A 1,153,433-nucleotide genomic window follows, 5' to 3' on the forward strand; every position below is an offset into this window, starting at 1 on the left:
CTGTCACTGTTTGCACATGACATGATACTATACATAGAGAATCCTAAAGATGCTACCAGCAAACTACTGGAGCTAATCAATGAATTTGGTAAAGTATCAGGATACAAAATTAATGCACAGAAATCTTTTGCATTCCTATACACTAATGATGAAAAATATGAAAGTGAAATTAAGAAATCACTCCCATTTACCATTGCAACAAAAAGAATAAAATATATAGGAATAAACCTACTAAGGAGACAAAAGACCTGTATGCAGAAAATTATAAGACACTGATGACAGAAATGAAAGATGATACAAACAGATGGAGAGATATACCATGTTCTTGGATTGGAAGAATCAACATTATGAAAATGACTATACTACCGAAAGTAATCTACAGATTCAATGCAATCCCTATCAAACTACCACTGGCATTTTTCACAGAACAAGAACAAAATATTTCACAATTTGTATGGAAACACAAAAGACCCCGAGTAGCCAAAGCAATCTTGAGAAAAAAAAAACAGAGCTGGAGGAATCAGGCTCCCTGACTTGAGACTATACTACAAAGCTACAGTAATCAAGACAGTATGGTAATGGCACAAAAACAGAAACATAGATCAATGGAACTGGATAGAAAGCACAGAGATAAACCCATGCACATATGGTCACCTTACCTTTGATAAAGGAGGCAAGAATATACAATGGAGAAAAGACAGACTCTTCAATAAGTGGTGCTGGGAAAACTGGACAGATACATGTAAAAGAATGAAATTAGAACACCATACACAAAAATAAACTCAAAATGGATTAAAGACCTCAATGTAAGGCCAGACACTATCAAACTCTTAGAGGAAAACATAGGCAGAACACTGTATGACATAAATCACAGCAAGATCCTTTTTGACCCACCTCCTAGAGAAATGGAAATAAAAACAAAAATATACATATGGGACCTAATGAAACTTCAAAGCTTTTGCACAGCAAAGGAAACCTTAAACAAGACCAAAAGACAACTCTCAGTATGGGAGAAAATATTTGCAAATTAAGCAACTGACAAAGGATTAATCTACAAAATTTACAAGCAGCTCATGCAGCTCAATAACAAAAAAACAAACAACCCAATCCAAAAATGGGTGGAAGATCTAAACAGTCATTTCTTCAAAGAATATATACAGATTGCCAGCAAACACTTGAAGGAATGCTCAACATCATTAATCATTAGAGAAATGCAAATCAAAACTGCAATGAGATATCATCTCACACCAGTTAGAATGGCCATGATCAAAAAGCCTACAACCTATAAATGCTGGAGGGAACCCTCTTGCACTGTTGGTGGGAATGTAAATTGATACAGCCACTATGGAGAACAGTATGGACGTTCCTTAAAAAACTAAAAATACAACTACCACACGACCCAGCAATCCCACTACTGGGCATATACCCTGAGAAAAACCTTAATTCAAAAAGAGTCATGTATCACAATGTTCATTGCAGCTCTATTTACAATAGCCAGGACATGGAAGCAACCTAAGTGTCCATCAACAGATGAATGGATAAAGAAGATGTGGCATATATATACAATGGAATATTACTCAGCCATAAAAAGAAACGAAATTGAGTTATTTGTAGTGAGGTGAATGGACATAGAATCTGTCATACAGAGTGATGTAAGTCAGAAAGAGAAAAACAAATACCATATGCTAACACATATATATGGAATCTAAAAAACAGAAAAAAATAATGGTCATGAAGAACCTATGGGCAAGACGGGAATAACGACACAGACCTACTAGAGAATGGACTTGAGGATACGGCGAGGGGGAAGGGCAAGCTGGGACAAAGTGACAGAGTGGCATGGACATATATACACTACCAAATGCAAAATAGATAGCTAGTGGGAAGCAGCTGCATAGCAGAGGGAGATCAGCTCGGTGCTTTGTGACCACCTAGAGGGGTGGAATAGGGAGGTTGGGAGTGGGGGACATGCAAGAGGGAAGAGATATGGGGATATATGTATATGTATAACTGATTCACTCTGTTATAAAGGAGAAACTAACACACCATTGTAAAGCAATTATACTCCAATAAAGATGTTAAAAAAAAAAACTTGGAAAGGCTTCCCTGGTTGCACAGTGGTTAAGAATCTGCCTGCCAACACAGGGGACACGTGTTCAATCCCTTGTCCGGAAAGATCCCACATGCCACAGAGCAACTAAGCCCATGAGCCACAACTACTGAGCCTGTGCTCTAGAGCCCACGAGCCACAACTACTGAGTCCGTGCACCTAGAGCCCGTACTCTGCAACAAGAGAAGCCCGCGCACCACAATGTTGAGTATCCCCCGCTCACTGCAAATAGAGAAAGCCCGCGCAGCAACAAAGACCCAACGCAGCCAAAAAAAAGAATAACTTGGGAAATTCTCATTCATAATAACAATAAATAATATAATAAAAAACAACTTAGTGTTTTCTATTTACTTTCCATAATGAGCAATAAATGGCAACAAAGAGGCAGGGAAGGATGATTTTGTTGGTCCCGGCAGCCTCCTGAGGACCAGAATATCTCTCCATCTAGCCTAATGTCATGCCAGAAATGCTGTTACTAAATATTATCTACTCTACTGACATCGCCTATTTACTCACTTAAACATGGTGTCTGATTCAGGGCAGCGGGTGACATGCCCTAAATCACCGACTCCTCTAGAACCGTTTCCTCATCTCCAGAAACCACAGAAATGCCCAGGGGATTCTAGCATGTGAACTTCTAATTCCATAGCTCCTACTACCCCTCGCACCTGGAAATAGCCCGAAACCCCATGTCTTGATTCTATTTTGGAATCCATGATCACTACAAAACGATACGAAACAGAATACGTATTTCTAGACTTCACCTCCTTTCACAAAATGAGTAGTTGAAAAAAAGTTTCTGAAGCTTTATGTCTCTGACCGGGCAGGAGTGGAATTCATGTTCTGCAGGTGTCTTATTTATTTTTGCAGGAGGCCAGTGTGTTTTTTTCCATATCACATACCCAACACTCTCCTTTCCTTAACTGATTCTCCACACTTTCCACACACTGTCTTTTTATTAATTTTTTTAACCCCAAAGAATACTGTGTTCCCTGCTCTCCTCATATTCACATTGGAGGATGCTGTCGGACAGAGGTGGCTATTAATACATTCTGGATAACAAGCACACAGACTCCCTCAGGGAAATAGAAGCATGGAAGAAATAATATCATGCTGGAAAGGTTAGGGGAGGGACAGCTCAGCTCACCCATCACATAGACATTAAAAATAAAATGAGAATAGATATCCTATGATTCCTCAGCTAGGCAGAAGCAAAAGAAATTAAAAATATTATCCCTAAGCTCTAACAGCTTGACTCCAAAGAATGGCCTCTTTCCTTCCACATGATTGCAGCATCCATCCCAAAAGTCGCCCTCCTATGTGTCCAGAACCAAGATCTGGAGGGTCCGAGTTCCTCCTGGGCATTTGTCTTTAAACTGTCAGGGGTCAGTGGTGAGGGTCAGTTCTCGGGGCTCATTTTGGGGACTGGTGCTGGGGAATTCTGGAATAAGTAGGCTTAATTTAACTTCCAGCTGAGATGTTGAGCACCAATTTGCACTTAAGGTTTTATGATGTCAGTGGCAGAGTCTGGCCCTGTTTGACCTGCCTAGTTTCAAAGTCCAGCCCTGCTGCTTACTAGCACTTATAGGTTGCCTAACCTCTTGGCACTTCAGTTTGCTCATGTGTGGAATGGGGGTTAGGTAGAATCCACTCAATGGATTTATAGGGAGGCTTAGGGCATTAATGCACAGAAGGTCTTAGAACAGTGCTGGGCACAGAGATGTTATGACCATTTGTTGCTAATATTATGTTTACCATTTTAGAGACCCTGCGCCCCATTTTATGGAGAAGCAACATGATTCAGTGGAGAGAACTTTGGGGCAGAACACTGGGGATCTGCAGCCCAGCGTCCACCCTGCCCAGGTATTCTGTGTGAGTGTCGGCACGTCCCCCAAACTTCTGGATCCCACACTAATCTGTAAAAAGGGAGGGATGATGCCTGGCTTCTGTGTGGGTTTTGTTGGATTGCCATGAAGCGAACAGTAGATGCGACACGCCCATGGTTCGTAGAAGATCTAACACGTTATGATGTTTCTACACTCAATCTCTGATTCATCTTTCTTTCCTTCCTGCCAAGTGGCTCAAGTCCAATTCAGGCATCACATTGGACTGCAGAAGGTGGGACCCTGAGATGTTAACTCATCGGACTGCACCTCCATCCGGCTCACTGGGCCCAGCACTTTCTGGATTATTAGAAGTCTTGTGAGTTCATTACAGAATCCCATTTTAAATGTATGTGGTTTGACTTGGCGTCTCTGATGTGACATATGTCAAACATCAAATACGTCAGGTATCACCATCTGACACAATGTATGGTTACTCGCTATTTGTTGGTGTACCATAATACACCTCTGCTCTTTGCTCTGGAAGGGAAACTTTGTTTATTTTAGGTCTTTGTGAGGCTGGGGTGTAGGAGAGAGTCAGGGCTGGAGATTAGAATTGCCCCTTTCCCGGAGATGGGAGTAGGTACCGTATTTACAGCAGGACTGTTGGCAGAGCCAAGAAAATGAAGAAAGAGAAAAAGGTAGAATGCTCCTCAGACCCCAGTTTACACTATGCCCACACGGAGAAGGAAAACATCCAAAACTACTGATACAGCCCAAGGAACACTGTGAGGACCGTGGAGAGTCAGTCGTATTTATTCAGAGGCGGGTTGGTTTGAGTTCATCTGGTGAAGACTACGTTCCCCACTAGGGCCGGCACTGTGCTTTCCATCTCCCATTCATCAGTCAATTCCCTACAGGTGCTCTGTCCTGTTCAAAATACATCTTTTAGCCCCCTCAGCAAAATAGAGTGGAGTTGACAAGAAGTTCTGTTAATTATTCCCTGAACAATAAATCACCCTGCCGTGGAACTGTGCTATCTCTACGTGGGGCGTGCATGCGTTTCAAGGGAAACCCTCTCAAGACAAATGACGCCAAGTGCTGTGATTACAGCTGAAGCAGGCAGGCAGGCAGGGCCGTTCTGATCCTGGTGCTGACTGCTGGGCTGGCCAGAGCTTTCAAGAACAGCCACTGTGAGGGTGCTGGGGAGAGTGGGGGAACCTGCTCCAACCTCTGTTCTTTTCGTCTTTGGGAGTAGTGAAGGGATTAAGCTCAGAAAGGAGGGCTTCCAGTTTTCACTAATTCATTCATTCACTCACTGATTCATCAGACCCACGCTGACCCTGGGCTGGCATGTGCCCATGTGGGTGACCAGCGTCTCCAGCCAGCCTCTGTCTGATGGGTCTGTCCCAGCTGCTTTTGCCTTGGCTACACCAGATGTTAACTACTGTGAATATCGCCTGATGAATTAAATGTTGTGGAACATTCAGTACTCTCTAAGCATAATGGAAAGCCCTGGAAATATCAAAACCAATGTCCTCGTGCTTGTCTTCAAGGAATATACAAACTAGTGGAGGACAAACAGCTGCTTAAAGGAGAAAGAGACACCACATTTGATATAATTAGAAGTGCCAGGAAACAGGGTTTGAAGGACTGAGGGAGTCTTTCTAGAGCAGGATGGGGTGAGTGGAACCTTGAGGAAAATAGAAGAAGACCCCTAATCACAGGAAAGTGTGGTCCGTTTGGGAAATGGCCCTGTTCAGTGTGGATCAGTGAGGGGGCATCGGAGCGGCCCGAGCTGCACCTGGGGAAACAGCACGTAGCATAAAAGGGTTTGAATTGATTCTCACAATTCCTTTGCTAACATTTTAAGCAGCAGAGTGACAAGATCATACTTGTCACTCAGAAAGACCTCTGTACCTTGAGAATAAAATAACAGAAGGGCAAGAGAGGGAGACCAGTTAGAAAATACCACTCGGGCTTCCCTGGTGGCGCAGTGCTTGAGAGTCCGCCTGCCGATGCAGGGGACACGGGTTCGTGCCCCGGTCTGGGAAGATCCCACATGCCACGGAGCGGCTGGGCCCGTGAGCCATGGCCGCTGAGCCTGCGTGTCCGGAGCCTGTGCTCCGCAACGGGAGAGGCCGCAGCAGTGAGAGGCCCACGTACCGCAAAAAAAAAGAAAAAGAAAATACCACGCATTCATTCATTCAACAAATAGTTTTTGAATACCTAGTGTGTGTCAGGTGACAGGCCAAGTGCTGGAGATAAAGTAGTGACCCAAACAGCTCACTAATGAGTAGGAGAGGTGGGTTAAAATAGACACCAAAATGAATGTGTATTTACATACTGTAGCAACCTAAATGGGATGGGAATTTGAAAAAGAATAGATACATGTATGTGTGTGACTGAATCACTTTGCTGTTCATCTGAAACAAACACAGTGTTATTAATCAACTATACTCCAATATAAAATAAAAACTTAAAAAAAAGGAATATTTGTCCCTGAGCAGATTAGATTTTAAAAAATCTTCTTCCTGGCCTATTCAAGGATAATAAGAAAATAAAAGAAAAGTAATTTAGAACCTGAAAAAAAAAATAAGTGCTAGGAACGGAATTCCATAATGCTATATACAATTGTGTAGGAGGGGACGGGGCTTTCTTTCAATGAGGGATCAAGGGAAGGCTTCCTTAAAGAAGTGGCATTCATTCTGAGGCCAAACTGATGAGTAGGATTCATCTGGCCACTCTGCAAAGCAAGACTGAGAGCAGGAAAACCCGTTGGGAAGCTGACTCAGTTGCCCCTCGCAGGGAAGAGGTGGTGGCGTTGGAAACATGGGGAAGACAGGTGATTTGAGATGTATTTTGGAGATAAAGTTGGCAGGACCACTGCAACCCGGGTGAGAAGAGACGAGGCTGTGAATCAATTTAGCAGGAGGTCCCATGGATTTGAAAGAGAAAGGCAAAGCATAGGGCTTGATGATGAATGGCATGGAAGGTGGGTCAAGAAAGGCAGAGCTTAAGATGATTTCTGGTTTCCTGACCCAGTAACTTGGATAGACAGAGGCATGATGAACCGTAAATCGTAGCCATAAAAAGGAATGAAATGATGCCATTGGTAGCTACATGGATGGACCTAGAGATTATCATACTAAGCAAAGTAAATCAGAAAGAGAAAGACAAATACTCTATAATACCACTTATACGTGGAATCTAAAATATGACACAAATGAACTTATCTACGAAACAGAAACAGACTCACAGACATAGAGAACAGACTTGTGGTTGCCAAGGTGGGCAAGGGAGGCATGGTTTGAGAGTTTGGGATTAGCAGATGCAAACTATTATACATAGAATGAATAAAAAGCAAGGTCCAGTTGTATAGCACAGGGAACTCTATTCAATATCCTGTGATAAACCATACTGGAGGAGAATACGAAAAAGAATCTCTCTATATGTATAGGACCTGTGCTTGTCTGCTGCACGCTGATGGTGTCTTATAAAGAACATTTTCCTGCTATCTCTGTGTGTTTAAGTGGCCACTGAAAAATAAGAAAAGGGCCCACGCTAGTCTATGGAATTTCTTCCCTGATGAAATCTAGGGAACGGTCTAATCTTTTCTTCTTTAACGGAGGATCATTGATCTGCTTGTGACTCAGGGCAACTTACCCACCAGACTCATCTCTCCAGCTCTGCTTAGGTTGTTGTTGTTTCCCTCCTGGGGGGGGTGGTGGTCAAGGATTGTTTTGCTTATATCATTCTTTCTACAAACTAAGGGAGGATATTAAAAGATTGTGGCTGATGACAGAGTTCCTTTTGCTATGGTTAACACTCAGTAACATTCTTAGAGAAAGACAAAATGTGCTAATGAGATTCTTTCAAAACGCAAGATAAGAGGAGTTTTGGCAGAAAGGAACTGAAGAGTTGGGTTTACAATTGAATAAAAGGGAGAAGAGCAGCAGGTGGTGACCAGCCTGCCTTCAACTGGAGTCCAAGGTTCTCAGATGTGACTGGTGACCATTCTCTGTTTTAGTTCAATTGCGCGTTTTATTCTTAAACAAAGGCAAAACGAAAGAAACCACTTTAAAAGAAGATCAGGGTAAGAGAAAGGTATTGAATCCAATGAAAGCTCACTTTCCTCTTTGAGACATCTGCTTGCTCTATTGGGCTCAACCACTGGCCTTGCAGGCTCGTAGTGGGAGAAGCCAGGGTGAATCAAGTGAGGAGGAAGAAATCCAAGCAATTGGCTAACTGATGTTTTTGTGCATCTGTGCCTTGGCCATTTGATTTGTCACACCTAGATGTACATTAATAAGTTACAAATCACTACCCTGTGTGTGATGCTGGGCTGGAAAACTGAGGGAGAGAGAACAAAATAAATCAAAGGAAATATCCTTTCCTTCATCGAATAGAGAGAAAAAATCCACTCCAAATAACTTCTAGACACTTCTGCAACTACTTCAAATGAAGTGAGCTGCTTAGGAATTGAAGGAGATAAATTTAGAAAAGCAGATAGGGAGTGAACTTAGATGCTGTTCGTATTATGATTGCACATAAGAGCAAGGGTTGTGCCCTCACTCCTAAGAGATGGGTAGTTTGTATCAGATAAGGTCAACCACATGTGGAAAGCAGTAATTCCCTCTTTCTGATCATCCTGAATTAGTGTCACCTAGCATGATCCTGAACCCACAACATCTTGCTCAGCACAGAGCCAGTTAAGGAAGCCTCAATGTCAAGTCTTCTGCACTGACAAATCCCCAGGTCCCCAGCCTGAGAGGGGTGCTGGCACAGGCCCGTTCAGTGCTGCAAACGCTTCCTGGATGTCTTCTGTCCGGCAAGCAATCTGTGGGATGCTGAAGATTCAGATTTTCCTCTGTGAACATGTCTCACCAGATCACATATATTTTCCAAATTATATTCACTTGAACCTCATTCTGCTCAGTTACAAGAAAATCCATTCTTCCCCCCAAGAACATCTGCAAAGCCTCAGGAATTTCTTCGCTTCTTCATAATATCTCTTGATTGCCAGGTAAGCCACCACCTAGCTCAGGACCGTCATGCAATCTGCTCTGTCCGCAGTCTACAGTGGCTCTTCTGCGAGTTGCTGCCTGCCATCCTGAGAACTTCTCTCTGGCTGCTGCCACCTTTCCCTCTTCCTCAGTCTCCACACATTGTGACTTTCCACCAGCCTTTCCTGAATCTGCAGGAGCCAGGCCAGTGCACCCACATACCCTAACACAAGGTGCACCACTAAAGTTTCATCCCCTGGCCCAGGGTCTCTCTCTTCCAGGTTGGTTGACAGTAGCTTCTTCTGTTCCCTTCAAAGGAAGCCTCCAAACCCCAAACTTTCTTTGAGTGGTTTTACCTTACGGTCCCCTAAAAGAAATTTCACTGAAAGCTTATAATCCCGCATTAGCATTTCCCCAATCCTGACTTATTTAATTTAAAATGATACCACGTGTAGGACATCAGCCTGGATTTTTCTTAGCCAAGTCCAGTGTGGTTCCTTTCTATAGACTCTCTTTTAGCTTCAGGTGAAGCTTAGTCCTGGCCACCCATTCAGGTATCTCCAGGCTTGTAGGTCCCGATGGCTGCGGGCAGCCTACTTGAGCTGGAACACAGGCATACACTTGCATGCACCCCTTTGCAGGACCAGTGATGGTCAGCTCAAGGAAGTCTGAATCCACAGAGGAAGGGACAGAAGGAACAGAAGAGTTCTAACATCTAACTGAGATTAAGTTCAACTAAAATCATCAACATATCCATCCCCAGAGAGAGTACTGGGACTTCTTCTGGTAAAGCATCAGTGATCAAGGACTTTACAGTGAGGGCGGGACATGTTTTGAGTTTATATAACCAAGAGATGCTTTGGGATGGTAACCCTGGAACAAACGACTGTGTTGTCTCAAAAATAGATTCCAGTTGGGATCTCTTTCAAAACAGAGAACTTCTCAGTCTTCTTGATACTGACCATGGTTCTTGGCCATCCCCAATCAATAGAACTTGACTAGAGGCCAGACAAGAAATTCAGGCAAGGCTTTATTGGGGTCCCTGCTGCCGCAGGGGGGCAGCGAGAACGAACAACAGGTTCCCTTGCTTGCTTGCTCCCTGAGGGCGGGGCGAGCTTGTTCCTTATATGGGGTGAGGGTAGGGGTGTGTCCTATGGTCGGGCTGGAGCAGTGGCTTATGTGGTTTGCCCACCCCTTAGGTGGTGTTGTGTGCAGGGGGTATGCACAGTACCCTGCTTTTGCTCTAGGCTCTTCAAAAGTGGCTGTTGGGTTTTTGGTCTCTTTGTATATTTTGTCTGGAATTGGCCCTAACTGCGCATGCACGCAGTTATTTTCAGTCCCTTATAGTTCCTTTGTATTTTGTTGCCCGAGGAGAGGTGTGTCCAGGTGTAAGCACCACAGCACTGCAGCAAAAGTTCCCAGGTCCCAGCTGGTCTCATTCTCATGTCAGTCTCTCAAGAGTCCCAACTATGAAGTCTTGGTCAGAAGTTGCAAATGGTCAGCCCAGGCATGGAATCCAGCAGGTTCATGTGTTTGACCACTCCCAGCCCACTTCAACTACCCATGTATCTGGTATGTACCCTGATCCGGGCGACTCAGTCGTAGGTGCTGCCTTCAGGGGTTCTTCATCAAGGGGTTGGGAGGTCCGCAGGGAGTGGTCCACACAGTGCCCCCCACTACAGCGTTAGTCTCCAGACCTCCAGCAGATGTTGTCAATCCTTCTCCTTGACCCTCTTCCTGCTTTGCTTTGGGGAGCCATCAAACTAGCAGCCCTTGTGGTCATGGCCAAGTCTTGGTTGCCTACCCATTGCCATCACCCTTGGCCATGCACTGACCTTGCCTGGGCACTTGGCCTTTGCTATTGCTGGCACCAGCCGCTCTTTCACTCTTGCCACTGTGCCACTCTGTCCACCTGTGCTGGACTAAGCAGAGCTGCTCCTTGGCCAGTCCAAAATGTCCCTGTTCTTCTGAGCTCTCCCTTCCCTCCTGCACATCAAGTTACAAAACGTTGTCTTCCCTACCATTTAAGTGCTTGCCCACTTGACCCCCCAGGAACTGGGGTGGGGGAGAGTGGTAGTGTCTGCTCAGAGCCTGGATGCGACAGATTTCACCCCTGTCCTTTTGGAGCTCTTGATACATTTCTTTAGAGAATTAGGAAAAATGCCAGCACAGAGCCAAGCAGTGGTTCAGGCTGTTCCCATATTGTATGCCTCACCAGCCAACATGTCAATTGCTGCCTCTTACAGATTCTTGCCAGATTCCAACATGTCAATTGCTGCCTCTTACAGATTCTTGCCAGATTCCTGTATCATCTCCAAACAGCCTCATGAATCACCTTGTGGCTTTGGTGCCCAGAAAAGTGCAGGCTAATTGCTGCATCTATGATAAGTGTAAGGTACAGCATCTCGGTATTTAGCCTGTATTTATCATCCCAGAGTCATTAATTTATGTATTTATTCATCCATTAAAGGAGCACTTACTATAAATCTACCACGGACTAGGCCAAGTGGTAAGGAGGGTGCCGGTAAGTTTGAGACATGGTTCCTATCTCCTAGTAGCTTCTGATCCACATGGTCAAGTTCACATTGAAGTATCTGAAACCATCCGTGCCTCCATCCTCACTAGCTGTGTGACCTTGGGAAAATCTTTGTAAGCCTCTGGGCCTTTTTCCTCAGTGAAATGGAGATTCCCAAGTTTCCTCAGTGAAATGGAGATTTAAAATATGTGTGTCCCTCTGAATTATTGGGGAGAGCAGGTTCAGATCAGTCAATACCAGAGGGCAGAATTGGACTAAATGGGGCAAAATGGCAGATTCTCCAGGACATTCTCAGGAGGGACCATCACCCATGCCACCTCACCCTACCATGAATGCAAATCCCTGGGGGCACCCACGCTCAAGCCAGGTGGGTCTTGGTGGAGCTGCTGCAGTGAGGTCCCAGAACTCACCCTGATCCCCTGAGATGCTGTGAAAAACATCAGTAGACAAATTCACGGTGCACAGTGGTCTTGGTCTTTGGCTGGGTTTCTTTTGAGCTAACAGACATTCATTGGGCACCTGCTATCAGCAAAACCCTGTGTGTTCTTCCCAAAGACAGCGAACAGGTGAGGAGAGCATTGCCCCTGTGCTCACTGAGGTTAGCACTTTGCTGAGGAGATGGACACACCCATGGTGCAAGGGAGTGATTCAGAAGGAAAAGAAAAATACTGAGGGGGTGAGTGAGGACACCGGGAATCCAAAACTCTGGGCTTACACCCTGGAATGTGGCTGCTGTATTCTTCCACGTTATTTCAGGGCCAAGGTTTATGAGCAGAAAATGAATTCTACTGGGCCTTGGAGAGGGAGGGACATTTCAAGGGCCAAAGAGAGTGAGCTAGACAAGAAATGTTATAACACTGTGTTCTCAAATTTGAGATATATATGGACCCTATAAAAATATTTTGACCCTCTAGGGTTGACATAAACTATTTTTATTGTAAAGCTATTTAAATATAAGCATAAAACTGAGTATAAATTTTTTAGGATTACAGCATAGCAGATTTATAAATGATATATGAACTAAACTAGGAAACCAATAACATTCACACTTAATGTAATTTTTTTGGATGGGTGATGTTTTCCTGAAACTAAATTACTTACAATGGGCTTAAGAAGAGATTTATGGTTTCTTCCTGTCAACCTGTCTTAGGGCTTTCCCCAGGATGGGCCATCATATGAGTGGCGGTCATTGTGAACCATCTGCTACATGATGGTTAAAATCATGGATGTTAAAACCCGAGGTTGTTGCTCAGGACTTAGTGGCCTTGGGCAGGTTAGTTAACTTTTGTGTTCCTTTCTGTCCTCATCTGTTGAGGTTAAAACAGTAGTGCTTACCTCTGAGGGTTTTAGTAAGAGTGAAAGGGTGTGAAATAATTTGTGTATACATAAATGATGTAGATAAAGCACTTAGAAGAGTGAGTGTACAGAGCATCAAGCAAGATCACTATTAGTGTCAATTATGATTTTTAAATATTCCATTTTAATTATGATTTTATTTTATTTTAATTTTTCAAAATCAAATTTTTATTTTGGAGTAACTCTAGAAAAGTTGAAAAGACAATACAGAAAGTTTCCATATACCCATTACCTAGTTTCCCTTAATGGTAACTTCTGACATTGCCATGGTGCATTTGTTAAAACTAAGAAACCAACACTGGTGCTTTACTAATAACTACACTCCAGACTCTGTCCATATCACACCTGTTTTTACACTAATGTCCCTTTTGTTTCCAAGGTTCCACATTCCGTTCAGTCTCCTCTTATCTGTGACAGTTTCTCAGTGTGGATGAGGTATTTTAAAGAATACTTAACTATATGATCTCATTTTAAATCAATGATGCGTTATCTCAATAAGCCAATTCACTAAAAACTGGCCCCCAAATATAAGGATGAAAATACCATTTAATAAAAAAAGTCATCATTGCACATTTGCCACTATGCTCATTGCCCTTGAATTGTCCCAAAGGGTGGACCCGACTCAGTTCTCTCCCCACGTTTCCTGCTGCCGGGGCTTTGATCTTCACCTTGTGCAGACATACCCACAAGAACAGACGAACAGCCTAAGAGAGTGTGATCCTACGTCATCATCATCCAGATAATGATAATAGTACTTTTTAAAATATGATAGGGCTTCCCTGGTGGCACAGTGGTTGAGAGTCCACCTGCTGATGCAGGGGACACGGGTTCGTGCCCCGGTCCGGGAAGATCCCACACGCCGTAGAGCGGCTGGGCCCGTGAGCCATGGCTGCTGAGCCTGTGCGTCCGGAGCCTGTGCTCCGCAACGGGAGAGGCCACAGCAGTGAGAGGCCCAAAAAAAGATGATAAATATATCAAGAACAGGGACTTGCCTGGTGGCACAGTGGTTAAGAATCTGCCTGCTAATGCAGGGGACACAGGTTCGATCCCTGGTCCAGGAAGATTTCACATGCCACAGAGCAACTAAGCCTATGTGCCACAACTACTGAGCCTGAGCTCTAGAGCCTGCGAGCCACAACTACTGAGCCTGCATGCCACAACTACTGAAGCCCACGCACCTAGAGCCTGTGCTCCACAACAAGAGAAGCCACCACAATGAGAAGCCTGTGCACCGTAACGAAGAGTAGCCCCCGCTCACTGCAACTAGAGAAAGCCCGAGTGCAGCAGTGAAGAACCAACACAGCCAAAAATAAATAAATAAATTAATTAATTAATTAATTTAAAAATATATCAAGAACATAAAATTCTATAGAACTTAGGCCCTGTTTGAAATACACTGTTATAGGAATTCAGGAAAAAAAGCAGATAGTGTTGTTTGGAGTAAATAGTTAAGGTCTTTGAAATATTGTCTAAGAACCTCCAAAATGCTGAGGCTCAAGCTGAGCCCTTTATAAGTCGTATTTTTTAAATCCTCAGAGATCTCCCTCAGAGATGTGGGATCAGCCTCAGAAACTGAGGCTGAGAGATTCATTTGTCAAGCATCATTGAAGTAAATGAAAGAGCCGAGATTATCCAGGTCACTGGCCTGCAAAGCCACTGTTCTTACCCATTATTTCAATGCCTCTCCTGGGAAGGCCGTGGAAGAATAACACCTAAATGGAAATTGAGATGATGTTGGTTTCAAAGACCAAAGCAAACCTGTTGCCTCTGCCCTCCTTGGCCTTTGCCTGCCAGCAGGGGAGTCATTGTGTTACCCCACAGCGCTGAGCAGAAGATAGCAACCTCCCCAGTTATTTTTTTAAACATTTTCATCCAATTCTTCCTCCTCCCAGCCCCCGCTGCTGGTAACCACAGATCAGACCTCTTCTTCTACGAGTTTGTTTGTCTGTTTTTTTGAAGCATAGTTGACCTACCACACTATGTTAGTTCCTGTTACATGGTAATTGGATATTTCTATATATTACAAAATGATCACTGTGATAAATCTAGTTACCATCTATCACCACCAAGTTCCCAAATTTGAATTAAAATAAATGGAGAGGGAGAAGATGATGATCTTAACGCAGTTAAGAGTGCATCTGATATTAATTCGGGCTTAAAGAGGGTCACGGTAAGTATTCCAGAAATACATGTTGAAAAGTGATCATGAACCTTCAATTACATGAAGCTTGGGTCTTAGTATCACTTCTCGGAATTCCTAAAAGAACAGGATAACGATTTTTTTGTGACTATTGACTGGGAACATTTATGAAATAACAGACATCATATTATTGCTAATAAGGCCACATTTAAAACAAGCTGAGGCTACTATGGCATCGAAAGCCATGGTTCAGAATTTTCCACAGGTTAACTTTGACCTTGTTGCTATAACTGAGATGTTGGATTTTTTACTCTTTTCCTTAAAACTTTTCCAACCAATCATCTCAATTGACCTCTGCTGTCTACCTCAAGGCAGGAACTCATCAACATTAAGAAAGACATATGTTATGGTTGCCCTCTTAAAATCCTGCTGTACGGAAAACTATTTTTACTTTATTTTTTCCCCCCTGAAATCTTTTTGTTAGTTTTCCTTTCTTAGCAAGAACTTAGCTCGTCACTCTCAGGCTCTGTGACTGGCTGAAAATGTACTTTTACCCTTACTGAAATGGAAGACTGGCAATTCTCCCCATTCTGCTATCTTTAACTTGGATAATCACAACAGGACCACTGAAGGAGGTGGTTTTATTTTATTTTATCTGAAAAAAAATCACGGTTTCCCCAAATAAAATACACATTGTTTAGGTGATGGCTGAATATGTCTTCAGTTTACATAAGAATGATTTTATCTGCAGCAGGAGAAAAGTTTGATGGTGGGGTATTGTCACTGCAGTGGTTGTAAGACAATATTGCCTTTAGGTTTTATTCCTCAAGATGAAAAGAAAATCATAGAAAGGCGAAAATTAAGAAAACTGTCAAAGAAGGACCCCAAACCCCGGCCTCAAAATCCATGCTTTTCTGGGAGAGTTCTTTAATGTCATCAAGGAACTGATAATTTGTAGGTTGTATAAATTGTTCTAGAGCAAAGCTTCTCTCTTCTTTCCTGATGTTCGTTCAACCCTGTTACCAAAGGAGAGAGCACAACCCAACTCACTGCGAAACATGGAAGCAAACATCCTTTATGCAGTGTCAGCAGACAAAATGTATTTAAAAGAATAATATCGGGACTTCCCTGGGGGACGCATTGGTTAAGAATCCACCTGCCAATGCAGGGGACACAGGTTCAATTCCTGGCCCGGGAGGATCCCACATACCACAGAGCAATTAAGCCCATGCGCCACAACTACTGAGCCTGCGTTCTAGAGCCCTAGAGCCACAAATACTGAGCCTGCATGCCACAACTACTGAAACCCCCGCACCTAGAGCCCATGCTCTGCAACCAGAGAGGCCACCACAAAGAGAAGCCCGTGCACCTCAAAGAAGAACCCCTGCTCGCCACAACTAGAGAAAGCCCATGAGCAGCAACAAAGACCCAATGCAGCTAAAAATAAATTAATTAATTAATAAATTTTAAAAAAAGAAACAACTCATCTTTAAAAATAAATAAATAAATAAAAATTAAAAAGCAATGCCAAAGATCAGGATTGTAAGTATGGTTTAATGTGAGAAGATCTATTAATAAAGTGTATCCTTTTAATAGATTAAATGAGAAAAATTGTATGATTGTCTTCATAGGTCAAAAAATAACTTTACACCAGGTCCAAAATTGTTAATAAAATAGATGGCAAGATACTTTATTGTGAGATATGAGATATAAAACACAACCCACACATTTTATACACACACGCTAATCACACATATGGTACATAGCACACAATCAGTTCCACATATGCGCATATCATATTATACACGTCATGCATATGTATGGGCACATCAATTATATGCATGTCCACATCACACACACATGTCAATCACATGTATATGTACATTGCATTCTTCACACACATCACTCACGGGTACATATACATCCTATTCCATACCTGTAAGCCACATAAGCCCTATTGCTGCATCAGAACAACAGCCAGTATCATATTTGATGGTGGGACATTAGAATAGACTACCTTTATCACCACCATTTAACATTGTTCAGGAAGTGCTACTTAATGAAATCGGAGAGAAATTTAAACCAGAGTTCTATACCCTGGTAAGACAAAAGCAGTTATTACTTTCAGATGATATGATTATCTACCTGGAAAACCCAACAAAATCCAGTGGAAAAACTCTTAAAAACAGCAAGATAACTGAATAAACTGTTTGGTTACAAAATGAGCATATAAAAAGCAATAGCATTTTTAACTTATAAATTAGTATAAAATATTGCACACACAGAACAATATAAGAAAATGACATAAGCACCTCTGTACCCACCATCTGGCTTAAGAAATAAAAAGCAGCTGATACAGTTGAAGTTCTTGGTATTCTCCTCCTGATCACATCCTTGACTCAGAGGTAATCTTCATCATGAATTTGATGTGTATCATTTTTGCACAATTTTTAATACAAGCATACCTTTTTTATAGCGCTTCACAGATACTGCATTTTTTGTTTGTTTTTGCGGTACGCGGGCCTTTCACTGTTGTGGCCTCTCCCGTTGCGGAACACAGGCTCCGGACGCGCAGGCTCAGCGGCCATGGCTCACGGGCCCAGCCGCTCCGCGGCATGTGGGATCCTCCCGGACCAGGACACGAACCCGTGTCCCATGCATCGGCAGGCGGACTCTCAACCACTGCGCCACCAGGGAAGCCCAATACTGCATTTTTTACAGAAGGTTTGTGGCAACCCTGTGTTGTCATACGATGGTTAGCACTTTTTAGTAATAAAGTATTTTTAAGTTAAAATGTATACTTTGTTTTTTATGTTTTTTAGACATAATGCTATTGCATTATGTTTTTTAGACATAATGCTATTGCATTTATGTTTTTTAGACATAATGCTATTGCATTATGTTTTTTAGACATAATGCTATTGCACACTTAATAGACTACGGTATAGTATAAACATACCTTTTATATGCACTGGGAAACCATAAAATTTGTGTGAACCCACAATATCTCTGAGGTATGCCTGTGCTTTTATTAAATATATATGTACTTTTAAATTTCATTACTGTTGGTTTGATGACCATCAAAATGTATCCTAATGGAAGGGTTCTCTATCAGCTTGCCTGCTTCGGTCAGCATCATGTTTGCGGGGCTCCCCTGAGTGGATTCATGGGACTCTAGTACATGCAACTCATTGCTGTGTATTAATCCAGTGCATGTATATAGCTCTACTTATCCCATCATTTGCTGTCATGAACTTTCATGTACATGTTCCTTTTCACAAATGTGAGTGTTCCTCTAGACCCCAGGGGGGAATCCCTGGGGTCTTTTTTATGATTTTATCTTAAAGATTGAACCTAAAACTTTTGAGAAATTTTATATTTTATTCTTAACAAAATTTACAATATAATGGTAACTAAGCACTAATTTTAAAAATAGTGAATTCTGAACTGCGTTGACATAAGTTTTCCTACAAAGTGTGCACGGACAACAGCTATCAATATTAGGCACTTAGTATATGCAGGCACTTTGTAGGCACAGAGGATACAGCAAACAGTGAATAAAAGAGAGACTTGAGGACACCTTCAAGATGGTGGAGGAGTAAGATGTGATCACCTTCCTCCCCACAAATACATTAGAAATACATCTACGTGTGGAACAACTCCTACAGAACACCTACTGAACGCTGGCAGAAGACCTCAGACCTCCCAAAAGGCAAGAAAATCCACACGTACTTGGGTAGGGCAAAAGAAAAAAAAAAAAAAACAGAGACAAAAGAATGGGGACAGGAGGAGGGAGGGAGCTGTGAAGGAGGAAAAGTTTCCACACACTAGGAGCCCCTTCACTCATGGGGATGGGGGTGGTCGGGGGGAAGCTTCAGAGCCATGGAGGAGAGCGCAGCAACAGCGGTGCAGAGGGCAAAGCACAGAGATACCCCGCAAAGAGGATTGGTGCCGACCAGCACTCACCAGCCTGAGAGGCTTGTGTGCTCACCCGCTACAGTGGGTGGGAGCTGGGAGCTGAGGCTCGGGCTTCAGAGGTCAGATCCCAGGGAGACGACTGGGGTTGGCTGCGTGAACACAGCCTGAAGGGGGCTAGTGCGCCACAGCTAGCCAGGAGGGAGTCTGGGAAAAAGCCTGGACCTGATGGAGAGGCAGGAGACGATTGTTTTGGGGTATGCAAGGAGAGGGGATTCCTGCTCCATGTGCCCACAGACGGCAGAGCACCAACTAAGTGAGCTCCAGAGTTGGGTGCTAGCTGTGGCGATCAGCTCGGACCCCAGAGATGAGTATGGACCACTAATGCTGCCACCGCTGTACCAAGAAGCCTGTGTGCAAGCGCAGGTCACTACCCACACCCCACGCCCTGGGAGCCTGTGCAGCCCACCACTGCCAGGGTCCTGTGATCCAGGGACAACTTCCCGGGAGAACACACAGTGTGCCTCAGGCTATTGCAACATCATGCTGGCCTCTACTGCTGCAGGCTCACCCTGCATTCCAGTTATGACTACTGTACCCTTCCCTCTTCCCGGCCTGAGTGAGCAAGAGAGCCCTAATCAACAGGTGCTTTAACCTCCTCCTGTCTGGGAGGGCAACAGATGCCTCAGGGTGGACTACATTCAGAGATGGGGCCAAAACCAAGCTGAACCCCAGGAGCTGTGCAAACAAAGAAGAGAAAAGTATATTTCTCCATGCAGCCTCAGGAGCAGCAGATTAAATCCTCACAATCAACTTGATAAACACTGCATCTGTGGAATACCTGAATAGACAGCGAATGTTCCCCAAATTGAGGCAGTGCCCTTTGGGACCAACTGTAGACATGGGGTTTACTTTCTGCACCTGATTTGTTTTTGGTTTTATGTTTAGCTTAGTTTAGTTTTTAGTGCTTGTTATCACTGGTGGATTTATTTACTGGTTTGGTTGCTCTCTTCCTTTTTTTTTTCTTTTTTCTCTTTTTGTGAGTGTGTGTGTTTCTCTGTGTGATATTGTCTGTTTAGGTTTGCTTTTACCATTCGTCCTAGGGTTCTCTCTTTATTTCTGTTTTGTTTATTTTTTTCTTTTTATGACTGTGTGTGTGTATGTTTCTTAGTGTGACTTTGTCTGTTTAGTTTTGCTTTTATCATTTGTTTTGGGGTTCTCTCTGTTCGTTTTTTGTTTGTTTGTTTTTTCTCTTTCTTTTCTTCTGAGCCGTGCTATTGGCAGGGTCTTGGTGCCCCAGCCAGCCATTGGGCCTGAGCCTCCAAGGTGGGAGAGCTGAGTCCAAGACACTGGACCACCACAGACCTCTTGGCCCCATGTAATAGTAATTGGCGCGAGCTCTCCCAGAGATCTCTGTCTCAACACTAAGACCCAGCTGCACCCAATGGCAAGCAAGCTACAGTGTTGGATGCCCCATGCCAAACAACTAGCAAGACAGGAACACAACCCCACCCATTAGCAGAGAAACTACCTAAAGTCATACTAAGTTCACAGACACTCCAAAACACACCACCGATGCAGCCCTGCCCACCAGAAGGACAAGATCCAGCCCCACTCATCAGAACACAGGCACCAATCCCCCCAACAAGGAAGCCAACACAACACATTGAACCACCTCACCCACTGGGGGCAGACACCAAAAATAACATGAACTACGAACCTTCAGTCTGCAAAAAGAAGACCCCAAACACAGTAAGTTAAACAAAATGAGAAGACAGAGAAGTAATCAGCAGATGAAGGAGCAAGGTAAAAACCCACCAGACCAAACAAAGGAAGAGGAAATAGGCAGTCTACCTGAAAAAGAATTCAGAGTAATGATAGTAAAGATGATCCACAATCTCAGAAATAGAATGGAGAAAATACAAGAAATGTTTAACAAGGACCTAGAAGAACTAAAGAGCAAACAAACAATGATGAACAAAACATAAATGAAATTAAAAATTCTCTAAAAAGAATCAATAGCAGAATAACTGAGGCAGAAGAATGGATAAGTGACCTGGAAGATAAAATAGTGGAAATAACTGCCACAGAGCAGAGTAAGGAAAAAAAAATGAAAAAATTGAGGACAGTCTCAGAGATCTCTGGGACAACATTAAATGTGCCAACATTCGAATTATAAGAGACCCAGAAGAAGAGGAGAAAAAGAAAGGGTCTGAGAAAATATTTGAAGAGATTGTAGTCAAAAACTTCGCTAACATGGGAAAGGAAATAATCAAGTCCAGGAAGTGCAGAGATTCCCATACAAGATAAATCCAAGGAGAAACACACCAAGACACATATTAATCAAACTATCAAAAATTAAATGCAAAGAAAAAATATTAAAAGCAGCAAGGGAAAAGCAACAAATAACATACAAGGGGATCCCCATAAGGATAACAGCTGATAATTCAGCAGAAACTCTGCAAACCAGAAGGGAGTGGCAGGACATATTTAAAGTGATGAAAGGGAAAAACCTACAACCAAAATTACTCAACCCAGCAAGGATCTCTTTCAGATTTGATGGAGAAATTAAAATCTTTACAGACAAGCAAAGTTAAGAAAATTCAGCACCACAAAACCAGCTTTACGACAAATGCTAAATGAACTTCTCTAGGCAGCAAACACAAGAGAAGGAAAAGGCCTACAAAAACCAACCCAAAACAATTAAGAAAATAGTAATAGGAACATACATATCAATAATTACCTTAAATGTAAATGAATTAAATGCTCCCACCCAAAAGGCACAGACTGGCTGAATGGATACCAAAACAAGACCCATATATATGTTGTCTACAAGAGACCCACTTCAGACCTAGGGACACATACAGACTGAAAGTGGGGGGATGGAAAAAGATATCCCATGCAAATGGAAATCAAAAGAAAGCTGAAGTAGCATTACTCCTATCAGATAAAATAGACTTTAAAGTAAACACTATTACAAGAGACAAAGAGGGACACTACATAATGATCAAGGGATCAATCCAAGAAGAAGATACAACAATTGTAAATATTTATGCACCCAATATAGGAGTACCTCAATACATAAGGCAAAAGCTAACAGCCATAAAAGGGGAAATTGACAGTGACACAATCATAATAGGGGACTTTAACACCCCACTTTCACCAGTGGACATCCAGACAGAAAATTAATAAGGAAACACAAGTTTTAAATAATACATTAAACAAGATGGACTTAATTGATATTTATAGGACATTCCATCCAATAACAACAAAATACACTTTCTTCTCAATTGCTCATGGAACATTCTCCAGGATAGATCATATCTTGGGTCACAGATCAAGCCTTGGTAAATTTAAGAAAATTGAAATCATATCAACTATCTTTACTGACCACAACACTATGAGACTAGATATCAATTACAGGAAAATACCTGTAAAAAACACAAACACATGGAGGTTAAATAATACACTACTTAATAACCAAGAGATGATTGACAAAATCAAAGAGGAAATAAAAAAATACCTAGAAACAAATGACAATGAGAACACACGGCCCAAAACCTGTGGGATGCAACAAAAGCAGTTCTAAGAGTGAAGTTTATAGCAACACAATCCTACCTCAAGAAACAAGAAAAATCTCAAATAAACGACCTAACCTTACACCTAAAGCAATTAGAGAAAGAAGAACAAAAAAAGCCCCAAATTTAGCAGAAGGAAAGAAATCATAAAGATCAGATCAGAAATAAATGAAAAAGAAATGAGGGAAACAATAGCAAAGATCAATAAAACTAAAAGCTGGTTCTTTGAGAAGATAAACAAAATTGATAAAGCATTAGCCAGACTCATCAAGAAAAAAAGGAAGAAGACTCATATCAACAGAATTAGAAATGAAAAAGGAGAAGTAACAACTGACACTGCAGAAATAAAAACAATCATGAGCAACTACTACAAGCAACTATATGCCAATAGGATGGACAACCAGGAAAAAATGGAGAAATTCTTAGAAAAGTACAACCTTCCAAGTACCAGGAAGTAATAGAAAATATGAACAGACAATTCACAAGCACTGAAATTGAAACTGTGATTAAAAATCTTCCAACAAACAAAAGCCCAGGGCCAGATGGCTTCACAGGAGAATTCTATCAAACATTTAGAGAAGAGTTAACACCCAGCCTTCTCAAACTTTCCAAAATATAGCAGAGAGCGGAACACTCCCAAACTCATTCTACGAGGCCACCATCACCCTGATACCAAAACCAGAAAAAGATGTCACAAAAAAAGAAAACTACAGGCCAGTATCATTGAAAATAGATGCAAAAATCCTCAACAAAATACTAGCAAACAGAATCCAGCAGCACATTAAAAGGATCATACACCATGATCAAGTGGGGTTTATCCCAGCAATGCAAGGGTTCTTCAGTATATGCAAATCAATCAATGTGATACACCATATTAACAAATTGAAGGATAAAGACCATATGATAATCTCAGCAGATGCAGAAAAAGCTTTCAACAAAATTCAGCACCCATTTATGATAAAAACTTTCCAGAAAGGAGGCATAGAGGGAACTTACCTCAACATAATAAAAGCCATATATGACAAACCCACAGTCAACATCATTCTCAATGGTGAAAAACTGAAAACATTTCCTCTAAGATCAGGAAGAAGACAAAGTTGCCCACTCTCACCACTATTATTCCAGATAGTTTTGGAAGTTTCAGCCATGGCAATCAGAGAAGAAAAAGAAATAAAAGGAATACAAATTGGAAAAGAAGAAGCAAAACTGTCACTCTTTGCAGGTGACATAGAGAATCCTAAAGATGCTACCAGAAAACTACTAGGACTAATCAATGAATTTGGTAAAGTAGCAGGATACAAAATTTATGCACAGAGATCTTTTACATTCCTATACACTAACGATGAAAAATCTGAAAGAGAAATTTAGGAAACACTCCCATTTACCATTGCAACAAAAAGAATAAAATACCTAGGAATAAACCTATCTAAGGAGACAAAAGACCTGTATGCAGAAAACTATAAGACATTGATGAAAGAAATTAAAGACCATAGAAACAGATGGAGAGATTCTTCTCGGACTGGAAGAATCAACACTGTGAAAATGACTATACTACCCAAAGCAATCTACAGATTCAATGCAATCCCTATCAAACCATCACTGGCATTTTTCACAGAACTAGAACAAAAAATTTCACAATTTGTATGGAAACACAAAACACCCCAAATAGCCAAAGCAATCTTGTGAAAGAAAAACGGAGCTGGAGGAATAAGGCTCCCTGACTTTGGACTATACTGCAAAGCTACAGTAATCAAGACAGTATGGTACTGGCACAAAAACAGAAAGATAGATCAATGGAACAGGATAGAAAACCCAGAGATAAACCACACACATATGGTCACCTTATCTTTGCTAAAGGAGGCAAGAATATACAATGGAGAAAAGACAGCCTCTTCAATAAGTGGTGCTGGGAAAACTGGACAGCTACATGTAAAAGAAGGAAATTAGAACACTCCCTAACACCATTCACAAAAATAAACTCAAAATGGATTAAAGACCTAAATGTAAGGCCAGAGACTATAAGATATAAAACTCTTAGAGGAAAACATAGGCAGAACACTGTATGACATAAATCACAGCAAGATCCTTTGTGACCCACCTCGTAGAGAAATGGAAATAAAAAGAAAATAAACAAATGGGACCTAATGAAACTTAAAAGCTTTTTCACAGCAAAGGAAAACAGAAACAGGACGAAAAGACAACCCTCAGAATGGGAGAAAATATTTGCAAATGAAGCAAGTGACAAAGGATTAATCTCCAAAATATACAAGCAGTTCATGCAGCTCAATGTCAAAAGGACAAACAACCCAATCCAAAAATGGGCAGAAGACCTAAATAAACATTTCTCCAAAGAAGACATACAGATTGCTAGCAAACACATGAAGGACGCTCAACATCACTAATCATTAGAGAAATGCAAATCAAAACTACAATGAGGTATCTCCTCACACCAGTCAGAATGGCCATCATGAAAAAATCTACAAACAATAAATGCTGGAGAGGATGTGCAGAAAAGGGAATCCTCTTGTACTGTTGGTGGGAATGTAAGTTGATACAGCCACTATGGAGAACAATATGGAGGTTCCTTAAAAAACTAAGAATAGAACTACCATATGACTCAGCAATCCCACTACTGGGCATATACCCTGAGAAAACCATAATTCAAAAGAAGACATGTACCAGAATATTCATTGCAGCACTATTTACAATAGCCAGGACATGGAAGCAACCTAAGTGTCCATCAACAGATGAATGCATAAAGAAAATGTGTCATATATATACAATGGAATATTACTCAACCATAAAAATAAATGAAATTGAGTTATTTGTAGTGAGATGGATGGAGTTAGAATCTGTCATACAGAGTGAAGTAAGTCAGAAAGAGAATAGCAAATACTGTATGCTAACACACATATATGGAATCTAAAAAACAATGGTTCTGATGAATCTAGTGGCAGGGCAGGAATAAAGATGCAGATGTAGAGAATGGACTTGAGGACACGGGGAGGGGAATGGTAAGCCGGGGCAAAGCGAGAGAGTAGCATTGACATATATACACTACCAAATATAAAGTGTAAAGCTAGCGGGTCGCAGCTGCATAGCACAGGGAGATCAGCTCAGTGCTTTGTGACCACCTAGATGGGTGGGATAAGGAGGGTGAGAGGGAGGTGCAAGAGGGATGGGATATATGTATACATATAGCTGATTCACTTTGTTGTGCAGTAGAAACTAACACAACATTGTAAAGCAATTATACTCCAATAAATATGTTAAGAAAATAAAAATAAATATATAAAAATAAAATTAAAGGAAAAAAAAGAAAGGCTTACCTGGAGTTCACTTTCTGGAGGGGAAGACAGATGGGAGCAAATCAACAAACAAGAAGGTAAGTGCTAGGAGGAGAAGAGTTCCTGATGAGCGATATAGAAGTTCACTGGATAGAGGAAAGGGAAGCCCTGTCTTATAACGGGAAATCAAGAGATGACTTGCAGAAAATGGGGAGGTTGCCTGAGGAAAGGGAGCTCCAGGCAGGAGGACGGGCTGGTGCAAGGGCCAGGGGCCAGGACTGAGTCAGACATGTTTGAGGAGCAGTTGTGGTGCCCACGTGCTTGGACCAGGCTGGGGAGACAGGGAGGAATGCACACTGTGCATTCATGGGAAAAAGGGGCAGAAACTCAAGAGAGAAGGGTCACCTGGATGCAGAGTGGAAGAGGCGTCTCAGGGAGGAGGGAGAGATGACTCCATGCTGAGAGAAATACATTAAGGACTGAGAAAGACCATTTGGGTTGGAGCCTGGAAGTCAGTGGACAAGGGCATCTTCCCTGGAGCCATGGTGAAGAAAGCCTTGTTGCCATGAGAGAGGAAGTGGAGATAAGAGTGGACAATTCTTTAGTGAGTTATCCTATAAAGAGGAGCTGAGAAATGAGACAGAACCTAGAGATAAGAGTGAGTCAAATGGACTTCCCTGGTGGCACAGTGGTTGAAAGTCCACCTGCCAATGCAGGGGACATGGGTTCGAGCCCTGGCCCGGGAAGATCCCACATGCCATGGAGCAATGAAGCCCGTGCGCCACAACTACTGAGCCTGCGCTCTAGAGTCCACGACCCACAACTTCTGAGCCTGTGTGCCATAACTACTGAAGCCTGTGCTCCTAGAGCCCGTATTCGCAACAAGAGAAGCCCCCGCTCGGCACAACTAGAGAAAGCCTACGTGCAGCAACAAAGACCCAATGCAGCCAAAAATAAGTAAATTAATTTTAAAAAAAGAGTGAGCCAAGGAAAGGAAATTTGGGGGGCGAATGGGAGAAATAGGAATATGTTTGCCTCATACTCATGGGAATGATCCAGTGAAGAGAGGAAAAGTGATGTCGTGGAGACAGAACACAGCTGGAGCGACATCCCAGAGCAGTGGGAGGGATTGGATCCAGGGCCCAGTGCTGGCTGGCTTTAGCTGAGACTGTGGACCCTTCACCTACTGAATTTTTTTCCTCAAGTCTGGCTGCACCTAAGAATCACCTGGGGGACTTAGAAAAAACATCAGTGCCCAGCCACATCTCAGATCATTTAGAGCAGTGCACTGATTTAATGAAATTAGGCATCTTCTGCCATATTTCCAGTTCTGCCTTAGAATCAATATGTATTTTATTTGAACAACCCAGAGTCAGTGAGAGAGACTGCCCAAAAAAGATTCCCAATTGATGGGCCATGTTATTGGGGAGGGAGGCTCAGTGAGCATCAGTTTCATTAGTGATCATTTCATTAGTTGATTTTTGTGGTTATTGTTAGTTATGGCATTTACTGTCTTTTAAAATATTTTGATTACAAGGAATCAGGTAATAAACTAGGAAATATATATATTCCTAGTTTATTATTATTAAAGTAAGAATAACAACATATTCTTTATATTCATCATATAATATACATATTATATAATGTATAATAAATAATGTTATTATACATTAACATTAGTTTTTGCTGGGTAGGGGAATTACTGATCATATTTTCTTTCCACTTTTAATAGCTTTTGCCATGAGCATATATAACTTTCATCACCAGAATAAAACCCAAATGAACCTATTTTTATTAAAAAGAAAGTATGGTGGTTCCTCAAAAAATTAAAAATAGAATTATCATATGATCACCCAGCAATTCCAGTTCTGGGTATATATTCAAAAGAATTGAAAGTAGGTTCTCAAAGAGATATCTGTACACCCATATTCATAGCAGTATTATATATATATTTTTCATTATGCCCAAAAGGAGGAAGCAACCCAAGTGTTCATCAACAGATGATGGATAAATAAAATGTGGTCAACAGATACAATGGAGTATTATTCAGTTTAAAAAAAAGAAATTCTGACACAGGCTACAATGTGGATAAACCTTGGGGACTTTATGCTCAGTGAAATAAGCCGGGACAAAATACTGTATGAGTCCACTTACATGAGGTATGTAGAGCAGTCCAATGCACAAAACAGAGACTAAAATGATGGTTGCCTGGGGCTGCAGGGGAAAAGGGAGTGAAAAGCTGTTATTTAATGGGTACAGATTCAGTTCAGCAAAATAAAAAAGGTCTGGAGATCGGTTGCACAACAATATGAATATACTTAACACTATGGAACTGTACACTTAAAAATGGTTTAGATGGTGAATTTTGTGTTATGTGTATTCTATCACAATTAAAAATCTAAAAAAGAAAGGAAGAAGAAGGAGAGTGTTAGCTAGCTGTGTTTCTGGGAAGTGACTGTGCCTGAAGGTTCAGTTGGCACTGGGACATGGGGATTCTACAGATGTCCTCTGAAGGTCACCTTTAGTTTTGTGAATCTGTAAAATGTTAGAGTTCTTTCCTCACATCCAAAAAGAATTCAATTAATTAAAAGGATTTTCATAACATGATTTTTAACCTATAGTTTGAGTTTAGAGCCAGAGTACTTCAAGAACCTCCTATGAATACAAGTTTTAAGATTTTGGTGAGTTCAGTCAGAGGGAAAAAAATGGATTTTTTGGGATTCATTTTCAATGTAATCTATTTTTCCAGTCTCTGGTGTACAGCGTGATTCATTTCAAAGGGGCTCTATTTCAGGCAATGTGACTTTAAGTAGGACTTACACAAAAGGAAGCCACCGCATCTAATTTATCATTCAGGAACCCGAACTTTGTAATTATGTGGCCAACCATTTCCAATCATGAGTCAGTTGTGAATCTAAATAGAAGAGTTCACCCACTGCAATTATATAAGTTCCTCTTATTGGGAAGGTGGTAATTACTTTTATAGTCCTCATCATTGGCTCTCTTTCAAGCTTCAGAGGAAACTTCTGTTTGAGATGCGCAATCAAACTTCCAGGCTCCGCAGTCTGCTGGTTAACATCATGGATGGACCACCTCAGGACCGGAAGCACGATGGGTCTTCTCACCAAGGCATGAGGATGAGGTTCCCACTGGCTTCCCATCGCAGTACCTGGAGCATAGACATTATTCAGGGGCTGCTCTTGAAAAAATGTATCCTCAAGAGGCCACACTCCAGTCTGTTATATATTGGAGCTTCAGACTAGGCACCAGCACAGTTTTTGTAGATTACGGGTTCCTGCTTGTTTGTGTGTTTTTTTAAAAGTCAGTTACTGAAACTTCAAAAGTAATAATGCTCCAAGTAAAACGTCAAACTCTGCAGAATAGTCTAAATAGTCAAAATGTTCCCACTCCTTCTAACTACCCGTGAGGTAATCATCATTAACAGTTAGGTATGTTTTTCTCCCATACTCTTTTCTTTGCTTGTACAAAAATATATATGAGTATTCATTTTATGTTTACCACATCATACTAAGCATGGTATTTATTAATTTGCTTTTTTCACTTGACTATATCATCTCCTATGAACTGAATGCTTGTGTCTCCCCCCAGATCATATGTTGAAGCCTTAACCCCCATTGTGATGGTATTTGGAGATGAGGCCCGTGGGAGGTGATTAGGTTTAGATGAGGTTATGAGGGTAGGGCTGCAGTGATGGGATTAGTGCCCTTATAAAGAGATGAAAGGACAGGAGCTTTCTCTTATAAAAAGGAGGTCAACTGCATGTTTTGAGGAGAACTTTCATGTGAGTCACATGGTCTCTCCCACCCCTGACTTGGGGACATCTTCAGGCCAGGGCAGCTCCTCATGCACTTGCTGTGAAGACCAAGTGATGACAGGTGTATCGAGACAAAGGGCAAGAGCACAGGACCCCAGGTAACTGTTATCCTCTGAGGATACTCCCTGAGGAGTCAGGGTCTAGCATCCACGTGTCCAAGAAAGAAGTCAATGAAAAGGGTATGTCATAGCATTTGGAAATAACGTGTCTTAAATATGGAGGAAAGCAGTGATTGGTAAGACCTGGGAGGGCAACCCTATTTCTTCTAATACAAGACCCTGTTTATTTTAAGACACACCCTGATTTCAGAGATGGTAATTTTAAAAACATGCACCTTTAAATCACTACTTTCAATGATCTACCTTATACTTGGGGGAAAAAAAATAAAGAGATAAAACCAAGAACTATTTGAGTTGACATTATGAAAAGATTTATCAGCAAACAAGCACATTATTGAAATACACAGCCCTGATTTTCTAAAATTTCTCATCAGGTGAGCAGGGCTCTTTAGATTTTAGCTTTCTACTTCATGCTGCTCGTGATTGACCTCCATGAATTTTAGCTGTTAGCAGGATCCACAGATCCCCTCATTTCGATGTGGCAATACGATGGACCACTGTTACATTTTGTGAAATAAATTGCCAACCTGTCCTGAATTACTCCTAGAATGATTTAGCTATACAGAACCGTAAAATTCAGGACCATACTCCAAAAAAAAAAAAAATTTTTTTTATCAGGGCTTTATTTTAGGTACAAAAGAAATTTCTTTTTTGCTACTGAACTATAGTAGACTAATGATGACTGCTCACGTCCTTGAACATCATAAAGGTTGTGGGTGGTTTTCCCTAGGTGGTATGCCCACAGCCAAACAAATTTTGCGGTAACTACTTGCCCATGTCTTTTTCAGTCTCCACAATGAATTGCATCATCTGACCTCCAAACCAGGAAGTACTAAATTAATCTCCCTTTCCACACCCCCCAACCCCACCTCCTGTTCCAGTAATTAGGTGGCCCTGGCAAAATTGTGAAATAAATGAAGAGTGTCTCCATGGGCCTCTTCTCCTTCTCTTTTCAAATCTTCTTTATCGTTAGTCCTAATTTTTACCTTGATTCTCTAGACCCTCTGACATCCCACAGTCGCTGGCATTTTCCTCCCTTCACTTTCCTGTTCACTTCTCATCAACCTCAACCTCCTGTCCTAGCCCTCGGCTCTTCTCCTGTTAGATGCTTCCAGCAAAGGTGTAAATGGTTTGATGCCTCAGAGTGACATCACGTGTTTCCTCTGCCAGAAAATGGTTCTATTTAACAAAAGAGATTAATAGAATGACCTAGTAGTTCTCAGCACTGTCTGCACATTAGAGTCACCTGAAGCACTTTTAAAAATTATCAAATGTCTATGCCCCCATCGATAGATGGTCTGATTTAATAAGTCCAGGGTAGGACCCAGATATCAGTATATTGAAAATTCCTCTCCACACAACTCAAATGTAGAAGCAGGAATTGGAAATCACTACTTATCCCAAGAGAGGGAGAACTAGGTTGACTGCAGGCTGGCCCCGTGGTGAGTCAGACAGGAGACCCGGGATCAGAAGGGTGCCTCCAATCTCACCATGCTGGCAACTGGCTACTTCAGCCAAACACCTATTCATATCCTTGTTGTTTATTGATAGAAGTAATTTCCTACAGGTCTCTTTTAATGACAAAAAAATCAAAGTTTGCAGAAATTCTCTTTCTCTGACCAACTTCCCCAACCAAGATCTTTGAGTTGGCAAAAATATGGTCAGTCCCGGGCTTCCCTGGTGGCACAGTGGTTGAGAGTCCACCTGCTGATGCAGGGGATGCGGGTTCGTGCCCCAGTCCGGGAAGATCCCACATGCCATGGAGCGGCTGGGCCCGTGAGCCATGGCCGCTGAGCCTGCGCGTCCGGAGCCTGTGCTCCGCAACGGGAGAGGCCACAGCAGTGAAAGGCCCACGTACCGCAAAAAAAATATATATATATATGGTCAGTCCCATGACACATTACCTTCTAAGAGTTCTGTCTCTTCTGAGACTGTGGCCATTCCATCTCTCATGCTCAGGGGAACACAGACCTATCTTCTGAGCTCCTAAAAGAAGCAAATTCCAAACGTTTTTTCTTTGGTTTATCCCTCTTATCCCCGAAATGGGCAAAAAAACAGACATGGTTCAGAGTAAGAGAGACAAGTGGATCTCAACGGAAACCCCTAGAAAACAGATATTAACAACATGACAAGAAGTACAGTGAAGGAAAAGGAAGTTTAACTTTCTCAGCATCTCTAATTTCATCAGACATGCACAAAGTTATGTAAGCAGATTTGCCTTACTTTCAGTGACCTGTCACATTTGCTAAGCGTCAGATTAGTTCTTCAATAGGAGATGGCTTGAAATTTTCTTTCCACTGTCTGTGTCAGCCCTACTACCACAGTACATGAAAGTAAAACATGGTAAAGCTGAATTCTTTTTCACGTGATCTGAAGAAATTTTATATTCTGGATTTCCCTGCTAATTGACATTATTTGTGACCCATACTGATCCGTTTTAAAATTAGAATTACACACCATCCTGGATCAGCATGAACTGACAGTGTTGGTGACATGGCATTGCAGTCTTGGAATGTTTCCTGGGAAGTGAACGTGCTTAATGGCCCCAGTCAGGAAAACATGATAGGTGTTAAGGGATCATGTATTAAGTCCATGTATCCTAAAAGCATCCACGTGTAAACATTAAGAACAGAAAGAGCTCCCAGAAAAAAACCAAACGAAAACATAAGGAAGAAGATTTCAAAGGGGGGAAAAAAAGCTTTTTCCATGGTCTGAAACCTTTTGGCTCATTTTCAAATGTTTTATGAATTTCTGAAAGAGCCATTTTATGAAGAACCTTTTCTATGTTATTGCTCTGCTATATCTTCTATGGCCACTCTTGACTTGGTGCTAGAAGCTGTCACAAAAATATATGCTTGTAGCTTCTCTTAAAAGTTGTGCAGTTGAGCTGGGTGAGTTTGGAGGAATTTAACTGTTAAGAATATTGGCTTTAAAAAGTCATACTGATAATAGCAACAGATTGTCAAACTTGTGAGCCTAAGTAAAGTCAATGGAAAGAAAAATGAGACCTTTACACCATCTCGTGGCTTGGGGCCTACAAAACTTGTCAAAATATGATATGTTGTGATGAAGGCGTTTGCTCTGCGCGTATATTTATTGCTCAACCTGTCCCACTTTTCTCCCATCCTCCCTGAAGTTAGAGAAAGGGGAGAAACACACTTATATTACAGCTTTCACAGTTTGGATTGAATAGATGTGTTTCCTGTGTTCTCCTCCCAGACAAATCAGTTCATGCTCTGATCATTGCCTACGTGTTCGTTTCAGCTCTTTGTTTACGTTGACCCTGTGCATTGTACTCTGTGATCCGGGTCCTTTTCTTTGCAAGCACTTTGGTTGTTAAAGGTGTGTGTAGGTGTTTCAGGGACATGTAATGAGTGAGCAAGCTAAATTAGTGAGCTTTGGGGAGGATAAACCAACCAAGTTCAAAGGGAAGGGAAACAGCAGAGTCCATTTGAACATCAGGAAGAGAATCACCAAGCCTGGCCCTGGTCCCCACTACCAATGTCCTTAGTCTTCGTCTCAGTAAAACATCATCAAAGAGACTTTCCAATATTTAGATTCCTGACACCGTAAGCTGATTAATCCAAGAGCATCTGATTGCTCATTCTTGTCACTTCTTTCTTTCTCTTTTTTTTGACAGGTACACGGGCCTGTCACTGTTGTGACCTCTCCTGTTGCGGAGCACAGGCTCCGGACGCACAGGCTCAACAGCCATGGCTCACGGGCCCACCCGCTCCACAGTACGTGGGATCTTCCCGGACCGGGGCATGAAGCCGTGTCCCCTGCATCGGCAGGCGGACTCTCAACCACTGCGTCACCAGGGAAGCCCAACTTTTTTCTTTCTAATTACCAATCTCTTCTTTGTCTTCAATGGGAATTTTCTCCTCTATTACCTGAGCTGAACATGCCATCCATTTTAAATGCTCTTTTGTAACCTCAAGTGTCAATCACATGGGAGGGAGTGGGGACTCTGAATAAGTTAGGTGTTCCTGGAGTTTCTAAACAATAATGCTTGACATCTGAATAGCAGGTTACAGTTTACAAAGCACTTTTACACCCAATATGTTGATTCTTACCGTGACCCTATGAAGTAGACAAGGTAGCCACTGGAGAAACTGAGGCCCAGGGCGGTTTGTCCAAGATCACGTGGTGCCTGATATTACCTGTTCCCGGTGCCCTTTTCACTATGCCAGTCTCCCAACGCAATAAGGCAGAAGAGTCTGACAGTTTGATGGCTGCTCTTTATTAACATCCTGCTGAAGGTCCAGGAGCAGAGACAGAGTAGACCCATAAGTTACTACATCAGAGATCTTTATTTCGCTTTCCCTGAACCTAACAGAACTTTTTCCTCTTTGGCAATGGATAAGAATTTTATCCATTGATAAAAAAAATTAAACTTGTACTGAATTAAAAACACACAAACATGGTTAGACTCAGTCATCTGTGGAAGAACACATTTCATCAGTGTTTCAGCTACAGCCTTCTGAAACAGTCATTGTTCTCATACAAATTCACAGTGAATTCACCCCACACTTCCTGCCAGCAGGACTTCTAACCATTCCCACTGTCACTGGTAGAATGCACAGAATCTGCTTCTACTAAATGTGCTCTAAGTTCACCAAAAAGCAATGTTTCCTATAGAAAATTAAAATGAGGAGAAAGAGGTCAACCCTACTATGCTTCCTGTTCAGTTTACCAGCTACTTTTCACCAAGCCTGCCCAGGCATGCAGAAGTACAAAGCCTGCCCATCAACCCACGGGTGTGAGCAAATAGGCTTCATATCCAAGTCCAAAGGAACCACATCAGGATAAGACCACGGGCTGGGCTAACAGGTTGAGCTGTCATGTGAATACATATAAGCTCTAACTCTCCAGAAGAGCAATTGCTCAGACACAGAATAAGAAGACATGAATCCACAGGAGTAAGTGGGAGAAAAAAATCCAGGATTTCAAGTCGACAGTGAAATCACAGTGAGAGGCAGTATCCTGTGATCGAACACAGCATCGTTCTGCCTGAATGGAAGTCATGTGTCCTGAACACAGAAGGTGGTCCTTCTTTCCCAACAGGACCTGAAAAACTGTGCTTGAGGGCTGGGTTCGCTGTTCGGTGTCCCTTTTAGGAGCAATACAGTCAAGACAGGAGGCATTCAGTGAAAGAACCAAGCTCATCAGGTCATGCCTGGTACGTTGGCGATGATAAATATTTATTGAATGACTGATACACGAGAAGTAAATATGAGGGACTGTTGAAGGAACTGGACCTGCTCATTCTGGTCAGTACAAGACTTGGGGAAACTCAATAAAGAAATGATGCACTCAGGTCCTCTGAGAAGCCGATGCCAAGGCATGTGTAACATGCAAGGATTTTATTAGGGGAAGTAGCCTGCAGCTCCATAGCTTAGGTAAATACACAATACAATACAAATGACTCCCATGGATTATTTACACATGTGCTTAATTTTTAAAATTTTAGGATTTTCTATTTAATTTTTTGTTTACGATTTTTAGCTAAATTTTACTGAGGCCAAAGACCATATATTGTATAATTTTGATGTTTTGAATTTTGTTGAGATGTTCTTTCAGCACTGCATATGAACATTCTGGGTAAATATTTCTCAGGTATTTACCAAAAAGTGATGAGTAATATAGTATAGTTGTAGTGTAGTGTTGTTTATGTGACAACTACTTCATATTTGTTACTCATGTTGTTCCTATCTCTGTATCCTTTTGTCTCCACTATGTGTACTATCATTCCTGAGAGAAGTTGTTAAAACCTCTGTGATTGCACGTGTCTATTTTTCCTTTCAGTTTTGTCAATTTTTGCTTTTTATATTTTGAAGCTATGGTATCAGGTACATACTATTTGTTTTACCTTCCTGGTGGATTGATCTTTTTTCTTTATAAAATGTTTCATTTTATCTCTAGTAGCATCTTAACTTAAAAACTGCTTTAATACTAACATACCCACAAAAGCTTTTTTGGGGGAGGGGTTGTCAGTGTTAATATGGTCTATTTTTTCCATCCTTTTCTTTCAGCTGTTGTCTGTTCCTATATTTCAAGTTGGCCTTTTGTAAACAGTATTAGTTAGGTTTTGTTTTCTTAATACAGTCTTATAATATTTTTTATGGAAGTATTTGATCATTTTCATTTAATGTAATTACTGATATATTTTGATCTATAGATACCACCTTCTATTTGTTTTCTATTTGTCCCAGTTGTTTATGTTTCTTTTCCTGTCCTTTATTGCTTATTTTGGAATTTTCATATATTTTTAAATTATTCCATTTATTCTCTATTACTTTTTTAGTTGTATATTTTCTACTATTCTTTTATTCTTACTCTAGGGATTCCAAGGTATATCCTTAATTTATTAAAGTCTACAATAACTTAGTAGTGATGAATTATTACATTAGTACTGTATTAGTCTAATTCCTGGACAATGAAAGCACATTAGAAAAGTTTAACTTTTAACATTTACAACGTACTATCTTTTGTGTTGTTGTCATTGTATATTTAATTTCACACATATTTTAAACTTTACAAGATATTATTATTATTGTTTTACATGGTTAGTATTCATTTGGATTTATTCACATTTTATAATTCTTTTCTTTTTATGTCTTCCTTGCTTTTGGTTCGGATTTCCTTGCTTTTGGTTCCTTGCTTTTGGTTCGGATCATTTTGCTTTTGGTTCCTTGCTTTTGGTTCGGATTTCCTTGCTTTTGGTTCGGATCATATTTCTTCTCCCTGAAAAAAATTATTTTAGGTTAGTACAGGTCTGCTGGTGAAACATATTTATTTTATCTTTAACTTTGAAGGATATTTTCACGGGGCATTGAATTCTGTGGTGGCACTTACTTTCTTTCAGTACTTTAAATGTCATTACTTTGTGTTTGGGCTTCAGTTGATTATAGTAAGCAGTCAATTGTCCATCTTCTTGTTTTGGGGAAGATAATATGTTTTTCCATTCTCTGGCTGCTTTTAAGATTTTCTCATTGTTTTTGGGTTTCAGCTGTGATGTGCTTAAATGTAATTTCTTATGTATTTTAATTGCTGAGCTTATATTATTTTTTAAATCTATAGTTTGATTTCTTTCATCAATTTCAGAAAAATTCTCAGTTATTACTTTTTCAAATATTACTTCTGTCTTATTCTCTCTCTCCTCCATTTCTGAAATTCCAGTTATATATATGATAGGCCTTTTCATCAGGTCCCATAACTCTTATTTCTTACCCTCTTTTTCATTATTTCCTCTTTTTTCCTCTCTGTGATTCTGTATGGACATTTTTTTAAAGACATGTCTTCTACATCACTAATTCTATTTCTAGCTCTGTATAATCTGCTTCTGAAATTCATCTGTTTGGATCTTAGTTTCAGTTATTGTATGTTTTATTCCTAGAATTTCTTTTTGATTTTATTTGAATAGATTTCAGTTCTCTGATGAAGTTCTCCATATTATCATCTATTTTCTTGAAACTTATTAATAACTGTTAAAGTCCACATTTCTTAACTCCCTTTTGCTTGGATCACCTGTGGGTATATTTCTATTGTATTTCATTGTCTTTGTCCTGCCTTTTGATATATCCTATCTTTTGATATGCCTTACAATTTTTTATTGAATGCTGGAAATTCATATATATTTATACACATTATGAGAAATTGTAGAGGCTCGGGATAGTGTTACCTTCCTCTGGAGAGGTTTCTCTTTCACTTCTGATAGGCAAAGAGGGTAGGAACATATCACTTTTATCCAATTGGGGATTAAATTGATTATAGTCTAATTGCTCACTCTTTGTAAGGTCTAGTCTATTTATGGTTTGCCCTTACTTCTAGGGTATAGTCCCTTCAGGGGTCCCAACTGAAAACCTGCAATATTTTCCAGGACTCCACCACTTTGTCACAGATTCAGTCCTCATTTTTATTTCCACAACACCATGCCAATGGCTCTACTTAGTTTCTTACCTTGGTAAGCATCTTTGGTCATCTCAGTTTTCCCACATTTTTGGCCTGCACACCTCACAGTCAGAGAATGTTCTGAGGGAGAAGTGGCTCAGACTCTTGTGCTTAGTTTGCTTTACTTTCCTTTATCCAGTCTCTCAAGCACTGGATCCTTTGATTGGCCCATGTGTCAAACCTCCTTCTCCTTCCTCATATAAAGATGCCAGTCATTGGATTTAGGGCCCTCTTTAAATCCAGGATGATCTCATACTGAGATTCTTAACTAATTACATCTGCAAAGACCTTATTTCCAAGGAAGGCCACATTCACATGTAACTGAGGTTAAGACTTAGACCTATCTTTGGGGTTAAGACTTACACCTATCTTTGGGGGTCACTCTTCAATCCACTGCACCTACATAAAAGTTAAGCAATGACAGAACAACTGTGACAACAAATATGCCCTCCTGTGCTACACAGGAAGAGCCTGGTAGGTGCCCAAGAATCACACCCTCCTTAGACTGTCTACAGAAGCTTGAAAATTTCTTATAGGAAAAGTGCTGGATGATGTTTCACTTCTTACTGAGATCAGTTTAACTAGGAGGCTGGTCTCACATCAGATGGAGGGGCTTCCTCAGCCTCATCTACTGCAAACTGTGGCGGCTCCTCACAAGGCTGGATGTGGTTCTACCACATACTGCACAACACAGTGATTTCATCCAAGAAGAAAAGGCACCTGCAAGCCAGGCGCCAGGCCTGGCCTAAGAGCAAAACCCAACCTCGTGCCTTATCTCTTACGAACACCTACTGTTATGGGTTGAATTGTGTCCCTCCAAAATTCGTATGTTGAAATCCTAACCACCAGCACCTCAGAATGTACCTTTATTTGGAAGCAGGGCCTTTACAGAGGTAATCAAGTTAAAACGATTCATTAGGGTGGGCCCTAATCCAATATGACTTCTATCCTTATAAAAAAGGGAAATTTGGAGACAGACCTACACACACTATGAGAATAAACACTATGTGAACATGAAGATAGACACAGAGGTGATGATTCTATAAGTCAAGGACCATGAAAGTTTGCTAGCAAACCACCAGAAGTTGGGGGAGAGGCATGGAACAGGTTCTTCCTCAGAGGCCTCATACGAAACCAACCCTGGGGCTTCCCTGGTGGCGCAGTGGTTGAGAGTCCGCCTGCCGATGCAGGGGACACGGGTTCGTGCCCCGGTCCGGATAGATCCCACATGCCACGGAGCGGCTAGGCCCGTGATCCATGGCTGCTGAGCCTGCGCGTCTGGAGCCTGTGCTCCGCAACGGGAGAGGCCACAGCAGTGAGAGGCCCGCGTACTGCAAAAAAAAAAAAGAAACCAACCCTGATGACACCTTGATCTTGAACTCCTGGCTACCAGAGCTGTGAGACAATAAGTTTATGTTGTTTAAACCACCCACTTTGTAGTACAATTGACCCTTGAACAATGCAGGGATTAGGGATGCTGACCTTCCATATCTGCATAGAGCTTTACAGTTGGCCTTCATATCTGTTGTTCTGCATCCGCAAATTCAACCAACTGTGTCGTGTAGTACTGCAGTATGTATTTATTGACAAAAATTCATGTATAATTGGAATCACAGCAGTTCAAACCCCTGTTGTTCGAGGGTCAACTGTACTTCATTATGTCAGCCCTAGGAAAGGAATCATACATACATTTATCTTTTTCTAAGAGTAGTCAGTTTTTTTCTCATCAGAATAATATGGCAAAATAATAAATGTTTAGGAATGTATAGGCAGAGATATATGTTTCCCCTCTGTACATTCTGATATGGCAACATGTGATCATTGTTGACATGATGCCAGGGACTTGCCAGGGGCTGTTCTACCGGCTGTCACCCAAACATGACGTTCTCATATCTCCCCAACAATGATGGAAGCGGCTCATGGTGCATTTGTAATTCTGGAGGTTAACAGATTTTACCCAGTCTGAAAGGAGGGAATTTTGCACAGTTCATGCCATAAATTAAATTTCCAAAAACACTGGAAGGCTATCTCTTACTGCCAATGATAGGTTTGCCAGTAGAGAGGCAAATAATTAAAACAGTCCAAATCCTGATAGTTTATTTATTGAAAAGTCAGATTTAGCCAAGGCTGGCAGTGGTTTATAGTCACTTCCAGAATAAATGACAAAGTGAATGTACTGTCTATTAACTCTAAAAGTTAAAAACTATAGTTGTAAAAGAGCTGACATGGAGATTCAAAAGAAGGAGGCGTGGAAGTGGTGATCTATCTTTGACATGTTAAGACAGTGGTAGAGCTAGAAGTGTCCATCTCTGTATATGGCAAGTTCTTTCATATGCAATAGAAGGCTGCAAAGACCATTCAAGGAGTCATTTATCCACATCCAGATTTCAGGACCTGATGTGTGTGCATCACCTTCAATGATTGTTTAATCTTATTTTTTAACGTCTGTTTAGACCATGGGCAGCAATGACCAATGAAAAACCTCCTGAAATCAAGGGTCAGGAAGACCAAGAATCAGGTGAAACTTGCCTTGTGCTGATACCATGTCCATAACTTCTCACTATTGCATCTCCTCCATTTTAAATCTCTGTGGAACATATCATTGTCTCTGTATTTTACTTAGCAAGAGGAGATGATGAGATGGATGAAGAATATTCTTCTCCCACTTTCATAAGCTAATGCTTCAAAAACATACTATAAGCAAATATAAAAAAGTAAATAGGGCTTCCCTGGTGGCACAGTGGTTGAGAGTCCGCCTGCCGATGCAGGGGACGCAGGTTCGTGCCCCGGTCCAGGAAGATCCCAAATGCCGCGGAGCGGCTGGGCCCGTGAGCCATGGCCGCTGAGCTTGCGCGTCCGGATCCTGTGCTCCTCAACGGGAGAGGCCACAACAGTGAGAGGCCCGCGTACCGCAAAAAAAAAAAAAAAAAAGTAAATAATATATAGATAAATAAAATAAATAATATATAATAAATAAAATAGTCATAAATAAAATAAAATTGCTAAATAATAACAACTTAGTTCCCAAACATGCTTTCCCATCCACATTAACTGCTCCCTACGCCCAGACCTACACAGAGTGGTCTGGAAGGGACTTCAGGCCACATGGGCCAAAGTCAGCTATTTCAGCAGGAGTTTCCTCCTTACACACTAAGAATTTTGAACAGATACCCTAAGCTCTTTCCCTTGGTAAGCCTGAGGCACTACAAAGGTGTGAAGCAAGGTTACTGGGTTATTCATTTTAACAGAGGAATATATAATTTTCCTTTTCTGAGCAGCCCTTTGAAATTTCAAGCTCCTGATTATGTAAACACAGAAATACATTATCTCATATGTATATATGAAATATATATACACATATATATTTATTTATGGGAGGTAATTGGTTAAGGTTTGAATCATTAACAACAGTTCTACTGTTCAGTATTTAGGGGAAACCATTCAATACCTTTCCCCCCAGCCTTGGTTGAAATTTCTCTCTCCGAGACCATGATGAGAATTCAGGAGTTAGGGTTGGATTGTGCTTACGGGGCCCCAGAACCCATCTTCAAAAGCCTGTGAATCATTACCAAGAAAGCATGTTAAAACTATTGGGGCCTTACTAAGTGAAGTAGGTCAGACAAAGAAAGACAAATATCATATGATATCGCTTATGTGTGGAATCTGCTTGAAAAAAAAAGAAAAAATATAAGAGAATTAATTACAAAACAGAAGCAGACTTATAGATATTGAAAACAAACTTATGGTTAACAAAGGGGAAACTTAGGGGGAGGGATAAATCAGGAGCTTGGGATGAACACACACATACGACTATATATAAGATAGATGACTAACAAGGACCTACTGTATAGCACAGGGAACTCTACTCAATATTCTGTGATAGCCTACGAGAGAAACGAGTCTGAAAAAGAATGAATATATGTATATGTATAACTGAATCACTTTGCTGTACACCTGAAACTAATAGAACTCTTGTAAATCAACTCTCCTCCAATAAAATTAAAACATTAAAAAAAACACTATTGGTACTTTACAGATTTGATGAGAAACAAGCCTGTTTATGAGAGCTAAGGGGACCGGATGGGTTTATACAATGGTACCTCAGGTGATAGGGATGCTCCTATAAGAGGGTAGAATTGCAGACCCCACCCTGCTTCTTCCCAGCACCGCCCCCCAGCCTTTGCTGAAGGAGTCAGGTTGCTCTCTGGGGTGGACACATCTTTAGACTCAACCACAGAGACAACCCAGAACAATATAAAACTGTCCCTCTGTGTTACTTACCCATGCCACCTCCATCTAGCTAATGATTTGCTATAAGCATTGTAATATAATTTCAGTCATTGCACGTTCTTGTATGTTGTGTCTGGTTACACTGAGTCAGTGGCTAACTGTTCATCCTTAGTCGTACCTTTTAGCCAAAGATAGGCTTTGCTTCTCACCTTGCTTTAAGCTAACATGCTTTTCACCTGTTCAGTTTCCTCTGGTGCTGTTAGGCTAGGCTGCACATCCTGACAAATGATATTATTCTAGAATACATTTTTTTTGAGAGGAAAAATGGCATCTGAGTCTGAACGTGTCCTGACTGTTACTCCCCTTTAGAATTGTGGGTTCACTGATCTTCGGGGAAGTTAAAATAGAGGATTTGTCTTTAGAACTTCCAAGGTCCCATCCATCTGAAAGCCCATCATTAGAACAAATGTAAAAAGCTTGTTTTTATCTTAATTTCTGTACCTGCAGGCTAAGTACCCACCATATTAAGTCTGAGATAACTCTCACACGTGGAAAATTATTCTCCATTTAAGTAGCAGTTTAAACTGTTATGTCAAAAATTATTTGGGATCCATAACTAAATTTAAAAGTCCCTTTTTGAGTGTGGTCAAATATTTTTATTTTTTTTACCTCAAAAGCTTATGAAGTAACTATTAAATAAGTTTTCTAAAACAAAACAAAACAATAAACTTACAGTCTTTTCATGGTCGCCATTTTAAAAATTCTAAAAGTTCTTCCAGACCTTTGTCCATACACATATTTACTAATGCCACTATAGTCTATAATCACGGTCTATTGATTTAGTTTTAATTTTCATTTAATATGATTAAGTGAAAAATAACTATTTTCTACATTTCAAGGTGGCCATCTTAATTATATTTTTTAATCAAAGAAGAGGACTTCACTGGGAGGGTGCAGCATCATTTACTAGAAAGAACACTTACCATGTTTTTCACCCCAGCCCAGCCCTCTCTGGTTTCCAGTGTGGACAATGCTTCACAGAGCCTCTTCCTGTAGACATTGCTTCCTCCTGTGGGTGTATGTTCTTGGACTGTGTTCTCTGGAGTGACTCAAGGGGCATGGGTATTACCGGTACTCTTTCTGTGTGCCATCATTTCCCTTTACAAAATGCTGTGCCCATTTACAACGTATCATGGTGTAAGCTTTAGCATGTGGTCTGTCTTTTGTGCAATGGCTCTGGGATGGAATATTTTTCTTTTCTCTCCATACCTCTTTTTCTCTCTCCCATATTTGGAAAAGCCCCCATGTGATAAGCGTCTTCAGTTGGGACTGCCTTTTACCTCTCTGATGACAGCGTTGAATCGAGAGTGGGAGGACCCCGTCTGGAGCAGCAAGGGAGGGGCTGGAGTCCGCTGGGGTGGGTGGAGGGAGAGCTGTCACTCCCAGGGTGTGATGCGATATGCTTGGGCTCCCTGGGGACTCTCCAGGAAAATCTCATTGCTCACTAATGCCTGGTGCGGTCAGTTTTCTTTTTGAAGAATGTGAGCCCTGAGTACAACCTTAGGTTGGCACCAGATGGTCCCAAAGGACAACAGCCATGTCTGGTTCCGTGGGTACAGGTCCAGAATCGGGAGCCCACTTTGGCCCCCAACCAACACTGTAGGGTCAGCAATGCTGGCACCATGGGATATTTTGTGTTTTGAATTTATTATTATCCTCATGAAATATTTCCCTTTGTTTCTTTACAGTTTGTCCACATTTACGCTAATTCAGTAGACATTTATTGAGTCCTTGCTATGCATTAGGTGCTAAAGGGATAATAAAGATAAAGGTAGCTAATGCTTGTGTTTTTCTTTAGAGCTTAAAAATGAGATGTTGCATATATTCATCTCCTAGATACAATATAGACTCTGTTCTCCAATAAATTACGGTGACTTAGTAAAAATGCCTTGTGTACCTGAAGTCAGGAGTTTGAGCAGAATGAAACGGTGCTGAGAGGTGGAGGGTTTAATCTCACCACGAGAACAGGCTTTTAAATGCATAGGAGATAGTTCTTCAAAATGGTAAAATGGATTAGACTTAATACCTCCTGTTAATGAAGGGATTCCGAATGAGTGGCCAAGTATTTTTTAATAGACCAAGACAGATATTCTATTCAGAAAAATAAAGAATTGAAATGACAGACAGCTCTGCTTGCTTATTTTTGTCCTTTTGAAAATTTACTTCTTTATGGAGAAGAGAGTGGTGATGACAACCCACAGAAGTGACAGGTGCTTAGGGTCACGGGTTTGCTTTGGGGCTGCCGGGAAAGCGTTTGTTTGGATTTGCTGCCATGGCCAGAAACAAAGCAAGTCTGTAATTTTCGCTGTGGAAATAGTGTTAAGCTCAAGGTAAAGGGAAAAAAATGTAAGCCTCTGTCTCTTCTGAATACATTCTCCTTTTGACAAGCGCTTCTCAGTTGTGCTGTTCAGATGTGCTAGGATTGCATAGAGCTACGTAAAGGTCCTTGATATTAACTCTTAAATTAAACCTCTCTGGGAAAGTAAGTTCACGATGGTGTCTAGTAAGTCCGTGAGGGTGTCTATTCAGTGGTACTTAGGTTACAAAAAATATGTTTCGGCAGTACAAATGAGACAGAACAACCCATGGCAATTTATTAGGATGGTATTTTTGGGTAATTATGATGATGCTGTGTTTCAGTCTTGGAATCGGCAGGAGAAGCTGGTTGCAGGCTCTCAGACAAGAACCCAGTGGAAGCGGACATCTCAGGGAGGGATTTGGAAGTGCTTGGCTGCCTGGTAGCCGAAGAAAAAATCTTCATCGCAATCGGCTCTGGCAACTTACAGAGGATCGTTCAAATCCAGAGAAGTTGAGTCTGTCGAACATAATTAACTCCTTTGTAGTGGGGATGACTCTCATATTTACGATGTAAAGGAGATGCCATTTATGCCTTCTATGTTGGCCTTTAGAATTTTCCTAGCTCCCGTACACCAGCCAGGAGAAGAATAAAGGCAGTCAGCCACAAGGTTTGCTTGGCTAAGTCGTCCCTCCTGTCACATACCTGTGCGGTTGCACATCAGTGCAAAGGGACGGTGCCACGTTTCTCCTTAGCATTTGTTTATGCTTGCAAGGCAGCCGACACACACTTACTGAGCACCGAGGATGCCCTGGACACCATGCTGGGGTCACCGTGCTGCCCACAAAAGTCCACAGCCGCTGCCTTTATAGAATCTACAGAACGACACCACTCATCTGGGCTGTAATGGAGAATTAAACAACTTCATTTTGTTTCATGATTGGGGAGGAGCATCTTCAGAGTGGGGTTGCCCAGTGGGAATGCCAACACCAGGTTGGAGAGGTTCCAAGCTGTCCTCTGCCTTTGGAGCCGTCAGGTTGGGCGTGGAGTGACCAGTGGGCAGGGTCTGCTCTCTCTGGCCAGGGACACCTCTGGCGGCCTCTCTTTTCACCTCAATCCATTCATTAGTTGGTGCTATTGAAGTGTTATTGTAGCTCTAATGTCATGACATGGCTGTCGGGAAGCACCGTGGTGGAGGATGGACCCCTGGAGAAGGGAATGGCTAACCTAAGGCTTCAAGCTCAAGAAAGAGAATTTTAGGCAGAGGCTAGAGCATATGAAAAGGTCTGGAGACCATCAGAACAGTGACATCTAGGGCAACAGTTAGTGTTTGGTACAGCTGGAAAGAAGGGCAGGGGGAGGCAAGGAGGATGGGAGAGGTGAGGGCAGGGGGATAAAGAGCCTTTTAAGGTGCTTCAACATCTTCCCAAAGTCTGAGCAGAGCCTCTGAAGGATCGTAGGCAGGGACGTGACTCCATCTGGTCTGCTACAAGGAGGAGATGGAGGATGGGAATAGCTTGGCCTACAAGCTGACTGAGAGCCTTGGGAAGGTGTGAAAGGATCCAGGGGAGATGTGATAAGGGCCTCAACCAAGCCAAAACAATAGTTAGTCAAAAAATCTTTTGCAAATTGCACAGTGAACTGTAAAACCTGACTTTAAAATATGCCGGAGGAGATTGCCTCTATGAATTGAAGATAAGATCTGTAACTACCAATTAGGGCAATTGAATTTATTATTGAGTCTTTAATTTCAGGCTGCAAAGAAATCATGACATGAAGTTATGAGAGTTTCGGCCAAATTTAAAGACATCTTCTGTGTATTTTTTTTTAATAGAGTGAAATTGACTCAAAGTAGAATGCTTCTCTAGATCTACTTAGAAATGTCTCATATAGACATCGTCAGAGGTGGTTAAGACAATAAAACTAGAAGGAGAAAGGAAGAGTTGACTCCCTATTGTTTCTGTCTTCAGAGCCTTAATTCTTTTTTTTCCTTTTTCTTTTCTTCACATTCTTTCCCATTATGATTTATTACGGAATATTGAATATAGTTCCCTGTGCTATACAATAGGACCTTGTGTTTATCCATCCTACATATAATAGTTTGCTAATCTCAAACTCCTAATCTGCTAATCTCAAACTCCTAATCCATCCCTCCCTCCCCTCACTCCCCCTTGGCAACCACAAGTCTCTTCTCTATGTCTGTGAGTCTGTTTCTGTTTCATAGATAAGTTAATTTGTGTCATATTTTAGATTCCACATATATGATATCATATGATGTTTGTCTTTCTCTTTCCGACTCACTTCACTTAGTATGACGATCTCCTGGTCCATCCGTGTTGCTGCACATGGCATTATTTCATTCTCTTTTGTGGCAAATATTCCATTGTATACGTATATACCACATCTTCTTTGTCCATTCATCTGTCGATGGACATTTAGGTCATTTCCATGTCTTGACTATTGTGAATAGTGGTGCTATGAACATAGGGGTGCATGTATCTTTTCAAATTATAGTTTTGTCCAGATATATTCTCAGGAGTGGGTTTGCTGGGTCATATGGCAACACTATTTTTAGTTTTCTGAGGAACCTCCATACTGTTCTCCATAGTGACTCTATCAATTTACATTCCCACCAACAGGGTAGGAGGGCTCCCTTTTCTCCACACCCTCTCCAGCATTTGTTATTTGCAGACATTTTCATCATGGTCATTCTGACCGATGTGTGGTGGTACCTCGTTGTTGTTTTGATTTGCATTTCTCTAATAATTAGTGATGTTGAGCATCTTTTCATGCACCTATTGGGGGCCTTAATACTATTTTTAAAAATATTTTCTTCACTTTATTGAGGAAAGTGTTTCTGTTTTTTTTTAATTGTTGTTGTTGTTTTGTTTTTTGGCCACAATGTGGAGGGTGCGGGATCTTAGTTCCCCAACCAGGGGTCTAACCTGCACCCCCTGCAGTGGAAGCTCTGAGTCTTAACCACTGGACGGCTAGGGAAGTCCCAGGGGGCCTTAATTCTTAAAGTGTGGTAGTTAATCTTATATCTGGGGATTTGTGCGTCAGCCACCAATCTCCATGCTATGTCCCTTCACTCTTTGGTAACCAATGGTTCTCACGTGGCAAACTGAAGTTTGTGCATCTCCACTGAGACTCTGGACACTGCTGATGGGCAGATGTGTATAACTGTGTTACATGAAGACTATCCTGGAACTCTTATGTTTCAGAAGGTAAGGCTTGGGTCACAGTATATCTGATTCTGAATCATGCTGCAATAGAATTTTGCTGAGTCTGAGTGAATGTCTCAAATACACAAGAGTGAATGCCCCTAGTTTGGTAGCATTTGGAATTTTCATGCCCAATCATGGTGCCCAAACCGAAGAGGGCTGCACAAGAAGAGGTAGTTGGGCTTTACTTTAATGTAAGTACTGTCTCAACTGTAACAGTGCCTCAACTGGTGGCATGCTCGCCGAAGGCCTTTAAGGATCACATGGGGTCAGTTTCCTCCATGCACAGTGACTAAAATGGGCCTTGCTTGAAGAAAAGAGGATGGAATTCATGACTTAGATCTGTTCCAGCCTTGTTATTCCATTTTTTTCATGAGCCTTTTCTTCCGCCTAACACAGCATCCGGTAGAATAAGGCTTTTGAGAATGAACTTTTGAATTTAATATGTTGAGATATTGCTAGAAGCTCTTTGAATAATGAGATTTTTAATTTCAAGAGCCAGGAGTGAAACACTCAGAAACATATTCCTCTCAGGAGAAGTCACGGCTCTACAATTGTGACTCCTTCCAGTAACTTGAAGGCAGTTGTAATTCTTAACTGATTAGGGGGTGGAAACAGAGACTCGTCATTTTCATTTTTCTCCTGGCATATATTGTTCATCCCTTTTTGGCTTTTGGCATCATCAGTACTTCAGTCTTGGTTTAAAGAAGAAGGTGCATCTTGAAGATGGATTAAATTAAGGCTTAGTTTCTTTGCCTCAGCAACGAAATGTGTCATCTTTAAGTGAAACTCATGACCAGCGATGGGTTTAGGATCAGCTCTGGACCAAGAGAGTAAGTGCTAAGTACAGGAATGAGCTGATTCTCACTTGCCTTTTGGGAGGTACGCTTGCTAATTCTGCCCCAGAGAAAATGTTTCATAATGGGAGGCAACGTTGGACGTGGCCTTTGGAGAAGTACAGATGGGGTTAAGGGGTGGGGTGGGGAAGGGAGAATATATGTAACAGAGGGAACGATGGGGGAGAAGAGCATGCGGTGTGAGATTGTTTCATATTTATTTCTTCACCAAATATTTCTTGCAGTCTATTATATGCCAGATACCATTCTAAGCGCTGGGCAAATTAAGTGGATAAGTTCCTACTTTCCTGGAGGTACAAAATGTTAGGACAGTGATCATGGGAAAAGGGAAACAAATGAGCTGATCTCTACAATTGCTGCAAAATGTTAATCAGTATCACAGAGCTAACATTGGACAGGTGGGTGGTGTCATGGGTCCAAAGGTGAAAGGTCATTACACATGAGGTCAAGGAACTGGGGCTCTAGTTGCTTAGCTGGAACTCACCGGGAACCCCCTGGCTAAACGGCACCATGGCTCCAGCTTTTGTAGTCGCAGAACCTCAGTCACCCCCTCCAAAGACAGCCAGCTATTTCTGGGAGCAAGTCCCTTGATGCGCCTCCCATGAGTCTGCACAGGTTTTCACAGCCGTCACCATGCCATCTTCGCCCTGTTCTTCCTTTTCTGTTTCGACTTAGGCTCCCAGCTGCCCACACCACGGCCCACCAAGTTCCTAGGAAAGTCTGTACTCTGGCACCACCTCCGTCCTGGCCAAGATGGGATAGGGGCCCAGGTGGCAGCAGCGGCGGGGCTAAGATTGCCCCTGAAGTTTCCATTCTTCAGGGCTTTCCAGTTGGGCTAGTTTCCCGGCAGAAGGGACTCAAGACCCCCTGAGGCAGAGACTGCTAGCTCCCCGCCCACACGGCCTCTGTAGTTACCGTTCTGGAAAACGCAGATGGAGCCCCATCGTGTCCCAGCCTGAGGGCTCTCTCTTGGCTTACCTGCGCAGCTCAGGAATCCTGGGAGTAGACACCCCGGGACATTCCTCAGCTGATAATAGGTGGGAACAGAGGATAACTACCTCAGCTTCTTGGCCATTTAGGTATTTTGCTCTGTAAGGTCTAGCAGCTCTGGCTTCCTTAGACTCCAGCTTCGGTCTTCTCAACTCAGGGAGACTGCTTATTTGGGTCCCTCCTTCCTGTACTGCAGCCTGGCAACACTCCAGGCTGTCAGCTGGCACAAATGCAGAGACCGCCTCATTTGTTTCCCTTCTCGCATGACCCCTGTCCCGAACTGCCTATGGTCCGTTATTTCATTTATGTTGTCCAGCTTCCTAATTATTTAAGAGTAAGTCCATTCTTATTATTTCATCATGGTTAGATGTAGAGGTCCTTAGTGTCAACATAATTAATGGAGAAAGCATAGTCTTTTAACAAACAGTGCCAGGACAGCTGACATCCATATGGGAAAAGCTGAGATTTGACCTCTACTTTCCAACATAAAAAAACCATCCAAAATAAAAACCAACCAAACCAAAGAAACCCAAAACAAACAAAAAACCCTAACTTGAAATATATCAGAAACCTGAATATAGTAGCCAAAACTATTATATAAGACATTGAGAGGAAATGAGGGGGAAAACCTACATATCCTTGGGGGTAGGCAAAGATCTCCAGAATTTATAAAGCACTCTTATGACTCAATAAGAAGGCCAACAACCTATTAAAATAAGGGTGGGGCTTCCCTGGTGGTACAGTGGTTGAGAGTCCGCCTGCCGATGCAGGGGACACGGGTTCGTGCCCTGGTCCGGGAGGATCCCACATGCCGCAGAGCGGCTGGGCCCGTGAGCCATGGCCGCTGAGCCTGCGCGTCCGGAGCCTGTGCTCCACAACGGGAGAGGCCGCAACAGTGAGAGGCCCACATACCACCAAAAAAAAAAGGGTGAAATATTTCATCAGTTTCTTAAAGGAAAAAAAAAAAAAGATATTGTAAGAGCCAAGAAGTACACCAAAAGTTACTTAACATCATTATTCATCAGGGAAAAGCAAATTAAAACCACAATGAGATATTACTACTCACCCATGAAAAAGGTTAAAATCTGAAAACTGACAATCTCAAATGTTGGTGAGAATATGGTACAGTTGGAACTCTCAGATACCTCTGAGAGGTACACGACCAACCTCTTTAGAAAATGATTTGGCAGTTTCTTATAAAGTTATACATGTACTTACTATTTAACCCTAAAATTCTACTCTTAGGTGTTTACCCAAAAGGAAAGAAAATATGTATTTACCACTCCCCCCCAAACTTCCTAGTACACAGTGCTCATAAATGTTTACTTTATAATGGCCCCAAACCGTGATAGACTTAAATGTCCATCAAGAAGTGGATGGATAAATAAATTGTGGTGTATCCTCACAATGGAATGCCACTCTGAACAAAAAGGAATGAAGTACACGTACACGTGTTAAAGAAAAACCAAAAAGGAGGCTACAGTTTGAGGATAGCCCTAAGCCAACCACCCATGGCCACATCACCAAAACTAAAAATGTCCTGATTTCCCCAGAAGCCTGACTCTGACCTTCACCTGGTAAGGGCATGAGCCAGTGGGCAGGTCTCATCCCTGGGTAAATGGGACTAGATCTGGAGCACTGTCCACCTCCCCCACTACCCGCCCCCGCAAACCCTGCTCCAACCCCTGCCTCTAATTCCACCTGTCCCTAAGATGGGCCAGAGGAGAGCAGAGATGTTCGGCAGCCTGAGCACTGAGGCCTCAACCACACACAGGGGGAACTGAAGGGTGCTTTGAATTGAAATTAGGTTGGATGCAGAAACACTGCTACAGCTCTTGAACATCAAGTTTATGGACTGAGGTAATCCATCCCTATATACTTAGTGGTCTGGTGTTCTGGCTTTGGGGATTTGAGTGGACCGTGGAAGAATGGGCCTTCTATAGTTCACTGTCCTTCTAGGTTCTGGAAGAGAAAGTGGGACAGGAGGGTACTAGCTCCATGGGTGGGTCATAGCATGGCCTCTTGTGTGGCTATTTCCAGTAGCTCTGAGCCCCACATGGGGGGTGACACGGGAGGTCTGGAGGAGGTTCAGCGTCTATGGAGAGAAGATCGAAATTTCTTTAGCAACCTCCAGGTTGCACAGGGATTGTGTATTCTACCAAACCTATAAGCTTACCTAGTGCCTCCCTAAATGAAAGACACACGGAGGTGTCTTGTAAGTGAGGATCCAGAGGATTTGATACAATATTCAAATGTCTTTTGAACTGGTTTTCTATATTTAACTTAATTCCAGTTCAAAGCTCACTGTACTTTGAGTACACTGAGATGGAATTGCTGTTGCAAGAATGTGGACTCAGACTCTTACTATCCCTCTCAAGCCAACATTAATATTGGAAAATCCACAATTATTTACCTCTGCACCCCATCTCCCAACTGCCCAATTTGTATCACCAACAGTGATGGAAGAAGAAGGAAGGAAATGAAGAATGAATTAAGAGAGAGGTGAGTACAAGAGTGAAGATTAGAAAGAGGCTGTATTGAAAGAGAAGATGGGTCTTTCTGGAATTGAAAGAGTGGAAAAAAAAAGGTTGCAGGTTTAAGAGGATCTCAGTTGTGGTCTCTTCTGGTTGGCCTCTAAAGGGGTCACACATTTCTCATAGGTCCTTTTCCTGGTCACCCCTCCTATCTAAAACTCATTTTCATGGGGTCATATTCTTTCCTTCCTGCCTTCCTTCTTAAAAAAAGAAGAGAAGCAAGGAACTCTCCTGCAGCAGTAGAGGAAGAAAACAGGATTGCTGAAGAATTTTGTTTAATTATCAGAGCACTTCAGGTATTTCAATGTTTCTGTATCAGCAATTCTGAGTACATGTTGCTTTTCTCACCAGAAGCTATTCTTTAATTAAGTTAAAGTCATCTACTGTCTCACTGTTGATTTTCATTTTTTTAAAATCGTGCCAGATCTTCCTGTAAGCAACTTCAGAATATCCTCTTTTCACATTTAAGGTGGCAGTAATTAGGACCAAATTTGCTGAGCCTGTGGAAATCTTACAACCAACGTGATCTTAACAGTGTTTTAATGTCTGAACTCCTCTGTTCTTATGTGTGAGGCTACCAACTGGATAAAAGAAATGGCCTTGACATCCAGTGGTTATTGGAGTTTGGAAAATGCCCCTGAAGAGTGGAAGGTTGGCGAGCTTTTCTTTACTAAATGAGAAACAGTTAACCACCGAACCTATATTGGTATCCACATTGCATTAGGGTTTTTTTGGTCTCTTGAGATATTGAGGTACATCGAGATATTATTGGGTAAATGTTTACATTAGAGTAAATAAAGATCTTATGGATCACAATATCTCATAAATCAAGAAACAGTTAAAAAAAGGAAGGTTTCAATGGTTTATAATAGGAGAGATATTGTGTCTTCAAAGGAAAGATTTGTATCCTCCAAATAGAGGCAGAGTAGTATTTTGGGATTATTTGAAAAGATTTCACATAAGGTTTATTTACCATTTTATAGAGTCTTATAAAACACCCTGTTCATAGAATAGAGGTCATTTTTATTGGTGTTGCCTCCACATATGATTTCTGATCGATGGTCTGAGTAAACTGGAGAACGAGCCAAAAGAAGTTAACCAAAGTACTAAATCATCATTTTTTCAGTCTGTTACCGCGCCTAAAATCTCTCCTATTTTAGGGACCCAAGAACTGTCACCTGGCCAATTTCTCTGTCAAATACTGCCCCTGTTCCCCAAATTCTATATGCTTCACTTTCAATTAAATAATAGTACAATTTCTTGCTGGTTGGTTCCATTGATACATCCAAGTCTTTTCCAAGCGAGAGATAATTTCTGAGCAGAGGCCCACCTCACTATTTTTGTGTAACTCTTCCATTATTTCAATAGCCTCCATCCCCCTGACAATTACCCAGCACACTTTTGTGTCGCCACATTTATTGAGCACCCACTATGTGCCAGGCATTGTGCCAGAAGCTCAAGACATGGAGATGCCCAGCGTGGACCTCAAATTGCCTTCTCTCCTCGTTCGTATAGTGGTGAGTATTCCTGTCTGTCAAGTTGCCTTCTGTTTTGGAAACAGCAAAGCAAACCAATGATTACAATACAGAGTGGGAAGGACATCACAGAGGTATGTAGGAGGCGCTGTGGGAAGTGAGAGGGGTCCAAATCAGATGACAGCACCAGAGACCTCTTCCTAAAGGCAACGGTGTTTAGTCTGATCCTTGAAGGATGCGTGGGACTTGAAGAGTGGCAATGTGCATTCCACATGTAAAAGACATCACGTCATGGGGACTTTGTGTCATGGCCAATTGTTTGGGATGGTTGTAAGGACAGGTATGGAAGAAGGTTTCAGGAGCTACCGTGGAGGCAATTTCTGATTGTGAAGGGTCTTGAAATTCAAACTTTATGCTGAAAGTTCTCAGAAAGGAATTGAAAAGCTGGGCAGCAATATGAGTTGATTTATGTTGCGCAAGAATAGATGTGGCCGAAGTGTAGAGTATAGGTTGGAGGGGGAGCATAGAGAAAAGGAAGCCAACGAGGATGCTGTTTCAGTGAGAAGAAATAGGGCTTGATAAAAGCAGAGACAGTGGCAAGGAAAGGAAAGTGTAGGACTGAGAAATATCAAGGCACTGGAACTAGTTACTGATGTGGGCAGAGGAAGGAGGAGGGTTTAGAAAGACTGTCACTGCTGCATGGGCAGTGGGGACATCTTCTGAGCTGGGGGATGCAGAGAAGGGGAGGTTTACAGGGGGTTGGAAGAAAATGAATCAGTGTGCACATGTGACAGGTTCATGTGGGAGGTTCATGGGAGAAGTATGAAGACTCTCACATTTAAGTCTGGACCTTGGGGCACAGGTCTTGACTCGAGATACAAACTTGTAGGTGCTTATCAAACAGCTGATGGCTCAAATCATTGATTTATATAAAGGGAGGGCACAGAGCAAGAAGAGGAGAGGTTAGAGGATGATCATTTAGGGAATGAATGGAGGAAGAACACTCCAAGGCAACGCCGGGAAAGGAATCGTCATGGAGATGGAGGGAGGACCAGGATTGTTCCAGAATCTTCACTTCACATCCCAGATAGATTGCCATAGAGTTGACGTGCCTTTCTTCACTGCTGCCAGCTCCATTTCCTTTCTTCTTGTGAACTCCTCAAGATGAATGGAAATATTTCCTTTCACTGTACAAGTCCCCACATTTGGTTAACATTCTTATAATGACGGGCCCTGTCTCTCAGTGACCTAATGAATTATGTGGCTCCATGCATCATTAGTTCTTTTGTTTCTATGTCCTGAAGAAAGGCTACTTCTTCTTAGACTTAGGATATAATTAAAATGACCTTCTTCGGGAACAAATCATACAAATTTCTGATCATCAATAAGTATTTTTAAAGAATGGTGCACATTTTAGAGAAAATTTGAACAAATAAAAAACTCAGCTACAGTTAGATATCTTTCATTAACATAACTTTTGTCAATCACTGCTTAGCATGGTTCTTTTTTGTTACAAGTTTATGAAGAACTCATTCACTTTGATATGATTTTATTTTTCAGCACTTTTTTTTTTAAAGAAGATGTTGGGGGTAGGAGTTTATTAATTAATTAATTTATTTTTGCTGTGTTGGGTCTTCGTTTCTGTGCGAGGGCTTTCTCTAGTTGTGGCAAGCGGGGGCCACTCTTCATCGTGGTGCGCAGGCCTCTCACTATTGCGGCCTCTCTTGTTGTGGAGCACAGGCTCCAGACGCACAGGCTCAGTAGTTGTGGCACATGGGCCTAGTTGCTCCACGGCATGTGGGACCCTCCCATACCAGGGCTCGAACCCGTGTCCCCTGCATTAGCAGGCAGATTCTCAAACACTGCGCCACCAGGGAAGCCCAGCACTTGTTTTTTATTGAAAGACCCTAAATCAGTTTTTCCAGGTGTCAATGCCCTTGTAACTTTTCTTTTGCTTTCATTTGCTTGCATTTTTACTATATCAGGGGAGCTCTAATTACATTATATTGTCTACTCTTTGAGACACCGTTCTTCTTTGTACTTACCCAATCCTTTCTATTGGAAACGATCAATGACTACATAGTATGATAATTTGATTGCTTACAACTTATCAGGGAAATGACCAGTTGGCTCTCCTGAGATTCCAGCTCTTTCTTTGCTACTTGAGTCATTTTTAGACCCAGCAGAAATGGAATAACAAAATCAGATACTAAGATATGCTGGTTTATATGAACATCTCAAGAGGGGTCTCTTTCTGATAAGAAAAGAGCTTGACATAAATTTTACTGTTATAAGGTTTTTTTCTCTCATTGAATATTTAATAAAACTGTATAACATTGACCTTCATCTTTGAAATCCACTGTTTTAGATATGTAGAAGAAAATGTACCCTTCAAACATATTTGACCTCAACAGAGTGAGTTAAATAAAATGTAAAATAGAGGTATAAAAATATTTCCCACTAATAATCAGAGTGTTTTAATATCTTCTAGGTAAATTATTAATTGAAATAGGCTTGTAAGAGAGAAGGAGATCTAGTGGACCCAGATGGAATAGAGTCTGTATTAGTTTCCTATTGCTGCTGTAACAAATCCCCACAAATTCAGTGGGTGAAAACCATGCAAATTGATGATCTTCCAGTTCTGGAGATCAGAAGCCTGCCATGAGTCTTACAGGGACAGAATGTGTTGGTAGGATAGTATTCCTTCTGGAGGCTTTAGGGGAGAACCCATTGCCTTCCCTTTTCTAGATTCTAGATTCTAGAGGCCAAGTGTATTCTCCATCTCTCTCCTCTTCTGTCTTCCACTTTTGCACGTGCTTTATTCTGACTCAGTTGCTTTCAAAGGACCGACGTAGGAGCAATGATTATATACCTTTAATATATCAAGGGAATATACAGCCTGCACACGATAACATGAGCTCTCAATTCTGGATAAGTTATGAGACAAAATAGGAGAGAATGCAAGGGATCGTGGCAGCCTGAAAAATGCCCCATTGTGCACTGGGCAGAGGGCAGGATAAGTAGCATTGCGCCATGACTTCAACACAGTCCCAGAGCAAATGTGTTTCATTCATTTTTATGTTTAAAAGTCTCAACTGTTCAAGTAGCATATTTAATGTTACAAGCACGACCAAAGTAAGTTAAAACTCCAACAGACAAAATGAGTCCTACAACATATGTAAAAAGCAGTATCGAATTGTGTCACTATCTACAAGTGTTATTTATAAATGAGTTGAACTCTCAGTTATCTTCCTGATTCTCTCATCTTTTAGTAAACAATATAAAAGTGCTCTGGTCCACATTAAGGACAATCACTTTTTTTTTTTTGGCTGCACAGTGCAGCATGTGGGATCTTAGTTCCCCAACCAAGGATCAAACCTGTGCCCCCTGCAGTGAAATCACAGAGTTGTAACCACTGGGCCACAGGGAATTCCCAAGGACAATCACTTTAAAAATCACACAAAAACTTGATGCTGGAGAAATTCTTCCCACAGTGATGATTTGAAAGTGTTAATTCATTTGCAAGAGTTTCTATTGGAATGAGAAAGACCTCTGTTAATATGTGGGTTTTTTAAAGTAATTTAAATCCAAATTGAGAGAGGCTTGTCCATTACCAATACATATTTATAGAACAAGTCCATCTCTAGTCATCTATTATTCCCAAAGATTGTTCTAAGCACAGTGTCACGTGTTCCCCCACCTACCCTTTCCTGCTCTTTCTGACTCTGCTCACCCTTTTTCCTACTTCATTTGGTGCTCAGTGCTCTTATGCAGCTCCCAGACTCTTCAAAGCCCCCTGAGGCAGAGCCTTACCTGGCTCTCCCACCTAACTCCTCTACTCCCTTCCAGCATCTTTCATGAGCTTTGAAGGTCTTTTCTTGAGAGCAATGTCATCAGGTTCCTTCCAGGTGTCACACATCTCATAACCTGGTTCTTATGAAGGTACCTTATTCTGTTATTCTCTCTGGGCTTGCTAGAAACGCAGTACTTTAACTAGAGTTCTTTAGAACACAGGTTTCCTAACATGTAATCATTGCCACATGAAAGATAAGTTCAGTTGTTTCGACTGAAAAAAAATGCACAACATGAGAGTTGTGAGTTAAGTTTTATTTGGGGCAAAATAAGGACTATAGCCAGGGAGACACCCTCCCAGATAGCTCTGAGGAACTGCTCCAAAAAAGTGGGGGGAACGTCAGTATATATGTGACTCTAGTGAAGGGGGCACGTGAAGTCAAGCACACATGTTGGCAGAGGTTGGTTGCTAGTCATGAGGAACAGATGTCACTGTTAATGATTTTAGTGCTTTTCTAGATATGAGGAGATGCAAGAATTTGGGCTCATACAAATCTTCTCCTGAAAATATCTAACTATCTGAAGGCCTCTTCTACCAGTTTTTCCCAGAGCACAGAGTGCCTCATTCCTTTCAGGGTGTGTTGAAGGTCAGCGACTGCACTGGTTAGTGACTTACTCCTTGTAGAGGCAGATGGTCAGTGCCAATTTTTAGTTGGAGGTTGCCAAATAAACCTTGGAAATTCATAATGCACATTGGCATGTGTGAAAACAACATGCGCCAAATAACTTGTCTAACGTTCAGTATTTCCCATCATATTGTCCACAGAACCAGGGATGACCAGAGACCACACATAAAAGAAAGAATCTGTAAAAATCGATCTGTCTTCCTCAGTGATGAGCAGGCAATAAAGCAGTTTGGAGAATCAGCACAAAACGAGGCAGAGAAGTTACTCAGCTGGTATATCAGGAGGATTTTAATAGCAAGTACTGCCAAAGGCAACTCAAACTTTAGCAGAAGAAGGGAAATTACAGGTCCATTTATTTAAAAGCTTAAGAGTAGATCTGCTTCAGGTGGGGTTTGGTGCTTCAATAGCAAGCAATAGGAAGGTCAACTAACGTAAGCAGAAAAGGGGGAGTAATTGGTTCATTTACTAAAATCCTCAAGGTGAGACTTGGCCAAGGCATTCTAAGATGGCCATGGAGAACCTTATGTCTCTTCATCTACTGGTTTTGAATTCTGCCTCTTTGGCTTCATTCTCAGGGCTCCATGTGGTGGTCTTGCTGGCAGCTGACTCTCATCTTCCGTATTGCTAAAGAGCCATCAGGAAAAGTCTTCATGTATTTCACTGGTTCCGATTGGATGACATGATCATCTCTTAACCAGTCATAGTGATTAGGGAGATACCATACTCTGATTGGTCAGATCTGAGTCCTGGGCCAGGGAAAGGGCCAACTCCCTTCCCAATGCACAGGTCAGAGGGTGGGGAAGGTAGTGGTGCCCCAGAAGAAAACTGTCATTATTCCATGAAGCAGAATGACTGGGTGCTTGGTGGCCAGAACCTAACAAACATTCGCCGGCATGTATCTTGGTCTCTATGTGTTTAAAGCAGTTCAATTTTATAGACGAGTACAAAATTGTTACTGAAGATTCTCAGGGTGCTGCAGGTAGTCAAGACGCCTGCAGTTATCAGAAAATTTGAGAGAAAGAAGATGTTCCCAGGATATGCAGCAAAGGTTACCCTCTGAAAACATGACCCTCCAAAATATACCTTATAGAGTGAGTCAGAGGTGTGTTCCTTACCAAGCTGATCTCCTTAAGGGTTAAGGACGTTATCTCAATCTCTCTATCACTTAGTGTAATGCTTGGAGCTGAAGGGCTGGTTAGAAGACCATTTTAGACTGAATTAATTAATACATTTGCAGAAGGAACTCAAGGGATGATCTTTTTTTAAAAGTATGTGCTGGGATGCTTGGGAAACACTCATGTCCAGTTAAAATGCGTACAGTTTTGAGACCATACGGTGCTAATTGAAGAAATCTGTAGCCCAATAGCTGTTCCTTAACATGCCTGAAGACTGAAAGAAAATCAGTATATTGGTCTAGGAAGGGAGGACAAGGGAAGAACTTTTCATGATGGGGGAGAGGGGCCCTGTTCAACTTAACTTGTGCAGCTTCCTTCTCTCCTGTACCTGCGCCACAAACTCATGTCTCCTTGACCTTCCCAGACTTCGAGCTTTCCTCAGCTCAGCCAGGTTCTCTTCCCCTCCCTGCCCTGGACAGTGTGCTTGTGCAATCCTGGGTTCACCTTGTTTCCTTCCTCTCATGGACCATAATCCCGGGCAGCCCTTTGTCCAAACCCTGGCTGCACATATTTTGTCCAGCCTTCCATGTGTTGAAGATGGGAGGGCAAATCTGGCTCCTGTTACTCCATCTCAGCCTTTGACATTGGAATACTTTGAGTCTGGCTGGGAGGGAGGTCAGGACTAAGGAGGACACACATGGAATGGACAGAAGAACCCGGGGGATCTGATTGGCTGCAGAGTTCTGTTGGATGTCCTCCTCACAGCTTCTGCTAGTTTGCTGATGAATGACAAAGGGTAGATGTAATTTTTAAAACTTTAACTATAGTTGATTTACAATATTATGTTAGTTTCAGGTGTACAGCTTCAGACTCTTTTCCATTATAAGTTATTACAATATATTGAATATAGTTCCCTATGCTATACAGTGGATCCTTGTTGTTTATCTATTTTATATATAGTAGTGTATATCTGTTAATCCCATACTCCTAATTTATCCCTCCCCCTCCCCTTTCCCCTTTGGTAACCATAAGTTTGTTTCCTATGTCTGTGAGTCTATTTCTGTTTTGTAAATAAGTTCATTTGTATCATTTTTTTTAGATTTCACATATAAGTGATATCATATGACATTTGTCTTTGACTTACTTCACTTAGTATGATCATCTCTAGGTCCATCCACGTTGCTGCAAATGGCATTATTTCATTCTTTTTTAGGGTTGAGTAATATTCCATTGCATATATGTACCACATCTTCTTTATCCATTCATCTGTTGATAGACATTTAGGTTGTTTCCATGTCTTGGCTATTGTGAATAGTGCTGCTATGAAAATAGGGGTGCATGTATCTTTTTGGATTAGAGTTTTCATCTTTTCTGGATAATATGCCCAGGAGTGGGATTGCTGGATCATATGGTAACTCTATTTTTAGTTTTTTAAAGGTAGATGTAATTTTAATTCCCGAGGATGTCCTAATGGCATTTATCATGTTTTCTGGAGGTGTGGCACTGTTCAGACATCTTTGCTTGAACTGAGTCCAGCCTTTCCAAGAAGATACTGGAATATTCGGATCCTGAGCTGTCTTTGAGGCAAACATATGACCTGAGTTTGACCCCCAGCCTCCATCACAGGGTATTTCAGTTGGGAAGTGAGTGGCTCAAGGAGGGAGGCTCTGGGCAGAATCCATTCTCCTAGAATGGGTGGTGGCACAGCTGTCAGGCAAGATCCCTCTCTGATACAGAAGCAGCATAGATAGGTGACATCAGGGCTAGTTCCCTCTGTGCCCAGAGGCAGCAGCAAAAGCATGGGTTCCTCATTAGGCAGCTCTGTGGCTGGGTTTTAGGCATCATGTCTGCAGTCTTACCCTCAATTCTGTTTCACTAGCCCTCCCAACAGTCCTGTAAAAACCTCATTTTTCTCCTCCAGCCAGAATCAATGACTCCTTTTTTTTTTTTTCAGCTGTGCTGCACAGTTTCTTGCGTATCTTAGTTCCCCAACCATGGGTCGAACCCAGGCCGCAGCAGTGAAACTGCGGAGTCCTAACCACTGGACAACAAGGGAAGTCCCCAGAATCAATTACTCTTATTTGGACAACTTATTGCCTTCACTGTATTATTGCTTGATTTAGTAGAGGATTATAAACAAAAATGTACACAAAAAAATGGATATCACTTTATCCATAAAAGGAAAAGCTAAATTCAAATAGCTTCTTCCAAGTAGATCAGAGTCCTTACTTAAAAGCTCTCTGTGTCTGTCATGGATGGATGCCCAAGACCAGAAGAAAGTGAAGACATTACTTATTCAGGATCTTATCTCTTGCTCTTATCAACTGTATTAATTTTCCTGTTGGAAATAAACTCTCCTATTAGTCCAGTGATTGTTACTGGATATTTTAACGACCTGTGTCAGCCCTATCCAAATCATAGATTTTTCTGAAACAAGTTTCCAGGCTTCATCAACATTTCCATAGCTGGGACATTTGTAATCAAGGTATTCAGTTGACAAATGGCTTTCTCTAATAGATTTGTAAACAGCATCTGGATTCATTAATTTTATAACTTCTCATTCTTTTACACTCATAAGCTAAACATGTACCCACTACACCTGTAGTTCATTCTTTTGAAAGATGAGTATACTTGGCATGGTGCAGAGATAAATGAATAAATGCTCATGCTTTTAAAGCAGTGTGGGTAGTGGTATCCTGATAGACTCCTAAATATGTCAACTGAAGCAGGATGCTAATAGAGAACACAGGTCCCAGGAGTCAATTAGACAAGATGTGGTCACGGAAGATAGGAAATGCTATTTTAATAAAGTACCATTGACTCCTTGTCTTTTAAACAGAAAATAGCCTATTCCTGGCCTGTAATTGAAAGCATATCACTTGGAGTTTCTGGTGGGAATTGCTTCGAGCAGAGGTATATATTCAGATGTCTGAATGGTACACTTCACTTATCTCCAAGAATTACTCAGAGAGATTTTTCTGGACAGGCGAGAAGCTATTTTGTTGCGCAAACCTTTGAAAGGGGATGAGAGAGAATGAAAAAATCTACAAGCAAGTAAATGGATGGGCTGTGAACGTAATAGGTAAGACACTGAACTAGCTGTTGTCTAACCTTGCAGTAAATTGAGGGTGTTTTAAAAATAGTGTCTAAATTCAAAACCAAGCCATTAGAACTAGAAGTGAAAGCTTTGTTGAGCTTTTGGTTGTATAGGAAGCAAAGCCGGAGATATCAGAGAATAACTTTGCAGGAAGGGACCCTTGATGCTAATTTAGTGCAATACTATTATTTTGCCAATGGAGGAAACAGAGTCCCTGGCAAGAAAGGGGCCGGCCCAAGGTCACTTATTAGGTAGTGAGATAGTGCAAGTTTAGAAGGCCACATCATAAGGGCAGAGCATGGGACAAGGTTAGACTAGGACGCTAATACCTCTATAATGTGTCCGTTGTCATGAGTAAAAATCTGGGCAACGTTTACAAGCTAAGAAGCACAGCTCTTCCGAGATGCAAACAGCAAGGTGAGCAATATTCCCCACTGATAAAATTGTTTGACTCTGAAAAGTCACCTGAGTTTCCATATCCCTGAAGGGCTCTCTCCTATTGGAATAGGGGATCAGAATGAAGCCCTGCAAGGTCAGGTTTATGGCACTGAGAGGCGCTTGATTGCTTCATTGCTGAATCAGATGCAGAAAGACAGGGTTGAAACAATCAAGGTGAAATCCAAGTGCAATTAAAGAAATCAAATGTGTAGATGCAATGAAAGAAGGTCCTGATGATAATAATTCATATTTGCAAAAACAAAACCGAAAACAACAAAACCCCTCAGATAAAAGTGACCTAGAGTTTTAGAACTCGCCTGCCAATGCAGGGGATACGGGTTCGAGCCCTGGTCTGGGAGGATCCCGCGTGCTGCAGAGCAACAAAGCCCATGTACCACAACTACTGAGCCTGCGCTCTAGAGCCCACGTGCCACAACTACTGAAGCCTACGCGCCTGGAGCCCGTGATCCGCAACAGGAGAGGCCACCGCAATGAGAAGCCCGTGCACCGCAACAAAGACCCAATGCAGCCAAAAATAAACAATAAATTAAAAAGAAAAAGCAACAACAAGAGAGAGTCTGGTCTTAAAAAATTTAAAAAAAAAAGTGACCTAGAGTTTTAATGGATTCAAGCTTCAGATGCACAGAGTGTGACTTGACTGTTGAACAAACTAAAGGAAAAATTAAGGCTCAGTGTCCAAGAAACCCTGAGGAAGGAACTTATAGGGTGAATAGATGCAAGTTCAGTATAAGAGGGAACATTTTTGCTACTTACTGGGTTGGATCGGACTGACGTTATTCTGTGTGCTTCCCTGAAAGGGTGTGAGGATCTAGGTGAACATATGTCAGGGATGCTGAAACATGATTCTGCTTTGGACTAGATGGCCCCCAAGCCCCACTGTAACTCAAGTATATGAGTCCAAACACCAACATAACTCTCTAAATCCCACCACTTACTGTGTGACCTTTGAGAGTGATTTAACCTCTCTGAGCCTCTCTTTCCTTGGCTATAAAATCAAATTTTTAAAAAATATTTCAAAGTATATTTTAATATTAGGATTTTTAAAAAAGAGTTTAAGAAATACACAGTAAAACTCTTAGTGTGGTATAAATTTTTATATTATTATTTAAAAATAATAATTTTTAAACAGTTTGTATCTTCAGAGCTTTCCATTCTTCCATCTATAGTAACTCATTCAGGAATGAGCGTGTAACCCCATAATGACTAATGAGATGCCCTGAGACTTTTGCTGAGGCTTCTTGGAGTTATTCTGTCTTAATGGATTTAAAGCTGAGAGGACAAACTTCCTGGAGATTTCATGACATCTGCACCTGGTTATTGCAGCCAGAAGCACTGGAGACAGAGTTGAGAGGTAGAGAGAAACAGGTCCATGGTGACTTTATCTGGCCCCTGAATCCAGCCATGCCTGAAGCCTGCTGACTTCTGGACTTTTCATGGACATGATTAAATTAATTCCATTTTACTTATTGCAGTGTGGGTCAAGGTTTCAGTCACATGCAACCAAAGAATTGTGACAGATGTGGTCCTTGAGAGAGACATTCTCACTTCTTTATAGGTTTATTGTTATTACTTAATGTGAACACTCAACCTGGCAGCTACTCCTTTTTTCCATGCAGGGAGCTACGGAGCCACTGGGGCATTGTTTTCCTTGATCATCTCTGCTGAGACCCCAGGGCAGAGGACTTTGATGCATCAAAGACGCACTGACCTGAAAAGTTTGCTTGTTATTTTTGGCAGCTCTTAACTTAGAGATGGTACCTTTCAAACCACAGCTGCTGCTTCTTTAGTCCCCTCTCTTGCTGCCAAAAGCCTGATTAATAATGAATACCTGGAATGTCTTCAAACTTAATTTAGCATCTGGCCTGAGGAGGTGAATGCCAAGTCTGGGTCTCATGGCAGCAAAAGTTGGAACCAAATCAGAGATGCTGAGAAATGTGTTGTCACCATGTAGAGCCATAGGAGTTTTCTTTCTTTTCTTTTATGTTGCATTGCTGCCATTGTCTGCTTGCTAATTAAGCTAACTTTGTCAAAACTTGCTGAAAATTGGGTCAAAGCTGAAGTGAGATGCCATCAAGTCAATGGTGCCATCATGGACAAAGTTCTCAGAGACACTGACTGGCTCTTTCTTATGTCAGCTTGTCTTAATGACCTCTGGAATTCTTCTCATGTACTCCAAGGGAAGGAGCGGGTCTGCTGATGAACTTGAAGGTGAAGGTTGGTGCCCCAGTTGCTGGAGAAGAACTTTAGGGTCCTGCTGGTTTCTGTAGATATCAGTCATTCGATGCCAGTGTCTTTCCCAGAGGTGCCTCTTCCCTCTTTAGTGCTGTATAGTCCCTCTGCAAAAGCGCCAAGCTCCCGACAGGTCTGATGGGAAGAAAGGGTTTTGTAATCAAATATGACTGGGAGACTCTAGGATTTAGAGTCCAGGGTAAACAAAAGTAAACAGCTGTCATTATTGCAGGACTTCTCGGAAATTTTATAACTTATTTTGCTTTGTGACTCCAAGAGGAAGATTAATGTGCAGTATTTCCTAGATATTTTTCACGATGGAAGCTTTTTAAAAAATTTTTTAAACTTTAAAAATGTTTTACTTTTTGGAGAGAATCTATCATGTTCCACAAAAGTCTTTGGGATTGAACTAGTCTAGTGCCCTGACTTCTGACCTGGCAATTCACTATTAAAATGAATTTGAAATTAACACAACATTGTAAATCAACTATACTTCAATTTTAAAAAATGATAAAAAATGAATTTGGAATACCAAATGAGCATTGTCTTTAGAGTGAATATACAACATCTGTCACATATACTTACTATATTCAAATGCATATATCATGTTGAACCAAAAAGTACCAATTTATTTCAAAGCATTAATAAATTCAGAGCAACTTTGTTATTATGCATGTCCTTAATCACTGGATAGTAAAAGTATAATCACTATTTAAAAAACGCAGCAGGGCTTCCCTGGTGGTGCAGTGGTTGAGAGTCTGCCTGCCGATGCAGGGGACACGGGTTCGTGCCCCGGTCCGGGAAGATCCCACATGCCGTGGAGCGTCTAGGCTCGTGAGCCACGGCTGCTGAGCCTGTGCGTCCGGAGCCTGTGCTCCGCAACGGGGGAGGCCACAACGGTGAGAGGCCCGCGTACTGAAAAAAAAAAAATAATAATAAAAAAATAAAAAACGCAGCAAACACCCCACCTAAAATTTGGTTTGGATATTGAGGTTGATGGCTCTCCAAGCACCAGAGAATTTCAGAGAACGTAGTATTACTCACTCAGAGGACTTCCAGGAAGAGCTGGGTGGACACCAGCAAGTCCAGGTTGACTTGGGCCGGGCAGAGGGAGTGGGTTTAGACATCTCTAATAAATGGCTAAGGGGTGGGACAGTGGAAAAGTTCCCAAGCATGGGAAGGTTAAATTTCCTGCTGGCTCCAGAGGAGGAAATGAGCTCAGGGTCTTCCTATGAGTCTGTCCAGATATAGGGCCGAAGGGGAAGGGAGAGTGAGACTTAAAAGAAAACAGTGAAATATCAAGAGCAAGGTCAGACTTAATTACAGTTAGGTGTAATCTTGCCTAAACACACTGTTTTAGTTTCCCAGGGCTGCTCTAACAAATTACAGCAAACTGAATGCCTCAAAACAGTGGAAATGTATTCTCTCACAGTCTGGAGGCTAGAAGTCAGAAATCAAGGTGTCAGCAGGGTCGGTTCCCTCTGGACGCTTTGAGGGAGAATTTATTCCACATCTCTTTTAAGTTTCTGGGGGCAGCTGGCAATCTTCAGTGTTCCTTGTCATGTGGATGCATCACGCCAGTCTCTGCCTGCATCTTCATGTGGTGTTCTTCTCTGGGTTTCTGTCTTGTAAAAGGATGTGCCCTTTGGACTTAGGGCCCACCCTAATTCTGTATGACCTTATCTCGATCCTTACTTTGGTTACATTATTTCCAAATAAGGTCACATTCTGAGCTTACGTATCCACAGGTGGGTATGAATTCTAGGGACACTATTCAATTCAGTACACAAACTTAAGGGACTCAAACAAAGTCCCATTCTTTATCACGTTTATCAGATTGCTGAATTTCTGCACTCCCAAGTGGACTGGAGAGAACCTTTACAGGCTCGTGGGGTCCTGGGAAAGGCATGCTCCTTAAAGAGGGCTGAGACCAAACAGAAGGGTTTGCGTGGAGGCAAGTGGGAAGGGAAGGGAAGAGACAGGATGCCATCGCTCAGTGCTCAGGTGGGCTGGGGGTGGAGACCGTCAGTGACTGTGCTGGCCTGTTTTTTTAGCGGGGATGCGGCTGAGTCAGGAAATGCTGTGACATTTGAAGAAGCATCATGAAGCCCAGTTTGGGAAGCGTGGATGTCTTTCTGTTGCCTCCTGTGTGGTCACCAGTGCTTTTAAATCCAGTTTTCATGGTGAGCACCCCAAGACTGAGATTTGAGGCTGGCATGTTTGAGTTAAATTATTCCATAGGTTGATTGGCTTCAGTGACGCTGCTCGTTGACCCCTGTGTTAGTCTGTTTGGGCTGCCATACAAAGTGACACAGAGTGGTGGCCTGAACGGCAGAAATCTATTTTCTCACAGTCTGGAGGCTAGGATTTTGAGATCAGGTGTCGGCAGGGTTGGTTTCTTCTGCGGCTTCTCTCCTTGGCTTGTAGATGACGGTCTTCTCCCTGTCTCCTCACATGGTCGCCCCCTGTGCATGTCTGTGTCCAAATTTCCTCCTGTTTTGAGGACACTAGTCATACCTGATTAGGATCTGCCCTAATGACCTCATTTTAACTTAATCGCCTCTTAAACAATCCTGTTTCCAAATAAGATTGCATTTGAGGTACTAGGGTTTAGGGCTTCAATATATGAATTTGGGGGTGTGCTATATTTCAGCCACAAACAATCCATTTCACACTTTGGTGCTGAGTGAGCAAATTACGTGCCCTTCTTTGTTGACACATTTCTTTCTCTGAAAGTTATGACTGTCTTTCAAGAAATGTTTAGAGGTGAGATGGCAGAGCCGTGAGCCAAAGCCAGAAGGAGACCTCAGAATCATGACTCAATTCCGAAAGCCTGGACCTGCATGAATGGGGAGGGGGGCTCGTGGGGTTGCTGGGAGAACAGCTTCTTGACATCTTCCCTGAGAGAATCCCAGTCTGTAGGGATCCCCCTCTGGACATTTATACCTGACTTCCACTTACGCTGGAATTTTCATCCATCTCTGTGATCAGCAGACCAGGTTGCAAATAAGCCTATTTCTTTGTATGAGACAAAAATACAAGGGGTCTCATTATAACTGTAATTCCCATTACTGAGCAGAGCTTAATATAAGCTATGTTAACTACCTCTGGGGGAATCCTTTCATAATGTATATGTATATCAAATCATCACATTGTACACTTCAAACATCTTATAATTTTGTTTGTCAATTATACCTCAATAAAGCTGGAAAAAAATTCATACACTGATCTTTTGTTATGTGAGGGCTTCCCTTTCCTCCCACTTCCTGTTCCTTTTGTTTTATTTGGATTTAATCTATCCTGCCCCTTCCACTTCAAGATGTATGAATATTGTTAAGTAATGTAAATAAATTTAGCAAATCTTTTTTTTTTTTAAACCAGAAATAGGTATGAGAATTGTCACCTCTTTAGGGATGCTGGAAGCATACAGCTACAGGAAATAAATGAGTTTCATTCCCCCTGTCCCCCACAAGAAACATAGTATGAGCTAGATTATTTTAGGGTCTTATTCTAGGAATTTAGATATCAATACAGCAAGAAGCTATCTTAAGACTTTTTTTTTTTGTATGGACTCTGCGATGATGCTACAGCAAAAACCAGATGCAGTAGACAGAATAAAGGCCTCCCAAAGATATCTGCATCCTTACCCCCAGAACTGGTGAATATGTTGCCTTACATGGCAAAACGGACTTTGTAGATGTGATTAAGTTGGAGAGAGTGAGATGGGGAGATTTTCAACGTAATCACGAGTTCTTATATGGGAGAGAGGGAAGCAGGAGAGTAAAGTTAAGAGAGAGACATCAGACAGAGATGCTGTGTTTCTGGTCTTAAAGATGGTGCCTAGGAATACAGGTGACCTGTAGAAGCTGCAAAGAACAAAGAAATAGACTCTCCCCAAAAGGAACACAACTCTGCCCACCCATCTTGAATTTCTGTCCTCCAGAGATAATAAATTTATTTTTTAAGCCATTGAATATGTGGTGATTTGTTATAGCAGCTGTAGAAAACTAATAGGCTACTGTAATTGATTTACTGTAGGAGCCAGAAGCAACTGTGTAACGTTATTACTGGGTAGAGGGAATATTTGCCTCAACACGCCCAAGGTGGGAAACATTGTTCTACTTCTTTACTTTTCTAAAACAAGACTGTGCCCTAGCTGTCATTTTTATAGCTGCTTTCTCTCCTCTGGGCTTTCGCAGAATCTGAGGCTTAAAGGGCCCAACAAAATGGCTCAGGTTCTCAATATCTTCCCGCTCCAGCTGCTGCTGGCCCTGGTCTGGGATTCAGTGGGGAGATGGTCCAGGGCGGTCGTCTTGCCCTCCAATTCACGAATTCCTCTTCTGCACTGCTCTGTTCCCCATTCCTCTCCACGTGCTTCAGCTTGGGGGCCTTCCCTTCCTCCGTACTCCACAGAGCTTGCGACCCTGCTGACTGCACCCAGACTCCCCACCCCGAGAGTTCCCAGCCCTTACCCCGCTAGGCCATCTCTCCTCCCAGGGCAGGGTATTTGCTCCCACTCCGACTTGCATGGGTGACAGTCAGCGCTGCCCTCCGTCCCTCAGAAAACAGTCTCCTTCACTCGGACCTGCCCCCTTAGAAAGCTAGCCATGCTTCTGCACAGCACTCTTTTCCTTGTGTCTGTTTTCCAAGAAGTTTTGTACCATACATCTTACGTGATAACTTCCGTCAATGTTGGTAAGTGAGTGAACGTTAATAAACTACATTTGGACAGCAGTTCATAGTGTCATAAGCAGTCGTACGTGGTGTCCTAGAGCTGGCCTGCGTCAGCAGGAATTTGCAAGGTGATGGTTAAACACAGCCATTATTAAGTATCACGTTATATAGATTTACAATTAAATGAATTATTTAGAAAATAATGGTAATAAATACTCAGAACCCATCACAACCTAATTATTTTACTACATTTTGCTATTACCTATGCTCTTGAGGTTATCTAAATTACTATGTTTATTTTATCTGTATCCTGGAAATAATATATTGGTCTGTCACTGAGCACCACTTTCGATTCTGCATTTGGTGACATCATATTGGTAGCTTAAAATCGGTCACGGTGTGTGTATTTACAGCACAGAAATTAGCAAATACTGTAAACCGAGGAATTTTTCTTTTCTTTTCTTTTCTTTTTAAGAGTCAGTTGTTAAACATTCACTAGCACACCTGGTCATAAGCCCAATCTGATCTTCACAAAAATTGTAAAGTGGAAGCACAACATATATTGTCACACCCACCCCCGTTTACTAATAAGGAGAGACCCAAACATTACCTAGCTTATTCAAACAGGGTTTCTGAGTCCTAACTCTGTATTTTCACACACACATATATATAAAATTATGTATACATCTATAATGAGATTAATCAAGTAATGAATTCTTGAATTTATTTTAATTTTTCTATAAAGTATTACTCCTTAGAAAAATAATGGCAGAATTATAGGTTAAATTAGGATTGCCAGATAAAATACAAGGTGCCCAGTTATATTTGAATTTCAGATAACAATGAAAACAAATTTTAGTGTAAATATGTTCCCAGTATTGTACAGGACATACTTATATTAAAAAAAAGTATTGGCTATTTCACTGAAATTTAATTTTAACTGGACACTCTATCTTAATTTGCTGAATCTGGTAAGCCTAATTAAATACTCTTTGTTTACATATTAACATGATGGGAAGATTTCTTGCTATAGTCCTATTAAATTATTAAAACATATAGCTCTAACTTTCAAACTTTACTAGGGTCAAAATTAATTGCAGAAAAATGCTTATGATTCCCTAGTAACTGGGTTAGTGACTGCTGTCCCAGTGAACTTCCACCCAAAAGGGACTGCCAATCTCCTCTCTGGCTTTTTAGACACCTCTGGAGTAGTCTAAAGCAAAACAGAACCGTTAAGAAACCTAATTTTCCTTGTCCTTTCGTGTCCATTTCATACGGCAGTTTACTAGTCATTTCCTCCTGGTCCTAACAGCCATGAGCACATTTGGTGCCAGTTCTGTTATCTGTTGTCATCACAGCTTCTCCTTCTTCTCCTTCTTCTTTCTTCCTTCTTCTTCTTCTTCTTTTCTCCTTCTTCTTTCTTCTTCTTTTCTCCTTCTTCTTCTCCTTCTCCTTCTCCTTCTCCTTCTTCTTCTTTTCTTCGTCTTCTTTTCTCCTTCTTCTTCTTCCTCTTCTCCTTCTTCTTCTTTCTCTTCCTCTTCTCCTCCCCCTCCCCTCCCCCTCCCCTCCCCCTCCCCCTCCCTCTTCTTCTCCTTCTCCTTCTCCTTCTCCTTCTCCTTCTTCTTCTTCTTCTTCTTCTTCTTCTAGGTTTATAGTAAATTCTCGGTAAGTAAAGATTCTGCCCTTCAGAATCTTGGGTCTTGAATGAACATCTGGATGGGATGCTTCCCTAACGGAACTTGTGAAAGGTCTGGGCCGGTGAAGCAGCTGTTGGCAGAGCTGCTGTGATTGGATGGCTGGAGATGGAGATTGGAAGCCAGAGCCATTCGTCTGTAGCAACGTTTCATTTGCTGTGAATGCTCTGAATCTTCTTTACCTTCATGGGGCCCAGGGACCAGTGTCAGTGAGTGGAAGGTGTGGGGCTGGGAATTGTGGAAACAGAGAAGGCAGTCATGACATCACGTTGATAATTTAGGTGGTGTGTGTTACCAGAAGAGGAAGTGATAAAGGGCGATGTAACTTGGAGACACTCCCATTCAGAAACTATGTATTCCCAAAGACAGTGTGACTCAGAAGGAAGCTGTATCAATGTTCAATAATACATCAGACCTCTTTTACTTCTTAGTTTTTTCAACCCTTTAATCATCTTTCCTTTGTTCTCGTTGGAGATAGAGCATGAGCCCACAGAGGGTGTAATTTCTTAAGAACCTAAAATTACTCTAATACTGATAGTGAATTGAGGCAATAACACAACTTCAGACCCATTCAGTTATGAATCCATAGTGTATATTACTGGTAGTTAAAAGAATAAGATAGAATGATAACTAGAGAAAGTGTTTACAGAATGCCTTTCTGCTTACCAAAAATTAATAATGGGGCTATTTTTTATAATCTATTTTCCTGACTCTTCAGAAAAGCATATTCTTATTCTGAGGACATGATGATGTGAATATGTAAGTCTTTACCTTGAGATTTTTTTCATCAGTCCAGCCTTCTGTTACTTCCTAGGAGAAGGCAAAGGAAAGTCTCTAGAATGTGTGTATAAGTGCTTAATGATGGTCCATTTTGGAATATTTGGGGAATTAGATGCTCTTCAAGTGATTTCAGAGGAGAGCCAAATTCTTTCAGTCTCTCTAATCTGCTATTCTCAGGTCCGGCTTCAACTTATTCTGGTCCCCTCATGGTTGTTAGATGGCTGCCAGGAAGCAGAGTCGCCATTTGCTTCCATGTTTGCATTCAGCTGGAGGAAAATACAAACCCAAGACCCCAAACCTTTCCTTCTGACATAAGGACATGGATTTTTCTCTCATTTTTTAGTTAAATTGTTTTTTACTTATGATAAAACTCACTGCTTTTGCCATTATTAAGACATATTGGCTACAAGTTAAAGAAGCTGAATTTATTAAGGCAAAATGTTATCAGTTTTATGATAGATTGGTAGATTATATCAGAAAGGCAACACCGGTATTTCCAATGCTAGAGGCTTTTCCATAATCTTGCCACTACTGCCCCCTCTCCCCCACCACCATCAAGAGATGGAGTCTATTTCTGCCCCCTGCCCCCTGGAACTGAGCACTATTTTGCAATTGCATTGAGTAATGGAATGCATCTTGACTTTCGTGGCTGGTTCTTTCTCTTGGGACATAGACTTTGGGAACCCTGAGATGACATATCAGGATTTTGACCCCCTTGAAGCATCCCTGCTGGCCAGAGCCTGTGGAGGGACCTTATAGGATGTCTGAAGAGGTGCAGCTATTCCTGCCCTCAGCTACTGGAGTTTTCCAGGCCCAGGTGCCAGACATTTAAGTGATTGAGTCATCAAGTGATTCCAGCTTCCAGCCTTTGAGCCTCAGCGGCTGATTCTGAGTGGAGCAGAGCTGACCTGTCCCCAGGGAGCCCAGACTCAACTGCAAATCTCTTGAGTGAAAATACCGTGTCTTCAGAGAGCCAAACCTCTCTTCTCAGGGGCACAGCTCTCAGATATAGGGGGACAGTATCAGTCCATGAAGTAGGGCTGAACTAAGAGAAACAAAACAGGCCAAATAAATTTATATATGTATATAAACACTGAATTTAAACACTGCTTTTTTTCATAGCAGTTTTCTGTAATGCCTGAGTCTTATCAACAAGAAATGGGTTGTCACTGGTTAACCTTAGTTAGCACCAAGTATGATGTGACAACTTGTGTAACCCTCATTCTTATAAACCTGTCTGACATTTTATTGTCTAACTCACGATTGACATTGAGGATTGATGTATTAATTGTGGTATTAAAATTGAATCAGTATTAAAAATCTGATTTAATATTATTCATAGTGATATAGTTTAAGTGTTCCTTACTTAGGCCCTGGCAATCAAAGCTCTCAAGTGAAAACAACAATGGGTCCTTTTTCATACATAATGTTTGGATTTCACATTCTATTCAATACATTGGGTGTAAGTATGGTCCACCATAAGGATTGAGAGGAAAAAGAAATTTTCTATTTTCTTTGTTTTCCTCTTTTCCTCTGAAAAACACCATTCCAATCTCAGTAGAAAATCCAAGATCTGGAGGCTCTTGTAGACCCAAGAGGCAGCCACTTAGGAGGACAGGGTCACACTTGGTCACTTCGGTACAATGAAAGCCAAAACAATGCTTCTGGCCACTTTCGGTTTTTGTCCCAGGCACACGTGTTATAAATAATAAATCACCCATTGATCAACCTTTATTGCCAAGGAGATGGGATGGCTTTAGGCCACTTCACAGTTCAGATAAAACCTCATCTATCTATCTATCTATCATCTATCTGTCTATCTCATATATCATCATCATCTATATCTATATCTATCTATATCTATCATCTATCTATAGATATCTATCTATATCTATCTATCATCTATCTATCTATCATCTATCTGTCTATCTCATATATCATAATCATCTATATCTATCTATCTATATCTATCTATCTATCATCTATCTATCATCTATCTACCATCTACCTATCATCTATCTACCATCTATCATCTATCCACCATCACCATCTGTCATTTCTCTCTCTCCCTACTTCTTACTTCCGTGTGTGTATGTGTGCGTGTGTATGAAAAGGATAAAAGAATCAACTTGAGTAACTATGAACACTTTTAATTGACTTTCTCCTAGCTCTAACTCTGATTCCAGAGGTTTCTGGCTGAATTCGTTCATGTCAGTCTGGTGCCAGGTGTTCTTAAAAAAGCACAGGCAGCAGAGACTTCCTTGGTCTTCAAGGGTTGCAAATGTTGGGCTTGCACAGACTCAAAGTCACAGAGGAAATATAAAGCTCCTGCTAGGACAAGGACTTTTTGACATGCATTAACTTCCCTCTGCACAACTCAAGCCAGAGAATGAGTCCTACTCCTTACTTTTGGAAAAGTTAAACCAGCTATTTGGTTATGGACAAATCATGTCTGTACCATATCTCTGCCTTGATGAACTTTACTATTTCATTCTATGACAGTAATGAAGTGGAAACACTGTCCTCAAAGCTACATATTTATATCTCTCTTAGGGGCTGGAGCATTCCTGGGAGGGGACCCAGAAATGTGTATTCCTATAGTAAACAGGGCGAGAAGGGCCAACTTGTAAGAAACTGTAGGACAACTCATATGAAAATGTCTGTCTACCACGCTGCTCTAGAAAAGAGCTTCTCATTTGCACAGATATGCATGAACAAGAGATCGTTTGGTTGTTGCTAAATTTGGAGAAAGAACCATGAATTTTAGACTTTGAGCTGAATTAAACTACGTAGAGCGAAGGGGAGAAAGTTTTAAAGGAAGATGGCAGCCAATTTCTTTTGTTATTTAATGTTTTATTTTTTCAAGAACAGTTAACATTTACTAGGCACCTATTGGCCTCAGTCACTTGCATCTAAAGAGCAAAGCTAATTTACCCACAGCCCCTGTTCTTTTGAATGGTTAGCCTTACTTCCTAGCTCTGTTAACAACTATTCTACCATTAGCTTCAAGTTCAGTTTTAATAATCGAATCCATAATTGTCTACTGCTCCCTGCCACACGAACAAAAGAGTTTGGGGGGAATAAGGCGAGCAGTTTACATTTTCTGTGGCTATTTCAAGTAATTGGCTCCAAAGTGAAATTATTGAGTTGGCCATGGTTTATCATGTTCTGAGGGCATGAAACATGGAAGGAAATGGGCCCGTAGAAAGGGTTGGTATCCAAGAATGCGTGAATGTGTGAGAATCCTATAACTTTACCTCCACTGGCCTAATATCCTGAGTCACTAGATGGTCAGAAGTATAGATAGAGTACAAAAGGAACGGCTGATGTACATTCATACTAGAAACCAAAAACAAAGTTTGTACAAGAGGAACAGCAAATGAAATAGCTTCTATCCAAATAAAATCTCACACAGGTCATTTTTATACATACATGGACACACACCCACACACGCACAGACACACGAGTAGAATGTGTGTTTTGTAAGATAGGTCCTTGGAAATAGACATTCTTAGCAAATATGGATGACAGATCAATTGTAATTTATTTTCTTTTAACACTGTATCATCATAAAGAAAACTGGTATAAATGAAAAAATCTATTTCAAATATCTACATCTAAAATTTTAGGCAGTGAAAAAGCACTTTGTTGACAAGGAGTGTGGAATGATGGATGTTAATTGTCAGAAACTGTTGAATGCCTTGCTTAGTTGCCACAAACAAATTCACATATCAGAACGAACAATACTGCTAAATATTCCTTTTTTCCCATTTTTTTTCTGTTAAAACATACTGCGAGAAAGAAAAGAAAAACTGGAAATCCATACATCTTTCAAAAGTTTGAAATTGAAGCAATATTTAGAACCATAGATGAGGAAACGCCGCAGCATTGGTGTAATATACACAATGCGCTTTTCTTCTTTAATCTGTAATGTACATCAAATACTTTACAACAATGCATTAACAAAGGGCAAGAAACATCTTGCTGTACAGAGGAACCCGAGTGCAACTTGAAGCCTAGAATCACAACGGATGAAGAGTAAACAAAGCGTGAGAAGCCGTCCCTCTGAAGTGTGTGAACCACGTGCCTCTGTGCTTACAACCGTCACCCCGACCGCCTTCTGTGCTGCCTTCAGCCACATTCAGTGGAAAGCACTTTTTAGACTCTCCAGCCCGCGCTAGAAAGGTGTTGTACAAGGTCAGATTGAGGATCACTTTCTATTGACTTTCAAGTTAACGTTCGATTCAGTTAGCTTTCTGAAATAGCTCTTAATGTTTCCTTACTGGTTATCCCAGCCTTCCTATGGAACAGGCTTTAACAAACTAAATTTGCAGGGGAAAAGAAAAATAGCAATGTCTGTGGTCTTGCATGCACATGCACTGTTCCCGGTGCTGCCTGCCTCACACCCAGGAGTCGGGGGACGCGGGGTAGTGGCTCGTTTCATAGTTCAGTTCACTGTAGGGACGGGCAGCAGAGTAGAAGTCGACGTAGTTGCCCGTGGACTTGAGTCCCAGGTGCATGTACTCGCTGGCCGGAGGGCGGTGGTGGACCTGGTCCTCGAAGAAGGACTCGTCGTAGTTTCTCGTGGAATTCGGAAACGGCTGGTAGGTGTCGTAGTCTTTTCTGCTGGGCTCCTGTGGGACTGGCTGTGCTGAAACCTGCCCAGAAAAGAAGATCCACCTGGGTTAGCGCATTTGCCCTTGACCCGTCCTCCCCCGCCGCCGATGCGCTCAACCCTCTCTCAAAGTCAAGGCTCCGAACATCCTCCATGCGGTTACCAGTATCGAGCTTCTCCTGATTGACTTTCCTTTTTCAAGTTGGTTCCTGAGTCCATGCGCTATCATTCTAGGTAATCTTTTTTTTAAAAAATTATTATTATGGTAAAGTATACATAACATAAAATGGACCATTTTAATCGTTTTCAGTGGCATTAAGTAAATTCGTCACCTGGGCCACCGTCACCACTATCCATTTTCATAACTTTTTCATCATCGCAAACAAAAACTCTATATCCATTAAGCTTCAGTCCCCATCCCACCCTCTTTTCGCAGCTTGTGGCAACCGTCGTTCTATTTTCCACCTCTATGAATTTCACTAGTCTAGGTATCTCATAGAAGTGGAATAATAGAGTATTTGTCCTTTTGGGTCTCCCTTCTTTCACTTAACATAATGTCCTCAAGGTTTATCCATGTTGTAGCATGTGACAGAATTTCCTTCCTTTTTAAGGCTAAATAATATTCCATTGTATGGAGAGACCACATTTGTTTATCCACTTATCCACTGATGGACACTTGTATTATTTGCACCCTTTGACTATTGTGAATAACGCTGCTGTGAATGTGGGTGCACCAGTATCTGTTTGAATCCCTGCTTTCAATTTCTGGGGGGTATGTAGCAAGAAGTGGAATTGTTGGATCTGATGGTAATTCAATGTTTACCTTTTTGAGAAATTGCCAAAACTGCCATGATAGGTGAACCATTTTACTAGTTAACCTTTTTCAAATCAAAGAGGTATACACTAGACACTACAGAACACAAGTAATTTATAGTCATCTTTCCTGCATTTTTTCCATCACACCTGGGTGCTGTAATCCCAGACAAAGAGAAAGTGAAGATGTACAAGGTCTAATGGTCACTTGGGCATCCTCCTGCCAGCTCGGAGGGCTGTGACCAATACCTCTCTGGAGGATGGAGGCTTCCCGGTAATAGGGCCATTCCATCACACCTGCCTAAGTGACCAGGTACCACAGCCTTAGAAGGATACAGAGAAGCATGTGAGAAGAAGAGGGAATCCACTTCAAATACTCTATGCTCTGGAGAACCAAAACATCTCCTAACTTGGTTCAATTGAGAATTGATGGGACTCGAGAATAATGTGGGATTATGAAGACTTTGGTTAGGGGAGAGGGGTCTTCAGACTTGTCCAATGTCCCCCAGCCCACTTCAGTGTCCCCTGTTTCCATTCCTGTCCTCTGCAGGTTACTGTCTGATGTAGGGGGCCTTTAGGGGCTAAAGGGACCACAGGATTCTTCGGGATACGTGAAGTTTAGTTAGTTAGTTAGTTCCCTCCGCTTTGCTTTAAGGACAGTAAAACAGACAGTGTTCATAGGCTGATAATTAGCATTTATATGTCAGGGCCTAGCTATCCCCTTCCCACTGCCTCTGAGGTCCCTTCCTAAGCATCACGCTCCCAAAGTGAGGATACCCCCAAGGCATGGGGGAAGGACCATTCCCACAGCCACTGCATAATGGCATCCACAAAGTTCCCCGAGTGCAATGATTGTGCAGGAGGTCTGGGGGGAACGATGGAACACTCCTAAAAAAGCACAGTTTGATCACCTGCCAGTGGACTCGGTAATTCCCTACTAATTTAACTAAGGTTCAGCATGGAAACATCCTCTAGAAATTGGTCTTAGTTGATAGATAATGATTTGTAATTAGCACGTTGTGTGTGAATGAATGCTTCTAATGGCCTGCCCGTAATTCTTCTCTCAGGTAAGCGAAACTCCCTCTTTTATATGTCATTGATTTACACTAGTAATCGACCTGCTCTTCAAAGAAGTGGTGAACTTCATCATAGCTGCCATCCAGGTGGCCTCACACTTCCAGATAGTGGTGGCTGAATGAATGAGGTTTCTGTCTACCTGTGAAAGTCCTCAGAGTGTAAATGTGTGTTAGCCTAAGAGCCTGGGCATGAGGGGGACATTCGGAACTTCAACACCTGCAATTAAACATTGCTAAGACCACGTGTACCTGATCACTGGGATAGGCTAAGGTGCCCTTTGCTGGTCTTTGAAGAGCTGAGCGTTACGTGGAACTTCTCCGCTCCATCTCGGTGCTGCTCCCCAAGTGTGGAGCATACAAAGTATTAGAGTTGGGAGGTTTGGAAAAATTACACAGGGACGGAACTAGAATTTACTGGCTCTATTTCAGTGGGCTCTATATTCAACATGTAACAAATTCTTCTTTGTTTACTCTTGTATATGTATATATGCATACATATATGGATGCATGTCTATGTCTGTATATCTATCCATCCATCCATTTATCCATCTATCATCTACCTATTTATCTATCTAATCTATCTCCTTCTCTCCCTCCACCTTTCCTCTCTCTCAATTTCTCCCTCCCTCCCTCCTTCCTTCCTTCCTTCCTTCCCATCCATCCATTTATCCATCCAATTCCCAATTTATAGATGAAGAAACTGAAGGTCAGAGAAGATAAGAAACTTGTGCAGGATGCCATGGCTCCTGGTGGGGTGAGGCTGGGATGTGAATGCACACCTGGCTGACTCCAAAGTCCATGTTCTCTCTGAGACAGGAGCACAGTCTCTGTTGAGCCAAGGTGGCTCCACCTCGGGGGGCAGGCAGCCTCACTGAGTTGACTCCAGACCCTGTGATGAGAAGGGAGGCCATGGACAAAGGAAACCAAGATGAGGCCTGACTTCTCTGTGCTGGTCTCAGTAACCAGGGGAGGGGCAGTGCTAGAGCTTGGGAGGTCTTCAGGGGAAGCTACTTACGAGGATCGTGGCCCTCCTCCACGGTGGCTGCTTCTTTCTTTTTTTCCTTTTCTGGCAAAGCCTGTTTCAAATTTCTTATTACTGCTATGTTCTCTCTGGCTGGTGGACATTTTTGGGTTGAGCACAAGCTTATTTTAGTCTCATATCAGGAGTTACATTCTTCAGCTCATTTGTATTGTTCATAAGGTCCCATATCAATCCCTTCTCAGGTTGAGTTCTGCAGTTCAGAGAATTTGTGTGAACGAACCACCCAGAAGAGCTGATGGTGGCACAGCTGTGTTTGAAGGGATTAAATTTGCTCCCTGGCCCCAGTGGTATGGATGTCGGCTGCTGAGATGCATTCACCGCAGAGGTATGTTGGCTGTATTTTGTCATTTACTTTAAGAGACTATCTGACAGTGTTCAAGATTAGGCAGGTGAAATGCTCCCCAATACCAGCCTTTCCCATAGAGGAGCTAAAATAAATGCTTTTTTTTTTTAAACATACAGTGTGGACAAGCCAGACTTCTGTAAAGGAGGTGGAATGATGCTCCTATCCCACAGTGGTGTATTCTGAATCTGAGTCTCTTGTGGTCCAGAGGAGCCCTGACACATCCAAGGAGCCTGAGGCTGTTGTCTGCTCTGCGTAAGGCAGTGTCCTCTCTGGGAAGGGCAGGTGCCACCAGCTGGCTCACATGGCCATCACGGGGGTCCACACTCTTGGCACTCCGTCCTGTGGCTTCTGCTCCCACAGAGTCATCCTTGCTGAAAGCTTTCCTCAGCAGCAGAATGTTTAGTGTAAATTATAAAGGACGCTGCTCCTTCTTAGCTCCCACCCCTGTAGCACGCTGATGGAAGACTCCTTTGTATTCCTCACTGAGTTTGCCCACCAATTGAACGTATTCCTAACACAAGGGAAATAGCCGCCCACTACAGACCTTCAAAGTCTACTGCACAGTGAAAGCTGAAGACTCAGGGTGTTATCATTATACAATGAATGAAGCCGTGGTGAAGATCAGTGCTTCTCAAAGTGTGGTCCCAAGACCAGGAGCATCAGTATTGCCTGGGAACTCTTTAGGGGTACAAATTATTGGGCTCCATCCCAGACCTACTGAATCAGAACATCTGGGGTTGGGGCACAGTAATTTATGTTTAACAGTCTTCCAGGGATCCTGACTCACCCTCAAATTTGAGAACCAGTGGTATACAGGAGGGCACATGGCACAAGAGGACAGAAGACCCAGGCTGGAGTCTTTGCCTCTTCCGAGCTTCTTCAGGTGACTGAGGGCGAACCCTTACCCTCCTTGAATCCCAATTTCCTCAGCTCTGGGGATAATTTTATTTGCCTGCCCACCTGGCAGCCAGACTGAGGAACTCAAGATGCCATTTTTATTGCTGTCAGTAATAATTTGAAAACCAGTCAGCAAAACACCAAAACCCTTTGTTTCTAGTTTATGAACAAAAATCCTATTGCCAGCGGGATACGGTTAAATAAGCTATTTTTCTTTATAAGTGTGGGATAGACTGGTAGAAGCTCAGCAGGGTTTTTGAAGGGTTTGAGTACTTAACTCTTAAAACAATATCTGTGACCCCAAACATAAAACCGAGGATCACAAATCTTATTTCACACGAATGGTTGTTTCTTCTAGGAGTCCTTATGCTCGGAATTCACTGATTCGAAACTGGAGTGGCAGGTAGTCACGTGGGGTGTGCCACAGCTGCGAGGCTGCCTGGCTGCTTCTCTGCTGAGTCAGGGGAAGCCCGCCTCCCACCTCCTGCCCCAGCCCCTCCCTTGCTTGGCCATGCATCCAGGGCTGTTGCTTTATTTTCAGATCTCACTGTCTTTTGCCTCGTCCCAGAGATCCCCCTGAAACTAGTTTCCCTCGGTGAATCACTTCTTCTCTAAGATGAATCCCTGTCCAGACTCCTCTGCAAAGCTCAGGAGGCCCAGCTTTGACACCGAAACCGAATGGACCCCGGCACATCCCTCCCGGTTAAATTTTTCAAGCTGGCCATTTACTAGCTATGAGGTTGTGAAGTGGCTTTTAGCCCAGAAAAGTTCCAAAAACAAAAGCCATCTGTGATAACCAACCATGCTCACATGGGCAGAAAATCCACACCATGGATGCTGTTTACAAGGTCATCTCCAGAAGCACCCATCTGGAAGAGGAGCAAATGGCCAGCTTTTCTGAATGGTCAGGATGGTCTTCCTTTACCGAATTCCCAAGAGGGAAGGCTGTTAAGTAAAGTCAAAGTGTATCCTGATAACAGAGTCCAAAACAAGTAAAACTTTTATTACTTTCTCAAGTCACTGGAGTGTCATAATGATTTTCTTGGAAAAAATTTTTTAGGTAAAAAACAACTCTCTCTGGTGGACATTTCAAAAATGTTGCTTGATATTAGAATGGAGTTAACAGTCCAGTTGCCCCCTTCTCTCAGCTGGACCAGCTGAGGGAATAATGATGGCACTGAGCTATGGTCACAGGACTCAGCTCTGCTGGGGGTTGGCCTTCAACGTCTCCCCTGTGCTGACGAGTGGCTCAGAGCTTGCTCTCCATCCAGAGTGAGTTTCAGTACATCCACCTGAGACACCGTGGCCTTGATGTTTCACACCGAGGTTGAGTCGAGTTCATTCTAGGGCCCAGGAGGCCCTAGAATGAAAAGGCTGCATACAATAGGCTGTGCTCACTCTCTCGGGGCAGGGATGCCATCTTGGTGCGTTAATTCCAATTTTCTTAAATGCTCAGAATAGGCTTGGGTGAAGAGAATGTGCCTCTTAGAACCATTGTGGACTGTCCTCTAAACCTAGGTTGCAAGCAGTCTGTTGGAATGTACTGCAGCCACACTGTGCGATGCCAAGGACCCCTGGGCCACACCAGGGTGTTTCTTCATTGCCAACAATAGTGGGATTCCCTGGAGATAAAGGCTGACGTAGAACAGGCTGATTCTGGTGATGAGCTTCTCTTGACCTATAGAAGCTGAAGACTGATTTTATGCTCTTGGATGCAAAACCAGGGTCCTATCATATCCTGACAAATATCTTTAAGAGCTGGAGACGACTGGCTCACTGTACCTGATATTTGCTGGAAGAAAAAGCATTGATTTCCATAAATAGAGTTGGCATTTCCATTTTCCTTTATGTTTGGGTAGGCATGTTGATCTGCAAATAGTTGGGGGCCACCCCTGGTGACCTCTTGTCTAGAGCTCATGCCCCTCTGTTTATTCACTGACTTCTTTGCTTTTAGCAAAGACCAGAACTGTGTCCTCCTCCCTCTTCCCTTAGAAACAGTCTTGCGCCAGACATTCTACCTGCTGGAAGGGAGTCCCTCTCCTCTTCAAAGATGCTGCCCTGCTGGGTGGTGAGAACTGATTAAAAACACACATTTCCCTTTCATGTTGACTTTCATCTGGTTACTGTGATCAAGTAAACAGCTTTCAGGTTTATCTTTTCAGTACTATTTTCATGACACATGGCAGGAATCTAGAGCGTCAGCAGAAGCCAGTTCTGGAAACGATTACCAGTAGCCAAGAGTTATAAAGAATGTCAGTCTTTCTGTGATGACCACCATGGGGAAGGAAAAGTATGAGGTTATTCATCAGTAAAGGAGCAGAGGCGGTGCCTTCTTGCTTTTATAGTTCCCCTTAGAACCAGAGAGAAAACGAGCCTTCAACGAATATTTGCTAAATAAAACACACGCAAAAACACAGATGGATTCTTTTAAGTATCTACCAGCCAGGGTTCCTCAAATTTCAACATCCACATGAATCACCAAGACAGCTTGATAAAATGCAACTCGGATGCAGAAGACCCTGAACGGGTTAGGGTTAGGGTTAGGGGCCAGAGAAGCATCTCTTCTGTGTTTCTAACAAGCTCCCAGGTGATGCTGTTGTTGCTTGTTCCCCCACTAGCCTGAGCGGCGAGGCACAACACCATGCCTTCTATTCAGTTGTTTACATTGAACTTGATGTGTCTATGTTATTAGTAACTGTCATGTATAATGAATGCTTTCTTCCAAATAAGAATTGGCTGGGTTACAGGAGCTACTCAATCCATGTCTAGTAATTAGACAATTTGTCTAGTAATCAGCATCTTACACTTGCCACAACTAACACCTGATGCCGCCAAAAAAACAAAAGATTGCTTTCAAATCTGAGGCTGTTCTGATGACTGCCACCACCCACGTGTACGCTGTGTCCCACGTGAGCAGAGAGCAGCGGGGACCGTTATTTTCTTTTTCCATTTTTTATGCATGTTAAATAGAAACTAACTTATTTTTTACACTTCCAAGATATTTCACAGGAGTCGAAGGGAGAAACAAACACCAACGTGCTACCTCTCTTTTACCTGGTTATGTTTGATGTCTTCAGCGGGCGCACCATATGAATTCCTATACAAAGTTGAAATTCCAGTATTTTGAGCTGAAAGCAAAAGAGAAACAAAAGTATTAGCACTGAACGCCAGACTTCAAATGAGGAATGATGGTTATCGAGGCCAGTTTTGCCCTGACAAAGCTTGGTGTCTCATGGATCATTCCAGATGCAAGAAATTCGTTAGCCCTGAACACTTCATTTTACATACAGACATTAAGAGAGAAGAACAGTTATTCTATAAAATCCCCGTTGCACGTCAGCCTCTTGCAATAACATTCAGCTTGCAGACGGGGTCAAGGCAGGTGCATCAAACAGATGGTCATCTTGCCAGTTCTATGGCCTTGTTTTCTGGTGAAAACTGGCAGATGATAAAAGCGTGTCACCTGCACTGAAGCATGCAGGAATCTGGATCGGCCGCTTGGTGTTTAGCTGGGGAATGACAAGAATGAAATTTCTAATTTGAGCTCACAGAAGTGCTTGATCATCTTTGAGACAGTTCACTTCTCAACGGCCTGAAGGATGGGCAGGAAGCACCACCCGCCTTTGCCCTGCGCATCTGGGCGGCTGCAGCTTCGGAGTCCTGTTCAACACAGAGACGGGAGACTCCCACCCTGTCTTGTGACCAGTCTGTGTTCTAGACAAAAGGAAGGAAGGTCTCCTCTGGTTGCCAGCAGCTTCCAAAGTCCTGGGCAAGATGCCCACTTGCCTGCCTCCTCCCCTGGGGCCCTTGAGGCTGCTGTTACAGGCCTAGAGGAAGGGCCCAGGGCAAGACTCCCCTCATAGCTGCTAGAAGGTCCTGGTTTAAGAAAGCTCTGGAAAAAAACATTGTCTGTCGAGGGTCAGCGGGTATCTAAAACACTCTAGATATCAAGAAAAATTTATCTTTTGCTTCCAGTATCTATGGGATCATGAAATAGGATGACACACCAACTATTCTCTCAGAGATACAGGCCACCAAGTCAGTATAATCATTCCACCCATGTTTATCACTAAAAGCACATAATAGCTGTGCAATAAAACTCCTCTTGGGAAATTCTGCTTAGAATGTGAGAGCTGAGAGCCCACTTTCCATTTTAAAGACCACTCTGATAGACTCTCTGGTTGAACGCCCATCACTCCTGTCTCTGCATCACTGTGGAAACCACCATCCCTCGCCTGGACCACCGCTACAGCATCCTATTCTCAACGGCCCAGCTTCCACTCTGCCCAGCCTGTTCCTTCATCCCCCCTGTTCCCATCACCTGAGCGATCATCATGTTAGACAGACCGGATTATATCACTCGATTCCCTGCCCATTATGGTCTTCGAGGCTCCGTGTGATCTGGTCCCATCCTGACTTCCTGCAGAATTTCCTGCTCTTCTTCCCACAGTTCAGGGAGCTGTGCTGGCCCTCCTTCCTGGCTTGAGCATCCAAATTTATTTTGCATCAGGGATGTTGGACTTCCTGATGCTTCTCCCTGGAACTTGCTTGCCCCAGACTCTGGACTATCTCTCCTTGTTGATATTCGGGTTTCAGCTCAAACGTCTCCTCCTTGACCGTGTTAGTTAAAGTTACCCTGCCCACCTGGGGCCCTCTATCTCATTACCCCATTTATTTCCACCATCACACTCAACGCCAAGGACTACCACCTCGTTAGTGAGTTTGTTTCATGTTTACCTTGTGTATTACCTCCCTTCATCTAGGAGATAAGAAGCTCCATGAGGACAGACATCTGTCTATCCCGCCACCTTTGTAGGCTGCCCCAGCATCTGGGACAGTGCCTGGCCTTGAGGGATGCTCACAGAGTGAGTGCTTTTTTTGCTGAGTGAATGAATGAATGACTAAACCTTAGAAAAATCTGCCTTCAGAGCTATAACCTGCTGATGGAAAATGTTACTCCAAGGATAAGGTGAAATTTTTTTTCTATTACTCAGAATAAAATACATTTTTTTTTTTGGTAGAATGTGCATTTTTATAGCCTTGGCCTCCCTCCCTGTTGTGCTTGTGGCTTCCAAGCTGAAGATGTTTCTACTGGAAGTTCTTTCCTCCTGCTCTTTGGTGCACTTCACCTGTTTAAAGGAGACTGTGTAGCTGAGATTGAACTCGTGGCCTTTCTGGATACATGAAGCACGTGTCTTCACAGGTGCTCTGCCATGTATGTGTCTGAGCAAAGAGTCAACTCATAGGGAAATGCCTTTCTTTTTTTATAGACCCCAATTTCCAACTATATCAATAGATTGAAGATTAGAGCAGCTTTAAAAGGCATAAGAGAGATACTGACAGAAACAGAATCGACCACTGGATGTTAAGGTATTTGGGAAGCTCAGGTGGGAGGGCAAAATCCCCTGGTGAATTTTTAAGTCAGGCTGTGTAGCTGCTGGGATCACACAGCCCTCCTCTGATGCGTGCTTCTGAGCACGTAACACTCCTAGGGAATCATGACCGCGAGAAATAGCTATAACAGTGCTGCATGCCTGAATGAACAGCTGCCTTTGGCTTTCTGAGGGCTCCTCAGAGGCAGAGAAACACTAAGGAGAGAAGACATTTTAAGAGACGTCTAAGCTAGAGATTGAATACAGAGAAGGCAGGTGGAGGGGAAGCCTGAAATATAAACCCAGATGGATCTGCATTTCTGAGAGCTCGGGAGAGGAGATGATGACCCAGGCAAGGAACTGCTTTTCACTTTAAAGCTTTTGCATGTTGCGTTTTGAGGGTGACGTTTCCCATGGTTTTCCCACAGCAAAGGGAATGTTTCCTGTGGGGGAAATGGTATAAGACATCCCCTGATGCCTTAGAAACAAGGAAGATGGCCGTTTTTCAGATGTTTTTTCAATAACTGAACTTTAAATGCCCCCTGGATTTATTGGTGAATGAGAAAAGGTACTGCTTGGGATACGGAGGTCCCAAGAAATATGATCTGCCAGTAAACACTGGAATGATGGACATTTGCTAAAGGGAAGCAGAACAGAGGTTGGCAATTCATCATTTCCATCCCTACATGAAATGTTGATTTCCACCCGGCTTGGCTGGGGAGCTACTCATACCATCGTAGAGGGGGGCAAACACACCCACCAATCTCAACACCAACACCGCCCCCACCTCCTCCATCACCATCAACATCACTGTGATGCTAACAACTAACTTTCACCCAGTACTTGTTGGCTTAAAGGGAACCTTCTTGTATAAACATATTATTCAATAATGACCTCATGCTCTTCTAGGCTTGCTACATGATTGACAGTGTAGTTTTGAATTGCATTTTTAAGTAAGTTAGAGCAAAGTGTTTAAGCCTCTAAATAAGTTTGAAAAGTTACGTATATCTCAATGCTGCAGTTGTCAAGATTCCTGCCATTTTCTAGGAAGATTAAACATCTAGAAACATATTAGATTTTATTTTTTATTGTCTGATGTGTGCAGAGCAGGATCATGTACCACTGGAACTATTTCAATACAAACACACCACAATGAAAAACCTTTTTTTTTTTTTTTTTTTTTTTTTTTTTTGCGGTACGCGGGCCTCTCACAGTCGTGGCCTCTCCCATTGCGGAACACAGGCTCCGGACGCGCAGGCTCAGTGGCCATGGCTCACGGGACCAGCTGCTCCGTGGCATGTGGGATCTTCCTGGACCGGGGCACTAACCCGGGTCCCCTGCATCGGCAGGCGGACTCTCAACCACTGCGCCACCAGGGAAGCCCTGAAAAACCTTTTGAATGATTCTACCGGCCAAGAGAGTTAAAGTGAAAAGATCAACTTAAATAATAACAGTGCAGTCGATTTCACAATTATTCTTGTAATTATAGTCTCACTTTGTTATCCCTGCCTGCTGGTGATGTGGCTACCTAGGGCGATAATAATCGAAAAACGAAGGGGTCAGGTGAATTTCGAGTCACCACTGCTCTGGAGTAATCAGTACAAATTAGATTCTCCACTGAATATCTCGACTCTAGGGACTTGGCACTCAGATTCATGAGCTTCTTTGTTCATGCTCATTGACGACAGGGGACAACACTTATGGGGAAAAAAGAACCAGAGAACGAGAATCAGAAGGTACATCCTATGTTGGACTTCCCTGGTGGTTCAGTGCTTAAGACTCTGCACTTCCAGGGCAGGGGGTGCGGGTTCAATCCCTGGTCACGGAACTAAGCTCCCACATGCTGTGGGGCACAGCCAAAAAGAAAAAGAAGATATGTCCTACGCCATGCATTCAGTTCTCCATTCAGGGGACGTTTCAGGCATGAGGGTGAGGCGTTCCCTGGTGAAGTGTGTATGTGGAGGCAGAGTGCTGAGCTGGGCTGGGTACCACGAGCATCTGTTTATGAGGCTCTCCTTTCTGGAGCCGGGGAGAGTTACCATGGAAACCACGGCCTCTGGGGTAAATACAGTTACCATGAGAAAAATTTATCTTAGACGTCCTGGGTCCAAAAGACATGTCAATAAATCATCCAATTTGTCTATTCTGTTTCCCTGCAGGTCTACACCTAAATAATATCAGGGAGACTTAACACATGCTTTTAAGATTCTTCTGAATAAGAGGGTCTCAGTGTCTGTTTAGGATTGCACCCTTGTACTGCAGTTTTATGAATGCCCTAATCTGACCCTGTTCTGTTGAAGTCCCTATGGTCTGTTTTCAGGAGGGGCCCATCTCCACATCCATGTGGCAAAGAAGGGTGTGGAATCGCTGGTTAGAGATCCTGATGGTTCTGGCAGCTCTGCTTTCAAGGCATAACCCCCGCCGCCCTGCCCCCCATCAATAACGCCAAATCGTATCCAGGAGCAAACCGGGGCAGGAGAGAGGTGTGGGGGGATCCTGGAGGGGACGATGAATGTGGACATCGAGCCCCACCCCAAGGAGAGTGGTACAGAGTAAGAGGAGAGCTGAGTTGAGGCTGGCCACGAGGCAGGCTGGCCTGGGCGCCCTGGGGGGCAATGGCACCAATTTTGGCCTCCGCAGAGTCCCAGCTCATGAGCCAATGGGTGCGATTGGGGGAGTGAAGGATGAAGGGCATGAAAGATCAATGCCTCCCTAGGGAAACTGAGGCCAGTGGTTCTGATGAATCTTCCTGGGAGTTTGTCATGGCCAGAGAGTGGTTTCATGTCAAGAGGGGAAGACGCCCACAGTAGTTCTGTGGGTCTCCCTGAAATCCTCTCTTCCTCTGCTTCTCTCCCGTCCCCTCCCCTTCCCTCCCTTCCTTTTCTTATCCTCTTTCTCTTCCCCATCCTCATGGACAAAGCTTGGCCCACCATCTTGGGTTATGCCAACGAAGAAGAAATCTATGGTGACCTCGTCCTCTAATTTGAGAAAATATCATGAACTGGGCAAGTGAGAAGGAAAGGGGTAGGGAAAGAAAGACAGAAGAAAAAATTTGTGCAGAGAGGATTTTCTCTTAGCTATTCCAGGAATAAGATGCTCCGTTTTTATACCTCCAGCTTCATCTCCTCATGGCCAATCCCTGGGAATCTTCGCTATCAAGCTCTCAAGTCCTGCAGAGCTGCCAAGCAAAGCTGAAGCCTGATGTCCCAGCCCTCTGCCCTGTCCCAGGTCCTGTCACCAACTCTGCAGAGGAACCGTGCACAGCCAAGCTCACCTGTCATGGTGTCTTTCCTGGAAGTGTGTTCTCCTTTAGTTCCGTGGTAAGTGGCGTTGCTGCCAGTGGACTCATAGTCTGTTTTTCTTTCTTTGAGGCTGATCATTTCCCGAGGTGAAGCTGGGGCACTTGCTACATAAAGAAATTGGAAGGATGACTTTCTGTGTCTCATTCGACAGCACGTATAGCTTTTCACACAAACAGGTAAAGTCATAAATGCATCTGGCTCAACACAGGTCAGTACGTGTACGTGGACCTGTTGATTTTTATTTTTGTTCTTTTGGTTCTTGTCTTTCCCCCTTCCCTTACGCCACGTCACTTGGTGCTTTAGAGTTAAGGGGACACACGACTCGGAGGCAGGGAATTAAGGACTATATCCTGGGAGCATCGTCCCTACAGAGACATCCTCGTGGGGATGTGACCTGCTCAAGGACAGTTTCAAGAATGAGATCCGTCTTGGTTGCTTTTTCTTTCTTTTTTCTTTTTCTTTTTTTCCCCTCCCTCTTCTTCCTTCCTTCCTTTGAAAAAATTAGATGTGTTTCAGAGGAGCGATTACTGATACTGAAGAATCCCTGATTAAATCAGATGCGCTTTTACTTAAACACGTTTCACGCAGAAACGGCCCTAAAGGAAGGCAGAGGATGATGTGGGGGAACAGTAGAGCCCCACCCACCGAGGTCTTCTCCATCAGCCTGGGGGCTGGGCTGGGGGGTGTGGCATGAGAGCACCTGTCTCCTGATGGGGGTCCTTGCTCCATCTCAAACGCCCCTAACAATCTCCCCCACACACCTTGCACCCCGGTCCCTCGCTGCCTGTCGGACCTGGGGACTGAGCCCTGTCAACCGTTTGTGTCTTCATGTCTTCAGTGATGGGCTGTGATTAGAGGATTCCCTTAGGAATTCCACGATTCTTTAACAAACTGGGCCCAGAACAGAGGAAAACCTGAACTTGGACTTAAGGAAGCAAACAAAAAGAGGTTTAGTTTTCTTTAAAGATCGGATGGATTGCGAGCAACTAAGCCGCCCTGCCAGTGCAGAGATGAGCTGGGAGAAGTGGAGGTCAAGTGTGTGTGCCAGTGCTAAGGCAGCTACCGTGCGCCCATCCTATGGGCTGACCTCACATTGGTCTCCACGCTCCTCAATGAGGCCACTCGCATCCCAAGCTTAGTCAATTCTGCACCCATTCTGAGTGCAGCCGTGCTACTCTTCGGTCCCAGAGCCTTCCCCGGCTTCCATGCCCGAGGGCAGTGCTTCATAAGTTTGTTTAACCTTAAGACTCACCTGAGAACCTGGGGATCACAAAACCCGACCCTGGACCTTGTGAATCTGAATTTTCAGTTGGGCCTAGGAATCCAAATTTAGCAAGCATGCCAGGTGAATCTCTGGGGAACTCCGAGTTTTAGGATAAAGCTCGTTTTCCTTCACTAGTGTCCAAGCCCCTCCCCAGTCAAGCCTCAGTTTACCTTTCAGCTGTTTGTTCACACCCTCTGCAGGGTCCCCCAGCTCCAGCCCACTGGGCCTGCTTGTTGCCTATCTGAGTCACTTGATTCATTTCACCAAACTTAGTATCTTCTATGTGCAAAGCCCCATGCTAGACACGGGGGACAAAAACACGAGTCACAGCACACTTTCTGAAGTTGAGGAGCTCTTCATTGGGTGAGGAAGTGAAACCAGAAGATGGCTCAGTGGATGTCTTAGCCAAGCACTGGGAAGGTAACAACGGGGGCCTTTGCCCATCCTTTCCTGAAAGGCCCCCTACCCACCTCTCAGACCTGTCAAATAAAATCAAGGCTCACTGCTGAGATCTTGAAACCCTCAGAGATTTCCAATCCTAGCTGCCCATCAGAATTAGTTACCTAGAACACTTAAAAATACATTGATGCTTGAACATGCCCCCCAGCCAGTTGCACCAGAATTTCTGGGTGTAAATCCAATGGGAAGGCAGGGAAGAAACCTGCAATTGTTCCACGTAACTCAGCTGGGCTCTGGGTCCAGTTCCTGCGTGTTCTCAGAACACGGGCTGCTGCGTCTCACTCACCCCCTCCACCTCTGCCCCATCTCCTTTCTTCTCTCTCCATCTTCCTCTCTGGGGAGAGTCCTCTCCTGCCCTTGCTCCTAGATCTTCTGCATAAAGACTGGCCTTTTATGAGTCACTGCCAGGCAATCGTGAAGGGACAATATTTTGGAGCCTCTTGACCAAAGCTTTTAAAATGAGAATCCGATATTGCACAGATGGTGGGGTTTACTAAACTATGTCAAGTGTGTAATTATCTTCTGAGACCTCACACACAGTGGTCTGAGTCTCCGGTAAACCAGGAGGATACTCCTGGAAAAATCACATCATGCCAACAAGCGTTTATTAGGTGTCTTCGAAGTGTCTTGCCTGGGTACCACCAGGCAGTGCTCTACCTGCATCCCTGGGATGCTGACATCCTGTAAGGCGCTGCTTCTCTTTCTGGGCGCCTTCCAATCTATTATATTATTCCATCTTCCTGACACTGATTGGTTCTTCATAATTAGAGCTCTTAAAGACACTGTCCTTTAGCTTCCAAGACTCACTGCTCTTTATCTTTTTAAGAACTATGAAAATAACATGTGTAAAAGGCCACCTCCATGCCTCTGAGGCAGGTGGAAGTTCCTCCAGTTACACGGGGCTTCCTAATTCTCGTTCAGCGTGGGGCTAAACATCAGAAGTGATAACACCACACTAAAAATATAAGTTTTCACGGGGCTGGGAGAGGGTAATCTATTTCAGTCAAATATTCCCCATTCATCTCTGATTCTCCCCATCGTTATGACAGTAAAGTATGGTGTAAAGTTTCATGACAAACATCCTCAAGGGCAGAGGGGCCACCCTGCTGGGGAGTGCTCTGTACCATGCCCTTGAGACTCAGTTCCAGAAAATATAGTTTCCTCAGCAGGAGGAGGGCAGCGAAGAGCAAGGAGAAACTTTTCTTAAACAAAAGCCTCTATCTGTGCGCGTGTGTGTGTTCGCCCATATAAAATTATTTATTACACATTGAATAAAACAACAATAAAATCTAATAAGAATGAGACAGGGGGAGGGGCAATATAGCAGTAGGGGATTAGGAAGTATAAACTATTATGTATAAAACAAGCTACAAGGATATACTGTGCAGCACAGGGAACACAGCTGATATTGTACAGTAACTATAAATGGAGTATAACCTTTAAAAATTGTGAATCACTGTATTGTACACCTGTAACTTATGTAATATAGTACATCAACTATACTTTGATAAAAAAATTAAAAAGAAAGAATGAAATAAAATTAGAAAAAATTAAATTGAATGGTTTAAAAGTTACAGTTGATTGTAATATGAATATATGAAATGATTTATCTGCTGGCTTACAGGTAATAATGAAAAGCAGATCAGGTATGGAACAGTAACGGAAGCCTCAATGACAATTTTCAAACGTAGGTCATTCTCAAGGAGGAAGGAGCACACCCTCTCTCCCCTACTCTGTTATCCCAAATCTAATCGATCAAATGCAACCTAAACTATCTTAAGTGGGTAAAACGTCCATGGAAAACCCTGAACTGCAAACACTTGGTGGTTTTATACATTCCTATTCCTCCCTGAATGCAGGCCCAGGATGTGCATTTCATGCCTGTGACACCTGTTAGAGGTTTTTAGAAACCTGTTAGAAAGATGTTTGTTCTGAGTCTGTGTACATATGATACAAAGTCACCACCACTGTAAAAAGAAAACAGATTCATTTGAGATTTCTAGTAAGTGTCCCAGTCCGGATGGCCCTCCTGCCTGTGGGGTCAGCTAAGGGGTCGGGGCGGGGGGCCTTGGATCCAAGAGAAGCAGCCACTGGCTCGGGGCCCCTCTTACCTGAGCGGTTGTTGGGAGACACGCGCACAGGGGAGATGGAGGGCGTGCGAGAGGAGGAGTAGGGTCTTTGCCGATCCCTCTCGATGGTTGAAGATGAGGCTACGAAGTGATACTGTGACCATCCATCCTGCAATAGACAGCAGCTCCTATTAACTGGGGAAGGCAGAGAGATGCCTCACTTCCTCACACTTGGACATGCCAAGCATTGGAATTTGCAAAGCATTTCTCCAGTCTGTCAGGAGAGGTCTCAGATCTCTGCGCCTCCATCGTCCAGGTTAACAGAGAGGAGCGATAACTGAGACCAACCCCCTGCCCCCTCCAGACAGCCTGACTCGGGGAGGGCCTGCCCTCGGTGCTTGCTTTCCGCCCCAGATGTGAGACAAATGGTCTCTTTGCAAACCTGCTTTGGCCTGAAGATTGTATTTAAATGAAAACATGCTGCTCAGAATGAGCCTGGAACTGTCTATTTTTTGCCTGCCTGGCTCCAGCTCTGTCCGGTCCTCTTTTCAACCACCTCCAAGTTTTCCAAAGTGTTTACTCTTCTTTTCTCGGGACCAATCTGTTAGTGATCAGAATGCCGAGAAGCATCGTCCCTTCCCTTCGTCCCTTACCATTCATCTCCCTTACATGGTTTCAAGGTCCTTCTCTGCCTCAAATGCCCCGTCCCCACCAGCTCAAGGCCTTCAGCATGACTGCTGCCAAGTATTCACACTCAGGTTGCTACGTTCTCTGATTTGCCCCAGGAATTCTATTTTTCAATGTACAGCATATTCAAAATGCCTCCAGCCAATCAATCTGCCATTCGCCTTCTAATATCTGGTTAATACAGGAAAAGCATGTATACCATTTTTCATCATGAAAACCATATAAATACATTATGGATCATTTTTTGAATTTAGAAAGCATAAAGAAGAAAATAAAAATAGCCAACAATTCCTCTCTCTTCCTCTCCAGAGAACTTCTGTTGAGATGTCACAGTATTTCCTTTCAGTCTTTTTTCTTCTTTAATTCAAGGTTAGTTTTCTCAAAGCAAGATGTCAAAGAGTACTGACATTATCAAGGAAAAGCAGACACCTGCTGCACTCCGAGTTCCTGCTTCACAGAGGCAACCACTTTTAACTCTTTTGTTTTTTTTCTTTTTTGACCTTTTCAAGGGACTCAATTCTCTATAAAGAATCATTGCAAACATAAATGGACGAAAGTTAACAAAGAACAGAATTTAAACTCATTTCAATATTTGTGTCTTTATGTAATTCTCATTATTCCTGTTCCATTTGACCCGTACGATAAAGCCAAAATTAGAAGTATGCTATTATAAAAGCTACTACCTAGTGTTTATTGAGTATTTACTCCATGGCAAGATTTTCTCAACAATCCCATGGGCTGGATACTATTATTAGCTCCATTTTACAGAGGAAGAATCTGAGCCTTAGAAAGTTAACGGGCCGCCCAAAGTCAAACAGTAAACAAGTGAAGACTCATGTTAACTACTAAAATGTGGCATATTGAAAAGTTGAAAACTCTAATTTGAAAAGATACATGCACCCCAACATTCATAGCAGCACTATTTACAAAAGCCAGGACATGGAAGCAACCTAAATGCCCATCGACAGATGAATAAAGAAGATGTGCTATATATATATATATATATACACACACACATATACATACAATGGAATACTAATCAGCTATAAAAAAGAATGAAATAGTGCCATTTGCAGCAACATGGATGGACCTAGAGATGATTCTCATACTAAGTAAAGTAAGTCAGACAGAGAAAGACAAATATCATATGATATCACTTATATGTGGAATCTAAAAAAAATGATACAAGTGAACTTATTTACGAAACAGAAACAGACTCACAGATATAGAAAACAAACTTAACGGTTACCAAAGGGGAAGGGGGGAGGGATAAATTAGGAGTTTGGGATTAACAGATACTGTTTATAAAACAGATAAACAACAAGGACCTACTGTAGAGCACAGGGAACTATATTCAATATCTTATAATAACCTATAAGTGAAAATAATCTGAAAAAGAATATATATATATATATATATATATATATATATATATATATATAACTGAATCACTTTGCTGTATACCTGAGACATTGTAAATCAACTACACTTCAATAAAAACATGTGGCATATTGATAAGTCCTTGGAAGCAAGCTGAGGGGATTGAGGAATGCAGGTGAGGAGATGCTATTTGAGGGCGTGTGGTCGGGCAAGCGCTCTGGGAACAGTTAACATTGCGACAGAGACCTGGCAGATGACGAGAAGCCAGACACTGAAGACACAGGTTGGGGTTTCCAAGCCAAGGGAAGAGCAGAAGTGAAGAGCCTGGGGTGGGAAAGTGCTTGGCTGATGTGAGCACAGCAGAAAGTTTCTGTGACTGAAGGGGAGTGAGCAAGGGGGGGCCAGGAAGACAAGAAGCCTTCTGAGCGTCTAGGACAGTCTGGGGAGAGTAGAACAGAAATGGGGAGACTAGTTAACGAGCTATTCCACTAGAGGGAGGGAGAGATGACCCTGGCTTGGGTGTGGGCTGGTGGTGAGCAAGGCGCAGATTTTGCATCTAAGTTGGATTTGCTGATGACTCGGCTACTGGGCGTGGGAGAGAGGAATCAAGCCTGACCCCGATGTTGCTGGTGTGAACAACGGGGAGCTGGAGATGTCACTTACTGAGACAGGGGACCACTGGAAGAGGAGTGGCTTTAGGAAGTGAGATCAGTGCTGCCATCTGGGATGTGCTGGGTTAGAAATGCCTGCTGGACATGAAAGAAAAGAGAGAGAATAAAGCAGAACCTGAAACCTGGAATTTCAGGAGTGACGTCAGACTTAGAGGTAAACTTTTGCAGTTCAGTATACAGATATCATTTGAAGATAAGAGAATGGATGGAAGCCTTGCATGTGAATGCAAACAGAGGAAAGCAGAGGACACAGGGCTGGGACGTTCCAATACTCAGAGGGCACAGAGAGCAAGGAGAAAATTCCCAGGATGCTGAGAACGAGCAGAGTGAGCTGGGAGCAGAACCAGAAGGGTGTGATGTCAGGCAAGACCAGGAAAGAAGATGCAGAGAGGAGAAGGAGACCAGCTGAATAACAAGGAGGACCAAGCACAGTCCTTTGGCCCTGGGAAGATGGAAGTCAGCATGACTGGAACAAAAGTACTTTCTTTGGTCTGGTTGGTAAATCTCTAACTCAGGTAGGCTCAAAAGAGAGTGAGAACTGATGGAAAAATGGTGAGTTCGGACAGCCTTTGGCAAAAGCTGATTATTAAGGGGAGCCCAGAAACGGGGCTTCAAGAGCTAGAGCGACTAAGAGAAGTTTTAATATATCACCTGGAAGAGATTGCGGCATTTCGCATCCTGATGGGAATGACTCGACATAGAGGAAAAAAAGCTGGGGACGCAGGAGAGAGAGGGAAACATTTCTTAAGAAAGGAGGGGTTGATGGGATTCAGTGAGCTGTGGGGTCATGGGCCATGGAATCAGGAGAGAAGACAGACAGGCTGCACAGCCACAGACGCAGCAGGGAGATGGGCTGATCTGGTGATGGGACGATGAGGATGTCCTGTTCTGTTTTCTGACATTTTCTGGAGGGTATGTGGGGATGAGAAGTGAGGTCATGCATCTGCTGAGAGTGAGAAGGAGTTGGAGTTTAGAGGATGGAAGAGGTGAGGGACAGGGAGGGAAGAGGAAAGAAGAGAGCAAGAAGAGAAGCGTGAGACAGTTTTTGAGGTAGGAGGGGTGCAGGCTGACCGTGGCCATGTAGCCTGATGGCCAGGAGCTGAGAGGTGACTTGAGGCTCATGGCAATGAATTCAAAAGGAGAAGACTCATCCCCATGGTGGCTTGTTTTCCTCCAGCCACATTCAGCTGCCCTGGGGCAGGTGTGAGTAGATGGAATCGGATAGGGGTGGTCAGAAAAGTGATTTGGAAGGAGACAGGGACAAGGGGATGCAAAGGGCATGTCATGGAAGCCCACAGAATCTAAGCTGGGTGGAGAGGAAAGTGAAGATTGAGGGAGGAGATGGGGAATGAACACTAGGCAGTGGACTGAGGATCTGAAGAGGGTCAGAGACTATTGTAATGGGGCCTTTTCACAGATGCTAGGGGTTTCCTTGAGGGAGGAGAGGAGAACTTCCCAGAAAGAGCAAAGAGGAGCAAGGGAGATACCTAGTCCACCTCCAAGCCTAGTGACGTTGGGCAGAGGGGATGGGACATGACAAGCCACCACATGAGAGGGTTGCCGGGGGCTGGGGGTGTCCTTGGGGACAGCCGGTGTCACAGCAAGAAGACTGAAGAAAGAAGGGGTGGGTATTGGATACAGGGGGTCTTACTGACAGTAGCCTGTGGGTTCAAGGGGGAAAGGAGGAGAGGTGAGTAGGAGAAAGGGAGAAAGGGGGGAATACTGGAGCAGATTACTGGTTATTTAGAGCCTTTGAGTGAGAAGAGTCCAGAAATGATGGCTTACCCAGGAGTCCTGGGCAGTTGGTGGTGACCGAGGCAAGGAGGGTCTAAGGGCAAATAGCTGAAACCTCTTCCAGGAAGGGTGGGAGCCATGGTAACAGGCAGGTGTCAGGGCAGGAGGAGAAAATGTACTGTCTCTGCAGGAATTCTGGGCATTTCCCTTAAACCCTCCAGAGGATGGCAGCATGCACAGGGCAGAAGCAGTCTTACAAAAGCCTGTAAAGTACTTCAGAAGTGAATGGACCCATTACTGACATACGGGAACAATTAAAAAATTTGTTTTAAGAAGATGTTCCTTTCTTGTGAAGGGAATGCTTTGTTGACAGCAAAAATCCTTAAACATGACCAAACAGAGGCAGATAATTTTATGTTTGTCTCACTTGCAATTTAGAAGATATTCTTTGCATGGGGGGCAGGGTTCCAAGGAGTGGCTCAGGAAATTGCTTTAATCAAACCCTTGGCTTCTTTGGTCATGAATAAGTCATGATACTCCATATGTTATGAAAGGTGGGCAAGGTATTTCATAATAAGAATATGGGCTAATATCTGATATGTCCTAAGACCAAAGGAGACACCAGACATAAAGGTGGTATAACTCTAGGTCTGGTTTTACTCGGCAAGTAGCACTGTACTCAGCATCTCCCTCTTACGCAGGTGAGTGGAGATGTTTTGCTCAACGGTTCACAATTGATGATGCTTAGGTAAGTACTTACATCTCTGGAAGTGTTAGCAAAATGGATGTAATAATAAAACTTCTTATGAAGGAAGAAACTCATAAGAAAGCACCAGAAAAAGATTTCAAATCCTTTATAAGACCCATTTCTGAGAATACAATCGTGTGACAGAGGTGAGTCTTGCAGGTGACTTGTCTGTGGGTGACGGGATCAGCGGACACCTGAGGATGACAGGGAGTGTGTCAGAGGCACCGAGAATGTCGCCCCAGCCAGACACCTCTGCTTATGGCCGGTAATCGTATGCATGTGGGCACAGAAACTTTGAATGGAGGTGGGAAGGGGGAGCCTGGGGAACAGGGCAGAGTGGAAACCCAGTTAAGGCTCTGGATTAGAGCAGTTTCCTGAGCCACAGCTTGGGAGCCCCTGGAGGAGCAAGGAAGGTGACCTGGTTCCCACTCCATATCCATCTTCCCCCTCATTCCCTGATGCAGAGTGAAAGGTGTGATGACTAAACAAAGACTTCCAACATCACTACCGTCACCAATGCCCAGAAGGGACCTCAGGTTTAGTTCTGATGGCACATCCTCCCACACATCATGGAAAAGTGTAACCTTGGATGCTAGAGACCAGGGTACAGATAAATCTACACTTGTTTTAGTGATGCTGAAAAACTACCTGGAGAGTAGATCTCATGACCCTTGACATCTTTTACTGCATGAAATTTTTAGTCATTCTACTGAAAAAAAAAATGTTTTGCTTTCGAAAGAAGTAGGACATGAAGATATATTTTCTTTGGGAAAGTTATTGCTGAGCTAACATTTCTTTTAACCAACCAGCCATGGACATACTTGTTATCTAGCCAGCCTGCAATAAATTTATTATTCATTTACTTCCCACTGTCATGCAGAAAGACTTGAAAGTGGTTTACAGAAACACACACAACTTGGGCACATAGCTTTAAAATCATTATTTGCCTCTTTTTAAATAAATTTATTTATTCTTGGTTGCGTTGGGTCTTCATTGCTGCGCGCAGGCTTTCTCTAGTTGCAGCGAGTGGGGGCTACTCTTTGTTGCGGTGTGCAGGCTTCTCATTGCGGTGGCTTCTCTTGTTGTGGAGCACGGGCTCTAGGCGCGCGGGCTTCAGTAGCTGTGGCACACGGGCTCAGTAGTTGTGGCTCGTGGGCTCTAGAGCGCAGGCTCAGTAGTTGTGGCACACGGGCTTAGTGGCTTCACGGCATGTGGGATCTTCCTGGACCAGGGCTCAAACCCGTGTCCCCTTCATTGGCAGGCAGATTCTTGACCACTGTGGCACCAGGGAAGCCCTATTTGCCTCTTTGATGATGATATTTTCTTTTTAACCTTTTAAGTCTCTGTAGACCAGAGGTTGTTCCCCAAATTCTATTGGGTGCTTAACCCCAGTTCCCCTTCATACCATCCCTTTGGCTTAGATAAGAAAGTTCAAGGAAGGAAACAGAATGAAGAATAGCCACAGTAACTAGGGCAGGGCTGTTAATCCTTAATATTGATGATAAAGAACTCTTTTAATATCTGTCTTTCACCTCCAGCAAAATGACCGCAAAGTTGTGCCCTTCAGCTCAAGACACAGCCAAGGTGTCAAAAATGTGATATGATATCTGCACCTCAGATTGGTTTTTATTTTTAACATATTAAACTTCAAACCAGAGGTTGTTAAATTGTTCCAAGTATAAGAGATAGAAATCCAAAAGAGAAGAGGATTTCAAAGTCATTGAACTTTAAATTGCCACCAGAAATAATCTGATTTTCTTTATCTTACCCTTTTACTGTCCTTCCACCAGTTTCACCAGTTTCAGAAAGTTCCTGGCGTGTTTCTTTATGAAATTGCTTTATTCCCCAAAGCTATTCTCATCTTCATCGTTACTCTCAATGGTCCAGAAAGTGCGAGAATCAAGGTAACTTTGTTCACAGCCTCATGACCATTGGGTCCTCACAGTTTGACGACATGGTGGCCACTCTATTTCCTACAGATCTTTCCCTTAAGTGTTCCGAGGTCCCTGAATTTATAACCATCTCCTTTATATATATATTTTTTACCATCCCATAAACATCTCCACGAAGACTGTGTTACTGGAGAGACTTCCGCCAACAGAGCCCAGATGAAGGGGCTAAGTGGTTTTCAGACCCGTCTGCACGAGGCTAGTACAGCACACACCCGCCCCATAGCCTCTTATTCTGGAAATCGTGCAGGACATTCAATTCAGATCAGCACGTGAATATCTTAGGTTTGTGTGCAAAGAAATGAACAGAGCTGTTTGTCAAGGCTCAAACCTGCTTTCACCTTGGGTGTCTCTGTTGAGAGAGGTGGAATTAGACAATTGTTCAAGTCAGCCCTTCTGTCCCACGACCGATTAGGACCACGATGACTGGTCAGCTCTGTCTCGGTTTCTTTTCCATAAAATAAGGGCAAAATGATTCAGTCAGCTCGGGGAGTTTTAAATATAGTCCTGCCGGGGCCTCGGGCTCTGAGATTCTGTTGAAATTGTTCTGAGTAAGGTCTGGGCGTTGGTATTTTCAAAAGCACTCAGGTGATGTTCATGAATAGCGTGGCTGGGAACCACTGGCTTGGAGTTTCCATGCATACTTGGCAGTGACTAATAGGGATACAGAATACATTGTAGAGGGCTCGATCCTAGGAGGCCCTTAGGTCTCCGACTCCATTTCGCAGTGTCAGATAAGGCACTGACTTCTACAGGAACAAAAATAGGTCCAACCTCAGAGCAGAGAGGTGCCCCCCGATCCCGCCTGCCGCAATGAGCCCCAATCACACCCGATTACCCAGCAGTCACCACGTGACTCAATTTCCCAGTCTCCACCTTTGATCAGGCAGCTCTGAGACCTGACACAACACCTTCTCTTTTTCTGTCAAATCTTACTCTCGCGGCTCAGTTTTGTGCTAGGTAAACAGAAGGCAGGCAGCACGTGTTCATTCAATCACTCTTGCTAAATGAATTATGCCTCCAAGGTTTAGGGGAGCTTTTAGCAATACAGCTATGGTTTTCCTTGCCTGCTATGAACAAAATGCTATGACCTCACACTTATGTCTGCTGCAAGCCTGTCCGTCTGCCCAGCTGTGAGGCTGGGCCGGGCCTTATTATTTCCTGGTCTCTAGCCTAGTAGCTGCAATACCGAAGTGCCTAATAAATGCTGCTAGATGGATTCAGTGATTTAAGATGACCGCATTAATTGTTAAAAATGCAATGATAATCAATGCCATAGTCTTTACTGCTAACTCCACAGTTCTTACACTCTTACAGTTCTATAACAAGTGAAGGTTATCAGAGCCTTACAGTTTTTTGTTTTCTTAATTTTAGCTTAGAGCAACCTCATCAGTCTTATCTGCTGCTGTTGGTATATCTGTCCTTTACGACATACTTACTGCTGGGCTGAAGGCAGTGTTGGTTTAGGTAAACTGGTACCTAAAAAAAAAAAAAAAAAAAGAAAGAAAGAAAGAAAAAAGTAGCCTACGGATTGCCTACTCTACATGAAATGGTAATTTCTCTCCGTTCCCCATGTTTCAATGCGAGGTATATAAAATTGTCTCCTCTTTAACCAATCTTGTAAATAATTCTGGTGCATCATTATACCTGCCACATCTGGGCCTGGCCTGGTTCTGATTCCATTCACAGCTCTCAGAGCACATATATCTTTACCTCTTGCACATGCCCTGCCCCCAATCTCTACTGCTTCTTGCATCCTGCAGCTCAGAAAACACGAGCCGCTGTCCACAGCAAATGCACTCAGTTTTCCCCAAACACAATCCTTAGGAGAGCTGGGGAAAAAGGAGGAGAAGGGAGAGCACATCACATTTCTCATTAGATATGCTCCAATGTCCTTCAGTTTGGGTATAGGAGCCCACACCTGCTGTGAGGTGTGACTTGTGTCCACTGGACTGATGGGCTGGTTTCTGGAGGGGGTCACCTTGTGGGAACATTACTGGGCATGGAACACTGATGACCGGGGTCGCTGCACTGGAGCAGGAACAGGGCGCTGTGCATGCCAACAGGAGGTGTGCAGGGCATGTGGCTGTGATGGAATGAAATGAGCCAGGCGGGAGTGTTCCCAGACCTTCTCCTCCCTGACCGCCAAAGAGCATCCTGTCACTGCCAGAGGAGCAGGGCAGTGGGCCCCGCCCCTAGCGCTGGATTAGAGAAGGGATGGAGAAGGACACTGCCAGCTGGACAAGGAGGGAAAAGAGATTAGGGAGAGAACTTGTTCAATCTGCGTAACAAAGAGTTTAGGGTGAAAGTGGAGAGGAAGAGTGAATACCTCAAGGGCTGTTCGGAGAATCTGCTGATGAGGGAGGCTAGAGAAAAGGGGTTAAATACCAAATCTTCATCAACGTGCTTCAGGAGATGAGATTAACAGGGCATGGGTGGATATATGTATACTTATAACTGATTTACCCTGCTGTACAGCAGAAACCAATGCAACATTTTAAATCAACTATACACCAATAAAAATTGAAAAAAAAAAACAAACAAATAGGGCATGGGATTTCACGTTACTTATGTTGTGATCTCTGGCCTCTCGAAGAGGTGCCCTTCAGTGACTAGACGACGGTGGGGTGGAAAGTGACAAAATTAGTGAATATCTACAGCTGTGATGGATAAGTTAAACCGGGAGGTTCCCATCTGCAGTTCTGTTTTCAAAGTGAGTTCTGGAATCTTTATCTTCTATACTTAGAATTTAGATGTAACAAATCTTTTCTAGTGATAAGTGACATCTCTGACTTGGACAAAAGCTTCAGAAAATAATTAACGTTGAAAATGGAGAATAATTTTTCTTTCCACTGAGGATATTAACTGGCTCCCCGAAATAGATACTAAGACACTGTTATGCCAGTATATGTTTTTCCTCTCTTTGAAAACAGCTCTGGAGCTTCCTTAATTTGATAAGATTTATCTGGCATCTAAACAAGGATTTCTCAGGAGGCATACAGAGTCTCTTTAGTTCTGAAGTAACAAATACAAGCTTTTTGTGTTAAGCTGTCCTTGAAGTCTCTCGGCCTATAGAGCTTGTCAATTCTAATTTGCTATGATGACTTGAGACATAAAGAAAGTGTGGTGAAAATCCTTGGGGCTTAAAGCAAACCAAGTTCATCCACTCATTCAACCCAGAACACTTAGAGCTTGTACTTCAATCACTTCGTCAGGAACCTATTTTTCAAGTGAAAGTTAAAACCTGAGTTGTTGCCATCTGCTGAAAAAGGTAACCAGCTGAGATACTGCTCACTTAAGCAAACGTGATTCCTCAAAATTGTGCCAGTTTTCCAGTCATTTTTTAAGTGGAATACACCTATTGATGTAATCACATGAAGAGAAAGAAAAGATTCCAAATTAGCGGTAGTTATACAAACATCCTCCTTACTTCAGTAAAAGGTATTATAGAGAAAAACATGGAAATAGAATATTCAGAGTCTGTGTGATTGAAGGCCAAGCCAGATTTTGCCTGCCGATGAAACCACAGCTCCTCTTGGCTATAATAAAACAAGCTTCCATCTACTTTTAAGGTAAACTGTTTGTTAAAGATTCATTAAAACTAATTCCATCAACAATTCCAAAAGCTATTAGAGTTAAATATTTAAACTAAATCTTAAGGGCCACAAGGAAGTATTTGCAGAAGTAAATACCACCTGACATACACGGTTACTTTCATTAGTTTGTTTCAGCTCTGGTGCTTCTAATGAAATTTAATTAAATTGATTTGGCTACTTAAGGATACATAAGGATAAGAGTCTTCTGCAGTATGTACCATCTTTTAAAAGCAAATACTGAGTAAATCCATTTTAGGAATTCAATTTATTACCATTGAACTAATTCTAAAGAAACAATATTACTGAGAAGATTTGACAAGTTGGAAAGAAATTGATATAATTTGGTCGAAGAAAGTATATCATGGTTAACTACCAGTCGTTAACGGGTGCCAAACGGAATGCAGAAAACCACCTGGCCAATTGAAATAAGACCGGCTCAGGCCTGTGTTTCCCTGGCATCACTTTGGAGGCCTTCAAACAAAGATCTGATGTGGATAATCTTTAACAATGGTCTTTGTGTTCCAGCTAGTGCTGCAAAGTTACATTTGGTGCGAAACTGTACAAAGTCCCATCTTCACGTTGACAAATCCAAATGTCTGGCTTCTAGCAGCAACGTCATTCTGACATTTGAAAAGCCAGGTATTTTGCATCTATACTCATCAGTGGCCAACACGTTCAAAGCTCACCCTGGGTCCCAACCTCAATGTCTGCACATTCCGCGCTGCTTCCGAATGCCTTAAACCATGGAAATGGAAGCACAGTCATGGAATGAGCCCTCTGCTGATCTTAAACTCTGGGGTCGCTACATGGTTGGATGTGTTTAATAAACATTAGTAAGTACCTGTGCTGGGTACAGGGTCGAGAACAGAGACGGGTAGGCATGGCTCCTGAGGGGAAGATAAAGGGGAGATGGACATTTAAAATAGGATTATATCACATTGCATTTCTGAAAGAGCCAGGAAGAAAAAGGCACAGGTTATTATGAGGGATCTTTACTAGCCTTGGAGAGTTGGAGAGGGAGGTTACCTTGGGGAAGAGACAAACAGATTGAAATAGCCAGGCTTGGTGGGAGGGGAGGGAAGGCATTCTTGGCCGAGGAATGAACCTTCGCCCATGCAGTGCAAAGGCACTGAGGTTGAGGAAGGTGAGCTTGGAGAGAAGGGTAGGAAAGTGAGAGAAACTGGAAGCCACTGAGAAGTTTTAATCAGGAGACTGACTGGGCCAGGTTTGGATTTATAAAAGTGTATTCTGAATTTTTAAGGGAAAAGAGATTGAAGATGGTGAAGGAGATTCCACGAAACCAAGCAGGCAGCAATCTCATCAGGCCTAGGGACAGATGATGTGAAAATAAGGATGGGAGAGGTAGGTGGATTTGAGAGATATTCAGAGTATAGAATCAGCAGGGCTTGGTGCCAAATGTAATGGGATAAGGAAAAAGGAGGTATTAAATAACTCCTGGAATTCTGGAAAGAACAACCAGGTGGGTTAGGTGCTCTTTATAGAGATGGGCAACAATGGAGGAAGAACAGATTTGGGGAAGATATTGAGAGGTACGTGTTAGATGTGTGGAAGGTTAGAGCTTGTGAGCTAGTTCAGTGGAGATGTCACATGGGTTGTTGTGTATGTGTAAGCTTAGAGTTCAGGAGTGAGGACCACACAGAGAAATAAATGTGGATGCCATTGGCCTTCAAATGTATTTAAAATCCATGGGCCAGGGGCTTCCCCAGTGGCACAGTGGTTAAGAATCTGCCTGCCAATGCAGGGGACACAGGTTCGAGCCCTGGTCCGGGAAGATCCCACACGCCGTGGAGCAACTAAGCCCGTGTTCCACAAGTACTGAGCCTGCGCTCTAGAGCCCGCGAGCCACAACTACTGAGCCCACGTGCCACAACTACTGAAGCCCATGCACCTAGAGCCTGTGCTCTGCAACAAGAGAAGCCACGGCAACGAGAGGCCCACACACCACAACGAAGAGTAGCCCCCGCTCGCCACAACTAAAGAAAGCCCACAAGGCAATGAAGACCCAACGCAGCCAAAAATAAGTAAATAAATAAATAAATAAATTTATTAAAACAAACAAACAAACAACCATGGGCCAGATGAGGTCATCTCCCCTAGACGGTATAGGATGAAAAGCAAAGATGCCTCAGGGAAGACCAGGAGTCTGCAAAAAAGACTGAGATGGAGGCTTGCAAGTTCAGAGAACACCCAGGGGAGAGTGGCAGTGGAGAAGCCTGGGAGGAGATCGTGTAAGGGAGGAGGATGTGGCCAGAACTGCTACAAATCCATTTACTTTTCTTCCTAGACACACACCTGGACCACATGTCACAGCCTGCCTTACAGTTTGTATGGCCATGTGATGGAGATCCAGCTAAATAATGCACCCCTCCCCCAAAGATATCAATGTCCTAGTTACCTAGAACCTGTGATAGGCTACCTTATGTAGCAAAGGGACTCTGCAGGTGTGATTAAGTTAAAGATACTGAAAGAGGGAGATTACTCCGAATTATCTGAGTGGGCCCAATGTAATCACAAGGGTCCTTAAAGAGACATGCAAGAGGGCAGCATTTAGAGAAGGTGATGTGACCATAGAAGCAGAGAAAGAAAATCAAAGGAGCTATGCTGATGGCTTAGAAAATGGAGGAAGGGGCCACTGGCCAAGGAGAGTAGCAGCCTCCAGAAGCTGGAAAAGGAGATGGATTCTCTAGACAGCTTCAGGAAGGGGTGCATCCAGAACCAGCACTTTGATTTCAGCCCAGTGAAACCCAGTTTGCACTTCTGACCTCGAGAACTGTAAGATCATGAATTTGTGTTTCTTGAAGCCACTAAGTTCGCTGTAATCTGCTAATGCAGCAATAGGAAACTAACAGAGAGCAATGAATTTGTTTTAAAGCCATGTTTATTTGGGGGTGTGCTAGACACAATTGATTAGACTTGCGGACAACTTAAGATGATTAAATACCTGCAACAAGGTACTGCGACAGGATGTGAATATAATTTTCTTCCATTGCCTGTGTTTTGGCTAAGGTCCCAAAGCAGTGAATACCAGATGCCCCATTGCTCCATATATATCCTAAAAATAAAGAATTAGATCATCCATTCACAGTTGTGAAAGTGGAGGACAAAATAAGGTCCTGCAGCATTAAGACATGCTCCATCTCCAGATTATATAAGATTAGGCTGAGAATTCACTAGTGGGTGGAGAATGCCAGTGGGGAGGGCTTCCTCGGAGGCAGTCAATGGGCTGGGCATCCCCCATCCTTCCTCTCCTGAAGCCCAGGAAGTGAACTCCTTATTCTGCCTGACCACAGGCTCTCTGGAGTTTGGGGGTCACAGGGACTGGTGTCTGCAGTACCATTATCAGGGTGATGCACAGACTCAGTGCCAGAGGTGGACCAACCATGGAGCTTAAGAAGATTAGGTCTCAGGCCTGTCCACTGCATGACCCCCCTCCAAGGCCTGTAGGAAATTTTATATTCATAAAGTATATTCTTCTTAAACAGGATTACCCAAACTACCTAAGCTACAGGGCGCAAAATCTGTATCCACTCTGGTCTATGTGCAGTGGAGTAGCAGAAGCCTGAGGTGGATGGAGAGTTCGGAGCAGTTAGCTGGAGGCGGCCAGGTCCAGGCCAGAAGTCCTCAGTTGGAGGCTGGTACTGGTGAGCAAACTACACTACTGCCCCCATGAGAGAAGGAGCCAGCATGTGGGGATAGGCGGGATACGAATGCCAGGCTACAACCTCATGGGCCGGGCTCTCTCTCCTCTCTGCTCATCCCCCTTCCCTGCCAGAGCCTGATGGGGGGGTGCATGGGGACATAGGAAGGAACAGCTTCTGAGAGGGTGGGGGGGGGCAGATGGAGGCAGGAAGAGAGAAGAAATTGATCATGTTCTTTCTTCCCAGTCAAATTAAGGCTCTCTTAGAGTAGTTTATCCCATCTACTGGGATCCACTGAAAAGGTGGGGTGAGTTTGAATGAACTGCCCAAAGTAAACAACAAGAATGGTGGTAGATTTACATTAAACTTAGTGAGTTTCTTTTCTAATTTGAAAAGAGATATGCACCCCAATGTTCACAGTACCACCGTTTACAGTAGCCAAGACATGGAAGCAACCTAAAGGATAGATGATAGATGATAGATCTGTCCTCTCCCATCAACAGGTGAATGGATAAAGAAGATGTGGTACATATATACAGTGGAATATTACCCAGCCATAAAAAAGAATGAAATAATGCCATTTGCAGCAACATGGATGGACTTAGAGATGATCATACTAAGTGAAGTAAGTCAGACAAAGACAAATATCATTTAATATCACTTACATGTAGAATTTAAATACATGAGGCAAATGAACTTATTTACAAAACAGAAATAGACTCACAGACATAGAAAACAAACTATGGTTACCAAAGGGGAAAGGCCGGTGTATAAATTAGGAGTTTGGGATTAACAGATACATATTAATATATATAAAAGAGATAAACAACAAGGTAAGGTCCTACTGTAGAGCATAGGGAACTACATTTAATATCTTGCAATAACCTATAATGGAAAAGAATCTGAACAAGAATATACATACACGTACATATATATGTATGTACGTGTATGTATACATACATATATATATGTAACTGTATATATATGTATAAGTGAATCACCCTGCTGTACACCTGAAACTAACACGACATTGTAAATCAATTATACTTCCAAGAAAAAAAAAAAAAGGTTAGCGAGTTTTCTAGTTCCTGATTCAATCCTTTTCCTCTGCCTTTTGTCTCTGGGGTATTTTCGGAGGTTCTGATTTAAAATGTTACAGTAAAGCCACCTGGCAGAGCAGAGGCAGGAAGGAAACATTCAGCTTGGACACCGCTCGCGAGGATTTTCCCCAACTTGGAGGTCCAGTCCCACAACAGCTCTAACTACTCACTTCTTGTTTAGAAACTGCCATGTGCATCGATTTCCACTTTTGCAGAATTGATTTTTGCTTCTGTTCCCATTTGTGCCTTTGTTTTTGGACAGATATCATATGATTAGTGTCTGCGAATTGTCTCCAAGAGGTTACGGGACCTCATGAAGGAGGACCTTATTTGTCGATACAAAAATCAACACGCGAATGTGTGTCATAGCTGAGTTTAACCTCACCCTTTTTGTTTCCGACCCCAGCTTGACACACAGTGATTTAGAAAAGAAAGAACTCAAGGAGCTACAATTTTGAGTCTTGAGGACACTGCACTCAGGTTGTTTAAGAGTCTGGCCAAAAGTCTTCACGTCCTTCCAGTCATCTCTTGGTGAAGAATTTTCCAGCACAGTAGAAAGATTAATAAATTCCTGGTAGGCAATTTCCTTGCTAAAATGACAGCTCTACATTCAGTCGTTTTATTTATTTCTATAGAGGATTTACCACCTTTCTATCACCATCTTAGATACTCCCCAAGTAAAAATCTCTTAATTTTCAAAATGGCAACATGCTAAAGCGAGTATAAAAGTATTTCTTGCTCTTCTTGCTGCAAAGCTTAAAGATCAAAATTTTGAATTTTGATCATGTTGTGTTTTTTTCCTTGACAGTATTTCAAAATATCTTTCTAGTTCTCGCTGCAATCCAGTATTGATTTTTAAATATTCAGCAGGTGAGGGTGATGAGGGATGTGAAGCACGAAATGTGACTTCAGTTCGCAGGGGTCAGGACCACTGGCTCATCTAGGTATAGAGGTCAGTCTCCTGGAAGCAGCGAAAGACAACACGGAGCGCTGTGTCCACTCTCTCATCCACTGTAGTTTGGACATTTGAGGAAATCCGCAGGCACCCCCTTCCCTATCCATAATTACTTATTGATTTCTTGTTTTGTGAGTGCAGTGGTGGCAAGGGCCAATGAAATGAATCCCATGGCAGTAAGAAAAGAGAGTCCTGCGTGATTCAGGCTGTGAAGGGCATGACTCCACTCCCATCAAAGCTCATTACTCACTGGCTGAATGGTACCCGCAGCCTGAGAGTCTATCTTTAAAGATTAGTTTTATGCTTTGTTTCTCTCATCCAAATGGCAATAGTGAATACAATATTGCTATCTGTAGAAACACCACCTTTTTCTGTTTCAAGCACAGGTGGTTGGGCATTCTTTGAGACAAGCTCATCGTGCAAGATCCCAACGTTTCACGTGGTGGGTAGGGAGATAGGGTGCCCTACAGGAACACAACTGTAGAAACACGGGGACACGACTATTAGTGGGGGTAAAATGAGTCTGGTTTCGAACCCTGGTGATTGTCAAGAGGTTGGATTCTGACCTTTGATTTGTCTTTGATTTGATCCCTGCATTTATGAACGAAGGATTTTAATTCACTCATAGAGTGGTTGAGTAGATGCTGTTCTCTCTGAAGGCCTTTGAGATACGTAGAGCAAAATAATGAGCCTCAGCATTATAAGCCGAACACTGGACAAACTGTCTACTTGACAATAGGGACCACCCTGTCCCTTTCCATGATGATTGTCTACTTGACAATAGGGACCACCCTGTCCCTTTCCATGATGATTGTCTACTTGACAATAGGGACCACCCTGTCCCTTTCCATGATGATTGTCTACTTGACAATAAGGACAGCCCTGTCCCTTTCCATGATGACTGTCTACTTGACAATAAGGACAGTCCTGTCCCTTTCCATGATGATTGTCTACTTGACAATAGGGACCGCCCTGTCCCTTTCCATGATGACTTTACAGGATCTGTTTTAAAGGCTCAGCATGTTTTCTTGGTGAGCAGCCCATGGAGAAGCAAGACAGTAGAACAGAGGTGGTGCCCCCTCAGTTAACATCACCGTCTTCTGGTACCCAGTGCTCAGAGGCATTCTCACCGTGATGCCCTGAGGCTTCCTGCTACTTCTTCACTCCATCTCAGGACACGTCTGTGCCTCAGAGGACAGAGCAGATTCATTGTACCTGGAGCTCCACGACTTCCCGTAGATCCGTCACCCTGAGAAGGGTTCCCATGGTATCGCACAGGATGGCCTGGGATGACTCTATGTTGCTATTGTGGCTTTTCTCAGAACCTTCTACGGTGGTCTGGAGTTCCCAAGGGTCTTTGCTGGGGCAGAGGGGTCTTACCTGCTGAGTCCCATTGAGACCCAGAGACCAGTGCTTGTCTGAAGGTGCAGATGGGAGCCGGGGAAGGACAAAAAGCTGCTGTGCTGGGCTGGCATATTCACCCTGGGACTCTAGGAACATGTCCTACATAAGGCAGATGTCATGGGAGTTGGCAGGGGACCTTCTGGCTGGCACCTTGACCTAGGGGCCGACCATGACCAGGTAGGAATTAACCACCATCCAGTGCAACATTTAGACATGCTGGCTGTAATTCTTTAATAAGAGGTTATTTTGCCCCAACATGAGAGCAAATGTGAAGATCTTGTTTGCATTTCTGATAATTAAACATTAACATAGAACTATTTAACTAGAATTGAAAGAAGATTTTGATTCAAAGCCTAAGAATCATACGCTAAATCTTGTTCAAGTCTGAGTTCAAGTGATAAGAAAGCTTACATTTTAAGTGACTGCTATGTAAATAACATTTAAAAGCAAAATGGGCCACGCCAATTTTAAAACCAAAGCCTGTTAATGGAATTTGTGTTTAGGAAGCCCCACTATATTGGTCTTGGACCTAATGTCTCACGAAGACCAGCAGTGATCTGTACTGGCTGAGAATGAGATAAATGTCAATTTTTCTTGTCATTAAGCTGATGGCTGCATTGACAACCTTCATGGACACTGGTAGCCAAGAGGGAAATTTAGAAGGTTGTAGAAACAGAGAAATCAAAGTAAGTTTGAACTGCAGTTTTTAAAATAAATTTATTTATTTATTTTTGGCTGCGTTGGGTCTTCATTGCGGTGCGCAGGCTTCTCATTGCGGTGGCTTCTCTTGTTGTGCAGCACGGGCTCTAGGTGCGCGGGCTTCATTAGTTGTGGCACGTGGGCTCAGCAGTTGTGACTTGTGGGCTCTAGAGCACAGGCTCAGTAGTTGTGGTGCATGGGCTTAGTTGCTCCGCAGCATATGGGATCTTCCTGGACCAGGGCTCGAACCTGTGTCCCCTGCATTGGCAGGCGGATTCTTAACCACTGTGCCACCAGGGAAGTCCCTAAACTGCAATTTTTAAAAAAGTTAAACCATCTACATTATTTTTGCCAAAGATGTAGACATGCTTCATTTAACTTATTTCATTTACTTCATTCTTGTTTTCGAGCACATAGTCACACAGTCTTTTTCAGGGAGCATTTGTTCATTTTACATAGTATACATTTAAGGTATCCATTCAGAATTCCGTTCGTTAGGAGTTGACATTAATTATGCTACAGTTGGGGGCAAGTCTCACTGCAATTTCTATGAAGAAATGACTTGTAAGTTTGTAATACACATCCTCCCCAAATTAATATCTGAACCAAGGAGGAAAATTGTTTTTTCTATAAAAGTACAAATAAATCTTATCTAGTTATTAAATATTATAGCACCATTATGTTGCACAATTTTTAGCTCTAAGTTCATGCTCTTTATGATGCTTAAGTCATTCTTTAGAAGTTTGAATTGAAAATTTATTTCTTTTTATTGAAGTATTGTTGATTTACAATGTTGTGTTCGTTTCCAGTGTACAGCAAAGTGATTCAGTTATCATTCATCTAAATTAATTTGCTCTACAATTATTTCAGATGGAATGATCTTTAATTCAGATGTGGTGAAGAGGTCGGAAAAGTGATTTTCACAGGAGGTGATATTAAAAAAAATATTCAGGGAGGCAGGTAGGGTGGAAGGTGGAGTACAGATGTTTGGAAAGGCTCCACAGGGTGGGAGACAAGGAGGGAGAGGGAACTGGAAGCACAGAAGTTAGGTACAGCTGGTGGCGGAGTGCAGGCAGAGCAGGGATTAAATGGAGAGCTAGGCTGCGGCTGCACCTGAAAGGTCTCATGGGCTGCGCTAAGATGTCTGGATTTCTTCCTGTGGACAGTGGGAGTCACTGAGAGGTGCAGTAGTAATTTAATCAGATGTGCTTTTTAGGAAGTTCACCCCAGCTGCCCTTTGGAGAACAGACAGAAGTGGAGGAAGCCAGATGGCGCAGAGACCAGTTAGGATGGGGGTTGATAATCCAGAAGATGGAAGCAGCTTTTCGTGGCCATGACCGTGGAGAGAGATGGATGGAGACAGAAGACTGGTGTTTTCTGGTGGGTTCGACGCAGATGTGTGAAGGAGAGGAAAGAGCCAGTGGTGGTTCCTGGGTCCTGGCTAGGGTGACAGGGTGACAGCGCATCTCCGATCCCTGACTGTGAGGCCCGGTGAATCGTCCCTGTCCCTCTGAGTGGGCCACAGGACTGCCCAAAGTCAGCTGCTGCACCGATGGGCAGAGAGGCTCACGTAACTTGCCCAAGGTCATGCTGCTGGTAAGTGGCAGGGGTGTGCCCTTAACCTCTGGCTGTTTGATTCTAAGTCCTGTGCTCTTTGTACTTCACCAGCTAGTACAATGAGCCTTCCAGGAACTAATACACTCCCAGGCTTCATTAGTTGAAGTTCAGTGCCCAGCACCAGGGAAGTATAGTCTCATTATTCTCTTTCTTCTCCTGCAAATAAACTTGGAAGAATATATTCATTTTGGGGTGCTACATTACGAAAGGGATGCTGACAAACTCGCACGCACGTGGAAAAAAGTGATAGCAATGGTGAAGGTCGTGGCAACGTTGATATGTTACAACTGAGCATGAGTTGTGTGAAGGAAAAATATTGCCTGCCGTATCAGGAAGCAAAGGATGCTGCAGCCATCAAACCATCACATTACAGCCGCCCTGACAGTGAGCCCTGAGGGGACTCAGGATGGAGGCAAGATGCCCCCCATCTAGCAGTCAGCCGCTGCAGCTACCCCCTGATGGTGCCCCCTGAGGAGACTTAGGATGGGAAAGCACAGGATACCAGCCCCAGAGAGCTGAGGTGCACATCAAAGCAATGATCTCAGTGAGCCCAGACTCCTGCATCTTCCCATACACAGAAAATCACTAAGCTCCTTAACTTGAGATGTCTGGTTTTCTTTAATTAACAGGCATCTTTTGATATTCCGACTACCTGGTCTTTGTTGCAGAAACTCCTATGTCTCCCGGCTTCCCCTCTTACTTCTTTGGAGCAGTCCCTCAGAGTGACCTGAGATGCTGAGTCCCAGGCTTAAGTCCTCAGTTTTGTACACCGAATAAAACATAACTTTTAACTTTTAGGTTGTGCTTTTTTTTTTTCAGTCAACAGTTGTAATAATAATAAATGTTGCTATTCCTACAACTGAGAAGGGATGGCCTTGTACAGAGTTGGTTAACTTCAAAAACAGGAAGGCTATGATAGAGAAGAGAAATTAGACTTTTTAGTATGCAGTTGGAGGGCAGATGTTGCAGATAGGAGATGTTTGCTTAATGTAAGAAGTTCTGAAAAATCATGGTTACCCTGAAATGGAATAAAATGCCCCATTGGGTAGCGATTACAATGAATATTTAAGATATTTGAACAACATCAAATGACTACTGGAGCTGATACTGCCTTTCTTCTTTTAGTAAAATAACCCCTTTCCTCCTGCTACCAAGTTTTAGCAGGTATCATGGCGGCCCACTTTTCGTGTCCTCCCCCACAGCTGGGTACCTGGCCGTGGCCACATGACTGAGTTCTTGCTCCTGAGAGGAGAGCAGGAGTTTGCTGCTTGCTTCAAAAAGCATGACTTGCCTTCACTCATCCTCTCTCTCTTCCTATGGGCTGGAATGAGAGGGGAAGAGCTAAGCTAGGGAGCTTTGTCCACACAGGCAAGGATGACACCCTGGTACAAGGCAGAGTAACAAGACGGGTCCCAGGGTTACCTGCTGACCCTGGACCCCTGCCTAACCAGCTACAGTTCCATGAGAGGGAAAGAGAGACATGTTTAGCTGGAGCTTCTGTATTTTTGAGTCTCTCTGTTGGAGTGGCTTAGCCTGGGTCCTAACCAAAAACGATTTTTTGGAGATGTACATAGGATTAAGGTATTATATAAGGGTTTGTAAAAGATGATTTCTATAATAATTGTATATACACACCCCCAGCAAATTTATCTCCTTCGAAAACGAGTTGTCCCAACAGACCACACCATGGTCAAACATAATCAGTCTACTATGTCAGTCACCTCGTTTTCTTAAAGTACCAATGTTCAAAAAAGTCAAGAACTTTTGATCTCCTCCTTTTCTTTTATCCCTTTATCAAGTCTATTCCAAGGCTCATCTTCTTTTCCTTTAGAAAACATCCTCTGCAAAAATACAGTACAGATGATAAAGACATTTTAAAGTTCTCTCTGTGGTTACCTAATCTTAAGGATTGATTTAAAAAAAATACAGAAACGTGATGTATTATTTAGCCTGCCAGTGATAACATTCTTCTTCAGTTATTTATTTTCCCTTAGGGGAGAAAATCAGAAGTCCAGCCCTCACTGAAGTTGAAGATTTGGATAACGCAAATGTTTTGGCTCACAATGTATCAGGAATCCAACATAATTTGGTCAGCACTCCCGGCCAAAAGAATATTCTGATGTATTAAATGGATTTCTAAGTAAAATAAAGTAGCTGAGCTAATGAATTGTGATCCTGGCCTCTGTGCTTGGGTCCTAGGAGGAAATAAGCCAGTGCCAGATGGACCTTTAATTCTGTCTCATAGATATGCCACTTCTATTTCAATTTCCATCTCTCTACTCATGTTTTTCCTCTTACACATAACGCCCTTTCCTCTTACCTCCTAACTTACGCGCACTCTACAGATTCAAGGTTTTGCTCTATAATTTTCCTTCTCTTAATTTATCCAGTAGACTTGTGGTACATAACTCTGAATCTAATGTAGTTGCCGATCGTTGTTCCACATTTCATTTCTATCCACAGTAGCTGCTCTACGTGTCATGTTTTCTTTGGAATTCTTCCTTTTCTAAGCCTATACCAGGTGTTTAATACATAGATTTGAAGCATGGATAATTAAAAGACATGGATCAGGCATTTTTTAAATGATATATTAATTGTCAATGAAGAACAAAATGGAAATCTATTGTCCTGCTGATTAAAAACAATTCATAAGGATGAATGAATGTGGGTTTTCTCACCAAAGGACCTTTCAGAAAAGAAAAGCTTCTGTGCATTTTGAGCTTTGCTATTAGCAGCACTTATACTGAGCATAAAGTCCTCATTCCATATCACGACTGCATAATATGGAAGTTATTAAGAACATCTCTTGGGACTTCCCTGGTGGCACAGTGGTTAAGAATCAGCCTGCCAATGCAGGGGACACAGGTTCGAGCCCAGGTCTGGGAAGATCCCACATGCCGCAGAGCAACTAAGCCTGTGTGCCATGACTACTGAGCCTGTGCTCTAGAGCCCGCGAGCCACAACTACTGAAGCCCGGGTGCTACAACTACTGAGCCCACGTGCCGCAGCTACTGAAGCCTGTGCACCTAGAGCCCGTGCTCTGCAATGAGAAGCCCGCACACCGCAATGAAGAGTAGCCCCTGCTTGCCGCAACTAGAGAAAGCCCGTGCACAGCAACCCAATGCAACCAAAAAAAACAAAAAAACCCAGATCTTTCTCAATATTTTAAAATCCTGGATCAATGAAAAACATCACCATCAGCTTCTCCAGCCCGTCTTTCTTGAGTCTCCTCACATGAACCACATTTTAAACTCTCTTTAGCTCTTGAGTTTTAGCTCCATTAAATTCGTCAACACATTCTTTTTTTTTTTTTCACGTAAAGAGAGAGACAATTACACTTTCTGAACCCTACTACCAACACAGAAAAAAACTAAGATGGAAAACTCATACTACTATTCAACAAATAACTTGTAGAGTCTCTAAAAGCCGTTTCCCTTCAATGCAAAGAAGTAGGAGAAGGTGCATTTCAGCAAAGAGATGTCCGGGATCCGAGGGAAAGTGGAGTTTATTTGAGGCAGTAATATTTCATTGAACTTCTGGAGCCATCGATTCAGAACGACCAGCTCTTTTCTAATTTATAGCGTGTTCTTCATGTCTGGCTGCCTGTTTAGCTGAAGGATCCTGTCCTGGGAGAGAATTCATTTGTCTCCTGGAAGAGTCCCGGAAGGAACCACGTAGGGATGCTGGGATGTGCATTTCAAACAGCATGGAACCCAAAACACTTTTGATGAACAGCAAGATACGTAGGAAAGGATATAATTAATTCAGAACACTCCCCTAACCCTTAATTTTGCAATGTTTCAGCCTAAATATACTTCCTCTTAAGGAACAGAAAAATCTTGAAAGAGAATTTTGAAATATATGGGCTAAACTTTAAAGTACAAAGTAATGAATGCTTACGGGAAACAGAAAGACCTCGGGGAAATCTAGAAATAGACTAACTTAGTAGGACCAGTATTAAATATTTACTTTTTCCCACTGGCTTAGAAAATGACAGATTTTCCCTCTGGCCAGATGGGTCTTGCCCCCTCTGATGTGCGTCTCTTGCTGCGACCCCACCTCCCGATCCCAAGACTGGGAGGCTGGGGACCAAGGTGGCAATGACTTTCAGCTCCCCCTCTCCCTCCATGCAGGCTGCCAGGGGCTGCAAGGAGGTGCTCTGGGCCGCTGTTGATGGAAGCCCTGCTCACGTTTTCTGAAATCCTACGGAGATCGATGCCTAGGCTATTCTCCCTGCCAATCTGTCAGTGGTGTTCTCTGCCCCATTTGTTAACTCAAATCTATCCTGGGATGACAACTTCTGGGAGATGTTGTTAAAGGACTCTCTCCCCTCCCAAGCAAAAAAGAAAAGTATGCATCTTTTGTTCAGCAGCATTTGGGAATGAGGTGTAGAATTAAAATTTCTAGATGTGACCTTTTTCTCTTAAGGTTTATTTTTAAACCACTTTGGGGATGAAGTCTCCTCTGAAATGTATGATATAAATTCCAGCCGGCCTGGGGAGAGTCTGCTGAACGAATGCCCAGCCTCTTGCTATGATCTACGGCTGTCGTTAGGCTCATCAGCCCTTCAACCTGATCAGTAACTACGTCAGGGTCTCAGGCTAGGAACGTGGGGCAGGCTGTCGGGTCTCTACCCAATGTTCCTGGGCTGCAATTCTTCTCAACCTCCTGAACTGCTTTTTACATTTTTTTCTGTCTCCTCTCTACTATTACTACATTATTTATTGACGCTTTTTTTTTTTTTTGGCAAAATCCCTCTGTTCATTATTATTTTTTAGTCTATTACACAATATAGAAGCTCAGAAAAACAAGCTTATATTCTCTATGGCTATTGGTCTGTCCAATCCAGAAAGTTCATGAATCTTAGTGTATATCCTGGGGACACTTAGTGACCCTTTTCTTTTGCTTCTTCATTGATCTCTTGTTTCAGCTGTGTTTCAATTGCTCAGATTCTCAGACGAGGTCCCTTCATACCTATGATACATCTCGTTAGGACCAGATATGGTGTCTTTGGGCTCAGGGCCTGTGTGCAGCTAACGAGCCAAGAAGGTAAAGCAAACCTTACCTTTTTGTAGAGACTCCTCAGATCTCGGTACTGCCACATGCTGTTCAGAACCTGAGATGCGGCCTTGATTACCTTCGGAGAGTGTCTGATAAAGAAAAGACAGGACACGCAAGATGGTGAGCGGGACAGCTGGGCTTCAAATTGACTTGTCAGGAAACAGCAAGAATAAAAAGAATAAAAGCTTCATGGCTTTTCTGGCTCTTTTCTTTCTCCAGACTGGACAGTACAAGGGATGGCTGTCACCAGTCTCCAGCCTCATTCTCACCCACATATCCATGAAGGGGAGAGACAGGAAGGCACTGCAATTGGGCAAAGAATTTTCAAAACGCAAACCCAAGAGCTGTGCATTGCAAATGCAAACCCAAGAGTCAGAAGGCAGATTTAGCACTGGACTACAAAATGGAACAGAAAGAAGAGAAGGATAGCGACTAGGAAAGGCCAGATAAAAGGGTTTTAATGGCAGTGTTGTTTAACACCTGTGTAGTAAGCAAGGAGAAAAAAGATATTCACTTTCTCAACTGAAGTGTGAGAGCACGTATAGCGTTGGCTCCACATGCCTGAGGGGTTACAGGCAATTGTTTTCCGTTTGCTGATGATGCCAAGCCCAAGTGACTGGCATGAAGCTGACGTGTGCACACACTGGCACACACATTCTCTTACATTTATATGGAGGGATGAGCGTGGATAAGCATCTATAAACAAAGCCCTTCATGCAATTAAAGTTCTGTCCTCTGGATCAGAGTGAGAAAGTAAGGTCATGAAAACCTTTGGACTAGCGGTTCTTATCATTTTTTTCGAGTCATGGCTTTGAAATCCCTATGAAACTATAGCTAAATATTTCGCCTTTTGGTTCAGTGCCAACCTGCATCTCAGAACAGACACTAGGTCAATACATCCATGTTGATTAAATTTGATCCAATTCTTGGAAGTCACTTTGACTAGTGGTGAGGGCAACTATTAACTACCTGCGGATTCTTTGTTCCAACGGGCTGGGTCCACAACAGCTGCACAACTGGAGTGGCTACTGTGACACTGTGCCTGATCGCAAGGGCTGGCACACTTTTGCTGTAAAGGGTCAAATAATAAATATTCTGTGATTTGTGGGCCATATGGTCTCGGTCGCAGCTGCTCAACTCTGCCATTGCAGGATGAGAGGAGTCATAAATAACAGACAAAAGAATGGAGGTGGCTGTGTTCTAATCAAGTGTTACTTACAAGAACGGGTGGTGGTGGGGATTTGGCTTGTGGGTTGCAGTTGGCCGACCCCTGGCCTATGTGGTGACTCCTGGAGTTGGGCAGGACATAACCACTCATGAGGACTCCAAGGTGAAGTCCACCCCTGAAGCTGACCCATGGTGCAGTGGCCCACAGATTCCTCAAAGAGAACATCTGAATTGAGATCAAAACTGCTTTTGACATAAAATAGTTTTTAAAATGCAAAGTAAGCAGATGGTTAGATGGGATCAGGTCGAGCTTGGATTTGAAAGCCAGAGCGAATGGATGTGTGAGGACCTGCAAATGAAATGATGGGATGCTAATACATGATCAATTAAATGTCTGCTATTTTCCTGGGTCTTCACGTTTGCAATGTAGACCAACTACGTTTAAGTATTCTTCATCCGTTTACTTACTGGAAACAGTAACAGTCACTCTTACTATTGTTATTGCTGACTTGGAATTCAACTTTGGCTTGTGTTTGAAAATCTCTTAGTTATACCATGTACTTTTAAAAGAAAAAAATACAGAGTTCTTATAAATTTCAAGATTTTTTCTCTATGAGAGATAAGCTGTATTTAAGTAATATACATGTTTTCTTTCACTGAAATGGACAGTTGCTAAATGATTTCACATTTATGCTAGTATCATGCTCTAAATGTATTAAATTCTTTTGATTTAGAGAATTTTAGATCTTTTCATGGATACAGACACAGGTACACTTTATTCTTTTTTTAAAAAACTGAATTATAATTGACCTACAGCACTCTGTCAGTTCCTAGTGATCCGATATCTGTATACATTACAAAATAAATACTGTGATAACTCTGTCACTACACAAAGTTATTACAATATTATTGACTATATTCCCTGTGCTGTATATTTCATCCCTATGAGTCATTTATTTTGCAACTGGAATTTTGTATCTTTTAATCTCCCTCACCTATTTCATTCACTCCCCCCCCAATCCCACCATCCCGCTCTTCTCTGGCAACCACCTGTTTGTCCTCTGTATCTGTGAGTCTGTTTCTGTTTAGTTATGTTTATTCTTTTGTTTTGTAGATTCCAAATACAAGTGAAATCATATGGTATTTGTCTTTCTCTGACTTATTTCACTTAGCATAATACCCTCTAGGTCCATCCATATTGTTGCAAATTACAAGATTTTATTCTTTTTTATGGCCAAGTAATAGTCGTCTCTGTCTCTGTCTCTCTCACTATCTATCTATCTATCTATATATATCTATCTCACATCTTCATTATCCATTCACCTGTCGATAGATACTTAGGCAGTTTCCATATACTGACTATTGTAAATAATGCTGTAATGAACATTGAAGTGCATGTATTTTTTTCTAATTCGTGTTTTTGTTTTCTTTGGAAAAATATACAGAACTAGAATTGCTGGATCATATGGTGGTTCTATTTTTAATTTTTTGAGGACCCTCCATGCTGTTCTCCATAGTGGCTGCACCAATTTACATTCCCACCAACAACATACGAGGGTTCCCTTTCCTCCACATCCTCACCAACACTTGTTATTTTTGTCCTTTTGATGACGGCCATTCTGACAGGTGTGAGGTGATACCTCACTGTGCTTTTGATTTGCATTTCCCTGATGATTAGTGATGCTGAGCATCTTTTCATGTGCCTGTTGGCCATCTGTATGTCTTCTTTGGAAAAATGCCTATTGAGGTCTTCTGCCTATTTTTTAATTGGGTTGTTTTTTGATATATTGAGTTGTATGTTAGATATATATATATATATCTTGGATATATACAACTGGATATTAACACCTTGTTGGTTATATCATTTGTGAATATTCAATAGGTTGTCTTTTCATTTTGTTTATGGTTCCCTTTGCTATGCAAAAGCTTTTAAGTTTAATTAGGTCCCTTTTTTTTATTTTTGCTTTTGTTTCCTTTGCCTGAGGAGACAGACCTCTCAAAATATTGCTATGACTTATGTCAAAGAGTGTCCTGCCTATGTTTTCCTCTAGAAGTTTCAGATTTCCGGTCTTCCATTTAGGCCTTTAATCCATTTTGGGTTTATTTTTGTTTATGGTATTAGAGAATGTTCTAGTTTCATTCTTCTGCATGTAGCTGTTCAGTTTTCCCAGCATCACTTATTGAAGAGACTGTCTTTTTTCGCCATTATATATTCTTGCCTCCTTTGTCATATATTAATTGACCATAAGTGCATGGGTTTTATTTCTGGGCTTTCTATTCTGTTCCATTGATCTATGTGTCTGTTTTTCTGCCAGTACCATACTGTTTTGATGACTGCAGCTTTGTCTGACTGGTAATTTTTTTATATTTTCTAGCTCCTTGTTAAAGTTCTCACTGTGTTCATCTACCCTCTTCCCGAGCTCAGTTAGCATTCTTATTACTCTTGCTTTGAACTCTTTGTCTGGTAAACTATTTATCTCTGTTTCATTAGGGTTGTTTTCCACTGTCTTCTCTTGTGCTTTTGCTTGAAACATATTCCTATGTCTTCTCATTTTGTTCAACATTCTCTGTCTCTATGAAATTAGGTGCAGGAGCTGACTCTTCCAGTCTTGAAGGGGTGTCCTTGTGTGGGAGCATCCCTATGCCACCTGCGTGTGTGCCCAGTGGATGGAGAGATAGCTGGCACAGTAGTGGGAGAGCTGGATCTGAAGTGAGCATGGGTCACGTCTTCCCCTGGGGTGTGCTGGCAGCTACCACCTTGTTGGATGATATGGCTGGAGATGGAGGGGTTAGAGTCAGAGCCAGGTGTGAACCAGGGCCTCTACTGTGCTCAGTGGCAGTTACCACCATATCAGGGGCTGGAGCAGAAGCCCTGAGGGTCTAGTCTGAGCTGGCTCTGTTCTCTCTAAGCGTGCACACTCTCCTTGGTCATGGTGGCCTCCGCTCTAGTGGAGAGCAGTGCTGGAGCAAGAGGGGCTGGAGCAGGTGCCCAGTGTGGGCTGGCATGGTCTTGGGAAACCAGCTAGAGCTCCAGACAGTTTTCAATCTGCTTCCTCTGAGCTATTCCCAGGAGTAAGCAAGTTTGTGCATGGGCTGTTGACAAGGAGTCTTGTTCTCTTATTCTGTAAATCCTACTGGTTTTTAACCAGGTAAGGCAACTTGTCTTCCTGGTGTCTGACCCCAGGGCTGGGGTGCTCAGTGTGTGATATGAACCCCTCGCTGCCCAGGGAGGATCCCTAAGGCCATGATATCTCCTTCTTCTTCTGTGTCCTCTGCTAAGGGCACAGGTCCTGACCCGACCACAACTCCTCCCTTCCTCTGTAGATACAGACTCCGTGTGTATCTTTCTTTACAGACTTGGTTGAAGAAGAGCCTTTCTGCAAGTCTCCAGGTTGCTTTCAGTAGAGTTGCTCCATGTGAAGATGATTTGATGTGTTTTTTGGGGGAAGGTGGGCTTGGTTTCCTCCTACTCCACCATCTTGATCTCCCTCCTCCACATTTAATATTTTTTACTTCCTATTTTGTACCTTTTTTTGTTTTGTATATCCCTTAACTACTTATTGTGGTTATAGATGATTTTACTACTTCTGCTTTCTAACCTTCCTACTGGCTTTATAAGTGGTTTATCTACTAGCTTTACTGTATATATATATATATATATTTTGTGTGTGTGTGTGTGTGTGTGGTATGCGGGCCTCTCACTGTTGTGGCCCCTCCCATTGTGGAGCGCAGGCTCAGCGGCCATGGCTCACAGGCCTAGCTGCTCCGTGGCATGTGGGATCTTCCCGGACCGGGGCACGAACCCATGTCCCCTGCATCGGCAGGTGGACTCTCAACCACTGCACCACCAGGGAAGCCCTTTACTGTATATTTATCAATGATATTTTTCCTTCTGTAATTTTCATATTTCTACTTGTGGTCTTGTCTTTTCCACTTAGAGAAGTTCCGTTAACATTTCTTGCAAATCTGGTTTAGTGGTGCTGAACTCTTTTAGCTTTTTCTTGCCTGTAAAACTCAAATCTGAATGATAATCTTGGTGGATAGAGTATTCTGGGTTGTAGCAGTTTTTTCCTTTCATCGCTGTGAATATATCATGTCACTCTCTTCTGGTCCGCAAAGTTTCTGTGGAAAAGTCAGCTGAGAGTCCCATGGGAGTTCCCTTGTACATACTTAGTTGCTTTTCCCTTGCTGCTTTTAAGATTCTCTCTTTCTCTTTAATTTTTTCCATCTTAATTACAATGTGTCTTGGTGAGGACCTCTTTGGCTTCATCTTGTTTGGGACTTGCTGTACTTCCTGGACCTGGGTGTCTTTTTTCTTTCCCAGGTTAGAGAAGTTTTCAGCTATTATCCCTTCAAACAAGTTCTCTGCCCCTTTCTCTCTCTCTCCTTCTGGATCCCTACAATGTGAATACTAGTATGCTTAATGCTGTTCCAAAGGTATCTTAAACTATCCTCATTTAAAATTTTTCTTGTATTTGGTGAGCTTGGTTGAATTCCACTACTCTGTCTTCCAGTCTGCTGATCCATTCCTCTGTATCATCTAATCTACTATTGATTCTTTCTAGTGTATTTTTTATTTCAGTTATTGTATTCTTCAGTTCTGTTTAGTTCTTCTTTACATTTCCCAACTCTCTGTTAAACTTCTCACTGTGCTCATTCTTCTCCTGAGCATCTTTATGATCATTACCTTGAACTCTTTATTGAGTTGATTGTTTATTTCTATTTCACTTAGTTCTTCTTCTGGAGTTTTAGTTTTCCTTTATTTGCAACATATTCCTCTGTCACTTTGCTTTATTCTCCGTCTTTATTTCTATGTATCAAGTAGGTCTGTTACGTTTCCTGATCTTGGAGAAGTGGTCTTATGTAGGAGATGTCTCATGGGGCCCAGCAGCACGCTCTCCTCTGGTCACAGAGATGTATGCTCTAGGGGTGTCCCCTTTGTGGTCTGTGTGGGTCCTTCTTTTGTGGTAGGGCCAACTACTGTGGGTGCACTGGTAGGGGGGCTGGCCCCTGGTCCAGTTGGCTGCCAGGCCCTGCCTTGTGTGGAGGCTGCTGGCTTGCTGGTGGGCAGGGCTGGGTACTGACACAGCCAGCTGCTCGATGTAGGGGGTCCCGGGACTGGGGCTGACTGGCTGGTGGGCAGGTAAGCCTCTGGTGCTAACAGACTAGAGGGAGGACTCCTAAAGGCACTTGCTAGCACCAGTGTCCTCATGGTAGAACTAGCTCCCCAAAATGCCTGCTGCTAGCATCTCGGTCCCCAGGGCGGGGGAGTCTCAGTTGCCTCCTGCCTCTCTGAGAGGCTCTCTAAGATCGGCAAGGGTCTGACCCAGGCTGTTTTCAAACTGCTGCCTCTGCACGCTCTGTTTTGAGGTATGTGAGATTTTGCGTGAGCCCTTTAAGAGCGGAGTCTGTGTCTCCTATGGCATCCCTCCAGCTCTCCCATCTGGGGGCTTGTCTTCCTGGTGCTGGCGAGCCCGATGTAGGCTCCTTGGGGAGAACCTCTGCAACTGTGATGATCCTCACATGTTATTCTTATATAATCAATGCTGAGCAAAGATTAAATGCTATGTTTTGCTGTAGTGTATCACCACTAGCTAGATATGTAGCTATGACAAAAGTCAAGCAACTCTAGAGAAATACGTATTAATAATATTCAGGTAGCGATAATATAGTTGAAACATACTTAGTATGCAAAAATTCCTCTGATGGTGTAATTTTTTTTCTACTCCTTGCTTAGTTACAAAATAGAAAGAGACTGTGAATACGTAATGAATAGCAGCTTTTAACCTCTCAATTAAAATGCCAATACATCACAGTGTTATAAAAAACTGATGAAGGTCAAAGAAACATCACTTTCTTTTTAGACTTTAATTTTGATTCATCCACTAGACTGGTCCCATGCAGCGTCTACTTGAAAAACTATAACTATTGATTGAAGGACTTGAACAACTGAGTACCTCTTATGTGACAAGTGATTATAACTTCAGCCACAAACAGAGCTCCTTACTGACAAGTAACAGTCGAGGCTGTTAAATGGCTTTTCTGTCTTATGACAAAATACAGTGACACACTCAACACTATTTCCTACATAACTGTTAAAATCTGAAAAAATACAAATGTACTTTTGAAACAGATGGACTTGTCCATATTGCATGTTTAAAATGATGTGAAAAGAATAAGTTATCAAGACTTAAAATGGTAAGTCTGAAAGACTCCTGTGAGAGTCATTAATGATTACACAATGTCTGATCTTCACCAGAGGTGTCAAATTAGGGGCGGCTGAAAATTTCAGTTGATGCCATTCATTGTGGGTGTTCAGCACGGCCATTCCAGCCGCAGGATTCCAGAATAATTCTTCCAGTGTATTGGCAAAACATGGTGAGCTATACAGTTCAAACAGACTGTGATTGGCAACGTGCCAGGCTGACTCATTAGTATCACGGCATATTTAAGCTTGTGTATGTCTAGAAATAAAACCTATAAATATGTTAAAGGCAGAATCATAGCCTCGTAGGTTTTTTCATCTGTGTTTTCTCATGCGATCTCAAGTTAAAAGTTTGAATAATTTTTTGAGGAGGGCAAGTTTGCAAGCATTTTATAACTTAACTAGAGCCAACTGATATCCCTCCCTTTTCCAATTATTAAATCATCTCCAATTCCAAAAATTCTATTTTCAATAACGTGTTTCTATTTTGTTCAAACCCGTCTAGAAGGCCATGGGAGTCTCAGTGCCTACCCTCATGACAGAATTGAGTGATAAATGGTGAGTTTAGTGGTAAGATCCAGAGCAATTCTTCTGGATTCATTTTAAGAGCAGTGAGAAGTAATAATCAAATTGAAGTGTAGGTGGCTGACAAGGTTATCTCCAGTTATAAAAACCTTGTTTTGATCCCCAAATTAGTCACTAAATATAAAAGAGATAAACCACATAAAATAGTGGATGAGACTGACTAAGCAGGAGAGTTATAACTGGGAAGATGCTTGACTCAAAGCAATTCCACACTTCTTACTAAATTCATAAATCCAGACTGCTAACACTGGGGAAAAAAGATAAACAATGACATGAAATGAGTATCCCATAAAGAAATTTTCAGTCAGTTTAAAGCACAGATTTGAGATTATTTGTAATGAAAGGAATCTCCCATTAACAATAATCCAGATGGGAACAGACTGAACAGGACTATTTTCTGGATGGGCAATGTGGATATATACTGTTTCATAGATGGTTTCCACAAATGAGTTTTTAATTAGTTTCATCAAATAATTTTCTTTGACCACAGGACTGATAAAAGCATCTCTTCTCTTTAAGGTCCAGTAGGGATGCTCACACAGATGGAAGGAATTAATGTGACCACCTCCCACAGCTCTACTGTCTTACGATTCAGAGAAAACACTTTCGTCTTGGAATGTCCCATGAATATAGACAAATATATCAGAGAGTTTTTGTGGACGATGGTTTTACTGTGTGAGCATGTGTGTTTGCTTAAGAAAAGCATCAACATATTAAGTTCTTAATGCTCAAAACAGGTAAGCGTTTCAATTAGAGATTCCAAAGGTCTACTGAAGCTATATAAAACAGAAAACCACGTGGCTTCCTGCCTATGTAGAAGAGCATTTTACCGTAAGTATTATAAGATATAATTCAAGCCATCCATCTACACTGCACAATTATTACACGAGTCCAGAGGGGCTTCTCTGTACTTGATATAGGAAAGTATTCAAATCCTAATCCTGAATTGTTCACTGAACCTATTTGGAGGTCTCAGGGTGCTTAAACAGAAGCCCTGAAACTTCACTTATTATGCAATGAAAATACCTTGAATTAAATGAGAGAATTTCCAAAAAGTCTTAAAGTGCATCCTTCACAGCTTTTAATAATAGGAGAAAAATTATTCAGCGTTTAGATATAAAGGAATGGAGGGGTGTGGCCAGGAATGCAAAGTCAAGGAGTAGGCCCTTGATAACAAAAGGTTTACCCTTTTAATCTTACTTGATTACATTGAGGGACTTCCAGGAGGCAAAACTGAATTAAGGTAAGTGAATGTTTTTGTAAAATTGACAGCTCGCTGATATACTGACACTGTGGCTTGTGAAGATATGTTTTGGTTACACAGAGTAAGATACCATCGATTCTTAAATCAAACTGGGGACATTCCTGTTTCTGGCGGTGCCGCTCCTTTGACATGAGCCTTTTCTCTCTTTATTCCATTGGCATAAAAGCCCTCCTTCCTCACTGCCTCTATCCCCTCTGCCCCAGAAATTTCTATTCAGTCTTTAAGACTTGATTATTACTTCTTTTAGGAAATATTTTATGACAGCCCCTCCCTCAGTTTTAGATTGGAAACTATGAGCACAGTGACTTGTTAAATTCAATAATTTGTCCCAAAGGCACAGCTGGTAAGGGAGGGTGCTGGCTGGACACTGATTTCTCTCTGACTCCATCCCACTGTTTTCTCCCCCATCCTCCCTGACTTGCTAAGCAGAACTGAAGAGGCACAGAACAAAAGGATGTGGATCCATCATCAACACTTGGACTTGCAGCCGCAGAGGAACAGCTGCCACCAAATACCTTCATGAATCAGGGTCGTCTCTTCCGTACGGAAGGAACTTGCTAGTCACTAGACTGGACGCTGGATTGTCAAGCCTATCTTACTAACATCCCAGGACTCACCAAGTCATGAGTTATTTATCAAATCAAAATTATTAGTAAGATCAGCTTTCCTTGTGTGGGGGGAAACTGGAAGACTGGAAACTATCTGCTGTTTCTCTTGATTATCAGACACCAGAGTGCTTCCCAGTGACATTCAGTGGTGTTACCCATACCCAGGGGATGCTGGGCACACTTAGAACCGATTCTACCAATACCAATTCTCTGTGATAGGAAGTCACCGTCTGACTTACTTGTCTCCTTTGCTTTTGGAGATGCCGACCAACTTCTCGATGCCGCCAGCGTCCCGTAAGGCCTTGGCGTTCTCCATGTTCTTGGTGATCACCTCGTGCAGGGTGCAGCACACGGCTGTCACCGTGTCGTCCGACATGGCCTTGCTCGCCGCGTTGCTGCTGTTATTCCCGCCTGGAAGCCGATGGACCAGGTCTCGCATGGCGTATTTGCCTTTGGAAAAGAAAACGAAGGGAAGAGCTGAAATGTGGTCAAAACTGAGGAAGAGTGTGGAGGGAGAGGTGTAGACGGGGGTGAAAAAGAGAACACAAGAGGCCACGTTAATGCAGTGTTGTCTGTTCCCCGTCACTGATTATTCTTTATGGGGTAACCGTGGACACATACACAGAGAAAACGGTATTTCTTCACAGCAAATGTACGGACTTTTGGTACTGGATGGATGTGGGACTGACTCTTTGGACAAGTTATTTCATGCCTCTGAGCCTCAGCTTTTTAAATTGCGAAGCAAGAATAATGGTACCTCCCTTACAAGGCTGTTGCGAAGAAATGTGTGGGAAGCACTTAACACACAGTGATGACTCTGGACTCAGGACTCAGTAGAAGTTAGCAATCAGTGGGTTCCTGCTTGCTATTCACAGAAGTCAGGAAAACATAGGGTAATTCTAACATAACCTCAAGAATGCCTTGACGGGAGCTATGTTGGGACTTGTATTGTTTAACAAATAAGAGTCAAAACACAAAAATGTATGTATATATGACATCTGCATTCTGGTCCCTATAAAGCAAAGAGAAACATTTAAAGCGGGGAGAGAAACTTTACAAACAATATATAAAACTAGGTGTCCTTTGAACTAGGGTAACTGGATGATCGATCTGTCTCTCTGATGGGATTTTATTGAATGGTTCTACCATATAACATTTACTAATTTGACATGTTTTACTTCCCATGGAAAAAATAAGATAAAATGCAACTTTGCTTCCTTAATTCACTTTATCATTATTAATCATGCTACTCCCCATGATAGAGGTACTTATAATGACATCTTTATGGAATACTTTTAGTTTACAAAGCCATTTAGGCATTACCAATAACCCTGCAAGACAATTAATTCATCCCACCTGCAGCTTCCAGTTCTGTTCCATTAATTTACTTCTGGAACTAAGTAGAGGAATGCCTGTAGCAAAGTTGCCTGTTCCTAAATTTTTCAGGTGGAATCGGCATGTGTCCAAAGTTAAATTCCTGTCTTGTCTCCCATCCCCCAATTAGACATATTTAGGCAGCTCCTAAAAGCCATTTAAATATTTTTCCTCCTTATAGGTCTCTAAAGGATAACTTCTTTTGCTGTTTAATTCTCTGGCACGTGGTGCTTGGGGGGCAGGAAATGGAACCATGGAAGGAGGCAATGACATCTTAATTCCAGGCAGTAATAAATAAAACATAAGACTTTGTAATTTTGGTATCTGCTTTTATCCTATGTTTAGGTGGCTTATTTTAGCTTGGATGAAAAAAAAAAATGCTGATGTCTAAATTACCGAAATAGGAAAGTGTCTTCATTCACTTGACGACAGCTGAGAAGTGTCTGACAAAAATGGTTTGCCTGAAAACCCCCAAATGTAGCATATTTATTTTCCAATGACAGCACTTAAAACAGGTTGGAGAAGATCCTCTGTACACGATAGTCCTCTGAGCACCTGGCTTTACCTACTCATCATTAAATCACACTCAGCTCGGGCTATGAGTTTAGTTGAGCTCAGCAGGCTGGCGACTTTATCATTAACCCCGCACAAACCACTGTCAGACCAACTTGAATTCACAGAAGTGAGAAGATGGGCGCATTCTTTATCAGGGAAGTGATGGAGGAAGGAAGCAGCAAACTCTCTCAATCCTTGTGCATACAGGGGCATCCCCACTCCTGAATGAGCACAGAAGACTGGTTGTGTGGCCTTGCACATCATCAACATTGAAAGCAAAAATGAGGAGAGGGAGAGGATTAGGCTAGAGCATTTTTTTTTTAGTTTTTGTTATCATCATTTAAAAAATTACAGGTTTCCCTGGTGGCGCAGTGGTTGACAATCTGCCTGCCAATGCAGGGGACACGGGTTCGAGCCCTGGTCTGGGAAGATCCCACATGCCGCGGAGCAACTAGGCCCGTGAGCCACAACTACTGAGCCTGCGCGTCTGAAGCCTACGCTCCGCAACAAGAGAGGCCGTGATAGCGAGAGGCCTGTGCACCGCGATGAAGAGGGGCCCCCATTTGCCGCAACTAGAGAAAGCCCTCGCACAGAAACGAAGACCCGACACAGCCATTAATAAATAAATAAAAATTTAAAAATTACAACAGACTTGAAAGTGTGGTTTCATCTTACACAGCTTCCCAACCCGTGAGCCCTGAATGAGAAGCAAGGTGTCCGCATGATGTTCAAGGGGCAGGAGCCACCACGTTCCCCAGAGCAGCCTCTTCGACTTGCCCCAGTGTGCTGGACGAATACTGTCGAATGTGCTCCCCGGTGTGGAAAACGGCAGGAGTCACTGCCATATATGTATGGGCACAGGGACATCAAGAGCACCTGGGGCTCAGCAGTGCTTTGGGAGGCTATGAGGGTGCAGAGGAAGAGAGCGTAAGTGTACAGGCCTCACCCTGTGGATGAGCCTGCCAGGAAACAGAGGAGCTTCCTGTCTTAGAACGGGTGCCGCCAACCACTGCAGACTGAAGACCTCCCTCCTCCCTCTGCATTTAACTTCGGTTAAAAATAAGTAAATAATATGACACAGCCTAACATCACAGAGCGACTCATACTGATCATACCACCTAGCAGGTGACTAATATTTCAGGACAAGAGCAAGGAACTTGTGACTACAAAGACCTGGCCCTGAGGGGATCAGGAAAAGAAGAGCAGCCATGATGGAGAGTCCTCAGACAAGGCTTCGAGCCCAGTGAAACGGTGGTGGTAACGCAGGGGAAGAGGATTCAGAAATTTCTAGCGGGGATAATGAGGTGGGTAGCGGAAACCAAGTGAATTCAGAAACTTAATAATAATGGACAAGTTGGATTTCTATTTTATTTTTCCACACAAAAGAAAACATGCTCAGCAATTCCCTGGTGGTCCAGCGGTTAGGACTTGGTGCTTTCACTGCCGGGACCCGGGTTCAATCCCTGATCAGGGAACTTACATCCTACAAGCCGCACGGTACGGCCAAAAAAAAAAAAACATGCACAACTAGTAAACATCATATGGGAGAGACAAACTGGTCATCAGGTTCAAAAGACACTTAGATTTGGGAAAACAAAGTGAATACCTTGCCACCATTGGGAACCAAGGTGCTTTCCATTATCCACTCTCACTGGCATCACATGTTACAAAAGAAAAGCATGTTGCTCCAAGATTCAGACAGATGCTCCCTGAGATGAAAACAAAACAAAAACAACTCCACCACCACCACCAACTAAAGGTCACTCTGTCTTGCTCAAATTCTCAACAGAAATGAATCCTCGGGCCATTTCTTTGAAGTTACTTAGTCTCTCATGAAAACAACTTTATCTTTGACATGTGTAATACTGATATGAGATGACTACTGGACATATGACAATTGTGTAAAAAAAAACTACTGTTCCTATCAGTGACAGACTAACTGTAACCTTGTAACTTTGCTACCCTTCCTGCCCTGTGTGTGGGCAGGCGTGTTTGTAAATTACAATTAAAAACTATTTTCTCTTTATGTTTCATTTTGGGGTCTTCTGTTCAGAGTGGGTGGGCATGTGGAGGCTTCTGGATGGACTCAGGGGACCTAACAAACTGTGTTGCCCTAGAGCGGTGCTCCTTGCTGAGCTCCTGTACACATAAGACCTGGTAGGAATTTCACGATGAGGTAACAGAGCTTTGCTCTCGCTGACTGTGCCTGTTTCTGTTTCTATTTCAGCACTCAGCCTATTCCTGGTATTGATTTGCGCACTACCCCTTGGTTTCTCCACTGGTGGGGGCAGTATTGAGTAGTGAGTGGTTTTATGGGCTAACCACCTGTGATCTTGAGTCCTTTCCTAAACCGATTGTATATCACTCTGGATCGTTCATATGGTCCTCTGTATAACTGGTCTTTGTGATGCACTATGGTAAACTCAAATCTCTCAAACCAACGTTAGAGGAAAGAGGTTAAAAAAAAAATGTCAGCCGAGAACAGCCCTGGATCAGGAATACAACAACTCCTTTGTCTCTGAGGTCTTAGTGCATCTTTGGCTTCCCTGTTTCTGGAGATGCTAAAACTTACCTGTGAGTTTTTGCTGAGTTGCTCTAAACTAATTTTTTTTCTTCCATTTTTTATGGTGGCAAAATACACATAATAAAAATGTATCATCTTATCTACTTTTAAGTGTACAGTTCAGTGATATTGATTAAATTCATATTGTTGTGCAACCGTCACCACCACGTATCTCCAGAACTCTTTTCATCTTGCAAAACTACAATTCTATTAAACTCTACTAAACCATTAGACAATAACTCCCCACCCCCATCCAGTAACAACCAACGTGCTACTTTCCATCTCTATGATTTTGACAACTCTTAAGTATCTTATATAAGTGGACCCATACAGTGTGTCTTTATTTTGCTCAGCAATAATGTCTTCAAGCTTCATTCATATTGTAGAATATATCAGACTATCCCTTTTTTTTTTTTAGTCTGGATAATACTCCCCTGTATGCATATACCACATTCTGCTTATCCATTCATCTGTTGGTGGACACTTGGGTTGCTTCCTTATTTCAGTTATTGTGAACGATGCTACTATGAACAGAGGTGTACAAATATCCTTTCTCTTTTGATTTATGTGTCTTTGGATCTAAAGGGAGTCTCTTGTAGATAGCATACAGTTGGATCATTTTTTTTTCTTTCTTTCCATTCTGCCAATCTCTGACTTTCGATTGGAGAGTTTAACCCCTCTATATTTAAAATAATTATTGTAAGGAGGGACTTAACTTGTGTTATTTTGCTATTTGTTTTCTATATGCCTTGTAGCTTTTCTGGTCCCTTATTTCTTACATTACTCTCTCCTTTGTGTTTGATTCTGTTTGCAGTGAAATGTTTTAACCTCCTCATTTCCTTTTGTGTATATTCTGTAACTATTCTACTTGTGGTTACCATGTGGATTACATTTAATGTCCTAAAGTTATAACACTCCAATTTAAATTTATACCAGTTTAACTTCAATAATGTACAGAAACTCTGCTCGTTTATAGTTCCAGCCCCAACCCTTTCAATTATGGATATCACAAAACTACATCTCTATATGTTGTGTCCAAAAACATAAAATGGTAACTTTTTTAACGCATCACTTTCTTAAAGTACGTAGAAAACAAAACATGGAGTTGTAAGCCAAAGGTACAATGATACTAGCTTTTAGACTAATAATTTTTAAAAATGCATTATTCTCTTGAATCATGTAAAAAACAAAAAAAGTGGAGTTACAAACTGTTTTTACAATAAGACTCGCTTTTATAATTACCCAGCGTTTTAAAGTCTTTGTCTAGCACTTCTGCCACTTACTCTTTCTCAGGGAAGTTTCTGTTGGTTCACTTTTTTTCCTTGGAAAGGGCTATACTTCCCTGTTTCTTTGTATCCTCTGTGATTTTGTTGTTGTTGGAAACTGGACACTGCAATCTAACCACATAGCAACCCTGGAATTCAGATTCCTCCCCTTGTGCCGGTTTGCTGGGTTTTGTTTTTAATTGCTGTAGGATGTCTGTGTGCTGAGGTGTAAACTGAAGGTCTCTGCAGGTCTTTTCTGAACCTGTGCCTTTCCCTGGGCTTCCATGGTGACTTTCTAATTTCCCTCACATACACATTTGCTTTTGAATGTCCTAATCTTTAATATCTGGCTCCCAAAAGGGGAAAAAGAGAACAATGAAGGGGGAGGGAAGGGCACCAGCTCTTTAAGTTCCCTGGAAGTCATTTCAGCTGGAGGGGGAGGGGTTTTCGACAACTGGGGGGCGTGTGCAACAACAGCTGCCTCTGTGTCTGCAACTCCATGATCAGTAGCAACAATCTGAACACAGAGTGCCCAATATTTGGAGGACGGATCCCTTATTGCCCACCCTAGCTCCCACCAACTGCATACAAGTTGCCCATGAACACGTGTATAGTTGCCTGCCAAGGGCTGGGTGTGAGAATGGGTAGCTGTTACTGTGCTAAGAGCTGAAGATGACCAAAATTAACCATAATTCACCGTCCAAGCTTTCCTCTAACAGGTGCAAGCCTTCATTAGACTCCAGAGTTCCGAAATAGTTACACTGGACAGATTCTGCCAGCGAGACTGCTGTGTGTGTGCGGGGGACAGATTCCTGGGTTTCCTACCCACCATCTTCCAGAATCTTCTCTCCACACTGAATTTACATTGCTCAGTGGTTGAAGATGTAAAAGTGAGGCACTGATTTCCTTGTGACTGTGTGTCTACGCGTAAATATGAAAAGAGCCTTTCCCTCCTTTGCCAAAGGAAAGTTGTTAGCCCTTACCAAGGGTCAGCAGCACGGTGCTCTGTGGGCGGCCACAGCTCTTTCTGCAATGCGGCGAGCTCCTTTTTCTCTTTCCTTTCTCTTTTTGTCAATGTTTGGAGCTTAATGTTTCATAAAAATCTACCACTTTAAGGACATTTATAGGAACAGTTTATCACAAAAGGGGAGAAAACATATGCAAAAAATCTATATTTTAAGACTGGTTTATGTGGCTTTCCAACCAAAGAGGTGAGGCATTCAAGACGGTAGTATTTGGTTATTGAAAGAGTTTGAATGCTTGTTTACATGGGAAAGTTCTGAACAAAACAGCAATTACTTTCTGTCTTTAGGCATTAAGAACTTATATCTTGTGTCTCCTGACAGCTATTTTTATAAAAATTCATTTAATTAATTTTTTTATACAGCAGGTTCTTACTAGTTATCTATTTTATACATATTAGCGTATACATGTCAATCCCAATCTCCCAATTCATCACACCACCACCACCACCCCCGCTTCCCCCCTTGGTGTCCATACATTTGTTCTCTACATCTGTGTCTCTATTTCTGCCTTGCAAACCGGTTCATCTGTACCTTTTTTCTAGATTCCACATATATGTGTTAATATACGGTATTTGTTTTTCTCTTTCTGACTGACTTCATTCTGTATGACAGTCTCTAGGTCCATCCACGTCTCTACAAATGACCCAATTTCGTTCCTTTTTATGGCTGAGTAATATTCCATTGTATATATGTACCACATCTCCTTTACCCATTCGTCTGTCAATGGGCATTTAGGTGGCTTCCATGACCTGGCTATTGTAAATAGTGCTGCAACAAACATTGGGGTGCATGTGTCGTTTGGAATTATGGTTTTCTCTGGGTATATGCCTAGTAGTGGGATTGCTGGGTCATATGGTAGTTCTGTTTTTAGTGTTTTGAGGAACCTCCATACTGTTCTCCATAGTGGCTGTATCAATTTACATTCCTGCCAACAGTGCAAGACGGTTCCCTTTTCTCCACACCTTCTCCAGCATATGTTGTTTGTAGATTTTCTGATGATGCCCATTCTAACTGGTGTGAGGTGATACCTCATTGTAGTTTTGATTTGCATTTGTCTAGTAATTAGTGATGTTGAGCAGCTTTTCATGTGCCTCCTGGCCATCTGTATGTCTTCTTTGGAGAAATGTCTATTTAGATCTTCTGCCCATTTTTTGATTGGGCTGTTTGTTTTTTTAATATTGAGCTGCACTGATAGCTCTTTTTGAAATTGCCTTCTCCAAATCTACACCCCAGAGTCAAACTAATAAAACTTTAAAAAAATGTCTTTTATATCTAAACTGTCCCTGGCATTTCCCTGACTGCTGCTGGGTAACATCAAAGAGTTTTCTTCATCACCTTATGAAATAAGGGATGCTAGAAATAATTAGGAATGTTTGGCATTCTGCAAGTTTTTGTTTGGTTTATTACTGTTGTAAGAGCTGTCCTGTTTATCAAGCCTTCAGTAAAAAAAAGACCTGGCAAATGAAAAAAGGAGAAACTCAACCTCCTTAGTGATGACAAGTCTTAGGATGATACTTCAGCAGTTATGAACATTTTGGTTCTGTTAGAAACATGCTCCCTTTCATGTTAAAGAATGGCACAGTAATGGTCAATAAAAGAAAGATTCCATTTTTAGGTTTAAAAGAGCCTTTTCAGTTGGTGGGAATCCTAAAACACTCTTTATGGAATAAATTAAAAGATCCTGGAGAGTTTTCATTACCCTCACTGTCCGTAATATACACTTACTGTAATGGTAGTCACTGACTAACTTCTCGCAAAACTAAACTTGTCTCAAGTTTGATATTGTTGTTTGTAATGAATAAATAATCAGAGCAATTCAGCCTTATCATCAACAGGTGGTTTCTGATTTTCTCCCACACTCTCCTAAAGACCCTGCCAGAACCACAGATCAATAGTTAGATCTGAAAAAAAAAAAAGGTCTGGGGCTTCCCTGGTGGTGCAGTGGTTGAGAATCTGCCTGCCAATGCAGGGGACACGGGTTCGAGTCCTGGTCTGGGAAGATCCCATATGCCGCGGAGCAACTGGGCCCGTGAGCCACAACTACTGAGCCTATGCTCCGCAACAAGAGAGGCCGCGATAGTGAGAGGCCCGCGCACCGCGATGAAGAGTGGCCCCCGTTTGCCACAACTAGAGAAAGCCCTCGCACAGAAACGAAGACCCAACACAGCCATAAATAAATAAATAAATATAATCAAACTGATGAGTTCCAACCCTGGCTCAGCTGCCTGCTTGGCCTTGGAGAGTTTGCCTAGTGTCTAAAAATAATAGTAATAATAATTAGGTCTGTTGGAAGAAACATCAAAAGAGCCTGATCAGAGAACTCTAATGGGTACCGTTAACACTTGATACAATAGAAAATAGGCTCTTGGTTACAGACACTCCTGGAAAGCTGAAATCCTCAAAACAAATGAACATCTTTCAGACTACCAAGGGATTGAGTCAGGGTTCCAGAACTCATTCACTTTGAGAATCTGGACTTCAAACTAACCCAAGATCAAGAGAACAAGGATTAATTACTTCGAGTAAATGACACAAATTTAGTTGTGGTTCATGTTCTATTTTGAATTGGGCTTATTATAAAATCCTTCTTTCTACTTCCTCTTTCTTTAATGCTTGATTTAACAGGTTATGTGTATAAAAACTAGATTAAACGTTCTTTAAATGGAATCTTGTTCTAATTAATTCTTCAGAATTCAGAAAAAATCTCTTGAAAATTTGTAAAGTAGATAAGTTATCAGGAAAAGTTAATACTAATAATAATCCTTTTAGTATAACAACATATGTTGAGTGGTCCTGTCTGTACAGCTTAAAACAATAGTTAAATAATATAAAAATGCCTTGACTAGCCTGTTTACCTTCTTTGACCATAGGTTTTTATAGATTGAACTAGAATCTGTCCCCCTTTCTACTAGAACATAATTGAAAAAAATAAAATCTGTACCCATGACCATGCCAGAGATGTCACATATAAAGGCAAATATCATTTAATTAGGCATGACAAGGCCATTAAAAACAAGTAGATTTAATATGTGGGATTGAGGTCTACAGTATCCTCCTAGGACACTGGTTTGGCTCATGTATTGCTTAAGGAATCCTAGCCTACAGGCAGCACGGCCAGGAGTACTGAAAAGTTGGAGCTCAGAGAAATGGAATAATCCCTGAGTTACAGGTAGTGGAGGTGAAGACTGGCAGAAATGCCTCGGCCACTGCTGTGTCATTGATCCCAGTAGATGAGGTGAAAGGGAATAAGTTATTTCTGCTACATAAAGGAAACAAAATTACAGACCTAGGATCTACAAACAAACCAAAAGTTAACTCTCAAGATTTATTATCACATAGGTCTAGTTTTGATAACCAGGCACAGAGGTCTTTGTGAATGAATCCACACTGCTTGATACACCTACATCTGTACAACTGGTCAACCACCAAATCAGAAAACTGCTAAACCACAAACATCGGTGGTTAAATCTGCATTGTAGGGGCAGAACTTCAACATCGGAGGGATCAAGAAGGAAAACTGGTACCTTGTTCTGACTCCATCATGACTGTCTACACATCATGTGCTCATCACAATCCAGAATCAGGAAGACAGAACAAAACAAGAAACCAGCTCAGGGAAACAAATCCAAAACAGAGAAAGGAAAAGAAACACGGGATCGCCCTTCTATCCCTAATCCCAATTAATGAATCTTTCAGTAATTCTCTAGCAGCTGCTGACTTTCGAATCAACTTCATCTCTGTTGTTTACAACGCTGATATGTGACGGACGGTATGATTATCTTGTGAGAAAACTGCTGTTTGTCCACCATGAATGGACTAAATGTGACCTTACAAACCATGGTAAATTTGTGCTTTTTTACTTTAAATGTGGAAGGTTGGTTTTTCTCAAGTCTGGATCCCTTGCAACAATTTGTTAGTAAAAATCCCTTTCTCTTGATGCTTTTGTCTGTATGCTTTTATTTCTCAGATTGGAAAATGGGTGTGACAACACTGACCCTCTGGTTTCATCACGCCGGCCCCTTTTTCCCAAAATGGGACCTGTTTGTCTCTACATCTGCCCCTTTGCTCCTGCCAGATTAGAATCAATATCTAATGAAATGCATTGATTTTTTTTAAAAAGTGAACCTTCTTTTATGTATCTGCTAGCTGCTTTAATTAACGATTTATCCAAATAGAAAGAGAGAGGAAAAGTCATAGTAAGAAGGGATCAGCTGGAGTCAAGGAATCAGTCAGTGGTTGCTGTGGGTAGAGCTTGAGACAAATTCTGGAAGAAACACTAAAGTTCCTTATGCTTTTTTCTAATAACTATGATTTGGAAAAAACAAGCACAGCCTTATAACACACATCAAAATCTATTTCACATGCCAAAATTGGTAAGCAGTTGGTCTGAGAAAATGATGCAATCAGTAACTCAACCCTCTGAATAGAAATAATGTCGAGTAAAGCAAATCTTATAGATTTGCGGTGTATGGTATGCATTTCTTTCAAGAGTTACCATCTCCAAATAAATAACCTACTCCATCTGTTTGGAAGACAAGAGGAATTGTATTTTTTAGCACCTTGAGATCTTATGCAGAGGATTTCACTGAATTAGGCTCTGAGAAATTCTCACATTGTTGAAATGTCAAGAAGTAAGGTAATGAGTAGAAATACGGACAAGAAGGTGGCTAAGATATGCGTACATAATTTGTAGAAGAATCACTCTAAAAATAAAAACCACAGTTAATTAACAGGAGGTTTGCTGAAGCACCTTTTTGAACTAGAAATAAATTGATTTTTGAAAAATACTGAAAATGAGGCAAGTAACTGGTATAATACATTTTAACAAGATTTAAATAATTTGATTAAATATTAAGCATGATAGCAAAAAAATTATTACCTCAATTCATTGCCTCATTTTAAAAGCAGAAAGGAAGTAGAGGTGAAAATTTAAACACTGATTCTAGCTTCAGGGGAGAAACCTAGGAAGGCTTTTTATTTTTAGGTCAAGATTTCTGTCTAACAAAGATCCAAGAACTCTCCTAGGATGAAAATTTCAGACAATAGCGTGTCTGAGACAAGATGAGGTCAGTATTTCTGTAAGAAAAGCTTGTTTTCAGGAATAGAACCTCTGGCCTGATATTAGCACATTGGGATAAGAGTAATGCATTGATTAATGCAAGTAGCCTAATGAAGAATTCTAACATTGCATTCCCAAGTTCTTGCTTTCTCAAATTGATCTACCCCTCTGCCAAAATAAAAGAGTTTCAATAAAGGGCACAAAGGGCTACTACTCATAGATTACATTAGAGAGTGGTTTAATTTTTTCAAGAAAAGTCACATCTATTTCAGTTTCTACTTTGTATCTCCCTAGGGCTATAGAAAAGGCAGATACAATTTCCAATTTGTATAGAAGACAACTGCAGCCCAAAGAGATTAAATGATGTGTGTAAGGCTGCAGAGCTGACTGTATCCTGGCTTTGGTATCTTTCCATGAGTCTCTTGGCCAGAAACTCCTCTCTCCAACCAACCCTCCTCACTCCCTCCTCTGAACTTTTTTCACAGGTATAATCTGTACCACCTGTATGACACCTACCCTGTAACTCATTTTTTCAGTTGCTCTATAGACATTCACTGAAGTTTCCTCTAGTTAGCTTATATATGTAATTGATCTTTCCAACAATAATATAAACCAAGAACAGGATGACATCTAATAACCTTACGTTTATTGATAAATGAATAAACAATTTACATCAGCTCTTTGACTACACAAGGTAACCACAGGACTTTGATGGGAATTCATTCACATTTACCCTGCTGTTGTTACCTACCTCTGTGACAGATCCCTGGAACTCTAGTTCTACAGGATGCTGTATTCTAAAAAGGGTTTCATTGTAGCATATGTGTGGGAAATGCTATGTCTGATGCTTAACTCAGAAATTTACAATGTATATTAGCAAAGTGAAGCCTCTTGCAGTCTTGCAGTTAGACAAAATGAATTTAGTTTAAATTCTTTGGTGAATTTAGTTTAACCTAGAGTTTCCCAAATTTATCTGAAAAGAGAAACCTTCTTGTGCATGACACCCATTCCCTTCCCAGAGGACTGGGGGTCTGGGGAGGGGGGCTCGCTTGGGGTGGTCCTGATGAATAAGGGCAGCTACATTTCTGTTCCCGTTACTATGCTTATATGTCACCAAATACCCACAGATCCGTACCACCAAAGACACCTTAATTTCACAGCAACTTGATTTGATGTTGATAAAAATCAGAAATAAAAGAAATGCTCCGACTACACAAAAGGATGGCTGGTGAGAATGCATGGTAGTGTATGTTAAGCATTGTCTGATAGGAGCCACTCACTCTAAATACACTTTATTCCTAAATGCATTTTTCTTGTTCTGATTTCATACATTCACCCCCTACTCCCATACTTCGTTCACAGAGGACTTCATAAGCCAGAGAGATGAGTCTCACAGAAGAAGGAGTTATAATTATTTGCCTACAATTCCACTTTCCTCGTTAACCAATGAGCTGCTTATGGATGAATTCCCCGTGCAGGTTCTCAAATGAGAACATTCGTTGACTGAAATTCACTTACATTTCTGTCCCAAGTTGATTTTCTTCCTAGTACCTACCAGCCAAGCTAAGCACTGGTTTCTACTAGGCAATTCTAATTCTAATTTATATTACTGAATTGAGCTTTGGATACCAGTGGGTCTTATCTGGCTTTGGGTGACTGGTTCCCCAGGGTCAAACCAGGGCATGAAAGATCCACCTTCACAGCTGAAATAAACTTCAGACTGCAGGTAACTCGAGGCATCAATCACTCTAACCTTCTAACACACATCATGGACCCTAAATTTTATGCCAGGGACCTGCACTTGTTCCAGATCTTATAAGATCCTTGTCTCCTTATGCTTAGGAGATAATCTCCTTCCATGGGTATAAGATGATTTAGAGCAGCCCCTACCAACAACAGTAAAAATACCTTTTCTTTAAAAAAAAACTTCTCTTTATAGTAGCCTCTCTAAAGTCATTGCTGAACACAGCATGTGGCCCATTACGAGTCAGGTTTTATTGACTGCCTTTTTTCCTATGAATGAGACACATCACTGTTGCATATCTAGTAATTTTGGGTTGAAAATAAACAGTTTTAGCAACTCTGGAAAAAAAAACACTTCTCTTTATTTGTCCTCACTTTGAGATAGATTTTTAACAAAATTTGTTTATAAAACTAAATGTCTAGGTCAAAGCTTAGTTTTTTTAGTTTCTGCCTGTATTTTAAAATTTTTTTCAGAATAAAGAAACGTGGCATATTTTATAGTTTTATAGTAGACAGAATTCCAATTTCAATTTTGGATTCATTATTGGAACCCAAAGATAATGTTAAATTATTTTAATAAAAAGTGGTCATGTTTTAGATATTTCTCCAAATTCCCTAGCTAGTGAAAACAATCCTCCTATGAATGTAAAAATATATTGGGCTATACAATATTGCCCGTTTCTTTATTAATTAACCACAGTGGACGTTTTGTATGGAATTGCTGGCATTATTAATGTATCTAGAATTCCAGTGTTTATATTGTAGGCTTATGCTCCGTGTGTACAACTAAAACTTAAAGTATTTATACTTTGATGAGTTTAAAACTTTGGTGTGTTTGTGTTATACTAAAAAAAAATACATCAACAACTATTATAATTATATGGACCCTCCATAAGGTGATAAATAGAAAAAAGATAAAGCATGAAGATAAACAATAAAAGAATAAAAGAGAATAAAGGCAGAAGCAAAAAATGAGCCTAGAGGACCAAACATAGACCAAAGATTATTTCCACTAATCCCACTCAATCAAAATGACTAAATATTAGATCTGGGCCCAGCTGATGACACATTTATTACAAGCAACACTCAATACTGCAAAACTCTAGGAAAAGGAAAAAAACTGGATAGTCCTTTGGCAATTTCTTTATTGTAATGGGATTTCACTTGTAGCAAAGGAGGAAGATACGGTGAATGGAAGAGATTGTAGGGAAGATTAAAAAAGGCAGGAAAATATTAGACACAGGGTTTCTGCAGATCAGTTGCCCTAAAGTCCAGCAAAGCGGCTGGTGTCTGAGTTTTCTTATCTAAGCAGCTGCAGTTTTTGAAAACTTGAAGTATGCATTCATCTTCAGAAATCTGATTTTCCTGGCTGTCTGCCCTCATGGCAGTGAGGTGTGGTGATGAGAGGGCCATTCCTGTGGTAAGGATGACTTTTTTAGCAGCGTCAACTTCTAGAACGGACACTGCAGGTTTTGCCCCGGCACTGTGTCAAGCTGATTTGGCGTGACTAAAAGGATCACCGAAGAGCCTGAACTCTGGTGTACAAACAACTTAATTATGATAATGCAGTGATTGTGGTCAGCACCGTCAAAACAAACCAAAACAATGCATGCAAACCCAAGCCAAGCACCAATCAGAAACAATGAGGAGTCTTCAAGTTACAGAAAAGCTTTTCTATGTACATCTTATAATCCAGTATGAACAGTCTCTGCTACCTTATTTTCAAAGTCAATAGAGACTTGGAGTATAGGCTTCCTAGAATGTATGGGCCATTAGCTTCTTTGAAGGAGTGAAGATTCAGTGGTGCCAGTTAGGGCTAGCATAGTTCCACCAGCTGCCTGGAGGTCTTGCAGAAACTACTTTCCTTCCAGTGACAAATTGCAAAGGTCAAGTACAGGAGGTGAGAGGTGGGTGGGGACTAGAATAAATAGCCAGGTTCAAGGAAGGACAACCATGACTTGGGAAACAGCATAGAACCATCTGGTGGTTCTGTTCTTCATCAAGGAACTCAGGCCAGAGCAAAGCTGGAGAGGACTTTGGAACTTCAGGGAGGTGTCCCCTTAGCCACTGTTGGTGATACTCAGGGTGTTAGAAATTGATTTCTATCAGAAATTTATTTTCTCACAGTTCTTAATGCCTCAAGTCTGAAATCCAGGTGTCGGCAGGGCTTTCTGTCTTCTCTTCTTTCCTTCCTTCTTTAGCTGGAGACTCAGGACTGCCATCCTTGCTGGTTCTAACCAGTAAAATTAAGTGGCTGACCTCCATCCTGTGGTGAAGGGCAGAGTGGCTGCCTGCTTAGCAGCTGATGGGGCTACTCTGGGTGAAATAGGGTGGAAACGGGAATGCTACTGTTCAGGTGGAACTGGGTATCTCCCCTCCCCCCCATTCATACATTGAAGTCCTATAGGCCCCATTACTCCAGAACGCGGTTTTATTTGGAAACAAAGTCGTTGCAGATGTCATTTTTTAGGATGAGGTCATATGGGAACAAGGTAGGTCCCTAATCTAGTATGAGTGATGTTCTTATGAAAAGGAGAAATTTGGAGACGGACATACATATACAGGGAGAACATCAAGTAAAGATGAAGACAGAGATCGAGGTGATGCTTCTATAAGCCACAGAACACAGAAGATGGCCAGCAAATGCCAGAAGCTAGGGGACAGACATGGGACACATTTTCCCACCCAGCCTCAGAAGGAACCCGCCCTGCCGAAACCTTCTTGCCTCCAGGACCCTGAGAAAATAAATATCTATTGTTTAATCCACGCAGTTAGTGGTACTTTGTTACAGCAGCCGAAGCAAGTGAACATACTGGGCCACATTTGGATTTAGGCCCATGTTCAGAGCAGCTCCTTTGAAGAGGAGACCACAGACAACAGTTAGCTATCTTTCGTTTTATTTGACAAATATTCTCATATCCTCCGTCACATGTGATCCCACGTAATCTGTCATTCCACTTCTAGCACACTTGGAAATCCCTTGAATGACCTCCCCACCTTCTAGGTCCCTAAGATTAGTGTGGAGACAAGATAAGCAAAATCAAATAAACATGACTTACTTAAATAAAAATGATGATTCAGCCCACGACCCCAGCTGTGATCGTCACTGTCATTACCACTAGATTCCGCTTCATCTTACTCTGTGAGAAGCAGAACTCGCTCCGTGTTCCCCAGAGTCAACAACACACAGTCCCAACTCAGGATGCGAAGACAAGCAGACCAGTTTCTGAACAGCAACAGGAAGTCCTGAACAGCAACAGAAAGCCGCCCAGGTGTCTCCATGGGGATAATCTCCCACTTTACTGGGAACAGAAAATCAAGTTTAAATTCTGTCCTATGTGACTCCTCTCAACTGAGTCTCCTCGTGAATTTCAGGAGCTTTAATAGATTTTATTATGGTGAATACCTGGAGAAGGCCATGGTTCTCTCCGGGAAATCAGTGACCGTAAAGTCTCTCTATCTTGGAAATGAAAGATGATTCCCACACACAGCTCTGCATGCTGCAGAGAAGCAGGGGAAACTGCCAGGGCTCACCTCCACCCTTCCGGAAGGTGACGGCCCAGGAAAGGGCTGGGACACTTGTTCTGAAGGAACACGGGAAATAAGTCTCAGCACATACAGTTTTCCACCAACGGCAATGATAAAAAAAAAAATGCTTTTTGGTTTTGTTCCATGAAAAAGGCCTTGTGCTGGGAAACTCGGCAAGAACGTGAGCGCCCTGAAGTCAGGACTCAAAGCTGCTGTCACCCTGCGTTGCTGTTTCCAGGAAGCTTCTTTGTATCTGACACCCACCCCACGCCCCTGCCCCTCTGGGGACTTGGCCCAAGGAGGCCCCGGAAGGTGGGAAGGGGCTGTAGGTCCCCTGCTGCTCTGCCTTCAGCCAAGTCCACTCCTCATAAGCTCCTGGCCTCCCTGGTGAGGGCTGTTCTCGGGGCAAAGAAAGTCTCCAGGGATGCCAGTGAGCAAGCTGGGAGGCCCCAGTGGTGCTGTTCTCGGGGCCCCCTTGGGGTAGAAGGGAAGCAGGAGCTCGTGCCCGTCCCTGTGGGACCAGGTCCCTCAGTTGTCTTGGGAAAAGGTAGAAATAAAGTTGGGGACTTGCTCCAGGAGAAAAAAAAAAATAAAGGCCATTATCTACCAAGGGGTTTCTTGTCTACCTGAGGGAGGGACAGAATGTGAGTGGAGTTAGGAGGATGGGGAATTTGGGACGCTTACTTCAATACTGTGACTTTGTTCATTGGGAGGTCAATAAGAACAGGAAAGTCAATCTATCCCGTCGCTTGATACCGTGGAATGGGTCTGCATATGTCCGAACATATGCAAATTGGTCAGATTTTCATCCCAGCAGAATTAAACTGGGAAGCACGAGCCAGTGTGTGTCACCATCCTCTGACCACATCCATGGCAGCCCCTCGCTTACCAGATGAAACACACGCTCTCTGGGACGGGCAAACGGCACCCCTGCAGGTCTCGGGAGCTCTCTCCTCCCACCAGGTGGCCCTGGTTGTAGTTTTGTGAATTATGCACAGGGGTTGGGTCACTGGGGTCTAACTCCTGTTGTTCTTGCTTCCTCCATTGTTTGCTCTTTTGTCTGGCTTCTTCTGACTTGTCCAGGCTCAGCTGGGGGGTCACATCATTTAGGAGGCTGCTCCTACATCCCCTTCTCCCGAAGATGCTTTGGCTTGTGCCCACTCTCCAATCCAGGCCTATCTCCAGCAGAATGTGAGGGTCTGTTCACCTCAGTCGTGTCCTTGAGGCACTTAACACCTGAGCTTCTGGTACTTGGGACTGGCCTGGATCAAGGCAGGCATTCCACAAACACCGCACTGAACGACGTACCTTCCAATCTCTCCGCCTAAATGGTAGCCAGGAACTAAAAAAGCAGAACCCACCGAACCCCAACCAATGCAAACACCAGTCAGGCATCCCAAGGTAGTACTTAAAACTGAAGCATAAGCTATTCCCCAAGTGAAGGGAGTTGCTTTCAGAGAACTGAATGATCTCAAATGTGAGTCCTAAATTTAACGTTATGTTGTTTTATTTTTACCATACAAATCTTGCATGCATATATATTTTTCGGTAATGCATTTAGTTGCCTGGGAAACCAAAAGGGTCTATGCAGAGTGAGAGAAATGGTTTGAAGAAAACTAGCCACAGAAGTGCTCCTGGATTGTCCTCTCTTGGTGTCATCACTTGCCCCATGGATGCCCATCACATACACTTGAGCTGCTGGAAGACCTCACTCTGCACAGCTCGCAGGGTGAGCCCACAGGGAGAGGAAGGTGTGCTGACTCAAGAACGGAGGAGAGGGCCCAGCTCGATCATTTGTTAGGGGCCACATTCCGGCTAATGGCTTCTGGCTCCAAGAGTAGTGTTTTGATGGGTTTCCTAGTCGTGGTGGTTTTCGGAATTATCAGAAAAAGACAGGAGTTAATAATGCTGTTGGGGAGAGGTGTCAGGTTTCCAGGGCTTCTCGGGAGATGTCTGTACCGAATTTGGAGCTAATTTCCTCAGTTTCGGCACTATTGCTATTTTGGGCTACCACATGCTTTTCTGTGGCGGGGCAGCCCTGTATGCTGGATGGCCAGCACCATCCCTGGCCTCTACACACCAGATGCCAGTAGCAAACCCACTATACCAAGAAAAAAATGTCTCCAGACTTTGCCAAATATCCCCTGGGGGGGAAAATTGCACCCTTCTGAGAGTCACTGCTCTAGAGATTCACAGTGAGGAGAGACAGGGTCTTTGTCATCTTGGGCTGCTGTACCAAAATAACACAGATTGGGTGGCTTAGACAATAGATATTTGTTTCTCACAGAAGCTGAGGATGGAGAGTCCAAGATCAAGGTTCTGGTAGATTGGGTTCCTGGTGTTCCAGGCTTGTAGACAGCACTTTCTCTGTGTGCTCACATGGCCTTTCCCCGGTGCATGTGCATCCTCTTCTTATAAGGGCACTAATCCCATCAGGAGGGTCTCACCCTCATGAACCCATCCAAACATAATCACCTCCTAAAGGTCCCAACTCTGAATACCATCACATTGGGGGTTAAGGTTTCACTGTATAGATTCTGGGGGGACACAAATATTCACCTCATAACACCAGGTAACTACTAGAAGTGGGCAAAGTTAAGTCACTTTCTGAAAGTCACGGGACAGTCATATCAAGTTGCTGATGGGAAGATTCTTTTTGCTGACATCTCCTTGTGTCCTTTCCATACTTCTCAGTGACCCTGGAACTTCATGCCTCATGGGCTTTGTGCGATTAGAGGGGCAGATGAGGGATGTGATTTGGCGTAACTGACATAACACAAATTGCTTGTCAAATTTCCTCTCTCACTTGTCTGCAGAGTGTAATATAAGAAAAATAAATGTCTAAACATGCATTGGCATGGACGTTGTACTAACTTTCAACCTGAAAAATGAAAATGTAAGACTTGTCAAATGTGTTGTGATAACTTCCTTGCTCACCAGCTGCAAGGAAATAGCACCCTCTCAGAGAAGACCCCAGGGAGCCCTTGAGTTTATACCACTCAGGAGGCACATTTACTATCTACCATTGCATTGCAGATGTATGCGTCCATCCTTATCTACGAGGCTTCCCGAAATTCTTTCAACTCTGGAAATACTTTCCATTTTCCAGACACCTGAACACACCTGTGTTCTATAAATAATTGGTTTCAATACCACTTGTGCAAAAGTAACATAAAGAGTGTTTTTTCCTTAAGCAGGGATTATCTCACATTTTATCTCTCCTGATAGTTAGTCATTTCTTTTAAATAGTAAATTTGGGAGCCACAAGCTATTCACTGTCTTAGTGAAAATATATAGTGTTTTCCTCCGTGTGATTATAGACTATAGTTAGCAAATAATAGTGGAGATATTTCCAGTGCCAGGTTCATAGTACGGCCCAACAAATTTTTAATGAAAGAATCTAACGAGTTCCATAAAGCACCTTTTCAATAATCTCTTCTTAGCAATTTTTTAAAAAAATAATTAATTTATTTATTGTTGGGCTGTGTTGGGTCTTCGTTGCTGTGCTTGGGCATTCTCTAGTTGTGGTGAGCGGGGGCAACTCTTCGTTGTGGTGCGCGGGCTTCCCATTGTGGTGGCTTCTCTTGTTGCGGAGCATGGGCTCTAGGCATGCTGGCTTCAGTAGTTGTGGCATGTGGGCTCAGGAGTTGTGGTGCACGGGCTTAGTTGCTCCGCAGCATGTAGGATCTTCCCAGACCAGGGCTTGAACCCATGTCCCCTGCATTGGCAGGTGGATTCTTAACCACAGCACCACCAGGGAAGTCCCAGCAATTTGTTTTTTAAGTGGTTTAGACGATTGAATTGTGTGTGTTCTTAGCCGGTCGAGTTTTAACTGAAGGCTTTTTTTCTTCCATCTCTACCAATCTCTGATATATTTCTTTTCTCTTTCAAGCCATATATTTCTTTCCTCTTTCTTCATCCAGGTCTGCTGGTCCCTAGACCTTTAGACCAAGAATTCATGAACACTTCTTTGCAAGAAACACACTCAGGGGTATCCACCAACTCAGGTCCCAATGGAAAATAGATCCAAGGACACAACAAATTATGTTAAATCTTTGTCATTGACTAACACCCTGGTTCTTACTTTTTTTTTACAATTAATTAGTGCGCACTGCTACAGACTGGTCTATCTATTTAATACTGAAGGGAGAGAAAAACCTATGGTAGATAACTTACTCCAAATTACCCGGTTAGGTTTAGTTTTTTTTTTTTTTAACATCTTTATTGGAGTATAATTACTATACATTGTTGTGTTAGCTGCTGCTGTATAACAAAGTGAATCAGCTATACGTATACATATATCCCCATATCCCCTCCATCTTGCGTCTCTCTCCCACCCTCCCTATGCCCCCATTCTAGGTGGTCACAGAGCACCAAGCTGATCTCCCTGTGCTATACAGCTGCTTCCCACTAGCTATCTATTTTACATTTGGTAGTGTATATATGTCCATGCCACTCTCTCATTTAGTCCCAGCTTACCCTTCCCCCTCACTGTGTACTCAAGTCCATTCTCTACGTCTGCGTCTTTATTCCTGTCCTGCCCGTAAGTTCATCAGAACCATTTACTTTTTAGATTCCATATATATGTGGTAGCATACTGTATTTGTTTTTCTCTTTCTGACTTACTTCACTCTGTATGACAGACTCTAGGTCCATCCACCTCACTACAGATAACTCAATTTCGTTTCTTTTTATGGCTGAGTAATATTCCACTGTATATATGTGCCACATCTTCTTTATCCATTCATCTGTCGATGGACACTTAGGTTGCTTCCACGTCCTGGCTATTGTAAATAGTGCTGCAATGAACATTGTGGTATGTGACTCTTTTTGAATTATGGTTTTTTCAGGGTATATGCCCAGTAGTGGGATTGCTGGGTCATACGGTAGGTCTAGTTTTAGTTTTTTAAGGAACCTCATACTGTTCTCCATAGTGGCTGTATCAGTTTACATTACCACCAGCAGTGCAAGAGGGTTCTCATTTCTCCACACCCTCTCCAGCAATTATTGTTTCTAGATTTTTTGATGATGGCCATTCTGATTGGTGTGAGGTGATACCTCACTGTAGTTTTGATTTGCATTTCTCTAATGATCAGTGATGTTGAGCATCCTTTCATGTGTTTGCTGGCAATCTGTATATCTTCTTTGGAGAAATGTCTATTTAGGTCTTCTGCCCATGTTTGGATCGGGTTGTCTATTTTCTTGATATTGAGCTGCATAAGCTGCTTGTATATTTTGGAGATTAATCCTTTGTCAGTTGCTTTGCTGGCAAATATTTTCTCCCATTCTGAGGGATGTCTTTTCATCTTGTTTATGGTTTCCTTTGCTGTGCAAAAGTTTTTATGTTTCATTAGGTCCCATTTGTTTATTTTTGTTTTTATTTCCATTTCCCTAGGAGGTGGGTCAAAAAGGGTCTTGCTGTGACTCTACATTTAGTTTTATTACAACTGTAATTAAATACAACTTGAAAATAAAGTCTTTTTAAAAATCAGAGCTCTGTTACATTATAACTTTCACAAATATCCCCACTGGGAGATGGAATATACAAATGGGCAGTGGCCAGACCATGTATAAAAATAGAACTTGGAGCCACAACCTGCAGTAACCTGCCCAGGAAACCAGCCCCTTATACAATAAACACAGGAAGCCAGCCTGCTCTAAGGCAGACTTATCAGAAAAGTCACATTACCTCCACGGACAATCCAGGAAGCTAAACAATAACTGTAACAATTGTCCCCAAATGGCTAGTACTTGATGAATAACTGGCAGCTTCCCTAATTTGGAGACCAACTGAAAACCAACCAGAGAAAGGCAAACATGCACCCCTAACCATCACATAGGATGGTCTGCTTCTCCTTAGCCCTCCCCCAGCTTCCCCAGGCCAACAGCCTCACATCAGGGCCCAGTGGAAGCCTCCTCTTTCCTCCACTATGAAGTTTTCCCACTCCCCTGCCTGCCTATGAGTCTCTGCCAAACACACAAGTGATGGTGGCCAACTCCCCTGCTACAGGAGGCTCAGAAGAGACAGAAGCTTCGGATGGTCTTTGTTCATTTCTATACTACCCACCCCTCCATCGTGAGCGGGTGTGCATTCTTTCGGAAACTGCCAGATCAGCTGCTTTCCTTCCCAAGGGTCTCAAGGAGACTCTTTTTTTTTTTTTTTTTTTGGCACGTGGGATCTTAGTTCCCTGACCAGGGATTGAACCGGGCCCTCAGCAGTGAAAGCATGGAGTCCTAACCACTGGACAACTGGGGAATTCCAAAGGAGGCTCTTTATTAAAAAATGCTACCGTCCCTGGGATAGATGTAGAACATGCAGAGGGATACAAGAGCAAATTGAAACTGAAGAGAATTCTGGATGAGAGACATGCAATTGGCCATACAGCAACTTGGCCAGGACAAGGAGCCTGTGAAAAATGGACACGCAACTCCGTGGCTAACTTCGCTCATCATGGTAGGGAGTGGAGATGAACTGACAAGAACCTGGGCCCTGATGGACAGGCGCTTCAGCCACTGTGAATCACCCATTCCATCTTGTGCATTTGGAACGTCTCTTGGCATGTCTCCCTCTAGCAGAAAAAAAAAAGTGAGAAATAGAAAAATCCAGACCTTTGACACTAATAAATAACTCTGTAGGATATATGAAAATGTCCTAATGCTGGAAAGTCAGACTTGCAAGAGATTTTTTATGAGAATTGAGAATTTCCCCCTGTTTTTATAGAACTAGTTTTTTTGGTTTTTTTTTTTTAGCTACAGATTCTGTAATATCTGTTCTCTACGAACTTAAAGCATGAATACCAATTGTTCATTCAACAAATACTGATTGACAGTCGGAGATTTTGTTGGCCTAGGACTCATTCAAAAGGCAAACAGGAGTGACATGATCAGACCTATGTTCTAATGCAACTGAGAATAAACTTTAAATTTTACATTAAACATACTCAGTTTTTGCTTATTCTTCCTTCACAGTTGAAACCCGTGCATTTAATAAGCCTTGTCATCCCATTATGTTTATTTTCTATAAACTCCCACAGTACTTAAAGTGTGCACTGTAATCTGAATGTATGTGAATAAATACATAGGTTGGTTTCTTGGGCCAGGGCTCAGTCTCTAGCTGAATGACCCAGTCCCTGAGAGTAGAGACCCTGTCACACTTTCCACACCTACTTGGGAGGGAGTAACTGAGTGTGGCTGGAGAGGTAGGGACACTGGAGCCCAAATGCTGTTAAAGTTAAATGAAAATGAATTTTGAATAATCAACAGCTTTACGTTACCTGCGCCTCTATTTCCTCTCAGTATCATCTGGCTACCTGCCCACGACGAAACAGAGCAGTTCCTGAGATGCATGCGCCCTCTCAGGCCATGGAGAACTGACACCCTCTGCCCCCAGCTCCCAACTCCCCATGCCCACTTCCTGCACACACACAACTCGGCCAAGGAGGATCAAGTACGGGCTGACTGTCTTCACGAACATCGCTTAATTATCTCACTGTCCTCATGAACGACACTTACTATTCCAGGAGACGCTTGCCCGGGAAAAGAACCTGACTGTTCGATACAGAAACTTTGGGAAAGACCCATGAAGTCTTCCACAAAACATCTACAGACGGTTTGTGCCCTGTGATGCCTTGAATTCCCGTTTCTACCAATCCTGAACTGTGGCAAGTCCCAGCATTGAAAAACCCGCCTTAAAACAAACTTCAACAAAATCTGACGTCACCTCACCCCCCTGAGACACTGACAAAGCTCCATTGGGTGGTGATGTCCCTTGCCAAGGTGAACAATAAACTCAGCTTGGTTTTAGCAACAGGCTGTTCTGATGAGATTTGGGGGGAACCAGAACCGGATGCCATCAAGGACCACTTTTTCTCACGCGAAACTCACGTGGGGAAGGGCATTTGACGTAACAAGCCTTTTGCCTTTGCCCTTCATTAGACATGCTATAAAATTATTACATAACACTTACATAAGTTGTTGTTACTTATGGTCTGTGCCTGTAATGCTTTTTTTCCATGAGTTGGTTTATTTTCTTCTTATTTAGAATAAACAATACACAAATAGGGCAACAGCTAGTTTGGTTTTAGATTTAATCAGCCTCTCTTAACCATATGACTGAATGTAGGCAGTTTTCTGAAAGTTTCAAAAGAGAAATTAGAATAGGAACAGGGGGATAAACATGATTGGCTATAAGCTGACTGCCAAGCCAACTTAATCTCAGATGGCTCATCAATTTGGTCTCATTTGAAGCTTAAACTAAAGGTGTTTTTCTTGTTTCTTGTCTAATAATTTCTTTCCAGGCTTTGATGTTTTTGTAAGTGGAGGCAAGCTGATCAGAGAAGTTTCAGAGGAAAAAAAAAAAAAAGCTTAAATGGTGCCATGAGTGAAATAAAGGAATTTCAATGTCTGTAGGAAGAGGCTGGGCTCTTTGGTATAAAGCACAGCAGATTCAATACCAAAGGAGGAATTCAACTACACTGGATATTGCACTCATATCCTTCCGGCAAATCCTCATCTCAAAGGATTTGCCTAAAAACGTACTTTTTACCTGAGATTTTTTTTTTTTTTTTGCGGCACGTGGGCCTCTCACTGCTGTGGCCTCTCCCGTTGCAGAGCACAGGTTCCGGACGTGCAGGCTCAGTGGCCATGGCTCACGGGCCCAGCTGCTCCGCGGCATGTGGGATCTTCCTGGACCAGGGCACGAACCCGTGTCCCCTGCATCGGCAGGCGGACTCTCAACCACTGCGCCACCAGGGAAGCCCTTACCTGAGATTTTTTGTGGTTCACTGGAGACACCGTGAGATGGCCCTTTTTGTTGCACCATGTAGACAGTACAGGGACAATGGCATATCCAAGAGAGACATGGATGGAACCCCTTGGAGGGTGCACCGGGTCACAAAATGTGTATTTGATCTGCTACTTTGTGTTCATGTGTCTGACTCTGTTTCAGGCAAGCTTGTTTTGGTCATTAAAGCCTAGAGTTCTTGGCAGTTGTTTCCTCTCGAAATTAAGGAATAACAAAACAGGCTCTTTCTTTTTATCAAGCTCTGCACATGTGCAGGCGAATATAATTACAGGTAGTGGGGATTCCAGCTACTTGTGTCATTTGCAGATAGTTCTTTATTGCCAACACTTTCCCTCATTGTTCCATTATTTGCCAGTGGGCTTCTTAGAAGAATAGAGATACGATGGCCCAATAGAAAGTCTTCGTGAAAGGAGTGCTTTTTATTGGGAAAAAAATTTTAAGCATCTGCATAAAAAAAGATTTGTGCCTGCAATAAAATGAAAAACGGGCTTTGGAGAAAAGGCCTCATCGCAATAGGCCTGAGATAACTTTAAACATACTGAGAGTTTTCAACCTCTTTCTCACAGAACAAGTGCACTGAATAACCATTGTCTGGGAGCCTCCACTGGACCAAGGGAAACATATGCAGGAGCATAAGCAAGTCAGACACTATTAATAGAACTAGAACTGGTTAGAACTAATCCTGCTGCTATCGCCATGAGGCATAAGACGAATGATAACAGTGGTGAACTCAGGGCCCGACAAGTCCCGAGTATGGTTCTAAGTACTCTGTATGTCTTCATTTATTTCTCACGACTGTCCTATGAGGTCAGCACTATTTTTATTTCTATTTAAAACATGAAGAATCAGGGGCTTCCCTGGTGGCGCAGTGGTCGAGAGTCCACCTGCCGATGCAGGGGATATGGGTTCGTGCCCCGGTCTGGGAAGATCCCACATGCCGCGGAGCGGCTGGGCCCGAGAGCCATGGCTGCTGAGCCTGCGCGTCCGGAGCCTGTGCTCCGCAGCGGGAGAGGCCACAACAGGGAGAGGCCCACATACCGCAAAAAAAAAAAAAAAAACCATGAAGAATCAAAGGCACAGAGAAGGTAAGTAACTTGCCCAAGTGATTCAAGCTAGAAAATGCACAACACCTATCACTGAGCCAGAAAGAAAACGTCAGCAAGGGGAAGTAAGTCAGAGAGAGGAAGACAAATGTCATATGATATCACTTTTACGTGGAATCTAAAAAATGATACAAATGAACTTATTTACAAAACAGAAACAGACTCACAGACTTAGAAAACAAACTTATGGTTACCAAAGGGGAAAGGTGGGCAGGAGGCAAAAATTAGGAGGTTGGGATTAACATATACACACTACTATATATAAAATAGATAATCAACAAGAACCTACTGTATACCACAGGGAACTCTACTCAATACTCTGTAATAACCTATATGGGAAAAGCATCTGAAAAAGAATAGATATAGGTATATGTATAACTGAATCGCTCTGCTATACGCCTGAAACTAACACAATGTTGTAAATCAACTATACTCCAATATAAAATAAAAATTTAAAAAAAGGTCAGCAAGGGGAAAAGATACAAAAAGGAATATCAGAGATACCAAGGGCAAGAAACACATTTCCTATTACCTTCATCAGCAGTTTCCTGCCAACCCCACCTCGTGGTTCCAGGCCACATGTATCAACTCTCAGCCCCAACCTTACAGCTCATCCCATTTCTCACCTCCCACCCCATATATCACACCTCCCTCCCTTGAAAAGAGAACTTACCCCTGGCCTGGCACTGCTGTCAGTGACGTTTGTAAAAGTTGAAGGCTTGCTACATAGTAAACACAATGCAGTAGTTTCTAGATGACTCCAGGTCTTTGTGCAGAGGCACCACTTATTTTTCTGTATGAGAATAATCTTCTCATGAAGAGCTGCTTTCCCCACACTGAGCGGCCCCAGTTCGTTCTATGTTTACAGGTATCCAAAGAGTTGTGACACTGGCATCCTATAAAATTGCCTGTTCATTTCTGGTTTATTTTTAATGTACTCGCCAAAGTTGAACAGTAGACTGAGGTCTTTGAGCTGGTTTTTGAGAACAAGGTATGGGCTTCAGGCCAGCCTCTTGCCTGGCTGAAGCTTTAGCAATGCGGAGGGTCAGAGTTGCCACCTGTCATGTGAACGCTGGCTTGAGGTCTGGCAAGACCTGAATCATCTCTTTCATACCACAGGCTTGATTGAGGAACGAAGGCAGTGGAAAGGTCTGAGAAAGTAGTATGACGGACATAGAACTGGAGCCATAAGCAAGGCTCCCTAAACAAATACTCCCAAACTATTAAAGGGACCCAACAGAATGGCATAGGATTATTTTCAACTGGAGACGTCTGAGATACACCAGATGCCGAAAGAAGCCTTTTCTGAGCTCCCCTTATCTGACTAAAGGCAGAGCTTCCTGAGAAGGGAGATGCCATAAATCCTCTCTCTGAGGAGCTTCCAGCCAAGAAGGAGACTGACCATTAGCACAGTGATGAGAAATTGCATAAATAAACTCTATAGAAGCTGCCATACACTCCATTTATTTCCCCCTGGAAGCCCTAGTTCCCCCTCCTTTCCACTATTAAGCTGGTATATAAGCCTTTACTCTTGGCTGTTCAGTGAATTACTCAGATTACTGAGTACCCCGCATGCATGTGACTCTACTGTCAATTAATTTGCACTCCCGCACACCACCCCAGGCCACGAAGACCTAAGTTGGCAGAAAAGAAGTTTTCCTCCCACAGTCTGATCTGAAGCCCAGAGTTGGGTGTGCCGGGGCATGCCAGTGGTGGGTTGTTTTAGAGGTTGGCTGTGCTTGGCGGTACTGTACGTACGTGGTCTTTGGCTCTGGAGAAAGAAAACCCTATCATGAAGAGCAAGGCTGGAGAGACTGAACTGCTACTGGCCTACACTTGAGATTGTTGGGGATGATGAGGTGTGACGGGATCACAGTGGGGCATGCTACAGCCACCTGGCCAGACAGGGCTCACGGTGGGCTATCTGTGTCCGCTGAAGACAGGGGAGGTCCACCTACACCACCGAGTTGGGTTTGATCTGGCTACCTGGCTGCAGAAAGAAGTCATCTCCCAAGGCCATAGCCCCTGTGGTACTGTGGGCTCTCAGATACACCAGCTCCTGAGGACTGAGTCCAGTGCTGGGACCCTGGGCCAGGGCTGTCTCCCACCACTGGACCTTTACTCGGTACATGCTGGAATCAAACTTAGGTGTTTGAGCAACAGATTCTTTTTCTGAGGATAAGTCCTTCACATCTCAATACTATCAGTGAATCACCTTTTGAGAATCTAAATAAATGCCATCGTTGTATCACAGCACCTAGCATGATGCCTTGAATAAGGTAATGTTCACTGAATGAGTTAACTTAGATCGTTACTAAAGAAATACTGACAAATGAGATGTAGAACAAATCCATTTAAATGAATCTGGGAAAAATTTAGTTTTATTCCTGTATTTGTGTGTTAGAGAACCTGACATAGTTCGTATAACTTATTTCAAAATAATGACGTTTCCTCTTCAAGTTGCTTATGTATTTTTTTCAAACTCCCTGATTGTTTCATTTATTTTTATTGTTTTACACTTTCTTTTAATTAAGACTCACCTGTTGCATTTCGTCATTTTGTCTCTTAAATTTCTCTTTTTTCTAAGTTTTTTTAAAATTGAAGTATAGTTGATTCACAACATTGTGTTAGCTTCAGGTGTATAGCAAAGTGATTCAGTTATACATATACATAGTCTTCTTTTTTCATTTCTTTTCCATTATAAGTTATTACAAGATATTGAACATAGTTCCCTGTGATAGACGGTAAATCCTCATTGTTTATCTATCTTATATATGGTAGTGTGCATCTGCTAATCCCATACTCCCAATTTATGCCTCCCCCACTTTCCCTTTGGTAATCATAAGTTTTTTTCTATAAAAATAAGCAATGCTTCATGAATTCGTGTGTAATCCTTGCACAGGGGCCGTGCTAATCTTCTCTGTATCCTTTCCATTTTAGTAGATGCGCTGCTGAAGTGAGCACTGCTTATGTATTTTAAATTCATGGGCTCCTTGAACAATCTTAGTGGCACCTGAGTCTTTTAAGGATGCTAATACCCTTTGTAAATAATAATTTAGAGTTCAGTGAGAAGTGGCCCCGTAATTGTAAAAAGGGCAGTATGCATTCATAAGAGGAAATGGCTGGCCTTGTGAGGGAGCAAACACAGTACAGTGAACATGATCTCCACCCTGACTGGTATCAGAATTGCCTGTGAAGCTTTGGAGACACAGAGATGCTCAGGCCCCACGCCAGAGGCTTGGATTTAGGAGGTCTAGGGTCAAGTCAGCACATGTGTCGTTCTGAATATTTCCAAAGGTGATTCCATGTTGAGCCTTTTTCATTTACTCGCTGTGTGTGGAGTCCCTGCTTGTGCTGTATTGCCGTGACACAGGTCTATCTATATACCTGTAACTACCCTTTAACCGGCATTATAGACAACCATATGCCTCCGCCAAGACCTGAACTCCAACTCATGCCTCTGAGTAGAGGGCAGCTGTCCCAGGATGCTATCAAGACCAGAAAATGGCCTCATTCATGGAGCAGCTAGGAAGCCAGAGGAAACAGTAAGCTTACAGGAAGAATGTTGATCGTTTAATGGCGTGGGTTGTGTGGACCATCAGTACTACAGAGCTGGGTCTCCACTTTGAGCAAACAAGTGTACAAATTCTGTTGGGAATTTGAAAGCAGAACCACCACAATTTTCCATTTCACGAGTCACATAAATCTCTAAAAATGGCTTGGGACAAAAATCACATTGCTGACAAAAACTCTGGTGGCATTCAAACATCCAGTTATATATAAGGTTAGGAAAATCATTCACCCACAGTCAATTAAAATTCAAACGAATGAAAAAAAAGTATTCAATTTATAAGAAAAAGTATCACAAAACTCTCTGTTTCCAATATCTATATTCATATCTGTATCTCTATCTGTCTATCTATCTATAGAATTGTCATTTAGTAGAGCCTTACTTAGAACTGCAAAAGAAGGAGGAAGCAAAATATTTTTTTTTTCCTGCAAAACAAAACAAGCTCGACTACAAGGTGTCTCTAATGGTCCTCTATCAATTAGATTTTTATCTCCGGGAAGCAGTTCCCTCACTGCAGGCTATTCTCACTTCTAAATGTTTGACAAAGTCACCTGCCAAGACTTGCACACAGGTGAAAAATGGAAGATAACTTCACTACCAGACCATCTGTATGAGTGGGTCAAGGGGAGGTAGCCACCCTGCTGTGTTTATAAATATACTAGTAAAGAAGCATTTCCATTCAAATAACTTGGCATTTCACATATACACCCCTAAAACAATTTCTGCCACATGGAAAACTGAACAAGATAGAATGACTAGGTACGCTGTCCTGTTCTCAGGGATTCATCGATTCCCAGAAGCACTATAATAAGGGATGACTACACACACACACAAATTACTTGACAGACGAAAATTGCAGTAGTAAAATGTGACTATGCAGAATAATGAGCCTTAGGAAATCAAAGTAAAACAAATAATACCCAAGAAGAGAGTCTAGACCAGTGAATGGAAATCCACACTGCTCATCAATCTCAACTGATTGACCCTCTCCCCACCCCACTGCTATATTTTTTCCTGGGTTGGATCAACAGGCATGATGCCTCAACTATAGTGTATGAATAAGCTCTGCTTACTGTACTTAAACAAGACAAACTTAAAAGTGCTCCACAATGTGATCTACAGATAATTCTAAAATTATTTGTGTGCATGTGGTCTTATATTTTCCAGTAGCACTCACAAAAGAAACATTATCTCTTGCCTGCTTTACTGAAAGGGAAAGAAAAAGAATACAATTATGTAAGAAACCTATCTTTAGTTAATGAGCCAGAAATGCTTGTCTACCTGTGGCTAGGCATTTTATTTTTAGATTAGGTTTCCTATAGCTGTTTCTGTATTTAGAGAATTAAAATAATCGGACCATGACTTTAAATATCTTTTTGGTTTTCCCACTGATGATACACCTATGACTATATCAGTCCTAAGCATCAAAGCCATTTTTCCCCATTTTTCTACTGGACATCTCTCCTGTCATATCTAATACACATTTCAAACTTTCAGCCCCAAACCAAACTCCTGATTCTATTAGCCTGTGTCCTCTCCTTCCTTTTCCTATTTATAGTGTTTTGCATTCCATCCATCAGCAAGTCCTGCTGGCTCCACCTTCAAAATACTTTTCCCAACCCCTCTGCTACAGCTCTGGACCATGATAACATGATCTTCCCAGACTCCTGAAATCAAGCCCTCAATGACCTTTTTGCTTTCCGACAGTCTAGTCTCTGACCAGCAACATGAGAGGACTTCAAGGACTGTAAATCCCATCACTCTCTCCCAGCCAAAGTCTTCAGATTCCTTCTCTAGGCTTAAAGACTTCTCTCACTCACCATCACCATCTCCAACTATTCCTGCCTCATTTACCAGTTGCAAAACATTGACCTTCTCACCATTTTAGGCACATGCCAAGCTCCATCCTGCAGCAGGGATTTTGCTTCACTGCTCCTTCTGCCCAGAGAGCTCTTTCTCCAGATGGCTTATCATGTGGTTCTTGCCCATCCCTCAGAATTTGCTTGGGTGTCACCTGGTAGAGGCCTCTCCTGACCACCCATTCAACACTTTCCTCCGCTTGTTATGCCCTAATCCCTTAAACTACAATATTTTGTTCACATCCAAAGCAGAAAGTGAATATTTTTTGCTTCCTTTTGAAACTCTTTCCATCATTGGACCATACATTCCAGGAGGCAGAAACTTTGATGCTCTACTGGGGTCAGCACATAATTGGCACTCAATAAATATTGGTCAAATGAATGAATGAGGAGATAATTTCACATTTTTGAAGTCAGCAGACAAGGACAGAATCACACGAACCCCTTGAAATATCCAGCTGTTTCTTAGTATAATGTCTTGGCAACTGTATTAAACCATCACATCAGACATTTATGGTATGAGAACTGAATTGTGGAGCTTCCAGTCTGAAAGCCAGACTTCTTTCTATTTAATTAGTCCCCAGGAAGTTTCAAATACTCTACCCATTGTCTCAATAATGATACTTTATATGTAGATAAGAAATTATGATTGAGCATAAAATTCATACTGTAGTCTATTAGCTTCACATGTAATCCTTAAATCTTGCCTGGTGTTTCTCACCAGGCAGTTGGCTGCTTTTCTCCACGTGGTAAAGCTCCCCCCCTGAGGAACTGCAGCTCAAAAATGGCGCATGTGGAAACAGCTTGTGAAAATACAGCTAACCCATCAGAGAAGCACATTCTCTAACATCAACCCCTGGTCATGTGGGAGCAACGGGAAGGTCATATCTGGAGTCCTTCAGGGTCAGGCTACCCTGGGGCTGTGGTCTCCAAACTGGGCCCTGTGTGCCCGGGGACTTTGTGAAGACTCTCTGAGGGAACACAGGGCTTGGGGTTTTCAGGGATCCCGTTTTCAGATCCTTGGCTTTCCTATGCACTCTTCCAACAAAACTGATCTGCTTGAAAACCCTCCCATGTGCATGTTCACAGCCTTCCTTACCTGACTGTACAGAACCTAGTCTAGTCCCTCCCTGCTCCTGAGTGGCAAATGTGCTCTAAGTCCAAACCAAGGTGTTTTTCTGCACAGTGTTAGTGTCTGGGTTCAGAAGGAAACAACTCTAATGACAGGCAGTTCATCCATTTTTTTTTTTTCCCAAAGAGGTAGTTTCCAATTCTTTACCTTCTCCAGAATGAAGAACTTCCTCAGGTTGCCATTGGATAGGTAACTAAAACTAACTTCTGGTGATGGAACCCAATGAGATTTTGAAATAAAATCCAAAAGAAGTTGAAAGAATCAAGTGATATTGCTATAAAGATCTTTGATTCCCTTCACCTTATCTGAGTGATGTTTCTCAGTATTTAAATCTATAAACATACATACACAATGAGAATAGAATGATACTGAATCCTGTTCATTCAAGCAAGAAGTAAAACTCATTTTTGACTATCTGAATTGATTGGGATAAAAGGGGTCATCCATCTAAGGGATACATTTCAAATACAATTTTACTTTTTATATCTAAAAATTTTAATCAAGATATATGACACATATATGTTGCTGTTTTGCTCGTGCCCTACTAAGAACTACAGTAATAACAATACATAAGAGAAACTTAAAGCCTAATACTACAAGAAATATTAAATTTAAAAAAAGATCTGTATATCTTTTGTTTGCAGAAAGAATGTTGAATAAGAGACTTTTAAGCATTTAGTAAAATTCTTGGGGAATGTCAAATAGTCACATGCTCAAGAAGCAATAGAAATTATATATAATTTCTAACATTAACGAAAAACTTCCTTACATATTATTTAAAAGGATGATGGTGGATATTAAACCACTATGATATTCAGATCAGGTATACTTAAAAGAGGGATCTGTCAGATTTATCTTTGAAATGCCACACAGGAAACTACATCTTTGGCAACAGTTTATATTTAAAAATGTGATTCTGTGCAGCTAAAGAAACCATCAAGGAAATGAAAAGGCAGCCTATGGAATGGAAGAGGATATTTGCAAATCATATATCTGATAAGGAGTTAATATCTAAAGTATATAAAGAACTCAGAGAAATCAATATAAAAAAACTCAGTCTGATTAAAAGTGATCTGAATAGACATTTTTCTAAAGAAGACACCCAAATAGTTGGACTCACTGATTTGTCTGTCTAGTTAGTTCTAGGCAGTTGCCATTTGTTTATTCTGCATCCAACTTATGCCAGGCCCTCAGCTTCCTTCCAGCGGCCCCGAACAGGAGAGGGTGTTTGCAGATGAAGCATGGGGGCTAGGCTGTAGTTGTTACTGTCACTGGTATTGTCTCTTGTCTGTAGTTCTGGTTTTCCTCCACTTCCCCAGCACTGCTCTCCAAGGATCACTCTCATTCCAAACCCCCAAATCCTCTGCTCCATTCTTGCCCAGAGCCCACCAGCCCAGCTGGCTGGGGGTGACCCAGGGAGCCAGCTGGGAAGATAAAAAGCAGGGTGGCTATATGTGCTGCTTTAAGCTAATGTGGGAAGAAGACAAAGCCTGACTTAGTCAGTCTGTCCCTTCACATTTGCACCTAATTACCGTGGATGCAGTCATGTTTACACGTAGGAGATCACTTACCCATTTAAGATGGGCTTTGTGGCAAACTGTACTTAACTGCTGAATGCTCGGCATTCATTGTCTGTTGCTCACAGATCATTACTATCCAATTGAGTAGCACAGTCACTTGCTTACCATTTAAAACATTGATCCAGGGAGGTGTTCTACTTTGTAATTCAGATGTTTTTAGCTAGTTCTAGTCCTTTGCCTAGTGGAAAATAGGTAACTGAACAATCCTCTATTTTCCCCTATAGTGATGCTTCAGAAACAATACGCTTTACCTTCATTCAACAAATAGCCTTGTCACTATTCATCACCTACCCTACATCTTTTTGTCCACTAGCTCTTCTCCCCCAGCCTGGGCCAGTAGTGAAAACTGGTGAGAATGGAATACAATTCCGGTATTGCTCCTGGGGGTAAATGAGGTGTCACAGAAGAAGGTGACACTTAACACTAGGGTATACAGGATCAGGTCAACTGAGGGATGTTCAATGAAGCCAATGGAATTATTCCTTGGGTCTCCCCATTGTCTGATTTTCCTTAGTTCGGCAGATTAGCATCCAGCCAAGAAAGCAAGGTCAAAGGTTTGATCCTCAAGGGAAGCCATTAGCTTCTTCCATAGCTGATGCAGCCTCCCCCATACCAAACCCCAGAGATACCAGATTCAAAAGCAACTTAAAGCACGCACTGCCTAGCATCACCTATGCACATCAAAGAAAACACATTTTAATAAATCATCCAGGCAGGGGTATAAGGTCACAGCAAAGAAGAGTATATTTGGGAAGTGATAAGTAGCTTTAACTCAAGAAAAGCAGCTCACAGAAAGGTAACGCTAATACCCTCGTGTTTTGGAAGGATGCTTGCGAGGCAGGGTTATAACTCAAAGTATTAATTTGTATATTTTCTGGTTATTTTTCTCCTTCTTTACTTGCTCATTGGTACCCCGCGGGCATTTTTAGCTTGGGTACTGGCAGGCTTCCCAAGTGGTGGGGAACTCAGACACCCTGAGTCGGGAAGGACGGCACTAAGGGGACACCCTGCTTCCATCAGAAAAACTGAGACAGTCCCTGTAGCTTTCTCGGCCCTGAACTCTATTGTCAGCCTTACCCTTGAATTTGATGTTTCCAAAAAGCTCTTTACAATCATCCTCTTGATTCAATTAGTCTTTAACCATAAGGGGCTTAATTAAGTGGAAAGGTAAAGTTAGAATCCTTTGCCAAACTGAAGAGACTCATGACATCTTCACCTAAGTGTGTGTTATGAAAGATTATTCTACAACAGGGAGCTGATGCCCACTTGATATTCCTACTATGTGTAAATACATTTGCAAGAATTCATGCTTTGTTTTGACTCTAGCTATCTGTACCTTTAGTGGCAATGTTAACTGAAATCAGCTATTTCAAAGCCATCATCCATTACATACAATAATGTAAAGAGGAAGTCTGAATCAGAATAATTTCTGGAGAAAATTTCTGTGTCTGTTGCAATCAAAGAAATGGCATGTCTCAGAGAAAAATGCTCAGAGGATAATGACTTCAGGTTTAGACTGCAGTCATTATAAAACATTTCAAAATTGGGAGAAGACAGTTTTCCAGGAGATTAGCAGGCTGTTTTTATTTACGATGGGTCTTACAGAGATTTAAAGCAGTAGTTCTCAACCTTGGCTAGATATTACAACCTCCAGGGAGCTGAAAAATAAGTGCTAATAACTCACTGTCTCTGGGGATGGGCTCCGGTGATGCCAATACACAACTGAGATCAAGAATCATGGTCTGAAAAAGTGTTATTCAACTGCTTTTGTTTACATAATAAAAATAAGGCTTGGAGCTCTATTTTTAGGGATGTAGTGGTGGTGGTGTGTTCAAGGTGAGGAAGGAGGGTGAGGGTAGGTATGTAGGTCTCATTTGTCAACGATGATATGCTATAGGTTATCACTGCAAACCAATTTTGAATAATTAGGAAAATCAACATATAATATTGGTAATTTGGTTGATAAAACTGCAATATTATGACTTCAACCTACTGTGCATTCAAATAAAACCTAAAAATTATCTGCCAGATGCTGGAACAGCCCTGTTCTGGGGGTTCCAGCAGCAAACAAGGAAGCTACTCCCTCTGCTCCCCTGCAGTTCATATTCTAGCAGAACGATGCAACACCTCCCTGTGGCTGTCATCACATTCATATGATGCTAGGCATTGCCAGGACTTTCAAAAGAAGCATAAACTGGAGGGGTGGGATAGGGAGGGTGGGAGGGAGGGAGACGCAAGCGGGAAGAGATATGGGAATATATGTGTATATATAACTGATTCATTTTGTTGTGAAGCTGAAACTAACATACCATTGTAAAGCAATTATACTCCAATAAAGATGTTAAAAAAAAAAAAAAAACAAAAAAAACTCAACCAACTGGGGACTTCCCTGGTGGTCCAGTGGTTAAGAATCCACCTTCTAAGGAGATGTTGGTTCAATCACTGGTTGGGGAACTAAGGTCCCACATGCCATGGGGCAACTAAGCCCATGCGCCACAACTACTGAGTATGTGTGCCACAACTAGAGAGCCTGCATGCCACAACTAGAGAGAAGCTCAAGCGCCGCAACAAGGAGCCCGTGTGCCACAGCACAAGATCCCCCATGCCGCAACAAAGATCCAACGTACTGCAGCTAAGACCCGACGCAGCCATAAATAAATAAACAAATATTTTTAAAAACCTCAACCAACTGTATACTTAAAATACATGCATTTTATTGTATGTTAATTATACCTTAATAAAGTTGACTTAAAAAAAAAAAAGAAGCATAAAAAGAGAAAACACAGAAAGATGCTTTTCTTATTCCTAAAGAGCTACTGGCTTGGCCGAGGAGACGATACTGCTGCATCCATTAGCATTATGCACTCATATGGGTCTTGTGCACAATACTCCTTATGTGCTAAATTTGGGAAAATACATTGATAAACATGAAAGAGTTCAAATAGAGCACAAAATTAAAGAAAGAGTTCTCAGGGACGCTCTGTAAAAGGGGTGGAACTAGAATTTGTCTTGGAGGATGGGTAAGGAGTAGATAGAAAGGAGGTGGTGAAAGAGCAACTGTGGGGAGTGCGGGATAGAATAGCTCAAGTGGAAAGAGAAGGGTAAGAGCAGGGACAGTGGGGAGAGAGCCCAACTAGAAGGACAGCTGTGAACTTAGGAACAGTAAGTATTGAGGTTGGGACTTCCCTGGTGGCACAGTGGTTAAGAATCCACCCACCAATGCAGGGTACATGGGTTTGATCCCTGGTCGGGGAAGATCCCACATGCCGCGGAGCGACTAAGCCCGTGTTCCACAACTACTGAGCCTGCGCTCTAGAGCCTGTGAGTCACAACTACTGAGCCCATGTGCCACAACTACTGAAGCCCGCGCACTTAGAGCCCATGCTCTGCAACAAGAGAAGCCACTGCAGGGAGAAGCCTGCACACCGCAATGCAGAGTAGCTCCTGCTCGCCACAACTAGAGAAAGCCCACGTGCAGCAATGAAGACCCAACGCAGCCAAAAATAAATAAATAAATTTATAAAAAATAAAAAGTAAGTATTGAGGTTGGATAGAGACAGTGAGAGTAAAATTATTTAAGGTCTGAAAAATGTAGGTAGTGCAGGGATCTAAACATCTCCTCTGACTCAGAAAGTAATGACTGGGCTGTGATGCACAGAGACATCTCCAGAATCCGTATGTGCTCAGCTTCTAAGCCCAACTGTAGGTTAAATACTGACCATGCTCTTGAACCATTTGAATCAGTGGTAAAAACTGAATTTAACTAAAGCCCAGATACAGCTAAAATACATGTTTGATTAACTCAGCCCTCCACCTTAGCAGACTGATAGAAGAAATGGGGTATTTTGTTGGAGGTATGCATTATCGACTTCAGTCAATTCTGATATTTTAACACACAATGTCTAGCATAAACAAGAAATCACAAGACATGTAACAAAGCAGGAAAATGAAGAGAAAGGGTAGTCAATACAGGCAAATCCACAAATAACCCAGATACTAGAATAAGCAGACAAGGACTTGATCTGTGATATAAATGTTAAATATCAAGTGGAGAAATGGACAACATGCATGATTAAAAAATGAACAAATTCAGCAGAGAAATGGAAACTATAAGAAAGAACCAAATGGGAATTCTAGAACTGGAAAATACAATGTCAGAAATAATGAATTTATGTGATGGGCTTTACAGAAGATTGACCCAGGACAGAGCCCTGAAGCAGAGTGGAGGAGAAAAAGCCAAAGGAAAAGAAAGAGGAAGGAAGAAAACTAGGAAAGTTTTCTCTTAGGAACGAAGATGTATGAATATTTCAAATGCTTCTCAGAGGTTGGAGCAAGATCAGAAGAGAGACATGCCCATACTAGGAAGCATGGAGACTCTTGCAGGGGCCTTAATACAAACTGTTTTACTGAAAAATAAAATCAGGTGGCAGAGTTCACTTTGTATCATGCATATCATGGAAACACCGAAGATTCCTTTATTGGAGGATTTTACGAAGGTCAGGGTGGCAGTAGTGATTTGGGGGTGGGAGCTCAGAAAGGGTGAGAGGGACAAAGTGACCCAGGTAGGATGCCATGGGCGTGCCCTGGACTTGCCATACTGCAGGCTGAAATTGGAAGGTGAAATACACCTGAAGAGTAAGGAATTCAAGCAACTCCCCAAAAAAGTGTCAACAAGATATCCTGAAGGATTTACCGTCTAAGGATAAAGAAAAGAAGGAAAAAAACTCAAAGTGTCTATCCATTTCTGTCACTGGAAAAATAGGGACAAATAAAAAACTAGGGTTAGGGTTAGTATCTGAGGAGTAAAGGGGAGGATGACCTGAAAGTTCAACATTTTGAGGTTCAGGTAGAGTGACAGAGCACAGGTGTCTCGTATTGGGCTGTGGAGGTGGGAGGCCGGTCTTGGGTAGAACTTCTAAATTGTTTCCTCAGCATGGCACACATAGAAAATGCTAATACCTGTACTGTGTCCTGGGGTCAGAGCTGTGCCCTGCTGGGGGCTACAGATCCAGGCGCTTGCTCCCCAGACCTTCCTGAGGGCTGAGGGCATCAAAGTTGCAGCACATCTGTGACCCATTCGTGGAACACAGTGGGGGGAACTCTGGTCTAAGGAAGCAACTTGAGGCCTTGTTTCCTGCAGTAGCCCCAGTGGTCCCTCCATAACTATTTGCTGCTGAGTGAGGCCTGTGGCTCTTCTCTCACACACACCCTCTATTCTCACTTTTTAAGAGTAACAAGGTTGCTAAATAGACATTTCTCCAAAGAAGACATACAGATGCCCAACAGGCACATGAAAAGATGCTCAACATCACTAATTATTAGAGAAATGCAAATCAAAACTACGAGGTATCCCCTCACACCAGTCAGGATGGCTATTATCAAAAACTCTACAAATAATAAATGCTGGAGAGGGAGCAGAGAAAAGGGAACCCTCCTATACTGTTGGTGGGAATGTAAACTGGTGCAGCCACTATGGAAAACGGTATGGAGGGTCCTCCAAAAACTGAAAATAGAGCTACCATGACCCTGCAATCCCACTCCTAGTGGGCATATACCTCCCAAAAGATGAAAACTCTAATTTGAAAAGACACATGCACCCCAATGTTCATAATGGCACTATTTACAATAGCCAGGACATGAAAGCAACCTAAGTGTCCATAGACAGATAAATGGATAAATAAGATGTGGTACATATATACAGTGGAATATTACTCAGCCATAAAAAAGAATGAAATAACGCCATTTGCAGCAACATGGATGGAACTAGAGATGATCATACTAAGTGAAGTCAATCAGAGAAAGACAAATATTATATGATATCACCATATGTGGAGTCTAAAAAATAATAGAAATAAATTTATTTCCAAAACAGAAACAGACTCACAGACATAGAAAAAAAGTTACGGTTACCAAAGGGGAATGTGGGGGAGGGATAAATCAGTAGTATGGGATTAATTCATACACACTACTATATATAAAATAGATAAACAACAAGGTCCCACTGTATAGCACAGGGAACTATATTCAATATCTTATAATAACCTATAATGGAAAAGCATCTGAAAAAAATGTATATAACTGAATCACTTTGCTGTACACCTGAAACTAATGCAATATTGTAAATTAACTGTACTTCAATTAAAAAAATAGATAAGTACCCATCTCCCCCCCAAAAAAAAAAGAAAAGAATAAAAGTAACAAGGTCACTTATAGTGGACCTGACTCTCACACAAACACTAGTCGGTATTAGTCCGTGGAGTTAATATTCAGTTAAAAAGTTTAACATCACTTTCCATTTCATAGCTATGACATTCCTCTCTGATGAGTAAATTAAAGTGTTCAAGCCTGCAAGTGAGGACCATGGGAATTTCTTATCCTTTGATCTACCTTGCACATTGAACACCCTCTAATGTTGATGCTGGAATATTAGTAACTCCTAATGAAAAGCAACATGTTGTATATTACCATACACCTGCACCATTCTGGTTTGTACTCTCTCGAGTTCAACTGCCTACATTAAATAGTAAGGATGATAAAATCTGGGATTCAAAGGATATTACGTGCTTTAGGAAACAAGCCGCTTGTCTTTTATCATTCCACTCCAAAGCCAGTATTTTACCTGACATTGTTCAAAGATGTTATCATACACAAAACTGAATAGGGAATTCCATTTTAAATTTGAAAAAACAGGTTTGCTCAGAGACAGTACATTTTCATGAGCTTTCTTGGTTATAAGAGAAGAAATCTCTAAATTTCAAATAAGTGTCTTGAAAGAACTTTTTGGGACATTTTGAGGAGGAGCTGTTGGGAACTGCCTGATTCTTTGCCTCTCTTCTCCTCTTTGACCTCAGTCTGGCAGGATGAACAGATGGGCTGTCTCTTCTCAGCATCTCAGCGAGCTTGCTTCTTCTCAAGGAGCAAAATCTGCTTTTGTGCCATCTCACAGACCAGCATCCTAGCTCCTGGCCTCAGCTGCCCAGATGCTAGGGGAGCTGCCCTGCCAATCTTCCATCACCTCCTGGGTCCCCGGCCTCTTCTGGGGCTTGCTGTGTCCTTCGTCCTGGGATGGCTGCCTCACCTCTCTACCGTGTCTGCCTTCTCTTCGTCTTACTGCCTTATGTGTCCTCCAGGTCAGATCCACTGGACCACTCAATTGACGGCACCAGCCTATACATGTTTTTTTTTTTTTTTTTTAGCGGAACCCCCAATTACATCTACCCTTGCCTGCTCTGCAATTCCTCAAGATCCAGCATAATAAATACAATCAAGCATAAGGCAGAATGGCTAAAAAAGTATTCATTTTAAAACTTTTAAACTACTTTCTAATCCATTATTTTTAGTATTAGAAAGTAAAAAATAACAATTAATTTCCACACGATTAAATGTTTTTCCCCCCTTTTGGCAAGGGGAAGAACTAGCAGTTAACATGGAGAAGGAATATAACTTAAAAACATTATTCTGGGGCTTCCCTGGTGGCACAGTGGTTGAGAGTCCGCCTGCCGATGCAGGGGACACGGGTTTGTGCCCCGGTCCGGGAGGATCCCACATGCCGCAGAGCGGCTGGGCCCGTGAGCCATGGCCGCTGAGCCTGCGCGTCCGGAGCCTGTGCTCCGCAATGGGAGAGGCCACAACAGTGAGAGGCCCGCGTACCGCAAAAACAAACAAAAAAACCATTATTCTGCTAAAATCCTCCTTTTTACTTTCGATTCTCAAGAGTGGGGGTATTTTGGAGAGCCATTTCATTTCTTATGCATTCTCTTCTCTAAAGCTTTTCTTCTGAAACTGTTTGACTAGGCATTAAAATAAATACCGAAATGGTCCAAATAAAGTTAGGTGTTTTTCTCCCTCTTTTCTTACAGTGGAGGTTCTGAAATCTGCATCAACTGGAAATTTCAGTTGACTCAGTTTTGCCTTTTCCCCACATCGAGTATTTCCAAGGGGCCAATCATTAAGTCTTGTTTAATAAAATCATTATTGGCCCTTCAATTTATTTACAACTTCCCTTCCAAGGAATTCTTATCTGCCAGACCCAGCCGCCAAAATTCCCCAACAGGTGTCTGAAGTTCATTAACAAAGAACCCATGTCTTTGCTGGAAAGGAGGGCAGCATTCATGAGATTAGGTTCTCGGGTTTGGGAGATGAGAGCTCTAACACAGGCACCTAATCTGAAGATACCAAGTTCTGGCCAAAGCACACAGCTCTCTGGCTGCCTAGAATTTGGCTCGTGAAATCAAGTTATTAAAGCGAGTCAGCAAAGAATGTTCTGAAAAATCACCTTGTCTGGGAAACCAGGCTTCTTTTTAAAATACTAATTGAAATTACATGTGTTTTAATTAAAACAACATCTACCAGGGTCTGAAGAAACATGTTTTGAAATGCAGAGAAGGTATGTCTCTAAAAATGTCCTCAAACCTACTTAATAAAGTAAAGCTCAGACATTCCCAGGAATAAAAATATTACTTTGCCTCCCAGGTTGCACTGAGGTTTCCAGAACCTCAAGTCTTTCCCTGGGCACAGGTGGGATTCCCTAGGGTCAGGAACACAGATAAAGAAAGTGCCCATGTGTGATGAGTGGCCTGTGAAAAGTCTGCCCTCCAGAATGGGGTGCCCACATCCCAGCGGGTTCTGCTACACGGAAGCCACTGGCATGAGATGAGAAGGTAATAAAACACACACGCGTGTGTATTTTAACTGATGGTAGTGCCATACATTTTAAGAGCCCTAGGAGACACTGTGATGCAGTGATATTCTGAATACTCAGAGGATGGTTACCAGGAGGTCATTTCATTCCTAGGCCAAAGAATGGAGACAAACGTTGAGAAATGATCTCCTGAGTAACGTCTGGAATGCTGCTTCATGGAGACTGAGACACGGGCGTAGGTGTCCGTTTATTCCCCGAGAGAACATGCTCTCATGATTCGAGACCTGGGTAAAATAGACCCCAAAGTCTGGATGAAGATCAGGGCTGCCAGGTGTAGAATTCCATGGATACACATCTCAAAATTTCAGCTGTGAGATGACTAAACAAAAGAGAATGTTTACAAAGCTACACACATTTAGGAGAGTGTGGATACAGTGAAGGTTCCCCCCGTTTTCCCCCTCCAGTTCTGCAAAGGAAAACACATTTCTCACCAAGTAAAGATCTGGCACAGGGGCAGGGGCTGTCAGGGGAGGGGTGGTTAACATTCCATCAACGTTACCTTCTCCTTTATTCCGTCTTTATTTTCACTTAAATATAGAACGTTTTTATGTAATCCTTTAAATAAAAGCAACCACTGTCGTAAAGAATCATTACAGTGGTCAGCTAAAATCTTTTATTTGAATATTTAAAATAGATTGTGGCAAGAAAAAAGGCTAGGGAGGGAATGTCCCTTGTGTCAGCCCCACTGCCCCCTCCTTCCCAGAATGAATGAAAGGGACGATCTGAAAACCATGAGACAAGTAGCAATGGGCTTGTTGCTTAAATCATAATTAACTCCCGGGCAAGAAACTGCCCTTCTTTTGTTCATGATTTCGTGAGTGTGGAAAAGTGTGAGACATGCACTGCTAGGTGCCCCTGGAGATTTGGGGCTCCTTCTCTTGTGTCTCTTTTGGGGGACAGCTGTGCTTAGGAGCCAGCAGGCTCCCCTGGGAAACGGCCCTCCCTGATGCCAGAGTGTCTGGATTCTGTCTGGTGCTGTCTGGTGCTTTGAGGCTGGATTGGGTTGAGAGGGTGTTGCCTGAATAGAAGAAGCCCAGAGAGTCGACAACGTGAAAAGAAGGTCAGCCCAATGCGAAGAATGGGTCATATCATATGAATGTATGGAGGCAGCATTCTACAATTCCAAATGTGGTGACCTGGCCTCCAGATGATAACAGAGTGCAGGGAAAGGGTCACACAGGGTAGAGAGGACATGGCTAAAGGACTGAGATGAGCTTGGGAAGGAAGGGCCAGGTTCACAAAGCAGTGGAAGGTCCTTCTCTTGAGTCCGGGGAGGGGAGTGAGGCAGCCGGGAGGACGCTTCCAGCACCCCAGCCCTGGCTTGCCTGCCGGAAAATGTGGCATGTAGCCACCACCCAGGGAAGTGAAGGGAGGGTGCCCTGTGAGCTCTGCCAATGCCACCCGCAGGGGTGCAGTGGCTCTGCCAATCTCTGATAGCTATCTGGGCATACGCAGAGAGTGTTACTAATTCCTGCCCAATCCCAAACCTCTTCCAAAGTGGCAGCAGAATGAGTTTGACTAGAGTCCAGGATTTCAGGCAGCAACCGAGCTGTCTTTCTTTTCTCTCTTCACTGGATGCTGTGGAAAGAGGCTGAAATAGACCTCCCCTCTACCCCTCCTTCTCTCTTTGTGGGATTCCCCAAACCTCCTCTAGATCTGTTCTCCAGAATAAAAAACCCGTGTTATTCTCCCATCAGAGAATTGGTTCAGCAAATATGTACTGAGCATAGCAAAGGGCTAGGCATGGTAGGACATACAAATAAATATGGAACCTGATTCCTGCTTCTTATTTCATTGGGGGGAAATGCAATGCATACACACAAAAAGAGACAACACAAAAATAAAATTAAATAATGGAAATCCAAGGTAAATTAAAAGTTTTTTATCAAGTAGGTATTACCCACCTCCTTTCTGTGTTCAAGGAGCAGTGTTCATCAGGAAGGCCACCTAGAGCTGGGCTCTGAGTGATGGCTGGGGGGTGAGTAAATGCACAGAGATGAAAGACCATGCCAGGGAGGGATACAGCTTGGGTACAGGTTTGTGAGTGGGGATGATGGTACAAAAACCGGTCTGGCTGAATAATTCATCAAAAAGAGTGGTTAGGGATAAGAGGCCATTTGGTAACACCACCCAGTACTTCTCCTGTCCAGTGTTCCTAGGTGTTTGAAGTTTTTTATTTTGTTAGTTTTGTTTGTTTGCTTGTTGGCAGAGAGGATAGGGAATCCGGAAAAGAAATACCTGCCATCTTCATCAGGAACTGTCAATGTGCTGAAATGGATGGTATTTTGGTAAACTTATTAGAACAAGACAGTGTTGTTTGTTCTTTTCTCTGAAGCTAATCATTACCATTCAAAAAAAAACCTCTTGGGCTTCCCTCGTGGCTCAGTGGTTGAGAGTCCGCCTGCCGATGCAGGGGACACGGGTTCGTGCCCCGGCCTGGGAAGATCCTACATGCTGCGGAGTGGCTAGGCCCGTGAGCCATGGCCACTGAGCCTGTGTGTCTGGAGCCTGTGCTCCACAACGGGAGAGGCCACAACACTGAGAGGCCGGTGTACCACAAAAAAAAAAACCTCTTTCTGAATGATGAAATAACACTTTATACTGAAGGATAATTAACATTTTTGGAAGGCTGCAAAGAAATGGATGGATGTGCATTCACCTGGACCACTGCATGACGTCATTTGGAAGCACACAAATATCTACCTGTAGCCTACTTATCACCTGATGGCAGAGACATACACAGAACCATGGAAACAGCCCAAATGGAAAGACAAGGAGAGGCAGAGTATGTGATACTACTTTAGTGCTACTATCTTAAAAAAAAATTTTTTTTGGAACAAATCAAAGAGGAAATCAAAAAATATCTTGAGATAAATGAAAACAAAAGCACAACGATCCAAAACCTATGGGATGCAGCAAAAGCAGTTCTAAGAGGGAAGTTCATAGCAATACAACCTTACCTCAGGAAACAAGAAAAATCACAAATAAACAACCTAACCTTACACCTAAAGCAACTAGAGAAAGAAGAACAAACAAAACCCAAAACTAGTGAAGGAAAGAAATCATAAAAATCAGAGCAGAAATAAATGGCATAGAGATCAAGAAAACAATAGAAAAGATCAATGAAACTAAAACCTGGATCTTTGAAAAAATAAACAAAATTGATAAACCTTTAGTGAGACTCATCAAGAAAAAAAGGGAGAGGACTCAAATCAATAAAATTAGAAATGAAAAAGGAGAAGTTACAATGGACACCACAGGAATACAAAGGATCACAAGAGACTACTACAAGCAACTATACATCAATAAAATGGACAATCTCGAAGAAATGGAAAAATTCTTAGAAAGGCACAATCTCCCAAGAATGAACCAGGAAGAAATAGAAAATATGAACAGACCATCACAAAGACTGAAATTGAAACTGTGATTAAAAAACTCCCAACAAACAAAAGTCCAGGACCAGACGGTTTCACAGGTGAATTCTATCAAACATTTAGAGAAGAGCTAACACCTATCCTTCTGAAACTATTCCAAAAAATTGCAGAGGAAGGAATACTCCCAAACTCATTCTATGAGGCCACCATCACCCTGATACCAAAACCAGACAAAGATACCACAAAGAAAGAAAATTACAGGCCAATATCACTGATGAACATAGATGCAAAAATCTTCAACAAAATACTAGCAATCCAAATCCAACAATACATTAAAAGGGTCATATACCATGATCAAGTTAGATCATGTGTGCTACTACCTGAACCTCATTAGAGCTGATGGAGTGGACTGATTGTTGTTCAATAGCTTATTTGGACTTTTCCTTATCATGGAGTCCAAGGAAGATGAACCCTTCCTTAACCAGAGTTGTGGTAGCTGCCCCCTCCAATTAAAAGAATGATCTAAAGAAGAGATGTAATTTAAACTGGACCCCAGTGATTGAAAACAACTGGATTCCTTCTGAAATTCTGAGTGTCTCCATACATCTAGTAAACTTTAGTAGGAAAATGAACTGGCTTTTGGATGATTTTCTATATTAATATAAAATTCTTTTCTTTAGTTAATGTTTTATTTCATTTGCTTACTTAATGTTTTGCTGATGTGGAGTTCATTATAAGATAAAGGCCAGACAGGAAAAAATTCAGTTATTCATTCAGCAAATACTGATGAATCCCTGGTATGGGTCAGGCATTGTTCTAGGTACACGAGCTATATCAGTAAACACACAAGGTGGAACTTCCTGCTCTTAATGGGTTTACATTCTAGTGTGGAGAGATGGACAAGAAATAAGATAAATAAATATGTTATATATTAGAGGGTGATTAGTACTGTGAAGATCAGTAAAGCAGAAAAGGGGATAGAATTTTAAGAATGGGCACCAGAAAAAGTTGTATTGGGAAAGTAACACTTGAGTAAAGACCTGAGGGGGTGAGGATTGACCACATGGACATCTGCAGGAAGAGGAGTGCAGGCAGAGGAAATTGCATGTTCAAGGGCCCTGAGGCAGGCTTTTGGCTCAGGTCATAAAGGAACTGCAGTGAAGCAGTGGCCACAGAAAGGTTAATGCCAGTGAGGAAGAAGTTGAGGCTGGAGAGGGAACAGAGAACTGGATTGTATAGAGCCGTGTCTGCCTTGCAAAGACTTAACTTTACACTGAAAGAAATGAGGAGCTGATGGAAGGTTTTAAGTGGAGAAAAGACATGCTGTGAGGTTTTGATAGGACCACTCTGGCTGCTCCTTTGAGAGTAGATGGTAGGGGGTGAGGGTAGAAGCAGAGAGTTCTCAACCACTGCGCCACCAGGAAAGTGGCCATGGTAATAACGCAGGTGAGAGAGGATGGGATCTGGGGGGACAAGGCAATGAAGGTGAGAAGGGTCAGGTTATGGGAAAATTCAGAAGCAAGACCAGATTTGTTGATGGAATGGATATGAGAGTAAAGAATCAAAGGGGACAGCAAGGTGCTTATCCTGGACCACTGCAGGGACAGGTTGCCATGTGGAAGCCTGCAGGATTGGTTTTGGAGGAAAAGACAAGGAACTCAGGTCTGGAGGTGTTTTACTTGAGATGCCTGTCAGATATCCGGTGCAGGTGGTGGACAGACTATTGGATACAGAGATGTGAGATTCATACCAGAAATATCTATCTGGGAGTTTTCAGAATATAAATGATCTTTAACACCAGGAAACCATCGAGGTCACCAAAGCTTTGATTGAGAGTTGATAGAAAAGTCCAACTTTAATTTTGTCTTTGTTCTTGGTTCAAAGTTGTTGCAGCTTTTTTTTCAATATATAAAGTTCTGTAGAGCATTTTCTTATAAAGAACCACTACTTTGATACAATATTTAAAGCAAAAGAGTTAGCAAAGGTCACATTTCCTTTCTCCTAGATAGAATAGAAGAGTGTTTTTTGGTTCAATTCTGCTTTTCTTACTCAAGAAAAAAGTTACTGACTCCATAAAGCTGAGATATTTTCACTCCTATTTTTAAACATTTGGTTCCCTTTCCTGTCTGGTGACATTTGATAGTAAAGGCTTAATTTAACATGGGCAATATGGACTTCCAAATGTTCCTGCCTCAGAGACAGTTCTAGATAACTGGCTTCTCGGAAAGAAGAGACGCCTTGAGGCTAGAAAACCAATCAATAGTTCCCTATTTTGTTATATTTTAATCCACCAAAAGAAATAAAACACCCAAATGCACAACACCTAGTAGTTCGTACCCAAGCAGTAGACTGATTAGCTATTGATTTTCCCTGCATTTTATAGAGGAGCTCCAGGATTTGATTACAAGCCCCAGCGCTGTCCTGTCTAAAACACCTATGCAAGGAAAAGGAAAGTGGATATGGAGAGGGCTAAGAGTGTAGTTTAAATATGTAACATCCACCACCACCATTTAAATTAAATTCAAACCAAGTGTAATTATAAAATTGTGAGTTTATGTCATGCCTTATGATGTACTTCAAGCATAACAAATAATTGCATTTATTAGACGCAGATTTGAAATCTGGTCCCTGTGAATAAATAAATGGCTTGGAGACCTGCAAATCCTTTGGTATTTATAGGAGGCTATGATGGGTATTGCGAAACGGCAGGAGAAAAGTGGCTGGTTCCTAGGTCATGAAGGGCTTGGTACGCCACGTTCAGGAATTTGGATAGTGGAGGTAGACTGTTGTATCTATGCATACTTTGGATGAGACTCGGACCCACGCCTGGTACTCCAACTGCCCCAGGAATGGAATCTTCCCCCTTTGCCCGCTCTCACCTGCTTTTCCCAAATCCCCCAGAAGCTGCATAACCGGAACCTTTGCCACGATGGGTGGTCCAGCTCCCTGCTGCCTGACCTCTGCGGCTACCTGCTACCTGTGGGCAAGCTTCATGCTGCACTGATCAACTACCACACCAGAGTCATATCTTCGACCCCAGGAGGACAGTGGTATCTGCGGAGGCTGTGCCTCTCCCCGGGCAGGTCCCTGTGGTTCGACCTTGGCCTGGGTGGGCATCCTCCCAGTTACAGAGGGAGGAACCAGAAGGTCTCTCCAGCCTGGGCTCCCACCACTCACTCTGTACCAGGCACACCAGGCCCTGCAAAGGCCTTAAACCCCACCGCCTGCTTCCAGATTCCCTTCTGGGAGGCTGTCTGCAGAGGCTCCTCCTTCAGTTAGGTGCTCTTCACCCCAGAGAGCCACAGGGCCCTGTTTCACCTCCCTCAGGCTTCTGCTCAAATGTTACCTTCCCAACATCTCCTATTTTGACTTTGACCTCTCATTTAAAATCACAACCCCTTACGCTAAGTGCAAGAAGCCAGACACAAAAGCTCACGTCTTGTGTGATTCCATTTATAGGAAATATCCAGAATAGGAAAATCCACAGAAAGCAGACTGGTGGCTGCCTGAGCTGGGAGGAAGGGGAATTGGGGGATGACCACCTAATGGGTACAGGGCTTTCCTTAGGGTCATGGAAATATTTTGGACCTTGACATAGGTGCTGGCTGTACGACATCGCCAAAATGCTAAATGGTACATTTTAAAGTGGTTAATTTCACGTTATGTAAATTTCACTTCACTGGAAAAAAAATCGCAACCTCGCCAATTACATTGTGCCTGACCCAGCTCCATTTTCCCCCATAGAAAGTTTCTACCACGTCGTGGGATTCACGTGTGTATTTTGTTGGCTGTACATCTCCCCTCTTCAGAATGTAAACTCCACCAGGGCAAGGCTTCCTGGCTGCTTTGATATCATCTCCGGGCCTAGAACAGGCCTGGAACAAAGTAGGTCATGGACAAAAATTTGTTGAATAAATAGGTGAATGTATGCCTCTTTAATGCTTCATTAATAAAAGAGCCGCCCTATTTCTTGAACACCAAACTAAAGGGAGATGATTCTTTAAAAATAGGATTAAAGAGCCAGTATAGTCTAATCCAAAGTAAATTTTAACATAGCGAGAGGAAGAAAAGTGGCCTGTATCCCATTAGAATTCCAGTTCACAATGTGGGAAGCAAACAAACAGCCTGACAGGGATTTAGAGGATCAGGACGATGGTATCCGGTGCTGAGTACTGCGGTCATTTTTAATTTGCAAGATTAGAAATGTCACCAAACATCGCATTTTCCTCTAAATTCTAAAAGATAAATTAGTGCACTGATTTCCACTAGAAGGAGAGCCGGAAAAGCAAGGCCTCTAACACATGCTCTGTTTCTGTACACGCATATACGTCCTGCACATGGATTTAACCACGGGAAGTACACTGTACTTCAATTAAAAAAAAATGCAGACACTGTAAATCGGAGGGAACATACCAATGAGCTCCTTATTCCTGACGTCCAAGGCCATGTTCCGGAGTGCCGTGGCCACTGCACACACCACTCGGTCATTGTCTATCCGCAGCAGCTCCACAAGGATGGGCAGGCCTTTCTCTTTCCGGACAGCAGCTCGGATATATACCGACCACTGCAAATGAGGGGAAGCAAAGACATTAGGAGCTGGGGTGGAACCCCTACAAGCAAACAGCACGTGTGGGTTTTCACACTGCCGTCTACAGGTGCCAAAAAGGTTGGATGATCAAGATCTCATTGTGGAATGGGTTGAGTGTGTTAGACATGTATTTAAACATTTTAACTTCATTTTTGCCTCCAACATAGGATAAAGGTTTCAGCTTTAATCAGTTAACCACTCTTCATTTCGCCGGTGCCAGCTTTCTCAGCCCCTGAGTTAGGAAGCCATTTGTGTGGTGTCTATACTTGGTACTTTAAGATATGGAGGTCTGGGACAGGAAGGGCTGGCTATTGACATTAAGAGGAATAAAAAAAAAAATCCTGGGAAGAGTAGAAAACGATAAAAGGTAGAGTACAGGTGACTTTTTAAAAAGGAGACTTGAATTTGGAGGTGGGGCAGAGCGATAAGTTACAGAAAGTACTGTCAATTAAGTTGTTGGCTGAATAATTAGGAGGAAGTAAGTTAGAAAATGGTAGGGGTGAGGAGAGGTAAATATGACATCGAAGATGGAGGGTAAAAATTGTAAAATTAAAAAAATCGCAATATATAATATTATACCTAGGGCCATAATTCAATGTCTAATTTATAAAGTAAGCATACAATTTGTTTTGGGTTGGCAGTCGTTAGCCTTAGTGGAACACACCTAAGGCTCTTTATAGAAATGTACTTGCAGCATCAGGACCATAAAGTATTCAGATTCATTTAACGGAATACAGGTAGGCTCAGGTTTTCCAGACATTTGCATATGCACACTTTATACTCCTGGACAGTGTTCCAGAGAAGAGCATGCACCATAAAAATCAACCAATATAAGGGTTTACTCTGTTGCAATTTCAGTTATGATCTAAGAGAATTAAATTCATAACATGAGGTTCTGGATTCTGTGGCAGAGTCCTCCTGGGGACCAGCAAAGGTGGACAAAACTCCCACCCCACCCCACCAGGTCCCTCCACCCCCTTTCCCCTTTGGGGCAGGCACCCCAGAGCTGGCTCTCACCTGTGGCAGGCAGGGAGCCCCCTCTGGCAGTGAACGTAGGGCATATGCCATGCCTGCCACATCCTCAGCCCAGCCCTGCATGAAATATGAGATTAAAAAAACACACAACTTCATCCCGTCCTACGTTAGAGAAGTCACATTCACATAGTTTCTTATCACCATCAACTCAGACCGAGTGCTTTTCTCCTGCCCCTACTCTGTGCCTCAAGCTCTATGAAGCCTGAGGGGGTGGGGACGCTCATGGAACTCGTGAGAGCATCTCTTGATTGCAATTAACTGTTTCATAGACCCAACCTCAGGGAGCAAAGAAATGGATGGTCAGAAAGTCTTAGACATGGAAAAAGCTTCAGGTTTGGCAGCTTCTTATTGAAATCTGGCTGTGAGGATGGGATTTCCCTTCCAAGGGAAGGCGTTTCACGAAGACGGTTCAAAACCTCCGTCATGTCCGCAGGAAAGGTCATTTGCAATTTGACATACGATGAGACGTGATTTTCATCTACTTCCTCCCCTGCTTGTGAACCTTTTGGTCTCCAGGGCCCAGAAAAGACTAGACACCTGGGCTTCTGCAGCCCATTCATTGTTGGGTTCTTCCTTCAGACTAAGGGGGGAAGCTAATGGAAAAGAAAATAATGGAAGAAAATGGAAATCAGAGCGGGGGGGCGGTGCCAACATTTCCATACTGTAAGGTAAACATCAACAATATATTTGAACACTGGGGAGATATTCTGGGCCTTTTGAGAGACCAGACGGGATGTTTTGGCAACTCGGGCAGGCTGAAGCATGGGCCCAAAGATGACCTCTTTCCCAGAGCCACCTCTTCCCAGACCCCAGATGCTGGCTTGTGCATTAGTGATCTCTTCTAATCCCCCAAACTCCTGGGAGAGTGACATTACTGTTCTTGTTTTATAGATGAGAAAATCTAGACACAAAGATTTTAAACAACCTGCCCACAGGTGTCACCTGTGCCCTTGGTCCCCAGTCTTCTTCCTCTATCTGCTCTGTGATGCTGACAATACTCTCTCCTCTGCCATTATCTCATTCTCTCTTGCCTATACCTCTGGGCTCAGTTTCCCAGAAACTGCCTTCCCCTCCCTTCCATCCTTCCAAACATTGAGAGGGGAGAACCTGACTATATCTGAAATGAACCAAGAAAGGTAGGCTATAGCTTAACTTTTTCCTCCTTAGAAGTCTAGCTATTATATCCCTTCATGTTGGATGGAAAGATGATTTGGTGTTTGGAAAATAATGAGAGTTCTTCAGCTTTGCTGAAGACTGATTTGAGAGTAACCAAAAATGGCTATGCATGGCCAAAAATGTGTGTGAGTTGTAGATACATCTTTTTGGTATGAGAAAATGGTCAACAGTGATAGGTTCTAAGTGAAAAGGGAAAATCAGACAATGGGTTTGATCTTATGTTATCAATATACAGAAAACAACCTTTATTTTGAAACTTTTAGTTGTGTGTGTGTTTGTGTGTATATGGAAAATCCCCAGTATTAGCTCAGTATATGACAATTCAGAATGAATTATTTACATTTCATTCAAAAGATGATGCAAGTTTCCAAAGTTTGCTTAACATGCAAGGATAGTGATGCTTTTTAAGCAGCACATGAGCAGTCTTGGAGTAGGTCATGTGTAACCCACATGTGAACCTATGTGTACCCCAACAAGAAGGAGTAAAGACAGCACGGAAGTGGAAAGAGAGAAAGACATGATACAGTACCGGGGAGATGAGGAATATTTCCCAAGTGCACTCAACACAGAAGTGCGAGGCTCATACAGAGTTTTTCCAAAAGAGAAGTGAGTTACCTTGGACAGCACTGCAGCCCCTGGGGTCAGCGGTGTGTATGAGTTGCCAAGAGCTTTTTAATTGAAACAAAAGAAGTATCACTGGCATGAAAATAGATGAACAAGAGAGATAAGTGTACCTTAACTCATTGTGGTTGAGGTGGAAATCTTTGGACAGAACTTGACTTTTTGCAAACAGAAAGAGAGCGTCATGCACTAAGCCCACCAGTGAGGAGGGAAGGGACAAAGCCGGTAGACTAGGATGGCTTTAAGAAGAATGGTCCATGAGCTGAAGAGAGGATCCTTGGTGATTCAAAAGGAGGAGAAGGAAGAGGAGGGGGAGGATGAGAAGGAAGAGATGGAGGAGGAGGAGGAGGAGAAGAGGGGGGGAGGAGGAGAAGAGGGGAGGGGGGAGGAGGAGAAGAGGGGAGGGGGAGGAGGAGAAGGGGGGAGGAGGAGAAGAGGGGGGGAGGAGGAGAAGAGGGGAGGGGGGAAGAGGAGAAGAGGGGAGTGGGAGGAGGAGAAGAGGGGAGGGGAGAGGAGGAGAAGAGGGGAGGGGGGAGGAGGAGAAGAGGGGAGTGGGAGGAGGAGAAGAGGGGAGGGGGGAGGAGGAGAAGAGGGGAGGGGGAGGAGGAGAAGGGGGGAGGAGGAGACGAGGGGGGGGCGGAGGAGACGAGGGGCGGGGTGAGGAGGTGAAGAGGGGAGGGGGGAGGAGGAGAAGAGGCGGGGAGGAGGAGAGGAGGGGAGGGAGAGGAGGAGGAGGAAGCTCTGGTCCAGGAGAAAACAGCACAGAAACAGGACCCAAATTGTTCCTGGTGAGATGCTTTCCCAATGAGGACCTCCAGAAAGTTATGATCCCTCAAAATGATCTCAGCTAAGACACACCTAACACTTAGACCTGCACTAACTCATTTAGTGCTCATCTCAACCCTATGCAGTGGGCACTACTGTTATTCACATTAGACAGATGAGAAAAGGTCACACGTTGTAGATGCTCAGCCAGGTCTTGAACCCAGGGAGCAGTGCCCCAGAGTTGGTGTGATCGACCACCACTCTCATATGCTTCTCAGAAACACAGGATAAGTTAGACAATCTGCACTTATAGTTGATCTGATCCCTTACAAATTCACCAATTCACTTTGGCATAATAATTCATGTTATTATTTTAGTCTTCCAATAACCCATCTGGCACTCCTCTAAACTCCCGAGTTAAAGAGCCTTCTAGTACTGTCAATGGAGCTACTGGACGTTTCAATCTGTTCTTGAGAACTACCTGCCAGGATTTAGCAAATCTGAGAAAAGAAGTCATGTATAATTGGAACGACAATGAGAAAGGCCTTGTGTCAGGAAAGGATGTCTTCTATTTGCATGTGATGAGACAACAATTTGAAATAATAAATGCTGTTTCTTCTCCTCCTTGCCCATGGCTCTTCCTGGAGAGAGGCTCCACCATGATTTGGTCCAATGAGGTGATGTCAGGATGGGACAGATAACAAAGCAGCAAACAGTGTTTAAGGGTACAAAGCACAGATGCAGGTGAAAGATGGGATAGACTTGAAAGGGAATGAGAATAGACAGAAAATATTATGACCCCTCCTCAGATCCCACACAGAGCTTCCTAGCAGGGGAGAGAAAGGATCCAGGTTGGGGAGGAAGTGAGAGATGTAAAAGTATCTTCGGGGGCTGCCACCTGAAGTGCCCCTGGACAGGTCCTCCTCAGTGTGAGAGGCTGGTGATAAAAGCCCTTGGGAGACAGAAGAGCAGAGAGTCGACAGAAGCTCTGCTGCCCTTCCTGGACCTCAGTGCTGGTTGCACAAGACTCAGGAAGTCCCGCCATGAACCATCACGGAGCAGGGGCCGCACAGTAGGAATGGCAACAGGACTTGCTGGGCAGAAGAGGATTCCTGTGGCCCCAGTGTGGCACGGGGTAGCCCCTGAGTGTTTCTGTGGTCTTGAGTGGGTGGGCTGTGTAAGTTAGCCAGGAAAAAAGGCTAAGGATCCAGGGCTGCAGAAGGGTTAGTTGGCCAGGAGGTTGGGATGCATCAGAATGGCAGGCATGGACTGTGCCTGCATCTCCAGGAAGCTGAACAGTGAGGAAGGCAGGTGTGGGCCGGGAGAGCACCTTGGACCAGAGACGGTCCAATCTCCAATTGCCCTGTCCCAGCTGGGAAATCAGTAGGACAAGGAGGCTTGTCCTGGGCAAGAGGCAGCATAGGAGAGAAATGATTCCAGACGGAAATGAATAGCCAATCTCCATCCCCCACAGGGATACGAATGCCTGTAAGACCCCCAAGCTTAGCAGCAACCACAGGGGGGCAGGAGAAGATGAAGGAAGACAAGCATAAATGAGGCCAAGTGTTAAACCTTGAGGGACTGGGAAATAGCTGAATTTGATTGAGTTTGCTAGAAGTGTCTAGATTATGTGACTTTTTTTTCTTTTTTTCTTTTTGCATCAGGCAAAACGAGGGCTCCAGGTGACTTTCGAAAGAGAACATTTCTGGTCGTGGATCTGCGCTCTTTTTCTGCTTCTCGCTAGCGGATGATGACCCTAAGAGTAGCCTTGGAAGATCACATCTTTGCCACACCTTGAAGATGGCAGAACAGCTGTCAGCCTGGGTGAAATAATTCATGGAGGGGAGCTTCCCTCCTCACGCACCTTCCCTTACCTGTTTCACCAGAGAAAATAGCTTCTACCTCCTATCTCATTTGAGCCCTTGCATATATGGGGGTCTCTTTGTTACAGCAGCTAGAATTTCTCTAACTAATGAGATGTGCTAGTGTGTTAAAATGAACTGTAATCATTGACTCCTAGCCCTAGATTTTAACTAGTGATGTTGGAAGTGGGGTTCCTCATCCCTGACCTCTTCCTTGTAAAACTGACCCCTGGGACACCCTTTTGCCTTGTGTGTGTGTGTGTGTGTGTGTGTGTGTATGTCTGTGCGTATATATATATGTGCGTGTGTGTGTATATATATGTATGTATACACCCTTGTGTATATACTCCTATTATAGCATCTATCATGTTTTTTTCTGGGCTTTTTGTTTACATGTTTATTATCGGTACCTGAGGGAAGTTACAAAGTCACATTCATCTCTTCATGTCAGCTGTCTTCTAATTTCTGGCTCACAGCTGGAGAGTAAAAATGTTTAACTGGTGAAAGAAAATGTCAGGTTGATTTCTAGTACCACGTGTGTATTACTTAAGAACAGCATTCTGCACTGAAAGGCACTAGATAAAAAGGATCAAAGCCATGGCAATTAGCTAGGATCAGCAAGTTCCAACCCCTTCCACAAGAGTGTAATCAGGGTTTGAAGAGATCGTATATTTCTTTGGGAGTCTCTCCTAAAGCCAGACTCATCCCTCAGTTCTGCGTGTGGGAACAGAACTTTTGATGCAGGGCTTATGAATATTTGCTTGCCCTCCGTGCCGGAAGAACACAATACTGAGTGGCATGTCCTGGGCCACCACAGCTCTGATCATGCCGGGACAGTTAAAATGAAGTTTCCACATTAGAATTCCTCTGTGTCCCCACTGCTCAGGTAATTAACCATGCCGGCTTCCAGGGTAGCCCATGTCTTAAACTGGGCTCAGAAAGGATTTCTTTTACAGTTTTACAGCTGCTCTAGGAATCCTGGGAATTTCCTATAGAGACAGGTTGTACCTGCTAGATACCAAACCAAAATCAACTTTATACGTTATTAGGCCCAAGAGGTTTAAAGATGCTGCCTCACTGTCTCCTCACTAATATTATTGCTGGTGAAGAATCAGCTGTCATCCTTACTTTTGTACGGAACATGTCTTTTGTCCTCTAGCTGCTTTTTTTTTTTTTTTTTTTTTTTGGCTGTACGCGGGCCTCTCACTGCTGTGGCCTCTCCCGTTGCGGAGCACAGGCTCCGGACGTGCAGGCTCAGCGGCCATGGCTCACGGGCCCAGCCGCTCCGCGGCACGTGGGATCTTCCCGGACCGGGGCACGAACCCGTCTCCCCTGCATCGGCAGGCGGACTCTCAACCACTGTACCACCAGGGAAGCCCCTCTGGCTGTTTTTAAGATTTTCTCTTTATTACTGATTTTGAGCCATTTGTTTATGAAGCACCTTGGTATAGTTTCATTATGTTTCTTGGGCTTGGGGTTCCTTGAGCTGCTTGGATATGTGAGTTTGTGGTTTTCATTAAATTTGAAAAATTTGGAACCATTTGGAAGATTTTCAACCATTATTTCTTCAAATATTTTTTTCTGTTTTCTTTCTCCTTTCTCTCTCCTCTCCTCTGGAAATTCTAATGGCACATATATTAGGCCACTTGAGGCTCACTGATGATCTGTAGGGTTTTTTTTAATCTCTCTGCATTTCGCCTTGTATAGTTTCCACTGCCATCTTTAAACTCATTAATCTTTCTTCAGCAATGTCTAACCTGCTGTTAATCCCATTCCATGTGTTTTTTTTTTTTTTTTCATTTCAGACAGTTTATTTTCAACTCTAGACATTTTATTTGGGCCTTTTATATATTTTCCATGACTCTAATGAACTTTTTGAACACATGTAGTAGAGTTACAATAACTGCTTGCCTGCTATTTTTAACATCTTTGTTGGCTCTGAATTGGTTTTGAATGGTGGATTTTTCTCCTCATTACGAATCGCATTTTCCTGTTTATTTGCTTGTAGGGTTATTTTCAATTGGATGCCAGACATTATTAATTTTAATGCAATGGGTGCTGGATATTTTTGTACTCCTATAGGTATTTTTAAACTTTATTCAAGGATGCAGTTAATTTACTTGGAAACTATTGATTCTTCTGGGTCTTACTTTTAAGATTTGATAGGAAAGACTAGAGCATATTTAGTCCAGGGCTAATTATACCTCAATACTGAGGCAAGACCTGAGAGTATTCTTCCCAGTGATCCATGAATTATGAGGTTTTCCTATCTGGCACTTGGAAATGCACATTATGCCCATTCCTGTGTAAGTGCCAAGTTTCATTCTGTCTAATCATTTCAGAAGGTTGTTTCTTCAGCCTTGGGTATTTCTCTCACATGCATGCACTGGCAGATCTCTGCTGAATATTTGAGGGAGATCCTCTACATATTTCTAGAGTTCTTTCTATGAGTGGCTTTCTCCTCTTTGGTGCTCTGTCCTATGAGCTCTAGTCACCTTGGTCTCCCTAGATACTCAGTTCCATCTCCTTAGCTCAGAGAGTCTGCTGAGCTCCTCCTGGGTTCCTAATCTATGTGCTGTGGTCTGGAAACTCTCTCAAGACAGTGAGCTGGGACAATCACAGGGCTCACCTTGTTTATTTCCTGTTTCTCAGAGATCAGTTTCTTCATTGACTAATGCTTAGTGTTTTAACAACCATTGTTTCATATATTTCTCTGGCTTGTTGCTATTGTTGTTGTTATTATTACTACTTAACGGAACTTGGTGCTCCATCTTGGCCTCTTGGGTGGAAGTGGAAATCCCTCAGCTTTAGCTGCTTCTACAGTTTCTGAATGTAATTCTGTAACTTAGCACTTTGCTATTCAATGACAATGATGAAAGTAGAGCCAAACTATCCAAAAATGGGCTTACTCTCTAGTCAGTTTGGATGCATGTGGCATTTCTAATACAGGTGCAGCCCTCGGCATCAGTACTACTTACTGGGGTCTTAGAAGAAACCACTAAATATTGTGTGATTAGAACCAATGACCTGGTGGTGACCCTGGCTCCTCTCTATCTCCTCCTGAGGTTGGGCCCATCCTCATTCTGCCTCAGGCTGGGCATCAGGTCCAACTCAATGTGTTGTCTCTAGGAGCCTGCTGATTGGGCTGAGTCCTCAGATAACCTCTGTGTTTATTTTGGCCCCATTGCTAACCCATTAGGCATGATGCTTCATGTTCCATTTTCATCATGATCTTTCACCACCCTGTTTCTTTGCATTTAAACCTTATGCTTTACATCACACTGTTAAGTAGGACAAAGACCTTTGTCTTAGATGTTAAACCACGATTTTTACTTTTATTTCTTGCACTCCACTCATCTGCCCTAGTTCACTTTTAATGATACACTAATTGCTAAGCTAAACTAAATTCAATGCCTTCAAAGCATTGCCCCTGTCCTTAGGAACAAGTCTCAAATTTCCCATTTCTCTTATTTTTTATTCATATGTGCCACATGGCCAGAGATTCTGTTTCCTTCTCAGTAAATCTACATTCCTATCATGTTACTTAATTAAATATTAACAGATTAATATCCAAGTATCTCTTTATTCCATCTTACTTTAAACATAAGCGGGCAACTAATAGACTCTCTGAGAATAGTCACATTTTAGGGAGAAAACTGACCATACAAAGATATCTAAAATGTTTGACTTAATAGCAAGTACACATGTATTTCTACAGTTCTAATCCTGAGTTTTCAGAGAGTTCAGTTACAATAAAAATAACCCATAAATGGGAGTTGAAAGAGCATTAATTCACATTTTGGAACTCCTCAAACTACTATAACCGGCTATTTTAATATTCTGTGACAAACAAAATCGTTTTACTGTAAATGAGAAAAACGTAACCGAAGTCCATGTTAGCTAATAAAATCACTTCACTTTGCTTCTGCCATTATGTTTTTCTGATGCTTGTAAACCAAGTAATGAGTGTTTTAAAGTTTAAAAAGTATTTGGGCCATTATGAAGATCTAGCTTGCTAGTCAATTTGTCACTGAAAAAGAGTGTGCACGATCGTCCCATAAAGAGAAGTTATTGTTTCAGATGATGAGGTCTATAAAAAGCTCTCTCCATGCAAAATTCTGGTGTTTTACCTTCACATTTCTGCTTTTGTTTGGGCCATAAACGTTAAGGACACTTAAAAAAACGCCACTAAATTTCAACAGTTGCTATAAAAACACATTCTTAGAACCCTAGCTTTTAGATGGTAATGCTGTCTGCATGAAATGTGATGCTGTTTCTGTGTCTTCAGTCAATCTTTTAATTGCTCAGTTTTTGTTTTCTTTTTTACTTAAATCAAGCTTTTTTAAAGTAAGGGTTTCTTTGTTTGGTTTTGGTACAATTTATTCTCGATCTCTAAAGATCTGTAACTATTTATCAGTGTTTGGCTTAATGACAATCTTCTCAAATCATTCCTATAGATTATCTATCTTCCCTTCCCACATATTCCCTTGCCATTTAATATGGTACATTTTAAATTATACAAAAGGTGATGATAACATGATTGACCTTTATGCATACTTGTGTATTTGTATTTTGATAAAAAAATTCTTATATAAGTATGTATATTTATAACTATGCACAAATATGTCCTAACGGCCCTTTGCCCTGCCTGAGGACTATTCCATTTGTCTAGAGTTATCAGGAAAGCCAGTGTTTCCTATAAGTAAGGTTGACATCCTTATGTCTACCTTTGAGGTAGACTCAAAATTCTACCTTAACCATTGGGATAAAAGTCTTTTAAAATGCTTTCTGTCTTCTAAAGTTACTAAAGTAACTTTAGTAATAATTAGTAATAATAATCTAAAGTAATAATTAAACATTTTCTGATAACGGAGGGTCAGCATTATGACCATCCACAATTAGAATAAATGAAACAGCTGAAACCTTGAATGGCCTCTGACATTTTTTTCTTTCTTGCATCTTTGTGTTTACTTCTTCTAACTCTTCTATCTTTTCACTTTGCTGTCAGGGTGTCTACTCTACCTTCTTAAGGCAGATCTGTGTGCCTGCTTACAAGAGTAACTCCTTGTATTTTTTAATTTGTTGCTTGAAATCTGATGAGGGCTGGGAAATCTGAGAGTCATAGTTGTTAAACTTTGTCTAAAGTACAGAACAGCTTTTGTGATGTTGATTTCAGCTGTTCCAGACCATTCTGCCTCTTTCTCAGTGGTCTCTATTAGTAATCGAAAAATTTACCAAATCAGTGCATCTGGATATGTGGGGATAAATGTCATACTGGGGATAACTGCGAACTAATGTTCAGGGTTATGCACTGAAAACAGTCAGCAAGATGTTATTGTTAGAAAATACTGAGAATTTTTATCAGACTTCTTCCATAATTCTCATTATATAACCCAAAGTAGGAGAGAATTTTTGAATATCAAAATAGTATAAATCAGTATAAAATAAATTAGTATAAAATAGTATAAACTATAAATTTATTGTTTTATTACTCTAAACACCTAAAGACCCAGACATATCTCAGCAGCTTTCCCAGCTGACCTGGCTACCTTGAGATACAGAGCCTGTGTCTTTAATTACCAATTTAAACAGCAAGTCCAATACTGCAGCAGGAATTGTGGAACTGGGCAATGATATCAAAATCTGCATCCTGAAAAGCACTGATGAGTCTGGAAACTGGAATGAAAATAGTTCTCCCCAAACTCCTCCTTTCTATCAATTTTAGACTGTACTGACTACATGTTCCCATCTGAATCAAAGGACCAAATAAAGAATCATAAAGTGTGACCATTTGAAGATGGCCTGGCCACAATATGTGCTATTAACTGCTTAGTGACTGATAGATGTTTATAAATATAAAAGACTGTTATCCACAAGAAAGACATCTGGACATAGACACGAGTTCAGTTAAAAGCTTGTGTCTGAGCATTATTGCTCAGCCAAGCATAGGGGGGAGCAGTGGCGTACAAAGAAATAAATGGAATGGGTTTCTGCCCTTAGAAGCCTTATAGACCAGATTGTCTTCTAGAGGACATTCTTTGTAACTCAACAAGGACTCACATGAATAAATGAATGATTGGTGACACTGATCCTTGAATGTGGTGTTGAGATGTGGTACAGTCTTGGTATGTAACATGTCTTTTTTCTCTGGCTGCTTTTAAGATTATCTCTTTAACTACTGATTTCGAGCAACTTGATTATAATGTAACTTGGGATAACTTTTCATGTTTCTCTTAGAGTTTCTTGAGTTGCTTAGATGTGTGAGCTTGCAGTTTTCAGTAAATTTGGAAAGTGTCCAACATTACTTCTTCAAATAGTTTTTTCTGTTCTCTTCCTCCTTTCTCTCTTGTTTTGTTTGGTTCTCCATTTACACATCAGGCCACTTGAAGCTCACTGATGAACTGTCAATTTTTTTTTTCTTTTTCCTCTGTGTTTCATTTTGTATAGTTTCCAGTTGCTATCTTTCAGTTCACTAATCTTTTCTTCTGCAATGTCTAATCTGCTGTTGATTCCATTCCATGTATTTTTCATTCCAGATGTTGTTTTCAACTCCAGAAGTTTTATTTGTATCTTTATAAATTTTCCATGTTTCCAGTTAACTTTTTCAGCACATGGAACACAGAGTTTAACTTTTAAAGCAAAGGTGGAAGCCTTACATTCAAAATCCTCTAGAGCTCAAAGACATTTCTCCATTTTTAACTTGTTCTTATAAAAACCTAAGTGTTTCTCAAGTAAAGCAATAATTCATTAAAAAAAAAAATCAAGAGATGGCAAACTTGATTTGCCACTATCTAGATGGCTTTGCATTTCAGGTCAGACTCAGGCCTGGAACCCAGAGCTTCTCTTCCCATCCCCTTCTAGTCCATCTTCCAAAGCCAGGGAGCTGGGTGGGAACTTGCAGCAACTTAGTGCTCTTGGGTATATACAGTGACAAACCCTTAGCTTATGACATCCTGCATCTTTGCATCTAGTGTTGAGACTGATCTGCATGATGTGGGGTGAAGCTGCCATGATCTCCTCTGCTTAAAGACGATGCATCTGAGAAACACTGAGGTGCTTTAATTTTCCCAGGACCACAAAGCTTAGAAAAGTTAGAGCCTAGGTTTGAATTGTGATCTGAGTTGAAGTCTCCTAACTTTAGAGAGAAGTTAATGCTAAGGGCAACTTCAAGGAAGTGACTTCCATTACTATCTCTTTCCTACTTATGCAAGGCTATACTCTGTCATTCTTCTTGGTGAGACTCTACATTTGAAGCTTTTCTCTTGTTGAAAGCAAGAGACAAGTTCACCTCAAGTTCATCCCAAACTGAATTCTTAAGGTACAGCATTAGTGATGCCTTATGGGCAGGGAGGGAAAGGGATAATTATGTTCATTCCTAAGACTCTCAAGCGAAGAAGTGAGCCTGCCATGCATGAGTAAGTAGCCAGCTCCTGGGAAGTATCATCAGGGGCTGGGTCCCAAGAGCTGGGAGGTCACATCCAAGAAAGAAAATGCTGCAGCTGACACTGTAGCCATGGAAAGGAAGATGGCAGAGAGAGAAGTGACAAGAGTCAGGTATTGGAAGGTATAATAAGAAGGGAATGTATTATTACACGATACTGAAGCCAATACCTGTGGTACCCATGGTACTGAGCTTCTGAGAGTTATCTGTAGCTATGTGTCTATATTAATATTGTTTTGAAGAAAATGAATGGTAAAGAAAAGATTGATTTATGGATATCCCAAACCCCAGGCATTGATAATTAAATGAATGAGTAATTGAAGGTGGAGGTCTTGATATTTTCCCTACATGCCCTCAGTTCTTCTAAGAGGTTACACTCTTTTGTGCATAAGGCAAGTTAGCCCATGTAACTATTAGTGACCAAACTCAGGAATTCTTTGCTATTGTGAATCTGTTTCTACCCACAAAAAGTTTTTGGTGAGAACCGACCTGGAACAGTGTGTATTTGTAAAGACCCAGAGAAAAAGACCCTCCTAATCTCTTTCCCAATCATACAGTTGCTTTACTGTAACCTTTTGCCAAAGATAACTATTTTCCTCTGTAATCCCGTAATTTAAAAATGCAAGAGATTCTTTTCCTTTGGGGACAGGACCAGCTACAACATTTCAGGATTCACAGCAGTTTTCGTATGACATGTTTGGGTATCAGCTCCCTTAACTGTCAATGACAGTGCTTTGAAAAGTCTCAACATGTCAGTCGCCCCTGAAAATGAAGTAGCTCAGCTACACAAATATAACGGAAAGCATTCATAGCATCTTCAATGACTATACTTACATCTATTCCTCTGTATTTTGTAGCGCTCTTCAACGACCCCTGAGCCTTTAAGAAGAATTTTTAAAAGAAATACCTTTCTAAGTCCAACAGTTCAATGGAACTGGTCTTTCTCTAACATCCTTAGAAACTTTATTAGAATTGCACTTCTCAAAATTGGACTTCTCATATTTCCTAAGGACCTTCTCATCATTCCAGATTTCTTTCTTATTGTAACAAACTCATCATACCTTCCAGCTCCCTGCAGCCAAGTTCTGCAGGGCGCCTGCCGCCCCTTCCAGCGTGTCTGCATTTGAGCACTCAGAGAGCAGTGTGAGGTAGGGTTTGACTATGGATGGGTGCCACAGCATCTGGATCCCTTTTGGTGGTTCTGCACAGTCTGGAAGAGGTCCTACTCCATCCCACTGGTGGAAGAGAAATGAGAGAGTAAACATCTTCAACATCTTTACACTTCCCAGTATTGCCTTCGGCAAACATCAAAGACAAAAACAAAAGCAGGGTGTCATGACATTTGGTGAGCATCTACTGTAGGTAGGATACTACATCAGCAGTCCAAGGACCACCAAAAATGGGAGAGCCATTCCTACCCACCGAGAGCTTATGATGGAGGGTGGAGGGGGTCGGAGCATGTACATAAGTGAATGTAACTGGCAGTAGAATGGCTAAGCCCTCTGAGAAAAATTCTAGCACACTGCTACAGGAAGGAAGGAGAAGAGATGGGTTAATTTTAATTGGTCAGGGTGGAAGAAAGCTAAACATCAAGGCACCTTACAGTAAGCATACTATAGGCATAGCATAGTAGTTAGTAACTATCAAATGCCTTCATTTCTTATACACAAGTGTTAACTGTGATAAATTCCTATATCACTTGTAAAATACATATTCTGTCATTGCATCTACGGGCATCAAACAAATGACAGAATGGACAAAGGAGAGAAAATTGTTACGGTTTATTACATACGTTGACGTGAGCTATAAGCAAATTTTGATCTTATAGAAATTCTGATGTTTGCTTTGAATTGAATCTAATAAATAACAGAATATGTAATTAAAAATTAATTACATATACATTTTAAATTATGGATTATATGCACAAAGGCATATCGGTAGAGTCTTAAAAATGATAGCTATGAAGATCATGTAGCAATTTGGACAAATGTTTATGATAAAAGTTAAATAAACAAAGCAGGATGCAAAGTAGTAGGGGGTTTGTGTTTGATTCCAAATAAAATGCATAGTAAAAAAATGTAATGATAATAAAAATTATTAATGAAGTGTCTTTCATTTTTTTCTACCTTTCTAATTTTGTTTTATTATCCTTATAATTTAAAAATATTAAAAGTTCCAATAATGATTCTGATCTTTGATCACACATAGCCTTTTTCTTTCATTAAAAATAAAGGCAATGAGTATAATGAGGGTAGAAATAAAGTAATAAGTGTAGAAAAAATACTCCCATATTCATTTTTGAGAAAAATCATAGTAAAACAAAAGAATTACTTTATAGTATCAGAGTGGGAATATTAAGTTATTTAACTGCTTATTGGTGTTTATTAATGATTGCTTAAAACATAATCTAAAAGACATATATATCAATACTAAGCTTTCTCACAGATATTTTATGTACATACATATATGTGCACCTGTGTCCATATATATGTATGTATACCTATGAAAACAAAATTGTATTTCAGAATCTGTGTAAGTTCCCTACTTCTGAAAATTTACCTAGAAGAAAATATAGCTTACGTCCTATCCTCGCAACAAAAATAGAAGTGTTGATAGAAATAATGAAAAGTTGTTTAACAGTCACAAACAATTTCAAGAATTCTATCACTTATTTTCCAAAAGAAAAATTAAAAATTCATGCCTTCTTTTTCTCAATTATGATACAGCTTAACTCAGTTCAAGGCTAAAGCTCAGAGATGAATGACATCCCATCGACGGGTGACAGCCATCCCATTAAAGGTCATTTTCATTCAGAGTGTCACTCTATCTCAACTTTATAACAAGGACACTCAATGTAAGGATCTTCCTGTTCTTTCAACCAAAGCCACTTCTAAACCCTTCAAAGCGGACTTTGCACCTGTACACAGCCTATCAATAAAACCAGTCCATCTCTTTTAAATACATAACAAAACAAAATTGAAAGTGAACCAGACTTGTCACATTGCTCCTGCTTCATTATTTGAGACTGGCTCACTGCACCAGATAGAAAGAGAGCACTAGGCTAAGAGAACAGCCCTTTTGTAGATTTGGTGACTTTGATGATGAAACAGGAGTGATATTGTCTTCTCATAGGAAACCAGCTGGGGGTATTGAATCTCTCCGCTAGCTAGTGCAACAGGAAATGCAAAATTATTTCATTTTGTTATCTCCCTAATACTTTTAAGCTATCATTTTCATATAAAGATTTAGATTTCATATAAAGATTTAGAGCTCAACGTGGATGGAATTTCCCTCTCATGTAAGAGCCAACATAACGGCGTGAGGTATAGAGAAGTTTTATTTGCACTCTCATTACAACATGTGACAGACAAACTGTAAAAAGAGGAAAAAAAAAAGCTGTGTTATCATTTGCTGGGTTTCATCTGGTTCTTTCCTTCTAACTTCTGTGCAAATAAAACAGGATAAATGGCTAAATCATTAGATAATTTTCTTCCGTTCTGACACGTGATCTATGTAGCTCTTAAATACCTTTTATTACAATCCTTTCTTAGTGGCTACAGAGAGAATCTGAAGGGAATAAAAGGAAAACTGATGTGAATATGGATAGCCTTTGACGGCAACAAAAGAAGTTCAAAGGAGATTCTCTGCTATTTCAGAACGCTGATGACACCCTGGCACATCGACACAGAAGATAAAGAACTATTTCAAAGCCAGTCAGTGTATCCTGCCTTCATCTGGGTACTTTATTCAAACTTTTATTGAGTTAATAGGGAAAGAAGTATCTATCAACTGTCCATTAAAAAATAGATTTTCATCACCTATAAAAGACCGGAAGTCTTCTTTAAAAGTTGTGCTGACACACCTGAGGTCATGTCGCCTAGCCAATCAATACCAACAGGACTACAGGGCAATGGTGACATCAGAATCAGACTGAAGTGGTGAAACAGTTCTGCACGTGAAAACGTTTAATGCCAGCCTTCTTCTAGAGTGAGGATCCACGAGAAATCAAGGGATATGCAACTCTTTTACCAAAAAAATGGAAACACATCATTTATAAATTTAAATACAAGATGAATTTATCCTAAAATTTCTTCAAAACTGCCACATGGCTTGAAGACAAGCAGTGGCTAAATCTTTAACACAGTCAAATCACTCATCACACAGCTATTTAGTCCAAAGTACACAGAACTTAAATTTATAAATAAGCCTTATGCAAACTATATTTGTTTTTGACTGTACCTTAAGGGCATATTACCAAAAATTTTCTAAGAACTTGAAATATGAAAAAAATATATAAAGAAACAAAATGTTTTCAGGTCAGGAGGGAGAACTTTCTATGTAATAGAGACAAGGCACAACCAACAAAGTATTTCCAGGAAACCAACAGGGGCAATGCTAGCAGAGTATTTTTTGATTATATTGGCTGCATTATTGCCAAGTTGGGACATATAAACACACACACACACACACACACACAAAAGTGTGTGTGTGTGTTTATATGTCTTCATTTATCAGGTTTAAGTTTAAAAATCAAACAGAAATTAGACAAAGGGAAAGCAAAAGAAAAAGGAGAAAGGCATTTGTGGTTTTAAAGTTTTCTTCCAGCACAGGGGAAATGTTGAGTGAAAATATCCCTTCTTCCTCATAGTTTTACTCCTTAGGCTTGAAAGTTAAATAAATGTTCCTTAATTTTAAGCACACTTAAAATTTTATCTGTTATATTTTAACGAATAAAACTTGCAAAAGTTCTAACTGTTCTTTTTTTTTTTTTTGCGGTATGCGGGCCTCTCACTGCTGTGGCCTCTCCTATTGCGGAGCACAGGCTCCGGACGCGCAGGCTCAGCGGCCATGGCTCACGGGCTCAGCTGCTCCGCGGCATGTGGGATCTTCCCGGACCGGGGTACGAATCCGTGTCCCCTATATCGGCAGGCGGACTCTCAACCACTGCGCCACCAGGGGAGCCCATATTCTTGATTCTTAAAGTTAGTACTTAAATGTTCAAATTATACTTTATGCAGGTCATTCATGTTATTAAATAGGAAAAAACCCTGATAATCTCTAGCATTAAAGCTCCTCTTATTCATTGTCTTATTTATAGGAATTGAGAATTTACAAATATACTTCAAGTTTAAGAAGTTAAGGATTGAGTGGGTTATGCCAGAGTATTTTAGATTTTTTCAACAGATAATACTTTGGATTGGGACCTCCCTGGTGGCACAGTGGTTAAGAATCCACCTGCCAATGCAGGAGACACAGGTTCGAGCCCTGGTCCGGGAAGATCCCACATGCCCCGGAGCAACTAAGCCCCTGCACCCCACTACTGAGCCTGTGCTCTAGAGCCCGTGAGCCACAACTACTGAAGCCCACACGCCTAGAGCCCATGCTCCGCAACAAGAGAAGCCACCACAATTAGAAGCCCACGCACCGCAATGAAGAGTAGTCCCTGCTTACCACAACTAGAGAGAGCCCACACCAGCAACGAACATAATAAATAAAAAAACAAAAAACAATGTTGGGTGTCTCACCCAAATTCATATGTTAAAGCCTAACCCTTAATGTGATGGTATTTAAAGGCGAGGCCTTTGGGAGGTAATTGGGTTTAGATGAGGTCTTGAGGGTGGGGCCCCTATGACAGGATTAGTATCCTGATAAAGAGATGAAGGGACCAGAGCTTTCTCTTTCTGCCCTGTAAGGACACAGAAAGAAGATGGCCATCTGTGAATCAGGAAAGAGGCTCTCAATAGACACCGAATCTGCTGGCCCCTTGGACCTCCAGCCTCCAGAACCGTGAGAAAGAAATGTCTGTTTGTGTAAGCCACCTGGTCTAGGGCATTTTGTTACAGCAGCCCGAGCTGAGCAGGACAGTAGTGACAGTAAGCACTAAGAAAGTTTGGTGTCAGTGTTACGAGGAACCTCCAGCTACACCCTGGATGTCCTGCCCTGGAAGCTCTTTTGGGGCCAGGCTGGCAGCAAAGAAGGAGTGTGTAAGGCAGGATTATGCTGACAGTAGATCACAGAACAAACCAACAGACTGACTTGTCATCCCAAGTAGCACCACATTCACTAACATATCATCAGCACTTTTGTTTTTCAGTTATATATATATGTATATTTATCAGACTATTTTCCATTATAGGTTATTACAAGATATTGAACATGGTTCCCTGTGTTATATAGTAAATCCTTATTGCTTATCTATTTTACGTGTAGTATTGATAGCTGGAATCTGTCAATCCCATAGTCCTAATTTATCCCTCTCCTCCTTCCCCCTTTGGTAACCATAAGTTTGTTTTCTATGTCTGTGAGTCTATTTCTGTTTTGTAAATAAGTTCATTTGTATCATTTTTTAAGATTCCACATACAAGCGATATCATATGATACTGGTCTTTCTCTGACTTACTTCACTCAGTATGACAAACTCTAGGTCCATCCATGTTGCTGCAAATGGCATCATTTCCTTCCTTTTTATGTATCAGTACTTTGCTTGACTGGCTTTAAATGTATGAGTGTACAACTAATATCAATAAAACAAATAAGTGAACAGTTTATATCATTCACTATCCAAAATTGTTAGAATTGAAAATATGTATTCTCTCTCCGAGAAGGTAGTGCTCAAACATTTTTAAAAAGGAGGAGAATAAGACGCTCCCATGTTAGAAGCCAAGGGTCTGCTGAAATCTGGACACAGTGGTTTTTGATGTAGTCACGGTCAGGGAAGGAGATACACACTGGCCACTGACTGTAAGGAATGCCTGCTTAGGAAGAAAATCACACAGCTGTGGGAATGGGCTCAATGTGTGTGTGTTTTTTTTTTTAAAAAAAAAGCCTTTCTTTAGACTGGCTTTTAATACTTTTACGTCTCCTTAGGGCTTAAATTCTATTTTGAAGATTTCTCTCTTAGCTGGTTTGAGGATGGAATCATGGAAGCCATTTGCTCCTTATATGAAAAGAGAGGTCTGACTTAGGGATAAAAATCAGAAAGTTCAGGGACCTCCCTGGAGGTCCGGTGGACTGTGCGATCTCAGTGCAGGGGGTGTGGGTTTGATCCCTGGTCGGGGAACTAAGATCCCACATGCTGCATGGTACCGTCAAAAAAAAAAAAAAATCAGAAAGTTCAAAAACCAGAAAGTAAAGATGTCTGTACACTTTACAAAGAGACTGTGTAAATGGATTCTTCAGGGGACGGTGGCCCACGAGATTAATTATTACATTCATAAAAGCCCCTACTGAATGAGAAGAATTAATGAGGGAATTTCAGCTCCTCCCTCTGAAGGAGCTTACAACTACCCCAGTTTCTACTTCCAAGGCACCGGGTTGGGTACCACGGAGATGCTAACAAGACGTTCTCGCCTACATGGAAGAAGGATTTACATTCTGGGAGGAGCGCTACTAAAATACACAGCTCCTTCTGTCGCATATGTCACAGCCATTCCAGTCTATGTAAAGAAAAGAGCTTTCGCTGCCGTATCTTTGGAACACAAATAGAAAAGGCCTCTTCACCAGCGGAATGCATCTCTAGTGCCTAAATTTCTCTACCAGCGACAGAGAATGACAGTCAGCATGTGTGCAGGCTCACTTTTCTTTTAAAGGGATTTCAGTGACATAAATGGGCCAGAGGTACTGCAAGGGAAAGGGAGTGGATGTGCAGTGACAGGAAAACAGTCTGATTTTAAAATCCCACTCTTGCCTCCCAGCTGAAGTTACACATCACAGAATGCAGGAAGAGAAAATGGCTCTAAAATGGGAAACTGTCAGGGAATGTTCCTTCATGCAGGGTTTGGGTAAATTAGGCTGCAGCCAGTGCTAAATACTTTGAAGAGCCACAACCTAAACACAGTCCATCCACTGTTGGCCACTGTTGCTTGATTTGGTCTGAACAGCAGTTACTAATTGATTTTTGCCCTGACCGTGTTTCACCATCACTTTCAGCTAATGCGGGGAGGGAAGGAGGAAAAGGAGGAGGGCAAGGGAATGGAAGTAATGGTTATTAAGAAAAAAAAACTCCAAGCAACTGTCAAAAGCCAAAAGAGAAATGATTTTTGTGTTGACGCTTGGGAATTTGGAAGGCAAGGGTAGCTCGGGCGTCTGACTCCCCCTGGGAGCTGTTCAGAAGCCGTCAACTACAGGGAGGCTGAACCTACGGAAAGAGAGGACAGAGGTGACGGCCAGTGACTCGTATTCATGTGGTACACGTGTCTCCAGGCTCTCCTTGCAAAAGATACGGGGAATTTTGCATTTGAGAGATTAGAAACCTGTCTTAAAGGTGAGATCGGCTATGGTGTTTCCCAAAAAAGGCTTCAGAAAAAAAGACATTCAGGGACAAACTTGCTGACTCACTTCCGTGCCTGTGTGGGCGCACACCCCTCAGGAGAAGGCAGGAGGGAGGCGGGTGATGCTGTGAGCTCCAGACATTGGCACAAGGCGGCCACTGTGTTGTGACCAAAGAGGAGTGTTATCAAGGCTGGTCTACATCACCGGGCTCGCTCGCCGCTTCCCCAAGTCATCCTGATGGAACCAACTGGAACATAGCAATGCTCACCTAGAATTCTCTCTGCTCCTAACTTCTCATCCACATCTAGGGAAACCTGGGCTATAACTCACCCTACTACCTGCTTTTTCAAGGGACTCTGTCCCTGACTCGCCAACTTCCTTGAGGTAGTCCTGTAGGCTTGCTTGTTTATATCTTTGGTGATACATCCCTCAAAGACAGTCTAATACAGTGGTTTTCAACTGGAGTGATTTTAACACCCAAGGGGATAGTGGGCAATGTCTGGAGACAGTTTTGGTTGTCACAACTAGGGAAAGCGGTGCTATTGATGGGTGTCTACTGGGTAGAAGCCAGTGATGCTGATAAACATCCCACAATGCCCAGGATAGACCTACCACAGGGAATTACCCGGCTCCAAATGTCAACAGTGCCAAGGCTGAGAAACCCAGGTCCAGTCTGTAAGACACAGACTATTGACTGATGGTGTGGAGTACCGAATGGCAAAATGTAAACACAACCTAAATGAGTCACCAAAGATTGAGCGTTAAGTCTGTAAACCCACTGAAAGTGGAAAAGCAGCATTTCTAGGCGATGGGATAAATTTTATATGAGAGGCGCAGAAGAAGAAGCATCTCACTCATTCACAGGGAGTGGCAAAGGACAGTCACTGCAAAGAACTGTGCAGCCGTGATCTTTGTGGGCGCATGCAACTTATTGCTTTGAGGACATGAAATAGCATGTCTTGAGTCACCAAGCTCCTGGCATACGGTGAGGTGACAGCAGAGCGAGACTACACTGCTACCAGCCGTGAGGGATGAGCGGCAGCTGAAATCAGCAGATGGTCAGAAAGGAAATGGTATTAAGCCACAAACGAGAAAGTATGGTTACTAATAAGGAAACGGAAACTGCCTGGAAGAAAGAAAAAACACCTGTGATATTAGGAAACGAGGACTTAAAAGCATCAAGCATGTCACAAAGGGGCAGATCCATCAGGTGATAATAAAGCAAATCAAAACGTACTCACACTGTCACTGCCATCCAGAGTGGTTAAGACAAATTCTGGCTATGTCGCCAGAGCCTGAAAAGCATTCTCTGTAAAAGTAAAACTAGATGTTTTACTTTTAAGAATTTATCCCTGAGAAGTGATTAAGGATATAGGCGAGATTTAACTACACGGATGTTGATTGCAGTTTATGTTAGTTAAAATTTGGGAGCAACCTAATTCTCTGATCATCGGGGACTGGTTCATACAACACGGCAGACCCCTACAATGGAATTCTTGGTAGCCTTTTCCATATTCTGGTGTAGATGACTATTTACTGGCAAGGAGAGAGGTCACGCAGAGCCAAGTGATAAAGTGTCTACAACAGCCGGCAGAGCGAGGCAGGGTGGGTGCAGCGCCCACACCTGTCCTTCCCTTCAGTGGTGTGCCAGTCACCTGGCTGCAGGTAATCGGGGGCTACACTGTCTGCAGAGAATTTGCAAACAGCAAAATGGATGAAAGTTGGTCTTTCTTATTACCCTGTGCAGACAATTCTAAACCATTTCAATGATAAAATATCCCTCCTTACTGAGGTAGAGAACTCCTACTGCACCCCCTTAGTGTGCCACTGTACCCCTTTTCCCTTTGGTTAAGAGAATGCCCAAGGTTCACCTACGGTCACGGTTGCCCCACAAAAACACTACACATCCCAGTCACCCCTGCAACTCAGGGGCTAATGTGTCCCGTCCAGACGGAGAGGGTGTGGGCAACAGTGATGTGTGTGACATTCAGCGGGGGCAGTTCTAGAGGAAAGGGTACTCCCCTCTGTCTTCTTGGCTCCATTTCTGCTCCTGGACTCTGGATACAGAGCCATCTTTGGACCATGAGGAGGAGGGCAGCATCCTAAAGAGGTGAGCATGACAGATCTAAGGAGCCTCCGGAGATTCTGCAGACCAGAGCCGCCAGCAGCGCCGACTTTTACATTAGCGGGAAACACACTTGTCTTCTCTAATTCACTATGAACTTGGCTGTCTGATGTGGTACCGATGTGTCTTAACTCACACTCCAACCAATATCGTATAATTGTATTTTGAAAGGTTAAACAAAGCTATGCATAAATACAGAGAGAAAGAGATCAGAGAGGATTAGAGGCCCAGGTATAAATTTTTATTGTGGCTCACAGTAGAAGGGAAGATGATGGGGGTGTGTGCATTATTTTCTTCTTGTAGCTTATTGCTATTTTACTCGTATATTGTTTACATATTACGTGTGCATGTATTTATTAATATAAATATTTATAAAATTTTTTGAAGTTATTTAAATATTTTTATAGATATAATATTTTTACTTATAATTAATACATATTTTGTCTCAAGGAGAAACTTATTTAAAATTTAAGTAAGTTTAAAATTCAAATCTGCAATGTACTGACTTAAACTAGCAATAAAATTCATTTTTGTGCTTTGGGACATTGATTGCTGTTTATTCTCAGAGTCTCACTTCTGGGCCAACAGCATCCACGGGACACAGTGGGCTATGCGTGAGTCTCTTGAGGCGGCCCCCAGTCCAAAGTCCTGAAACTCCAAGGACACTTTTCAGGGGATGGGATTTCATGGCATCTAATCCCATTTATGTATGTCACACACTGACATCTTCAGAACTAAGCATCTTTTAGTCTGGTGTGATCAAAGTACTGCTTCTCCAGGGGTACTTTGAGATACATGCATCTACACTTGTTGACATGAACTGCAAGTTCTCAGACGATTATCAAGATCTAGAGTGTTCATTAGGTTTGTTGGTGATCGCAGAGTCAGAAGGTAATAAAATGCAGCACTGCCCTGAGAAGCGGAGGAACAGCCTGAACCACAAACGGAAAGAGAAGGGCTATGCAGCGCTCCTGGCTCACAGCAGCCGTGGGAGGCCAAGGGTCCCAAGAAGACAATGGATGAGGCTGGGACCACCGACTGGCAACAACCCCACAGCAAGAGCTAGAGGCCCAGTGGACCACAGCTGGACTGCCATTCAGCACAGCTGGTGCTGGGCCTTGGGCTAGATGTCAAAGATGGAAAGAAGACCCACACAGTCTTGTCCCTCAGAAAATTCTCCCTCTAGGAGATCAACAGCTGTATGTGACTGATAATGTGATGAGCATTGGAGGAGAAGTTTAAATAAAACCATGCAGATGCAGATGAGAGAAGGATTCACTTTAACTTGGGAGAACTCTTGAAAGGGTGAAAGTGATGTTTTACTTGGTTTTAAAGGATGATTCTCCAAGGAGTGGAAGAAGGGAAGGGGAATGCTGGACAGAGGTGGAGTGTGAGCATAAGTGAGGAGATGGCCTGCGGGATGCTGGGCTGGGCTGGGCTGGCTGGGCTGGGCTGGGCTGGGCTGGGCTGGCCTGTGCTGGGCTGTGCTGGGCTGTGCTGAGTTGGGCTGTGCTGTGCTGTGCTGGGCTGTGCTGTGCTGTGCTGGGCTGTGCTGTGCTGGGCTGGGCTGTGCTGGGCTGGGCTGTGCTGGGCTGTGCTGGGCTGTGCTGAGTTGGGCTGTGCTGTGCTGTGCTGGGCTGTGCTGGGCTGGGCTGTGCTGGGCTGTGCTGTGCTGTGCTGGGCTGTGCTGTGCTGGGCTGGGCTGTGCTGGGCTGGGCTGTGCTGTGCTGTGCTGGGCTCTGCTGAGTTGGGCTGTGCTGTGCTGTGCTGGGCTGTGCTGGGCTGGGCTGTGCTGGGCTGTGCTGGGCTGGGCTGTGCTGTGCTGGGCTGGGCTGGGCTGTGCTGGGCTGTGCTGGGCTGGGCTGTGCTGGGCTGTGCTGGGCTCTGCTGAGTTGGGCTGTGCTGTGCTGTGCTGGGCTGTGCTGGGCTGTGCTGGGCTGGGCTGTGCTGTGCTGTTCTGGGCTGGGCTGTGCTGGGCTGTGCTGGGCTGGGCTGGGCTGTGCTGGGCTGTGCTGGGCTGGGCTGTGCTGGGCTGGGCTGTGCTGGGCTGTGCTGGGCTGGGCTGGGCTGGGCTGTGCTGGGCTGGGCTGTGCTGGGCTGGGCTGTGCTGGGCTGTGCTGGGCTCTGCTGAGTTGGGCTGTGCTGTGCTGAGTTGGGCTGGGCTGTGCTGAGTTGGGCTGTGCTGTGCTGAGTTGGGCTGTGCTGGGCTGGGCTGTGCTGGGCTGTGCTGGGCTGTGCTGTGCTGGGCTGTGCTGGGCTCTGCTGAGTTGGGCTGGGCTGTGCTGAGTTGGGCTGTGCTGTGCTGTGCTGGGCTGTGCTGTGCTGGGCTGGTCTGTGCTGGGCTGTGCTGTGCTGTGCTGTTCTGGGCTGGGCTGGGCTGGGCTGGGCTGGGCTGGGCTGGGCTGTGCTGTGCTGGGCTGGGCTGGGCTGGGCTGGGCTGGGCTGGGCTGTGCTGGTCTGTGCTGGGCTGGGCTGTGCTGTGCTGTTCTGGGCTGGGCTGGGCTGGGCTGGGCTGGGCTGGGCTGGGCTGTGCTGTGCTGGGCTGGGCTGGGCTGGGCTGGGCTGTGCTGTTCTGGGCTGGGCTGTGCTGGGCTGTGCTGGGCTGTGCTGGGCTGGGCTGGGCTGTGCTGTGCTGTGCTGGGCTGTGCTGGGCTGTGCTGGGCTGGGCTGGGCTGGGCTGGGCTGTGCTGGGCTGTGCTGGGCTGGGCTGTGCTGTGCTGGGCTGTGCTGGGCTGTGCTGAGCTGGGCCAGGCTGGGCTGGGTTGGGCTGGGCTGGGTTGGGCTGGGCTGGGCTGAGCTGGGCCGGGCTGGGCTGGGCTGGGCTGGGCTGTGCTGGGCTGTGCTGGGCTGTGCTGGGCTGGGCTGTGCTGTGCTGGGCTGTGCTGGGCTGGGCTGAGCTGGGCCAGGCTGGGCTGGGTTGGGCTGGGCTGGGCGGGGCTGGGCTGCTCTGGGAAAGCATGCAGGTTAAAGGCCTTGGGCTTCTGTGGAGACATGTCTATAGTCATGGAAGAAATTAAGGGGTCTTAGAGGTTTTACACGGAAGCCCAATACTACTGCTTTTGTGGATAAGATATCATGCTGATATCTTAAGTGAAACTTCCCACAATCTATGCATTTGGCATCAACAACCTAGAAGAGAGATGAAAAAGAGTAATAATACTTCTCTTAGATTGACCCCAGCTCACTAAACAAAGGTTATCAGGAGAGAGAGGAAGTTGATCGTATAAAAATGCTGGATCAGAATCACCTTTGAATTCTGATAGGTTTACATCCTCACCCATGTGGATATATAAATACCCCTGTGAACTAAAAAACTCAGAGGTGATTCAAGCAGAAGAGAGATCTTTGAACTCTAGGAGATCTTGCTTGTTTTACTTCTGTTTCTCACTGCGGGTTTCTCTGTACACAGTCAAGTTCACACAGAGTAGATCTTGAAGGCCCAGGTCTGCTTGGGCCATCAGCCAGCAGTATCCTGTTACCTCTAATCCACATTTGAGCACCACTGATCCCCAGACACCATCGCAGGAACCTTGGCCACATGCCAAATCGAAAAACAAACAAAAATGCTTATTTCTACAAAGGGTGGGAAAGCAGCTAAATCAATTTTGTCTACTGTTATTTCCCTGGACCTCAATCTTCGGATTGCCACCCCTGCCCTGCTCTGCCAGGCTGCTGGCACAAAGCCCTGCCAGCAGCGGTGAGGACTGTGCTGGGTGAGATATGCCTCTTGGCACATGGCATGTAGACTGCTTTGGCAGAGGGTCTAATTGAAAAGAGCTACTAGAGAAACCAGTCATTTCTTATAATTCAGCGATAGGCACTGAACACAAAGTCAGAAATTAATGAATTTGCAACGTCCTTTTGGACCAGAATACGATGCATAGAAGTGTCCAATACAGCCACACACAGGGGCTTACATCTGATGGTTCTGTATCACATATTTTCTTGAATTATCCCTATCAAGGATCTAAAAGTAAGTTTGCAAGATTTTTATTATAACTAAATCTGACCTGCAAAGTATAGTATTTTCCAAGGGTACAGAATACCAATGCCCAAGGTGAAAGTCAGCGTAAATTTCTGGAATTCAGCAAGTGACAGAGTCAATCACTAAACCAATATTAGGATTTTCATCACTTTTGCTTCCTGGTAAAACCTCTGGCTCCTCTGTCCTGGTAAGGATCTGCCGTGGATTAGACAACTTTTCATTTTATCTTATGCCTTTCTCTGAGGCAACTCAAATTTAAGAGAAAAAAGCATATACACTTGCATAAACAAACACTGACTTGGTCAGTTAGTTCCTTTTTGAATATTATTTTAAAATAATATTTGAAAAGATTACAATTGTAATGCCCATTGTAGAAAATTTACAGATACATATAAGAAGAATCAGTCACTATCTTCCATCATCTTTGATGTACTGCACTTTTTCTAAAAAACCATATTTTTGGTACATGCATATATTTTGAATTTGCATATGACACATATTTTACTAAACTGGCCAGGTTTTATCTGCATTGTATCTACCTCTATATACCTCTTTCTTCATTTCACTTTGTATTATACACTTTCTATAATCACTACCTATTCTTTAAAGAGACTGACTTTATGAGCAGTAGAGGTTCCAGGGGATGTATTATATCTGACCATTTTTATAGCTGCAAACCTAACACTCCATCTGTTTACATCCTCATTAAGCTTGATACTGAATTTCCTGGCACTTCAAAATATTTTTATATTATGTGGGAGAACAGTTTGAAAACATTTTTTAAAACTATCATTTGGTTGAAATAACTTTGAAGCTCCTTTATAAACAACAAAGTTCCATTGTGTTTTAACTTACGGTGGTTTCAGCAAAACTTTCTTAAAGAAATTATTTTTTTCTCCCTTAAAAGAATATTGTAAGAAGAAAAATGGAACAGACTGTACTCATTTTCATTTAGATTTCAGGCAAAAATCGTAAGATTCTACTCATCATTTTAGTGGACTGAACTTAGAAGAGAGCTCACTGATGTCATAAATTATGGTTTGAAGTACAGCGTTCTGAGGTGGAATATCGCTCACCGTGAGGTTTCATGGAAGCAGCTAAGCCCCTTGGAAGAAGGGCTCTATCTTGGCGTGATGTCCATGAATGTTCTCTTCTGACCCCTGGCTTCTCTGGACCCAATCAACTCCTAATCTCACCTGTCATTTGAAAGACCTCAAGCCACCAGAGCACACCTTGGCAGAGTTGGGAAAAGGGTTCAGTGTCGGGGCAGAATCTTACTAAAGGAGACACCAGGGCCAGGCACAGAAGCTATCAGAAGGGTGTGCTTCAAAATCTAAGCCATAGACTAAAGAGAAAACCATGAAATCAGAGTGAATTTAACCTCAGTTTAAAGTTTTTCTTTCTTTCTTTTCTTTCTTCCTCCCTCCCTCCCTCTCTCTTTCTCTCTTTCTTTCTTTCATTCTGCCTGCCAAGGCTAATGTCATATTAATGGACTTCCACAAATCTGATTTCCAAAGTTGCCTGGGCCCATCCCAGAGGTTCTGAATCATTAGGTTGTAGGTGAGATTCAGGTGATTTTGATCACAGGGTAGACTGTAAAGCACTATATTCTTGCCCATAGGCTTCGCTTCCTTTCAACTTTATTGAGCTTGCTTTCCAGGGTAAAGCAGTGTAGGGACTGGGCCCCAAGGTATACAATACCACAAAAGGAAACCATGAGAAGAACCCATGTACCTTTGTTAGGCCATCTTTAACTTATTTGATATTGAAAAATATTCAGAACCCATAATCGTTTGGCGCCCTTAAGTACCAGGTAGGATAACTGAAGTGTGTGACATCACTTAGTATAATACTTGGCACATGGCAGGTGCTGGCTAACCACTGCATCCCCCCTGGTAGGAGGGTTCTAAGAGGCAGAATTAAGAACCATGGCTCGATACTCCCAAAAGGCTCCTCCAGTTCAGGGGGAGATGGAAGACACAGAGTACTGATCCAGGACAGGAGAAAAAGCAGGGCTGGGGATTTATTTCTCAGAGTGGAAGGTCACCGTCAAAGAGGCAATGAGCCTGTATCTCCTAAATTATAGGCGTGTTTAAGCTGCAACATACAGATCCAGAAGCTGTAGAAAGACCTGGAGCCTCAGGGGCTACAAACAGCTTGAGAACTGGAACCTACAAAAATGCTAACACTGACACATTCAGGTTAAATGTAGGAATTATATTTAAGGACACATTCCCATTAATCCTTACCGTGAATAAAATAGTTCCTTTAACCCTCACTCGGAGTTAAACTTTTCCAAAAATAGTTTAGAAAATAGTGTGCTGTGACCTAAACAGATATTTTTGAAAATTTATTTTGAATTAAAAACCTGGCAAGAGAGCATGTTGGGGATTCTGTCCCACTTTCTCAGTCATCCACTCCTGAGGACAGTCAGATCTTGGGTTTATAGGACCCTCAGCAGCTGGAGATAACAACCATAGCATCCAGGGCAAGGCTGGAGGTATAACCACAGTGTCGGGGAAGGCTGGGAACATGACCACAGTGTCCGGAGGAGACAGGAAGATCTCAGTAGCAGGGGTTTCTGGCAGCCACAGGACGGGCACTTTTTCTCATTACTCCCTTACCTGGGGGCCTGGTGGGTGAGGGGTTCTACCTCCCAGAGGCTCCCGAGGGGCAGGGCTGGAGGCTGTTCTGTTTTTGCCAAGGCTGAGAATCACAGCCTGTGGGCCTTTACTTCAATGCAGGGCAACCGACAGCTGCTGGAGGAAAGGCTGTTCCATTTTGAAGAGGCCTCTCCGGCCGGACAGCTATCTGGAGTAACCGGAATTGCCCCCCAGGGCCAAGCTTCTAATGTCATTCTGTTGGGAGGGCTGTGAATTATTCCGTTTTCCAACAATAAGTGCAAGATTGCATGTCCAAAAGTTCCCAAATGACCTATACAATATATGTTGGATTTCTGCGCCTCTCTCCACAGCTTCCCTTCTTAGACCACACCTATCCTTGTGCAACTGTACCACCTGCAAGGCACCCGCCTGGACCCCGCAAGGACCGCAATAAATGAGCGCATCGACACAGAAGAGTCAGCGCCTGCATCTGACTCGACTGTGTGAGCTGGAACCTTAGAGCTTGCCCTGGACGCAAGCGGCTCTTTCCCTTTTTGAGATTTCCTATCTTGGCGTGGCTGCAGAACCTGAGGGGAGTCATGTAATGCTCCACTGTCTCAGCTATGAAATCCCCACGGAAAGCCTGTGCAGACACATTAGTGATGTGACCGCGTGTTAGAAACGCAGAGCCCTGCACCTGCAGACACAGACGAAACATGCATGTTGTGATTAGGGCAAGGGAAGATTGCATGCAGCTGCGAGTCCCCACATCACCTGATCTTGAGATTTCTTTTTCTTCTTCTTCTTGCCCCAGCACCCGGAGCTCTCTGCATCTTTGCCATTGGCCTCACCACAGAGCAGCCCGTCCAGCTCATCTGTGCCCAGGTGCTGTCCCTGAGACGTTTCCGCTGCCAGCCGGTACGAAAGGTTCCTTAAAATGCACACACAGTTTTCAACGGTCTGGAGAATCCAAAAAAAAAAAAAGGAGGAGGAGTGAATAAAAACTAACCAGCACTCCTCCACCCAGAAAAGCAATCCGTCTTTACACACACATTTTTCTTTGGATGCATGTAGCCGCTGCCCCTAATGGCTCCCTTGACAGCCACAGTGGAAAGAATTTAGGGAAGCTTGGAAAAGTCCTAAGACATTTTCTCACCCCAAAGATACTACTTATCAACAAGAGGTCCTTTTCTAAGCAGCTGCCATTGATTGAAATTCACTTGCGAGCGAGGAAGAACCCACAACCACGAGAGGTCCCAGATGGCGTCCACTTACGGACAATGGCCGCATGGGGACTAGGGATCTGAACCACCAAGAGCACAGATAACTGGATTTCTGTCAGCTCTGGGAGGGCGACATTAACATTTACCATCTACCAGGGCGCTTTCTGGGGGTGAAACAGGGCAAGAGGTGCAAACCAGGGTGGTCCCAGGCAAGCCGGGTTCTGTGTTCACCCGGGGGCATCAGTGTTTCCATGCTGATTTTCTTGGCAGGGGCGTTAAACAGTGGTTAAGGACACACATAGAGCTGGATACCTGTAGAACCCTAGGTCTCTGACCACTGGCTGTGTGACTTGGACAGTGCACCCAATATCTCCGTGACCATAACCTGCTCTGTAAGACGGCCATGATAGTGGCCACGTTTTAGGCTGCTGTGTGGAATACGGGAATTAGAGTATTTACATGTGATAGGCAGAATAAAGCTCTCTGCCCCAAAGATGTCGACATCTTAGTCTCTGAAACCTGCGAATACGTTAGGTTATGTGGTGGAGGGAATTAAGGTTGCTAATCAGTTGGGGAGATTACCCTGGATTACCCAGGGGGGGCATGGAATCCTGAGGGTCCTATAAGCAAAAGAGGAGGCAGAAGAGTTAGAGTGAAACCCTGTGAGAAGGACGTGACCTGCTATTGCTGGCTTTAGAGATGCAGGAAGGGGCCGTGAGACAAGGAATGTGGGCGGCCTTGAGAAGCTGTAAAGACAAGGAAACAGATGCCTCCCTCAAGCCTCCAGAAGGAATGCAGCCCTGTCGACACGTTGATTTTAGCCCCCAAAGACCCCTTTTGGACTCCTGATGTCTAAGATGGTAAGATAATAAGTTTATGTTTTTAAGCTGCCATGTTTGTGGCTGTTTGTTATAGCAGCAACAGGAAACTAACCCGGTACGTAGGTACTGAGAAGAGTTCCTGGCACACAGCAAGTGCTGTACAAGGATCTATATCATTAACAATGGTGGAGATGGTACTGCTGGGAGGTCCAGAGCTTGTGACCTAGATCTAATGGGTCCATGATGGAGTCCTGGCTCTGCCATTTAATGAGCTGTGTGACCTTGGCCAAAGTGTGAACTCTCCCTGTGCTCCTGTTTCCTCCCAAACTCCCCACTGGCAAATTGCAGATTAGGTCTCAACATACGGATTTGGGGGGAACCAAACATTCAGACCAGCGCATCAACCTTTTGACCTTTGTCCTGGATTTGAGGAACCGAGGGAAGAGGAAAAAAAAATACCAAATTTTTACAAAGGACAAGATAATGATGGAGGATAAATTGAACTGAGATAAGTTTTATTTTATTTTTTAAGTTTAATTTTTTTTATTGAAGTCTAGTTGATTTACAATGTCATGTCAGTTTCAGGCGTACAAAATCTGAAAAAGAAGAGCTAAGTTGTCTTTTTAAAAGCATGCCAACTTGGCTATCATTTTTCAGGCACCAACTGTGTGACAGCCACCATTCAAGGCAGGGAAGATCGTTCCATTGTACAGATGAGGTCTGAAGCTTTCAGTAACTTATACCAGATGGCACCACTTTTTCTAGTCCTAGGTTGGGACTGGAAAGGTGGTGAGAGCTGCCAGGGTCCAGATCCTGCACTGTTCCCACCTATGACTGGGATCTGGTAAAAGGCACTGTATATGTTTGACATGACTACTGTGGGCAGGAAAACCAAGCAGGAAAACCAGTTTTCAGGGTATATTTTGGGACCTTTGCCATTCCAAGCGTTTCTTGTCCGCTTCTCAAGGTTTCATGGGCTGCTAATCCCACAGGCTTTGAGTCAACTTGATCTTCTATTTCAAGCATCCTCTCAGCATCGAAAAAGGAACCGGCATGAAAGCAGGTAAACACAGGACAATACATGAAAGGGAGAAAAGTCTCTCCCTGAAAAGAAAATGTTATGGCATAAGGCAGAACGATTTTTAAATCAGCTCAAACTGATTTTTCTTACATCAAAGACTTGGGAGAATAAACTCCTTTCTCATCCTGCTGTTCATCTTCCCTGGGGCACCTCCATGCCTCTGTTTAACAAATGACCACTGGGGAATAAATCCGCCGTTTTGAGAAATGTTTTATAATCTACCTGTGGCTGAGGGATGATTTTGAGAGAAGCTGGATGGTGGGGAGAGGAAGGAGAGACAGAGAGGGGATGGGGAGGGCGGAAGGGAGACAGAGGAAGTGGTAGAGAGGGATGGATGGGGGTGGCCCCAGGGGTTGAACTTATCTCTCCTTAAGCTTGGTTTGGGAGGGTTACCAAGTCAAGAGCTTTTCTCTGCAGGGGCAGGAAAAAAAGAAAAAAAAGAAGACTGCCACCGCCCTCCTTGGGGACACCAGCAGAAGGTGGGTGGCAGCTGGTGGTTTTGGTTTCCATATCCATTGCCGTCAACAGAGCTTTCAGTAGCTCCTCTTGGTCACCAGGGTCATTTTGACTCCTTATTTTCTATTAGAAAGGGCTAATTTGGAAGCTGTCTGTAGAACGCTCCACCATATGTTACCCTTTCAACAAACTGTTCCAGTTACCAGGCGCTGAGCTGAGAGCGTGCGTGGAATCCAGGCTCTTGCACTCATTAACTTCGCTGGCCTCAAAGACAGCGTGCACACATTTTTCCCTCCTCTAACTTGTCACTGAGAAAGCTCAGAAGTGGCCAAGCAGAGGGCCGAGTGGAAAGTGATGGGACAATAATAATACGTTAAAACTCAATAGCACATGCTGGCCAGCAGAGCACTGCTGAGTAGTTTATCACATTTGATCCTTTCAACAGCTATAAGGATCCTCCTTGTCTCAAAGCTGAGGTCACCCGGGTCCTGTCCTTGGTCATCGGGAGGACGAGATGGCACGTTTTCCAGCACGCTCCCGGGGCCAAGCTCAGTGTTCTTGCTGCTCAATCAGGAATATCTGAGTCTTCTGTTTTTTCTTCTTTTAATTTTTATTTTCTATTGGAGCATCATTGATTTACAACGTTGTGTTAGTTTCAGGTGTACAGCAAAGCGATTCAGTTATACAGATACGTGTATCTATTCTTTCTCCAATTCTTTTCCCATTTAGTTTATTACAGAATATTGAGCAGAGTTCCTTGTGCTGTACAGTAGGTCCTTGTTGATTATTTAGTTTAAATACAGTGGTGTGCACATCAATCCCAAACTCCCAATTTATCCCCTCTCCCTCCCATCTTTCCCCTCTGGTAACCATAAGTTTGTTTTCTAAGTCTGTAAGTCTGTTTGTAAATAAGTTCATTTGTGTCATATTTTTTAGAGTCTGCATATAAGTGGTATCAGATATTTGTCTTTGTCTGACTCACTTCACTTAGTATGAGCATCTCTAGGTCCATCCATGTTGCTGCAAATGGCATGATTTCAAGGAATATCTGAGTTTTCTGACTCCAGCCCTAAGTGGTCCTCAGTTTTTCAGTTTCCTCTTTTGGGGGAAATGTGGACGGACATTAACAAGGAGAATCTCCAAGGTCTCCCGAGAGACGGAGGAGTCTGGTCCTCTGACACATCAGAAGAAAGATGTGTGTGCCTCACAGCACTCTGATTTTGGACCATGCTCCTGAAGGCTGCCTTACCCAGTGGTGGGCACCGGACCAAGACAAGAGGCTGTTGACTCTTATTTTATTCTCAACTACAAGGCCCAGACACTATTAAAGCTTGCTTGGTACCCATAGGCTTAGCATCCCCTGCGTTAGTCTTTACCACTTTGAATCTTAAGATCCTTAGCATTGCAGCTTCTGTGAATTATGAATTACCTTCAGTAGCTCTTTTCAAAATTCCTCTATTGTGTTAACAGGTACCTGTAAATACTCAAGACACCTTGACTGGTTGCTTCTTCAGGGACTTAACTTTCCTGTCAATAATATTACAAGGTCTAAAATGGCTGTTAAGGGCATTTACAAGAGAGGTTGATTAAATCTTTTCTATCATATTTCACTTTTGAAATTGATGTCATATACGGTAAATGAATGGATGCAAATGTAACTGAGTGGCAGTGATAAAATGACAGACAGTGTCATAACTGGAGTCAGCTGGTACTCAAAGGGCTAGAGTCCCAGAAAATATCATGGGTCCTAAACTTTAGGGAGTAGGGCTCACGCATCAGGAATTTTCTAGCTTTTCTAGTAATTTAGTTTTCTAGTTTTTTTAGTAATTTTCTAAATTTTTCAGTCACTCTAATGTGTAGAGAAGCACCGTGGCAAATCACCCCCATGCCAACGAGTAACTAAATGGATAAAATCACTCTTATTTGTTCTTTATCTGACCTTAAAACTAAGTTATATTATATCGTATTCCCGACGAGTGTCCATTTCAAAGCTGTATCTACTAGGGCGGTTCTCAATCCAAGATGCACATCGAATCACCTGATGAACTTTCAGAGGAATAGAAATCGGAGACGGGAGTTGGACACTCAGATTCACTCAGGGGGCTGTGATGGGGTCTAGGCACATGCATTTATTAAATGTTCCAAAGACAATTCCGAAGAAGAGTTGTTATTAAAAACCATGGGATTGAGGCTTTCGTTCAGAACCAGGGCCAATTTTTGGCTCCCTATGGTATATCCGGCAATATCTGGAGCCATTTTTGTTTGTCACAACTGGGCTGCGGGAAGGATGCTACTAGCATCTAGTGGGTGGAGACCAGGGATGCCGCTCACCATCCTACAGTGCACAGGGCAGTCCCCAGCAGAGAACTGGACCCAGATGTCAACAGAGTGGCTCTGGAGAAGGTCTTATTAAGGTGTCACATGTATTAAGGTCTTATTAAGGTATCACATTCATCACATGTATTACTTGAAAGCATCAGTAAAGTCTGTGTTGATATCGGGATATTATGAAATGACAAATTTTTTATTGAAAACGAACCAAAACTCATCAAAAGACAAGTGAAGACAAAACAAAATAGCTCAGCGCTGGTGAAGCCCATCCGATTCTATTTTGGTTTGCGAACTAAAGCACTGAATGGACGCTGATGATGGATGCTTTGACAGGCTCGTTTATGTAGCATTTTGACGGCATTTATTTAGACTTCATCAGGCATTCCTTGCATGGCACTGGACAAAATTAAGTTGTTCAAGAGCTATCGTGTAAGGATATAGGATTATTCAACTCTCAGGTAGTTTTAATATTTCTTTTTCTTTTGCCAATGGATTTTAGAAAATAAAGCTAGAAGATTGTGGGCAACCTGGTATGTGAGAGTTTATACACTCATCTGGAACACCTGTAGTTACAATAACTTAATCTAAATTTTTATTCACTACTAATCAAGAATTAAGTGTCTAGTTCTAGGCTAGGATTAAACGTTGATATAGATCTCAGAGTGAAAGTAGTAAACATAGCATTAACTCTCCATCCTTTTTAGCCACTGTTTGGTCCCCTGGGCATCCTTCTTCTCTAAGATGCTTCACCTATGCAAATTCAACAAACCTTGCTATCGATCTCGCTGCTCCCCAGCGCAGACTGAATCACGTAGAGCAGCGCATCCGTGAGCCCATCACATTCCCGCATCCTCCTGCGGGCCTCCTCTCCGGCTGAACTAACATTCCTGCAAAGCAAAAGGATGTGTCAGCGCCCTTCACGGTGGTCACCTCCTCTCATAGTTTTAATCAAAACACTTTCCTTGCCTTTTCAGGTTTACCAAGAATATAATTTAATCGGGGGGGACGGCCTCCACAAAAGCATCCTGGAATTAGGTGAGTCACATATATCTGCAAGGAAACTCTCTAAATGGAGAATGCAGAATTCCAAACACGTGATCCGTGAGAGTCCTGTGACTGCTAAGAAGGGAGACTTGGGCCAAGTCTTCAAGGTCTGCTTCATTTACAATCGACCAGGGAATCAGAAGCTCTTTGATTCAAAGGATTCTTCTTCTTTGAGAAGTTTGAAATACTTTTCAAACACAAAGCTTTTCAACTTACTGAAGTATTTTAGAGATCTAATTTCACCTGCCTCAAAAAGATACCTACCTTGGCCCTGCCCGAGGTAAACTTCTAGAAATTTATTCTAAGAACACAGAGATTTCTGTGAAAATTTAGTCATCAGGATGCCTATGGTACCTTTTATGGGTAGGAGTTGCCCAGACGCCTTCCTACAATGGCACAGGCTGAGCTAAAGCCAACAGAAGGGGCCCCTTGTAATGAAATGCACGGCTGGGAGACAGAGAGAGCTTCCAGAAGGTACAAAAGACATGAGACAATCTAGTCAAAGGTGAATCTTTTGGGTGCTTTTAGTTATTCCACCTGAGAGGGTGTTCTGGTCTTCCTCTCCAACCGTGATTAAGGATTCAGTTCCAGCAGAGAACTTTTGCAGTAACTGAATGAGAGACAGCACAGGCTATTAGAGGGATGCTGGAGGAGATGAGTTAATGAAAGGTACAAAGGACCTGAAAACATTTAGAAACTGTGGGGAAGGGTGATGGAAAGAGAGGATGATCTAGGTAGGGCAATGGTTCTCAAGCTATGGCTATTATCAGAATCACCTGGAGGGCATGTTCCTGGAGATAGCTGGGCCTCACCTTGAGATCACTGGTGGAATCCGGTAATTTGCATACTTGGTGATACTCACACTGAAGACCTAAACTAAAGTAGCTCTAACTCTACTTCTAGGGGGAGAGTTTGGTTGGGGAGGGTAGTGTTCTTCAGTGACTGCTGGGGCCAGCCATGGGGCAGATTCCAAGAACCTGTGGCCTTAGAGCACACAGGAGTAGCTGAACAGAATGAATCTTCAAACTCATGCTGTAATTGACACAAGTGTTCTCATTTCATTTTTCCAACATCTTTCCCTGTTATACTTCATTCTGTTTTACAGATAAGAGAACTGAGGCTCAGACAGGCTGTCCAAGGCTACACAGGTAGTAAGCGGAGAAGCTAGAACAGACCCAGGTCTGTGAAGGACAGGAAAGCAAAGGCTTCAGGCTTGGTGTACAATATGGACTATACCTTTTAGGAATTAAATCAAAATAAAATAGGCTCAATGCTAAAATGCTACTGAACATAAATGTTTTCTTTAATATCTAAAAAGTTCTGCAGACATGTTTAAAGACGATCTATCAGTGTTTTAATGTAACACTGGGAAAGGTTATTCAATTCACATTAGTATTTTTGGCATTTGCGGATCTTAAAATATAAACAAAACTCCTCAGTTCCTTAGATAACATAACTGAGCAAATACTGGCAGCACTTTTATGGAAAGTGTTATAGAATCTGCCTTGGGGTGGCCAACCCTCGTTCTGACAGCATCTCTGGGAGGGAGGAAAGAAATCTTTTTGCAAAAGAAAAAGTGGTGAGAGGCACTCTGGTATTATTATTAGAAGGATGGTCTTTGTAAAAGAGCATTTTTAGAGCATTTATCCTTGAAATGACTTTCACCAGGTCGAGCTTTGACACTGTTAGCGTACTAGGTTTGTCAAAAATTCCAATCATTACAGCATTCAAAAAGAAAAAAATTCCAATAAGACCTCTTTGGTCTGAAGAACACTGGGTGCAACGTATGACTGTCAGTCTTAAATCCTGCCTCTTTGTGCTTTGATGAGGTCATGTTTCCAAAGACAGAAGAATGGAATTTGGACTTGAAAGAACTGTAGGGATAGCTCATGTGCACCTTAGTCTTGAATATCCTCTAGCCTTTCCCCTTATCCACGAATGCTCAGTCTTTCCTTTGAGTGGCTTCACGATGGGGGCAGGCTGCCTCCTGATTCACAAATAAACACCCTCATGATCAGTCCTATTTTCACTGGTAGTCAATGAATGGGCAGGGGCAACCGATGGGAAAGATCAGGAATTAACAACTTTGTCAACGTTACATGTTTTCAATATTAATTTGAGCATTTTCTTACTCTGCTTTGTTCTAGTCTAGTCTCCTCCACAATTAAAAAAATTATTAACTGCCTACTATATTAAAATATGTAAGATATTACATATTAAAATGTGTAAGATACTGAGAAATGAGAAAGACTAATATCATAAGTTAAGGTCCCAGTAGGGAAGAGGAAGTAATTAGGACACACACATAAATACCACCCCTCACAATGATACAGAGGGGAGAGTGCAGTTACCACAGTGTCTGCAGGTAGGATGAGGCTCCATATGTATTTTTAAGTGAACTGAGGTGTGAACACGTCTCTCTTTCAATGAGTAACTGTGTCCTTCAAGCTTTTGGGGTTGGGTTTCCGCTTTTTATCAACTATTCCCGAACAAGTGAAACATATCACAAGATTACCTTTGGTTGTTCACTCTGGAGGAGAGGAGGTTTCCTTTCCTTGCTTGCCTCCCGTCCCAACACAAAATTTACTATACTTGTGCGTTTCACTGTTTAAAAATAAAAATCCCAATAGCCTTATGTGTTGGTCACTGAACAGTTAGTTGTAATTATGGTCCCAGGTAGGTATCTGATAAAGAGCCCATGTCCAACCTACAAAGTTCCTCCTTCCTGTTGTACTTAAATCATCTTCTGCTCGTCTTGAGGGAGATGATTTCCATGTCTGGCTAGAAACTGGTGCAGCAAAATTCTATGCATAAACGTAACACTGAAACAAAGACTTGTAATTATTTTGTAAAAAGCACAATGATGCTATAATATCTACTCCTTAGAAATAATCTCTATAATCTTGATTGAACTGCCAGTTGCTATGTCATTTCTGCTTAAAGTAGATTCTATAATCTTTTTATCTAATAGATGAAAAATAAACACAAATTATTATATCTTACAATTAAAAGATATAAAATCTCTTACAGTCTCTCTTATTCAAAGGTAACTAGCTAAACTGCTCTATTTTCCCTAGCTTCAGTGCTGTTTCACATCTCACTACTCGGAGACTTCCTCACTCGTTACGCTCATTAAAAAAAAAAAATTCAACATACAGTGCTCATAGGATCCACAGTGGAACTTACACGGAAGGCTTTGGTTTGCATGATGCCACTTCAGACGGTCAGGATAGGGGGGATCAAATCACACAGAAAACCAAGGGATGAGATTTTGAGTAATCAAGCTACTTGAAATTAATCTCTCCCTTCTCCGTACTCCCTTAGCTCTTTGAATCTCCATTATTGATCACCATTGATTTTGAACTAGAACTATTTAGGCTGTGACCTTATTGCTGCCTTGGGGCCTTCAGGAGGGTATTTGTATACCCAGCATGCAGCTGAGTGCCCAACACGTCCAAGGTGCTCACTGCCAGGTGGCTATTACATGCGTATTCAGCTCTTCCGTGGGATTGGAGTTCACATGCAGTCCATGACTGATTGACCTCTGTGCTCCACGCTCATTGGGTAAGTATCAGATGTCTGTCACACCATGAGTGCAGCCTTCTCACCTTGTGGTTTATTCAGGTTTATCCTGGATTATTCAGGGCTGTCTCAATTTGCAAAGAAAGATAAAGCAGTTGCAAAGTGTATAACTTGGGGGACGAAACTTGTTCAGTTTGAAGTTTCTTATGCTTGTTAATAATATTGACCATCCACACCGTGTGTCGAGCGATGTGCACAGTTTCGCCACCTGAAGCCAACCAGGCTGTCCCAGTGTCACACCCACCTCACCCTCCGGCTTGTAGGAAGAGTTCTCTAGTTTAAGATTAGTTTGTCTTGCTGCGCTCTCTGTTACCTCCTCTCCTCTCCACCCCACCTGATCCTTGGGCCTTTATAATCTGGCCTCTATAGGGGGTCATCTCATACCTGGCCCACCCCCAGCCCCTGGAGTCCTGGGTTCCAGCCCTGCTAAAACTCCGTACCATCCTTCCCTACAGCCGCGCACAACTCTATGCTGCTGCTCATTGGGCAACTTTGTCTCATTTCCCAATTTATAATCAGCAGAGCCCAGATTCTGGGTCTCTGCAGGATCTGGGCTGGGTTCCTGAGACTACATACAGGTGTCAAGAGTGGGATGGGGCTGCCAGAGGGCTCTAGAGAGCGGAGCAGAGATCATTTCAAGAAACACAGGTAGTCGTATGCTAACACATATATATGGAATTTAAGAAAAAAAAAATGTCATGAAGAACCTAGGGGTAAGGCAGGAATAAAGACGCAGACCTCCTAGAGAACGGACTTGAGGTTATGGGGAGGGGGAAGGGTGAGCTGTGACAGGGCGAGAGAGAGTCATGGACATATACACACTAACAAACGTAGTAAGGTAGATAGCTAGTTGGAAGCAGCCGCATGGCACAGGGATATTGGCTTGGTGCTTTGTGACAGCCTGGAGGGGTGGGATAGGGAGGGTGGGAGGGAGGGAGACGCAAGAGGGAAGAGATATGGGAACATATGTATATGTATAACTGATTCACTTTGTTATAAAGCAGAAACTAACACACCATTGTAAAGCAATTATACCCCAATAAAGATGTTAAAAAAAAAAAAAAAAAGAAACACAGGTAGTCTAGAGGTAAAGCTGAAATATGAAGTCACACACTGAGTAGGGCCTTGATGCCAACCCATCAGGACAGGCAGGGGGAGAGGCAGGATCCACCACAGATGACAGCACAGAGGAGACCTGATGTTCAAGCTGGTCCCTCCATGATGTGGAGGAGGGATGGGATGCCTCCTCTTTCTGGTTGTCTGTTCCTTGGTCCCCAGTGCATAGCACTGATGAGGAACTCAGTGAGTGACTGCTGAATGACATGACGCACGATTGTTTTCAGGTCTGTCTCCTTCTAGACCAGAAGTACTCTGCCAGGGTGATTTTGCCACCGGGAAACATTTACTGATGTCTGGGCACCAAAGGACATTTTGGTTGTCCCAAATGTGGAGGGAGGGGGTGTTACTAAGAACTTCCGCTCAAAATCAGCAGTGCCGTGGTTGTGAGCAGGACACTGCTCCCAAACCTGGGTTCCAGGAATCAAGTGTATTTGTCTCCTTGGGGAAACAGCAGCTATGCCTCGTTCTCTCCTACAAAAGACCTTGGGAGAACTTGTCTCTGGGTTCCAAAATCACCGACCAGAAACCCCCAATCTTTTCCTCTCTGGGAAAGCTGAGTGTGCAGGGCCTGGGAGGAAGGGGTCCTCTGCGCGGCCAGCTGGGTCAACACAGCAAGAGCCACCCAGCCAGATTCTCTCACTCCAGGTGCGACAGTTACGGGGTCCTTGGTGTTGCGTGAGCCCTGTCACGTCTGTCCTTCCCCCTCTCTCTTCACTCAGAGGAGCTGTGCCCCAGAAACCACTAGGGCTCATCCTTTTGATTTGTAGCTTCTCTGCAGAAAGGGAGCAGCTTGTTTCCCTCTTATCACTCAGTAACCTCAATGAAGATGGATGCTCTTGTGTACCTGGTATGGGGCTACCTAGGGGCGAAGGCACATAAATGCCTTCTCTTGGTCTCCTCATCCGGAACGAGCCTACAGGGATGGTTTGACATCACTGCCTCACAGGGACACACAGCCAGGTGCTCAGGGCCTGGGCAGAGTCCCAGAGATAAATGTCTACTGCTTCAGCTGCTTCTCCCTCAGAGCCTCCCACCCAGGGGTGAGTGAGACCCCATGTGGACCACTGGGGCACCATGGGGGGGTGTGTCATACCACAAGCACTCAGAGAGGGTGGGGAAGCATGGAAGGTTTCACACCGCCCTGACAACCTCATTTTCTTGACTTTGATCACGGATCTGTAAACAATCTCAAACTAATGTAAACTCATTAAAACAAAGGGGGAAATGTATCAGTAGAAGTAAACATCCACACTTTCCTTCTCCTCTGTCCAAGGACATTACTGTGACCATGTGGTGTTTATCATTCAAGATTGTTTTCTATTCATACAAATAAAACACGTAGGAATGTTTTGGCTTTTTGCCACAGTGATTGCTCAGTCACTGTGCCTGTGTCCTTCAAAAGCGTATCATCGTCTATTTTTTAAAATTATTATCCTATTAATAGACATCCAAGTTATTTTAAACTTTTTAGTGTAGTAAGTAACGTTAAGCTTAAATTAGGAAGAAAGGGTAGCAGAGATAAATCAGTTCAAACCAACAAAACGACCCACCCTGATTGGCACCTACTGTGCTCCACACCCAGTGCTAAGTCTTGGGATAAAGAGGAAAACACCTGGCCGTTGACCTTAGGAGTTCACAGTCCAGGAAAGTAAGCAGATGTACATTTGATGGGCCTGAATCTGATATCATCAGCATGAAACTAGCAGTATGAAGAATTTGGGAACCAATCCCCCTTGGAAGTGATGTCCAGGCACTTCCAGTGAAATCTAGATGTTCCTAGAAAGCGAACACAGGATGACGTGGATGGAAGTTTTACGACTCACCTTCATTTAAAGTGTAATTAAAATCTTTGCTTAAGTTATAATTCTGTAAACTTGGACAACAACTGTTTTCTTTAACATTTGTAGCATCAAGTCATGGGTTGGGACTTAAGAAGTAAGAACACAGAGTACACTACATGCGTTCTTAGTAAGAAAGCATTTCATGAAAATTTAGTGGAAAGTACCTTCAAATTTGAAGGGTACACATGGACTTAGGGGCAGTTTTAGGTGAACAGCCTGTGTAAATACCAACCAAGCACAGCCATGCAGAGGTGGGGTCTCTGGGTCACTCTCGGCATGAACGGAGGATAGGACCTGGAAGTGAGAGGTGGCATTCTGTGGCAAATATCAATTCTGGCACATAGCTGATACATTTTTACTAAGCCTGGCATCCTAAGCCAGCCCCTTGTATCTACTAAAACCATGGTGGGCACATGGTTCACCCGTGTAACCTTGTTGAAGCTCTTACCAAACCACATAACCTGTGCTAAGTCCTCCTTGACATCTAGCTGCTGGCAGCCCAGGTGGGTTGCTCTGAGTGCCAGGCAGTGCATCACCAGACCTTCTCCTCCTGCCTGGTGTAGCTCAGCAGGAACACGCGGGTGAACATTTATGACATTTGGGCTCCCCCCACCTGCCTGGTGAATTCAAGTCATTCCAGAAGCATTTCCAGTGTTGCCTTTTTCTGACACCCTACCCAGAGAGCAGAGCCAAGGATGACAGAGGATAAGTCCCTGGCTTTGAAACCTTGCAGTTGGGATTTGCTGGGCTGGGTTTCCAAGTTGCTTTGGACCAGCACTCCATTTTATTTTCCATGTCTCCCTTTCTGGAACTGGAATGTCTATAACTATTATCCTGTGCCTGTCCCAGCACTGTATGTCAAGGGCAGATAACCTGTTTCTTTAGAATCATAGGTTCACAAGTGAAGAGAAATTGTTCCCCAGCAGCTGTACATCATGGGTTACTCATCAACGTTGGATTTAGATGATTCCGGTTATGGACTTTTGAGCTGAAGAGATTTAGGACTTTGAGTTGACGCTGTAATTGGGATGAGACCTTGGGATGAGATGAAAATACGTGGGGTGGATGTGGATCTTTGGGGACCAGAGGGTGCACTGTGGTGGACAAACAATGGCCCCCCAAGATGTCTATGTCCTAATCCCTGGAAACTGAATGGATTACCTTACATGGAAAAAGGGACTTTGAGAATGGAATTAAGGTTATGGACTTTAAAATAGGGAGACTGTCCTGGATGATCCCTGTGGGCCCAATTTAATCACATGAGCCTTGAAAGCAGAGAACATTCTCTGGCTGGAGTCAGAGAGATGCAGCAGAAGGGAAGTCAGAGAGATCCCAGCATGAAGTTTCAACTTCCTGTTGCTGGTTCTGACGTATGGGGGCCACATGCAAAGATGAGAGAGAGAGGCGGCTGGCTTCCAGCTGACAGCCGGAAAGGAAACAGAGACATCAGTCCTACAGACACAAGGAACTGGGTTCTGGCCACAACCTGAAGAAGCTTGGAAGCAGATTCTCCCAAGAGCCACTAGAAAGGAACACAACCCTGCCCATACCTTGATTTTAAGTTGGTGAGACTGGAGTCAGACTTCCAATCCACAGAAACAAACTGTAGGATAATAAATTTGTGTTGTTCTAAGTCACTAAGTTCATAGTAATTTGTTACAGCAGCAATAGGAAACAAATACACAGCATTTAGCTTTTACTCAAGGGTAAGTGGAGTTCTTCTCAACACCATCCCTAAATGTTTCACACTCCATCCTTTCCCTGGAAAACTGCTTATCTGCAATGGGCTCATGCAAGTTTTAAGATATTTCCAGATGATCAAATAATTGTATTGATTTGACCAAGACCCAAATACCCCATATATAAGACAATAAAAATTCTTCCTAATGGGGTGAGGTGCTGCCCTCGACTGTGCAAGGCCAGGAGATATTCTATATAACTCAGAGCATACTAAGGCCCTCTGCACAGGAGATATTGATGTGATATGACGATGCACCATAAAGTATGCTGCTTTTCTTTCCCCCATCTCTGATCTGATTAACCACAAGAGCGCCACCAGGTCAGTGGGTATCAGCTTGCTCTCCTGCTTAGCTGAAATCCTTCACTTCTGCCAGCCCTCTTTCTGGCAGAAGAGTTGCCTGAAAACCTCAGTCTTCACGGCTTCAAGGGAACAGAAAGTACAGCAGCTGGTACTCTACACTGCGTGGGAAAGAAGTGTGTGGATTGTAAGGGAGAGAAATGAGGCAGCTTCCCAGCTCTGATTGAGTGAAGTCTGTAGTGTGGCCTCCTTGCTTTAAGTGAATTCCCAGAACATCATCTGAAATGCTAACCCTAAGTACCAAATGGTAGGAACAGCATTAGGAATAGCCCCACCTCCACAAATTTTATTGGGTACAAATAATGGGAGGTTGAATTTACTTGAAAAGCTCTTGATTTCTGTCTCTGCATATGTGTTTTTAAAGCTGGTACTTCATTATAGTCAAGTCAGAACAATTTCCAGAGAAATCAATTTCCCTTTTTCTTTCTTTCTTTTTCTTAAGATTAGCACAGTCTTACTGCTTAGATTCCTGCTATGCACCTTCCTGTCTTCTCCCAAGGAAGGCAATTTCTTTATAAATCAGGACAGTGATAGCTCAGTAATTGCTTTGCTGAGCTGCAGAGACAGAATGCTTCAGTGGCCTAAAGGACAACTACGTACCGAGCCAGCAGTAAACCCCACTGCCATGCTGTCCTCAGAGCGAAGGCCCCCTGTTGACACTGCCACCTCCATTCAGGAATGTAAACCAGCAGAGACAGACGGAGGAGCCCCTCTGACACTGACTGTTCAATGCTGTCCCTTTTGAGGACCACCTAGATGCGTGCCTTCTGAAGTCAGCCACGCATCCCACACACTGTTCCGGAGATGCCCAGAGCAGAACCAGAAACACCCGCGTTAACAGACACCCTATTGCTGTCAAGTACTACCTAGGGTTTCAGCTCCATGATTCCAATTAAAATTGATGGATGCCACAGAGGTAAGTGCTCTATGAAATGTCTGCTCAAAGTTTCCTGTTGGGCTAAATTACAAGGAAATTGTAGGGAAAAAAGGGTGAATGCTGTGTGGCTAAAACCGTTACCTGTGAACCTAATTGTGCCCATGTTTTTTTGTGCTCTGCGAACACCCGCAATTGTTTTCTAGCCTGTAGTTACTGGACCACATCGTGAGCTTGGAGCAGTGCCACGTGGCCCAATTGATGCCCACCTGCCCTGTTTTCCACTAACTCCTGAAATATTTCACTCAGGTACATCTGTGGTGGGCTCTTCTTTCTGGAGCGCAGACTCAGAGTCAGGATGCAACTCACATTGGAAGCCCCCAGATCCCACCTTCGTCCTGGCACCTCGGCATCCCGTCAAGTCTATGTACCACTGTCACCACCGCAATGAGCATTTCCATAGAACAAAACCATTTGCCAGCCCTGGCCTGATTACAAATGCAACAACAGCAAAAAGAAAATGTCATGGGTCAAAACGCAAACGAAGTTCAAACATGAATTAAAAACAGTGTTTTCTTCTTTTTCTGCTAAACCAGTGATCAACCAGATCGAGTTAACACAAATCACAAAACCTGAGTTTTAAAGCACATATAATAAATAAATATGCTAGGAAACTGTGAAATAGAAATGCGGTATTCACTTCACCAAGCAGACAGCTTCCAGGAAAATGAGCATCGTGGCTAAATAAATAATGAGTAAAGCTGAGGCCATCCGATTCCGGGTATTTTGAGTCCTCCATCTTCTAAGAAGTAGGAGAACAAAGCTGACTGATAAGGGATTATAGGTAATTGGCTACTTGCCTTTTAAATGTCAGACTGTGGGTCCGAACACTTTCAAGATTTGGCATTATTTCTGGATTATTAATCGCTATTATGAAAACCACCTTTCTCATTTTCATTCCAATTCAACACCTAGTTCTCCATATGCAGTCAGGTAGTCTTTCAATTTATTTACTTACAGGAAATTTTAACAAATCATACTTCAAACACTTATTAAAGCTGGGAATCCATGTGATTTTTTAAAGCTCACTCATCTAGATGATACATTTTCCTTGAGGTGCATTTCTTGTTTTCATCGTTGCTTTGATCACTCACAGATAACACTGAGTCCCAGAAACAACAATCAAAACACTCAAAGTATCATCAGAGGCAAAGAAGTGCATTTCCTCTTGTGTCTTCCCTCTTCTTTCTGCTTCTACCCCACTGTGCTCCGTGCAGTTCCCCAGCCCCTCCCAAATATGGCTTTATTCTGGGTGTTTACTGTCAGACTGTTGCCATCAGCATTTCTCTAGGCTGAGGGCTCACTGTCCTTGCCCAGCATGGGAGGGTTAAGGGGTTAGAAGAGGGAGACACCGGAAACAGAAGGCAAAAGCCCCTGTTACTCCGTTGCTCCAGACCAGATGCCTGCTGGTAACAACATCCGTCTCTGCTTCAAACATTTTTGTTTGCTTGTTTCCTTACATTTCTTTTTTGAAAGACGACTCCTTAAATTTGTGGCCAAAATGCTAATAAAAATAGTCCCTGGATCAAAACAGCTTAAGCCTCATGTCCAAATGCGAAGTAAGTGATTAAAAATAAAAAAAAAAAACAACTTTTCCTTTAATCTCTTAAAATGTACCCATCTCTCCTAATTGCTATTTCATGAATTTAGACGTTTTGATGACTCATTCAGCAGCCTTTTATTTGGGCCAAAGAACATGATAAATGATGAAAAATCTAGACTCCAGTTAATTTGGCCAGAGATTATTGTATAGTTCTAGCTAAGAGAAACGAACAAAGAAAGCCAATCTTTGGCCAAAAATGAATGAAAGCTGCAGAAGGTGTCTCTGGACCACCGTCTTTTCTTCTTGGTTTGGAATGGAAATATCTAGTGTAGGAGTGATAGGTGACAGGAGGGAGGAGAAACTCTAAGAATACATAAATAATTTGTGTGAGAAAAACATACAGAAAACTCAGTAAAACTAAGATCACTTGTCTTTTAATTTTTTTCTGAAAGGGAGAACAGTATACTTTTAATCTTAAATACTGAAACATCTTTAATTTCTGGAAGACATTTCTGAGAGACTTATTAAAAGAAAGCAGAAGCCAGCTTCTTAAAGAGGTGTGTCAATGTGGCCTTCCGAGTTTATGCACTGGTCTTAATCGCAATTTAGGAATAATGTTGGAAAAATCAGTATCAGAACAATTCAAAGAAACTCACATTTTAAAATCAAGTTTAACTGTCTGCCTCCATTATTGCTATGACTGGACTTTTTCTTCTTGGTTGTGGGAAGGGCAAATTCTAAAGCTGTCTCTTCAATATCACATGACGTCATGCACATGTGGCATCTCATTTTAAAAAATGACACAAATGAACTTATTTACAAAACAAACAGACTTACAGATATCGAAAACAAACATGGTTAGCAAAGGGGAAACGTGGGGGGGAGGGATAAATCAGGAGTTTGGGATGAACGTAGACACACTACTATATGTAAGATGGATAACCAACAAGGACCTACTGTAGAGCAACGGAACTCTACTCAATATTCCGTGATAGCATATATGAGAAATGAATTTGAAAAAGAATGAATACATGTATATGTAGAACTGAATCACTTTGCTGTACGCCTGAAACTAACACAGCATTGTAAATCAACTCTACTCCAATAAAATTAAAAACCAAAAACCAAAAACCAAAAATCCACTTAAAAAAAAAATGTCTCTTCAAGATGGCTGACCCCTGGTGGTTCAATCAAACACTCAAACACTAACCTAGGCACTGCTGTGAAGGGGCTTTGCAGACGGAATTAAGGTTACTAATCAGCTGACCTTAAGGCAGGGCAATGATCCTGAGTTTTTAGGATCATTTTTAGGAATGAGGATTCCTGGGCTCAGTGTCATCACGTGAGCTCTTTAATACAAAAGAGGGAGAGGCAGAGGGTCAGTCCAGGCTGACTGAGGGGCTTGGAGAGATGGGGAAATGTTAGGATAGAGGGCCTGACATTGCTGACTCTGCAGGATGAAGGAAGGGGACCACCATCCAGGGCAGGTGGTGGCCTCTGGAAGCTAAGAACACCTCCCAGCCTCCAGCCAGCCAGGGAATGAGGCTCTCAGTCTACAGCTGCAAGGACCTGAATGTGGCCACTGACCTAAAAGAGCCAGGAAGTAGGTCCTCCCCAGAGCTTCCTGAGAAGAGCCGCTGGCAGACACCTTGACTTTGGATTTGTGAGACTTCAAGCAGAGAGACCAGCCAAGCTCCCTGGACTTCTGATGTAAACCACTCTGAGACAGTAAGTCTGTGTTGTTCCAACCCCCTAAATGTGTGGTAATTTGAAATGGCAGCGATGGAAGAACCACTTCATTTGCACAGCCACAGAAGAAAAAAATATGCCTATCTTTCATACATGTTCATTTTAACATTTCTGCTGAAGTATTTCAAAACTTTGAGACAAACTTTTTGCATTTTCCAATGGAGGCATTTTAGAGGTTCTGAATGATGAGATACCGTCGTTAGGATTTTCAGATGACTCTTGCTGCAGGACCGGTAAGCTAAACGCATCTCTCACCAACTCCAGATAACCTAATGTGACTTTTCTTGGTTTACTACCATCAGATGGCTTGCTCTCAACATGAGTACAGGATAATGGCACTGCTGGGTGCAAATTTCCTTTTAGTGCTTTAGGGGTGAAGCGAGTCATGCTTTAAAAAAATCCAAGATTTATAATGCTGCATAGAAAGGTCACACAGCAAAGACACTTCGAGCAGCCACACAGCCTTGTTAAATCAGCTCACAGGTTGCTCATGAAGAGTCTGGTTTCCCTGTCTCTCCTCGTCATTCTAAATAAGTTCTTCAATTAGAGGGTTTCTCACCTGTTATGGTACCGGTGCCATTCTCCTGATGCTGAACCAATGTTAAGGTTTTATTTAAAAACTGTACCTTAAGCAGCTCAGGGGCCACCCTGAGAATAACTAAAAAACAAAAGACAAGACTTGTACCTTTCACTACGGGCCCAGGGCACGTGTGTTGCCTGGCTGCACTGCCCTTTGGAAATGATAATGGTTCCTGGAATTCTGGCACAAGACACACAAAACGACTTCATGAGAAAAATGTCAAGGCATCCATGCACCATAAAAATAATCTAGAAAATATAATTTGGAAACACAAGGTTCTTCTAACACTCACTTTATTATAATTACTCTTATGACCAATCCTTTTATATGTGCTAATATGGGACGGTTTTCATCTGTTAATGAATTAAGAAAAAAAGTTACAGCAAAGACAGGATAGAATGATTCCATTTTTGTGCAACAGGGAAGCAGGGAGAGGATCCTTATATGTTATACAGATTCACCAGCTATCAGACCAGTAGACACAGTGAACGAATCCATTATTTCCAATAATCCAATATTCCCCTAAAATTCCCCAAGAAACACAACGTGTTACTTTAGTTTTAATCACAAGTACTCACCACAGAATATGTTCTTTACAGAACATGCTAAAAATCAAGTATATAGTTTATTTCCACATCAAAGAAACTGAGAATTGCTTCAGGTGTAAAGCAAAAGTTCTTTCTTTTCTTCTTCCACATGGACACACCTCAAGGACAGTGTGCCCATGACCGACACCCTCCCATCAGCACTGGCCACTGGCAGTGTGGGAAGATGTCGGGGGGGCTTGTGGGTAACAAGCAGCTACAAGGCAGCCAGCCACAGCCTTATCCCTGCTCTCCACCTGGTCTGCATCACAGCGGATGGGCAGAGACACTTACCTCTAAATTAGTGGTGGTGTCCTTGGTTTGTTTGTTTGGTTTTAATTCTGATTTCCCTCACCACGGAGCCCCTGAATTACACTGGGGATGAACAGAATAGGAAGAAGGAGGGTGACAAGGAGACTTTACGAAGTATATTTGTGGTCACAGTGATCAACAGAGGTGACTAAAGAAGAAATCTTAAAAGCTGAGAAAAAAAAAGAGAGAAAAATGTAATGGAGAAAAAGAAAAGTAGTGCTAACTGGGACCTGTTCAGAGGGTTTCCTTAAACGTTATTTTGCTGTGCACCGAACACGTTAACTTGCTGGATAAATATGGTGTCACTCTTGCTCGGATCCTGTGTTAGCCGCACATCTACATCCAATCAGCCAGCACATTAAGTCGGCGCCAATGTCAAAGCATCTCCAGAATCCTCCTCCATGGCTACTGCCAGGTCCATAGCACTGGCATCTCTTGTCTCTTAATCGGTCTCTCTGCTTCTGCCCTCATTCTGAAACTGAGCAGGACCTTGTAGGACTCCTGGGCACAAAAGTCTGTCTGTGTCCCCCCATTTCTTGTTTGTAGGAAATAGGCTTCATTCAGCCTCCATGACCTTCCCTGAGTCCCAAAGGGCAGGTTCAAACAGTTGGTTGCTAATTAGGGAAGAGGGGGGATGTGGAGACAAGGGAGGAGCAGTCAAAAGAAACAACAGCGCAGCCTTGGGGCAGGGTCCTGTTTCCCCCTCAAGGATACACATAACAGTATCTTTGAGCTGTTCTGCAGTTACTAGAACCCTACCAGGTGGAAGAAGTTAACTGTCTGCTGCCCACAAGCACACACATCCCTTCTGGTTCTGGTTGGAACCAGAAGGCTGATGATGCTGATTCCACGTACCTCCCCACAAACCAATCAGAAGAATGTCCACAAGCTCATCATGCCCTCTGCAAACCATTAGGATAAAACTCCTCACTACCCGCCCAGGTCAGGACACACAGTTTTGAGGGCATTAGCCTGTTGTGTCCCCTTTGCCAGGCAAAGCAATGCTTTTCTACTTCACCCAAAACTCTGTCTCCGAGATTCAATTCGGTACCGGTGTATAGAGGCCAAATTTTGGCTACAGTTCCCCCACCTCCCAGGGAAGTTTCAGCGATTCTGCTAAGATGTACATTGGGGGCTTCCCTGGTGGCGCAGTGGTTGAGAGTCCGCCTGCTGATGCAGGGGACACGGGTTCGTGCCCCGGTCTGGGAAGATCCCACGTGCCGCGGAGCGGCTGGGCCCGTGAGCCATGGGCCCATGAGCCATGGCCAATGAGCCTGCGCGTCTGGAACCTGTGCTTCGCAATGGGAGAGGTCACAACAGTGAGAGGCCTGTGTATAGCAAAAAAAAAAAAAAAAAAAAAAAAAAAAAGATGTACATTGGAGCACGAGTTCACCACCCCAAGACCTTCCATTGTACTGAGAGTCAAACTCAAGGTCCTGCCCATGGCAATGGCTGGGACACTCTTCCTTCTTTGTCACTTGGCCAACTCCTACTCATCTTTCTTGTCTTTTTCACAGGAAGGCTTTCCCTGTTCCCCTGACTGGGTGAAATCCCTTTGTTCTAGGCTCATTCATTGTACGCTTTCATAATTCTCACCCCACTTATATTACTTGCTTACTGCCCCCTGGCATCTGCCCATTCCACACTCAGGTCACAGAGCATCATGCTACTCTGGGAAAGAGCTAGAGGCTGGGCAGCTGGCCTGCGAGAAGGACAGCTGTGGGAAGGGTGGGCAGCCATTCAAGCTGACGAAGTGAAGACAAACTCTGATTAGGGTTAGGAAAAAACAGACAGATGCCCTCCGCCAGCAGGTCTGCACTCCTGCACTCAGAGGCACAGGCTGGCAGTAGGCAGCCCTCGATGGTCCTGTGTCTCCACCCAGGTCCTATTTTGGTCTGTGACTAAATATGCGTCGCTGCTTGTGATTGACTTCTTTGCTTGTCAAGTGAATGATAACCTTCTAGCATGGGAAGGAGACAGAGGACTAAGTGACAGCAATACTAATGGACTGTAGCCACAGAAAGGACATAAAATTGGAAACCAGCCTCCAGCCGCCCGCTCCTTCTCCAGCCCTGGTCCATAGAGAGTTCAGAGAGAGACCAGGCCACCTTCTTATCTCGTTAAAGGAATTTCAGGCAAGACACTCTGGAGTTGCAGGTAGTGGGGCTTCTTGGGGAGCCAGGGAGAAGGATACACACAGGGACACGCCGCCATGAATACCTCCACACCCTTCTCTTAGCAGCTTCTGATTTGTGTCATACAATGTTTGTGAAATGTTGGCATTCATTTGTAAAGAATGGAAGTATTTTATGCTCTGAAACTCAGCCTGGGGGAGTAGAAAAGCTTTGGCGTCAAATTTCCACTCTGATATTATCAGCCTGGCCTTGGACAACACATTTAAGCTCTCTGACCCTCAGTTTCTCCATCTGTAAAGTGGGCTTATATTTGAGAGGATTAGACGAGGCATAGTCTGTGAAGCACCTAGGAGACAGAGGGGACCCAACACTTAGCCCTCAACTCTCCCTTGATCATTCCCAGTAGCTCCCAAGACTTTCATTCCAATTGCATGATGGCTGCTGTCCAGAGCCAGCAGCCAGCAGTTAAAGTGAGTTTCCTGTGGGCCAGGCCCTGTGTCGAGCTAGTTATATGCATGGCTGCAGGGCCAGCATAAGGGTGAGGTGAACGAGGCCTTTACTCAGTGCAAAATTTAGGGGGGGTACTCCAAAAATTCACTGATCATCAGAAATAATAGGTAATTTTTAATTGTGATAAAATATAAATAACAAAATTTATCATCTTAACTTTTTTTTTTTCTTTTTTTTTTTGTGGTACGCGGGCCTCTCACTGCTGTGGCCTCTCCCGCTGCGGAGCACAGGCTCCGGATGCGCAGGCTCAGCGGCCATGGCTCACGGGCCCAGCCGCTCCGCGGCATGTGGGATCCTCCCAGACCGGGGCATGAACCCGTGTCCCCTGCATCGGCAGGCTGACTCTCAACTACTGCGCCACCAGGGAAGCCCCATCTTAACCATTTTTTAGTGTACAGTTCAGTTGCGTTGAGTACCTTTACACTGCTGTACTAAATAATTTTAACACAATATTTTTTCATCAAAATTAATGAAAAAATCTATGATGAACAAAATATCAAAATTTTATTTTATTTTATTTACTTACTTTTAAGTTTTTTAAATTAAGTATTCCTTATGGAACAACTATGCCTGTCTGTTATTAACGTCAGTTCTCTGGTGCTTATAGGCATTGGAGTTTCAGAACTTTGGTACTAATGAGATAATTTCCTGTTTTTTAATTTTTAAAACATTTTTTTAATTAAAAAAAAATTCTCTTTTTTTGGCCGCGCCATGCGGCTTGTGGGAGCTTAGTTCCCTGACCAGGGATTGGGCCCAGGCCCCCAGCAGTGAAAGCACAGAGCCCTAACCACTGGGATGCCAGGGAGTGCCCTCAAATATCAACATTTTAAATAAAAGCGGGCTCCAACTCTGCACAGCTCAGCCTTCCTTGCCTCACCCTTGTCCTTGCCCTGCATCAACACCATCACCGCCGTTCATGGATGGAGAAACTGAGGCTTGGAGAGGCCACCTCTGGTGCCCAAGATCACACAGCTAGTGGGTTTCCAGTCAGATCTAGATTTGAAGGCCAGCTCCTCTTGGTTTGGACTTTACAGTTAAGATGGTGTCCCATAACAACATCACACCTATCTCAAAGACAGGGCGTCTGAAGTTTCTAGTGCATGGCCTGGACTGGTCCAGGCTCAGCAAGCAGAGCCAGTCCCATCACGGCCCCACCTGCCCCTCAGCTCCACAATCCCCTCCCCTTGCCTCTCCCCTGCCCACATCCTTCCTCCTGCCTGTGGGCACGGCTGAATCTCTACGGCACAGGGAACGCTGTGTCTCTAACAGCTTACCGCTCCATGGTTCCCCGTGGCCTACAAGAATAAAGGAACCTCTTCAAAGTGACCCTCCCTCCCAACAATCTTAACAATCGGCTCCCAAAAGACCCTTCCCCTCCCAGGGGCCTCTCAGGTCCTTCTCTGCCAACCACACCCTGACTAGCCCCCCTCAGCCACTTGCTAAGCCCCAGTGGGCCTCGGGCTCTTCCTGCATACAGACCCTATGGCCTGGACCACACCGCTCCTCTACCCCCTTCCCCTGAAAGCTTTCCTTCCTCCCAGCGCAGGCCTCTGGGCTGTCTTCCTGGAGTCCTGCAGGTGGAATCTATGATTCCTTCACTCTGAGGTCTTCTAGAAATTCTGCATAAACTTTTTATGGCACCAAGGGCACACATTACGCCCTATAGCTCAGGTTCCCTTCTACCCTTTTAGGCCATACGTATCATGTCTTATTCATGTGTGTTTCTCTGGTACCTAGCAGAGTCCTGGGCACATACTAGAAACTCAGTATCTGTTTGTGTGGAACAAGAGACGTCACCCATTTTATCTACGCTGTTGATTTAGCACTTGACCAAGGAGGCGATGATGAGATGGCTACGGCTGTCCTGATGCTTTACGAGTGGGGCAGGTTGGCTGCAGTGCTGAGCGCTGATAGGCTGACACCGAGGCTAACGTCACGGCAGAGCATTCTATTCGATATTCGGATTCTGAAAGCCCAGGTTTAAATCTTGGCTCACAGCTTTCTACCACGAGCTCTAAGACAAATTGCTGAAGTTCTCTGAGCTGCAGTTTCTTCTTATTTAAAATTGGGGGATAAAACCCCACACAGTAACCTATCATTTATAAAGTTGTTGTGAGAATTAAGTGATGATTAGTGATATTAGAGAGTTTTTGTCCATATTTATTATCTAACTGCGCTGATACACCAACAGTCCAACAGCTTCCTTTCAATGAGGTGGGAGAAGAATTCAGCATCGTAAGAACCAGGGGTAATAAGACCAAACTGCAAGGACAAACTGAATTAAACAGGAGAAAATATATTCTGCCATTTGGTGAAACTGATTGATGTGGTGGTTTTATTTAACAGAAATATCACAAACACCCACACTGGAAAATAAGCAGGTACGTGGCTCTAACCAAGAAATTGATCTCACGGGGAAACTGGTGATCATGCAAGTAACATTCTCTCTGCAATTGGGAAGATTTTATGAGTAGCCAGGAAAGTTAAAAGGTTCCTTGCTTTGGTGAAAATTAGTACAGGACACTTTTTAGGCAGCCAGCAAAGCAGCAACAGAAGGACTGTTCACTGATTCATTCATTCATTCATTCATTCATTCAGTTAAGAGCTATTTATAGGGGTCTATCAGGGCCAGAGGCTGTTCTGGGGCAGGGAAATCTATGACGATAAAAGACACGATCCTTAGGTAGATAAGAACGTAGCTTGTGGAGCAACTGGCCTGACACACACAAGAACACAGGCAAGGACATCACTCCAAACTGTCAGAAGGTTTGATCAAGAGCTCAGCATGCTTTGCAAAGGCATTAGGGAGGGGAAGGTGTTGAGGAAAGTCTCTCTGAAGAGAAGACATTTAAACTGAGCCTAAAGGTAAAAAAGAGAGAATAAAGTCCTCCAGGTGCTGGGAGTCACACGTATAGGTCCTGAGGTAGAAAAGATCTCAGTGTATAGAGCAACAGAAAAGAGGCCAGCATTGCAAACACAGTGAGGGCAGAGGGGCCCAGTGTGGGGCTGGAGACTCGGCGTGTCTGGCTAGCTCTGACCATGTAGCTGCAGTGAGTTGTTCCCAGTCCTCAGAGTTTTAAAGTGAAAACTGTAACATTAACGTAGTGCCTTTCTTTTTTCTTTTTTTTTTTTTCTTTGCGGTACGCGGGCCTCTCACTGTTGTGGCCTCTCCCGTTGCGGAGCACAGGCTCTGGACGTGCAGGCTCAGCAGCCATGGCTCATGGGCCCAGCCGCTCCACAGCACGTGGGATCTTCCCAGACCGGGGCACGAACCTGTGTCCCCTGCATCGGCAGGCGGACTCTCAACCACTGAGCCACCAGGGAAGCCCAGTACCTTTCTTTTAAGGACTCATGCAGAGTGCTATAAAGACAAATGGCCTTAATAATCCAACAGTTGGAGAGAAAACTTCTCTGGAATGAATAGACAAAAGAAAAGGCAAACAAGGTGAGAAAAAGAGAATAGTCTAGCCCAGAAAATGTGATGGGATGGACATACATAAAATAGGCAGGGAAACAATCTGACAGTTCCTAAAATCTTATACCAAGAGGCACCATACGATACAGCAATTCTGCTCCTAAACGTATGCCCCAAAGAATGAAAATAGGGGCTCAAGCAAATAGAGGGACATGTTAATAGCAGCATTAGTCACGGTACCCAAAGGGCAGACACATCCCAAATGTCCATCGATGGACGAATGGATAAACAGAATGTAGTCTATCCACCCAAAGAAATATTCGTCAGTCCACTCTGAGAAGGAATGAAGTACTCATCCAAGGTACAACATGGAGGAACCTTGAAGCCATTATGCGAAGTGAAAGAAGCCAGTCACAAAAGGCTATACATTACATGACTCCATTTAAATGAAATACCCAGAATGGGTAAATCCAAAAAGACAGAACACAGCCTGGTGATCACCAGGGCCAGCGGGAGGGAGCATGGGGAGTAACCATTTAATGGGTTCAGAGTTTCTTCTTGGGGTCATGAAGGTATTTTGGAACTAGATAGAGGTGGTTGCACTACATTGGGAATGTACGAAATGCCACTGAATTGGTCACTTCTAAATGGTTCATTTTATGTTAAATGAAAGAAAAGTAAGCTGGGGGGAAGGAAATGCTGGGGATGTAGGGGTTCATGCCAGAGTCAAAATAGAAGGGGCCCCTTGAGGAGAGGGATGCAGCTTTGCGGCTGGTCAGATTGACCCACGGGCCAGGTGAATCTGATCTTTATGGTTCCTCGTACTTCTCGACCTTTGGCTTCACTCAAATCAAAGCCTTCGGAGCATAAAAAGTTCCTATATAAAGAAGAGGAATCTTACAGTCCTTGAGAGGTGACAGGTAAGGGCTCCAGAAACGTTGGCTCCAACGTTTCTCCAACAATGTTCCTGTCTCAGTGGTCACGTGGGTGCTTTAGACCCACAGCTTTGCCTTTCTGAGCTGTGGTCCCCTGCTGGCCTCAGTGGAAGGATGCTCAGACACTTGTCTTCTGAAGGTCTCTGTCTAAGCTTGCACCTGGCTGGGTGCTTGAGAGGAAACAGGAGGATAATCTGTCTCAATCATCTCCCCTCAAATAGAAACGAGCCCTGGAAAATCATAATAGACCCCAGCATCAGTTCCTTTGTGAGTCTTACTAGGGGGTCCTGGCTGCTGACACCTGGCGCCACCTGATTTGGGAAGCACCGGCCTCTTAATCTATTTCAGCTGCTTAAAAGTGACAGGGGTCAAGGACAAATGACATTTAATCAGGTTTGCTAGTCAGGATGGCAGTGCTGCCTGCAGAGGAGAAATAAGTAAAGTTCCTTTATGTTCTAGGAAGAAGCTTATCAGCACTCCCTTCATACGTGCTAAGGAAAAATAGCGTTTCAGGTCCTGTTAAGATTCTAAGACCTGAAACCAGTCTCCTCCAAAACATGGGAGGGAGGACCCACTCTATGCAACAGACCACACGCCACACTTCCTGGCAGGTTTTACAAGGACATGGTGCTTTTTCTTCCCTGAAATAATTATTTTTTGCAGTAAGCTTCATTGGCTGTAACCACTTGACCCAAACTTGTGCAAAATAGAGAGCTCTTAGAGCAGTGAGTGCCAACTGCAATGATGATGCTTTTATATGGCAGGGCCCTCGTTTGTTTATATAAATTAGCCTGCCATTACCAATAACACTGTTGGTCCAAAATAAGGTCAGGCCAAATGTAATGCCAGGAAGAACAATGGTCTGGACACCAAAGTCCAGACAGGGCTATCATGGAGAATTATGGGGGATGATTGATTCGCTGGCCTCTTCCTGGGTATCGCCGTTCTCTCATAACATCTCTGTGCTAACACAGCTCCTTTCTGGTAATAAGTTACCTTAAGAGAAATGTAATTAGCTGTTGGGGTTCATTAGCCCCAGTCAGTGCATCCACAGCACGGCATCTCCTTGCTACTGGAGTGCCTGTTAATGGGGAATAATGATGGATTTGTCTTTCTATGGGACAATAACAAAGGACATAGGCTTAGTCTGAAGTTCTGGCATGTTTGTCCTTTTACTTAGCAGACTGAAAAACTGAAAGTGACTTTATGATACAGACTTAGAAAAGCACAGAGTCCTGAAAATCTAGTGTGAAGGTTGTCACGTTTTTCCTAACTATTGCTTCTTTTGCTTAAACCTTTTGGAAGCAAGAAAATGTAGACCAAGCATGAAATCTGGACAGGGCTCCCCTCTCTTTGACTTTTCTCTGCTTAAGAAGAACACTTTAGTTGGTACTTCCAGAAGTTTCTGCCAGCTCAGAATGAGAACTTCCTAATAAGCACTAAAGAATGATTTTTACCTTCAGTAGCTTCCCCAGTGCTCGGGGAACTCTCTATGAGATGCTGACGATCGCGTAGCAGAGAGGCAACATGGAAGTCCATGATGCAGGTACTCCAGTGGGGAGTCTCTATTCTGCCCACCTGCACCTCTGCTTCTTATGATCTTCATGCAGCCATAGCTCTCTGAGTACAAAGACCCCATTTCTCATCCCTCCCTATCGCAGCTTCAAAGGGTGATGGAGAGGAGCCCAGGGAACCAGACATCACAGTCAGCCTCCCCTGCAGCTGTCTGTCAAATGCCCTGCAGTGAACAGTCATGGACACCTGTACAGGGACACAAGGAAATCACTAACCCAGGAAAGGGGGCCTGTGAGAACAGGAGAGCAACCGGAAAATTTTCTACTCTTTTTTTCAAATATTCTTGGTCACCTAAGGAAGAAATTAAATTTATTTCAAATAGACTCAAGGAAGAGAATAAGGAGAGCAGCAGAATTAAGAGATAGGCTGGGTGGGGCAGAGCTGCACATCCAGCTCTTCACTCTGAATCCGTAAGGTGGTGGCTAGGAGGGTGCTCTCTGAACTGATGCTTCTGGACAATGTTATTCATGGCTCTCATTGACTATGTTTCTCTTTCCTCCAAGAGCAGTCATAACTGCAAGTTGGAGATCTTCATCAATATTACTGGACATGGGTTAGCCTGTGTGTGTGCTCTGATGTTCTTCTGTGAATTGGACCATCTCCTTGGTTGTTTTGTCCCAACTCTGGTAAATATTGGCTCTACTTCAAAATAAATGTCACTTTGAAAAGGGAAAGGAGAAATGGTATGAAAACAGATGGATTGAAGTATTGGAGAAGATTAGTATGTAAGCAATAAGTAAAACTGTTTGGCAAGCTCTTTCTTCTTCAATTTACGGTTAATAGACTTGTTTCTTAGCTTTTCATCCAGGGAAGCTACTTCTGAAGCAATGTAATATAATTTGGGAGGCAGAAGAAGGAAAATTGTATTTTTAATATTAAGAAGTTATGAAAGATGTTAAGAAGGAACCAGCACTTACAATTTGCTTTTTATTTATCAGGGAGCTAACACTTTATAACCCAATGGTTTACAGGAATAAATATTAAACATCATTGTCTACCAATTGGGAATTAACTAAACTTTCTCATTTAACCTTTTTTTTTGTTTTTTTTTTGTTTTTGCGATACGCAGGCCTCTCACTGTTGTGGCCTCTCCTGTTGCGGAGCACAGGCTCTGGATGCGCAGGCCCAGCGGCCATGGCTCATGGGCCCAGCCGCTCCACGGCATGTGGGATCCTCCCGGACCGGGGCACGAACCTGCGTCCCCTGCATCAGCAGGCGGACTCTCAACCACTGCGCCACCAGGGAAGCCCTTTATTTATTTATTTTTTTGGTTAGGGAATAAGTATGATTTTGGCTTTGTTATACAATAAATTAAAATAGGCTTCACACTGGTCAACATGACCTTGCTAGAAGAATGTTTTAATTTATCAAAAATTGTTTCCCAAAGTGAGAACAGACAGTGAAATCCAACTATTGGAGTATTATTATGGGCTGAATTATGTCCTTCCCAAGCTCAGATGTTAGGTCCTAACCCCCTGTACCTCAGAATGTTACTGTATATAAAAATTGTCTTCAAAGAGGTAATTAAAATAAAAGAAGGTCTTTAGCCTGGGCCCTAATCCAATATGGTGTCCTTAGAGAAAGAGGAGATCAGGACACAGACGCACAGAGGGGAGACCAAGTGAGGACATGGCCAGTAGGTGGCCACCTGCAAGCTGAGGACAGAGGCCTCTGAGAACCAGCCCTGCCAACATCCTAATCTTAGACTTCTAAGCTCTAGAACTGTGATACAATAAATTTCTGTGGTTTAAGCCACCCCACCTGTGGTGCCATGTTACGACAGCCCAAGCAAAGTGATAAGGGTACAAACCACCATCTCCTTCTGATTAGGTAAGAGGAAGTAAGTTAGAGGCATTGGGGTGCACCATGGAAACTGGAGCCCCCGTCACTGATGGAGCTGCAGAGATGGGCAAACCAACCATCTTCTCTGATGGACTCCTAAGACCCCCTACTCATTCTGTCCCCCTGAATTCTGTTCCCTTCCTTCAAAGAGGACCTTTATTATTGAGTCATGACTCAAGAAAACCATCCACTTTGCCTCCGTAATAGATACACTGATCAGGAAGTGGAGAACTGCTCACGTGGGGAGCACCCTCTGCTTTGGGAGCACCCTCTGCTTTGGGAGCAGGTGTGGGAAGATGGAGTGTGGATGGGGTGAGTGATGTCGTGTCTGTGCATAGCATCCATGTAGACTAGGTCCTCCTCTTTTCAGGGCCTGGGTAAGAGTACTCAATGCAGCGGCAACACAAGATTGGGATAAATCCAGAACTTATTCTCCGAGGCTTAAAAATACTTTAAAAAACAGATTCTTTTTTATGCATTAGATGCATAAATGTTATGCATTAACATCTAATGTTATGCATTAGATGCATAACATTGGCAACCAACTGAACTTAACATAAAAATAATAATAATTCTTCTTTCCTGCGTCTAACGCAAGAGTAAACCAGATAAAATAAATTTCCTAGGAGCTTTCTAGGGAGACTGTGATTATCACTAGTATGACTTCGTGATGGGGTTTTCTCAAGGTCACTCTAGAATTAGTGGCACCACGGGACCAAGCGCTCATCCGTTATATGGGTTAAAATGACTAATTGAGGGTCTGAGTTTAATTATACTCATAAGCAAAGGCACAGTGCAGCCCTTTTGACGGCCTTAATAACATTCTCTGTACACAAAGAGAGATGGAAAAAATTAGGGTTGTATATTGTTGTCCTTCCAGACAAGATGCTGAAGTGGGACCAGAATAATAAAAATAAAGAAATGACTGGGTGGCACCAGGAAATGAGCTGTGGATGTTAGTTAGCAATGTCAGCCTTATGTAAATTATTTCCGCTGGAGATGAAGTCCTGCGCGCAAACGACGAAATGTAACACAGACAGACCGTAATGCCGATCCGAATTGCCATTTTGAGCTGGCAGATTTTTAAAAAGTGAAAAAGGATACTCAGCAAGGCTATACCCATAGTTCATGCTGAAATGATAATAATGGCCAGGAAGGGATCTTTAGGATATTGATTTATGACATTTTATCATTAAAAAAATATATTTATTTATTTTTGGCTATGTTGGGTCTTTGTTGCGGTGCGCGGGCTTCACATTGCCATGGCTTCTCTTGTTGCAGAGCAGGGGCTCTAGGTGCGCAGGCTTCAGTAGTTGTGGCACGTGGGCTCAGCAGTTGTGGCTCGTGGGCTCTAGAGCACAGGCTCAGTAGTTGTGGTGCATGGGCTTAGTTGCTCCACGGCACGTGGGATCTTCCCGGACCAGGGATCGAACACCTGTCCCCTGCACTGGCAGGCGGATTCTTAACCACTGCACCACCAGGGAAGTCCCTGATTTGTGATATTTTAAATGGAAAAACACAGTCACCTTTCATACTAAATCCAGAGAGCATTCATTCTGTACACAGCTGCTGGAGCCGACTTCCTTAAATGAGACTTAAGTCATGTCACGTGCTCTGCACGAGACCCGAGAATGACTGCTGGCTGTCCATGGTACCCAACAAGTTCACAGTCAACAAGTCCTCTTAGCTTTCAGAAGCAAGTTCAAAGTCAGGAGGGAAAGGGAGCCTGGCTCATAAATGGGCAGAAAACATAAGCCTCGGATCCACACGTGGGGAGATGCTTCTTTCACAGTCACTCACCACACAGGTTGGATTTGAACTTCTCTGGCGGAGGCAGCCTCACCTGGGCTTGCAGAGCCAATCCTGCCGCAGGGGGTGAGTTGCCTTGAACGTGAGCTATGGAGGGGAATGGCCTTGGCTTAGGGAAAAACGGCTTTCTATCTGGATCTGCCTGTATCTGTTCAGGGTGTGGGCACTGTTTGGGGACAGGCAGCTTCTCTGAGTTATTCACCCCTTTATTTTCCTGTGCTGTGTCCTCCGGTGGCTTCTCTGCTTGGCAGACTCCACTGGGTTCCTTACTAGGGTGACCTTAACAGGCTCCTGGAGCTGCCGGAACAAAGTGCCACGGTCTGGTGGCCTAAACAACAGAATGTTATTCTTGCATAGTTCTGGAGATTAGAAGTCCAAAACCAAGGTGTCAGCAGGGCTGTGATCTCTCTGAAGGCTCTGGAGAAGAACCCTTTACCTCCTCCTAGCTTCCCGTGGTTGTCGGCAGCCCTTGTCATTCCCTGGCTTACAGCTGCATCACTCCAGTCTCTGCCTCTGTCTTCACACGGATTTCCTCTCTGTGTGTCTCTGTGTGTATGTCCTCTTCTTATAAAGATACCATGCTTTAGGGCTTTGCTGGTGGCACAGTGGTTAAGAATCCACCTGCCAATGCAGGGGACATGGTTCGAGCCCTGGACTGGGAAGATCCCACATGCTGCGGAGCAACTAAGCCTGTGCGCCACAACTACTGAGCCTGCTCTCTAGAGCCAGCAAGCCACAACTACTGAGCTCGTGACCTAGAGCCCGTGTTCCACAACAATAGAAGCCACCACAACGAGAAGCCCATGCACCACAACGAAGAGTAGCCCCCGCTCTTCACAACTAGAGAAAGCCTGCACGCAGCAACCAAGACCCAACGCCAGAAATAAATATATTTATTTAAAAAAAAAATAAAGACAACACACTTTAGATTTAGGGCCTACCCTAATTCAGTGTGACCTCATTTCTTAAAAAAAAATTTATTGTATAGTTGATTTACAATGTTGTGTTAATTTCTGCTGTATAGCTAAGTGATTCAATTGTACACATACACATTCTTTTTCATATTCTTTTCCATTATGGTTTATCACAATCTATTGAATATAGTTTCCTGTGCTCTACAGTAGGACCCTGTTGTTTATCCATTCTATATACAATAGTTTGCACCTGCTAATCCCAAACTCCCACTCCATCCCTCTCCCACACCCCCTCCCCCTTGGCAACCACAAGTCTGTTCTCTATGTCTGTGAGTCTGTTTCTCTTTGGTAGATATGTTCATTTGTGTCGTATTTTAGATTGCACATATGAGTTATATCATATGGCATTTGCAGTATGACCTTACCTTAACTTAGCTAATTATATCTGCAAAGACCCTATTTCCAAACAGGATCACATTCTGAGGTTCTTGGTTGACACAGATTTTGGGGGACACTTAGCCAACCTACTGCAGTGACCTCAACCAAAATGAGCTTGTCCGTAGGCTGAGTCAGTGTGACCTTCACTAGTGAGCCTTCAGTGTGCGGTTGGTCAACACACATTTTGGCTGAAGGTGATAATTATTCCAGCCAAAGGTTACTGGAAGGTATTTGACTACACACTGTGCAGTGAAACAATCACAGGTACACAACTGAATCAATTTCAAGGTCTAAATCACCTGATTAAGGCCATAGAAAAGTGGTTTCCCTGGAGCCATCCTTAAGCATAAAAAAGAAAAAAACTAGCACAATAACTTCATGCATAATTAAGTCCTAGGCTGATCTAACATTTTCCCAAATTTATTTTAGGACATATTTACATTTTTTTATTAAAAAATAAAGCTTTAATTGAGCAGAATTGGAACAAAAGACAAAATTAGAAAAGGGGGACAAATGAGGCGTGTGTACTGGGGACAGGGTGGGAGAGGGTGGGGCTGGGAGGAAGTGTGCAGAGATGAGGCCCACCCCCTGCCCAGCACCCCCAGCTCCAACTGCCACCAGCCCCACATGCCACCACCTCCCAGAATCCCATAATCTAGCTGTGATCACTCTTACCAACTTGTTCCTCCAACAAAATTTAAGAGATCTGCTTTTCCATTTCTATCCTCTTTTCTCAGTGATGGATAGATATTTCAGGAACAAACAGGTCAGCTTTTGAAAAATTTCATTTCCTACCCCCAAAATCAATTTTAAATGGAAAAGGACTAAGGGCTTTACCTTTTCATTTTATATTTTATATGTGCTTAAATTTTTGCTATGTCAACGTGATATGCCATCTTCCTATGAAGATTCACCATGCCTTTTTAGAAAAGGCAAAGCCCATAAAAGGAAATGAAATTGAGTTATTTCTAGTGAGGTGGATGGACCTAGAGTCTGTCATACAGAATGAAGTAAGTCAGAAGGAGAAAAACAAATACCATATGCTAACACATATATATGGAATATTAAAAAAAAAAAGGTTCTGAAGAACCTAGGGGCAGGACAGGAATAAAGATGCAGACGTAGAGAATGGACTTGAGGACACGGGGAGGGGGAAGGGTAAGCTGGGACGAAGTGGGAGAGTGGCATGGACATATATACACTACCAAATGTAAAATAGATAGCTAGTGCGAAGCAGCCGCACAGCACAGGGAGATCAACTCGGTGCTTTGTGACCACCTAGAGGGGTGGGACAGGGAGGGTGGGAGGGAGATGCAAGAGGGAAGAGACATGGGGATATATGTATACGTATAGCTCATTCACTTTGTTATAAAGCAGAAACTAACACACCATTGTAAAGCAATTATACTCCAATAAAGATGTTAAAAAAAAAAAAAAAAAGAAAGAAAGAAAAGGCAAAGCCAAGAGGCTCTTCTCTTTAGAATGTTCCCGGTTAGTATGTCCTGTGCTTGAGGCTGGTGGGGTGGGCACCACCATCGATATTGGTACAACACGTACTGCCAAAGAGAAGGTTCAAGAAACTGGACAGTCTTTTAAGATATTTTAATTTGTCTAAAGATTGGACAATGTTAGTGTTCTAGATTTTAGCTTATTAAGGCATAGACCTTTTTTCCAACTTAAATTTCACTCTGATAAGCTTTTGAATATTTAAGAGTGGTACCATTTGCATTTATAATCTTTTTTTTTTCTTTCTGAAAAATAAAAAGGTGTACTCCTTCAGAATAGTAATTGCTTACATGCCTAACCTCAGCTTCCCGCCCTGAAATGACTTAAACAAGCTTGAATACTGCTAGGAACAAACATTGAGAATTATGTTCTCCGATAATGATCTGATCAATTTACTTTTACCTACCATATGCTCCTACTGGAGTTATAAGGTACACTAGGTTAGGAAATACTATCCTTGGAAAAGAGTTTTATTTTCTTTTCCATTTCATTTTGTTTATATATTCTTGAAACTGTAGCTATAGAAACAAGCCAAAAATATTAACTCATTTTATGTCATCAGTAAAAGGATGGAGGTATCTAAGGACTGGAAAAATAATGTCAACTCTACTACCTAGAACATGCCTTAAAATTTAGTCTTAAAAGAAAAAGACACCCATCGTTCTAATTGTCAAAATTAAGATTTAAGATGGAGATGGAGAGAAGGGACTTAGGTAGGGCTTTGTGACTAACTCTGTCTGGGTTCCCTGCCATCCGTACTTTGGGTCTTAGAGGAGGAGAAGGGACAGTAACAAATAAGGGGGAGGGAGAAGACACATGACAATTAAAGGCAAAAGGGATGTTGGCTAAGTGGATGTCACTTGGTAAATGTTGAGAAGCAAATTAAAAGAACCAGCATGCTGTCCATTCATTGGTCGTGTGTTTGTTTGTGTTGCTCTAGCACAGATCTGCAATCTCATCTCACATAACATTATATTTCCCCTCAGTGTGGTATAGTGGGGATGGTCTGGATCAGGAGTCAGGATGTGGGTGAAAATACTGGCTTCACGACTTGCTACACATGAACTTTTGAACTTATAATAAATACGAGAATGAATGATGTATTCAAAGCAGAACTTCCTGGTCCTTGGAAGTCAGGAATTTTATGAATAAAAATTCTCATTTTAATTTTACATAAAAATCGTGTCTCTAGTCACAGTGTGTAAAATGATTGAATGAATATCTACTATGTTGCCAGGTCATAACTTGCAATGACTGAATGAACAAACTGCCCCCCCCATACACTCAAACAAAACACAGGCACACAGACACACACACACACAGACACACACACACACACACACAGCTCCCATCTTCAATTTCTCTATTTCTTGAGAAAGGAGACTTCCTATTCCAACTCAATATCAGAGATAACATCACCTGAGGACAGATACTGAATCCAACTTAACTGACATCTCACATATTAAATATATTAAATAGTGACCTCATGCTATCTTGCTTATTGTACTTTTTTTTTTTTACAAAAAGTATTGTTTGACAATGAATGGTAATGAGAAAAATACAATCTCAAAACAAATTTATAAAAGGTATGATTATGTCAAGGACTAAATTATATTTAACTCCCAACAGAGGCTTTGGAGAATTTCTATAACTGAAGTATATAAAAGGAAATAATTTAAAAGAATTTTTGACAACAGAATGGTCCTTGACAATAATGCCTTAGTTTTCAAGATGGTTCCCTAATAAAGAAGATCTAAAAAAGGAAGAGAAGTTCAGTAGTAAGAAATATTTTGTACACAGTTTACTTTCTTACAGTTACTAATTTTCTTTGCCTTGACCCAGTGGAATACCCATAAATCACACCAAGGGAACTGAATTGTTTTCTGGTTGTGACAACTCACTTGGTTTATACCAAAGTAGTCACATTTCACTTCCAGAGTTTTTTAAGAATTCCTTAAACACACACACACGTGGCACACTTTGTAGAACAAGTGCAAGTTATTGTTTTCTCTTACCAGATAAACAAGGTCCTAAATCACGTGCTTATGTTTTAGCCTGATTTCATGGAATATGATAGTGATGGTTATGACACATTGGAAAAGACTTATAACATGCAACTGAGGCATTTTTATAAAATTTAGGTAACTTTCAAGAGTAACAAGAGTGTTCAGTTGGGGAATTAAGGATAAAGGAGCAGCAGCTACTCAGGGAAGGATTTTTTTTGTGGCAATGGGAGAAGTACAAGAGAGCAAATCCAACTCCAAGAAAATATTGAAGTCTCTCCTGTGTCGTGTTTGGCAAGTTCCCAAATAGAGGCAATTTTTGGACTCAGGGCCCACTGCCTGAAATCCTGGCTGAGTGCCTAGAAGGAAAAAGACCCTGTAACATATCTATGTGGCTGACAGGGTCTTGGTGCTCAGGCCTGCTGTCGGGCCTGAGCCTCTGAGGTGGGAGAGCCAAGTTCAGGACATTGGACCACCAGAGACTTCCTGGCACGAAATATCAGTCGGTGACAGCTCTCCCAGAGATCTCTGTCTCAACACCAAGACCCAGCCACACCCAATGGACAGCAAGCCCCAGTGCTGGATGCCCCATGACAAACAATTAGGAAGATAGGAACAAAACACCACCCATTAGCAGAGAGGCTGTCTAAAATCATACTAAGTTCACAGACACCTCAAAACACACCATCAGACATGGCCCTGCCCACCAGAAAGACAAGATCCAGCCCCACCCAGCAGAACACAGGCTCCAGTCCCCACCACCAGGAAGCCTGCAAAAGCCACTGAACGAACCTCACCCACTGAAGGCAGACACCAAAAACAATGGGAACTATGAACCTGCAGGCTGCAAAAAGGAGATCCCAAACAAAGTAAGGTAAATAAAATGAGAAGACAGAGAAATATGCAGCAGATGAAGGAGCAAGGTAAAACCCCACCAGACCAAACAAAGGAAGAGGAAATAGGCAGTCTACCTGAAAAAGAATTCAGAGTAATGACAGTAAGATGATCCAAAATCTTGGAAATAGAATGGAGAAAATACAGGAAACATTTAACAAGGACCTAGAAGAGCTAAAGAGCAAACAAACAATGATGAAAAACACAGTAAATGAAATTAAAAATTCTCTAGAAGGAATCAATAGCAGAGTAACTGAGGCAGAAGAACGGATAAGTGACCTGGAAGATAAAATAGTGGAAATAACTACTGCAGAGCAGAATAAAGAAAAAAGAATGAAAAGAATTCAGGACAGTCTCAGAGACTACTGGGACAACATTAAATGCACCAACATTCGAATTATAGGGGTCCCAGAAGAGGAAGAGAAAAAGAAAGGGTCTGAGAAAATACTTGAAGAGATTATACTTGAAAACATCCCTAACATGGGAAAGGAAATAGTTAATCAAGTCCAGGAAGCACAGAGAGTCCCATACAGGATAAATCCAAGGACAAACAAACCAAGACACATATTAATCAAACGATCAAAGTTAAATACAAAGAAAAAAATATTAAAAGCAGCAAGGGAAAAGCAACAAATAACATAGAAGGGAATCCCCATAAGGTTAACAGCTGATCTTTCAGCAGAAACTCTACAAGCCAGAATGGAGTGGCAGGACATATTTAAAGTGATAAAAGGGAAAAACCTACAACCAAGATTACTCTACCATGCAAGGATATCATTTAGATTCAACAGAGAAATTAAAAGCTTTACAGACAAGCAAAAGTTAAGAGAATTCCGCACCCCCAAACCAGCTTTAAAACAAATGCTAAAGGAACTTCTCTAGGCAGGAAACACAAGAGAAGGAAGAGACCTACAAAAACAAACCCAAAAGAATTAAGAAAAAGGTGAAAGGAACATACATATTGATAATTACATTAAATGTAAATGGTTTAAACACTCCAACCAAAAGACACAGACTGGCTGAATGGATACAAAAACAAGACCCATTATGACAGACATTAGACAGTATATATGCTGTCTATAATAGACCCATTTCAGACCTAGGGACACATACAGACTGAAAGTGGGGGGATGGATAAAAATATTCCATGCAAATGGAAATCAAAAGAAAGTTGGAGTAGCAATACTCATATCAGACAAGACAGACTTTAAAGACTATTTCAAGAGACAAAGAAGGACACTACATAATGATCAAGGGATCAATCCAAGAAGAAGATATAACAATTGTAAATATTTATGCACTCAACATAGGAGCACTTCAATACATATGGCAAATGCTAACAGCCATAAAAGGGGAAATCGAGAGTAACACAATCATAGTAGGGGACTTTAACACCCCACTTTCACCAATGGACAGATCATCCAAAATGAAAATAAATCAGGAAACACAACCTTTAAATGATACATTAAACAAGATGGACTTGATTGATATTTATAGATATTCCATCAAAAAAACAACAGAATACACAGTCTTCTCAAGTGCTCATGGAACATTCTCCAGGATAGATCATATCTTGGGTCACAAATCAAGCTTTGGTAAATTTAAGAAAATTGAAATCATATCAAGTTTCTTTCCTGACCACATGCCATGAGACTAGATCTCAGTTACAGGAAAAAATCTGGGAAAAAAAATAAACACAAGGAGGCTAAACAAGACACTACTTAATACCCAAGAGATCACTGAAGAAATCAAAGAGGGAATCAAAAAATACCTAAAAACAAATGACAATGAAAACACGATGACCCAAAACCTATGGGATGCAGCAAAAGCAGTTCTAAGAGGGAAGTTTATAGCAATACAATCCTACCTCAAGAAACAAGAAACATCTCAAATAAGCAACCCAGCCTTACACCTAAAGCAATTAGAGAAAGAAGAACAATAAAAGCCCAAAGTTAGCAGAAGGAAAGAAATCATAAAGATCAGACCAGAAATAAGTGAAAAAGAAATGAAAGAAACAATAACAAAGATCAATAAAACTAAAAGCTGGTTCTTTGAGAAGATAAACAAAATTGATAAACCATTAGCCAGACTCATCAAGAAAAAAATGGAGAAGACTCAGATCAACAGAATTAGAAATGAAAAAGGAGAAGTAGCAACTGACACTGCAGAAATACAAAGGATCATGAGAGATTACTACAATCATCTATATGCCAACAAAATGGACAACCTGGAAGAAATGGACAAATTCTTAGAAAAGCACAACCTTCTGAGACTGAACCAGGAAGAAATAGAAAATATAAACAGACCAATCATAAGCAATGAAACTGAAACTGTGATTAAAAATCTTCCAACAATCAAAAGCCCAGGACCAGATGGCTTCACAGGCAAATGCTATCAAACATTTAGAGAAGACCTAACACCTATCTTTCTCAAACGCTTCCCAAATATAGCAGAGGGAGGAACATTCCCAAACTCATTCTACAAGGCCACCATCACCCTGATACCAAAACCAGACAAAGATGTTACAAAAAAAGAAAAGTACAGTCCAATATCACTGATGAACATAGATGCAAAACTCCACAACATAATACTAGCAAACAGAATCCAGCAGCACATTAAAAGGATCATACACCATGATCAAGTGGGATTTGCCCCAGGAATGCAAGGATTCTTCAATGTACGCAAATCAATCAATGTGATACAGCATATTAACAAACTGAAGGAGAAAAACCATATGATCATCTCAATAGATGCAGAAAAAGCTTTCCACAAAATTCTACACCCATTTATGATAAAAACCCTCCAGAAAGTAGGCATAGAGGGAACCAACCTCAACATAATAAAGGCCATATGTGACAAACCCACAGCCAACATCGTTCTCAATGGTGAAACTGAAACCATTTTCTCTAAGATCAGGAACAAGACAAGGTTGCCCAGACTCATTGCTATTATTCAACATAGTTTTGGAAGTTTTAGCAACAGCTATCAGAGAAGAAAAAGAACTGAAAGGAGTGCACATCAGAAAAGAAGAAGTAAAACTGTCACTGTTTGCAGATGACATGATACTATACATAGAGAATCCTAAAGATGCTAGCAGAAAACTACTGGAGCTAATCAATGAATTTGGTAAAGTAGCAGGATACAAAATTAATGCTCAAAAATCGCTTGCATCCCTACACACTAACGACAAAAAATCTGAAAGAGAAATCAAGGAAACACTCCCATTTACCATTGCAGCAAAAAGAATAAAATATCTAGGATTAACCCACCTAAGGAGACAAAAGACCTATATGCAGAACTATAAGACACTGATGAAAGAAATTAAAGATGATACAAACAGATGGAGAGTAATACCATATTCTTGGATTGCAAAAATCAACATTGTGAAAATGACTATACTACCCAAAGCAATCTACAGATTCAATGCAATCCCTATAAAACTACCAATGGCATTTTTCACAGAATTAGAACAAAAATTTTCACGATTTGTATGGAAACACAAAACACCTCAAATAGCCAAAGCAATCTTGAGAAAGAAAAACAGAGCTGGAGGAATCAGTCTCCCTGACTTCAGACTATATTACAAAGCTACAGTAATCAAGACAGTATGGTACTGGCACAAAAACAGAAATATAGGTCAGTGGAACAGGATAGAAAGCCCAGAGATAAACTCACACACATGTGGTCACCTTATCTTTCATAAAGGAGGCAAGAATATACAATGGAGAATAGCCAGTCTCATCAATAAGTGGTGCTGGGAAAACTGGACAGCTACATGTAAAAGAATGAAACTAGAACACTCCCTAACACCAAACACAAAAATAAACTCAAAATGGATCAAAGACCTAAATGTAAGGCCAGACACTATAAAACTCTTAGAGGAAAAAATAGGCAAAACACTCTATGACATAAATCACAGCAAGATCCTTTTTGACCCACCTCCTAGAGAAATGGAAATAAATACGAAACTAAAAAATGGGACCTAATGAAATTGAAAAGCTTTTTCACAGCAAAGGAAGGCATAAACAAGATGAAAGGACAACCCTCATAATGGGAGAATATATTTGCAAACGAAGCAATGGACAAAGGATTAATCTCCAAAATATACAAGCAGCCCATTTAGCTCAATATCAAAAAAGCAAACAACCCAATCCAAAAATGGGCAGACGACCTAAATAGACATTTCTCCAAAGAAGATACACAGATTGGCAACAAACACATGAAAGGATGCTCAACATCACTAATCATTAGAGAAACGCAAATCAAAACTACAATAAGGTATCACCTCACACCAGTAAGAATGGCCATCATCAAAAAATCTACAAACAATAAATGCTGGAGATGGTGTGGAGAAAAGGGAACCCTCTTCCACTGTTGGTGGGAATGTAAATTGATACAGCCATTATGGAGAACAATATGGAGGTTCCTTAAAAAACTAAAAATAGAACTACCATACGACCCAGCAATCCCACTACTGGGCATATACCCTGAGAAAACCATAATTCAAAAAGAGACATGTACCACAATGTTCATTGCGGCACTATTTACAATAGCCAGGACATGGAAGCAACCTAAGTGTCCGTCGACAGATGAATGGATAAAGAAAAGGAGGCACATATATACAATGGAATATTACTCAGCCACAAAAAGAAAGGAAATTTAACTATTTGTAGTTAGATGGATGGACCTAGAGTCTGTCATACAGAGTGAAGTAAGTCAGAAAGAGAACAATAAATACCGTATGCTAACCCATATATATGGAATCTAAGAAAAAAAGAAAAAATGGTTCTGATGAACGTAGGGGCAGGACAGGAATAAAGACACAGACCTACTAGAGAATGGACTTGAGGACACAGGGAGTGGGAAGGGGAAGCTTGGACAAAGTGAGAGAGTAGCATTGACATATATACACTACCAAATATAAAATAGATAGCTAGTGGGAAGCAGCTGCATAGCACAGGGAGATCAGCTCGGTGTTTTGTGACCACCTAGTGGGGTGGGATAGGGAGGGTGGGAGGGAGACTCAAGAGGGAGGGGATATGGGGATATATTTATACTTATAGATGATTAATTTTGTCATACAGTAGAAACTAACACAACATTTTAAGCAATTACACTCCAATAAAGATGTTAAAAAAAAAGAGTAGAAAGATATGTAGACATTGGGAGGAAATGTATAAAAATGCTAACGATGGTTATCTCTGGGGGGTGAGATTATGGGTGACTGTTAATTATTAGTTTATGCTTGCATGTATTTCTAGTAGTCAGCAATAAACATGTATTGCTTATAAAATTTGAAAAAAAAAACAATAAATGTCTTTAAAAGTGAAAAAAAAGAGTAAAGCTATAAATTAATGGACCAGATCAAGGTATGCAAATATTACACAAACCCGCTATACCATCTTCTTGTACAAAAATCACTGTATCATTTTTCATATAAATATATATATTTAATACATAAAAATGACTAGAAGAACAAGTGCTGTGAGTTTATTTTCTGCTTTCAGAAGCACCAAAGACATGGACATATATACACTACCAAACGTATAATAGATAGCTAGTGGGAAGCAGCCGCATAGCACAGGGAGATCAGCTAGGTGCTTTGTGACCACCTAGAGGGGTGGGATAGGGAGGGTGGGAGGGAGGGAGACGCAAGAGGGAAGAGATATGGGAACATATGTATAACTGATTCACTTTGTTATAAAGCAGAAACTAACACACCATTGTAAAGCAATTATACTCCAATAAAGACGTAACAAAATAAAATAAAATAAATTTAAAAAAAGAGAAGCACCAAAGAACCAAATTCTTTCCAAATATTGTGATAGAAAAAAAATTGTTCCCTGCAAAGGTATAAGCCCAGATCTGATTTATAAATTGAGATGATCTGGTTATTAATGTACATTTTAAAGACTATATTGAAATCATTTCTGCAGTTCCAGGAGGACTTTTGCTGAGTCTACTGCATTATCCATAATTTAGCCTAGTTATGTGTGTTTGAAATCCTTTTGTTTTTGGGGATTTGATTTATTAAACCTCAGTTACATACAAATAATGGCATGTGCCGTAAAACTCCTCTAACGTTTGATAAGATAACGGAGCTGCCATTTTAATAAGAATAGTATGACTAAAAAGAAGAAAAACATTCCAAGATAAAAAGCAGAACTACAACAGCTATGGAGAGAGTTCTCATAGCCACAAATCAGTGGTGGTTAAATTAATCGAATGGAACAAAATATTGATATTTACAGTTGTCTACAGGAAGTCCCTTAGAAATGAAGCCTGCAGGGCAGCCCATCAATTCACAGCTCTGCTCTTAATGTCACCTCTCCCCTCCCTACCCGCTTCTACTCTGTCCTGTAAAATTGCTCCCAGACATAGCTGACCATTGTGTTCTCTTGGTCAAAGCTTTGCCATAGCTCTCTGTTCCTCACAGACTCAAGTCTATTCTTCTTAGCTCTGCTTTGAACGCCCTTTATCACCTGGAATGAAACAACTAAACAAGCTGCACTTCCTAAAGTCTGCTAGTTTTGTAGACTGCCTGCAGATGCTGGAGTTAGTTCTCCCATGTTAGCGTCAGGGTGTTCCTGCTGTTCCTCTGGCCTCGAGCATCTCCCAGAGCATTGACTGGTGATGCCCTTTCTCTGCTTGACCCCAGTCTCACCTGGTTCTTGAAACGTTTTGTGACCACACTCACTGAGTTAGCCACTCCCTTCCCAGGTTTTCCTTCTATACTATCCTAATCACAGCTTTATATTATACTAAGATATAACACTAGGACTCATTGTATGGGTACCACCGTCTTCCACTAGAGGAGGAGTTTCTGAAGGGCAGAAGAGGTTGCCATGTTTATTTCAGCCTCCCTGCCCTTCCCTGGCACACAGCAGGCACTTAGCAAATGCTCATGGATCAAACTGCTGAAAAGCAGGAACAGCATACATAGTAATTTCTTTATGGTAAATAAAGATCTAGGTTTTGTTGAAAGAATTAAGAATGTAACTACAACCTCACGTACTAATATGTAGAATCTTCCATCATGATATAAATATTTACGACTGTTTTGGTGTGTTTCCAACTTGGTTCTAAGTAAATGGTAATAGTAGAAATTTCTTGAAATCTTTTATCTGCTGAGTCTTTATTTGATAAGTTCATTTTGGCCCCTTCCCAAGGCTATTTTCTTCCTCTCTTAGTCCAACCTGTTCATTAATGTAGACTGATTCATAAACACATTTAAATAAGAGAGAAAAAATTATATTTCTTTTTGTGAGAAGGGAAGTGTAACCGAGCAGGACACTGTAAGGTCTTCCCAGAATAGACTCCCACCCATGTCGTCCACCTGCCTGTTGTCTGTAGAAAAACTTTAGCCAAAGAATACATTGAATCAGAGAAGGGAGAAAAAATGCAAAAAGAAAAGAAAACAGGCAAGCAAGACAAAATAATAATACTTCAGCCATTAAACAAAGTCAAGTACCTTTAGTTCTTCCCCAAGGACTATAGATGATATTCTGAGCCATGTCCTTTGAGCTGTTTTGCAGATACTGAAACGCCCACCAGGTGGGAGAAGTTAACTGTACGCTGCCCACAAAGCACATGGACCCCAGACCAGTTGGAACCAGAAAGTTGATGATGCTAACTCCCAGTTACCTCACCACCAACCAATCAGAGGAATGTCCATGAGCTGATCACACCCCGCTCATTGAACACCATAAGACCCCTCACTGCCCCCTCCCGTGTGGGACACACTGTCTTGAGGGCAGTAGCCCCCTGTGGTCCCCTTGGCCTGGCAAAGCAATAAAGCTATTTCTTTCTACCTCACCCAAAACTCTGTCTCTGCGTTTGTATTTGGCACCAGTGAACAAAGGCCAAGTTTTGGCAACAGAAGGAGTTTAATGAATTAAGAGGGAAGTGAAATATTCATATTTTGATAGATCTTGCTTTGTCATTCACATGATAAACTCTGAAAAGTGGGAAAACCCTAAACTTGGTTTCAACTGGACTAAAAAAAAACGATTAGGCTACATGAAACACTTTCTAAATCAGATGTCCTCCTTTTTGCTTCCTGTGATGTGGTCAATCCTGGCTGGCAGCAGAAGCAGCACCGCTCAAGCCTCTGTGTGTGTGAACTTGGCCAGATGACCTGCAAAGGGGACCGGTGAACTGACACTAGTCTGGTTTCTTCATCTGTCTTTTCATCAAATGAAGCTGAATGCTCGTGTATCAGTATCCTTCATCCTTATGTCAAACATCCTGAATATATAATTATGTTACTATATTATTCAGAGAGAATTTTAACTGATGGAACTTAGCAGATCTTTACAGACTATATGTATACAATTGATTGAGACACTTCCTTCCACAATCTTCATTAGGAACAATGACACTCTTTACAAGTCAAGGATGTTAAGAAAGGAAAATTACTTGTAACAGCTGCATATAACTGAAATAGAAAAATCAGGTAAGAAGGGTCAGGAGTGCTTATAGTTTTAGCTTTGGAAGAGTTATATTTCTGCTGGTGGGGCAGGAGGTTTCTGAAAGATAATAGAATTTAAGAGGTTATAAGATGGACGTCTCAAAAGTGGGGTTTAGAAAACTGTAAACTTGACTTATGGAGGAGCCTATCCAGAGAAATCATGCCAAAAGATCATTATTTCATGACCTTGAGGAAAAGCAAAATTGTCAGAGGGTTTCCTATTCCTGCCCATGAATGCACACTGATATTTATGGAGGCCAACTCTCTTTATCTCCCTTTATGCACGCCCCACTCACACAACACACACACCCCTCTCAAGACTGCAGGCGGAGAGCACTGTTGTAAATATACATGAGATCGTTATTATTAACGTCACCAAGGTGATTCTGTTCCTTCTCCAGGAGAGACTGGTTCTTATACCTAGAAACTGATCAACTGTAAGAGAAATGGCAGCTTTGAGGCAGCCATGCTGAAGCAATTCTGTACATTTTACTTTTGAAATAGAGATTATTTGACGAGGTATTTTCAATCACACCCATCCTATCATTAAGTTTAACCGGCAGAGATTTCCCACTTTGGTACAACGTACAACATCCTTGGGAACACAGTTTCTAGAGTCTGGAAGAAGTATGCATTGATTATTACATTCTTTTCTGAGAGCAAAAACTAAACAAAACATCTAAAACATCTCAAGAGATTTCCGGGTGATGAGTTTTGTAAGAAGGCATTGGGAGATAATTAGAACACATTTGCTACTTTTATTATTTTAAAAAGACATTTCACACCACAGTCCTTATTAAAGAGCTATTTTCAAGAAACACAGGCTCTTGCAGTCACACTGAAAATTTTTTAAAAATAAAAATAGCTACTGGAGACAGTTAACTAGATCTCTATGTATTTGTCATAGACTCTTCTTCTAACCAATTGGTCTGCCTGGTTATTCAAGATGCATGATACATCACAACAGGGAAATGACTGTTAACTATTGTTTTCAATCAAAGAAAACTATTTTTGGTTGGAATGAAAATGTTTATTTCTTTGCCTAAGGCCTAAGAAAACATGTTAAATAAGTCAAATACTGGGGTAGGTAGAGGACAGTGGAAGATGCATATACGTCTTCAGTACCTCGTTAGAAATGATCTTCACCAGCTTCTTGCACTGCTGCCGTATCAGTATTCCAAAACGCTCTGATCCTTAGCAAAACAGCAATTAAAGTTACAGAAACAAAAAGCACCCGTTGACAGAGGGACGTAGCAACAACACGGGACTCACCTTAGGCATCCAGTGGCATTTCGCAGCACCTGTGAGGAATGCAGCTGTATTTTCCGATCGTCCTGAAGAGGTGAATTTTCCCAGCCTGAGTGGGGGATGATCACGGCATTGGTCAACACGGCCAGGGTGTCCTGTATGATTGGCATTTTGAGTGCATCGCAAGATGAAAGGTTCCAAAGGACTCCTGCAAGATACACACAAACAGAGCTTTTGGACGGCCACTGTTTTCCCCAGTTAAAAGCACAGGCAGGAGAGACAAAGATGGTGTAAGCACGTGTGCTAGGGCGTGCCCTTCATTTTAGACCATCTGTGTGAAGCCATTACAAACGTGCTGTGAAAATCTGACAAGTACGCAGAGGAACTGTAACATGATTATCTTGGTTCCATCGTGGAGAGTAACTGAGGTTGAGAGCGCTGATGGAATTGAGGATACCAACCAGGCTTCCATCCACAATTAGTACAATGGACCCAAGTACCCAAATTCTAACCAAGACCAAAGAGCTGTGAAAGTTATCTGAAATGGGCTAGTAAGACATCTGAAATAGACTAGTGAGACATCTTTGTTTTATCCAGGACCTCAATATGCACCTATGGTCTGTTTGATTCACTTAGTTTCCATATAGAACCAGCCATCATTGTACAGGACCTTTCAAGAATCGAGTATCAGGTCTGATGATAACAAGCCCAACACGAAATGTAAATTTAGTGTCACTTGTGACCGTTCTGTAAGCTTTTCTCTGAAAACGATGTTCATGGAGGGCCTACAGATTGTTAACAACAAAGAAAGCAGGAGAAAGGGGAGGGCGTGTCAACAATAGACAGAGACTTTAAAGTGGGATTCACTTTAGAAAAGGCCTTAAGAATTACATATACATTATAATATCATTTGAAGATGCTTTTAAAATAATTACTTTTTGTTGTTCAAAGTTGTACACCTAAAGGTAAAAAAAAACTACAACAAAGAATAATATTCTCTTTTCATATGAAAGAAAGACTGCATTTTCCTCAAGACTAACCTAAATAGACACCATCACTTCAGATACTGAGAATAAAATATCATAGTCATCTTTAGAAACACAACTTCCACTTTACTTGTTTAATAAGCTTTCAATAGATTTTAAAATGACGTTGTGTTTCATTTACCATGTTATGAATAAACAGAACTCACTTATTTCTGAAATTTGTTTTATTAGTTTCTTGCATTGCACATGTTGAACTATCCAAAGGCATTAATAACACTAACCTGAAAGTTAATGATATTTGCTTGTTAATAACTAAAATAACAGTTTTAAATCAGTTCTATAAAAAATGTGACTTTAGAGACAAACTTTTCCACTGGTCTTTCAAAAGAACATTTGCTGGGAATTTTATTTAGGTAAATGCAAAGGAAACAATATGGTTTTGGTGCTGAGAATGTATAAATCAGTCCTTCAGTACAGAGGATTGGACTGAGGGCGAATCCTGCCTGCCTGTTTTTGTAAATAAAGTTTTATTGGAACATGGCCCTGCCTGTTCACTTACATATTATCTATGGCTGCCTCTGTCCTACAAGGGAAAAGCTTGAGATTTTGTGACAGAGACAGTAAGCCTAAACAATTTACTGTCTGGCCTTTTACAGAAAAATCTTGGGCACCTCTGTGTTAGTATGTGGATCATTTTCTACACATTTCTGTGTGTGTGTTTACCTTGCCATTAGAACCCTAAATTGACTGTATAAAAAAATGCTTATTGGTACACAGAAGTTGCTCAAAATATATTCTGACTTGGACAGATGTGAAATGCTAGTATTATCATATGCATTTATTTTGAATTAAATAATATATGAAGCTTTATTTTTATTCATCCCATTAGGAAACGTTTTACAGAATTTTGGGTAATCAAAATAATCAAAATGAATACTTTCATTCACTTGTAGTCTAACAACAGTATTCCTTTTCCTAGTAAAATAATCAGTTTTCAGCTTAAAAAAAGCACATTTAGGACTTCTCTGGTGGTGCAGTGGTTAAGAATCCACCTGCCAATGCAGGGAACACAGGTTCGAGCCCTGGTCTGGGAAGAGCCCATATGCCTTGGAGCAACTAAGCCCGTGTGCCACAACTACTGAGTCCATGCACCGTAACTACTGAAGCCCGTGCGCCTAGAGCCCTTGCTCTGCAACAAGAGAAGCCACCATGATGAGAAGCCTGTGCATCGCAATGAAGAGTAGCCACCACTGGCTGCCAGCGTGCAACAACAAAGACCCAAGGCAGCCAAAAAAAAAAAAAACTTTGTTAAAAAAAAAGCACATTTAAATGAAATTACTATTTATACCATATTTGAGGATAACTTTTAAAAATATCACATTAAAGGGTTTTTGTCTGTTTTTCTTTTTTTAACTAAGGTATAGTTGACTTACAATATTTGCATTAGTTTCAGGTGTACATCAAAGTGATTCACTTATATATATATTTTTTCTGATTCTTTTCCATTATAGGTTATTCTGTTTTTCTAAGTACACAACACACCTATGCAGACACAAAATGATTTTTTTTCATTCCTAAATCCTGATTTGAAAATGCCAATACATGAAAACTGAGGCTTGTAAGTGTTTTAAAATATGGGTGGCATGTTTTGCTGTAAAATACATTTCCTCTAAAGACTAAATAGTAAAAGACTTTTGCATTTCTCCATGCAATGAATTTAAAAGAATCTAAAGGCATTCTATGATAATAAAACAATTTTTACTGTTTCCTAACAAACAGAAAAGAGGTAGGAAAGGAAAGGGGGGAAATCAAGAAAAGGTAAAGGCCTAATCTAATATCTGACGAGAAGTGAAAAGGATGGGAAAGAAGATGGCCTTTCAGGTAACTCTTTATCGGGCTGTTCTCTGCATTACCTTTCTCATTAATTCATCAATTAGTGTAACCTAATTCCGAATCAGGCATGGAGAGAAGTTTCCTATTCACATTCCCTCTGCCTTTCCAGACGGCTCCATCTGTGTTTCACATTCCAATGAACTTACCACAGTACTTGACCCAAATCTCTGAACTTTCTATCCCAGTTTCTATCTGCAGCCCACGTGTGCTTCCTGGACTTACAAGAAATGCAGCGGATCTCTGGTCAGGGGCATTTTTACCACGTCTGCCTGGATGAGGACTTGGTCAAGTGGATGCAACATGGCAGAATTTCTTTTGGGGGAATTCAGCAAACCAGTTAGTTGCAGGGTGCCCTCCAAACCTGGAGTTTTGGTTAGATTATCTGGACACAGAGACAAGCTTGAGTGTAGAATCAGCAGTCTCTGGGGACGCTGAGATAAACGTCTGGCAGGAGTCAAAAGTGGGAAACAGCTGGGAAGCCTACACCTGTCTTGCCAGACACACACACACACACACACACACACACACACACTCACATCTACGCATACACATTCACACACTCACATACACACACCCCACCCTCACAACTATGCACACACACACTCACACCTATGCACACACACATTCACACACTGACATACACACACACACACTCACATCTATGCACATACACATTCACACACACACATCTATGCACACACACATATACACGCCCCACACTCACATCTATGCATACACATTCACACACTCACATACACATCCACACACACTCATATCTATGCACACACATTCACACTCACACACATCCACACACTCACATCTATGCACACACATCCACACACTCACATCTACACACACATTCACACACACACATCCACATTCACATCTACACACACACATTCACACACTCACACACACATTACATATACTCACACATACATACACACTCACACCTACACACACACAACATATTTACACATTCACACATATACAAACTCAGACACATACACTGACACACACACACACACACGCTCACACACAGACATTCACACACACACATCCGTTAGTCCCCAACGAAGGGAGACAGATTAGTGGAGAAAAACGGACGTATCTAGGCATTCTCTGTGAACAGAGGAGAAATACGTGTTTTGCTCAAATTTCTCTTCACTTCTCCCTCTCCTTCTTCTGGGGTGGTTTTCTGGCATTCCCTTCAAACGCAGGAGCCCGACCCTTCTTCCCCTGAGTGAGGGCTGCACTTAGTGTCTCGCTTCTGACCCGCAGAATACGGAGGCGGTAACTGAGTGACTTCTGAGACGAGGTCAGGGAAGAGGTACTGCTGCTCCCTCCCAGCTGTGTCTGGGGTTGCCTGTCGGAGGGGGAGCCTGCCGTCACCCTGTGAGGACCCTCAAGCAGTACGAGAAGAGGCCTATGGGGAGAGGAACGGAGGCCTCCTGCCAGTAGCCAGCAGGGAGCCGTCTTGGAAGTGGACCCTCCAGCCCGAGTCAAGCCTTCAGACGATACAGCCTCATCCGCGTGGGACCCTGAGCCAGAAACACGCAAACCTGCCACTCCTGGGTTCACTCATACACTGTATGGGATAAACGTCTGTTGTTTTAAATTCTTAAATGGGGGGGGGGGGCTGTAATTTGTTATGCAGCAATGGTAATTAATGTCCCTTCCTTTCCCTTCCCTCTCCTTTCCCTCTGTCTGCTGGACACTTTTCCCTTTACAGCACTTTCTTCCTAGTTACGCCTCTCATTCTGACTTAGATTCACTGCTTTTCTCCTTCCCTACAAGCCCTCCATCCTCTCCTAAGGTCTACTGTGAGAGTACAGGAGATACAGGAAGGGAATCCAGCTCAACCTTGTAACTAAATTTAAAATGCATTTTAATTTAGGTGACAAATGATATTTATCTTTTAAAAAGGCATCCCTCTTCATGTTTGTGACTTATGAGATGGCCAAACGCTTTCTTTAATTTGGAATAATCTTGTATTAGTTTCCTATTGCTGCTGTAACAAGTTACTGCAAGTGTAGTGCTTAAAATAAGGCACATTTGTTATCTTACAGTTCTGGAGGTCTGAAGTCTATAATGGACCAGCAGGCAATGCTCCTTCTGGAGGCTCCAGGGGAGAATTTCCTTGTCTTTTTTTTTGCTTGTTTTTGTTTTTTTGTTTTAGTTTATTGAGGTACACGGGCCTCTCACTGTTGTGGCCTCTCCCGTTGCAGAGCACAGGCTCCGGACGTGCAGGCTCAGCGGCCATGGCTCACGGGCCCAGCTGCTCCGCGGCATGTGGGATCTTCCTGGACCGGGGCACGAACACGTGTCCCCTGCATCAGCAGGCGGACTCTCAACCACTGCGCCACCAGGGAAGCCCCCTTGTCTTTTTAAGCTTCTAAAGGCTGCCCACGCTCCATGGCTTGAAGCCTGCATCACTGCAACCTCAGCATCCACGACCAAATCCTCTTCTCTGACTGATCCCCCTCCCTCCCTGTTACAAGGACACTTGTGATGACATTGAGCCTGGCTAGATAATCCAGGATCATCTCCCGCATTTCAAGATCCTTAACTTAATCCCATCTGCACAGTCCCTTTCACCATGGAAGATAACATCCACAAGCTCTGAGATTTAGGACCGTGGACATCTTCGGGGGTCCATTGTTCAGTCTACCACGCATCCCTTAAAATATTCTGTCATGCTTCAAATAAAATTAAACTTCTGACTGTAGTTTGATGATCAGGCCCTCTTCCCTCCTTCTCTAAATTCATTTTGAATCAGATCCTTTGGTTCATTCATTTACCCAGTCTGCGCATATTAAGGACCAGGCTCTGTTGGATACAGTGGGAACATGAGTGAACAAAACAAAAAGTCCCTGCCCTCATGGCTCTGCCGTCGCTGCAACTCATTACGCTCTTGTCATTGTCGTCTTATCTCTTCTCCTTGGACAACAAGCTCGTTGGTAACTCACATTTCTTGGACTTGTTGCTCTCTCAGTTTGGAACACTCTCCAAGGCTGATCCTTCTTTCTGTTCACATATACCTTAAATGTGCTAAACTCAGACAAGCTTTTTTGGATTGGTCTAAACTACCTTCCCAGACTCTTGCTCTCAGATCTCCTATTTTAATTTTCAGCAGAGACCGCATCACCGTCTCATATTTCCCATGCTTTTTCTTTGTTCCCCCAGTTTGATGCAGATGTTATCGACAGGCAGCAGTGTGTGAATTTAAGGTGTCCAGCATAATGATCCGACTTGCACACACCATGAAATGATGACCTCAATAGGTTGAGTGAACATCCATCACCTTGTAAAGACACAACATTAATAAAATAAAAAAAAAATTTTCTTGTAATGAGAACTCTTAGGATTTAGTCTCTTAACGACTTCCACATATAACGTACAGTAGTGTTAACTAAATTTTTCATGTTGTATGTTATAACCCTAGTGCTTATAACTGGAAGTTTGTATCTTTTGACTGCCTTCATCCAACTCCCTCTTCTCCCATCCTCTGCTGCTGGTAACCACAAATCTGATCTTCTTCTATGAGTTTGTTTCTGAAATATAATTGACCTACAACACTATGTTAGTTCCCGTTACACAACACAGTGATGTGATATTTCCATACATTTTGAAATGATCACCATATAAGCCTATTGTCATCTGTCACCATACAAAAATATTACCTAATTATTGACTATATTCTCGATACTGTACGTTTCATACCTGCAGCTCATTTATTTTGTAACTGAAAGTTCATATCTCTTACCCTCTCCCTCACCTATTTCTCTCCTTCCCCCAGCCCCCTGTTCCCATGCTTTTTCATTACTTGCTTTTTTTTCATTCTCTCACTGCTCTTCCCCACCAGGTCCCAGCCAAGACATGAAGGCAAGGACCCTGAGTGTTCAGAGCATACAGAACACGTACAGCACACAGAATATGCTCTGACACACATTAGGTGCTCACCTAATCGGTGTTAAATGATTACAAGAATTAATAATTGGCTGATATGACCTTTAAAGGATGATGCGTGCTCCAAGCAGTGAACATTTTAAGAGTATTCTACTGTTAGCAAAATGAAGTAATGATTTGAAAGAATAAAATAGCAGATGCAGGGCTTCCCTGGTGGCACAGTGGTTGAGAGTCCGCCTGCCGATGCAGGGGACGAGGGTTCGTGCCCCGGTCTGGGAAGATTCCCACGTGCCGCGGAGCGGCTGGGCCTGTGAGCCATGGCCGCTGAGCCTGCGCATCCGGTGCCTGTGCTCCGCGATGGGAGGGGCCACAACAGTGAGAGGCCTGCGTACCGCAAAAAAAAAAAAAAAGAAGCAAAACAAACAAAAAAAACTGGGGCCCTGAACTTGTACTGTGTGCATTTGTGTGTGAGCACATGTGTGTATGAATATACAAACGTGCAAGGGTATGTACGTGAGTGTACATATGTGCACATGCACACACAAGCATGTGTCTATGTGTGTGTGCACACTGTAATGTGAGTATTTGCGTGCATCACATAAATACTCTCACCTTGTCCCTCAGACGTCATGACCTTCAAGGTGCAATTGTTGAATTAGAATTGTTTTGAGAATCCTTCCAGACAGTATATGTGATAGCCTCAAAAGATTAATAAATCACACTCACTTAATGCTTTTAAAAATAAAAGCATTGATCTTGAGACAATGCTAAAGTTTACCAAAATGTTGCTGTAATAATGGATAGTTCAAAGCAATAATCAGGTGGGACTTCATCAAAACTAAAAAGCTTCTGCGCAACAAAAACAATAACAAAATGACAAGGCAACCTATGAAATGGGAGAAGATAATTGCAAATCATAGATCAGAAAAGGGGTTCACCTCTAAAATATAGAAGAAAATCATACAGCTCAGTAACAAAAAAAAGAATAAACAATCTGATTAAAAAATAGAGGAACTGAGTAGACATTTTTCTAAGGAAGATACCCAAATGGCCAACAGGTACATAACAAGATGCTTAGCATCACTACTCATCAGGAAAATGCAAATCAAAATCACAATGAAATATTGCCTCCTACCCATTAAAATACCTAACCATCAAGACAAGAGATAACTAGTGCTGACGAGGATGTAGAGAAAAGGAAACCTTTGTGCACTGTTGGTGGGAAGGTATGTTGGTGCAGCATTCTTCACAATAACCAAAATATGGAAACAACCTAAATGTCCCTCAACAGATGGACTGAAAATGAAGATGTGGCACAATGGAATATTATTCAGTCATGAAAAAGAAGGAAATTCTGCCATTTGGACAACGCGGATGGACCCTGAGGGTATTATGCTAAGTGAGATAAGTCAGAAAGAGAAAGACAAATACTATATGATATCACTCATGTGGAATCTAAAATAGCCAAACTCATAAAAACAGAGAATGGAATGGTGGTTACCAGGGGATTGGGGTCAGAGAATTGGGGAGATATTGTTTAAGGTACAAACTTGCAACTCATGGTTAAATAAGTCCTGGAGATCTGATGCACAGCACAGTGATCGCAGTCAACATTACTGTATTATGAACTTCAAAGGTGCTAAGAGACTAGATCTTAACTGCTCTCACCACAAAAAAGATGATAATTACGTGACATGATAGAAGTGTTAACTAACACAAAGATGGTAATCATATTGTAATATAAAGGTGAATCAAATCAACACATTGTACACCTTAAACTCACACAATGTTATATGTCAATTAGATCTCATTAAAAAAATAGAAATTATTTTTTAAAAGTGTGTTATGTAAATGTGACTTGGATAAGTGTGTTATTTCAGGTAATGGATGTGATAAGAAATGTGTGTGTAATGCATGCAGGGAAGTGTTTAAAAATACATGTAATAAAGATGGTTATGAGTGCATTAAACAAAGAAAAAGAATTTTATTTTAATACCTAGTGTCTTGCATCATAGGAAATTTTATTTTTTCTTTATTTTAAAACATTTTATTTTATATTGGAGTATAGTTGATTTACAATGTTGTGTTAGTTTCCGACGTACAGCAAAGTGATTCGGTTATACATAGACATATATCTATTTTTTTCAGATTCTTAGGAATTTTTAAAAATAATTGTATATATTAATGTTTCAGAAAATTAGAGTAGGATGATGGATATAGTGACAGAGCCTTAATGGATTTTATCAATGGAATATAAGTATTTTCAGGATATGTGTGGGGAAATAAGTTCTATTTGAACTTTTGTCTTCCTTTGTAAACCTTCTCTCAAGAGCAATTCATTCTTTGACAATAAATGATCCCACCAATTTATAATAAACCTGAGACCATCGAAAAATAATTTTAAAAAATTAAAAAATGGGTAGTTCCTTAAGCCAAAACTCCTCAAGTTTTCTTTTAGGGGTCCCGGGAGTTGGCTGACCAGAAAAGTGACCTCTGAGTTCTCCTCTTTAATAGTCCCAGGGAGGAAACTGCGATGACCTTGGGGCTTAGGTGAGGGTTAATCCTTTTAGAATCTAACTCACTGAATCATTGTAAGTTGAGAGTCTCACAGAGATGATGACCAGATCAGAGGGCTGCAGGGGCTGGTAAATGTCTGTGGTGAGCAGGCAGAAGAACTGGGTTGTCACGGTCAATAACTGTACACTGTCACCCTACTGTTGCCACCTACGGCTTCTGGTCCAAATACAGAATTCTTTTAAAAATAATCACATATGCAGAAACACTGGGAGATCAAACAGATTTATCCTTGCTTATTTTCAAAATATGTACAGAATATGCTTAACTTCAGGATGGATGAAGAATGGGCTATTCTTTACACCAGAAAGCAATTCAGATCTTCGCTATTACACACCAGGGAAATTCTGGTTTAAGCCGATTAAATCCACCTGGGCCCCCCGAGACATTTTTAATTCCTGAAGTTCTAAATCAACTGTGTTACGAGATACAGCCATCAATGTTGAGGTGTTGGCTTGTTCCAAAGCCAAAACTGATCCCAGCAACACTCTCATATTTAAATTTTAGCACCAGCAGCTTATATTAAAAGTTTAAATCGAGCTGGTATAGAAGAACAAAAAAGGCCCACGTTCGCTTAAATTTTTGAAGAGTAGTTGAGAAACTGACCTTTACTGTTGTTTCAGAGCCTGAATTAATGTCATTTAAAACAAAGTAATTTTGCAGACAAAAGATGATGACTAACTTTTTTTGAAGAAAGAATCAAGACTCAGGTGTGTCTATGTTGGGGTCTGCAGATTCTAGTTTCTTTAGAATTCTTCTATTAAGCGTTTACAACAAAGGAATAACAGGTCAGATTCTACTCATGGGAATTGAGTCTTGTCTCCAGCTGGGACAAGGCAATGTAGCACCTGTCTAAGAATGGGGAAGCTCTTCTCAGGGTAATTTTTTTAAAAAAATTAAATTGTAGTTGATAATAGCTTGGATGTGAAGGACACCGAATGTGCCACCCTGAAATATGCCTCTGTGGCGTATGCATAATTCTGAGTTAAAGGCCAATGAGCACCAACAGAGGCAGGAAGAGCTCTCAAATCAGCATAAATTCTCCTTTTATAAAGGAAATTTCCATTGGTCAAGAAGTCTACCTCTCTTATACCAGGAAGAGGAATATTCTTAACAACTCATCAATGAAGAAGGCACTGACTTAAATTTGCATAAAAAACCTAAACATACAATCCTTGTTTACCATACTTTTCCGAGTCATCTTCCCATAACTTATCTCCCCCTCCTAGAAGTCCACACTCCTTTTCCCTTGTTTAGCCTAAGATGGTATATGAGCCCAAGGTCTACCCACCTCTTTGGGTTATTCATCACCGGATGCTCCCATAGGTATGTGTCATGCACATGTTAATAAACTTCTGTTTTTCTCTTGTTAATCTGTCTTCTGCCTGTGTAAATTACAGGACCTCAGCTGGGCAACCTAAGATGGGCACAGGAAAAAAAATCTCCTCCCCTACAGATGTCAGTGTCTGATAGTAACCATCTGTGACAGTCATGGGTTCATGTCTGATCACAGCATTTTGTAAGTGAACCATAGAATTCTCTATTTCTCAATTCCCAAGTGATCAAATTGGGAATATAAAAGTGGGCTTGCTTGAAACTATAGCCTTCCCCAATGACCTTGGATATGCCAGAACCTTGGAAAAATGTCACCAAAGCACCCAGGCTAAATTTTATAATCTCTGGAAACTGGCCCTGGGCCTCTTTTTCTAAAAGTGACGGCAGTTAAAGATGATGTCCTTTTTCTGACAATTATCATATTCTTATACGTGCTAATAAAAATTATTACTTATTACTTTGGTTGTGTTTCTTGGCAGTTTTGTGCCCTCAAAGTATATGTATTAAATAAAGTAGCTTATGTTTGGGCCCTTCATAAATGACTGAGAAAAGAGAGAGAGAGAAGGAGGGAGTAAAAGAGAGACAGACTGATGGACAGACTGTGTGTGTGTTTGTGTTTGTGTGCGCACATACACGTGCGTGCAGGGAGAGAGAGTCAAAGGCAAACATTCTCATTATATAATGATTGGGGAAAAATGTGGGAAGTAAACCACCATAATTTCTGGTACAAACTATTAGGTATAAAATAAGCTACAAGGATATACTGTACAACACAGGGAACACAGCCAATATTTTCTAAAAACTAGAAATGGAGTATAACCTTTAAAAATTGTGAATCACTGTATTGTATACATGTAACATATAATACTGTACAGCAACTACACTTCAATGAAAATTTTATTTAAAAAGCACACCCTTAGCTCCTATGGCTCTCAAAAAAAAGCAGTCTTGATGAAGACACAGATGGGTAGAGTAAAAACAGCTGGGAACCAGAGACTGAAGTTTTAATTCAGCTCTCACATAATCAGGATTGAAGAGAATTTAGTTTTTGGTAAGCTTGCAATAGGTGCCTTCCTGAATGGATGAGTAATTGAATGAATGAACAAGTAAACGAATGAAGTTACTGGGATAGGATGATGTACAAGGATCCCAAATTTTCACAGAGCGTGGCTGAGTCAGGCATCCAAATAAGATCACACTGAAACAAACAAGAATAATAATAGCCAAAAATACCTAACATTTTTGAGTTCTTGTTATACACTCGGGTCTTTGCTGATCACCCAGTATGTATTAACTCAGGTAAACTTCAACCAACTCCATTTTACAGATGAGGAAACAGACACAGAGAAAGCGAGTCCCTCATCCAATGGCATTGCACTTGTAGGTGAAAGTGAAGGTCAGATGAGTCTGACTATGATATATATGAACAATCAGACAAATGTCAGACATATAAATCTGCTCCTTGAAATTGGAGAGAGGTGGTGTGGCATGCAGTCCTTTGAAGCAGAATACATGAACAGGAGAGAATGTTCTCCTTTTCATCTCTTGCCAGTTCCTTCTTAGCCTCAGGTCATATAACTTGAGAAATTTCAGGCAGTCATTTAAGTTCGTAGAATGAAGAACATTCAGTTTTGAAACAACTTTTACAAATAATTTTTCTTGCAAACATTTAATTCTGCTGATCTCTACTAAAAATATTATACACACATAGCTATAATCGTCCATGGAAAATACTGAACGAAAAATCAGACTGAGATGAAGGGTAGTTTAAAAAACTCAATCCTTCCTCTGTCCACCATATTCATTTTAAAACTAGGTCTTATTTTCAGTTACATCAAAATTGTCTGACACTGGTGTTGCATCATAATGATACTAATGGTAATCATAAGCCCGCATTTATAGGGACAATATCAGGTCACATGCACTGTTTTATTAAATCCTTAACCCAAGCCTGGGAGGGAGGTACTGTTATTGATTTCATTTTACAGATTCATAACTAAAGATTTAAGGGGTTACACAATCTCCCAAGGACAGGTAACAAACAAGAGAGACAGAGCTGGGCTATAAATACAGGCTCTCACACTCCAAATTATCTTGCCTCTTAGAGAGACTCCATTCAGAGGTTATTTTTCATGGAAAATATGATGACAGTGAATTAGAACATTAAGACGCAATTATAATCTCTGATGATCAATCTCAAATTTATATTTCTGAGTTTCACTTGCATAACTCCAAGTTCGAACATTCATTATTGCATATTTTCCTTCAAACATATTTTCTTCTCTCTTATATTCCTCAAGAAAATCGATTACATTCTGAGTGCCTAAAAACAAGGTATTGCTAGGAGCTCTGGGTAGTATATAGTAAATTAAGCAGAGTCTGCTTGGGAAGATCAAATGTACACTTGCCTGATGAAAACTGAAATTTACACTATAGAGTTGTATACAATAAAACCCATTAACTGCCAGAGATGATATGCCATGAAAATTCAGGTTAGGAAAGATCACCAAGGAGGGGATCAGAAAGGCTATATGGGGGAGGGGTCTTTAATGAGCCCTTGAGGGACGAGAAGAATTATCCAGGGAATCTGAGCAAGGCATCCAGGCGTCCAGAAAGAGAAAGCAAATGCCTGCAGGTGTGAACGGGTAACGGTCAACGTCCATGGACCTAATTGAATGGTAGATACCCACTGAAAGTCATTGAGTAAAAAAATACATTTCTCAACAATCAAATGGGTACTTACCACTTGGACAATCAGAGTCTTACATTAGAACAGTAGTTGTCATGCTATCCACCATGGGGAAATTAAGAATAATACTCATGCACAGTCTCCATCTCTGGAAATTCTGATATAAGTGGTCTCGGGTGGGCCCTGACACCAGCATATTTTTGAAAGTAGCCAGAGTGAAGAATGACTGGAATTTATTGTATCTTAGCCTTGGTGAATTTAACTGAGTTACAGTCAGTTTCTTCCATGATGACTTCTCGCTGAAGAACACAGAAAAACTACCAGTTATGACTAAAGGAAAGTGATTCATGAGACTCATACTTTGAGATCTTGGTACCTGAACATCATCATGACCCAGCAGCATCATTCAATCCTTTATTTGTTCATTCATTTGATTATTTGTCCATCCAGTCAATAGAATATTCTTTGTCTGGAAGAACTGTTTCAAGCCTTAGAGCGAGCAAGCCACCTAAGAATTCAATTTCACAAAATTCAGCCATTTTATTGGAGCTGAGCTGGGGAGACAGCAATGAAAATGCGGCAGCAGCGGTCTCAAGTGTCAAGGAGCTTTGGTGGAGCTACTGAGAGTAGCACGTCAAAAGGTCTTGCAAAAGTCAAAGCAGACAGAGAGAACATCCTCTTTAGGAAACACAAGGAAGGTCTGTGTAGATAGACAGCGTCTGGGGTGGGGTAATGGGCATGCCATCTGCTCCCTCTGCACTAAGTGATTTTCAGAAAAGACGATATAGTTTACGTCAAGACTATGAGAAGAGAGTGGGATGTAGGTGTTCTGTGTTTAGGATCCAAGGAAAATCCCTGTGCTTTTGTCTTTTACGTGTCTAGATAGGAAAACTGATGTTCAATGATAAAGTCAAGGCATTTGATGTTCACTTTCCCACCAAATCCGTGTCTACAGCACTATGACGTCTTTTTTTTTTTAAGTTGTCCTGCCGGCACCCTGATGAGAGCAGGTGAGCGGGGGGAGCACATCTTAAAAAGGGTCTTGGAGGCCACGATCAGAAGTTTCTGTTTGAATCAAAAAGTGCAGAGGGACATCACTTAGCAGGTAACTGTCATGATTGGATCTTTGTTTTACAAGGTTTCATTCTTTCCTAGTGCATCTACAGCATGAAAAAACGAAGTGCAGGGCTTCCCTGGTGGCGCAGTGGTTGAGAGTCCGCCTGCTGATGCAGGGGACACGGGTTCATGCCCTGGTCCGGGAAGATCCCGCATGCCGCGGAGCGGCTGGGCCCGTGAGCCATGGCCGCTGAGCCTGCGCGTCCGGAGCCTGTGCTCCACAACGGGAGAGGCCACAGCAGTGAGAGGCCGGCGTACCAAAAAAAAAAAAAAAAAAAAAAAACGAAGTGCAACAAAAATTCCCAATTGTTTGCCCAGCTACAAGGGTAACTTAACAATTTTTCTTTAAATTATTAAGATGAAATTCATATAACACACAATTAACCAGTTTAAAGTATACAATCAGCGGCATTTAGGGCATTCTCCGTGATGTGCAACCATCACGTCCATCCATTCCAAAACGCTTCCATCACCCCTAAAAGACAGCTGGTTTTTAAAGACACCATTCTGGAGGTTTTCCGCAGAGAATGGGCTGAAATGAGACAAGGAGTGAGCAGACCAGTGAGAAGCCTTCTTCGGATTTCCAGGGGAGACATGATCAGGTCGGCAGAGATGGAGGTGGTCAAGCTAGACCTGGCAGATGGGCTGGGTGGAGGGGCTGAGGAAATAGAGATATTCCGGCCTTGTGCAACAGGGGTGAGGCGGACTGGAGGACACAGAGGTCTGGAGGGCAAGCGCAGATTGCAGCCTGGGGTGTGTTATCTTTGAGATGCCAATTAGACACCCGGTGGCGATGTCAAGAGGCAGCTGGATGCAGGAGTCTGGAGCACAGCACTCGAGAGAGAAATCTAGATGGGATTTGAAACTGTGGGACTAGATGACGTCACAGAAATAGCGTTCAAACCAAGAACCGAAAGCCCAGGGCTGGTCCTAAGCACGCCTACATTTAGAGTCTGGTGGTGAAGGCATTTTGGCACAAAGAAGAAAAGCACTAGAAAAAATGTAGCTGCACAAACGGTTAACCTTGGGAAACACTGCTCCCAAGAGTCTGAGCTGACACCTTCCTCTGTTAGTTGCTGTTTTTGTTTTGTTTTGTTTTAATCACAGGTAATCTGAAAGTTCAAGTTCTTTTGTTACGCGCGTTCATGAAAAACAGCCACAGTTCTCATCTAAAAGCATCTGTTTTAGGTCCATCAGTGGGTTGACTGAGGACAAATGAAAACGCGTTACCCAGACGATCATTACAGCATGTATTCAGTGACTTTAGGTAGAACAAATGACATGAGGGGATAAAATCACTTATTTTCGGTATTTCCCGAATCAAAGCAGTAGCAACAGAACCACAGCGTGGCAAAGCATGCATAATGCCAAAGCCTCTATTATGATTGGAATGTAAAACGTAATAGGATTTTCAGAAAACAATTTAGGAAAAGTGACGATCTTGCTTATTTAAATGCTACGTGACATTCAGTATTATTCCTTCAGGTAAAATTACAAAATTGATAAAATGACTTTTAGAGATACTGTTGAATATGCTGAACAAATGTGGTGCATTTATCTGTTGACTAACTCTTAGATTAGTGTAAAAACAACACTGTTTCCTGAGAATTGAAGGCAACTTTTCCTGAGTCATCATGCCAAAACTTTGGAGTTTCTAGGCTTTGTCTATTTCAAACCAAATTTTAGAATGCATCTATTTTTTTGACATTAGCAATTTCTCTGTATGGATATATAGACTATAAAATGAATTCTCTTTTACAGTATAGTTAATTTTTATCAGATTTTAAGTTTCCCGAAGTGCATGTCTTGCTATATATTTTGAAGTTTTCTAAGAAAACAATAGCTATTTTTTTTCTGATTATAAAATTAACACAAGGTAACCTTAAAAACTGTCTATTAAAAAAGGAAGAAGGATAAAGGGAAAAAGAATCTACCAAGAGATATTCAGATTTGAGGGAACACTTTTCTGTACATTTCTCTGTGCTTATCATGCACTCACGTGTGTCACTTTACAGAAACAGAACCACAGCACAAGTGCTGTTTAATATGTTTTTTGCACTCAACATATGTCATGGATATATTTTGATATCAACAAACATCTAGACACATCTTAATTTTTAACGCCTGGTAATGTTCTATTTGATGGACTGTTTTCATCCAGTTGGGTACTGATGGACATTTAGATCATTTCTGAATTTCTTTTTCCTTTGGCTGACATTGGCTCCTACTGTGTGCCAGAGAATATTTTAAATACATTCTATATATTAACTCATCTGCTCTGAAGATTTTTCTTAGTGGCTCCTCAATATAAATTCCTAAAACTTGAATTGCTGGATAAAGAGTCTTTACATTTTAAATACTGAGGCATATTGCCAAAATGCTCTCCAGAAAGATGGTAGTCATGACACTTTCACCAATAGTGCCCGTTTTGCAAGCCCTAGCCAACGCTGCATGCCAGCAATCATTTTCATCTTTGGAGATCCAATACCACACACAGTGTCTCCTTCCCATTGGCATTCCGTTTAATTAAACCTCTTCTTATGAGCATAGGAACTACTTGCATGTTGTTTTTTGAAATGCCAGTTCATAGTTTTTGTTATTGAATTTCCCAATTGGGTCATGCATGGGAACAAACACATAAATAAAGCTACTAAAAGTTGCAAATTTGTAAAGATCCCGAAGAATTTAGAAGGTATCAGAAGTAGTACTGATGCCCACAACCATTATTTATTCTTTTTACTTCTAATCTTCACCTTTTTGTGACCCTTAGTCTACTGATGCCTACATTTCACTTTTAATGGCACCTTTTAATTCATCTGTTTTCTATGACTAATACTTCTTTTTAAAATCCAGTTGGCATTTGTCTTTGCTGTTTCCCCCTGACGTGATTTGTCTACTGTGTGTCCTGCTAGGAGCACGCTTACGCAATTATAAACAGAATGTGTAAAAAGACTTTGAGAACCTGCAGCCAACGGACATGTACAGTTGACAATGGATGTTAACATTTACACACTGCCTCAAGGGCAAACTCTTTTCTCTGTTACCAGAGTCTAAGGCCATAAAGCTCTAGTCATCCATGTTAGTAAGTATATCCGTTGTATTGTGTTTGTAGGTTGAAGATGGTAGCATCGGTACGGTTGAAGAGTGGGATGAATTCAATCCATGGGATGAGCTCTTATCTCTCTAGTAATTTCCACCCCTCTCTCCACACCATGCTACTCTGCGAAGCCCAGTTTCCTTACCCCAACTTGCAATAATGGGAACTCAGGATCCAGTATCATCCTAATTGGACTCTATTGTAACAATTCTGGTTCATTATGTCTAGCTTAAAATCCCACATCATTTCTAACTTGAAATACCATGATAATCTGGCTGTTCTCACCACCTCTGTTTATCCCAAACCAGGCTATTTATTCCAGTCCATCATGTCACTGCTGTCAGATTAGTGTTCCTACCCAGCAGTAGGGATTCATGTCACTGCCCTACTCAACAACCATCTGCTTGGCCCCATCACCAACAGATTTAAGGAAAATGACAGAATAAGAGAGCAAATGACATAAGAGCAAGATGGTAGGATTTGCTGATATGCTTTCCATACTAGTTTCTCATATAAACTCTTAGCAAGAGTTAAGGATGATAACGTTAAAAAACAAGCTCTCTTCTGGGGTCTGAGCTAATGAGGTTCAGGTACACAATCCTGTGACTGAACGTTATAGACAGATGGAGTTTATAACACCTGTAAAGTTGGGTGAGTATTATATCTCTTAGCTAACCTCAACAAATTCCCAAGCACTTAGATTTTCAGCACAGAGTAAAGAAGAGCTTAGAGTTCTAAGAAGAGTGGGTTGTAGATATTCTGTGCCTTAGACTCAAGGAAAATCCTTGTGTTTTTGTTTCTAGGTGTCGAGATAGGAAAACTGATGTTCAATCACAAAATTCAAGGCATTGGATTTTCAGTTTCCTGCCAACTCTATATCTACAATACGTGATATCTAACAAACTATCTGTGAGTCAGGATTCACATTGTTATTAAAAAATAAAAACAGCAAACAAATCCTTGTCTACTCAAGGATCAAAGGCACTACTTAGACTCCAAAGTTTTTAAGAGAAAAATAATCAAAATATACGTAAAACATATAAGCACTGCAAATGATTAAGAACAACTTTTAACTATCATCTCCTAGAGACTGAAAAAAATATTTATGAGAAGATATTGAGGGTCATCATTTCTTTGGATCTTGCTCAGAGTAATTAGATCCACAATATCATTAAACTACAAGGAATAGCTATTAGAAATGTTAGCATCATCCATTTGCATTCTGAAAAATATCTTGCAAAAACAAGTTTTGTGATCTTTGATATTGAGTTGCTCTTCATGGCAATATTTAGATAGCATTGTCAATTATTTTTCCAAGTGAATTATGCTTTGTGATAATAAAACATGTCATTCAATGGAAGGTATCCTTGATTTTATTATAGGAAAACATGCATCAATTTATCTAAAAACCATGTTAAGTTGTTTATATCAGATAAAGTTATATAAGGTAACACATTGATTCCAGGTAGCTACTGGTATGGTGGTGGTGAAGACTGTGGTGGTGGTGAAGACTGTGGTAGTGGTGGTGATGGTGATGGTGGTGGAATTGGAGATGGTGATGGAGGTGGGGGTGGTGATGGTGATGGTGGTAGAGGTGGTGATGGTGGTGATGGTTTGATGATGGTGGTGATAGTGATGGTGATGGTGGTGGTAATGGTGATGGTGATGGTAGTACAGGAGGTGATGGTGGTGATGGTGTGATGATGGTGGTGGTGGTAGAGGTGGTAATGGTGGTGATGGTGTGATGATGGTGGTGATAGTGATGGTGGTGGAGGTGGTGATGGTGATGGTGGTGGAACTGGAGATGGTGATGGAGGTGGGGGTGGTGATGGTGATGGTGGTGGAGGGGTGATGACGATGGAGGTGGTGATGGTGATGGTGGTAGAGGAGGTGATGGTGGTGATGGTGTGATGATGGTGGTGATGGTGATGGTGATGGAGGTGGTACTAGTGATGGTGGTGGAGGTGGTGATGGTGATGGCATTGAAAGTAATGAAGTAGAAAAGGAAGAGTTGAAAAAGACAAAAAGTTGGCCTAGAATTCAAGCTGGGTTTATACTGTTTGAGGTGGTAATGAGATCTCTTTGCCCATTCTAACCCTTGCAATAGTGTTCAGGTATTCTCTACAGAAGGGTTAACATACTTTCACCTAGCAAGCTCCGACTCTGAAATCAGAGACAGATGAGCAGTCACTGAACCGGAGTAAGTCCACCGCTGCTCTAGTCCTCTCTCTTAGCGACTAAAAGGAGAACAGTGGTTATTATCTGAGGAGTATGTTTGAGAGCAGATGTGCAGCTTAATAAGGATAAATCTGGAACAGAGCTTCCAAATTAATCCAGGAGGGGTTTCTTGAGCACTAACTATGTGCTGGGCTGAGCATTGTGGATACACAGATGACTATGACACTGTCCCTGCCCTTAAGGAGCTTATGGGTTAATGTTCACAATAGAAGATAATATCAAATATCTGCTATACAACGTAAATGGGAAATCTGTCCTATCAGCACTGGCTGGGGAAAGTATGATTAATGATGGCTCATGATGGAAGATGGTACCCACAAAATGAAAGGAAGGGCAAATGAGGAAGCCTGTATATCTGAGATGAGAGGAGTCGATGGAGCCTTGTAGAATTTTACAACTTTTAAAAGTGTATGCAAAATTAGAAATTTGTAGTATATAAATTTTCATCATTAAAATTAATTAGACTCAGAGGAGTCACAACTTTTAATCATTTCAACCTAGAAAAGAATATAATGATTGTTATCAAGTTAGTGTACAAGGAAGACAAATATATCATGAATCCTCTATTTAAATTTAGCTGTTAGAAAGATATTCTTAAAAAAAAAGACCTATGTTTTAGTGTTCTTTTTGAGACTACGCAACTAATATATTCATAGCTCAAAAATTCTTATTTAAAATTACCCCACAGAGATAACTCGAATATTTTACAACTATTTATTAATTATGGAGTTGGTTGGTATGTTCCATAATAAGCAATTTTTCATAGCTTAAGTTTTCTCCATTTCAGATGGGCACACTTTCCTCGATGGAAACATCTCAAGATAAATCACATGGACATTCATTTTAAAGATAAAAGCAGAACACTGTACTGTATTTTTTAAAACAAGGCTATAGTTTAAAATAGGGACTATGCCTTTAAATACACATATACATATATATATTTACAGATATATCACACTGACACTCTATAATACCTCTAATTCTTTTCACAAAGGGATGTTTTGTTAGGGATGTGGTTTTATGAAATCATATTCTGACCTTCACTCCTAAAAGTTAGTAAGTTTGAGGTCTGAGGACATTTCATCTTATTTATACTCTCCAATTAAAGGTTTAAATTATTCTCAGAATAGGCAAGCCTGGATAATATCTAATTTTATAAATACATGTAATTGGCTTGGAGAAAGCATGTATTGGTATTCTAATAATTGATTCTATTTAAATAAGAAAGAACTTTTGGTTTGGGACATATGATATTAGCCTTTCAATGTTCCCTTCTCATCCCAACATGGAGATAATGACAATGACACACTTTTCACTTGCTGGGAATAATGAACTAAGGACTCTGCTCTTTGAGGAAATAACTTACAACACTGATCTTCATGGAAGGAAGGCTGTGCCTAGGGCGCTCATTCTGAAACTAGCAAAGAAAGTAGGAAAATGTGGACTTAAATTGTAACACACTTATTTCGAAGGTAGAATTCCAGGTTAATATTTAAAGCATTAAAAGGAAAAAAGATAATTGTGATTGGTTGAGAACTCACTTTAACATTTTAGACACTGAATCATAAATGATGCTCATGTTGTAGCATCTCTGCATCACGGTGCCTGCAAGGAGGTGGGCTGATCTATTGAGGTCCCTGACCCACAAGGCAGGTAACACCTGTCCCTTCTCCGTCTTTGCCCAAAGGGCTCAGCTGGGCAAGACCTTCCTGGTCTGCTACTCCACAGCAAACATGGAGACGCAAGCTGTTTCCTCGGAGAACCCGACTGAAATATGCACACTTGTTATGATGCAAGCTGACTACTGCTGTAAAGGATTCATGTGTGGCAGGGATGCTGACTCAAATCTAAGCTGGTACTTGTGTCCACTGCTGAGTTCAGACAGGACTGGGCACTCCTGGCAGCCTGGAGGCATGGAGCTGGCAGAATCTGTTAGAATAGAGGCTCAGGACTCAAGCCCTGTGCACCGTGGGGACCTAGATGTATCTGGGGAGGTCAGTCAGGCTAGGCCATAACTGACCAGTGGGGCGGGAAAGCCTCCTAGGGGAGAACTGACTTGAGTGAGAACCAGCCACCAGATACCATGAGCAGGATGGAGTGATGGGGAACATGGACTCGGTGACCAGAGGGGAAGCCTTTACTGAGATCTGTCTCCAGCCCAGCAAGCAGAAAGGCACAGAAGTAAAGATGGAAAAAAGGTATTTGTGTAATGCCTGGGGCAGAAGAAACTCTGTAAGGGATTCCAGAACAAATTATAATGCAAAGGGCAGCCAGTCATTCCTCCTCTCTGGGTCACATACTACCTCTTAGCTACAGCCTCCTGGAAGCTCAGGACAGACACCTCTGGGGGTACTTCTCCCAGGGAGCAGAAGGCGAGACCATGCCAACAGGAGAGCAGTGCCTGCCATGCCCAGGGAAGCTGCAGTGAGCAGCGGGGAGGAAACTGCAAAGCTCTGTTGGAGAATTATAAGGTCCCTGCTAAGCCCAGTGTATAAAACAGTTACCCAAAGGGAGCTGGGGACAGCAGTCCTTCTAAGGCAGAACTGAGCCCGGCAGAGTAAGGATAGGGCTGTGCAAGGGACCTAAATGTTTGACAAACCCGGGGCTCCTCGCATGTGTGTGTGTCAGTGTGTGTGTGTCTGTGTAAGCATGCCTGCATGGCACAGACACGCTTGCATGAGTGTGTGCATGCCTAGGTAGGTGTATGTATGGCAGTGCCTTTTATTTTTTGGAGAAGAGGGATGAATGGGAGACAGTTGGCATTTTAAGCAGATCTACCTTAACTTCAGCCTCTCTCTCCCCCAACCCGTGTCTGGGTAACTTTATTCTTCCACATCTCCCAACGCTCTCAGAACACTTACTGCAGGTGATTCCCTCAACTTACTGCCTTCAGCTCTGACTACCCATGATCTCTCCCAAGGATTCAACAGTGTTTGTATAAAACAGATACAGCAGAAGAAATTGGGGACAGTTGGAAGGCACGATGCCAAGAGTGGCTGTAGGCTAGGGTCCTTGAAAATTTCATTTGTCAGACAGACTTTTTGTGGCCTAATGATTTTTTAAAACTAATTTGCATAGATGTAGCTGTTTCGACAGCAACTCAGATACTGTTACATTACATCTCGGCCCTAATGGAAGCTGTAGCAAAGCTACCTAGAGATGGCAAGGGGACTCCCTGGGGTAAAAAGACTTTGAAAAAGACCTGATGTTTGGAGGTTCACCTGCAAACTGTAGCAAGGTATCCCTTTCCTTTCACTGATTGTGTGGCTTATTTAGTCAGACTTAGTGCTCGCCTATAGGAAAGTGCTCATCCTGGAATCACATGGCCATTTCTTTCTTTTCGATCCCATTTTCATTAGGTTCAAGTTATAAACACCTAGTTGTGCTCAATGTGAAGTTTATACATGACAATAAAATTTCACGTCTGTGTTTACATACTCCAATAACTAAGTTAATATCAAGGGTAGTTTTGCAGAAAATTATTAAATTGACAAACTGCTTGAAAATCCTAAATGATGCATGTTCATCTTATAACTACAACTGAGGGTTAAACACAAATTTCTACTTCCTGTTAAGTTAACAAAGCATTGGGAAGTCTCCTGAAAATGGCATGGAGGGTAAAGCAATTTAACACCATCCCGCCTATAAATGCCCTTCATGAAGGATACGTGTGATGGAGGGTGTATAAGTGATTACACATATCAGAAAACGTCTTCAGAGTCAAAGGAAAAAGGGGAGCATCTGGAAAAGATACCCCGGAGCTGAGGCTCCACTGCCAAAGAGAAACGAATGTACTTTTCTTCTCTCTCTCTTTTTTAAACTTTTATTTCATTGCCCTGAGCATGCTTGGAACCAATATAAAATTAAACATCTGCTCCATCCAGACTATAAAGCCACTTAAAAAGCAAACAAAGAACTGAAACAAAACAAAAACTGCTACAGTTAATATCCAAGATCTCTTTTTATTAATAAAAACATTTTCTGACTGCTTTGGAGTATTTCCCAGCCTTACATTCCAAGCATGTTACAGCCTCTCACTAACTTTACAGGAAAAAAAACTGTGAATGGAGAATAAAAAACAGAGGATAACATAAAATGTGACGAATGGAAGTAGGCTTTTTATTACTGATACTTATGAATGTAAAATATAACTATTAAATATATCTGGAAATCAGATTAGAATACCGGCTTATGTTTGCTTTTAGTTAGTAACTGCAAAGCTAAGCTTCAAAACTATATTTCTGAACAGAGTGGGTATGCCATTTGAAGATGGAAATCAGTTTATGAATTAAAATCCATTTTCTCTAACAAAAAAAGCCAACATGCGTGAAAGTCACATGGAATGTAGGGCAAGCGGCTCTTTCAGCTAATGTCTCTCATTATTTTAAATACTACATGCATTTGTTATGGGACTGCTCAAAGTGAAGTACTGAATACTTTTATGCTCAAATTTCTGTGTTTTAACAATTATTTGAAAAAATTTCCAAACTTTTAAGTTGGATAACTGTCATTTGCATAGTAAATTAATTCCTGATCACTGTTTGTTTGTGAATTAAGAGCGTGTGCACGTTGTTTCTCATTGAAGGGAACAATGCTGACCCTGGGAGGACCTCCATCAATATTCAGGTGAAGCAGATCAAGTCACATAGAGAATGGTAAAGCACCATCCTGAGGATGCCCTCCCCGTGAAAGGCGCTCGGCTTCTAGAAGGGTAAGAGATTAAAAGGTACACATGGATGGAGAGAGAAAACCAGAACTGTTTGAAGCAGGCGGCCTTGGGCCTTAAGGCGCGGAGAGGGGCAACATCAGAGATACAGAAGGGACTGACTCTCTGGGGAGTGCCCGGGGGTCGGGGGGGGGAGGGCACATGCTCTCCCACGCATGCGCGGGAGTGATGCACTCAGTTCATTCTTATTGGAGGAGAGGTGATTCTAGGATAACCTAGGGGAGCTTTAACCCTACTACCTTCTGGACTTGTGTTTTAGTCTCCTGCTACAATTATCTGAAAGCCAAACTCATGCCCATCTTTAAAACCCATGAGAGTCGTACCCCTTTGTCTGAGGGGGATGCGTTCGTTCCAAGATGCCCGATGGATGCCTGAAACCGCAGGCAGCACTGAACACTACGTAGAGTATGTTGTTTTCCTATACATATGTACCTATGATAAAGTTTAATTTCTAAATTAGGCAGGGCAAGAGAATATCCGAATTGCCAGCATCACTACTTTTGCACTTCGAGGCCACTATGAAATACAATAAGGGTGACTCAAACACAAGCATTGTGATACCCCGACGGTCCATCCGATAACCCAGCCGGCTACTAAGTGACTAATGGGCGGGACACGCTGGACAAAGGGGCGATTCACTTCCGGGCGTGAAGATTTCATCACACCGCTCAGAACGGCACAAGATTTAAAACTTATCAGCAGTTGCTTATTTCTGGAATTTTTAAATAGTTTCAGACCATGGTTGACTGCAGGTAACTGAAACCGTGGAAGTGAAACCTCGGATAAGAGGAGACTACTGTTCAAACACTGCTTTCCTCAGTAAGTCTTTCTTGATCTCTTCGACTGAGAATTCTCTTTGCTCCTGCAAGTTCTTATGGCTCTTTCTCGGTGCTTACTTTGTACCCATGTGTCTTCTCTCTCATACTTGACTGACAACTCCTTGCGGACAGAGCTCATACCTACATCATTTTTATATTTTATATCATCCACTTGACCTTGCACACAGTGTTGCTCAGGTATACACTGGAGAACACAGGAAAGAAAGAAGATGGACAGGAAGCCTGCCTGCTAAGGACAATTTCCTTATTTCTCTGGGATTACAGGTCTCTATGATACAGGTCCCTGTGTTAAGAAATCATTTCACAGAGATTCTTCTTCTGGGCATTCCCATGGGGGGAGGGGGGGACACCTCATCAATGGCACCCAGCTGCCGTGATGGCAAATATACTCTCAGTCACGATGGGCAGCCCACTGGAAGAGAAAGTCGCTCTGTGAAGATAATTTAGTGCACGCAAACCCAAACCGAAGCTTCTCCCTGCCAGGCTGAGCTTCATCCTCTAAGGCAGGGGTCCCCAACCTCCAGGATCTAATGTCTGATGAGCTGAGGTGCAGCTGATGTAATAATAATAGAAATAAAGTGCACAATGAATGCAATGCGCTTGAATCATCCCGAAACTATCCCGCTCCCCCCCCACCCCCGGTCCGTGGAAAAATTGTCTTCCACGAAACCAGTCCCTGGTGCCAAAAAGATTGGGGACTGTTGCTCTAAGGGACAACCAGCGAGGAAGTTTGTTTTGACCATTTCGTGGAGAATAACAAATAAAAACATCTACTGGGAAGGAAACCAGGTGTTGGGCTGGGGATGCAGACATTCTTTAATTCTCTCCTCTCCTCCAGGATCCGGTGGGGATTGCGATGTGTGTTCGTTAACACTAGTTAATGTAATTTTTGTGATAATTGTAGAACAAATAGAGCAAACTCTCAAATATAATTAGGGAAAAGTGCTTCTAATTAACTTGTATCTCGTGGGTTGCAAAGTAGAGCCACAAATCAGTTATGCACTGTCAGACCTAACGAGTAAAACACACTGTACGTTTCCAACCGGACAAATAAACACAGCAAGACACAGTGCCCCTGGCAATACTTTCCTTTGAACCTTTCCGACGTGCTGGCGTGCTCTGAAACTTAATTGTTGGTAATCATGGGTATGTTTCACGTCATCAGCAACCAATGATTGTGGCAGTGAGAAATGAAGACAACCTCAGACAGTCTGGGAACATCCAACACGTTACCTCGGCAGCATGGAAAATGGGATGCACTCATGCAGTAGGCTCAGAGGTACTGAGGAAACCCCAAAAGGTTTTTCAGGGACGTAGAGAGCTGTGACAGTGGCAAGCCCCACCCCAGCTCACAGTACCAGCAATAACAGTTGCTTACTGCAGGCTGTAAGTTAGGGAACTGTTATAGGCAATTTCTGCTATGTCTGTTAGAAGTCACCCCACTGTTTCTCTCTCACATGGGCAAGCACATTAGAATAAGCGGTAACCTCAAATTCTTTCTAATTTGCGAAACATGATAAATGAGCCACATGTTTTCATAACTCAGTTACTATTAGCAACACACTGTTCTGGTATCTCTCAAAATACATCCATGCCTCCTAACCCACAGTGGTAACTGTTGGCCTGGAGAGAATAGAAAGTGATATTCCTGAAACATCCATGATCATGAGAACTGCTGTCGGATTTTATTAAAAACGTGGAGTCCCAGGCTATTACCATAGAGATCCTGAGCCTGGAAATCTGTATTTGATTGCCGGGGGTGGGGACTGGGAAATCATTGTTGTAAAGCAGACAGGCATTGGAAATAGAGGCCCAGGCATGTACCAGAGCCCAGCGGTGACATTGAGCAACTCCTTTAATTCCAGGCTCAGGGGACCCAGCACAACGATTGGTAAGTGGTGGGTATTGAGGAACGTTTGTTCATCCCTTTCGGGGATACAAGAATGCAGAGAATACCCTGATTCTTAGGTGAGGCACGTTGAAGAGCAGGAAGAATGTAATACACAGGAAACAATGTGACATGACAGCTTTAGGTACATTCTCTGGTGTTCTACCCTATGGAACGTGTAATAAAGACGGGTTGTAGAACTGATTTATAGTCAACGTCTTATCTTACCATAACACAAGGAAGCATAAACTCCTTTAAAACACTGTATATCAAAATGTCTAGCTCATCGGAACACAGGCGCCACCACCTTGGTCGTTAATAAGACAGCCACACCCTAAAGAATATGATCTATGACTGGATGGAGGCTGGGTTTCTAAAGACTATGGGACACAGCTGTGTTATCACCTACAACCTTCAGACTTCATTTATGGGAGAGAGAAAAAGAAATGTCCATCTTCGTGAACACAGATTTATTTGGGGCTTTTCATTTTTTTAAGCTGAGCTTCATTCCAAGTAATAAATTCCCATCACTTTCTGATCTCCTTAGCCGGCTTCATTTTTCATCACGGTACTTGCCACTCCCTGAAATTACAGGTTTATTATCTGTCTTGTCCACTGCCACATAAGCTCTACGGGAGCAGGCCTCTGAGCTCCTAGCTTGAAACATTCTGCAATGGTTCTGTTGATGCATATTGAAATTACACTTAAAGTCTTGCTATAGTTCACTTCTTTACTTTGAAATCAACTGGAATCCACGATCTCTCCCAACTGTGCCCTTTTATTCTCTCTTTCTCCATCCAGCTCCCTGGAGCACAGGTACCACCATCTTGGCCATTAGGAGGAGTGCCATACCCTAGAGATGGTCTCTGGCTAGAAGGTACCTGGGTACTTATTCCTATATGCCAAGCACCTAAACCTCACTGCCACATAGAAGACACTCCAGAAGCATTTGTTTAATGAATAAATTAGACCCAAGGCCTACAGACCTCCTTCAATCCCTAGGACTAAGAGTAGGGGTGGGCAAGAAGTTAATGGTCTACATTTCCTAATTTGATTAGGTCTGGTTGGAGAGGAAATCAGAAATCAGAACTAGTGCTGAGGTTTGCTTTTGTCTTTTGTATTTGGATATAACTGGGCAATCTACTATAGAGAGAGGTAACCCTTAAAATGGTTAAAATGACAGAGGATAAGAGCAGACATCTCTATAAAAAATGTGTGAGATACAGAGTTGGTTAGGAGACGACCTGGGGTCAAGAGGCAGACGAAGTACAAACACTGATTTCTTCTCGCCTTCAGGGATCCATTAGAATTCACAGCCATGGGTTGGTGGGGAATGCTTCTTCCCCAGGGCTGTTGTTTCCTTTCTCTGAATGGAGCACAATGCATGTAAAACAGTCTTCTCCCACACCCCTCACTCATTCTTCCCGTGGGAGTGGAGGGACTGATTCAAGTAGTCAGTGGGCACCCAGGGCTTCGATCAGCTCTGTCCTTCTTCCTCTTGGGAATGAGTGGCCACGGGGAACTCTGGTTCCCCTGGGCTCCACTGGATGTGTCCCTGGAGGTTGGTAGCAGGGGAGGAAGGCTGCCCTGGCCCCTCTGCAGCTGTGCGTTGGTGGATACCTCTGCCTAATTCCGAGCTTCTGGATTAGCAAACCTGCTGGGCAAACAAACCTGCAGCCTGGCCTCCAACCTGACCCCTTAGAGTAAGGAGTTGATGAGGTAGCTTCCCTCTTTATTGCATCTAGAACTTGGCTGCGGAAGAGACGGGGTAACAGAGGGTCCTATGAACTATGACCTGGGTGCCAGCCACTGGCTTTTATGTATAATGTTTTATTAAAACTCAGCCACGCCCATTTGTTTCCGTATTGTCTACAGCTGCTTTCACCCGGTATTGGAACTGAATAGTTGTAACAGAGACTCTATGGCCTACAAGCTAAAACAGTCACCATCTGGCCCTTTACAGAAAAAGTTTGCCAACTCCTGTTCTGGAATCTAGAGGAATGTTAGAAAAGCAGGTCGCTGCTAGAGTGCTTTCAGGTTCAAGGGCAAAGGGAAAGTAAAGGGAACGCAGAACTCAATTCCAGCAAACAGTTCTCTCCCTACGCACGCTAGGAAGCAGCGTCCAACCCAGGAAGCCTGTGTAACAGGTGGAAACTCAACTGAGTTCTCCTGAAAGGTATGGGGCACAAGCAGAGGGGAATGCTTCACAGACATGCATCCCATCGCAGCGGTTAAAAGGAAGACGTGGATCTCAGGGCCCAGAACACGAACAGAGACAGAGACTTGAGCAGCACAGAGCAGAGGTGCCCCTGGAAGCACCCTTTTCAGCGACATCAACAGTGTCTTCAGGGACTTCCCTGGCGGTCCAGTGGTTAAGACTTCCCCTTCCAATGCAGGGGGTGCGGGTTGGATCCCTGGTCGGGGAGCTAGGATCCCACACGGCTTGTGGCCAAAAAACCAAAACATAAAACAGAAGCAACATTGTAACAACTTCAATAAAGACTTTAGAAATGGTTCACATCAAAAAATAAAAAAACTTAAAAAAAAAAAAGAAAGAGTGTCTTCAGTCTGGGAATCTGTGGAGGGTGATTCTGCAGCTAGGCGATTTCACAATTCCAAAATACAAAGCAGGGAAAGAGCTGTGTGGCACAGGGTTGAGAGACATCTGTGAACAAGTGGGCGTGGAAGGCATGTCATCAGACAGGACACACGCCTTTGGCGCAGAGCTGAGACACCCAACTCCCAAAGAGGAAATTAACAGTCAAAGTTTTCAAGCACGTAGAAAGGGAAAGGAGTCCCCTCTGGTGACACCTGCTGTGCTGGGTCCCTGCTCTGTCACCCCGCAGAGCTGCAGCCACGCCTCCCAGAATTCCCTTCCCTGCACGTTCCAGGTTGAGGTTGTCAGGGGAGAAATCTGCAGGCAATCTGGAAGGTTCGGGGAAGCAGCAGGCGGTGAGCTCTGGAGGGCGGGGGGGCACCATGCTTCCCCACGTCCTGGGCCAGGCAAAGGGCTAAGGCAAAGGGCGCCAGCTTTCGTGCGTCTCTCACGTAGCCAGCATGCAGCCAAGGAGAGGCGGAAGAGGGCGCCAGGCTATCCTCACGGGTGCCCGCCGGCCCTCACTCTCCCCTGCTTCATATTCAGCTTTCCTTCCTCATCTTTACCTGCCGACCTACGTCAACTTCAGCCCCAGCGCCAGACACAGAGGTACAGCCTTCCGCAGACTCCTTCACCAGCTCCTGCTGGGATGTCAGGTCTCATTCTGATAATAAATCTCTTTCTCCAGACCACTCATTTTGCTCATGCTTCTCTGGTCAAAGCCCAGCTGACACACCTGGTGAAGGCATCTCAATATTCCAAGATGGCAGCAATGTATACAATTCCAATTTCCCAAAGAGGAGACTATATGCATGAATGCACAACACCCAGATGAACCTTTGGCTGGGATTTTTTTCTCCTGAGTCAATTTAAGTTCACCCATTGTGGACTCTGGAAGCTGGGTACCACCAGACTGGCCTCATCGGACTCACTGAACCCAAGGAGATCTTCATTTACTCATCTTTCCTCTGATACTGTGGTTGCCAAAATAATGGTCCTCCAACAATGTCCACAGAACCTGTGAATATGTTACCTTATATGCCAAAAGGGACTCTGAAGCTGCAATTAATTTAAGGATCTTGAGATGAGGTGAGTCTCCTGGAGATGCCGGTGGGTCCAGTCTAGGTACGTGGGTCCTTAAAAGCAGAGGACCGTTCCAGGCAGCAGTCATGGGAAATGTGACTGTGGAAGACTCCTCAGTGATGCCATGTTGCCAGTTTTGAAAACAGAGGAAGTGGGTCACAGTTAGGGGATGTGGATGGCCTCTAGAAGCTTGAAAAGGCAAGGCCTGCCCCCCGTAAAGTCTCCAGAAAGGAACACAGTCCTGCTGACACCTTGATTTTAGCCATTTTAGCCCAGTGAGACTTGTGTTGGACTTCTAACCTCCAGAACTGGAAGATAATAAATTTGCATTGTTTTCAGGGCTAAATTTGTGGAAATTTGTTGTAGTGGCAATAGGTAATCAATACGGACTTCAGTAAGTGACTGCCATGGTCTTGACTCCGGCTGGTCCTGGGTACCCACCTGTGTCTGGGATAACCGTTCTTGAGGGCTGAGGGTGGCTTCTTTCCTAAAGGTGATGGGCACACGCCAGGGTTCACATCCTTAAACAGTGAGAAGAGTGGGAGCTGACACTGAAATAATGTATCTTCTGAGGGCCCTGAAAGTATGTCAGCAGTTCCAGTGTGAGGTAGCCCCTGTTGCTGAAGAAACTAAACCCCAGAGAACCCTTCTGGCAGAGACTATGCAGAATAAAGAAGTTGGGGAGGATGGTTTTTACACTTTAGTTAACTTAAGAATCGTGGTCTTTGAACTTTAACACACAATGGCAAGAGATATTGATTTTTTGGCTTTAATTCCTTTGAACTTCAATGTCTTTGGACTTCAACATGAAAGTGGATTTAAACTTTGATTTTTAATTTCTCCTTGGGAATTTGGTATTTGGTGGGGATTATATTAAAATTCAAAGCATCTCTACATTGCTGGCATTTCATTACTTGAATGTCTCTGTTCATTTTTACCTTTATGATGATGCTTAACATTATTGCAAAACCTCTGATATGCTATGTTGGATAACATGGCTGGACATTATTTGGGATAAAAAATAAATCTGGATTTTAATTTTAAATCTTAGGAAGATAGTGACCCTGGATTGACTTAAATAATGTGCTATTCTGACCCATTTCAGTACCGCTTGGTATAATTTATAAAATGCCCACCAGGAGTCCCAGGTGAAGACCAAAAAGCCCCAGGAAGATGGAAGAAAGGCTACTTTGATGATGCTTGGCTCCTGCTTTGGAGAGATGAGCCATGCCTCTGGCTGATCATACAAATAAAATAAGAGAAGAAAAAAAGGCTGGAGGATGCTAGTGGGGAAAATGCTTCTCCTCTGTTCCAATGTCTCCTTCCATAAAGGGTGTTTGTTACACCCCAGAATTCTTTTGAAATAGTAAGCCCACTGGCTAACAGACACAGAGTAATGCCTCCAACCTGGCTTCCATTGGCAGTAGAGATAATATTTAGTAAAATTTACACTTTGTCTACCAGACTTATGGTTTTGGAGGCTAGAAATCCAAGATCAAGGTGTCAGCAGGTTTGGTTCCTTCGGAGGCTGTGAGGGAGAATCTGACCATGCCTTTCTCCTGGCTTCTGGTGGTTTGCTGGCCATCTTTGGTGTTCCTTGGCTTGCAGAAGCATCACCTCGATCTCCACCTTTATCTTCACATGGCCTTCTCCCTGTGTGTGTCTGTGTCCAAATTTCCTTTTTTCATAAAGACATCAGCTATATCAGATTAGGGGCCTATCCTACTCTAGCATCCGAACTTAATTACATCCGAGTCACGTTTTGAGGGTCTGTGGGTTAGGACTTCAACATATGAATTTTGAGGGCATATAACTCAACTTTGGGGCCCTTTGGAGACTAGGCATTAAATCAAATGACCTAATGCCAGTAAGTAAAATAGTTAAACTGAGGCCTGTCTCCTTAGTTAAAAGAAAAGACTATTTGGGAACACGAAGCATAAAATGAAAAAATATACTCTGCTCTTGGAGAAGTAGAACTCTTAAGGACACTTGCTTTCAACAGAAATAAAACTTATTTATTAAGTGTTATGGTTTAATAAAGATTGAAATCTTTAGTTGGGCATTTCAAAATTTAGGTTATTTCCATCTTTAGGGAGAGAAAAGTTGTATTAGTCAAGCCCAAAGGACAGGCAGCAGTTCTAATCAAAGTTTATTTGCTTAGGAACATTTCAAGTAATGGCCAGCATGAAATAGCTTCAACTGGATTTAAATAAAATTCTGATCATCACCTCATAGTAATTATTGCATAGGAAGAAAATTATTTATTGCAAGACCTAACAGGCAGTGGCAAAATATATTCTGCTATGAATAGATACTGAAGTGCAAACAGGCAGCTGTTTTTTTAAGCAAGCATAGTTATGTGTTGAATGTAAATGCATGTAAATAGCTCAATTTTTAACATTTTATTACTGTTCAAACTGTTTGCCAAGGAATACTCAGTAAATAATGTAAAGTTCTGCAAAGTCATTTAGTTCTTTTAGTCTTTTATTGTTTATAATTTGGTGCTCTCGACCCTTCTGGATACAGAGCTTAAGTCTAATCTAAAGTCTGGTTTATAAACATGCTTTATTTTTTTTAAATCACTAGAATTGTTCTTTCGAATATTTCTTTACAAAACATCCTAGTTTGTAAATATCTAGAGAGGAATTCAAAGTGTCTGTCACCCTCCCTTCCGCTATAATTTTTTTTTCAATGCACATCTATTTTCACAAATTCACTAACAGGCAGGAAGGAAAGGAAAATACAACAGAAAAAACTTCCTGTACTAGAGACGGCCTGGGATGTCTTTATTCCTTGCTGAATGATTAGGTCTGCTGAAGAATTACAAAGGAAGTAATGGGCAGAGTTGTTACGCCTGAATCACTGTTTTTTTGATTCATGCACGAGTGTCTAACCTAATTCCAAAAAGGTTTTGAGGAGGGTCCTTGTGACAACAGAAGTGAAGTGATCCTTTTACCCTCTACTCCACCCTCCAAAGCCATCACCTCTTTTTCTTTCCATAAATTTATTTATTTATTTTTGGCTGCATTGGGTCTTTGTTCCTGCGCATGGGCTTTCTCTAGTTGCGGCGAGCGGGGGCTGCTCTTCGTTGCAGTGCGTGGGCTTCTCATTGCGGTGGCTTCTCTTGTTGTGGAGCACAGGCTCTAGGTGCATGGGCTTCAGTAGTTGTGGCACATGGGCTCAGTAGTTGTGGCGCACAGGCTCAGTAGTTGTGGCACACGGGCTTAGTTGCTCTGCGGCATGTGGGATCTTCCTGGACCAGGGCTCGAACCCGTGTTCCCTGCACTGGCAGGTGGATTTTTTACCACTGTGCGACCAGGGAAGCCCGCCATCACCTCTTTTTATGCTCATCTAGTTAAGCTTCTAAAACATGGACACGTTTGCCAGGACATCTCTTTTAATGATTAGCAGCCAGTAATGCCAGGGTGTGACAATTCACAGCAGTGTCCCGAACCATTATAGCAGGCGCTGGCGGAAGCATCAAGGTGGCTGTGCTGGTGTGGGTTAGCTGACCGCCAAGCCTGCATGTGCAGATGTCCAGGGCTTAGCACACACCCAATGCCCATAGACATTCAAAAACATTTGAGAAGTGAGCAACTAAGGAATGAGCGAAAGGCCTGGCTTACTGGAGTAGAAAGTTCATCAGACTTGGGCAGAGACTGAAACCAAGCAGGACCCTGTGGGGCTCCTAGGCACAGAAGCCTTTCTGTGTCGCCCCCTCCCCGCCACGGCCCCGTTCCTTGTTTGTAGGGAACGGACCGCAGCTTCCATGATCTTCCCTGGGTCCCAAAGGGCAGATTCAACCATTTGCTAATCAGAGAAGGGAGGGAACAGAGAGACAAGGGAGGATCAGCCAGAAAACAACAGTGCAGCCTTGGGGCAGGTCCTGGTTCCTCAAGGGATACACAGAACGATATCTTCTGAGCTCTTTTTTTTTTTTTTTTTTCCACAGCATGCGGGCCTCTCACTGTTATGGCCTCTCCCGCTGCAGAGCACAGGCTCCGGACGCGCAGGCTCAGCGGCCATGGCTCACTGGCCCAGCCGTTCCGCGGCACGTGGGATCTTCCCAGACCGGGGCACGAATCCGTGTCCCCTGCATCGGCAGGCGGACTCTCAACCACTGCGCCACCAGGGAAGCCCTTTTGAGCTCTTCATAGAACTAAAACCCCCAATAAATAGAAGATGTCAGCATTCTTCATTCTAGAGAGAGAAGACCACCTGAGGCCACATTAAAAGGAACCAGAGAAGCTCATCAAGAAGATCACCTGAGACCAGATGAAAAGAGTGCAGGCCCTGCACACACCCTAATCTTATCAGCAGCTCCACCTTTGAACTATGGTTATAAAACTCCTCACCAAATCCCCCTGGGTTAGGATGCACGGGGACACACAGGAGCCTGCTGGCAAAGCAATAAAGCTATTCTTTTCTACTTCACCCAAAACTCTGTCTCTGAGATTCGATTCGGCACCGGTGCACAGAAGCCGAGTCCAAGACTCTCAGAGGAGAGGAAAGAGGATAACACATAAGAGAAATGGAGGACTGGATAACCTTGAAGTTCAATTGGGTTGGCGGTACTAAAATCGTGTATCCTCAAAGCTCTGCAGGAGCCGGCGGAATCCCAGCTCTCACAGCTCACTTTGGCGGTTGACCATGGCCGGTGCTGAAGATGAAAATGACTCTCTAAGCCTCTCGGAGGTGAATCCGTTTGCCTCATTTGACTTTTTTCTTCAGGCAGTGGAGTCAGCTTTGGCTAGATTTGCACCTTGCTGCTCTGTTTAAATGGAAGTCAGCGAGCCTCGCAGGCTTCCAGGCGGCCCCAGGTTTCCACCAGCGTGGAAATTTAGAAGGCTTTGTCACTAAAGACTGACCTGCAGTGGCAATTCCTTCCATGCTGGATTGCTCTCCTAGATGCTTGCCTCGGACTTCCTTTTCTGGAGGGGGAGCTTGGCCAACGGGCTTGTTGTTTTTCGACAGCATCCACCGTGGCAATTCCCGAAACCAGGAGCTTCAGCCAGTCTAGATGTTTTGACAACCTAGTTTTCTTTGAAAAAGGTGAAATTCGTGCCTGAAGTTTAGCCGGACACAATAAGACCCTGCCTCTGGAAAGGCAGAAAACATCTATTGAAGTAGCAACCACTGTCACCCTGAATCCATTCGGTTCTGATGGCTTGGATGGCGTCATGGCAGAAGACAGCATTTTTTCTAGGAGAGAGTCTGGGCCACAAGCTCAGGTTGATGAGGAAACAGTGGGTCATGATTTGACCATGGGTGCAAACTTTTGTTCTTCTCAAAAGGAGCAGAATAAGAGGCATACGTTTTCTAGGTATAACAAGTCCAAGCATCTTTCCTACAGCCAAAGCTTCACCAGGAAAGGAAACTTGTGGACATTCTGAAGAGTTTTTCTGCCTTTGATGTTTCCAAATGGGGCTCACACAGAAATTTTTGATGTTGCTCAGGGGCACATAATGAGTGACACCCAGCATCTGTCAGAAGCAGAGCTAAAGGCAAGGGAGGAGCCAGCCTTCATTTCTTTCACAGCAGCTTCAAATATCACAAGAAGCGCAGGGCATGCTGTGGTAGACAGCGTCATGGGGCACAGGCATTGCCTCCATCTCCTTTCTGATTGAAGCCATCAACACCTCAACCTTTTGCATGGGCTGAGTTTCTCTGGCAATGAGATAAGCCACCACAGAGAGCGCTTCAAGACAAGGGATTTGTGCTGGAGCAAATCCAAATCTTGGTAGAATCCAATTCTTTTCAAATCATGAAATGGATGCGTAAGTACACAGCAGGGTGTTCCTTTAGTTGTGTTGGCCTCATCCATCCACTGGCAAGGAAGCCAAGGCACAGAAGCACCATGGTGTTTGTTTTCCATCATGCACATTGAGTCCTTTCACTTGCAGCCATTTCCAATTTAATTTCCAATTAAATAATTGGAATAATTAATTTCCAATTCCATAAAAATAAGCACAGGTGTTCCTAACTTTAATGGCAGGGTATGTTTTCAGTTATTTCACTCATCCCCAAACTATGCTGCACATCATAATACGTGCATAACAACAGTTTTCCTTCCCTGACCAAGCCACCCCATGCTAGTTTAGCGTGAAACATTACTATCATAACACAACCCTTGACAACTTTTTTTTTCCCCACAAAGACAATCCTCCACTTAGAGAAAGAAAAAAAAAAAAAGGACAAGGAAAAAGAAAAAAACAAAAGGAAAGACAATTGGGAGTCTAGTTCTAATTTAGCTAAGTACAAAGGAGATGTGACAATAATCTTAAAGGGTGTAAGTTAAAGAAAACATACTGCAGCTGGGAGTCCTGACCCAAGAATAAACAAATACTTATGACTCTAGCTTCGGTAATGTATTTTCTTAAATGAGCAACTGCGCATATGCTCAGCAGCATAGTTTCAAGGAACTTTTAGAGTTGAGATAGAAGGTCAGTGGAAACATGGATAATTAAAAGATCCTTCTCTGAGAGTCAACCTTGCAATCCCCTTGCCAAATACTTGAAGGAGTACTTTGATGAGCCAAAAAACAAATATCACATAGAACAGCAATATATGCATATATATATATATATATATATATAATCAAGAAAAGTGATTTGAAATTCTGTACTGAGACCACCGATATCCATAGCCCTCCAACAAGTAAAACTGCACATGTAAAAAGTGAAGGGCAACAGCAAATGACTAATGTTTCCTGTATCCATACATATTCCACAAAGGCACACGCTAAATGCTTTATATTTTTTCATTGATTAATCCTATGGCGCTATAAGGTAGTTACCATAATTATGTCCATTTCACAAAACTCCAAAGTCCTCTGCCCATAGAAAGGCTTTCTCTCATGATCACTTTTGAGAAATCCCTTAATCTGTAATTTTATACAACCTGGGGGCTTTTACTAGGCATAAATATTTTATCCAAGAAATTAACTGTTAAGTACAATAAGCTCTCTGTTGTTAACCACGCTCTAAGCCAGAATATATACCTGATTAGCAATAACTCACATGCTCTGTCCTTTCATCCATTACGATTAATGTCATTCCAATGATGACCCATGGGTATTTTAAGATGTCAACTACTTCTAAATCAAATGACAAAGACTGAAATACGGTCATAGAATTTTAGGAGGGTTATGTTTACTGGATGCTAGTTATTTAATATGACCCATCTACCGGCGTGACACCTGATACCCTTTCATTCACGTTTGTTATTTACAGAGACACATCGGGACGAGTGGTGTTATTAGCTCTCAGAGAGGCCGGGACCATAATACTTGGTGAGCACATTGCAACCGTGCTGGATGATGGGTAATTTATCTGAGAGTCAGTCATGCCGTTAATAAGGATTCTGACCTGTGACCAGCTCCCGGATCTCCAAGTCGGTGGTCTTGCGGAGCAACCTGACCAGTGCCGGGATGCCGCCACAGTTCTTCAGGGCGATTTTGTTGTCATCGTTGGCTTTCCCATACACCAAGTTTCTCAACGCCCCACAGGCACTACGGTGGACTTCCGTCATCCGATGGTCCAGCAGGTCCACCAGGAGCTGAATACCTCCTTGTCTCCTTATCTGAAGGAGTAAAGGAGAAAGGAAGGTTGCCTTAGAGAGGATGATTTCACTATTTAAACCCCAACAGGTTTTCTATATGAGGTACTCGCTATCCATACAATTAATTACACTGAACTGAATGAAGGCCTTTTACAAAGGGAGAAGGAAACAAATTATTGTTCTCTTTAGATTCTATTGCTTTTACTTGTTTTAATATCCTACCAATAAAAATTCAAATGCATTTCCTTTCAAGGCGCAGAATTTTGAAAAGATGATTTTAACCTCCTAATGGGTGTCTCAGCCATTTCTCTCTATAAAAATATGCCACAGGGCTTCCCTGGTGGCGCAGTGGTTGAGAGTCCGCCTGCCGATGCAGGGGATGCGGGTTTGTGCCCCAGTCCAGGAAGATCCCACATGCCGTGGAGCGGCTGGGCCTGTGAGCCATGGCTGCTGAGCCTGCGCGTCCAGAGCCTGTGCTCCACAACGGGAGAGGCCACAACAGTGAGAGGCCTGCGTACCGCAAAAAAAAAAAAAAAAAAAAAAAAAAAATGCCACATACTCAGGGCATGAAGCAGATGCACGGGCAAAAGAATGCTTCTCACTCCTAAGACTTATTAAATGTAACCGCTGTCTTAAAGGGCTGCAGGATTGCTGTACAAAATGTGAAAAGGATGCTTAAGAGGGGAATGCTCCCAACCTTTCAAAGGAACCAGAAGCCAAATGAAAAACCAGAAATGACACAAGTCTTTTCATCTGAGAAGACCTGGAAACTACGTCACCACAATGGCAGCTGGTCTGAACACGAGGACCGAGTCATGTTCTGCAGAACGTAGGTATTTGATTAATAACAACAGTAAAATAATATTACATTTGGGTGTTCTTTTTACCCAAAGAAAACGTTTCTTTTTTTAAATAAGTAAATAAAAAAAAAAAAGCCCTTGCACTATGTTTCCAGACGTGTTTTCTCCTTGCTGTCCTTTAATAGTCAGACCCATTTCAAAATTTAAACTGCAAACAAATGGTCTAGTTAACATACAGAACATTTCATGGAGTTTTCATTAGCAGAGCTGTATTTGAATACTTCTGCATTTGGAAGAAGAATACATACAATTCACTCAGTAATATTCTTTCCTTTTTTTAACCTCAATATCCCTCAGGGATTGAAGAATTATAATTTGGCATGAATGAATATAATCTGACACCTTCCCTACTTAGTTTTCTGATTACAGAAAACTCATTCATCCCACAGATGTGCAGGGGCATAGGGCCGGACCCCCAGACTCCTTCAACAGTGCTCTAGTGCCCCGTTCTCCAGGAGGCCACTCAGCTACACTGTTTAAAACTGCCATCTGAATCACACCACCCCCCTAATCCAGCAGTCTTGTTGCACCTTAATCTATCATAGAATCCTTCACAGCATGTGTCCTAACTTCTTTATTATGTTTCTTGTTATTGTCTGTCTTCTGCTAGAATGTATATTCTTGGAAGGCAAGTCTCTTTGTCTTGTTCATTGGTAGACCCCCATCCCTATTCCAAGTGCAATGCCAGGCACACAGTAGAAGTTCAGTAAGTATTTGAGTAAATGCGGAGGGATTACTTGTTATAGCAGTGTTTCTTTCTCAGGTCAGCTAACTCAAAACTGAGTAATAGTCCTCTTTAAAGGAAAACAAAACAAACAAACAAAAAGCCCTTTTGTAAACATCTAAGAACATCTCCAAGGGGCTACTGCAGCTCTTCTGGGACCAGCTTACAAAAAAATGAGGATGCATGTCTCACACATAAGGTGGACCATCTCATGATTCAGAATATGTCTGGAGGAATTATTTTCATCCATCAACCAAATGAAAACAGAGAAAGTTGAAATCCTCCCAGAACTCATGGACTCTAGGTCCCTAATTTAGAAAACATGACTGTGGTGTCACACCTCCCGTGAGATCAGGACCAGGGACAGAGGAGAGGAGAGGAGAGGAGGCCTCCACACAGCTCCACCCCCAGAGGGGGACAGGGGTGTAGAGACAGGCGTTAATGTCCCCGAGGTGCCTGTACAGTCTGCACTGGTGATAGCACCGGTGGAAGGTGGCTAAAGGGACCATTGGGGCAATTAGAAAAAGCTATCAAAGGATCAGAAAACCATTTTTTCTCAACTTACAGTTTGACCCAGGGCCTGCCTGGCACTCACCCAAGAGAGCTGAAATCTCTTGCTATACATGTGTCCCGTAAATACATCTGAGCTTTAACACATGCATTTTATTTTTATTTCCATTTGTACAAAAAAGGTTAAACTATGAATGTCATTTTCTCAATGTGTTTGTGTCTGCATGTATGTGCTGTACGTTAAAATTATCTAGGTTTAATTATTTTAATAATGAAGCTATTATAAAAGTGGTTTTATAAAGCCATTCTTGCAGTTCACCAGTTGGTTATGTATTAAAGGTAAATGGTGAAGTACATCCATCTATCTCTCTACCTTAGCTATTCTGTATATTATAGTTAAGATTCCTAATTTATGATAATATATTTCCCATTCATATAACTTAATGAATCAATCTATTAAAATACTATTCCAAAGCTTGAAAAGGGAAAATGAATTCAAAATGAAGGCAATATCAATTCTTAATGTATAATGAGAAAATGCTGTTTTCAGTGTGACCCTAATTAATGCCATATATCCAACTTTATAATGAAACCTTCTATTTTAACCCATTTAGAGCAACACAAATAAGATGATAAACTTTCTCATTTGCTCTTATTTTGAGGGTCACCGGATCATCAATATAAAAAAAACCTTTTGTTTTCTTGGGATTGAAATTTACCTAAGCATATGAGAATCCTACTTCAGTTTTCTGAAGCCAAACATGCGTCAGAGTTGACCATCACAGACGTGAATGTGATGGTCAGGTCCTTGGTTCTGCCCCCTCCTGCAGCCTCCCCGCTCCCAGCAGGACCCGAAAGAGAGCCGTAGGGCAGACTTTCAATTCTCTTGCAGGGTCTTGATTCCTTGCAGGACCTCTGGTGGTATGGATGGGTCCAATGTTGCCCTGTTCACTTCCCCTCTGCTTTTCCCCTGGATCCTCTCTCTCTTCAACTTCTCCTGGCATCCAATTCTTCTAGTCTCTTCTTGTGTCCAACCTTAAACTCTTATAAGCCTCCAAACAAACCCACTGTAAACATTAACAAAGTACAACTCTCTTTGAAAGATGATCAGGGGAAACTCTCCTTTCTAAAAATGTACCTTTTTAAAAGGTACTTCCTCTCCCACTATTTTTCTTTAAAGCAGTCTATTTTTCTTTAATCCTCCCCAACGATCACTCCACATCCAAGAGGCGGGGCCCTTGTTTTGGTCCCCATGCTATCATTTCAGGCCAGTGTACCCCTTCTTCTTCCTCCCTTCATCATCCTCATGCAGAATTCTTCAAAAGTCAAATCTTTAAAAATTCTAGGTCTACTATTATTGAAACCAAGTCAATAAAATATTATATAATATCATATCCAATCTCTACAAATCATAACAAAATCAAACCCAGTAGCAGAACGCCTGTCATAGAGTGCTAAGTCAATAAATATGGATCAGATGAGTGGAAGAATGGTACAGTGCTTATCGTATGTCAGTTTCCTTCTCTCTCTTTAAAAAGTTTTTTTAATAGAAGTTATTTTTTAGAGCAGTTTTTTGTTCACAGCATATTTGAGCAGAAAGTACAGAGATTTCCCATATACCACTGCCCTTACACATGCACGGTCTCCTCCATTATCAACATCCTCCCCAGAGCCCTACATCTGTTACGATCTGTGCACCTACACTGATACAGCATTATCACCCGAAGTACACAGTTTACATTAGGGTTCACTCTTGGGTGTTGTACCTTCTATGGGTCTTGATAAACGTATAATGACATGTATCCACCATTATAGTGTCACATAGAATAATTTCACTGCCCTAAAAGCCCTCTTTGCTCTGCCTGTTCATCCCCCCACCCCTCCTCATGAACCCCTGGAGAAATCACTGATCTTTTTACGGTCTCCACGGTTTTGCCTTTTCTAGAATGTCATCGAGTGGGAATCATCCAGTAAGCAGCCTTCTCAGACTGGCGTCTTTCACCTAGTGTATGCATTTAAGATTCCTCCGTGTCTTTGCACAGTTTTGACAGCTCGTTTTTTTTTAGCGATGAATCACATTTCACCGTCTAGATGTAACCTAGTTGATCCATTCACCTGCTAAAAGACATCTTGGTTGCTTCTAAGTTTTGACAATTAGGAAGAAAGCTGCTATAAACATCTGTGTGCAAGTTTCTGTGAGGACATAAATTTTTAACTCCTTTGGGTAAATACCAAAGAGAGCTATTGCTGGGTTGTACAGTGAGAGGATGTTTAGTTTTGTAAGAAACCACCAAACTGTCTTCCCAAGTGGCTGTACCATTTTGCATCCCACCAACAGTGAATGAGAGTTTCTGTTGCTACACATCCTCGCCATCATTTCGTGTTGTCAGTGCTCTGCGTTTTGGCCATTCTACTAGATTGTAGTAGTATCTTATTGTTGTGTTTCTTTCTCTTTTCATTCTGTGTGATTCCAATTTATTTACATTAATACAAATCATTGAAAAAAAACTATCAATACTGAAATACATATAGGGAAACAATAGCTTGAGTTGGATCTGGACTGAACAAATCTCACATCTACTTTCTTGAACTTGACAGGGAATGACTGGAAAGGGCTTTTCATACATAATCTGATTAGACAATCTCTTTTTTTTTTTGCGGTACACGTTTTTGTTTTGTTTTGTTTTGTTGCGGTACGCGGGTCTCTCACTGCCGTGGCCTCTCCCGCTGCGGAGCACAGGCTCCGGACGCGCAGGCTCAGCGGCCATGGCCCACGGGCCCAGCCGCTCCGCGGCATGTGGGATCTTCCCAGACCGGGGCACGAACCCGTGTCCCCCGCATCGGCAGGCGGACTCTCAACCACTGCGCCACCAGGGAAGACCTGATTAGACAATCTTAAATTCGTTTATTAAATGATTCTTTGATACATGGTCCACTTTAGTTCCTGTGTCAATAGCTCATGTTTATTTCTCTGCTGAGCTGTGAACTTCAGGAATTTAGATGGAGGAAGTAATCTATATAAGAAGTAAGAAAGTTGGAGGCTGATGAACCCCATACCCAGGGGAAATAAAAATGAATTAACCAATCAAACAAAGCAGAACTTTGCCCTGCTACCTGTCCTTTTAGGTTGTTTACAAAGAGAACCTTCTTAAACCTAATGTAGACAGTCTCTTGGGGATGAAAGCTGGGATGTATGTGCAAAGAATCAGTAAAGCTCACCCAGTTTGCACCAGGGAAGAATGAAAAGAGCTTATATACCTTTGCCATCCAGTCCACTGTTTAAAAGAGCTTTTTGCAATTTAGACTCTGGAACTAAAATTATCTAAAAATCATTCAGGAGTAGGATGCAATGGTTTTCTTCTTTGTCCTTTCATAACAAGGCAGAATATATATAAAACCTTTTAACTCAGAAAACAAATGGTTGGGCAATTAAATTAAATACAAGAAAAATGCGAGTAATGCAATATCGCCCATTGCAAAAAAATGGGGCCTCACCATTTAATGGATCTGGTGCTCTTAACATTATTTGCATTTATTGAGAATAAACTATATTTACCAAATGAATTAGCTATTATCATTAAGTTGATATCAACATCAATGAATAATTTAGAACATATCCAAGTAAAGCAGTGTTTGTATGTTAATGACAGCCTTCATAAAACTTTGATGATGATGTATATCGGGTGGAAAAGTTATCAGGAAACAGGATTCCTCTTGGGAGGTACCGGTCTTCACTTAGAAAAATAGTATGAAAGGTTAGTTTGAGGATAGTGAGACCCTGAGGGCATGGGTTACAGGTGTTCATGGCAACAAATGAGATTGCTCACCAACTCTGCGTTTAAAAGGGAGAGGAATTTGGAGCTGGGATTAGAAGAGAAAAGAGATTGGAGTAGCCTTTTGTTAACCTACTGGTTGGTGAGATAAGGACCTCAAACAGCTAAGGACCTGGGTATACATTTCTCTGCCTCTCTGGGATCTAGTCTACTGGAAGCAACATGGATATATTTTTATGCTTCTGGCTTTGTGCTAAAAGAAACTAGGCTGGACCTGAGATGCAAAGTAAATTTAAATCCTAGTCTGCAGGACTAAGAACATATAGTACTTCCTCTTGCTCGAGATATTTATGATCAAGGCACAATGTCTGAGAACTGGTTTATAGAAAGCTGACTAAAAAGAAGTACTCAGTGATTTCAGTAAATTTCCAATTAACTGATATTTTTCAATGGTGTTGGTTAGAAAAATTGGCAAAAAAGACACAGTTGTTTTATATTCCTTATGAATGTTTAAAAATTAATTTTCTCTGCTTAAAAAGCTACTGGAATGGGCTTCCCTTGGTGGCGCAGTGGTTGAGAGTCCTCCTGCTGATGCAGGGGACGCGGGTTCGTGCCCCGGTCTGGGAAGATCCCACATGCCGTGGAGCGGCTGGTCCCGTGAGCCATGGCCGCTGAGCCTGCGCGTCCGGAGCCTGTGCTCCGCAACGGGAGAGGCCACGGCAGGGAGAGGCCCGCGTACCGCCAAAAAAAAAAAGCTACTGGAAGATACAAAGTTTGTAGATCTGAAACCAGAGGCTTAACCAGAGGTAACTGAATCTCACTGTCAACTTTAATGCAGAAATTGCAAGGTTATCAGTTTGTAAAATACATATTTTATCTCAACGAACTCCACCTCTCGTCCTCATAGTTAAGCCATCGTAGTTTCTGTATAATTTGAGTTGATGTATGTACATGCAGTTGCCTCTGAGTAAAATAGAAGTACAATTCTTAAAGGCTAAAATCTTCTTTGGTTTTATGATAGAAACTATTTTTGAGAATTTTGAGAGAAAATACATCTCTCTTTACAGTTGTGGGAAATGATCTACTTTCTCCATTCAACAGGTAAACCAAGATGACTTATGTTTCTTTTCAAATTATGTTTTAGAAAGAGGGTCTATTGTGTTTTGGTGGTGCTGGCTATGAAGCTGGAGCAACTGGATTCAAATCATCCCTCCTTCTCTTAAAACCCATGTACCCCGAGGCAAGTTACTTAAATGTCTGTAAAACATGAACAGAAAGTGAACCTGTCTCATAGGGTTGTTTTTAGGATTAAATTAAATCTCAAATGTGAATTGTTTAACAATGAGCTCAGTAAATATCTGTCAAGGAACTACCCACGGTATCAAGTTGTTAAAGGATGTTCTTAATTGACTTATTACCTGGTCAATATATGACTCAATAATATGCTCATATAACATATGATAGAATCAGTGAAAGGCATATAATTCAGGGTTATAACTTCATCAATTTCATTGAGTGTATAAACTGAATATTATTGAATATGTCATTAATCCATTCTGGTATACCACTAATGAGATTATATAAGGGATATATTTATTCTAGAATGAGCTGTGTGAATTGTATTGGTCATGTTTAAGAAATAATATCAAAGTCTGCTGCATCAATATTGAACCCCTGAGATATTTTGCTAGATATATTTCCAAGGGAAGTACAGTGAATTAATTGATCTATATTTTAAGAAGAACAGAAATGCAATGCTTTTTCTTGTTATAGTAACTGAATTGATCAGGAAAATAAAAAAGGCATTCAAAATAATTTTGAGGTGATACTAGTTCTGGGAAAAAGAGAAAATTTTTTTCCTGAAATATAGAGAGAATTATTAGGCAAAAAGAGAGAAGGACCATGTTTTGATTTTAACAAATTAGCCTGTAATAAAAAAATGCAACCAGCAGCAAAACATATAAACAGTAACAAGTTAAGTATCTGTGAAGGTTCTAGTTTCACGTAGATCCTCCCAGATGCTACTCATGCGCCATGATGCAGGATGAGTAGGGGTTTGGGTTTCATCTCTGTGTGTAGCAGAAAGCTCTTTGGTGTTTGAAACTGACATGGAAAGAATAAACAAGTCTACAACTACATTATTATTGTTATTTGAGTTCCCTTATTTTTCCAATCCAAAGGCCCCTACACTCCTAGAATCTTTGTCACCCTGGACAGATTTCCAAATCCAGCTCCCACCCCACCGAACTTGACCTCAGCTGGCACTGAAGACCATCACAGAGGTAACCGCATGAACATATAACAAAATGGTAGGGGGGAATCTGAACATGTTTTCCCTTTAAAAATTTTTCTTTATTTACTTATTTTTTATAAATTTATTTATTTTATTTTATTTATTTTTGGCTGTGTTGGGTCTTCATTGCTGCATGTGGGCTTTCTCTAGTTGTGGTGAGCGGGGGCTACTCTTCATCGCGGTGCACGGGCTTCTTATTGCAGTGGCTTCTCTTGTTGTGGAGCACGGGCTCTAGGCACGCAGGCTTCAGTAGTTGTGGCACGTAGGCTCAGTAGTTGTGGCTCGCAGGCTCTAGAGCGCAGGCTCAGTAGGTGTAGCGCACGGGCTTAGTTGCTCCACGCATCTTCCCGGACCAGGGCTCGAACCCGTGTCCCCTGCATTGGCAGGCGGATTCTTAACCACTGCACGACCAGGGAAGCCCATCTTTTTTTTTTTTAAACTATCCTCAATTTAAGAGAAGTAGCTGATATTGTATGAGTTATGTATTGGTAAAAGGTTCCTGTCCATATCTCTGTTTAAAGAAAACTATTTCCCATCAAAATCTCTGAAATGACCTGTTTTACAGCAGTTTGAACATTCATGTTCTCATCACCGTCATTATCCTATAATTTAAAGAGATAAAGGTAAAAGGAGAAAAGCCCTTTCTTTTAGCCTGAACATGAATCATTATTCCACCCAGTGACGCATTTTACAAAACACTTTAAAAGGAAAAAAACACCTGAATCATTGCAAACAAATTACATATACCAGAGTCCTTGGCCCTTTCGATTCCCCTCTTGTTAACTGCGATCATAAGCAGAGAAGTTTTCTAGACGTTCCCCCATTGCAGAATGAAATAGTCAGTCTAAGTGGATGAGAAGCCAGCAGCAGGATTCTCTACTCAAAAACTTGCTGCCACCAGTGAAGCGGGCAGGAGGTCAAAAGGGGCCTCAGAGCTGTGCAGCTGGAGACTGGGAGCTGACACCCTCCACAAACACTCCTGGGCACTCAGAATTGCTGCGAGTTTCAACATTATTCTGTAAGAGCACTCAGGAAAGGCCCCTCTTTTCTTTTTTAACAAGCAAGAATTTCAATGGATTCCACACATTCGTTTTCTAAAGATGCCACTCAGACACACTGAAATGTTCTAAATATGGCTAATGGTTTCCATTACCTGGCGTAAGTTTTGAGCTGTCCTTGCACATACAAGATACAAAATCACTAAGTAGTGACAATTGCAAAGAATGCCTCCAATAAAAGTCTCTGTTATTGTGTTCCAAACTGAACTCAATCCAACATATCGTAAGTGGCAACACTAAATTCAGACACTTCAGCGTCTCAAAAGAGAATTGTAGATGAGCGCACATAAATTTTGAAAACACAAACTTGTGTAAGGCAGATGTATAACTTAACTATTTAAAAATTATTAAGAGATCTCAGGATGTGAATGCAGGAAGCCCACAAATATTAACCCCAAAGCTTTCACTGTTGTACAGATTGGACAGTCCCTCTTTGACCCATGGTTATGGAATGGCTAGTCTGTTCAGGTGCTGGGCTCAGAGTGGGGGAGATGGACCGGGTCCTTCCTTTAAAGGAGTCCACATATCTGTAGAGGAATCAGAAACCAAAGAAACCAGCAATGAAGCTAATAAGATCATTTCAGTAGTGAAAAACAGAGGCAGCTCTACCTGAAGGAGGACCTAGCAATTTTCTAGTTGTAATTTTGATCCTTAAAGAGGATCCATCAAATTGTACAAGCTTTAAGCCCCTCAAAACCCAGATCTTCTCTGGTGATAAGAACCATAGAGAAGAGAGGAAAAGAGGATGGAGCACGCAGGAAGGTGTTGCATGGGGCCAGTCCGGGTACCATGATTAGGGAATGTTTGAACAGAGACCAATGACACGAGGGAGTGATGGAGGGTTCCAAGTAAGGGCAAGGAGGTCGGTGTGGCTGGAGCAGAGTGAAGGAGAGATGAGATGGGGTGACAGCTAGGTGGTGCAGGGCTGGATCTGGGGCCTTTTGGCCACTAGGGCATTGGGTGTACTCTGAAGAAGATGGGAATGAGAGTTGACCTAACATGCTTATTTAAAGACTGTTGCATGTGCCATGTGGCGAACAGACTGTAGGGGCCCAAAGGTAGAGGCAGGGACACCAGTGAGATCGTCCAGGTTTGAGAAACTCGGTAGCTTTAGATCAGAATGATGGGAATGCAAGTGCCAAGAAATGGTGAAATTCTAGATCTGTGTTGCAGGTAGAAAAATGCGGAAAATATGGGGTCTGACCGAAAGAAAGGAATCACTAGTGACTAAGGTTTTTGGCCTTTCATTTTTAATAAAACAAGTATGTTGATAATCATCACAATAGTTTTTGGTTGACCGACAGATGGCAAAGTGTTTATGAAAGACACAGCCTCTCATTTAAATTTCTATTTCACTGGCATTACGAAAGCACACATTTAAAAAATTGTGATTCTTCTGTCATTGCCAGATGGAACAGAACATCTTTCTAAAATATAAAATTATGCTAAATACAGACATAGCAATAATAGAGAAATTGTTTCATATCTTAGATAGCCTATGGTTATAACAAATAATGAATATTAAAGTAAACCTAACATATTCCACCAAAAGGAGTTATGATAGATATATAGAGAAAACTTTCCTATGCATTTATTTTATTTTTAAGTTAAATATCTAAATTTTTAAAAATTTAAACTATATCAAGTAAAACTTTCATTATACCTACAAAAATTGTACAGAATATAAAATTTGCTTAAGTGTTTTCCTGTTGTGCATATGTCCTTTTTTCTTTCTTTTCTATTTTAGGTGACAAAGTCACCTATATGTCTGGGAGATATATTTGCTCATAGGCTCTTTTGCGGTAGCAACAAGCCAACATTTACTGGAGTAAACATTGGTTGAGAAAAGAATTTTAGCTTTGTTCAGTTCAGTTGATATTTACTAAGCACTGTTCTATGCTCCTTGAGGATCTCATGGACAGGAGATATGTACAGGAACAAACAAGATGCTCTGAAACCCACAGGAAAGGCATGAAACCAGCCTCCTTGGGAAGTGGAGCGGGGGAATTACTTCTGGAAGAAATAACAGCTGAATTGATTTTAAGAAGATTAAAACTGGTGAACTATACAGTGTAGAACATGATTAAATTCTAAAATGCTTGGGGTAGTCCATGCTTATAAAGTGGGCGACAAGTTACGGTAGGGTTGCGGGGGAAGAGTAGGCATCAGTGTGTTAGATGGTGGTACATCTTCTTGGCCCTTAAATTTACCCAAAGATTAGGGGGTATTATTATTATTTTTACTACTACTATTATTTTATAATCAGACTTGGACACTTTACGAAGTAGAATATAAGACTTGTGGGATTTTAAAGGAAAATCGCTGAACTTAAGGGAATGGTATGCTTGTAGGAAGTTTCTCTGGCCAGTAGCCCAAGATTCCTGCAGCTCACACGGATGATGGCTCTGAAGAGCGATTGGCAGCGGAGGTGGGAGAGCATGGGAGGCACGTGGAGAGGAGCATCTGTCTGCATAGAGCGCCTCCCAGAGGCGGGACCCAGGAAATGTTGGGATGCCGGCAAGGGGCCAGGCTAAGGCTGGCACTGAAAACCACAAGAACAAGGAAAATTTCAGCGGCTATAGGATGTGGAGACCCACTCATGCTTTTTGAGCAGAGGGATGGCAGCTGTGGCAATGAGGCAAGAGAATTAACTTGACAGTGTCACAAAGAAGGCATCATGTGTCGTGCAGAAGTATATCCTAGATATCAAACATTTTCTGACCACTTTCCTGGCATCTGGGAATTTATAGAGTGTAACATGCATGCTGGGTTTCCTGCATCTCTCAATCATTTGTTTAAATTAACTTTGATTTTCTTATTTTGCTAGCTCTGTGCTCTGAGCCCCACCAAGGAAACTGGAGAAGCCCGTCTCCTATTTCTCCAGTTAGCTCTGCCTCCAGAATCAGAGTGGAGGCTGCAGGGGATCCCAGAAGCTGAGCAAAAAACCATAAGTTCCACCACTCAGAGCTCCCCACCCGTCGGGTTCAACCGCTGTGACCAGTGCTTTTGAGAATCCACAAACCGGAACATGTCAACCTCATTTCCCCCCATGTTTCTCTTGAACACAAAGAAAGCTGTTACCAGGGAAATCCGTCTGCAACATGGCATCTTGAAATATGAGTTATTCAATGATACTGTCAGCTGATTAAATGTTATTCACTCTTCATTTTGTCCATCAGCCCAAGCAGAACATTTATATGACACTTGGATCTTGGTGTAATAAGAAAACACACTTGTTTGGTGCGTCTGTAACCTTTGAGATTTTAAAAATTAGGTACTAAGAAATCCCATCAAGTGCAATGCAGTGCAGCCTAAACCCGTGTGTCATCCTTTATGAGGAAAGAGACTTTACTCCCGGCATCAGGTGGATGGTACCTTAGAAATTCTAACAGCATCACAACTGCCCTAGTAATTTTAGTAAGTGACTAGTACTAAATCACACCCATGTCTATAATTTGACATACATATACACTAGAGTGTTACACACATATAATAATATATAACATAGTTACCAATAAATGTATATGTATAAACAAATAAATATATATTTATACAGGCATACCTCGTTTTATTATACTTCAGTTTATCGTGCTTTGCAGATACTGTGTTTTTTACAAGTTGAAGGTCTGTGGCAACCCTGTGTTGAGCAAGTCTACTGGTGCTATTTTTCCAACAGTACTTGCTCACTTCATGTCTCTGTGCCACATTTTGGTAATTCTCGCAAAATTTCAAACTTTTTCATTATTATTATATTTGTTATCGTGATTTCTTTTTAAAATTATTTTTTAAACTTTTTAATTCTATATTGGAGTACAGTTGATTAACAATGTTGTGATAGTTTCAGGTGTACAGCAAAGTTGATTCAGTTATACATATACACGTATCTATTCTTTTTCAAGTTCTTCTCCCATTTAGGTTGTTACATAACATTAAGCAGAGTTCCCTGTGCTATGCAGGAGGTCCTTGCTGGTTATCCATTTTAAATATAGTAGTGTGTACATGTCAACCCCAAACTCCCTAACTATCCGTCCCCCCAACCCTTCCCCTCTGGTGACCATGTTACAGTGATTTCTGATCAGTGATCAACTGCAAAAAGATTGTGACCCGCTGAAGACTCACATGATGGTTAGCATTTTTTAGCACTAAAGTATTTTTTAAATAAGGTATGGAAATTGTTTTTCAGGTATAATGCTGTTGCACACTTAATAAACTACGGTATAGTGTAAAAAGAATTTTTATATGCACTGGGAAACCAAAAAAATGTGTGTGACCTGCTTTATTTCGATCTTCCATTTATTGTGGTGGTCTGGAGCCGAATCCACAATATCTCTGAACTACGCCTATATGTACATATTTAAAAGGGAAAGCAATTCAGAAATGTCTCCTTTCCCTTCCCCTACCAACATGGGATTCATTCAGTTCTTTCAATTATTTTATTCCAATTTAAGTTTTGTAGCACTCATTTTCCTTGTTTTCGTAACTCACACTTGTGGGTTTAAAGGACCTGCCCAGTAGGTATTCTACCTTCTAATAAAAAAAAAAAAAAAACAGCCACAGAGATTGAGAAGACTGTTATTTCTCTAAATTAATAATTTTGGTTCAAAGATCTTCTGTCCTGGAGTGTACCAGGTTAAATGATAAGAACCCCGATTCTAAAGAATCAAATGCTTTCACCCTATTTTCAGATTTTAGTTCTCCGCATAGTTTATCGACACTCTTTTTAAAAATCTTCAACATATAATATCCCAGGTTTAAAAAGTTTCCTTATTTTCTGTCTTATTTACTGATTTTCTCATTATTCATTTAAAACATGCTAGATACATAAATGCTTTGGTTTGCATTTTTAATTCTTTAAGAATTTTCAAATGAGTTCCGTGTGCTATTGCATACATTTTTTTTTCCAGACTAGAAGGACATCGACAGCTCTACTCTGTTGTTAACAGGCTGGTAGCTGTGGAGCACTAATAACAAAGCAGGGACCTAAGGGAGAATTTTGTTTTGTTTTGAAATTCTGTACACACAGCAGTCAGTCAGAATCCGCTCAGCCTGATAAACCATCAAAACTAGCACATGACTCTACACCCCTCCCCCTCCTCTCCTGGTCCACATCCCCATCTCTGGATTCCTCCTTCGCTCCCATTTACCACCTGGTACGTTTCATATACATATTTGTTTCTTGATTTTCTACCCCACTCCTACCCAGAAGGATATGAAGCTGTGAGAGCAGAAATCTTGCCTGATTTGTTCAGCACTGAATCCCCAGGGCTGAGAGAATTATCTGGCACACAGATGATCCATATTATTTTTTGAGCAATGCAGTTTTGATGATGCAATTTTTGAAATTTTGAAATAAAGCCAATTTTTACAGTCCACCCTTCAGGAGAAATATCATATGCCAAGCAAGCAAATCAGAACTTAAGAACAAAGACTCCCGGTGCCTAAAAGGGACCTTAGAACCTTAGAATATAGTACAACTGTAAATATAATGAGAGTGGACCAGCAAATGTTATGCACATTTAAAAAATGTTTTTCTGGGCTTCCCTGGTGGCGCAGTGGTTGAGAATCTGCCTGCCAATTCAGGGGACACGGGTTCGAGCCCTGGTCTGGGAAGATCCCACATGCCGCGGAGCAACGAGGCCCGTGAGCCACAAGTACTGAGCCTGCGCGTCTGGAGCTTGTGCTCCACAACAAGAGAGGCCGCGACAGTGAGAGGCCCGTGCACCGCGATGAAGATCGGCCCCCGCTCGCCACAACTAGAGAAAGCCCACGCACAGAAACGAAGACCCAACACAGTCATAAATAAATAAATAAAAATTTTAAAAAAATGTTTTTCTTATAACTTTATCTTTTCACTTCATGAAGTGAGAGTACTTTTTCCCACAAGTGAAAGCCAACACTACGTATAAAATGCTTCTGTACTACATACACCTGCATCTTGTTTATAGGAGCCAATGCTGAATATATTAGCTAATTATAGGTATGCAAATTTCTTGTCTTCTTTAATGCAGAAAAACATATAAAAGCATGTGAAATAGTGTAGCACTCAGGCCCATAGTTGAATATCCAATTTCCATTAGATGAACTTGGGCTAAACGGTAGAGAGACAGATAAAAGTCAGAACAATAAGGAAGATTATTCATAATTCAAAATCTTCACATTCTGCTGTCACTCTTCAGGGTTGAAGACACTAAAATGGAAAAATCTAAATTGCAAAGCAAATTATCATCTATTGATTCATTTCTTAGGATGCTTATTGCAGAAAAAAATTAAATCTAGAGCCTGGAAGACTAGCAAAAAGGAGAAAAATGTTAGCTTTGGAAACTCTGTGAGGTAATATGAAAAACTGTGGGATATTTATTAATATAGATATCCATGCTCACAGGGGTGGGGACCTGGCAAGTTTGAATGACAAAATGAAGAAAATTGTGATTTACGTTAAAATACTTGGAAGGGAATTTTCATAACAAGAATTGGCACCTGCCCAACACATGATCAGTGCACTTGCTTTCGAGACCCCGTGGCCATCAAGATGAAACAGACTGATGTGACAAAGCCAACCTAATCAAGGGAAAAATGCTTTCTTAGTGGGAAGAATCCAGAACCTTATCTGTAGGCAGAGAGCTCCACAGAGCTGGAGGTCACGTGGCATCCTTCAGTCAGAGGTATGGCTTCTCAGGGTTTCTTTGCTCTAACAGGTTGTGTAGGCAGAATAATGCCTCCATCCCATCCCAAAGACGTCCATATCCTAATCCCTGAAACCTACAAATACGCACGTTACATGGCAAAGGGGAATGAAGGCTGTACATGGAATTAAGGCTGCTGATCAGCTGACCTTAAAGAGTTTATCCTGGGTGATCTGGGTGAGCCCAGTGTCTTCATGAAGTTCTTTTACATAAGAGGAAGAGGGAGACAGAAGAGTCAGGATCAGAAGGATGGCAGCATGAGAAAGACTCACCGAGCTACCGCTGGCCTTAAAGATCGAAGGGGCCATAAACCAAGGAATGTGGGAAGCCTCTAGAAACAGGAGAAGGTTAAGAAAACGAATTCTTCCCTAGAGCCTCCAAAAAAAAAAAAAATTGCAGCCCTGGATTTAAGCCCAGTAAGACCAATTTTGGACTTCTGAGCTCCAGAGCTATTAGATAATAAAGTTACATTCTGTTAAAGCACTACATTTTTGGTAATTTGTTACAGCAGCAATACGAAGCCCATACACAGGTGGACTCAGTCAATCTATTGTCGATCTACTGTTGATCTATCATGTGTTCATGAGCTGCCCTCCAGGCTTCACTGCTTCTATCAGCCCACTTGTGGAGAGCACAGGGCTGCTCTGCCCATCCATTTCCAATGCCTAAGTTACTGTCTACGTAGTCAGGACCAACAGGTCACCTCCTGCCTAACCACCAGGGCTTATTCTTTGGCTGTTGGTTGACGTGTATCTAGATCACCAGGACACATTTAAGTCTGGTAGAACCAAGGAAGTCTCATATCTCTCTGTATATTTGCTCTGTATAAAGAAGTACCAAGGATAGGGCAACGCTCTTTGCCCATTTTCTGGACTCAATGGCTAATCCACTGGTCACTGCACACCAGTCAGTGTTACATGATTCTCTCTTGAGATAACTTCAATGAGGAAAGACAGAAAGAGTCCTCCTAATGGGACAGGTTGCACACTGGATGGCTGACCCTGTCTGTACGAGTAATGAATGATTAGTATACTATACTATAACTAGTATTTCAGATGATCATTCAGAAGAATACAACATGGCCAACTAGGAAGATAAACTCTGGTGTTTTGGTTTTTGTCCTGTTAACATTAACTTTTTGAAAAACTAGGTTGGAAGGAGGCAGCCTTCCCAAAGTGTTCCTCCTGCATCGTTTTAATGCTCTTGTCCGCAAGTCCTGCTCTTACTGGACTTGTTCTGGGAAGGAGGCATAGTTTGGGCCTCTGATTTCTCTGTAGAAGAGGATGAAAAAGATAAAGCAGGGAACCTGGGTTCTAAGGCATCTAAGGCATCCTGTTCATGCATCTAGTGGACACCTTTGGTAAGCCAAACCTAGAGGTTCTTGAGCAAATCCTTGCACTTAATCAGAGAGATTTTGGACGGAACCTTTCTTATGTCAGTGTTTTCTCCAAGGCTCGACAGGAATTTCAGGTCTCAAATGTCTCTTGAAGATGCGAGGAATCTCTACTAGTGCCCAGAGCAAGCCACGGATCACCTTCTACAAAGTAAATACCTAAAGGTGGAGTGAGGCAGTCAGTATGTTCAAAACCTTAAGGTTGTCCTTCTGCTGCCCTTACTCGATTTTGCCATAAACTCCAGTCTCATTGGGTATTTGTCACTGTTTGGATAAAGAAGTGTGGATTTTAGGCATGTGGAAGTTATACTCGAAACTCTTATCCACTGAAGACCTTAAGAAGTTTTGTTGTTGGGACGACCTTCAAAAACGACTCTCAGGCTTCCCTGGTGGTGCAGTGGTTGGGAGTCCGCCTGCCGATGCAGGGGACGTGGGTTCGTGCCCCGGTCCGCGAGGATCCCGCAGGCCGCGGAGCGGCTGGGCCCGTGAGCCATGGCCGCTGAGCCTGCGTGTCCGGAGCCTGTGCTCCGCAACAGGAGAGGCCACAGCAGTGAGAGGCCCGCGTACCGCAAAAAAAAAAAAAAAAAAAAAAAAAAAAAAGCAACTCTCTTTCTTTCCTTTTCTTTTTTTCCTTCTCTTTTCCCTTCTTTTCTTTTATTCTAATGAGACTTGATAGTATCCCCAGATTTGAGATATGACTTCTCCAGGACCCAAGGAGTTCTACCAACTATTATGTTTCTTATTCATTTCAGAGTGGCATCAGGAGAATATTTTTCATCAGTTGAGAAATAGCCCTGATTGTTCAAATATTCCTTGTTGGGTCACCCCTCATAACTCTGCAGAATTTACAAGCTAGCTTCACCTTGTCATGAGTCACCCTAGTTGCAATTCTGTTGGCCTGCTCTTTTATAGGCCTGATAATCATTACACCATCAAAGTCATATATCAGAGTATCTTCTATCATCAGTAAATGTGAGTCCCTTCACAAGAATTTTGGCCACGGGTAAGAGAATTAACATATCCTGTGTGAGAACTGTTACAATAGACAGTATGGTCTCTCGGGTATAGGCCAATTGAGATTGGCTTTTTCTCAGAAATTGGAATTGGGGCAAAAAATAAAGAATTTTCCAGATCAATGACAGCACTGAAATCCCTGGTGCCCACTGAGTTTCCTTATTAGCCTGAACTATATTGTATACTGTCAAAGCCATAGGGAGAACATTCTATTTAGACGCTAATAATCTACAAAGCTGACCTAGAAAAGCTGACTTGCTTTGGTAAAATAAGTCTTTTGTATAAGGAGGTGTTGGGAGCCAGGGGACCAGTTCCTACTACCTCCTTTGTTAATACAGATATTGCTAGCACCTCTCCAGAAAATCTATTTTGTTTTAGTTTTGAGCATGTTGGACCTTGGTTGGCCAAGGGGCTTTCACTTAATTTATATAATCACAACTGGATTATGCCACCATACCTATTCCCCTTGTGTGTCATGGGAATGTAAACTCACTGTGGTCTGCACATGTGATATGTCTAGGCCAGTGGGTATGAAAAATTACCCTTTGTTTCTGAACATTACCATTCTCTTTCCAAACAACCTCTAATTCTTTAGTGTAATGGCCAGGTAAAATTACATTGATTAAGCCCAGAAAATATGGTTTCCCAGATTCTTGCCAATCAAACAAGCCTCAGCATGTGGCCTCAACTCTCCTGTTGGGAATGTCACAAGAGTAACTCAGCCTCCCCACCCCCTTGCAGTCATTTGTTATAGCAGCAAGAGGAAACTAATACAACCTATATGACAACTGTTTTTCCATTTCTTTCATTAATGACCATACAAACACCTCCCAAATTGAATCTGTCCTAGGTTGCCCTGTCCCATTTTTGTCTAGCCTTTCTGTTGCCTGTGATTCCTCATCTTTTCATGGCTGTTTGCACCAGCTTGACCAAAGAACCCACTAGCCTCTTTCATGGTAAGTCAAGCAAGAGTGCCCTAACTTCCTCTTGGACATCTTCAACTAATTAAAAAATCAAGAAATATGGGGGTCCTCTAAAAGAGGGCTCCCCAGATCACTGTACCATCCATTGTTTGATCCAAAAAGATATTTGGTGCCATTTGATTTGGGGCATGGTCACAGATCAATCCAAGTTGGCTTCATCTGTCCATACCCCCTCTCTTCAGGATCAGTGATGGGGTTGGAGGTAATATGATAACTCTACCCTTTGGGGTAAGCCTCATACACCATGTTTTCTACCCAGGTCAGAGGGACATAACCTTGGATTAGAGGCAAAAGCATTAGGCTGCATAGCTGCTACCTATGATTAACACTTATTCTACTTAAAGCCTGATATCACTAATATCCATCGGAGACTAATAGTCTTTGGTTCATTATCAATATCCCTGGTAATATTTTTACCTCAATCCTTGCTTATATTCATTGGAACAATTTCCCAGTTCTTTTGCGCCCAAACCTCTACAGTCCCAAGTCCATGGCTCTCTGGACACGTCTAATAATGACAGATGGGACTAAAGAGAGGCATTACTCCTTGAAGAGAACATTTTACCAAGAGCCAAGTTCGCCTTTCACATCTGCCCCACCTGTCTACAATACAGATACTAGCACACCAAGTACAATTTTCATATTTTTTACATGTTGGATTTTATATCCTTGCTAAATGCCTCAGACATCTCTGCTTGCTTGGTAAGACCCAGTGGAAACAATCCTTTCTCTTTGGATTACAATATAATGTTGTGACACCCAGGATCAAGGGGATAGCGGACATATTCCACTGAAGTAGTTCCTTTCTTTCATAAATGCAAAGTTGTATGGTTTCATACTAAGAATCATCTGGCCACCAAGATGGTATTACAGAATTATCTCCATCCCTTTCAGTTTTCATATGTGTGCTCCACACCATCTTAACAAAGTCTGTGAAGTCTGTGTATCAATCCCACTTTGGACACCAATCTGCATGGTTGATTTGAACTGTGCTGTGTGTTCCCACGAGAGACTGAGAGGCTGGGGAGCTTAGGGACAGTCACCACCCACTAGAGATGAGACACATTCTTGGCTTTGTACAGGTAAGTTTGTAAATTAAAGAACATGGCAAGGAGTTTGAGCCTAAATGGTGAACTGCTGTTCCTTAGACCTATTTGGGCATGCTGAACAAGCTTTGGGGACTGAAGAAAGGGGGAGTTGGGCAGCTGGATCCAGTAGCAAGGACTTCATGGTTAAGAAGAGGGATAATTCTGGATACAGCCTGGTTTTTAACTCTTGGATTAACTGGCCTTTCTTGGAGTCCTATACGGACCATACAAAATATGGAGGTTATAAGTAAAATTGGTGGTATCTGTTTTATTTTGTTGCTTTCCTGATCCACATAAGAAACAGAAACACTAAATCAGGAGTAGTACAGATACATTCTCACCACTTTTGACATTTTTTAGGCTTTGAAAGATCTATCACACTCATGGCACGGTAATGGTTGATGCAAGGAGATGGTGATACCCATGAGAAGAGGCAACAGTGCCTGGCAAGGGTGGTTGGCTTTGGTGAGATACAGTGATGGAGAGTGTCAGAGGTGCTTGGCAGGCCAGGCCAGGAGGGAGCAATTGGAATAAGGGCACCAGCTAAGGACGGCTTGCTTATAATCACCACCATCGACTCCTGAGGGCACTGGGCTCCCTCTGCATGCAGCCAACAGCAGCAAGAGAGGAAAGAAACGGTGCCTCTCATCCCACAGCTGATAGGCATGTTTCTGAACATAGATACTTGTCAGGTGACCACTGGAAATAACTGGATGTGTATGTGGCGGGGAGAGGGGTGACTCTGCAGTATCTTTATCAGCAGAAAGAGGAAATATTCAGTGAAACAGGAATTCAGAAACATGCCTGACTAAAAGAGCTTGATGGAATTTCAGAGTCTCCGTTGACAGAGAGTTCTTTCTCCTGTGATCTGATTTCAGTATCTCTTAGAACAGGATAGGGTTATTTCAGCCTGCAAATAGGGGGCCCAATTCTCACCCCACCTCCCCAGCTCCACCCTGCTTCTCACCAGGAGTCCCCAAACAGCTCCATCTTGAAAGGAGAACACTACGAGACACCGAGAGAAGCTTTCTGTCAAATATACAAGCCGCCATTCTACCATCTATATGTGACATTATTTGTGTCTTTAAGATGTAAGAGGAAAACAGAGGGGTGATATTTATGAGGGAAACATTTTATTCCTGGTATGCTTCTCCATCACCTGTGAAGGCAGTAAAATCTATATAAAACATCAACGTTGAGCGTATTTGCATTATATATAAAAGAATAGGGGATGTCTGGGAAGATAATCCTCTTCTCTAGTGGACCAGGAGGGAGAGAAACTGGCTTAAGAGCTATAGGTGGTGGCAGTAGAAAGGACAGTAGTTAAAGGAGAAGCAAATGAAGCCAGTGTCAGGGAGTCGGTGAGGCCTGGGGACTTTCACTGGGCTATAAGGGTAACTCAGAGCAGACCTCCTGCTCCCCACATCTTTTTAGTTTGCAACCTCCTAGAATCCAGTTTTGACCCATCCCCAATTCCCCTTCATTCGGTCCACACCACGGAGTCTCAGAACCCACCCACCCTCCTGCCAATAACACTTATTGTTTTCCTGCTCCCTTTCATCTGTCTCTATTTTCCTCGAGCCCCTGCCCCAGACAGCAGATTCCATCACTTGTGGTTTGTAGCAAGGATGGTGTCCACTCCCACCCCAAACCCACAGGGAAGGTACGGTGAACCTGCCTTCTAAGCAGAGTACTGGAGGTGAGATCCCCGCATTCCCACTGGAACACTTTTTGCCTTTCCTCATGAATACAGACTGGATATTGTAGTACTGTTCACCCACTGCTACAACTTCACCCACTGTTATAGTACAGGGACATTTTGGGATAGTGAGGCTTTTCTGAGCCGGCCTGGGGAGACTGGTCTCCTTATATACCACTATGTTAATGGAAAATACATTTCAATCGTAAGATTCTTTCCTTCAAACAATCTTTGGAAATTGAAGACAGCTTGTATAGATCCAAAGGAAATGCACAAATTGTTCCATCCAAAAATTAAATACGAGTAACAAAAGAATTAACGCCCACTCCGTGTTTTACTCTGTGTTCAAGAGGCAAATTAATGAAGGAGGATTGTAAATGCAGGAGACCAATTTGAATTCTGAAGAGCCCTTAACAAAGGAGATTTTTTTCTTTCACTTGTATTAAAGGTTTGGTTGAAAAGTGCACTGGGGCTACCAAACAGGAACTGTTATCGTATAATGATCACTGGTAGCTTTCCTTGAAACATTTAAAAAACAGCTGTAACGATGAAGTGCACCTAATAGGGGAGAGGTGTGACAAAACATCTACAGGATAGTTTGGGTATAAAGACACATTTCTTCCAATAAGAGTCTGATTCTGAATGACTGAAATACGAGCTAGAAACTCACACATGCTTAAAATAAGTCAGAGAGGCTCTTGTCCTGCATGGTATCTGGCTCCAGTGGTGTTAACCATTTCCAAGATGGCGCACGCAAGCACGCAGAGAGCAGGGTCAGTAATGAATATACAAGTGCCATCAGGTTGATGAGGTCTGATGGATTTAGAATGAACTGGAACAATAACCTTGGTGAAGCTGGAGACGTGATCAAAGGCTCAAAAGAGGTGACAGCAAACTCATTTACTTAGAGTGGATTAATGAAACTGATCGCGGAAATACAGGCAAGCACAGAGCCACAAGGACATCATAAAAAAGAGAAGTGTGCACCATCATCTATGTATGAGCCTAATCTGATGTAGAAGCTTCTGTGCTGTTTCTACCAGTATTTTGACAAAATGTTCTCTCTAGTTCTCTGTGCCTGGAAAACCCAGAGACTGTTTAGAAGGGAAAAGATCAAAAGGATGACAGATAAACAAGATGCCTCTTCCTTGGTTCAACAATTTAGAGATTTCTCACCTAGAAACAAGGTCTAATGGTGATAAATCAGCAGCAGTAAGAAGCAAAGTGTTAGCAGGATGACAGAGGCCAGGTGTTTTCTGCCGTCCCTCCTAAAGGCCAAAGGAAAAAAAGTGACTTTAACGCGGGCTGAAGAAGTTTAGGGTGGATATACAGTTGGACTATGCCCCTGAATGAGGGATTCGTTCTTCAGGTAGAGGTCTTCTTTTCTAAAATATGATATAGGAGCTCTCATTCGGAAATGTGGCGGGAAAAAAAAAGCCTGGTGAGAAATTGCTAGGTTAGACCCGGGGTCCTCTACCTGTGACAGAAATGCAATAGGTTGACATTTAGATAGGTCATCTGTTTCTTTTGTTAATTATCAGAAAGAATACAAACTGATTCAGGGGGTGGGCAGATAAAAAGATAATTCATTAAAATAGAAGGAGAGCGCGGCCCAAAGGCAAAATGAAGTGAAAATAACCCAAGCGAATTTTAGCAGTCCCAGCAAGGAAACTTCAAAGATTAGAAAAATACCCGCTACATCATTGTTCCTGAGTCTTGACCCCATAAATTGCTCTCTGACTCATCCCTGTCTTGCCAAGAGAACCTTCTGTACTTGGTGGTTTTAATCAGGACTCTCGCAGCAGGCTGGCTCTATTTCAACACCATATCAGTCTGATTGCTTAACTTTCATTCACTTTAGGTTATTAAAATGGTCTCATTCCAGTTACAAAGAATGTTGCTTGACCATTTTGACTTCAGTCCTAGTCTCCTACCCACCCTCCAACACCCCAGCCTCAGGAAGCAGGCTGGACCATGAACTCCAGCCTCTGGTTCTCCTCTCCCCTCCCCTTCTTCCTCTTTCTTTCTCTTATACTGCTGTGGGGAGGGAGGAGAGATGTTTCCTGCACTGAAGCAGCCGGAGGAGGCTCTGACGCCGGTCTCCTCTGCCTCTGTGGTCCACGGCTTCCCTGCGACCAGGTGGCTGTAACTCTCTGATGCCCCAAGTGGACGGCCTCACTCTGCATCTTCTGACTCCATCTTGCTTCACCCTGAGCTTCCAGACTCCTGCAGGAACACACCCACATCCCCGACACCCCTGGACTCCTCTCTCCTGCAGGGGTCCATCTTCCTTGAAGGGACCTTCAACTTGAGGGAACACTGTCCTTGCCCACTACGTCTGACCATACCTCTATGCTGTCTCTCCCCTGTGCCCTGGTGGCACAAGGCAAGTCACCAGCTCTGAAGCTGAGCTGACAGCCAGTCTGGGAAGAAGATGCCAGTCTTCCTTTTTTGCTGCCACCTACAAACTACAGCCTGTTTTTATCCGAATGACCACTCTTTCCCCAACATGGCTTCCTTCTTTCTCCCACTTCCCCTGTTAAACTTCTCAACAGAAAAGGCCATCAAACCAGAGAGGCCTCTGGCTGCTTCTTTCACCCATTCTGTTTTAGCTCCCGGCTGCGATGGAGCTCAGCATGGATCACGTATCACAGGGCTCCTGCGTTCATAAAGGTTGTGGTCCCTGAGAAGCCTTAGCTTCTCCATCGAGCCAACACTTCCCCAACACCCAGAAGCAATCTCCTTGGGGAGTGACCAGCACTCCTGGCCTTTGTCACGCTGTGTACCCTCCCTCCTGCTCCCTGATGGAATTGAAAAATGATGAGATCACATATTTTGGAAACAGGTCCGTTACGTATGGTGTGACATGATCTCAAACTCACGTGTTTATGACTTTCGTCATTTTCATGTCAGGATGTTAACCTCTCATCTGTTGTCACTGATAAGCACTTAGTAGCCCAGCTGCTGAGGGGCCCGCTGGGGGCTTCTCAGTAAGAACATGTGGAGAAGCAAGTGGACATTTAGACTATAAACTCTGGGAGCTGGTGAGGAATATCGTGAGAGTTCCAGTCTGGGCAAACCTACCCTTGGTTGCTCTAGCTCTCCGAAGGTCTCGAGACTCTTGTTCAAGGCCGGGCTGCCGTGCGCCAGCAGTGGTGCTGAGATAAGCGGCAGCTCCAGGAAGAGAAGGGACACTGTTCTTGCCTCGGCAAGGCACTCCTTGTAGGCAGTGGCCCAAGCTCTGCAGCCGTCCCTGGAGTGATAACCCTGGCCGGCCCGCCGACTCAGGTGCCTTTGTTCCCCAGCAACCAGCCTTAGCAACAAGGGACCTGGGTTTTGCCCTGGCAGCTAGAAGTCAGATCCGGCTTGGTGAAGCCAGCTCTCCTGAGAAAGCAAACTTGCATAAAAGGTGCACCTCAACTTAATTCTGACTTTCTTTCTGTATCTCCCCTCGCCTGGAACAAAAGCGTAATTAACCTATCATTTGTGTGGAAGGTGCTATTTCTCTATTGGCTCATTAAGAGACATTATCCTCTCTGCTATTAGCTTGTGAAATTATTACAAATCCCGCTGCACACCTGTGTTAAATAAACTACAGGCAAAGACAATTTCAGTCTCTGAGCATAACTTGCTACCACCTGACCCCCCAATACAGCAAGGTCTTAGAGTGTAGCTTGTTAAAGTCACTGCCTTTCTCCTTTTTCTCTATGCAGATCTAACGGTCACTTATCACCAGCTGTTTCCACCTCTTCACGTTCCCTCATCTGCCGCTTGGCTGCTGGCCACCTCTCCACAGTGTTTTCTGGAAGGTTGTCAGTCAGCGGCCCTGCCACCCCTCCTACAGACGGAGAGCCTCTCATTTCTAAGTCTTCCTCCTTTATGTCAGAGTTTTCCAAATGCTCCCCTGTCCCCTCCGAAACTACCCACACTTCCCTCAGAGGCAGTGGCCACTTTGTTCTTCTCCCACTTTCTCAATCACGTTGAGATAGCCACAGGAGGCTACCCGAGGTTACCTCCCTTCCTTTTCTGGCTTCTTCTGACTCAGAAGTCTACCTTTCTACATTTTCTGGGACAAGCCTGCCCACTTCATTTAGCCATTTACTGTCTCTATGCATGCCTCTCCTCATGTTTTTGCGTATCACCAGCTACCCTTTCCTCTGAACCATTTCATAGGTTCCAAAATCTCCCTAAGCATCCTTTCTTGAAATGTGCTACTTCCCAAAATACCCTGCCAAACAGTGGGCCCCGGATTTCTCTTCTCTGAAGGTTACCTGACAAGCCTGCGTGACCCAGCCCTGGACACTCAGCGCTCTGCTCTCATCTCCACCCCTGTTCCCCTCACTTACCAGCTTCCAGCCACACTCCTTGTTAGTCAGGGTTATGGGTTGAATTGTGCCCTCTCAAAGATACACTGAAATCCTAACCCCAGGTACCTCTGAAAGTGAGCTTATTTAAAAACAGGGTCTTTGCAGATGTAATCAAATTAACATCAGGTCATTAGAGTGGGCCCTAATCCAATATGACTGGTGTCCTTATCAGAGGAGAAGAGGCGCAGACAGAGACACACGGAGAGGAGAAGCCCATGGGATGTCAGAGGCAGTAATCGCAGTGATGCACAGATAAGCTGAGGAACAGCCAGGACTGAGGGCCACACCAGAAGCCCGGAAGAGGCGAGCAAGCATTCATCCTACCAGAACCTCCGAGGGAGCCTGGCCCTGCTCATACCTTGATCTTGGACTTCCGGCTCCAGAACTGTGGAGAATCAATCTCTGTTGTTTTAGGCCCTCCCCAACGCATGGCACTGTGTTCCAGCAGCCCTAGGGGACCAACACACTCCTGGAGTACACGCAGCCCGGCCTGCCTCCGGCTGCTTTGTGCCGCGACACTTCTCCTCAGAGACTAACTCTGTGCTTCTCTCTCACTGCTTCCGGGCTCTGCTCAAACGCTGTTCCTCAGAGATGACTTTCCTGAGCATCTTACACGAAACGGAAGTCGATTCCTGCCGCCCTCCATCACCCTCTGCCTTCACTTCCCTGCTACGTTTTCTTCATGGTCGGCACCACCATCTGACACGTGATAGACCTACATGTTTATCTGTTTCCTGTCGCCTCCCCCCATTCATCTGAATCTAGTTCATTCAGTGCTGTACGGCCAGGGCCAAGAACAGAGCCTGGGACTGTATGGCTGATCAATGAATATCTGTTGAATGAATATACTCATGAATTCCACTTTCACGTAATATCAGTGTATTAATCATTGGGACCTGTTTGCTTGTTCTTTTATGCTGGCATGTGCAAATGGTCCTTTGATTCTAACTTCCCAGCGGCATTCTGTCTATAACACTATGAGATTGTCAGGAAGAGATTTCCTTAATTTATATATTCCACATATACTAACAATAACCCACATGTCTTAACCCACTTACTCTGACTGGCAGTCTGTGTGCATTTTCTCTGCAGCGATGTGGATTCATTTTGCGGTCTGGGAGACGAAAGCTCAGAGAGGTAAAGAAACTTGCCCGAGATCACAGAGCTAGAAAGTAGGAGAGCAGCCAGGGTTCAAAGGCAGGCAGCCCGGCTCCAGGGTCCGTGCTGTCAGCTCAGTGGGACGCTGTCTCCTGACATCTAGTAACTCATAGAGGCTCTTTCTCAAAAACTGTGGCACAATATATGATGAAGGAAAGAGAAGAAATGATTCAAAACTAATCAACTGAAAAGATGGATAGCACCTTCTCTTGAATTCTGTGAGGTAGAAAGAACTGAGAATAAAATAGAAACTATGAAGCCCTTTAAGTGTAGTAGATAGGAGCAAGTCTGAATTTTTTTTTTAACATATGAAATGCTCTAAATCAGTCTGAGTAGAATAAAAATTATGGGAGAGGGGGACAGTATGCGTATTTTTATACAGAGAAGTCAATTTCTATGTTCTAGTTAACAGCACTAAAGAAAATAATGCTACTGGGAAAAAATGAGTGTAAATGGTACAAACATATTGAAACTATATGGACATGATCTCATACACACACACGCACACGCACACACTCGCACACACATACACAGACACACACACGCGCACGCGCTCTCCAAAGGACTGATAACCTTAAGTCTAACCCTTATTTCATCAAGCCTAAGTGAGTGTGACTTTGGCTATATTTTCTGGCAACTTCTAATTTAAAATCCAGTGTACTCATCACTGTAGGAAGTAGGAATTTTTCTCTGACTCCACAAGGCTAGGTTTTAAAAGACTCCACAAGGCTAGGTTTCAAGACTCCACAAGGCTAGGTTTTAAGCATTTTGCAAACAGACTCACAGGATATGGTGATTTGCTTTTCCGTGGAGCTTATTTGCACAAGGTGTTATATTGCCCTGTTTACATGTTGTTCTTCCAGGGGGTTGTGGATCCCTTAAGGGTAGGATCTATGTTATTAATATTTGATTCTCCTACTAACCCAGAACAGGCTGTCAATAAACTCTTCTTTCCACTAGAACTCGAAATTCCATTTCTTTAAAAACAAGAAATGTTTTATTGGAGTTAGGATGATGATAATTGGGGAGAGTTTCGTTGGGAGTTAGCAAAATAAAATCAGTGTTGGTTTCTTAGAGAAATCGTTCTTGTCTTCAGATTGCAAACGTTTACTGTCTAAGATCTTCAAATACTTGGGTTACACAATTGATGGCTGAAGACAATTTTTCATATACAAAGAGGCCCTCAGGCCAAAATCTAAATTAAATCAGTGGTGGTCACCAGCCATTCATCCATTACAGAGACATGGATATAAGTCCTTCTCACGTATAACATCATATGATAAAGTCTGAGTTTTTACAAAGGCATGCTATTTAAGTGAATGGTCTTATGGTTAAAAAAGACATTTTAAAATTATAAAAATTTTTAGATTTAATTGTATTAAACTTTTATTAAATTTAATTTATTAATTTACAATGAAATAAAGGATTCAAACATTTAAAAATAATCCCTTCTTGTCACATAAAAATGTGCAAATACCTTTTTATCTCCAGACAACATACTGCTTTGAATGCCACCACGTAGCACACCCATGGATACATATACCCCTGGCTGTGTATGCCTGCCTGGTGTGAACTGGGGATGCCCACCTGCCTACTCTATTTATGCATGAGAAGAAATGGGGGAAAACACAGGAGGGAGGAGTGTAAATAAATCCAAATCATTATAACTCATGAGAGGCACTTAGTATTATCCCTAAATCAATGAGATGTCCTTAATGTTCTTAACTGATGAAGGTTCCCGGAAAGAATGAAAAAAGGATTTTTGAAAAACCATTAAAAAATTATCAACATTTAGGCACCTCCTAAAAGATGCCTATAGTACATACACATGAGCAGGTTTTCATGTCTAAAAACTACCTAGATTATCTAAAGCTCATTTTATTATGACATTCCCAACAATTTAGGAGGCAGCGTGCACGGCAGACATAGTTCAAATATTACTGACAGCCATCCACGCCAATCACACCTCTGCTCTTTAAAGCTGGGGGACCCGCCTACATCTTAGCTACTCGTCAGCCCACAGAAATGAGCTGCACCAGATGAGCTGTGGGGTGTTTGCTACAATGCCTGGATCTTCTGCTTCCACTGTCTCCTTCCCCCCTCCTCTTTTGTTTTTCCTCAACTGCTTTTCTTCTGATCTTATCTCAGTCTGACCTTAAACTCTTGTTTGCATGACACCCTCCTATCCCAATTTTTGGACACTTGCTGGTCTTCAAAGCATTTCCTAACTGAATGTTGTGCCCGGGTCAGGGCACCCAGTGGATTGCAGACTCTCCCATAGTCACTGGTGGTTGCTGAACTCACCACACCCATCCTTCTCCCCTCATTTCCACCTCCCTGCTGGGAGGGAACCAGGAGAATGCCTCAAATCCAAGTTCACTAGACCAGTAGGAGAAGTTAGGGACACGGTTTCTGTCTGCTGATTTATGGAAGTGAATTCTCGACTTTGTACCTATGAGATCCGGCATCATTTTGAACAAAACTTAATTTCTTGGCTTCATTCTCTGAAAACTGTACAAAGCACTGCAATAAGGAATGAGAAAGCCATGATTTATGACCCTCCACATACAGGAGATTTAATTCTGCCTTTTGCTCAGCGGCCTATCCATTGTGTGGACAAAGTCAATACCAATAATGAAATGTAGACAGAAGGGCTAAATCAATTCAATAAAACGCAATAGAAAGACTAGAAGACTGAGCAAATTTGGAAAGTATTTGGACAATAGGTAATTACAAAAATCAATGCCCGTATATGAAGAGATGATAGGCAGCCATCCGTCACAAAGGGAGAACCATTAATGATGGTTTGGGCTTGAGTTAGAATGAGAGAACAAAACAGGTCTGTGCAAAGTCCCTACACATCTGTATATCTGTGTGTAGGTGTGTGTGTGTGTATACACAAGCACACACGTGGGCTCCCAGTGCGACTGAAGGAGAGACGAAGAGAAACTCCAGATGGCTCACTCTGCATTTTATGTGGCCCTCCTACATTTGCCCCATTCCTTTGGCTCACGTTTACTAACTTTGATCTCATTTTGTCAACATGACATCAGGCTGTGCCCTACATACCTTTCCCTTCCTTGTCATCACAGCCTCCCAGGTACCCGGGGGACATTATCATGGGGTCCTGTCTGCGTCCGGAGCCTTTAGGAGGTGGAGGAGAGGAATGAATTCCACATGAACCACAGCTCTAAGGATCAGCTGTCGGGGAAGGTGATACAGGCAACCTTGGGGGGCACCCACAGCAAAATGAAAAAGTGATCACACATACACCCAGACACATACATACACACATAAGATAGAATAGTGACTTAAGTGTCTTAACTGTGTTCCTGGCCAAAAAAGAATATGAATAACTGAGTAGTCACCACTTAGCAGTTTGCATCCATTAAGTCATTTAGTCCCTACAGAGACTCTACAGGGGAGGTATCAGCATCTCTATTTTAAAGGTAAGAGTCAACAATCAGTTTGTTCAAGGAGACACAGCTGGTGAGTAGGCAAGCGGTGTGGGAAGATGTATCTCTCTGACACTGATGTGTGTGCTGGGCACCCCTTCCCTCACACCACCTTCAGTCTCCCACAGGGCATGGGGATGATTCTGATGTGGCCATACACAAGTCCGTAGTCAGTTAGCTGTTGGGTGCCATTGCTGTGGAGAGGCTTCAAAGCCAGTCATGGATCATGTAGACAGAGGCAGCAACTTTGAACTTGCCCAGTCATGGCATCTGACTGCGTTGTTTCATGTTTGGCCCCTGACAGCTCTTTCTCTTCTGCCCACAGCTGAGCAAGCTGATAACAAAGCTCTCATGCCTCTTCCTTTGGCACCAGTAGGAGGTTCAAGCCATGCAAGTCCCTGTCTGCATGTACGAACCCCACCCTGGTACAGCCCATAACCACCACCAAATCCCTGAGCCATTCTTCTTCCCTGTGCTCTCCAGCCAAGTTCAGCCCCTTATGGGAGCCGCCCTGCTCACCCTCATAAGCCTCATTATGTGAGTAACACACCTTTTCACACTCTCGTGGGGCGTGTGCAGTGTCCTCAGTCTTGACATCGGAACCAAATCTGGGGGAGGAGTCCTGCTGCTGAGGGGTAGCCACACCACTTCTGAATCAACTTTATGCCAGTCATGGGATGAAACACTTTCATGGTCTCTAGAGAAACCCTCAAAGGCATCATCTTCCAAAAATGATGGTACGTTACCCCTTAATCAGAAATCTATCCTTCATTTTGAATGGCTACTTTGTTTTTTACTAAAGGCAGAGAATGATTACAATAATTACTATTTGGGACAGGAGCCACATAACTTTATTCTTAGATCATTTTAAGAGTATTTTTTGACACTTGAAGGTTATCTTAGATGAACAATCATTTCTTTCATCTCAGCCTTGGCACTACTGATATTTGGGTCTGGACAATTCCTCGTTATGGAGGCTGCCCTGTGTATTACAGAATGTCCTGCAGCATCCTTCGTAACCGAGCAGGACCCTATGGGGCCTTCCCAGGACAGACCCTCTGTGTTGTCCACCTGTCTCTTGTCTGTAGAAAAACTTTAGCCAAAGAATACATTTAATCGGAGAAGTGAGAAAATGCAGAAGGAGAGGGAAACAGTCAAGCAAGACAAAGTAATAATAGTTCAGCCATTAAACAAAGTCGAAGACCTTTAGTTCCTCCCCAAGGGCTACAGGTAATATGCTGAGCCATATTCTTGGAGCTGATTTGTAGATACTGAAACACCCACCTGGCGGAAGAAGTTAACTACATGATGCCCAGACTGAAGCCGTGACATAAGCTGCTCCGTCTCGCACAGTTCCAAGAACTGGCCTCAAGGACATGGGAACAAGCCGACCCTGGAACTGAAGACTAACTGTACTTAAAATCATCAAGATGACCCTGATCAGACCATGGCATGACCAATTTCGAGATGACCGTCAGAGCTGACTGTGCTGTTCTGCATGTAGCCACGCCCGCCACCTGTACACCCCCGAAACCCCCCTTTAAAAGCTCTTGCCCCCTGATCAGCAGTTGGTAGTTGCTTCTTGGACACAGGTCCACCTTCTCCCCAGGTTGCTGGTCTCCTGAATAAAGCAATCTTTCCTTTCCTACCAACACTTGTCTCTCAAGTACCAGCTTTTGAGCGGTGAGCGTCTGAACCTGAGTTGGGTTAAAACCCTGACTGCTACCCACTAGATGCTGAGGGCTCCACCACAACCTTCTTCAGTTCTGACGACCAAAGATACCTCCAGATGTTGTCAAGTGTCCCTCGGGAGGCAAAATCACACCTGGTTGAGAACCACTGCCCTATATTCTTTCCATAAAGAAATATGACTGTTCTAGTAAGAATGAGCATGGGTCAAGCCCTCCATAGTCCCAGGGAAATAGAGACAGGGAAAAAAAAAAAAAAGAAAAGCTGCTAGGCTATATACATCTCAATGCAAGCAAGCAAAATCTATAATAAATTGCAATTATATCTTCAAATCTCCTCTTTCCACTCTTAAACTAATTTAGACTCATCCTCAAAATTGCTTACATGCTATGGAGATGACTCTTTGTAGCTTATAAAATCTCTTCTAAAAATTTGATTACTCAGCTGCTCATATGCAAACGCTTTGTCCCTTGTCTAAAAAATCAGAGTTAGCTGTGCTGACCACTGTGATTTTCCAGAAATATCACACACCACAATTTATGCACTTTAAAGTATTCCAAAAACTTAGAGCATGTTAACAATTGTTTACATGCTGGACACAGATAGTAGTCTCTTTAACAGAACACATGTATCTGTATGATATCCACTGGCATCTTTGTAAATGGCTCAGAATGCTTGGTTATAACACAAAGCTGGTTTATTGCCTAAAGTTCCTACCTTACCAATGAGTTTTCCAGAAAGGACAGAGGATACCATATATTGATGTGGTAATCTTGCTGTAATTTGACGAGACAACAAAGATGCTTTTTATTTCTTTAGTATTTAGAAGCAGAGATGACTCCAGAGATGGAATTGGGAAGCAAAAGGCAAATCACACCAAAAGTATAGAATTTCATAATCTTGCCTCTGTGATACTAGCATATATCCTTGGTCCTCTATTCCTTCAGTATTCAAATATAAAAAAGAAGAATGTATACATAGGCATGCCAAATACTTAGATGAAAAGTGCTATGCTTCAGTCATAAATGTGGATCTAAGTTTTGATAACATAACTTTAAGTTTCGTGTTTCTTTCTCTTTCAACATTACTCTGAACACCTAAGAGGTGATGAATCTGACACCAGTCGTTTGCGATTCCAAGTGGTGCTTACCTCGGCTTTAATTTTATTGTCTCCAAAGCAGAGGTGCTGTAAATAGGCTGCAGCATTAGACTGGACCGAAGGAAACTGATGTTGCAACATCTGAATCACTTCAGGCAGTTCCGGGTCTCTCCATCCAAATTCTCTGAACAAAAGGAAGGCAGGAGAACATGAGAGGGAAATCCTGCAATACTGTTAGCCTATGGTTAACTCACTTATGTAACGCCTATGAGAGTTTACACGGGAATATTTCACAACTGATTGTTCTGGTTTCCTTGCCCATGCACCAACTTAAAAAAGGATTTGAAAAGATTTCCTTGAGTAAATGGTTTGTAAGTATATACATGTGTACATACACATATATAATCTTAAATGTATCAACTGAAGTTACATGTTTATGAAGATTGAAAAAAATGACTTAAAATGGCACATGAGTTTATTAATATAGACATGTTTCATTTAGTCTTCAGTAGATAATTTATAAGATCACATTTATTTTCTAATATGTTATTTCAACAGTCTTGTTCAGGTACAGCATTTAGTTAAATTATCAGACAAGAGAAAATATAACTGGATGGGTCCAATCTAAAATGTCACGATAGCAGTTAATGTCATCTTTGTTATATTTATAATTATTATTGTTATTATCATAACACAACAATTTTCTAGAGATAAAAGTATTGTAACAAGAAGCCTTTATAGGGCTTCCCTGGCGGCACAGTGGTTAAGAATCTGCCTGCCAATGCAGGGGACACGGGTTTGAGCCCTTGTCCAGGAAGATCCCACATGCCGCGGAGCAACTAAGCCCGTGAGCCACAACTACTGAGCCCATGTGTTACAACTACTGAGGCTGTGAGCCACAACTACTGAGCCTGTGTGCTACAACTACTGAGCCTGTGAGCCACAACTACTGAGCCTGCGCTCTAGAGCCCGGGAACCACAACTACTGAAGCCAGCGCGTCTAGAGCCCATGCTCTGCAACAAGAGAAGCCACCTCAATGAGAAGCCCATGCACTGCAACGAAGAATAGCCCCCGCTCGCCGCAACTAGAGAAAGCCTGCACATAGCAACGAAGACCTAACGCAGCCAAAAATAAAATAAATTAAAAATAAATAAATACATTTGTAAAAAAAACGAAGAAGGCTTTATAAAAGGAAATTAATTATTTAAAGAGTTAGGTTTATTCAAACAATGTTAATAAACCTTATGCATGGTACATTCTTTTCCTGTATCCTCCTGTTTACATCTGAGCTACTCCAAGAAGCTGGTTGTCTATTTAACTTTAAGAAATATGCTCCAGGATACTTAAATCCATTCTAAAACACAAGGTTAACTGTACCATTACGCAAATGAATATTCTTTCGTGAAATCGATCAGCTCAACCAGTCAGAGCATGGAGCTAACAGGGCCGGATGTATAGGTTCCATTCTTGCATCAGGGAGCCAATTTTTAACAGAGACATAAAAAAGCAACCTCTGAGACCACAGATAAAACCCTGACCCCACGAGCCACAAAAGGGTACTATTTCTCCGAAGGCCAGGCTGGAAGAGACACAGCTTTGCAGCAATCACTTGACTCCTGGAAAAACAACTCAAAAGCATCCATCCTATTGATGTTGTCACCAGGTCAGTGTTGTCACCTCAGAAGAGGAGTCATGAAAAATGGGACAGAGACGGAGCAGACAAAGGTTAAAAGTTTCCTCATAGATTCTAACCTGTTCTCTTTATCTTTTCTTTATCACGACTGGTAGAGGTTGTCAAGCAAACCGTGAAGCATGTTGGTGCCTCCTTACAGCTACTAAAGACAATGCGGAATAGGGTTCCTTTCGAATTGGCTCAGTGTTTATGGGAAACATAAAGCATTCGATTTAATGTGCAGTAAGTACCTAATAAATTTACCTAAAACCTTAGGCAGACACCCATTTTCAAATGGGCATATAGTACAGGAGCACCTTTGCCACAAAACATACTTAAGTGGTTGCTGATAATGGACAAACTATCGGATTTTTTTTTTGGCTAGGTGATCACGGTAGAAAAAAATTATGGATGAAAACACAGGAAGCCTGTTTTTCTTTTTAATTTCATTTCCTTCCGTTGCATGATCCTAAACCACCTCGATGTGCAACATCCAGAAAGCACACTTTGTTCTTACAATAGCAGCCTCTTAAAATTATATCCTTTGTTCAGGTTAAATCAGAAGCTACAGAACCCCTGTAAATTGAAGTTAGAAGGATCACATGTAAAGACACTGGATGGCGAGGTGAATTCAGGTAAGCCTGTGCTATTGGAAAGTGATTAGTAAAGAATTCATTTCAGCCTATTTTATTAACCAGATGGGAATTGCTCTATTAGGTTTATACAGCATAGATCAAGAACGTCTTTGAACAAGAGCTCTGGAGGAACAGTCTTAGGGGCTCTGCACACACGCAAACACACGGCCTTGCTTGTGTCGATGCATGCACGCACAGACGCACACGAGAGTGCGTGCGTACGCACACACGCACGCACACGTGCACACACATGCACACGCACACACACACGCACACGCACACGCACAGCCCAAAATCAACAGAAGGAGGAAAATTCCAAAGAGTCATCCAAGTCTCTTTTTCTAGAAAAGCTTTGTGTTACCTAGATGAGATTCCGCTTGGATTTTGTGCTGCCTATGTGCTTCTAGGGAAGAGCTAGAGGAAATAAAATGTCTATCTTATTTGGGCCAGAATTCAGTACAAGGCATGGATTCTTTACATGAGGTCTTTTTTTTTTTTTTCAATTGAAGTATAGTTGATTTACAGTGTTGTTTCACATGTACAGCAAAGTGATTCAGATATATGTGTGTGTGTGTGTGTGTGTGTGTGTGTGTATTCTTTTTCAGGTTCTCTTCCCATATAATTATTACGAAACATTGGGTATAGTTCCCTGTGCCATACTGTAGGTCCTTGTTGGTTATCCTTCACACGAGGTCTTAATCCTTAAGAACAAACAGTGCTCACAAGACAAAAAAAAGTTCTGGAAGAGACAAAACCAGCAGAAGAACAGCACGAGGGAAGATATGGGGCCATAAGAGGAGTTGACAGATTTGGGCAAGGTGTGCATTCAGCCGGGCTGGCTGTGGGACAGGAGGCCGTTGGGGGGGCGGGGGCGCTGCCTGGGAATTGCGGGGCGGGTGGTGGAGATGAAGCTGGAAAGCAAGGTTAGCATGAGATCACGTAGAGCCTTTCACTCAAATACAAAAAGTCTGGGCCTGGTCTGTGGTCAGTACTGTGACAAAGAAATCTAAGGAAATTTAGATATGTTTAGGCTTATAGAACAGACAAAAAAAAAATCGTAAGTAATACTGCGAGGACAAACCAAAAGTCGGTTGCCAAGGTTCCCCGTTCACATGCTTTCACGCTTTAATCCTTAACTAGTCTTATGTAGTTTCCTTTCATTTCACGCAGGAGGAAATTTAGACTTAGAGATGTTCATGAACTTAAGTGGTGGGGCGGAAATAAAACTCTAGCTTTCTGCTTTCAAATAGATAAATTTAACCGTCTAACAATGATGCCTGCTGTAATCACTGTCTTGAAGTAATGTCTAAAACAGAAATAATGTCTAAAACAGTGATTTTTTTTAGACAATGTCTAAAACATAAACATGTTTAAAACCGTGTCCCTAGGGGACATCTGACGACGCCAGAAGACAGTTTTGGTTGTCACAACTGGAAGATGCTACCGGCATCCGGGGGGCAGAGGTCAGGAATACGGCTCAACATGCTACAATGCAGATACAATCCCCTACGACAAAGAACTGTCTGTCCCAAAATATCATTAGAGCCAGGATTGAGATACCCTGGTCTAAACATGGACTGGATTTGATCATTTTTGTTGAGTAAGCATGTTATGAATCTTTTACTCCGTGATTACTGTAACAGAGCTGGCATAGGGTTTGGCATCAGGATAATTAGGCAAGAGTTCAGAACCTGAGCATCTGGCTTTCTCCCTTCTAGACTATAAATACAGGAGAGTCCCTCAGTGCTTGCTGGTCTTGGTTTCCATGGATCGAATACAGAGAATGATACCATCTATTTCATGGGACTTCTTTTTAAAAGCCACCATAAAATAATCTATATGAAAGTGAAAGTGCTTGGCAAACTATTAAAAGTTAGATATAACTACTAATTGTTACTCTAAGACTGTTATAAGGGTATATATATATATGTATATTTTAAAAATTTATATCATACCCATTTAATTAAAAAAATAACCTTTTACTGTTGTGTACTCATTTGGACATTAGACTTATTTGAAGGAATATAAGTGTAAGAAGAGATACTGCTGTAGCCTGTAGTAAAAACTGTGCATTAAAACGTGCCATTTTGAAATGATTTTTCCCCCATCTCCCTTCAGAGGCAGAGTCCTAGGAAGGGCAAAGTGTTCTGGACACAGTCAGAGTTGGCTCAGATGCTGTTCCTCTGTGAGCGTTCCTCCTGTCTGTGTCTTGTTTGCTGCTGAACCTCCACTGGCTGGCATGCGAGGTCTGCTCTGAGTAAATGTCCACGGAGTCCATCCGTTAGACTGAGATAATAATTTCTACCTTAGAGTGCTGTTGGGATGAGTAGAAGTAATATATAGGAAGCCCTTAGAGCAATGTTTGGCACACAGTGTGGACCCTCAAGAAATGTCAGGTGTTGTATATAACTAGATGAAGAAGAGAAGAATGAAAAATAAGAACCATCTACAATTTTCTACAGAAGCCCAGCTCATAACTCTCATTTGTTACTGGGCTTCACTTGAGAAATGTTCATGGAACTGGAGAATATGCAAATGTAACCTTTTCTCCATTAAAACTTGTCACACAGACCGACAATATTGTGACTAAACCGTCACTCTTCTAAGGACTCTCTGAGTTGTTAAAATTACAAGGCGCTTAGCACGGAGCTAAATAGCAAACAGTTTGAAATTTGTTACTGTGTTAGGCTGCCGATGAAACAGAGCCAATGTACTGTCACAACATTTTTATCAAGTTGACTTCCATGTCGAAAAGAGCCCCAGGGCAATCAGAGTCTTCAGAAATTCAAACTGTCATTTTTCAGCAAAGCTTTATGTCGGAGGGAGAGAGTTCACTTTTGACTGCAAGGTCAATAAACTACATTGGTAGCGGGGCTGTAGGGACATTATTTAAGGGTATGAAAATCTCAACCGTTTATAATCTTTTGAACTCTAGCTAAAAGTTTTAAAGACCATATTGGCTTTAACTTTTCCATCCAGAGTCAATGAGATGAGGTGTTTTGTTTTTTGATTTGGTCTTGTTGAAATGATGGGGTTAAGGGGATGCAGAGACAGTGGTCACAAGAATAAGTTAGGTGGAAAGATTTTTCTTTTTTTCTTAAAATGGAGATGTTTTCACGCTTGTTGACAGATAAGAACTTATCCAATGATGAACCCATGGAAGCACGAATGTCTTAATTCTCATCCCTGAACAGTTTGTCGCCAAAACAAAAAGCTGCCCTTTATATGGTTAATCACATTTATAAAACACATCTTTGCTTTTATATAAATGGCAGCACTGGAATTATGACTGCCTAGAAAGCAAACACAATTGCCATAGTTTGTAGAAAGCAGTGTCTCTCTCCAAGCTTTACATTCTGAGAAACCAACAGCGTTCATTCACTCTACCATAGTTTCTCGACCTGTCTCTGGGTGGAGCAACCATACTACTCCTTGTAGACACGTTTAGCTCCCGGGAAACTAGAAACTGGGACCCCGAAGCCAGCAGTTCTTCCCTATTGTCAGTGACTTGTTTCTCATCTAAAATCTGTATTATTAATTATACCCTCTCTTTTCAAGAAATATTGAAGCAACTCAGACGAATCACCTATGAGGATGTGGTGAAACAGGAATGAAAAATCAAGCCCACGAAAGAGAGAGAACGCAAATGCGATGAGCAAAAGGCCAGCATGCTTGCTTAGCTTGGTGCAGATTTGACTCTTTCTTTACAAACTGCTCTGCTGTCAGAAGAGAAACTCACAGAGGAGAGAAGGGGCCGTCCCTGTTAGGTGAAAGGACACAATCCCCACCACTTCATGCACCGGGAAACCGGGAGGAAAGAATCTGGGATCTCTCTACGTGTCCCGCTATTTGCGGCAGGTCTCTGGTTAGGGTACTGGGGTAGAGACTGAATCATGCTCCAAAGGTGTCCGGGTCTTAATCCTTGGAACATGTTCATGTCACCTTACATGGCAAAACAAACTGCACAGAGAATCAGAAGGTAACAGACCACTGAAGTAAGATGACATGCTGCTGCTTCTGAGAACACAGGAAGGGGCCAGGAGCCAAGGAATGCAAGGGATGCGGCACTTGAAGCTGGAAAAGGCAAGGAGAAGGATTTTGCCCAGAACCTCTGGAAGCAGCATGGCTTTGCGGACACCTTACTTACGGGCCAGTACACCTGATTTCAGACTTCTGGCCTTCAGAACCATAAGAGAAGAAACGTGTTTTTTTACATCACTGACTTTGTGTTAGTTTGTATATCAGATGCAGAGGCCCATCTGACCCCAGGATATGGCCCTCCTAAGCCTAGCAGAGACCACCCCATTGGAGTGACCCCAAGGGTGTAGTGGGAGCTGTCTGGAGTATCCCGAGAGGCACCACCTCCAATGTATGCCTCTGGGAGTCCTCCCTGACTTCTGATTATCAGGCAGACGCCTCTATTAATTTACCCTGAATTCCCAACCACCTCCTGTTTATCTATTCGGAACTGCAGCTTCTCTGACCCTCAGCTGCCTGGCTGCCTGCTTCACCTTGGGATTCAGCCATGAACCCCTCCCTCCTCCAGCCAGCGTTCACTGAGCGGCCACTGAGGATGCAGTAGTGGACGCGGCAAAAGTTCCTGTCCTTGGGGAACCTTCTAATGGTAACTGCCAATTAATTCCTGAAAGGGCAAAACATATTATTTGCCAGATAGTGATAAGTGTGTATTGGGTTGAATAGTGTCCCCCACCCACCAAATTCAAGTCCACTCGGAACCTCAGAATGTCACTTTATTTGAAACAGGGTCTTTGCAAATGTAATTCAGGACCAAGATGGGCTCTCACTGGATTAGGATGGGCCCTAAATCCAATGGCAGTGTGCTTATAAGAGACAGAAAAGGACACAAAGAGACAGAGAGAGGAGATGACGCGAAGATGGAAGCAGAGATGGCAGGGAGGTGGCTACAAGCCCAGGGATGCCAAGGATTTCCTGCAACTGCCAGAAGGAGACAGGCACGGCATGGTTTCTGCTTCGGAGCCTCTAGACAGAACCAACCCTGCCAACACCTTGATTTGGGGCTTCTGATCTCCCGAACTCTTGCAGTATAATTTCTGCCGTTTTCAGACACCTAGTTTGTGGTACTTTGTTATGGCAACCACAGGAAACTGATACAAGCGTGATGGGAAGAATAGAGCAGAGCAGACGTAGGCCAGATGTGTGTGTGCGTGTGTGTGTGTGTGTGTGTGTGTGTGTCCGCTGACACTGCAAATACAGTGGCTGTGGAAGACCTTCCCGAGAAGGTGACCTGGGGCACAGACCTACAGGTGCTGCCGGGTGGAAGGGACGTTCCGAAAGGGAGAACGGTCACAAGACACGGAGGCAGGAGCATGCTTGGCATGTCAGACGAGAGGTGAGAAGGCCAGCGAGTGAAGTGGAGCAAGTCTTGGGGACCATGTTGAGAGAGGCAATGGGGTGCAGATTACACAGCATTTGTCAGCCTCAGCGGGCCGTTGGCTTCTTCTCTGACAGCTCTGGGAGCCATCCGAATGTCGTGATCTGGTTCATATTTTTAGAGGATCACTCTGTCGGTGGTTGCAAGGATGTATGCATCTGTCAAAACTCATAAGCTGCAGGCCTAAAATGACATGTCTATTGTCTATACCTTGACAACGCTGTTATACCTTGATAACGCTGGGTCTACAGAGGGGATCCCTCTGGCTGTGGGGTTGAGAACAGACTGTGGGCGGCCAGATGGATGCCAAAGAGATGCCCAGTGAATCCCTCCCGTAAGCCCCCTCTCCTTCTCCCATCTGCTGGTCCCCATGAACTGGCGACCCCTGTTGCCTCACATCTCAGGCCCAGCCTGGAGCCAGTGGGGTGGACTGGTTAGGCTAGGACCCCCTTTTGGGGACTGGTGTCTATTATTTCAGAATAAGCAGGAGCAGTTTCAACTAGCAAGTTTTCTACCGGGCTGAACTGCAGAGAGACAAACAGTAAAATAACGGGAAAATCGGTTATTTCTGAACCATTACGGATACTGGGCACCTTAAGTAAATCTTAGCCCAGCAGTAGCCTTTTAGGGGTTGAGAGGTGAAAATAATGTAAAATGTTCAGGCAAGATTTATGCCATTATTTGCCATTTTTAATCACATGTATTTTAAGTGCCAGTGAATTTCTGCCTCTATTGAAGACTTCTAAAAGTGCATTAGATTACAAAGAATCTTATCATTTTACTGTAATACTTATTCAGTAACAATTGAGTTTTAAATACTATTTATTTATTCATTAATGCAACTAGACTTTTTCAATAAAAACATGCCCCACAATAAAAAATTAACTTCATACCTACAAGCATTTAGTTGCCCTGGAAATTCTAAAAGGGTGTGCTTAGTGATAACAGCCCAAGGGAAATGAACGACAAATTAGTACCCATAAACTTCTCCTTGTAAGCCATAATGATTTATGGAAAATGTTTATATTCTACGACTACGTACCCATTTTAAAATTAACAATCCATTATGCTTAGGAAAATCACCTGGTCCTGTGAACCTTCAGTGACAACAAGAGGGAAGGGATTTGATGCCCAAGGTCCTGGTTAGGAGTATAACATTCATGTATTTTTTTTTTTTTTTTGCGGTACGCGGGACTCTCACTGTTGTGGCCTCTCCCATTGCGGAGCACAGGCTCCGGACGCACAGGCTCAGTGGCCATGGCTCATGGGCCCAGCTGCTCCACGGCATGTGGGATCTTCCAGGACCGGGACACGAACCCGTGTCCCCTGCATCGGCAGGCAGACTCTCAACCACTGCGCCACCAGGGAAGCCCCATTCACGTATTTTTAAGCAAGTTTTTACCTTGTCAATATCAGGAGATGATCAGGATTCTACCTCGAGATTAGATTAAGAATCTGAGAGAAGGCCACAAAGGCCTGGATCATCCTCAAAAGGTTTTACTATACTATATATATACGTGTGTGTGTATTAAAGAGGACTTAATGTTAAACAATATCAAATAATGGACTAGAAATATACTGTGTATAAATCATAGAATGCAGCACACTTATTCATCAGGTAACTGGATCATCTGACCATTCTCTGTGAAACAATGAAAACAGTGCTTGTAATGATTCTGTTGATGAAAACTTCTGAACTTCTGACAGAAGTCACATTGTATTGGGAGATATATTCTAAAGGCAGGGACACCATCTCTTAAGTTACCACGGGAGGCTCCACGTTTCTGGAAGTGAGAACGTGTCCCATGGCACTTGTCATGGTGTCTTTACAAAGTAAGCTGTGAGCGCATACTTGAGGGCCGATTGCTAACCAGAGTCCGCTCTGGGCGACAGCAATTACTTTACCATATCCATTGTTGATTTTAGTCCTGTAAATATTTGAAGCATGTCTCACACATACAGGTACACCTTTGTCACCTTATTTTAGTTCTCCAAAGGATGAGAACTTAATTTATTTCAGATAACAGTGAACAGAGATACTTCCTTTAAATAAAATCTGAATAAAGTCTTAATTTCTAACAAAATTTGGTCTTAGATGAGGTACCAAGTGAGAAAGTTATTTGAAGATATTCTTTAAAATGAGGTAACCGATTGTCTGAAAATAGCACCCATGCATTGTCTCCCTCCAGAAGTATTTGATAGGACTTTTAATGAATTAGGACTAGTCCTAGGTCCTGGGGATACGAATATTGAGTCCTGACTACAAACCACTTATAGTTTAGTGGAGAAGACAGACTATAAATAGGTAATGATCATACCCTGAGTAAGAGATATTATTCAGGAAATGCAAGAGCTGCATTTAAAGCCCTTGGAGGTGACCTCTCTCCTTCAGGATGGTGCTGGATTCAAATCAGTCTAAACGATAACAGAAATAGGAATGGAAAGCAGCTCTTTTGCCCCTTTCCTGTTTGCCCATTTCTGTTCCCCTCTAACCGTAACAGAACCTAATTATAGGAATGAGATCACTAAGCAACTGAAACTAACTCCTGACTTATGCTCTCCTGAATGTACACCGGTGTCTTGTCTAACCTGTTGATTCTTCTCCTAGATGAAAAGAAGTAAGACTAGCTTTCTACCCCCAGTAGCCCCCCCTAAGCAATCCTGCAGGTAGATCACGTGGGCAAGATAACATCTGAAGAAAGAGTCAGCCAGTCTTCTCCCCAGATTGCCGGCTTTTCTGATTAAAGAAGCTTTCCTTTCTACGGACACTTGCCTCTCGAGTTATTGGCTTATGAGCGGTGAGTGGCCAAACCTGAGTTCAGTTACATTATTACTAACATTTATAAATAACTATACCATCATGAATAGCCATAATGATGGCTTGTAATTTCCAAAACTTTCACTATGTATTTTTGTTTGATTTTCTTTACATTTTGAAGTGGGAAGGGACCTTCGCTGGCATTTCCTGTGCTTACTGTGGAGACGGGGAAACTCAGGTCAGACAGTTCAGTGACTTGACCAAGGGCACAGATGAGTCTGTGAATGGACCCTGGTGCCCAATTGTCAAGATTCAAAGCTTCATCAAAGTGACATTTGCCCAAGCTAACTCGTCCATCAGTCTGTACTGCAGTGCACTCAAGCCTCTAGCTCCAAACATTCCGGCCTCTGGACTGTAGCAGTCAGTAACGTGGGAGCATTATTATCTAGTAGAAAAAGCACGTTATCTAAGAAGGAAGAGAGCGCTAACTCCTATGGTTTTGCGGATAATTTCCTGACGGACACGGGGTCATGGGGTGTAAGGAGGTGGTTATTCAGGAAGAGTAAACTTCAAAAACCAAGTGGCTAGCATGTTGATGCCATCCAGACAAGACCATCAGGACCACACGTGCCCACGGCTTGTTGCTCCCAAGAAAGAACCTACATCACGGGACTGTGGGGCATTTCACTAAGACGGTGTTAGAACATACTTCCAGGATTTGGGCTTCGTGCTTTGGGCAGATTCAAGGCAGCAGGACTTTGTTCTGGATTGGCTGCTGCCAGGATGAGGGGGAAATTCTGTGACTGGGTATCTTAAAGATTCTTAGAAGAAGGAAGAACGGAGCAAGGCTCAAACCATGACTGGTGAAGAAACAGCAGTCATTCAAATGATCCAGGAAGGTGGTTGTTTTCATCAGTCTGTGGTTCAGACAATGTTCATGTTTTGTCTGTGTTCAGACATGAGTATAAGGGGGCCTTGATTTTGTCTGGAACCATCATTGTGGCTCATCAGAGTGGCCTCATAAGATGTTTATATTCTGTGAAATTGTCTACGCTCAAGAGAAAAACAGGCCTCACTGTGGATGCCTGACCAGCTCTTCTCTTTCTTGGCCACGAGGCCTGGGCTGCCCAGTGAGAACCAGGGAAAGGGAAGGGAAGGTGCTAAAGACAAACGTCCTTTTCTGACACTGGCTGCCTCTGCAGAGGCGTCACTCTGGGGGTTAAATGGTGTTGTTCAGCTCTGTCAACATGAAACGAAAACTACAAGTGACAAGAAAAGGAAAGAAAAGAGAAGAAACCAGTGGCTCTGTCTCCATGAAGCCACACTCCAACTCTTTTTGTATCGCTGACTGGTTATTTTGCAATCTTGTAGACAGCAAGTCAGACACTTGGGTATAAAATCCTGATGAATGACTTCATGTATCGTGTCTCTTAGCACTTTTTGTTGTTGTTACCTGAAGAAATGCACTAGGAATGGAAGGAAAGATTTTGAGAGTCGTTGTTTAGCTGCTAAAATAGGGAAGAAAAAAAAAAACAACAACCCAAACCATCGACATTCAGTTAGGTCTGTTGTTACTAGTGTCCGTATCAAAAACACGCTTATCTAGGTCTATTACTTCACGTTGCTCTTAAAGGGATTCTAAAGAAGCTGTGAATACTCTGGGTAAACTCTTAACGTTAGAAAAAAGAATACAGTGTTCAAGTGGCCATTCACAATTATTTCTCATGACTAGACATTAGGTGCAAAGGAATTCCATCCATAGATATTTCCTTTCATCATATTTCACAGTACTTTTGCTACAAAACTATTAATTTACCTCCATTTCTGGTGTCTGGATGTTTCCAAACATAAAATGCAGAGGATATAATCACCTTTTATTTTGAATAAAATAACCAACATTGGCTGTTTATTAGTAGCTCTTACAGATGATGGGTGAAAGGGGTAGGGAGCGGCCAGCTGTATACCTCTATACTGAAAGATTCCATACATGTGCAGCTGAATACATTAAAGCTTCTTTTTAAAGTGCCACAGTAAAAAAAAAAAAAAAAAAAAAAAGTAAGAAGAAAGTATTTCTTTCAAGATGATAGTGTTCAATAACCTTTAATTCCTACACATTGATGAAGTCTTAGACTAGGCTTTTATTACCTCTGTGTCCACCTAACTCTCAGTGGAATGGCTGTGATTAATTTGAAAATGAATCGAAAACTGCAATGAGTTTAAAGACATTGTTACCGCTGCCACAGACTCTTACAACTTAAACCGAGGTAGATGGGTGGACATGGCTGATGGAATAGTTTTGATTACAGAAAAAAAAGAGCAAATGGCAGATAAATATAGTTTCCTTTATGCAGATAATAAAAGCATACAATGTTTCTTTTACATTTTTCCACTAATTAACAATTACGGTTTCTTCATCAAACATTTCTTTATTCACTAGAAAAACATTGCTTTAAGTTCAGCAGCAAACTGAAGCCACAAGGAAACAAATAATTTGGCTCTTGAAGAAAACTAATTTAATATTTAATTGTATACATTCAATTTTTGAATCAAATACTTTTTCTTTGTGAGAAGTGACTGAATACAATAATTGGGCAGAGCTTGACTTTGTATCATTTCAGAGGCTCCCAAACCGCATAGATCACAGGGCCCTTTGTGTCTGTCAGTGTTTCACATGGTGCCCCTGGGCCCAAAGAGATGCCTGACCATTTCATTTGCTAAGGAGTCAGATTGGGGCGTGGAGGCGAAGATAAATCAGGAGCTTGGGATTAACATACACGCACGACTATATGTAAAATAGGTAACCAACAAGGACCTGCTGTAAAGCACAGGGAACTCTGCTCAATACTCTGTAATAACCATACAAGGGAAAAGAATCTGAAACAGAATAGATACATACATACATATATATATATATATATATATATATATATATATATATATTTATGTAGAACTGAATCACTTTGCTGTGTACCTGAAACTAACCCAACATTATAAATTAACTATACTTCAATTAAAAAAAAACAAAAAAGGAGTCAGGTCCAAACAACTTAAGAATTGTCTCTGTCTTGATGAGCTAGTGCCTTCTGGGCTGCACACTTCTCAAACCTTGACATCAAACATTGCCATCTTTGGTTCCTCTCCTGACAATGTTCACAAGGCATTTGTGTTTTTTTTAATTAATTTATTCTTTTATTATTATTTCTTTTTATTGGAGTATAACGGTTTTACAATGTTACCTTAATTTCTGCCATGCAGCAAAGTGATTCAGTTTTTTTCTTCTTTAGATCCTTTCTACCAGTAGGTGTTACCTTTTCTTTTTAAAATATTTATTTATTTTTGCCTGTGACGGGTCTTAGGTGCATCATGAGGGCTCTCTAGCTGTGGTGCGCGGGCTTGGTTGCCCCACAGCCTGTGGGATCTTAGCTCCCCGACCAGGGATCAAACCCACGTCCCCTGTATTGGAAAGTGGATTCTTTACTGCTGGACCACCAGGGAAGTCTGGGTACAATTGAATTTTGAAACTGAACTCAGTCAAACTCATGCTTCACTTGGCATCTGACAGATGCTGTGTGATTTTGCTGTGTCGCCCTGGGGCTCCTTGGCACACAGCTTGGGAACAGCAGTAAATGAATGGTCCTTCCAATAGCTATGACCTAAACCTAAATAAGGAATTTTAGCATAACAAAGAATTATTGGGGAAGGGGAACTTTATATTGTAAGTTTAAATATGGAATTTCAATTAAGTGACGCAGAATATAAGTTTAATGAACAAAAACACCTGTCATCTGGGAAAATATTCTTACTCAGTTGTAACAACTTCTCCTTTGGTAAATGTTTTCAAATGTATTATTTTATGACTTTTAAAGGCCTGAATCAGCATTCCTTAATGATTCTTTCAGTATTTAAAAGATGCTTACAACAGAATTTGGGGAGGTACCAACATTTAAAATTGTCTTCTCTTTCTCTCTTTCTTCTCTTTAGCAATAAAGAGTATAGTAAATGGACTCATGAAATGTTCACGACAAAAATTCTACTTTAGTGCCAGTGGCATTACTGTAAACACTTCTCTTATTACATCCAACATGCTCTTAACTGTCTCAAATTGCCGTTAAAGTTTTCATTCGTGCGCTTGATTTTGAGGGACCTCCTGCATACGCACTTCCTGCCCTTGCTCCAGGGTCTCTGTTGGGCTCTATGGACTTAGATTGCCGGATAAGAAATCTCATGAGGGACGAGAGAGCCATGGAAAGCAAATGGGGTCAGTGATATGAAAACTCTGCTCTCGGGTGACTGTAACAGGCACTCTTTCTAGATTTGACTGAACTGGAATGAACAGAGACTGTACAGAGAAAATATTTTATCCACTACCTCCAGAGACCATTACAGATTTAATAATCAGAGAGAATATCTCCTTACACAACATGACTTGACATTAAGCACTGACATGACTGTCCTTCGCACAAACAGAAGTCAACGCAGTGAAGAGCTCACGTTTACTGAGCCCCTCCTGCATGCTCGGAGCTGCTCTGGACACCTTACCTACTTCATACCCACTGCAGTCCCATCAGGGCGGTGCCATTAACATCCTGATTTTATAGATGTAGCAACTGTGGCACAGAGGGCTTTACAACTTGCCTGAAGTCCCAGAGACAGTCGAGTGACGGGGCCAGAATTAAAATTCAGGGAGATTTGGTTCAGAGCCCACGCTCTTAACCAGGATGCTACACTGTCTAACCAAACAGTTTTCATTACTATTTCGACAAACCACTGGAAGGTAGAAAGCATCTCTATCCCTTAGAAATTAGGAGAAGACAGAATTCATCTAAATCAGGACTAACACCATGTCTATTATGTATTTTCCAGTGGCAACTGATTTCTCTCTTTAAATCACGAATTGTATCATTTTAAAATTATCAATAACTCACACAAAGACATGTTATATCGCCGACTTTTACAAAGCGGCAACATTATTTTTAAGCACGCATGTCTGTTGTGCTTCCTCTATTTACAATTTCAGGCAATACTGTAAGGGTCCCAGGTCTCAGAGACAAGTGATGGAACAGAGAATGAGAGGCCTTACCGGAGAAAGAGCAATAACATTTTCCAGATACAATACATTTTCTTAATTTCTATTCTTCTACTAACCTTAGTGTTCTCCCATTTTTGTCTTCCATAAGGGATTTTCTATGCCAATCAAAATCTGCTGGTTGGGATTAAATCCAGATACGTTCTTTAAAAAAGGTCTGATATAAACTAGTTCTTTCTTTACCCTCAGTATATTCATTTATTTATATTTATTTACCCGATGTAATATATTACCTTATCCCCAAACTATGTAGTATTTTCTATTAAAATCCACTATGAGAGGGCTTCCCTGGTGGCGCAGTGGTTGAGAGTCGTCTGCCGATGCAGGGGACACAGGTTCGTGCCCCGGTCCGGGAGGATCCCACGTGCCGCCGAGCGGCTGGGCCCGTGAGCCATGGCCGCTGAGCCTATGCGTCCGGAGCCTGTGCTCCGCAACGGGAGAGGCCACAACGGTGAGAGGCCCGCGTACAGCAAAAAACAAACAAACAAACAAACAAATTCACTATGAGGACCACATAAAGCTTTTCACTGCGTGGATGTTCGGAATATGATGACTGTCTAAACCTAATAAGCTAAAATCTTGACTAGATCTTTTAAATTTACATGAATCACCCCAGTTTTAATATATCTGACTTAGCAGAGTGATAGGCCTTTGTAGTTGCTAAATAAATATTAGTAGTCAATTGAGTTTTCTTCCCGAGGACTCTGTAAGGTAGGGTCTATGATTATCTTTACTTTAAAGATGAGGAGACTGCGGTTCAGAGAGTCTAAGTGATTTGCCCAAAGTTGGTAGAAGGAAGCCCCAAGCGTCACCTTGGGTTTCTATAAGTCCATAGCATATGCTCACTGCATGAAGCTGAACCCATCCCATTCATGGCTGTGGTTCTCAGGGATGGTTAAGGAAGCTGGACTTTGGGCACAAAGGAGTAATTTATTCACAGGTGGCGCAAAGAATACTGTTCCTGTTTTGCAAGATAAAATTAAACACACTCAAGTTTTTTGGTGTTCTGTAGGGAGTGTCTGACTTCCATCTAAATAAGTAACAGAGGTACAGGCTGTGCTCAGAGGCAAGATCTCAAAGAAGGCTTTCTTCCACTAGGTCACAGGAGAATGCACATTTCCTCAAGTTATGAGAGCACTGAGATTCATTCTACCGGGGATGTACAAATGAAAAAGCAGAAGATTTTCCTGTTTTTAAAATCCAAACAGAAGGTGTAATATCTATGAAATATTTCTCGAAGTTAACAGAAGCAAGTATCACCCTCCTTCGCAGATTTGAAAATACTTACGGTTGACTAAAATGTTATGTTCGGTTTGATAGTCAAGACATCAGCTATAAAAGGCACTACTTTAGGTGAAAAACACTGACAAGTCAGCTGAGTGTCTTCATGGCTCAGAGTAATGCCAAGTGGTTTGGGTGGTGGTTTTAATTTAAGATCTGTACCCTGGAGGACGCCAGAACTCAAAGTTTAGGGATCCGTTTTAAACACCTTCCCTTCATCCCCTATTATGTATGTGTCATCGATGAGTGTTTGTACCTACGCCTTGGCCTATTTATGTTGAGTCTCTGAAATACTTGAGACTGTAAGTGACTGCCTATTGTGTGATTTAGAGGCTGGAATCAGTAATGCAGGGGAGGGGATGGAACAAAACTAAACCTTATTTATGGAAAACATGGGCCTTTCCAGCTGCACCCGAGACTCCCAGGTCTGGGCTCCTTCCTGCTGCAGTTTGGCATCCAGCTCTCTCCGAACACCCTTCCCAGAGAGCAGACTGCATCTGCTGGTTTTACACACAACCCAACCAGAACTTCAGGCAGGCAAGTGTATGACAAAGAAGCATCTTTGGATCCTAGCTGTTTTTCTGTTCATTTAGCAGCTGGGGAGATAGCAACTATTTTTGGGAAAAGACTCTTAGAACTAAAATCACCATAATATTATAACATAGAGAAGAAGTCAATCTTGTCTCATTTTCTCTGAAATGTAAACTCCATAAGTTGCCATGAACATGATGGTTACCCAATCTAGAAGGATGCTGATGAAGGGCTAGGCAGGCACCATTATCCCATAAGAACACGACTAGTTACAAGGACTCTTTCTTCTTTACCAGTTGGGAAGAAAATATTACCGCAAATAAAAGAGTCCTTATTAAGTTCCTCCCTCTCTCTCAACTCGCAGTATCCAATCAGACACGAGAACTGTAAATTCAATTTCCACAACAGTCCCATTGCTGGAGCCGTGGCCCACGGCCTCATTACTCCTTGCTTTGAAAACTGTGACGTTTCCTAATGGGCTCCCTCACTCCAGGCTGGAACCCCCAGTTTATCCTGCACACTACCACTGCTGTGTTCTAGAAGCTTTAAAGCTGCAGTGCTTCTAAAGGCGACCCTAAACGTCTCACGGACCTTCTAGAAACCCTGCACTTGCATTCCTTCACTCACAGGACTTTGCTCCAGAAAAATCCCCATACACCGGCCCCTGCTCCCTCCCACCGCTGTACTGTTTGTAGTTCCCTACTCAGGCCTGGCAGCGCCACCTCTTCCACTGCTAACTTGGCTCATTTCCCATTTGCCTGGCAAATGCTATTCTGCACCAGCATTAGTACCTGCAAAAGCCCTTTTCTGATGACAAAGAAGTCGATAATATCTATAGCGATATTGGTACGTTAGCCTACATACTATCACCTGTGGGTCACACCACTATGGAGAAAATGGTATCTAGTTCCTGACACTATGGAAATTTCTCTGGCTTCTCTTGTGGCAAGCCAACAGAGTTTGTAGCACTTGTCACCCTGAAATTTTACACTTATCTGTGTAACTGGTTAATGATGGTTTTCTTCACTAGCGAAGCAAACTCCAGCGAGCAGGGGTCATGGGGTTTTTGAACTCATTACCAAGCTCCTAGTGTATATAAGCACACCGGCTCATGTTTAGTGGGTACTCAGTGAACAAATGAAATTATTCCAAGGTAAAAACATCTCAAGGACAGTAACAGTAACAGTAACAGTAACAATGAAAGAAAGTATATAAGTGCAAATATCATCTAAGTGCTAACTAAATAGTTACCTGCTCCCTTGCTTGCCACACCTCCCTGACCCCATTCCTTCATTCTTCACTATTGACCGAGTGTCAAGGAGACACAGCGAATAATGTTAAGATCGCGGGCCGCCAGGAGCTTCGGTCTGGGAGGCTGAGGAGTGAGGGAAGAGGGAGAAGACACACGACTAAGGCAGGTCTGCTCACCCTCAGCACTACGGACTTCTGGGGGTGGATGATTCTGGGTTAGGGAAGCGAGGGGCTTCTTTGGATTGTCAGATGGTTTTGCAACATCCCTGGCCTCGAACAATGAGATGCCAGTACAGGCATCCCCTTACACCACTTTGCTTTCAGGAAAGACCTACATTAGTATCTGTGTTTACTAACCGAAAGAAATCTGAAAAGGGTTTCCCCTTTTACAAAAAAAAAAAAAAAAAAAAAGGCAAAAAGTGAAAATTCCTTCTTCGCTTCACACCATTTCGGCTTATGGAAGGTTTCCTAGGAACACTTTACATCATGATAGTGGCTTAACACTATGACAACCCCAAATGTCCCCAGGTATTGCCCAATATCCTGGGGAGTGGGGTTGCAGAATCACCCCCTGTTGAGAACGACTGGCAGACTTTTGATGCCACCGGAGAAAGGCCACAGGAAACTAATCGGTTCCGGTCCTATGACGTAGGTCTCCGCCAACTCCTTTCCTGCTGATAAAGTTGCCGAAAGACAGAGTAGGCTTCCTGCATGGGATTTCAGGGAGTTCTGGTCTAGAATTGTGGGTCTGAAGGAAAGAGTAGGGGGAAGGTGTACAGTAAATACCTCTTTTACCTTCAGTTCAGGACCTAAGCGAGTGCGTAGGCGTCCGCCCTGCATGAGGCGCAGAGAACCCCGTGGCAGGTGGCAGGTGGAGAGGGGATGTTCTAGGACTTCGTCAGCCACCCCGGCGGCAGACTGATGGCCGACAGGCCTCCTACAGCACAGCCTGCCTTCTCAGAGCTCACTACAACTGTGGGCTGAAGGGACGACTATTTTATGCTGGTTCCCCACAGGCAGCTCTGCAGTCTGTGCATATATTTGCAAGAAAAGGCACCTGGGTGTCCCGCTACTAAACAACTCTCCTCATGCCTTTTAACATCATCGTCGTTCTCCTGTTACCCTGCCAGACCCTCCTCCATCAAGGACTAGAGCTGGGGTCGCTTTTTCAGTCGTTACATTCCTGGGGTGAATAAAGCTCTGCAACTGATCTGGTGTCTCAATCAAACTGAGATCTCACTGAAAGTCAGATCCTTTCAGCCCCGCTTCCATGAGCACCGTGATGGCAGGAAGCCAGCCTGGTACCTCAGGCTTAATGGATTTCCTGTAACAAACCCCAGACATCAGAGCAGCACAAGACCCTTCCCATCAGGGATCCCGTCATATGTTGCCTTGTAACAAGGACCACAGGCAAGGCAGGCAACAGACATATGGGCCAGAGGGGCTGGAAAGCTGGTAAAGCTGAAAGCATTTGGAGGGGCTGGCTCCGGACCCTGCTCTCCTCAACTTTATCCCCCTGGAAACATAGTGGCTTCCATCTGGTTACCTCAAACCCTTTCAAACATTAACTTGTCAACACTGAAAAATAAGCGTATGCTCAGGCACCAGCTTGGCAGGGGAATGATTCAAGGGCACACGGGAAAATCTTAAGCTGAAAAAGATTTCCACGTTTTAATTATTCCACCAAGTCAAGAGCATCTGGTCATCACTTCATCCTTATTAAAAGGAAATCACCTCGGGCTTCCCTGGTGGCGCAGTGGTTGAGAGTCCGCCTGCCGATGCAGGGGACACGGGTTCGTGCCCCCGTCCGGGAAGATCCCACATGCCGCGGAGCGGCTGGGCCCGTGAGCCATGGCCGCTGCGCCTGCGCGTCCGGAGCCTGTGCTCCACAACGGGAGAGGCCACAGCAGTGAGAGGCCCGCGTACCGAAAAGAAAAAAAAAAAAAAGGGAAATCATCCAATCTTGGTAAGTTTTTGGCTACTCTTCATTTTTGCACAAAAAAAGGTTTTTTAAATTTTAATTGAAGAGGTTACACAAAACACTAAGTAATTTTTTCATCTTTGGAATGAAAGAAGGTCATTGTATCTGAGACAAAAGGATATAAAAGAAAGGAAACAATCTTCACCATGATCAAGAGAAAAAGCAGTCATGCTTCCGAAGTTTGTGAAATTCAAAAAAATAAACCCCCAAGAATTTTAGGTCATTTAAAACAGTATTCCTATGTTTAGATTTCATAAGGTTTTAACCAAGGTGCACTGAAACAGAAAAGGTCTGTATATTCTCCATAATCTTTTATTTACTCTTTACTTCTGATTTCCCTCTGCATACAAAAGACCAGCGAATTAGAAGATTCTCGTGTCCTTCTCCTGTTTTTCATTTATCTCCATTACCTTAACTGCTGTTTCTTCATAGATACTGTGAAGGTTAGTTTTATACATCAACTTGGCTAGGCTACAGACCCAGTTATTTAATTAAACACTAATTTAGGGGGTGCCTTGAAGGTATTTTACAGCTGAGATTAACATTTACAAGCAGTTGACTTTAAGATTACCCTTGTTGGGACACAGGGCAAGCCGTCCCAAATATGCCAAAGTGGCACATTGATTATTTTGAATTAAAATGACTTAAGAAACAGCCAGTGCAAGAAGGACACTCTGACCCTCCCTTCTGTCTCCCTGAAAGTAGGAAACAAATCTCCCATGTAAAAGGTACCCTCCCTGTACAGGAGGTGGAGAGACATTCTTACCACCAGAGATAGGGAATTCAGGGCCAAGAAGCCTGTAAAAGCAAACCTGGTTGGTTCTTCGCAATTGACTAACACAAGCCCAAGTTTCTTTGTCTTGTCAGTTCTTCACAAATTCGTTGTTTCTTTGTCTGAGAAGCAGAAAGCTGCCTGCTTTGGCCATGTCTTGGGTTCCATATCCACGAGACCTCTGTATGTACAACTTAAATTTGATTTTTTTTTTGTTGTTATTCTGTCTTGCGGCAATTTAATTATTAGACCAGTCAAAAGAACTGAGAAGGGCGGGGGTAACTTCCCCCTCCCCGACAGCTGGCATAGTCAGCAGGATACTGGCTGGACCCTGTTTTCCCGTGAGTCTGCTGCAGCTTAGAAATCCTGGGGCATCTGACAAAGGCCTGCAGAAGGTAAGATTTCTTACCAGATCTCTCCTGCAGGGCCCAGTGTAAGGGAAAGTGGTAAGAATCGTTTTTCCCTCTTTCTGCACTTATATTAGCAAGAGAAAATATTTGGGGAACTAGTTCCTTAGATATAACCACTCTGGCATTGAACCTTTTCCTCCCAGGGATGGTCACTGTTTTTCTTTGTCTTTTATGTCACTTGTCGTAAGAAGGAAGAACCACAGGGCTGAACAGCAAGAAGAGTCCCTGTAAATCTGCTGTCCCTGCCAGCCTTACAGGCTGGCGAGTTAATGGTTCTCACTAGACAGGTGTCCATTTAGACCAACTTTGCGGTGGGTTCCCTACGTAAAAAACCAGATGAGGTTTTTTCCTTTCATCTTGTTCTGTGTCCTGAGAGCTTGGCTTTATGACCATCCGGAGGGTGCCCTTAGCAGGGTGCACTTTGCTGGCCAAAGAGACTAAGGTTCTGAGACATGAAGTCACAAGCAGAACTTCGTCTAGCTGTGACAGCTCTCAGGGGAGTTTGTCATAAGGGGTTCCAATCCATAAGGGGTCTTTGTTGTCTCAACCCCCTGTTGCTTTGTTAATGCCGGAAAAATCCCATTCCAGTAGCTCTGCCAGGTGACACAGATTAGCGGGTTTATATCTGGAGGCATCTCCCGTTCCTTGAGAAACTGGATATACCATTTTCACTATACCATTCTTATCACCTGTAACAATGAAGGGCTTTTACTTTCTTAGACTAACTCTGAGAGTAAACTTTCTGGATCTTTTGAGGACTGCCTACTCTTGTGGGACACCTCGAGGATCTTCAGTTAAGCCATAAAAAGGCTTATTGGTTTGAGTCACTATTTGAGATTACTGTAAGATCCTACTCAACAATGGCCAGACAATGGATCCTAGGAATGGACTATATATATATACATATATTTTTTTTTAAATAAATTTACTTATTTTTTATTTTATTTATTTTTGGCTGCATTGGGTCTTCATTGCTGCACGCAGGTTTTCTCTAGTTGCGGCGAGCGGGGGGTTACTCTTCCTTGCGGCGTGTGGGCTTCTCATTGCGGTGGCTTCTCTTGTTGTGGAGCACGGGCTCTAGGCATGCAGGCTTCAGTAGTTGTGGCTCGCGGGCTCTAGAGCGAGGCTCAGTAGTTGTGGCGCACGGGCTTAGTTGCTCCACAGCACGTGGGATCTTCCTGGACCAGGGCTCGAACCCGTGTCCCCTGCACTGGCAGGCAGATTCTTAACCACTGTGCTACCAGGGAAGTCCCAGAATAGGCTATATTTAAAAAGAAAAAATATAGAGAGCTTTCACCTAAAACCAAATTAAAAAGTGGGTTAAAAAATATATATATATATATTATACATATATATAGTATATAAGGGTTAGCCTTAGGGATGCCCCAATAAGATGAAAGAAGAGAAATTAGTTTCTTTTTTTAAGATTTTTATTTTTTTGATGTGGACCATTTTTAAAGTCTTTATTGAATTTGTTATAATATTGCTTCTGTTTTATGTTTTGTTTTTTTGGCCCTGAGGTGTGTGGGATCTTAGCTCCCTGACCAGGGATCGAACCTGTACCCCCTGCATTTGGAAGGCGAAGTCTTAACCATTGGACTGCCAGGGAAGTCCCAGAAATCAGGTTTAAAACAAAACAAAACAAAACAAAACAAAACAAAACAAAACAAAACAAAACAAAAAAACCCAATGTAAATTCCCCTTCTTGAAATCCACCCTGATATCCTCAGCAATTCCCTCAGGCCTTCCTACAAATAATCAGAAAATGGATCAGCTGGAAGCCAGTATTCAAAGGCTAATAGAAGCAACTGTCTTTGTCTTGCAAATCTCCACAAAACCAGAAATGCAAGTCACGGCCCACCTATCTTTACCAGTCCTCAAACCCTGCCTGTTCCTCTCAAAATGCCAGTAGATGTTGTAAAAGATCAAGATACTGGGAACAACATTGTCCTCTACTCAAAAAAAAAAAAAAAAAAAAAAGTAATTCCCTAGACTTCTGATAGTAGATAAATATGCTTTTATATAAACATATTTTCTTCCTCTGTCTCTTGAAGGTGTAAATCTTACCAAGTCTTTAAAATGTAAACACAGCCCACAATCACCTGATAATGAAAGGAAAAAAAAAAAAGAAAGGGAAAAAAGCCTTTTTAAACACAAACTGCTAAAGTGCCCTCTTTGCTCCAATTCTAAATCACAGCCTCCTTAAGACTGCTTGTCAGGGGCAAACACAAATCTTAAAAGTCTCCTCCACAAATAATAAAAGACTTTAGCCATCTCAGTGAGTAAACTGAATTTAGTCCAACTGTTCGTTACAAACTGGTGAATTTTGTCTTGTACCTGACTCATGGCTAAAATTTTAAAATGGAAGTTAAGAGAACTCTGTGTCTGTCTGTATGTCTATATATGCACATTACAGGTATGGTGTTTTTCTACCTTGAGACGGTATTGCCAAAATTATTTTGTAAAAGAGCTCTACTTAATTGACTTAAAAATAAAGAAGTGATTATATGAATTAAAATATAAGAGAAACCAACCCAAATGCTTTTCAAGTTCACCTGGTCTAAGATTAATCTTTAATAAGCTGAAGCTAGTTTAAGGATGTTGGTTTAATTAAAGCAGGCATACTTTAAAGTTATTAACATTGAATATAAAGCAAACAGGCAACTTTTATAGTACCCGAGCTTCTTAATCAAATAAGTTCACGTTACGAAATTTGTCAGCAAAAAAAAGTAGCTTGGTATGATGAAATGTTCATGAGTAATCTAAACCCAATTGTTGAAAACAAATTAAATAAATGTAAGTGGAATAAAAGTTTTTAGGTGAATTTTTAAACAATAATTGTTTTATGGTATGTTTACTTAAAAATAGGTACCCAAATCTCTCTGGTGGCTTACACTGTTAAGAATTTTGCTAAGTTAAATGATAGAATTTCATTGGATATCTAGATCATTTCTAAAAAAGATAAAATATTTGAACATTAATTCCTCAACCCTGGTTTATCTACTTTTGGCTTCTTTTCACAAAAGAAATAAACATAATATGATCTATTAGTAAGCATGTTTTATGACACACTGAGAAATTCTCTATGAGAAAGGACATGCTTCTAGAAATTATAAAGAGCATTTACACATTTGCTAACCCACAGAATGTTAATGTAAAAGACAGCTCATAATTGCTTACTTTTTAGTTATCACTAGAAATTAAAGGTTTCTAAGGGTTAAAAATTCTAATATATGTGAATAAATCTCCTAGAAATAATAAGGGAAGCAATTCTGTATGCAAAGAAAATAAAACGTATTTGGGGATAAGAAAAGGTATGAGGTATGGAGATGCATTTTCTTGAGAAAAAAGAGAGTATTAAAGCTGGTTATTTTAAGAACAGGAAAAAGAACAAGGGACAAACCTAATATGAACACAGAAAGTTATAGAAGTTTTATTGAAAAGGAATCTTGGGAAAGGAATTTTATATGTGATCAAGCTGGATAAGATTAAATGCATTTGTTATAAAGGTTTTAAAAACAAGCTTTAATATCATTAGTGTACTTATGTAAATGTGGTATTTAATTGTTTTCATCTGCTGAAAGAACAAAGTTTACTTGGACTATTGGTCTGCTCCTGGTAAGCCAATGATAAAGGTTTTCTTTACCTTTTAAAGTAATCTGCCTATAAACAAAACAAAACAAAAACAAAGATTCTATGGTTTATCAAAACAATACCCTGTGTTTGCTGTCTTCATCAGGCTTTTGATTAGTTTAGTAAACCAAGTCTTTTCAATGTTAAAAGAGCTAAGACATTTTACAACTATGTAACCTTCTGAATTTGCCTAGGATGTCTTTGCCACCTTGGTTAACGCATAACTAAGCACTGTTTCACAGTGACCTATTTGACCAAGTGTTTTAAAACCTTTTGACATTTTGGACAAACTTCCCCAAATCAAATTCTAAGTAAGTCTTACTGACCTGGAGGTAACTTTGGGGTTTTCCAGAGGGCCCCTGGAACACTCAAAATATTTGTTTTACCTCCTTATAAAAGAGAGATATTAAACTAATTAGGCTTATTTGGAATGTTAAATTACATGGAAAGCATTGTCAAATAAGTGATGATAAGCTGTCTTGGGTTATATTGTATGGGTAAATGTTAGTAACATAAATGTTCTAGAAATTATATGAAATTCCTAAAATTTGTATATGTTGTGGTATAATGTTATCATTCAAAGTTGTAGTCATTATCTGAAATGTTGTCTGTCACAGAAGTAACCAAATTGCCTTGTCAGTTCCATCATTAGAGAATCAGATCTTTAAACATGAAAATTTGTCATTTACCATTATTGTTTTGCTCAGATGCTTTTACAAAAGCTTCTTGCAAATGTGTTTTATCTTCAGAGAAATTCATGAGAAGGAATCTAAGAAGTACTCTAGAATACAAGTTTCTGATAACCTTTAAATCATAACACTGAACTGGGTAAACGTTTACAAACCCTAATTGAAAAAAAAAGAAAAACCTTATGGCTTCAAAACTTTCTAACAAAACAACAAGCAGCAAAAGAATTAATTACATGGGAGTGAATGAACTGATGAGGATGATTATAATTTTTAATGTTTTGTTTTCAAATTTGAAACTGCTGATTTTGTTTTGTTTTGTTTTATTTCCCCAGATTTAAAGAAACTTCCTGCTCTTTTCTCTTAAGCTAACTATGACTTGGAGAAATTTGGTAAATTATACCTTTGTAAGTGGAATAGAAACATTTATCTTTTTCTCCCTATCCCATCCCTCCAGAATTTAGAAACTCTCAGTGAGCATTCTTATTTTCTTGAAAATATATTTATTTACATAAATTCAATAAAAATCTGTTCTCCTTATCACACAACACAATTGGAAACTGGTTATATTATCAAGGCTTTAACCAGAGTGTCATATTTGAGAGAGACATACATAGGCTCAGATATGACCAGATAGCTTTCAGAAGCTAAGACTGACTTTATGAAACCAATAAAGCCCCTTGGAAAATCAGCCTGGTACCTTGTTTACAGGGTTCCCAGCAGCCTTACTAGGTGAATAAGGGAGGTCACTTCCTGGCAGGCCCAGAAACCTCAGGGTATTTTAGAAACCTCAAGAAGAAAGGAATTCATTCAAATTTATAGGTATTGCTAGCGAAGTCTGATGGCAAATATTTCAATTGACTTCTTAGCTTTAAGAGCTTATTGAAAGTTCAATCTGGAGATTCTTCATAAAAGGTTCCAGCAAAGCAAACTTAAAAGAGCCTATATGATCAACCGTTATTCATGCTGCACTTCTGTAAATAACCAGGCCAAGTTTATCTAGACTTATTTTGCAAACAAATTAGTCTTAACTTGGGTATCTTTGGTAAAAATGGAGGTGATTTTATAGAAGAAAATTACGTTTCTATAGAAATAATACTATACACTTGTGGATATCAGATTCTAGTTCTATTAAATGTCTTTGAGATTTTGTTTTCTACTTGTAAGCTGGACTGGATCCCGAATTCTTCTAGTTTCCTACATATTTGGCTACAACTCTCCAAACTAACATTTCCAATTTTCGCTCCCATCCTTTTAACTTGGAATCATTGAGAACTACAACTGCCCTTTTTCCAGAAGCCCTCCAAACCGAAGCTACATGACTTAATTTAATCTTCAGAAAAACTGCCACCACAGTTTATGTTTCGATACTCTTCTTTGTGCCTGTTGCTGTGTGAGCCACTCAAAAGTTTGCCTGAACACCTGACGCCATCATCGGGGACATCTCAAACTGCAAAAGACGCTTTGACGCTGAGATTTAGAAATCTCTTGACTAGCTGCGCCCTGGGCTCAGAAACTGGAACAGAGTCGGCTCCTAATCATTAACCTTTGTGTTCTTCTGTTTCCTTAGATATGCCTCTTGTTAAACACCTGATTGCTTGGGTAATGTAGCCGAACTCTATCACTGCCTCCTGAAATGAACTGAACTGACCTACTCTCAAGACTCAGAAAGGGATTCAATGACATAATGGAGCAATGTACCAGCTCAGCTTTTCATACGTGAAACTTCCAGGGACCTTTCAGAGGCGGAAACTATTGGGGCTCAGGGCAAGCTGCCCCCAAATATGCCAAAGTGGCATATGGATTATTTTGAATTAAAATTACTTAAGAAACCGCTAGTGCCAGGACACCCTGACCCTCCCTTCTGTCTCCCTGAGTGCAGGAAAGAAATCCCCCCTCCTTGCAGCAGGAGGTAGAGAGACATTCTTATCACCAGAGATAAGGAATTTGGGGCTGAGAAGCCTGTATAAACAAACCTTGTTACTTCTCCACTAATTTACTGCCCAAGCCCAAACTTCTTTGTCTTGTCGTCTCTTCACAAATTTACTGTCTCTTTGTCTAAAAATTATAAAAGCTTCCTGCTTTGGCCACTTCTTGGGTTCCATATCTATAAGACCTCTGTACGTCCAAATATTTTTTTTCTCCTGTTAATCTGTCTGTGCCAATTTAATGATCAGACCAGCCAAAAGAACTCAGGAAGATTCTCCCCCAGGCCACAACACTCTCCCTAACACGAGTGAGCCTCATCCCATCAACTGAAAGTCCATAAGAGTAAAAACACACTTCCAGAAGTAATTCTGTTTCATTAATGCAATATTAACTCCTGCCTGATTTCTAGCCTACTGGTCTGTCCTACAAATTTCAGACCAGCTAACCACAATCTCATGAGACAATTTCTTACAATCTACATCTCTCTCTCTCTCTCTCTCTCAGTGTGTGTGTGTTGTGTACGTGTGTGTGATGTATACAAGTATCTAGACATACACATATACACACATTCACATACTTTATATAAAGACTGAAAGAGAAAATAGGAATTCTCTACGCCAGATCTCAAATGATGGCTGTATTTGGTGCTGCGGGAAGTTAAAGAAGCCGCCAGCTCCTTTCCTGTCCTGTCCTCACACCTACTTCCCACCTCAAGAGGTGGAGTGCTGTCGTCTCCCCGCTGCCCCCCTCCGTGACTGGGGCTGGGCTAAGTGACTTGCCTGCCTTAACAGAGTATGGCTCTGAGGTCAGGTCATAAGAAGCCTTATGGCTTCCATCTTGGTCTCTTGGGATGTTCGCTCTTAGAGACTCCCTCTTGGATTCCAGCCACCATGCTGAGAGCCCAAGTCACATGGCGTAGGTGTTCTGGTCACCCGCGCCAGCTGAGCTTCCGGCTGGTATCCAGAATCAGCTGCCTGCTTGAGCGGGCACCACCTCGGAGGCCAAAGGGTAGCAGCGTGGGCCACCCCCGAACAGGCTGCTTTGGCATAAGGGTTATTTTGAGCTGAATATTTTGGAGAAATGACAGATACAGAAGATGCTCTGAAAACAGAGTAGAAGCCACTCTTTTGTGACAAACATTTACATTTATAAAAGAAATCTCCGTTTGTAAGGGTGTCTTCCTCTCTGTACCAGGAAGAGTAAGATGACACTAAATTACAAGAAACTTATCAATGGAGAAGGCAGAAACTTAAAATCTGCATAACAAACCTTACCCTTATTTACCATGCTTTTCCTGGTACCCTCCCATAACTGGCCATTCCCCCCACCAATCCTACCCCCAACATCTCTTTCTTCTGTCTTTAGCTGAAGATGTTTATTTAAATGGTGGCTTGGGCCATCTTGGGGAGCCACCCATTTTTCCTGGGGATCTTCCACGTATATACGAAGTATACATGTTAATAAACTTGTTTCTTTTTCTCTTGTTAATCTTTTATCACCAGGGTGGAGGAGTTTCAGCCAATAACTCAGAAGGGCAGAGGGAGAATTATTTTCCCTCCACTACAACATCCAGCCCTCTGTGAGGCCATTACATAACCAGAGTCCCACCAGCCTCTCACCAAATCCTCGGGAAGATACACAGGAGAACTTGCAGCTAAGCCCAGTCTACCCAGAGACATGTAGACCAAGAATGCTGCCTGCCACGTCAGTAAACAAAGGATGTCGCAGCCATCAGTGACTGCAGCCACCCACAAGGGTGAGCCCTGAGGGAACTCAGGATGGAAATAAGAAATGCCTGCCATCTAGCAGGCAAGAGACTGCAGTCACCCCCCCAACGGTGCAGCTTGAGGAAATTCAGGATGAGAAAACACAGGATACCAGCCTCAGAGAGCCGAAGTGCGTATCAAAGGAATGATTTCAGTGAGCCCAGACTCTTGCGTCTTTCTATACGTAGAAAAACACTAAATTCCTTAACTTGAAATATCTCATTTTCTTTTGCTGACAATGACCTTCTGTTCTCACTACCTGGTTTTGTTGCAAAAACTCCTGTATATCCTGGCCTACCCGACCCACCCCTCCAATCCCACAACAGTTTTCTCAGTTATCTGAGATGCTGTCTCCCAGGCTTGAAGTCCTAAGAATGCCTGCCAAGTAAAACATAACTCTCAGCTTTTAGGTTGTGCATTTTTTTTCCAGTGGACAGAACCGAGAGGCTCTGATACATCGTTGTTCTAAGCCACTCGATTTTGTGGTGGTTTGTTATAAGGCAACAGGCAACTACAGCCTATAGGAACAGCTTTTGTCACATTGTTCTTAAGGTGCAACTGGATGCAATGTAACCAAACAGTGCCTTGATGTTGTTAAATTCTTTCCCACCAGACAGGGATAAAAGGTCTGAGAGAAGCATTTTGAGACCATCAGCCTGTTGTTAAAAACCCAGAAGATGGCACTACTGGACCTGCCTCACCTGTATCAAGACTGTGGGTAGGAACTTCCCTGGTGGTACAGTGGTTACGAATCCGCCTGCCAATGCAGGGGACACGGGTTCGAGCCCTGGTCTGGGAAGATCCCACATGCCACGGAGCAACGAAGCCCGCGAGCCACAACTACTGAGCCCACGAGCCACAACTACTGAGCCTGCATGCCTAGAGCCTGTGCTCTATGACAGGAGAAGCCACCGCAATGAGAAGCCCGCGCACCGCAACGAAGAGTAGCCCCCACTCTCCGCAACTAGAGAAAGCCCACGTACAGAAACAAAGACCCAACACAGCCAAAAATAAATAAATTAATAAATTAATTAAAAGACTGTGGGTGGGTCTGGAGGGGAGTTCAACTCCTAGCCTTCTCACTAACATTTTTAAAGGGCTAAACTCACTGTACTGCATACATTTTTAACTTCCTGTACGCTACGTTTCGACATCTTAAGAAAACCTTTCTGGTGAGGAGAGACTGCCTCTTCTTGGGGCTCCCAATTCTTAGGGTAGCCAAGGACCCAGAGAACTAACTAACCCAGAGCCACATCTCTGTCTGGCCTGTGCACCCCAGGATGTTAATATTAAGGCAGTATTTCTCTGCCTTAATCATCCCAGGGCCAGAGGCCAGGCCACTAGGGAGCAGCCCTCTAGTTGAGAGCCCACTGGGATTATTCCCAGCAGCCAGTCCTAAACTGTTCTCTCTGTCCTGCCTTGCCTGTCCCACAGAAACCCTATTCAAGGCTGGGGCCTGTGTGCTACCCTCCTGCCTTCTCTGAGCGCTCTGATGTCTCCACGTGGCCCTGTGTGGTGTGCGGGCCTCTTGTCCTCAGATCTGTGAGAATAACAAAGACTCTTCTCTGTCTCCTCATGTGGCCTCACCTGACCGACGGTCTCATAAAAGAATAAAAAACCACACGCTCTTTAAGCCACTTGGAAATTGTCCTAAAATGGAGATAACGCAGATGTGACCTAACTTCTTCTCCTCACCTGCGCCTCTCTCTATGGCACTTGGCTGCGTCGGGCTGTTTCATTTCGAGCGGAGAGGGTCCTATCTAGAGTGATGTGTGCATGTCTAATACTTACTGCCTGAAGTGTGTCGCTAGGAGTGAGGAACAGAAGATGAGAACGAGAAAGAGGAATAGAGCAGGTGTACAAATGTGTTACACAGACAACCACTCACTCGTGCAGAAAGGTTAAAGGACAAAATGGCCCTGCCCGGTGGTTAGACCTCTCTGGAAGGTCTGGTCCATAGAGCTATTAAGTAACAAATGACTACTATACTGTATAAAGTACGACACGTTTTTAAAGTCTTGCTTCTTCTAAAGGCTCTAACTTACAATCTAAAAGGGGGGGCTTAAAAAACACAAGATCTCAAGTGAAAACCCAGTGAGAAGACCATACAACTAATATTTTAATCTAAAAATATTTTAAAATATCATGTAATTTGGATTTTTAATGTACACAAAAAGGACAGTCGATAATCTGGAAAAAAGAGCAAGGTGACAAGTAAAGATTATGATGTTCCTGGCGGTCATTCAGGAAGTCACATTAAATTTAGCGTTACTGGGAAGTGGGCTCGATGAGTCAGTGGGTAGAGAGGTTATTATTAAATTATTATTATTATTAAATTAATTCTGACATAATTACAACTAGCCCAAGAGCAGGACGCTGAAGATTTTCACTGTCGTTGGCACACACATCTTGGAGGAATGAGTCTGGCCCCAAGTACAGGCTGGTGCAGGCAGGGCTGGGACGTTTTCAGCATGATTCAGAGCCACAGTCATGTGTGCATGTATGTACTTGCACTCCACCTTGGCCCAGAAGGGATTTAGGGTGGTTTCCTTTACTCTAATAAAAAATTAAAAATTAAGGCTCTAAATATGGAGGCAAATGAGCCAGTAAGCATTAGAAACAAGGTCCTGGCCTTTCATGGATCCAGGCCGTCTCTTGGTTTTGCCCCGAAGTTAGACAAGGAGCTGAGGCTCGAGCCTTTTTGTATTTGGGGGGTTCCTTCCTCCAGAGCTTGCTGATAGACTACTGCATCTGTTACTTGTGCATGCTGACCCAGTGCTCAGGCTTTGGCAAGCGTCCCGGTGTCCTCCTGGGTGCCTGGCAAGGGAGACCGACAGATACCCAGTTATAAAATCCACCGGCTGAAAAGGCAGTTAACTCTCCCCACGACAGAGTCACTCAGCATTTTTATTTGGCCTCCGTGTCGGACACTAAACAGCCCTCAGAATCCTGCTGAACAAACCAAGGGCCATTTGTTTCTCCAGCTGTGGAGTGGGACAGCCGGAGGACAAATATAGGCTCGACCTGTAAGTTCTACTGGCCCTGAAGCAGATATAGAATGTGTGAGGACCTCCAGCGGCCTTTGGTCTTTCCAACCTACAACTAGTATTGGTAAATGAAAAAAAAGAAAAAGCGGGGAATCGGATGGATTTTGTAGCTGTATCTGCAAATGAACTGGCTCACAATTTTCCGTTCTGAAAGTCAACCTGAAGTTAAAGTACTAGGATGATACAACATAAAACAACTCAGTGACTACCCAGACCGGCAATGTTACACAACGATTCAAAGTTTAAAAAAAAAAAAAAAAGCTTACGTCAAAGGTCTAAGTTAACCAAGAAATCTAGGTGTATTAGAACTTATCCCACATGTTAGTTATTTAAATCACAGTTTATCTATGAAAGACATCAGGAGTTTCATGGGCACTTTTTACATTCACAGGCCAATTTTCTTGATCCTTCAGACTCCTTTCAACAACAGGTTATAAAAAAATCTGTTTCTTGAAAAAAGACTTTCCAGTCCGAGTCATTTAATTTATTTACATATGGCCTGCGACGCTCCAGCGGGAATTTCCGGTGGCTCTTATAATTACTGCCTGCCTCTCCGTTCTCACACCCACCGCATACCCTTCATATCTGCTTACATCAAATGCCAAATCTTCCTCATCTGGTGAGATTCTGAGTATGTTGCCCTCTCCTCTGAACGCACTCCGGTTTGCTTTCTTCACAAGCTGCCAACAGTGGACACAGTGTCCCAGGTGTGACCTGCCTGGCTCACGTGCAGTGGATGTGGTCCCCCTTGCCCTGGACAGGGTCCTTCTAACCGGGCATCTGAGTTCATGTTGCCTCTGGTGGCCTGTCATCTGGAATCTCATGTTTACCTTTCAATCAACTAAACAGAGATGTCCTTTCAAAAAATGTGTTGCTAACAGCAGTTTGGTTAGTCTTTATTATTAGTTCCAGGCATCAAAATGACTGACTGAAATATTTACTTCAATCATCTATTTTGCACTAACATATATTCTAAAATATAAGGACAGTTATCCATTTTCTAAAGGGTAGTTACTTGATATTATAGGTTGGATTCTGTATTTTTTGATAAGATACGTTGCTATGTTAAAGTCTTAACCCCCAGAACCTGTGAGTGTGACCTTATTTGGAAATAGGGTCTTTGCAGATGGAATAGAGTTGCAAGGTCATCTTGATTAGGGTGGGCTCTCACCCAATGACCAGTATCCTTAAGGCAAGAGAGAAATTTGGACACAGACACTCACAGAGAGAAGACCATGTGAAGATGGACACAGGGGTCACTCTGTGACTACGGAGGCAGGGATTGGAGTGGTGTGTCTGCAAGCCAAGGACACCAAGGACTGCAACCACCAGCAGCTGTAAGAGACCAGGAAGGACCCTCCCCTAATTTCTTCAGAGAGAGTATGGCCCTGCTGATACCACGACCTTGGACTTTCAGCCTCTGAACGGTGAGACAATCAATTTCTGTTGTTTTAAGCCATCCAAGTGGGTGGTAATTTTTTATGGCCATTCCAGGAAACTACTACATTGGGGAACGTGCCATGATATATGTATTTATAATCAACATCTGCTTAAGTGATAAACAATGGCTTTACTTTAGAAAATATTTTTAAAGCAAAGTATTTTAATTGTGATTAATTTGAGGGCTTAATGATATCTCATCTAATGTCCTCTTCATAACTAATTCTCTACCAGTGAAGTAAAAGTGGATTTAACAAGATAATAACATTTAAGTAATAATAATTAAAATTGTCAACATATATTGAATGCTTGCAATGTGCCAAGCATTATGCTGAAACCTTTGTATGCATATTACATACATATATGCACACACACGTATGTAGGTCGTATTATACACACAAAGGTTTTTATGTTTTATACACAAACACATAAATTTACTATTCCATCTAGGGATCAGCAAACCTTTCCTGTTAAGAGATGGAAAATAAATATTTTAGCCTTCGCTGGCCACACAGTCTCTGTCACAACTATTCAACTCTGCAGTTGTAGCTCAAAAGCAGCCACAGACGAAATGTAAAAACTGGGCACGGCTGTGTTCCAATAAAACTTTATTTACAAAAACAGGTGGTGGGCAGGACTTCCCTGGTGGCACAGTGGTTTAGAATCCACCTGCCAATGCAGGGGACATGGGTTCAATCCCTGGTCCGGGACGATCCCACATGCCGCGGAGCAACTAAGCCCGTGTGCCACAACTACTGAGCCCACGTACCACAACTACTGAAGCCTGCATACCTAGAGCCCATGCTCCACAGCAAGAGAAGCCACTGCAATGAGAAGCCCACGCACCGCAACAAAGAGTAGCCCCTGCTCACCGCAACTAGAGAAAGCCCGCATGCAGCAACGAAGACCCAACGCAGCCAAAAATAAATAAATGAATAAATGTATTTAAAAAAAAGCAAAACAGGTGGTGGGCTGGACTTGGCCCTTGGGCTGTGGTTTGCTGACCCTTGCTATAACCTTTTGAGGAAGATAATCAATGATTTTACTGGTTCACAGGTGAGGGAACTGAGGCTGAAAGTTAAAAACTTTGTGCAAAGTCACACAGTTACTACAGGGTAGTTCTGGAGTCTCAACCCGACATCAAATCTTCAGAAACTATGGTTGTCATCATTCAGCAACACTGTCTCATCTCACAGGCAAGAAAAACTTCATACTTTCCTCAAAAGTGTACTGATTAAATAATGAACTTTAAGAAACTTTCTGATGCCAATACTATCTTGGCATAAAGAAAAGTAACGACACGTCAGAAGTACAACAAAGACAGGCTAAATTTTATGAAGTCAAAAAAGAAACTGCTATAAATGCTCTAAAGAACATACAGATATTTCAGAAAAGGTTTAGGAAATTCCAGTTAAAAGTCAGGGTTATTGATTGTTAGTGTCTCAAACAACTATGTGTAAGACTACTCAGCAATATTGCAAATAAGAAATGAGAGAAAACAGACATTTAAAGGAATCAGTAAAACTCTGATGCACATCTCAACATTTCTGTTGGTTTTCTAGCTGAAGAAAAGCAACTGAAGGGATTTTTTAAAGTTCCCTGGAAACACAGAAGACACAGTGAGGTGTGACGTCCCACGACATCAGCCCCCTCCTTTTACTGGACGGTCACATCCTCTGTAAAGGACCCCTCTTCATCAGGTCCTTTTAACACTCGGGGCTTTGCTGGATTCTTCCAGACTCTCTAACAGTGTTCAACTGGGCGTCAGGCCACTCTGCTCAGAAGGCACGTGAACATTACATTTTCCCAAATTAGCTGAAAAATCACTCAGCATCACTGTATGTATTCTCTGTGTTAAAAAAAAAAAAAAAGTACCTCTCATTTAGCTAGTTCAGGTGGCTTTGATCAAGGAACACAGGAAACCCACCTTACTGATAAGACTCTAGCTGAAAGCATTAAATGACTAACTATTTCTTCATGTACTCACAGCATGACAATAACATCTCTCAGATCCTTTGAACTGATAGCTTTGGAACAAAAGGCAGATGACTGCCACTTGAGCTTGTTTTGATTCTAAGTAAAAAGAATTTATTTCCCAGAATACAGCTTTAGTGGAGCTTGGCAAAATCACATAGGGACGATGGATCCTCACCTCATTTTCGTAATTATCATAAGTGCACACAGAAGCCTAAGTAAAGAATAAAGAATTAACTTCACGCATCTACTTGGGATAGGACATAAAGCGGCAGAGTGTCACTGCATTTAACTCTCTGCTGTAATAAATGCCACAGACAAATAGAGTTAACTGGGTTAATTAGTCACTGGTGGCTATTTTAATTGCAGTATTGAAAATCAGAGGCAAACGCTAGAAGAATTCTCACCATCAGGGTTACCTGGGCTTTTAATGGGAGTGTTCGCCTGGGACAGCAGCATCTCTAAAACATCACGAAACTGGTTACCCCTCTTCCTCTCCTTTACCTTTCACAATTAGCTGCACACTATTAACTTAGTGCACGTTTATCTACAACAATTCAATTCAGACTGTGAAGAATCTTTCTGGTCTATAATTACACTCCAGCTTAATTAGCGTAATTTCCACTGCACATATTTGAATAGAGAAGCTGCCATGATGGCTCAGCTCCCCATGTGGAAACTCTTCCAGGGAACATCACGAGGAGAGACAAATGCCTCCTGCTGGTGAATGGCCACAAAGGCGCTGAGATGACCTGAAGGCTACTTTCCATGAGAGATGAGTCTTGGGAAGGGCATGGAGGGGACCTGATGGAATCTCCTAAACTGCCATGGTCCTCCTAGGGCAGGAGTAGCCCTTAGAGGGTTCACCCTTCATAATTACCCATTGTCAATTGGGCCACGTGGTGCTGGGGTTTGCCCTCATCAGTCTGTAAATGCCTAGTCCGAGGTGTGAAAAACATCTCTGCAGTTTGTTTTGCATCTTCATCTGCAAGGGATGGCCGCTTGAGTGCATCAAATCCACCCACCACCAGAGGGCACCAGTTAGTAACTGAGACACAGATAAATGAGGCCTTTAAGAGATTTTTTACCAACTTGCAAGACCCTCTTCCAAGGCTCCCTTGTGGGAGACCAACCAACCATGAGAGGGAGTCGTCCCACCCATCTGGCACTAAACTGGCAAATACCTATTGTGTGACTTAGTAGGACCGCACTCATTGTCCAAGTATTGCAAATTTGTCCTAATAATAACCAAAGTCATCTGGTTTGGAAAATCAGATGACTGATTAAAGGAAAATCTTCCCTTCTAGTAGCTCATTATATTTTGCATGGCTATTTAACTATTCAAATGACTTCACAAAAGAGCGTGTGCTAATGGTTTTGGTGTTAACATTTTAACCAAGCCCTGCATTGTTTCTATTTGTTACTCAGAGGGAAGCCTGGGGCATTTGCTCCCTCTGAGTCTGCAACACTGAAAGGGAAGGGACAGTATCAGAGAAGGGTTAAAAGTCTAGAGAGGGGTGAGAAGTTGTCGCTGTTAGGCAGACAAACTCTATAAAAGAAAAGTCTGGAGGAAGCAGGTGGATCTAACCAATGACGATGAAACCCAAGAAACTCTGCCTATAATGTGAAAGTGCTGATGGCAGAAGGCGTGATTCAGGGGTCTTGTATGAAGTGGCCACAGGACATGTGTCTCCTCTACCTCAATACTTCCACATTTTCTTTTCCAGATGTTTATTAGAATCTTGAAGCCTATTTTAAAGAAAATTCTGAGTGAGCTTAAAGAGTCATTTCATTAAGATACCTATGTACTTTCACAATCACCAAAGGTACAACTTAAAAATAACAAACGGGGCTTCTCTGGTGGCGCAGTGGTTGAGAGTCTGCCTGCCGATGCAGGGGTCACGGGTTCGTGCCCCGGTCCAGGAAGATCCCACATGCTGCGGAGCGGCTGGGCCCGTGAGCCATGGCCAGTGAGCGCGCATCAGGAGCCTGTGCTCCGCAACGGGAGAGGCCACAAGAGTGAGAGGCCCGTGTACCACAAACAAAACAAAACAAACCAAACAAAAAAACAAATGCATGTCAAGCATTATTACACTATTTACACTAAACAAAATGAAAATTATATAATGAAGGCTCATGTATGACACCACAATCTGTATTTTTCTCAGTGTCATTTTTCAACCAGTTACAGCTCACGGGTCTGCTGAACAGTTAAATTAAATTTGTACTTATTTCTTCAAAATTATGCATAAGTGTCTTTTCCTTTGCAATAGGATTTTCATAATAATGAGCAATATGTATACTGACCTTTTTCCCAATAGAATTCTCACAGGTGTCTGAAGACGTATGGGGTATTCGTCAACCAAGCTAATCTATCTTCATTTCAACCACGGCACTGACATTTACTCTGTTCCTTTTCTTTCTTTTATCAAATGTTTCATTTAAAAATACATCATGGCTAAGAGCTCGGCCTCTGGAGGCAACCTGCCTTGGGGTGAGCCAGGCTCTTCTACTTATTGGCTGTGAGACCATGGGCCAGGTACGTGGGCTCCGTGGGACTTGGTTTGCACGCCTACAAAATGGGGAGATACCAGCATCCAGCCTATAGGGTTACAGAGAAGTCAGGGAGGTACGGCAGGGAGAGAGCTTAGCACAATGCCCGCCCCAGCAAGAGATACCAACTCACTCATCTTTCATCATTTCCTGGCCTTGAGAAATATAAGAGAACAGCTTTATAACACTTTGGGCTCTTAAATCTGAATAATTTGAAATCAATTCTGGGCTATAAAGGAAACGCTAGAAAAATGTTTTCTCTGGTTTATTGTTCTTGACCAAAATAGATACAGTCTTCAATGTAAAAAGAGCAGACTGTTTCTTCACTTAAAAACTTCAACCTACATTTATGTTGCATCCATACCTCATGTCCAACTGGACCACAGCGCATGCTGAACTTGTAGTGTTGTCAGACGGCCAAATGAACTGACGCAGGTTTACATGTGTAATGAAAGAAACCGGTGCTCTGGTGTCAACAAAGTGTATATGTACATGAAGTTCACAGTACATGTTTGGCATAAATGTAAATACTTACAAAAAGGGTGCCTCTTTTTGAAACTGTTGCCAGAGTTCCTCTCTACGCTTGCCCTTGGGAACCCTGCAGGATGATTTTCACAGGAGTAAGCCCTCCCCGTCAGCATATGCAGGACATCATCAATATTCACATTCACATAACGTAAACCAAAAGGCAGAAATGTTCAGAAAGTTAGATGTCTATCTATGAACTATAGAATTAAAAAAGTGATTGAAAATTATTACACATGGAGCCTGGAACTGTATGATTATGTCAACTTTGGGTATTGTAATCATATAATAACTATATTCCAAAAGCTCCCATGTTTGTAAAACACTGCCATTCACAAACACTGTATTTCACCACTTCTGAATTCCAAGGTGCAAACAAAATCTTCAAGATGAACTTGAATGACATTTGTATTTAAGCCCTCAATTTCAAGTTCCCTTTCCACAGTGTTGGAATTTACTAGAATTTGTTCCTATTAGAAGGCTTCCCCAACGTGGGGCTGTTTTTATTTTTATTTTGCTCACAAACAAAAAGTTCAAGCACGGTAGGATTTTTGCCTCTACATTATTTCTCAAGTTCTAACAAGCAACTACTAATTTATATACCTAGAGACCCACACATTAAGTAATGCATTTATATGTAGTTAGTATACACTGGCCAATACCAGCTGGTGAAATACCACACATAACAACTATGCCGCTTATCAGGTACATTATTGTGTTTTCTATAAGCTTACTCTTTGTATTCATTCAAAGGAAAACAATACGGTAAAAAAACAAACAAAAAAATCCATTGTAATAGTTGGACTGTGAGAATTCTCACGCTTTTGCAGTGTCAGATTTCTGGCTGGATTGATTTTTATGCAACAGGGAAACAATAGATTATGTAACACTCATAAAAAATACAGGATCCCTGCTTCAACACATGGTGTCATTAGAAGCAGTATTATTGAGGATTAAGCTCTTTTCTCCCTAAATCAGTGTTCAACATTATACTTCCAGGCTATGTCTCTTTTTTTTTCCTGAATTTTTGAATTTTATTTAATTTTTTTTTATACAGCAGGTTCTTATTAGTTATCTGTTTTATACATATTAGTGTATATATGTCAATCCCAATCTCCCAGTTCATCACACCACCAGGTTATGTCTCTTAATACCTTCGTTGATTGGCGTTATTGGATTACTGCAACCCCATGCTTAGCCTTATTATCGAAAGAAAGCTTAAAATAGCAGATAAAAAAAAAACCTACAATAACCAGCAGATAGAAGAAGCTAACTAAATAATAGTTCATGTGAATTCCATGTGGAACCAAACATACAAATATTTATCTAAATTAAATTATGTGATGCACTTCCAGGAAGTAACCTACTAATTATTATGCTTTGGCACATGGTGATAAAATACACTCTATCCAGGAGAATAAAAGGCACATGTTAATCACTGCTGTCACTGAGACTTTAGTGCTGTCTCTCAGGATTGTTTCCAATGAAACACAATGTGAAATATTTGCAACTCAGTTTGTATAAGACCAAGCACACATAAATGTGTACCTAATTCAGTGGGGAAAAAGTATCCTGACTAAGATACATGCATTTAGATAGCTGCTGTTCTGTTCTTTTCTACTCTGTTCGAGTCTATTAAATTATTTTCCAAACCGCTGTTCATGACCAATAAAAGGATTTTACTACCCACTGAGGGGTCATAATCTGCAATTTAAAAAATGTGTGTATATACACACATACACACACATATATATACATATATACACATATATATGTATATAGACACACACATCTATGTACATAAGTATGTACAATATATGTGTATATATATGTATATATTAATATATGAGTGTTAGGTAATCACGCATACACACATCACATATAAAGTACTGCATATAAAATCATACTTGTTTAACAATTTGGGTACTAATTAACTTTAAAGGCTAAAGTTAGATTGGGAGGAAAGATGACTTTAATTTTATTTAAACTCCTGGTCTACTCAGCCCTTTGTCCCTTGCCTTCTTTCACACATATGAAACACTTTACAGAAACACATGAAGATGATGAGAATGACAGTGACAGTGACAATACTGCCCACTTCCATCTGGACACTCATCTCAGTTCTCAGTTGGGCCCTACTGCCCTCATGAAATATTTTATATTCAAATGAAGAGGGAACACTGGGCTTCCATGATCACTGGGAAGGACCACGTGGTCCCTTTGAGTATCTCACGTCACCTACAGTTTTGGCTCCAAGTACTGGATGAGTCCCTACCAAGAACTGGCTGAATGAGAAATGAATGGGAGGTTGAAATAAAGAGGCAGAGAGAAGAGACTTCATTCTGAGATACAAACCATCCCACTTAACGTAAGGAGAAAACAACTTTTACAAGGAAAGAGAAAAATTGTGTGAAATACGATGCCTAAGCTGTTTTCAGAATGTGAACTAAAATATTTAAAAATATATTTTTTACAACTATAAGTTCTATTTTCTAACAAGGACATGCAGTTATAATACCAATTCCTGACAAATAAAGGAAGAGTTTAGATTATTTTTGCACTCAAACTTGTGGACTGATTCAGAAAACACAGCAATGTGACATTATTTTCTTGACAGAATTATGTCATTTCTTCCTCTGATCACTCAACATCTACTGTGGAAAACACTACGCCACAGCCACACAAATTAATTTATACCCATCAGTTATGACATAAGTTATTAGCATTGAATAGCTGGAGGTATTTGATAATGTTGTTACTCTGTCAGCATCTAGGAGATTTTTTGGAATGTATTATTTGGGGAAAGGAAATACTTCTCAGCGTTTTGCATATATTTTGCATTAAGACCCACAGTAAAAATATATCTTAGACTCACAGACATACACACACACACACACACACACACACTCACATGTCTGACACCTCTTTTCCAAGACATCAAACCAAACTTTCCTTACTATGGGCGTTGTGATCATTCTAGGCTATCTGATTCAATCTTTTAAATGCTGGTCAAAAACCTCTAAATTGACTTGACTACTCACTCATAGGTGGTCCCCATTTGGAAAACAAAACTGTACTAATCCAATCAGGCCATGGACTCCTGACTTCTATAAGAGATAGATAGATACAGGAGATTCTATAGATAGAATGCATCTATTTCATAAAAATATAGAAATTCATTTTAATCACTTAAACTCAAAGGGCTATCTTATTAAAACATATAAGGGCAAAATATCAACTTTTTTTTTTTGCGGTACGCGGGCCTCTCACTGTTGTGGCCTCTCCCGTTGCAGAGCACAGGCTCCAGACGCGCAGGCTCAGCGGCCATGGCTCAGAGGCCCAGCCACTCCGCGGCATGTAGGATCTTCCCGGACTGGGGCACGAACCCGTGTCTCCTGCATCGGCAGGTGGCCTCTCAACCACTGCACCACCAGGGAAGTCCAAAATATCAACTTTTATATTTACGAGAAGAATACCTGAATTATAACCATGAGCACGTAAAATCAACAATATGTTTGAGCCGGGTTAGTACCTGGGCCCAATCCAGGCCACCTCCTGTGTTTGTATGGCCTGCCAGCTAGAAATGGCTTTAACAGACAGGCAGTTACAATAAATTGGATGATAGGGAACATTAAAATCTTGAAGTCCAATTACACGAAATGTTATCTCCCCCAAATAATCTCATTCTTATTGACAGACATCTATTAAAAAACATTATTATTAACATTTTATTATATTTTGGATTTCATTAATAATAATTTTGTAGAAATGTGTTTCCTCTCTTCTTATATAAGTATGTACATAATATTCTTGATTTGCCCCTTGGCCCACAAAGACTAAAATATTGGCTATCTGGCCCCTTTACGGAAACTTTGCTGATCCATGCATTAGAGTGTCATTTTTAAATTGTTATAATAATTTCTATTAATACTAATCAGTATTAATTAAACAGTGATCTGACTGCAGCCTTAACCACACTCTGGTACCCAGGTGAGCACGCAGGTGATAGATGCTCCAGGTTCATGACTAAGTGCAGGAATTCCCCACCCTACCTCCCCGCACCCCCCAGCTCCAGATGTGAAAGTAACCCTTTGGTTCTAGGGAAAACCATTCCCCTGAAGAGGAGAACCTCTCTGTAGCCAAGGCAACTCAGATGCCTTTGTTAAAAATAACTTTGCAAGTGATTTGGGAGGGAGACACAAGAGACAAGGGAACATATGTATATGTATAGCTGATTCACTTTGTTGTAGAGCAGAAACTAGCACACCATTGTGGGGCAATTATACTCCAATAAAGATGTAAAAAAAAAAAAAAAGAAGACATAGAAAATAATAATAAAACATCTGGGGAAATCTCCCAAGGGCCCGGAGGACAGAAAAGCTCAAAAAAAAACAAAAAAAAACTTTGCTTTTGTTTTATTAAGATCCATAAGCTCAGAGGGAAATTGGGCTTTTCTTTCAATGAAATTACTTTTCACCTAGTTCCGGAGATGTCACAGGAGGTGCACAGAGCTGCAGCAGGAGACGATCTACTTAATAAGCATCTCAGTAAAAGGAGCACTTCCTGTCTCCTCACCATAGCAACTGCACTCTGGATAACTGCCACTTCTGGGTCCAGATAAATGGGGCTATTGAACCACCTCATGTTTATTGCATTTAAGAAATTCTTATTTGTTTTCAGGTGGACATGAAGCAACATGGCTGAGCTCCCTCTGTGTACATTTTCCACTAGAAAAAAACGTTTTACTCTACCCTGATACACAGGAAGTTTCCCTGAAAAAGATGTGTTGCCCTTTGGGGTATTAAGGTTTTAAAATTTAGCACTGGACAAACACAATTTGAATAAATACAAAGAGTTTCTGGGGAGTATTTATGTTTTCTGCTTTTAATTTTTACCATGTTTTACCTTGATTGCTCCTGTTTCTTTCTCTCCCTCTTTCCAATCATCATAAATACTTCTCTTTAGAACACGCTTAATGGAAAACCTTAAACAACGATCTTCATCAATATTCATCCCTTCTTTGCATTTTAACTAGGGGGTGAGCCAAGGTGTACCTTACTGGCATGATCATTGATGGTTTTACTTATCCTGTGGGCAATATTTTACAACTTCATGAAAATCTTAATTTTCACATGACATAGTAATCAAAGCCTTGTTTTTAAGGTCTTTGGTGTGGCAATTTGTATGTCTGCTTTGGGTCCTTATTAAATTTTTGTTGGTTGTATGTCTGTTTTAACAATACATAATAACTTTTTCTTATAAAACTACCATGTTGTTAAATCCCCATTTCATGTGAACACACAGTGAGGTTCATTAGTAAAAATGCTAGAGAAAACTATGCATGAAAAAAGCATCCTCTAGGTCTTCCCTGGTGGCGCAGTGGTTGAGAGTCTGCCTGCCGATGCAGGGGACACGGGTTCGTGCCCCGGTCTGGGAAGATCACACATGCCGCGGAGCGGCTGGGCCCGTGAGCCATGGCCGCTGAGCCTGCGCGTCCGGACAGGCTCCACAACGGGAGAGGCCACAACAGTGAGAGGCCCGTGTACCGCAAAAAAAAAAAAAAAAAGCATCCTCAATGTCAAATTACAAACATCTTTGGAAAATAATTTGAAAACCAACATTCAGAAACAAATAAAACTATTTCCACAAAAAAACCTAGTTGATATAAAAAAAAAAGCAACAGAATATGTTAAAAATTTCCCTGGAACAAGATTTGTTCAAGGTTTATTTAGCACAGTCTTGGCACATAGATTAAATTAAATACGATCCCTCTGGAAATAGATTCTAAACTCAAATAATCAAGTCTAATAATTAATGATTATTTTCTCCCTGCATAAAATGCTATAGCTCATTTTTGCCCTTAAGCCTCTGATAAAAATAGTGTATCTTTTTTTTTCTTTTTCCAAGCAAAGGTTGTTTTTGAACAAAGAGTTGGTTTTCAATGACAGAATTAGGCAGATTTAGAACTACAGATGTACAAGAAAGTTCTAAAAAAAAAAAAAAAACTAAAAATTTTTTTCTTAATAGCTAATGCAAATCTCAAAAATCTTTGTATTGAAATAAAAACAGTACCTGTTGGGCTTAACTGGTATTTGGTCCTCGTAGGGCATTTCACCAGTTAGGCATCTCATTATACAGGATTTGAAGGTGAGGTGAAAGGACTGACTCTCACACTCTTTATCTGAATAAATGTACCCTGGTGAGAGAAGGGTGGGACCAGGTGTGCTCAACAGGGCTTCTAAGTGCCTGTCACTGTCACAAGTGCTTTATGTATAAATCCCTCCATTTAATCCTCACACAACTCTATGAGGGAGGCGCTAATATCATCCCCACTTTACAGACGGGGAAACTGAGGCACATAGGCAGTGACCCAAGGTCACAGAGCAAGCAAGGAGCACAGACGGGTTTCAAAACCTGGCATCTTGTGCCAGAGGTGGGCGCTCTCAACAACCTCACAGCCCCATCTCCTGATCAGCACTCAGGTTCACGGGTGGGTAAGTGGTGAAGTCAGAACAGGAACAAAACTGACTTCTGCTCCGTCTTCACACTCCAAATCCTGCCTTTGTTGGCTCCTAGCTGTGCTCTGGGCCGTGTCCTGGACACGGCCACTTCGACAATGAGACAGGACAGACTCAATCCATCTCCCTGAGTTGCTCTGATAATGAATGAAATTCCAGGGTGAGAGCACTTTTCATCAAGTAGATGCTTAATAAACTTCATTCCCTCCCCCTTACACCCACATCTTAAACGTCTCTCTGTTCCCAGCTTATTCACAAACTCCTACAGCTTAACGTTCAAGGGAAACAATCATTTGAAACAAGAGGAACTGAAGTTCGACATGACTTCAAATTAATCAGGATTCTATTTTGTGCCAATCCGTGGAGAATGTGCTGAACAAAATATATTTCTTCAAAAGATATTTTCCTAACTGTGTTTTCTAGTCGATTTACTGTCAGCAAGAGAAACTTACAATTTGCACATTGCTGAATATCTGATTTTAATTCCCAAGTCATCCATTCCTTACACATGATCTAGAATACAATTAAAGAATGGACTTAGTTGTTTCTTTGAAACTGAAAGCTACTTTATTTATTTATATAATTGTTTTAACTGATGCAACTCTCCAGAACACAAAATAACAATGAACACAAGAAATAAATCACATCTCAAATTACAAAACGACACATCGTGAGTTGCAAAGGGGCCCCTGAAAAGATATGCCCAAGTCCTAATCTTCAGTACCTATGAAGGTGACTTTATTTGAAATAGGGTCCTTGTAGACATAGTTAAGGGTCTCAACACAAAACCATCTTGGATTTAGAGTGGGCCCTCAATCCAATGACTGGTGTCCTCATAAGGGAAAAGAGAGAGGAATTTGAGACAGACACACAGGGAAGAAGGTGACCTGAAGACAGAGGCAGAGACTGGAGGGATGCAGCCCCAAGTCAAGCAGCCTCTGGAGCCTCCAAGATCTGGAAGAGGAGAGGAAGGACCCTCCCCTAGAGCCTTCGGAAGGAGTGTGGCCCTGCTGACACCGTGGTTTCAGATTTATGGATTCCAGAGCTGTGAGAGAATATAGTTCTCTCAGCTCTGGGGTAATTTGTTATGGCAGCCTTATGAAACAGGTACACTATATTTTTGAAGAGAAAAAGAAAAACACGGAATGAAAATATTCTTTAATGTACAGAACTACTTGAAAGTGCCCCCTTGCCTTTTTCTCCTCCCCTGGAGCAGTGGGAGAAAAGATTTAAACAACAGTCCTAAGAGCATAATCTAAGCATACAACTCAACAGGTGTGCTGGTTCTCTAACATTCTTTAAGAAAACGTAAGCATTTAAAACTATCGTTTTTATTATGAGCAACAGAAATTACTGGGTTTTTTTTTCCTGCTTTTATAGTTTCCCTCTTTAAGGAAGAATAAATAATTGACTTAAAAAATAAAACATGTTGAACTCATGTGTTAATTAAAAAAAGAAAAGAACCATAGAACAGCTTGAGTCCCAGAAACCGCAAGGGCTAGTTTCCAGGTACTGCTGTGGTCGGCCGTGGGGTGATGGGGCTGCTCTGGGCCTTTCTGCTTCAAAGCTGCTGCACTTGGGAGATGGCAGCTCCCCTGTGCTCCCTCCGCCCCGGACACCCAACCTCAACCTCACCCGTGCTCCCCCCCCGGCTTCAGTGGACCTCCACATCTGCACCTGTGCCGAAAGCCTGTCCTTGCTTCCCTGCATCCCACCCTGTTCACCTCTTTGCTTGCTAATTTCCCCCCCACTCCAGCGCCTCTGTTCTGCCCCAGCATCTTCTCAAAACGGCCCCGCATCGCCCACCGGCCCCTTCAGCCATAACGTGCTCCTTAATTTCTCATCAGCTCAGTTCTCTTGGTGGCACTCCACCTGGACAGCTCCGTCAGTGGTCTTAAGGGACCAGCAAACCCAATGCTTCTGTGCACTCGTCATTCTACTCAACCTCTTCGCAACACGGATGAGTTTTCCTTCCATTGGTGTCTGCACTTGAACTATCCTTGCCTCCCTCCCCGCTCTGACTACTCGCTGGGCTTCCTTCACAGGTCCTGTTTCTTTTTCTGTCATTCATTTATTCCACAAATATTCATGGAGCACCTATTATGTGCCAGGCAGGGAAACAAATAGAGAAAGAGTCCTTCCTCCATGGAGCTCACATCCTTTGGGGGAGGCGAGCAGTAGGGGAGACATGAAGGTACCTCCAATATTCCTATGTGCTAAAGAGAACAAACAGGAAATGAAATGGGGAAAGGGCTGCCATAAAAGCCAGTGTCCAGGGGAGCCTTTGACGAGGAGGTGACATCTGTGGGGATCTTACGTGGCTGCTATCAGGAGAGGAGACTGGGGCAGGGGCACAGATGGAAGTAGGGAGGCCAGTTAGGAAGCTCAAGGTGTCAGCAGATGAGTCCACATACACCTTGGTAATGAAAGCCTCAAGCCTGGATGGGCTCATGGGGAAATGAATGAAGATGGACAGAGAAGACGCCCAAGGGCTGTGCCTGCAGTGGCCCTACACTGGTCATCCTACCTTCTCAATACACCATCTTCTGGGACCTGACCCTCTCCTGGTCACCTTCTTTCACAGGCCCTTTCTCTGTCTCCTTTGCTGGCCTCTCTCATCGCTTGACCTCTAAATGGCGGCATCCCCAGGGCTCATCCCGCTTCTCTTCTTTTCTTTATCTTCACCCCCTGCCATAGTGCTCCCATTTCATATCATGATTTTAATCAGACTAGGGGTAGGTTAAACTGATGATGAAATTTGTTGGATAATTACACTGGGGGTAAAAACGGCATTGGATTATCTTGGGCATCTGAGAAAGTATGGTTGCTTGATTCCGTACACAAATGCCTCTTGGGTTTACACTGCCAATCCAGAACTACCTGTCTTCCAGAACTGGCTACTGGAGCCTCTGCGATTCTGCCCTCAGACATTTATGTGACATTTCACACTTAACGTGACCCAACGGTGACTGTGAAATTGCCTCCAGAACCGTTCCCCTCACCATCTCCGACATCTCAGTGAATGACAGCCCCAATCTCACAGCCTCCTGGGCCTAAAGCCTGCTTTGAGATGGCAGCCAAGTCTGTCTCCTCTACCTTCAAAATATACCTATAACCTGAGCCCTCCTTACTCCCAGCCCTGCACCACACTGGCCTAAGCCACCGCCATCTCTACCCCAGATTTCTGCAGCGGCCTCCTCAACAGCAAGCTTCCCTGCTTCGAATCTTGCCCCCGGAGTCTACTTTCAAGGTAGTCAGAGTGATCCACCCCAGAGCTAAGTAAGGTCCTGCCCTTCTGGTGCTCAATCCCTTTGGTGCCTCATCTCACACGGAGGAAGAGACCCAGCCACACTCAGTTCAAAAGTCTGGTGTCTTCTATTCTGTAACTTATATCTGCTTTCCCCTCCCCCTCATCTCTATAAGCGGCACTTATTGTAAAGTTCAGATACTTACAATCCAGAAATAGCTTACTGCATATGGAGAGGGACACACAGAGGCCAGCCAGTATTAATATCAATGTACTAAAAGCAGACCAGTATCATGGGTGGAATAATAGATGTCTTAGTCTACTCAAGCTGCCTTAACAAAGGACCACAGACTCAGTGACTTAAACAGCGGACATAATTTGTCACAGTTCTGGAGGCTGGGAAGTCTAAGGTCAGGGTGACACCTTGACTGGGTTCTGGTGAGGGCTCTCTTCCTGGCTTGCAGACTGCAGCCTTCTCACTGCATCCTCACAGGGTGGGGAGAGACAGAGCTCTGGTATCTCTTCCTCTTTCACAAAGACACCTGTTCCATCAGACCAGGGCTCCACTTATGACCTCATTTAACCTAATTGCCTCTTCAAAGGCTCTGTCTCCAAATACAGTCACATACAGGGGGGTTTAGGTTTCAACATATACATTCGGGGAGACATGATTCAGTCCACAGCAATAGGTTAAAGTGTCTACTTGCATGTTTCTCTCTTACACACTCTGTTACAATCACCAAATGCTTTCAGTTGTGTCCTTTGGGTCTCTTCCTTCCCCCTAGTTTTTTTTTTTTTTTTTTGTGGTATGCAGGCCTCTCACTGTTGTGGCCTCTCCCGTTGTGGAGCACAGGCTCTGGACGCACAGGCTCAGCGGCCATGGCTCACGGGTCTAGCCGCTCCACGGCATGTGGGATCTTCCCGAACCGGGGCACGAACCCGTGTCCCCTGCATCGGCAGGCGGACTCTCAACCACTGCGCCACCAGGGAAGCCCCCCCACTAGTTTTTGTCTGAAGGTTTCATTCTGCCCCAACCCTGAATATTCTATTAACCAGCCCAGTCTCCTCCCTCTGCAGACCCCCAGCCCCCTTCAATTGTGTGTCTTCAACTCCCAGGACACAGCAATGAGCAAACAGGAATGCATGTGGATGGTGCTGGCTGGAGAAAGGCTTGCTCTGCATTACCCAGAGAGTGGTGGCCAACAAGCAATAAGAATATCAGGATTTATCCTCTTTAAAATAGTACCTACTGATTACCACATGTGAAATCCTCAAGATAAATCAGAATTAATGAACGTGTAGCTAGTTGACTGCAAAAAACATTGTATCAAACATTTTATCTTTTTAGCCCTTTAATAGCAGCTCTTTTCTCCTTGGGGCAAATGTTTTCTTCACCTTTCAGAAATAATTACACAAGCCCAGTGAATTCCGGAGGAGATAAGTTCAGTGAGGGAAAGGAAAGGTCATGTATGTTTACATTACTGGCTAGAAGAGGTCTGGGTAAGCCACGTGTTAGGAGAAGTTCAGAAAATCCACCAGCTTTTATAAAATGTTCCCTTTAACTGACTGGCATTGTTACCCCATGAAAGGTGTTAGTGCTACTGAAATCATTCAATCATAGGAAACAGCAACCATGAAGCAACAGGAAACGAATGGCCAATAGCAAACACTTGAAGGATTGTACAAATGAAGTCAAACCTTGGAGACTGAATCTGTTTTCCTATTGCATGTATTAGTTTGCAAGAGCCGCCATAACAAAATACCACAAACTGGGTGGCTTAAAAAATGAGCATTTGTTTTCCCACAGTTCTAGAGGCTGAAAGTCCAGCCAAGGCCAAGGTGTCAGCAGATCTGGCTTCTCCTTCTTCTTCTTTTTAAATTGAGGTAACACTGTTTTATGTAAGTTTATGTGTACCTTATAATTTGACTTCTGGTTACACTACAGCACGCTCACCACCAAAAACTATTCAATGCTTCATGAATTTGCAAGGGTATCCTTGCCCAAGGGCCACGCTAATCTCTGTATCCTTCCAGTTTTAGTATCTATGCTGCTGAAGCGAGCACAGGGTTGGTTTCTTCTGAGGCCCCTCTCCTTGGCTTGTAGATAGACGTCTTCTCTCTGCATTCTTACATGGCCTCTCTTCTGGGTCTGTGCATCCCTGGTGTTTCATGTTCAAATTTCCTCTTCTTCTAAGAACACCGATCCTACTGGATTAGAGCCCACCCTAATGACCTCATTTAAACTTAATCACTTCTCAAAGACCCTATGTCCAAATGCAGTCACATTCTGAGATCCTGGGGGGTACGTCCTCAAAGCATGAATTTGGGGGGACACAATTCAGCCCATAACATAGTGCCTAACAAATACTCCAACACTTAGTAATTTGAAACAACAATCATTTATTCTGCTCACAAATCTAATTGCACAGGGCTCAGCAGGCACAGATCATCTCTGCTCCAGGTTGTGTAATGTGGGGAGACTCAGCTGGGGTTGGAGAATCCTGTCTTCAGATGGTTAATGACCACGGCTGACAAGCTGGTGGGGTTGGCTGCGAGCTGGGCACTCAGCATGGGGTGGGGGTTATGGGCTAGAGATCTCAGTTCCATCAGCAGCAGTAGTCAATGTTCTTAGATGCTCAAGAGGTGGCAAATCAAGCCTTCTGCCTGATGTTTCTAACCTTTCTACACCAACACCCAGTGGGGTGACGGGCATGAAGCAGATATTAAACAAATACTGAACTGTTTTTGTTTTTTAATAGACTTAGTTTTTTAGAGAGTTTTAGGTTCATTAGCAAAACTGAGTGGAAGGTACAGAGATGTCCTCTACGACCCCTGCCCCCACCCCTGCATAGCATCTCTGGTTATCAACGTCCCCTCCAGAGTGGCAGCATTTGTTACAAACGTTGAGGCAATGCTGACACATCATAATCACCCAAAGTCCACAGTTTACACCCGGGTTCACTCTTGATGATGTACAACCTATGGGTTTCAACAAATGTATAGTGACATGTACCCACCATTAAACTATCATACCAATTAGTTTCAGAGCCCCCAAAATACTGATTTTTAAATCACCAAAGAAGGTATACTTGATAGGGACACTCAAGAGGGCTGGGCATTGGTACACTACTCTCCCTCCTAGAAAGAAATACCTGATTTGGGGAATGTTATGAGCCAGAGAATCATGTGTCCTTTCAAAAAGCACTCTTTTAAAAGCACCTATTAAAAAGTGGTGGACCTAGAGACTGTCATACAGAGTGAAGTAAGTCAGAAAAAGAAAAACAAATATGGTATATTAACGCATATAGGTGGAATCTAGAAAAATGGTATAGATGATCTTATTTGCAAAGCAGAAATAGAGACACAGACATAGAGAAAAAATGTATGGACACCAAGGGGGGAAAGGAGGAGGGTGGGATGAATTGGGAGATTGGGATTGACATATATACACTACTGATACTATGTATAAAATAGATAACTAATGAAAACTGACTGTATAGCTCAGGGAAAACTCTACTCAATGCTCTGTGGTGACCTAAATGGGAAGGAAATCCAAAAAAGAGGGGAGACAGATATCTATATCTATATCTGTATCTATATCTATCTATCTATCTATCTATCTATCTATCTATCTATCTATATATACTTTGCTGTACAGTAGAAACTAACACAACACTGTAAAGCAACTATACTCCAATAAAAATTAATTAAAAAATAAAATAGATAACTAATAAGGACCTACTGTATAGCACAGGGAACTCTACCCAATACTCTTTAATGACTTATATGGGGAAAAAAAAATCTAAGAAACAGTGGATGTATGTATATGTATAACTGATTCACTTTGCTGTACACCTGAAACTAATACAACACTGTAAATCAACTATACTCCAATAAAAAATATATTAAAAATGAAAAAAAAAAGTGGTTCTAATAAGCTTCAAGCCCCCATTGTGGTCTTGGTTTATGGAGGACCAGTAGTGACGACCTGAAGCCAGCACTCCCAGGCGCCCACCTTTATGGTATGACTGTTGTGTCTTCCAAGGTGCTAGGAATCAACATCGACTTAGGGCACCCAGGTGGGTGTGACTTAATCTCTTTTTGAATCGGTTAATTCTGACAAAAAGTAGCCTTTCATGGGCTTCCCTGGTGGTGCAGTGGTTAAGAATCCACCTGCCAATGCAGGGGACATGGGTTCGAGCCCTGGTCCGGGAAGATCCCACATGCCGCGGAGCAACTAAGCCCGTGCACCACAACTACTGAGCCTGCGCTCTAGAGCCCACGAGCCACAACTACTGAGCCCACGTGCCACAACTATTGAAGCCCACACGCCTAGAGCCCATGCTCTGCAACAAGAGAAGCCACCACAATGAGAAGCCCACACACCACAATGAAGAGTAGCCCCCGCTCGCCACAACCAGAGAAAGCCCGTGTGCAGCAACGAAGAACCAACACAGCCAAAAAATAAATAAATTAAATAAATTTAAAAAAATAAGTAGACTTTCATGAATTTCATGAATAGTGGACTTGCATTTAACACTTATAGAACAATGAACCATGAGTAAATGTAATACTGACAAATTATTACTTTTAAATTTTTAATTGCTGTATAGATTTACCTACAACCTTAACTAACAACAATTAATATCCCTGCTACTGTGCCCTCCAAGTACTAATAGATCTTTGCCACAGAACTTTTACTCACAACATAGGAAACTCATGTTAAAACTTGCTGCAATCTAGCATTTTTTTCTCCTCAGATCTTTGTAAGATGAAAGAGTGAAAAATGAAGTTCCTGGAGCCAACCTAACAAGCTCACCTGATTTAATCTTCAATGGCTGGTCTTAAAATCCTCCAAAAATGTGGTTACCTTTACAATTTTCTTCTTTTCTCCACAGTCTCTTAGGAATTTCCCACCCGCTGACCTCCTCATCCACTCCTGGGCTATAAATACCGACTATTTCTTGGATTCAGGATTGAGCTCAGGTCTATATTGGGGTCTCCTTGCCCCTGTTGCAGTAATTCCTGAATAAAATCTGGTTTTGCCACTTTAATTGCTGTCCAGCTCTGGTTCTCTTTGACAGGCCCCAGTCTAAAAGTTTTCCTGAACAAGAACAGAGGAAGACCAAAGCTCACAGGTACATCTGATGTCTGACTCTTGGTACGATCTCATCTATGCTTATTAACCTTCCCACCTGCCATGTGCAGCTCCCCTCTGCCCACCCACCGAATTAGCGAGGAATGCCTTCTATTTGGTGAGCAGTTTTGCAGTTACAGACTTCATGTATCTGTATCCTCTGAATTTCACAACATTCCTTTGAAAAAGAAATGACTATTCTTGCTAGTATTTCCTTTTGTTGTTCAAGCATGTGGCAGAAGAAAAGAATTAAATTGGGCCTAAAAACAACGACTGAAGTATAAAGTGGCCATTGGTATGTATGGATTAAATCAAAAGACACTACCTTAGAATTTGTCTGTAATGGTTAGAATTGGAAAGTCACGTAATGGGTAATAAGTTTTTTAGTCTCTGATTCTGTTACCAAATAAAATCTATATTGCTTGTAATACTCCTCTAGTATGCTTTTTATTCTTTGCAATGTATTCTTATGCATATCATTATTATTTAATTTTTGGATGACTTGCATTGTCCATCCTTGAATTTTAGGAAATATTGGAAATATTAGGACATTTAAGAACTTTAGGAAATACTGAAAGGTAGGTGCTTCAGAGCATTAGGGAAGAACACAGCTTACACCCTTTGTGCAATGTAAGCTCACAACCACTTTGGGTTTCAAAAGACAGTTTTTGAAGTGGATACACTAGTCTGACAGCCAGAGTGTATTCATTGGAAGAAGGGACAGAAAAAAAAGACTTTTGGAATGCTACACAAAAACTTGGCTTTGTAAATCAAACACAAGCCTGGTTTAGAGAAGTTACTGAGAGCCACGGAACCGGGAGGAACACAAGTTGACATCATGCCAGGAAGAGACCAGAACTCTCTCTGGACCAGGAAAAAGAGTTCTAGAAAAGACTAGAGGAGAAAACCAGTAGGATATGGATGCTAGTGTGAGGTGCTAGACCATAATTTCTGCCCCTTAGGTTTAGGGACCCGAAAAGAGGGGGATTTTCCCCTCTGCCCTCCAGGGAGTAGTAGGCAGGTGGCCATTCTCCAAGGACTGGTTATGACAGCAGTACAACTGGTGCCTTTGAGCAGGGGAGCCTGAGATAAAGCTCCGTCCTCTTGATCCATCCCTCCCCTCCCCTCCCCTCCTCTCCCAACCTGGGTCCTCAGTAGTTCCTATGAGCCCTGGGCTCTCTCCTGCTGCCCACAGCCATGAAGAAGGTAGTTGGGAACTGAAAGCCGGGGTGTATTTCTGGGAGTGGGAGGGGAGGCAGACCTGTACATATATGTTAAACACAACATGGTTTTAAAAATCTTTACGAATACACACCATGATGTAAGTGTTAATAAGAGAGCATAGGTAGATGCCGATAAATAATGTGATGCCACATTATAAAGTCAGAGGTAATATTACAGATCAGAGGAGGCAAAGGTGCTGGAAAAATAAGGGCCTTTCCAAAAACTGATATTAATATGAAAAATAAAATAAAATTAAATCCCTACTTCACGCCATACACAACAATAAGTTCAAGATACATTAGAGAACAAATCTGAAGAATTAAATCTTAAATATTTTAATAAGAAAATAAAGGAGACTGATACTATGAACTTAGCTGAGGCGAGGATTTCTTAGACAGAGGAAGAACAAAATTTGAATACATTAAAATTTAAAAGCAAAAAAAAAAAAACCCATTAAGAGACAAGTCATAAGTTGGGAGAATATATTAGAATCAAGATAACATCAAGAATGCATAAATATCTCCTATTTTTATTAATAATGGCTTTCCTTTATTGAACACCAAGCCCATTTAAGTACTGTACGTGTTGTAATTTATTAAGAACATACAACTCTAACAAGGTAGATAATTATATTAGTCTCATTTTAAAGATTAAGATAAACTACAGGTAATCAAGATTAAATTTGTACAAGAGCGCACAATTAGAGGTGTGGGATCTACAAGCAGGTAATAGTCTCATCTAAAAAATACCTTCAGGTGCTGGTTCCAGCACCCTCACTCTTAATCCAATAGTAAAATGGGAAAGTGTGTGAACAGGCATTTCTCAGACAACTAACGACTCTGAAGATGCTAAACTTCAGGGATAACTGAGGAAATGCAAATTGAAACAACAGACCCATCAAATTGGCAAAGATTTAAAAGGCTGACAATACCAAGAGTTGGCACACATGGGGTGAAACAGGAACTGTTGTTAACTGATAGTGAGAGCGTCAACTAGCACAACCATTTCAGACGACAATGAAAGGTAGCTCTTAAATTTGAAGATGCACATCCCTCTGGTCCAACAATTTCAAAGGACACACATACAAAGACAGTCTTTACTTGCTAAATGTTCACCAAGAAGAGTGTGGAAACCATCTAAATATCTATCAATCAGAGAACGGATAAATACATTGCAGTCTATGCATGCCATGGGATACGACAAAGCAGAAAAATGCATGAAGTATGTATACATACATTTATGTGGATAAATCTCAACAAGGTTGAGTCACAAAAGCAAGGTTTAGGTGGATCTATATATCCATATCTATATCTATGTAGTATGATGCTGTTATGGTTAATTTTATGTGTCAACATGGTACTCAGATATTTGGCCAAACATTATCCCAGATGTTTCTGTGAAGGTATTTTCTAGATGAGACTAACTTTCAATTCAGCAGACTTTGGGCAAAGCAGATTGCTCTCCATAATCTGGGTGGGCCTCACCAAATCAGCTGAAGGTCTGAAAAGAAAAAGATTGACTTTCTGGGAAGGAGAGGGAATTCTGCCAGCAGACTGCCTTTGGACTCAAATCACAACTCTTCCCTGGGTCTTCAGCCTGATGACCTACCCTGCAGAATTTGGATTTGCCCACACTTCACAGTTACATGAGCCAATTCCTGAAATAAATCTCTCTTTATCTATACATCCTGTTGGCTCTGTTTCTTTGGAGAAGCCTGACTCATAGAGATGATGATATAAATGTCACAAACGCACAGAACAGTTTATGGACACACATACGTGAATGACATTCCTAGGGCTGTACGGTAATGTCCTGCTTATTTCTCAGTGTCATAAACAGTGGGCCATACACAACCTTCATGGCACTGCAGAGGATGGTTTAAAATTCCCATTAACATGCAAGAAGTGCTGGGGGACAGACAATTCCCAGAGTTGCTTTTCAAGTGAGTTTCATTTTTCAGGAAAGTGAATATGCCTCATTTTCCAGCATGAGACTAAGATGACTGGATTTTCCTCAACTATAATTTAAATCACTGGACCAGTTCTAAAAACTGTACTGAAGTGTTATATCAGAATAAAAACTTCACATCAATCAATTGATACAGTCAGTGCAAATTACCCATTTTTCTGGGCTGTCGTTTTTATTTATTTTTTTATTTCGTAACAGAAAATAATTTATCTGCCAATGTGTATTATACTTTACAATGTGTTTTTTCATTATGAATTAGAGAAAAGTATGCTGTGCTGGTTTCTGGACCATGTCAGACATCATTCAGATATAACACAAATAATTCAATGCATTCTAAGTTATGATGTCACTGTAGGCAGATTCATGGCTGCAGGTCATTTCTCTTTTTGCATGAAACATTATGCCAATATTTCAAGGTGATGTGGCATGGGAACCACCTGCTGCATATTTAAAGCCCTATGAGATCAGAATTCCAAAAGAAACACAAATACTAAGTGACACTAATATATTAAAAATCATCTACAGTCATATTCTTGTTTTTGTATAGAAACAGCTCATAAAATGTTTTCTAGTGTGCCTTCAAGAAATTTCTTTAAAGATGACTCAGAAAAAACAATTGCTAATTAATTTTAACACCATGTCAATTATGCTAATAAAATTCTAATTAAAATCCTTGTGATGTAAATCAGTCCTTCTTTGTGTGTGTATGTGTGTTATTATACAGGCTGTCAGCCATCAGATACTTATTAAGTTTACATGAACCTATAGAATGGGCTTGGCTGTATACAGATCTTTTGACATATCTAGTTCTGCCTGCCATAAGCATTGGGCAAATTAATGGTGATAGTCTAATATTTAAGGTACCATGGAGGTAGGCTAATTGATGCTCATTAGGAAAATGAAATATCCTGGGAGGCAAGAAGGGACTGAGGGGTAAGAACTAGCTTTTTTAAAAAGAGTCAGAAACAGTGGATAGGGCAATTTGGACATTATCATATTTCAGGCTGATTATACGCGATTGTATAATGAAAAATATATAAATCTACAGCAACTTCTATGCTGTAAGATATAAGTGTTCCTTTGGGGGGGGATGTTCTGGACATTGTAACTTCAGACGCTGCTAAATGTGGAAACCTCAGCAAAGCAAGTATGTCCATTTCGGTCCCTACTACTTGCCTGGCCCTGTGCTAGGTTCTGGGAACACAACTAAATAAGACACAGACACGGCTTTAAAGCAGGATGCTTGCCTGGCAGGGACAGAAGCAGTAAGCCAGAAAGTGTAGTACAGAGTGTGTTGGGCTATAAGGGGCACCTCATCCAGGCTGAGAATCAAGGAGAGCTTCCTGGAAGAGATGGCTTTTGAGCACAGTTCTAAATGTCACGGTTGTTGACAAAGAGGGGGCAGGAAGGCATTTCACATAGAGAAGCAGCGTTGCCTAAAGGCTCCTAAATGAGAGACAGCAGGTTCACTGAGGGGATTGATATCGATCCTCTGTGGGTGTAGCTTAGCACTGCAGTAGAGGGGTGTTAATAAAAGAGAAGGTTGCAACGAGAAACGGGAATAAGATCATGACTGAGCTTGTTGCCCATCAAACAGGATTTTATGTTGAAAATTCTCCTCTTCTATTTGTAAATGAATTTGCAAGGCAGCAATGGCTCTTGTGTGGTAGAGAAGTAACAGGCTCCCAAGTTGCCACCCTCATCGTGTAGGAAGAGAATAGATGGGAAAAGGGCCTGACACCTCCAAAGAGCAAACACTTATTTCGATGATCAGGTAGCAAAGTGGATGGCGAAGTGTTTATCTTTACATCCACAACAGCAATCAGCTCAAGACGTCATCTTGTCATGGGTCCCAGGAGACACGGAGGGCTAATTAGGGTAACGAAAACCTCCTGCTTCTCCACTACGTGTGTGCAATTAGTCAAACCATCTATGCCTAAAAAAGTGAACTCTGGGAAACCACACAGGGCACATATTTGCTTCATGAATCTGACAAGTCTATAATTAGGATTTCGCCACTTCTAAATTCCACTGAGGTTCCAAGAAAATGTTGAAACCTAATAAAAGCAGAGGCACACACGAAGGCACTAAATCTTCTCTACGTTTATGGAAACACCTGGGTTCGAATCCTCATTTCCTAATAGACCAGCCTGATATACGTGTGCTCTGGAAAAGCTCATCTCAATATGGGCCTCTTCTCCATGAGGGACCAGAGTTCTTGGTGATTTATCCTTCCCGTTGTCAGCATCTGCAATTCCCAGGCTGCCTTGACTACTGGATTCCTAAGTGATGAGAAGCCAGGGATGTAAATGAACCTTTATGTTCAGCCTTCTTCCAAGAGACATAAATAATTCAAGCGAGACAGAAAGAATGTTTCTTTTGTGTAAAAAACAAATAATTTTCACTTGTAAATACAGTTTTCTAATACTACAAAAAGGTGGACCCTCCAAGGAGTATCAGATAAATTAGTCCAACTGAAGAAGAACAAGCCAGAAAGTTTGCAAACTAAAATCCGCGGTGGGGTCAGTGTGGCGATCCTGGAAGGAGCAGGCTGTGTTAGGACTCAGGATGCTGGACTCCACTCCCCTTTTGTTATTTCACTAGATGAAAAGCACCCGAATCCAAATCGTGTGACAGACATGAGAGCCATACCAGGCAGAGCAGAAGCTTCTTGGTGTCTCATGGCCCACCTCTAATTTCAGCCACTGCTGCCGGGGACGTTTCTCTGTGAGTGCAGATGACACAGCAGTATCTGCCATGGTCTTGTACTTTCTGCCTGGGGCCGTCACCAAAACCACGGTGGCCCACTTGGCTGCAAGTAAGCACAGCCCAGAAGCGCAGGGAAGTTAATGAGCCCAGGCAACCCACAACCAATGAAAGCTGGCAGATAAACAGCCCACCTCCCCGGCCCACTAGGGGAAGCATTCGTCTGCTTCCTAGAATTCAACCCCTCACTCAGTGCCAAAGGCAGTGACCTTGATGGTCAATGCTTAGGTTATTTTCCCTCCTTCCCTGACTCACTCTCCCGCTTGCGTCCAAGTCTTTGTCTCAGGTGTGGCTTTTAGGGGTCCCAACTTTGGCCAGCGCTAAAGAAGAGAGATCACCAAACTGGTCTGAATCGCCAGATTGCCTGGTGAAAGCAGGGCGCTCGGGGGGAAGAAGGAGGATAAGTCCAGCTGAGGTACCAGCAGGAGGTGAGCCGCGGGCCTGTGCGGTAATGAGATGCCGAGATGCTGGCCTGAAGGTGGTCAGGAGTCACCTTGGCCTGAGCATCCATCTGGAATTCTAAGAATCCTGCTGTTTCCCAAGCAGCTGAGCCATCAGCTGACCTCACTTCCGCTGGGACACAGTGCCCAGACCACTACTGGTTTCGCCACTTTTTTCCTGTAGCCTTTGCTAAGAAATACATTTTGCTTGGCAGCCAGAGCTTATGTACATGTACACAAGTACATATGCATACTTATATTTATTATTCACTGGGTATATAAATGAACAAAAAGGTCAGAAACTTTATTCCTACTATACATGATGAAATCTGACCTCTTCCATTCTGTCATATTCTCTCTTTCTCTCTGACTCTTGTTTCACAAAATTGATTTCAAAACCCTTACCTATCAGTTGCAACCTGTAGCTTAAAAATCATTAGTCTAGACCAGTCTTCCTAGGAGCTTGAAGATACCATCCGTGCTCTTTGTGCCTTGCTTTTATTACTTGGTAAAAGTAAGAAATAATGAAGAGGAGATGATCCGATGATAGAAGTCCTTCCTGTCTTTCAGAGAATTTTACGTGTTGATGTCAGATTCATAATAAAGTATCAGATTATACAGTCCATATTCCATTAATTTTAGTAGTTAACAGAAGACACAGTTTAAATGGAAAAATTATATGTTGTGTTATATTTTTTCCAGAAAATACGTTTGCTAAGATGTTGTATATCCTTTCAGCAATATCATACTTTTAGATTCAGAATTAGGATATAAAGTCATAAAATAGTTGCAAAGATATAGCTTTAATTTAATTTCTTTATCTCTGATATATTCTAGGCTTTTAAAAAAAATCATCAGTTCTGCTTCTTACACCATTCTTCTTGCTCTGTTGCCCTAAAAGTGACCACGTGCCTTTATAGTTAACGGTCCCCTCCGTCTAGGTGGAGACAGCCTGCCAGTCTCAGCCTGGGTGCTCCCCCTTGCCTGGAAGCCTCCCTGACCTGACCTCCTCCTTGGCCGTGTCCCCACGTCACTGTCTGCACACCTCTAGTCTCATCAGATCCTGGGGTTGTCATCTGTTTACGTGGCTCTGAGTGCCTGAAGAATGGAACCTGTGTTATTCTTAGCATCCCGAGCACCTCACACAGTACCTGACACAAAGCGGGGGACCATCAGACGTCCACGATAGGAATAAAATACATCCTGTCTTTTACATTTTCACTCAGATGCTCCTAGGTGCCCATATCCTGACCTCAGGCTCTGATGCCATTTCTCAAAGGGAGAGCAACTACTTAGCAGCACAACGAAAACATTCACATTCTAATGCATATGGCATCTGGCATCTTCTTTATCAAACTGAATTTGGTCAAAAGAACACCAGTTGAGCACTGGGAAAGTTATTCATAGGGTCCGCTCACAAGAGAGCAACCCCTTCCTCTCCAAACAGTGCATGATGAGGACAGACTCATTCTCCTACAGATCAAGTTCTGAGGTGCTCTTCTGTATTAATCAGAATCCTCTGGTTGCAAGTGACAACAACACAAGAGGAAAAAAACAACACGCAAGCAAACAACAACAGTGGCTTCCCAGGCCAGGGGACTTTATCATCGAGCTCCAGTAACCTCCAAAAGAGCAGGCTCAAAAAGAGCCTCACAGTCCCTCTTGCCCAGGTCCCCATCACTGCTTCTCTCCAAATGCAGTCCCTCATCTCTTCTAAGGACTCCCCTGCTTCCATCTCTTCACTCTTCACCACCAGGGATAAATGCACATCACCCTTTCTGGTCCCAAGTCCAGAATTTCCAGGGAAGGGCTGCCATGGCTCCGCCCGGGTGAGGTACTGAATCGTGGGTCGTCACTGTCAGCAGGAGGGAGGCCCTGATTGGTCGCCACTGGAAAAAGTCACCATCCTTCCGCAGCCTCAGAAAACGGCCGCTCCCCTGGCAACCACGTGGATGGAGCACAGAGACACACCTTTTGCAGAAGAGAGGGAGCTATTATTCTGGACACAGAAACTGATGAGTGTCTACGGCACACTCCTAGAGTGTATCTCCATTTTCACATGGTTTTACAATATTCATTTGTAGCACTTTCCCCTACTCGTGAGCAAAGGTCCACTCTCTTACTGCCTAAGTCTCTTTAAGTAATTTCAATTTGCATCTCATCCCTTAAACTCGATTTTAAGCTATATGAGAACAAAAGTAGCTTTTTAATTTTGTTTAGAACTGCCTATGAGGTATCTAACAGGATGTTCTGGCCCAAGAAGAGCTCCACTAACCACACATGACTGTGTCTTTCTTCTCAGCACTTTGGATTTGCTGCTCACGTAGTCAATGATAGTACATTCCACACCCACCTTCAGTTTCAACAATAAAGATGATGACTTGTCTTGGACCATTTCTACTTCTACCATGTCTTTATTCCTTCAAATAATCACTTTTATTTTGAGAGTTATATTTTATCCATCCATACATGACCTCATATGAATAAATATCCCTCATTTCATGATGTCAGGTGAACAAATGATCCTGAATGCAACCAGAATTGACCTTCAGAGAGGACTTTTTAAAAACTATAAAAGGATCATATAAAAGGATACGTTCCATTGAGAACATCTGTTTTACCCAACATTGGTCTTTCTACGTAATCTCTGACGTCATCCCTCAGGCTCAGACCCCTCTTCCACATGAAAAGAGATAAATGAAAATCTGAGTCTTTTTAAAAGACTCTTATGAGTTTAACAAAAAGTAACCTCAGTTGTTACTTTAACTTAAGAAAGTAAAGTAGGATACGCTGGGCCCCAAATATGGGACGTGTGGTGGCAGCTGGTTTTGTGCGGTTTAACAGTGCTGTCGATTTGAGCAGGGTCCCAGGGAATTAACATTTCGCCTACCTTAGGGCCCTGACAAAGTTAAGCTACTGGAGAGAGAGAAGTTGGATACTTAGCAGAGAAGCTAAGACAGAGGCATCAAGTATGAGCCATCTTCAGGGAACGACGTGTTTAATGGCTGGTGTCAGGTTCTTCTCTGACATCACGGGGCCGTTGCTTCCGACCCAGGTTCCCTCCGAGTGGGATTCCTCCACCCGGTGTGTGATGTCAACTGAAGACAAATGGCTTCTTCCCACAAATCTGTTTCCTCTCTGGACTTCCCTTTCTCAATTCTTCTTCAGCAATACCAGGTTTTCCCATTATCCTAGGCTAGAAATTCTGGAGTAAATTTCAACTGCCCTCTCCCTGTTTACGTTCAGTCTCCAAATACCATCATGATTTCCTCCGTGGGTTTCTCCTATTCATTGGTCCCTGTTTGATCCCTTTCCTGTGGGTGAATCTAATCATCCCCTGAGTTCCCCGTGCCAGTGCCCACCACTTCCAATTCATTACACAATTACTTCCAGATTAGTCTTCCGAAAACACAGCCTTGCGCATGCCAATTACCTGCTCAAAGCCCTCAATGCTTTCCCATGACCTTTAGGAAAACAAAGAAAAAAATCTGGTCCTCTACTACCCGGCTCCGACCTACTCCAGATGAATCTCTTGAATTCCCTTGTGGCTCCTGTCAAACTAGTCTATTCATTTTTCTCCAAACATGTCTCTAGTTTTACAACTTGTTAGTTCCCCAAACCTCCCAAATACCTGGTAACTTGCAACAAAAATTATTTGAATGCCTGGCACAGAATAAGCAGTTGATGAGTGTCTGTGGAATCAATGAAAACATTTGTATGTAATACAGAGACAAAACTTTTTTCTGTTGATTGGCAAAATTTTACCTTAAATCGATGTTTCTTCTTCAGGATTTCATTACAATTTTTACTTGATATAACAACCAGATATATAAAATGTTCCTAAATTACAAAAAAATGCACACCCTTGACCCATCCACTTCCCCCTTCTCCCCACCGACTCTGCTCCTCCTTTTGAGTTTCCATCGGTCGTTATGGCAGTTATGTATCTATCCAGTAGTTGTCGAAACTAGAACCTCAGAATTGTCCTCAGTTCCAACTCCTCCTACTCACCATGTAAGAGTTACCTGCATTGCAATATAACAACAAAACAACAATAGCAAAACCTTACATTTATTGAGGGTTTACTAAGTGTTATGGGTTCAGCTGTATCCCCCCAAATTCATCTGTTGAAGTCCTAACCCCCAGTACTTCAGAATGCGCCTTTATTAGGCACAATTAGTTAATCTGAGGTCATCCTGCAGTAAGGTGGATGGAGTCCACCTAATCTGGTATGGTTGGCTAGACTCCTCGTAACTAGGGGCCATTTGGGCACAGACGTGCACACAGGGAGAACGCCATGTGCAGTCTGGAGTTTCCTAAAGCTACTAGGGGATCCTCCCTTAGCGCCTTCAGAAGGACCATGACTTTGCCAACACCCTGACCTCAGACTTCCAGCTTCCAGAACTGGGAGACAGTCAATTTCTATCATGGAAGCCCCTGAGTTTGTGGCACTTTGCTATGGCAGCCCTAGTAAACTAATACGCTGAGTTCCAGCCAATGTGCTGGGAAGTTTTGCAGACTGACAGTTATTTAATGCTCATAGTAGCCAGGGGGTCATCTACAGTTAGGGGTTCACACCACCATTACTCCATTTTACAGCTAGAAACAAATGCTTAGAAAAATTAAGTACTGAGGCCATCTCCTGGATATAAATAGTGGAGCAAACCAAAGCATCTGTGATTCCAAAACTCAAGCTCATATCCACTCTACTCCTGGCCCCTGGAGGACCTCTTCTGACACCTTCCCAGGCTGGGACAAGGTCACAGAGGTGGCAATCACACAGCTTCAGTTCTCTACACTATAGAGTTTCCACTTAAGATATTCCTTCACGTGCTGCGTGTAAATAGAAACTTGAATAAAATAATTCATTTTATTTTAGACAAGCCCACATTCACCGAAAGGTCCCAAAGGCAACTTTCTCTTTATCTAATTTATCAGATGTATTATTTAAAATGAAATGAATCATAAAGAAATCAAACATGATGGCTGCACATTTTTTACTGTTTATGAGGCAAACATGCTATTGCTAAAAGAAATTAAAATGGTAGCATCACGCTGTGCACAAATAAGGAAAATTAAATTCTGAACACATTTCAAAATTTATATTTGGTCTTAATATGCAGTGTGTGAATGAATGAAAAAGCAACAAACAACCCAAACATTTGCTCGCTATTTCAAAGAGAGGAATGATGTAAACTACTAAATACAGAACATAAGTGTGTTTTCTTTAAGCATTAAACACTACTCAAAGAAATGTGTAGTTTGTTTTTTTTTTTGTTTTGTTTTGTTTTAAATATCCCAGGGGAGAGTTGTGAGTTTTTCTGTAAAATTCTCTTTGAGGGAAAGCAGTCCTCAAACCAGCGTAGACCACGGCTAATCTAGAGGGGCAGTTCTCAAAATCCGGTCCAGGAACCTCATTCTGGGACTCTATAAGACTACTGTCAGATTGCTACTAAGATTATATTTGTACTTTCAACTTTGTTGACATTTTCACTGAAGCTGCAGAAGCAACAGTGGGTAAAATTGCTTGTACCTTCCTTTGCAGCATTCCAGCCAGTGACATCAAACTGTTCTTGTAGCCGTTATATTCTTCGTTGTCACATAGTCGCAGTAAAAAAAAAAAGCCAGTTCCAATTAAGACTGTCCTTGACATAGCAGTAAAAATTGATTAATTTTATTAAATCTTGACCCTTGATTGCACTTCTGTTTAATATTCTGGGTGATAAAGTGGAAAATACAGATAAGGTTCTTCTGCTTTAAAATGGTTTTCTCCTGAAGAAACATATTTGTGTGTTGAGTTGTGAAATGAATTGGCTGCTTTTTGCGGGGACACTAATTTTACGTGGAAGAAAGACTGACAGACAAGCTACAGCTACTCAGTCTTGGGTATGTGCAGGCATTTTCTTATGGACCACAATGACAAGGAGCTTCCCTCTTCAAGGAAAGTTACTGACAGTACTCAAAGGTTCATGGAAACATTAGAATGTGGGAAAACCTGGACCAGCCACCTTGAATTTAAACATTTCCCAGTACTTAAAGACATTCTCATGAGATTGTTGGTAATACTAATGAATACAACTTGAAAAAAATATATCATTTAATAAAATGTATCAACATTTAGAATACCTTCATAATCAGCAACATATGCCAACATCATCATGGGCAAGAGATCCATTCAACACATTCATGATCCATTCAAGATAGAGCAATGGATTTTAAGTAACACAGTCCAAAAAGTTCATTGCTATATTTGAAAATTCCTTATTTCTACTAACCTTTAAGGGACTATAACTTATAGAGTTTTGGTGTAGTATCAAAGAATATCCACAATTATCTAAAAAGCTACTAAAATAATCCTTCCTTTTCCAATTACATATCTATGTGAGGCCAGATTTTCTTCCCATATTTCAAACAAAATATATCACAACAGACTAAACAAAGAAGCAGGCATGAGAACATAGCTGCCTTCTATTAAGCCAGACAGTAGAATATATAAAATAGATAATAAGGACCTACTGTAGAGCACAGGGAACTCTACTCAACACTGCAATAACCTATATGGGAAAAGAAGCTGAAAAAGAATAGGTACAGGTATATGTATAACGGAATCACTTTGCTGTAAACCTGAAACTAACACAACATTGTAAATCAACAACACTCCAATATAAAATTTTAAAAGCCAATAGACTGAATTTTGGGGGGTCATAATATTACCCCAATTTGGCTTCTTCCTCTTTGGTCAGGGAGGCCCCTTCATAACCCCTAGAAAACTTCACAGGGAATTATTTGAAACTCAAGGATGGAATGCTTCTGAAAGACTCACATAAATTGTAAAACCCTAGACAACTAGTCATTGCTTCATTAAATTATTATAAGAATACCAGCAAAAAAGAAAAAAAAATGCCAGAAAGTAGAGAGATTTTCAAAAATAAAAACCAGGGAGGGCCTTCAAGACGGCGGAGGAGTAAGACATGGAGATCACATTCCTCCCCACAAATACATCAAAAATACATCTACATGTGGAACAGCTCTGACAGAACACCTACTGAATCTGGCAGAAGACCTCAGACCACCCAAAAGGCAAGAAACTCCCCACATACCTGGCCATGTGGCTGACAGGGTCTTGGTACTCTGGCCAGGTGTCAGGCCTAAGTTTCTGAGGTGGGAGAGCCGAGTTCAGGACATAGGACCACCAGAGACCTCCCAGCCCCATGTAATATCAACAGGCGAGAGCTCTCCCAGAGATCTCTGTCTCAATGCTAAGACCCAGCTCCACTCAACGACCAGCAAGTGACAGTGCTGGACATCCCATGCCAAACAACTAGCAAGACAGCAACACAACTCCACCCATTAGTAGAGAGGCTGCCTAAAATCATACTAAGTTCACAGACATCCCAAAACACACCACTGGATGTGGTCCTGCCCACCAGAAAGACAAGATCCAGCCTCATTAACCAGAACACAGGCACCAGTCCCCTCCACAGGAAGCCTACACAACCCACTGAAGCAACCTTAGCCACTGGGGGCAGACACCAAAAACAACAGGAAGTACGAAGCTGCAGCCTGTGAAAAGAAGATCCCAAACACAGTAAGTTAAGAAAAATGAGAAGACAGAGAAATACGCAGCAGATGAAGGAGCAATGTAAAAACCCACCAGACCAAACAAATGAAGAGGAAATAGGCAGTCTACCTGAAAAAGAACTGAGAGTAATGATAGGAAAGATGATCCAAAATCTTGGAAACAGAATGGAGAAAACACAAGAAACGTTTAACAAGGACCTAGAAGAACTAAAGAGCAAACAAACAATGATGAAAAACACAGTAAATGAAATTAAAAATACTCTAGAAGGAATCAATAGCAGTATAACTGAGGCAGAAAAATGGATAAGTGACCTGGAAGATAAAATAGTGGAACTAACTACTGCAGAGCAGAAAAGAGAAAAAAGAATAAAAAGAATTGAGGACAGTCTCAGAGACCTCTGGGACAACATTATATGCACCAACGTTCGAATTATAGGGGTCCCAGAAGAAGAAGAGAAAAAGAAAGGGTATGAGAAAGTATTTGAAGAGATTATAGTTGAAAACTTCCCTAACATGGGAAATGAAATAGTCAATCAAGTTCAGGAAGTGCAGAGTCTCATACAGGATAAATCCAAGGAAAAACACACCAAGACACATATTAAACTATCAAAAATTAAATACAAAGAAAAAATATTAAAAGCAGCAAGGGAAAAGGAACAAATAACATACAAGGGAATCCCCATAAGATTAACAGCTGATCTTTCAGCAGAAACTCTGCAAGCCAGAAGGAAGTGGTGGGACATATTTAAAGTGATGAAAGGGAAAAACCTACAACCAAGATTACTCGACCCAGCAAGGGTCTCATTCAGATTCGATTGAGAAATTAAAACCCTTACAGGTAAGCAAAAGCTAAGAGAATTCAGCATCCCCAAACCAGCTTTACAACAAATGCTAAAGGAACTCCTCTAGGTAGCAAACACAAGAGAAGGAAAAGACCTACAAAAATAAACCCAAAAGAATTAAGAAAATGGTAATAGGAACATACATATCGATAATCATCTTAAATGTAAATGGATTAAATGCTCCAACCAAAAGACATACACTGGCTGAAAGCATACAAAAACAAGACCCATCTATATGCTGCCTACAAGAGACCCACTTCAGACCTAGGGACACATACAGACTGAAAGGTAGGGGATGGAATAACATATTCCATGCAAATCGAAATCAAAAGAAAGCTGGAGTATTTCTCCGTAATGATCAAGGGATCCATCTAAGAAGAAAATATAACAATTGTAAATATTTAGGCACCCAATATAGGAGCACCTCAATACATAAGGCAAATGCTAACAGCCATAAAAGGGGAAATCAACAGCAACACAGTAATAGTAGGGGACTTTAACACCCCACTTTCACAAATGGACAGATCATCCAAAATGAAAATAAATAAGGAAACACAAGCTTTAAATGATACATTAAACAAGATGGACTTAATTGATATTTATAGTACATTCCATCCAAAAACAACAGAATACACTTTCTTCTCAAGTGCTCATGGAACATTCTCCAGGACAGACCATATCCTGGGTCACAAATCAAGCCTTGGTAAATTTAAGAAAACTAAAATCGTATCAAGTATCTTTTCTGACCACAACGCTGTGAGACTAGGTATCAATTACAGGAAAAAAACTATAAAAAATACAAACACATGGAGGCTAAATAATATGCTATTAAATAACAAAGAGATCACTGAAGAAATCAAAGAGGAAATCAAGAGATACATACAAACAAATGACAATGAAAACACGATGACCCAAAAGCTATGGGATGCAGCAAAAGCAATTCTAAGAGAGAAGTTTATAGAAATACAATCCTACCTCAAGAAACAAGAAAAAGCTCAAATAAACAACCTAACCTTACACCTAAAGCAATTAGAGAAAGCACAGCAAAAAACCCCCAAAGTTAGCAGAAGGAAAGAAATCATAAAGATCAGAACAGAAACAAATTAAAGAGAAATAAAGGTCAACAGCAAAGATCAATAAAACCAAAAGCTGGTTCTTTGAGAAGATAAACAAAATTGATAAACCATTAGCCAGGCTCATCAAGAAAAAAAGGGAGATGACTCAAATCAATAGAATTAGAAATGAAAAAGAAGAAGTAGCAACTGACACTGCAGAAATACAAAGGATCATGAGAGACTACTACAGGCAACTATATGCCAATAAAATGGACAACCTGGAAGAAACGGACAAATTCTTAGAAAAGCAAACCTTCCGAGACTGAACCAGGAAGAAATAGAAAATATAAACATACCAATCAGAAGCACTGAAATTGAGAGTATGATTAAAAATCTTCCAACAAACAGAAGCTGAGGACCAGATGGTTTCATACGTGAATTCTATCAAACATTTAGAGAAGAGCTAACACCTATCCTTCTCAAACTCTTCCAAAATATAGCAGAGGGAGGAACACTCCCAAATTCCTTCTACGAGGCCACCATCACCCTGATACCAAAAGCAGACAAAGATGTCACAAAAAAAGAAAACTACAGGCCAATATCACTGATGAACATAGATGCAAAAATCCTCAACAAAATACTAGCAAACAGAATCCAGCAGCACATTAAAAGGATCATACACCATGATCAAGTGGGGTTTATCCCAGGAATGCAAGGATTCTTCAATATACACAAATCAATCAATGTGATATACCATATTAACAAATTGAAGGAGAAAAACCATATGATAATCTCAATAGATGCAGAAAAAGCTTTCCACAAAATTCAACACCCATTTATGATAAAAACCCTGCAGAAAGTAGGCATAGAGGGAACTTACCTCAACATAATAAAGGTCATATATGACAAATCACAGCCAACATCATTGTCAATGGTGAAAAACTGAATCCATTTCCACTAAGATCAGGAACAAGACAAGGTTGCCCACTCTCACCAGTATTATTCAACATAGTTTTGGAAGGTTTAACCACAGCAATCAGAGAAGAAAAAGAAATAAAAGGAATCCAAATCAGAAAAGAAGAAGTAAAACTGTCACTGTTTGCAGATGACATGATACAATACATAGAGAATCCTAAAGATGCTAGCAGAAAACTACTAGAGCTAATCAATGAATTTGGTAAAGTGTCAGCAGGATACAATAGTAATGCACAGAAATCTCCTGCATTCCTATACACTAATGATGAAAAACCTGAAAGAGAAATTAAGGAAACATTTACCATGGCGACAAAAAGAATAAAATACCTAGGAATAAACCTACCTAAGGAGATAAAAGACCTATATGCAGAAAACTATAAGACACTGATGAAAGATATCAAAGATGATAGAAACAGATGGAGAGATATACCATGTTCTTGGATTGGAAGAATCAACATGGCGAAAATGACTATACTACCCAAAGCAATCTGCAGATTCAATGCAATCCCTATGAAACTACCAATGGCATTTTTCACAGAACTAGAAAAAAAAAATTGAACAATCTGTATGGAAACAAAAAAGACCCCGAAGAGCTAAAGCAATCTTGAGAAAGAAAAATGCAGCTGGAGAAATCAGGCTCCCTGACTTCAGACTATACTACGAAGCTACAGTAATCAAGAGAGTATGGTACTGGCACAGAAACAGAAAGATAGATCGATGGAACAGGATAGAAAGCCCAGAGATAAACCCATGCACATATGGTCACCTTATCTTTGATAAAGGAAGCAAGAATATACAATGGAGAAAAGACAGCCTCTTCAATAAGTGGTGCTGGGAAAACTGGCCAGCTACATGTAAAAGAATGAAATTAGAACACTCCCTAACACCATATACAAAAATAAACTCAAAATGGATTAAAGACCTAAATGTAAGGCCAGACACTATCAAACTCTTAGAGGAAATCATAGGCAGACACTGTATGACATAAATCACAGCAAGATCCTTTTTGACCCACCTCCTAGAGAAATGGAAATAAAAACAAAAATAAACAAATGGGACCTAATGAAACTTAAAAGCTTTTGCACATCAAAGGAAACCAAAAAAAAAGATGAAAAGACAACCCTCAGAATGGGAGAATATATTTGCAAATGAAGCAAGAGACAAAGGATTAACCTCCAAAACATAAAAGCAGCTCGTGCAGCTCAATATCAAAAAACAAACAACTCAATCGAAAAAATGGGCAGAAGACCTAAATAGACATTTCTCCAAAGAAGATACACAGATTGGCAACAAACACATGAAAGGATGCTCAACATCATTATTCATTAGAGAAATGCAAATCAAAACTACAATGAGATATCACCTCACACTTGTCAGAATGGCCATCATCAAAAAATCTACAAACAATCAATGCTGGAGAGGGTGTGGAGTAAAGGGAACCCTCTTGCACTGTTGGTGGGAATGTAAATTGATACAGCCACTATGGAGAACAGTATGGAGGTTCCTTAAAAAACTAAAAATAGAACTACTATATGACCCAGCAATCCCACTACTGGGCATATACCCTGAGAAAACCATAATTCAAAAAGAGTCATGTACCACAATGTTCACTGCAGCTCTATTTACAATAGCCAGGACATGGAAGCAACCTAAGTGTCCATTGACACATGAATGGATAAAGAAGATGTGGCACATATATACAATGGAATATTACTCAGCCATAAAAAGAAATGAAACTGAGTTATTCGTAGTGAGGTGGATGGATCTAGAGTCTGTCATACAGAGTGAAGTTAAGTCAGAAAGAGAAAAACAAATACCATATGCTAACACACATATATGGAATCTAAAAAAAAAAAAAATGTTCCTGAAGAACCTAGGGGCAGGACAGGAATAAGGATGCAGATGTAGAGAATGGACTTGAGGATATGGAGAGGGGGACTGGTAAGCTGGGACGAAGTGAGAGAGCGGCATTGACATATAAACACTACCAAATGTAAAACAGATGGCTAGTGGGAAGCAGCTGCATAGCACAGGGCGATCAGCTCGGTGCTTTGTGTCCACCTAGAGGGGTGGGATAGGGAGGGTGGGACGGAGGCTCAAGAGAGAGGGGATATGGGGATATATGTATACTTACAGCTGATTCACTTTGTTATACAGCAGAAACTAACACAATAATGTAAAGCAAGTATACTCTAATCAAGATGTTAAAAAATAAATAGGTAAGTAAATAAAAATAAAAAAGAATGCCATATTTGGAAAAATGTAGTAATTTTAAAACAAATATATCGATATATAATGGATTCACTATAACTTTAAAATGAATTCTTAATGAACATGTTGAACTCTATATTTAAACATTTCCAAGTTTAGTATCTGATACAGTAAATATTAATAGACATAATTCACATAGACAAAAGCTCTTTGAGTTTTTCTGTATGTTTTAAGCCTGTAGAAGAGGGATTGAGAACCACTGTCTCAAAGGATTTGGGTGGGAGGAGTGGGGACGATCAAAAAACAGGCTAAAGTATGCATTAGTCTGGATTTTATTCCAAGACGCAGAAATGTATTTCACCTCCCATCATCAAACAAATTTCCAAGCATCACATTTTTAGTTACTTTCAGCTCAAAATGTACAGTGACAATTGAGACAAAATGAAAACACCATCCATCCTAATGTTGAAATCCCAGTTAGCACCGTATACCCTGGACAAGTTGGCTGACAAAGGACTTTGATGCTGAGCACAGCCTTACAAAGTTGCCTTTCTTTCCATCTGTCCAAGGAAGTTGCATTTCTAAGTGAGTAACTTTTACATAAGGCAGTAAGCCACTGAAACTCCGTCCCGTCATCAAAGCTTCATGCCTTACCAAAAGCACGGCAATTTTAAAATTATAACAAAATCCTTAGGAAATAAATGGCTGTCTCTTGTTTCCTAATTAGATGCTAAAGCTTGGAAATGAATGTGTAAGTCAGAAGGGTAAAATTCCTTTTCTCCTGAACTCTTTATACTTCACTTTGAAAATGTCTGAGTAATTGGATTATCTCTCATTTTGTTATGTCTCTCATCAAGCTAGTTCTATTAATTCTATGATCTTGTTTCTGGTGATTTTATCTATAAACGTTCCTTATGGGAATATTTTTTTAAATATTTATTTATTTGGCTGCGTCGGGTCTTAGTTGCAGCACACGGCACCTTTGTTGTGGCACGCGGGCTTCTCTCTAGTTGGGGCACGCAGGCTCAGTAGCTGTGGCGTGCGGGTTTAGTTGCCCCGCGGCATGTGGGATCTTAGTTCCCTGACCAGGGATCAAAGCTGCGTTCCCTGCATTGGAAGGCGGGTTCTTAAGCACTGGACCAACAGGGAAGTCCCCCTCCTAGGGGAAATTTTTAAATTGCTTCTGCCAGGCCAGTTTGCATAGTAGGTATAAAAATAAGTTTCAGGGTACAGGCTATAATGATGAAGCCAAACTCCACCACATACATCTGAGTGATGATGAACAAATTACGCATGTGTCAATGCCTCAGCTTGCTCAGCTATGATATGGGGTTAGTAATAGTACTTCAGAGAGTTTGGTGAGAATTAAAATGAGTTCTAATTGGTGAACACTTCAGAACAGTGCCTGGTGTGTGGTGGCCACTTATTATAATACAGCTGATAAATCTGTTTACTTGGGTCATCTTTCTATTACCAGCATGCAGAAGCTCTTGTGGTACAGATGGATAAATGCTCTCTCTGGATATGAGTTAAGGGTCTCTTTAGTGGATTATGTTATTAGAGAATAAAATGATATATTGCCTCTCCATCAGCTCTAAGTCAACTCTTTAGGTTGTCTTTCTCTTTGCTTCTTTTCTCATCTTAGTATCTATTTTGTTTACCTACCAGTTCGTAGGGTTTTGATTGACTGTTCTGCGCTGTTTTGTCTAAATTTAGATGTTCAACTCGTGAAGGTTTAACTACCATTTGTGTATTTATCATACAGAAGCACACGCAAAGCTCTTTTCATACCTTTTATCTCAACAAGCTGAGACCTCAACACAATCGCTTCCATTTCACAGTTGAAGAAAGTGAGGCTCAGCACGGAAAGGGTCCCGCCCAAGGTCACAAAACTCAAAGTAGCCGAGGCGAGACGGAACTCGAACTTTTTGGCTCCCAGTTCCACACGTGCCAAGGACACACATTTGTTGAGATGATACTCCTGAAGAGCTACAGTCTTTCCTGTTGTCACATCTCATGGTCCACATGCAGGTGTGTCTACTCTACATGCTCATCACCTCGAGAGAAACTCCTTGAGAAGCCGTCACAGCCTACCAGCAGGATCTGTGGGTTCTCCAGGGTAGAAGCACCTGTAAGGGCCGTATTGTTGTGTGGCCCTGAGATGGGTCTGATCCCTTGCTGAGGTCACTTCCAGACTAAGGCCACTGAGGAAGACAACTGCAAAGCCTTGACCGTCAGAATGCCAGGGGGCCTTGGCCAGCCATGAAAATGCCAGCCTTGGCATTTTCAGATAGCTTGGTCCTTAAGTAGTCATGGGGCTGGTGAGGGAGCTTCAGCAAGGGTAGGTGTCTCATTACTGTGATGCATCATGTAAAAACAGTGGCCTTTATGTTTTGCTGATTGACGGGAATAAGACATACATGTGAAAACATTACACATGATGCTTTCAAAAGAAGTAATCAGCTTTCCTGGTTGCTGTCATTCAGTTGTTCACTTCTCAGTTTGATCATCTTAGATGCTATGGAGTCCGTGGTCTCTGGGGGAGGACAGGCCCCCTTTCAGGAGGGATCTCAATTCCCTATGCCCATGGCATCATAAATCCTGTGGATAACACTCAGATTCCTTGAATGGGGAAAATAGATAAGACTCCCTGCTCTTGTGAGAAGAGAGTAGGATGGTGGTCCTGGAGAAGGGAATGTGGGTGGGAACTCCACCAAAAGGCAGGGTAGGTGGAGGAAGCGCAAGGCTATGTCATATCTGGGGAGACAAGTGGAGGAAACTATTCTGTCTGGTGGCCCTCTGGTCCTTGGTCATCACCGGCAACCTTAGAGATGCCCACTGTCATATTTTCATGATCCCTTGGGTCCAGTCAGCCTCTGCACATGCTCATCTCTCCTGGACGTTTCCTGTGTGAGGACCAGGCTAGGAGCTCCACTCACTACAGAACCCCCTAGTCATCCACACTCTCCTCCAGGCCAGAAGTTTCCAGATTTAGCAAATAAACATATAGGAGGCCCAATTAAACTTGAATTTCAGACAAACAACAAGTTTGTAGTGTAAGTATGTCCCATGCAATATTCGACATAGTTATACTAAAATGTGTCTGTTTATCTGAAATTTAAATGTATCTGGATGTCCTGTCTTTTAGCTGACAACCCCCAGCCCCACCCCACTATCTGCTCAGCCCTGCCTCCTACTAAGAGCAGCCCCACCCTCTCCATCCCATACCCTGAAGGGAACAGGTTTCTGGAAACGGGGAGCAGGCAGGGGTGCTGTCCTCAGACAACATGGGCCTGCAGCACAGTCTTCCCCTGGGATTACAGATGATGGCGGGGGAGGAAAATAAAACAGAGCTAAACAGTAACTAGTATCTTAGTACATGATCCTCCCACATCTTCCTCATCTAGGGTCCAGAAAACAGGAAGCAGCTTTGATCCTCTCAAGTGGAGTAGCTGAAATGAACTAGGAGATAAAGTAGATTCCAAAGCCTGTGGTTCCAAGACTATGGGTTGAGGGGTGAACCATGAAGGGTCTGTATCACCACTGGAAAAATTTAATACAAACAACCAGGAATGGCTTGTTTTTCAAGGACTTCCTCAAACTTGATGCTCTTTCCCCTATTTTGCTCCTTTCCAAGACACCAAAAAATATAAAACAATGTATTTTTTTTCCCCTAAAGATTCACCGTCAAGAAAGAAGAAATCACATTTCTAGCTGCTCACGGCTCCCTCAGCACCACGATGAAGGACAGTCTGCAGGCAGGCAGGGCGTGAGTTACAACATTTTTGTTTCAATCCTAAAATGTGCGTTTTTACATTAAAATCACATACCTCACGTCCATTACAAACACCGGAAGTTCTACCTGGTCTGGCCCCTCCTACCCCACAAAAGAAGAAAATATTCCATTCTTTGCAAACTCAATTGCCCTAGATTTTCCTATCATCTCTCCTAAGGAAATGACACTTCTGCTGGAACACGATGGCCCTTACTGTCCCGTTATGTTCTATCCTGCGTTGCTTTCAACCTGAATAACTGAGTGTGTCCTCTGGAAAATGGGTAAATCAGAGGAGGGCAGGGACAGTCCTTAGAAGGAGCAGCTGGGAACCAGATCCTTGGAGCTCTTGTAGCTGGGACTGGTGTGGGAATTAGATCGTTGTCGAATCATAAACCTACACTAAATTCGCTTTCTTAGGCGTGCCTCTGGCTTTTGCTTTGTCAGTAATCGCTCTCTGCTCCCTGTGGTTTTGGATAAAATTCTTCCCCCAAGGTTGACCTGTTTCATTTGTTCTAAGAAGGATGGAGGGATGGAGGGCTGTGTTTCTCTCTGCAGTGCTCTCCTAGCGGCTGGGTATGACCATCACCCCCGATCAGAAGGAAGGCCATAGGCACAGGGAAAGGTCAAGGGAGATGGAGGCGGTGTTGTTTGTACAGAGCCTTCCCCCATCTGGAGATGGTTGTTCTCACCCTGGGATGCCCTGGGCTGCAATCTTGGAGGTGTGTGCTCTGTTTTTCACAGTCCGCTCCTGTGCTAAGTATGTACATGGGGTCCTGGGAGAGAGAAAGGAATAGTGCATACCTTTATCAGGGGCGAGGCTGGAGGTTTACAACAAATCCCATAAATACTGAATGTGAGAAGAACTGAGCTCACCAGCCTCAGGTTGACTTAAGAGACAGGCAGAAAAAAACAAAGCCTCCCCAAGTTCTGTTATGATACTTGCCCTGCTCTCTACTAACACTTACTGGAGAGGAAACCATGCCGAAGAGTTATGTGCAATTACAAAGGTGGCCTCTGGTCCCCAGCTCTGCCAAGCTGCCTGGGACCACTGAGAGCAGTGGGGTGAAATCCACCTCCTGGCAAAGGGAGGAGGTGAAAATGCCTGGCATATGCTGCCTGTATCCTGAGGCATCCCCTGGCAGGTTTCACAAATGCAGAGGATAGTCACGGAGGTCACTGCAGCTGCCCTTTCTCCTCCAGAGACCCTCGTTCCTCCCCTTTGAGGGTTGGGGGGTCCAGGAGGAAAGGTTAAGGATGCCAGGAAGGCTTTTCATAAAGAATGTGATTTAGATGGGCAGGTGGTGGTGAAGTCAAAAACATGCTTCTCTTGCGCACACCTGAGAGCCCAGTAGGGTTGGTCCAGTGAGAAGGGTGGGGCATGTCCAAGGCAGAGGGTTGCCCGTGGGAAGGGCTTGAGGTGGAAATGAGATTGGCCCATTGAAGGCACGGAAAGAAGGCCTCCCAGGCTGATTCAGGATGTACAGGATGAAGGGGGATGGGACACGTGGATGAGATGAGATCCAGGCGGGCTGGACCAGGCACAGTCTTAGGGGGTATTTTGTTGACGACTTCAGACCTTGATCTTAAATGTCATGGGAAGACACTGAAGGATTTGCACTGGGAAGGGAGGCAAGCTGATTTCCATAACTGCAGAATAAATATTCTGTCTGCTGTGAGAAGAGTGGGTTAGAAGGGAGTAAGACAAGAAGCGGGAAGAAGCCAGTGAGGAGGCTGGTCCGCAGTGGTCCAGGCAGGAGACGATGCCAGCTCAGAGCAAGGACGTGCAGGTGCTGCCGAAGATGATTGAATGGATTTGTGCTAAAGTCGGAGGGTAGGTTTGGGCAAGTGGTTGTTCTTGATAAACATTTGTTATGTGAATTAAAGAATGGGCTCTTGGCCTCAACTTCTCCTTCTTTTACTCAGCATGTTCCTAGATTTCTATTTCTAAAATTAAGTCTGATAGCACTCTGCCTGCAAGATATTACCCACATTTCTGAAAATGGCAACTTCTAAAACCTCAATATCCTCTTCCAACCTGTGTGTCTTTCTTTCCCATCACAGGACCAAGGCCCCGTCAGTTATCAGCACTCCTTAAATGGACCCCTTGCCGCCATCACTGACCATCCTCATTCCACGTCTGCCAGGCTTGCATTCCCCTACCTCTTTGCCTCCAAATCCTATTCATCCTTCAAAGCTCCGTGGGCCTAGTCTGTAGCCTTTCTAATTCCCCAGTGTGGGTTCATCACTCTTTCTCCTCTTTTCTCCACCAGCATATTTTCTCAAGAATATATAAACCAAGTAAGTAAGGCACTGGAACCAATCCCATACAGTTAGTATGGTAACATGCAATATATGGTTATCAAATTCTCTCTCTCCATTTTCTGCCTATAGTTTTTTTGGCAGCAGATCAGAAGCCGGATGCTTCCATCAATGCTGTTTGGAAAATAGGCTCCTTGGGCCAGCATGGGGGTGAATCTAGGGATGTCTGTTTTCCTACAGTCATTTTCTAATTGAAAAGGTACCAGGATCATCATATTATCCATCTGATTGAGAATCAAGCTACTTGTCATTCAGTTGCCTTGGAAACAGGAAGAATTTAGGTTTCTTGATCTGCTAACTTTTCAGAACACACAGGTTCACCTTGGGCCCTGTTACGCAAGGCACAGCTATCTTTAAAATGTAGGGGGGTGCTTTTCTATCCACATGTACGCACAGGGCTGTTTGATGCTTTGATAATTTACCGTGTTGCTCAGTCTAAATGCCAAAATGCCTCAAAGGCTTGGCTTGCCCTGTGCCCAAAAGGCACAGCGGACCAAGTCTGACCTTAAATTCATACAATCTGGTCTTCTATCTTTAGTGACAGTGCCACATTCTGCCTCAAAACTGAGGATGGCCGCCTCCCCAGGGGCTGTGTTTCCCTTCCGGATCCCTCTCCGGGACGATGCTCGTGGTCTGTGTGCAGGGCTCATGCATGTGGCCTGGCGGCGGAGTTTTAACCAGTGTTCTTTATGGCTATAGGGATTCTTTCCACCTGCCACACTCAGAAGTATGTTCGTCCTCCTTCTCTGCTTTCGAGTCGATCATAAAGTGAGGGCAGATCAGAGGCCCACGTTGCTGAGATAATACCCAAACCACAGAGGAGTGTGTATGTGTGTGTGTGCCCGTGTGTGTGAACATATGGCTATGTGCGTGCATGTGCGTGCACGTGTGTTCACGGGCACGGAGCACAAAGTAAAGGGGCCAGTTGGTGGAGGCAGCCTGGTGGAAGGAAAGCCTTCTTATTCCAGTGTGAGACAGACCACGTGAGACCCGATTTGTGACGGATGTGTTGTAAACAAAAATAACAGAGGCCAAGGGGCTAAGGGACACGCCAGTAGTTGAGTGCTGCCTGTATTTTTAAAGAGGTTCACACTGATAATAACTTGCATTATATTAACTCATTGTCTAATGAGATCGTTGTATGCTCATATTAACTGGCGCTCACTAAACAATTATCTAGGGGAAAAATATCACGATTGCCTAAGAAAACAAACATCAGTACATAGTTTGGTTTAACGACATAAAAACTGTGGATTATCGAAAATTTTGCAGAATAAAGGAAATTTATTACTTTTAAGTATATTCATTACATTGGACTCACAGTACTGCCTATGAAGAGCCTTACTTTAATCACTACGTGTAAAGATGTTCTGTAATCAGTGTTACCAACTGCATGCCTAAGAAACATTACCCTTTGCTTAGATTACATTTTTTTAAGCAAGTTGTCGATCTACTGCATTTGCAAACCTGCTTTTAACTTACCACTCACTGGTTTAGAAGCAGGGGTAAGCAAACTTTTTCTGGAAAGATCCAGACAGTAAACATTTTAGGTTTTGCAGGACAGTCTCACAATTACTCAGTTCCTCCTTGTAGTACAAAAAGAGCCACAGACAATACATGAACAGTGAGCATGGCTGTGTTACAATAAAACTTTATTTAAAAATCAGGCTGTGGGCTGGATCTGCCGACCCTGATTTAGGGAATGTAGGTTCACTTTCCCCCAGGCTCCATTAATCAAAAACTGAAAATTAGTGATGAACTCCATGCAACGTGAAGTCTTTGTTAATTTTCCAATAGCTATTGGTTTTGTTTTTATTTTGAAAAATGAATTCAGTTTCATTCAAGGCAAAAGTAATCAGAAGCAATTAGTAATGACGCAAATCTAGGCAGCATGTGTAATTGCTTAGATTTTTCCATGTGAGTGTACCACAGTCTGTTTGTTACCGGCTTCATTTATTACAAATATCTGAGCTCTTCCAATGGGCTGGGTCCTGTGCTAGGTGGTGTCTAAACAGAAATAAATCAAACTACCCCCTTGTAGGGTTCCTGCTGCACGGGGCCTGAATGCTTTCAGTGTCTTGTTCATTACAGCTCCAGCACTGAAGCAGGCCTGGTGCCTAGTAGGTGTTCAAAACATCTTTGTTGATAAACTGAACTTCAATATCCTCTTTGACACATCTGAAGTGAATCCTTACCTTCCCCTAAAACTTAATTTCTCCTTCTGCCTTCATTTCTTCTATTTATAACATTGCTGTCTAAGGTTTAAAACTCCAAAGTCATCTTTGGTGACAGCTCACGGATCCGTCCCTTCACGCCATCCTACACATTATAATCACCGTAATCTTCCTACAACTCAGAACTGATTCTGTCAGTCCTCGTTCATGACACCTGGGGAGTTGTCTTCTACTTTCAAAAACAAAGGCCCACTGCTCTGCGATGTGGAAATCATCCGTAGCACCCAGATTTACCTGTGCGCTCCCTCTGAGTGTGGGGTGCCTCGTCCCCAGCCCACATCCCTCTCAGGCCCCTCCTTTGAGACACAGACCCTCAAATACCCCCAGAGTCCCCTGGACAGCCTGCCTTTTGCGCATGCTCCTGTATCTTCTCAACAACATATTGCTTGGTGTTTCATCCATCCTTCTAGGATAACTTTATCTGCATTTCAAAACACGGGTAAAAATCAGTTTCCACTCCCCTTCCTCCATGGAGAATTACAGGGCCTGTGTTTTCCAGCTCCTTTTGTCCTTATCACATCCTGCTGGAGCAGGTGGAAATCTCAACATTACTAATCTCTAGTGAAGAAATGGGACTGCCTCCTTTTCCTCTAAATAAACTCCCACCGGTTCCAGAGACTCTATTTGCTTGGGCCTGACACTCTCCTCCATTCCGTTTACAATCTGGTGCTTCGTAAGTTACAGTCAGCTCCTAGAGATGTGTCTCATTTTCAACCTTGCTACCCAGAGGAAAATCCTCACGTTGTTCAGAATGTCTTCCCCTGCCTCCTTCTCCCCCCCAGAGCAAGACCTGGGTCATGGGCAGGGAGCTAGGCTAGGGTCTCCATGGTGCTCAGGTCCAAGGGCAGCACAAGCCCCGGCAACAAAGACCCAAGGACCGCATCCCTCTTGGGGGATGGTCCTGACACCCTCCTTCAAGTGCCTGACACTCTGACGCTTCTGCAGGGATCCTGGGGAAACATGTGGAATTCCTGCAGGCTGAGAGAAAGGGGCGGTCCCACCACGCCACGCTGCCTTCCTGCTTGACCACTTGGGCGCTTCCAGAAGCCCAAAGAGGAGTAGCCACCCTTTCTGGGGTTTCTGATGTGTCAACTCCTACCCACCCTGGCTGAACCTCAGGAGGTGGGATCCACTGGGTTCCTTCGTGAGGGTCCCATGCAGCGGCAAACCCCAGACCCGCCTTCTCTGAATTTCTAGACTTCCTGATTTTTGCTTCATCTTTCAACTTCTTTCCAGAATTCAGGAAATCTGCTTGGTATTCTCTCTGGTTTCTGGCCTGCTCTCTGGCCAACCTCCAAGCTGTGGTTTGGGGACCCCATAAGTCTTCCCCCAACTACATCACAGCCTGGCTTTTTCAAATCAAAGAATCTTGTTGGCACACCAAAATTGAGCTAACCGCTTTCAAATGTCTGTTTGAAGCTTAGAGCTGAGGGGTAATCTTCGAGTTCTTGGATTCCTGTCTCCGTGAAGAAGTGAGTGCCCTGGCCGCAGTGTGGGAGGGGTCAATCAGGTGTGGCTGGCAGGGTTACAGATTAAATGCGCTCCGTTACATGTGAATTTCAGATAAACGATACTGACAAACTTTCAGTATGAGTATGTCCAAAATATTGCACAAATCATATTATACTAAATATAACTGATTGACTATCTGAAATTTAAATTTAACTGGTGTCATGTATCTTCATTTACCTCTAAAAATAATTATTAATTCTAATTTCCCAGCTCTTCTATTAGGTTCTATTAGTTCACAGTAAGAACTCTAAGTAGAAACAGGTGTGGCTGGTGGCAGAGGCTTCACCAGGAATGAAATACATCAGTTTAATGTTTTCAAAATGATGGTCTTCTTTATACTACACTGAACTATAAAAAGTGGAGCAGATAGGGCTTCCCTGGTGGCCCAGTGGTTGAGAGTCCGCCCGCCGATGCAGGGGACACGGGTTCGTGCCCTGGTCCGGGAAGATCCCACATGCCGCAGAGCGGCTGGGCCCGTGAGCCATGGCCGCTGAGCCTGCGCGTCCGGAGCCTGTGCTCTGCAACGGGAGAGGCCACAACAGTGAGGGGCCCGCGTACCCAAAAAAAAAAAAAAAAAAAAAAAAGTGGAGCAGATAAAGCAATGATCCCATATGACAATCTCTTCAATACAGGAGTAGGGCTTTCTGTTATCATTTTATTAGTTTAAAGATGATATAATTTAGAGATTAATGGAGACCTTAAATTACTTTATACTCTGCGTTTCTGAAAGATTAAATTAATTTATAAATAATTCTATACTGTTGACTTTTTTTTTGCATTTCACCAGCTTTTATGGTAAAAATTTATATCAAGGAAGTTTTAATTTTAGAATTATCATTGTTAGCACAACCTGATGAAATAACTTGGAAATTATAATAATATTTTGATTTAAAATGTTATTAATACACACATAAATGAGAATATCTATGTTAAACACAGGAAATTCAGAGATCAATTGATTTTTGTGGCTGGGTAGCAGAAATTCACAGCTTTTCGACTTTTTCCTCTCAGTTATTCTGAGAGCTAATTAATTTTGTAGAACGTGTTGGAGTTCTGCTATTAAAAACTTCAGTTTTCAGCGTTCTAGTTCAATGACATACTCACTGGTCGAGATTGGCAGGCTTTGCCTTGGCCATGGAAATGGATGGTTAAAATTCCTAATCTTTGGTTGGTCCTACACAGTAAGCCTGACAGCAGAGTTTGACTTGAATGAATTTATAAATAACATTGGGCTGGAACACTCAGCCCTTCCATAACCAGCAGACAGAAATTAATTTCAGATAATCCTCCAGCAGTTAATAAAAAAGACCACTTTTGGCCATTACCCACCTGGACTAATGTGCCTCCAGAGACCAAGAGGTAAGAAGCATTTGATCCCATTAATTAAGATTTTTTTTTACAGTTCTTTTTATTAACAAGACTTCTAAATGTTAAAACTGATTCCAGACCTCAACTAGAAGGTTACAGCCAAGGGGAAAACAAAATACTACCTTTTGAATATCTCATTAAGTTACATCCTTTTAAAGTTGAAAAGCAAGGTCAACAGTTACCATTTTTTGAACCCTTATTAGCTGCTAGATACATTCTACACACTTGAGATGCATTATCTCTTTTCCTCCTTAAAAACATCTCCATGAGGTAGGTATTATTATTTTAACCCCATATTACAGGCTAAGAAACTGAGGTTTATTGAGGTTTATTACGTAGCTTAGGGTCACACAGCCAATTAGTAGCAAATGAAGATTTGAACCCATTCACTGTAGATTCCCTCGTTTTACCTGCTGTACACCATTTACTACATCCTTTTTTCACTGATAACAGCTTCTTGGTGCCTCTGGTAGCATAGTCAGCTAGAAAATTAATACTTTAGTACCCAGAGAGCACACTTAGTTAGGTACATTCTTGCATAATTTCTAAATATTATTACTACTCATCTTGCTTTTTCCCTACAATATATAATAGATTCCAAATTACCCACTGGATTGAATTTTGAACATCGTATAAACCTTTATGTATTCCTATATTGTACTTTGTCCTTTTAAAGTATAATTCTTGAGCTAATTATAAGTAATTTTTAATTATCTTTTAATTTCAACTAATTCCTTGCAGCCAAGAGCATATCTTCTACACAAAGCATTTTTAAATTCTGAATATCACCATTGCTTTACACTCAAATGATAATTAGTATTTTATGTAAGGCAGAGTTTTAAAGCAGGGCTTCTCAACCTGGGGTTCCCATGCCTATGGATGGAATTCCCTAGCCCTCAAGTAACACTGGAATTGTATATGGAATTTTGCCAGGATATTTGAGTACATGCAAAGTTGGTAATATTAAGATGCTCATAGCTTTCATCGGATGTTTTTTTAAAAAGTCCATGACTTCAAGTTTAGTACCCAGTGGATTATGGTACTAAAATAATACCTGGATTCTGATGCTTCTTTGTACTGGAGCTCCTGCTGAAGCTGGTTAAGAGTTAGTCTCAGCTCTTGGACAGCTGCTAGGGGCATAGGTGGCGTGCTTGAGGTGCTCAGAGGTGCTCAGAGGTGCCCAGGGAGCCCTCTGTCACTCCCAGTGGAAATTCAGGATTTGAGTCTCACGACCCCTGACTTTGGCAGACTCAGGGAATCTGTTATTTCTTTCAAGGAAACCTTCAACACACGGACCCTCTCACCTTTTCACCATCTGTCACCTATGTGTTGCTCCCGCACCCTGGCTCTCCCCACTGGCTGACACTCAGAGTCGAGATGCGAACACCCCTTGTTCCTCTGTCCCTCCACTGAGTCACCTGGCAAAACCTCTAGGCTGGTGACATTGGGCTCACTGCCTGCTCTGCCGAGGGTCTTGAACATCACTGAAGACAAATCCCAAACCAAGTGGGCTCTCAGCCCTGCCCTGAAATCTCACATCTGTCCTCCAGTCCCCGCACCCTCCCCTTATGCAACTGAGAAGCAGGCTTTTATCCCGGCCAGAAAGCAAAATCAGCCCCCCTATCTTCACCAGATCTTCCAACCCAGCTATGTCTGTACCAATCCCCTCTGCCTCTCCTTTTCTTCAAATTAATAAAGTGTCCCCCATTCCCTTTGGTACCACTAAACCCACTGCTTCTTCCATATGTAAGATCCTTACCTACAATTCTCCTCTCCCTCCTGCACCACTAATTTTTAATCCTTCTTCTGGGGCATTCCCACCAGGATTAGAACATGCTGTACAATCTCTTATCTGAAATAAAACAAAGCAAACAAACACACACACACAAACACTCCTGACCCCGCACTGACCTCTAAGCACTATGCTATTTTCCCTTCCCTGCTCTCACTAGAAAAAAATTCTTAGAAATGCTTAAAATGATAATGGTACCAAAAATAAAATATTAATAATGATAGCAAACACCTATGTAATGCCAAACACTGTTTTCAGTATTTTGCACGTATTAACTTAATGACTCCACACGACAATCCTGTAACTGTTAACAATAAAGTAAGGACCGTTATCATCCTCATTTTACATGTGACTAAACGGAGTCACACAGAGGTTAAACGTCCCAGGTCACATCAGCCCAGACCCAGATGAGCTAAGAGTCGAACCATGGTAGCTCATACTCTCAACCATCTCTCCGAATTTTATCTGCATTCGATGCCTACATTTCCTCTCCCATATTCTGGTGAAGCCAGTAAATCGGGGTTTAGCACCTCACCCCCCAAAACCTCATGCTGTGAAATCCGGTGGTTAATTCTCAACCCTCATCGTACTGGTCCTGTCAGCAGCACAGGACCATCAGGATTACTTCCTCTTTCTCTGGTCACTGTCTTCCTGATACCAGACACGGCATTGACCTGGGTCTCCTAGCTCGCTCAGTTTTCTCTGCTGGACCCTTCTCTCTGCACAGCCCTTACAAGCTGCAGGGGTTCCTGCATGTCTTCGCTTGTCTCTCTGGGAGATTCCAATCTCTTGGGATTTACATACCGATGGCTCCCAAAGTTTTCTCCCACCTATCCCCTGAGCTCCAGTCTCCAGTCTCTACTTGGATATAAAATAGTATCTCAGAATGGACAAGGCCCAAACTGTTTCCCTCTCCCCCCTCCCCCCAGTCTGCAGATCTCCTGGAGTCTCCCATCTTAGGAAATGGAATCCCTATTCTTCCCACCACTCAGGACAAAACCACTGCAATTGTCCTTACCTCCTCCTTGTTTCTAACATCCTAAAGTCAGTTCACCAGTACACCCTGTGGGTTCTGCCTTCAAAATACTTTACTTCAGACGTACCACCCAGGCCTGTGCCTCAGGGCCCTTGCACATCCAGTTCCCAGTGGCTCAAATACTCTTCTTCCAGCTGTCTGCTGAATGACACCCACTTCTCATTTCAGTCTTTATTCAAACGTCACTTCCACAGAAAAGCTTTCCCCACTGCCCTGTGTAAAGCAGCACACCACTTCATCCTCTAGCTCCTTATCTTGCTTCACTTTCTTCAGCACCCTTTATCTACCTGTGATTGTATTTCTTTGTTTAACATCTCTTTCCTCTGACTACTCTGTAAGTTCCAACATAATAGAAACTGTGTTTGTTTTCCAACGCCCGAAAAAGTGCCAGGTCCACGGTTGATGCTCATATAAGTATTTGTTAAATAAATAATGTTAAATACCTACACCATGATTTTGTGCAATATAGATATTTTTAAGAAGACCCCAAATAAATATTTATAAATTAAAAATGTACGTTCAACGAACATCTTAAAGTAATCCTGCCACGTCATTTGCAAAATTTTTTGCATGATAGATCACAGGCTAAGTCCACTGTTCTTTTCAATTTTGCATATTTGGATTTTCTTTAACTGATGGTCAGAATATTTTAGTAGATCATATTTTACTCCGAAATGATTAGCGTGTTTCCTATTTCCATGAAGCCATTATGCCTACAGCTGTAGATGCACGTGCACCGACCTGGCATTTGAAAACACTCATCACACTTGAAATGGAAATGATGCTGAGTGTTGAACGGTTGTATAACCGAACAGTTGTACCATTCGACACGGACTTCACCTTCAAGCTCATAAGTCACGGGTATTGCTAACTCGATTCAACTGGCACAGTCCACTTACAAGAGAAGCAAGTATCAAAAGGATATTAAATTGATGCTCAAATGCATTTGGTGTAACTCTTTTTTCTTTAGTTTTTGTCAAGTCAGTTGACAGGTTTTGGCAGGAAAGAGTTCTTTGGGAATATTAATATAGTTCACTTTCACTCCTAGAAGTAAAATTGCTTCAGTTTTTGTTATTTTTTTTCACTCAGTTTTTTGTTGATCTAAATATTGGCGCCCTCAGACAAACCAGCAACTAAATTACAGTTTTAAAAAATACCTCTGTGGGTGAGGAAATAATATAGAATATTAAACATTTAATCAGCCCATAAATAGAAAAGGAAAAGTATCTTAAAGAAAAACAAAAAAAGGTACTCTTTAATCTTCAAAAATTCTGAAAAGAAACACCAATGCTTAAGATTAAAGAAACAGAATGTATTTCTTTATGTGATCTACTTTCCAGCTTGATAAATATGAAGATGTCTTCAATATATTATGCAACAAATAATATCTACAATATTAAAAATTCACACACATTATCCTTTCTTTCTCAGGTAAATGCAGAGCTTAACAGTGCATTCTAAAAATCCATTTATCACCTTTCTAATACATGTGACATAAAACTGAAATGGTGATGGATCCACCACCAAGCAAAGTAGAATTCAAACAGTTTGAGCTATCAGAAAACTCGACAGAAAAGTGGATAATATCGTGATTTTCTACATACGCATTTTGCTGCATTGAAAAGACTTACTTGTCCATTTTTGTCACCTGCAGACGTGAATGATAATAAAGATGATTAGATCAAATCAATATAACCCTCCACAGATCACCCACTGTGTTCTGTAGTATGGCTGCTGCCAGCCCATTGTCATGGGTTCATCTCCACGCTCTACCCAGGTGACAGTGGTAACAGGACACAGGTTTAAAGCTTCAGACGACAGTCATCAAGCCAGAGAAAGTCGCTCTGATTTACTGCTCATATTACACTCTTCATCACACCTGCACATACCGCTATTGAAGAAAGACCTGTCATCACTTGCAAAAGCCATCCCAAATTATGGCCTGATCAACACAAGACATTTAGATAATGACGTAATAAAAATGTAAAGTTGCAATTGTGATAAGTTCATAAAAATGGAAAGTAATACAGTTGAAAGAGAAAGATGGGAAACGTGTGCAGGAACAGATTGCTTGGTTTCAAAGAGATTGCTGAAATACCACACGCAGGCACACATGCGTGTGCACACACATACACACACGCACACAAGTGTAATGAACAAGTACTGGGTCAAGATGTGGTCACTGGTGAAGAGATTTGGAACACAGAAGACTAGCTATTAGCACTGTCTCCCATGTCTGATCCTAAAGCAGAGGCCAGTTTCCTAAGTCCAGCCCCATTCCCCTACCTTTTATGACCTTGATTTGAGACACAATGAAATCTGATTACACCATCTCCCAGTCCCAAGTCCTTCTGACCAATGCAAAGGCTCACACACTGTGCCCCCTGGTGGTGTCCTGTCCCCACCTCTCCTCCGTATATCTGCACCTTCCATGCTGGATAACTTTTGCTCCCTGCATGGAACATACTCTTCTTTCATGTGAAACTCATCATCAGCCTGCCTTAGGAACTGCCTCTTCTCCAAGCACCTCGTGCAATTTGCTCTGGAAAGCCTTCTCTAGGACTTCCCTGGTGGCACAGTGGTTAAGAATCCACCTGCCAATACAGGGGACATGGTTTTGATCCCTGGTCCGGGAAGATCCCACATGCTGCGGAACAGCTAAGCCCGTGTGCCACAACTACTGAGCCTGCGCTCTAGAGCCCACAAGCCACAACTACTGAGCCCGTGCACCACAACTACTGAAGCCCCCACACCTAGAGCTCATGCTCCGCAACAAGAGGAGCCACCGCAATGAGACGCCCATGCACCACAATGAAGAGTAGCCCCCATTCGCCGCAACTAGAGAAAGCCTGTGCGCAGCAACAAAGACCCAACCCAGCCAACGTAAATTAATTTAAAAAAAGAGAAAAAAGTTTTCAAACATTGCTAAAAAAAAAAAAAAAAGCTTTCCCTACCTCCTGTCATTAAATGCTCCCGCTCCAGAGCTCAGCATTTTACTAGCACATGTTACAGGACTGGAACTAGACATCTGTCACTTTCCACAGACATCTCAAAGTTTTTTGAAAATGTGTATACATCTTAATCATCTCCGTAATTTTAATGATATCGCAGTATTTGCTGCAAAGAATCTCTGATGACATAAGGAAGGCAGAGTTGTAGAATAATATGTAATAAGTATTCGTGAATTGCCTCCAAAAAGATTAGTGACATAAATGCAGTATCCCCCATAAAAGTTTCATTGAAGTGTCATTTTTGTATATAAAAAAGCAGCCAAGTTATTATATTGGGGTGATACTTGTTTTCGATATTTTATGGAATTGCACAATAATATATATGTATTTTGAGTGGCCTCTTGAATGCGTTTGCCACGTAAGCTCTGTTCATCTGGACAGCTATAAGATAAAAAGTTATTTTACTACAAGCAAGAGACTTGAATGATGTGTATGGTATAGAATGAAACATATTCAAAGTCAAAATAGATTTCTCTCAAAGTATGGGCGTTCTCCTTTGGCAGGTAACAAAGCACATATATGTAATCTTTTGAGGAATTCAATACTTTCCAAAAGCTCCTATGTATACCTACTCTGTGTATGGAGAAACCTGCACTCTGGGGAACGCTACAGGGCATTCTGCTGAAAGATATATGTGTAAACTTAAGTGATAAGAGGGCAAAAGTAACACGGTCTTTAGTTCAGTGGGCAGATGTGGTCATTTGTCAGCAATCTTTGACCACAGTGTAGTTTATTTCATGAATACATGAGACACCACTTTAGCACCTGAGATATACTTCTGAATGTTTTCCACACACTCTGACTCATATTCAAAGCATTTTGAAAGGCAGTGAGTCACATGATCTAGGATGACAAACTAGTGGAGAAAGGTAACTAGTTAGTCTGCCATCAGAGAGGAGGCAGCCACTAGGTAAGTTCTTCCCTCCCAGTGGCACCATTCTGAAAAGGTTTGAAATCAACCTGCCCTCCCTGGTTTTGAACTTGACCCCCAAGAGAAAGAGCATCACATGCTGAAAACCTCCTGAGGGTAACTAATAAGACTCATGGTTGTTAACTTCATTTCACATTTCTTCCAAATACTTCATGCTTTATGCTTACTTTTTCCTTATCTTTAGGAGAGTTTTAAAAGATGGTAGACGACAAAGACAAGTCTCTTTGGAGTCAAAGACTTTAAAATCAGCACTCCATTTCACTTCTCCACTAGAAAGACCTGCTTCACAAAGGTCTCTGTCGACTCTGAGGGTGAGATTCTTCCACATCTTTCCAAACACCCCAAGCCCAGCAAACCATGGCAAGTTTGGGGAAGAGGTTCACACTTTATATCATTCTAGTTTTAAAAACTAAGAATGTTGTCAAATAAGATATTAGCAAAAGTAAAGTAAGAAAGAAGCTATAAAGTCACCTGTACTATTAGTAAATGGACTCAGACAGTGGCAAGAAATAAGTTCCTGCAGGAGACCTACTACCTCTAGGTAGTTTAAAAGCACATAATATAGACCTTGAACTATCTCACTGTGTAATCAACTAGTTTATCGCTTCTTTACAACAACATAAGAAACTTTTTCAAGGGCTTTTTCAAAATAAATGGCATACCTTTGAATCATTCCTAATGTTTAAATCTAATAACTTTATTAAAAACCTAAATTGACATTAGCTTGCCATTACTCAATCTCCGTAAAAATATGGTGGTCTTTAATGGTCCCTACTTTCTTTTCAATGTGGTAATATATATATATATATATATATATATATATATATATATATATTTTTTTTTTTTTTTATAGTACGCAGGCCTCTCGCTGTTGTGGCCTCTCCCGTTGCGGAGCACAGCCTCTGGATGCACAGGCTCAGCGGCCACGGCTCATGGGCCCAGCTGCTCCGCGGCACGTGGGATCTTCCCGGACCGGGGCACGAACCCGCGTCCCCTGCATCGGCAGGCGGACTCTCAACCACTGCGCCACCAGGGAAGCCCTCAATGTGCTAATATTTTTATTAATATTTTCATGATTTTTTTTTTTTTTCCTAAAAGATAAGTCTGGGACATACTGATCTCTAGTCTCCAGAATTAAACTCCGTGTGTGTGTGTGTGTGTGTGTGTGTGTGTGTGTGTGTGTGTGTGAAAACTGGACATTTGCCAAGGTTCCATTCCTCTGGAAAATCTTTCGCTTCCAAATTTCTCAAATTATAGGGCTCTGGGTTTTTTTTTTTTTTTCCTCTCTCTTTCCTTTCCCTTCCCATCCTTTCTTTAGACAAATCTGCAGGTTTCTGTAGACCCTCCAGGGGGAGCACAGAGAGAGGCAAAAGGGATCATACTCGATACTGGAAGAAGGATTTGAATTTTCCAGAAGTAAGAAGGGAAAAGGGCCTTTCCGTTGAGAGAAGAGATTGCGAAAAAGCACAGCAGCCTCACAGGGCACAAAATCTCCTGTAAAGGAGGAGCGCTGGATCACACAGACAGTGGAATGGAGGAGAAGGGTAGAGATGGGGTCCAGGACTTCAGGTGGTACAAAGTTGCACAGTCTTTTATTTCAGAGTGTGGATTTGGATTTTATTCCGTAGGCAACAGAGCATGAGTGAAAGCTCCTAAGAAGGAGAATGATGTGATCAAGGTAGTTTTGACCATGGTGTTTTGGGGACAGGAAGGAGGATGCCTAGAACTGAGAACCCGGGTCAGTGGGACAAGGTGAAAGGCTTTGCGTCTTTCCAGGTAAGTGATGACAAGGGTCTGCATTAAGGGAAAAGCAGTGGGGCTGGAGGGGGAAGTCTAGATGAATGGGACGTCAGAGATAAAGCCAACGGCCAATGTTGTGATCTGGGAGGAGGAGAGGGACTTGACAGCTCTGTCCAGGTTTTTAGCTTAGGACATAGAAGGCTGCAGGGGGCACAGACTTGAGGGACCAGAACAGATTTAGAGTCTTTGGAGATAAAATAGAAGGCTTCTGAGGTATCGGGAACAATTACCCAATGCGTGCAAACATGGCCCTCAGGAGAGGAGCCTGGCGTTGGGGATATAGTCTGGGCAGGTGGGCTGCGGGCAGGTTAAGCAGACGGCAGCTGGGAATTCTGACCAGCAAGGAGCCCAGGATGGGATTCCAGCCTCCACGAAGGGATGGGAATCACGAGAGCAGATAAGCACCTCGCTTTAGGGGCGCTGAGCTGAGATGCTGCATTTTCAAGGTGGGCTCAGGCCCTTGATTCAACTTGCTGTTGAATCCTACGAAAATGACTGACACTGTCTTCATCGTTTCTGATTCCAGGGCCTGGAGGGGCTACACCTGCTGATAGGGGCAGAAGGAACTCTGGACAAGCCCAAGGAACCCTGTTCTTAAGTCCCTATGCCAAATATCCACAGGTTCCAAAGCAACAATAAATAATAACGCCCAGACCCCTTTACAGGTAATGTTTCCCATCAGACAGAAATCCTATGCAACAGCCTCCCTGCCGGCGGTGTTCTCCAGGTTACAGCCTACCTATCATTTGCCACGCGTAACCACTTGAAACCCACCTGGGGAAACCTTGAAGGGTGCCTATTAGAAGGTAATCTCATGCTCTCTTTGTCACTGAAATTTACTAACGAGACTTTTCCCATGGATTGCAAGGATCATTGAAAGAAAATATGCTCTCTGCTTGCATTAACCACCTTGGAAGTATTTGAGAGTATCTCCTTTTGCTTCTCTTTTCTTAATAATATGAAAAAACGAAATGGTGTCTATCCTAACAGGGTCGGGGGCACATCAGGTGACTGGCAGGGGAGAATTCTGGCTTCCTTGAAAAGATGAAACGCCCAAGGCTTCTCAGCCTGAGGGCAGCCTGCCATCGCTGCCACAGTGTGCCATTGACCGCAGAGAGGGTAAAAGGATGGGAAAAAGTATAGTTGGACCATTGTTTAAAAGGGACTCCACACATCCTCATTGGCTGTGTATTAATTGAAAGAAACCATTTGTTTTGTGGCTAAAACAGTTTGCTTCTGAAATCTGCTAAGGAATGATTTCTCAAAAAAACTCAAAGCCAAGTTTAATTATTCCAGCTTTCAACCTAGGGACACATTATCCTTTTTTTCTAAAGAGAGAAAGCCTTAAATGGAAATCAAAGTCTGAAGCACAAGAACTAACCCTCTTTGCCTGAACTGGTGTTTAACAAGAGCGGACACTACACATTTCCTTTCTTCTGAGAAACTAGTTCAAAGGTCAAGCCTAATGGAAGTCTTCAGAAGTTTTATTTTCCTTTGCAGGCTTAATGAAAGGCTCAGAGCTTGACCCAGTAAAATCTAGATGATGAAGTAATCTCAGATGTTGAAGGAACCTCCATGATCTTTCCCTTTAAAATAATCATCTGTAGGAGATCAAAAGACGGTGCCTGGTTATTTCATTAAAATATTGTATAAACAGGTCCATATATACATATATCTTTATATCCTTTGTTTCCCATAATCATAAAGATCTAACTGTAAATTTTTTCTTTAGGTTTGAGCTATGATCATGGATATGAATAGTACTCAATGATCAAAACATATGATGATTAGAGCATACAATATTTGATACACTGTTATTAAATATAAGACATAATTTTATTTAAAATGCTTCCTTTGATGAGAAGGATATAGCGTTTTAAAAAATTAGTTTATGACTCCATGAACGAATGTTATTTTTTGCTAGAATGAGACAGGTCAGGACCGATCTTTCTATTTTTGGCTCTTATAGATGCCAGTTTTGAGAACCCTGTTCACATAACTATACAGCGAGGTCCTGGATGAGTGCGAGGTTGGCCTTTCTTTGTAAAGATGGTGGAGAGAAAGGGAGGTAGAAAGGAGAAGGGGTGAAAGGCAGATAGATGTTGGTGAAGTTGAGCATATTGAAACTGATGCCTTGGAAGGCTCAGTGTTCCTCACCCCACCTGGGACACACCGCCTCAGCCTCACAGCTACCTGTCCAGGATTTAGGGGGTACGACTCCTATTCTGAACCTCAGAAAGCATCAGGACAACAGAGACAGTATTGCTGCTGCCTTCCGGGTGTGTCTTACTTTCTCTCTCCTCCCTCCCAAGGGCTCCAGGTCCCTGTGCTTCCTGACAGCTTAGTTCCAGACTCTTCATCGGGGGTGCAAACTCCACAACAATGTGTGACAACATATCAAGGCCTTTTCTTAATGAGGCAGAACCAAAATGCCTGGGCAATACTGACCTTCAGATCAGGGCTTCCTAAACTGAAGTGCAAAATGCATCCCTGGGGATCTTGTTAAAATGCAGATTCTGATCAGCAGGTCAGGGGTGGGGTCTGGGATTCCGCATTTTCTAAAGGGCTCTGCTTGGGAGGCACTTTTGCTGTAGAGGATGGTCTTGCATCCACCTCCATGCTGGCCACCTGATTTGGTAGGAGCAGTGCACAAGGCACGGCTGAATCCCCAGAGAGCATGAAATGCCTATCTCCACGATGAGGGGGCTCAGGCTACAGGGGGATGCTCTGGGCTGAAACTAATCAGAGAGGTTGGATGTGGCTAAGTAGGACGATGGGTCTGCTGGAGGTCAAGGGCAGGCAGGGAAGGGAAAAGAGAGGAGAAATAATAAGGCTGTGAGCAAATCTAAGCTATTCGGGCACGATTCATTCAGATGACCTCAGCTAGCTGAGGAAGGCTCCAGAGGAGAAAAAAGAGACATTAGGAGGATTTGGCTGGGATCAGGGAAAGGGAAGGAATTGTTGGGTATCTTTGAAAGGCAAGCTGAAAATTTTGTTGTTTTAAAGGGAACAACATCATCTCATAAATTCCAGTACTTGGATAATAATCAAGGAAAACAGTTCCCTGAAGAGAGCCTTGAAAACAATCCATGGGAGGTGAAGTAAACTGTGTTACAACCTAGACTGTGGATGCAATGGTTAACCGAATAAAGTCAGCCTACATATTTTGACAGAAAAGATGACCAAGACATATCACATGAATAAAAAAAAAGCTACAAATAATAAAGATATGATACAATTATTGCAAAAATACAAAAGAAGGGGAATAGATATTGTGATAAAATTTTTTAAAGTAAATTATGTCTTTACAAATTCATGCTGCAACGTTTTGAAAGGCGACTTTAAATTTTGTTGATTATATGATCAACTATATATTTTGAACACGTGGGTTCCTAAATTCAGACTTTTCTTCAAGTAAGAGAAAACTCTTACAGCAAAAGTCAAATGATCCTAGTGCCTTATTATGCCACTAATATTCCAATACAATAAAAAGCACACTTGCGAGGTCAAATATGATTAACATCTTAATGTCATAGCTTGATTTCTAACTTCTGCAATAAACCAGATGTGATATTTAAGATGTTTCTCACTATAGATCAGTGATTCACTTTCAAGTGCACAGAAATCACCTTGGTGTCTTGTTAAATTGCAGATTCTCATGCAGTAAATGGATTTCTAACCAGCACCCAGGTCCTGGACCACAGTTTGGATGACAAGGCTCTAGAGAAGGAGCTAGAAAATGTAAGTTTTGGTCATTTGAGCATTTGTAATTTTTTAAGTACAAAGATATAGTCTAATATAAGATTCAAAATGTGGTGGATCGAGATACTTTATTTCAGTGATTTTAAAACTGATGGAATGAAACAGAAAAGACAGTGATTATTTTGTAGAAATTATTCCATTCCATAAGTGGGTATGACCAATTTATCAAAGCACTAGTGACTTATTATATGAGGTTGGTCATAGGTTTAATGGTTTACGTGTAAAATTAGTAAAACTACTCTTTGATTTGGAATCTCATTTTCCATAACCTACACAAACTTTTTCAAATTTACAGAAGATAACGTATACATGTGGACCTACACGTGATATTTTAAACACTATACAAAATTCATCTTTAGGGCTTCCCTGGTGGCGCAGTGGTTAAGAATCTGCCTGCCAACTTAAGGGACACGGGTTCGAGCCCTGGTCCGGAAGATCCCACATGCCGCGGAGCAACTAAGCCCGTGCACCATGACTACTGAGCCTGCACTCTGGAGCCCGTGAGCCTCAACTACTGAGCCCATGCACCACAACTACTGAGCCCATGCTCTAGAGCCCGCAAGCCACAACTACTGAGCCCATGTGCCACAACTACTGAAGCCTGCGTGCCTAGAGCCCGTGCTCTGCAACAAGAGAAGCCACTGCAGCGAGAAGCCCACGCACCGCAACGAAGAGTAGCCCCTGCTCACCACAACTAGAGAAAGCTGGCACACAGCAACGACGATCCAACACAGCCAAAAATAAAAACAAAACAAAAAATAAATAAATTTATTTAAAAAAAAATCATCTTCAGAAAAGGTACATCTATATGAGCAAAATGACTGGCCAGGTAAACTGTCTCCTTTGGGGCCTTCTGAGAGTGGCAATCATACCCCCAAAAGCCTTCCTCTGGGGACACATATACCTTAGATTATTGTAAAATCTCACCACAGCTGCATACCTTTGGGATTCCCGCTGAACCAAAGGCAGCTCTGCCTAAGAGCTCCATACAATGTGTTTTACCCTGGACACCCACCGGTAGCTCCAAACACAGCCTCTTGCATTGGTCTGCTAGGGCTGCCATCACAAAAACCACAAGCTGGAAGTTGATTTTATCACAGTTCTGGAGGCTAGAAACCCAAGATCAAGGTGCTAGCAGGTCTGGTTTCTCCCGAGGCCTCTCTCCTTGGCTTGCAGACGGCCACCCTCTCCTCGTGTCCTCACATGGCCTTTTCTCTTATAAGGACACCAGTCTTGTTGGATTAGGGCCCCATCCTGATGGCTTCATTAACTTAATCACCTCTTCAAGGACCTTCTCTCCATATACGGTCCCATTCTGAGGTCCTGGGGGTTGGAACTTCAACATATGAATTTGAGGAGACACATTGCAGCCCTCTTGAATTCACATCTGAATTCAAGGCACTGTAGAGTGACACACAACTGAAGAGAGATGCAGAGAGAAGACAGGGCAGTCCTGGCAGTCGGTGTTAAGAGACAAGAAGGAGAAGGGAAGGGGGTCAGAGGGGGACAGGGGGCAGTGGCAGAGTGGCCGAGGCCCCACACCCCAAAGCTCTGCAGGAGGCCCCAGCAAATGCCTACTTCTCAGGGCCGTGCTCGGGAGTTCCTGCCAGGGCCCCAAAGCAGCTTTTGTATCCAGAACCGTGATCTGGTTTTCAATGAGACCTGCCTAGCTGGGGCTGCTGAAACAGCTTCCTGTCTCTTTCATACCCCTCTGGAAACTTACAACAAGCTCCTATTGACTGAGGTAACCAGAGGGCATTTTTATTCCTTGCAATTTGTAAGTGCTTATTGCAGTGAGGGAGCTAATGCTGCATGTTACATACAAGCGCTTCAGTAGACGGTATGGCTTGAATGACCTGTACGTTCTATGGAGATGTACCTAAGGGTCTCATTATATGTTGCATGCTTTGCCTTCTTTTTTATTAAAGCAACAGTGTAGGGTAATCAAACAGAAACTCCTTTCCTTTCTAATGGATACAAATGAAAATTTGTAGTCATCAAGGATTCGCAGTTACTTAAACAGGGCAGGTCTAGCCTGTGTGTGAGCGTGCACGCTGCTTCACAGACACGCCCAGATTCTGTGCTCCTAATGGCCACTTTGACAAGATTAGCAGTACTGCCTATTTCTTTCACGCTGATTTATGGTGAATTTAAATCTGCTAACATTTCAATAATCTTCAAAACAAAGTCCAGCAAGTATCTTGGAAGGCCCCCTGCAGAAACATGGTAGTTTATCTAAAAGAGCCTATGTTTTACATTTTCTTCTTTAAAGTCAGAAGCATTTTTACTGCAGTAGAGATGTTAATTGCCATTTATCTTAATGACTTCTTTTCTGATATAAAATAGCCTGGCTTGAAATACAGCAGACTTTTTTGTCAAGAAGAGACAGGAATAGGAGGTCTGTTGGCTCCTGGGAGAAATGGGACGCTTTTTCTTTTCTGTCTGCTTGGTTTGTGTTGGTTGCAGGCTTTCTGATTTAGGACCTTTGAGGTCTGAGTTACTGCCTTCATCTTCTGCGTGAGGGAAAACGAACCCCAGGAGAAGCCATGAAATAGAACTTAGGCTCTGAAAGCAAAAACCACAGTAGGAGCTCCTGAGGTTATTAAAATAGAATTATGTGGTAGCTGGTATAACCAGTTACTAAGGGACATTTTTAATAAAACTGTAGCAGATAGTTTTTGTTTAAATTTGATTTATTTTTAAGTTTATACGATTTCAAATGAGATTTTTTCCTATTTGTTTCCTAGTTAATATTCCTACCTCATCGCTCCTATCCAAAAGTTTCTAGTGTCCAAAAGGGTGCTGGCTGGCTGTTGGTACCCAATAAATATTTGTTAAATGACTGAATGAAAACATTTCAAACTTATAACCCTTAGGTAGTATTTCTCAAGTAATATTAATAACTAGTTTTATTCTACAGAATAATATTGTGCCATCTAATTGAAGAAGCTCCTTCACATTCATGATTTTAACTGTGAGTCTTACAGCTAATACATTAGCTAATATACAATTATAATATATTATTATTTTATTTAATCATAAGATTAAATATCTATGTATAAGTGTATATTATGCATATTAAAAGTATATGTGTAACTGAATCACTTTGCTGTACACCGAAACTCACACAACACTGTTAATCAACGATGTGCTGATATAAAATTAAAAAAAGAAAAGAAAACGTTAGCAAGAGATTAAAGAGCTCATATTAGGTAACATATCTGGCAAGTAATAAATGATATAGGACACTGAGTATGTTCTCCTTACAAATGGGCTCCAGAGCTTCCCACAAAGTGGTGGAAGGCACTGTTTTGCAAGGGGTTACGTTCAAGAGCCCCGGAGCCATTTCCATTCATTCTTCTTCTCCATGGTCCCATCTGCTGCTCCTCCAGATGACCTTGGTTTCTGTCTATTAGTAGTGCCTGGGCAGCCTTTAGCTGGCTGTTTTATTTTCTTTCCTTTTCATTGTGGTAAAATAAACATAACAAAATTTACCATTTCAACCATTTTTAAGTCTACAGCTCGCCGTACACTGCCGTGCAACCACCACCATCCCTGTGCAGAACTTTTTCATCATCTCCAACAGAAACTCTATCCATTAAACACAAATTTCCCAACTCCCTCCTCCTCCTTGCCCCTGGCAGCCACTACTCTAATTTCTGTCTCTCTGTTTTTGACTACTCTAGGGACCTTATACACGTGGAATCATACAGGAGTTGTCTTTTTATATCCGGATTATTTCACTTATCATAACGTCTTTAAGGCTCATCCATGTTGTAACACGTGTCTTCCTTTTTAAGGCTGAATAATATTCAATCCAGTGTACAGACCACATTTTGTTTATCCCTTCACCCTTTGATGGATGCTTGGGTTCAAACAAGAAAAGGGGAAAGGGGGATTCACAGAAGATACTGGAAGGAAAGGCCAACTACCTTGGTGAGATGACCAGTCAGATTAAGCATAAAAAATCATCCCACAACTCAAAGGCTAAAGACAATAAGCATCATTAATTATCTCATGGCTTCTTTGTGCAGTAATTCAAGACAGAGAAGAGCAGGGACAATTAGTCTCTACTCCACAATGTCTGGGATCTAAGCTGGAAGACCCAAAGGCCTGACTGGCACTGGGGGATCTGCTTTGAAAGTGGCTCCGTCACATGGTGGGCCAATTGGTTCTTCCCCATGCAGACCTCTCCACTGGGATGCTGAGAGCCTTAGGATGTTGAACTGGTCACAGAGGCCACCTCTGATTCAGAGTGAGAGAGGGCCCACAAAGGTGTGAGCACCAGATGACAGTGTGATCCGGGACATCTTGGACACCACCTACTACAAACCTTATTACTGCTCATTATATAAAGTAGGCTAAATATTTGGAGATTTTTCAGAAATGATTAATATTTTAGAATATTACTGCTTTGAAAAACTTGAAAATATTCAGAAGAAATGTATAATTCTAGTCAGTCAGCAAATATATTCAAAACTGTATATATATGCACCCCAATGTTCACAGCATCACTATTTACAGTAGCCAAGACATGGAAGCAGCCTAAGTGTCTGCTGATAGACGAACGGATAAAGAAGATGTGGTGTACACACAATGGAGTATTACTCAGCCATAAAAAAGAATGAAATAATGCCATTTGCAGCAACATGGATGGACCTAGAGATGATCAGACTAAGTGAAGTAAGTCAGACAGAGAAAGATGAATATCTCATGATATCACCTATATGTGGAATCTAAAAAAATGATACAAATGAACTTATTTACAAAACAGAAATAGACTCACAGACATAGAAAACAAAGTTATAGCTACCAGAAGGGAAAGGGGGAGAGGCATAAATTTCGAATCTGGGATTAACAGACACTGACAACTATACATAAAATAGATAAACAACAAGGACCTACTGAAAAGCGCAGGGAACTATATTCAATATCTTGTAATAATCTATAATGGAAAAGAATCTGAAAAAGAATATATATATATATACACATATACATATAACTGAGTCACTGCTGTACACCTGAAACACTGTAAGTCAACTATACTTCAATAAAAAAAATAAAAATTAAAAACAAAAACAGAAAAAACAACCCAGTATACACAAGCAAAGAGAATAAGGTAAAAGGCCAGGATTTCTTTTTCACATTCACTGGAACAATAGTGAGCATCTTAAGCTAATTTTACATTACCCACCTGTTCAGAGAAATTATTTCTGCTACATTGTGGCTTCTAAGCCAATGGTTCCCAGACGTTTGTCTGAAACCAACTTTGATTTTTTTTCATAGGGGCCCCTTTATGCAACTGAAAAGACTGTCCTATATTCCAAGGTTATTTCATGTCTGCTTTTCCTGTGTGCTAAGAAGTGGCTGGAGGAGACTATCTGCAAAGTAAAAGCCCAGCTACCCTGGGCTGGCACCCACATGGCTTTTGGAATGGAACTAGTGTTTGTATTCCAAAAATGTTGGGAATCACTGTGTCACATTTCAGTCATGGGGAGTCACCCTGGGGGCTCACTGTAGCATCTGTCAGTACAGAGCAGCTGAGGGTAGATGGAGGCCCTCACTTTTGGGGCCTCTAGGCAAACGGCCCGGTTATCAAACACAATCAGAGTTGTCTTGGTGTGGTGGTTTCAGCTCTAAAGAGCTTCCAAAACTGGTGGCCCATGGGCCCTGTTCTAGCATGACATTTTAAGCAATAGGCACATCGAAAGAGCAAAGCACAGAGCGAAATGCCCCTAGAAAACTGAAAAGGTAAAACAACGAAAAGAATGAGGACACATGTCGCATCTCACTTGATGAGATGCCTTTCAATACGTAAAATATTCTGTTTTGCAGGAACCCCGCCCACTGGATTTCCCACTGGATATCTTCTTCTCTTTCTACTCTTCCCCTTCCCCATGCTTCTACTCTTCTTATAGAATTAAGTGGATGTTAGAACACACTCAGTTCAGCAAACCAGTTAAGGTAGTTGAACATGATCTTCAGTAGATGAAAGAATTTAAGTTACTAGGTTTATAATGTATCATGAACAATGGAAATATCAGTTCCAAATGTACTTTTTCTTACTATAAAATGCTCACTTTCTCTCTACAGATGTCAGTGCCTCTAAATTAATGAGCTCTATTAGCTGCAAAACATCTCAAGAAGCGCTGGAAATTAATTTCCATTAGTTACAAACTGACAGTCAACTACCACCTGCCTTGTAAGACAATAAAAGTTCTGAATGCTCCATTTTGGTCCTCAATTAAATGTTCAAAGTCAGATGGTGAAGAAAAGTGACTTAAGCCATCCAGAAAAATATTAAAACTGGTTTGTGTGTGAAATGACCAAAGGGGATTTCAGATTTTCGCTTGTGGTAGGATAAACAGGGAGGTTTTGAGGACAGACTGAGACTGGCTTTCCATAGTTACAGCAAAATAAGTTGAATAATGAAGAAAGGAAATTCTTTTCATAATATGGTCATGTTCTCTGAGAAGCATAGAGCCCTTTAAAGAGGACATAATTTCAAAAGGTTGAGCATAACTATGTAGATGCTGATTAAAGACGGAAACAAACAGCCAGGATGTGCTTTCCAATATTCTCACAGCTACTGGGATTTCTGAAGGGAAAACAAATGTTGCGTTTCTCTCATTTTGTGAATTTATATTTTTAGTTTTCAACATTCTATCAACATGGACTTGAAGAATGGAACCTATTTAGAATGACTTTTTTAAAATGGTAAAACAAAATAAAAGCAAAGCACAGAAGTTGGGAAAGCAGACTGATAAACAGACAAGAAGCAAAATCAATACCTTGTTACTATGTGTCTTTTGTCGCATTAAAAATCAAGTTCTTACGTAAGTTTTGCAGATCTTATCTCTGGGTAACTGTGTGCAGAGCCGATTAACAGATAGTTTATTTATGTACATATACACACATAATATATGTATACACATAATCTATGTGGCCTATATGTAGATGCCAGTTCCCTTAATAAAATCAAATGTAGGGCTGGCAAGGTTCCCCCTAGAAGGAGACAGTCCTTGAGGAATGACTGACCAAGGAAGCCAGTTCTGTCACCCTGGATTTTCTTGGTTTCTCTTTTTTCCTTGGGGGGGTCCAACTCGTGGGAACCAACCTTGGGGAAGAGGGATGCTCTTGTCTGTTTTTATAATCTTATTCAATACTGGACCCACAGAACTTTCCTTTGATCCCTTTTGAAGCACAAACCCTTCTTTTGATTCCTTCAAACCATTTCCCAGAACTCTAGAAAGCATCAAGTGGGAAGTGAAAGGAGAGCACGCAGAAGGGAAATAGAGGCAGAGACCCCAAAACGGAGCCCCGAGATTTAGGAGCTTCTGTTCCAGGTCTGTGGGCCTCTCTAACCCTCACTGAGATACCAAGGAAAGAGGCTGCCTCATTTTCGGTTCTCAGCTTGTTTCTAAGGGGTACTGTTTTTACTATTCACACTCCTTTTGGGCTCTTCAATATTCTGATCATTTCTTTCACAAGGAAGATGAAGAGAGAGATTTATTTCCTCCCTCCCACCTGTAGCTTAGCTTTCTGCTTCATCCTAAATGCCTGTCAAAGAATGACTTCACCTGCAAGATCCTACTCTCTCTTCAGTATGAGAACATCTAAGTCCAATAGACAACACACAGACACAAACATATGAACCTGGTTATCAGTGAGAAAACAGAGATTAACCTTAAGGCAGGAAGTAAGATGAATTATTAGCAAAAGTAATATACTAAGGGCTGATAACAACACTGCAAACTAATTATTTGTTTTACTTAGGAATCCAATATGCCATTCCTGTAAACCATCAATTATCTTTATTTTGATGTTATCATTGTACTTATCATTACTGGGGACCTTAATATTAAAACTAAAGTTGCCTGATGTTTCAGAGTTCTGACTTCTAGGGATCTGAGGTGGTCCCCTGATGCTAAATGGTGTCACCAGAGTTCATCTCTCCTATAAACAGATTGGGTAAAGATTTCATGATAATTAAATTATTGAATGGAACTTCTCAGTTGCTTTGAATCAGGGGAAAGATGCTATTTCTGTTCCTAAAACAGGGAATGAGTGTAGTTGGCTTTAAATAGAGGGGTTAACGTTAAGTTCTGGAAAGACTGCATCAGGATATATGACAGACACACTGGTAGATCATTAGAGACACAACTTAAGTGACCAAAGACAAATACTCCTGGCTTCATAATGGAGACCAAACCCAGGATCACCACGGCCACCTTCAGAGAGGCTGGGGAGGGGAGGGGGAACTCTGCTGGGAAGAAGGGGAGGGTGTACAACAGCCTTTGCTCCCGTGGTAGGCTCCAGGTAGCATGGATTTGGCTTTTTGCCCTAAATGAGGCAGGAAAGTCCAGTGGCCCACTTTCGAGAGCAGGGACTTGATTTTCTCAGGCTCCTCTGCACCCCTGGGGGTCTGGCTAGTGGGTGGAGGCCCCAATGAGTGGGTGGCTCTTGGACCAGGTGTGAGCTACAGGCTCACCTTCTGAACCTGCGGTAGAGCCTGTTTTACCAAAAGCATGTGGACTGAGGGGAAGGACGGGGCTGGTTCTCAGGAGGAAAGCCTGTAAACCAGAAAAACACAAAGCAGAGATTTCTACCATCACAACTGATGGAGTATCTGCTAATGACTCATTAACCAACTAATTAGTACCCTGGGTAGAAGGATGCATCTGGGATGTTGCCAAGGTCCCTATGCCAGAACCCGCTTTGGTATAAACGAGGTGAGGGCGTAGTATTACAAATGAGTCGCTCTTTTAGAAATGCAATTGTTCACTCCTACGAGGGATTCCGAAGACAGACGGCAAAATGAGTAATCTGGGCTCTGGGAGAATCAAGATGGGCACAGACAAGTATTGTGTGTAAACACTGCTTTCCTTTCAGTTGATAAAAGGAATCCTGAAAAGGAGGCTTTTGTAAAACAAACAAAATCCTTTTGCAGTTGGAGTCTTCCCTTCCATCTTCCGATTCTGCTTCCTGGTCGTGAGGGCCCAGGTCTCAGTTTTCCCTCCTTGCCGCCCCTGCTGGCCTGTGCTCTGGCCTCCCCAGATGCCCTCCCATCCCTGGCCTCCCAGCAGGGCATCCCCCCAGGATCTGCTCCCTGGTCTTTGCCACTCGGCAGCACACGGCCTCTGTGCCTTCACCCGCTTCTTCCACGTCTCTGACTCCCAAGTGCCATTCTCAGCGCGAGGCTTGGGCCACAGGTGCTCCTGAAGGCAGGCGCTGTGCTGGCAGCAGAGAGGCAGTGGTGACGACAGTGGACCCTTCCCTATGCCGGGAAACGCCCCAAAGACCTTGAGGTCTGAACACCTGTCATCTCACAACAACTTCATGAGGAAGGTGCTTTGATCATTTCCGCTTTACATACACGGACGCTGAAGACAGAGCAGGTGAGCATCACACCTGGAATCATGACTTGCTGAGAATCCTTTCCCCTGGGTATTAGACGCCCTTTACAACCCAGACCTCCTCTACTCTTCCTGTGGTGGATGAGAGCCTGCACTGCAGGGCTGCACAAGATCATCACCTGGGCTGAGAGGGGAGAACATCTGAAATTCTACTTATTTACTTAACCAAACAAAATAAAGCAATTCAGAACGATCATTCTCCACAGGTTGGCACTGGCCCTCTCACTGGGCCCACATTTCAGATGACGGTGCATTTTTTACTGGAAGCCACAACACAGCAAGGATGACAGTCACACCCTTGCTAATTTGACCACTAGGGCTCCTTATTGCTATTGATGTGTGCCGGTCCATGTGAAGTTTTAGATTATACGATCTAGCTTTAAACTAACCCTCCCGATGTTTTTAACCAGCAAAAACAGTGATAATATACTCAGATCTAACACATTCAACCATACTGCTCTTTCTAAAGAAAGGTTTTTATTTTTTATTTTATTTATTTATTTATTATTATTATTTTTTTTTGCAGTACGTGGGCCTCTCACTGTTGTGGCCTCTCCCGTTGCAGAGCACAAGCTCCAGACGCGCAGGCTCAGCGGCCATGGCTCACGGGCCCAGCCGCTCCGCGGCATGTGGGATCTTCCCAGACCGGGGCACGAACCCGTGTCCCCTGCATCGGCAGGCGGACTCTCAACCACTGTGCCACCAGGGAATCCCTAAAGAAAGGTTTTTATGATTAAAAGTGTATACTGGTCTTTCACAGCTCCCTAAATGTCCATTGACAGATGAATGAATAAAGAAGATGTGGTATATATATGATGGAATATTACTCCGTCATAAAATAAGTATGAAATAGTACCATTTGCTGCAACATGGATGCAACTAGAGATTATCACACTAAGTGAAGTAAGTGAGAAAGAGAAAGGCAAATGCCATATGATAGCATTTATATGTGGAATCTAAAATGTGGCACAAATGAACCTATCTACAAAGCAGACTCACAGTCATAGAGAACAGACATGCGGTTGCCAAGGGGGAGGGGGTGGGGAGGGATGGATTGGGACTTTGGGATTAGCAGATGCAAACTATTATACACAGAATGGATAAACAACAAGGTCCTACTGTACAACACAGGGAACTATATTCAATATCCTGTGATAAACCGTAATGGCAAAGAATATAAAAAAGAAAGCATATATATGTATAACTGAATCACACTGCTGTATAGCAGAAATTAACACAACATTGTACATCAACTATACTTCAATAAAAGAAATTTTAAAAATGTAAACTGAAATAAAAGCTTTTAATTGTGGTGTTTTATCTTTAACATCCCCTGTTTCAAGTTCTATCTTTAGTGCACATCTATTTTACAGTGTAAATAGTATAACAGTACACTGAAACGTGTAGTTAGTTGAGTTAGTGTATCTCCCCAAAATTCATATTTATTCAGAAGCTCAGAATATGGCCTTATTTGGAAATAGTGTCTTTGCAGATGTAACTAGGTGAAGACGAAGTCGTCCTGGATTAGCGTGGATCCTAAATACAGTGACTGGTGTCTTCATAGGAACAGCATGGGAGACGTGAGACAGAGAGGAAGGTGTAAGTGAAGACACAGGCAGAGACTGAAGCTCTGCAGCCACATTCAAGGGATGGCGGGGCCACTCCAGACCCTTTGGAGGGAGCATGACCCTGCTCAGGCCGTGATTTTTCAGACTTCTGGCCTCCACAACCGTAAGAGAATACATTTTTGTTGGTTGAAGCCACCCAGTTTGTGGTAATTTGCATGGCAAGGCAGCCCTAGGAAATTAACATACCATGTTCATAATTTATAAGTAAAAAATCCGCATACAGAGATGCAAGCTAACATTTTTTGCTGACTCGGTGGGTGGACAGCTGCCCTCCCATCCCAGCCCAACCAGGCTGGAGTACTTCAAACAGGCACCACCCCCGACTCCAGCCCTCCTTTCTTTTCAACTAGAGAGCTTTCTCTCCCATTTTTTCATATGTAAATATCAACTATTCCTCAAGGTTCCGGCCAACCACTCAATTCCGCCTCTGTACTTCTATCACATCTGTCTTATTTACCCAATGCACTACAGTCATTTGTGGATATACCTTTCTCTCTCACATACCTTTAAAAGCTCCTTAAAGAATGAAGCTCTTTACATGCTATCATTGCACCTGCAGAGTTCATCCTACAATATTCCCCAGAAAAGTCACCGAGAACATATGTGCCTTCAGATGGACCTGGAGGGAAGAGTTTAAAGGAATGAGAGCTACAGGGCTGTGTCCCTGCCCAGCTCTGGCCATGTGTTGATAAAACCTCGCTGAGGACATATATGTGTGCTTTTCATATTTCCAAGTGGCAGGAGCAGTGCATTATAATAATCATGCTGGATAACAAAACTGGAATCTGAAGTATCACATAACGGAATCACCCCCAACAAGAAGTGAATGTTAAGCCCCTCATTTAAGTTAAAAAGAAAATTATATATATATATATATATATATATATATATATAAAATTTCATTTTATATATATAATGGAATACTACTTAGCCATTAAGAAAAAGAATGAAATAATGCCATTTGCAGCAACATGGATGGCCCTAGAGCTTATGATACTAAGTGAAGTAAGTCAGACAGAGAAAGACTAATACCATTTGATATCACGTATATGTGGAATCTAAAATATGACACAAATGAACTTATTTACAAAACAGAAACAGACTCACAGACATAGAAAACAAGCTTATGGTTACCAACAGGGAAAGGGGGGAGGGGAGGGATAAATTAGGAGTTTGCGATTAGCAGATACACACTACTATATATAAAATAGATAAACAACAAGGTCCTACTGTACAGCACAGGGAACTATATCCAGTACCCTGTGATAAACCATAATGGAAAAGAATATGAAAAAGAATATATATACATATATATATAGATATCTGAATCATTTTGCTGTACACCTGGAACATTGTAAATCAACTATAGTTCAATAAAAAAAATAATAAATTAAAAAAAGTCTCACTGAGAAGGCACTGGGGGAGGAGTAATAACTGTCCTCAGGGCTGTCTCTGAAGAAGGGATAGACGTATTCTAACGTGACTGCAAAGGTCAGAAACAAGATCAGGGAGTGAACTTACAAGGGGTGAAGATTTCAATATAAATGAGTGTACAAGGCTTGCATTATTCAAGAAATTAATAAAATGCTTCAAGAGATGGTGAGTGGCCCATTTCGAGAGGCATTCAAACAGAGACTGAATGGCCAATTGTTGGGCTTGCCCTTGGCCTAACTGAATAAATGACGTCCAAGTGCTCTTCACACTGAGGGTCTTTAAATTGCAGATGCTGTATTTTTCCCCCTCTGACATTTCCCCAGTTAAATAAATGATTATTGAACAATTAAAGTGAAAAACAAACTCCCCAGAGGTTCACCACCCCGTAACTGAACCAGGAAGAATATTATGACTGCTTTATTGCAAACACTTCAGACATGTTACCTAAATGACATAATAATGGCACTTTAAATGTTAATAAAGACTCTAAAAATAGTTTTTAAATCTTCACCTTTAAAAAAGCATCTTTGTATATATTTTGTTTCCTGAGCATTCATTTCACTATATGCTATGTGTGGTTATAGAGTGGGCAGGTAAGCAATGAAAAAAAAACCCAGCATTTGGAAAACATTCTTAACCTAGGTTTACCTAATGATATTTATAAGCAGTATTACTTAATAATATATACTAATACAACATCCAATAATAAAATAATTTTAGTAATACACTAGGTAATTCCTTAAAAGTGCATATTTTTAGATTATTGGTCAAATACTGGGGATTGAAACAAAACATGGAGAACAAGTTTGATAGAGCCAACTGAAAATTCAGTTGCTAATTTGCGCTCAAATTCAGCATAAAGATGTGTCACTGCATTTATTTCTCTGTTACACTGCATAACAAAAAGAAGATAGAATTTTATTGTGAATCATGTTTACAGTAAGTTAGATTCCTTTATCAGCCTTGAAAAACTGCTTTTGAGGTAGTTTACATCAACGATTACAATACCCTGAAAAGGGATTAATCCAACTTGATTAAAAGATGCCATTCATGCTGCAACCTACACATTAAGTTATGTCAGTAAATGTCTTAGCCATAACTTTTCTTCTTATATAGACAAGAACATTTATAGCATCATTCGTACACCAGGTACATTAGTCTTGCTTTTTTTCTGGTTATTTCATCAATCACATTTTCAAAATAAGGATGCTATGACTTATCACTCCCAACATCACTGAGTTGGGATGAGTCCTTTCATATAATTTAAAGATTTATATTTGGCCTACATGTTTAAAAGCACTGTATAAAACTCAATATCTGGTATAGTACCAACAACGTATTAGCTGTGATAATTCTTAAGAAATTCACATTTTATGGAAGAGAACATGCAATTAACAAAAAGTTCTCAGCAAACGTGGCTGTAAAGCAAACATTATATATATAAATTTTTTTTTCAAAGTGATTGCTGACTTAAAAAGGCAATCAGATCCTACCATCTCCTTTTTTTTTTTTTTTTTTGCTGTACGCGGGCCTCTCACTGTTGTGGCCTCTCCCGTTGTGGAGCACAGGCTCTGGATGCACAGGCTCATCGGCCATGGCTCACGGGCCCAGCCGCTCCGCGGCATGTGGGATCTTCCCGGACCGGGGCACGAACCCGTGTCCCCTGCATTGGCAGGCGGACTCTCAACCACTGCGCCACCAGGGAAGCCCCCATCTCCTTTCATAAAAGGTCTCTGTGCATTCTTTGCTGGAGTACAGCAGGGGCAATTAAAAGTGAAGAGTCCAAAGTTTTGCCCCGATCCGTATGACTCAGCCAAGTAAGCTAGAGAAACCTAATCCTTCAGAACCAATCCTTTCATATCCTATGGCTTAGAAAAAATTTTTAAAAATTGTTTTAAAGAATATATATATGTATAACTGAAGCACTTTGCTGTACATCTGAAACTAATGCAACACTGTATATCAACTATACTTCAATTAAAAAAAATAAATTAGGGCTTCCCTGGTGGCGCAGTGGTTGAGAGTCCGCCTGCCGATGAAGGGGACACGGGTTCGTGCCCCGGTCTGGGAAGATCCCACATGCCGCGGAGCGGCTGGGCCCGTGAGCCATGGCCGCTGAGCCTGCGCACCCGGAGCCTGTGCTCCGTAACGGGAGAGGCCACAACAGTGAGAGAGGCCCGCGTACCGAAAAAATAACAATAATAATAATAATAAATAAATAAATTTTAAAAATAAAATAAAATAGCCTAACTAAATAAATAAATGTCATCAAAATATCAAAAAAAAAAGATAACAGGGAGTTTCTGGTTTCAAGTCTAATGACTGAATTGGGGCTACCTTGATTTTAAATTCTTATTTTAAAATGGATGATTTGCTTGAAAACTCCTCACTGAAGCTCCTTAATAGAGAAAAGATACTGGTCTGCAATAAGACAGATAGGCAGATAGTAGAAGAGAAAAGAAAGGAAAAACAAAACAAAGACCACATATCCATAAGCAATTATCAGAGAGACCAGACCTATTTAGACAATTTGTATCATTTCCTTCATTCCTTCACTCACTCCTACACACAGAAAACTGGTGCTACCATTTACTCGTCCTCCAAGAAAATCATAAAAGATGTGAGTATAATCTTTCCTTTTCCATTTTATTTTTTATAAAGAAATATAAATGCCCATGCCAATACGTGCCTCGTGTCCTAGAAGTGTGGATTCTAGCCTGTGTACCCACAGGTCATTTATTCCAATTCTCCATTTATTTAAGGCACAAAATATGGGGATATCAGTTTTCTCCCACAAAGGAGAATTAAGTTAAAGATGTAAGGAAAAGTGCTTTGAGAATTGTAATGTGCTATAAATACATGTTTGCAATGGCAAAGAGGCTTACACGGTCTGGTATTTAATGATAAATAAAACTTTAACAAATTCTCTTCAAAAATGTATGTATAGAAGCTTGAAAGAAATCTAAAAGCTGGAAAAGTTTAAATCATAAGTTATAATGCTGAAAAAAAACAATTTTGAACACCCAAAGTAAAAGATACCCGTTCTAGTAATATTCACCTAGGAAGAACCAAAATTCATTATTCAAAAGAAGATGCAAAGATGTTATCATAAAAGAAGCATTAGATTGTGGACTAGAATTTTAGATTAGATTTGGGCTGTCTCAATTAAATCTGAACACTTTGACATATTCCTTTATTAAAAAAAAAACTCTACAAGAAAGGCATTATTGTATTTTATATACCCATTTTGCATAATGCCAGGTTATTATTATTAGTTCCTTTTACATTAAGCCATAATAATTCAGTTCTGGTTCTAGATCTCGTTCTGTTTGTTTTGATTCTATACCTGACCTTAGGATGGTGGTATGATTTTTTTTTTCAGAATTAACACATATTTAAAGCCAATGCTTAGCATTCTTAAAAATAAAATAGTAAACTGTAATTCCTATAACACTGAGTTGTATATAAGTTCACACCTACAAAAGGTCAGTGGCCAGTATACTCTTATTCATTCTAACATTTCTTATTGGTGTTTCTCTTTTTTGGTTTATAGTGGGCACTCAATAAATATATGTCACATAATCCATAACTTAAAAAGATAGTAGCCATGATACACTGAAAGAAGAAAAAAGGCTATAAAAGTGACAGTAACATAAAATAAGAAGGCTATGCCATTTAATAAAATAAAATGCATTTAATACACAGTATAAAATAAAGAAGCGAAGCTGTAGCTAGAGAAACATAAATTTGGGTTCCTATCAAGCCAAATTCCCCTAATATGAAATTTTAAAACCTTTCCACTGAAGATTAAACGCTTAGCCTCAATTTAAGTAAACAATGTTCAATAAAGCAACGCCAATCCAATTATGTATTTTTCTATTTAGCATTTCCTAAGAGTTTGCTTCTATTTCTACATGTTTTCAATAGCATGTCTAGAAAAATTATTTAAAAATAGAGAGTGTTGGGGGAGGGATGGATTGGGAGTTTGGGGTTAGCAGATGCAAACTATTATATATAGAATGGATAAACAACAAGACACTACTGTAGAGCACAGGGAGCTATATTCAATATCCTGGGATAAATCATAATGGAAAATAGTATAAAAAAGCATGCATATATATGTATAACGGAATCACTTTGCTGTACAGCAGAAACTAACACAACATTGTAAATCAACTATACTTGAATAAAAAAATAATAAATATTGAAGAAAGAAAGAAATAGAGAATGTTGAGGTGTTGTTATCTGAAGAACATTCTACCCACACATGCCAAGAATACTGAAGGATCTGGGGCAGATTGCAGGACCAAGACGATAGAGATCCCTGTTTCGACTGAAAATCTAGAGAAGCAGGATGCCGGACAATGTAAGTATAAGAATTCTTCTTATTTCTAGTAGTTAACAGTGAGCACTTATTACAATTCACCTTTACAATGGAGGTTCTACCACGTATAATATTTAACATAAACCCTCCAAGCAGGTTTGAATGGTGCTAAAGAAGCGATCTCAAAGAATACCAAATGGTCCCATTTGGTAAAATGGTCCCATTCTGCCTTTTATGTATGTAGAAGTGATTTCTTTTTACAAAAGAATCTATGCAAACCCCTCAATATAGTACACATGCACTTGTGTGCTCTATCAGAGAAAATATCCAAAAATTCCTTGAGATGAATTTTACCGCCAGATTCAAGTCACATGCCCCGTTACAAAGACATACCAGGAATCTGATGTATCTATAGTATTCACAGATGCAGCTATGTATTTATGGGGCTCTGCATAACTCAAATGTCTATGAATAAAACATCATTGAACTCTACAGGAATTCAATTCCAATTTCAGAAGTAGAGTATCACTAAATCCCTCACCACTGTTGAAAAAAGAAAGCAAAAAAGAAACACTTCTCAATAATAACAATTTCTTTAATATATTATATTCAAGTTTTTAATCAATGTCCAATCAACTTCAGCCTCATGTTTATTTTCAGACACAAAAATGAAGGTAATAAGGGTTTTCTAAATGTCCAATTTTTAGTATAACCTGGTAGGTGTGCCACTTTCCACTCTAATGAATGGAAACATACAGCGTGACAAAGCATGCTTCTACTGAGACAAGAAAATACCTAGACCACAGTATTTGAAGTCAAATGATATAACCCCCCAATCCTCCATTTCTACTGCATGAAAGAAAATTGTTCAACATCTCATCAAATAGCTGAAACCTTCAAGCACCTACAAATGTTCTGATCAAAAGATCGTCTTTGCTGTTGAACCAAGAAGATACTAGGGATCCATGATCGATACCAATATTCCAAATCAAACAGAAGATTATAAAACCCAACCAAAGTCAACACTTTCATACTCAGCCAGTGACATGGAGGCAATAACGCGACGCAAAAAGAAATCATGTAGTAACAAGGCCTGGTTTGAAAAACCTCTTTAGCAGTGATTGGGAAGAGAAAAAGGTTGATACCCACCTGGGATCTTTCTGAATGCTATCGATGGACGGGGATCTGGCCAAGGTGCCTTCGGGAGGGAGGGCAGGGCCGGATTTGCTGTACGGAGACTCGACAGAAGGACAATACTGCAGCTGCCGGTAGGGGTCCGCGTAGCTGGAGGCTGGGCCGGCGGCGTAGCTGGCCCTCTGGAAGGTGGCCACGGCAGCGCTCTGCGGGCCATGCTGGCTGCCTGTGCGCTGCAAGGGGACGGAGTCGACACCGGGGGAAGACGGGGCTAGGACAGGAAAGTAGGGACAAAGTAAAAAATTGAGGACCTGCTCACAGAAACGGTTAACCAGGTCTAGGCAGGGGGGAAAATTACACACATACAAAAACAAAAACAAAAACAAGGGTTTGAAAGAATAAAAAAAAAAAAAATTCTGTCATATTTGAACTAACACATTCGATGTTACCCATTAAAGTGATAATTAGCATGCTATTTCAGGAATAAACCTTTCCACTCTAGGGCAAAAACACATCTGCGGTGTGTTTGCTGCTTACCAACCTCCACGAGAAGGTTTGTTAATCGGAAATGTAAACTCTGTGAGGAGCTAAAACCCAGAAGAAATGTAAGGAACATCTTCTAAGGAGTCGTGTACAGTGACTTCTTTACTGTTTAGGTTGAGAAAACTCAGAAAGTGCTCGCTCAGGTGATGTTACATTAATTCTATTCAGGGTGTGAAAGAAATTTAGTAATGTGGTTAATTTCTCCTAAATAAAAGAAAATAAGGCAACGTGAGAGGATGTGTATGCATGGGAGTGGAGGTGAACACAGGTCCATAGTTAGTACTCGAGCATTAAATGCAGGACTGTCCTAGTTCTTGTAAAGTTTAACAAACACCCACAGGAGTTTTATATGCCTCTTTCTCAAGTTGAGCTGTCATAGTAACAAATACATTTGGTGAAGGGTGGGCATGGGAGAGGAGATGAAGACCTGCCCAACTGCAACACAAACAAAATAAGAAGCTGACTTGGCTTTTCCAGAAGTATTTGCATCTTTTCAATACGCCTAAATTGTTTGGAGAAGATTTGACACCAGTTACTAAAATTGGTTTGACTATTTCCAAACTGAATTTCAGTTTTTTGTTTCCTTCCTGGGTTCTTTGGAGTTTGTTTCCGGTCATTATTTTTATCTGGTTCTCAGAAATACTTGACGTCTAAGGTTTAGTTGACATATACAATGAAAATAGCATCTTCCATATTAATAGAATGCGACCTGTTATTAATTGTTGTGATATTTAGCCATGATCGATATTAGATAGCACCTTTACTTTCTAGCATTGTAGATCGGAATATATCCCAAATACAGCCAGTGTCTAGATAAGGCCGTTTACCATGCAAGCTCTACGTGGAATTAGTTTCCGATTACGAATCACACCCCACAACTCGGACTTTCTGAGAGCTTCATAGTGGATGGTGATAGAGCTTATTTTATCCTCTCTCTCATTAGAAGACATATGTGAAATCAAATACAAAAGAAATTATGTCACATTGAGGAAACAACGTTAATGTTAAAAGTTAAGGATATCGTGTCGGAATGACAAAAAGTTGCAAAGTGAACTGGAGAAACATATCCTAATATGAGAGCTGATTTTAACAGAGTTCAGGGCTTCTCATTCCAAAGAACTTTTAATACTTAATCTTATAATAACCAAAATTAGGAGACTAGGCACTGTGACATGGTGAAGACTAGAAAAATATTTAAGAAAACTTTCTAAACAAAAAGTGCCTATTTTCCCAGAAGAGCAGTATTTCGAAATGATGAGGGCTGCCCTGATGGATTAAGTTTCAAAGTCATTGGATTAGACTAATAAGCATTAAGTTCACAACCAGAAAATCTGTCTTACGTCTTCAGGCAATTTATGGAGCATTTAGATTGTCTCCAAAATTTTACAAGCATGTCTAATTAAAAGTCATGTTTTAAAATTTATGAACAATGTGCTTTATGTCATGGGGACAGGGGTTAAAAATTCAGGCCAGGCATAACCATGCTCTTGGAAGAACAAATGCAAAGAGGTAAACACAATTTCATTTTCTAGAAGAGTTGTGAAAAGCCAGCCAGCAAATCAAGGGCAAACGGGGAAAACTAACTATAACCTGACATTTTTCAGATAAATGCATGTTTTCCATTCAGGAACTAAATATCTGCACTTAAGCTTGCTGAAAAGGGTTACTAATATCAGAAAAAAATCCTTTTCTATGCAAAATTATTTGTTATTCATACATTAGATATAGTGATTAACAGGAAGGGAGGGCAAAATGGCAGAGATCAGGATTTAATAATGAAACGTGAAGAAACACTCTTGTTAAAAAAATGATAATATATTGGGCTTCCCTGGTGGCGTAGTGGTTGAGAGTCCGCCTGCCGATGCAGGGGACACGGGTTCGTGCCCCGGTCCGGGAGGATGCCACATGGCGCGGAGCGGCTGGGCCCGTGAGCCATGGCCACTGAGCCTGCGCGCCCGGAGCCTATGCTCCGCAACGGGAGAGGCCACAACAGTGAGAGGCCCGTGTGCCGCAAAAAAAAAAAAAAAAAAAAAAAAAGACAATATAGGTAAGGGAAACAAGCTAACTAGCCACACCAGAAACTCTCAAAGGACTATAAATTTAAAAAGAATAGGGACTTCCCTGGTGGTCCAGTGGTTAGGACGCCGCCCTTCCAATGCAGGGAGCACAGGTTTGATCCTGGTCGGGGAACTAAGATCTTGCAAGCCACGTGGCACGGCCAGGAAAAAGGGGGAAAAAAAAAGGTATTAAAGAAAAAAGAACATAGTATAACGAGCAGTTTAAGAAAATCAATCCCTTGGGCTTCCCTGGTGGCGCAGTAGTTGAGAGTCCGCCTGCCAATGCAGGGGACGTGGGTTCGTGCCCTGGTCCGGGAGGATCCCACATGTCGCGGAGCGGCTAGGCCCGTGAGCCATGGCCGCTGAGCCTGCGCGTCCGGAGCCTATGCTCCGCAACGGGAGGGGCCACAACAGTGAGAGGCCTGCATACCGCAAAAAAAAAAAAAAAAAAAAGAGAGTGGACTATGAAATTTAAGACGGGTAAACAACTTCCAGAAAGATCATAGTTGAAAAAAAAAAAAAAATCGCAATCACATTTCTGTCACTTGACAAATGGCCTTTCAGAAGTATCATTCCTGAAGCCATAAGTTTCAACTTTTTTAGGTCACAATAAATAGAGTACCCGATGAGAATTTCAAAATATAAAATTAGAACTCAAACTGATACTGTCAAATTCAAATAAATTAGAGACTGATCAATGCAAGGAAAATAATGCAAAATAGCAATACAAATGGGGAGAAAAATACACTATTTTAAAGGGTAGGTTATATGATCATATAGAAGAAAATGCATGAGAAACGAAGAGATCTCAAACGAGCCATCGGTAATGTAACAATGTAATACTTTCTACTTTTTTAAGCATGAGGTAAAAGACTGATTTCAACACGTTAACACTGATTTCTCCCTTTTTGCCTGTTCAGACTGCGGTGTGTTTGATGCAGACGGTGGCTCTCTATTAATACAGATAAGCCGATACCGCTCACATGATTAAAAGACTTTTCTTTAACACAAATTTTCCCTTAATTTCTGTCCTGTTATACTCGGTTGGCCAAAAAGTGCGTTCGGGTTGTTCGCAAGATGGTACGGAGGAACCCGAAACGACGTTATGGCCTATGTTTGCTCTCATTTGAGTTTTAGAGCTCAGTTGACCAAATCACCCACCTTGGAGGATTACTCTATTCAACTGAACTTTCTTATGGCAAACATTTGAAGTAAAAGGTGCTTTATCAGCTCTGTAAACACTCCTCTCTCTTCTCACCTGCTCTGCAAACAGCCCCCTCTCCCCTCAATAAGCTCTTCCAACTCAATGAATCACACTGCTGGTCTCCTTGGGGAGAGTTTAAAAGTAGCCTCTTCGGGGAGATTTTAAAAGTAGCCTCTTCAGCAGTTGACCTGATACTTCGCCTTTTCACGCTGCTCATGAAATTATCTGTTTTCCGAAGAGCTACACAAATAAAGGTCTAGTGCGTAAAGGGAAAAAAAAAAGATGTTTTATGTGTTGTATTTTGTTTGAAAGAAGGGAAGGGAGATCCTTTTTAATAAAAGCAAACATTCTATTTTGATGAGGATAGATGGTTACATGCATTATTTACTGACAATGGAAAAAAAGGAGAACAGAATAAAATACAAGACTATGGCACATGAAGAAACTTGGGAGATGGAATATAAAGTAGGGTTCAACAGAAGAAAGAAAAAACATTTATTTTTGTTTTCATATTATTTATCTTTGCTTTTATGTATATTTGTACATAGAGAGATATGAAAACATAAAATACTTTTACACATGTTATAAAATACAAAGTAAGCAAACGATAAGCTGATTAAATAACATTCCTTCTGCAAGCTCAGAAAATAAAAATGGCTTAGGTGACAATGGGTCCAAAAACATGGCCTATATACCTTTAAAGTTATTACTTAAATAATAACAACTCTATCATTTCAGGGATGAGGAACCTTCACCACCCAATCCACTATATTCCCAATAGTATTATCATCTAGAACTGAATTATACATGTCTTCCAATTTTCTGCACTCTGCACAGGTTGATCCAAGCTGAGCTCAATGGAAAAATATTCAAGGGTAAATTTAACATAATCTTTTAACTTCATATGTCATTATTTTTGTGGGGGGGAGGCATTTAATGCAGGATTATTATTAGTGTTGATGTTGATTACTGGTGTTGATGTTGCTGTTTCTAAATTTTATCGACTGTTCTACCAGCAAACACTCTGTTCTCCTTCAGCTGTAATTACTTTGTATTTACACCATTTTAGGTGAATTGATATAGGTAAGCATCTGGAAGCTCTTCTTGGTTTTAAGATGATATTTATCACTGGGCTCATTAAAAATTTCCAGTTGGGTAATCATGTGCCCCTGACTTTTTAGATTTAAAAGAGGTAAAAATTTTAACTAAGAGGTTACGGAGGATCTAATTTGACTTACTCCAGTGGGAAGCAATCATTTTTACAATTTGAAATAACAGCCTTTAATAAGTAATAAACTGTTACTATTATATCTTTTGTGGACTCAAAAGATGAATTTCATTGAAAATGTTATTTCTATTTTATTGAAGAATAGCAATAAAATTTTATGAATATGAAGGTTCTATGTAATCCCTCTATAACTTTATGAAGCATTGAGTCTTGCTGCAGAAAGTTAAGTTTTTTAAAAAATGCTTTCTCCATATGGGCAAATATTTTCATCCCATTCTTATTTCTTGTTATGTTGCAATATTTGTCAACCTCATAAGGATATTTAGCAGGTTTTCTCCTTGCAGCGTACCTACGCTAATTCATTCTTTATTAGAAGCTGACACATTCATCACAGAAAGCTTGTTTTCTCCACTCAGGATCACATTTATCCGAAAGGAAATGCATGTGACTATCAACCCAGCCGATGTTGGCCATTTTTGCTAGTTTAGAAAGATGTGTTTGGGGGGTTGTCAGAATCAAGTATTTACGTTCATCAAAGGACTCCTAAGTTGACAGTCATTGATATGTTTGAGTTTGAAATAAAAATCTGTGTCATCTTAATAGACTTTAGCATAAGCAGATCCATGAGAGTCACACGTTCTTTGTCTGGCCGTGTTCCTTCTTATATAAGCTCTGTTTGGACAAGGTTTATCCCGGACAAAAGGTATATTCTATTTAAACCGACGCCCAAATTAAAAGTGTGCCTCTTTAAATCTTCATTGCGCAAGAAGTAAAGACTCAGACGTTGGGTGGATGGTCCTGGAAGAGCAGGTGGGGATATTGGCTCTACTGCCCCACTCACTGCTCAGTGGCCTGGTCTTCTGCTGCGGCCACAGCATCCTGTCTCCTTGCCCAGGGAGACAGCACGGATGGATCTGATAAGAGGGTCCCCTCTGGGGAGCCCTGTTGAGTGGCGACCACTGCTGATTCAGGAAGTGACGCTTTTATGTTCTCTCGTGCTGCTAGATCTCTGGGGCCACCATGCTGGCTCCTGTCTCAGTCCTGTCCTGGTGCCCCTAGGGGCAGCTTCTCTACTGTCTCTGCCACCCTACAAAGTCACATCCGGGCCCAGGGAGGCTGGGGTGGTCATCCTCCAAGGCTGCTCCCTTCTGCTGGGACAGAGTGGGGGGAAAGGTCTGTGGTTCTTGTTGCCAACTAAAAGCTGGCACGTGCCACCTGCCTCTACAGGGATGGAATCACAAGCTGCTGCGACCGCTGACCTTCAACACCCCCTGAAAGGAGTTCAGGGTGGAGATGAGGAATGCTGCCCTCTGTGCTCTGGGTAAAACTGGCAGAACAGGTCTTCAGATAGTTAGATACTTTCAGGGGTATAGTCATCTATACATCTATACATCGGTATAGTCATCTCAGTGTATCTCTCAGCTCTGGTACAATCTATGACTCAGGATGGCCTTAGTGGTGTTTGGAAAGGGAGGCCCAGGGATGGGGTCAGCACGGGCCTGACCAGGGATGGGAGAGAAGAGTGGCCACGGGAGATAATGCCCGGGACCCTGAGCCAGGTGGAAGCAGAGCTGAAGTACTGAGCGACCAAGAGTGGGTACCATTCCACAGCCCCACTCCCTGCTGAGAAACTACAGGATGACCTGGGAGGGCGGCAGGAATCGTGTATAGTGCAATCTTGAGTTACATGTTATCTAGGAAAGAAACGACAGTATGTGTTGTTCTGTGCTTTTTTTTTTTTTTTACAGTTAAGGTCATTTTAATTTTGCAATTGTATAAAGAGGAGGGGAGTTTTTTTCCCCAGTTTTTCCTGTGAGAGGAAAATACATATTAGTAAGTAAAATTATTTCAGTTTAGTTGAATTTGTGCCAAATCTAAGCAAGTGAGTCAGGCATCCAAGAAACTAATTTGAATGGCTGACCTTTCAAAGGAGTTACTTTTGAGCCTCTGAGTCCAGTGTCACCAGTTGAGGGATGTCCTTTTCTCTTTTGTAATGATCCTGCTTGCTTAATTTTGAATATGTTCTATTTTTTTGGTGCTTTTCTTAATACTCTGTCTTCATTTTTGTCTGGAATATTCATTTAGCCTTTAATATATTACCTTCCGTTACCAGTTATTTTGTCCTATTTTAGGTCCTTCTCTGAAACTAAAATGAGCATGCGTGAGGACAAAGTTGGTTTAAGCTTCTTTGGACCTGAAGCCCATGGAGCACGTGGTTTGTTTTCAACAGATATTATCTGATTAACGCAGGACACAGGAAATCCTGACGCTCTCTAGATGAAAATGGGTGTATATTTATTTATTTATTTTTGCAGTACGCGGGCCTCTCACTGCTGTAGCCTCTCCCGTTGTGGAGCACAGGCTCCGGACGCGCAGGCTCAGCGGCCATGGCTCACGGGCCCAGCCGCTCCGCGGCATGTGGGATCCTCCCGGACCGGGGCACGAACCCGTGTCCCCTGCATCGGCAGGCGGACTCTCAACCACTGCGCCAACAGGGAAGCCCTTTATTTTGTTTTTGAATGATGATTTTTGCAAATGCAGCGTCCACCAAGATGACTGTTAAGAGCCCAGGTCCCAGGGCAAAACTGCCTGGGTGTGAAGCTTTAAAGACTGGCTCCATACCACCTGTGTGACCTTGGGCAGATTACTCAACATCTCTGTGCCTCAGTATTCTGATTCGTAAAGTGAGCATCATAATAGCACCTCCTTCATAGGGCGGTTCTGAGGATTAGTAAGTACATTCAAAGCATTGAGAACCATGGCTGAAAGTGGCAGACATGCTATATGCTTTGTCATCCTGTCTCACCTGCTTGACGCGACAGCACCACCCAGTAATTCCCAAATTGTTAAGGCCAATACACTTGACTTCACTCCCAAGTGGGGATTCCCTCAAGAGCAGCAAGTGGCCTTCAATTCCCCTGCCCCACTCTCCTGGAAGTATCCTCTGGAAATGCTCTACAGATGGAACTGAAGGACCTCCGGCCAGTGGCCTTACTTCAAAGCAGAGAGGTAAGGCTGAAGAGCCGCCTTGGCCACCGATCTGAGCCAAAAGCCAGTGACCCCGGAACAGTTCAGGTCTAACAGGCCTCGTAAGAACCTGTCCTCTTCTCCCAAGGAATTAGGGTATTTGCTCTGACTCTGGACGCTTCTTAAAAGTCTGTACCGGTGGTGGCACTAAGTGTGGGGTGTGTATAGCACAGAGGATGTGAAAAATAACCCTCTGGATATAGAAAAGCAATCTTTTTTTTTTTTTTACTTTATTTTTTTGGTTGCACTGCACGGCTTGTGGGATCTTAGTTCCCCGATCAGGGATCGAACCGGGGCCCCTGACAGTGAGAGCACGGTGTCCTAACCACTGGACCGCCAGGGAATTCCTGGGAAAGCAATCTTAAAATGTTTCTTTATTGAAGTTTAATCTTGCCTCTACTAGATATAATTTAATACTATTGTATAATATGTATGTAATTTATAAGTGAGAGATATATACCCGTATTAAAAGCATTTTCTCAAACATGTGGGTTCTGATAGAGACAGTTCCTGGAGGTGCAGGGTTAGCTGGGAGAGGGTAAGGACTTGAAATGAATTCAGGATAGAAATAGGGAGTAACCTGAGCAGGGGTGAGGGAGAGAGGGCTTGTGGCTTTATGCTTAGGAGCTGGAGACGTGGCTTCTCCCCACCTGTTCCCAAGAGACCATTCATGGACTTCTGTAAATTTCCATAGTGTTGTAGAAATCAGCATATTTCCTCAAAAGTGCCGCAAGTTCAAAGATGCGGGCAGGGAGGGTGTCTTGGGCATCTGGATGGCACACCTCAACAGATCTCGGCCAGGACAGAGGTTACTATTAGTGGGAAAGGGCTGGGCAAACAGATTGTCCCCTCTGAAGCACTCAGAGGACCCTCCTGCCCTCTCTCAGAGGAGAGATGGGAGAAAAACACTCATTTATTCATTCAGCCTGGTTCTCCACTGATGGCTTAGAATGGGGGTCAGCAAACGTCTGTAAAGCGCCAGCAAGTAAGTATTCTCAGCTTAACCAACCATATGGTCTCTGTCACTATTCAACTGGGCTGCTGCAGGGTGACAGCAACTACAGATGATCTGGAAACAAAAGGGTGGGGCTGTATTCCAATAAATGTTTATGGACTCCGCAATTTGGAATTCATATGACTTTTACATATCCCCAAATATTATCCATCTTTTGACCGCAAACCATTTAAAAATGTGATAATCGTTTTTAACGCGCAAGCACTACTACCACAGGTGACGAGCTGGATTTAGACTGTGGGCCATCGTTTGCCAACCCCTGGCTTAGAGAAAACACTACTTTTGTTGTCGTCATTGTTTTTTTTTTTGTTGTTGTTAAGTGTGAACATCAGTCCTGGTCCTTAATTTGAGATCGATGAATGAAATACTTTTTTCCTATTGTAGCTAATTTTTCATTAAACCTCCAGAAGTTTATCAACGAGAGCTAATTCTAAAAGCCTATGAATATGGAACAGAGAATCAACATAATCCCTTTTGTTGTCAGTTTTTCTTCAAATTAGATATTGAATGTCACCGAGATTGTTATCTTTGTCTTTTATAAGGAGTGGGTGGAAATAAAATTACCCTAGTTAATAATATGCAACAAGCTAAATGTTAAACTAGCCCAGCCTCAGACTGGAGTAGGTTTAGCAGGCTGAAGGTGAGAGAAACTCTGACAGAAGAATAAATGGGTATTCTTCCTACCTAAACTAAGATATGTACTATTAACACTGGATGGCATTTACAACGTCAAGAGTAAAATCAAGGAGTATTCTGTGCTTTTCTTCCTATGATGCAGTGAAATACTGAAATGTAAATACCAATAATCAGCTAGAAAAGCAACGTAGCTTGCCTGGATTTCAAAACATATAAGTTAGTATCACAATGAAGTTTAACAAAATTGCTATGATCTACTTCTTGGGAACTGGAAGTTACAACAGTCTGAAGATGAAGCGCCCGGTGCCAAGGCCTGGACCAGAGCTTCCGCATCCCCATACCTCGGCCCCTGCCCGGGATGATAATGTGTATCATTAGAAATGAAGGAGACAGCTCTACTGTCTGCAGACCGGCAGCATAATGTTTTCTAAGCTAACTTAGCCACGGGAGGCTTTAGAGGAAGTGCAATTCTCAGTATCTTAACGATATTGATTTTACAGTTAAGATAAGTGTGCTCGAGCACATTTAATCATGACACTTGACCAGTTATTTTGCAAATGGCTTCATGTTCTGGAAAACACTTGTCCTTCTTCACGTGGCCTAAGGTTGTGTCAAGTTAAAATATATATTTAATCCAGGAAAGCTATACAGTTGAATGAACCATATGCAATTGCCAATAACCGACTTTTCAGAAATAATTTCATATGATTCAACCTAATAGTGTGTATGAAATAAATTCTCAGTTGGCTTTACAAAATATGCTACATTTTTTAGTAAATATGCTTCCTTCCCACCAAGCTTGCCAAACAGGTAGACTGTGTCATTAAAAAAGTTACCAGCATGAGGCATATGCCTTTATATGTCCTGTACAGTGACCGTGCTTCCCTAAAGTAGTTATAGTCATTAAATACGTTAATAAGGATGTACAAAAAATTGGTACTGCTCCTTCGATTTGCCTGTGTGACAAAATGAGCTGACAACCCCCCTGCACTTATTTCATTTACAATCTACTCAGGGAGCTAAAGTGGAGTCATATTTGGTTTCTATCCTCATCACCAACATTAACGAGAGAAGCAGGTGTATCATAATGCTTCTGAGGAAACAGGACACACACACGCACACACGCACACACACCCCTTGCACAAGGGAGTGTTCTTTAAGCTTCCAAGCAGGCCCACCCCTCTGTGGACAGGCCCCCCTAAGTGGACAAGCCACCCCTCTGTGGACAGGCCCCACTCTGTGGACAAGCCACCCCTCTGTGGACAGACCCCCATCTGTGGACAGGCCCCCATCTGTGGACAGGCCCCCGTCCATGGACAAGCCTGTGGACAGGCCACTCCACTGTGGACAGGCCCGCCCTCTGTGGACAGGCCCACCCTCTGTGGACAGGCCCACCCTCTGTGGACAGGTCCCCCATCGGGGTCCTGAATACACACCTGTGCTCGTGCGGTACGTGCCCGTGTGTGCTGGCGGCAGAGGGTCCCCCTGGCTCTGGCTGAGACTCCTCATGGGGGGCTTCTGATAGACGCGGTCTTCATAGATGGGGTCTATGTGGTGCTCTGGGGACTGCAGGGCTCGCAGCTCCGGGCCCAGGTGGCCGTGCTGGCTGCTGTATGAGGCCCGGGACCCAGCTGAAAGGAATGGACAAGGAGACAGTAAGACCCGACCGACATTCAAACAGAACTTGTTTTAACCAAGACGTATTTGAATCTGGGGGGGACAGGAATGTTGAACTCTGCAGAAAATCAGATGAATGGCAGGAAGAGGTCAAGCTGATCAGCTTATCTGCATCACCCAGCTGCCTTGCTTTGTGCCCAAACCTGATCTCTGTATAAGGATGATAATGATTCTGAGATAAATGCCCATTGAACAGGGCCAGTGAAACAGCATCTTTCCCAGCCTAACGAATGTAACAGGTTTCCTCATTAAAGAGATCAGTCAGATTGAAGTCAAACCTAAAAAGCTCTTATTATGCCTTAGTCCTTGCACCTGAAATTTTACGACAGGAATTCTTATTTAAAACGATGAGCAAATGCATAAGCCATGGTGGCAAGCCATCTTGATGTTGTTCCTGAAAAATGGACCAGAATTTGTCCTCTCATCAGCAGTTTTTCCCTGGACAATGAATGAACCAAAATGTTCGGACTTAACAGTAGTCTAAATCCCTGAGAGAAGCAGATTTTAAAGAAAAAGGTTTTCAAGTTACGTTTTCCTTTACTCTTACCCTCCAAATGGAAGGATCTGCATTTAGTCTACCTTCCCCTGAAACAGTTCAAATGGTTGCCACAAACTGGTTTAATTTATAAATCGAGGCTACATAGCATTTGCCTGTAGTGGTCGTAAATCCTTATTTGTGTCTTTTTTTTTCTTTCTTCACTGTATAGGAGGAGGTGTGGCTTTGAAGCAGTGCTGTGGGACAGGGAAACTCTGCACAAGAGGAAACACTCTCGTGAGGGTTAAGAGCTTGAGTTGACACACGAAAAAGAAGATGTTGACTGAGAGCGAATATTTCGTCCGAGGGAAAGCCAGAGTCACAGGAGTAGACATGCCAGGAGAATCATCTCCACGGGGACAGATGGAGTGGAGGACATCTAGGGACAGTGAAGGGGCATCAAGGAGAGACGGTTATCTAACAATGGTGAGCACAGGACACACACAAAACCCAAACAAGGCTACAGATGATTTTAGCAAAGACCCTTCAGCTAACTCTCCAAAGCTAATAACCCACATGGCACGCTGGGATTTCACTGTCAACTGCCTTTGAATCATCCCAACTGGGAGCCCTCCATTCCAGCTTAAAGTTAGAGGGAGTTGGAGTTCCTTGATTTTGGTAGTGTTTGTGGACACTTCTCCCTCTGTCCTGCTGCTTGCCGGCCTTCACCGGTGGCCACCTTAAAGCCAACATCTTCAGTGCTCAGTGATTGGGCTGCTTCCTCAGCATGATCTAACCCCAAAGATTTTGATATTCTTGTCTAGTATATTTGAGGACAAAGCCATGCAAAAGTTTTGAAATTGCCAACAGATAAATGTTTTACTGGTTTATTTTACACAGGCTGCTTTATATTTAAATCAACAGAATAGAGCAATTCTGAAGGAGTGGGGCAGTGCTAAGACTTCTATGAATTCGGTCTGGATAACAAACACTGAATGTTTTGAGGAAGGGAAGGGAATCAAGTGGGCAAGTTCCTTACCTTTCCCTTTGCTAGTAATTAAATAAGTTCTGATTTAGAGAGCGTTCAGATGAGTGATAGATTCAAAATAACTGTTTTACATAATTAGGTTCATTGCATCTGATTTATCAAATGCCAACATCACACTGAATATTATCACATGCTTATATCTTCCAGGAATCTATTTAAGTACGATATGCCTTGAGTTCCTGCTGTCAGTTCTTTCTACCTCTGAAGGTTTTGATAACATTGCCAAGGACTTACAAGTGTAAAAAACAAGGAAACAGTCATTACATCCGAAAGTCATATAGTTAAATAAAAGTTATCCATCCCTGGTAGATTTAGAGGTGTAACTTTATCACCATTCCTTGGTTCTACGCAGGTAAAAATATCCAACGATGAACAGTAAAAGGACCTGCTGATCTTTTAAGTGGCGACATGAGCTGAGGGTATGTGTGAAAATCCTCTTCTTATAAGCATTTCCTGGGCATTTGGAAATTTTTATTAGTATCAAAAATCAGAAATTAATGGCCAAGGGTCCTAGGCAAGGAGCAAGAATCTTAAGATAAGGCCTACCTCTGTGGATATCAGAATTTCTATGTGCTGGTATTCAGAAAAATGCAATAGTACAATTATTAAATATTTGAAGAGTATACTACACTTTTTTTATTAGCATGCTTTTGACAGAACTGTAAGTTCACAGTATTTCCCTGTGGAGACACTTGTACAAAATACCTTTGCATATTTAAGCATTATGCATAGAGCTAAGGCATTTTAAACCAAGCATTGTTTGCACTCCTTTTATCCACTGTGGTCAGGTTTTAGTTGCTCGTGGCTGGGCGGGCACAGTTAATGGGAAGAGAGACAGAACTAGGAGAAAAAAGAGGGGCAAGGAATTAAAGGCTAAAAGTGCAACTTCTGGAATTCATGCCCTCTGCCACTCTTGCAAGAAAGAACATATCAGGCCCCTACTAACAAGGTCTGTTTTATTTTGGGCAATTTCAAGAAAAAAATAATCTCATACAACCTCTTCTCCGAATAGGCTCCAAAATTTCATGAGATGGTGTATACATTTGCTGATTCAAAGAAAATACACTTTTCTTGATACACGCACCCCAGTGTTCATTGCAGCACTATTTACAATAGCCAGGACATGGAAGCCACCTAAATGTCCATCAACAGAGGAATGGATAAAGAAGATGTGGTGTATATATACAATAGAATATAACTCAGCCATAAAAAGGAATGAAATTGTGCCCTTTGCAGAGATGTGGATGGACCTAGATACTGTCATACAGAATGAAGTAAGTCAGAAAGAGAAAAGCAAATATCGTATATTAACACATATATGTAGAATCTAAAAAAATGGTATAGATGAACTGATTTGCAAAGCAGAAGTAGAGACACAGACGTAGAGAACAAACATATGGACACCAAGGGGGGAAGTTGGGGGTGGGATGAATTGGGAGACTGGGATTGACATATATCCATTACTATGTATAAAACAGATAACTAATGAGAACTGACTGTGTAGCACAGGGAACTCTACTCAGTGCCTATGGTGACCTAAATGGGAAGGAAATCCAAGGAAGAGGGGATATATGTATACATGTGGCTGATTCACTTTGCTGCACAGCAGACACTAACACAGCGTTGTAAAGCAACTATACTCCAATTTAAAAACAAGAAAAAAAAAAGAAAATACGCTTTTCTTTAGTAGTCATTTTCTTTTACCATCTAGTTCTATTTGACAGTGAGTTCTCAGCGTTAACACTGGACTCAAAACACCACTTGTAAACATCTGCATCTTTGCCAGAAACTGAAACAATGTTAACAAGAAAAATTGCTGGAGAAACTGACTTCGTTAAAATGTCACAGATGTCCAGGTCAATTATGTTGGTGGAGAACCATTCTGAGAGCCTCACCTGGACCAAGCTGAGGGCTCAGAACAGCAGTGTGACAAAGGGCAATGGAAACATGGATGGGCCCAAGAGAAAAGGGAAAGCAGACCCCACGGACCAGCCCAACTGCATCAACCGGTCCCCCGCCATTGCAGACCCAGGTCATGCAAGTATAATACCTGTGTCCAGACTTTATGACCAATTTCTGCCACAACGCTTACAGCATCCAATGTTAACCTTTCAGTGCTATCATATGCTTTTACTCGTCCTACTTCTCCTCTTCAGAAGACAAAGTTTGGGTCTAGAGAGCCCAGGCCCTGGCAGTGTTCATATATATAGTATGTTTCTGAAATCAATGGGTTTTAAGACTCACATCTAAAGCATGAATGCTCAGCTTACAGGCTAAGAGAGGTTGTGATCCAGGAGGGCTGAAGGGTAGTGTAACAACCACATGGGTGCTCTGTGCAGGCCAGGCCCTCCTGCAGGTCCAGGAGCCCTGGAGGACTGGGAAGAACCTGCAAATTGATGTAGGAACAGGCTTGAGACATTTGCTGCACAAGAGCTACCATGTGTCCTAGGACCTCAGTCACTGGCCCACTGCTGCTAGGGCTGACTTGGAAGGATGTTCAGATGGCTCAGAACAGGTCACTCCTGGCCACTCAGCTGTGGCGCTGGTAATGGGAGGTGAGAGGAAAAGTTCAGTTCTGTGGCAGAGATGTGTAACCAAGCAGGACCCTATGGGGTCTTCCTGGGACAGACCCCTCCCTCCATGTCCTCTGCTGTAGCTCCTCTCTGAAGTACCTTGATAACAGTATCTGATGTACGCTTCCTGAGTTGTTTTACAGATGCTAAAACCACCACCAAATAGAAGAAATTAACTACTGGATGACCGTGAGCCCCGAGACCTACAGATGCCTAAGGATTGATAATGTTAACTGTCCTGTTACCTCACCATCAACCAATCAGAGAACTGTGCACGATCACATACCCTGTGACCCCCTCCCTCACCTGGCTTTTAAAAATGCTTTGCTGAAACCCTTCAGGGAGTTCGGGGTATCTAGAGCACAAGCCACCCATTCTCCTTGCTTGGCCTTGGCCCTGCAATAAACCTTTCTCTGATCCAATCATTGACGTTTGGGTTTGTCTCACTGTGCGTCGGGCACAGGAACTTGCATTGGGTAACAGATGGAGATATGGGCTCCAGGGGCTCAGAGGGCAGACTGGACCCTGGAGAGTAGAGGGGCCCTAGACCTGGGACATCCCCTGGAGCTCTGTAGGTACCTTCACTCCAGCACCACCACTTACAAGAGCAACTCCTACACAGAAGTGTAAGCAGGTAGGTTAGGGAGTCCCTGGAGAAAGAGAACCAGGAATGGCTTTCTTGACAGAAGAGAACCCATTTTGGTCTAAGCCATTTTGTGATCTACGCCTGGCTACAGTGCTTGCCGTTGAACACATCTCAGTAATTAGTGATCTTAAGGGAGGGAATGCAGAAACAAGGGAGGAGCATTCAAGAAACAACAGTGCAGCCTTGGGGCAGGGTCCTGGTTCCTTAAGGGATATACATAACAACATACCTTTGAGTTCTGCAGAAACTAAAACCCTCACTCCGGTAGAGGATGGAAGGATGATGCTGACCTTCCTGACTTCAATCAGCTAAAGCTTGGTCTCTGTCAACCTGTGCCCCAGTTCTATGCTGAATTCTCCTCTGCTCAAGCCCCCTCATGAAGATGCATGGACCCTTAGCTTAAAACGTCCCCAATTTTGCTGTTTGGGGAGACTCTGCTTTGGCAAAGATCCCCTGTGTTCTCCTTATTCGCTGCGAGTAATAAATCTTTCCTCTTCCTGCTCTTTGGCTCGGTTGTGGCTATTGGCTCAACACCCACCAAGAAGTGAACCCAGTTTTCGGGGAACAGAAGCTTGAAAGCATGGCTGCCTCTCCAATTCTGCACACAAAAGGGGGCCTTAGGAGCACAGACGTATAATGTCCAACAGTTTGAAGTAAACTCAAATAGCATCTAAAGTAGTAATTCTACTGCTCTTTTCTTGTGTTATTTTTTTTTTCCCAAACAAACTGAAATAGGGAGACATGATTTGGGCTCCAGATTTGTGTTTAACCAGCTGGGCAAATCAAGGCAAGTCATTGAACCTCTCTGAGCCCTGGTTACCTCTAGTGTAAAAATACAAATAATAGGGCTTCTCTGGTAGCACAGTGGTTGAGAATCTGCCTGCCAATGTGGGGGACACGGGTTCGAGCCCTGGTCTGGGAAGATCCCACATGCCGTGGAGCAACTAGGCCCGTGAGCCGCAAGTACTGAGCCTGCGCGTCTGGAGCTTGGGCTCCGCAACAGGGGAGTCTGCGACAGTGAGAGGCCCGCGCACCGCGATGAAGAGTGGCCCCCGCTCGCCGCAACTAGAGAAACCCTACATACAGAAACGAAGACCCAACACACCCAAAAATAAATAAATAAATAAAAATTTAAAAAAAATACAAATAATAGTATGTGTTTGTATGACATGGCATTGTGGGAGGATCAAGGTCAGAGAAATCTGTGTGAAGGGCTCTGCAATTGATAAAGCAGCGTAAACATACGTATTCTCACGTCACTCGATCTTAGAATCAAGAAATTGTTATCTCATGAAAATATATCTTTTGATTCTAAAACACAATCAAACACTGTAATTTAAACTATCAAAATATCAAAAACAACTTAAGAGATTTAATTGTGAAATATTATAAATGGAAAAAAAGCTGATAATTTTGTGAAATATCATTGGAAAATGTAAATTTTAAGGTTTTATTTTTTCTTAAAAAATTAATGTTGCTTTTTAATGGATAATTGTAAAGAATGAAGGAATGAATGAAGTTCAAAGGGAAAGAAATATTGAAATAACCAAGAGAAGGTGGAATCCTTTTTAGAAAGGGATATGGCATACATTAAACTTGCTGAGTGAAGATAGCAAACATCTGCTGATCCAGAAGGAAGCCAGCGATGGATCTGCAGGGAGTTCTTGACATGGAAAGTAATTACAAAACTGAAAGGGCAAAGTATCCTCACTGCCTTGCTCGTCTCATGCCTCCACCCCACAGAGAGAGAATCCAACAGGCTCTGTTCCATTTGACCAGCAACAGAAAACACTTCTAGACTGAATTGCAAATAAATTTCTACTTGCTAGATTTTACCTAGAGCGTTCACCCGTGCCAGTTAATCCATATTGATTGATACGTTCACTCATTTAACACATATTTACTGAGTGAGCAACTTCTAGGAGTTTTGGACACCATGATGCTTAAGACTCACAAGGTCCCTGGCCTTGAAAATAAATCAGTCATCACATTTAGAGATAAAGGTACTGAAGGAAAATAAAGGAGGGTGGGGAAGGTAGACAGTGTCGGAGGGTATACTGTTTTCATATGGTGGTCAGGAAAGTTCTTTATGAGGATCTGACATTTCAGCAGCAGACTACTTAAGGGAGCCATGCTGGAGGGAGATCCATGTGTTTCTCAGATAGAGGGGACCAGAAGTGAGAGCAAAGGCCCTCTGTCGGAGAGTCAATTCAGAATACTTACAGAAGTGACCACCACATTGTCTTTTAAAAGAAATGCCAGTTAGTATACGAACTCTTTATAAGTTCATACCACAACTGATTATAAAAACTGAACAGATATTTTTTAACTCACAATTTCACAATCACAGTAACCACATTTTCAGCAAAAGCATTTGAAATATTCAACAGGAGATCACACTTAAGGAACTCATGAGAACTGCATGACCAAAGATTCAGCTCAAATACATATATGTATATATATATATGTGTGTGTGTGTGTGTATGTATACACACATACATACATATATATACACACACATACATACATATATATATTTGTATTTGAATTTTCATTCCTTAGAATACGATTAGTTCTCAAATCTTCATTTCTTCCTTGCAGAATCATCTGCGAGACTTTGAAACAATGATTCCCGAACACAACCCCCAAAAGATTCTAACTCAGTCCATCTAAGCGTGGAGCGGCGAGGTGCATTTAATGGGCACCCCATATGCCTCATCACTCTACTACAGGAATCACCCTGACAGCCTCCCTGTCCCAGATAAATCAAAGAGAGAGGAGAAAGGCATATCCGAAAGAAATCAGTATCTAATGTGTTACAACCCTCAATTTACCATTTCTTGCTTTCTTCAAATAATATCATTTACTACCACATTATGCCAATTACTTTACTGAACAGAACGAAACAAATTCATTCTGTTTTTCACTGGGACCCATTCACATTCTCTTATTTCTATACTATACAATTTCTGGCTCTCTAATTCAATGTGAATTCACTTGCTTTTGCAAAGAAACAATGTTTGCAGGTTTTCATTTGGAAATATCAATATTAGGTTCTTAAGGACACACTGCCATTGACCTGTTCTCTTCAAATTTGGGAGCCAGTTTCACATACTCATTTGCAAAGAAATGGAAGGACCTAAACGACATACTGGTCAGTGGACCACAGCAAGCTGACTCGATGAGTTTGTGACCAGATGGCACAGCTGAGTACTTTCATTTCTGAGATGAAGAGCTGTCTTCAGAAGAAGAGCTATAACCTTCTTGTGCTATGAAGTAAAGTCCAAAGTAAAATCTAAGAATTCAGGGTTTTTTAAAAATATTCTGTGTGCAATCAGCTCATGCATTGCTATTTATTAGTGAAACCACATCTTTGAAGGGCAAAATAGGACTTTTATAGAGACACATAGAGCCTGGAATAAAAGCAGATTTCCCCTCGCAAATCCCCACTGCACCTCTTCCTTGCTGAATGCTCTGATTTCAGGGTATGTTCCCTGCAGATATGTTGGCATCACTAGGCGACGTGGCCAAGCAGCATGGCCTGTGTAGGCAGAACGCCTTCCCTCTGTGAGAGTTTATGGCTTTGAACTAGGTATTCTGTGGACTTTGAACTTCTTAAAAAGTCTGGCTTGATATTTGTTATCATTAAACTCCTGGGAGAAAAATGACCTCAGCAAAAGCACTTTCAGAAATACAAAAGGTCACATAATTTTGGTTAACTTTTTAATATCATAAATGGGTTCTAAGTAAATTGCCAAGAGATGCAAATATTACACCTTAGATGTAAGAAATGCTCGCCATGATACTTACTTGATTTATTCTTGCTTTTTGCTTTTTGACACAAATTAAAATTCCAAAATCTACTTCCTACTCCTATGCCAATTCACATATTAATTTCAGTATTTAAAGGACCCTCAAATATTTCCTGTGTATCTTGAGTCAAGTCCATGCACTATATTTCATTTGCAAATGATCATCATTCATTGAATTAGTTTGACATCTTATCTCATATTGTTATAAATGTTAAAATATATGGACACATTTCCTATACGATAGGCTATGAGCCATATTTGTTTGGAAGGGAGATTATTAATTCATTTGTATTCAGTGGTAAAATTGTACTGAAGCTTAATAATTTCAATGCAACAAACAGGCCATCTGATGATATAAAATGATTCTATGATAAGTCTGTTTTGGAAAGCAAAAAATTTCCTCCTGCTCCATCTTTTTCATAAATCCTAGCTTTTTCCTATATTTTGCCAACGTAATACAGCTTTGCTGCTATCACGAAGAACTTGAACGCTCACACGGTCTCTGACAATGAATAAATGCAGAAGCATTTGCTTCTGTAATTTTCTTGATAAAGTTTCCAATACAACTTACTGTAATTACGACACTTTACCTCACCTTTTACCAAATGAATACTGTCATCTATTGGGGCTCAAATACTTTACGGTGAGAATAATTTAAAGGCCAAAATCCCTGGTCAGGATGCAGCAGTAAGTGTGCCCCTGTGATCTTATCTCCTTGTCTTTCCTCTCTAACCACAAGCATTTCTTCCCAAGCTGTTAGAAAAATAGGCTTCTTTTGTTCAATTCCTTTTGTGACAGGCAGGCATGCACAAAGTGATGAGACGGTGGTAATGAAGCATGAGTAATGGGGAGTCTGACATCTTTGCATTCGTAGGACGGACCATTTCCATTTTTATTTTCAGTCCAGGGTCATGTGGCTCCCTGCCCACACTGAACTGGATGTTGTTCTGTGTCAACTCACACATAGCTCCAAGTAAAGAGCCTGTGCAAACCTACTTGTCTAAGACAGTACTCGTACTAGTGAAACACACAAGATAGACAGTGGTGGTTTGGCGCCCGTCTGTTTTTGGTTTCTTATCTCAGGGTAGGTAGAGTGTGGCTCTGAGTGGACCAGCTGTGTGTTTCAGTATTTCTCAAAATGTCACGGGCATTTGAGTCCCCTGATTAACATTCAGGTTCTGACTCAACAGCTTTGGGGAAGGGCCTGAGGTCCTGCATTTTTAACAAGGTCTTGGGCAATCTTGGTGTTGCTGGTCCACAGACCACCCTTTGAGAAGCCAGGACTTACTGATTTAGCTATGGATGTATACCTTGGCTGCTAGACGTTTTCAACTTTGGCATCCTTCTGGAGCCCTGGAGATAGTCTCACATCCACACAGATACTCTTCTTCATCGACAAGGCGGATAAAACTCAACGAGTGTCATTTTCTCTCTCCACAGATGCTTCTCAATACCCCATCAGTGCAACGTTCCAACAGTACATCTGGAGTCTGGGTCTCAGACCCAATCGCTAGGGACAATGAAGAATCTTTGCAAGAAAAGAATCCAGGACAAGGTGTTTCTGACCCATCTTTTTTGTTATATCGAGATGCAAAGACAGACTTCGGCTGGGAGGGATGGGAAATCTTCATTCTGCTTTCCAAAGAGCTAACTGCTGTGGGGACTAAAGCTCAGTTTTCATTTTTGTGCATGTGGTTTCTGCCCATCAAAGGGCACAGAGGAAATTCTCAATGTACAGATAAAGAGAAGGGTTGTATCAGGCAAAAGTAAGCTAAGGTATGCAATTTTCTTCATAAATTGCTTTAAATATTTTGAAAAATATCTGAACTGAGATGTTCTGCATCTCAGCATCTTAAACAGAGGCCTTTTGCTCAGATTGTACTAGATATACCATAGATAGATGTATACATTCCTTTTCAAAAATTTGATATTTATCTGATAAAACGCAAACTTCAAATGTATTCTCCCTGTATCATTTTTCTACTGCTTTCTATGTTTCACCAATACCCACGGAATGGCGTTAGTGATAATTGCAGAAGCAAAAGACACCATTAACTCTCAACATAATTTTGGGGGGAAAAATGGCAAATAAGCTGTTTCATAGATTAGTCATTCTCTATATTTACATTTTATAATTTCTGTATATCAACACTTTTATTAAAGTTTTATTACTTTACTCAACATAATACTTGGCATACAAAAAAAGAGTTTGAGAGGGGAGGAATTATGCTGTGTAATAAACAGTTCCGAGGACTAAAATTATTCCTTGATTCTTTTCCAGTAAAAGCTTTAATATGTGTATGTGTGTGTTTTAGAATCCAGTTAGTCACTGAATTACACATGAGTAATTACTATTTGAATACAAGTTATATTAAAACATTAACTCCCTAATAAATGCACGATTGATGAGGCTATTAATTCTCCCACCCATTTTTTTTTGGTCTGTTACGTTATCCAAAGAAGTTACTACTAACCACCAATTGCTATGGTACAGTAGTGATGTTACTGGTGCTTTCCTAGTACAGAAATTTGTATTGATTCTTCCAGTGCAGAACAAATACTACATATGCTAGAAGACTGTCAAGGTGAAGGGTCTGTTTGTGGCAGTGTCAACCACAATCAGCTACTGACTCAGCCACAGAAGGGACTGTGGCACGATCTGATTCTAACCAGCTGAGCTTATGACCTAAATGAATACATGTGTGTGTGCGCGCACACGTGTATGTGTGCACTTATCTCCTAGGGGAGGTTTTGACCCCTTTCATATGTTGCCAGTCGATTCAAGGAGAGCTAGGGTTGAAGCCAGAAACGCCAAGGAATGCAGGTAGGTATCAGTCCAGATCAGGACGGGCTCCCCCTCTTTAATAGCATGGCACCCGTGGGCCCAGGCACCATCCAGGAACCCAGACAGGAAAAATCAATGCTATCAAGTATGTGTGAAGATATTTACAAGCAAATAGAAATTTGAAGCGCTGCTCAAGTCCACTGGGTCAAGACCATTAATGGTTTTCTTTGGTTCCTTTGCTGCCAAGTCTCTACCTGCAGGTTCCTGGGCAGGTCCTTAGCATATACAGACGCCACAGAATAAGCAGTCTGTTTTATGATTGCTTTCGTCTCTGGAGTTACACACAGGGAGCTGCTAGCTCTCCCGGTGAGCCTATGACATTCCACGGACCGCTGTCTGGGCGTCTGTTAATACTGTGATACCTAAAGACATAGGAAGCCACTTTCCAAAGCACTGGGAAACTCAGAGGTGAGAGGACAGGCATTTTACCCTTCAGATTTTTAATACCCATTGAGCCAAGTTTTTCTGTTAGCTGTTGGTAATTTTTTCATATTTCACTCACTTTGGGGAGAACCTGGTATCTCTTTGTGTTCATGCTTCGCTTTGTACTAAGGATGATTTCCAATTATCAATGGGATGTAACACTTTCACCAACCAGCTAGCTTTATAATAGCTAGTTGAAGACATTTGTTGAATATCTACTAGATGAGGCGTGGTGAGGCATTCTGAAATATGCAGAAGGCTCAGCTGCCCTCAGGGAGCCCATAAACCCCCTTATTTAAATGCTCTGCCTCTTCTGATTGCAGAAAATTCAGGATACTTTCTTCTTTGTAGCAAAGTCAGTGCTTTCGTAATACACAGCACAAAAAAATACATATATTGATCAATAGATCTGCTTGAGATTAGCCTTTAGAGATTGTACGTATTTCACTTTAGTTATCCCATGGCAAATGCAAAGTCTTATCCGTGTATAAAACTACCCCCCCACATATACACACACACACACATATATGTGTATGTATATATACATACACATGGGTGTGTGCATAGTGATTTTTGTCATACATTTAGAATATAGATAATAAGCAGAAATATGTATTAGACGTAACATATATATTATGTATAACATGGACTAAATATATGACAAATTTTTTAACATTACAAAATGCAATTGACACAACATTGTAAGTCAACTATATTTCAATAAAATAAATTTTAAAAAATTATAAAATGCACATCGGTTAAATATTGTGGTGGGAGGGATTTTGATGCAGGCTCGGTTGCAAATGAACTCCATTTTGAGAGATTTTGAGTTATTAATTATCGAAGGTTATTTTCACAGCTACTAAAACTATTGGTCTCTCCATAATCCCTCTTGCTTAGATAAAAAGAAAAAATGTTTCAAAGAAGCCTCACACTTATTAACGCAGAGATATTGGCTAACTAGGATCATTGATACTTAAAGTGAGTGGCTACCACAGACACCTGTTTGCCCAAACTAACCCACACCGGTGACCTAAATTGTGTAAGCACTGCGGAGGAACCAAGGCATTATTTTACCATCGATGTCCCATTGGCCCTAAGTTCAGAAGCACGGAGTCTGACGAGTGGAAGAAACTCACACCATGGCGTCAGATACAAGCTAGGTTTTCTCACTGTGGGGTGCTGGGGTCCCCCTAGGAAGCCACAGTCCAGGTGACCAACCAAGGCAGGGCTGCGTGTGTCTCCGTGTCTCTCTCTTCCCATCTTATCACTTCCTTCTCTGATTCGACATTATACCTAAAAGCATTTTTCCAGCAGACTCCTATTTCTACCAGCCGTCCATGTGATCTGCAGCACTGAGGAAATAAGACGGGTTTCTAGACTTCAGGACCAAAGAAACACCTGGCTGAACACTACTTGGCCTGTTTCTCAATGAGGGAAAAAGGGGATTGTCCTGAGAGTTGGCTCATTTCTGGGGCTGGAGAACTTGTCCCTTTTTTTTTTTTTCTTTAAATTTTTATTGGAGTAGAGTTGATTTACAATGTTGTGTTAGTTTCAGGTGTACAGCAAAGTGAATCAGTTATACATAAACATATATCCATTCTTTTTTAGATTCTTTTCCCATATAGGTCATTACACAGTATTAAGAAGAGTTCCCTGTGCTCTACAGTAGGTCCTTATTTTTACCTATCTATCTACCTATCTATCCATCCATCCATCCATCCATCCACCCATCCACCCATCCACCCATCCACCCACCCATCCATCCATCCATCCATCCATCCATTTTTGGCCTCACCTCGCAGCATCAGGTCCTTATTTTAGTCTGTTCCTCTTCAAACCCCTCACACCCTCACCTTACCTCCATGTCCATCGTCTCAAATAGTCATTCCCATACTCCTGGGGTCCTAATCCCAAGTGAAAAGAAGCTTACAAGGTGTTCTGGTGAAATTATTTCAAAAGTATCTCATGGACCCTGATTTAAAAAAAAGTGGGATAAAAATCTCTATTCAGAAAAACCACCCCTAGCTCCTGCGTGCTTCCTGAGTGTGGTCAGACCTCCTTGGAGCCAAGCTCAGGAGAGCAGACCTCAGACCACGTGTGGCTTCGACCTCACGTACATCCCCGGTGCCTGCCCTAAGCTCTACCTTAAACCTGCATGGACTCAGGGCACCACTGGACACTTACCCATAACCGATATGTAGCCCGTCCCTCCCTAGCTATACCTCGTTCTCCTACTTGACTGAACCTGTCCGGTTGCACTTCGTTAAACTCCCCCCTCAAATGCTGCCTTCTTCAAGAGCCCTTTCCTGATCCTCCTACCTGGATGTGCCTCTCCCTCCACGGATGCCCCCAGCCTTTGGTCCTCTCTCACAGCTTTGGTATCACAAGATACTTCTGAACTGATATCACTCCTACCCCATTCCAGTCAAGGGAGACCCCCGGAGTCATGACTTTCATTGTATGTATATGTGAATGTCCAGTAGAGCCGGGCTGATATCATGATTCTCCACAGTTATTTATTGGGCCCTTTTAACATGCAGACATGCTAATAAACAACTCATAGGCATGATCTCAATCTCACAGGATCTTTGTAATGACTCTGTATAATTGCTGCAGTATTGTTATCCCCACAATAGGATACGCAAACAATCTCAGAGAAACCCTATTTTGTTCCCCAAACAGGCTAAGCATGATTTCACCTCAGGACCCCTGCACTGGCTATTCCCTCTGCCTGGTACATCCTTCCCCAGGTCCATTCGCCATGGCTCCTGGCTTCAGGTGTTTGCTCAGTGGACACCTTATCGTGGAGGGCTTGGCCACCCTGCCCTAGAACATCTCTAATTCTCTTAGTCTTTCTCCACCTGGCTCTTCTCACCACCTAATATCCTATCAGCATCAGACCATTACCTCTAAGAGGACAGGGGCTTTGGCCTCTGTTGTTCACAGATGTGTGTCCAGCACCTAGAAGAGTGGCTGGCACAAAACAGGTGCTCAGTAAAGACTTATTGAACCAAACTCAACTACCCAAGGTCACGGGGCTGGTAATGGAACCAAGATATGCACCCATGTCTGTCTAGCCCCTCAATCCATGCTGTTAATCACTGCATCCTGTATTTGTGTAACTCAACATAATGCAATGATTTCTTCTACAACTGCAAGTAAATTCAGTACTTACTCATGCTTCTACTTGCTCTGTCACCAATATTAAGATGCCTCAGACTCCTTTGGAATTTCCCCAACATTCCATTCCTGACTGTCAACATTCATGTGTTGAGTCTCACCTTTCCACCCCCCAGGGATTTCTTTTCATCGCCCTTCTGGTCAGCATACATTGCTTCCCTGGGTACCATATTTTCCTCTTGTTTTATGCCCTTATTTAGCTAGAATACATCCTCCAATTGTGGTAACTTTCTAGGAAAGGGTGCCTAAGAGAGAGATTTCATGAGTACTTGCAAGTCTGAAAATATCTGATACTCTTTTTATAGATGACGGATAATGTGGCCGTGTACAGATTTTAGGTTGAAACTTACTTTCCCTCAGAACTTTGAGAGCATCACCTGAGTGTTTCTTTTCCTACCATATCACTACTGAAAGTCAGGTGGCATCTATTTTATTCCTCTCCCTAGGTTTCAGGGTCTATTTTATGTTGGTGCTGTGAAATTTCATGATGTAGAAGATGAAATATTTTCTATTCCAAGTGTAGGGTATTTCCTATGAAGACACAGGTCCCCCAGCTCTGAGGAATTGTTCTGCATTACTTCATCGATAATTTGCTTCTCTCCATTTTCTTTCTGGGGCTGTTAGTAATATGTCAGATCTCCCAGATTTGTCCTTTTTGGCTCTTGCTGCATTATTCTCATTTTCTGTCTCTTTCCCTTTATGTTCTCCTTTCCCAGTGATTTCCTTGACTATTTCCCACTCATTCTATCAAATTTTTAATGTGGGTAATTATATTTTTTACAGCCTAAAGAGATTTTCTTGTTCTTTGATCCTTTCACATATCAACACAGTTCTTACTTAATAAATACAAGATCTTCTTAAATCTTTCTCAGTACTGAATCTAAAGTTTTATCTTGTTTCTTTTAATCTCCCCCTTTTCTGTAAATCATCTCTGTTTCTTCTGAGAGGCAGTTCATTTTTCTGTTTTTTTTTTCAATGCCACTAATTCACCCAAATTCCTCAGTAATCCTTGCTAATTTCTCACATTTGAGAAGGAGAAACCCAGAGGCAGCGTCTTCTGCTACGACATCAATAGAAATGTTTTCCACTGTGCGTCCCTGTATTAGAATTTATGATGAGAAGGGTGGGCATATGGGCTGGCAGCCTTCCTGCAGAATGAGAATGTGGGCGGCAGCTCTCAGCCCCCTGCCAGCCCATCACCCCACAAGCCTGTATGCAATGAACTTTATCTAGGCCACTAACAGCCATAACTGAAGTCTCACTTTCTCAGGCAGTTTGCTCAGTTTTTTTAAGAGATCACACCTGGTCTTCCCCCTGGAGTAAACGCTGGCCACAGGGTCGCCATCTTGGTAGGAGGGAGGGGATGCAATGGGAGGAGGGAGTCACTGTCTCAAGCTCTGGCTTTCAATGAATCCCTCCACCTTGAGCCTCGCTTCTCTTCAGCCCCCCAGCCGAACTCTGAAGGCTGAACCTGGCCAAACATTCACGTGAGACAGCCACCTCCGCCACGCTGACATAGCAGATTCTCGGGAGAAACTTCTACATTTTCATTGCTTATCATTCCTATCTACTCTGCTTTCTAGAACACTTTCAATGGCTTGCTTGTTGGTGACACCCACCCGCTGGTCTCTGTGTTCTTGTCTCTTTTGTGACTGCATTCTCCATTGTAATTCTGTACTCTATTTTTCAGAGGGTCTGAGGCTGGGGGAGGCAAATGAGCGGAGAGAGTCATGTTAGCTTAACTGTTGTCCAAGACACACTGTCATTTTTAAAATTTACATGTTCCCCGTTAAATTAAAGCATGATCAAAATCATGTAAGTATCAATAACATTGGAAAGGCTAGCACAGAAGTCTACATAAAGATGCCACTCTCTTACAAAAGAACAAAAAAGACCTGTTTACCCCATTTTAACTAGCAAGGTCGCCATGTGGTAGGGAGAGAAGGGAAGATATTAATTTCTGTGAAGAAACAAAAAAGAAAGGCATCAGGAAAGCCTTTGGGGTCCCTAGCATCCCAAACACTTAGCTCCAGATCCAGCTATTAACTCACAGAAACGGGATATTAAAACGACACTGCCTGCTGCTGTCTGACCTGGATGGACAGCAATTGGAGAGCAATCAGATACTATGTAAGTTGCAATCAGATGCTGCACGGAGTGACTTTAAAAGGAATGTCTAGGAGTCCCGGGCCCCCAGGCACATGGAGGCTGTTAGACAGGGGTCAGCAAGTACAAAGGAGGTTTGCTGAAGAGATTTTAGTACCTGCTGTCTCTGGAGAGAAAGCCTGGAGAGAGCGGGCTTCCACTCAGATATGGGTTCCCTGCTGTGAAATGGGATCCCAGAGCTGTAGAGGGAAAATGGCTGGCTGAATGATCACTTTATTGGTGGAAGCTGGAGACAGTCAATGAGTGGGAATCGGCCCATACTCCCCAAGTGCATTGGGGTGCAGGATGGCTCAGTGCACAGTGCAAGAGAGAGATCTGTTTTACTTTCTGAGCCAGAAGGAGATGCCTGGGCAGGGCCGGGGCTCTGAGAGCATGAGCTTCTCAGGAGGGGGAAGGGGCTGAGGGGCATGGCCAGTGGGGAAAGCACTGGAGTTTCTGCAGTTGGGGAAGGGTCCCCAGTGAGGTCCAGTTCCAAAGAACCCCTGGAAGTTCTAGACAGCCAGCTGTAACCACCTTGGAAAGAAGATGAAAGTGTTGACTGATATCACAGGCTGATCACATTCTAATTAGTAAATCTAAACTGGGATTTTTTCTTTTCTTTTTTCACTTGAGGGTGAGCCAGAAGGTTCACAAGAGTCCTTCAAGCATTTGTCCACAGGCAGGGAGAGATCACCTTCAGGAAATGCAATTTAAAGGGGCTGAAGCAGCCAGGTATCACATTGCATTCCGACCACATCCCAAGGGCTGTGGGATAAACAAACTCGCTCATTACCTGAGGAGACTTCAGGTTTCCTCTGAGAACCTGACAGTGCAGATTGCAAAGCTTTTTATCTAGGATTAGGCTTTTTTTTTCTTTTTCTTTCTTATAACAGGTGCACCTGAAAGTATTAACAAATCAGGGAATGAATCAGATCTCCAAATACGTGGAATGTGGGATTTATAGTGTGTGATCCCCTCTAAACAGTGCGTTTGATGTCCCTTTGTCAGGGTTACAAGACAGACACGCCTGGACCAAATTCCTCTCCATATTAGGTCAGTTTTGATTACAATCGTTGGCTAAGAATCTTCATTTAATCCATTTCATTTTTACTTAAAAATAAGCTTCTGATGTTCGACTTAACTTTAATACATATTTACAACTCAGATTTCTATTTTTAACAGGATTAATTTTGCTCTAAACTGGAAAATGAAAGGATTATGTAATCTGCTTTATGAAATTGAACAAAAATTGGTGCTGCTAGTCATATTCAACAGGATGTTGACACATTTTTGGGATATTTTTGCTTCTTGAAAATCACTGGTCATCTAAATAAGTTGAAAACTTATACTGTATTTCTACATCTTTGGTGTTTTTCTTCAATAACACAAAATACACTACCTGTATCCATGTATCATGTGTATTGAAGAGTATAGAGATGCTGGATTCAAAGTGATCTAGGTTCAAATCGCATCCCTGTCATTTCCAGCCAAAGTATCGATAACTTTGGGCAAGAGACTTATCATTGATAATAAGCCTCAGTTTTCAAATCTGCAGAATGGGGGTAAGAATCACACCTACCTCATTAAGTTTTTGTTAGAAACTACATGAGACATGCTATTCTCTTGGCTTCTAAGAAATGACACTGACCTACACTTCTGGCTTATCTTTCTTTTGTCTGGGTTCCCGCTCAGCTCCTAGACCTCTACATTGGTGGGAGGCATCTGGGCTCAGTCCTTGGACCTCTTCTCTCTAAACTTACTTCCTATGTAGTATCTTCTAAGACTCATGGTTTCAAATACCATCTACTTGCTGATGACTCCCTAATTTTTATCTCCAGCCTGGGCTTCTCCCCTGAACTCCAACTTGTGTATCCAACAGTCTACTTCACATGTACCTTTTGATAGACAGATATCACATGTCCAAATCCATGATCTTGATATACACCAGCACTGCCCCCAAACCAACCAGATCCCTCTGTATCCTGCCCCATCTCAGTCAATGGTGACTCCATTCTACTGGTTGTTGAGTCGGTGGCATCCTTGAGTCCTCTTTCTCTTACTGTCATCACCTAGTCCATGAGACAATCCGGTCAGCTCTACCATATATACATATCCAGAATTACACCACTTTTTCATAACCTCCAATGCTACCATGCCGGCCCAAGCCATCACTGTCTCTTGCTTACATTTTACTGTAATTACCTCCCAACCTGTATTCTTGCTCTTGCCCTTGATCCCCTACAGCGTATTCTGTTACAGACTAAGCCACATTGTGTCGCTCCTCTGCACAGATGCACAACAGCTCCCGGGGAGGGGCACAGCCAGCATCCTGAAATCTTCATCAAGACTGATGATATGAGGCCTTCCAGCCCCACGTTGCTAGTCACTTTGCTGACCTTGTGTCATTTCTTTGCCCCCTTTTCTCTGATGCACCCTCACTGGTCTTCTTGCTCTTCTGCAATCACATCAGACACGCCTCCATTTACCAGCCTTTGAGACTGCCGCTCCTTCTGGTCAGAACACCATTCCGCTGGATATTAATACGGCCAGCACCCTCACTGCCTTCATAATTGACTCAAAAGTTACCTTCTAAGTGGAGCTTTCCCTCGCCACTCTGCTAAGAATTCCTGTGACTTTTCTGTCTTCTCCAGCTGAAATGAGGCCAGGGATTTTGGTTGATATTGATGAATTCTGTATCCCTAGGGTCTAAACCAGTGCCAGTACCTAAGAGATGCTTAATAAATAATTAAAGGAATGAATGCACCCAACAGTGTAAGTCACTGTCTACCCTGTATTCACACTTCCTGGCTATCAGTGACAAACCTCCAAAATCACAATCCTGAAAACGCAAACGCTATTTTTCAGTCTTGACTTTGTGCTTTCAGTGAGCAAACCAGGTGGATCCAAACTTTACGATGCCTGGAACGGTACCAAGCATACAGATTTAGGTACGGAGGCCAAAAGCTCCAAGATTCCTGATCTCTCACAAAGGTTAGACTCGGTCCCCACACCTTTCCTGGGCCTTAGTTTGCTAAATTCTAAATAGGGCCAAGGATCTTATGCAACCCAAGTATTTATGCAGAGTTATAGAATAATTTGGAACTCAAAAACCCACCAGCAGCAATTTGCATGAAAAAACCTTTAAATGAATATTTAAAAGTATGCATTTGAAACAAAGTAATTCAAACATGAAAAGTGCTCGCTGTAGCTCATAAATCAAGAATCTTCAATGGCACAACGAATTCTTTTCCCACCAGGGAGCAAAAATGAAATCATGTCAGAGAATTTGAGGAATGGATGGAAATGAGGAGGGAAGTGAAGGCACATGGGATTGTGTTGAACAACTGAAGTTCTCTTAATTCTGGCCAAAGCCTTCCTACCCACAAACAGACACAGACACAGACACAGACACACACACACACACACACACACACACGCATCATATCCTCAGAAACATTCACTCCAGATATTAGAGTATAAGCGATCTTCACGACACATTTGCTTTTAAAGCTTCTTCCTACATTCAGTGACATAAGGAGCTGTCAGGCTCTCTCCCCGCCCCATTCACGTCCCCCCGCCACCAGACCCACACTCCCTATTTTTACTAAAATGATAGAGTGGAACATGCCCAAGTTTAGCAAGTATGATCACTGAGATAAAGAGCTGCAAGCTAAGACTCCTGGTTTCTTCCCCAGGTCTGTGCAGGGGATGAAATGGCCTTTAGCAAGTCACCTGGGCCTCTCTGGGGCTGAGCTGCCTCTTCTCTCTGGTGGCTGGGAAGTGGGTCCTGGGGCTTGAGTCTCCCACAAGCTCCCCCAGGTTCCCACTCCTTGCCACGATCTAGTAACTTATTTTACACACTTCTAAAACAAAGTTTCCAAACTTATATAAAAGAAGATTCCATACAGGTCTCCCTAGCCCTGTCTTCCAACTAGATTGCCACTCCTGAGTCCCTACATACTAGGTATGTGGATACTGGCACTAGGTTGGCAGCAGTGAGTGTCACTTCCAAAATTCTATTACAGAGAGAGAAGGAGTGAGTGAGAGAATAAGCATTCTTAGCAGATTTCGGGGGCAGCGGAATTGCAGCCTGCGTCCTGCTACGCCAGGCCAGTCCACACCAGCAATTACTGTGTTGAATTGAAAAGGCCCTTGGACATGCCTCTCGCATGCTTCCAAGTTCCTTTTATTTAATCTTATTTATCTTCACAGTCATCCATTTATGTCAAGAAGGGAAACATATGAGTGCAGCATGTTACTAGAGTGACACAATTACCAAATACCTTCAAAAGAGGAAAAAAAAAAAGACGGTAAATCCGGGTTAGTTGTCAGATGTTTTAGGAGACAAAACTTTAGTCGTTCAATCATAGTGTCTTGTTTAAGCTGAACATATGGTGCTACCAGCAGACACTCGCCAGTTCAGCCTGGTTTTTGATGGGCATAACGACCACAGAAGTGTCACCTCCTCTGAACTGGCAGAGAAAAGCAGGCTTCATCCCCAAACCCCAGTCCAGCCCAGCTCCCCCGTCCCTTTAATAAGCAGGCAACAAACTCAAGGGACTTCATCACTGGTTACTTTTTCCCCATTGCTGGAATCTATGTAATTTCAATGACAGGTATGGGAGTGTCCTTTCCTTTTCCCAGTGACTAAACTTAGACAAAATATAATAAATTCGAGCCATCACAAAGTAGTAAAAATTCAAGGCAATTAATCATGGGTTAACTTTTCATTACTACTGAAATCTTTGTAAGGTGAATGTCTGCTTTGGGAAAACTCCTTACTTTTTTCTACAACTGAATGTAGATAACTACCTGGGTGATCACAGAAAGTGTTATTTTTATTCTCTACACTCTTTTTCTGGATACGATCAACAGGTCTATGTGATTCTTTTATTTATTTATTTTTTTTGCGGTACTTGGGCCTCTCACTGTTGTGGCCTCTCCCGCTGCAGAGCACAGGCTCCGGACGCGCAGGCTCAGCGGCCATGGCTCACGGGCCCAGCCGCTCCGCGGCATGTGGGATCTTCCCGGACCGGGGCACGAACCCGTGTTCCCTGCATCGGCAGGCGGACTCTCAGCCACTGCGCCACCAGGGAAGCCCTATGTGATTCTTTATTACACTTGACTTTAAGGATGGATATCTTCGTCTTCAGATTGGCAGGGGAGGGGAGGGAGAGAGAGGGAGAGGGAGAAGGGGAGAGGGGGACAGAGGGAGAGGGAGACACAGAGACAGAGAGAGTGAGAGAGAGAGAGAGAGACTAAGAGTTTGGGAGACTGCATTACTTCCAAACAGAAGCAACCGATAGCTTTGAGTTCAGATGCTACCACAGCCTACCTAGGGACACCCTGGCCTTCCCTTCCTTCAGCGGATGCTGAAAACCTGCCCACGGACACGCCCAGCCTGAGCTGGCTCCAGCCCAGCCGCCTGCCTGCCTCATGTCCGGGGCCCCAGCACGCGCCCAGGCGCCCCCGGGGCCGAGCCGCGGGAGGCGGGCGGCGAGCCCTTTACCTGCCAGGCTGCCCGGCCTCTGGAGGGTGGCCGTGGCATACAGCTCCTGCGTGTGCTTGCCGTACGGCTCGGACGCGTGGACCAGACGCTTGGTGGGCGACAGGGTGGCGTACGTGCCGATGGTGGAGCTCAGCTGGTGGATGGGCGAGGAGGAGAGGGTGGACTGCACGGTGGGGGGCGAGGTCACGCGGATCGGGGACAGGCCGGCCGAGGACACGACGATGTTGATGGGCGAGCTGGTGCTGTAGGACTTGGCCAGGCGGCTGGGCGACTGCTTGGGCGAGGAGCCGCGCGGCGCGGCGTAGGAGGCGCCCTCGGGGGCCGAGCCTCCGCGCTGCAGCTTGGTGGGCGAGCCGCCCTGGGGCGCGGCCAGCGGGGAGCCCCCGCGCGGGGGCGCGGGCAGCGTGGAGCTCGAGTAGTAGAGCGCGGCGGCGGCGGCGGCAGCGGCGGGCGGCGCGTCGGGCAGGTGGAAGGCGCTGCCCAGGCTGGGCGCGAACGGCTCCCGCAGCGGCGGCGGCGGCGGCGGCGGCGGCGGCGCGGGCTCGGGCCCCGCCAGGTGCCCCGCGCGGCTCGTGGTGCCCTGTGCGCGGGAGAGCAGAGAACACGCGCTCTTAGCCAGCGGCAAGCAGAGGGAACCCCCCGCGCGCGCCGCCCGGCCCCGGCGACCCCGGGCGGCGCGGGCGCGCCGGGGCCCCCGAGAAGCAGAACCGCGCGGGGTATGGAGACGCACGCGCCCCTCCGGCCGCTTGGGAGCGGCTCCTGTCCGACCGAAAGAACAAACAAACAAACAAACAAAAACCGGAGAGCAAAGGGCGGCTGACCAGGGGATGGGGATCCCGTCTGACAAGTGGGACACGTATGCTGCTCACAAATCTCAGAGGTTTCTGGAAGAGCAGAGGCATCGCAATTGTCTCCGAACGCTCTGAAAAGGCCAGCCAGCGGGGCCATCGGGATCTACCTGCAGGCAGTCCCGATCTGTTAGTTTTAACGAGAAATTCAGGCGTCCAGCCTTTCCTCCCCATCCCGCCCCCCACTCGCACGGGCATTTCATTGGATACAGTTTCTACCTCTGAAATTGGCCAAGTTGCCTACTTATCTGGAGAACGTAAGAAATAAGCATACTTCGTGGAGTTTATTCTGTTGCCATTTTCCCGTTGGTTCTTCTTTGTGGATAAGTTAAAAGGAGGGGAAAATATGAAGTCGGAATAAATATGCTTGGGCTTTCAGGCTTTAAAAGAAAAAGCATTTCCAGAGGAAGCAGAGCAGTTGTAAATGAAAAGACTAAAAAACCCTCCCTTTTCTAGATTTTAACGCTGGGCTCCAAATCTTTCAGCATCTCTCTCTCTCTCTCTCTCTCTCTCTCTCTCTCTCTCCAGCTCGCTTTTAAGAGCCCCCTGCAGCTGTGTCTTCAAATTGAAAGCCAGTTGCCTCTGGTCTATTTTCAAGAACACAAAAGACAACAAGGGCTGGGGTGGAGCTGGAGAGACAGTTGGAGGGGAAAGCACTTTCCTTGAATCTGATCCAGAGATAAATTTGCATTCGAATGAAAACACTACATTGTCAACCACTTCTGGGCAGGAGCTCTGGGATCTTCCAGGCTTTCCCGGAGGAGCAGAAAAGTTTTTTGAGAGCAGGCTGGTGTGAAAAGGGGGTAGGACTGTACACAGAAAAAGAGAAACTGGGGAGAGCAGGTTCTGAAATTAGGGGTGGGAATTAGGTAGGGAGGAGGATGCGGGTGAGATGGAGGGAAGGGGGAGAGAGAGAGACCGGAACAGATGCTCTACATTAAGAGTTTCAATGTTGCCTCTCCACTCGCTTTGGAACTGCAATTGGCAAAAAACAGACCATCGCACACACAGCGTTCCAAATTTTATCTGGATGTCAGATTCATGTGAAGATCTGAGGGAGTTAGTGGACCAATATCAAAATCCTCTATTAAGAGTATCCTAGATAGGAAGAGAGTCTGTTGAAAGACATTCTGTGGGAGATGTATGTGTGTGTGTGTGTGTATTTATTCATATATGATGTATATATTTCACATATTTGCATATGTGGGTGTGTATATGTATGTATTCATCAATCCACTGACAAAGTTTCTCTCCTTGACCAAACTCTAGTCAGGCTCCTCTGAACTCCCTTCTCAACATGGCTCTGCACTGCCCAGTTTCAGCAAGAATCCTCCACTCTCAGTGTCTGGTCACCCTCCATACCTGTTCCAGTTCCTCATTCTCCACCATCTCCCAGGCAATGTCGCAGCACTCTGGCCTGTCTTCAGCAAGAATCCTGTTAGGTCTGTTTCGCCAGAATCTCCCCCCAAGCCCTGACATTTCCTCTTAGTGATTTTCCACCCATTGACCTCCAAGCTACTCCTTGGCTAAACATTCCTCCTTTTCCTTGTTGTTTTCAAAATTGAGCCCAGTTCTATACTGAGATCTCTCTTCCCCTAGTGCAATACTTAAAAATTCTTTTCTGAATCGAAACGGTATTTACCACTTTAACTACTATCCAGTTCTGGTTTTTCTTTAGCATCACAAAGCAATTATTTTGAGTCCAACAGTAGGAGTGGAAGTAAAATGTAAGCTCCATGATTTTGTTCAGTAATGCGCCTCCAGCAACGAGAACAAGAAGGATTCATAGCAGAGATACCACGAATGTTTGTGGAATTAGTGAAGGAATGGTTAATAAAACTGGTCCCGAGGCTTTGGCATGAGGGTTTCCATGGTGGAGAAGCTCTGCAGAGCTGGTGCACTCACCTGGACCCCAGAGATATTGTCTAATATCATCCAGAGTCATGGGGGTGGGGAGCTGCTTACATCTAATTGTGCTTCCCTCCCAGTAGAAGTTCTGAGCATGAAATGTATAGCCTGGGCTTCTCAAACATGGCTGCATGTTATAATTGCCAGGGGAACTTTTGAAAAAAATCTCAGTACCCAGGCTGTATCCACTAGCCATTTAATTCAGGATCTCTGGAGGGGGGACCCAAACATCAGGCTTTGGGGACGCTCACCAGGTGATTCTAATGTACAATCGAATATAAGAACAAGTCATCCCTAGAGCAGTGGTTTTCCAAGTGTGGTCCCCGTTCCATCAGTCAGCATTAGAAGTAGCAACAGCATCACCCCACATTTACCGAGTGGGGAACTCTGGGGGAGGGGCCCAGGGATCTGTGTTTTATCATGTTCTCAAGGTGATGATGATGCTTGTTTAAAGTTTGCAAGCCTCTGATCTAGAAGAGATTCTGATTCAGGGCTCTGAAGTGGGCCTGAGGGTCTGCATGGCTAACAATCTCCCGGAAGATGCTGCTGGTCTGAGAACTACTGCTAAGGTGCAGATAGGGACTGTCTTTCTTCACTTTTCTTTGGAAGCTCTCCTGGGGCCTGAGCAACATTCCACTGTGCAGAACCCAGCTGTCAAGTGACAGAAAAGCCTCCAACAGGAATTTCTGGAAATCTTTCCCACAGGCACATGAGGAGGAGAAAGAACCCCAGAGGGTCTAAGGAGAGTTCCCTGCTGACAACAGGACAAATACTTTTTGGTATGTCTTGGATATATAATATTAATAACCCTATGTGACCTCAAAGATCCTATTCCCTAGTAGCATAGTTTTCAATAAAATAAATACTAAAGTACCCTAATATAAATTAAAACAACATCATGTAGTATTCTAGTCTTTAAGTATTAGAATAACATGGATCCTAGGGAAACCTAGAATAAATTTTGCAAATAATTTATTTTCCCTTTAATATGCTGGAACTTCCAACTGGAGAAGTGCTAACTCTGCTGAATATTATTCATAAGGATTCTTAAATGGCCCCCAAATCTATAAAAGTTTTGAGAACCGCCAAACTATTTCCAGGTATTTTGACAGGCTATAGCAACCAATTCAAAAACCTTTTAAAATATGGTAGGATCTTGGTGAAATGTTGCCAGTAACTTTTCTACAAGTAAAAAAGAAAAACATAAACAATAAAACTGTATATGCATTTTAAGATGGGTATTGTCTACGTTGGAAATGTTCTATATCTGTACTGTCCAATATGGTAGCCATTAGACACATGGGCCCTAGACACATGCACTGATTTTAACACACATTTAATTTGAATTAATTTGAATTTAAACTGTCAAATGTATCTAGTGGCTACCTTCCTGGATTGCACAGTTAGGTAAGCCCTTCTGCAGTTTTTAATAAATAACCTGGGGGTATTATACTCCATTCCAATAGTCTACAGAATAATAAGTACCTAAGAATGGTCCTTGGCTAAACAGAAAAAATTATTTTTAGCATCAATTGAACAAAGAGTAATCTTTTGGGAGCTTATCTCCACTCTTGTGTTTATGTTTTGTTCCATTATGTAATTTCATTTAGCAACTCTTAAGGATACATTTCAAGACAGCTGCCTGATTCATAGGATGGTTTATTATGACCTAGGTCATTGGATTAAAGATAATATAAGCACATTTCAACACACATAGAATTTCATCTACTTTACTGTCATGGAAGCTCAATTCTACCTTAAACATATGTTAGAACTATAAATAAAACTGTAAATCCAATGTTAAAGTTCTAAAACTTAACTTTTTCTTAAACTAATGACTATTACATCCTACTATTTGGAAATGTGTGTGTACAAGTGATGAGCATTGAACATTTTTTGACTGATAATGATAAATAAGAGATAAATGATGATACAAGATTTTTTGGAAACATTTGGATAAGATGGTGCCCCAATACTGTCCTGGATCACACAGTACAGGCTACTGACCACGACAATTCCTACTGGGTCTGTCATTCCCAGCTCTCCGAATCAGTCTCAAACCAAAGGACTACTTTAAATGTCTTTGCCACCCCTCCAAAGTGGGGAACCCATCTATGTGCAATTGACAAGGAAGCAGAAAACTGTTAAGTAGATGCTCTGATTAAAGAGTTTCCAGTAGGCAGAGTCTGGGGCACATTATCTTGACATTATTTTGGAGATCTAAAATTGCTATATTTTTGTCGTTACAGAATAATATCTGGCTCACAATTACATTGCTTGTTTTGTTTTTTTATTGGGAAATTCCAACCCCCAAAATATGGCTCTCTTGGACCAGAACATGGCATTAGGCCTGAATACTCAGCATAGCTGTTTCCTGACCTTTTCAGGTTGTATCTTCTGTAAAGAGGGTAGAGACAGCATAAGGGTGACAAGGGGGAAAAATTCTTCAAACTTGGAAACTTATTTAAGCCTCACTCTCGATTTGGCAGCTCAAAAGACCAAAACAAAAACCCAATGCTTACAGCCAGTTAACAAGGGACTTGACAGCCTGAACTCTCTAAGGAATCGTGACTTTGGATCATGAGTTAGCACTGTCACCAGCACAACCACGTTTTATAGAGCAGACCCATGATTTACAAGCAGTCCTTGTGGAGATGCATTTAGACCTGCCAAGTTTCCTGGAATTGTCAGCGAGGCCCCTAACTCCGGGTCAGGAGGAATATCTGCCCAGAATGCTGGGCAGCCGGGCCAGCAATGTCAGGAATGGGAAGCTGGAGCCTGTGTTTTGTGGCCTCCCAGATGGGAGCCTAATGACTTGGGATCAGCAGTCTGCTCCCCCAGCAGACTGTGTTCATCACTTTTCATTTTCCTGGCATCACTCATCTCACGACTTCTCCCTTTTGTAGGTCACCCTGGTTGTAGGGACTGAGGTCACCGCCAGGAATGGTGCTCCTGGGCACAAACGGTGTCGCAGAGGCAGAGCTGGAGAGTACGTTTCAAAGGAAGGCAGAGGAATCAGGGCCAGCGCCACAGAAGAGCCCAAACACAGGAATGGAGAGTAGATTTGGTGGGAAGGAGTCTGGCTGGTGTTTGAAGGAATGCAAGTACAGATAGGAGTAAGTGGTGAGAACATAACAGCGATGACCAGAGAACATTCTTTCAGTGAGTTAAGAAGCCTGAATAACTTTTGAATACAAACAAAAAAAAGAGGACATGGCTTTAAGATGACATCTTTGAAGAAATCCATTGCGAAACCAGAACGATCTGGTAACATGATTTTGTAATATCAGCTACGTGCTGCTGATTAGAATGTCTGAGAATGTGTTGAACTTTCTAGGGGAAGTTGGCACAGGGTTCTAGGCTTGCACAGGAAGATGGACAGAGCCATCTGCTCTCACAACTTGGAAACGAGAAGAAACCGCCAACTCCAAAATGCCAAGGTCTCATTTCGGTATTATATGAAGTGTGCCCGTAATAGAGTACAATGCAAGTAACCTGAATCTACAGCCCCAAAGTACGTTTTGTGCCCTTGACTCTCTGGGATGAAATCAATTTGCTTGAACACTACTATCACGGCTCCCCAAATCTCAGTAACTTCTCTTCTGAAATTGTCCTCAGAAGAAAGGCCACTCTCTAAATAATTCCCAAGATAGAAAATCCTGGTTCTGTGAGAAAGATGTGATTTTGGAAATAACCAAATAAAATCAAGTGCCTTGTCTAGCAATTCCTTTGAGGAGTGCTGCTTGGGGTGAAAACTCACATGAAACGTAAAATGAAGAGACAGCTTCTGTGCACAGTTTACACACCATCCCTGAAGGCATCACCACTGGGATGGAGTGAGGAAAGGAAGGCTGGGTTTACCTGGTGGGGAAGTTACACTAACACTGAAAGGTGGTCCCCAGAGCAAATTAAACTTAAGTAATTGCAAAATGAAGACACTTGAAAAGAATTTCTTCCTCGGATGAGAACATCTCAATTAAATAAGGGCTATAATGTTTGAGATAATAATGGGGACCACCCTTATTGCTTTCTCTTTGCATGAGGGCCCACAAATTATGGACGATCAAGAGGGAGGGATGGAGAGAGAGAGAGAGAAAGAGAGAGAGAGAGTGAAATACCTTGCAAACAACATCACCCCTGTCACTGCAGGCAGGCAGGCAGAAGGAGAAGGGGGTGGTAGTGGTCCATTGCCCAGGACCCCTAAGTCACTAGTATAAACAGGGTAGTGCAGACTTTTGCATGCTGGGTACTGGTTTTTCCTTCCCTCTGACATCCCTTTAATAAAAAGTATGATTAGGGTCATCATCAATAAATATTCTCAAAAGTATTTCACGTGATCATTTCTATGGTCTACCAAGTGGAAAGAAAATAGAGAAGAAAAAACTAAAACAATGACATGCGTGTCATAGAAATTTATCTTTAGGAGAGATTTTTTTGATGGCAACTCTTTCCAAAAAAACACGAGCCTTGGCAAAACTACACTCTGTAAGACTTTTACTTCAGCAAGGGGCTCACGTAGTATAACTTTAATACCCCCAAACCTTTACTCAGAAGAAATGTTATAGTAAAACACGTACCCACCCTCCCCACAACGAGAAATGTTTCAGTTATTGAAACCAGATTAAATATATTTCTACTGGAAAGAGAAAATGGATAAGATTTTAAAGCAGAGCATGGAGAAAGGATTTCCCACAGGTAATCTTCTGAAACCTACCTTAAAGACAAACAAGCTGCCAGTTTCCCACAGATATGCCAGACAACGTATACAAAATGACATGATTTCTCCTCTAAATGCAGCATAGTGTATACATTCTACACTAAAGACATCTCACCAATTCTGTGGTTTCCAAGTTTTTTAGTGACTTTTCTCTTTACAGGTGCTACCAGCAACAACTTCTTTCCTAAGTCAGCAAACTGGAGTGATGTCACACCAGCTCTCTGTATAACTTCTTGCATTCAGTAATCAAGAAGCAGGCGTTTATTGGGGGACTGCTGCCTCCTTTGAGCCCTGGGTGTCTCTGTGTCCATCCCACCACCATCCAGAGTTCTCCATTCCCTTGACCTTCACATCTACCTGATGTAAAAGTGCACCAATAACCAATGTTCCAAACTCGTCAGCCTCTGGCAGGAGTGAGCAGATGGTGTATTTATAATTATAATATAGCACAAATGAGAACTTTTAAGACATAAAAGGCAGTGCAGCGTTAAATAGACGGGACAGATCAAAAGAAATGGCAAGTTGCTTCTCGAAAAGCTGACCGCTTTTTTAGTGTACCTACCACAGTTCAAGCTTTATTTTAATAAACTGTCATACAATTCTTAATTTCCTGCAGCAAGCAGGCATTTCCTAGGATCATGAAGGCACACGAGGCTCACTTCAGTTCTGCTGGATATGAAAGTGGTTTTAAAATCTTTTGGTCCCTGTACTTCTTTGCCAGTATTCTGTGTACAGGTGTATACTTTCCTATTTCTTGCTTATTTTGTTTCTTTGAGGAAGGAAACACTTGATAAGACTACTTTGTGTTTGGCCATGGGGAGAAACCAACATTTTTAGAGAGACTCTTCTGGACCAGAAGTTTTATGTTCGGCATTTCATATAATGCACAGGAAATTGGATGTGAGTGGAAGCAGGCAAAACCTGGAGAAGACCCAGCTTCTGCACCCATCCACAGCCCTTGCAGTATGAGCATCAAGAAGGCTGCGGTTTGAGGAACGTGATGAATATTTGGTGAACCCTGGGTCAGTCACTCAAGATATGGACATTAATTTTGTATGGTTTCCTCTCTTGCAGCAAGGCTATCTGATAGGAACAGATAGACTTCCATGCAACTAACTATAGGATGTTATATGTGAGATGACAAAATGATGCTTTCAACACATAAGTCGGGCCACGTTGTGCCTCTGCTCAAAATTCTCTGCCACCTCCTGTTTCCACTTCCAGGAAAGGACAAGGTCATCATGATGATCAACTGATGGCCAACTTGGCTTCCCATCTACTTACAAACTCCTGCTCCCCTCTCTGGCCACCTGGGCCTCCTTGCTGTCCTGTCAACATGCCAGTTCACCTCATCCAGGAGCCTCTGCCTTTGCTGTCCCCCAGACAGCCACACAGCTTCCCTCTCTTCTCCTTCGTGTCTTTGCCCCAAACTTGGGGCAAAGGCCCCATATGCCACACCCCATCCTGGACTCTGGAGGCCTCTCATTCTAGTCTGCATCCTTTCCTTCCTTATAGGATTCATCACCTTCTAACAAACTATGCAACTTACTCATTCACTGTGTTGACTTTCTGAATTCCCATTGCTGCTACTAGAATATAAGTTCCTTAAGGACAGGGATCATGTCTGTTCTCTTTACTTCTCCAGCCCAAGCACATATAATAGCTCATGGCATACAGTAAGCACACATAACATCTTGAAGGCATTAAAGAATAGCCCAGAGGGGCCTCCCTGGTGGCGCAGTGGTTGACAGTCCGCCTGCCGACTGTCATGCCCCGGTCCGGGAAGATCCCACATGCCGTGGAGCGGCTGGGCCCGTGAGCCATGGCCGCTGAGCCTGCGCGTCCGAAGCCTGTACTCTGCAACGGGAGAGGCCACAACAGTGAGAGGCCTGCGTACCGCAAAAAAAAAAAAAAAAAAAAGAATAGCCCAGAGATCTATAAATGCAACTGGAAAAGCAGCTCTGTTTTGATTGGGGCACCTCACAGGAGCCACACAAAGCCCAAGGTTGACTCAGACGAGGAAGAGCGGGACGGAGGGGTAGTCTACACACAGCCTTAGAGGCTGGGATGGGGAGCTTGCAGGACGGCTGAGCAGAGCGCTGGGGTGCAGCAAAGAGTAACTGAATCAGCTCACGTCACTTTCTGGAAAGGCCTTGGGGTCTGATGGGAAGGATCTTACGCTCTCTCTCCCCTCCAGCCCAGTCCCGTGAACTCATCTTAGAGTCTGAAGAGAACGACTTTCAAGGATTTTAGTAATTTATAGCAATTTTGTGACTCAGAGTTCTTTCAGACTGACGTGGTAGGGCAAGGCAGGCTATGCACCAGGGCCTGGAGTACAGCCTGGCGATGATCACCCAACAAACATTTATTATGCTGAACAAACTCGCGTTTGTTAAAAATTGAAAGAATCTTTGAACGTGATATTCCTTTGAAATTATATTCTGATGTGATCTATGAGCTAGATTATTGACCTTATTAACCTGGTCTGGCATCTGTGAGCCATTATTTGAACTTTACTGGTCCTTTTGGCACTTTATGACAACAGGATATTCTAAAAATCAATCTAGCCTGCAAGGAATGAGCCATTCAGAATATTGAAAAGAATGTGTCACAGGGCTGTGGAAAACCCCTGGAAGACAGGGATTCTTAGGATAATCGGAACAAAGGAGATGTTACGGGAATGGGATGTAGCCTCCCTGCTTTCAAGGGTATTATAACACCAAATGCTGAGTAAAAATACTGATTTACTAGTTCAGCATTTCTCCGACATGATTTTGAAGTCACAATAAAACACGCCTTTCACACTACAGCATATTGAAGCTGAAAGGGAATCACGGTACCAGATCCGCCACTTTGCTAAAATAAACAGGATTCCGCTATCCACCGGCAGCCTCCCTCCCGCCAATGAAGTGGATTCGAATAACCCCCTGGTTTGAATATTCAGACTTCAACCACCCACCTGTCAGGTAAATGAGTGTAGGCCAGTAACCTCTGGCTCAAACTGAAGTTACCACCTTGAACATCCACATTTATAGATGCCTTCAAATATAGAGCTTTGATATCTTTACAACCAAGTTTTCTGATTAAACTTTAAGGCAGACTTTTAGTGTGAGGCCCAATCTGTCCTTTGAGCTTTCACTGTTTCACTTCCATGGCGACTGGCGGATGACAGAAATAACTCCAGCAACATGGAAGTAGATTGATCGCCATATTGTTTGTCCACACGTATAGAGCTCTTAATAGGGTCAAGCTGTAGATATATTTAATTGAAACAGTCAACATAGAAAAGGAAACCTACGAAACACTCTTTCGAAAGGATTAGACTTCAATTCATTCAAGAATCTGTCCCCATTCTTACTACTGCTGCCTTAAAATGGTACAATTTCTCTAAATGTGTTGAGTTTTAGTTTTTGCATCTTTAAAATGTAAATGTTAGTACAGCCCTGTTGTGGGGAGTAAATAAGAGGATGTATGTGAAACAGATTACTTCCAGGCCTTGATACATGGTAACGATTAATTTTATAAAATTTTATAAATAAGAAAGCTTTGATTTAACAGTTAGTCCTATGTGTCCATTGAGCTTATAAGACGCTCACAAATCAAGTTGATAATTAACTGATTTTTTTGTTTTGATACTGATAGTTCGATTTTCCATGATGCCCAGCTATGGGAAATCTGATTTTTTTTTTCATTTGACTTAATGTTTTCAACTCAAATTATAGGGGTCTTAGATATTTATGAGAAAAAGCCAAGGATGAGTATTAAATGAGTTCAAGATAAAAATAAAAGAAAGGCAGAACTTTATTGTTTTACTAGCTACATGTCTTAGAAGTTCTAGAAAACTGGTAAAAGCTAAATTCATACCTTTCATAGGTTAATTTGAGTATACTATATTCCTTATTTCTGAATATTTCTGGCCCCTTGGACCTAGAAGTATGGACAGATAGAAGGGTAAAAAAAGGACTGTAATCCACTTGCTTGCTTCCAAAGGATTCAAAATTACATATATTCCACCATGATCACTGTATCACTGTCAAAGAGAGTCAGTATAGATGGGAAGATGAAAAATAGTTCCTTTCGAGAATGGGATGCTTTCGAGAGAAAAAAAAAAAAACTATACCTAGAGAAAAAATATCCTATAGCTTCCATTTCATCTTTTAATAAAACAAAATAAGATTAAAAAATCTAATAACGTTTGCTATGCTAATAACATCACTCAGTATTTCAAACATTATATAATGTTCTTACGTAAGCAAACAATAAGGACTATTTTGTATATATGATAAATGCACGTATATCAAATAATTTTTTCTAATTAATTAAAAAACACTTTTTTTTAGACATTCCCTCTTGTGTCCTAAAACATTTCTGTAAGGGAGGCAGAACAGACCAGTGCTTTGAAAGAGCAGTGATCCAGGAGCTGGGAAATAGCACAACTCCAGGGTTAGTCTGTGTGCGTGGATCTGGACTCAGTGACTTCGAGGTCCTTCCCTTCCCAAGCACCATACACCTCCAGCTCTCCATCTAAAGTGGGCGCACCCTCTGAACCGGGTCATGCACTAGACCACCACGGGGGGACGGGTCCATCTCAGTGGGATGTTTTATTTACCATCCCCTTTTATCCACATAACCTTGGCATCACAAGAAGGTAAAAGTTACAAAGCCACTGATGGATCAGGGTTTTACCTGAAAAAGACAATCATGTTTTTAATAGATAGCTGGGACAATCATTTAACTTTAATAGTTGAAATGCACTGAGACTTTTCAGCTTATGCTTCATTTATGTTCATATCACCTATGAAAAGCATCTCATGGTGACCGTACGATGCCATTTAAAAAAAAATAAATTTATTTATTTATTTATTTTTGGCTGAGTTGGGTCTTTGTTGCTGCACGTGGGCTTTCTCTAGTTGCACCGAGCTGGGACTACTCTTGGTTGTGGTGCACGGGCTTCTCGTTGCGGTGGCTTCTCTTGTTGCAGAGCATGGGCTCTAGGCACGCGGGCTCAGTAGTTGTGGCATGCGGGCTCAGTAGTTGTGGCTCGCGGGCTCTGGAGAGCAGGCTCAGTAGTTGTGGTGCACGGGCTTAGCTGCTACGCGGCATGTGGGATCTTCCCGGACCAGAGCTTGAACCCGTGTCCCCTGCATTGGCAGGCGGACTCTCAACCACTGTGCCACCCGGGAATGCACGATGACATTCTAACTCTCACTGCCTCCTCTCTGTCTGCAGACATTTCTTGGGGGCCATGTGGATGGCTAGGGCCTAGTGATAAAAGATGAAAATGGCCCTGCCCTGAGGTAGCTTTTAGTTTAGTTGGAAAGACATATGGATGCCTAATAACCATAAATTGGTGACAGAGATGAGTTTTGTTGTTACAGTAGCCTGTGGTAGGTAGTGGGCCTGGGGAAGGGTTTCTGGCCTAGAGGCACTGCCCAATAAATGCAGAAAGGATGAAATTAAGCTCTTCAGTTTAAGTAGTGCTTTTGGGGTTGTGGGTTCTTCATTCCAGGAATGAATGCACAGAGATTAAAAGGTCTCGGGCCCTTTTATACTGAAAATAAGTATAAAATAGCTTAAAACAAGATAGGCCTCCAATAGATTAATTCTGGAGGGCTGATTGAATACAGCCTGCACCCCCAAATTATCAAAACTGAAGTATTAAATGGTACACACACACACACACACACACACACACATATTACAACATTTACATGTTTTTGAAAAAAAATTGAGGTTGGTAGCCACTTTTTACCAAGAGCTGATTTTAACTGCAGCTAATAAATGTGTACATTGAAACTATAAGAACAAGTACATATCTTAAAGAAACAACTAAGGGCACATTTCAAAATCAAACTTGACAAAGTGTAACTATTCCTACCCTAATCACAAGTATCTTCAGAACAGTTCTGTATATGTGTTGATGCATTTATACTGTGTTCCTTTATATGATTAACCCCAAATAATAATTTCATGCTTTTTTTTTTTTATGGAGAGAAAATGTGTTCCAGGTGCCCTTACAAACTCAGAATGTATGTCATATTTACATCACATATCAACACGGAAATAGGAACCAGGCACACATTTGCATATTTACATAGGTAAGTATATATAAAGCAGATAGAACATGAGCAATTCACAGACATTCCTGCAGAAAATATGCTTATAACTCCGAGTTACTCTATAATCATATTGTATTATTCATTTCCTTCACTCACAGCACAGAGGGCATCTCTCCAAAGTTGTAGAGCACTCGTAGAAAAGGCAGGAGGGGACACCACAGCCATTTGACAACCTGCTTCCTGCCTGGCTCCTTGGAGCCCAAAGTCCAACACAGCAGAGGGCCCCATCCCCGCACGTACCTGGCTGAAACTCTGGCCTGCACCTCGGGCTTGTGCGCTGCGGGCAGGGAGCTGCGACGGGGCTGTCTCACCCAGGGCCAAGGTCTGGTTGCTATGGTAGCTGGCTGGATACTGGAAGGACCCTTCAGGTTTGGAATTGAGCTGGAGTGCACTCTGGGAGAGCAGGCTGGGCCCTGCATTGAAAGTCATTTAGAGCAGTAAGTGACAGCTTCAGTGAAGCAGAAATGACATGTATTATTTATTGAAGAGTAGCCTAGAATTATAACACGCACATGATTCCAGCCATCTATGCTTTGAATTCTGAGAACTAAAATGACCGTATAATTCGACTCCAGGTCTTAAGTGGGATTTTTTTTTTTCTTTTGGTGGTTTAAAAGTTCTCCAAAGAGTAGATTTTTTTTCAAATGATCTCATCCTGACCTACAAAAAGACATTTCTAACAAGACAAATTAGTTAATCAAGCAGTTGTTTTTATACCAGACAATATCGGAAACATTTGAAATAACTGAAAGGTCTACCTTTTGATACGTGTTAATTGCATTAATATAATTATGTCTCCTACTTAATTATCAGGATGCTAAAACACTCAAAACCTTCCAATCAGTAACACATTCTATTGTATAAATAGTGATGTAATACCTTAATGCCTGAAGGGTAGACGGTATGTAAAATATTAATGGCTCCCATACAATGTAGGATTCACCCTGATCTCACATGATCTCTGATGGCTGGTTATCTTTGCCATCACAGCAACGCACAGTAGGAGAACAAAGAGGAGATACAGTGTTTAAATCGGTGCTGCTAACATGGCTGGTAATACAAGTGATGGAGAAAGGAGTTCCTGGCCTCATTATTTGATCATACTTTGTATGAGAAAATGTGGTTTATTTTCTTACTTTCTTTTTAGATGGGATCTTTGCCACAGTTTGCCCATTTCCTTTGTAAGCAAATTTTCTTTAATCAAATTTCATACTCACTTCAGGAATGAAAAGAAGTATAGAAGAGTGTAAGTATACTACTATTTTTTACTGTGTGTGTTTGAGAGGGGACTGGGGTAAATAGAGTGAGTTGGGTGGGGGAGGGAGGACGTGACATCACAAGTTTTCTCATGTTATCTTAACCATCATACAAAGTCACTTCTTTTTTGAAGGAGGGTAATTATATACACATGGATTATGGTATAATCATTATCCCATCCTTAACCTGCCTCTTTGGCTGTTTTTTAGACAATAGTATAATTTCTAATAAGTATAAACAAACTTCAAGTTCCTTACTTCTTTCTTTCTAAGGACAGAACATGTTTTTTTAATTTCAAATGAGACTTCAGATTTGACATGACACGGGCCATTTGTTTTTGTGGGAAAATAACATGTCTTCTCTTAATAAGCATAGGTTCACATAATCTTTGCCTTCAAGACCTTACCCTTCCCTCTAATTCCCTGATGGAATGTCTAAAAAATGCAAAAATAGTTTTTCATCATGAGATATTGGATAACAAGTCAATTAGCTAAAATAGGTAAGACTTGGTATTTCGGAATCTATACAGTTTCTGGAAAAAAAGTCAAGCAAGGAAATAAAACCATTTCCATCCAGTCCCAATTTCATCATGAAGGGCATAACAAAAGTACAGTTGTAATCCTTTTTCTTGCAATTTAGAAAACAGAGTCCCAAGAAAATAGTACATACCAGATGGTGAAGTTTGCGATAGCTTGCAAAAAATCATTTAATCCATACTAATGGTATAATAGGGCTAATCACCAGAATATAACGCATCTACGGGGAGTGCATTCAGAGTTTCATTCTGGATGCCAAGAACATAGTTTCCCCACTGCTGCTGTTGAAGCTGTCAGGCATTGAGACGGAGTCAAGGGGTGGTCTCTGATGCCCAGGCCATGGGCAGGCTGAGATGTGGGAGAGCCTCTGGAAGGGAAGAAGGACCAATGATGGGGCAGAGGCAGATGGGAACTGACTGCAAAATGGAGGAGAATGAGGTAGGTACTGGGACGACAGTGATGAACTGTAGCCAAGGGCTTTCCCCCTCGTCCCTATCCTCCTGGAGGTCACTGCTCAATGGAGGGGAGTGAGTCACGGCAGAATAAGAGGGGGCCTTTAAGGTTAGTGGTCAGCATTCTACCTACCAATGGGCAGCTTCCCTCTGAGACTTCTTTGGCTATTTCTTTCAGGACAGTCCACCCTGACACAATGGCTTGCACTGTCCCCATGTCCCCTCCTCCACGATAATGCATCTCCAGGGCAATGAAAGTTGAAACAGATACAATAGTGCAAAGACTTTTGGAGATGTCAATAAAATGGAAAAAAATCTTTACTGTCATATAAATAATTTAACAATCTATAAAGCAAAAACATTGCATGTCCTGGTTATTTGCTTTTTTAAAGAGATGATGTGACTTTGCTCTGATGAACTTGCATATGTAGCTAGCAAGTCAAACAAAGTTGTCAATTCTGAATAGATTCATAAAATAGTCTCTAGAAACCCACAAATGCTCTCCAGGCAGGATCTAACGGTGGCACTTGAGAGTCCCGTTTTTGTTTTTTGTTTTTTTAACATCTTTATTGGAGTATAATTGCTTTACAATGGTGTGTTAGTTTCTGATTTGTAACAAAGTGAATCAGCTATACATATACATATATCCCCATATCCCCTCCCTCTTGCCTCTCCCTCCCACCCTCCCTATCCCACCCTTCTAGGTGGACACAAAGCACTGAGCTGATCTCCCTGTGCCATGCGGCTGCTTCCCACTAGCTATCTATTTTACATTTGGTAGTGTATATATGTCCATGCCACTCTCACTTCATCCCAGCTTACTCTTCCCCCTCCCCGTGTCTTCAACTCCATTCTCTATGTCTGTGTCTTTATTCCTATCCTGCCCCTAGGTTTTTCAGAACCATTTTTTTTTAGATTCCATATATATGTGTTAGCATACGGTATTTGTTTTTCTCTTTCTGACTTACTTCACTCTGTATGACAGTCTCTAGGTCCATCCACCTCACTACAAATAGACAGTCCCATTTTAAAGCAATTTCAATCAAAAATATGATTTATGTGCTCCTGAAATATGCATCATGAAATAATCAAATCTGTGCATATTTTATAGAATCAGTCGTGTATCTGATCAATACTCCATGAAAACAAACCACGATTCTCTGTCTCATTACTTGGTTCACACATGTCAAGCACGGAACCAAGATGTACTTTGACAAAGGTAATTGCGACAATAAGCAATATATCATAATATTACAACCCTGACATAGCACCTGGCAAGGACAAAACAGTCAGGACAACAGCCAAAACACCACATGCATTTTAGAATGATTTTCCCATTGCTTACTAGGTTTCAGATGAATGGCATTTATTCACTCCAATTTTAGAGAGGACAGATATACGAGAATATGAAAAAGGTTGAAATTACAGGACAATTCTTAATTAGTTTATAATAAAAGTAAAATTTACATGTAACTAACTCTTGATTAGCTTTATTAACATTACTGTGCATTGGGGTAGAAAATACAATTTTCCAGAGATTTCAAAAACATTTTTAGTTTGGGGCTTTAAATGATGATTTTTTTATTTTCTCAAGAACTTAGGACTTTCCATCAAGTCTTGTTTGGACTAGAGGTAAAATTAGGCTGTATTCCTGAGGACATGAAGTATATCCACCACTGGGGGATGGGGACAATGTAAGAGGATTTCTTGGGATGCTCAGTGGGGACAGGAAGAGACTGGGTTTAAAATTCCAGCTAGGGAAATGGAATTTTGCCTTTAGTGTAATTAGTTGCTTCAGAGGAAACTTCAACTATGGGTAACAGTCGATCACCATGTCCTATTAGGTCACCAAAAGCAGAAGCCACCCTCTCGCACGTATGCTTCCAGGACATTGACCTAAGAGGTCACAGGTGACTCCTTTGACCTTTCTGGACCTTCTCCATCTTGGGACAGTCCTCAAAGCTAAGCCCAGGGGTCCTATTCAAAATATCTCAGCCCTGGGGGCTAGGAAGGAGAGGGGAAACTGTTTACTGATGAATTGATAAAAGTCAAAAGAGTATGTGCCCCTGATCTGCTCAAGACACACTATTTCAGGGACTTCCCTGGTGGTCCAGTGGTTAAAGACTCCATGCTTCAAAGGCAGGGGGCACTGGTTCGATCCCTAGTGGGGGAATTAAGATCCCATACTCTGCATGGTGCGGACAAAAAAAAGAAAAAGACACACTAGTTCCAAATGGACAGAGGGGAGAAATTCCGAAGGAACTACAGAGTTGAGGGACATGGGACCCGCCATTGATCCTAGGAGAGCATCTTAGTGTTATACCAATATCTTAATATGTCTTCAAATATCAATATATGAATTGACTAAAGACCGCCTAGCAACCCGTGAAAAAAAATGCCCTTGTATGTTTGTCATTATTCTGAGAAGTATAAACAGGAGTGTGGGGAGGTTAAGCGGTCGGCCAGTGTCGTACACTGTGTAAAATGAAGATGAGACCCTATTCTTGTCTCCCACCTTCAGCTCTGGGAGTTGTGGTTGGTTAACATCAAAGCATATTGAAGTCATATACACACATCAACATTTTAAGGTTGAAAAATTCTTTCATCAGTTTATTTGCGGGAGAGATCTTCATGCCTCAGATTGTGGTACTGCTTCCCCAAAAACCCTCTCCTTAGAGACTCCAGGTGTTGGCTGGAGGAAGTCTGCTGTCCTCCAGGAGTGGGGCAGAAGTCAACCTCAGCAGACGGAAAGGCTGAAGTGTTCATTTCTTGCATAAAACTTCAGACTCACTTATAGGTTGTATTAACATACACTAACGCATATAGTCAGTTTCTCCTTAAATTAACTAGATAGTTTAGAGTTTTCCTGATTATGTGCACTCATTATCTTTACACGGATTTTAAAAAGACTTCATTTGGAATTGCTTATTCTTGTCTCCTTTAGCTAAATATTGGTCCCAGAAAACTGTAAACCTTAATTAAATTACATACCTTGCAATAACAAAGAAAAGGCCAGAGGTGTACAAAGTGGCATTCCCAAGTCATTATTTGGGTCACAATCATGCCAGTTGGAGCAGGTGTGTGTTGGAAAAAAATCCAGGACTGGAACTCAGCAGACCTGGTGGACTCTAGTCCATTTCCACGTTTATGAAAGCATAGATGATGATGAAGATGAGGATGAAGAAGAAGATGATGATGATGATGAAGAAGATGAGGATGGGGCTTCCCTGGTGGCGCAGTGGTTGAGAGTCCGCCTGCCGATGCAGGGGACACGGGTTCGTGCCCCGGTCCAGGAGGATCCCACATGCCGTGGAGCGGCTGGGCCCGTGAGCCATGGCCACTGAGCCCGTGCGTCCAGAGCCTGTGCTCCGCAACGGGAGAGACCACAACAGTGAGAGGCCCGTGTACCGGAAAAAAAAAAAAAAAGAAGATGAGGATGAAGAATAAGAAGATGATGATGAAGAAGATGAGGATGAAGAATAAGAAGATGATGATGATGATGAAGAAGATAAGGATGAAGAAGAAGAAGATGATGATGATGAAAATGATGATGAGGACATCAATACCAGCTCACCTTCCCTGAGTGCTAAGTTCCAGGAACTGTCCTGAGCAGTTTACATCTATTAACCCCTGGAATCTTAACAAGATCCCAATAAACGTGCCGTTATCCCCCTTTACGATGACAGAGCTGAAGGTCCCAATGACTGAGACCACACACACTGATGCCTGGTGCAGGCAAGGCATTCTGGCTTCAGAGTGTGTGTTCTTTCCATGCTTCATTATTTGTCCTCTAAAATTTTAATATCTACAAATTTGAGTACCTAATGAGATAATGGATGTGAAAGTGCTTGGAAAAATATAAACTGCTACACAAATGTCGGTTATTAGTATTATTATCTAATTATCTAATTACTGAGCCACATGATCTGGGAATAAAACGCTGATTGGAATTTGTCCTGAAAACCTTATTATAGTACTGTCCCATATATCAGTGTTTTCTTTCAACAGCCTGTGAGCTTTCATTCTGCAAAGGAGACATACAAGGCATAGATCATTAAAATGGCTTGAAATTAAAACCAAACCAAATAAAACCTAGTGTCAGAGCCAAGAGATGGGGAAGAGAAAGTTCTCTCTTAGCCTGAAATTCCTGTCTTTATCAACCTCAAAACATTCTCAAACTTCAAGTGCTGTTTAAATGTTACCTCCTCCATGCAGCCTGCCCTGATACCTGATTGCCCCGAGGAAATTAACCCTACCCCCATCATGCTACCTTAACACTCTGCATAGACCAGACTCTGAGAAATTTCAACAGAGATATGTGTACAGTATTATACAGAAGTAGAGTAATAGGATAAAAACAGGGAGTCTGAACATTCATGTGAAAGCAGCAGGACTCTGGGATTGGATACTTGGAGACACTAGAGGCCAGGGATTTCCTGGAGTGCAGAGAAAGGAAACCAGTAATAATGGAGGAAACATGAACTGCGGTAGTGGCCATGGTAGGAAGGAAGAGAAAGTGCACATTTAAGAGGCATCCTTTTTAAAAAGCTCATCGGTATTTGGGGACTAAGTAGACAGGAAGGGAAGGACAGCTGAAATGACTGGCCACTCTTCAGCTGATCTCTAGCAGGATCTCGCTGACACTGCACTGGGCGCTGGGGAGATTCCCACAGTGCAGAGTAAGTCCTTTTAGAAAGCCGAGCAGACAAGACAGAACTCTTAGTGTCAGGTGCACACCTTCTGTTTCTACAAGTTTTAAGGTGATTTATTGGCAGTTGCTAATTCTGGTCTGCTTCGGTTGAACATCTGTCCCAGAACTCAGCAAATATTCACTAAAGGAGTGTGAAAAAAGCAAAAACTCCCCTCACATGTCATTCCAAGGGAAGGATTAGCAAGAGACATATGTTGGGGACCCCATTTTTTGGGGAAGGACAGGCTTAATCTTAAAATTACAGAGTTGTTGGAGATGGTGGGAGTTCACATAGTTAGAAAGGGAGTCTGGGCTTGGTTTTAATACTGGCTCTAACAGACCTGACTCTCTTTCTAGATCTTAAAAAATTTCCAAGATCAAAGTTTGGTTATATGTTAGTGAAATTTTAGGACAGAGATGTAATCTTCCAAGTCATCAGTGATGGAAGCTGAAGCCACAAGAACAAGACAAGGTCTCTAAGTGGTAACTAAGATATCAATTTAATTCCGAGGGATTATTTTACCATCAAAAGAGTTATTGACAAGAAGGCACTGAAATAAACAGCTATGAGATCTAGGCAATGTCTCGCATAGGCGCTCAATGAATGTTTTGTTAGGTTGTTAATTCAGGATAATCAGGAATAATAAACACACAAGTTGAGACAGACAAATTCAGGACTGAATAACTGACAAAGGCAGCTTTGTTTAGATTTCCGTTTGTCAGGAAGTTTAGAAACATTCTTTACTTACTCTTAGGTTAAACTGACTCTTTCAAAATAATATAAAATCTCATCTTTACGTAGACCATGAAAAATAAAGCCAATAAGATTCACACACATCGATAACCGTCAGAGAATCTGCATTCATTTCCACCCTCTTGTTATCCAATCTTTGTGGAAGGCTAAGAATAATTTGAAGGTTAAGTATTATTTTATTTTAAATGAAAATAAAATCTTAGAGCAGCAACACATAAAAAGAAAGGGGAAATCTTTTAGTGGAAAATGTTGAGTAAGAAGAAAGGAAATAGCTAGTGGAAATTATGTATACATACGTGTGTGTATATATACACACACACAAAAGGGCTATTATAGATTCCAAAATCAATGAGAAAAATTGTCAATTATTTGTAAGGTGATTGAACTGATTTAAATCAAGCTTAAAGCACTTTAGTCATATCTAACTGCAAGTTAACTCTACACCGTACAAGTACTGACTTTTGCTTAAATTGCACTATTAATCAGTTTCATTCACAGCCGCAGTTTCTTCTTTATGGGCTTTGGATGAACTTGCCAATTTACAAACCCACTTGGAATAAGAGGTAGATCGTAGTGAAAAACTAGTTGTTTTCTCCTGATCTTCACTAGTAACTTGAAAAGATCACAGGAAGGAGTTTCACTAACCTAAAATCTACCATCCCTAAAATTAACTGGGGGCAAAAGCTCGAGCGGCCCACTTATGTAAGAAAGCTCAGGGCTGATGTGGTTGTTCTATAGGCAGACGTGTTCCTAAACTTGATTTCTAAGTCTCTTTCTTCAGAATATCAGTTTCATCTGGTCAGCTCCTTTCAATGTATAATGCTTTACTAAAAGTGAGAACTGTAATGGTCCCAAGAATACAGAAGTACTCATTTAGTTTTTAAACTGATTTAGATTCAATCAATGCTACTGGCCTAGCTAGTCCGCTCTTTCAAGTTTGACTACTGTATGTGAAATAACCAAAGATGGGTAAAGCTTTCACACTAAATACAGTAACTCAGTTTCTTTACATCTGTATACAATGGAGGGAAATGAGCAAAATGACATTTATCACAAAAAATAAACTTCAAATATAAAACTTTGGTTTAAAATGTACAGCTCAAGAATTTTACTGGGCATGGAATTTTTACATAATGTTATAATCATAGAATGGTATTTATTTATTTATTTATTTATTTTGCGTTATGCGGGCCTCTAACCGCTGCGGCCTCCCCTGCTGCGGAGCACAGGACCCTGACGCGCAGGCCCAGGGGCCGTGGCTCACGGGCCCAGCTGCTCCGCGGCATGTGGGATCCTCCCGGACCGGGTCACGAACCCGCGTCCCCTGCATCAGCAGGCAGACTCCCAACCACCGCGCCACCAGGGAAGTCCCATAGAATGGTATTTTTATAGCTTGCTCTAGTCCCCAACTATTTCCTTGAACAGTTTTGTCTTTGGATTATTTACCATTTAAAAAAATTAATGTAGCACAAAATGAGGAAAAGCATTCCCTATATTTCTTTATAAATTAACAGTCTGAAGATAATAGATTTATATTCCTCACTCTCAATAACTGTGAAAAGAAATAGAAAACTAATACAAATCAGTTTAGGAGAAAACAAAATTTAAAAGCAAAATTCTGAAAACATTACAATGTATTTATGGAATTACACTAGCTTAAAGAACCAGTTTTTGGTTTGCTGCAAATCACAGACTTTTCCCTAGATGCCTGCATGGTTTGCTCACACATTTATTCAGGTCCCTGATCAAGTATCTTCTCACAAAGGATGACTTCCTGGCCCTTTGATCATTCTCTCAAAACTAGAGTAGTTTTGGGACTTCGCTGGCTGTCCAGTGGTTAAGATGACGCTTCCACTGCAGGGGGTATGGGTTCAATCCCTGGTCGGGGAACTAAGACCCCACATGCCCCAAAGAGCTTTTATTTACCATATGAGTGACATAGAATACTATTTACGATACTAAAGCTGGGAAGTGTTTAAAAGAGAAGGCTGCATCACACACTTTCCATGAGCCGTCAGCGCGATGATGCTATCAAGTGCCACGTAGCATCCGGGAAGCTTCACTGAACACTCATCATGTGTGACTCTCATTCTTTTTTTGTTGTTGTTTATTTTATTGAAGTATAGTTGATGTACAATGTTGTGTTAATTTCTGCTGTACAGCAAAGTGATTCGTTTATACATATATATACATTCTTTTTCATATTCTTTTCCATTATGGTTTATCACAGGATAATGAATACAGTTCCCTGTGCTCTACAGTAGGACCCTGTTGTTTATCCCTCCTATATATAATAGTTTGTATCTGCTAACCCCAAACTCCCACTCCATCCCTCTCCCACCGCGCCCCGCCCTTGGTAACCACAAGTCTGTTCTCTCTGTGACTCTCATTCTCACTCTCGCTCTCATTGTGTGAAAATGAGCATGGAAAGGCAACGAGCATCATGGGATTACTGTGAAAATGGGTGCCTTTGCAGTCCCCCTTGAAAAGTTCTCAAGGACCCCCAGGAATCCCAAGTGCACTCTGGGAAACACTGTCCTACTCTACCCCCCACTGGCTTTGCCATTGCTGGAGGCAACTACCTACCTGACTTTACAGTATTTAGAGTGCTTGATTTCAGCCTTTTTTGCCTAGAATGTAAATGCCACAAGGGCAGAGACTGTCTGTGCTACAGTTAATAAGTGCTTAATACAGACGTTTAAAACAAGAATGTAACACTTACCTGTGCCTATAGTGATACAATAAAAAGCCAGTATGTTAAGATTTGATTTTATCAATTGCTGTTGAAGTGACTTAGTGTTTGATCAGTGGCAGTCTTAATGTTTTAACTTCTGGGGGAATCCTATATGACATCTCCATAAGGTATTACCAGGAGACCCCTCCCTCCACTCTGCCCCGGGGAAAAGTCTGCTTAATCTGACTTTCTCACCAGAGCTTTCTGCCTCTTTACTTTTCCTCACTTCCACCAGCTTTCATCTGACCCTCATGTTTGTGTGTTGTGCACCTAGCGTGCCTTGACAATTTCAAAACCCAATTATATTTTCATTAAAAATTTTCCCATGGGCCTCCCTGGTGGCGCAGTGGTTGAGAGTCCGCCTGCCGATGCAGGACACACGGGTTCGTGCCCCGGTCCGGGAAGATCCCACGTGCCGCAGAGCGGCTGGGCCCGTGAGCCATGGCCGCTGAGCCTGCGCGTCCGGAGCCTGTGCTCCACAACGGGAGAGGCCACAGCAGTGAGAGGCCCGCGTACCGCAAAAAAAAAAAAAAAAAAAAAAAAAAATTCCCCAGGCTCTAAACTCTGTGCTTGATTCCAGGAGACCTGGATTACACAGATGAGAATGATGTTTTTAGTGAGAAATTTGCATTGTTTTCTCTTGCTTAGGGAATGTATAAGGAGCACTTGGTATTTTACGTCTTTGCACATCAGTGGTGGAAGCTGAAGCCACAAGAACAAGACAAGGTCTCAATTCCGAGGTCTGCCTCTGAGCTGGTGACCTCTTTGGAGAAGGTATAGCATGCTTCTTAAATGTCTATGTGAAAGAAGGAAATTTAAGAGAAAGAAGTGAACATTAGCTGAAAAACAGGTGGAGAGAAAATCTGGAGGGAAAGATAATGATAGCTCCCTGGAGGATATCACTACAGCCTGTGGGCTACCTGGGTGATTTCCCTCACCTTTTGCTCACACCTTCCACTGCTAACTTCCCATTGGCTCTATAACGCCAAAGGTAGTGGAGGAGGTGGGTGTGAGAGAATTTGCAAAGGAAACAAAAGGACACATGTAGCATCAGACGACTTCAGGCTTGAACCATGACAAACTTCTGCAGAGGAGACTCTCGTGTTTGTATTTCAAAAATTTGGACCAAAGGGCATATGATGAAGTATTTTCACAAGAAATGAACAATTCAAGGATGTACTCAACTAACTTGAATACGTGCATGTCCAGGAAAGGACTTGGGGTCTCCAGAGCCCAGGTTGACAGTCATTAACCACTGGTGGAGTGAGGGGAACAGTAGGACTTGAATCCAGGTCTTATGGTTCCAAGGGCAGGATGGGCTACCTTGAACCCCTACCCAGAGGCTCTCCACCCCATCGGGTCTAACTGAGGACCTGGTTTCCACCATAACAGGTTATCAATATTGTGAGCCACATTATGTATATATTTATTATTTTGATTATTCTAATTACTATAAAAATCTTATACTCTTAAACCACTTCTGAATCCTTTGTTGCCATGCTTGCCAGGAGTTATGAAAATATTCACTTCACAAGGATGTCTCTTACCTTTGTTATTATTACATAAGAATATATGGGATAACATTTTATAGCATTTTAATAACCTGATCTCTCAACAATTTTCTCACCACATAGAATTAAGTATATTCACAGTAATTAAATGAAAATGACAGACTGTAAATCAAGAGTAAGTAATATATTCCCTTCTGTCAAACTACATATGATTATTCTATTTGGATTTTACCTGCTAAGAATGGTAACTTACATGATTGATTCTTGATTTCTTGAATATATTCTGATTTGAGAACTCAATAAGATAACACTGCTTTCTTTGCCATAATACTCAGAATATCTTAATTTCCTAAGATTTCCTTCCTACTAAATGTTGGGATTTTCTAGGATATGGTGGAATTTCAATTTGTCCAGCTGCTATAGAAAAATACTTGCTATTTCAAAATATAATAATTAAACAAATTAACAATCTCTATAAACATATAGGCCCTTTTCCCCCAAGTTGTCCATTCTCTTTCTGATTTCGACTGACAAATACTTTCATTAACTTTTGGCTGAGATATAATGACCCTTATTTCTGAGTTTGTATCTCCAAGGATGCATGGATTAAATATGGTACTTGGTCCATGGCAGTTTAGGTCAAGCTGTATATTATATGAGAAGCTAATGGCCCTGAGCTTCTGTCAATAACTTTTTTTTTTTTCCCAGTAAAGCAGCAGCAATTCTGGTGACTCCATGACACGTATTTATTAGAACTGAAATTACACAGCCGGCAGTCACAAAATAGTGGTGGGTGGCAGAGGCTGTACACATGATTTACATACTGTTTACGATGGCACTTTGTAAAAAATGCGAAGTGTTGGAAAACACTGATAACTGTAGGACGCTACAGTCTGTATACTAGAGCAGTTATTGCTTGCCTTAGGGTCAAGAAGATGGGTTTACTAAGATTCAAATTTTACTTTAATCAGATCTTGGAAAGAAAGATAACAAAAGCTTTTAAACAACAAATTCCGTACTATGTGCTTAGGGGCTGAGACTGGTTGCCATTGTAGTAATGTTTCAAGCTGGTTTTAGACTGTATTTCGTGTTGTTTGAGTCTCTTTCGGGTTAGGACTAAGACACTGGCTCTCAAGGGCAGCGTGCCAGGTCCAATTTAGCATCAGCTATTTCATGTCTGTTCTAGCTAATGAGTCCATTGATTGAATCATCACACAAACAAGGGACGAGCAGAATCTCATAGGCTTGTGCTAATTATATGAAACGTGTCAAAGAGCCATTACATATTATATGAGTTATGTTTATATAAATATAAACACGTATATTGTTCTAGTATTGAGTAGAAGGTTGTGCTGATTATTCTCTTTGTTCCCCATATTCATTCTCCACCCTTCTCCCCACAGAGACTGTATCACAAGGGTCACTTGGCACTTGGTTTATGATTGGACTTGGCCAGCGAGAGGCACGAGAAGGGCATCAGAGGTTAGAGGAGAGAGAGGCCAGGATATTTATTTCTCTGCTCCCGCCAGCCTTGCCTCTTAACTCTACTGGCACTAGTCCCTCGATTTTCCCTTCGGGACTAAGGGTAGCAAGGGTTTCCATCGGTTGCTACCCCCTGAGTACTTCTGCAGGCATTGATTGCTCCCTGAATCTTGCTCAGTTCTTTGTAAATCGTCCCCTAATTAAATTCTCTTCAGTTAAACTTTTTTTGAGTAGACTCTATTTCCCATCTGGACCCTGATGCAAATACAAACAGCAATTAGGATTTTTTTTGTGTGTGTGCAGTACGGTACGCAGGCCTCTCACTGTTGTGGCCTCTCCCGTTGTGAAGCACAGGCTCCGGACGCGCAGGCTCAGCGACCATGGCTCACGGGCCTAGCCACTCCGCGGCATGTGGGATATTCCCAGACCGGGGCACGAACCCGTGTCCCCTGCATCGGCAGGCGGTCTCTCAACCACTGCGCCACCAGGGAAGCCCAGGATTTTTAATTTATGATAGTCTCAGTACTTAAAATTAGCAATAATTGATCCCCCAAATGATAGCTGTCTACTCAATATTTTTAAATTAACTTCCTAAACTTTATTCAATTCATTCAGTCTCAAACTGACTCTGAAAATGTTAAGAACAAACATTTCATAAGCACATAAATATTCCACATTTCACTGTGGTTCAGATCTTTTGGTATAAAATTTTCAAGTGGCATTTTCATCACCTGCGTTTTTTGTCTGTTTGTTCGTTTTTTAATTTTGCTTTGTTTTTTTTCCTATCTTCAAACAAGGAAGCAGGGCCTTCCAAAAAGAATAATTAACTAAAATCCTAGGAGTCTTCAAAAAGATAATTCACTACGTAATATCATAAACTAAGTAAAATTTCTGAAAACCAACTAATTCAGCAGTTAGCAAATACATTTCAAAAAAATCTTACTGGAGTATTTATATTTCCCATAATAAAGATACATCTTTTGTAGATAGTGTTTGAAAACATTCTGCAGAAATACAAAAGTGAACACTAAAAGTTCTTTCTACTTCTCTTGGGTGTAGCAGAGTGTCTCAATTCAGAAATTCAGGATTATTAATTGACTTAAAGTTTTTTTTTAAGTTCATATACTTATCCTTTCTATTATTTTATTTATTTATCTCTTTTAGTATTCATTTATTTATTTCTTCTACGCTTTTTTATATTACTTTATCTCTGAATTGCATCTAGTATTTCCATCTTCCTAGCTTCTTTTGGTTTATTTAACTCTTTTTAAGGTGTCCCAGTAATGAATACACATCTCTTTACTTTGTCTTTTATTTTTAATAATAAAATTCTGATTTCCTCTGAGTGCAGTTTTTTTACCATACACTTATGTTTTCATTATAAAATGTTGCTATTCTATTTGCTTTGTAAATAGCATGTAATTTTCTTTTTGCTTCCGTTTTGATTCACAGTAGCCAAAAGTATGTCTCTTAATTTTAATGTGATTATATGTTTGCTTAGCATTTTATTATTTACTTTTAATTTTACTGAATTATCATCAAAGAACGTGGCCTTCCTATGCTTTTTAATTTTTAGGATTGTCTTTACAGTCCATCAGCTGATCAATTTTTATAAAGTTTCCTTGGACATATATAACAAGTGTTTATTATTCTTCAAAAAATGTTTTTAATTTATTTAATGCATTGATTTGTTAATTATTTATTCCAACTTTCTGTGGCTTTTTCTTTTAGGATTCAGTCTGATTCTGAATACTAAAAGAAAAAGTGTTCACAATATTTTTCATCACCTTCTTACATTTTTAATAATTTTTAATATTCAGGTGCTATTTTGTTTGGCACATACATATTCACCAGATTTTACCACATAATTATAAGTTAAGATATTTCTACTGGATAATTCCTTTTTGACCCTGCTTAGTGCTTCTGCATTAAAGTCCACGTCACCTCACATTATTCTTCCCAATCCCACTCCTTGTGTTCATTGTATTTGCTGTCACTACTTTGTCTATTCCTTTAATTTCAATATTTATTTCATTAATATAAGTGTGTATATTAAACATAACATCACTATTTTATTTTCATTTACTGCAAATTTGAATTTTCATTCTTTTCAGAGAATTTAGTGCTTACATATAATGTTAGATTGATATACTTGACTTATCACTTCTATTTTAATTTGCTTCTTAATTTACTCTTTTCTTCCTTCTTTTTTCTGTACTTTCTATGAATAAAAGGTTATCTCCCTCCTAAAATCATAATAAAATATATTTCTCTATTATTCTATAAAAAATAAGATAGCCAATATCATCCTCCTGAGACACATTATTTTATCTCTGTTTTCCTTACTCTATAATAAAATGAGTACATGTGCCTCAAATATTAATTAAATATAGTTCTAACTACAACTACCCCTACAAAAGAAATATATTTATAGACGTTGAGAAAAAAGAGGTAGCAATCTTACATTTTAAAATATAAAACACAGAGAACAAGTATAATACAAATCATGCATCTTACTTTAGGAGTTTTATTAAGGGGATGCATATGGTTAAAATAAATCTGGATATTCATGATGATGTTACCCTAAGAGTCGTGGTATTATAAAGATCATAGAGAAATGAACTAATATATAAATTAAATGGTTTTGAGATCACTATGCTATCTTACTCTTATATCTTTCTTTTATATAGCAAACCTTGATGGGTATTCAAGGAAATTTTATTTTTTTTAATTAAGGAATGAAATGCTCCACTGATTTCTCATGTAGAAATTATCAGGGTAAGGTACATTTTAATGATTTAATTTTTAGCTTTTTGTGGGATTTTATTAAAATAGGTCAAGAGAATTTTATAATTTATTAAAATGAGGCTCATTTCAATTCATAGAACTTTAATTTCAAAGCCTCAGCTACTCTGGTTGAAAAATACATAACTAAGTAAAAGAAAGAAATCTTTAAATATTCTATTGAGATTAATATAGCTATGCAAGATAGCTAAACATAGAAATAGAAGGAGTTATTGCATAGTACTATAGCATGGTGCTAAATAGTACTGCATATGTTACATCATTTTTTTTCTATTTTGTTATATAATTGCTCTACCGTTTAAGATCTCTACCAACAATAATCTGTATGAGTAAAGCATTGATAGTTAACTTTAAAGCAGACACTGTGTTGATTAAACAACTAAATGATGAGTTTGTACAATGTGCTACTCTAGATGCCAAAAAGGATATCAGAGAATTGGTGAGGATCACCAATATGTCAATAATTGGTGAGAAATCTAGATGATAATTACTGACTTAAGAGAGTTTCTAATCAAATGTGAATTAGTGTGGGGTAATGTTGGAAGGAAGTAGGTGAGAGAGGAGTGAAATGGATAAAACAAGTATAAACACATCTTGAAGTCCTATTAGATATGATTCATGATATAAATTATAATAATATTATAATATTAATGACATAATGCTCTTATATTTTAATTGTCTTCAAGCTTAACTGTCATTTGACTTACTTTCACTTGTTGAATAGTCTTGTGGGTCAAGTATTCCTGATTCCTGCAGTGATCTAATACAGGAGTCCACCAATTCAAGACCTGTTGTGAGCTCATCTTCGATATCTTTTTGACCATCTGAAATATAATATTTTAAAGACATGAACAAATACATGGTAATGTCAATATTAAAGCTTAAGACTATCATTTAATAATCAAAAATATCCTAACCAAAGATATTATCTTTTTGAAATGCTCATTAGATATCACATTGCAACCCTTGGTCAACCACCATTAAAAACCAAGGCCAGCCAAGTCCATGTATCCATGAAGAACATAAAGTTCCTAGGGAATTGGGAGAACTTAACTCCCACGAAATCTTGAGCTATCAGAACAGCTTCATCTAATTTTAGTGTCATGTGTTGTCATATTCATTTCCATAAGTCTCTTCCTAAAGTTCACAAGAAAATTAATCAACAGAGATATATGCAGCAGTTAAGTATAAATGCTCATCAAGAAGCTGTACTTTCAATCTAAATGTCCATCAACAGAAGAATGGATAAAGAAGATGTGGTGCATATATATATATATATACAATGGAATATTACTCAGCCATAAAAAAGAGTGAAATAATGCCATTTGCAGCAACATGGATGGACCTAGAGATGATCATACTAAGTGAAGTAAGTCAAAGAGAGAAAGGCAAAGACCATATGATATCACTTGTGTGTGAAACCTAAAATATGATACAAATGAATTTATTTGCAAAATAGAAAACAGACTCACAGACATAGAAAACAAACTTATGGTTACCAAAGGGGAAACGGGGTAGGGGATGGATAAATTAGGAGTTTGGGATTAGCAGATACAAACTACTTTATGTAAAATAGATAAACAACAAGGACCTACTGTATAGCACAGGGAAATATATCGAATATCTTGTAATAAACCATAATGGAAAGGAATATGAAAAAGAATATATATATATATATATATATATATATGAATCACTTTCCTGTACACCAGGAACTAACACAAAACTGTAAATCAACTATACTTCAATAAAAAAAAGAAGCTGTACTTTACCTTGTGATTGCCAGTGAAACTGCTCTTCTGCTGAACTATAAAAGAGAGAATACATAGGTATAATGAATCGGTTAGAAACAAAAGAACTCTAGACTATAAGACACAAAGGCACATGAGGGTAGTAATGGTGGCTCCATGGAACTCCCTTTAATTTCTGACTGAGAAAAGGGATCCCATTTTAACACGATCTTAGCTTTAACATGTTTGATGTATACCTCTTTTGAATCACAGGTATTAGCATGTTATAAATGGACGTCGTTCAGTAATTTTCAGAAGAACAGCTCATTTTTTACAAATCCCAACATATCATACTTATTCCTTACAATAATTTCTACATACATACAGTTCTATTCAACTTTAGTCATTTTAAAATACAAATCTGAATAGTTTCATGTAGACTTTGTAAGGTATTCTAACAAAGAAATAACTTTCTCCATTTTCATTATAAAGAGATAAAATAAATCTATACCTTCTTCTAGACATATCATATAAGGAGTTCCTTTCAGCTGTTTACTATATTTTAAATTAAGTAATATAAAAGTTTTAACACTTTACACCAATTGAATATACAGTTCCCAAATTCTCACTTTATAAGTACATCTTATAAAATGACCCAGGTAGAAAGGGTTGCTCATCTAAATGATATGCCAAAGATACTGTGCAGATTGTAATGATGTAGGCACATAAATTTATTCTGAATGATTTATTAAAATACAAAAATAAATTAAAAATTTCTAAATATGAACAGCTCTTTCATTATATATGCAAATAGTTCCAACATACCCTTTTTTAATATGTCAATAATTTGTGGGAAATCTAGAGGCCAATTACACACAGGTATCATTTTGAGAATGACTTTCTACCCTTATTTCACTAGATCTTTTACTCTGATCAAGCAGCTTCTATGAATAGCTCATCAGTTTCACAACAGCAAGCAGGTTTTAGAACTTTAATCTGTACCTTAGAGACGGCTTCTGAATACATTTGCTGGGGGAAAAGGAAATTCTGGTATAAATCAGCATTCAGAATAGCCATGATTGATATACATGAATATAAGAGTAGTCCCTTAAGAGACATATGACTTTTTTAGGCTATCTTTCTTCTCAGCCAATCCATTTTAGAAAAGTGGAAAATGGTTTTGCAATGATGAGAGCTATAGACAATTGATACATGAAACGATAACATTACAAATTCAGTCCAATGCAACTTCTTGCTTCAAAAAGATATAGCATGATAAAGTAGTAAGGTCTAACTGCAAAGTTTAACACTTAAAACAGAAATGTAATCCTATAATTAATATTTTAAAAATTACAAAGCATGTTCACTTAGTAAGTGGCATTTAATATAGGGGTGGAAAATGCTTTCATAATTGTAGTGAGTTGAATGGTGCCCTTCCCCCGCAAAAGATATGTCCACACCAAATCCCTAGAAATTGTGAATGGTTACTTATTGGAAAAGGGTTTTCTCAGATGTAATTAAGTTAAAGATCTTCAGATAAGATCATCCTAAATCCAATGACAAGTGTCCTTAAAAAAGATCCTTAGAGGAGAAAGATGCAGAGGAGAAGGTCAGAGGCAGAGGAAGAGACTGCAGTTATGCATCTTTAAGCCAAGGAATGTCTGGAGCCAGCAGAACCTGGAAGAGTTAAGAAAAACTCCTCCCCTTTAGCCTTCCTAGGGAACATAGCCCTGTGGACAGAACTTGATTTTGAACTTCTGGACTCCCAAACTGTGAGATAATAAATGTCCTTTATTTTAAGCCACTCAGTTGTAGTAAGTTGTTATGGCAGCCCAAGGAAGCCAATACAGTATTCTTCTGATACAGTAAAAATATTCTCATGCTATATCCTTCAAGATTTACTACTATCTCTATGCTACTACATTCCTTTTCCCAGTTCAGTCCTTTGCTGAGTACTTACTGTACACCAAGGCTCTGCTAATTCACAACAATCATTAACATCTTTTGGTGGATGGGGAATAACTGGCTTATTGATGTTAAATAACTTGACCACACACATCATAAGGAACTCAGCAGGGATTTAAACTAATCTGTCCAACTCCAAAAGTCATAGAACAGAGCTGGAATAATCAGGCTCCCTGTCTTCAGACTACACTACAAAGCTCTAGTAATCAAAAGAGTATGGTACTGGTGCAAAAACACACATATAGATCAATGGAGTAGAATAAAGAGTCCAGAAATAAACCCACACACTTTTGGTCAATTAATCTATGACAAAGGAGGCAAGAATATACAATGGAGAGAAGACAGCCTCTTCAATAAGTGGTGCTGGAAAAACTGGATAGCTACATGTAAAAGAATGAAATTAGAACATTCTCTATCATCATATACAAAGATAAACTCAAACTGGAGTAAGACCAGATACTATAAAACTCATAGAGGAAAACGTAGGCAGAACACTCTTTGACATAAATCTCAGCAATTTTTTTTTTATTGGATCCATATCCTAAAGCAAAGGAAACAAAAGTAAAAATAAACTAATGGGACCTCATTAAACTTAAAAGCTTTTCCACAAGAAAGGAAACCATCGACAAAATGACAACACAACCTACTGAATGGGAGAAGGTATTTGCAAATGATATGACCAAAAAGGGCTTAATTCCAAAATATACAAATAGCTCATACAACTCGATATCAAAAAAATAAACAACTCAATTAAAAAAATGGGCAAAAGAACTGAATAGACATTTTTTTCAAAGAGGAAATGCAGATGGCCACCAGGCACATGAAAAGATGCTCAATATTGCTAGTCATCAGGGAAATGCAAATCAAAACCGCAATGAGATATCACCTCACACTTGTCAGAATGGCTATCATCAAAATGAACACTAATAATAGATGTTGGCAAGGATGTGGAAAAAAGGGAATCCTTGTACACTGTTGGTGGGAATGTAAATTGCTGCAGTCACTGTGGAAAACAGTATGGAGGTTCCTCAAAAAACTAGAAACAGAACTACATATGAGCCAGCAATTCCACTCCTGGGTACATATCCAAAAAACACCCAACTATTTTGAAAAGATAGTGCACTCCAATGTTCATAGCAGCATTGTTTACAATTGCCAAGCTATGGAAGCAACTGAGGTGTCCATCAGCAGATGAATGGATAAAGAAGATATGATATATAATGGAATACTACTCAGCAATACAAAAGAAGGAAATTTTGCCATTTGCAGCAACATGGATGGACTTAGAGGGCATTATGCTAAATGAAATATGTCAGACAGGGCTTCCCTGGTGGCGCAGTGGTTGAGAGTCTGCCTGCTGATGCAGGGGATGCGGGTTCGTGCCCTGGTCCGGGAAGATCCCACATGCCACGGAGCGGCTGGGCCCGTGAGCCATGGCCGTTGAGCCTGCGTGTCTGGAGCCTGTGCTCTGCAATGGGAGAGGCCACAACAGTGAGAGGCCCGCATACCGCAAAAAAAAAAAGTCAGACACAGAAAGACAAATACTGTAAAATATCACTTATAGGTGGAATCTAAAAAAAAAAAAAAAAAAAAAAAAACCCAACACACTAGAGAACAGGAAAAAAGCAGACTCACAGGTGTAGAGGACAAACTAGTGGTTACCAGTGGGGAGAGGGAAGAAGGGAGGGGTAAGAAAGGGGTAGAGGGAAAAAAGCGTTATTATAGAATTATATAAAATCATGTGTCTGAAACTTTTGAAAATTGTAAAGCACCACAGAATTTAAAGAATCCTCCATTCAATGAAAACAAAAAAAAGTCATGGAGGGAAACACACTTGTTACTTCCCACTTGAAACAATAAGAATGCCCAAGTCACTGGAAGCTTCTCCCATGTATCATCAAAGCCCCGTTCTCTTCTCCTTCCAGGCACATTGAAGAGCACACTTCCCTGCCCCCTGGCATGTAGATGGGGGCATGTGCCACCTCCTTCCGCAAGCACAGAAGGGCAGGTACGCGATCTCCACGTACTCCCTTGTTAAGCCCTGAGTTGAGGTGGGTCTCTGAGTAACCGTGCGAAGGGAAGATTTCCGCCAACCCAGAGAAGACACAACACAAGTGAGAAATAAACCACTGTTTTGCTGAAACTCTGAAGTTGGAGGGTTGTTTGTTTTGGTAGAATAAATGTCACACTGACTAATAAAGAAATGTGCCATTATTTGAGTTCATAAGGCATTTTCTACTTCTCCATCTTTCATTTCCACAGTTTAGAGCTGGAAGACAATGTCCTGGGTCACCTGGCACAAACAAGGTGGTGCCACCACTTTCACGCATCCTTTGAGATTTATCCACTCATCCACCATAATGGGTGATTTTATATACAGAACTACACAACACACTGTTAAATAATATTTACTTTTTGTTTGTCTCTTTCAAAAGTGTTTCGATTTTACGTGCAACAGAAACAAGAAGGAACTTTTTTATTAAAATTGAAAAAATAACACTGACACTGAATATGAAACTATGTTCTCAAAGCATGAGCATCCTCCTTTTGAGTAGACAAAGAGCACTAATCACTTAAATGGTTTCCTGATTCCTTTAGCACAGTTAAAATGCATTAAAAGTATGACTTATCATAGAAAATAGAAGTCCCAAGAGAAACTGGGTTTAGATTTTATTTCCTCTAAGTGCACACTTTACTCTCTCTGTTAGGGGATTCTATACAACTGCATATTTTGTGCATTTGATTCTTTTTCTTTCTTTTTTTTTTTTTTTTTTTTTTTTTTTGCGGTACGTGGCCTCTCACTGTTGTGGCCTCTCCCGTTGCGGAGCACAGGCTCCGGACGCGCAGGCTCAGCGGCCATGGCTCACGGGCCCAGCCGCTCCGCGGCATGTGGGATCTTCGCGGACCGGGACACGAACCCGCATCCCCTGCATCGGCAGGCGGACCCTCAACCACTGCACCAGCAGGGAAGCCCCTGTGGGGATGTTTTAAGTTTAGTCAGCTGGATGCCTCCACATGGGACTTCAAGCTTGACCTGGTGACACAAAGACCCTGAAACAGTTGGAGATTTTTAGCGTGGTAGCAGCAGAACCAAGTGGTTTCCCATTCATACTGCTCCTGGGGCCTGACCTCGGCTGTGCTTTCAGCTGCCTGGCCTCTTCACTCTTGCACACTTTTCATGGTTGGTGTTTCAGCTTTCTTGTCAGTTTTGTGAGGTCCCAGAAATCCTTCCAATAAATTTCTTTTTTTTGCTTAAAAAAAAAAATGTCTTTCCTAGCACTACCAGTCTTACGTGTATATTATGTGTATGTTTAAAAGGTAAATGTTACTTATGATAGTTTTTGTTATAAATATATATATATTTTCTCATAATAACTGAGTTCTGAAACTTATACAAAGTTATGTTTAAATATAGACTAATCTAAATTACATCTACATTTTTATTAATTTTAATTCTTTAGAAACTATTTCTATTTAAAGAAATAGAATTTCAGTAGTGAAAGCAAACTTTATTTCCTGAATTTGAACATGCATGAAAGTTACAACAACCTCAGAAGTGACTTTTATGTTATATTAAATTGAATAATATAACTGGGAGAAAGCCGCAAGTAATTCCTAAACACCTGAAATAAGAGTGTGTGAGACATAGGCATGATTTGTGTTTATTGAATGAATAAAGAGTTTGCTTTTTATAAAAGTATCCACCTTAGAGCAGTCTTTAAGAAAAAGAATCAGGGCTCCGCAAAGGGAGAGGTCCGCAAAGGGAGAGGTCACAACACTGAGAGGCCCACGTACCGCAAAAACAAAAACAAAAACAAAAACATCCCCACAGCTAGGGAGAAGGAAAGAGAAGACATCCTCTTTACAGCCTTTTTTTTTTTTTTTAATGGGAAGTAGAATCCTGCCACTCACTTAATTTGTGACTTATTTCAAGTAGCAGAAGTGCTCATATGCCAGGTAACCCTCCTCCATTTTGGAACAGTAGACCAATTTCCACTTGGTAATCAGGATCAATTACGCCAGCTAACACCATAATTCCCTCCTTTGCCTGTTGTTCCAGAAGCATGAGGAATCTGAAGTTCTTGAGTGGCAGCTTTCACTTCCAGTTCAGTGGAATCATGGTTATAGTAGCAGGTGGAAACTTTCTTCCTTCTAGAATTAAAACCTGAGAAAACAGAGGGTAAACCACATGGGAGCCTCTAGAAAAGGAAGATTCCATGCTGCTATTTAAAAAAAAAAATCCTGGATAAAAGTTGTCAGTGCGGGACGAAGTAAGAGAGTGGCGTGGACATATATACACTACCAAATGTAAAATGGATGGCTAGTGGGAAGCAGCTGCATAGCACAGGGAGATCAGCTCCGTGCTTTGTGACCACCTAGAGGGTGGGATAGGGAGGGTGGGAGGGAGACGCAAGAGGGAGGAGATATGGGGACACATGTATACATGTGGCTGATTCACTTGGTTGTGCAGCAGAGACAGCATTGTGGGGCAATTACATTCCGATAAAGATGTTAAAAAAAAAAAGTCGGCAGTGCCTCTCCTCAGATGTCAGGGTACAGACAGGAAACACTCTTTTCCTGCAGATGTGGCCACACGCAGGCACTTGTCCCAAAGCCACTGTGGTGCCCAGGAACGAATTTTTAAAACAATGTATCACAAGCAAAAATCCTAGTAGCTAATGCATAGATAGCTCTCACATTACAACAGGCAATATTCTAACTGGTTTATAGTTAATCTTCATGACAAAACTTTTGAGAGAGGTGATATTTTCCCGTTTTATTGATAATGAAACTAAGGTAAGGTTAAAAAGTGCTTAAGGAAGTTGCTGGAGATCCCCCAGCCAGCAAATAATTAAGCCATGATTGTGACCCTGGCCATCTGGTTCTAGAGGCCACATTCTGAACTAATATTCTATTCACACACTTGGCACAAAAGTTGAACTCCTATGCAATTAAAAACGAAAACATAAACACCAGAAGCCAAGTTGAAAAAACAAGCCACATCCTGAGAGAAGATATTTGCAATGCATACAGCTTACAAAGGGTTAGTTTCCAGAACAAATAAATAACTCCTACAAATCAATGAAATAGAGATTAAATGATCAGATAGAAGAGAGGTCAACAAATATATGTAAAGCAGCTGCAGAGCAGAAAAATCAGGAATTTATGGTCACCAAACACATTAAAAGATACTCAACCCTATTAGGAATTGAAAGAATAGAAATAGAAAGATACCTCTTTATACTTCATAGGCTGTAAAACAATTAGAAAGTCTGACTGTACTAAGTGTTGAAGAGGAGATGAGGAAATATGAACTCTCATACATTGTATGTGGGAGAGTAAATTAGTGAAACACTTGGGTGAGCTATCAGTCAAGACCTGATAATGTTTTATGAGCAAATGCCCAATCGTCCAGCAGTTCTGCTTCTTGGTAGAGCCTTGAGAAAAACCTGTGCACCTGTGCCCAGGAGACTTGTACAAGACTGTTCATGCCTCTATGTTGGCAGTAGCAAAACAAGAGAAATGACCTAAGTTATCAGCAATAGGAGAATGGATAAATATAATAATATGATTCCAAATCATATATGACAAAATATGCAATAAACACTATTTGGCAAGTAAAACAAATTAGCCAGATACACAATGTATCAACATGGGTCAGGCTCAAAAGTGAAATAAGAGTGGAAAATGTAAATTGCCCATAGGACGTGTACTGCAGGACTCCAATTATGAAAATATTTAAAACACTGACTAAATAATATTGTGTATAAATACAAACACACACACACACACATATATGTGTGTGAGACAGAGATCAAACAAACATGGATTAAAAAGATGCAACCAGGGCTTCCCTGGTGGCGCAGTGTTTGAGAGTCCGCCTGCCGATGCAGGCGACACAGGTTCGTGCCCCGGTCTGGGAAGATCTCACAGGCTGCGGAGCGGCTGGGCCAGTGAGCCATTGCCTCTGAGCCTGCGCGTCCGGAGCCTGTGCTCCGCAACGGGAGAGGCCACAACAGTGAGAGGCCCGCGTACCGCAAAACAAAACAAAAAAAGATACACCCAAATTCATGATGGTGGTGGCCTCTGGGGGAGAAAAGAGAGAAATAAGTCTAAGGAGGGGCAAAAAGGGAATTTCACTTTTATCTCTATGTTTTTTTTGGGTTTTTTTTGTTGGTTTGTTTTCGTTTTGTTGTGTTACGCGGGCTTCTCACTGTTGTGGCCTCTCCCGTTGCGGAGCACAGGCTCCGGACGCGCAGGCTCAGCGGCCATGGCTCACGGGCCCAGCCGCTCCACGGCATGTAGGATCTTCCCGGACCGGGGCACGAACCCGTGTCCCCTGCATCGGCAGGCGGACTCTCAACCACTGCGTCACCAGGGGAGACCTATCTCTATGTTTTTATGTTATGGAAAAAAAGGGAAAATGTTAACACTACTTTAAGAATGTCTCTGATGCTTGAAATAGGGAAATCACGAATCTTACATTTAGAAACATGTTTAGTTAAATGCTTTCATAAAACCTTGTGATTCAATTCTACACCATATTCTCATCATTGTTGGAGTCACTCATAGTTGAAACTCAAATGATGCAAAACAATTCTGAAATTTATAAATAATAGAGGAAAAATAATGGTTTTGAATATAATTACTTTTTTCCTCTATTGTGCACATGAGAAAAATGACAGCATCACTTTTACTGTGGCTCAAGTCTGACATACTTTGAACATTTCAAGTAAGCAAACAATAACTTTCAAGTTCTGAGGGGATGAGGTGGGGGGGGAAATCTAGTTTAAACCAAAGAATAACCTTTGAGTTCCTCAAGAAGTGATTTTCACCCTCAACATATTTAGCATGATAGTCTCCTTATCCACCTGTGGGCCATTTCTAATTAATTAATAAGAAAGTTCAGAGAGTTTTCTTAACGTCAGGAAAAGGCACAAAGCAAACCATTACTACAGCTACTCTGACTGTTATGAACCTGCTCAAATACATTTTCTTATTTTCTTTTTCAACTTTTTGATGTCCAAGGCATCAATCCCTGCACTGTATCGTGTGGCATGCTACTGCTCACAATGTCGTTCAAAATGAAATAAAGAAGGAAACTATAAGTTTTTGGTTAGTTGGCTTTCAAGTTAAGCAATGTACCTAAAACATAAGGCAGAGAAACTAATGTGCAGTAAACTGTTTCCAAACTGATGTTCGATCCTCAGGTCACAGGAACAAAGGGCTTTATATTTATGATGTCCATATGACCTGAAACTGTATTATGACATAAAGTCTTTTTTGGTATATGGCTTTTGCATGCAGCCATATCACAAAACTAGGCATCGGTGGCAAAATCAAATGAGCTTGGTCAAGTCTCGAATACCGTGGAAATAAAACATATTTAGAAAAAATAGTGAGAAGTGGTACCTCTGGAGCTCTGTTTAGGCTGCTGTTGCCCTTGCACTTTAGTGCTCTGTATCCAACCCTTATTAGTTTGGTTGGTGAGTAACCGTGCTTCCCCCAGAACTTTCTGCAGAGTTGACTTCCTTTCAGTCTATTGCCTTTTAGTCTCTATAAGTATCTGTGATATATTCCCAAATGAAGGTCATAATATCTCCACTGTGCAATTAGAATGTTTATTTCTTTCTTAAGTCACATATCTTCTACCTGCTTTAACTATTTTCATCAACATGTAATTTTACAGCTATTACAATAATGTTTACAGGGATACAGTGGGTAGTCATAGGACCACAAAGCTCCCAAACTAGGAGGCTGTGTGCATGGTGTCCAGGTGTGTGGGCTCAAAGGCCAGACTCCCTCCAGCTCTGTCCTATATAGGACACTTCTGGCAAGTTACTTAACCTCTCTGGGCCTAAATGGAGACATTTTGAGGCTTAAAGAAATGACTTAATATCAAGTGATTTATGTATTAAGTGATCAGGACCTGGCACATGTTGAGTAAGGATGCAACTGTGCCCTATTTTATTATTCAAATGGTTTGTATGGTTTCTAGATTCTGGCTTATTCTCATCTATTTCATCCCTTAGCATACACTGCAGACACTGTGGGAGGGTTAAAATGGGGACAGACATGGGGAAATGGGAACAGGGGACATTAAGGAAATACCCAGGAATGGTGTGACCGTGCCTAGGCTCTCGGTCACACGCAGTCCTGGAGAAAATGTAAAACAACGTCCACCACAAACCCTAGGTGAGTGCTCACCATGACTTTGGGCTTGCAGACAGAGAGACACAGTGACAGATCCCCATGTTTTGGCATTCTCATGGGGGATGGAACAGTAAGCACAAAAAGCAGGAAGGACCACTCAGGAACAGGTGTGTTCAGGCACTACTGCACACAGGTCCATGGAACCTTGAGCACGTCACTTACTCCAAGTCTCAGTTTCCCTATTTGTAAAATGGGGCTATTACTAGAAATTTCCCCATAGGGATCTTGTATTTTTTTAATTTAATTTTTTTAAACTTTTTAATTTTATATTGGAGTATAGTTGATTAACAATGTTGTGTTAGTTTCAGGTGTACAGCAAAGCGATTCAGTTATACATATACATGTATTTTTCTTTTTCAAATTATTTTCCCACTTAAGTTATTACATAACATTGAGCAGGATCTTGTAAAAGTTAAGTGTGTAATGTATGTAAAACCCATAAAACAGTGCTGGGAACATAGAAGCGATTAAAAACGAAGTAAGTGGAGGGCAGAGTCAAGATGGCATACTAGGAGGACGTGGAATTTGCGTCTCCGCACAACTAGGGCACCTACCAGGCACAGGTGGGGTACCACGGATACCTAAGGGGACAGGAGGAACACCCAGCAATCAGTTGTTTCAATTACAGTTTTATTTTTCCTACTATATTTTTTATCTTTCTAATTTTATTTTGTTTTTTATTCCTTGATACTGTACTCCTCATTTTTTCCTTTCTTTTTTTTTTTTCTTAACTGCGCCACAAATCTTGCAGGATCTTGGTTCCCAGGCTGGAGGTTGGGCCCGAGCTCCCTTGGTGGGAGCTCCGAGTCCAAACCGCTGGACTAACAGAGAACCTCAGACCCGAGGGAATATTAATCAGAGTGAGGCCTCCCAGAGTTCCTCATCTCAGCACCAAAAGCTGGCTCTATCCAACAGCCTGCAAACTCCAGTGCTGGATGTCTCAGGCCAAACAACCAGTAAGACAGGAAGAGAGCACCACCCATCAAAAAAACAAAAAAAATTGAAACGACAAAATAATATGTTACAGACAAAGGAGCAAGGAAAAAACGTACAAGACCAAATAAATGAAGATGAAATAGGCAACCTACCTGAAAAAGAATTCAGAGTAATGATAGTAATGATTATCCAAAATCTCGGAAACAGAATGGAGAAAATAAAAGCAACATTTAACAAGGATCTAGAAGAACTAAGGAGCAAACAAACAGTGGTGAACAACACAATTACTGAAATCAAAAATACTCTAGAAGGAATCAATAGCAGAACAACTAAGGTGGAAGAACAGATAAATGAGCTGGAAGATAAAATGGTGGAAATAACTGCCAGGGTGCAGAACAAAGAAAAAAGAATGAAAAAAATGGAGGACAGTGTCAGAGACCTATGGGACAACATTAAAAGCACCAATATTCAAATTATAGGGGATGCAGAAGAGAAAAGAAAGGGACTGAGAAAATATTTGAAGAGATTATAGTTGAAAACTTCCCTAACATGGGAAAGGAAATAGTCAATCTTAAGTCCAGGAAGTACAGAGAGACCCACACAGGATAAATCCAGGGAGAAACACAGCAAGTCAAATAATAATCAAACTATCAAAAATTAAATACAAAGAAAAAATATCAAAAGCAGCAAGGGAAAAGCAACAAATAACATACAAGGGAAATACCATAAGATTAACAGCTGAAATTTCAGCAGAAACATTGCAAGCCAGAAGGGAGTGGCAGGATATATTTAAAGTGATGAAACAGAAAAACCTAAAGCCAAGATTACTCTATGCAGCAAGGATCTCATTCAGAAGCGATGGAGAAATTAAAACCTTTACAGACAAGCAAAAGTTAACAGAATTCAGCACCACCAAACCAACTTTACAACAAATGCTAAAGGAACTTCTCTAAGCAGGAAACACAAGAGAAGGAAAAGACCTATGAAAACAAACCCAGAACAATTAAGAAAATAGTAATAGGAACATACATAGTGATAATTACCTTAAAGTTAAATGGATTAAATGCTCCAATCAAAAGACACAGACTCGCTGAATGGATACAAAAACAAGACCCGTATATATGCTGTCTACAATAGACACACTTCAGACCTAGGGACATATACTGACTGAAAGTGAGGGGATGGAATAAGATATTCCATGCAAATGGAAATCAGAAGAAAGCTGGAGTAGCAATTCTCATATCCGAAAAAATATATGTTAAAATAAAGACTACTACAAGAGACAAAGAAGGACACTACATAATGATCAAGGGATCAATACAAGAAGAAGATATAACAATTGTAAATACTTATGCACCCAATATAGGAGCACTTCAATATATAAGGCAAATGCTAACAGCCATGAAAGGGGAAATTGACACAATTATAGTAGGGGATTTTAACACCCCACTTTCACCAATGGACAGATATCCAAAATGAAAATAAATAAGGAAACACAAGCTTTAAATGACACATTAAACAAGATGGACTTATTTGATATTCATAGCACATTCCATCCAAAAACAACAGAATACACTTTCTTCTCAAGTGCTCATGGGACATTCTCCAGGATAGATCATATCTTGGGTCACAAGTCAAGCTTTGGTAAATTTAAGAAAATTGAAATCATATCAAGTATCTTTTCTGACCACAACGCTATGAGACTAGACATCAATTACAGGAAAAAAACTGTAAAAAATACAAACACATGGAGGCTAAACAATACGCTATTAAATAACCAAGAGGGCACTGAAGAAACCAAAGAGGAAATCAAAAAAAACCTAGAAACAAATGACAATGAAAACAAGACGACCGAAAACCTATGGGATGCAACAAAAGCAGTTCTAAGAGTGAAGTTTATAGCAATACAATCCTACCTCAAGAAACAAGAAAAATCTCAAATAAACAACCTAACCTTACACCCAAAGCAATCAGAGCAAGAAGAACAAAAAATCCCAAAGTTAGCAGAAGGAAAGAAATCATAAAGATCAGATCAGAAATAAATGAAAGAGAAATGAAGATCAATAGCAAAGATCAATAAAACTAAAAGCTGGTTCTTCAAGAAGATAAACAAAGTTGATAAACAATTAGCTAGACTCATCAACAAAAAACGGGAGACGACTCAAATCAGCAGAATTAGAAATGAAAAGGAGAAGTAACAACTGACACTGCAGAAATACAAAGGATCATGAGAGATCACCACAAGCAACTATATGGACATATAATGGACAACCTGGAAGAAATGGACAAATTCTTAGAAAAGAACAACCTTCCAAGACTGAACCAGGAAGAAACAGAAAATATAAACAGACCAATCAGAAGCACCAAAATTGAAACTGCGATTAAAAATCTTCCAACAAATAAAAGCCTAGGACCAGATGGATTCACAGGTGAATTCTATCAAACATTTAGAGAAGAGCTAAAACCTATCCTTCTCAAGCTCTTCCAAAATATAGCAGAGGGAGGAACACTCCCAAACTCATTCTAGCACCATGACCACCATCACCCTGATACCAAACCAGACAATGATGTCAGAAAGAAAGCAAACTACAGGCCAATAGCACTGATGAACATAGATGCAAAAATCGTCAACAAAATACTAGCAAACAGAATCCAACAGCACATTAAAAGGATCATACACCATGATCAAGTGGGGTTTACCCCAGGAATGCAAGGATTCTTCAATATATGCAAATCAGTCAATGTGGTACACCAAATTAACAAATTGAAGGAGAAAAAAAACATATGATCATCTCAATAGATGCAGAAAAGCTTTTGACAAAATTCAACACCCACTTATGATAAAAACTCTCCAGAAAGCAGGCATAGAGGGAACCTACCTCAACATAATAAAGGCCATATATGACAAAACCACAGCCAGTATTGTTCTCAATGGTGAAAAACTGAAACCATTTCCTCTAAGATCAGGAACAAGACAAGGTTGCTGACTCACCAGTATTATTCAACATAGTTTTGGAAGTTTTAGCCATAGCAATCAGAGAAGAAAAAGATATAAAAGGAATCCAAGTGAGAAAAGAAGTAAAACTGTCACTGTTTGCAGATGACATGATACTATACATAGAGAATCCTAAAGATGCTACCAGAAAACTACTAGAGCTAATCAATGAATTTGGTAGAATAGCAGGATACAAACTTAATGCACAGAAATCTTTTGCATTCCTATACACTAATGATGAAAAATCTGAAAGAGAAATGAAGGAAACACTCCCATTTACCACTGCAACAAAAAGAAGGAAATACCTAGGAATAAACCTACCTATGGAGACAAAAGACCAGTATGCAGAAAACTATAACACACTGATGGAAGGAATTTAAAATGATACAAACAGATGGAGAGTTATACCATGTTCTTGGATTGGAAGAATCAACATTGTGAAAATGATTATACCACCCAAAGCAGTCTACAGATTCAATGCAATCCCTATCAAACTACCAATGGCATTTTTCACAGAACTAAAACAAAAAATTTTACAATTTGTATGGAAACACAAAAGACCCCAAATATCCAAAGCAATCTTGAGAAAGAAAAACGGAGCTGGAGGAATCAGGCTCCCAGACTTCAGACTATACTACAAAGCTACAGTAATCAAGACAGTATGGTACTGGCACAAAAACAGAAATACAGATCAATGGAACAGGATAGAAAGCCCAGAGATAAACCCATGTACATATGGTCACCTTATCTTTGATAAAGGAGGCAAGAGTATATAATGGAGAAAAGACAGCCTCTTCAATAAGTGGTGCTGGGAAAACTTGACAGCTACATGGAAAAGAATGAAATTAGAACACTTCCTAACACCAAACACAAAAATAAACTCAAAATGGAGTTTTGAGGCCAGACACTATAAAACACTTAGAGGAAAACATAGGGAGAACACTCTATGACATAAGTCAGAGCAAGATGCTTTTCGACTCACCTCCTAGAGAAATAGAAATTAAAACAAAAATAAACAAATGGGACCTAATGAAACTTAAAAGCTTTTGCACAGCAAAGGAAACCATAAACAAGACGAAAAGACAACCCTCAGAATGGGAGAAAATATTTGCAAATGAAGCAACTGACAAAGGATTAATCTCCAACATATACAAGCACCTTGTGCAGCTCAATATCAAGAGAACAAGCAACTCAATCCAAAAATGTGCAGAAGACCTAAATAGACATTTCTCTAAAGAAGATATACAGATTGCCAAGAAACACATGAAAGGATGCTCAACATCACTAATCATTACAGGAATGCAAATCAAAACTATAATGAGATATCACCTCACACTGGTCAGAATGGCCATCATCAAAATATCTACAAACAATAAATGCTGGAGAGGGTGTGGAGAAAAGGGAACCTTCTTGCACTGTTGGTGGGAATGTAAATTGATACAGCCACTATGGAGAACAGTATGGAGGTTCCTTAAAAAACTAAAAGTAGAACTACCATACAACCCAGCAATCCCACTACTGGGCTGAGACAACCATAATTTAAAAAGAGTCATGTACCACAATGTTCATTGCAGCTCTATTTACAATAGCCAGGACATGGAAGCAACCTGAGTGTCCACTGACAGATGAATGGATAAAGAAGATGTGGCACATATATACAATGGGATATTATTCAGCCATAAAAAGAAACAAAATTAAGTTATTTGTAGTGAGGTGGATGGACGTGGAGTCTGTCATACAGAGTGAAGTAAGTCAGAAAGAGAAAAACAAATACCGTATGTTAACACATATATATGGAATCTAAAAAAAAAAAATGTTCTAATGAACCTAGGGCAGGACAGGAATAAAGACACAGATGTGGAGAATGGACTTGAGGACACGGGGAGGTAGAAGGGTAAGCTGGGGAGAAGTGAGAGAGTGGCGTGGACATATATACACTACCAAATGTAAAACAGATATCTAGAGGGAAGAAGCCGCATAGCACAGGGAGATCAGCTTGGTGCTTTGCAACCACCTAGAGAGGTGGTATAGGAAGGCTGGGAGGGAGACGTAAGAGGGAGGTGATATGGGGATATATGTATACATATAGCTGATTCACTTTGTTATACAGCAGAAACTAATGCAACATTGTAAAGCAATTATACTCCAATAAAGATGTTAAAAAAAAAAAACAAGACAAAGGAAGCTAACATTATCACATGCAAAAGAATAGAGGCCTGAGAAAGAATAACTCATAGAACTGAAAGTTCAATAAGTTATCTTACAGAATCCCACTTGTCAGTGTTGGGGGCCAATGAATATTATCACGCAAATATGTTACAGGCTTTGCAGAATTTAAATTGTCTACCTTTTTCTTTGTTCCACACTAAACTGGGGAAGGAAAAGAGGCAGTCTGTGATTTCCAAAGAAAGATGACTTGCTTTTCAAACCCTGGGTTTTCCTAGGGCTTAAAAAACCCCACACAGGCTGCCTCACCTGGCAACTACTACTGTTCTTGCCATAGTAAAAAGCATAAAGACCATTTGCTATTTTCAAAACCCTGGAAGAAAATGAATCAGACCCAAATTGCTATTAGTAATTTCGTTTTAGTTTGAGGCAGGGGAAATTCATATTCCTAAGCTAATTTTGTTGGACGTGGCGGCTGACCAATTATCCAGGCAACTGATACCGCAAAGCGGTAAGGCTCCCAGGCCATGGCCTGGATACAGACGGCCCCAGTGTTTATCACAGGGCACCACAACACTGTCAGGTTTGTGAGCTGGCCAGCTAGAGCGAAACGAGGGGGAACAAACAGGAATTCTGTGTTGTCTTGATGCCTTCAAAATACATACTGCAGTTTCTAGCAACCAGAAAGAATTAGCCCTAGGCTCAATCACCCTAAATGTACTATCTAAATAAAGCCAAGTTCTTACCATGGGAAAGACATACTGTCAAGTTTCTCTTTTGGAAATGCTTTCACAGTTTTGGAGTTGATTGTAGTTATACTACAATAGACATATTATGTGTAAAATTCAATATCAGAAGAAGGAACAAATGGTGAATTATAAACTAGAAAATTCTCACGTTATATTTCCCTCTGCAGTCTTTTGGGAGACTTCTCACACACGGACTAGGTGTTTTTTAAGATGCTTATACTAGTACACAAGAATTTTACAGTAGTTGAAGCAAAATTTCTGAATGCCAGCCACACTAGGCAATAAAGTACTATATTATCTCTGTCTGTGAGCATTCCATAGATTGGAATATATAAATCGCAATTGCAGATGACCAGGGATACTGTTAATCAAATGATTCTGAGATCTTATAATATTTTGAAATGCTTTCCAAACCATCAAACATTGAATAGTTTTGGTGGTTTATATGCTCAGTGTTTACTACCGTGTTATATACATTGTTATATTAATAATCTCCTTTGGTATTCATCGTAACTCACAGTTAGGTCTCTGATTAACCTGAATGCCCTATTCACTGATCCTGAGCGTGAACAGAAAGTCTCTGTATTTTGCAGTCTGATCATTCAAAACTGATTTCTTAGGCAAGAGAAGGTTAGTTGGTGTGTTTGCTGACAGAGGTGGAGCCCCTACCAAGGTTCTCTGATGTTCCAAGTTTCAGTCTTTTGCATTCAATTTCCCAGAAATATGCCCATTGTTAGGGTCCCCTCAGTGAAGGGAGCACCTTAACCTGGAGACATCGCTGGGCAAAAGGAGGGTTTAGGTTTAAGTTTTCCTAGCTTCCTGTGATCGGGTGATCTTGTGTGTGTGTGAGTGGGTGAAAAGTGTGTTTATGTGTGAGTGTGTGTGAACGTGCATGTGGGTCCATCTCACCTTTCCTTTCCTCTAAAACACACTGATGTACTCATAGTTTTTCTTTCACCTGCTCTTCTGCGTAAGTGTGTGGTCTATTGCAGATATGTTAAACCCTGGGTACTGGGTTTGACTGGAATTGATATAATTTTATTAATATAAGTGAAGCTAACACCCCTTAGATATTTAAGGAAAATTATGCAAATCACCATTGCCTGTTTTATAGGAAAGACAAACCTGAATCTTCTGTTTTATGACTTTGAGTACCAACAGATGATTTGTGAAAATAAATTTCAATTTTAGTGCCCTTATAGAGCAGAAACCATGTAATATTCATGAACAGCTCTCATCATATCTTTACTTCCTTACGACCAGTAGTGAGTGGTCTTTAAACCATTTGAAAGTTCAGTTCAAACGTTTAATGGGTGTACAAATGTTCATAGTAGTTTATTCATAATTTCCACAAACTAGAAGCAACCAGATGTCCTGCAACATGTGAGTGGTTGAACAAGCTGATACATCCATACCAAGGAGACACAGGTAGCGATAAAAAGGAACCAATTATGATATATGTAACAAGCAGCAATTGGAAAGATCTCATGGCCATTATGCTGAGGGAAGAAGATAAATAACGTTCTTGAAATAACAAAATTATAGAAGTGGAGAACAGATTAGTGGTCATCAGGGCTTTGGGAGGATGAGTGTGGGTGTGGCTATAACAGGGGTAGCAGGAGGGGGCCTTGTGATGGAAAAGTCCTGAATCTTCATTGTGGCAGTGGTTACAGGAGCTACTTAGGTAATAAAATTGCAGAGAACTAAACACACACGCACAGATGAGTGCATGTAAAACTGGGGAAATCTGTGGATGGTGCCAATGTCAATTTCCTGGTCTTGATACTGTGCTACATATATAGTCATGCACGATGCTGCCATGGGCAGGAACTGGGAGAAGTTATAGTACACTTCTCTGTGGATTTTATTTTGCAACTTCCTATGAATCTATGATCATTTCAAAATAAAAAGGTAAAAAACAATTCAGTGGGGTATGGTTCAGTGTCACTTTATTTCTTTGCCCTGAACGGATTTTTCTACATGCAATCAGTTAATTATTCTCATGTAATAATTAAATTAGGATTAAAAGAAGATTGAGAATAATGGAGTAAATAGGAAGGAAAAAGAAAAAACACACCAGTACCCACTTGTGATTATCCTTTTTGTTCTCTGGATCCTTAACAGGCAAAGCTCAAGTGGCCCTGCTCTCGGCTCATTTCTGCTTTGTTCTGTAAATGAAGGCATTATCCCTGGAGCATACTATACCAATCATACTGCCCACTGCCAATCAGATGCAAGGAACTGTGCTGCTTCTCAATGAAAACTTATCCATTACATCTCAGCTTCCTGCTCATCCCCACATTCACTTCTACTATTGTATGCTTTTGAGGAAAATTAAAAATGGCATTTTGGTCGACAGTAGTAAAGCAAAGCTTAGGTCTTAATGCATTCTACATGAGTCTAAGAGACCTCAAACGATATAATTCACTGGCTCGCTGGGAAGCAAGTTCATTCAAGTTAGGCTCTCTCACCTGGCAGGTAAGCACCTCTTCTCCCACTAATTCATAGTGGGACTAGTAGTGCCCATCGACTTTCATGGTCCCCTCCCCCCACCCTGACTCCTGGAAACTGGTCTACGTGATTACATCTGGCCGTTTCTCTCCATATTTATTGCAGTGGAAAAAAAATCATGCATTAAAAAAATCACTTTCTTTCCAACATTTAACATCAGATATTTGAAACTGAAAAGCTAGATCAGCCTCCAAACCTTCTCTCATTTTGCCATCACATGGCAGCTGTATTTTTCCTCCTTTTAAGAAAGAATGAGGATTTGGATGTGACGTGTCACTAAACAATTGTACTGCCTGTCAAATGTATAAAATTGTTTAAAAAGCAATGAATTGAAATATCTACTAAGGCTCTCAAAATATTTAAAGCATTTCTTCCCGTAACTCATTTTTAAGATCCTTAGCCTCTACCTATCCATTCGCCACTATAAATGTCCCCCGAAACTCAAGTTTTGTTATCTCTCACCCAGAGGACAGGAGTAAGTCTTCCCATGGACGATGACATTCTCCTTGTCCAAACTTGGGTTTGGCTCCTCTGGACTCTCTTTTCAACTAGGCTCAATCTTGGGTTCTCATGTCTTTCTTCGCAAAGTCCGGTTGTAGCAAGAATCCTGCTAAGTCAGGTCAACCAGAACCCCCCACTCTCGATATTTGATCACCCTTGACATCTGGTCAGGTTCCTCATTCTCCACCCTCCTCCCCCAGGTGATGAGGTCTGATCACTGGCCTGCCTTCAGCAAGAATCCTGTTAGGTCTGTTCAGCCAGAATCTCTCCCTTCCTCCTGATATTTTCTGTTAGTGATTTTCCATCCACTGACTCCCACCCTGTTCCTTAGCAATAAATTCCCTTTATTCCTTATGTTTGGCATTGAGCCCAATCTCTCCCCACTACGACAAAACCTCACTGTGGTAGCCCCCCTTGAATAAAGTCTGCCTTACTGTTCCTTAACAGGTGTCATGGAAAATTTTTTTCTTTAAACTCATCACAAGTTCCCCCTGCCAGAGAGGAATATGGACGAAGTCATATCCCCTCTCTAACCTCAGTCTCCTCCCTTGTACTGAGATAATGCTATCAGTGCCAGTTTCATGGGCCGGAGACCTGTGCAATAATATAGGGCTCCACGCTCAGAGGACCCCAAGCTTGGTTAAACTCTCTACTGCCACCTTCTTGGAACTCCCAATAATTCTACCTTTGAACTTGTGTTTTGCAAGTGAAATCTAACAGGACAAGGAAACACGTGCATGAGTAGACTCCTCTGTTCCCTGCTGCCTCATTCACACATAGCATTTGTAATATGTGAATACTGCAATCCAGCCCTACTGGGGCCATGACGTGTTGTGGGAGTTGAATAAGACTCGGGGAGAGCACAGTGTAAGTGTGTTACATTTATGACCGAGCCAGCAAGAGGGCTAACAGCCCCCATACTCCCTCTGAACCAGAACTGCCTTTGATTGAAGAAGGCAATGATGTTCCAAGAAGCACGAATGATCAAGGAAACTTATCACAGAGTAACCCTTTCTTACTCGTATTATTTACCTGGGTTAGCCAACTACTTATACTGGAAATGATGACCTAGGAGGAAAGGGAAGTTGTGTCAACCCACAGTTCTATTTCCTTCCAGTCCTTCCTCAGTCTTCAGTAAGAGAACTTGGTAGAATACACTCATATTAAGAAATGAAACAAAACCAGCTGAGGTAGATTGGTGCAGTGTTTCTACTGTTTTGGTAAGAATGAAATACATATGCATGTATAGACTATAAAATATGAATTGTGTAATTCCTGTGATTCTGCATACAAGTTACATGCTCTTGTATTTGTATTTAAATCTGACATTGCAAAATATACAGATAAATGGTAGATTGCATGGAAATAATTTGAAATTTTAATTATTCTCTATTTAGAATGACATTAAATAATAAATTAAAAAAAAAATCAAGACAAGTCAAGAGAGAGACCATGGAAGAAAGAATAAAGCTTGAGTATCTTTTTAGTACATTTAATGGCATTTCCCTTCCTGCTTTTTTTTTTTGTTTTTAATATTTTGGCTGTGTTGGGTCTTTGCTGCTAAGCATGGGCTTTCTCTAGTTGTGGTGAGCGGGGCCTACTCTTCGTTGTGGTGCGTGGGCTTCTCATTGCGGTGGCTTCTCTTGTTGCAGGGCACAGGCTCTAGGCACGCGGGCTTCAGTAGTTGTGGCTCGCGGGCTCAGTAGTTGTGGCACGCGGGCTCTAGAGCGCAGGCTCAGTAGTTGTGGTGCACGGGCTTAGTTGCCCCGTGACATGTGGGATCTTCCCGGACCAGGGCTCGAACCCGTATCCCCTGCATTGGCAGGTGGATTCTTAAACACTGCTCCACCAGGGAAGTCCACCCTTCCTGCTTTTTGAACAACAAGCTTTAAATGTTCATTTTGCACTGGGCGCTGCAGATTATATAGCCAGCCCTACACATGAGCTACCTCAGCTTACTTCTGTAGGATGAAATGATAATGTATATGAAGGTCCTGGGCACAAACAGAACATCAACCAATCCCCCCTAATTCTCCCCGATTCACTCCACCCAACTGCCTCTCTCCTATTCTTCATGTCTGCAGTCTTTTCTTGCTCCAATCAGTTATCCTCCATTTCACTGAAACCAACATCCTAAAGCAGAAGTCTGATCATGGCAATCCCCAGTTCCAAAGCCTTCCGTGGTTTCCCACTGTCTGTGAGATCAAACCCAAGCAAACTCCTTTGCAGAGCACGCTCCGTCTGCGAGGACCCTGTGACCCACCTTAAGAAGGCAGTCTCAGCCACCTGCCTTAGGTGTCTAGGCTGATCAAGGCTCTGCATCCCTGGAGACCCCAGAGCAGCTTTATCACTTATCAAAACATACTACGATGATTTGTTTTTAATATTTGTCTTTGCCAGATTGTCAGCTCCTTGAGGACAGAGACCAAATAGCACTCACACCTCTGTACTTCAAAATAGGAAGTTCTGTGCCTTGTACTCAAAAAAATTGTTCACAGATGGAGATGAGCACAGTCAGTAAAAGGCAGGACATTCACTTCGTATTCTAAGTGTATCCTTTATCCCCCTGAAGTTTGTCTTAGAACTGCACTGTGAAAAAAGGGAATGCTAACACTTTTATTATACTTCTGTCGTAAAGCGTCATTGGAATAAGCAAGTAACCTCCTGAGTGGATGTTTTGACTTGTACAACCTCAACTGGAATAAAAACATTCACTAATCAGCTGCTAAGCTATCAGTTGCCCCAAATATTAAATACTTCAAGGGTACCTATTATCTAATGTTGCACCATGACAAATCCTTTTATAAAAACAACAAAACCTTTATTACATTTCTGTATATCTAAATTTACATATAACCTTTTTTTTTTTTTTTCTAAAACTCAGTGTATATCTTGATTCAAGGGAAGGCTGCAGTGGGCAAAATGTTTCCTCTGTGGGGTAGGGGGTGAGGGTGATGTCCACACACATAGGAAAATCCGTCCTTTCCCAGAAGTACTACTTTTTTTAATGTCACTATGTAGTAATCTCTCTCTTTTTCAACTGTTAAATTCTACTTATCCTACAGACTTGAACACACTAATTGTCCTCTCCCTAATTAAGCCCATTGCCATATTTCATTCACTCAAGCTTCCTGTTAAATGAAACATTATTTTCACTTATAAATGTTCCATGATGTGTTCCTAGGGGTTGCTAATTGGGGACAATTATATGAAGATCAATCTGAAGTGAGCAGTGGCCGCTGAGTCAGCAAGAGGGCTGTCCCTGTTCTGCTTCGGATGCCTCCATGCTGGTCGAAGGCAATAGGGCAAATCAGGACCCCAGCGGAAGCCTTGATAAAGCAGCTCAGGAAATTCGCAGGCAATGCGGGCATCCTTCACTTTTAATTTGTTGGTTTAATCTGGCTGGAGGGGAGCTGACAGAATCTTCATCACCTAATGTGTTTAATGGTCTACATGAAATGGGTTGGTGGTATTGGTTTACCTCCTGTTGGACCCATTTCTAAGTCACACAAGCCCCGATGAATTACTCTAATGAGCTCTTCTCACAGAAAATGTACCATGGAAACTAGATCTTGGTATTCTGCATAGATTTTTTAAAGCATCAAAAAAGTAAAATGAAAGTGTCTTCAGTAAGCAGGTTATCAAAACACAGGTCAGTATCAACCTATGAGAAAATGCTATCCCAACCAGAGGAGAGATTTTCTTCATTTTCTTTTCCTGTTCAGAAGGAGATAACCGGGAGAACAAACGTAATTTTTGTTTTGTTTTATTTGTTATTGGTGGGGTTGAACTGCATTACTGATTACTTTAAAAAGTGACTTTTAAAAAATTAACATGAGTTATTTAAAAAATATATATATAAGGGACTTCCCTGGTGGTCCAGTGGTTAAGACTTTGCCTTCCAATACAGGGGGTGCAGGTTCAATCCCTGGTTGGGAAGCTAAGGTCCCACATGCCTCAGGGCCAAAAAACCAAAACATAAAGCAGAAGCAATATTGTAACAAATTCAATGAAGACTTAAAAATGGTCCACAGCAAAAAAAAAAAAAAAAAATCTTACAGAAATATATATATATATATATGAAAAGGAGTAAAATGTTGGAATGGAACATAAACAGAATAAAATGATTCCTCCAGAATCAAGGAAGACATAGCTCTCTTGCTTTATTGTATAAATGGTTAATAGTTTAAAGGGACTTCCCTGGTGGTCCAGTGGCTAAGATTCCATGCTCCCACTGCAGGGGGCCTGGGTTCGATCCCTGGTCAGGGAACGAGATCCCGCGTGCATGCCGCAACTAAGAGTTCTCATGCCGCAACTAAAGATCCCACAAGCTGCAACTAAGACCTGGCTCAGCCAAAATAGATAAATAAGTAAAAAATAATAATAAAATAAAAGTACTTCCCTTAAAAAATAATAATACCTAGAGGTATTATGCTAAATGAAATGTCAGACAGAGAAGGACAAATACTGTATGATTTCACTTATAAGGGGAATCTAAAAAACAAAACAAATGAACAAACATAACTAAACAGAAACAGAGTCATAGCTACAGAGAACAAACAGGTGGCTGCCAGAGGTGGGGGGAGGAGAGAAATAGGTAAGGGAGATTAAGAGGTACAAACTTTCAGTTACAAGACAAGTGAGTCACACAGAGTGGGGAATATAATCAATAATTATGTAATATCTTTGTGCAGTGGCAGATAGTAAACTAGACTTATCGTGGTGATCATTTTGAAATGTACAGAAATACCAAATCGCTATGTTGTGTACTGGGAATGAAGATAGTGCTGTAACTCAATTATACTTCAAAAACAAACAAGCAAGCTCATGGAAAAAGAGATCGGATTTGTGGCTCTCACAGACAGGGGTGTGAGGAGGGGGAACTGGATGAAGGTGGTCGAAAGGTACAAATCTCCAGTTATAAGAGAATGAGTACTGGCGATGTAACGTACAATATGATGAATATAATTAACACGGCCGTATGATATAGATGAAGTTGTCAAGACAGGAAATCCTAAGAGTTCTCATCACAAGGAAAAAAAAATTTTTTTTCTATTTCTTTGACGTTGTATCTAGATGAGATGATAGATATTCATTAAATTTATTGTGGTCATAATTTCATGATGTATGTCAGTCAAATCATGATGCTGTACCCCTTAACCTTATATAGTGCTGTCAATTATATTTTAATAAACCTGGAAGAAAAATAAACAAATAATTATTAGGTAAGAATAATTTGAAATTTTTAAAAAGGAAGCTGAAAGTCAAAACAAAAATAAACATCATAATTCCTTTCTTTTGTCCTTTTTGACCCTCAAAATATAGGAAAATACCAAAAATTTCAATTCCTCCAAACTTAGAATTTTATATAATTAATGCACTATCCTGGAAAATGACTTGATTTTACCCATGGTGACTAGACAAGCTAGACTCGGTGTCAATTTATTTAACTCATGAAAATAAGTGTTTCTTTATTTTCCCATCATTTACTTAGACCTCCTGTCCCCTTGCCATCGTCATATAATTGCATGTGTGTGCACGCACACACGCACACACACCTTCCACCCCACCGTTACCACCAAAAGCACCAAGCTTCTTTTGTCCTAATATGGATGTTGGAACAGTATTTTGTGTCAGGGAGGTCAGGGAGTAGAGAATAGAAATGCCATTATTTAACCTTAGCATTAACATAAGGAAAATGTAAAGTCTGTACAAAATAAGCTAAGCATAGGGGTCATACTTTGTATCTCCCCTTTTTGATCCTTTCCAGAGATCCAGTAAAGAACTCTAGCCTGTTATGCCATAAATGTGGGCTCTGTATTGCAACAGGGTTAAGCAGTTTAACATGCCCAGGTCCTTGAAAGGTATCATCACTGTTTGAAAAAAAATAATTAGCATATACTACCTATTGAGAATTGGTCATCAGAAATACCTTTATGCAAAATAAAACAGCATTCGGTAGCTATTCTTTCCTGAGGTTATGTCATTTTTAGAGGATTTTTATGTAATTTCTTCATCTTTTTCCTGAGCCCTCTTTTGGTGGAAGGTGTTGCATTGCTGTCACATCCCAAGCCTGTGTTCTGCACATAGAGGTGAAAGGTGACAAAGAGCTCTTGCTGCGAATTCAGCTAAAACCACAAGTTCATAGAGAGGTCAGAAAATCACCCCAGAGCTTTCAGACTAATACTCTATAGCCCCAGTGCAGCAGTGAATCCTGGTTAAAAGGAAGTCTAGCCAGTTAAACTAGCTAGACACACTTATGTCAGGAAGATGAGTGATAAAGTTAGCTGCAAATTCTTGCCACTGCATCCACAGAGGAGTGATTTCACTCCCTTTCCCCTTGCATCTGGACTTAGACCACTGAAATGCAGCAGAGGTGATGCTTTGTAACCTTCTAACTTCTTAAGGCTGGGCCTTCAGAGATACACAGTTGTAGATCCCTTCATGACAGAATGCTCCTTTCGGAAGCCAGCCTCTATATTAGATGTTTGACTACTTGGTGACAACCATGCTGGGAGGAAGCGCAAGTTAGACACATGGAGAGGCGGGGCACATGCAGGCCCTTCCTGGAGCTTCCTTTTGAGAGCCCAGCCAGTAGAGTGTATGACCTCAGTTAATGCCACATGCAAGAGAACTACCCACATGAACCCTGCCTGGATTCTTCACCCACAGGATCCTGAGCAAGTAAAACAGGGTTTGTTGTTAAAGCCACTAGGGTTTGGGCTAGTTTGTCAAAGGTAACAGATAATCAAAACAAGTGCATAGCACAGAACACTCCTTGGCAGCCAACAGTAGTAAAGGAAACTGATCTAGTGATTGACTTTTAAATTTACAAGGGATAATGTATTTCTGCATTTTGTTTTGAAGAGAAGAATACTTGCAGAAATACAGGGTCAAACATTTAACTATCTGCTTCATTGTACCCTGAGTAAATTAATCTTGTATTTTATTTAATCTTACATTGAATGAAAGTGAATACACACTAGATGGACTCCATACAATAAGCTTCTGGGGTTGAGATTCAAAAAAAAGTAAAACACTTAAGGCTTGTTACCTTGAGGAATACAGTTTGAAATGGAAACAATGTATAAAATTATAAATTAAGAGTGGGTAACATAGAAACTGTTAACTTAGCATACAGGGGCATATAACCACATAGACCAGAAAAAAAAAAAAAAAAAGAAGTGAAATTCACCAGGGAAGCTATCTGGGCAGAAATGTGGTTTGAACAGATCTTAAAAAAAAATGATAGGATAAAATTAGACAACAGAATGGAGGGTAACTCCAAGGGAGTACTGACATGGCAGGTTTCTAATGTGAGGTAAAGATGAAAGAAAAAATAAACATCAGTAACTTATTTAAGTCACTTTAACATTTCTAGACAACATCCTAGCTCAGCTCTGCAGAATGTAATTCAGCCTGGGAAATATTTCTTCTAATGCTATTGTGGTGGTAAAAGGGAAGTGTCAGGGGGGAGATTGGTCATTTCAACTGAACACTGATATTTGGGATCTATCAGAAGGAGAAAAAGTGTGAGAAAATAAGCCAAATAAAATGATAGGCAAAATAAAACAACCTCCTCCCCCAAAACAACCAACAAACGAACAAACAAAAAAACATACAAAGTAATGAGAAACTACTACAGGGGCACCTTGCTTTGAACAAATTACAATAATTCTCTGTTCATGCACATACGTTTTGCAACAGCAAATATTTTAATATCTTAGGTGTCTTGGAAAAAAGGGGGTTAAAATTAGTTATATAAGGAAATTTTATAGGGAAAACTGCTCTTAAAAAAATGAAACTGTATGTGCATTTTCCTCACATCAAGTTTTTCATAGTTTTAAGATTGCTGTACTAGCAGTAAATACCTATGTTAAAATTATTTGTAAGAAAATTTAGAAATACTCAATACCCTTGGTCACAAGTGAAGGGCAAATTAAAACCAAAATGAGATAGTGCTTCATACTCACTTGAATGACTATTTCTACAATACTGATACTACCAAAAGTTGGCAAGGCTGCGAAGAAACTGAAACTCATATATTTTTGTGGGACTGTAAAACTGCAATTACTGTGGGGAAAGGTCAGCCAGTTTCTTACAAAACTATACAGACACCTACTCAATGATCCAGAGATTCCAAGCCTAGATATTTTCCCAAGAAAATCAAAACATATATATACAAAAAGGCTTGTACGAGAATGTTCTTGGCAGCTTTATTTATAATAGCCCCAAACTGGAAAGAGCCCAGATGCTCAACAATAGGAGAATGGATTAAAAAAAATTCTGTGGGGCTTCCCTGGTGGCGCAGTGGTTGAGAGTCCGCCTACCGATGCAGGGGACACGGGTTCATGCCCCGGTCCGGGAAGATCCCACATGCTGCGGAGTGGCTGGGCCTGTGAGCCATGGCTGCTGAGCCTGAGCGTCCGGAGCCTGTGCTCCACAATGGGAGAGGCCACAATGGTGAGAGGCCCGCGTACAGCAAAAAAAAAAAAAAAAAAAAAAATCTGTGGTCCATTCATACAATGGGATGCTGCCTAGTAATGGAAAAGAAACAGCTGTGGATACACACAATAGTAATGATGAATCCCAAAGTTTCATGCTTAATAAAGGAAGATTCAGGCAAAATGATGCATACTCTTGGTTTCATTTAATATGGAACTCTTGAACAGGCAAAACTAACTGATGGCAGGAAAAACAACAACAACAGAGTAACAACAAGGCTGCCTTTGAGATAGTAGGGTGGAGGTTTACAGATTTACTGGGCAGGGGCATGAATCAACTTCCTGGGGTGATGGGCAATGTCTATACCTTGATAGAGGTTTGGGTTACACATCTGTGTTATTTATTACAACTTGATGAATGGTATACTTAAAATTTGTGCATTTCTTTGCATATAAATTATACTTCAAAGGAAAAAATAGGAACTGGAGATAAATATTAAATTCTAGTTATTGACGTGCCTGCTGAAGTATTTTGGAGGGGAAGTGTAGTTATGTCTGTGATTTTTTTGAAATGCATCAGGAAATAACATTTGTTTGTTATAACAAATAACATGAATAGAGGATAGATGAATACATAAATAAATATGATAAATCAAATATATCAAACTGTTAGTGGTAGGATATAGGTGGTAGGTTTATGGATGTTCACTGTAAAACAGATTCAACTTACCTGCATGTTTAATTTTTTTCATAATTAAATGATAGAAAATAATTGGGAAAAGAATGAATCCTATATTCGTGGCTCAAACATGTTGTGTAGTATACATGAATGGAAAAAGCAAATTCCCCATGTAAAGAGTGTATCTAATCTAATCTAACTGGATAACTGTATAGAAAATATAGCATGCACAAGTGTAACATACAATCACTGACAACATGCTTGAGATAGTTCTTCTCCAATGCTAATCCAAATAAAATATTCTATTTTACTACAGAAATATCTGAGTTATTCAGGGCTATGAGAGGAATGTCTATTTTCGTTGATATTCTACTTAGGGGTCGGGGCAGATGTTTCAGGCTCCGTGGGCCACAAGGTCTGTACCACGGTTACTGGACTCCGGTGTTGCAGTGCAGAAGCCGCCACAGACAACACCTAAACAAATGGGTTGAGTTCCCATAAACTATTTACAAAAACAGGCAGCAGGCCATATTTGGGCCTCGGGCTATAGTCTGCCCACTCCTGTTCTATTTGAAGAGTATTCATAATTGAATTATACTGCAACCTTGCATCACAGATATTATAGAATTTATAATGTGAATATTGTTTCAGATAGTAACTTCAACTGGTATGTCAACCTTACTTTTTTCAAGTCTTCTAATTCAAATAACTTTACGGACATAGTTCTATTACCTGATGAGGTTTCTTTTTACAGGATATTTTTCTGGTTGGGTTTGCTTTGTGCCCCAGGTCTTGCTTTCAAATTCACTGGGTGTCAAATGTTCACATGTCCTGGTGCCTTGAGTGCTTGGGGTTTTTATTATTCATGTATAATGATGAGGATAAAGTAATAGTACTGGATATAACTAGGAGGAGTGTTGAGAGAATCATGGTAGGAGAAAGAAGACCTGGCTGGGTAGAGTAAGGGCCTTCAAAGGACTTGTCCCTGCAGGGGAGAGGAGATTCCCTCCCTTTACTCAGCTCCTAGTCAGTGCTGGCAAGGTGGGAGAACCAACCTCTACCAAGACCTAGTTCCTGCCCTTCAGGAACTTATACTGTTAGTTAACTTCTGGGAACAGGACAATGGATAAGAGGTGAATGGAAGAAAAATTCAACCATTAAAAAGGCCTTCCTATAATTGCAGTCATCTGATTTGGGTTTTATACTTGGGGATGGAGGAAGCTCACCATCTCTGGAATTAATCAAGGAGAAGAAAATGATCCCCAGTCAGGCATGCATATTAGAACAATGCCTCAATTAGAAGGACTAAATCCAGAAGCGGACACATATGGTCACAATTTACAAATCTAATTTGTTACTGGAAGAGAGAAAATATCAGATTAAACAGATTATACTCAGTAACAGGGCCTTGTTACTCATTGTGCACAGTATTTGAAGATATTTTTACCTGTACCAACTTTTTTCTTTACTGAGAATTCAGCAGACTACAATGATCAGTTCCTTTCCAAAGATGTTCATTAAATTTTCCTGAGGTCTGATTGATTTAGAAAAAAGAATGAAACATTTGTAAACCATCTGCCTCTTTATCTCGTCAGGGGTTAAAGCAAGCTATTTTATTTAGAAAATGGAATTTAACAAAATTTCACTCATTATCTTTTGTTGACACTTTCAAAATGACACAAGTGAGACTGACTGCTTTTAAGATCTTTTAGTTCCCTGATACTGACTCCCTTACAAATTGAAAGATAAAAGTAATGGAAATTAAATAACTATAACACCTCAATTAGTTGACACTGTATTTTATTTGTTAGTTTATTAGTCATGCCTTAAAATGTTAACTTACAAGTGAAAATGATAGCTATCTAAAAATATGGGGTAGTCTATTATACTAAACCTACCCATGTTTGAAGCCATACATTTTCTTAATATTTTGAAATAAACTCATCATTTGTAAAAAATGATTTGGAGTTCCAAATGGAAATACCGAAGCACTCTAAAAACTCAACAATGCACTTGTCAGTATATGCAAGTGGAAAATTTACTGAATTATTACTATGTAGTTTAGACCTTTTAAGACTAAGATAATCAAACTGCTTCCTTATGTTTGTTTTATTGAACTCTGAGGTTCAGGAGCCCTGTACATTCATAACAGCAGTTCTTGATTCCTCATACAAGACATCAAGTTAGGTGTAGAGATTCATTGCTTTCTTCTGAGAGAGTGTTTTCCAAGGAGGGAACAAATAAGAGTTCAGGTCATTTAGCATCACCTTAACGTGCCTCATCTGCACCCAACACTGTGCCCATCACTGGAGGGAAAAGATAACAAACAGCATTCCCTCCCTTGGGGTGCTCGGGATTCAGTGGCAAGAACAGGCTTGGGGGGGGGCACCAAGTCTAGGATATTGTGGCATCAGAAGCACAGTGTTAGGAAGGATTTGGTGTGAAGAAAGAAACAGCAGAAATGTCCAAGGAGAGATGGTGTGGGAACTGGACTGGACAGCTGAGGGGGACTTTTGAGGAACAAACAGTGGGAGTGTGATTACAGTTGGGGACTGGGTGCATGAAGGAAAGAGTACATTGGGATAAATAAAGACATGTGTGAACCTAAAGGGTAAGTCTGGGGCCCAGACAATACCCTGGTAGGCCGGAAGTAAAGGAGGTGCCTTCAAGAAGGGAAAGAAAGGAAAGAAGGGGTAGTAGAAGATGGTCCCAGATGATACACTGGAGCCAGTTTGTGAGAGACCCCAAATGCCAATATTTGGCATTTATTTTGGAAGGCCTTAGGTGCCACTGAAGATCTCTGAGCAGTAGAATGGCCTGATAAAAGAAGATGGAGGGAAGAATTTCCCACAAGCACCTTCACACAAGCATCACAAGCTTAGGGGTGGCTGAGCCTTGTCTGAGGTTCTAGATCTCAAACTTGGTACCTGTGTGGCTCATTGCAGATTCAGTATAGGCTGCTATGTGGTGTCTCAACTTAGCAATCCCAGGGTGTCTGTGCAGTCAGACACCAGCAACATGGGGGAAGATGCCATAGTCCATCCATAACTGATGCTGCTGAGTTCTGGTCGGGGAGGAAGGTTAAGAGGATCTCAAAGGTACACAAAATAGCCAGGTGCTTAATGTTGGGCCAAATGTACAAAACTGGGTGAGCAGGATCTTCATGTTCAAAGGACATTCAGTACCACTATGGTAAAGGCATCTCATAGAGAATATACAGCTACCAAAGTACACGCACTTAAAATTTTTTCATTTAATTAATTAATTAATTAATTCAATCAGTCAACAGATATATATGAGTGTCTACAATGCTCCAGGTACTTTTGGAAGCCAAGGATTCAATGGTGAACAGACAAGGAGGTGCCACTGTGAATACAGAATCCACATGGAATGGACAGGGTGAGCTGTCTGGGGAAGATTCTGGGAGTAGGTAGGGAGTTTCCAAGTTCTAATATATGAACTACCCATGGTCTTGAGAAAAACATATGGTCCCATATTAAAAATGTGTACCCAGTTTCACAATCACACTTGATAAAAGGTTCTGAGTTATAAGATTTAAAGAATGTAAGAAGCAGCAAATTACTAAAAATGAAAACAATACTAGTTAATCTTAGTGCTCTATGGTTTATAAAGGGAGAGTATTTGGATGGTCTCACATACAAGAGAAACAATATTTTTGCATTATCACCCATGTTCTTATTACATAGACCAGTTGAGATCAGATTATTTAATCAACGTCTAGAAAAACATGATTAACTTCTTCCCAAAAGACATGCCTCGATTTTAACTTCATAGGAAATAAAGTACATAGCCTTGCTTAAGGGACTTACTTCATGGCAAATCTAATCTACACGTAATTCTTCTCTTTATTCCTTATTCCTTCTCCCAGAGCAAGTGAATAGAGCTGCGAAAACGTGGTTACACCTAAAAGTTACACAAGTTCAACAACTCGCAATAGCACTCAATGAAATATCCAATGCTGATTGTGAGATGTGAGTCACACCACCATGATTGGTGTGTATCTACAACTAGCAGCAGACACGCCTTCTCCCACAGAGGGCATTTACCTGGCAGAGAGGCAGCTCAACAATCAGGTCTCAGTTTCTGTGCCAGCCAAGCCTGGGACCCAAGGCATGGGCTTTTCAGGTCTCTGTGACCAGCCACACATCTCCACACTGTTCAACTTGAAAGTCAAGCCATACGATGCTTTTCCTAGTTACCATTCAGTATCCTTAACTTGGCATCAAGTCATTCCTTAGGCAAATCACACCTAGACTGCACAGAGTATTCTTTTGGGGGTGATGGGGGACAGAGGGTCCCCACAGACCTTAATGGTTGCGAAGAGTGGGTCTTCTGACCATGAGTTAGCCAGAAGCTCTGTGGCACCCTCATTAGCCAAAAAGGGGAAGTCAAACACTCTTTCCCTTTTATTCCTTTAATTTCTTGTTAATGGGCTCCACGGAAAAGGGTGGGATAAATGAATGTGAATAGTAGCACCTATTACTAATAGTAGAACCAAACTGGGACATTTTTGGAGAGAAAGACTAGAGGGCAGGTTTTTAATAATAATGTCAGGACAACTGGCATAAACCAGCCTGTTCTGGACAAACAAGGAATAGGACCTTCTCCCCATAATTAAGCAGAAATTTAAGGATTTCATTGTTAATATTCAAGTAAAAGTATTATTTAGATGATTATTTGCTCAATCTAATAAATTTTCCTTCATCTCTACATATTCTTTCATTAATTTTAATGTATACTAAATAGCAACTTTTTTAGTCAATGGAGAAACTTGGCTCATCCCCTGCATTAAAATTCTCTGGAAGTGATGCTTCATCTTATCTCAAATTTAAAAGGAAATGATGTAGGTTTTTATTCTCCTCAAGCTCAATTTTACTGATACTTTCCTAGAAAACTGGCCGTAGAGGGCTGTGATAGGTTATGATCCTAGCTGTGTGGGGTTCTTAAAACTATTTAATAAGACAGGCAATTTACCTTGAGAATATTGGAACTCCTATGAAAAGCTCCAAGCAAATAAAATGTAGTTTTAAATTCTTAGGTACTATTATTGGATGAAACCATGTTGACTCTAGAGAATCCCCAGATGAGAAATACTGGGAAATAATCTAGCCTTATATTCAGAAGCTAAGAAGGCTCAAGTATATTTTGAATTGTAACTACTATTTGGAAATACTCACAGTCACAGCATTATAAAATATATGTACCAATATTCAAAGCTAGAATGATGTTAGAGGGCTAATATGAATCTGTTTACATATTTATGCTAAAGTAAGTAGGTGTTGGGAAAATACTATGCATAGATTTATTCCCTCCACAAATTAAAATTTAACTTTCAGAGAGCACAAAGTTATTCCTAAAGCCCTATTATCTATACATTTGTCAACTATCTTTTAGCTTTTACATGCTAAGCACAGTAGTACGCAAACAAATATAATGTAAATATCATCATGCAGAGACAGATTATATATCTGTCAATGCCTGACTATCCTTCATGAAAAGATATAAACTATATAGAGAATATCCACAGTTGCCAGGAAGACAGTTTTGGATTGAGAAGAATATGTTTTTCTTTTGATCTAGAGAGCTGAAAACGTAATGTATTACAATTATACTGATTTTGTTTTTAAAAGGATGATAGTTTTGCTGTGAGTCAAAGTTAAAAAAACACGACATCAAGATCATGCTTGGTAATTAATTATGTTTGCAACTGAAATATGTCATAGAATTAATAATGAATAAACTAGTGAGATTTTAGAATTTTTCTTACAACTATGTATAATCTTGTAATGTTTAATTTCGGTTGCATAGAGCAGAGTTGGTATAAGTGTAAAAACTACTCAACAAGACATTTATTATTGAGGTCATTATATGCACAATTGAAAACAAGGAAAATGGTGCAAATTTCCAACAGGGGATGGGAGCAGAGGCAACCGCTCAGCTCTGTTACCATGTCGGGGGGAAAGTCTATCAGTCAAACTGTCTTCTCATTTAATCATCAGTTAATGTGACTATTAACAAGATATTTTCTCCAATATGTGCTTCCATTAGCATAATTCTGGGCCCTAATTACCTTATACTTTTTTTCATCTTTAAATATCTGACATAAAAATTGCAGTAGCAAATAGACCCATGTGGCTTTCTCATCTAATCTTTTTCCAAACTTGTCAGGGATGACATTCTTTTGTGTGCCTTTTAATCCAGTTTCTTTTGATTACTTCTTAAGACTTTTTAAAAATAAAAGTAATACACATTTATGGTAAAAAAGTGAGAAATTCAGTAAAGTTAAAAAAAATTAAAATCACTTTTAATCCCGTAAGTCAGAGGCAATCACTGTGAACATTTCATTGCATTTTCTTCCTCTATTATCCATTAACATGTATTTGTTTTTTATTTTATACTTTACAAATTTAAAATCATACTCCTTTTTTATTTGCCACTGTTTTGTTAGCATTTCTCCTAGCCTTTACTCCTTAAGGAAATAATTTGTAATGGCTACATACCACATCATTATAGATGTATTAAACACTTAAAAGTTACCTTATTTTTGATCATTTAGTTTATTTCTAATTTATTTTGATTATATATTTATTTTCATAAATGCTATAGATATCTCATTATATATATATATATGTATTAATATATACATATGGCTGTAATGAATTGTTACAAAATTTCGATTGTTTTCCTTAATCAGATTTCTAGAGGTGGCATTGTGAGGACAAACACAAACAATTTTTAGTGTTCTTAATTAATTTTACAAATTTCTTTCCAAAAATACTGTTTACAGTTAGTTTGACAAAAGTTCAAGTCATATACGGCTTTTAAAAATAAATCTGAATTTCATATTAAGATTAAACTACATAGGGACTTCTCTGGCAGTCCAGTGGTTAAGACTTCACCTTCCAATGCAGGGGTGAGAGTTTGATCCTTGGTTGGGGAGCTAAGATCCCACATGCCTCATGGCCAAAAAACCAAACTAACATAAAACAGAAGCAATACTGTAATAAATTCAATAAAGACTTTAAAAATGGCACACATCAAAAAACATCTTAAAACAAAAGATTAAATTAATATTCAACTACAAACTGAAAATTCTCAGTAGGTCAAATTCCTAATTTCATAAAATATAGGAATATATAAGATCAATAAATTATATACAAATTAAGTCCAAATAGATTAAAATGTTGAAAAAACACTCTGCCCTTTATAAAGCACACAATAAATCTACTTTTATGTTATCCCTATGTTCCTCAAAAGAACTATAAAAGCAATACTGCCTAATATTAAAACTCCACATGCTTATGTATAATTGGCTGAATTTGTTTTGTTCTGATCAAATTCAACTTAATTTAGCAAAAGAGAATGACTGAATTTTCCACTGGGTTATCATTTCCTTCTTTATAACACTACTTACAGGTAAACAGTTGACATGGTGCCAATAATTTTTCATTCTTTCATGTTTTTACAATTACAGTATCTCAAATTTGAATCTAGATTTTGTGAGTGTAAAAATCCCATCAATCTCTTCTTTCATTTAACAATAGCTTAATATTTCTTTGAATGAAGAGATACCCATGCAATACTCTGCTGTAGCTTCCATGAAATAACCACGAAAAAGGTACCACACATCTACCCAACAGATTCATCCTACATGGGCCACCAGTACTCTGTTAAACAGAATAAGGGTGGGGGGGGGGGGAAACGTGTATGTTATTAAAATAGTTTGTGTATTGATATTTTTTCTCTTAACTCATTTTTGTATAAAAATATATAGATAAAGATACAGACATATATTGGATAGATTGCCAAATTAGCATTTCTTATGCATATACAAAAGAGTTATCTAATTAGTCTATTAAACACGTGGCTTAGCGGCTCCTTATTGTGGAAATAAAACTAACACTGACACTGAATAAATAAACACAGAAAATCAACTGCACTAGCTGATTAAAAACATATAACATAAGAACTAAAAAATTATTCAATCACCATTTGTAGAAGAAAGAACAGTTAGTCTGCAGAAACTTCAAGAATTTCCTTATTGTGCGTATCAATAGTTTTGTGAAATGTGTTTCTCTTTGTTGAAGGCTCAGTGCTGAAGGGGTGAACGTAGGGTAAATTCAGATGTGTTGTGTTCCGGCTTTGAACCTAAACTATTTCTGAAGTTTACAGAAAGAAAAGCACTTGAATCAGCATAACAGGGACGGGGGGAATATCTTATGGGATTGCAATCATGATATATACCACGATGCATATAAACAAAGTATATATTGACTTATTCTGCATGTGAAGAAAAGCCATTGATGTGACCCAATGAGAATACATTGGCACTATGGCACTGGTACGCAACACAGGTCACTTTTGTTTTATGACAAGTCCAGATTTTGACTTCAGTCTTCAACTATGTAATATATTGATTATTATTATTTTATATTATTCAATATATATAATATACACACACATGCAGATAGATACAGATTAACTTAAATTCCCTACTTAGAAATTCTCTTCCAAATTTTTATCTTTATCTTCCTCTCTATTTTGATGATCTGTTTTTTTACTTGTCCTTACATTCCATTAAGTTATATACTGCTAATCCTAAGAAAAACTAAACCAAATGTGACCATTTACCAGCACTCTAAATAATGAGAATGAGACAGTTGGACAACAAAGGAAACATTTTTCATTTGGAAATCACAGAAAATCAGGTTCAAATTCAATCTGTGATTTCTCAACAGCATAAACTTTAGTAAGATTTTTAAACACTGTTGAGTTTCAGGTTTCTTTTCCAAGAAAGCATTATAATATCAAAAAGTATGCATTGGATAAACATTAGTTTCCTTCCACTTAATCTATTTATTCCACACTGACACCAACTGTTTATTGGGTGCTTAGCAATGGCATGATCTACACATATGGATAAATAAAGTGATTAATTACTCTCCATCAGTAGTGCAGAATATTGGCTTTGCTTAACTCAGTTCATTAACAGTAACTAGAAAAAGCTAAAGGAGCTACACTAACATTGACTTACTGCCAGAATTCAGGAGAATTAAGACACTTAGAAATAAGCAACGGACAACTCAACAACTGGTCTAATACACTGTGGAAGTGATATGTGTCCTGCATAAATCACTAGGTTACTGGAGAAATAGTATCACCTAACAACTTTTGGGATTATGTAGAAAACAGACAAAACATTTTCTCTTCTTTAGAACCTAATACACTGAAAAGCGTTCACAAAAATATGACTTTTCCTACCATTGCCTTAAATGACTCAGGTGAAAAACAGGAGAGAACTGTGGATCCTCATATAGACAAAGCAATTCTCTAAAATGCCCCAAAAGTATTCAATTCACTTCCTCTAAGGCACCAGTGGCTATGCTAAGAGCAATGGGAAAATCAGGAGTATAAGATGGAACGAGTCCATGTATTTGAAACAGTAATTATATATAAATAACTGACCAGTTCTGGGAACTTGGTGGTTTGTAGGAGTTTGTAGGACCCTGGTTCTTATCCTCTCCTGTTCTGGGGGCCGCTTGGGGGCTGTGGAAAATCGAGTGTGGGTAGAGCCCTGAGCTGCACTGAGGTTCTGTGGATGTGGGAGTACTCAGGGGCATGGATGGGGTGTCCAAATATAGGAAGAACTGACAAGCAGAGGTCTGCTTAGGGTAGAGAAGACCTATTCAACCCCAAGTGGGTGTGAGGGTCTGCTTGCCACAGAAAGCCAAGAGGGAACTGTCTTAGTTTCCTAGGGCTGACGTAACGAACTATCAACAACTGGGTGGCTTTATGACAACAGAAATTTATTTTCTCGAGTTCTGGAGGCTGGAAGTATGAAGTCAACGTGTTGGAAGGACCATGTTCTCTTGGTATATTTGAGAGGGGATCCTTTCTTTTCTCTTCTAGTTTCTGGTGGTTGCTGACAATCCTTGGCATTCTTTGGCTTGCAAAGGCATCACTCCCATTTCTGCCACCCGTCGCACTCTCCCGTGTGTGTCTCTGTGTCCAGATTGCCCTCTTCTCATAAATACACCAGTCACGTTGGGGTATGGCCCACCTTAATCCAGTATGACTTCATCATAACTTGATTACATCTGCAAATACCCTATTTCCAAATAAGGTCACGTGCTGTTTCTGGGGTTAGGACTTCAACACGTCAGAACCAGAACTAAATGGCAGGCTATACCTCCCTTTCCCTTAAGTCTGTGAGAGCTGGGGGCCCAAGAGCAAAGAGGCTTCTCCTAGGTGCCACACTGCCAGGTTCTGTATGCTTTTCTGCACCCACGCCTAGGACCAAAATATGCTAAGATACCCAAACAGTAAGACTGAACCCCAGGGAACCAACAGAAAAAAATCAATATTAATGCAGGCCCATTTGTAGGGGCCGTGAGGTCAGAGGGAGGGAACTTGGGCAAAACAATCAATCATAGAGCTGATGAGGCACAACTGCTGGGTGACAGAGTTGAAAATGGGAAAGCAAATGCTCTACAAGGCAAGGAGATGTTTTTTTTTGGTCAGGCAGTGAATTCTATAAATAATAACATGAAAACCAATTTTCTAAAATACAGTGTCAGTGTGCAATGCATTATTTCTCAACCATTAAATGTAAATGCAACAGAGTACTTAAATGGAAGTTTGGGCACAGACATAAGACAGCATGGATCAGATACCAAATGAGATGCAAACTTAGACGCAAATTTTCAGTGAATCCGGCTCCCTGACTTGTACTAATCAGTGATGCTGACAAAAATTCTGGTCTCCTCCCAGATGCAGGGGAGGGTTGGGATTTCCTAGCCCCACAGGTTAAAAGCAGTCACATGACATCCTCTGGCCACCCCTACGTGGGTAGGGGTGAGGTGTGCCACAGGAAGAAGATTTATGGGGCCAGTGTACCACCTGCCATGCTCACCTTCTGTCCTTAGAGGCAGACGTTCCTGTGTGCCTTCAAGCCTGCAGTGACTATTTGTGTGGACACAAGGGACTCATATTCTAAGTCTGAACTGGAAAAGCTAACAAGGGCAAGAGATAGGCTGTCTGGCTGCTGAGTGATGGTCTGAAGGACAGGTGGCTACATAGGATGCAAGCTGCACAAGAGAGAGGGGTGGGAAAGGGACGTGGATTCCGTGGACCTGATGTGGGTTACCAGACAGTGAGTTGGGGATGAGGGGCACCTTGACGGGCAGACCTCCACAGAGAGAGCAGAAAGCCTGCAGGAGAGCACATCGTCTGCAACAAGGCAACTGCAGGTGAGAGCTCTTCAGAGAGGGTGGTGCTGGGGATGCCGATGTTAAGAAGCCAGCTGAGACCAGTGCCAGTGGTGCAAGACCTTCCTGCACCTCTCAACTCTCTGGGGTCCTTTCCTCCCTATTTCCCCACCATAATCATACACACACCTACATACCTACCTACATACACAAACACGCACACGTGCCCCTCGCAAGGGGTTCATCATTCCCTTCCCAAGTAGCCGGAAGAAAACCCTGTAGGACACCTTCCCTGGAGGGAGACTGAAGAGCTGTAACTTTGAATGAAACTGGAAGCTTTGACTATTATACGGGAGTAGGTATTCTAAGTACCATACTGCAGCTCTGTTTTAAAAACTAAAGTAACTTCAAAAAATATTTATTAACCAAATATTCAAAATAGTTAACAACCAGTATGGCATGGGCACCAGTCACTAAGAATAGGTACCAGCGATGTTGGAGCAGAGTCTTGGGGGCCCTTTGTTGTGCATTTAAGCTGCTGAGATATGGGGAATTTGGGAAGAGCGGGTTACAGGGGAGAAGTCAGGGTGCCCTGTCATTGGCTGGCACTGGATGGGTGAGGTTTATTCAAGGCAGATGGCTGTTATCAACCCATATAGCAGTGTGTTGATATTTTAACAACCACTTGGCTGTCAAGGGCTGCCTGAAAACCATGGGGCTAGGAACGAGTTTTCCCACGGAATACATTTTAAAGGGATAATGGGAACTAAGTAAAAATGCTTGTGATTTCATCCCATGAATCTTGACTGACTGATATACTAGTTATTTATATTAACTAATGAGCTGATTAGAGATGGTCTGATATCTACAACTGTACCATATTCAATTTCCTAAGGATGAGGTTGTAGAAATTGGGAGGTGAGACTGGCCCCCAAATAAAACAATGAGCAATTGTTCTGGGAAGCAAGAGAAGGAGAGAGAGGCAAAATCTTCTGAATGGTGGGAAAAAGGTGATGGATTCCCTGTGTGGAATCACAAAACTGTAATTTTATCCTAGCTGTGTGCATTTAAGATTAGCCATGCCATCTAGTTGTTACTGCTATTGACATTGTTCAAACCAAATGGTTTAAAACAGCCAACAATAATATATAACTCTAAAAACGTTTGATATGTGATCTAGAATACCATCAATTTGAACACTGAGTTTATGGACTTTTGTGCTAGGCTTATTAAATTTATTTAAAATTTTAGTTATTATTATTTTTTTTTAATCAGTAGGTGACAGGTGGGATACATGTGTCCTTACCCAGGAGCCAAGAAAAAAACAAAACAGAATATTATCAGGATATTTCAAAACCTTCAGAGAGGTTAGATTTGCTTGCTGTATTAATGTCTTGTTAGTGTGTTTGATTTTGCTTTGTTTTGTATTTTAACAAACAAGAAAAGAATCAGGTTTTAGTTTTACAAGTGTTACTATAAGAATGCAAGTAAAAGGGTCTAATTTAAAATTTTTAAAGTTTTTATTTTACTCAAGTGCCTTTGAAAGGTAGAAAATGCTTACCCACCCATTCTTATCTAATATATAATTTTTAATCCTAGAATTTGAGCTCTGATTCTTTTTTAAAAAAATAAATTTATTTATTTATTTATTTTTGGCTGTGTTGAGTCTTCATTGTTGCACGGGGGCTTTCTCTAGTTGCAGTGAGCAAGGGCTACTCTTCGTTGCAGTGCACGGGCTTCTCACTGCGGTGGCTTCTCTTGTTGCGGAGCACGGGCTCTAGGTGTGCGGGCTTCAGTTGCTGTGGCACACGGGCTCAGTAGTTGTGGCTTGCGGGCTCTAGAGCACAGGCTCAGTAGTTGTGGCGCACAGGCTTAGGTGCTCCGTGGCATGTGCGATCTTCCCGGACCAGGGCTCGAACCTGTATCCCCTGCATTGGCAGGTGGATTCTTAACCACTGTGCCACCAGGGAAGTGCCTGGGTTCTGATTCTAATAAAGCCCAAAGAATGAAAAAGAAAAACACAATTGTCTAGGTACCTAAACTTTTCACTTAAAGTTAATTCTAATCAAAACACAAACAATTCATAAAGAGAAAGACAAATACTATATGATATCACTTATAGGTGGAATATAAAATATGACAAAAATGAACTTATCTATGAAACAGAAACAGACTCACAGACATAGAGAACAGGGTTGTGGTTGCCAAGGGGAGGGGGGTGAGGAAGGGATAGATTGGAAGTTTGGGACTAGCAGACACAAACTATTGTATATAGAATGGATAAACAACAAAGTCCTACTGTATAGCAGAGGGAACAATATTCAATATTTTTTAATAAACCATAATGGAAAAGAATGTGAATAACTATATATATATGTGTGTGTGTGTGTATATATATATATATATATATATATATATATACACACATATATATAACTGAATCACTTTGCTGTATACCAGAAACTAACACAACACTGTAAATCAACTATACTTCAATAAAATAAGTTTAAAAATACACAAACAATTCACTGTTCTGGCTCATTATGAGGTCAAATAAATGTTTTCAATGCTGTCATAAAAATGTCATTTGTTTATGTTAAGGTTATTGATAGATATATAACATGACTGTCTATAAGAGAAAGTTAAGCTTTTGTCTCATGAGCATTTCATTGTCCCTGTATTTGAAGGCAAATTAATTGATCAACTGTTTCAAATGAATAGTGAATGGATGGAAAACTCAGCATCTTTAGGCTCTGACAATGAGCACATGTAGCTACAATACTGCAGCCAAAACCCACTTTGTTATTGGCCATTGTGATGTCAACAAGATTTAGATCAGCTATTCATCAAGAAGCTGGTCTCCCCCTCGAACATGGACAAACAACAGGTGGCCTTATAGAGGCCAGGAGCCACCTGAGGACTATGAAATGGAGGTAGAGGTTGTGCATTCACAGGATATAGACAACATGGTACACAGAAAAGCAGACTCTGAAATTCTCTGGTCCCTAATGACTCCACTGAGTCACAACCAATCCAGACTGTCACTTCAAGAGAAGTGAGATACTAAATTAATTGGTTGTGCTAGTTGGGTTCTCTGTTACCTGCAGCTGAAAGCATCCTAACTGATATTATTATTTTTTAGATGTCCCTTAGTGTAATATGAAATTATATTATTTATTGCTCAGTCACCTACTATCTGTATCATTCACTAGAATATACTTTCCTTGAGAGTGAAGATAGTTTCTATCTCATTCACTGCTGTATCCCCAATATCTACCCCGTCTGGCACACAGACACTGAATAAATGTTGACTGAATATAAGATAGCTTTTGCTGGATCCAATGAATATAATGTTAGTCCAAGGAATTCTCCACCTTTACAGTTGCCTGAAAGCATGATGTGCTATAGTTTTATTCTGAGAGATTTGGAAAGAGCCCTTCTTTTTACAGAATTATCATAAGCTGAGTGATGGAAAAGCCCTTCCCAGACTTAGCTCTTAGGAAAGACATGGTTTGTCTCCACTGACTCACACATCTCATGCCCACACTCCTTGCCTTCTGCAGATCTTGACTACATATCATTTTTATAAAATGGGTTACTTCTTCCATGTCTATAATATATACTGTAAATTTCGCTCAGAAGATTCTACCCTTGGGCCACCATACTTGTCAAATCTGGATCAGTCAAAGCTGTTACTGGTAAATTTTATCATAAAATCTACAGAAGATGTTACTCTGCATGTCATCCTAACAATTTCTAGGACTCTGCAATGGAACATTCATGTCTCCAGTGATGGTGTCAGTGGGTAGAACTTCAAGCTCCTAAGAATGACTAACGGCACTGGAGAGAGCTGTATTGTCAATTATCACATCCAATGGTCCAACATGTTAGTACTAGGGAGGGAAGCCAGCACGTCTCCAGGTTTGCACCACTAATGCCCAGCTCACAGCTGGCTTCTTCAAAGGGCCTTGTCCTATCAAAGGTTCAAGACAAAACATGAGTTTCTGGAAAGACATGGATTTTAAACCTAAAAATATGTTCCAAAATAGCCTTTTATTCAAGTTCATAATTCTGAACAAGAAAATGAGTTCAATAATTTACCAATATTAAAGAGTGAATTGTGTCCAGACTGTCTCCTTTTTTCAGCTTATCAGGTCAATATATGCTATTGTTGAAGTTTCAGAAATAGTAAATTTATATTTAATATAAAAATTAACCATATTCCACAGCTAAGAGAGAAAAATATAAAATTTATACTAACACAACTTAACCAGCGGTATCCTGTTTTTTATGTGTATTATTGGCATATGTGATATTGTCCCTCAATATTATTGTCAATTTTTTTCCTATATCACCTCATTAAAAAGTAATGGCTTAATAACGCTCTAACCAGTAGATGCACTGCGATTTTTTTTAACTATTCACCTTATACTGAGGGTTAGTTTTGTATTTTTCTTATTAAATTATATCTAAACTTTTATGCATATTCTTTTTTTTCCCCCCTGCGGCACGCGGGCCCCTCACCGTTGTGGCCCCTCCCGCTGCAGAGCACAGGCTCCGGACGCGCAGGCTCAGCGGCCATGGCTCACGGGCCCAGCCGCTCCGCGGCATGCGGGATCCTCCCAGACCGGGGCACGAACCCGCGTCCCCCGCATCGGCAGGCGGACTCCCAACCACCGCGCCACCAGGGAAGCCCTGTAATAATTTTTAAGGATGGCAAACATATTGCCACTTAAAAAAATTGAGACCTATATTCTCGCCCTGCCTGTAGTTTATGAGCATTATGGGTATCCTGCATCCAAGCTAGCACTGGGTATTTCAGAACATGTATTTCTCAATTTTGTAGGTACAAGTAGTATATCTTCTGGTCTTAGTGTGTTTGGACTATTAAAACAGAATATCAGAGACTAGGTGCCGTATAAACAACAGAAATTTATTTTTTACAGTTGTAGAAGCTGGAAACCTGCGATCAGGGTGCCAGCATGATCTGCTTCTGGTGCAGACTCTCTTCTGGTTGCAGAGCTGTTTTCTTATATCCTCACATGGCAGAGAAAGGGCTGTAGAGCTCTCTGGGGTCCCTTTTATTAGGGCAGTCGTCTCATTCATGAAGCCTCCCCTTTCATGATCTAACACCCCAAACCATCACATTGGGGGTTAGGATTTCAATCTACGAATCTTGGAGGGGGTCACAAATATTAGCCCATTAACAATTCTTTTAATTTTGGTTTCTCTGATATTTTAAAACCTTGACTCCATTTTTATTTATCTTGTAAAGAGTTACTTTTTTCTTGGTAATTTTATGTCATATCCTTTGCACACTTTTCCACTAGAATTTTTGTTATTTTTTTGTTGTTATTTGTAAGTGCTCTTTCTTTATTAATAATACTAATAATTCCTTATTCTCATTTCAAATGTCCGGTGCCTCTTTTTTTTTTTTTTTTTTGCGGTACGCGGGCCTCTCACTGTTGTGGCCTCTCCCGTTGCGGAGCACAGGCTCCAGACGCGCAGGCTCAGCGGCCATGGCTCATGGGCCCAGCCACTCCGCGGCATGTGGGATCTTCCCGGACCGGGGCACGAACCCGTGTCCCCTGCATCGGCAGGCGGACTCTCAACCACTGCGCCACCAGGGAAGCCCCGGTGTCTCTTTTAATACACTATTCTCATTGTTATAAGTTAACATATAGGGTAGACATAAGAAGGAAATATAGGAGCAGTCTTTAATACAAAGGAGTAGTTTAATGTTGCAAAATTTCTGAGGCTTATAGAAACTTTTTAAAAAGGACAAAAATATTAACTTTAGGACCAGAGTCACTTGTAATGCAGATTAGGCTTATACTTACGATACCTATCCATTTCTGAATTAGAAATATACCTTTGGGGTAATAATCACAGTCTTAAGTAGTATATAAGCTTTTAACCTGGATGCCCCAAAAAAAGGCTTCGTAGCTCAGCTAATAGAAAAGCCATACTTAACGTAAGAGTTGAAGGTTGGAGGTGAGACAGGAAAGAAGGGGGCAGAGCACAACCATTAAGAACAGGATATGACATAAACTGGTTAGAACCAACTAGGCCCAAGATGCTGGAAGACTTGACTTCCAGGCGACCTTGAGCCTTATTATATACTGAGTATAATACATTAGCATCTAAATGACACACCCGCAGGCGCCATGACAGTTCCAAGGCCCACCATAAAAGGTCAAAAAGTGGGTGGTGGCTCAATTCCCATAAAAATGTACCACCTCTACACTTTGGGGCCTGCTCTTGCCTTCTGAGATGGCCCACACTCTGTTTGTGGGGTGTGTATCTCTCTAAATAAACCTGCTTTCACTTCACTAGGGCTCACCCTTGAATTCTTTCCTGCATGAAGCCAAGGACGCTCACTTGGATGCCCGGCCCAGGGACTCACTCGAGACTTGGGACATGTCCATCCTCTCGCACCCCATTTTTTCCTACAACAGAGGCATTATATATTTCCCTAAGCTCACCCTACTTTGGTTGCAGAGTCATAGCTAGAACCAGGGGATTTAGAAGCATATCAAGTACAGCAAAATTCTTCTCCCCCAACTGTGTATACCAATGACACACGCAAGCCTTGCATTTTTTGAAAAATTTCCATCACAATTATCTTAAGAATGGTAATATTACAATAGCATCAGGCTGCAATACTAAATTTTAATGGCACATTATTTATTATGAAAGACTTTTTCAACTTATTTTTACTGATATCATTCACGTAGTAAAGATCTAATATGTTTGCCTAAATCCTATAATATGCCTATGTTAAATCTGTAACAGGAAACCGATCAGGACTTTTTCAAATTAAACAATACATGTGAATAATACATTCTTTCATTAAAAAAAAAAATGTAATGACATATCCTTCTACTTAGCATTATCCTTTAGTTATTTATACCCAAATAAGTACCACTGGCAACCAGAGCATTCCAAAGATTGCTTTTCTGTTGTTTGCCCCTATAGTGATAATTTCTATGGTAATTACAAGGATAATCCCGGGCATAACTGTAAATTCTATGGCTAAGCATCCTCAGGAAGAAACTTTAAAAATAATAGATTAGCTTATTTTAATGATGTTACATGTTTGCGTGGTTAAGAACTATTACATCCCTCTGGGCTAAGAACCCAATGCTGGCACAGAGAGGATGGAAAGCCAGGCTATAGGACATCAATAAAAAGAGCAAATGGAATTCAGTGTTTGCCTTTTTTATCCTAGTCTTTCAACTATTATGGCTGATATAGTTTATGGCAAGTCTCTGAATTAATGAAGAGAATACACTGGTAAACAGAAATGCATTTCATGTTCCACAAAGGGAAATTGAGTTGCTATGGAAAAATATACCCCCAAATAATGATAAAATTTTATGCTTTTTCTAAAAAAAATTTCAAAACCCAAAAACTAATTTAAACCTTTTTAAAATGCTGGGGAGTCTCAAGTTTTTCAGAAATGCAAATATTTTAGGTCATACAATTTTACTGCAGAATTCCAAATATATATATATATATATGTATATATATATATATGTGACTGGAAACACTGATGTTTAGGGAGGAGCTGGGAAATTGTTGGAAAGCTGCTCTTTTCTCACAGAAAATTCACTTTTTACAACTCTCTCTGCTGAAACTTCTAAAGACTTTGCTTTGGGGTTCAGTAATGGATGCCATTATCTGACAACGTCTGATCCATATTTTTTTAAAAAAGTAAAATACAGCTAGATGCTGAGTGACGTGTAGTTATTCAAGATTCTATTAATTCTATCTGTTCTCTGTAGCCTGTTACACCAATGAGCATTTTGACCTGTATCCAATAATTTCCACAATATTGGCTGTTTTCAGGAAGAAAAAAATGCTCAGACAGGAAACTCAAACTTCCTTTGAAATACTTCATTTGAGTGAAAGTTGGAAGAATTTTGTGGTTTGCAGACTATGTGCAACATTTGTTTGAAATGCATATGTTTCAAATCCATCATAATGTAATTATATTACACTGATCAACTTTAGGTTGAAGAAAGAAATTTCTGGAGAAAAATCTTCTATCCTACTCATCAACAGCTACCAGTGATGAGTCCCTGCCTGTTTCAGGTTCTTTATATATACAACTGAGACTCTGTCAACTACCCAGAAAAGCAAGTGGCATCACCTCCATTTCACAGGCTTGGGAACCGAAGTGACTTGCCAAAGGCCATAGAGCTAGCAGGTGACAAATGAAGCTGGCTTAGATCTCAGCAACTTCAAAACTTGTGCCCTCTCCACTACACCTGTCTCCTAAAACCCTGCTTCTTACTTATAACAGACACAACTACTGTATCAATAAATCTTCACCACCATCCTAAGTTAATGGGTACATGTCGGTGGGAGCTAATATCAGAGGCTGACTTCTAACACCAAAAACCGTGTTATCAAGAGTGAAATCACCAGCCACTATAAGCTGTCCCAATGTTCCTGCAAAATATTTTAGCTCTCTTTGGAGAGGCTGTGAAACTATGTCACTTGTAGATTTATTGAGACCTAATCACAATCTCTTTCCTATTGTCCTGCAATTTAATCACTGGAAAATTTGTCATTGCTTAATGTAAATCATATGGAGTTGGAACCAAAAGGACAAGACTCAGAATTATTTATGACAAAGAGGGAGAGTTTTCCATCTACGCAATATTCTATCTTAGTTCTAGTATACTGAAAGAATATATAACCCAGGATTACCAGCTGTGGTGTAGCCCTCCCCACAAACAAACAAACATCTCATTAAAAAACAAATTCAAAATCGCATTTATGCAATTTAAGCATTTCGTTTTTCATTAGGTAAAGATATAACATGATTCTCTTTTTATTCTTTACATGCATACTTGTACTCTTCCTTTTGAAGATCGTTCTTTTTTGTTAAATTTATATTACTGTGTTTGAAAGTCATTTAAAATTTGATGACAAGTAACATTTTTTATTTTATTTTATTTTATTTTTTTTTTGCGGTACGCGAGCCTGTCACTGCTGTGGCCTCTCCCGTCGCGGAGCACAGGCTCCGGATGCGCAGGCCCAGCGACCACGGCTCACGGGCCCAGCCGCTCTGCGGCACGTGGGATCCTCCCGGACCGGGGCACGAACCCGTGTCCCCTACATTGGCAGGCGGACTCCCAACCACTACGCCACCGGGGAAGCCCGACAAGTAACTTTTTAAAAATAAACAGGACTGGGACTTCCCTGGTGGTCCAGTGGTAAAGAATCCGTCTTCCAATTCAGAGGACGCGGGTTCAATCCCTGGTCGGGGAACTAGAACCCCACATGCTGCAGGGCAACTAAGCCCACTCACCACAACTACTGAGCTCTTGTGCCTCAACTAGAGAGGCCGCGTGCTGTAAACTACAGAACCCACACTCTTGGAACCCAGGCGCCACAACTAGAGAGAGAAGCCCATGCGCCACAACGAAAGGTCCCACGTGCCACAACTAAGATCCGACGCAGCCAAATAAATAAATAAATAAATAAATAATAAACAGGACTGATTTATGGAGAATTGAGACTCATTCTCTTATGGAGTACTGTTATCAATAAAAATTTACCTTATCAACATTAACATTTTATAAGCTTTAACATATTTAAAATGAGCCACAGGGTGAACTATTAAATAGCAAAGTATTTAATTTGATTCTCTCCATATGGGTTGTCCTGTATTCTCTGTAACATTTCCTTGATTATATTAGGACTCTACTTATAAAAATATAATAAAAAATAAATATAGAAAGAAAGAAAGAGAGAAAGAAAGAGGAAGGAAGGAAGGAGGGAAGGAAGGAAGGGGTGAGGGTAGTAATTAAGAGGTACGAACTTCCAGCTGCAAAGTAAATGAGTCATTGGGTATGAAATGCACAGTGTGTAGAATGTAGTCAATAACTAAGTAATATCTTTGTGATGCCATATCAAGATCATTGGTGATCATTTTGAAATGTATAGAAAAAAATGTATAGAAAAATATTGACCTGCCGCTGTAGGTCAATTATACTTCAAAAACAAACAACCATACACACAAACTCACAGAAAGAGATCAGATTTGTGGTTACCAGAGGCGGAGGCGGAGGAAGGAGTAACTGGATGAAGGCAGTCAGAAGGTGCTACAAACTTCCAGTTATAAGATAAACGAGTACTGGGGATGTAACGTGCAACATGATAAATATAATTAACACAGCTGTGTGGTATACATGGAAGTTATTAAGAGAGCAAACCCTAAGAGTTCTCATCACATACACAAATGTTATTTCTAGTTTTTAATCTCATTTCCCTATGGGATGATGGATGGTCACTGAATTTATCGTGATAATCATTTCATGATGCATGTAATTTAAATCATTATGCTGGAGACCTTAGACTTGTACTGTGCTGTATGTCAATTATATTTCAATACAACTGGTAGAAGAAAAACAAATGTGATTAGCGTGATATTTATTTTGTTTTTCCTAGGTTCTAAATCAATTTTATTTATATTCAAATCAAATATAATTTTTGTTTAGAGGAATCTTGTGATTTCTCCATGCTATGCAACCTTAAGATATGATAGAGTATCTATGATAGAAAGTGGTTTTTCTGAGAAGAGTACTTTTTTGGATTCTTTCTTACAAATAAGATAACTTTTCTGAGGATTAGGAAACTGAATATGGGCAAATAATTTAACTCCCCTTTTGCATCATGACATTGAAGATGGAAGTAATTAACGTTTTCCAGGTCTAAGCTGGACAAGGTAGGGAAGAATTTCTGGCTTTTGTTGTTTTTTTCGGTAGACTTAGGAAGAATGCATGGCACCAGGTTCTGTACACTATTCAAACACTGGTAGTAAAGAAGTCCAAGTGTAGGACTGATACATGGAATTGATGTAACTTTTAAAAGGTGCTTTCATTCTGTTGCAGAAGAGAAGGAAGAGATACTCAGTATTATTTTCCCTGCTTCCAAGGCAAAGCACAGTGTAAAGAATCCTGTTGGTTTTGCCAGGTAGGATAATAACACAGTTTTTTCTGGACCCCCTTCTAATTTTTTCCAGGCCACTTTACTGCAGGGTATACACGTTATGACCATGATCCTCCTACTGTTATAGTGCAAATAATTTATCCAAGCCACGTATATTTGTATGAACAACAATGTGTGACACAGAGGCGGCTCACCCCTACTGTCTCATGGTGAGATTTCTTGATTTAGAATTCCAAGTATCCATTGGAAATTTCAAATTAAATGGCAAGAGGTGACCTTTAAAAGTCTCTTCCAGAGACCGCTTAGAAAGTTCTGTGGGAATCATTCCCTCTTCCTTCCTCCTCTTTGCCTTTCAGTTTTGGATGTGTTGGTTTAAAAATCAATCATTTTGTCATTCAAGAAGTGATCATACATTTCCAACAGGAGAGAAAGTAAGGGCATGAGAAAAGATGACTTTTTTACTCTAAATAAGGGTAACAAATGCTTATCAAGGAATGTTTGTTTGGCTCAGAATTAAAGTCATCATCTATAACAGGAGTTTAGCATTTTGCTTTCCATCCAAACCAAGACTGCTTGCTCAAGCGCCTTTGAGAAACAACACAAGATGACTTAGGCTATTAGATCCTGTCAGCATAAATCTTCCCTATTGGCAATGGGAATCTATTTATTTATTTAGGAAAAAAAAGAAAAAGAAAGAAACCTTTCCTATGCCAGGAGAATTAATGCTACTAAATGAATACAATTAAAGACGATGGAACTTTTATCCACTGTTACGAATTAGTCTTTGCACAGCACAGCACCCACAAGACTACAAATTATATTTCTGTCTTTATCCACTTGGCCAAATGCGCACTTATTACCACCGTTCATTTAGAATCTAATTCAATCATCTAGGCAATAGATTTTAATGGGTTCTGCTACTTCTTGATGTGCCCCAAGGGAAGAAGGATTTTGTTTGGTTTTCCTCCCTGAATCTAAGAGACTGTGTCGGTTCTACCCACTTGTAAAAACAGTCTTGCTCTGCATGTTTGCTGTGCAAAATAGGGTGTGGTGAGCATGGAAAAGAGACTCATTTTAGGGAAACCCTCCAATTTTACGTGATATTGTATTTATAGTAACAGGAAGTTATACACAGATTTATGGTCTCACATCAGTGGCTAGACACAGGTGCTGTGACCCAGCAGAGAGCTGTATCACACGGGAGTAGAGAAAATTCTGCTCATGCATTTAGTTGCATGTTTCTACATTTCAGTCCTAATACCTGGGAAGGCAGACTTCAATATGTTGTGTTAATTAAAAATTTTATCATAAATTATTTTTGCCCCAAATATTATCCAGAGTAAAGGTCTAGGAGCTATTTTGTACAGATAATCTCAAAACGTAAAATGTTTTAGAAGCAGAATTGCTATATATATCAGCTCCACCATGGAGAAGCAATATTAATTCACCACATTTTATTTGCACGACAATTGACATGTCATCACGTTAATTCATGTGACACCCTTTATAGTATTATCCACATTTTTAAGATCAAAAGAGGTGACATCATTTGTTCAAGGTCACAGAGCTAGTCGGTGGTGGCACCAGGACTTATGACTCCACAGTTGACATTCTTTCCACTTTATCTCCTTAAGAAATTGGAATACTCATCGATTCATCATTGGTAAAGAAGAGGAAATGTATCTTCAGCTCCTAAGGGTCATGCTTGATTATTCCCCAGATGTGGACTGTTTTGGTCACCTCTCAATTCATGCCTTCAGGATATGCTTTCATAGCCTCCCTTAGAGCAGATTCTTGCCATCGTTTTGGATGACTCCAAAACGCCAAAACACGGCCCTTCAGCTCCTTGCCTGTCTCCACTGCTGAGACATCTGCTTCCCACCAGTTCAGCCACCCCCTGGAATCCACTGTCATCTCCCTGACTGTAACCCCCTAGAAACTTAATCATGTTACCTGATGAGAGGCAAAACAGTACAGTGGGGCTTCCCTGGTGGCGCAGTGGTTGAGAGTCCGCCTGCCGATGCAGGGGACACAGGTTCGTGCCCCGGTCCGGGAGGATCCCACGTGCCGCGGAGCGGCTGGGCCCGTAAGCCATGGCCACCGAGCCTGCGCGTCCAGAGCCTGTGCTCCGCAACGGGAGAGGCCACAACAGTGAGAGGCCCACGTACCACAAAAAAACAAAAAACAAAAAAAAACTAAACAACAAAAAAAACAAAACCAAAAAAACAGCACATTGTTACTTTCATGGGCTCTGGAATCTGACCCCTGGACTTCAACCCTATTCCAGTTCTACAGTTTACTAGCTGGGCAAGTTTTAGTGTCATGGTCCTAAAAAAGTTGATAAGATGAAGAGAGTTAATAATACATGTAAAGAGCCAAACAATCTGGCATTTAGTTAGTGCTGAATAAATCGCATCTTTTTAAGCCCTTCAACCTTTGACCCCCTTTTTCTCTCCAGTCTTCACCAATGTGTATACTGGGGGAAATCCCTGAGAATTGTGACTGAATCTGTGAAGGAGTGGAAACCCGCTGGCTAACTTCCATGAGAGAGTGGTTCCTAGACCAACATAGATGCATGGAAGACACAGGTGCATGGAAAGAAGCACAAATGATGGGGTTTACAGATACAGGGATGGGAGCAACGTCCAGATAGGCTGCTGGATTCTGAGTAACATGAGAAAACTGGGAACACTGTGAGCCCAGGAAACATAGGCAGGGATGAGTCATCCTAAAGCACATTTTCACACAAGCCTGATGGCTGGGGAATTCCAGGTGAATGTGTGAATGTGAAATTCCCTTCAAGAAAACAGTATCTGAGCAGAATGGGTCAAAAGACTGGGAAGTGAATCAGAGAGCAAGCAAATCTTCCTCTCCAGTTCATTATTTCTCTGTCTGGGAGAAGGGGAACACAGTAATAGCTGTTCCCTGACTTGACTTTGTACCTTGGAGACTCCTAAGGCACATTCACATATTGAAGTTTCTTAGAACTCCTATTGTAAACCAGTAAGCTTAACTGTGTTGCAGCCTGGTCCTCCTGTTCCTAACTTTTATTTATTCTATGTTCATCTTATCTTCACCCCAATCTAGGAGATCAGATGTGAGATTTTTACCATGGAGAAAATAAAGGACAAGATACAAGACCATGTTAGAAAAAGTTACCAGAGTACACAGTTCTAGGAAGTTCACTTTTGCAGAGATGGTTTGGATTTAGTGATTCACGTGTATAAGAGAAAAACACTGGGTTCCTTAATTCCAAAAACTAGCTCTCTATGCAAATACTAGGGGATAACCCCCTGAACTCTGCCATCTCACTTTGTTCACCTATATAGTAGAGATTATAGTGCTGGTCTGACTCAAAGGAAAAAAGAAGGTAAAAGTTAAATGAGACAATGCATGGAAAGTGCTTAGCAGAGGGCTTGACACAGATAAAGGAGATATTACAAGTTCTGCTTTTATTATTGTTATTTTACTCTTCGGTTTACAGAGTTCAAAAGCTTAAACTATTTAACAAATATCATATGATATAGCTTATATGTGGAATCTAAAAAAAATGGTACAAATGAACTTATTTACAAAACAGAAATAGAGTCACAGATGCAGAAAACAAACTTATGGTCACCAAGGAGGAAGGGAGGGGGGATAAACTGGGAGATTGGGACTGACATATACACACTACTGTATATAAAATAGATAAGAACCTGCTGTATAGCACAAGGAACTCTACTCAACACTCTGTAATGACCTATATGGGAAAATAATCCAAAAAAGAGTGGATATATGTATATGTATAACGGATTCACTTTGCTGTACACCTGAAACTAACACAACATCGTAAATCAACTCTACTCCAATAAAAATTAATTAAAAAAAAGCTTAAACACTTAGAGTACAACAACACGGTTGGTGATAAAAAGAACTCTGTCTTCCAAATATGAGGCCAGAGTCCTAGGTTTTCACTGAAATCTTATCTCTGGAAACAGTCTTAAATTTGCCAATTTAGAAAAACAAGTAGTGTCGTAAATATGAAAACTGCGCCTTAAGTTCTACTTGGCGGTAGGTGATGGAAAGGTTTTGCTTTGTCTTATTAACTACAATAGATTGAAAAAGAATGATATACATCTTTTTTGCACTTTTTAAAAGCCAAGAAGAAAAACAACAAATAAAGTGATAGACTTAAAGCTGCCCGACCTTCACGTACTTCATCAGCACACACTGCTAACTGAGGTATCTGATCTCAGAATGGAAAATGTTTCCAGATAATCCTTTTATTTCTCCACTAGGCAAGGAAAGCACTTCTTCTCCACAGACCATGAATCCTCAAACTTGCATAAAGATATTGAAATATACTTTCATTTAAAACTTCAAAACAAATGACAATAACGATAAAACTATTCTAATATAATTTCTAACCCATGTGGAAGGAGTCATGTGTACACCTGCCAGAGTGTGTTCAGTCAATATTGTATTTGTGCTTAATATTTTATGATTTTACATATACATTTAGGTCCATATCATGTTGCAAGTACCTTCAGATGAAATCAGATTCTACATTCTTCTCCTCACCTCTCACAAACCTTGTGGTCTGTGTACCAACAAAGGGTGTGACGGTTAATAACTGAAGCAATCTGATCAAATGATGTTGCAATATTGCAAAGTTTACACTTTGAATTTTGATGAAGCTGAACCTTTCTCAAACAATAATATTTATGCATCATTTTGACAAGATCATCCAACTGGAATGGACAGGGCTCTCATGCCCTTTTGACAAAAGATTTAATGGTCCTGCTTCCAGTACATTCTGCCCTCAAAAGTTCATTCTACAATAGTCAGAGGGTGCCTCCAACATAGGTGAGACTCTGGTATTCCTCACTAATAGCCTGCTGAAAGCTTCCCATCTCACTTGTCATAGGGCTGTCTCAGAAAACAATAATCTAAGAAGGAACAGGAAACAGATGACCTAAGGAAGAAATTCAGTGGAAAAATGCAGAGAATAAATTTATGTCTAATATTTGTTATCTGTTTCCCTAATTGCCCAGCCAATTTCTTCTCTCTCTTTTTTTTAAATAAATGTATTTATTTATTTATTTTTGGCTGTGTTGGGTCTTCGTTGCTGCACATGGGCTTCCTCTAGTTGAGGTGAGCAGGGGCTACGCTTCATTGTGGTGCGCGGGCTTCTCATCATGGTGGCTTCTCTTGTTGCGGAGCACGGGCTCTAGGTGCATGGGCTTCAGTAGCTGTGGCACGTGGGCTCAGTAGTTGTGGCACACGGGCTTAGTTGCTCTGCAGCATGTGGGATCTTCCCGGACCAGGGATCAAACTTGTGTCGCCTGCACTGGCAGGCGGATTCTTAACCACTGTGCCACCAGGGAAGTCCTGCCCAGCCAATTTCTGAATTTAACTTACATCAGAAGAGCTTAAAAGTTGAGACACTAGATTTCACTCATATTTTCATATTGAGAAATGTGTGCATGAGAACACGAAATGTACCTTTCCACTGTTCTCTACTATGCCACCCTCATTAATTGATTGATGTTCTACCCCCAGAAGTGGCCCTGCTGCATTTCTCTATCTGTTCCTAAATCTGGCCTCATTCCAGCCATGCTGGTCTCCTGTAAATACCTCAGGGCCTTTGCACTTGCTACTCCTAGTACTTTACCCTGGGACACAGCTTCCTCTCTCTCTTCCTCCTGTAGGGTTCTCTGCTCAAGCATCATTTCACCATAGCACCCCTCCCTTCACTCTTTTCCCCCTTGTTCTCCTTCATTGTTCTTTATGGTTCTTCAATTTTCTTTCTCCCCTCACTAGGTGTGAACTTCATGAAGGCAGAAACTTTGCTTGTTTTGTTTACTGCTGAATCTCAAGCCCTGGAAATTTGTGGAATAAAAGTGCCATGAAATAATAATTCACTGGATCAACTGTGTGAATAAATAAGTGAAGCATTTTCAAATCTTATCTGCACGTGGTCAAATATGCAAACAGAGTGCAGAAGGCACAACGGTCCCCATGTCAGGCCAAACCCACTCCTTTATTAAGAACCTGAGACTGGGCTTCCCTGGTGGCACAGTGGTTGAGAATCTGCCTGCTAATGCAGGGGACACGGGTTCGAGCCCCGGTCCGGGAAGATCCCACATGCCACGGAGCAACTAGGCCCGTGAGCCACAACTACCGAGCCTGCGCGTCTGGAGCCTGTGCTCCGCAACAAGAGAGGCCAAGAGAGTGAGAGGCCTGCGCACCATGATAAAGAGTGGCCCCTGCTTGCCACAACTAGAGAAAGCCCTCACACAGAAACGAAGACCCAACACAGCAAAAATAAATTAATTAATTAATAAACAAACAAAACGAACCTGAGACTAAATGTAAAGATAAACTCAAGGAGTGAGAAACAGGCCAGGTGGGAGTAGACCCACTAAGACTTAGAGTCAGAGATTGCTCACAAACCTCTCAGCTATTGGAACTAAGAATGTCTCTGCTTCAAGAATTCTGTGACTGGCTGTTCTCAGGGGTGGATTAAGCCCAGAGAAAAGGGGTCAAGATCAGTGTGCAGTCTGTTCCCCTGCCCTTCAATGTGGATGACCTAACTCATCTAGAGCATGTCTGGCTCCAATGAAATAGTATTATAAAATCCTTGAATTTCAAAGCTGGCATGGATTTTTGCGTAGTTGAGCCAAAACGCCTCATAAATGAGTAAACAATAGAGTGAAAATTTTTTTCATTAGTTCATGTCTTTTATTAACCAATATACAATTACTTGTCTTCTGGTTTGTTGAAACAATAGGTCAGACAACATTTGCCACAATGTCTGTCAAAGTGGCTGGCCACAAAAACTCCAGCACCACATTCATTTGAAGGGCACTCCCAACGAAGGAGACTGATTTTGCCATTCTCATCCACCTTATAGTATTTCAGGACAGCCAGCTTAACCTTCTTTCTCTTACGCTTGTTCTTCTTGGGAGTGGTGTACGACTTCTTCCTTTTCTTAGCACCACCACGAAGACTCAACACAAGATGAAGAGTGGACTCCTTCTGAATGTTGTAGTCAGACAAAGTACGTCCATCTTCCAGTTGCTTGCCAGCAAAGATCAGTCTTTGCTGGTCAGGAGGAATTCCTTCCTTGTCCTGGATCTTGGCCTTTACGTTTTCTACTGCATCCGAGGGTTCGACCTCGAGAGTGATGGTCTTCCCCGTCTGGGTCTTCACGAAAATCTGCACATTGGCGGCGGTGCCACTGCAGATGGAGGATCCAAAAGCTAGAGTGGCATTTGTAAAAATTCAAATGTTTGCACTCAAGGCTTGGGGAAACTATCTTCCAAGAAATAATTTTAGATTAGAAAGAAATAAGGACTGAGTCATTGCTTCTGAGAGATGCTACGTAGCATCCACAGAAATCCCTGGTGAAGCTTAAAAATTTACAGAAGAATAGAGTGACGTTACTATCAGTGTGCTACACTGTTATTTGATACCCAGGTATATTGAGTCCTGTGGTCTGGGTTGAACTAACAAAAGGTGACAGAGGAAAACAAGGGCAGGAGGTAACCAGGTGAGTGACCAGGCCATGGTGGTATCTTTGTCCATTTGGGCCGCTCTAACAAAAATACCCCACAGAGGGTGGCTTATAAACAACAGAGATTTATTGCTCACAGCTCTGGAGGCTGCAAGTCTGAGATCAAGGTGCCAGCACGGTCGGGTGAGGAACCTCCTCTGGTCAAAGACTTCTCATTGTGTCCTCATATGGCAGAAGGGATGAGGGAACTCTCTGGGGTCTCTATTATAAGACACTAATCCCATTCCTGTGGGCCCCATCCTCATGACCTAAGTGGCTCCCAAAGGCCCCACCTCCTAATACCATCACATTAGGGGGTTAAGATTTCAACATATGAATTTTGGGGGGACACATTCAGACCATGGTGGTTGATTTCAAGGCATCCACAGAGGGTCACTGAAATTTGACCTTGCTGACAAATGAACACCCCTCTCCTCATTGTAATCCAAAGATATCTAAACACACTTCTGCAAGTTGTGGCCACTTGGACCAAACAGAGGGCATAATTCCTGGCTAAGAGCAAATAGCTGAGGACTAGAGAGATCACAGTTCTAGTTTTAAAGTCTAGGCTATTCATGTCTCGTTTTTAATGACTTGTCAGGCAGAGGACTCGGGTAATCTGCCTCTCCCACTTCAGGCACGGCCTGGATCCCTGGCATTCAGTCTGAATTTGAGCTATTAAAAGCACTGATATCTGCAAAGCTTCTCCTCTCAACTTGAGTCCTGGCCTTGGCCTCTTCTGGCTTCTCTGTTCTTCATTGCCCACTTCCTGGTGTGGCAGTGGACACTGTTCACCATTTGTGGCCACAGGCTTCAGTCTTAGGATATTGTAAGTGCATTTATGTAAGAAATTCTTCAGAATGATAAGCTGGATACTGAAATAGGCTACAATGAGAAAAAATGTCAACATGAAAACTGAAGCAAAGGAATTCAAATAAAAAGTGAAGTTAGAAATATAAATGGGAAATGAATTCCATTACTGGGGTCGTGGAAAGTAACTGACTTTTATATTATAGATGTTTTGTTTAAATAATTACAGATTCAACAAAGAAATGAGCTGCTACCATTCCAGTCTATGTGTTTCTTAACTTTGGTTTACAGCAAATAAACCACCACAGAGTAAAGAAGCAAGCAAAAGGACAACCAAGTTAACTACCCAGAAACTGCCTCTGTCCCATGTGGACTCTGCATGGGTGCCCTCCCTTCTCTGTATTTGCATACTGCTCACTCCTCAGTCTTGATAAAGTGTGGACTATCCATCAATCTCAGTCTTACATTTAAAACTCATTAAAAATCTATTTGCCATTCCTCTAAAAGATTAATCACACAAGTCCAACATGATAGCTTTGCCAATTAAAATGCTCCCGCTTTACCGTTTCATTTCAAGTGTATTGTAATTATATTATATAGTTTCTGGTCGAGTTAGAAAATTTATTCAAATGATAATCCTATTTTTGGTATATGGTACACTCTTAGCACTATTTCTCATGTTAATTATGCACAAAACTTGAAAATGTACTTATGTGTCTAAAGAAGTAAGATTGTCTTTGTCTGCCTGTCTATCTATCTATCTATCTATCTATCTATCCATCCATCCATCCATCCATCCATCCATCCATCCATCCATCCATCCCTTAAACTGTGTGGTTATGTAAATATCCATAAATCCATAAGAAGGGCTAATTACTTACCCTTTGGGTGTCTTGGCTTTTTATGCAACCACTTTTCTATCTCTCACTTGTGCGTCTGTGTTTTTTTTGGGGGGGGGCTCGCCGTGCGGCATGCGGGATCTTAGTTCCCGGAACAGGGATCGAACCCACGCCCCCTGCAGTGGAAGCGCGGAGCCTTAACCACTGGACCACTGGGGAAGTCCCTCACTTGTGTTTTTAATAAGAAATTTATACCAGAGATCACATTCATTTGCCTGCTCAGGCTTATAAACAGATGCATAACGGGAATATGGTTCCCAGTTATGAGTTTTGAGAAATCACTGTGCTTAGTCGATCCTATGAGTTAGAGAGAGAAGCAGTTCCTGGCATCATTCCTTATGTCCCAACTCTTGACTTATCCTTCTCCAGGATTAAGTCAGAGCACAAAACCCTTGTTCTAGCTGTCCTAGATACTCGAGAAAGCATATATGGATGTGTTTACAATATTAAAAAAAAAAAACTAATCTTAAGGATCCTTTTTTTTCCTTTGTCATGCAAAACAGCAAACACAGCAAACACTGACTCAATTTCTTTTCTTTTTGATTTTTAATGAATTGGAAAGCACTGAGTGAAGGAGACAGATGTTCATGAACTCCAGGTCAAGCTAAGCTTTGGCAGCCAGAAAAGTGTTCCTAATAAATATGATTTTATTTGTAAATGAGAGAGACAGATTTCTGGTTTTCTTTTCCACTCTCAACTGATTAGTGTGGCTAGCTCTACAGAGATTGCCAAAATTAATTAGAACCAATTTTAATTAATTATTTCGAGTTAATTTTTGTTAACTAGAGGTGATCCAGAACTAAGATTCACTTTTGAGATTATATCTAGGTAAATGATTCTAAAACTAAATTGTAAATATGTTGGATTTTTCATTCATTCATCAGATATTTACTGATACCCTACAATGTGCCTATGCCTCTTTAAGGCATTGGGAAATTTGGTAGTTAACCAAACAGACAAATATTCCTTCACTTGTAGTTGAGAGAGAAAGATAACAAAGTAAATAAGTAAATACATATAGAGTATGTTAGAAGGCGATATAAAGGAAACAGGGATACGCAGTGTCAAGGGTTCAGCTCTAAATAAAGTATTGTGGGGTCCTCACTGAGTGGATGTTGAGAGGGAGCAGGCAGGTGATGAGATGTCAGGAGAGCCCCAGGTGAGGGAGGAGCATCTTCAATGTCTCTGGGGGGACAGAGCACCCCAAGGACAGTGTGCCTACAGCCCAGAAAGGGGCTGAGCATCAAAAGACGAGCTCAGTGGAGCAACAGGGCTCCGGCAAGAAGGAGAATGGCCCATCACTGTAGGAACTTTGATGTTTACTCTGAGTATCTGAAAGGCCATAGGAAGTATTTGAACTAGGAAGTGAACTGACCTAATTTATGCTTTTAAAGATCATGCTGACTCTGGTGTTGAGAACAGACTGTTGGGGAACTGAAGCTGGGAGGCTGGTAATGGGGTAAAGGTAACAATTTAGGTTCAGTGGGCCAGTGGACCAGGCAGGTAAGGAGGTGGTGAGAGGTGGTTGACCCTGGCTGGATCATGAAAGTAAGGTGGCAGGATTGGTTATTGGTTAGAATATAGGATTTAAGAGATAAAAAGAGCCAAGATTGACTCATATGCTTTATTAACTAAAATTATAGGAATAGTCAATCATGGGTTTGATGTAGGTGTTCATTCATTGTGACCATATTTACTATGAATTCCTAAAAACATGAAAGAAGGAAATCTTTCTAAGCTACCTTGAGTACAGGTAGGGATTCCAATATGATTTCTCCCTTTATGCTTTGATTTCCCTCATTGAAAAGATATTTCTTTCTTCTCCCCTGCCAAATATTTTCTTTAGACTTCATAAACATCTTAACGTTTTTTTTGTCTTTCAGAGCACATATTTTTTCTTAAATAATTATGTTGAAAATTACTAAATATATCTTATATTTTCACATAGTTACTGTTCATATTGTTATTAATCTGCATACCTTTTCCCATTAAACTGTAAAATATTTTTTTAGAAAACTCTTTCACTATGTGTACTCAAAGTTTTTCTTGAAATAGCAGAAGACACCCCAAACTAGACTGTTCTTTTTTTTGCATTCTCTTCCAGTCCATGTTGCTACTTTCACAAAGTGAATACAATTCATGGGTTGCTCTCAATTACTGTAGATGGATATGCATGTTTCAGCAAATGGTAAAAAATTTGAAACATAATAAGTGTAGCAGCTGTGCACCTGGGCATTCTCACATGATCTCTGTCCCAATTTTGAAATGCAAGGATTAAGCAAACAAAAGTGAGACAGCTTTCCTGTCACCTTTATTTTGCCAAACTGACTCAAATGAAGATGACTTTTGACTGTATGATTCCCGATCTGTAATTATTTCAGGAACAACTCCTGAAAAATTCAGAGCTATCACAAAACATCTGTTTCTCTCTCCACAATCGTTCAGACCCTGAAAATATTAAAACCGATTAAGGCGATTAAATACATTTAGCAGGGTGGTCCAGTTTAGCCTCTCAGAAAATACTGGAGAGAAGATAACCAAATCCGTCTGGAGTTTATTGATATTCCTTGGAATTTCATTATAAGAATGTGGGTACTGCTACAGCACATGGGGACTAACTCACACAGAATGTGGTCAAAGACAGTAGTCAACTTCAGTCCACAGGTACAGATAGCCATTTTTGAGTAACCTTCCCTAATGGCAGACTTTATGGAAACAGTTTGGGAGTACAACTAAAAATAAACTTCATGGGACTTTTATTTCCTAATTTAAAAAGATAAAACAATTTTTAATAAGAGACTGCTCTGTCCTACAGCCATTCACCTGGAAGGTAGCTCATTTGGAAGAGCTACTGATTATCATTGAGTTCTAGACCTTTTTTCGGTGTGTCCTATATCCTGACACTCACCCGTCAGTTTATTCATGAGTTCGTTTGGATCCACCGTCTTTGAAAAAAATTGAAGAAATTATGGCAAAATGGACTAGCCAATGTCTTCCAAACTCTACCATCAAATCAACACTAGACTATGACGAATCACATTTAGAGGAAAGTTTACAGACTCAAGTGTAAAAATTACTATGAACAATAAGAAAAGTTTATCTCCTTTCTCTTCCTTTTCCAAAGTGTTCAAAATTACCAGCTACCATCTTGCATTCTAATTTGAAGTATTTAAAAAAAAAATCATGCCTCTAATAACGACAGTCAAAAAATTACTTGCTAAAGAGCATACTTATTCCCAGACTCCTGAGATACTGACAAGATGACAGCATTTCCAAGGCCCCTGTTCATCATTGTTCTGTAAGACTGTCAGTATGAAAGTGACTGATGCCTTCTCATCCACTTGCTTCCCCCCGCCCCATCAACCAACCAATTATTTGTGACAGGCTCATTTTCAGGGCAAACAATGTTCTATGTGTTGGTCAGGTTTCCACACATGCATGTACAGAAGCAGAAATGTTACACAGGTAGAATTAACAAGGAAAGAAAACGGTGTTATGGCCATCTTTCCAGGGTCCAGGGATCCCAAGTGTGGTCAAGAAGAAGGGGCTGGACACAGCAAAGACATAGAGCCCATAATAGGACCCAGATGCCCAGGCCCAAGGGTGGTATTACTCACAAGGGTACTCACTGGAGCCATCCAAAGAGCACAGGCATAAGCTAATCCACAAGACTGGTACCCACGTCATTGCCTGCAGTTGGTCTGAACCGTGGCCCACACATGCAGGAGGTGTCACTGGAACCAGCACAGGCTGTGGGTTCCATCAGAGGATGAGGAGAGCCAGGCTCTCCAGGCTCACCTGCCCCCACCCCAGACACGACAGGCCACCTAGACCATGTGATTGCTTCCCTCTTTTCTCCCCACCTTCCTCTTCCTGCGTGCTTTCTACTTGTCCTGGCTTTATTTCAAATGGACCAACCCTGAGAAGCCCCTCTCTCCTCTTCCCTCACTGGGACCAGTCTTACTACATGTCCAAGGCTGAGGAGAGTCCGGACAGTTGAGGTCTCTGGGGTGAGTGGCTATTGTGTCAGTTCCTGTTCTGTAAGTTGGGCTGGTGCCCGACGCTACCCAGAACATTCCTGAAGGTAAATAACTTGTGATAGGGTCTGGCCTTTGAAATATAATTTGGTTGGTTTTCTCTGTGTGTGTAGGTATGTAAAAAAATAACTAAGTAAACAAATAAATACATTTTGATTCGATTTTTAAAAAAGGTGATTGGGTTCCTAGGAGTATCTTTGTACTTATAGAAATTTTAAAGTTATTTAAGCAGCAGGTATTGGAGATTTAGTTCCAGTGAATTATGACCAACTGGTTGTCTTGTACGACTAACATTCCATTTTTTTGGATATGCAGAATTATTTAAAACGTTGAGTAAGTCTTTAAGCATCTAACACATATACAATATTTTTAGGGGGAATAAAGATGAATAAGAAAAACTTCCTATTTTTAAATTTAGTTAATAAAAAGAATAGGATTAAAAGTACATGTTAGCTTTTAGTGATACTGTGCTGTTCTTTTTCTTTTAACTAAAGTATTTGCTTTTTCTTCTTTTATTAATTCAGATTAGAGTTAAAAATCTCTCACTGTAAAATGCCAAGCTGGAATAATTAATCTACACCAAGAAATGGCAGAAGCAGCAGGGAGAATGAAACTCAAGGCTCAATTAACAATAAAAGAAAACTGCACTGTTGTGATATTTCCAGGGTGCCAGGTATCCTGGGATCAAGGTGGTCCCCAGCCCATGGAAGAGGGAATCACAGCAACCTAATAGGTTATATGATCCTTTGAATGAGAATTTAAGTATCAATCAGGTCTTCTGGCCACTGGAGGTGAAGGTGAAAGGGTAACATAGTTTTATCATTATGTGATCATAAAATAGAGTCATTAAGATAAATAGTAAATACACTTATGACATTCTTGTTGTAAAAGAAAAAAGGGGGGTGGTTCCCTGGTGGCGCAGCAGTTGAGAGTCCGCCTGCCAATGTAGGGGACGCGGGTTCATGCCCCGGTCCAGGAAGATCCCACATGCCGCAGAGCGGCTGGACCCGTGAGCCATGGCCGCTGAACCTGCGCGTCCGGAGCCTGTGCTCTGCAATGGGAGAGGCCACAACAGTGAGAGGCCCGCATACTGCGGGGGGGGATTATGAAGTACTTTTCGATCAAAGCAAACTCACTCAGGATAAAAATTGGGGGAGAATGAAGCCATCTCAGTGGTTCCACGGTGTAAACCACAGAAGAGATGATCTGTCAAAAGAACAGCAAGATTTCAGATCACTCACCAGACACAGTATGCAAGGTGTTTATCCGGAAATGTCCAAGGAGCATAGGGACAATCCTTGAGTCAGTCAAACATTCCCGGGTGGCTTTACTTATAGTGACTATACTTGTTCATTCCTAGAAATTCTATTTGGGCCTTTTAAAAATTTTATAGTCTCTTATTTTATGGTTTCTTTCAGCTTGCTCTAGTCACTCAAATTCCTGGATCCCCAAATCATTTAGTCTGCTGAAAGTGCTGACTCCTTCCTGGTGACTCATTTGTCTTGTCCTTGACATTTTTGAACTCTGAGCTTATCATCAGTGGGGTTTCTCTTCTTTCCTAAGGAGTTCTTGCATGATCTACTGTGTGGAAAAGCTTTGCAGAAAAGTGTTATGTTCACCTAATGCTAGGAAGCCTCAGGGTTTCTAGACAAGTCTTCAGTTTATTCTTTTCAGCTCAAGTTTCTTTACAACAGACAAGCTGTAAGTTCAGACCCTGCCCTCAAACACGTCTGGTTTCTCAAAGGAGAAAAATTTCCCCACTTAAGCACCAGAGAGGACAAGCTTCCCTGGTGATCCCAAATCAGTGATGAGGCATTTTGAGCTCTTTCCACAGGTGGGGCTGCCCTTTCAGTCCACAGGCTTTGTGCAGAGACCCTGTTCCAGCTCCCTTCTCATCCAGCTTAAAATCATTTCCTTCTTTCTTGGTGGATATCTAAGTCCGCTTGGCTGCTACAACAAAGTACCATATACTGGGTGGTGGCTTATAAACAACAGAAGTTTATTTCTCACAGTTCTGGAGGCTGGAAGTCTGAATCAGGGTGTCAGCAGGGCTGGAGTCTGGTGAGGGCCCTCTTCCTGGCAGACGGCCACCTTCCTGCTGTGTCCTCACATAGCAGACGGGATGAGGAAGCTCTGTGGGGCCTTTCTTATAAGGGCACTAATCCTATTCTTGAGGGCTCCACCTTCATGATGATTCAATTCCCAAAGGCCCCACCTCCAAATAGCATCACATTGGGGATTAGGTCCCAACACATGAAGTTGCAGCTTGGGTGGGACGACACAAAAATATTCAGTTTATGGTAGTGAGCCTTTAGCATCTGGTCCTCTTTCCTCTTGGATTATATCTGGATCATAAAGCCTTGGGTTTAAGCTCCATCAGCTTCGATTTCTCCATTTTTTTTTTTTTTTTTTTTTTTTTGCGGTACGCACAGGCTCCAGACACGCAGGCTCAGCGGCCATGGCTCACGGGCCCAGCCATTCCGTGGCATGTGGGATCTTCCCGGACCGCGGCACGAACCCGTGTCCCCTGCATTGACAGGCGGACTCTCAACCACTGTGCCACCAGGGAAGCCCCTAGACTATACCTTTTAGAATAGTTTTAGAAAAATTGAGAAAATAGTGCAGAGAGTTCCCATATACCCCACATCCAATTTCCCCCCTATTATTAACATCTTTTATATTATTAATTTACATTAATAATTTACATTAATATTAGTATGGCATATTGATCACAATTATTAAACCTATATTGGTACATCATCATTAACTAATGTCCATAGTTTCTTCAATTTCCTTTTCAGTTTTTTTCTGATGTCCTTTTTCTGTCCCAGGAACCCATCCACCAGGATCCCGCGTTGCCTTTGGTCATCGTGTCTCCTCAGACTCCTCTTGGCTGAGACAGTGTCTCAGACTTTTCTAGTGTTTGATGATTTTGACAGTTTTGATGAATGCTGGTCTGGTGTTTTGTAGGATGTCCAGTATTGGGATGTATCTTTCTATTTTCTCATGATAAGACTGAGATTGTAGGTTTTGGGGAGGAAGACCCCAGAAGAGAAGAGAGCACGTCATCACGTCAGAACAAGGGTGCACACCGTCCACATGACTTTCCCCTGTTGATGTGGATCTTCATGACTTGGCTAAGGTACTGTTTATTTGTCAGGTTTCTCCCCTTCTTTTCAGGACTCCTTGGTGCATCCACTCATCGCTTGCATCTTGGTCACACATTAGTTCATGGCACATGCTTAAGAAGGCTTTTAGTGAGGTCCCTCTTTTGTTCAATTTTATTTTATTATTTTTTCCTTCATCCTCTATCCCTATACCCATCCATGCCATGCCTACCCCAATATATCCTCTTAACATATTAAATGTATAACCATCCTATTTATCTTCTCTATCCTTATTAGATAAAAGGTGGTATTTCTGCATGCATAATTTAAAAAACACCTATGTGTTACAATAACTTTTTAAAGAAACTTTCTTCAAATAACATTAGGTTTGGGTAACCATCCAGTTCATTACTTCTGACTGCTGCCTAATGGTTCTTTGGGTATATCAACCATATTTTCTTTTATCGATGACTCAAATTATGGAGACTAGAATACTTCCAGCTTCTCTGTCCACACCAAGTGCTTGAGTTAATTCCTGGGATGGTCTCCTTATGGTCCTGTGGGAGAATTTTCCCCTCTTATTTGCCCAGGGGTAGAAACACTGGGTCCTGGGGCTTTTTGCAATCCAGCTCCAAAGCGCCTGCACCTGTTTACATGGGATGTGAGTGCTTCTTTGCCCACATCCTCCCCAGGATTTAATTTTATTTGACTTTGCAGCATTCTCCACACTGATGGGTATAAAGCAGTCTATCCTTACTGTTTTCATTTGTATTTTTGATTATTAGTGTATCAGTCAGGGTTCTCCCACCCCACGGCCAGTCAGGTTGACACAGAGAATTAACCATCACAATTAGTAAGGTCTAACTTATTTTTACAAGTCTTACCATTTGTTTGCCTCCTATGAATTGCCTAATCCTCTCCTCTGTCCATTTCTTTTTTTTTTTTTTTTTTTTTTTTTTTTTTGTATTTTGTGATTTTGCCCTTCCAGTGGATGTGGACTAAAGTTTCTTGCACACTCTGGATACCTGCTGCAATTACCTTGTCCCAGCTTTCACCTATGTTTATGATGCCCTTACTCAAAGTAGTAATCTTTTATTTTGCTGTAGTCAAATACATCAAATTCTCAACTTATGGTTTGGCCTCTGTGTATCTTGTTTAAGAAATATTTTTCTTATGGTGGTCAATATACTATTCTAGATTATGAATTTATACAATTTGATATTGAGATAAAACTAATTTTTCTCCATGGAGTGAGCCAATTTTCAACATCAGGCACTGAACATCATCTTTATCCTGTGACTTATGATGTCAAGATCACCAAACACAAGGTTCCCTTAAGTACCCAGCTCTGATATTGGATTCTAGTTTGCTGGGTTATTATTAACTTATAACTATTGATCATACTCAATGCCAGTCCTAATAAAAAAGCATAATTATATAAGTTATAGTTAAATGGGCTTATGTTTTTCTCTTATCTCTACATACCCATACTTTACTTGTCTTTCAAAATCCAACCTCTCTGTGGATTCTTCTTAAACACTCGTTTTAATTTAGTTGTTTAATTCATTGCATGTCCAAGCACCCTATCTCCCCCGCTAACACTAAACCCCAAAGAGGTAGTAAAACCTCTAAATCTTTGCCACTTACCAGCTGCGTGACCACTGGCCAGTTTCGTAGGCCATCAGAGCTACTGTTTCCTCTTCTTATGGGGCAAAATAAAACAACAGGATTAATGAACATTTATTGCATGTCCTATTGCATAGTTCTAGGAAGTAGCAAAGATTATTACTGACGTTTTGTAGACAAAAATTTGAAGCTTGCCCAAACTTACACAGCTAATAAGTAACTGCTAGAGTAGGGATTTAAACCCAGGATGTCTAAAGATAAAAATCTCTGTTCCTACTTTTACGCTATATCCCCTTATTTGGACCATAGGGAGAGAGGTCTACTTCAATGATCAGTAATTATTATTCACCTAACTCATGAACTATGGAATAGAGCAGAACCTCTCACAACCTCAGCTTGCTCCAGTGGCTTTATGACAGTTAACACAGAAGAACATTCCTCATGGGAAATAGAAAATTCACTGTCTCTATCTGAACAAAACCATAAAAATAATAATGGTTCCAGGGTACTGAGGGTTAATATTTTTTGCGAGGCCCTATGTTTAAGCACTTGGATTCTATAACTCATTTAATGTTTATATTGTTCTAACATGGTAGATACTTATATCCCCAATAACTGAGATTTTGCTAGGTCAAGAAACTTCACCAAATTACACAACTAGTATGGGCAGAGCTGGACTTCAACCCAGATTTCTCAGTCTCCAAATCCTTCTATTTTAACTATTTGGTATAAAGTTTATAATTTTAATGTATTTTCTAGCTATTAATTGTTTTTTATTTTCTTTTTATATGATCTTATGACATATTTTGTAGTATAAGAAATGAAATTAGACACATTTGAACGCTCTTCTACTGAAATAGTTTCTTTCATTTTTTTTTTCTTTAACAAGGAGAAACAAGGACTGATTATACTCAGAATTTATTGTTTCCTACTGTCTTTAAAGCACAGTTGGTGATGTTATCAACATCTGTAAATAAATTCCAGGAAGAGAATATTGCTTTTGATAAAGGTATGTACTGACAGTAAATGCTAAACAAATGGGTGACACATGCTACTAATCAGTGTGTCCCTCTCTATCTGACAGACACATATTGATGATGACTTTTAAAAGCTCAGACAGTTCATTCTGTAAAGGCCAAAAACGGGTTCATTAAGTATCGTGCCAAAATCATCCTGAGAAAAATTGATATGGGAACTCCCTGTCATTGTAAAGGTTTAATTTCCAGGTAGGAGTTACCCATGACAAAGAGAATAAATATAACTGTTAAGAAGAACAGGAATTAGGTTTAATATGACATTAGTTCCCAAAGTCAAGTCACAGGGTACTGGAATTTGGTACTATTTAACTATTAAAATTGTTAAAGTGAATAAATCTATGTCTGGGCTATAATACGGGCTGGCAAAATGACTTGTCCTTCCCGTTACCATGTGAAAACAACTCAGCCTTTATTTTCAGGAGCAAACATTTTAATATCCAGAGACATCCCCCAAACCTGTTTAATTTCTTGCCTTTAAAATTAAATGCTGAAGAATGAAAGGTACCACTGTGTGAGGCTCTCATCTGATATGAGTACTTACTTCATCCTGGTTTATTTTATGGTGGATTTTCATTTGAGTCCTATGATTGTTGGAAAACGTTGAACTTAACAGAACTCTTACTAATGTGTTGATTCTCACTTTACAGCTTATGCGATAACCAGCAATAACTTGCAGTGGAATTCTCTCATGCTTTGCCATAGCTTTGTATAAAATGCTTGGCACCAGTACCATCCTTTGTTGCATAATTGAAGATAAATTTTGTCTCTTATTATGCTTTTCCTAAGTTTTTTTGCTTCACCCATTGATTTTTTCCAGATAAACTTTAGATTAATTTTTATTTCCTATATTTTGCCTCATCCTTAATGAATTGGGTTTTTTACCTGGAACTGTATTCAATCTATAAGTGTGTTGGGGAAGAACTTACATCTTTTCAATGTGCAGTTTTTACACAAAGTCTCTCAATAGATAACACTTTTATCACTTCTATAAGTTTCTGCATTTAGATTTCAAGCAGTTTTGGTTGAAATAACTTCCAAGAATGTTACAGTTCTGCAGCTGCTGAATTTGAGATCTTATACTGTTAAGTTTTCTAACAGGTTCTTACAGATATTTAGGGCTGCTATTGATTTTTTTAAATTATAGCATATTTTCTAATTTGGAAAGATTTACAGTATGAAAGTGTTAGACCGACCAGCAATTATGTGACATCAAGTTTGGTACAAAGAGTGAAATGGATAAAACTGAAATGTTTCCTAGTCCCATCTAAGATGAGAGACCTTTACTGATTAAATTATAGCAGTGTCACCCATACTCAAAATTTAGTGGCAGGTCAAAATCTTCAGCAGAAAATACAAAATGGATTGCCAGACCTCAAGAGCTAAAGTAATGGGATTCATTTTATAGCTAGAGCCTTTGAGTATAGGACTAAGGAGAATAGATGACAATTACATTCTCAAAGATTTTATAGCACACAACAGAGGCAAGCCAACAGCATGAGGGGGGAGGAGAGAAAATGCAAAATCAATAAGAGGCAACTGTGACTTGTAGCATCTCCTAGCACACTCCGGGCATTGAATGTCCACATAGTTTATTGTAAGTAATAAGCTTTCTCTAGACCAAGTAATAAAGATTTAAGCAACATCTGGCATCCCAAGGGCATCCATTCAATTGAGAAGGGGATATTGAGTTCTGGATGGGGCAACATTCACAGTGGCTTCCAGAGCAAAGGAGGGAGCCCAAGCAGGTTTATTCTCACTGATGCTGAGAAGAATTCACTGGTACAGTCAACAAGAGAGGGAATGGTTCCAACACCTCTCCCAGGGAAGATGTTCATATCAGGCGAGAGTTAAAAACCTCTCCTGGTACACCAGGAAGAGGATACAGCAGGTATGCACACAGTCAAAACACTGTAAGAAGACCAACTACTGAATCAGGAACTGAGGAGGAAGTTAGCAAGGACAACTATGAATAACAGGACAAAGTCTGAGGTCAGGGTATCTAAGAAGAGTCTCTGTAGGGCACACAGCTATTCCAATGGGTATGCTGGGTATAACCCTCAGGGTGCAAAGGAGCTGCACCCATCCTAGTGAAACTGCAGTGACAAGTGTGAACATATTCCTTACCCCTCTTATAATTTTAAGCTCCTGCATGAGCATGTGACCAAGCCTGGCTAGAATTAAAGGGCCCTTTCTTCCTTGGTAAGCAGCAAACACAAGAGCCTTAAGAAAAGCATCGATGCTGTTTGGAGCTGAGGGCACACAAACAAGAGAGATATCTGTATATGATCATTTGGTTTCCACTGAGATTTGTCTAGAGAAAAACCAAACCTTTGTAACTGCAGATTTTTGCATTCTGGCCATGTGAAATTGGAAGGAAAAAAAAATTAAGCACAGTTTCTATGGTTAAGACTTTGATTAATTATTTATTTAGATACTTATTATATATTTAATGATTAAATTCATTATTAGCCCCTACTCTATGCATTGGGCAAGATACTGTGTTCTCCACCCCCCCTCCTCTAAATAAGCAAGACTTATCAAAGATCTTCCAATCTATCCAGTGGGAACATAAATACTGTAATACAAAAAAATATTTTTATAACAGTGAGAATCAAGTTTCAAAAATGGCATCAGGAGAGCCCAGGAGAAAGAGAAAAAAATAGTCGCTCTACTTTCTCTCCCTCTCCAATGGTATTAGGTGGTAGACCCAAAGGAGGTAATTAGGATTAGATGAAGTCATGAGGGTGGAGCCCTCATGAATGGGATTAGTGCCCTTATAAGGGTCATAAGACCATTTGCTTTCTCTCTCTGCTCTCTGCCATGTGTTGGAAGTTTGTAACCCTGAAGAGGAATCCAGCAGAGTCAGACCATGCTGGCACCCTGATCTTGGACTTCCAGCCTCTAAAGATGTGAGCAGTAAATTTATGTTGTTTATAAGCCACTCAGGCTATGGTACTTCTGTTACAGCAGCCCAAATAGACTAAGACAAAACTTAATCAAGAAGTGAGAATCAAAAAACTACTTTGGAGAAAGTAGTATTTGACCTTGGCCTCGGGCACTGGGTAGCTTTCAAAAGACAGAGGTGGGGACTAGAGATTTTCTTGGTGGAAAATCAGAGAGAGGGCACCAAGACAAAAGGGGCCCTGGCACGTGTCTACTCCAAAGTCATGGCTTGGCTTGGAGCATCATTGTGAATATTGGATGGAAATTTTTTTTTTTTCTTATGAAGTATCTTTGAAGACCAGGATAACTGTAATTTCTCAGTCTTGACGTCATTATATATGTTCAAACCGAGCTCCTTAGATGAGTCCCATTAGTTCAGCAAGTTCCCTATGGTTGCTTCCCAGCTCTTTTTACTATAGTACAAAGTATCTTACATGGTACCCTTGAAGTGTCCTCAGCACTTGTATTGTGTACACCTGCCTCTCACTGGCTCTGTGTGCTTCTGGGGCATCTCCTTGTCAGCCATTTGCATTTGCCCAGCAAAGTTGAGGTGTGATTATTAAAGCTGTGCTGCTTCCACAGGGATAATTTTCTGAACCACCAATCTATGGAAAGTCTTTAAGTTAGAAGTTATAAATTAAGCAAGTCTCACATTCACACTGCAAACAAGGCAATGTGGCTCATGAGGTTTATTTCACATACACAGCCTGTGTGAGCTACAATGGATATTGGCAGAAAATGAGAGAATATAGAATTGATGAGAGGTTTTTGTGTTTGTTTTTCTGGTTTGTTTTTTGTCCAGTAAGACCAAGGGGTTATATGACTTACGAAGCTTACTCAAGAAGCCAAACTGCGAGAAATTAAATTTAGGATTCCAGATACACAAGGAGCAGTGGATGACTAATTCCTACTGCCTTCTCTCCACCCTAGAACCTAAAAGTGAACAACTAATGGCATAAAAATTTCCAATACACCATCCTGAATCAGTTTGGGTCCAACAGCATTTATTATATACCTAATTTGAGTGTGCAAAACACTTGATTAGACTCTTCCTCTCAAGGAATTTAGGGGACACACACATATAAAGAGTGAATTCTAATCAGGACAGAAGGAATGCCTAAAATTTGATGTATTAAGCTTTCCCAATGCTATCAATTAAAGTAAGAACTTGGATATTGTAATACATTGCAGAGTCAACTGATAAGGGAAAGCAAAAGCTGAAACAATTCAACTTTTATATTTTTCTACTTTCCATCTTTAAATGCAGGGTTGCTTTGGGCATCTTATGTCCTATAGTTACATAAAGGAAAGAGACAACCTCATATTGCTAAACCTGAATGGACTCAAACCAAAGAATTTTGGGAACTAATTAACTTGGATTATCCACTTACGGGCTTGTAACGCTATCCATAGTTTTACATTATTACTGACTTTTCAGAATTTCAGAACGCCTTTAAATTCCCACTTGACTCTTCTGTGCTCAGCTATAATTACCAATAAAAGTTATTACTTGGATGATTTACTAGGCGCCAGACAACATACTACGTGAGTTACATGCACAATTTCACTCCAACTTCTCAATAATAATGCAAGGTAAGTATTATCATTCATGGTTTTCAGGTGAGGCAATGTAGGGCCCAGATAGGTAAGGAAACTTTGGAGGCAAAACTGAACACCAGCTGATTCTGAATCACCTTCACATATTTACAGCTCCACACACCCACACACTCAACAATCTTCCCTGTAACAGCTTCTCACAAGTTTCTTTTTCTATAAATAATAACATCCATTTCCTATCCAGTATGGGGACATGCCCAGAGGGCATTATATCTGGGTAGAGCAAGAAATCTAGACTAAACACACATGATTATTGTTAGAATTTAATTAAAGGATAGCCCCAAACACTGAAAAAAGTAAAGTGCTATATAAATACACTTCATAGTAAAAAATACACTTTATAGTAAAAAATAATACTAAACAATTGTGTAATATTGAAGCCACAGTTGTGTTATCAGAGATATTTCTGTGCTTGTCTTTTCCTTCCAACTAAATTATAACATCGTACAGAATGGAAAGGGTTCAAGATACCTTCGAATGACTGAAGTGAACCGTCCCCCTTTTTATCAATATATAAGGGTCTCATTTTAACATAGAAACTTGGTGGATTCACATTTAAGAATATTTGACTAAGGAAATAATTGGCCCTTAGTCATTTCTTTTCTAACTTGACTAGAACAAGTTGAATGTCAAGAAGAATGAGACTGTGTTGAATGATTATTAGTGAAATCAGTCCCATAGCTTTACAGGTGGAGTTTTTACATCTCACTGTTTTATTAGCAGATCATGATTTATACCACAATTATCATGACAACTAACTCTCAACTCTACAGGATCTGGTCTTTGAAAAGCAAGTTATTTTTGTTTTTGTTTTTTTAACAACTATATGAGGGTAATCTGGGACAGAGTAGACACACCTGATAGGGAGGTAAATTCAACCCAAGGGAAAAACGTTTACGAGTTAGTACATATCACCTATCTTGATATGACCACAAAACCACCGCTTACAAGTTTATCTTTCTATGGTGGTTTCAATGGTCTATGAAGAATTTCTTTTCATTGGGTAATGCTTTTCACTTTTCCTTAGAAAAGTTGGGTGGAGGCTAAGAAAACATTGGTACAAATAGTGAACCACTGGCAATTAACTCTTGTACTCTTGTGCTGTCTGGTTTTTAGGGATTTAGGATCAAGCAAATATGACTGCTGTCAAATAGTGAGGCATTACCTTAACTCATTGAGCTTTGGGTGAAAGGGTTTTACCTCAAATTAACTCAGTCAAAAAAACAATATGACTTTGGTAAAAACTAACCTGTCTATTAGAATGATTTTTCATTGCCCACTTACAGTAGACTTCATGCCAGGCTTTTGCTCTTGTATGTATGGATGGACTGATACATGAATGTGTGTGCACATATGTTTTTCCTTCTATTTCATAGAGGACTGTAATTTCTCCCACCCTATTTTATCAATTTGTATCCATCACATTGTGAACCCACTGCCTTTGCTGTGCTTGGGGGACCTCTGAATTTGATGTCTATTTTACCAAAGCAGTTTTTATAGCACAGCTGATTGAATGTAAAATCCTGCATTTTACCTGTGGCTCTGAAATTGCCCCCATCCCTTGCACTTTCATAAACTGCTTTCATATCCTGTGTGAGACCTGTGAAATCTGGCTACGTGGCTCTCAGAAGACGGGAATTGCTGGAGCAGTGGCTTTTCAGCCTGTTAAGCACAGTGTCTTTGGAGCACTTTGTCAAAACACATCAGACCAGCCACATCTGCTCATTTATCTGAACCAGAGAAAACAGCTTTTAAGATCTTCTTAGATAGGGCATATTGCTGCTGCTTGATGACTTCCCAAAGGTATACATTATTTTTCCCCTTGACGGGCTGAACTTCTCATTGGCCTACTATAATTATGCATGTCATTTCACAGTCCTCTGAAATCTGCACTGGTCCATGAGTACTCTGGCTTCCTGAAAGCAACTTAGTCATCTCCACTGCAATTAATTGTGAACTTGGAACTTTTTAACACAGTCGATCTGCTAAGCTTAAATCTGAACATAAAGAAATGCAAATAGGATTAGATCTAAGATTAGATCTAAGGTTAGGAGACACTAGATGAAAACTGTATCCACTCTGATGACCTCCCTCACTTAAAGTTTCATTGTGGTCCAAACATGTTTTTGTTTTTTTAATAAAGTTATGTATTTATTTACATATATATATATTTATTTATTTATTTATGGCTGTATTGGGTCTTTGTTGCTATGCACAGGCTTTTTCTAGTTGCGGCAAGCGGGGGCTACTCTGCGTTGTGGTGCATGGACTTTTCATTCGGGTGGCTTCTCTTGTTGCAGAGCATGGGCTCTAGGTACATAGGCTTCAGTAGCTGTGGCACATGGGCTCAGTAGTTGTAGCTTGCAGGCTCTAGAGTGCAGGCTCAGTAGTTGTGGCTCACGGGCTTAGGTGCTCTGCAGCATGTGGGACCTTCCCAGACCAGGGCTCGAACCTGTGTCCTCTGCATTGGCAGGTGGATTCTTAACCACTGCGCCACCAGGGAAGTCTGCAAAAATGTTTAACTATAACATTAAGAAAAAAAATACTCAACACCAGAGGGGGAAACAAACTTGGAATTTTAATTCAATGCCACTCTGAGCAACCTTGGACAGGGTAATCACCTCTTTACGATTGAAAGTTTCCACCAGCAAAACACAGAGCGCACTCTTTGTATCTCCGGTGTTATTTTATTTTATTGTTTTTTGCGGTACGCAGGCCTCTCACTGCTGTGGCCTCTCCCATTGCGGAGCACAGGCTCCGGACGCGCAGGCTCAGCGGCCATGGCTCACGGGCCCAGCCGCTCCGCGGCATGTGGGATCTTCCCGGCCCGGGGCACGAACCGGTGTCCCCTGCATCGGCAGGCGGACTCTCAACCACTGCGCCACCAGGGAAGGGAAGCCCCACTGGTGTTATTGTTTGAAGGAGCTGATTATAGAACTTTCCTCTCTGACCTGTTGCTCCCATGATGTAAGTGAGGTGCGCAGATGAAGAACCCTGAAAACTCCCTTCAGAGCCCCAGCATATTATGTCTCATGTCAATTCAGTAATAGTTCTTTACTCTGCTGAAACCACTTAGATATGTTTCTGTTAACTAAACCCCAAATAAAATGAGCCCTCTTTATGATTTAAAAATGTGTGTGTTTACACGGATATATAATTCAATAGATTATTTAAGAAAAAAAGTTCTTGGAAGAGAAGCAGGGACGCAGAGCCCCATGCAGGTGAGAGAGTTTCCAGGTGTGTGGGGTGGTGGGCTGTCTAGGAGACTGGTGGGTGGGAAGGGGTTGACATCAAGTGAACTCTCCAGGCTGGTGGAGCCACAGACCCCAGGAAGGCAGGTAACAGGGTAGCTGTGTAGGAAATAAATGTGGGCATAAGTCAACCCACAGTGCTGTGCTGAGCCATGTTGGAGCCTGAGGCCAAAGGAGAAATGTGCCCCTATAGCCACTCATCAAGACACACTCCCATATTTTGAACCAAGTAGAATAAGTTAATATATGTTCTACAATCAAAAAGCATGACACCACTACTGTACGTAAAAGAGATAAACAACAAGGTCCTACTATGTAGCACAGGGAACTGTATTCAATATCCTGTAATAACCTATAATGGAAAAAAATCTGAAACAGAACATATATATATATATATATATATATATATATTCAAATACATATATATACATACGTACATCAATAAATTTTTTTTTAATTAAAAAAAAAGCATGACTTTAAAGCCCCCATGCTGCTCAATCTTTCCCAGGCCATTGTCAACCCTCGTACACACAGCTGGAGGGGATGCGCGGCTGAGTGCAAAGGACACTGTAACAGTAACTAAGGGTGCCATTGACCAGGGTCATAAAACACAACTACCTGCCTTTATGTAAAGTCTCCACATCATATTGATGGACTGTTTGCCTTAACCTGGGCTTTTAAAAATATTGACTTAAAATAGCATTTTTCTCTATTAACTGTGGTTCATTGTGGTTGTTGTGGTTGTTGGCTCCCCCTTAAGTTCTGTGCTGCTGGAAGTTCCTCACTTGCTTTACCCTAATCCTGCTCCATCAGCCAGCATTAAGAAAGTAGTAATAATAAAATGAAAGGGAACGAAACAGGAATCCTCTGGGTGCCTCATCCATAGGAAGCTTGAGTATTTTTTATTTTAAACATTCATATCTGCACTGAGAGGCCTGGGCTATAAAACGTATTCCTTCCTGCAGTCACAGCCAAACAAGGTGGAAAGCCACTGGTACAGGGAGACCAAACTCTCCCGGGAATCTCCCGGGAATCACCGACACCAGCAGTCAGTACAAACTTCACTGTTTGGAAAGTGTTTAGCTATGCTGTTTCTTTCTGAATTCCTTTCGACTGTAAAGGGTAAAGAACAACATACAGCCTTGGGGGTTGGAGGGAGCGCCTGACCCCCTGCTATTGCCTCCCTGGGTCTGAGGAAAACGTCTTTGTACCAGTTCAAAAGCTATAGCTCAAAAGTCCAACTCTCTCCCACCACCGAAGCCCAGCCTCATACCTGAACTAGATTTTGCTCTGGCATAGACCTCAGTGTTGCAGGAGGCAGTGTTGGGAGGTTTCCCAGGGCCCTTCCTGTGCACGCTTCTATACTTTGCATCTTTCTGGCAGCTCCTCAGTCTGGAGTGTGTACCCGCCAGCGCATCGTGTTTTTAGGGATCAGTTTGTAGAGCAAGGCCCCTTTGTGAAATGCTCCCCTGCTACCTCCACACACACACTATTTAAATGATAAATATTCTGAGCACTGACCCCAACAGTATTCAAGATTCAGTGCATGGAATGGGCTCTAGGTACATAGGCTTCAGTAGTTGTGAATGCATTCGTTTATGCATTCATTAAACAAAGAATTCGTGACTGCCTTTTATGTATCCCACTCCTTTCTAGAGGCTGGGAGTGAAGCAGTGAATAAAAGGATCAAAACTCCCTGCCCTCAAGGTGCTAACATTCCAGTGGGGAAAGACTGCCAATAAATAGATACATAAGTAAAATAGATGGTGAGTCAGAGAGAGAGAAGTGCTGGAGAGGATAATGAAGCAGGGATGGGGTGGAGACCGCCCATAGTGGGCAGATGTCATTTTAGGTATGTTGGTCATTAAAAAGAAAAAAAAAAAGTCTCACCCAATCTAAAAAACTATACAAATGAACTTATTTGCAAAACAGAAACAGACTCACAGACATAGAAAACAAACTTATGGTTACCAAAGGGGGAAGGGGGGATGGATAAATTAGGAGTTTGGGATTAACAGATACTCACTACTATATATAAAATAGATAAACAACAAGAACCTACTGTGTAGCACAGGGAACTATATCCAATATCTTATAATAACCTATAATGGAAAATAATCTGAAAAATACATATATATACATATATATATATAACTGAATCACTTTGCTGTACACCTGAAACATTGTAAATCAACTATACTTCAATTAAAAAAATAATACATTAAAAAAAACAGTCTCACCGAGAACCCACTGAGAAGGGGACATTTGAACAAAGACTTTAATCAGATGAGGGGGTAAGTGGTGAACTACGGGGTTGGTGGGAAAGTTCTAGCAAATGCAAATCCCTGAGGCTGAGCTTGGCTGGAAGACTCATTATCAGCAAGGAGACTAAAGTATTGAAACCAGAAGGGGTGAGTGGGTGGTGCAGGGAGTGTGGTTGGGTGGGAAGGAGGGATAGTAGGAAGAGGGAGAAAGCAGACTGTATATGGGGTCTTTGAGGCCCCTGTAAATATTGGACTTTTCTCTGAGATGGGAAAGCTTAGACGGGTATCTGAGGGAGGAGTAAAATGATTTGACTTTTGTTTACAGGCTCCCTCTGGCTACTATGGAAATGAGTTTGCTTGGGGACAAAGGTGAAAATGGGCGGAGGACAGAGGTGGCTGGGACAAAGGTGGCAGCAGAGGAGCAGAAAAAACTGTCTGAATTCTGGATAATTTTTGAATTCAGAATAATTTTATTCTGAATAATTTGAATTCAGAATAATTTTTGAAGTTAGAGCCAATGGGTCTAATGAACTGAATACCTGATGTGGTAAAAAATGAGAGTCAGAGATAACACCTGAGTTTTCCTATCTGACCAGCTGGAAGTGTGGAATTGCTATTTCCTGACTTGGAGAGGCGGGCGCAGAAACTCAGGTTTGGGATGGGTGAGAGCAGAAGTCCACTTTTCACCCTGGGGAGTGCTAGGTGCCCATCAGACATCCAAGAGGTCATGAGAGTTGGAAGCTCTGGAGTTCATGGAATTTGGAGTTCAACGGAGAATTCTGGGCTGGAGATAGATATTTGGCAGTTGGCAGAGAACAGATAGCATTTAAAGTTGGAGTGGACTCAACTGGCAGGCTTGGTTCACTGTGCTGTCGGTTGTTTTAAAGGAGAATTTGTGTGTCATTAGATGGAGCATGTAACCCTTGATTACTCTCTTTTGCTCCCATCACTCTCTTTGGCTTTATACCTGTCCTATGCCACCTGCATGATGCCCAGGCTCCCTGTAAGCTCCTCACGAATGAGTAGGGATCTTGCTGATTTCTGGTGCAGAATAGTGAAAGGGCTCAACAAAGTTTAGAGGAATGTCAAGTCCTAGGAGTATATGGGAAGATTAGAAAGTGAGGGAGGAAACAGACTGAGAAGAAAGAAATGTCCCAGAATGGACTTTTCATTATCAGGCAGACCTAGGGGATGGAAAACCGGATTGTTAATACAAGTGAATCAAGAGGGTCGAATTGAGAAGGGCATTAAAAGCAGGCCTTAGAACTAGAGATCAGAATCAGTCTGGGTCAACGTGGCGGCACAAATTTGTTGGCATCACGAATCAGCCTCCCCAGTCTGGTTTTCCAGTTGCATTTTAGCCACACTCGATGTTCAAGTAGCTAAACTGAGGACCCCTCCACATTTCACACACATCCACGTTTGTTCACACCTCCTAGATCAGGCTCTTCTCCAAGCCCTTCCTCTACTCTTCTACCTGTGGACACTCCCTCCTTATTCAAAGCTCTCACCAAGAATTTGCTTTTGAACATCTCCCATCACTACTTCATATAAACTTTAGACTCTGTCACATGGTGGTGTGCAGAGTTGACTTCGGGTCTGAATCAGTCATTTGGCTCACGTACATCGAAGTATACATGGTATACTGTATAGGCAGCAGTGCAACACCTATGGAAGAGCCAGTAAATGTGTGTTCCATTTGATGTAGCACAAGAGCTAGAAACAGAGAGCCGACAAATAAGAAAGGGTCAGTCTTTCGTGGGAAGGGGCTATATCCAAAGGGAACCAACATCTACTCACTAGGGAAGGCAGCAACTCTATCCTGTAGAGAGGAGTCCGTGGATCCCAAACATGCTGAGATGGGTCACCCAAGACCAACTCTTCCCTGCCCCCATGTTGGATTCGGTTTTGTTTTGTTTGTTTGTTTTTGCGGTACGCGGGCCTCTCACTGTTGTGGCCTCTCCCGTTGCGGAGCGCAGGCTCAGCGGCCACGGCTCACGGGCCCAGCCGCTCCGCGGCATGTGGGATCTTCCCGGACTGGGGCACGAACCCATGTCCCCTGCATCGGCAGGCGGACGCTCAACCACTGTGCCACCAGGGAAGCCCACGGTTTTGTTTTTTAATTTCATGTTCACAAAGTGGAACCAAGCAGAAACCTGCAAGGCACCCCTCCCTCCGCCAAGCACAAAACTGAGCAGTTAATGATTAGGACGACAGAGTCACAGGCTCAGTGTCTGATGCACGTTCCTGAGTCGTTTTACTATAACTGACACCAGAGGAAAAAAAGCTAACTGCATGATGACCAGGCAGTAGCCATGACATAAGCTGCTCCATCCTGAGCAGTACTGAATCTATGGCTAAGCAGTTCCAAGAACTAGTCTCAAGAGAATGGGATTAACATTATTGCTTATAATAACCAATATCTTTATGGGCATCAAATAATTGTAGCTTGCTCTGCTCGTATATTTAGGCGGGCAATTAAAATTGTCAGGAAAGAGATGCTACAGACCCTTGCTGACCCACTCTGAGAATACGGTGCCTATGTCGGCATGAAGTTACAGAAGATAGACCTTCGCCCTAATCCCATAGCAATGGGATGATGTTCTCTGACAAGTGGGGATTTGTAAGCAGCTCTTTGCAGGAAACCGCCCTCGGCAGGAAGCCCTTTCTGTTGTCACTTTAGCAAAGCTATATTGTAACTAACTTTTAAACTGGGCACCCCCATGCTCTACTCATCTCCGGCCCTAGCACATCTTTCAAATCTTCTAATCACACAATACCTTGTGTAACATGTCGGTTCTTTCCGTAGATCAAAGAAGTAGAAATGAAGAATAAATAATTAACAAATGACCAGATCTCTTCCCCAGCTTCCCCTTCAGTAAACTCCTGAACAAACTGTGTGACCAAACTGTGTGAACAAGATAACGTCTAGAGGGGAATCATGAGGAGTCAACAAGCCTGCACACAGTGGGGTTTGGTGACGACCCTGACCCCCATCTCAATGATTAACTGAGTTGCTTCCCAGTTTCCCTTTAAAAGCTTTCACAGCCCAGCAGAATCTTCGGAGGTGGTTACTGGGAGACGTTGGTCCACCATCTCCCCAGATTGCCGGCATTCTGATCAAAGGCACCTTTCCTTCCTATCAACATCTGTGGGTACCGACTTTGTAATTACACAGATAGCAGCAGACCCGATGCATTGGACTACTCGATAACAAAAGCAATCCTTTGCTTCTTAATTTAACTTTTCATACCTGACACTGAAAAATAATTACCTTTGATGGAGGACAAATATTTGGTGACAAATACACTCTTCACTTCTAAAAGGCATTTAAGGCATTTCAGCTACGGTTTAAAAATGAGCTTCCTGGTTTTGGTTAGTAGAGTAGAGTTCACCAGAGTCTACTGATAATCGGTGAATAAATAAAATGTGCTGTGTCGGCAAAATTAAGAATCATAACCTGAAAAAGATGTGAGGAAAAAAGAAGAAAGTACTGAAATTCAATTAATCAGACAGTATATTGCATGCCGCTCTGTAGGTTCTGAGTTTCAGGGGACTCAATGTAAATATAGGACGCTCAAGAGTCTTATAATCTAATTCAGAACATGAAAACGGACGGATATGGAACAGCAGGCCAGACTGTATGTTGGGGGAGGCTATTATCGAAGAGACAGGTGAGAGCAGTTCAGAAAACAGATATTATTGTCATCTGCACTTTATAGACCAGGAAATGGCCACTTGGACAGACTAAGTAAACTGCACCAGGTCAAACTGGGAGTCAGTGACAGACCTGAAATTTAAACCCAGATCTGCCTCCGAACTCTATGCTCTTAACCATTACCTTGTAGTTTACTGAGGAGATTCTATATTCCAGGCCCTTTAGTTTTCCTTGATAATTCTGCATATTATATTCTGTTATTTTAACTATTCTAAAGCACAGAGAATGAGAGAGAATCTGTACGTATTTATATAGAACAAGCATGAACTCATAAAAATCAGACAAATAAATACTACCTTATTTATGAAAAGCAAAGCAAAGATTCTAGTTAAAATGGTAGCAAACAAATAGAGCAGTTTTTAAAATGACGAGCACAATGTATACTAGAAAATGCTCCCACAGTCAGCAACCCTTACCTTCACTAGGGTATCTAACCATGTCCTGGAGTGCCTACCAACACTTTCCAAAAGAAATGTAATAGGAAAAATACAAAACCCTCTCTACTGATACTTGATTTTATCATACACCGAGAAGGGTCAAAAATAATCAACTGAAAAATATCTTTAATTACCACGTCTCCAAAAAAGAAATCAGCTTAATGACAGGTTATATATCAAAAACTCAATAGTTTTTCCATATGTTGGCAAAAACACAACATAATGTAGAATATTATTGGGGGAAAAATTCACCATAGGATCAAATTATAAAATACCTAAACATACATTTAACAGAAAAGGTGAAAGAAATGTAAAAAATAAAATCATAAAAGTTCATTGAAGGAGTGAAAACAAAATAAAAACCTTTCATGCAAATTGGGAAAAAAAATCACATTACTAGATGGAAAGAGATAATATTATTTTAATGCCACTTCTCACCAGAACATATATATGTCTTCAATGCAATCCCCTCAAAATCTATTTGGATCCTTTCTTTACTTACAGTGTCAAAGTAGATTCATATGAAATACTACCTATAGAAAATCAGTAAACTCAGTTTTGAAAAAGAAGACCTATCAGTTATCAAAATGTATTCTAAAATGACAATAACTTAAATAGCTTGTTATTAGGACAGATATAGACAACTATATCAAATGGGACATAACTGAGTGTCCAGAATAACTCATAGTATGTGAGGATTTAGTAAATAATAAGTGTTAGGAATGTTATATACTCATTTTAGAAAAAAATACATAGATCTCTGTGTCATGATATTGAAAATACATCCCAGCTAGATAAAAATTTGAAACAAAAAAAATCCAAGGAAGAAAAAAATAACTATGAAAGTTGATGAAAACATATGAGGCCATTATTTTTATTTTATAATCTTGTACTGAGGAAGCTCTTCCTAATAATCAAGATGCAAAAGGCAGAAGTGATCAAATTAAAGTTTCTCTAAGTCCTAGGATACCATAAACAATTCAAAATACTGACATATTTTAAATGGATAACCAACAAGGACCTACTGTACAGCACAGGGAGCTCTGCTCAATATTATGTAACAACCTAAACGGGAAAAGAATTTGAAAAAGAAGAGATACATGTATATGTATAACTGAATCACTTCACCTGAAACTATCACAACATTGTTAGTCAACTATACTCCAGTATAAAACAAAGTTAAAAAAAATATAAAAGAAGACTGAAAAATGTTTGCAAAGTATATACATAGCTAATAAAAATAGTATAAAAAGAAGCCCAGGCAGTCAAGAAGAAAAAGACAAATGCCCAATAGAAAAATGACCAATGAGGTAACTCAAAAAGGAGAAGAAATAAAAATTGCTTACAGACAGAAGGAAACACACTCAACCTCATTAGTGGTCAGGGAAATGCAAATTTATATAAGAATGAGATATCCTTGATTGATAATATCCAGGGTTCATCTGCACGGCAGCAGGTGGGGTGAGTTGGCAGAACCTTTCAGGAAACCGGTTTCGTCAGTAACGACTGAAACATCAGTGCGTCTACTCTTCGATCCGAAAGCTCCTTGTGCAAGAAGGAAAGAAAGAAGGTGGAAAGACAGAAGGAAAAAATAAAGGAAGGCTGAAAGGGAGCGGGGGATGGAAGGAGGGGAGAGGAAGAAAGAGCAAAGCAGATGGGAAGGAAGGAAGGGAGAAAGAAGGAAAAAGGAATAGATACATGTATATGTATAACTGAATCACTTTGCTGTACACCTGAAACTAATGCAACATTGTAAATCAACTATACTCCAATATAAGATAGTTTTTCTTTTAAAAAAGAACTAAAGGAGGGACTGAGAAAGAAAAGCAATTCAACAATCATCGCCAGTTTATCTCCAGAGAAACCAAACCTAAGTAGTCTTCATAGTATTATGACAATGTGAAACTATCTTTTTTAATCTCTAACTTGAGAAAAATCTTTCCAAGTTTGTCAACTAAATAATTTAAATTTTAATATAAATAATCACATCTTGATTAGCTATGTGTTTTTTTTTCCTTCTTGTTGCTTATAAATATAGTTTATAATACCCACAGTTTGTTGGGAAGCATATGACATACATAGCAATAACCCAAAGCTTCGGACAATATATAAAATTGTTCAATTATTTTAATGCCCATAGTTATGTTCACATAAAAACAATTCTTTACTTGGCTCAGTGAAAATATGAAACAAGTTAAATATTTTTATTCACTTGTATGTTAATGAGATTTTATTATCCTCACTGAAATATCCATGACTGAACATGGAATATAGGATATAAATGGTCACATCAGAAATAATTTAAAATAGATAAATCGAGAAAGAACATTTATTTGAATTTTTTTACCCATGAGTTTTTATTTTGCAAAGTGTGAAACTAGGTTTTTCTTGCCTGTTCTACATTTTAGAATTTACCTTTACAACACAAGCCCACACAGACACACTTTTTAAGCAATGGAAATTCTCAGTATAATGTTTTCTTCTTTTTTCAGAAACAAACTACTACTTTTACTGTAACTTAAAAACCTGACTATATGGTCATTTCCTTATAACCTTTTCTTTCCTACTGTATATGATCCAAAAAGCTCGTTATCTCTGAAAATACTAACCTACTCAGAGTCTCTTAAATTTCAAACAATTTTCTTGGCTATCTTTGAATCACCCATTATGGTTATTTATATAATCTTTAAATGACTGTAAATTATCCTGCCACTTTTGTAGTTTGCCTACATTTAGGCAACATTATCCATGAAATTACGGATCTGACATGTTATTTGTGTCTTTTAAGTACTCACTGAAAGAAATATATAGCTGTTAAAATGCAAAGGTTCAGCCATGAGCCACATGCAACCATCCCATAGGGCACCAGCTCACTCCCCCAACCTAGCGCTGCCTGAGAGGCAGGTATTTCTCGTTCACAAAGGTGATAAAGAACATGTTAACCAAAAATATAATTTCATCACATATTTAAAAGTTTTTGATATTGCCATTGACTTGGCCTTTTCCATATGTGACTTTAGCTTCTATGCAGTTTAACTAGAAATACGTTAGCCCATGATTTTAAAAAATAATTTTAATGACCATACAATAAAATTGGTATTTTTCCTTGTGATGTAGAGTTTTGTGAATTTCAACACATAGATTCATGTGACCAGTAGCATAATCAGAATTCAGAACAGTTCCAATACCCTAGAAACTTCCCTCATGCAATCCCTTTAGACACTCCTTCCTCCCACTTATAGCCCCTCACAATCTGACAATCACTGGTTTGTTTTCCATCTTTACAACTTTGTCTTTGGAGAATGTCATGACTTTTCTCACTTAGCAAATGTCTTAGGATTTGTTGAAGTTGTGGCAGGTATCAATAGTTTGTTCTTTTTTATATCTACGAAACATAAACAGACTGACAGAGTAGAGAACAGACTTGTGGTTGCCAAGGGGGAGGGAAGTATTTGGAGTTTGGGATTAGCAGGTGCAAACCAGTATATATAAGATGGATAAACAATAAGGTCCTGCTGTATATAGCACAGGGAACTATATTCGGTATCCTGTGATAAACCATAATGGAAAAGAATATGAAAGGAATATATATATGTATAACTGAGTCACTTTGCTGTACAGCAGAAATTAACGTAACATTGTAAATCAACTATACTTCAATAAAATAAAAAAGTAAACATGAAAAATTAATAGTTTGTTCTTTTTTTACTGCTGAGTAGTATTCCCTCTGGGGATGTACCATATTTAGTTTCAGCATTCAGCTGTTGAAAGAGATTTGGGTTGTTTCTAGCTTCGACTATTACAAATAAAGTTAACATGAACACTCATATTCAGTCTTAATATAAACATAAGTTTTCATTTCTCTAGGGTAAATACCCATAAGTTTGATTCTGGGTCATGTGGTAAGTAGATATCTAACCTTATAAGAAACTACTCATTTTCCAGAGTCGTAGTATTTTGCATTCCTTCCAGGAATGTGTAAGAGTTCCAGCTCTTGTGTGTTCCTGGTATTGTCAGCGTTTTTGTTTTTGTTTTTTTTTGCGGTACGCGGGCCTCTCACTGTTGTGGCCTCTCCCGTTGCGGAGCACAGGCTCCGGATGCCTGGGCTCAGCGGCCATGGCTAACAGGCCCAGCCGCTCCGCGGCATGTGGGATCTTCCTGGACCGGGGCACGAACCCGTGTCCCCTGCATCGGCAGGCGGACTCTCAACCACTGCACCACCAGGGAAGCCCTGTCAGTGTTTTTAAAAAAATAATTGTTTGTTATTAAATTTTAGCCATTCTGATATCTCATTATGGTTCCCATTTGCTTTCTCCCAATGGTTAATGATGGAGAACATCTTCCCCAGTGCTTTCTTGCCATCTTCATATCCTCTTGATGAAGTGTCTATTCAAGTCCTCTGTATATGCTTTCACTTTAAACTCCAGAGATACTTCTTCTTTGTCATTTTTCTAGATAAGATCTATAGGCTATAAAAATATGGCTGGATTAGGCAATCCTTTTGAATTCCTTACGCCTTCAACTCATTTTGCTTTTATAAATTCCATAAATGTGCTCTCAAAATCACTGAATAGAAATAAACATATGAATAGAGGAGCTTTTCAACACACAGTTTTACTTCCTTCGAGTGAAATGCAAACAGAATGAGTTGGGAGATGCATCCTGGATAATGTAACCAAATATGCAAAGGAGAGCAAAGTTAATGAGTAGTAATGCAGTGATTGGCACACAGCTGCCCACATAACTTTTACATTTGCATAAATTTATTCTCTATACCTGCTCATCGAGGTGTCCTAACACACATTCAATTATTATTCGCTTTATTCATAGGTTTTTTAAAAACTAGATTTGTTATTAGGAAAGCATTTTTGTCATCTGCAGGCACAGCTGTGTATGAAACGACAACTTGGTGAACGCCTAAGAGGCAGTCTTTGCAAATTGCGTTCTAGGTTTACTGTGTTTATTCCAATGCATCCTGGCTCCACCTGCTCTGTAATGGCTCAGATTCATATTCTAGAAAGCGCTTCCCAGACAGCCTAGCAGAAACCCCAGGCTACACTGGAGGTGCACAAAGTTCCTGATGTGAATTCATGCTGGTGGTGGAACAAACTTCAAAATAAAGCAGAACCTAAACCTCTCCTTAAGAATCTCACTTTCTAGACTGATCGTGTTAACGGTTGACTTTTTTGCTACCCAGAGCTTGCAACAGGATATTTTAAAACTCTGGCCTATGAGATTTTCAAAATTTCCACATGAAAAAGTAATAATGCATGCATTTTTGAAGCCAGATATTAAAAGTCAAAGAATAGGAAAATGGTTCACACTTGTATTTTATCTATTAAAAATGAAAAGATATTTTGAGAACTATGTGGAGTTTTATTCCTTATGTTCTATTTATAAAACATAAACATTAAAAGATAAACAGATTTAGTTTCCATAGCTTTCATTTCTTCCATAGCTTTTGAAATTCAATGCATACTTATCCCACATTTACTCTTGGGCAAAAACGAGTCGAGGCACTAGCCAAGAGATCTAAAAGATCCACAAAACGCCAGACAAATGTAATGAGGACTCTTTAAACATCTCAAGCCTTTTCATTTAAAATGTTATATTCCAATTTTTGTGCCTGACAATAAACGTTGGCTTTAAGAAACAAAATGGAACATATGTGTGTCCGGGCACACACACTCTCTCTGTTTTAATTTTGTTTCTTCATTGCTTGGATAATCTGTAACCTCACATTCTTCAGTGTTAATAAATATATCAGGATGCATGATCACAGTTAATCAGAAGTCTTGAATAACTTTCAAGTAAACTCCCTCCTTGAAATGAAATATTCAAAAGAACACACATTAAAATAAAAATGCGAGAGACTGCTTATGACGGAAAATGTAGCCATTACTAAAAAATCAGAAAGTAAGATGAATGTGACTATTAATTCCCCAATTTTTGAAAAGGTAGCAAGAGTACATTTTTAGAAGGCCTGTGGCCTTTTAAATTCCACAGTGCTACACAATTATGATGATGATCTCTACCTAGGGTCCACCTGTCCTGATAAGAAACAGCTTCCCCAGTGATGCACGGTCGCCTCCAGGACCTTGGGGAGGCCTCTACTTTTACATTGACGACAGGATTTGGAATGTGTAATGGGCTGGATCCTTTACTATAGTAAGGGCAAACAGTTAAACAGCACTGACTGGGTGGGTACCAGGCACTATTCTGAGGGCTTTCCTGTTATCTCAATCATCTTCTCAACCACTCCAGGAGATTAGGACATTACTAATACCATCCCCAACACTGGGGAGAGCAAACTGAGGCATGGAGAAGAGAAAAAGTTTTTGCAGGTCCCCAGAGCTAGGAAGAGGCAGAGCTGGGATTCCAACCCAGGCAGTCTGCCTTGGGGGTCCACAATCTTAACCCCTGCCTGCCTCCTAGGAAGACAGAAACACAGAACATCCTCCCAAGAATAACAGGCATCGCCTCTACAGTGGATGCTCTAGAAAGACTGAAGCCTCCCTCCAACTCTCATCCCGTTAACTCCCTCCTCTTTGCAAGCACCCTGGTTCCCTGTGAGAGTGGGGGACCCTTAAAGCAGTTGCTGATGCCAAAATGCAAAGATGCTACGGTGACAAGTCTGATTTCCAAGCAGATACCCAGTCAGTGTTTTAAATAACATATTTTGGAAAGAATCTAGCAACTCAGCAACTACTTGTGACGCATTCTTTCTAATTACCATCGCACATTTGGTTCTCTGTAGACACTTTGCTGTCACCAAAATACTGCTATTTCATGCATGAGAATTTGCTTAGCAAAAAATATTTTCAAAAAGAATAAGGACAGCTGTCAAAAATGATCATAACCTTTGCAATGTGAGGAATCCTGAAATAAGCTGTTGGGTATCTTTAGGCGTGAAATGGAAACCGGGTACAGCACTTGGATATTAACTTCAAATCTCCTAACCAGTAATACTCTTTTGCACACATCCACATGTTGCTTTATAACGTTAGCAAAACACACTTGCCTGTGTTATTTCACATGATCTCTACGACCACCATGTAGGGTAGGTGAGTAGGTATTTCTACTTGCTCTATCTCAGTAAAGTTCTTCAAGGCTTGAACAGGTTTAAACATGAATCTTGTATGACTACCCTGTGGCGAACCAGCTTCTAGACTAGTGTTCTTTCCTTTACAGAATATTATCCATTCTTTGTTTCTTGCCGTCTCAGTGCTAGGAAAGTTTTATTCAATGGTGTGGGTATGTCTTACACATGTTTATAAGTATGTGTATATATCAGAAAATGTGTGTATATATCAGAAAATGTGTATACATATATACAGTATGCCTATATATATGTGCTGTGAATTGATTTTCTGATACCTGTATCTATGTCTATATAGCTATACCTATATTTATGTCTAGATTTTCTCTCTACTGCCAGCCCTTTTGTGTGTGTGTGAAAAAATGGACTAACATAAGATATAGTAAAATAAAAAGAAATATAGATTTTGATTCATATAATTATTCTTACAATGACTGGGTTTGAATTATGGACCTCAATGACTTTGAACCACTTGCTTATTAGGTGATGGAATCCTGACTTGCCATTTGGAAAAAAAAGGGATTTGGTTAAGGCACTGGACGACACCAGTGCCTTTCAACCTAAGGTCTGCAGAGTCCCTGAGTTTCCAGTCTCGGTGTGTCTGGGGTGCAGCGGGAGGAGGTAAGACTCTAGGCTTCACACCCATCAAGCAACTTAAAACTCCACCTCTCTGGGCTGAGTTATAGACTGGACTTCTGAGGAAGATTTCACTAGAAATTCAAGATCAAAACCTGTGTGAAAATCTCTGATCTTTAAGGCCACTTACAGTACATTTGTCATTTAATTCCTTAAAGAGACACACTGATCTTAATATTTACTGTGACCTTATATAGCATGGCATCTTCACTCTCCACACATATGTGCAAAATACAGAAAAGTACAATATTGTTTTTTTGTTTTTTTGTTTTTTTCGGTACGTGGGCCTCTCACTGTTGTGGCCTCTCCCATTGTGGAGCACAGGCTCCGGACGCACAGGCTCAGTGGCCATGGCTCACGGGCCCAGCCGCTCCGTGGCATGTGGGATCCTCCTGGACCGGGGCATGAACCCGTGTCCCCTGCATCGGCAGGCGGACTCTCAACCACTGCACCACCAGGGAAGCCCAGTGTTTTTTTTTTTAAACATCTTTATTGGAGTATAATTGTTTTACAATGGTGTGTTAGTTTCTGCTTTATAACAAAGTGAATCATTTATACATATACATATGTCCCCATATCTCTTCCCTCTAATATTGCTGTTTTAATGGAGCTGACAATCTAATTGTCTAGAAGTCACTGTTACCTATCTATAATGTGTGTGGGTGTATATATATATATATAAAAGCAAGATTCTGATATGAGCTGTTGCCTAAGGTTGCTTAATTTAGGTTAACCGTAAGTGCTCAACAGTAATGAAATTTCATTTAACAGAATACTAATCTTCAGAACTTATTTTATTTGAATCAGTGAGGTTTTACATAATGTCTTATTTCAGAAGAGCAAACTATTAAAATTTTGAATTCAGCTTTGCTAATTTTCTCTATAAATCTTCAGTATATGAGAAATATTAAGGTTCTGAAAAACATTAACCTAGGATAAAGGTAGATTTGTAGTTGAGAATTCAGATTTACGAACATCTGAATTATTTAAAAAAATTTTAAATATATAACACTAAAGGAGTGCCAAATATCACAGTGATTTAAAACTTTTTATAAGAAAACAATGGTAGGATTTGTGCTTAAGGAAAAATATTTACATTTAAAGGATTGTTCATTCAGTGTCCACTCTTCAGGAATAAAAGATCTACTCATGGTTTTTAAGAATATATCAGTTTTCATAATATCCTGCCAAGCAAGATTCTAAATCTTCCAGATGATAATTAATAGTCATTGTTAACGATTAGGTGACTCCGTTAACATTTTCTGACTCGGAAGAAGATGTGTCTTTGTTGCTACGTCATCAGACATGATGAACCATTTGTCTAAAGAGAAGGTCAAGCCTTCATTGAAAGTAAACATTTTTTGAAGTTCCATTGTATCAATAGCAATTACTGCATTCATCTCATTTGCAAAAGGAAGGGTGCTTTCTGATCTATAAATGCCTATTATAACATGGTTCAACTAAGTGGGAGTGGTATTTGAAAAAGAAATGTGGACATGAAATAAATAGAAATAATTTTCAAAGAGATGCTGCCACCTTTTGGTTGTTCTTCCATGAAGCATACACTCATTCCTGAAAGCTTGTGAAGTCAGGAGAAGCCCTGAATGAAATGACTGAACATTTCAGAATCATAAGCAATTCTGTGATGTCCTCGGAATTTCTTACTTAGATGGCTCCCACTCTTCTTGATAGGTTTCAGACTCGTTGATATGAAGTAATTTTTCCAAATGTTAATACAGCAGTAGAAAAGATCCATTTTAGAAATGGAGAACGTTCCAAGTTTTTTTGAGGTCAGGCATGTTAACGCTATGCCCATCACACCAACCAACTGAGGCAACAAAAGGTAATTTTTATTCTACTGAACAGAAGACTAGGAAAGATCACATACACCTTCTGTACTCAGCATTCCATTTAGACTTCATGTCTCATTTCATCATTCATTATTTCTCATATTTGTGAGTATCTTTTTACTAATTCCATTCTCTAAATAGAGTAGGGGTCAAATTTTGCTTTTCTTGTAAGTTCTTTAAAATTTCTTTCATTCCTAAGGAATTAATTTGCTTTAAGGTTGAAACAACAGGTACTGCTTAGGAAATAATTTCCTACTATAGTCTAATCAATAATTATAATAAGAAGAGGCCCCATGTTTTTTTTAATGACTTCATTTAACTGACTGACTTGAAATTGAAACTTTTTAGAGTCAAATGGTGATATTTATTATTTATCAAAATATTTTAACAAGTTGAAATGCTAATCATGGTATGCTAAATGTCAATTATTTCACTTTAACAATTGAGCAGTTGTCTTAAGGAATATTGAGTAGCATTGCTGGTACTTACAATATTTCTTCAATTCCTTTTTTTTTTTTTTTTTTTTTTTTGCGGTACACAGGCCTCTCACTGTTGTGGCCTCTCCCGTTGTGGAGCCTGTGCTCCGGACGCGCAGGCTCAGCGGCCATGGCCATGGCTCACGGGCTCAGCCACTTCGCGGCATGTGGGATCTTCCCAGACCGGGGCACGAACCCGTGTCCCCTGCATCGGCAGGCGGACTCTCAACCACTGCACCACCAGGGAAGCCCTCTTCAATTCCCTTAAAATAATTATTTATTCAAATCAATGACTCCACATGCCAAAGATTTACAGGGTTTCCAAAATGTACCTGCAGACTAAAGGAACAGTGTCCAACCACGTAAGCCATGGGCTAATGTTAAAGGACTCAAGGAAACTGAGATTTAATCCAGTTTTTTTGTTTGTTTGTTTGTTTTTTTGCGGTACGCGGGCCTCTCACTGTTGTGGCCTCTCCCATTGTGGAGCACAGGCTCCGGACGCGCAGGCTCAGCGGCCATGGCTCACGGGCCCAGCCGCTCCGCGGCATGTGGGATCCTCCCAGGCCGGGGCACAAACCCGTGTCCCTTGCATCGGCAGGTGGACTCTCAACCACTGTGCCACCAGGGAAGACCTAATCGAGTTTTTTATACTAGCGTTGACCTTGAACTGCCCTTCAGTGTACAGCCGATATTTAGGCTGAGACCATCACTGCCCCTTGAGGTCTGGAACACAGTGCTTCGGACGTTTTCACTGCACAGTGGTAGGTGGACGCCCCAGGCCCTCGCTGGATATTGCATATTCCAAGAGTCACAGCAGAGCTTCCATCCCTGGCTCTTAAACTTCTGAGTTCCTACTGTCGCATCTCCCGACCCTTGCAGACCACGCCATGATGCTCAGCCCTTAAGTGACTTTTGCAACAGAAACTCATCCAAGTTCTAACTTCCAGCCTCCCTTACAGGGGCCTGAAGAGGGTGGGGACACACAGAACCCCAGCTCCTTCTCTGCCCCTCGCATCCCACACACCTCTTCCACAGCCCCTCAACCCAATGACCCCAAAGATGCTTCTCCCTCGAGAGGAACCATGAGGCCAACAGTGTCTGAAATCATTTCCTACGACTTTATTACCATGCCTCTCCTTTCCTCACCCTGTATCCTGCCTCACAGCTCCTCCTTTTTAATTCACTCACTCAGCATCCTTCATCACGATAATTCTGAACTGAGAGCATTACATTAAACAATGCCCCAGACGCCTCCCTGTCTGTCTCTCCCTACCTGGATAAGATAGCTCCATGGCTATTCCGCCAAGGCTGAGGTTTTTTTTTTTTTTTTTTTTTTTTTTTTGTGGTACGTGGGCCTCTCACTGCCGTGGCCCCTCCCGCCGCGGAGCACAGGCTCCGGACGCGCAGGCTCAGTGGCCATGGCTCATGGGCCCAGCCACTCCGCGGCGCGCGGGATCCTCCGGATCGGCGCATGAACCCGCGTCCCCTGCATCGTCAGGCGGACTCCCAACCACTGCGCCACCAGGGAAGCCCAAGGCTGAGTTTTAACGTTTATTTATCTGTTGTTGTAAGCCATGATAAAACAGCCTTAAAAAGTAGGGACCATGAAAGTGTGTGTGGTAACCTCAGGACCATCAGGAATGAATAGGTTTCAAACAGCCAGGCCAGGTTCAGCCGTCTTCTTTCTCCATCAGGCACGTCCTGTGCGCCCCCCTCCCTACCCCCCATCCCCGGTTACCAAACAGTGCAGGGTCAGAACTGTCACGCCGAGAGCATGTTTGGTTTTCATCCCAGCAGTGATTCAGGGCATTGGTGGTTTTATTGTCAGATTTCTTCATGGGGTTAATGCCATCAGAGCTGTTCTTCAGGCCCAGGATGCTAAAATAGGGTTGTTCAGTGGACGCAGCTACTGGCATTCTGCATTCCATCGGAAGCTGCAGTCAGGGTTTTCAGTCCCCCACGCCACCCGCCACGTTAGGAACTTGGATGAAATACTATACATCTTGACGATGAACTTGGGAGAGGTCTATGCAATCGGGGGGGACAGAGATTCCCTCATTAGTACCAGTAAAGGGAACTCACCAGAGAGAATCCTCTGTTTAAGTACCATAAACCAAAAGCCCTTTACTCAGCCAGTTGTTCTGAAGTCCAAATTCATTTGCCCATGGAAACGGTGTCACTCATGATCGTTAGTTCCATGTCCCACTCATAATATTACTTTCTTTTGTCAAAACAAACAGCTTTTTATTGATGCATAACGTAGTTGATTTACAATGTTGTGTTAGTTTCAGGTGTACAGCAAAGTGATTCAGTTACACATATATTCTTTTTCAGATACTTTTACATTACAGGTTATTACAAGAGAGTGAATATTGTTGCCTATGCCATACAGTAGGTCCTTGTTGTTTGTCTATTTTATATACAGTACTGTTCATCCCAAACTCCTAAGTTATCCCTCCTCCCTTGCCCCTTTGGGAACCATAAGTTTGTTTTCTATGTCTATGAGTCTATTCCTGTTTTCTAAATAAGTTCATTTGTATCATTTTTTAGATCGACAGTCTCTTGAATAAGTGGTGCTGGGAAAACTGGACAGTTACATGTGAAAGAATGAAATTAGAACACTCCCTAACACCATACACAAAAATAAACCCAAAATGGATTAAAGACCTAAACGTAAGACCAGATACTATAAAAATTCCTAGAGGAAAACACAGGCAGAACACTCTTTGACATAAATCATAGTATTACTGGACTCAGTGTCTAAGCACACTCTTTGGACTACAGTAAGCAGAAAGTATGACCAGAGCTCTAAAATGCTGGCCACAGTTTGAGATTGGGGCGGGCTTCACACTCAGGGAAGAAGAAAGACAGTAGCCATGCACTGGATGCCTGAGTCTGACCGCCTCTAGCTCTGGGCCAAAATCTTTGCATCCACTGTATGCCTCATTACTCCTCAAACATACAATCAGAGTGTGGGAGGACAGAAGGAGTAAACACAGGCACAGAAAAGTCAAGTCAGTTGGGGAAGGATGGAGGCCTGGTTAACCACTAGAGCTGGGGCTCAAACTCATGTCTGTCTACGTGTCTCCAAACTTATAAACTCTGTACATCTGAAAAGTGGAAATCCCCCCTCCCCCAGGTTCTAATTATTTTCACTCATTCATTAGAAAACTATCTTTTCTGAGTACCAGGCTGAGTGCTTCCAATGCAAAGGAGAACAAAGACGTCACTTCTGCATCAATGACACTCCTCGTCTAACGTGAAAGGTCAGATCACATAAATAACTATGTAAATAGGGCTTCCCTGGTGGCGCAGTGGTTAAGAATCTGCCTGCCAATGCAGGGGACACGGGTTCGAGCCCTGGTCCAGGAAGATCCCACATGCCGCGGAGCAACTAAGCCTGTGGGCCACAACTACCGAGCCTGCGCTCTAGAGCCAGTGTGCCAAGAGCCTGTGCTCGGCAACAAGAGAAGCCACTGTAATGAGAAGCCCATGTGCACGAACAAAGACACAACACAGCCAAAAATAAATAAATAAAATTAAAAAATTAAAAAGAAAGAACTATGTAAATAGAAATTATGAAGGGGTAGGGTGACCCAAACTTAATGAGGGCAAGATTAGATTCAGTGGTCAGTGAAGACCACTTTGGGGGTAACATTTAAGCTCAGATAGGAAGGATAAGTAGATGTCTAGGAGGCAAAGAATTATGGGTAGAGTAGAAGGGATGGTGTGTGCAAAGGCCCTGAGGCACAAAAGAGCTTGGTGCATTTTAGGAAACTGAAAGACCTGCTGGAGGTAGAGAGGGGGGAAGAGTGGTGAGGGGAAAGTGTGCAAAAATAGGCAGGGGTGAGATCAGGAGTATCTCCAAAGGGCAGAAGAATTTTATATTAGAAAATAAAAGATAGGTGGCCCATACTAGGTCAGGGAGCTGTACATTTTAGACATTGATTTGTATGTGTAAATCACCCATAAATCTAGCATTTTTATGTCAGAAACTACCTATACATTGAACAAGAAAAATTATTGACATACTTGTGTAATATTGTAAGAAAATGGTTTTATGATAAATTAGATTATCTTTCAGCAAAGCTGACTTCCGCCCCACCCCACTGTGCTGGACTAGGCTTCTGTGCCTTACTGACCTTAGGTTGGCCAGGGGACTTGATTCAGTCATTGGGATGGAAGAGTATGGGATGTGAGCCTCAGGAAGACGTGGTGACCAACCAGAAGAAGGACACGCCCATTCATCCTAGGCCCAGAATGACCACACATCAAGCTGATCTGAACCTGCCTGCAGCCGGGAGGCAAAAGCAGACAGCAACCTGCACGCATCAAGGCCGTCCAGAAACCACGCGTCACAAGTGATGTGCATAACTGTGAGTGTGTGAATAAATGCTTCGCATAACAATCTGTGGAGCTCTGGGTGGTGCACAACGTGGTTTTGCTGGAGCAATAGTTAACACAAAGCTGTAACATGAAGAACTGCCCTCAGTGTCCGCCCCCCAACACACACGCACAGGTGCACTTGCAAGCACACACGCACGCACACAGACACACACACATTTGCTCTCCTCTAGACAACAGAAGAAGAAACCGAAAAATAATGTCTAGCAGTCTAGGCAGCATGTGAAGCACTATCCTTGACTCTACCCTAAACGATGGCTAGTTAGACCGTGACTTTGTAATCGAATTAAACCAGGCTGCTACTACTGACTGCACTGCTCTGGCTTCATTATAAACCCATTATACAGAATATTTCAGATCTTCTGCAAAATTATTTTACTCAAAAAAAAGGGAAGGATATCAGTAAAATGCAATGGCAAAAGAGAACTGCTTTGAGCAGCTGCACATACACCATTTCGGTTTCCAGCTTAGGGAAACCTCCGTCTTTTCTAGCACACGTCTTTACAGCCAATAAGATGCTGGCACTTAAAGCTATTACATCGCTCCCTTGTGTATAACTGGGGGATTTTTATATTGCTATAATGCTTCCCACTTCTTACGGGTTTTTTGAAGTAAGTCTTTTAACAGTGAGGTTTTACTACATAGACTCCAGGATGACATTGAAAGGCATCTAAAAGAGAGAAAATTGCATTGATATATTTGGCCATTGTGTTAATCGCTGAACCAGTCTAAGATCTAGATGTGATTTTTATTTTATTTTTTTTTGCGGTACGCGGGCCTCTCACCGTTGTGGTCTCTCCCGTTGCAGAGCACAGGCTCCAGACGCGCAGGTACAGCAGCCATGGCTCACAGGCCCAGCCGCTCCGCGGCATGTGGAATCTTCCCGGACTGGGGCACGAACCCATGTTCCCTGCATCGGCAGGTGGACTCTCAACCACTGCACCACCAGGGAAGCCCCTCTAGATGTGATTTTTAAAAAATGTATCTGATGGCTCTTAAACATTCTCATATCCTAAGAATTTAAATATACTAAAATACAGATTTCATGAATTCTAGAGTCCTTTCCACTATGCAGAGAGTTGTTCAAATAGGACAATTAAATTTCTTGTTCTTAGATATATGAGTTTACAGAATTTTAGAGTTGAAATAGGCTTCGGAAACTGCTGTAACCTAGTGTATCTCAAATTGTGTGAGTCATGAATGCCTTTCAGGATCTAGTGAAACCTAGATGCTACCCCAGAAAAAAATTTGTATCAAAACTTGGTATGTACCTACAGGGAGTTCAGACCATTCTGAAACCCATCTATGGACATCTCATGAGTTCACGGTCTCCAGAATAAGAGCTCTGATCCTGTCCACATGCTAGATGTGAATCATTTTTCCTGTTTTATCCATCTAATTCCCATTGCCCTGCAGGCTCAGTGGTGGTTAAAAGCCTGGAGAGAGGCCAGACCACTACAGGATTACTGTCTGTCAACTTGCTTCTGGTTTATTTCAAACATTCATAAGTATTTAGAGAGAAATTTACTATGCTGTGGTGTACCTGTCGCCCAGCTCTAACTGTCAGCCGCTGGCTACCTGGTTTCATCTATTCCCCCTCCCTCACTTTTCTGGCTGAGGTATTTAAAAAACAAATCCATGGCATCCTACTATTTCATCCATGAAACCTGCAATGTGCATCTCTAGATGATGAGGATATACCATTATCCAAATTAGTAGAAATCCCTCCTATCGTCTAATCCCAACTTCATATTACAATTTCTCATCTTGGGACTTCCCTGGTGGTCCAGTGGGTAAGACTCTGCACTTCCAATGCAGGAGGCCTGGGGTTCGATCCCTGGTTGGGAAACTAGATCCCACATGCATGCTGCAACTAAGAAGTCTGCATGCCACAACTAAAGATCCTGCATGCCACAGTGAAGATCCCGCATCCTGCAACTAAGACCTGGTGCAGCTAAATAAATAAATAACGTGACCATATAATATTTAAAAAAATTTCTCATCTTGAAGATTTTTTAAACAGTTGGTTTGTTTAAATCAAGATTCTCCAAAATTTGCACATTTAATTTGCTTGTTATCTCTTAACTCTTTTCTATTTAATAGTCCCTTCCTGAATGTTTTTTTTTATTGATTTGTTTTAAAATGAATTTTTAGTTTTTTTTTCTCAAAGCATCTCCCACGTTCCGGGTTTGGCCAATAACTTCCTTGCACTCTCATTGAATTTCTTCCTCCATCCTATGAGGCCCTAAAATCTGGGAATTAGAGACAGGTGATGTTTATTTTTGGCTTTATTCTGTTTAATCTAAAAGGGAGCAAAAGTCTATGAGAATCCCTTCACTCAATGGAGAGCAGGATCAATGGAAGACATATTTTTACCTTTCAGTCTGAACTTCCCTCCGGTCTTTTATAATACGTGTTTTCATCATTTTACTGATTCATTACTCTTCTAAGGAACAGGCCTTTCCTGATAAAGCAACTATCTTTTTCCTGCATATGATCTGTTTGTAGAGCAGATGGGCTGTAATGAAATGTATTCCACATCTTGCCCTGGGACAGTATGCATGGAAGCCTCTGGCACAGTCCCCCTAAAAATGGCCAGGTCTTCAATGTTGGCTGAAGTTGAACTGAAAAAAATCTCAATTACTCCCAATAACTCTATCTCAGTTATTAAAATAAATAATCAGTTTCTGGATTAAGGAAAACAACTCATCACAACATAAACCAAGATTCTCTGTATTGACAATGGAACAAGAATACCCCTTCCCATTCTTGGTTACACATGACGTCAACTTCTCCAGAACTGTGTGCTTACCTGGTTCCGAAAACTGATAAATCAAACAGTAAAAAAAATACCCAGTGAAAAGGCTGAATACTCAATACAACTTAGGAAGGCAAAAAAGTATTTTAGTTGGTTCACATCGTACAGTCACAGGAAAAATGAATTCTCCACATACTCATCGCCAGTCTGCCACCCCACATACCGCCCAGCTTTATCCTCCAGTAGCTACCGATACACTTTCTAACATAGACATTGAACACCAGGCTGTGAAGTATGCGATGTTAAATGCATCTCAAAGTCGGTTATGATCTTATCTGAAGAACATAAACAGAATTGATTTTTTTGTACTCTCTCAGGTAGACTTCAAATCTGCTACTCAGAGAAAACTAAGGATTATTATTAGAACTGATATAGACAAAGTCTAATGAACCCTGATGTGAGGGCTGCATTTGGAAGAACATGAGCATGTCAGCCGTCAGTTCCTCTTAATGTGCAATCACTCAGCAACTGCCTTGGAATATCTCTCTTACTGAATTTTCTTGTTGTTTAACTTTCTGTGCTTCTCGAGCGTATTTCAAAACTCCTTAAAAGCAGAGATGAGGGGCTTCCCTGGTGGCGCAGTGGTTAAGAATCTGCCTGCCAATGCAGGGGACACGGGTTCGAGCCCTGGTCCAGGAAGATCCCACATGCCGCGGAGCAACTAAGCCCGTGTGCCACAACTACTGAGCCTGCGAGCCACAACTACTGAAGCCCATGTGCCTAGAGCCTGTGCTCTGCAACAAGAGAAGCCACCACAATGAGAAGCCTGCGCACCACAACAAAGAGTAGCCCCCGCTCACTGCAACTAGAGAAAGCCCGCATGCAGCAGCGAAGACCCAATGCAGCCAAAAATTAAATAAATAAATAAATTTATTAAAAAAAAAAAAGCAGAGATGACTCTGGCTTAGTCACTGAAGGAAGGCAGGTTATCTGACTGTTCATTCTTTCATTAGACAACTTGTTAAAACACTATGCTTACAAGCTTAGCCAACATGACAGAACAGGATAAAAAGTCACAGTTCTTGTCCTCAACAGACTTACTTCTTTGCATCCCTCTTGAACCCATTCCTGGGAACTAAGGAGAAGCCCCACAGTTTTCTGTGCTCCAAGAAGAAGGCAGGAGCCTCCATGACGGACTCTTTCCAGGTAAGAGCTCCACTGTCCCAGGAGAATGGCACTCTAGAATCTGTGCTCCTGGCCAACATAGAGTGACTGTCGGGCCTCTCACCTGACCAAGGACCATCCAAGCAGAAACTATTGAAGCCCTGCCTCTCAACACTGAAAGGGCCTTATACCACAATTTAAAAGTCACCGTTACACTCATAGGTTCAACCAATGTTTATTATGCAACTACTATGTGCTGTGCATTTTTTTAAGGTGCTGGTCATATGGTGCTGGACAAACTGACACCTTTCTTTGAAGAAAATAAACTCAAGGAGCCTTGTTGGGGGGGACCAAATCCTACACAACCCGTAATACACAACTAGCTCTAGCTGACGGTTGCTCTGAGTTGGGAGATGGAAGACTGGTCAAGGGATTTAATATCAGCTGTGCTGGTTGTGGGATCTAAACAGTGGCTGGGCTAGTTACTTAGCATCTGTAGGAAGTGGTGGAGATCATACACGGCTGTGAATTACTTATAAAGGAAAAACGTATGATATAGAAATTACATGTGTATACAATGAGACTCAATTTTATTTTTTGTTTACTTTTTTATTGAAGTACAGTTGATTTACAATGTTGTGCTGTTTTCAGGTGTACAGCACAGTGATTCAGTTATATATCCATATCTGTATCTATATCTACATCTATATATTCTTTTTCAGATTCTTTTCCCTTATAGGTTATTATAAAATATTGAGTATAGTTCCCTGTGCTATACAGTAGGTCCTTGTTGTTTATCTATTTTATATATAGTAGTGTGGGGCTTCCCTGGTGGCACAGTGGTTAAGAATCCACCTGCCAATGCAGGGAACATGGGTTCGAGCCCTGGTCCGGGAAGATCCCACATCCTGTGGAGCAACTAAGCCCATGAGCCACAACTACTGAGCCCGCACTCTAGAGCCTGCAAGCCACAACTACTGAGCCTGTGCTCTAGAGCCCGCGAGCCACAACTACTGAAGCTCACACGCCTAGAGCCCGTGCTCTGCAACAAGAGAAGCCACCACAATGAGAAGCCCACACACCGCAACGAAGAAAGTAGCCCCCACTCGCCACAACTAGAGAAAGCCTACGTACAGCAATGAAGAGCCAGCGCAGCCAAAAATAAAAAAATAAATATATATAGTAGTGCGTCTATGTTAACTCCAAACTCCTAATTTATCTCTCCCCTACCCCCTTTCCTCTTTGGCAAACATAAGTTTGTTTTCTATGTCTGTGGATCTATTTCTGCTTTATAAATAAGTTCATTTGTATCATTTTTTTAGATTCCACATGTAAGCAATATCATATGATATTTGTTTTTCTCTGGCTTACTTCACTCAGTATGAGAATCTCTAGGCCCATCCATATTGCTGCAAATGGCATTATTTCATTCTTTTTTTTTTTTTTTTTTTTTTTTTGCGGTATGCAGGCCTCTCACTGTTTTGGCCTCCCCTGTTGTGGAGCACAGGCTCCAGACGCGCAGGCTCAGCGGCCATGGCTCAGGCCCAGCCGCTCTGCGGCATGTGGGATCTTCCCGGACCGGGGCATGAACCCATGTCCCCTGCATCGGCAGGTGGACTCTCAACCACTGTGTCACCAGGGAAGCCCTCATTCTTTTTTATGGCTGAGTAATATTCCATTGTATATATGTACCACATCTTCTTTATCCATTCATCTGTCCATGGACATTTAGGTTGCTTCCATGTCTTGGCTAGTGTGAATAGCACTGCAAGAGACTCTTAAAAAAAATTCCTATGCCTATCCCCATTCTTATTATCCTTACATTGATTACTCAGATCATAATTTTAGAAGTCTTTTGGTCATGACTAATCATAAAAGTGAGATAATTTCAGTAATTAAAATGCCCAGTCTCTTGTAAGAGTCAAAATTCCAAAATATATATATGGTTTCATCAAGAGTCTTCCCAGGTAGGGTGCTTCAGTTGGGAAGTCTCTGGTCGTACAGTCGAGGGTGTGGGACTTTTCACTGACCCCCTTGCCTTGCATTCCTTTTTCTTCACACCCAAGCTTGCTGGCCGGAGTTTCCCACTTCTGCAGGGGTCACCGTGGGTGGGAGTGAGTGCTGAGGACGGGAGAGTCTGATTGCAGGAGCAGGTCATGGCCCAGCCTTGATGCTCTGGAGCTGACTCTTTGTGGGAGAGATGTTCATCAGTGAACATCTGAAGGCCACTGCCTGGGCAATGGAAGTGGGCAGTAGCTCTCCACCATTCCTTTGCTAAGACCCACCCCAAGCCCTGCGTGAGCACCTGAGGGTGCCCCTTCAGCCTTCTTTCCTGAAGTTTCCTGCTCCTGGTAGGTCTCTTGAGTGGGCTTCTTTCCCAATGACCCAGCAAGGCACCCACCCCAGAGTCCATATCTGGCTTTCGCCCTACAGTCCAAAGGGCCATCTCCTCTCCCGTGGCCCTGCACTCTGCTGCTGTGGGCCACTCCAGCCAGTTTCCTGCTTGGAGGCTGGGCAGGCTTGAATCAGAGTATAAAACATTTCTATAAAAGAGAGTTGATGCATTTCTAAGAAACTTTCTATAAAAGAGAGTTGATGCTTCTAAGAAAACTAGGTTGAATGCTCTGGAAAGGCATTATCAAAAATTTTTGAATAGGCTTCCCTGGTGGCGCAGTGTTGAGAGTCCGCCTGCCGATGCAGGGGACACGGGTTCGTGCCCCGATCCAGGAAGATTCCACATGCCGCGGAGCGGCTGGGCCCGTGAGCCATGGCCGCTGAGCCTGTGCGTCCGGAGCCTGTGCTCCGCAACGGGAGAAGTCACAACAGTGAGAGGTCCGCGTACCGAAAAAAAAAAAAAAAATTGAATAACTTAGGAGAAAAAAATGGACAAAGAGGGAAAGAACCATAAATTTAAAAATCCGTCAAGAAGGTCTCTGTATTCAAATTGTTTCACAAGTAACTCTAGGTCCGCTTCTCTTTAAAGACACCAGAACTGGAAGGGGCAGGACTGTAGTATTAGGGGTGCAGTTTGTACAGAATGGATGGGGAGGCAATGCAAGCAGCAGGCCCCCATGCAAAGAAAAGGCCCAGCTCCTAAGCAAAAAGTTAGTGAAGAAATCCACATTTACAAGGTTTATGTCAAAATAAAATACCCAATGTACACATGTATCATATTTACGATTCTCTGTTTGAACCAGGTTTTTCAACTGCCTGACCCTCTCCCCACCATTGCTGACTTTGTGAACACGGAGAGCTTCCATTCTACCGTCGTCTCCTTTCCTCAGGTTGTAGAATCAGGAGACAAAAGGAAAACCCCAAAAAATCTGAGGTAGAAAACAAAAGCAAAACCTCTTCTCATTTTGGTTCTCCCTTAAGTTATCCTCCCCTATCTGTTTTTTCTTTCAAGTCTCAATTCTATTAGTCTACTTATATGTCCACTTTTGCACTTCATAATCCCTCAGAAAGTCATACAGGCTGGTTTCCATGAAGGGAATTCATCACCCCCCAAAGTAAGCTCCTCAGTCTTCTTCCATCGAGTTACTTCCTGGAGCAATGACAAGGGTGCCCACCCTGGTTCCTGGGCTATTGGGTTGGGTTTTCTTCCTCTTTCTCTGACTACTTATTCTTCCTCTTCTTCCATGGTGCCTTCATGGGCACAACCAAGGTCCTCTGTTTCAGCTTCTTCTCTTCCCCTTGCTCACAACTCCTTGTTATTTCAACTCACGCTTCTAGGGTGTTGCCAACGGTGTCCGGGTGCCCACAGCTGAGAGCACTGCACTTTGCCACTGGCAGGGATGCAGTAAAGCCCATGAATAAATGGGTAACTTCCACTGTCAGCCTTGACTTCTCCCCAGACTCCAAATCCACATACTCAGGGGCTATCACTGGGCAGTGGCCAACAGGGACAGTTACTCAATTAAGACTCTTTTCCTTTATCTGGGCTACAGAAGTGATAATAAAATATCACTGATGATAATAAAATGACAAACATTATATTATAAACAGTATGAGGCATGTCAAGGACTTACAAAGTGCTGGGAACATAGCTAGCCCTCCACAAACAGCAGCTTTGTTAACTGCTTGTTAGATAGCACCTCACATCTGTCCTCTGTGCCCTGCTTCAGTAACTGAATTAGCACAGCTTTAATCACTGAGACCAGTAATCAATTTCTGAGTCATTTTCTACTTCTTTCTCAAGCCTCACATCCAATAAATTGCCAAATCCCGCCCATTCCCCCAACCTCCCCCAAAATCTAAAAATTAAATCTTAAAGCTGAGCTGTGTTCCTCTTTATGTTCCCACAGCCACTGACCTACTTTGGGCCCTCGTCACATTTCATCTAGACCCTGCAGGAGGCCCCTCACTGGGTTACTGTACAATGGACTCCCTTGTAGAGTACTAGCCCATAATAGTTCCCCTTGGCTTCGAAAATACCCTTATACGGTTGCCAGTAATGTCCCTACGTAATACTGTCTTTAAACGGCTCAGAAACTTTCAATGGCTCTTTACCACCTGAGGAATCAATCCAGGTGATTCTAAGCAACGAATGGCCTGACCTCAACCCACCTTTCCAACTTCCTCTCCCAGGTGCAGGCAGGCAGGCACCTGTGATTCCCTGCACGTGGCACCTTCTCAGATTCCCAGTCTTCCAATCATTGTACACCCTTGTGCACAAGAAACTTTGCTTCCATTTCAGACCATAAAAGTCCTACCTGTATTTCAAAGCCCATCATTTTCCTGATGTTCTCCTAAATAAACTTTCTTTGGAATTAAAGAATTAATTCCTTCTCCATCTTTCTGTGCTACTTCCTCAAAACTGTCATAAACCATGTATTTTTCCATGTTTAATAATAATCTATACACACACATACATTATATGCAAATATATTTCGACACATACATATATGTTACAGACTAATAGACTACATGCTCATTGAAGATTTTACTTATCTTAATTTTACTAACAGAGCAGTGGATGGGTTCAAAAATGAATGAATGAATGTATGAATATATTCTATGCTATATATATCTACCTGTGAGTTATGGCATTTTGAAATGTGTTATAAAATATATGGCAGGAAACACATTTTTTTCCAGATTATATAAAATAAATCCCCAAAGTTGTTAGTCAACACTGGCTTATATATTATCTATTATAAATTTATTACAATCTAAAAAACTTTGTGGCTGAACAATGAAGATCAGACTTCAAATCAGATGGACTTAGGCTCACTTTGTGCTACATTTTTCACATATTCCTATTACAGGGGCAGAAATCCTATAAAATACCCTGGTGCCTTCTAGATCCTTCCATCTCTCTACTTTGAGCATCCACTGTCTTATGACTTCCAGTCCTATTGGGTTTCTGATAGTTTCTTCCTCTCTGTGTGAGACCTCCAGTACAGAGTCTGGGGATGACTCACCTGGCATTTTTATTTGACTATTCCTTTAAATTCCTTTAAAGATATTCCTTTAGATGTATCTGGCCCCTTGCCTCCACATGCTACACTCCTAGGACAAGCAAACTGTGCCAACCCAAACTTCCAGAGACCAAATTCTCTGCTGGAACTTGGTACCCTTTCCTTAACAGATGCCTGGAGTCTATTAAACTGATAGAAGTCTCTGGTGAGAGACCCAATTCCTGGGTGTTAGGGAATGATCTCCCACTTGTATATAATAAGGGACAATTTGACAGAAAGCCCCTTTGAGAAGAAAAAAAGGCAAAAGCCCTGAAGAAAAGAAGTATCAAAAGTCTCACTGAAAAGAGATCCCTGCAGAAGAATGTAACTATAATTTGTGTCCATAGTTCAGGAAACATTCAATTACCTTATTAGATAATAGGGATATGTACAATGTTTAGATTCTCCACTTCTACTCATTCTCTTTATGCATGCCATCGTACCATGAGGTCAGCCTGGATAACTTCTACCTTTCAACACACACTTTAGACAACAGTCTTCCAAGGGCCATCTCCTACCTTGATGTTCCTCTCAGTGTGCTTTACTTCACACCTTTATTTTAATATCTATCACCTCATTATGCATTAAACATCTGACTCCCTCCACCAGTAGGAAATCTGAGTGCTTAGAGGATAGAAATTATTTTTATTTTAATTAAATATCTTCTGCTGCTATTCAGATCCCCAACCGGAGTCATCAGCCCTTAAATGTTGGTGGAAGGAACAAACCTGAAAGAATCAAGGCTTTGATTCCATCTAAATGACAACACTCCAAGTTGGAAAATAAGTTCTTATTCTTTATCCTGACAATTGTTCCAGAACCCCCAAGTGGCTGATGCATATTTGGGGAACAAGTTAGAGGCCTTTGGAAGATGCAGTCATTTTCCTGCCGTGCGGTGTAATATCCTCAGCTAATCATGATGTTCTGGTTCCACGATGATGGGGGTTCTGTTGGGGAAAAGGATCTCGAAATTTTTGAAGCTGAAATGGTGCTCCTTCAACTATTGCAGACCCTGCATTCGATAATGCCAAGTGGAATTCAGCTTTGCGGTACCATTCTCTCTTTGGGTGGGATACTGCTTTAGGGAACCCTTTCAGGCACCCAGATGGCAGACAAATGTGAACCCAGCACGTGCTCCAGCCCAAGACTTTAAGTGCTGCTTAGTAATATAAATTGGGTGTATTTTTGGCTGGATTATGCCTATGAAGAGGAAGAAAGTACTCAGTGCCTGTGTTTAAGACATGTTCCTACTTCCTCCACACAGTTCTCAGAAAATCTGGGGTAGGTTGTGGGGAGTGGGTATCAGGGCTGGTCTGATCCTCTCTTAAACTCTCGTTAAAGAAAAAACCAGGACTTCCCTGGTGGCGCAGTGGTTGAGAGTCCGCCTGCCGATGCAGGGGACACGGGTTCGTGTCCCGGTCCGGGAAGATCCCACATGCCGCAGAGCGGCTGGGCCCGTGAGCCATGGCCGCTGAGCCTGTGCAACAGTGAGAGGCCCGCGTACAGCAAAAAAAAAAAAAAAAAAAGAAAGAAAAAAAAGAAGAAGAAAAAACCAGTGACTAGAAATCAGACAGAGCTTGGCCCCATATAACTTGGATTCTATTGTTGGAGCCTCATGCGGTTAAGATGAGGACTGCCCAGTCTTATTGCTGTGTATTGTGATGATCTCTGCAACGGACTGAACTGTGTGTCCCCAACCTCTCAGCCTCCCCCCACCCTGCCCCGCCCCGCCCCACCCCATATTCATATGTTGAAATTCTAACCTTCCAGCACGATGCTCTCAGGAGATGGGGCCTTGGGAGGTGGCCAGGTCATGAGGGTGAAGCCCCAAGATGGGATCAGTCCCTTTTAGGGACTCCAGGGAGCTCTGTCACCCACTCTCTGCCATATGAGGACACAGTGAGAAAACAGCTCTGCCACCAAGAAGGAGGGAGTTCACCAGAAGCGCCTCCACGCTGGCACCCTGGTCTCAGACTTCAGCCTCCGGAACTGTGAGACAGAAATTGCTGTTTTTTTAGTAGTCTCCTAGCCTGTGAAACTTGGTTAGAGCAGCTTGAACGGAGTAAGACAGTCTTATGCAGGCTACAGGGTCCACCTTGCAGAGGTGGGCAGGGGATTCTGCTCCGAGCATCTCCATCTTCCAGGAGCTGGGCTTCTGAGTGGGGAAGGGATCCTCTTTCTCAGTGGCACGGGGTGTTGCCCCATGGGCTCACGGGTGTGGCAATGAGCTACGCAGCGTCCCCACCCCCGTCATGAGGCTGCTGAAAGCCTGTCACAGGCCCGAGGGTGGCCAGCAGCCGGGTCTGAGAGCACGTGTACACCCTTTCCTCGTGGGGTTTCCCAAGTTTTAGAATGATCGATGCTATGAGAACCGGATGATGCGGTTCCAGCCCACTACCTGGAGTTGCCCAGATCATGCGCTCCTGGGCATATCAGCATCGACAGAGCCCTGGGGAACAGAGGAATCGAAGCGCAAGCGATGGAGGATGTATTCCACAGCTGTGGCACTGAGGTCCCACATGCAACGCTCTGGAATACTTAGAATAACCCTGAGTGGGCTGAGCTCCAACAAATCAGGAAAGGATGCACTGGACATACAAAGCCGTAGAATTTTACTTTGTCAGCATTAGCGGCAGATAAAGGCACGTTATTTACCCTACCTCTTTGTCTTCAGGCACTCAACTTTATGTTATGGCTGCTAGGATTTAGAATTACTTTAAGTATATGAAATAATATTCTACTATCTCTGAGGAGTTATTCTAAGCAAATAATTCAGCTACTAGAAATTGCTGGTCTCTCCTTGGCCCAGAAAAATTTCGCTTACAAACACTTCCTTTTCTTAGGGACAAAACTATTTTGTAGCCAAGGTTCTCTCTTCCACATAGCATTTTAATACAAAGCTTTAGGCTGCAGGGGATCCTGTTTTCCTTGCGTTTATGTTGATAGTTGGCTAAGCAAACAATTACTGTGTTCATCAGACTTCAGGTTGAAACAACAGATGCAGAGCTGGAGAGGAAGGGGTTTCTCTTCTGCTTCTGATATGATAATGCAACGGAGAAAATTAGTTTTCTTTAATGTAGCCCCAAACACCATCTATCGACACATTATCAAGTGAAGTCAGCTCTTTTATGTTGCACTCTGAAAAATTTTTAATATTCATGTGGAAATAAGAAATGCTTAGAGTTAGAAAAAAAGAAATGTAACATAAAAAATTCCTCCAGGATGTAGCTCAATTGCCAAGTCATCATTTAAATGACAAAACAGGTAATATTGATGCTAGAACTGAAGGGAATCACTAGAAATATCATTAAGTCAGGGTGACTTTAATATGATATTAACATGATTTGACTTTAATGTAGGTAACTTATCGATATCTTTTGATTTTTTTAGAGCCAAAAACCAATCAACTGCTTTACAATGCAAGAGTACCATGAAGATCAAATAACTAAGTGTTAATAAAAAAGACTACATTTCCAGTAACTCTGAAGTCTGGCGTTTTTTTGGTTTCCCTAAGGGATTGCATCAGAGAACAGGTTTGAGTTTTATTGGCTAAAGGGAACAATTGTCTGTAAATACAGGCATTTTGACTTATAAAAGGTACTTGTAATATAGAGGGAGGATGCCAGAAATTACAGACATTGTGGAACTATAAAAAAAAAACTATTTAAAAAGGCATCCCATAGGATGTCCTACGACATTGATCTACTTGGAAACAGCTTTATATTTCCTCTGATTCTCCCATCCAGTAGTAGACTTAGGGGATGCGGGGAGGAAAAGAAAGTAAATAATGGAAAAAAGTAAGAAAAGTATGGCAGGGAGGGGTGGGGAGACTTCCCTGGTGGCGCAGTGGTTTATAATCTGCCTGCCAGTGCAGGGGACACAGGTTCGAGCCCTGGTCTGGGAAGATCCCACATGCCATAGAGCAACTGAGCCCGTGTGCCACAACTACTGAGCCCGTGTGCCACAACTACTGAGCCCATGTGCCACAACTACTGAGCCCGTGTGCCACAACTACTGAAGCCTGCATGCCTAGAGCCCGTGCTCCGCAACAAAGAGAAGCCACCGCAGTGAGAAGCCTGCACAATGCAACGAAGAGTAGCCCCCGCTCACCGCAACTAGAGAAAGCCCACGTGCAGCAACAAAGACCCAATGCAACCAAAAATAAATAAATAAATGAATAAGTAAATTAAAAAAGAAAAAAAAACACAAAAGTATGGGGGGGGGAGGTAGAGAGTGAATCATGTAAGAGGGCTTGAAAGTAGGAGAATATTTATAATTATAAATATAAATTGACCAGTAGAGAAAAGGGCCACAAAGAGTTCCAAAGGAAAATAAATAAGAAATGAGTGTTTGGTTTGTTTATTTTTTAAAAAAGGTACAACTCATATAAAATCTCTGAAGTAGGAAAAGTCTTGAGTCCATGTAGTAGCCCCTTTCCCTTTCTTAAGGCAAAAATGCATTTACATTATAGCACAGACATGGCTGTTCCAAACAGGGTTTACTGGGGAGTGTGTTTAAATTTCTCACCTTCTCTAGAGAGGGTTCCCCTCCTTAGGAAGACAGAAATGCTTGTTGTAAGTTTCAGGAACAGAATCAAATCTTTATAAGGTACATAAACGACAATTTTTTTTTTTAAAGTCATGCATTTTGCACTCAGACCAAAACCCCTGCTACTTAAAGTGTGGTCTTTGATCCTGGCAATATGGGAGTCAGCTAGGAACTTGTTAAAAATGCTGATCCTCAGGCTCCATCAGCAAGCTACCCTGTCTGAATCTGCATTCAGCAAGACGCTCGATTCCTATGATCAGTAGTTTCAGATGCACTAGTCTAAATAACTGTTATGAGAGATAAACTGAGTTTGTTTAGGTGGGTATCATGTATGACAACTTTACCTCGTAGTTATGTTTATATAATTTGAACGGCCCTAATTCCAACTTTTCTTTTATTAGTTATTACTAAGACTCTCTCTAATTGTACATATTTGTGAGTGGCATTAAAAATTATGTAAGAAACCGAATTCAAAGCAATGAAAAAGTAAATAGACTCACATTAAAATGCATTTGCACAGAAATTCTGCCTCTAGCTTTCATCATCATTTCATGAAAGGGGAACACGTAGCAGAGTTTCTACATAGCAAACAGGAAACTCATACTGCGGTACTATGTCCAAGCATTTGAACTGTAGGATAATAAGGCCTTGCACAGTAAAAGCCCTGTGGCATTTCACGTTGTCTTGCTGAGAGCTGACTGCAGTTATTCTTTAAAGCAGAGGTCCCCAACCTTTTTGGCACCAGGGACCAGTTTCGTAGAAGACAATTTTTCCACGGATGGCGAGGTGGGGGGATGGCTTGGCGGTAATGGGGGGGATGGTTCAGGAGGTAATGGGGGGGATGGTTCAGGCAGTAATGGGGGGATGGTTGAGGCGATAATAGGGGGATGGTTCAGGAGGTAATGGGGGGATGGTTCAGAAGATAATGGGGGAGATGGTTCAGGAGGTAATGGGGGGACGGTTCAGGCGGTAATGGGGGGATGGTTCAGGAGGTAATGAGGGGATGGTTCAGGAGATAATGTGGGGATGGTTCAGGAGGTAATGGAGGGATGGTTCAGGTGGTAATGGGGGGATGGTTCAGGAAATAATGGGGGGATGGTTCAGGAGGTAATGGGGGGATGGTTGAGGTGATAATAGGGGGACGGTTCAGGAGGTAATGGGGGGATGGTTCAGGAGATAATGGGGGAGATGGTTCAGGAGGTAACAGGGGGATGGTTCAGGCGGTAATGGGGGGATGGTTCAGGAGATAATGGGGGGACGGTTCAGGAGGTAATGGAGGGATGGTTCAGGCGGTAATGGGGGGATGGTTCAGGAGATAATGGGGGGATGGTTCAGGAGGTAATGGGGGATGGTTCAGGAGATAATGGGGGGATGGTTCAGGAGGTAATGGGGGATGGTTCAGGCGGTAATGGGGGAATGGTTCAGGAGATAATGGGGGGATGGTTCAGAGATAACGGGGGATGGCTCAGGAGGTAATGGGGGGATGCTTCAGGAGATAATGGAGGGATGGTTCAGGAGATAATGGGGGCATGGTTCAGGAGGTAATGGGGGGATGGTTCAGGAGGTAATGGGGGGATTGTTCAGGAGATAATGGGGGGATGGTTCAGGAGATAATGGGGGATGGTTCAGGAGATAATGGGATGGTTCAAGAGGTAATGGGGGGATGGTTCAGGAGGCAATGGGGGGATGGTTCAGGAGGTAATGGAGGGATGGTTCAGGTGGTAATGGGGGGATGGTTCAGGAAATAATGGGGGGATGGTTCAGGAGGTAATGGGGGGATGGTTGAGGTGATAATAGGGGGACGGTTCAGGAGGTAATGGGGGGATGGTTCAGGAGATAATGGGGGAGATGGTTCAGGAGGTAACAGGGGGATGGTTCAGGCGGTAATGGGGGGATGGTTCAGGAGATAATGGGGGGACGGTTCAGGAGGTAATGGAGGGATGGTTCAGGCGGTAATGGGGGGATGGTTCAGGAGATAATGGGGGATGGTTCAGGAGGTAATGGGGGATGGTTCAGGAGATAATGGGGGGATGGTTCAGGAGGTAATGGGGGATGGTTCAGGCGGTAATGGGGGAATGGTTCAGGAGATAATGGGGGGATGGTTCAGAGATAACGGGGGATGGCTCAGGACGTAATGGGGGGATGCTTCAGGAGATAATGGAGGGATGGTTCAGGAGATAATGGGGGAGATGGTTCAGGAGGTAACGGGGGGATGGTTCAGGAGATAATGGGGGGATGGTTCAGGAGATAATGGGATGGTTCAAGAGGTAATGGGGGGATGGTTCAGGAGGTAATGGGCGGATGGTTCAAGAGGTAATGGGGGGATGGTTCAGGAGGTAATGGGGGGATGGTTCAGGAGGTAATGGGCGGATGGTTCAGGCGGTAATGGCAGATGGGTCTGGCGGCAATGCGAGCCATTGGAAGCGGTGGGGAGCTGCAGATGAAGCTTTGCTCGCTTGCCCACTGCTCACCTCCTGCTGTGTGGCCAGTTCCTGACAGTGGTCTGCGGCCCAGGGGTTGGGAACCCCTGGTTTAAAGGAATCATTACTCTCAGCATTTCTATCATGTTTTCTCAGAAAATGTTAAAGGCCATTTCACTTTCCTAAGAAAAAATTACCTAACATTTAATGAGTCAGAGACATATCATTTTATTTGGTTTCTGTCTGCAGTAGGCAAAGATCACAACCAAAGTTTTAACCCAGGATGTGCTGGGGAGTTAGAATAATTGATCCAGAGCCATGGTTTTGGGGAAGGTTAGAGATGGCAGGAATCCTATATTAGTGCCAAGATGGTTTCAAGGAGGAAGGTAAATGATGGAGGCAAGCTTAGAGAGTGGGGAGACCGAACTTCAAGGATTTCCCGTTCCATTTGGCTCTCCCCAAACTTAGAGGGTGATGAACAAGCCCATCTGGGAACATTCGGTAGATGGACTGTCTAATTTCGAGAAATGTAGTTCGAGAAAGTTTCCATCTTGTCTCAAATAATTATTTCCATCTTGTGGAATAATTATTATAATTATAATGATTATTTCAAATTATTTGAAATAATCCCATCTTGTCTCAAATAATTATTTCACCTTTCATTTTTCTCCTGCCCATTAATTTCCCTTTTATATGCCAAGCACTGAGCTTGAGCTGGAAACTTGAGATAAAGAGACATCCTAAGAAATTTTCCCCGATTTTGAATCCTGGTGTCCCACAGGCTTCTGTCCTTGGTCACCTTTACTCTTATTTATATAGTTTTCCTGAGGCTATCACAAACCACCTTCTAACACTCAGCTTTTTACTCAAGATTTCACATCTCTGAGGTCCAGATTAATATTTCTGATTGCCCTTGGATGTTACCAAAAAATTTTTTTTGAAATCAGCTCAAAATCATCAGGATAAATCTACTTGCATTCTCATGAAGCAGATTTTCTTTCAGAATTCAGTTTTCATTTAATAGGACAATAGCACTTTCATCCATTCAAACATAAACACAGAGGTTTCTTGGATTTATCTCACCTCTCACTCATTCCCCAACCAGGGCCGGTTGCATGGGCACACGAGCTGGGCAGTCAAATAGGATCCTGCGCTCAGAAGAACTCTGTGCTTGGTTTAATGCTCTGCTGTTGCTATCTCAAAATTCTTAATAATTTTTGAACAACAAGCTCCACATTTCATTGTGAATTGGACCCTATGAATTATATGACTGGCTGTGTCCCCAAATCCTATAAATTCTGTCCCTAGTCCTGCCTCTCTATAATCTGTCCCTACACCCTGTTGTCAGAATTAGTTTCATAAATAAAATCTAGGCACTTCTCACCTCCATTATTTTTGTTTTTAAAGACTAAAGTTCTGCTATCAATTTCCCAAAGAGTAAAGTTAAAACAAGTGTTTTGGGCCTTGACTGCAATTAATTCACCAGTGTAAATTCCCAAGCATCTTTACCTCTATCTACCTACAGGGGGCATCCGCCCTGGCGTTCATGTGTCTGTGTCAATATCACATGGACTTGAAGTCACTTCTTCCTTTCTATATTTGACAACTCTATCCATCCTTCAAGATTCAATTTTACTAATGAGGTGTATGGCTCTTCATCGCTTTTCATCACTCTCTCTGGGTAGGGCCCCTCACCTTGGGTCAACTGTACTGCAGGGAAAAAGATTGCCAGCTGATTCACCTAGGGCTCCAGGGCAATGAGGAATGACTCTCTTCCAGCCCACGGTTTCTTCCAGCAGCGTGGCTGATGACAAGAATAGGTGAGGAAACTCAGGCAGGTAATTAATTACCTTGGCTTTGACCAAAGTCAGAGGGAGAAAAAAACATATGCTCCCAAACCACATCTTCTCTCCAGGGCATCGGTTCAAGCTAGACTTTTCATACCAATCCCAAATGCTTCCTTTCTTGACTTCATTTCTTCTCTGTGGTACAAAACTCTCCCAATGCTTCTTTCCAGATCTTCCTGAAGATGGCACTAACTCACCCGCTTGAAATCATGGCCTACGTTTCATGGCTGTTTTCCTAGCTCTGTGCATGACTTGACTCACCTCACCCCTTCCAGGCACTGCAGGACTGTCCACAGTCCAAAGTTCCCTCTCCTTCTTTTCCATTTCTCTCTGTAAGGAATAAAGGCCCTGAACTCATGCCCCTGAATGCGTGACCTCACACTATGCTTGTTCTACAAACTAGTCCCGACTAACAACGAACAGTGAAATCCTTGACAGCAAGGGCCACGTCTGATATTTCTGGATCTTTTCACATCTATTTCATAAGATAGGCTGTAAAATGTTTAGTCAATGGGATGGAGAATGGATTGACCTTGTTAATTCTTATGTTCCTGTAAGAATAGAAACTTAACTTCACTCAACTTTTCTGTACCTCACCATTTCACTTTAAAAATTATGATTTTCACTATTACATTAAAAACCACCTCCATTAGAGAAAAAAATAGAAGATGGGTGAAAATGTATAACTGAAGATCACCAAATACATATAAATGATTGAATTTTTTTTTGCAATTCAGTCCTATAGTTTAAAAAAATCTCTTCAATATGTCTTAATTTCCAAAATAGCCTAACTATAAGTAGAACCATTTATTTAATAGACATTTATTAAGTCCATACTAACTATTGTGCTTAGTCGAGAAACATATAACTCAATAATCTAAAAAGGAAGAGGGATATATTTACAAATACATCATAAGATAATATAAGGTAGGTATAAGTATCAAATGCCCTAAAGACAAGCATGCCTTTGACCTAGCAATTCCATTTCCATGTATTTATAATAAAGAAATAATTTAAGAAGTGAACCAGTATTCAGCAATAATCATCTTGATTGATATACTAAAAGATTTGAGATAAAACCTACTACCTGGCTATACATGCAAGATAATTCAGCCTTTAAAAATGATGTTGTATAAATTTGTCTTGTTTTAGAAAGAAGTTAGCTATGTTCTTTCCCTGACGGCTGGCTGTAATCACATGATGGATATTGTGTTACTAACATGTTTAAGAGTATGAATGTAAAACAAATATTTAAAAATCGTTTTCTCTCTATATAATTGCTAACACATTTCAAGGACGACCAGCTTCAAGATTATTTTATTGTGCCCTTTAAACTCTCTACAAAATAAAATTTTTCTTGTCTTTAAATGTCAAAGTGTGACCTCAGAAAGCAACATTGCATGAATGTGCAGTGACAGTTATGCACGGGAGTTGGCATGTTAGGCATATGCACAGGAAATATTAAAACAAACCTCTAAAGTACCCATTTGCTTAGACTCTGACCTCACTTCTGCATAAGATGCAAACACGTATCCGTGCATGCACATACAGGCACACACACCTCAAAAAATCATAGGCAATGATATTCCTATAGAATACATTCAAATACTTTTTGCGTTGCAGTAATGAAAAGAATGTATTCTAATGTTTGTGTCACATAATAAGAATGTCAAACCAATCAAGTTTCCTTAAAACAAGGCAAGCACACAAATAAACACACAAGCAAAAAACATGCATCCCATTAATTCACACCAACAAAATCAATTCTTTTACAAAAGAGGATGCTTTTCTTTGGTAGAGCATTGTGGTCATCACACTCTGAAAGTGTATTTTCTCAGCATGGAGAATATTGTGTGCTTTTCCTCAAATATTAGTCCATTTCTTTTCCTCATATAATAAAAATGATACTGGAAGGTTAATGATGTGAAACCCTACAGGCAAAATGAAGCTACTATCCTCTTTCTGCTGAAAAGACCATAGTAATGCAATGTGAAAAAATTAGAAAAGAGATCAAGAGTCTCAGACGGGGGCCTTCCCTGGTGGCACAGTGGTTAAGGATCCACCTGCCAATGCACGGGACACAGGTTCGAGCCCTGGTCCGGGAAGATCCCACATGCCGCGGAGCAACTAAGCCCGTGTGCCAGAACTACTGAGCCTGCGCTCTAGAGCCCGCAAGCCACAACTACTGAGCGTGTGTGCCACAGCTACTGAAGCCCATGCACCTAGAGCCCGTGCTCTGCAACAAGAGAAGCCACCGCAATAAGAAGCCCGCGCACCGCAATGAAGAGTAGCCTCAGCTCACCGTAACTAGAGAAAGCCTGCGCACAGCAACAAAGACCCAGCGCAGCCAAAAATAAAAATAAATAAATAATTTGCTTTAAAAAAAAAAAAAAAAGAGTCTCAGATGGAAATTCAGTTTATGACATATTTTTACCAGAGTAGGGGCTCCACTTTACTAGATAGCATATAGACATACATATAGGTATTTAATTCATGGTTAAGAGGATTCAAGACGTTATAACCAAGGGGCAAACTAGGTTGAGTTATATCATAGTCTATACCAATATATCTTTGAATTCCTTTGTATTGGTAATCCCAGACATAAGTGAAACACAAATATGTGATCACACAATCTTCAAAATACAAAGTGTCTTTTTATGCACATAGCACCACATTGGGCTTTAAAATAACACTCATGTTTGAATTTCAGCAGAATTGCATGTGTTAATTACAGGAAAATCTAAATATTCAAAGATACAGCTTTCTGCTAAAAAGCCCTAAAATAGCTATAGAGTCAATAATAAAAATCTTTTAGTAAATAGAAAACTTGTTAATAGTTCCACTCAGGTCAAAAATATTTACTTAACTTATTAAGTACAATAATTTCATTATTACTAAACAAGAAAGAGAACAAAAGTATCTGAATTTTCAGAGTCACCACCAATACACCTCATTACAAGTTACATCTTAAAACAAACCATAACCCCTAAAACCAAGAACAAGACAAGGATGTTCACTACAGCCACTTCTACTCAACATGCCAATAGCAGTCCTGGCCAGAGTAATTAGTCAAGAAAAAGAAATAAGAGGAACTTAGATTGGAATGGAAGAAGTAAGACTATCTCTGTTCACAAATGATATGATCTTACCTGAAGAAAATCCTAAGAATCCAGAAAACAACTTTTAGAACTGATAATTAAGTTCAACAAGGTTGCAGAACATGAGATCAATATACAAAAAGTCATTTGCTTTTCTACACAATGGGCGATCTGAAGGTGAAATTAAGAACAAAATTCCACTTACAGTAGCATCAGAAAGAAAATATCTAGGAATAAATTTAGCAAAATAAGTGCAAAACCTACACTGTGAAAAAAATTTTTTAGTGTTGAAAGAAATCAAAGAAGATCTAAATAAATGTAAAGACATTCCACGTTCACAGATTGGAAATTATAATATTGTTAAGATGGCAATACTCTCCAAATTAACCTACAGATTCAACAAAATCTCTATCAAAATCTCAGCTGTTATCTTTTTTTTCCTTGCAGAAATTAACAAGCTGGTCCTAAAATTCATATGAAGATGCAAGGGCATGGAGTAGTCAAACAAACTTAAAAAAGAAGAACAAATATGGAGAACTCATATTGCCCAGTTTCAAAACTGGGAAAGACTACAGTAATCACGACAGTGAAATACTGACATAATGGTAGACGTGTAAATCAATGGAATAAAGTTGAGAATCCAGAAACAAATCCTTAGATTTACAGTCAACTGATTTCTTCAATGATGACAAGAAAATTTAATGGAAAAATGATAGTATTTTCAACAAACAGACAGCCACATGCAAAAGAATGAAATTGGAGCTCTAACCTTACAACGTATACTAAAATTAACTCAAAATGGAACACAGATCTACATGTAAACATTAAAACTATAAAACTCTTAGAAGAAAATGCAGGGATATATCTTCATGACTTAGGAGTAGGCAATGGTTTTCTTGGATATGACAAAAAAAAAAGTAAGCAACAAAAAATAAAACTAGATAAATTGGACTGCATCAAAATTAAAAATATTTGTGCTTCAAAGGACACCGTTAAGAATTTGAAATGAAAAACCACAGAATCTTAGGAAACATTTGAAACTCAACAATATGAAGAAAAGCCAATTTAAAAATGAGCACAGGATCTGAGCAGACATTTCTACAGAGAAGATATAAAAATGGCCAATAAGCAAATGAAAAGTTCCTCAATGTTGCTAGTCATTTGGGACAATACAAATCAAAACCACAATGAGATACCACTTCACACCTACTAGGATGCTAAAATGAAATAAAAAGATAGATGGTATCACCTCACACCGGTCAGAATGGCCATCATCAAAAAGTCTACAACAATAAATGCCGGAGAGGGTGTGGAGAAAAGGGAACCCTCCTAACTGTTGATGGGAATGCAAACTGGTATAGCCACTATGGAGAACAGTATGGAGGTTCCTTAAAAAACTGAAAATAGAGCTACCATGTGATCCAGCAATCCCACTCCTGGGCATTTATATAGAGAAAACCGTAAGTCGAACAGATACATGCACCCCAATGTTCATTGCAGCACTATTCACAATAGCCAGGACATGGAAGCAACCTAAATGTCCATCAACAGAGAAATGTATATATGTGGTACATATATACAATGGAATATTACTCAGCCATAAAAGAGAACAAAATAATGCCATTTGAAGCAACATGGATGGACCTAGAGATTCTCATACTGAGTGAAGTAAGTCAGACACAGAAAGACAAATATCATATGATATTGCTTATATGTGGAATCTAAAAATACGGTACAAATGAACTTATTTACAAAACCAAAATAGAGTTACAGACATAGAAAATAAACTTATGGTTACAGGAGGGTAAGGGGGGGAGGGATACATTGGAGATTGGGATTGACACATACACACTACTATATATAAAATAGATAACTAATAAGGACCTACTACTGTATAGCACAGTGAACTCTACTCAATACTCTGTAATGGCCTATATGGGAAAAGAATCTAAAAAAGAGTGGATATATGTATCTGTATAACAGATTCACTTTGCTGTACACCTGAAACTAACACAACATTGTGAATCAATTATACCCCAATAAAAACTAAAAAAAAAAAGACAGATGTTAACAAGTATCGGCCACAATGTTGAGAAATCTGAACCCTCATTCATTTGCTGCTGGTAATGTAAAATGGTGCTCTCATTTGGGAAAACAGTCTGGCAGTTCCTCAAATTATTAAAGATGGAGGTACCATATGACCCAGCAATTCCACTCTTAGACATATACTCACAATAAATGAAAGCACACCTCCACATAGAAACTTGTACATGAATGTTCTTGTAGCATTAGTATAACAGCCAAAAAAAAGTGAAAACAAATCAAATGTCCATCACTTGAAGACTGGATAAACAATGTGTGGTATATCCATACAATGGAATATTCAGCCATAAACAGGAATGAAGTATCAATACATGTTACAAAATGAATGATCCTTGAAAACATGGTGCTAAGATAAAGAAATCAGTTACAAAAGGTCACACCCTGTATGGTTCCATTTATATGAAAGGTCTAGAAGAAGCAAATACAGAGAGAGTCGATTCATGGCTAAGAGGGATAGGAGGAGAGGAGAATGAGGAGTGATAGATAACGGGTACCGGATTTCTTTGGGGGTTAATGAGAATGTTCTAGTATTAGATAGTGGTAATAATTGCACTACAGGGTGACTACATTAAAACTCACTGAAGTGTACATTTGAAAGTGTGGATTTCACGGCATGTGAACTTAATAAAGCTGTTATTAAAAAATCATCTTTACAGCAACAGAACCACTGCTTCTTTGGCATGGAGAATATGCAACTATAGCTAAAATACTCATTTTCTGCTCGTTGAAAAACTGTATAAAATTGGGCCAGAGATGTTTTGGCTGCCATTAGAAAGCACTTAGAATGAAGACCAACTACTTGCACAATGGTCTGAGCTGTGTTTGATATTTTCTTGCTTGCACTGTATCAATCTAATTATGCTGACACTTCTCTAGATAAGAAAGCACTATTCTGAGAATCAGAAGGCCTTGCTTGCAATCACCTGTCTGCTACCATATGATCATACCAAGGAACTTAAGCATTTCTGTTTGGAAGAGGGATTTTCTTTCACCATTCCTACCTCAAAAAGATGTCATAAATTTAAAACAAGATCTACTTAGAGGCACTGTACTTTCATATAAATACAGTAACTGTAGTTATTAATGGTAATAACTATTACAGGTATTGATGTTTATATTGTTAACTACCATCTACAATGTAGCTTGCATATGAAATACATATTTCTTGGGCAGGTATATGATAGTTACTTTCCAATATCAAAAGGAATTTCAATATTCCAGACACCAGGACGTCTTAGTATCTGAATAAGCATACTTGACCACTGTAAGCTCCATATAAGATCTGTGTAGCGCACGCTGCTAAATACCCGCACAAAACATACGCACATCATGTGGATTATCGTTTTATGCCTTCAATCACCAGCTTAACTTGATCTTCCACAATTTTACATCTACTTTGACTAAGATATATACTTACTAATAAATCTAAGAAGAACACACAAAAAAGGTCAAGCCTTTACATCTATCCCCACTGAAATTAAATCGCTTGCACACAAAATCAAGTTCAAGTAAACCTAGTAGGCCTAAAATCGTGTATTTAAGAGAGGGAAACACTAATTTAAGTGATTATATTACTTAAGCGACTTTAAGACAATATAATTTTACCTCCAAAACATCTACTGTTTCTTCTTCTTTTTTTTCTATGCCCCTCCCTACCTCCAAACACGTATACAAATGTAAGAATGTTGAAAGAAAAAAAGAAAACATTTAGCCCTGTGTGTCTTTCCTTAATAGGCGTTATTAAAATCATTATACAGATGAAGTAACTGAAGCCCATGAAGGCTAAGTGACCAGTACATTGTAACATGGCTCACAACCACTGGAGCCAGAACTGAACTCAGTCTCATTTTATAGACCCCATACGTGATCATTATTACATTCTTAACAGCAACCATTTACTGCTTCTTTTTACAGCAAAACTTTTCAAAAGCTTCTACATCTTTGGGTACTGTTCACCTACTAAGAACATTCATGCCTACCATTTCACTGAAATTGATCTGCCAGGGTCACCCATGACTTCCATGTTAGCCAAGCCAACAGTTCCTAGTCTTGATTCATCTTCCACATCTTCTAAGCAGCACTGAAATCCTCTCTTCTTGTCAGCTATGACTTCAAGTTTCCTATACTTTGCTTTTCATTCTCTTCTGTGGGCTCTTTCCTTCTGCTCAACTGCTATATTAGGGTGGTTCAGTCCTATACCATTGGCAACTTGGCTTCTGCATCTGCATTTTCAGAGGTGGACAGAAGATACTGTTTGAAATTATCGGGATTTTATTTCCTCGTTTACTGATTTATTGTCTCCCCACACTAGTATGTAAGATCCATGAGTCATGACACATAGGAAGTATTTAGTAAGTGTTTTCTAGATCAAAGGACAGATGGATGAATGGTGGGTGGATGGATGAATGGATGGATAGATGAATGGTGGGTGGGTGGATGGATGGATGGATAGATGAATGGTGGGTGGGTGGATGGATGGATGGATAGATGAATGGTGGGTGGGTGGATGGATGGATGGATAGATGAATGGTGGGTGGGTGGATGGATGGATGGATAGATGAATGGTGGGTGAGTGGATGGATGGATGGATGGATGGAAGGAGGGAAGGGAGAGAGTGTAGTGTGGGTATAATCTTTAATCTCTTCTTCCTGGAAAAACTGTGACCTGACCTGGTAAGGAGTGACCATAGAATATCTCTACTTTAAGGGCTCTCTTTTCTGACAAAGCTTGGGTTGGCTTTATCTGAATTCCACTTCCTTGGCCAATATGCATCAGAATTGTTGATTCCGAGTATTATCCTGGCCTGCCTCTATTGAATTCTAAGATTGAAATAGATTAAAGTTGGACCAGTTCAGTTTGTGATACATGGTATGAGTTTAAACTCTCCAGAAGGGAACTGTCATGCTGGATTTAACCACCCTCTCAACAAGCAGGGAAGCCAAAACTCAGAGCAGCAGAGTGAAGTCTGTACTAGGTCTAAAGTGAGTAAGCTCAGAGTAGAATCCCTTTTACAAGGTGTTTCTGAGAAACCTACAGTTTAGCACCAGGCCTTGATTTCCGTCATAGCGACTTGTCGCTCACAAGACACTCGAGGCTTTATTTAATTTCCTTAAGAGTCCCGTCTGATGCTGTCTAGATTGACCTCAAAGTGTGGTCCTTCCAGTTTTGAGGGCCTGCATCCAGTGTCAACTCATCAAACATCATGCTTCCGCCTTCCCCAGTCAGATGGGCAGCCCTGATCTCCAGCTGTTCCTCGGCAGCTTTTGTAGGAAGCTGTGTTATTTCATCTACCATATGCCAGAGCTCAGCACCTAGCAGTTTGCAATAAATAGACTTAATATAGTCAGGATTTCTGTTTAGGAGAAATGCTAATGATGATAATGATTTACATTTCACAAGGAAACAGTGTGATTCTCTGAACCTAAAGAAACAAATGAAAAGAAATGACTACTTTGTGCTATTTGGTTTATAGTTTACTGAATGCAATTTTCATTGTTTTCCTACTTTCTATATTTCCTATGTTAATTCACAGAGAAGTACAGGAGTCATTTGAATGCTCAAGCAGGTGATATACTTATTAACACTCAGAAATATAATAAATATTCATATCAAAGGAAAAATGACATATCAAAGGCTCTTTTCAAAATTAAGATGGTCATGCATTATTAAGGCTATTTACCTTTCAATAGTACTTTTAATTTTGTCCCCTCCTCCAGCAATGGCAAGTCAAATAAATCCTATCTTAACATCAAGGTGCCTATCAAAGGACTCATCTTTCTAATTGAGCCTTCCTTGATAACTCTTGATCAATTTATTTAATCTATCGAAGTCTCTATTTCCTCATCATCATGCTTACAAAGGAATAATAATAGCTCTGACCTTTGTTCTGAATATTGAATGAAATAATCCAGGTAGAATATTTACTGCATGCTTGGTTCATAGTAAAGGCTCAACAGACGTTTGTCATCGTCATCCTCGTCACCATCACCACTCAACAAATACTTAATCAACACCTACTTTGAATGTCCTTAGCACTCTTCAAAGTAGTCTGCCACACATTATGAGGATTCTGGTCCTAAACCAGCATCTGGCAGAAATTAAGCATTTAGTAAATGTATATGGAGTGTTGTTCATGTACCATCCTCTTCTGTAGTTCTGCTGAGATAAAGGTCATGCTGCATCCCTTCCAAGGCTGGATATAGTGTTAGGAACAGCAAACTCAACAGATACTCACTGAATGAAGAGTGCACAGCCAACGTTAAACAGCCATTAGGAAGTGATGCAGAGACCTATGTATTCCATTACGGTGACAAGCGACACCAGATCCACTCCCAACAAGAATAATTTATAAACTCTCCTCTCTTGCTCTTTACTGTTAACTGATTACCTGTATAAGAACATTGCTGTAACCTATAGCATCTACACAGCTGTCTGGGACCAGCTTTACGTAGTGATATTAAAGCACAGAGAAGAAAGAGATGCATCTCAAATCAATACGGAACACTGTGTGGTTATTGGCTATTAATTCTGGCATCAAAGAGTGTGAGAATTTAAAATATTAAATAGGTAGGTAGATGTTAAATAGAGAGTAATCCATTTAATACCGTCACTGAAACAGATTTTTGAATGTGTGTGTTGCATTTATGATTGTAAATTTTGCATGACAGACATGATGAAGGTACAACTGATTACTCAGCCTCCAGACTGGTTGATTTAGTGGAAAGAGTCCTGGACAGGAAGTCACAGGAATCCAGATGTCTAGTCTCAATTTCATGATTTTGGACAAGTCACTTTATCTCCAGGACTGAAACCTGTCCGTTCCCTTCCAGTTGTAAAACTCTAAGTTTCAAATAATAACCTCATCATCACAATCGGTGTTTTGTTAGTATCTTCCTCTGGAAGCACTGTCACAGATGACAGTCAACTCTATTTTCCACCTTAGAATTCAACATTCTATCCTGGCTCTATCTGCAGGGAGACAATATTAAATCAGCACTCACAATAAGGATTTGTTGCAGCCAGGCAACTCTTTCTCCATGTGAATGAGCATCTCACACAGTCCAAAGATATCATAAACCAATATTTCCCATTCATTCTGATCACAGCCTACTCATGACAAGATGGCAGACTGGGCCATAGCTGGTATCAGATCACATTACTCAGAACTAATTAAATCCCATCATTCCCTATAGACACAGGCACCATTCTTGGATAATAAAGGAGCAGACAGAAATGTCTGGACATTAGAAAAATTTGATACGATAAATACTGTCTCTATAAGCTACACATACACATATACTTTTGTACAGCAGCACACATAAATTTTAATTACTTTAAAAATCAAGTTTCTGTGGGAAAACAAGGAAATTTTCAGCATACACTGTCTAATATTTCTGATATCAAGAAGTTATAGTAGAGTGATGTGGCATGATTATATGCAATGGGCTGGCTTGCCACGTCATTGCTACTGAATATGTTGATTTAAAAAAATTTTCTGCGGTACTAATTTCACACATAATCCACAAATACTGGCCATGTTCAGAATTCAATACAGAACAAAATGATGAAGGATAACAATTAGGTTTTCTCCAATGCTTGTTCCAGCTCTAAAGCAAATCATTTACAATATCTGCAGCAATAAGTGGATGTGTAACAGCGCTATTTTTATATCACATAAGATTACTTTTTATGTTTGGTTTCTATTTTAGAGCTGTTTTTACGCCTTTGAAAATAATTCCCCAGTAGACACAAATGCACAGAGTATATGTACTGAGGCATAGCTGCATAGCCATCAATCCCTCAACAATGAATGATCCTAAACTTCAGCACGCAGACCAGGAACTTCAATCCTATATTTATATTTTACCACTCTGTACCAGGATAATCCCAGACCCACAAAGGGGCATTTCTCAGGTGCCCATAAGTTTAGAGGTTCAGGTGCAAAGTACCATAGGCTGGAGTCCACATCTCTTGAGAGAGAAATTTGGGGTGAATACAGAATACAGAATAGTGAAAATGCCAGGGCATCACCAAGTGGAATATAATGACAAGAATGGACTGGTCTATGTACTGGTGTCTGAAAGATCCAATGCATGGAGGGCTTCCTGAATCTTCTCTCTCTCTCTCTCCCTCTCTCCCCACTCTGGCTAGAATGCCTCCTCTTCACATATCCAAATCCTGTCCACGCTTTTTATTTAGGTCCAATAACCCTACTCTTCATCAACCCTCCTTGGACCCGGTCAGCACACACTGACCTCTCCTTGCTGTGCATGGTGGGGGGTGGGGGGGGTGGAGGGGTGGGAATGCCTGCACCTCCCATTTTCCTTTCCTCCACGATCTGTGTGGTCTCCAATCCTCCACCCATGGACCCATAGCCCTGGGTCCTGGCGCTTTATCTATGTTATTGTCACGGTGATTCTTCAGCTAATTAATCCCCTGATTATGCAAGTTCAGCCAAGTTTCAAAAGTGATCCTCATAAATCATGATGGGCAGAAATGCTTGTTTAGAAGAAAAAAGAAATCCCTTCGGGGCCAGCTCCTTTTAGAACTGTCTCTGTTGAAGGTAAGATGACAGACAGGAGGAGCCGTAAAGCCCCTGCTGGAATCTCTAATCCCTCACACCCTGGCATCCCCCCACACCCCGTGTACCCCACCCTGGATCTCTGCCTTACCACGCCCCCTCTGCCCACACACCCCCAATACCAGGCACTCAGTCACAAGTGTGCCCTTTCTCTTCCTACCAAAACAGAGTAATTTTAATGCTTTCCTTGACTTATTACAACCCAACTTCAACACAATCACACTAAAGCATTAAACCCAAAGTATTCTCGCTGTTAAGTTGCGGCATGAAAAGCTTTTGTTCTTTGGCTAACATAATTTGAAGCATCAGCAAACAGAAGAGTTTTATTGTTGTTTGGGGTCTAGAAGGACCATTGAAGCGATGCGCCAGTCCTTGCTGCTTTAATGGTGACAGTGACATGGCATGCACAGAGAAAGCTGTGTTCACACATTTCTTTCCCCAACAAAGCCCTCTCCAAAAGGATTTTAGGTACTAGGAAGATTGGTGCTAGAGACGAATGGGGGGGTTCGTGGGTGGAGAATAGCTTCTGTCTGCTCCTTAGCAAATTCCTGTCTCTAAAAAAGTCCACCTTTTCTATTTTCAACAAAGCACCAACACACCTCCACACAGTTATTGCCCATAACAAAATAAATATAGTATGAATGTTCTCTGGTGGCAACATACACTGGGCCTTGCATCATAGGTCCAATTATGTATGGAGAGTCAGCTCATTTTGCAAAGCTTCTCTTTGTTTTCCATCATGTGAAGGAAGCAAACATTATATATATATATATATATATATATATATATATATATATATATATATATATATATATATATGTAATATATATATTATATATATAAATATATATAATCTAAAAAATATTTATATATATATATATATATATATATATATATATATATAATGGTATCCTTTTACTTGAATCCTTTAACTTGCATTCTTTATATGCTGTGTTCATTGATCCACAGCTTACAATTGTTTGTATGATATGATTTGACAAAGGAATTTGAATAGAATATTTAAGTAATTTTACCTAAGTTAGGAAGGCAGGTTGTCTAAAGAAGCTGAAAGTGGCTTTTGTGTTTATTAGAGACGGTCTTTCCGGAGACAGTGAGGAATACATCCAAGGTACTAACTTCCTCAGGAGAAATGCACCAGTGAGGACTTTAGTGCTTTTAAATATGGTCAAACATCCACGTGGGAGTTATGTATCCAAGAAGATTTTTCACCCTCAGTCCAACTCATAGCACTTAGAGCACGATTATCAATATGAAATGGTTACCGAATTATTAGTTGCCAATAATTGTTAAATTATCAACAGAAAACCACCTCTCCGGCTACACCCCCTTCACCAGGACGCTCCTAGAACACATGTGATGTTTCAGAGTTAAAATTAACAGATGGTACACCAATAGGTACACTGTCTTTTTATATTATGAATAAAATGTTCACATTAAAAACACATAATCATATTTGATTTTCCCAAAGAATTTAGGAAGGAGTTCAATTTAAACATTTTGATTTAAGATCTCAGGTTTTGCAGGTAAGGAGATCTAATTTTCTATCACCTGTTACCCGTGGGACACCAGAAATACCCAAAGCTGGAGGAACAGCAGGACTGTCACGGATGGCACGCATCTCAGAAGGACTGTCCATTACTACTGGCAGGGGCACGCTGCCTTGCTAGTAAAAGCGCTGATGTTTAGACCTCATCTGCAGGTGTTCACCACTCAGGCTGCACAAGGCTGTGCTTTCAGGTAAAATCAACCAGCCGACACTTACCTGTAGCTTGCTACATGCCTCTAAGCACGTCTAAACACTTCATATACATTTAATCCTCACAACAACCTGCTCACTAGGAACTATCATTATCCCCATTTTATACTTAAGAAAACTAACGTGCAAAGTTAAAAACAGAAATACCATTGGAACCAGCAATGTCCACTTCCAGATATATTTGCAAAAAAAAAAACAAAAACAAAAAAGAAAGCAGGGATTCGACTTGATACTTGTATACCATGTTCAGAGTAGCATTATTCACCACAGCCAAAAGAGGAAAACAACCTGAACAGCCATCAGCAGATGAATGGATAAACATAATGTGGTCTATCCATACAGTGGAATATTATTCAGCCTTAAAAAGGAATGAAATTCTGATGTAAGCTACAACATGGATGAAATGTGAAGACATGATGCTAAGTGAAATACGGCAGACACAGAAGAACAAATCTTGTATGATTCCATTTACACGAGGTACCGACAAGAGTCAAACTCACAGAGGGAGAAAGTAGAATAGAGGTTACTAGAGGCTGGGGAGAGGGGAGTTATTATTTAATGGACACAGAGTTTCAGTTTTGGATGACAAGAAGGTTCTAGAAACAGTGGTGATGGTTGCACAACGTCGTGTATGTACTTAATGATACTGAATTGCACACTTAACATGGTTAAGATGATAGATTTTATGTTATTTATATTTTACCACCATGAAAGAAAAGAAAAGAAGTAAGGTACAAGTGCAATGTCATGCTCTAAATCCTTGAGCCTGTACATGGCAGAGCTTGGCCTAGAGCTTAGGGGGTCTGGCACCAGAGGCCACATGTTAGCTACGTGGCTGCTGGAGTCACATACCTGCACCCACATCTGCCATCAGAGCTAGTCATGGGAACGCGCAGAGACGCTCGTGCGCAAGGCACATCGTGGCAGACTACAGCTGACGCTGGCACACCTGCCAAGCTTCGACTAGACCCTGACGAGGCCGTCTGCCAGCCTGCCCACGGCTCCCACTCTCCTTCGCACACACCTCTGACCCACACTCTGCGTCTCCCAGCACCCTGCCTACCTCAGCTAACCACCTACACCGTCTTCCCTTTATCTCCAGGTTCTCAAGATCACCTTTCCTATTTCTTGCATGTTTCACTTTGGATCAACTGAAGCACAGATGGGAGCTGTTCCGTCAGCCATCAATGTCTGTTCCACCAACATCTTCTACAACATTCCAGTATACATCTCTCGGACTTTTTGTTTGTTTGTTTGTTACGCCAGCTATAGATCCTCACCAAGAATTCTGTGACCACGTAACACTCTTCTAAGCGACGATGTCACTGTGTTTAACATTTCCTACAAACCTGTCTTCGGAATTTTACTGTGTCCTCTTAAAGAAGAGAGGGTGATTTTATGTTTTATTTTTCCCTCAGCACTTAACAGAGAACAGCGGACACAGAGACAAGCACTAAACATTTGCCTAACAAATGTCTTCCTAACAGACACACTAGGGAGTCATCGAGGTAAGGGCCACAGTTTGTGACTTGGATAGTGAGATGCATTACAGGTGTGGAGCATTTTTTTCTAAACAGAATTAAACAGATTTCTCAAGAAAAGTAAATAACCTTGAGTAACATCATAGTAACATAATAATAGTAACAGGTTCAGTGAAAAAAAGAAAGCATGCCATATGAGTATCCATATAGAGAGGCACATTTAAAGCTCCCAGCGGACTTATCCATCACCGTCAGTTTCACAGTCCGTCTCATACAGGGTTCAGAAAGAATGAACATATTGTTACTCCTGCAATTGTACTTGGTGTCCAATGACAACGTCATCCATCAAGGAGGCATCGCGGTCAATTCAAGTGAAGCCTGCCTTGAGCCGTATGCACAGAGGCTTTTGGGAACACTGATTATTCTCAGAGCTTCAAAGCCATACTCTTAAAGAATGAATGGCCAGCTTTTCAATTGGGTTCATCAAGTAAAACACAGCAACCCGTGAAATGAAGAGTATCTTTTCCCAACGATTCACTTAAAAATGAAATATCTTACTACTAAATATATTCAGGAGTTAGCCCTCCGCCTCATTGGAGGTTTTAGAAAGTCAAAGTAATTGAAATGTATCAGAGGGATCAGGGCAGCCCCGACTAGGATGGGAATCCAGGTCCCTCGGAAACCACCAAAAGGGGGGTGCAGGATCGGGGTCTGGTACCAGATTCTGAGCACGGCCAAGGTCCTCACAACTCCGTCCCAAATGGCCAGATACACACCGACGCCAAAAAACCCCGCCCAACTCAGCCTGGCCCTACCTCAGGGAAGATGACCATTCTCAGCTGGACACCTGGGGCAGAGTCTGGACCAGGCCACACAGGATGTGAGCACCCACGTGCTTGCTGGATAGAATAAGGCAGTCAGGTGTGGCAGGGCCTTTCTTTGAATTAATCCCCACCTAGCCTCATTTTAGTGGGGACACCAAGCTGCTTATCATCAGCATGGAGGTAGCCCCCATGGCCGCTGCCTGGACCAGGCAGAGCTGCCTGCGGTCGGCAGTTTATGTCAGCGGCTTCAGGGGACACACCTGAGTCTCCAGTCCACTAACAGGAGGCAGCAGGCCTATGCTGAGACCAGTGGGGTGATGAAAATATTGGGGAAGAGAAACCCCAGGCTCACACTTTGGTAAGTGAATGCTTGCAGTAAATGGCAATGAGCAGAACAGGGATGCTTGGGCAATCTGCATTACCTACTGAGAGATCTGGGGAGTAAAGGTTGGTTATCCTTGGCCAAAAGGTGAAGGAAATCAAGGCTTGACCCAAGGCAGTGCTGTTTCCATCCTACTAAGAAGTCTTCCCAAATCAAAGTGGGAATACTAATTATATATACCCTGCCCAGGGGTGGAACAATGCTTAGCTTGGATGTTCTATCAAGTATGTAAAAACAGGTTTACTGTTTGTTTGTTTTTTCAACAGAGATATCATTATGTTTGGGAATGCTAATAAACGGATTATCTAATTTCTATTAAAAAATCAAATGTGGGCTTCCCTGGTGGTGCAGTGGTTGAGTGTCCGCCTGCCGATGCAGGGGACACGGGTTCGTGCCCCGGTCCGGGAGGATCCCACGTGCCGCGGAGCGGCTGGGCCCATAAGCCGTGGCCGCTGAGCCTGCGCGTCTGGAGCCTGTGTTCCGCAATGGGAGAGGCCACAACAGTGAGAGGCCCGCGTACCGCAAAAAAAAAAAAAAAAAAAAAAAAAAATCAAATGCTCTGTAAATCCAAAATCTTCTTTCAGTGAAGTACATTTTATTTGTAGATATTCAAAAAAGGCGACGAAAAAAGGGGAATTCTTCTATAGTTCATAAGTAAGAAATATACACTGTGTTTCTCCATAACCTGAGCCATCTCTGATCTATTTTTAACTCTGCTTTTGTGCTCAAGAGAAACTCACAGGGAAAAAATGATTCAATAAAAAGCAATATCCCCATGGGAGCATAATCAAATAAAGCTTAGTTTGGAAATATGTTTTGTAGTCTCCTAAATGCAAAGCATGTGATGGATTTACTAGATTTTCAGCAAAACTATGAATATGAATGGGAACTTCCAAGTAACCCAAGATTATGCAGATAGCTTAAGCTTTATTCAGAGCAAAATTTCACACAGATTTAGAAATATTTTCATAAAAAAGGGCTGTAAAGAGATTAATCGTACTTCAAACAATCTAAAATCATGGATTTAAAAGATCTTGCTCTGGTTTATTGTCTTCAAAAATTACTCAGAACAATATGCGCTTAGGTATCTAGAACAGAATTATCAAAATCCTTTGGTACTGATTACTCTACCATTCCTACATTATTTAGAAATAATAATTTACCTTGAAAATTGCATACTATATGCTATGAGATTGCTTTTTAAGCTGTATGCTTTCCAGAGCTTTAAGCTATACTGTACCCTGAAGTCAGCTTAGCTTCAGCTACCAAAATGTTTCTACCAAACGGGCACCCCAGATGTTCCTTGAGTAAAATAGTTCCTTCGGTTTTTCACTCTCTAAGTGCCCACCTCAAACTTTTCATTACCAAAGAGGTTGTTATAATTCTAGCTGAGAAGCAAGTGTGAGGTGAGGATTCCAGAAAGGTGTATAATCTCTATACACATAATGAAAACAACAAGGAAAGATTCTTTTGGTAAATGTCAATAGAAATGGGTAGGAGAGGAATAATCCTGTCCTATCCATGTGGTTTAAAAGAATCCAGTTTTAGACCCCTTTTGGCATCATTGCCCAGTAGACACAAAGTCACACAGACTGTGTCTGTGGCTTCAGGGAGTTCCTTCCCCACTCTGCTTTTAGGCCCTGGGGCCAGCACTTTCCAGGAGAAAGCTGAAGTTCACTCCAAGATGGACACAGCAGCATTTCCATGACCAATCTCCAATCAATCCAGGAGACAGAGTCCTCTGCAGCTGGGGAGATGTGGGACCCACAAGACTTCGGACCTCAAGCCCTGAGCACTGCACCCAAAGTTCTAGAGTGCAGGATTTTCCAGAACCTGACACCCTGTCACACAAGGGCGGCAGGGCCTTGCCAACATTTCTAACCATATATATATCTTGACCCTGTTCATCTCATCCATGACTACATGTCTCTAGCACCCCTTCTGCATTGGCAGAACCCATTGGTGTAGATCTTGGTACCCATTTTTGAAGGGCCCAGTGACCATACCTAGATTATGGACTCCTGATTGGGATTCTCAAGTGCTAATCATCCATGCCTAGGGTGAAAAATAATGTTAACTTGCAAACACACGCATTTTACACTGAGCTATTTTCAAAATAAATTACTCTCTGGACAATGTAACACATCCTGCAGACATAATCATCATTACAGGCTTACTCCACTGGTGGGACAGGCAGTGATGGAAAAAGTTATTACCTTCTTAGAACCACTAATTCTGAATTTACAAAAAGGGCCTAATCCAGTGTGATCAGGCTGAAGTAGATGAGACACTTGTTCCCAAAAAAGCAGGGCTGGCCAAGGAAAATAGGAATAGGGGCATGGCAACAGGTCAAGTATGGGAACAAAAGCAAACAACAGGGGAGTATATCAACGAATCAAATCTATGCAGGTAAGGGAAGTGGACATGGAGGATGGTAGGAGACCTTGGCTCACGGGGGTGAACTCAAAAAGCTAGGGTGAGCCACTTACATGGGCGATTTTTACCACATGGTATTATTAAAGCTGGAGAACTCAGAAAAGAACAAAATAAAAACCACCCAAAGACAACACTCATCCTTTTGTTATATGATTTTCCAGGCTTCTTTCCTATGAATATTTTTACACAGTTGAAACGCTGCACATAGGAATTTATTTATTTATTTATCTTTAAAAAATTTGTATTGTAGTTGCTTTACAATGTTGGGTTAGTTTCTACTGTACAGCAAAGTGAATCAGCTATACATATATATCTATCCCCTCTTTTTTGGATTTTCTTCCCATTTAGGTCGTCACATAGGAATTTATATTCTGCTGTTGTCACCAAAGATTACAATTAATGTCATTTAACAATGATTTTGATCATTGATTTGCTTGTCCACTAAATCAGGTCCAGTGACGTTATTACAAGACCTACTAACTGGGGTGGGTGCTATGATCAGATCCCTCCCAGGAAGGATCTATTCCCCCAGCTGCCAGACGACCCTCAGCTGTCAGCCCCCTGGGGAGTGGCTCAGCCCAAGAATCACGCTCCCTTCCCTTCCAGAGCAGCCTACAACCCTTGACTGGTTGGCTGTGAGGATATGTAGGCCCAGCCCCCTTACCCCAAGCAAGCCCTGCAGCTCTCCTGTAGGTCAGCTGGAGCCTCTGTTGTGACTGTACCACAGCCCAACTTCTCCCTCTGTCCTGGCCAATGTCCTGTTCCCTTCCCTTCCCTTGAGCAGTGCTGACCCCAAGAGCACCCCAAGAAGCCTCCTGTATGCTATTTTTCATGTCAGAGTCAGCTTCCTGGGGACCCCGGGCTGAAAGACGCGAGCGTTTATTAGGAACGTAAGCTCTTTAATCTCCAACTACTTTTGTGACAGCATTCTACAAGACAATTTCAATCTCAACATTTTAAAAGACCGACTCAAAAGGATATTTAAGACCTTTGAACTAAAAAGCAAATTTTATTGAGCTATTGAGCAACAATGCAGGGTATCCACCTTGCCAGGGGCTGAAAATATTAAAACAAACATAGTCCTTGCTCTGTAGACTCTATGGAGATTACTGATATGTGTGTGTGTGTGTATTGTACGTACGTATGTGAGTTGGGGTGAAGAGTCTACAGAGAACAGAACTATTGACAATATGGTATGAAACTGATGAAATTAACGGGAAATAAGAAAACCACCGTGTATAAAAATATTTCGTTCTATCATTTCAAATTATTTCTATATATTCAAAATAGAATAAAAAAGAAAAAAAAATCATGCTAGCTCAGGAAACAAACTTTAAGCACTGCTTCATAGAGTAAATGTTGAGGATGCTGGATGAGTTGGATGCTGGCTTCCAAAGCCACCCAAGGCTTGCTTGTTGTTCTCTTATGACAGGGGAAAAAAAAAAAAAAAAAGAGGGAGGGGGATAGCAAAGCATTTGAAGTAGTCATTTTGCATAAAAGGAACATGCAATTCAGAGAAAAAGAGGAAATTATGTGAGCAATTAATGCCTCTTTATGAAATGATAAGGTAATTAGTGGAAACACCAGCCACTAGTGTTCACGGTGAAGTGCAGCCCCCGGGGGCCCAAGGAGGGGAAAGGCGGTAATGCAGGTTCATCACAAAGACACTCAGAGCTAAAAGCAGTCTAGGAGAGCTCACATCCATATGCCAAAGAGTCACTATCTTTGCTAAAAATACTGAATTGACATGAATTCTCGCATCAAATGCAAGACTTTTAATGCCTAAATGGATAAGCATTTTTAATAGGGAACAACATAATCAGCCATGCTTATATGTATACAATAGCCCTCAATAGCCCTGCAAAAATCATACTGAGGAACAGTCCCTGAAGTCTTAAGGGGACTTGACCTCAGGACTCCTTCCACCTGGGATGGGACTTGCTGGTCCACAGCTGCCAAAGGAGAACACGTTTCCAGCAGATCCACTGGGCATCACGAGCAAAAGCTGCTGGGACCTCAGGCAATCAGCACCCTTTAGCCCTGACCAAACCACAGAGCTCTAGCGGGAGCCCGGAGGCTGAGCCCTGGCTTCCAAGACAACTCCAGCTCTCCTGGGGGACCAGGAAGCTTCCCTTCTGGGCAAAGGCCTCCCCTCCCCACGTCAACATCCTCTCAAGCCCTGATGTGTACTGACATCACCCCAGAGCCTTGAGATTCTGCGTGTCTGACAAGCTCCCAAGAGATGATGTTCCTGAGCCCCCGGCACCTCACTTTGAAAGCCAAGTAACCAGTCTCCGAGAAGATGGTTTTGGGGGACCCTAATCGTCCATCTTCTTGGTCTGCCGGCTCTCCCAATAAAGTCATATTCCTTGCCTCAGCACCTCCTCTCACGATTTATTGGCCTGTCTTGTGCTGAGGAGAGTCAGCTTGGACTCCTAACACAAAGCTGTTGCAAATACCTGCAACCACCATAGCTTCCCAGGCTTGGGAGACACTAGAGTCCCATTTTCTTGGAAGGAGTTAGGAAACGATGTAGCTCACAGGGGTTGGAGGCCGAGAGACCCCAGGGCTGATTCTTTGCCAGAGTCCTGGCACCATGCTTTATTTATTTAGATGCTGGGTTTTTTGTTTTTTAAATTTTTGTTGAAATATAATTGGTTTACAATGTTGTGTTAGTTTCAGGTGTACAGCAAAATGATTCAGTTTTATACACACACATATACATATATCTATTTTTTTTTTTAGATTCTTTTCCATTATAGGTTATTACAAGATATTGAGTATAGTTCCCTCTGCTACACAGGAGGTCTTTGTTGCTTATCTATTTTATATATAGTAGTGTATAAGTTTTAATTGCCAACTTACTAATTTATCCCTCCCCCCTTCTCCTTTGGTAACCATAAGTTTGTTTTCTATGTCTGTGAGTCCATTTCTGTTCTGTAAATAAGTTCATTTGTATTAATTTTGTTTTTTTTAGATTCTACATATAAGTGATATCATATGGTATTTGTCTTTCTCTATCTGGCTTACTTCACTTAGTATGGTCATCTCTAGGTCCATCCATGTCAGTGCAAATGGCATTATTTCATTCATTTTTTAATGGCTGAGGAATATTCCATTGTGTATATCTACCACATCGACAGATGAATGGCAACATGCATTTAAAATAAGAGTCTCAGGCTCCTTGTCTGAAAATGGGAGTGATGCCTCCCTCTTTAGTTGGTTGCTAGATGTTTGTGGTCTAAATATTCTAAGAAACACATAAGCTATCTTTTCCTCAAAGACTTTTCTGACAAACCATTCTCCCTGATCTCGCTTTGGTTCTTAAACTTAAAAAAGTAAAGATGACTACATCTACTTCTATGGTACATTAATCTGCACTAATTTAATATACAAAAGGAATGCTAATAAAACAATTTCACTTTCTCAATCTACTCAACTATACTGCCTTGTCAAAGAAACAGGCTGCTATGGGATAAAGCAGGCTTCAAAATACCCCAACTAACATACAGCAACACTCCCTTGTGTGTGTGTGTTAGGATTATGGTGTATTTTCTTCTCAAATTTGTTTGTTTCCTATACATAATTTTTCCCCATAGGTAGTATCACGCTGAGTGTGAAATTTCTTACCCTGCTTTCATTACTGTCCATTATAACATGAGCATTTTTTACAAGTGTAATCTTGTAAGAGGCAGCTTTTTTCGTTGTTTATTCCTTGAGTAGTTATAGATTGAAGGGAAACAAAAAGCATTACTGCATCTGTAATCTCACAGAATAGTATCAAAAAAATATGGTATTTCCATGCTTGACCCATCTCAGAACAAATGGAATTGGTGGAATATGAAAACTGTGCAGTGTGAAAATTACACAATTAGTAAAATATATGAAAGGGTTGACCTACAAAGATCATTTTCTCCTGGTGTTACAAGCATGAACTCTGGACCTTCATTACTGGGCTTAAATCCCAGATACGCCATTTACTGCTTAGGTGACTTAGAAAAGTATCTTGAACTCTATGACTTTCCATTACCCCATCCATAAAACAGGGCTAAGCCAAGAAACTCCCTCATGGGCTTGTTGTAAGAATTAAATGCAATTCTATATGCAAAGCGCTCACAAGAGCTCTTGATTCATAGTAAGTACTCAATAAATATAGTGCTAATTACATCAAAATGCATTTCATGGGTGACAGCAGTGATTCCCAAAGTATGGTCCTCAGACCCGCAGTATCATCATCACCTGGGAACTTAGAATTACAAACTCGTGGGCCTGACCCAAGACCAACGGAATCAGAAAAGAGGGGGACAGCAATCAGTCTTTCAATAAGCCTCCTGGTCATTCCAATGCCCTCTTAAGTTTGCAAACCACTGGGATAAAGGCAGAATATACCACTGACTCTTTTTATAGATATGAATTCCCAACGGTTTTCCAGTTTTCTTTTATGGATTAATTAATTTGAGGTGGTGAGGGAAAGGCTGGTTAACAGCTATAAAGCACTACCTAGAGTATAGCTGACCCAGGCATCTTTAACATTAATTAATGATCTCTGTGAATCTTAGGCATTCTGAGACAAAATCCATCCTCAGGTTAACAAACTAGATAACTAAAATATAATGTTAAAATTTTCCTTTCTGTTATAATGCCACACAAAATGAAGAGCAAATATCAGTATTAAAAACTTTATTTTAATAAAAAAAGTTACGGGATTGAATAGGACTCACACATAGCACTCATAGTTTTGAAAATCCATTCATTCTCAGATATTAAATGATTAATAAATGATAAGTCAATGCTTAATGATTCTTTTGAGTTGGGCATTAGTATCCTATAGAAAGAGAGTTAATAGTTACCTTAAAAATGCCATTTCCTTTTCATTCTATTTTGACATGGAAAAGAAAGGCAATGACCAGATGATAAAGATAGTCGCCCTTAGGTTGGGGGAATGAGAACTCTTGTAGTGGGAATACAGGATGGTACTCTCCCAAGAGCAAGAAGAAAGGTAGGATACATACTAACAGCATAATTTTTAGTAAATAAAATTATGAAAAGCATATCTTAACTTCCTACAGAAAAGTAAAGTAAAAGCAATCTGTTTAAATACATATTCATAAAACTTTTATAAATATTTCTCCATTATATTCTCCTGGAAGATAATATTATAGCGTGTAGAATCACAAGTGCTACTGCTGAGCTCATTAATCACCAATTTAAGACTCTCTGTACTCACCGACAGTATTCCTAGAATATCCTGAAGCCACTCCAGAGCCTATCTACCATTTGTGGGATTCACCCTGAACTGAAGTTGAAGAAACTCTTCCTGCATGAGCACCCTTTTGGAACAGGTGATCCATGCTCATACTGGTTTATTCCAAATAGCAAAGCAGCAGTGTGTCCATAAACCAGTTCCTTCCCTGAGACTGGAAGATTGACCACAGCCTCGAATTACACCACAGTTACATAAACTCAGTTCCCAATTGTAATGGAATTGTTTAGAAGTCAGGATTTTCCTCTAACAGAAGCGTGGGGGGAAAGGAAGAAAACTGCACGCTCTTTGCAGGACACCCAGCAAAGCATACACATCTGTGCTGATTGTGTAATAATTTTCTGACACTAAGCAATGCTCATTCAAAGGAAGCCCAGCTATAACTTAAACTCATTTCAACTTTTATCAATGTAACACTTTGCTCATTTAGCCAATGCCCACTATCTTTAATAGTATTCTTAGCCTATAAAAGAATGCTGCATAAATAGGGCAAAGAGATTTATTACAATATTTTTTTCCTGATCTTAATTTCCAAGATTAATTGCTGCCATTAAGGCTGCTGCTTCTGCTATTTTCATAACACTGTCTGGATGCTAAGATATCCAGTATCTTGGCAGTTGATCAACTTTATATATTATATCGTTACTCAATGGCATTCTACTTGAGATATCGATGCTTAATGAAGGGAAATGTAAGTTATCTATTTCTTGGTGTCTTGTTAGTTATTTTTTGTGAAGAGCTCTTTCCTAATCAGACTGGCTGGGAACACTTAGGCCCATGCATTCTGTTTTGTAGAGCTCTCCAACAAGTCACAGGATATTACTTTTAATGACAAAGTTCTCATAAACAATTCTCAATAGTTTTCCAGTTCACTAGTAAGATTTTTCACCTGGCTGTCTATGATAAGATTTAAATGGAATCAACAAAAACCGTATTTCTTATAATAATGATGTGTAGCGTGTACGTTCAATTTTTTAAAAATCCCTAAGTTATCGTTATTAAAGTTAATTAAAATTGTTGCTTATAACATTAATTGTTGCTTCCTCAATGCGTAAGATATACTTCAAGTCAATTCAGCTTACAAGTGTGCAGTGCTCTTTGATGTCCGATGTTCAGACTTTGGGGGCAGTCCAAGGTGCAAATGTCAATGTCACTGCTCTCCAGGTGCGCCTCACGGCAGATGTGAGACGCAGAATTCATCAAACATTGAGTGCGTGTGAAGACGGTTCTTTGACTTGGAAGTTGCTCTAGTTGACTACAGAGTGCACCCACACTCGAGTTCTTACTCCTTCTGGGGGGTGGTGCTCTGGGAAAGAGCTCACCCATCTCTGAGGCCCAGGACCCAGCCAAGGGTTTGCCTTATTGGTTCAGTTCTGTTCAGTCTTGACAGCTCTCAGCCCTAATGAAGGAAGCATTGACTCCAACTCTCTTCTGATCACCTATTTTAACTTGTCAATTACAAGGGGCTTAGTGACTTCTGAGTCACTCTGTACTGTTGCTGTTTGGGGGACCATCAGTACAGGTCTGTGGTCTAGATGAGCCAAGTGCAAGAATCTCCTGGATAGAACACTGACGTAATCAGCAAGCCATGGATGACACCAATGGCCAGTGGAGATCTCAGCCTTCTCCAGCTGATGCTATCTGGTCGGCAACCACAGGGACTCTCACGGTACTGTCACTTGCTAGTCTCTCTAGTGGGATCACCCTCTCTCAGAAGCTGAACCATATGAAATTACTATGGCTGTGGGTCAAGGGGCTGGATATTAGCAATCTCATAAGTTTGACCAAATATTTCTACAAATCGACAGCACCCTGTATAACACGGCTCCAGCTTCAAATGAGCTGCGTTCAAAGTCTCTTGTCTTGCAGCTCACTTCAGCTTCAGAGGAAACCCAAAAGAATAGTCTTAAATCTTGGAATCAGTAAATACTCATAATCGATAATGAACTGGGTCAAGTTCTAACCCCTCACCCATACCATGCTGCAGAATCCTACTGTTTGGTGGATACCACCTTCTTTTGAGGGAAAGGTAAATTGATGGATAATTGTAAAATAATGACTCCACTTATCCATTATCTGAAATGTTCTCTTGACGTTCTAGATTTTTCTGCTCATTCTCTGAGTAAACTCTCAAAATGAGAATTCTGAGTATTAACTTTGTTTAGTTTTAAAATAAACAATTTGATGGCTACTGCAGCCAACATAAGTTGGGGATGTATAGCAGCTAGTAATGCAAAATATGTTATTACTATCCATAACAACGTTCATTTACGTTGGATTTTACCATTTAAAAATGCTTTTGCTATATTATCCTATTTAAGTAATGGAAAGGTGATGAAATGATTATGTATTTACAAATAAACTTAAGAAGGCCTATAATCCAGTCAAGTTATTATAATTATACCTTTGAAAGAAATGGCAATTTCTCAATAAACTTATGAAAATGGTGGCTTCCATTTTCATTCTTCACTCTTTGTGTGTGGATCAAAACCCATGCCTTTTCTGGAAAATGACAAAGGCTTAATAATGCATCACCCTACCTCAGATTTATGTGTGTCCTGCAAAACCCACAGCAATGGGAAACAGAGGCGAAACATTTGGGATGGGGTACAGTCTGTTCCTGCCCTTTATTTCTGAATTCTAGTTTTCTCATTTATTGACACTGGATTTTTCACATCAAAATCTCAGAATAGGCAAGATACGTAATTGTCTGGCATCTGTAGAACTCGGATAAACATGTGTATACCTCATCTAACTGTGCTCTGGGGTTACAAACAGGTATGTCAAGTAAGTGAAATCCTCTTTTGCCTATGAGGCTGCTCAATCATCTGAAGTCAAATCACTGAATTCTTTTCGGGTCTAACTTCGGGTCTAACCTATTCAGGGACAGTCAAAACAGGCAGGGTCCTCTTATCATTTTCTATGTAGATTAAGTCTTCGAATATTCCAGGCTCATAATAATGCTTATTTACATAGAAATAGAGTAGGGGTTGATCAGAAAGGTAATGAGATGTGCTTTCCACTCAAAGTAAGTGTACTCCACACATAGAAGCATTCTGTGACGTAAGGAAGATGGGGGTTTAGGGCAGAAGATACTTCTTTCAACCGAACACTTACAAATAAAAACAGCCCTACATCACTTGTAAAATTCATGTTTGCAATAACTAAATAGTTTGGAGGTTTACTGTTGTTCTGCTTTGCTTTGCTTTATTTTGTTGTGTTTTACTCATTCATTCACTCATTGATAAAAAGATGGATGATGTCAACAACTTCTGTTTAAAGCCACAAGTATGTACTGAAGCAATTAAAACAAGTATGATATGTATCATTTATCAGCTCAATCTAAACACAGAGGAGAGTCACAGGCATTACAAGATAGAAAAGTCATATATATACACTACCATGTATAAAATAGATAGCTAATGAGAACCTACTGTATAGCACAGGGAACTCTACTCAATGCTATGTGGTGACCTAAATGGGAAGGAAATCGAAAAAACAGTGGATATATGTATGACTGATTCACTTTGCTGTACAGCAAGAAACTAACACAAATTGGAAAGCAACTATACTCCAATAAAAATTAATTAAAAAAAATAGAAGTCATTACTCAATTGAGTTTAATGCCAGGTTTATACTACTTGTGATGCTCTCTCCAAATTCAGGTGAATAATTTAGTTTAAAGTGCTTTTAAGTCATCAGGGCTTTCTCATACTTGGCAGAAGAAATGACATATCTTCCTTGGAGGACCACCTTTAAACTCAGACCTCATATAATGCCCACACATAAGCTCCTAGGAACATGAACCTGCAATCAGAAATCTCAAACAGCAGAATGAGTAAGTCCCTATGAGCCACATTAATTAGAAGCAATAAGCAGAAGAATAAAATCCACAAAGATTGAAGACAGTGGAATTATCAGATTCAGAATATGAAAAAAAAAACATACTTAATATGCTTAAAGATATAAAGGGGACTTTGAAATTGAAACTTAAAAGAGAGCATCCAATATGTCAAAGCAAATATGAATGAGAACAAATTGAACTTAGAGAAATGAAAAACATAATTTAAATTAGCATATTAGAAATAGCTTAATAGAACCCTCATATGCCATTCATAGGATTGGAGGTGGTACAACTGCTTTGGGAAACAGTTTGGCATTCTCTTGAAAAGTTAAACATGCACCTGCCATATGACCCAGATATTCTGCATGTAGATATTTACCTGAATGAAAAGAAAGTATATGTCATACAAAGACTTGTGTACAAGACTTGTTCATAGCAGCTTCATCTGTAAATAGCAAAAACTATCAACAACCCAAATGTCCATCAACAGGCGAATGAACACATAAATTGTGCTACATTCATACAATGGAATACTACTCAGCACCAAAAATGAATGAGCTAGTGATATCTGTAACAATTAAAATTTAATAATTCTTTATGATAAAACACTTGGCAAACTAGGGATTAAAAGGAAAGACCTTAACTATATAAAATGAGTTTATTTTTTAAAAAACTGTATTGATATAGCATGACCCAGCAATTCTACTTGTAGCTATACACCCAAGAGAAATGAAAACATTTGTGCACACAAAGATATGTACATGAGTGTTCACAGAAGCCCAATCATAATATCCCCCAATTGGAAACAACCTAAATGTCCAACACTTGGTTAATGGATGAAGTGTGTTATGTCCATTCATTTGAACTTTACTGGGCAATAAAAAAGAAATGACATACGGATACATGGCACAACATGGATGAACACTGAAAACACTATGCTAGATAAAAGGGCCAATCCCCAAAGACCCCATATGGCATGATTCCATTTATATGAAAAGTCTAGAAAAGGCAAATCTATAGGGCTGAGAAGGGTATGAGGTTTCTTTTTGGGGTGATGAAAATGTTCTAAAACTGACTGTGGTAATGGCTGTAAAACCCTATAAATATACTAGAACCCATTAACTTCTACATTTTAATTGAATGGTATATGAATTATATATCAATAAAGTTGTTACTTAAAAACACCTGCAGCAATTCTTGTAATGATAAAGGAATTCCATTAAATAAAAGGTTGCCTAGCCTTGCCCACTTCTTATCAGTACAAAAAGAAAACAAAATGAAATGAAAGTTAAAAGATTTTAAAAGAAAACAGAATATAGTAATCTTTACAGGTTACTCATATAAAAACCCTGAAGGAATCTAAAAACTAATTACAGAAATACTTAAAGAGTTTTTAGCAAGTTTGCTTGGTATCAGATCAATACATAAAAATCAATTGCATTTCTATATAAAAAGAAGCTCTTAGAAGTTGCACCTTATAAAAAGGATAACATTTCCAAGAGCAACAAAAACTCTAAGGGGCCTAAGCATGAATGAAAAAAAGAATAGTGCTAAGTCTTTAAGAAGAAACGTATAAACTTCATTGAAAGACAGTAAACAAAATGGATTGACATCAGGTTCAAAAATAGGAAGACTTAAAATAACAAAACTATAATTTCCTCCAATATCCCAGAAGTAGACCACACATATGTGAAAATCTGACATATGATAGAGATGGCATTCTAAGCTCATGGAGCAAATGACAATCTACTCAATAGCAGGTATTGGGACAATCAGTTATTTACATGAAAAAAAAAATAAACTGAATCTCTACCTTTTCCAGGTGCCCCCATCCAAAAAAAAAGACAAAATCAAAAACCAAAACACAACCAGGAAATCAATTACAAGCGAATTAAAGACTTTAATAGGGCTTCCCTGGTGGCGCAGTGGTTGAGAGTCCGCCTGCCAATGCAGTGGACACGTGTTCGTGCCCCGGTCCGGGAAGATCCCACATGCCACGGAGTGGCTGGGCCCGTGAGTCATGGCTGCTGAGCCTGTGCGTCTGGAGCCTGTGCTCCGCAATGTGAGAGGCCACAACAGTGAGAGGCCCACATACCCACAAAAAAAAAAAAAAGGCTTTAATATAAGAAGCTATAGGGAGTTCTCTGGTGGCCCAGTGGCTAGGATTACGGGCTTTCACTGCTGTGGCCCAGGTTCAATCCCTGGTCAGGGAAATGAGATCCCACAAGCTGCGTGGCAGAGCCAAAAAAAACACAAAAAACTTAGGAAATTGTTTTAATGTTGTTTTAGTAGATATGATTTCTTAAGCAAGATTCCAAAAAGCATGAATCCTAAAGAAAACAGACTGATCAATCTAGCAAAACTAAAATAAGCCCTTCTGTTCATCAGAGGACACCAGAAGAAGGTGAAAAAGCTCAAACTGGAAGAACATGGTGGTAAACACATTAAATTAACAGAAAATGAGTGTCCAAATATACTGAGAATTAAAATAACTAAGAAAAAGGAAAATCAGTAACAGAAAAATGTGTAAAAGACATCAATAGGCATTTAATGGAAAAATAAACACAAATCTCTAATAAATATGTAAAAAGTCCTGTTAGTGCAGAAGGTAGGGAGATGCCAACTTCAAAGCCACCAGATTTGCAACAAAAGGGCCAAGAAAACTTGGAAAGTAGCAAATTTTTGCTGAGTATATGGAGCAAAGGATTAGTCATCTCTGATGGGACCGTAAATTTGTACAGTTACTTTTGAAAGCTCTTTGACTTTATAAAGGAAGCTGAAGACGTTCAAATCCTGCAAGGCTGCCAGGGCTGCCCTGTGCGTACCCAAAAGAAACACATGCACACCTACACTAGGAGTCCCACACAACCATGTCCCAAGCCATATGTTTCCAAAAAGCAAACCCTGCAAACTCTGCAAATGTTCTTCTCAGGAGAAAGGATAAATGCTTTTTGGCATAGTCAGATAATGAACTAGGAGGCATCAGTGAAAAAAAAAAAAATCATGAACTACAAGCACCTATATCGACATGAATAAATCTGCAAAAGAGACGGTTGAGTGAAAAAAATGCAAGTTGCAAAGAATATGTAACATAATTATGTAAGATTCAAAAACAGGCCAACTGGACTTCCCTGGTGGCGCGGTGGTTAAGAATCCGCCTGCCAATGCAGGGCACATGGGTTCGAGCCCTGTCCGGGAAGATCCCACATGCCGCGGAGCAACTAAGCCCATGCGCCACAACTACTGAGCATGTGCTCTACAGCCTACGAGCCACAACTACTGAGCCCGTGAGCCACAACTACTGAAGCCCGCGCGCCTAGAGCCTGTGCTCCACAACAAGAGAAGCCACCGCAGTGAGAAGCCTGCACACCGCAACGAAGAGTAGCCCCTACTCGCCGCAACTAGAGAAATCCCGCACACAGCAATAAAGACCCAATGCAGCTAAAAATAAATTAATTAAATTAATTAATTAGAAAAACACACAAAAAAAACAAAAACAGGCCAACCAAATAATATTTTGCATATCTGGATGTTTGCATGTGGGAAAATACAAAGAAATCCAAGGGAATGAATAAACATGAAAATTCAGTTTAGTGTTTATCTCTAAGACGGTGAGGTAGGCAATTAAAGAAAGGCAGAAAAGCATCTCGAACAACCATTGGTCAAATTCTATTTCCTCAGTAGAGCTGTGGCATTTTTGAAAACATCCATGTAAACATACCACATATTTTCCATTGTATATATCATATATTTCATTATACTATATATACCACTATCTTAAAGTATAAGATTTTTCTGAGAATCATTTGTAAAGCATAATCTCAAAAAAATTCACTTCATAACTAAAGCCCTATGAATCAATGATAACATTTAAAAAATAAGCTATCAGTCCATTTTAATAGAATACTTTTATTTGGAAGTACCTTATTTTATCATTGTATTCAATTAGCATTTCAGAGTTTTATTTGGTTTTGTGCTTTTCTGACTTAACATGAAAGAATTCTCCCTGGGAATAATGATGCCAGTGAAATCTGTGAAAAATGATGAATTCAATCCCCTGGCAGAAACACTGCTGATTCCTTTATATCTTATTTCCTAAAATTCCCTTATTTTTAAGTTTTTAATATTTCTCTAAAAACTTTCAAATATCCTACAGAGCTTTATTTCTTCATTAGTTTATTATTCCTTTGTTCTGACTCTTGAGCTGCACAGGAAACGAAGTTCGGATGAATTTTCTCCCTCTGGAATGCTAGTTCATTAGCCAAATATAAGAAGTGTTTGAAATGGCCAGGTTCAAGCTTAAAATAAATCTCTGTACCCGCACCCCAAAGGGCAGTTTAAATAGAATCGAGCTAACTTAATTCTGTCTCTTGAGTTTCGCTCTTGCATTTGCTGCGTTATCTTCATATTAAGTGGTTGATCACACACACGAAGGTTAGCTTGATAGACATCTTGCTATAGACACTAGGACAGCAGAGAAAGATCTTGCTATTATCCTAAATAACATCCCTAAGGCAGCATGAAGACTAAGCTACCTGAGGGCAGGCAATGTGCTTTTCTCATCCAGAGCTGTACTCCCAGTGCCTATTACATTGTGTGACACATAGTAGGGCCATACTTTATGTGTGTTTAACGAAGCCATGAATGAATGGATGAATGAGATCTTGCACTCCTTCCTGTCCTGAAAGAGGACTCCACAAACCCATGTTCTTATAGACTTGTCCTTGTTTCACTGGACCTAGCAACCCACTCACATAGCTGAGGGCAACACTTCTCTGATTTGGGAACTAGATAGGCAGACCTCAGCTTTAGACACAAGTCCCAGAGGGATGCTATTAGCTTCCACAGTCCCTCAAAGACCTCAAAAGGCTTTAAAACAGTGCTAACAATTCCAGTGTTTCAGTAACATTGAGGAATTTCTCTATTCCCACCTTCATCTCTTTGGTAAAATTATTTTCTAGTACCAGGTTACAAAGGCATTAAATGAGCTTATTAATAACAGTAGGACACAGACACTCAAAATTATAGTGACTGGAGCAACTGTCCACCTGAGGCAAGTGCAATTTTTATGGTTATGAGACCATATCAAACAGTGTGATGTTTCAGTACATCGTGGCTATATGATCACATACATACTGCTCACACATTAATTCAAGAATATCACCATACTGTGGTGTCCCTAGCAGAAAATGGTGACAGTCAAGATATTCTGTCTTCAGTTAATTTGATATCATCATAATCATCCACTAAATAAAACAAAAAGAAGGAAAGGTATAAACAAATAACAGTGCTCTATGAAGATGAGGGCATTTCCTATCTACTTGTGCACGAGACAAGTGAGTCAGAATTATAATATTTATAAAAATTAATTCATTCATTAAGAAGAGGACCAGCCCACATATATCAAATATTTTCTCAGTGACAAACACTATGTTATTTATTTTAAACACTTTTCCACATTTGATCCTTATAACCAACATCTCAGATAAGTACTATTTGCCCCAATTTACAGGCAGATAAATTGAGTTTCTAGAGGACTAGTATATTTCCCCATGTCACACACTTAGCAATAGGCAGAGCGAAGATTCAAAGCCAAAACTTACCGGTTCCAAACTGCATTGTCTTAAACACCACCCGGACCACCTCCTAAACATTAGAGCTTCAGTATTTCTTGGGCATTTATGATACGACAGGCAATCCAAGAATCCCGAAAGACAGAATGAACTCTTTACCTTAAATGAGGAATGTCAAAATGACAGTGAGTCTCAACAGGTGGAGACCATCATCTACACATCAGAAAGAGAAGGTTAATTGCTAGATTTGGGGTAAAGCTGGCAGTCAATTCCTTGGACAGATCTTTTCAATAAAATCTTGCTGAGAGTTTCATTCTCAAATAAGTGTGTAAGACGAAGCAACAATTTGTGACAAGTTTTAAACTTCCTCAGCTCTTGAGGTACTAAACAAACAGATGTTTCCGAAGACTGGGGCTTATGAATACCACTTTACTGTCAACAAATTAGGCAACATCTTTGCTGCCTGCTGCTAACACAGCAATCTCTTAAATTTAAAATTCTATGATAGCTTCTCCTGGATAAAAGGGAATTAGCATACATTCACATACCATGAAATAAAAAAATCAAAGGTTCCTTGTTGAAAATAGGCAATGGCTGTGTTGGAGCTAAGCTCACAGTGTTGGCTTAGCCTACCCAAATGTTTAAGTTAAAAAAAAAAATAGTAATTTTGCAATCCTGCTCTGTCTCCTTTGACACAAGTGAGTTTCCAGACCCTCCCAACTCTAACTCTGAAACCACTGTCAAGTGCTCATGACCTTGCTTTCAGTTTTATGACCCAACTCCTGCACAGAGGCTAGCATCTTATGTGGCTGTCACCAGCCTCCATGGGCTTCAATCCATTCTCCACGCAGCTGGCAGAACCAATGCTTCCTTCCAGAATATCACTTCCTTGGGGAGAACCGTCTTCCATGTTCCATCGCCCACTCAACAAAACCCAAAGTCTCTAGCCTGACTGCTCACCAAATGGTCCTGTCTGTCTGCACCCTTAATCAACACCAGTCCATCTATGGGCTCACTATACCAACCACACTGATTCCTATCCACCCTTGTCTTTCTGACTTTGTACTTTCCTTCTGAGCAATGCCTTTATCCCAGTTCTTTCCCTGCCAATGTTTCACATCTTCGACACACAAATATCCCTCTGTGAAACCATCACTGGCATGGCCTCCTGTTCTCTTCATGGCACCAACATGTTCCAGCATGTTCTGCCTGCTTATGCGTCTCTCTCTGTATTTGACAGTAACCCCCTGGAGACCAGGAGCTTCACCACATTCACTTTTTATTTATTTATTTATTTTTGTTCTTTTGCAGTACGCGGGCCTCTCACTGCCGTGGCCTCTCCCGTTGTGGAGCACAGGCTCCGGACGCGCAGGCTCAGCGGCCATGGCTCATGGGCCCAGCTGCTCCGCGGCATGTGGGACCTTCCCGGACCGGGGCACAAACCCGTGTCCCCTGCATTGGCAGGCGGACTCTCAACCACTGCGCCACCAGGGAAGCCCCACATTCACTTTTGAAGCCCAAGGAGTGCCTGCTAACATGTTGGGTCCATACAGTCTTTCACAAGCATCTTTTTTTAAATAAATAAAACCAGTGATTTTACTTCTTAAGAGTCCCGGTCCACGTGAGCTCTCAGTGTGAAAAGCTCTCTTCCAGCTACCTGTCTTTCGCCCAGCTTTTAGCCAATGTAGAACACACCAAGACTATCTGAGGCAGTTTACAATATATTTACAAACTTCTTTTAGACTGTGTTTTCCCAAATATAAAGTCCATGCCATAACCCAACTGGAGATGTTCCCATATTGAACAAACTCCCCACATAAACGTGTAGACATCTATCTGCCTTCCTCTGAAGCACCAGATCTATTTGGTAACATCTTGCCATCCTCACGACTGAATTACTTGGCTCTACTATTCAAGTCCAAGAAAAGTCCCCATGTTAAAATATTCAGACGTGACTTACTGTGTATCATGAAAGGTTTGAATGAGATGAAGGGCACAGTGACACATCTGGAACAGACTTAGGTGCTCAATGTTTCCTATTTTACAGGTGAGGAAACAGAGGCCCAGAAAACCCAAATGACTTTTCCCAAGTCACAGCTTGAGTGTTTCAGTGCCAAGACCATGATCTTCCTGCTATGCCCCGACTGCCTTTCCATCTTAATAATTTGAACATACAGCGTTCATGGTGTTCATCATCCAGTCTTGACAACTGAAGTTGTTTCTTCTTAAGTGGATCAAATACTCATTGTTTTTTTGTCAGTTGAAATATCACTGGTTTCCAGTCCTCTGACATGAGCATAACAGACAAATATAAATTTAAGTAAACTTGGTAAAAGCTTTTGGACCTTCGGCATCTGAGCAAAGGCAGAATGGAGGACACACAAAATACCTTCATCAACAGGTCCTTCTACTTCTCAACACACTTATACCTTTATATAACCAGGAGACTAATGAGCGTGCATCTTTTGGTCAATGCATTCATCTCTTGCTGTTCCCTGTTTGAAACACATCTATTCAGAGAGTCACTGGCTTCTATACCTTAATTTACTATTTCCTGCTAAACATATGTTATCCTTGCATTACTGCTCTCCTTTTGATGATGACACAATATCAAAAGTCCCATCTCTAGCTCTAGCAATGGGTCCAGAGACACATTAAGTTGCCCCAGGTGAAAGGGAAACTGATTTGGCTTTCTTCCATTTCATTGTGTCAATTTCCATGTGGTTCTCTAGTCTATATTATGAAAGAGACAAAAGTGGTGCTATCCTGATAGATCCTTTTAGTCCTAGTGAGAGGAACTATTTTATAATTTTTTGCAGAAAAATTAAGGAGACTTCAGTGAAAAACTTATCTGTATCAGGGCAAAAAACATATATGATTCACTAGTAACAGCATGCAAGATGCTGTGTGAGACGCTTTACTTACATTTCTCATTTAATCTTTACAAAATTACTGAAAAGCATTATCCCCATTTGTGTAGATGAGAAAAGTAAAATTCAGAGAAATTAGGAAAGCTAGGCCATACCATAAAAACACAATGATGGGGGCTTTCCTGGTGGCGCAGTGGTTGAGAGTCCGCCTGCCGATGCAGGGGACGCGGGTTCGTGCCCCGGTCTGGGAAGATCCCACATGCTGCGGAGCGGCTGGGCCCGTGAGCCATGGCCGCTGAGCCTGCGTGTCCGGAGCCTGTGCTCCGTGGCGGGAGAGGCCACAACAGTGAGAGGCCCGCGTACAGCAAAAAGAAAAAAAAAACAAACACAATGATGAAATTTAGGTCCAATTTATGGAGCCACAAACTTCACCTTTCAGATCTATGAGTTTGAAAAAAAAAATGCTGTAAAGATGAAAGAAAACATGAAGCATCTTCTAGACTAACTATATTTATAAATATTTGCAGTTTTCTACCAATTGGAATATTAAATTTCAATATATATTAGAGTTAGTTTTCCTCAAAAATCTGTTTTACAATGCAAAACCTCTAAATAAAATTTGGTATATTAATAATTTTTAGATGTAAAACTAATATTAGTTTGTTGATATCTCACTTTGGAAAGAGGACAGGCTTCAGATTTGATGCAAAAGTGTTAAGATACAATAATTGCCCTAAGACATATATCAGATAATTATAACTATTAAATATTTTTAGGGCCTACATAAAATTCTCAGGACAGTTGACTATTTCTTATCCCACAGAAATCTAGAACAATGTGTTTAATTGTGCTATAGAATGAATGTTTGTGTCCCTCTAAAATTTACGTTTTATGGTGAAACCTAATCCCTAGTGTGATGGTATCTGGAGGTGAGGCCTCTGGGAGGTGAGGTCATGAGGATGGAGCCTTCATGAATGGGATTAGTGCCCTTATACAGAAGGCCCTGGAGAGCTCCCGTGTCCCTTTCACTATGTGATGACACAGCATAAAGAGTATGACCCAGGAAGCAGCTTCTCACCAAACAGTGAATTTGCCTGTGCTTTGATCTTGCACTTCCCAGCCTCCAGAAATGTGAGAAATGCATTTATGTTGTTTGTAAGCCACCCAATGTATAGCATTCACTTACAGCAGCCTGAACTAAGACAATGTGATAACTAGTATTTTATAGACTTAGTGTAATTTGTCCACTGGCAATTTGCAAGAGAATACTGAACAGTTACTTTGGATGCACTTAAAAGCAATGATAACCTATACTATTGACACTCTTTACGTCATTTGTATAAGAATGAAATCAGAAACATATTCAGATGAAGAACTTCGAAACTGCTATAATCATTGGAGGTGGGGGGGGCGTGGGGGAGGAGAAGGAAGAAGAAGAAAATCAGTTCAAAAACGTTTTACCTCTAGGGTGAAAATGGACTGAAGACATTTAGATGGTTATTTACAACATGATTCAAGACACCATTTAAGACACGATAATAACAGCATTCCAGAGAGGCATTTTAAATGTGTACTTGGGGAGTAAAGATACCTGGGTTCAAAAATCATGGGTTCAAAAACCAATGTCTGGTCACTAGCTGCTGGATGTTGGGAAAGCAATTTCTCACTCAGAATCTCAGTTTTCTCATCTACAAAATGAAATACAAGTAAGACTTATTAACTCATAGGGTTAACTAAGAGTAAATGGCATGACCTATATAAACCACAGTTAATATTGTGCCCAGCCTATGGAAATTGCTGCAAAAATACTACCATTATTATTGTTAAAATTATCACTATTATCATCATCTTCTTAAGATGAGAGTGAAAATATGAGAACAGGTCAACCACAGTTCCACACCACAGAGCACATCAAACCAACAGGCCTTGGATTCCAGAGTACTATTTTGGAATCTGGCAAGGTCAGAATAATATACAATATCTTATATGTAATGTATAGAGATGGAAATATGTATAGATAGTAAGACTGGTGATTTTTGCCCCCCAAAAAATAGCAATGAGAATAAGAACAGTAATGAAAGTACTGTGTACTCATTCATTTTTTATTCATTCATTCGGCATTGATTGAACTGTTATGAGCAGTATATGGCCACTGCTTTGCCATATACTCTGAGGCTCTGTCCTTGGGGAATTACTTGGAGATGAGGGGAAGAAACAAGAGGCCCATCACCTCCTTCTAGTGGCTGCGGAGGCTCACAAAGTCCCAGTGCAGGAGAGGAAGAGGCAGCAGTTTTTGTCCAGGTTTTTTAAATAAAAACTTCATTTAATGAAAAAAAAATTCTTAAAAACTAAAAATTATTCAAAAGCTCTTTTCTTCTTTTTTGTTTCTTTTGTTTTTAATGGCAGAAGTATTCACTGGTGGTAAGAATCTAGAATCTTATGGCTTTGAGTGTTTTTTTGCCTTTGGCTACATGACTGTTTAGGAATGTGTGTATATGTAGAAATATCTACATAATTTAAAAAAAACTTTATTTGAAAAATTTTAAGTAATTATTTAATACGTCTGGTTTCCAAAATGAAGTATTTTGGCAAATTTCTTCCTTCTTTATTTAAAAAGAATAAATGGAAATATCTACTTGTTTCAAAATCATATCCTGCAGGATAATTAAGAAATGCACAATATGCCTTACTTTGGAAAACAATTACATTCATATATGACTTCTTAAGAAAATGCAGAATTTATGCTTTTAAATAAATACATTTCATCTGACAAAAGTTTGTGACTACTTGACATATTTCTTCACTGCTAATTTAACCAGATCAGTATTTACTCTAAAATAAGCCTGACTTCTTTGTAGGTCTGGAAAAGATTTTTAGACTCTATTTATAAAACTGTTGGCATACTCACAGAAGCTAGTTAATACAGAGAATGACCTTTGATAACATTTATAACATTAATTCCTTTTGTATCCCAATCTCCAAAATATGGCAGACTTTTGAAGAAACTGGTTTGTGAGAAATTCAATAATTCATCTGCTAGAAAGAAAGAGCATTTTCTAATGTGGAGCAAGCATTTTTTACACATATATTACATTTTGTAATTTTTGGCTGTGCCCCTCTGGTATGTGGGATCTTAGTTCCCCAATCAGGGATCGAACCCCTGTCTCCTGCACTGGAAGGCAGAGTCTTAACCACTGGACTGCCGGGGAAGTTCCTACATTTTGTCTTTTTAAACATATATTACTCCAATTGGAGTCTTGGGTATCTATATTATAAAAATGGCAAGGCTAAAGATGATTGCTTTATTAGTTTTCCTTATTCTATAGTAAATAATGACTCCACTCTACATTCAAATACCTCTACTTCTTAGAATCAAAGCCATAGATTATTTTAATATGTGAATCCAAATGCATGTGCATATGCATGAAAAATAAAATTGGCAACAGAAATTAAACTTTTGAATGGAATACAGATGCTCATAGAATAAAATTTATTTTCTCTAAAAAACTTTCATAATTCAGCTTGTAATATATAATACCACCAATAGAAAAGCACTGTATTCATTTTCTATTACTGCATAACTAGTTACCACAAACTGAGCAGCTTAGAAAACATATAATTTTTTTATAGCTAACAGTTTTGTAAGTTTTGTAAATTTTGTAAATTTCATAAGTTTTTCAGGTGTGGCATGGCTGGATTCTCTGTTCAGGGTCTTACAAGGTTCTCATCAGAGTTTCTGCTGGGCTACTTTCCTTTCTAAAGGTTCTGGGGAATAACCTGCTTGCAAGTTCATTCAGGCTATGAGTGGAATGCAATTCCCTTTGGTCCTAAGACTGAGGTCCCCTTCTCCTTGCCAGCTGTCAGCTGGGAATCACTCTCAGGATCTAGAAGCCACATGTGTTGCTAGCCACATCTTTAGCTCCATCTTTAAAGCCAGCAAAGGAGAATTTATCATGTGTCAAATCTCTCTAGCTTTGAATTTTTTGACATTGTCTTTGAGCTCCAGACCGACTCTTGTCAAAATCATCGTCAGCATCATCATCATCAGTCTTCCAAGCTTCAGGTCTCCTTTAGGAAGAGTTCATAAGATAGGTCCAACTATTACTTGAATTCAAGTTCTCTCCCATTATGTTCCTGCTGCCCATGGGAATCAAGGGATATGAATAAGGCATCTAGTCTGGTATTCTTAAATTTTCAGTAGCACTTGAGAAAATCCTCAGTGTCCTTTGACTGAAGGTTAAAACATTCTGCAGCAAGGATCTTCTAGAAGGGTCAACAGAGTCCCAGACTCCAAACTTTGTTAAGTTCTAATAACTCCCAAGGAAGGGACATCTGGCCCCAATTTGAACAGATCAAGAAGACATTCAGAAGAATGTGAGCCCTGAGCTGGGTAACTGGATCCACAGGAAAAGATGACCTGGCAAAAGAAGCAGGATATTCTAGATGGAAGGGATCACATGCCTATAACCACGTGAGGTGAGAAAGAGTGGTGTATTCATGAAATTGCAGAAGCGGGAACAGGTCCTTCACAGACATGGTTCTGATCTATGTGTTTACATAGATCAATTTCACACCACATGGAGGATGGATTTGGGCAGAATGCAGGCAAAGGGATGAATTAGAATGCTGTTCCAGGGGTCTATAGAGAGTATGACAAGGGCATGGGTACAGGCAGGTCCTCTGGGGCTTGCAGGAGCAACACAGGGCCCCATCTAGAAGAGGACCAGGTGGCTCCTAGGGCTGCTGGACCAAGACCTCCCTGACAGGTCTTAGCCTGCGGAATGGGTGAGAACCAAGTAGTTGCAACTGGCCAGCGGGTGGAATTGGGCTATTAGCCTATTAGCAAGAAAGATTTGGTCATGACCCTAAATAAAGGGCCTCCTCTATATAAATAACATTCCTGATTCAGATCTGGATGGTTCTGGGGAATTAGGGAGAAGCCAGGGAACCAAACTCTCTTGTTGTAGGAGGAAGGAGGATCCAAGAGCTTGGAAAGGTTTGGCCTGAAACCAGTGAGGAAAGCCAAGAGAGGAAGGCGATGAGGGACATAGTGGAACTGTAGCTACAGTAAGAAGCAACAATAATTCTATTCTAGAAGACTGATAACACTTCAACAACCACTAATTGATCTGATTTCTGGAAGCTATGATATGAATTTGCTTAGAAAAGTCTGAGAAGAGTTTAAGAGATCACAGTGTTCTTATTTGCAGCTACTTGTACCCTAGATATGAGGATGCAGAAGTTGCTTTGTGCTGCAACAATAGCTATCGCCAGATTATCCCCTCTCCAAATTCTCAGCATTCTCATTTATGATTTGATTGACTATTACAAAGTTGGCTGTTATTAATGCATACTAATAATGTCTTTTCATTACATTTAAATTGTCAGTGTAACTACCAGGAAATGTCTTAGGAATCAGATGGAGCAATTTCCTAACGCCAGTACAGGCAGAGGAAAACCAAACTGTATTTACCAGTCATTTTTACCACTTATATAAAAATCTGAAAAATATTTGATTCTGTTTCATTCCCTCTAACAAACCCTCTTACTCCTCCCTAGTATCCCTAAGAAGATAAAACAAATCTAAACCATCACAGACTTCTTTACCTGCTCTCCTTTTTCAAAAATTGTTTACATTCTATTTTCTTTATTTTTAAACATCCCCTTTGATGTGCTAACTAGGTTAGTCTATCACCCTTAATAAAGACTTGAATTTCCAAAGATGCATTTCTGAAGCTGAGCAAACAACTAGGTTGTGACAAAAAAAACAAACAAACAAACAAACAAAAAACAGTGGAAGGTATGTATTGGATTTTCTCCAGTGAAATATCAGTAAATTTCTTGTATTATTCAAATGCAGATTCATATATTAGACATTTCCAAAATACAAAAATAATCAAGCTTGATGAAGACATATATATAGCTATATGGCAAGGGGAAATAATTAGGCAGAGTCATCTGCACTCAGCACTATTATTTAATATATATTTAATACAGAATTATTGATTATGTATCATGGGCTGTGATCTGGGAATACAAGAGACAGTATAAATAATCACAAGCTGTCATGGGATAATTTTTCTGCCTACTTTGGCAGTTCACTGATGTGTTCTATTCATGAAACATTAGACCTAAGAAAAGATATCAACTCAATCAAATCAAATGAGGGAGGAGGAAAGTTTTTAAGAATTTAAAAGGTAATCTAATAGATGCAACATCTAAATGCAGCCAGTCCTAATGGGAACTAAACTGGTCTCTGACTTTCAGGAACACAGAGTCTCTGTTGGACTACTCTATGTCACCACAGATTCTTCTACCAGCACCCAATCCTCATGGCCACCATCTCCTAGCACAAACCATTAGATGTCACAGATTTGGGGTCACTTGGTTCACATTCTCAAGAGCACAAGACTAATTTCTTGCAGGCCAGTTACTGGATTAATCACCCTTGGGTCAGATATCCATTTCTGATCCAATCAGAAGTTGGGAATTGAGACACAGGATACAACATGGTCCCCCAGGCCTGCTGCTACCAAGGGCTGGAGGGGGGTGAAACAAAATACAAGATGGAGATGGAGAGTATGCAAAGTTATCACACAGAAAGATTAGGAATACAAATTGAAAAGGTAATCTGACCAATGGTGAAACAATGGGTTTCAAAGCAAATGATGTAGATGTCAACTCAACCAGTGTTTACAGACCTAAAAAAATCTGACAGACTTAGCTTCTCAGGCAATGTTCACCATTAAAAAAGAGCTCTTCAAATATGTACAACCACATGTACTAAATCAAATACACACTTATAAATATTATTTTCCCCCATACTTTAGTCTCACTAACTTCAACCAGTCACCCTTCTGAAAACAATTTCCAGTGGACACAATTCACTTCTCCTTTTTCTTGTCCAACCTACTTTAGTCAATATGGATGTTCAGACAAGTCTGTGATGAGTTTAAGAGATTACAATGTACCTATTTGTAGCTAGTATAGCCTAGGTACTTGTGTGCCAAAGCAGATGGGCTTTAACATTCCGCAATTAAGGCTTTACTATTGAAAATGATATTTCAAAGCAATTTAGTCTAACAAGAGGTGCAATGATTTCCATTTAAAGGTTATCACTGTTGGACAAAGCAAAGAACAATGTTAAAAGATTAATGGCAGGTAGCTCCAATAGGAAACATTCCAACTACAAATTAATCTTACAATGATAGAATATTTTAAGAGCAATGGATTCAAGCACGTTTTAGTTCTTTTGTGGCAGTAGTTGGTTAAGAGACCCTCAAACTCATGTTCCTGCCTCTTAGGCAGAGTGGCTACAGACGCCAAGACTAGGAATCCCTGCCCCATTTCCATCTATGAGAGGGCATGTGACTGGTTCTCACCAATGGACTGTGGTTGCAGTGATGCAATTGAAAATGCAATTGACCAAGAAGCCGTAGGGGATGGCAGGGCTCTCAAGAGAGAAGCCGGGTCCTTAATTACTGCGTGGAAGGGAAGCAGCCCCCTGACCAGCATCCACCACCTCTATCTGTTGCATGAATAAGAAACAAACCGCTATTGTGTTAAGTCGCTAGAATGCTGGAGTTTATTTGCCATAGCAACTGTTGTTTCCTTAAAGAATATACCTCCCTAAAAATGTAGCATGCCAAAACCACAATACAGAACAAGATGACAGGAAAGTACGATGCATTTTTGAAAAATAAAGTCATCTTACGGAGGTTTATTTATGTTTCTTTCACACACACACTCACACGCCACACTCACATACACACACTTCTATTTTTAAATATGAACACATGGTCCTTAGGCAGATAATTTATTTTGTGGTCAAGCGACTAAGTTTGTTTTTAAATATTTCATAATCTCAAACCAACCCCTAACTGAAGAAGCAATCCATTCTATCTATGGATGTGAATGCTTTCACACACAGGAATTGCATTGGTTGATGTCTGAGGAGCAATTTTATAATTTAGCATTGTATATTAGCAAACAATACAAGTTACACCAAAACCTTCTCGCCTTCATTTCCAGAACCTGCAACTCTGGATCATTTAGAAAAAAGAACCAAGCTGAGAGACTGTGACATGGCATCTCCTCATTTCCAGTAAGTTGACTAAACGCAAGGCCTCCTTTTTGTGTAAAATGATGCATAATTTGCATTCAGGGCAGGCATTCATTTTATGAAGAGTTTCAAGTACAAATCAGATCAGACACCTTTTGAACATCTTAAATTGGGTTGGTTACAATTCCTTTCCAACATCTATCTGACTGAATGTTCTAATTCGACCGCCAGGTTTGCAAGGAGAAGAGAAACACCACAATTTCCTTCCACTGGCAGCTCAAAGCCCAGCCCTGAGGAGCAGTGCGCACAGTACCTGACACTGCTCATGCTGCCGGTCTCGGATCCAAGCTTGCATCGCTCCAGTTGGCTGGCGACGATCTGGCGTTCTGCCTCTAGTTCTCGGGTCAGCCTTTCAAACTGTAATTCCTGAAATAAAACCATCAAAAAGATTAATGTTATCAGCTATACGGAAACTGGAAATCAGACCAAAAAGACAGTATGGTCAAAGGGAAGATTAGGATTTCTCAAGATGTTAAATTTGAGAAGCAGAGGTTGCTGATGTGGACCCGAAGAAGGATGAGGATTTCAAGCAGACCTGAATTCATATCACAGTCCTGGGACCCATCAGCCGCAGGGCCTTGAATAAGCTGTAGTCTTTCTAAGGATCAGTTTCATCATCTGTAAAATGGGTTTACAATACTTACTTCATTAGGTTGAGGTGAAGATTAAATGAGACACTGACCATGAAAAATAAGCCTGTGCTATGTTTGGCAAATGTCCTGTACCCAACAGATATTAATACCCCTGTAACCAAAAGTGAAACAATAAATAATTTATTTGTTATATGATTTGGAGTATCGTGTTTAGTCCCTACTGGCCATCTAGGTGCTTCTATATACTAATTGCATCTTCATATTACTTACCTATTGCAGATTGAAGAAAATAATGCCTTAAACCTACACTGTTCCTTCTTTATATTCCAGCAGAAGGACAAGGACGCTGATTCTAATTACAGAGTCTAATTACACGGTGAATTACCTTTGTGATATTTGATACATCACCTTAAAAAACAGCCAGCTGAACCAAGGAAGAATGCTTCTAAAAATCTGCCTGACACCCGCTGTTAAAAGATTAACTTTAATGAAAAATGATTCATTGAGTACGGCAAGGATTTCAGCTGTTCCAGCTACAGGACTTTTATACCATATTGTAATCTTTATGTTTTATTTTTCCATATACTTAAGTTTTTATAAACATAATTATAGTAAATTATGTATTTTAACTAAAAAATTCTGAAAAAGTTTTCATAATGTCACAAATAACTTCTTTTAAAAAATAAATTATTGGCACAGTTGTATTTTAAGGATGGGAAACCTTCTAAGAATGTGGAAAAATACTGAAAAAGAGGGTAGGGGTTAACTTGGGAGAACTAAAACTCCCAGCATTACAGGGATTTGTCTTCCCAGAAAAGATGAGTTTATTTTATTTGCTACCCTGGGATGCCCTAGGGTGAGACCTTTAAAAAGTAGGGTCTGGGGGCTTCCCTGGTGGCGCAGTGGTTGAGAGTCCACCTGCCGATGCAGGGGACACGGGTTCGTGCCCCGGTCCGGGAAGATCCCACATGCCACAGAACAACTAAGCACGTGTGCCACAACTACTGAGCCTGCACTCCAGAGCCCATGAGCCACAACTACTGAGCCCACATGCCACAACTACTGAAACCCACGTGCCTAGAGCCCATGCGCCGCAACAAGAGAAGCCACTGAAGTGAGAAGCCCGTGCACCGCAATGAAGAGTAGCCCCCGCTTGCCGCAACGAGAAAGCCTGCATGCAGGCAACGAAGACCCAATGCAGCCCCCCAAAATTAATTATTTTTTAAAAAATGCAATATCTGTGAAGTGCAATAAAACGAGGTATGTCTGTATATTTTATCTTAAATGTGTCTGTATAACAGTAAACAAACTCATACTTTTGAATTGATAACACCTTAAAAACATTAACACAAAGATTATACAGAGCTCCTCATAGGTAAACAGAAATTCATTATTCGTATTATCTAAAGCACTTTAATTTGCTGCATTTTTGCATATGTTACAAGCAGTCCAATATGGCAAGACAATCTGAGTCAGGATTTACAAAACTTTTTGGGCTTCTGCTAGGACAGACACTACCCTTGGATGTGCTTGCTGAAGGCTGTGGCCTCACTAAATGTTTTCTTCACATTAGTTTTATGGGAGGGGGGTGTTAGTAGACATTTTCTTCATGAAATCTGCCTTCCAAACTTATAGTCACAATACTCAGTGCTCTTCATCTGTGTGCAGCTATTTAATTCCATCTGACATCACTTCCTTTCTGTCTGAAAGGCTTCTTTTAATATTTCTTGTAATATGGCTCCTTCAGTAATGAATTCTTTCAGATGTATATGCCTAGTAAAGTTCTCATTTTGCCCTCATTTTTGAAAGACATTTTTGCTCCACTGTTCTCTCTTGCATTTACTGTTTCTAACCAAACAAAACTATGATATTCCTTGTCTTCATGTCTTTGAATATATTGTATCTTTTTTCTCTGCCTCCTTTTAAGATTTTCTCTTTATCATCAGTGCTGAACAACTTGATTTTAAAGTTCTCTGGGTGTAGTTTTCTTCAGGTTTCTTATGCTTGGGGTTCAGTGGGTTTCTTGGATCTGCAACTTTATAGTTTTCATCAAATCTGGAAATTTTTCAGCCATTAATTCTTCAAAATTTTTTTTTTTCTTTCCCGCTATCTTCTCTCCTTTGGTGACTACAATTAAGTGTACATTAGGCCACTTGGGATTGTCTCACAAGTCATGGATTCCTTTTTCCACTTTTAAAAGTCTTTTTTTCTTTCTTTGTATTTCATTTTGTTTAATTCCTATTGGTGTCTTCAAGTTAACCAGTCTTTTCTTCTGCAGTGTCTAATCCACCATCAGTCCCATGGAGTGTATTTTTAATCTCAAACACTGATGAATCAAACATGTCTAGAAGTTTCATTTGGGTCTTTTTAAAAAAATCCTCCATGTCTCTATTTAACTTTCTAAACATATGGAATACACATATTAAAAACTGTTTCACTGTCCTGATTTGCTAATTCTAGCATCTGCATCAGGTTCCCAGCTGGTTTCCCAGCTTGGCTGGAGGGTGTAAGCACATATTCTGGGTCCTGGTGTGAACACCAGGTACTAGTTCCTCCCATCCTTCCAGGTAGTTCTTTCCCTGCCCCCTGCTGGTTTCCTTACATACATGTGCTGCTCAGTTCTCTGCTGAATAGTCCAAGGGGACCCTCTGCAGATCTCAAGGGTTCTCTTTCTGAGCAGCAATCACCTTTCTTCTATTTTGCCCTGCAAATTTCAGGCACCTTTACCTCTCTGGGTTCTCAGTACTTTCTCCCCAACTCAGGGAGTCCTCTGGGCTCTGCCTGGGTCCCCCTTCCTTTTCTCCACTGTTGTGGGGAAACTCTCTCAAGGCAGTAAGCTGGGGCAATTGTAGGGCTCACCTCATTTGCTTTATGTATCTAAAGAATCTTTTTTTTCAGTTTTATTTGTAATTGAAGTATAGTTGATTTACAATGTTGTGTTAGCTTCAGGTGTACAGCAAAGTGACTCAGTTATATATATATATATATATATATATATATGTATATAATCTATATATATAACCTATGTGTGTGTGTGTGTGTGTGTGTGTATATATATATATATATATATATATATATATATATATATATGTTTTTGTAACATACACACAATGCGGTACGCGGGGCTCTCACTGTTGTGGCCTCTCCCGTTGCGGAGCACAGGCTCCGGACACGCAGGCTCAGCGGCCATGGCTCACGGGCCCAGCCGCTCTGTGGCATGTGGGATCTTCCCGGACCAGGGCACGAACCCGTGTTCCCTGCATCGGCAGGCGGACTCTCAACCACTGCGCCACCAGGGAAGCCCCACACAATGCAGTTTTGAGAAATAAAAGTTGTCTTACAGAGCTTTATGGTTCTTTCACACACACACACACACACACACACACACACACACACACTCATAATCACACACAGTGCTATATATAAAATAGATAACCAACAAGGGCCTACTGTACAGCACAGGGAACTATATTCAAAATTTTTTAATAACCTAAAAGGAAAAAGAATCTGAAAATATATATATATATATATGTCAACTCTACTTCAATAAAAATTAAAAAAAAAATCACTGTCCTTCATTGCCTAAAGTGTAGTGTTTTGAAAACTGGTGTTTTTGTTTTTGTTGTTGTTGTTTCAGGTGGGAAGGTATTACTTCTGGGTCACTGCTACTTTCAGCTGGGTCACTGCTACTTTCTTAGCTGAAAGGTGAAAGATTAAGAATTAACTATTTTTCCCCCATGCTTGATTTGTAAATGTTTATTTTCCACTGTATTTAAAAATTCATACTAAATGTACTACTAAACAGCTAAGTACTGAAGTTTTTACCCGTTTAATTTTGTTCACTATTTCAGTATTAAAAATAGAAGCTCTTTTTGGGTTACTTGTATCTTTAGTTTGCATGATGACTTTTTAATTGAATTGGAATTTTCTTTATTAAGGAAACTGAATCAATGTTTTGCCTTTTAAAATGTCCATTCAATAAATGTTTACTTTGTCATGGCATATATGAAACAAGCAAGTAATTAAGTGAATTTTCCCTCTGTGTTTCTCTAAGGAGTACACAGCAAATGTCAAGGTCTTCCAGGAGCAAGGAGGTTTCTCTTCTGCACCTAAAATCCTATATTTTATTAATAAAGTAACACAAAACATAATAAAAAAATTGGAGGCAAAAGTATTTATTGATCACTTACTATTGAGTGCATAATTACTAGGACAGCATATAAGGAGGAAACGTTTCCTGCTGAGTTGCCACTGTATCTGGTATCTAGGACAGTCCTGGCACATAGTAGGTGCTCAATAAATATCTTTTAAATAAATATACCGATACTAAGTGCTTTACATGCATTGCCTTATATAAACATCATAAACCTGCTATTTCTTAGGTTCTGTTTTTTTCCTTACTTTACAAAAATGTTAAGGTAATGGGATGAAAGGATTAGCCTTGGTCAGGAAAGAAATTCTTCCTTCAAAAGTAGGAAAGAGAATGAGATCAAAGATGATGTCTTAGGAGATCTGGACATAGAGAAGGGAAATGTTGAATGAACGAATTAATATTGAATGAACTAAATATTCTCAATACTGTCAATTATTTTGTTTCAGAGACCACAGCAGTCCATTACTGTAGAGACATGAGATGTCAGTGTCAACTATGAAGTTCATTAACATTCATATTTACTCATTATTTAAATAGTTTTTATTAGTATGAACTCTAGAGATTGGGTTCCAAAATGCCTTACTGCATTGTCACTTATTTTACATCCATTTTCTACCTTACCCCAACCCAAGGGCCTAAGACTTATAGGAAGGGCTGTTTTGGCCACAGCACATGGTTGGGGATGGGAACTGTCAGGACCTAAGCTAGTCCTGTATGGTTTTACACTTGGAATTGAAAACTGACCTTAGAATTGGGAACTAGCTGAGCTGCAACTGAGGTTCTCAAACTTGGATCACTCCTGTGGCGTAAAAGCATCTGTAGTATCCTCCAGGGCAACATTACAACAGTGAATGAGCTTCTATTCCATTGGGAGATACTTATGCTGTGATGTGGGTGGGAAGATGACCTTCCCCAGTTCTAACTCAGTTTGATATCTGGAGGGAGAACAGACCTCTCAGGACTGAATAATTCTTGGGTATCTTAGAGACTTTAAGATGAGAGGGCATTCAAGAGAGGGATGTTGCTAATAAGGGCTGGTGGGTACCCAAGAAATTAATGGGAAAAATAAATGTAGATATATTTAGTGAACTTTATAATACTGGTTGTAAGTGAATATGTGCTATTAAATTAATTCAGTGAAGGTGAAACTATAAAGAGAGATGAGAAGAAGGGTGAAGAAAGATCTTTGCAGGTTATCTGGATTTGGAGGGACAAGGAACAAGAGAAGTCAGCAAAATAAATACAAGAATAGGCGTAAGGCACAAGACCGCTAATATGGCTTCTCCTGGGCACTTTCAGTGGAGAAGTGGTGATATAAATCAGGCTATATAAAACATGATATGACACCAAAAACACAGGAAACAAAAGCAAAAACAGACAAGTAGGACTACATCAAACTAAAAAGCTTCCTTTTCTGTCAGCAAAGGAAACAGCCAACAGAGTGAAAAGGCCAACTATGGAATGGAAGAAAATATTTAAAGGGGTTAATTTCTAAAATAGATAAGGAATTCATACAACTCATTAGTAAAAAAACAAAACAAAAACAAACCAATTAAAAAATGCATTAAGTACGTGACTAGACATTTCTCCAAAGGAGATTCAATGCAAATGGTCAACAGGTATATAAAAAAGGCACTGAACATCACTAATTATCAAGGAAATACAAATCATAACCACAATATGATATCATCTAATAACTATTAGGATGGATATATCAAAAGAACAAAGGATAACAAGTGTTATTGAGGATGTGGAGAAATTGTACAGTGTTGATGGAAATGTAAAATGGTGCAGGCACTATGTAAAACAGTATGGAGGTTTCTTAAAAAATTAGAAACAGGGGCTTCCCTGGTGGTACAGTGGTTAAGAATCTGCCTTCCAATGCAGGGGACATGGGTTCGAGCCCTGGTCCGGGAAGATCCCACTTGCCGCAGAGCAACTAAGCCCGTGCACCACAACTACTGAGCCTGCGCTCTAGAGCCCGTGAGCCAAAACTACCTAGAGCCCATGCTCCACAACAAGAGAAGACACTGCCATGAGAAGCCCGCGCACCGCAACAGAGTACCCGCTGCTCGCCACAACTAGAGAAAGCCCACGTGCAGCAATGAAGACCCAACACAGCAAAAAATAAATAAATAAACAAAGAAATTTATTTTTTAAAAAATTAGGAACAGAACTACCATATGATCTGGCAATCCCACTCCTGGGTATATATATCCAAAAGAAGGGAAATCAGGATCTAAAGGAGATACCTGCACCCCCATGTTCACCACAGCATTATTCACAGCAGCCAAGATATGTAACAACTTAAATGTCCAACAGACAAATAGATAAGGAAAATGCGGTATATACATATAATGCAACATTATTCAGCCTTTGAAAAGAAGAAAATTGTACTATTTGCGACAACATGGATGGACCTGGAAGACACTCTAAGTGAAATAAGTCAGTTACAGAAAGACAAAAATTTTATGATTCCACTTACATAGGTATCTAAAAGAGTCCAACTTACAACAGAAGCAGAAAATAGAATGGTGGTTGCCAGGGGCTAGGGAGTGAGGTGAATGGGGAGTTGCTGTTCAAGGGTATAAAGTTTCAGTTATACAAGATGAATAAGTCTTGAGATCTCCTATATTTAACAACAGTGTTAAAATTGTTAACTTAAAATTTTGTCAAGAGAGTATATCTCATTTTTAGTGTTTCTATAGCACCCTCCTCAAAAAACAAGGAAAGGGACACAAGGAAACATTTGGAGGTGATGGGTATGTTTACATATTTATTTCCTTGATTGTGGTGATGGTATCCTGGGTGTATGTATATGTCCAAACTCATCAAACTGTATACATTAAATATAGGCGGCGGGGTGAGGGGTGGAGGTTGTATATCAATTATACTAAATAAAATTGTTAAAAAAATACCCCCAAAATGTGGACTTAGAAACTGTCTAGAGAATGGGATTTCATGGGAATTAAGACTAGTGGGTGAATCATAGCAGCACTATTTACAATAGTCAAGACATGGAAGCATCATAAATGTCCGTCGACAGATGAATGGATAAAGATGTGGTACAATGTAATACTACTCAGCCACAAAAAAGAATGATATAATGCCATCTGCAGAAACACGGATGGACCTAGAGGGAAGTCGGACAGAGAAAGACTAATACTATATGTTATCACTTATATGTGGCATCTAAAAAATGACACAAATGAACTTATTTACAAAACAGCAACAGACTCACAGACATAGAAATCAAACTTATGGTTATCAAAGAGGAAGTGGTGGGAGGGATAAATTAGGAGTTTGAGATTAGCAGATACCCGTTACTATGTAATAAGGTCATACTGTATAGCACAGGGAACTATATTCAATATCTTGTAATAACCTATAATGGAAAAAAATCTGAAAAAGAACCTATATATATATATATATATATATATATATATATATATATATATATATATATATATATGCAATTGAATCACTTTGTTGTACACCTGAAACTAATACAACATTGTAAATCAACTGTGTGCCAATTAAAAAGAAAAAAGAAGTGGGTAGATTAGAGAGGGCATCCTACAGTAAAGGAGGTTTTTTATTTGTTTTTTGTTTGTTTGTTTGTTTTTTGCGGTCCTCGGGCCTCTCACTGTTGTGGCCTCTCCCGATGCGGAGCACAGGCTCCGGACACGCAGGCTCAGCGGCCATGGCTCACGGGCCCAGCCGCTCCGCAGCATGTGGGATCTTCCCGGACCGGGGCACGAACCTGCGTTCCCTGCATCGGCAGGCGGACTCTCAACCACTGCAACACCAGGGAAGCCCAAAAGTCCTCCTCTTGTTTGCTAACGGAATGGTGGCGGGCAAGAGGGCGGAGGGCAGAAAGGGGCATGGGCTCTGTCGGGTTCAACCTCCACAGTGGAGGACCCAGGGTTCTCCTCAATGAGCCCTCAAGAAAACTTGCCCCTCGTGCTGAATCAAGTTAGATGAGGAAGGAAAACCTATTAATGAGCCACAGAAGGTACTGGTCTTGTTCAAGGTGCTAGTCCTGTGAGGAAAACTGAAAGACTCAGTCAACTTTCCTACTGTGTCCTCTATTTCTTCCATTTGGTCCATACCTCGTTTTAATTTTGAGTAAATCCCTGGGTCGGTAATAAAGATAGCAATCATGCTCTAGGCCTGGGGCCTTTATAGGAGCGTCTTGTTAAGGAATCAACCTTCTTGGGGACTGAGGCCCTTTCTCTATATTCCATTTCTGTGCCTGCTGCTGGCTTCATTCGATGGTCCCTTGGCCTGTCCAATGAGCCCTTCACCCAACAGATAACTCTGCTTTCCCCTGACCTCTTCCATCCCCCCGTCTAAGGCTGCCCGTTGCCTAATATCTCCCTGCCTCTTGCTGGAGACTCAGCACATTGTCTATTTCGCCCAGACGCTCACTACATCCTCTCTATTTCAGTCCCCCCCATGTCTTGCCATCTTTTCTGCAGATCAGATCTAGTTTTTAGAAGCACCAATATCAACACAATCACTTTAATTTTATGTCAAAGGAGAGAAGTGGAAGATCATTGCTAGTTCTTTTCAGGCTCTAAGATGCAATGATTTTAGGGAATCTTGACTTAGTGACTCTGCTTGCAACAGTGGAGCAAAATGACTGTTCAAATGTTTTGAAATATTTTATTAGAGAGTGAATTATAGTCATTATCATCGTATAAATGTTGTCCTCAGATGTTTTTCCACCTGGGAGAGAATCAGGGTGTAGGAATTGTTCTCTGTCCTCTGGCTTGAATCTCTGCAGGAAAGATGAAAGACTAGTTTTCCACTGTGTAGATGAGTTCTTGCCCCCTGATTCCCTCATCTCTGCACCCATCAAGGATTTGTATTATCAAGTGATCCTGGGAGACCTTTATTCTCACATCACTTTTAATTCTCCTTTCATACGAACGAGTGGACTCCATAGCCACAAATTCTGGGCAACATTAATTTCATCCCATGGAGACATGTTCTGAAGCCAAATCTGAAGGGAAGGTGGCACAGATGACAGGGTAATAATAGCAGGCTTACAGCAAAGCATCCAACAAGTTTGGAAAGACCAAGCCCAGAGGTCGAGATGGAATGGAACAAATCAATGTCAACTGTAAAACTATGTAAACCTCATCGATGAGTCAAAAACTATGGCAAAGAGCTGTCCGTGAAAGTTACCAAAACTGACAGATTAATGTTTTAAACAATCACGCTGTCATCCTGGGTCACCTAGCAAGACAGCGGATGACAGGAATCAGCGCCCCAAAGCGGAATCATAACGCACCTTTCCAGAACAGTTTCAATAAAATAAAATATAACAAATACCTCTTTCTGACCAACTCCTTCAATCTGTAAGATTCCATCTGCTTTGTTCTAGCCAATGCCTTGATATCCAAATAAAGCTTGTTTATCAAAATTTACTTAATTCCACTAAAAGGCAGGGCTCCACAAAATAAAGGAGGCCACATTTCTTGGGCGTTTTAGATCATGTAAGAATCCACTAGGTTGCATACAAAGTTTAGTGATGCTACTATAAGGGTGACCCTTTACCTACATCATGATAATCTCTGGAACTGTTTTTTAACGCCTGGTGCGTAACTCAGAGCCACAAAATAAAATTTTCTTGGTAATGGGGTCCTAATGTACATCTTGAAAATTTTCTACTAGTGATTTTTATGCCCTTAACTACTTGGGAATAACTTTTATTTACGACACAGCCCACAATAATCGCAATCAATATTTTACGTATTTACTTATCGCGTATCATGCTCAACTAAATGCTTTACATGCATTAACTTATTTATTCCTCACATTGACCCAAAAAGGGAGGTATTTTATTTTCTAAGACATTGCAAATTTAAGGATGTTAACTAGCTTCCCCAAAGATTAGCTGGCACTCGGACTAGAAGTCTATCTCAAATTAACTGTTCAGAACCCCACTGCCTCAAAGCTCTTGAGTATTTGTTCGCATTGTTTTAATGGAAGCTATAGAACTAGGAACAACACAGCCAACATAATAACACAACTCTCCTTAATGAGGAATGACTACAGCTCACTCATCTTAGTTTTTCTTCCCTTTCTAGATATAAAATATTGGAATTACTATGTCCAATCATAGGAAGAATTATGCTCACTGTACCATTTAAGTCCACACCACCACTGAAATATTTTCTTCTAATAAAGGCTCTTGACTTTTAAGAGGGCCACTGCCAAACTCAGATATACCCCATGAAGGCAATGAGGATGCTGAGGGGTTATACTTCAGTGTCCTTGTCTATATTTAGCCCGTAATGGAGAAACCAGCCTTCCAATATTTAAAGGGTGAAAGAAGAAGTACCAGACCCCAGGCTCAGCCAAGAACCATGACTTGCAGTCCCTCAAATTAACTCTGAACGGTCTCACTTTGTACCCATTGCTCTGAATATCCACTTCCTCTTCCCCACTCTTTGCTTGATTCTAAGTCTAGGGAAAATGCCTTTGCCTTCAATTTTTATGGTGCCAATCTCAGCAATTGACTCATTTAATTCCATCTGTTCTATACAAGTACATTCATGACCTGCCCCTCACTCCTTACACAAGACAACAAATGACCATGACATTCACAGCACCAACAGCTGTATTGAATTCACTTAACTACATACTCGTCTTCTTTCTTAGAACATACATGTCTTGTTGGCAGAGACCATGCCTTTGAATATCACCTTCTTCTCATCAAGCATAGAGTGCATTCAGTAAATGGATGGATAGATGGATGGATGGATGGATTGATGGATGGATGGATGATGGATGGATGATTTAATGTATGATCCAAATATATTATATTGGGTCAATATAAGAAACTGTGCAATAGTGTGTATGCATAGAACAAACTTACTAATGCATCTGATAAAATGTAGAAGTTGAAGTTAAATTACTTTTGTGGCACTTCCAATGCAAAATTTCTATAATCTTTTCCATGAATTTCTCTCTCTCTCTTTCTCTTTCATTATATGACTTCTGTATAACTAACTTGAATTATGGGATAAGAACTGTAAGAATAATTCTATTCAAAAAATAAACAAATGGCACCTAATGAAACTTAAAAGCTTTTGCACAGCAAAGGAAACCATAAACAAGACGAAAAGACATCCCTCAGAATGGGAGAAAATATTTGCAAATGAAGAAACTGACAAAGGATTAATCTCCAAAATATACAAGCAGCTCATGCAGCTCAATATCAAAAAAACAAACAACTCAATCCAAAAATGGGCAGAAGACCTAAACAGACATTTCTCCAAAGAAGATATACAGACTGCCAACAAACACATGAAAGAATGCTCATCATCATTAATCACTAGAGAAATGCAAATCAAAACTACAATGAGGTATCACCTCATACCAGTCAGAATGGCCATCATCAAAATATCTACAAACAATAAATGCTGGAGAGGGTGTGGAGAAAAGGGAGCCCTCTTGCACTGCTGGTGGGAATGTGAATTGGTACAGCCACTATGGAGAACAGTATGGAGGCTCCTTAAAAAACTAAACATAGAACTACCATACGACCCAGCAATCCCACTACTGGACATATACCCTGAGAAAACCATAATTCGAAAAGAGTCATGTACTACAATGTTCACTGCAGCTGTATTTACAATAGCCAGGACATGGAAACAACCTAAGTGTCCATCGACAGATGAATGGATAAAGAAGATGTGGTACATGTATACAATGGAATATTACTCAGCCATAAAAAGAAATGAAATTGAGTTATTTGTAGTGAGGTGGATGGACCTAGAGTCTGTCATACAGAGTGAAATAAGTCAGAAAGAGAAAAACAAATACCGTATGCTAACACATATATATGGAATCTAAAAAAAAAAAGGTTCAGAAGGACCTAGGGTCAGGACAGGAATAAAGATGCAGATGTAGAGAATGGACTGGAGGACACGGGCAGGGGGAAGGGTAAGCTGGGACAAAGTGAGAGAGTCGCATGGACATATATATACTAGCAAATGTAAAATAGATAGCTACTGGGAAGCAGCCTCATAGCACAGGGAGATCAGCTCTATGCTCTGTGACCACCCAGAGGGGTGGGAATAGGGAGGGTGGGAGGGAGATGCAAGAGGGAGGAGATATGTGGATATATGTATATGTATAGCTGATTCACTTTGTTATAAAGCAGAAACTAACACACCATTGTCAAGCAAGTATACTCCCATAAAGATGTTAAAAAAAAAATTCTATTCAGAACAGAAATGTTTGAGTGACAAAAGGCCAATATTTATCTTTTCTCACTCACTGCTCTTTGTTGAAATTTAAATAGCTAAATATTCATACCAGTGGAATAATTATATATGCTCTCATAACTAAACCACATCAGTATTTTACTTGACCTACAGTTAGCATTTACTTTGTTGGCCTCTCCTTCCTTCCTGGAGCAAAGTCGTCATATGGTTTTCAATACACCCCTCCCCTGCTTTCCTTCCCACCTCTCTGGCTGACCTGATTCTCAGTGAATGTCTCTCTCTTAAGCAACCGTTCTCCCTGGAATTCTTTTAAATTTCTATTTTCTTAAACTTCCTCTGAATAATCTCATCCATTTCCACAGCTTCAATAACCAGTAATGGTGTATATCCCACTGCCCACTGACATCTATTCTGGAAAACCCAGAGGTTCTGTCCAAAGCTGAAATCACAGCCAGCCTATAAACCTGCAGTCACTCCTTTGTTTTCCTGTTTCAGAAAATGGCACCTTCATTTACCCAAGTTGCCTAATCCCCAAATTTGTGTATCATTCTGGACTTTGTCCTCTCCAAATATACGTAACAAATCATTAAGTACCACTGTGATATTGTGATTTATAATAAGAAGTATACGTTTGGTCTTCATCCCCATTTCTATCACAGAAACCCTTGGAATTTCCCAAGTGAGAAGAGTGTGACAAAGGTGTCTTGTTATGTTAATGAGGTGACTTTTGGACCACACGTAAGGATGGGGGCTGGTTGCCAGGAGAAGCAACAAGGTAATTAAAAGGTTGAAACTTTCAGTCCCAGCCCCTGGACCTCCAGGAAGGGGGAGGGAGCTGGAGATTGAGTTCAAGTGCCAATGGCCAATGATTTAATCAACCATGCCAATGTAATGAGGCCTCCATAAAATCCCAAAAGGATGTGGTTCAGAGATCCTCTGGGTTGGTGAGCACGTGGTGATTTGTGGAGAGTGGCCTGCTCTGAGAGATTTCTGGGCCCTTTCCCCATACCCTGCCCTATACCTCTCATCCATTTGTTTCTGAATTACATCCTTTTATAAAAAAACAGTAATCTAGTAAGTAAAATGTTTCTCTGAGTTCTGTGAGCCAGTCTAGCCAATTAACTGAAACTGCAAAGGAGGTTGTCAGTTGGTTAGACGAACAAGTGCCAACTTGGACTTTCCATTGGCATCTTAAGTGTATGTCAGGGTGGTGGCTGTCAGGGGAGGATCTTGTAGGACTGAGCCTTTAGCCTATGGGATCTGATGTTGGCATCTCCAGATAGATAGTGTCAGAATGGAGTTGAACTGTAGGACACCCAGCAGGTACCAAAGAATTGCTTCTGTGGGGGAAAACCCCAAGCTGAAATTGACAGCAGAATTATAACTCTCTAATCTGTCCACTATCCCCAGTGACACCGCTCTCATTCTGGCCACCAGCATCTCTTGCCCAGAAACCTAAACTCATTATCCTAATTAGAGTGTCTGCCTTTCGTTCGTACCTGCTTTCAATCTCTTCTCCATGATACAGCCAAAAAACATCTTTAAAAAAATAAACAAATGTGATTCCGTTATTCATCTACCTAGAACCTTTCAATGACTCCTTATTTCCTAAAGATAAAAATTAATAGTTCTTAACACTTAATCCTCCAATGGCTGAGCGCTTTATAACAGTAAAGGAAATATTCCTGACCACAAGCGTCATGATGTCTCTCTTAAGTCTATATATTAATTGGAGGACTTGAACGTGTTAAACAAGTCTGACTGGTTGTCCCTATTCATATTTTTCTTTTGTTTACACAAAGACAGATTTTTGCAAGTTAATATAGTTATTAATTTGAAATTATAGACATAACCTAAAATAATTAACTGAAACTTAATCCTGTCATCACATTTTCTTCCAAACTTTACTACTGTTTAATTACAATCAAACAATTTTTGTGGTAATTACAACTCAGTTACTCCCATGTTCAAACATATTCTCCCTTTGGCCACCAGGAAGTGTATGTCATAATTTTCGGAGCAAGACAGAACACATCTTTTTTTTTTTTTTTTTTTTTTTTTTTTTTTTTTTGCGATACGCGGGCCTCTCACTGTTGTGGCCTCTCCCATTGCGGAGCACAGGCTCTGGGCACGCAGGCTCAGCGGCCATGGCTCACGGGCCCAGCCGCTCTGCGGCATGTGGGATCTTCCCAGACCGGGGCACGAGCCCGTGTTCCCCGCATTGGCAGGCGGACTCTCAACCACTGCGCCACCAGGGAAGCCCAGAACACATCTTTCATTTTGAGAAAAGCATCAGGAAGTACTTGCTTTCTAGTGACCTAGCCTCCAAATTTCTTTTGAGAGATTGTGAAATCTGTATTTAAAAAAAAAGTCTCAACTGTAAAACTGACATTGTCAGTTACTTTTATGCTATATCATTTGTGTGGCAGAATAATCAATTTTCCCATGATTTACCATCTTGTTAGCACAAAATTCTCTAATGAAATTTACTGGTAGCTCTCTGAAGTTTACTGAGCACCTGTCATTATTTCAGAACTAGGAGATGTGTCCAGTGTCTTCAGTGGCTCCAAAATTCCTAGAGAATTCTCTCATTAGATCCCTATAAATCAAAATTTGTCTCCAGTAATCTGGTGATTTTGCTGCTTAATTTCTCAGGTTCCTCTGGCACACAAATGACATGCAAAAGTAATACTTCTCACTAACAGCAACCTAAGGAGGGGACTGAGCCATCAACACTTACTTGCCTGGTAGCAAACCACAAGTTCCAATTATTTTAGAGTGATTATTCTTATGATTGATTCCAAGGCAAGAACAATACTACCTTTTCCTTCAAATCTCTAGTACCTGCTAAACAGTAGATGCTAAATAAACATTGATGGAATGAATAATTAAAAAAAAAAGCAGGGCAACAGATATTTACATGCAAAGAATTCTGCAAGGTGCTGAATGACACAAATAGGAAAGGCATGGGTACAAAATTAGTTCATGTACGGATCCTGTGATGGTTAATTTTATGTGTCAACTTGACAGGGCTAAGGGCTGCCCAGACAGCTGGTAAAACATTATTTCTTGGTATATCTCTGAGAGTGTTTCTGGAAGAGTTTGACATTTGAAACAGGAGACTAAGTACAGAAGACCACTCTCACCAATGCAGGCGGGCATCATTCAAGATGGTGTTAATTACAATGTTAAAAACAAGGACACGCTTATATTAACTTGTTTAATACAGATGAACAACAGAGTCTGATTTTATTTTTCATATGTTATCATTCTACACAGTTGATTTAAAAAAATATGCTCTTTATACTAAAGTAGCTTCGTGACTTAAATGTTTCATTGTGCTCCTTTCTAATAAAGATCCTGTTGATTTACGTCTAGCAAAATTGTTGAAATCTTTCTCAATTCTTTGAAAGTATATCATCAGCTAGAGTACAAAGTAAAATACTAAATTGTGATGAGAGATTTAAATGAATTTCAAAGACAACATCCACTTGGGGAAGATGGAAGGGGGTGGGGAGAATGAAGAAATCAAGGACAATGGCACAAGCAGAAGGTGGCACCTGAGATGGACAGAGAGAGGTTACTATTTGACCACGTGAAAGGGTAGCGGAAAAGCATTACAGATGGAACAGCATGAATTAAGGCACAGAAGTAGGCAAATACTAAACGTGCGCTTACGTGTTTCAGGGAATAATTGGAGTTCAGTTTGATTGAAGCATATAAAGCAAGACTGAATACTAAGCAAATTAGCTTGGAAGTTTAGACAGAAGTAAAAGGTTATATTCAACAATGATCCTGATTTTCCTTATTCATTGACTGTGATGCACCATATCTCATCTATTTCCATACTCCAAGTAAAGAGTCCCTTGAAATTTTATTGAGCTCATCTGTTTCCTTGTTAAGGAAATACCTAATAAAATTTAACTTTTTTTTTTTTTTAACATCTGAAGGTCAGTAGTGTTAACATAGATCCTATACTACATTATAAGGATATTGCACTGCAAGGATGTTAGTTTGCCTGTCCTGAAATGTCCCTGTCAACTGTAGAGTTTTTTCATAATTAGCTGGACATAGTCAAGTCCTCTGGGGTTGTGGACACAGACAGCTATCAGCTTTTACAACCAAAGAAATGGTCTCATTTCTCTTCCGCTACATTTATATTATTGACATTTCTTTCTGGTGACTTTTGTGTGTATCCTTCAGAACTCCTGTTCTTCATTGCCTCCAGAGTGTTTTTTCTTTTGTTGTTTTTTTTTTTTTTGCGGTACGCGGGCCTCTCACTGCTGTGGCCTCTCCCGTTGTGGAGAACAGGCTCCGGACGCCTAGGCTCAGCGGCCGTGGCTCACGGGCCCAGCCGTTCCGCGGCACGTGGGATCTTCCCGGACCGGGGCACGAACCCGCGTCCCCTGCATTAGCAGGCGGACTCTCAACCACTGTGCCACCAGGGAAGCCCCTAGAGTGGTTTCTAATTGCTACTGTTACATATGCTGTTGATTGAGGGACCCGAGGTTAGTACTCGGCTGACATCAGGTAAGAGGGAGTTATTAGTATATGTTAATTGTACCCTGATATAATAGTATAATGGTTTCACTCTTTGTATAACAACAGCTGTACTGTTACTCTAATTATTTTGTCTTCAAATGACCCAGTGAATGATTTAGGATATGAAATACAATCCATTTGTGTAAAGAGGAAGGAACTGGCCATCAGAGAGGTTAAGTGAATAATTCAAGATTACCCAGTTAGTAGTGTTGCAGAGACAATAACACAGTGACAGCCAGCCCAGAGGTCTTTCCTGTTCTTGACCAGGTATGTAATATGCATATCAACTCTTTTGTTTCATCTGTGGAATATATTTCCCCATTGCTTAGGTAGTAATACATTCAAAACATGAACATTCTTATATTAACTTGTTTAAATACAAATAGAACAACAGGAGTTGAGTCCACTTTTCGTTCCTTATCATACTACACAGATGATTTAAAAAATACCCTCTTTACTACAGTAGCTTCATGGCTTGAGTAGCTACATCTCATTGTGATCCTTTCTCTAATCAACTTCCAAAGGCTGAATTTAAACCTATCTTCAAGCTATGAAAGTTTTAGTTTCTTTTCCTTTTATTTTTTTTTTTCCTTTTCAAAATTTCTCTATTGGAAATGAATTAAGTGGACTATATCAAGGAATATATCCATATTTGCATCCTGAAATTCAAACAAGAACTTGTAGGAATGCAGTGTTGATGACTGTACCACCGTTGAGAAGCAAAATGAACTGTGACCAATAAATCCCTTCCCTAGTCGTCATCCTTCCACATCTCCCCAATTTAGGGAAGTGTCTTAATGGATACAGATTACCAAGTTTGCAGGCTTATTTTCAGTCATAAAGAAGGGTGTACCAGATGCTCCTGGTACACTGAATTGGTCACACTGTAGACAAGCTAATCTCATTATGATAGACCACAGGGGAAAAAAGAAAAGATTCACATTTAGTCCATATTAACTACCAGAAGACCCATCAAGGTAGCTAGGCTAGCTCATGATACAGCAGCTTCTAGCAAATTAGCAGCCCATAACAACTTCGTTATAATGGGCTGCAAGATCTTACAACATAAGCTCCACACTATTAAAGGGAATTCAAGTACATGAATCCATGTACAGAGTATAACCTTAACATCTGTCTGTGCTTAGCCAATATTTTGTTTATGCCTTTTTAGGAACAGCCAAATTATCCTCGTGTCCCCTGAAACCAGGGACTGTAATTTCCATCAACTGCAGTTTTTAACTGCTAGAGAGGGTAGAGCTGATCAACGTCAACCTCCCCGGCCACAGAGCTGGGCAGCAAGTTGCTCGTGATTCTGGCAGCTGTTCTGCACACATTAGGCCAATTTTCTCCCAAACCATTTCCTCTTGCTATTCAAGTGGGAAAAGCAATAGTCTAGTCATAAATTAGTCAACAAGATGTGCCTAACTATAAAACTTATACTTTTTTAAGCAAAATGACTTAAACCATATCCTACTAAACTCAGCATGAAGAACCCTCCTATTTTAATTAATTTAGGCCATTGCCATTGTTTTCCCTAATAAAGCAATGTGCCCCTCCTCTTCCCATAGTGGAGTGAATATCCTGTAGGGATTCAGGAAATAATAACAATAATTATAATAATAATAGTAATAATATCACTATTATAATAATTATTATTTCTGTTTTATAGATGAGGCAACAGTGCAATAGATTACCCAAAGTTTACTGGTTGCTAAGGTAAGGGAACAGACACTTAATATATAGTTTAAGGTATTTTCATAGAGTTTTATGTCTAGAATGAATAAATACTTACATGAAAAGTATAACTTCCCTATTTTTCTTCTTTCTTAAAAACAGTGGGTGTGCCTGAATCACTTGGGCAGTGTTTTCAAAATTCATATCCTTCCTCCTACCTCCAAAAACCTTAGCATGTAGAAAAATGGGTGCTGCAAATATCAATATGAGTTTTCTAGATTTTTGTCAAAATCTAGATGCACTCAGCCTACATCTAGTTCTAATCAACCTACATACAATGTCTTAAACATCTCACAGGATTTCATAAGTGGATGGGACCTAGAGGGTCATTTACCTCATCATCCATCCTTCTTGATGAGTCAGCCCCTCAAACAGTCGCTGGCTGAAGAGCTACCATGGACAGCAGCTCAACCTTAGATGCATGCCATTCCACGGAAGGACAGCTCCGGTTGTCAAAACCATAATATGCCTTCTAGTAAAAATCTAGTAATTGATTCTGATTCTGACTTCTGTTCTAGTTCTGTCTTCTGATTCACCAAAGCGTCACACTGACTTTTTCACTAATACGACAGACCAACCAATATTTGAAAACTCACCTTCTCTTCTGTGATTTACAAAGGGGCCGTTCAGAAGCCTCGTCATCGTACTTAGAGGTCTCATCATCCTCTACCCACTTCTGTATTGTCTCTCTAGTGTGTAGATTCCCCCAACCCTTAATTCTTAATACCCAACATTTCACGCACTATTCCAAATATAGTCTGAAAAGTGCCAAGTACTTAAGCATCCTTTGCCTTGTAGCATTGAAATTGAGCTTCCGTTGACGTAACCTAAGATTGCATTAGTTTTCTTCACCTTGTCAAATAGTTGCCTTATATGAAATTTGAATTCAACTAAACCTCTAGTACTTTTTTCCCTAAACTGCTGCCAAGTTAGGTTTCCATACAGGATGTACGTCTGCAGTTGATACCTTTCAAGCTAAAGACAAGGCTGGACATATATCCCAAATTTTCAACTTCTTGTTTTTATCTCAAATTTTTCAGCATTTTAGGTTCTTCTTGAAATCGAATGCATGCATATTTGCATCAAATGTATGCATATTTTCTTAGCCTTGTATAATCTACAAATTTTATAAGCTTGCTTTGAAGACATTAGCTCCATTCTTTGATTATAGTTTTGAATAGAACACACATAGCTCAATGCTTCTCTAATGCAGGCTCTATTTCAAGTTCTTAACAATCTACTAAATGGTGTATCCAAAGGGATATATAAAAACATGTTTAATACATGCCATCAGCATACAAAGCACAGCATAAGCCTTGGATTGCTTTCTAGTCCCTAGATGGAGTACACTGTGGTGTCCACACTGCCTTACTGGCCCCTCACCTGCAGAATGCCTGTTGGTTATTATGCACTCATTTGCAAATGATGAATGATCGTTCACAGCTATATGATCTTCTTCATCAATTTTAGTTATAGTCAAGGCAGAGGGTCTTAAAGGGACAAATGGCTGAGCTTTACAAGTATACCTATTTCTCATACCTCGGGTTTTGAATTTGATTGTTAATTTCCCAACACTGCTGAGCTGTTCAGCTCAGATGTGGCAGCAACTGTGTCTAAAGTGGGATGCACCAGACAACCCATTGGAGTTGGGAAAGCAAAGGTTTGATATATTTTAAATTACTGTTCTTTTATTTTTTAAATGATATTTTTATATTTTCTAACATAGGAGTTTTGATACAGTAGTATATATATATATATATATCATGTATAAATAAATAAGCACATAATGGATATTCTTGCCCAAAAGACTTTTACTAATCAAGGAGTGAAACTGACAAAGGCTGGAGACCCCTTGATGAGAGACACACACAGGTTGGGCCAGGGACCCAGGTAAGACTTGACCTTGTAAGCAGCTCTTTGCAGGAAGCAGCTCTTTGCAGGAGGCCCTTTGTCTTGTCAGTTTAGCAAAGCTAAACTTTAACTAACCTTTACACCAGGTGCCTCCATGCCCCATGCTTAACTAACCTCCAGGCCAAGCACACCTTTCAAATCTTTTGATCACAAAATACCTTGCCTAACCTGTTGATTCTTTTCTTAGATTAAAGAAGTAGAAATGAAGAATAAGTAATTAACAGATGACTAGACCTTTCCCCCAGCTTCCCCTTCAATAATCCAATTGAACAAACTGTGTGAACAAGATGGTACCTAAAGAAAGATTACACAGAGTCAGCAGGTCTGCACACAGTGAAAAATGAAGAGGACTCTGAACCCCTTCCCAAATGATTAACTGCGACTAGCTTCTCCTTTTTCCTTTTAAGAACCTTCATGACCGAGGAGCATCTTTGGAATAGGTTTTTGGACGCGAATCCACCTTCTCCCAGGTTGCTGGCCTCCTGAATAAAGCAACCTGTCCTTTCCAACCACCACTTGCCTCTCGAGTACTGGCTTTAGAGTCGTGAGCAGGCAAACCCGAGTATGGTACCAGCTTCAGCCAATCTGCTCTGCTCCACAGCTAAACGGTGACAACTCAGCACTGGGAGGCCCCTGTACGAGAGATAATAAAATCCTGTTCATTTGGAAGGGATCACAAAATTGAAGCTTTTAATTTTGCAGGTACAAAAACTGAGGTACAGAGGGATTTAGTGACTAGATTGAGAGCCTCAGAGCCCTTTGGGGACATACCAGCGAGAAGAAAATGAAATGAAATAAGGTGAACACCAGAGCTAGACCTGATCCCACTCTATTGCTCTTACTCCAAATATGTTACCCCCATAAGGAAGTAAACAAACAAACCAAAAGCCAAAAACAACAACAAAGAAAGAAAAGAAATAGAAGGGATTGGAGGGAGATAGTCACTTAACTACATCTTTCGGCATCTTCCAGCTCATCCCTCAGTGAGCAGAGTCGTCTTCTAACTTTGAACCCCTTTAGAATGCTATCTTCAGAAGTTGTGAACATACACACTGTTCTAAGATGAATAATACACTGCCACAAAATAAATCAAGATTACAGTAGGGGAACCTTGATCCAGTAAAATGTTCCTGTGCAGATGGAAAAGGAAGTTACCATATACTTTATAAATGCCATCACCTTGCACCTGAGCACGATAAGAAGAATGTCACTATTCCTACGGAGAAAAAGTTGTGTACAAAGTATGTCCACATTTTCTTAAAATCCTACAATTGGAGTGTACCGAGGCCTGCATATAAAACTAAGCCTCTGAAAAAAAAATTAAACAAACAAGAAACTAAGCCTCTGACCTCCAGGCCCATGTTTTTTCCTACTACACCCCAGATAAGGGTGAAAAGCTACCATGAAAAGCTACTTCATACCTGGTTAAATACACTACAAACTTTGTCTCCAATGAAAACACACATTCTTGAATTTTCCACAAAATATCAATGTTACCTACAAACAAGGACGGTACAAAAAGTTGCCCTGGCTTCCTTTTAAAAATGGAAGTTAAGAGTAAGGTCTTACAGAACACTGACAGTGATAAACCTGTCGTGTCTCATTAGGAGGGGTGTAGCCTCTGTGTCACCATAACACACTCTACTCCTAGATCGTGGTGCTTTGGAAAGGAGGAGTGATAGTAACAGTAGTCATTGATTTATCTTCCGGTCCCTACTAGGATGACAGCTCCACGATGGCAGTGGCTTGGCATCTCTTTATTCCTAACTTTTAGAAGAGGGAAGGGCAAGTAGTAGAAGCTTAGTAAAGAGGGTTGTAAAAACAACTGCACGATGTATGCTATTTCATTTAAACATCCTTGTGAGATGCTTTGGAAATACTGAGATCTGTAGACTTATTAAATGGAGTGAAAATGAAGTGGACTGAGAAATGGGGACAACCTCCTAAGATCAGGCCTGGACCCACGTGTACAGCATCCACCCTCTTAGCACTGAGTGGCCCAGCTGGTATCCAGGCAAACAGAACTTGCCCACCCCCCCCATCTGATTGCCTCCCTCTCTGTGTCTATGTGTGCATGCACAAATACAGCACAGCAGAGAGAGGGTCTGGAAAAATACAAGATTGAGACTAATCAGCTGCCGGTGACCCCTCCAATCGCTTATCACCTTGAACCTGTCACCTGCATGAGTCTCCAAGGTGGCAGATAGGACCGTTCCAATCTCTACCCTGCTCCCTATTCTCTGCAGAGAACTGTCAGATCGCCCTTGAACTTGACCCTCCACCTCCTGTACAGCCAATTTCTCCATCTGTAGAATCAGAGAGGTGGTTCTCAAGTAGTCATGGATCTAGCAGTTTTCTAGGGAAAACTATTAAAAATGCAGATGTCCAAGCCCAGCCTTTGAGACGCTGAGTCAGGAAGTTGCATTTATAACGGTTGCTGATTCTGATACGGGAGGGCTTTCCGGAGCACACCGTTACCCATCCCTGAGCTCTGGGCCCCGCAGGATTCCAAATAGGAACATGCCGATTCGTGGGTAAAACCATTTACAGTAAAAGGGAGAGTGGACTGGAGCCCCTGGGCTGGAGGTGACTAGTAAAAAAAAACCACAAAAAAACAACAAAAAAACAGAGGGAGTGACAAGAAATGGGGGGGATGGGTGGGGAGTGGGTATCAGTGAAAAGGCAAAACTCAACAAAGGTTTTCCAAAATCTAAGTGAGACAGTTAAAGTGAGCAGTGCCATTGGATGGAAGGCTGAAGAAGAGTGAGTTGCAGAGTTAAGCAGACACGGGTTTTAAATCTTACATTAATTTATCTCTGTGGTCTTGGACATACCACAGAACAAAATGATTACTCAGCTTACTGTTTCTCATCCATAGCACAGGGATAATATCTAACATATATAAGGCCTTTGTGAGGATTTAATGAGATACGGTAAGTAAACACATAATCAGGATCAATGGATGGGCTCAGTAAGTGTATCACTTATAATTTCAGAGCAATAATAAAAGGAAGGCTCAAGTTAATCATTTTTTAAATGAAGAAATGCTAAGTTCCTGTTTAAGTCCATATGCCTGGAGAATAAATAAGTCCCTAAAGGGGAAATGTACGATATTTGACAAATATCTGTGTACTTTGTTTGCCAAATACAATACAGAGTCTGCAAAGTAATATCAGATACAAGGCAGGACTGCGCTCCAGCACAGCTCCCTGGGCTGCAAACAGCTGGGGAGCAGCGAGGCCACACGGCCCAGCAACCCAGGGGCCTGTGATTTCGTAGACACAGGCGACAGCCCACTCAAAGTTTCCCTCATTAAGTCTTTTCACCTTCACCTCTGCACTGATGTTTTTTTTTTTAATTTTTGGCAGAAGTTGTCTGTGACAGTGTAGGTGCAGTTAATCCCCAAACGTGGCACCTAAATTTAATTGCCTTTCACATTTCCATGTCAAATATAGTATCTCCTGCAGAAACTCTATTAATGCTGACGAAAATGATCAGAAATTGGTTCAGAAGAGCATGAGGGCTTGAAATGAACTGAAGCAGCTGAAATTCATGAAGAGGGGCCATGTGACCAATGGGGAGCCCATGCAATAAATAATCACATTCCGAGTTCCTCTCGTTGGAGGGACATGCATACAAACATTACACTCTCTGTGCAAATAGCTGAGGCTTATGGCATACAGAAAGGTCCAATAATCTATCTGCCTCATACTGAAACAGACAGTTGACCGTCATGGAAAATTAGTTTTTCTTCTTCAAAAGTGAGCTAGTACCACTGGAATCTACAAAGTCAACAGTTTTATTCCTAGAGGAAGTAACCTTCACATCTTTGAAAAATATTGAGACGCTAGAGAAGGTCACTATGAAATTAGCCACACTGTAGTGTTTATTAAATTCCTAGAGCTTGCAGAGTTTATTTTTAAAACCACAAGTACTGGGTTTAATTAAACTTGTCAAGTGTACAATGAACTTGATGAGACAGAGGCAGGTGATCTGATCCACAAATAACAAAATATACCCAGTGTTATTATGTTTTCTAGGTGAGCCAGCATGAGACATGGCCAAACGATTCAAGACATCACTACGGACACGATTAATATTGATTGGTCGTTCTTAAGATCCCAAGAATGTATTGTGCTTTTTGAGTAGCATTTTATTTAACCCAGCTGCTGACTGAACACGATCACATAAATAATTCAGGCCGTTGACTCTTTTTCTCATGTCAATGGACATTAGAAACATCAAGAAATACATGATTTAACATTTTAGAGATTTTACATACTTCTTTATGTGTTTCTTATAAAAAATACTTTGGAGACCATGCAGGTAAATGACAGAACCTTAGGGAGAGCTGGACTATTACAGTGACAACCACAGCTTTTATGGTGAGAAGCAACCTAAGGCTATAGAAACTAACTGAAGGCATTGGTCAAGTTTCCACAGCTGGAGGGTGGGACAAGGGGAGAAGAAGCTGGGTTTTTTCACTAAGAGTCCAACTGATGTCACAGACCATGCCACAGAAGGGAAATTCCCAACTCCTATTCTGTAATAACATAGGAGACATGGCAAGCAAGTTCATGCACAAGCAATTATGAATCTGCTTCTTGTTATTTGACTGCTTTCACATTTAAGCTACAATAATAGGTTGCAAGTGATAACTTTCAACATCCTCTACTTTATTTTTAAAAATCTGAAACAACAATAAAGTAGAACGCTATATATTTGGTGTCATCCCTCGGTATCCTTGAGGAATTGGTCCCGGAACACCCAGTGGATATCAAAATCCACAGAGGTTCAAGTTCCTTATATAAAAAGTAGTCCCATATAACCTGTATATATTCTCCTACACACATTCAACCATCTCTAGATAACGTATAATACCTAATACAATGTAAATGCTGTGTAACAATAAATAGTTGTGAATACAATGTAAATTCTTTGTAAATAGTTGCCAGGGCACAGCAAATTTGTTTTGCTTTTTGGAACTTTCTGGAATTACTTTTTCCCAACTATTTCGATCTGCAGTTGGTTGAACTGTGGATGCGGGACCCATCAATACAAAGAGGCAACAACATTCAGATCTTCATTTGTTCATTCAGTAAAAACAAGGCAGCCATGGGTCTAGGTGCTAGGAAAGCATCAATGAAAAAATCAGACAAAAATCCCTGTCTTTGTGGAGCGTACAATCTAGTGGAGAAAATGAACATTGAACAAAACGGACAGGTGGATTACATAGAGCCCCATCTTTGGTAAAGGCGATGGAGAATAACAATTCAGGAAGAGATGGGGAGGGAATTTAAGTAGTTATCAAGAATGAACTCATTGACAAGGTGACGGCTGAGCAAAGATCTGAAAGAGCTGATGGAGTGAGGCAACGTGTCTACCTGGGCTGGATTTGGGGCGGAGGGAGGCTGCTGTCGGGTTTTAAGCAGAGGTAAAGGGCAAATGCACAGGCCCTGTGCTGTGGGCGCCCTCCAGGAGAAGCAAGGAGTTTTGTACGAGGGAGCCAAGTAAACAAGAGGCAAGACTCCGAGGAGATGCAGGGGAGACAGGGGCAGCAGGCAGCAGACCACAGAGGGGCTTGCCCACCACTGCGTGGCCTTTGACTTCTACTCTACATAGAGTTGTAACATGATAGGATTTACATTTTCATAGGATATCTCTGACTGCTATACAGAAATGATCTTTATAGTCATTCATTTACAGTCATTTTCTACAAGTCACTTAACCTTTTTTCATCTCAGGTTGGGAGGATCAAATAAACATATTTTAACGTCCTGTATAAACCTGAGTGATGTTTCATGGTCTCCTTGGCCACACCTCCATGAGAGCAATGAGTCTACTGCATGACAGTTACTAGTTCTCACATCTGCATCCCCACCAGATTTTTCAGTTCTTGGAACCTCGAAAATACCTCTTTCCATTTTTGTACCTGGCATCTGATGCAATGTTTAGCACCTAAAAGGGACTCAACAAAGATTTGGTGAGTAGAAGGTATTGTGAAATACAAGAATTATAAAAGAGCTATAAAGCAGAATTCTAAATCAGAATTCACATGTTAATAAGCTACTTGTAGAAACACAAACCCAAATCTTTGTTCCAAAACCATTCCAACAGGAACTGTTGGTCAGATTTATTCACTGTAATTCTGCAACTTGACAATATAATCAGCTGAGTTGGACTGAATCTGGAATCTCCTGGGTAAATGTGAAAATATTTTTCTTAATTGTGTGCATAAAACTTAAGAGTGAAATAGCCCAGAAAGGATTTTGCCATTTGGCATTTGGAAATCATCAGAATGCCTATTTTTTTAAAATCATATTTTGTTTGACTCTCTGCTTATGTTTCAGGATGTCACCTAAAGGACCTATTTAAGTGTGTTTTCAGATATATCCACATGATATAAATACCTGGATTTTAAAAAGAAGTTACTTAAAAATAGTTTAAATGTCCTTCCCATAAAAATATTTATACTTGGCAATGTGGGGTAATAGCATCTCTGCATGTCAGTTAACTTTTTGTTTTTTGAAAAACTATTTGGGGCTTCCCTGGTGGCGCAGTGGTTGAGAGTCCGCCTGCCGATGCAGGGGACACGGGTTTGTGCCCCGGTCTGGGAGGATCCCCCATGCCGCGAAGCGGCTGGGCCCGTGAGCCATGGTCGCTGAGCCTGTGCGTCCGGAGCCTGAGCTCCGCAACGGGAGAGGCCACAACAGTGAGAGGCCCGCATACGGCAAAAAAAAAAAAAAAAGAAAGAAACTATTTGGATAAAATGCATATACTGTGCTCTGTGGTTTAAAGATTTAATGTCATTTGTACCCATTAGACTGATGTTACCCAAAGTGAGTACCTAGGCACTATATTCCTGAAGTGAAGCTTAACAGTCATTTACCTTTATATATAGGCAGTATTATTAAATAAGTCAATATATGGAAAATCTTTCAAAGATCAAAGTTTTCTTAAGACACTATCCTCAATCTATACCATTGAGGTTTACTTCCATTCCTTAAAAATGAAAAGATTTCTTAGCCTTAATATGATTAACATATACTTTTAACTTTAATTAAATGAAATATTTATTAAGAGGTACCCCCAGAGTATATGCAAGCCTTCCTTTGTTAGCTTCTTTAAAATAAAATTTATCCATGCTAGGCAATTAAAATACTAAAACATGTAACAATATGTATCTGATAAAAATAAATCATTCCTTTATGTCAACATGGTCATTATTTGTACTTAGTATTTGAGTTACAAAGTCATTCAAGTTTCAAATAATACTAATCATGTAGAATTGTTAATTTGTGATTGTCATAAGCTGAGAGTCATTCTCTGTTGCTATTATCATCCATTTGGAAACGCTCTAAAGATAAAAACCTAAAGACTTTATGAGGCATTCCATCTTACTATACTCACAATTCTACAATGTACATCTCTCCTACAAATATACAGTCTGATATACAACACCCACAGACGGTCATCTTGTTAAATTGCCAGCATTCTGAAATTGTTTCTTTAATCCCTTGAGTATCACAAATATTCTAACTCTAGCAGCAACACAGGTAAAATCTATGAAGTCATTGTAAATTTGGTCAATGATTCTCTCAATGAGTTATCTGGATAAAAGCAATCTGGAAACATTTCTATGGTAAAGGTTTTCTATAATTATGGGATGACTGAAACCCATTTACACCTGCACCATTTAGAATGATCAAAACATGTAATTATTGTATTCTAGTTCCAATATAAGCTCATCATTGAGAACTAAATTATCCCTATAAGAAAGGGATCAAATTACCTCTATAAGAAAGGGTATGCAATGCAACAAGTTAGCTGCCCAGTATACTGAATTTTTAGTTACCTTATATAGTGTCAGTGTTTGGGTGATTTTTATGCCTTTACTCTCTATGAGTAATTTCTTTCTGGGTGAGGTTATTCATTTAATTCTGTACCGAAAGGGAAAAAGAAAAGACCCATAATTTCCAAATTAGCTTTTAATTACTAGATAATTCGCACTTAATTATACATGGCTACTTACACGGACAACCTGTAACTTTCATAAAATCTAAAGTATGTATCTACGGCACACCAAGTTTTACTAAAAACGATTATTAAACAGTTACAATGGTTAGTTGAAAGGGAAATGGCACAGCGATCCTTACAACTGCTTTCTGTTTAATTTGGTATTTGGTAGTTTGGTATTTAATTTTCTTTTACAATTTCAACATTAATACTCTGAACACACTGACAACTGTGAAGCCAGAAATAAATTCTAACCATGTTTTCTACACAGAACTCTCAACCTGCAGTTTTAAAACTTTAGTTAAAACCATCACAAAAACAACATTCACAATGAAAGCATTCAAAAAACAAATACGTTTACTTTTCATTTTTTCTCTGTTACCTTTGGAAATAAATGGTCCTTAAATACCTCAAAACCGTAGTCTAGGCAAACAAGTCCACTAGCCACAAAGATGCGGGCTTACTTTTCCCTCCTTCCCAAGCAACGAGGCAGGCGGTTCCCTCCACTCCTCCCGTCCCGCACCACGGCTACAAGGAACCCCAGAGGAGCTCAAAAATCACGAACGGCGTGGAAAAACAGCCTCAAAAAAGTCAGGACGTCAAATTATCAGAGTTTAATTTCTGCTTTCACTTGCAAATGGTTGAAGAGAAAGCAAAGCAAGAAGCATCAGAGATACCACAAGCTTAGTGGTTGCAGTCTTAAAAGAGAAAAGAATTGAGTTCAGCCAGGCACAAAGGTCTCCATGGCAACAGTGAATTTAGACCCCCATCGGCATTATTTATGCAACATTTCATCACAAAAGGACCCTCCCACTAGCCTGCCTAGCAAATTCTAGTTTTCTAATCTTCCATTGCTTTGCCCTGAATTTGTATCTGGATCCCTACCTGCATCTCAACATTGAAAAAAAAAATTCCCCACAGAATCATAAAATTATTCTCAAACTGAATCTAGACTTTGTTTCCGTGGTGAATTCAAAGGCAGGAGATAGATTCAAGATTGTTTAGAGTTCACATTCAAAGCCAGTCTAGTTATATTTCAAAGATGGGCACTGCAACCAACACAAGTTTATTCAATTTTTTTTTTATTTTTTGAAATGAGATTGTAATTCAAAAGAAATAAAAAATACGGCAAAGTGTAAACAACCCAAAAGGCTCACAGAAAAGAGAACTTGTCTAGATGCTGACTCTGAAACTAAACTTTATATACTGATATCCACCCCCAGCTATTATAATACCTCAAACACTCCTTTGAATCTTTTACCCGATTTTCCCCATTTTAGCCATGACTTACAAACACACAAATTGAACAACGTATTTTAAACATTTTTTATTGAACAGTGTACGGAAGGGACTCAGGTCACATTTTATAGTTATACAAACTGGGGCAAGTTAAAAACAGAGATGACAGCTCAATGTAATTAGGTAACTGAGAGTATTAACAAGGTGATAACTTATTGACGAAATACTGTCTTTAATTCTAAAAGTTTATACAACTATAATTGTCAGGATAATACTTGATGATGTTGAAAGGAAGTACTACTAGACCTCATTTGAAAAGGACTGTATTTAGTATTAGCTCAGATAAGAACCAAACAGGGTGACTTTTTTATGGTTTATTACAACTGAAAAAAACTTTTTGTGGTTTTATTTTTTTTTAATTTTTTAATTGAAGTACAGTTGATTTACAATGTTGTGTTAGTTTCAGGTATACAGCAAAGCAACACAGTTATATATATATATATATACATATATATTTATATATATGTGTATATATTGTTTTTCAGATTCTTTTCTCTTATAGGTTATTACAAAATATTGAGTATAGTTCCCTGTGCCATACAGTAGGTCCTTTTGTTGGTTATCTATTTTATATATAGTAGAAACAGTGACTTTTTAAAAGTAAGTTTTGATTTTTTTTAAACAATACAAGCTTACTATTAAAAATTCAAAGAGCACATACTTTTATAAAGTAAAGGGTATTTCTTATTCCACACACCAACACCAATCCCACTCTCCCTTAATACAGTTGTATGTCCAGGCCTAAATCATGCACCTTGATCTAGGTCTTGATTGACTATGTTGTCCCTAAGACAGTTTTGCAAGAATGCTTCATGGGTGCCTGTGTTTCCTGCCAGTGCAGATTTGATAAGATTTTCTGTCACCTGCAAGATTGGTAAATATCCCTGTCCCATAAGGCCAGGAGGCTTTATTCACCTAGAATGGGGTGTTCCTGGTGCCTCCAGAGTTCAGCTCACCTCCATTTCTGTGAAGATACCCCTGAAGTCGGGCAAATCATGGCCCTACTTAGAGGTTCTTCAATGTGTGTGAATAAGTCATCCAGGTCTCTTCTGACACTGAAAACTGAAGAAGGCAATGCTGCCTGAGGCTGATATTCTCAGGCTGATAGTCCCTCTTTTAAGAAAATTACTTTCCCAGGTGAGAAATTAGTTATTAGTTCCCAGCTCTCTCTCTTCCATATCTATTGCCTTCTTTTTTGTTGCTTTTATGTGTTTTTTTCTCTTTGTTTTATTTCCCCACACCAGTCCTCTTTATTTCTGCTCATACATTAGTTCCCAGCTCTCTCTCTTCCATATCTATTGCCTTCTTTTTTGTTGCTTTTATGTGTTTTTCTCTCTTTGTTTTATTTCCCCACACCAGTCCTCTTTATTTCTGCACTATCTATTCTTGAGGCTTCAAATGTGGTTTCATTTCAGGAAATGGCTTCATTTTTTCCTATCTTTCCATGAGCGTCACCAGCTCACTGTTACTCCTTTCATGTCTTTTTTGTCTTATCATCATCTCTTTGATCTCATTTTTCCCCCATGATTTTAAATGTCTTCAGGCTATAAAAAAGAATATGGCTAACTTTCTCTTAAGTTTCCTCGGGGTAATTTTATTTTCTGGAGTTATACTTTCTCTGCCTTTTGTATATTATTGTGTTACTTTCTTCTCTTTCTGATTTTTTACTTTTTTTGATAGTGTTAACCCACTGTCTTTATTTAAACTCTTTGGTTTATTACTTATTTTTGAATTATGGTGACCTTATCTTGGCCTGACTTTTGCTTAAAAACAGATTGAGGAAGACAGGGGTGCTGAGTATGAAGGAAGTGAAAACTAAAAATGCAGTTCTTGTAACACCCCCTCAAGATTATTCTCTCTTGTTGGAGCTTGTCCTCCTTGGGGCCTTTTGTCATTCCCATGTTCCCCCACATCTTCAGGGCTCCATGTTCCTATGAAGAATGCTGAGTCATGACCCTCCTTCCTTCCTTCCATCCATCGTTCCCTCCTTCCTTCTTTTGAAATGAAATTTGCATACCAAATGAAATCTGAAAAGCGGTTTCTAAACTCTGCGTACCTTCTTTATATGAGTTTGTGGCTGATTCTGTTCCTAGCATTATTGTAAGTGGAATCGTATTTCTAATTTTTTGTATTCTTGGTTGATCTTAGTGTTTCCCGGAAAGAAGCAGAATGAGCCGAACATTGTGGAATATTCATAATAATGGTTTAAAACTATATCCTAAAAAAGCATAAACACTTGTTTTTCACAAAATTTAACAGTCATTTGTAATTTAAAAAACTATCTTTGCAAACTAGGCATGGAGAGGAGTCCCCTCCATTTGATAATGAAAAAATTACAATCAGAGTTAAATACTGAAAACATCTCCTTAAATATGAATGAAATGTCATTCACTGCTATCACCACACTTCTTAACACCATACTGGAGGTCTTAGGCAATAGAGTAAAAACAAAAAGGAAATGTAAAAATACATCAATTTTCTTTAATGTACATTAGCAATAAAGAAATTAAAACAATAATCATATATATAAATATCATAGAAAAACATCCAGTGACTAGGAACATATCTGTGAAAGTGGTATAAGACCTCCACACTAAACACTACACAATGTAAGCAGCTCCTCTGCCCCTTTACTGTTTGTTCATCCCTGTTTTCCTCAGACCTTCATCATAAAGATGAGATCACTAGGCTAGCTCCTGATTCTTGCTTTACTGAATGTACACAATGCCTTGCCTAACCTGTTGATTCCTTTCCTGGATTAGAGGAGTGAATGAAGAATTAAGTAGTTAAAGAATGTCTGACTCTACACTCCCAGCTTCCCCTTAGTAGATCTGCAGGCAGACCATGCAGGCAAGAAAGCATCCAAAGGAAGATCAGGAGAAGTCAGCAGGTCTGCATGCAATGGAAAGATGATGAAGAATCCGACCTCCTACCTTAATGATTAACTGAGATTGTCACCCCTTTTTCCCTTTAAAAATTGTCATGGCTGAGCACAATCTTCAGAGTTGGTTTCTGGACATGAGTCCACCTTCTCCCCAGATTGCCGGCTTTTCTGAATACAGCATCTTTCCTTTCTACTGACACTTGCCCCTCGATTATTGGCTTTTGAGCAGCAAGGTGCCTAACCTGAGTGTGGTAACAACAACCCTGTTGAAATTAAAGCAGACCCAAATCATTGGAGGGAAATACCGTGTTTATGGATTGACAGATTCAATACTGTAAAGATTTCAATCTCCTTGGGTTAACTGATAGATTTAACACAATTCCAATACGAACCTCAGCCTGTGTTTTTCAGCCTCTCCTTTCAGGGAGAGGCTGAGGTAATGGATAGTGGATTCTAACATGTACATGAAAATGCAAGTTGCCAAGAAGAACAAGTAGTCTTGAAGAAAAGAAACAAATCCGGAAGGCTGAACCTAACAGATAAGAAGGCACATTACAAAGCTGTGGCAATTAGTACCATGTGGTGTCCACGTAAGGAGAGACAGAATAGTGGAACAAGAGAGAATCTGGACACCAAGCCACACATATTCCTAATTTATGAGGCTGATGACACTGCCATGCAGTGGAAAAGATGGTGCTTTCATCTGGATATCTGTATGGTGAAAAAATGCACCTTGATTCCCATCTCAAAAATATGCAAAAATCAATTCCATGAAAAGTGCTGGTCTAGATATGAAAGATTAAACAATAAAGCTTTGAAAATGAAATACAGAATACATGTATGACCTTACAGTAGCCAAGGCTTTCTTACACAGGACACAAAAATTGCTAACCATAAAAAGAATAAAAAAGGTATAAGTTGGGCCATATTAATTGGAGAAATCAGTTTATCAAAGACTCCACTGAAAAAGTGAAGAAGCAGTAATGGAAGAAAATATTGTATTCTGTGTATGTGTGCATGTGCGTGTGTATATACAAGTGTATGTGTGTGTGTGTGTGTGTGTGTGTATACACACACACACATATATTTCAAAATACTTGGACAAGCACTTTATAAAACAGGATATCCACATAGCCAATAAACAAATGAAAAGATGAACAACTTCATTACTCACAGGGATATGAAATTTAAACTTTCATGGGATGTCAATACCTACCCATCAGAAGGGTTAAAATAAAAAAGAGAGAGGAAAGGAAATGCCAAATATTGGCAAATATTGGGTGTTATCAGAACTTTCATAGACTGTGAGTGGGAATATAAAATGGTAACAGAAATTTGATGTCTCTCTACCTCTTTTAAAGCTCTTTTATGCATATTCTGTGTCCCAGAAATTCTTTCATATATACACTCAACAGAAATGTTCTTAAGTGCATCAGAAGACACCACCTAGGATGCTCATATCAGCAATATTAATACCAGCCCCCACTGGACACTACTGAAATGCCCAGTTACAAGAATGGATATAGTATGCTATATGTGCACAGTGAAACGCTATTTAGCAAAGAAAATAAGCCAATAACCAAATGCAGTACCGTGGTCGAGTGTTACACACATCATCTTGAGCAAGCTATACCTGATGGCATATGCTCTTTTTTGTATGTATGTTATACTTAAAAAATAAAACCCTAAGTTATCTTCAATCCCAGATATTTGGACATTATAATAGGCATGCATGAAAACAGGAATATTATTTACCTTCACGTTAGTGCTCGATTTTTTTAAAATACCATTTTAACCTTATAGTTTTCCAGCAATATCCTTACCAATTTTGTTTTAAAAGAAAATAAAAGATTTTTTAAGTCTTACAAAATAAAAGTAGAACCAAAGAATGAAGGACTCACTATTTGGTGTACTATCATCCGTTTTAAAATAATTCACTATGTTGTGGTTCTTTTGGGCAAATAATCCAATTTCTCAGACCACATAAAAAGAAAGAAACTGCATTTTAACATCCTGGCTATTTTTATCTACTAATACTGACAGCAGGGTAAGAAGAACAAGTAGCAATAATACAGGAATGCTTTAACATAAATAAGTGACAGACTTCGTGGTGACTTTAAATAAGTTTACTATGAATAGTTTATTGATTTATTTTGATAAAACCAGATCTCTTGAAGAGACGTTGTAAAGGCTCTTCTGGAAATTCTGGCTTTTCATTTTCTAACAATCAGCATTCCAATGGAAAACGCTAATTCTATTTATTATCCCTCCAGACTCTAAGGTATAAAATTACAAATGACTGACAGCCAAATTACTGAGTAGGCCTTCTGAGGGGCATGGTGAAGCTCTAGCAAAAAGATTCTTTTGCAATTAAACAGTTGCAAGGAGTCATATTTTTAGAGCCAGTTCAGCTTTTCATTTGTAGTCTGCAGTTATCTCTGCTGTCCATGGCCAGAATGGATGGCAGGACGTGGGCGAGGAAAGAAGGGGAGGAAAGGAAGAGGAAGGAACTCAAACAAACAACGCTGGCCTTTTGCCCAGGGCGCTGGTAGTGACAACGACTCAAATAAAACCGAAACTGCCATGGCGCCTGCTGCAGCTAAACCCTGGTGACCTGGTGTGGGACACACTCAGAAGTAGGACTGTCCGTACTCAGAGGCTGGAAATACATACCTTCACACACCAGCTCATATTCGTGAATCGGTGTAAATTTGAACCCTCTAACTAGGAGTGTAGGATCTTTATACTAAATCCCATTAACAAAACATACTTTGGTTCTCATTTGCCCTATTGGGGCAAATGCCCTCTTATGTGTGACCTTTTACACTGAGCAAGACACTTGCCTTCCTTCACTCTTTGCCTAAAATTAAAGCTCATACAATGATGGACTAAGACAGAAGGATTTCAGGGCTCTCCTCTGGTATGGAATTAAGTTCACTGTATTCAAAGCACTCTTGGTTTCTCACATAGAATGTGTACTGACCATCCGGTTATAGTTCAGCAAACCCCTGGCATCCCTGATGTTGTACACTGTCAACCCATGAAATTCATATAAATTTATATTTTAGGCATAAACAAAGCCTGAACACAGGAATCTCCAGTTACTGAATACGTGTTTGCAAAGACTGCAAGAGAATGAATTTAGAACACAATCTTTTTCATGCATTAATTAATTAGAGGTAGAAACACATCTGCTCTATAGACTATTCCTAAAACGCCACAATGCAACCGTTTTACAATGAGTATACATGCTTTCCAAAGACTAGTAATAACAAAAGCAGAATTCCTCATTTTTAAAGTTCTCTCTCTCTCTGTCTCTCACACAAGCCTGCGCATAGACACACACACACACACACACACACACACACACACACACACACAAACATACTCCTTGGCAGAATGATGCAACATTTTAAATTTCCTTATGGCAGAATGCAGATGGAAAATGTCTATCTTATTTTACCCTTTTTCATATCTCAAGCATATATCTGAGGCACTATCTCCTAAGAAATAACTCAATTTCCCTGACTACTAAAGATTATTGGGTCTTCATCTCCCAGTATTAAAAGTAGCTTTTGTTTTGATTTTTTGCATAATTAGCTCATGTCTTTATGTGATATTCTTTAACATTTCTGTAAAGTGGTGATCGTGAATAATACTCTCTCAAAACACAGTGAGCCCTGTCCCTTTGGCCAAAGTTAGGTATGATGTCACTGCCCTAGGCCGAGGCACCTCAGGAATACCAATAAGAAAACGCACATGACTAAGCTTTTTAAGTTCTTCCCACAATGTGTCTGGCTAAGATACAAGCCAAAGGGAATACTTTAAAAATAGTTCTTTGCAAAAAAAAAAACCACTAGAGTTCAAAGAAATCAGAAGGATGTGTTTTTAAAAAAATGAGGAAATTCTTGAAAACATACATTTCAATACATCAAGTCATAACTCTAAGTATTTTGTTATAATTATTCCCTGTAGAAGATATTCATCCTCCTTGGGTATTAGCACGATTTTTTACATTTAGCCTGGAACATTCTGTCCTCTCACTTCTAAGATTTAACTGTGTGGGAAGTTAAGATACAGAGGACAGTGGCTACTGGGACTTGTGTTCCTTTAACTTTAGGACTCTAGTGTCCTTTTTGTGCTTTTTATTTGTTTCTCTGCAGTTTTTTTTTTTTTTTTAACTGAGAGCAATATTTAAATATTTCCTCAGCAATCTTTCACTATAATCTGAATTATAGTGTATTTGTTCCATTTCTTCTTGGATTCCTGAGAACACTCTGTAAGTTCATTCTTTGCCCTATGGTGGGTTTGGATGTGTGTGGGGCAGGGCAGGGAGCTCGCCTACACAAGTCCAAACTGATCTTTTTTTTTTTTTTTTTTTTTTTTTGCGGTACGCGGGAGCAACAGGCTCCGGACGCGCAGGCTCAGCAGCGATAGCTCACGGGCCCAGCCACTCGCGGCATGTGGGATCTTCCCGGACGGGGGCACGAACCCATGTCCCCTGCATCGGCAGGCGGACTCTCAACCACTGCGCCACCAGGGAAGCCCATGTGCTTCCCTCAATTCACAATCGAGCACTCTGGACTGGGGCATATTTAAAAAAATAATGAAGATGAGAAAAGCTGGCCTTTTATTGGGTAGGTAACTCACCACTGGACAACAAAGAGGGCTCGCTTCCCACAGCCCTGTAACTGCCTCAGTCCATATCCTCGTGGGGTAAGGAAGAGTTGTCTTTTTTGTTGTAATAAAAAGCCATTTAAGCACAGGGTGGAATTTTACCATTGTTTCTGCACACGTTTAAATGGAACAAGTTAAATCTCATTTTATCGATGAGAAAAGAGATTCAGAAAGATTAAAAAATTTGCCCCAAATCACACAGATTTTAAGTAATGAAACCTGTGTATAAACTTGAGCAGTTTGACTTCAGAACTGGTGTTATTAACCACGACGATACCTATCACTATTTGCAAAGGTTTAAGTTTGTCTCCTAGAGTACTGCCCCAAAACCACAACAGCATCATGTTCTTATGGGGTTTGCACAGCAATGAAGAATTGGATTATCCATCTCCCTACCCCCTACCAAGGAAGAAGGCTCTGATGAGGAGAAATTCCAGCCCCCAAGAATCAGCCACATTCCTGAGGGAGCTACCCCCCATCCAGTCTACCTACTAAGTAATCCTTCACCAACGAGGGTTTTGCGGACCATTTCAAAGGTCATTAAGATCAATATTGTATACAGAAATTGAAATATCTCTTATTCTCTTACATTTGAATGACTTAGCTGTACTTCTTTAAGTGAAAGGAAACACATTTCAATTTCTCCTTCATTAGCCTCCTAGGGGATGGTTTAAAGATAAGGAGAGAGAAGAAGTGTCTATTACTTATAGCCTTTTCATATATGGATTGAAGACCAAGAGCTGAAAAAAACATATCTTCACTCGCCATGAAAATTTATGAGAAGTACAGGACTTAACCAAAACATTTTATCAATAAAGGCAAGTGTAAAAATGTTAATATTCATTAAAGTTAATATTCACTAAGGACTGGCTTATAAATATCAAAGGTAAGTACAGTGCCTGTAATAACAACTAAAATGTGCATGGAAATCTGCTTTAGTAGATCATGAAACCACAGGGGTATTTTCTGGAAAACTGAAAGAAACAGTGTTAAACGAGAAAAGTTACTTACCATGGCAAGTTTTATCTCAAACAGGTATTTTATTTCTAACAGATTTTTTTTGGAAGCTTGTGTCTTCTAGAACGTTTTTGTAGGTATCAACATATCTGAGTACTTATTTAATGACATTTTTGCAATTTGTTTTCATTATCCCCAATCATGAATGGAATCTTGAACTTGCCAACAACAGTTTTTACCAGATACAGTGTTTTTCCCCAAAGTGTGATATCCATGGCTGTCAAAGGATTTTTTGCTTTTTGTTTTATTTTTGCTGGTTCCTAAAACCCAAAAAGGTTGGACGCCCTACTTACCTATGAGGTTGGTGTGGATCAAATGTGAGAATTATGCCTGGGAGTACAATTCAGTAACGAATCAGAGCAACGGAAAAGGGTTTAATGAAATTATAATTTAGCCTTTCTATTGAGGTTCATAAAGCCACGAGGTTTATTGATTTGATGAGAAATGGCACGTGGATATGACTACCCAGTCTCTTAAGGGTCTTATTATATATGTGCATGGGAGTCTCAAAGGAATCTCAAAGAGTTTCTTCTGACATGCTGATGGCATTCTCTTGCAATTGAATGGATACTTGAGTTACGTGCTGAGGATTCCAAAGTTAGAAATGGCTCAAAAATGCATCAACTTACTACTTCCTTCCTACTTTCAGGAAATCCAAAATATTAGGATGTTCATTATCCAATACTGACACACGGATATAAATATGAATCCGAGGGTAAATGACTCATGATTAAAATATGTGACTCAGGGGTTTCCCTGGTGGCGCAGTGGTTGAGAGTCCGCCTGCCGATGCAGGGGACATGGGTTTGTGCCCTGGTCCAGGAAGATCCCACATGCCGCGGAGTAGCTGGGCCCGTGAGCCATGGCCGCTGAGCCTGCACGTCCGGAGCCTGTGCTCCGCAACGGAAGAGACCACAACAGTGAGAGTACAGCAAAAAAAAAAAAGAGGCCACCTACTCTTGCAATATGAAAGTTGTCAATTCTAGTTTTAAAATAGATTCAAAGAATACAAATTTACCATGAACCATACCATGTAACAAACATAATTAGTTATCCCCATTATAACTGTAAATGTCACAGCTGCAGCAGCTGATGGTTTTCAACTTTGCTACCCTTTGTTGGTATTACTGTTAGGACTTCATGTGCTGCCTTAGGACTCCTGAAAAACCTTGCCTGATCTTAAGTAACCAAGATTACCTGCCAGTACCTGCTTTGAAATAGACTGGATTCCCAAAGGAATCCATGGTTAATGGCTAATTACAGAGGTCCTGCATTCCACTTCATAATCATATGATTTTATTTTCTTCTTTTATTATTATTTTCTTATTGAAGTATGGTTGATTTACATAATCACATGATTTTAATGTAAAATATAAAATCCAGGAAGATTATTTTCCCTAAAAATAAAAGCCAATGTAGACGGAGGTTGAGTTTACGACAGATGACAAGTATTGTAGAGAAGTCTATTACATAGCTCAATAAAGTTGGGAAATCTCTCAATTTGAGAAGGCTCTTGTTTTGATTTTCATTCATTTATTCGTTCGTTCATTCATTCATTCAACAAATAGTTATTAAACATCTGTTTTGCTCCAGGCACTATTCTGAAGTGTGGTAAAATACACAGAGTGGCTCCACCCTCACACAGCTTACAGTTCACCTTTTCTTTTTTTTTTTTTCTTTTGCGGTATGCGGGCCTCTCACTGTTGTGGCCCCTCCCATTGCGGAGCACAGGCACCGGACGCGCAGGCTCAGCGGCCATGGCTCACGGGCCCAGCCGCTCCGCGGCATGTGGGATCCTCCCGGACCGGGGCACGAACCCGCGTCCCCTGCATCGGCAGGCGGACTCTCAACCACTGCGCCACCAGGGAAGCCCAAGCTACAAGTTTTGGGGGGTCAAGGACTTGCCTAACACATATAGTGTCTAAGGGGAACTCCTCATCAGGAAAAGGAGAGGGCACCCAGCACTGCAACAGCCTCACATGCTATGGAATGAAGGTACACATAAGAAAGCAACCTAAATTCTACAGGGAAACAAACGTGTGGAACAATCCCAATGTCCGTGTGCTGTAGGAGCTGAAGGTTTGGCACTAAGGAAACAGATCAGGTTCTCACATTCTAACAGAGAATCACAGACAATTCACACCCACCATACATGACGAAGATGGCTTCTTGCAGGGATAAGAAAGAAGTCTGGTGAAGTGACCAAGACTTCACAGGAGTAAACAGGGCCTTGTAGAGCATTTTAAGGTTTGGATCTTACGCTAAAGGGAGCCATTGGAGGGATCTAAGTGACGTGATGTGACAGGCATTGTTTTACTTTTTTGTTTTGCTTTAATTTTTATTGGCGTATAGTTGATTTACAATGTTGTGTTAGTTTCAGGTGTACAGCAAAGTGAATCAGTTATACGTATACATATATCCACTCATTTTTTAGATTCTTTTCCCATATAGGCAGTTACAGAGTATTGAGTAGAGATCCCTGTGCTCTACCATAGGTCCTTGTTGGTTATCTAGGCATTGTTTTTAAAAAGATCGACTTACTATATTAAGTTAATGTGAAACCACCTGGTATAATACAAGTTATGAAGAAAGAGTCCTGTCTGGATCTGATAAACCATGATTCATAGAAATCACGTAGGGTGACCAGTGAGGAGGATATGATGATAATCCAGAAAGGTAACGGTGGTTGGGAATATGGTTACTGTGATGAAAGGAGAAAAGCAAAACTGTCCTGAAATGGAGCAAACAGGACATGGGAGCTGTAAAAAGGAGAATTCTAAAGGGTCGCTCTCCCCGCAAGATGCCTGTGCTCTGGTTATTGAAACAGTCATTGAAATTCCACCAAGGAGCGCCTTTGAAGATAAACTTAAAGTTACACAGGAGTTGACCTAAAAATATGGAGATTATCCTGCATCCAGGTTGGTCCAATTTAAGCACATGAGCGACTAAAAGTCTAGAATTTTCTCCAGCTAGAGCCAGAGAGATAAAATAGAGGAGGCAAGAGATGAGGCAGAGAACAGGTCAGAGAGATTCAAAGCCACTGCTGCTGGCTCTGAAGATGAAGAAAGGGAGTCACGAGCCACGGAATACAGGTGGGCTCTAGAAGCAGAGAATGGCTCTCGGCCACCAGCCAGCAGAGAAATGGAAACCTCAATGCTAGGACTGCATGCAAGTGAATTTGACCAACAACTTGAATAAACTTAGAAGCAGTTTATTCTTCCCAGTACCTCCAGAAAGGAATGCAACACCGCTGACACCTTAATTTTAACCCAGTGAGACACACGGTGGACTACAACAGTGGGATAAACATGTATCCTTTTCAGCCACTAAGTTGTGGTAATTTGACACAGCAGCAGTATGAAACTACTACAGCAATGGAATAGATATAAGAAAGGAATAAGGAAAAGAGACATGTCAGGATGACTTAGCTCTTTGGGCAGAATTTAGGGGAATAGAAGAATCATTTACTGAGGTGGAAAAGAATGATGGAAGAACATTAGAGGATGGGGATAGAAAACAAAAATTTGTTTTGAACATGTTAAGCTGGAAATGTCTACCATTCATCCAGTTGGAGGTGCTAAGAAAGCAGGCAGAAATACACATTTGGAGCGTAGAGAAGTGGTCAGGGCAGGAGATGTACACTGGCTTCACAGATGTGTTATAAACATATAAATGGGGCTACGTGTGTGTTCCTAGGGATATACGTATATAGATAAAATTAGAAAATCCTCAAGATTTTTCACTAAAAATGTCTAAGGAAAATAACCAATGTTAGGGAGGAAAGGAGATTACATACCTTTACATGTTGAATTGTGTCTCTCCCAAAAAAACATATTGGCATCCTAGTGCCCAGAACATGTGGATGTGATCATAACTGGTTTTAGCATCTTTAAAGATAAAATCAAGTTAAAATGAAGTCATTAGGGTGGCCCCTAATCCAAAATGACTTGTGTCCTTATGAAAAGGGGAAATTTGGACAGAGACATGCACAGAGGGGAAACATCATTGAAGATAAAGGCAGATACCAGGGTGATGCTTCCTCAAGGCAAGGGACACCAAAGATGGCCAGCAAACCACCAGAAGTCTGGGAAGATCATGGACCAGATTCCCTCTTCCAACCTCAGAAGGAAGCAACACCTTGACCTTAGGTCTTTAGTCTACAGAATACAGAGACAATACATTTCTGTTGTTTAAGCCACCGAGTTGGTGGGACCTTGTTACAGCAGCCCTAACTAACTAAATCACACACTTAATATTGCAAAGTTGACCCCTGAGGTAGCTGCATAGATATATTTTGAGATGTATAACAGTGCCCAGGGCACTGTTATAAAATAGAGCACTTGTGAGTTTTATCAACAATTTGCAACAAACCTGGAAGTAGAAGCTGCAAACTTAATGTATTATGCTAAATGTAATGTGAACCTACCCAGAGCAATGGAAGCTATGAAGAGTCCTGTTAAATTCCGAAAAACTATGATTCATAGAAACCCAGAAAACAAATGACTGGAAGGAGAAATTTCATACAGTTATCTTGTCCAGGCCCAAGGCATTAAACATCATCTATATGCTGATGATTCCCAATGCTTTCATCTTTGGCTCTGCCCTCCCCACTGACTCTAGACCAGTCTAGTCAACTACCTTCTGCCCATTTCCACTGGGTATTTGTTTACCAGAATTCTCATAAGTTCACACACCAGAATAGATTTTTTTATTTCTCCCAACCTTTCCTCATCTCTGTAAAACTGGATCACCATCAATCCAGTCCTTGGGGACAAAAACAGAAGAGATTCGGGACCAGATTCTTTTCCTTATACCCTACAAAAATACATCAGCAAATGTGTTTGCTCTGCTCTCCTGCAAACTATATCTTGATCTCCTCCACCTCACATCATCCCTACTGATTCCAACTAGTCCATCATCTCTATTCTGCTTTTCTGCAACAGCATCTTACTTGGTTTCCCTCCTTCCCTTCTTGTCCCATTCCCCTCTGCCTCTAGAGTCTTATTTTCCACAGAGCAGTCAGAGAGCTTTATCCAAATCTTAATCACATCATTTCACTCCTTTGCTTGTAATGTTCAAATGGCTTCCCATGATCATCATCATCATCAACATCAGCATCATTATCATCATCAGCAGCAGCAGCAGCGGCAGCAGCAGCAGCAGCATCTCATTCACAGAGCACCTGGATTTGGTCCCTGCCTACTTCTCTGACTTTATTTTCTTCCAGTGTTCCCTCTTTTCGCTAAGCTCCAAACATGGCATTTTCTTCCTTAGACCCCTGAAGCAATTCCTTTACCTGGATCATTCTTTCTCACCTGGCTTCTCCTGCTCTTTCTCTGAGTTTTAGCACACATGTTGCTTATCCAAAGAAGTCTTCCCCCACCTAATCTTGCCCAACTCTCCCCCATTTAAGCTCAATTTCATTGCCCCATGTATTTCATTTTCTTCATACCACTGACCACTACCTGAAAGTATATGTACTGCTTATTTATTTTTCATCTTTGATTGTTGTTTCTACGTATACTTTTATTGTCTCCCCCAGTAAATCAATATGGTTTAGTTTCTATTTACTTACAAAACAGGAAGGTTTTTTTTTTCTTCTTGATGAATTATGAATTGTTGACCTAAGGTTGCAGCTATTTCTTTTCCTACTGAACACAGAATATGTGCGCTCTTCAAGAGTATAAATTTTCCTTCCAAATCAGTGGATCTCAGGGCTTCTCTGGTGGCGCAGTGGTTGAGAGTCCGCCTGCCGATGCAGGGCACACGGGTTCGTGCCACGGTCCGGGAAGATCCCACATGCCGTGGAGCGGCTAGGCCCGTGAGCCACAACTACTGAGCCTGTGCGTCTGGAGCCTGTGCTCCTCAACGGGAGAGGCCACAACAGTGAGAGGCCCACGTACCGCAGAAACAAACAAACAAAAAACAAACAAATCAGTGGATCTCAGTTGACCCTCTGTTACTATGATAGTCTTAACTGAGGGAGAATTATTAATCACTGACACCCTAATGCGAGAATGACATTCTTGAACCTTTGGGAGAAAAATAGTCTATTTCATAATACTGATGATGGACACAATTTTGAAACTTATTTTTTGGTCCAGTAGAGATTAATAATGCCCAACACTGACCAGTGAGGTAACAGAAGGGAACACCTTGTCTGAAGGTCTGACTGTGTTCTAGTCCTGGAAAGATGTGTCTAGACAAAGCCTGGTCTGGACCCAGGAGTCCTTAGGTTTGAAGCCAATTGCCAAGGGCTGGCCTGAACCTGAGGGCCCTCCTCACCCCACCCCAAGGGTTGGGATCTTGACCTCACAACATGGTGATAATAAAGTTCTTCCACTTGGCCAGACTCTATTAGCCTTTTATCATTTTAGTTTCCTCCCAACAAAATCACATTGAGAATCTTTTAACCTACACAGTGACCTCCTTTAAACATGAGGAGAAATTTAGAACTGATTTATTTGACAGCAATTTGGTTTGAGTCCTAGTATCTGTTATGTTGATTTACGATAACAATATAAGTGCTCATGACAAAGAGTTTTATGACTGGTTCCTGACCCAAAGTTCGACTATCATTCCCCATACACTGAGTTCCCTCTAAAGGCACAGACGAAAGTCTCCAGGCCAGAGCTGACTAAGGCCCAGCCACCCCAAGGAAAGTCGTGACTTTCATAAATGGATCCTAAGCAAAAACCCAGCGCCTTGTGTGTTTGGGAAGGACAAACATTTGGTTTGTACCATCAAGGAAATGACATTCAAAAGCCACATCTTGTTTTGTATATTGTATCTCAAAATACTAACGATTTCAAACTCTCTAGTTGAAAAGATCTTGAAGAATGTATTTATAAGAATAGCTGAACAGGACTCCCCTGGTGGCACAGTGGTTAAGAATCCACCTGCCAATGCAGGGGACACGGGTTCTAGCCCTGTCCGAGAAGATCCCACATGCCGTGGAACAACTAAGCCCGTGCACCCCAACTATGGAGCCTGCGCTCTAAAGCCCGCAAGCCACGAGTACTGAAGCCCATGTGCCACAACTACTGAAGCCCGTGTGCCTAGAGCCCGTGCTCCACAACAAGAGAAGCCACTGCAATGAGAAGTCCGTGCACCGCAACGAAGAGTAGCCCCCTCGCGCTGCAACTAGAGAAAGCCTGTGCGCAGCAACAAAGACCCAATAAAGCCAAAAAAAAAGAATAGCTGAACATTCTAAAATATTTTAAAAAGATAAACCTGTGATAACTGATGTGATATTCACCACAACCCCATAAAGCATGAGAAAGAGTATTCTCCCTTCAGGGTGAGAAACTTTGGTCTAGAGGAGTGAAGTGTGTTACCCAGGTTCATAAATCACTACATTTTAATGCCAGAGGGCTGTCTGGAGTTTTCCTCTCAGCCAAGGGCACCCACCTTCCATTAAGCCACTTTCCTTCCTCTGCTTATGAAAACAAACCCTTAGGGTTCTAGCTGATGGTCTGTAACTTTTAAGCAATAGAATATTATTATCATGAATGTTGCCTATATCAATCCTAGGGAAAAAATGTTGATTCAAAAATATCATCCAGAGTTCTATTTATCTCAAAGAAGTGCAATAAATTCATATTTCTAATAGAAATGACATATTATAGATCTGGCTACACGGATGCCTTATTGAACTTTAGCTGCATGTACGTTTAGGTGGAAAAAATGCTACTGCAAGCTATCAAAGGAAGCTCTTGTCTGCTGAAAGGAGACACTTTACCTAAAGCAATTAGATTAGAGGTAGACTGCAATTTCGAGCCAAGAGTTAGGATGCAAACCTAGGGTCTAAGTCAGTAGAAAGAGTCTCTCTAACAGCAAAATCTATCAACTCTAAAACCTTCAAAATTGCACTTTAAGCAAGATTTAGGACCACCCTTGTTAGTCTACACTTAATCATGGAGTCTATGTATTTTCACTTTATACTCTGTTGATCAGGATGCAATGATAAAGGTCTTCTTGAACCCAGAACAGATGAGGTGGACGCCTTGACCAGGTCTCCTCTTCCTGTGCTCTGCTCAGCATGCAGGCCCTGGGTACCCTAGGTGTCTCTATGATGACAGATAGCATCACTGGAGTGAACACTCAGCCCTGCTTCACAAGCCTTTGCAGGTTCGGTTCCTTCTACAGGAATCCCTTAGCAATCACCACTCCAGTCCGGCAAACGTTAGCTCGTGCCTAGTTCAAGGGTCAACTGCCATACAAAGCTTTCCTCCTCCCCCCAAGGAGAGGGACCACCACATGCTCAAAACACCAGGCAGATGTGTTATCCCAACTCTCAGTCCAGTGTATGATAAACATTTGTCTCTCACCACCAGTCCTCTCTAAGCTCGGAGCTCTTTGAAGGCAAGGACTGTATGTAATTCCTACTTGTGTTCCCAATACAAATAAGTAATCAAGGAACATTTGACACTAAGAACAAAATATCACATCCTTTTCATTTCTATTGACATAAGTCCCAATTCTAGGTATTCACCAAGCCTAGACTGTAGTCACAAAATGTAGAAATATAGAGCTTTAAACCTAATATTGTATATATATATATATATATATATATATATGAGCATTTCTGATAGGAAACCCCAAATATTAGAGGGTGGGCACTCTGTTCTATCACTTAAACGGCGTTGACTTTGGGCAAAAGGAACATAGGAAAGTGCGATTTTTTGTTTGATTTTAATCCCTATCTTTCAGTATACCACTTCTCATGCCTTCTGAGTTGGAAGTTTTGTCTTTATAGAAACCACAATTTTTCAGAAGGAATCATCTTCAAAAAATAATATTAAACAATTCAGTATTCCTGAAATATATTTAAATTACTAATGACCTAAAGAAGCAGATTTATGCCGCAATACACTGAATACCAGCTATGCATCTTCCTATTCTTTCATGGTACACGTTACATGGTAAATTTGAATATAAAGAAAAACTGTTCATAGAAAGCATGGCTTTAAGATTATACTGCTTAATAAGACTAGGTTCTTCCTATCTCTAAAAAAAAAAACCACAAAAAAACTTTCAGTGTTTTCTAAGGGTCAATTAACAACACCTTACGATAGAGTCACAGGTTTTCTGTCCTGGGTATGACATCAGTCTCTTGAGCCCACCTTTTCCCTTTTGTTGTTGTTTATTTTTGTTTCTGGTTTTTGGCCGCACTGCATGGCATGTGGGATCTTAGTTCCCCGACCAGGGATCGAACCTGCGCCCCCTGCAGTGGAGGTGCGGAGTCTTAACCCCAGGACTGCCAGGTAATTCCCCCATCTTTTCCCCTTTGAACAGAATGATGCTGTTGATGGTCTACGGCTGTGGAGTACGGTACCAACCTACTTCTTGTGTGACATTTTCTAATAATTGTTTGCCAATGTCAAGATTTCTTAATCAAAATCCATTTTGCTTTGGAGTTGTCTTTAATGTCAAGATGACATTCATATAGCAATTATCCTGTTTAAAGTAGCTTGTGTAAGTAATGAAATTACAGATTAACTTGCTTCTTTCCCACAACTGTGTAGACATATGCATGTGTGTGTATGTCTATGTCATTTGTTGAAGCTTAAATTAATCTTTTTAAAAGTCCTTCTTATTAAAATTGCCTATGACATTTATGAAAGACAAAAGCAAACCCTGATGCTTCCTTCAAAATGATAAGAGGGGCTTCCCTGGTGGCACAGTGGTTGAGAGTCCGCCTGCCGATGCAGGGGACGTGGGTTCGTGCCCCGGTCCGGGAGGATACCACATGCCACGGAGGATCCCACATGGCCCGTGAGCCATGGCCGCTGAGCCTGCGCGTCCGGAGCCTGTGCTCCGCAACGGGAGAGGCCACAACAGTGAGAGGCCCGCGTACCGCAAAAAAAAAAAAAAAAAAAAAAAAAGATAAGAAAATATCACCAAGACCACCATGGTATACAGAATCCAGAAGATAAACCACTGCTAGGAGCTAAGTAGCTAACCAAACCTGAGGTCCAATCAGGGCATTCAAAGGTATCATAATTGACCTGCTCAGAATTTAATTTTTATACAAAAATTTGCTCTTTCTGCTACAGGCAATTTATTGCTTCAGGATTGAATTAAATACTGCATGCACACTCCTCCCAGAGACAACCATATGTAAATAGCGCAAGGAATTAGGCTTTGTTGCCCATGGAAGTCTCAGTTCCTGTGTCACCTCTTTCCTACCTGCTCCCCTACTTTCCACAGCCTGGTTAGGGCTGGAATTAGGATTAGACCTTAATCTGTGTTTTCGTAATAGTTAGTGCATATCTGTAGCTCAATAACAACTGATCTGAGTATTTTAACTTTGCTACCCCTCCTCTTCCTCTGACTCACCAACCAAATCCCCATTTCCATTTTATTAGATTTATCAACTCCTTTCAATCTTGTTCATCTTTGCATCCACAGTGACAAATCAGACTGTATATAAAATATACATGTATTTATGTACAGAAAGACAAAATGGATGCCAATTTTAAAAGTTTTATTATTTTGATACAAAATTCAATTCCTTGCTTGATAATATGCCTTTTCTTCTATACTTTTGTTTTAAATTCCTTTGAAGGTACAATTATACTTCCAATTACTTACACATCATTCACATTTTTAGCAAATTTATACTGACTGCCTGTTATGTAGCGACTATGTTTAACTGAGTAATAAAATATCTTTCATTTACAAAAGTACATAATAATGTTCAGAAAGGTTAAAAATTGCGCCTGAGGTATGACTTCTGATAAGTCTGAAGAAACAAGATTTCAAACACAGTAAGTTCTGTTGCCTCTAGAGCTGTACTTTGCCTCTGTATCAAATACCGACTTCCTTTTTACCACCTGATGGATTATTTTTTCCACTTCAGTCTACCAAGATTAAGAAATGCAAGTGATGTAGAAAAATGTGAAGCAACAGAATCTCTTCTCTTGCTGATAGGAATGTAGTTTATATTGGAAATAATTTAGTATTAACTTATTAAGATGAACTTTGACTCCTGGGTATATAATGAAGAGAAACTCTTGGAAACTATAAATTAAGCCAGGGGTATGTACAAGACCGTTCATGACAGTACTGTTCATAATAGCAAAACCTCAGAAACAACGCAAATGGTCATAAAGGGTGAATGGACAAATTGTGGCACTGTCACATGATTGAATATCCCAGAGCAGTGAACTCAGTGAACTACAGCTGGGCACAGCATGCAGGCATCTAAATCTGTGTTTCACCATTTTGTGGGAGTGGGTAGCATGGGGTTGAGAGTCCATATGAAGGAGCCAGACCAGCTCTGGCACTAATATCAGTGTGACCTTGGGAAATTCTGTAACCTCTTTTTTTCTCAGTTTCCTCATCTCGAGAGTGAGAATAATGGTACCCATCTCACAGTGCCTTCGTGAGAATTAATGAGTATATATACAGACACAGCACCTAGAAGGGGTAATGGCCCTACATATGCGTTTGTTCTTACTATTTGAATATATTTTACTAGAATATAGGATTTGAGTAAAATTCAAATATATTTAATGTTCATATTTATTAAGTACATGTAGAAGAGATCCATTCTACTTCTTATAGCATAACTATATTTGTTATATTTAACATATGAAAAGGTTCGGATATATTTAACTGGAATTATAGCAGTTATTACACATGGAAGGATAGTAGTTATTGTTCATCCGCAGTTACTTAAGGAAACATGTAGACACTCAATATAAAGTATTTTCCAATCCTAATTGGGTTTATATTTAAAATACTCTCTATTCTTAAAAATAACGTAAGGCCACCTACTAAATGAGCACTTTAGCATGACTATACATTCTTCAATTAAAAGCCGAAATTAGAAACGATGGAGATAGTTCTTAGAAACAGAAAAAAATTCCAAATTGGAGTAAATCTTTGAAATCATGTATTCACAGCCCTTGATTTTTCAAACGGGGAAGACTGAGACCCCAAAATCCAAAAACAATTACATGAGTTGGGGACAGGAGAATAACTGGAAACCATACGTATGGACTGCTAGCAAGTTTGCTTTCTAGTACATCATATAAATGCATTAAAAAGAATACAACAGATAACACAAGAGTTGAGCTGACTTTCTGAACTGCACTGTTGCTGGTGGGATGTAGCAACGTCTTCTAGGAGGAAGTTAGCCTTGTGGATATGTCCGAGAGGAACTTCTTAGGCAGTAAGCCCAGCTTCCCAAAGACCCTGAGGGGAGAATGACAGTTTTGAGGAGCCCCTGTTGTCTCCCTGAGGCCTAACGACCTCTCCAGCCTCCACGCCCTCCGATCTTACCTCTACTTTCAACAGATGCTCAACTCCCAGCAGCAACTTCTTACTTCCCTGTACTTTAAAATCCATCTGGGTCTTCAGGAAGCCTCCCCTTCTTTGCTCCTGCAGCCAAGATTCTTCTCCTCCCTCTGCTTGGGCTCCTCCAGGGCTGGGATGCTCAATTAACCCCTAACTTTGCTTTCATATTTTATCTCATTTTCTTTCTTTTTTTTTTTTTTTTTGTGGTACACGGGCCTCTCACTGTTGTGGCCTCTCCTGTTGCGGAGCACAGGCTCCGGACGCACAGGCTCAGCGGCCATGGCTCACGGGCCCAGCCGCTCCGCGACACGTGGGATCCTCCTGGACCGGGGCATGAACCCGTGTCCCCTGCATCAGCAGGAGGACTTTCAACCACTGCGCCACCAGGGAAGCCCTAATCTCACTTTCTTCATTGGGTCACTCTCACTACAAAAATGCTCACTTTGTAGTTTCCTTCAACCTTTTTGGTTAAGACACTTTCTACTGTGACTTTTTGTCAAGCATCGCAAGATATTTCATTCGATTCTTTCCATCCATCCACATCTTAGTCCACTGCAAGAGTTTCTATCATTGTCACTCCACAGAAACTCTTTGTCAAACACGGCCAATGGTTTCCTCATTCTAAAGGGTGACTGCCTTCCCGAGAGACTTCATTTCATGTCTGTAGTATCTGACTGTTGATGACCCACCCTTCTTGACACAGTTTATGTACCTTGGCCGTGATGTTCATACTAGCCTAATTTCTATCTCTACACCATTTATTTTTGCCCATCTTTTTGTCCCCTCTTGCTTCCTTCTAAACATAGCCATTCTCTTACGTTCTGCCTCCAAGGATTGATTCTTCTCCATACATTTCTTCCATTATTTTGTCTGCCCCCAAAGCATCATCCATCATAACTACGTGTTTCACCCTTCCAGCCATCTCTTGCCTCAGAAGTCCCAGGAATATATTTCTAACTGTCCATTACCTCCACGGATGAGCCAAGGGTTACTGAAAATCATGATCACAACAGTATTTTTCTCCCTTATACAAATGCTCCTATTTCTAGCTTCCCTATCTTGGTTTATAACAATACATTCTTCCTGCCCCCCAGGCTCAAAGCCATGATGTTAGCTTTGACTCTTCTTGTTCATTTGCTTCCTATATTTATTTCCAAGTTCATGAGTGTCTGTCAAATATGACCCTTCATTTACCTCTAGTGAGACCATCTTTATTATTTCTCACCCCTGGAGAGAAATTCCTGGGCATTTCTCACTAGCTGGACCCCTGGTACCATTTCATTCTCATCTCATCTAACACCCACAAGGCACTTGATGTCATAATCTCTCAACTTGATTCAGGTTGTGCCTTCCATGCTGCCATTTTTTAGCTCATCCACACCATTCATTTATCATTTATGGAGTATGGATAATGTAATGTGTACTTGGATAAGAGTTATTTTTCATGTGATCACTCGACAAACATTTACTGAGCAGCTATTCTAGGCTCTTTGTTAGGTCAAGAACACATTAATATGAATAGGAGTAAAATACGGCTCTTGACCTCCATTCCTGTGTAATACTGGTATGCTGAGGAATATGGGCCATTTTCCCAAATGCCTTCTAGGGAACAATATTTTCATAAATGTTATGGGGAAATAATTCTGGCACATTGTATTAACTAATATGATAATAATACATCGTATTAGTTCAGGTCAGGTTTAGATTCAAAAGGCAAAAAGCTTTTGGTCACTTGTCTCCTTAAGACCTTGCTGACAATATACTGCTAATTAGTCCCAGGAAACATCTTCACAACCCAATATTCACCACACACACACACACACACACACACACACACACACACATCCCCCTCTCACAGATTTTGGAGTTAAATGATAATAGCTGTCATTTGGTAAAATTACTACTTAATACATTAGATTGATAATAACAAGAAATAATTCTCATTCAGTGGTACAATTTACAATAAATATTTTTTTTATAATCAAATAATTATAGCCTATTCTAGTTACAAGAAACACTATGATTACCACCCAAGCAATCTCTCAGGAATTAGATGAGCCTCTACATATATTTGGCATCGTTTGCATCCTTACTTTATCAGTACATTATTTTATCTCTCAAATGTTTATTTCATTTTGCGAAAAATAAAATTCTACTAAACATATTACCAATTAACCAGAAACTACATTGCCCTCCAATTTTTTTGTAAGTTATGTAATTTTAGGAGATGAATCCAAATAAGAATTTTGTAAAAATTAATAGACAATCATTTAAAAAAGCCATTATCTCCTTTCTGGGTTTTTTTCTGGTGGTGTATGACTTTCATTTATAGGCACTACAAACTTAATCTTAAACACCCTAATCTAAATCTGAAACGATTCCAAATATATTTTCAATATTTTCCCCTTCCTTTGCCTTGCCCTGTGTGTGGTCTGAAAGTACAGGGGCTTTGTGATCCAGTGGGTTATTCATTATTTAGTCTTTTTTCATTCCCATGTGTGAGACTCTCTGCTGATCAGAACCTGTCTGTACTTTTAAAGCGGGTCATAATTAATATATTTTAGATTTCTGAACTTGCTTCCATGACGGTAGAGTTTAAACACTCCAAACAGAAGGCGTAAGTATTTTTGGTTTAGCTGAGTATACAAAAATGACATTATCAAAATATCCCAGTTTCTCAAATGTTGCACAAGGAACTGAGACTCTCTAATTCCCTCACTTATCTCAGAGTCATAACCCTTCACCATTAATGACTGTTGCCATCTGTTGGTACTTAGGGAGTGAGCACCCAAATTGGAAGGTATACGGATATTTCACTGAGGAAACATCACGAGTCATCTTATTATTTGAATTCTGAAGTTATCATCATAGTATATGCCTCAATTTTTCACATGGCTCTATTGCCTTACAAGGCAGGAAGCATCTCTGGTGGGCACCCTCTACTTGGTGTCACAGCTCATTTCCAGTTATACTGATTTGAACTTGCGGCCAAACATTGAGCTTTACGTTTGTTTTTAAATAGGCTTTCAAGAAATATTTAAAATAATGTGTCAAATGCATTTTAATATTAACAAAAAGAAATTCGTAATCAATGATGTTTCGCATTTCTAGATTTTAAAAATCTCCAACATCTTGAATAAAAACTTGGAAAATAGCAGCTGTATCGTTATTGTTGTGATTCTTCCCCAGAGTATTCTGTATCATAGGTGTATGAATCGTGCCCTTTTATTTTCTGTAATTCTGATGCTTTGATGCCTCTGGAGAGACTGCCCCTCCCAGGCATAGTAAATGACCCTCCCAAGGAGCAGGCCTTTCATATGCAAATGAGCCAGTCCAGAGCCCAGGCTCCCCATTGCACCCTCCATTACGCTCTCACTTTCAGGGTCAATATTCTCTTGCCTTCATCACCCCCAGGGCCAGGAAATAAGACAAGCTGGGGCATCCCCTACACCTCCCCCCCGCCCCAGTCCCCTGATATTATTCTGGAAGCTAGCCAATCCTAAACCTGCTTGCCCTGCCTCACCTGTTCCTTCCCATGGGAAACACGACACAGATTCTTGCCCACATTTACCCCCTTACTCCCTCTGCCTCCTGACTGACCCTGGCCTTTCCCGGTAAGGCCCCTCACCATGTGGCACATCCTTGCCTCTCTGGATCTGTGACTTTTCAATGGCAACCATCTCCTGATCTGCTGGCCTCACCATACCTGAATACTAATAAAACTTACATTTTATTTCTTTATTTCTTTTTTTTATTTTTTTGCGGTACGTGGGCCTCTCACTGCTGTGGCCTCTCCCATTGCGGAGCACAGGCTCCGGACGCGCAGGCTCAGCGGCCATGGCTCACGGGCCCAGCCGCTTTGCAGCATGTGGGATCTTCCCGCACCGGGACACGAACCCGTGTCCCCTAGCATCGGCAGGCGGACTCTCAACCACTGCACCACCAGGGAAGCCCTAAAACTTACATTTTAAAACAATAGGTCACTGGGTCCAGGTCTTAATATCTGCTTGTAAGTTTCCATGTTTGTCAACTATGAATCCCCGCCCCTCTATCTGGGTTCCTAGTTCTAGGCACAAGTGTCAGATGACACTCAACCCAGTGGCTCTGATATGACTCCCAGCGTTTCCTAATGCAAATGCCGGAATGGCTCTTCTGGTGCTCAGGGCATACCAGCCCCAGTACGGCCCTGATGAGCTGTTTATGGCTACAGAAAATACAACCTGTTAGCCAACATTTGGTCTGCCTGACACTGTCTCGTGCCGGAGATCCTGGTCAACTCCAAGTCCTGGCTCATTGCTATTTATCCGGCATTCCCAGGAGTTCCGTGGATGAGTGCTTGCATGCATCTCATACGTACACACGTTCACATACACACGCGTACACTTGCATATATCTTTCTTAAAGTAATTCTACTGTATGTAAACATGTAAAATCAATATCAAGGAAACTATGGAAAATCAATATCAGATTTTGGACTACCATATTTGCATATATTAGAAGATAATTTTAAAATATATGTTTGTGTACACACACACACTCATTGGCAGATAACAACAGTAATTATATTTTGGCAAAGGAAAAAAATCTGTTAAATACAAATTTCATGTTGATTACATTAATCATTACATTTTGCTTGAACTATAAGACAAATGTAAATATTTCACTTTTCCAGTAGCCTACGAGCTGATTTCACAATTGAGAATTAATGTGGTGTTCGTTCCAGAAGTTTCATTTGTACTTTTAGAGATTTTGTTAGATAATAGATTTCCTTGAATGTGGAATTCCTATTTTTTATTGAGAAAAAACTGTAAATAGCACACATGTACAGTTTACATAAATATGCTTAAATAATGTAAAAACATGATAACATATCTTTCAAACAAATGTGGCATGGCTTATTTTATTTAGCTGTGTATACATGAGGTATCAACCCAGCCCAGTTTCCTTCATGCAACAAAAGAGAACATGGTAAGAAGTCTGACTCAAAAGGGAAAGAGCTGTAGCACTAATGTTATGGAAAGATTCTACTAAAATTGTTCTGTGATACTTCCCATCCCCCAGGGACCCAGGCTATGTCCTATATTAAGGATTGCTTCATTAAATATATGAAAGTTTGCCTGCTGGAGTTGACTTGTTCTTTAAGCTGTCTTTAATCACCTTTCCTTCCCTTATCCCAAAGCCTCTGTGGCCTGCACATATAATCTACAAATGAAAATATACTATTTTAAAAATGAAATATTCATCATCGTTTCAAAATAAAACTAAATTCAAATTCCTCAAATGGATTCTTTAAAATTCAACAGTCTCTAAATATGAGTAAACCCAAATACTGGGTTTAATTCATAATGTTTACTTAGAGAAATGAACAACACTTGTGTCTTCTTGCAGATTTACCAATAATTACCTAACATAAAATTCTGTTAAGGAATCATGTAACTCGTTCCTCTAGCTCTCAATATACTTTAAAATGATGATTGTATATAGGAATTTACACTGAATAGATTCTATTTCCCAAGTGAAGATTTACATTAAATGACCAAAAATCAGATGAACTTATTTTCTTACCAACATAAAACGTAATGAATATACTATTGATTGGAGATATAAGACTAGCCAGCTTAATATCAAACATCAATAGAAAGCAAATACAGCTAATGAATTTTGCAGTAAACACAGTAATAATAAAAGATAGTTTTGACTATTTTCTTGAAAAGAGTCCTTGTCAATAAATAGAGATCTCAGTGGTATTCCTATCGGCTGGTGGACTGAACAGTTTTTGTTGATTTGGTTTCATTCCAACCATCCTAGATGGCAAAACTGTTTGGACTGACCATGCAGTTAAAATGGCTAAATGATAACATTGACTATGGCTCAGTCCAGTGTTTTCTAGAAAAACATGGCCTCCACAGAGGCAAACTTGTCACCACAAAAGCATGGTTCTGAAAGCTTCCCCACACTCATACAACCATATCTTCTTAAGCATTTATTTATATCCTGTCTACTTCAAAATGGACTTGAGACAATTATATCAAAGAGAAAAAAAAACCTAGAAAGAAAGAAAAAGCAAACTAGCAAATAACTTTTGTATCTTTCACATTAAACTTCAGAATGATTGAAACGGCATGCTGCTCCAAAACATGCATGATTTCCACTATTTTCAGTCTCCAATGACTATGTCCTTCAAAGTCACATTAACAGAATGACAGGTTTCTTTCTGGCAGCATAAGGAGAATATTTACCGGCAAACTGCTCCCTCTGAACGAGAAACTTAAATTACCCAGTTGTTCTTTGAAAATTTTCCAGTGGAAATATTCCTTCCTTCCTACATGTATGAGACTTTTAACCTCCAGGCAGACTGCTCTTCATTTTAGAGGGAAAAAGGCCAAGTCAGGAGAAGAATGCATTGATAAATTTGCACTGGATTATATTTATTTCTTTATAGGCTGGTAAAGAAGTGAAATTAGGACCACACTTCATGCATTGAGTACTTACTATGTGTTAGATTCAGTGCCAAAGGCTTTCAGATAAGATCTCATTGGATCCCCAGAGAGGATCTATTATTCTGTTTTCACAGACAAAGATTTTTTTGGAGAGCAAAAGTTTGCACTTTTGATGAATTCCAATATATGCATGTTTTTATTGTGTAGTTCATTTATGTCATTTTAAAGAAATCTTTGCCTAAACCATGCTCACAACAATTTTCTCATACTATTCTCTACAAGTTTTAGGTTCCATACTTAAGTCTATGGTTCATTTAATTAATTTTTAATGGCATGATATAAGGGTAGGATAGAGACTGATTATTTTTCCTTTTTCATTTTTGCATATCGTTTCTTAATTGTTCCAACACCGTTTGTTGAAAACATTATCCTTTCCCCATTGAATTGGAGGGACCCTTTGTTGAAAATCAATTGACTGTGTATATGTGGTCTTCTATTACAAGTTTTAGACAAAATGACCCCCCATGCCAATCATCCTAGAAAAAAAAATTGGTGGAAAGAATTTTTGAGGATAAAGTCCCTTTCCTGTGATGACTAGAAGTTTAGCACAAGTCTGTGGTGGGGATATAAACCCAGAAAGACAGAAATGGTCCCTCCCTGCCTTCCATTTTATTGGAAGAGACAGAGAATAACAATTAAATACAGTTTTTAAATTACACATTTGAGTAACTGCATGGAGAAATTCATTAAGTCACTGTGATCTAGAATAACAAGAGGATCTTTTAAAGAGTTAGAATTTAAGCTCAGATTTAAAAGAGAAGAGGGAACTATATTGTTCAGTTCCCACCAGTTTAGAACTGGATGAGTTCTCTTGGTGCAAAATTGTGTTTACTCCTGTGTGTGTGTGTGTGTGTGTGGCTGTGTGTGTAGGAATAATATGGATGAAAATATAATATGAATTGGGTTCAGGAATGAATTCAAACAAACAAAAAAAACCCTTGGCAGTCAGGAAAGTGAAAGAAAATATAACAAGGAGTAACAAAAAGAGTATATATTTGGGAAAAAATCTTATGCAAATTAGGTAGGAATGGTATGGAGAATACTATATTAGCAATTTATAGGATAAGGAAAAAGATCATGTCTTGATGAAGACTGAACACTCAGAAATATGAGAACTCTCAAGCCATCTCCTTTAACTAAAGAAATAGCTCATATCAACTGGCTTGTTAAGAGGAAAGAGGCACAAATGTGAAATCTATCTCTAGGGATGAATAAAAATATCGAACTACTGTTTTCATTTACATAAGGAATTCTTTTTAATACTTAGTGACAACTGTGACATTTTAGTCATTGACAAAATATACTGTGTAGGTTGTATTTTGTTAAAGAGATTTAATTTCAGATGCAATTTTGTTAAACAGATGTAATTTCAAATATAAAATTAAAAGGAGACTTGAAAAAATGGAGCAAGAATATTCAGAAAAATTTATATTTATTAAGAGTAATTTTTTAAGTGGTTTTTGTGATTTTGGTTCAGAAGATGTTAGAAAAGGAAAATAAAACAAAATGATTTTTCTCCAGTTAAGGAAAATTAACAGGAGGAACTTCGCAATGATAGATCTTTTCTCTCCCCGAAATTTGCAGGTGTTCCAAATTTTGACCAAAAAAAATTCCAAAATAAAATTCAAAGATATAACTACCATTGATAAACCTGGATCTATCAATTGTGCATTCATTCAACTGACATCTTTTTAGAGTCTACTGAATGCCAGGTGTGTACTTAAAGTGCATGTAATCTACTACTTTTATCTCTATTTTTAGAAGCAAAGCCAAACAAAAAATCCAGAAATACTAACAGCAACAACAAAACACAAAACTACAATTAACTTCAATAACATGCATTGGAAACAGCACGCAGAGAAATGACCACGTGGCTGAAATTGCTAGAGCATAAAAAAATTAATCAATGACATTTACAAAATAGCTACGAATCAGTATGTCCTTTGTTTCTTACTTCTCATCTTCATAGGAAAGGGACTTTATCCTGAAAAATTCTTTCCACCAAATTTTTTTTTAGGATGATTGGTGGGGGGTGCATTTTGTCTAAAACTTGTAATGAAAGACCACATATACACAGTCAATTGATTTTCAACAAAGGGTCCCTCCAATTCAATGGGGAAAGGATAATGTTTTCAACAAACTGTGTTGGAACAATTAAGAAATGATATGCAAAAATAAAAAAAGGAAAAACAATCAATCTCTATCCTACCGTTATATCATGCCATTAAAAATTAATTAAATGAACCATAGACTTAAATATGGAACCTAAAACTATAAAACTTGTAGAGAATAGTATGAGAAAATTGTTGTGAGCATGGTTTAGGCAAAGATTTCTTTAAAATAACATACACAAATGAACTACACAATAAAAACATGCATATATCGGAATTCATCAAAAGTGCAAACTTTTGCTCTCCAAAAAACATTTAAAAAAATGAAAAAGTAATTACAGACTGAAATCACATATCTGCAGGACACACATCTGACACAGGACTTGTCACCAGAGTGTATGAAGAACTCTTATGACTCAATCATAGCAATATTACAAACAACTCAATTAAAAAGATGAGCAAATGATTTGACTGAGCATTTAAAACAAGAAGATATATGGGTGATAAATATGCATATGAAAAGATGCACAACATAGTTAGTCACTGGAGAATGCAGATTAAAACCACAATGAGATACTACAACAAACTCTAGATTTGCTAAAATGAAAACAATTGATAATACTGTGTGTGGATGCAGTGCAATGGAAGCTCCCAAACTACTGATGGAAAAGCAAAAGGGGAGGGCCACTCGAAAAAGAGTTTGGTGGTTTCCTTAAAAAATAAATACACTTAACATATGATTCAGCAATTCGACCTCTATGCATCTATCCAAGATAATGAAAACAAGTCCATATTAAGACTTGTACTTGAACGTTCATAACAGCTTTATTCACAATCACAAAAAAATGGAAATAACTGGTGATTGGATAAACAAATACAGTAAAATACTATTCAAAAATAAAAGGGAACATATCACTGACACACTCAGTAACATGGATGAATCTTCAAAGTACTTTGCTAATTAAAAGAAATCATACACCAAAGACTAAGTACTCTGAGTCTATCTATATGAACTTCCAGAAAACACACAAATACAGTGTCTGAAAATAGATCAATGGTTGCCAGGGGTCAGAGGGAGGGGGAGGAGGGGACTGATGACAAAGCGGCACAAGAGGACTTTTCAGGGTGAGGGGGAGGTTTCCAGTCATGCTTGTGGTGGTGGCTACATGACCGAATGCATTTGCCAAAACTCATCAAACTACATCCTTAAAATTGTTCAGTTTTATGATTTAGTAAATTAGACTTCAATAAGTCTAACAAAAAAATTTAATAGTACAGGTGTTTGCTGCAGAGTTTAGATACTGATTTAATTTTTCAGATGATAATTCAGGTACAGAATTACTTTTTTTTTTTGCGGTACGCGGGCCTCTCACTGTTGTGGCCTCCCCCGTTGCGGAGCACAGGCTCTGGACGCACAGGCTCAGCGGCCATGGCTCACGGGCCCAGCCGCTCCACGGCATGTGGGATCTTCCCGCACCGGGGCACGAACCCATGTCCCCTGCATCGGCAAGTGGACTCTCAACCACTGAGCCACTAGGGAAGCCCCAGAATTACTTGTTTAACTTTAAAATTACAAGCATATTATTTTCACCCCAAATATATATTCCAGAGGAATAGAGCTTAATACATTCTGAGGAAAATGCTGTCATTTGTGGAAACATAAGCATGATCATCTCTACTGTCCTAGGATATTTCCTTTGTGGATATATCTTCTAGTCAGGCAGCTACTGCCAAAGAAAGGAAGGGAATATAAAAGTTAACGCAGCTTCTTTCAGCAATATAGAATACAGGGGGGGAAATATTAGCAAGAGTAGGAGTCAGTTCCCTTGAAGTAACGAGGCTCAGATTTATAGTGCAGCTTTAGCACAGGAGGAGGTGGATATGAATACACTGACCACCCAGGATCCAGTCAGACTCACCCCCAGGCAGGGGGAAGGTCAGCAGCAGGGTCACAGGTGAGGACATGAAAGGTGGTACAGGATTCTGTGATGATGTGGGAGGATGAGGACCAATAACAAGGATGGTGAGAAGACTGGTGAGATAACTTCAGGAATGAGATTTAAACAAACAAACAAACAAGAACTTCGCAACGGGAACTTAACAGTCTCTTCAACTAATATCACTGGTGTCCAACTCTTGATGGGTCTGTTCAAAGACCTGGCGTCTCTCGGTTTCTATCTTTAGAGTTCAAGTTCTTGCTCATGACGTCGTGAAAGAAAGAACTATCCTCATCTATGTTAGGGAGAGTCAATCTATCTTTCTCCACCTCTTCGTTTGAGGGGATTCCACTGTGGAAAGCAACCAGCCACCCCAAGAAACTTATGAAATAAGATAGACCAATCCTATCTGAGGATTTTGCTACTAGCCCACTGCCTTGAGAATTTTATCTGAATCACACCCAGAATCCTAGATACAATACAAAAGTGCTAGACAGTCAAAATGGACCTCACAATAATCCAATCATGAATCATTAGTAGCCCTTAGACCACTCCCTGGCATCCCCTCTCCACCACAGACATTGTTTTTTGTTATAGACACAATTCCGAGAAGGTCAGTCATCTCTGACCAGGGCTGCAAATGACCAGGGGCTTAGAGTCATTGACACTTAGAGCAAGAAGCATTGGGTAATATCAAGAAGTGAGAAAAAGTATGAGTACACAGCAAAAATCTAGTAATACAGTTGAAGACAAAGAACATCCAGATACTCTAAAACATATATTTTTTAATATTCTGCTGACCAGTATAGAATGGTATTATCATTTTAATACCTCTTTAAAAGACTGAATACAAAGTACTAGGTATATCAGATACCTCATGTGAAATAAACTTTGAGGCCCTAATGGAAACGAAACCCAACTAAAATCTAAGAAAGCATTGGTTAGAAAGTTTCCCCATTGCAAGCACAGAAAAAGGACACGTTTCTTCCACCCAAGCCTTTTGTTCCCCCAAACACTCAGTAATGTTTACCTCTTATTCCATTTGACTGCATATTTCAGGCTGATTGCTTGTCGTGGCCTCCTTATTACCTCGCTTAAACTTTTTTTTTTTTTTTTGCAGTACACAGGCATCTCACTGTTATGGCCTCTCCCGTTGCGGAGCACAGGCTCTGGACGCGCAGGCTCAGTGGCCATGGCTCACGGGCCCAGCCGCTCCGCAGCATGTGGGATCTTCCCAGACCGGGGCACGAACCCGTGTCCCCTGCATCGGCAGGCGGACTCTCAACCACTGCGCCACCTGGGAAGCCCTCGCTTAAAGTTTTTAATTGCATTGTCTTAAAAGTGAACACTATAGCATGTGTGATATTGAGTAATTAGGTAAAAACTAAAATATAAGCTTACAGGTAAGACATTTACATAATTCACTGAGATTGTATAAAACACTATCATATTAGGAATGTACACATTGCTAATTACAAAATTATATTCCATCAACGACCACAAATTGAAGAGTCAGGGTATTTAAGACACTTAACAAGCTGTTAAGTAATTGGGTCTTGGAATGTGTTTGCTAGACACGCTGACTTTGTCTCTGGTGGCTGCCACTGTGTAATTAATGTTCTCTTTTTAGAGAAGCAAAGACAGCAAGATTAGCACTACCTTTGATAGAAGAAGCCATGACACCCATAGCCACCCACAAAAATACAGTCATTTGTGCTTTTTATAAAATGAAATACTTGCTCTAGACTATGCAATAAGTTTTATATGTAAATAGGAAAGTAAAAACATAAGAAGAGTTTTACACACATACACAAATTACCCATTGGCGTTTTAATCTAAAAGTCATGCAAAATTGTTCTTCTTTCTCTTTACTTGGTGTGCTGGAGGATCTTTCACTATTTCTGCTAAGCCAGGAACCTGTTTCATCTATTTTTAGCTGCCAGGTAGAGAATAGATGGTGAATAAAATTTGAGTTAATTTGCAGAGGTGTTTGGAAAGCATTTGAAAAATTACTGGTGATCTCTAGGCTCCAAAATTGGGTCATAAAGCACAAGTCCCCTAATACAGACCTTTTGTCTTTCTGATAGATGTATGAGCACTGGAAGAAATAGCGAATTCTGTGAAAACAATGTTTCTGGACTTTAGTCAAGCATCTGAGAAGTCTGTTCATAGTATCCTGGAATGCCCTTCTAACTCTCATCATTCCTGGTCATTCTTTAAGACCTATCCAGATGTGGCCAACTCTGCAAAGCAGACCTTAGTTAATCCAGGTAGAGTCACCAGAAGCTGTTCATTAGTTCCTTAGAACAGATGTTCTCTATGGTGTCATTTTATCAGGTGTGCATCACAGTGCTTTTAATAATTTGTTTTAACACCAGCCTCCTCTACTAGAATATGACTCATAATATAATATAATGCTTGGCCTGCATTAAGGTTTCAAAAATATTTGTAGACAGCTGTAGCTGAAGTCCTTCAGACAACATCTTAAAAATTTACTAGAGTAACACTAGATATAGATTGATACTTAATGACAACATGGAAACAGTATCTACTATTTCAAATGACAGAGAGTTATCTTACAGTATCCGAATGACTTTTTTATTAACTTGTGATTTGGCTAAGGATAGCTATTACTTGGAAGACAGAAAGAATTCGATGAATTTTCACGATGCTGGAACACTGGGTTAAAGATTAAAAGGTAGAATTTAATCAGGATAAATGAAAAAGTCCTAATCTCAAGTTAAAATATTTTATGGTCCAGGATCAAGACACTGAAGCTTAATACCCTAACATGCATAGAAGACTACAAATTAGTGGCGAACAGTCCTAGAGCACCTCTTCTTCATCAGTTTAAGTGCTAAGCATTTTACAGGTATCACTCAGCTCAATACTCTAACATTACAACGTAGTAATATCAGAATCTGTAAGTAAAAGACGAGGCAGCTGAAACTGGGAGGACGGCTTAGGTAACCTACCTATGGCCACACAAATAGTGTGTGACACAACACAGAGCGAGATCCTTGGTTCTCCAGGTCCAAAGCCTTGATCCACATGCTACACTCATTCTCAATGAAGTCTAAGTGTGACTTGGCCCCTTAAAATATTACAACTTTAAGCTGTGCTAATAGATGTATTATGTCCAGACGAAGAAGGGTGATTGTTCTTCACCACTTCTTGTACATTATAAAATTATGGTTGTCCAAATTACAGCATTTCCAGGATGGTAAAGTATCCAAAAACACAAAAAATGGTTACAACTTTTGAGAAGACTTGGAAGGACATGACCGTCATCTTGAAATATCTGAAGGACTGTCCTTTGCAAATTGGACTTTTCCTTTTTGGCCTGACTCCAGAAGGTGGGACAAGAGCCAACTGGAAAAACTACTTAGCAATTACAAGTGCCCCCAAATAGAAAAGGCTAATTTGTGAAATGGGAAATTCCTCTACATAGGAGAGTGCTCATTTGGAAGGTGCATGTTGCAAGTTCAGGGAGCTGAACCAGGCCAGCCGATTTGACCAGGTGACCCCAGAGGTGCCTCGCCACCCTAAGTATCTGTAATTCTATATTCACCAATGACCTAGTTAGCAGAACCGATGAAAATGTTAATTATGATTCAAAAACTAAGTTCCGAGTCAGTATTTTTGAAAAATCCATATCAAGTATTTCTTTGAATTACTGAACATGGCTATACTCTCATTGCCTAACCCAGAAAAGGGGGGGAAATTCATATGAGTCAATAAGCCTGAAGCCAATAAAGATACAGAAGGAGATGGGACAGATGTGTTTGGTGCACATTGTAACAGCTGTTCTCCACAGGCGGTATAGGGACTGCAAGCATCTCTTTAAAATTCTCCAGGATGCTCACATCACTAAGAGTGATAATAGTATTTATGTGGAAATAATATTTCTACCTCTAAAACAGAACAGTTTGAACATAAAAAAAAAACAAAAAACAACAAAAAAAAAACTAGCAGCCGTTAAGGGAGATCATGACATAGTGACCAAGAACTGAGTAACACCACTGGCTTTTTTTGCCCATTTACAGTGTTATCCATTTTCTGTTTTATTTGAAGGCACATGTTGTTTATATCTGAACACTTGCTCAATTTCTTTTTAAATGTAGAGTCAGTCCCCAAATCAAACATGCTATGATATGTCCTACTTTAATGGTTGAAAAAACAAAGCTAATTAAATTAATGGAAAGTTAAACTACCTTATTTTTTACAGAAGAAAATATAGAAATGTATCTGCATATTTTCCCCCAGGTTAAACACTTATTGTTGGTCTATGAAAGGTCACTCTATGTTTTTTGTATGTTTGTTCCTGTGTTTGTATGTGTTTGCTTTGATCATCCTCTTCTTCATCTTCTATCCTCAATGCAATCCCTATTCCCTCATACTAACTCACCCAAGTTGATTTACCATACATTCTTCTAATTCATTCTCCATATGGTTATCTATTTATATGTGTATCTTTGAAAAAGACACATTGTGTCTTTTAGCTCCGTTTGCCTTTTTTTTCACCTAACATTATGCTTCTGAGTCCTTGTGCCTGTATAGGGACAACTCATTACTTGAGGTCGATGCTGAGTTCTCCATGCACTGTTTTTTCATTCCTTGAGGCATCTCTCTTGCCCTTTGCTACCCAAAATGCTGTGATGGGTGCCTGCAATGCATGGCTCCTTGTGAGCTAGGAGAATGTTTCTGGTAACATCCGCCAGGGTGGACAGGACACTGGACAACACACAGACCGAATTTCACCCAGTTCAATCGCACTGGCTTCTGGAGGGGCTGATCAGCACACACGCCGACCAGGACAGCAGGTGGGATTCCGTTTTCCCTATTCTCGACAGCACTTGATATCATCTGCCTTTTTCCAAACTGACTGGTATAAGGAGATAATCTTTTTATTAAATTGCATTCACAAATTACTAAGAAGAGGTTTTGGTTTCTTCTTTGGCAACCTGTCCAGCTAAATGCTTTTGCCCATTTTTCCACTAGGATAACCTCTCCTTTTTAAAATGTATTTCTATTGCTTCCTTAGATATTATAGGTATTAATTCTCTGCTGGTAAATAAACATGTCTTCTCCCAAACTCTCAGATGTAAGAGATTTCATACATCTCTTAAATTACTTCTCCATGTTCTCTTCCACTGAATAGAAATACTAATTTTAATATAGTCTTATAATATCAATTGTTTTCCCTTATGACTTTTGCTTTTTAGGGGAAAAAAAAGGCTGTTCAAGAAAGCTTTTCTTATCCTGATGTCATTAAAACATTCTCCAAAAAAAAAAAAAAAAAAAACTCCACATTTTATTCTCCACATTTTATAGGATTTACCTTTCACATTTAGGTATCTATTTATTTATTTATTATTTTTATTTACTTATTTTTTTGGCCACACCGTGTAGCTTATGGGATTTTAGCTCCCTGACCAGGGATCACATTTAGGTCTCTAAAAGATCAGAAGTTTTATACTCTCTTCCCATCGTAAGAGAAGTTTCCTCGCAAGCTTTACTACTTTTACCTTGTATCAAGTTTGCATATATTCATGAGTGTCCTTTCTGGACTCCTCGGAAGCAAAGATCTGTTTTTCTTTTCCTGAACAAGCATACACAGACTTTATTACTATGAAACTGTTCTTATTACATGGTAAACAAACGGCCTTACTATTTTAATATACTGAAGATAAGATACTTAATTTTAAAAAGTTCCATTCAATATTCTACAATATTGAATAAAAACATTAAGTTCTTGATAATATTCATACTAGATTAAGGGATACACTGTTAAGTTATCACAAAGACATCCATATATTTTCATTGATAAGGACTCTGTTCACCATATTTCCTGTGAAGTATAAACATTTAGTTTTAATATAAGGGAAAGTTTTATAAGGTTTAAGGTTTCTTTACAACTAAAATCTGATGCCAAGACGTGGTTTTCACATTTCTAAAATAAAATGAATGGACATGATGATGTTGAAGGTCTGTTTAAGCTCTAAATTTTTTATGAGCCTATAAAAACCAGCCAAATAGGGCTTCCCTGGTGGCGCAGTGGTTGAGAATCTGCCTGCTAATGCAGGGGCCACGGGTTCGAGCCCTGGTCTGGGAGGATCCCACATGCCGTGGAGCAACTAGGCCCATGAGCCACAACTACTGAGCCTGCGCGTCTGGAGCCTGTGCTCCGCAACAAGAGAGGCCGTGATAGTGAGAGGCCCGCGCACCGCGATGAAGAGTGACCCCCGCTTGCCACAACTAGAGAAAGCCCTTGCGTGGAAATGAAGACCCAACACAGCGAAAATAAATTAATAAATTAATAAACTCCTACCCCCAACATCTTCTTTAAAAAAAAAAAATCAGCCAAATAGAAATTTCAGTGAAAAAGGTAATCTATCTCTATTTCTGGAAAAGTTTCCTAGAAGGTAGGATTTCTCAGGCATTCACCTTCATGCCTTGTCTCAAACATAAGATCATATCTAGACCAACTGAGGGTACAGAAACTTCCTTCGTTCCAAAGTAGGTTGATTAAAAATTAAATAGTGAAAACAACACAGAACTACGAAAATTTATGTTAAATTAATACTTACTAACGTAACATGCTTCAGGACTGAAGATGAGCAATTTAATAAAACAAGAGATAAAAGGATTAGACATACCTCATCAAACCAAATCTGTATTTCTAAAATGGTATTGTACAAATGTGTTCTTACGAATCAAATTTATGTAGAGACAAAAAGGCACCCTTCTATGTCTAAACATTATAGAATATTTATTGATATATTTCTTTGTGAGATCTCAGGGGGAAATAGTACATCATTTTTAATACATATCATTATTTCAAAAATATGATATGTAATATCACTTAATACTGGTAACTTATAATTACGCCAGTTTTCCCCTCAGACAAAACTGAGTTTCTTCAGGTATTTTAGAGGAAGTCTATAGTAACTTTCAAAAATGTAAGAAGTTTTACTTAGGGGCATTAAAATAACTATTTCATTATCACAATTTTAAAATGAGGCAACATTACACACTCTCCAGGTTGGCTGAAATAAAGACAGATAATCACAAATGCTGCCTGGGATGTGGAAAAACTATAATATTCATACATGGCTGGTGGGAACGTAAAATGATACAGCCACGTTGAAAACGTGTGGCAGTTTCTTAAAAGTTAAACATAAACTCATCATACCCAGAAATTATACTCCTAAGGATACATCCACGAAAAATGAAAATGTATGTCCTCATAAAGACTTGGATGTAAATGTTCATAGGATTATTCCCGATGGCCCAACACTGGAAACAATACCAAAGTCCACCAACTGAGAAATGGGTAAACAAAATGTGGAATATCAACACAATGGAATACTACTCAGCAGTTAACAGGAATGAACTACTGATGCATGCTAAGACGTGCATGACTCTCAAAACCATTATGAAAAATGAAAGAAGCCAGAGGCACAAGATGATATATTTAGGATGTCATTTTAATATGAAATGTTTACACAAGGCAAAGCTATAGAGTCAGAAAGCAGATTAGCAGTTGCCTGAAGCTGAGATTGGGAACAGGGATTAACCGGAAAAGGACATAGAAGTTTTCAGGGTAAGGGAGATTCTAAAACTGGACTGTGGTAGGGAAGCCCTTCCAAGAATGGGGGTGTGACAAACATCAGGAACCCTTTCTCCAATGAAACAAACTGGTAAGAATGATTTTTTTTAAAAAAAACAAGCAACCATTTAAAATCTCTGGATATTATCTTAAGGTCATGTAACAAAGGGAGAAATTTTTACATAAGACAGTCAACTAAATCTTGGTATGAAGAGAACCTGTGGCATTGGAACCATCGCAGACTCCCCTCCTTGCCCTTCAATGGAATGGAAGCTCTACTCTGGGTGGCTAGGCCAAGAAGACAGGGCTCCCCCTCTCACCACCTCCGAGTCTAGGACTGTAGTTTCTTCTCAGGAAGGGCAAACTACCAGCATTATTTATCTATCCCCTGCAGCTCCATCTTGCAGAAGCTCTGTTTCAGGCAATGTGACCGAGAGGTCTGGGGCACTCTTTCTCCACCCAGCCCAATGTGTATGAGGAAAGCTCTATCCCAGCTACAGCAAGCTGGCTCTGATTGGTCTCACCCCATCTTGCTTGTAAGGAGATGGTTCCGTGCTGGGAGAGGAAAGCTGAGACCAGGAATTATCATCCCAGCTCAGTGCTCTGCTCATAGAGCAGGAGTGTCACTCCAAAGAAGTGGGCCACTGTCCTGGTCCCAACTCCAGAGCAGTGGGGCAGATGTTCTGCAGAAAGGGAGATGCAAGAAGGAACAGAGAGGGCTTCCCTGGTGGCGCAGTGGTTGAGAGTCCGCCTGCCAATGCAGGGGACACGGGTTCGTGCCCCGGTCCGGGAAGATCCCACATGCCGCGGAGCGGCTGGGCCCGTGAGCCATGGCCGCTGAGCCTGCACGTCCGGAGCCTGTGCTCCGAAACGGGAGAGGCCACAACAGTGAGAGGCCCGCCTACTGAAAAAAAAAAAAAAGAAAGAAAGAAAGAACAGAGAGCACCAGTCCGCTCCCTGATGGGATTGAATGTATTAGAAACAGAGCACAGGGAAGTTCAAGCCTAAGGGTATACTGAAAACAAAGATCATCTTGGTGATAGGCATTTAAGAGAAAGCTGGCAGCTCCACGATAGCAATAAATGAAGTGGCAGACCAGCTAGAAGTTTACCAGAGAAAATCCAGGAAACAGACAGCTATGCAGACAGCTCCTGGGGATGGAGCAAATCTCAAAGACTCAGGAGATCAAGGAAAGAGACAGGGAAAGACAGCCTGGCTAAACCAAAGTCAACCATGGAGTGAAGGAAGGCAGTAAGGGAGACTGTGTGTATGCCTAAGGGTGTACCCTCTGAGGAGCAACATCAGGTGATGACCAGGGAAAACAGACCTCACTGAACTAGTCCACCAAAGTCACTAAAAATTTAAGGAAGCAAACAATGGAAACAAGCCCAGGCATGCGTGTCAGAGGAGGAATCGAATCAGTATTTAGAATTGCTGCAGTGTATTAATACTATCTATATTATCTAAAATGTCAAGGTTTCAACCAAAATGTGATGAGACGTACAAAGAAGTAGGAAAGCAGGACCCATAAAAAGGACAACAAAAGGAGACATATGAAACTGTTGTTGAAAGGGGCACAGGTGGTAGATTTAGCAGACAAAGATTTCCAAGCAGCTGTTGCAAACATGTCCACAGAACTAAAGGAAACCAGACGAGACCTGCAAGATGGCGGAGGAGTAAGATGTGGAGATCACCTTCCTCCCCACAAATACATCAATACATCTACATATGGAACTGTGCCTACAGGACACCTACTGAATGCTAGTAGGGGACCTTAGACTTCCAAAAAGGTGAGAAAATCCCCACATAACTGGGTAGGGGAAAAGAAAAAGAAAAAACAGAGACAAAGGAATCAGGATGGGACCTGCCCCTCTAGGAGGGAGCTGTGAAGGAGGAAAAGTTTCCACGCAGTAGGAAGCCCCTTCACTGGCGGAGACGGGGTGGGGGAGCTTCGGAGCCACAGAGGAGAGCGCAGCAACAGGGGTGCAGAGGGCAAAGCGGAGAGATTCCCGCACAGAGGATCGGTACTGACCGGCACTCACCAGCCCGAGAGGCTTGTCTGCTCACTGGCTGGGGCAGGCGGGGCTGGGAGCTGAGGCTCGGGCTTCGGTCGGAGCGCAGGGAGAGGTCTGGGGTTGGCTGTGTGAACACAGCCTGAAGGGGGCTAGTGCGCCACAGCTAGCTGGGAGGGAGTCTGGGAAAAAACCTGGGCCGGCCGGAGAGGCAGGAGAGCTTTGTTGCAGGATGCACAAGGACAGGCGTGGGCATGCCATAAGAGCTTCCCGCTCCATGCACTCACAGACGGCAGGGCAATGCCTATGTGAACACGAGCACGAGATGCGGCTGTGATCTTGGACCCCAGAGGCTGCCACTGCTCTCGCCAAGGGTCCTGTGTGGAAGGCAGGTCCCTGCCCACACCTTCCCAGCAGCCCACGCAGCCAGCCACGGCCAAGGGTCCCACGCACCAGGGCCAACTTTCCGGAGAGAACTCACGATGCACCTCGGGCTCTTGCAACTTCACGCCGGCCTCTGCCCTGAGCAGGCACTCCCCGCACATCCCAATTATGACTGCCGTTTCCTTCCCTCCCCCCAGGCCTGAGGGAGCCAGTGAGCCCTAATCAGCCACTGCTCTCGCCCCCTCTTGCCTAGGCAGGGAACAGACGCCTGAGGGTGGCCCACACGCACAGGCAGGGCAGAAACCAAAGCTGAACCCCAGGGGAAATGCAAACAAAGAAGAGAAAGATAAATATCCCTGTGTAACTGCAGGAGCATTGGATTGATCGCCCTCAATTGGCTGGGTAAACCCCGCACCTGTGGAACACCTGAATAGAAAACAAGTATGCCCACAATTGAGGGTGGGGACGCTGGGGGCAACTATGGGCTTTGGGGGCCAGGACACGCAGGACTAAGGCCAGGTCAGAGTCTGAGCTGCCCCACAGAGCCCACAGCAGGTGCAGGGACCTACCCAGAAGGACTGGAGGGCTTCCTGGGGAGGCAGCAACTGCCTGTGGCTCACTGTGGGGGCCAGGACACTGACAGCTGAGGCCACAGGACGACATCGCTCCATTTTTTTTTTTTGGTTCTGTTGTTCTTTTTTAGTATTATTATTTTACTTTTACTTTTTTATTTACTTTTCATTCTTTTATTTTTAATATATATTTTATTTTATTTACTTTCCTAATTCTACTGCACTTTTTCATTATATTGTGATTTTTCCTGGTGTTTGATTTTTTCCCTTGTTTTTCTCTGTTTTCACTTTATTTTTAACTATATTTTATACTTTTTTATTTTTACCTTTCTTAATTTTTTTCCTTTTGTTTTCATCTTTCTTTTGTCATCACATTTTTCTTTGATCGTTTTTGTGTATTAGTTTTATGCTTTCATTGACTTTTTTAGTTTGCTTTCTGCATTTGATTTGTTTCTGGTTTTATTTTTTGTTACTTTAGTTTTTAGTGTTTGTTTTCGTTTTTGGATTTGTTTATTGGTTTGGTTGCTCTCTTCTTTGTTTTCTCTTTTTCTTCTTTTTGTAAGTGCATGTATTTATGTTTCTTTGTGTGATTCTGTCTGTTTAGTTTTGCTTTAACCATTTCTGTTGGGATTTTGTCTGTTTGTTTGTTTGGGTTCTTTTTTTGTTCTGTTTTGTTTTATTTTTTCTTATTACTTTTCCTCCATGCCGTGTGGCTTGCAGGGTCTTGGTGCTCTGGCCCAGGGTCAGGCCTGAGCCTCTGAGGTGGGAGAGGAGAGTCCAGGATGTCAGACCACCAGAGAACTCCTGACCCCATGCAATATTAATCAGTGAGAGATCTCCCAAAGGTCACCGTCTCAACACTAACACCCGGTTCCACCAACGGCCAACAAGCTGTAGTGCTGGACGCCTCATGCCAAACAACTAGCAAGAAAGGAACACAACCCCACCTGTTAGCATACAGGCTACCTAAAGTCATATTAAGCTCACAGTCACCCCAAAACACACCACTGGATTCAGCCCTGCCCATCAGAGGAACAAGATCCAGCTCTACCCACCAGAACACAGGTTCCAGTCCCCTCCACCAGGAAGCCTACACAAGCCACTGGACAAACCTCACCCAATGGGGACCTAAAACAGAAGTAAGAGGAACTATGACCCTGCAGCCTGCAGAAAGGACCCCAAACACAGTAAGTTAAACAAAATGAGAAGACAGAGAAATATGCAGCAGATGAAGGAGCGAGGTAAAAACCAACAAGACCAACAAATGAAGAGGAGACAGGCAGTTTACCTGAAACAGAATTCAGAGTAATGATAGTAAAGATGATCCAAAATCTCAGAAATAGAATGGAGAAAATACAAGAAACGCTTAAAAAGGAACTAGAAGAACTAAAGAGCAAACAAACAGTGATGGACAACACAATAACTGAAATTAAAAATACTCTAGAAGGAATCAATAGCAGAATAACTGAGGCAGAAGAATGGATAAGTGAGCTGGAATATAGAATGTTGGAAGTAACTGCCACGGAGCAGGATAAAGAAAAAAGAATGAAAAGAATTGAAGACAGTCTCAGAGACCTCTGGGACAACATTAAACGCACCAACATTCGAATTATAGGGGTCCCAGAAGAAGAGAAAAAGTCTGAGAAAATATTTGAAGGGATTATAGTGGAAAACTTCCCTAACATGGGAAAGGAAATGGTCAATCAAGTCCAGGAGGCACAGAAAGTCCCATACAGGATAAATCCAAGGAGAAACACACCGAGACACATATTAATCAAACTATTAAAAGTTAAATACAAAGAAAAAAATATTAAAAGCAGCAAGGGAAAAGTAACAAATAACATACAAGGAAATTCCCATAAGGTTATCAGCTGATTTTTCAGCAGAAACTCTGCAAGCCAGAAGTGAGTGTAAATATTTATGCACCCAACATAGGAGCACCTCAATACATAAGTCAAATGCTAACAGCCATAAAAGGGAAAATCAACAGTAATACAATAACAGTAGGGGACTTTAACACCCAACTTACACCAATGGACAGATTACCCAAAATGAAAATAAATAAGGAAACACAAGCTTTAAATGACACATTAAACCAGATGGACTTAATTGATATTTGTAGGACTTTCCATCCAAAAACAACAGAAAACACTTTCTTCTCAAGTGCACACGGAACATTCTCCAGGATAGAACACAGCCTGAGTCACAAATTATGCCTAGGTAAATTTAAGAAAATTGAAATCATATCAAGCACCTTTTCTGACCACAACGATATGAGAGTAGATATCAATTACAGGGGGAAAAAACTGTAAAAATTACGAACACATGGAGGCTAAACAACACACTACTAAATAACCAAGAGATCACTGAAGAAATAAAAGAGGAAATCAAAAAATACCTAGATATCTTTGTCTGGTTTTGGCACCACTATTTACAACAGCCAGAACATGGAAGCAACCTAAATGTCCATCAACAGATGAATGGATAAAGAAGATGGGGCACATATATACAATGGAATATTACTCAGCCATAAAGAGAAACAAAATTGAGTTATTTGTAGTGAGGTGTATGGACCTAGAGTCTGTCACACAGAATGAAGTAAGTCAGAAAGAGAAAAACAAATACCATATGCTAACACATAAATATGGAATCTAGAAAAATGGTACTGATGAACCTAGTGGTAGGGCAGGAATAAAGATGCAGGTGTTGAGAATGGACTTGAGGACACAGCGGGGAAGAGGAGGCTGGGACATAGTGAGAGAGTAACATTGACATACATACATTACCAAATGTAAAATGGATGGCTGGTTGGAAGCTGCTGCATAGCACAGGGATATCAGTTCGGTGCTTTGTGACCATCTAGAGGGGTGGGAGGGAGGTTCAAGAGGGAGGGGATATGGGGATATGTGTGTGAATATAGCTGATTCACTCTGTTGTACAGCAGAAACTAACACAACATTGTGAAGTAATTATATTCCAGTAAAGATGTATAAAGAAAGAAAAGAACTAAAGAAAATATTTAAAGAATACAAGGAATGTATGAACAATGACTAATCAAACACAGAATATCAATAAGAACCAAGTGGAAATTCTGGAGTTGAAAAGTACAATAACTGAAATGAAAAATTCACTACAGGGGATCCATGGTAGATCTGAGCTGGCAATAGAAAGATGCAGAAAACTCGAAGATGGACCAATAGAAAATATGCAACCTGAAGATCAGAGAAAAAAGAACAAAATTGAACATAGCTCAGAGAAATGTGGAACACTATTATGTATTCTATGATACATGTAAAAGGAGTACCAGAAGGACAAGAGAGATAGAAACAGAAAAACTCATATAAATAATAATTGTAAACCTCCTAAATTCAATGGAAAACATTAATCTATACACCCAAGAAGCCCAATAAACTTCAAGTAGAATAAACACAGAGATTCACATCCAGACACACCATGGTTAAAATGTTAAAAAAAGTCAATGAGAAATCTTGAAAGCAGCAAAAGAAAAATGACTCCTCATTTCAAGGGAATACCAATAAAATTCACAGTTGACTTCTCACCTGAAACAATGGACATAAGAAAGCAGTGGGATGAAATATTCAAAGTACTGAAAGGAAAATAAACTGTCAGCCAAGAATCTTATATTCAGCAAAACCATCTTTCAAAAATGAAGGTGAGATAAATAAATTCTTAAATAAACAAAAATAAGAGATTATTGCTAGCACACCCATCTTATGGGAAGTACTAAGGAAAGTTCTTCAGGCTGAAAGTATATGACACCAGACATTAATTCAAATCAACATGAAGAAACAAAGAGCACCATTCAAGGTAATTACGTATTTAGTGTAAATGTTTATTTCTTCCCCTTTCTGCTCTTAACTGATTTTAAAAACAACTGCATAAAATAATACGTGTATATCATTATAGTATTGCTCCTGTCATATATATAAATGTATTTGACAAAAATGGCACAAAGGAAATAAATGGGAAGAAAGCATCATTAGAGTAAGGAATGACACCAGATGATAAATAGAATATGCAGAAACAAATGAAGAGAATTATTTTTTTTTTTTGTGGTACATGGGCTTCTCACTGTTGTGGCCTCTCCCGTTGCGGAGCACAGACTCCAGACGCGCAGGCTCAGTGGCCATGGCTCACAGGCCTAGCCATTCCGTGGCATGTGGGATCTTCCTGGACCGGGGCATGAACCCGTGTCCCTTGCATCGGCAGGCAGACTCTCATCCACTGCACCACCAGGGAAGCCCGAGAATTATTTTTTTTTTAATTCTGTAAATACATTCTTTTTCTCTTTTCCTGTCTCATTTTCTTTTAAAAACATAAAGTTTTACAATGAATAATTATAACAATACGTTTTTGGTTTTGTAATGGAACACAGGTATTTGTCATAATATAACAATAAAAGCACAAAAAAAGTGGGAAGAAGAAAATAAGCTATATGAGGATAACTTTTCCATAGCTCCCTGGAATTAATTTAGTATAGATCTGGTAAGTTAATATGCATATTTAGGCCCTAAAGCAACCACAGTTGGCCCTCCGTATCCATGGATTCCACATCAGTAGATTCAACCAACCGGATTGAAAATATTCAGGAAAAAAATTCCAGAAAGTTCCCAAAGCAAAACTTGAATTTGCTGTGCACTGGTAACCATTTACATAGTATTTACATTGTATAAGGTATTGTAAGTAACCTAGAGATGACAAAGTGTATGGGTGGATGTTCATAGGCTATATGCAAGTCCCATTTTACATGAGGGACTTGAACATCTGAGAATTTTGGTATCCTGGAACCAATCCCTTGTGGAACAACTGCACAAGAAAATCACTAAAAACACATAGTAAAAAATGTATTAAAAGATTTAAAATATTATACTAGAAAATATTCACTCAATGCAAGAGAAAACAAGAAAGAGGAACAAAAAAGACATGAGGCATATAGAAAACAAAAAGAATGACAGATATAAATTCAATTATTGCAAATATTAAATGTATATGAATTAAATAATCCAATCAAAAGCATAGATCATCATACTGAAACAAACAAACAAAAAGCACAAAAAACACAAGATCAAAGTATATGCTATCCAGAGGAGACACCCTTTAGATTCAAAGATATAAACAGATTAAAAACAAATGGATGGGAAAAGACACTGTACAAATAGAAGAAAAAAAAGGGGGAGAGAGAGAGAAAACTGGAATGGCTATCCTCATACTAGAACAAAAAAAACTTTAAACAAACATGTCACTACAGATAAAGAGGGACATTTTTAATAATAAAAGGGTCAGTCCATCCAGAGGATATAAAATTTCTGTACATACAATGCAATAAACTATTGAGCCCCAAAATACACAAAGTAAAAACTGATAGATTTAAAGGGAGACAAAGAAAATTCAACACTATTAGTTGGAGATTTAAGTATTCCATTTATAGTAATGTATAGAAAAACGTGATAGAAATATAGATCAGTGGAATAGAATTGAAAGTCTAGAAATAAACTTGTACCCTTATGGTTAGCACTGGAATTCTTCCCCTTTGTGTTGGGTACAGACTTTCTTAAAACATTTCAGTCTGAGCCCATAACTTTCTAGTTATATTAGGTTATTGAAAACAGTGTCTTTCAGATTAAGACTTGATTCTATCCATTTGTGTAAAACCTTCACTTGGAATCAAATATCTTCCTTCTTCCAATGAGGTCTAGACTTGAGGCTTTTAGTGATTTTGAGTGGATAGGGGTGAAGTCCATCTTCTTATACCCGATCTTTCTCCTTGGGTATTAACCAGGGATAGGGAAAGAGAAGGTGTTTGTTTATGAAGCTGTCATTGAAAGTGGGTAATTATTTGTAAACACAATGAAACCCAGTTCTCCTAAAGCCAAGTTCTCTGCTGAGTTTAAAATTAACCTCTGTATCCAAAACTTATTCCCTTTCTTGTTCCTCACCTGTTTTCTCTCAAGATTGAGGAGTATCAAAGAAAACAGAGGATTGAAACCAAGCAGGTCCCTGTAGGGCCCTCCCAGGTACAAAAGCCTTTCTGTGTCCCTCATTTCTTGTTTGCAGACCTTCCCTAAGTTCTAAAGGGCAAATTCAAACAGTTACTAATCAGGGAAGTGAGGGAACACAGAAACAAAAGAAAAGCAGTCAAGAAACAATAATGCAGCATAAAGCAGAGGCCTAGTTCCTCCACAGGGGATAAACATAACAATCTGAAACATATCTCTGAGTTCTTCTACAGGAACCAAGGCCCCCACCCAGGTGGAGGATGGTAACTTCAGGCTGAGCACAAGCATGTGGACCTCAGACTGGTTGGAACAAGAAGGCTGATGATTGAGATTCCTGGAGCACCACCCTGTTACCTCACCACCAACCAATCAGAAGAAAGGCACACACCCTGCAGCCCTCCCCCCAAAATTTGCCTTTAAAAACTCTTGCCTGAAAACCATTGGAGAGTTCAGGTCTTTTGAGCATGAGCCGCCCATAGTCCTTGCTTGGCCCTCGCAATAAACCTTTCTCTGCACAAGACTCCAAGGTGTCAGTTTGTTTGGCCTCACTGTGTGTCAGCCACACGAACTTGGGTTTGACAACAACAAGAACAATTCTACCACGGAATTCCAATCATAGTGAAAAGATGGATATCCCCCTTGTGCTGGTTATCATGGCACACCCAGCAACTTGAGAAATATCGTTGTGAGAGCTGGTGGAGGCTGAGAAAGCATAAGGGACATGGTGCCAGGCAGCACCCCCTGGGAATGACTTGTGAAACCCAGGTACCTTGTTAGTCCAATATCCGGCCGACAGAATCAGGCTCATGCTTCTGCTGCACACAACTCTGTCTTATGCTTTCGTAGCCCCCAATCTCATCTATCTTCCTTTCCCAACTCTCAGGCCTTTGGCTACAATGGGATCAATCTTCTCTACCTTCAAGGAACCATACCCTCACCAGAAAAAGAGAACTTTATCCTTTCTTTATCTGGTTGTACCTAGTACCATATTCTTCCAATTTTTTTTAGCCCCAGTGGAACCAGAGCAGCACCACAGGCTCACAGATACAGAGCCATGAGCAGGGCAGCTGTTTCCTCTTCTTGAAAGTACTCATAAACTTCCCAATGGATTCTCTGGGGAATTCACATCTTGGGACTTTGGGCAGCAGGAAATAGATAAGCACTTTTCCCTTCCACTTCATGGGGATGTAAAATGCATGGATAGCCTCCTTTATTCTTCTTAGTCCCAATCCTGTGTACCATCTTTGCAGTCCTCCTGCTACTCTGGAAGAGGTGAGGTGACAAACCAGGATTCTCTCCCAAGAGAGGCTAAGTTCTCAATGGTTGGAGTTTCTGTGCACTCTATGCACTGAAGTTTGAAAGACAGGTCAGGAAAGTTAAATATTTTACTGTTTTAAGTAGGTGGTAGTTGAAGAGAAGGTAAGATGAAATGACCCAGGAAGTACGTGAATAGTGGCAAGAGGATCAGGGTAGAATTACGGGCATTGTAATATTTAAGGGAAAGATGGAAGAAAATGAACCAGTGCTTGAAATGAGAAGAATTTTCAAGAAAATTCAGGATGAAAACAGTTTCCTAAATGTGCAGCCCACAGTATTAGATGCTGTGAACATGTCAATAGGTTAAGAAACAAAAAGAGGCTATTATTTGGGCAGCCTGGAGATCATGAGCCTTTAGAGCAGTTTTAATGTCATATTGTGGGCAGAAGATTGAGCCAAGAGGTTGAAAGAGCAATAGGAAATGAGGAATTAGAGGCAAAGAGTGTACAGCAACCTTTCAAGACATTTGGTGGTAACAGCAAGGGAAAGATAGCTTGAAAAGAAAAAAATCAAAGATTTTTTTTCCCCTATAAATATAGGATGGAGGCAATGATTTGGGCACGTTTTTAGGCAAAGAATATGGAGCAATAGAAAGAGTGTTATTAAAAATTTGAGGAAGAATAAGTTATGAAGCAAGATTCAGAAGAATATGGACAGGAAAGAGTGTGGAGGAGTGTGATTAAATGTTGTCTTTAAAAAGGAGAAGGGACCACCCCTGAGAAAGGGGTAATGACTGGATAGAAGATGAGAAATTGGAGTCTTAAGGTCACCTCCTAAGCAGGAAGGAAACAAGAGAGCAGGAAGCTTGGGGGAGGGAGGAGATGCAGGGGCAGAAATGGAGCTCACCAGGGCCTTGTTTATTATGTACTGAAATAATTCCACAGGCGCTTTAAGAGTTGAGACTGGGAGGATGGAACTTTCATTATTTCTGAAGGGATGTCAGGGATAATACATCTCTATTATTAACATCTACAGTTCTCCAAATTCTTTTTCAGAATCACCACAATTCAGCCACATCTCAACACGGTTAATATGCTCATCTTATTTCTAACATTCATTTCTTTTCCTGTTTCTATGACTGTACTTTAGTAAATCAGCTCTTGACATTCCTCACAGGAAAGAGCTTGCTTTCTCTTCTTATAAGGTAGATAGGCTATTTTTTTAACCCCTTGTTTTCAGGTCCCTTTTCGGTCTTGCCTTGCAGATCTCCTGTCCAGGACCTGGAGCCTCTCTGGGTTCTGCCAGCAGATCAGCTCCCAGTTTCCAGCCCTCCCTCATCCTGGATGCCAGCTTTTCTGCAAGCATTCTGAATTTCTCTGTCCTCTACTTGATGTCATAAATCAAAGCTCTTCTGCTAATTTGCGGTCTTCTAGAACTGTGTTCAAATTCTTCATGTTCTGAGGACATGAAGAACACAGCATCACTACTTTAATCCCCATTCATTCATGTTTCTACTATCACCTTAATGGAGTTTAAAGGAGATGAAAGAAAAATGAGAAAAACCTGCCCCTTCAATGAACACTACAAACGATCCTTTGATACATAATCAATTTAGCATGTATATTACACTTCCAATGGAAATTACACACACACACACACACACACACACAACTCTTTATAAGTTGGCTATAGACTCTTTTATAGCTGTAACTACTGCCAATCTCAAATCTACTCTTGCCCCAGGATCATTCTACAGGAAATATCAGCTTTGCCTTCCCCTTCTTCTCATTCTGGGATGAAATATCTATTAAAGTAGGAAGTAATTTTTGTGAAGGGGCATACTGCCTTGCTATCTCCATCTAGATAGCGGTTATAGCAGAGATTTCCTGTCCTCAGTAATTATGGAGACAAAACTTTTACTAGAAAGGGAATATAGACTTGGGGTGGAGGAAGTTGTGCCAATGACTAATATCCACTAATAAGAGGCAGTGATGACAGCGCAAGCAACTGTCAGTGAGTATTTCTACCCCCTCTTGATTATATCCCACCCTCCAGTACAACTTGGCAAGCCACCTCTACTGCCTGAAGAAGTGGGACTCTCTTAAAGAAAATCAGGTCCAATGTTCGAGTTTGGAAGATACTTCTGAAACATTATAAAGTGTGTCATCTTAGCAACCAGCTGGAGTGCATCCACTTGGAGCAAATCTATTTATCAATCCACGCAGAGAGCAAGCTGAAGACTTGCACCCTGGTGCTGAATGGAGCATGAAGAAAGAGCAGTGGAGACCGCATAAACAGTAAGCGATGACCTTCCGCTTAGAAGTTGGAGGCAATTCCTCACATGGACTTTTATGCATTTAGAATTTATTTCTCAGAGTTCCAAGGTGCAGGCGGACTGTGCTAGGAATAAATAGTATCATGATCTAGAAAACCATGGGGAAAAAAAGGGATACCAGCAGAAAAAGGAGTCACTACCTCAAACAGATGGGAATCAGAATAAAAAGACAGCCATTTAATTTCGTAGCTGTAAAGTTTATAGGGAAGGACATTGGGGCCCCGAGAAGAAATACATAGAAGGATATAGGCTAATCTGCTTGAGAAAAGTAGTACCTGAGAACAAGGCATCAGTAAAATCTAATGTAAAGAACTGGTCTCCAGAGTCTTTGATTTTAATGAGAAAAGATAATGGCCTCTCTAGCTCTCTCTCTCTCTCTCTCTCTTTTAATTCAAATGAATTCACTTCAGACTTTTTAAAGTTTTGTGAATGTATTCTGAGAACTTTAGATTAGATGAGGGGGTAGCGTTTGCCCCCTCCTGGAGATTAATGGCTACAGCACACTAATGTCCAGGTCTGGCTACAGCACATCTCTTCTCTATGGCTCTGTAAAGAATATGCACACAGTTCTTTAAAAAACTAAACATAGAGCTACCATATGATCCAGCAATGCGACTCCTGGGCATATACCCAGAAAAGATGGAAACTCTAATTCGAAAAGGTATTTGCACCCCAATATTCATAGCAGCACTATTCACAATAGCCAAGACATGGAAGCAACCTAAACGTCCATTGACAGATGAATGGATAAAGATGTGGTACATATATACAATATTACTCAGCCATAAAAAAGAATGAAATAATGCCATTTGCAGCAACAGGGATGGACCTAGAGATGATCATACTAAGTGAAGTAAGTCAGAGGAAGGCAAATATGATATGATACCACTTATATGTGGAATCTAAAATATAGTATAAACGAACATATTTACAAAACAGAAATTGACTTACAGTTATAGAAAACAAACTTATGGTTACCAAAAAGGAAAGGGGGGAGGGATAAATTGGGAGTATAGGATTAACAGATGCACACTACTGTATATAAAATAGATAAACAACAAGGATTTACACTATAGCACAGGGAACTATAATATCTTATAATAAACTATAATGGAAAATAATTGAAAAAACAGAATATAGATATATACATATATATGTATAACCAAATCACTTTGCTGTATACCTGAAACTAACACAATATTGTAAATCAACTATACTTCAGTAAAAAAAAAAAAGAAAAATAATAATAGTAAAAAAAAACTTTTAAAAAAGGATGCCTCCAGACTGAATGATCCATTCCCAAAAGTTCTGCCAAGGACTCTCTCACTAGAGAATCCAGTTCCTCGGAAAGCTATCAACACTAATTTTTGGCATTTTATATTATGTTTCCTAATCTTTTCTTTTCGCCTCAATTCTACTGTCACTTTAAAAATTAGCAAGAAGCGCTAGCATTAGTCTAAGGTATAACTGGTATTCTAGCAATACACTGGATGCCTTCATTCTCCTCGTTAGCTCTGCATACGTCCTTAAATTTGCTGAATTCCCGTTTAGTTCTCCAGTTCTACAAAGTCCATTTGAATTATAAACATGTTCCCTGGAAAAAAGTCGTTAACTGCACACCAACCATCCCTATAACTGAACAGAACATGGGTGCCGACTACTCTCTTTCCAGTAACCCCCATTTTGCAAAAGGTTACTTTCTTATTGCTTTTTAAGAAGAAAACACTTCCATGATCTATGACAATTTAAATATCCTGGTTTTGGCCAATCATTTCCACTGGAACTGTAAAGAAAGATTTGAGAAATCAGAGACAGCACATCATCTCAGTACAAACTATCATAATCAGTGGCTTTCAAAGAGGGCGATTCTTCCTCCAAGGAGTATCTGGCAATGTCTGTAGACGTTTTTGACTGTCAAAACTGAGTGAGGGGCTTCCCTCGTGGCACAGTGGTTGAGAGTCCGCCTGCCGATGCAGGGGACACGGGTTCGTGCCCCGGTTCGGGAAGATCCCACGTGCCGCGGAGCGGCTGGGCCCGTGAGCCATGGCCGCTGAGCCTGTGCGTCCGGAGCCTGTGCTCCGCAACAGGAGAGGCCACAACAGTGAGAGGCCCGTGTACCGCAAAAAAAAAAAAAACAAAACAAAACTGAGTGAGGAGGTGCTACATAGTCAGTCATCTAGTGGACAGAGGCCAGCGACGGGACTACACATCCTACTATGTACAGGACACCACACACGACAGTGATGCCCAAATTGCCAGTTGTGCCAGGGGTGAGAGCCTTGATCTGAATTCTTGCTACTCCGAGTACTGTCCTCATACCAGCAGCTTTGAGCTCTTCTCGAAGCTTCTTAGAAACTTGAGTCCCACCACAAGACCTACTCAATCAATCTACATTAGCAAGATCACCAGGTGATTCACATGGACTGTCAAGTTTGAGAAGCACTGATTATACAACACTTAGTCAATCCTTAAGTGTTATGAAAGATCAGCTGTCTCATAGCCCAAAAGAATACCCTTAACTTAAATAATAGGCTCACTGCTACAGCATCTTGTCTTTAATACAATATTACCCTTATTACCACTAGTTCCACTGGATATCAGTCATTGTTACATACACAAAAAAACTCCATTGCTCAATAATATGGAGAATTCTATGTAGAGCAAACTTAAATGTATTGAAATCTCTAATAGGCTAATGTACCTTAATAATCTCCAAGAGAGAGCTATCATATGTACTATTTCCCCAAATTACTTACCCATAGGATCTATTTTTCCTCAGAGCATTTAAGAGGCTTAAGGTTTCACAGAACACATTTTCCTTTTCTCAGCATGGAAACTAAAGAGAAACTGATTAAAGTTCAGATCTCTCTCAATAGCGTCTTGAATGAGTTATTACCTATGATACTACATGTTGCTTCAACAAAAGACAAAACCCAAGGCCTGCCTTGAGAGTGAAGAATCTCCTGGGTACCACTGCATATTGAAAGGAAAAACAAACTTTAGGCCTGAAGATGAAATCTCCTTGTTCAGAAATCATATTAAAAAGATACATGCTTTCCTCATACTATCTGACTGCTCTAGTGATATCACACTTTCTTCAGAATGTCACAGTAAAAAAAAAAAAAATCATTTCACAAGCAATTCTTTGGAACAAATTGCAAAATAGAAGGGAAAAGACATAAGTAATTCAAGGCCAATGGTGACTTTATTATGCACATAAATTATGTGTAGTCACAGACTGTCTCTTTTCATCACTAATTATACTAAGGGTTATATAAGATTCACTTAATGAATGGAATTGCCACAGCTTTGCAAAAATCATGGACATTTCCTTAGCAATTAACAATGCCTTAGGGATGCTACATACTAAGTTTGAATCCCTGGCACTTAATGGACTTATTTATGAATAGATACAGTGTTACACTACAAGAAAAAAAAAGCATACCTTTATATCTGTGAATAATGGCTACAAGACCAGAACATGGAGTCACACATGTCTGGGTTCAAACCTCAACAGCCCCGCGTTATTAAGGCCTGAATTCCCCATACACGGCACCCCCAGCCATATAAAAGAAAGCACTATACCTTCCTCACCAAACACCTGTACCAACATGGCATGAGAGATCTGAGTTATAAGAGCAGGGATCTTGTACGGAATAAGGCAGTGTGGTACCAGAAATTACTATCATTTTATTTTAAATTTATATTTTTAAGGCTTCCTAGCTACTGAGATATTACCTAGCTACTGAGACATCATTGGGTGAACACCAGTCATTTCAGTTTATCAAAGTCATTCTCTTGGACAGAGTTCCCATAAGGAAAAATGAGCCCAATCACCTGTGACAATCAATGGTGTGATAAAGGGATAATGAACCACATCAATTCCGCTGATCAATGGAGTGATAAATGCCAGAGCCACACAGCATTAAGAGCAAACCTTAAAAGTACTTAACTTTTACTGGGTGTAGCATTTATATTTTTAAAAAATCAAGTGTTTATTATGAGATGCGGGATTGAGTTCAAGGTGTTGGGCAGAGGTTTTTCTAAAGGTAACCATGAATGGATTCAAGCCCACTCTGAGTACAAGGTACAGGATTTTGGAAAAGGCGAGCCATCCTCCCCTTTTATGATTCCATGTGAAATTACTGAACAGTTTGATTCTTCAACAGTATAGAATCATCAGCTAGGTACCTCTTAATTCTCTCAGACATTTTGCCCTACTGTGTGCAATGTGAGGGTTAAAAGCATACACTGGAAACATCACTGGTCCAGGAACAAGATAAACTCTACTCCGCTCTCACTTCTGCTATGACTGTCCATGTCCTATCAGAAAAGTCGTTCAATCTCTTTTGGCATCTATTTCCTTCTCAGAACAAGAATAAAGGGAAAAAAAAATTTTTTTCCCTCACTCACAAGGTTATTCAAAGAATTCATTCAGGTACCACAAAATAACATATGTTTAAAATGATAAAGCTATTCATTGATCCCATTATCTTCCCGATAGCCTCTTCTTTATGGGGCATGATACAATCACATCCTTCTCTCATAAGGCTTAATGTAATTGTTGTTTGCTGTCCTCAGTGGATATTAAATTGCACAAGATTGACATGTAAGATCAGGGAAAATTTTTCTTAAAAGTGAAAAAAAGACACAAGGCTTTGAAAACAACTTTGTACCCCAGTTACACATAGTAAAAATCAAGGGGTAGGGCTTCCCGGGTGGCGCAGTGGTTGAGAGTCCGCCTGCCGATGCAGGGGACGCGGGTTCGTGCCCCGGTCCGGGAAGGTCCCACATGCCGCGGAGCGGCTGGGCCCGTGAGCCATGGTTGCTGAGCCTGCGCGTCCGGAGCCTGTGCTCCACAACGGGAGAGGCCACAACAGTGAGAGGCCCGCGTACCGCATAAAAAAAAAAAAAAAAAAAAAAAATCAAGGGGTAGCTATTCAACAAATACTGATTGAGTACCGTTATGTATCAGATATTGCCCAGATGTTTGGACAACTTCAGTGATGAAAACACACAAAAATGCCCGTCCTCATGGAACTTAGATACTGGCAGCAGGAGGCAGAAAATAAATAATGATTATTATAACAAATTATATAGTCTGCTGGAAATGCTAATCAAGTATTTTTAAAAAGAATAGTAGATGAGCTTTCCAGGCAGAGGAAGGAGCAATGCAAAGGCCCTGAGGTTAAACCAAACTGGTATGCACAAGGCCTGCAGGGGAGCTAGGCAAGGTGGGCAGGTGAGGGCCAAGAGGTGATAGGGGGCCTGCCAGGTCTTAAAAGAAGAGGAAGCAGGGTTCCCCTGAGTGGGACATTGGGGAGAGAGCACCTAGGTACAGGCAATAAAGATACACTTTGTGGAGAATTTAATGATAATAACAAACCAACAGGTAATGGAAAATAATCTGAAAAAGAATAAACAAACAAATGAATAAATATATGTATATGTATAACTGAATCACTTTGCTGATAACTGAAACTAACACAACACAGTAAATCAACTATACTTCAATTAAAAAACATTTTTTAATTTAAAAAAACCCAACTGGAATCACTATACTTTTCTTTTACATCACGTGCCAGTAACTCTAAGCAATGTCACAGATAAAATACTTCTCAACCCCTAAATCTGTTGGTCTAAGTTCTAAATGATTGCTGTGGTTACTGTGAAATTTTAATTGTTTGTAAGATATACAGTATAACTTCCTGCTATCAGTCAACCCCTAAAAGCTGCCGACTCAGCCACAGGTATTCATTGCAGGAGAAAGTCTGTAATGATCCAGATTGCCTGAATTTGCTCTGGATTCAGTTTGTGTCTCCAATCCTTGTGGTACTACAGGATTGCGGATCTACTGCCTTTAGATTCAAAGTCAGGATAGGATAGTGATTAGAACGGCAAAGAAGTAGATCTTGAGTTATATTCTATGTAAGCTCTTGGCACTTGTGCTTCAAATTGAAAACAGCAAAACAGATTGCAAACTGTAAGGTGTAATTGTGTGTGTGTGTGTGTGTGTGTGTGTGCAAATTTTAGTTCATACGAGTAATATTTTACTTGTTTTCAACTGCAACTTTAGAAAATTATTTTTAAATTGTTATTCATCTTATATCATAACTTATTAAACTGCAGTATTATTTTTTAATTTTTACTGAAATGTAGTTTATTAAACTGTAATATTATCTATTACTGTGTGACACCAAAAAGCAATATGTTTCTTTTCTATTTTTTTCCTCAAAAATGCACTAATGTAACTAAGAAATATGAAACAATTACATATTTCCTTTTTACCATTATATTTGTTTGTTTTTTACCAGCCTGAATATACATAAAAGTACAATCAAAGAAATTTTCAATTTCACCTTTTCTCTGGTCATAACTATTATTCATCTGATTTCATAATTATTATTGGAAATAACTTTTTGTCTAGAGGAGGGAATGTTAAAAAATGACCCACTCCAGTTGTCAAATACACAAGATAGGCCGATGATGGGAAGCAGCCCCTCGATTTTGCTTCTTAAATATTCAGTGTACGAAGTACAAGAAAATCACTTAGTCTACAGTCCAACTTTGTTACTTTTGGCCATCTTCTCCACAGTGGGAAAAGGTTCATTAATAGTTGAATCAATAAATGGATCAATAGGAAAAAGTGAAAACAACCTAGATAATAGGATCTGAAAGGCTGATAGGAACACGTCATGCCAGATAGAGAACACAGATACCAAAGTGTCACTTTGTGTAATATGTACAGCAATACATTAACTTATTTTATGGCTGTAAATATCTGGAACATGTTTTAGGTAAACAACTGTAATCGTTACTTCTAACTACAGCAACACTTAAATTGTGTGAATGATACCCCATAATGTATTTTTCTAAATCCTGCTGGTTTTATAAATACATAATGACAGAGGACATCAGTCATGACTGTCTATCATTGTATTGGCCCTTCATGCATAAAATTAGACAATTGATACTTGTCACCTATAAATCAACCTGAGGTTAAATATTAAAATAAACTCAATGGGTACGTTTTTCAAGTAGAGATACGACAGAAGTAATTTAGTTTGATGGCAGAAACCTAGTAGATGTGTTATAAAACCATCAAGAAGCAAACTATTAATTTTCTCTGATATACAAACTCCAAGCTATAATGATTCCTTCCATATATTTATTATACTATGACCCAGCAGAATATGAAACAGGTATATATAACATAACATTATACCCAGAAATTTTGCTCTTCATAGCATTTTTTAAAAGAGATATTAAAATCATTTCCTATAGTTATTTGTGCTAAATTAAACCATATATGAACAATTCTTTATTGAGATATTTGAATATGTCAATGATAATCATTATAGTCTTTCAATAGATTGGGACTCTCTTCTGGTGCAGTAATTAAGAAAAAGTCTGTAGCACTTCCAGACACATTTTCTGTATTACTCACTCACTTGTAGTAGTTTCCTTTTTAGAAACAGGAAAATAAAAATTTTTGTGTGCTTACTGATCATCTAAGTATTACCTCCTTACCATAAAATATTCAGAAAAGTAAACAATATTAAGAAGAAAATAATCATCACACCACCTATGAAAATAATACAAAAAAAACTACATCTGTATAAATACTTATTTTATAAAAATTAACCATGTTCAAATTTTTAAAAAATGGGATCATGCTATTTATCTAGTTTCATAATCTGCTTTTGTAAAATTAAAAAATCTGTTTCCCACAATTGTTCTTGTCAATATGCATAAATATATAATATAGTATTCATCTTCTCAATATACTGTATTTTATTTCACCAGTAGGCTGTGAATGATTTCTTCTCTCCCCTTTTCTTTTTCTCAGTTCTCTTCTCTCCCTCTGTTTTTTTTTTCTTTTTTTAGCATGATTAAAATAAACTGAGGACTTACCATGTGATATCTCAGCTTCTGTGTTCAGGGTTTTATATGTGTCATTATAGTGTCCCTCAAAACTTTCTAAGTAGTCAGTACTAATGCACCCATTTTACTGATAATGAAAAGTGAGAATTAGAGAGACAGAGGAATTGCCCAAGGTCATCAAGAATAGTAAGCGGCAAAGCTGAGATCCAAATCCAGGAGGGTCAGTTTTCTATAACCCTCCCTTAACCATTTCACTGAAACAGACCTTGAAACCCAAATTGCCAGAACGTTTTTCTCAGAATAAATTTCCCGCAGTGGAATTACTCATGTCCTAATTTAAAACTTGTGACATGTATTTTCAAATGATCTTCAATTCACATTTTGCCAAACATGTGTGGAAATTCTTGGCTGTCCACTTCTTGGGATCCAATTTTCTTTATTCAATATTTAATAATATTTTTGTTCAATTTGTCTTTTTGTTCTGATCTGCTGAGGTAGGAGTCTCCTCCGCAGTCTCATACCTCCTGAGCTCACCAGAGGAATAAGCCTACTGACCTAGACTTCCTGAGGATGTCCAAGGATAACGCTGTCTGACCTCCTAATGCAGTCAAACCCTTAGATGCCAAAGGTGCATTCTGGTCCCAGGTGCTGTCCCTCCATGCTCACAGAGCTGTTGACACTTGGGGTCTGGTCTCTTTGGTCCCCGTGCACACTGGGCACTCTCCTCCTTAGAACTGACCGTCTCTCCCGACACCCTCTCACAATGTCTCCAGGATGCCAAAGCAGCGTGTGCCCAGGTTGCAAAGTCCAGGGGAGCCTCGTAAAAACAGCCTTCTCTTTTTCTGTCTTCTAATCCACTTCAGCCTTCTATTCTTCCAGCACCTCCAATCCGTTAGGTCTGGTAAAATCATTCCTGTGCTCATGGGCGACTCGACCTGTGACGACTGGCCTGTCCCATCACCGTTTCTGCCTATCCAGCATCTCTAGTGCTCTTCACTCCCGTCATTCCTTAGCTGAACTCCCCGCTGTATTAAAACCCTCAGCCAGCTTTCCTCAAGGACCTCTAAATCCCTTGTCCATTTCCTTTCATTACTAGTCTGGCAAAACATCCAATTAGGCTGTCTGCCTTCTCCATGTCTGAGTTCCAACTATTTGATTTCCGCTGGAAAAATAGCCCATATGCACAGACTGCTGTTCCTGAGAACCCATGCTGCGGGGAATCCAACCCCAGCTCTCCCTACAGTACTTCTAGGTCCCCAGTCACCTGGCCCCTCCTCTCCATCCATCACTCTGACCACTGTGGTCTGGCTTCCTCGTGAACTCCTCTGCGGACTGAGCTCTCACACCAACCTTCTGCTCATCAGTGATGATCTCACTTCACCTCTCCTGTAAGTCTGAAATCCTCTTCCGCTGGTTTCCAGGACACCTCACTCTCCTAGTGTTTTTCTATATGATTTTTCCCCTTTCCCACTATACTTTCTGGGCTTCTCTGTCTGTCCCAGAACTGGTGGTGACTCGGGATGCTGCTTTAGGACCTGTGCTAACTCTACACCCTGTCCCTTGACAATCTCTTCTCATGTGTTTTCCATCACTAGCAGCTGGCTTGATGAGGCCTGCGTTCTACACATCCATCCAATCTTGCTCCTGATTTGGAGCCTATATATCTGGTTGTTTATTTGCCTATTTCCTTAGAAGTCCAGGTTTCTGCCTTTGCCACCTGGATAAAATATGGTTGTGGTCACAAATAGGCATAGGAAAAGGGGCAGGCATGCTTGGCTACATCTTACTTAACTTTGAGATCTTAGCCTAGATATTGTTTTCTCTGGGAAGCCTTCTATAAGTGCCAAATCTGGATTAAGTGCCCTTCTTATTCAAAACAGCCTGAATTTCTATCACAGCACTTAACACACTGTATTATAATTTCTTACACAATTTTTTTGTCTCTCTCAGTTGACTGTAAACTGGCCCCATGAGGACAGAGAAAGTGCTGATTTTTTTCCACACTGTATTTGCAACATTACACAGGGCACACAGCAGGTGCTCATGTTACTGAGATGAACTGAACTGGATGGAATTAGATTCTTCCTGGGTTTTCTCTCCATACAGAGGCCACCAAGGCCAGGCAGTTTTGTCCTGCCCTGTTAATCCCCATGCCTCAGCTCTCATTTTTTAGGGATGGTTGCACAGACATCTGCTTCAAAAGCCCCTTTCTCCAAGCTTATCGACTCTTGCTAACTGATGCCAATGAAGACCCATCCATTTCTCAACGAGGAATCAACAGACCCATCTGGGTTCAGCTTTACACCTTGCTACACTTTGGAAAGTCCTTCCCATGATGATTTCTTCCAAGTTTATTTAGATTTACTTAGCATGCTCAAATCTTTAATCAATTTGGGATGTAAGGCGATATATATATATATATATATATATATATATATATATATATATATATATATATATATAGTTCTTTTTCCAGTTGGTTAGTTATCCTAGCACTATTTATCAAACTCTTTAAATATTCTCCCGTGATCTAACGTTTCAGCTCTACCAAACAGTAAAATCTCCTAGGGCGTGGAGAAGAGTGTGGACTCTAGGGCCAGCTTCTCAGATCCAACCCCACACTGACACTCACTAGTCCTCGGGCAGGTCACTTAACCTCCCTGTGCCTCTGTAATTCAGGGGTAACAACAATAGTATCTTTCAGTGTTGTGATTAATTTACATGTAAACTGCTCAAAAGAGTACTGATACAGAGTAGATCTTTAATTCCTCCTGTAGATTATTACTGTCATCTGTTTAGATACTTCATCTTCAGCTCTGTTCACCCGCTCATCTTTGAGCCTGTGCCGCACTGTTCTAACTGCTGTAGAAAGAGAACACAGTTCCCTGTCTAGAATAATCTCCCTGAGTCATTGCCCCTTTCCCTCCTTCCCTTATTTAAAAAAAAAAATCACTTTTCTACTCTTGTACAATTATTTCTTTAGTAAAACACTTTCCCCCTCAAATATTAATAACAGTCAACTTTTACTTGCAAATTGCTTTCCATGGGTCAGGCACTGGGTCAAAGGCTTTATTGACATGAATCATCAAACTTAATCTTATGAGATATACTTCATCATTATATTGACTTTACAGATTAGGAGAACAATCATTGGCACCATTAAGGAAGGAACTCAAGCTGTCTGATTCTAGAACTTGTGCCATGTATGACTACAGGGCATCACTTCCATTATAAAAACTCTTGTTGAGACTGGGCTCAGATTTGGATGAAATCTCTAGATTTATTTGGGAAGGACTGACAGTGTTGAATGCTAAGTCTTCCTATTCAGTATTATGATTATTTTTTATCCAATTACTTATTTATGTTCTTCAGTAAAGTTTTATACTGTCAATAGAAGTAATATTTACAGAGTACTGACCACACTGTAGACATTGTTTAAATGCTTTGCAAATATTAACTACTTTAATTCTCACCGTGACCCTTTGGTGTTGGCCTTGTTATTATTTCCATTTCACAGATAGGGAACCGAAGCACAGAGATGGCTCTTCACATTAAATGACTTCGTATCACATAGCCAGTGAGTGACAAAGCTGGTATTTTTAGTATACTCTCTTGGCTCCAGAACCCATGACTTTGGCTACTAAGCTCTCAGATTTACCTCTCAAATCATGGGTAAAGTACTATATTTCTATCTGTTCATATATTATTGATATTTACCAGGGAAACTTTTCTCAATCTATTTTTATCTTGTTATTGCTAGTCTACAGGAAAGCATTGTTTTTTGTATATTTTCTTGCTAACCTGTTGAAGCTATAAATTCCAACGATTATCAGTTGATTATCTTGGGTTATTCAGGGAAGTCATCAAAATAAAGCTAGGTTTTGTTCCTCAATATGCAAAATGCATCCTTTTCTATGCTTTTAAAAAACTGTTTGGGTTAGCAACTCCCCCAAATTTTAAATGAATAATTTTGCATTAGACATCCTATTCCACTTTAGGGGTAAGGCCTCTAGTTTTCCTCTAGTAAAAGAACTTCTGAGAGACGGACGCAACCTTGGGTGTCCCAGCCTTCGCTCGAAGGCCAGCGCATCGGCCGCGATGCCCGGGCTGCGGCGACCGCGGCTTTTGGCCGCAGGCTGTCTGGCAGCGCTCTGCGGGCTGAGCGCGGCTCACACCACCACCCTGGCCGCGAGCGCAACTACACTCGCGGCTTTACCGACTATCGCCAGCACAGCCTCGGCGCCGCCGCTGCCGCTCCCGCCGGGCACCACTCCAGCCCCAGAAATCTGTGAGAGCCGCAGCACGGTGTTTCCGGTTTTGATGCTAACGCTACCCGTTTGGGGTCAGAATGCAAAGGTAAAAGCTACTGTTCAGATAATCCCACAGTTCGTGATGGCAAGGGGGTGACCAGCACAGAATTCTGTCCTGGGCTCCCTGCCACACCACTGCCAACCAATTCTGCAGCGAAAACCACAACTCCGCCTTCCCCGTCTACAGCCTGCACCACGGCTACTACATCAGGTACAACGGATACCACTTCAACTCCGGCTTCACAACCTGTGCGCAAGTCTACCTTTGGGGCAGCCAGTTTCGTTGAAGGAACTGTCCTTGTCTTGGGTGTGCAGGCTGTAATTTTCTTTCTCTATAAATTCCACAAATCGAAAGATCGAAACTACCGCACTCTGTAAACAGATCCGCTAAATTAACACGGACTGGTGTGTAACTCACTGAAACCAAAATATTCTCTTCCAAGATGTGCCACATGGGAGACGCTATTCTAGGATCTTTAATTTTTCAGAGGATGCATATAGGAGCATCGCCCTTGAAGAGAAACCAGTTAAATCTATTTGCTCAACGGGAATATTTAAAATATTCTGCATGAATGCTTGTGGCTGTCTTCTTTTATTTTAAATGGCTGCTGCTGTGTGATTAAGTTCTCTCTTCTTGACATGCCAAATGTAACTCTATAAGTGATGGAAAACATTGTCCTGCGCAGACGACCTCATGACTCTTTTAGCAATTCAAATGTAGTCATTTTAAAGCCTGAAAGCTGCATTTTTTCATGCTAACTTGGGATGTAGTTTAGTGACCAGAATTGAGAAAAATGTGCCAAATGAGCAGCAAACAGGTGGATTTGGGGCTATAATTGCAAAAAGTGGAATAAATTTATAAATTTAGTATCCTTAGAGTGGAATTTTGTGCTTGATAAGTTATTTTTTCTACATTAGAAAAAAGATGCCACACAAAGAATTACATTCCAGATTTAAAGAAATGAAGGGAAAGTATACAAAACATTAAAGTGTAGCAGGTTATTGTTGATACTTGTAAAGCACCTTATATCGTTGAGAAAATAAAGAACAGTGACTTAAAAGACAGACTGAAAGGTAGACTGTAACTTAAAATGTTGGTGATTTGTTCTTTCACATTAATGAAGGGAAAGGTTGGACTGAGGATGTAACTGTTGATGTGAGCAGTAGTAAACCTGCTTTTAGATACCATAATGTTACTATTTAATTGAAAACTTACCTACTTTATCTCAAGCCTGAGTAACTTAAAGGATGTTACACAAAGTCAAAAGCGTTGATCTACTGAACCTCCCAACATTTTGCTTATGGCTGTTAAAAAGTATAAAGTTGATTTAATTATATTTTCCTTTGTACTTCAAAAACTTATCCTAACACTGTTGTACCTTAAAAGGATTTCCACCAAGCTTTCTGGAAAAGTAACTTCTATAAGGCAAGAAAGAAAGAAGTTGTTTTAGAATCATTTATTAACTCTTTAAATAAGACAATCGTTTTAAGATAGCAAATGTGAGCAGTGTAATTTCAGAAAAAAATTTAGTTGATCAGATTACTGTAGATTTTTAATGATGATTGCCCTGGATAAATAGATTGTACTTTTTCTTTCTCCTTTTCCACCCTTCCTTCTTCTCAGTTTCAATTCCTGTAGTATGATAAGCATGCATACTTTTATGTTTTTAGTTTCCTTATGAAGCCCTAGTTTTTTCAGGTTTAGAGGGATACTTCTTCCCTGCCTTTGACACCTTGCATTAGTTCAGAGGCTTAAATCAGTTTAAAATGAGCTTTTGCTTTTCTAGGTCATTAAGGTTTTTTGTTTTAGTTTCTCTAGCCTATAGCGGCTGTGTTTAGCACTTGGTTTTCAGTATTTTATAGTAAGAAATGACAAGTTGCTTTGGTCCATTTCTGAAGCCAAAATTCCTTACATTTAGATAATAAAAGGTTCTTAAAATGAAGATTTACTGTTTCTCCTTTACTTGCTGGTACAGCTAAAGTTTGTTTTACTTGGACACTGGTATATATACCTAACGTTTTCAAGTGCCTTAATTGTTTAAAATCTCTGGCTTCAAAGGTTTTTGGGGAAAGGTAGGCTTACCTCACATTTTTGTTTCCCTCAGTAGTAATATTTTTGGTACTGCACAACAAATTTTATTACAGTGCCATGGCTATTAGTTTTTAGTGAGTGCTTTAAGATACAAGATTCAGTTGAAAATATACACAATGTCCATTCTCCCAAAGTGGTAAAAATTAGCTACAATGTTATAATTGTCATTTACCTAGACAGGAATACCTTGCCACACATTAATGTTAACACTATAGCTATTTTTGTGAAAATATAGCTGATGAAGCCTCTCATCTTCTGTAATTTTGAATACTGCTCTAACAGAATGATAATATGGAATTGGATTTTACAAAAAGAGCTCTTACAACAGAACTCACAGCCTTTTCCCCTCTTCCTTTAGCTGTTTAGTATCTTGAGCCATTAATAATTTGGGGGTTCTTTTTAATCCCGAAGGTATATAATAGACACCTTTGCAGATTTTTCATCTGACTTGTTCAGGTAGACTGTAGTTCTATTAAAATCCCTTATTTTACCTTACAGATATTTGTTGCACAGACACTGCTGTATTTAGAAATTTCTATTTCAGTTCATTAAAAACTCCAAAACCAATCTGTATCATGTACCAAACTGATTTAAAATAAACGTACATGTTTTTTGGATTAAAAAATAAAAAAGAACTTCTACTATTTTTTTTTTAAGACAGGTACTGTCTAACCTATTAAAAAAACAATAACATTGAGATTCTTCCGTTCAGTCAGTGACTATCATTTCCTGGATTTTTCATTATTATAGGGTACCAAAGCTCTCCCACATCCTACAAAATAGGGCTATATATTCGATGGAAAAGAAAGCTATGTATCACCCAGGAGACCTCTGATTTCCATAATATGGATAGATAACAACTGGCATTTGTAAATACAGAGGAAAGGCAAGAGGAGAAATTTATTCCTCATTCTTGTCGTGATTAATCCTTCTGAGTTAATTTAAAATCATTCTATAATAAATTATATTTAGAGGTAATTTTTAAGAAAGGCATTCATTGTTCGGCCCAAGGTTATGTGTTTTTGATTGAAAGAAATCACAATCCAAATGGCAGAAGCCTTTGCCTATACTGAATGATTATTTTCACTCAGGGCTTAGGAATCAAATGAGATCAATTCAAATGCACTAGAAGCAGCCGGAAGCAGCTCTCACACATTTCATATATGGTTACCTGGGAAGTAAACACTACACACACTTGTGGTTTCAGTCATTGAAACGGTTACAGAACTTAGAGAGAGTTCCACAAAATGTGAACACCTATAAATTGGCACAAGACTGAACTGCAGCCAAAGAAGACTGGCAGGTGAAGCAAGACAAATCTGAACTTTTAAAATCTATATTTATATTCTTTTCCTGTTTTAATCCATATGCACCTTACGCAGAAATATAACCAAGAAGTGGTTTTACCTCTCTGCTCTTTCCTTAATTCTGTTTGCAATGTCACCCTTTGCAGTGGTCGTACAAAACTCAACTAAGTAAGAGCAGTGTGGGTCTTAGGAGATTTACCTTCGAAGCTTGCTTTATAAAACCTCTACCTCTGATTAACCCCATGTCTCTGCTTCTATCCTTTCTGCTGAATGCTGCCAGAGAAAAGTGCCATACTAACATGGACTAGAGCCACTGTACAACCCCATTTTCGTCCCCAGAGCATCTGTTAAAGGTTCTTTTGTTCTGGATTCTCTGTCCCAGTCACCGCAGAGGTTACCTCAAACCTATATCATGCTGTCTCCCCCAATGAACTCAGCAGCTCTCCATCTCAAGAGGTAACTTTTGTTCTTACTGACCTATGAGCCACAGAAACCTACAGATAGGAAAGCCTTTAACCTGTCCTACACAGATGAGCTTTAAAGCAGAGCCCCATAAGATAGACATTTAACACCTTTTAATTTAACTATACAAACTCAATAAGAGTGACAAAAAGAAGTGAATGATAAAATTATTGCATTCCAACAATTCTGAGATGCACACTTTTCATATCTTAACATCTCTGAAATCAGAATGCATCTTCCAGCCAGTAGTTTCTTACAATCACTTTCAGCCAGATGGTGGTCATGACACTGTTCTCAAGTCCTGCCACAGGTGGGAACTTGGGCCTGCTGTGTTTCATTCAAAAACCACTTGAAGGACTTTGAGGAAGAAATATCAGTCCTGACTATTATCTGAAAACCTTCCAGGAACATATTCTGGTGAGATCAAGAAAAGAAAACTTGCAGGATGTGTCACAAGAGCTGGAAAGACAATCACAGAGGCAACCGTGAAACCCTTCTTAAAAAGGTTCTGTACCCTCACCACTTTTAGTGTCACTGAGGATGGCTGTGCATGGAAAACTAAGATGCTGATGACAGAGCATCAAAAGTGAATCATAAGAGAGACTGTGGAAAAGTTTTGGGAATACTTCACCAACTTATGGAGCTTGTACGTTCATTTTTAAGAATGTACAATAATATATGATAACAAAAAATCTATATCTAGATGAATCTAAAAGAGCTTTTCCAACAGGAATGAAACAAAATTTTAAGTAAAAAAAAACCCTTGTGTCCCAGTTTGCATCCTAATTTTCTTTCTCTTTTTCTCCTTCTCCTTCCTTCCTTCCTTTCTTCCTTCCTCCCTCCTGCCCTTCCTTCTCTCTCTCTCCCTTTCCTCCTCCCCCCTCCCCTTCCTTTACTCTGCTGTTTCTTTTTTTCTTCCCTCCTTTTCTTCCTTTCTTCCCTTTTCCTTTCTCTCTTAGTTGTATATAAAATAATGGTGCATATTTAAAGTGTCTCAGATTTTATGAAATTTGGCAATAATTTAAATAGTGCTAGTGATTCTGACAATTAGTCACACAATTAATGACAATGAATCTGAAGACTGATAATACAAAAAGCAATTTTCCAATTAATATGTTTTTATAAGTACATTTTAAATGGCATACTAATCAAAATATATTTTTAAAGTATTTCTGATAATCCTATTGAACTTAAAATTCAAATACTCACCAAGTTAATGCTTTATATTTTATTTTATTTATTATTATTATTTTTTTGCGGTACACGGGTCCCTCAGTGTTGTGGCCTCTCCCGTTGCGGAGCACAGGCTCCGGCCGCGCAGGCTCAGCGGCCATGGCTCACGGTCCCAGCCGCTGTGGGATCTTCCCGGACCGGGGCACGAACCTGTGTCCCCTGCATCGGCAGGTGGACTCTCAACCACTGCGCCACCAGGGAAGCCTCAATGCTTTATATTTTAAATGACATAAATACCTGGGTTGTTTCTTATTCACTCCATGACTTTTGCCATATAGATGTTTATAATCTTCAAAGTAGCTGAAAAATCTTCTTCTCCAAACCATCGTCCAAGAGAATGTTATTTTATTATTCAAGTAATTTTTTTCTTTTTTAAAAAATTACTGCATTCATCTTTTTTATTTGCTAGTTAACATAACAAACATATTCTGAATGTCCATATCCACAAGTTACAATAAACTTTCAAGTTTTATAAAGAAGGTGAAACTGGCATTATCATATCTTTGTCACCAAATGAGAATAACACATATTTCCTGAAAATAACTTGTATGTATGAGTGTTCATATTGACACACGAGCTTTGTTCAACAGACCTTTCACAGATAACAAGGAACATAATCACTGCAGAGGTCAAGAACAAGAGCAAAAAGAAGAAAGAAAGAAACATGCATTAAGGAAAGCCTGTCTGAACATCAGGTATTTTACAGTAGCTTGATGGCGGTGGTGCATTCTGAGTTCATCGGCTGTTCTGGAGTGGATCAGGAGTGAAGTCAAATCACTGACAACCAACAAATAAACAGAATCCATTACCAGAAAGCTCTTACTTCCTGTCTCCCTGTGCTATGCTGAATTGCTGTATTCAGTGGGAAACTCACTAAACCGAAAAAACCTGACATCCCTCATCGTTGTCAAGGCCCTAAAAACATTACAGTCAACATCTTGAAGTCACTTAAGCCCTCCGGCTCTGTGCACTCTGCTCTCAAGCTCTCCATAAATGACGGTTGCTTCCTAATGGGAGGAAGTGACACATTAGTGAATTACAAGTTTACACTGTGCTATATGAATACATTTCCTGAGAATTAGCATTATTGGCTGCTAAGATGTGTTTTGAAAAGAGGTACAGAATTTAGAATTTTCTAAATTGAAGTCCTTCAATTGTAGTAAAATTGTAATAAAAATTACAATAATTTTTGATAAAAAGAAGTCACATTTTTATCTAGTTTACAAAGAATAAGTGAAAAGAATGTATAGATCTACAATGATTTCAATATTATCATTACATGGTGAGTATAACTAGATAGCATTTTAGAATCATTTCACATTTTCATAAAAAGTTAAAAAATTCATTTTGGTAGGTTGTGCACAATTGGTAGGCTATTTTCTCGCAAAGGTTCTTAATGTAGTATATGCTCTTCGAATGAGTCACTAAGTCCTATAGAGGAGTAAGTGGAGACTCTAGACTTCCAGGCATCATTCTTCTATTTGTCTAGTGCATCACAGCTTCCCAGTCTCAGCAGGTCCATTAAAGCAGGAGCACCAGCTCATAAATGTCTCTACAAATAGAACTGGAACAGGGACCATGGGAATAAGGACTCATGATACCTGTTCAGTGGGTTCTCTCTATGCAGCTGTAACGGACCTTCCAGAACATCAAGCTTAGGAGATGTGATGGCCAAATGCATCACTTCCTGAATTCAGGCTTGATGTTTTTGTGTTTTTTTTCCTCTCTCTCTCTGATGTTTGTTTCTTCTCATTGCCATTCTGAAATAATGGCTGCCTCACTCTATAATTTTGACATTGTGCTGCAGTTTCAACTCTCACCCTAGGGTTTGGTCTTACTAGAAATGAACTAAATTGTTCAGTTCCTTGAATGCATCATACTTTGTTTTCTTTGGGGGGCTTTCCCCAGGTCCTCTTGCTAGAAACAGTGCTCTTGTAGGTATCAGCTTGAGTCATATGGATTTGTCATTTCTGTAGGTCAAAAGTAGCGGAATCTCAGCAATACTGCAAGGTTGTAAGGTTTACCCTAATATTCTCTCTTCAAGTTTCAATTTAAAAGTTCTTCCCTCCAAGGCATTTCCCCAGTCTGCTTCTTTTAACCTTATGTAAGCATTTGGCACAGGTCTAAATTTTTGTAATTCCTTATTCAATTGTTTGACTTGAACATTAACTGTGAGATCTTTGAAGTTATGAGCCATATTCTATTAGACATCATTGTTATCCTTAATGCCTGAGAACATTTTATTGAATATGGTAGGTAATACTTTGTGTAAAATAAATGTTGAGGAATAAATGCTATTAATAGATACATTTAGTGAACAAATTCATTCAAAACAAAAGGAGCTTTGAAGCCCAAGACAGTACCTTTTCTTAGATTTGACAACACTCAGCCCAATGTCCAGTTCAATTATTTTTTCTTGAATGAACAGGTGAATTATTTGCCTTAAGCAGTGTACATTTATGTTTGCTGATATATCATTTATACAAACAGTCGTGAGGCAAGATCATTTCTGATAGTTGCTCTATGAATGCACCCATCTATATCTAGCGTAATTCCTAGAATTTAGTGTAATTCCCATCTGAAATGGGCTTGGAAGCCCGGTAGGATTCAAATGAGAGGAAATAAATTAGAAAATTTTAAAAGTCAGACAAGGGGGCATTCAAAAGTATTTTTCTCGTTTCTTTCTTTTTTCCAGGTCAAACTCAATTTCTTAAAGTAGTTATTTATCTTCTTGAAAATATGAGATAACATATGCCTAAAGTGAAATGCACAGATCTTAAGTATATAATTTGATAAGTTGCTAAATACATACAACCAGATAATTCACACTTGAGCCAAGACGCAGAACATTTCTATCACATCAAAAGTACCTTCATGTTCTTTTTATTCATGCCTCAGCCACTATGTGATTTCTGTCACCAGAGAGTAGTTTTGCTTGTTCTTGAACTTTATATAAACAGAATCATAAATAAATTGTGTTCAGGGTCTTTTGCTCAGCAAAATGATTTTTTGAGGTTTCATCCATGTTGTTGTATGTTTCAGAAGTGTGTATACATACATATACATACATACATGCATATATCATTGATGAACAATATTCCATTCTATGGCTCTACCACAATATGCTTATCATCACAGACATTTGGGTTGTTTTCAGCTTGGGGCTATTATTAATAAAGCTACCATGACATTCTGGTACAAATCTCTTTTCAGACAAATGTTTCCATTTCTCTTGGGTAAATATCTAGAAGTAGAATGCTGTGTCATATGGTAGATGTATGATTAAATTTATAACAAACTACCAGAATTTTCTCCAGAATGGTTATATCACTTTATACTCCCACTAGTAATATATGAAAAGTCCAGTTGCTGCATTTTCCTTGTTATAAGGGAATATTTTTACAATCTTGACCTAGGGAAGAATATTTTAGAGAGACTAGGAAAGCTCTAAATATAAACTTTTAAAAGGTCAATTTAGATTTCATTAATTTAAAAAAATCTGCACACAGGAAACCGCAAAGATATTGCAAGTTTTGTCCAGACCACTGCAATAAAGCAAATACCGTAATAAAGTGAGTCACACGAATTTATTTGGTTTCCCAGTGCATATAATAGTTACATTTATACTATACTGTGGTCTATTAAGTGTGCTATAGCATTATGTCTAAAAAATGCACATCTCTTAATTAAAAATACTTTATCGCTAAAACATGCTAACCATCATCTGAGCCTTTAGCGAATCATAATATTTTTGCAATAGTAACATCAAAACTCACTGATCACAGATCACCATAACAAATATAATAATGATGAAAAAGTTTGAAGTACTGCAGAAATTACCAAAATGTGACACAAAGACATGAAGTGTGTCAATGCTGTTGGAAAAACAGCACCAACAGACTTGCTCAATGCAAGGTTGCCACAAACCTTCAATTTGTAAAAAATTCATTATCTGCAAAGTGCAATAAAAAGAAGCACAATGAAACAATTTATGCCTGTATAATTTTTAAGTTATTTTCAGAATATCTGTGACTTTATACTTCAAGTGTAACTCTTGTAGACTGATTTGAGTCTTCTTTTTACACAATATGACAATTTCTACCCTTAAAATGGAATGTTTAGTCCATTTATATTTATTGTAATTTTTAATAAGGTTGAATTTAATCTACCATATTTCTACACTTTTCTATTTGTTAATGATTCATTGCAGGGAGTGTAGATTATGCTGTTCCCCTACAAAGTGTGCTAACTTTTTCTCTAACAGATAGTTGAGCTACAAGTGTAACATCTGGATTCTCTCAGTGTGGTATAACAGGAAATATGTATTTGTTTTTTTGTTCCAGGCTCCTGGCACACAGCTCCTAAAACCCTTGGAATTCCCTGAGTGATAAGGGTGATTGATAGGCATGCCTCTTTTTTCTAATTAGGCAACCCTTGGCCAGCTCCTAGACAGCTTCAGGATGGAGACTGGTTGTAAGAAAGACCAAGCCTTGGTTAGAAGCTTGGAACTTTAGCCCCAGCCCCCAAATTTGGTGGGGGGGTGTATGGAGAGGTGCCGGAGATTGAGTTAATAATCACCAGTAGCCAATGATTTACTAAATCATGCCTGTGTAATGAAACCTCCATAACCCTCCTCTGCAAGCCCCTAAATGTCGGGGTTCAGAAAGCTTCTGGCTTGTTGAACACACTGGTTGCTGGGAGGCTGGTGCACCCAGAGAGGGCATGGAAACTCTGTATGCCACAAGATGTAACTTGCCCTGTGCATCTCTTCCATGTGGCTGTTCCTGAGCTGTATCCTCTACAATAAATGAGTCACAGTAAAGTGTTTTCCTGATTTCTGTGAGTTGTTCTAGCAAATTAGACCTGAGGAGAGGTTGTGGGAACCCCCGATTTATAGCTCGTTGATTAGAAGTACAGGTGACTCCGGGACTTGCAGTAGGCATCTGAAATGAGGAGCAGTCTTGCAGCCCTGAGCGCTTAAGCTGTGGGATCTATCATAACTCTGGGTAGTTACTGTCAGAATTTACTTGTTGAGCACCTGGTTGGTATCCAGAGAATCGGAAAACTGGTTATTAGGGTTCGAAAACACCCCAGAGTCAGGCTTGATTTCATGCGTGATAGTGTCAGTGTATTCTGTTTTTCTCCTTAGTACTAAGACATCACTTTTACTCTTGGCTGTGGTTACTTCCAAAATGTGGCTTTTCTGGGATCTCAACTGAATGTCCACTGTGCTCAGCTAGGCTGATTCATTCTGGAGAGACCAGAACTCCAACATCACTCAGCACCACATGACCTCTGACTGTGGAGTTGAATCTCCATTCAACTCTTAGTTCCACAGCAGCTGTCCTACCTGAAGCCTTTGGGAGTCTTTTCCTGTGCATGTGCACTCAGCCCTCAGGTGCACTCAGATGGACCTGAGGGACCATCCTATGCAGATCTTACATTTTCCTCTTCTCTGATATCTGCTCCTTCCCTCACAAAGCTCCACTTTCTCTCCTTGGGTCAGTGCTGGGAAACCACACCTAGGCTGAAAGCTGAGACAAATATGAGACACCTCATTTGCTTCTTTTCTCTCAAGAATCAAGTCCTGCACAACCTGTTGGCCAAAGCCTGAAAATGACTGCATCATATCCAATATTTGTTCAGTGTTTACATTTGCTTATGCCATAAGTTCCCATCTTCTACTAATTGTTTCTTTATGACCAGAAGCAGAATTCCAGTCAAATACACGTGAAGAAGAATTGTTATTATTGTAGTAATAGTATTTAACTAACATAATGAACATTTTCAGGTGACCAGTAAACACTAAAACAGGTTAGAATATTAGGTCCACTTACTGAAATAGTAGAAAGATAGACGGAATCAGATTTTGGACTTTTTTTTTGTTTTACGTGTAAATATTTTTATTTGTGGAGTAATTATTGAAAGAAAGAAAATAGAATACATAATTTACAAACTAGCAAGGAAAAGAATAACAATAATAATAATAACAATAAATCCAAAAGAAGGAAATAAAAGAGAACAAAAAGGAGAACAGATTTCTTTTCCCCATTGGTCCATCCTATTTTATTCTTTAAAATTTTATTTTTTATTTTTATTGGAGTATAGTTGCTTTATAACATTGTGTTAGTTTCTACTGTACAGCAAAGTGAATCAGCTATACGTATACATATATTCCCTCTTTATGGATTTCCTTCTCATTTAGGTCACCACAGAGCACTGAGTAGAGTTCCCTGAGATATACAGTAGGTTCTCATTCGTCATCTATTTTATACATAGTGTCAATAGTGTGTATATGTCAATCCCAACCTCCCGTTTCATCCCACTCCCCCCCTTCCCCCTTGGGATCCATATGCTTGTTCTCTACGTCTGTGTCTCTACTTCTGCTTTGTAAATAAGATCGTCTATACCAATTTTTTCAGAATCCACAATATGCATTTTCTAATATGCGATATTTGTTTTTCTCTTTCTGACTTAGTTCACTCTGTATGACAGTCTCTAGGTCCATTCATGTCTCTACAAATGACCCAATTTCATTCCTTTTTATGGCTGAGTCATATTCCATTGAATACACTGGACTTCTTTAGCTGCCAATAAAGAGTTTTTACTCCATTAGATTGGCAAAGCGGCAGCTTTGAAGAATCCTGAGCCCATAGCATGAGATCAACAGTTTGTGCTTCAGGGAGTTTAATCCAGCTGAGCTTTAGCAGAGACCAGAAAAGGGATGAGATCTGCATAGACAGAGAGACCAGTGAAGATGCTGCTACCTGAGGTGGTACGGCCACAAACAAGGATGGGGACAGTGAGGAATTTAATGCAAGGATAGTAGTACACTCCATTTTGAAGGACTACAACTAGATTAGTGTGGTGCAAGAAAAGTACAAGCCAAAGGTTTTGAGTCTGCCTGATCTGGGGGAGGGGGAAAGTACAGTCACTAGAAATGAGGAATTTGGGGAAAGTACCTGATTTCTTTCTTTTTTTTTTTTTTTTCTTTCTTTGGCCACCATGCAGCTTGTGGGATCTTAATAACCCAACCAGGGACTGAACCAGCCCCCTCAGCAGTGAAAACATGGAGTCCTAACCACTGGACTGCCAGGGAATTCCCGAAAGTAGCTGATTTCAAAAACAACTCTATCATTTTGAGTGGGAGGGCTGGTAGGATAGCAAACATTGAAAAATGAGGTACCAAGATGGAAAGGACCAACAGACAGCTGATAATATTGGTCTAGAGTCTCCTGATAGAACTGAATTCAAGACATTAATTTGAGAATATTTGTTTATATGTAGGAGATGGGTGAGTGACATAAGGAGAGACAATGAATCATTAGCATAAGATAGAATTTGGGGAAAAACCCAAACTGGGAAAGGGAAGATGGCAATACCTACATGGTCTCAATTATTCATACTTTGGGACCATTAGAAGTCTTTGCATTTAAAGTATTAATCTAGGTTGCGTGTGTGTGTGTGTGTGTGTGTGTGTGTCTGTCTGTCTGTCTGTGTGTGTCTGTGTTTCCCAAGTTGACATATTAAACCTTAAAACGGTTATCATTGTAATGACACAGTATTATCCAGGTGATAATAAAGTAAAACACAGTTAAAGCACACAAAGCTATGTAGGATGAGTATCATTAAAAGCAAAATTTAATTTTAAAATCTTGAGAAAAAATAATAAATGGAAAACTGTAAAGAAGAATATTAGTGGCATTTGAAAATGTGCCTGAATTTCTGAAACATGTGTAGTTGATTCCTGGATTAAAGAATTATTCAAGTAATATTTATTTACTAACCATGATAACTTTCCCCGTGAAATATATAAAATAAGAAAACATAAAAAGTCAGTCTATTATATCTGAAAAATAAACTCTTAGGGATATAAATATAAGTGTATGATGATTGTTCTTTTCTTCCTACTAAACCCAAAGAAAGCAGTTGTTACAAAAGTTACCAGGAAATCCATTAATTTTTAAAAAATTGATTATAATTATAATAAGAAGTGAGAGTGAGCAAAAAGCCTCTAGACTTGAAAAGAGTACTAGACAAAAGCAAGAATACTCTCTATTTTGCCACACAGATCCCATGATGTTACTTGGAAGACATCTTAGAGATCGCTCTTTCTAGAGAAGAAAATCTGAGGTTCAGAAAGGTGAGAAGAATTTGCAAAAGTTTACACTGAAAAAAGCAGCAAAATTGGAACTACATTTCTAACTTTTTACTGCCTCTTCAGACCCTTTAGAAACTTAGCTCCTGATGTCTTAAACTAAGGCACTGATTCTTATGGAATCCATCACCTGTCTCTTGAAATGCCAACTTTTTTGAGTCTTGTGACTTTCTTCAGTGTGATCTCTTCAGTGGTTTATATTTCACAAAATTAATTTTCCCTAAACATGATTAAATCATCTCAAAATTAATATATTGTTAAAATCATCTCAAAATTACTTTACTATATTGTTAAAATATACAGATGAGATAATTTTATAAAAGTATATTTCTAAAGTTGCTGCAAATTTTACCTTTACTAGGCCATTGAGAAAGCCACTCATGGAACTGAAAATGGAAAGAGAGCCATGTCCTCCCTCTTTAGAAAGTAATTACTTCTTTCTGATTGGAAAGACCAAATAAGAAAGAATTTTAGATTTCTATTTCAGAGATGGATATTTTTTCTTTTCTTATTACCTTTTGGAGACAGAAATAAGTTCCGAGTGAAGAGTAAGTCCTTCTAATTGGTGTAAATAATAAGGAAAGCAAATTAAGGCTTTTACTTTAATTCATTCTATGAGCCTAACATGATTACTAGACAACTGCTTAGACAAAAGCCACCAGTGAACAAATACAGTAGCCAAAATTCTCCAGTCTCTACTCGCTTGAGAAAGAAAGTACCAGAGAGGATTGTATTAAGTCATCAGTTAAATGGGTTTTGGGAGTCAGGAAGAAACCAAAGGGTTCCTAGTTATTTTTAAGATTTTCATTTTAAAGAAATGCCTCTAATATGTGTCTTAATGAAGGCAAGACTCAAACACAGCACCCACCGAGTCATTGCAGATGACTTTCCATGAATCTGGACTTTCTGGAGAAAAAGTGACCATGGCATTGAAGAAAACCATGTCTGCATAACTGATGTGAAATATAAACTTGAAATAAAAATTAGATTATCTTGGGCTTCCCTGGTGGCACAGTGGTTGAGAGTCCACATAACGATGCAGGGGACGTGGGTTCGTGCCCCGGTCCGGGAAGATCCCACATGCCGCAGAGCGGCTGGGGCCGTGAGCCATGGCCGCTGAGCCTGCGTGCCCGAAGCCTGTGCTCTGCAACGGGAGAGGCCATGGCAGTGAGAGACCCGCGTACCGCAAAAAAAAAAAAAAAAAAAAAGATTATCTTAATGTTCTCCACTATCCTAATGTTCTCTGTCCATAGGTTGATCTATAATTAAAAGAGAATCATATTTTCCCACTAAAGAGGAAATATTCAACGATGAACTTGAATTTCCATTCCTATCTGCAAGTGACATTGTAATATATACAGCCTATGTATCCAACGGAAAATAGAGTCAAGTTAACTATTAAGGTGCTTAATGAGTAGGATGGAGATATTGCTGGAAGAAAAGATATCTATTCCTGGAAAATCAAATGGTTTTTTTCTTTATGAAAATAACCAGAAAGACCGCTGAAGTATGATGTGCTCCTAAGACCATGAATTAGTATTACATGTGTGTATGTACAGAATGTATCTGTTTGCAATTAACAGAGGATAAACATTCTTCTTAATTACCCTTCTAAAAGACTATATTCTAGTACAGTATTTATAAATGGGAGATGATGAAGCCAAAGTTTAAACTCTCATGAAGTCTTCAAACATGAACATTCAGTTCAAAGACCCTGAATAATCAAGGATTGTGTCTAATAAAATAATCCAGAAAGGAGTCAGAATTTCACTCAGGAAGAATAAGAAAATAAGTATAAGATATTAGATAGGTAAAATAATAATATTTAAAGATATTCTTTATTTCACCATTGCATTCATGCCTGATAGCATTAAGTAACTCTAAATTATGTCATTGAATTATGTTAGTTTGTGAAATTAATTTTAATGATGGTAGAAGGGACTTGATTGGCAATGTTCCACATTAGCACTTCCTAGTGAGCCAAGAAGGTAGAAACCATTTTAAAACCAGATGGCTATTCCATCTTCAAATTCCATTAGTTGCCAACATATCTCAAAGCTACAGAGAAGTTAATTTAAAAAAGGTTTAGTCTTGAAATTCATTCAGATCTCAATGCCTCAGCTGAAGCTGCTAATGAAAATGCTATTCCATACTAATAGAAATTGGTTGCTAACATTGATATCTTTATTCAAAATATCGTATGTCTATCAAATACTTACGCACATACCATATCATTGTCAAAAGAGCATTTGAAAAAAAAAGATCACTGCTGGGTCATTCTTCGAGAAAAAATTTTTTTTTAATTTTTTTTAAAAAATTTTAAATGTAAAACCATAATTCAGAAAGAGTCATGTACCACAATGTTCATTGCAGCTCTATTTACAATAGCCAGGACATGGAAGCAACCTAAGTGTCCATCGACAGATGAATGGATAAAGAAGATGTGGCACATATATACAATGGAATATTACTCAGCCATTTAAAGGAATGAAACTGAGTTATTTGTAGTGAGGTGGATGGACCTAGAGACTGTCATACAGAGTGAAGTAAGTCAGAAAGAGAGAAATACCATATGCTAACACATATATATGGAATCTAAAAAAAAAAATGGTTCTGAAGAATCTAGGGGCAGGACAGGAATAAAGACGCAGACATAGAGAATGGACTTGAGGACACAGGGAGGAGGAAGGGTAACCTGGGACAAAGTGAGAGAGTGGCATGGACACATATCCACTACCAGATGTAAAATAGACAGCTAGTGGGAAGCAGCCACAGAGCAAGGGGAGATCAGCTCGGTGCTTTGTGACCACCTAGAGGGGTGGGATGGGGAGGGTGGGAGGGAGACACAAGAGGGAGGAGATATGGGGATATATGTATACATATAGCTGATTCACTTTGTTGTACAGCAGAAACTAACACAACATTGTAAAGCAATTATACTCCAATAACGATGTTAAAATAAATAAATAAATAAACATAAATAGTGAAAAAATACAATTTCAGGACAAATTTATTAAGGAGACTTTAAAAAATTAAAATAGATACCTTAATCTCATAACATAAACTCATGAACAAATTAAAATATCACAGAAAAACATGTGTTCATTGCCTGAGTCTCAGATGGCTGAGATCATTTTCATCCAAATTATCAGCTCTAATTCATCTGCCTTGCTACTTCCCCCCACGGATACTTATCGGGGAAAGCTGGAATTGACAACTTAGTTTTCAATTCTCCACAAAATGAACTGCTCCATTAGCTCTTGTTCAGAGAATGAAGTATGAAGTTGCTCTTCACTGCAGGATTAAGTATGTAATTGTAGAATGAAGACAAATTAATTGCATTGTGAAATCACTGCTTTGAAGAAAGAACCCCAGCTAAAGGAACGGCTCCTCTGAATGGGAAATCGCTGAGATGTTTATATTTGGTGTCTTCTGGTTTCCTAGTATTCAAGGTGCTGGCCCTCGTTAAACAATGAGCGCGAGGGTGAAATGGAAGTTAATTTCCCCAACCAGATTTCCGCTGAATAACTAAAGTCATGATTGAGTTTACAGGTAACTGGGTTAATATTTGGAATTGGCACACAGTATGTATCAATAATGAAATTATGTAGCTCACAGATATGGTGATGAGTACAAGGACTCCCTGGGAACTGAGCCCGTGAATCTCAGCCCCACTACTTAGCGATGAGATAGTGAACAAGTTAAGCTGAGTTGCTTTGTCACTAGAATTGGGATAATAACATTTATATTTAAGAATTGTTGTACAGGTTGATATAAATTGCAAAGTATCTAGTTGTAGCATACAGCAGGCTACATAATACAAACAGAACTCCTGAGACCTGTGTATAATTCTTAACCATATTTCCACAGACAGAAAATTACTGTCGTAAGGGATTTAGCTTGAAAAGAAAATAGACTACGTGATATAAGGGTTTTCTCCTTTTCAGGTGTTGTAATTTGTTTTATATTTTAACGTTATAGCAGATATTACATCAAGCATGGCTATTTTCTTGGATAGTTTTAACATTCTTAAATGGTAGCTTTACAGAATTGCACATATATTAAATAAAATGTATCAACTTCTATCTTAAAATGTTGGTGCAGAATTGAGAACTGAGTAAGATGTGTCTTCAGAGACCAGCTCAGTGACAAGAAAGGACTCACTGCAGTCAATCCCCTCAGCCTTACCTGCCTCACCTTGCCTGAATCCCTCTGCTTTGTACTTCCAAATGGACCAGTTACCCTCCTGCTTCTCAAATACAGTGTCATGCTTATGATATACAGCTGAAATGTGTCAGAGGAGAAGAAAATACAGCATATTTTTAAGCTAAACATCACTTAGGAATCATATGTATTATGAGCAAAGAAATATAAACAATTTCCAAAGATCTGAACTCTTCACCAGACCTGGATGCAGTGAGCAAACAATTATTAAATTTACTTCACACAAATTGGATTTGTACTATAGAAGGATGGAGAAGAAAGATGAGATGATTCTGAAACCAAAGGTTAAGGGGGATAAAGGCATTTACACAAACTGCAACCTGACATAACATCATGGCCCCCATGTCCAGCTGCACAGTTTTTGTGCACTGCCCAAAAAGTTGTTGGAGGAATAAGTAACTAGAGGCTGAAATCATTACACTGGCTGAGTTATGCACCCTTTTCCAGGGCTGTCTTCCTAGAATGAACATCCCAAGTCAATAGGCTTGCATACCAGAGGGGAAACCAAACCTTAGAGACACAGAAGAAAACAAGTACCTTAAGAAAAGGACAAAGAACAAGGAAAGAATGCTTTTGCCTAGAAAGATCCACACACCCTTCAGAGAGGAAGTTTTAAGGAAGACTTTTCATAGATGGGATGATCTCAATAGTCAGAACTGACAAAATAAAAAAAAGTTTCCCCACATTAAGTTGGAGGAATACGTTTGGGTAAAAATAAAAGTGCACTGTAATAAGATTGTAAAACGACACTAGTTGTGCCTCATCGTTGCACATTGTTCTCTTTCTGCATCTGAGTAGTAGACACAGAGCTTGTTGCCTGGCCCATTTCTGTATAAACAAAAGAAAGAACGTGCTGGAGCGTCTTAATCACTCTCTCGTAATGTGAAGTGAATGAATTCTTTTGCATTTAAAGTTGAGAGAATCAGATTTCTATGAAACTGATATGAAGGCCACAAATTTGGGATACGAATCGGCAAATCACTTATCATGTTTTAGTTGATCGTTTCAATACTCACAGGTTATACAATCAGGAAATCCAAGACCTCCATTTTGGAAACACACCACTCCTGAATTTTCCAGAAAGTCTGGAACTTATGCAGCGTTAGGTGGGATTAATCTGATTTCCCCACACAAGGAGGGAGCAGCAGGGGGGCCGTACTTCTTGCTGTTGCCTTTACTGCCTGTACTCTCGTTATATTTATCTTTCCATCTATTTATAGATATAGCTCTCACTATGTATATAGATAGATATGGATATAAATGCCACTGTAGAAAGGCATGTTTGTGGTTTTACAGTATTTTTTTTTGAAAAGCTGCTTCCAACACTGAGCAAAGACTTGTTTCAAATTGCAGTAAGTAATTATGCAGATGCTTTGGTTTTTATGAGTTAAAATTAACTTGGGATGTTGTGGCTTTACATTTGGGAATTCAGTCTAATCTTTTTCTCATATTTTAAAATCTTATTCCGAAGGCTGTGTTTTATTGTTCTGGAAGTTTTACAATGGCCTCTGGCCAAAAGCATTAAGGTTTCGAGTTGAAGTTAGCATGCTGGTACTTATTCAATATCAGGAATAACTGATTTTTACGTTAAAATTAAAGTGGTGTTTTAGGAAGGCCTTTATTCATAACTTCAAATAAGAGAATGGGATACAAAACTGAACACACACACACACACACACACACACATCTATATACCGATGTTAGTTGGAGGCTCTCTCATTGATCAACAAGTCCTACATCAGAACCACAGAAAGGAAGAGGAAAGGTTCCCAGGTGTTGGCTCCTGGCAAGGTTTCTGATTTGTGCATCTCCCCTAGACCATAATTATGACTTGATAATTTCAAGATCTAGGGAAGATCAATTCAGTTTAAACCATGTTGACCAGACCTGGGCACACTCATCTCCTTAAAAAAAGAAGTGAAGCCACATATATTCACAGAGATTTGGGAAATAGATCTAAGTATCTAATTACAAGAAAAAGTCATCCATAAATTCAAATGAGTAAATGTGATGATTTTTTGGACCCCAAACAAGTATACAATATGGTCAGTCTACGTGTTGAACCTTTGAATGTCTTTTGAATGCCAAACATAAGGTACACCAGCGGATTTTAAAGTAAAATGGTATCTAGAGCTTTTTCGCTTAATGAAATAATCCACTGACTTTCAAAAAGAGAGTTTTAATGAGTCTGGTTTGATAACATGTGTCAAGTTTCATTAAGAGCTTTATAACCTACTTAAGGAAGGCAGAATTTTTGCGTTGATTCAAATATTCAAAGTAAGATTGCAGATGGAACTATTCTGAAAGGCACTGAACTAAAGAAAGTATAGCATTTACCAAAAACAGAAACAATAACAACAAAAAGCACCTGATAGGCCATACACGTACTTGAAATGGGGAATAAACCAATCAGTGCAGCAGGTAGAAACTTGTCTTCCATACCACCTACTCCAACCCCTGTTTCAATTCTGTCATCTCATTTTTGAAACATCCATTGGCATAGCCAACAGAGACTTATCCAAATAGAACCTGTGGTCTGCCAGGCGAGTACAGACATTTTGAATCCAAGTGGGATGGTGGCCTCTGGTCAGGAAATGCAGTGGGACAGAAGGGAGGGAAACACAAGCGGTTACAGAGACCCTGAAGCAACTGGAAAGGGCTGGTCTTGCTCCTCCCAGGACCGCATTTTCTCTCACCACCTCTGTGTAACCTGAGCCCTCCCCAATTTTTCTCTTTTTCTTTGTTTCTTCCTTTCTCTCCTGCATTTTCTGTTGTCAGTCTTTCAAATCATAGGTGACCCCAAAGAGATTTTTAATGTAGCAACAATCAAAAATTTTCCCTGTGAATGAAACATCCATAAATTCAGTAAATATGAATTTTTTTTTTTTTTTTTTTTTTTGCGGTACGCGGGCCTCTCACTGTCGTGGCCTCTCCCGTTGCAGAGCACAGGCTCCGGACGCGCAGGCTTAGCGGCCATGGCTCACGGGCCCAGCCGCTCCGCGGCACGTGGGATCTTCCCGGACCGGGGCACAAATCCGTGTCCCCTGAATTGGCAGGCGGACTCTCAACCACTGCGCCACCAGGGAAGCCCCCTGAATTTTTTTTAAAGAACACAAGTCCTACCTATGCATAATATTTTTCAATGGCTTACATAAATTTCCCTTTTTTCTCTATTACCTTTCAGGTATAAAGACAGCTTTCTCTAGCAGCTTACTTTCTAAAGAGGCCTTATTAGATGTGGTAAGAAAATCTACATCATAGCTGAATATTGTCACGATTGCTGTGTCACTCTCAACAGGGTTACAATTACTGAGAAAAGAGGTGGGAAATTCTTAGAGAGTCATAAAATATGGAAGTGAAATAGATGTTTCACACATCTTCAGTATTGTCAATCCCGGGCCTGATTTATGGGGCAAGGAGTCAGAAAGGAGAAGAGTGGGGTGAAATTCAGTGATTAAATACATTAAGGAGAAGCTCGCAGATTGGAAATGAATGAGCATTTATGAGTGATGTAAATCTCCAAAGTTTTAGGGTAGCAATCAGAATATTAAACTTAGTCTAAATAATCTTTGGATGGTCACAAAAGTTAAAAGAAACAAGATGTACATCTTTCAAATCCCTTGGAGTTATTTTTTCAATACCTGAAAAAACTCTTTTAACCCTAAATCTGGGCCACATTTTATCATTCCTTCACAGGGTTTTTCTCTCAAGGGTAGAAGGGACTTGAGACATTCCTCACTGGTGTAGATAAATTGTATTTTAAGTTTACCAAGGTTTTCTGCTATTCTGCTTGACTTCAAATTCTTTTTAAAACTGATTTATTTTTTATTGAAGTATAGTTGCAGTGTTGTGTTAGCTTCAGGTGTACACCAAAGTGATTCAGTTATACATATATATGTATATTCTTTTTCAGATTCTTCTCCCATATAGGTTATTACAAAATATTGTGTATAGTTCCCTGTGCTGTACAGCAGGTCCTTGTTGTTCATCTATTTTATATATAGTAGCATTTATATGTTATTCCCAAATTCCTACTTTATGCCTCCCCTGACCTTTTCCCTTTGGTAACCATAAGTTTGTTTCCTATGTCTATGAGTCTGTTTCTGTTTTGTAAATAAGTTCATTTGTAGCATTTTTTTAGATGCCACATATTTGACTGCAAATTCTTAAGCCCAGGACTTTTCCTATGAAATATACTACTCCAATTAATACTGAATCTGTTTCCCTTTTGTGTAAATTAATATATTACCAGTAAATGGTATAAAGTTTACCAAACATTCCATTTTTTCAAAATTCTCTAAAAGGATGGTTCTCCATTGGTTGCTTCCACTGTAAACAAAACTTTTCATTTTCTCCTGGCTTGCTTAATTGATTCTCTGCTGACCTTTTTGTTTCTAAGTGGTTCTCCAGTAAAGTGACACCAGACAGATTATTATAGTGATGGCCATTCCTAGAAACAGAGGTTAATATGAAGAGATATTAAGAGGTGGAAAAGGCTTCCAGCAGAAATATTTAAAACTATGAGGTATAATAATGTATTTAAGAAATGTGAGCAATTACAAAGTCTATATACAGTCTTAGGCAAACCCATGCATTCAAGTCGTTGTTTTTATCCAATCACAGTTGTTCAAAAATGTGAAAATGAACATTTTCTGAGTAAATTCTATTTTGATCATAAGTATGTATCATTTCCTCACCAAATACCTAGATTTTGTCAGTGCTTATCCAAGACATTTCTAACAAGAAGTCCAGATTTGTGGCAAAGGTCAGGTTAACCTGATTCGGGAGGTTTCAAGCGGAACACTTCAGGGGTCCTATTTATGTTGGAAATGTTTCTTTTTCCTTATTTTCTACCCTTTCAGAATACTATTCTGGCCCAACATTCCATAAATGGATAGTGTACTACAAAGAGAGAGAAAGGATTCCTTCATCAAATCAGAAGAAACATCCACTCCATCATAAATCATTGATGAGCAGGAAATTGACCAAAACTTTGACAATAAACAGTTAAAAATAACTCGACATTGACAATGAAGCAAATATGGAACGTCAGAATTCCCTTCACTGTCAGGAAAATAATCTGAGTAGGTATTTTCGTATCAGATCAATCCTCTGTATGCCAACTTGGAGTTACCTCCTCTTCTGATAGAAATGTGCTTTCATTTACTATTCAAATAGCTGCAACTTAACAACTCCAATATCTATTGGGGGGAGCCTAGGTTTCCTGAGTGATGACTTCAGAATTTCAGGACTGTATTTTACCTGAATAGAATTGTCTAGAGCTATGGGCCTCTACTGAGTCCAGAGTGATAATAAAACCCAGTATTCCTTCATCTGGACAGGTCAAGAGGCCACAATGCACACAGCAGAGTCTATGAAAGATCTCAAATGAAATAAGAAGGATTAGTTAATGCTATAACAACCATGGGGCTTGGTTAGGAAATTAAATATTAAGGCACAGCACTCTAGCACTGCTGGATATTGATACAAGCAGTGGATTAAGTCTAACATGAGGTTCTGCATCCTTTGATCCACCCTGCAAATTAATCTGGTTAAATTAACGTAAACCAGGCAGACCATGAAAAGAGTTAAGGCTGTTCTTCCTTCAGTAAAAAGTAACAAATACTATTCTAATGCACTGTGTTAATAAGACTGTGGCAAATTATAGCTTAGTTTAAAAAAAAAATTTTTTTTTCTGGCTCCTATAAATGAGAAGCCCGGGTACCTGAGTTTCTGGCATAGCTGGTTCCAGGAACCAAGAAGAGATGTCTGTTTGATCCTTTTCTCATTACCATTTCTTTTCTTTACTGGCCTGTGCTTGGTCCCATTAACAGATATACATATTCCACATGGTGTCAAGATAGACACCGATGGTTCTAGGGTTACAACATTCTGGAAGTTTGAGATACCAGAAGGAGAAGGAGTATCTTCATCTGTTCAGGATGCTATAACAAAACACCACAGACTGGGTGACTTATAAATAACAGAAATTCATTTCCCAGAGTTCTGGAGGCTGGGAATTCTAAGACCAGCAGATTCAGTGTCAGTGAGACCTGTTTCCTGGTTCATAGATGGCAGTCTTCTCACTGTGTCCTCACATGGCAGAAGAGACAAGGAAGGTCTCTGGGGTCTTTGTTATATGGGCACTAATCCCCTTCATGAGAGCTCCACCCTCATGGCCTAACTACCTTCCAAAGGCCCTGTCTCCAAATACTATCTCGTTGAGGATTAGATTTCAACATATGAATTTGTGGGGGACACAAACATACAGTTTCTCAGCATCCTTATAACTATATTCCATGGAGGGACTCTGACTAACCCTTCATGGGGTGATGTCCATCCAGAAACCAATCACTGTGATCAAGGAGATGAAGTCCTTCACTGGCCAGACATGAGTCACATCCCTATCCTTGACAACTAAAATCAACCATTCCAATAGAACCACACAGAATGAGTCTACTACAGACATTTTTTTTTTTCATTCCATTTGGATACTATTTACTGAGTATCTAGTATGGGCCAGGCCTGTGCAAAGCCCTAGAAAACCAGAAACATGTGAATTAAAACTGATGCTGCTATCCATTTCTATCCCAATTAAAGTATTGTAATTAACAGAAGTGTACAACCAAGTCTAAAACACAGTCTGCAATAAGGTCAAGGAATTTTCATCCAGGCTGGGTCTCACCCAGTCAGGTGCTAATAACTTTAACCACAACCCAAAGCTTTAGGGATAGACTTTGAAATAACTGCCTCAATGGCTTTACTGGCTAATTCAGTGGTCCCTTTCTTTTACCACTCTTGCCAACTTCCTTACTTTCTGTACCTAAATATGCTCAGGACTCTTACATACTACCTTCATAAACATGTCAACAAACAGAGGCAAACCAACTCCACATAATATATCTTTCTAAGCCGGTGTCATGTTTCTTTTGATCTTGTCTTTGTTGTCAAACATTTTAAGCCAAGAGTGAATCTTCATTATTTTCAAGCTCTTGCCTCCCTTTAACCTGATTTATTGTGGCTACCTATTCACTGAAATGTCCCCTCTCATGTAACCAATGACCTTCTTATCACCTCACCTTGCACCACTTCTGTGGCTTCTGGTACTGCTGAACAGTTTCTTGAGACTCTCCTTTCTTGTCTTTTTTTGAGGAACCAGTGTCTTCGAATTATTCTTAACTGACTTTTCTTTCCATGCTTGCTTGACTTGTTCCTTGTCCTCCCTGCCTTTCCTAAGCATCACCATGAGCAGACACTATTGGACGCCTACCAAACACTGATCCCTCCCCAGGACCAGGATTTGGTCAGGAGTTTACTTTTCCTCCACACGGTCAGTGTGTGTTGAAGGGGGTAGTCAGAAACGTGAAGGGGGGAGATCAGGAAGCGTCTACCAAGCAAATCATGGTCATCCCGGTCACTTTGACAGTGCCTGGTTCAGGGATGTACCAGTTTGAAACTGGCAGGCAGACATGTGAGGGTTGGGTGATGCTTCTGTGATATGCTGTCTTGCTACTAAGAAAGAGACCTTGGAAGAGCTAGCCTCCTCTCTGTCTGGAAATTGTCATGTCTATGTGTACTACAGCCTGCTTCCCACCTGCCTGAGTACTGAGTCTACGAGCAGAGGACAGCAAGACTGAAAGAACAGTGGAGCAGCAAGACTTAAGATCCAACCTATCTCTATACACCCTGCTTTGGGGAATAACACACTATCTTGTGGTTTAAGCTAGTCTGAGGTGAGATTTTTCTGTTTCTTGCAGCCTAAAGCATCCTGTAATTTCCCCTAAACCCACACGGCTGCTCCTTTTCACAGGCCCCACCTTCTAGGCAATCTCACCCACCTTCCAGCGTTTCACTTACTGACTCTCCGGATGGAGGATCTCCAGCTCATGCCTCTCTGAACAGGAGCTGCCCTTTCTGCATGTCCCATGCATGAGCCAAATTCATTCAGTACTCACCATCATAACCCCAAACTACCTCGTTCCTCTGACACCCTCATTTCTCAGATGGAAATCCCTATTTGGTGACAACATCAATTTTTTTGTTCTCCTGACCTTTCATTACATTGTTGTGGCTCTCACTTCCAAAATATCTCTCCAGATGTTCCTTTGGTTTTTATTCCCTCTGTTACCACCCTTAGTCAAGGTCTAGTTATCTCTAACCTCGGCTGATAAGACATCTACTTTGTTTTTCTGTCTCCAGTCTCTCTCTAACCAAGCACATGTTATACAATGCACCAAGGCTTGCTTTCTAAAGCAGAGCTCTATCATCTCATGCCCTGGTCAAAAACTTCAGTGATTTCTCATGGGCTACCGAACAATGTGACCAACTGGATAGCTGTCAGTCAAGATCCTCTGTCATCTGTCCCAGCCTACCTTACTGAGCAAACTCATGCTGTTGAGTTCATTTCAGTTAATTTCAAGGCATTCTACACTCAAGATAAATTAGACCTTTTTCCCCAATGTATTTCACAGTTTCCATCCTTCCCTCCTGCAAGCTGTTTCTACTGCCTGAACTTTCCTCACATTATCTCTGTGCATCCAAACACCATGTGTCCTTTAGACCCCCTCAAATTGCAAATGTTCTAATAAGCCTCTCCTGATCTTTCTCACAGGATATTGCCAATCTTTCCTTTGCACCAGAACAGCGTATTCTTTGTACCTCAATTATAACCCATTTATCTTGTCCTATAATTATGTGTATTTTTAAACTTAGATTATAAAGTCTTTGATGCCAAAAACTATCTTCTCTCCATAGATTCTCTCACCACTAGAACTTTGCCTTGATGTATTAGTTGCATTGCTGCTATAATAAGTTACCACAGACTTAGTGGCTTAACGCACTATAGATTCTGGAGGTCTTAATTCAGTTTCACTTAGTGAAAAATCAGTTTCACTAAGGTAATATCAAAGTATCAGCAGGGCTGTTTCCTTCCAGAGGTTCTAGGGGAGACTTTATTTAACTGCCTTCTCTTGTTTCTGAAGGTTGCCTTCATTCCTTGGCCCATGGCCCCTTCCTCTGTCTTTAAAGCCAGCAATGTCACCTCTTCCTTCCATCATCCTATTGTCTTCTTCTGTAGTCAAATCCCCCCTTCTGCCTCCCTCCTATAAGGATGGTTTGTGAAAAATCCAGATAATCCAGGACAATCTCTCAAGGTCTTTAACTGAATCACACCTGTAAAATTTCTTCTGCCACATAAGGTAATATTCATGGCTGTTGTAACTGTGAGGATGGGGGTGCTACTGACATCTAGTGGGTAGAGACCAGGGATGATGCTAAATCATACAATACAGAGGACAGCACCACAACAAAGAGTTGTCTGGCCTGAATGTCAACAGTGCTGAGGTTAAGAAACCCTGCCTTAGAACAATGGGAAGACCTAGAAAGGTTTTAGGCAGAGAACTACTAAGTTAAAATGTGCACAAAATGTACTTCACACAAACAAAAAACTGAAGCTCCTACTAGGAAAACAAATAGGAGAGCAACAGTAGATGTGGGGTGGACAAAGGGGGAATTGCTCCAGGAGGACAGAACAGAAATGATGGCACAGACAGGTGTGGCTGCAGAGGTGAAAAGTAGGAGCATATTCAAGAAATGTCATGAAGCAAAGCCCAAGGGGCTTGTTTGTAATCAGCCATGGGGGGGAACATGAGAAGAGAAGGTTCCAAGAATGACTCCTATGGTTTTAGTTTTTGCAACTGGGCAGGTAGAGATACCATTCACCAACAAAGGGAAGGCTCCAGGAAGACCAGCTTTTGGAGAGAAAAAATACACATTCAGTTTGGATGTTTTGAGTTTGAGGTGCCTCTGAAGCAGTGAAGTGGAGATTTAGAGGAAGTAGGGAAGGTGGGGCTGTTATTAATTACAGATGTCAGTGATGGACACGAATGAGCTCATCTAGGAAGACCAGGATGAGATGCACAGAAAGGCTCCAGCAGAGCCTCGTGGAGTTCTATTCCACATTTAAAAGGTGGGAAGGAGCCTACACTGTTGGTGGGAATGTAAGTTGGTGCAGCCACTATGTAAAACAGTATGGAGGGTCCTCAAAAAATTAAAAACAGAGTTACCATATGATCCAGCAATCCTACTCCTGGGCATATATCCAGACAAAACTACAATTCAAAAAGATACCTGCAACCCTCTGTTCATACCAGCACTACTCACTATAGCCAAGACATGGAAGCAACCTACATATCCATTGACAGATGAATGGACAAAGAAGATGTGGTACATATATATACAGTGGAATACTACTCAGCCATAAAAAGAATGAAATAATGCCATTTGCAGCAACATGGATGGACCTAGAGATGATTCTCATACTAAGTGAAATAAGTCAGAGAAAGACAAATATCATATGATATCACTTATATGTGGAACACGAAACCTAACACAAATGAATCGATCTAAGAAACAGAAACAGATTCACAGACATGGAGAACAGACTTGTGGTTGCCAAGGGGAAGAGGGGGTGGGGAAGGGATGGATTGGGAGTTTGGGGTCAGCAGATGCACACTATTATATATAGAGTGGATAAACAACAAGGTCCTACTGTATAGCAAAGGGAACTGTATTCAATATCCTGTGATAAACCATAATAAAAAAAGAATTTTTAAAAGAATGTATATATATATATAAAATACATATATATGTGTATGTACAACTGAATTGCTTTGCTGCACAGCAGAAATTAACACAACATTGTAAATCACACTATTATATATAGAAAATACTTAAAAAAAAAAAAGACGGGAAGAATAAGGTGGCAAAGGAAATGAAAGGAACAGCCAGAGGGTAAACCCAGAGAAGAAGAATATTTTGTACTCAGCAGCCAAAAGAGTATTTCAAGAAGGATGGAGCCTTCAACACTATAGCATGGAGTCTGGAGATGAAGTAAAATAAGAACAGAACCATGTTCACAGCTGACACTCAAGAAATATTCAAATGAATGAATCTAAGTGATCCCAAATTAAAGACTTTGGAACTTAATAAAAACTTTACTTTTTTAAAGTCAAAAGCATGTGTCTGCACTGATGTATGAGTCCTGCCTTTTCAGATTACCTTTTACTTTCTTAGTTTGGCTTTTCCCCTTCCCTGGCTTTACCGAGATATAATTGACTTACAACAATGCATAAGTTTCAGGGGGTCTGTGTTTATTTGATACATTTGTGTACTGCAAAAGGATTACCACCAGAGTGTTAGCTATCTGCATCACATCACAAACTACAGAGGATCCCTGACTTATGATGGCTTAACTTACGATTTTTTGACCTTACGATGGTGTGAAAGGGATATGCATCCTGTGAAAAGCATACGTTGAATTCTGAATTTTGATCTTTTCCAGGGCTACCAACATATGGTGGATACTCTCTCGTGGCAGTGGCAGCGAGCCTCAGCTCCCAGCCAGCCGTGCGATCAGGAGGGTCAACAATCAACACACCTACAAGCATTCTGTACCCAGACAACCATGCTGCTTTTCACTTTCAGTACAGAATTCAACAAATTACATGAGACATTCAACACTTTATTATAAAATAGGCTTTGTGTTAGGTGATGTTGCCCCACTGTAGGTTACCATAAGTGTTCTGACCACACTTTAAGGCAGAATAGGCTAAGCTATGATGTTCCGTAGGTTAGGTGTATTAAATGTATTTTCAACTTAGGATATTTTCAACTTACAGCGGGTTTATTGGGAAGTAGCCCCGTTGTAAATCAAGGAAGATGTGTACCATTTCTTTTTTGGTGGTGACAGCATTTAAGATCTACTCTCTTAACATCTTTCTAGTACAGTGTTATTAGCTATGGTCACGATGTTTGTACATTAGATCCCCAGAATATATTCATCTTATAGTTGGAAGTTAGTACTCTTTGGCCTACATCTTCCATTATTCCTCACTCCCACCCCAGCCCCTGGTAACCCTCATTCTGGTCTCTGTTGCTATGCACGGGGCTTTTTTAAATTCCACAGTTGAGTGATATCATACAGTACTGGTTTGGTTTCTTTAGCAAACCCGATCTTGCTACCTATTCCGCAGTGCCTCTACTGTGTACTACCTAAAAGACTCTCAGCAATCCTGGTTCCTGAGTAAACAAACCCTTCTCCTTCTCTTTCCAACAGGGTAAGTTAATGAAGGGAGGAGAAAGGCAACAGAAAAGTATAAAGACTCATTTATTTGTACAAGCCAACACTTTTTATTACTACACAGTAATCTTAATTATAAAGTCATTTATCACAAGGTAATTACTACTGACCATTCCAGGATACGTGTTACAAGTTTATGCAAAATTCCTTTAAAAAATCGGCTCACACCCCTCAGAAAGGCAGATCTTGCCAGCTACCTGCAAGTTTACTAATTACCTGTTATGGGAATCTCCTGACATGTCAGGAAAGGGTTACTTTTTCTCAGCAGCCTTCCCCTGGCCACCTTTTGAAGTAATTATCACCATATAGCAGGAAACAGACAAGCTGTCTACATAGAAATGACTGCAACAGCTTGCTGTCCTTCTGTGCAGGTAAATGCGCTGCATGTTCTCCCCCCGGGCACCTGGGAACAGCACACTGGCCTCTCTGTAGCTCCCCGCCATTGAATCACAGCACAAAGTCATGCAGCATCTGAATTCTCTCTGGCTTTTAGGGAGAAGACATGCAGAGGCAGCGCCGTGGTTTAATGTATGGCAGCCTTACATCCTCTTCTGAGATAAGCAGATCTTTGTATTAAAGTGATTCTCTGTACCTGAAGCCCAGGGCACTTCTACTGGGCTGGTTTCAATATTTACTGGCAACCAACAGTTGGAAGTAGGATGACAAGATAGGGCCAGGTGTTGAAGACCGCCCTTGCACCCTAACACACAATATTCCATAGATGATCCAAACACAATTTACTCAGGACCATTTGCACGTTATACCAGTGACATCTGGATACACTCATAAAATGTGAGCATGTGTAGATGGTGAATGTGTTCAAAAGCAAAGAATTCCACTGAATGTATATGGGAAGGACATTTCCTTGAGTAAATCTGGAGGAGAAAAACAAGGGTCCACCTTTATTTTCCTTCTTACTTATTTTGCTATATTTATAAAGGTCAACAAACTTGGTGCAATGTATATCCAAACACATTTCACGATAAACGGAAGGTGAACAGTAGAAGGAGACACATACTGTCTCATTCCCAGTTCCTGGTATATTGCAGGTATTCAGTGATTCAGTGCAGGTAATACTAAGGGTCCTTAGTCTTGGAGAGAAAGGCAACAAATAATCAGACCAAGAACCTAAATATGTTGGCACGTATTCTGCTGTTCAGAATAGGATTCGACAACAGCAACAAAACAAATATCACAGAAATAAACACATATGAATGAGGAAGAAAAGAAAGGGAGAATTAAAATTTACAAACTAAAAGTGGAAAATGTAATAATTTAATACAGATAATTATTTATTTTCTCAGAATAGAACAGGTATCACCACAACATAATTTAAATCCCATTTTTCCCCATCATATATCTGCCAATCAATCATTCATCGATTTATAAATTCACCTGTATTTTCTTAAGGTTCAGTTTGCACTGCTACTAATCATGTTCTTATCGGTTACCTGACTAGTTTCTGACATATCTTACTTATCCTTCTCTGTACATCACTTAGAAATTCACAGACACATAGTGGAGACTCAAGACATTTAAATATTCTTTTAAATGCAGTGCATTAACCAGAATATTAAGCTTCCATGTCAGAATGTAAACTCCAAAGAGGTGATAAAAATTTCACTGCAACAATTTAAAGTACTCTCAGCGTTGCACAAACTATGTGTTAAACAGCAGTAGAAAGTGAACAAGTTTCATTTGCTTCTAACATTTACTTTCTCCTAAGTCACATATTTAAACCTTGATTTATAATCCATGATCAAATTACCAGTAGGATACTCATAATCCAGTATAAAGACGATGATTTTCCCCCCCAAAACCCGTATTTATCATCTTTTTTAATGGTTCATAGACAACCTAACTTAATGATCCCATAATTGCTGAAAGCCTCCTGTGCATTTACATGGTACTCTGCTGATAATTAGCATTCTTTGTTTCTTTTCTACAAGACTGCTCTTTATAAAGTGCTCAAAGAGAAAAGGAATGCATATCTTCTTAGACTTTTAAGTGAAGGCAAATACGCTCTGGGAAGTGGAAATGCCACGGCTAAAATGGTCCAAGGGACAGATCACCCCGATCAGACACAGTGAGTTTCCAATCTCGCGCCTTTAAAATGCCACTTGAAATCACACAGGGTAAACTAGAAATCTCTGCTGAAACCCCATGGAGAAACAACATACAGAGCTCCAGCCAGGATGACAGTGTATTTCCATCATGATGATTGAGTGACAGCCTCCAGGTCAAAGCTCCAAATCACTGTGTCCTGCCCACGTCCCCACTTCCTCATGTGTAACATGAAGGGTTTGGAGGAAATAAACTGAGCTCTGAACAGTTCTAAAGCGTTATGACGGTAAAAGTGCCAGGGTCGCATGATTTCCGGGACGACAGTGACACATTTTTAAAAGGTTTCTGCAGCTGTGCCACATCTGGGGAAGAGTATAGGCAAAAAAAATCCTGCCTTTGTGTGTCTGTCTGATTTTCATGTTGACCAGTGTTCAACACACTATCGAGTATATCCCAGGGGATGATGATAGGCTTTTCGTGGCAATTTCGCTTTCAGAGAGAAGCTGTGATCTTACAGTGTGTGCTTGATGCCAACAGAACTTTACTTCTTAGACAGATAGGAGTATTCCTCCCACCCCCAGCCCCGGAAGGTCCTTCCTTTCTAATTATAAATGTCAACATGGCTTTTAAAACCAGTTATGTTTACTTATATTAACAACTTTTTTACATGTTGACAGTTTTTGATTTTGCTACAAAAGGACAGAAGATTGGAGGAGAACCCCTAGTAAAGAACCAAAAACTTCACAAAGACTAAAAAGAAGGAAGAACACATTAGGCTTATTATAATATTCACTAAAAGCACATCAAGGTGGGTGATCAAAAGGCTTGATGTTGCAGAGTATACGGTACCTGCAGTACTTTGTCACTATAGTACTCTCATGTGATCCACTGAATACTCCTGTGATTACTATGTGCTTGGACAAACACTTTGGTGAGGCATCTCACCTGTACGTCTCAAGATGTGTATGTGAATCATCTCCTTACTTAACTGCTTTAAGGACAAGAAGAGTTTCCCCATTTCTGAAACTCCTTGACCTTCCTTCCTTAGAATCCTTCCTACTATTATAGTCAAACAAGTAGGATCCACTGTCTTTCCTCTTCTCTGTTAAATGATCACCTACTTGTTACCCTCATGAAATTAGCATTAGACTGAAGCTTTGCAGCTTATTACCTTCGTCTTATTAGTGATAGAACCAAATAAAAGTGCCATTTTATGGGTCTAAAACAGTCTAGTATCAGCAATTCCATGTAGTTCAGCATAAGTGGATTGTTACTTTCAGAAAAGTAGATGATTACAAAACCCAGATAGCATTCAGGAATATCAAGATGATGCTGACCGCTAAGACATTTTTCTTCACTAGACCTGAGGTCACACATTCAAAAGAGGGGCAGCAGGTGAAGTGTATGTATGAAGTTGATGATCATAAAAACTAAGGGAGTCATGAGGACCAAAGTGACCCGAAGAACGCATGTTCTGCCAAAACTGGTTCAATCTCTTTAAAAATGAAATAAAAATGGCAGCCATCATAATAAACACAGGGACAGTTCACAATCTCATCTTTCATGAATTTCTTACAAAAAATTTGAGTTTTCTGGTTATTCAAGTGCCAGGTTGTACTCAAATTTATGTAAACAATCAGACTAGTATTACATGACCTACCAGTTGCTTCAAGAGAGATTTGGGGATTTAGGTGTAAGAATTAATTTAAATAAAGCAATTTCTTCTAACTACAACTTACTTTACCAAACAAAATTATTTTCTTAAACTCAACCTTTTACTTATTAATAAAGACCCTCAAGACAGCAAGCTTTGCATGTAAACACTGGAAGGTTTTTCTAGGGTAAATTAAATCCATAAATAATGCAATAATCATTTTAATGATAATACCAATCTTATTACTCCTAACTGCCATTTGACGAACACTTGTAATTTTATTGATCTCTGTTCCGAGAAACTCTACAAACATTATCTCATGTAATTCCTACACACCACACCTACATGGGAGTTATTTTCCCTAGTGTAGAGATGAGGCGATGAAGATCGGAAGTGTTTATCATTAACCCCTCACAATCCCTAAAAAGAAGTCCCCTTAACATTCACATACATTATAAATACAAGCTTAACAAATTAAAAAAGAAAACTCATAGGAAACACTGCACTTTGGAAAATTCTGCTGTAGTACAAAAGATAAAGGGATAAAGAGACCGTGGATAACTTTGCCAGGCATGGCAGAAGAACCCGCCAACAGCAGACCGCTGCACTGGTTACAGTCAGCAGCAGCCCACCTCTGTATTCAGTAAACCTTCTTTTCCAGGCAGTTAGGGAAGCAACCTTTTGGAGGTGAGCTGTTAGTTGACGGGGGTGGAGGGGGGAGGATGTGCTATTAAATTACATCATCATCATCATAATGATAATACTATTACTAATGAATAAACTATACTTATTTTTTTATTTTTGCCATATTCAAAGGGCTCTCGCAGGAGCATCTGTGAGCTCCCGACAGGGGTTACCAGAGCTAGTATCCCTGACCCCTCATGAAACAGCTCTTGCTGCTGAATGTGCGAGGGTGATACATCCCTAAATGTTAGCACGTTAAAAAAAATCTCACCAAAAACTTTTTTTTAAAAATTGATAAAATTCTCATTAAAAAATCTCACAACATGGTTTGTTAGTGGAAGTCATATATAATATTTAATACTGTATAATAGTACATTATACATAATCATTATATAAACTATAGAGTAATATATTTTTAATATAGAGGAAAGTAGAAAACATAGTCAAGAAGGTAAGAAAATGGAAACTTTCATCTCCCATCCCTCCGAGAAATGTGTAACCCAAGACTCTCTCTCACGTGCTCTGTGTATCTACTTTTACTAAAATTCAGTCCATTTTGCCTTCAAAAGTCTTTTGAATTCACCCTCTCTATTTCCACTGCCATTCACTGGGTTCAATTCTTTGTCCATTTTTTGCCTGGGCTACTCTGATAACCCCCTAACTGGCTTCCAAAACAGAACACTGATTCTCTCCAATTTATTCATACTTTAGCTGGAATGATCTTCCTGAAACCCAAGTCTGATCCCATCACCCCCTGCTCAGCATCCTACAATAACTGTCCTGTATAGAAAACGAACTGCACCACGAAGCCAGCAGACAGCCTCCAACACGGCCTCCTGCTGGCCTCCTCACTGCCTCCATTTCTGGCACTCCTGACCCACAGCCATCACACTGATCACTGTAACTATTCCCAGTGCCCCCGATACATGGGGTTCTCTTTCCTGTCTAGACTCAAGGGTAAAGATTCAGCGTGTGGGCTCTAGCAGCATCTACCAGGATTCAAAACCTGCTTCGATACCTCACTAGCACAGGCCTGGGGAAGCTGCTATACCTCTTGAAGCCATGGTTTCTGCTGTAATAGGAAGGACCTAATCGGACCTAACTCAGAGCTTAGCTGTAAGGATCAAAGGAGATAACGCATGGAAAGCTTTCCCTACAGTGCTTGGCTCACCCACTGGTAATACTTGCAGGGCCCTATTCTAAGAGCTAAAAATGCATTACACTTAACAGAACAGGCAGGGGAAACCCCAGCCCTCATAGAACACGTATTCCAGTGGAGACAGACAATTTAAAAAATTGATGAATTTTATATAGTATGCTGGAAGTTAAAAACTCCTATGAAGAACACTAATGCAGGATTAGCAGAAGTGTCACTTTAAGTATGGCAGGCAGGGAAGACCTTGAGAAAGTGGCATTCGATCAAAGATGTGAAGAAGGTGAGTAGGTGAGCAGCTGCGTGGACATCTGGGGAAAAAGATTCAGGCAGAGGAAAGGACAGGGTAAAGACCCTGCAGAGGGAATGTGCCTGTTGGATTTGAGGATGGCAGGGAGACCTGTGAGGCTGACTGCCTCACAGTTGCCGAGGTGACCGTGAGAATAAAATCAGAAAAGCCATAGTAGAACTTCCCTAATGGTCCAGGGGTTAAGACTCTGAGCTTCCACTGCAGGGGGCACAGGTTCGATTCCCTGCTCAGGAACTAAGATCCCACATGCAGTGCAGCTTGGCCAAACAAAACAACACAAAACTAAACAAAAAACCATGGCGAAGCAGATTGTGCTGTGATTTGGGAGCCATTGTAAGGATGTTGGGTCTTACTCCACTGCTGGTTATTCGCACTTATTCATCTTTGTAGGAAATTTTACCCAAATCTTCCAAGCTGGGTAAGAAACCCTCTGTCTCTGCTCCCATAGGGTACCTAGTACCTTCATCATGGCATTTATTACAGAAGCCTTTGCAAATCTCCGACTCAACAAGGTTCTGTCATTCATCTCAGTACCAGCGATTTTCTGGGTGTTCAGCATGCAGGGATGGTTCGATAAAGAACGAATGAATAAATGGTGAACAAACAAATGAACAATAAGCGACACACTTTCAGAAGGCCAACAAAAAGTGTCCATGCCACAGTGAGCTGAGGAAATATCATATGATATCGCTTATATGTGGAATCTAAGAAAAGGGTACAAATGAACTTATCTACAAAACAGAAATAGAGTCACAGATGTAGAAAACAAACTTACGGTTACCAGGGGGTTGGGGGGGAAGGGATAAACTGGGAGACTGGGATTGATATATACACACTACTATATATAAAATAGATAACTAATAAGGGCCTACTGTAGAGCACAGGGAACTCTACTCAATACTCTGTAATGACCTATATGGGAACAGAATATAAAAAAGAGTGGATATATGTATATGTATAACCGAATCACTTTGCTGTACACCTGAAACTAACACAACATTGTAAATCAACTATACTCCAATAAAAATTATTTTTAAAAAAGATTCTAAAAACGGTGATAGAAAATAAGCATATGTCTCCCACTGACATCATGTTTGGATTTTCAGCAATCAGGTTCAGAGACACTAGACTACTTTGCGAAAATTATTTTTATAATTTTCAAAATTCTTGCATGTGTTCTCTAAATCTGTCTCAAAAATAACCCTGTGCTTTTCAGACTGAAGTATCTCAGTTCTCCAAGTAACAAAATTGAGGCCTGAAATAACAAGTGACTAGAGCCAGACGCAGTCCTAGAACTCAGGAACCCACGTCCTCTGAGAAGGGGCTGGCTGCTTGTACTGAACAGCTCTACACTTTACAGCACAGAGAGCACAGAAGAACACCCACATCAGAGCAGACCGGCTGCAGCAGAGGGAGCTGGGATGGGGCAGAAAAATTCTAACAACCATCTGAGACAGTGAAGCAAATTTTGAGAGTGAGGGGGTAGCACATAAGCAGGAAAGAATTTCATTCTGCACCTACTAATCACAGACGGCGTCACCCTTTTGATGAATGAGGCAGTGGGGACCACAAAACTAGAGGCGCTGACAAGAACTGCCAAGGTGACTTGATCCAACAGTATTTATGCCAAAACTACTCCCGATAGTGTCTATTCTCCATAGTGCTGTTTTATTATATTGTATTTTTGTCTAGTCTAATGCTGATGTAGTAGTATAATCTGTAATATATAATGCAGAGCAGCTGTAGCGCCAATCAAAGACTAATGAACACTGTGCTCGGACTCAGGAGAGACTCTGCATTTAACTACCTAGGAGATCTTTGACATGCTTCTTTATTTTAATCCTGGTACTCAGTTTTCCAATCTGTAAAATGGGGGTGACAATATCTCTTTTAAAGGTTTATTACAGGACGAATAATACGGTAGGTTATTAAAAATGATGATGTGTAGTCTGAAGGTAAGAGATAATGAAAATCTCTCTCTCCATATATATTTGTGGATTAATTGTGTTGCCTTAAAATTACATGATATTATACTAAGGATTTATTTTATTATAATTATAAAATATATATGAAGGAATTTTTCTACCATCTAGATAACTAGCAGAACCTAAACCCAGCATTACACTCCACTCTCTTTCATAACTTTTGAGTAAATAAATCAATTTGTGAATGTCACTGTAGAAAATGTTGAGACATACTATTTTTTTTTCACACAGAATGTGTCGCATTTTCAGACAGTTAATAATCACTGAATTGCAGAAACTGTCTAATAGGTCTGTTATTCAGCAAGACCACTTCTACATTTTATTATGGTGATATTGTGACATTTGACAAGGGGTAGCTATAAAAGCTTGTGACCATAAAGAAATAAAGAATGAGTTACATCAAATTACCTGGAAAGCTAAAGTAAGGAAATTTATTTCCTCCAACTTAACATGAGGATCCTACCATCTCTTTCCAACAGTATATCCTGTCATATAGTAAAAGTGACTTTGTCACAGCAGTATTACAATCCCTGGCCTCCAGGCAGGATAGCAAATGTACAGCATGAGTGAATCGCCATTCTTCTTCCCTCCTACACAAAATTGTGAAGAATATGTAGCACCAGTCAAACATCAGGGAGAAATCTGTCTTGCTCTTTGAGAAAGAATAACCTGAGTACAAGTTTTAAAAGATAATCATGCCAAGTTTGGCAATTTTCAAATTGCCGCAATTGTAAAATGACTTGAAAGTGACAAAGTCAAAGAAAATTGCACTTTGATGGGGAAATAAAGTCAGCGCCAGGAGTGAGCTGGAAGAGAATGCAATCCAATGTATCAGGCCACTGGCATATCACAAGATCATGTAACCGTTGACAAATCCTTACTCAGCAACACAGCAGCTTAAATGCACAACTAAACGTTTAAAAAAAATCTGTCAAACAATGTTACAAATGAATAAAAAAGTGTATTTGTTGAAGACCACATGGTCCTCAAATGCTGCTTCATTTTTAGAATTATAGGAGAAGTGAAACAAAGTGAAAATGCACAAATGACGCCACAGCTCTCTTACTCATTCAAGGTTGCAGGAGCTCTGACTTAAGAAATCTGTGCTCTCAACAAAATACTGTTTCCAAAATAATAAGTCTTACTATTTATAATTAGGATATAAAACACTACTGTTTACTATGGGTTAACATGAAATTAATAACTCCACACAGGAGGATCGTAGCATACTAACCTGAAAACACACTGAAAAGAAAAAGTAAACCTTTAGTTAACAAAACGTAATGATTCTGACCATGTCAACAGCCGCATTGTTTTGATGCTTTTTAAAAAAAATCCATCAGACACGGAGTCTCCACAAGATAAAGACAAAGGAATGTGAATGAAGTAAATATCTTGACAGAAATGATATGTTTGGTTAATAGATCACAGAATGTGGTATTCAGGGTGAGTTTCGAAAATTATAGGTTCCCCAAACACACAAGTACTCAACAAAAGCATCAATGCTTTGAAAAGTGACTTTCATCTTAAAGATACAAAGTTCAATACAATTTTTTATGTTTTTGAAGGAAAATTTAAGTATAAAGAAAATAAAGAAATATTCTGGTTCTCAATTATGCAACTATATTTTTTAAATGTGCTCAGTGCCTTTTTCCACACAAAATGTTAACATTTTCTTTGAAGTGGTTCTCTAAAATCTAAAGGTTATGTAGCTAATAATTTTAAAGTATACAATTGAAACTTTAGTTTAAAAAAGTTTACTCAACCTAATATCTCAAAACATCACAAATATATTTTTGAATGATGATGCTATCATTAAAACCTTGTGTTTTAGCAGATGAATATTTAATAATTTGGAAACATGGCTGCAATATATTTTTTAATTTTAACCTTGGAAAACACTGAGCATATAATTGCTGGAGATTTTAATTTTCTCCCTTTTGCTCTTTTTTCTAAACTCTCCAGCAAAACAAACAAACAAAAAAACCAAACAAAATAATAACAAAAAAAACACCCTATTTTTAAAATAAGGAAATATGAATCTTAAGCCATCTTAAAAAATATAAAACTTGAATTGGAAAAATATCAGAAAAAGAACAAGGTATTAAAACGAAACTAACCAGAGGCATAATGAGCCTGCTGCCACAGATACAGCTTTGGTAAAATCTCAGTGTCTGGACTTTGTCTTACTGGGTAGCCAAGAAATGTTGACAAGAGGACATAAAGACTGAGGAGGGTCCTGAGGATGAGGAATAGCTCAAGAGGAGGCTGGAGGCATATGAGACAGAAAAGACAATGACGCTGAGATGATAAATGCCACTGTGAAATTTAGAAAATGATGCAGACATAGATTAAAAATTTTTAGAAGTTTAACCGTGAGATGGTTGATAAAAATCTCTTCTTCCTGTGGCCCCAAAACTTTAGAAAAAAATCTCCATCCCTCTTCAGAGTTTAAAGCTAAAAATGTCTGGGTTATCTATCTTCACATATTGCTACACATAAACTCACAATCCAGAAACCAAGAACAGTTTTAAAAGGTAACTCCAATTTCCAAAGAACAAGATGAAAAAGATCTACCAAAGACAAAGCAAAATTAGTACCATGATGTAATAGTCATCTAAATTACTGAAGCTGAAGGAATGCTACTCTGTAGCATTTAATATATGAAACAAATATTCAGTAGTCATGTGGATTTTCTATGACTATATTCTCAGCATGTTGTTTTCAGTAATTTAAAAATAAATGGTGACATAATAGCATAGTACTTAAGAGCACAGATTTTAGATCAAATCATCTCAAGTTTGAAACTCAATCCTGGAAGATACTCTGTTTTATCTTGGGCAACTTATTTATTTGAATTACAGCTTGTTTTCTTTAAGATGGGATTAAAAATATCTGCTTCATGGTACTGTTGAGGGGATTATGTGATATACATGAAGTGATGGGCACAGCTCTTAGAAATCAAAAAATCTTGACTGTGATGGAAGCACAACAAAGGCAGGAATGTTCGTCTTCCAATCACTGCAGTTCACCCAGCACACAGAAATGCTCAATAACTATTTGTTGAATGAATAACTACTGTTATTATCAATAATTATTCTAAGAATTTTCCCTAAAAGTAGGTACCAACCTAAACATAATACAGTAGATTCTCTTATGTTTTACAAGGTCAATGCGAACACTGAATTAGTGATAAAGGAACCACTGTTCATAGAGGAGATAAAGGGTTAGGTTCCTGCGAGGCTCTGGGTCACAACGTTTTCAACAACCTATCAATATATCACCTTGTTTTATGTGAGTTTCTGTTTAAAGACACCTTATTCAGAATATATTGTTGATTCATTAACCTTGAACTCATAGCCAACAGCACTATAACTCATGCCCGAATGAAGTTTACCTAATATACGTATTTTCTCTATAAGGCACGTCACAGCTTTCTCGCACTTAGGAACACTAGACAGCACGTAAGCACTATGCCTGGGACCCATTTGAAACAGCAAAATAAATACAAAACAAGCACAGAAGTTGAATCAAGGACACTAAGTAGACTGCAAAAAGGACACTTGTTTATAGTATGAGAGCTGGGGAAAGAAAGGTAGCGTGTCACCTCGTTTGACCTCAGTTCTGAAAGTGCATGCCAGGTGACTAACAGTTTTCCCCACCCTGTGCAAGTCTTGTGAATGACTGCAAAAGAAACACCAATATTGATTTGGGGGTTACGGATAACTGTTAGCAAGTAGGCAAATTTCACAAATACAAAATTTGCAAACAATGAGGACTGACTGTATATCTAATAGGGAATATAAGAGACTCCAATAAGGATCACACTTGCTAATTTTATATACCTTTCTCCTCTCCCCTTCTCTCTGTTCAACAGTATCTTGAATACTGCTTTTCAAGCAGTAAACACCCAATCAGCGCTTGCTAAACAGGAAAATGAGCACGTTTGGGAGATTTTTAAGGCCAATGGAAACAACATATACAACAGGACTAAGAATCTCACAACTTTGCTTGTCATCTTAAATATTTACAGTAGAGTTGCCATCCAAAAAATATTATATACAGCAGGTTATTTTGAAAGATGTTACCAACAGAGGTACGGCCTTAAACAAACATTGCTGGGCTGTGGAACAGTTAGAAGAAATGGAAATGTGTTACATGGGGTTGAGTAAAGAGGAAGCTGATAGAGAAAATCACTAGCTTCAATCAAGGACTATAGAAAGTTACAATCACAAAAGGTCAGATCAGGAAGAGGCAGCCTGGAAGAAGAGACATCACACAAAGGAGGAAGTGGGTTTAAATAGTACATTATTAAAAATGCTGATTCTGTCACATCCTGTCACATCCCTTATTGTTCAGGACAAAGTCTAGCAACTGGCTTTAGAGGAAATTAATACCCTATCATAATCTATCCAAGCCATTGCTCCTGGCAAGCAGTGAGGGGAAAAGATATTTTGTCTTGACAGCTCTGTGTTTCGTGCATTGGTTTAGAGTTTCTGACCCCACTAAAGCACTAGAGTAGAATTATTCTCTAGAGAATCATTAAGCACTACAGAGAGAGCACCCACCACCTCTCCTTCCTCTCTTATAATACGATGGACAAATAACAAGCAATTCAGAGGTGTTTTCCTGCTGATATCTTATAACAATGCTTTCCTATCTCTTGTGAATAAATGAAATATTTTTATTCCCTAATGATGTCACATTCATGTTTACTTCATTTGTAAAAAAAAGACTATGCAAACTTCCTTTTTCTTTGCTTTGGCATGAGTTTGACGTTTTATATTATTATGGAGTCTTGTTATTTTAAAGCTGATGAGGCTTATGTACAATAAATATAGGTTTATTTAGGCAATAAATACAGAAAAGTAAAATCCATAATCCCTTAATATGCCCGCTTTCTTTTTCATTATAAATGTACATATGTTAATATTAAAATTGTGATCTCAATACATATGTATTTTAAACATTTAATACATAATGAGCATTGTCCAATGTCACTAAACAGTCTTCCAAAAGAGTTCACAGTACCTGTGGCTCAATGTTCACCCTGGTGACACTTCCCTGTTACCTCACCATCAACCAATCAGAGAATTGTGCAAGAGCTGATCACACAACCTAAAAGTTGAGAGTTATGTTTTATTCGGTGGACAAACCTGAGGACTTAAGCCTGGGACCCAGCATCTCAGATAACTGGGAGATGGCTCTGAAGATGCAAGGGGGTTGGAGCCAGGATACATAAGAGTTTTTGTAACAAAGACCAGGTGGTCAGAACACCAAAAGATGACTGTTAATTAAAGAAAACCAGACATCTCAAGTTAAGGAATTTAGCGTTTTTCTGTGTATGGGATAATGCAAAGTCTGGGCTCACTGAAATCATTCCTTTGATATGCACCTCAGCTCTCTGGGGCCAGTATCCTCCATTTTCTCATCCTGAGTTTCCTCAGGGTGCACCGTCCCAGGGCAGATCTACTGGCTGATGGCTGCAACATCCTTTGTTTACTGATATGGCAGGTGACAGTCTTAGTTCACACCTGTATTGCCTGAGCTATTTAAACACTAGCCACATTTATTATAAGTATTTGTACACTTTTTACAAATATCTACAATTTGCTTTAAAATACTGAGCACAGATAGCGTGATATTGCCCCTGTGTTAGTTTAAGCCAGGATCAACAAACTCTTTCTGTAAAGGTGTGACCAAGCAGGACCCTATGGGGCCTTCCCGGGATAGACCCCTCCCCCCATCCTCCCTGCCTGCCTCTTGTTTATAGAAAAGCTATAGTCTCCCAGGCCTCCCCTGAGTCACAAAAGCCTGGCTGAAGAATTAGTGATCCAAAGCATGCTAACAGGTAGTAACAAAAGTAGCAACTGGACCAGGAGAACTGGTAAGAATTTAAACACTAAATCAGCCATATGGCAGTCACAGAATCTTTAGCTCTTTTCTGAAGTACCTAGATAACAGTATCTCATGCACATGGCCTCAGTTATTTTGCAGATGCTAAAACCACCACTAAATGGAAGAAATTAACTACTTGATGACCATGAGCATGTAGCCCCCAGACTTACTGGAGCCTGAGGACTGATAACGTTAACCCCAGTGACACTGCCCTGTTACCTCACCATCAAGCAGAGAATTGTGCACGAGCTGATCACACACCCTGCAACCACCCTCCCTCACCTGGCCTTTAAAAATGCTTCCCTGGGACTTCCCTGGCGGTCCAGTGGTTAAGACTTCGCCTTCCAATGCAGGGGATGTGGGTTCGATCCCTGGTGGGGGAGCTAAGATCCCACATGCCTCGTGGCCAAAAAGCCAAAACATAAAACAGAAGCAATATTGTAACAAAAATTCAGTGAAGACTTTATAAATGGTCGACATCAAAAAAAAAATTTAAAAAAAAAAGTTTTCCTGAAACCCATCAGGGAGTTCAGGGTTTTTGAGCATTAGCTGCCCCAGACGCCTTGTCTGGCACCTTACAATAAACACTGAACTCTCCTTCACTGCAACCCCACATCAGTAAACTGGCTTTACTGTGTACAGGTGTGTGTGCAGGTGAGAGGACCCAAGTTTGGTTCAGCAACAAAGGTACCAAGTAAATATTTTTGGATTTCTGGGTCACAAGGTCTCTGTCCCAATTACTCATCTCAGTCATAGTAATGCCAAATTGTGATACACGGTGCATAAACAATGTGTTCCAATAAAACCTTGTTTATAGACGCTGAAATTGGACTTTTACATCATTTTCACATGTCAAAGAATGATTTTTTTCCAACTATTTACAAATATGAAAAATCATTCTTAGCTCATAGGCCACAGAGAAACCAGCAGCAGGCTGGATCTGGCCCTCAGGCTGCAGTTTGCAGATCTCCAGTTTAAGCAGCTATTTTTTAAAATTTATATCAGAATGAGTTGTCAGTGGTGAAATTGGGGGCTTGTTAGCATAACAGATATTAGAAATGAGCTCTCACTGTTGAAATTAGTGGTATTCAGTGCCAGATTTTAACCCTTTCTTACTCATTCAGAGCTCCTATAGATTTTAAGGGAGGTCAGAGGAACTCTGGGAACTGCCAGGAATTATATACCACCTAGCACGAACAGCTAGCATTTAACAACCGATTTAGCGGGGCCAGGGCACAGTAGCTGAAATCAGCCCTGCCTGAAGGGACTCTCTGATCTCACATACAGGCGGAGGCACTCTTTTCCTGCCTGCTTGAGAATCAGTTTGTCTTACTAATGTCTGTAGGCATGGCAGAATTGCTTTTGAGAACTGCTTCCACTTTTAGCTGTTTAAAAAAAAAAAAAAAAGGTTGTGCCTCAGCAATATGGTTTGATTTCATTTACGAAAACCTCAATTCACAGATCTTCAGTAAAATATTGGCTGAGGTTCTCCTATGTGCCAGGAATGACTGGGGAAATAGTGGTAGAAAAAAGAAGATATGGTCCCTGACGTGACAGTGTTATTATAAAAGAGGGAATTAAAAAGTAAGCAAACAAAATGTATTAAACATTCTTTTCTATGTTATAAGATAATAACAGGGTAGCATAGTAATCACTATAATCACACAATTTCTGTTATAATAGAAATCACAGTAGGGATTTCTATGTGCCAAGCACTGGCCTCATGCACTGAGGCCATGACACATATTCAAAACCCCAAATTATCCAATAAGTTATCCCTAATGTTATTATCCCTATCTTTCAGATGAGGAAGCTGAAGGACATCCTCAAGGATTAAGGAATCTCTTGACATCATAAAACCTTAAGATGGTGGTTTTGCATTGTAACCCGAGCTGCTGGAGGCTGAGTCTGTGCTCTTAACCTCTGCACTTCCAGGTGGAGGAACTTTGGGGTGGCAGGGTTGCTTAGGAGGGCCTTCAGGGAAAGCCTATCTTAGCAGGGATAATTTAAACTGAAGCCTAAAGTATGGGAAAGAATCATCCATGGAAAAAGGCAAGCATTCCAATCAGCGCATCTCAGACCCTGAATCTGGAAGATTTCTCTGTTCCTGGAACAGAAAGGAAGCTGATACGCCTGGAAAACCAGAAGCCGTGGTTAGGAGCTAGGCTTTCGTGTTAAGGCAGCAGAAAGTCAATGCAGGGTTGAAAGTAGGAGAGTCACAGATCAGATTTAATTTTAAAAATCACTCTGGTGACTGAGTAGAAACTGGGTAAGGGGAGTTGGGGACAAGAATGTATAAGGTGACACAGGCTAGTGGTTGTTGAAGACCAGAAACAATAGCAGCTTAGACCTGGGTAAACGCTGTAGAGAGAGAAACTGCCAGAGCCCATTTAAGAAACAGTTCAAAAGCTTCTAAACCATGATCCCCAACCTAACTCTCCATGAAATCAACTTGATGCTGAGGATAAATCACTGTATTTCTCATATTAAAGGAATACATTATCTTACACTAAATTACACACTCCCTTTTTCTCGGGTTTGCACCTACCTCCCTCTCCCTGGAGCACTGGAAATAAGGGACTGAATTTAAATAGGAAGAATTTTTTTTTTTCTTATCCAACTGAGCCATAGGTAAATTCATTGAAAACATCACAAAAGCAGTGGAGCTAGTATCGCAACAAAGTTGACAGTAAGAACTGTCAAATGTAATCCATTATGCATATCATTTTTGGAAAACTAAACTTTTAGAGAATTTACAGATATATTCTATCATTTATGCTAAACTATAAATTATTATATAAATTATAATTATTCAAGCATAATTCATATCAATAGACATATTTCCTTCTACCTATTGCCACATATTACTATGCTATTAAAAGCAATTAAACTAGATTTATCATGATGATCATTTTGAAATGCACAGGAATATCAAATCACTATGGTGCATACCAGGAACTAACATAGTGTTGTAGGTCAATTATACTTCAAAAACAAAAAACTCATAGAAAAAGAGATCAGATTTGTGATTACCAAAGGCAGGAGGTGAGAGACGGGGAACTGGATGAAGGTAGTCAACAAACTTCCAGTTATAAGACAAATATAGGGATGTAATGTACAACATGATAAATATAATTAACACAGCTGTACGTTATACATGGAAGTTGTTAAGAAAGTAAATCTTAAGAGTTCTCATCACAAGGAAACATTTTTTTCCTTTAATTTTGTATTGATATGAGATGATGGATATTCACTGAACTTATCATGGTCATCATTTCATGATGTATGTAAGTAAAATCATTATGCTGGACACAAACTTATAGTGCTATAAGTCAATTAGATCTCAATAAAACTGGAAGAAAAAGAGAAAAAGAGAAAATTGTTTTCTTTAAAAAGTGATTAAAATATATTACAATTTATGTTTTAGTTAACTAAATATATAATTCTATATATATAATATATATACACACATATCTGTAATTTTACCTAGCTACCTAGCTATCTAATCATCTTTTTATTATTTTTTTTAAGACTTTGTGATTTAAGAGCAGTTTTAGATTTATAAGAAAATTGAAAGTACACAGCTTTTCCACATACCCTCTACTTCTAGATATGTATAACCTCCTTCATTATCAACATCACTCTCCAGAATGGTATTTTTCTTTTTTTACCAAGGATGAATCTACATTGACACATCATAATCACCCAAAGTCCATAGCTTACCTTAGAGTTCACTCTTGGTGGAGTGCATTCTATGGGTTTAGACAAAAGTATGATGACATAAATCCATTATTATAATATCATTCAGAGTATTTTCACTATCCTAAAAATTCTCTGGTCTCTCTACTCTTCTCTCGCCAACCCCAGCGCCAAACAACCACTGATCTTTTTATTGCCTCTACAGTTTTGCTTTCTCCAGGATGTCATACAGTTTGAATCGCACAGTATGGAGCCTTTCAGATTGGCTTCTTTCACTTAGAAACAGGCGGTTCCTCTGTGTCTTGTCATGGCTTGATAGCTCAATTCTTTTCAGTGCTGTACACTATTCCATTATCTGGATATACCATAGTTTATTTACCCGTTCACCTACCGAAGAACAGGTTGGTTGCTTCCAAGTTTTGGCAATTATGAATACAGCTGCTATAAACATCCATGTGCAGGATTTTGTGTGGACATAAGATTTTAGCACTTTTGGGTAAACACCGAGGAGTGTGATTGCTGGATTCTGTGGTAAGAGTACGTTTAGTTTGGTAAGAAATTATCAAAATGTCTTCCAAAATGGCTCTACCATTTTGCATTCCTCCTAGCAATGTATGAGAGTTCCTGTTGTTCCACGTCCTTGCCAGCATTTGGTGTTGTCAGTGTGCCAGGTTTTGGCCTTTCTGGTAGGTGTATAGTGGTATCTCATTGTTATTTTAATTTGCATTTCCCAGGTGACATATGATGTGGGGCATCTTTTCATATGCTGTTTGTCATCTGTATGTCTATTTTGGTCTATTGTCTTTGGCTCATTTTTAAAATTGCATTGTTTGGTTTCTTACTGTTGAGTGTTTAAGAGTTCTTTGATTATTTTGGAAAGCAGTCCTTTATCAGCCATGTCTCTGGCAAATATTTTCTTCCAGTCTGTAGCTTGTTTTTAAATTCTCTTGATATTGTCTTTCAAAGAGCAGAAGTTTTCAATTTTAATGAAGTCTAACTTATCTATTATTTCTTTCATGTATCATGTCTTTGGTGTTGTGTCTAAAAAGCAAGATTATCAAGGTTTTTTCCATGTAATCTTTAGGAGTTTTATAGTTTGCATTTTACAGTTAGGTCTGTGATCCATTTTGAGTTAAATTTTGTGAAGTGTGTAAGGTGTGTGTCTTGATTCATTTTTTTGCATGTGGATGTCCAGTTGTTCCAGCACCATTTAGTGAAGAGACTATCTTTGCTTCATTATGTTGCCTTTGCTCCTTTGTCAAAGATCAATTGATTATATTTATGAGGTCTACTTCTGGGCTTTCTATTCTGTTCCACTGATCAATTTGTCTGTTTTTTCACCAATACCACACTGTCTTGATTACAATAGCTTTATGCTAAGTCTTGAATTCGGGTAGTGTCAACTTTGTTCTCCTTCAACATGTGTTGGCTATTCTGGTCTTCTGCCTCTCCTTATAAACTTTAGAATCAGTTTGTCAATATCCACCAAATAACCTACTCAGGTTTAGACTGAGATTGAGTTGAATCTACCCATCAAGTTGGGAAGAACCGATATCTTGACAATATTGCGTCTTCCTATCCATGAACACGGAATATCTCTCCATTCATTTATTTGATTTTGCTCATCAGGTTTTGTGGTTTTCCTTATATAGATCTTGTACATAATTTGTTAGACTTATACCTAAGTTTTTCTTTTTGTCTGGGTGCTGATGGAAATGCATTGTGTTTTAAATTTCTAATTCCACTTTCTCATTGTTGTTATACAGGAAATCAACTGACTTTTGTACATGAACCTTGTATCCTGAAACCTTACTATAATCACTTCTTAGTTCCAGGAGATTTTTTTACAGATGCGTTCAGATTTTCTACATGGATGATCACGCAATTTGTGAACAAAGATATTTTTATGTCTTCCTTCTCAATCTGTACACCTTTTATCTTCTTTTCTTGACTTATTGAATTAGTAAGGCCTTCTAGGACAAGGTTCAAAAGGAGTGGTGAGAGGAAACATCCTTGTGTTGTACCTGATCTTAGTGGAGAAGCTTCAAGTTTCTCACTATTAAGTATGATGTAAACTGTAGGGGTATCTTTGTGAATAGTCTTTATCCGTTTGAGAAGGTTCCCTTCCATTCCTAATTTACTGATAGTTTCTTATCATTAATGGTTGTTGGATTTTGTCAAATGCTTTGTCTGTATCTATTAAGATGATTTTCGTTTTTTAGTCTGTTAATGTAATAGGTTACATTAATTGATTTTTGAATGTTGAACCAGCCTTGTTTAACTGGGATGAATCCCACTTGGCCATAGTGTATAATTCTTTATACACTCTTATGGAATTTAATTTGCTAATATTTTATTGAGTATTTTTCCATCTATGTTTGTGAGAGATATTGGTCTTTTCTGGCAAATTTGGCAGTTTTCTTTTCTTGTAATGTCTTTGTCTACTTATGGTATTTGTGTAATGTTGGTCTCATGGAATGAGTTAGAAAGTAGTCCCTCTGCTTCTATCCTCTGAAAGAGATTAGAGATAATTGCTATGATTTCTTCCTTAAATATTTGGTAGAATTCACCAATGAACCCATCTGGGCCTGGCACTTTCTGCTTTGGAAGGTTATTTATTGTCAGTTCAATTCTCTAATAGATATAAGCCAATTTGGTTCATCTTTTTTTCTTCTTATGAGGTTTTGGCAAATTGCCTTTCAAGGAATTAGTCCATGTCATCTAGGATATCAAATTTGGGGCAGAGAGTTGTTCACAGTATTCGTTTATTATCCTTTTTATTTCTATGGGGTCTGTAGTGGCATCCCCTCTTTCAAATTTATCTTTTAATTTATCTTTTAATTTATCTTTTAATTTAACTGAAGGTGATGGCCCCTGACACTTAGCTTACAGTTTATTGTGGGATAATGACTTAATGAATCAAATCCCCACTTGGTTTTATTAAGTGTGATTGGAAAATAACGTGCAGTGAAAATGTGCCACATAGTTACACACATTTGAGAGCTTTTCATTTGCACTACACAGTTGTATTTTCTGTCATCTTCTTGCACTGGCATACTTTTTTCTGTTACCTGTCCACTCACTGAAGCCAACAGTCACTATAAATACCAATAGAAATTCACAAGAATTTCTTAAAAACTCAACAATTCTTGGAAGCGTCAAAAAATAAGAGAGAGAGAGAGATGTGATCCTGAAATAAGAGTCCTAATGAACAACTGAGCTAAAGAGAAAGACAGGCCTTTTAAAAACAAGTGATCAATTTGTTGTTAAAACATGTTGATCTACTGAAATTAGAGGATTGGGTCTACAATATAAACTTATTCTGTTGACAGAATATGTAAGAAGCTGGTGAAGATAGAATCTGTGTGAATTCTGGATTACTCAGAGAAGATTATCTCTGCTTCATTAATATCATACCTAATCAAATGGCAGTTGCTTTATTAAACAGATGTTTATTTTGGTTAAATATTCTGTGATCACCCAAGACCATTCTGCATAGAATAATTATCTAGGGTGTCTAGCTGAGTTGTCAAAATTCTGAAAGGGGGCTTCTAAGATAAACATGAGCCACGAGTAGATATTTCTCCTCTTTATTTGAAGGCACAGCAGGCTTTCTGAGTGTCTATTTCTGCTTTAATAAGACCTTCCTCTCCATGATGACATCTCCTAAGAGGAGCCTCCAGCGCTATGCCATCAGCTAGGAACTTCCTATGAAAGGAATTCCATCACCCGATGCCAGAGATAACAACTGCAGTTCAACCAGTCTGCTGGACAGACATGAGGAACTGGCAGCTGAATGCTCAAGATAAAAGTGTGTAAAGTATAAATGAATCCACATTGAAATTAACTGACAGCTTAATGATAACATCAAATTCAGCCAATTGACATCTTGCACAAAAGTGATTATATCAATATAAATGTCTCAAAGTATTTCTATACAGTCAATATTTATTTTACCTTAAGCTAAACTTCAGGAATTATAAGATACTGAATTATTAAGTTTTATAGGTGACTATATATGTGATGACAGTATATGAGGACATAATTTTTTTCCACTTCATTTACTATAACATAATCAGTGTATTAAAATTCATTAAAAAATACCTGTTTATGAATATACGAATAAAAGAATAAGAGAGAATGGAGTGTTATGGCACACTCCTTTATATAAGATCCCTACAGTATAAGCATAGAATTTTCATCACAAAGTCTTGTAAAATGTATGACCATACATATTTGTCATTTGTATACTTTTTATCTGTGACAAAAAAATAATGCTGAGAAAATATTTAATAATTCCATCAGCCAAGGTAGGCTGGGTTACACTACAGTAAGGACATCCTAAAAACTTAGTGGCTTAACACAACAAAATTTTAGTGAAGATTAATTCTGCAGTGCCCTTCCACTCTGTCTCTGGATTTGGCCAAATAATGTGTAACGGCAAACACGACACAAGCAAAGGCCTGAAAAGCACTTGCACGGTTGGGTTTGTCCTCTCTCTTGTGCTTCAGCCACTGCTATGAAAATAAGCAAAGATGAGCCTATGAAACATAGAGAGCAGACCTGGGTGCCCAGTTGTCCCAGCTGACATCCAGCTGACCCTAAACATATGAGGAAGTGCAGCCCAAATCAGCAGAACTGAGCTAACATCCCAGCGTTGTGAGCAATAACTGCTTCTCGCTGTGTACCTCTGAGGTTTTGTGGTTGCTGTTACACAGCGTAATTTTGGTAACAGACGACTGACATAGCTATCAATCCCCTGGTATCTGAAGGTACCTCCCAGTTCATTTTCCTGTTTTGATGGACATCATTTAAAATCAGTTGCAAGCCCACACCTATGTGTCAGTTTCCCCTATCCACAGACCAAGAGTTACACAGAATACACGAAGGCGGTATCAGAGAGTACTTCTTTTACTGTACTTCTTGCCCAGATGTTAACATGAGTCATTCTCCTTGACCCCGCCGAGCTCTACTTTTTCCACATCGTTTAGTGCTTCTATCCACCACCAATATCACTTCTCTTCTTTTCCTCCTTCCACACACAACTGAAAAGATAACCAAGTGTCACCATCCCCAAGCCACTCTCTGAAGGTCAAGGATTGTTACGTTGGATCCTGGTGGTGAAAACCCAAGGCGAAGACCTTGTCCGGCTGTTCTGCCTAGATGTGAACATAATCCCTTCATATAGGGAGGGCTTCCCTTAGACACTCTTCAAAAACACCAAGGTTATTAACCCAGTTTCTCTCTCTCTACTCAGAGGTACTGAGTCCCTCTCTTCCTGGGATGCTTTCTTCCATTTCTTCTGGCTCAACTCTCTGCAGATGCAAATGAGGTCTAATGACCCCACCCTAAGCCAGACAACCAAGCTCCTTACCTTAACTTGGAGGAGAGACCAAGTACCTCATCATGTCAACTTTAGTCACAATGTCACCTCCAAAACATGGCAATAGGAGAAACCCGCCACAGGGAGATTTAGGGTGAAGTTTCCAGGGACCAGAAAGGCAAATTCCTATAGGATCAGCCAGGTAATGCACATGGTTACAGTGGGCTGGCTGGCATAGAACTGACCAGAATCTGCTAGCTCCATCCAAAGCAGGGAAGAGCTACTCAAGCTCTTGTCAATCCTTCCCAAGAAAAGTGTTTCAATCTTCCAAATGCTCAAAAGTAATAAAAAATACATAGTTGGCAACTGATTTTTAAAGAAAATCTTAACCTGGTCCAAACAAAATAGATATTGGGGCTATAGTTTTGCTACCTTTGAATCAGGAGATGGCAACTAACCAAAGGGGTTTGAGCTATTTGGGGGATTGTTCCAGCAGAAAAACCTGAGAGGTACCTGGACCATGCTGTTTATTGGAAACGACATGCTCCCATCTTGCCTTTAACTGAGTTTTGCAGAGTCAGAGTGTAACACAGAGGCACTCACAGGCTACACAGGCAAACCTGTATTGTCACTGTCAAATCACAGCTCCTGCCAACCTCAAATATATATTGAAATAAAATCTTCACCATCATTCTAATGCTTATCGAGCAATTGTTAAGCTCAAGGTACTGCTTTAGTTGTCTCAAGGATTTAGAGCAGAAGAAAACATTGTCTCTACCCTCAAGGGAGTAGAGAGATAACTGCACAGAAGTATTTAGTAAATAAAGAAACATATGACTTTCAGTCTTTTGTGTCTGAAAAAGGTAATTTAAAAAAACTGGATTTGAATTATTTATCTGGATATCTTGTATATTTGCCAAAGAATTAGAATTTGGAATAAAGGTATAAAATACACTTTAATTAGAACAAGTTGTCTTTGATCAGAACTAATTAGTAACTGAATTAGTTAAGAAGGAATAAAGGAATATTTTCCTGGAGGGAGAAAACGAAAAGAATCATCTCTTGCCTGAGGGATTCTTGTGGAATCTTAAAAGACAATATATAGTATCTTAGCACTTGCACTGGAATCTTCATCTCAAAGCATCATTAGTCCATAATCCTACAATCTTCGCATCTTTCATTAGGAGGAGAGAGAAGAAGAAAGAAAATGATTTCTGAATCAAATATCTGAACATACTGTTTTAATAGCAATGACTAGAAGACTACATGTAGTCAAACTCCTTTGAAATTAATTATCTAAGAAGTCTCAAGAGCACCTTTCCTATCAATCTTGTTTGGGCTTGACCTCAAAGGACCACCTACAAAGGTGTGAAGGAAGCTCACACTTCAGAACTGTCCCATGCATGGCCTCGGCTGACATTCATGAAGATTAATTAAGAAGGCTTCTCAGAATACAGATGCCTATCTAATGAGAACTGAAGTGACACATACCATTTTTCACTTAGGTCAAGTAGCAGATGGTTAACTTTAACATGGACTTGATGAAAACAGGAGTGAGTGCCTCTCAGTTTTCACGTGGCGGAGTGTTGAAGGCACCACAGTCACGCAGAGGGATCCTGGACCCCAGCCCTGAGCCTCAGGGATGCAGCTCAAGTTCTGGTTTTCAGATAACAGCACACATTAGTGGAGGCCACTGAGGTTTAAAACTGAATGTGCTGGTCCTAGAGGAGTCCATTTGTATCAGCTCTAATGGATGCATCCTAACCTTTAACCCATAATATGATGAATGCATTTAAGCTCACATCTAAATGAATATACATTCAGCTTATTCCTTTATAGACCTTCTGTCCAGCCTAGTTATGAAGTAGTTTTTACAGTTTAGTTGTGGCTCAGAGTTACGAAAAGGAGAAAAGCTGCCTAAGTATATTTTCTTGGCCCCCTTCCCTGGAACCTCCTGGAATGAAGGAGAATAACTGATGTAATCACATATACTAAAAACAGAAAATATGTACAACACAAATGCAAACCAGTGAAACTCAACTAAGGATACACAAAAGCCAAAGTGTTTCTCTCCAGAGCTTGACCAGAAGGCAGATTTCTCTAGAATAAAATAAGAGAATCCTCAGAGTCTCAACCAATGATCCATTTTCTGACAATTAAACTAGAGAAACTGAAGATGAAGCCAGAGGGAAAGAAAAAGAAAATAACTACAAGCATTTGAAGAGCTGACATTTGCCAACGGTACAGAAATAAACCCTATCCAAATGGCCAGTCAAATACCTGTAAAGGGAAAATACCACATGGGCCCTCTTCCAGGATGATCCACTCCTTCACCTGGAGATGTGTCTCCAGTCCAAAGGATGCTACAGATTGTATATGGAGAAACAGAACATATCTGAGCAAGTAGGCCTACCAAGATTACTTCCCCCACCCAATTTCATTCTTGAGCAAACTGTGGGCAAGATCTCTACTCAAAGAAGAATAATAATTATTAGAAAAAGAAAAGATGAGAGAAATAGATCAATAAGCTACAAAACTGTTTATATAGCCTGATCCCATTTATATAAATATATATGTATATGTAGGCATATGAAGAAAATATCTCACGTGAAACATCTGAAGATGTAAACAGATATCTGAGTCATGAGCTAAAGGAAGGAAGGTGAAACTTCTACTTTTTCCTCATACAGGTACATTTTGATTCTCTTAAAATACCATTTTAAAAAGACCTGAGGGCTTCCCTGGTGGCGCAGTGGTTGAGAGTCCGCCTGCCGATGCAGGGGACACGGGTTCGTGCCCCGGTCTGGGAGGATCCCATGTGCCGCGGAGCGGCTGGGCCCGTGAGCCATGGCCGCTGAGCCCGTGCATCCGGAGCCTGTGCTCCGCACCGGGAGAGGCCACAACAGTGAGAGGCCCGCGGACCACAAAAAAAAAGATCTGAGCTGAGTTTAGTCTCTGGAAAGAGTGGACATCTCTCCAGAAAAGTACTGTAATGCTGAGTCAAAGTTGAACCTTTACCCTATCCACCCCCTGCCAAACGCTCATCCTCACATACTCAGTACTTCCCTGGTCCCGATCCAGCTCCCACTTCTGTCATGCCATGAACTGCTCCCCTCCAGTAACCAGCAAACTCCCCTCTCTCTTCCCCCTGGCTGTGGTAGAAGACTTTAGGATATACCCCCATGATGTCTGTCTTCTGGTGTTCACACCTTCGTGTAATACTCTCCTCTTAAGCATGGGTAGCACATGGGACTTGCTTCTAACCAAAAGAATTACATTACATTACTCTGTGATTACACTACATTACTAAGACTCCCTTTGCTAACAGCCTTGCTGAAGAGACTCTCCTGGCTGGCTTGGTGAGGTAAGCAGTCACGTTAGGAAAGTCCACGTGGCTAGGAACTGCAGGCAATTTCAAGGAACCAGGGAAGCCTCCCCAAGAGCTGAGGGCAGCCTGCAACCTCTTACAGGCTGAACGGGTGTGGACACTCAGACCTACAGGTGTGACAAAATGAAGTCTGCCAATAACCTGAGTGAACATGGAAGCAGATTCTTCCTCAGTTGAGCCTTTGGATGAGAACCCAACCCAGCTGATACCTGTATCACCTTCATGTGAAATTGTGAGCAGAGGGCCCCGTTAAACCATGCATGGACTTCTGACTTGCAGAAACTGTGAAATCACATATGTGTGCTGTTTTAGGCCAAAAACAAAATAAAAGCAAAATTCTGAAACTGAAACTATTTCCATTAGTATGATCTGAATCATGGTGATAAAACATGAGCAGGGCAGGGGAGAGGGATGAGGAGAACTCAAGACCTGTGTTCTCCAAACACTTTTTAAAAGTCAAGTTCACTGATGTAAAATTTACATTCAGTAAAATTCACCCTTTTTAAGTATAAAGTTTAACGAATTTTAACGAATGTCTAGAGTTGTATAAGCACTACCACAATCAAGATATATCAGAGGAGGCTGAAAAATCTCCTACAACGAAAAGCTTTAAGTAAGAAAAGATTACATCCTTCTGCAAGGGTTTAATTATGGCTCTTTCCAGACATCAGAGAGATTCTAGTACTTCTAATACTTAAAATAACACTAACTATAACTCTTTTATTTACCTACTGTTATATCTGCTGGGATGTGTCCAGCTGCACGATCTGAATAACAATGTCTAAAAACTAAAGGTTTATATTCCTTGCATGATGAGTCTGGAGGTATTTAGTCTAGGACTTCAATGCTGTGACTGAAAGATGCTGAAGACCCAAGCTCTATCTTTCCTGATGCTTCCCCATCCTGGGTGTGCTGCTGGCCAACTCAGGGCCGTGAGCTGCTGTTGTAGTTCCAGGCATCAATCCAAAGTTGAGGCAGGGATAATGGGGAAGGACAGTGCATCAACCGTTATCCGGGAAGCGAGAACTGTCTCGGTAGGTTTATGCTCTTATTTGTCAAATATATGTCAGCCTCGCTGTAGAAGAAGCTGGAAGGTAAAATTCAGCTTTCTCATTTTTATAGCAAGGTCAGAAAGGGAGATGGTGGTTGAACTTGGCCAATCTGCAGTGACTGGCAGAGACTTTAAAAGTTCAAAGAGTTTTTACATTTTTTCATTTTTAAGGACCTCAGTAGCTAGAGTTAACTCCCAGGCCCAGTTATATATAGGTATGAATTATCTCTTATTTAATGATTACTGACTCTGGGAAAACTCTCAGCTACACTGTGATATGGTGTGTCTGTGTTTCTTTGTATAATTTAATCATGTAAAAGCTTCTCTTTTCTCTGATCTGTTAAGACACTTGTCAAAACGTCGGATAAAATATGATGATGAACTAATACTGTATTCTAAAATGGTACACAATAATGCCAAGTACTTTGAGTTATTTTAATGTCTTTCCTGCTTACTAAGAACATGCAGTGAACTGCAAAAACAATGTACAAAGTTAAAAGTTATGCAAAAAGCAGTAAGAGCAGCCCAGAGAGAATGGTTTCCAGCATTTTTGAAATGGTACTCAAATTATGTGAAAAGAATGCAAATGCTGTTGTCAATTAGTATAAGATTGGGATCTTGTTAATATAAACAGATTTTGTAAAGAACTTTTTTTTTTTTTTTTTTTTTTTGCGGTACGTGGGCCTCTCACTGTTACGGCCTCTCCCGCTGCGGAGCACAGGCTCCAGACGCGCAGGCTCAGCGGCCATGGCTCACGGGCCCAGCCACTCCGTGGCGTGCAGGATCTTCCCAGACCGGGGCACGAGCCCGTGTCCCCTGCATTGGCAGGCGGACTCTCAACCACTGCGCCACCAGGAAAGCCCAAGAACAATATTTTAATATTAAATTCATGTTCTGTTAGCTAAAACATCCTGTAGTAAAACTGCCATCTAAGTATATTTAAAAAAATAGAAATTAACCTCATTTAAATAAGATTAAATGGAGATACTATAAAAATCATATTGGTAGATTATTACCAAAATGTACTTAGGAAAATGACTGTAGTGTTTCACTTAAAATCCATGAATGCTCTGTATTCTGTGATACATGGAAGTTAAACACATTTTCATTGTAGAATTAACCTAAACCCAGAGGGATCTTTCAATCTAGCAAGGGAGAGGAGACATACACAGATAACTCTAATACCAGTTGAAAAGTGTGATGGGTCCCAAGAGAGATGCAGGCACAGGAGAGATGACTGTTCCTTGGGGAGGCTTTGGGAAGCCGAGAACAATTAATTTGGATCTCGACCAGCTTTGCTTTGTCTCCATGTCCTAAATTACCTGAAGTTTTTTTTGTTTTTTTGTTTTTTTTTTGCGGTACGTGGGCCTCTCACTGTTGTGGCCTCTCCCGTTGCGGAGCACAGGCTCCGGATGCACAGGCTCAGCGGCCATGGCTCACGGGCCCAGCCGCTCCGTGGCACATGGGATCCTCCCGGACCGGGGCACGAACCCGTGTCCCCTGCATCGGCAGGCGGACTCTCAACCACTGCGCCACCAGGGAAGCCCTCACCTAAAGTTTTAGGCTAAAAGGATCCACTAACCCCTCCCTGTGACTGTCAACATCCAACCAGCGACCAAATCCCATCACCTTCAGTTCTCTCTTATGCTACTCCACTCCCCAGGCTACCTCCTTGGGATAGGGGTCTGCTTTCGCTCTCCTGGAGTTTTGCAAAAGCTCCTACCCTTTCGATTAGATTCCCAGCAAGGCCCCTGGAGTCATTTTTTTTTCCCCAAAGGATAATCTGATTACAGTACTCTCTTGTTTTAAAACACAACCACTGCCACCACTCTAATTGTGATTTGTTCAAAGAGGCACAAACTTTCACTAATCTTTCCAGTTCTGGCATATAAATAGCTCAATAAATGTTTGTTGACTGGTAGAATCTATAAATAGTTGAATGAACACATGAATGAACTTTTTCAAGACCCTATCCTATACCTAATTCGCTGTTGCTTTTCCTATATGATGTAAATGAGCTCATTTAACATATCTCTTACAAAGCTCCTCAGCTGATGTTCTCAAAATTCCAGCCCAATAAATCTGAAGAGATACAGGGGTTAAGTCTAACTTTAACTGGGTGAACTCTTCAACAGTTCTAAGGAATTTATTCCCCAGATTTGACATATGAATCCAAGGCTGTGTCTATGTGATAAACTAAATACTTCTTGGAAGTTGAAAAAATGGAGTTGATGGTCAAATAGTTGTGAAGAAGCCTAAAACAGTTTCCCTGCAAACTGATCTCAGATATAGCAAAAGCAACAGAAAGGATGTCTAAACTTTCTCCTTCATTAGTTTATACATGGAAATCCTCTAGGATAGGTCTGGGGGGAAGGAATTGAAGATCAATCAGACTTTAACTGCATGTATCTAGTGTTTTCACTAAATACCCTACCCTGGTCCCTCCTCCAGCAGCTGCAGCTGCAGCTCGGGATAGTGGGCCACCACAAGAGCATAGTCAGTGGGCGGAAGGGTAGGCATGATTCAACTATTAGCAGTAAGATTTCTGCTAAATTACTCTTTTATTCTTTTTTTTTTTTTTTTTTTTGCGGTACGCGGGCCTCTCGCTGTTGTGGCCTCTCCCGCTGCGGAGCACAGGCTCCGGACGCGCAGGCTCAGCGGCCATGGCTCACGGGCCCAGCCGCTCCGCGGCATGTGGGATCTTCCCGGACAGGGGCACGAACCCGTGTCCCCTGCATCCGCAGGCGGACTCTCAACCACTGCGCCACCAGGGAAGCCCACTCTTTTATTCTTTGTCATGGCAAAACAAAATACAATGCGATCTGATCCCTTGCCGATTAACTTTAAACACATGAAGGCAAACAAGTTTTAATCACCTGTCACTCCACGTAACCCATACAGATACTACTCTTTGCTTTCAAATGTCTTTCTTATTGATTTAGTTCTCCAAGGGGTACCACTGAGATTCACATTCTTGTTTACCCATGACTGGTCCTATTTGATGACACTGTTTATAATTTAATTGGCATAGTCCTAATTTTAACCTGTAGGGCATTTTTATCACTTGCCACCTATATATAGAAATGTATTTCTGTCACTTTCAATTGGTTTAACACCAAGCTATAAAAGACATAAATGCTCAGGTTTTACGATTGTCTTTTAAATTAAAAAAATAAGCAGATATTCTGAGGCTAATATCACATAAAAGTAATATCTCATAATTATGGCGTGTTTACTACATACCATGCACTGTCTGAGGCTCTTTACATATGAACTGTGAAATTCTCACAAGCCCTTATGAGGTAGACAGTATTACTGATGTATGAACAGATGAGGAAACTGAAACACAGAGAGGTTAAATAACGTAATGAAATATATTTTACAACACTTTTAGTTATGAATAACTCTTACATCTTGAGCATTTGTGCTTTGCTACATACTAGCCACATGGGATTAGGCAAGTTACTTTACCTCACTAAACCTCATCTGTCACATGGGCATTGCAATTGTATACGCTTGAATATGGGGAGGATTAATAAGATAATGTGTCTGGCACAGTGCCTGGCTCAGAGTATGTCCTCAATGATGTTTAGTTAATATTATTATGACTAGGATTCGACATTGACTTCTAGCCTTGGATCTGGAGCTAATAATCTGTATGATGTTGGAGAAGACACGTAAGCCCCGAGTTTCCCCAGTTTCTTTACCTGTGGAGTGAAATGAGCTAAACCTCCTCTGCCGACCACATCAGGTAACACAAAACCACATCAAACCGTGTTTGCAGAAGCAGTTGGTCAAATGTAAAGAACTACATACATACAAACTATCACTTTTACTAAATCAACTGGGAGAAAATTGCTTTGACCTTTTATTCCACAATTACCACTTCAGAAAGTTTCAGGGTCCCTGAGCTCACACAGCGAAATGTTTTCACTACATTTTTTTTTTAATGGCAAAGTGGGAGATGATTTTTTAAAAAAAAGGAAAGAAAAACAGCTTTCAGGAATATATTCAACAAAGCAACTCTCTGAGATTGTCTTGGGACACAGGTCTGTCTCTTCAAAGTTTCATAGCCCTTGTTTCTACAATTATGGGTGAAATTCAGTAAATTTTGTGTTCCCACAAACAATACCCAGGCAACAAGAAAACTTTGAAATGTTTTCAGTGTTTGTTCTTAATTCACTAAAGGAAATAGATCTTAAGATAAAAATAATTTTATAAGATAATTTAGATGAAAATATTATAGTGCTGACAAAGATCAAACATTAATAAAATGTAAATTCCCTTATTTATTTTAAACTCATTTTCCAACAATGTTGAGTAAATGGGTATAATTCAATATTTTTAAAACCTAGAGATATAAGCATTGCTTTTGCATGTAGCAAACAAAGAGTAAAATAACACTAACCAGTCATTCATTCTAGAACTTAGACTTTAGTAACTTCCCACAGTTCCCATATCCAGTGGCTTAAAATAGGTTCAAAACAACACAAAACAAATATACTGGTTTGAGAAGGAAAGGCTGTATAAGGTTAATTTTTGATTAATTATATGCAATATAATTATGGGAAAATGGTACCAAAGCACATATGAAAGTAGGGTTATTTCTTGATAATAATTTCTTCTATATGAGCCTGAAATCATGCTAAAGCTAAATAAAAATAAAGTTATAATCCCAGTCACTGCAAAAGTGTTATGTATACACTGTTGCAAATTAGATTAAAAGATGGAAGAAATGAGAACTTCAGATATTTATATCTTCCTATGAAAAATAACATTGAATATGACCAAACAGAAATAGTAAATATACTCAGTGTTTTATTTTCACTTTAGGATGAAGAAATGAACATGATTCAGATATTTCACCAACACCATATTTTTTTTTGCTATTATTATGAAGGCTGAGTTAAGAATTATTTACTCTTTATAGAGATATTTAGCACCTAGATACACAAGAAATGCAAATATGCACATACCCAGAACAGTTCTTTTCCTAGTATTTTCATCAGGAAGATAAGGCTTCTATACCAACAACGTCAATATCATTAAAATATTTTAAAACAGCTCCACTTCAATAGGGAGAAATTAAGTTTAACACAGAGCGTCAGTTCTGCATCTTTCTTAGGGTATAAATTGGAAGAAAATTTGTGACGGATCTGAAGATTAAAATTAGTGGTCTGAAAAGCTCAATCCATCTTGACCTACTGTTCTCCTGGAGAGGAGACCAGGGGCACCCTGAGGATTTCAAGTTATACCCATTCAAACCCTTGTCTCCGACAAGACTGTAGGTCTGACAGCAAGTGAAATATTTCCCTAACTGTAAATTACCCTCTATATTTAATTCCGTGATACAGAGAGAATATGTTTCCTGTGAGTGATGGTTTATTTTTAAAGAGAACCTGAAAGATTTTTCTTGTGATTATATCTGAAAACAAAGTGAACAAATCTGATGGAAGAGGGTTCCTGTGGTGCTAAAACTGGTAGAAGATGAAAAAGGGAAACCCCAGCAAAAATGGACTGGAGTCGATCGATCTTCCAGACAGAGAAACAAACGCCTCAACAAGTCTTTAAACGTTTTTATCTTCTTAGGCATGATGATTTTTTAAATGAGAACCACCATATTCTTCTAAAAATAATTGCCTGAATTTCTCTCTCTCCTCTCTGACACCTTATTCAGGTAAAGTTTCAGAGCCCAACACTTGTTGCCCTGATTGCTTACTTCATTTAAATACATTATAGAGCAGTGTGGATGTGAACTCGCTTTCAAGGCAAGGAAATTTAGGCTGGGATCCACTCTGAAATTTAATATAATATAATAATTTAATATAATATAATATAATCTGAGCAAGTTGCAAATTCTATCAATCTCAACTTCATTTCAAAATGGGGATAAAGCAACCTTCCTCCCAAGTAAGTTGTAAGGATTCAGGAAGCTAAAGAGTGATACATACTTATTTGTATTATGGCATGTAATCCTTAGCTATTATGTTATTATGATTATCATTATTAAAAGCAACAATAGTAGCTATGTAAAAATAAAATATCTTAAGCTTTTGGGAGACAGGATTTTTGTCTTAGATTAAATTTAGATTAGATTTCCCTCTGTTGCCATAAATCCAGGCAGGCAGAATTTTTTAAGTGCCCCAATTTAATATTCAGTACTCTCTGGGCAAGAGTTTATTTCCATGGCCAGTGCAGATGTGAACTGTACTGTCATGCATAAACGCTTCACTTCCTCATTTTACATAAGAATATCACCGGAGACCGTCAAAGGCTTTATTGAACTCAGAAAGCACTACATCTTCAGATTGTCACTGCTCTTATCTGAATGTTAATCTATTTTTTGAAAAAGAAAAAAATTTTTTAAAAGGCAATCTGTAAAAGTTCCTTCTTAATGCATCTTGATCGACTCCTTGTGATGACTTTTTTTTACAAGTATTCACAAATAATTGACTTCATAGTTACTTCCAGAACTCTCCTCTGAGTCAAGCAAGTCTTTTCTTACCCAAGGAAAAGATCCTTTAACCAACTACAAAATATTGTCTAAATCACAGCTACATGTGGAAAGCAGATTTCTTCTCCTGCTCTTTGCTGGGAATTCAGTTCTGAGAGGTCTTGCGGGAACTCAATATTCTGGAATGCTTTAACTCTTCAACAGCCTTTTTAAAGCATTTTTTATGTGTCTTAAAATAGACAAGGAAAAGTGATGGGTCTGCTTTAACAAGCTTGCCCATCATTTTCAAATACATGATTTAGCCAGGACTCATTTGGTTTTAAGTGACAGAAGCTCAATTTGAACTGGTTTAAGTAAAAAAAAAAAAAAAAGACACAAAACAAACATCAAAAAATAAATATTTGCAAATGAAGCAACTGACAAAGGATTAATCTCCAAAATTTACAAGCAGCTCATGCAGCTCAATATCAAAAAAACAAACAACCCAATCCAAAAATGGGCAGAAGACCTAAACAGACATTTCTCCAAAGAAGATATACAGATTGCCAACAAACACATGAAAGAATGCTCAACATCATTAATCATTAGAGAAATGCAAATCAAAACTACAATGAGATATCGTCTCACACCAGTCAGAATGGCCATCATCAAAAAATCTACAAACAATAAATGCTGGAGAGGGTGTGGAGAAAAGGGAACCCTCTTGCACTGTTGGTGGGAATGTGAAATGGTCCAGCCACTATGGAGAACAGTATGGAGGTTCCTTAAAAAACCAAAAACAGAACTACCATATGACCCAGCAATCCCACTATTGGGCATATACCCTGAGAAAACCATAATTCAAAAAGAGTCATGTACCAAAATGTTCACTGCTGCTCTATTTACAATAGCCAGGACATGGAAGCAACCTAAGTGTCCATTATCAGATGAATGGATAAAGAAGATGTGGCACATATATACAATGGAATACTACTCAGCCATAAAAGAAACGAAATTGAGTTATTTGTAGTGAGGTGGATGGACCTAGAGTCTGTCATACAGAGTGAAGTAAGTCAGAAAGAGAAAAACAAATACCGTATGCTAACACATATATATGGAATCTAAAAAACAAAACAAAAAAAAATGGTCATGAAGAACCTAGGGGTAAAACAGGAAAAAAGATGCAGACCTACTAGAGAATGGACTTGAGGATATGGGGAGGGGGAACGGTAAACTGGGACGAAGTGAGAGAGTGGCATGGACATATACACACTACCAAATGTAAAACAGATAGCTAGTGGGAAGCAGCCCCATAGCACAGGGAGATCAGCTCAGTGCTTTGTGACCACCTAGAGGAGTGGGATAGGGAGGGTGGGAGGGAGGGAGGCGCAAGGGAAGAGATATGGGGATATATGTATATGTATAACTGATTCACTTTGTTATAAAGCAGAAACTAACACCATTGTAAAGTAGTTATACTCCAATAAAGGTGTTAAAAAAATAATAACTTATTGGAAAGGTACTGGGATATCTCAGTGAATTTTTCAAAAAGTTGAACAACCAAGCGTTCTGGCTTTCTTCACAGGTCAACAAGACCTCCAACTGTCCAAACTTCGTATGTTAGACCATCAGAGTCTACTCAATATAAACTGCTGGGACAAAAAGACTCAGAGAAATGTGATAATATGCCCACCACTGTTCAAGTCGCCACGCAGAGGCCATCAATCCTCTGTGCCAACAGAAACACTGGGTAACTGGGACTGTACAGAAACTGGGGGCTTAGGGTAACCTGGCAGACACCTCTAAGCTGTCTCATCTCTGGTAGTAAACTTCTGGAGGCCTGCAGTGACACTGTGTCATTATAAAGTCATAATGCTTAAAAAAATGTAAATCTTAGCAATAAAAAGAATAGCAATTCAGTTATACACACAGCTAAGCAGTTTAAAGAACGAAATCATAAATGAAGGAAGTTAACAAGGTGAAAATGCAATTTCTCATTCATTCTTCATGTGTACGTTATCAGAAAGGTACAATTCAAGCAAATACCCGGACGTATCACATTATTGTGAGTAGGAAAGATGGTTTACTTTGGTTCAATTATTTTAAAATTAAATGTGAGGTATTACTGCTAATGAAATAGTTACATCATGACCTTACAACTCTTACCTCTATCTAAAAATATTAAATTTCATCTACTTATTTTCTTTCTACATATAATTCCTAACAGCTGTTATTTAATTATTCATTCATTCGTTCCACCAAAAACTGAATCATCACCAGTTATGAAATTAGACAGTACTGGAGCCTTGATACTAGGAATTTTGTTATCAAACAAAAATTTTGCAAAAGCCATAAAATGTGTTTCACTAAGCTCACTTATTAACACTATAAGGATTCCAACAATTTGAATGAAATAGGTGGATTCATTTCACTTACTTCCATAAAACAGTCCAATAGCAATAAAATATCAGAACTCCTGGAATGAATTTTACACAATCAATTCAACCTTGGTGGTTAAGAATGAAATTCATTACTACTGTTAGTCATATTATTAATTAACAAAATAATGCCAACTTTCTTCATTGTAACCACTGTACAAAGAGCAGCCTCCATATGCCAGGTACTATGAAAGGCCCTTCATATAGTATACAAAAGAAAAAAGGAGCACTTTCCACAGTATCATTCAAATATTGCTAATGTCCTTGATATTTAAGTAGAACTACCTGGGGTCCCCGATTTCATTTTGTGAGAATCCCCACTGGCCCAAGATTTATGCAAACCCTAGGGCCTAATGTTCTTCCAGGCATCTTTGGCTCTGAGCTCCAGGTCTGTAGGAAAGAGCTCCCTCCTCTCTCAAACACAACAACTATTCCGTGTGCAGACGAATATGAGGAACACAACTTGCTGTCTTTGATTTTCCCCAGACTCCTTGATATCAGACACTGGCCTGTGCTAGGACTTACACAGGCCTGTGGTTTCAGAGGATTTTAAATCACAGCAACAAAAATGACCTGATTATCAAGAGTTCTAAACACATGTTTCTTTATTTCTTTATGAAGAATTTGATTTAGAAAAGTGAGAGAAAGAACGATCTACATATTCTCCCAGCAAGTTGAAATTTAACATAGTTATGTGTCATCAAGGAGCTTCAAAACACCTCCCACACTCTCTCTTCAGCATTACATTTATCGACCATCTCATGTAATAATCTGACAATAAGTAAAACTCTAAAAGCTAATTTAATATAGTTTTATTCTCAGTCAAATAGCCTCTTCTCTCTCAATTTCCTAAGTAACTAAAGAAACTCCAGATTTACCTTTGGGTTTCATGAACTCATCCAAAGTTTGAGATTGCATATATGTTTAACTGCCTAAGAAAGACTGGTGAAGAGCAATTCACTAAGCTGATATAAACTCATTAAGAGCATAGATTTCCATGAGATCATAATGAACTAATTAAATAACATGTGTTTTTACAAGTTGTGTTATAATTTGCATACATTCCATCGTAACTCTGATATATGATTGTCCGCATTTCACTAGATCGTCAAACTTAGTTTTGGAGAGATGTTACGTGCCTTAACCAAAGCCATTCGATAAGAAGATGCTGGAAGAATTTGAATCAAATCTACTGATGCCAAGTTTATTACTTTTCCCATCATGCCAAATATTGGCCCAAATCCCATATCTACTTACAAATAAATCATTAAAACAAGATGATACACTTCACCTACAGGAGCTACTGCTAGCTTACTATGGTGCCATGGCAGAAGCTCTGAAGTTTTAATTTGTCCTTGAAACTGGAAGAAACATTTTCAGCCCAGTAATGCCAATTGCTTTTCCCCCTATCAAAGTTCATCAAATGTCTTAGCTTAAGTCTTTAACTGGACTTGCTATGGAGGCAATAGTTTCTAATGCTCCGCAATAATAATCGGTCTGTTGATAGATACCAAATATTTAAAAGTTAGGACTATCTCAGACCTGGGAAAAGACTCTTAGCAGGTATGACAAATCTGCATACATTCAAACTTTGCCAATATTTATAAAATAATTTGCAATATTTGTCTTTAGTGATGGAGTACTAATTAGGAGATTTTATTTACTAACAAGTTGAATGTCAGACTTCAAAAATATTTAACATTTGGAGAAGCCCTGAGTTCACTTAATTCAACCTTTTATCCAAAGTGAGTCCCTGACAGATACTCATTTAGATTCTCCTTGCTTAATTTTAATAATCAAGAATTTGATGTTTCTTTCTTTGAAATTATGGGAAGTCTAATTTTTTGGGGGGGTTGGGGGTTAGGTAATGGTACAGCACATATCCTTCCCCAATTTTTCATATCCTAGTATCCTAGAAATTCCATATCCTAGTTTTATGTCCTAGTCAGAAAAAGAATAACATTTTTTGAGCATCCTGTGGAAAGGCAATAGATGAAACTGGCAACAAAGGGCTCCCCCACCAGCCCCACCCAGGGCTGCAGGGATCGCTATCAACAAATTTATAGACAATCACAGTACATTTCTGTGCTGCCACCCACTGGTGAAAAGGGCTGCCATTGATCCTTATTTGCTGGTGAATTTCCTGAAGAGGCAGTAATAACTAGTTGTACTTTTTGGTACTTTCCTAAATTTGTCATTTGCCAGCATCCTTGAGAACATTCCTTCCATTTTTGAAAGTTACCACCTTTTGAACCCATCCCCAAGGTAGACTTGCAAGAAAACTGGCCATCATCCTTAGCAATATGAACCCCAAGTCTGACTATTTGGACCTTCAAAATATTTCATGAGTTACCTATGTCTTTGCATTATTCCTCTTCAGCTTAAAATTGCCTAAGTTTCAATTAAGAATCACGTCTGATACGAAACTGAAACGCGCCTCCTCCAAATGTTGATCCTTTGTCCTAATTCTCTTAGCCGTACAACATCTGCTCAATAGATGTTTCCTCCTTCTTTTCCATATTTGATGGCAGTTCTTATAGCCCTTCTTCCCACCCCACCCCACCCCTCCCACTCTACCACCATAGTTTGCAAGCCAAACATCATTGGCTCTTCCATCTGAAACTCAACGTAACTTGGCTTCTGGACTCTTCACAGGACTGAGTATGCTGCCCTGGAAACACTGGGGCTTATAACAAATGTTTGGGAGCTTATTTTGTCTACTGAAAAAATATACTGCTAACTAGTTTTTAAAATATAATACTTAAATATTTAAATATGTATTATTGATCTACCATAGGATTGTCTGGTGTGTGTCCTCAGGCTCTGGTCTAGCAGTTCATTTAAAAAAGTTGCCTTGGCCCAAGAGCATGGTTAAAATAAGTAAGACAGACAAGAACAAGTGATGGCAGGATGTGAAGAATGTGGTACACTAATAGATGCAACTTCTTTGCAAAACAGTTTGGCAGTTCCTCAAAATATTGAGCTGAGAGTTATCAGATGACCCAGCATTTCCATTTCTAGGTGTTTACCCAAGAGAAATAAAAACATATGTCCACACAAAAACTTATACATAACTACTCATAGCAACGGTATCCCCAATGGCCAAAAAGTAGAAACAACCCAAAAGCCCATCAAGAGATGAATGGATAAATGAAATAAATGAAATATATCCATACAATGGAATATTATTTGGAAATAAAAAGGAATGTGAAATAATGATGCATACTACCACATGGGTGAACCTTGAAACATTATGAAAAGTGAAAGAAGCTATTCACAAAAGACCATATATGTATGATTTCATTTATATGAAATGGCCAGAAGAGGAAAATCTATCAGGAAAGAAAGTATATTAATTGTTTCCTAGGGTTGTGAGGCTTGGGAGAATGCAGAGTGACCGTTAATGGGCATGGGATTTCTTTTTGAGGGGACAAAAGTGTTTCAAAGCTAGACGGTGGCGACGGTTGCATCTGTGACTATACTTGACTCTGTGACTACACTGAAAACCACTGAAATGGGTGAACTGTATGGTATGTGAGTTATATTTCAATAAGCTTATCTTTTAAAGTTACCTCAGGATGTATAGAACCATAAGACTTAGAAGTAGAGAAAAGTATACAGACGGTCTAATACAACTGATTTTTTATAAACATGGAAAATCAACTAAATCAGTTATCTACTGCTATGCAGCCAACCACCCCCAAACTGGCTTAAAACTACAATGGTTTAGCTTGGTCATCATTCTTCAAGTATCGGTGGGATCAGACTGTAGCTGGGGCCACTTGTCTGGGACTCGACTGTAGATGATTCATTGGAAAGTTGATGACAGGAAGCTGGCGAGTTGATGCTGGTGTCAGCTGAAAGTTCAGATGGGGCTATGAGCTCAAGGACTGAGCATTTCTCCACATAGCCACCTCCACTTTATGGTGGCTGGTTTCTAAGAATGAGTATCCCAAGAGAACCACCTAGAAAGTGTACTGCCCCTCACACTCTCGTCTTAAAAGTCAGACGGTGTCACTTCCGCCATAGTCTCGAGTCCATACAAAGTGAAGGACAGGGAATAGAGAGCCCATCTGTCAATGGGAAAGTGTCAGAATCACATCAGAAGAAGGTCACAGAGATGGGAAATAACGCTATGGCCACTTTTTGACAATACAACCTCGCACAGTGAGTATTACAGGGTCAATATATTGTCACCTGTTTTAATTCACCATGAGGCAACATTTATATAGGGTCCACATTTCTCACAAAAACAACCTGTGCACTTCTGGTGTTGACATAGAAAGTATACTCCGATTTTATGTTTTAGTGAAGTGGCTTTCAGTAACAAGCTGTTTTAAGGCCATCTTCACTTTGTAGAGTTTTCTCATGAGAAAATCCTGCAAAATAACCCTCAAATGAGCTGGGGACATAATCAGGATATGCTACAATAGCACTTATGATTATTCAAACGAAATCCTTATAACATTTTAATATGAAGACTCTATTTCCTGTAACCTATAGATACAACTGAAATTAGTCTTGTATTGAGTTATGAAGAAGCAAGCTTCCTATGTGTCCAGAAAAGTCCAAATAAAGAAGCTCATGATGGGGGAAAGAGATAAGTTAGGAGTTTAGGATTAACATATATACACTACTATACACACTACTATACACACTACTATATATAAAATTGATAAACAACAAAGACCTACTGTATAGCACAGGGGACTATACTCAATATTTTGTAATAAGCTACAAGGGAAAAGAATCTGAAAAAGAATATATATATAGAAAGATAGATAGATAGATAACTGATATATATATCAGATATATATCAGATATATCAGATATGTATATAACTGAACCACTTTGCTGTACATCTGAAACTAACACAACATTGTAAATCAACTATATCTCAATTTAAAAATTAATTTAATTTTAAAAAGACACAATATATCTTATGCCAATACATAAAAAAGCCAACAACAAGAAAACCCCACAATACATACAGCATACCACCATTAAAAAAACATACAAATAAATAGCAACTACAGAACAACGTATGTCAAAATCTGTAATAATCAGAAGATTCTACTATGACCATATTGAGTTCCATCAACTGTGAATAGGTGAAAAATCTCCCAAACACAAAGGAAATGCAAGACCAGCAAACAATTATTGTAGCTGGATTGCTCTAACCTCTGGGGGAAAGTATATTTTCAAAGAATAGTTAGAAATGATTGAGACAGATACTCAACAAATATGAGAAATTTGGTATAACTGCATAGAAACAAAAGGAATTGGGTGTCTGTGTGTCTTTTTATGTGTGAAGTTGCTGATTCATGTACTAACAGGGAAGTTGGTGGCTTGTTTTTTGTTTTTACTTTCGGCTGAAATAAGGCACACAAGTCCATTCAAGGAAAAAAAAAAAAGACACTCGCCTACATATTTTATTAGTGAAGGATATGTTTCAGTTAACATGCCTCATTTTAAAGTTTCGATTTGGGTTGTTTATGGAGGAAACTGCAATTTGGGGGTCTGGGATTCATCAAAGTAAATGGGCTAATTCTGAAACAACATGCAGGGAAGACACGGATGCAATACAACCATTCAAATAAGGATAAAAGAACATGATCAGTGTAACAATGGAGACGAGATCCTTGTGCCATACAACTAAACTAATGGCTTTCATCACAATTAGACAAAGCATTCACTTTTGAGCTACAACAGAACAGGAAAACACAGTAAGTTTATTCGTCAACTTACACCCTCAACACAAATATATTAAACATGCCCTCTGGGTCTGGCACTCACCTGGGTGCTGGTGACACAGTAAGGGGAGGAGACCTGGTCACAACCTAACCGATAAATTAATCAGTAAACTTAGATGTTTCTCAGAAAATAAGCATTATTAATTATTATTTCTAGGAATAACAGTATTATCTATCTAGTACTAAAATGTTTCATTTCTGCTAAATCAAGTGACTACAGTGTGCAAAAGGTTTTCAACATCAGGTTTCCATACAACCCAGAAAAGCTCCCAGGATGGTAATTTCTTATCTCTATTCTCCCTAAAGGTGGAGTCATCGCATTACTGCAGCATTATTAAAGCCACGCTCTTGGAAGACATTACTGCGGAGGACTGAGGTGCGATCCCTGATATGAGCAGAGATCCCAAAATAGAGAGAATTTACATTCTAGGTTATTCATTTTAAGAATAAACTGCCTCTGACTTTCGACAGGTCTATAGCAGGCAACTGCAGGTCTCTGACAAGCAGCTGGAATGAACGGTATTATTTCTTAAAAGTGTCTGCGTTAGCTAATGGGCTAGGTTCAAAGCAGATCTTTTGTTTGGGTGGAGGGCTTCTCAGTTGTGGAGGTGTTGGGCAGAAGCGCTGGCCAGCAGAGCTACAGTTGCCCTTCAAAAGCTTCCAATCCGCTCAAAGCTGTAAAGACCCTTAGTTGATACCTTGGAGTCCTGCTTCCCAGAGCACAAGAGATGGCAGTGTCCAACTGTGCACGGAATTGCTTGGACTTGCCTACAACTATGGAACAACCTTAGGGTGACTGTTATGTAATTCAGTTTTTAATTCTGAACTTAACTTCTTCATACAGCAGATCTGCCAGGAGATGTAAGCTGCAAAATGATTCCCCAGATAACTAAATCTATAGACTTGGTGAATAGAACTAGTTAGTATTCGCTACATAAATGCCGAAGATTACTTGTCAAAAGTGATTTTTGTTTTTTTTGTTTTGGTCTCATTGATATTGAGTCCTCCAGCTGCTTTCAGAGACCATGAGTAGAATGTGAAAGTCAGAACTTGTCATTAGTGAGAGACGCTGGTCTTCACTTTTCTATGGCAGCCGCTAGACAGCCGGCTCATTTAGAGCCCAGGGCATGAACCTGCACATTCCTTTAATGACTGCAGCCGAATGACAGCAACTTGAACATGATCGATGGGCTGCCTGGGGCATGTTTACCTGTGTTGCTGATGCATGCCAGAGATAGCGTCAGTCCAAACCACTGACTCTCAGAAACAGGAATGTTCCAGGAAAGCAATGTTACGGTATTTAATCCACGGGACTCCTGTCGCCTCACATTTTCTCCACAGAAATTAACTAACACTGAGCTGTATAAGTTCGTTGAATTCTATCTGTTTGGAGTCTCATTAATGATTCCTTCAGATTTCAAAAACACATTGCAGATCAAACTGGTGAAATGACCCACCTCCCTTTTCTGAGTTAAATAAGAACAATACAGGAAGGCGCAACACTTAATTTGACCTCAGCAAAACCTTGGTCATAGAGAAAAACAAGCTAATTTCTCATTTCAGTTCTATAGCAATTTCCTATATGGTAGGTAAACTGAGTAGTTTTTAAAGTTCGAGTTTCTTTGGTCATATACAGGAAACACTGAACAAAATAATCACTGAAGAAAAAAGTCATTATTTAATTATATGTCTGATGAAATAAGTTTTACATAGAGATCTTAATGAAATATATAATATATATTTCATTAAAATATACAAAGTTTAAAGAAATTTAACATCTGTCCTTTTAAAAAATGTTTTTGTTATTTTGAGACACTAACATTGTCTCCTCGCCCTATGATAATTCCTATGTTTATTTTGCCTATTTCGACCATATTTGGTTCAGTTGCTCTGAATACTAAACATGTTTTCCCCATTTACTCCCTCTAGAATATTCTATTTGTTAATTTCCGGCTCTGTACAAATCCTGTAGAGGGTTATACCCCAGGAGCTCCTGCTTCATATGTCCTGCCTGTGGCTCTTATCAGTAATTAATTTTGGCAGATTTTCTCAGTGAGTTTGTAAGGGTCTTTAAAATCATTCTCAAAACTTTGCTCCAGGCAGCCTCTGTCAAAGTAGACCCAATGATTTATGTACAAGAAAGTAAGACATGTCATTTTTTTTTTCAATCTGAGAAAACTGAATCAACCAAAGAACTGGATTAAGATGGAAAAAGTTAAATAAAATTATAATATTAAATAATTCAGTGTGTCTGCTCATATAGCCATTAGAAAAATGTTTTAATATTTAGTGATATAAAATACTCTTGATATAACTGTTAAATGTACAAAGTATAAAATATTAAAAGTGTGCACAAATAATTTTATAGTCACATAAAAATCTTAGAAGGAAATCTTCCCAAATACTTGCAGCAGCCTCTAGCTGCAGTGTTATTCTCAAAGAAAATTTGCATCTTTATTCCTTTCTGAGTTTTTTAAACTTTCCACAATGTGCATGAATTATTTTATAATGGCAAATTCATTAAAAACTATTAAAACATCACATTTAAAATAGTCAATGTGATTTCACATATTAATATTCAACAATGAATTCTAACAATAAATATGAAAGAAGCATTAGAAATGCACTATGATGTCCTGTTACAAAATCCCACCTATTAAAAGCTTACCTTCTAACTTAGCATATAAAGGGTTAATCCATTTTTATTTTTCCCATTATAGCCTTCAGTCCCCTAAAAACTGAACTAATACCTTCAAAGGGGCGGGGCAGACAGCAACCAAATGAATTAATTCTTAGAATAGAATCTGGGGTTATTAAAAAGACGGATGAGTATGTATGTGTCTTGAGAAGAGTTACAAAGTAAAATGTTAAGGGAAAAATCAAGTTTTAGGAAAAAAAGTCAAAATAACTTACAGGCACAACTAGAATACACATGAGGGAGCATGGGAGGGTGCGGAGAAGGGAGGCAGATGATGTATCCACACTTCCAGAATTATTCAGCCATAACTAGAACTCCTAGCATTAATTCCCCAAATCTTACACAAATGGTTTATGACCCTTGTCTTTCTTTGATCTCCAATTTCAACCACCATTCTTGTGATTCAAAAGATCCACGATACACAAAGAAACAGACTTGCTTCAAACCTAGCCAGTCCTATCAGGCTGGTGCCACATGACCATCCCTTTCCTTCCTACTTGGAAGTCTGGAACTCTACCTACACCACGTGCTTGCTTTCTTTGCCCGGCTGGAAGTCTAATACCCATTTGGTCACTATATCTACATCTGGCTCCCCTCCTGTGTATGTGATATCTACAAGGCTTTCTAATACTTTCCTTGTTGTGAACTATACCATCGACAAAGACCCAGGTCTACAGATTCCTGGCTTGCACCTTCCTCTCCCCATCCACATGTCCAGACAGTCATTTACTGCTCCTAACATAGTCTGTGGTCTAGCAATGAAAATAGGGGGAAAATCATGCCCTTTTTTTCACTTTCAATCTATATCTGGCCTAACACAAAAAATAAATTTGAAAATCATCAATCAAATAATCCTCATTTTAATTTTAATACATGTAGAAAGTTCAACTTGTGGCACTATGGTCTAATTCTTTTCCTCCCTGATTAAATGAATATAAAGTTCACTAGTCTTTACAGATAATCCTTCTCTATCTTCTCGACCTTTCCTAAAGGTGTTTTAATTTCCTCTTTTTCATGGACGATAATTTTGTCATTACTTTCATAAAACGGTTTTCCAAAATACAGTTGGGAAATCGATTAGTTATATAGGTCATTTCCCACACTGTGTTATCAGAAACTATTGTTGCACATTACAGGAACACTAATAATACTGAGAGATTCTGCATTGCTACGTGGCACTGGAAAAATACCAATTAAGGAAGTGTTTTATAATGTACTCCTTCCCAATAGCATTCTTGTTATACAGAGCTATGTAATTTTAAAATTATAAATGTAGACACTAAGTGAAAATAAAGGCATGCTATCCTCACACGAGTCAATGTAAATGATCTACATTTTTTTTAGATTTTACATAAGATAAATCCTTTAAAATGCTTTTTTAGTACCTTTATATGGTTCAAACATATACAAAGTCCTCTGTGCAGTAGTTTTGCAGAGTGGGAGCTCAGAAATGCCTTTCTCCTACTTTTCTACATTAAACATAATAAAAAACTGATTAAAAGCAAGAGAATTCTGTCTTACTACCTGAAAATCAGCAATACCCTAAATTGTGGTCCTAAAAATTTCCTCTAAAAGCAATAATGTAATTGTCTGTCCTTGTGGAATGTAAAGAACAGGAGAAATTACCGTAGCAATACAGTATCTAAGGTTATAAACACTACAAAGTTTAAGGAATAAGTTTATTGGTATAAATAACTTGGAATTTCATAATATATTGACAAGAGTTTTCTTAAAATTTCACCTACAATTTTTTAATGTTTTATAACTTTTTATATATGTTTGTCTTATCTTTTTAGCTTCATGGCTAACTAACTGAAAGCAGTGAAACTCCAAATCTGTGTATCACCCAGGGGAAGCACAGTGTTATGCACATAGCAGGCAATTGATAAACACTATTAAATAAACCCAACAAAATGACACATTTGCATATACTGTTATGTACCTAGAATTTTCTATTTAATCTGTTCATTATTAAGTATATTTCACTGGTAGAATCATGACAAAAAACACATTTATCTGAGCCATAATAATTTACAAAGATCAATATGAGCTCTAAAGGTTTTTAAAAAGTTCCCCATGGAAAAGGATCTGAAATCATAATCACTTTGCTGAATCACTTTGCTGTACTAACCCAACATTGTAAGTTAACTATACTTCAATTATAACATGGTTTTTAAAGTCCCCATAATTTTTTTAGCTTACATAAGAAGACCCTTTAGATATCAACTCTGGAAGCATGTGATGATCAAAGGAGACATAGGTCAACTGAAGGGAAAGAAATGTATTTCAAAACAAGTGTAGTTTTAGGAAAGCCATGGTTTTCTTAAGAGCAAAGTAGTACACATATTGATTTAAGGTAAAATACATAGGTCAACATTACATGGCATGAGTAAATGTAAATTCTTGTCTAATAGTACAGACCAGCACTGGAACAATTTTTTTTTTTAATGAAAATATGAAGATCAGATGACTACTCCCAGGCAAACCACAAGCAAACACGTTGTATTTCTTGCAGTCATGAGGCCACCTCGGGTCTCTCCAGTGATGGGGATGTGAGCCTCTGCCCTGTCCTCATTCTCACATCAGCTTTCACAGTCAACAACAAGCTTTCTCTCTCTCTTTTTTAATTAATTAATTAATTTATTTATTTATTTATTTTGGCTGCACGGGGTCTTTGTTGCTGCTCGCGGGCTTTCTCTAGTTGGGGCGAGCGGGGCCTACTCTTCATGGCGGTGCGCGGGCTTCTCATTGCAGTGGCTTCTCTTGCTGTGGAGCATGGGCTCTAGGCACACGGGTTTCAGTAGTTGTGGCTCGGGGCTCTAGAGCGCAGGCTCAGTAGTCGTGGCGCACGGGCTTAGTTGCTCCGTGGCATGTGGGATGTTCCCGGACCAGGGCTTGAACCCGTGTCCCCTGCACTGGCAGGCTGATTCTTAACCACTGCGCCACCAGGGAAGTCCCCTCTCTCTCTTTTCTTGATTTGATCTCATTTCCCAGAGTCATTACCTAGGTCTCGACACTAACAATAATTACTTTCAAATTCTTCATTTAAGCACACAGTTCTCATGCTATCACCATACATATTCACTCTGTGAATCCACTGTTCCTACCACTTTTTCTGCCTTTTACCCCTTTTCACTTAGCAGCAATTCCAAAATCCGTCACTATAATCATTTTCTTGCATTCATCATATCCAGTGCCTCTCCACCTCGGCTCAGCCCAGCTCTCCAGACCCCAAAACAACTCAAAACAAACTGACCATGTCTACCTGATGACAGGAGAAGAGAAATACATATGTTTCCCGTACCAAGCCTTCAGACCTCCTGCAGCCATGAACTTTGCCTCTCTCCCATTCTCATAGATGTCTTTGTTCTAAAAGCCATTCCCTCTGCTGGTGCACTGGGTCCCCTTCACTCTCACCTACTCAGTGATTTTCCCACTGAAATTATACCCCTCCCAAGCATCATTAATTTCTTCTGGGTCACTGCCATCATCATAGCAGTATCTCCCAGTCTGAAATCCCTCGGCCCTTCTCGCCCCTTTAGCCATCACATCATTCTGTCTCCTCTTTGTGATGAAGGGTTATCAGTCTCCTCTCAGCTATTTGCTCAAATGATATGATGGGAATCATCACATGCCCAACCTCTGTCCTCTCTTCCTCTTCTGGTGAAGGACACTCACAAGAGAGGGAGTGGGGACTGGGTCCCTCTCTCTTAGAGCCCCATGGGACAAGAGACTTGGTAACTGTTGGCAACGAGACAGATGTGTCTGAAATACAGAAAATTATCCATAGAGTATAGCATAAATCATGGTTCTGTTTATGTTAATATAAAAGTACAAAATTCACCAGCTAAAAAGCAATCAAGATGGGAAATCAGAGCAAAGAAAGAAAAAAATCAATGAACACCTTTTCACTGAGCAGTCCATGGCTGCTGTGTGTTCAAACACTTAGGGCTCAGCTTAAAATGTCTAAGTCGTGCCATACATGCTACGTGGGGTGCATTTCATGGTTCATGGTTTGGCATGACTTAAGTTCCACTCCATGGTTATAGAGTAGAATTTATTTCTATGCAATGTCAACTACCAGCCCCAGAACTTCTGTTCTTAGTCTCACTAACAACTTATTCCAATGAATTCTTACTAGACTGAATTTTCTTTACATATCCATTTCTGTTATTATCCTTTATTGTGATTTGCTTAAATAAGGTATGCAATATATTTAATGAATTAGTAATTACATTATGGAACCTATTATATCCAGTCAGCTCAGAATATATGCTTGCTATGATAAAAAAAAAAAAAAATCACTTCCCTCCTACAGAACTGACGTCCAAGAAGCCAGGACTAGAGTGGTACATAATTGTAATGTCATAAAATATTTTTACTTGAAATTCTCTAAATGAATAAATAGGATTTTTACTCAAGAAAGCTATCTCTTCTGAGCACCAGAAGCACCAGGCAAACGATATTCTTTACGTGAAAAGATTTATAAATAGGTTATACACGTAATTGTTAAGAATCATAGAAGGTATTAATTTCTAATGTCGTTTTTCTTTCAGCTCAGCTAATATTTTTTAAAAATATATTTAACTTAGTTTTAACTCCATAAAGGATGGTCTATGCATGAGAAAAAGAGAGGAAGGATGTTTTAAGAATAATTTAGGACAAAAATGTCCCAGTGAAGGAAGAGATTGGTTGTTTGCATGAGGCCACACTAAGGAAGTCCATGGGCTTAGCCGCTTGTTGATTTCTGCCTTCAAACTGCCAGACAGCACACATGGGACCTGACCGCCGCGTCTCTGATTTGGCCGCTCCCACCTGCCCTAACTCAGCTTCCCAAGACATTTTCATTCCTCCTCACATTACTTATCTGCCACAAAGCATCTCACCTTTACTGTCCAAAAACGAGCAATGAATTTATTTTAATAATTAGAAAAAAACTCTTCACAGTAAGTTTTTATTAAATTCTCATCAAGGCTTTGGAGAGGCCATTTTATTTACTGTAATGTATTTTTCCTTTAAGTAGCTTATCCACTCTCTCAACTACAGACATCACTATTTAAGCTGAAGGACTATTTCCTATTATCCAAACCCAATTAATATTTCTTCCAGTCTCCCAATTATCTTCCCCTTTTTTGATACACTTCCTGACCCTCTAAGTCCTCTATGCCCATTCCTACCTCTGTCCAAATGTAAACGTGTATGGCAAGAAATCTAATAATTTGGCTTATTTCCTTGTACACTTTTCTAGAGGCTCATAAACATGTACAAACAAAAAATATGTTCACTATTTCGCTACTTAAAAACAGGATAATACAATACTATACCATTCCTTTCTAAAATCTTCATGGATTTTTTTCAAAGTTTAGATATATATCTAACTCACTTTTATTAATAACTGCATAGAAAGGATATATCTTTTATATGGAGGATTTTATATAAAGGAGATACCATTTTTAAAACTTTTCATCAATCAATACTGTTCTTTTTTTTTTTTTTTTTTTACTATCCCAAATAATTCTGCAATACATACTCATACTTAATACCTTATGTTCTAGGTCACTCATTTCTATAGAACCTATGTCTAAGCATGACTAATCAAAGGCTATGAAGTATTTCAAAACCCAACTCACAGCAACATACCATTTTACAAAAAGATTACAGTAAAGCACATTTTCATTTGGAATGAAAAAGAATGTGAATTTCCTCAAAATTTAACTGTAGCTAGCTTATAATATATACTGTTTTTTAATGTTTGTCTATTTGGTAGATTAAAGAAAATCATGTTTTCATTCTGAATTTTATGTCCTTGATTGGCACATTAGGGTGAAAAATATTTGCATATGTTTATTGGTTCTTTGCATTTTTCTTCTCTGAATTTCCTGTTGATATTTTTTGCCTAGTTTTCTATTCCTTTGTCTTTTTCTCATCAACATTAGGAAGTCTTAATATATTAATTATATCAACATTTTGTCATATTTGTGACACGTTATTTCCTGTGGTCTATTTTTAACCTTTTTTATGTTAAATTATTCCTTGCTATTATTGTTGGTATTCACACTGCCAACTGTACCAACCATTCATGTATGGCTTCTGAGTTTCCTGCATGTACTTTAGAAAGCCTTCTCCACCTCTAGGTTGTATGAATATTTTCCCAATGTTTCTCCCATCAAGTCTATAGTTTTATTTTGACAGTTACATTGCTTTCCCTTTGAGATTTATTTCTGAATATATTGTGAGTTAAGGGCCTTAATTTTCTTCCAGATGTTTAGTCAGTTATGCTAACACCATTTCCACCACTGCTTTGTACTCAACTGAGATACTTTGAAATGAGTCAGGCTCCTCTATATTTTTTAATCTGTTCTGAATCTTTAGTTATGTCCTAGAGAGATTATTCTTTCTATTTGGGGCCAACTGGACACAACTGTATGTTTAGTAAGGTAAAATATTTCTTTTTTTTTTTTAAACATCTTTATTGGAGTATAATTGCTTTACAATGGTATGTTAGTTTCTGCTTTATAACAAAGTGAGTCAGTTATACATATACATATATCCCCGTATCTCCTCCCTCTTGCATCTCCCTCCCTCCCACCCTCCCTATCCCACCCCTCCAGGCTGTCACAAAGCACCGAGCTGATCTCCCTGTGCTATGCGGCTGCTTCCCACTAGCTATCTATTTTACATTTGGTAGTATATATAAGTCCAAGGTAAAATATTTCGATCAAAATTTTCCCTGCAACTCTCACATATTTATGCTTCCATATGATCTTTAAAATAGCTTGATCCAATTTGCCAAAGAAACAGTCAGCCACAGAATCCTGAGTACAACTGCCTAAATGTTACATTAATTTGGGAGACAGTAATATTGGTATGGTGTCAAGCTCGTCTACACAGGACTGTAGCATGCCTTGTCCTTTATTCTCAATTCTTTTATGTGCTTTGATAAAATACTATAGTGTTCATCAGACAGGTCTGGTTATCTTATCAAATTTATTCCTCGTGTTTTACATTTTGTCACTGCTCTAAAGCTAGTGGCCTAGCAAGATTTCCAGACCATGACAGAATAAAAATCCATGACCTAACCCAGCTATATAACAAAGCAGTATTTGGAGTATAAGAAGTATCATGAACTTTTGCTCCCCTTTTCCATTACCCCTGAAAAATAATCAGAAAACTCTCACAGGTAGGCTTTTGGAAGCAAACTAATCAAGCAATACAGCCTGGGCCTCAACCCAATTTCCTGCTTACTTACCATTTTCACAAACTAGATTATCCAATCAATCTATTCGACTCTCCTTTGTGAACCTGCTTTTGCTTCACACTTTCTTGACCTAGTGACACAATTCTGAATGACAGCATCATTGATCCTTTCCATCAATGAACCTTTCCTTAGCTACTCTTTGATAACTTGAGCATCTACCTTTACCTAAATCAGTCCCCATTTATTAAACAAAATCAATGTCCTTTAGGAAAACTGAGTCCTTCTACTAGTTGAGTCCTTAATTGCCGCATTTAGTCTATTGCTCTGTTGAGAGGTTCCTGGGATCAGTGAAGTTATGTCACTCTTACCCCACTGCTGCTGCTAATTCCCTGAATCATATAATTCAAACACAGGATGCTTTTGCGCTTAAAAAGAATATTGATTTGCATTCTAGCTCATGGTAAGCAAAAGAAACAAATTAAAAATTTTTTATTTTCCAGCTTTCTTTAATCATTTATTACATTTTAATTATAAGAAACATGAATTTTATGAAACAATTACTTTTAAATCTAAGACTTCAGATTTATCTGCTTATTCATTTTTATGGCAAAGAAACGGTCGAGGAAGAATCATTTAGACTACAGCTTTACAGGAAAAGTTCTCAAATGCATTCTTCCAGAGCCATCTTGGAAACACTGGGAAAACAAATTTGCTTAGGCCCACAATGATACGATATTCATCTGCTCTCACTCTTACCAGTTTGTTAGCGTCATGGATATACTTTGAAATTTTATTAAACTTTAGGTTTCTACAGACCAATTATTTGGCTTCACACATTTAACAGTATTAAACGTCAGGTCCATCACTTAATCTGCCAAAACTTCACCTATAGGATTTTTGACTGCAATTTTCGTTTTTGTTCCTGTAGAATATTTTTTCAAGGAAAGCTGCCTAAATCTCAAATAAAAACGGAGTCAAAAGCTATTATAATCATACGTGAATAGCAATTGTATAATGAATACCAACATTCTGCTAGAAAACCATGATTTTCATCCCAACATAATTAAATCACCATCTTTCATCTGGAAAGAATGATGTTTACAATGTCCCCACGTGTATGTCAGAAAAGTGGAATGTTTCTACCTGTTCTTTGACCGAGGCGAGGATAGCAGAGGTGGTCTCTGTCTCTGAGCCATCCCCATTGGAGGTGGTGAGGCCAGGGCTCAAGGAGCTGGTCTTCTCCGAGGCTGATGGAGGCTGGTCTGGGACAGGCATAGCTCCTGCAATGCAAGAGGACACGCTCAGTGCCACTGGATATTGGCCCTGTAAACAGACGTAACTATCAGGCAGCTCTAAGAGGTACACTTTGGCAAGATGGAAAGTATGAACTACAGAGAAAGCACGTGACATAATTGTAGAAGGAGAAGCAAGCAAATAGACAGTCTCTCCTATATCCACCCCGACCAAATTCCAAAATACGCTCACAACTTTGTGTCTTGTCTTTGAGGTAAATGGAGGAAGAAATGATGAGATAGAAAAGGCAAGTAAGATGAGAAAAAACAGAGGGATAAAGAAGTAAAGATAAAAAGCTCGTCAAACTACCATTTTCTATCTGATTTAGATACATTTATTACTTGTGCACTGACATACTTTCACCTCAAAAAAAAAAAAACCTAAAGATATTCTCCTCGATATGAAAATCACACAAAATAAGTGATCAATAATTTATAAGTAATTAAGAAACACCACAGTTGACATAAGAACCTCGGCTGGTATTGTGAAATATAGTAAATGGCTAGCCTACTCCACAAATATTTGCTGAGTTCTTAACTCTGAGACCAACAGCAGACAAGAGCTGCAAAGCTGGCGAGACTCATTGGCCACAGTTTATTGTCTGAGTTCACTGATGAAAGAAAGGAGAGACTCAGATAACATCAGCCCACTTCATAAAGGGACAGACATGTATGGGTTAAAAACAGGACTCTCAGAAGTTATTTTTTCCACTGTACTTCTCTTTCTCACACAAATAAATATGACTGAAGTATCTGTCACATGTATTACTTAGCAATGGTCATCAGCAGAGGAAGTAATAAGTAACTCAGGGCAATTTTTACCCAGGCACAACAAAAATCACTGTTCAAATAAAAGGCTGGCAGTAGATCAAGGTTATTTTCTTGCCTTAAGCTATTATATTACATGTCCTTCCAGGAACCATTGCTGTGTGAATGTTAAAAGGTATCTCCTATTATACTGTATCTGAGCATCCTGGGTTTCAAACTAAGCAACATAATTTTCTTCACAGCCCTTGTACTATGTTATTAGCGGCATTTAGTTAATAATTTAGGGATATGCAAACCCCAAAGGGCTCCAGTATAGAATTTTCCTTTAAATATATGACAAAAACGTGGTAACCTAATGTTCTCATTGGACATTGCAATTTAGTTTTGACTTGTTTTTATTTTTTGAAGTTCCTTATAATATTACTAATGGGGATTAGAATATCATTGGAAAAATAAATCTGTTACAAACATAGAATATATGGGAGGATTTGGGCAAATGACATTAACAAGCAGAATGCAAGCAAAGGATAAGGATCAAGTGAAATATAATTTGGCCAAATGCAACCATGGCAAACAAGTGGAAAGTATATTAGGTGATGGATACCAACAGGAGGAAAGAAAGAGGTTTAGGTAATTATGATGCTGGGGGTGGGAAGTTAAAAATAAAGTACTTTTGTGTGTTCAGTTTACTTTCATATGTGGTTTTCTAATTTGATCAAGCCTTATAATCACAAGGATGGACATAAACAGACCAGCAAATGTCATGCCTGGTAAAACAGCCTGAAAGGCATGTCCTTCTATTTAGGGGAAGTTTGGGAGATGGGAGAACAGGGCAGGGGAAGAAAGAAAGAAGAAAGGAAAATGGCAGTTCTTGAAGAAAGAGTCACCTCTGGTCATTAGGGGAGCCCCCCCTTGACCGTGCATCTCCACCTACATCCATGGCAGGGGCCTCCAAAGGGCACTCTACGTTAAGAACAGCCTTACGCTGAGAAAAAAGAGTTCTTACATACCTCAAATTATTATTTTAACTTCTGTGGTTTCTAAATTTTATTGGGCTGATTTGAATTCAAGCTCTGGGCCAGTATTATTATCAACACAATTTTTCAACAACGAAATTGTCTGAGGTCCCAAAGTTATTAAGTAACATAAGTGGACCTAGAACTCAAGTTTTCCCCCTTTTTTTCCCTATTTTAGTGGGCTTTGATGTTTCAGCCTATTTCCCATACCTTCTATTGCCTTCTAAATGCTGTCTACACACCAATTTCTATAAAATGTAACTCTTAAAAGTATGACAGTCACCTGTCATCTTAAAATACGGGATTTAATAGGCAACAAATCAAAGTATATCCTTAGGCACTTGACAACTTTGACCCACAGAGTACAAGCAATGATTCGGTTTGTTTATATGCTCCCTCCTTCCCCCTGATCGCAATAACAGAAAGAGAAGTGAAATCTTTAAGGCTTTTCCCACCATAGAGGCACTGCTACCCAAGGCAACCTCTATGTCCTAGTGAAAATGACTTGGAATAATTTCCATGGTTCGTAATTTTTAACATCCAGATTTAATTTAACCATTGGTCATCACTACGTATGGGTGGTAAAGACTGTCAGCCCTCCACTTCCAACCTTCTTAGCTTAGAGCTTACAGAAAAGAGGGAGTGCTGGGTAAATACTGACAGAACCAAGCCCTGGATTGCTAATAAGTATAAAAAGCCTTAAGCCTTCAGACTTTGCAGCCTATGGTTAAGTACTTCAGTCTTAAACAGAGCTAATCCATTAAATATTAGTAATTAATCTATTCTAACTCCAGGAAATCTGTAGAATGTAGAGAGACAAAAAGAAAAAAAAGAAAAAAAAGGAAAAGCAACCATTAGTAATTCTGCCATCCCAGATAAACATATTTACTTTGGTATTTTGGTATAGGTTTTTTCCTTTTTTTTTTTTTGATTTGACTTATTTTGCATAATGAACTTTACATAATGGAGTATTAATGTAATATTTTTGATTTTTAAAAAATTTTTCACTCAGCAACATTATCATGAACTAGTTCTTACATCAGCAAAAATTGTTATATAGTTTAATGATGTAATAGATATTTAGTATTCAATAATTGTATGCATCATAATTCACTTATTTTTTGTTTATCATTTTACCCATTTTTACATTTCTGACATTTTCGATAAATTCCCAAAAGTGTTACTTGATGGAATGAAGAATCTGCACGGATTCTGAGAGCCAACAGCAAATCAACATACCTGCCCACCAGCAGTGTCATGAGAATGTCTCCTCCCCAAAAGGATGACAACACTGGCCTTTATTACCCTGTCTTGCTTTCACCAACTTGATATAGAAAAACTTATCTCTTTGACTTTGTTTTTATTTTACCACGAATACGAGAAATATTTTCCCACAGATTTATTCCTCCTACATACAATACCCCTTCACACCCTTTACACGATTACTGTGTAAGAAGTCTTTCCATATATGTAGTCGAATGAGAATCTACAAACACCCAAATTGCATGTTAAACAGACTCATCATCAGCATGAGAAAAAGAGACAACATGAAGGAACCATAATGTCAGATTTTGGGTGGTTTATTCTCTAGCAGAATTTGCTACTCACATGTTCTAGGTCTAGAAAATACAAAACAACACGACTAGCCGCTCCTGGGCCCACGTTACACTGCTCTACACTCTCACATGCAGGAGCTGTGTTATGGGCAGAATTGTGTCACCTTCCCCTCCTTCACTGCTGCCCAAAAACCACAGATTGAAGCCCTAACTCCTACTGTGACTGTATTTGGAGATGGTGCCTTCAGGGAGGTCACTAATGTTATATGAGGTCATAAGGGTGGGGTGCTAATCTGAGAGGACTGGTGTCCTTATAAGAAGAGCAGTCCAGGGACCAGGAATCCGTGCTTCCACTGCAGGGGGCACGGGTTTGATCCCTGATTGGGGAACTAAGATCCTGCATGCCAAATAAATAAATAATGAGTAAATGGTAAATTAAAAAAAAAAAAGAGGAAGAGGAAGAGACACCAGAGCTTTTCTCTCCACCACGTGAGGACACGGAGAGAAAGTGACCACCAGGAAGGGGGTTCTCACCAGAAACCTCCGTGGCTATAGCACCTTGATCTTGGACTTCTGGCCTCCGGAGCCGTGGGGAAATAAATGTCTGCTGTTTAAGTCACCCAGTCTGTGATATCATGTCATGGCGGCCCAAACAGACTGATACAAACAGGGTTAGATCGTTCTCAGCTTCCTTTCCCTTAATTACCTCCAGGTGGGCACAGGAGGCCCGGGAATCGCGAGAGTAGCAGGGTGGTACTATTTAGTGCAGCCCTCTGCTAACACACTCATCCCAGATGAACTACAGGTGTCGAGATAAGGCACGGACTGCTTCAAATCAGCACACCTGAATAAACCAAAGCTTACAAAAAGATGTGTGCCAGTGCTGTGAAATAAGCCTGGAGAACAAAGCACTAACTTAAGAACATCCATAGTACGACCACTTTCGTAGACAATCTGATAAGAAACTCAGGAAACTTGGTTAGGATGACAGTAATAGCAAAATCAGGTAGTTCCCGTATACAGAGACTCTTTTTCAACTTGAACTCTTATATGCATATGTAATAAGATTTTGTAAGGTCCAAATATATGTTCTTTATTCCCCAAACATAGTCACTATGAATTTACACTAGGTAACATGTTAAAATCGCATCTGCGCTTAGAAAGGCTAAACTCTCTTGCTCTCAATTCAATGTTATATTTTATTGACCTCCAACACACAGAAGGAAAATAAATCCTTATTTTATTCTGTAATTCAAACCTGTTCCTTCTTTAGCCACTTCTGCCTAGCAACTGATGACTTTGACACCAAAATAAAGCCATCTTCAAAAAATAACTGATGAACCGTTGTGTCACACAATCATCTAATTCAGTGACAAACCCAGCATTCTTGTGCCAGCATTACTGGATCTCCTCCTCTCTGAGTCAGAAACAAGTTCCTTTCGCCATGATACGGTCTTTGTTCCTCTTGAGCTGCCCACCCCCAATCTGTAACCCACAACCTCTTATCCTTTCAATTATACTCTGCTGTCATGGAGACCTGTTTTCTTTTTCCTCCTAGGTTAGCAAGTCCTACCTGCTTCAAATTCCAGAGTCTCCAAATTCCTTGCATACAGTGGGACTCACTAAGTATTTTTTTTTTACATTGATAACAAAATGTTACTTTATTTACACATATTGTTTTTTAAATACAAATGTCATATGTTTAATTCATTTTTTAACATCTTTATTGGAGTATAATTGCTTTACAATGGTGTGTTAGTTTCTGCTTTATAACAAAGTGAATCAGTTATACATATGCATATGTCCCCATATCTCCTCCCTCTTGCATCTCCCTCCCTCCCACCCTCCCTATCCCATCCCTCTAGGTGGTCACAAACTACCTAGCTGATCTCCCTGTGCTATGCGGCTACTTCCCACTAGCTATCTATTTTACGTTTGGTAGTGTATATATGTCCATGCCACTCTCTCACTTTGTATTTCATTAGCTAGACTTGCACTGTCCAATACAGTAGCTCCTAGCAACATGGGGCTATTTAAATTTAAATAACATTTTAAAAAGCCAGTTTATGAGTTGCACTATTCACATTTCAAGTACTCAACCGCCACATGTGGCCAGTGGCTACTGCACTGAACAGTGAAAATACAGAATAATTCCATTATTGGAGAAAGCTCCCTTGACGGCCTTGATCTATACCCAATTGACCCTATAGTCAATTCTCTCATGTAATCTTTCATCTTTGGCTTTAGTCATGGGCAGTAGAAGATGGAAGAAGTGGTCAGATTATAATTATATTTTGAAGTGAGAACTGCCAGGATCGTTGACAGACTGCATGTGGTACATAAGACAAAGAGAGAGGAGTACAGGTGATTCCGGGATTTGGTCTGAGTGGCCACCAGCCAAGGTGTCCACACTGCAGTTGGAACAGATTTGGGGCGGAGGAAGGTGACCTGGCCTGAAAAATTACAACCTCAAATACATATACCTGTGAGTCTTCTTTGCTGCTGACATCTGGACAGCACACAGCAGCTCTAGCCAGAAACCACACTGTTATGTGAATGAGGGAATGTAAAGATTGATGATTTCCAAATACTGCTTCTTTCCCCTTCAGCCAGGTCCCTTTTCACTTTTTACTTTACAGTTGCTAGAAACTTCTAGAACTTTTCTCTTCTTCCCTCACCTTTAGACTATGGCTTCAAGACTCTCTGCTATTAACTTTCTTGACTTCTTGCCCTCACACCAAACCAGCAAGCAAAACTCATGTTGCCACACCTAGCCTTACTGCCTTCTCATGAGTCCCACCCTCTTCAAGACAGTCCCCCTTCTATGTTCTAAAACACAAAAATATTAGCAAATGCTGACTTTTAGCTTTACCCTCAACATTAGGCATCACTTTCATAACTGGCCATCACCTTCCACCCAAGTAGATAATGAAACTGGCCATTAGAATACTCCAAATATTATCATTTATATATGTATCTATATATAATACATATGCAATTTAATATTTTAAAACTGAACGTAATTAACATGTTGATCTTATAACCTTCCACTCCACAGGCAACATTTAAAAGACTATGATTATGTGAAATGGAAGAATAAGCCTAAACATCCCATTAACATTAGGGTACAGGGAATGTGTGAATTAGTATGAACTAATGACCTGAACAACACTATGGAACACCTCATTTGTGTAACCACTCTGGTCACCAAAATTGCAATTCTGTATCTGTAACTAGCATGTCACTACCAAGAGAAATAGGCATAGCATCATTCTCTCTCAGATGCACGCTACACACATAAAGATATACCCATCCTTGCTCCTTCCTTTTAAAGAAAACTGTAAAATTTCAGCTTCTTCTAATAACATAAACAATATCATAATTAAAATTTGTCAAAACTCAATACAATCAGGGCAGAAACTCAACCTGTCTTGATCGATGTTAAATTTCCCACATCTAGCTCAGCATCTAGTGTATAGCAGCCAGTTAATAAATATTTGCTGAGTTAATGCATGAACTATTACTATAAAATCAGTAGTGGTTGCTCACTAGAGCACGTAATATAAGTAAAACGGGCTTTGCATTAAGAACGTTTCTCTAAATGATATTTGAAATGACACCTTTTTATTTCGACTCAAGAAAGCTGCTCTTCCCAAATCCTAGAACGAGTGTAAGGCTTTTGCCTTAATGCACTAGCCGAGAATGTATACCCTGGGCTGTTGGTTCTAAGACCAGGACCATCCATCGAGCACACTCTGGGGCTTCTAGGACTTGATACTTGCAACCCACAACTTGCAAACAGAATCTGGCAAAAGTTATGGAGCACACCACGCAAGGATGGGAAGAAGCACTGAGCCATATTCAGAACATGCAACTACAGGGGCACCAGCAGGCAAAGCCAGGAGGTGGAGAAATGTCCGATTCTACCTGATAAGTTGGGGATAAGGTGTGAGATAGCCATGGAGTCAGAGACACAAGGTCATTGGTTGCTGTGGCGGAAGATGTATGATGGCAGCGTGGAGAGCTGTTGAGTTCTGAATGCTGAGTCCATGTGTCAAACATGACAGGACTCTTTTACCTGTATTCAGAAAAGAGGGAACAGTAGGAGGCTGAGCCTAACACGGAAGGTCAGGAAATCCATTATGAGTCACCGCGTGCTCTATTAACTGTTGAGGAAAATGGGACCAACCGAAATATCACCACAGACTTAAGGCCCACCTGTATGATTATTCTTAAGGACCTGAATTATGTCTGAAGGTAAAAAAGAAAGCTTCTGTGGAGACCACGGGGCAAGGTGGCATAGCAGTGCTCAGGCCTGGGGGAGGCACACACACAGGAAAGTTCTAGCAAAATGAAGTTGGTGAGGACAGGAGAGGGTCTTCTCTTGGCTCTTTTCTCTCAGTAACTCACAGTCTTGTCTTCTAAAGCATCATCTCAGGCATCTTCATCTAGTCTTAACAAACACTCTATCAACACTTAATACCTTAAAAAAGTATTGAAAAGGTTGTACTCGTGACCAAGGAGTCAGCAGATGAGGGTGAGTCCTTGGCCCTCCTGAGCCCTGTCCCAGCCAAGCTTGTGACCTGAGATGCCAAAGCCCACACAGGTAAAGCAAGGGGCAGGTACCTCAACCTCCTACACGTGTGTCTCCCGACAGGTAAGATTGTTTAGTGACATCTGGCAGATTCCTCAACTGCAAGCAGGGTCCCCTCAGAACCCAATGAGTAAGAGAAAAAGCTGAAGGAAGGTTGGGGTTTGACTAGTGGACATTGGAAAGGCCAGGGGTTCCTGGCAGAGAGGAAAGGACCAGAATAAATCTATAATGTGAGATAAGATGAGCAGGAAGGGTAAACACCTGGGCTGGGATTCAGGCAGTATCGGGGTGAGCCTGGAAACACAGAGAGGGGGGTAATTGGGGGTTGCTGCTGGGCTGGAGGGAGATTCTTGATTGTAAGAAGTTTGGCTATGACCTGGAATTTGATGGAGATCATGAACTTAAACTTGGTAATTTTAAAAAACAAATGATTTGTCGCATCTATTACATTCACAAGTGACTTGAGACATTTTCTACAACTGTTGGTGGAATCCCGGTGGGCCAGTACACCAAGACTGACAACCTTTGTTTTACACGTGAGTTTCCAAAGGCTTCACATGGTCCATTTCTTCTCACTGAACACCATCCACACCTCTTGGGTAAAGCCATGCACACCTGACATTGGGTATGCAAATAATGACTCAGATGTTTTCTCCCGCGAGTTCACACCTAATATCCAAATATCGCACTACCTATTACAAATGTTTCCCTGAAAACCCCACCAATGCACCAAATTCGGCGTGACCTCTCATCTCTCGCCTGGACAGCCACAAAAACTGTCCAAATTGTCTGGCTTGCCTGCAATAAATAGTGCCTCGCCCAATCAAACTCCTGCACTATTTATTGGGAGAGTCAACTTTCTTACCATCAATCTGATTATGACACACCTTTTTTCTAAATTGAGTTGAATGGATCCCAACACCTAGGACAGAGGTTTCCAACACCTACAGAGACAGGAAATGTATGTTATATCATGACTCCCACATCTTAACTGAAACAAAATTTCAGGAAATATAAAACCTTAAAACATGGGATGCACCATATTTCTATTCTATTTTATTCCATTTCATTTAAAAATCCTAATGGTCACCCACTAAACTGATGGCTACAAGAGAGTTTGGAGACCAGTGACCTGGAGGATGGAGTGAAATCTCCTCTGCCTGACGTAGGAGGCTGTTGTTGCTCCGGCCAGCGTTCACATCTCCATTCTCAAGCCCGGCTGCTTCTCCCCTCACACCTTATACCACAGATACCCTGAGCTTCTTATAGTTCCAAATACGTCTTATCCAATCAAACTCTGCACACGCAGATTTCTCTCCCTGCATGTTTTTATCACCTCTAAGATTTTGTTTGGCTATTAAACTCTCTTCCTCCTTCATAATTTCCCACAAGCATTTCCTGCTCTCCGCAGCCTTTCTGAACCACTCCACAATCTGAACCACTTCCTCCTGACTGCTACTTGTATAACTAGAACCTCCCTCAAGCAGTGCCTTTATCACAACGAGCTGTCATGATCTTACCTCTTCTGGGATTTTTTAAAACTTCGAATGTCTTTAAAATTGGGATGCTTCTTTACGTGACTGTTGGCACCCTTTTCCTTTAAGTCGTTTGGGATGGATTTTGTGTCACTTGCCACTAAAAGTTATTAAATCAATGATACACTTCTCAGCATCTCAGATTTACGGAAATACCCTTTATTTTACATTATATATCTCCTAATTAGGTCATGAATTCTTTGAGCACAGAAACTGTCTTATTCATTTTAACAACCTCAGTACCTAGAATAGTTCCCAGTAAAGAGTTGGCATCATTTAATGCTTAGTGAATAAGTTATAATGAAAGAATATTTATAATGCATCATCAGCCCTATTTAAAATTGTCAGGGAATTTTACTCTTACAACAGTGATTGGTACATAAATGTCCTATAAATCTTCCTGGGTTTATAAAATAAAAATATTCAAATTACTGAGCGTGGGTAATATATAATATTAAAGTAGCCAAACCATATCTAGTTCTCCTAATCATACCTGTGTCTACATTTACAGTGGGAATATATCTGGATGAAATTAATTATTTCAATTTTAATTATTATAAAAACAGTATAAAATTTTAGGGCTCCTCTTTACGAAAAAACAGATAGTGACCCTACTTCTAGAATCAATAACCATCCTAGCTCTCCCAGACACCACAAATATGTGTTAACAGTTGATTCCATGGGTTTACTAGGCTACAGAGACATTTCTCTTTGTGCCAGAGAAAGAAAGTCTGAGATTCTGCAAGAATAGATCCATCACAGTAATAGCAAGTTCAACAGAAATTGAAATAGGTAAAATATTTTAGATTTTGACTCCCCCTTAATAGGAGGGGAAGTTCTAATATATTCTATAATAAAGAGGCTCAGTGGTAGAGCGACTATTCTTTTGGCTGAAATTTCACAGTATGCTGAGCGCAGCTCCTAATCCAGTGCTCGTCCCACATCACACACAGTGACTTCCCAGAAAATACTGTCGTTGCCAAATGTCCCAGGCACTGGGGTTCCCCTTAGCACAGCTTCTGAAGACTTACCATCCATCTCCTACATCGTTTCTGTGCAAGAGGCTGAACAACGTCTAAGCTTATAAGCAAAGACAACCTGGCTTCCCAAATATTCTCGTTAATAATATTTTACACAAACATGCAGTTTTCCATTTTATATTTCTTTGCTTAATCATAGATTCACAAGATGAAGTCTGGTACCCAAAAAAAAAAAAAAAAAAATCATACTCTAAAGCCAGTGCACAACAATTTACTGTGAAGTACCAACTCTGACTGTCACAATCTATTAAACAAGTCCCCAAATACCACCCACACGCTGGCTTGCAACGTGGTCTCACTTCATAGTACTTGAAAGTGTCTACTCAAATTATGGCAATTTGCCCTTCACATTGATTCCAAATACGTATCTGCCACTTCACAATTTCTCAAGATACTGGAGCTCAACCACGCATTTTTTTTTCCGGAATTACTATCAATGGGCATTCAAGGACAAAATCTCACACCGTAAATAGATATCTGTCCTCCTTAGCCGATACAGTTAACCCACTGCAGCAGGGAAACTGTCAATCAGTATTTTATATTTAACTATAGAACACAGCGTTTCAGCTACTCCTATACAACTTTAGGTGTTAGCACAGACTTGGAAATTTTAAAAATAAATCTCTCTACTGTCCTTAAAAGAACAAAAATAAAACAAAACCTAAATACAGTCATGATCATTTCTGAAAGTTGCCAAGATATGTTGACATTTTTTACCTACAGATAGAAATTTTAAGTGACATTATTAGCTTATTACAGCACACAACCTCGAGAAAAAAAAGTAAAGCTTTGCTTAGAGAATTAAATCTAAATTAGATGTGTACAAGAGGTTTTTATTGTACTTGTGAAGGTTATACAGTAAAGAACCTTTCTTATTTTTGTATTTATATTCATTAAATATTACATATCAGGGGCATCAATATCTTTGGTATGGGATCAATCAATATTTTAAATGGATGAACGATTGGATATATGAAGAGGAGATTACCAATCCCCAGCCCTACTTCTGCCAATTTGTTTTCTGTTTTCTAGGCTCTGTTTCTATGAGATCAGTTTTTTTAGATCCACATATAAGTGATATCCTACAGCATTTGTTTTTCTCTGTCTGACATCTCACTTAGCATTATGCCTTCCAGGTTCATTCATGTTGTTGTGATGGCAGGATTTCCTTCTTTCTCACGGCTGAATAATATTCTATTGTACATATGTACCACATCTTCTCTATCTATTCATCCACGGATGGGCACAGGTTGTTTCCGTATCTTGGCTACTGTGAATAATGCTGCAATGAACATGGGAGAGCAGATATTTCTTTGATATCCTGTTTGCTTTTCCTGATATATACCCAGAAGTCGGATTGCTGGATCATAAAGTAGTTCTAGAGTTTTAATTTTGTGACGAACCTCCATACCGTTTTCCATAATGGCTGCACCAAACTACATTTGCACAAACAGTGCCCAAGGGTTCCCTTTTCCCAACATCCTCCGCAGCACTGACTATCTCTTCTCTTTTTGATGATAGCCATTCTGACAGGGGTGCGATGTTACCTTGTGGATTTGATTTGTGTTTCCCAGATGACTAGTGATGTTTCGTGCCTTTTCATGTACCTGCTGGCTATTTATATATCTTCTCTGGAAAAAAGTGTCTATTCAGCGCCTCTTCCCATAAAATTATATTTTAAATTGTAGAATAAATACAGCAAACAAAAAGCTGATTCCAACCACAGAGAAACATGAGTCATCTTTCACTCTGTGACTTTTCAAGTGGGTGTTATTATGTTTCTCTTATAGCACTTTATCCACCGTACTGAGATTACAGATAAAAATTCTGACCCTCACAGCAAACGTAAAAAGTAGTTACTAATAACTTCATTTCATGAGTGTAGAACAATGAGACTCAGAAAAAATAAATAGCAAGTCCAGTCTCAGAGGTAAGAAGTCAACAGGGATCGAGGATTTTAACCCAAATACCTGATATCTTGTCATATCCTTTTGATTAGACCTCAGGATTCTCAATGTTTGAATGTAATAGTTCTTTTACATTAAAAATCTGACTACCAAACAATACTCATCAGTTACAGGGAAGATTTATTTTTTTTTTAATTTTAGATAAATCCTTAGGTTTTTGTCACTAAGGTACCAACTACTCTTGAGATCTTGAAAGTAGAATGTCACCTTTTTAAGTCACCATTATGTCAACACCTTTTTAATATGTTATGAAGTCCATCATGCGCTAAAAGACTCAACTTGTTCAAATCTCCAAGGGAAAATTTCAGCAAAGCTGTTTGAAAAATTTTCTCTATATGTTCTGTGATTGTACGCAATCACATCATATTTTAAATCTCAGATATGAGTAAATAGGATTGGTATGATGATGTCATATTCCTGATTTAAAACTGATATTTAACATTTAAAAAAACATCTGTATCATTTTTCGAGTATACTTTTAAAAATGATTTCTTTCACAATTAGTTCCTTCTATGTATGGGGAAAAGTCTCTTTCTAGCATTAGGTTTCCCACTTTCTACTTCTTCTTTCTCCTTTTCCTAAATATTTACAATATCTCCCAAGGTCAGTAGTTCCCACTCTCTAGTACACAAATTATTCCTGAATAAAATGCCAAACATTTTGATATTTAGTTGTTATAAAATTAGTCAATTAAAAAAAATTAGTCAATTATAAGAGTTCAAATATAGACAAATTTAAAGAAAATGAGCATAACCCTTATAAAATGAAATTGTGGTTTTATGTCCAGAGAGAAAAATAAAATTTTTGCCACTTAGGTAGGAATTTTGTACTTTTTATGGGGTAATATTTCGGTGTTTGTATTGGTCTTTCTGGAGGGAGAGGTCCAAGAGTAAACTTGATTACAATCTTTTATATCTTTATATTGTTGACAAACTTTCACTATCTCCAAAAGATAACTGATAGATGAAATTTCAATCAAAGATGATGTTATTTTTTAAAGGGTGAAAAAAGTTTTTAAGTTCTAGCTAATGTGAAAACCTTATTAAACTGTAGGGGTTATTAAAAGCATAGTAACAAGTACTGGAAATTGAATTTTTTATATCCAAATGTCCAAGAGACTTAAAAAAATAAAATCTACCTAAAGATAAATCAACATGGTATTTATTTAAAAATCTCAATTATGTAAACACTGTAGGTATATAGAATTTGGTTAGAAAAACCATAAATATTTAACTACAAAAATTTTCTCTTATATTTATCTTCCCTACAATAAAGTTTCCTATCAATTACTTTCTGTGTCTTAGATGAAAAAGCAATAAAAAATGCATATCAGTGTCATACCCAACCTGGCAGGTATACAAAAGAATATTATCTATAAGTGGATGGTTGTACAAATGAGGAAATAGCTATGAAGTTATATTTAAAATTTTAAGTTACAATTGAATAAATATGTTTTACAAGACAATATCATAAGCATATTAATGCATACTTACTGTGTACTAGGCACTCTCCTGAGCTCTTCACCAGTATGATGAATTACTACAACAACCCTATGCTGCACTTCTATTACTATCCCCAACTCCCGGATGGTGAAACTGAGGGAGGTTAACCTCCCTAAGTTACCAAGGGAGGAGCTACTGTTTAAAGCTACACGGCCTGTGGTTCTCAATCACAATACTGTCCTACAAATCTATAAGATGCCTCAATGTTGGTACCAATTTAAAAAGCAGTTCATTAATTTAAAAATAACTCACTGACCACAAAGTGTGCCAGGCCCACTACTAGGCATCGAGTAGTGGATGCAAAAGACAAATAGGAAATGGTCTCTTCCCACCTTGGAGGTGCCCCAGAGAAAAATGGTGAATACAGAGATTGGATCTAAAGTGTGGATCTTTGTTCTAAAGAGGAAAAGTTTACAAGTCAGAATGCCTTCAGAGTGCTTATTATTTTAGTGTCCCAGTGCCTAGCACAATGAGCAGTACATATTCTAGAAGCTCTTTTAACTGGCTCCATTCTAAACCCTCGCTGACCGACCCCTTCTGCACTTGTGGTCGGCTCTCCACTCCAAAGCAGGCTGGGCCTTCCCTGCCCTCAGTGGTTAAGGGGTAGTTTACCAGCAGCTAGCTGTGTTGCTTCCAAATCCATTCATTCCAGTTTAACTTGTGATTCTATTATTTAACTAAACATGTAAACCAGTGAGATACAACTGCATAAAAGGTTGTTGTTATTATTATTTTTTTAATGCTTTGGTGAAACTCCTTTAAGAAAATCCATTTTAAAATGCCGTGGATTTATAGATGGGATGATTGTAAATGGCTAGGGAACAATTATACACATCTAGAAGGATTTTTCCTTCAAAATACTCCAAAAGTGTTTTGATTTCTTACTTTAGATAAATGGAAACTGGACATCGTAGAGGATGCAATGAGGGGAGACTAGGGTGAGGAAGGGTTTGCAAGAATGTTCGTTTGGAACCTTTATGAGCAGGCCCATAGTTAAGTAAATGGACCAGGTCCTATAAGATCAGTGAACACAGGTATAAATATGTCAAAATCAAATGAATATATCTTTTATGTATTTTTTAATGACTCTCTAATTTTAAATGACTTCTCTTTACTGACTTGTCCCAATCCCTTAGTTAAGAGTTTTTCTTACCAACCAGTGGCTCAATACTGCTTTGTTTAATGAATTAATGAATAACGTAGCAAGTGAATTGATAATGTTTAACTTATTCGTCTGTATGTGATTATTTAGTTGGTCTTTTCATTGTATGAGCATTTGTTTTGCCTGGAATCATTTACTTACTAGATCAATTAGTCATTTATTAACTTAATTAAGAAACAAGTGGCTATCGGTACTTGTTGATGTCAATAATTCCACCAAAGAAAATGATGCCGGGTTTTGAAAGAACCTTTTGTTTTGCATGGATTCTGCCTCTGTTCCCCTGTGACTTTTTGTCTGTACGTGGCAGCCACATGAGGCAATGCCATCTGATAGACTGCTTTTATGAAACAGTAATTACTCTGAGAACGATGCTAAATTTAAATTGTACAAGTGACTGAATTTCAATTTAGAATAACAAATCAACCCATCACCCTATCGGAAAAATCATTATCTAATTTCTGTGTACCACACATATAATTTGTGCAATTGAGAAAAAAACACTCTCAACTGTTTTTTTTTTTTAAATCTCTCTGAACTTTGAACACAGGATTAAAGTTCCAGTGATACGTTGAACGAATTGAACAAAATAGGGTGAAGAACTTTAATCAGAAATTAATTTACAGATTTTATTTTCAAGATCATTTATAACTGGTCATGATTTAGTCACTGTATAAGTACCTAGAGAAAACTGAATAATAATGCATTGAATTTTAATTTTATATATTCAAGTTGTTACAGTTACTACACAAGGATTTAGGAGCGAACAACCTCAGAACAGATGATAAACAGAGTCTGAATATAAGAAATGCTGCCATGGTGGCAGAAGACCTCACTCAGCTGCCATTAACCATGAATAGGCTCTAAAACCAATGTCTCCAACATACAGGATTTTATACCAAAAGAATGTGTAGCTTGTGATGGTCACCAAGACAACTTCCAATTTAAAATTCAAATTGACCACATTAGCTACATGTTAGGCAAATTTGGAAACTGGACTCTCTCATGTTGAGAAGAATATGGGACTTGAAAAATCAAGGGACTGAATCACATCATGTAGAGTAAGTGTTATTGGTCAAATTAGTAAGAGGAAAACCTATGTTATTCCCATACATACGTGACTTCTAATATATTTAGGTTTTAGATATGGGGAAGATAAATTTCACCTTTAAATATGAAAAATATAGCAAAGTGATTCAGTTATACATATACATATATCTATTCTTTTTCAGATTCACCTGAAACTAACACAACATTGTAAATCAACTATACTCCAATATAAAGTAATAATTTAAATATGAAAAATACATTTGTTGTTGATATAACTAGGTGAAACCTCAATTTCACTTCATCAATCCTGGAGTCCCCTACAGTACTGACATCTAATGCATATGTTTCTTCTTGTTACACAGCAAAAAGTACAGAAGCACACGAGCAGCCCTAGAGCAAGCAGCCTGGGCCAGTAAGGACTCTTTGCAGATATATTTTATAAATGGGAGGGTAATGAGGCACAAAGGAACTATGTAATATTTTCAAGGTCAAACCCTGAGTCTTTAATAGAGCAGAGAATAAAACCATACGTTTCGTCTATTAGATATATACACTGTAATGTCTAGAGCAAGCTTCCAATCTTGTACTCTTGCACAATGAACCAAAAGGAAGAGCTGGCACTGGACAACCCTCTTATGGGTAACATGAAACACGTGGGTATCCAAGAAACGAAATGACCCGAAAAAGAATTACTTCAAAAAGTAACTGAAAGATGAAATAAAGGAGCACTACAATTTCCAAATGAGAGCTTGCTTTAAGATAAATGACAGTGTTCAATCGTATTTCTCCTTTGCTTGTTTTTATTCATGTGCTTTGCAGTGACCTTGTGAGTTTAGTCTAGGGCATCATGAATTACGAGTTTAACTGTCTTAGAATGGCCAGGAGCAACTCCTTACAGGAAGTAAGTACATCTCCTATAGGGGCCAGCCAACCGCAAACACTGGCCTGTGTCCTCTTTTCTACTGCGTATCTGCAAGTTTGATTCTGCAATCACACATTTAACTTGGCAAAAGAAAGAGAATTCATGAATTGAATCCTGCCTGGACAACTATTCTTAATCTAGGGCACAGAATCTCTTTCCACTTGCTTTCAGTAAGGCTCATAAAAGGCAACAGAAATGGTAGAAACACACCTTTACTCAGAGCTATTACAATCTGCCCGGTTACCCAGGCCAATGCAATCCTCTGAAAACATGCAAATTGATAACAAAGCCTTTAGGCCATTTCATTGTAGGATGGGAACCCTCTCTGTAGCAGTCATTTAGTGTCTCACCTGCCTATGGTTCAACTGACCAAGGCAATACTTTTGTAGAAGAAATGCTGACTTGGCTTTAATTGTCTGCCAGACTTGGCCAGTTGGCATTACAAGAGCTTTCAGTGGAAGAAAGAGAATGACTTACATGAATGCTATTTTAAACATTTCATATTGTCAAATTTACTCACCTAATTTCAGATACCTTCACTGCAAGGAGAAACATCTTTAGAATGCACTTTTTAGTGCTAAAAATGGAACTTCAACATGTACAGGGGAAGTCTGTTGGTTTTGTCTGATCTGTAGCCCTCCTCCCTGCTTTTGCCGGTTGAACCTTGAGTTTTTCCCTGGGGGAGTTATTCATTTACAATGCATGAAGTTTCTAGTGCTCACAATCAAGGGTGCCCATCTGTGGTAGGCAGAACAATGGCCCCCAAAGATGTTCATGTTCCAACCCCCAGAACTTGCAACTATGTCATGTTACATGGCAAGGGGGGATGAGTGCAGATGGAAGTAACATTGCTAATTAGCTGCCCTCCATTGAGATGATGATCCTGGATTATCTGGGTGGGCCCAGTGTAATCACAAGGATCCCAACTAGTGGAGAGGGAGTCAGGAAGGTTAGAGTCAGGGGAGACAGGACAATGGAATAAGATGGAGGGATGTGATTGCTGCCTTTGAAGATGGAAGATGACCACGGGCCTAGGAATGTAGGCAGCCTCTCGAAGTCAGAAAAGGCAGGAAATAGGTCCTCCTCTAGAGCCTCCAGAAGCAATGCAGCCCTTCTAACACCTTGACTTTAGCCTAGCGAGAATTATTTCAGGTCCCTGACCTCCAGAATTAGAAAACAATAAATCTGTGTTGTTTTAAGCCACTGAATTGGTGATGATTTGTTACAGCAGCCATAGGAAACTAATACAGCATGCTTTCCTGGCCAATTGTAGGCATGTCTCTAATCCAGTGAGCTCCTCTTAGGCTCTGAGCCTTAAGGAGAGCAACACAAAGACAAAAAATAGTTGAATTTGATTCTGCCGATGGGGACACCCTGAAGTCATCTGCTAGTCCCTGCTGCCTATACCTCTGCAGTTTTCCTGGGTCCTGCCCTTCCTAAACCCTAGCTTTTGGACATGTCCTTTTCTTTTATGAGCATCTCATATTGTTCCAACAAATAATTTTTCCCCCTTGAGCGAATCAGTGGTTCTTTGATTTGTAACCAACCAACGACCCTAACTGATACACTTCACTCAATCCAGCTACCTAACCTGGTTGCAGTAATACCACTGGTCCCTTGTGCTATTAAAATTGTATTTCCCAAGGGCCAGACACTGTGCTAGACACAGAGAGTCAAGACATTAAGAGGAAAAGCTGTTTCTACTACAAAGGGCTTACAATTTAATAGCCAATCTTGCACATCCAATTCACAGGAATAAGTTATATTCATATCAAGAAAAATATGTCTAGATGAAAAGCAAAGAACATCGTCTAACTGGCACAAACTCAGACTGCAAATGTGTCAAGATTCTGTTGGCCATGGACGCATAATATGCACCGTGCATACTGTAATATCTGTCTTCAAGAAGGGAGTCACTAAATCTCTCTTCAGGTAGGGCTCTTCCTTCCTTCCTTCCTCCTTCCTTCCCTCCCTGCTTCCTTTCTTCCTTCTTCCTTCCTTCAGTCTGCTCAGACAGCAGGTGTTCATGAAGCCCCTATTTAATGCATTGAGCTCAGGGAACAGCAGGCAGAGAAATGAAGTCAAAGGATCTTGCAGTTCTGTGGTCCTGAGTGGGAAGCAGATGAATAAAGAGACAGCTGCTGCAGTGAGAAAAATGTTCTGACGGAGCCAGGCAGGCACGGAAAGGTCAGGAGTACCCCTGAGGAGAGCATGCTGAGCTGAGTCCTGAGGGACAGGCAGAAGTCGGTCAGCAGGGGAGTTTCAGTCACCGGGAGTATGCGTGCTGGCCTGAGGCAGTGATATATAGAGCAAGTCTCCAGGCTGCCAAATGGATCAGAAAAGTGGAGTGAAGGCCCAGAGAAAAGACTCTTAGAAGATGTAACAAGAAAGAAAGGAAGATCCAGGCCAGAAAGGTCTGGTGTCCACTCTTTTGAACTTGCACTCTTTAGATATTTTGAAGAACCTGGCCATGAATTAAGAGATTTCATCCATGAATGGATAAAGAAGATGTGGTACGTATATACAATGGAATACTACTCAGCCATAAAAAAGAATGAAATAATGCCATTTCCAGCAACATGGATGGACCTAGAGATTACCATACTAAGTGAACCAAGTCAGAAAGAGAAAGACAAATATCACATGATATATCACTTATATGTGGAATCTAAAATATGACACAAATGAACGTATCTATGAAACAGCAACAGACTCACAGACATAGAGAACAGACCTGTGGTTGCCAAGGGGGAGGGGGTGAGGGAGGGGTAGATTGGGAGTTTGGGGTTAGCAGAGGCAAACCATTATAGAACGGATAAACAACAAGGTCCTACTGTATAACACAGGGAACTATATTCAATATCCTGTGATAAACCATAATGGAAAAGAATATGAAAAATATATATATATATAACTGAATCACTTTGCTGTACACCAGAAACTAACACAAGATTGTAAATCAACTATAATTCAATAAAACAAATTTTAAAACATAAAAATGTTTTTAAAAATGAGATTTCATCCATGGGCTAGTGACCTTTGAGATAATATTTTGAAAATTTTATTCTAAATCCAGCCTGAAAATTATTTTGAAAAAAGGTGTAGTAGTTGTGGGAGAGTTTAGTTATAAGACTCTTGGAGTCATCTATGTGTATAACGGGCTCAAATAAGAAGGTGGAGAGAAGGGCAAAGACAGGAGATGCCAGGAATCAATATCAAGAAGCCCATTTGAGGGGCTTCTGTGGTGGCACAGTGGTTGAGAGTCCGCCTGCCGATGCAGGGGACGCAGGTTCGTGCCCCGATCCGGGAAGATCCCACATACCGTGGAGCGGCTGGGCCCGTGAGCCATGGCCGCTGAGCCTGAGCGTCCGGAGCCTGTGCTCCACAACGGGAGAGGCCACAACAGTGAGAGGCCCGCGTACCACAAAAAAACAAAAAAAAAAGCAGCCCATTTGATGGACGTGGGTGTTTCAAAATGACTCAAAACTACTTAGGGTTAGATCATGATTTTTCAATAACAAGTAATTTATCAGTAATGAGTTATTAAATATTTCAATTAAAAACAATTATTGAGATAGTAAAATGTTATGTGTTTATTGCATCAGAACAGATCCATTATACACTGTGGACTTTTCATGGTTTCTGAATAACTAGAGTCATCATAGAGATAGAACACAAAGACTTGGATTTTCTAAAATATCTTCCATGAAGCCAGTACGATAATATTCAATTTTGGGAAATCCTGTGGTATTTATAACAGGTATTTTAGCTATTTCACTCCTCTAATGAGAACTCAAGTTATACATTTTTATTTTTTTATTAAATTTACATTAAATAATTAGATCACATTCTAGCAATAAATCATTAACATATACTTGTGCAGTCAACGTGTCATTGGCTGGCTGAGTGAATGCACATCCCATGTGGAGAATTTGGAAAACACTACATCGAGATAACGCAAGTTACAATGATATTAGTGCTGGTGACTTGGATCCATTTGATGTTCAGAATGGTTAGCCTGGGGGACACTTAATTGACCCTCAGTTCAGACCAGGGTGGTGTTGGAAGCCCCACGCTATCCATGAAGGGAAGCTGTTTAGTCCTGTCACCCATGAACTGATGTGCTGTAACTTCTCTTTCTCATCTCTCCTTGCTCTTAAATTTTAAAGCAGAGTTAACATAAAATCTCAAACCTACCCTGTATTTTAGGGCAACGACTGTGAGTCAGAAGTATTCACAGTAATACACCCTAAAGGTGAGGGGCACCGAGGACTGGCTGATCTCTGTAACACGCAGCTGTGGCCAGGAGTGTGGCGTTTCACTGTGAGCCTAACTCAGCCCCAGGGCTCCACCACCACACAACTCTGGGGGGTTCCATCCACATTGTCATCTGGGTACTCGTTACTCCATGTGGTCAGTACACCAGCAGCATTGGCTTTCACCTGGCAGCTGAACGGAATGAGCATTGTAACAAGATCGTAAGCACATGTGAGGGGCAGAGGTATAGATGGATAACATCTCCTAGAGTTGTGCAGTGTACAACCTGTGCAGCTGTACGTGGTGGCCCGAACACCACCACCACTTCAATACTGCTTTGATGGCAGGAAAACCATTGCCTACACAATGTCCGTCGATGACTAAGGTGTGAGTGTGTGTGTGCTGTGTCTCTATCCCTGTCTGTTCATATACATCCACTGAATTTCTACGATTCCACTTCCAGAAATTCAGGGTGCGAGCCTGAGCACCTCTGTCTCTAAGACAAAAGACCACCGGGTACATGCTACGCTCAAGAGATGATTTAGAAGGAGCCACTAACAAGAATGATACCCCTCTGCAGAGTGAGTCCGATGAACGCCCATTTTTGTCTTACTGTCTTTTGGTAAACTTCCAGAGTGTTTTTAGCCTCTCTTTTAGTATACTGAAAATAGATTCCTAGAGAATGTATATCACGGCCGACTGCCATAAGGCACAATTCTCCCTGAGTCTGCGCTGGTTTCCCACTGACCGGGTACTGATGTCCACTTTCAAAGGAGGGCCGAAGGTGGCGTGAAGCAAACTTGTTATTTGGCGACCACCTGACAAACAGCACTGCACATTCTGTCCACAGAATCTTTGTTGCTACACCCCCGGCTACTTCATTGTACATTCTTTGGATAATATTTATCAAATTAAGTGAAAACAAAAATATATAACACATGCAAATAATATGCATAATAACCCATAGTTTTATTGGTCAACTAGGAGAGTATTCCAATAATGTCTGACCAAATTCTTAAAATATAAAAATTCTAGGTTGCATTTACAGACTCCTGCTCTTCTATTAATAACCCAAAATGGGGGTTGACATGCCTTGTCATTCCAAATGCTTTGGTCTAATTACAGTATTAGGGATGAAAAAACTCTTATATGAAGCTTCACAAAACTAAATGAACCCCGTTTTCTGTCGTCCCTCAATTAGTCTATTGCCTTTCTAACAACCACTGCAGTACATTACAGACATGTTATACTAAATCGTGGGCAGTGAGGGTCACCTAGAACCCAAAGAGCCTCCTTCCAATCCGGATGTTAGTAAAGGGCCAAAGTATCTGGGACCCTAAGAATTTACCAAGTTCGTATAACCAGTGAGGGACTAAGCTAGACCCAGGACCCAGGCTGTCTGACTGGGCATTCGGTGTTCTCAGCAGCACGCCATCCTGCATCGTGCAAACAAATACTATTGTCTCGAGCTGACTGACAAAAACTACCTGTAGTCACTTCTGAGGACAAAGCAGTACCAGAGGTGAATCACTGAGATGCTCCCAAGAGAAAGAGACTGCCACTAAGGACCCAGATTCCCCATGTCTTCAGGATCCTGGGATCTTTCTCTGCCTTTCAGACATTTGGAGAATTCAGTGATGGAAAGTTGCAGTGGAGTTTTTCTGCCCAGATTTATATTTCTGCAGGATAGGGCTCACTCCGCTAAGATAATAAAGTTGATTTCTCTTAAAAGGGAAATAAGTGTTGTCTATGCTCGGATTTCCATACATTATATAAAGGATGCATTTCCCATCTGAATCAAATCAGTGGGTCTCAGACTTCAATGTGTAACAGAATCACCTTGAGGACCTTGGTAAAAATGTAGATTTTTAGGCAGCATACCAGAAAATCAGATTTATAAGTTCCAGAATTCCTTCAGGGATCTGGGCCCGGGTCACTGCAGGGACCACCTGCCCTGCACCTCACTTTGACAACCCAGACACGAAGCTGCAGTGAGGCTGTCTCCATGGCAACTTTGTGGGAGGCAGTGGTGGGGCCTCCAGAGTGTCTCTCTGAAGGTTGATGTCACCCAGTCCCAGCAATATTAAGAGAGAATTATATGAACTACAATAAAAACACATATGGAAGAACAATCCTTTCACATTTACGACCGTAAAACGAAATCCTTCAAGGAACTTAGTTTAATATGGTCTTTGAACAATTCACACAATGTACTTAAAGTGTATATTATACATTATTATTAAAATACTGTAAAGCATAGCATTCTTCTAGAGCTTAAAAGTGGCAATTTATTTTACTAATCATTTCACATAGTGTCTATCTGCCCTAGCACTGAATTCCCTAAAATCTGAATTCTAGTTAAAAAATCAAATCAGACGGTACCTAGAAATACTGTATAGTATATAGCATATATGTGTAAATTCACACACACATAAAATACATGCCCCGAGATAGGGCATTCACTTGAAATCATTATAAATGATTGGTAATTATATTTTCAAATTCCAGTAATAAGATGATTTGGCCGTTCATAAATATGTATAATTTTTCTGTACCAACACCGTCGACACATAATTTGTTTTCCAACCCCACTGATTTTCTCCACGCAGATGTATCATTTTCCAATTATGAAATTAAGCATTTGATTTGAAAATATGTTGGCAGTCTAATTCCAGGTTTAATAACTTTCTGTATATTTTTAGGACTATATTCTGCTAGAACTCTGGGGAAAATTATGAAGTTCAAAAAAGCTAAATGTAAAAGAATGTAATCAGCCTGTGAGAACTATTCAAGTAAGCTACCACCATGGGTTAAATCGTTAAGAATAGCCTAGGCTTTCAGGGTTGGGCAAGTCTTTGCAGAGAAGCCGTAGTCACGTGCTAGAAGACAAAACAGAGATGCCCTGAAGCTGAGAAGACCTCACCAGCATCACAGACTTAGAGACAGACAGGAGGAGCACCAAAACCTGGTCACCATATTTTTCAAAACACAGAACTAGCATTCACGGAACTTGATAGCAATTTATTACTCTAATCTTAATCTGAATGTTTAGTGCTGAACTAACACTATACCAAGGACACATAATTAGAATATATAAAGATCATGAAATACTAGTGAAGATTCAGATTTAGCTAGTCAGGCATTACGCAAAAGGAAACAAAAAAGACTGTTCAGTATGGTGGATACATTTTTCACTTGGTTGATCTTTTCCCAATGTTCAAGGAACAACTCATGCCTGCACTGCAATCCACAGGGAGCAGGGGAGAGCTGACATGTTCTTAGACCACACTGCACACCTCCTTCCAAGCCAACTGTCTGCCATGGGCATCTGACCCATGCCACCACAGACAGACCCTGGGATCCTCGGCTTGGGTTCCAGGGGGGTTACGCCATCTTCCTCCAACGACCACAGCCCTAAGACTGTAGAGTTTGAAAGCAGTGAGTGCTTGCGTTTTCCACCATGTCAGCCAGCAAAGCAAGGAGAGAGACAGAGAGACTCAGAGGAAGGGAGGAAGCGAGAGAGCGAGAGAGAGAATGAATGGGGGGGCGGGGGGGGGGGAGGGACACAGCAAGTGCCCAAGAAGAAGCAGAGGATTGATTAGTTTCATGTTTCCTGAAACAGCCACATGCCTCTTCTTGGGTTAGGGAGACACAACTACATCATTATAAAACAAAACAAATCCCACTTCTTTTCTTAACCATATATGAATTGAATTCCATCAGAATCACATATCCCTACTAATACGAATATATGCATGTGAATAGGAATATATATATGAAATCACATATACACATGAAGTTAAAAGCTTTACGATATAACAAAGGAAGGAGTCCAAATCTCTTACCATCTTGGAAATAACTACATCTTTCATAGAGCCACATCTTCAGCACTATTTTTTTAGAATTTGGTATGAACTTGCTTAAATTTAAAAAGTATCCCATTAAAAGAAAGAAAGAAAAGAAAAGAAAAGAAACTGAGAGCACAGAAGGAGGGGGAAGAGAATGTTTCAGGGAGAATATGATGAGTTAATTAGCTACACATTTGTAATATAAGCAGCGATAATAAACTACTTCTACAATTAGATATGTGGGTCAGAGGAAATAAAACCTTTGCAACTGCCTGACCAAATAAAAAAAAAAATTATCCCATTAGCACAGGACTACAATAGCAAACAGAAGATACAGATAAGCAACATAATTTTTTAAAGAATAAACATACTTAAACTACCACCATTTAGAGAAAACCAATATTAATATGTTGACATATAAAACTGATATTTTTCATAGATACACAAAATTCTATAGTTACTTTGTAACACGCTGTCTTCTATTAATATCTCTCTTGACCCCCTTCTATATCAGTAATCATTTTCTGCAGTATCTTAATGACTCCACTGTATCTAATTAACTGATGCATTATAATGTATCCACTCCATCTGCTGTTTTGAATTTGTACTTTGTCTCCAATTTTCCACTACTGAAAGAGGTTGCAACAGAAACCTTGCTTGCTTGTCCATTTTCTTAAATTCTTTGGGATGGGATTATTGCCTCGAGCCTTGTACCATTTTAGGGCTTTTGCAACATACTGAAAAATTTCACTCCAGGTAGCTTGTTCGATTTATGGGTTCAGTAGGAAAATGAGAATGCCATGCTGGGTACTAGGAATTTTTTGTCAAGTTTGCTGATCTGAAGGACAAACAGTTACCTCATAGTTTTAATTACTAGGGAAAATGATTTTTCCCCCTCTTGACCATTTTTATTTCTCATTTTACAATCTGCACATTCATGGTCTTTATCCATTTTTCTACCATTGTGACATTGATTTTCTTATACATTGTTCCTTACATAGGAGAGAGATGAACTCTCTAACTAGCATATGTATGTTATTGATTTTGTTACTTAGAAATTTGAAGTTTTAATCTTGATTCGATCTTTGACTATTATTTCTGCCTTTGATTTTCTGATATTCTATGAATACTTACATTTTCTCAACTATTTCTAAAATTTTATTTTTAGACTTAAAATTACATCTCTATTGAATTCATTTTGATAAAGAGTATAAAGTCAAGTGGTAGGGCTTTTTGTCTCAGGTTTTCTGGTGGCAGAATTAATAACAGTAATATAAAATTTAGATAAGAGTTCTTAACCTGGGATCCCAGGTCTTACAGTGGACTTTGAATATTTTAAATTGTCTCTGAAAAGTTGGATGCCTATGCATTTGTGAATTTTACTAAAATGTCTTATAGCTTCTGTGAAATTCTCAGTGAGGCATATGAAACCTAAATGGTGAAGAACTTGGCTTTAAAGAATAAAATATAGATTAAGCACACAGTGGCCCTTTTCTTTAAAAAGATGGTAAATCCCCTTAAATTTCAGAAGAGCAGACATAGCCATCTGATCTTTTGGCCACTGCCAACCTTTGTTCCAATGAAATGTCACACAAAGCCCAACAGATACAGCAAAGTTCTTCTGCTAAAGGATGAGCTGCAGATCCTAGAAATCTGGAGCAGAATCTGAAAATACTGTATTAGAATATGGTTCAAGGGGCAAAATATGTGCCATATGAATTCCTCTTCTACCTCTGCAAATAGAAGTTCTCTGAACGACTCATCCTAAGTCAAATTTGTGACAGTTGTAGAATCTGAAATAAATTATGCAGTGGACTAGTTAAGGGAGATGCACCCTTATCTCAAACAGCTGAATATAAGATGACCCAAGTCATCATCCTGTATCAGACTGTCTGGCTTTACTGCAAAACTGGATTGACAGTATCACAGAGGGAGCTTTCTGTGCTGAACAGTGACTGTCCACCATGAAATCAACCTCAAATACCAGTAGAGCCCACTGAAAATCCCAAACTTCCTGTCAATAATCTGCAAGGGTTCACTCACCCAACTGAGAAAGTAACAGGAAAAAATGCATCCACATGTAAATTTAAATATGTCTGTAAGCCCACGCAAATATAATCATTTTCTCAAGCGGTAAAACTCAGGTTTTTATAGCTGTCCTATTTTGTGCAGTATTAAAATACTGCTCAAAACAGTTAATTTTTATTATATGAATAATATAGACAACTGATTTGGAAACTATTGTGATATAGAATTAGTTATGCCAAGCTTAGCCTTAGCCCTAGATGCTGTTTAAGGACAGAACTCTCATAATTTTGTTTTGCTTTATAACTAGTTTCCACATATCAGGACCGAATAAAAAAGCATGCAAAACACATGCAAATTTATACCCAATCAATTTTAAAAGGAAATCATCACGTAGAAGCCATTCAATTCTTTTTTTAATACTAAGAATGAACAATAGGGTTGATCCATAGACATTATCTTTTAAATTTTGCACTTGCTGTTCTGAACAATTTGTTAAAGGAGATAAAATACTGAACATGTAAAGCAAGAAGTGATAGTACATTAATCTAATTGTAGGATGGAACACTGGTTATCAAATAATATTGAACAGAAGGAAATTCAAGTATAACTTAAAAAAAAACTAAATAAACCTTAATGTTACTATGTCATTAACTTTTCAATACATACACAGAATAGTTCATTGGAATATATTTCAAGCCTAAATCAATTTGTTTATTTGTTGATGGAGAACAAAACAATGCTGGCTTTTGTCTGAAACACTTGGTTTCTATGCTGGCCTTGTTGATTATATTATTACAGTCACTTAAATGCTCATCTGCAAAATAGAAATAATGTATAATCTCAGTCTTGATCTAAGGAATGGATTTTTTTCAACTGTAGAATACTACTCTTTTTGTGTTACCGTATGCTTTCCCGTAACTTCAAACGCTGGCAATTTTCCAACTACAATACAGTTCAGCTGGAAGCGCAGTCAGCAGCGTTTCCAGAAGCATTCACTTCTCACATCCAAATCCATCCCGGTTTTCCTTCTGTCCTGCAAAATGCACATCTTGTCTGACTTTTAAGGAGCAGTCAGAGAGGGTTTTTAATCAAAGACAGCAAAACAAAGAGGATGAAGAGGACACATGGGGTACTAATACCTCTGGTTAGAAAGGTGCAGTTTTTACTAGATCATCTTTTCAGGACTCATTTCACCATTCTGATTTCACATGAGAAAAGATGATATAAATTCAGTGGGCAGTTCAAAGGGAAAAAGACATATCCTAAATCCTTGGAGAACAGGAAAGAATTTGGATATCTGAGTTGGAGAAAACTGGACATACAATTCCTCTGTGCCATGTATTAGCTATAGGATCTTGAAGAAGTCATGTAACTTCCATATCCATTTCCTCATCTGTGAAATTGAGATAACACTAAGTACTAACAGGAGAGGGGAGGGGAGGAGAGGGGAGGGGAGAGGCTGAGCACATGAAGGTTGAGCTCACCACACCAGGGAACATTCAATAACTACGACAATGTTCCTCCACTGCATTTTCCCCAACTCTCTTGCAACTTGACATCACTTTCTCCTAGAGACTATCACCCCATGGAGGATTTCCAGCTATTTTACCTAATGAATTGACATGGATAATATCACAAGGAGAACTTGGCCTCTTTCCTTCCTACAGAATGTCATGGAGGGCTATGCGTCGCTCTTATGGGTGGCTGCTGCTTGCAGAGGGGTCAGAGGGGCAAAGCATGTGAGAGACCCTGGTTTCCAGAAGGGACTAGGGAGGGAGCATGTGTCTGAAGCCTTGGTGAACTGGCTTAAAAGTGTCCCCCCCAAATTTATGTCAGCTGGAACCTGTGAATGTGATCCTATTTGCAAATAGGGACTTTGCAGATGTAATCAAGCAGAGGTCATGCTGGATTGGGGTGAGGGCTAATCCAGTCACTGGTGTCCTTCTAAGAGGAAAATCTGGACACTGATACACATAGAGGGAAACGGCCATGGGATGCTGAAGGCAGAGACTGGAGCATGTTGCCACAAGCCAAGGAACACCAAGCATTGCCAGCAACCAACCAACACTAGAAGAGTCAAGGAAGACTTCTCCCCTAGAGCATTCGAAGAGCATTCGTGGCATTCTGACACGCTGACTGAGGACTTGAGCCTCCAGATTGTGAGAGAATAAATTTCTCTTGCTTTAAGCCACTCAGTTCATGGTAATTTGTTACAGCAGCCTTAGGAAACAAATACACCTGGGGAGGGAGAAGTGTGCCCGAATCTGGTTTTGCTGTGGTCATGAGATTGCAGAGCAGAGGGGGTGGGGAGCTGAGAGACTTCACCTCTCAGCCAGTGAGCAAGAAAAACAATGTTGAAAACGCTGGGACTTGAAATTGTCAACTCGCATTCTACCAATAATGCATTTTAAAGAATATCTTCTGTTAATTTAATTCCTTGTACGCCTCTATTGAGAATGCAAGTGTGTCTGCAGGGACACGGATGGGGAAAAGTAACAGATGCAATGGATGAAGACTCTAAAAGAGCTACCATTATTTCAGTACATACTATCGATAGGCTTATTGCGTATTTTTTTATCCACAGAATCAGAGATGTAACATTGAAAATCTCAATTATTTCACAGATGGGAACACCGAGACTTAGAAAGATTAATTAACATATTCAACCTCACAAACAGCTGATGAGTGACTGATCTGGGATTCCCACACAAAATACCTGATTGTAGCGATTACAGTTTGCTTTACCCCAGCAAGATGTTCCCAAGTTAATCACGTAGTAAGCAAAATATTCCATGTTCTTTTTTTTAAAAAAAGGACATACTCTTGAATACTAAAGGATAGAAATACTTTATATTTAAACATTCTATAGTTACAAGTTCTTAACAATAAAGGTCAAAATAACTGAATAATTGAGAACTAGGAAGCATCCCATAATAAAAAATTAGGGGGCTTCCCTGGTGGTGCAGTGGTTGAGAGTCCACCTGCCGCTGCAGGGGACACGGGTTTGTGCCCCGGTCTGGGGGGATCCCACATGCCGCGGAGCGGGTGGGTCCGTGCGCCATGGCCGCTGAGCCTGCGCGTCCGGAGCCTGTGCTCCACAACGGGAGAGGCCGAAACAGTGAGAGGGCCGCGTACCGCAAAAAAAAAAAAAAAATTAATTGTAGAAGCACATCCTCACTTTCAATTACTTTGTTTTATTATGCTCAATGAATTGTTTAAATAAATTACCATAATTGACCTTCACATGAGCAAACCATCAAGAAACATCTCTTGGCATGAGAATCTGCCTCTCAGCTACAAATGAATCACCTTTCTCTTCAACAAACAGGGCCTTTATACACAATTACTTTAACAATAGCCATCTATCATGAGTCCCAAAACGGCGTTTTGCCTATAACTAGATAATCAGTTCACTGACTATTGATTACAAAACACTTCTTTTTTTTTTTTTTTTTTTCCGGTACGTGGGCCTCTCGCTGTTGTGGCCTCTCCCATTGTGGACAAGGCTCCAGACGCACAAGCTCAGCAGCCATGGCTCATGGGCCCAGCCACTCCGCGGCATGCGGGATCTTCCCGGACTGGGGCACGAACCCGTGTCCCCTGAATCGGCAAGCGGACTCTCAACCACTGCGCCACCAGGGAAGCCCTACAAAACACTTCTTGAGTCAAGTTTACCTTGGTATTTCATATGTCAGTATTCAATACATCAAAAGTGTTAGAAACAAAGTATATATTCATTGTTCCCATTCAATATGCTTAACTCCAGTGAATCAGGTTCACGTGTTCATCTTTCCAGTCCCGGGTCAAGTTCTGAGACAAGGAACATGGAGTTGGTTGATTAGCCAGGTCAGAGCTTCACTTATGAATCTTAGCAGAGGCCACCATAAACATTGGGAAGGGTGGGCTTCTCTAATAAGTATTAGGGGCTTGTGACTGAAGTAGGGAACTGAATGCTTGATAGGAAAAAAAACAAAAAAAACAGGCATCTTCCACAGTAAAGTTATTCTACATCCAATGTTTTTATTTTTAGTTCTCAATCATCAGTCATACCAAAATTCACCTGAAAATCTTAGTAAAAAATACAAAAGCCCAGGCCCTGGCTCTTTCAATGACTCCAGGCCCCTGGGAACCCTGAGGGTACTTTATTAGCTCTCCCAGGTGATTCTGATATACTTGAGTATTTAAGAACCACTGGTCTATGCCATAAACTTGTAAGTTTTGGCACCTGGCATTTGGTTCTAAGATGGTCCCAGAATTTAAAAATTTCAGAGCCCAAGGCTCTTAATGGTATTTGTTGCATTCCAGTCCTTGCACTGTTTGTATCAACCACCTGTGATCAATATCTTTTAATTCTGGAACGAAAAGCTCCAGGCCCAAGGGTGTGAATGGTCAGTGAGTTAGTTCTCCAGGTGATTCTGAGCAACTACCCCAGCCTGGGGATCAAGGTCAACATCAATGGAAACAAGTCATGTTGACAGGACATACCCTTAATAGGATGTGATGGGAATGGTACTTTATCCCTGTGGTCTTCCTTTCCAAACCCCATGACCCCAGTCTACTCATGAGAAGAACATGAGATAAATCCCAGTGGAGGGATATTCTAAAAAATCCCTGACCTCAAAACTGTCAAGGTCATCAAAAATAAGGAGTTAGAAAAACTGCATAGCTCAGAGGAGCCTAAGGAGACATGACTATTAAATATAACATAGAATCCTAGATGGGATCCTGCAACAGAAAAACATTAGGAAAAATGTGAAGAAATCTGAATAAACTATAGACTTAAGAGAGTAATTATCAATATTGGTTCGTTAACTGTGACAAATGTAATATAAGAATGTAAGATATTGATAATAGGGAAAATTGGGTGTGAGGCATACAGAAACTCTCTACTATCTTCACAATTGTTCTGTAAATCTAAAAGTGTCCTAAAATAAGAAGAAAATGCCAAAAAATCAGTTATGATTAAAAAATTGACAGAACTAGATACATCTCAATATTTTTAAATCTTAGAACATAATATACACATCTCCCATCTTTTTTACGGAAGAACACGCCATTGTGAGGTTTGAGCCTTGGATCAGAAGGTCACGTTATCCTCACACATTATATGTAATGCATGGTGTGGGCTCTATGAGTTCACATCTCAGTTATTTGAAAATGGTGGGCGGATTAAAAAACAAAACTGTGAAATAGATTGAATGAAGACCAATTTTGGGTTTTTATAATTTTTTTTAACCATACTTCTTACTGCTTTCTCCCACACCGTAATCCAATGGCTATCTTTTCATTCTCACCTTCCAGCACTTACTGTAGCTTTCATTGAAACAACAGCTTTCACTTTGACCTTCCATTCCATTGGTTTATATGCTATTTAGCTAAATTACCAATTCATGGTAACACGAGGGGCACAAACAAGCCCTGGGCGGGGGGGGGGGGGGGGGGGGGGGGGGCGGGAATCATAGGGTGCCTTGTACAGAGAGCACCCAGAAAGATGGTGATCTCAGTCTGCATATAACATGGGTTATCTACTGGCTTATAACAGGGTGCTGACATGGGTTAGAACATTGGTAATGAGTCGGCAGAACTGGTAAGTCACTTAGACGGAGATCAGCTGTTATCACAGCTTCTCCTGGTCTCAAAGTATCTATTCTTGGTTATATGAGAAGTTGCCAGTTGTTGATGTATAAATATCAAATGGTTTTCTCTTCTCCAGTAACTTCTACCTGTTGTGATTTGTCAATCTTTCCTTTTCTGCTGGGTGGCTGGTTTGCTTCAGGACAGCTGAGTCCAACTTATTAAATTTTCATTGACTTGGTTACTAAAACAGTCTTGTTTCAGTTAATAGGACTTAATGCTTGTCAATTTTAAGACCCCAACATCATTCTCAAGTCAATTATCTATTTTCTACTGTACAGAGCGTGGAGGCTACATGCTGCAACTTCTCTCTTCTCTCTCTTCCTCTTCTAGGATTTGGGAAAGGTCAAAGCAGGATTTTTTTCTTCTTTTTTTTGCGGTACGCGGGCCTCTCACTGCTGTGGCCTCTCCCGTTACAGAGCACAGGCTCCGGACGCACAGGCTCAGCGGCCATGGCTCACGGGCCCAGCCGCTCCGCGGCATGTGGGATCCTCCCGGACTGGGGCACGAACCCGTGTCCCCTGCATCGGCAGGCGGACTCTCAACCACTGCGCCATCAGGGAAGCCCCGGATTTTTTTTTTTTTTAATGGGGCCTTCATGTGACTTTCCCTGTTGAGTGTGACGTCTCCTTTCTGGAAGGGGCCCCACCTGTACAGCTCCTGGAAAGACGAAGCTCTCCCATGCCACGTGAGAGCAGGTCGGACCACAGCATCTGTTCTGAGCATCAGCAGACCCTGTAGAGGAGGGACCAAGCCATCCAGATGACCCACCTGCAACCTTCAAGTCACATGCCTGAGAGCAGCGCACCACTGTGTCCCCTGGGAAGCCGAGGGCTCCCATCTCATCCACCTTCTACAGCCCAATTCTGAGCCCCTGGGCACAGGTGGGACCCATCTTTCACCCACCCAGAAACCAAAATTCAAAGCAATGCCAGCCAGCCATCCCAACACTTCTTCCCGATGGTCAACTTCAGCAAGCCCGGGTGAGGGTGTGTCATTCTCCACTCGTGCTGGCATCGCCCACCTCTGTCAGTCACTGCCGTGACCTCAGGAAGGGAACACCCTCCAGGGTCCCGAGCCGCCCCTCCACCTGGGGAAGATGAGGAAGGACTACCTCTGTTCACACTGCACTGGCCCCCAAAGGCCACCATGACTCCTCCCGCTGCCCCCCCCACCCCGGGGAGTGTTGAGGCCTTGGTGACTGTTCTGTGAAATGGCACCTCTCATCACCCCTGAGTGAGAACCCCCAGATGGCAAACCTCTGAAGGCAGAATGTGATTGAACCCATGGACCCCTATCCCCAGTTCAGAGAAGAGACGATCCCATCTAGCACGCCCACCCCCAGTCACACAGACGTTCTCTCACTGGCTCCTACCAGGAGAGGGATGGGGGTGTGGAGAGAGGCTGGCAGGGGTGCTTCCTTGGTGCAAGGAAGGTGGCACAGAAAGCTGAACCTGGAGATGCTGAAAGCAGGCGGTGCCTTCCTTCTCTATGACTTCCCCAAGGCCAGCCCTGTAAGCAAACAGGGCAGTGACATCACCAGGGAGCCAAAGAGCCCATCAAAAGTTGGCCAGTCATTTCCCACTGAGGTGGAAAACAAGGAAAGCAAAGTACCTGGGGCCATGGATTTCTACAAGAATTTCTTTTTTTCTTTTTAATGTTTGAATATTTAATTTACAATTTTTACAATTTTTTAAAACTGAAGTATAGTTGATTTACAATGTTGTGTTAGTTCTGGTTACAGCAAAGTGACTCAGATATATCTATGTATTCTTTTTTCACATTCTTTTCCATTAGGGCTTATTACAGGATACTGAGTATAGTTCCCTGTGCTACACAGTAGGTCCTTGTTGATTATTTTATATGTAACAGTATGTATATTTTAATCCCAAACTCCTAATTAATCCCTCCCCCACCCCCTTTCCCCTTTGGTAACCATAAATTTGTTTTCTATGTCTGTGAGTCTCTGTTTTGTAAGTAAGTTCACTCGTATCATATTCAATATTTTAGACTCCACATATAAGTGATACCGTATGGTATCTGTCTTTCTGACTTACTTCACTTAGTATGATAATCTCTAGGTCCATCCATGTTGCTGCAAAGGGCGTTATTTCATTCTTTTTTATGGCTGAGTAACATTCCATTGTATATATCCACAGCTTCTTTTCCATTCAGCTGTCAATGGACACTTAGGTGGCTTCCATGTCTTGGCTAATGTAAATAGTGCTGCTATGAACACTGAGGTGCAATTATTTTTTCGAATTAGAGTTTTCTCCGGATATATGCCCAGGAGTGGGACTGCTGGATCATATGGTAACTCTATTTTCAGTTTTTTAAGTAACCTCCATACTGTTTTCCATCGTGGCTGCACCAATTTACATTTCTACCAACAGTACAGGAGGGTTCCCTTTTCTCCAGCATTTGTTATTTGTAGACTTTTTATGATGGCCATTCTGAACAGTGTGATACCAGTGTGATACCTCATTGTAGTTTTGTTTTTTTTTGTGGTATGTGGGCCTCTCACTGTTGTGGCCTCTCCCACTGCGGAGCACAGGCTCCAGACGCGCAGGCTCAGCAGCATGGCTCATGGGCCCAGCCGCTCCACAGCATGTGGGATCTTCCCGAACTGGGGCATGAACCTGCATCCCCTGCATTGGCAGGCGGACTCTCAACCACTGCGCCACCAGGGAAGCCCCTCACTGTAGTTTTGATTTGCATTTCTCTAATAATTAGCAGTGTTAAGATCTTTTCATGTGCTTATTGGCCATCTGTATGTCTTCTTTGGAGAAATGTCTATCTAGGTCTTCTGCCCATTTTATGAATGGGTTGTTTTTTTTGAAATTGAATTGTATTCTACAAGAGTTTCTTTAACCAATAAAGGGCTCTCCATTTCCTTCAAATTTAAATGTGATAACATCCTTAACCTTTGTCCCAAGCCAACTACTTTATTTCCTTTTTATAGCCACTGCTTTACCTAAATACACAGATAAACCGTTTTCAAGACAGGTATGGAAAAGAACTATGTTAACATACATATGTTATTGCAGTCCCTAGGAGTTTTACAAATACTATCTCACTTAACCAAGCTGATAAGATAGAGGACACTAATCCCATTTACAAAGGAGGGAACTAAATACAACCCAGCTTGAGGTCCACCCAGCTGAATAAAAAAAGGCCATGCCTTTCCAATTTCATGCCCTTTCTCACTGCATCATTCCAATCTATAAATTCCCTACCAAGATCACTTCCCAAGTATCCAGAGTTTAATGGAAACACAACCAAGCATTAAGGATTCTGAGGAATGCAGAGAAATGAACAATACTGGGTCCTGCCCTCTGGGAGCTTACAGTCAAAGGTTGAGGGCTCCTTTCCCCAAGGGCCTCCTTGCTTTTGCTTGTTACTGCACTTCAACTGTCTTTTTGCAATAAGTTTTATAATTTGGAGAATACTTGATAAAACTGCAGGGTGCTTTGTGAACATAACCTATGTTAAGATAGATTTTGAAATGAAGAGTAACATGCAAGGGGAAATGTCTGCTTTTCTCTGAAATATACGTAACAATTTACACATTAGATAATTCACACAGGCTGACAACTGATTTATCACCAGTGCAAAAAAAGTATATTCACAATCTTTTCTCCTTTGAGTTTCTCTACACTGAATGACACTGGCAATGTATCACAATGACCATGTTTGATAACATGGCCATGTACTTGGTAACCACCATCTCTCTAATTTCTACACGCTGACTATTTGGAATGTACTACTTTTAAATTACTGCTACAGTGGTTCTTAGACTTGTCTATACTTTGGGATTGTCTGGATTTAAATATATATTGATATTTATTGATATCAATATATATTTGATATACATATTGATATATCAGTATCAGTATATTGATACCTAGGTCCTTGTCCCAAGAGATTCTGATGAAATTGAGCTGGGGTGAATACTGGATTTGGGAAGGTAACTTTAATATGGACCACTGTTTGAAAGCTACTGCTCTACTAAATGCTAAGTATGAAAAAAATTATCTTTTGTAAACTTACGATATTCAGAATTTGCTTTTAAGGAATAAGATTGAAGACTAACCCTATGTCATCCTATAACAAGGCAACAAAATGGCTAAGGTAGACCCATCATCTAGGCTCCATCCAAGCAAATCCTGTGTCAACATGGCGGCATAAAAGCAAGTCTACATATATGTATGTTTTTCTTTTAAAACTTCATCCTTTGTTATCTACTGCTGGAATATTTTAATAATGGTTGCATATCACTACCAAAAATTTATTTCAAGCAGCGTGCCGAAAAAAATCATTGGCTTGGGCCTAATTTAACCTTTTTCATCTTTGAACTATCTAGGCTCACCATGAAATGCACAATATCTTTCACATATTTCATTATCATATTTCTTTATGATATAAGAATTTTATTTCTCTTCTACATTTGATCTCTCCTGTGATTATGAAACAATTCCCCAACATCTATGTTGTGAATACTCTAGGAAGCTGAGTAAATTGCACTCATGTTTAGCACTCAGGTTTAGAACCAAAGAAGAGACTGATGCAAGATTCAGGCAAATGTACAGAGAAAATTCACCTTCAGTGCTGGTCTAGTGGACTTTGGTGAATGCGGTTTATAGCTGTGGGTCAGAAGGAATTCTAATACTGAAGCATATACATAGCTAGACGGACTGAGGGTGCCTTTGGCCAACTTAACCAATTAAGAAGCAGGGCAATGGAGAGGCAGATCCCAAAGAGAAGAAAGAGGGGTGGGATCATACCTGCCAGTTTGCAGGCTCTGCAGCAACCAAGGGGACAGGGGTGACACAGTTGCTGAGAAAAATTCAGATGATTTCTCTAGTTGGTGTGCCTCCACGTGGCAAGCGAAAGCTGGGCAAAAGAAGCTTCTCCCCCTTTGCATACACACATGGAATTACTGGTAGACAAGCAGACCCAGTCATGATGTCCACTACCAACTGCCAAATAGGTACCGCTGTTTCATCCTGGCAGGGCTTCCCATTTGCCACCTACAATTACATCACCTGCTCTATTTCTAAAAAAGACATTACTCTGCTCCACTGCTCAGGGAATTCCTAGTTTCCTTCCCAAGGCCACCAGGGGTAGTTGAGGCCCTGACCACCCACGCGGTAGTCCCATTCCCCAGGACTTCATGGGTGATGGCTCTCCGTGGTGCCCTGGGCGAGAGAACGCTCACAGAGAAGCTAGGAGAGTCAGGGAGGAGCCCTGTAAACCCACTTACACAGCAGGGCATCGCAACCACGTTCAGTAGGCACTGTACCCACCGTTGTGGCTGCAAAACAGAGTAGAACAAAAACAACAACAGTTCACAAAACCCACTAGAGAATAAGGAGACTTTCTGCTGGGATCAGTGAACGAATACGATGTTGCTAACAGTAAAATGTATTGGTGCCTTGGTGGAAATGACATAAGCTATGGCAAAGTGACAACAATTGTTGACATACTGGAAAACATGCAAGCCATCAAACAAATGTTCATGGAAGTCAAGTGGACAATGGAAAATAAGAGAAATTTTAAATGTGGCACATTTAAAATTTTTGTGAAAATAACGATTTTAAGTGCTTAATAAATGATAATAATACAGGTTCTATCATATACTAGTAACTCAAAGAATGCCAGTAATAACTGAATTTGGGAAATGGGAGATGGGAGGCAGAACTCTAAAATGACCCCTAATACCTCTGCCCTTGTGTTATATGCCCTCCTCTTCAGTGTGGGCAAGACTTGTAAATACGATGGATGTCCAGTGCCCTGGTGGGCCTGACCTAATCAGGTGAGCTCTTTAAAGCAGGTCTAGAGATAAAAAACTTGAAGCCACAGACTATCTTTCTTTGTTATCAGCTATGAACAGGCAAGCCCCATGACTTCTACAGCCAAAAGGAAATGAATTCTGCCAACAACCTGAAAGAATGTGGAAGTGCATCATTCCCTAGTCGAGCCTGCAGGTGAGACTGCAGCCTGGCCAGTGCCTTGATTTCAGCCTGGCGGTGTGCTGAGCTAAGGACCAGCTAAGCCACGGCTGGACCTCTGACCTACAGACACTGTGTGAGATAACGGATGGGTGTTGTTTTCAGCCACTAACTTTGTGGTAATTGGTTATGCAGCAACAGATAATACAGGCACAATTTGTGCCATACTTTTCTTCTAATGTGCATGCAAATTACGTGACTACATGTATGTCTATCTTGCTTATATTGCACACAAAGGAAAAACAAAAAATTCTTGTTTATCTAATTGCAACAATTATGCATAGTTGTTTTCCTCCCAACAAAATAGGAGTTACAGTGTATACTGAGAATTATAACACACTGAAACATAATTAATGTATCCCAATATTATAATATTTACATATACCTAGTAAAAGATTATGATAATTTGTGGATCAAAAATAGTCACTAACAATTTTGTAAGCCATCTGGTTAGAAGTAGGACAGGTAGAGTTTTAAAAGAAATATAATAAATAATGATGGCTGAAGTAAAGAAAGGTTAATCAGTGTGTTGTTTTTTTTTTTGCGGTATGCGGGCCTCTCCCTGTTGTGGCCTCTCCCGTTGCGGAGCACAGGCTCCGGACGCGCAGGCTCGGCGGCCATGGCTCACGGGCCCAACCGCTCCACAGCATGTGGGATCTTCCCGGACCGAGGCACGAACCCGCGTCCCCTGCATCGGCAGGCGGACTCCCAACCACTGCGCCACCAGGGAAGCCCATCAGTGTGGTTTTTTAACAAGATAACCATTTTTAAATACTTTACAGTACCTTGAACACCTTAACATCAAATATTAAAAGCTAATTAAAAAAATTAAGCTCCAGTTTAAAGTGAATAAAATACAAATTGGTTGCTTAATGCATTTTCTATCAAAATAGATCTATACTATTTAACATAGTTGAAAGAAGAAGTGGAATAAAAATACTCCAATCACATATTGTTAACAGAGAAAAAACGGAAACTGCAAAATAGAAAATATAATAGTATCCCAGACTTGGAGGTTATACGGTGAAAACAGACAAATGAACCTTAGCAACTAGTGTCAGAATTTATCTTGCAGAAGAAAGTGCCTTGATTGAATTTTGGAGATGGGCTGTTAGCATCTTCCCCAACTTTTTCAAGAGGGGAAGAGAATTCCTCCCCCATAGCAGAAGTGGTGACATACTGGTAAGACCAGGATATGGTGTTTGGACTTGAGCCCCTTCCTGAATCTCAGCTCCCAGGCCTGAAGGGGAACTGGCCCTGCAGCCTCTCGCGCTGGACAGTGAAGTGTTCTGGGCAGTCATGGATGGCTGTCCCGCTGCTATCTCCTTTAGCAGCGGTGCTCCCTGGAGCATCTCCGTGTACCCAGCTCGGGGCTGCACGCCTGGCCCACCTCCCCCTGCTGAAGTGCGGATGATCACCGGGTGGAGCCCTGGGCGCCAGGACAGCTCCCGGACCCCAGGGACTGCTGCTTCTTTCTCTATCATCACGAGCCGCTTCTACAACTGTCATAATTGTATTTTAGAAAAGTGTAAGACAGCCCTCTCAGAAGGGAATGCTTCAATTTGCATATTTCCTTGAGACTGCTTTCCGTCACTCTATTAATGTATTAATACTTTTTAAAGTGATGTAGCTTCCCAGGGTGCTCTCTGTTCGATAAATCATTGCAGTGGTTATAAATAAAGCATGACACCTTAAGTCCCTCAATACCCAGGCCAGAAAAGTAAATGCTACTGATTTTCCAGAGAGGTGTTACGAAAATTAACTGATGTTGGAAATTCACTTCTTTCCTTAAATCAGAAAAGGCTGGAGCAAGATACAGATAAAACATTTTCAGGTGTTAGACAAAATGAAAATGAAATGACAAAGATGATGTGAAACTATCCTAGGATCATTAAAGCAAATCAGTTTATTTTGGACGAAAGAAACTGAACTGAAGTAAAAAATGAATAACTCTTCTTTGAAATCTCTCTCCTTCTAAGTTTGGCACTTTTTCCTTAATAACTCTCATGAATAAACATTTATCTTCAATGGTCCAAAGTTTTCACGTTATGCTAACTAATATACTGAGTTTGTGATTCCCGGTGATAGCTTAGGGTTTACCCACATTTTCATATTATTATTGCCCGAGAGTTTCTTTTTTTTCTAAGTGTTAGAATGGACTCGTAGGCCAGCAGTCAGATCATGAAAATTCCAGAGGAAGGGACTCTTTACCTTCTTAATGCTTGGCTGCCACAAAGATGCGAAATTGGTTAAACAATAAAGTCATAGCAACAACTTACATGTGCTCCAGAGCTAAAGTCAGCTCTCCATCTGTGACATGTTATGGACAGAATTATCCCACCCCAACGTAGAATTTCTGGACTACACTACAGTGGGCAAGTTATTAAAGACACAAAATGTTTGTAAATGCAAGTCTTCAGTACTACTAATAAATTTTATTCACTTAAACAGTGGTATCTTTATATACTATTCTGCTTAAATAGAGCTAAGCAAAATTATTATGCATATGTACACCTAGATTGAAAAGTCTGTTCATAATCAAGACCTATAAGATATTTCTATGTCACAACTCAGAAAAAGATCTGAGAGTGAACATAAATCACAGATAAAATAAATGCAGCGATATTAACAATCATAATTCATGATTTATTAAACACTGTTTTAGCCACTTTTCTAGGGAATCACGTCTATGCCACCATAGCTACACTGTGAAATAGGTTCTCCAGTTATGACTACTCTAATCACATCTGCAATCAATCTAGTTACGTAGAGCACTTATAAAATTTACTTTTTATTTCTTAATAAGCTGAATCAGGAGTATTTAAGATTTTTAATTAACAGAAAGGATTATTGAAACTTCATTTGAAATTTTTGGCTGTTTATATTAGAAATTATTGGATTTTGCACAAACTCCCATCACTTAATAATGGGCTCAGTGTGTGTACGTGTGAGTGTGCATGCATGCGTGTGCATGCCTGACTCTAGTTTTGAGATGAGTTAGGAAGGATTATTTCTATGAAGATTACTTTATACAGCGATCTTTGGAGTTTCAATAAGAAAGATGAAAGTGAATCCTAAAATACGGTTGCATTTTGTTGGGAGAATATTTCTACTTCCTGCTGAGACCAGGTCCCATTTCTAATGCACTTTTACATGGACGTATAAAGAAATGAATATGTATTGACAGGGCTCTAGAAATTAATGCCTGATTTCCCAACAAATACACAGCTGATACTCATCTGTAGAACACTGCTCACTTGGACTTTACTGTGTTTGGAGAAGACGCTGAAAATCCAGTTATGTTCCTCTTGTTCAAACCCAAATTAAAGGTATTTTCAGGAGATTTTAAACTGAAGTCATTACCTGATGGCCACATCTAATTTTTAACCCTGGTTGGTTTTGCTCTGTTTGATTATCTACCTTTTCAGTCAATTTAAATTTTAAATAACTTGGCATGGTATTCAAGACTTTCATTGTCTGGCTATTAAGGTTATTCCTGCACATTAAATCAGACTAATAACTTTATGCTCAAGTTAGTGCTGAGGACTCTTAGTAAGCTCTGCTCAAATCTGTAAGAGTGCTGCCTTCAACTCCAGCAAAGACCAAGGCCTGGAAACAACTAACTAACTTAGGAATACCATGGATACATGCTGAAACAGGTAAACTATAAAGTAGGGACTCTGCGATATCAAAAGAGCATTAAATACAGACAACCTGTAGACAAGCTTCTCAGCCCCTCAGAATTAACTAACCTTATAAAAAATCCAGTGCCTGGGCCCACTTGAAATTTCTGATTCAGTAGTGTCAGGGTTGGGTCCCAGAGAAGTCTGATGTACAGCCAGGGCTGAGAACCACAACTTTATAATGCAATGAATAAAACAGCCTAAAACCAGATTTCATCCGCTGCGGACCAGCTTTCTACCAGCAGAGCAAACCGCGGTAATTTCCTCTCAAAACTATACTGTTTTTCACTCTCCTGTCTTTGTATGCTCTTAGAATGCCCTGTTTCCAACTGGCCAATCCTACTTCTCCTGGAAACTTTCCTTGATGTCTTTCTCCTCCCAGATGGTCACATAAACCATATGGTCCCAGACTCTCCCCACGACTATGTACACTGCTGTTGTATTAACCGTTTCCTCCCTAGGTTGCCAGTTCTTTGAGGGAAGGAATTATATTTTGTTCATCTCAAGTACACCCATTTGTGTTGGCTGAAAATTTGAATGAATGAAATAAACTTCATAAAAAATGATTATTGCACCTGACAGCACATGCATGGGACACCACATGTTCTGAAGCCCTGGCCGGTGACCACGGTTGCTGTGAATCAGTTCCTTGAACTGGGCTTCTGCGCAAGACAGTGATGATCTTTCAACAACTTCCATAAAATCAGCCAAAGTGAGAGAGGCATGGGTGGGACAGGCAAGAAAAGGAAAAGGGAGCTTTTGGAAGAAAATACAGAATTATTAGAAATTAGCAATGAAGAGAATAGCAGAGAGAGAGCTGAACAGCAAAGAGACTGAGTGCTCCTTTCTGCACATGCTTGATCAATTTCACTTGTAACTGACTAAAGTTAGCTATTATTCATTATTATTAAGGTATATATATATATATATATATATATATATATATTTTTTTTTTTTTTTCCCAGTACGTGGGCCTCTCACTGTTGTGGCCTCTCCCGTTGCGGAGCACAGGCTCTGGACACGCAGGCTCGGTGGCCATGGCTCAAGGGCCCAGCCGCTCCGCGGCATGTGGGATCTTCTCGGACCGGGGCACGAACCCGTGTCCCCTGCATCGGCAGGCGGACTCTCAACCACTGCGCCACCAGGGAAGCCCTATTAAGGTATATTTTATTGAACTTGAGGTAGTAATTTTTTATTTCCACTCTGGTCATCCAACTTAGTTATTTCATGTTAATAGCTTTGAACAAATGGGTCCAAATTCCAAATAAAATTGTATGTTTGAATAATCGAAAATGTTTAGAACGTCTATTTTTCAGGGTTTGTGAAGTGGGCGAATACGAAAAAAAATACAAGATGGCTTACATGATTTTAGCAACAAAATCATGTAACGATTAATCAAACATTCCAAGTCCTTTCAAACATTCAAAATGCTCCTTCCAGAGCAATGACACACTTATAAAAGCACTTAACTTACTCTTCACTTTTTAAGGGCCACTTTTAAATATCCACTTTTTAAATGTGTTTTCTTCTCAAATATGTAGTATATTTCTGACAGCCACCTGTCATCACAGAAAAATTCAGGAAAACTTGAAACCTTTTCCTTTGGGAAATGTGAAGGTTGCAACTTTTCCCATCAGTGATCATTTAACCTGTGAACATAGAATACAAATTTTTTTTTTACCCTCACTAGCCATTACAAAGTATCATCAAGTTTCTGTGATATTAAAAGAACATGTTCCATTAACCTTTTAAACTGAATAAACCAAAGACAATGAAAAATCAGAGGTACATTACTGCACGGTGGAATATCAACCCTTCCCTCAGTTTATCATGGGTACTGCAGACAACCATCTGATGTACAGAACAAAGGCCCCTTTATCATCCCATTATTAAAACTTATAAAATTCAATGTTTTCTTCCTGTTTCAGGATATAAAAACTGCATATTTAAGCAGAATATCTAATGTATTCTCCAAGAGCCCAAGGTGTACTGTATGGTTTGGGCATACCCCAATTTGGAGACCATGCCAGACATGGCCCACTTGGCGATGGTGAATTCTATTTGGTCTATGCTGGGCTAGTCACTCTCGGGAAGACCTTTTGTTGTTGTTCATTTTAATGTACATACATAACACGTGATACTTTCTCCTTCATAACAAATGGAATCATTTGAGGTAAGACTCAAGTCTTACCTGAACCACTTGCATAAATGGCTACTCTTCACGTTCTATTCTATAGCTTGCATGGTGGAAACAATATAACTTGGCATAGCAAGACTTACAGATCTATCCCATATTTGCTTAATTACAGCCTATAGTGTTCCACTGCATGGCTCTGTCATTCCTTATTATTTCCCTAATAACGGCCCTAATCCTGCTTGTCAAATTTGGGCATTTGGATCACCCTGGAGGACCTGCTGAACCATTAACTGCTGATTGGGTATACCCAGGGTGGGGCTGGAACCTCTGCATTTTTGATATTATCCCAAGTGGTGCTGATGCTGCTAGAATGGAGATACACTTTTAGAATCACTGATACAGGAAAGAGACAAAGACACAGAATGGCTGGAGCATGAGTGATGCAGATGTCAAATTTAACACAATCTTGCCAAAGCGCCCTCCCAAGCAGTTGCTCTTCAGCTTGAGTCCCAGAGTTCCCACACCTTTAGCTAATCATCATACTACCCAACATTAATTACCGTCACCTCAATGGGTGAAAACTGTATTTCCTTCTAGTTTGCGCTTTCAGAGTGCAAGCAAGGTTGAGCGTCTCTTCTTATGTGTATTGTCCATCTCTGTTTCCTTTCTATTCATGTATGTGACTTTTGAAAATTCATTCATGGGAGTTCTGTACATATTCACGGTATTCATTCTTTGCTTTTATAAGTGTGTATTCCCATCAGTCCCTTGGCTTTTTTGTATTCAGAATTAATTTTTTAGAGAGGTTTAAGGTTCACAGCAAAAGTGAGGGAAAAGTACAGAGATTTCCAATATCACCCACGCAACACATGCAGAGTCTCCCGCATTATAACATCCTCCACCAAAGCACTACATTTGTTACAACAAATGAATCTACATTGACACATCATAATCAGCCAATGTCCACAGTTTATCTTACGGCTTAGTCTCTATGTTACACATTCTCTGCATTTGGACGAATATATTATTATATGTATCCATTATTATGGTATCACACAGAGTATTTTCCCTGCCCTAAGAAGCCTCTGTGCTCCACCTATTCACCCCTCCTTCCCCCAACCCCTAGCAAGCACTGATCTTTTTACTGTCTCCATGGTTCTGCCTTTTCCAGGACATCAAGTTGAAATCATACAGCACAGCTTTTTCAGATTGGCTTCTTTCACGTAGTAATATGCATTTAAATTTCCTCCATGTCTTTTTATGGCTTGATAGGCCATTTCTTTTCAGTGTTGAATAATATTCTATTGTCTGGCTGTACCATAATTAATTTACCCATTCACCTACTGAAGGACATCTTGGTTGCTTCCAAGTTTTGGCAAATATGGATACAGCTGCATATTTCCATGTGCAGGTTTTTGTGTGGAGCTGTTTTCAACTCCTTTGGGTAAACACCAAGGAGCACATGCTGGATCATATGGTATGGCTATGCTTAGTTTTGTAAGAAACTGACAAACTGTCTTCCAAAGTGACTGCACCATTTTGCATCCCCTTCAGCAATGAAAGAGAGTTCCTGCTACTCCACAGCTTCACCAAAATTTGGTGTCACCAGTATTTTTGTATTTTGGCCATTCTAGTAGATGAGTTGTGGTATCTCGCTATTGTTTTAATTTGCATGTCCCTTGACTTTTTTTTTTTTTTTTTTTTTTGCGGTACGCGAGCCTCTCACCGTTGTGGCCTCTCTCGTTGCAGAGCACAGGCTCCAGACGCGCAGGCTCATCGGCCATGGCTCACGGGCCCAGCCGCTCCGCGGCATGTGGGATCTTCCCGGACCGGGGCACGAACCCGTGTCCCCTGCATTGGCAGGTGGACTCTCAACCACTGCGCCACCACGGAAGCCCCTGTCCCTGGACGTTTAACCTTAGTTATGAAGACATTTTTTTTCTCTCTCCATAAGATTTAAGGATCGACATGGTTAAATTTCTCAATCCTTAATTGTGTTGTCCATTTCACGTTTAATGACCATAAGGACATTAAATATGCAACGTTAATAAACATTTCCATGACTTTACCTATTATTTTATTCTCTTAAAACAGACCTTTACCCAGAATTTATGTTTTTATATAGTGTGCAGGCAGAAATCTAGTTTTACTTCATTTTTCCATACAGAGAGCCAATGATACCTCATTCGGGCGAGAGCACTGATTGAAAGAGTCTCTTCTTTCTCTCCCTCCCATATATGAAATTGTTACATATATAGAAGTCTATTTCTAGTCTTCATATTATTGTTTTAAGGACTTAACGAGGTAATTCATGTAAAAAAAAAAGTGCCTGTACTTAGTCTTATTATCATCATGACTATTTTTTAATTGTCTTGGATTGTTTTATTCATTTTTATTTACATGTGATTTTTTGAATCAATTTTTCCCCACTTCTGAAAAATCTTGGAGTTTTCGAATGGAGGTGCATTAAATTTGTATACTAGAAAGAATTCTCTCTTTTATAAGCAAGGATTCTATAGTGAGTCTTGTCATTCATGAATCTGATATATATCCTCCTTCTCCTCTGGTCTTTGTTATGGACTTTAATGAATTAATATTTTTCTCCCAATAAGTTTTGCATGTTTTTGTGAGGATTTTACCTATATCTTATGCTTTTATTATTTTTGTAGAAGGGACTTCATACCATTTTACATGTTCTAGTTATTTATGGCTGGTATGTAGGAAAACTATTGATTTTTTTGTGTTTTGAGATTGGATCTGGATAGCATAATGGACTCACTTTATTAGTGATAACAGCTTGTTAGTTATTCCCTTGTGTCTTCTAGGTACATGACTGTGACTTCTACAAATATGATGGCCTGTCTCTTGCTTCCCCATCCTTTTAACCCTTATGTTTAAGATTGCCTAATATCTCAAGTATAATGCTGAATATTACAGGTGGTAGAAGGCATAATATTCCATATTTTTATGGAAGTACTTCTACTATACTCCTAAATATGATATTTCTGACTGTTAACTCCTCAAGAAGTTAAAGACCTTCCTGTCTATGTTATTCTCCTAAAATAATTATTTCTCATTATGACAGGGTATTATACTTTATCAAATGCATATTAGGCATCTGTGGACATAGCCACAGGCTTATCTTCTGATTAATATTAATATGCTAGGTTTCATTATTTAGTTTTCTAATATTGAGCTATCCTTGCATATCTGAAAGAAAACTCAATTTGCTATGATCCTTTCACATTTATATGACTGAATTTTACTTAAGGTTTTTGCTCCAATGCTTAGAAGTGAAGTTGAGCTATAATTTCACTTATAATTATAATTTATTATATATAATAATTTATAATTATAATTTCACCCATTTCTGGTTTGGGTATTGGGGTCCTGTATTGCTTATATAACATTAAATTTCTCTGAAATAACCTTCCCTTGGTTAATCAACTCAAATTACATTGTGTCACTGGCTTGACACCCTTTCCATTTCCCTGACCCAGATTACGTTTCACCCACTTAGTGCCCACCATATGCTTATCACTAATTGTTCAAAGAGCACTTTAATAAGCCCTCTGGGTCGAGGGCAGTGTCATACAGTTGCAGAATGTGCACCAACTTTTGAGTCAGATCTGATGTGGCCCATGATAATTGTGTGATATGAGACCTACTTCTCCTCTGTAAAATGAATATACCTACCTGCATGCTGCTGAAAACACTAAGTTAATCCTCACAGAGTATCTGGTATATACAGGATTTTCTATAAATAGTGACTGTGATGATTTTCCTTGACCAACAGGGACATAAGCATTTGTTTCTTTGGATATGTCAGCCTTCGCATGTCAAGTGATGCACACGGTTTACACAGGAAATGCACAAATATCACTCATAAAAGTGACGTTTGAGTTAAATCGTGTCCCCCAAGATGAATTGTTGAGGGGCATCCCACCTGCAGTGATTGTGAATGTTACCTTATTCGGAAAGAGGACCTTTGCAGATATAAAGAGTTAGGATGAGGTCACACTGGAGGAACGTGGGCTCTTAATCCAATATGACAGGTATGCTTATAAAAAGAAGAAGATAGGGCTTCCCTGGTGGCGCAGTGGTTGAGAGTCCGCCTGCCGATGCAGGGGATACGGGTTCGTGCCCCGGTCTGGGAAGATCCCACATGCCGCGAAGCGGCTGGGCCCGTGGGCCGTGGCCGCTGAGCCGGCGCGTCCGGAGCCTGTGCTCCGCAGCGGGAGAGGCCACAGCAGTGAGAGGCCCGCGTACAGCACAAAAAAAAAAAAAAGAAGAAGATAAAGTGAAGACAACAGCACACCGGGAGAACGCCAGGTGACGAGAGAGGCAGAGGCTGGAATGATGCATCTACAAGCAAAGGAACACCTGGGTCTACCAGAAGCTGGAAGAGACAAGGAAGGATCCTCCTCTAGAAGCTTTGGAGGGAGTGTGGCTCTGCCTACACCTTGATTCCACTTTTCTAGCCTCCAGAAGTCTAAGATAATAAATTTCTGTTTAAGCCATCCACTTGGAGTTACTTTGTTATGGCAGCCCTAGGAGTATCCTGTGGATCAGAACCAGGGAATGGCTGGAGTTTCAGGTTGTCAAAGGAATAAACCAAGAGGAAGGTGGTACAGCACCAGTAACAAAAAAGTGTTGATATTAAGTCAAATGTTAACTCGAGCTAGGATGAAAACAGGATCATGTTCTGAACTGTGAACCAAGCAGAACACAAGTGGACATGGCTAGAAGGGGGCAAAGAATATGGCCATTTATCATAATGGTGAACTGGGGTAAAGAGTTACCAAAGTTATATCAGATACTCATTAATTCATTGAATAATGGCTACAGTGTTAATTGCTAGAATATATATGACAATGTGTCTTGTAGATGTTGCCATAAAGCACAATTTCTTGCAGGCACAGTAACACTAAACAAGTCATAATCCCCAATGTAATTCTGCAAGAAAAGTGGTTCACGAAAAAGCATCTTGGGCACTGAGACTCTTTCTTGCCTGGTAACTCACATTTGTCCCATCAATTCATTGCTGCTAAAACTTGAGCTCTGTACCTTTCTTGGATCATGTCAATCTCAACCTTCAGAATTTCCTCTTCCTCATCTTTCCCTATTTCCTGACTGATGACTAAGGCTACGTGGATCATTACTCTATCTGATCAGATAGTCTAGGCATGCAAAATGTAGTCATGCTGGTTTCACTCTGGTCAAACAAGATCAAAGATGTGGATACCATGCCAAGAAAGTGGGTGACTGCATTTAACACTCTACAAATAGAATTAATTGACTTGCTCTCCAAGTCATATGATGGAGCTATTCTAAATCTGGGAACAAAACCAGGATTTCTCACCACCAGTTCTCTTTTCTCTTTTCCAGACCATGCAGTCTAAAAGTTTTTATTCTTCAATGATCATCAATTTAAATGAGAAACCTCCTGCCAAACTCAATGCTCTAATTACATAGTTAGGAAGGACAGATAATAATTATTGCAATGTTCTACCCTCAAAAATTGTTGAGCAATGCTGACTGATATAGATACCAAGATCCAATTTTCTTTATAACATATATGCACATATCTTTCAATTGTCTGAATGTGTAGATATTAAAAATCTATCACTGATAATTATTAGCCCAAATGTATGACTATCGAATTAGCTGTGATGCTTATGTTTTACTTTCCATTTCCAAATAATTCAGAAATAATGGTTAACTGAAAGAATACACAAATATTGTATTATCACATGGCCTGCTACTGTAAGAGAGAGAAAAAGTCCTGAGACACTTCTTCCCTGTCTCCTTTTGTGTGAGCATGAAAGCTTTCAGAAATTTAAATATGATTACAGCAGGGGTCTAAGAGGAAGTATATCAAGGCCAATGAATTGAGTGTTCAAGATATTATTCATGCTTGACATGGTTTCTTATAAAAGTCTCACTTCTTGTTGCCTGGAATTTTGCTTATTCTTTCTTTTAATTATCAAATTCCATGGTTACTTCCACCAATAAAACAGCAATGTCCTCTTAAAAGAAAAATCTTCTAGCAGTGCACAATGCTTCTATTCTGCTTTCCATTTCCTCATTCCCTAAGGAAGGCTTCCTTGCCAAATCCCATTCACAGCCCATAAACTCTTGCCAGCAAAGACTGGAAATGAAAAACTAACTCAGGGATAAAATGCATAAGATACATTTATTTAGGAAAAAGAAAAAGTCCGCATTTGCATAACTCTTTAATATAGATGATGATTACCCCTTGATGCCCATTAAGAAAAATTATAAATGCTTTGGATAGTTAAAAATTATCTTATGCAATCAATATATTTTTCTCCACACAAGCATTATTGATATGAATTTCCAGACACAGAGAATTAAATATTTTGTCATTTATTGTTTTATTGGTTTATGAGACTCCCCAATCCTCACTCTAAACATACACTCTTCACAAAGATCCAACAAAATCCATTTTTCCAGGGCCCTACATCTGATTTCCCCCATATATCTGGTCCTCTCAGCCTTCGCTTCCCCATTGAAGGGCAATTGTATTCTTCTAGTTGCCTCATTTTTGACTCTCTATTTTCACATACAGTATTGGTTATGGGTGAAACTGTGTCCTCCCCCAAATTCATAGGTTCAGGTCCTAACCCCCAATATCTCAGAATATGACCTTATTTGGAAATAGGGTCATTGCAGATGTAATTAACAGGAGGTTGTATTGGAGTAGGGTGAGCCCCCCATCCAATATGATCCTTATGAAAAAGGGAAATTGGACACAGAGACACACAGTGAGAATGCCATGTGAACACTGGAGTTATGCTGCCACCAGCCAGGGAACCACCAGAAGCTGGGAGAAGCGCCTGGAACAGATCCTTCCCTATTGCTTTCAGAGAGAGCAGTGCCCTGTTGACACCTTGATTTCAGACTTCTGGCTTCCAAAACCATAAGAAAATAAACTTCTGTTGTCTGAAGCTACCTAGTGTGTGGTACGTTATTACAGCATCCCTGGCAAACTAATAGAGTATCCAATCCATCAGCCAATCCTATTGTCTCTCTGTACCTATACAGTTACTCGCAAATGTTTCCCTTCTAACTCTGGGGCTATTCCTAGGTTTTTCTTCCCACAAGCAAGTTTTTGTTGAAATACTGTTAGTTTCACCTTGACTCCAATACTCATGGTGTAAAATTATTTTAAATTGACTGAGAAGAAATATGGGAAAAGGTATGAAGCTCGATGGCTTGTCGTTTCCTCCACCCTCTCTGGCTGATCGCGGAGAAGCCTGTCCACCTGCTACATGTCTACACAGCGGGCAATCCACCTGGGGTCCAAGTAGAGATTCTTTTCATCTTTATTCACAGTCAAGCTTTCAATATTAATTCTGTTTCCCAAAGCGTTTTTCTGCTGGAAAAGGGATGAGCAAAAACGCCAGCTGAAGTCCTCAAAATTACTAAGCACTATCATTTCTCACTGTATTTTAATACATCCATTGGGTTTACAGTTTTTCAATCAGTCCGTTGAAAATGTAGTAACCGAGCTAAACTTGGAAAAAATAGTTTGTGAACCTGAAATGCAACAGCTACTGATATGAGGCGCTGTGTAATTAGTTGCTAAATTGTGCAGACAGATGTTCCATGCTGGAAGAGATCAGAGGAGGCTTAGATCAATGAGAGGATTGGAGTCTTGCTGTGTGTGTTTCTCTCTTTGGTTTGCTTTGTCATCTGTACCTTCATCTCTGTTCGGGATATTTTTTAAGTATTTAGAATTAATTTACTATATGAAAGCGTGCTTAAACATCTTTGTCCACGAGGAATCCTGATTTTCCAACAGAATTGAAAGGCAATAACTTGTAAAGCAGTAGGGAGAGCAAGAATTATAAACACCAGCCAGTTACAAAATTAGATTTTGGACCTCCTTTCCTCCAGTGTATGAATGACTGACGGGAAATGAAATGAATGCTTATTAGGACCCAAGCAGATGAGTTTTCCCCATCTGCGTGGCTCCAAGTCTTCCTGGGTAAGGAATATTCACTTGGATGTCCTTTTGCATCTGTAATGGTTTAAACTTTTGTATTCATTATTAGTAGGCTCAACACAGGAAAACTCATGTTATAAGCCCCCTAGAAAACAAACTTACTATTATTCTCTTTCCAAATAGTACTGTATTTGTAATCACCAGCCTCATGTTTTCTCATGTTTTTGTTTTGTTTTGTTTTTTTGCGGTACACGGCCCTCTCACTGTTGTGGCCTCTCCCGTTGCGGAGCACAGGCTCCGGACACGCAGGCTCAGCGGCCATGGCTCACGGGCCCAGCCGCTCCGCGGCATGCGCGATCTTCCCGGACCGGGGCACGAACCCGCGGCCCCTCCATCGGCAGGCGGACTCTCAACCACTGCGCCACCAGGGAAGCCCTCTCATTAATTTTTGACTTCTCTCTTTTCACAACATCATGCAATGGGGTGAAAAAACAATCAATTAAAATATGCTTCAGGGATAATAAATATCCATTTATTTATGCATTAACTCATTCAATTTTGAAACAAATACAGAGTGAGCCTACCAGGCTAGATAATTCACGAAGGGCTGTGAACCCAGTGGCACCCAGGTAAACTTTAAAGCCCACCGCTGTGGGGAGTTAGGCAGAGGTAGCAGATGCCAAGTTCACCTTTGTTTAGAAGGTCAAAGAGGGTCTCTGGAGGAAGAGACACTTAAGCAGAGCACTGAAGAAAGAAAGAGTCACCAAACCAACAGGTGAGGATACAAACCACAAAGAAATTCAAGTCTGAAAGCAAGATTTACCACTCTTTAAGGAGATGCGATTTTATCCTATGAGTCATGAGAACCCACTGAGCAGTTTTCCCTGAAGAGAACTGAGAAGGTCAAGTGGAATTTAGGGCTCGTGACCCTAGATTTAATGGGTCTCTCAAAGGCAAGGGTGAAACTAGAGAATGGAGACCAGCTAGGAGGTGGCTTCCAGATCTAGATTCAAAGTGGAACGGCAGGGGTAGAAGAAAAGCAAGGGGGATGGAAAGAACCAAACTGATCTGAGACGGATTCAGAATGTGGAAGGCAAGACAGCAGTGGCTGGTGGTACATGCCAGCTGAAGAGGAAGGAGGCCAAGATGTCTCAGGAAGGAAAATGCAATTTCTTAACATGCAAAATGTTATTCCTTTACAGGAAGGAACAATTCAGCATGGAAGGTCTGACATTTCTACCTCACCTTTTAGATTTTTACTGCTGATGGAAAATTTTTACCACAGCCTCTGTGGCTTCCAACACCACAAAGTTATTACCTTACAGCTCTTTAGGGCAGAAGGCCAGCACAGGTCTCAGCAGGCCACATCAAGGGGCCAACAAAGCTGCGTTATTTTCTGGAAGCTCTGGGGAGAATCTGGTTCCCTGCCTTTTCCGGCTCCTAGAGGCTGCCCACATTACTTGGTTCCTGGCCCCTCCCTTTACCTTCGAAGCCCGCCAGGGCAGGTAGAGTCCTCCTCTGTTTCTTCCAGTCACCTCTCCCTTTGACCACAGCCAGGACAAGTTCTCATCTTCAGACCCACCAGGTAATTCAGGTTCATCGCCCCCTCTCAAGGTCAGCTGCTTCCTCCCATGATCATTAATTGGTTGTTTAGCAACATTCATTCACTGCAACCCTAGCGCCCTTGGCCATGTAACATCACATATTCAGTTTCCTAGGACTAGGACGTGGATATCATTGGGGGCCACTCTTCCGCCAACCCACACATATGCCATGTTTCTGCCCACACACCTGAGGTCCAATCCAGTCCAATTACTTCCTTAGAAATTATTTTTATGCTATTTTATTCTGAACAGAGCACATTGAGGGGCACGTTCTTCCCCTCCAGCCTTGACTGAGAGGGCTTTCCTCTGCAGTGTATTTCAGCATAATCCCTACCAAAAAAGAATTCCCAAGACAGGCAGTTGGTCCTTCTGTAGCCACAGCATTGTGAAAACCCTGTCTCGCACTGTGAACCACTTAATTTACTTCTTACTGCTTTCCTTCAACATTTTCAAGTATAAACATTTGCCAGTTTTCAAGGTAATGAGCCGAACCTTTTTTAAAAACTGAAATACTGTACTTAAAATCATAGGTATTAGGGCCATTTGTAGGATGGTTTCATTCTTCAAATAGTCAAGTGCCACAAAAATCCATATGAAAACTGAACGTTGATTTATACAATGCATTTACTTGTATTTTTGTAACAGAATAGTTCAGTAGAAAAAAAAATGGCTGCTAAAATTAAATACCTATAGAAATTACCGAAAACGCCTACCAAAAAGAGCAGATTTAGTGATACTGCAGTTGGTGCAACTTAAAAAGCAAACTGTCAAAGACAAGTTTGTAATTATTATCCATTTTTTTCTTTGACTTAGCACTGGACTAAAGTCTTTTACAGAACCAAGGCCCCCCCACGCACTGGGTTGTGCCTGCATTTATCTCATTACCAAGAGTAGTCAAAAGGCAAATAAACCAGAAAAAGAGTGATTAAAGATCCTAAAAAAGGCAAAATTAAGTGAGAAGAAAAATTTTAATATAGATTGATGTTGCAAGTATTTTTCCTAAATGAGCTCTCTTGATGAAACAACTGTGAAAAGAGTTTTAAAAGTCCCCTCCGTTCACTGCTGCAATTGAATAAATGATCCTTGATCATTTCAGCTGGGGTAGCCTGACTGCTGTCACAGGGCACTAGGGACACTCTGCATTCCTGTCACTGTCACAGCCCTGCACCCGGGCCATGCCTCATCTGGACTGATGAAAGGTCCTGGTCTCCAGCCAGGGCTATCAGAATGGGAAAAGGATAAGAAGGATTATTTTTTTCCTTCATTTTGAACGTATCTGAAGATTGAGGGTTCAGTGGTATCGTTATTATAGGATAACTTTATGATCAAACATAAATTGTGTAAGTATTTTATTTAATAATCACTTGTAAGCATACTATCCCAAATTAAATGTTCAGTATTAAATATGCTGTTCTCAAGTAACTCATCTCTAAACTTACATCTCCACATTATTTATCTGAGTAATTTAAATATAAATGTCTATAATCGTATTTCTACATGTGGAATTTTTTTAAACAATTATGAAAATAATAGACTGTTTCAAAATATGCTTGGCAATAAATATTTGCTAGTACCCTAGAAATTTAAGATTATCTAACAATAGATGTAAATTTTAATTATTTTCCTGTATCAGTTCATTTTAACAATTTAATTCATAAGCACAGTTGCTAGACTTATTTAACAAAAAAGATGGTCTCATGCGTTGCCTTTCCCCCATCAGTAACCATGCAAAAATGCAACATTCTATTTTTTCTGTATGTTTTAAGTAACTTTTATTTAACCCTGGATGCAGTTTAAATGTACCACAGAGCAAAAGTGAAAAGAGAAAGTGTTTCAGTGGCTTATATTTCTTCAAACCAAGATATGAATGTACTTCGTTAAATATTTTACATATAACTTCCTTATACTGGGAACCATTTTCTTGTATATTAGAATCTTTCCGTTCTTCTGATAACTGCTGGTTTGTGTGTGTGTGTGTGTGTGTGTGTGTGTGTCTATGTGTGTGTGTAAAGTGTAAAGTAACACCAAATGCTTTGACATTTTCTAAAATGTAGATAATTTATATAGGTGTAAACATTATTCTGCAGCAAGTATTCAGCAGGAAAAGTTTTGCTTGAAAAGGCTTTGCATTAAAACTTACTGAACACATTATACACAGCACATATCATGTAGTGTAAATCATTTAGAAAATGTTCGTACCTCTCACGGTACAGATCATCTTTATTTCAGAATTTGAGGGAGATTGCAGGCAGTTTCATTCATAAATAAGAAGGCTAGCTCAGAATTCTGAGGCTAAGGCTAAGGCTGAATCTTGCTTTTTCAATATTTTCGATATTTTTTTTTCCTTGTTGAGTGTTCTTTGAGTTAGTTAATCTTTATAAACCATAACTTACTAATTTGTAAAATCTTCAATCTTCAATGTACTAGCATTTATTTGTAAATAATAATAATAATGTAAAACCATTCCAAAGGAGCATTTCTGGGTGATATGAATTATGAAACACATTATCCTAATATATTCAATGAAATAGAAAATTATGTTTATAATTCAATATTTTCATGAAACAATACATCATAAATATGTACACTAATTAGAATATCACTGACAAATATGAGCAACAGAACTTTGTATGCAGATTCAAATGGCAAGTGAGTAGGCTAGAATATAAATTATTTACCCAGAAGAATCCAGAGGAGACATTTATATTGAAATAGAGGATTTTCGAGAATGATTCAGAGGAAGAGGTCAAATTAAAAAAAATACTTCTCATCCATAAAATTCAAAAGAGGTTGTCTTCAATTTAGGATAGATATTCCTGAGAAACTGGACAACAATTTTCAAGCTGGCTTATATTTTAGAAATGCATTACCACAGAAAAATAATCTTATCCTCAAAAAAGTTTCTTTTTAAACCCATATACTGTTAAACCATTGAGAAACCATTAAAACATTAATAGCATCATTCAAATCTAAGTTTGTTAGCTTCCCCTCATGCACGTCATTTTTTATCATTGTTCCCTGAGAAACTTTACACTAAATGCATTGAAACTATCACTGCACATTGCACATTTCAAGTTGATTACATGATCAGTGAAGATGCAATTCTTCCCTAATAAACAAGCTCTGGTGTCAACACAACTATTTAAAATTTAAATATGTGAGATCTCCATTTTGTAACACTTTCCTAAACAGAGGTACCTACAATTTTTATCATTATTATTAAGGAGGATAATTCACTAGCAAATATATATAACTAGTTCTTGAATTAACTAAAAGTGTGCTACAAGTAAATGTGTTCTAAGGAATTCAAAGATGGATGAACCCATGTAGTTTGGAGCAGAAATGGCATCCACTGGAAAGAGGGGTCTTGATTCAGAGCCACCATTCATTCAATCAAGAAGTAACTTGATTGAGTAACTAAACACTGTATTCTACCTTTTCTTCAAGGCACAAAATAGGAGCATAATATATGTGGGTACAAAATCAAACTGTATAGATCACCAGAAAACATTACTAAACAAAAAAGATTACACATATTTTCAAATAAAATTTCTAAGTTTTCTTTACGTAGATCACACATCTCACTGGACTAAAGTTTTTACCACTTACTTCATATTTTAGTCACTATTAGCTCTTCTAATTTACCATATGATTTTACAGACGATCATGCAGAAGAAGTTTGCTTGTTTTATGCCATTATCAAATCCCTATTGGTGACTTAGTTCAGGCTATTGTAACTAAATACCAAAGACTGAGTGACTTAAACAAACATTCATTTGATACAATTCTGGAGGCTAGAAGTCCAAGATCAAGGTCCTCTCAGATCCGCTGTCTGGTAAGAGCACACTTCCTGGCTCATGGACGACCATCTTCTCACTGTATCGGACAAGGCAGAGAGCATAACAGAGCAAGCTCTCTAGTGACTATTACAAGGGCACTAATCCTTATAAGAGACCTTATGACCTCATCTAAACCTAATCACCACCCAAAACCTCTTACTACCATCACGTTATTGGGGGGGGTTGCTCGACATATGGATTTTGGAGGACACATTCAGACCATAACAATAACATGTTGTATTTTCACTTTTTTTTCCTTATTATAAGACTGACCTGTTGAGCATTAAATTTAAGATATTGTTAAATTACAGTTTTGCTTTGTTTATTTAAATATTCATTTATTCCCTCCAGTGCTTATATAATGAATGGCATCTTTATACAAGTTGTCTGGATAACTAATTGTCATAATTCATACATTTCCACAGCAATGTCACAGCCCTCCATTCAAGAATAACTGATCCTGAAACTGTGGAGAAACATTTAGGTGAATTTTTCATTTCTTTAACATCAATTTATTTCAGTAAAATAATACTGGAAATATATATGTAACTTATTTACACAAGTATATATCACTTAGTGAAATTCATATATGCATATATATGCATTACATGTGTATATATATACATACACATATATATGTGTGTATGTGTATATGTGTGTGTGTGTGTGTGTATATATATATATATACACACACACGTATCATGACCTTCAGTTAATAGGGGAAACATCCAAAAGAGCTGACTTATACACAATGCACATTTTTCAATTTACACCATATATCAAGGTTCCCCTAATGTTTATAAACTTTGTAAATAATTTTCTCTGTATTAGTTTGTGTTTTTCATATTTTTCTTGGTAGTCTATAATGTCTCTCAAACTGAAAACTCAATTCCTGTTTCTACTTTGGAAATACTCAGCATGTGATATACTCAGTATGTGATATACTTTCTGCCACTTTGGAAACCAGTATACTCGGTTTGGACTTCTGTACTTTTTCCTTTGGGTCCTACATGATCTGTCACCTACTCTATCTTTTTAACAAGTTTTCCCACATTCTCCAGTTGTGTCAGGACTTTACCTTCTATTTCACTGATTTAATTTCCCATTCTGTGTCACTTTAATAATTTCTACAGTAGTTTTCTTTCTCTGGTTTTTTTTTTTTTTTTAATCCCATATTGTTTTGCTTTACCGCATGTTTTACTCTTTTATCTCTTGGAGTAAAGATCTGGATTCGTTGCTGGTTTCGATGTCTTTATTTTGTGGCAGAATTTCATGGCTTAGAGTTCATTTCTTCACTTTTACTGCCCCCCACCTTTGAGGTGTTATGTGTGTTTTCAAAACATTTAATCATCCAACATTGCTTTTTATGAACTTCTACTCCCCCTTTAAGTTATATTATTTTCAATGCGCTTATTTTCTTTCAGGCAATTTATAGACATTTACATAGAATTTAACGGGAGAAGATATGAGATGTTACTGTACCTCTACTACGAAATATCCCCCCTTTTTCTGTCCAAATCTAAAGAAGGGGCTGTTTAATGTTGCATATGTGTTAGCAACACTTTATAATGAAACAATGTTTTAACAGTATAGATAGTACTGTAATGCCATTTGCAGCAATACCAACGCACCTGGAGATTATCATATTAAGTGAAGTCAGTCAGAAAGAGAAAGACAAATACCATATGATATCACTTACAGGTGGAATATAAAATACGGCAGCACACGTGAACTTATCTATGAAACAGAAACAGATTCACAGACACAGAGAAAAGACTTCTGGCTGTCAAAGGGCAGGGATGGGAGAGGGATGGATTGGGAGTTTGGGACTAGCAGATGCAAACTATTATATATAGAATGGATAACAAAGCTCCTACTGTATAGCACAGAGAACTACACTCAGTGTCCTGTAATAAACTATAATGGAAAAGAATATAAATATATATATATATATGTATAACAGAATCACTTTGCTGCACACCAGAAACTAACACATTATAAATCAACTATACGTCAATCAAATAAATTTAAAAAAAAAAGAAAATGAGCTGGAAAAGTTTATGTAATTTACTCAAAGTCATAGTACAAACAAACAGCAAAGCAGGGATTCAGACTCATGTCAAGATACTGCATGAATTTTTTACTACACCAAACTCCCTCTAAAATTATTTCAAGGAGGAACAGACTAGGGTGGTAGCACTGGATATTACAGAATCTTAGACTGGCTGTGCACCCAGCTACTTACTATGTCAAGTGAATTAATTTCTCTTAACTTCAATAATATTTTCCCCAAAATGTAAGTGATAATATATCCACTTCATGGGTCACTGAAGCAACTAAATGAAATAAAGTATGTGAAAAGGCCTGATACATTATAGATGTTGAGTAAATGTTGTTGAATGGAATTTAAACCTTCAAATAATTACTCACATTACAGAGTATCAGTTTGGGCTTTCCCTATGTAACCACCTATTAGCAGGTATAAAACTGCTGAGAAGAGCTGAAGACAAAGATGATTCAATATGGTACGGCATAAAGATAGCTGGGCCCCTAGCACTGAATATTAATATTGTCTGTGTGATTCAAAATGCTTAATGACATAAACACGTGGAGTCATACACTTCAAATTTCTAAATAGACATGATATACTCAGTACTGTAGTCATGGAATCACATAATACATGTTAAGAATGTTATCGAGTCTGACGATCTAATTAGCTGAATTGTCAAGCTGACAGAATAAATTCCTTAATTTATTCATCCATGCTTCGGATATTTGTTGTGGTCCAGAAATTCTGCTGGGTACCCGTTACAGTGGAAAAAAATGGCCTACCCTTCAGTCGGCTAAAAAAGATTTTATAATTATTATCATTAGACTCTTCTTCAATATATGAAACAATGATTGATAAAAATGGAATCAACTGAGATAATCAGGCAGCAAGAGTATCTTTTAGCAGAATAACAGCATTTTGTCATAATCAGCTAAGGGGAAACCTGATGATTCTTCTTTAAAATTGAGTATTATATTTAAAGCCCAAAGATAAAGTAGTAGATACTTTATGATATTTATAAATAATAAAATACATTTTGTACTTCCCTTCTCGTACTTTTAGGACTTCCAGAAAATACTGTTGCTGAGTCTAGTAGCATGCTAATTACCTAATGAGGACCTGCAGACAGTGTTTCCTTACCGTTCTTCAGGAGCGTGTTCTTTGCATCTATCAGTGCTGAAAGAAAGAAGGTATTTAAGAAGCTAATTTCCCGCAGGAATGATACATGGTTTCCACAGTTCCGGGGGTGTTCTTCCACAATTTTCTTTTACAATTTTATCTTCCAAAACGAATACATTCTTGTGCTGTTGTTGTTCCAAGTTAAACAGCACACTGGCAAAATGCCTTGATAGCTGATAGGTGCTAGTTAAGCATGGCGCTTTTGTGTAAGTTACACAGTGGTTTTGTTTTCTGAGCCAATACAGAACAAATGTAATAATGAGCAAACTCTTACCTAGGGTGAGTAACAGTGATAGCTGCATTTACAAAGTACAAAACATTGAATTGATGACACAGTTGCTTTTGGATCTCTTAACTCACATCTGTTTTTGGCTCCGTGTTTAATAAAGAAACCTGGGCTTTCGCTCAGTTGTGAATAACCTAATTTGAGTAGGCACAGAGATGTGTAAAGTTAGCACTGGCTTTTTCTTACCTATGATAATTCAGCAATTATCATTTCCATTTTTTGCAATGCTGCTGGGGGGACACTGTATCTAACAGCATTTGAAATGAGAATGGCTAGAACATTCCAGGTATATAACTGGGGAATCTCCATAGGCAGCAATTGTTTTTTGTGTGTGAGTTTGTTTGTTTTTTTGGTGTTTGTATCTGCTTCTATACCCTTGGCTATACTGTATTACTTAGAACTGGACCTTTTAACTGCATGAACATAAAGCTAGCACTTTTCTTTTGTCAAAGTTAAAAGTAATCCTATGATATCAAATCACTAAACAATAATCAGTTATTTTAAGTTTTTACAATGTTAGTTTCAGATGTACAGCACAGTGATTCAGTTATAAATATACATATATATATGAACATATATATGTATACATATATACGTTCTTTTATATACTCAAAATACATATTTGGGCTTCCCTGGTGGCCCAGTGGTTGAGAGTCCGCCTGCCGATGCAGGGGACATGGGTTCGTGCCCCGGTCCAGGAAGATCCCACATGCCGCGGAGCGGCTGGGCCCATGAGCCATGGCCGCTGAGCCTGCGCGTCCGGAGCCTGTGCTCTGCAACGGGAGAGGCCACAACAGTGAGAGGCCTGCATACCGCAGAAAAAAAAAAAAAAAAAAAAAAAGAATATTCAGATTCTTTTCCCTCATAGGTCATTTAAAAATATTGAGTATTGTTCCCTGTGCTATATAGTAGGTCCTTGTTGGTTATCTATTTTATATATAGGAGTGTGTATATGTTAATCCCAAACCCCTAATTTATCCTCCCCCTGCCTTTCCCCTTTGGTAACCATAAGTTTGTTTTCTATAGAATACAAAAATATATTTTATAATGAATTTTGAGAAAATAAGCAATTCCATGATTAACTATAGAGTATTTGGAAAATACAGGAAAGGCATAGAAACAAAAATAGTCCTGATACTCAAGAGATATTAATGTACTAATGTTCTGATACCCTTTTTCCAAACTCATCTCTATGTACATGTGTGTCTGATACTGGAATCATACTATATAAACAGCTTTATTTATTGTTTGTTACAGTGCATATACTTTACCAAGAATACAAGCCAAACACCACTTAACAGTACATAGTAGTTCATTATATGGCTCTCTCTAATTTATTTAACAGTTTCCTACTATTAGCTATTTGGAAAATTTTACTTATTATTATTAAGTGCATTATAATAAACACTTTATGAAATGTATATTCATTCACCTAATAACCTTTGAGTACTCTGTATGAACAATTACATAATAAAATCAGTCTTTGCTCTCAAAAACTTACAATCTAGTGTCCTAGACTTCTCTTGAAACACCAAAGATCAGGGACCTTGACTTAAAAAGAAGGAAGAGAGTATCTTGATGTACAAATAATTTATTAAGAAGGGATGAGTTCACATAGGCTTTTAACCAAATTAAGAAGTATCAGCTTTCATAGGAAGAAGAGCTGTTAAGGAATTTAACTTTGTGTTTTTGAAAGATTATTTTGGTTCCAATGAGGAAAATGGATCTGAAGTGGACAAGATTGAGTAGAACAGGCTGTTGCCACCATCCAATTATGAATGGATGACATAAACTAGGGGGCTTTGTGATATTTCAGAGGTGGACTCAATAGGACTTCTTAGTGATTCAGTAAATGGGGGTAAAAGAAAGATAGGTGCCACCAAACTGAAGGCTAGTGAAATATTAAAGAAATTAACCCTTTTCCTGCCATACGTGACTCAAACGCAGCTCATTTTCCGGGGTTTTTCAGGCTGCCATTGCCTAGTGCCCTTCCAATGGAAGATGAACTTATTACTATTCTATAGGCTATTTCTCTTACTATTTCAAAGGAAGATCCCAGGACTCACAAAATTTTATACCACTCCTCCTGGAATTCAAAGTTTTATTGCCAGTGTCCACACTTCCCTTTATCTGGTCCTGCTGTATTGCTATGTTTTTTCTTTTTTCACTCATTTTTTTCTGCTCAAATCAGTTTAAAAAAAAAGTCTTACTAAATTTTAACTGCTGGCATTCATTCTGAGGATTCATATGAGTTCTCCGCATTTTCAAAGTCTCCACACTTTCTGGAGTAAGATTCGCAAAGACTCTAATCAGGGACGTCTAGGAACTTCTAGATGCTATTTCAAGTAAAAGCCATCGTTTCTTTTAGATAATACATTACACATTAAAACTACGAGATACCACTACCCATCTATTAGAATGGCTAAAAAATAAGGATAAACCTGATAATACCAATTGCTACCAAGGATACAGAACAACTTAATGCTTATTCATTGCTGATGGAAACGTGAAACAGTACAGCCACTTTGGAAGACAACTGGCAGCTAAATATAGTTTTACTATAGTATCCAGCAATTACACTCCTAGGTATTTACCCAACTTATTTGAAAACATGTCCAAATTGTCACACTGTATACGTTAAATACATACATAATAGATATATGCATATCACAATATTACATGTCATTTATACCTCAATAAATTGGGGGAGGGGGTAAGAAACCCTGCATGTAAATGTTTTTAGCTTTATTCATTATCAAAACTGGAAGCAACCAAGATTTCCTTCAGTAGGTAAATGGATAAACTGCAGTACATCCACAGAAAATAGAATATTATTCAGCAACAAAAAGAAATGAGCTATCATGCTATGAAAAGACATGGATGAATCTTAAATGCCTATTGTTAAACGAAAGAAGCCAATCTGAAAAGGCTACACACTGTGTGATTCTAAATATGTGATACTCGGGAAAAGCAAAACTATTGGGATAGTAAACAGATCAGTGGTTGCCAGGGGTTCTGAGGGAGGAAAAAAAGGGCTGAATAGTGAAGCACAGGAGGTATTTTAGGGCAGTGAAAGTATTCAATATGAAACTGTAACGGTGGATACATGACATTATACATTTTCCAAAACCCACTGAACTTTACAGTACAAGAGTGAAGCTTGATGTATGCAAATTTTAAAAATCATGTAGGAGACCAGGGAATCCAAGAATGGAATGCGGAATGTGACGAAGCAATCTGACTGCCTTACAAATGTATGAAATAATCTCACTGAAGGGGCAGGGGGAGAGAGGTGTGACCTAAGTAACTTCAGACATGAGGAGTCTGCAAGACTGAAGGGGAAATAAACTGCTCTAAAGCACTGTCATCTAGTTGATGCTATTTTCCACAGGGGCACAGGTTAACAGTTCTGCTCCTGCTATCCGTGTAAACTATCCGTGGATGACTAAGTAAATGGATGGCAGGTGGTTTGAACCAGATTCCTCATATTTAGAGCGGGAAGCTACACATAAACAAGGGTAAGAGGCTAGAACCATCCATGTGGTGAGGGAATCGAGTTGCAGACATCACATGGACTCATGGATAGCTTCATACAGATACACACTGTTACACACAGAAACAATTACTGATGGGTGAATACACTCACTGTGTATTTGTTGCTCAGTCAGCTGAGAGGGCCTAAAACAAGGACACCCCGGTAGCAATGAGCACGCCTACCACTCGCGGTTTTTAACACCATTCTCCAATAAAAGGAGCCAGGGCTCCTTGGAGACATGGATGATTCTAGGACTGCAATGGAGAAAATAAAGATGAGTTTGGGGCATCTTATGGTGTCAGAAAGTAAGGAAGTGCTAGTAAAAAAAGATAGGAGTATGTCAAAGAGACGCAGGAACGCCTCTGATCAAAGCTGGAACAATTTGAGCAAGAAAATAAAGTAATATGGGATTATAACTGAAAGTATAAAATAAATATCCACATGTCCATACTAATAAAGGATTGAATAAATAAATAAATAGAGAATAAAGGCCAAATCTTTCATTCAAAAGAATTCCAAATAATTCATATAGATACACCAGCTTCAAAAAGGGTAGAACATAGCTCCCCCTTCCTTGAGTGTGGGCTGCACAATGACTGCAAAGGAGAAAAGGGTTACTTTACATGAGAGAAATCTGATAGACACTACCTCAGCCAGGTGATCAGGTTAACATCACCAATGGAAAATCACATTCACACGTACACTAAGGCTGGTCCACACATGAGAAAACCATCAAATTCCAGTAGGAGTCACCCTACAGTGTACCTGGCCAGTACTATTCAAAACTGTCAACATCAACAAAAACAAGAGAAAACTGAGAAATACCCACAGGCAAGAGTTATCTAAGCGGTATCCTGGATGGGATCCTGGAATTGAAGAAGGGCAGTAGGTAAAACCTAATGAAATCTGAAATAAAGTACAGACTTCAGTTATTAACGATGTATCAACAGTGACTCTTTAGTTATAATAAATATGCCATATTAATATAAGAAATGCATAACAGGGGAAACCAGTTGTCGGACATACAAGAACTCTCTGTATTATCTTAATCAACTTTTCTGTAGAAATAAAACTGTTCTAAAATGTTTTAAAATGTATTTCAAAAAAAGTATTACACTTTAACAATTTAAAGTGAATAAAAGCAACAGAAACTGATAACCAGAGTCCACATTATACACTGAATACAGAAGAGATACCTAAAGGAATTTTAAAGGATCAAAGATATCTTAATATCTAATTCGTATCGCATAGGGTAGAACATATTCAAAATTTGGTTGACAATCTTTTATCACTCCTGTTTATTCATTTCCAGGGTTCATTTCCAGAATCTGCCATCTACTAGGGTCTTGAGTAAGTTCTTAACACTCTGAATTTTGGTTACTTATCTCTAACAGGGAGAGTGTAAAAGCACTTACTTCATAGGGTGCTGGGGAAATAAAAAAAATTAATATATATAAGCCACTTAAGAGGATACCTATCATAACAAAAAATACTAGTTAGCATTATGGTGATGTTTATTATCATGAAGAAATTATCATTACAAATGATCAGCAACTACTCTAAAATTCCATTTTATTGTTATCTGTGGGGCAGGGGTGGAATTGCTAGGACAGACACCACACTGCTAGTAGCAACTGCCTCTGAGTGGATGGATCACCGGTGATTTTATTTTAATTTATGCTCTTCTGTATTTCTCAAATTGCTAATGAATCTGTATTAACTTGTAATAAAAATATTTAAAATTCTGAATCAATTTGATATATTAAGTCAATTCTTATATCATCTCTTTTTAAATGTTATATTATGAAAATAATATATTCACATACTTGCATGTTAGATAGTTCAGGAGGATTTATATTGAAAAGCAACTCTTTCCTTTCCCACCTCGTTCTGCATTCATTTCCTCATTTAGTGCTGGCGACACTAACATTTTTCTATTTGTGCTTCTCCTACTGGTCACTTCCACACCTATAAATTATATCTCATGAATGCTTGTTATATCTAATTAGACATTGTCTTTTGACTTCCTACTTTAATATAGGAGAATTTAGCTCATTTAAACCATCCCTACTCTTGTCTGCTTCCCAATTTTTGTACTTAGAACTTTAAGTTTCTGTATTGGTTAGGTTTTTAAATTTAAATAATATTCATAAGCCTCTATTTCTTTTGCCACCAATGTTCCCCAGTATGACTTCAGCAATTATGGTACCAAGGTCACCAAGGCCAATGAGAGTATATAACATACAGTTCAGAGCTGTGATCTACATGGTAGAATTGATTGGAAATCCAAGAAAACACAGACTTAATCTCGAACATTACTTTAGAATTTTCACGCTGTCACTGCTATAGATTTGTGTGTGCAAAGCCAACCGTAACACATTGCACATTTCCCCTTGGTACTTTGTCTGTAATTTACATGTACTGACACCTATGAATGGAGACATCCCAGTTATGTCCGCATGTTCCACAGGCTTACTTAAGCGAAAGGAAATGCATGCCATGGGTTTTCTATCAAATATATATTAAAACAGCCATTATTATTAGAACCGCTAAGCCGATACATTAACTGGTATCATTCATGATTCTAAATTATGTGCTGTTTTCTACAGTGGTTCTCACCCTTATTTTTCACTTTGATGCAAAGCAAAAACAGGAAATATTCCACCAGTAATACTGGTTCCTTACAACAGAATTCTCATCAGATGTAGGCTGCCAGGACATATCAGAATTTGGATGGACGGCATGAGCACTGTAGTTTGAAAATAAATCCCACTTCCCTGTCCAAAGAGGTTCTAGAAGCCTGTGGCCACCTCCCTCCTTCTCCCCTACTCCACCAAACCACAATAAATATCATAGATTTGAAATATAATGTGCAGACTTAGAGTCACTGGAGCATAACTAAAGACACTTCATCCACTTACGGCCAAATGTTTAATCAACACCCACCACCTGGCAGGCCACATGCTCAGAACCGAGAAGCCCTCCCCCCATAACATAGAAACAACCACACTCAGAGCTTGGGGCCTAGAGCAGGGTACAGAGATATAAACAGGCAATAACGATGCAGCTCAGCAAGTACTAAGATCAATCACTACTTAACCCAAACCTAACCTCCACTGGGAATTCTTTAATTTAGAATCAGATCCTCTCAGGGCTTTTCTGTACCTCTGGGCTTTCGAGCAGTTTCATGCCAACTTTTTGTGGTGCTTTTTATAGCTGTCAGAAGCTGATTTCTGTTACAACTAGATGGCTTATATTTTAATATCTTTCCCTTCTAGTTCACCACCTTGGATTCACCGGCATCCAGTTATTTCATCTATGACAGGCACTGAGGCTAAGGAAATAGAAATCAGTCATTCAGTGCAGAATTAGCAATAGAGACCAACATGTCTGTATCTTCCTAGATGCAGCAACTCTTCTCTATCCTGATCATGACCCCATCAATTTTTCAGTAAAAAAAAAAAAATTATTAACCTTCATCTTTTACAGGCTCCTCAGCTGGTTATCTGGATCCTTGGAATCACATGTGTTCCCATGTTCAAATTCTTTTGGACTGAGAAAGCTGCATCCACCATTTTTAGTTAACACCCCCAGCAGGGTCCGGGACAGTACTCATCAACAAACATGTTGACATTTCTGAGACAAAAATATGAGTACTCACGATAAGTGGGATAAACAATGATTATGTATAACTATGCATCTGTCCAGGTTGACGTTGCCCCAATGGCGTTTCCATGAACACGTGAAAGAGCTCTTAGTTTTCCAAGCCTTCTGCATCTCCAAATCGTGGGTAAGGCATCAAATACTTGCACTGGCCACACTATCTGGTCCCTGAACAATCAAACGCACATCAAATCTGATATTGAGATTTCGTCTTTAAAGTGATTTTATCCTCCTTTAGTTATTTATTCCAATCCATCAGAACATGTCTTAAAAACATTTCAGCAAAACAGATTTGTACTGAAATACAAAGCGTATTTTCATCTCAATATTCATGTGACCACAAGCTCAGTGGTTATAAATAAGTTTCATTATATGTATTATTATAAAAGATTTTGGAAGTGGAAACGAGAGTACTGACAACTACCAATAAGACATCCAAGGAGATACTAATGAAATTAACTTGAGCCACTTAGGTCCAAGTCCAATAAGAAGGGAAGGCTGCCAGAATTATCAACAACGAAGCTGCTGGGGGCTACTTTAATCTGTGGGTAAAATGGAAGTGGAGGCTTCCCAGAATTTACCTCCCTGGGAATGGTGCCAGTTGAGCATCGAGCTAAATTCTAAATGTACGTGCAAAACATGAAAACATAAACATTTCTGCAGTGAGGATGGGGGATCTGGATGTTTTCATAATCAGGTTTTCAACTATGGCAACCTTATTGTAAGCCTCTCAGCACGAATGAATTCTAAATGGGCTACCCATTATTCTAGTATTCCACGGAATTACACCACTCAAAGTGATGTAAAGCCATGCATAACATAATAGAACACAAAAGATGAATTTTGAGAGGTATCAAGCTTCAAATTCAAAAAGTATATGCGTGTCACAGTAAGTTGGCAGGACTCTAACTTAGTCATCTTTTCTTAGACTATATACTGGGAAGCTTATTTCAAAAATCAAGGAACATGCACACAATTTCATTACCCAACTCTGAATTTACTCACCTCCATGGGATACCTTTTTATTTTATTTTATTTTATTTTATTTTATTTTATTTTATTTTATTTTATTTTATTTATGGCTGTGTTGGGTCTTCGTTTCTGTGCGAGGGCTTTCTCTAGTTGCAGCAAGTGGGGGCCACTCTTCATCGCGGTGTGCGGGCCTCTCGCTATCGTGGCCTCTCTTGTCGCGGAGCACAGGCTCCAGACGCGCAGGCTCAGTAATTGTGGCTCACGGGCCTAGTTGCTCTGCGGCACGTGGGATCTTCCCAGACCAGGGCTCGAACCCGTGTCCCCTGCATTGGCAGGCAGATTCTCAACCACTGCACCACCAGGGAAGCCCCATGGGATACCTTTAAAGCATGAATGTAGCAAATGGTAAAGAAAGAGTGAGCCTTAGAAGAAATTCATCCGTTGTGGCACACAAAGGAATAACTCAGTGAGAGCAAACTCCCAGGTCTCCAAAATCAGGGGATACTTCCTCATCATCACCAAATACTGATTTATCACTAGGTGTACACAGAGACAAGGTAAAGCTCTTGTTTTACACCAAGATAAAGGAATGGGTCACAGCTCATAGAAGGCTCACAATTTAGCTGAGGAGAACCAGAAAAACAATTGTGAACAACAATCAATGGTATCTTTTGTCAAATGCATGGTGCAGTCAATAATAATTAAATGGTGCAAGGTATGAGGGAAGTCGCTGGTACCCTATCATGAAAAGTTTCTCTTTCAGGAGGGAGGACTTGGACCAGTTCTCAATGGAAGAGTAGAACGTAAGAAACACTATCAGCTATAAATGCAGGCATCAATGATCCAGTAAATGTACCAAAGAAAATGTCAGTCTCTGAAGCAAAAGCATGGAACCTGACAGTTCTCCATGTTTCAAATACTGAAAAAACCATATGCCCAGAAAAACTTGGCATCCTAAATATAAGAACTAAATTTAAGGCCATATGCACCCAAGCTGAACTTCATATTCTTGAATCTATGAAATATTTCCATATAATATGCTGTTTTTTATACAAAAATCCATATCTGGTATACAGCACAGTAATTTTAAAGGGTGTTACGTACATTTCCTGAGCATTTGCTGAAGTTGCCATCTGAGCTATCATGTTAATTGGAGTTAAATTGCTAAGATTATGACATAAGCTTAAAAAGCAATTAACAATAACCATGACACTGATGATGAAAAAGAAGAAAGGCCTTCATTAAGGACGGTTGTAGAGTTTGGGATGATAATCATAATTTTTTAAAGGGTTTACTACAGCAAATTAATTTTTTAGCTTAATTTTGAAAAGCAATCTGATAAATTATAAGAAATGTCAAACCACTGCCTGAAGCAATGTTTTGAAAATTAAACGTGCATTGCATTAAATTTTTGAATGTGGATTAGTACTTTTAACAAATGTTCATTTCTAAATTAAAAATGAGCATATTTTCCACTCACTGTAAAATGTAAGTTGCAATTACATCAACTGTGTTGTGTTAGAAAAACCATTAATGTAAAAAACAACTTTGTTTCTAATGCTAATTATAAGGCATGATTGTAATTTAAAGAGCAACCAAATTACCTGGGTGTGTTTGTGGGTGTATGTGTGTATACACACACGTATGCTATTGATTAAAATGAAAAACAATGAACCTCTTAAATCAGCTAATTAAGTACTGTCATATCATTTTAAATGTGAGCTTAAAATCCTAGGGTAAATTAATCAATACTTGGAGTCAGTAGGTAAGGACCTATTTTTAAAGAAAGACATAGTTTGTGACATACAATGGTGAAAACGGTTCGTATATTGGTATCCATAATACTACCCTTTATACGGATCAGATACGTTCATTATACTTTAAGCCTTAAGAAATCATCTTAAAAATGAAAATTTTGTATTCAAAAAACATTATTAGAAATATATGAGGATTTTACATTCAGCCAACAAATACTTATTGGATTTCCTAGGAAGCAGGCACTCTCAGGTTCTGTAAGAGATACTGAGGAAATTGAGCCTAAGAGTTGACTGCATCACTTGTACAAACCTTCTCACATATCTTGCAGCTGAGCTAAAATCTGACCTTGGTATTCCAATTCCAATCGCCACATGCTCTCCCCAGCCCAACACTGCTGCTTAATTGACAGCTGGGTAGAGAGCGTAAACTACAGAGAAGGTGGTTAAATACTGCCTTGGGAACTGAAAACACCAACTCCAGCTCAGTTTAATGGGTCGGTAAAACTGCTGATAGGATTTGGCCGATAATGCCATCTTAACTGCCCTGACTGAGTGCACATATGTAACACAATTGACTGATCCTAGATTAGATTTTTGTAAAAGACTGTAAGGAACTAAGATGATGTATTAACAAAAATAAATAGAGTAGGCTTTCAGAAGTTCCCTTTGGATAAGCCAACATGTAAGGTGGCAAAAGTTCCCATTTAAAAGCTAGATCTACCCAATTTCAACAGAGTCCAATTGATGCCCTATATATATGCCCTATATTATGCATTGATAAAAAGTGACTTAAGCTTCTGATCTATTTTCATTTTGACATTTAAAGATAAAGGGGAGAGGGACCTTCCAGATGGCAGAGGAGTAAGACGCGGAGATCACCTTCCTCCCCACAAATACATCAAAAATACATCTACATGTGGAACAACTCCTACAGAACACCTACTGAACGCTGGCAGAAGACCTCAGACTTCCCAAAAGACAAGAAACTCCCCATGTACCTGGGTAGGGCAAAAAAAAAAAAAGGAAAAAACAGAGACAAAAGAATAGGGATGGGACTTGCACCTCGGGGAGGGAGCTGTGAAGGAGGAAAAGTTTCCACACACTAGGAAGCCCCTTCACTGGCGGAGACAGGGTGGCAGGGGAGAGGTGGCAGGGGCTCCTTCAGAGAGCCACAGAGAAGAGCACAGCAACAGGGGTGCAGAGGGCAAAGCGGAGAGATTCCCACACGGAGGATCAGTGCCGACCAGCACTCCCCAGCCCGAGAAGCTTGTCTGCTCACCTGCCGGGGCAGATGGGGTCTGGGAGCTGAGGCTCGGCCTTCAGAGGTCAGATCCCAGGGAGAGGACTGGAGTTGGCTGCGTGAACATAGCCTGAAGGGGGCTAGTGCACCACGGCTAGGTGGGAGGGAGTCCGGGAAAAAGTCTGGACCTGCCTAAGAGTCAAGAGACCACTCTTTCGGGGTGTGCAAAGAGAGGGGAATCAGAGCACAGCCTAAACGAGCTCCAGAGATGGGTTCGACCCATGGCTATCAGCGTGGACCCCAGAGATTGGCATGAGATGCTAAGGCTGCTGCTGCAGCCACCAAGAAGCCTGTGTGCAAACGCAGGTCACTATCCACACGTCCCCTCCCGGGAGGCTGTGCAGCCCGCCACTGCCAGGGTTCCATGATCCAGGGACAACTTCCCGGGAGAACACACGGCATGCCTCAGGCTGGTACAATGTCACAACAGCTTCTGCTGCCACAGGCTCACCCTGCATTCCATACCCCTCCCTCCCCCAGCCTGAGTGAGCCAGAGCCCCCGAATCAGCCACTCCTTTAGCCCCATCCTGTCTGGGCGGTAACAGAAGCCTGAGGGTGACCTATAGGCAAAGGCAGGTTCAAATCCAAAGCTGAACCCTGGGAGCTGTGCAAACAAAGAAGAGAAAGGGAAATCTCTCCCAGCAGCCTCAGGAGCAGCGGATTAAATCTCCACAGTCAACTTGATATACCTGCATCTGTGGAATACCTGAATAGACAAGGAATTGTCCCAAAACTGAGGTAGTGGACTTTGGGAGTAACTGTAGACTTGGGGTTTCCTGTCAGCGACTGACTTGTTTCTGATTTTTATGTTTATCTTAGTATAGTTCTTAGTGCTTGTTAACATTGGGGGATTTGTTTATTAGTTTGGTTGCTCCCTTCCTTTTTTTTTGTTACTTTTTTATTTTAATACTATTTAATTTTTTTATTTTAATTATTTTATTTTATTTTTTATTTTTTTCTCTTTTTTCCTCCCTATCCTTCTAAGCCGTGCGTCTGACAGGGTCTTGGTGCCCTGGCCTGGTGTCAGTCCCGAGCCTCTGAGGAGGGAGAGCCGAGTTCAGGACACTGGACCAGCAGAGACCTCCTGGCCCCATGTGGTATCAGTCGGCGAGAGCTCTCCTAGGGATCTCTGTCTCAATGCTAAGAGCCAGCTCCACGCAATGGCCAGCAAGCTCCAGTGCTAGATGCCCCATGCCAAACAAGTACCAAGACAGGAATACAAACCCACCTGTTAGCAGACAGGCTGCCTAAAATCATAGTAAGTTCACAGACACCCCAAAACATACCACCGGACACAGCCCTGCCCAGTAGAAAGACAAGATCCAACCCCACCTACCAGAACACAGGCACCAGTCCCCTCCACCAGGAAGCCTACACAATCCACTGAACCAACCTCACCCACTGGGGGCAGACACCAAAAACAAGGGGAACTATGAACTTGCAGCCTGTCAAAAGGAGACCCCAAACAAAGTAAGTTAAGCAAAATGAGAAGACAGAAAAACACACAGCAGATGAAGGAGCAAGGTAAAAACCTACCAGACCAAACAAATGAAGAGGAAATAGGCAGTCGAGCAGAAAAACAATTCAGAGTAATGATAGTAAAGATGATCAAAAATCGTGGAAATAGAATGGAGAAAATACAAAAAATGATTAACAAGGACCTAGAAGAACTAAAGAGCAAACGAACAATGATGAACAACATAATAAATGAAATTAAAAATTCTCTAGAAGAAATCAATAGCAGAATAAATGAGGCAGAAGAACGGATAAGGGACCTGGAAGATAAAATCGTGGAAATAACTACTGCAGAGCAGAATAAAGAAAAAAGAATGAAAAGAATTGAGGACAGTCTCAGAGACCTCTGGTACCACATTAAATGTACCAACATTCGAATTATAGGGGTCCCAGAAGAAGAAGAGAAAAAGAAAGGGTCCGAGAAAATATTTGAAGAGATTATACTTGAAAACTTCCCTAACATGAGAAAGGAAATAGCCAATCAAGTTCAGGAAGCACAGAGAGTCCCAAACAGGATAAATCCAAGGAGAAACACGCCAAGACACATATTAATCTAACTATCAGAAGTTAAATGCAAAGAAAAAATATTAAAAGTAGCAAGGGAAAAGCAACAAATAACATACAAGGGAATCCCCATAAGGTTTACAACTGATCTTTCAGCAGAAACTCTGCAAACCAGAAGGGAGTCACAGGACATATTTAAAGTGATGAAAGGGAAAAACCTACAACCAAGATTACTTTACCCAGCAAGGATCTCATTCACATTCGATGGAGAAATTAAAAGCTTTACAGACAAGTAAAAGTTAGGAGAATTCAGCACCCCCAAAACAGTTTTACATCAAATGCTAAAAGAACTTCTCTAGGCAGGAGACACAAGACAAGGAATAGACCTACAATAACAAACCCCCAAAAATTAAGGAAATGGTAATAGGAACATATATATCAATAATTACCTTAAATGTAAATGGATTGAATGCTCCAAACACAGACTGGTTAAATGGATACAAAAACAAGACCCATATATATTCTGTCTACAAGAGACCCACTTCAGATCTAGGGACACATACAGACTGAAAGTGAGGAGATGGAAAGACATATTCCATGCAAATGGAAATCAAAAGAAAGCTGGAGTAGCAATTCTCATATGAACAAAATAGACTTTAAAATAAAGACTATTACAAGAGACAAAGAAGGACATGACATAATGATCAAGCGATCAATCCAAGAAGAAGATATAATGATTGTAAATATTTATGCACCGAACATAGGAGCACCTTAATACATAAGGCAAATGCTAACAGCCATATAAAGGGAAATCGACAGTAACACAATAATAGTAGGGGACTTTAACACCCCACTTTCACCCATGGACAGGTCATCCAAAATGAAAATAAATAAGGAAACACAAGCTTTAAATGACACATTCAACAAGATGGACGTAACTGATATTTATAGATTGTATTCAAAAACATCAGAATACACTTTCTTCTCAAGTGCTCGTGGGATATTCTCCAGGATAGACCATATCTTGGGTCACAAATCAAGCCTTGGTAAATTTAAGAATATTCAAATCATATCAAGTATCTTTTCTGACCACAACGCTATGAGACTAGACATCAATCACAGGGAAAAAAAAAAAAACTTTAAAAAATACAAACACATAGAGGCTAAAAAGTATACTACTAAATAACCAAAAGATCACTGAAGAAATCAAAGAGGAAACCAAAAATACCTAGAAAAAAATGACAATGAAAACACAACAACCCAAAATCTATGTGATGCAGCAAAACTAGTTCTAAGAGGGAAGTTTATACCAATACAATCTTACCTCAAGAAACAAGAAAAATCTCAAACAAACAACCTAACCTTACACCTAAAGCAATTAGAGAAAGAAGAACAAAAAAACCCAAAGTTACCAGAAGGAAAGAAATTATAAAGATCAGATCAGAAATAAATGAAAAAGGAATGAAGAAAACAAGAGCAAAGATAAATAAACTAAAAGCTGATTCTTTAAGAAGATAAACAAAACTGATAAACCATTAGCCAGACTCATCAAGAAAAAAAGGGAGAAGACTCAAAGCAACAGAATTAGAAATGAAAAAGCAGAAGGAAGAGCTGACACTGCAGAAATATAAAGGATCATGAGAGATTACTACAAGCAACTATATGCCAATAAAACAGACAACCTGGAAGAAATGGACAAATTCTTACAAAAGCACAACCTTCTGAGACTGAACCAGGAAGAAATAGAAAATATAAACAGACCAATCACAAGCACTGAAATTGAAACTGTGATTAAAAATTTTCCAAAAAACAAAAGCCCAGGACCAGATGCCTTCATGGGCAAATTCTATCAAACATTTAGAGAAGAGCTAAGACCTATCTTTCTCAAACTCTTCCAAAATATAGCAGAGGGAGGAATGCTTCCAAACTCATTCTATGACGCTACCATCACCCTGATACCAAAACCAGACAAAGATGTAACAAAAAAAGAAAACTACGCACCAATATCACTGATGAATATAGATACAAAAATCCTCAACAAAATACTAGCAAATAGAATCCAACAGCACATTAAAAGGATCATACACTATGATGAAGCAGGGTTTACCCCAGGGATGCAGGATTCTTCAATATACTGAAATCAATCAATGTGGTACACCATATTAACAAATTGAAGGATAAAAACCATATGATCACCTCAACAGATGCAGAAAAAACTTTTGACAAAAGCAACACCCATTTATGATAAAACCCCCCAGAAAGTAGGCATAGAGGGAACTTACCTCAACATAATAAAGACCATATATGACAAACCCACAGCCAACATCGTGCTCAATGGTGAAAAACTGAAACCATTTCCTCTAAAATCAGGAGCAAGACAAGGTTGACACTCTCACCATTACTATTCAACATATTTTTGGAAGTTTTAGCCACAGCAATCAGAGAAGAAAAAGAAATTAAAGGAATCCAAATTGGAAAAGAAGTAAAACTATCACTGTTTGCAGATGACATGATACTGTACATAGAGAATCATAAAGATGTCACCAGAAAACTGCTAGAGCTAATCAATGAATTTGGTAAAGTAGTAGGATACAAAATTAATGCAAAGAAATCTCCTGCATTCCTATACACTAATGATGAAAACTCTGAGCAAGAAATTAAGAAAACACTCCCATTTATCACTGCAACAAAAAGAATAAAATACCTAGGAATAAACCTACCTAAGGATACAAAAGACCTGTATGCAGAAAACTATAAGACACTGATGAAAGAAATTTAAAATGATACAAACAGATGGAGAGATATACCATGTTCTTGGATCGGAAGAATCAACATTGTGAAAATGACTATACATTGTGAAAATGATTATACTACCAAAAGCAATACACAGATTCAATGCAATCCCTATCAAACTACCAATGGCATTTTTCACAGAATTAGAATAAAAAATTTCACAATTTGTATGGAAACACAAAAGACCCCAAATAGTCAAATCAATCTTGAGAAAGAAAAATGGAGTTGGAGGAATCCGGCTCCCTGACTTCAGACTATACTACAAAGCTACAGTAATCAAGACAATATGATACTGGCACAAAAAGAGAAATACAAATCAATGGAACAGGAGAGAAAGCCCAGAGATAAAACCATGCACATATGGTCACCTTATCTTTGATAAAGAAGGCAAGAATATACAATGGAGAAAAGACAGCGTCTTCAATAATTGGTGCAGGGAAAACTGGACAGCTACATGGAAAAGAATGAAATTAGAACACTTCCTAACACCATACACAAAGATAAACTCAAAATGGATTAAAGACCTTAATGTAAGTCCAGACACTTTAAAACTCCTAGAGGAAAACATAGGCAGAACACTCTATGACATAAATCACAGCAGGATCCTTTTTGACCCACCTCCTAGAGAAATGGAAATAAAAACAAAAATAAACAAATGGGACCTAATGAAACTTCAAATCTTTTGCACAGCAAAGGAAACCATAAAAAAGACGAAAAGACAACCCTCAGGATGGGAGAAAATATTTGCCAATGAATCACTGGACAAAGGATTAATCTACAAAACATACAAGCAGCTCAATATCAAAAAAAGCAGAAACCCAATCCAAAAGTGGGCAGAAAATCTAAATAGTCATTTCTCCAAAGAAGATATACAGATTCCCAACAAACACATGAAAGGATGCTCAACATCACTAATCATTAGAGAAATGCAAATGAAAACCACAGTGAGGTACACCACACCAGTAAGAATGGCCATCATCAGAAAGTCTACTAACAATAAATGCTGGAGGGGGTGTGGAGAAAAGGGAACCCTCTTACACTGTTGGTGGGAATCTAAAATGATAAAGCCACTATGGAGAACAGTATGGAGGTTCTTTAAAATACTAAAAATAGAACTACCCTATGACCCAGCAATTCCACTACTGGGCATATACCCTGAGAAAACCATAATTCAAAAAAAGTCATGTACCGCAATGTTCATTGCAGCAGTATTTACAATCGCCAGGACATGGAAGCAACCCAGGTGTCCATCGACAGGTGAATGGATAAAGAAGATGTGGCACATATATACAATGGAATATTACTCAACCATAAAAAGAAACGAAATTAAGTTGTTTATATTGAGCTGGATGGACCCAGAGTCTGTCATACAGAGTGAAGTAAGTCAGAAAGAGAAAAACAGATACCATATGCTAACACATATATATGGAATCTCAAAAAAAAAAAAAAAAGGTTCTGATGAACCTAGGGGCAGGACAGGAATAAAGACGCAGATGTAGAGAATGGACTTGAGGAAACCGGGAGGGGGAAGGGTAAGCTGGTATGAAGTGAGAGAGTGGCATGGACATATATACACTACCAAATGTAAAATAGATAGCTAGTGGGAAGCAGCTGCATAGCACAGGGAGATCAGCTCCGTGCTTTGTGACCACCTAGAGGGTGGGATAGGGAGGGTGGGAGGGAGACGCAAGAGGGAGGAGATATGGGGATATATGTATACGTACAGCTGGTTCACTTTGTTATACAGCAGAAACTAACACAACATTGTAAAGCAATTATACTCCAATAAAGATGTTTAAAAAAATTAAACAGTCAAAAAAAAAAAAAAGACAAAGGGGAACAACTAGTCAAGATTTCTCCACTTCAATACTGGGAGGATCTGATTAGTAAAATCACATGATACTGAGTTCCACTGTCACTCTGTGAGTTAAAACTTGGTAGCCAGCCTCTTTTTAGACCCCGGATCTTCAGGTAAGCTGTGTGTTGCAGACTGAATGTCTGTGCTCCACTCCCTTCCCCTCGCCCCAAATTCACATGTTGAAGCCCCAGCCCCGGTGTGGTTCTATTTGGAGGAGAAAGTAATTAAGGTTAAATGAGGTCATAAGAATGGGACCCTGACTAGACAGGATTAGTGTCCTTTTAGAAGTGAAACCAGAGCTTGTGTGCTCCCTCCTCCTGCCCTCCTCGCCTGTCCCCCCCTTCCCCTCCCCTACCCCTTCCTCTCCCCTCCCCTGCCCCTCCCCCTCTCCATCTCCCTCCAGGCTGGGAAGAGTCTCCTCACCAGAAAGCGAATTGGCCAAAACCTTGATCTTGGACTTCTTACCTCCACAACTGTGACTACATACATCTCTGTTCTTTAGGCTACCCAGTCTCTGGCATTTTGCTATGGCAGCTCGAGCTGACTACTACACTATCCTTGGCTGGACAGAGGGAAGCTGGCAGTGTCTTAGGTTAGGAACAGCATCAGACATGGTATCCCTGAGCAAGATATGTGAGTGCTTTTCTATTCAATGATCTTCTTTAAAAACCTTTATTAAAATGCCATCCTCATAAACTTCAAGTGCTACTGTAACATAATAAAAGGATACATGATAATGTACCCATCAACTATTTATTAAACACCTACCAAATGAAGCACCATTCCATTCAATGTTCAAAAATCCCTGTTCTCATGGAGCTTATCTTCTAGAGGAGAGAAATAAACACTATACATTGAAATAAATTAGTGCGTTACAGATGTTCAGTTGTGTACGAGAAATCAAGCAGAGAAAGTGAACTGGAATTGTGCTAAGAGATGTTGCTTTTTAAACAGAGTGGATCAAGATGTCCTCCCTGAGAACACAAACATCTGAAGAAAGATAAGAAGTCACCTAAGGGGCAGGAATCAAGTTAATTACGTTAATTACAATCACATGTTATTATCATTACTCCACGTTTGCAGTCATTGCTATTCTAGCCCTATTTTTTTTTTTTTTTTTTTGCGGTACGCGAGCCTCTCACTGTTGTGGTCTCTCCCGTTAAGGAGCACAGGCTCCAGACGCGCAGGCTCAGCGGCCATGGCTCACGGGCCCAGCCGCTCCACGGCATGTGGGATCTTCCCGGACCGGGGCACGAACCCGTGTCCCCTGCATTGGTAGGCGGACTCAACCACTGCGCCACCAGGGAAGCCCTCTAGCCCTATTTTTATTCTTATGTTATATTAGAACATTTTTTTAAGATTCTGTGAAAAACATACTCTTTAGTTAAGAGTTCAGTTTGGAAGTAGGTCCAAATTCCTTCTGTCGTTTTAGAACTGCAAGCCTGGAAACCATTCTGAGGCTGACATGGCATGGCCCCTGTTTTATCCTTCTGGTTTCCTATTTCACATTCTCCCCAAGAGCAGACATTGCAGAGTTCCATTCCTTTCCTAGCCCATTTTTTCAGTGGCCATGGCTTTTGCTTTGGACTGACTTGATCAGCACACTGTGACAAAACTTGGGGTAGTGATGGGTCAGTATCCCAGGTCTAAGCTAACCCACGCATGTCATTCCACTGGCCTCAGTGAACAACTCAGATGTACACAAAATCTAAGATAGGAAAATGAGAGCAAACAAAGCTGAGCATTTTTGTTTGCTGGTCAGGAAAAAGAAGGTTCCTTTCTCTGGTTGATGTATTTGGAAAGGTGACACACAGAACTGTCATAGCGTTTGTTTTATGATAACGGAAGACAGCCTGGAATCAAGCTGCCTCTTAGGAGAAGACAAAGTAAAGGCAATCACATAGACATGTTATGGAGCCCTGATCAAACCATGCCTGAAGTTCACGATACCAGCAGACTTTTCAGATATGTCAAGTAATAAATCCTTACAACTATTTTTTTTCCTACTTTATGGGACCAAAGCAACCTAAACTACCACCTCCCCACATACACAAAAATGTACACACATACTCAGATATACACCTTCATGAGGCTTTTTCAGAATCTATTTGTATTACACCCTTCCAGAATAAAGTGAAATAGCATAGCTCTGCCTCAGCTACCCAAACCCTGGAATGTCTTCACAATCTGAAATGTTCTCTGTTAATTTATCATTTTAGTAGCTTGAATAACTTCCTCCTCCATCACCTGTTACAGAAGTGTATTCAAATACTGCTGCTCTTAATTGGGTCTTGTATGAACTGACATGAATATCCAAATATTTCCCTAGCAACCAACATTTTTGGCGATACATATATCTCATTTTGTGCCAGCATCCACTTTCTAAAAGAGCCCACATCTGTTTTAGAACAAATATTTTAAGAAGCATTTTAATTGAAATGTTAACGAGGCTTTAAAATGAAGCTATAATCTTCATGCTTTACCACAAGTCATTGATGGGCACACTTACTGCTCCAGGTAAGTCCTGTAAGAACTTGATTAATTATTTGAGAAGTATAATCTATTACAGCTACCATAAAATTGCTAATAAAATTATGCTGTTATTATAATTTGGGGACCTTTTAATTTATGCTTGTTTATGCATCTAATAATATTTTCATCATCTATGTGTCTTATTTAATGTATATATCTATTATTTCCAACATATGTTGTTTTAACATTGATGAAATTCAAATATTTCAGAGTTCAATTAGGTGGTACCCAAAATATTTCAAATCATGCTACTGCAGATTTTAAAATGAATATTAAATGTGTCTATACTTTGAAACAGAACACATTTCAGTGTACCTACAGAGAGCAATCGGGAATCTCATACTTAACAGTGAAGACATCTTATTGTGAAACCCTGGGTTCCCAGTGGACACCCATTTAATTAAAAGATGTGGTAGACGATGGCAGTTCAAGTCTATGTGGGTGGGAGATCACTGATGGATGTATTAACACTGTAATGGATTGCTCATTTAAATAGTTCTATGACAGTAAGGCAGAGCCATCTAAAATGTACCTTAAAAGTTTGAAAGCAATAGTGACAGCACATGAGCTGATGGAATGGAGAGAACTGCACGATATATATGAAAAGCAAAGTGAATGGCAACTGGCCAGTTGAAAAGAGAAAGCTATATAGCATATGGTGAGCTACTGCTGGTTAGGGCTCAGCTACTTTGAATCCTATCAAAGTTGCAGTTTTTGTTCTGTTTTGTTTTGGTTTTTTGTGGTACGTCGGCCTCTCACTGTTGTGCCCTCTCCCGTTGCGGAGCACAGGCTCCGGACGCACAGGCTCCGCGGCACGTGGGATCTTCCCGGACCGGGGCATGAACCCGTGTCCCCTGCATCGGCAGGTGGACTCTCAACCACTGCGCCACCAGAGAAGCCGAAAGTTGAAGTTTTAATGGGCAAATGTCAAGGATCTTGCTAGAGATTCCCAGGTTTCAGTCCGTCGCCCAAATATAGAGAACTTTCTCCACTTGATCAAAATAAAATAAAGCATCAAATAAACGTATAGCAGAAAAAACACCATAAGTCTCATTGTGAGGTTACAATATAGATTTATAGGTAGGATTTCTTTCTTTCTTTCTTTTTTTAAATAAATTTATTTATTTATTTTTGGCTGTGTTGGGTCTTTGGTGCTGCACGCAGGCTTTCTCTAGTTGTGGCGAGCGGGAGCTACCCTTCGTTGAAGCGTGCAGGCTTCTCATTGCGGTGGCTTCTCTTGTTGCACAGTATGGGCTCTAAGCACACGGGCTTCAGCAGTTGTGGCACGTGGGCTCAGTAGCTATGCGTCGCGGGCTCTAGAGCGCAGACTCAGTAGTTGTGGTGCACGGGCTTAGTTGCTCCGTGGCAATGGGGGATCTTCCCGGACCAGGGCTCGAACCCGTGTCCCCTGCATTGGCAGGGGGATTCTAAACCACTGCACCACCAGGGAAGTCCCTAGAGTTAGGATTTCTTAACAAGATAAGTGAGTTGGTGTTTCCACTATTATGACCAAATGCAGCTAAGTTATAATTGACCAGGGCAAATCCAATAGGTTTATATTATAAAAGGTAAATACTTTTCAAAGAACTTACCTTTAAGCTCTTCTCTCATTTTGTAGGATTCTCATTAATGAGAGTTTTGTGAATGCCAGGATCCTACTTGCTAAAGAAATCATATCTACAAATTATATCTAAAACCCAAATCCCTACAAAATGCAGGTTCATTAAAAGAGGACAGATATCACTAAGGTGTTCTATACAACCAGATATAGAGATAACACAAGACTGCCATGAATGGAAAGAAAATGAAAATAAGGAAATTTAAATTAATTCAAAACCACAGAGAAAGGTGAAGTTTCTGTACCAATGAATTAAAATTAACATTAAATCTTAATTAGAACCAACATTAATGTAGAACTTTTTACCTGTATTATTTTACTTTACATATTGAAATTGGAGGAAATATTGCCAACAATATGCCTACTTTCATACTTATACCAGTAACAGTAAATGCTTAAATGAAAGATATCATTTGACAAATTGTTTCAACCAATTGACAGCTGCTGATTACTTTTATCTTATAAAATCCTTATGAGACTCAAACTGAATTCTTCTGATTACAGATCAGTTGCTCTTTGTGTTGTACAACAAACATGACCTGGATTACAATGCCAAATTTTTAAAATCTAAGTGGTAAATACACACCTTACATGAAAGCAGTGTTCCTTAGTGACAGATCTGATCAAATCAACTGCGTCATTCAGGTGTCATTCAGGTACCGGAGCTTGTGCCAACCATTGGTTAGTATAACAGGATGAAGGATGGAACCCTTCCTGCTGTCTGGGCATTCGAGCAGAATCCCAAAGCAGGTTCTCCCTCCAAGGAGAGCAGCTGAGATGAGCTGCCATCTGCCTCCTCCAAGACTCACTAAGAAGTGGGGAGTCTGGTCCTAACTTTGGGAGACCAGAGAGGAAGGCTCCACTCCCACCCCTCATGCCACTGATGGGATCTCCAAGATACCCACTGAGATATAAGAGGGTACCTGTCAGGAGAGGAAACAGCTTCTCCCTGTGCCCTGCTTACCAGCCGCGCTGCGGATCCCAGCTGTAGGAAAGGGCTGTGCGTTACTGAGACCCCGCTTAAATCATACCAGTATGGTAGGAATTCAATAAATACTTAATACTGTTAAATCAGGCTTTATGAGTATGAGAGAAAAGAAGGTTCACAGATTGTAAAAGCAACAAAAATCTCTATTTTCTTAAAAAAAACCGTGCAAAACCTCAAGTAATTTTCTTTTCAGATACTTTTGGGGAATGTATGGTCAGGCCCCCCACGATGGCTGTTCTCTTGCTCTCTGTGCATCCCCTGCTCGACCCTTCCCTGCCTCACCTACACCTACTCACCTGACTGACCTTCCCTCCTCAGTAAATGTCTACGTACTTACCCTGGACCCCAACTAGTGATTGTTCTAATCTTTGTATCAGAACATCTCCACCCTAATAGCTTATCAAAGGGGCAGTGAGGGGTGTGCTCCTCTGCTGGTTTCTCTGGCAACTGATGAGCCACCCTGAGGTCAAGGTCAATTCCCCCTATAACTGGTAACACCTCCCCTGTCCCCAAGAGCGAACATGACTGCCACATCCTGCCCACCATCTGCCATACACGGTGGAGAGTCACTCTAGGACCTGGCTTCAGACAAGTAAGCTCCTCCAACCATTAAGCCATGGATGTCTCTGTCGCTGACTGCAGGCTCCTTCTTCAGTCTTGAGGATGGACAACTATAAGGCTTGCAGGCCTGTGGGATGCAGCCCCACAGGAACTATCCCAGCTCTGGTGGATCCATCTCTGTTCAGGGTTCTGTAGCTTGAGGCAGCAGCAACTAATAAGTTTTTCCTATTTTCCTCTACACTTGGGTCTTCCTGAAGACATACTGAGGAGTGGAGAGAGGTGAAGCAAGGAATTCAAAATGGTTTTCCTTGTTTCTTATGGACTTTGGGCGTATATCTGCAATATACCAGCTACGGTTTTTATCGCACGTAATAAATACACCTTAGAATAATTTAACTACAAAACTGACAAAGAGAAACATCAGAGTGAAGTCTCAGCTGTCCACTCACACATGCCAGCCTAAAAAACATATGTCTCCTAATTCTCCATAACAATTTTGATTTCCCTGAGCTGCAGCCACCAGTTGGCAGAAAATTAAATTTTACTGCAATGAGGTGATTCTTACAAGACTGAATAATTTAAACAGCCTAAAGGTAACAGTCTTTACCTGTACGTCTGGGATCAATGCTCAGTATTTCAGAGGCCGGCCAACCCCTTTCCTTCCCCAGACGGTACCCAATTTCAATGTGCCCGGAGTACGTGGACAGGGAGACGGACTCTGCAAATGCCTGACGTTCTCTGGTCTGGACTGTTCACCATCTTTGGAGCCGAAGCATTGCTGGGACTCTCCCTTGGCATTCTGTCGGGTTTTGCTACAGACGCTGGAAGCAGGTGAAACCTCAGAATCTCTTCTCATGCTCCGCTGGAGCAGAGTCAATTCAGCCTCTCTTAGGACTCAGGTGAGCCAGCAGGTGCTCTCCATCCTCTTGAGGTCTGGACGAATCCAGGCCAAGACAATCTTTGCTGCATCCTTGACGGCGCAGCCCCTCTGACCTGGCGACACCTTTGGCAAACTCTCCAGGAGGCATCTCAGCAGACTCCTGGGTCCTGTCGGGGTACTTCATGACTTATTCCCTGATAGGAGATCTCAGAGTGCTACAGGAGAGCTAAACAAAGCCGGCACTCTTAAAAAAACAAAAAGCCCCCAAATGTACTTTCATGAGTCTGTTCTTACTTAGCAGTATGGAAAGCGAATTCTTCTCTGATTGCTACCTAAAGAGCCCTCAATCACCCTCCGCCTTTGGTTTTCTCCTACATTGACCTAACACACCTCCTTCTTTTCAGAACTTCCGGTTGGAAGAGGGGACACAGGAACACATGTCCAACTACCTGATTCCCCTGCTTTGTCTCCTTTCTTTACAGCACCCACAGGCATAAAATGGGAGCTCTCATTTCCTCATCTGATCAGGACTCAGATATGAAACTCTATAGTCTAATCTGCCAATCCTGGTTATATGGTAAATGGGATTAAGGAAATCTGGAATATCCTTCTATGTCTATACATCCCATGCCATTCATGTCTCTGTCATGTTAAGAGGACAAGAAAGTCAACTTGACATGCAAAGTTGCCTCTCCACACTAGCTAATATCTATCTCCTTCCCCAGCACTATAAACCTGAAGGTCCAAATGTAGAATGAGAATGGTGCCCCAAACAAGTCTGCATGTAGAAATTTAAATGCATTCCTTTAATATTTGAAAAATATTATCCATACTACACTAGTGTCTGCTCCAAAATTAATCACACTGTCTGTATTGACACATACTTTATGGTAAATTAACACAATGGCAACATTTCCAACTCTCAAACTAAGATGTGTTCATAAAAAGTTTTACATATTCAAATGAAATTCTCTTGGCCAATGACCCTACATACAGGATTTAATTTCTCACAATTTACAGAATTTCTCCAATTCAGATTTTTTCTATATGGTCTGAAAATTAATGTGCTACTTTGATATAAGGTCTTCTGTCAACATGGCACTCACTAAGATAGTTGCTCTATTTCTATTAAGCAAGTTGAGTAAATTCCTTGCAACTTCGGGCATTGCATGAAGTGGGTTTTAAAGGATGCCCGCTCTCTGCACTTGCAGTAAATGTCAAGTTCAGTTCATTCCCCAATTGGCAGCAGTCTGACAGTCCCAGGATTTTCACAGTAACAGAAATGATCCTCAGTGGTAAATTAAGCTTGCAGAGGGATGTATAATTCACAAATTAACTATGCTTTATTGGTCAAACTACTAATGTCCCTGGCATTCTGTAACATTGTCTCTCACTTATTATAAAAATAAAATCTCTATTTATAACTTTAATTCATATGATTTTTTATAGGTAACTTTGGCCAGTTGTCTCTGTTTCCTCACACTGATTTTTTAAAATATGTATCACATATAAACTAAGGTTGAAAGAAAATTCATTCATCAAAACTTATTGAATGGACACAAGTTTATTCAAACCATTTTATGTAAAGTTTACCTAAGAAGAAACCATAAAGAAATACTGAGTTCTAGTTGACGGTAGGCAACATTAAACACTAGTTGGCAGGTATTTAAATATACAGTGAATATAGAGTACTTAACGTACACAACTTACTTTTTTTAATTGCAAATTACTTTACTATTTCATTTTGTTTCCATGCAGGGTAACAAATTTTAGAAAAGACAGTTATGTCTAAGTTAAACTTTCTCTTTTTCTATATATGCCTCTTTCTTTGTGATGAGAACAACTGAAATTTATTCTCTTAGCAAATTTCAAGTACACATTATTATTAACTATAGTCACCATGCTGTACAGTAGATCTTCAAATCTTCATCTTATTACTGAAAGTCAGTACCTTTGACCAATATCTATAGATTGATTTTTCCCTCCCTCCAGCCTCTGGAAACCACCATTCTACTCTCACTGTCTATGAGTTCAATTTTTTTAGATTCCATATATAAGTGAGATCATGCAGTACTTGTCTTTCTGTGTCTAGCTTCTTAGCATAATATCCTCTAGGTTCATCCATGTTGTCACAAATGGCAGGATCTCCTTATTTTTTAAGACTGAATAATATCCGTGTGTGTGTGTGTGTGTGTGTGTGTGTCACATTTTCTTTATCCATTCATCTGTTGATGGACATTTAGGATGTTTCCATATCTTGGCTACTGTGAATAATGTTGTAATAAAAATGGGAGTGAAGATACCTCTTTGACATACTGATTTCATTTTGTTTGCCTATATACCCAGAAATGGCATTGTTGAATCATACATCAGTGCTGTTTTTAGTTTTTTGAGAAAATTCCACATTGTTTTCTATAGTGGCTACATCAATTCACAATCACACCAACAGTGTACAAGGGTTCCCTTTTCTTCACATCCTCACCAACACTTGATATTTTTTGACTTTTTGAAAATAGCCATCTAAATAGGTGTGAGGAGATATGTCATCATGGTTTTGACTTGCATTCTCTTACTGATTAGTGACGTTGAGCATCTTTTCACGTATTTGTTGGCCATTTATAAATCTTCTAGGCAAAAATGTCCATTCAGATCCTTTGCCCATTTTTTAATCAGGTTACTTGTTGTTGCTGTTATAGTTGTTGTTGTTTTTTATATTGGGTTGTATGAGTTCCTTATATATTTTGGCTATTAGTTCCCTATCAGATATACGGTTTGCAAATATTTTCTCCCATTCTGTAGGTTGCCTTCACATTTTGCTGTTTCCTTTGCTGTGCAGAAACTTTTCAGTTTGATGCAGTCCCACTCATTTATTTTTGCTTTCGTTGCCTGTGCTCTTTTTGCCACGTGCAAAAAGGTGTTGCCAAGACCAATGTCAAGGAGTTTTTTTCCCTAGGTTTTCTTCTAATCGTTTTATGGTTACAGGTCTTAAATTTAAGTCTCTAATCCATTTTGAATTGATCTTTGTGGATGGTGTAAGATAGGGTCTAATTTGATTCTTTTGCATGTGGCTGTCCAGTTTTTTCAACACATTCTATCGAAGAGACAATCCTTTCCCATTGTGTATTCTTGGTGTCTTTGTCAAAGATTAGTTGACTTTATATGCCTGGGTTTATTTCTGGACTCTCTACTCTGTTCCATTTATCTATCTGTCTGTTTTAATGCCAGTACCATATTGTTTTGATTACTATAGCTTCATAATATACTTTGAAATCAGGTAGTGTGAAACCTCCATCTTTTTCCTTCTTTCTCAAGATTGCTTTGGCTGTTTGAAGTCTTTCGTGGTTTCATACAAATTTCAGGACATCTTTCCTGTGTCTGTGAAAAATGCCATTGGCATTTTGATAGGAATTGCATCGATGTCAATCATGTTGGAAAATATGGACATTTTGACAATATTAAATCTGGAAATATGACCTCAGTAACTGATTTATGGAGACTTCTCAATAAGACATGGCTCCTTTGTAGCCCACGATTCAGTAACTAATTAATAATTGATCATTTCAATTCTATTTCACTTAAATGTCACTTTAAATAAACAATCTTACCAGCAAAAATGTTCCAAAATTAGCAAACAACTTCAGTTTACTAAGGATGAGTTAACAGTTTTTCATCAATAGGCTTCCTCATTCTTTAAGTAATGATATGCATAATACTGATAAAGCCCATTTATGTAACAATGTGTACTAGTACTATATTAAGTGCTTTATTTTTATTACCTTATGTTAAACTGTAAAAACTATCAAATGGGATGGCATTGCTATATCCATTTGAAAAAGAAGAAATGAGTCTCAAAGATATGTAAAAGCTGGCAGGAAAAGAATTTGAATAAAATCATGTCTTGACTTCTTCCATTATATTCCTAATAACCATCTTCATCTGTATTTCTAACACTGTGTTTTGAAATGAAAGGTTGTTATAAATTATGGTACAATTTGAATTCAGAAAAACATTTTGGTTGAGAAGAAATTTTGGTGACATGGTAAAAAAAAACCATGAACAGTGTATGAGTTTCAAATTCTCCAAAGCAACTTAATACTAGGATGAAGAATTTCAGTTAGTCTAACAAAAGATTCAAACAATACCTGGTTTGTGTAACGAATGCTATTTCAATGTGTAGGAAGCCTCGAACACAGACCCCAATGACCCCCACATCCAGTATTAAGAGACTTGTGTAATTCCTTCCCTATGAATAACTTCCCTCTAACCAATAACAGGCAATGTTGATGGGATGTCATTTCCATGATTAGGTTAAAATTGTGACTTCTTATTGCTAGTAGACTCTCTTTATTGCTTCTTTGCTTGCACGCAGTGATGAAACAAGCTGCCATAGTGGAGAGGCTAACATGGCAAAGAACTGAGGAGGTCTCTGGTCAAAAGCCAACAAGGATATGACGACCTCACTCTAACAAGTTGCAAGGAACTCAAGGCTACTAAGAACTATGAGGGAACATGGAAGTGGGCCCTTCTGCAGTCAAACCTTCAGATGAGACTGCAGATCTTGATTCAGGCCTTGAGAGAGACTATGAAATAGAGGACCCATTTAAGGCCATTCCTTACCCACAGAAGCCATACAATGATGAATGTATACTGCCTTAAGCTGTTATGTTTACAGTTTTTTTTGTTACAAAACAAAAAATGAAACATTCAATAATGCTATGTTAAAATGATTCAATTATTCTAGCCATTGATTATTTATATTTAGTTCTAATTTCCTTGAATCTATATCCTAAGCATAATTTTAATACCTGTGTCAATAATTCAAATATATATTGAACTAAATTAATAGGAATTTTGTTCAGAAGTAAAACACTGATTAAAAGGAGAAGAATTAAAGAGCTACACATGGTGAAGATTTTAAGCTTTGACATTACTGCCCTCTAAAATAGAAGATGAAAAGATCAAATTAAGGAAAACCACTAATGATGTCTGCAATTTTTCCCAATTACTGTGTTGTTGAGTTTGGGCCGGGTTGCACTGAGAGGATTATTATAGTCTATCAGGAATGTTATTGACTCAATTTGGTTCTCAAATATTTTCAAATACAACATCTCATTATTTATTGTTAGCTTGATACTAAAAGCATTACAGTCACAGTTATGGAAATATACTAGCAGCCTACTCAGATATTAATCACTGAGGATATTTTCACAACTGAAGATAATGATGATGAAGGTGTAAATATGAGTCAGTATCAAACCATTGAATTTTTAGCTGTTATGCAGCTCATTTTCATTAAGTAAATTGATGTTATATATTTTCTTTACATGACAAAAATTTTATAAGGTAGAACAATGTTCTCATATTAGTAATTAATTGGGGGGAAGGTATTCATGATGATATGTAAAAGGTTTCTATGCTATTAGGTACCATTTTAGTGCTATATCATACAGTTTTACTTTAAAAATTAAATCTTTATTAGAAATTATGAATGACATCCCGGGAAGTGTTTACATGAAAAGTATGATACACAACGTGAGGCACTTTTAATCACTAAGCTCCAAAGGTATATTGCTATGCTCCGTCACTAGCATCCTTATCACAGACCTCTTTGTTTGTATGGATACACACATGAGCATAAAGTTAAACAATTTAAGAATAAAGATAGTTTTTTCCTTTCTTAAGCACTTTGCACAAAAGCATCAATAGCAAAATAATAAAGCGTTATCAGTAATTTAAATAAATTTGGAAAGCATCAAAAAGGAAGTGGGTATCAAGCATTTCTGTTCTGACCTGCACATTCAACAAAAAACAAGCTAAATGTGCAGAGTCCTCCATCTGACACATTTACAGAAACATTAGTGAATATTTTGTTTGTATTGTCTGCTTGTTTGTTTGTTTTAGTTAATTGATGAGTTGTAACTGTTATCTCTGAGGACAAGAAGTAGGACTAAATTAAATAATTCTTAAAATTATAGAAATGTTCGGGCTTCTCTGGTGGCGCAGTGGCTGAGAGTCCGCCTGCCGATGCAGGGGACACGGCTTCGTGTCCCGGTCCGGGAAGATCCCACATGCCACGAAGCGGCTGGACCCGTGAGCCATGGCCGCTGAGCCTGCGCCTCCGGAGCCTGTGCTCCGCAACGGGAGAGGCCACAACAGCGAGAGGCCCGCGTACCACAAAAAAAATTACAGAAATTTTCAAAAAATTGATTATGTTGACAGGGAAGTACATGAAAGGTATTTAAAGCTGCTGTATTAGAGAAGTATAAAATGTCAGATTAGCTTCATGGAGGGTTTGGAATAGGTAAGGAAGAGAACAAAGGCGTGAAACTTGAAGAGATTACACTGCTCTTATACACAGGGAATAGGGATGTTATGGTAATAAATGCCATTTCACTGTAGTTTTTACTATCTTTCAATATATGTGTAATGTCATAATTTTATATGTGTATATATATATGTGTGTGTGTGTATGTATATATATGTACATATATTTGGAATTTTAGAAAACATTTATAAATGCAAATAAAAATGTTTAGGTTAAAAAAATATGAGACAGATGCTCTTCTCACCAGGTCCCTCAGAATCCATCCAGACTTGAAAAGAAGTGAGTTAGACATAAGCACTGTTTCTGCCAATGAGAAGTCGCCTCATAAATGTCCATAGTACACAGTTAAAAATGCAACCAACAGGCAAAAAACACAGCCCTCATCCCCAAACCCTTCTCACATGGGAAAAAGAGCATTAAGCGGGGGTGGGGGGGTGGGGGGGTCAGCAAATGCTTTCACTCCAGGCCTGAGTGAGGGTGGTAGCGGCGGTGGGTAGTAGAAGCAAAAAGTGTCCTTCTCCTGAGGAGGGGAAAGGGTAGCCCTCCATCCTACCTCTGCAGGAAGCAGAGGAAGAAAAAGCACTTGACCAACTTCAGCATCATAATAAAACCTCTCCGCAAACTAAGAACAGTAGGGGACAATCTCAACCTGACAAAGAGCTAGGAAAAAACTAATGGCTAAAATCACTCAATGACAAAAGAGTTAATGATTTCCTCTAAGAATGAATATACAGTAAGGATGTATATTCTCACCACTTTTATTTAACATTGTCCTAGAGAGTTAGACAGTAAAAGAAAGAAAATAAATGATACATCGTTTGGAAAGACAGAAATGAAACAGTAATTATTCACAGACAACAGAATTGATTATGTACTGATTCGCATGGAATTTACATAAAGATTACTAGAACTAATAAGTTGTCTTAGCAAGACTGCAGGACACAGATCAATATAGAAAAATTTATTTTTTATGTATATGCTTGCAATGAACAATTGGAAATTGAAACAGAACAATTCTATTTATTGTATCAAAGCATATATAATATGTAGGGATAAATATCATAAAATAACAAGATTTATGCAGTGAAAATTATAAGGAAATTAAAGGAAAGGTAGTTTTCTCATGCATTGGAATACTCATTATCATTTGAAAAAGAAGAATAAAGTTGGAAGACTTACATTATCTCATTCAAGACCTAACATGAAGCTGGAGTGATCAAGGCAATATCTTTTTGACATAAGAACCGACTTATAGAACCAAGGAATAGAAGACATTTCAGAAATATGCCCACTTATAGGGGGTCAACTGCTTTTTGACAAATGTATCAACATAATTCATTGGAGATAAGAAAGTCTTCTCAACAAATGATGCTGTATTTTTGGACATATACATAAAAGGAACCTAACACCATAGACAAAAAATCAACTTAAAAAGATCACAGACCTAATGTAAAACTTAATGTGTAAAAATGCTCAAAGAAAGCACAGAAGTCTTTATAAATAACCCTGAGTTAAGTAAAGATCTCATACATATGACACAAAAGGTATGAGTCATCAAAGAGAAAAATGACAAAACAGAACTTCACTAAGATCTAAAACTTCTGCTCTTTGAAACAAAGTTGACCCTTGAACAATGCAGGGGTTAATCCACATAGAATTTATAATGGGTCCTCCGTACCCATGGTTCCTCCACACCTTCGGTTCTTCCACATCCCTGGATTCAACCAATCATGGACTGTGGTACTGGAGTGTTTACACTTGACCAAAGAAGTAATACAGAGGGCAAAAAGGCCATTTAAAGTGTTCAACATCAGTAGCTATTAAGGAAATGCAAAGTAAACCCACAATGAAATCCCACTACCCATTTACTGAAATGCATAAAAGAGAAATATATTAAAACTTCAGAGTGCTGACAAGGATGTGGAGGAACTGGAACCCTCATACATTGGTGATGGGAATGGAAAAGTGCAACAGCAATTTGGGGAGAGTTTGATGGTTTTTAAAAAGCCAAAACATACACTTGAAAGTGTGCCCCAGCAATTCCACTCGGAGGCATGGACTTGGGAAACAAAAACATATGTCTGATATCTGTAAGCAGATGGTTATAGCAACTTTATTCATAATAGCTAATAACTGGAAACCAGGTAGAAGTCCATTAACTGGTGAATGGATAAACAAGTTGTGATACATCATACAGAATGCTATGCAGTAGCTTTTTATTGCACTATTGATGCCAGATACAGTATAGTGGAACTCAACTACATTATGCTGAGTGAAGAAGCCAGACCCCAAAGGCTACATATGGTGTGAATCTCATAAATGACATTCTGGAAGAGGCAAAACTACAGGGACAGACGTCAGATGTGGTTGCCAGGGGATATGATGGAGAGAGGGGATGACTACAAAGGGGCAAAACAGAGCTTTGAGGAAGGAGAGAACTATTTCATATCTCACTTCGGGTGGTGGTTATAAGACTGTACGCGTCTGTCAAAACTCATTGGATTTAAACCTAAAAACTTGACTTTTATTGTATGGATATTATACACCAAAGCCTCAATCTATCCTGAAACATACTTGGATTTTTAAAAATATGAATCACATGACAGAGATCCAAAGGACTAATGCCATGACAAATTCAATGCATGTGGAAGAGGCAGTTGAGCCTGGAGGAGGGGAGGGGGTGGTGTGTTTTTGGAGCAGCCGGGCAGTAGCTTAAGATAAAAACTGAAGGAAAACTCCCAATCTGTCCCTCCCCTGGAGTCTGGGATTGACATGTACACACTGCTATATTTAAAATAGATAACCAACAAGGACCTACTGTAAAAAAATAATAATAATAAATTTTTAAAAATTAAAAAATAAAATCTCAAAAAAAAAAAAAAACTAAAGAGAAAGAGAACTTTGGGGATTAAAATGAAAGCACACACCCGGTGACAAAGAGCTAATACTCCTAATCCTTGCGCCATCAAAATGCCTGCAAAAATATTAAGGCCACCCCTTTAGTAAACCTACACATGTGAAAATAAATGCTTTACAAAACAAATCATGATCTCTTCCTCTGCTTCGCTCTCCCGGTCCACCCATGTTTACCTTCATCTGCAACACCTGAACCACTAGTATCCACAGATTTTTCCTATGCGTTCTAATTCTGCTTCCCTAGATAGCACGAGAAGCCAAAACAAGTAATTGTGCAGTGTTGATTTTTGAGCATAAGATAAAAGGTGATCTGAAAGCACTCAGCTAAGTTGGAATATACATGAACACCTGTACCCTGCAGGGCCTTGGGATGGATGGCATTTTGAGTGTCCCTTTATTACGTAACAGAGTACTGAACTCTGACTCTGACACTGGGGAAACCAGAATGACAAACACAAGAAGCACATCTCCTGATTTCACAGGTCTCTCAACTTGCCCCCTTTCAAGGTGACATCCCTTGAAAGAAACATGACTACAGAACTTTTTAAACAAATGGATGAGGAAAGGAAGAGAACAGAAATGTACTGAGTGCCTGCTCTCTACAAGGCTCTTGGCTTACCCTACCCTATGTTCTCCCATGAAGCGAGACTACTGAAGGAATCTACTCAATACATGGTATGCGGGGCTTCCCTGGTGGTACAGTGATTAAGAATCCACCTGCCAATGCAGGGGACATGGGTTCAAGCCCTGGTCCGGGAAGATCTCACATGCCGCGGAACAACTAAGCCCGTGTGCCACAACTACTGAGCCTGTGCTCTAGAGCCCGTGAGCCACAACTAATGAGCCCGCGTACCGCAACTACTGAAGCCCATGCGCCTAGAGCCTGTGCTCCACAACAAAGAGAAGCCACCACAATGAGAAGCCCGTGCACTGCAACAAGCAGTAGCCCCTGCTCGCCTCAACTAGAGAAACCCCACGCGCATCAACGAAGACCCAGCACAGCCAAAAAATTAATTAATTAATTAATAAACTTTAAAAAAATACATGGCATGCACTAAACATAATTAATGGCCATTTAATACTGGTAATTGATAATAATAAAAAGGTAACACCACCACTGGAAGGTAATAATTTACCTGTTGAAAACAATTCATTTCCAACAAATTGTTCTGACAGGGTACCTAACAGGGGTTTGTTTAAGTTAATCTAATATTTAAGATAGAAATTGGTGATGAATAGCTTGTGTATTTGTAGAAGAAAATCAAAACCAGTTGCTAGAATTTCTGCAGTACTTTCTATATATATTGTCCTCCTTGATGAGTATATAATTTTTATATGATTATCACATAACAGAATTTCAGATTCATTCCTAGGAAACAGCATACAAACCAAATATAATCATGGAGCATGTGATCATATTACAAGTATTATGTTTCTTTAGATGACAATGAATCTAAAATTTTCAATTTTAAAAGTTATATATTATTTTCAACTGTAATTCAGCTATAAATACACATAATACGTGTGTGTGTGTGTGTGTGTGTGTGTGTGTGTGTGTGTGTGTATGAAATACTGTTTTTCTAAGTCCAGAGAAGTTAATTATTGTGAGGTATTGAGATAACTCAAGTATCTTTATCCTTTCTATATTTTTTGCAGCTTTTACCGACACTCTATCCTTTCCGTTACTTTTAGGGTTCACATTTTTTGAATTTTATTTTCAAATTAACAGGCAGTAAAATTACCTTTTTATGTACAGTTCTATGAATTTTAACACATGCATAAATTTGCATAACCACCGCCACAATAAAGACACAGAACATACCCGCCACTCAAAAAACTCCCTTGCCCCTTTGTACTACACCCTCCGCTTTCCCTTAACCACTGGCAACCACTGATCTGTTCTCTGTCACTCATAATTTTATCCTTTCATAAATACCACATAAATGGAACCATACAATATGTAACCTTTTCAGGTTGGTTCCTTTTTTAAATGCTTTGGAAGTTGCAAATATACAATAAGGACATCATTGCCAGTGGTCAATATCTGAGGAACAGAACTGATAAGGCCTCATGACTTCATCGCTTTTATGGAATTTTTAACTAATTAGCTTTATTTACTTTTTGTTTTAACCAGCATATGATAAGGAAAGGAAGATTAGGCAAGGGCAGAGAAGACTAGTCACTATAAGAGGTGGCGATCTGGAATCACAGTCCATAGCTGGGTATTTATGCCACTGCCCTAGCTGTTGGATTGTGCGAAAATGGATCTGTCCATGTTTTTTAACTTTTATAGTATGAATATCTTTGAGGACCAAACAGACCCTTTGGACAAGAGGTTTGAAGTTTCTGCTCTTGTTTTTCCCAGCTCAAAGACTTTTTAATCTTTTCTTGAATTTGTTTCTTCAGCTCAAAGACTTGAGAACACGTTCTAGACTGAGAAAATAATGTACACAATTTCTGGTCATGAATATCCATAAAGCAGTTGGTTACTGGGACTTTGGATCATATTTTGAGAAGAAATCAATTCTGAAAAGAGTTAAACGTATATACTTTTGCTCTTATTAATATTTCCAGGGCCTCGACTCTTCTTCACTACAACAGCCCCTCCCCCATGACAAGCTCTCGTTACCTTCCCCCTGGACCGGCACGAGGCGCATATAATTGGTTCCCCTGACTCCGGTCCCTCACCCGTGCTGGGACATTTTACACACAGTTTCTGCTCTGAAAACACCACTCATCTTCTTCGAGCTCTCTTTCATTTTTATCCTTGTGTTCCCTCCTTAGAGAACCCGCCCTTCCTGACATCCCAGGAAGATGTCTCACATCTCATATAGTTCGTCTCCCCATAAAGGAATTTCCTAATTGTCCAAACCTCAGACCTTTGCTTCCACCAAACAGCACAATTCCTAGGATTTACTTATGCTTCTTGGAACTCCTTTTCTTCCAGCTCTTCATTTTTAGATTTCCCGAGCTGTCCCTTAAGGCTTTCACAACCATCAGGCACATTTATTTTGCATTTTTTTTTCTGCCAGATGTGAAGTTAAGTATGTTCCAGAGTAACAGTTCTTAAACTTTGGAGTGTGTGAGAGTCAGACGGAAGATTTGGTAAAGATGCAGAAGCCCAAGCCCTCTCCTTAAATGAATGTCAGCCTTTTTGTGACTTACCAGCTCTCCCGGCAAGGATTCTGATGTATGTGGACATCTGAAAGATACTGCTGTGGATCTGGGGTAATATGATTCAGCTGCCCCAGAAAGGTTCTGTTTTGAGTAACTGACTACCGAATTCTGTATTTTAGAATGAAAGTCAGGTCCTAGAGCAGACTCACCCAAATCACGTGGCGCTCCCTGATGCCTATCTTGAAATGTAATTTTTAGTTTTTAGTATTCTTTGCTAAATATGAGTATCAATATTAAATATTATATTGCATCCATTTATGAGACACACTTTTTTTCACATTTTAATGTCTTTGATGTTGGGATTATGTTTTAAAAACTGCATCTTCAAAATATTTGTCAGCATCTCTTCTTTCACATTAACACCTAATATAATGGTGCAATGTACAATCAAAATTTAAAGATAAGGAAGTCCTACTGTAACTTGAAGACAAGAGAGAAGCTGTAACCAAACAATTCTAATAGTATTATGGAAATAAGATGGCAGAAAGGTACAATATTAAAATGATCTATTTAACTCAGTTTAGGATATTTAAATATGAAAGTATAAAAGAGAAATTGACATGGTGATCTAGTATTTAATCACCTAGAGAACTGAAGTCTTTCCTTCCAAGAGTGAATTTGACTTCTCAGGAGCCATGAAAGGGAGGGACTTGGACCACATTTCAGTTCTGAATTTCTTGACTTGTGGGTCACCAAACTCGGGTTCATCATGAGCACCCTTCAGGAAACAGAGTGTTCCAGCGTTGCCTATTTCTGCATAACAGACTACCCCAGACCTAGTAGTATAAAACAATGACAATTTTAAAAATTACTGCTACCTATCATGGCTGCAAGGGTTACTTTGGGCTCAACTAAGTGGAGTTCATTGGGGTCCTGCAAGGGGCTGCAGCCAGATCATGAGCGACTAAGGGCTGGAGGCATCTCACATATATGATGCCTGGGATGGAAAGACACAAACAGCTGGCGATAGGACATTTGGGTTCCTTGAGCAACTCTCTCAATCTCTATGTGGCCTGTTTATGAGGTCTCTCCAGGATGCTGGCTTCTAGTTGTCAGATTTCTTACATGTAGGCTCAGGGCTCCAAAGGTGGGTGTTTCCAGGGAGAGAAAGAGAAAGAGATAGAGTTAGAGGTAGGGATGGGGTAGAGACAGGGATAGGGGTAGGGATACAGATAGAGATATAGAGAGACAAAAACAGAGACAGAGAGAGAGACAGAAATGGAGAGAGAGCCTATGGAAATTGCTTAGCTCTTTATGACCCAGCCTACGTAGTCATGGGTCCTCTGCATAGTATTTATTAGAACTGGATCACTAAACCCAGTCTATATTCAAGGAGCAGATAATTAAATTTATGGATAAGTTTTAAAACTGCCACAAGGAGGTATTTTAAATTTTAAAAAGTGACCATTCTCTGAACATTAAAGTCAAGCCTTCTATTTTAAATAATCTCTACTGGGAAAGTTAATCACTGAAAAATCTGATTTTTTTTCTTAAAAAACTTATAAAAGTTACTGCAATATTTTTGACTAGTAGGAAAAAAAATATCATAACTACATGTAAGTATTCTTCCAAGGCAAACAATTCTAAACAGCATAAAAAAATTCACAGATCTGCAAGCATGCCTTTCCTAAAGACAAACTGGATCAATACAAAATCTCTCAACAAAGTTGCTTAAAATACCATAAATAATGTTTCTTTATGAAATATTCATTGCTTACTACCATGTGTGGAAGACCACTTTCAAAATGCTATGAAAGGATCTGTGTCCCTCAGAATTAATTATCTCAGGTTAGTGGAAGGTATTTCTTCTTATCTATGAACTGCATCTGGAGAAATGTGAGGTCTAGTGACCTGAATAATCAAAACAATAAACATGCTCTATATGTTTTATATTCTTCAATGAAACAAACATTAACGGGGCAATACCCATTCTCTGTGATTTAGACTCAACTTTTAAAACCTGCACACTCGGATTTAAAAGCTGCAAGCCAAGCCCCCCAAAATAATTCTGTGTTATTTCATGTTATTTAAGATCATGAGTATATGTGAATGAGAATCTATGCTGTGTAGGGTAAAAAGCCTACAGAATTAGCATTTTGAGCTTGATTTTCAATGGGAATTAGGCACAAGGGGAAATCATAGATTTAACAGGAGGTAGGTAATGTTGGCAAATAATGTATTCAACTTTAAAACAAGAAACACCCAAAATGTTTGTCCAGGTGCTATGAATTAAAGTGATTTAGAAATACCACTTTTTAATGTACATACCTATCCTGAAAAGCAGCCACTAACAAACTTTAAAAATATGTTTTCAAAAACAAACAAAAAAAATGGTCATGAAGAACCTAGGGGCAAGACGGGAATAAAGATGCAGACCTACTAGAGAATGGACTTGCGGATATGGGGAGGGGGAAGGGTAAGCTGAGACAAAGTGAGAGAGTGGGGCACAGACATACATACACTACCGAACGAAAAAGAGATAGCTAGTGGGAAGCAGCCACATAGCACAGGAAGATCAGCTCGGTGCTTTGTGACCACCTAGAGGGGTGGGATAGGGAGGGTGGGAGGGAGACGCAAGAGGGAGGAGATATGGGGATATATGTACATGTATAGCTGACTCACTTTGTTATACAGCAGAAACTAACACACCATTGTAAAGCAATTATACTCCAATAAAGATGCTAAATATATATATATATATGTTTTCAATGTAACAGAGAAATTGATGACACAAAATTTTTCAATTAAGATATTTTCATGATAATGGTATTAATGAAACACATTTTATTTTAAACACCATCCTGATATACCTTGTTTCATTGAATTCTCACCACAAACCTACAAGACCAATGATATCCCCTCAATTTTAGATCTAAGAAACCCAGTGTACAAACCACCGAATTTTCTGTAAATGCTCAAGGAATCATTTCAACTCTTCACAACCAACAATAATGAAAGAAGAAGTAAAATAACCTTCCAACAGGCAATCTTCACCCTCTCGTTCCTCACTAGTCCATTTTAGAAGCCCCTGTTTCCTCATGCCAGTCCTTTACAGAATCACTACCATCAGCCTTATAGGATATCTAGTTCCCAGACCTGCAATCAATTAATCCCAGACAAAATAAAACAAAAAATCTAATGAGATACTGGGTCCTCCCCAGCCCCGTAAGTCACTGCAGTTAAAGAATTAATTAAACTTGGAACATGATCACTGAATTTAAGCCTTAAATTGATTAAGTCAATGAAAATCTTTACTGACCACACACTCTGTGACGGGCAAAAGAATAAAACAGTCAAAACAACAAATGCCTCTTCTCTTGGAGCTTCCATTCTAGAAGTTGAGGTAGACAAGAAATAAACAGCAAAATAAAGACATAGTGGTAAGAAACAAACATGAAGCAAGGCAAGGAATGTAGAGAGTGACCCTGGCAGGGATGGCCTTTCTAGGGGGTTGACATTTCAGCAGAGGTGACATTATATTTTATGGCTTATCTAGAAACTGGCTGGCTTTCCCTGGACAAATCACATAACCTTTTAGTTCCAAATTTCCTGATCTGTAAAATTACAGATTAGACTAGAATGGCACTTAATGGACCTTCAGGCTTTGAAGTTCTGTCACTCAGAGACCTTTCATTCAAAAGAAAGCCTTACAGGGACTTCCCTTGTGGCGCAGTGGTTGAGAGTCCACCTGCCGAGGCGGGGGACACTGGTTCGTGCCCCGGTCCGGGAAGATCCCACATGCCACGGAGCGGCTGAGCCCCGTGAGCCGTCCGGGGCCTGTGCTCCACAACGGGAGAGGCCACGACAGTGAGAGGCCCGCGTACGGCAAAATAAATAAATAAATAAATAAAAGAAAGCCTTACAGTGAAGAGTTTGTTCTACTAACTAAAGACCCTCTGGTTCCAATCTACCACCATGCTGCATCTCCTTATGAACCTTTCCCGCCGAGAGGCAAGGTCTGAGCTCTTCTTTTTAATCTAAGAACGCTGTTTAACTAGCAAACATTGTTATAAAATAGACATAACACTTTTTAATTTTGTTTTTTAAATCCCCGTGACCTATTTATTTTATAACTGGGCGTTTGTACCTTCTGAGCCCATTCATTTATTTTGCCCACTCATACCTCGGGCAACCACCAATCTGTTCTCGTATCTATGAGCTTGTTTTCTTGTTTGTTTTTTGATTCTACATACAAGTGAGATCACACAGTATTTGTCTTTCTTTGTCTGACTCATTGCACTTAGCATAATGCCCTCAAGGTCCAGGCATGTTGTCGCAAATGAAGGGATTTCATTCTTTCTTATGGCCGAATAATATTCATATATATATATATATATATATATATATATATGCGCTACGTTTTCTTTAACCATTCATCCACTGACAGACACTTAGGTTGCTTCCATATCTTGGCTATTGTAAATAATGCTGCAATGAACCTGGGGGTGCATATATCTTTTTGAATTAGTATTTTCGTTTTCTTCAGATAAATATCCAGAAGTGAAATTGCTGAATTATATGGCAGTTCTATTTTTAATTTTTTGAGGAAATTCCATATTGTTTTCCATAGTGCCTGCACCAAATTATAATTCCACCAACAGTGCACAAGGGTTCCCTTTTCTCCACATCTACGCCAGCATTTGTTATCACTTGTCTTTTTGCTGATGGCCATTCTAACAGGTGTGAGTTGATACCTCATTGTGGTTTTGATTTGTATTTCCTGATGATTAGTGGTGTTGAGCATCTTTTCAAAATGTACCTGTTGGCCATCTGTATGTCTTCTTTGGAAAAAATATCTATTCAGATCTTCCTCCCATTCTATAATTAGATTGTTTGGGGGGTCTGTTTGTTTGTGTGCTATAGAGTAGTATAAGTTCTTCATACAGTTTAGATATTAACCCCTTATCAGATATATACTTTAAAATATTTTCTCCCATTCCATAGGTTGCCTTTTCATTTCATTAATGATTTTCTTTGCTTTGCAAAGCTTTTCAGTTTGATGTAGTCCTACTTGTTTATTGTTTGCTTTTGTTGCCTTTGCTTTTGGAGTCAGATACAAAAAATCATCACCAAGACTGATGTCACAGAGCTTATCACCAATGTTTTCTTCTAGGAGATTTATGGTTTCAGCTCTTACACTCATGTCTTTCAGCCAGTGAGTTAAGTTTTGTGTATGGTGTAAGACAGTGGTCCAGTTTCATTCTTTTGCATGTGCTGTCCAGTTTGCCAGTACCATTTATTGACCAGATATAATATTTCTGAACATTAGCAATGAATTTTCAGGATTCCATGTTAACTTATCTTGCTGAACAGGTAAGATATCTAATTTGTTACTGATTATTTACTGCCCAAATCCTCATAACCTGAAAAACTGTAATTGATGAAATCAATGTCAGTGCAGAAACTCTGACATTTTTTTAAATGATATGAAAGATGATATTGAGGACGTGGTACCACAAGTAGGGATTACATGAAGGGAGGAGACAATTCTGAATACACTGGCTGAAGAACCAGGATCCTCGGTGACCTCTTAAGTCCAGTTTGATGGGCTGAATCCTGTAAGATGTATCAATAACAAATGCAAAATTCTACACTAGGGATTAGAAAACCAAATGAACAAGAATCGCATGGAGAGACTGGGTAGCAACACATATGAAGAAAATCTCCTTAGGAGTTTTAGCAGTAATAAGTATATGTTGGAATAACCTATAATAAGAGATTCTTGCAGGCAGTCGCCCTAGGCTCTTCCTACCTAAAGTGTGGTCTCTGGACCAGCTATATCAGTATTACCTGGGAGCTGGTTAGAAATGCAAAATCTTAGGACACACCCCAGACATACGTAAGCAGACTCTGCAGATTACAAAGGTTCCCAGGTGATTTTGTATGCACATCAAAGCTTGGGAAGTGCCACCCCGAGCTCTTAACCAGGTCACACCAGGTGAAACTCTAGTCCAGCCTAGGGAGACCACACCTGCAATACAGGAGTACCTGTCATCACATGATAATGAGATGTAGATCAGTTAAACCATGACAGGGGATAAGCTTAAACCCCTATAACTATCAGGATTATTCAAAGGCGCTGGGGATGCTTAGTTCAGAATGTGCTCTGTAACACACAAATCCACTAGCCAAAGACATGCAAATATTTAGCACTTAAAATGAAGCTAGTCTCAATTAAGATGTTCTGTAAGCATAAAATACACCCCTAGCTGCAAAGACTTAGTAAGCAAAAAATGAATGTGAAATATCTCTTTAATAATTTTTATATTCATTATGTTGACATAATATGTTGGATATATTGGATTAACTGCAGTATATTACTAAAATTAATTTCACCTATTTCTATGGGCATTTTTTTTTTTTTTTTTTTTGCAGTACGCGGGGGCCTCTCCCTGTTGTGGCCTCTCCCGTTGCGGAGCACAGGCTCCGGACGTGCAGGCTCAGCGGCCATGGCTCACGGGCCCAGCTGCTCCGCGGCACGTGGGATCCTCCCGGACCGGGGCACGAACCCGTGTCCCCTGCATCGGCAGGCGGACTCTCAACCACTGCGCCACCAGGGAAGCCCTATGGGCATTTTTTAACATGGCTTACTAGAATATTTTAAATTGCCTATGTGGCTCCCATTTTATTTCTATCTGACAGCGCTACTGTAGACACACCCAGGAGGACACATGGTGGCTCTTTTCAAACGTGTGGAGCCCCACTGTATGGAAGAAATATTAACCTGTCTCAGACACAACCAAACATTAGAACAAGGACTTAATAATGTTATATGACCCCGAGCAGGTAAAGAAATCTCCTGTTTTCCAAACATGCCCGGTAGGGAATGTCATCACTTCCACAGATTCATCACTGAATCTAAGAGTCTCTGGAGAAGGACTGGTGGGGGTGCAGACAGGCTAGAGCATGATCAGAGGAACTGATATCCATGCTTGCAGGTGGACATCTTCCCAAAGATGCCACGGACCCTCGCTATTGTCTATGTGGATAAATTACACATCACCTATTAGAACAAAGATTGCTGTGTTGAGACTGTCAAGCTTCCCAGCCAGCCTGCTTCACTACTACAGGAGGAGAAAATAAATAAGTGAATACAGTCTCCCTGTTTCCATAAATCTGATCAACAATATATGATGAAGACTGACAACAGAGTTTAGCAAGAAATATCTATCTCACCAATATGATATTGAAGATAATGCAAAACAATTAACTCTCTTGATTCCAAGACAAAGCTACAAAATTCTGGCTCATATTTCGGATTTAAGTAACTCATCTTCTAGCTGCCTATTAAAAATGCTAAGTAATTATTTATGGTCCTACGAGATTGTCTCTACTTGGATCAATAAAATCTCAAAAAGTAAATGTTTTCAAGGGCTATGTGGTTTTAACAGACCAGGCTTTTAAAGAGAAAAAAATATTATTGGATCTGGCACAAAGAATCTGAAGAGTAGCTGGATCTATCTTTGAATTAAAAAATATCCGGGGCTTCCCTGGTGGCGCAGTGGTTGAGAGTCTGCCTGCCGATGCAAGGGACACAGGTTCGTGCCCCGGTCCGGGAAGATCCCACATGCCGCAGAGCGGCTGGGCCCGTGAGCCATGGCCACTGAGCCTGCGTGTCTGGAGCCTGTGCTCCACAACGGGAGAGGCCACAACAGTGACAGGCTCCCACATAATGCAAAGAAATTTAAAAAATAAAAATATAAAAAATATTAAAAATATCAGTAGCCCAAAGTGGTTCAAACACTGCTGTCCAATTTGGATTTAGATTCAAGAGAACTCAGTTTGAATCCTACTTCTCATCAAGGTTAAATTATGAGATTTTAGTTTGCTCGGTGCTTAATGAGATCATTGGGTGTTGAACTATCATTCCTCCAGCTCCACTCTCCTTAGTCCATATTCCTATGTAAGTGGAAGGAAAATAGGACCTCCTCTTTAACCCAAGAAAACCCATTTTCATCCAAATAAAGCCTATGTGATATTTAAGACTGAATAACCTCACAGAAATATTTTAATACATATTTCTAAGAAGGATGTATAGTAGCTCCCCAAAGACTTTTTAAAATTGATAAAGCCATCTATCTTGAATGCATTAGGAATACTCCTAAGTAAGGGATGGATAGACTGAAATACACACACACACACACACACACACACACACACACACACACACACACACACACACACACACACACCATTCCTTGCCAGATTCTGAAGTCTAACATTGCAACTCCTGAAGCAAATCAGGATATGCATGTGCAAATTCCCATTAAAATGAAAGCAATCTCCTAGCTATAATTATTTCATTCATTCTGCAAATTGAGAAATCGGTTACAGCATAAAGTAGTACAGCCCAGAACATCTATATCACTTTGTTTTTCATTGTAGAACTCCTGGATTCACAGAGCACCTGTTGTTTACTTTAACCTCACCTCTTTGAGGTGATGCCATGATGCCATGTTTATCCTGTTGCCAGCCTTTTGATGCATTGATGGTTTTTCAGAAATCGCAGTTAACTGGGTTCTTTTTCTTATTAATCACTATAATCAGCTGTAGTTCCTACAGGGAACTATATTCAATATCCTGTGATAAACCATAATGGAAAAGAATATGAAAAAGAATGTATATATATGTACAACTGAATCACTTTGCTGTATGGTAGAAATTAACACAACATTGTAAATCAACTATATTTCAATAAAATAAATATAAAAAATATATCAAGCCAGCTGAGAGGGGGTGCTCTGGGCACAAAGATAAACTAGAAGTTTTCATTTATACAATACATCCAAAGACAAGAGACTACCAACATGAAGGAAGTTTCATTCCACTTTGCCAAAAATTCCAAGGAAATGAGAAACGGTAAGTGGAAAACGTAGGCTTAAATTGTGTGTCAAATTAAAAATTATGAACATATTTTGTTTCATAAAGACAAGCACATTTCCTAGATGTGAAATTCTAAAGGTAATACACTGGCAATAAAATAGCTACTAACAATCAACTGCTCATTTATACAGAAAGCATGGATTCATTTGCATTATTTCTACCAAATATCCAGCTTTATGTCCTTTATGAATACTAATATTATTCCTACTGCACATTTTTCATAAGTAATTAAATTGACAGAAGAAACTGGATTGGGGAATGAGAAGGAAGGCCAATATTACTAATGTAAAAACATAATTTTTCCTAAAAATAAGGGGAATTCTTTTTTTTATGCTCAACTGATTTTTAAAAAAAAATTTACTTAAAATATACATAGCAATTTACTATTTTAAGCATTTTTAAGTGTACAGTTCAGTGGCACTAAGGATACTTAAAATGCTATGCAACCATTATCATCATCTGCCTCCAGAACCTTTTCCTCATTCCAAACAGAAATTTCATAACCTTTAATAATAACTCCCCATTTCCCTCTTCCCCTGCTCCCTGGCAATCTCTGTTCTACTATCTATCTCTATTCTAGGAACCTAATACAAGTGGAATCATACAATAGTTGTCCTTTGGTGTCTGGCTTATTTCACTCAGCATAATGTTTTCAAGGTTCATCCATGTTGTAGCATGTATCGGTACTTCATTCCTTTTTATGGCTGAATAATATTCCATTTAATGGATAATACCACATTTTGTTTATCCATTCATCTATAGATGGACAGTTGCATTGTTTCCACCTTTTGGCTATTGTGAATAATGCTACTATGGACACTGGTGTACAAGTATCTGTTTGCTTTCATATTCTGGGCATATACTCAGAAGTAAATTTCTGGATTGTACTCTATGTTTAAATTTTTGAGGAACTGCCAAACTTTCCTACAGCAGCTGCACCATTTTACACTCTCACCAGCAATGCATAAGGGTTTCAATTTTTCCACATCTTGGACAACAATGATTATTTTCCATTTTTTAAATAACAGCCATCCTAATGGGTATGGAGTGGTATCCCACTGTGGGTTTGATTTGCATTTCCTTAATGGCTAGTAATGTTGAGCATCTTTACATGCTTATTAGCTATATGTATATCTTCATTGGAGGAATGTCTCTTCAATCCTTTGCCCATTTTTGAATTAGGTTGGTTTTTGTTGTTGTTGAATTTACACAACTGATTTTTTTTTTTTTTGCGGTACGTGGGCCTCTCACTGTTGTGGCCTCTCCTGTTGTGGAGCACAGGCTCTGGACGCACAGGCTCAGCAGCCATGGCTCATGGGCCCAGTCACTCCGCGGCATGTGGGATCTTCCCAGATCAGGGCACGAACCTGTGTCCCCTGCATCGGCAGGCGGACTCTCAACCACTGTGCCACCAGGGAAGCCCCTACACAACTGATTTTTGACAAAGGTTCAAAAGCAATTCAGTTGAGGAAAGACACCTTTCTTTTTTTTTTTTCTTTGTTAACATAAGAAAACGTCTTTTATTCATTTTTTTTGAATTTTATTTTATTTATTTTTCTACATCAGGTTCTTATTAGTTATCTATTTTATACACATTAGTGTACACATGTCAATTCCAATCTCCCAATTCATCCCACCACCCCCACCACCCCGCCACTTTCCCCCCTTGGTGTCCATACGTTTGTTCTCTACATCTGTGTCTCTATTTTTGCCCTGCAAACCAGTTCACCTGTACCATTTTTCTAGATTCCACATATATTAGTTAATATGTAATATTTGTTTTTCTCTTTCTGACTTACTTCACTCTGTATGACAGTCTTTTGATCCATCCATGTCTCTAAAATGACCCAATTTCATTGCTTTTTTATGGCTGAGTAATATTCCATTGTATGTATGTACCACATCGGCTTTATCCATTCGTCTGTCAATGGGCATTTAGGTTGCTTCCATGACCTGGATATTGTAAATAGTGCTGCATTGAACATTGGGGTGCATGTGTCTTTTTGAATTATGGTTTTCTCTGGATATATGCCCAGTAGTGGGATTGCTGGGTCATATGGTAGTTCTATTTTTAGATTTTTAAGGAACCTCCATACTGTTCTCCATAGTGGCTGTATCAATTTACATTCCCACCAACAGTGCAAGAGGGTTCCCTTTTCTCCACACCCTCTCCAGCATTTATTGTTTATAGGGGGGAATTCTTTTGTTCATTTATTTTCAAATATATTCTGCTACTGGGCACTAATAAATAAAGATAATAGCACCTGGATACAAATCTAAGATTACAGTATTTCACTCATAGACATTTGCCTCTGATTAATGAAAAGTGAAAGTTTCTATTTCAAATAGATATAATCCTTTATACCACCTGAGATAAGCTTCCTTAAATATAGTTCAGACATACTATTTATTTATAAAGTAAATTACTACCTAAAGCTTCCCCATTTACTGTGGTTAATTTTGTGTGTCAATTTGCTGTGGCTATGGTACTCAGTTCTTTGGTCAAGAACTAGTCTAGATGTTGCTGTAAAGGTGTCTGTGGGTGTGATGAACATTTATAATCAGCTGACTTGAAGTAAAGCAGATTACCCTCCAGGTGTGGATGGACCTCATCCAATTAGTTGAAATCCTTAGGAAAAGACTCAAGTTTCCCAAACAAGGGATTCTGCCGCAAGACTACAACATAGAAACCCTGCCTGAGTTCCCACATAGAAACCCTGCCTGAGTTCCCAGCTGACTAGCCTGCCATGCAGATTCTGAACTTAAGACTGTAACTGCCATGGTCTGAATGTTATGTCCCCTCAAAATCCATATGTTGAAATCCTAAGCCCCAATATGATGGTATTAGGAGGCGGAGCCTCTGGAAGGCAATTAAGTCATAAGGGTGGAGCCAATAAAATGAAATTGATGCCTTTATAAAAGGGGCCTGGGAGAGCTCCCTTGCCCCTTACACCATGTGAGGATACAAGGAGAAGTCTGCAAGAGACAGGGAAGAGGGTCCTCACCTGACCATGCTGACGCCTTGATCTTGGACTTCTAGCATCCAGAACCGTGAGCAATAAATTTGTTTATAAACTACCCAGTCTGTGGTATTTTGTTACAGCAGCCCAAATGGACTAAGATGGCAACATCAACTCTCACCTAAAATTTCAATCTGCCAATTTGCCCTACAGATTTTGGATCTGTCAGTCCCCACAATTACATGAGCCAATGCCTTAAAATAAATCTAGATAGATAGATATGTATCTTTCTCCCTCTCTCTCCCTCTCTCTCTTATATATAAAGACAGGGAAAGAGAGAGAGAGAGAGAACCCTAGTATATTTTATTACTCTTTCTATATATTTTTTAAAAATTTTATTGGGGTTTAATTGATTTACAATGTTGTGTTAGTTTCAGGTGACAGCAAAGTGAATCTGTTATACAAATACATATATCCACTCTTTTTTTAGATTCTATTCCCCTATAGGACATTACAGAGTATTGAGTAGAGTTCCCTGTACTATGCAGTAGGTCCTTATAAGTTATCTATTTTATATATAGTAGTATGTATGTGTCAATCCCAATCTTCCAATTTATCCCTCCCCCTCTTAACCATAAATTTATTTTCTACATCTGTAACTCTATTTGGGTTTTGTAGATAAGTTCATTTGTAGCCTTTTTAAAATAATTTGTATGGAAACACAAAAGACCACGAATAGCCAAAGCAATCCTGAGAAAGAAAAATGGAGCTGGAGGAATCAGGCTCCCTGACTTCAGACTATACTACAAAGCTACAGTCATCAGAACAGTATGGTACTGGCACAAAAACACAAATATACATCAACGGAACAGGATAGGAAGTCCAGAGATAAACCCATGCACTTATGGTCACATAATCTATGACACAGGAGGCAAGAATATACAATGGAGAAAAGACAGCCTCTTCAATAAGTGGTGCTGAGAAAACTGGACAGCTACATGTAAAAGAATGAAATTAGAACACACCTTAACACCATACACAAAAATAAACTCAAAATCGATTAAAGATCTATATATATATATATAAATCAATATATAGATAGATATGTATCTCTCTCTCTAGATATGTGTAAATGTTTTATATATATTTATACATAATATATACATATATTACTTATATGTTATACACATATATGAGAGAGAGAGAGAATGAATCCTGACTAATACATTTACCAATGAAAATCTACACCTTCAAGGATAAAACAGAATATGGTCACATGGTTCACCACGGAGTGGATTTCTTTTATTGGAATGAGAATTAAATGCCATCAAAAAAGATCTTGGCTTAAACTCTACCTATGAGGAGAAGAAAAGTCCTTACTCTGCATGACTGAAGGAACTGGCGCTCTGTATTCTCAGCTCTACTTATCTCTCAAGGTAACTTCCCAACTCCACTCTAGGGCCTGATGGTGGCTGGTTCCACCCATCCACAGTCAACAGGAGCAGCTGGCTCTCTGCCTTCTTGTTAATCAACACAGAGCCTGTTTGGTGATCCTACTTCTAAAGTCATTCAACAGAGTCTCACCAGGACATTCTCTCATAAGTGCTGAATTCTGCTTGGAGTTCTGAATCCACCAGCAAGACTGTTTATATTTCTGGGAGTTTGCTTGGCCTGTGTGTTGCTGCCAGCTCTCCACTTTGGCAATAAACAATGCCATTTGTGATTTTGGTAAACACAATATGTTTCCTAAGGTGCTGATGGTAAAAGTAATCTCTAAAATCTAAGTCTTGATTTCCAAAAACCTAGCCAGAACAAGCTATTCATATTTTAATCAGTGGTAAACAAATGGGTTAGGTCAGAGGGCAGCTGAATGCATTCCACGCGTTCCAGAAACCGTAAGTAAAAGCTTCTGAGTATGATTTCCTAGTCAAACAGCCATGGTGCATTTTCTCCTTCTACCTCAAGTCAACCACAAGCCTTCGTTCCCTCTCCATCTCCTTCTGTTCCCCTCTATTCACTGAGAAGAGGCTTACAGATCTTGACCTTGCTCCCTCCTTCACTGTATCCAGTGTTATTTGTTGTTTGTTCTCCCTTTCCTTTACCTTTTTCAGTCATTAGCTTCCAGTTATTAACTTTACATTTTTCAGTTCCCACCATGGGCAACTGCCCTGTGCTCAGCTCTAAGAACATCACCCAGCACCTGACCTCGAAAGGCTCACTTCAGAGCCATTCGTTATAATCAAAGGTGATATTTAAAAGTCCAAAAAAGATTAAAAAGAAAAGTGCATTCTTCAAATTAGAAACAAATGATAACAGAATCCCTGTTTGCTAGTGATAGATAAAACTTGATCAGTACAATTCTAAACTATTATTTTCCTCCCTTGACCCCAGTGATGGTCTAATCGTAATACAAACAATAACAAGAATCAATAGAAAACTGAGGAAGATACTGTAAGAAATCATATTTGAGTAAACACGGGGCACCTCCTCATGGTACAGCATCATACAAAGGAAACTGCTGACACTCCCTTTCCTCAACAGAGATTATGACAATATCACGGGTCAGAGAAACAACATTAGAGGCTCAACACCACCAAGGTGTCCAAATAGCATCAAGTTCAAAACTACACATCTAGTGAAAAGATACTCTACACTTACATTCTGAAACCTCAAAACTTTTGTTTAAATGGGGTTTGAACACAGTCTCTCCTAGATCTTGGAATTCCACTGACCCTTTGGAAATGGCTTATGGGATACATCCGAAGCTTAACCAGGTAAGAAATGTAACAGAAGGCCAAAAACATGTATTTGAGTTACGTGTTCACAGAGGACCCAACTGTTATTCATTAGAAGAAACAGGTGGCTGGAAATGAACAATAGGAAACTGATTTCATAATGCATCTGCCCTTGTGCACTTTCACAGCTCAAAGTCCCCGCCCGCCCCCCCATAATCGGAGAGTCATTCATTCTGTTACATCTCTTTTCTTTCTCCCCTGTCTCTTATCTGCTTCCCTGTATCTATCTTTCAATGGTTTTTTCTCTTTTTGAACCTCCCCCAAATAATCAAATAACAGTCCAATCCGAGGAACCTAGTCAAAGCATCTCCAAATTGGAAGCTGAATAAGCAAACTTGTGTGAAGCATCCACTGTGCCCACACCCCGCCCCATCTCCCACTCCATGGGAAACGCTCCATTCAGCTTTGCTCCCCTCACTCCACCAAAACCACTTTGGCCACAGTCCCCCTGTGGCCATCCCTTTGGTAAACTCAGGGTGGATTCTCAGGCCTGCCTTCCTTCATCCACCAACAGTGTTTTCAGGTTTCACCACAGCCAAGGTCTTGACTGATTTTGTTTGGCTTCATGGACATCATACTCTGATGGTTTTCCTCCTGCTTCACTGGCCATACCCGTCCTCGCTCTTCTGCTATCTCCTCCTTACCCTGACCTCCCTATAACATGTGCGCCACGGCTCACTGGCCTGATGTCCTCTTCTCTACTTGTACACTCGCTTCTTGGGGGATTGCAGCCAGTCTGGTGGCCTCAAACATCACACACCTGCTGATTATCACTCTCTCCAGCCTGGACCCAGACGCCTAAATCCTCCCCCACCCCGCCTACTCGACACTGACATCCAAATGCCCAAGAGGCCTTCTGAACTCAGCACTGATCTCTCAAGCTCACCCACCTCTCACACCTACTCTACCCACATCCTTCTGTGATGTCTCATGTGATGCCAACTCCATCCTTCGTGGTTACTCAGGCCAAAAATCTTAACCCGGCTTTGCCTCCCCCCACCCTATGCCCAACCCCCCTTGGGTCATTCATTTGCTTCTCCCTTCCAAATACATCCAGCGCTGGGCCACCTCTCACCACCTCCACGGTCCTCTGTCCCTAGTCTGAGACCCATCTTCACTCACTGGGCTCATGACACAGCGTCCTAACTGGTGCCCTGCTTCCACCATCACTTCCCTACAGTGGGTTCTTAACAGAGTCACCAGACTGATCTAAGCCCATGTCAGATCACGCCGGTCCTGAGATCAACACCTTCCACGGGACACAAGGCCCTAGAAAAATCCGGCTGAGCATCAGCTCTCTGATGTATTCCCCTACCCCTATCCCCACAGCCACATCGTCCTTGCTATTCCTAAATCCCACGTCCAGGTGGCCTTTGTCCCGGCCACTCTCAGTGCCTGGACCAGTCTTCTTCCAGACAGGTCCCCGGCTCACTCCCTCACATTGACTCACTGCTCAGCCTCACCTCTTCCTCGCTACTCAATGCAAAATGTCAATAACCTCCTCTTCCCTGCTCACCGCTCTCCCTCGCCTTGCTCTTGTTTTGTTTAGTTTTCCATGGCACTTGTCGGCTTCTAACATACACTATAGTTCACTCATTTATGCTTACTGCTGACTGTCAGTCCCCCCATGACAGCCCAAACTCCCCACGAACACGTCTCTGCGTTTTGTTCACTAATATATTCTGAGCACCCAGAATAGTGCTTGGCTCAAAGAAGAGGCTCCGTGAACACTTGTTGAATAAATGAATACCCAGGGGCTTCCCTGGTGGCACAGTGGTTGAGAGTCCGCCTGCTGATGCAGGGGACACGGGTTTGTGCCTCGGTCCGGGAAGATCCCACATGCCGCGGAGCGACTGAGCCCGTGAGCCACGGCCACTGAGCCTGCGCGTCTGGAGCCTGTGCTCCACAACGGGAGAGACCACAACAGTGAGAGGCCTGCGTACAGCAAAAAAAAAAGAATACTCAAAGCACTAACTTGAAAATTGTATGCAATATTTGCAAAATCTGCCCTAAAATTTACAAAAGACATATATTTCAACTTAAGGCAGATTCCTAATGTGGACTGAACTCAGTACTGAACTGGGAATCAAAAACCTAGAGATGAGCTGGGACCCCGTTCTTACCACTTGGCCTTGAAGAAATTCTTTAATTTCCCCAAGACCCAGTTCCTCCTCTATAAAATCAGAATACACAGTTTCACAGTTGTTTCACAGTTTCTTGTTGTTGTTTTTATGTTTAAGACCAAATATGACGATGCATGTAAAACGATAAATTCAAAAGTGCAAAAGATCATATGAGAGGGTCCACTCTTCCCCTGCACTGGACCATTTGCCATGTGCTGTCATTTTTTACAAAGCAAGTAATAAAAATACTCTGTAATTGTGATGTGCAGCTGCACTCACAGACCAAAATAAATCTGATTGAGACACAGTTCCTTAAAGAGTGATGGTTACTTGGGTTTTCCCATTCAAGCGTCAGAATCCTATGATGCCCAGAAGGCAGCCTTAAACCAGGGATTAACTGGAGATGCCAAAAGGATTTGTGGAGAAGGCATCAAGCCATAGGTTTGAGACAAGGACAACAGCAGCTTATTTTACCTGGAGAGAGACCGAAGGAAAGGGGTGAGATGCCCGGGCTCCTGTGCCAGACTTCCGGGTTCAACCCCTGGCTCACCTACCTTGACAGTGTAAATGGCCTCGGACCAACTGCCTAACCTCCCCCCATCTGAAAAATGGAGACAATCCCTACGCTTAGCCTGAGAATTACATGAGCTACCACCTACGGAGCACTTAGAAGACCTGTAGTCAAGCAAGGAATTCTCTTGGGTAACCCAGCCTGGGGAAACGAGCAAAACAAAGTTCAATATATGTATACAGCGGGTGAAAACATTTTCCCTGCCAGTTAAGTAAAGGCCAGTGGAGGGGAGGTGGGGAAGCACCTTCTCATTGGGAAGAGAAACAAAGAAAATCTAAAGCCAAAGGGGATGTGGAAATAGACATGACTTGACTCTACCTGAACCTCTAGTGTTAAGATTACCCCCAGAGTGGGCATTCTCTGCCTCAGTCACTTTAGGACAGAGTACCAGCGACTCCCGGTCACCCTAAACCTGAGGTTCCCTCAGGAAGCAGGGCTCTGGGACAGCAGGATCCACATCAGCTGGCAGCCTGGAGGACATGCATATTCCTGGGCCTCCACACAGACCTAATGAATCAGAAACTGGGGGTCTGGGACTCAGCAATCTGAGTTATAACAAGCCCCCAGATGACGGGGACGTGCTCCAAAGTCTGAGAACCACTGCCCTAAGCCATCAACTCCCAAAAGACAAGGTATCAATGAAGGATCACACCTGACTCTCCACTGCTGTATCTGAGCGCCTAGTTTACAGTGTTTGATTGCAAGAAAATGTCTGTAGAAAACATTAAGTGTAAACAGTATTCATGGTAAAATTGTATTTGGTTTGGCAGGACATAAAACCTTCATCTCACAAATATCTACCTGGCCACCACCCTATACAACAGGAGAGACAAAAAGAATACAACATGGGCCTTTTCCCCTGGGAGTTTATAACATTATGAGGTATTCAGACCCAGAAAGACTAACAAAAATACAAAGCCAAATGTAGCTCCTGATGTCACAACTAAGAAGCAACCGAGAAAGGCTCTGGAACATTAAACACGCAAGGAATGATCACAACAGTAGTTGGTCAGGCATGGCAGGAGGCAAGGAGGTAACAAGGATGTTCTTAGAGAGGAGGCTGGATGTGCTATTGGGACTTGGTTGTCATCCTGAGGAGTTTGATCTTTATTCTTTTTTTCAGTACAAAGTTGCTGAAGGTCTTAGAGAGTGTCTCCATGTCCACAAAACTCAGTTCAGGATGATAGTTTAGTAACAATTTGAGGTGCAGAGAAGAAAGAGGCTAGATAGAGATTTGAAGAATAGACTGCTGTGCAGAGAAAGAGAAGTGATGAGGATGGAATGGAAGCAAAAACCGCAAAGCATAATTTGGATAGAGCCCACAAGGGCATCAATGGCTAGATCTGCAGGATGAGTTACTTACTGCATGAGCCAAATATGGTCCCAGGTTTAAAACTAAAATGAACCTCCCAATATATTTTCCTTCAACATGCATGTGGCATTGGATATGATGCATTTGCTGATAATATGGCTGAAGCTAAGCTATGTACAATATGTTTAAAATGTATATTCGTACTGGAAAAAATTTGAGCTTTATATGATGGGTTAGTGCACAGGAAACAAAACCAAAATCGCAGCACTTTAGAGTGTCAAACCAAAATGGAAACACGATTATGGAAACCCCTTTAATACTACGCAAGACTGTTTATTCTCGAATTTATCAAATCCCCACACAATCCACTTACACAGCTGAAATTAGTCAGGGATAAAGACATACCAATGTCCAATTAGCTGTTTTGAGAACGTGCATTTTAAAAATTTCATGTTCTTCTTTAGATATCTGTACTTAGAAATCATTCCTACGCTACCAACATCAGGACTAGATTCCCAAATCCTAAAGTTTGTTCTGAACATTGAAAACATCTGTTTTCATATTTCAACGTTCTCTACTTGCATGTGATTAATTTAAATCTTGTATAAGATAATAGATATAGAAATGGGCCTCCCTGTGGAGGAAACAGTCTCCGGACACGCAGGTCCAGCGGCCATGGCTTACGGGCCCAGCCGCTCCGCGGCATGAGGGATCCTCCAGGACCGGGGCACGAACCCGCGTCCCCTGCATTGGCAGGCAGACTCTCAACCACTGCGCCACCAGGGAAGCCCTGGAGGAAACTTTTGAAAAGAGTCCAAGATGATAAGGACCAGCCAGCCACATCAAGGTGTGAAGCTCCATCAAAGATATTTGTGAAGGGACATGTGACAGATGCAAAGGCACTGAGGCAGGAATATACTTGGTGTGTGAGAGAAATGGAGACGCCACGTGTAGGTGGGACCCAGAGGCCAAAGGGGCATGTCCTTGCAGGCCACGGAAAAGGTGGTCTCCCTAGTGCACTGAATCGCTGGGGAGGGTGGTAAGCAGAAGAATAACACGATCCAGTTACTCTTTGCCAATGAGTTTATGCTTATGTTCTAATGAGTAATGCAAATCTTGTCATCCGGACCCAGAATAATGTAAAAAAAAAAAGCTCCTGACTCATAAGGGTATCTGTTGGGTCAATAAGCATACGAGCTAATACCATTAAGTATGGGTTAACCCACTTAATGTCATATTTAATCAAGATAAGCTAAGCTACAAATGTGCATATTTAATCACTGACTACCTCTTCTATTAAAGAAAAAAATATCATCTCCATCTAAGGGAAACTATGCCAGTCTGCTATCTTATGTGTTTTGATATAGTACACAAGCATATAGGAAAAAGAAGAAGACACAATATAATATATTATGATTTCAAAATAAGCCTTCCAACTGGGATCCACGAAAGGCTGACGAGGCCTGCTCACGGACAGCACGAGGCTGGAGAAGAGAGAACTTTCTGATGGGAGACACGTACGTTGTGAATTCCTTAGGAACACGTGCTTGGGGCCCACAGCAAGACTGGGACTCCTTGCGGCAGGCTCTGGGTGGCTGGACTTACTGCCTCAAAATGATGTGATCGAATAAAATTAGAGCCAATGTGGCTCAAACCCAGCTAAAAGCAGTTCACTTCACTTTCCTTTAACACTGATGTCTGCTTCCTACAAATAATTGAAGCAGTTCATTCCTGTGCTACCGATATCACACCTAACCCATAGTGCTAGCAGCTATAGTTCACACTCTCTCTGCACGAGTTAAGTTCCACATGTATACCTTCATGTAGCAACAGGTCTGGAAAAACAAAACAAGATACACTAAACAACAATGACTGGCTTCCCTGGTGGCGCAGTGGTTAAGAATCCGCCTGCCAATGCAGGGGATATGGGGTCGAGCCCTGGTCCGGGAAGATCCCACATGCCGCACAGCAGCTAAGCCCATGCACCACAACTACTGAGCCTCTGCTCTAGAGCCTGCGAGCCACAACTACTGAGCCTGAGCACCTAGAGCCCATGCTCCGCAACAAGAGAAGCCGCTGCAATGAGAAGCCCGCGTGCCGCAATGAAGACCCAACGCAGCCAAAAATAAATAAATAAATAAATTTATTTTAAAAACCCAACAACAATGACAAAAATCATCAAAACATCTTTCAGCCGATCATCAGACCCAATTTCAATTCATGACATTATTACAGGAAATATAAATTCCCAATTCTCAGAAGAAATCCAGTTCCTGCATGATCTGGCCCTTCTGAATCTCTACCCTGACCTGGAGGGCCTCCACTGTTCCCCATCCTGCTTCTCACAGACCTTCTTTCAATTCAGGGAAGGGTCTATGCTTTTTCTTGGCCCAGAGTCTCTGCACGTGCTCTCCCCAGAGCTCTCTATCTCCGACTCCTACATTCATAACTACTGTTCATTCTGTAGACCTACTTACATGTCTGTTTCTCACGTACACTCCACACATCAGCCTTTGTCCAGTACTCTCTCTGCCAGCATCTGCTTTCCTCCCGCTTAGCTTTCAGCTCAGCTTTGCCACAAGACCGAGTACCACGAGGGCAGGTAGTACAGCTACTCTGGATTGAGCACGCTGTCCTCAATGCCTACACTTGCCGCAGTATAAGCACAGTGTAGACACTACCAGCAATAGACAAGATTCTGCCCCGGTCTTATTTACAAAGAACAATATAGAGGAAAATTTAGTCAGACCTTGTGCCACGCTCCATACTTACAACACTTACAGAGATGGAATGTAACTGTCACAGTGAGAAAACAAAACAAAACCAAACAAAATGTCACTTGAATCGGTGCTCTATTTTTATGCACATGTCAGTCATACACTGGTTCATCTTATGAATCGAAATCAATCAGGCGAAACCTCTGAAGTATTTCTGGTTCAACCAGATTATCCTATGATGAAAAAAAAAAGTAAAACCTCTACAACTTTCCTGGACAGTAATGTGAAGTACAACTTCATTCAGAAATTGGACTCTGCTTTAGACGTCCTGGGTTTCTAATCTTCCAGGGAATGCCATTGGAACAGTGATTCTATCAGTATTTCAGCCTTGCCACTTCCATTTCCCATGAAAATAGAAATTGCAGGAGTACTGAGAATGAAAAAATTGCTACTTTTTGCAAGCAATTCCTGCTCTAAAGCTTACTTTTCTAAGCAGTATATGCTTCCTCTATTTATACTGGCTCACACTGGAATTAAATAGCAAGTGATTTCAGTAAGTATTATATAGCATTGGGATGCTCTTGAATCCTTAGAGAATATGAATGTATAGATGGGATATTTGTAATAACACACCATTTAAAAAAAAATTGGGATGTTTTGTAACCAAGACGTACTGGCTATACAAATGGTTTAATCTTACGTTCAATTCTTCTGGTAAGAAGCATTGCATATTCTAAGTAAAACAGCTCTCACATTTCCCTCTCTGCAACTGCTTTTTGCAGATTTACTAATGTTTCAACCACTGGTCAATCCTGTAATCACATCTGCCGGGCAATTCCCTTCTCAGAAAATTTTAGAGCACAGTTGTGAATGTTGTTGTTTTAGTAATACATTCTGTAGCATTTCAAAAGACACATGATCAGTAATGTTTAACACTGAGGTGAATGACCAATTCTCTGTTAGAGCTAGGTACTTTTAAGCTCATCTGTAAATTTTGTTGTTTCAGAATCTTAATTGGATTCCTGATAATTATACATAAAATTCTATAATGCACATGAGATGTGTTCCAGTTACACAACAGGAAAAAGTAAAACATATAACTTTACTGCTTGTAACAATTACATCCTATGGAAGCCAGAGGTCAGTTTGTTGTTAAAAAATAAACAAGTGCTATAATTTACCTTAAAGCACACAAAGAAGCTAAACCAGGTAATTTAGACACCAATTAGAACTGTTAATTTTCTTTAGTTCAAGCAGTGACCTCAGCAACTGTGATGTGGCATTTAAATATAATAGTTCTTGAAGAAGACTGGCAAATCCCATTAATCCAAGATCTCACGTAAAACATTCCATCTCTGTAAGTGTTGTAAGTACGGAGTGTGGCACAAGGTCTGACTAAATTTTCCTCTACGTTGTACTACGAGAGTACAAGTCTTCTCTCAATAAAACATAAGTTTCTTTTTGTTGTTAAAGGTTAATGTCTTCTGAAATCTCTCTATATTGCAAATCACAATCTAAATAAGATTGTTAAATGACAGCGTTCTAAAAATCACTGGAATGTTCTTCCTGTTACTGTTCTCTAAGTTGTAAACCACAGAAAAGACCTGAACAGAAAACAAACTGCACATACATATTCTAAACCCATATGTAGTCCACTTTTATGTCTATATAATGATTACCAACCTCATGCTTTCACGTTTCCTAGTCCTATTAAGCAGAGAGCTCAAGGCCATACCTGCATAATCTATAGCCTACTGGACACCTTCACTTTGATATCAGATAAAAAATGCTGCCACATAACATAACGGTAACATAATAACATCACAGAAGTGATCCACTGAACTTCCATTCCAACCTTCACTCTCTCCTCTCTCATCAGAGGACTAAAGTCAATTCTTCCAGTTTCCATCAGAAACCTGAAGTCATTTTTTATCCCTCTGTTTCTTATGCCACTGTCCAATTGGTCAGCAAGTTCTTTGACCTTCAGAACATATCCAAAATACGGTCACTTCTCTCAGCATCTCCACACCACTGTCCAAGCCGACAGCTCTTGTCTGGATCCCTGCAAGAGGCTCCCAACTGAGCTTCCTGCTTCCACACTCGCCCCCCCAACCAACTTTTCCAGGGCAATCAGAGAATTCTTTTAAAACATGGATTGGATCACGTCACTTCTCTTCTCAAAACTGTTCAGAAATGAAAGTGGAAGTGTCCTCACGGTGGTGAGGACAAAATCACTGCATTTGCCCTCCCATTGCTGCTCTGTTGTCATGACTACATTTCCTATTAGTTATCCCTCCTGTGGTCCAGCCACAACTGGCATCCTTGTTATTCCTTGAGGACACTGGGCATTTGAACACCTGGGGACCTCATCCACTGTTTCCTAGCTCTCCAGCCAGCAGCTGGCCACAAGGCTAACATCCCCACCTTCTTGAAAGTATAGTTCAAATGACACTTCTCCATCTAGCCTACTCTGACTACCCTTTTTAAAATTTCAAATAATGCACCCTATCTTTTAAAACCTGATCCCTCTAACCACGCTCTATGCTTTTTCATAGCATTTACCACCTTCTCCTCTAATTGGGTGAAATGAAATGAAATGGAAAATAAAAATCAAGACTTCTTCCAACTGCTGATTTAACCAAATATCCACATTTGTTTCACATAAATATGGACTGATTGCTATGAAACTTTTCTCAAAGACTGTTCTGTTTCAGCCAGTATAAACTAGTATATAGGAAGGTATCTGCCACAGTCATTCATGCTTGCCATTGTATTTTAAGGACTGTTGGTCAAATCTTGAGGATGTTTCCTTTCAAACCATGGAATCTGTCCGAGTATTCATTAACATGCCCTCTTCCTATTTTGCAGGCACTATGGTTTTGAAATAAACTTATATTCCACCTATTCAAAGAGTTCACCCCAAACATGCATTTGTATAGAATGCCATTAGGAAACAAGAACTTGATGCTTTCCTTAGCATTAGTACTAAAATAAAAGTTTTAATGAGTTACCTTATAATCCTAAAAGGTTGACATTTTGAAGAGTTACTAAAAAATAATAACCTTACGACTGCTACTTCATGTTCCTTCTCACTCCCACCCTTTGGCCCAAAAGGAGTCTTCGTTTTATCGTAATTATGAGAACACTGTTTCTTGGTTATACTTCAATCTACTCCCTTTACCGCGGGGCCGACTCTCCTGTTTTTAGCCTACTGACAGTTCTCAAACCCCTTTGTATTTACTAAGTATCCTTTTTTTTTTTTTTTTTTTTTTTTTTGCGGTACGCGGACCCCTCACTGCTGCGGCCTCTCCCGCCGCGGAGCACAGGCTCCGGACGCGCAGGCTCAGCGGCCATGGCTCACGGGCCCAGCCGCTCCGCGGCATGTGGGATCCTCGCGGACCGGGGCACGAACCCGCATCCCTGCATCGGCAGGCGGACCCTCAACCACTGCGCCACCAGGGAAGCCCACTAACCATCCATTTTTTAATACATGTAATGTGATACAAACGAGGCTGATATTAAATTGAATATCAAAATTGAATATAAATTAAGTAGAGTGACTATGATTTGAAGACACAAGATAAAAATAAAAAGTCTTCTGCATCCCATTTTCTTTTTCCCAAAAGAAAAATTGGAGCCAAAATAAAATATGAAGACTAGTTAGACTTCAAGGCTCAGTTGTGCAGCTCACATCTGATCCGGAGGCTTTGATTGTCTAGGACTCCCCATTTTAGCAACACAACCTGATGATATCTATTTTCTCGTTTTTTATTTAACTCTTAAACTTATTTTTTAAAATGCTCATGTTTTATGTCTTTCTAATGAAATTGAAAGCTTTCTCTTAAAGAGAATAAACCATATATTGATGTCCATATACATTCTTCATGGTACCCAGCACACTGTTATGCAAATAAATACCCAATAATAAAGCTGTTGATTGCCAAACACTAGCTGTTTCCTACCGTAAATGGTATATCCTGAAAAATATTCTCTTTCAGAACCTGAGCTGTAGATCTCAAAGGATTTTACTCAATGGGAAAAACTCAAATTACGGAGCCAGATATATCACAACTAGATCCCAAGCATAATAGCTTCCCCTGCTCCCACACCAATTATTTTTCATTGGTAAAAGCATTACATGGAAGGCTACTACCATTATTAATAACTTCCAGAAGTAAATTCAATTATTAGGACAATAGGTGCTTGTGTATGTCTTACATGGGCAAAGCAGGAGGAGAGGGAAGCTCTTCTTTCTTAGTGCTGATTTTCATGAAAATAATAAAATCTGAGCACTGGAAGCTCAACTTAACAACTGCTCGGTAAATATCAAAGTGCTACAAGTAAATAATCAGCATAAAATTGTAACCACATCCATACTTTGCTTCTTCCATTAAAGCACCACTTCTGTCCAAACTAAACTTGAGAATATTAAAATCACATTTTTGGGGCTTCCCTGGTGGTGCAGTGGTTGAGCGTCCGCCTGCCGATGCAGGGGACGCGGGTTCGTGCCCTGGTCCGGGAAGATCCCACATGCTGCAGAGCGGCTGGGCCCGTGAGCCATGGCCAATGAGCCTGCGCGTCCGGAGCCTGTGCTCCGCAACGGGAGAGGCCACAACAGTGAGAGGCCCGCGTACCGCAAAAAAAAAAAAAAAAATCACATTTTTGAAGGCAACATATTACATAGAATATATAATTAAGGGTAGTCTGATTTACAGTTGTCTGAGACAAAGAAATGGTTTTACACTTCCAAATTCTAGAATTTGCTCTAACATTCTCTATGAAACAGGAATGATGATCATTTGAGATCAGAATTAGTACACCCAGGCCTAACATCCGCTTATCTAAGGTCTAATTTGTGGTCCACATAGAACAGAACTCTGATTTCTTTCAATAGTTCAGGCCTTCTCTACTGGTTTATCATAAGCGGATCATAAATACTGGCTATTGTTTCACTTCACTGCTCAGGTCAGGATTTCCACCTCCTAGTTATTCCTTGACTTGCTTTGTCTTCATTAATCACAGGAAGACATTCTTCCCAAGAGCTGACCTAGGGATGCCATCACCAAGGGCCTGCGATGACACCCAGTTCAAGAAAAAAGGTTTCATTCACAGAAGCAGAGTCATTTAATATTAAGGTCAGACAAATGATGCTGCTCTTCTTAGACGTGTCTACGGCAGGTGTATAGTAGAAGTCATCACTGGACTACCAAGAAATGGGGAAGCCGTAGCGAACACAGCCAAAACAATGCATTTTTTTTGGATATTTACAAATCCTCTGAACACGATTCATGAAAAACAAATACGACAATCTTACAATTAAGAAAAGTTGGAAGTTTATCTAAAAACGTCATTTTTCTTCCCTGGAATGATAGCTCAGTTTACTGCACTCAGCCCCTGCGTGGCCGTCTGGCAGATGTGGGATTGGCACTCAGGCGACTTTCCTAGATCCACCATGACTCAGCAGAGTTTCTCAACCATGGGACTGCTGACCTTACGGGTCAGAGAACTCTTTCCGGGGGCGGGGTGGGGGGGAGTTGGGGAGGGGGCTGTCCCGTGCATTGAAGGATGTTAACAGCACCCCTTGACTCTGGAAAACTATTATAGATGTCGGTAGCTCCCCACTCCTCCCCTAATTGTGACAAGCAAAATACCTCCAGTTGGTGCCAGGTGTCCCGTACGGGGGCAAAATCATCCCCTGATGAGAATCACTAACCTGCCTAGTCCCAGTTGCTGTTGTTAATCTGTAAAATGGGCTAACATGAGATGAAGAAAAGCATATTCACCAAGGTTTCTTTCAGGATGAATATTCTATTGTTCTGAAGTTGCTTTTTTTTTGGTAGCCCATCTGTGACTGAGAGATATGCCTGAGATGGAAAGAATTCTCTGGTTTGAGAAAGGAGGGACATTTACCAATAACTCCAGAGAGAAAAGGAAACGAAAGAAAGGGGGAGAGAGGCGGTATAATCATCGACGTCTTTAGCCCTTGACAGAGTGAATAAACTCCTGATATAATTGAGATAAATGGCTTATTAATAGAGACGAGAATGGAGTCAGATTTTCACTTTCAGTCTGAATCGCTATGGGAGGCAAAATGATACCCCTCAGAGATGTCTATATCCTTCTAATCCCTGGAACCCATGAATATTTCATGTTACATGCAAAATGGAGTTAAGAGTACAGATAGAACTGAGGTTGCTAATCGGCTAACCTTAAAATAGGGAGATAATCCTGGATTATCCCAATGAACTCACAAGGGCCCTGAAAAGTGAACAAAGGAAGCAGAAGAAGAAATTGAAGGGATGTGATGTAAGAAGGACTCAACCTTCTGTTTCTGGCTTTGAATATGGAGGGAGGGGCCAGGAGCCAAAGAATGCAGGCAGCCTCTAGAAGCCAGAAGAGGCAGAAAACAAATTCTCCCCTAGAGCCTCCAGAAAGGAACGAAGCCTCACTAACATTTTAATTTTAGCCAAGTGAGACTCATATTCGATTTCTAACCTAACACTACCATGTGTAAAATCGATAGCTAGTGGGAACCTGCTGTATAGCACAGGGAGCTCAGCTCGGTGCTCTGTGATGACCTAGATGGGTGGGATGGGGGAGGGGAGTGGGAGGGAGGTCGAAGAGGGAGGAGATACGTGTGTGTGTGTGTATATATATATATATATATATATATATATAGCTGATTCATTCACTTGGTTACACAGCAGAAACTAACACAACATTGTAAAGCAACTATACTCCAATTAAAAAAAAAAACCGTAAGGGGATAGATTTGTATTGTTTTAAGCCACTCAACTCATGATAATTTGTAGCAGCAAAAGCAAACTGCTACAGTCAGCTGCTCTACCTGACAGAGCATGGGAGGACATACCGCTTGGCTACAGGGAAGCCTTAGCAACTGAACTATCAGGAATTTACAGAACCTGTACAGTGGAAGATGCCCATATCTCAACAGCCTTATCAACGGGAGTGTGGGCCACAGTTCATCATCTGTGAAAATCAGGAGGCCCTAGCTGACATCTGTGATACAGGAAATTCGAAAAGAAATCCATCTCAGAGACCCATTGGGAGAAGTTAAGGAGATTTTGTACACAGAGCATGCAGCTCAGTGCCTGGCACACCCTAAGTGCTAAATAAATGCTTCTCGTGGATATTCTACTGCATTTCCCCTGAGGACAAACAGAAAAAGCTTTTGCCACAATGGAAGAGTCTTTCCTGTGTTGGCCTGACAACAAGCTACACTTCTGCTCATGCAAAACACACAGGGAGTGAGAGAAATCACATGCCCTTAGGCCTCTCTCTGAATCCTCAGGATGATCAATAACTGTGTGCTATTCTGTGTGGTCGCGATCAATACACGATTCCAGTCATCATGAACTCACTCCAAGCTGTTGCCTCCCTGACACCTTATCAGGAGCAGTAGATAAGCAGTAACAATTTTTCTGGATGTCTGCAAGCACATCGATCATTGTGACAAATGCTTGATATGGCATTCTATTTTCTCCACCCAGCCTTGTTTTAATAACACAAGTCTGCATGTAAGGCCTCATGGTTCTGATTCAAGCTTGCAGGTTAATGCCTTCTAGACTGTCAAGGCATAACGACCTTGCCTAGAATACCCAGCCGGTTGACTTATGCAAATCTACGGTGAAGCCAGGGATAGTTTCAACAAATTACGTTACTCCAGAGAAGCATGAACTTGCTAAAGGCTGCAGTGCTAATCGTGTATCACATTAATTCTAGCCAGGAAAAATTGCCCTTCGCTCAGACTTCGTAGTGATTTCAGAAAAAGATGTCCGATAATTATTTGAAGCAAGAAATAATTGCTGTTTTTGTTTCTATTTGTGGGAAGAAAATACAAAATCAGAGAAAACATTACAGACGAAAAGGAACGTCTCAGATTATTATAATCAGTCAATCAGAACTTTAATGAATTGTTTAAGATTCTCTCTCTCTCTCTCTCTCCTCTATGGAGATGGCAGTTCTGTCCCATCAACAGAATGCTCTGTCACCCTGGCAGAAAACTTAGAGGTTACTGCTTGAGAGATGAACAATCATCACTTTTCGAATTACTGTGGATTAAAGCTGAGGGTAACTTGAAAGAGCAATCTCTTATGCCCTTAGTGACAGATAGGGAGACTCTTTGCTTATTAGTTCATTTAACAATAATATCTATGCTCTCTAAGTCCTGATCAGGTCTCAAATAGTCAGACGTGGACCCTGAAGCACCCAGCAAAAATCAGTAACCAAGCTGTGTTCCTAAGACAAGAACTTTCACAGATCAGGGACTTCCCAGTGGTCCAGTGGTAAAGAATCCACCTTCCAGTGCAGGGGACCTGGGTTCGATCTCTGGTAGGGGAACTAAGATCCCACAGGCCTCGGGACAACTAAGCCCTTGCGCCACAACTACTGAGCTCGCATGCCTCAACTAGAGAGCCCGCCTGCCGTAAACTACAGAGGCCCGCCCTGGAGCCCGTGGGCCACAACTAGAGAGAAGCCTGCCCACCACATCAAAGAGCCCACGTGCTGCAACTAAGACCCGACGCAGCCAATAAGTAAATAAATAAAGGAAAGAGATTAAAAAAAACAAAAGGGGGGGGGCTTCCCTGGTGGCACAGTGGTTGAGAGTCTGCCTGCCGATGCAAGGAACACGGGTTCGTGCCCCGGTCCGGGAAGATCTCACATGCCACGGAGTGGCTGGGCCCGTGAGCCATGGCCGCTGAGTCTGCGTGTCCGGAGCCTGTGCGCCACAGCGGGAGAGGCCACAACAGTGAGGCCCGTGTACCACAAAAAAAAAAAAAAAAAAAAAAGAACTTTCACAGATCAATCGACATGCCTATTAAAATACCAACTTACATTGTAACTAAAGAAAATAATCGACTGCTCATAGATTGTAAGAATATATGAAAAACAGAAGTGGAATCTACACAGAGCTGGACATGTAAAATTTCTCCTTGTTTCATGATCTAACCCTTATCAGATTCTTCTCCCCAGCCATCATGGGGTTGATGCCATTCAGCATCATCTTGGATCATCCAAGAAAAACCAGCCGCGCAGAAGCAGGGACAGCATGCATAGAGTCCCAATGTAGAGACTGGCCGTGACAATCATGACAACATGTGACCTCTGGCAAGTCACTTCCCCATTCTTATCCTCATCTTTCTCATCAATATTATAGAGCTGCCTCCATGCTCACAGGGTTCCTGGGGGGTTTTACTGGTTTTTATATTTAGAAACTCTGCCACCTTCACACTGATGAGCAATGATTAGGATGAACCTCTTTACAGTGAGTTCTCACCATAAAATGGAAAGTGGATCCTATGACTCATGTCGAGACTTGCCAAGCTGTTCTGGGCACCATGACAGAAAACTGGGTTCCAGGGAGAGAAGGGATGCAGATGCGAATCCTCCGATCTAAACGAAGGCTAGATGTCAAGTGTAGACACGGCCACAGTGAGATGTGAAGTGGCAGGTCTTCCAGCCTCACTTCCAGCCTCTCTCCCTGCAGTGCTGCTTTATGACCAGGTTGACCACGACTAAGAGCTGGGGCTGGACCACTTGTCAGGACAGCCTTCGTGTGTTCCTGTGTGACCTCATTTTTGTACGAATTCCAACCTCAAGGCAGTCTCATATGGGAAACATTAATATTAGGACAAAGTACCAGTTCAAATGAGGGATGAAACCCATATAAACTAAATGAATCAAACTAATGGCCTTTGCTGTTAAACAACTGGATGGTCAGAATCAAGAAGACCATGGAATTCACCTGTTCTTTAAAAGTATCCCCTTCAACAACAACAATAACAACTACAAAAATGGGCAAAAGCCTTGAAGAGACATGTCTCCAAAGAAGATACACAAATGGCCAAGAAGCACATGAAAAGATCCTCAATGTCATTAGTCATCAGGGAAGTGCAAATTCAAACCACAATGAGATACAGATTCATACCCCTTAGGATGGCTATAATTTTTTAAAAATGGAAAATAAGTGTTGGTGAGAACGTGGAAAAATTGTAACTCTCATGCAGTGCTGGTGGGAATGTAAAATGGTGTAATTACCATGGAAAACAGAGCAGTGACCCAAAAAGAAACAATTGCCATAAGATCCAGCAATTCCACACCGAGGATACACCCAAAAGAACTGAAAGAAGGGCCTCAAGGAGACACACCCATGTCGTCGTAGCAGCATTATTCACAATAGCCAAAAGATGCAAACAACTCAAGTGTCCATCAATAGGCGAACGTATAAACAAAATATGGTCTACACATACAAAGGAATATTATTCAGCTATAAGCATCATGCTATAGGAAATAAGTCAGACACAAAAGGACGAACATTGTGTGATTCCACCTATAGGCTGTACCTAGAATAGCCAAATTCACAGAGACAGAGAAAGTAGAACGATGAATGCTAGTGGCTGGGGGGTATCACTTTACAGTGTCGCACCCAGTCTACTGATACTTGTGGGTTTGCGAATAAAAACTATTATTTGTCCATAAACTTGAGAGATATTTGCCTGACATCGACAAGTTTAATTTAATTTCAAATTACTGTGGGCTTACCTCTGTGTGTATATTACATGCAATATGAAAAAAAATTTTTTTTAAAGATGTTGGGGATAGGAGTTTATTAATTAATTTATTTATTTTTGCTGTGTTGGGTCTTCGTTTCTGTGCGAGGGCTTTCTCTAGTTGCGGCAAGCGGGGGCCACTCCTCATCGCGGTGCACAGGCCTCTCACTATCGCGGCCTCTCTTGTTGCGGAGCACAGGCTCCAGACGCGCAAGCTCAGTAGTTGTGGCTCACGGGCGTAGTTGCTCCGCGGCATGTGGGATCCTCCCAGACCAGGGCTCGAACCCGTGTCCCCTGCATTAGTAGGCAGATTCTCAACCACTGCGCCACCAGGGAAGCCCCAATATGAATATTTTTGACACAAAAGGAAGCACAGTTATAATGGCTAGACTGACTACCAAGCAGGCTCAGCTTTCTCCCGGGACAGGGTGTCTCCACCTCAGCTCCCGTGGCGTCGTGGGCTGGGTAACTCTTGGTTGTGAAGAGCCACCCCGTGCACTGTGGGACGTTTAGCAGCAGCCCTGGCCTCCATTCGCCAGGTGCCAGCAGTACCCCACTCCTGTTGTAACAAGCATGTCTCTAGAGATTGCCAAATGTCTCCTGGAGGTTGGGGTGGGAAGTCACCCATGGATGAGAACCACGATGTGGATCAAAAGAGGCTTTTACCAGACCCAATGCCCCCGCCAGCCACCCCATGCTCTCCCTTCTGGCCCTCTCACTGGGACCAGCATGACAGGGGTGGTGGACTTGACCATGACCTCTTTTCCACTCACAGTCACTCTGCATGTGAGTATCTGCCCAGTGGTTCTCAGGCCCCAGCAAGGTCTCCTTTTCAAAGGACAGTGAGCTCACGTCCTATACTGCTTTTGAAGCAAACCTACAAAATGCATTCGATGCAGGCTGGTTTCATGGAACCCCTTGTTTCTCTTTACTGTTTCGTTTTGTTCAGAACTATCAGATTTTGTAACAACCTATTTTTTTAAAAAAGAAAAGATGCTGAAATCTTCAGAAGCTTAACTGACAGTTTACCAAGTTCTCATAAGCTGTACCAAAGACAGACTTTCTGGCACCCTCTAGAGGATTTACTTGTGTCTCTAAATGATTCCCCACTGAGTATGTAGTTCCTCCTGGTGATGCTGGTAACGTTTCAGTAGTTTAAAGTGAAGCCGCTCTGCCCAATTCATTTTGAGACCTGAGATTAGGGAAGAATAAGAGACAATGGAGGTAGTAAGAGCTGTCACTGGCAAATCTCCTATTCTATTATTGGGAAGGAGAAACCAATAACCATTTGGGGGAGGGTGGGTAAAGAAGCAGTATGATTCGATGTGACAACTTCTGGGTATTTCCCGCAGAAAACCTATTCATTCCTAAACAGTTAGTAATCTCTTGCATGTCTGTCCAAAACTCCTACACAATAACAACAACAACCAAAAAAAAGCCAAAGGTAGTTCCAAGATATTTACAGTATTTAAGGCAGAGCACACTCATACACAAGTATCTAAACGTTAATCACTATCATGATACCACCTGAAATGACCTGAAGTGGCACTTTAAGATGGAAACAGTTACCCTAAAATGTGACCATCTTTTCCAAACCAAACAAGGCAACCAGCGGAAGGTGAGCTACAGTGTGTCTACTCCCAGGACCAGCGTGTGGACAGAGACGTATCCTGGGATGGCAGAGAATTCTTCTCACTAACCCCTATCTATTTACCTTCCAAGGTGAACTGGGTCACAAGGAGATTTTATTGATTGTCTATGCGTTTACTACCACTTTATCATAAAGTTAAAATCAATATAAACAACAATGCCTATAAGTCATCTCTCTATTCTGAACCAATTAGGAAGGAGTAGATGGAATTTAAAACACAGCATCCACTTTGTTGCTGGCGGAGCTAAATTGTCAGCTTGGACTAGAGGCCAAAGCAGCCACTCCACAACCTCCCTTTCTGAGTGGAACCTTCCCAACTGGGAAAGGGGTTGGAACAGAGGCCCGTCCCATGACATCGGCCCAAGGAGGAGGTGATAAGAAGTGAAGAACATGCACTTGACAGCAGCCTTGCGCTGAGTACTGACCTTCAGCACATTCGTTCCAATAGAAGGCCCGGCGGGCTGACACGCCTTCACTGGTGGTGACAAAGAAGACAACAGAGAAAGAGCCCAGAAGAGACCATTTAATATTACCACATCCAGGGAGTGCAGGGGATGGGAAAACTAGCACAGGCTTAAGATATACTTCCTTTTTTAAAGCTATTTATTTGGAAGATTTTTAGAGAAACACCTCACTAACCTAGAGTCAAGAATATGAAGGGTTTATCAATTATTTTTGATACTGTGTGTGTGTTACATGTGGGGAAGAGCCACGGTAACATGTCTGGACTCTTAAATTTGATATTCGGGTTGAAGTCGTACAACAGGGTTCTGATGGCATTATTTTAAATTAAGATGTATATGAAATCATTTTTACTGTATATATTTCACATGTTTTTTATAACTTCTTAGCTTTGCTTTTGCTAACACCCAAGGTGCATACTGTTTGTTATTCCAGTTAATGACTTTATATCTCACCTTCCCTCTGCACACCCCATCATTTTGTGACAATGCAATAAGGCTCTTCCCTTTGCAGGGAAACACTTTCATAGCTCATGCGTAAGAACACATAAAAGATCCCACATTTCTCATTTCATTGGACATTGTTATTTTCTTCTAAATATAAAAACTAGGCTAGTTACATTTTCATTTTTGCTCACGCTACCTGTGTCCCAAAGAGAACAACTTGTGGGAAAGGTATTATAAGTTTGGTTAAATTGTCATGTTTGTGTGTAAATGCATAAATTTTCCATTTTCATAATAGCCATATCATGACTAATATAGACTTTCAAGCCCTGCTAGTCTATGGTAAATAGAATGTTGATCACTTTTATAGACTTGCTTTAAAGGAAAAGAGGGGGAAAAGGAAAACTTTGAACTCATTACCCATACACTGAGGCCCTATCCTAGTTCTATGTGAAAACGGCAACCTTTAATGATAAAATTCTCTCGTTCTTACCATCTCTTCGTGAAAAACTTATCATAACCTCCACACTGCAGAAAAACATGGTATTAAAATCAAATGTCATTGAACCAGTAATGTGTAATAACACTTACATTAGGAAATTAGCACCACAATCCCTCACCCAGATAAACTGTACTAAGTCAAGGTAAAGCCCATCATTAATTTTCAAAGGAAAATAGAACCCAGACACGTTTCACATTAGATACAAAACAATGTATATATACCAGTGATTAAGTTGATATTTTCACTTTTGCAAAAATTAATCCCAAATATAAAAGAATGCATATGTACCAGTGATTTAAGTTGATATTTCCAATTTTGAAAAAGTTAAATTAACCCCAAATATTTGTTTGTACAAGTGGAAAACAAATAAGACTTTTAACCTCTTACACTATTCATGGCTACATCCTCCAATTTTGTGAGTAATTTAGAAATAATTTTCCTATAGAACTACAAAGCCTTTATCCATTTAAGCACAAAGGTTTCCAAACTGCCAAATCATTCTGGCAGAAACCTGTATTCTACTGAGTTTCAAACACTAGTTACCAGCCTATTGTCCTATCCAAGTGGCCAACTTCATAATTATAATACTTCCCTTACCCCCCAGTCTCAATTTTTGCTTCTTAACCTCCTAAATCCATCTCATGCAAGTATGCTACTTTTATGGTGATTACCCAAAGATATGTAACTCAATCAAAAATCTTCATACCTGGCAAAGAAAAAGTGCTGCCCAAAGGACCTTAGCACTTGGGATTAGACTCTGGGTTTTACTGGAAAGAATCACTACTAGCACATGGAGTTTCCAATCCATAAACATCGGTAAGACAGCAATCAAGGTCATCAAAAGTCAAATACTGGGGGCTTCCCTGGTGGCGCAGTGGTTGACAGTCCGCCTGCCGATGCAGGGGATGCGGGTTCGTGCCCCGGTCCAGGAGGATCCCACGTGTTGCGGAGCGGCTGGGCCTGTGAGCCATGGCCGCTGAGCCTGCACGTCCGGAGCCTGTGCTCCGCAACGGGAAAGGCCACGGCATTGGGAGGCCCGTGTACCGCAAAAAAAAAAAAAAAGTCAAATACTGGCTCCCCATCAGGAATATTACTGATTCCACAACAGTCTTAAGGGAGCATCCTTGGTAAGGAATTAAAGAAAGTCATGAAGAAAGCATATAAATTCTCCATTTTCATAACAGCCCTATGATGACTGAATAATGTTACATAAGATATTTAACCTGGTGCTATTCACATAAAAAAGAAGAAGACCAGGTCCACTCCTATTCCTATTCCCCTGAAAGAACAGAAAGACTATGTCATGTGTGTGATTATACATTTATATATATATTTATAAATTTATACATATAATCTTTCAACAGGGTAACTCGGGTCACAAATGCACTTCATAGAGAAGAATTCCATTTCCAAAAGTCTACAAGTTTAACAGTTACTCATAGAGCTAAATCAGTATAATCATATTCCTTCAACAAACTGTGTGTGTGTGTATACACACATACATATGAAAATGCATATAAATATTTAAACAAAACGGAAAGATAACTTTGCATGGAAAATGAAGCTGAGAGATATAGTCTAACAGCCTAAACTACATAAAAAGTTATCTTCAAAACATACCACATATTCATGAACATTTAATAATGTTATGAATTGAAATAAGTATTCATAGCCAGTATTGTTTTGCTTTGCACTTTTGCCACTTTAATTGGCCCTGAGTTATAAACATCTTCTAGAGTTTATTATAATGTCTCAAAGTTAACTTTGCTTCTTATGTCTTTTCTTGTCTTATTGTGATGGCTGAGGTCAAAGAAGTGGTGACAGCAGGCATTCTTTTGTTCTTGTGATTAAAATGGTACTATAAATTTATGATTTCAGTATTTTTTAGTTTAAGAATATTCTTCTTAATTCCCAGTTTACTAAGAATTGTTAATTATGACCTAGTATTAAAATTTATTATTTTTATAAAACATTGATTGAAATGGTTGCTTTCCTTCACCTGTTAATGTAGTGATTGTTGGCTAGTCCCCTCCTTGTGTCCTCAGATCCACCCCTCCACCTTCCTGGCTCTGCCCTGCCTCATGGGGTTGCCCTGCAGGCAGTTTTCTGTGCTTCAGTAACAGCAGACTTTCAGCTGAGTTCAGCCAACAGGAGGCCCTAGGGGGGAGGCTGGGTGGGAGGAGCGGGGAGGCAGAATATCACTCTCCCTTCCTCTGGCCTCCCACAGCCTCTCTGACAGCTGCTGCATCCCCTCCTTGTCTCTAAGTCCTGCTAGATGGCTCCCTCCCTCTGGGAAGTCCAGGCCTTGGGTTCTGGTGGCCTTGCCTCCTCCTATCTTTCAAAGCCATAGTTTCTCAATCTTCACCCTGCTGACATTTTGTGGCCAGATAATTCTTTGTTGTGGGGACTGTCCTATGCATTACAGAATGTTTAGCAGCATCCCTGGCCTCTACATACTAGATACTGGTAGCACCCTGACCCAGTCATGACAATCAAAACATCTCCAAAGGTTATGAGTTGCTCCTGGGGCAGAGAGGAAGCCACATAGTCCCTGACTGGGAAATATTGCTCTAGGCTAATGGAAGTCATGCTTCCTGAGGCTAGTCTCTTGAGTTTTCTCTGCCTTCTTATTTGACTTCTCAGTTTTTCTCTCAACTAAGGTAACCAATCCCCTACATTAAATTCTCTCTGCTGTAAATACTCAAGCGGTCTGTGATTAATGAAACAAATTTCTATTACTAAATCATACTTGGATTCTTAGGAATGACTGTAGCATGGATCTTTGTATAAGAGCTGACTTTTATTTGCTTTCTTTCATTTTCCTCCATTGCCTTTTTTTTTCTAATTTCTTGAGATGAACACTTAGTTCATTAATTAGCAGTTATTCTTCTTTTCTGATATATGCAATGAATGTGAAAAGTTGGTCTCTATGCACTACACTAAGTACATTCTTTGAATGTTGCTATTTGCAGTTTTAACTGGCATTCCGTTACATTTTCTAAAATTCATCATGATGTCTCAAAGTTAGCTTTTAAAAATAACTTTGAATTATCATTATAAATCCAACTTATAAGAAATAAATCATATTTAATTTGTAAAAGAAGTATTTCTCAAAAGATAAGGAAATAATTCTTAAACTGTATTATCAACACTTGAGTATGTTTGGAGATAATCCCCAGTGTTTAAGGTATCTATTATTGAGAAGCTTTTACTTCATATTACTGCTTGATCCACAGCTGGAAAATAAAAGCTTTGGAAAAAATTGTCCTCACTTTTAATATCATCACCATCATCATCAACATCATTACCATCATATTCTGTTTGCAACTGTCGCTGATCTTTAGGACAGAGACATAAGAGAATCAAATGTGAAGGACTAATGCCTTATTTTACTTGGGAAGAAGTGCTATAGTACAAAGGGAAGAAAAATGCAATTTCAAGTCATAAACATCAAAGTCTATAAGACTATATATAAATCCACCTAATAAGTAAAAATATGTAAGCACCAAAGAGCAGCATGCAAAATTTTGAAACTTTCTGTAGGACAGAATCAAATAAGCCAATCTTGCATATAAGAAAAGAAATGCAGAAGACCATTATCTCCTATTCAAGCTTTCTGCTTTTGAAAGTGCTTTCTAGAACAGCTTAACAATGTTATATATACACACAGAGGCACACACAAAGGAACAGAAATTTGGGAAGCAATCAGAGACCTACTCAAAAATGTGATTTTTTCCTGAATTGTTTTTCATTTTATATGTGAAAAACTACATCAGTGTTAACAAACATGTTATAACAGAGCTGTATTTTTTTTTTAAACTATTACAGGGCTTCCCTGGTGGCGCAGTGGTTGGGAGTCCGCCTGCCGATGCAGAGGACGCGGGTTCATGCCCCAGTCCGGGAGGATCCCACATGCCGCGGAGCGGCTGCGCCCGTGAGCCGTGGCCGCTGAGCCTGCGTGTCCGGAGCCTGTGCTCCGCAACGGGAGAGGCCGCAACAGTGAGAGGTCCGCGTACCGCAAAAAAAACAAAACCAGAGGTGTATTTTTTTAAAAACCTATTACAGATATCGCACATTTTCCTCAGTCTCTTCCTCGAAGAATTTCTTCTCTGTCTTCTTTGCTGTCTCTCCTCACCAAGATGTGTTATGTCTTGTAAAAGTTTGCTCACTTGTCGCCAGGATCAGCTCCCCAGAGAATAGGTCAGGGCCAAGTGAGGCAGGGTTCAGAGGAACTCAAGAAACTAACGGCATCTGTACTGTTCTTTACTAGCATCCTTAAGGTGGATCAATGCTTACAGAAAAGAGGAGAAGCAAATGTCCGGCAGAGTTCTATAACTCAGCACTCAAACTGAGTACATTAGAAAACTCTACAGCTCCTCGAGCTGCAAAAGGGACTGGAAGTTATTTCTAGAACCCTGAGCTGAAGTCTGTAGCTGAAGATCCATGGACCATGAAATTCGTTGTCTACATCTTTTTTTGGATTATTATTGCATAAGAGCCATGCCTGTTTCCTGCATGTGAGCAGGGGCTCAGCCTGGACACTGCCTTCCCCAGATTTCCTCAGACCCTGAAAGAGAACACAAGGGTAGGGGAGCAGGAAGCACGTGGACGTGGCAGCATCACATCTGCAAGATGCGAGGGCAGATGGGGCCTCCTGGGAGCTTCGCCGCTGGCCTGAATGTCTCAGATTAATAACATTTTTCAGTCCTGTCTCCGCAATTACACTGGAAGCTTTTTCCAGGGCTCTTCAAGGCCTGCTCGCTCTTTGATTGCCTCTGCCAGCTCCAGCCGCCCCGCACGCAGAGCTGCCTGCAGAGCAGCCTGCGGTTTCCATGGAGACGGTGGCCCGCACGGAGGAGGGCGGGGCAAGGCAGATGCCAAGTGGAGCAGCGGACCCTGACCGCCACACCACGGCCTCCTGAGGTCCTCGGGACAGACATGTCAGCCACAGGGACGGGAAGGCGGGGAAATGATAGGACAGAAAACAAACTGAGATGAGAAAGGGACTTTTAGCATTGGCAAGCGTCTCTGGATATGATGCCCGGTTTCTACCAATATGAAATGTAAAAATCAGGTCTTCAAGTTTATTTAAAAAACGATACAGATGCATTCATATGCATGTGTGTGTATACATAGGAAAAGTTTGATCTGCCTTTTCCCAACATCAAAGAGTTAATTTTCATGGAAATATCGAAAAACAGCAAGAGGGCTTTGGAGTATACAGTTTGATTTGAGCACATTATCATAATATTTATTCCCGATCATGATTCACGCCCTAGTCTGTGCCATTAATGAGACTTTGACATTCATCTTCTCCTACTTTTCTGAAATCCTCGGTTTTTACTTTATGTATAAGAATTCTGAAGCAAGATTTGTTTCACTAATAAAAACTGTAGGCTCACAAAGACTAACTCCTAAAGTTAGAGTATATGTAAGCTGTCCAGCTCTCATTCAAGGATTCCACCAATATTTTTTTTTTTTCTATGATGTGTTCAGGGCTGCTCACCAGTATGCTGGTTTTCCTCATCCTCTGGGCATATGGTGGGACTGGGCTTCACCCTCCCTTTAAATTTGCACATGGCCACATAATTTGGTTTGCCTGATGGAATAAGACTGAATGATATAAGACACAATTTTCCATTTCCCTTTCGCTACTTCCATGATCATGGAAGAATAGGCAAAGATGTGGGAGCCATTGGCCTGAGTCCCAGGGTAAAAAGGATTATCCAAGTTTCCATTCCCACTTTTCACCAACCCATGCTGCAGATGGACCAACTTTTATCCTTTTAAGCTGCTGAAATCTCGGGGCTGTTTGTTATAGCAGCATAATCTAGCTTATCCTAGAGGAGGATACACAACCTCCTCTTTCAATCATAAAATATTTTAATATTTATGGTCATTTGTATGAGGTGCCCAGAGAATTATAACAGATTCTTTCCTAGATGATTGATATAAAGGGCAATGAAATACTCCATACATGAAAAACAAAATTTCTGTAGCAGTTCAATTTGGCCTGAGGTTAAGACTAAAAGGCTTATTAGCACAAGAAAGTGGCATTTAAGATAATGATGTTGAATGATTAGTAAACCAAGAAGGCCTTCTACCACAAGTAAGGTGTGGCAGTCTATGACACACAATAAAGGCTCAACAACTTATTATTATTATCATTATTAAAGCCAGAGAACTGCAGGTCCTTATTGTGCCCAAAAGATTCTACGTGGGTAGGTCCAGTTGAATTTCAACTGCAGAAAAACAACAAATATTTTTTAGTATAAGTGTATCCAATGCAATATTTGAGACATACTTATACTGGAAAAAAAAAAAAAAACCTACTATTATCTGCAATTCAAATTAACTAAGTGTCCTATATTTTCATTTGCTAAATCTAGCAACCCTAACCCTAGGCACATCCTGGGGATTTCATGGGTTGTGTATGAGGGCTAGTAGTGAGTCATGAAATGATATCATTCTCTGACTGAGGGGACATGGTGTGTTCTCATTTTTGAATGAGGTAAAAGTCCCACCACTTAGCAAGGTATTCAATTATCCACTCAGTGCTACAGAGGAGTCTATAGATCTCTTGTCAGAACGTTCTACCATCTTCTCCTGGTGATCTGCAAACAGCTCCACAAATTCCTCTGACATCATGACATTCTCCATAACGTCACACATCTGCACATCCCAACACCTGAAATCGCACTTCGCATCTACACTTTTAGCTTAATATGCATGCACAGCTTAGCTTCTTGATAGGATGGTGGCAACTTTTCCATGTGCCAACAGTATCACTGCAAAGTGTTGAGTACCATATGGATATACTGGGATGACCCACCTGCCCGCACTGTCCTTCTCAATGCCTTGAAATGAATGTAGAAGCAGCCTTACCCTTTGCCAAATGCCCAAAGATATTTATCTTCAGAGATACAATAGCAGTAAACATGTAGGTAACAATGATCTACTTATACAAAAACTATGTAGCAGAAACACTGAAATGACTCCTATAGTATGCGAGCAGCTTTTTAAAGTAAATTATGGGCATACGTATTGAAAATAAGGTACAATAAATAAGAAACAGAATTCTCCCTGACAGTCCACAAAACAACTTGTTCTAAAAAGTAAGAAGAAGAAAAGACAAGAGACACCAAACACAGCTGGGTAAGCATAACATTGAGACGTTGAGCGAAACTGTGAAACTAGTTCTGAGTTTAAGAGCATCTTCTCTGTGTCAGAGCTAAAAAACTCATCCAGCCACCAAACCCGCAACCCGCCACATCTCAAATAACTAAAATCATGAATAACTGCAAGGATCAGCATATGTATTTAAACTCAGATAAAAAAAAAATCACCTAAGAAGCTTCCGAGAATAAGCAAAACTGACAAAATTTCCTATTGGTTTGAAGATCTGTTACATTGCTTTCAAAATCCTTATCCTCCCTTTCAAAAGATAAAATATGGGAAAGCACCTGTAATGACTAACATGCTATGAAACTTAAAGGAATAACTCCGCTTATATTTCCTCTCACACCCTGTTCAACTCAAGACAGCACTTTATCAGGCTGCCCCCAGCTCTCCCCCTTGTAGGTCTGTATCACCTGCTATTCTGTAGGTATACCTGCTATTATAAAATGCATTATTTGTCAGGCTGCCAGGAAGCCACATAAACTCATATTATTACACTATATAAACGTAAAGTATTTATGTTTAGCAATGAAAGATCTTGAGTCCTAGCAGTAATGAATGCATTTTAAATAGAACTGGCAGGGAGGAAGGGAAGGATTTCAGAGGTGTGATGGGAAACAAGGCAGCATGGCCACCTAAGTTTCAAATCCAAGACTGCAAAGGATAGAAGTAGCTACTCTCCAACTAGAGAAAATGGCTAAACTACTCAGAGCAGGGCACATTATCTGGCTCTGAAGTAGCGTGTTGTTTGCAACTATTTACAACTTACTGCTCCTTCAAAACTCATATTCAGCCCATTGTTGACTGAATGGATTAATCAGTGAACAGTTGACCAGCCCGTTAAAAAATGTTATGTTGCCAAAAGTAGTTTAAGCTGCCTGCTTCTTCTCACTTAAAATTTCCACACTTCTTCCCAGGTGTTAGCACGTTCCCACGCCATCTATCAGAGCTCTCCAGAACATACTGTCTTGTGCGTCCACAGTCTGTATCTGTGGAGGAAGATGGAATGTCGCCAAGCGTCAATTTCCCCCAGCCATCCTCTTGCCCCACCTTCTCACACTCTGCTTCTTTCTAGGGTTCATATGTACAAGCTGAAAGCACCCCATGAATCATCTCAACTGCTGAACCAGGAAATATGAAATCACTATCCAATTTATCACCCAACCTGCCCTCAGCTGCAGAAAGAAGACTTCATATTTCTAAGAGAAAAGGATCATACCTGAGCCTGCTCCAAGCAGTGAGCAAAACCATAATTTGCATCTCCTCCTGAGTACCTAAAACTTTGCTACTCACTAAGAAATGTTCTCAGTGACGCATATTAACTCCCCTTCCTTCAAAAGTTATATAAGAATAGGGAACAAATTAAAGGGTGTTTTTTTTTCTGTAACTTACACATGATTTCTTCCTATTGGCAGGCTACAGTTACAGTGATAAGAATTCTCTGAAATTTTCTTCCAAGTATTTAAGGAAATCTGCTCAAAAAATGGAAGCCAGCTATCGTTCACACTTCTAAAACTGTTCTGATAAAGCCTTCCAGGCGCCAGACTCCGCAGCCCACCAGGAGAGAAAATAATATTCTGGGGACATTTCTACAGACTTCAATCTCTGAGGAACAATAGGGCTTCATTCTACTTCCTTTTTAAGTGGCAAATATCTGTGCAAAAAAGAAAAATATAGAAGGAATTTTATTGAGCCACTTTGGTATAACATATAACTTTTGAAGTGGTATAAAGAAAGAACAGGAATTACTTCCGCTGATGGATAAAGGAGAATTCTTCCTTTAGGCGATACCCAATGGCGTGAAATGTAGCAGTATCTTTACAACCATCAGAGAATTGGGCAGTTTATGACGCTATTAGTAATGGAGGTCAGAGACTTAGTTTTACAGACAAGAAAATCTTTTGATTCCAATTCATGCAAAAAAAAAAGATTACTCTATTTTTGAAGCACATCGAAAGTTCCAGGGAATATATTTTATACTTAAATGCTTGTTATGATTCGGCCTCCCAAAGCATTTTCATATGAATTATCATATCACATTCACAAAAGCCCTGTGAATTTTGATCCCAATGAGCAGAAGACAAAATAAGTACAGACTCAAGGTCACGATAGAAAGCTAGTATCAAGCATGACCTGGATGCCAGAACTCGGAATTCTAAGCCAGTGTTCCCTCCAGAGAGCCACAGTGCTGAGCACTCAAAACGAACCAAAAGCAAACAAATCTTAGTTCATGAATCATTTTGGACAATGAAAACATAACTGTACGTATCGTGAGAGCACCGGAGTTACAACTAACTGCTGAACAATCATCGACAGGAAGACACTGGAACTCGCCAAAAAAGATACCCCACATCCAAAGACAAAGGAGAAGCCACAATGAGATGGTAGGAGGGGCACAATCACAATAAAATCAAATCCCATAACTAGGTGTGTGACCCACAAACTGGAGAACAATTACACCACAGAAGTCCACCCACTGGAGTGAAGGTTCTGAGCCCCACGTCAGGCTTCCCAACCTGGGGGTCCAGCAATGGGAGAAGGAACTCCCAAAGAATCAGACTTTGAAGGCTAGTGGGATTTGACTGCAGGACTTCCACTGGACTGGGGGAAACAGACCCTCCTCTCCTGGAGGGCACACACTAAGTATTGTGTGCATCAGGACCCAGGGGAAGGAGCGGTGACCCCAGACGAGACTGAACCAGACCTACCTGCTAGTGTTGGAGGGTCTCCTGCAGAGGCGGGGTCGGCTGTGGCTCACTGCAGGGACAAGGACACTGGCAGCAGAAGTTCTGTGAAGTACTCCTTGGCGTTAGCCCTCGGGGAGACCACCAGTAGCCCCACCAAAGAGCCTGTAGGCTTCAGTGTTGGGTCGCCTCAGGCCAAACAACCAACGGGGAGGGAACTGAGCCCCACCCTTTAGCAGACAAGCAGATTAAAGTTTTACTGAGCTCCGCCCATCAGAGCAACACCCAGCTCTACCCACCACCAGTCCCTCCCATCAGGAAGCTTACACAAGCCTCTTAGATAGCCTCACCCACCAGAGGGCAGACAGCAGAAGCAAGAAGAACTACAGTCCTGAAACCTGTGGAACAAAAAACACATTCACAGAAAGATAAACAAAATGAAAAGGCAGAGGGCTATGTACCAGATGAAGGAAAAGAAAAAAACCCAGAAAAACGACTAAATGAAGTGGAGATAGGCAATCTTCCAGAAAAAGAATTCAGAATAATGATAGTGAAAATGATGCAGGACCTCAAAAAAGAACGGAGGCAAAGATCGAGATGAAGCAAACACTAAACAAAGACCAAGAAGAATTAAAGAACAAACAAACAGAGAAACAATACAATAACTGAAATGGAAAATATACTAGAAGGAATCAATAGCAGAATAACTGAGGCACAAGAATGAATAAGTGACCTGGAACACAGAATGGTGGAAATCACTGCTGCAGAACAAAATAAAGAAAAAAGAATGAAAAGAAATGAAGACAGCCTAAGAGACCTCTGAGACAACAGTAAATGCACCAACATTCACATTATAGGGGTCCCAGAAGGAGAAGAGAGAGAGAAAGGACCCAAGAAAATATTTGAAGAGAGTATAGTCAAAAACTTCCCTAACATGGGAAAGAAAATAGCCACCCAAGTCCAGGAAGCACAGACAGTCCCAGGCAAGATAAACCCAAAGAGAAACATGCTGAGACACACAGTAATCAAACTGCCAAAAATTAAAGACAAAAAAAATTATTAAAAGCAACAAGGGAAAAACAACAAAACATACAAGGGAACTTCCATAAGGTTAACAGCTGATTTCTCAGCAGAAACTCTACAAGCCAGAAGGGAGTGGCACAATATACTTAAAGTGATGAAAGGGAAGAACCTACAACAAAGAGCACTCTACCCAGCAAGGATCTCATTCAGATTCCACAGAGAAATCAAAAGCTTTACAGACAAGCAAAAGCTAAGAGAATTCAGCACCACCGAACAGCTCTACAACAAATGCTAAAGGAACTTATCTAAATGGGAAACACAAGGGAAGAAAAGAACATACAAAAAAAAAACCCACAACAATTAAGAAAATGGTAACAGGAACATACATATTGATAATTACCTTAAATGTAAATGGATTAAATGATCCCACCAGAAGACAAAGACTGGCTGAATGGCTACAAAAACAAGACCCATATATATGCTGTCTATAAGAGACACACTTCAGACCTAGGGACACATACAGACTGAAAGTGCGGGGACGGAAAAAGATATTCCAAGCAAATGAAAATCAAAAGAAAGCTGGAGAAGCAATTCTCATACTAGACAAAGTAGACGTTAAAAAAAAGACTATTACTAGAGACAAAGAAGGACACTACATAATGATCAAGGGATCAATCCAAGAAGAAGATATAACAATTGTAAATATTTATGCACCCAACATAGGAGCACCTCAATACATAAGGCAAATACTAACAGTCATAAAAGGGGAAATCGACAATAATGCAACACTAGTAGGGGACTGTAACAGCACACTTTCACCAATGGACAGATCAACCAAATTGAAAATAAATAAGGAAACACAAACTTTAAATGATACATTAAACAAGATGGACTTAATTGATATTTATAGGACATTCCATCCAAAAACAACAAAATACACTTTCTTCTCAAGTGCTCATGGAACATTCTATAGGCTAGATCATATTTTGGGTCACAAATCAAGCCTTGGTAAATTTAAGGAAATTGAAATCATATCAAGTATCTTTTCGATATGCAACACTATGAGACTAGATATCAACTACAGGAAAAAAACTATAAAAAACACAAACACGTGGAGGATAAACAATACACTACTAAATAACCAAGAAATGACTGAAGAAATCAAAGAGGAAATCAAAAAATATGTAGAAACATATAACAATGAAAATGCGATGACCCAAAACCTATGGGATACAGCAAAAGCAGTTCTAAGAGGGAAGTTTACAGCAATACAATCCTACCTCAAGAAAAAAGAAACACCTCAAATAAGCAACCTAACCTTACACGTAAAGCAATTAGAGAAAGAAGAACAACAACACCAAAAAACCAAAGTTAGCAGAAGGAAAGAAATCATAAAGATCAGAGCAGAAATAAATGAAATAGAAACAAAGAAAACAACACCACAGATCAATAAAACTAAGAGCTGATTCTTTAAGAAGATAAACAAAATTGATAAACTTTTATCCAGACTCATCAAGAAAAACAGGGAGAGGACTCAAATCAATAAAATTAAAAATGAAGAAGGGGAAGTAACAACAGACACCACAAAAATACAAAGCATCATAAGAGACTACTACAAGCAACTCTATGCCAATAAAATGGAAAAGCTGGAAGAAATGGACAAATTCTTAGAAAGGTATAATCTTCCAAGACTGAACCAGGAAGAAATAGAAAATATGAACAGACCAAACACAAGTAATGGAAGTGAAACCATGATTAAAAATCTTCCAACGAACAAAAGCCCTGGACCAGATGGCTTCACAGGTGAATTCTATCAAACATTTAGAGAAGAGCAATACCCATTCTTCTCAAACTCTTCCAAAAAGTTGCAGGGGAAGGAACACTCCCAAACTCATTCTACAATGCCACCATCACCCTGATACTAAAAACAGACAAAGATACTACAAAAAAAGAAAATTACAGACCAATATCACTGATGAATATAGATGCAAAAATCCTCAACAAAATACTAGCAAACGGAATCCAACAACATATTAAAAGGCTCATACACTATGATAAAGTGGGATTTATCCCAGGGATGCAAGGATTCTTCAATATATGCAAATCAATCAATGTGATATGCCATACTAACAAACTGAAGGATAAAAACCATATGATCATCTCAATAGATGCAGAAAAAGCTTTTGACAAAATTCAACATGCATTTACGAAAAAAACTCTCCAGAAAGTGGGCATAGAGGGATCCTACCTCAACATAATAAAGGCCATATATGACAAACCCACAGGAAACATCATTCTCAATGGTGAAAAAATGAAAGCATTTCCCATAAGACCAGGAGCAAGACAAGGATGTCCACTCTTGCCACTATTATTCATAATAGTTGTAGAAGTCCTAGCCACAGCAATCAGAGAAGAAAAAGAAATAAAAGGAATACAAATTGGAAAAGAAGAAGTAAAACACTCACTGTTTGCAGGTGACATGATACTATATATAGAGAATCCTAAAGATACCACCAGAAAACTATTAGAGCTAATCAATGAGTTTGGTAAAGTTGCAGGATACAAAATTAATACACAGAAATCTCTTGCATTCCTATACACTATCAATGAAGGATCAGAAAGAGAAATAAAGGAAACAATCCCATTCACCATTGCAACAAAAAGAATAAAATACCTAGGAATAAACCTAACTAAGGAGGTAAAAGACCTGTATGCAGAAAATTGTAAGACACTGATGAAAGAAATCAAAGATGACACAAACAGATGGAGAGATATACCATGTTCCTGCATTGGAAGAATCAGTATTGTGAAAATGACTATACTACCAAAAGCAATCTAAAGATTCAGTGCAATCCCTATCAAATTACTAATGGCATTTTTTACAGAACTAGAACAAAAAAATCTTAAAATTTGTATGGAGACACAAAAGACCCCAAATAAGCCAAAGCAAACTTGAGGGAAAAAAACAGAGCTGGAGGAATCAGACTCCCTGACTTCAAACCATACTACAAAGCTACAGTAATCAAGACAATATGGTACTGGCACAAAATTGGAAATATAGATCAACGGACCAGGACACAAAGCCCAGAGATAAACCCACGCACCTACGGTCAACTAATCTATGACAAAGGAGGCAAGGACATACAATGGAGAAAAGACAGTTTGTTCAATAATTGGTGCTGGGAAAACTGGGCAGCTATATGTAAAAGAATGAAATTAGAATACTTCATAACACCGTACACAAAAGTGAACTCAAAATGGATTAAAGACCTAAATGTAAGAGTAGACAGTATAAAACTCTTAGAGGAAAACATAGGAAGAACACTCTTTGACATAAATCACAGCAAGATCTTTTTTGACCCACCTCCTAGAGTAATGGAAATAAAAACAAAAATAAACAAATGGGACCTAATGAAATGTAAGAGCTTTTGCACAGCAAAGGAAAACTATAAACTAGATTAAAAGAAAACCCTCAGAATGGGAGAAACTATTTGCCAATGAACCAACGGGCAAAGGATTAATCTCCAAAATATATAAACAGCTCATGCAGCTCAATATAAAAATAACAAACAACCCAATCCAAAAATGGTCAGAAGACCTAAATAGACATTTCTCAAAAGAAGACATACAGATGGCCAAGAAGCACATGAAAAGCTGCTCAACATCACTAATTATTAGAGAAATGCAAATCAAAACTACAATGAGGTATCACCTCACACCAGTTAGAATGGGCATCATCAGAAAATCTACAAACAACAAATGCTGGAGAGGGTGTAGAGAAAGAGAACCCTCTTGCACTGTTGGTGGGAATGTAAATTGATACAGCCACTATGGAGAACAGTATGGAGGTTCCTTAAAAAACTAAAAATAGAACTACCATATGACCCAGCGATCCCACTACTGGGCATATATCCAGAGAAAACCATAATTCAAAAAGACACATGCACCCCAATGTTCACTGCAGCACTATTTACAATAGCCAGGTCATGGAAACAACCTAAATGCCCATCGACAGATGAATGGATAAAGAAGATGTGGTACATATATACAATGGAATATTACTCAGCCATAAAAAGGAACAAAATTGGGTCATTTGTAGAGACATGGATGGATCTAGAGACTATCATACAGAGTGAAGTAAGTCAGAAAGAGAAAAACAAATATTGTATATTAACGCATATATGTGGAACTAGAAAAATGGTACAGATGAACTGGTTTGCAAGACAGAAACAGAGACACAGATGTAGAGAACTAACGTATGGACACCAAGGTGGAGGGAGAGTGGTGCGGGGGGGGCAGTGATGAATTGGGAGACTGGGATTGACATGTATTAAACAGATAACTAATAGGAACTTGCTGTAAAATAAATAAATAAATAAATAAATAAATAAATAAATAAAATTTTTTAAAGTGTACATATATCTCACCATGATTAGCAGAGTGTTTACTGTGGGCCAACTATGTCCTACGATTTTAGAATCAGTGATAAAAAGGGACTGATTAGCAATATGGGGTGGGGGTCGGGAGAAGCATGGTCCTCTATGACTTGTACATTGTATATATGATATATGTAGATATATATGTACCTGTATATATGATTACTAAAGTAAGTGAGGTTCACTAATGTACTAGTTTCTCGCTATGTATTTTAAGTCCATACTCTCTTAGTTTGCCCACACAAAAACCTGAAGACACAGGAATTTTTATTTCCCCTCCATCAACTATGACGCTTAGTGGTAACTTATCTACTCACTAAAAAATGGAAAAGTTGAGCTATGAACTCCGTCATGTCGAGATACAACTATTAAGCTATTCCCTCCATGTGTTCCACTGGCATCTTTACTACTGGGGCACACAGAAGCAGAGAGCAGTAGAAAGTTTCCTTAAAGAAGAATTCCTTCTAAGAAATGGGGATATACTGAACTACAAGCTTTAGAATTATGCTTTAAAAATAAGAATTCAGGGCTTCCCTGGTGGTGCAGTGGTTGAGAATCTGCCTGCTAATGCAGGGGACAGGGGTTCGAGCCCTGGTCTGGGAAGATCCCACATACCGCGGAGCAACTGGGCCCGTGAGCCACAACTACTGAGCCTGCGCGTCTGGAGCGTGTGCTCCGCAACTAGAGAGGCCGCGATAGTGATAGGCCCGCGCAACGCGATGAAGAGTGGTCCCCGCTTGCCACAACTAGAGAAAGCCCTCGCACAGAAACGAAGACCCACCACAGCAAAAATAAATTAATTAATTAATAAACTCCTACCCCAACATCAAAAATAAATGAAATAAAATAAGAATTCATAAAATGAGGGATAAACGGATAAAACATGGCAAAGGGTAATGTAATTACTATCAACAAGAACACAAATCAAGGACAAGGCAAATAGACCAATTAAGCAGCATGCAGAAGATACAGAAAGATAATGCTCCAAAGAATTAGGAGTGCGTCATAAACTTATACAATATTTAACCTCAGCCATATTCAATGAGAAGGAAACTAAACCACAGGAAAACACGGTATTTCCCCTATTTAATTGAAAATTGTTGTTTTGGTTTTATTTTTTAATTATAATACCCAGTGTTATCAAAATTATGGGGAAATTGGCACACTCTTGCCTTGCCTGAAGAAATATAATTTATGGAATCTTTCTGGAGGACAATGTGACAACATATATCAATAGTCCTGAAAACATCCAGTTCTAGGGAAGTAACCTAGAGAAAATAACCAGATGAAAACTATATAGCTTTAATTATAACATCATGTACACGACCCCAAAATGAAAATGCCATCAATCTCCAAAAACAGCAAGTTATTTAAGTAACTGATGTTATATAAAGGTATGGATGAATATTAATTATATGACAAATGCCATTTTACATGTTAAAAGGGTAACAAAACAGAATATGAGAAGTCTTCTAAATTTAAATATGTGTATGGGATATGGGATAGCATTTCTACTAAAAATATACTCACTTCGGGGGCTTGAGATCATACATGAACTTTAGCTTCTTTGAATCAATTCTCTATTTTCCAAATTGTTAATAAGCGTGCATTACTTTTAAAAACGGAAAACAATAATAAAGCATTAGTTGAAAAAGAGAAAAATATTTCACTAACATGCTGCGGAGTTCTCAAGAAGACAACAACTTGCTAAAACTACACAATACATCTCTCAAATTTAAAAGCAGAGAAAACCTAGGTGTGGCACTGATTAGAATGTGTGTAATACGCACTCCACGAACAATGAGCTCTGTTTATTTTCAGTCAGACATTCAGCTGATTAATGAAATTCATCCCAAAGCAAATATATAATATTCTTTTCAAAAATTTAAAGGCATGATTTTTTTCCTGTGTGGTGATGTATTATATATCAAGTTATGATATACTTGGTGGAGAGATAATATACAAAGAACAAAACACTTGAAACTGCCATAAATACTATGTTCTTGTGTTTGTGTGTCTACGTGAGTGGGTGTGTAGGATGGGTATCCTATTCAATACAGGTTTTTGTCTGGATTTTCTTCTTCACCTTCAGTACCATGAATACTGCCCATATACTCAACTATTCTTTGAAAAGATAACTCATAGCTACATAATATTCTGTTGGATAGAGGTGCCATTGCATGTCTATACACCTACTATGCATTCAACATTATATTCTTTTCCAACCCAACTCAGGCCAAACAGTTTGATCCACACACTACAAGCCCCAGTCTTTCTGCACTACCTTCCATGCCCTGGGTAAATGTGACATGATTCCTCCTGTCTCTCAGACTATCTACACGATGCCCACGTCACCTGTCTGTCTTTCTGGAGAACTCCTTCCCTCCTCATCCAGTGAGCCTAAAAATACCATGCTCAGCACCAACGAGGAATGTGTTAGAAACAAGAGGCTGAATTGGGGCTCTTTTATATTCGGAAGACTTGCTTTGCTGCCAAAGAAGTTGCTCTTCCTGGAAATTAAATTATTCTGTGTTACTGAAGGTAATGACCGCTATGTTACTCTAATGTTTGAAAGTCCAAATAAAATATTTGAGAGAGAAGAAGAAAACTTATTTTAAGAAATGAGCTTTTCGTTTTTTGGGTTTTTTTAGGTTGAGTAGTCATGCTTGAAGTCAAATCAGACATCATGTCTATGGAAATCCTGTTTTTTTCCTTCTTTCTTAATGGTGTCCATTATTGCTCCTATTCAAAGTTAAAACATGAAACAACAGCCAAACTCTAATTATCTACACTGAGGTAGAAAGTGCTGTGAATAATAGCTAGCATGGGTCACCATTTATATACAGTTTGGGAAGTCAGATTTTGACACTGTCCTTTTTATGTCCAATTTGTACCACTTACAAGGCCATCCAATTACTGGCAGTCAAAGTCTAGCATGGGGAGTAAGGGAAGAAATGAGTTATTTTTAAGTTGGCAATACATAAATCAGCTGAATTTCATGGACCATACTCTATAAATCAGCCAGGGCATTGCACACTCCCCTGGTAATTCCTGTTATAGTGTCAAAATACCATAAAATATTTAAAGAGTTCAACCATCAAGCAAAATACCATTAAAGCTACTATATCCAGAATTCTACAACCAGAATTCTTTATAAACCATATCAATAAAAGGAACACTTTTTCCCTACTGGTGATATTTCCTTCCAGGCGAAAGGAACTTAATTAATATAACACTTCTGGCCTCTCCCCAGCCCTTGGTTTTCTCTGCCTCTCAAGAATAAAGGAAGCAGCTTGGCTAGCTTCTTCCTTCTTCCTCTGGAGATCTCCCTGCCTGCAGAGAGCAAGGCTTGGGCTCTAGAGCTCAGAGCCAGCTCTGTCCCCGTGGGAAGGGGGGAGGGAGGAAGGCCAGGGTCCTGGATGTCATTTGGCATCACATCAGGCTATACTAATCAAAATGGTATTTCCCCCATGGTGGCCACCCCTTTCTCCTTTTTTTCTTCCCACATCCCAACTTTTTTCAGAATCAGGGAGGGTTGATATTTACTGGGTTCCTTAGAGATACCACCAGTCCACATTTCTGCACATTTTATAATTTGAGGTAAATGCATACCTTTCTGTGGTTTATGTTGTTGCATATTTAAGGAGGAAAAGATTACAATAAGCATTATAAGATTATGAAGATGCTTCTAAACCAAATCATACATTATTCAAAACATGTGTACAAAATGCATTTTTCTTAATACATATATATTAAACCAAATGTCTAATGAAAGTTGTAATAATGACATCTATTAAGCAAAAAATGTTATTCATGAAAAATCTCCAGTCCTCAGCTATTCAGGATAAATGTAATAACTAATTTCAATGATAGAATTAACTGTTCCCTATCATCTAATGTTATAAACTAAACATCCCATCTAGTAACACACTCCCTATCATTCAAAACTTACAGAAACTCTGACACATAGTTATTTAACCAAACATAATTGGCTCACCCAGATACTTTGATCTAAAAAGCAGAACGGTCTTTTATGGTAACATGGATTTCACTCTGGTAACTTATAACTGGCAGTTCCCGCAGCAATACATAAATTTGAATATAAATACCCACATTTATTGTCAAAATGTTTTTCTGACTGAAGATAAATTAGCCTCCTGTTATACGGGTCACATTCTGTAACAAAGTCTAAGATGCATACAAGCATTATTATCATAAAAATTATGCTGAAGCTCTCAGTTCTACCTCACAGGAGCTGGGCACAATCAAACCCAGAGGGGTTCAGCATTTCACTGAAGCAACTAAGAGTGAAAGGACAAGTGGAAATGACCATTTATTTTCAAAAAGGTACCAATGGACTCACACTTTTTTTTTTCCAAAAAAACTTGATTGTAATTATGGGTGGGGTGTGTCTTCTCCTTATGCAATAAATTTAGCTGTTTAAGTTTCTTTTTTTCTTTGTCACAATGATTTTATGACGGGATTCATGCTCTGTGGTTCTAAACAGAGCGGATGTCTGACATTTGACCTCCTGAAGAGGGATGTTTATTAAACCGTCTATAATATTCTTTGTACACTGTTCATCTTTGTAGAAAATTTGACTGTAATCAGGTGAATAGTATAATGTTAATAGAAAATATCAAAATTTTGCAATTTCTGACTGTTAGATTAGAGTCTTTTTAAATAATGGTGCCAGGAGATATAATTTGCTTCTCTTTTAGCTTAACTATTATATATTTTCATATGTAAAGGACTGGCATGTTGAAGAGCAGAAAACATATTTTATATGTAAATCTACATAACACACTAATAATATCAATAGTAGTAGGGAGAGAATATATCTATTTAAAAGCCTTTGTTAGAGAGGGTCATGGCTTTTACAACGTATTTAATAATACATACGTGAAGCATAAGTACTCATCCTAATATATAGATATCCACCTCTTGTACAAATATTTATAATTACAAGCTACTTATGCACTTACTTTACCCTAAAACACTTTGAAATCCTGTGTTATTGTACTCATTTTTTAAAATAAGACATACAAATCTATTATACATTATTATTGACTATATTCCCCATGCTGTACATTTCATCGCCATGACTCGTTCATTTTGTTTGTTTATTTATTTATTGAATGTATACATTTATTTATCGTACCCATTTTACATCTGAAAAAACCGAGCTAAAAACTGAGGATCACATAAATGGCCAAGGACACACAGCTTAGTATAGACAGAGCTGGGATCCATCCAAAGCCGGTGCTCTCTCACCTCTCCACTTACTCGAAGCAGAATCCAAAATAGCATTACACTATGATATCTATATTCTAATATTATACATAAATATGTTAAATAGTAAAAATATGACATATATATGTTATAGGGCAAAGCCCAACTTTTTCGCTAGAAATATATTTCTGACCTGAAATAACAATTAATGGAATAATAAGTTTCAATACACGTAATTCATTTCACAGATAACTTTTCAAGAATCTCACCAAGGGACACAGGTGAATATTTGCCTAAGATGGAAAGCTTCTAGGAAGCATTGTTTCACTTAGTCATTATTTGCAGTATGTCAAAAACTAATTGATACAGAGTGTAACTTCCATAGCCTAATATAGCTAAGACATTTCCTACAAAGCAATTAACCATGATACAGAACTTCAAATTACACTCAGCTGCTACGTGATCAAAAGATAAACAAGTGGAGGTGTCATAACTACACATTTCTGTAATGAGTCTTAACATTTTTCATGGACTAAAAGCACAGTATGGTAAAATATTTCTGTGAGATTCCTGGGCTGGAGGTAGTGTTTGTGAATATAACTGGATTCATTAAAGCCAACCAGGCAGTTTATTAATCAGTAGGCTAGACTGGCACAGAATGTGATAGAAATTATTTATCTATGACATGTTTAATATTTTACATTAATATAAAAACCTGTTGCTTTGGCATATTATCAGATAAAATAAAGCCAGCAACAAGTATCATGAACTATTCTCGCTCAAATTAACTTTTCATCCCTATCCATGTGACACTTATCACAAAGCCATCAAAGTACCATAGTCCTGAGAACACCTTTGGAATATGAGTCATGAAAACCATCATGGAAGCCAACTGAAGAATTTGGCTTGAAGGTGTATTTCAGCCCAGCAAAGACCCACTGAACTACGCCATCAATGGAAGTACTGGATTTAAAAACACCTGTTGGTATTCTCTTGATTACTGTTCACCCTCTGAAGTATGTGTGTTCAAGTTTAGGTACTCTCAACTATGTGGCATCTTTTAAAGATAAAAATCTTTATAAAAAATAAAAACTTTTAGGAATAGTAATCCTAGCATAACCAATTCCCCACTAAATAAATTAAAGTTCACACAGAGAAATAACCATTAATGGGCATTCATATCTTCTGGGGATAATCATCAGAAAAAGAAAGAAAGAAAGAAAAAAAAGAACACTTTTGGCAGTTCAAAATGGCAACAGTTCCTATTTTAGTTCAACTGACTTGTTACAACCAGAAATACTGGTCCATACAAACTATCCCTCACTTTATGGACAAATTACAATAAATTATTTTAAATGTTAACTTTAGTATTTTCTTACATAAAGACAACCTGATGAAATTACTCTGGAGAACTCTTCAACAATTCTACATAAATGCATACCATATAAAACAGAACTTTGAAAAAGCACAATAGAAACTGTCAAGTTCCAAAACACTGTCAGGAAAAGTACTGCGTATTCACTTACATGTCAAAAGTAATGTTATATTTGATAATATTATAACTTCATTTTAATTTTAAAGGTCACTATGAATGTGATATTATCCTTAGAAGTTATTTAACAAAATTATAGATCACATTTTCAACTAATATCATCTGAATTCCATTTTTCTCTCTGATGAACTATTTCAGTGGAAGAAAGAAGTGGCTTGTATTCTAATTGTGAAAGATGTGAATTTGCTGGAATTACTGTAATTTGACAGTGCATGAGTATTATTGTGAACAACGAAAACATTAGTGACATCTCTAATGATTAGGTTCTACAACGACACAAACATACACCAAATTAAATAACTCCTTTCCACAAGACTATGACAATTTTACTAGGGCAACGACCTCCTGTACTCACTACAACTGCCGTTCAATCAACTACTATCATTTTCAACCCGCAATATAACATAAAACTCACACATCCGATCCATGTAGTTTTTCCCACGCCCATCAGCTGCTCTCCGTGTGCACACATAGGCACAGAGTAATCTCTACTGGTCCTCTAAGAATCATGTTTAAAACTGAAACACTAGATTCAAAAGGAAAATTGAAAAGAGAAATGAATGTGTATGTCACCTATTGCTTCTTTCTGCAAGAAATCTGATGTTAAAACAATGCAACAAGCACAAGAGTGTGTTCAGAGTGCTCTTGGAAAGTTCTCTGAATATGAATAAGGTGAAACTAAAGCAACATTGGTAAAACTAATCACAGTCTTCGATTAACTCGAGCCATATAGACCTTGCTAGTCCTTCTGCGACGCTGAGCCTTGTTAGCTGTATAATTACAGGCTTCCCAAATTTCAACATCTAACTCCAGATGCAATCATCTTCATTCAAGCCCTGAGATCGTGTAACCCACCAATCAGTGAGGATGCCATCGAACGTTTTCCCCAAAACATTAAAAATGGATTCTGCATGTGGCAAAGAGATTTCACAGAGCTTTAAAGCATTGAGTCCACAGTTGAGGATGCCCACCCCTATCTGTCATACTTCTCATAGAGCAAGCGCCCCAAATGAGGCACAGGTTCAGCCCTGTAATTCGGTATGAGTCATATCAAACACTCTTCCATGAGATTTTTTTAAGTGGTACAGCTCTAAAGCCTTTTAATCCTGCAGGTGAACTACTAACAGCAAAGAGGCGAACTAAACTACCATCAGTAGCCATGGTAATTTAAAGCTGCAGATGGAAAGATGCACAATGAGATAACTCTTAAGTAGTTTCAGCACCTCCCTATTTTCATAGAAGTCGTTGCAGAAAATTCCAAGCATCTTAAATATCGGTCACCTAGTTCCTAAAAGTGAAAATATATACATATCAGACCTGACACTATGGTTGTAACATATCCCTTTTCGAAACTAACGTATTTGCTTGGTAGCATTAGGCATGCATGCTTAAAAACACCTTTCAGAGCCAAAGCAAATCAGATCAGTTCAAGAGAAGCACGCAAGGGGAAAATAAACATCTTGGAACCACAACCTGCCCATCTTTTTTTCCACACCCTTCACTACCCCAACATTCGCAGGAAAACACAACTTTAGGCATTTTTATAAGTAACTGTTCGTGGTGGGAACCACACACACAGACACACACACATCCCAAAACCTCTCAGACTGTTTTCCTACCACACAGACCAGGGAGGCTGCACCACCTCTCTAGCGACTTAATTCGGGACGCAGTGGTTGGAACCAGCTGAGCAGCAATCGACAGAAACACAGTACACGCCAGAACGAGAGGAAGGTCGGCGAAAAAGAAAAGCAGCTTTGCTTTCGGCCATTAATTACCGATCACCCAAATATCGCCTAGCCACCTCCCACCCACATGCACAGCGTTCCGAACCTGGGTTTCAGACGGCGCTTGCCGGAGCCTCGCTCTCTATTGTCAGGACGCAGAAGCCCCCGAAACCTGTGAATCGAGCTGCAAATGCTTCCTCTGAAACAGCTAAATATAGACCAAAGGGGTTCTGGGTCTGGCAAGCAGCGGGAGACTGAAGAAACAGCCATGGACACATACGACCAAGTATTTCCATTTTGTTCTAGCCAAACATCGTAATGACATTGAACATAAGGGCGAAAGACTGGAGGGAAGTCCTCCCCACCCCCACCCGTCTTCTCCCGTATATTAGGGACGTCATGGATGCAACGGGTATATTCGAGAGAGTGGCAGGGAGCAGTATTGTTGGTGTTGCCCTATATACGCCTCCTCCGGGTGAGATGGGTGGCGGGGAGCGGGAACACGCAGAGGAGCCACTTGGTCACCGCTCCGAGAAAGGCACTAACCCCGCGCCACGTTCCAGGCAGAGCCGTCTTCCGAGAGGGGACCCGGCGCGATCGCGGTCCTCCCCCGGCTGACAGGACCGCGCAGCAGCCGCCGCCGTCAACGCCGGCCGGGAGCAGCTGAGGACCAACCCCCACTGGCGGCGAGTAGGAGGAGAACGACGACGACGACGCCGAGAAGGATGCGCCTGGCCCCAGCAGCCCGGCGGAAGGCAACTCACCGAACGGCGCGGCGCCCGACTGCCTCCTCGCGAACATGCACCCGCCACCAGCGACAGCTTCTCAGTCCGGGGAAAGGCGTGCGCGCCGCCGCCCGGCTTCAGGGCAAGGTCCTGACCTTGCCCAACTGCAGCATCTTCCGCTTTTGTTGTCTGAGCGCGGCCGCGGAACAAGGGATGCCGGCCGGGAGCAGGGGCGAGCGCCGCGGGGGAGAGGCGGCTCCCGACGCCAGTGCGCGGCGCCCGGCCCGGCGGCCCCTCCGAGCGCAGCGAGCGCAGCGCCCCCTGCCCGGCTCCGCGGGCTCCGTGGGCTCGGGGCTCCTGCGGACTCCCGCCGGCTCCTCCGGGCTCCTCCCGGCTCCTCCGGGCTCCTCCGGGCTCCGGGCGCCGCCGCCGCCGCCGCCGCCGCTGCCGCCGCCGCCGGCCGGCCGGGCTGGGAGAGCCGCCACCGCCTCGCCCGCAGCTCCGCTCGGCCGGCTGCCGCCGCGGGCGCGAGCCTGGGGCCGCCGCGGCGCCCGGCGCCGAGCGCTCCCGTGCTGCGCCCCGCGCGCGGCCCGCGCCACCTGTGCCGCCGCCGCCGCCGCCGCGGGCGAAGCTCCTCCCGCGGCGCGCGGCAGCCTCAGCCTCCACCTATACCTCGGCGGCCGGCTCGGGCACCCGGCTAGTGAAGCAGCGTCCGCCCCGCCGCCCGAACCTGCCCTGGGTGCCGAGCATGCCCAGTGCCACCGCGAGAGCGCCGCGCTTCGCCGTGCGCATTCCACTTCTCCTGGTTTTCGCTGCAGCAGCGGCAGCAGCAGGAGAGAGGGGAGGAGGCCGCGGGTTGGGAGAGGGCTGAGCATCCTTGCGAACGCAGACTCCGGCCCTCAGATGGGTGGATGCTCGCCAACCAGGCGAAAGCTGGGAAGGACCCGAGGAAGGCCTGGAACCCGGGGTTAGAACGGTGCTCATAGGGCCAGTGCCTTCATTTACGAGCAAGATGCTGACAGTTTATGGTGGTCTGGCAGAAGTCAGCGTGCAAACAAAGGGCAGGGATGGAGGGGGTTCTAAGACAGTATGTGTGTGCGCAGGGGCAGGCTGGAGGCTGAATGTGACTGCTGCTGGGTGGAGATGGAGGCTCTCAAATCCTGTGGTTCTAGAGCGAAGAAGGCAAGACATCCATCTCCGGTCTTCCCCACAGCGTCTGTCCAGTCTTCTGTCACTTCCAGTGCTTCGATTAAACATGCTTTTCGCGGGTGGAGAGACTTTCTCCTTAAACGAAATCCCTCTGGTTTTGAACCTGGAAGTATGTAACTTCCTGCGAGAAAGACCTTTGTCTAGTCTGGATCTTGAATGGATCGTAATGCTAACTTCACCTCCTCCTCCAGCGCCGCCTCTTCTTTCTTCCAACTTCCGCACCTCTGCCACCTTGTCTTCCTCCCCCCCCCCCACCCCCTCTCCCAGGCTAAGATGAAAACCCTCACCCGTTTCTTCCCCCAAAGTCTTCCTATACCCCCTGTATTGTTCTTGTCACTTTCAGATTGGTTTTCTGTGTCACCTCCTGGTTTGACAGCTCGTTGACTTCATGGGGACTTCTCTTTGCCTGCCTCTCTTTGCTGTGAAATACAGCAAGGAGCATCACCGCAGTGAACAGTGAAAGTCTTGTTAGAAAACAAGACCCTTGTGCCAAGGAAGTCCTCTGGGCCTTCACCCGTGTCCCTCGGTTTTGGAAGTCATGACGGGGCTCACCCCTGTTGCAATTACAAGACTTGGGTAGGCAGAGCGCAGCGTGCCCGGGGACCAGGGCAAACACCCTTCCTAACGATGCCACCGTGCACCATCCCTGACCCTGTGGATCCCAGACTGTCTGAGGTTGTGATCTTCACTCCTCCCCTCCCCAGAGCTGGTTTCCGAGACACAGATAAGCATGGCAGCATACAGGAAGTTGTCATCAGAGGGATTCCAGGGGCTTGTGATTCTCAGAAACAAAGTATTTCTCTTTTGTGTCAGAAGAGATTATCCAACAAAGTTAAATGACCTGAATATTTATCCCAGGCTATTCTCTAGCATACTTTGGAGGAAGTTAAAATTTGAAGTAAGAGCAAAGGAGAAGTGTTTAAACAGACTAGACGGGTAGAAATATATGCAAGGGGCAAGATTAAGCAAGGACTTTTGACAACAGTGCAAATGTACGTTTTTAATCCTCCTACCTCAAGGCTGGATAGGCATATATAGGCTTGGTCTCACCTCCAAAAGTAGTTCTCCAACCTGGCTCCAAGTTTAAAGCTTGCTCTATGTTAAAGTACTTCTGACTTGGGGCTTCCCTGGTGGCGCAGTGGTTAAGAATTTGCCTGGAAAGGCCGGGGACACGGGTTCGATCCCTGGTCGGGAAAGATCCCACGTGCCGCAGAGCAACTTAAGCCTGTGCACCACCACTGCTGAGCCCACAAGCCACAACTACTGGGCCCATGTGCCACAACTACTGAAGCCCGTGCACCTAGAGCCCGTGCTCCGCAACAGGAGAAGCCACCGCAATGAGAAGCCTGTGCACCACAACGAAGAGCAGCCCTGGCTCGCCACAACTAGAGAAAGCCGTGCACAGCAACAAAGACCCAAAAATATAAATAAATTTATTTAAAATATATATACTTCTGACTCCTCTGAGGGAGGACACTGCTGGGCCATTTTTCAGCAGATGCTGAACTGTATTTTTTATTTTAGTTCTCAGAAAGGCAGTTCAGTTACTGTGGAGTATTTGGTACAAGACTAATTAGCAGTGCTGTATCCATTAGGGCACATTATATTTTAAAGGATGTTCTTTGTTTTCACCGTAGCTTTGGTCAGATTTTTAGAAAAAAAAATTTAACCTGTACTCCTCTTTGCACCTTTTAACTCAGGAAGTCTTTGGCAGGGGGGGTGGGGGGTGGGGGGGACGGATGCAGACTTGGAGGGTAGGTCAGTTCCATTTTAGATTAAATTTGAAGTAGGTGTATAGATACCATCCACAGAAAATACAGGTGTCTTTTATGCCCGTATAGATCTAAGTTAAGAAAATAATTTTCTAAAGTTTTTTAGAGTTATTTTTGAGCTGAGCAATAGCAAACCCTATTCACTAATTGTATCCCTTGGAAATGAGCCGTAGGCAGTGCCTATAGACTTCTTTAGAAGGCGGATGATTTCTGTTCTTCTAAAATAATTTGTAACTGAAGATATTAGTAAATGCACAATTTGATAATATTGAAAAATAAAATGAACCTGGTTAGTGTGAGATCTTGGAACGACTCACTGCTGCCATCTTTTGCCTCCTGCTTCTGATGGTTCCTGTGAAAAGGAATATTCTGAATTCCCTAGTTCACCATGAGACCAGAAAATTATTAACTTATTATTTTCAAATTATAGTACTCAATGCTAAAAGAGAAATTTTTACTGTTTCTTCTGTTTATACATCAAAAGAGTTATGTGATACAGAAATTACATCTAAATACTGAGCATTCTACCTCTGGATTTTTCAGATCAATTCAAAATTTGAAGCAAATATATTCTATATGGGAATTTTACTTATTTTTTTAGGAATAAGACCAAATAGTTTAAAATAGTCTTAGACATTAATGTATCATATTTTATACTTCAAAATATGCCAGTTTTAGGAGATTGACACTCTTGTTTGATTTGAAGTGATTTAAATATAGCAATGTAACTTGCCATTGAGGTTCAAATAGAAGATAATATTCGTGTAATTTTTAAAGTGAATTACCCACTAGATAAACAAGTGGAAATTTCTCAAGTTGGAAAATTAAACTACGTAAGTGATTGTTGTTGCTGTCCAGCATTTAAACAGAGAGAGTAATGATGCTCCTTTAAAATTTGCAATTTAAATTTCAAATCAAATTCTCTAAAATACGGACAAAACTATATATATATATATATATATATATACACACACACATATATATGGCTAATAAACACTGTTACTGGTCTTAAAAGTATGCATTTGTTACTAGAGAATGTTATTAAAAGACTTTCAAAGTAAGTTAACTAATTTGAATTAACCATTATAATTAAGACAAATGTGTGGGTTATTTCATTATTTGATTTGAAACCTCGCACTTTCACACAAACTACCTTTTACTGCTGCTACTATTCATGTGATGGTGTCATTCATTCATTCACCAGCAAACGTTTATTGAGCATCTACTGTGGTTCAGACACTGGATAAAATTTGGAAAATCAATAGCACACAATAGGCAAGAAAACTAAATCCCTATCCTTATGGAATTTAATTATAAATTGGGGTTATTAGATGATGGGAGAAAAGAAAAATACTGACGACGTAACCACACTCATATAGCCTTATTTCTTTCTAATTGTCTATATGCTTATGGTGTTGATGATTCTTTTAATCAATGTCTTTCTTTCCATGTTTTCTCATTGTTTTTGCCTCTTCCAGGAATTTCGTGTTTTATGCCAGGCATGGGCAGCATGGTGAGGAAATAGGACCTAAAGTACTGAAGCAAAGCAAGAAGAGGTATACAACGAGTGTGTTCGGTAAGGGCTGAGGTTCTTGGAGATACAACGGAACAGGAGTGAACCCAGGGAAGGAATCAATGAGAAGTGAGGGATCTAACGAAGGCCCCTACATGTATCAAAAGTTACAACCTAGTATTAAAATGTCTAAATCCGGGACTTCCCTGGTGGTCCAGTGGTTAAGGCTCCACCCTTCCACTGCATGGGGCAGAGGTTCAATCCCTGGTCCAGGAACTAAGATCCCACATGCCGCATGGTGCAGCCAAAAATTAAAATTAATTAATTAATTAATTTTTTAAAAAATGTCTAAATCCAACGTAGGCTGGTCAGGCATGGAGAAGGCTAAGCATTACAGATCAGAAACGGGCAATGAGTCAGAAGTCTAGGTCAACAGGCATTGGTGAATTACATATACAGAAAGAAAACATCAAATTATGGAGTGTGGACCTGGACGCAGGATCTTAATAACAGGCATTGGTAACAAGGAGAAATAAATGTTATGCTATGATTTATCAGCAATGCTTATAAATTTAATGTACTTCTAGAGGATGAAGGAATTGACTCCCCAAATTGGCTGGCTTGATACCTACAGACAAAGAATAGGAAGGAGAATCCTGTAAAATAAGATCCAAAGAGTGGACCAGAGAAGTTCTTATCAAGGTTCATCCAGACTTTCTAGATAAATTTTAAGGCAGAGTTGATTTAGTAGAAAAATTTCATCAACAAAATTTCAGTTTTTCCACCAAACATCTAGGTCAGTGGTTCTTAATGGAAGCATTACTGTTTCCATTTTAGAAATGTGGAAGAGGGTATTTTCTAATTGTCACTAGCAGTCTGTGGTCACGAGCCACACCTTTTAAACATTCTGCAATATATGTGAAAATCCCACAGGAGGAAGGATACAGGAATCTTGGATCCCTCACAGCTTTTCATCCATGTTGTTAAGAACCTGTTCATATGTAACTAAACCAACTACATTACTCCATTTTACATAGAAGCAAGAAAAAATTTTGCATGCTTTTAATATAACTTGAATTTTGCAGGAATGCTATTAAGATATAAATTATGGAAAGATTTAACATTGTTTTGTTCAGAAATTGACCACGGTTTGTTCAGAAGATTAAGAACAATGTCACCAGTAGTATACTTCTCACCAAAAGAAGACTCCTGTATCAGTCTGTTGTTATAGCCATTATCATTATGGTGATGCTACACGTAGGGGGAAGTATCTGAGTATTTGGTTAGCTCTTCAAACCTAGTTGTGACCAAGCATTTACATAAAGAAAAACATAATATTTTATTTTAAATAAGTTTCCTTTTTTTCTTCTCTATATTTATCTTAAAGTATTGTGTAGGCCCTTAAGAATCAGTTAATATCTGTGAAATTCTTTTCAAAATAGCAAATTAAGCATTATACAATATTTGTTATAGAAATAAGGCATTGGGGTTTCAATAGGTTTGAGAATGAAATATCTAAATGATTCACTTAGGAAAATCAATAGTTATCTATTATAATCATGTATACTGTAGCCTCAGGAAGGGAAGCTGTGTTCATTAAAGAGTTTGGACCCCACCAAACATGTTAATTATTATTCTATTATTTTTATAGTGTAAAAATTATAATTAATGATTACTCACCTACACAGGCCTTAAATTTGGCATGCATGCATAGGAAGAATCTACAAATTAATCCTGATTTTCCCTCAGTCTTACAGCCTCAGATTCAGCTTCTTCCCTGAATCCCAAATATTTGTCGATATCACCATTTATTGTGTTGTTTTGCCTTAGAACTTTGATTTGGCCTTTCAAATTTATTTATCCTCTACTTTCTCTATTCACTCTTCTAATTAAGCCAAACTAATCTAATTAAGTCCAAATCGCTGTTGGTTACCTTCCCAATATCTGTCTTCCCCATCTTCCTTTTGTACAGGACCCAAATTTTGTTTGGAGAGGCATGTGACCGCCTATAAAACACTTCTCAGACTTCCCTGGTGGCGCAGTGGTTAAGAATCTGCCTGCCAATTCAGGGGACATGGGTTCAAGCCCTGGTCTGGGAAGATTCCCACATGCTGCGGAGCAACTAAGCCCCTGCGCCACAACTACTGAGCCTGCGTGCCACAACTACTGAAGCCCACACGCCTAGAGCCCATGATCCACAAGAGAAGCCCACACAACGCAACAAAGAGTAGCCCCCGCTTGCCACAACTAGAGAAAGCCCGCACACAGCAACGAAGACCCAACAGCCAAATAAATAAATGTATTAAAAACAAACAAACCAACAACAACAAAAAAACACTTCTCAGCTTCTATTGCTGCTGCATGTCATCTGTCATCAAGACAAACATGAGAGTCTAAGGGAATGTTCAGAGAGCAGTTTGCTTTTGAGGAAAATTCCCCAATGTTGCTTGTTCCTTCCTTCTTCCTACGGTCTGAAATGCAGACTGCAGGCTGGATTTGGACCTGCCACATTGCAACTGGGAATTTTCCATAGAATGAGAGCCACAGACCAAAGGTGGCTAAACCTAAAATAGAAGGATGTTGAAAGTTTCCTGAAGCCACTGTACCAGCCTGGGACTTCTACTCCCTTAGTTTCTTATTATGGGAGAAAAATTAACCTTTATTTGGTTAAGCCATTGTAGTAGGTTTCTGTTATGTTCAGTCAAACGCAATCTCGGATATATATGTTCATAATCTCGCCCCTCTGCTTACTATAGCTGTTATCACTTTAAGTATTTCCCTTGCAATATATTTCTATGAAATTTAAATTTTTTCAGAGAAATGACTACATCAATATGGTCGGAAATTACATGTAGTAGAAGATAAATCAATGATTAAAAAAATCTATTAGGGCTTCCCTGGTGGCGCAGTGGTTGAGAGTCCACCTGCCGATGCAGGGGACGTGGGTTTGTGTCCCGGTCCGGGAGGATCCCACATGCCACGGAGCGGCTGGGCCCGTGAGCCATGGCCGCTGAGCCTGCACGTCCGGAGCCTGTGCTCCGCAACGGGAGAGGCCACAACAGTGAGAGGCCCGCATACCGCAAAAAAAAAAAAAAAAAAGAAATCTAATATAGGATGAGATTTTTGTCAGTGACCAATAAATGAAGTCATGTTCAAAGTTTTGCAAAATGAGTCCACCCTACATAACCAATGATTTTAACACAATCTCCCAAAATGAATAACGATTTTCAGTTTCTGGGTCTCCTTAATGTTTTCCACCATTCCAATGTTACTCTTAAGGTTGTATAGAGTTCACATTCTGAAATGAATTTACTCATTAAAATTCTTGAAGATCTCATTTTACTACCTATTTTTTAGGTAGTATAAGCAAAATTTTCCTTCTTAGATTATTGTGAGAATTACATGAATGAATGGTTCTATGCCTAGCATACAGGGAGCAACTAATAAATTATGGAGAATATGAGTGATGACATTCAAATGCCCTTTTACTCCTGCTGTTTTAGCTGCTATAGCAAAGCACACCTATTATCTGATTGTTGGTATCTTATTCAGTCATCAAGACACAGAGGTGATACACTCTTGTCAATGAATGCTTTTCATATTCATTATTCCTAATAAGCATTAACTAAATTTCTTCCACATGCAGATAAGTATATCTCATAGACTAATGATGAGAGTTTACACTGATCTTCATTTTGTAAACTGGCTGTGTTTATTGCTTTCACTGAATTTTTAGGAATTCCAAGATGCATGACATCCAGACCAGACTCAAGTAGCTTTCCTCTTTGTTATATTTCATAATGGTATATATCTTATATGCATTCATTGGGTATTGTATACAATTTATCACTTTAGTTTATCTTTTGATAATAATGTTATCGAATAGTTCCCATATTCTCTAAGATTTTGTCTGTGTACATGGAACACGCACATGGCTGGTTAGACTTTATATTTCCTGCAGTCATACCCATCAAGCTTGCAGAATTGTTGGGGATGAATTTTCCCAATAACTGAACATTAAGTTTGTGTAAAATTTTGCTTGTTTTAAAAGCAACAAATTCTCATACTAAATAAATTAGAAAAATCAAAAAATTATGAAAAAGAAAAAAAACCATAATCACATGACCCAGAACTAAAGCAGTTTGTTTAATTATAGTCCACAAATGTACATCCTCTCATTCAGTTAAAATTATATTCTTGTAATTTTCCCATTTCATTTTTATGACTATACTTGCTTATTATAAGGTTATTAATTATATAGCCAATTTTCTATTTTATACACTTGGCTGTTATTACATGATTTCTTCCATGATAATAAAGTTTCAATTAAGACTGTTTTCTCAAGTTGTTGGAAATTATAAACATCCCAATTGAAAAATAGATCAAACTTCTATTTCTGATTAAGATGGAATCACTTGTGGCCGCCCAATTCTTCTACTGAAAATAATTATAATTAGTGAATAAAAACCAAAAATATTTCTCTAAAGTATCAGAAATCTGCTGAAGCAAAAATGACTAGAGGCTCCAAGATTTCAAACAGCGGAAGATATGGAAGGTTGAAATGATGCTGTATATCTGTATATTCCCTGGAACTTTTACCAATACTGGATGCAGTGAAAGAGGCTGAGTTTTGAGAATTTTCCTGGGCAGAGGGTCATCATTTGAGACACAGATGCAAGCAGAGGTTTTGCTGATCTCCTAGGGCTTCAAATTAAAACCTAATCAAGATCCCAGTGAGAAGGGGGAAACAGAGGGAGAACTGAGGCTGAAACATGGCTGATTTTCCCTTCAAAAATTTGCTAATTTCTGAACTGCATGGGGCTAAAAAGTTAAGAAAAGAGCCTCTGAAAATCAGAATATAATTTTAACAGTCTTGTTATGCAGAAGAGAAAAGCATTTGCATCCAAGACCTTCCTGAGATAGTGTCTTGGGAAACTCATCAAGTTTTAAGTTAAAAATTCCTAGAAGGGTGCTCTCTGAGAACTGGGAAAAACAGACACAGATGGACACTTAACAGTGCTGTGACCCCAGCTAAATTCAGCTAAAAGTCCCTGATTACATTAGAGGTGATCGGGTCATCTATTTGACTAACAGAGGAAAGAGTGAACCCTTCCAGGCAAAACTCCACAATTTTTAATCTACAGTGTCCAATATTCAGTAAAATTTATTATGCAAGGATAGGAATAAATGACCAATAACCAATCAACAAATCTATGATAAAAATAGAAACATAGGTGACCCAGATATTGAAACTAGCAGACAAGATTTTTAAAATAATAATGATCAATATGTTCAAGAAAATATAGGAATGTAGGAATAAATAGAGAAAAACATGAAAAGATGGAGAAGTTCACCAGAGAATTGGAATCTATGAGAAAGAATCCACTGGGAATTCCAGAACTTAAAAATATAACAACTGAAATTAATTTTAATAATAAATTTAATTTAACACATTATATGTAAAATATTATCAAATGCACATGTAACATTTGACAAAATCTATCACATGCTGGATGATAAAGCAAGTCACAACAAGTTTGAAATGTTTGGAATCATTCAGAGCATATTCTCAGACAGTTGTGGAATTAAGTCAGAAATGAATAACTATTGTGGTGATCATTTCATAATGTATAAAAGTATTGAATCACTATGTGGTACACATGAAACGAATATAATATTGCTTTTTAATTATAACTCAATTTAAAAAATAGAAAGCAGAGGGGCTTCCCTGGTGGCGCAGTGGTTGAGAGTCCACCTGCCGATGCAGGGGACACGGGTTCGTGCCCCGGTCCGGGAGGATCCCTCATGCCGCAGAGCGGCTGGGCCTGTGAGCCATGGCCGCTGAGCCTGCATGTCTGGAGCCTGTGCTCCGCAACGGGAGAGGCCACAATAGTGAGAGGCCCGCATACCAAAAAAAAAAAAAGAAAGCAGAAAATTCTCCCTGTTAGGAGGTTAATCTATACTACTTCAGAATATATCTACTTAAGAAGGTTGAATTATATTCACATAAATGATAAGCATATGTATATCAAAACCTGTGAGATGCAACTATGACATCTTTACAGTATCCATAAAATCTATTATGTCGTGTACAAAATATATGAACTACAGCAAGCTGCAGGCATTGGACAGCAGTCAATGTGAGGCTGAGGTCCTTCAGAGAGAGGATACTTACAAAGGATGTCCTACTTTTATACTGGTTTTCTTCCTAGGGAAATTTTCTGGGGTGTGGTGCATTTATATAGAATGCAAACAAGAGCATTAGTTTCACTGGACAGAAAAGGAAGATATCAGAGTTGGGGATTATTAAGCTGGTTGTGATCTGGAAGAGAAGGTACTTGAAAAAGAGGAGTTATGGATAGGGAAATCCAGAAGTTTCCATTGAGCTCCCTCTTGGGTGTCTTGACCAAATCCTGGATTCATTAGAGGGGCACAAGACTCATAAAAGCTAGGTAGAGAGTAACTGCTGGGCAGCAGCAAACTGAGCAGAAAGCCTGGAACTTGTTTTGTATTATGGAGACTTGGGTGGTCAGGTCTAAATAGAGTAGAAAGTCTTTATGAACAAATCAAAGACTGAGTTGAGATATCAGGTTAAAGAGTGTATGGACTGAATTCTGTTCTCTCAGAATTCATATGTGGGAACCTTAACCCCCAGTGCGACTGCATGTAAAGATGGAACCTTTAAAGAGGTAATTAAGGTTAAATAAGTTCAGAGAGATTGGGCTCTAATCCAATAGGACTCGTGTTCTTATAAGAAAGGGAAGAGATAACCACAGATGTCCACACACAGAGAAAAGGCCATGTGAGGACATGATGAGAAGGTGGCTATATGCAAATCAAGGAGAGAGATCTCAGAGAATCTCATCCTGCTGAGACCTTGATCTTGGACTTCCAGCCTTCGGAATTGTGAGAAATTAAATTTCTGTTGCTTCAGCCACTCAGTCTGTGGGATTTTGTTATGGCAGCCCTAGCAAACTCATACAAAGTGTAAAGCTAGTTGCACATTAGGATTGAGGGCTACAATCTAGAAGTATGGGGGAAAAAAAGAAAAAACTGTAATAGACCTCTTTGAAGAAAGCCTAAAACCAGAGCATGACAGATCAACATACCCTATTAGACTTAACTGTCTGCCAACATAAAACAGTATTTTTTGAGGAAAAATAATGTAACCCAGTGCCTCTTCAAGATATTATCTGAATTTTTCAGAATGCAATAAAAAACACAATTATGTATGGAAAGAAGAAGGGGAAAGAACCATACAAATAAAGAAGGAAAAGGACTCATCAAAATAAATTTGTTGAAAACTAAAACATTTTAAAAAACCTTAAAAGCAGTTAGAGAAAAACAATACATTCATAGAGGAAAATAACAATTGGGAAAAACCCATAGATTTCTCAAAAGAGGTATGGAAGTATAAAACAATGGAACAAATCTTTAAAAAAACAGAAAGAAAAGAATATCAACCCAGATTTTGAAATTCATTGAAAATATCCTTTGGGCATGAATGGCAAAATAAAGACATCCTCAAATGAAAGAAAACAAGAAAATTCATTACTAGCAGTCTTGCTCTAATAGAAAAGTTAAAGGAAGTTCTTCAGGCTGATAGGAAATATCAGAGGAAAACTTGAAACTTTAGGAGGTAAGGAAGAGCAACAGAAATAGTAAATATCTGGACAAATACAAAAGACTATTCTCTCCTCTTAAGTCTGGTTATAGATATATGACTGTTAAAAACGAGACTTCTAACGTTTTCTGGTGTGTTTTTTGATTTACATAAATGTAACACATTTAGCAACTATAACATAAATGTCAGTTGGCATTTATGCTTATATGATTGCAAGGTTTCTATGTCTTCATTGAAGTAGTGCATTATTTCCCCTAGCAACCAATAATAAAAATAATACAAAGAGATATTGCTAGAAGAACAATAGACATGTTAAAACAGAATTATTAAAATATTCTAAGTAATCCAAAGCAGGGTAGGCAAGGGGAAGCAATGGAACAAAAAAGAAGGAGCAAATAAAAAAAGAAAATAAATTGGTGCATCTAAATTCAACCATATTAATAACTATGTTAAATGTTAATTGTTCAAACACTCCATTTAAAAACTGAGTAACAAGGAAGATCCTACTAGAGGCTAAATACAAAGGTAGAAATATATTGAAAGTAAAAGATGAAAAAAGATCTACCACACAAAAGTAAGCAAAAGAATGCTATAGTGTCTATAAAATGAACTTTAAGACAAAGAGAATTTACTGAGATAAAGAGGAACATTTCATAAAGATAAAAAAGATTAGGATTGAATGAGTGATACACCTTTCTTCTGTCTGATTGGCAAAGAGGGAAATTTGGAAGGGGGAGTAGGGAAGAAAGCTCTCCTTTTATACAACAATCATAATATGGGGTTATAACATTTTTTAAAGAACATATATGGAAATTGATTATACGGAAAGCAACTTCCTTAAACTGAACAGTACCCTTGGAAAGTCAGTGTGTACCACTAGGAATAAAAGTATATGGATGTTACCTTAAAATGATTGATTGTGCATGTGATTATGGAAATTTATAATACCCACATATAGCTATATAAAATACACAAAAATATGTAAAATGTAATCACTGAAATGAATTTAGTAATAATAGGCATAATAACTAAAACAGTTTTACCATGCCAATATGCCACTATCAAATTTGCTAACTCTCCTTCACTTATAATATTCAGTGTTAGTTAGAATGGAAAAATGATAATAAAAGGCACATTTATCATAACAGTTTTAGTGGTTAGTTTGCAATATATGACAAGATCCTGAAAAACATTCCAAACTTTGTCTATGTTGTGTAAAATGTTTTTGAAGGGCATATTTCTTTTTTTATTAAGCAGAGCATGGCAAACAGTCAAACCTTTCTATGATTACTCAGAGCAATAATTTAAATGTTAATGCACTTAAGAGGCCGTGATAGTCTCCGGTGTCCTTGTCGATCCCCTTGCCCCCATTTGAAATGATCCTGGTCTCTGAACATCTAGCCATAACCAAGCAAGAACTTATCAATATAGGTTACTTGGGTGCCGCTGCTTTCACGACACACACGCATGCATGCACGCACACATGCAAAATTAAGATACCTATCTCGTTTCGTCAGAGTCTCTGCTCTGGTAGAGATCACGAGACTTCCTTAGGACTTTTCTATCTTTATTTTTCCAGGACATATAATAAAATATTTTGTAAAACACTTCCAGACCAAAAAGAATGAAAAATACTGAGCAGGATGATTTTGCTGTGGAGTGGATTTCTGGGGTTGTTTAATGGATAGACGTCAATCAGAAAAGAGGTTTCTTAGTGATTTGCAAGTGACCTTGCCCTGTTTCATACTGTAAGCTCATAAAAGTAAATGAAGGCACAGAAAGCATAATATGAGGTTGGACATGCAAGAAATAAAAATCAAAGGATTGAAAGAGAGCAAAAAGTTTCAGGACATATTTTAGGAGATGAACACAGTGGTCTAAAATTAACAAAATGAAATTCACTGCAGAGAAACATAAAGTCCTTCCCTTAGGTTAAAACAATGGTACGAACAAGTCCAGCTTGGGATGTCATAGATTCTGGACAGTGATCCCCTGTACCAGGCCTGCACTGGCTGCATCCAGTCCTTGGGACATGAGTATTCATGGAACAAAATGATACACACTCCATTCGATCTGTTTAGGGAAATTTCCTTCCAGTGCCTTCAAGGGAAGATTGAATTTCCTAACTATTGCAAACTGCTGCTAATTCTATTCGGAGGTGAACATCAGTGACACCAGCTAATCTAATTCCCCACAGGCTTGGAAAGCTATCTTCATCCTAGTATGGACATGAAAATTAAGCCCCACTAGGTCTACTATACCTAGCAGACCTCTGATGCCACCTGGATCCCCTTCAGAGTCACTTAGTTGTGACTCTCAGCACTGCCATCCCCAGCTGCCACGTAATATTCAAACCCTCTGGTCACTTTGCTTCTCATTAACTGTCACCCTCTCACCATTCTGTGTACTCCTCTGGAATTTTTGGCTTGACACAATTAAACCCTCCTACATTATTATTTTTAATTAGTTTTAATTTTATTATTAAAATTCATTAATGTGTACCAATTTTTAGGAGACCTCTTCAGGTTGACATGTATCCATTAACTTCAAGTTTCATAATTCTCACTCTTTCCATATAATTTAACATTGTTCTTCATTAAGCATAAATTACTCTTACTTACCTGCACTGCTTAACTATCAATGTACTAAAGTGTGGCCAAAAACTAAATTTCAACTTTAGTAGATAGATTTACAGTAGCTGTTGCTCTAAATGAGGAGTATTCAACCAACTTGTGCTTATTTAACTCAGTCTCTTTTATTTAAAACTAAAATCTGTTCTAGTTCCAGCAAAATTTAACAATAGGTAATCCATATGCCTTTTACTTAGAAACTTACATGAATTTCTTAATAAAATTTTGTCAGAAATGTGATTTCCCTAATTTGTTAAAAAGGTTTTTAGGCTAGATTTAAAACTTTGAATCAATTTGCTTAATAGACTAAGTACTAGTTCCTTCATCTATTTTTACTGTGCTCACTTCTGTATTTCTAAATAAGTTTCTCTGCTACTGATTCTTGGCTTTTCCTATTTAGCTACCATCTACTGATTGCTTGTAATGATAATTGAGGGTTTAGTTCTCTTTCAGTCAATCACCCTTCAGTTTCACTCTCTTGGACCAATCATTCCCTCATTTGTTCATCAGCTCATCAATTATTTGCTAAATACCAATTCAGCGACAGACCATGCTCTAGGCATCGAACATACAGCAATATTACTTACCTCATCACAGCAAACACAGAAATTCATTTTTCCATATTATACCTTCAGATTGTGAGTGGTAAGGTCTCTGAGGAAAAATAGTGAAGAAGATGGTGCTAGATATTTAAAGAGTGCTGCCTTTGATTTTCTAAGTAGACAATTATACTGTTTACAGATCATCAGGTTGGTGTCTTCCCTTTTGAAATCTCATCCTTTTTTTTCCTTATCTCATTACACTGAATTTTAATGAGCGTAACATTTTCCCATAAAGTATGATGTCCCATATAAGATTTTCCTATCAGATTTTGCTTTATGGGGTCAACGTTTTCTGAGTCCTTTTTTCCATGATTTCTCTTTGTGTAGAATGCCCTTCCTCAACTCAGTATCAGTCTCCCCGGATTTGGTTGCCTCAACCGATAACTACGCTTTGTCAGGATCCAGGCTAAAGCTCTAATTTTATTTTTACTTTCAAAGTGTTTCTTGATCCTTCAGGAAAAGCCTACATTTTCACAAATTAGGAAATTTAAGTAATTTGTCATATATACATTTACAATTTTTAGCACTATGTACTCACGTTTGTGTCCATGAAATCTCAAAATGTCCCAGAAATCCATAAATAACCTACCGTTACTTGTTGAACATAGGTAACGAGGAACTTGCACACAACCTTGCACATGGGGAGTGAAGGATACACTACTCAGGGCAATGAGGCACGTGGATAATAGATTTACCACTTCAAGGTGAGCAGGGTTTTGAAACATGACCTTGGTTTGGGGGTCATTTTTGGGTTTTGTTTGTTTTTTGCATTTCTCTTTTGAACTGGAAAAATAAAACTCACTCTGGACTTTCAGAGTTGAAAGAGGAAAAAAACGTGTATGCTTTATCTACTAATTACTAACTCTCCTCACACTTTTTTCTACCAAATTGTTTTAAAGAAACTTCACTCTTCAAACCTTTGTCCTTGTGAATGATCCCTGTGAATGATCACGGGGTGAGGTGATACAACTTAGACAGCCTGTAAGAGCGACTGCTTATAAGACTGACTGCTTGTAAGACTAACTTGTAGGTGAACTTGTTCAAGTGCTTTGCCCTCGGAGAGGTTTTGTTTCAAGGAAACATTGAAAACTGTCACATCACTAACATGACCAGTGCCAGAGCATACTCACACTCTTTTGAAGATATTGAGGTCAGGCAACTGGTTGACAAAACTCCTGTTTGTGAGCAAAGGGGAGTGTATTTATGACACCCAAATGCATAGTTGTGTCAATGTAAGAGGATGAATTTGTAAGGCTATCCCTTATCTCAGTAAGAAATATTATCTGGAAGCCTGACCCCATGTGTGGATACAGTTTTTAACACTAAATCTCTGTGATTTGGAGAATCAGTTTTGCAATCTTCACCAATATGAAATATGAGCCTCCAGCCTTGAAATATTATAAGCTGCTAGAATAAACACCATATGGGTTACCAAGATGATTTAGAAGAACAAACTTGTGTTTCGTGTATACAATCCTGGAAGTTAGATTTCCCTTTGAGCTAATAAATTTTTCCAATGCCTTTCTGACAACTGATAGACCAGTACACTCCCACCCAAATTAATTTTACTGAATGTAAATTATACCTTAATAGAAAAATATACAGTTAAATATATCTGAGAAAATATCAATATTCACAACATATTAATAAAATCAGAGCTTATACTTAGGGATTTTCCAATATTTATTAGGTTCCTCCCTACTCCCATTGTACAATGTATTTTCTTTCTCTGCTGGTGATCAAAGTCCGTGGACTCTGCCAGGAGAGTGACTCCTTGGAGTGGGTGAATAGTGTCCCCCAAATAGCCACTTCCGTCTGGACGCTCAGAATATGACCTTATTTGGAAATGGAGTCTTTGCAGATATCAACAATGAACTTAAGATGAGGTCAGACTGGGTTAGGGTGGGCCCTAAATCCAATGCTGGGTCCTTACTAGAGGAAAGGACACACAGACACACACAAGGAAGAAGGCTATGGGAAGACAGAGGCAGAGATTTGAGGTGCAGCTACAAGCTAAGGATGGCATGCAGACACCAGAAGCTGGGAAGAGGCAAGGATAGATTCTTCCTTAGAACCTTCCAAAAGGAGCAGAGTCCTGCTGATAGCTTGATTTCAGACTTATAGACTCCAGAACTGTGAGAGGATACATTTCTGTTCTTTCTAAGCCCCCCTGTATGTGGTAATTTGTGTTAATGCAAGCCTAGGAAATGAATACACTTCTCTTCTTGGCCAAAGGACCAGTAGGACAACAACAGCTGGTGTGTCCCTGGTGGAAATATACCTTCTCTGGGGACCAGGGCTTCAAAACCTGCAGAACCCAGCACTGCAAGGACAGAAAGCACAGTTTGTAAAATGAGACCCTGCTGTTTTTACCCCTTGATTCCTGACCCGTGTATTCTTCTTCTCAGAGACACATCGCTATTGAAAGGACTTTGACTCAAAGCGTACGCTGTGTCCTGGGAGAATAGCACCCATTCTTTGGGCATGCTGCCTCTGAGCTGGCACTCTAGCTATGCCTCTAGCAGCCCAGCCCAGCACTTTCTTGGACCAGGCGCCTCTGAGCGGTGAGGAAAGTGAAGTGAACCGTTGGTCCCATGGAAATGGGCTCTTCGTGCACCTCCTGTGCAGTAAAGTGGACCCCCTAGTGGGACACTATATTATGTGCGATCACAGGCTGCCACTGTGGTCCTGGCTAAGGCTCAGTGAGGGGGGCAACAAAATAGGAGAAATGAAGCATTTATATTAAAATATTCTTTTTCATTACTAATTAGTTAATTTAAATAATAATATAATTTTAATAAAATGTATGTTTTCACTAACGTTTGACAACAGATGTAAAACATATATATTATGACTTTAGCTGTCATTATATGGTGTCTATGTTTACTCCCCCATCTTTTTAGGGCCCAATATTAGAACTATCATTATCTTTATTATAATAAGCATTACTCAAGAGTTTTATCTGATTACAGCATGTGAGGTATACCCTAGTGTATGCTTGTGATATAAAATTTGTTTTAATTCAAGTCAATCAACATTTATTAAGTAACAATGGTACTGAGGGCGTGTCCCTTTGAAATGTTCCATCACAGAAGAAAATTTTTTAAAGTTGTATTAGTTATCTTTTTCTGTGTAACAAATTGTCACAGCATTCTGTGGCTTAAAACAATAGTAATCCTTTATTTAAAATTTTTATTTATTTAATTTATTTATATTTGGCTGCATTGGGTCTTCTTTGCTGCATGCGGGCTTTCTCTATTTGCGGCGAGTGGGGGCTACTTTTCATTGCGGTGCACGGGCTGCTCATTGCAGTGGCTTCTCTTGTTGTGGAGCATGGGCTCTAGGCTTGCGGGCTTCAGTAGTTGTGGCACACAGGCTTCAGTAGTTGTAGCATGCTGGTTCAGTAGTTGTGGCGCATGGGCTTAGTTGCTCCGTGGCATGTGGGATCTTCCAGGACCAGGGCTCAAATTCCTGTCCCTTGCATTGGCAGGTGGATTCTTAACCACTGCGCCACCAGGGAAGTCCTAGTAATCCTTTACTGACCTGTCAGTTTCTGCAGGTGAGGAACTGAAGGGGACTCAGTGAGGACAGCTGTCCTGTGCTCCATACACGGAGCCTCTGACGGAAGATGTGAAGGCTGTGAGCTCGGACCACTTGAGGCTAATCCACCCATGAATCTGGGTTTGATGCTGGCTGTTGGCTGAAAGCTTAGCTGTCACCTTCAGCTGGGACACCTTCATGTGGTTTCCCCGTGTGGACCGGGCTTCCTCGCAAGATGATGGCTGGTTCTCTGTGCGAAGAGAGTGAGAATGAGAGAGAATGAAAGAGAAAGAGTGAGAGAACCAGGAAGAAGCTGTGTTCTTTGAATGACCTTGCCTCAGAAAGTCAATGGCATCACTTCAGCTTTATTCCATTGGTCAGTTGGGGCCAGAATCCCCGCCACCCCAGTTTCAGGGCGAGGAGACAGACCACCCTTGTCTGTGGGAAGAGTGCCTGTCCCACTGGAAGAAGAGGTGAGGGATAGGGTAAAATACACTCCCACAGGGATGAAAGAACCCCCATCAGTGTGTGTTTTGTGTGCCTGATACTGTATGAGTGTTTTAACCACATTTGTCATGGAATCCTGACATCACTTCCATGAGACAAATAATGTCTCTCTTTTTTTTTTTTTTTTACTGTATTTAGGCAAAATCATGTCAGTGTATAATTATATAAAAATATTGGATGTTGCCAAATATTTTACACTCCAAGTCTTTTTACCCAAGGCTGATAACAGGGAACCATTAGACCTTCACTCCTCCCATTTCTTGTTCACACCATAAGAGGGCAAGACACAGACAGTGCGAGTGTGTTCCTGATAAATCATTAATTTTTTTGTGCTAGACTGCTGTTTTTATTAAATTCAATATTTGTGTATGTGTTGAGTGATTGTGTTCTTTTTTTTTTGGAAAGGAAATGGGGGTTGAATCAGAAATCACATTTTTTTCAGGGCTGCCATTAAACAGAAGACTTTTTTTTTTTTTTTTTTGCTGTACGCGGGCCTCTCACTGTTGTGGCCTCTCCCGTTGCAGAGCACAGGCTCCGGACGCGCAGGCTCAGCGGCCATGGCTCACGGGCCCAGCCGCTCCGCGGCATGTGGGATCTTCCCGGACCGGGGCACGAACCCGTGTCCCCTGCATCGGCAGGCGGACTCTCAACCACTGCGCCACCAGGGAAGCCCGTAAACGGAAGACTTTTTAATCTGAGTCTGATTAAAATGTTTGTTGCCTGAAGGAAATGAGTTTTTTATTTCACATGATTATCACAGAAAGTCTTACCTTAAAAGGATATCATAAATCATTTGAATAAACTCCCTCATTTTGCATGTGAAGCCTAAAGAAGATAAGTTATTTGGCCAAGGTCACAAGAGTTAGGATGAAACATCAGACCCAAGGTTATGCTTTAATTATAACTTATTTTTAATTAAAAAAAATAGAGAAATGAAATTATGCTTTAAGATACCACACTGATATTGACATGCCTCCTATTATTTGCTAGATTCATCATTGAATGAGAGCGGACACTTGTTGAAAAACATTATACCACATCAGTCAAAATGATTATGCAAAATTTTTAAATGTGGTGATAACTGCAGAAGGTTACTATGAAAAAGTATTTGCTGTTACTATTGTAAATTTCAGCCTGACATTTGATGCATCAACATTGTATTTTACAACCAGAATGCCACTCGAAATTCTATATATAGTAAGTAGTCTAAATTTGCTGGAAAAAGGGAAGCACATGCATACACAGGTATTTCTGAATGTTGTTGGCAGCTTTACCAGAGCAAGTTTGTCTTTTAACTTTTGATTATTAAACAGCAGTTGAGTAGACATTTTCTCTGTATCAGACATGATTTATCTTTGCAAACATAATTTTCTTCCACAAGACAAAGAAACTACTAATGGTCATTTTTATTGCACATAGTAAAAAAAAAGTAAAATCGATTACAGTTGTGAACAATAAGTAGTATGCAAAACAGTCAAATATGTGTATATTTCACACATAAGAAAAAATACGGGACACTAATGGATTTTATTGACAACTTCATAAAAGAGCAGCCTTCCAAGACCGACACATTATTTATCTTAAAATTTCAAAATTAATACTAGTGATGGAAATACTCTTTGTCATTTATTTATTTTGTGTAATTGACAAATAAAAATTCTAGGATGATCCAATATATGTATTTATTGTGAAATGATTACCATAATAAACTTAATTAACATACCCATCACCTCACATAATTACTTTCTCCTGTGTGTGGTGAGAACACTTAACATCTACTGTCTCAGCAAATTTCAAGTACACAATACAGCAGTATTAACTGTACTCACCATGTTGTACATTAGATCCATAGAACTTATTCATCTTATAAATGAAAATTTGTACCCTCTGACCAATATCTCCCCATTTCTTCCACCCCTTAGCCCCTGACAACCACTGTTCTACTCTATGGTTCTGTGAGTTTGACTTTTCTAGGTTTCATATATTAGTGAGATTATTCACTTATATGTTTGCTTATATATTTGAGTATTTGATTTCTGTGTTTGGATTATTTCACTGAGCATAATATTCTGCAGGTTCATCCATGTTGTCAAAAATGGCAGGATTTCCTATTTATGGCTGAATAATGGTCTACTGATTCCATTGTGTGTGTGTTTGTGTATTACATTTTCTTTAACCATTCATCTGCTAAATAGACCCTTAGGTTGTTTCCATATCTTGGCTGTAGTGAATAATGTTACAATGAACAGGGGAGTACAGATATCTCTTTGAGATACTTATTTCATTTCCTTTGGATATATACCCAGAAGTGGGCTCGTTGAATCATATAGTAGTTCTATTTTCAATTTTTTGAGGAAATTCTGTCCTGCATTCCATAGAGACTGTGCCAGTTACATTCCCACAATAGTGTCCAAGGGTTCCCTTTTCCTTACACACTTGCCTACACTTGTTATCATTTATCTTTTTGGTAATAGCCATCCTAACAGGTGATATCTCATAGTGTTTTTTATTTGCTTTTTCTTTATGATTAGTGACATTGAGTATTTTTTCAAATGACATTTTTAGAAAAATACCTATTCAGGTCCTTTACTTATTTTTCAATCAGGATACTTTTTTTTTTTTTTGCTATTGAGTTTTGTGAGTTGCTTACATATTTTGTATATTAACCTCTTCTCAGATATATGGTTTGTGAATATTTTTTCCCCATTTTGTAGGTTGCCTTTTCATTCTGTTGATTGTTACCTTTGTTGTGTAGAAACTTTTTAGTTTGACAAAGTCCCAATACTCTCTTTCCTAAACATGCTCAAGCATATCTGATGTGAAAGGAGATTTTTTTCAACTCTATCTCATGACCTGTTAGAAATAAATTTATATTATTTTAATTAAACAATGACTAAAATCCTGCTTTTAAAAATTGGAATAGATTACCAGGAATGCTGATGTTCGTTTATGAATTGATGTATCAGCATACATAGAAGTCTCAATCAGATAACCAGCACATAGTTAGAATGTGTTGTTAGAATATAGTGTTTAGCCTCAATATTATGTAATCAATAAAGTTGAAAACTCACAACCTGAGTTCATGTATAATTACCCAAAACTGATTGGGTTTGCTATGGACTAAATTGTGCCTCCCCCCCCCCCCTGCACCACTTCAATTCACATGTCGAAACCTTAACCCCCACGTGGTATTTGGAGATTAGAACTCTATGGAGGCAATTAAGGTTAAATGAGGTCAAAAGGGTGGGGCCCTAATCTGATGGGATTGGTGTCCTTATAAAAGGAGGAGGTGAAACCAGAGAACTCTCTGTCTCTCTGTCTCTTTCTCTCTCCCCCTCTCCTGTCTCGTGTGTGTGCACATGAACTGAAGAAAGACCATGAGAAGACACAGCAAGAAAGTGTCCACCTGTAAGCCAGGAAGAGAGGTCTTACCAGAAACTGACTCTGTTGGACCATCACCTCGGACTTGCAGCCACATGAACTGTGAGAGAATGAATTTCTGTTCTTTAGGTTACCTAGACTCTGGGCTCTTGTTATGGCAGCCCAAGCAGACTAATACAGATTTCTCAACAGACTAGACAGAATAACTGCATTATTGCACCAATAATCTCTCATTTATGAGAGAAATATCAGTCTTTTTTTAAAGTACAATTTTTTCATCCTTAGAGTTCATAAATCCCATTCACATATTATGTAACAATAACTAGAAAAATATGGGTGGTTGAAACAGGAAAATAGAGTTAAAGTGGATGGTGAACAGAAATAGTGGATGGTGTGTTTTACAGCACACCATAGGAGAGAGGAAACTGGGTTAAAATCATCAGAGACTTGGATTTGCATTTTTAACTAACAGGTAAGTGAAGGGATATAAAAGAGAGGCTTATCATTAAAAATCCTGCCTATCATTGCTGGAAAGTCACATTGAATAACATTGTTATATAATTTAGGTATTGATCTGCTATCCGATGTAGTAAATTTACTAGCATATTAACTCACCTTATTAATTCCTCATCCATTATCTAACCATTTTCCACTCTCCGAGAGTAGCCCATCCTCAGCAGACTCTAAGTGAGGCCAATGGTGGATGAGCTCGGATTGAAGCATGTTCTCCCTCCCTCAGCTTTGCTGAACCACTTTGCCTGCTCTGGAGATCATGGAATCTGATATTCTTCTCATCCATTCTACACCATTAAGTGGCAGGCTGGTCTTTCTCAGCTGACTGAAGCATGTGAGCAGGCTAAAGCAAACAATGGCATAATTGTTGATTAATACTAAGATACATATAAGAGAATGAGGAAGACTTCAATATCTCAAAGTTGTATTTTCATTAGAATAGGTAATAAATAGAATCTAGGGTTGGGATATTATTTAGATGACAGAGTAAAGTTAGAAATATTTTTTAAAATGTCACAAACTATAAATGCTATGTCTCTATGTCATTTTGCGTGTAAAGAAACCTAAAATAAACATATTTTCTGTTAAATTATAAGGCTATGTTTATATTTAATTTCCATTTAAGGATTTCTCTTCTATTCCTTTCATCTCATAAAACAAACAACCCATCACCTCCACAGGTACCACCCCCAACACACAAGGAACGCACACACACGTGCGCACACACACACACACACACACACACACACGGATTCACTCACACACTTCTTGTATGTGATATGTGGTCACAGACTTACCATAGGCCTACTAGGACTCTAGGTAAGAGGACCAATTTTTGGGTCTCCAAAAGGATGAAAATACATGGCCACACAAAAACCTGTATACAAATATTCATAGCAGCATTATTCATAATAGGTAAAAAGTGGGAACAACCCAAATGGCCTTTAGCTGACAAACAAAATGCAGTACAATTGACCCTTGAACAACAGGTCTGAACTGTGCAGGTCCACTTATACACAGATTTTTTCCATAGTAAATACTACAGTAACTACACAATCCAAGATCCTACTTCGTTTATTGGTGTCTATATCTTTCCATAAAAATAGGCTTGGGGAATAAGGGTTTCAAGAGGATCCAAACTTTACATTATGAACAATCTGAAAGATAATACTTTTCATTCATATATTCGATCTTGATTTTGATATGAAATGAAAATTAGGTTAGATCACATTTAGTAATTAAAAAATTATTGTATGAGGAGATATCTCTAAAAATAGACTTAAATATGCTTTTGCGTTAGAAGATAAAAATCCAACCAGTTAAAAAAAAGCTGTTGAGTTTCAGGATTTTTTTATTCTATAAATTACCACAAAAAGCAACATAATCAAAAGGAACACTGGAAAAAATTACAAACGAGTTAGTATTGTATTTTGCTCTCAATTCTATAGCAAATATGATTCTTAATAGCAAAAGAAATATTTGACACAGACTTTTATTTTTTTCTGACACAGACTTTTGTTATGAACATGGATACTAAACCAAGGTCTATAAAACTATAACAATTTTTAAATAGATTTTTTTCACATGAAATTACTTTCAGCTTTTATTCAGTTTTATGGATCCAATACACATTGATAAAAGAAGTCACAATAATTGAAAATGAGTACTTAGTGATACAGCATCTTTCACAAGATATTTTGCAACCTTTAATACCAGTGAACAATAAATGATAAAAATTTATACTTATATCATGCCCACTGGATAACTACCAAGTCAGGGAGGGGAGAGGGAATGCTGTATTGACTTAAAAGGAAGGCTTCAGGTGTGCTCTGGTTGCAGGGGTAGACATGGAGAAGCTGGAGGTGAGCTAGCTAAAAGTAACTGGTCTGACTTAGAAGTCGTGACAGAAAACAGGGAAGCTGGCAATTACTGAAAAAGTCCTTAATGTTTTGGGATGATTGCCTTAGAGCTTGTGGTTTGGCTTCCTGGGTTGGTAGTTACAGGGGATGTGGGTCAGCATTCTGTTGTTATATATGGTCTAGTCATTGTCTATTTGTATATTCAAACATTCATTTGTATATTCAAGTCCTAATCCCCCCTCTTGCTTGTGAGAAGTTTAACAGTTCAGGGAAGGCTAAATTTCTAGATCTTTATGGCTTGGGGGGTGGTCCATATTTCTCCTTAGTCAACTGTATTTAGAGATCTTCTTGAATTTTTTGTTGTTGTGTCATCATGGAGATTACCTGGGAAGAGAGCAACTGCACAGAAAATTTAAGATTCTGGGATAGAATGCATCAGACCAGCGTCAGGACCACTATCACACACACACACACACACACACACACACACACACACACACACACACACACACATACACACACACACACACACCAAGAACAAATAACATTCCCTGTAAGATGCTTTGCACCAGTAACCCCAATTGCCCAACTCAGGCCAAGAAAACAAACCCCATAGGGCATGAGAATCAACCTTAGAGAGCCAAGTAGTTTTTTCCTTAAGGCGATGTATAGCCTGTTATACCTCACCTATTTCATTGATCCAAATACAATACAAAATATTAGCAATAGCACAGACACCACCATGACCTGCCAACAAGAAATCTAGAGCAAAGTAATTGTTCATCATGACTTTTGCCAACATGTTGAGACTGATCTGCTTCCGATTTATGGCAAAATGTTATCATTAATTATATTTGTCAAAGTTAGCGATCAATTTATTACAGTCTTTTCTGTTTGTATAATTCCCTTCCTTTGGGAACACTGCTCGAATTGTTTGCAGAAATAATGAGTCAGTATTTCTCCCAGGTATATTGCCTGCATAGTCAAGAATGGCCTTGTTTTGAAGCTCATGTCTTGTTTTGAATCTCCTGCCTTGGTTATTTGTGGGATTAGTATCTCTGTGTACAGACAAATTTTGAAATACTATCCTGAAGTTCAGGAAGCTTTAGTCTGAGACAAACAGGTCCATGTATCTTGATCACAAAGGAAGGTAATACTTGGTCAGGGTACATGGAGATGGAGGAGAAAAGATATTTATTATTACAACATAAGGTCCGAACCAAGGTCTTACATTATCTGGGCTACATATTTGGATCTCTATCAGTGTCTTCTAGGTGGCAAATAATTAGCTTATTGTCCTATGAAGGTTGTTGAATTCAAATTTAGAATTACCTAGGGTCTGACAAACAGATTGTAACAATTGGCTTTTCTTCTGCTTATAGATGGATTTGTTTAAGGTCATTTGCCCATGGAGGGGCAAGTGGAAATACCATCAGCTGTAATTCTCTATGGTTTCATTTGATGAGACCAGAGTTGCCCAGAGGCAATTTATCAGGGGGTCTGGTGATGGACAACTGATCCAGCAGTCTGTAAGACTGAGGGCATTGGATTTCTGAGAATCCTTAGCATGGGACCTTCTCTGGGAATAGTCTTCGAATTGTATGGAATTCTGAATTGATCATTTAATTGTGAAATGTCAACCTAAGGATTGACTTCTTGAAATTTCACTGCTGTACTTGTTAACAGTAAGATAACAATAAGATATTTGTTGTTAACTGATAAGATACAATAGTTAAAATATACTCAAATCCCCTGGAGAGTGGGAGGTGGATAAAATCCATCTGATGGTGTTCAAAGGTCAGTTCAAGAGCACTTCTTCTCTGATGTGTCTTCTAGTGCATGAACTCTTCTGGTTGAACATTATGAAGAGATTGTTCAGGAAGATGTTATGGGAAGCTGAAGTTAACCTGTTGGTGATAGGACTGGCTATAGTACATGAGTCCCTTGCAACATTTTGCCATGTCTTCATGCAGCAGGGAAGAGTCTAGTAAGAAGCTGAAATTCCTACAGGCACCAGTCTTCCAGCTACCAATTCATAGGAAGATAATGGATATGTCTCTGAGGGAAGGAACCATATGGCCATAAAGGATAGTGGGAGGTCCTTTAGAAAAAGGAGCTTCAGGGTTTCTGAAAGCTTTGCTAATTCTAATGTAAGGATGTCATTTGTTCTTTCAACCTTCCCAGAAGATTGTAGGTAATAATGGCATTGTGGTATTTGAGTAAGTGTTCATGCCTTACAGAGGTTTTTGTTTTGTTTTGTTTTGTTTCTGTTTTTGTTTTCTGTAATGCATCCTGTAAAGTTAATATAGTTTCAGTCTCTTCGTAAAAAGTTGGTATGCTCCTGGTTGGAAACAAAATCAAGTAGCCTTTCTGGCAACTGTAATTGCTGTAGATCTTCAGAAATGAATATTTTCAACCCATCCTGAAAATATACATATACAATTACTGAACAATGACCCTGAATAAAAATCCATCTCAAGGTGTTCAGAGGGACCTTAGAAGCTTTGGTTCATGACTGTGTGTCACCTTTACACTTATGCTGTTGACAGTTGACATAAGCCATGAAAATATGTCAGCTATCTTTTTAAACTTTCTCCACTAAGGTTGATTGAAGAAAGTAATCAATTTATACGTATCATGACAAGAAGTTTCATGGAGAAATTTAGCTAATCTCCATTTAAAATCATCTGGTACCACCAAGAGTCTATTTTGGGAGTGAGATTACCAGAGTGAAGGGTACAACCAGATCGTTTCATTCTTCCTTTTCAAAATCAGAGACTAAACATTGTATTCTATAATGGCCTCTTTGACTCTCTCCAGAGATTTATCTTTTGAGGGTTTAGATAGAATTGTAACTGGTTAAGCTTACCTGTTTGGCTGGACAATTTCTTTTAGTTTCCATATTATTATTTTTTTATATGGGCTTAAAGCTTTACAAGAGCCATCTCTCTACAAGTAGGAGTACAACTAAAAGTTTCTTGACTTGTAGTCCATTTTTGTTTTCAGTGGGTGTTCCAGGTAATGAGAAAACTTTTTGTTTCCAAAGCATCCCAAAGTCATGTACTACTCCAAAAGCATGCCTGCTATCAATATGTGTATGCACTCTGAACTTTGGCTTATTGAAAAATTCTAGCAAGTTCAATAAGTTCTTCCATCTGGGCAGATTTTATCTCAGGTAGAGGACTGTATCTAAAGGAGAGTTTATTATTTTTTAAAAGGTTTTTTTTGATGTGGACCATTTTTAAAGTCTTTACTGAATTTGTTACAATATTGCTTCTGTTTTATGTTTTGGTTTTTTGGCTGCAAGGCATGTGTGATCTTAGCTCCACAACCAGGGATCGAACATGCACCCTCTGCATTGGAAGGTGAAGTCTTAACCACTGGACCACCAGGGAATTCCATAAAGGGAGAGTTTAAATTAGTGGTGGCATATAGTTTGATAACCTACAGACTCAGTTTTGAGTAGGACACACCAACAAGTAATATTAGGTCAGTGTTCTCAATGGGAGCCTCTGATACATCTAAGTGAGGTATCAAAAGTTTCCTAACCCACATAAGATAATCCCAAGGTTCCTCTCTTCAGATAGGGATTTGAGAATGGTGGGACTCAGGATGTTGTAGTGGTGAATAGTAGTATAAGAGGAAGAAAGTAACAGAATCTCACAGCACCAATTAGCTGGCTGTTGTGTGGCTACTGACTGAGAATCAGGAGGTGAAGTACGGAGCCTAGAGCTAGTTTAGCACAAGTATTGACAAGTTTTTAGTGGTAGCTATTGCCCTAAGATGAGTGTGAGGGGTGGTTGAGGATAAGCCTTTGCAACTGGGCAAAAGGTGAGACTGTATGTAGTAAGTGATGAATTTTTGATCGTTCCCATAAACCATCAAAAGGGCAGAAAGGGTTGTCCTAATCACTCATGCATAGGTAGACAAAAATAAATAAATACATAAAAATAAAAAGTATTTTGTAGCTAAGGAAGCTTTTAAAGAAACTCCCTAAAGTTCTAGAAGACCTGTTCATATTTGGGTTCCCAAAGCCACGGGTCTCTTACTGAGGCAATTAATAAAGGAGAGCTGCAGTCTCAGAGGAATTTGGCTTCCAGTGTCTGCAACGCACAATTAAACCTAGAAATCTTCTCAACTGTTGTTATGTAAGAGCTCTAGGATAAGTGTGGATAGGCTTTAGTCTGTAGAGAGAGAATTTTTTTTTTTTATTCTGTAGATATAGGTCATGGCCTAAATAATGGACTGTGTTTTGGTAAAATTGTGATTTATCTTCTGCAACTTTATGTCTTTTTTTCTTCTAACCTTGAGAACAAGAAAATGGGATCCTTTTAATAGATTTCCTTGTTCTTTCAACACAGTAGGAGATCATCTACTTATTGTATCAGAATTGAATCACAAAGGAAATTTAGGTCTTTTAAGTCTTGATCGAGGGCCTCAGAAAAATAGGAGGGGCCTTCAGTGAATCCCTAGAGCATAAGTGTCCAGGTATATTTTTGTCCTCCCCAGGTTAAGGCGTAAAGCTCTTGACTATCCTAGTCTACAGGCACACTGAAAAAGGCACATTCTATTACAATGAAATCAGTGGCTCCAGAGGAATTGAAGACAGGACGATATTTGGGATAGGTATCACTGGGAATTGAGGAATAACAATTTTGTTTATGGTCCTGATTGAACAAATCAGTATCTTCAGTGGTTTTTTTTTTGGTTTGTTTGTTTGTTTGTTTTACTGGCAGGACAATCTTTATTCTGTTACAATATTTACAGGCATCCTGAGAATAGTTGAGGACCCCAACACAAAGAGCAGATTTCAGACCTGGTGTTGACATACCACATCGATGCAGACTTGACAAGCTATGAGAGGCAAGGCACGAGGGGATGCCACGGGTCCTGCACCTGTTTGAAGGCTGGGGTCTGAGGATGAGCAGTGCAGAAGTTTTCTCCAGGAAGAATGGAAATAAATGAAGCTCCACCCAAATGAGAAAGAGAGAAGCTATTTCCTCAGAGCTTGCTGAAGCAAAGGGGGTTGGCCACCATCACTTGCACTTGGCAGAGACTCAAAGGCAGGCAGGGGAGTGGGCAAGGTTTATAGTGTAAAAGGAGAAGACTTCACATGTGCTCCAACTAGACGCTGTCGGCGTGGGGAAGCTGAAGACAGGTAACTAGAAGTGGGGCATCTCATATGATTGCTTAGAGGAACATATTTGGCTTTCTTTAGTTGGTCCTGCTTCCTAACAGGGACAAAAATGAATAAAGCTGGCAGTCATTCGCCAAGTCCTGATCTTTCTGGGTCTAAAGCTTACAGAGGTTGGTGTGTGGATTCCTGAGCTGGTTGCTGCCAGGTGGTGATTCAGACTTAGATTGTCATACGCCGTCTGACTAGTGTCCATTTGTATATTCAGCCTCTCATTCACCATTAGTGATATTATCAGCAAGCTATTATGTTGCAAAGAAAGGAATTTTGTTGTGCAGAAATAAGCAAAGATGGGAGCAGAAACTTACAGAGCACATAATCCACTCCTCTTAATTTGCCTTATAAAAACATGCATAAAATCCTTGGCACAGATTTTGAAATGATTAAATATCGTAAACATGTTTTGGAATTCTGCCTATAAAAATCTCTCAATACTGTCTGTCCCTGCAACGTAGGAGTTCAGCCCAGAGGAACCATAACCTACTAAAAAGTTCCTTGTAAGAATTACCCTCAAAAGGAAGGGCCAACTTTGTCTTTCTTTTTATATGTCCCCCAAGAAGTTTCGTTAGATCATGATTTCACATATCTCTATGTGGATTTTAAATTCCTCCTCATATTTTGTAATGGAATTGTTTACATGTCTCCTAAAATGTGGATGCATATCTTACTAACCTTCATTCTTGAGTGTCGCATCTGAAATTGCCCTCTTTTCCAGACTAGGTTTCTTTTCTTGTATGTCTGATTCCTCTTCTCACAAACCTTTCAGTCATTCAGTTCCCAAAACATTGATTCCCACCCTTACCTCCAATGTCTCATCATCAGCGTCTGGGTGCAGCTAAATCTACCTTTAACATTTATCTTGAGACTATTTCTTTCTCTTTTCTTTCACTGACACTTACTTAATTTGGGTTCCCATTAAATCTCAAATAGTGTAGTGCTTTCTCACATTCCAGCCATGCTCCACCTGACTCAACATAATCATTGCTGTCAGGTTAATTTTCCTTAAGGCTATACCTGACCATTTAACTCTGCTGCTGAATAACTTCACTTTGATCTTACAGAGGAAAGCCCAAACTATGCAACCATGTGGCACACTATACTCTTCATCATCATTTCTGATACTCCCTTTTCCAATTTATGAGCTCCTATAACTCTTAATTGGGGCCTAGCATGTTATTTAATAATCTCACATATCTATGTACACGCCCAAAGTGTCACGTTGACAGAAAGATTTATGAGTAGCACATCCAAGTCTGACTCAGTTTTCTTCTTTTCAGAATTTAGAATAATGGACAGCATTTATTAAACAAGAAAATTGAATAAATGAGTCAATAAACATGTAATATCATAAAAATGCAATGAGAGTGGCAAAATATAAACTTTGATAAATGCTATGATTGTGGCAAAGTTAGATGCTCTAGTATCATAGTGGTTAATTTCTATAGTGAATATGCTAAACAGAGTTCGGATCTGAGGTGAATCTTGAATGAATTATAGGATTTTCTCCACAGGAATAAGGGAAAACACCATGCTAGTGACTGGGAATAATTTCAGGAAAATTTTCATATCAGTTACAGTAAGCATCTTTTTAAAAAAAATTTATTGAAATATAGTTGATTTACAACTGTGTTTAATGTCTGCTGTATAGCAAAGTGACTCAGTTATACATATATCTATTATTTTTCATATTCTTTTCCATTATGTCTTATTACAGGATATTGACTATAGTTCCCTGTGCTATACAGTAGGACCTTGTTGTTCATCCATCCTATTTATGCTAGTTTGCATCTGTTAATCCCAAACTCCCAGTCTTTACAGTGAGCATCTTAATCTAGTTAGATAATAGAGAATCTTGAGTATCATTGAATGAATCCTTATTTCCCCCATCCCTTCGTTTCCTTCTAAAGTATTGAAATGGGTACAGGAAAAAACAATGCTGCAGATAAGAAACTAGAAATTAACTGGCACAATAATATGAACATGTGATTTAAATTTAAATATCTTGCACTGTGATAAACATTAGTAATTAAAGTTGTAAAAAATAGCTTTAACTCTGCAGTGACAGAAAGAAAATAAAGCAGGATCTAAGACATATGTTTCTTCTTGACCTGACTTCAAGAATAAACACTTGGGGGACGAGGGGAAGATGGCGGAAGAGTAAGACGCGGAGATCACCTTCCTCCCCATGGATACACTAGAAATACATCTACACGTGGAACAACTCCTACAGAACACCTACTGAACGCTGGCAGAAGACCTCAGACCTCCCAAAAGGCAAGAAACCCCACGTACCTGGGTAGGGCAAAAGGAAAAAAGAATAAACAGAGACAAAAAAAAAAAAAAAAAAAAGGGACGGGACTTGCACCAGTGGGAAGGAGCTGTGAAGGAGGAAAGGTTTCCACACACTAGGAAGCCCCTTCGCGGGCGGAGACTGCAGGTGGCGGAGTGGGGGAGCTTCGGAGCCGTAGAGGAGAGCACAGCAACAGGGGTGCGGAGGGCAAAGCGGGGAGATTCCCGCACAGAGGATCGGTGCTGACAGGCACTCACCAGCACGAGAGAGGCTTGTCTGCTCACCCGCCGGGGCGGGCGGGGCTGCGAGCTGAGGCTCGGGCTTTGGTCGGAGCGCAGGGAGAGGACTGGGTTTGGCGGCGTGAATACAGCCTGAAGGGGTTAGTGTGCCACGGCTAGCCGGGAGGGAGTCTGGGGAAAAGTCTGGAACTGCCTAAGAGGCAAGAGACCATTGTTTCCTGGTGTGCGAGGAGAGGGGATTAAGAGTGCTGATTAAAGGAGCTCCAGAGACGGGCGGGAGCAGCGGCTAAAGGCGCGGACCCCAGAGACGGGCATGAGACTCTAAGGCTGCTGCCGCCGCCGCCAAGAAGCCTGTGTGCGAGCACAGGTCACTCTCCACACCTCCCTTCCGGGGAGCCTGTGCAGCCCGCCACTGCCAGGGTCCCGGGATCCAGGGACAACTCCCCCTGGAGAACACACAGCGAGCCTCAGGCTGGTGCAACGTCACGCCGGCCTCTGCCGCCGCAGGCTCACCCCGCACTCCATGCCCCTCCCTCCCCCCGGCCTGAGTGAGCCAGAGACCCCGAATCAGCGGCTCCTTTAACCCCGACCTGTCCGAGTGGAAAAACAGACGCCCTCCGGCGACCTACACGCAGAGGCGGGGCCAAATCCAAAGCTGAGCCCCCGGGAGCTATGAGAACAAAGAAGAGAAAGGGAAATCTCTCCCAGCAGCCTCAGAAGCAGCGGATTAAAGCTCCACAATCAACTTGATGTACCCTGCATCTGTGGAATACATGAATAGACAACGAATCATCCCAAAGTGAGGAGGTGGACTTTGAGCGCAAGATTTATGATTTTTTCCCCTTTTCCTCTTTTTGTGAGTGTGTATGTGTATGCTTCTGTGTGAGATTTTGTCTGTCTGTATAGCTTTGCTTCCACCATTTGTCCTAGGGTTGTCCGTCCGTTTTTTTTTTTAAATTTTTTTCTTTCTTAATAATTAATTTTAATAACTCTATTTTATTTTACTTTATCTTCTTTCTTTCTTTCTTTTTTTCCTTCCTTCCCTCCTTTAGACAATGAATCATCCCAAATTGAGGAGGTGGACTTTGAGCGCAAAATTTATGATTTTTTCCCCTTGTCCTCTTTTTGTGAGTGTGTATGTGTATGCTTCCGTGTGAGATTTTGTCTGTATAGCTTTGCTTCCACCATTTGTCCTAAGGGTCTATCCATACTTTTTATTTTCTTAATAATTATTTTTTAATTTAATAATTTTACTATATTTTACTCTATTTTATTTTACATTATCTTCCTTCTTTCTTTCTTTTTTCCTTCCTTCCCTCCTTTCTCCTTCCTTCTTTCCTCCCACCATCCATCCCTCCCTCCCTCCTTCCTTCCTTTCTTTCTTTCTTTCCTTCTTTCCTCCGTCCTTCCTTCCTTCCTTCCTTCCTTTCTTTCTTTCTTTCTTTCTTTCTTTCTTTCTTTCTTTCTTTCTTTCTTTCTTTCTTTCTTCCTACTTCTACTAGTTCTTTCTCTATACTTTTTCTCCCTTTTATTCTGAGCTGTGTGGAGGAAAGGCTCTTGGAGCTGTAGCCAGGAGTCAGTGCTGTGCCTCTGAGGTGGGAGAGCCAACTTCAGGACACTGGTCCACAAGAGACTTCCCAGCTCCACATAATATCAAATGGCGAAAATCTCCCAGAGATCTCCATCTCAACGCCAGCACCCAACTTCACTCAACGACCAGTAAGCTGCAGTGCTGGACACCCTACGCCAAACAACTAGCAAGACAGGAACACAACCCCACCCATTAGCAAAGAGGCTGTCTAAAATCATAATAAGTCCACAGACACCCCAAAACACACCACCAGACGTGGACTTGCCCACCAGAGAGACAAGATCCAGCCTCATCCACCAGAACACAAGCACTAGTCCCCTCCACCAGGAAGCCTATACAACACACTGAAACAACCTTAGCCACTGGAGACAGATACCAAAAACAACGAGAACTACGAACCTGCAGCCTGCAAAAAGGAGACCCCAAACACAGTAAGATAAGCAAAATGAGAAGACAGAAAAACACACTGCAGATGAAGGTGCAAGATAAAAACCCACCAGACCTAACAAATGAAGAGGAAATAAGCAGTCTACCTGAAAAAATAATCAGAATAATGATAGTAAAGATGATTCAAAATCTTGGAAATAGAATAGACAAAATGCAAGAAACATTTAACAAGGACCTAGAAGAACTAAAGATGAAACAAGCAACGATGAACAACACAATAAATGAAATGAAAACTGCTCTAGATGGGATCAATAGCAGAATAACTGAGACAGAAGAACGGATAAGTGACCTGGAAGATAAAATAGTGGAAATAACTACTGCAGAGCAGAATAAAGGAAAAAGAAAGAAAAGAAATGAGGACAGTCTCAGAGACCTCTGGGACGACATTAAATGTACCAACATTCGAATTATAGAGGTTCCAGAAGAAGAAGAGAAAAAGAAAGGGACTGAGAAAATATTTGAAGAGATTATAGTTCCCTAATATGGGAACTTCCCTAATATGGGAAAGGAAATAGTTAATCAAGTCCAGGAAGCACAGAGAGTCCCATACGGGATAAATCCAAGGAGAAATACGCCAAGACACATACTGATCAAACTGTCAAAAATTAAATACAAAGAAAACATATTAAAATCAGCAAGGGAAAAACAACAAATAACACACAAGGGAATCCCCATAAGGTTAACAGCTGATCTTTCAGCAGAAACTCTACAAGCCAGAAGGGAGTGGCAGGACATATTTAAAGTGATGAAGGAGAAAAACCTGCAACCAAGATTACTCTACCCAGCAAGGATCTCATTCAGATTTGATGGAGAAATTAAAACCTTTACAGACAAGCAAAAGTTGAGAGAGTTCAGCACCACCAAACCAGCTTTACAACAAATACTAAAGGAACTTCTCTAGGCAAGAAACACAAGAGGAGGAAAAGACCTACAATAACGAACCCAAAACAATTTAGAAAATGGGAATAGGAACATACATATCGATAATTACCTTAAATGTAAATGGACTAAATGCTCCCACCAAAAGACACAGATTGGCTGAATGGCTACAAAAACAAGACCCATATATATGCTATCTACAAGAGACCCACTTCAGACCTAGAGACACATACAGACTGAAAGTAAGGGGATGGAAAAAGGTATTCCATGCAAATGGAAACCAAAAGAAAGCTGGAGTAACAATTCTCATATCAGACAAAATAGACTTTAAAATAAAGACTATTACAAGAGACAAGGAAGGACACTACATAATGATCAAGGGATTGATCCAAGAAGAAGATATAACAATTGTAAATATTTATGCACCCAACATAGGAGTACCTCAATACATAAGGCAAATACTAACAGCAATAAAAGGGGAAATCAACAGTAACACATTCATAGTAGGGGACTTTAACACCCCACTTTCACCCATGGACAGGTCATCCAAAATGAAAATAAATAAGGAAACACAAGCTTTAAATGATACATTAAACAAGACTGACTTAATTGATACTTATAGGACACTCCATCCAAAAACAACAGAATACACATTTTTCTCAAGTGCTCATGGAACATTCTCCAGGATAGACCATATCTTTGGTCACAAATCAAGTCTTGGTAAATTTTAGAAAATTGAAAATGTATCAAATATCTTTTCTGATTACAATGCTATGAGACTAGATATCAATTACAGGAAAAGATCTGTAAAAAATACAAACACATGGAGGCTAAACAATACACTACTTAATAATGAAGTGATCACTGAAGAAATCAAAGAGGAAATCAAAAAATACCTAGAAACAAATGACAATGGAGACACGACGACCCAAAACCTATGGGATGCAGCAAAAGAAGTTCTAAGAGGGAAGTTTATAGCAATACAATCCCACCTTAAGAAACAGGAAACATCTCGAATAAACAACCTAACCTTGCACCTAAAGCAATTAGAGAAAGAAGAGCAAAAACCCCAACGTTAGCAGAAGGAAAGAAATCATAAAAATCAGATCAGAAATAAATGAAAAAGAAATGAAGAAATGATAGCAAAGATCAATAAAACTAAAAGCTGGTTCTTTGAGAAGATAAACAAAATAGATAAACCATAAACCAGACTCATCAAAAAAAAAAAAAAAAGGGAGAAGACTCAAATCAATAGAATTAGAAATGAAAAAGGAGAAGTAACAACTGACACTGCAGAAATACAAAAGATCATGAGAGATTACTACAAGCAATTCTATGCCAATAAAATGGACAACCTGGAAGAAATGGACAAATTCTTAGAAATGCACAACCTGCCAAGACTGAATCAGGAAGAAATAGAAAATATGAACAGACAAATCACAAGCACTGAAATTGAAACTGTGATTAAATATCTTCCAACAAACAAAAGCCCAGGACCAGATGGCTTCACAGGTGAATTCTATCAAACATTTAGAGAAGAGCTAACACCTATCCTTCTCAAACTCTTCCAAAATATATCAGAGGGAGGACACTCCCAAACTCATTCTACGAGGCCACCATCACCTTGATACCAAAACCAGACAAGGATGTCACAAAGAAAGAAAACTACAGGCCAATATCACTGATGAACATAGATGCAAAAATCCTCAACAAAATACTAGCAAACAGAATCCAACAGCACATTAAAAAGATCATACAGCATGATCAATTGGGGTTTATTCCAGGAATGCAAGGATTCTTCAATATACGCAAATCAATCAATGTGATAAACCATATTAACAAATTGAAGGAGAAAAACCATCTGATCATCTCAATAGATGCAGAGAAAGCTTTTGACAAAATTCAACACCCATTTATGATAAAAACCCTGCAGAAAGTAGGCAAGAGGGAACTCTCCTCAACATAATAAAGGCCATATATGACAAACCCACAGCCAACATCATCTTCAATGGTGAAAAACTGAAAGCATTTCCACTAAGATCAGGAACAAGACAAGGTTTGCCACTCTCACCACTCTTATTCAACATAGTTTTAGAAGTTTTAGCCACAGCAATCAGAGAAGAAAAGGAAATAAGAGGAATCCAAATCAGAAAAGAAGAAGTAAAGCTGTCAGTGTTTGCAGATGACGTGATACTATACATAGAGAATCCTAAAAATGCTACCCGAAAACTACTAGAGCTAATCAATGAATTTGGTAAAGTTGCAGAATACAAAATTAATGCACAGAAATCTCTGGCATTCCTATACACTAAGGATGAAAAATCTGAAAGTGAAATGAAGAAAACACTCCCATTTACCACTGCAACAAAAAGAATAAAATATCTAGGAATAAACCTACCTAAGGAGACAAAAGACCTGTATGCAGAAAATTATAAGACACTGATGAAAGAAATTAAAGATGATACAAATAGATGGAGAGATATACAATGTTCTTGGATTGGAAGAATCAACATTGTGAAAATGAATCTACTACCCAAAGCAATCTACAGATTTAATGCAATCCCTATCAAACTACCACTGGCATTTTTCACAGAATTAGAATAAAAAATTTCACAATTTGTGTGGAAACACAAAAGACCCCGAATAGCCAAAGCCATCTTGAGAATGAAAAATGGAGCTGGAGGAATCAGGCTCCCTGAGTTCAGACTATACTACAAAGCTACAGTAATCAAGACAGTATGGTACTGGCACAAAAACAGAAAGATAGATCAATGGAACAGGATAGAAAGTCCAGAGATAAACCCACACACATATGGTCACCTTATCTTTGATAAAGGAGGCAGGAATATACAGTGGAGAAAGGACGCCTCTTCAATAAGTGGTGCTGGGAAAACTGGACAGGCACATGTAAAAGTATGAGATTAGATCACTCCCTAACACCATACACAAAAATAAGCTCAAAATGGATTAAAGACCTAAATGTAAGGCCAGAAACTATCAAGCTCTTAGAGGAAAACATAGGCAGAACACTCTATGACATAAATCACAGCAAGATCCTTTCTGACCCACCTCCTAGAGAAATGGAAATAAAAACAAAAATAAACAAATGGGACCTAATGAAACTTCAATGCTTTTGCACAGCAAAGGAAACCATAAACAAGACCAAAAACATCCCTCAGAATGGGAGAAAATATTTGCAAATGAAGCAACCGACAAAGGATTAATCTCCAAAATTTACAAGCAGCTCATGCAGCTCAGTAACAAAAAAACAAACAACCCAATCCAAAAATGGTCAGAAGACCTAAATAGATATATCTCCAAAGAAGATATACAGACTGCCAACAAACACATGAAAGAATGCTCAACATCATTAATCATTAGAGAAATGCAAATCAAAACTACAATGAGATATCATCTCACACCAGTCAGAATGGCCACCATCAAAAAATCTAGAAACAGTAAATGCTGGAGAGGGTGTGGAGAAAAGGGAACACTCTTGCACTGCTGGTGGGAATGTGAATTGGTACAGCCACTGTGGAGAACAGTATGGAGGTTCCTTAAAAAACTACAAATAGAACTACCATATGACCCAGCAATCCCACTACTGGGCATATACTCTGAGAGAATCATAATTCAAAAGGAGTCATGTACCAAAATGTTCATTGCAGCTCTGTTTACAATAGCCCAGAGATGGAAACAACCTAAGTGTTGTTTCATCTTTGGATGAATGGATGAAGAAGATGTGGCACATATATACAATGGAATATTACTCAGCCATAAAAAGAAATGAAATCGAGCTATTTGTAATGAGGTGGATAGACCTAGAGTCTTTCATACACAGTGAAGTAAGTCAGAAAGAGAAGGACAAATACCATATGCTAACACATATATGTGGAATTTAAGAAAAAAAAGTCATGAAGAACCTAGGGGTAAGACAGGAATAAAGACACAGACCTACAAGAGAACGGACTTGAGGATATGGGGAAGGGGAAGGGTGAGCTGTGACAAAGCGAGAGGGAGGCATGGACATATATACACTACGAAACGTAAGGTAGATAGCTAGTGGGAAGCAGCCGCATAGCACAGGGAGATCAGCTCGGTGCGTTGTGACCGCCTGGAGGGGTGGGCTAGGGAGGGTGGGAGGGAGGGAGACGCAAGAGGGAAGAGATATGGGAACATATGTATATGTATAACTGATCCACTTTGTTATAAAGCAGAAACTAACACCCCATTGTAAAGCAATTATACCCCAATAAAGATGTTAAAAAAAAAAGAAAAAAAAAGAATAAACACTTGTTTACTGTGGAAAGTTTCATAAGAGCGAGCATTTTTTTTTTTTTTTTTTTGTGCGGTACGCGGGCCTCGTCACTGTTGTGGCCTCTCCCGTTGCGGAGCGCAGGCTCCGGATGCGCAGGCTCAGCGGCCATGGCTCATGGGCTTAGTTTCTCTGCGGCATGTGGGATCTTTGCGGACCGGGGCACGAAATCGTGTCCCGTGCATCGGCAGTCGGACTCTCAACCACTGCGCCACCAGGGAAGCCCAGGTAGAGCTTTAAAGATATCACTTTAGAGGCTTTCTGATGAGATCTGTGTTTTACTTTGGCATAAACAAAACACATATGCACGATTGGTTCTATCTTTTTTCTTCTTTAATATATAGTAAGAGGGAAATGTTTTAAAGAGTTCCTTAACTCTTTAACTAAACCTCAATTAACGAGACTACTTCTTTGTAAAGCAAATGGGTAAGCTTGATAGTACCATGAAGATAAGAGAATTTTTAGCCTTCCTAACAAACTTGCTTTCTCTCTTATGCTGGGAACCGTCGTTTACCGTGCCCTGTAATGATTTTGAACACTGCTAGCTGGAGGGAGAGATGAGAGTCAGTTGGATTAATATCTGGAGAGGAAGCTCTTGGGTGAAAACAAACTGCATAGCTGTGATATCTCGGACTGTTTTTCCATGGTGGGAATTTTTAAACAGTGGAATCATATTCCAGGAAATGTGGAAATGGCTATGGCTCACGTGAACCCAGACAGCATTTACCCAGGTGACTCCATTTATTTTATGAGCATGTAGTCACTTTTCTTAGAGGTCAGAAGTTCTAAGTCATGGAACTTCAAATCATTCTCACCTTGAATAGATATGTGGTTGTCAAGGGGGAGGAGAGATGGGGGAACGATGGATTGGGCGTTTGGGATTAGCAGATGCAAACTAGTATATACAGAATGGATAAATAACAAGGTCCTATTGTATAACACGGGGAGCTATATCCAATATCCTGTGATAAACCATAATGGAAAAGAATATTAAAATAATGCATATATACATATAACTGAATCACTTTGCTGTACAGCAGAAATTAACACAACGTTGTAAATCAACTACCTTCAATAAAAAAAAAATCATTCTCACCTTTGTCTCAAGGAGGGTCAACTGGTACAACATACAGGAGGACAGAACAATCTTTAGGCCCTAGTCAACCAAAGGATGCCATGTTATGTATCACCATACACTTATTGGCTTGAGAACTGTAGCTATGCATCCTTCCTAGAATGAATGCCTCCTTTTTCATAATAGCCTGGAACGGAGAGGTATACTGGTCTTAGGGATGCCTTTCCACCCTGCCCTGTATCAGAAAATGCATTGGCATAAATAAACTTGTCCAGCTATATTTGAGATTCCCCCAGAAAGGATAAAAGTCAGATGAAATATTCCTTTTTTTAAATTAAATGTTCCCTGGCTATTCCAGCCAGGAGTGATTTAAGTGGCTATAACGGTCCAGCACGGTTTGCCCACTTAGAGGTCGTTAATCACATTTCACCTTGAAGTCATTACCTGTGGGACCTCCTGACTAAATTTTTTGGCGGGTAGAATTCTGCTTATAACTCTGAGGCTACCACATCACAGCCCCCAGTAGTGCTTTGCATATGAGAGGCACTTGCATGGTGGTTTTTTTTTAAGGTGTATTTTTATTGTTACAAAAGTAGTTTGAAATCCTTCAAGGGAAAAGGTAAACTGCTGTCATTAATCGCTTCCTTCTATGTCTTATCTCCCTGAATACTAGATTGATAAATTTATTTTATTTATTGCTATTTTGATCTGGGATGATATCCCTGAAACCATATATAATGAGGCACTTGCGTGGTTTTTATGTGTGGATTACCAAATCTTAATTCTTCTGAGTTCTCCTTCCGCTCTAGAGAATACCATTTATATTGACATAATCAGTATATGCTTGATTATGTCTTATGATGTGCAATTTCAGAATGCCCTTGTTAATTTCACATATTTACTTGAATATTCTGAGGCCACCTGTCCTGAGTGCTCTATCTTTATTTCATGATGGGCCATTACTAAGCTGTCTTTACATGGTGATGGCTATTACCTTAAGGCTAAAGTGATGGGAGCTCATGTGTTTAAGGAGGTCCAAGATCATGAACAATCCTCAGAGGGAAAATAGGATAATGGACCAATAATGGCCGCTGATTGCGAAAATAGATTTTCACCATTTCATGAGATAAAAGGGAGTGTTGTTTAATTGCTGTAAATGTGTCCTATCCCTTCAGGAATTGGATTCAGAAGATATTACAGCTTTACACCTGGGAATCTAAATATGGTTTTGTACTGATTGCTCATTATTATTTTTAGATCTCTGTAACCTCCAGTCTTAATGTGCTACACTATGAATACTCTGATAATACCGTGAAACAATCCCATTACTTCCATTAACGTTATGCCAGTATTTAAGAAAGGGGTCAGTATGTTTGGTGCACTTAAAAGTTTACTTTAAAGAAAGGTCACATAGTTTGGTATGTGTAAAAGGAGTTATCAAATAAATTGAGAGATGCAATGTTTATTCTAATGGTCTTTCCTTCTATTATTATATGCAACCTTAATAAAACAATGATACAATGCACTGAAAACAAATCTGGCAAATGAGATTCTTCAACAATGGAGATGTTAAACAAAAAACTAATTTTACAGACAGTGACAGTGTCTTATAGGTCACTTAGAACTGAATTTCTTTTCAAGAGAGATCTAAGTTGTAATTCTTGCTTGAATCTTTAGTTATGGCTGACCTTTTCCTTCAATTTCTCCCTGTCTTATTTTTTCCATCTCTGACATTAGACAATCTATATCTTCTTTTCAAAGATGATTGTGAAGTACTTTGAAGTAAAACAAATACAGAAGGCAAATAGCATGAGACAAATGATTATGACTATTCTCAATAATACTTATCAACCAATACTAAAATAACAAGCATTTCACTGGTAGCATACATTTTATCATTGAACAAGAAAGCAAACATTACACTAGAAATTTATTACACTTCAGTTTCCGTTAGTAGCTATCTGGGTACAAGTTCAAGTCATTTAATGTCTCTATGCTTCAGTTTTAATAAAATAACACTTTTAGATTATTTTGAAGGCAAAACTTATAGCCATGAATCTATAAGTATTTGTGCAAGTATGTGTGAGTAGGTTTTAATAAAAAAATCATAGCTGATAGCAAATAATGTAACTTGGTTACATCATTATCCGAAAGGACATTTCTTTTAAATTGTCATCCTGCTATTGAAATAAACAAGTAAAAAACTCTCTAAACAAATATCGGAGAAATTTTTGCCTTTCAAGGTAAAGAACATATTCTGTCTAAGGACCGTATTTAAAACGTTAGAAACATTTCAGCTGGAGTTGGAGTCATTTCTGAAAAGTTATTCATGCATTTTACATATGGCTCTGGAACTTTTTCCATTGTGTTATTTCCTCTTAACAAAGATCATGGAATTAAATTCTTTTCCTGCAAATAATATTACAGGTGAAATTCCAATACTGCTAATGTTCACCCATCTTTATAAATGAAACTATCAGGATTTAGATAATTCACAGAAAACCAAACAATCCTAATCCATAATTTGTGTGACTACTGTTAATTTTATGAAGAACTGAGTCCACATAATACAAAATTTACACGTGAAATATTTTTTTCCACGTTGGAGTCCGAGTTTGCTTTATTTTGTTGATTTCACCTCTGACATCTCATTAGGCGGGAAAACGACTTTTATTTACTCCTCCTCCTTTAGTAATAAGGCAGTGCGTGGAGCTGTATGCCAAATTTCATTGACAGGAAAGCGGAAAATTGTTTAAAAACAGCCCTGGGGCAGAAGTGTCAGACACTTGCAGGAGCCTGATGCTATTTGGTACTCAGATTAAATTCTCTCACATGAAACCCTGTACAAGGAGGTTTTTTTTTTTTTTTTTAAACATCTTTATTGGAGTATAACTACTTTACAATGGTGTGTTAGTTTCTGCTTTATAACAAAGTGAATGAGTTATACATATACATATGTCCCTATATCTCTTCACTCTAGCGTCTCCCTCCCTCCCACCCTCCCTAACCCACCCCTCTAGGTGGTCACAAAGCACCGAGCTGATCTCCCTATGCTATGCTGCTGCTTCCCACTAGCTATCTATTTTACATTAGGTAGTGTATATATGTCCATGCCACTCTCTCACTTTGTCCCAGCTTACCCTTCCCCCTCCCTGTATCCTCAAGTCCATTCTCTAGTAGGTCTGCATCTTTATTCCCGTCTCGTCCCTAGGTTCTTCTGACCATTTTCTTTGGTTTAGATTCCATATATATGTGTTAGCATATGGTATTTGTTTTTCTCTTTCTGACTTACTTCACTCTGTATGACAGTCTCTATGTCCATCCACCTCACTACAAATAACTCAGTTTCATTCCTTTTTATGGCTGAGTAATATTCCATTGTATATATGTGCCACATCTTCTTTATCTATTCATCTATTGATGGACACTTAGGTTGCTGTCATGTCCTGGCTATTGTAAATAGAGCTGCAATGAACATTGTGGTACATGACTCTTTTTGAATTATGGTTTTCTCAGGGTATATGCCCAGTAGTGGGATTGCTGGGTGTTATGGTAGTTCTAGTTTTAGTTTCTTAAGGAACCTCCATACTGTTTTCCATAGTGGCTGTATCAATTTACATTCCCACCAACAGTACAAGAGGGTTCCCCTTTCTCCACATCCTCTCCAGCACTTATTGTTTGTAGATTTTTTGATGATGGCCATTCTGACCAGTGTGAGATGGTACCTCATTGTAGTTTTGACTTGCATTTCTCTAATGATTAATGATGTTGAGCATTCTTTCATGTGTTTGTTGGCAATCTGAGAGGTTTGGTTTTGATAGCTTTCCTTCTACTGCTACTACTCAAAGGAAGGAAACAAATATATAAATCTCACACCCAAATTCTCAATAGAAAAACTCTCCACCTGCATTTCTTTTCACAAAAGAAGCATGAGGGAAAACACTAAAAAGCTGAGCTTTATACTTTTGTGGGTTGTTCTTTTATTTCTCCCAGTTCTTTTCTTGAAGCTTCATTTTTAAAATACCTTGTGACCACCTAGAGGGGTGGGATAGGGAGGGTAGGAGGGAGGGAGATGCAAGAGGGAAGAGATATGGGGATATATGTATATGTATAACTGATTCACTTTGTTATAAAGCAGAAACTAACACCCCATTGTAAAGCCATTATACTCCAATAGAGATGTTAAAAAAATAAAGTAAAATAAAAATACCTTGTGAGAAAAATATTTCTAAGGTTGGATTTGAATAAAATTATAGAGAACATTAACTGTATACTTGAAATGATGGAGACTTTTACACTTAAAATCTTTTTCAGATTGGCTTAAACTACATACTTCCAAAGAGGCAAGAACAGTTCTCGTTAGAGCATCCTTAGAGAAAACCATGGATTTAGACTGGCTTTTCACAGAGGAGAAAAGATCAATTAACTTGTAATCACTGAAGCAGCATAAGTTTTGGAAGGTTAAAGAGGCACTCCTTTCTGTGTGTCAAAAAATTGATTCCTGTTTCTGAGTTGTAACAAAGGAACTCTTGATTTTCATAGATGCCTGCGGGTCACGTAGAAATTGCCCATCCAAAGCAATCAGGCAGTGAAGAGGTGAATTCAAAGAGTGGTCTCAGGAATCTGAACACCAGTATCATGTATTAGGACATAGGGGACCATGCCACTCTGTTGCAGATAGCTAGTAAAATTTTAGTTATCATTTTACCATGTTTTATAGGTATTTTCCTTGATAACTTTTTAATATAATATTCTAGAGATGCTAATTTATTAAAAGTATCCTTTTTTCTAAACTAACCAACATTGAAAATCAACTATACTTCAATAAAAAATAAATAAATTTTAAGTATCCTTCTCTGTAATGTCATCAAAGCATAATTTACTCCATGCTGTAAAAAACATGAATAACCCTCTCTCCACAGAGCTTGTATTTCTCTTTACTTTATAATCTCTCAGCTCATTCATCAGAATCTTAGATGTGCTTACTTCTATACTGTTGTTATGCAAAAAATGTTATCATTAAAATAATAATACCTGTCTTTAGCTTTATTATACTATTTAATTTGATCAATAAATAGAATATTATGTTCTCTAATTAGAATTTTTAATGTCTTTGTAAATAATGTTATAGATTTAGTGTTTTATTTTTTTAAAATTTCAGGGTTAGTTTAACATAATTCTGCACAGACATGAGAAGATTAATGAATGGTCCATAAAATATATTAGATCATTGAGACAAACCGTCATTTTTTAAGACAATGTGAATGAAATTTTTCTTCACATTCTTCATGTGAAGATTCATGAAAGATTCTTCACAAGATTCTTCAGGATTGAAGACTGAAAAAACTTCACAAGATTCAGTTTCTTCAGAATCACCTATAAGTATAAAATTCCATCACCTTTTAATATACCTTCCATCCGATTGTAATTGTTTTCAATTAATATTCTAGAAACCTGTAAGCTGCCTTTTGAATGAGTTCCATATCATTTTGATGTTTACACCCTGTGGCCAACTCTATTGGATTGCACTACACAAGGGTCGGGGGGTTACTATTTTTAGATTCCTGGGATATGGATATTCTAATTTTAAGATTTATGATTCATAAAAATGTCTTAGAATTTTTTTTTCACTGTCATCAAAAGGTGACAAGTATCAAATAGAATAGAATATGTCAGAGGTATCATCTTATCTCAAGAGAATGGTTTTTATTTATTTCCTTTTTTTTAGAAATCCAAAATTATCTCTAAATTAAAAATCAAATCAAAGGACTGTAAAACCAATAAAGTTAATATAAACTGACTAGAATTGTCTACAAAGTATGAATCTTCGATGTGTACTTTGTTCTCACTATTATTTTGGGTTATTTGCGGAGGAAAAAAATAAATTGTTTAAGAAGAAGTTGTATTTTTCATGACTTCAAAAATAATATTCACAAGATTAGGAAAACTGAACATAAAAATAATTAGTAATGCCATTATGTCACTTGTCTATTTTTGAGTAAGAGCATTAGAGACTAATAAAATATTGTTCAAATTATCAAATTATTATCAATATATTATTTAGGGTAGAAGCACAGTAAGGCATCAAGGAGTCTTAAAAAAGTAATTTATGTAAATATAAAAGTCAATCAACCAAACTCTTTCTTGAACATTCACCATTATAAACATTTTTTGGAAGGGCTTTTTTGAGACCTCATTTTTTGAGAGACTACTTTGTTCAGAAAACTCAAATGTGATAATGGTGAAGAGTGAATTTGTTCTCTTCTAGAAACAAGAAGATCACTCTAACTATAAATGACTATTCTTTTCAAAGACATTCAAAATTGGTTTGAAACAGTTTCAGAATATCCTGTGTTGCATCATTAAATTTTTATGATCCCTTAGTGTAAAGAGCTGCATTAGTATTCATGTGTGTGAATAAATGTATGTACATGCAAACTTTACTTTCTAGTTTATTCGACATTTTAGTTTAAATACATTAATTTTGTTTTTAATAGAGTTATAAGTGTGCAAACCTGTAAAAAAACCCATTTCTAATAAAAGAGTTCCTGAATTTTTATTAAGACATATAAATGGGAGGCATCGCTGGTCTAGAAGCACATAAATATTATTGTTGTTTTTGTCTTTATAGTTCACTTGCTTCTGTTTCTATTGTTCTTTATTGTTTATGATTAGCCATTCAACTAGGGTATCCATTTCTCTTTAGATAATTTGGATGAGAAATTTTGCAAGAGAAAGCAGCAACAGAGACTGAGGAACGATTTTCTCGGAGAGATCCCCTAGATAAATAGTTCGCAGACCTCAGCAAGTCCTGGTGGTGAAGGTGCCTCGAGGGATTTTATCTGCCCTTCATCTCCTCCAAAACCTCCTGTAGCTGAACTTGGTGCTCTAAATATTTCAATCATCTAGAAGGGAGAGAAAATGAATATGGATGACAATTTTGGGACGGACTTTATTTTAGATATTTTAATTCTATAATAAACTATTTTAATTTCAAGTTGACTTTTGACCTAAGAATGTCACAGTTCTGTATGCAGGTACATGAGTTCTTCCTGCAACAAAATATTGCTCTACAAATAAACACACCTTGGTTTCAAGGAAATGTAAAAAAATATATACATATTTAAATAAATTATTAAATTTAAAAATCAACGGTGACTATAAAATGATGTATTTAAAAAGTTATGCTCAGCAGAGGTGGAGAATTTCTTGCTTGCTTTCAACAGAAAGTACTCCAAAAATATTTGGTGTGAAGTGACATTACCCGTCCAAAATATTGTCTCCTTTCAAGTGGCCACTTTTGAACCCTGTGTTTTTAATCCAGTGGTTAAAATCTCTCTTTGTATGTTTTCCCTGCAAATTGTCTCTAAAGCCTAAATACTTAGGCCTGAGGAAATTTTGCTCATTAAATAGAAAATTCAATTTGGAAATAGCAGTTCTTCAGAGAGAAGGTTGTGAAACCCTATGGGGCAGTAGCCAAGGTACCAACTGGGAAATCCTGTTTGAGCTTTGTTTAAAAAAAAGAAAAGAGAAAAGAAAAACAAAGAAAAAGATTTAAAAAGAAGGAGGACAGAATTGTGGACACCCCAGTTGTGTGCTGGAGTTAAAGCTAACATCACAAGGGATGTCAGTATAATCAGTCTGATGGGGAAAATTCAGGAATAGGGGCATGAAGGTCAATTGAAATTAATGCCAGTGGGGTTGCCTGTCAGTTAAAAACAATCTACAGCGTCTTTGGGCTGCTTTAAAAGCCCTTGAGCCATGCCACATGTAGATTAAATAACACACTGCATATTTAGATCTGTGTATTAAGTACATTTTAGACAATATATTATCTAATTTGTTACCCTTGGAATACTACTCTTTTTGATCTTGGAACATCCTTGATTTTTGAAGAACAATCAATATGCTTAAAAATTTGGCTATTAGCACCACAGTACTTAAAAACCAGCTCCAGATGGGCAGTGTGATTTTTAAACAGACATTTTCTAATTCTACATAATAGTATAAATTTTGATGTTATAGTCATCTTTATTTATACCTGGAATTTATCATTTCTTCCATGGAGGTTTATACATCACTTAAGATTCACACCTAGGTAACTTCTGTTTTCTGTTGCTGTCAGAATGGGATTTTTATTTTATTGAATAAATTTGCTAATTGTTATAGTTGTTTCGTCTAAAGCTACCTATTTTATATTGATCTTGTAACCAGCAAAATTGTTGAAATTTATGATTAATTCCGTTTGTCTGTGATACTCTCCTAAACAGTATTTTCTCTTAACAGTGATAGTTTCAGTTTTTGTTTCCAATCTCAAATATTTTATCATTTTTTGTCTTATTGTATAAGATAGTCTTCACTGTGTTTTTATGCTGATACTCTCAGCCAGAGTGGTTACCTTTGTTTTGTTCCTAACTTTAAAACTAATGCTTCAACGTTTTTCTCATTAAGTATGGTGTTGGATGTAGATTTTTAATGAATACACTTATCATTGTAAGAAAGTTTCTTAGCTTCTTTGTTTGCAACTTATCTTAAAGATGTGTTGAATATTTCCAAGCGATTTCCCTACCTCTCATGGGGGTTTTATTATTACCATTTTCATGAGTTATTTTCTATTTAATGTGTTAATATGATGAATTGCATTAATAGATTGCCAAATGTTTAGCTACCTCTGCTTTCTTGGAATAAATTTTAGCGTGTTTTATGAATTTTTTAATGCACTGCTGGATCTCGCTTCCTGCTTTTAATTTATATTTCTTGAATATATGTGTATGTAAGATGCTGACTATGATATGTGAATTTGTTCTCTTTTGAGAAAATTCTTGATTAGTTATCTTTTCTCTATTATTATTTTATTTCAGAGAAACAGCCACTGGATTTTTGTATTGTTCTTTCTGAACTTTTTTGTTTTGCTACTATTTTCTGCTTTAATCTTTACTAATTCATTCGTATGCTTTCCACAGATTTAGTTTGTGGTTCTAGTTCTAACTTTTAAATTACTTGCCTAAATTATTTTAATTCAGTTTTTTTCACAGGTTTAGTTTGTGGTTCCAGTTCTAACTTTTAAATTTCATGCCTAAGCTATTTTAATTCACTTTTTTTCACAGGATAGTCTGTGGTTCTAGTTCTAACATTTTAAATTACATGCCTAAATTATTTTAATTTACTTTTGCCAAATGATGAATGCATTTTTGGCCTTGAATATTCCTCTGAGCACTGCTTTGTTGACATTCGATAATTTCTAAGAGATAATGTCTTCATCATTGTTTTCTATATCTTATTGAATTGTGGCTTGATTTCCTTTGGGTCTTAGAGTTCCTTGATCATCATTTAAAAAACATCTCTAAGTGGTACAGCAAATCATGTTTCATAGTTTTCTTAGTTTCCTGCTTTATTGAAGAATACCATGAAGTTTTAGTTTTGGCTAATGGTAAGCTTTTCAAATGTTTCATGGGTAATTGCTAAGAAGTTGTACAGATAAATACAAATAGAGTAGTTCATATAAATACACCCATAAGATTTGCCTAATTAATTATTTTACATGGCTTATATGTTTTCCCCCCATTTAATCTGGGCTAATAGAAATGATATAAGTTTCTTACCTCTTTGTTACCTTCTCTTTATACTTCCTAAAATTTCTACTGCACGAAAAATAGTGTCATCCAGTTTAATAAATAATACTCATTTCTGTTAGATTTGCATTGTAGAGCTTCATAGTTATTGTAAATTTAATTTCCATGTTGTTTAATGCCTTTGTGTTACATATAACCTCAGCTAATATGCCCACCCCTACTTTCTTAGGAAAAGAAAGGGTTATTCCAGGAATATTATAGTCTTCTTTATCTACAGACACTTTCATCAACGTATCACCTCTGGGTATAGGAATGTAATCCAGAAAAAGAAGAGGTCTTCTTGGCTCAGTGTGGAATATGTTAATCCTCCCTCTATGTGTGAGTGTGTGTGTCCCTTTATTAATTAATTGAATCTATATCCCTTAGTTGCTAAGAATATTCTATAAGTGAAACAATTTTAAATGTAATTAAAAACCTCTCACTTAGTACTATGCCCTCGTAGCCAGGTGAACACACACGATCTATCAGAGAATTGATGTCCAGGCTGGGACTGTCCGTAAGAAGGAAGAGTTTCAGACACATTTTTTTGTTTGTTATTGCAGTGTTTCCGAAAATAGACTTTTTTAAACATATACCATCCTACACTTCCGTCTGTAGCTATATCCACGAGTCATGATGCCAGATTTCAGTGTTTGGCATTATAAAAAGTGCATGTGTTTATTTTTATAAACCCTTATCAAACTACCGTATATAAAAATCTAAAGTTATATACAGCTTGGTTCTTATTGTTAATTTAAAAAGCAAAACCTGTATTTTAGAGTTGATGTAAATTGACAGTTAAAAGCAAAACATTTCTTCAGTTTTAAAAAATTATTATCATACGGATTATCACCCCAAAGGCCTGGGTTACTGCTGCCAACCTTGGCTAAATGCGTTATATTTAACAACTGTTTTAACCTGACTGAGCCTGAAAGAAGAAAAATAGCTTAAAAGAAATTTATCTGAATGAGACTCCTTATGTTTCAGCAGCACACTTCAAGTCTTAGGTCACTTGTAATATCTGGTCATTTAAAATGCCCCCAAGTAAACTTCATTCTTGCATTTGACTCTGGATACGAAGGTTCAACTCTATTAGATGTGCTATTAGTCTTTTTTTACTTTGAGAAACAGGAGCGAGTAATTAGCCCTTCTGGACATGCGGGTAGGTGGAGGTGGGCAATGGGAGAAGGTATTTCAGGGCGTGGGGCTGGGATTAGGCGATGTGCCTTGCTGGGGGCCAGACTCACTGATGGGAGGAGGGTCAGCCAAGGGAGCTTCTGAGGGGAGAGCTGGTCCTGGGCCATGTCCAGTCCGAGCTCAAGAGGGCCTCCAAGAAGACAGGAGAGAAGGGAATCAGCAGGGGCATCTGCCAGGGTCCTAGGGCACAGCCTGGCTTGCACCTGTGCCTGAAACTCACCCCTCCTCCCTCCCCACCTCCATCCTCCCCACAAGGTAGTCACAGGCACTTCGGGGAAGTGAAGAGGAAAGGAAAATGATCAAGCCTCGGAGAGAGGAAGGATGGCCAATCTCGGCTTCTCCTAGTGTCGACTGAAAAAAATGCACAAGATGAGAGTTGGAGCTAAGTTTTATTTGGGGCAAAACGAGGATTGTAGCCCGGGAATCCAATTTCATTCTTTTGCATGTGGATATCCCGTTTTCCCAACATGCTGTGTTAAAGAGACTATCCTTTCCTCATTGTGCATTCTTGGCACCTCTGTCAAAGCCTTGGTTCTTGAAGGGAAACTTGGCTGGTATAAATTTTTTGGCTTATACTTTCTTTTATTGAGTTTTGTAAAGAAGCTGCTCCATTGTTGCCTTGTTCTGTGTGTGGTTTGTGAAGAAACTGATGTCTTTTGCCCATGTAAGTTATCTTTGTACCTGGAAGCCTTGAAGATTTCATTTTAGAATCTTACAGTTTTATTAGGAGATGTCTCAGAGTTAACTTTTCTGGATTGCTGGGTAGGTTATTTCAGTATTTAGATTCTAATCCTTTTTTGGAAAATTTTCTTGGCTCATGTTTCAATATTAGTCTGTTCCATTGTTTTGTGTTTCTTCCCAGAGACATCGATGATATGAATATTATTCCTTTCTTGCTTTCCACTTTGCCACCACTTCCCATTGTGACTTTTTTTTACTTCCTTTCTTAAAATCTCATTTTTATTCTTCTTGTAATTTTACAGTGCTTCTTTTTTTTTTTTTTTTTTTTTTTTTTTTTGCGGTACACGGGCCTCTCACTGTTGTGGCCTCTCCCGCTGCGGAGCACAGGCTCCGGACGCGCAGGCTTAGCGGCCATGGCTCACGGCCCCAGCCGCTCCGCGGCATGTGGGATCTTCCCGGACCGGGGCACGAACCCGTGTCTCCTGCATCGGCAGGCGGACTCTCAACCACTGCGCCACCAGGGAAGCCCTACAGTGCTTCTTCAGTGGTCCTCATTATATTTCACTGAAGTCAGTTTTGCCTTGTCAATTAAACCTTTTGGTCTAGGCTTCATTTCCAAGATTATTCTATCTTTTTTGTTTGTTTGTTTCCTTCCTACATAAATCAACTCTTCATTTCTTCCTTTTTCAAAAAGAATTCTGTTCTTAGTTTTATATGTTGTGATTCATGGTATTTTCCCCTATCCTCAAATGTTTGTATATATTTATTTAGGTTTAGAATATTACCTTAAGGTTTCTTCTGCCTCGTGGTTCCTTTTTCCCAGAAGAATTTTCTTCAGTTGAAGCAAGTTGAAGCAGGGGACAAGTGGGACTGATTTGGAATAAGTGATTGATGGTGCCTACAAGAAAGTTGCTGTAACCACATAGGGAGCCTATGGAGACTCCATCCTCCTCCCTCCAAATAGAGCTGCTTAGAGGTGCCGTGAAAATTATCTACAGTCAGAATCTATTTCTCCATATTCCAAATTCACTTCTTTTTGCTTCCTACACCACTTTGCAATAGCTTTTAAAAAAAATTATTTTACTGAAGTATAGTTAATTTTCAATGTTGTGTTAGTTTCTGGGGTACAGCAAAGTGATTCAGATATTTCTCTCTATATATGTATATATATTCTGTTCCATATTCTCTTCCGTTATGGTTTATCACAGGGTATTGAATATAGTTCCCTGTGCTATACAGTAGGACCTTGTTGTTTATCCATTCTATACATAATAGTTTGCATCTGCTAATCCCAAACTCCCAAATCTTCCCTCCTTTACCCTCTTCCCCCTTGGAAACCACAAGTCTGTTCTCTATGTCTGTGAGTTTGTTTCTGTTTCGTAGAAAAATTGTGTCATATTTTAGATTCCAGATATAAATATCATCTGGTATTTGTCTTTTTCTTTCTGACTTACTTCACTTAGTGTCATAATTTCTAGATCTATCCATGTTGCTGCCAATGGCATTATTTTATTCTTTTTTATGGCTGAGTAGTATGGAATAGCTTTTTATTTTTTTTTAAACATCTTTATCGGAGTATAATTGCTTTACAATGTTGTGTTAGTTTCTGCTGTATAACAACATGAATCAGCTATACATATACATATATCCCCATATCCCCTCCCTCTTGCATCTCCCTCTCACCTTCCTTATCCCACCCCTCTAGGTGGTCACAAAGCACTGAGCTGATCTCCCTGTGCTATGCGGCCTTTTTTTTTTTTTTTTTTTGCTGTATGTGGGCCTCTCACTGTTGTGGCCTCTCCTGTTGCAGAGCACAGGCTCCGGATGCGCAGGCTTAGAAGCCATGGCTCACAGGCCCAGCCGCTCCACAGCATGTGGGATCTTCCCGGACCGGGGCATGAACCCGCGTCCCCTGCATCGGCAGGCGGACTCTCAATCACTGCGCCACCAGGGAAGCCTGATGCTATGCGGCTGCTTCCCACTAGCTATCTATTTTACATTTGGTAGTGTATATATGTCAATGCCACTCTCTCATTTCGTCTCAGCTTACCCTTCCCCCTTCCTGTGTCCTCAAGTCCATTCTCTACATCTGCATCTTTTGCAATAGCTTTTTAAATAATTCACTTTGAGCTCTTTGATTATGCCTCTCATCATGCATAGCTCTGTCAGTTTTCACGGCCTTTGATTACTGAATGTCACAGCAGAGATGTTCTCAGTATGCATAGTTAGCTTTTTATATTTTGGTCTTTTCATACAACAAAAACAACAATGAAGAAAAAACCAGAATCTGGGAATATAATTTGTGCTGCAATTTTGTTTGCTGGGCAAATCCATGCCAGCAGAAGCCAGATTTCAGATTGTATGAATAAATATGTACAAAAATCTCAAAGTCCTGAAGGGTTATGTCAATGACATCTTCAAAAGACCTTTTTTTTTTTGCAATAAATCATCCTTGATCAGGGTAGTTTGATACCAAAAAATAAAAAAAAAAAAAGATTTGGAAATCTAGAATTATTGGGGGGTTATATATATTTTTCGATTTATGTACATGTGACTAGTGCATTACTCTCAGATTTGAGCACCTAACTCATATACTCAAACTCTCAGGAGAAACCTTGTTGATATTTTCCTTCCACCTTCGAAGTGGAATCTCAAGATTTAAAAATAATTGAAAATATCATGTTCTGAAAAACTTACCACTGTTCAAAAATATGTCAACCACTTTCCCTTGTATCTACAATAGACTGATGAAAAAAGCTATGAACTTTTAGATCTGTCATCTGTACAATTTACTCGAGCTTTACTGGCTTAAAAAAACCCTGCTAGGCAGCAACTGCTAGTCTGAAACTTAAATACATTTCACATCTAATTATTTGTCAAAGCAACTTCACAAAAATGTTATTTTTTGAAAGTCATCCAAAATCTTCTGTCTAAAATACATTGCTCTTAAAATTTAACTGACATAAAAGACAAGGATGGGTACACGTTGCAGAATATTATGCAAAGAGAAAGAAAGTGAGACATTTAGTTTGATGAAATAAGACAATAAGCCGTTGACCATAATATATACTTCCACCTTAAATTGTTGTTAAAAAAAAACCTTAAATACTTTTCTATGACTTCTTTCTAATCCTCTCCACATAAAGCAATCTATTTTTATGTTTTTATCACAACACTAATGTGGCATAGTGAGTGTTGTCTTAAAATAACAAGTTCATTAGTGCTTTATATTTTGCACAATTGACCTCATACATCTATAAATAAATTGTCTAGTATTCGGATTAGTTCTTAATTTTTTCTTTGTCCCTGTGGAGCAAAGTCCAACTGCCTCCTTGTGGACATACAGCATGAATGGGACTTAAACCTTTCACGTGTGAATTCACTGCTATTTTGGGTTTCTTTGTTCCAAGAGGATTAGCCTAGCCTCCCTAATTAATACTGCTACTACATTTTTTTCTCCTCTCTCCTATCACAACTTGTTTTCCCTAGGCTTGATACGCAGAAATAGAGCTGCTGGATCAAAGGTATGTATGTTTTAGGTTCTATATTTTACTAGAATACTTTGAAACAAAAGGTGAAGGAATTCACAGTCACGAAATCAACAAATACCCCAGTATAAAATGTGGTTCCTTCACTCAGTGAGCTAATAAAGCACCTCCAAAAAGAAAAGGTTTAGAATAAGACTTCTTAAATGTTTTGTCACAGGATTGCTTTATATTTTTAAAAACAATTGGGAACCCAAAGAACTTTTATTTAAATGGGTGTTACCTATCAATATTTACCATAGAAGCAATTAATACTGAGGATACATCAAAATCATTATGTATTCATTCATTTAAAAATAATGATTGTAAATTCATTACATATTAAGATAAATTATATTTTCAAAGAAAACAACTATGTTTACTAAAATGAAAAATAACATCAAGAAGAGTGGCATTGTTTTCATTTGGAAAATCTCTTCAATGCCTGCCTTAATAGAAGATTCCTGGGTTATCATAGTTGCTTCTACATTCATTCTGTTGTGATATCACACTTCATGTAGCTTCTGGAAGACTCCATTTTGTACTTGTGAGAGAATGAAAGTAAAGAAAGCAACTAAAGCCTTAATATTATTATGAAAATATTTTTGACCTTGCTGTCAACCACCCACAAAAGTTAGAGAACTACTGATCTAGATTACTAGTCATGAACTTGGGGGAATGGCCAAGTTGTAATAAATGAGGAGGCAATCTTCAGAGGTATATTTAAAAATAATTAAATATATATATACTTATTGATATAATATATTGAATATGTCATCATATATGTGTATATGTATGTGTTCATGTGCATATGTCTATATATAGGCATATAGATATGCAGGCATGTAACAGTAATACAAGCTGTTAAATATCCTGTTTAAAAAATTCAAAAAGTCAAATCAACTACACAAATGCTTATATTTGTATAAGCTTGTCTGAACACCAAAAAGTCTCTAGGGAGAATGTGCCTCAGGAGGCTAAAGTTGGTTAGCTGGGTATATTCGTTTTTGCTGCTGCATAACGAATTACCACAAACCAAGTGACTTCCCACACCCCTTTATTATCTCACACTTTGTAAGTCAGAAGTCTGGCACAATGCAATTTGATGCTCTGCTGTGGGTATCTCAAGGTAGATAGCAAAATGTTGGCTGAGTTAAGTTCTCATCCAGAGGCTCTGGGGAAGTGTCTGTTTCAAAGCTCATCCTGACAGTTGAAGAGTTTATTTCCTCATGGCTATAAGACTGTGATCACCGCTCTCTTGCTGGCTGTGGCCCTGGGGCTCCTCACAGCTCCTAGAGGCTGCTCTCTGTCCCTTTCCATGTGGCCCCCTCCATCATCAAAGTCAACAATGAATAATCTCTTTCACTTTGAATCCCTCTCAAACTTCTACTCCCTCTGACTTTCTCTTCTGCCACAGCATGGAGGAAGCTCTCTGCTTTCAAAAGGCTCAAGTGATTCAGACAAGTCCATGCAGACAATCTCCCTTTCTGTAGTCAACTCTCTCACATACTTCATCACTGGATTGGTATCTCATCACATTCATAGGCTCTACTCAAGGGAGGCGAGGTGCAGTTACACAGGCCAGATTCGTTGGGGTCATTTCAGTGTTTGTCTACCACATGGACTCAGGGAATCAGTGGTTAAACGTGAGGTGGCAGGCAACCCCTACGAAGGTGCCCAAATTCTGCAGCTCTTGGTGTTCACACCCTTGTGTAATCTATTTCCCTCTGTGAGCTGGCCCTAGTGACTCACTTCAAACACTTAGAATATGGAAAAAAGGATAGACTGTTACTTCTGAGATTAGGGTGTAAAGAGACATCTTATGCACCCTCTCTTGCTAGTTTTACTTACTCTGATGGAGGGCAGCTGCCGTCTTGTGAGCTTCTCTCTGTGGTGCTCCACAGACAGGGAGGGAGACCTCAGTGAACAGACAGTGACAAACTAAGACAACTTAGTCCAAAACCCAGAAGGAAACTCAAAGCGTGATTTCCCACAATCATGTGACTGATCTTAGAAGTGGATCCTCCCCCAGTTGAGCCTCCAGATGAGACTGCAGCCCTGAATGACACCCTGACTGCAGCCTGTGAGAGACCTGCAGCCACTGACATCCAGAGAGCCTGTGCCAGATTCCCATCCACAGAAATGGTGACATAAGAAATACTGGTTGCTCTAGGTGGCTGAGTTTTATGATAATTTGTTATGCAGCAAAAGCTAAGTAACATAGGTGATAATATAAAATTACTATGAAATGAATAATAATCATGGTGTATAAGTCAAGTATGAATGTAGATAATGAATTTTGATTTACAATATTGTGGAACACTGAATACAAATTTGTTCAATGACTCAAAGTTCACATGTGCAATGAACATTTAAAAAACTTAAATTTGTTAGGTATAAAATAAGCCACCAGTAAATATTGTACAACACAGGGAATATAGCCAATATTTTAAATAACTGTAAATGGAGTATAACCTTTAAAAATTGTGAATCAATATATTGTACAACTGTAAGTTATGTAATATTGTATATCTACTATATATTACAAGTAATAAAAACCAAAATAAAAACACCCTCCCCCCCAAAATCATGTAATTTTGTAAAGGAAATTCTGGTTATATTAATACAGATGGTATAGGAATACTGGTCTTTGTTCCACTATCTAAACTGTACTAAATTTTTATCACATACTCACCTACACAATGGCTGACCATTTTTGTTAATGAAGAGCATCAGAAAAGGATTGGATGCTCCAATCCTAAAATAGGAAATGCAACTGGAGTGGAAATGTAGTTGTCAGCATGGAAGAGAAGTTAAGAAAATATACTCAGGGTGGAGGTTGGGTTGAGGAGAGTGGTAGGAAAGTAGGAATTGTAAAAACAGAGGTAGGTATACTTACTGTGTTTTAGTTGCTGACAATTGGCAATCTGAACATTAAGGGTGGTTATTCTCTACTAAGAGTGTATACAAATTTTATTTCCTGACAAGGCTGGACCCACGTAATTGGATAATACAATCATAAATTTCTCTTCAGATTCATCATCATTAAATTAATAAGCATAGCCACACGGTGCCTTATATATGTTTTCTTTTCTTTTTTTTTTTTTTTGCGGTACGCGGGCCTCTCACTGTTGTGGCCTCTCCCGTTGCCGAGCACAGGCTCCGGACGTGCAGGCTCAGCGGCCATGGCTCACGGGCCCAGCCGCTCCCCAGCATGTGGGATCCTCCCGGACCGGGACACGAACCCGTGTCCCCTGCATTGGCAGGCGCCACCAGGGAATGCCTTATATGTTTTCTAAGTCTTCTAGAAAATGCTGAGGGGAGTTTCTTTATTTGGCTTTAAAAATTTGTATTGTAGAGTGAAATCTAGAATTAAATATCTAATTTGAGATTGAATTTAATAAGAAACAAGAGTAGAAGAGTTTCAGATATACTCGAGTGTATGTTAAAAATTTTTATTTTATTTTCTTCTGTATATCTCCTTCTTATGAAAGGACTTTTAAAAAATTAAACTCAGATTTTGAACTATGAAACTATACACAGCATATTTTCTTTCTCCACTTCTTTGCTTCTATTACTCCCCAGGGCGATCTTTGTCTCTTCACCAGTAAGCCAACTTCCACTGCTGGCCAAAATATGATATATCAAAATTTACCATCTTTCTGTGTTATTGCTTAGCTTCATTGCTCTATTCATTTTTTACAAGCTCCCACTAAACCCTTCCTTTTTAATATTTTTTTATACTTTTTTTCTCCAGAGGCTACTTTTTCTCTCTCCTATGTCTTGCACTGAACTTTTATTTTGGAAAAAAAAAAAAGCCTGTTTTGTCTTTTTAACAATCAGGAATTGAACTTTAATATGTATTCGAAAGTGTTGCCAATTGTCTTTACTAATCTCTGAAAACCATCCATTGGTTGTCATCTGGACAGTGAGATCATTGACTGATGCTCCTTTTGAGAACAGTTGGTATTTGATGGTTTAATTAGATTGTGGCATTCTTCTGAGAGCCCCTCCTTAGCCTCAGGAGTTTAGAGTTAGAGGCTTCCTAGGATTTTTAAACCATTAGAGTTGAACATCATTTTGTAATTCCTTACCTAATGTCCGTCTGATGACTGCTTTCCCTCTATTCTTATTTTCTCGTGATGCTGGTACTCCCAGCATTCATGTAGGATCTATGCAACCTTAATACTCATTGGGTCTGTAAAGTTTATGTATAGGGATGATCCAAAACACTTGGTGCCACACCTTAGGAAAGACCTTGATGCTTGTAGCAAAGGTCATGAAATGCTAGGAAATCACAAAGAGAAGTTTGGAAAGAAATTTCCAGGACAACAGGCAGGTATTACAGAGGCTTATTCCATCTTTATGGAATCTTTCTTTATTCCACCTTTCTTATAATGCTTTATTCCATCTTTATTCCATCTTTCTTATAATGCTTTATTCCATCTTTCTTATAATGCTCTTCCACATGATGCACCATCTCTCACTTAAGCGTGGGAATATCTAGCTGTTTATCGCTTGGAACAGAGCATAATTTGATGATGATTGTAGATGTATTTAATTACATGCACCAATTAGATAGGTTTTGGGGACTCCGCTGAGCAAAATAACATCTTTAACTACTGTCAGACCATTGGTCTAAGTCTTCCATTTTGCAGATAATTCAGAACTTTCCTGGACTGTGACTGTGGAAAGGGGGAGCTTGGAAAGAGTAACAGATAATTATATTTTGCCAAGTGTGCTTTGGAATGCAAGCATACTAATTCTTATAATTGGTTCAAGCTATGGCTTAATACAGAATGATTGATTTCCATGTTTATTTCCCTCTTTCCTTCTTTTGATCCAGACCAAGCACCAGGATCCACACCTGACACTGCTGTTTTAAACTGGAGGTAGATGTGAGAGTTTTATCTTGGAGGAACCTGCTTGTATTGCATAATGTCTTGACAGTTAAGTGTTAATACAGAAAATGGTGCCATTTTGTGAAAGGCAACTGAAAAAATGCCATATGACAAGCTTCACAGCACAACTATAGTGCGGGAACTCCTGATAAACTTTGGAAGGTAGCACAGAGGTGACAGGCAGAAAGAGCGAATATATGTAAATACATACAGTGTAGTTCAGACCTTCTGTTATTTCTATGGGAAAGTAAAATCAAAGTGATGTGTGTGCAAGTTTCTAAGAATATGGTGTCCTACTGGGAAAAATAATATGAAAAGTAAAACTGAAATGGTTTTGTTTTCAGATGAACTGAAGATGGATGGGATTCCTAGTTGAATCAAATGAAGAGCTGAATGATACTGTATGATTAAAATTCCACGATGGATCATAAGTTAGAAATAAAGCATGGTTTCCACTAGTTTTTCTTTATATAAATCTAATCACCATTGTGTGATACCTTGAATCATAATGTACCTCAAAGAATGGAAATATAGAAAATATTTTTGAGGGGAGAAACTTTCCCATTACTAATATGAAGAGGGTAATGACCAATGAATAGTTGGAAGAAAAATTATCATTATCGAAATATTTCATTGGCTGCCTTAAGTAGCAGGACTTCCTTAGGAGAGGAGGGTAAGGCCATTGGCAACTTAGAGTACAGGAAAGACAAAATAAGGTGAGCAAGTAAAAAAATTTCTGGGATCAAAGAAACAAAAAATTTCTTGTATTTATCAAAGGACTATGTATTCTTGGTTCTGTAGGAAAATGCTTTTTTTAGTTGATGGGCAGACTTGGGAAATCAGAAGTAGGGTGGCTGCTAAAAACAAATATGATATTCCATGGGACCAATTTTGCATATCCCTGTGCCAGTGAGCAAACAATGCAGTCCAGAGAAAAAACTCAGACATGGAAATTTACTGTTATAGAATGGAAGAAGTGAGTATCTATATAGAATTTTTAGCAAGTATCCAATTTCTAAATCCAAAAAGTATAAAAATCAGAAAAAAGAGTTTCATCCAAGCTCCAGACAATGAGAATCAGTTGATACTTTTTCCAAAGAAAAGTAATGTATCATTAATGTGTTTCCTAATAATCGTGAATACAGGGGGTTCTTGACATGATAACGGCGGCCTGGTACCATGTCACAAGAAATTTTTTATTTGTTATTAATAATATATGAAGCAATAATATTTCCAAGTAATATTTTAATAAAGCAGTGGAATCAAGAGAATTCCAAAATTTTAGTGATGTTTATTGAGGGGGCAAAACAAATGTGGAGTAGTAGTTTTTGGATAATTTCACAAGAAATATACACGGAAGTGTGTAGTACAGGTTAACATTACATATCACAGGATCCTGCAGAAGATACGTGAACGGGTTTACAAAATCCTACATCTAGGGATTGTGATTTAGAAGCATGTTAAAATTTAAGGAGAGGGCAACCTGAGCAAGGATAGAGTAGAGAGGAAACATATCAAAGGGAAAAGAGGTGTTGGGACTTCTGGAAGGCCCTCTCCTTTCTTTCCTTGCCCCTCCTGTGTGCTGAAGTGTAGAGAGGGTGTTGAGCAACCTTGAATCATGGGGAGTACCCTAAAGACTGCAGAACATTCCAGGTCAGAAGGAACCAGGGTCCCTTGATGGCCTGATAAAGCAGAACTGCTGTGTCAACCCTGGACCTCAACATTAATGTAGGAGACAGATAAATTTCTATCTAGTTTAAGCCATCGTCATTTGGGTTTCTGTTATAGTAGTATCTGAACTTATGTCCTAATGGATGAGGCATTTGTCTATTAAACAGTTTCAGGATTTTGTCCCTTTCTAATTTTATGGCTTTCCCGAGCACCCATATTACAGAGGGAAGGCTTTCATCCAGTTCTAGGCAGCTTTATTGTTCTCGTATTGCTAGCAGACATCCTGCAAGAATGGAAAGAAAGCCAGGGGGAAGACAAAAAAAAATCCTTCAAAAATTCAACTCCCTCTTCAAACTACTCTTTGGCAGTCCTTTTTTGTATCACCATGAAAATTCTAGAGAAAATAAATGGAGTATTATTGAAGACAGTTGAGGACGGATATGGCAAATATAACATTTGAAGCAATTTAACCTGAAAGGAGGGCTCAAATAGGAAATAGAAGGAGGTCCATGTTGTAGGTCAATTGTGAATCAGTGAAATGGGCTAAGGTTTCTAAGACAGATACTAAAGAGGAGAGCAGAAGGATGAACCTTTCAGGATGTAGTGGATTTTTAGACAGACAAAATAAGAAAAGTAAATCCAAAAGTAAGAGGTTGTCAAAAATCCAGTAAAAATGAAAACTAGATTAGTAAAATAGTATTTAGTAAGAGTTTATTGTGCATGAAAGAACAGTTCAAGAATTGGGAGTCTTCAAATCCAAAACTGAACTGAAGCTCAGGATGGCTTCTAAAATGAAAATGAGGAAGTTATTGACCTCTACAATGACTGGACATTACAACGAGAGTTTCCAGATGCAGGGGATTGGTTAAAAGTGTTTATCTTATGCCGTTTTAGGAAGATGACTTAAGTTCTTTTATGATTATTGGAGCATTTATAAGAAATAGCATATGTTAAGTTTTGCTTGTGTTCACAAAATAAGTTAGATATAGATTTGCTTGTGTGACTTAAATGGTTTTGTCTGCTTGGGTGATTTTCAAGCCTGGTCTCTGTTTTATTTTATTTTAACAAGATGTCTTAGTGTGCTCTGGTATCATACTATCAGGAGAAAATATTGAAGAATGGGTAGCACAGAGACAAGGAGAAAGAAATGGAAAAAAAAAGACATGGACAGGCAATAAAGTTAATGAAATGTCATGATTTTGTGAAAATGATTAGTGAACATAAAATTAAGCATGTTGAGCAATGAATATACCTAATGTCCAGATCTTGGTTTCTAAAGCCCCTTCTCTAACACAAGAGAGAAGAATTTCTTGGAGAGATGGGGTTGAGACAGGGAAAATATAATTGAGTCTAGAGTGTCTTGTACCAGAAAGTAAGAACGTGCCTTAAGCAAAGGGATACAAAGAAGTAAGAAAGGAGAAAATAAAGATGGACATGTCCAAAGAACATAAGAAAAAAACCTTAAAGAGCTCTCAATGACTAAATCTGGAACAATTTGAGTAGCAAAATAAATAATGATAGTATTTGGATTTTAATTCTCAAAATAAATCCTGCGAATAGATCTCAAATGCTGTGAGTATACTGATATAAACTAATGATTAAACGAATAAATAAGGAAATAAATAGAAGGAACAACTCTTCCTCACGAGAGAATTCCGTTCCATAAATATAGAAGGAATTAGGGAAATAGAAATCATCATTAGAACATCACAATAATAATTGTGGCAGGCAAGATCTACAAATTAGTGCTAAAATTATTAGGCTAAATTTTAGCAAGAAACAATATTTGTACAGTCTCAGAGTGTCCTCCACAAAATATGTATTAATTACTATGATGGTTTTAAAATATATGCCACTTTTTCTACATCAAATATTCTATTAATAGTGAAAATTGCTTTAAGAAGCAAGTGAAATTAATATAATTCTGTCTCTATATTCACTAAGAATAGTATTTTAAAGGTATTTAACATTTTCCTGTGTTACTGCAAATGTCCAACTGATTACTTTTTTAGCATATCATTCCCAAACAAAGTAACTATGGAAAAATCTATCTTGTTTCAGTGACAGAACAAGTGGAATTTTCAAGTAAAATTTCAAGTAAAAATCATATTATGTTGGAATCATTCAATAAATTACTTCATTTCTTTTGCTATGCCAAAGAGAAGATTTCACTTTTTTTTACATGGAAAAATGCTTATAGTATGCTTTCTTTAAAAACATCTGTTGGATATATTTTTGAAAGTTAAGTGGCTTCAGTCAGTTATATATATATTCCACTTATTTTATTCTTTTCAAGGATATTAGATGACTCAGAAAAAAATCTATTGAGTCACGTGTTCGCCATAGTATAAAAAGCTCAGTGCTTTAACAAATATTGAATGAAAAGTTAAGTGGTTAAATGTAATGAGTGGTTATGAATTTCTATTGCTTGATCACATGTTCTTTTCAATATAAAAATAAAAGAAGCAAACTATTTTTTTACAATAAGAAAATATAGTTATTTCCATGTAACTGAGTGCTTTTTGCTGAAGAGCTATATGTATGCATGAATTTAAGGAGAATTTAGACATATTGGACATATTTACAAAGCTCCTAAACAAATCCAAAATCATTTCCATAAATAATTTTTATAAGAGTTACATAAAGTATATAAAGGGCATTTGGTACAGGCCAGACTATGGCAGCATGTAACTTGTCACCTTGGCCTGGGTTTCTGATCATTACCAAGGATGATTCTGGGAAGGCTGTTGATGAGAATGATAGACAGCAGCAAGCCTTCTAACATCTGTGATCCATTAGAATTTCCAAACAATAGAGTATCCTTATAAGTGTGTTTTAGGAAGAGGTAAAGGTGAGGTCTCCAAGCCTTTTAGGTGTAGTTCCCCCAGATGCTTAGGGAATAATTCAAGTGGATCCTTGAATGTAGAGATTCATTTGGTGTATTGCTATGTGCTCCATTATGTTGCTCTTAGTTGGTTCTCTATGAGTTCCTTTTGAGGTCAGAGACCTTTTGAGCATTGGTTTTCCTGTCATTGCTATGCTCCTTAATGGTGTAAGAGTTGATGCTAAGAAGTTGCCTGCATCAAAATACTAACTTCTACTTCTTTTCCTATCATTTTTGCTTCATTCCTTTGGGTTGTCAAGGCAATATCACCTTCAAAAATCTCCTCATTAAAATGCACTCTTGGGAGGTGCTTAACCATCAACTAAATTGGCAGTTAGCTAACTGGAATACTTTCAAAAATAGACTACTAGACAGAGAAAGTCTATTAGGTGGAAGGAAAAAAAAAAGGAAAAAAAGAAAAAGAACAAAGACCATCCTTGCCTGCTTAGGTTTTCTAAAGTAGCAGCGTCTCAGGTAGTGTTCCTCGGAAAGTAGGTTCTGAGATAAAGTACGAGTCCGCAAGAGAGCAAGGTGCTTATTAGGGAGTGCCTTTAGGTTCAGCATCACCCAGGGAGCAGGTTGGGAAGAGGGAGGAGTAAAGGTACAATGGAGACTGGCAAAAGCTTGGTCCCTTTCCCAGGCAGCTCCGGGGCTACAATGGCCTGAAGAGTTGTCCCTTGTTGGATGAAATGATTGAGTGAGCCTTTATAGCCTGGCCTCATACGTCTTTGGATGCAGATCTGCCCACAAAGGCCACAGTCTTGGGATGGGTGACTCTGCAGCTGAGGCAGTCCTTGAAGTGGAGCTCAGCTTTGCCATATCAGCATCAGTGGAAAATGTCGGTCCTTGTTGGGAAGTCTGGATGGCACCTCTGCATGTCCTATCATGAGCACAAAAGTTACTTTTCTTGTGTCCTGATAAGTTTCAAAACCTTGAAAACACGGTACATATTCACAAATTATTGCAAAATGATTATTAAGCAAATTTCACTGTCCACAAAAATTGTTTTATTGGAACACAGCCACGATCATTCGTTGATATATTTCCTATGGCTGCTTTTATGTTAAAATGATGGAGTGAAGTAACTGAGACAGAGACCCTCGGTCCTGTCAAGTCTAAAGTATGTGATCCTTTTGGGATTAACATATACGTGCCACTACGTATGAAATAGATAAACAACAAGGACCTACTGTATAGCACAGGGAACTATATACTCAATATCTTGTAATAACCTACAAGGAAAATGACTCTGAACAAGTATATATATATATATATATATATATATATATATATATATATATATATATATATATATATATATATATAAAGGAATCGCTGTGCTGTACACCTGAAACTTACACCAGATCAGGGCAGGGATGCAGAGAGAAATCCAAGATGGCAGACTACATTGGAAACTTTTCACACCTGAAGGCATAAGGGTAAAACCTCACTGTGAGATAGGAAGGGGGCCCTATTGTAGTTGCTCTTTACAACTGGGCTATTTCTTCTCAAAGATGAGTGATTTTTGCATCATCGTCTAGTTTCCAAAGTGGCTCATGTTCAATGAGAGTCCTTTTTTTTTTTTTTACTCTGAATCTTGAATCCTGTTCCCTAGAAAGAAGTGTAATTAAATTTGCTCACTGTTTATGTCCATTTATTCATGAGTTCTGATAGTAATTATACTTGATAATACAGATTCCATTCTATTTCCAAATGTGTATGTTTCATCATTTTCACTTATATTTTTCAGTTTTTTCTTATGATGAAAAAGTCTTAGTTTCTGATCTGATAAATCATTGCTTCCTCAGGAAAAATGTTCTTTTAAAAATATACTTTTTCCTAATGTGGCTAGAAGAAAAAATCCTCACTTTAGATCTCCTGGTTAAATAGTAGGGGTGTGTGTGTGTGTGTGTGTGTGTGTGTGTGTGTGTGTGTGTGTGTGTGTGTGTGTGTGTGTGTCTTATTTATTTATTTTTTAAAAATAACTGGCTGTCTATAGCTTTTCAACTTTAATAAATGGAATTAAAAGAAAGTTGCAGCATCAGTGTTTGCTCCTCCACTCATTTCTTCATAAGCTGCTCAGAATTTTGACATCATAGTCAATAAATACTGCTGTCAAGGAATAAAAAATGCACATTTAATTTTATTTCAGAAAGTGTCATTACACAAGCATGTTGCCTTATCTCATATTTTGAAGGTATTCTGTGCTTCATCATTTTATTCATGTTCTTGGAAAGCAGTACTGCTAAAGACATTTTTGGCAGGAAATCACTGAGTCAAAATTTTTGTAGAAAGATATCGCATCATTTACTTTATGAACTTTGCTTTCCAAAAGTTCAGTATCATTTTGGATTTCTATGAAAATCATGCAGACACTTCTGTGACTTCCAAGTACCCTTTAAATTAATGAGTATATTAATATATCCGTTTAATTTTCAAAACTGGATGATAAACTGAAGTAATTAGCCAATGTCAGTTTCCCTTAGCCATCTCTTCCTCTCTTGGTTCTCATTTTACAAGTCTTAATATAGATGCTTTTGCTAACCAAATGCCCTCATGTTCCCTTGTGACCTGTTTCTTCTTCCTTCTTCCCTGCCCCCAAGATAAACCCACATTTTCATGGACTTTTAAATTATAAAGTGGGACTAAAAAGAATCAAAGTGTGTTCATTTTTGGGGCAGTTCCAGTCATGTCTCTTGGAACCTAGAAAGATTATTTCCTCCATGGATTTAATATAATAAATAATTACTTTAGATAAGTAGTGTCTGTGTCTAATTAAAACCAGAAAATGCATTGTTTATTGGTAATAGATTATTGCTATTCTTTTGGTTTTCTTTCTTTCCCTTCCTTCCTTCCTTCCTTCCTTCCTTCCTTCCTTCCTTCCTTCCTTCCTTCCTTCCTCCTTCTGCCTTCCACTCTCTCTGTTTTATTTTGATCTTGGTTGATTGACTATAGTTTAGGTAATGTCATGAGAAGTATATAGGTAATAAGAGGGTCTTGCTCTAGGAAATATGTTAAAATTATAGAATTATACACTGAAATATGTCCAGATCTCCAAAGAATATGTTGAAATGAAGATTCTGATTTTGTGGTTTTGAAGTAGGGCTGAAAGGTCTGCATTTCTGGTAAGTTCCTAGTTAATGCTGCTGGTCATCACTCTTAGTAGAAAGGCCACAGGGGACGCGGAGTAAGATTGGATATCCTGTAGGGCAGAGGTTCTTAATCATTCTTAAAAATTTGTGTCATGGGTTCTTTTGAGAGGTTTATGAAGCCTATGGACCTTTCTCAAAATAATGTAATAAAGTTCATAAAATAAATAAGTTTACAAAAGGAGCAATTATAAATACCAGCATCAAACTATTATAAAATAGTTTGCTCGATGGTAATATATGTGCTTCATTATTAACACATTAAATATCAAGGCATAACCTTGGGTCTGATAACTTCTACAATTTCAAAATAGTGATATTTTGAGATGTTTGAAGTCCATAGTAGGATATGACAATATCTGTGATTTCTTTTTGTGACAGACACAAGTACTACTGATACCACTGTGGTTTGTTGCACAAGTACATACTTGAAGGAAAAGGCATATTTTAGTTAATGGTTAATGAAAATAAATGTGTTAATTTCTTTTAAGCAAGTGCTCCAAGTTCCTTTGCCACAGTGAAATTTCATGACTTGTAACCAACACAAACATCTGATTCTCTTTGTATAATAATTTATAAATTACTCAATTCAGAAGGCAAAGTTCAACCTATTTACATCACTTCATCAATGGTCCTTTACTCCTGCTGTTCTATATTTTCATAATTCATTTCCGTACATTTTTATTGAATATATGACTGTACAACTTCTTAAATGTAAGTGTCACACTTGGGATACCACAGTATGAAGGCATTAGGACACATATGACATTTTTTAAAGTTTGGGGGCAATTCATGTTTAAAAGAACTATTTATAAAACACTAACCATATGTTTATATAAGTTGTAATTGCTGGAGGGTATATAATTAATAACAATAAAATCAATACTAATAAATGACTGGCAATCTATAGCTTACCTTCTCACATGATCTCATTTGATTCTCTAAACCATGCTGGAGTGTAGGAAGGTCAGGATCACTGACCTCATCTTATAAATGAGAAAATTCAAATTTGCACATTTGGTAATTCATTCACACATGTAGTTGTGAAGTCAGGGCTTACATCCAGGACATTTTTATACACCTATTTATTTAGCACCTATTCTTTGCTAGTCACAGTAATGAAAGACACATATAAAAGGGTTCTTGCCCTCTGTGGACCCTGTCCTGGTGGAGTAGAGACAGAAATTGGAATCATTACTGCATGTTTTGATACATTTATTAGGTGCTGGGCCCTAACCCAGCTTGCTGGAGCAAGTGGAGGTGTCAGGCAATGGCTCTTTAAATCATCTAGAATAAGGTAGCGTTTGGGGAATTAACTTTATAGTTAATTTAAGAAAATCATTCTATCTAGGCTTGACTGAGTCTGTGCCATCTTTCAAACTCCTTGTGTGAATCTTCTTCATCCTGGAATAAAAAACTCTTTAGCAACAGCTGAGCAAAATGTCCTAGAATAAGAATCAGGCTGAGCTTTGGGGACTCCAAATCACTCCTTCTTTTATGCAAAGAATGGGGCAATCTGAGACATTAGCTTTCTATTTATTTGGGCTTTCTTTAATGTCATTCAATAACATTTTGTAATCTTCTCCAAAATGTTCTCTGGCATCTTTAATTAAATTTATCCCTAGTCTCCCTTTCTTTGTTATTGTTAAATATAATATACACTGTTGCTTTTTTTAATCAGTAGGGGAATTTCTTTGATTCTATTTTCTACAAGTGTTTTTAAAATGTTCATTGTGTTTTGTTTTTCATTATAAAAGGACTATAAAAGGATTTCTGCTCAGCAATTTCCAGTGTGAAAAAATAATGGAGTAATGTTTAAAATTCTGAGGGGAAGAAAGTGAGACCCTGTATTTTAGCCAGCCAAGACAAAATAAAGATGGAAATTTTTATTTTTATCCAAGTCAAGGTGTTAATCAAATATAATCAAATATAATGTATGCACTAAACAGAGGCTTTGAAACATGAAACTCAGACTAACAATGGACCCTCCATGGCACAATGAACAAATAGGAGCCGAAAAAAGAAAAGAAAGCAACATTAACTGCAATAACAAAAAATTCTATTGATCGTAACATCCACCAACTAAAAATTATTTTAAAAAAATTTAGAGTCAATAAAACATGGTGGGGGCATCACTAAATTTATTTAAATACACAAATTAAACAAGTATGAAAGTGATGGTTTCAGAAGAGAATTTAAATGAAGTAAACCTTGACAGTGATTTCATTGTACACAGCTGTATGTCCCATGATTTTTATACAGTACACTCCTGTTTAAACCAGCCCAGTTATTTATAGGCATATTGATAAATCATTCCAAAGACAAGTCCAATGTATTTAATCTTTTATTTGTTTAGTTCCAACAATACTGCTAATCTGGGTTAAGTTTTATTTACAACTTAAAGACAAAGTAGAAATCTATTTTAAACTTATATCTTATGCTAGCTAAAATAATACGCAGTGAGCAAATATCCTTGTGTAAAACATTCTAATAAATCAATGCAAACAAAATCTACCCAAAATAATAAACAAAAACTAGAAGTTTGCATGATTATAAAGGATGACTGGGTTACAATCAGCATTTTATAATCACCATACAAGATCCTCTCCTTTTTCCTTCTGTTGAAATGTATACTGTTAGTATTTTTCATTGATATGTTGTTAGGCTTATCAGCAGTATGAATGTAAAATAACATGAAAGGAAAATGAAATGATATTTCTTTAAAATGGGTAATATCATCTTTTCATAATTTAAAGTTTGGACATCATTTAAAAGTTCTAAATTCTTTCACTTGACTTTGGTTCATTCATCTGCAAAAAGACAATTTATCTCGGTTCAATGAATGATAATTCTAAAATGGGCAATTTAATAAATGAAAAGATAAGGAAGACCCACTCTCTCGGTCTAAAAATTCAGCAGTGATAATATACTTTTTATTCTAGTTTCTAAGAAATTGGCATATCTTCAAATTGCCCTTGAAAAATTTATACAGCATTAAGCACTTTTTATTTATTCCTAAAAGAGATTTTAAATTGAAAGTAACTCTGATGTCACAAGTAGATTTTACTATTTTTTAAAAATGTTATCTCAATTGGCATATACTACACATACTATATATTCAGCCTTTTAAATGTACAATTTAGTGTTTTTTTAGTATATTCACAGACTTGTGTAATGATCACTACTCTCTGATTTCACAACATTCTCAACACCCAAAAAGAATTCATATTCATTAGCAGTCACTCTCCATTTTCCACTATCCCCCATTCCTCAGGACCTTTGATCTATATTCTCTTGGAAGATTTGCCTTCTCTGGACATTTCGTACAAAAGTAGGCATACGATGTGGTCTTGTGTGACTGGCTTCATTCACATAGCAGTGTCGTTCAGGGTCATTCATGTTGTAGCATGTATTAGTACCTTATTCTTTTCATTGCTAAATAATAATCCAATGTGTGGATATACTACATTTTGTTTAACAATTTATCAGTTGAGAGACATTTGGATTATTCCATTTTTGGCTATTATGAATAATGCTGCTATGAAAAATTGATAGATTTCAAAATTAGCCACAAATTCTTCTCATCCCATTAGCCCTGCTCTGTCTGCAATGGACTTTTCCAATCCTCCCATTAAGATATAGGAAGGATATATTCACTTCCCACCCTCTTGACTCTGGGCTGGTATTGTGACTTGCTGTGATTGACATAATTCAGTGGACATGAATTTGGGTGTTTGAAATGGAGTACCTAAGAGAGACCTTCTTGCCCTCGTGCTGCCCTGTGACCACTAGTTGAAGAAGTTTACAGTAGCCTCTTACATGTGAAAGACGATGTGTAGAGATAGAGGTCCAGCTAATAGTGCCAATGGACAGATGTGTGAGTGATGCTCTCTTAAACCAGCATATCTGACTGAATCCAGATGTGATTCAGGAGAAACAAACAGAAGGTCTGTTAGGCTGAGTCCTTACATTCACAGAATTTCCTCTCCAAAGAACTGTAAGCTAACACATGACTGTTCTCTTAAACCACTATTTTTTGGGAAGATTTATTATAGAATAATGGATAACTCATACATGCTTTTAACCAGGTTACTAACTGGTGATATCCTAATTCTATCAGTACTTTACTTATCATCTGGAATACTTCTACAGTAAGGAACTTTCCCACATCAACTGTTCAGTTACCTTAAGGTACAGTTCATATAGGAAAGGAAAAACACATGGAAAAACAAATTTCTTTCCGTTACCTACCAGTTCTGAAATTAACTGGTTGGTTTCTCAGTACACTTTAAAGATACCCAACGCATTTTTCCCCATCATTATGAACCCATGGATTTAAATATATTAAATGCATCTGTACTTCAAGAGATATTCTAACTTTTTATTAGTTAAGGTTGTAGATGGGATCTTGTAGCTCTTGATTTCCACTTTCCCAACCAATTTTTTAGCAACAGAAATTGACTTCAAAGTTCCACTAACGCCAAACTTTCTCTGATCTGATAACAAGGAACTTAACGAACAAGTTGGCAGATTTAAAATAATTTGTTTGTGGGCCTAGACATGCCTGAATATTAATTTCAGAAAAGCTTAGCTACTTTCTACTTGTGTGATCTACAGCAAGTCTTGGTTTTTCTGAGCCTCACTTCACTCACCTTTAAATAGGAATAATTATACCCAGTAAAATATTTATAAAAATTGTTAGACCTCATGTAGAAAAGTTCCTCTTGAGGTTTCTGGTCCATAGTAGGCACTCAGAAAACCTTAAGTCCTTTATTTTTTATCTTCTTTTCTACCCCCTTCCGTGTGGTAGAAATTGCCACAGTTCCTTTATGGTATGACTAGTCGATTTGACCAACATTCAAATATCCTTCCATGGGAAAAGAGGTGTGGTGTGCATTAATTTCTCTTTAATTTCTGATATGTCATAATCGTATCAAACTCTTTGTAATTGAATATGTTCCTAATAAACAGTTTAGTGTGGGGTACATGGAGTTAAAAAAAATATGTATGCTAAAAGCATATTTGAATGATATATTTAGCTGCCCAATTTACTCTATTAATTAAACATTCTTGAGTACAGTCATTACATTTTTGATCTAATTATCAAGCTTAAAGAAGTTAAAAGAACTGTTGCTCCCTTTCACCTTCTTCCCTTGCCCACAAATGATGCCCTTTCAGTAATCTTGAGTGTCATACCACACAGAGACAAATGTAGGAGAGAACACAGCGGTCAAAGCACTCATTTCCCTGCTCAGTTTTAGAGCTGGCCTCAATTTCAAAATGAAAGAAGTTGAAAATACTGGTTTAAATGAGACCTCATGAGTATCTTTGGGTTTTTATTATCTCTGATTTGATATTAATGCTCTAAATTTTCAGTAGGAAAAAAGAAAACACTCTGGTTCTTTCCTGGTTCCCCAAAGTTCCCTTAGATCTTTTAGATCCAGTTAACATATTAGACATTTAGAAATCAGCCTGGGAAAATTCTCTTTGGATTAGCAGCTGAGAATACCATCAAATCCCTTTGTGATCAAACAGAGAGATTCTGAAAAAGGCTGGAGAAAGAGCAAGGATATTGGCCAAATATGTGAGCCAGTGCAAGACTGAATTTGACACAGACAGGGTTTGCAAGATGCATCTAATGTGGGATCAATACCAGCCAGTCTCCTCCACCAGCTCTTGGGTTTTTAGCTTCTCATTTTTGTAGCGTGTCCTTCCATCCTTCTAGTTTCCTCTCTTAACATTTCTCTTTTTACGGGGTAATGTCAGTACCTTTCTATCCCATAAATGCTTTATGCTTTTCCCATTTTGCTATCTGCATGAGAATAAACCACTGAGTTGAAAAATTTGGATTTCAAAAATATATGCCCTGTTGAGACTTTGAAAATTGGTTTATAAATTCCCTCATCCTCATAGAGTCACAAATTCTCCTTTTCTCTGTTTTTATGTTTGTTTGTTTCTTGGTTGTTTTTGTTACAACCCATGCAAACAAGTAGAATGGATTCATAGAAGCTATTATATTACATTGCACAAAAGACTGATAGATAATAAACAAATATTTTTGTATGATTAAAACGAACATGTTTACTATATGTTAACATGCCTAAGTGAATTTATTTATTGCTATAATTTGTTTTATGCATTTTCAAGTAGTTTAACATATGTACATGTTACAATCAAAGACTTAACCAGCTAATATGCTGTAGTTGGGAAAAAGATAAAGATTTGTGCTTTGAATTATATCTATAAGCAAGTCATAATATGAAATATGCTTCAATTTCACTCCCTATCTTTAAATTTCATAACATAAAGCCAAACTCAGTCAATTCTTTTATTTATAACATTTTATTAAGGTTTAATTTAAACTAGTTTCATTTATACTGGGGATTAAATTGTAAATAGTTTTCTACTTTATTCCTTTAGATATTTTACCTTAAACTATATGCCATCTCTTTGATCTCCTCAAGAGGGCCAGTTGACTTGAGGACACCGGGAGGGGGAAGAGTAAGCTGGAACCAAGTGAGAGAGTGGCATGGACTTATATATACTACCAAATGTAAAGTAGATAATTAGTGGGAAGCAGCCACATAGCACAGGGAGATCAGCTCAGTGCTTTGTGACCACCTAGAGGGATGGGGTAGGGAAAGTGGGAGGGAGATGCAAGAGGGAAGAGATATGGGGATATATGTATATGTATAGCTGATTCACTTTGTTATAAAGCAGAAACTAACGCACCATTGTAAAGCAATTATACTCCAATAAAGATGTTAAAAAAAAAGGGGGCTTGTTGTTAGGTGAATTTTTATTATAGTAATAATAGCAACTAATGTCTCAATTTGCTCATTGCAAAAAAGATACTTTGTGAAGCTTAACTGAGACATAACATTTGATATAAAAAACAAAGGATAAGTAACAGCTAGGATTATTTATGTATTTTCCACAAGGAAATGTAATACATAGTTATGCATTTATTATTTATCTTTAGTAAAATAAAGAGATGTTAATTAATGTTGACTTTCTTTTTCTACAGTAAAAGAGATGCTCTTGAGCTAGATCAAGAAAAATGAGGAGGTGGCTCATTGCAAGGATTCCAGAGTCATCTGAGTTATAGAGGTCAAGAAAGTAAGGAGAGTATTGCTGGGGCTGAGACCTGGGATCTCTGGGCTTAAGGTAACTTTCTCTTATCATAAGACACTGATGATTTCTTTCAATTGTGCTTTTGTATGATGGTCTTTGCAGGTCCGTGCCATTTTTGTTGCTGTTGTTATGCCCAGATTTATCTGATGCTCGAACAGTGTAGAGGCATCTCTCTGACTCTGGGAAAAGTTGAACGCAGAAGAGCTTGCAAAGGCAGGACTCCAGGCAGCTCATAGATAAGTAGTTTTTACCCCCATATCTTTTACTCATGACTTTTCCCTTTCTCTGTGCATCTGAAACTTTTTGTCTGTTTCTTCTTACCAGTTGTGTCTGGATATTTACATGCTACCCACTTTCCTGTGCCCTTTGCTCCATGAAGGCTGTCCCAATCTCAGAGCTCCATGACATATTTTCTCAAGTCCTCGCCCTCAAATTGTCTTGTTGGGTGGGTCCAGAGTCTCAAGGTAGAGAATATAATGATCTCAGGTTAACTTTGTGAAACAGGTCGCATATCATTGAACGACAATACTTCTGGCCCAATAGATTCACAGAGTCTTGGTGCGTCACAGAGTACTAACCACAGGCCGCTGTGTGGAGGTATTCCCAAAACACGCATAGGGATACATTCAAAAAAGGACATGAGAAGGGTAAGGAATGATTGGTAACCCTGGTAGAAAAAGTATGGACCCCACTTTCCAAGAGAAGTAATCATGCTCTCTTGGATAAATTCTTAAAAAATACTAAGACACAAAAATCATTTGAAATTACATAAAATAAATAAAATAGAGTTAAATATCAGTGGGCAGATTTGCTTCACTTACAATCCAAGTCTTCACCAAAGAACACAACCTGGAAATATCTCTGTTTAGCATCATCAGAGGGTGATTTGAGAGACTTTGTAATTATGGATGACTCTGGAAGACCAAGCTGACTATTTTCTCTCTCAGATTTCATCATTAATTAAGTCAGATCACCTGAGCACTGTATCCAGGGACCATTTGGTTCTGAAAGCTTGCAGAGTTGCAGCTGCATTGGGGCAGTTTCCCACTGATTCATGAAGAGCTGCTGCAGGAAATGGCACTATGTAAGGAAGTGCATCATCCCCCTCCACATGGCCTATGTGGGACCCGCTGTGATGATGTTTATTACAGATAATATCTGGGGGAAGTTTTGCTGCTGGAAACTGACATTTTCTCTTCAATGAAAATGAGAATTAAAAACGTAAAACCACAGCTTTCTTAATGAAAGAAGGAAACGAAGTCAGGAAACTCCCAACCAAAATGTGGACTTTTCTCTGGTTTTCATTCCTCCACCCTTCCCAACTCCCCTCCCTCCGTTTCACAAATACCAGACATCAGGTGCCTACCCTTAGAAAAAAAAAAAAAAAAAAGAAAAAGAAAAAAAAAAAGGAAAGGGGAAAAAGGAAAATAAAAGTATACCTCCAGGTAGAGATATCCATAGTTTCAGTGATCTTGCAACTTTGCAACTGTCTCCCTGTCAGTCTGGGATTTGACAAAGCCCATCCAGTTGCCACAAGTTTCTAAGCAGCATTTGACCCTTTCATTCATGTATGTGACTTCATAATCCAGACAAACAATGAGACATCTGAGCAAAATTTACCATATGTGAGATCTACATAAAAACAACCTCACTTAAAAAAACTTGACACTTCCCATTTGTATTAAAGTCTCTCCCCTTCAGTAGAGCAGAGGCCACAGGCTGCTGTTTCATGCCCTGAACCCAGCCCTACATGGAGGTGACTGATCTGCTCCAATGAGCAGCGCTTTCCTCAGGCATTCATCTCGTCAACATCTGTAAGTCTGGAAATGGAGAGAACATTTGTTTCTCTCTTCCATATGGCAGGGAAAAAAAAAAAAAATGCAGGCCTGATGAGGAAGGAGATTCAGTAAACAGAACTGAGATGAGCTGAGTTGAGAGGAAGAAAATCAGAAGGGACTCCAGAGCTGTTTCCAGTCCCTTCCAGAGGCAGAGTTGCCTCCCTCCTGCTGAGTCCTGGAGCCCCTCTGTCTTCTCTTAGGGTGCTCCCCTGTGTCCCCTTCAGGGGTGCTGGTGAGGCCAGCTCCAGCGGGAGGGCTGAGATCAATATATACCTCCTCGCTTCGATTCTCAATTGGATTATAATTAGATTCAACCGCAGGCATACACACACAGAAGGTAGGTTTATTATTTTAAAATGATCCGAATCTAGCACGTTATTATGTACCTAGCAGCTTCTCTCTCTCTTAATATAAAATACATAATTCCGTAAGTTAAGAATTAGCATTTTCATTCTTATGGCCTCTGTTTCTGTCCACACTCTGAGGGTCTCATAAATCATTAACTCTATCCCTAAAGCCTGGAGCCCGGGCAACATGAAAAAGTTCTTTTGCATCCTCACATGATTTGCATCCTTGATCCCACATAGCCGCTCCACTTGAGTCCCACAGGGACCTATTCTACACCTGACACCCCGACCTGCCGCCAGTTTCCGCAGCTGGGCTCCTTCTGCCCTTACGGCTTCTAGTTGTCTATTGGACCTGCCGCAGGGCATCAGCCCCCTCCTCCTGCATCCACTCTCTCTGTCAATCAGGTTTCCCTCTGGTCAGAGCCCCATTGCCAGCTCTGGATCGCTACCCCACACCACAGGGTTTAGCTCTGAATCTTCTCGATCGCAGCCACAGCCCCTGGCCCTCGTCCTCCCCCAGCCGGCTGCCAGCTTCCTCTCAGCCCCACCATCAGAGCCCAGGGAACCTTCTCTTACTTAGAACTGACTTAGCAAAGGCAACAGGGCTCTGCATGCAAGACATTTGCGAAGATCAAACTGAATAAGTTACTCGATCTGAATGTATTTATTTTAGAAAGCGTGACGTGTGACATTGCCATATATTGTGATACCAGTTTTAAAAATGCATGCTTGGGCTTCCCTGGTGGCGCAGTGGTTGAGAGTCCGCCTGCCGATGCAGGGGACACGGGTTCGTGCCCCGGTCCGGGAAGATCCCACATGCCGCGGAGCGGCTGGGCCCGTGAGCCATGGCTGCTGAGCGTGTGCGTCCGGAGCCTGTGCTCTGCAGCGGGAGAGGCCACAACAGTGAGAGGCCCAGATACCGCAAAAAAAAAAAAAAAAAAAAAAAATTGCATGCTAGAATGTACAAATCAATCTTTCAGTAAAATTTAGCCTGGAGAGGGATGGTTAAGCATAAGTAATGGGCCAGTTTAGAGGAGAAAATATTAAACATTTTGCCAAAGGAAGAAAAAAATATGAATATTCTTTTTTTAAAAAATGAATTAATTTATTTGTATTTTATTTTTGGCTGTGGTGGGCCTTTGTTGCTGCGTGTGGGCTTTCTCTAGTTGTGGTGAGTGGGGGCTACTCTTCGTTGCGGCGTGCAGGCTTCTCATTGCAGTGGCTTCTCTTGTTGCGGAGCACGGGCTCTAGGCGCACGGGCTTCAGTAGTTGTGGCACATGGGCTCAGTAGTTGTGGTTCATGGGCTTAGCTGCTCCAAGGCATGTGGAATCTTTCTGGACCAGGGCTCAAACTCGTGCCCCCTGTATTGGCAGGCAGATTCTTAACCACTGCGCCAGCAGGGAAGTCTGAAATATGAATATTCTTAACAAGAAGGATAATATTTGAAGAGATAAAAGGTGTTCCCAGCACAAGATGTTAATTTTGGCTCTTGTGCACAGTGAGAAATAGAAGGAATCTGACATATCTTTTTCTTTCTTTGGCAGTGTTGTTTGTTCCCTAGGACTCTGCTCTCACCCAGGTGTTTTAAAACTGACATTTCTAATTCAGACTTCTTGTGCAGAAGTGAATAAATAAGTTGCGACTTCTAGTGCATACAGGATCATCTCCTCTCTCCTGCTTTCAACTAGAATTACTGCATTGACTCTTATAATTTCTAGGCATCTTGCCCACCTTTCAAATTCTCTAAATTATAGCTAGAAGTCTTGCAGTGACTTTTGTCAATACCTTAAGTACCTTATTAATTGGGTTTGAAAAATTGTATCTAGACTGGACATTCAATTCATTCAATTAAAATTAATGAGTATCCATTGTGCTGCTAGTTCAGAGTCAAGTTCTTGCCAATCCATCTCTAACCAAACGTAAAATATTCTTCCTTTTGGACAAAGCCTCTGTCACAACCAGCAAGTGATTATAGAGCTTTTCCTCATTGCCGGTGATTACTCAACCCCATTTCCCACTGTTCCCCACTATTATTCCATGGAATTGGTACAAATAAGTACAGTAACCATTTCTTGGTCATAGCTTTGACACATAGGATGGTATGTATATTTCAGGGTGCCATGATGTCTATTCCTTTGCTGATGATGAATTAGTTCTGGGCTGGCTGGAAAGATTTGTTTGTAATTATGGGAAATACACGTTTGAAAAAAAAGTTTAAAAGGATGGATCAGAGAGTGGAATTTGGGAACTTTTTTTTTTTTCTCTTTTTGATATTCTTTAGAATCGAATCCTTGCCGTTTTGAAATGAGTTCTGCGGTTCTGACTGAAGACATGATTGTACCAGAAAGGAATATATTGAGAGAAACTAATTTAATTCTGATCATTGATAATGTGATTGTAATGTCATTAAATTCTTAGCTCTCTAAGTAGTAATGGTTTTCTCTTCTTACTTGGCATAACAGCAATGTCCATGTGAGTTTCAAGGGGGCATAAATGAATTTTTAAAAAGAGGAAAAAATATATACCTTGGCATTCTCCTTACCAGACTTGGGCATTGGGACACAAAAATACATATATATATAATATATATATATATATAATATATATATGTATTTCCCCCCACGACAGCTCCTATTTTGATAATTTTCACCTAAATGTTCTGAATGTTGGCCATTCAAATGATGCTCAAGTAAAATAAATAAGATAAAATAAAATAAGAGTTAGAATTCACTATTATACCTATGGATTAAAGCACACAGAAGCAAATGCATTCCCATCTCTGAAATTCTGAATGTCGTCAATTTAAAGTACATTAAGGTAGGCATTTTAGACTCTGTATAGTCTTGGAACTGACTCTATAACCAAAATGGAATCGTGATGGGTGCAGCTGGGGGAATGCCACTTATCACATTAGTCTCGAATTCCTTCTATTCTGAAACAAATACCCAGACATTATTTTTAGCTTTTATGATACATAACTTGCAAAGAGCTGTACTTGGATAGCTACCAAATGAAAAATGTAAGCAGAACTATAGAAACACTCTTTCGGTTTCTGAAGAATAAAGGCATATCATCAAAATTAAATCAAATTACATGGTTTTAACTAATTATGATTTAATTAGCAGAAGCAGTTTTTGTAGAACAAAAGCTTCTACTTTGCATCCCTTTAAAGTATACTGAAAAAATATACGTAACAAATTCTAATAAGTGTTTGTCGTATTTGGTGTAAAATTTGGTGAAATAGAAGTTGATCAGTTCCACCCGTATCCTTAAAGTGCTTGGTTACTTGAAACAAAACACTAGCTCTCTGCCTCTGAGTTTTCATACTGGAGGAGTTGAACTAGCTGACTTTCCACCTTTCCATGGATTACCTTCTATGATTCTTTTTTATTTATTTATTTATTTGGCTGCTTCGGGTCTTAGTTGCAGCACGCGGGTTCCATAGTTGAGTCACACGGGCTCTCTAGTTGTGGTGCATGGGCTTAGCTGCCCCGTGGCATGTGGGATCTTAGTTCCCCAACCAGGGATTGAACCCGCAACTCCTGCATTGGAAGGCGCATTCTTAACCACTGGACCGCCAGGGAAGTCCATTCTATGATTCTTTTGTTCTATCTTATTTAGGTATTATCATGATATTACTTTCAGTTGGTTAAATAAACATTAAAGTAACTCCACAAGCACCTAATTAGCTGTAGGAGAAAATGTACATGATTTCACAGCAGCAAGAATCGTATAACAAGTATTGTTTCATCATCTTTCATAGTCATTCTCTGCTACCATCTCCTCTCATGTTTACGGACGGTTTGATACTCCTAGGTCACCTCTCACTTTCCATTGAGCAACTTTCAATGTACGTACTCTTTCCAACACTGTTTACAAAATTCTCCACAGAGCGTACTTTTATTTTTTCCACATCATTTTCCCCCTCTGTTGCCATACCTTTCTGCCTCTCCGTGGATTTAATGCTAACTCTTTTCTCCTTAACTAACCATAAAACAACCCCATAATATCTTTTGCTTTTTAAAATGAGACACTATAATCTGAAACTCTTGCAAAAGGGAATTCCTTCTTCTTTGATTAAAATGCTCATTCCTCCCAACTTTATTTATTCAGCAACATTTACTGGGTACCTACTATGAGCTTACACTGTGCAAGGATCTCTAGGTACAGTAATGAGAAAATAGACACCAGCCCTGCTTTTTCTGTGGCTTGCAGTCTAGTGGGAAAGACACATTGATAGACATCGTCATACAATGCCTGTTTACAGAGGGGTACTCCCAAGGGAGGGGCCTCATTTCTAGGACAGCCTGTCTGAAAGGAGCCTGACTTTGATGCAGGGAGATTTCATTCCAGGTTGAGCAAGCAGGCCTGTGGTTGGAAGTAGCATGATGTGTTTTAAGAACTGAAAAAAAAAGAATCTGTAGGTGTAAAAAAGGAAAAAGTACAAGATATGTGTGTCTTAAAGTATGATGCTCTGAGTGCTTTATTAGGCAGCTGGATTTACTGTGGGATCTGATGTCCATTCAGATGTCTATGGAGGGAACAATTCAAACAGGTCTCTAATGTTACCCTCGGCTGGGGCATTTCCTCATCAAGGTGAACAACGTATTTCTCCCATTCACTTTTCGTTCTTATGAATATGGTCCATTAGAGGGATAAGTCATTACCACTTAAAAGTTAAAGATAGAGCCTTTGGCTTGGCAATTCCACAAGCTTAAAATCTATCTATCTATCTATCTATCTATCTATCTATCTATCTATATATCTATCTATCAACTGTCATCTACTTAAATTTTATAGTGATTATTAGTGTATGTGTGTGTTTAGGAGGTTAAGGAATCCTAATTAAGTAAGTAGATAATGAGACAGAAAATTTGGTCTTACCAATATCCTCACAACTACCAAAAGTGTTTGTTTAAATGTAGAAGTAGTCTTGTCTTTTCCTATCCTCCAAGGGAGCTGGATATGAATAGGCATTCAGAGGACACAGTGAAGCTGTGGTTGTTGGTGGGGAAAAGATACTGAAAGAAGTTAAAGGCTATTCAACACGTTTTCTTCTACAGTAGTCCTCTGGAAGGACTTAGCTCTTGATGATGATAGTCCTGTAAAAGAGAGATGTTAAGATTGCCTTTCCATACAGTCACTATGGAGAACAGTATGGAGGTTCCTTAAAAAAAATAAAAATAGAACTACCATATGACCCAACAATCCCACTACTGGGCATATACCCTGAGAAAACCATAATTCAAAAAGAGTCATGTACCACAATGTTCATTGCAGCACTATTTACAATAGCCAGGACATGGAAGCAACCTAAGTGTCCATCGACCGATGAATGGATAAAGAAGATGTGGCACATATATACAATGGAATATTACTCAGCCATAAAAAGAAACAAAATTGAGTTATTTGTAGTGAGGTGGATGGACCTAGAGTCTGTCATACAGAGTGAAATAAGTCAGAAAGAGAAAAACAAATACAGTATGCTAACATATATATGGAATCTAAAAAAAAAAATTAGTTCTGATGAACCTAGGGGCAGGACAGAAATAGAGATGCAGATGTAGAGAATAGACTTGAGGACAAGGGGAGGGGGAAGGGTAAGCTGGGACGAAGTGAGATAGTAGCATTGACATATATACACTACCAAATGTAAAATGGATAGCTAGTGGGAGGCAGCTGTATAGCACAGGGAGATCAGCTAGGTGCTTTGTGACCACCTGGAGGGGTGGGGTAGGGAGGGTGGGTGGAAGATGCAAGAAGGAGAGGATATGGGGATATATGTATGCATATAGCTGATTCACTTTGTTATGCAGCAGAAACTAACACAACATTGTAAAGCAATTATACTCCAATAAAGATGTTAAAGAAATAACAATAACAAAAAATACAAACAAAAAAAAGAAGAGCTGACTGTGTGAGTTAAACCTACCTTAAATAGCATAATTGCAAGTTATTAAGCTCAGATAATTATGTGTGAATAAAATGTAATTGGTTTTCTGTGGTTGTTATTGTTCAAATTAAAAGACAAAGAAAAGGAGAAAAAAAAAAGATTGCCTTTTCACATTTGCACGGCTTTTTCAGAGACTATAGGTTTAAAGCATCCATGTCCTTTGCCTCTTAAGGAACTCCCAAGTAACAGATATATACAGTAATTTTGAATACAAATCCTTGTAATATTGGCCAGGCTTTTCTTATCAGTAAATTTGCAGTAACAGAATTTTCCTTGAGTGAAAATGTGAAATTCTCCTGTTTATGGAATAAAATTTATCTTAGAAGGGTAAATGTAAATGTATTTTGGGAGTCTCGTACTTCATACTTATAGTCAACACTTAGTTCTGACCCACTAAATCAATCCATCAGTATTCAGGCAAAACTCTGAAATGTAAACATGATTTCCACAAAACAAACAAAAATTATAATGATGCTATAAATAATGAACTGCTCTCTACAGCCAATGGAAACTTTCATTCAGAGTGATCTTTCTAACAATTTCCCAGAAGATGGTGTATGCAAAAGAGCTTCTCTTATGCCAGTTTTAATTCCTGTGTATATTCTCAGTTAATTATATACCTTAATATTTATACAGCACTTTATCACTTGCAAAGTTTTCACACTTGCACAATTATTATCTCATTTCAAATCAACGAAACTCCTTGGTAAGAAGGGTGAGCATGATATTTCCAATCTGAGGGATGAAGAAAAGATTCAGAGAAGTCCATCATTTGCCCAACATCAAATAAAATGTGATTTGCAGAACTAATGAGAGTCATCAGCATTTGCTAAGCAACAAACAGCCTGGTCATAAAGATAAGCGCCCTATATATATCTGCCTGTGATGCTAGCATCAACCTTCCAAGGTATTTAATGTTACTACCAATTAACTGATAGGAGAACAGACGTTAACCCAGCTAAGTAAGTGTCAGAGACTAGAACTAAATGAAGAGCATTTCACTGTGAGTCATAAAATAGTTTTCCTATTATCTTCTTCTCTCCTCATTTAACAGTTTATATCAATGAATTTTTAATGATAGCAGAATAATCTGGGTCCATATTTTTCAGGTCAAATGATTAAATATAGAATAATTTATAGTAGTTTCCTGGAGATTTCTGCAGACGGTATCTTTTTTTTTTAAAGCCACTATTTTGAATAGTAATTTTCTGTCAAGTTACCAATTTCTTCTCCTCCCTGCAGAGTGCTTTAATAGGAGAGTCAGCATATAGCACTGTTGATTCAGGTGCTGCCACATAGACTAGCTGGAAATGTTTGTCATGCTTATTTAGATCTTTTTTCAGACATTCCTCTTAGTCAAGATTTCAATAATGGACTAGAGGAGAAATCCCATGGATGCTTCATCATCATCATCATTATCATCACCCAACATTTATTTCTAAGCACTTTACAAAATACAGAAGACACAATTCCTACTTCCTAAAACTAACATCTGAAAAGAGGGCAGTCTAAGGACTAAACATCCAGAATGAAATCATTTTCAACAGGTAATTATATTTACATTTACAAATAAAAAAACAAATAAATTTTAAAGGAATGATTCAAATGAAAAATATTGCGGAAATGTTTGAAGGTAAACATTTTACCCATTGTAATATGTAACAAAGTTGTAAAGTGATAAACTAGCATAGCAATTTTTAGGAGCTGGTTTCATATGTATATAGTGTAAAAACAAATGAAACTATATATAGCAGAAAAGAGTAGATGCTGTCTTCCTCTAAGGACCAAACACACATAACAGCTCCTGGCTTTTTAAAGTAAGGTGCTCAAAGAATAGATTTATGTATATGTATAACTGAATCACTTTGCTGTGCACCTGAAAGTAACACAATATTGTAAATCAGCTATACTCCAATATAAAATAAAAATTAAAAAAAATATATAGTAAGGTGCTCAAATGCTGAAAAAAGTCATTTTGTTATTATTTCAGTATCTTTGTAAAGAAGGTTTATTAGGAAATAATACTTCAATTTTTTTGGTGCTAGGATATTGATGTCATCATAATATATATAGCAAAATAAAACTGGATCATGAAGTTGGGATTTTTGATTCAAAAGAATGAATCACTCACTGTGGAGATCCAAATGGAGTGAAAACTTCAATAGCTATAATTTACATCCTACCAAATTATGATGTCATCCAGGACATTGGTCTTGGATGACTTTTGCAATCTTAATTCTAGTAAGCAGAGGAAAATACAAGATAATTTATATATTTTCTAATACTCTTGACTATTAATTCTGAAAACTTGTCTTATTTCTGACTCTCATGTACCTATCTATTTGATCCGTTGTTTGAAAACACTTCTCTAACTCATATTAAACAGTAAGACTAGTGTTATCATTGCTGGCCTGCTCTGTAGTTATTGCTTAGCTGTGTGTACATTTTACTGCTCTATATCTCTATCGCCACTTATTTCCTTTGGATTTGATTCTCTGTTTCAAGAAGCCAAATTAAATAATTCCAGGCATGGGAGTTAATGGGGTCATTCATTCACTAACCCTGGAAGACCTAGTAATATATTGGTTTCCATATGTAGCACTGCCCTCTACTGGGTAAAGAAAAATCTGATGTTATTAATGGATTTCTAATTGCTTAAGAGTAGAGAATATATGAAAAGATAATTCAAATTATCTACCCTGATATTTTTTAACCTGAAGGGGCTGAGGAATGTGATCATAGAATATGAGAATCTTTGACTTCTCCGTATAGACACTTTTATATAACAATACTTTGCTATGTTCTTGTTTTGAATAAATGTATTCTTTGATTTGCATGTGAGAAGATCTTGATTTGACCTTAGATCCTTTGATGGCTTAAATATATGAGATAACTGGTATATTGTATTATAAACCAGTTAAGTGATAAGGAAATTAAAGTCAGTATGGCATTAATTTCAAGGATTTTTTTATCTGAGCTGGTACCTGAGGCAGGTAGAGAGTAATATTACCTTTTATTTTATTTATAGCTTTATTTTGTTGATAACTTTAGCTATATTTATGATGAGTTTATATTTAGATGGTGATATAATGTTGTTTGCTTTCAGGAATACTTTCTGTGAGATATCAGTGAGGAACTGTGAAGTGTATTTTTTCTTTCTCTCCTTATATTCTGTTACAGTGTAGGGCAGGGGTTTTAGAAATTAATACCATGCTAGATTATGTTAATTACTCCTTAACCCAAAAGACAAATGTTCAATACAAATATCATAAACTCAATATCACAGTGCTTATAAACATAAACTCTAAGTAATACTGAATAACTATTGAAAATATGAAATATATATGTATATGATATATACATATATATGTATATATACATATGTATACGTATATGAAATATATATGTATATATATATATTTTAGAACATTTAAAGGTGGCAGAAAGCACAAAAATATTTTTCTATATACATGATCTAAAATTGAATAAAGTTCATGTCTTTATTAATCTTGTATATCATATTAATATGTTTTTATCAACCAGAGTTTTAGAAGATTCAGAATGGCAGCCATTTCTATATCATATTCCCTTACAGTTACCTATAATAATATTTCATGGTACTTGCTAAGTAGTGAACACATTTTTAAAAATTAGTTGAACTAAGGTGGAATTGACACCCTCCTGTGAATACTGAGGATACAGCAAAATTATTTGCCAACTAGGAGCAAAGGAGTATCTGATGTCAGGGCCAAGTTCTCTGAAAATAGTTTTTGTTGATTCTCTTTTTGACTAAATAAATTTTCTAACCTGAAGATGGAAAGCCTCTCAGATGGCTTTCAGGGAGAATTTTTTTCCTTCAAGAATATTTTACTGAAATTTTTTTCAAATAATGTCAATCCAATAAAATTGTATCATAAGTAGAGCTATATTCATAAAAATTCCAAAGAGATTAGACTCTTAATTGTATGAGTTTCTTTTAAAAGCCATGTGACTGGTAAGGATGTGGTGGCAGTGCTTTAAATTTTTACCTGGAGAAAATCCCATCTACTGAGGTTTCCTGGGGCTATCGAACACTTATCCTACCTTCAGAGACCTTTCTAAAAAGAAAGAATCCATCATGACATTACACACACACACAGTCAGTCACATCCAATGACTGAACCAAAACTGTCTTCTATTTCTCTAGAACAGGAATTCTTTATGGTTCATAGGGGGCCATGAAGAGAGCTTAGGGGAATCTACATTAAATGTGAATAGAAAATACATACATACTATTTTTTTGAAATTTAGCATTTTCTTCATTTATAAATCTAAGTAGAAAACCATAAGAATAATGAGAGTTTATCAGCAATAGGAATCATCTTTCTTTCATATCATACTTGTTGCAGATACTCAAATTATCACTAATACTCATCATTACTTTAAAATTACAGTTGTTATTAGAGTCAATACTAGATATTGTTATTTAATGCATTAGTAATAAAGCACATATCACTTCACCATATCATATTTTTAAATGATTTGACAGTTTGATTTGTGTTTATAACTGTTTTCTTTGTTTTCAAATTTTTTATGTCATGCATTTAAAAATGTTAATATTTAATTAATTTAGTTAATATTTTTCTTAATAAAGTTGACCTTTGTTCTAGTTCAGAATAAGAGTAGAGACAGGGGCCTTCCTTGGTGGCGCAGTGGTTGAGAGTCCGCCTGCCGATGCAGGGGACACGGGTTCGTGCCCCGGTGCGGGAGGATCCCACATGCCGCGGAGCGGCTGGGCCCGTGAGCCATGGCCTCTGAGCCTGCGAGTCCAGAGCCTGTGCTCCGCAACGGGAGAGGCCACAGCAGTGAGAGGCCCGTGTACCGCAAAAAAAAAAAAAAAAAAAGAGTAGAGACAGAAAGAAGATTTATGGTTGCCTGGGGTTGGCAGTGGGAATGAAGATGGACGCGAATGGCATGATATTTTTTTTTGGAATGATGGAAATGTTTCATATTAGATTGTGGTGTTGGTTGCATAATTCTGTAATTTAATAAATTTATTGAGTTGTACATGTAAAATGAGGGAATGTTACGGTATGTAAATTACCCCTCGATAAAGCTGTTTACAAAAGAGATGGGCTTAGGAGTATAAAAACAAACAAATGAACAAAAAAAAAATAACCTATATATTGATATCAACAAAGATATGAAAAAAACCGCTAACTCTAACTGCATATCACATTGACAATAACATCTCCAAAAAGCAATACAGAACTAATCCAAGTTATTTTTGAACAGTAGTATATATCTGGGAAGAATGTATTCTAAAGACAGGAAGAAAAAAATTTGAAACTTCGGAATTTATTAAGTTTTTTTTATTAATGTCATAGAATAGAAATTCTTCTGAAAGAGGATGAATATATGTATATACATGTATAACTGAATCACTTTGCGGTACACCTGAAACTAACATGACATTGTAAATCAACTATACTCCAATCCAATAAAATTAAAAAAAAAAAAGAAATTCTTAAACAACATTATCTGTAGAGTAGATTTAAGTACCTGAGTAACTATATAAATGTTTGGGAGCCAGAGTTCTCTCTGTGGAAGAAGAAGTTTACATATATGAACTATGTTGTTGCCCAGCATTGGAATTAGATACATTCATATATATGGTTGAGTTTAATTGTGTAACCAGATTTTTCTGATTGTTAGGGTGCAGTGACACTCATCCCAGATTTGTGCATCCTGGGTGGAACAAGTTACCCAAAGAGATTATTTTTAAAATGTTGTCAAGTTTGAAAGTCCTTATGTGCAGAAATGAAGAGAGATGCAGAACATTAAGTGGGAAATAACACCATGGCCACCATATTTGTTTGGTACCTAAATAATGTCCAGGTGTTGGTGACTTTATTATTCAAGTAAGAGACAAGAGAAAATGCTTAAGCCCCCACAGGGAGGGTGTAGGGCGCGGTCAGCTAACTGCTACGCAGCAGGAAGCTGAAATAAGCTGAGTCATCCTTCCTGTGGCCACTGCGCTTGCGCTAAGTATACTAATGAGGTTTTAAAGTAGCGACCTATCCGATGCTGGCTCACAAATCGCACCATCGGCGAAAGCCAATCACAGAGCGACACATGTTCTTAATCCCTATATAAGCAGACTGCTCTAGGATTGCGGGGTCTTCCTTCCATCTTTCTTCAACCAAGCTGTGCTCCAATAAAGTGTGATACGAGAAGAATCTTGCGTGTGGCGGCTCGTTATTCTGCCGGTCAGAAACGGCTCGCCGCAAGTGGTGCCGAAACCCGGGAACTTCGCGCCCTGCATGGAGGACCGATTCAGAACTCGACACACGGAGTGAACCGTCGGTGAGTAGTCCAGTCAAGATAGCGTATCAGAGAATGAACAAACAGGGACTACGGTAGACAGGCCTGAAAATATTAAAAAAAAAAAAAAAAAAAAAAAGAAAACAAAAGGAAAAGCAAGAAACGGTGCCAGGATTATATCCAATCCTAGATGAGTTTAAGGAATTATATTTGTTTCAAGATGAATTAAATCCTAGAGAGGAGGAAGATTTAGAAGGAGCGGCCGCGGCATATGAACAAGAGCGGTATGGGCATTGGTACATGCCGCCACTCGCTAGCCCACCATATTTTAATCCTGCGGAGGCTAGAGCTTCCGCCCCTGATATCTAATAGAGGGATAGGACGTAAGTTATAAGGCATGACCGCCCCTATAGAAGCCCGCGGAAATTTAAACCGCCGAGACTTGGGTTTTTCTCAAGGGTCACTGAATTTATGATTCCTATTACATGGAGGACCACAACACCTGTGTGGGTACCTCAGTGGCCTTTGTCAAAGGAAAAACTGGAGGCGGCATCCAAACTAGTGGATGAGCAGCTACAATTAGGGCATTTAGAACCCTCCCAGTCACCCTGGAATACTCCGATTTTTGTTATTAAGAAAAAATTAGGGAAATGGCGTTTGCTTCATGATCTGCGAGCTATAAATCAGCAAATGCAAATTATGGGGCCTATACAGCGCGGTTTGCCAGTATTGACAGCACTTCCGCGAAACTGGCCTGTTATAGCAGTAGATATTAAAGATTGTTTCTTTTCTATTCCTTTGAATAGTCGAGATAAAGAAAGATTTGCCTTTACTCTGCCCTCTGTTAATCATGAACAGCCCGATAAGAGATATCATTGGGTTGTGCTCCCTCAAGGTATGGCCAATAGTCCTACTATGTGCCAACTTTATGTTGACATGGCCTTGCAACCAGTAAGAAATGAATTTCCTAAAGTTAGGATTATTCACTATATGGATGATGTTTTATTGTCAGCCCCTTGTATGGAGTTGCTTGAACAAGCCTTAGGCGTTTTGATCAAATATTTAGGGAATAGGGGATTATTTCTTGCTCCCGAAAAAATACAGAAGGGAGATGTTGTAAATTTTTTAGGAGCTACTGTACATAGGAATAAGATAGTACCTCAAAAAATTGAGATTAGGACTAATTGCTTAAAAACATTAAATGATTTTCAAAGGTTGCTTGGAGATGTGAATTGGATTCGGCCATATTTAAGTTTAACCCGCTTGGATCTAAAACCTTTGTTTAGTGTATTAGAGGGAAATCCTGATCTTAATTCCCCACGCCAATTGACCCCAGAAGCCCATCAGGCACTTCAAAAGGTAGAACAAGCTATTACAAATGCACAATTAGAACGCTGTGATGATTCTCAACCTGTTTGGATGTGTATTCTTCCTACCTTGGGGTTTCCAACTGGTGTTCTTTGGCAAAGTGGACCTTTACTGTGGATTCACACCAAATCTATGGGAATGAGAACTTTGTCACATTACCCATCTATGGTTGCCAAGGTCGCCTTATTGGGTATTAAGCAATGTGTTTCCTCTTTTGCAAGAACGCCCGAAAGGCTTGTAGTCCCATATACGAAAGATCAAGTAGAAGTGCTAGCAGCAGCTACTTCCGAGTGGTCTATACTTATATGTATATTTTCTGGTATTATTGATAATCATTTGCCAAAGAGTGAACTTTTGAAGTTTGTGACTCAACAACCTGTTGTATTCCCAAGAATTACTGTAGATCAGCCACTGTTTAATGCTTTGACCATTTATACAGACGGGTCTAAAACGGGAAAAGGAGCTTATATGGTCCAAGGAAAACAACCAGTGATCATTGAATGTCGACCTGATGCTCCTCAAGTGGTTGAATGTCAAGTAGTCTTGGAAGTTTTTAAACGCTTTCAAGAGCCTTTTAATTTAATTTCTGATTCCTTATATGTGGTGAATGCTGTTAAGCACTTAGAAGTTATTTCTTTTGTTAAAACATCTAGCACTGTAGCTTCCTTGTTGACAGGAATAAGATGTCAAATATTACATCGTCAACATCCCTTTTATATTACCCATATTCGGGCTCATTCTTTGTTACCCGGCCCCATGGCTAAAGCTAATGAACAAGTTGATCTGGCCACACGCGCTCTAACAGCGCTAGACTCTACGACACAGGCTCAAGAGTTTCATAAGCTATATCATGTGTCATCTACAGTCTTAAGAAAAAAATTTAACATTACCAGAGCTTTGGCTAGGAATATTGTGAAGAGTTGTTCTGCTTGCGCCCAATTTTTGCCTACCCAAAAGACTGGGGTTAACCCCAGAGGCATTCTTCCAAATGAATTATGGCAAATGGATGTTACCCATGTTTCCTCCTTTGGAACGCTCCAATATGTACATGTTTCAGTGGATACCTGTTCTGGAGTGGTACATGCCACGTCTCTTTTTGGAGAAAAGGTTCAAAATGTTATTACCCACTGCCTTGAAGCTTGGGCAGCGTGGGGCAAACCCGCTAAGATTAAGACTGATAATGGCCCAGCCTATACTTCCAAAAGCTTTGCTCTTTTTTGTCAAAAAATGCAGGTGATTCATATTACAGGCTTGTCCTATAATCCACAAGGACAAGGAATTATAGAACGCACAAATCGCACACTTAAAGAACTCTTAATAAAACAAAAAGGGGGAATCGCAGAGAACTGTACCCCTAGACAGAGACTTTCACTTGCCTTATTTACCATAAATTTTTTACATTTAAATGATGATAAAGAAACCTCTGCTGAACGCCATGTGGCAACAAACCATAAAAATTATGGCAAAGTGATGTGGAAAGATGTGTTGTCCAATCAATGGAAGGACCCGGATCGTGTTATTACTCGATCCAGGGGATCTCTTTGTGTCTCCCCACAGGATCAAGATCCGATCTGGGTGCCATCAAGACTGACGAGAATTGTTGAAGAAAACTTCAGAGAAGATGCTGAGCTGGATGTTCCTGATGATTCTTAATCGAAGTCTTTGTATTAGTTGGAATTCCACAAAGGATTATTCAAATTGTGCAACTGAGTGCTGCCGGGCTGGAGCCCGTTGCCTTTGGAGATTTTGCCTCTTGGCTCTCTTCTGCCTTTTCCTTCTTTGGGGAGTGGGTGGGGGTAGGAATCTTTGGAGTCTGCTGTGTATTTGGGATTATGCTGTGTCTCTGGTTGGTCTGTCGTGTGCGCATCAGGGCACATCGAGATAGGGTCCTGCTCACTCAGGCACTTCTGGCTATTAATGAAGGAGATTCTCCCGCAGCCTGGCTCTCCGCCCTGAATAATTCGAAATGATTGCCCTTGCACAGAGAGGCCTTGTTGCCATTGCACCTCTATAGGGAGTCATTCATTCATTGTCCTGATTGCCCTTGCACAGAGAGGCCTTGTTGCCATTGCACCTCTATAGGGAGTCATTCATTCATTGTCCTGATTGCCCTTGCACAGAGAGGCCTTGTTGCCATTGCACCTCTATAGGGAGTCATTCATTGTCCTGATTGCCCTTGCACAGAGAGGCCTTGTCGCCATCGCACCTCTATAGGGAATCAGCCATTATTCTGAGTCTCAAACATGCCAACAGAAAACTGCCCTCGAACAGTGAGCACATCATGAGGTGAACACTTGTACGGGCTACATTCTGTTTGGTGTTCTAATAAATAAAAAAGGGGGAGATGTAGGGCGCGGTCAGCTAACTGCTACGCAGCAGGAAGCTGAAATAAGCTGAGTCATCCTTCCTGTGGCCACTGCGCTTGCGCTAAGTATACTAATGAGGTTTTAAAGTAGCGACCTATCCGATGCTGGCTCACAAATCGCACCATCGGCGAAAGCCAATCACAGAGCGACACATGTTCTTAATCCCTATATAAGCAGACTGCTCTAGGATTGCGGGGTCTTCCTTCCATCTTTCTTCAACCAAGCTGTGCTCCAATAAAGTGTGATACGAGAAGAATCTTGCGTGTGGCGGCTCGTTATTCTGCCGGTCAGAAACGGCTCGCCGCAGGAGGGTGCTTAAAATAATACCCCTGCCCAAAGCTAGATTTCTGTAAGTGCTGCCCAGTTCACAATGAAAAGACTAGGGAAACTCTGTATACTGGCACAAGGAAGTTGCTAGGATGGCTGCTACCAAACAAATCCTTAATTAGAATGGAGGAAAAAGCCAACTGCAAGAAATGGAAAACTCTAGGTGTGAGTTTCTGTGTGTCAAGTTAATATGAAAATAGCTGAAAAGACCAAGGAAACCATGTGGCTTTAAAAGGGGGGAAAGCAGCTCTACAAGGACACGTATATGCCAATCAATCAATAATCAATCAATCAAATCATTCTCCATTGGAAATGAACTCAAAACCAAAACAACTACAGAAAAGAACAGCTTAACATGGAGAGACATCAGTCCCACAAGAATTGAAAATCATAGACACCTTCAAAGGAAGTTCTAAAATAATATTAAAGTGGGTGAAATGATAAAAAGAGACACAGCTGTTTCATTGATATCTATGGCCAAGTAACAATAGACCCTTGCTCTAAGTTACTGCTGCAAAGCAAGCATTTTATTTTGAGGGTTGGAAATTTGGGATGAGTTTAAGATGGACAATATTTATCTCTGATCCACATTGAGAGGCTGGAGGACCCACTGTCCACAGAGCCTCTCCCTCCACAGTGCGCTGTGTCTCATCTTCCTGCCCCCTCCAGAGTCGTCATTCATGTGACATGGCGGCTAGCTTCCTACAGGGCTGTCTTTGGACTTTGGACCACACAACCTGACACAGCATGTAGGACATAAGATTCCACCCAGGAAAATAGAGAACTAGACAAGCATGTGTGGTGTTAGCATACAGAGAGTTGGAAAATATGAAACCTAAAATGTTAAAGGAAAACAGAGAGGAGATGATCTGTGTTCCCTTATATCCATTGGGAATTTCAGGAGAACATGTAAAATCTTTACCAGAAACAGTACTCAAGAGACAAAACTCTGCTTTTCTTCGGATGGGAAAAGGACTTGATTGTCTTGGTCAAAGGTGTGCTTTGAATGTTGAGCAAAATAAATGAAAAATTCATACCGAGATGCATAGTGGTAAAACTGCAACATATTAAAGACAAAGTGAGACATTAAAAATTTCTTAGGGAGAAAAGCCAGATTACCTACAAAGAAATCACAATGTATTACATGTTGGAGTTCTCAGAGAAAGAGAGATGACAAGGGATAGCTGGAGCATCCACTGATAGGATTCCTAGGAGAACTGGGTATAGATTAGTCTTTAAAGTATCAGATTTGAATAGGGGTTAAAAAAAAATTACTCTGCCTGGGGACACACTTTCTCCAAGTATATGATTTGAACCTGGTAGATTTATATTATTGTTTTAGTAAAGGTAATAATTATATAATAATACTACTAATAATACTTAATATCTATTCATTGTTTTATATGCAAGATTTTTTTTGAATTTTATTTATTTTTATACAGCAGGTTCTTATTAGTTATCTGTTTTATACACATCAGTGTATACATGTCAATCCCAATCTCCCAGTTCATCCCACTACCACCCCACCTCTCTCTTTCCCCCCTTGGTGTCCATAGGTTTGTTCTCTACATCTGTGTCTCTATTTCTGCCTTGCAAACCAGTTCATCTGTACCATTTTTCTAGATTCCACATATATGCAATTATATACGATATTTGTTTTTCACTTTCTGACTTATTTCACTCTGTATGACAGTCTCTAGGTCCATCCAGGTCTCTACAAATGGCCCAATATCATTCCTTTATATGGCTGAGTAATATTCCACTGTATATATGTACCACATCTTCTTTATCCATTTGTCTGTCGATGAGCATTTAGGTTGTTTCCGTGACCTGGCTCTTGTAAATAGTACTGCAATGAACATTGGGGTTCACATGTCTTTTTGAATTATGGTTTTCTCTGGGTATATGCCCAGTAGTGGGATTGCTGGGTCACATGGTAATTCTATGTTTAGTTTTTTAAGGAACCTCCATACTGTTCGCCATAGTGGCTGTATCAATTTACATTCCCACCAACAGTGCAAGAGGGTTACCTTTTCTCTAGCATTTGTTGTTTGTAGATTTTCTGATGATGCTCATTCTAACTGGTGTGAGGCGACATCTCATGTAGTTTTGATTTGCATTTCTCTAATAATTAGTGATGTTGAGCAGCTTTTCATGTGCTTATTGGCCATCTGTATGTCTTCTTTGGAGAAATGTCTATTTAGGTCTTCTGACCAGTTTTTGACTGGGTTGTTTGTTTTTTTAATATTGAGCTGCATGAGCTGTTTATATATTTTGGAGATTAATCCTTTGTCGGCTGATTCATTTGCAAATATTTTCTCCCATTCTGACAGTTGTCTTTTTGTCTTGTTTATAGTTTCCTTTGATCTGCAAAAGCTTTTAAGTTTTGTTAGGTCCCATTGTTTATTTGTTTTTATTTCCATTAGTCTAGGAGGTAGATCAGAAAAGATCTTGCTGTGATTTACGTCAAAGAGTATTCTTCCCATGTTTTCCTCTGAGAGTTTTATGGTGTCTGGTCTTACATTTAGGTCTCTAATCCATTTTGAGTTTATTTTTGTATATGGTATTAGGGAGTGTTCTAATTTCATTCTTTTACATGTTGCTGTCCAGTTTTTCCAGCACCATTTATTGAACAAACTGTCTTTTCTCCATTGTATATCCTTGCCTCCTTTGTCATAGATTAGTTGACCATAGGTGCATGGGTTTATCTCTGGACTTTCTATCCTGTTTCATTGATCTATATTTCTGTTTTTGTGCCAGTACCATATTGTCTTGATTACTGTAGTTTTGTGGCATAATCTGAAGTCGGGGAGTCTGATTCCTCCAGCTCTGTGTTTTTTCCCTCAAGATTGCTTTGGCTATTTGGGGTCTTTTGTATCTCCATACAAATTTTAAGATTTTTTTTGTTCTAGTTCTGTAAAAAATGCCATTGGTAATTTGATAGGGATTGCATTGAATCTATAGATTGCTTTGGGTAGAATAGTAATTTTCACAATATTGATTCTTCTAATCCAAGAGCATGGTATATCTCTCCATCTGTTTCCGTCATCTTTGATTTCTTTCATCAGTGTCTTATAGTTCTCTGAGTACAGTTCTTTTACCTCCTGAGGTAGGTTTATTCCCAGGTATTTTTTTCTTTATGTTGCAATGGTGAATGGGATAGGTGCAAGATGTTTGTAAGGGGCTTTCCAGACATTATATTATTTAATCCTAGAAACAAAGTTGTGAGGTGGCTATTATTTTTCTCATCTTATGAACAAAAAAACCCAATTTAATTGTCAAAAGTAGCAGAGAGTAGGAGTCAGTATTAAATCCCAAGTATGTTTCTCACTAAATTCTGAGGTCTATGGCCACACCATACTCCTCTAAAGAGATCAAGAATCGCACCTTTCACAACATCTCTACCATGACTGCTCTCCATGAGGTTAGCCAGAGTTTACTGTCTGTGAATATGCACATGGGGCATGTGACTTCTCCTGAAATACAATTGTGTTCATAGAATAGCAAGACCTTTTGTAATGGGGTGGTAATGGAGTTTTGCTTTTTTTTTAAAGAAGATGTTGGGGGTAGGAGTTTATTAATTAATTAATTTATTTTTGCTGTGTTGGGTCTTCATTTTGGTGCGAGGGCTTTCTCTAGTTGTGGCAAGCGGCGGCCACTCTTCATCGCGGTGCACGGGCCTCTCACTATCGCGGCCTCTCTTGTTGTGGAGCACAGGCTGCAGACGCGCAGGCTCAGTAGTTGTGGCTCACGGGCCCAGTTGCTCTGCGGCATGTGGGATCCTCCCAGACCAGGGCTCAAACCTGTGTCCCCTGCATTAGCAGGCAGATTCTCAACCACTGTGCCACCAGGGAAGCCCTGGAGTTTTGCTTTTTATCTTACTTTCCTAATAACAGAAATCCTCTTAAAAATAATCTCAAATGAAATTTTCTTTATGCAACAGAAAGTGTCTTGCTTTACTACATTAAAGCTGGTAGAAGAAGATTAATGTTTTTGCCTCTTAGTTTTAACCACTCTTCTTTCTATGCCCTTTAAATAATAGTGGATATAAAAAAATTGTTTTAACACTTCAGACTAACCCGAATTGTAGTCTTTGCAGCCAACCCTCTCTTCTCACCAATCATGCACTTTGCAGTCAAGCCATTGAGATTCTGCTATATCCCTCAGTTTAACAATTTATACATACTCTTAAATCCACCCTCACAGGCTGGATTTTAAACTTCTATGTACAGAAAATGATTATTTTTTGAAGTATGTTAACCTTATTGAAAATATATGCCCCTACTTATGATGCAATAATGTAATAGATTTGTAGCCATTATTATGCCCTGCAAACTCTGGGCAAGCATTCATGTACAGTGCATTGCCAAAATTTCTTTTAACTTACCATAGATGGTTATAATGGTTCAAAATATTTATGTACTTTTTTCTCCGGACTGATATACAATCTATTCAAAGTTGGCTAAGACAGGAACCTCAAAGATTTTCTCCAATTCCTACTTTTTTTTTAACAGTTTTTTTCTTGAGGTCTCCGATCCATTGTCTCCACCCTCACTGGCCTGATTTGGAAACTCACTTGCTCTGTGTCTGGGGTTGGGATACTCACCCCTTGCTCCATTCTGGAAGGTTTGTGGTACATGTTGGTACTCTTCAGAAAGGAGCACGTATAAGAAGAACTGTTCTCTAGCATCAGTTCATCCATTAGATTATAAAGCATCACTAGTATAGTTTATCATTTATTTTATACTATCATTTCTCTTTTCCTCCTGGCACATAGGTGAAGATCAATGAACAACTCATAAATGAATGAAAATATTGTAGTATAAGGTACGCATTTTACTTTAATGTATATGTTGGGTGGAGGGAGAAATGTACATCAGACTTCTGGAAAGAATTTGAAATCAGAAAGAAAAGAAATAGATTCTGGTCCATATTCTATGCCCGTGAGGCTGGCTACATTAAGAAGGGCAATTGGCAGTGATTTGGAATTTCATGTATCTCTTCTATGGAAGTAAAATTTAATAACAAAGTAGACATTTTTATTGACCATTTGCTATGTTCCAGACACCATTCAGACTGTTACATGCATAAACACTGTAATCACAGTTATATGAAGTAGTAAAAATATTGCCACTACAATTGGAGAAACCTGAGACAGAGAGAGTTAAGTAACTTCCTAAATCATATAACTTCTAGGGAAGAATTGGACCCAGACGATCTAGCTTAGAGTCTAAACTCTAAACCTCTATGTCATAGCTGCTTCCCTTGAAGTGTAGGTAATATAACTACACAAGCTTTAAATTCCTTTCTGTTCTAACATGGCAAAATTCTTAATTCCCTTGAATGTCAATAGGTAGAATAATAGGATGGAAAGTGAAATCTTTAGAAGATAAAATTATAAAAAAGCAGGAATTCTAGCTGGGACAAGTCTGAAATTATTATCTTGTAGAGCTAATACATTTTTCAAAATAAAAACCAATTTATCAATTCAGAAATAGTACTAGCATCTACAGTGCCAACAGTTTATCCTTCAACCTCATGCATTCAAGTAATATCCATCTGCTAACATTCTCTCCTTTTCAACACAAGTATGTCAAGTGCAGAGACAATTAGAAAATCCAAGTGAATCATAGATAACAACCATGTTTTGTTTTGGTACATTAGATCTTAGTCCAATGCTGGCTGAGTCACACATTTGCTAGTTCCTGAGTAAGTAGCAGATCATCTTTACCCTTCTTTGGTATTTTTCTGTCTCTAAACATGGCACCATTGTTCTTTTATTTCTTCAAGGAAGAATATTGAAGTCATCTATCAAATGTTTCTTTCCATCACCAAGCATATCCAACCAACTATTGCATCTGTCTTACCTCGTAAACACCCATAGTGTTCATTCATCTCTCAGATCACCACGTCCTTAGTGCCAGTTACCTTGGCTTTTCCTAGGCGGCCATAGTGATATTTTAAATCTACGATTCTTCTTTACACCCCCTCAAGGGAAGAAGAACAGGTTGAAGGGAGTTGTCCTCTAGATATAAAGACATAAAGTGCTGCAATTAAAGCAGTTTTTTGTTGGCCCAGCAATGGGCAAATTGATCAAAGAAATATAATAAGCTGAAAGTGACACAGGTATATACAAATCTGATACATGACAGATTTGTCCATATAGATCAGATGTGAAAGAATGAATTATTTAATAAAGAGTTCTGGGACAATTAGTAATCCATATGTAAAGAATAGAATTGGATGCCTTCCTTATATATTGAAAAAATACACTTCAGGTAATTCAAATATAAAATGCAAAGCTTAAACAATTTTAGATAAAATAAGAGAATCCATTCATGACTTTATGGGAGAATTTCTTGAGCCAGTAACACAAAGCAAAAGAACAAAGGAAATGATTAATATTGTCAACCACATTAAAATGAAGAAAAACTCCAAAACTGAAAAGTGAAAAAAACTTGCTCTTCATCAAAATTAAAAAGAAAAAGTGTAAAAAGTGAAATAATAGGCCAGAGTTGGGAAAATGTATTTGCAAAACATTAATGCAATGTATAATATTCCTAAGATAGAAAAAATATAAATCTAAATGAAAATACTAAGTAACTCCGTAGAAAAATAGGAGACATAAATGAACAGGCAATTTTAAGGAGAGAATATAAGAATGACTGATGAACATATGAGAGATTATCAAATGCACAGGTAGTCAGGGAGATGGAAAAACCATCATAAAATACCACTTCATGTTTATCAGATTGGCGACAAATTTAAAATTAGATAATGTTAAGTATCAATGAGGATGTCAAATCATGGGAATGATCATGGAAATGTAAAGATAAATTGGAATACACCATTTGGAAAATAATTTGGCAAAATCTAGCAAATGTGAAAATATGCATAGCCTTAAACCCTGAAATTACACCCCTAGGTACATTACCTGCAGCAACGTTATGACATATACAGGGAAAGGTGTACAACACGTTCATAGAATCACTGTTGGAGATAGGGTAAAAAACAAGGAACCTCACTTTTCAACTGTCTCATCTAATATCTCTTTCAGAGGGGAGTCCTGTCTGAACACCCCAAAATAGGGATGCCCCACTTCTATGAACATTTATGACCCCAGACGTTTTTCCTTCTGGGAGTTACAATATGCAATTTTTAAAATTTATTTGGGTGATTGTTTTTCTGTTTTTTCTGATTCCCTATAAAATAAGCTCATGAGTATGAAAAGTCTCATCGAGAGATTTGTCTTGTATATTAACACCATCAAATCACTGATATGTTTTGTAGTTTAAAAAGAAATTATTTATCTATTTATTGGCTGCGTTGGGTCTTCGTTGCTGTGCACGGGCTTTCTCTAGTTGCAGCGAGCTGGGGCTACACTTCGTTGCAGTGCACAGGCTGCTCATTGCGGTGGATTCTCTTTGCGGAGCACGGGCTATAGACGAGCAGGTTTCAGCAGTTGTGGCACAGAGACTCAGTAGCTGTGGCTCACGGGCTCTAGTGCGCAGGCTCAGGCTCAGTAGTTGTGGTGCACGGGCTTAGCTGCTCTGTGTCATGTGGGATCTTCCCGGACCGGGGCTGGAACCCGTTTCCCCTGAATTGGCAGGTGGATTCTTAACCACTGCGCCACCAGGGAAGTCCCTGTTCTGTAGTTTACACAGAATTTCCCCAGTGATTTTTTTGTTCTGTTTTTGTTTTCATAAATATTTGTAGTAGCTCTAGGAACTGGTGTACTCCAGAGAAAAGAGGAGGAAATATTGATTTTGCTATGCTTAATTTAGAAGAAAAGTAAATTATTCAAGTGAAAGTGACTTGGAAGTATAACCAGGACAAAAGTTACTTAGTTCCAATTTAAGAGAAGTTCCTGTTCTCCATGCTGCCTTTTGTTTTGCAGTTGGGACACACGATGAAATACCACAGACACAGATCCTTTTTTTTAAAAAAAATCATATTTATTTATTTTTAAAGCAACAGAGTTCACTGTAGAATACGCCTTAGTTGTACATTGTAACTTTCTATTTCTTTTTTGTCCATTATTTAGTTCAAACTCTTGATGATGGTCCATAGTAGTAGTAGTAAGAAAAACAACCAAGTAACAAACAAATAAACAAGAAAAGAAGGAAAATGTCGTGAGGGAAGTCATACAAATATGGTTATTTTGTATAAGAGATTTATATACTTTGCAGTTTATATTTGATGAAAATATTCACCTTTCATATTTTGAAAGAATTCATGAATTTTACAATGTACACATTATAAATAATTAGACTGAGGAGCATCTTTGTTTTCCCAGTTTTATTGAAAAATAATTGACAGGTACTTCCCTGGTGGTGCAGTGGTTAAGACTCCACGCTCCCAATGCAGGGGGCCCTGTGTTCGATCCCTGCTCAGGGAACTAGATCCCACATGCATGCCACAACTAAGAGTTTGCATGCCACAACTAAGGAACCCACCTCCCGCAACTGAGGAGCCTGCCTGTTGCAACTAAGAGACCTGGCACAACAAAATAAATAAATTAATAAGTAAATAAAAGAGAGACACCTAGTTCTCTTTAAAAAAAAAGACTAATTGACGTACATCACTGTGTAAGTTTAAGGTGTACACATGATTGTTTGATTTACATATATTGCAAAACAATTACCATACCACAGTAGATTCGGCTAACATTCATCTTCTCATATAGATACAATAAAAAGAAAAGAAAGATGGAAAATTTCTCCTTGCAATGAGAATCTTAGGATTTACTCTCAACAACTTTCCTGTATATCGTATGTCAGTGTTAGCCACATTATATCTCTAGTATTTTTCTTATAAGTGGAATGTTGTATCTTTTGAACAACTTCCTCCATTTCTCCCTCACCCCGATCCTCTTCCTATGGCAACCACAAGTCTGATCTCTTTTTCTATGAGTTTGGTGTTTGGATTTCTTCTTTTTGAGCCCACATAAAAGTGAGTCATACAGTATTTGTCTTTCTCTGACTTATTTCACTTCACATAATGCCTTCAAGGTCCATCTGTGTTGTCCAAATGATAGGATTTCCTTATTTTTTATGGCTGAATAATATTCCATTGTATGCATATCTATCTATCTATCTATCTATTTATCTGTCTATCATCTATCTATCTACCTATTATCTAACTATTTATCTATCTATCTACCTCACAACTTCATTATCCATTCATCCTTCAGTGGACACTTAGGCTGTTTCTGAGCTTTGCCTATATAAATAATGCTGCTATGACTATGAGGGTGCAGATATCTTTTTGCGTTAGTGTTTTCTTTTGGATATATTCCCAGAAGCAGAAGTGCTGGATCATTTGGTAGTTCTGTTTTAATTTTCTTGAGGATCTCCATATTGTTTTCCATAGAGGCTGTACCAATTTACAATCCAACCAAGAGTATGCAAGTGTTCTTTTCTTTACATCCTCATCAGCATTCGTTTTCTCTTTTCCTTTTGATGATGGCCATTTTAACATGTGTGAGGTGATATCTCACTGTGGTTTTAATTTGCATTTCCCTAACGACTAGTGATGTTGAGCAAGTTTTCATATACCAGTTGGCCTTTTAAATATCTTCTTTGGAGAAATGTCTATTTAGGTCCTTTGCCCATTTGTTTTTAAACTGGATTATTTGCTTTTTGCTATTGAGTTGTATAAGTTCTTTATACATTTTGAATATTAACCCTTTATCAGATAAATTGTTTGCAAATATTTTTTTCCCATTCTCTAGGTTGTCTTTTCACTTTTTTCATGGTTTCTTTTGCTGTACAGAAGCTTTTTAGTTGATGTAGTCCCATTTGTATAATTTTTATTTTGTTACTCATGATTTAGGTATCATAACCAAAAAATCATTATCAAGATCCATGTCAAGGAGATTTATTCTTATATTTTTTCCTAGGAGTTTCATGGTTTCAGGTCTTACATTTACACCTTTAATGCATTTCAAGTTAATTTTTGTAAGTGGTGTAAGATATGGGTCCAGTTGCATTCTTTTACCTGTGAATGTTCAATTATCCCAGCACCATTTATTGAAGAGATTGTCTTTTCTCCACTGAGTACTCTTGGCTCCCTTGTCAAATATTAGTTGACTGTATATGCATTGGTTTATTTCTGGGCTCTCAGTTCTCTTCCATTGGTGTCTTTGTCTGTTTTTATGCCAGTTCCAAAAGTTTTGATGACTATATCTTTACTTGCATAGCTTGAAACCAGGAAATGTGATGACTCCAGCTTGTTCTTCTTTCTCAAGATTTCTTTCGCTATTCAGGGTCCTTTGTGGTTTCATATAAAATTTTAGGAGTGTTTTTCTACTTCTGTAAAAAATGCCATTAGAAACTTATAGGGATTACATTAAATCTATAGGAGACTTTGTGTGGTATTGACAGTTTAAAAAATTAATTGTTCCAATCCATGAATACGGGAAACCTTTCTATTCCATTTTTAACTTTTCAGCTAGTGTTGTAAGTGACTTATACACTGTTACTACCATTGCGATATAGTCACCATTACCAGTGAGATTTATGATACCTTTTTATGTTTTTATGATGTTAATTAGTGTTCTTCTACTTCCACTCAAAGGACTCCCTTTAGCATTTCTCGTAAGGCAGTCCTGTAGGTAATGAACTCCCTCAGCTTTTGTTTGTTTGGGAAAATCTTTACCCCTCCTTCATTTTTGAAGGACAGCTTTGTTGGCTATAGATTTCTCAGTCGACAGTTACTTTCTTTCAATATTTGGCATATGTCACTCTATTCCCTTCTGGCTTGAAAAGTTTCTGGATAGACATTCACTGCTAGTCTTATGTCTGCAGGTTTCCCCTGCATATAACTTCTCTCTTTTGTTGCTCCTAAATTTTTTTCTTTGTGTGTAAATTTTGACAATTTAATTATAATGTGTCCCAGTGTGACCCTTTCAGGTTCAACCTCTTTTGGGGTCCTTTGGGCCTCATGGTTCTGGATGTCCATTTCTCTCACCAGGTTTGGGAAGTTTTCAGCTATTATTGCTTTAACTATACTTTCTGTCCCTTTTCCTTTGTCTTCTGGAATTCTCATAATGCAAATATTGTTTACTTTCATTGCTCCCTATGTTTACCATAGGCTCTCTTCACTCTTTTTCATTCTTTTTTTTCTTTTTGCAACTCCGGGTAATTTCCATTGTCCTATCCTATTGACTTCTTCAGTTCAGTTACTGTATGTTTTAACTCTAGGATTTCTGCATTTTTTTTCATGGTTGCTATTTCTTTGTAAAACTTCTCATTTGTTCGTGCTTTATTTTCCTACTTTTGTTTAGTTACCTGCTTGTGTTTTCTTGTAGTTTACAAAACTTCCTTAAGAGAGTTATTCTGAATTCTTTCTTCTGACAGTTCACAGATTTCCATTTCTTTAGGATCTGTTATTGGATCTTTATTAGTTTCCTTTGGTGATGGTTGCCTGATTTTTGTGGTCCTTGATCCCTTATGTTTGTATTTGCACTTTTGAATGATGGTGCTCTCCTCCCAGACTTCGCAGGTTTTTCTTTGGCAGAAGCAGTTCTTCACCAGTCAGCTCAGTTTGGGTCTCTGGGTGTATCTGCTGGTAATTTTTTTGGGCAGGTGGCTCTTGGTATTATGACCTATTGTTTTTTGGTAAGACAACTATTTGGGCTCTGAGGACAAGGTGGGGGGTTGCCACTGGCTGAGAATAGTTAGGTAGGACTGCTGGCCTGGTTCCCTACCCAAGTGAGGCTGTAGGATGGGCTCTGTGTTTGCCTGTATACTCTGGTGGGGAAGCAATAGGCTGTGCTCTCTGTTCAAGTGTCCCAGTGGTACTTCTGCAACCCTCGTGGTGCAGGGTCAGAGTAGGGGCTCCTCAAATTGACCCACAAGATGGGGGATATTGTTAGTCCCCCCAGATTCTCTTTTCCCAGAAGAAGGACCAGGAGGTTCCGGGGAGGCCTCTCCCTGTGATGCTGTGCTGGCCTGGGGGAGGGGCAATTCGGTCAGTGTGTAGACACTTCTTTTACCTTCTAATGGAATCTGTCTTGGTCTCTTGGTCTCTGAGGTGCAGGATGTGCTTCAGTCTCACCCCCGTGTTCTAGAATTCTCTCAGTAGTGTCCTATTCTTGAACAGTTGTTAGTTCTTCTTGTGAGGGGGAGGGAAATCAGGAATGACCTATGTCACCCTCTTGGTGATGTCACTCCCTCAGGAGCCTCTTGAAGCAATTATAGTTATATTGTCTTGTAATAAGACACGAAAGAATTATCATTCAGTGGAGAACAATGAGAGGCTGCTTAAAACTGCATTTTGAATTCTCATCCCATGGCTTTTTGTTGTCACTGAGAAATAAAAGTGAGTCCAAGCTGAAATATCTTTTTGTAATTTTTATGGCAAGCAGTATAAGAATTGCAATGTATTGATGTACTTTCTTTTCCTCTGAATTTTTAGTAAGTTCTTTACTCTCCATTTATACCGTTAAACATCCATTGTTTTATCCAGGCCGGATATTCCTAGAAATTATCTTAGTACGTAAGAAATATTCAGTAATACTCTTGAATAAATGAATATCTACAACTGCTATTATAATGTGCTGATTTAGATGAGAAAATGATTCAGTATTAACAAGAAATCTCATAAATAAACTTGTAATCCATGAGATTTAGTTCTCTAAATTTGAATCATATTTATGTGAATAATTATTATCCAAAACTCTTAAAATTAATCATATTAATTTCTTCTCAGAAGGAAAATATCATTATTATTGACAATTACCATCAAAACAATCTTTTCCAAAATTTTAATTTGTATTTTAATTTGTTACAGAATAAAGGGTAGCAGAACTCATTCTGGTGGGTTTTTTTTGTGGAATAGAAATAGTGTCAGCACAATAAGACACGACATGTTAGGGTGCTAGCAATTAGAGTGTGGTCAGAGGCTCAGACTCAGAAACCAGACAGTCTAGAATCCAATCCTGGCAAACATAATAACAATGTGACTTCAGGCAAGCAGAGTAAACTTCCCAAACTTCAATATCTCATCTGAAAAATTGGGATACTAATATTGCCTACTTCATAGTATCATTGTGAATTAATATGTCACGTACTTAGACTAGCAACTATCAAATAACATATGCTATATGTGTAATCTATAACAATATCATTATCACTACTGGTACAGCACACTGTCTTACTGACAGTAAGAATTTAGCATTAATTTCCTTAACAGGCACTTATTTGTGGCAGATATGTTTATGTTGTGTACATAACAGTTTATTGCATTATCCACTAAATATAAACTATGAAGAATGCATCGAAAAATTTTCTTTACAACATCATTTAAGGTTCTAATTAAAGACAGTTGTTTTGTAGCTTTGGACAGTCATGTAAAGCATCTGGATTTTTTTTTGTTTTTTTCAGTGTGCGGGCCTCTCACCACTGTGTCCTCTCCCATTGCAGAGCACAGACTCCGGACGTGCAGGCTCAGCGGCCATGACTCATGGGCCTAGCTGCTCCGCGGCATGTGGGATCCTCCCGGACCGGGGCACGAACCCGTGTCCCCTGCATCGGCAGGCAGACTCTCAACCACTGTGCCACCAGGGAAGCCCAAGCATCTGGATTTTTATTGATATTTTCCTCCTTTATCAAGGTTCTGTTCTGTGCATCTGAACAGATGAACCCTGAACTCTCATTAGTAATGTGTCCTTGACTCCTATGATGACTGAAATTGAAATGCCAAATAGAGAATCTAGAAGTACTAACCACTTGTTCACTATTAATACTTTAGAAAAAAGAAAATTTCCTGTAAACTTATAAAGTACAGTTAAACTGAAGTAACGTTAAACATGACCTTGGACAGAAATTAGAGAACATAAATTTTAAGATTGACATATGTATGAAGACTTCATATGGAATCATACATTGTTATATTTATTCAAGTAGTAATAAGAGTATCAATTTGAGTTTTTTTAAAAAAAATTATTAGCCTTATTTCAAATGCAGGCCTCACAATGCTAAAAACAAGTAACAGATTTCTAAGACTGAGGAACTTAACATTTCATTGTATGTACTTAGAGATAGGAGAAGACTTCTTTGTAGCACACTAGCAGACAGGTATCTTTCTCCTGATATAATGCAGACTTTGGCTGCATGGGTGAATGAGAATGTTTCACCCCTGAGATCCACATCACAGGCCTGGATTAACAAGAGCTTGGAAACCCCAGCTTTCAGTACCAAGAGCCTACACCAAACACATACAGCAGTCATTTTCTTCCCTTGTCTTCTCCTCACATTTTCTATATTCCCTTTTCTTTTCCATTCTTTCTTTGCTTCTTATTTTGTTTCGTGGTAAATTTCACAGTTATCTTCCTAGTCACAGTAGGTGGAAACCTTGGACCTATCCCTGGTTGATTACGTGAGTCTACAAGGTGCTCTCTCATCAGCAGGTGACTGGCCTGGGGACTGGACTTATGACTGAAAGGCTTGTGTGATGATGTTTACTCACAGGAAATAATGAGTCACTTGTGGGCATTTTTAGCCTGATTAAAACTTGAAGCCAGAAAGGGGGGGGTCCTGGAAAGAAGGTTCCTTTGCTATTTTTTAAAGCAGAATGAAGGAATAAAGAAAGGTGTTTAAGTTCCTTTTAAACTTCACATGGTTTACTTTTACACATTGTTCTGAAGAATAGACATTACAGGTGGGTTTGGGTTGTAGACCCACACATGGGACTTTGGAGGAAAGTAGGTTGAACATGTAGGACCTGATAAAAAGAGACCAAGAACTTGTGAGAAGCTGGAGGAGATCTAAAGATGGGTGCTGGGAATTCCCTGGTGGTCCAGTGGTTAGGACTCTGCGCTTCCACTGCTGGGGGTCTGGGTTTGATCCCTGGTCAGGAAACTAATGTCCCACAAGCCGTGTGGTGTGGCAAAAATAAAATAAAATAAAATAAAAAATAAAGGTGGGTGCTGGCCTGTGTAGTTTCCTAACACGGATCCTACAATAGTATCTGCATCTACTTGGAAAAGTCTGGCAGGTTCTAGCTCTGGACAGTGGTATCTATACTATTTCCTGTTCTCACTTACCAGTCACACTGCCTTAATTTACATCCTTTCTCCTAACACCTGCACTGTCTTTCCACATCTCTCTTGCTGCGTTTTGTCTATCAGTTCCAGCCACATCAGACCATTTGTTAACTCTGACTTTACGATGCCCAGCCACTTTGGCATATTATTCTGTTATTTTTCATCTCAGAAGGCTCTGCCACTCCATCTCCATCTTGACAGCAAGAGAAGCTCCGATCATGCTTCATCTCAAACGTACCTTCCCCATTAAGTCATTTCTGATCCCAACCATCAGAATTAAAATCTGTCCTTTATGCGGCCCCAGGAAGTTTCCTGGCACTCAGTTCTGCTTAGAAGCCTTTATGCAAGTTATGTCTGCCTACCTCACTAGAATTTATGCATCTTGATAGGAAATTACTCTTTCCTTTCATTTTCTTCTCTCTAGGGCCTCACATTGTAGATTTCATAAAATATTAGCTCAATATTATCTTGAAACTGATTCACCAGCAAAATTTAAGGTAAAAATTTAACCCCCTCACCTGCAAAAAAAGGATACTTTATTTTGTGTAGAAAGTAAACATGTGGCTTTGTGAAGTTGGTACAAAAATCAATATTAATAAATTAAATCTACAATTGAAGCCATGCTCCCCAAGCAATTGAATGACAATTCTCCAACTCTCTCCTACACAGAAATGGAGAGCCTATAAAATTTAGGTCAATTTACCTTCTGATCAGCAGGAATACAACTGCAGAGTTCAGAAACTTGCTGAACAAAAACACTCTCACATTTTCTTTAGGAGTCGTTAGATTATAAACTTTTAAACTTTCCAGATTATGGTTGGAACCTCATTTTCTTTAGGTATTGTTTAAATAATTCTTCTGAGTTACCATCTCCTTTCTAAAATATTTTGTTTGTTTGTTTGTTTTGTTTTTTGCGGTGTGCGGGCCTCTCACTGCTGTGACCTCTCCCGTTGCGGAGCACAGGCTCCGGATGCGCAGGCTCAGCGGCCATGGCTCACGGGCGCAGCCGCTCCGCGGCATGTGGGGTCTTCCCGGCCCGGGGCACGAACCCGTGTCCCCTGCATCGGCAGGCGGACGCTCAACCACTGCACCACCAGGGAAGCCCTAAAATATTTTTTTAGAAACAAAAGTTATATAAATTTTTATAAATAATACTACCAATTTTAAGGATGTCTAATCAAGTAGTTGCTACTTACAAAAGTAATATGAAAACACAAATGTAAAACAGGAAAAATACAACTTCGTTCTATTAAATACTTTTTATTCACTTAGACATCTCACATTTTCATTCAGTTACTTCTAGAAATGTGTTTTATCATTCAAACCATAAGTAAATGGAATCACTCTTCTAGTTTATCCTATTTTCACCCAAAAAAGAAGGAAATATATTTCAGTACTTTTGAAAGGCAGCTAATTTTGGATGTCCATTTATAAAATTAAAATGTCTATAGAAGTTAAAACTTTTACATGTTAAAATAGAATCTGATTTTTTTTCCTGGTCATTAAATGCAGGTACTCAGTGATGTTTTTAATCAATATTAACTATTTTACACTAAACAGCCTTCCTTATTTGAAAAATAAGAACTCAGATTTAAAGAAAATAATAAAACCCTTAGCAAAAGAGAGTAATTTCTTGGACATTTTAACTCTGAAACTTGTTTTGAAAATGTCGGTGTGAAAAAGGTACAACATGCCAAAGATGTGGCTTTTAATTTTGAGCAAGGATGTTACAAATTACATGCCTGGCTGTGCCTTAGTCTTTTGGAAGATCATCCATTATATAACATCAATACTTTTGATGCCTTTGAGCATCTACCTTTTCTCATGAAATTGGAAGTATGTTTAAAGTTTTCATGCAATGAAATTCATGCAATTAAATTTCATGCAATTAAATTTCATGCAATAAATTTCATGCAAGTTAGTATTTGGCTATTTCATAAAGAAACATTGATCAAAGCAATAATATATGGAATGAAACACAGTTTCACTTTAAATTTTTTAGAACTGGGCAAGTATACATGTGTTCTAATTAGGTTATTCTGCATGTTTACATTGATCGAGAGGATGTAAACTTACAAAACCCAGAGATCAGTGGATTTTATTAAACCATAGTAATTCTGTTATTGAATTAGCACTGCTTTCTACTTAATGTATTAGTTAATAAATTGAATACTCTCAATGAGTACCTAAGTACTTATTTAGTCTTAAGGACTAACTTACACAATAACATACGTTCACCGAGCTTTGTAAAGAATTGGGGAATGTATTATGCATTTTATGATACAACTGTCCAGCACAAACTGAGAGCCACAAACATACTGAATTAAGCTCAGATGCAAAATAAAGCCATTACTCCTTACAGAATTCCATCATTTAAGAAAAGAGTATTTTTTAAACATTTAATTATATGAGTTATAATTCTCTATGTATAATTGTTTGCCTGAAAACCTACCAAGATTAGAAACCTGTCCACAGACAGTCTATGTGTTTTTTTTTCCCCTAGGAAAGACACAGAAGTATGTATTGCCTATCAGGATGGAAAATGGAGTCAGGTAGAGGAACAAAACAAAACAGTGCTTAAATGCAACATGGGAACTACTTCTTGTTATCTATTGCTATTTAACAACACGCTCAAAACATAGGTGCTCAACACTCAGTTTTTATGATCTCTCATGGTCCTCCAGGTTGACTGATCATAGAGGAAACTCTTCCTTGGGGTCTCCTGGGGTGTAGTCTGAAGGAGGCTGGGGATGAGTCCTCTGAAGGTTTGACTGGGCTGGGTGTCTTGAACAGCTCTCTACGGTGGCTGGCTCGGAGCCCACGGGGCCATGGGCTGGAGGGCCTCTCCACATGCCCTCTCCCACAGACATTCTTTGAACCTCTAGATATAGAGTCAATTAAAGTTGTTTCCAGTTCTAAGGCACCTCCACCACAGTGGACCTGCCCTCTTGAACACACTAACCTTCACACCACTTCACACCACTCAAGACCTCTAGATACACGTAATGGGCTAGACCTAGAATGCTTCTCTCAAGGCCACCTGAAGCTATGCTAATGCAGATCAAATGCTACATGGATACCTACTAATATGAAGCCTGGGTCCCTGGTGCCAAAAGAGGAGGGTGAATAAAAATCAGATAACAGTGCATGGAAGGTGGTTAATGAACATAAATCACCTTGTCAAGAATGTCAGTGGTGGAATCATTAGAGAAATGCAAATCAAAACTACAGTGAGGTATCACCTCACACCGGTCAAAGTGGCCATCATCAAAAAATCTACAAATGATAAATTCTGGACAGAGTGTGGAGAGGGGGGGACCCTCTTGCACTGTCGGTGGGAATGTAAATTGATACAGCCACTATGGAGAACAGATGGAGGTTCCTTAAAAAACTAAAAGTAGAACTACCATATGACCCAGCAATCCCACTACTGGGCATATACCCTGAGAAAACCATAATTCAAAAGGAGTCATGTGCCACAATGTTCATTGTAGTAGTTTACAGTGGCCGGGACATGGAAGCAACTTAAGTGTCCATCAACCGATGAATGGATAAAGAAGATGTGGCACATATATACAATGGAATATTACTCAGCCATAAAAAGAAACGAAATTGAGTTATTTGTAGCGAGGTGGATGGACCTCGAGTCTGTCATACAGAGTGAAATAAGTTAGAAAAAAGAGAAAAACAAATACCATATGCTAACACATATATATGGAATCTAAAAAAAAAGTGGTTCTGATGAACCTAGGGGAAGGACAGGAATAAGGACACAGACATAGAGAATGGACTTGAGGACATGGGGAGGGGGAAGGGTAAGCTGGGATGAAGTGAGAGAGTGGCACTGACATATATACAATACCAAATGTAAAATGGATGGCTAGTGGGAAGCAGCTGCATAGCACAGGGAGATCAGCTCTGTGCTTTGCGACCACCTAGAGGGGTGGGATAAGGAGGGTGGGAGGGAGATGCAAGAGGGAGGCATTATGGGGATATATGTATGCATATAGTTGATTCACTTTGTTATACAGCAGAAACTAACACAACACTGTAAAGCAATTATACTCCAATAAAGATGTTAAAAAGAAAAAAAGAACGTCAGTGGTGGTAGAGAAAGTGGGGGTAGGGTAGTTTGAAGATCAAAGACAATTTATTTTTGTATATTTTACAGGCTAGAGGATGAGAGTAGTGAATCTCTGGAATGGAAAACACGCAGGAGACAGAGGATAAACTGACTTTATTAATCGTTTATTGAAGTTTTTTGTGTGTGGCAAAGTATTGGATGTTTTGGGAGATGCTACTGAGACCTTTCTTTCATGTTTAAGGCTTCAAAAGCTAATAGCACTGCTACTACTTGTTTAAAGGTCTTCTCTGTATTTTACATGGTGAGCAAAGTTATTTTCTATCATTGTTGAATAAATATTTATTTTAAAAGGAGTGAATCCAGATCGAAATTCTACAAAATTTATACAAAAAGCATATTTTCATTATTTGCCAAGATTTGAGTATGATTAAATATTTAATCATGATTTTTTTCTCCCTATGACACAATTTGTAGATAGTTTACAGAAACAGAAGCATTATATTGTAAAAAAAAAAAAAAAAAGAAGACTTTTCTACATTTCAGAAAATCAGGTTTAACTTAGGTATGATAATAATGGTGGTTAGATTTATTTAATAATAATGACGGTTAAATTTAACAAAAAGTGTTAACGGGTATTTAAAGAAAATATGGTTTTTGCTCCACTGTATTTGATGAACGTTGAATTCAACAAAAGTAAACCAGCTTCTTTACTTCATCTCTTAGTTTCATATCGCTGCTGTAACAGATTATCCCCAAAGTGGTTTTAAACAACACAAATTTATTATCTTGTGTTTTTGGAGGTCAGAAGTCAGAGTGGGTCTCACTGGTCTGAAATCAAGGTGTCAGCAGGTCTGTGTTCCTTCTGGAGGTTCTAGGGGGGAGTCCACTCATTGCCTTTTCAAGCTTCTAGAGGCCACCTTCATTGCAGGGCTCCTGGCCTCTTTCTCCAGCTTCCAAGCCAGCAGACTAGCAGGCAGGGAGTCATTTTCTGACTTTGAACTCCTCTTCTGCCTTCCTTTCTGATGTTAAAGGACTCTTTGATTGTACGGAACCCACCTGGATAATCTATTATACTCTATTTTATGATAAAGTGATTAGCAACCTTAATTCCACCTGCAACTCTAATTCCTCTTGCCATCTAACATGGCAGAATCGCAGGTTCCAGGAGTAGTATGTGAATATTTTATAGGGGCTTAAATATTTTTAGGTCCTTTAATATGTTGATATCAATCCCTAAGCCCTTTTGTGCTTATATTAGATTATATAATGTTTAGATTATATAATGTTTCTCAAGAATATTTGACTAGGAAATCTATTTCTTTTTTTCTTCTTTTTAAAAAAACATGTTGGTTTTTGAGACTTTCAGGAAAGTTCAGTTAAACCAATATAAAAAAAGCATTCCATGTTCACAACTTTCTTCTGGTTCCCAAGAATTAATCTTGGGGCTCAGAGTCTGCTGCCTTCATTAACCGGGCTTGCTGGGCAACAGTCATTCACTCATAAGAAATTTATCGAATGTTGTTTTTGTTCAGCTTCCCTAGAAGCAGCCCTTGAGATGCTGATTCTATTTTAAGTAATTTATTGAGGGCATGTTCTCAGAGGGGAAATAAGAGGAGCAGAGTAGCACGGCAGAGAAGAAGCTAGGCAAGAATGAGGTTTAGGGACTCAGCTCGGCACTGGTTTGACTCTAATCCCACCGAGAAACTCTGGAGCACAAACTGGACTGAATGTTTGTCATCTTGGTTGGTGCAAGGCAGGCAGACCTTTGTCCTCTGTGTCAGTCATCCTTAGCCAAGTCCCGCATGTGCTAAGGAACGCGTAGCCTCTCAGAGGAGAGTGATGGAACTCCTCTGAGAAGGCAGCTTATTATCAGCCAATACTCACTCCAGCTGAGGGATGGCTGCACTTGCCAGAAGAAAGGATGGGGCCGCTAATACTGACATCTACTCTGAGCCCCTTGGAGAAACCAAAGTTGTTCAAGGCATTGGGTATTTCATAAGGAGCAGGACAGTTGAGTTGCTGCTATCTTGGAGCCTACTGTTTAGAGGTCAGACTGTAAATAAATGCAAAAATTGTGTAATTTCAGGCCATGATAATTGCCATAGGAAAATGAAGCAGGGTAACTGGATAGTGACCGCATGGAAGTTGGGAGAGTATTTTTTTTCCCAGAAGTTGTTGATGGACAATTTATCTGTAAAGGGAACAATTGAGCAAAAACTTGAGGGATGGGAAAGATTCCAGCTCTGGGGAGTTGTTGGGGAAAGGGTGAGTTACAGAGTTTGCAGCAAATATAAAGGCTTTGAGATGGAGAAGGGCATGCCCTATTGATTTCTCCTGAGAGAGGTCAAGAGTGATGAAGACAGAAGTGGGGAGTTAGCAGGGTAGATGATATGGGCCTGTGTTGGTAATGGGTACATGTTTGGGATTTATTTCAAATATAATGTTACAAATAATGGAAAGCCATTCAAGAGTTACAAGCAGGAGGATTGCATATACAATATAATTTACAGTTTAGAACATTCTCTTTGGTAGTTGTATAGAGATTGGACTATAGTGAGTAAAGAGTGGAGACGATGGGAAAAAGAAGGAGGCTTTTAGACGAAGCCGTGTGAGAGATGATGGACGTTGGCCCGTGTGGCCCGGCTTGACAAAGTGTGACAAGTGATCAGAGGAGGATATATTCTTTTTTTGTTTAATTGGAGTATAATTGCTTTACAATGTTGTGTTAGTTTGTGCTGTACAAAGAAGTGAATCAGCTGTATGTATACATATATCCACTCCCTCTTGGACCTCCCTCCCACCCTCACCCCCATCCTGCCCATCTAGGTCATCACAGAGCACCAGGCTGAGCTCCCTTTCTGAAGGCAGAACATTCTGCTGTTTTGGGTGTTGGAGATGAGCACTTATGAAATCAAGTTTTCAGAAAACTAATCAATTCCGTTTGACAAGATGCTGAAGGCTGGTGCTGAGTGGGTTTGGTGAGCAGGGCTGGGAATACGGTATGTGTCACAGTGTCCATAAACCCATATATAAAATATACATATTTAATTTAATACTTTGATTAATTATAAATGCATACAAATATGTAGTTGGATTTCCTAGCTAATGAAAAATAAATTCAGGTATCTTAGACTCTGGATTATCTAAACCATTTTGGTTTAATCACAATCTCAGTGTTAACCCTTGACTCCAAGCTGTTGTCTCCTGCAGGCCCTCTATCTAAAAAGGTGGTGCTAAAAAGCACCACCTATGTTAAAACTGAAAAACATCAGTTTTAAGTGATGGTAAGATTTTAGTGGTAAGATTTTACCACTCCTTCCTTTTCATACACAGAGTTAAGTGTGGCAGCGCAGATACCTCAATAATGAATTAATTCTACATTAAGGGTTAGCTGTCTGTGTTTCTAGGATTTATTAAACAAGAAGCAATTTGGAAAGGGGAAAGAACACTTCCTTTGAAGTTCAAAGAACCAAGTTTGAGCTCTGTTTCTGGAATGTATAACCTTGGCAGCCAAGGGAGGCTCGGTTTCTTCAACATTAATTAGTGGTAACAATATCTGCATTATTTCGCTCAACGTGAAATATTCATGATAGTAAATATGATAAAAATGATTCTTCATATATATATGTATATATATGACATTTTATGATGCACCCCCTAATTTATTAGAAGTAGGAGCGCTCAAGGACACCTGGCCCAGTCTGATTTCTTCCTTTGCAGAGTTTTCCTTGACCCATACAACTGACCTTCTTGTGTTTCCAATCAGACTCCAAGACTGATTGCTTCCCCACAGGCCATGCTCTTGGAGACGTCTGCTGATTCTTGAATTGTCTCCTCCACCCCCTTGGATCACTTGGTAAATTAATCTTTTTCGGGATGCTTTCTCATGACCTATCCCCAATGTATCATTAATGAATGCGATTTGATACGTATTTGCCTTAAGCTCTAGCCCCAGAGGGTCAAATATCAAACAGCACCCACAGATTGATATATAAATATATCTACATCAAAATTCACAGTGAGTTTTCCTTAATGATATTCTATAGTCTTTAAGAGGGATGACTCAGATTCAGACTGCCTGGCTCCACTACTAATTATTACTAATTATCGATCTCGGTAAAACTTTCCGTGATTCACTGTACTCTTTTGTAAATATTAAGCTCAAGTGTAAAGCACACATTATACGATTCTCTTAAAAGTAGAAGCAGAAAAAGCTTACACAGCCTGACATATATGTAGAAACTTTGCAAGGGTCGTAAATAGAGGTCAGATCATGAGTCACCTGTAGGAAATGTTGCATTTAATACATAGACTTTTCATGACGTGCCAAAGCATTTTATTTAAGTCCAATACTTCTTTAGTTACAAAATATTGAGAAATCACTCAGTTCCTTAGATGTCTCAGGAAAATAGCTTTAGACTGTGCTCATTTTGTTTTGTTTTAAATTAAAGTCGTTAGGTCTTTTATTATAGTTTCTTTTACTTAGTCTAGTTTAGATGACTATAACTTGTCAGTAATTACTTGACAATCACTCTTTTAAAAAGCTTATGAGAAAAATCTATTGAAAATGAACACGTATCTCCGTATTTATGTCATATCTATCTATCCATCAATCTCTCCATCCATAGACATAAATAAGATAATTTTTACTTACTTGTGATAACTTTACTGTGTTTATCCAATTTTCTTAACAGTTATAATTTCTGGAATATAATTGGAGAATATACTTCAAAAAGCCAAATAAAAGGTTTGCTTTACAATTTCATCTGTGCATGAATACTCTTTGTCTGTCATGATTTTTTTCCTTTTTTAAAAATCAAGGTTTAATTGAGATACAGTAAAATTCAGCTTTTTTAGTTTAATTTTTGTGTTTTGACAGAATTTTGACAGTCATGAAACCACACCATGACCAAGATATAGAACATTTCCATCACACCAAAAATTTCTCTGGTGCTCTTTTTAGCCATTCTATTAGATATATTTTGGTATTACATTGTGGTTTTAATTTGCATTTCTTTGGTAACTAGTGATGTTGAACCTGTTTTCATGTACTTTCACCCATTTTTTTATTGGATAACTTGTTTTCTGATTATCGAATTTTGAGAGATTTTTATATATTCTTGGTACAAGTCCTTCACCATATATGTGATTTGCTAATATTTTCTCTAGTCTCTGGCTGTCTTCTCTGTACATTTTCTTTATAGTGTCACCATTTTAAAATAAATTTATCATTTTTACAACTATGGATCGTGGTTTTTATATAGTTAAGAAATCTTTGCCTACCCATAGTAGATGTTCTTTTGCATTTTATTTGAAAAGTTCTACAGTTTTAAGTTTTACATATAGGTCTACAAAACAGTTTGTGTGGATTTTTACGTAACATATGAGGTAAGGATCAAGTTAATCTTTTTGTCATACGGTATTTAATTGTGTCAGCACCATTTGTTGAAAACACTATTCTTTCTCCATTGAATTGGTTTTGGCCTTGGCCAAAACTCCGTGTGTGGGTCTATTTTTGGACACACTACTTTGTTACATTGATCATTATGTGTATCTTTCCCGCATTAGCATACTCTATTTATTACTGTACCTTTTAAGAAAGTTTTGAAATCAGACTTTTCTTTTCAAACTTGTTTGAGCTCTTCTAGTTCATCTGCATTTCAAAATAAAATTTAGATCAAGCTTGTAAATATTAAAAAAAAATATATATATATTTTTCTGGAATTTTGATAAAAATTGAAATAAATATATAGGTCAGTTTGGGAAAATATTCACTCATTATGTCATCTTCTAATCCATGATTCAGTTCAATTAGAGTAAGTATTACTATTAAGACCATAATTTTTAAAAATGGTAATAAATAACTTAAGAAGTCTACTTCTGTTTTGACTAGGGAGTACTTTTTATTCAGTCTCTTGCCTGCCCGGAAAGGCAGAGTGATGGTGGGTCTTGGATTGAACTCTGGCATTTAGCTTTCTGGCTAAATACTTGTCAGATAAGTTTCCTTATCAAGAAGTCAAAGAAGATGAACATGCAATGGGGAAAATATTTTTAATTCTAAAGTGGAAGATGTAATTGTTTCCAGTGGAATGCTTTTTGTCCACTTTATAAGATCTACTGAATGTTCGCCTGGCTGGCTGTAACTGCCATTCTCTAGGATGGTCTACAACAAATTATGTGAGAGAGAACCTTCCTCCTAATCATTTTTGTATTGTCCCAGGTGCCTAGCAGAGTGATGACATTGTTGAATAAATTAAAATTCTTTGGTTTGGAATTGAAAATTCATAGACATCTTAAAATGTTAACATCATATCATATCGTTGCATTGGAACGGTGGTCTCCCTCAATGTCCTCTCCCCTAGCGGCTGGATCCTGCTCTTTCTGAAAACTGCTCCTCCCCGATAACCTCTATTTAAGCTGTAAATGCCAGCTGAACTACCTTCTTTGCTCCAGGCCTTGGTCAGAAGTGAGGCATCACTCAACAAAGGCCAATCAGAATTCTTCGCTGGTGCTATAATCTGAATATTTGGGTCTCCCCAAAATTCCTATGTTGAAATCCTAACCCTCCAAGATGATGGTATGGGGCAAGGGGGCTTTGGGACATGATTAGGTCATGAGAGTAGAGCGCTCATGAATGGGATTAGTGTTCTTATAAGAGAGACCCCACAGAACTCTGTAGCACCTTTCACCATGTGAGGACACAAGAAGTTTGCAACACTGAAGAGGGCCTTCACCAGAATGTGACCATCCTGGTGCCTCAACCTTGGACTTCCAGCCTCCAGAACTGTAAGAGATCAATTTCTGTTCTTTATAAGCCACCTGGTCTATGATGTTTTGTTATACCAGCTCAAATAGACTAAGAAACCTGAGGTTTTCAAATGGACACTTGACTGGAGACTTCATTTTCCTTTTGAGGGGCCAAGCTGTGTAAAGGTGAGCCAGGAGCTGCAGAGGGCCCTGGTTCCTGAGATATAAAATGTTGCAATTTAAAATGCAGACTAAATCAAACCCTAAGTATTTTAGAACTATGAATTATGCATGAAAATTAAATGGTTAAATAACATTTTGCTATTCTATGTGATTCCATTGACATGAATTTATAGAATGGGCAAAACTAATTTATTTTGCTGGAAAATAGATCTGTGATTTCTTGAAGGATTGATGGGCAATGGACACACATGCATAAGAGAGTTAGCATAGCAATCCTGAGACTTTAGCAAGACCTGCTTGCAAGATTGGCCTTTGACTTGCATCTGGGAATTTGTATTTCGGAAGGGTTCCCACCACTCTCTGATAAGAATGGTTCCTTGGACTAAACTGTTTATGCAAAGAATTGGTTGATTCTGAACATCTGCTTTCTTTCTCAGAGTCTGAAATGTTCATACATTGTGTATGACCTATTGTGTCTACGTGATCAACCCCAATAAAAACAATGGGTGCTGAGTCTCCAGGGAGTCCCCTTGGTTGACAGCATTCCACATGTGTCATCATAGCTTGCCGCTGGGGGAATGAAGCTCATTCTGTGTGACTCTACTGATTGATGACTCTTGAAAGCTCTCACCTGGTTTCCTCTAGTCATCACTGTGTGTGCCTTTTCCCTTCTTTGGTTTTGCTTTGTATCCTTTTGCTGCTGTGAGCACAACTATATGCTGAGTCCTGGGATCCTCCTAGCAATCACTAAACCACGTGTGTGGGGTGGTCATGGGGGCCCCTGGCAAGGCCAAAAAGAACTTTTAACCTTTATAGGAGTGTCACTCATATGAGTGCATTGATCTTTATAGGAGTGTCATTCATATGAGTGTATTTATTTGTCAGAACTCCATGGTATGCTTCAAATCTGTACATTATACCCAATAGAAGAGAAAAGAATCAATAAAATAAAAAAAAAATTAATTTGTATGTTAATCTTTAATCCCATGGTGCTCCATCAAAGGAAGTCCTGGGATGGCATGACAAAAAGGACAGTGCAAGAATTACTGAGACGGATTATTGTGTCATCTGTGGAATAAAGGAAGCAGCTCCAGAGGAGACTTCTGCAGTTTTTCAACCCAACAAATGCATGGAAATGATAGCATTCTAGTAGTCCTGATAGGCTTTCCCACTTGGCTGAACGGTTATTTAGAGAGGAACTTACTTAGCATTACATTTGAATAAAGGGCATTTTCCACTTTTTTTTAAAGTTGGAAGATAAGAGGGGTTAGGAGTTGAAAAACATGGCCTGTTTTGATTCAGACCTTTCATTCCAGTTTTCCAGCTGCCAGATGGTGGACATTTCATGATTTCTCAGCTGACCGTCCTAGGCATGCCAGTCCTTTCAGTGGACAGGAACTTGGTATCACATAAGGGGCTATTTAGCTTTACTATATGAGATGCTTCTTTGCAAATACTAAATGAAATTAAGATCGGTGAATATTCTAGGATAGGTTGTACCAGAGTTTATCTTTTTAACAGGAATTTTAGTGGGAAAAAAGGTTCTATTATCAATGAAAACAAGTCTTTACTGCAGCAATTCTAAGAGACTTTAATATGTTCCTATGAAACATGACCATTCAAGATAGATAAAGAATGTAGTGTTTACCAAATCTTGTTTGTCAATAAAACACCTAAGGAATATTCTCAAGTATAGAGTTACGTGGAGCCCTTTTTGGATTATTTTTCTTGAGGAAGAGATAACACATTCCTAAAGAGAGAAATTATTGGCCTTATTTCGGATTTTATTAAAACGCAAAGCCTAAAATAGTGTACGTTCAAATATAAAGTTACATACTGAATTTAACAGCTACATCATCAAATTAGTATGTAAAATGTGGTGTATTTTAAAGGATTAGACATTAAAAGATTAGAAGTTAGCACTAACTTTTAAAAGTAAAACAAGGGAGTTGAGAGTCTACATTTAAACACAAAGTTGATTTCTCATTTCACTGACTTTTGTTAAGTTTGGCAGTGAAGGGTAGAGGTAGGCTTTGCTAATGTCTAAAACCTTCTTCTCATTGGTATGTATGGTTTAATGAGGAATTTGCAGGTGTCAGATGGGTTAGCAGTAAGGAGATCTTTTCCTGCCGTGTTTGTTTAATTAGGGTTGGTACATCCAGATGTTATCTATGGGTTTGTAAGAAGTTTTCACAACACTGAGAAAGAACATGAATTTTACAGCATTGCTTAGCTGATGTATTTAATTTAAACCAATTTCCATAATATCTCTCTCCCACCCTAAATTATTATATAGAACATTATGTTTCAGTATTTTACCAAAAGGAAATCTCTAGAACCCAATAATTTTGTATAAACCCACACAAAAAATTATTAGTCTAAACATCAGCTCACCATCCACTGTACCAATGTATGTTGAAAGAAGCCTCATAAAAATTCAGTTAGGGTTGCATATTAGACAGGCAGAATAAATCAAGAGAAAAAATAATTTTTTCTTCCTCAGAGAGCATCAGAAGTCAGCGGGAAATGACAGTCTTGATTAGAAACCTAAGAACTTACTGATGTTCTGCAAAGTAATGGCTATAAACTGTCACGTTTCGAACATCGTATTTTTAAAGTTTAAGGAACTTCTGTGATCCCATGATAAAAGGAAATGGGCCACATTACGTGTATGATGCAGTGTATATTTATTTGAGCACAGTAATATCACAAGTCTTTTTTAATAATCATGTTCATATACTCCCTAAATTTTCAAAGGTGTATAGGTTTTATATTTTATTACTACCTTTAACTTCTGAAAGATGAGTTTACATAAATTTTCATCTAGGTGAGAACTATGGATTTCCAGGGATTTGTAGAATGATTAGTTCAGTGGATTTTAATGGTCATGAAAGGAGGAAGTGACTTGTAAAATAACCGAAATTTGGAGCTTACAAAAACCCATACAATCTATAATACGTAGATATCATGCTTTCCACTTAATTTGCTAATTCTTTCTAGAAACATGCTGCTGCCTAAGTGACACAGCCATTGGCTTCACTTTTAAGGCATTGAAATGCTTGGAACTGATGATCCAGACACTTTGCCTATGCAATGGTTAACTGCCTTTAATAATTATGCATTGAGAAGTGATTATGCAATTTGGTGATTATGGAAATTAAGCTATCTTAATGATGAGACAGATGATGGATGGTTTGGGGTGATGGATGGTTTTGGTTTTTACTGCCTAGTTTATAACTGCCTGTAGACAGGCACAAATTCTCGACATGATATTCATCATTTTCTTTTTCAAGCAATGAAACTCACAATATGCTTCTGCAGTTCGTTAGACATAAATTGAAACCCCACATGAGAAGGCAGACACAACCTCTCTTGGAAATTAGGTTGCATTGTCTTTTATTAATTGTGAGAGAGATTCTTTCATCCATCATTTCATTTATTTGGTAAGATACAGTGATATCTCTAAGCCTAGGGTGGCCTTTCCTCTTCTTGGTGAAAATATCTACACTACCCATTGTACAGATTGTTCAAGTGTCAATTCCTCTGTAAGGAGCATTTTTCTCTGTGCTCTCATATTACACAATGTATAATTTAAAATAAAGAACTTTTGACACCAAATTTTGATGATCAGTTTGGCTGTTTTCCTCCACATCTATATCATAGATTATTTGAGAGAAAGACTGATTTTAACTTATTTTTAAAATTTCAGCAACCAACACAGTGCCCAGTACACAGAAGGTGGCAAATAAATGTAAATAACAAAATGGAAAATTGGACGGATAATGATAAAAGGGTAGATTGTCAAGAGCAATCATAAATGTGTAAGCACCTAGTAATATTTCTATGTGTGTCAATTTCAGAGTATCCTATTAGATGAAGAACAGATTTGTTGGTTTATAAGCAACACCACCAGTTTTAAGAAAACATAATTCTTAAAATTTCATTTGATTCTGAATTTTTATTAATCTTTTAAGATTAAACAATTCTGCTACTTCTTTTTCTTATTACCTTCAGCTATTCTAAATGCTTTCATTATTCTAATGTACATAAATGAGGAAACAAACAAACAAACAAAAAATTCCCAAACCCTCTAGTTTTACAAAGCTGTGTAATAGAACACAAAGTACTGATTCTGGTTGTAAAAGAAAATAATTCCTCTATTGTCTAAAATAATTCTTATGAAGAGCTTTTATACTTGTTACTCCATCATTATTCAAGATTCATCTCATGTTAAGACATTTAAACTCAATTGGTCACAGGGAAGGGCAGTACCCTTGATTCTCAAAGTCATTGCCAATCAGTATTAACCAAAATTTCAGTTGAGAGAGATCATAATTAAGATGGTTGGACTGAAATACATCTAATACTCCAGATTAGTTAAAACATAATCCTATATTAAACCAGATTTTAAAAAAAAGGAGTAATAGGACAATATTGAATTTCTTCTGTCCCATATAAAGAAACACACACACACACACACACACATCCACACATATAAGTGCACATACACAGAACTGTTTTTATCGAATTAATGTTGAGTGTAAAACCATAAGTTTATGCTGTATTTTAATGCACTTTATAATTGCCTCTAATCTGAGGATATTTTTAAGGACAGAACTTGCTAATTAAACCATTTGTTGTTGTTGTTGTTTTTGTTCCTGCTCTTTCTGTATGTAAGGCATGGTTCTAGGCATGCAGTAATCCTCAGTGATTAATACAAGTCCCAGTCCTATGGGGTATATGTTTTTTATTAATCCATGTGTCTGGAGAAAGACCTCTAGTTATAGTAAACATATTGTCCAAATCGGTGCAATTTTGAGGGTTAAGTGGGACACTATTAATAATGGGATAGCTGATGTTCCCTGAGATATAAAATTGCATTACTTCTAGGCAATATGTAATGGTGGGCGAGTGGTTCTTGGGTCAGACTACCTTGGTTAATATCTCTGTTCCACTTAGTAGTTGTTTTCCCATGAGCAAGTTGCAAACGTTAATTCATCCTCAATTTTCCCATATAAAATGAGAATAAGATAATAACCAATCTTAGAGTTTATAAAGACTGAAGGAGGTGGTACCTGTAACATGGAACGATACCTAGGACATATTAAGCATTCCAGGCTTGTTAGCTATGATTATCTAAGCAGAAAGCACAGTTTTACTTACAAGCAATATTTATTTGTTTTGGGTTTTGTTCTAAGAGACATTATAAATTTGTGCTATACCCATATTTGTTATAAGTTCATCTATCCTTCTTTAAAATTTTAAAGTTTTCTTTATCATGCCCATAAAAGTTGAATAAAACCTATATAATTTGATCACATCTACATTTTGTTCCCTAATTAACATTTTATAAAAGTACATATCTCATAAATAGGTATCTTCTGGCTTTGTGTAATATTTTTATATAGCTGTAGGAAGTATTTCATTGTGCAAAGAGCTAATTCTGTACATTATGTTTTATTAAATATTTGATTAGTTACTACCACCATATGTTCTTTAATATTCATTGATATTTTAGGTAATTATAATTTTTTTCACTACTCAAATTGTAGTTATGATTCAGATAACAATAACTCTGTCTTTTCCCTCATCTCATCCAGAATTTCTGCTCTTCATTCCAATGCTACCTTCTGGGAGAGGCTTCACTACATCTACATATGTTGTTTCCACCAGGACGTCAGTTTCATAACTGAAGAGCCTTTTTCTCTTGTCCACAGCTGTATCCATATGTTACAGAAGAGTGTGTGGTATCCAGGAAGAGCTGAATAAAATTTGTTATGTGAGTCTTAAATAAATGGTAGTTCACTTTGTCTTCATCTCAGTGAACAATTTGTTCTTCCCAACCCTTCATTTTGTGAAACATAATTTTCTACATAATATGGAGAGTTAAACACTATTGGTATATTTAAAAAATATATGTAAAGGACAACAAAATGTTTCCAGATATTAATAAATGCAGTATTATATAATGTTTCAAATTCTGTTAATATCTATTATGTTCTCTACACAAAACACAGCTAACTCTAATTATCCAAGATAATGAGGTATGAGAGTAGAATGAATTGAAATTCACAAGTAATTCCCTTGTGAATCTGCATCATAACTACAATTTGAGTAGTAATGTCACAAAAGGTCACATTTAGGTCAGTATATTATATGTCTTTACCTCCTAACCTTCAACTAGAGCTGCTGGCAAGTAAAGGTGTGTCCCCACCTCTCCAAGTACCTCTGTCCTCGAGGAGCTGAGAAAGTAAGAAATGTCTAAATGGAAAACAGGAGAGGTGTAACAAGGGCAGTGCCGATCCACAGAAAATCTCTAAGTAATTAAATATGCCATTTTGAGTGAAAAAATTTATGTCATAAAACTGTATTTTCAGCTACATTGTATTTCTAGCAGCTTGCTACAGAACTTAGCTTCTCTTTATCATTTAGTGTTTCCATACTTATTGTTTATTATCTATTCAGATTGTAAGTACTTTGGAAAAATAATATAAAAAATATAAGACGACAGACTACATATATACATATATATATATCTCCTATCTTCTTTGCTATAATATACATTTGCTTTTAAATAATTTAATATATGACATATGACAAGGTGATAATAAATATTAAATAGATACTAAATAATATGTTAATAGATTAAGTGTTAAATAGATAACCTCTGTTTCATAAACATGTAACAGTATGATGAACAGGAATTGACATTTATGTTATTAAGTGATAAGATTCTCGTTGTTCACCCCTTCTGCCTTTTTCATATGAACGAGCTGGTATTACAGATGCCAAGAGGAATATCACATGGATGCTTCTGAAAGGCTCTCATAATCAGTAGCATGTGAGTTTCAGGGTGGAGAGTGGTGGGCTCTTCACTGCTCTGTCTGAAGCATCTGAGTCTGTGTCTGGTATAGAATAGAATGAATGAATTTAACACGGGAGAAATGTCTAAGTGTATTTTAAAGTATGATAAGTAAAACAATAAAATTGTATGTGCCTTTAGAGTGGAAAAAGTGACTACTGCTATCTTTAAAGGGACTTAGGAAAAATGTCGTACAACAGATGATACGGCAGAAGATTACTAAGGAATGATGAAATATACATCAGCCAAAAAATTGTGGATTCAATATTCCAATAAATGGGATTTCATATATGTGTAAAATTACAGAAACATTAAATGGTAATGCCTGTTTTCTTTTTATTAATGACAAAAAGTATCTCGACGTTTCTAGAATACAGGTTCAAGGATTAGAATGATTTCTTTAGCTGAGTTGCATGAACTCAGCGTAGGTTCCTTTTCACTGGTTTGTTTGGTTTTATTTTTGTTTTCATGCTGGAAAGCCACAATCTTAGATGCTCACTCTCTCACACTCTTTTCCTTCTAAAACTCTTTTAGTTATGTTGTTACATTTACATTGTTGTGGTTTATAACATCTACTTTCTGTCTTATATTCATCATTCCCTTAGTGATGCCTAACTATTACAATGAAGTAGATCCAAATTTACTGTCAGTTCTTTGAAAACATATTTCTACATTTTCCTTGCTTGGGGAATATTAAAAAAATTACTCCTGGTAACCATAGTTTCTGGGATAATGCATGCCTGGAAATATTTGTCTTTTGCCAAATATTTTAACATTTCTAGCCGCAATTTAGAAATATAGAAAATTCATGAGACATCCTTTTTCTTTTAAACTGTAGTCGTAAATACTCCACTGTTTTGTACTGTTGGGAATGGTGCAGAGAAGCCTGGAGTCAGTCTGATTTTTACCCTTTTGCAGATTTTTCAGCTTTTTTTGGGTTAAAAAAATTTTTTTTTATAAATTTATTTATTCTATTTATTTATTTTTGGCTGCATTGGATCTTCGTTGCTGTGCGCGGGCTTTCTCTAGTTGTGGCGAGCGGGGGCTACTCTTCATTGCGTCACACAGGCTTCTCATTGCAGTGGCTTCTCTTGTTGCGGAGCACGGGCTCTAGGCACATGGGCTTCAGTAGTTGTGGCTCACAGGCTCAGTAGTTGTAGCACGTGGGCTCAGCAGTTGTGGCACACGGACTCAGTAGTTGTATTTTGCGGGCTCTAGAGTGCAGGCTCAGTAGTTGTGGCACATGTGCTTCAGTAGTTGTGGCTTGTGGGCTCTAGAGCACAGGCTCAGCAGTTGTGGCACACAGGCACAGTTGCTTAGTTGCATGTGGGATCCTCCTGGACCAGGGATCGAACCTGTGTCCTCCACACTGGCAGGTGGACTCCCAACCACTGCGCCATCAGGGAAGCCCTGCCACGTCTTTTTAAACTGATGTAGCCATTCTCCTTGTCACTACCTCCAAAGTGGCCAAAAGTTTTCTGATGTTTTTATATTTCAATTAGACTTCTTTCCTGAGCTCTGTCTGCTTATTTTAAAATCCCTTTATATTGTTTTATAATTATCTTCTTGAATATTTGCCTTGAGCTCTACTTACAGAGGTCATTTTTATCATATTTTTGACTCCATGAAGAATTTATTAATCACTCTTTTTGGCTCCATGACAAAGTGTGGGTTTTTTTCCCCTAAAAAGTGCCTTGATTTTTATTTATTTCTGTTCAATATCATTTTTCCCTTACAGCATATTCATAGAGCTCCTGTTCTACTTCCTGCTTCATGATTTGTATATGAATGAGCGTTCTTATTGGAACAGATATTTAAAGAATAATAATGCACAGGAATGCTTGCAGGAAGATTCCAAGCCTTTCATTAAAACCCAGTATGACTCTGTGTGTGTGTGTGTGTGTGTGTGTGTGTGTGTGTGTGTGTGTGTAGCGGAGAGAGATAGATCAGATAGGCAAAGATATTTGTCTGCAGTGTCTATTCATGTTGCCCAAAAGACTAAGGCTTGGCACACAATACACTTTCCAATAAGTATGTGTTGAGTGAACAAAGGAAGTGAGAGAAATCTCAGTCAACCAAGATAAGAAGTGCAATACTATGCACCACCGCATGGGGGCCTGCTTGCTCTGTGTCTTGCACAGTGGACTTGCTCCGAGGTTTCTGTCCTCTTACCAACCTCCCTAAACATGCCACACCATCCAACTGGGTTCTGGGTAGCTCCCACGGGCATTCCTGGTATACTCATCCTGTTTCAAACAAAAGGTCTTTGCTTTTGTCCTTCAGATGAGGCCATCTACTGGAGAACTCTTTTCTCTGAGATTCTACTGGATTCTACAAGCCAGGGATCCTCGCTTTAGTCCTCCATCCCTCACCCATAATTTCAGTGACCTTGGCAGTCTTGCTACACAGATATTGTAATTTTGGTTATAAATTTCCTTCTTATTCATGTCCTTGTATTATAAGGAAATAAATTATCATTGTTTGCAGACAGGAGGATAAATAGATATATTTCTTTATTATCTCAAGGTTATAATATTTCCTCTCTTCTACATTCTTCTTGGTATACATCTTTGTCATTTGAAATGGCTTAGGGTCATGTGGTTGTATATCCCAGTTTTATCTGGATTAGAAAGATGAATGCTATTGTATATACTGATAAAAGAGGAATGTCTTCAATAAATGACTTTAAATATTTTCAGTGGGAATACATTAAAATCAACCCCAAATGAACAGCACTGTAAAAATTACCTCCACATTTCTTACTTTATGTCTGGTCTAAGTACATTTTTATAGTTGTCAAGTAAACTACACAGGTGACTTCCTCTTGGAGCTGCAGTGAACAACAACAGAACTTAAATGAGATCATTAATGAGATTGTTCTAGTCCCAGGTCTCTTGATAGGTAACACTTACTGGAAAGTTTTCTGTACCCAATGCTCTAAGTAGTGATGTCAGGTGTGAAACCTTAGAGATTTTAGTCATTTGTTCAGTTGGTATGAACCCAGAAATGTTATCCCTCTATCCTCCTACTTGAGGAGGGTATCATGGTTGAGTATTGGTAAAATAATTTCAACCTTATTAACTCTACTTCCTTGTGACATTTACTATACAAGGAATTGTCCTTAATCAACAACACAGATGACTTTGACTCCACACCCTTCAAAGAGAACATGATTTTTATCCTATACTCTAAATTCTGTCAAAGCATATTACAAAATGTTGAGAAAATTACTGCTTTTAGTAAGTGATTTTGAGAAAGTATTTAGCAAAAACAAGAAGTCAGATTTTGAAGAGTCATGCATAATAGTTAGAGGTTAAATATTTTCTGAGGGAAACAGAAAGTTCATGGAGAGTTTGAAGCAGATCTCTTAAATAACAGATTGGCATCTTAGAAATAGGTTGAAATGAAAACAGTCTGTAGGATGGATTGGCGTAGAGTGAAATGAGGATGAAAATGAAGGACAGAGTTACCGCAATCACGTTAAAAACACACACTGTGATCCTGAGCTAAGCAATGGCAGTAGTGATGACGAAATAGAAAGAATAGATACGAGATAATCAGACATGAAGGAAAATCCAGAGGTTTTGGTGGTGAATGGGAAGGTTGGGAAGGTGAAGCCTTTAGAAAGACGTCCAAGTTTTGGGCTTTGGTTACTGAAACCACAATGGTACCACCAACATTAGTAATTATATGGGTAAAGAATAGTGAACTCAGACTGAGGTATGTTAAGTTTGTGTTGCTCCTGGAATATTAGTGTGGAATTCTTCAACAACCAGGCAAACATGTGGATCTGGGGCTCTTGGGAAATGTCAGGGATGAATTGGAGAAGGACCACTGGGGAATCAGTTAAAATCCGGGGAGCGTGCAGAGTGAGAACAAAAGCACCAAATGATGGAACTGAAAGAAGCCTGAATATCTTGTGTGTATGGAGGAAGTTCCTACTTGATATTATAATTTTCTAAAATAAAATTTAAAAATATATCTCCTGTTCACTAAAACCTGACCTCAAGTAGGTTACAAGTAAGTAATTCTGGTAAAGTTGCTTTATAAATATTAATAAATGTAGTGGATTTTCAGAGGATGATATGACATCCATGGGCAGAGCCTGTCTGGGAAACATTGGGAAAGAGAAAAGTATTTTTGGTGGAGGGAAGAGTTGCAGCAAATAAACACAGGTATGAAGTTACAGGGAATTGTCCTAAGATGATTAATATTTCGACTGATTGTAGGTTTGCTAGAGTACATAAAAGGGAAAAGAAGATAAAGATGAAAAAACACATTTGAACAAGCCAATGGAATTTGAACTTGTATTATTTAGACACTAATTAAATAATAAATATATTTTTGCTACGTATTATAATTTCAGATAATATTAAACTTGTCTCGGTAATTAGTTTAACCATTGTCTCACATGCAGAAAATCCTTTTGAGCATGCTATTCATTTCCATGTTAACACCACTATTTAAAAATCTTAGAAGTGAGTTATAATCTAAATTCATGTACATGGAAATCTTATTTTGACCAATATCATCACATTTATACTTAAAGGAGAATTAGAGTTTTATTCCCTAGAGATTGATTGATTTAGCACGGTAGATAATACTCTCAAGATCATTGAAGCATCTCAAAAGCAATTTAGCATATTTAAGACACTGATGTTTTATAACACAAAATAAAATACATTTTGGATATTCAGTGTTCAACATTGAAATGTGTGTCACTTTGATGAATTCCTTACACATTTTGTTTTAAAAATGCAATTCTATATGAGCATATTTTAATAAATTGCTTACATACTTATGGAAAGAGAAATCAGAATTCAAAAGGTGTCATATTTCCATTCTTGAAGCATAACATTGAGAGGCTTGATAACATAAGTTTTTAAGACTCAAAAGTCTCTTTTTATCTATTATCACTGCAATTCTATAACTAGGCCATCTGAAACAGTATGTTATTTTAGCACAAAATTTTATACAGGCAGTATATTTGTTTGTACATTAAATCTTACATGATCTGGAACAAAGCCTAAGGCACAACACTTTGGGGAATATGTAAAATTGAACTAAATCAGTGCAATGTATTAAATGGCTATTGACATGCATTTTAAGTAGTATTAACATTTAATTTAACTTAATTTTTTCTAATGTTTTTATGGAAGTGTAATTGACATACAACATCATATTAGTTTTAAGTGTGCACCATAATGATTTGATGTTTGTATATATTGCAAATGATCAGCACAGTGAATCTAGTTATCACTTGTCACCATGCAAAGTTACATATTATTTTTCTTGTGATGAGAATTTTTAAGATTTACTTTTTTAGCAACTTTCATATTTGCAGCACAGGATTGTTGACTGTAGTCGCCATGCTATACATTACATCCCTATGACATTTTATAACTGGAAGTCTGTACCTCTGGAACCTTTTTATTCATTTTTCCTACCCACAGCCCCGCTTCCCTCTGGCAACCACCAATCTGTTATCTGTATCTATGAGTTTTGTTTTGTTTGTTCTTTTGTTTTTGTTTTGTTTTAGATCCACATATAAGTCAGATCATAGGGTATTTGTCTTCCTCTGTCCGACTTAGTTCATGAAACATGATGCCTGAAAGTCTGCTGTGTTGTTGCAAACGGCAAGATTTCATTTTTTATTATGGCTGAGCTGTATTCTAGTGTATAAATATACACACCACATCTTTATCCAACCAACCACGGATGAGCACTTAGTTTGTTTTCATATCTTGGCTTTTGTAAATAGGCTGCAATGAACATAGGGGTGCATAAATCTATTTGAATGAGTGTTTTTGTTTTCTTCAGATAAATACCCAGAAGTGGAAGTGCTGGATCATATGGTAGTTCTGTTTTTAATGTTTTGAGGCACCTCCATACTGTTTTCCACAGTGGCTTCACCAATTTACATTCCCACCAACAGGGCATGAGGGTTCCTTTTCTCCACATCCTCACCAACACTTGTTATTTCTTTCCCTTTTGATAATAACCATTCTGACAGGTGTGAGGTGATATCTCATTGTGGTTTTGATTTGCACTTCTCTGATACGCATCTTTTCATGTGTCTCTTGGCCATCTGTATGTCTTCTTTGGAAAAATGTCTCTTCAGTTCCTCTTCCTATTTCTAAATCAGATTGTTTGCTTTGTTTTTTGTTTGTTTGTTTGTTATTGAGCTGTTTGAGTTCTTTGTATATTTTGGATATTACCCCCTTTTGGGATATATAATTTGCAAATAACTTCTTCCATTCTGTGGGTTGCCTTTTTATTTTGTTGATGGTTTCTTTTCTGTGCAGAAACTTTTTAGTTTGATGTAGTCCCATTTGTTTATCTTTGCTTTTGTTGCCATTGTCTTTGGAGTTAGATCCTTACATCAGTGTCTTATGGTTTTCAGTGCACAAATCTTTAACCTCCTTGATTAAATTTATTCCTAGGTATTTTGTTTTTATTGATGCAATAGTAAATGGAAAGTGGTGGTGGTGGTGGTGGTGGGATGAATTGGGAGATTGGGATTGACATGTATACACTAATATGTATAAAATGGATAACTAATAAGAAGCTGCTGTATAAAAAAATAAACAAAATAAAATTCAAAAAAAAACAAGAATGAGGGTGTTGGAAAAAATAACAGTAAGTGGGATTGTTTTCTTAATTTCTCTCTTCGATAGTTTGTTATTAGTGTGTAAAAACACAACAGACTTCTTTTTATATTGATTTTGTGCCTTGCAACTTTGCTGAATGTTTTATTAGCTCTAACAGTTTTTTTTTGGTGGAGTCTTTAGAGTTTTCTATATATAGTATCATGTCCAAAAATAGTGATAGTTTTATTTCTTTCTTTCCATTTTGGATGCCTTTTATTTCTTTTTCTTGCCTAATTGCTCTGGCTAGGACTTCTAATGCTGTGTTGAATAAAAGTGGCAAGAGTTAGCATCCTTGTTTTGTCCTTGGACTTAAAGGAAAAGCTTTTAGCTTTTTGCTGTTAAGTATGATATTAGCTATTGGATTGTCATATGTGGCCTTTATTATGTTGAGGTATCTCCTGTCTATTTCCACTTTGTTGACACTTTTTATCATAAAAGGATGTTGAATTTTGTCAAATACTTTTTCTGCATCTAATGAAATTATCATGTGATTTTTATCCTTCATTTTCTTAACGTGGTGTCTCACATTCATTGATTTGTGCATGCTGAACCATCCTTGCATAACTGGAATAAACCCCACTTGATCATGGTGTATGATTCTTTTAATGTATTGTTGAATTTGATTTACTAATATTTTGTTAAGGATTTTCACATTTATGTTCATCAGAGATATTAGTCTGCAATTTTCTTTTTTTGTGGTGTCCTTGTCTGGTTTTTGTATCTGGGTAATGATACAATAATATATATAACAGTCTATTTTAAGTTGATAGCAAGTTAAGTTTGAATGCATTCTAACACTCTGCATTTTTACTCCCCTTCAGCAAGTTTTATGTTTTTGATGTCACATTTTACATTTTTTTTATTTTGTCCCTTAACTAATCATTGTAATAATAGTTACTTTTACTACTTTTGTCTTTTAACCTTCATACTAGCTTTATAAGTGTTTTATCTACTTCTTTTACCATATATTCAGCTTAACTAGTGAGATTTTTACTTTCATATGTTTTCTTGTTACTAATTAGTGCCTTTCTTTTCAGCTTAAGAAGTTCCTTTGACATATCTTGTAGGGCTGGTTTAGTAGTGATGAGCATTAGCTTTTGCTTATCTGGAAAACTTCATCTCTCCTTCAATTTTGGATGATAATCTTACTGGTAGAGTATTCTTGGTTAGTATTTTTTTCTTTCAGCATATGCCACTCCTTTGTGGCCTGCAAATGTTCTGCTGTAATATCTGTTAATAGTCTTATGGGGGTTCCCTTATAAATAACAAATTGTTTTACTCTTGATAGTTTTAAGGTTCCTTTTTTATCTTTAACTTTTGACATATTAATTATAATGTGTGGTTTTCTTTGGATTCATCTTCTTTGGAACTCTCTGGGCTTCCTGAATCTGGATGTCTGTTTGCTTTCCTAGGTTAGGGAAGTTTTCTGCCATTATATCTTCATATTAGTTTTCTGCCCCTTTCTCTTTCTCTTCTCCTTCTGGGGCCCATAGAATGCAAATGTTATTCTAATTGATGTTGTCCCATAGGTAACTTAAGCTATCTTCACTCTTTAAATTTCTTTTTTCTGCTCTGTTTGGGTGAGTTCCATTGCCCAATATTCCAGGTTGCTGATTTGTTCACTGCTTCATCTAAGCTGCCATTGAACCCCTGTAGTGTATTTTTCAATTCAGTTATTGTATTATTCAGCTATGTGACTTCTGTTTGATACTTTCTTATAGTTTTTATCCCTTTGTTGTAGTTCTCTCTGTGTTCATTCTTCTCCCAGGTTTGGTGAGCATTGTTATGACCATTACTTTAAACTCTTTATCTGGTAAATTACTTATTTTCATTTCATTAAGGTTTTTATTTAGGGGGTTATCTTGTTCTTTTGTTTTAAATATTCCTCTGTTTCATCATTTTGCTTGACTCTCTGTATTTGCTTGAATTTGTTAGGCAAAACAGTTACATCTCCTAGTCTTGAATGGATGGCCTGTGTGGGCAATGGACCTTATGATTTAAATTTGCCTGAGCTCTTGGTTGCCTCTTGAACTGTCTCTCTGATTGTTTCAGACCTGTGGGGGCCAGAAGTGCATTCCTTCCCTGCCACCAGATCCCACTGCTCATGGGTGTTCCCTGTGTGGGCGGTGCATACATGCTGGTTTGGGGAGGCCATGGGAGCCAGGGCTTATGCTGCTGCTGGAATGGTCACAGGGGTGATGCATGGAGTGGGGTGCTTACCTGCTACCTCTGGTGGGTCAAGACAGCAGCATGGAGAAAGAGGTGTTAGCAGGTTAGGGTAAGAGTGCAGAGGTAGCACCTGCAGTGCTGGCACTAGCAAGGTAGAGGGAAAATATAAAAATAATGCCTGCCAGTGTCTCCATTCCTGGAGAAGGTCTCAACAGGTTTTTGCCCCTCTGGCAGATCCTTTAAGATTAGTAAATGGATCTCCTTCATGTATGGCCTTGGTTCTTGTCAAACTGCTACTTTTGCACTGGGTGCTAGGTAAAATGAGTCTGTGTGCCAGCTCTTTAAGATCAGAATCTCCATTCCCTTTTGCTCTATGGTTTTCCTGAACATAGCTCTGTTGGTTTTCAAAGCCAGACATTTTTAGAGCTCATCTCTCATGTGCGAGTCCTGAGGGTTGGGATGCTGCATGTGAGGCACAAACCCCTTACTCCTTAGGGAGAAGTTCTGTATTTCTGAGAACCCTCCTGCTTGTGTGTCAACCCATTAGTGGCTGGGGTGGGGGAGCGTTAGTCAGTGTCTCTCCTACCTGTCTTGATATGGCCCTTTATCCTTTGTTGTGGAGTAAGCTGTTCAGTCAGTTCTCAGGTTCTTTTCAGAGGGAATTCTTCTACATGTAGGTTGTTATTTCAAATATCAAGGCAAATTGTACAGCTGTAATGGGTGAAATACAATGGATTCAAAAAAGATATAGACAAATGTATTAATCAAATATAAACTAGAAAGAAATCTATATATATATGTGAACTGTACTTATGACAGATGTAGTTTTACAAAACAGTGGGAAAAGATTACCTATTCAACAACTGGTATTGGAATAATTTGTTCTGTACATGGAAAAAAGTAAACAAGGTTTCTATTTAACCCATAAAAAGTCCAAACTGTAACAATAGCTACATTTAAAATATTTCAAAGAAAATATAGGAAAATATGTTTTTTATTACAAGGCTGAAAACGACTTCCTAAATGCAGAATATAAAGCATAAACTTTAAAGGAAAAGCCTGATATATTTGAGTTAAACCAAATAGAACTTCTGTATGTGGCATGATTACAAAGTTGCTTGTGATAACAATAACAAAAAATGACCATTAATATGGAAAAAGATACAGATATCCAAATGTTGCCCTCTTAATTTGAGGGAAGACTGAATAGTAGTTAACAGAAATGAATACACACAGTTGACACTTGAACAACACGGTGGGAGATTTAGGGATGCCCACTCTTCATGTAGTTCAAAGTCTTTGTATAATTTATAGTCTGCCCTCTGTATCCATGGTTTGGCATCCAAGGATTGAACCAAAACAGACCATGTAGTACTATGGTATTTACTACTGAAAAAAATCTACATATAAGTGGACCCACGCATTTCAAACTCATGCTGTTCAAGGGTCATCTGTAATACATGGTATACAGCAGAAATATATTTAGTAAAAACAGGTAAGTTGCAGAATGATGCAAATAGTAGGATAGCATTTATACAATGTACAAACAAAAATAGTGATAAATATTTTTTACTTCTATATTTCTGTGTGTGAGCATATCAGCTTGGACTGGGAAGTTTGAATCTGTGAAGCAGAAAGCAAATGAAACTGCTGATTGGGGATTAAATGACTTGAACTTTATCTATAATGTTTTATATAAAAAACTTTAAAAAAGAAAATATAACAAATTTATGTTTGTTTTATGAACAAACATAAATTTGGGATTGTTGGTACATAAAATTTTTATAGTGTTTTTGTGTTTTGTAATATTTTTCTCGAAACAAAATCTCGTGGGATTGCTAGAAATAATTGTTGAATAAAAGACGTCTTGTGATTCCCAGAGCAGGGAAGCTCTGCGTCCTTTTCTCAAAAGTAAGATATATTCAGCAGGAAGAAGCATGCTCAGAAGAAGCCCTCGTAGATCAGTTAATAACAAACAGTGCCAAGATTGATGGATTAGAAACAGAAAAATGCACCTATAACACACATAGCATGCTGCTTCTCAGTTATTTGTTAGGTCTTCCAGAATTTGATCAGATGGGAAGAATCTAAATTGACCAAAATTATGTCTCCTTCACCCTATAAGGGTCAAAACAGTACTTAAGTTCTGTTACAGAAAATTATGAAATAACATTTTTGTAGAGATGAGTTTATATTAATTTTATATCTGTTGCAATTTATACCATTTTCCTCCCACTTTTATAACAAGTTGGGTTAGCTATAGCTTGGGTATTTTACCTCAGTCCTTGGACAATTATAATATTAATGATCCTGACTAAAATTATATGTGTGTATATACATGTAAGATATCATATGTATATCATACATATAGGACAGTTCACTTCTCAAGCTGAATATGGAATGTATTTAGAAAACATTTTCTCTTTGTTCAATCTAAAATCTGATTCTTCACTGATGTATTTATAGCTGCTAAGTACAGCCAACATTTAATTGTGAACTATAATTTTCATCTTTCAAGGTCATACTTATAATAGAAATACTATTAATAGTTAGCATGGATAGGCTTTTTATCTTCTAAGTATTTTACCAACAATTAATTTAATGTTCTTAAGAACCATGGGGACCCTTATTTCTGTAAGATAAAAGGAAGGTTATATTAGGCTCTTTGGGAAGGAAATTAGATCAGAATATGTCTGCACATACCTTTGCAATATTCATCAACATAAGTAGGGGAAATAAAAGGGAAAAACACATATAATTCAGCTTATCATTATTGTGAAGTTGTTGTTTTCTAGAAAAAAGTGCCCTATTTTCCATTCCTAAATTAAGGTGTAATAAATTCAACATTAAGTGTGGAATTTAGTTGTTTGTAGTGATTCACTGAAAGAAAGTCATAAGTAGGGTATAAATCTACTTATAACACTTTAGGAGTCCATAATTTTTTTAATACGTACTTTTTATTTTAAGATTATTCCCTATTTTGTTAAGCTGATATATACATTTTATTTCAAGATTATTCCATATTTCATTTCTTTTGAAGCACAACTTTCATATTATGAATATTTTTTTGGTATTGGTTGTTTTGAGCACTGAGACCATTGTGGTACCTTTGCTAGGATATAAATTTCACATTATTCTGCTGTAGCTTGGAACTTTCTATTTGTAATTAATTAAAGCTAAACATTTAATAATAGAGATGTAGGCCAAAAAAAATGACTCAATAAGGTTTGTCTCCAAATTAATGTTGTGCCTACAAAATTTCATAAAGTTGGTATGCTTGGGGAAAATGCTAACTGTGAAGAACTGTATTTATTATCTTTTTTTTTTTAACTTTTAAGTAATCAGAGTGTCATCATTTGCTTTCGATTATATACTTCTGTTTTATCAATGTTAAAAGAGCCAGGTTTCATATAGTAAATGCATGGAAATGATTCATCTGAACATTTATTTTTCCATTTTATTTTATTTATTTTTTTATACAGCAGGTTCTTATTAGTCATCAATTTTATACACATCAGTGTATACATGTCAATCCCAATCGCCCAATTCAACACACCACCACACTCACCACCCCACCACTTTTTGCCCTTGGTGTCCATACTTTTGTCCTCTACATCTGTGTCTCAATTTCTGCCCTGCAAAGTGGTTCATCTGTACCATTTTTCTAGGTTCCACATATATGCGTTAATATACGATATTTCTTCTTCTCTTTCTGACTTATTTCATTCTGTATGACAGTCTCTAGATCCATCCACGTCTCAACAAATGACCCAATTTCGTTCCTTTTTATGACTGAGTAATATTCCATTGTATATATGTACAACAACTTCTTTATCCATTCGTCTGTCAATGGGCATTTAGGTGGATTCCGTGACCTGGCTATTGTAAATAGTGCTGCAATGAACATTGGGGTACATGTGTCTTTTTGAATTATGGTTTTCTCTGGGTATATGGCCAGTAGTGGGATTGCTGGATCATATGGTAATTCTACTTTTAGTTTTTTAAGGGACCTCCATACTGTTCTCCACAGTAGCTGTATCAATTTACATTCTGACCAACAGTGCAAGAGTGTGCCCTTTCCTCCACACCCTTTCCAGCATTTGCTGTTTGTAGATTTTCTGATGATGCCCATTCTAACTGGTGTGAGGTGATACCACATTGTAGTTTTGATTTGCATTTCTCTAATAATTAGTGATACTGAGCAGCCTTTCATGTGCTTCTTAGCCATCTGTATGTCTTCTTTGGAGAAATGTCTATTTAGGTCTTCTGCCCATTTTTGGATTGGGTTGTTCGTTTTTTTTTAATATTGAGCTGCATGAGCTGTTTATATATTTTGGAGATTAAGCCTTTGTCTGTTGATTCGTTTGCAAAATATTTTCTCCCATTCTGAGGGTTGTCTTTTTTATGGTTTCCTTTGCTGTGCAAAAGCTTTTAAGTTTCATTACATCCTATTTGTTTATTTTTGTTTTTATTTCCATTTCTCTAGGAGGTGGATCAAAAAAGATCTTGTGGTGATTTATGTCAAAGAGTGTTCTTACTATGTTTTCCTTTAAGAGTTTTATAGTGTCCGGTCTTACATTTAGGTCTCTAATCCATTTTGAGTTTATTTTTGTATATGGTGTTAGGTAGTGTTCTAATTTCATTCTTTTGCATGTAGCTGTCCAGTTTTCCCAGCACCACTTATTGAAGAGACTGTCTTTTCTCCATTATATATACTTGCCTCTTTTGTCATAGATTAGTTGACCATAGGTGTGTGGCTTTATCTCTGGGCTTTCTATCTTGTTCCGTTGATCTATATTTCTGTTTTTGTGCCAGTACCATATTGTCTTGATTACTGTAACTTTGTGGTATAGTCTGAAGTCAGGGAGTTTCATTCCTCCAGTTCCGCATTTTTCCCTCAAGAGTGCTTTGGCTATTCGGGGTCTTTTTTGTCTCCACACAAATTTTAAGATTTTTTTTGTTCTAGTTCTGTAAAAAATGCCTTTGGTAATTTGATAAGGATTGCATTGAATCTGTAGATTGCTTTGGGTAGTATAGTCATTTTCACAATATTGATTCTTCTAATCCAAGAACATGAACATGGTATATCTCTCCATCTATTGGTATCATCTTTAATTTCTTTCATCAGTGTCTTATAGTTTTCTGCATACAGGTCTTTTGTATCCCTAGGTATGTTTATTCCTAGGTATTTTATTCTTTTGTGGCAATGGTAAATGGGAGTGTTTCCTTAATTTCTCTCTCAGATTTTTCATCATTAGTATATGCAAGAGATTTGCAAGGAATGCAAGAGATTTCTGTGCGTTAATTTTGTATCCTGCAACTTTACCAAGTTCATTGTTTAGCTCTATAGTTTTCTGGTGGCATCTTTAGGATTCTCTATGTATAGTATCATGTCATCTGCAAACAGTGACAGTTTTGCTTCTTCTTTTCCAATTTGTATTCCTTTTATTTCTTTTTCTTCTCTGATTGCCATGGCTAGGATTTCCAAAACTATGTTGAATAATAGTGGTAAGAGTGGACATCCTTGTCTTGTTCCTGATCTTAGAGGAAATGCTTTCAGATTTTCACCATTGAGAATGATGTTTGCTGTGGGTTTGTTGTAAATGCCCTTTATTATGTTGAGGTAGTTTCCATCTATGCCCACTCTCTGGAGAGTTTTTTATCATAAATGGGTGTTGAATTTTGTCAAAAGCTTTTTCTGCATCTATTGAGATGATCTTATAGTTTTTATTCTTCAGTTTGTTAATATGGTGTATCATATTGATTGATTTGTGTATACTGAAGAATCCTTGCATCCCTGGGATAAATCCCACTTGATAATGATGTATGATCCTTTTAATATGTTTTTTGATTCTGTTTGCTAGTATTTTGTTGAGGATTTTTGCATCTATATTCATCAGTGATATTGGTCTGTAATTTTCTTTTTTTGTAGTATCTTTGTCTGGTTTTGGTAACAGGGTGATGGAGGCTTCATAGAATGAGTTTGGGAGTGTTCCTTCCTCTGTAATTTTTTGGAAGAGTTTGTGAAGGATGGGTGCTAGCTCTTCTCTAAATGCTTGATAGAATTCACCTGTGAAGCCATCGGGTCCTGGACTTTTGTTTGTGGGAAGATTTTTAATCACAGTTTCAAAGTCAGTGCTTGTGATATTTCTGTTCATATTTTCTACTTCTTCCTGGTTCAGTCTTGGAAGGTTATACCTTTCTAAGAATTAGTCCATTTCTTCCAGGTTGTCCATTTTATTGGCATAGAGTTGCTTGTAGTAGTCTCTTAAGATGCTCTGTATTTCTGCTGTGTCTGTTGTAACTTCTCCTTTTTCATTTCTAATTTTATTGATTTGAGTCCTCTGCCTCTTTTTCTTCATGAGTCTGGCTAATGGTTTATCAATTTTGTTTATCTTCTCAAAGAACCAGCTTTTAGTTTTATTGATCTTTGTAATTGTTTTCTCTGTTTCTATTCCATTTATTTCTGCTCTGATCTTTATGATTTCTTTCCTTCTGCTAACTTTGGGTTTTGTTTGTTCTTCTCTCTCTAATTCCTTTAAGTGTAAGGTTAGATTGTTTATTTGAGATTTTTCTTGTTTCTTGAGTTAGGCTTGTATAGCTATCAGCTTCCCTCTTAGAACTGCTTTTTTTGTATACAAGAGGTTTTGGATCATCGTGTTTTCATTGTCATTTGTCTCTAGGTAGTTTTTGATTTCCTCTTTGATTTCTTCAGTGATCTCTTGTTTATTTAGTAAAGTACTGTTTAGCCTGAATGTGTTTGTGTTTTTTACATTTTTTTCCCTGTAATTCATTTCTAATCTCATAGCGTTGTGGTCAGAAAAGATGCTTGATATGATTTCAATATTCTTAAATTTACTGAGGCTTGATTTGTGACCCAAGATGTGATCTATCCTGCAGAATGTTCCGTGAGCACTTGAGAAGAAAGTGTAATCTACTGGTTTTTGGATCAATGTCCTATAAATATCAAATAAATCTATCTGGTCTATTGTGTCATTAAAGCTTCTGTTTCCTTATTTATTTTCATTTTGGATGATCTGTCCATTGGTGTAAGTGAGGTGTTAAAGTCCCCAACTATTAATTTGTTACTGCTGCTTTCCTCTTTTAGAGCTGTTAGCAGTTGCCTTATGTATTGACGTGCTCCTATGTTGGGTGCATATATAATTATAATTGTTATATCTTCTTCTTGGATTGATCTCTTGATTGTTATGTAGTGTCCTTCCTTGTCTCTTTTAACATTTTTTATTTTAAACTCTATTTTATCTGATATGAGTATTGCTACTCCAGCTTTCTTTTGATTTTCATTTGCGTGGAATATCTTCTTCCATCTCCTAACTTTCAGTCTGTATGTGTCCCTAGGTCTGAAGTGGGTCTTTTGTAGACAACATATTTATGGGTCTTGTTTTTGTATCCATTCAGCAAACCTGTGTCTTTTGGTAGGAGCATTTAATCCATTCACGTTTAAGGTAATTCAATACGTATGTTTCCATGACCATTTTCTTTATTGTTTAGAGCTTGTTCTTTTAAGTCCTTTTCTTCTCTTGTGTTTCCCACTTAGAGAAGTTCCTTTAGAATTTGTTGTAGAGCTGGTTTGGTGGTGCTGAATTCTCTTAGCTTTTGCTTGTCTGTAAAGCTTTTGATTTCTCCATCGAATGTGAATGAGATCCTTGCTGGGTAGAGAAATCTTGGTTATAGGTTCTTCTCTTTCATCACTTTCAGTATATCATGCCACTCCCTTCTGGCTTGTAGAGTTTATGCTGAGGAATCAGCGGTTTACCTTATGGGAGTTCCCTTGTACATTAATTGTCATTTTTCCCTTGCTGCTTTCAATAATTTTTCTTTGTCTTTAACTTTTGCCAGTTTGAGTACTATGGTCTCAGCATGTTTCTCCTTGGGTTTATCCTGTATCGGACTCTCTGCACTTCCTGGACTTGGATGGCTATTTCCTTCCCCTTGTTAGGGAAGTTTTCAACTATAATCTCTTCAACTATTTTCTCGGGTCATCTCTCTCTCTCTTCTCCTTCTGGAATCCCTATAATGAGAATGTTGTTTTGTTTAATGTTGTCTCAGAGGTCTCTTAGGCTGTCTTCATTTCTTTTCATTCTTTTTTCTTTATTCTGTTCTGCAGCAATGAATTACACCATTCTGTCTTCCAGGTCACTTATCCATTCTTCTGCCTCAGTTATTCTGTCATTGATTCCTTCTAGTGTAGTTTTCATTTCAGTTATTGTATGGTTCATCTCTGTTTTTTTGTTCTTTAATTCTTCTAGGTCTTTGTTAAACATTTCTTGCATCTGTTCGATCTTTGCCTCCATTCTTTTTCCTAGGTCCTGGTTCACCTTCACTATCATTATTCTGAATTATTTTTCTGGAAGGTTGCCTATCTCCACTTCATTTACTTGTTTTTCTGGGGTTTTACTTGTTCCTTCATCTGGTACATAGCCCTCTGCCTTTTCTTCTTGTCTATCTTTCTGTGAATGTGGATTTTGTTCCACAGCCTGCAGGATTGTAGTTCTTTTTGCTTCTGCTGTCTTCCCTCTGGTGGATGAGGCTATCTAAGAGGCTTGTGCAAGTTTCCTGATTGGAGGGACTGGTGGTGGGTAGAGCTGGTGTTTCTCTGGTGGGCAGAGGTTAGTTAAACTTTAATCCACTGGTCTGCTGATCAGTTGGGGTGGCTTCCCTCCCTGTTGGTTGTTTGGTCTGAGGTGACCTAACACTGGAGCCTACCCGGGCTCTTTGGTGGGGCTAATGGTGGACTCTGGGAGGGCTCACACCAAGGAGTACTTCCCAGAACTTCTGCTGTCAGTGTCTTTGTCCCCACGGTGAGCCACAGCCACCCCCCACCTCTGCAGGTGACCCTCTAACTCTAGCAGGTAGGTCTGGTTCAGTCTCCTATGAGGTCATTGCTCCTTTCCCTGGGTCCCAATGTGCACACTATT

The 1,153,433-nt window shown here is 40.2% G+C and overlaps 2 protein-coding genes, 2 non-coding genes and 1 pseudogene across 4 annotated transcripts; 1 reads left to right on the top strand and 4 right to left on the bottom strand.

Moving 5' to 3' along the window:
* Nucleotides 1-74,116: 74,116 nt before the first annotated feature.
* CTNND2 (catenin delta 2) lies at nt 74,117-850,234 on the bottom strand. Its single transcript, XM_073802014.1, has 21 exons — nt 850,088-850,234; nt 673,548-673,660; nt 511,684-511,718; nt 510,619-510,735; nt 493,931-494,103; nt 480,099-480,678; nt 457,199-457,393; nt 446,068-446,323; nt 331,320-331,452; nt 297,230-297,443; nt 258,918-259,101; nt 216,583-216,700; nt 210,676-210,861; nt 193,979-194,152; nt 179,843-179,993; nt 128,434-128,644; nt 118,370-118,454; nt 93,148-93,274; nt 89,286-89,417; nt 83,694-83,767; nt 74,117-76,508 (listed from the first exon to the last, which is right to left on the bottom strand). Exons 1-21 carry the CDS (start codon nt 850,217-850,219, stop codon nt 76,251-76,253), a joined length of 3,648 nt encoding a protein of 1,215 aa, XP_073658115.1. The 5' UTR covers nt 850,220-850,234; the 3' UTR covers nt 74,117-76,250.
* LOC117311966 (U6 spliceosomal RNA) lies at nt 158,070-158,176 on the bottom strand. The gene has a single exon (XR_004526155.1). It is a non-coding gene; the product is annotated as a U6 spliceosomal RNA (small nuclear RNA).
* LOC117311998 (U6 spliceosomal RNA) lies at nt 382,337-382,441 on the bottom strand. The gene has a single exon (XR_004526181.1). It is a non-coding gene; the product is annotated as a U6 spliceosomal RNA (small nuclear RNA).
* Nucleotides 569,704-608,257, bottom strand: LOC101337990 (ubiquitin-ribosomal protein eS31 fusion protein-like). Its single transcript, XM_033852695.2, has 2 exons — nt 608,080-608,257; nt 569,704-570,241 (listed from the first exon to the last, which is right to left on the bottom strand). Exons 1-2 carry the CDS (start codon nt 608,255-608,257, stop codon nt 569,739-569,741), a joined length of 681 nt encoding a protein of 226 aa, XP_033708586.1. The 3' UTR covers nt 569,704-569,738.
* Nucleotides 767,389-767,978, top strand: LOC101338756 (sialomucin core protein 24 pseudogene; annotated as a pseudogene).
* Nucleotides 850,235-1,153,433: the final 303,199 nt, after the last annotated feature.

This window comes from Tursiops truncatus, chromosome 3 (genome assembly GCF_011762595.2).
Source record: "Tursiops truncatus isolate mTurTru1 chromosome 3, mTurTru1.mat.Y, whole genome shotgun sequence".
Taxonomy (NCBI): domain Eukaryota; kingdom Metazoa; phylum Chordata; class Mammalia; order Artiodactyla; family Delphinidae; genus Tursiops; species Tursiops truncatus.

Coding starts and splice junctions, on each gene's coding strand:
- CTNND2 (XM_073802014.1), bottom strand. CDS start 850,219: ATGCCTGTCCCAGACCAGCCTCCATCAGCCTCGGAGAAGACCAGCTCC. Junction 511,719..673,547: donor GGCAGCATGAGCAGTGTCAG/GTACTGTGCGCA, acceptor TCTCTTTTATAG/TTCAGCAGAAGAGCAGTTTC. Junction 210,862..216,582: donor GCAGCGAGATCGATAGCAAG/GTTTGTTGAATT, acceptor TGGATTCTCCAG/ACCGTTGAAAACTGTGTGTG.
- LOC101337990 (XM_033852695.2), bottom strand. CDS start 608,257: ATGCCAGTAGCTGCGTCCACTGAACAACCCTATTTTAGCATCCTGGGC. Junction 570,242..608,079: donor TTCTGACCCTGCACTGTTTG/GTAACCGGGGAT, acceptor ATGCCACTCTAG/CTTTTGGATCCTCCATCTGC.